General features: G+C 40.8%; 7 protein-coding genes, 1 long non-coding RNA gene and 2 other non-coding genes across 27 annotated transcripts; 5 read left to right on the top strand and 5 right to left on the bottom strand.

The window, feature by feature from the left end:
- Positions 1–42,652: 42,652 nt before the first annotated feature.
- LOC128781046 (uncharacterized) lies at positions 42,653–44,903 on the top strand. The gene is made up of 4 exons (XR_008426936.1): positions 42,653–43,045; positions 43,144–43,826; positions 43,921–44,147; positions 44,420–44,903. It is a non-coding gene; the product is annotated as an uncharacterized lncRNA (long non-coding RNA).
- A 29,182-nt stretch (positions 44,904–74,085) lies between these two features.
- On the bottom strand, positions 74,086–82,619 carry PDCL3 (phosducin like 3). Its single transcript, XM_024571882.3, has 6 exons — positions 82,509–82,619; positions 80,461–80,590; positions 77,693–77,783; positions 77,231–77,374; positions 76,262–76,470; positions 74,086–74,461 (listed from the first exon to the last, which is right to left on the bottom strand). Exons 1-6 carry the CDS (start codon positions 82,512–82,514, stop codon positions 74,316–74,318), a joined length of 726 nt encoding a protein of 241 aa, XP_024427650.1. The 5' UTR covers positions 82,515–82,619; the 3' UTR covers positions 74,086–74,315.
- Positions 82,620–139,807: 57,188 nt separating this feature from the next.
- Positions 139,808–180,828, top strand: CHST10 (carbohydrate sulfotransferase 10). Of its 8 annotated transcripts, none has more exons than XR_008426921.2 (8): positions 139,809–140,113; positions 150,392–150,480; positions 151,022–151,151; positions 158,348–158,439; positions 164,219–164,453; positions 166,812–166,917; positions 168,340–169,382; positions 180,813–180,828. XR_008426921.2 is itself a non-coding variant. In XM_045204763.3 (7 exons), the coding sequence occupies exons 3-7, from the start codon at positions 151,034–151,036 to the stop codon at positions 168,875–168,877; spliced, it is 1,089 nt and encodes a 362-aa protein (XP_045060698.1). In that variant the 5' UTR covers positions 139,808–140,113; positions 150,395–150,480; positions 151,022–151,033; the 3' UTR covers positions 168,878–169,865. The 8 variants fall into 8 exon arrangements, 6 of the variants coding, with proteins under 6 accessions (XP_045060698.1, XP_045060697.1, XP_024427651.1 ...); XR_006657020.3 differs by lacking the exon at positions 180,813–180,828 and adding an exon at positions 172,328–175,470; XM_045204763.3 differs by lacking the exon at positions 180,813–180,828 and having other exon boundaries at positions 139,808–140,113; positions 150,395–150,480; positions 168,340–169,865.
- A 160,049-nt stretch (positions 180,829–340,877) lies between these two features.
- On the bottom strand, positions 340,878–341,011 carry LOC112315245 (U4 spliceosomal RNA). The gene has a single exon (XR_011651303.1). It is a non-coding gene; the product is annotated as a U4 spliceosomal RNA (small nuclear RNA).
- Positions 341,012–357,303: 16,292 nt separating this feature from the next.
- AFF3 (ALF transcription elongation factor 3) lies at positions 357,304–928,591 on the top strand. 4 transcript variants are annotated; one of them, XM_071221519.1, is made up of 24 exons: positions 357,304–357,417; positions 397,628–397,747; positions 492,759–492,879; positions 493,863–494,175; positions 494,305–494,690; positions 658,056–658,103; positions 743,589–743,669; positions 756,974–757,010; positions 764,821–764,872; positions 775,672–775,725; positions 806,161–806,212; positions 829,480–829,520; positions 872,923–873,109; positions 879,912–881,036; positions 886,328–886,452; positions 891,154–891,355; positions 892,064–892,185; positions 903,663–903,726; positions 906,283–906,419; positions 913,557–913,628; positions 915,185–915,278; positions 919,556–919,605; positions 919,726–919,949; positions 923,521–928,590. In XM_071221519.1, exons 2-24 carry the CDS (start codon positions 397,695–397,697, stop codon positions 923,640–923,642), a joined length of 3,762 nt encoding a protein of 1,253 aa, XP_071077620.1. In that variant the 5' UTR covers positions 357,304–357,417; positions 397,628–397,694; the 3' UTR covers positions 923,643–928,590. The 4 variants fall into 4 exon arrangements, with proteins under 4 accessions (XP_071077620.1, XP_071077619.1, XP_071077621.1 ...); XM_071221518.1 differs by lacking the exon at positions 775,672–775,725 and adding an exon at positions 490,381–490,455; XM_053924521.1 differs by lacking the exon at positions 357,304–357,417 and adding an exon at positions 427,978–428,061 and having other exon boundaries at positions 397,655–397,747; positions 923,521–928,591.
- On the bottom strand, positions 453,036–453,166 carry LOC112315241 (small nucleolar RNA SNORA24). The gene has a single exon (XR_002975873.1). It is a non-coding gene; the product is annotated as a small nucleolar RNA SNORA24 (small nucleolar RNA).
- A 38,161-nt stretch (positions 928,592–966,752) lies between the features above and the next one.
- Positions 966,753–1,062,369, top strand: REV1 (REV1 DNA directed polymerase). 6 transcript variants are annotated; one of them, XM_053925213.2, is made up of 23 exons: positions 966,753–966,975; positions 989,955–990,018; positions 991,406–991,532; positions 1,013,231–1,013,399; positions 1,021,097–1,021,249; positions 1,024,369–1,025,075; positions 1,027,524–1,027,631; positions 1,028,971–1,029,087; positions 1,033,577–1,033,682; positions 1,038,359–1,038,487; positions 1,039,438–1,039,592; positions 1,041,317–1,041,436; positions 1,048,108–1,048,328; positions 1,048,576–1,048,748; positions 1,056,251–1,056,353; positions 1,057,465–1,057,630; positions 1,057,871–1,058,073; positions 1,059,267–1,059,500; positions 1,060,104–1,060,215; positions 1,060,883–1,061,103; positions 1,061,206–1,061,341; positions 1,061,576–1,061,678; positions 1,061,970–1,062,369. In XM_053925213.2, the coding sequence occupies exons 2-23, from the start codon at positions 989,965–989,967 to the stop codon at positions 1,062,079–1,062,081; spliced, it is 3,729 nt and encodes a 1,242-aa protein (XP_053781188.1). In that variant the 5' UTR covers positions 966,753–966,975; positions 989,955–989,964; the 3' UTR covers positions 1,062,082–1,062,369. The 6 variants fall into 6 exon arrangements, with proteins under 6 accessions (XP_053781188.1, XP_053781187.1, XP_053781189.1 ...); XM_053925212.2 differs by having other exon boundaries at positions 1,033,574–1,033,682; XM_053925214.2 differs by having other exon boundaries at positions 991,406–991,548; positions 1,033,574–1,033,682.
- Positions 1,062,370–1,062,565: 196 nt separating this feature from the next.
- EIF5B (eukaryotic translation initiation factor 5B) lies at positions 1,062,566–1,133,222 on the bottom strand. 2 transcript variants are annotated; one of them, XM_024571850.4, is made up of 24 exons: positions 1,132,990–1,133,222; positions 1,111,136–1,111,261; positions 1,110,951–1,111,035; positions 1,109,570–1,110,254; positions 1,108,245–1,108,456; positions 1,107,680–1,107,830; positions 1,099,565–1,099,663; positions 1,098,925–1,099,014; positions 1,096,938–1,097,012; positions 1,093,368–1,093,654; positions 1,083,755–1,083,862; positions 1,083,464–1,083,574; positions 1,079,955–1,080,022; positions 1,079,261–1,079,402; positions 1,073,617–1,073,748; positions 1,073,010–1,073,192; positions 1,072,701–1,072,862; positions 1,068,993–1,069,124; positions 1,067,823–1,067,954; positions 1,067,660–1,067,736; positions 1,067,385–1,067,549; positions 1,065,826–1,065,964; positions 1,064,266–1,064,427; positions 1,062,566–1,064,004 (listed from the first exon to the last, which is right to left on the bottom strand). In XM_024571850.4, exons 1-24 carry the CDS (start codon positions 1,133,022–1,133,024, stop codon positions 1,063,897–1,063,899), a joined length of 3,666 nt encoding a protein of 1,221 aa, XP_024427618.1. In that variant the 5' UTR covers positions 1,133,025–1,133,222; the 3' UTR covers positions 1,062,566–1,063,896. The 2 variants fall into 2 exon arrangements, with proteins under 2 accessions (XP_024427618.1, XP_053781192.1); XM_053925217.2 differs by having other exon boundaries at positions 1,093,368–1,093,651.
- A 1,147-nt stretch (positions 1,133,223–1,134,369) lies between these two features.
- TXNDC9 (thioredoxin domain containing 9) lies at positions 1,134,370–1,149,466 on the top strand. 2 transcript variants are annotated; one of them, XM_024571871.3, is made up of 5 exons: positions 1,134,370–1,134,511; positions 1,137,155–1,137,362; positions 1,142,318–1,142,436; positions 1,146,318–1,146,572; positions 1,148,918–1,149,466. In XM_024571871.3, exons 2-5 carry the CDS (start codon positions 1,137,174–1,137,176, stop codon positions 1,149,033–1,149,035), a joined length of 681 nt encoding a protein of 226 aa, XP_024427639.1. In that variant the 5' UTR covers positions 1,134,370–1,134,511; positions 1,137,155–1,137,173; the 3' UTR covers positions 1,149,036–1,149,466. The 2 variants fall into 2 exon arrangements, with proteins under 2 accessions (XP_024427639.1, XP_024427638.1); XM_024571870.3 differs by having other exon boundaries at positions 1,134,374–1,134,511; positions 1,137,152–1,137,362.
- Positions 1,134,509–1,145,166, bottom strand: LOC123480883 (uncharacterized). Its single transcript, XM_045204782.2, has 4 exons — positions 1,144,239–1,145,166; positions 1,142,770–1,142,847; positions 1,138,411–1,138,551; positions 1,134,509–1,135,045 (listed from the first exon to the last, which is right to left on the bottom strand). Exons 1-4 carry the CDS (start codon positions 1,144,455–1,144,457, stop codon positions 1,135,028–1,135,030), a joined length of 456 nt encoding a protein of 151 aa, XP_045060717.2. The 5' UTR covers positions 1,144,458–1,145,166; the 3' UTR covers positions 1,134,509–1,135,027.
- Positions 1,149,467–1,153,433: the final 3,967 nt, after the last annotated feature.

The raw sequence follows: 1,153,433 nt of genomic DNA, 5'->3' as shown, positions 1-1,153,433 counted from the left end.
GGGAAAGTAACACTCACACTAACAAAGGAAGGATGAGCCCAAGTGAGCTAGAAAATGGACACAGATCAGGAAATGTCATCCAAATGGGGGGCAAACCCTAGAGCAGGTGTCAGAACACACCAACGCAGTGTGTCTAACTGCTTCCCGAGCCCACCAGGTTCCCATCGTGATGCCACCCACCCGGAGTGCATCCATCACGTCAGGCTGCTCCAGGAGCTTGGGGAAGGTAGCCAGTATAGGATTACTGATTAAATCTGAAATACAAAGACCAAAAAGGATTTTATACAAATTTATCCAATGTTTTACTGCAATAGAAAAGCATTCATTCTGATTAGAATCAGTGTCACAATATTTGTTGACAACATTCTAACACTTTAACCTCTAGGAACTCAAAGCTGTCCCCTCTACCTCCACACTCCCCTAAGTCCACACCCCAGAGGGTTCTGGAATGAGTCTTCTACCAAGTACAATGAACTTTTAGGGTAGAAGTAAAGTGGCTCTGAACAGAAAATGACTGGAAAATTGTGTTCTTCAGTGTTTTTTCCCAGCCTCACTTTCCGCCAGTGACGGTGGTATGGTAGGAGTCGTCAGGAAGCACCAGCAGAAAGGAGGCTGCTGGTGCCTGACTCCAGTCCACCAGCACTCGGGGAAGAACCCTGGTGTCTGTGGGTCACAGGATGGTGGGGAATGAAATTGGAAGGCATCGGGAGTTGGGGATTTGGCCACACACCTAAATACTGTGTGGGAGAATAGTGATATTCCACAATAAGTAATGGCATGTGAAAGATTTGTGTGAGGAAGTCCATGAGGAAGAACACTTTGGAGATGATCCTGTATCTTTAGCAAGAAAAAAAATCCATTCTTGAGATTTTCTTAGGTTTTATTCTTATGGTCACATTCCAATGAAGTCAATAATCTGAGTAACCTTCTCCAGGACAACAAATAAGCTCTATCCTTCTTGAGAAGTCATGTCATCCATGAATTGTTTCTAGAGTCATTTAATTAAATTTAAAGGCCAGAGGACTTTCGGCCAAGATGGAGGCATAGGTAGACACACTGTGCATCCTCACACAACCAAAAGAAGGACAACAACAATGTAAAAACAAAAAAATTCCCCAGAACTGACAGAAAATTGAAGTGTATGGAAGTCTGACAACCAAGGAGATAAAGAAGAAACATTCATCCAGACCGGTAGGAGGGGCGGAGACGGGCAGCCGGGCAGAGAGGACTCTCAGCAAGGCAGTGGCTGGAGGACCCAGTAAGGTGGCAGATTGTGGAGCAGGGTGGGCAAAGCTGCAGCTGGCCTGCAAGGCAGCAGCTGGTGGACCAGGTGACAGACTGTACAACCCAGAGTTCCAGCGTGGGGAAATAAAGCCTCAAACCACTGACTGAAAACACCTGTGGGGGTTGAGGTGGCAGCAGGAGAAACTCCCAGCCTCACAGGAAAGTTCCTTAGAGAGACCCACAGGGTCCTAGAATGTACACAAACCCACCCACTTGGGAAGCAGCACCAGAGGGGCCCAATTTGATTGTGGGTAGTAGAGGGAGTAAATGAAAACCAGCAGAGAGTGGAGCGGGCGCCATTGCTCCCTCTTGGCCCCTCCCCAACATACAGCGTCACAGCACAGCGACTAGCTTTACCCAACCCTGGTGAACACCTAAGGATCCGCCCCTTTCCGTAACAGGAGCACCAAGACAAAAATAATGGCCCAAATAAAAGAACAGATCAAAGCTCCAGAAAAAATACAACTGAGCAACGAAGAGATAGCCAACCTATCAGATGCATAGTTCAAAACACTGGTAATCAGGATGCTCACAGAACTGGCTGAATTTGGTCGCAAATTAGATGAAAAAATGAAGGTTATGCTAAGAGAAACAAAGGAAAATGTACAGGGAACCAATAGTGATGCGAAGGAAACTGGGACTCAAATCAACGCTGTGGACCAGAAGGAAGAAAGAAACATCCAACCAGAAAAGAAGGAAGAAACAAGAATTCAAAAAAATGAGGAGAGACTTAGGAACCTCCAGGACATCTTTAAATGTTCCAACATCCGAATTATAGGGATGCCAGAAGGAGAAGAGGAAGAACCAAAAATTGAAAACTTATTTGAACAAATAATGAAGGAGAAGTTCCCTAATCTGGTGAAGGAAATAGACTTCCAGGAAGTCCAGGAAGCTCAGAGAGTCCCAAAGAAGCTGGACCCAAGGAGGAACACACCAAGGCACATCATAATTACATTAGCCAAGATGAAATAGAAGGAGAGAATCTTAGAAGCAGCAAGAGAAAAGGACACAGTTACCTACCAAGGAGTTCCCATAAGACTGTCAGCTGATTTCTTAAAAGAGACCTTACAGGCAAGAAGGGGCTGGCAAGAAGTATTCCAGGTCATGAAAGGCAAGGACCTACATCCAAGATGACTGTATCCAGCAAAGCTATCATTTAGAATGGAAGGGCAGATAAAGTACTTCTCAGATAAGGTCAAGTTAAAGGAGTTCATCATCACCAAGCCCTTATTATATGAAATGTTAAAGGGATTTATCTAAGAAAAAGAAGATCAAAAATATGAACAGTAAAAATGACAGCAAACTCACAGTTAATAACAACCACACCTAAAACAAAAACGAAAGCAAACTAAGCAAACAACTAGAACAGGAACAGAACCACAGAAATGGAGATCACATGGAGGGTTATCAACAGAGGAGTGGGAGGGGGAGGGGGGGGAAAGGTACAGAGAATAAATAGCATAAATGATAGGTGGAAAATAGACATGGGGAGGGTAAGAATAGTGTAGGAAATGTAGAAGCCAAAGAACTTATAAGTATGACCCATGGACATGAACTATAGGGGGGGAATGTGGGAGGGAGGGGGTGGGCAGGATGGAGTGGAGTGAAGGGGGGAAATGGGACAACTGTAATAGCATAATCAATAAATATATTAAAAATAAAAGAAAATGAAAGGAAAAAACACAAGGTGCTAAAACGTATGGGACACAGTAAAAGCAGTGTTAAGGGGGAAACATATAGTTAGGAACACATTAAAAAATAAGAAAAATCTCATCAACAACCTAACTTTACAATTTAAGAAACTAGGAAAAAGGACAAAATAAACCTACAGCTAGCAGAAGGATGAAAATAATAAAGATTAGAGGATAGATGAAAGAGACTAGAAAAACACTAGAGAAAGACCAATGAAACCAAAAGTTGGTTCTTCCAAAAGATCATCGAATTGACAAACCTTCAGCTAGATGAATTAAGAAAAAGAAATTGAATTACTAAAATCAGAACTGAAAATGAGGACATTACTTCTGATTCCATGAAATAAAAAGGATTATAAGGATTGTGAACAGTTGCAAGTGAAAAAAAAAAAGAATAATCTAGATGAAATGGAAAAAGTCCTAGGAATACCAAACCTACAAAAAGAAATTACAAATTAACAGAAAACCTGAATAGACCTATTACTGGTAAGGAGATTGAATCAGCAATCAAAAATCTATCAGCAAACAAAAGTCTTGGATGTGGTGGCTTCACTAGTGAATTCTACTAAATATTTAAAGAAGAACCAATTCTTCTCAAACTTTTCCAAAAAGTGGAAAAGAAGGTAACACTTCCTAACTCATGCTGAGGCTAGCATTATCCTAATACCAAAGCCAGACAAAGACACTACAAGAGAAGAAAACTACAGACCAATATCCCTGATGAACACTGATGCAAAAATCTTCAACAAAACACTAGTAAACAGAGTTCAGCAGCACATTAAAACAAAAATTATACACCATGACTAAGTGGGATTTATTCCTGCAATGCAAGGATGGCTCAATGTAACAAAATCAATGTAATAAACTATATTAACAGAATGAAGGAAAAATCTACATGATCTTATCAACCTATGCCAAAAAAGTGTGACAAAATTCAACACCTTTTCATAATAAAAACACTCAACAAAGTAGGAACAGAAGGGAACCACCTCAACATAGTAGAGGCCACATGAGAAAGCCCCACAGCTAACATGGTGTTTAATGGTGAAAACCTGTACACTTTTCATCTAAGATCAAGAAAAAGAAAAGGATTCCTGCTTTCACCACTTGTATTCAACATATAACTGAAAGTCCTAGCTAGAGCAATCAGGCAAGAAAATGAAACAAAAGCTTCCTAATTGGGGAGAAGAAGTAAAAGCAACTCTGTTTATAGACAAGATGGTCTCATATGTAGGAAACTCTAAAGATGACACAAAAAACTGTTAGAACTAATAAATTCAGCAAGGCTTAAGAATATAAAAACGTACAAAAACAAGTCATGTGTCTGTATACTAACAGTAAATAATTTAAAAAGAAAATGAAAACAATTCAATTTACAATAGCATCAAAAAGAAGAAAATACTTAAGAATTTAAAAACAGAAAAAAATTTCAGTACTGAGACTTCAAAACAATAATGTGGGAGCATGACAAGTGAGCGCTTTAAACCCTTGACACACACAGACTGAACACTTGGGGTGGACCGAGCACAAGGGTCAGCCTAAGAAGATACTCAAGAAAATGTCTGAAATCGTTCTAAATATGCATTTTCTAAATGTTATTTTTAGAAGGAAATGGACTCTGTCACAAAGCATAAAGAAAGACCATAGAGATAAATCTCAGAACCCCTGTGAACAGTATCTTCTATCAAAATAAATATGTCTTCGGGCTAAGAAAACTCACCCAAAGTTTAAAGACACTTAAACAGTTATAATTTAATCCTATACTTTCATTTCTAGAATGAGACTTTTAGAAGAGAAAAATGAACCACAGAGATAACAGGCTTCCAGCCTGTTGACAGCTAACAGAATGAATGTGCCCGACCCCATGATGGTGCAGGAGTGATGGATCCCCTTGGTGATCAATTTAATGGAATTTAAATAATTGTCCTTCACCTCTCCCTAACCCCTGCATTTCTAGAAACATCCAAAAATGCAGGACAGGTTCTCTTGCCACACTTACATTCACATATAGCCTTTGGTCTACAAAGTTGGAAATCACCTCTTTCCAACCCTGTTAAAATTCTGATCTTGTGGATATCTGACCAGATTTCAAAGGCTGGCTGCAGGGGCTGTTTGGGCAGCCCTGAAGGCTCCATGAGCCTCCCCAGGGTTCATGCTGTGATCCCAGGGGCCGTTCTACATCCCGCCCTCTGGTCCAGGGACCGCATGGGCGGTGTTTTAGCTGCAAGCCCAAACTCCTGTCTCCTGAGGAAGAACAGCCATGGCGTGGCTAGGGGAGGGGTGGAACCTTCCTCCCACTGCGCCCTCTCCTCCTCTCACCGACCTCCCCTCCCGCTCGCAGTAGAGGCCTTCACTGCTCCCACAGTGCGGGCACCTCCCCACAGCGTGAAGCGATGCTGCTTGCTCTGTTTTCTTTAGGGAAATCCTCTGGTTTTCCCAAACCCAAGGTGACTAAAAACCTCTGAGCTCGGAAAGGTTGGCTGAGCTGAAGAAGTAAAAATGGACCAACAAACAGCTGGCGGCAGACATGCAACAACAATACTGGGCAGCAGGGAAGCAACGCTTTTGTTTCGTTTGCTTTCAGTACAACGGAAATGAAAAAGAAAAGAGGTGAAATGCATAAAAAAGGCAAAGGAAAATAAACGGATTGACCGCAAATCTATCCACACGCACGTGCCTGCTTGTACAGCCCAGTTTCTGGTTCGGAACTCAGGCACTGGGAGTCTGAGTCTCATTCAGGGCTTTCCCTCACCAGGAGCCTCTGGACACATCCTGCCATTTAACTCCCTTCAGAGAACAGCTCCAGAATTAGAGAGGCGAGCCTTGGTGAAACCGGAGGCTCCGCCTGCTCCCTCCCTCTCCTGCTGACAGGTCACCATCATCACACTGTCTCCACGAAACGAGACCTGTGGTCAGGATTCTGCGGCTGCTGTTTGGTAAAGTACGGGAGCCTACACCGATCCACTGTATTTCCACAGGTCTCCCGACATCCAGGGGTCTTCACACGTACACCTGCTGGCTGGAGAGAGGGCAGTGGGAGACCAGCCAGCAAGGATGCCAGGTAAAGATGGGCACTAATGCAGATTCGAACTGGGCTGCCCACCCATGGCCCTGACACCACTGTTGTATGTCCCCTGCCATATATGGACAGAGCCTCTGTCCTTAAGCACAGCGGTTTGGCTGTACCCAGGTGAGGTTCATAAGCAAGGGAGTTGGGAACAGAGGTGGGAGGCACCTTTGCAGGAGAGGAAGAGGAGGGCTGATGTTACATTTCCCATATTTGCCTTCTTCTTCATTCACTGAAGGTCAGGGGAGAAGAGACTGAAAGAGATGATCAGTCCTGCCTTGTCTCCACCTCCAAGGCTTACAGGCTCAGGGCACTGATGTACAAGAGCACCCACGCTGGTGCCCGGCCTTCCGCCTGGAACCCACAGCACAGCCCGTGGCCCTGCAGCCACCCCAGGGCCTCTGGCTTCATGGTGCCCAGGGCCTGGTTTCTGGGAGAGCCAGCCTGAGCCTGGACCACACCAGCAGGCACCCCAACCCACACTTGACACTGTCAGGAGGGTATGTCTCTGGACCATGCAGAGTGGCAATTTTAAGACAGAGCTCAAGCCTCTGTGTGGGTTCTAGGAGGGGAGAAGAGCACACTCCGAGACCAGGCGGGGCCGGGGCTGGCAGGGACTGCAGGAAGCAGAGCACAGCTCCTGAGACAGACACTTGGACACTAGCAGGAAGAGCTCTACCTTGGAATTCTTTTTTGTTTTTTTGTTTTAAAGATATAAAAGTTTATTTCTCACAGAAAATAGTTCTGGAATTGGGTAACAGAGTGGTGCCATGACATTGTCAAAAACCCAGGCAAGCTCATTGTAGCCTGTCTCCCATCCATGTCGATTTATGTGGGCATAGATGTTTTTTGAGCTCCACCCATCATGGCACATGATAGCCAGCAGAAGAAGTAAAGAAGAAAAGGACACAATTTCCCTTTAAGGACACATTTCAGGAGTCATACAGAGTAACTTACATTACACCAGCCATCATTCAGTCACCTGCAGCAGGAGAGGTTAGGAAATCGACCTTGAAATTCTTTAACAAGCATTTTTTAGTGCCTACTGTGTGCTATAATCAGACAAGTACCTCGGGCCCTGAAGTCTGGGGCACAAGGACTCAGGAGCCTTCTTTACAAGCCCAGCACACAGAAGATGCCTGCTTTGGAAGAAGTGCCTGCCTCCCGACCTCTGTACCACCAGTCACCTTGGATCTCTAGATGGTAAAAAGTACCCACAAACCAGTACTGGGGCCAAAGAAACGCTACTGAGAGCTGTGCTGAAAGACACACTCAGGAGGCTCTGGGCCCTGGGAGGCTCGCCGAAGGGGGGGCGGGGGGAGGAGGAGAAATGAGGACAGACTGGACCTTGGCTTTTCTGTTACAAAGACTGCTACTGTGCTTTTTTTAAATCTTGAAAAATAACAATTTTACAAGGAAAGATTGGCTAAAAAAGGGAATTACAGGCTGTATAAACAACCAAAGGGGGAAAAAAGCCAAGAGAATGAATAATACCAGCGAACACATTATTAATGGTTATTGAAAGACTTAACTGTTAATAATCTAGTTATAAAACATATTTCAGTATTAGAGATAGGAATGGGAGGAAGTTAAACTCAGTGTGATCTAGAACAAGCAAAGCAACCACTCAGAGAAGTTTTCATTTATTTCCTGGCTTCTCGCTAATCTGCAACAGTGAGCAGGTCGCGCTGGCACAGGCAGGTAGGTGCGTCAGTCCTGGCCCCGTGCTGCACTCTCCCTCCGCCCTGGTCCACGGGCACCTTCTGTGGAAAGGCCCTTTCCCCTACATCTTCACATGGCCCATCTCTCCAGTCCTCCAAAGCCTATGTCAATGCCCTGGTCTTACCAGACACATAGCACATCTTCATTCAGACAGATATTATGACATGTCGCACCAGCTACCTGGCATTATATTTGCAATTATCTGTACATATAATCATAACAATAGTCAATAATTAGAGCTCACACTTACTGTGCTTTAATGTGTGCCACGCACTATAAATACTAGCTAAGCATTTTGTGTTTTTTTCATCAACCTCATTACAACTTATGGAGTTGAAAATTCTACTGTGCCCATTTTGAACATGTAGACATTGAGACAAAGTGGCAGAGACTAATGCTTAGAGTAATGGACACATTTTCTGTCTTGCCTGTGGTGATAGTTTCACGACTGTACACATTTGTCAAAACTCAAAGAACTATAAACTAAAAGGAGGAAACTAAATTATACCTTAACAAACTTAACATTAAAAAAAATTCTCTGAAGATAGTCTCATGGATTAGTTAGCCCACTTAATCAGAAATTTTCTACACTAATCTGACCAAGTCCATCCTTTGTGCTAACTAGTAAGTAGAGGAGTAAGCCAATGTGAGCTTTACTACTGTTCCATTTCCCTTCCCCTACTGATCTTCGGCAGACAAGTTAATGAGGCAATATAACCAACAATAGATCACCACGCAGGAGGAGAAGCTGAGAGCAGAGATGGTCGCACATGCTGCATTGCCTAGACAGGTAGGAGCCGTACCAACCTCAGTAGGTCTCTCGATCTTCTGTTCAAAGACCTCAGTTTTACTAGAAGCTGCAGCTGCCTCCTCATTGTCATCATCTGATGGAAAACACTCCCTTGTGCTTAAAAAAGGTAATAAATGTCAAAACTTTAAGTTCTCAGGACAGTGAGTATAACAAAACAAAGTATTTTAATTTTAATAAATAACAAAGTATTTTCTTATAACACAACAAAGTATTACAGCACCAGTACCTATCCCAGGCACCTGCTTGGATTAGGAAATAAGGGGAAGTTTAAAAAGCATGTCTGAATTAGGTCAAACCACCTGCATCCCAGGCCCCCAATTCCTTCCTGTCCCGAGAAGGGGAGACTGGCACGGCCGGGACAGCAGCAGTGTCCTGAGCTGGGAAACAGGCAGGAGGTCTGAGCAGTGAACAGCGGGTTTCAGCACTGTGGGGCTCTGAGCTACACAAGGCAAGGACCGCATCTGTCTGACTCTCCACTCCCATGGTCTGGGACCGTGCCTGCTCAGCACCTTCATTTAATGTATTAATGTATTTAATGTATTAAATGAAGGTGCTTGATATTTCTGGAGGGCAGCTTGGCATATACAACCCAACTTCAAATGTCTACACCATTTGACTAGTGATAGACAATCTCTGAGCGTGTTTATTAATGTAGCTGAGTGTTCAATGAGAAGGAGCAAATGAGGGTCCTCACACTTCCTCATTCCCTACAGTAGAGTCTCATGTGTGCTACCAAGAAAGTAGGCACTTGGATAAAATAATTAAGATTTTAATATTGAATGACATTTAAAAATTTTTTTATTGTTGTTGTTCAAGTACACTTTTCTCCATTTCCCCCCAAGCCCAGCCATCCCCACCTCCCACCCTTGATCCTACCCACTTTGGCTTTGTCCACGTGTCCTTTAAAGTTGTTCCTTGACAACCCTTCCCCTAGTCCAACCAATATCCTCTCCCACCTCCACTCTGCTTACTGTCAGTGTGTTCTTAATTTCAATGTTTGGTTATATTTTGCTTGCTCATTTGCTTTGTTGATTAAGTTCCACTTATAGGTGAGATCATATGGTATTTGTCTTTCACCACTTGGCTTATTTCACTTAGCGTAACGCCCTCCAGATCTATCCATGTTGTCACAAAAGGGTAGGAGTTCCTTCATTCTTTCTGCTGTGTAGTAATCCATCAGGTAAATATACCACAGTTTTTTGATCCACTCATTTGCTGATGGGCACTTAGGTTGCTTCCAGCACTTGGCTATTGTAAATAGTGCTGCTATGAACATTGGGGTGCATAGGTTCCTTTGAATTGGTGTTTCAGGATTCTTAGGGTATAGCTCCAGCAATGGAATTGCCGGGTCAAAAAGTAGTTCCATTTTTAGTTTTCTGAGGAAATTCCATACTGTTTTCCACACTGGCTGCTCCAAACTGCATTCCCATCAATAGTGCACTAGGGTTCCCTTTTCTCCACAACTCTCCAACACTTGTTGTTTGTTGATTTGGTTATGATGGCCATTCTGACTGATGTGAAGTGGTACTTCATTGTGATTTTAATTTGCATCTCTCTGGTGGCTAGTGATGCTGAGCATCTTTTCATATGACTCTGGGACCTCTGTATGTCCTCCTTGGAAAAGTGTCTGTTCAGGTCCCTTGCCCATTTTTTAATTGTGTTGTTTGTCTCCCTGGAGTGGAGTCATGTGAGTTCTTTATGTTTTTTGGAGATCAGGCCCTTGTCTGAGGTATCACTTGCAAAAAAATATTTTCCCATACAGTTGGTTCCCTTTCCATTTTGCTGATGTATTCTTTAGTCATGCAGAAGCTTATTATTTTGATGAAGTCCTATTTGTTTATTCTTTTGTTTATGTCCCTTGCTTTAGGAGACATATTGGTGAAAATATTGCTGTGTGAAATATCTGAGATTTTCCTGCATATGTTCTCCTCCAGGACTTTTATGGTGTCACGACTTATATTTAAGTCTTTTATCCACCTTGAATTTATTTTTGTGTATGGTGTAAGTTGGTGGTCGAGTTTCTTTTTCTTTTTTTTTTTTTTTTTGCATGTAGCTGTCCAGATCTCCCAACATCATTTGTTGAAGAGGCTATTTTTACTCCATTTTACGCTTCTGCTCCCTTTGTTGAATATTAATTGACTGTAGAGACTTGGGTTTATTTCTGGGTTCTCTATTCTGTTCCATTGGTCTATATTTCTGTTCTTATGCCACTACCACAATTTTTTGATTACAGTGGCCTTGTAATGAATGCAGTTTGATATCAGGTATTGTGATCCCTCCTACTTTTGTTCTTCTTTCTCAAAATTGCTTCAGCTATTCAGGGTCATTTATGGTCCTATATAAATTTTTGAAATGCTTGTTCTATATCTGTGAAATATGTCACTGATATTTCAATAGGGATTGTGTTGAATCTATAAATTGCTTTGGGTAGTATGGATATTTTGATGATGTTATTCTTCCAGTCCATGAACACAGTACATGCTTCCATCTGTTTGTGCTTTCCTTAATTTCTTTGTTCAGGGTTGTGTAGTTTTCTGAGTACAGGTCTTTTGCTGCCTTGGTTAGGTAATAAAGGCCATATATAAGAAAACTACAGCCAACATCATATTCAATGAGCAAAAACTAAAAGCTTTCTCACTAAGATCAGGAACAAGACAAGGATGTCTGCTTTCACTACTTCTATTCAACATAGCATTGGAAGTCCTAGCCACAGCAATATGACAAGAAAAAATAAATAAAAGGCATCCAGATTGGAAAGGAGGAAGCAAAACTGTCATTGTTTGCAGATGGCATGGTAGTGTATATAGAAAATCCTATAGACTCCACCAAAAAACTACTTGGCCTAATAAGTGAATTTGCCAAAACAACAGGATATAAAGTCAATATTCAGAAATTGGAGGCATTTTTGTACATCAACAATGAAATATCAGAAACAGAAGTCAGGAGAAAATTATAACAGAGAATCTTAAAAGCAGCAGGAGAAAAGGAGACCTACAAAGGAGTTCCCATAACAATATCAGCTGATTTCTCAAAAGAAACCTTGCAGGCAAGAAGGGGTTGGAAGGAAGTATTTAAAGTCATGAAAGGCAAGGACCTACATCCAAGATGACTCTATCCAGCAAAGCTCTCAGTTAGAATGGAAGGGCAGATAAAGTGCTTCCAGAGAAGGTCGAGTTAAAGGAGTTCATCATCACCAAGCCCTTATTGTATGACATGTTAAGGGACTCATCTAAGAAAAATAAAATGATCAAAACTATGAACAGTAAAATGACAACAAACTCACTACTATTAACAACTCAATTTAAAAAACTAAAACAAAAACTAAGCCAACAACTAGAACAGAAACAGAATCAGAGAAATGGAGACCACATGGAGGGTTTTCAGTGGGGAGGGGCAGAGGAAGAATGGGAGGAGAAGGTACAGGGAATAAGAAGCATAATTGGTAGGCATAAAATAGACAGGGAGAGGTTAAGAATGATATAGGAAACAGAGAAGTCAAACTTATATGTACAACCCATGAACATGAACTAAGGGAGGGAATGCCAGAGGGTTGGAGGTGCAGGGAGGTGGGGGGCAGGATCAAGTGGAGTAAAACAATGGGATAACTCTAATAGTAGAATTTATAAAAATATACTTAAAAATGAAAAAAAGAAAATGAAGTGAAGTACAGTGGAGTCCCTTTGTACTTGCAGATCATGTGGTAATGCACAAACCAGGCCACGCGGCCACTCTGTTTCTAAAGCACATCTCACCCTCTTCATCTGTCTAAAACCTACCTTTGCTCTCAAGACACTCTCAAAACCATTCCAAATGTCAAATCACAAGTCATCTCCAGAGGGCAAAGGGAGCAGGGGGAGGTAGAAGAGGGTATAGCATGGATTAATGGTAATGGAAGGAGACTTGACTTGGGGTGGTGAACACACAATACAATATACAGGTGATACATTATAGAGATCTATACCTGAAACCTATATAATTTTCTCAACCAATGTCACCCTAATAAATTCAATAGAATATAAATAAAAGGTGGGGGCCTTTGAGGGTGGTTATATCATGAGGGTAGAGTCCTCATGAATAGGATTAATACCCTTTTAAAAGGGACCTCATACTACACTTGCTGGGGGAATCATTTTGTAAGTTATATAAATGTCTAATAACTATACCGCACACTTGAAACTAATATTGAATGTCAGCTCTAATTGAAAGATTTAAAAAATATTTAAAACAAATAAAAAGTAAAAAAAAAAAATCAGATCATGTTATCCTCGAGTCTAAATGCCTTAAGGGTCCCAGCAGTAGTCAGCTGTCCAGGCAGAATCCCGGCCGGGATGGTGTGACACTGATGGGAGAGGAGCGTCTTACTCGTTCCCCCAGTTTCCTCCGTCACGGTCCTGGTGGCATCAGGCACTGGGGCAAGGCAGAGCTGTGCTTTTTTTCAAGAGTTTGCTAGGCATTCACTTTGGCTGCTTAGTTCTATTGGGAGCAGAACACAGAAAAAAAATATTTAAAAATAAAGGCCTTAAAGTTTCTGATAAAATTTTCAACCCACCACAGGAATTTTATCTGCCCACCTGCCCTCCCCTGCACCCCAGCCAGCCTGCTCACCCAGGCCTGGGGGCAGAAGGCTGGGACAGTGCTGCCTGGGCAGCCAGTGAACATATCCTCTTGAACAGAACTGCAGTTCTCTTAGGAAGGAAATAGAGGGAGGCATCTTCTAGGATCAGCCATGCATGAGGAGACTGAACTTTTCGTCACACAGTGACAGGACCACAGCTTCATGACCCTGCCGTATTCTCAATCCCACACTGCATCCCAGGAAACCCAGGAATTGCCCACAGCAGGAAGCAGCTCCCTGGCTTCTGAGAACCCACAGGCCCTCTGCAGAGCCCTTGGGCTCTCACAGCTGATCTCAGACTATGGATCCTGGATCCCTTAGGTCCTGCAATGTGGCTTATTTTGACTTTTTAATTCCACTCTTACAAAGAGGCTAGGTCTCGGTCCCTTGTATATTTCTCAAGGGTGTGAGCACCCAGCAAGTGGCAGCTGGACATGGTATACCTCAGGACACTTGATGAGTGACTTCAGACCCAACACTGACACCCAGTTTGAACCTGTATCAGTCTGGTGAACACCACTTGCTCCTACTTGGAAATTCACTGAGAATCTACCTCATGCAACTTGGGTACAACCAGAGGCTCTTTCAGTGACTGACACTAACCAGCAGCTGGAACACAGAGGCAGGTGGAGGCAGATCTTGAGACCATGTGACCATGGCTGACCTGCTCCCAGGCCAGTGATGGTAAAAGCCAGCCTTGGTGCACAGCTTGGTTCAGCCTGTGCTCACCCAGCCCCAACAGAGGCAGCCACAGACTGTGGATCACTTTGTAGCTCCAAACTACAGATTTCCCACAGCCAGTGACAGGCAGTGTCTGACATTGGCTACCAACAGAATCCTGCCCAAGAGTCCCCAGAACCAATGCACCCAGCGGTCAGCTTCAGACATCAGAGCAGGATCAAATTAGCTTCACAAGCAGCATATCCAAAGAAAGATCTTGGCAGGTCCCAGGCCCTGCTGAGGCAAATTCTGCTTCATGTGGTCAGTACCTGCACAGCAGCTCATACACTGTGGTCAGGATTTATACTGACAGTCAGACAGCCTGAGGGTCAACCCCATGTATGAATGGGCCAATAGCAATGAGGACTCAATTACAGCAAGAGGTTCCATATAACCCACACAAGGGACATTCCTGGAGCAGCCAGCTCAGGTAATCATGAGGACTGTGCCACTGGGTCCCATAGGACACCTACTACATAGGGCCACCCTACCAAGACAGGGAGTCATAGCAGAGCCATCTACCACATAGAAACAAACACAAAGAAGCAGTCAAAATAGGGAGACAAAGAAGCATGCCCCAAATGAAAGAACAAGAGATATATTCAGAAAGAAAAAAAGACTAAATGAAGTGGAAACAAGCAATCCATTATACATAGAGTTCAAAGCAATGGTTATAAGAATGCTCAATGATTGGTGTTTCAGAGTTCTTAGGGTATAATCCCAGCAGTGGAATTTTGGGTCAAAAGGCAGTTCCATTTTTAGTTTTCTGAGGAAATTCCATACTGTTTCCACAGTGGCTGCACCAGTCTGCATTCCCACCGCTAGTGCACTAGGGTTCCCTTTTCTCCACATCCTCACCAACACTTGTTTTTTTTGTTGATTTGTTTACAACAATAAATAAATAAATAAATATATTTATAAAGAATTCTTTATATATATATTTGTAAAGAATGCTTGAGGAACTTAAAGGAAGATTTGATAAAATTAGTGAGAACTTAAACACAGAGATAACAAGTGTGAAATAGGACATAGAAACCATAAAAAAAGACTTAGAAATGAAGAATACAATATCTGAAATGAAGACTACATTAGGAGGAATAAATAGTCAGTTGGATGAAACAAAGGCCTGAATTCACAATTTGGAAGCAACGTAGCAGAAAACAGCCAATTAGAGCAGCAAAAATAAAAAGAATTTAAAGAAATGAGGATACTCTAAGGGACCTTTGGGACAACATGAAGCATGACAACATCTGCATCATGGGGGCACCATAAGGAGAAGAGAGAGGGCAAGGGATGAAGAAACTATTGGAAGAAATAATGACTGAAAACTTCCCTAACTTTGTGAAGGAAAAAGACACACAAGTCCGGGAAGCCCAGATAGTCCAAAACAAGATGAATCCAAAGAGGCCCATACCAACATACATCATAATTAAAATGCCAGTGGTTAAAGACAAAGAGAGGCTCTTAAAAGCAGCAAGAGAAAGGCAGCACAAGGGAGCTCCCATATGACTATCAGCTGATTTGTCAACAGAAACATTTCAGATGAGAAGGGACTGACACATAATATTCAAAGCAATGAAAAGCAAGGACCTACAACCAAGACTACCCTACCCAGCAAAGCTATCATTTAAAATTGAAGGAGAAATAAAGTGCTTTCCAAACAAGAAAAAGCTAAAGGATTCATTACAACCAAATCAGTATTAGAACTCTTAAAAGGTCTTCTTTAATAAAAAGAAAAAAATAGAAACATATTTAAAGACTAAAATGACAATGAATACATATCTATCAATAACCACTTTAAATGTAATTGGCTTAAACGCTCTAAGCAAAAGACACAGGGTAGCTGGATGCATAAGAAAACAAGACCCATATATAAGCTGTCTACAAGAGACCCACCTCATGGACAACTTCTCTAGAGAAGTCTCTTTTTTCATTGATCTCTGGGCTGGGGAATATGAGTTCCTGGTGTTTGAGTCCCTGAAGTAACTGGGGACTCAACTCCTTGGACCTGAACATTCGAGACCCTGAAGAAATTAAAATACAAGAACTAGAAAAAAAAAAGAGACCCACCTCAGAATGAAATATTCACACACACTAACAGTGAAGGTATGAAAAAAGATATTTCATGCAAATAGAAATTTTTTAAAAAGCTAAGGTAGCAACATGTATGTCTGACAAAATAGACTTTAAAACAAAGGATATAGTAAGGGACAAAGAAGATCACTAAATAATGATAAAGGGAAAAATCCAACAAGAGCATATAACCTTTGTAAACATTTGTGCACCCAAAATAGGAGCACCTAAATATAAAAGCAACTCTTCCTGTGCCCATTGTCAATGGCTGCTTTTTGCAATAACAGCAGAGTAGTTGTGATAGAGCTCATATGCCCTGCAAAGCCACATGATCTGGCCCTTCCCAAATGTCAGTGGCATTCTGCTAGGATGATGTGAGGACTAGGACAGCAGAGAGAGCACCCAAGTGAGGCTTGTCCACAGTGGCCTCATGCACTTGGAAGCCTTGCGTGGTGGCTCCCAGCACCACGAGAAAGTGGTCATCCTAATGAACAAGGTAGAAGCTTTATGGCCTATCATGACCTAGCCTCAGGTCACTTAGTTCCACTTCACCCTACCCTCGTGGTGGAAGCAGTAACCAACCCACCCTCACGGTGGGGAGCCAGAGCCCCTACCTGTTTTCTATTTTACTATTAATTTACTGATTTTTACAGAGGGAGAGAGAGACAGAGAGACAGAGAGAGAGACAGACAGAGAGAGAGATTTGTTTTCCATACATTTATGCATACATTGGTTGATTCTTGCATGTACCCTGACCCTGGATTGAACCTGCAAACTTGGTGTATGGGGATGATGCTCTAACCAACTGAGCTACCCAGCTGGGGCCAGAGACTCTAGCACTTGGTGATGGATGTGTCAAAGAATTTGAAGCTATGTTTTAAAACTTCCACAAACACCAAAACTTAGCTAAAATGTGGGATATCAACTCTACTGTATTAATTTCATACTTGACATGCATCTAAATGACACTTTAATTTGATATCCTAATTATTCATGTGATAAAAATGAGAAGGTAAATGTGAGCAAAAAATGAAAACAAAAATGAAAAAAACAAAAACAAAAATGAAAAAAACATCAGGTCCTCGTTATACTACTATTTCCATGCTTGTAGGACCTCTGCCCCCAAAGGCTATATTTGTTCAACTTCAGCAGGGTCACGCCAACCTAGAACTCAGCTGGGATGCCCACCATGTCTCCAGAATCTGCTAGGACTCCATGTGATACTGTTCACTTCTCACAAAAGAGGGACTGTCCAGGGCCTGCAGCAGAGGTCACCCAGGGGCTCAAGAAGATGACACCCAGTGATTCAAGTGCAGATGGGTTTGTGCCCCCAATCAAGTGGCATTGTTATCACAATCCAGCGTGTTGAACATACCAGTGGCAGGATTGAAGACTTGCCATTGCAAGCCCCGTGAGTGCATGTGAAATGTATAGTCTCAGTCCTCAATGACCCCATTAAAAACCCACATCCTATCTCTCTTTGTCTTCCTACCACCCCAGCCCTTTTGCCCCTTCCAGCCTTGTACCCAGCACTGGCTTGTAATTTGTTTCCTCCCTGTGCCTCCAGTTTCCCAGGTGGACCCCCAATTTAGAGCTGGCCTCTACCCATCCACTCTGATATAGTGCAGACTGTCCGATATTCAGACACGTGGCTTGGCCCCAGGATACTCTGTGAAGGACAGTGTGCTGAGAAATGGCCTCATCCCAGCTTCAGGGCTAGAGGGCCATGCGTTCATGTACCATTCCATAGAGACTGAATGAGCACATGCTGCATTCAGGCAGAAGACATATCACTGAGCGAATGCAGGGCACCCTCCATCAGGGCCTCGAGTGCCAGTCAAGGCCTGGACCACTTTGGTCCTCAGCCACCCAGCAGCTATGGCATGGCTCTCCAGTCCCAGCACCCTGGTGTTCCTCTGCTGAACCATGGCTCCCTCACTCACATGCCCTCCTGCTCTGAGCCTAGAGGTGGGGTTCTCCTTGCTGCCTAAGCATTCTCTGTCCCTCCCCCAATGTCTCTGCCTTTGAGTCTTGCACTATCAGACTGTACCGGCCCTGCTTGCTGCGGTCATCCACAGACCCCTAGGTCTCTCTCTCACTCTTTGATGATTTCCTTACTTGTATCCCTGGCACCCCCTTCATACTATCTTTGTGATCATCTTGGCTCAGTACCATATAATGACCTTCCAACACTAGAGATTCTAAGTCCCTTGAGCTCTTATCCTCCATTTAGTGCGTGAGCAACATGATGGAAAAGAAGTGCCAAGTTCTTGCAATCGGCTGGGGGACTGGGATGGTGCTTATAAGAGAGTCAGCTCAACTCTCCAAATCTCAGGGAAGCACAAGCGATTGTAGTTTCCTGGGCAACACAGATGGTGCCTGGAAGAGACCCCATTCAGCGTGCTGGACCATGGGCTGGGAGAGCAGGTGGATGGCTCTGTTGCAGGTAAGGTGGCCCATTTAGAATATGAAATTAAACTCAGTGTGCACTGCACTTGTATGACCAAGGGCCAGTTTAACAGGAATGCATGCTGCCTGAGGTTTGTAACAGGAAAAGGATACAACAGAACAACAGCAGTAAAGTAAGAATATTCACCACAATTAAAGGTTATTTGATGGTGATGGGTCCAGAAGGGTGGGGGCTGGGTTCTTTGTCCTCCCTTCTGTAAAGGATAAGGCTGAATACATTTTCTCTCTTGGATAAGAAGCCACCTGACACACTTCAGAACCAGAGCCCAAAATGGGGGCTCATCTGGAGATGTTTCTATTTTTCTGCTCATCTATGCATATTCCCAAGGCAGCCTGAACTATCACCTTGACTGCACTAACCTTCACCTCATCCTATATACGACATTACCTCGTCACCATTTGCTGCTTTCTCTGTCTTACCTTTTGTTCAGAGCACCCATCACCTCCTGACTTCACGTTATGCATCTATGCACTGGCTGGTTTGACTCTTATGCAAACATGCCATCATCACAAGCTCTTTGGGTTGTCCACTGCAGTTCTAGAGCCTGGCCCGTAGGAGGCGCTGAATACATACCTGTTAAACCAGTGAGGGCATGAATTCCTCTTAAGCCAATCTACAAAGTTAATGAGATCCCAATAAAATTCCAAGAGAACTAGATGAGATGATTCAAAATTCATACATACTTAAATTTAGAATATGTGTATTTTTTGAAACAGAAAATGTATTTTCATAAAGACATTTAAAAACAATTGAATAAATGTTCAAAAGAACCTATATAACAATGACCATCACAGAATTATTCATAAAGCAGAAAACAAAATAATTTAAGTCCATTAATTAGAACTAAATTATATAATTTATGACATAGCAGGAGAAAAGATACTAGAAGATATTATTTTTCAGAAATATTTTTAGTATTAGAAGTAGAATATGTTATCAAACAGAAATACAACATAAGATCATTTACCAATATAGGGAAGTATATATTTACATATATGCCTAGCATATCTGAAGGGATATATATAAAGATATGTATAATTATTTCCAATATAGGATATGATAATCACTTATTTTTAAACTTTCTCTTTTCTACCTATAACCATGAATTATTTTTATAATAAAAAATCTATTTTTATTTTGAAAAAGGAAAAGTAGAATCTAGTCCAATTTCTTTATTGTAAAGATGACGAAATTGGTCTCAAGATTTAAATTGTGTGTGTGTGTATGTGTGTATTTAAATACTGAAGATGGGGATAAAGAAGTTTTCCAGTATAATCCACCTGGCAAGATGGGCAGGTTTGGTTTTGACTAAAAGTTGGGAGTTGCTTTAATGTTCTTCTAAACCAAATAGTACATGTAAAAACAAACCCCATGCCTAGCTATAGAATTGCACTGTGGTTGGACACGCGGTTCAGAAGCAGACACACTGAAGCAATTGCATCACAGAACATCAAGGCAGCAAAACACGGTGCACGGGTATCTGTCTGTCCCTCTTTCATTCACACACGTCATCTGGTTTCTCTGCAGTCTCTCTCCTGTGTCTATTCACTTCTCAGAACCGTTTTAGGGCTCTCAATTGCCTTGCTCTTTGCTAACTATTTTATACTTATTTCTATTTCTATTGTATTCAAAATCATCAGTTCATTTGTTAAGCTACTTTATGTTTTTCTTCTCTTTAAAATCTCGTTCCTACATCATTGAAGGAAAAGAATCTATTTTAATGTTATATAAAAAGTCACAACTTCCTAATTATGTTTTAGTTCTTAAAGTTTCTCAATGTTTGCATTAACATTTTACTCCGAGTTTCTTTTCCCTTATCTTTAAATTTTACCTTTCCTTCTTGTAGTCTTCTCCCTTCCCTTTACTACCTTACCATGTAGTGTATTTCAGAGGCCCTGCCTCGGGTTCAGTTCTATCATTGTTTAAAATACAGTTTCCATGTTATTTTTTTCCAGAAAACTTTTCTTAAATCCTTAAGGACTTATTTTCCTCAGACAGGCTTTGGTGGCTGTCGTGGGCCAGCACACACGAGTCTAAGTAGAACGGGGGTGCTTGGTCCTGCCGGGCTTCATGAGCAGGATTCCTGCGACCTCCCTGCGAGTGGCACAACTCACACCGTCAGGCAGCTTCACACACTGTTTGGGAAGCACACACGTGTCCAAGACACTTGCTGTAGAAATGTCCCTAACGGTTGCTGCCTCTAGAATGTTTTGAATGACAAACTTCTTAATGGGCTTGTCCTTGGGCAGGAATTGGGCACAGCAGGTGCAGAGAACGGGCTGCATATGGCCGTGGCCTTCCTTTGGCACAACCTCTGTTCCATCTTTTCTACGTCGTGTTGCAGCGAGGACCTGAGAACACATTCCATCGTTACTATCTTCCAAGTTTCTTATCATCCAAACAAGCACTAAAAGTGTTCCTTCTCATTCTGTGGAAATGTACACATGGCCTGCAAAATCTATGGTACTTATTGTGCTATTCCCAAAAAGAATATTTTGTATTGTCAAGTAAACTTTTACCTAAGAGCTAATAGTTTCTACGAAGAGAGATTTTGTATCCAAACATGTTTTCAGTGAGGACAAAGGCCATGAATATTTGAGGGCAGTAATGAATCACTTCTACTTCTGCTGTCAACCCTTCGATGACTTCATTTTGTCTCAGAATAGAGTTCAAAATGTTTAAAATGGTTCTTGGCCTTGAGTGTTGTGCAGGCCAACTGGGACCGGGGCTCCAGCTGGCAGGACAGGGTGTAACTACAGGACAGAGGGGCATCTGTGAGCTCCCAGGAGCCACAGCTCAGGTGTCCTTCCCAGTGTCAGGTGCCCCAGGAGATGCTACACCACAAGGTCTGGGGCTGAGCAGGGAGCCACAGACACAGGTTCTCTGGACTGGCCAGCAGGGACAGTCCACCCCTGTCCTCACCCACGTCCTGCCCGGCCTCACCTCTCCTTCTCACTGAGCTGCTCCAGGACCCAGAACCAGGCCCGGAATTGCTCCTCAGGCTCTATGCTGTAGAGTTGAGCAGCCTGCTGCAGGAGCACTATCTCCTCCAAAACTGTGAGTTCCTGGGGTCCGAGAGAGGGGGAGGATGCAGACATGGGCAGAGTCGGGGGCGAGGGTGGGGCAGGGGACCCCAGTTGGTCCTGGGCCTTTGCACACATACAGCCCTTCTCCCCCTAATCCTACCCAGGCCCTCCCTGTGCTCAGAGATGGGCATTGCCAGCTCCTCCTGCTGGAAGTTATCCTTGATGCCATCCTCCTAAACCCAGCCACCAACTAGAGGAGTCTCCCATTTCTGATGTCAAACTCTCCCAATAAATGACAGATGTGGGGGATGGAGCCCAGCAGTGTGCTGGCCAGGGTGTCTCTGACTGCCTCTTCCCTCCCCTGCCCACCAGGGGGTGTCATAGCTACTCACCTTCCTCTTCCTCCCTAAATATTTCACATGTCCCTGGAAGGCAGACAGCCAAAGTCCATCAGAAAGTGTCCCCCAGCCATGCCCACCACCATGCCCACTCTTTCTCAGCTGAAACTAGGTCACGTCCCAGGAGGGCCCGGGACACACACAAACACAGGACTAGGACTCAGCACAGGCTCTGGGCTCCAGAGGAGGGGGGACACGGGTCCCTGTGATGGGTACACTGCCCCTGCTCCCAGGGGTGTCTGTGTTATGAACTCAGGGCTCAGGATGGAGGGGGCACTGTCCTCCCCAAATATCAATCCTGGTCCCCCAGCCCGGCCTCGGGACACAAACCTCAGGGTAGTCTTGTATGGCAGAGTGCAGCATCCCCAGGTCACTGACGTAGATCCCGAGGAAGGGGACACACTGAGCAGTGGGGTGAGGGGGGCATGAGCCCCTGCTCTCAGGTGCCCCCACAGACCATTCCCCAACAGGCTACTTCGGTCAGCTTCCTGGCTCATCCCCAGGTTCCCACAGGCAACAGCCAAGGACCCATGAAGCCTCCCCTCAGTTCCCCCTTCCCTCACTCTCCACCACCACCAGACCCCTCCTAGTCCAACCTCAGGACCCACTGTGGCCAAATCACAGGGTCTGAGGGCCCAGGCCCAGGCCCACTGCCACAGCCACCCTGCACCCAGCTCTTCCAGGCCTTCCCCCTGGTCACTACTGATGGAGGGTTTCAGGGTCCTTGGGAACAGAAGGCGGGGCTGCAGGAGAAAGGCCTCCTTCTTTGACCCGGAGGCCTCCAGCTGGGAGGGCAGAGCCCCCTACCCTCTGACACCTTGTTGCCCCCCAGATGGGCTCCCTCACCTACTTCTGGGGCCTCTTCAGAGCTCCCCAGAGGTTCCTCAGCAGAGTGGCAAACCTGGAGGGCCGCTTCTGCCAGGGTTCAGGACAGGGTCACTGAGGCCTACTGCCCTCACCCCATGTCACCGCAAAACTCCTGACTTCATACCCTGAACAACTGACCCGAGTCAGTTGGTACTGATGCTACTCTGACCCCAGCATGCTCTGACTCCGGAACACTCCCAGCTACAACGCTCACTCGGTGTGGGACCCAGGGCCTGGAGCCTGGGCTCCCTGAGCCCATTTCAACCCCTGGAAAGTATGAGAGCTGCACCGAGCTCACAGCTCTCTTGAGGGCTCAGGGTCATATTCCTGTCAGCGTGGTTTTTGCCCTCCGCCCTCTGGGTGCAACAGGGCAGAGAGCTCTGCACAGTCCTTTCCTGCCCTGAACCTCATGACCACCCTGTGAGGCCTTCAGCTCCGGATGGTCACCCCCATTTCACTCCCGAGGAGACGGGGACCCACAGGGGATGGTGACTGGCTCAGGGGCCCACGGAGAGGCCTCCTGTCCCTTCCAGCCAGAGGCTTTGTCCTACAGGCACTCCCCTCACCCCCAGCCCCACCACTGACCAGAGCCCTGTCCTCAGGGCTCTCAGGTTGTGCCCAGGCCCCCATCTGGGCTGAGCCCAGGGTGCACAGGTGTCTTGGGAGCCTGGCTGAGCACATCCTGCCTGCCCCACCCACCGGTTCTGTGCCCAAAAGGCTTCAACCGAGGCCATGCTGGCCTCTACCTCCCCAAGCACAACAGTCTTTCTGCACCCACTCAAGGACAGCACCCTCACAGTCCCCCAAGTGTCTGGCAGGGTAGGGGGTAACAGGACATCTTGACTCGTCCTTGACAGGATCTGAGGTGTGTTTAGGAAGGATTCACTGAGAATCCATCAGTGCCCCAGATACCTCTCAGAAGCCATCCGGCCCGTGTGGTGACCCCTGGGCACTGGGGGAGAATCCTGACTCTGACTGGCTAGCACCAGGGGCTCTAGGGACACGGGGGGAGTCACAGAGTGCACTCCTTGGTCTCTGGTCCTGCAGTGGGGACTGAGGCCCAGCAGCCCTTTGGTTCACCTGGGCTGTTGGACTCCCCGCAGTGCTTGTCCTTGGGGCAGGCAGGGTGAACCCCTCTCGGAGATGTGGGGAAGACTGAAGGAGCAGCAGGGGGTTGGCTTCCTGAGGACACACTGGGCTAGGGTAGGGGAGAAGGTACCCCATCCACCCATTCACCCTTCCAACAGCTTGGAAGAAGCTCAGTGCCACCAGATGGGCCGGCATGGAAGCCAGACACCCCCTCAATCTGCCAGGTCACCACCCCTGTGCTGGAGCAGCCCAGTCACTGCCGCTTTATGCCATAACTGGGGTCTCCTGCCCCTTCAACTGCCCCCATCTGCCCATGGACCAAACAGCTCCCTCTTCCTGTTAATCAGATGCATAAGGTGACCATTTTCAGAGAATCTTGAAGTGACAAAGTAGCAAAGCCTCATCCCCCACAGTCCACCCCCATCACACCCTGCTCTCTTCCCACACCTCCAGCCTGGGCTCTATGTCCCTGAGCTGCTCAGTGGTCATTCCATCCACGTCTTGAAACAGTTTTCTCAGCATAACTGAGCTCCTCCTGAGGGTGTGGGAGAGGGAGAGACATGTTTAGGAGGAATGGGGGAGGGCAGTCAAGGGCCAATTCCTTCTGACAATCTAAGGTTTCAAACTGCCCTGGTGAGGGTTTTGCCAGTGTCCTGTGAGCAAGCAGTTCTTTGGGGGACTGGGGCGGGGCCGCCCTGTTGGCCATCTGGGCCTCCAGTCCCATTTCTATTGAGCAGCTCTGCTTTGACAAGGTTTGGGTTCAACTGGGCACAGGATCATGTTGCTAGAAACACTTGAAAATCTCCAGTTGCTTCATGCTGTTTCTGGCATTTAAGGAAACACATTGCGGAAGCAGAGCTGAGGGCCTGAGGTGGCAGGGAAGCTTAGAGAACTCTCCCAACAGCTCTGTCCTGGTCAGCAGGGAAGGCTGCCTCCCAGGAGGTGCCACATGCTTAGGGGCCATTGAGAGACAAACGGGAGACACCTCACCATCCGTCCTCTAATGGGGAGAGGCCTACATACTGGGAAACTTTCTCCCAGGTGTCTTTTAACCTATGGAGTGGCACGCTCCTGAAGGCCGATATTATTGCGTGCAGTGAAGCCATGTTCCTCAGGGTCTTGCACTCCTAGGGAGGGAAGAGATGAGCTGTGAGGTAGGGAGCTGGATTTCTGACTTCAGTGCCCTCCTGGGACAGCCCTCCTGGGTGGGACAGATGCTCAGGGTGGGCACCATTAGGACCCAAAGACCAACACTCCCTGAGAGGAGGATCTTAGCCCAAGGAAGCAGCCAGCTAGGAAGTGAGCCTCCCACCCCTGGGACCTGAGAGTCAGGTCAGCGTGCCCCTGGCACAAAGGACCTAGTACCTGTGCTGGGACTCAGACCTCAGACCTCAATCCTGAGAGCTGGTAAAGCAGGAGAGGCACCTTTTAAGGCTCCAGAGGGCCACTCCCCTGGGCCTCCCATCACATACCTGGGCCACCTTGATCCAGTGCTCCACCACTCTGGCCCTGTCCCAGGCCACCATGCTTGGGTCCCCGAGGCAGGTGGTGATCACACAGGTGACCAGAGAGTTGTATTGGCTGATGGTGGCACTGACAGTGGATGCTTGGTGCTGTCTTCCGTGCTTGTGCTTCGGGGGCCAGACAGAGCCCAGGCACTGGTGGGGCAGCACCTGCTTGAACAGCTCCTGAGGAGAGACGTCAGTGTCACCCAGCCCTGCCTCTCCCTAGCTCAGTGTCCCCAACACCCTGCTGGGATCAAACTAGTCCAAACAAAAGCTCAGGAAGCTGAGGATGTGGCCTGAGCCTCGAGGGCGTCCCTGGGATTCATTCTCTGTCCACTGAGGGCACCCAGTACTGGATGACCCAGGACCCAAGTTCAATGGGGAAGGGACAGGGGCATCTTCCCCAGCCCATCCTCACTGACTCCGGGCTCCAGGATGCGGCTCTAGTGTGCTCATCCTAAGGGGCATCTTCCTGCATCGCATCAGTGCTGTGGTCCCAATTCCTGTCCAGGGCACACTCCCCTGTGGGACCTACAACCTCGGGCTTTGTCTCTCTGTCTCCCTTGGACTGAAGTACACATCCGGTGCCTAATCAGGGCTGAGGTTACTGAGCCTCATGGGCAAGTGGATGGTCCACTCATGTACGTGGCTGCCCACACTGTGCTTCCCTCCTCATCTAATGGGCCAGGACCCACCCAGCTTTCTGTGTGATGCTACACTCTGTGCAGCAGGTCCTGTGAGTGTCCACCACCCCTGTCCACAGGTGGGCAGCAAAAGCCTGGGCATTGACAGAATCTCCCAGGACCCATGGGTGGTGTGTGTTGATGCTGTGATTTGGACCCAGGTCACAGGCATATGGGTCAGGAACATGCAGGTGGGGGCGCTGACAGCAGAGGGAAGGCTTGCCCCCCCCCCATCCTGAGAGGCCCACTGCTCACCACGTCCATCCCTGTCAGTTTCTCTGCCACCAGCCTTGGAGGGAAGGTCAGGATGTTGGGCTTCTCCTCCCTTACAAGGGGCTTAGTGGTCACAGCCCCTGGGTTGTGTGGTCCTGGGGATGGAGCTGGGAGTCCAGCTGGCTCCAGCTCAGGAGCTGGCCCTGGCAGTGAAGGTGGGGTTGGTGCCTGCCCCAGGTCTGGAGGACTGAGGGAGGTGACACCAGCTCCAGCACTAACACAGCTGTGGCAGGATTCGGGTTCGGGGCAGGCCCTTCCCGTGGCTCTGGAGTGCTCTGGAGCTCTGGAGGTGCATCTGGGGCAGGGTGAAGAGTCAGGTTCACACACACGCCTGAATTTCCTGTGCCTTTCCAGAGACAGGAAATGAGCCACTAAAGCAGCTTCAGATCTGCTGGGTGTGTGTTTCTGAAGAGGTTTCTAAAAGTGGAAAAAAAATTTGCTTTGGTTATCAGGACTCCCACAGCCATAGTAGATAACGGAACATCTAAGCATCAGTGTGTGACCTTGCGAACAAAGACTCCAGGGAATGACTATTTTGAAAAAGGTCCTGTGCATCGAGGCAGATGTGAAAAGATTTGGTTTCCAGAATCAAGCACAGAGTAGGCTTTGGATTAGGTTATAACTATCTAAAAATATTGACCGATAACAGAAAGTGTTCCAAATGTGACTATTCTGATTCATAGTTTAAAAAAATATGTACAGAAAGGGTATAAAAGTTTATGTGAATTTAATGGCAGCTTCCAGTCTTCACCTCCCAAATACTTAAAGTTTTGTCTTCTTCATATTAGTTGCCTTTTCAATTTTAAGCTTTATCAAAACACATCATTTTTTAAATTGTAAAAAGTATTCAACATATGCAGAAATAATAAGCATTTTGAAATTCATTGAGGTCAGTGTACTTTCACTCTTTGGAATTAGTTTAGCAAAATGAATCTGGGCACTTGTTGAATATGAGCAAAATTTCCTCATGATGCTTGCATTTGGGGTGGATTCCAGTCCATCGTTGCTCTGGCTCATACCAGTCACTACACAAGAAGTCAAGTGCTATGTCAAATCCAAAGCCTCATAAGAAAGAGTTCAGTTCTCAGGAGACCAGTGACAGCCTGACAAAGTGAAGTTTTATCTAGAGTCACACCCACATTGAATCAGTATTGTGAAACAATAACACAGTGACGATTTACAGAAACACCTGGAAGTTCCTTCTAATGCACATATGAAACGAACCATAGCCTTTTGCGTTCCCTGTTTTATGGCCTTTTAACTGTAATTAACCAAAGGAAAACTGACTCTGTCCAGAATTAAATCCTTTACCTCTAGATGAGATAAAATCTATTGCTTTTCTTTTTTATTCTATTTGTTTAAAATGTTTCCCATTACCTTGTAGTCCCTGTACACCTCCCTCCCTCCAGCAATCACCACACTGACCATGTCCATGAGTCCTTTTTCCTTTATGCTCAATCCCCCCCACCCTCTCACTCCCACCTCCCTCTAGCTGTCCTCCTGCTCTCCATCTGTGAATCTGTCCCCACTTTCCTTGTTAGTTCAGTTGGTTCATTAGATTCCATGTATGAGTCAATTCGTATGGTGTTTGTCTTTCTCTGACTGGCTTATTTCACTTAGTGTAATGTTCTCCAGGGCCACCGAGTAGTATTTGTTTTCAAGGTAGAATTTTATGTGTACATACTCTTTGAGCCACATTTAAGAAAATCATCTCTGAACTAATTCTGGATGTGTTTTTTTTTTTTTTCATCTTGTATCTGAAAGTCCACGAGATTTAATATTGGCATTCATCATCTAGGCAAACCTTCAATATGTCTTCAGACCCATCAAATTTGAGATCCTCAACATTTTCTGTGTCAAGAAAATTAGGTATGGAATTAGATTTGACGAAGACCCATTCTTTCCTTGTCACACTAGATGCCATTTGGATTGGGTTTGGAAGATGGAGAAGGATAGACATTTCTTGGCCCACATCTTTTAACAGTGGAGATGGAGAAGAGAGAACAAGATTACAGAGAGACTGGCTGTTCACTGCAGAGCACCGCCACTTGCCGGGGGGACGGCATTCGCTGCACTTGGGTTAGTCATGGTATTGTGGGAGGGGTTACTTGCAGGTGTTAGAGTAGTTGTTTGACTTGAATAAATCTGCATGGGTAGGAGCAGCACCAGAAGCACCAGGCCCGGTCTGAGCCTAGGTACCGTGACTCTAGCCTTGTCCACTCTGCCGGTGCCCCAGGAGTCTCACTGAGAGCCTAGTGTGCAGAGAACCACTGGTTCTGGGCAAGATGCAAAGTGTGAACAGATTTCTTCACTGTAGAATGTCAGAGAGCCTTGCACTGGGCAGTACACACCTGGATCTTCGAGAAAGGGTATAATATGCAATCTTTCATAAACTTGTTTGCACACTGAATTCTTTTCTCACGATACCTTATGTGAATGAGAATGGCGTGAGAAACACTAGTCTTCACTCATCAAGACTGTCCCATTCACTGAAAGCAACTGTCCTGCCGGTGGTGATGTTGGCCAGGCCCACTCACAATATCTACAGTGCCATAAACGGCAACAGAGGAAGTTCGAAATCCTCCATTCAGATGCTGCAAACGTGGGCAAGACATGCTCCAGCTTCAAGGAGAACAGACTGTACTTGCTCCTGAATTTTGAGCTTTTATTTGGGAGGCAAAGGATATCAAGAAAAAAAGAACCAAAAAGGGTCGATGGCTTCATCAACACCTAGTAAATGCGCCCTGCCTGGTGTGGCTCAGTTCGTTGGGGCCTCATCCTGTAAACTGAGAGGTCGCAGGTTGGGTCTCCGGTGGTTGGGAGGGGGAGGCATGTGAGAAGCAGCTGATCAATGTTCCTCTCTCCCTCCCTCCCTTCCTCTCTCTAAAAGTATCATTGGGCATGTCCTCAGGTAAGGATAAAAGAATTAAAAAAATGGAAAGATCTAGTAAATGTCTGCATGGTAAACACCAGGAGTGTCTCAGTCTGGAAGAGACCCAGCAGTTGTGGGATAACTGAAAACCAAGTTTTCAGCGTAACTGCAATAATCCACCCGAAGGCTACTTCCAACAGAGTTCCAGAAGTGCGTACAAAAACTACCCTTGTTAGAGCCACGCCTGGGAATCTCTTTGAAAAATATCCAGTTCTGGTGCCTTCATAAAGATGATAGATGAGGCTTTCTTTAGTGGCAGTTCTCTAAAAATGGAAATAAGATGACAACTTTGAGAGATGAAGTTGTGCCCAACTCTTGCCCCTTGGAAATGAAGGTGTTTGAGAAATAGAGGTGAAGGGGCAGAGGTTGTTTCAACTTCACTTCGGGTTTCAGACTCCTCCCAGGGCTGCTGTTCCTGTGTTTTATTTGCCTCCCACTGCAGCTCATGAGCGGGAAGCTCAGCGGTGTCAGGGGATTTGTGCGAAGTGAAGTGAGGTCACAAACCATCACAAGGCACAAAGCATAGCATGACTTCGGCGCAAGTGACCCTCTCACTGGGATGACCGAGCATCTCCAAGGAGGCAAGGACTGGAAAGGTCACAGCCCTCACTGCACGGCAGAGGGGACCAACGGGAACCAAGGTGGCAACAGTGCATAGCCCAGGGGAGGGTTAGGCGCGGTGAGAGCGTCTAACAGGCTCCGGGCTGCGTCATCGTGGGCTTTGGTCCCTCCTGCCCTTCAGCTGTCTCCCTCTAAAGAAGGAGCTGCCACCCTCACCAGAGGAGGAGGAGTACAAAGGACCTGCACCTCAACTATCTGCAGGTAATCACTGCCTTCTGCCAACCAGAGGGAAAAAATTTCAATGGAATTAAAATAGAATGATTGTCCCTTCTGGTACTAAACTAAGAATTCCGCATTGGGAAAAGGACCTGTCCTCTAAGATTTGATTCCACTGCCACAGTCACAGTGCACATGCTGCTAATCCACAGGCACCTGCACAAAGCCCTGGGACGAGAGTCTGGGAGAGGTGAGGCTCCTCCTTTCATAGCTGCAACTCTCTCACTCAGGGTTTGACTGATACCAGTAACAGCCTGCCATCCTTTACTGTGAGACGTGAGAAATCATGGACTCCTAAGCCCTCTTCTGTCTCCTCTATTTCCATCACGTGCTTCCTGGTAGGCAAACTGAGGCAACAAAAGGACGAGAATGACTCTCAACTGTCCTATTAGAAAACAGCAGTTTTGGTAAAAGTTGAATGATGTGAGCTTGAAATAACTGTAACAAGCTTGGATGTCATCTGTGGGTGGGGCTATTCCCCCGTCCTTTCTCCTGCCAAGAAGCTGTGTTACTTCCATCTACCCCATCACAGAGAAGTCAGCATCTCTTCAACTGTCTTCCTCTCCCAGGTGAGAAGGGGGCCTGTCCACAACCTGCCCACCCCCTCCACCCAGGCCTCATCGCTCAGCTGCGTCCCCAAATTCTGTCCTCGGCCAAGTGCTCCCACCATAGCCGTGATCCTTACACCTCACAGCAATCATGTCAGGGTGTCTGTCTGCCTTGACTGGAGTCTGCCCTAAAAATGTCACTCCCACTGGAAGGGCAGTGGCTGGGACTTAGGGAGGCAGACACAATTTCACACTTAGCCACTTCTGCTTTTTGTCTGCTCCTGTGCAACGAGACCAGCATTTACCCCAGACAGTCCTTCCTGCACTACAGGGCATTTGCCATCTCTGCTGATAAACAGGGGGTGCCTGACATTCTGACTCTCTGACGAACCCCCCGGTTCCAGCACAGATTAGTATTCAATCAACACTCATTGACTATGTCCATGGGCAATTTTATGTATTAATGGTGCCCAGACAGGTGGTCCAACACCACCTGGATGTTGCTATGAAAGGTATTTTTTAGGTGAAATTAATATTTATACCTGGAGCTTAACAGGAGAAGTCAGGGTTGCCTTGAGGAGTGAAGGTGCCCTCAGGACCCCCGACCCTCCTTCCCCAGCTAGTGGGCCCCTCCCCTAGTCACACTGCAGGTGGGGGGCAGGGTCGTCCCTACATCCTCAGTGAGCAGCAGGAGCTAGCTTCTGAGTGACCTGCCAGTGGGCAGTGTGCTCTGGTGGAAAGAGGGCAGACTGAAGGCTGCTTTAACAAACTCAACTTTCTCGTTTGCGGAAGGGTAGTAGTCGTATTAGCCATCTCTGTAACACACAGCTTTCCAACTGGACTCCTGGATTCCGGGTGCCCATGGCTCACTTGCCATCTGCCAAACTCTGTCTGACACCTCGGCCACCTCTCAGGGCCACGCACACATGGCCACGGCTCTCCAGTCCAGCTCCCCCTCACACCACGCCCCTGCCAGCATTCATGTTCCAGGGCCTTGGGTGAGTCATGATCCCCGAAAGCTGTCACACTGTGCCTCGCCTCACGTTATCTTTCTTCATCTGGAACTGCTCCATCATCACTTGTCAAGATGACTCCAAGTCCAGATCAAGTACCCCCTTTACTGGGGAGACATCTGCACGGGCCAAGCGTCCTTGCACATGCTTGCTGAGCGGGCCAAACTGCAAGGCCTAACCACCCCTGACCCTGAGCCATACTGGGCCTGGTCACATAGGCAGTGAAGTGGGTCACAGGGGCAGCAGTGAGCCCACTGCGCAACTGCACAGCACATGGACTGTTTGTCCTCCCTGCACAGGGTGCTGAGCTGCCAGACCGAGAACCCTCAATAAATGGGCCCATTGCATAGCTCCAAGGAGCTTGGAGGCAGGGAACCCGTGCACCAGGCTGATGCTCCTGTGTCTGCTGTGCTGTGGGTGAAAACGCTTTGCTCTGGTTGGTTGAGTCTCATGTCTAATCTTGGCTCCTACAGAACTGGGTCAAGGCAGCATATTGCTTGCTGAGCCTTTCTTCCCACATCCCCATGATGTGGTGGGAGGTCAGAGCATGTCTCCTTGGGAAATCTTGGGCTTTTATGTTGTAACTTCCCAGTAAAAGTCTCTGCTATGTCCTTACATAGATCAAGAATGACATACTCACCCTCGATCCACAGAATGTGAGGGGGGATTCCTGCCCCAGGTAAGAAATATGTGTGGCATTCCTACTTCTATGGGTGACGCTGTGCTAGGCATGGCAGTGTCAGAGAGGACCAGACAGCGGAGCAATCCCTGGAATACAAGTAAGAAGGAAGGGAAGGCCCAGCATCTGGGGACGCAGAGGAAGATGTTCAAGCTACTGGAGGAAAGCAGGAGCCCAGCAGCAGCATGTGCGAGACAGGCCTGGCAGTGCCAAAAACATGGAAAGGCAGTGAGAGCAACTGGGCATGTGTGGAAAACAGAATGACGGAAACAAGCCTGGAGGTCAGCAGAGCTAACCACAGCAGGCCTGAGCAGGAAGGGCGGCATGGCCACGAAGGCCAGGCCGTGGGGAGCCACTGCAGAGTGACACATGGGTCTGGTCCAGCCCTAGCCTCACAGACAGGAGAACTATCAGCACACTCCTTCTCACTGAGGAGCAGGGACATGGGTGTCAGGGCCATCCCCTCATCTACGGGCAACACACAGAAGCTGAAGAGACCACTTCCACCTGCGTCCACTTGTCCAGCTCCTCTGTGCTGTGAGGGAGACTGGCAATAGGCTCTGCATCCTGGGTCATGTCACCACACAGAAGGACCAGGCGTGTTCCCCATACAGTGAGGGCAACCCAGGAACCAGACCAGAGAATGGCATCTAGGGTGAGTTCACTCGCCCGTGGCAGGGCGGATGGTAAACAGCAGGCTGACACTTGAATCCAGCCTGCCAGGCTTTGGACTTAAAGTTCTAGATCTTAAGCCTAAAGAGAGTAAACTCGACAAGCTTCTTCTTTCCTCTGAGCCACCTCTGATGAACAGGAAGCTGAGCATCAGATTTGAGAGCAGGGGAGGTGACCAACCTGATGCGAGGTGGAGGAGGAGGCCCAGCATGCACCCGGGCTCCTCCTGGGGGCAGCTCAGCCGCCAGACAACACAACAGGCACAGCTCCCGTTTCCGGCACAGCAACATGGTTTCTGCTGCAGGTGATGAGGTTCCTGTCCCTCCCACCTCATCCCCGCTTAGGTGGCATTGATCCTCCTCTGCTACAATTTAAACCTGGGATAAGTACATTTCTAAAAGCACAGGGTGCCCTTGAAGCCCATTGTCTTTCTTCAAAGAGGCACTCCGGTACGTAAAGCTTCAGGCCCATAACACCTAGAAGGTGACATGAGCAAGTGACATGCTAGATTCAAGTTCCAAAGCTCCCACACTGATGCGTGGACAGGGGAGAGGGCAGCCGACTCTCGTGACCGCTTTGCTTCCTTTGGCTCTGCACTTGCTGCACCTCGAAAGGAGCTATTTATTTCCACAGCCAGTGAAAGCTGCTGGAGCCCAGAGATGAAAGAGCCCAGGTGGAAATGGGGGAAGGGGAACCCCCTCTGCCTTCATCAGGGTCTAGGACCCCATGGACCCACCCCCAGGCCTCCCTGGGCTCTCACTAATGATTGTAAATGGCAAAGAGTCTCCGGTTTAATTGCAAGGGCAATGATGCAGCGAGCCTGAGATCAGATTCACCACACAAGGCAATATCCTTTCACAATAAAAAAATTGAGAAGCTGGGTGTGAAGGCGGCAGGATCGATCAGAGGGTGCGGTAAGTGCTGCGGCCCAGGGCCACAAAGTGATAGGGACAGAGAGCTGACAGCAGATAAGGAGGGGGTGAGAAAACCAAGTGGGTCTCTGCAGAAAGTAAGTTACAGATGAACCTCCCACTGTCAAATCACTCTGGGAGGACTGAGGGTCTGAAGGTGTGAGTTTGGTTACAGGACACAGCTGGGGGTGGGAGAGCAGCCTGCTCCATCCTAAGGCCTGAGGCTGAGGGTCACCAGCTTCTGGGCCTCCTCCTGCTGGGAGAACTCATCTGAGGTGGCTGCACTCACACCTTCCCAGAGCAGCAGCCCAGCTCTGTGCCCGACTCACCCCCAGGGCTTTCACCTGGAGACTGCTTCCCCTCCTGTCTCCCGGTCTGTGGTTCCTGGGGACACCAACCCAGATGAAGCTGGAGGAAGGGGATGGACAGACCCAGACTCCCCAGCCGGCCCCCCTGCAGGGGGGACATTGTGAGTGTCTCTGCCCCAGACCCAAGGGGCCACAGGAACCCAGCTTAGGCACTGAGTTAACTTCAAGTGTCCTGTTTTTTCCAGAAACTTTGGGTGAAATTTGCATTGCATTCTATGATAAACAGCGATGTCTTATTTTTAATTTTAAAAATAGTGATTTCACCCCTTAATTATTATTTATGTGTACAAAAACTGTCCAACTCTTAATTTCTCATGGAAGGCTGTGAGACTGCCTTCTGACCATGTGGAGTGTTAAAACTTTAAAGGACCCTTTGTATTTTAAAAACTCTGCTTCTCGGTCATACATTGATAACGTCAAATCATAACTCCTGCCACCTCTGCACACCAGAGGGGTGAAGGAAGGATTTGTCCACACTGTGAGGCACTGTGAGGGGAAGAGGTAAGAAGCATGGCAGGCACAAACACACAGGACACACCCAGCATGAAGGCGACCTGCCCTCGACTCCCCTCAACTTCGTGGGCAGTCTGCCCCAACCCGGGTATGTGTGACAACCTTCGCCACCTCGGAAACGGAGCCTGACTCCTGGTGACTGCGTCAGAAGGAGTCCCTAGGCGCTGCTCTGGACTTTGCTCTGTGCACCAGTCTCTGAGAGCTGCTCGGTGAGCAGGGACAGCTGAGGGCACGTGGTCTCCACTCAGCCAGATCCAGCCACACAAAAGAAACAAGCACACCAGGCAGGGATCCTCTCCCGTCATTGCTGGGCCCACAGCCCTCAGGCCCCAGAGTGGCAGAGCCTGGCTGCAGTGCCTTTCTGCCAGAGTCCAGGGAGCCACTTGGGCCCAGCAAACAGCACAGGGACTCCGACAGCTGCTGGTGTTCCCAGGGATTCCCAGCTGTGGCAGAACCATCAGTGAGCAAAATGGACACCTTTGGGCCTGACATCTGCTGCTGTGCCCCTCATCCCCGCTTCCTCTGCTTGTAGTCCCTGCTTCCTGCGCATGCCCACATGGTGCAGACAGAGCTCACAAAACAGACACTTCTGCAGAGCGGTTTTATTTGGGTTTTCCCCACAGAGCACACACTGCTTCTTAGTTTTCATAATTTCATCTTTGAAAGAAAAAACCTGTCCCTCTGCAGAATCTCCTTGGATTTGCTGCTGTTCCCTGGCAGGAGGCACTGCCCAGGAGAAGCAGCACTCCTCTGCGGGCGGCCCTGTCAGCCTCTCCTGATTGCAGAGCATCTGCTTTCTTAATCCCAGGAGACCAGCCAGACACCCAACTTCAGCCTGTCCCTGACACTGTCCCCGGGACCCTCAAAGGGAAGCAGAGGGGAGCTGCCATCCAGCGGGGCAGCCAGGCAGTGGCTTCAGGAGGGGCCATCCCTCACTACCTGTTCCCGACAAGCCTGTGGCCTTGGGCAAACAGTATCTGAGCTGCCCCCACCTCCAATGGCCACAATTCCTGGACCCCAAGTAAGAATTGAACTGAGATCACTAGGGAGCTAAGATCACCAGGGCTGTCAGAGCCCCACTGCAAGCAACGCCGGGCAGGTGAACGTGAGATGAAATGGCAGGAGAACCACAGGTGACCTGGCCACCAGAGGCACAAGGGCTGGCCTGTGAGGAGTGGGGGACAGGAGGCAAATCCCAGCGTGAACCTGGTCTGCAGTTAGGACCTCTCCCTCCCTGAGGCAGCTTATTTGAGATGTCCTAAAGAGGGTGAAGAAATCATATGTATTTGTTAATGAATCAGTTTTATTCAAAAAATAAAACTGTGTGGAATAGAATATTCTGCCCCTCTGTGGCCCTCTCTGTGTCTGGGCCTCGGGGGCGGGGCCTTCACAGGCCACTGTCCAGGTGCTGAGAGGGGCTGGGAGACACACAGGAGAACAAGAACAGCACTGTACTTCGGACGATCCTAAGAGCCAGGATGAAAACAGACTTAGGGGAAGTGACTGGGGAGTGACAGGGACAGTACTGGTTCTATACTGCTGCCCTGACACATGACCTCAGAGGCAGTGGCCCAGACCACAGCCTGTGCGGTCACAGCTGCTGCGGGTCAGAAAGCTGAGGCAGGTTCATTGGGTTGTGCTCTTCCCCAGAGGCTCTAGGTGTTGGCAGAATCTTCTCCTTATGGGACAGTTCCCTTCCAGGTCCCTGCCAAAGGGACTCAGAAGCCACTCCCAGCTTAGGAGCCACCCACAAACCTTGGCCCCTGCCTCCAACCTGAAAGCCAGCAACTCAGGTTGAGTCCCTCCCACCTCAACTCTGCCCCACCCTCCTGCCCACCTCCCACTTGCAAGAACACCTTGGCCCACCTGGCTCACAGGGGATGGTTGCCTGGATACCTCTGTGACCTATCTTACCTCTGTGACCTGTTGCCATGTGATACCCCACAATGCAGGGTTGAGGCCTCTGCAGGGTGACTCCCAAGCAAACTCAGAAGGGCTCCCCCAGATGTGATCATATTGAAACTCAGACGTGGCTGTTCAGACAGAGCTGCTCACATGGAGAACTGGGGAAGCCTCTCCCAAAGGGACAGCAGGAGGCCCCAGGACAGAGACAGCAAGGCTGGCTGGGGTGCAGGACAGGGCAGACAGGGAGAATAAAGGGCCCTGGGGTGGGCTGACAATGCTATCAGAACCAATAGGGCATTCAGACACGAGAATGAGTAGATCTGACTTATATTTTGAAAGATCACTCTGTGATTGGACATTCAGAATCTTGGACATGTGTCCTGAGAGCACAGGTAAAGTTTAGACAGATGAAGAGGGTGGGAAACGTGCTTCGGGTGCAGACAGTGGGCCCTGCACGCAGCCCGGAGGCAGGAGACGTGAGGACTGGAGACCGGAGCTCAAGTCCTAAGAGGCCTGTGAGTGACGGGACAGGGAAAGGAAACAGAAGACCCTCCATGGAGGGCAGTGGGTAGAGGGGACAGGGCAGAGGGGACTGGGGACCCGCCATGGAGGGGGCAGGGCAGGGGGGATAGAATAGCAGCCATGGAGGGTGCAGATCAGTGGGGACAGGGGACCCAGCATGGAGGGCACAGGGCAGGGGGACAGGGGGTCCTCCATGAAGGGAGCCAGGCAGGGGAGAGGACCTTCCATGAAGGCAAGGAAGGGCAGACAGGGGACCGGGGGACAAAGCAGGAAAGAAGGAACATGGGACCCTCCATTAAGGGCAGATGAATAGGAAATCTTCTATGGAGGGAGTGAGCAGGGCAGGGACAGGGGACGTGCCATGGAGGGGGCAGGACCTTAAGAGGGGTGGGGCAGGAGAGACAGCCCAACTGCTACAGCAGGGACAATGTGGAGTGAACAGGAAGTTCAGGGAGAAGCCAAAACGGTAAATGGGGCACCCTGCCTGGAGGAGGCAGGACAGGAAAGACAGGACCCTCCATGAACAAGACAGGGCAGGGGAGACAGGGGGCCTTGGGAGAAGGCAGGGCAGGGGGGAAAAGAGACCCTCCATGGTCAGGATAGGGCAGGGTGGACAGGGGACCCTGGAAGAAGGCAGGGACAGGGGACATGTGATCCACGGGATCCACCATGGAGGGGACAAAGCAGAAGGCACTGGAAGCACTCTATAAAGACAATAGGGCAGGGGTGAGACAGGACACTGGGAGGGGCAGGAAAGGGAGACAAGGGGACATGGTGGTGGCAGGTCAGGGGGACAGGGAACCCTCCATGGCGGGGGGAGGGCAAGGGGATGGGGGCCCTCCATGGAGGGGGAGGGCATGGGGACAGGGGACCCTCCATTGAGGGGGGAGGGCAGGGGAACAGGGGACCCTCCATGGAGGGGGGAGGGCAGGGGGCCGGGTAACCCTCCATGGTGGGGGGAGAGCAGGGGGCAAGGGCCCTTCCATGGATGGGGGAGGGCAGGGACATAGGGGACCCTCCATGGGAGGGAGGGCAGGGGGACAGGGAAACCTCCATGGAGGGGGGAGGGCAGTGGAGCAAGGGAACCTCCATAGAGAGGGGAGGGCAGGGGGACAGGGAACCCTCCATGGCGGGAGGAGGGCAAGGGGATGGGGGCCCTCCATGGAGGGGGAGGGCAGGGGGACAGGGGACCCTCCATGGAGGGGGGAGAGCAGGGGGCCAGGTAACCCTCCATGGAGGGGGGAGAGCAGGGGGCCGGGTAACCCTCCATGGAGGGGGGAGAGCAGGGGGCAAGGGCCCTTCCATGGAGTGGGGAGAGCAGGGACATAGGGGACCCTCCATGGGGGGAGGGCAGGGGGACAGGGAAACCTCCATGGAGGGGGGAGGGCAGTGCGGCAAGGGAACCTCCATAGAGAGGGGAGGGCAGGGGGACAGGGAACCCTCCATGGCGGGAGGAGGGCAAGGGGATGGGGGCCCTCCATGGAGGGGGAGGGCAGGGGGACAGGGGACCCTCCATGGAGGGGGGGAGAGCAGGGGGCCAGGTAACCCTCCATGGAGGGGGGAGAGCAGGGGGCCGGGTAACCCTCCATGGAGGGGGGAGAGCAGGGGGCAAGGGCCCTTCCATGGAGTGGGGAGAGCAGGGACATAGGGGACCCTCCATGGGGGGAGGGCAGAGGGACAGGGAAACCTCATAGAAGGTGGAGGGCAGGGTTCCATGGAGGGGGGTGCGCAGGGGGACAGGGCACCATCCATAGGATGGAGGGTGGGGGACAGGGAACCCTCTATGAAGGGTGGAGGGCAGAGGGACATGGGACCCTCCATGGGGGGGAGGGGAGGGGACAGGGGACCCTCCATGGAGGGGGGAGGGCAGGGGACAGGGGACCCTCCATGGAGGGGGGAGAGCAGGGGGCCAGGTAACCCTCCATGGAGGGGGGAGGGCAGCGACATAGGGGACCCTCCATTGGGGGGGAGGGCAGGGGGACAGGGAACCCTCTATGGAGGGGGGATCTCAGGGGGACCCGGCACCCTCCATGGGGGGGAGGGAAGGGGGACAGGGAACCCTCTATGAAGGGTGGAGGGCAGGGGGACAGGGGACCCTCCATGAGGGGGAGGGCAGTAGGACAGAGAACCCTCCATGGAGGGGGGAGGGTAGGGGGATAGGGGAACCTCAATGGGGGGGAGGGGAGGGGACAGGGGACCCTCCATGGAGGGGGGAGGGCAGGGGGATAGGGTATCCTCAATGGGGGGGAGGGGAGGGGACAGGGGACCCTCCATGGAGGGGGGAGGGCAGGGGGATAGGGGATCCTCAATGGGGGGGAGGGGAGGGGACAGGGGACCCTCCATGGAGGGGGGAGGGCAGGGGGATAGGGTATCCTCAATGGGGGGGAGGGGAGGGGACAGGGAACCCTCCATGGAGGGGGGAGGGCAGGGGGCAGGGGACCCTCCATGGGGGGGAGGGCAGGGGACAGGGGACCCTCCATGGAGGGGGGAGGGCAGGCTGACTGGGGACCCTCCATGGGGGGGAGGGCAGGAGGACAGGGAACCCTCCATGGAGGGGGGAGGGCAGGGCGCAGGGGACCCTCGATGGGGGGGAGGGTAGGGGACAGGGGACCCTCCATGGGCAGGGCAGGGGGACAGGAACCCTCCATGGGCAGGGCAGGGGGACAGGGAACCCTCTATGGGGGTGGCAGTGTAGGAGGGATAGGGAAGGAGGGACAGGTGACATGGTATTCTGCCCCCTCCACAGTGGTCCCCTGAGCCCCCACGGAGGGTCCCCTCTCACCCTGCTCTGTCCCCTTTCCATGGTCCCCTGTCTCCCCATCCTTCCCTTATCTCAGGGTCCCCTGTACCTTTTGCCCTGCCCCTCCCAGGGTCCCCTCTTCCCTGTCCTGTCTCCCCCTGGGCTTCCTTCCCCGTGGATGGTCCCCTTTCTCTCCTGCCGTGTCTTCCGTGGTCCTTCCCTGGCCACTCACTCACAGGCCTCTGATGGGCCTGCGCTCTGGCCTCTTGTCTCCATCTCTCCTGCCTCCCGGCTGTGTGCCCCCACTCTCTGTACCTGAAGCACACCTCACCCTCTTCATCTGCCCAAATGAGCGATTTTCAACAGGTGTGCCCAGACACACTGTAGCGCCCCGCCAGTTTCGGAAGCTGCAACGCCTGACGACCCAGTCGGGGCGCGGACTTCTTTTCCCTTAGGTGGGAGATGAAAACGTGTGGACATGGTTTCCAAGAGACGTCAAAGAATGTTCTTCCTGTGGCCTATGGGCTACTTCAGAACTTAGGAAATGAAATCGTTGATTCATTAGAAAGAAACATCTGAGAAAAGAGAAAGGAAAAAAGGAGAAAAGGAAACTTAAGAGATAATAACAACACAGACAGGAGCTTTGGGAAGGAGCCAGAGCCCCTGAGTAAACAGTCAGGTGCTGCTGGTTCTAAGTGTTCTTGCCGCCCAGCAGGGCGCCTGCAGGGGCACACGGGTTGGAAATCGCGGGTTTACCTCCTGCCTGTGCTCCCGAGACACATGTCAAACATCATTGGAATGTCAAACCACAGAGTGATCTCCAGATGGGAGGGGTGGGGGAGGTAGAAGTGGGTGCAGGGGGTACATGGGGATGGGAGGAGACCTGACCTGGGGGAGAAACACATGATACAATGTACAGATGATGAGATACAGAATTCTGCCCCTGAAACCTGTAGGATTTGAGAAAACACTGTCACCCTGATACATTATTACAAATAAGTACAACGTGGGTGTCTTTAACATGATTAGATCGTGAATGTTGGGCCCTCGTGAATGGAATTAATACTCTTTTAAAAGAGACCCCAGACTAGACTTATCGAGCAGACCACTAGTCAGTGACAACATAGAAATGTCTACCCTCTGTGCTGTACACCTGAAACTAATATTGAATGTTAACTGCTATTGAAATCCACTGTAAATTATTTAAAACAAAAATCTTTATTAGCGATCTTTAAAAAATATAAACAGATCATGTCATTCTCGTGTCTAAAAGCCGTAACAGCTCCAGCAGTAGCCAGCGGCCCAGACAGAGTGACGCCGGGACGGAGTCACACTGATGGGAGACGAGCGTCTTCCTCATTCCCCCAGGTTCCTCTGTCACAGGTCTGCTGGCATCAGACACTGGGGCGAGGCGGAGCTCTGCTCCCTTGAGAGTATGCGAAATACTCAGTATGGCTGCTTAGTTCCAGTGTGGGAGCAGACACACAAAAAATATTAGTAGAAAAAGTCTTGATGATAATGAAAGCGTTTTCTACCCCCACCCCGAGGAGCTTTTCCTGCCCCCTGCCCTCCCCTGCACTCCGCCAGTCTGGGTCCCCAAGCTGTGGGGGCAACGGCTGGGAGACTGCACACACCCGGGCAGCCAGGAAACATGCACCTGGCTGGACGTCTCAACAGAACTGCAGCTCTCTCAGGAAGGGAACAGAGGACGACAGCTGCTAGGATCAGCCCTGCATGAGAGGACTAAATTTTCATGACACAGTGACTGGATCACAGCTGCGTGACCTGGCCATGCTGTCTCTTCCCCACCTCATCCAGGGGCCCCATGAGTCACCTGAAGCAGGAAGCAGCTGAGAACCAACACGCCCTCTGCAGAACCCTTGAGCGCTCACACCTGATCCCAGACTATGGCTTTTGGATACCTTAAGCCCTGGAATGTTGCCTGTTTTGAGTACTTCATGCCTCTCTTAACAACAAAAGCCCGGTCTGGGTCGCTTCTACATTACTCAAAGGTGTACAAGCACCCAAGCAGGTGGAGGCTCCACCTGGTATATCCTGGGACATTGGCTGAGTGGCCTGAGACCCAGAGCTGACACCAGGCTGTAAACCGCATCAGTCTGGTGAACACCACTCTTCCCTGCCTGGTGACTCTGCAGAACCTGCCTCACACAGCTCCAGTACCACAAGACACTCTTTTAGTGACTGAGCCTACGATGCAGCCGGTAGGAGGAGGCTGGCAGAGGAGGGTCTTGGGGTGCCTTGGGACCTTTGCTGACCTGTCCTTCGGCTTGTTGGTGGTAAAAGCAATGACAGGTGTGTTGCTTGGTCCTTCCTGTACTCAACCAGGCCCCGCACAGGAGGCAACAAGCAAAAGACCTGGGCCAGATAGATCCTCGGGTGAATTTTTCCAAACCTTTAAAGATGAGTGAAAAAATATCCTCTTCTAACTACTCCAAACAACTCAAGAGGAGGGCAGACTCGCAAGCTCATTTTCTAAAGCCAGCATTATCCTAATTCCAAAACCAAATAAAGACACTAGAAAGAAAGAAAATTATAGGCCAATATCCCTAATGAACAGAGATGCTAAAATCCTCAACAAAATATGAGCAAACCGGATCCAGTAATGCACTGAAAAGATCACACACCACGGTGAAGTGGAATTTATTCCAGGGATGCGAGGTGGTACAATGTCTGCAAATCGATAGAACATGACACATTACACCGTAAACACAAGGAAGAATAAAGATCACATGATCGTGGTAACAGACGCAGGACAGGGAGGTTGTTTTCACAAGTGTCAATCGACACAGCACGGGAAGTCCCAGCCACGGCCGCCAGACAAGAAGAAACAAAAAGCACTCAAATCGGAAAGAAGAAATGAACTCTCATCATTTGCTGATGACATGATACTAGGAACAAAATTAATGGGGATGTAAAAGACCTGCTCGGCACCTTGGCTCGTCTTGGCGGCACTCACAGTCACGGTGCCCATGAGTGACGCTGCTCAGGACCCAAGAGCAGCAGAGGGAAGGATGCACCGTTGGCGGGAGCATGTGCTTCTCAGTGACCTGCACATCCCAACTGCATAATGACACTTGTGCTCTGTCAAAGGTGAGGGGTGATTATTAATGTTTCTCTCTGTATTGGACAGAATGGTTCTCAAAATTATGGTAATAATGTACCTCGTCTTCATATGCTCTCCCTTCCAGAGATGACTCCACTTTATCTCTCACTGGGCTGAAGAAGGGAAAGGTGACGCTGTGGGTGAAATCACACACGCCTTCCTGCAGGGGGTGAACGAGATGTCTCAGAGAAGGAAAGTGACCCGTCCAAGTCCAACTCCTACTCAGGGCTCCAGCCAGGAGAGCGCAACCGCCCGTCAGAGAGAGACTGGCAGTCAGGGTGACCCTGTCGCACTGTCATAACGGGCTTCTCAGTGTCAGAGCCCAGGGAACTACCCACTTCACCTCATGGGAGCCACTGTGGCTCCTCCTCCCCACACAGAGACCCAGGGACTGTGACCCAGGGACCCAGGGCTTGTCCAACGTGTCACCCCACCAAAGGCCCTGGAGGCCAGCTGACCCTCCACATCCTGCTGGCAACCAGCACAGACCAGCAGCATGCAGGACAGAGGGACAGGTGGTGTCAGGAAGCCCCGGGAGGAGCCACTCAGAGCTGGTCCTGCCTCTTGCCAGATCCCAACTCCACCGTGAGCGCATCTTGGAAACGCACAACAGCACAAACTCCATGCCTCTCAGAACGCAGGACAGCACACTGACCCTCCTGTCCTGCTATCTGTGCAGCCAGCTCTGTCCACCTCCTTCAGGAAGAATACCAGAGAGAGAAGAAAATAAAAGTAACTTGTGGCAACCAGCAGAGCACTTCAAGGCCTGTGAGTAAAGAAACACTGTCCTCTTATTTCTAAAGAAAGTCTACTTGTTATCCAGGCTCACCACCTTCCATTCCTTTCTTCTTCTTGAAAAAAGGGAACTCGTCATTCTGGAGCCCCCAGGGTGGAGCAGGTCCACAACCGGCCGTGCCCCCACTGATGACAGCCATGAGCTCAGGACAGCATAGAAAACCGGCATCCGAGCATTCTGGAAGGAAGCAGCAGGGGCCAGGCTGGGGCCAGAAGTCAGCACTTGAGGAATGACCAGCGTGGTGGTGAACTGATTGGTGTCCCAGCCTAGATCTCGGCTCAGTCCTAAAGGAGGTGAGTCTCAGCACTGCTCCATGGGCAGGCGGGGAGTGACACAGGGCGGGACAAGGGGCCTGTGGGAGCCAGAGTAGGGACTGCTGGCGACCCTTCCTCTCTTCCCCTGGCTCTGCTCCTACCCTGAAGCTGCAGCCATGCCTGGGGCATAAGCTCCTAAAATGCCATGAAAAACACATCTGTTGGAAGGACCTGGGAAAATGGGCCTGTTGAGATTCACAGTTTTGGGGGAATCCTGCTGATTTTCTTTTTTCATTTTCTCCTCTTCCCAGCTCGCTCCAACCCAGTGCTGGAGGAAGAGGAATCTAAGATTCTGAGAGAATCCAGAGTTTCTAGCCAAGGGACCGGGGAATGCGGCAGAGACCCTGGAGAAGACCTGCTGAGGATGAGCCGGGCCAGAGCGGAGCCCACACAGCAAGGAGGCCAGCACGGGCTCCGTGTCTGCCGTGCTGAGGTCACCCCCACAGATGCTGAGACAGAACTGCGGTCTCCCCTTAATACGCTCCCCAGACTTAAAGAGTGGTCTTTGGAACGCTGCCATTCAGTGATGGAAGACAGGCTATAGAAACCCGTTCAGGCAGGGCATCCAACACTAGCTTTATTTGAACTTTGGAAGGAAAAAATAATTGAATTTGAATAGGCACAGAGGTCAGTGGAAGACGGCCAGAGCTCTGGAACCCCCGTCTGCAGATAGCTGTGCCCTGGATTTTAGTTTCCAGAACAAATTTATTTTCCCATAAATCTATTATTCTTTTACATCATTTGTTTGCCCCATGTTTTCCTTGTTAAGGACGAAGTTTCTTCTCTGAAAGGTAAACAAAAGCAAGTGAAAGCAGCTCTCAGCCCTCTGGGCGGCTGGCAGGAAGGGGGTGCTAATTCAGCACAGACTCCAGGGAGTGTGCCGGCCCAGCGGGACCTCAGCGCCCTGGGAGAGACCAGGCTTCATGTTGTGCTATTAACTGGGTGGGTCAGGAGGCTCAGACTCTGCCTGGCGATGGCCCACCGATCCTCCTGGTTCTGATGGATCTGTTGGTGAATGTGGAGGTGCAGTGACCAAATCCATGCCAGCGCAATACGTTCAAGCCTTGGCACCCTGCTTTGAAGTCACGTGGGCTTCACTTAACGCGTCCAAGCTGCTGACGACTAAAGGGAGAGATTCTGTTCCAGGCATCTTTGCGGGGAGGGGTGGGCTACAGGTAACATACAGGCCCCCATAGGGCATTGCTCCAAGAGTCCCCCCAAATCCTCCCCTTCCATGACATGTGGGGTGGTTTAGCACTGAATCACACCCATGACTGGGACATGGGAACTAACACGTGTACACATATATGGTCCCCTTTCTGCCCTTAATTCCATTCACCCTACTGTGTGCTGTGCCTTGTTCTACAGGCCACCACACATGCCTGGAAGTGGGCAGGAAAAAAAGAGAAAGACAAGTGGGAACTTCCGTCTTCTCCAGGAGCTCAGGATAACAGAATTTGCTGAGGGAAAGACTGGAATTGTTGCCAGATTCCACTGTATTTGAGGCATTTAGAGTGTGGTGCATGTAACCAGCTCAGGAGAGCCTTCAGCTCCTCTGAGGTTTGCTCACTGCTGCTCCCCCCCCCCGCCCCCCCAAGACTCTTACTCTACGCATTGGGTCACTTTATGAGTAAAACCATGACTGGCCTAGGGCAGGCAATAGGGAGTACCAGACAAAATGACCTCAAATTAAAAGAAAAATAATATCCACCCTCACAGATGTGTTTTGGAAGTCAGCCCACTTCTGACTACATACAGGTCTCACTTGGGAACATGTTAACATTATTTTTTAATTGCAATTTCTTTGACTTTATCACCCTTACCCCTGCCCACTGTCAAATGAGCAGAGAAGTAGAAAATGTCACCACCTTGGGCCAACTCTCTCCTGGTACTAAAGTGGGAGCCAGCACATGACAAAGTGCCGGGACAGGCAAGAGGCAGCCCCATCGCACAGGGTGGCAGAGGGAGCACGGGACCGATTGCTCTTCGTTACCAGCCCCCCACCCTGCCCCATGCCATCCCAGTGTCCTCTGGGCAGAGTCACTGGACTGATCACTGCTGGCCATTCACGTGGCCGCAGCCGCACTTCCCTCCACAGTCCCCACTCTGCTCTGCGGATTCAGGTCTATTCTGTGGCTGGTTCCAAGTCAGCAAATGAGTATTCTTTCTTCTGTAACAAGAAAAATTAGTTTCTCCACAGAAGGAAAGAGAAGCAAATTGGAATTCTGTGTGACTTATAGAACGGAGGACAAGGGGGAAGGTACTGGTCTATATACGAGAACAATTTATGTTATGCAGGGTGCTGGGTTCTTGGTTATAATTTTCAAAGTGAGTTAGGAAACCCTTTGGCCACTGGGATGCCTATGGGATGCAGGCTCAGCTGACAGAGGTCGCCACGGCATTTACCCAGCTGCCCTGCAGGACTTCCTCATTCCAATCAGCTAGAAAGCAGAGGAACAGACATAACACCAATGTTTTATTGAAACTAATTTGCTTTTTCTGAATCTTGGTCAGAATCACCAATGTCAACTATCAATGTTTTGCTGATGGGAACAGGAGGGGCTAGGGTCTAATTTTAAGGAAGATTGGATTCTGATGCGTGTTTATTGTAACCAAAGTGGTTGGTTGGGGTGTCTTCTTGCGTTGCTTAGATGGGTCTAGTCTCCAATGTCTCTTTCTCCATCTCACACGGTGCCCTCATTTCTTCTGCCACCCCATCCCTCTCTGATTTCCTCTCTAATCCTACAAAATCCACACAGACCGACCATTTCCATAAGGAGTACAACAGCCCTGTCTGGTCCCGTTTCTCCCGGGCAAACTGAACAGGTAATAACATCCCTCTTACCTAGGCTCCTGTGCTTGGTGTGCACAGGTAGACCCTCTCTGCCTCCTTGGCTGTCACGGACACACCTCAGCTCCTCAAGGTCACCTGTGACCCATCAGCTTCCTCCACGCTCTGACCCTGTCTCCCAACACCCCTCAGCAGAACCCCTACTTCCTGCCCCACCCCCTGCCTTCACTGTTTCCTGCTCCACACTTCCCTAGGTGCCTTCATTTGCCTATTTGCCAATCAACATCCTTCACCCCTTTTGAGACCCTACACATTTTACTATTTTAATTCTATTTGGTATTAAACTAGCTGTACGCCAACCTGTATGTCTCATCTAGTCTCAAGAAAAACCAGAGCCAGACAATAAGGTGATAAAAAAAAAAAAACCCAGATTTTATTCGGGAGTAAAATAGGAAAAAAGAGACCTAGGAACAGAATCACGTTCAACTCTGAACACATCATGGGCAAGTGGGAACTTACAGGGTGGAGCAGGTGGGGACAGTGGAGGCAAAATCACTAAGGACATATCAGGGTTGGGGAGATTGGGGTAAAGCAACCCAACAGGATGCTTCTGAAGGCGAGCCAGTGGGGGAGGGAAACTGGATTAGCTATGGAGAGAAGTCACATATGGAGGATAAGTGAGTCCAGCTAAGCCGACTCAGCAGGACTCTTGCTAAAACTGGAGAATGCAGAGACAACACGGAAGCCCCAAGGCAGAGGCCTCACGGCAGGATGACAGGGACTCTCATGAGGACAGAGTGCTCCGTCCCGTCCAAGTCCCAACTGTTCCCCTTGGGTTGGGGTCTGTGCTGACCTCAGTGGGCACTGATGTCCACCAGGTTCCTGCAGAGCAGTTAAGCTTGTCTTTGTCACCCAGGGCCTGGGCTCCAAGGTCAGCCCTGGATCCTTCCAGAGGCTGCGGGAGTCACCTTTGCTGTAGGGGCTGGAGGAGTCAGACGAGGGACAGAGACCTCAGGCTCCCTTCTCCCGCTCCCTCTCCCACAGGCTCCAGGGTCCCCCTAGGTTCTGACCCTGGATGTGAACGAGCTGACTGACACCCTCCTGCACTGTTTTAAACAAACGCACTAAACTGTGAGCCCTTCCCAAGAAGACAAGATGTTATTGGCTTTCTACCCCTAGTTCCTTAGCATAGTGCCTGAAGCCCAATACACGTTTGTAGAAGGAAGAGCTTCAGATTCTACTTGGCCATGACCCCCTGTGACAGATCACACCTGTCAACTTGTTCTGCAACGTTTTAGATCCTGTCAAACATTTCTTAGTGAACTAACCTATGACCCATCTATAAGAGGGGAGCCCCCCGAAATGGAATTTTAAAAATTGTGTATTTATTCTTCCATGTTCAACTTTAGTCACCTTCAAAGTACTCTCCAGTACCTATCAAGACTTGTTTCCACTGCTCAAAACAGTGTTTGAACTCATCGATTTCGATGCCTCTCCGTTCTTCTGCCATTTTGTGTTTCACCTCTTCCACACCAGCAAAACGTTTCCCTGTGAGGACTTTTTCATCCAGGGGAACAAAACAAACAAACAAAACAAAAGTCCTTGGGGGCTGGATGAGGTGAACACAGAGGATGGGGCACAGGGGTCATGCTGTTTTGGGTCAAAAACTGCTGAACACTCAGCACAGTGCGGGCAGGTGGGTTTGTCAATCACCCACCAGGAAATGGGCAAACACACTGAAAGTCTTCAAAAAGGAAATTCACTGAAGCCAAACACAGCCTCCCACATCAACACCAGCTGGTACACTGATACATACGGGTTCCTAGAAAACTCACCCAGTGGGGGAAGCCTGTACTTCAAGGGGCCCACCCTCCAGAAGATAATTCTCTGCCTTTTGGGTCCCCCTCATAAAGTCTCGGTTAAAAATAAAGATTGCTCAACACACACCTCACACACAGAACACGTGATTTATTATTATGCAGTACCTGCCCGAACACTTCGCCACGGGCACTCACTGTGTCATTCCTTAACAGGGGTCAGATGTTAAAGACTAGGGGTGTTTCTTTTGTAATGTCCAAAACAAAGTGGACACTATGTATACGAAATGCCTCTACATAAAATATTAGGTACAATTAAGCATCGTTTCAGTTTGAAAACCATAAGGACATGAATTTTAGCATTGAAATTCTCTGTAAGTAAACTGCCCAATTTCAGGATGGACCAAACCCTACAAATTTCAGCTTCACAAACCATTTGAGTGAGTTAAATAACATTTATTATGTTCATTTAACTATTCGGGCAGGAGATATTGCCACATTTTAATGTTTACAAAAGAGTTGACTTTTACCCAAAGAAAATAGGCTTCCCCTGAAGCTTTTCCTACCTGGGAAGTTACTGGTTCAATTTGAGTAAAAATGACACATAGTGCTCCACTCATCTGTATTTCTGAGCCTGTAAAACACACATTTTACACAAAATACAAAGAACATACAATTGATTTTTTTAAAAAGATAATGCTAAATGTACTATTTTGGACAAACTATTTCTACCTAAAAGTCTGTAAAATCACTTTTAATTCCTAACCTTTCCCCCAGCCTCAATATATTCCATGAAAATCACAGATGAGGTTGGAGTCTGAGATTTAAAAACAAAAAGTATGACATTTATTAGGTCTCTTATTTTCCCAGCATCTTAGCCAATACATAGTCAATTCTAGTCCAGATTTTATTTCTTAGCAGAACCTACACACATCATTATCATTCAAAAGAATAGTCTAGTGTTAAAAGAATAGTGGAACCCCTGGTTTGCTTTGAGTTCATCAGCTTTCCCGAAGGTTTTGTTGTTAAAAATAATTTTTTAAATGTGTTTGCGAGGAATGTGATTACTTGCCTCAACCCATAAACCTAATACTGCAGCCCACTGTTGGACACAGAGCTTCAAAGAAGGAAATGAGCCCAGCTAATTCCCTTCGCAATAGTTTTAAAACAGTGTTTCTGCATTAAAGGAGTACACCCACTGTCAGTCCTACCAATAATTACCATTTACCTAGCCCCTTGTCTAGGCTCGAGTGATGCTAGTCACTTCACAGATGTCATTTCCTTACTCCTCAGAGCAACTCTGTACGAAACATATTATCTCCACCTAAGAGATGAGAAAGCAAAGACTGAGAGAGGATGCAAGGCTACCAAGAGGCAGAGCCTGATGGCAAACTCCGGGTTGTGTTACTTCAAAGTTCGTGCTCGTTATTTTAAAGCTACACTTTTCATGTTCCTCAAAGAATTACTAAGTTTTGTTTAGGTCTCCCAGGCACAACTACTGATTTCTGGCTAATCCTGTGTGACCTTGGGCAGATCACCGCCTCTCTGAGTCTGTGTCCTCAATTGTTAGAGGGAAGACTACTCTACTAATTTCCTCAGGGCCTGCAGTGTTAGTTATGAGTCCAGGAACTCATGAAAAACTCCCGAAGCCTGGGCCATGGGTGCTCAATGGCCCTCACATCTGTGTCTGTGTCCTCTCCCACAGGGTGCCCCAGTATGGTGTGGCCAGAGCTTCCTGGTTGGGGCTGAAAGTCTCCTCCTCTCACCTGCCTCACACTTTTCCTAACCAGTTGGCCCAAAGGACAGAGCAGCCTCAACTGGTCTTGGCTTCAGCCAGCCCCACCCCCCTTTTCCTGGTGGGGCAGCCCTGACTCCCACACCAGGGAGCCTTTTTCTGAGGAGCATCTGCAGGCCCAGAGGGCAGATGGTCCCTCAGGTCAGCGCCTCCCAGATGCCAGGAGAGGGCAGAACCCTCCCCCCTGCCACCCCTCCTAGCCCATCAAGCTTCCAGAAGCCTCTGTGGAGCTCAGGTGAGCACCCCCAGGCCCTTTGACCAGAAGTCATGGTCCTGTATTACCTTCTAAGCCTTGTGCACCTGAACCTGGGTCCTCCTCCTTGGGAGGCAGGTGGCACAAACAGGTGGGCCTCCACCTCCCTCCACATGCAGAGGTAGCAAGGCTAGAGGTTGCTATGGCAGTCAGGAGAGAGTCCTCCCATGCCAGCCATGGCACCGAGGTGTTTGTGTGGTAAGGGGCATCGGCAGAGCAGCTGGTGCTGGAAAAACCATCAACATTTAGACACAAGTGACACTAATGCTGGTGAGTGCACCACATGCACCCAGCTGCACTCTGCTCCAACAGCACAAGGGAAGAAGGGCCTGTGACTCCTGGAAGGGTTTTATTGTGGCCTCTGTTCCAAGTTCAGCCATAAGGACTCTGAGGGTTCCTGCTCATTTGTGAACTTGGGAGACAGGATGAGACACAAAAATCCAGTGCTTGACAGCTGCCACCTAATGTATGAGACCACGTCACCAAGCTCCAGGACAGCAGAGAGGGAAAATGTGGAGCACCCCCATCCCTGTGTTTATGATCTGGTTGGGGCGACGATGGTAAAGAGACCAGAGCTGAGCGCAGATGAAGACCCAAGCCGCCGTGCAGGTAGGAGTGAGGCTGGTCATCTGCTGTTTGCACTGGCCATTCAGTTCTCTCACCTGCTCCAAGCAGGGCTGGGGCTGAGCTCATGTTGCTACCCCAGGCTTCCCAGCAGGTCCTGATTGGTGCTTCCTGCCAGTGCCTCTCAGGGCACCAGGTATACCACCCAGCTGGCGCCTCACAGCACCACCCCTCCCAGGTGGGCTCATCAGCCCCACCTTCCACCAGGGGAGAAGGAAGTTCTGAAAAGTTAAGGGGCAGAAAGCAAACTGGTTTGTCAGATTTCTAAACCAGGGAAGGATGGGAGGCAAGAGACTGGCATAAAAGAGGTGAGCTTTGAACAGGCAGAATTTAGGGGACCTGTTGGAGAGGAATACTTCAAGCAAAAGGAACAGAACAAGAAAACTTTTAAAGAATGAAATGCAACATGAGAAACATTTTGCCATTTATTTATCAATTCAGGTAACCTGTGCTGTACCTCTCCTTCTGCTAAGGCTCCATGGAATTCTTAATCTCTCTGAAATTTAGTTCCCTCTCCTGCAGGGTAACTTACAGGAGGGAGGTGGCATTAAATGTAGCATCAGCCTTGAAGGCGCTGTCGGGTGTGTAAGGCACTGTGAGTGCAGGACAGCGTTGTTAAATAGTGCTGGTTTGAGAACCAAGATGGAGGCGTAGGTAGACACACTGCGCCTCCTCGCACAACCAGAACTGACAGAAAATCAAACGGCAAGGAAGTCCGACACCAAGGAAATAAAAAATAAACATTCATGCAGACCGGTAGGAGGGGCGGAGACAGGCAGCCGGGCTGGAGAGGACTTGGGTGGCCGTGGCGGGACCGAGACGGTGGACTGTGGGACGAACGGGGCAGGCAGTGTGACCACTAGCAAACCCTGCGGCCCCACATTCGCGCACAGATAAACCGGACAAACGGCGGGGAGTGACGCAGACCACGCAACCCAGGCAAACCTCTGATTGAAAACGCCCATTGGGGTTGGAGCGGCAGCAGGAGAGACTCCCAGCCTCACAGGAGAGGTTGTTGGAGAGACCCATAGGGGCCTAGGGCGTGCACAATCCCACCCAATCGGGAACCAGCACCAGATGGGCCCAATTTGATTGTGGGTAGAGGAGTGGAAGATTGAAATATGGTGGAGAGTGGAGCGGGCACCATTGCTCCCTCTCGGCCCCTCCCCCACGTACCACGTTACAGCTCAGTGATCAGCGTTACCCTGCCCCCGGGGAACACCTAAGGCTCCGCCCCTTATAGTAACAGATGCGCAAAGACAAAAAAAAAAAAAAAAAAAAAATGGCCCAAATGACAGAACACTTCAAAGCTCCAGAAAAAATACAACTAAGTGAGGAAGAGATAGTCAACCTATAGGATGCATAGTTCAAAACACTGGTTATCAAGACGCTCAGAGAATTGGTTGAATTTGTTCGAAAAGTAGATGAAAAAATGAAGCCTATGCTAAGAGAAACAAAGGAAAATGTACAGGGAACCAATAGTGATGCAAAGGAAATGGGGACTCAAATCAATGGTGTGGACCAGAAGGAAGAAAGAAACATCCAACCAGAAAAGAATGAAGCAACAAGAATTCGGAAAAATGAGGAAAGGCTTAGGAACTTCCAGGACATCTTGAAATGTTCCAACATCTGAATTATAGGGGTGCCAAAAGGAGAAGAGGAAGAACAAAAAATCGAAAACTTATTTGAACAAATAATGAAGGAGAACTTCCCTAATCTGGCAAAGGAAATAGACTTCCAGGAAGTCCAGGAAGCTCAGAGAGTCCCAAAGAAGCTGGACCCAAGGAGGAACACACCAAGGCACATCATAATTACATTAGCCAAGATGAAACAGAAGGAGAGAATCTTAGAAGCAGCAAGAGAAAAGGACACAGTTACCTACCAAGGAGTTCCCATAAGACTGTCAGCTGATTTCTCCAAAGAGACCTTACAGGCAAGAAGGGGCTGGCAAGAAGTATTCCAAGTCATGAAAGGCAAGGGCCTACATCCAAGATTACTGTATCCAGCAAAGCTATCATTTAGAATGGAAGGGCAGATAAAGAGCTTCTCAGATAAGATCAAGTTAAAGGAGTTCATCATCACCAGGCCCTTATTATATGAAATGTTAAAGGGAGTTACCTAAGAAAAAGAAGATAAAGAATATAAACAATAAAAATAACAGCAAACTCACAATTATTAACGACCACACCTAAAACAAAAACAAAAGCAAACTAGGCAAACAACTAGAACAGGAACAGAACCATAGAGATGGAGATCACATGGAGGGTTGTCAATAGGGGAGTGGGAGGGGGAGAGGGGGGGAAAGGTACAGAGAATAAGTAGAAGAGATGATATGTGGAAAATAGACAGGGGGAGGGTAAGAATAGTGTAGGAAATGTAGAAGCCAAAGAACTTATAAGTATGACCCATGGACATGAACTATAGGGGGGGAATGTGGGAGGGAGGGGGTGGGCAGGATGGAGTGGAGTGAGGGGGGGTGGGAAATGGGACAACTGTAATAGCATAATCAATAAATACATTTAAAAAACAAAAAAAAAGATGGTATGACAATAACTAAAAGTTAAAAAAATAGTTCTGGTTTATGGGGGACTAACGAGTCACAAGAAGTTGTGTGAAAAACACCCAGTGTATCAAGAACTGCCAAGAGAGAACAGAAGAAAAACCTCCCAGGCTCCAACTGAGTGACTGACTGCTTTGGAACCTGCCCACCAAGGAGGTAGGAAAGTCTGCTGAAGGTGAATGGCGCCCTCGCGCGGTCACTTTACTGAATGACAGCTCCTCCCGCTGGGGTACAGCCGTTAGCGCCTGGAAATGCTTCTGGGCTGGGGCAGAGGATAGACAATGAGTGAACCCCAGGCTCCAACTTGCAGTGTCCGCCCTTCAGGCGTCGCGCGGCTTGTTCATCTTGCACCTGCCCTGAGACTCCCAGTCCCCCCTTCCTTCCACTGATCTGGACCCCACGCCTCCCCACCCCAAACTCTGCTGCCCCAGCTCACTTGGCCTCCACCAGAAAGGCTTTTTTTCTTTCCATTTATCTCTGTGTTTACTAAATTTAACTTTCTTTCTGGAAAACTATTCAAAAAGGGGGAAAATTCAAAATAGAAAGTTAAAATTACTCCAAAGCCCACCACTTAGAAATAGTTTTAAAATGTTTTGTGTGTGAACGTTATTTCAGAGGCTCCCAAACCTACATGCAAGAGAATAGATTTCTGGAAATAACTGTATAAAATGGCATTTTAGTCCACGGCTTTTCAAAATTTTCCCTTGGTGCTGGACACTGGGCACAGTGCTGTCAAAGCACCAGGCTCCCCAGCACTTTCTGTCCACTGTCTTGTGGGCTCACAGTTCTCTAGAATGTCCAGCCAATTGTTATCCTGCTGTGGGCAAGCTGGGGCTGGGAAAACAGCTCATGGTTCAGACGGAGGTGGCAGAGGAGTTGGGATGCAAACTCAGGTCTGCCTGACATGGGAGCCTGGCACTGGAGAGCCTTTCTAAAAGCACAGGAGCTACCTGTGAGATGCTTATGCTGACAAGGAACAAAAACTCTGGATGAAAGATGTCGAGAGCAGCTGGGGACCTCAGTGCTCCACTAGCCCAAACAACACGAGAGGACATTTCTCTCCCTGGCTTTCCTAGAGGAGTTTGTGTGGGATCCTCTCCTCCTCTCCCACCTTGGCAGGAAGTAGGATTGAGTGGACAACATGCAGAAGATGCTGGCACCTGAGCGGCACTGGGCTTCCAGAACTGATGCTCTCATGCGAATCACACCATTGCCAAGTGATCACAATCCAGGGAGTTGTGAGTCTCGGATGTTAGCTACAATGAGGGTGTCTTTAAAAGATGGACATTCAAAAGTGATTACAGGAATAACTTACTTTTTGCAATAATGACTGAGGTCAAAAGGGAACAGTAAATACATACCTTTTGAGAGCTTGGAGCTGAAAGCCAGCCTGCGGGTGCCAGCTGCCAGCGCCAATGACACAGAGGCAGTGAGGTGAGCCAGTCTGTCTGACACCATGGACCTTGGGACACTGCACCCGCCACTGCCAGCTGCAGCCCACCTCCATCAGCCCTGCATGATCAACAGAGCTATATACGAATCCCATCAGTTGGGGGTGCAGACAGCAGGCAGAAATCATACCAGCAATTTGAGCAGGGAAAGTGGAACATAAAGGTGTATTAACTAGTAACAGGGATTCACTGCTGAGGAGGGGTAAACAAGCTCTAACGGATACCACAGGGCTAACAGGCAGTTCCAAGGAAGGAGCAGACTTGGCTGGGATTCGGGCCCCAGGGAGAGGGTAGAACAGGTTTTCTGTGCCACCTCTGCTCCGCAGCCTGAGCCACAGCTGGTGAGCAGGAAGCCCCCCAGGGTCTCTGCAAAGCTTGTTGGAAGGCGAAGGCCCTGGGTGTCCCACATACCACTAGCAGTCATGCCACAGACCCAGAGCGGGAAAACACTCAGAACCAGGCAGAGAAGCCCTTCCTTCTACACCAGGGTCCTTCCCAGAACCTTCTAGTGACAAATCTAACAAAAGAAAAAAGTGTTCAGAGTCCAGCTCCAGTGTCACAAAGGAGGACGGAGAAACGTAGATTTGGAGTTGAGAAGCAATGAATGAACACCTATCCGCAGCACTGTGGGTAATGGCCCCAAACTGGAAGTAACCCAGATGCTCACCTACGAAAAAGGATAAATTAACGAAATGTGAGAGACACACAAAGGAATGGTACACTGCGGGGGAAAACGAGGGACTCGAGCCACACACCACCGCACAACTGAAACTTCTAATCAAAGATGAGTGGGGAACAACTGCAAAAGATAACATATTTATACAGCGTAACAAGTAAAACGACATGCTCTGTTATTTAGTTGTTCATACATCTATGGTGAAGCTATTTTCATACGAGCGAAATAATGACTAAAACAACATGCAGGAGAGCGGTTGCCTCTGAGGGGAAGATGGGAATGGGACTGGGGAGGTGCACAAGGTGGTTCCAAACTTGTCGGTAATGCTCTAGTTCTTGTGTTGATGGCAAGTTCGTGAGCACTCATTTCATTACTACACCTCATAACTTACATAAATGTACCATCTGTCACATATGGACCTCTGGATGTGTCAGATGTTACTTAAGGAAGTAAAAGGGACCAAATTGTAGAAGGTGGTTTGGGAAGTTGCCTGGTCTCACAGGGCTCCTGTCTGAAAGGCTGGGTGTCTTAACTGACACCACTCCTTATGAGCCAGCACATGCCAAGTTGTTGGCAAAATGCACGCAATGTTTTAGAAAACATAAGTACAGTGTCCAGAACACCGGAAGCTGTGGTTCTTCATCGCTCTCTGGGATCAGATAACATTGGGCAATCTTCCTCAGTCTTGAGGGTCCTACCACAGCATGCAGACCACCTGGAGCACTTTCCAGCAGAGTGAAGACCGGACTTAGCCACGCAGTCCCAGAGCTCACAACTGGGAGCGGTGGCAGGACATGGATGGGTACTGGATCTCAGCTCGGTTAAGAGAAGCATGTGGACAACTGGAAATAACAAGTGTTGGCGATGATGTGAAGGAACGGTACTTCCTGTGCACTGTCGGTGGGAATGGGAAATGCAGCAGCCACTGTGGAAAATAGTAGCATGCACTTCCTCAAAAAATGAAAATAGAGGGAGCATATGACCCACCAGTTCCACTTCTAGGCATACACCCCAAAGAATCAAAAGCAGCGACTCAAGCAGACATCTGTGCCCATGTTCATGACATCATTGTTCACAAGAGCCACAGGGGAGACGATGCAAATGTCCATTGACAACAAGTAAACAAATGTGGTCTACACAAGCAATGGAATATTACTCAGCCTTTAAAAGGAAGGGAATTCTGACACATGCACAAACGGATGACCCTTGAGGACACTGCGCTGGGATAGGCCAGTCACACAGACAGACAATGTGTGATTCCACTTCCAGGAGGCACCTGGGCTAGTCACACGCAGAGACTGAACACAGAAGGCCGGGGGTTGGCAGGGAGAGTGAGTGTTTACTGGGCACGGAATTTCAGTTTAGGGAGATAAGAAAAGGTCTGTGGATGGATGGTGGCGACGGCTGCGTGATGACGTGAATGTGCGTAACTCCACAGAACTGCACACTTGGAAACGATGAAAAATGGCAAATGTTTTGTTATGTATATTTTATCACAATTTCAAAAAAAGAGAGAGAACCATGTGCACCAACTGGAACGGACTGTCTCAGCGAACTCTGTTCTGGCGAGGCCCACACAGAGCTTGGGTGAGCATCTTGTCAGGAACAGTCCAGCCGGGGCTCTTGTGGCTCTGGCCGAAAGCCCTGCTTGCAGGAACCCCTAGAGCATAGTCCACTTGCAGGGAGAGGGGCTAAGACAGGCCTCCTCCTGTCCCAAGGGCTCAGCATCCACCCAGGAAAGGCAGCGGGGCCTCCCCAATAGCCTGAGCTGCACCCTATCGGACACTCAGGGGTCTGGGGGGGAGCTGCCTCAGGAAGCTGGGATCCCCCATTGGCACAGGCCCCCAGGAGAGAGTTTGTCTGCTTTGGGGTTCAGGCCCTCAGAGTCGCCAAGCCATTTGTTTTCATCTCTCATAGTGCCCATCTGTGGCGGGACCAGCCCTCGGGGCCAGTCCCACCCGAGGGTGTCTGGTCTCAGCCCCCAGCCAGGATTCTGGCCCAGCCCAGTGCTGACCTCGTCTCCAGCCTGAGCCGGCTGACCACACGGCTTCCTCCAACCCCGTCCACTCCCACTGCTTCCTCACAGCGGTCAGAGCCCAACAAGGTGAACTTCAGTGTAGTCTTAGTGATAGTGTGAGAACTTAGGAATCTAAACTGTGGACTGCCACAGATATCCACATGGGGAAAAAAACTAGAAGCAAGCCCTGCTCGAGCTTCCTGACCAGTTTAAAAGCTCAGTCCACAATAAAGAACAAAACCTGGACCTGCTCTCAGGCCACCCTCTGGCCTGAATTACCTAGAAGAAAGTGTTTTTACAAATAATGAATCGACCTTCTTACCTGTCCTTATTCTTCAAGACTCGTTTTTGAGGCCACATCTCTCAGAAGTTGCTCCTGACTCCTCAGGTGTGATCAGGAGTCTGTCCTGTGTGTCTTCAACGGCTCCTGCCACGTCTCAGCTCCCACTGTGGTTTCTTCCCTACTGGTGTCTGGGATCCAGCACAGGGCCCAGTGTGTCGCAGACCCAGCTCGTTCTTGTTGAAAAGTGAAGGCTGCGTGAAAATGAATCCAGTACAAGCGTAATTTTTAGCTAGGGGCCCACGTTCTGCTTGACTCATCATCGCCCCTGGTGGTGACTAATTGCCATTGTGGACCCAACAAAATCAGCACCACTCCACAGGGCATTTCCTTTAGTTCAAGTAAAGACCTCCTGAGTGCCAGCTATGAGCCAGGGGCCACGTGGGTGCAGGGGGCACTTGGGCGAGTTGGTCAGTGCCGGCCCTCGAGGGGTTCAGGCTGGAAGCACCACTGCTGCTCACCAGCACAGTCAGCATTGGCAATACCATCACACTGTGGTGGGCAGACATGAGGGACACATGAGCTCTAGCGGCCACAGGACCAGCGTGGAGAAGGGCGGCCCCTGAGGGAAGTGGAAACTCTATCATATGAGCTCCCTCAACACCATTCTGTTTATCATTCCCTTAAAGGAAACTTGGGTTCCCATTTTATTTTTGGCTTCAACCAGCCTTCCTGGAAAGTCAACACCTACAGCGGCCCTGGCTTCCCTCCTCCTCCTCCTCTGTGCAGATCGGGTGCTGGGGACGAAGGTTCAGAGTGAGGACCCTGCCTGCCTGTAGCCTCAGTGTCCTCCAGTCCCTTGTCCCTCTACCTCTCCAACCAAGGTTTCATGAAATGAACCCTAAACTGCATAGCCAACCACTTGGGAAGCAAAAAGAGAGTTGGGTCTCTTATACTAAAATTATAGTAGAATAAAACAAAATGAAAATACTGAAACACCAGGAAAAAGCATAAGTGGCTTTAAAATACATATATATTAAAATATGTGTGTATATATACACACATATATAAATACACATATACATACATACACACACCTAGGGCCCAATACATATATATATGGGCCTAGGAAAGTTCTACGTGAATAAGAAGTTATAAAGGAAAACACTGGAACATTTAACATTGTAATGCTTCTATATGGCAAAAATGAAGCAAAATAAAATAAAAATAAGCAACTTCAAAACAAATATGAACTGAGAAAAAATATAAGTAAACACACGAAAAAATGCTAGTACCCTTAACATGCAATGGACAATTACAAATTATAAAAGACTTCCTCGAGCTCTGGCCCGCGTGACTCCCTTGGTTAGAGAGTCATCCCGCGATAAGAGGGTGGCGGAGCCGGGTGGGCTGCTAGAGTCCTCGGTCTGGGTGCGTGTGGGGGCAACCAATCGCAGCCAGTCGATGCTTCTCTCTCACAGTGATGTTTCTCTCTCTCCTTTCTTCTCTCTCTAAAAAGCATTCACAAAAAAATGTCCTCTGGTTGCAGGGGGAGGGAGTACCTCAGTAAAAATGGATAAAGAATAGGTAAGTTTTCAAAGTCAAACAATTGACCAATCATGTGAAAATAAACAATTCCATTTGCCTGCCTGATACTCAAGGCTATGACACCTAATGCTGACCAGGGTGTGTGTGGGAGCGCAGTGGTGGGCTTCCAGGGGAGGCATTTAGTCCCCGAACCCTCCCAACAGGAAATGTACACATTTCCCACTCAGCAACCCCGCTTCCAGGAGGACAGACAAATAACCGGCCCACTGCCTGCGGGCGAGTGTGCCGCACGTTCGGAGAAGCAGGGGGTGTGCGCGCGTGCGGACACACTTAAACCTGGAATCGCTTGTCTTTCCGTAATGTGAAGGAGTAATTTTCAGCTGTGTGCCAAATTTCCCTTGGCTTACTGTGACACCTAGTGTCATTATTAAGCGGAGGACGGTGTGCCCATCCTGTGGAATGCCGGTTTATCACTGCGCGTGATAATGAGATTGTCTCTTATAAAATGAGTCCAGGATACACCTAACAACAGCAATGAAGAAGTTAGAACTCTCTCTAAGTCCGTGAAAAGATTCGGATTTGAAAATATACTCATCAAAATGTTAATAGTGTTTTAGCTCTGTGTGACTGGACTTAGGATAGTTTACTTTCTTTGTCATTTTTGTAAAAATGTATAAGGCAAAAATGTATTGTTTCAAAATCAGAAAAACACAAGCTATTTTCACACACACACACACACACACACACACACACACACACTCTCTCTCTCTCACAATTAAGCCCTGCCTTTCAAATATGTCCAGTCCAGGTACTACACTTGACGGCTGAGGCAGGAGATGACATATAGGAACATAGAGGCATATTGATTTATAGATATAGAGAAACATAGAAACATTGCCTTGTGAGAACAATGGAAAAGTTACCTCCGAGATTCAAAGGGAACTATATGATTCTTACTTTCCTTGGGAGTGACATGGTCCTTTCAAATAGCCCTGTTAAGTAGGACACTAAGTATAATTTGTGTCCTACGTATAATTTATATATAGCATATATAGTATATATAGTATAATATATAATTTATAATTATATATAATTATAATATAGTATATAATTTACACACTATAAAAATTCAAACATAAAAGCAGCCATCGTCTGAGACTTTGGGTTTTCTGTGTCACAGGCTCTGGTAGAGCTTCCCTGAGTAGAACAGACTCTTCCCAAAGCTCGCCTTTGCAGCGAATGTAATTACACTTCAATGACATATACCTCATTCTATTATTTTTCCCATAACTTCTATTCTTTACCAGCACAATGGGAACATTTGTCCTCTGATTCACTGATGAGTTTTCAGACCAGGAGCTGGCTTTTAAAACCACAGTTGCCTTAATCCTATCGCTGATTTTTAAAATGAAATAACAGCCTGTGATTAAAACTGCGGAGCACCAGCAACCTCCGTGGTATTCTTAACCAGTCCCTCAGCACCAGATTCAGTAACAGGAGACATCAGCCCTGGTGCTGGAAGGCAGGACATGGAGAACAAGGGTCTGACCCTGGCTTTGTGGCCTTGCAAGGCACTTGAGAGTCCTGCACCTCAGTCCCTATGAACAGTGGCACTGACTCTTAGATTCCTTTCTGACAGGCCCTCCCAGTGCAGGTGACCAAAGTCGTCAGCCCAGGGCTGGGCTCCTCTGGAAGTGTCCCGGGGTGGCAGTTCTGCCCCCTCGAGGAGTGCACAGGGGACTCCCAAGGCACATGGGGCTGTTGAGGGTCTCCTATCTCACCACATACCATGGAGAGGAGGAGTCCATGTCACCTCCCCTTGAATCTCTGGGGCTGCTGGTGACAGTGTCAAACAGTACAGAGTAGTGTGAGTAACTCCCCGTGGTGTCTGGGACTCAGTCACAGAAGACCACACAGCTTCCTGCTGGCTGTTTAACATGCTCTTGAAACACTCACTCTCAGAAGCCAGCTACCCGGATTTGCAAAACTGGGGCCATGAGCAAGGCACGAACAGGTGCTCTGGCCGATGGTCCCAGCTGAGCCTGGCCCCAGACAGGTGAGTGGAGGACCCCCAGCCACCACTGTCCCCCCCCAAAATTTTGAGTCTTCCTCACAGAGGCCCCCAACATCATGGAGCTGAGGCAAGCCATGCCCACTGGGTCCTGATCCACAAAACGTGTGAGCACGACAAAAGGCTGGCTGTTTGTGCTGCTGGGTTTTTGATGGGTTATTGGGCAGGAAGAGCACCTGCAACTCCAGGTCTGATCTGTGAGTTCACCTGATAAACACTTACCTCGTGCTTACTATGTGTGACGCCCTGTTCTCAGATACAAATATTAATATGTAGTATAATTATTTTTAATATATTTTATTGATTATGCCATTACAGTTGTCCCATTTCCCCCCCTTCACTCCCCTCCACCCTGCTCACCCCCTCCCTCCCACATTCCCCCCCTATAGTTCATGTCCATGGGTCATACATATAAGTTCTTTGGCTTCTACTTTCCTACACTATTCTTACCCTCCCTCTGCCTATTTTCTACCTACCATTTATGTTACTCATTCTCTGTACCTTTCTCCCCTCTCTCCCCCTCCCACTGCCCTGTTGATAACCCTCCATGTGATCTCCATTTCTGTGGTTCTGTTCCTGTTCTAGTTGTTTGCTTAGTTTGCTTTCGTTTTTGTTTTAGGTGTGGTTGTTATTAACTGTGAGTTTGCTGTCATTTTTACTGTTCCTATTTTTGATCTTTTTCTTAGATGAATCCCTTTAGCATTTCATATAAGGGCTTGGTGATGATGAACTCCTTTAACTTGACCTTCTCTGGGAAGCACTTTATCTGCCCTTCCATTCTAAATGATAGCTTTGCTGGATACAGTAATCTTGGATGTAGGCCCTTGCCTTTCATGACTTGGAATACTTCTTGCCAGCCCCTTCTTGCCTGTAAGGTCTCTTTGGAGAAATCAGCTGACAGTCTTATGGGAACTCCTTGGTAGGTAACTGTGTCCTTTTCTCTTGCTGCTTCTAAGATTCTCTCCTTCTGTTTCATCTTGGCTAATGTAATTATGATGTGCCTTGGTGTGTTCCTCCTTGGGTCCAGCTTCTTTGGGACTCTCTGAGCTTCCTGGACTTCCTGGAAGTTTATTTCCTTTGCCAGACTGGGGAAGTTCTCCTTCATTATTTGTTCAAATAAGTTTTCGATTTTTGGTTCTTCCTCTTCTCCTTCTGGTACCCCTATAATTCAGATGTTGGAATGTTTAAAGATGTCCTGGAGGTTCCTAAGCCTCTCCTCATTTTTTTGAGTTCTTGTTTCTTCATTCTTTTCTGGTTGGATGTTTCTTTCTTCCTTCTGGTCCACACCATTGATTTGAGTCCCAGCTTCCTTCGCATCACTATTGTTCCCTGTACATTTTCCTTTGTTTCTCTTAGCATAGCCTTCATTTTTTCATCTAATTTGTGACCAAATTCAACAAATTCTGTGATCTTCCTGGTTACCAGTGATTTGAACTGTGCATCTGATAGGTTGGCTATCTCTTTGTTGCTTAGTAGCACTTTTTCTGGAGCTTTGATCTGTTCTTTTATTTGGGCCATTTTTTTTTGTCTTGTCACACCTGTTACATAGTAAGTGGCAGAGCCTTAGATATTCCCGGGGGGGGGGGCCGGGGTAACGCTGGCCGCTGTGCTATGATGCTGTATGTGGGGGAGGGGTCTGATAGGGAGCAAAGGCACTTGCTCCACTCTCTTCAAGTTTTCAGTCACTCCCTCCACTACCCACAATGAAATTGGGCCCTTCTGGTGCTGATTCCAGGGTGGGTGGGTTTGTGAATGGTCTAGGACCCTGTGGGTCTCTCCAATGGACTCTCCTCTGAGGCTGGGAGTTTCTCCTGCCAGTGCCTCAACCCCCACAGATGTTTTCAATCAGTGGTTTGAGGCTTTATTTCCCCAAGCTGGAACTCTGGGTTGCACAGTCTGTCACCCGGTCCACCAGCTGCTGCCTTGTCCACCAGCTGCAGCTTTGCCCACCCCACTCCCAGCCACCTCACTGGGTCCACCAGCCACCGTCTTGCCACGAGTCCTCTCTGCCCAGCTGCCCATCTCCGCCCCTCCTACCCCGTCTGGATGAATGTTTCTTCTTTATCTCCTTGGTTATCGGACTTCCATACAGTTTGATTTTCTGTCAGTTCTTGTTGTTTTTTGTTTTTAAATTGTTGTTGTCCTTCTTTTGGTTGTTTGAGGAGACACAGTGTGTCTACCTACATTTCCATCTTGGCCGGAAGTCCCTAATGTGTATTATAATTATAATAAAAACCTTTATAACATTCCTGTGAAGTCCATACTAATACCATCTGCATTTTACAGTTGAGGAAACTGATGCTCGGAAAAGTTAGGCAACTTGTCCGAAGTCACAGCCACGAAGTAGCAGCAAAGGCAGCATTCAAACAGAGGGGCTCTAGCTCTGGAATGCACACTCTTTAACCACAGGACAGGTACTTTGTTTCTGCCCAAAATTTGTAGCCAAAACTCTCTGCATCGACTCCACCTATGGGCCCTAACACCCACTCAGCATCCTTTGTTCCTTTCCACCTGTTGCTAAGATGTGACCAGGTGCTCCAGGGAAACACACTTATTTTGCACACCTGGAGAAAAATCTCATAAAAAGACACTTTCTGCCTAAGGAAGGGCAAGTACATTGTGTACCTTTCAGACCAGCCTCCTGAGGACTCCTGGTCCTGCCCTGGTTTCTGCAGGCCCCAGGCAGGGGTGAACCGGCATCTGGGCAGACACTTGCACAGTCAGAAATCGCTTCTGGAGCTGCAAGCCCCTGCTTAGCAGTCATTTTATCTGGGTCCACGCCAAGTTTCCCTAGTTCTTGTGTGCTTACTCAGCAGGCCTGCTGTCTCCAAAAGAGGACAGTGGGTGTGGAGGCCTTCAAAGGTATTGGGTTTCTTCGCTTCAGTAACCATTTATATGCACCAGGTAGCAAATCCTTATTTTAAAGATGATAATGCTTTGTGGTCTTTTAGCAGAAACTCTTTTTCACACTTCTTCCATTTCACAGTTTTTTCTGGAACCATGGGGTCAAACACTGATTGTGGTGCCATTAGGTCATGTGAAAGTCCTGTACAGAAGTGTCCTCTACTTCAGCAATTAATTGAAAGTGAACAAAACCCTTTAGGTTGATCCTTTCCAAACAAATAAAATCCCTGGATAAAATGGTTTAGCTTCTTGCCCACCTAGTGTTCTATCTACAGACGAGAAGGAACCAACTCATTAACTTAAAAATAATTGCCAATGCAGGGCCTCCAAACGTCATTGATTCTTCCCTCTCTCTCCTTCCATGCCTCCTCTTTTCCATCTTTCTTTCCCAGCCTCCCTCACTTCCTTTCTCCTTTTCCTTGGAGGGTGTGCTTTTTGTGGTTTAGCGTAAGAACTGTGGAAGGCACACATACAAGTGCATCCTGGGAGAGTGCTGGGAGGGTGTCATCTGTTTGACATAAGCCATAGCATGTTAGAGGTCAGGAAAAGCAGATCACATATGACTCAGGATTCATTTTGAAGAGAACACCCCATCCATTGTTCACTGATAAACGTATCTGCTAACACTGAAAGTTCACTCTCCCGAGACCTCTCCTGCCAAGAACATGTCAGGCAGAATAGAGCAGTAGGACTTGCTGAGGCAAGTTAGGAGCGATTGAACAAGACGCCTGGGAGGGAGTACTCAGGGTCACAGAACTTCCCATCTGCTTCATGCCTGGCCCTGTCTGGTTCTATTTTCTTCTCCCATACTCGTTCGACACAATGAAAAATGGAAAATGCGCCTTGAACCCAGTAATCTCCATCTTTCCCTCTGAAAGTGGCTCCAGGCCCCTGTGAGCTGTACATTATTCTAAAAGAATTCACATCTTAGACACCTAGAAGAAAACAGGAAGGGCCCAGATGCAACACAGTCCAGCACATGGCCCAACGTTGCTCAGATGCCCTCTCCCTTTCCACATTGATGACATTCCTGTAACTTAGGGTGTGCATCTGTTAAGAGGGCTGATGGACACTCTGCGGTAACCCATTCAACTGTGATGCAGGAGACTGTAGACAGAAAAGAATCATGCAAAACAACAGCACTTGGCCCATGTGGAGGAGGGTTGGCAGTCTTGGAGAGTTCGTGCGTCACACCGTGAGAACATAAAGCCTTGTGAGCTTTATACTGGAGCTCTTACTCACTAGGACACCAAGAAAGTAAAGGACAACTTCGAAAGAGAAAGATGTGTTTCTTAATGTCCTAAGAAAAACATAAAATAGCAGAAAATACAGTAGATTATGCAATGAGGATTATGTAATGGTGGAAATATACAGGAAAAGAAAGGTATATGAACTTCTCCAAATAAGAATGCTAAAAGATGTGATTTAAGATTTTTTAAACTTATGTAATCTTATTAACCAATGTCACCCCAATAAATTTAATTTTAAACATTTAAAAAATAAAAATAAAAGATTTTCCCCAAATTGTATTGAGACACTTACCTTAAGAGTTCCTGGGTTATGTGAGGCCTGGTTCAAAATTGCAAGTATACAGACTTAGCAATTAATCTCAAAGGAACAAATCTAGCATGATGCCGAAGCTTCAATGCCCTCAAAAAACAGGAAACTGCTGCTGCTAATGATGGCAATGTAGATGACAATTACAGTAAAACCTGAGAACTTTTCTAAGTGCCTTACAAATCTTAGTTCATTTCATCCTCACAGTAACCACCTGAGTTACAGATGAGAAAACTGAGGCAAAGGGGGGTTAAGGACAGTTGAATAGCACCACGAGAAGCCACCACCTCTGCAGCAGGTGACTGTAAAGAGGGAGTTGCTTGTTTATGAAGGTTGGTTTTTTGGGGGAGATTTTGGAGTCACCTCAGATTTCAGGGTATAGTCCTCAGCCTGACATATTCAAGAATATCATTTGTTGAGTTAACCCAGAGGTAATCAATTCCCAGGGATTTGCACCAACCAAAATGATTTCAGATTTAATTATAAATGAGAATACCAATTTATAAATTTAGAGGGTCCCAAACTTCCACTGACTCATAGCTTAGAAGCTTTCTCATTGTTGTCCCTAAGCCAAAAGAAATATCCAACAGTGTCTTTTATTAAGTAGTTAGGGCTAAACAACTTAATAAGCACATATGTCCCAAAACCTTTTAGCTATTTTAAAAATATATATGAAAGTGAAAGAAAAATAATATGCTTACTTTATTACTCACTAATGTGATACGAGTGCCTGTTGGGTTCTGAACACTATCTAGCGTGAAGTCTGATCAGATCCTGCCGCTCGCACGTCCTGCTCCATGTTGACTTTTGAGCTGTCCCTGCTTTCATCACAGCAACTGCTAAACCCAGCTCTGGGGAGACATGACATCATCAAAAGGAACGTAGTGAAGCTAATGCTGACTGTGAACCACTCAGAGCTAGTGGCCCCTGTGGTGTTCGATCAGTGTGCAGCATTGCGGTGTTCCCCTTGAAAGCTTAGAATATTCTACTCCCGAAAACTTCAGCAGGGAACTGGGGCACCTCAGCACACAGTTTGGGAAGTGCATTAACCTACACTAAGAAATAAACTGCCAAGTGTCCTGGACTTGTCACTTTTCCTCCCCATGTCACTTTGGGAAAGCAAACAGGATCAGAAAGCCTTTGGGAACTGACAGATCTACCCTGACTTGGACTTAGTTACTCAGTGACGGTCCAGCCCAGTGTGGTTTGCTTTGGGGAGGGGGGCGGGGTGTGTGTGTCTCATTTGGGTCTCTCAGCTCCCAAATCCCAGGATAGAACAAAAAGTTGCAAGCTTTTATTGTTTTGTATAATATTTGCTTAAAGGCAAAGGATTTATTTAACTTTTTACAAACTACAACTTTTTATGAAATGTGTATGTATTTTGAAAACTTTCTTTAAATTCTTTAACCACTATCTCAGAACAAGTTACTTACAAAAGAGAAGTATTGGATTTCAACTATAAAAAAAACTTGTATTTGCTTTATGCAGTGCAGGAGCCCCAAAACGGGGAGCTGCTAAAATGTTCATGATATTCCTAAAAAAAACCCACCTGGTGGACCAACTGATGTGGACATGTGGCTTATTTCTCACATTACAGGGGAGTGCACCCTCGGCGGGGGGTCGGTGTGAGAGACCGCACCTCCTTCTGTCTGAGGTTTGTTATAAGGGGTCTCAGACAAAAGAGGCACGTGTCCTGTGTGTGACTCTAAACTACATTACCTCAGGGTGTACATGCAGCAAGAAGCAGTACAGGACAAGAAGCTGCTCCCCAAAGGAGGTGAGGAGGGAGTTCCAATCCATCCCCAAAACAATACACATTCCTTCTGGCCAGTGGTCATCCCCTCAAGTCTGCAATCATGGAAGGGGCAAGGGCCGTATCCATTGACCCCACACTTTAATAAGTATACAAGGAACAGAAGCAGCATTTCTCCTATTAGCAAGTTGGTATTTTCAACATTTTAAATAAGCAGATTCAGAGTTAATGATCTACTTCCAAGGTTAAAAGCTAGAATTTTCAAGTTAAAATAACTAATGCACTTTCATCCACTGAGGATGTAACTACCTCATTTCATCAATTCCAAGCACATTTCCTCTCCTTCCCAGCATCTCTGAGGGCAGGGAGCTTCTCAGTCCGTGTTAGCCAGGCAGCAATGGTGATCAGGTTGCCACTGCCTGCCACCTTCTGGCTGGATCTAGGAATTGCAGCATCAAATCTAACAACACAGTGTCCGCGCTGACCTCTTTGTGGAAGGACATTTTAGGAATACCTCAATCAATTTACTTTGCTTCTATTTCTCTTTTTATGTATGAACAAGAGAGATATATGACAAAAACCTATGTTTCAATGTGTCTAAGCAAGCTCTTTCAAATGTATAAACAGAACTAACTTGCATGCAATTCCAACCCACCTTGCACCAGCATTCCACCTGAAAGGTACACCAAGTCTGTGGGGGCAGCCCAGATCCTTTTCCCACACACGGACACTTGCTCAGTCTTTGGGCAAGCACGGCCAAGAAGTTCAGGGGTGTGCACGCCTGGGAGCAGCCTTCAAACAGTGGGGGGCCAGAATTGGGAGATAAATAACTCAGCTCCCATCTGTAGGTAGATGACTCTGTGCTTCTTGGAGGCCTCAGAGGGACTGAGTCCCACCTCCTACAGCGCTGACCTCAGATTCTCACCCGTATATTGTCCTTTCCCCTTCCCTGCCCCCCTCACTCAGGTCCTCACTCCTGCACCCCGGGATCGCCTCTCAAAGTCTACACGCAAGACCTCGGCTCTGGCTCTGCAGTCGGGCAGGCCCGAACTATAGACAAGCAAGTACAGAGTGCACCTTTCTTACATTAGTTACAATTTCCTTTTTGATGTGACTCATGAACCCTGGTCTTTGCTCCAGGGCTGTCATTGTTTGTAGGCTCCCTCAGCTGACAGAGCAACAAAGTATATGTGCTTACTAACCTGTGTGTATGCACTACCTAAATATATAATCATCTGTATCTATATTAAGCCTAACATGCATTTGTGACGATGCCTCCAATTCTAATCCATCACCACATGGGTCCTTTTAACCTCCTCCCGGTGCTGTGTTGTCACCTCACACTCTAACAGTGGGATGTGTGGCTCCCACTGTCTCCTACCCACTCATTTAAGCTGTTCAGTTCTAGTATATATGCATTGTAGCAGCATCAGAATTGTTAACCCACACTGTTGTGAGAAATAACTTTATCAACTAGAGGACAATGCCTATGCAGTTTCTTTCGCCTTTCAATCTTACAGACTCCATGTATTTCCACAGTTACTTGGGTCAGAACCTTTCCCTCGGTCCTTTCCCTTTGGTTGTTTCATACATTTATAATATAACTAGGTTGTTTTGTCACATCCTGAATTCCGTCCAGGGATGCCTGGACTCTCTGAATGAAATTTTTGATTTGCATACATTAGGATTCCTCTGTGCTGCAAAGGTCTATGGGTTTTGACAAATGCATATTGTCATATCCCCACCATTATTGTATCAGTCAGAATAGTTTCACAGCCCCCCCAAAATCCCGTGTGCTTTGCCTGTTCAACTCTGCCACCTTCTAACCCCCGGGCCACCACTGATCTTTTCGATAGCTCCGGGGTTTGCTTTCTCCAGCATGCTAGATCATCAGAATAATACAGCACGCAGCCCTTTCAGACGGGCTTATTTCACTTAGCATCCACTTTTGTGTTATGTGGCTTAAGTGTTTTTTAAATTGCTGAGTAACATTCCATTGTATCAAAGTACCACAATTCATTTAACGATTCATCTGTTGATAGATATGTTGGTTGTTTTGGTTTTGGTCATTATGAATAAAGCTACTAGGAACATCTGTGTGCAGGTTTTCGTGTGGATGTTTCAAATTACTTGGTTAATTAGCTAGGCGCATGACTTCTGGGTTGTATGGCAAGACTGTTAAAACTATTATACATTTATATATTTATCATGGTTACTGTTTCAGTTTATTTCTGATATTGTATTTTGGATTTTCTATGGCTCTGCCTTTTGTTTCTTTTTATTATTCCTTCGAGTCTTCTTTTGAATTGAGGTCCCCCACCCCTGCTCCCACTACTTAAAAAGTTATACACCATTTTTTTTACTGTTACCTTGAAGAAAGTATTTTTTACATGCATATCTTTGCCAGGCACCTGAGTACTTTTTAAGGGTCTAACATTTAAACTCCAATTAAGCCCACGTCAATTTTTACACTTTTGTTTTTATTTGTTTTAGTTCTATGTTGTTCTTAATGTTACAAATAAGACATTATTTGTATTGTTTTGTTAAGTAAATGTTCGTTCAGATTTACCCATACTTTTTTGGTCACCTTACTTTCTTGAACCTCAGACCTTCATCAGATCATTGTCCTGCACACAGTTAATCTTCCAAACTTCCTTCATTTAGAGTCTATTGGTAACACACGTATTCATTCCATGTCTGAAATGTCTGTTGCCCCCTCATACGTAAAATATAGCTTCGCTGGGTACTCACATGTCTTGGTTAATGTCTGTCGTTTTTCCTTAGTCCACCGATGACACTGTTGTAGTCTTTCTGGCTTTCGCTGCTGCTGCTCAGAAGCCAGTGAGCCTTACTGTGACTGTGTTGTAGTTATCTGACTTTTCTCACCGACTGCTTCTACTAGCTTCTCTGGTATTCTGGGGAGTAGAAAGCTAGAATGACTGGTTTTCTTCAGGGATAGGCAGGTGGCTTTATCAGGAAATGCGTCAGCGGCTACTAAGAGAGACCAGCATGGAAGTTACTCCTTCCCCAGTAACAGAAGTCCAGAGAGGGCCGTGAAGAGCTGGGCTATAGTGGCCCCACGAAGTCATCAGGAATATTATCCTTACTGCTTTGCCAAGCAGGCTGCAAACGCACATATGCTTCAGCCAGAAAATAGAAGGGGATTAACCCACAAGGGGCACATGCCAGTTGTTTCTCTTAAGAACCTTGCCCAGAACTCCCAACCCACTTCCGTCCACCCACCTCTGGCAATCCTTAGCTCCAAGGGGAGCTGGGAGTTTGATCTTTTACCTGGTCCTGTTGCTGCCTGAGTGGAACTGAAGAATCCTGGATACTTGGTTGGCAAGTAGCAGTCTCTGCCACAGGACCTAAATGCTTTCACTGCCTGAGGCTAGGCGTCCAGGGAGAACTGAAATCAAGATGATGATTTACCGGAACCAAATCGTAAAGAACATGGGAGAGAAAAGGATCAAAAGCACAGAAGGAGGGTTTGGACTGCGAGGGCAGGCACATCTTCACTTGAGACTGATAAAACAGAAAAGAGGGCTACCGTACCGGAAGGGGTGGTGAGACCGAAGGCTGAGGGAGGACCTCACAGCACACAAGTGACGAGGCCTCCAGTGGGGCTGCTGAGTGGGGGCCGCATGCAGAGGGTAGAGAGCCCAGACCACCTGCTGTGTGAATGTAGACACTATCAGGAATGCATGTTGAAAGCCACTTGTCAGAAGGCTGTATTTATGAGTAACAACTGGTTTCCATAAGCAGGACAAAACCACTTTCATCAGAACATGTTTCTAAAGTAGGAACCACAGTCACAACACACTCGACATTTAGCCTGTCACCCTTGAAAAGCACTTGGTCCAAATTTGGGCTCATTATATGAGAGAACTGAATGGAAAGCTGGAGGTAATCAATGACCCCCCCACAAAAAAAAATTTAGGCATTGGTGACAGGGGACGCCCTTCTAAGCAGCCCTTTCACATTTCTCACAAAGTGCCTTTCCCACCTGGTACGACTCTCCTGTGTGCTTCTGACCCCCAGGAAGCCACTGCGTGAGGGGCCTCTGGCTGAACAAGTCTGCATCCTCGGCGAGTGAGAGTGTAAACACGTTTGCAATGGAGTAAGTGTCCTCGATCTATCAACATGCCTTTTCTCCTCTACAAATAAGGAAAATAATGAAGCATCCATTGTATTTCACTGTAGCCTTAGTGCATTTCACTCCTCCCAGAAGAGAGGCGCTAGGTGCCATTCTTGCCTCTTTTCCCTGGTCATGACGTTTTCCAGGCGTGGAATTAGATGAACTCAATGCTTAAGCGCCAAATTGTATCACCTCTGCCACATCACAAGTGCTCCAGGTGAAACAGAAAGAAGTTAACGGTGAATATTGTAGGAAAGTCTCCCAGAACTATCAGCCTATAGAAATCTGCAGGCCAGGTTCTGAATCACAATACTAATTTTAGGATAGAGATGCTTCTCCTCTCTTTCTACAGGAGATCATGCGCGTTCAGGGTGCTATGGCTGAAGACAGTCTCTCTCTTTTAAATCAAGTGCACTCAGCATGACTATATAGCAGCTGGGGGCCTGGGTCCCCTGTGGCCACACAGGGCTCATGAGCCAAGTCCATGGGCACCCGAGCTTTCGTTGAGCTCAAACGAAGTGCCCCAGGCAGGCCTGGAGGCAAGATCCTGAGGAAGTTTACATACCTACATAGCTCCAAGTGGCACAGCAAACACTGAGCATCACACCCAGGATGGGCTCCATCTCTGGGGACACCGCTCACCCTGCCCCCAGCGTCCAAGCGGAGTCCTGTCTTTTCCTGGGAGCTGTGTGAACTGCAGCTCTTACGCAGGTGCAGTCAGGGCTCCAGCTTTCACCTCTGTTCCCCCACAGCTCTTCAATTCAATGTCCACTAACAGAACACCTATGAAAGCAGCTCTCCTACAAAACCCACGGAACCAGCATTCAGGTGACAGAACTGACCAAGCTTGTGTCAACCTTGCAATTAAAAGTTCACAAAAAATCCTTAAAGATAAACTGTTACACAGAGCAGCTTTTTTGTCAGCAGTGCTGGCTCTTATGTGTGTAGAAAAACAAATATTCATTGACACTCCTGACAGATTAAATGGGTCACAGCTGCTTGTCATTCTTTGAATTACAGCAAAAATTAATTTTACAGTATAATCTGAAGTAATTCTATGCCTTCTGATTCATATTTTTAAGATTCAATCCAGCATTAAATACTACGTCACCCAACACAAATATGAGGGAATATATATTTGCCCTAATTACTTTGTTAATGTTGATTTGATAAGAGGTAAGAAATGCCAAGAGCAGTCTAGGCAGAAAAATATCTTGATGTGTTTTTTATTACTTGATTGAGATTCTGTTTACCTATGTGCACGCTTATATGTTTATATCTACAACAAAAGAACTAAGGTAGCTTTTTTCACTAATTGAGATTAGCTGGCATCTCAACAGTTTGAGAAAAAAATTACTTTAACTAGGAAAAAATATTTAACACAAACGGCAGTAAATTGAGATCTTTCAGTTATTGCTTTAAGAAAACAGCCTTTGGTTTTATAAAAATTATCACCTATTTCTTCTAAATAGGATAAATACTAAGATTTTTTCCTATATATCATTCATTTTGAGTAATTAATCCTGTTGCTACCTTTGTAAAAGAATAAACAATAATGTAACTGCAGTTTGCAGTCTTTCCACTGTATAAACTACTCACATTTAAATAAAACCCTCCATCTCCTTTTTCATGTCGCTATATGTGAGTAAGTAGCGAATAGTTATGTGAGGAAAACAGAGACATTTGCCGTACCAACAGTTGGTTTTTATTTTAAGAAAATATTAATTTAAAAAGACTTCTAAGAAATTCAATAGGATTCCCAGAAATGATATTTCTGAGATCTATGACATTTGAAACATAATTATAAAAGGCTAAAAAACAAAGGATTCATTCCTACTTTTTCCTTTTTAAAAGAATCCAGACACTTTGCGACATCAGGAAGTTGGGCACGCTCGGCATCCCCAGCGCAGCCTCAGTCTTCCTCCTCCGAGTCGCTGCCCCTCCTCATGGGCGCGGAGCACCGCACCGAGGACAGCAGGGCGTCTTCCACCGGTTTCTTAGGGTTTTCCTCCAGGTCCGTCTTGATTGCTCCAGACTCAGACAATTTCCATTCCAAGTCTAAGCAATAAAGTAAAACCAAATTACCTAAGACAGTCTGCACCGGGCCCTCACCCTCAAGTCTATCAAGTTGGGTTTCTGCCAAGTAGAAACTACAATCTTCAACATTTGATGACAATTTAATTTTAGTTCCAGAATTACAAGGTATCCAGAAGAAAGGAAAAAAATCAGACCTTGAAGAAGGAAAACAACACTTTGAAACACGCCCATTCGATGAGATCAAAGGAGATACCACGCACATCTATGGGGATTAAGAGAGACCAGAGCGGTCTTGTAAGGACTTCAGTTTCTCAGACCGCACAATTTCCCGGGAGAGAAATCAGCACGACACACCTAAAGAAAACACGTGTCACAGTCCTGTTGACTATCTACTCATCCAATCTAATTTCAGTGAACAAAAGCAAACTCTGAAACCTCGTGTCCAGTATCTCAGCCTATTCGGGTCAAAGGACAAATGACATCCTCGAACAGACACATTTGTTCCAACTAATAATTTTTTTAAGTACCAGAAAATGCAGAATCAGTGACTAAAGGCTCAATTCCTATGTTTCACTCTCTTCTTATAATCAGTGAAACTCCACACGGGTGTGAGACCTTGTGAAGCAAAACCAAGTGATGTGCTTTTCCACTGCAGAGAGGGCTGAGGTAGAATTAGGGAACTGGGTGAAAGATTCTACAACAAATAGTCTGGTTTAAAGTGATGCTCTGTTAATTAGGTGCTTCCATTAAAATCGGACAACCAAATTGACTGAAGTCATACTAATTTAAAGTGCTCACGGAGATGAATAACACTAGTATTTTCGGCTCTAGGTACCTCAGTTAAATGTTACAAAAACTCAACCAATTTCTTAAAGAAAACAACAACACACCCAAACTGAAGATTTGAGTCTTGACTCAAGAATACATTTAAATGTACACATACATTCATACCTCTAAGTGTATGTCTTCAATGTTATTGTTCACTCATGCAGTCATCATTGTTTCAGTAAGTTCATTAGTCCTCAAAAAAGACTTGTTCTGGAAATAAAGACTGTAACTACTACTGCTCATCTACCTCTCTCCCCTCACAGCACGGTCGAAAGACCAAAATGCAATGCAAACGTGTATTTAGTTTACCATGCCGTATGCCTTTGAACACTGGAATAGTGCATAACTAATGTAACATACATGCGTGTATGTTTATACTTTTCCCAGTTGAATATTTTATACAGTTATATACAGTAGTATATAATCATATTTTAACATGCTTTTAAAACCACTAAAGCAGTTAGACATTTTCTCAGTAAAGAGATAAAGACACTGACTCCACAGGAGGCCCTGAGACCTCAGCGTCTCTCATGCTGTGTGTGTGTGTATTTCTGACACCTCTGTAACAGGTAAAAAGGAAAAAAAGGAATAAAAAGATGTCCGTCAGGAGTTAAGAGGCAGAATTAAATGACATTTTAATTTAACTTAAAAGCCTCTAAGACATTCAACTGAGAAAACATTTCTATAGAGATGATTTACATATGTGTTATATATAGATATGTACATCTGTCCTAATATGTTCATGTGAATTAGACAAAAATGATGAGACCTTAAAACATTCAAATATAGGGATGAAGAAACATATTAGACGCTAATATTAAATCCATATTATTTAAAGTCTATTGTGGCCTCTTTTCACTGAGAACTATCAGAGCCCAGTTGTGTCTGCCCCTTTGACTGGCCTCAGATGAGAGATGAAATATGCTTCTTCCCGTCTCTACCATGCACTGGCCTCGCCTCACGCGCCCTGGACCGTCTCAGAGAGGCCCTTACCATCTCTCGTCAGGTTCATGCCACCAAACACTAGAGGTCCAATAAACTGAGCCTTGATATCGCCTTCCAGGTAAACAAATATCGTGGGCAGATTCCTATCAGGATAGTTGGGTATGCAGGTTGTCGAAATGGCTTTGACGAACTTGGCGTCAGGAAACTTCCTGGCAAGTCCACTCAAGTGCTGGTTTATCAGGGTACAGAGGGGAATCCTACAAAATGGAAACAGGAAGCAATGGTGAGCGGGAAAATCCTATAAAGCAGAAACAGAAGCAATTGTGATTCTGTATTTATAGAAAACAAAGCTCAGCTATCCTTCTTCCCTAAGTAAAACCTCACAGATGGCTGTGTTACTCCAGCCAAAAATAGTTAATTAACATTTTTAAAGAAACTTCTAATATGTTTAGGGAAAATGAAGAACTCAAAATGCAAAATTCAATTTAATTTGACCCAACAATAAGTCAGAAAAACAGCTTCAATGTAAAAAAGAATTGTTATGTCTGTATACATGATAGACATTCAACATTTAGAACGTGTAAAACAGGCCAGAGAGCATTTCCTGCTCTAAAGAACCCCACACAGCCACGCACTCTGTGGCCAAGGACGAGGCTGCAGGTGAGAAACGCTGGAGGACCCTGCGCCACCTGCCGTGGACAATTACTGCAAAGGTCACCCTCACCACCTGCGAGAGTGATTCACGCATGGTATTTAAAAAGCCAGAGTTTCTCTAGAGGGACAATAACTTAGGAATTTATTATCAATAAAAGCCAAGTCTTCATTGCTACACCATAACAAAGGCATTTGTGTTAGTCACAAATACTAATTTGAAAGTCTTAAGACAAAAATTAGGCATTAAGATTTGGGCAAATCAGCAACAAAAACACATGAAACACCCTCCGATGTAAATTAAACCCAGGATGTTCAAGATATGTAGTCAAATGACATTTAAAGACAGAGCATAACATCACTCACCCTTGTTTGTAAAGGTGCAAGATCACCCATAAGCCCTGTCCAGCTTTGGTAACTTCCTGAACATAATCCTTTCCTGAGATCTCCAAAACTTCTCCAAATTTACTCTTCAGTTTAGTTGCTTTCCACTCAGCCAGTCTCTGCTGCCTGCACAAGAGGAGTGAGTCACATCTCTCTCTCTCTCCCTCTCTCTCTCTCTCTCTCCCTCTCACTCACACACACACACACACACACACACACACACACACACACACACACACCATGCACACAGCAACCTTCATAAAGGTCCAGGTTTATTTATTTGCTGCATGGCAAAAGTCTAAGATCAGTTCTCTGGAATCTGAAATATTATTATTTAATTACGGCCCTTTCCAAATGCTATCTCAGTCAAAAAGTTCATTTTTCAAGGGACACACATTTTAGTGCCACACAAAAAACCAAACGGTCCCTCTGGGCGGCACTAACCTGTACATTTCAATAGCTCGTTCATCTTCCTCATTAAATTCGTCTTCATTTTCCTCCAATTCTTCCAAAGTCATATCTTCATAAGTTTTCACTGAATGTAATTAAGTTAGCAAAAACCATAAAATTTAAAAGATGAACAAACATGCATTTTTTCCTTCACTTTTCTCATAAAGATGTGCATGCAACACCAAAGACTCCCAGACCACCAAAACCAGAATGCAAAGTATTTAAGGTACTACACTAGTAAAAGAAGTTGAGGGTGTTAAAATATGGAACTGGTACGTTGGTATCTGCAGGCTTGACTCTCTCACCTACCCAGCACGGTGAGGACATGGATGAGAAGTTTCCCAAGTTTATACAGCAAACACTGCATTTGCCTGAACTCACGGGGTCTGATCGTCAAGTGCACACACTACTGGGCAGATGCATCACAGTCCTCTTCCCACCCAGGAGGTAAGAGGACACCAGTGGGTGTCCTCCCACAGCAAGCACAAGGGCCTGCCATAACATCTGTATTTTGTTTGTATTGCCATAAGCACTCTTTTTCAAAATAAGATTTCATTTATTCATTTTTAGAGGGGAAGGGAGGGAGAAAGAAAGGGAGAGAAACATCAGCGTGTCGTTGCCTCTCAAGCACCCCACACTGGGGACCTGGCCCGCAACCCAGGCATGTGCCCTGACTAGGAATCAAACCAGCGACCCCTTGCTGGCATTCAATCCACTGAGCCACACCAGCCAGGGCTATTGCTATAAACAGTCTTGCTTCTGGTTACCAAATCAGGCTTTTGTTCCTACATCCATCCCAGCACTACAAAGAACTGCTCTTATCAACCTCAACAATGACCTTCATTTCTTGACAGATGAACAGCATGTGATCCAACCCAACACTGCCTCCTCTGTGAAAGACTGCCCTCCTTTGGACCCTTTGCTGCTTTGGCTCCTTTCCTTCTTTATCTATACCCACTCCCGTGGTGATTGCACTTGATGGCTTTAAATACTGCCAATATGCTGACAATTCCCAAATTTATGCCTCCAGCCCATATTCTCTGATTTGAAGAAAAACATACCCAATGGCCCACTTACCACCTCTATTTGTCTAATAAAAAATCTCAAAGTTACTATGTCCCAAACGGACTTCCTGATCTTACCTCAAACCTGCTCTAAGTCCTCATCTTGGTTGGGGTAACTCCATCCTTCCAGTGGCTCAGGCCCAAAACCTTGCAGTCATCCTAGACTTATTTCTCTCACACTCCTCAAAGATCGATCCATCAGCAAATCCTGTTGGCCCTACCTTCAAAAAATGTCCAGATCTGATCACTTCTCACCACTTCCACCACCACCACCACTCTGGTCCAAGCAAACGGCACCTCTCGCCTACATTACTGCAGTAGTTTACAAGCTAGTCTCCCCATTTCCTGCCTCTCCCCCCACCGTCCATGCTCAGGAAGGCAGCAACAGGATGGTGCTGTCAACGTGGAGGACACATGTCACTCTTCTGTTCAAACTCCAATGACTTCCAACTCACTACATAAAACCAAGGTCCTTATTAGAAGGTGCAAGGTCCTAAATGGTCTGACCCCTAGAACATACTGCTCCTCTCTCCCAATCACACCGGCCTCCTTACAGATTTTCCAACATGCTTTTCACCTGCTAAAGTAGCTCAGTTCACTTCCCTCAGGTCTACCCACCTGTCTTCCGAGTGAGATCGTCTCTGACCCTATCTAGAATTGTAGTCCTGCAACCCTTGCAAGGCCCTTTCCCTGCCTTATTTTCCTATATTTCACTTATGTATCATTTATTGTCTGTCTCTCATTGCAATGTAAGTTCCACCAGGATGGGATTTTTGTCTGGCCTGTGCATGGCTAAAGCCCCACTGCCTACAACACCACCTGGCACACAGTAATCATTCAATAAGCACTCACTAGGTAAGCGCTTTGTAACAAATCCTTCTGTAAATTAGTTCTAATATGTAAACAGGGGACAAAAATACTGGCTCTGTGACCAGCAGTTCTCAAACTCTGGTGTGCGTCAGAAATCCTTTGAGGCACTTGTTTAAAATGCAGATTCTTGGGCCTCGCCCCCCAGAGATTCTGATTCAGTAGGAACTGGGTTTTTACAAACACCCTAGGGATTCCAATTCAGGTGGCACCGCTACCTTTGAGAAAATGCTTTTCTCAGACTCCGTATTAAGCTTCCCCAAATTAAGCTATTTAAATATTTTCAATAAAAGCACAAAAAGAATACTGTATAAGCTCAGGAGAAAGCTCAGTTGATTACAGCATCGTCCCTGGTCAGGGTACACAGGCAAATCAACCAGTGAATGCAAAAATGAGTGGAATAACAAATCAATGTTTCTCTCTCTCTCACTCCCTGTCTCCCCCTTCCTCTCTCTCTCTAAATTCAATGGATAGAAATTTTAAAGAAAAAAAGAGAATACAAACACTATAAACTTTGAGCAAATTTCCATGACATTATCCAAAGTGAATAGCAGACCAGAAAGTCAAGTCTTCAGGATTATCATGTGCTTATCTGACACAAACAAGAAACTGTGGAAACGAAGGGGGCCTCTGAAGTCCCCTGATTCTACAGCATAGCAAGGTGAAGGCAGAGACATGCCGTGACTTGCTTTGGTCCCAGTGTTCACTACAGCGCTTCAATCCCTGGCTCCCTGACTCTTGCTCAGAGGATCCTTCCGCCAAAGCAGTTTAGAGGCGTAGAAAGTTATTTCCTATCCAGAAAGATACAGAAAACAGTAAAAGCAAGCTAACCAACTGACTGCTGAAGGATTCGCTGTTCTTCCTCTTCCGCTTCCTTTTCCAGTTCATTCAAACTTTTCTTCGAGGGCAAGATGCCCTTTTTGCGTAAGATGTCATTCCACTCAGTGTCTGCGTTGGGGTCCTAAAGCAGAGGGACCAAGGATACAGACCATGAGTCCACTATGGAGAGTGCTACATTGGGCAAGGGGTCAAATAGGAAAGGTGGTGGGAAGAAAAATTCAAATTATTCCACGATCTGTTTCTGAGAAAGTGTCAAAAGACCCATAGCCCCTGTTCCATTCTTCCCATCTGCCCCTCTGCTCCCCAGCCCCCCACCACTGAGTAGTTAGTCTTGGGGTAAAAAATCAAGATATGACGTGCAGATCGGCTTCAATGTTTCAATGCTGGAACCAAGGCTCTGACCTGGTTTTTGTCCAATACTCAATAGATATTTATTAACTATGTACTATATGTAAATTACTGCAATGGTAGAGAAGAGTGGTGGATGCCGGAGCCATCTAGGTACTTTACAGTCAAGAGGAAGAGTCAGGCATTAAACAATCAGATCCATATTATGAACTGTGGCAAGTGCAATGACCAACAGGCTGCTGACCTATCACAGGGGGGTTGAATTCCACAGAATGGGCGGGGATGTTCCCCCAGAAGAGGTGACATTTAGCCATCTCTGGAGGGTGAGAAGAAATCAGACATGAGAAGTGAGAACTTAGGAAATTACTTTCCAAGCAGAGAGACAAGAATGTTCAAAGGGCCCAAGAGCAGCAATACTGAGTATCTCAAAGTCCCGTGGCTGCAGTAGGGTCAGAAGCACCAGGAGAAGGAGAGCCTGATGCTAGGCTGACAAATCCTCTAATGGCCAAACCTGAGAGGGAGCTGAGGGCCCACGGAATAGTTCACAATGGCTAACAGTTAATGAATTCTAGGTGCAGGATACATTTCTAAGCCCTCTGCCTGTATCTACTTAGTTAACCCTAAGAACCCTAGCACAGACACGACATTTAGGAAGCCATGGCCACGCTGCAACAAGTCAAATTCACCAGGATCAAATGTCAGAACGATAAATGGCAAAATGGGCTCGTAGCTCCAGAACCCTGCTGCGCAAACACTGGTTCTTCAGAGCTTGGCAAGGACACCGCTAATGGACGTGGTGTGAAATCTGTAATCAAGGAGTGCTATGGAACGCAGCCCTGGAGCTTCCTCATCACCATTTAAGAGGGTCTGGTTTGTGGCAGACACACTGTATTTGCAGAGGATCATCCTCTCCAGCCCAACCAAAACCACACTAACTCCATTTCCCACTGAGCCAGAAATCAGAATTCCTGACCACAGCGAATTCTGGAAGGCAGCAGAATGACCTTTGGAGGACGTCCTGCATGTTTTTGTTCATAAAAGCATCCATTTCCATCGTGTCTTCATTCATTTTCTTTCACTTTTCTTTGGAGTTTGATCAAATTCCCGAGACAATAAAAGGACAATGCTAGGGGATCTTGTTTTAAGACAGAAAGTAACTGAACATAGGAGATCCCCGGGCTGAGCTCTGGAAGCCAGGAGAGCCCGCCTAAACCTGAGCACCAATGTTAGGGTAAAAGTGTAATTAACCCCTCCCCCAGCTCTAAGTGAAGTCAGGAACAGGGGTTCCACCACCGTTTTATGTTATGGGACCCCTAGGCGGGACCCTCCACTTCTCCAAACCTCAGCTTCCTGATCCGTGCAAAGGGTCCGTAAACACGTCTGTTCACGTGCTCACTAAGAGAGTTAATAAGTAAGAGGTAACTTTGTCGGGTGGAATAGGATCTCAAGGAGAGGTAGCCAAAAAGGACGAACATCTGGGGTTGGGATACACCTTGGTGAAGACGCCCAGCCGGTGGGACCACGCCCGCCCTCCCGCACTACGCCGGGCCTCAACTAGCCAGCTCTCCTCGGTGCCTGGGGCTCTTGGCACTTCCCGCTGGGCCTGACGGGATGTTCCACCGCCTGCGCGGACCTGGCGGGGCAGACGAGCGACAGCAGCCCTCAAGCCTGGCGCCCCCCAGCTCACTCACCTGCATCTTGTCTCAATTGCTCAAGCCTAGCCGGTCACGGCGCCCGGGTCCCTCGGTTCTCTTCTGCGCATGCACGCAGCTGACGCAGAGCCTCCCGTGCGAGCCCAGACTTCGCCCCGCCCGCGAGAAGAGAGCTGGGCGGAGCCACGGAGCGAGCGAGGCTTCTGCGTCTGCGCGCGCTCCTCGGGAAACCGGCGCAGCTGTGAGCACCGGCGAAACTGGAGACGCCTACGATCTGTCTGTGCTGCAAGTTACTGGGCGCTACCTTATTAGGGTTGGTCTTCGGCCTTAGAGCAGTAGGTTGGGTGGAGGAAGTACCAGTATCCAACCCTAGACCTAATTGTGCAAGAGAGGTCTAGGCTCAAGAAGTTAGAAATAGAAATGTTTCAGTGATGCAGTGTTACAATTAAAAATGAATGATACAGGGTCACCTGGAGTTAAAACTATCATTTCAGCGTCGGATAAGGCAATTCATTTATTAAGACGTATTTATCGAGGCCTCCTTTTTACCAGGCGCTGTTTAGACTCTGCAAAAATAGTAGTGATCGCCACAGACAAAACAAACAGGAAGGCGAAAGTCATTTCATCTGGTTGAGCCTCAGGCGATCCATGTGTGCAAAAGTCCTTAGCCCTAAATGGGCACAAAGGTGGCACTGAGTAAAAATCTACAGGGTCTGAATTGTAAAATGAAGAGTGTAGGCACCAGGCTTCTGCCTACGCAGTCCTACGAATTTGTGTTAAATCAATATCCCTCCTTGGACACCTGGGCTGGTGTTGCCCTTCTTTGAGATTTTTCACTGCCCTCCTCCCCCTGGGCGGAACTTCTAAGCCATGGAGGCTCTAATGCTGGAGCTGGAGCCTTCATGGCTTAGAGGGGAACTCGCTCTTGACTGACTACTCCACCTGGATCCTCCTCATAGACCAGAGGCTGTGTGTGTGTTGGTGGTGAGGCAAGGTAGGGGTGGGAGTGGTGCTGGAAAGTGGTCCCATACCAGGCTGCAGCCACTCCCAGGTACGTCCCCTCTATGGATCTTCTGTGGCACAGATCCAGGGGACGAGCCTGAAATTCCCTGGTTGCCAAACCTACCCATCTTAGCTCTAGAAAGCTAGGCAAGATGGGAGCTGTCATTCATCTATTGAGCCCATGAGAGCATCTCTACTGCAATACATAGCTATGGTGGAAATGGAGGTTTTACTCTTTACGGATACTGTGAACTGCTGCTTGATTGCTGAGCTCATTGGAACAGTTCTTCAATGAGGCAGAGCTGCGGGGACATGGATGCAGTCCCCAGCTTCAATACCATGGATTTTCACTATTCCAATCAAGTTTCCATAGATGTTGTTGAGTTGATGTTTCTCAACCTTTTGTAAACCCTTTGGTCAATGTCTAAAGATTTTGACCAAATCTTTAATTAAAGATTTATAAAGAATTAAAGATTAATAAAGAATGGTTGTCTTTATTAATCTTCACCAGCTTAATGGGGGTCTTTCTTGGGTAATAGTTTACCTGAGCATCTCATGTTACCATTCTGAGATCCTACCTGGTGTAATTTGTTACATGGCAACAACTAACTAATATAATCGCCAAGCAAGGAGGCTAGAACTTAAATTAAGACAAGGAGCCACTTACAGGCAGAGCAGGGAAGGCATTTCAAGCAGGAGGAGGAGAAAGTGCAAAGTATGGAAGGTGAAAGCACTGAGGAAGAGTTGAGTTAGAGAAGTGATTCTCAAAATGTGGTCCTTGCACCAGCACCATCAATATCACCTGGGACTTGCTAACAATGTGAATTTGGGGTGCCACTTCAGACCTACTGACTCAGAATCTCTCGGGTTGGAATACCACAACCTGGATTTCAGCAAGACCTGCAGGTGTTTCTGAAGCACATTAGAGTCTGAGAACCACTGGAATATGAATTGTTTCTCATCAGCCATAATAGCTGGGTCTTAATGTGTCCAGACTCAATGTTTTGTTTTGTTTTTTTAAGAACTGAGAAAAGGAGTGAATAAGTACTTCCTCTCCATGATGTTTTAGGGCTTTCATAGGGAAAATAGTTCCCCAGTAGCAATCACATGCAGGTGGTTGTGCCACAGCAAGCAGATGCTCACCCTCCTTTTGCTAGGAATAAGTCACTTCTGATTTTAGTCTAAATTTTACTCAGCTCCAGCTGTTTTGATGAACCACCGTACAAGTTGTCCTGAACATGCCACCTTAGGCTTTGCAGGATTTTGCTCCTGCGTGTGGTTGATGGTCATAGCTGTAGAGGGAAATGTGGACATTTATTTGGCTTTAGTGCGATTTAGAAGAGAATAATTAAACTTTGGCTAAATCAGTTAACTGAGAGAGTTAAAACTTGTCTGGGACTGGAAGAGTGAAAATAAGCCCTGCTGTTAACCAGGTTGGGAGGACAGATTCAGATGAAGCCAAACGCACAATTCACAGAGAACAATCTTTCTCCCAAGGTCAGGCTGCAGTGAAATGCCATGAAAACACCCACTTTGAACGACCGCTGCTTTCTTACCAATGATGCCCCTGTACCTGTCTTACTACACCCATCTTTTACTAGGGATTCCCAAATGCTGAGCCATCCTTGCTCATGATGGTACTCAACCCCTAGTTGGTCCCCACTTCTCATAATTCTGCCTTGGAAACTGCAACCAGTACAGCACTGATCCCCACTTCCTTTGGACCTTCCTCGGATCCTTCAGCCTGAGACTGAATCCTGTAAGGTGATTTGCCTTACACATCTCCCCCTCTTACTGAGAAGCACTTCACATCTCCTCTGGAGTACCTCCCTCATGGCATCAGGTCAATAAATCTGATTTTGTTGGACTACAGGCTTTGTCTGATTAAGCTCTAATAGAAAGAAAATGGTCCCTTGTCCAATATTTGTTTGTTTGTTGACATTTGACTTGATTACCAATTTTAGATCCCAGGTCACAGAAAGGAGCCCAGAGGCCTGGCCACCATGAGATTGTCAATGACTTCTCATCACATTTCAAATCAGTCCCTATCTCTGCCTCCCCATAATCATTAGATATTTTCTTGCAGAAGATCCATACAGAGATCTAACATTATCAGTCATGAATCAAATGTAGCATCCTTTCATTTAATTGAATTACAGTCTCTAAAGTTATGAATAATACCACCACCCTCTATGGAACTTGAACCAATAATTACAGCAAACAGGAGATAAGAAATAAGAGTGTGACTTGATTAATGCAGTCTCTCTGAATTATTAAGCTATTATATTACTTCAGTACCTTGAACATGGACTAGGCACTTACCTTTTAGATGTTCCTTTACTTATCCATTCCCTCAAACACTTTCTGAGACCCTTACTCTAAGCCAAACACTGTCCTGGGTCTTAGAACTCACAGAGACTTAGACACAGCCCCAGCAAAAGCTTGCAGGGAGATTGGGGAGAGAATCAGTACGCAGTCAGAATGAAGAGATGAAAAGCTCTGCTAATGAGAAGGTCAAGAACTCCAAGCCCAGAGTGTTAGACAGATGTCCACAGCAGCTTTAACACCAACCTGGATGACACAGGACATGAGGGGGAGAAGAGGACCATGAACAAATTACCAGATCCCTCAAGGGAAGAGGTAGTGCAGCCAGGGTGTCTGTAGATGACAACACTGAGGAAGGGTAGGATGGCTCAGCCAGAATAAACGAGCCCCCAAGAAGTGTGGAGGTTTAGGGGAGGATGGAGGACTATTGGCCTGGAATACTTAAGGCAGTGTGGGGGATCTCTCCTCTAGGTGCCCTGGAATACCTGGTATGCTGGACACTGAGCAGCCTCTCCCAGCCCACCCCCTTCCCAGGAAGTCCCCAGGAAAGAGATAGGAAGTGGAGGAAGTGGAGGTACTGCATTTAAGGAAGTGATTGTGCATAAACAGGGTTTGTTGTGTGTGTGTTTTTTTTAAGATTTATTTGTTTTTAGGGAAAGGGAGAGAGAAAGAGAGGGAGAGAAACATTAAAGTGTGGTTGCTTTTTGAGTGCCTCCTACCAGGGACCTGGCCTGCAACCCAGGCATGTGCCCTGACTGGGAATCAAACCAGGGACCCTTTGGTTCGTAGGCCTGCACTCAATCCACTGAGCCACACTGGCCAGGGCTAAACAGGGGTTTTTACCCAGGCCTAAGGTCCAGCAACAGGAAGAGGAAAAGGTGGCACTGGAGAAGAGAGAGGCAAATGGAGAATATCTAGAAGGAAAGGATTCCAGGGAAGTATGTGCCCGTGTCTTCTTCAGTGGAGGTTGTAGCAGCCGGCAGTGTGTATGATGACTGTGTATGTAGGGAGTGAACCGGCCATTAAGACTCCTCGAAACAGCCCAAGCTATGGGTTGGGTTGTCTGTCTGAGCAGCTAGCAGCAGTGACTGGCCTGGGTGGGGCACTCAAAACCTGGGTAAATCAGGTGTCCAGGTCAAGTCCTGAGGTTGATGCAGGCAGACGCCAGAGAGATGTGTCTCTGAACCTCTGGAATGTTCTGGCTGCTCTGGGAGGGATCCCAACTGCATTGGATTTCAATCCCTTCATTAGCATCGTCACAAGCCATTCTTTTATTAAGTACCTACTATATGTTGAACATGTCTTAAGAACCAAACGTATAGCATTGACCTAGACAGTTGGGATCTATGCCCTCCTGCCCTCAGGATGTTTTAATATCTGGAAGAGAAGACAGACATTAAATCAGGAATTATAAGAGTAATACGTGGTACAAGGGTAAAGCACAGGTTATTAGAGTCGAATGTCAAGGGAGATTTTCCTTGTGTGGGTCAACAGAGTCCCTGCTGAGAATCCCTTCACGCAGTTGGATTGGAGAATTGTAGCCCCACAGGGTGCTCCCCCCACCCACACTACAGTGGAAGAGGGTGGGACAGCCCATTCTTAAACAAGTCACTCACACACCTGGTATCCAGAAGAATTTCAAAGTTCTTTACTTTAGATTCAGTCATGCCTTCTCATGCATTTAGAGAATATTCACAGGAATGTGCAGGGATAGAGTCTCTCTACCATTTAACTTGTCTTCTCTCAACCAATATCTCTTCAATAGACATGGCCTTCACTCAGTGTCACAGGACAGCTCCACATACCTGACCTTTTTTGCAGTCACTGAGCCAAAAACCCCTCCCCTCTAGACCCTCTCTTTTTCCTCTTTGGGGTAATTTGGCCTACAGAATCCCACCTCTTCTCCTGGGCCTCCAGGTTCAGAAGACAGTCATTAAGTTCATCAATTTCCACTTGGATGAAGTGGGAAAGAGGGACTATTGGATCCTGCTTGTAGAGCATCAGCTTTTGCACTATCAACACCCTGTAACCCCTAGCATATCACAGCATTAGTACTTTGCTGAAAGAATCCCTTCCCCTTCCTCAGCGTGAGTTCTGTGTTAGTCAGCTGGTTGCCCACCAAGAACTCTTCTCCTCTTCTTCTAAATCTAAGGCAGTAGGGCTGTAGTGAGACAGCGCTACCCAGGTATGAACTACATCCCCTGAGTGTGGTCCTGTTGTTGATTTCTCCCTAAGGGAGGGAAGTGATATTTGCCACTTGCAGGCCCAGGACCTAAAACATTGTGCTGGAGCACAGACTGGTGGCAACCCAGCTTTGATGATGCAGGGTATGGTGAGGCAATGGTTGTCAGGGTCCTGTCCTTCTGAACAGCTCAAAGAATAGAGGTGCTTTACTAATCTGGGTCACCCACATTGGGACTCTAAGTAATACAAGTCCCATTACCCAAATGTCTCTTTGTTTTCTAGCTGAGTGGGAAGGGACCCTATCCCCTGATAAAAAGGTAAATTTTATAATGCTGCCCTTTGCTTAAGTGCCACTCAAGCATAAAATTACTCTCCAGTGGCTTTCCTTCCCACAAATATACCTCCCTCTTCTCTTCTTTACCCCCTTGACGTCATGGTGAGTTTTCCCCTGGGATGGTGATAAGCGGTAGCTCTTTCCTTGGCCACATCTTCTTCCGAGTCGGCAGCCATGTGGTCTCCTGCTCAGCTGCACAGTGCCCCAGCATCCTAGCTGCCACGCAATGAATACCTCTTCTCCCAGGCTCTGCCCTGTTACAGCAATTCCCTACACTCCATTTCACCAATGTCTGGAAGACTGAGTGTGTAAATAAAATAAGTACTACTGCCTTTTCCTTCAGGGTTTCTATTGATTGTGACAATCTCTTGAGGCAAATTGATGATTTAATGTTAAGCTGAAATACCAGGAGTAAGCAAAGAGATCAGAGAATTGAGCAAAAATTGAAATTGTCCAGATTGGAATTTTTCCAGCTCTCTGAAGGGATTTGTTTGGTCCAGGCATATCTGTTCTGTCAAGTACACAAGGGATACACAAGATAAACACCTTCAGAAAGACTAAGAAAACCAGTGTCTAAACATAGTAAATTGGAAAAGAACCTGGAGCCCCAAGCAGAGGGGGGAAAGGGTCTCTGCTTAACTTCCCCCAGTTCATCCAGATGCCTCCTCAGCCTCAAATCAGGCCCTGCCCTGCGTTACTTGGTGGTGGTGAACTGCTGCTTCCCTCTGTTTTTGCATTGGGTACGTCATCTCTACCTATCAAGTCAGGGGTGGGGTGGCAGGGCTTGTAGCTTTGCAACTTCATGTACAACTCAACCGAGTGCCCTCATCCCATTCCACCGCTGCCCCAGCCAAAGGCTAACGGTCCCTGGGAGACAGCCTGTGCCAGTGAAGAGCCGCAAATGTTGGGGTCAGTTGCACCTGGATCTGAATTGTGACTGACATTTAGTGCAAGACCTGAGGCAAGTATTGAATTTCTTTGAGTGTCAGTTTTCTTATGCCCTGAGTATAATAGTTTTACTACTGCAGAGACTGACCAGCCACTCGCCGAATCTGCCTCTCCTTCCTCCAGGCCACACAGCTGGGTTACAGTTCAGACACGGTCACACAACTGAGCTCTACTAGAAAGAATGGCCTGGCCCACAGAATCCTCCCTCCTGTCAGCATCTTACCTTTCCCCATGCACTCAAAGTCTGGAGAGGGCTTGGAGGGCCTGCAGTCCATCCTGGGCAGAGCCTACATGAATGAACTTTGACTCTGAACTGAACACGTGGGAACACTTGCAGTGGACTCCGTGAGAGATGGAAATAAAATTCTATTGTGCTGAATCGAAGCCAGGATGGTTTTGCTCTCACGAAATGTGGTCTCTGGGAACCCCTGTGGCAGGTCGTGAAGATGGTGGCTGCAGTGGCGCCAACACCCCCAAAAGCAACCTAGAGGCGCCTCCCGGTTGCCCTGCAGGAGTGGCTCTGAAACTGGCACCCGCTCCATGGTGACAGCCACACGCCCCTCGGGTTCTGCCTCCTTGTTTTGCGTCTCTTTCTTGGGATTCTTGTCTTTCGGGTCGCCTGCGTGCTGGCAGACAGCGTAATTCACAAGCTCTCGGTGCAGACCGCACGTGCGGTGCTGGGCTCAGGCCGTAGGAGGACTCGGAACTCCGGGATCAGCTAGCTTGTCAGCGGCTTCATTTCCAACCACATGACACCTTCTGATCACAATGTAGTCAACCTGCTCACCAGCTGTAGTATCTTCCTGGCCATTTTCCAGTGGCTCCATCCTGTTCATCGGTGGCCAAAGAATTGGGCCAGACACAGACACAACTCACGTCAGCAGACAAAGCCGAGAACACAAGCAACAAAGACACCCCAGACTGTACCCCCAGTCAGCCAGGACTGGCTGCGCAGATTTGACCTTCACCAATCTACTCGAGGGGGCCGTAGCTTTCAGACCCACACACATCACTGACGGGGTGCAGTCCCAACCACAGCCTCTGTCCCCAAGACCCCAGCACAGTGCCTCTCTTGCAAAGTAGGCAGGCATGTGATGAGTATTTAATGATGACTTCACAAGCCCTCTGACATTGCTATCACCCAATTCCACCGCTCTGGCCCAGCGAACCCTCAGCCCACAGTCCACAGCCCTAGCATTTGCCAAGACTTCCTGAGCGGGACAGGAAAGCCCACAGGAGCCCAAGCAGCTGCTGCATGGACACATAGGAGAGAAAGAGGTTCACAGAAGAGACAGGCTCAGGAGCATGACCGAGCACAGGGTGGCGGCCAGAGCCACAGGATGGAGAATGGGGGCTGCCCTCACCCAACTCACAACAGGTCGGATGGGTGGGTGGTAGAAAGGGAGAGATGGAGTTTCCCCAATATCACATTAAATTCAGGGTTTCCAATTTAAGAAAAAAAAAAGAAATGTGGCCTCTACACTGGCCATAGAACTTAAGGCTTTTGTAGTGGCACTAGTCACCTCCATAAATGCAAACATCATACAAATGAAATTCCATATATATAAGCATTCACATTTACCTAGCACAGTAGTGTAAACTTTAAACATTTTGTCAAGCATGTTTTGTTTGGGTTTTGGTTTTTAGGAGTTTACAATGTTTAGATATTGTCAACTGGGTCACCAAATCAAATTTGAATAATTTAAACATAACCTCTAAAACTTAAATTACATTTTGAGAGCTTCTACATCAATCACATTTGTAAAAAGGTTATGAAGCTTTCAGTCAGTTAAACTTTTGAGATGTATGTGATGAAGAATAAGAGTAAAACATTACTCAGTTCCTATGAAAATAAATGTATTCAATTAATAGAATTACTTTAATTAAACCAACATTATAGGATAGTTTATAGGACTATTGGTAAAATTTCAAGCAGAGGGTAAAGTAACCCTAAAACTTAAGCCCAAACTAGCTGTTGTTACATATCTGCTATCTGTTAACCATTTAAATTAATCTATAAAATGAACCTTCCAACCTTGTAACAACTGCTTTTCCTGGAAAGACTACTGTCCAGTCTTTATGTAGGTTGAGGTGAGAGTTAACATTATTTTGATAAAACAAGGCCTCTTTGTAGGAATGGGAAAATGAGGAGGCATAATACGCCATTCATCTTATCAGAGTTGTAAGTGGTTGGTTCATAGAAGTATTGTTTCTTTATAGATACCTAACAAAATATGGTAGCACCTACTTTAATCTGCTGAAGTGAAAGCGACATAATCTCCCATCTCAAGTTCATGGTTGCTTCTTGCTGATTCAGTGGCAGGTGTTATAATTTTGTTTTCTATAAAGCTTTTTTTTTCTTAGTATGATAATCATAATTTTCGATGCCTGCTCTCTCCTTGAGGAGATTATATTTTTAGATAAATGGAGAAAATTAAAAGAGTATTACCAATATACAGGTGCCTCAGTAAGAAATAATGAGGCAGAAGGGAACAGCGCAGTGCTCACAGCAGGGCACCACATTTCTTTATACTTGCGAAAGTATCTGGGCCAAGTCTTAGAATACGACTATTAAGTGTTAAAAAAAAATCAGTCTTCCTATAAATATTTCATTGCTGAATAGCATAAAGTATTAGCTGTTTCAAGGCCCAACTGAATAAATATCTGTAGAGCTATACACAATTCAGTAAAGCTTTAAAATAAATAAGATGTATTTCCATCTATTCATCAAAGCTCTTTTGGGGAGAAAAAAGGTTAGAAAAATGTTTATTTTACTATTGTATTAGGCAAATACACTTTCTATATACAAGTAAAAGTAGTTATCAATTACCTAAATGATACGATAAAACATGTATCCAGAAAGTTTATTAATATTTTTACTTCATTTTGAAAAAAAATGCTACTGGCTAGGCTACCAAGATCCTGAGATTTACCTGTTGTAGGAACTAGCATTACTCTAACACACCGCTTTACAGAACGGTGAAGATTAGTAAAAGCACCCACTCCCACTTTACAGCTTAAAAAGACTGTTCCTCGAAGTTTAGGTTCATCGCATGTATCATCAGGGTCCCTTGTTGCATTGTGTGCCTATCTTCTGTGTCACTAACTACTCCTTTACATGATCTTCGAGGGTCTGGAAGTCAAATACTATTTACAGAAGGTCCTGAGAAGGCAAAGGCCTGAGCCCTGTGTTTCCTTGAGGAGTCAGGAGTTGTTATGCATTAACTTAATACTGGGACCTCAAGCCCCTGGTCAGCAATTAGAAGTAGCTCCCGTTAGGGCAAGTCCCTATGGTATCATTTGTGTGATGAAAATCATCTTTGAAGTATAATTAGAGTCAACATAAGGGAGTGCTCACTGTGTACCTCTACGCTAAGCCCTTTACACGGACCATCTCTTCAAAAACTCATCACAAAAACCATGTGAAGGTGCCATTACTACCAACCCCATTTTACTGTGGAGGAGCCTGAGGCACAGGGTTGGGACATGACCAGCCCAAGGTCCCCCCACTACAAGGTAGAGGAGTCAGGATTTGAAGGCAGCCCATCTGTCCCAAGCTTGTACACTAAATTCTCAGTAAAAACAAGATAGTTGTGTCATACTAAAACAATATCCCAAAACAGTACTTTTAAAATATACATATCCCATAAAAATATACTGATCCCTCCCTCAAGACTTTTCAATAAGGAATGAAAATGTGTCAATTGCCACTTTATTCTTTATACAACTGAATATTTGAATATTTTAGTGAATATAGAACAATAGAATTATCTTTAAATATTGTTCACAGAAAGAAACTTGACATTTGTTCAAAATAATTACTGGGTTGCCTCATCTGATCCAGCTTCTTTGCCACTGAACTCTGAAAAAGAAAACATGCAGCTCAGATGAAATCGTGCTCAGAATCGAGATGAGGCCCGTGGGCATGTTATTATATAACATGTCAAAATTTTCCCTCAGTTGGACATGTCCTGAATGCCCATGGTCGGTACTTACAAGATTTGTTTTTTCTGTATCTAATTAGATCACTAGGCCTGTGTTAATCCGTGGCTTTAGGGAACACCTTCCCCTTTTCACCTGGGCAGTTCTCTTTCCCGGCATCTGGACAGCTTTCTCAGGAACCTTGGCCTGCGGGAGCCCTGACCATTGCCAGAAGGTGAGGGTCAGGCCCCAGGAGGGAAGCTGCAATGCTTCTGTAGGACAGTGGCCTCATGTCCCTGGGACCACATCATCATGAGATACACAGGTAACCCAGAGCTGCCCTTGTACAGGGATGTCTGCTTCCACAGGCCCAAAGGCCAGGAATCTCCCCAGACTGAAACTCTGGTCTCGGAGCGTCACTGAATGGAGGGAACGGCCTTGTCTGGCTATACTCTGAAATGTTCCCTCTGTAGGGAGCTACCCCTCCACTCCACCAAGCACCCTGGGATAGTTTTTCCTCGTTAGAAGGGCCAGGTGAGAAGTCACAGAGAATCATTTGGGCCAATTGCAGATTTCAGCCCCTCACAGCTACTGCTGGAGACAAGTGCCTTGCAAAGAGCCAGCATGCAGTGCAGGCTGTGCTGTCTGTCCAGGCCAGGCTGGGCGGAGGCTCTGTGGTGCTGAGAGTAGGGAAGCCGGTGGGGAGAAGGTCCTCAAGTGTTCCACATGGCTCCCCTTTCTTTGAACTGTTGCCCCTCTGGCTGCCTCTCATTCCCCCCAGTCAGACTCATAACATTTGCTTGGAGGAAAAAAGCTGCAATGAGCTGACCTTGGGCTATTCTACTGGGTGTTATCTTCAGTGTTTCTTCCATTCCTTGGCTGGAAAAAAAAAAAAAAGCAACTTAGAGATGCTGAAACAAAACTGCCTAGAATGTGTTTCTTGGTTTCAGATCCTTTCTTCACGGGTCCTACCACCTTGTTCTCCTAACCAAGATGATAGCAGCCCCCTTGGGGGCTCACTGGGTGAGCCTTAGCCTCGTTCTAGTCTGTAGGTCCCGTATGGCAGAGCTCCAGGACCCTTGCTGCTGAGGCACTGTCCCCACTCCTCCACTCCACCCCTTAGCCTCTGTTTATGTGGCAGGACAGTCCTCAAACTACTCATCACAGGACCTCTCTCCCTGAAGGCATCATGGAGACCCATTGTTTTATAAATTACTTTCCAGAGAACAACTATTAATAGGTCAGGCCAATTAAGAAGGTGTACATGGGTGGCATGAGGTGGTGGGAAGAATTTCCATGGACAAAAAAGTTTGGGAAACAACATATAATTAAGTTAAACAAGTTGTTTCCACTGGTGTGTGTTGTAAACCTTCAAGAATGTTGGGTGCAGTGTTTTCCAATCTATTTGATCTTTGCATAGCAGTTCTTAGCACCAATGGCCCACAGAATGCAGTTTGAGGGGCACACTGGATGATCTGCACATTTTTCTGATGCAAACATTGAGTATCTGGGGGGGTAAAGCATATCTAGTGATTGGTGGGTCGAAAACTAAAAGATAACTCTCTGACTCCATGACCTTTGCAAGAGGCTCCAAGTCCCCTGGGGAGGAGGAGAGGATGGTGCCTAGCTTCCTCTTGCCAGTATGTGTTGGAGCCAGGTATCCAGACTTTCATGTTCAGCAACAGACTCAGATTTTGGTTGGCCCTCATGTCTGTCCATCACTAGAACTCCCACTTCCCACCCCTGTGCTCCCAGGGCCCTGGTGCTCTCAGCCTGTGTCCTCATGAATGAGCCCTGCCCTTTACATGCATTGACTTGGTAGGAGGAAACATTGAGAATCACCCCCTAAGTAAAGGGTGAGAGAGTGCCCACAATTGTTCACCAGTTCACTGTGGGGCCCTGGCTGTGCTCATTTGGCAGGAGCTCTAGAACTGGGGTGGCAGGAGGGAATTGGGGTTAAAAACAGAGAAAAGGAAACATGTTATACCCTGAAAAGAAAAAATGGCCGTCCCCAGGTAGCAGCGTGATCCTGCAACATAAAAACACAAACCCTTATGCAACCACGTTGTGTCCAAAGTGTGGTTTTCAAAGTGTGGCCCCCAGCCCAAAGCATCAACACCACCAGGGAACTTGTGAGAAATGCACATTCTCAGGCCCCTACTGACTCTCCCGATTTTAATAAGGTCCCCAGGTACTTATGATGCATGGTCAACTTGGAGAAGCACTGGCATATGGGGTCTGTGCCACTTGCAGTACCTCCCCAAGTTGGTACAACCAGGAACAGATGGCCCCACATGACTCCTCTACGAGACTGGAGGTGGAATACTCACAGCCAGAGGATTGCCCCATGATTCTTTTTGGCCCCAGATCAAGCCTAGGGAATCCCAAAATTAAGTGCTCATCCTCAAAGGAGACTTTCAGGGGCACATTGTGAGAGCAGTTCTTCCCAAAAGCAGTCTAAAAAGTCTGCAAGGTGGCCGACCCCAGGCACTTCCCGTCCTCTCACAGATCTTTCATGAGGGACGTTCTCCACGGGGCTTACACACCTTCTTGGTAAAGTCAAGTGCCACATCTCCCGAATCCTGTGAGGGAAAGACACAGGTTAATTTAATGGGAACCATACCCCCGAGGCTTGCTGTGTTCTGCTGTGATCCTGCACCTCTCTGGTTCCACTCTAAGACAGCCGGAAGTCCGGTGCAAAAAAATGGTTCAAGGGAACAGCTGTGTAGCCAATTTCAATTTCCTGTTTGGGAAAGCAAGCATGTTTTCTTGACTGAGTTACCATTTATGTCCAGGACAATGTTATGTTTGCTTGCTCTTCCCAACAGCCTCAACTCGAAATTAAACCCTGGTTTAGGCACATGTTCAAAATAAGCCATTTCAGCTTCTTCAGCTTGTGTTTGCATATGAATCTGGCATAACAATGGAGGCAGACCTAACTTGGAAAGCTCTGGTCAGCAGCAGAATCAGAAAAACTGCTCCATGAGCTTGGGGTGGCCAACATATTCCTCAGGAACTGAGCAGTGTCCTCGGAGTCTTGGGGTTTACAGAGCTAGAACCAGGAAAGTCCTGGGCATTCTGATGAGTTGGTTATCCTACTTGGGTGCACAGTATTCTAAAGTTTTCTTTTTGTTTCCTTAAAACAAAACCTTGATCAAGATTGTGAGGTTCAGCTATTACTAAAACCGGCAATTTCTCAACTTAAACTTTTTTTTCTTAGAAAAACAAAGCTCTGAGGTTTGGAAAAAAGAGCAGGTGGGGCAATGGGAAGCAGAGGCTATCATCACGGCAAAGGTTCAAGTCAAGAGGAAAAGGAATGAACAGGGAAAATGAGAAGACAACACAAAAGCTAAACAATAAATGTGGGTGGGGAGCTCAGAAAAGGAGAGGACTGACCCGTGCGGGGCCAGTGGCAGGCTCTAGTGGAGAAGACTGAGGCTAGAGGTGTAGGTTAAGTAACTTGGGCAAGGTCAAAGGGCCAGGGCCCCCTCCCAGGTAGACTTAGTTTCAAGGGGAGAATGCGAGTTCCAAGGCTAGACATGCATTTACCCTGGGTAAATGTGGCATAAAAATATGGCAGAAGAAAAATGTTCATACGTGCTGCGGAAATCTTTTCATCCTTCCTTTGGCGAGTTTGGCGGCCAGACACATTAAAGGGTGCAGCGGAGGAAACTGCAAGAGAGGGATGCCGTGAGGTTCAGAGGCAGCAGGCAGCCAAAGCCCAGGATTATGCACATCCTTTCCACTCACTCCATTACAAATGGGTTTAATTTTCAGAGTAAAATCATTTCTGAGCTTAAGCTTGAAATTTTATGTTTTCAATAAAGAATCGCCTGCCTTGATAGCAGGTTTCAATTCCAACACATCACTTAAAAATATTCCCTTAGGGTAAACCAGACTTTTATCTACATTGACCCAAAGTTTTCCATGCTTCTGGTCTGGAGTGCATTGCCCTGAAGAAGCATCTCCACGTAGATGCTTTCTGGCTCCCCAGGTGTGCTCTCCTAACCTAAGGGAAGAACTGGGAGGGCAGCACCCCTAACCCTCTTGACCAGATGCATTGTTTCCCTGGACATCTTGCCTGTGACTGCCTGCTCATACTCAGACATATGCACCTGTGTTTTATCTAGTATTTATGAGTCCTCTGTGAGTAGTCTGGCTCAGGGTGAAAGTTAATTTGTGTCACAGACTATGTTTATCTTTCTCCTTCCACTGTCCTTCCTTTGCAGTGCCCACCCCTGCACTACTGATGAATATTTGCCTCTTAGGGGTAAAAACAAAAAAGTACTTAGCTGGGTATTTGTTTTTTAAGGGTCTTATTGAAGATTTGGAAAGTCCTGGTTATATAAATAAGTGATTTTCTAACAGTAAAATTTCAGTTGCTGTGACATGGCACCTGAATTAATTTTATTCTATGCTCTTCCTGGTGATTCTCAAATCATTCCCTGCAGAAATTCACTTACACAACCCGCACTTGAGGGTAACTCAAGTTTATACTAAGAAAGTTAGAGGTGATGCTTGTTATTGGAATAGAACACACACTTCGTAATGGTTATGGATCAGTATTGGGGAATGGTGCTCTACACTTCACAAAACACTTCTCAAATTTTTAAAAACAGAGGATAATATGGAACAATATAAATAGAGTTCCGCATTTGCTCTTCTTTCTACCTCTGTTTAAGTGCATAATAATAAGTTATTTCTTACTTATTTTTCCTTTTCTCTAATTTATTCTCTACCTTTTTGGATCTGTGAGCCTTCTCCCACCTCCACTCCAGAAAGGGAGACACATCATTCCTACAGCCCTGGGAAAAGGCACCTTGGAAGCTACGATATCACACAGAGAAAGTGTAGAAGGCCCCCTGCTTTCCTGCCGATCTGCACTTACTAATTACAAAGGGATAAAAGGCACTCGGAGGAGAGGGACTTTTACAGAAAGATGATTACAGTACAATACTGACCCCAGTTTTAACTGCATGTGTTGGCTTCTGAGTTCTGGAGTAGTGAAATAAAAACTGAATAAGAAAAAAATATTTTAGTATTAGGTGTCATTGCTGTAAAGTGGAAGTTGCATGCCCTTGCTACTGGGCTGGGCAGTACTCACCCTTTGGTGTGTGCCTTGATTCCCCTGGAAAGAGAATTGTTTGGGTAAATTACATGGAATTTTACTGCATCAGGTAACGGACAAATTTTCAGTATAAGTTACACCATAAGCTTATATAGGATTTACCTTAATATTATGAAATAAACTGCCACGCTAAAAAGAAATTCATTACACAAACTTAATAAGACTAAATCAAGCTGATGCAGGATCTTATGAAAACAAAGTTTCTAGCAACACACTATTATTTATTTATTTTTTTTATTGTTATTCAATTACAGTTGTATGCCTTTTCTCCCCATCCCTCCACCCCACCCCAGGTGAACCCACCTCCCTCCCCCCTCTCCACCCTCCCCCTAGGTTTTGTCCATGTGTCCTTTATAGTAGTTCCTGTAATCCCCTCTACCCACTGTCCCCGCCCCCACTCCCCACCCCCGCCCTGGCTATTGTTAGATTGTTCTTAACTTCAATGTCTCTGGTTATATTTTGTTTGCTTTTTTCTTTTGTTGACTATGTTCCAGTTAAAGGTGAGATCATATGGTATTTGTCCCTCACTTCCTGGCTTATTTCACTTAGCATAATGCTCTCCAGTTTCATCCATGCTGTTGCAAAGGGTATAAGCTCCTTCTTTCTCTCTGCTGCAACACACTATTATTTTAAAACTTAATCTCATTTTACCCTTTCAAGTTTTAGAGGAAAACATACTCTATGATGTGTAGAAGTGATACCCTAATCTAATCCCAGATAACCATCTGAATAAGATTTGTAATAAAATAATGATTGCAATTTTTAATTTGCTGCGGGGCATGTCCTAGAATTCAGCTTTTTTAATGGTTAGTTCCAATCTTTTTTCCCTAAAAGCTTTCAACATGAACCTTCACTGTCCCTGCAGAAAGCGCAGTTTTTCACTTCTAAGTCCTTGTTAGAGCACCACCTTGCCCTTGTCTGTGCGGACGACAGCCTGGGAAAAGCCGTCCAGGCAGCATATTCTATTCAAGGATGCTGTGAAGAGGGGATCTCACAAAACGACAGGAAGGATTCCGTGTCTGTACTTTATCGAATCACTAGAGGTGGTCACTGTGAATGCTGTTTTAAATATGCTTATGTGGCTATGGATCATTCATGTCTCATTCACATTTAAGCATTATTAAATCAGCCCCAACTCCAATTAAGGCAGAAATGAAAGTTTTGAATAATACTTCCCGCGAATATGATTACATCTTCCTGTAAAGTTCGTGGCGAGGTTCTGCAGCAGCCCCATCTATGCACTCTGTCTCTCTGTTGTGTACATACATGCACACATATGCATTTGGGCACAGACATGCTACAGGGGGTGGGCGAAAGTAGCCTTACAGTTGTTTGTATGGAAAACTATACAATAATTAGTAAAAATGCAGGAATAACTCTTTCACATACAACCGTAAACCTACTTTTGCCCAGCCTGTGTAGTTATCCATCTTCACTAACAGCAGAGGTTCTGTGGAGGTTCACTCTGTTTCCTTATAATTTTCACTTCTAAAATTTAGTACTTTTACAGCTTTTGGTCTCTTTGTCAGCATCTGTTTGCTCTGTGTGTGTGTTCCGAAAATTTACTGGACAAACAATTGTGTGGATTTTTTGTACCATGTTTTTCAACTTTATACCATTACCTTTTAGACCAAAAAAATAAAAGGAATATAAAGGTGTTTTTTTCAGTTGCTAAACTCCACTCTCAACATTTTGTATGCACCTTCCTTGCTTTGATTTCTTCTTTTTAGAGAAAACAATATTTTTTAAATGTACATTCTATCTTATTTATTTATTTCCCTAACTACAACATAAGTCACATAAGAACAGGTACTTTTTTTGTCTGTTTTGATCACCACTGTATACCTCCAGCACCCGGCAAATGCACGCTTTCAAAAAATATCTTTTTTGAATGGATGAATAGTAGGGCCATGTTTACAAGAATCTGTTGCCCCTTTTCCCGTATAAAATTCGTCTGATTTCATGTAGTGACCAGGAATACAAAACACAAAGATCTCTCAGTTTGCAGACCAGAATACGTTCTGAGTGGCCTTGTAATAAAAGTTCCCTGAGACACAGACCTGGACTCTTCCGGAGACCAGAACTCGAAGTGGACTTAGAGCTCAGGTAAATCATTCAGACATTGGATTGCAGAGGAAACCAAAGCCCCAGGAGAAGTCACACACCAAAGGTTACACTTCAAGGCAGAAGAGCCGCAGTCTCTCTAATAGCTTTAAAATATTGTTAGTTTTATTCATTCAGCAATGCCTTACTCTTTCGCAATTGGAAACAACGAACAGGACCAGCTATGGGAAAATGAAGAGGGAAGGAAATTCATTCCAAGTGGGCCCTTGCACTTGGGGAGCCACACAACCCAAGTTAATACTGAGGGCAGCAGATGTGACAGCCACACTTCCACTTCCTCGGCTTATGCGTGGGACCCACACAGCCTTCATGTGGGGGATAAGGGAGCCCCTTCAGTGTGAGGTGAAAAGGCAGTGGCAAGGAGATGGAGAACTCTGAGTTCTCATCCTGAATTTTTGCTTTGGGTACCAAGGTTGTAAAGATCAGTTTTAAAGATGAGAGATGATACTTGTCTTCAAACATACACATACTGGTAAACTGAAAATAAGCATAAGTGGGCATGATATATTCATGAAGTTTAAGAGAAAAAGTGATGTCTGAATCTTGAAGAATGGAAATTAGTTGCATCCAGAGACAATAACAGCTAGCACTTAGGTGCTGTCACTTTGATCTTGCAGTCACCATTGAAAACACTTCACAAATATTAAAACAATTTAGCCTCAGCCTCACTATGACTATTATTTCCATATTACAGATGGCGAAGCTGAGACACGGAGTGATTAAGAAACCTATGGAGGTTTAGCAGATGTGGGTTTTAAACCCAGGTACTCTGGCTTTAGAGTCTTGGCTGCTAACCACAGTTGGCAAAGGAAGCAAAGGCATGTTTTGGCTAAGGGTAAGACTGTAGAAAGATGTAAGGGCCTGGTGCACGTGGAGAATAGTAAGAACTTCATTGTGGCTGGAGCATGGTATACTATGAGTCAGGCAGGTAAAGGAGGAAGAGGAGATACAGCTCAAGGTGAAAACATACCATCTATGCTAAGAATCAGGGAGTCTACCTTGGTGTCGCCCTCTCTTACTTTATTTTTTTTTTAAGATTTTATTTATTTATTTTTAGACAGAGGGTAAGGGAGGGAGAAAGAGACAAAGAGACACATTAATGTGTGGTTGCTTCTCGAGTGCCCCCTATTGGGGACCTGGCCTGCAACCCAGGCATGTGCCCTGACTGGGAATGGAACCAGTGACCCCTTGGTTCACAGGCCAGTGCTCAATACACTAAACCACACTAGCCAGAGCCCTATCTTACTTTATAATGAATCAACCTTTACTTTATATCCACTGAAATATTTCTGCCGTGGCTACTATAGTTACTATTAGGTCCTGTACATGAAATCTATTGTTTTGCAGAACTGCCAAATCATAATACATCAATTTGTAATATACGTTATGCTATATCATAATATAGTTAATTAATGTACTTAGATGTGTATATGCAATTATGATAATTGTAAGAATGCAGATGAACTACTGATATCTTACAGTAATTAATATTTAAGAGATTCACTTGTTATTTCCTAAAACTATATTCTTACACAAATACACACACAATTTCTCCTGTAGGTAGCAAGATAGTGTACTTATTACAGATACCAACTGTGGTATAAACATGTATACTGTTATAACTAAAAGAATTATCATATGTATATTAGGGTTTTTTTTATCTTAGGTTGCCTAGAAAGAGTTGTCCAATATGCCACTCGCTAAAATAAATGAGGAAAATGAATCAAAGTTAAGTATAACTTCCTTAGTTAATAGCATTCTATTACAATACATGTAATTCTAAATCTGTCCCATTTATGAACCTTGTGTTATCTTCTCACACAATAACAATGAATTTCAATCCAACTCTCAGGACATCGTTAATGAGGCCATGAAAATGACAACAGCGAGCCCTGCTGCTGCCAAGAATCTGCCCTTAAAGTGGTTTTAAGTGAACATTATCCACATGATATTGTCAAGGCCAAGACTAACTAAAAAGCTCACATTACTGAACAACAGTGTACCTCAAGCTGCATAATATCCAAGCCATCTGGAGAATCATCTAAAGGTCGAGGATAACCTATTGTGAGAAATCATAAAGATGTCAATTAGGAGAAAAGAGGTCATAGTATTAATTTTTATATATTTGCCATGGAAAACATATAGACAATCTATAAATACAATGTTGTTAAAAAGGATTAACAAAGAAAACAGACTCTACCTACCACTAGCAAATCTGAGATTTGTACCAAAATTAATTTAAAATAGTATTTTAAAAAATTTACTGGGAGTTAACAGTACAAGAGGTAGCAAGTCAGGAAAAAGGGGCAAAAATTCCCAGGTTACAATCTAATTTGTATTTTGATGGAATTTATGAGGATGGAATATCAGGAAATGGTGTCAACAGTATGTGCGTCAGAGTCACTCTTGGAACATTTAAGAAATATGGGCGACTGTCTCTCTGCTTCATCAGACTCTTCAGGGGTAGGGACGTGGAAGGCTGCTACCAGCATGCAGATGGACCCTGTGTGGGTCAACCGTTACTGGACCTAAATAAAGTCTTCATCCCATGTGCTTTGATACAACACTTGGAGGAATAGCTAACACTGCAATTGAAAGGACCAACTAAATAGGTGAAAACTAACCAGATGAAATTAAGTGGGATAAATATAAAACCCTGAACTGAGATTTTTTAATGTGAGAGAGAGAATATCTGGCTCAAGGGTAGTATATTATTTTTTAAAATCTGAATTGATATTTTGTTCCCTGAGATCTATCTCTCTATGAGCCAAGAAAATGCTAAAAACTAAGGCAATCTTGTGCTATATTCAAATAATAGTGTCCAAATCTTGAAAGGTAACAGTCCTACTTAAAGTAATAGGATGTGTAAAAGGAACTGAACACAGTTTTTGTTGGCAAAGAGAAAAATTAGGAAGTGTATGTTAACTACCTTCAAGTATTTTGAGAACTGTCATAAAAGATTTTAGTCTTATTCTACATATCCCCAAAGGAAATAACTATGGTTAATGGTTAGAAGTTATATGTGATCAGATTTCAGCTTAAAGTTTTTGATGACTGACTGGCACCATTCAAAAATGCAAGCTAATTCAAACCAGTTTTATATGGACTTATTAAGAGGTTATGTGTTAACAGTACAATGATAAAGACCATAGAGACCCTACCCTCAAGGAATATAAAGTCATATAGAAAAATGAGGGCAGTGGATATAAATATATAGACATAAATAAAAGGTAACAAATTTCCAAAAGTGTAATATAAACAAGATTCTATTGGAGCCCAGAGGAGGCAGCTACTGGCTGTCTCTGACTGGTAGTGAGTTGGGTGTTACTGAAAGTAATCAAATAGTAAAATCATAGAGGCAATCCCTGTTCTCCATGAAATTAATCAGATGACTTCCAGAGTTCCTTGAAATACTTAAGGTTTATGATTATACTATAGGACATAGTTTTTTTTTAAAAAAAAAAAACCACACTGTTTGAAATATATTTTCTGTTTAAATATATTTTCAAAGATTTGTACTCCCTTAAATTAAAATTCTAAATAGTTCATGTTTACAACTGTAGCTGTTTTGCCACCACATCCTTCCCTGCATCACATGGAGTGCTACCTGAAGATGGGCAACGGATTCTGACTACTGAACCCATCCAGACCCCACTCCTGGTTCCCTACAAACGCACTGGTTTTGGGAAGTTGGGGAAGCAAGTCTGCGTCCTGTCAGAACCTCGGACAGCGCCCGGCCCTGGAAGCTGTTGGGTCTCCCCTGGGCTTTTAGGGATCCTGCGTCCTGGGAGCCCACTAAAAGGCTATTGAAAAGATTCATTTTTCCTCTGTGTACTCCTATCCAGCCCCTATCCAAATGCCCTCAACCTCCAGTCTTGGGGACTGTAATCAAAATTCTACCGTCTCTACTTCTGCTCAGAATTCTGGGAGCACAAATAGCTTATGAAGTTGGGACTTCCCCAAATCCTGTCTCCTCACAGTTTCAGCAGCACATACTCAGGGCAGCCCTGTGGCAGGAACCGTATAAGACGGTGCAGCGGGGGGAAGTTGCCTCCCTTGGTAAAAGGCTGTGACATCTAGCTCTGTCCACCCTCTCTTAAAGGTCAGAGACAAATGAGAAACCAGAAATTGAAAGGGTGGAAATGAAGAGCAGGTGAAGGAAGGAATAAAGTTTTCCTACCTCCAGAAGGATCAAGGAGTGTTTCAGTCTTTCTTAGATCCCAGGTCAGCTAGGGTCTGATGAAAGGGTCACCTTACCTGAGGAGGGATTCTGTAGTAGGCAGAAGCAATAGATGGCCAGGATGGAAGGGAATTGGGGGAAAAGATGTTTCATCCTCAAAATCCAGTTGCTCTTTGCTGGCCACGGATGTATGCCGCTAGGACAAGAGTCAAGAATTTCCTGAAGTTCCACAGGTAAAGACAACCCTCTGCCCTGCGTCTGATTGTCTGATAAACCCAGTTAGGAAAAAAAAAAAAAGTGCCTTTATTTCAATGTCCCAGAGTCCATTAGCTGAACACCAATCAGCTTTGCACAGGAGGACCCCGACTTTCTCATAAATGTCATGCTGGGCCCTTATTTGTGGAATAATATCCTCCTGGTGTCAGCATTGTAGAGAGTCATCTTTTTCAATTCAGCAATAAAAATAAAAAGTGGAGTCATAATTGTTATTCTATAGTGGTTTGAGAAATATTTCTGACTCAAGAAAGGCTTTTTCTCTTTTTTTAATCAAAGAACTAGACATAAATCTATAAACTCTTGCATAATAAAGTCTTGCTTCCAAAGAAGCTATTTCTTTTTCGTCATTAACAAAGGATGTTTTGTATTCTTTGGTGCATCTGAGAACAAAAGTTGGAGTCTGGGATATATAATATTATAAGAAACTCAAAAGTTCAATTAAGGTTCCTTTTCAAAAAAATATGGTTGAAAATCAGACTCTAGGGTTTCTCCAGATTTATTTATACAAGCAAGTTAAACATGTTCAGTTAAATCAGTGTTCAAGGAAACATGACAATGTTTAATAATATTACTCCATCTACTAAGCTTTTATTTGTTTTAGACATTTCACATAGGTTATTTCGTGTAATTCTCACAAAAAAAACCCCACATGAAATGTATTACTATCCTAATTTTATGAATGAGGAATTGAGGCTGGGAAAGATGAAGGAAGTTGTCCAAGGTCACCAAGCCATCAAAGATGCAGATCAGGAGTTTGAACTCGAGGATGGAATCATGTCTTTAAGAGTGTGGGATTATAGTTGCTATCTTTTTTTCTAGAAAGAGTCTCCTTGAGATTGGAATGGGATAGAAAGAAGGGGAAAAATTGAAGTCTGCTATTATTTTTGCAAAAGAGGAAACATATATGGCACATATTAAATAAATATCTTTGGATTTTTTTTCACAATGCATATCTTTAAATTTTGCTCTTTTAAGGACTAACAACTTCTGAATGCTTACAATACGCCTAACACATGTTAATACATTAGCTAATTCATATTATATAATTTTTAAATGAATAAAAATTTTAAGACTAATCTTGGGTGGGAGCTGCTGAACATAGACTATTTATGATTTAAAATATGGTATTTTGCCCTAAAATTTCTAATTCATAACAGAGTAGAAATTATGAACTTCTTTATAGCCATAATATTTTGTCTATTTCTTTGAAGAGTGAGAAATAGAGATTTCTATTATAGGATTTATCACTTTTGTTCAAGGAGAATGACTGAAGATTTTAAACCACCAGGCAGAGATTATATATTTTGTATAAAAATATACCCACTGCTTACAAACAAGCCTTTACTAAATGAAAGAAGGAAATTAATAAATGCTTTCTGAACATAAGCCACTTATATGGTACCAAACACAACGATTCATGGACATCTTAGACACACAGAACACACAATGGCAGTGGTTCTCGGCAGTTTTACTAAGTATTAACCAAAAGGTGCTTTCGAACATGTGGTCTGTGTCGGCCAGGAACTAGGTGATCTACACAAACATACCTTGTTTCAAATAAACCTCTGCAATAACTTTGATTTGTACCAAACTTATTTTGTTTCCTTTGCACATTTTACCCACATTATTTCTCATATCATCAGGATAAAAATTAAAATGTCATTTTGAATAATAATTCAGAAATGGGAAAAAGGAAACAAACAAGAAAAAAATTTGCATTCAACAACCTTATTACAGAAGAAATTGTGTCCTCCTCACCTCCAAATTCATATACCGAAGCCATGACCCCCACATGTGACTGTATGTGGAGACGGAGCCTTTAAAGAGGTATTTAAGGTTGAATGAGGCACAAGGATGGACCCTAATCTGACATGACAAGTGTCCTTATAAGAAAAAGAAGAGACACCAGAGCCCCTTCTCTCTGCATGCTCACAAACAGAAGAGGCTCTGACAGGACACAGCGAGGAGGCACTGTCTGAAAGCTGAGGAGAGAAGTCTCATCAGAAACAGTCTTGCTGGTGCTTTGCTTGATCTTGTGCTTCCAGACTCCAAACTATGAGAAAATAAACGTCTGTTCTTTAAGCCACCCAGTCTGTGGTCTTCTGTTATGGCAGCTTGAGCAGACTAATATAAATACAGGGATTTTTAGCCTATTCAATGCAAAAACTTAAAAATAAAATAATAAAATGAAAAGTAAAAGTTATAGACTCCCATTGTTTCAAATGATATGATTGTCTACCCAGTGAGGTCCAAAGGAATCAACTGGCAAATTATTAGAATGCATAAGAGTTTACCAAAATGGCCAGATTTAAAGGAAACTATTTTCAGGAACAATCTTCTTAGAAACAAATAGAAATGAATTAGAAAATGTAAATAGCTCCAAAAACTATAAAATACTGAGAACTAAACCAAAGAATAAATGCACATTATATTTTAAAAAGGTAACTACAAAATTTTACTGACATAAAGGAATATGTGAATACATGAAAAAGCATATCAACACCCTTGACAAGAAGATTCAATATTTTTTAAAAGTTCAACTGATGGTAAATTAACCTATAAGGTCAGTATAATCATTATTAAAATTCCAAAATGACTTTTCATGGAATTTAAAAACTGATTTTGAAATTAATCTGGGAGAGAAAATATTGAAGAGTATCCAAGAAATTTTTGGAATAAAAAAGAATGATACTTTGTCAATGTCAAAATGTACTACAGAGTAGTAGCAATTGTTATATTTGCCATTGCCATTTTGTTATTGATCCAGTAACAGATAAAAGATCAATGGAATGGAATAGAGTCTTCCAACAGATCAGTTTAATATAGAATAAAGGTGGCACTGCAAGTCAGTGCAAAAATGATGAACTACTTGATAAAAGGTATTTAGGGCGATTGGTTATCCATTTGGCAAAAAAATCCTTATTTCATGCTATAAATTAAAATAAATTCCTTATCCTGACTGGTGTAGCCCAGCTGGTTGGAGCATCATCCTGTAACTGGAAGGTTGCAGGTTTGATTCCTGATCAGGTCATATGCCTAGGTTGTGGGTCTACCCCTGGTCTGGGTGTGTTCAGGAAGCATCCCCTCCATGCTTCTCTCTCACATCAATGTTTCTCTCCCTCCCTCTCTCCTTTCCTCTCTTTCTAAAAAGCAATGAAAAAATGTCCTTGGGTGAGGATAAACAGATAAATTCCAGAGGATTAATGAATTAAAGCTAATGCACACACACACTCATGTAAACTGCTATATTAGGAAAAAACAGAGTATGTATTTGAATGGAAAATTGCTCTTGAGTAAAACTCAAAATGGGGAAGCCATTAAGGAAAGATTAATAAAATGGATTATGTTTTGAAAATATCTGTATACAAAATATACCTTAACCAATATTAGCAAAGAAAATACAAAGTAGGGTATTTGCAACAACTGTACAGATACTTATAATACAAAAAGAGAGAGAAAGAGAGGAAAAGAAAGAGCAGGAGAGGGAGGAAGAAAGGAAGGGAGGAAGGAAGAGGCAGGCAGGCAGGCACAACCTAATGTCCATCATAGAGGGAATATTAAATAAACCATGGAATATCCATAATATGAAATTTTATGCAACTATTAAAAAGAATAAGATCTATATGTATTGACAAGTCAATTTCTTCCTAGCATAATAAATAAAGAAAAAAGTTACAAAATTACACACCACATTGGTCTACTATCAGTTTGCTTCCATTCATAACAAACACCTCCAAAACTTGGTTGTTTAAAACAATTATTTATTTAGCTCAAATTTTTGCAAGTCAGTAATTTGGGCTGGCTGGGTTCAGTTTGCCAGCTTTTATGGTTTGGGCTAAGCTCAGCTGGTCAGATGAACTCACTTACGCATTTGAATCAATTGATGAATACACTGGGGTGTCTAGAACCTTTTCCCATTTATTCTCTCATTCTTTAGGTGACTAGCCTAGACTTATTTTCATGCTGGTTTCAGAGTTCTAACATAGTGAGAGTGGAAGCTACAAGGCCTCCTGCATCTACAGTTAGAACTGGCACACTATCACTTCTGTATTATATTGGCAAAGCAGTCACAATGCTAGCAAGATTCAAGGGTTGGGAAAAACAAACTCCACCTGTCAATGAGAGGAACTGAAAAGTGGTAAGGTCAATCTTACAGTCCACTAACCTCCACTTATGTGCCAGTTTATTTAAAGTTGCACATGTAATTCTGTTAGTACCTATGGAGGTAAATGCAAAGAAAAAGGGTGGGATGCTGTCTACCACCCACAAAAGCAGTGATTCTAGAGAAATGGATTATGAGAGGGTCATAAAAACTTTTCACATTATCTGTACTTCAAATTTTTGCATTAATTATTTATGAATTGCTTGTATAAGTAAACTAAATTCAAAAATTTAATAAACTCCAAACACTATTATTAGTAAATAGATTAATATAGGTAAAGACCTGAACTTACATACTCATATATGAAAGATCAACTCTTCTCTTTTAAATTACATTTATTTTTCCAAAGTGCTTCATTTTTGGGCCATTATTAAAAAGGCTGTGACCAGTGGATTTGTCAGTGCCAAGCCAATTTAATTAGATATAATTTTTTTAAATAAATGAGCTCACCACGTTGACTTCGCACACCATTTGAAACAGAAGCAAACACCAGAGAATTACACTAAAAATTCCTTCTCCTTCCCACATTAAATTAGCCTCCGCTTTATAAATGGTTATTGTGATAAACCTCAGCAGGCTTTCAAGGAACTGAACTTTAATCTGTAGGATATAAAAAATGGAATTTCAAAATTGATTATAAGTTTCTATGTTCAAAGTGTAATTCCCTGAGTTCTTGTGGTACCCAATGTCCTTCAAGAACCATTTGGGTCTAAAGTAAATCATGATGCAGGTACAAGAACTAATGTTTGAGGGCATTTGTCTATGTAGCAGGATTTCATAGAAAGTAGTGATAGGTTTGTTTCAGAGGCTGGCTGTTAAATCCTCAAAAAACTGTTTATTGGCAGAAAAGGCCAACCTCCCCCATCTGCTAACACTGTCCCCACTCACTTGAATACAATCGTTTTTACTATTTAGTAGTGGCAGGGGATGGGACAGCCACATAACTTTAGGAGAGCCAGGATGTGCTAAAAGACAAGATCCATGAGAGTCACAACCATGCCTTTACCTGTTTTATACTTTCCTTTGTCAAGAGTTGTGCCAGTCACTTGTCCACCAGTCTTTAGCTCCATAAATACCTTTCCTTAGTCTCTTCTGATCATGGAGAGCTGGAAACCTGCAAAATAAACTTTCTTCCCAATTGGCTTCTGTCAATGGAAGAGGAATTTGAAAGATGGAAGGGAGAGGCATTTATTTTTTTCTGCTTTGGGTGATGCCTCCACCAGAGATGGTATTGAAACAGCAGTCCTAATAGGGATGCCATTACTCTTAGTGGCTGAGGAACATGGGCTCTGTGAGTACCATTTTTCCTTATGTTCCTCCAGCCCAGTGGGTAGATGGGACTTTCCGCAGTTGCTAAGCTCTGGAAAATGTCACTTTTTACCATTTTGCACTTCCAGTCTCTTTCCAGGATGATTTATTTATAGTTTTACTGACGTACCCTATATTTGAACTGTATAATTTGATAAATTTTAACATACTTCTATCCACTGTGATACCATCATTACAATACAAATGACATATTCACCATCTCCAAAAGTTTTTCTTCCTCTTTTATAATCTCTCCCTCCTCTTCATCTGCCACTGATCTGCTTTCTGTCATTGCTTGCATTTTCTAGAATTTTATATAAATGGAATAATTATGTACTATATTTTAAAATTTGAATTCTTTACTCAACATAATCAAACTGACCCAAGTTGTGTTTTTATTTTTTTTAATTATTTTATTGTTGTTCAATTACAGTTGTCTGCATTTTCTCTCCACCCCTCTACCCCACCCCAACTAAAACCTCCCTCCCTCCTTTGCTTCCACCCTCCCCCTTTGTTGTGTCCATGTGTCCTTTATAGTTCCTGAGAGCCCTTCTTCCCACAGTCCCTTCCCCCCTCCCCTCTAGCTATTGTTAGATTGTTCTTAACTTCAATGTCTGTGGTTATATTTTATTTGCTTTTTTCTTTTGTTGATTATGTTCCAGTTAAAGGTGAGATCATATGGTATTTGTCCCTCAACAACTGGCTTATTTCACTTAGCATAATGCTCTCCAGTTTCATCCATGCTGTTGCAAAGGGTAGGAGCTCCTTCTTTCTCTCTGCTGTGCAGAATTCTGTTGTGTAAATGTACCATAGTTTTTTGATCTACTCATTTGCTGATGGGCACTTAGGTTGCTTCCAGTACTTGGTTATTGTAAATTGTGCTGCTATGAACATTGGGGTGCATAGGTTCTTTTGGATTCACGTTTCAGGGTTCTTAGGGTATAATCCCAACAGCGGAATTTCCGGGTAAAAAGGCAGTTCCATTTTTAGTTTTCTGAGGAAATTCCATACTGTTTTCCACGGTGGCTGCACCAGTCTGCATTCCCACCAGTCTGCACTAGGGTTCCCTTTTCTCCGCATCCTCCCCAACATTTGTTTGTGGATTTGTTTATGTTGGCCACTCTGACTGGTATGAGATGGTACCTCACTGTGGTTTTAATTTGCATCTCTCTGATGGCTAGTGATGCTGAGCATCTTTTCATATGTCTTTGGGCCCTCTGTATGTCTTCCTTGGAGAAGTGTTTGTTCAAGTCCTTTGCCCATTTCTTAATGGGGTTGTTTGTCTTCCTGGAGTGGAGTTATGTGAGTTCTTTATATATTTTGGAGATCAGGCCCTTGTCTGAGGTATCACTGGCAAATATGGTTTCCCACACTGTTGGTTAGCTTTTTATTTGAATGCTGTTTTCTTTAGCCATGCAGAAGCTTTTTATTTGGATGAAGTCCCATTTGTTTATTCTTTCCTTTATGTCCCTTGTTTTAGGGGACGTGTCTGTGAGGATGTTGCTGCATGGAATGTCTGAGATTTTCCTGCCAATGTTTTCCTCTAGGACTTTTATGGTGTTACAACTTATATTTAAGTCTTTTATCCACCTTGAATTTAATTTTGTGTATGGCGTAAGTTGGTGATCGAGTTTCTTTTTTTTTGCATGTAGCTGTCCAGATCTCCCAACACCATTTGTTGAAGAGGCTATTTTTGCTCCATTTTATGCTCCTGCCTCCTTTGTCAAATATTAATTGACCATAAAGACTTGGGTTTATTTCTGGTCTCTCTGTTCTGTTCCATTGGCCCATGTGCCTGTTTTTATGCCAGTACCAGGCTGTTGAAGTGACCTATCTCTTTATGGACCTTTTTTTGAAGTCTATTTTGTCTGATATGAGTATGGCTACCCCTGCTTTTTTTCCCTGTCCATTTGCTTGGAAAATTTGTTTCCAGCCCTTTACTTTTAGTCTGTGTAGGTCTTTTGTTCTGAGGTGGGTCTCTTGTAGGCAGCATATGTGTGGGTCATGCTTTCTTACCCATTCATCTATTCTATGTCTTTTGATTGGAGCATTTAATCCATTTGCATTTAAGATTATTATTGATAGGTACTTACTCATTGCCATTTTTTTGTACCTGTGTTTCTCTGTCTCTCTTTTCCTTCCTTTCCTTAAAGCAGTCCATTTAGCATCTCTTGCAAAGCTGGTTTGGTGGAGGTGTATTCTTTCAGATTTCTTTTGTCGGGGAAGCTCCTTATTTCGCCTTCTATCTTGATTGAGAGTCTTGCTGGGTAAAGTAGTCTTGGTTGCAGGCCTCTGGTTCTCATTACTTGGAATATTTTTTGCCATTGTCTTCTGGCTTGGAGCGTTTCCATTGAAAAGTCAGCTGCTAACCTTATTGGGGCTCCCTTGTATGTTACTTCCTTTTTCTCCCTTGCTGCCTTTAAGATTATCTCTTTGTCTTGGAATTTTGCCATTTTAATTATGATGTGTCTTGAAGTGGGCCTCTTTGGGTTCCTCTTGCTTGGAACTCTCAGTGTTTCCTGGATTTGTGTGACTTTTTCTCTCAGTAATGATGGAAAATTAGGGACATTTTCCATCATTACTTTTTCAAACAGGTTTTCTATCCCTTGCTTTTCTTCTTCTCCTTCTGGTATCCCTATTATAAGGATATTATCACGTTTCATGTTGTCCTGCATTTCCCTTAACTCCTCTTCATTCTTTCTGAGCCTCTGTTCCTTTTCTTGCTCATTCTGGGTGTTTTTTTCTACCTTGTCCTCCAGTTCGCTGATCCGATCCTCTGCTTCATTGAGCTTGTTTTTGATTCCTTCTACTGTGTTCTTCACTGCAGATATTGTATTCTTCATTTCCTTTTGGCCCTTGTTGATAGTTTCTATTTCCTTTTTCATGTTGATATAGTTTGTAGTGAGTTCATCGCAGTTTCCCTGTAGTTTCTGGTAGTTCTCTGTGAGCTCACTAAGCTTCCTTATAACCAATGCTTTGAACTCAATATCTGATAGTTGAGTTGCCGCTTTTTCATTTAGCATTCTTTCTGAGACTTCTTCCTTTCCTTTCATTTGGGGATTGTTTCTTTGTTTTCCCATTGTTTGTGAGCCTCTTCCTGTTAGCCTCTGCTTCTTAGGTTGCTCTGTTCTGATCCCTTGGATTTATGGTGTAAACTTCTGTGGTAGAATACCTGTGAGATTCAGTGGTAGTCTCCTTGATCTCCTGACCTTACTGATCTTAATGATCTTACTGATCTTAGGCTGTGGTTTATGTTGGCTCTGTGTATGTCTTTGGTTTTTGGTCGTTGTTGGGTCTTTCTTTGGTGGGTCCTTCCCACCAACTGGTTAATTGAGGGTCAGACTGTCCACCACCTCTTGTTTTCTGTTGTGCAGGTGTGGGCAGGTTGTGTTGGAGCTGGTTCTTCCATGTGTACAAAGTTTTGAGGCTTTTCTCTTGCTCTTGTTCAGTTGTTTGTTCTGAGTAATTTCTCCACTATTTAGTTGTATTTCCAGATAGGTCCTGGGTTGAGTTAGTGTGGCTTCCACTCCCTCCTTCACCTTCTTCTGTTCTTATCTGTTGGTGGTTCCTTTGTTGATGGGTTTTCTCTTCCCAGAGGTATCCTGGTGTTCACAGCTTCTACCTACTCATCAGTTTTTTCAGTGTCCTCTATACTTTTTGGTCTCCTATCTTCATAAGTGCTGAGGTACTGTTGGCTGTTCGCTTTGTTCCTCAGTAGATCAGCTAGGTGTTTCACCCATGTGCAGAGGGAAGTGGACTCCGCTCCCACCTATCCTGCTGCCATCTTCCACCCATTCCCCAAGTTGTGTTTTTAATGATCCATTCCTTTTTATTGTTGAATAGTGTTCCACTGTATATATGGATCACAATTTGTTTTTTCATTCAGCTCTTGATGGAGATTTGGGTTGCTCTCAGTTTGAATAGCACGTTTGTAATGTGCTATTACAAATAAGGCTGCTATGATCATTTGTGTATAAGTCTTCGTACCGATATCTGCTTTCATTTCTCTTGGGTAAACACCTATGCTTGGAACAACTGGATCATAGAGTAGTTATATGGCTAACTTTTTAAGAAATAGCTAAGTTGCTTTCCAAAGCTGTATTATTTTAATTTCCACTGGCAGTGCATAAGAATTCCAGTTGTTCTGTATTTTTATCAACACTTGGTGTGGTTAATGTTTTTTATAAATTTTAGCCATCTTAATCTTTCCAACACTTTTATAACTAATTCCCTAAATTAAAGTTCCTCTGTTTAAAATACATAAAGTAATTTTTACCTAACTAGATGCTGACTCAAAACAAGAATTGAATGATGCAATACTCAATACATATTAGATGCATGAAAAATGATGTTGAAAGGGAAGCTCTTAGGGCTATAAAAGGATAAAAATACGAAGAATCATGACTAGACAGTCTGTGACAATGATAAAATGAGAATATAAAGACTCCATTTGAAGCACAGACATAGATAAGCAAGAAAAGAATCTCTAGCAAAAAAATAGGGAAAGGTTTAGAGGTATTACATAGGGAACATCTAAGGGGAAGAGAGAAGAGTCATTGCTAGTATTTGGAAATAGAGACTAAGTTATGTAAGAGTATAGATGAAGGTCAGTAATTTAGCAAGCAAAAAAAGAGTAAACTGAAATGGAAAAGATAATTGCTTATATCAAACAGTTCTGTGTAAGGACATGCTTGAATGAGAAAAAGAAGTTTCATGGGGACCAATTAAAATAAAGAGTTTAACTGAAAGCCAGAAAACATGAGCACCTTGCACTGAACTCTGAACAGTCTATCAACAAAGCACCCAAGTTAAAGAGAAACAAAGGCTGTGAGCAGTGCACATGGCCCTGGACAGGCTCAGGGAATCAGAACAGTTGATCTGACAATGATGACAACACTGGCTCTAGGGGCTTCCCCGCCCATACCTTCTGGCCTGGTGACTGGGTGCGCAGGTGGAATGAGTCATTTGCTATGAGCAGGCACATGAGTCCTTCTAGCATGGTGATTCACGAACTGGAGGAGAAGGGAGGACTACTGGACTGGGAAAGAAAGAATGACTTGTTTGTGGTGTGGAACAGCCTGAAACAGTGCCTCCTCCTCTCAGCTTTGCCATTTATTTGTCAATTCCACTGCCTTGTCCATCATAAGGGGTTTCCTAAGTATTCACTCTGCATCATGCACTATCTTTAACCCTCAGGAGGACAAGGCCTGTTTTTTCTAGTTCTATTGCTCTTTCATAGTACTCAGAAAAAAATGATATTCATTCACTCATTCATTTCTGTAAACATTCATGTTAGGCACCAGGGATATGAAGGTGAATTAGACACAATCCCTGAGCACAAGGAGGTCACAATATAGCAGGAAAAACAGACACATCAATAACTCCCTATGACAGCGTGTGAGAAGTGCTACAAAAGAGGCAGCCGCTGCAGGGGAAGGAAGCAGGGAAAGCTGTACAGTGAAACTGGCTTGACCTTCTGGTTTCAAGGACGTGTGGGAGTTTGCCAAGCAGACCAGACAGGGGAGAGGAAATAGCAGTACAAAAGGTCCAAAGGTAAGAAAGCATCAGAGAAGTTTGTTGTTTCCAGAGGTTGGGGCCAGAAGCATGGCTGATAGCTGTAGTGGGAAAAGAGAGAGTTGTGGCATCTTTTGGAAGGTTTTTAAATTAATGACAAAGATATTAGGGGAATGAGAATGAAGTGCTCCATGAAAACAGGCTGTCAGTTTGCAGACTTGTAGAGAAAGTAGCAAACTAGTGATGTCCTTTTTATAAGGTTATTCTTTCCATCTGCAAACGAAGCTGCTCACCAGCCCTGGCTATTCTCTGATGGTAGAACTTGTCCTCATTCTGATGGGTAAGGGAAGAGAAAAGGGAGAGGAACACACTGGTTAGGAATGGGCTGGCATGGACTGCTACATTCCAAGAGCCTGATAGGCCATTTCAGGAGCAGGGAGTGTATTGTGTAAATATCAGGAAGTCATCAAGGTTTGAAGCAGAAGATGTTGGGATCTGACCCAGCTGTGGCTACAGAGAGAAGCTTAAGTGGAAAGAGAGACCTGAAGTGGGCAATCTGTTAGGAGGCATCTGCAGGTGAAAAATGGTGAGGGCCAGACCCAAGGTAGTGAAACCAGGAATGGAGAGGGGGTGGACTCAGACATTTTAACTAGAGAATCGGCAGGAGTTGGGGATAACTATCTGGAGGCTGAAGGAAAGAAAGGAGCTGGAGAGACCTCCGAGGGATCAGGCCTGTAATGTAGAGTGGAGACTGGTTTAGTCTTGACTGAGACCAGAATGCAGGTTTGGAGGAAGGAGAGTGGGTTGCTGTGTTGTATACATGACTGTGGAGGATATAAGTGGAGGTACCCAGCATGCAGCAGGGAATGAGTGCCTTATGCTTACGAAGAGAGGTGTTCAGATTTAATCATCAGGTCCATATGTGCGGTGGCTGAAGTCACTTTGGGAGAATGAATGAAGAAACAGGAGAGCTGCAACCAGACCCTGGGGAATATCAATGCTCAAGGGCAGGGGAGGAACAGAAGCCAAAAAGGAATCTGAGAAGTAATTGCCAGGAGAGGGCCTGCAGAGAGGCATGGAGTTAGCAGTCAGCATGTGGTTGGTGAACAGTGTCAGCAGAGGCTGGGGTGAGGGTGCTCAGACAGGGAGACTGCAGGGGAGGCAAATACAGACCAACCTTTCAAGAAAGACAGAAGGTGAAGGGGCTGGGGGCAATGAAGGCTTATTCATAAATAAAAGGTAAGGGAGACTTGAGCACAATGGTAGGTAGAAGAGGAACTGGTGGAAGCAGAGGGATAAAGGAAATTGAGGAGCTGAAGTCATGTAGTAGTAGAAGGAAAATAATCACAAGCCAAGGGGAGGGATGGGTCTCTTGCCTCTGAAACAGGAAAGAGGAGGTGAAGGCACACACATGCCTGGAGGTGGTGGGAAGGTATCGAGCCAGGTCATGTGACCAGGGAGCCTTTACTTTCTGTGTAAAGAGGAGGCTAAGTTGCCTAGCAGAGGCTGGGGAATGAAGTGGGGAGTTAGAAAGGGTAATTTAGATGCAAAACCGCACACACTCCATATTCAATTTGGACAATTTTTGTTCATTTGTCTTGGTTTATATTTTAAGTTTTCAAATATTTTAACAGAGCAATCCTGCTTCATTCCTCACAGTGCTTAGTAACAGAATCTAGGCCTTGAAATAATAGATCCCTGTAATTGCTAGTAAGAGATACCTCAGCTAGTTAAGAAGAAAGTATATTGCTCTTTCTCTAACTGAAACAAAACAAAAACACAGGAATGTTCTACATCATTTAACTATGTTCACTGCTGTTTCTAAGACAGGAGTTACGAAACATCTGAACTTCAGAGATTGTTGCCGCGGTGTGTGGAAATAACCTGTAGCACCCATGAAGGTGGTAATCCTAACTGGTCTTGCTTAAAAATGTGTTGCCCTAGTAACGTTCCACTTTGGGATCTGTTTTCCGAAAGGCATATGTATATGTGAGTCTTCTAAGCCAGAAGAGGGTTATGGGAACTTCTCTCATCTTCCATTGTGCAAAGGTAAAATAATCATAAACCAAACCCTATGATTCTTTTATCTAAACAAAGAGTTTGAAAGAATAACTCATGCAAATTAATGGTAATAAATGCTTGAGAAGGCATGTGGGAGATAAAAAAAAAAAACAAGGCTAAGCTCATAGTTAAGGGTAGCATGGTCATTGGGGCCATTCTTTGTAACTGTAAGCTGTTCCTCACAGGTTTGCACAGCCAAAGGGGCAAAAGAAAGTTCTGGAAGCTCAAGAAGCTGTGGAGGTGGCTCTGGAACTGAATGAAGAACCTCCTCTTTCAAACCAGGCCTTTGATGTAGAGTTGGACCATCTCTGAGAGTCATTTTCCTGGGCACTGACTGAGGAGGACCAGCTCCCAGACAAGCTGCCTTGACTGTCTTTGGAAGCCATTAGCAGAGCTGCCTGGTGCATAGAACTGCACTGCTATCTTTGTTTGCAGAGTCAAGCTGCCTACCACTTGAGTAGGATGTCCCTTTTGAGTCACTTTCCCAATATAATGATGATAAATACACAGAGACCCAGTCATTCTCTCTGATCAGAACTTTAGTGCCAAATATGTTCATACTTCTGTGAGATGCTGGATGGATTTTGGGGAGCGATCTAAGACTGGAATTGGAGAGAAGTTAAAAACCCCCTGTGGAAAGAGCTATTAGCTTTGTGGGGACCACGTGTTATCATGGTTTGTAACTTCTGAGGGGCACGAATCCTTCTGAGTATGTGAGCAAAGCTATGGATTCTCATCTCTGAAAAATTCACAAACATATCTGGACACCCAGTTTTTCATACTATTTCAGGGATTCTGGCACATGGTTCTTTCCACAATCATTTTTCATGAACCCCCGTCATGAACAACCATCCATACTCAGGAGAGGGTTCCTCTGAATGTGGTCACCAGAACACATGCTTCAGAAATACCTAGGGTGCAGGAGAAAAATGCAGGTTCGTGGGTCCCATTCCAGACTGTGAATCAGGATTGCTGGGTGTGATGCACAAAAATATCCACATTGTAAACAAGCTTCCCCGGGGTTCTGCTGCAATCTGAGTCTGAGAAGCCCTCCTCCTTATGGGTTCAAGGCCAGATTAAGAATCTCAGTTCAAGCAGAACTAGGCAATTTCTCTTTACTCAACAGCTCATTCTCAGCCCATTTCAGGCTCCTGCCTTCTGTCTCTAGCCACCATGATCCTGGCCTTTCCTTTTCCATCACTTTAGATGCTCAGGACATGCAAAGGTATTTTTATATTCATTCTGGAAAAATACTAACTGAAAAATGTTCCTGGACCCAATTACAGTGTGTGTGTGTGTGTGTGTGTGTGTGTAGGCTTTCCCACATCAACAAGCAGTTCTCAGACCCCAGCAGAAAGATTGCGAATTCAACTCACTTCTTTTTTTTTAAGATTTTATTTTTATTTATTTTTAGACAGAGGGGAAGGGAAGGAGAAAGAGAGGGAGAGAAACATCAATGTGTGGCCACCTCTCACATCTCTGCCAGCAACCCAGGCATGTGCCCCAATTGGGAATGGAACCAGTGACCCCTTGGTTCACAGGCCGGCACTCAATCCACTGAGCCACACAAGCCAGGGCAACTCAATTCTGATACCATCTGGCTGGAGACAGAATCAGATTTCATAGGTCTCATAGGCCAATGGCTCAGTCCCACAAGATCACCCTCCACTTCAGATGCCAGCTGCAGACACAGTCTGTTTCTTGTGCTTCTGACTGACTGGCCACAAATCTGAGGTTCCAACAATCCCCGCCAACTAAGATCGCCAATCACAAGTCCAAGTTATTACCTGTACTTCTGACCTAGCAGCTATAAATCTGCTCCTTGGACTTGATTAATTTGCTAGAAGGGTTCACAGAACTCAGAAACATATTACTTACTAGATCACTGGTTTATTACAAAAGGATGTTACTGAGGAACAGCCAGATGGAGGGGATTCATAGGGCAAGGTAAGGCAAAAGAGCTCAGAGGTTCCATGCCTTCTCCAGGTGCACCACTCTCCCCACATCTTCACGTGTTCCCCAACCTGGAAGCTCTCCAAACCTTGTCCTGTTGGATTTTTATGGAGGCTTCATTATATAGTTATGATTGATTAACATCATTGGCTATCGGTGACTGATTCAACTTTCAGCCCTTCTACCCTCCTTGGAGATGGGGGCAGGGAGGGCTTGTGGGACTAAAAGTTCCAACCTTCTAATAGTTTTATTGACTCCCCTGGCAACCAGCCCTCTACCTTAGGTGCTTTCCCAAAGTCACCTTAGTAAGGTGACTTTGGGAAAAGTCACAACCAAAGACACCTTTATGTTCTCATCACTTAGAAAATTCCAAGGGTTTTGGAGCTGTAAGCCAAACTGTGGAAGAAGACCAAATATATATTTTTTATAAGTCACAATATTGCACTGACAAAGGTAAATCTTCTGCTAAAAATAAATAATAGAGGGCTTCCCAGAAGCCATGCAGAGTGTCCTGGGCGATCTACGCCACAGTCCAGCTCCATCGCAGCTGCTGACTGTATGATCTGTGCACAGCCATCTGTGTGTGTAAAAATATCATTTGTGCCCTCGCCTCAGCAGCCCTAGTGGGTTGGAAGTTCTGAGAAGGCTTTGATGACTGGAATTTGTCATTTAGAGAAGCAGTGTGCAAACAACCGCCTAGCATCCAGCATCGCTGGCTGCCTGCTCTGTGAACTTCTTGGCATTTTCATTTCATGACCCACTATGAATAATTCTCACAACTGTCCATGTCTCTATTGGTCAGGTGTCTCAAGCTCATTTTACTTTTTATCCTGGGGCCATACTTAAACCATGTAGCAATGCTCTTCCTCAGGATTCTGTTTTTATTACTCATGATGACACCATAGGAGCATGCTTCCTGAAGGCAGGGAGAGTACATATTGCCCACTACTGAAGAAGCATCAGTTCACAGGAAATAAAACTGGACTGTGACTACACATTTATTCTTCCACTTCTCATGTTAGTAATTTTCTTTTTGGAGACTTTGAAGATGAATTTATGGACTCAGGTTCCTACTGTGAGGCAGCTACAGATTTCTTGCAATTATAATTACCCAGCTGTTATATCTGACCCCACCTTACTTATCAGAAGGCTAAAATCCAAGTGCTGAGTCCATGGCATACCATTAAGCATCCATATAGAAAGGCTCTGCGTTACATTATGAATCTTTAAAAACTGGAATGTGTCATTGAAAGGAAAATAAGGATTTATTTTTCTTTCACTTTAGCTCTGAAGCATTTTGACTTTGGACATTAAAATCCACAAACGAAAATCAAAATGACCCACATATGAAGATGTCTGTTTAACATGGATGGATGATATTAGTTACTGTATTCATAGAGTGAACATAGCCTTTGGGGGGTCTTTGGTATGGGAGATGTTACCAATCTTGGGGGAAAACCAGTCAATTCATGGAGCTGGGAAAATTGTGTCATCTCCTGCTACCAAAATCTCAAGAAGGTCAATTAGAAACGGAATGGAAGGTACCAGTTGTATCAATATCTTCATGAGATCACAGTGTTAAGCATTGATGTGACTCCCAGGGGCCCTCTCGACCTCCAAGATGATGCAAAAGGCAGGTTGTCTTGATTCCACAACAGCTGGTAGTTTCCTCTCCTGGGCTTGGCTGCTGAGACTGCCAAAAATTCAGATGCACTTCCATGACAACAAAGGAAATTTTGGAGAGCTGTTTCCTTGTATGAATGCCCTTAACTTCCTGTGATCTTTTGCCTTTGTTTGACTGGCTCACAAGTAAATGAAAAGAGAATGAAACTCAATAAAAGTGCAAGTTATCATCCTCACCAGTCCTCGTAGCCATAGTCAGCACTTGTAGTCTGGCCTAACTCAGCTTTCCACATGTGAGAAAAATTAGATTTATATTTTCTCACAACATATACCAATAAATGCTAGGTAGATTAAGTATCTTAGAGTGAAATTAAAAATTTTAAAACAAAAAATTAAAACAACCAGAGAAAGTATGCAAAACTATTTTGTTATTTGGGGAAAGTTGACTTCTTTAAACAGACAGCAGAAATTATTAGGGAAAAAATATATATACTACTATGTAAATTTGAAACTTCTATCCGATTAAATATGCTATAAACTAAGTTTAAAGACAAGTCACAAAGAGAACGTATTTATAAGAGAACATATGAGGAATTTATGTCCAAATAAAAATTAATTATATGCTATGAATTAATAATAGTTAATCATACAGTACTTACCATGTGCTAGGCAGTTTTAAACATATATGAAGGCACTTCATCCTAATAACAACCCTAAAGTTATAAGGTAACCCTATTATACATATTTCGCTCCACATATGAGGAAACTTAGACAAAGAATTTAGATAACTTGCTCAATATCACACAGCGGGTAACAGTCTGTACCAGAACTCGGCAAAGGATATGAATAAGCAATGCAGAGAAGAAATCTAATGGTCAAAGCACAACATAGGGGTGAGTTCCCTGGGTTTTCTTTTTGCCTCAAATGTCCTGGACTGGGTGCTGGAAAAGCCAACAAGTCCAAAATGCCACTGAATGCAGACCAAAAATCCCCAACAGAACTTTGCTCTCTATATCCAAAAAACTTTGAAAGGATCAGACTAGCAAGACAGAAAACTTTTAGAACAAAAACCACTCTACTGCAGCAAACACCACAGAAAGGACTATTGCCTGGCCTGACCCCTACGAGCAAAGGCTGCTTGGGGAGCCTCAACTTTCACCCTTGCCAGCCTATGACAAGATGCTCAACCCTACTGCCATGGTGATGTCAGAGAAGACTGAGTAGAGATCCATCATCCTGAGCAGAGCAGGGTTTTGTAGAGCTGTCTCCTCCAGCCCACCTGTGTGCATCCTCAACCCTGGGGCCATGCTGCCAGGGCTGTGGAGAAAAACTGCAACGAGCCCAGGGGGAGCAGGGCGAGTGGTGCGGGTGACGCAGAAGAAGCTGGTGCTGGAAAGCAGGTGTGAAGCACCCACATGAGACAGCTGAGGAGATACCATGGCCCACAACCAGGAGGGACTGCCAGGCCAGAGTCCAGAGAAGCAACCAAGAACATTACACAATTAAAAAACAAGCGTCCTAAGACCCCAGATAGTTCTCAGAGATCTTGAGAAAGAAGAACACAGTTGGAGAGATCACAATACCTTATATCACACTATGCTACAGACTGTAATCAAAATAGTCTCATAGGGCCTACGAACAGATGCATAGAGCAATGGAACAGAACAGAGAGCCCATGCCTATATATGATCAATTAATATTTGACAAAGGAGATAAGAACATACAATGGAGTAAAGACAGTCTCTTCAATAAATGGTTTTTGGAATATTGGACAGATACATGCAAAAAAATAAAACTAAACCACAAACTTACACCATATACAAGAATAAACTAAAAGAATCATAAAAATCCTAAAGCATAGGCAGTAAAATCTCAGACACCTCTCAGCAATATTTTTGCTGATATGTCTCCAAGGGCAAGGGAAATAAAGAAAAAAACAAATGGGACTACATCAAACTAAAAAGCTTCTGCATAGCAAAAGAAACCATCAACAAAATGAAAAGGGAACCCACTGTATGGGAGAACATATTCACCAATGATACATCTGATAAAGGGTTAATTTCCAAAATATATAAAAAACTTATATAACTCAACAACAAGAAGACATACAATGCAATTTAAAAAATGGGCGAAGGACCTGAATAGACACTTTTTCTAAAAGGACATACAGATGGTCAATAGATATATGAAAAAATGCTCAATGTCACTAATCCTAAGAAAGATGCAAATTAAAACCACAACGAAATACCACTTCACACCTGACAGAATGGCTGTCATCAGTAAATCAACAAACACCAAATGCTGGCAAGGATGTGGAGAAAAGGGAACCCTAGTACAATGCACTGTTGGGAATGCAGACTAGTGCAGCCACTGTGGAAAACAGTATGGAGTCTCTTCAGAAAGTTAAAAATAAAACTGCCTTTTGACCCAGCAATCCCACTTCTGGGAATATATCCTAAGAAGCCCGAAACACCAATCAGAAAGAATATATGCACTCCTATGTTTACAGCAGGCAAGACCTGGAAACAGCCCAAGTGCCCCTCAGTAGATGAGGGGATTATAAAAGCAGTGGTGTGCTGACACAACGGAATGCTGTGTAGCCGTAAAAAGAAGGGAATCTTACCTTTTGTGACAGCATGGGTGGACTTGGAGATTATTATGCCAAGTGATATAAGCCAGCCAGAGAAAGACAAATACTACATGATCTTACTAATATGTGGAATCTAATAAAAAACATATGAACAAAACAGAAACAGAAGCATGGATACATGAAACAGACTGACAGCTGTCAGAGGAGAGAAGAGAGGGAGGACTGATTGAAAGAAGGTGAAGGGATTAGCCAAAGAACATATATACACGACATGTAGACACAGATAACTGTGATGATGGCCAGAGGGAAGGGGGCTTGGGGACTGGGTGGAAGCCAGTAGATGAGGGGGGATGGATGAGGACATCTGTAATGGTGTCAATAAAAATAAAGAAAAAAAGAATTAGATAAGAGAAAAAACGAGAGTCACACAAGGGGATAAAGCTGCAATGCATGATAATGCTTCTCTAACTTGAATCACCTAGGATCTTGTTAAACATAAGGATTCTGACTCCATGAGCCTGGGGTGGAGCCAGAGATTCCAGGTGACGCTGATGTTACAAGGTGAGGAAGGATTACCTATACGAAGCAATGCAATTCAAGGTGGGATAAATTGCCAATTTCCTCCAAATAAATGGAAAAATTTTCAAAGCAACAAGAGGCTGGTATAATCAATGCATGTGTTACATCTTGCTGACTTCGCAGAGAAGCCCTTACCTTCCAGCTAGCTACCTGTGATTCAGTGGAGGAAAAGGCGTAACTATGAGTAATCAAATAGGAGAGGCCCAGCAACAAACCTGTAAAATGGCTGTCAATAGGGCACTTAAAAAAACACTGCATCATCCATGGTTTTGGTGGCACCAACGGTAATACTGCACTGCAATCACTCTAGCAAAGGCTCTAAGTTGAAAAATGATTCAATGTAATGTTTTAAAAATATTTTAATCAGTTTATGTTTATTATTTTTTCCTTTTTAAGTATGTACAGAAATAATATATGATTTATAAACTTTATGTTTAAGAGCCCAGGAGTGCTCTTTCTCTAATGTGAAATAAAGGGTCTAAGTGCTAAAAAAAAGGACTGAGTAGGGAGTCAAGACTGTTACCTCTGCTGGGTGGTAACAGGCCCCTTCCCATGGCATCAGTGGAGACCATGTGAAGTGCCTGGACTTCCACCCCCGCCCTGGCCGAAATGAGACACACCTTCCATTCTGTAATCCGTGGTATCAGAGGAGACCTAGTGGACACCACTTCATCTTGTGGTGTCAGTGGAGGCCACGTGAGGAGCAGTAACAAAGACCTTCTAATTCACACAGCCATAAAGAATCAGTGATGGACTAGTAGGGAGCCAGAACTCCCACACTGGCACAGCAGAAATGAGGAGCCACCCCCACAGGGATGTCAGTGGAGGCCAAGTAGAGAACCTGGACTAATACTCGCAGCTGGAAGCTAGCTAAATGAAAGGTTTAAAAAGATCCAGAAATAAGCATTTTAGATCTTGCTCCCTGGCATATGTCATCCTTTTGGTTCAAATAAAATCTTGTTTTAAAAAGTTCCAGAGATATAATACACAAATTGTCCACGTTTCCATTGAAAATCATGAATTGTTCCAAGAATCAGGACAATTACAACTGAATGAAAAGAAATCTGTAGATACCAATACTAAGATGACAGAGCTGTTAGAATGATTGTGCCAAACTTTCAAAGCAGCTCTCATAAAAATGCCTCGACAAGCAATTACAATACACTTGAAACAAATGAAAAAATAGTCTCAAAAAAGAAACAGAAAGTCTCAGCAAAGGAATAGAAGATAGAAATAAGAACCAGGTAGGAATTTTTGGAACTGAAAAACACAATAACCAAAATTTGAAACTCAGTGGATGGACTCAGCAGCAGAATAGAGGGGAGAAAGGAGAGAATCAGCAAACTGAAAGATAGAACAACAGAAACTGCCCAGTGTGAACAACAGAATGAAAATAGACTGAAAAAAATGAACAGAGCCTCAGGCACCTGTGAGACTATAACAAATGATCTAACATGTATAAAAAACTCTCAAAACTCCTAAGTTTTGAGACTCCTGCATCTGCCCTTTTCTCTCAGTACTAATGGAATTTTTGTGCTTAGCCTTGAGAGTGAGGGTCCTCCCAATAGGAGGTAAAAGATATCTCAAGGAATAAAGCGGAAAGCATCTTGTTTTTCTCCACACCTCTGGGAAAACAGATTCTGTTTTGCACTATAAAACTGTTCTTGCAAATGTAACTGGACTTCAGAATTTTTGTGTCTAAAAAGTTATAATTTGTTATCTTAATAATGTGCCACCCTGGATATAATTTTTAGCATCTCCATTCTCTACAAAGTTTAAATACTTTGAGTTTCATTTGTTAGACAAAAAGGGATTATTCTTACATCCCTATTTGCACGAATACAAGGAGGTTAAGAACAAGCAACACTTACTAGTTCATATTTTTTAAAATGTTTGAGATACGGTTTCTCATAGATTTTACAGAAGCAGGGACCAATCAAAACATGCTCTCCTGATCATAACTATTTCAAAAGACTCAATGTCAAAAGATGTCTTATAAGATATATTTTAGGTAAAAATGATTTGGGAAACTATGTGAATATTGTGCTGATGGTCACAAAATTATGCTTCATGACTCCACAAGATGGAAGAAAAGAAACACTAACTGAACTCTTATGGAAAAAGCTAGTCAAATGAAACAGAACAAGCACCGAGTTATATCATGGAGTACTTACATGTGAAAACTTACGGGATGCAGCCAAAATAATACTTAGAGGGAAATTTATAGCTCTAAAATGTAACTACTAGAAAAGAGAAAGGTTGAAAATAGATGATCTAAGTTTCTATCTTTAAAAGAATAGTAAATAAATAAGAAGATGAGGAAGAAAATAATATAGATGCAGAAATCAATAAAATAGAAAGCAGATAACAAAGAAAATTAATACAATCAAAAGTTGATTTAAAAAATATTAAATATATTATAAATGTTAGCAAGACTGGGCAAGAAATAGAGAGAGAAAACAATGACCAAGATCAGGAATGAAAAGGGACACATTAATGCAGATTCCACAGATATTAAGATAATAAGGCATTATAAATAACTTTTTGTCAATAAATTTGAAAACTCTGATGAAATGGAAAAATTTCCCCCCAAACAACCAAAACTTAAATAAAAGAAAATAAAAATTTTGAATACCCTTATATCTGTTTTTAAAAATTGAATCCATACTGAAAACATTTTCTCCAAAGAAAACTCCAGTAACAGACTGTCCCAGTGAAGTCTTTCAAACATTGAGAAAAAGCCAGTATCAATCTCATAAAATCTCCATGTACCTCACAATGGTGTTGTGAGAAATTATGTAATCCTTTGGATTTTCTAAATACACAATTATTTCCCCTGTGAATAAAGATAATTTTACTTTTTCTCTAAACTCTCTGATACACTGTTGACTAGAAATGGTCATAGTGTGTATCTTTGCCTTGGTCATGCAATAAATATGGCATTAGCTATTAAGATTTTTGTGTATTTGCTTTTGGTTCTGTTTTTGTTTGTTTGCTTACAGATGCCCTTTATAATATTATGGAAATTTTCTTCTATGTTTAGTTTGCAGAGAATGTTATCAAAAGTGGGTGTTGAATTTTATGCAATGCTTTTCTGCATCTATTGAGATAATATATTATCTCTCATTTATTCTGGTAGTGTAGAGAATTATATTGATAACTTTTCAAATATTAAACCCACCTGGGATTTTTAGAATCAACTCCACTTGGACATGATACATTCATTTTCCTTTATATATTGCTGTATTCAACTTCTCTATTATTTGACTTAGGTATTTTCTGCATTTTTGAGAAGTAATGATTTATAATTTTCTTTTCTTATAATGTAGGATGCATATTGGTTTTAGAAGTAAAATATGAAAATTAATATTAATATTTCTTATAATAATGTTCAAGATGAGTAATTTTAAAACTCTCTTGACCAAAACAATGGGAAATACACTTTACATTTTAACCCGGTGCACACAGGTGCGTGAGTGTGTATGTGCATATAAAAGCACTCGGCTATTTCAAGTATCTTTTTTTAAATAATGGCTAGAAAGCACTGAATTGATTTTGTGACACACTTAGTTGCTATGTGAAGTTTGAAAGACATTGCTTGCACACAGTAGTAACTATATGTTTGCTATTATTATTTATCTATGGATCTCCAACCCGTGTACAATACTTGGCACATAGCAAGGACTTGAAAATGTCTATAAATGAATGAATTTGGTCATCAGTGGCCTTTTAATAGAGGGTTGGGAGTAGTATCCCTTCTTCAGACATTCTTTACCTTGACTACTACTAGGAACTGGGGTATGCTCTAGATCCATGTTTGTCTCTCACAGCTGATAGCAAAGGAAATCTGCCAGCCACCAGAATGAAGAGAAGGCTGTACTGTAGTTGTTGTCTTTGGCGGTGCATGTACAAACTCCCTCATGCAGCCAAGGTAGGTAAATTACTTTGATGGTTTCAAATTAGGGTGAATTTTAACTTGAATTTAGATTCCTAATTTTCATTAACAAAGAAAAGGCTCACAACCATGATGCAGCATTGAAACAGGATCTTTGGGTATAAGCAAGTCAACTAAAGGCAGGGGGCATTATCAAACCTCTCATATCACAGAATTTCCAAAGCTAGGTGAGGTTACTGTAACCAATACATACTTTGCAATAGTCTATTTCAATGCACTGAACTACTGTGTCAAAACCCCTTGACCAACTTTGAAGAAGAGCTTTTGAACATCCAGTTATAAGTGATTCAGTTAAGGGGAGGAAGGGGAACAAAACAGATTTTGACCAAATGGGAAATACAAATAAAAAACTAGTGTTCTTTGGTGTATTTCAGAATCAGTCAGTCCTACGAGTCTCAAGCAGCTGTATCACGTGCACAGGTTACTGACGGCAGCTTGTTTCCATGATGCTGTGCATCACTGCATAGCACCAGGGGTATCTTTAGACTCTGGAAACAAGAGGACTTGGGGTAACACTTTGAATGTGGTACTGAAAAAGAAAGGGCACGTAATTGTATGGATATGTAACTGCTATTGTTCACTTAGTAAAAAAGAGTTTTAGTACAACTAATGTAGTGTTTTTCTATTCTGGCCCCACAAAATCTGTCCCTTAATTAATGTCGTATCTTGCAGATGGTGGCATCTGAGTACTAAGGATATCCAGTAATTCAGGGCCTTGATTGTTTCCAGAGCTGGCTTCTCACTGAAATCATCTAGGGAGCTTTTAAAAATCAGAGTCTCCAGGCTTCACCTAGACCCAGTGAGTAAGAACCTTTGGGGGACACAGCCCATGGATCTGCATTTTCTTTACACACTCACCTGATGATCAGCCAGACCTGAGAATCAGTAGCAGATGAGAAACAAGTGGTTCCCTGGTGGTCTGAAGAATCAGTGCGCCTCCATAACTGCTAACTCATTACTAGGGAAAGACTTGGATGGTAAAGAATGAACACACATGGTGAATTCCCAACTTTCCAGTTGATGTGGAGCTTTTTTCCTATGCATTGTGAACTCATTGTTAGAAGAGAATTAGGACCAATTTTTCAATTGTCAACTTAACACTTCATTACTTTACTATAGGAGATGGCTACACTGTTGCATTCTGAGCAGCATACCCTTGATGCTGCTCAGAAAATAAAAGATAACTGTATTTTAATTGGCATTCTCCTTATCATAAGTAAGAGACAAAAAAAATAGGTCCCATTCTTCCATGCTTGAAGAGAAAACAGTGTGTCTATACATTTTGAAATAACACTGGCTTACGACATTATGCTTCAGGCGCACAACATTATAATTGAACTTCTCTCTATATTGCATCTTATGTACCACCAAAAGTGTAGTTTCCATGCCAACATACAATTGACCATCTTTACCTGTTTAACCCTCCCTCCCCTCTTCCCTTCTAGTAACCACCAATTTGTTGTCTGCCTCTACGAGTTTGTTTTTATATTCCACATGACTGAAATCACACAGTATTTGTCCTTTTCTGTCTGACTTATTTCTCTTAGTATAATACTCTGAAGGTCCATATTGTCGCAAACAGCAGGACTTCGCCTTTTTGTGGCTGAATAATATTCCATTGTATATAAAACAAGCTCTTCTTTATCCATTTATCCATCAATGGACACTTACATTGTTTCCATATCTTGGGTATTGTAAATAATGCTGCAATGTACATAGGTATGCAACATCTTTTTGAATTAGTATTTGCATATTCTTCAGATAAATACACAGAAGAGAAATTGCTGGATCATCTACAGTAGTTTTATTCTTAATTTTTTGAGAAACTCCATAGTCATTTCCACAGTGACTATACTAATATACATTCCTACCAACAATGTGCAAGAGTTCCCTTTTTTCCATATCCTCTCCAACATTTGTTGTTTTTTTTTATCTTTTTGATGATAGCCACTCTGAAGTTGTGGTTTTGATTTGAATTTCCCTAATAATTAGTGATGTCAGATATCTTTTCACACAGTCCATATGTATGACCTCTTTGGGGAAAATGTCTTTTCAGATCCTCTGCCATTTATTAACTGGGTTATTTGTTGTTGAGTCGTATGAGTTTTTATGTTTTGGATATTAATCCCTTATTTTATGTGTCCTTTGCAAATATCTTTTCCCATTCAGTTGGCTGCCTTTCGGTTTTGCTGATGGTTTCCTTTGCTGTTCAAAAGCTTTTCTGTTGGACATAGTCCCGTATGTTTATTTTTGCCTTTGTTTCCCTTGTCATTGCATTAAGTCCACAAAAATATTGTTAAGACTGATGTCAAGGAGCTTACTTCCTATGTCTTCTATGTACATATTTTATGGTTTTAAGTCATATGTTCAAGTCTTTAATCCACTTTGAGTTAATTTTTGTGTATGGTTCAACTAACTAGATCACAGGTGTCAAACACAAGGCCCCCTCCACCTTGTTTTATCCGGCCCAGCACCTTGTTTCTACCCAGCAGCGGTGCCAAGCTCCTTGCCCATAGTTAAGGAATAGTTATATTTATACAGTCCTAAAATTACATTCGGCCCTTTGAAGGCAACCATGAGGCTGATGTGGCCCCTGGTGTTTGCACCCCTGAACTAGATGGATACTGAATTATCCAACTGTATGCCACATGGACAAAAAATCTACTACTCATTTTTTCCCTCCTTATTTCTCCTATTTTTCTTCTTAGATAAATGTCTCTGACACTTTTCTATTCTACATTTTGATATTTTGTTATAGGACTTAAACCCAGGTATAAATATATATTCCCTATAGTAACTGCACAGATTCAGGTCCAGCTTCTAAAGAATGATCCAGTGCAGGAAAGGAACACAGTAGCCATTTAAAATACAGATTGTTTTCATACTAGAAAACTGAGGCCAGAAGTGAAGTGCTTTACCAGAGTCTGTCCACTCCAAAGCCAGAATGGAAATCACCTCTCCTATTAGCTGAGCATTCTTTCCAGCTACCGTTTTGTTCACTAGATATTGAATACATACAGCAAAGTCAACTGCAGTATATGCGAGGTTATTTTTTAAAAATCACTACACATCTCCATTTTTACTAACATTTTTACTGAGATATATTTTACATACCCTAAAGCTCACTCGTTTAAAGTGTACAGTTCAACGGCTTTTAGTCTGACCACAGAGTTGGGCAGCAAGCACCACAATCCAATTTGAGAATATTTTCATCACCCCTAAAAGAAATCCTGTATCTAACAGTAGTCATTCCCAGTTCTTAACCCCCCTCCAGCCCCAGGCAACCACTACTCTGCTTTCTTACTCTACAGATATGCCTATTTTGGACGTCTCATAAAAATGGAAGCATACAAAAATGGTATTTTCTGTGTGGCTTCTTTCAGTTAGCATAATGATTTCAACATTCATCCATGCTGTATCAGTATTTCATGCCTTCTTTTCCTTTTTTTTTTTGGCCAAGTCATATTTTACTGTGTGGATATACCACATTTTGTTTACTCATTCATTATCCGATGAACATTTGTGTTGTTTCCATCTTTGGCTTTTATAAAGTGACACTGAACATTCATGTGCAAGTTTCGCACAGACATTTGGATAGACAGCTAGGAGTGAAAGAGCTGGATTATATGACAACTATATTGAACATTTTGAGGAACTACCAAGAAGTTTTCCAAGTGACTGCACCATTTTATAGTCTTGCCAGCAATGCATGAAGGTTGCATTTCTCCACAACTCATCAACACTTGCTATTGTCTTTTTCATTCTAGCCATTCTAGATGGTGTAAAGTGGTATCTCATTGTGCTTTTGATTTTCATTTCTCTACTGATTAATGATGTTGAACATCTTTTCATGTGCATTTGGCCATTTGCATATCTTCTTGGAGAAATCTCTATTCATATCTTTGCCCATTTTTAAATTGAGTTGGCTTTTTGTTATGAAATTTTAAGAGTTCTTTATATATTCTGGATACTAGTAACTTATCAGATATATGATTTGCAAAAACTTTCTCCCATTCTGTGGGTTGTCTTCTCACTTTCTTGATCATGTCCTGTGAAGCACATTTTTAAAATTTTGATGAGGTCCAATTTATCTATTTTTCTTTCTTTGAGCATCTTGGTGTCATATCTTAAAAACCACTTTCTAACTCAAGACTCCAAAGACATATGCCTATTTGGAGGGGCTACATTTTAGTTTTAGCTCTTGCAGTTAAGTCTATGATCCTTGTGAGTTAATTTTTAAATCTGGTGTGAGGAAAGTGTCTAATTCTTTTGCATATGGATATTCAGTTGTCCCACACACCATTTGTTGAAAAGACTATTCCATTTTAATTGTCTAAGCAACCTTTTTGGAAATCAATTGACCATAAATACGAGGGTTTATTTCTGGACTCTGAATTGTATTCCATTGATCTATTTGTATATTCTTATGCTGGTACCACATTCTTGATTATGTAGCTTTGTAGTAAGTTTTAAGATTGGAAAATGTTATCCCTCTGACTTTGATCTTACTTGTTAAGATTGTTTTGGCTACTTAAGTTTCATGAGTGTCCATGTAAATTTTAGGGTCACATTGGTAATTTCTGCAAAAAAAAAAAGCCAGTGGGAAGATTGATGAGGATTGCAAACTTGTAAATTTGTAAATCAATTTGGAGAGTATTGCTATCTTAACATTAAGTCTTCTGATACATCAACGTGAGATATCTTGACATTTTTCAAGTGCTGTTTAGTTTCTTTCAAAAATGTTTGTAGTTTTCAGAGTATAATTTTTCACCTCTTTTTAAATTTATCCCTAATAATTTTGTTCCTTTTGATGCTATTATAAATAGAATTGTTTTCTTACTTTCATTTTGGATTGTTCATTGCTAGTCTATAAAAATACAATTGATCTTTTATACTGGGCTTATATCCTACAAGTTTGTTCAAACCATTTTTAGTTTTAATAGTGTTTTAGTGAATTCCTTAGGAATTTCTATATGCAAGATCATGTCATCTGAAAATAGAGTTTTACTTCTTCCTTTCCAATGTGGATACTGTCAACTGTACACAAAGGTCAAGTAAGTATTCCCTCACCAGAAAGATTTGGGGGAAAGAAAGGGTTGAAATCCAGCACATGCAGCCACAGCAAGCCATGTATTGGGTTGGACAAAAAAATCTGTTTATTTTTTTCTGTAAAATAAGAGAGAAATTTTTTCGTTTTCACCAATAACTTTATTGACTGGGATATTTTGAGTATGACTGCTGTTGGCTTCTAGTGGGTAGAGGCTAGGGGTGCTGCTAAACATCTTCCAATGTATAGGACAGCTCCATAGCAAGGAATTACTTGGCCAAAATGTCAATAGTACCAAGAAACTTCATAAACTACTTTTGACACATTTGATCAGTCACAACACCTCCTCCATAAACTGCACAAATCTTTGTGTTTCTGTTGCATTTTTACCTTTCTTGAAATAATAAGGCATAAAGCATAATATACCAAAAGTGTTGCGTATCTTCTTCCATCTTCAATATCAAAATGGCTGCATGCTGATATGACAGCTGTCCCAAAACAATCTAACAAAATCGTTTCGGATAAAGTTAAAGACAACTAAGTGCTACTAGAGCCACCGTATGGAAAAAAACTAAATGAACTTTTTGGCCAACCCAATACAAAAAGAGAGCAAGAGAAAGTGGGAAGCCCCTTTTTACACAGGGGAAGAGGAAGTTAAGTGGAGTGGGGGGCTGTTATAACCTTAGAGCTCTGTTGTAAACATAGAAATCTTCCTGTAGGTATTTAGTGAGTGGCATAGAGTGTAAGAGCTCCTACTACAGGCCCTCCAGATTCCTTTCTAGGTTAAGGTCTTTGTCATAAATTTTGACAATATTATATTTTCTTTTCTTGCCTAAGTGTCTTACCTAGAACCTCCAGTAAAATGTTGAATAGAAGTGATGAAAGCAGACATCCTTATTTTGTTCCTGATTGGAGGGAGGGGGTGTTTGGTCTTTCATCATTAAGTATGATGATTCTGTGTGGTTTTAGATGCCATTTATCAAGTTGAGAAAGTTCCCTACTATTCCTAGTTTGTTGCATGTGTTTATCATCAATGGGAATGGAATTTTGTCAGTGCTTTTTCTGCTTGTATTTATTCTATAATTTGTCTTTTCTTCTATTGATATATTTTTAGATGTTAAATCAACCTTGCATTCCTGGGATACATCCCACTTGTTCATGGTATATAATCCTGTATATATGTGGCTGGGTTCAGTTTGCTTGTATTTTCTTGAGGGTTTTTGTGTCTATAGTCATGAGAGATATTGGTCTGTACTTTTCTTGTTATGTCTAGTTTTGGGGTCAGGGTAATACTGGCCTCATAGAATGTGTTAGGCTATATTCCATCCCCTTCTAGTTTTTTGAAAAGTTTGTGAAGGCCTGGTATTCATTCTTCTTCTTTTTAAGATTTTACTTATTTTATTTTTAGGAGGGAAGTGAAAGAGAGGGAGAGAAACATCAATGTGTGGCTGCCTCTTGCGTGCCACCTACTGGGGACCTGGCCAGCAGTCTGGGCATTTTCCCTGACTGGGAATTGAACCAGTGACCCTGTGGTTTGCAGGCCAGTGCTCAGTCCACTGAGCCACACCAGCCAGGGTTAATAATTCTTCTTTAAATGTAGAATTCAACAGTGACATCACCTGGGCCTGGTCTTTTCTTTATAGGAAGTTTTAAAATTACTAATTCAATCTCTCACTTTTATGTACCTATTCATATTTTCTGTTTCTTAAGTGAGTCAATTTTAGGTAGTTTGTGTCTCTCTAGGAATTTAACCATTCCATTAGGTTATCTAATTTGTTAGCATACAATTATTCATAGTATTCATGTAGAATCCCTTTTATTTCTGTAGTTTTGGTAGTAATGTTCCCCTTTCATTCCTGATTTTAGTAATTGAATTTCTGTCTCTTTTTTTTTTCTTGGTCGGCCTAGGAAAAGGTGTATAAATTTTGTTGATCTTTTCAAAGAGCCAATTTTTGTTTTTCTCTATTGTTTTTCTAGTTTTTCATTTTATTTTCACTCCAATATTTATTCTTTCTTTCTTTTTTTCTTGCTTTGAGTTTAGTTTGTTGTTCTCTTTTTAGTCTCTTAAGGTAAAAAGTTTAGGTTGAATTTGAGATCTTTTTATTTTTAATGTTCCCATCTGTAGCTATAAATTTCTGAGCACTGATTTCAGTGTATTCCACATGTTTGAGTATGTTGTGCTTTCCTTTTTATTCATTTGAAAGTGTTTTCTAACTTCTTGTGATTTCTTCTTTGACCCACTTGATATTTAGGAGTGCATTATTTTATTTAATTTTGTGTGTTTTCCAAATTTCCTGCTGTTTTTGATTTCTAATTTGATCCCATTGTGGTTAGAGAACATAGTTTGTATAATTTCAATCCTTTTGAATTTATCAAGGCTTGTTTTACAGCTTAGCATGTAGCATATATATCTTAAAGTATGTTCTATCTATCATTGAGAAGAATGTGTATTCTGCTGTTATTGGGTGGGATATTTTAAGAGGTCTATTAGGTCTGATTTTTATAGATAAGAAAAATGAGATTGAAATGGGATTTCAATGAAGTGGATTATTCAATGTCACGTATGTAGCTGGTTACAGATGTTGAACCATTAGGGTGAATCATGTGAAATTGCCATTCTTGAATATCAAAACTATTGATTATCAGCAGTTTTTTTAATAGCTCAACATTACAGAATCTAAGTCTCCTGTCTTTGAGACCAGTGTTCTTATCAGTGAACTAGAATATTGTACTAGGATAGGCTGTGCTATATAAGGTATATCCCCTGAACTACCCCTTCTCTTAGCACAATAAGTACTGATTTCTTGCGCATCTTATTCTATGCAGGTGCTGCAACTTTTCTCCAAATGGTTACTTAGGGATCACAGCTGCTTCCATCTTGTGTGCCTGCCTTCTGGAACATATGGCACATTTTGGGGGAAGGAAACTTTAGGATCACATGGCATGTTCTTAAGGGTAAGTTCTATAAGTGGCTTAAATCAGTTCTGTGTACATCTGATTGGCCCAGTCACATGGCCCAAACATACTCTGTGTGGGCACCTTACTTCCAACATAATTTTCTGTCCTTAGCCAAGTACATTGAAAGTCTACATTGTAGTCTAACCTGACAATGGGATGCGTCTGTGGTCTTTTCCCATCTCAAGAGTTCAACACCTCTCTGGGGTCTTTTTTCACTTAGGGATATTTAAAATGTATTCAAAATGTAGGTCTTAAAAATGTCTCTGGCTTAAAATATGAAATGAATTCTCTTGGTGTATTTTTCCAAATGTGAAGCCCTATCATATTTTAGCAAATTTAGGATAAGTTATTAACAAGATAAAACATCCATCCATAGTTAATGTCCAAAATTTATAAAGAACTCATACAACTCAGCACCAAAACCCCCCAAACAATCCAACTTAAAAATGGGCAGAGGACCTGAATAAACACTTCTCCAAAGAGGACATACGGAGGGCCAATAGACATATAAAAAGATGCTCAATGTCAGTAATCATAAGAGAAATGCAAATTAAAATCTCAGTGCGATATCACCTCACACCTGTCAGAATGGCTATCATGAATAAATCGACACACACGTGTTGGTGAGGATGTGCAGATAAGGAAACCTTTAGGCACTGTTGGTGGGAATGAAGATTGGTGCAGCCACCATGGAAACCAGTATGGAAATTCCTCAAAAAATTAAAAAATGGGACTGCCTTATATACACTTTGGATATATACCTGAAGAAACCCAAAACACTAATTCTAAGAAATATATGCATCCTTATGTTCATTGCAGCACTATACAATAAGCTAAGATTCGGATGCAGCCCAAGTGCCCATCAATAGACTAGTAAGTAAAAAAGTTGTGGTACATATATACAACGGAATATTACTTGGCCATAAAAGAGTAAAATCTTACCATCTGTGACAGCATAGATGGACTGAGAAGGTCTATGCTAAGAGAAATAAGTCAGTCAGAGAAAGACAAATACCATACGATTTCACTTACATGTGGAATCTAAACAAAATAAACAAGCAAACAAAATCGGAACAGACTCATAGAAACAAAGAACAGACTGATGGTTGCCAGAGAGGAGGTGGATGTGGGGCTGGGTGAAAATGGTGAAGGGATTAAGAAGTAAAAATTGTTAGTTACAAAATAGTCACAGATGTAAAGTACAGCATAGAAAATATAGTCAATAATATTGTAATGACTATGTGCAGGTGTCAAATGGGGACTGGAAATATTAGGGGAAACACTTTGTAAAGTATATGATTGTCTAACCACTATGTCGTACACCTGAAACTAACACAAAATAATATTAAAAATAAGAATATAATAAAAATCCCCATAAAGACCATAATAAACTCATTGGAGATTTTCTGAGGGCCATAGCATGGAATCCATCCTGTTTCACTCAGCCATCTCCTGGTAAAACACACAACAAACAAACAAAAACCTTTGAATTGCACAGCCATCTATAAAGTGGAAAGGGAAATCAACTTGTATGGGTTTGTATAGCCCTTGCTTCAACAGCATGTCTGCTGAGAAGAGCCCCCTAATTAACTGAACATTTCGCAGTTCTAGAACTACATAAAGATGCCTGGTTGTGGCTCTCTTAAAGCCTTAAAGTGGGCAAAATCTCAACTTAACTCTGGTAAGCTTCTCTTTATATACCCACCAATCAAGCCAAGTGCAATTTTTCAGTGGGCTCAGAAAAAGGAACTCGGATATTCACTCTCTGTACGCAATTTACCATTACTTTACAGTCCAGGGTGACTGACAAGTAATTCCCAAACCCATTTCTTTTAAAGAAACCCCAAGGTCAGTGGCTGGTGTCCACTGAGATGGAATCAGAAATAGGAGAGTCGATATTATGGGAACTGTCTCCTGTCCTGGCCGACATGGAGAATGCAGGAGCCTTCCACGGCATAGCTAGGAGTTGGGGAAGAGGCAAGAAGGAAAACAATGTCCATTTATAGCTCCAATGCTAAAGGACCCCAAATCCATAAAATGCTAAAGAACTGGGAAAAATTTATAAAATCTCAATACCACAGAATGTTCAGAGGAAACGGCAAATTCCTACTCTTGTAGGATGATGGTTCTTCATATAAGTGCCATATCTGTGCCCCCTGTAAGAGGCATTTAGGCTTCTCTGAAGGTATCTATTTGATTAATGCACAGGTTTGGTTCAAACCGATGGCAAGTTTTTGGTGAGTGGTTAACTTCTGTCATTCCCCAGTATCACCTCCAGTCCAGGCCCCTCCAGCCTTGACTTTAAAGACACACTTGGCAGCTGCGGAGGGGAAAACAATCTGGTGTGCTTTTCTTTTACCATTAATAATTAGAGTTTCTTTTAAAATAGCAGTTTTCAAATGTTTTGGTCTAGGATCCATGTACAAATCTTAAAAATTATCAAGGAACCCAAACAATGTTTATTAAACTGCATTAAATCTATCCATACTTACAATATTAGTCCTTAAAACTGAGAAATTTAAAACAATTATTCATTAACTCATTTGAAAATGATAATATCCCTATTATATGTTACCATAAATAACATATTTTAAGGAAAAAAGTTATTTTCGAAAACAAAAAATTAGCATTCTTTTCCTTTCTGCAAATCTCTTAATATCTCACTTAATAGAAGATAACTGGATACATATCTTTGTTTCTGTTTTAAAGTTATAACTTCACAGGGCTGTGCACTGTTCTGGCCTCAGTTGTTTGTTAATCAACACTACCTTGCCAACAAAGTTACATCCCCCAGACGGCCAGTGGAGAGGGGCTCGGCAAAGAACAGAAGGCCCTACTTTTACTAGGTAGGCATTTTTCCAAGGTTTCTTTTTTCGTTCCCTAACACCAAACTTGTGTTCTGGCTGGAGACCTGGCGGGACGTGGTTTGGTCACACATTTCTGGGTAATTTCCTGGGGTGTAATTCGTTTTCATGGGGAGGAGGAAGGCGCAAGGCCTGGACCGAGAACCGGCGCCGACGGCACACGTTAGGACACCAGGCCCCGGGTAGCTTCTACCACGTTACCTGTGGCCCCTCCGCGCCTGCCCGCGCCCCGGACGGCACGCGCACGGCGGGACGGCGGCGGGGACGCGCACGGTGGAGCAGGCGGCGCGCGCACGGCGGGACTGGCAGCGGCCTGTGTTCGGCGGAGCCGGCGGCGGGGACGCGCGCAGCCTGCAGGCGGCGCTTACGGGCGCGCCGGGGCCGGGGCCGCGGGCCTTGGTGGGTGGTGGCCTCGCCCACCGAGAAGGCCCGGAGCGCCTGGCGTACTCTTTCCGGCGCCTCTTTCCAGGTTCCGTGGGCGGCGCGGGGCCTCAGCGGGGCGGGCCTCCCGCGCTCCTGGATACTGAACCCGCATCCTTCCTCCCCAAGCCTGCGAGGCCGCGCTGAGCTTCGCCTCAGGGCCACGGAAGGCTTCGGCTCCACGGAGGGTGAGCTTGGAGGAGGACGGGGGTGGGTGGGTTCCACAGATGCCCACACCCCGACTCCCATCCCACCCGGTGGACGGAAGGAGCGGGGTGTGGGTGCCGGTTTTTCTTTGAGAGCAACATCTCAGTGTGTTCGGTGACTTGAGGACCTCCCTAGTTGGCGGGATTAATGGGAAGAACCTTCCTCATGTTAGTTATGCAGCGAGGCGGCGTCCTCGCCGGGGATGCTGGGCTCACTGGAATTATAGACACTCGGTGTCTGTAACTTATTTCTTTCATCATTGGCCGAGATTTTGCATTTATCTTTGGGGGCAGAAATAGGACGAAAATGTTCCACTTGGGTGCAAGAAACAAGCGGGCGGAGGGACCATGTGCAGCCTTCCTAAGTGTGCGATTTTGGTGGGTGAGCGGGAAAGGATGGTTGCAGATGCACGTCTCCTGCGAGACGAGCTCCGAGCGCTCTCAGCTCTGATTTTGACAGTGCGGAGGCCTGTCAGAAGTTGAGGTTGAAGCATACATTTATGCACTTCTGGCTGGGAAGATGAACCAGGTTTTCCAAAGCTGTTGTTTCTGTTTTCCAAGTCTGCTGGAAGGGGCTGGCCATGAATAGAAAGCAGCGCGTCCAGGTTTTGGTTAGCTGAGCGGGAGCCCCGTCATAAAGGGGTTTTTGTCTGAAACACCCAAAGTCTGGGGCTTTGAGCCATAAAGAGTTGGGTATTGGTCAGTTTTTACTGCCAGGGTGAGAAATGTCTCAGACAAATTAGGCAGCTGAGTTTAGCTCCTGCTTGCTGATCTCCAGCACCTACCTACCCTTAATCTTTTTCAGTGACTGGGTTTAAAGAGAAGAGACACAAAGAGAAAAACGGTCTTTTCCCTTTTCACCTTTCAAATGAGTCCGTCTTGGGTTCAGATGGATAAAAAAATCTTTCCACCTTTGCTCTTGACCCTAAAGGAAAGAATCTCCAAGAAATAGCGTAGAGAAAAATTCTTCCCTGGAGTGAAAACTGAAGTGCTTACAGAACTGAACAAAGAAAGGAAAGAATTAGTAAGTATCCTAGGCCATTTATAGTTATAGGCAGGTCATTTTTCAAATGCTTGAGGTTATACAATAAAAAGGTGGGAGAGAGGCAGAAATGGGAAAAGGGGGAGAAGTGAATGAGGGCCTTAGAGATTGCAAAAGCCAATAGAGTGTTTTCTCCTGATACAGGTCAGAAAGAATCTGGGTACATAAAGCTTAGTCTTTCGATCTTCATGACATGAAATTGCTCTTAATTTTCACACTGAGCTCTTAAGAGCAGACGGAAGCACAGCTAGACTGCTACATGCATCCCAGGCAGCTTGGGCAGTACTGTGCATTAAATTAGTTGTATGTTTATTTTGCCAGATAATTCTATGAAATCTGCAATCTCTCTAGTTCCATGAGTTTGACTTATTTCCAGTTATTCATTCAGGATAGGACCTTTGGCTAGAATTTGCCAGGGTGTAAAAGCTTGAAGAAATACGAACCCCAGAGAACATCTTGCATTGGAAGATTTGGTCATCTTATACAAGAATTCTTTATCTGATATCAAACATATAAAATAGGTATACTAGGGTTTGATTATTTTTACTACAAAATATATTTAATTTCTCATACTACCTTACAGAGCAGTCTTTTAAATAGCTAGCTCTTTTGATACATTTAGGATACTTGAAATCCAAATATTACCCACTTCTGTAATAGACCTGTTATGCAAAATATGCTTGAATAATTAAAGTGGTTAACTCTTCCCCAGTATAAACCAAGTTGAGTTAAGTAAGTTGATCTTGTCCCTTTTAATGGTGCTTATTGGTTTTTTTATTTATCTTGTAAGTGGCTAGAGGAAGCAAGAACCTCAGGCAAAGTAAATAGTACAGGGAAATGTCGCCCCCAGGCCTCACAAGGTACATGAAGGAGAATGTGAGCTCCCTAGTTACTTGAGGTTCGTGTCATTTAGTACTTTTACTGCCTCCTTTCTTGCTCATAGGAAGATTTTAGGAAAATTACAACTGTTCAATAGGAGCGTGTACACATAGCCTTAGAAGAAATGTTTTCTTAAATATTGTAATAGGAGCAAGCCTGAGCTGGAGATTAGTTGGTTTAGTAACTACTAGGAGAAGTGCCTGACATGCCGGGAGCCCTACACAGGTATTTACTTATTTGTTCATTATTATTTTTCATGAGAATCTCCCTTACGCTCACATCCGTCTTGTGTTAGGACATATGTAACTATAGATGATCAGTCATTCTAAGATGGTAAATTGTAATGATGCTGGACAAGCAGACAAAAAAATTGCTTGACTTAGATTGAGAGAAACCCTAACTATGAATCTAAACATCACAGTGACCATAAGAGAACTTTATGAATTCATATGCAATATTTTATTTTATTGCGATTTAATAATTTTATTGGTTAGGTAAATATATTTTAGTTCAAACTCAAAAAGTATGAAAAGGTCGATTTGTTTGTACAATGTACCTCATTACTTCAGCCCTCGCATCTCCAGTTTCCCTTATCCCTGTGAGTCCTCCCAGGGTTTACCAGTTCCTTGTACATTACTGGATTATTTTCATAAAATTTCCTTTAGTGTCTGGATATGTTTTGGGAGCATATTTTAAAAACTGAACACTGGACACATGATCTTTTCCCTGGGGTTTGTGTGTGATGGGGGTGGGGACCCAGGAGCTTCCATCTCAGTAAAGGGCCACTGACACAATTCTTCACTGGGCCCCAGCCTTCTTCCCCTCTTGCTCAGTCCACGAGGGGCCTGGGCCTCCTTGTAGCTCTGGGGATTCTGGGATCCCGAACAACCTTTTCACCCAGGTGGCAGTGTTATTTGTTTCCTCACTCTGTTCAGCCTCTTCTCGGCATCATGCCCTCCTAGAGGCCCTCCCTTCATCCCTTACTCTTTGTTACTGTCAATGGCATTGAGTGTCCTGTACATTGGGTATATAGGATTACACCTATGTGACCCTATACATTAATGGGTCTGTTTGTTTATGGCCTATCTTCCCCTGCCAGCACCAAGCAGCATAAGAGCAAGGAGTGTATATTGCCTTACATGTCCCCAGGACCTAGAAAAACTCCTGGCCTAGAGTAGGCGCTTGATAAATATTGCTGAATGGATGACATTTGGAAAAAAAGCTGTGTTAAACAGTTAGATGGGCTTGTTTACCACAGGACTTTTCAGAACCTTTAATACGCAAATGTGTATAGCAAAAGTGGAGCGTGGCAGGTGGGAGTCAAGCTCTTCAGCACAAATTCAGAAAGGCTTTGTGCTTTTGGGTCACAACTCAAACATGGGGGGGAAAGCTGCTGGCAGGAATGTGATTGGCAGCTGAGCAAAATGGATTTACAAGCATAATTTTGAAAATGTAGGGGACAGAGGATTTGTACCAAAAAAAGATGGTAATACAGGCAGACCTCATTTTACTGTGCTTTCCTTTACTGCACTTCACAGATGTTGTGTTTTTTATAATTTGAAGGCAAGACCTTCCACCAGCAAAAAGATTATGACTCACTATTTCAGTACTCACTTTATTGAGGTCGTCTGCCACTGAACCCAGACTACCTCTGAGGTGTGCCTGTAGTACCAAACCTTGTTATTGATTACCAATGTGTAAAATGTGTATTTTCTTTTAGTTTAGAGAGAGGGAGAGAAACAGAATAGGATTTCTTATAGGTTCATTCATTGTCTTGCTTCCCTGCCCCTGCTTTCCCCATAAAGTCTTAAGTTCCTTAACCACCAGTTCTGCCTCATGGGTTTTAAAGAGCCCAATTCTGACTTGAGTTTAGATCCTGCCATCTTTACACATGAAAATCTCCTTTAATGAGAAAGCTCTGAGGATGGATGTGCTGGGTTCAGGGCAGCACACGGTGACCACAGGGACCTGGGGCACACTCAGGTTTGCCATCATTAGCGGCAAGAAGCATTTGGGGAGTTGTCTTGGCTCCTTGAACAAAGGAGAGTTAATTACAGAAAATGTCAGGCTTTTTAAAGGCCATTTGTCACTGGGCTGCAAGGCCTTTGGCAGAGCCATTCAGAAGGACTGTTGATGTCAGGCCCAGTCTCCGCAGACAGAAATAGTGAGCCTTGCGGGTGTCATCCTTGGACAGGAGGCAAACTCCATGGAGAACAGGTGTACGCAAGGAAACAATGCAGGCAGTGGGGTAGGCTTAGAGGAGTGGGGGCAAAGGAAGTTGGAATGCTTTTTATTTAAAAACTGGGTCAAATTATCAGTATTGTTTCAAGGTCAAACCCTAATTCTACAGTCAGTTACCGATAGATGGGAGGGCTGGAAAAGAGGATAAATGGGAGCAGCGATGGAGGTCTTTGATTCTAACTAAATTTCTCAAAGCTTTTTTCCAGAGATCTGATATAACTTAGATCATCAATAGAGTCTAGTTGGAAGAAACTCTTTTGCTACCAATTTTCCTTTTCATAATAGAAAGAAATGACAGGAAAAATGGCTCTTATATTAGAATGCCTGGAATCTGCATTGTAACAAGATTCCCCAGGGGATTCCTTTGGTCAGCAGGTCTCAGTTCTGGCTGCTCATTAGAATCCTGGGCAGAGCTTTTAAAACCTGCCTAGAATCTATCTCCCAAGATTCCTCTTTTCTTGGCTCCAGTGAGTGATCCTGGGGTCCCAGGCGTAGCTATAGTTGTTAAAGCCTCCCAGGTGATCTAATGTACAGTCAGGGCTGGGAACCAGTGCCCTAAACATAAATTCAGACACCAGTAGGTAGATGCCGGTGCTTTGTCATGCATAATGTGCCCCCACGTTTTTGGCCCAAACTTTCAGGAAAAAAATCTTTTGTTTTAATTTTTTAATTCCATTTTTATTTATATATAAAACTGATTATCATATTCAGGGTATTATTTTGCATACAGATATCATTGCTTTCTAGAGTTACACTTTTAACGCATAAGCATAAATAAAAGGAATAAAAACATTTATATAGGTACGGAATTAGTACTACCCATGTATAATGTGCATCCTTATTTTTCCCCCAAAAATTTGGACAAAAAAGTGCGCATTATACATGGCAAAATACAGTATCTGGATTCAGAATGCATGTAATCACAAAGCCAAACCATGCGCGGCTGCCTGGACATAGCACTCTTTAGAATTCATAAAAACTAACCTGGCACATATTGTGGATCTTACTGGTTCATTGGCTGGTTTTAGGGGCCTGGACGATGATGTGTGTGATGTGGAGCACTTAGCCGGACTTGCTTGTGCCTGGTTAGGATATTCCTGCTCCATTGATGGAAACGGCCTCGAGACTGGGGAGTGGCCCAGGGAACAGTTGCCCTTTACATCTTTGTGCTGCCAGAAAAATGGCTTCAAAATTTAAGTAGGATCACCACACTACCACCCCTCTTCTCATATAAGACTCCCTCCATTGGCTTTCCATTGCTCACAAGGTAGAAACCATATTCTGTAACAGCTCTCTAAGGCCCAAGGTTCTCTGACTGCATCTGGTTAAGTTCTTATCTAACCAAGCTCTGGAAACTCCCACTACACAGCCTTCCTTCAGGTACTCAGGGGACCCCCAGCTGGCTCCCTCCTACTTCTGGGCCTATGTTCCATGCTGTTCCCCTGTCCTGGAACCCTGCCCCTTCACCTCCTTAAGTAATTGTGCTGTCCCTTACCTCTCCACCCAGGTCATGTCCCCTTGTGTTGTCCTCCCACTCACAGCACCACATCCCTCTGCTTCCTACCACTTCTTGGATGGATTCTTTGATGAGCGTGGGTTTCTTCATCAGACTGCAGGCTCCATAAGGACGTGAACGGTGTGCGTGTGTTGGTTTGGGATTCAGTGCTGTATCCCTGCACCTGTTCTGTTAGGTGGATGGATACACTGTATCTGAGGATCTTATTAAATATAATTGTTTTTAGGTTGTGTCCTTAAGAGTATATGTAGGTGTACATGTACTCCTGTGTGGCGTCGTGTGTCGTACACTGTAGCGATGTGGGACCTGAGGGGAGGGCATAGTTTGAGATGGATCAGGCATTCTTCTTACTGGTTCTGGTTGGCGCATGTAGCATGCCACTTGGAAACAAGTCCCAGTTTACCTAAATTTTTTATTATTTTTTAATAGTTCATTTTTTATTGTATTACCTAAATTTTTACCAGCTTACTTTGACAGCATTTTCACTTGAGTCTGTATATAACTTGTGGATTTTCTTGCTATACCATGAGAAGGAAAAAAAGTTTAAATTGTGCATCTCCCTGTGCTGGGCTTTACCACTGGCATGTGTTCTCATACAAAAGGAAACCACCCTTACCTAGTGCAGTATCTCCTTGCAGGCCCCAGGCTAACTCGCCTTCCCACCTTCCCCAGACTGCCCCGCCTCCATCTGGGCTGCAGAGACCACCTTCCTGAGCCCCTGCTGCCGCTTCTATCAGGGGAGCTCTGTCTGATGTGGTAAAAGTGGAACCACCCAGACAGAGGGTAGCTCTGGAGACAGAAGGGATTAGGGCCAGGAGCGGGCATGGAGGGATGCCAGCCTTACTGGTACACTTGATTTCCTTTTAAAAAAGCTCAAGTACAGCAAAACTGTAAGAGTGTTATATGATCATCTGCACTTTATATTTAAAATATTAAATTATTTTAAAGACTAAGTAGAGGAGACAGAGATGTATTTATTAAATATTCAGATACATATTGACTTTGTCACTTTATACCAGTTTTTCCCATCTAGGAAAGTATTTACCATCCCTTCCCGTACCTTACAAAATGGTGAGAGCAGTGCATTTAGTAGCATTTAAGGCAGAAAAAAATTAAACCACAGAAATAAAAACAGCAGGGTCCATGTACATAGGTGGTATTTTCTGTATTTTATTGGTTTTTATTATAAAGTGGATACATGCTTATTGTAAAAAAATTTTTTTAAATAAAAAATTGTACAAAGCAAAAAATGACTCCACTTATTCTCTCAAAATTTTATTCTGTGTATTACATATATGTATGTGTTTGTATGTGTATATAATCACATACATTCACACATATGTAATTTGTCAACAAATAGGATCATGCATTCAGTTCTGCAACTTTTCCATTTTTGTTTACTAATCTGTCTTGACAATTTGTATCAATGTCATTGACATGCCTTTTGGTGTAGTCTTATTTAAAATGAAAAAAATGGTTTTGGACTTTAGCAGGATTTATTAATCTCCCTATTCAGTATGTTTTAAGTTGTATGTCTATTCAAATGCATGTAAGTGCCATGACTTACAAAATAAAATTTTATTTTCAAGTAATACTGAAGCCCTAGTAGCTTTGTTTTCTAGTCTCAGTTAATGGATATTAATTTATAACTGCTTTCATGTGGAGACTGGAAGAATATTTTGAGGTTGTAAAGGGGCCTCATATTTAAAGACTTTAGTTTGGAAACTCTTGGGGTAGAAATTTGGGCAAGGTGTCTGCTGAAGTACCTTTCAACTCTCCTAAGTTTTCCTAATAAGTTTCTTGGTTGATGTCATTCAGCAAATAATGATGGTTGGCTCACCATGTGCCAGCATTGTTCTGGTCCTGGCTTACATTCTACTAGGGGAAGCAGCTGGTGAGCCCGGGAAAGCACTCAAGCTGTGATAGGTGTAGTGAAGGAAGTAAAACTAGGTGAAGTGATGGAGAGGCTTTGGGGCGGTCCAGTATGGTCGTGAAGGGGAGAGCTGAATCTTCTCTGCTGTGCAGCAGTGACTTGGAGAGCGTGCCCACTCTCTGTCTGCACAAGCCTACGCCCTGTGGCCTGCCGGGGGTCCTCCAGCAGGCCTCAGCCTGGTCTGGATGGCTATACTGAAGATGCTGGTCATGACTGTATACTTCTCAAGAGAAGGTTTTCGACAGAGGCTAGAGTTTATGCAGGTGAAGCTTTCCAAATCTGCAGCCCCCAGCAGAGTCCCCACGTGTCCCGAGCACCTTCCCTTCCCAGTCCAGGTGCGCCACGAAGGGAAGAGAGGAAGTAGGAGCCTTGCAGTTTCCTTCTCCGGACCTCGATGCCCTGGCGGGCTTGGAAGGGGACCAGGAGCTCTAGATGTCTTAACAGAAGTAATTTTAGAAATTGAACTATTTTGAAATAAAATGCCCATCTGAAAGAAAACATTGGATGATACAAGTTGTTGAGGAGGTACTTTGGCACATTCTGTCTCACGGGGGCTGACGGCCCACTGGCAGGTATGCGGGTGGCTGTTTTATCCTCCCTCCTAGATGGGAAAATCGGGCCTATAGGACTATTCAGTTACTGACCCCCATCCACCCAGCTTGGGGAGGAAGAGAGCGGACCAAATCCTGCCCCCACCCCAGACCTGGGTGAAAAAAGCAAGGTGCTCCTGACTTTAAATGAAAATCCAAGGCTTGGGAAGGAGGGCAAGGCTTCAGGATAGTGCCAGGGTCACTTTCCGCCTAGCCCAGATGTGGAAATCCTACCCCTAAGGCACCTGGCTTCCTGGAGAGGAGATGTTGTGGCCTTCATTTTCATGTGAAATTCTTTATTCATTATCTCCTTATTATTATCTAGAGCACAGTGGGTGGACTCAAATTAGATCCCTTCAAAAAATCAGTTCCCATTAGAAAGTTAAACCTTAAAAACCTCCCAAGGGCAGGCCTGATGCAGGCAGGGTGCTCAGGGCCTGAAACCTAGGAGGTGCGCCGGAATGAGCAGAGCGAGAAGCTGCAAGTGGGCAGTGCAGGGGTTCTTCTGCTCCCTGCTCTGCAGTGGAGGTGTGTCTGCATGTGTGAGGGGATCCCCTTTATCTGTGTTCACTGGCCACAGCGCTTAGCAAAATGTGGATTGCAAGCTTCAGGCCACTCAGCACTGGCCTCTCTTCCTTTCCCTCTACATCTTCCCAAGAACTGGTGCACAGGAGCAGATGTCTCTCTGTTCAGTTTGCAAACCACCTGCTGAATACCTGTCTCCTTTCTCTGTACTCACTCCCCAAACCACACTGGCCCCTCTGCCTCTCTCAGAAAAGGCCTGCAGCTCGGGTTTCTCAGTGGGGCATTTATACTGTGACCTATGGGGATAGATCTCACTGAGTGTCACTGTCTGGGACGGACAAGTCTATTGGACTCAGAAGTGTGGCACCCTGAGCCTCTGGGCACTGTCTGTACCTCACCTGTCTTTAGAATGGAAGGGTTAGTAGCTTGAGTTGCCTGGGATGAGTTTGGCCTTTCTTTGTCTTCCTTCTTGGGGCAGACCACCCTGTCACATTAATTTCTGACCACCATGATTAAATTGGTAAGTCAGAGGGTACCGAGGCATCGGCCAATTCCTGTTTGTAGAGGGTCTGCTCCAGGCCAGGTGGGTACTGGTCCTTAATGTACATGTTCTCATTTCATCCCATGACCAACCTGGAAGGAAGACCTGATCTCAGAGATGGGAAACCAAGGGTTGGAGAGGCCAAGTCACCTTGTGAGTCACAGAGCTCGCGAGTGGTAGAGTCATCCCGGTCACTGCCTTGTGCAGCGCTGCCTCAAAGGATGATGACAGAGGAGGAAGGGAGACTTGCTTGGACAGGCCAGCTGGCTTCAGGCAGGTAGAGAGGGACTGCTATTCCCCTTGTTGGGTAGTGTTGCCAAATAAAACACAGGACGCCCAGTTAAAGTTGAAATTCAGAGAGTCAGCAAATTGTTTTTTTTAGTGTAAGTATGTCCCATGTAATATTTGGGACATACTTATACTGAAAAGGTTATTTGTTGTTCCTCTGAAATTCACACTTAACTGGGTGTCCTATTTCTTTTTGTTTAATCTGTTTAACCCAGTCCCCTACTTGGGGGCCCCAGGCAGCACACTGGCCTAATGTGTGGGCAGTTGAGGATGACAGAGGGTGACACAAGCCACCCTAGAAAGTCAGTGAGCTCCCCGCTGCAGGGTGTCTTCAGGTGTAGGCTGGGTAACCCCTTGCTGGAGGGCGTTTGGGTTTCAGTGCCTGGTCACAGTGAGAATCTAGGAAGTAAACACTTTTGAGACAAGAAGAGTTGATCACTTGGGTCCTCACCGGGCTCTGTCCCATCTAGTGTTCAGAAGCTCTGAAGTTATTTGCCATCAGCACATGTCGAGAGAACCAGATCTCCCCGCTGCCCAGGAGTGATGGATGGCCTCAGCTCTTGTAAAAACCAGCCAGCATGGTCTCTTTAAGTGGTTTGGTTTGGCTTGAAGAAGCACTGTGTTAAACGTGAAATGAAAACACATTTTTGTCTCTCTTGCTGAGAACTGACTGTGACTTCCTGGTTCTTTATATGTTTTCTGCAGCAGAGTGTGACTTGGGTGACCTGCATCTCTCCCAGGCAGTGAAAGCATGAAAAACACCAACCTTCCAGGTTCTGCACAGGCCCTTGCAGGCAAGTGAATGGAGACGGAGGAGTTTTGATGTTCATTTCCCCTGTGTACAGATTGTCTAGGTGCGGCTACACCTTGTCAGCAAGTCAGGATTCTAACAGCCTGCTTGTAGTTGTTCAGTATGGCTTCTGTCTCCGCAGAGGTCTAGCCCTTGGCAGGACTCCTTTTGCCTACCTGCTTCCAGCCCCTGGTGGGCGCTGGGTTAAAAAACAAAACAAAACACATTTTGATATTAGCCTAGTCCAGAATGCAATCAAGAGGCAAATCTGAAAAAGTAAAATTTGATCACACGTTCCAAAACAGATAGATATGGCTCCTTTCCATTCAGGTATTTTAACTTTGACTTAATTATCAAATTGAGAAGTTATTATTAATTAAAAATAAAATGTTAAAAACCGAATCAAAATACCCACTGTATCAATAAAGAGTTTTTAAAAATATTTGTATTGATGCTATTAACCAAAATCACCTGTTCTTTTTTTATTACCTTTGTTTAGCTGGTGCGTTTGTAAGCAGCAGGAGCGTTTTGCTTGTGTTTTCCAGGAAAATCACTGAATGGCTGACTTTGACAACATGCACCACCAGTGGCTTCTGTTGGCCGCATGCTTTTGGGTGATTTTCATGTTCATGGTGGCCAGTAAATTCATCACCTTGACCTTTAAAGACCCGGATGGTAGGTATGCTACCTTGTGGAATTAATTTTGGCTAACCTAGACCTCACTGTGATACTGTTCCTGGGTACATGCGGATGACTTCTGTCACAGAATCCAAGGACTTTCATTCTAGAAGAGAACGTGGAGGTCATGGCAACTAAATTCGTGACGTTACAGAGGTGCGAGTAGGAGGTGGAATGGGAGGGGACGGTCCCCCTGGCACCACCCTGGGGGCAAGCAGAACATGCTTTCCTGTGGGTTCTTTGGTGCCTCCTCCATGGCATCTCACAGGCTCAGGATGTGGGACCTTGTTCTGCTTGGTGTCTGTCATCTTGAGCTGCTACTCAGTGTGCCTGAGTGCCAGTTGGTGCTGCGCACTGGTGGCCACGTGTTTGGAAGTCGCCTTCAGTACATCAGAAAGAATGTGATTTAAATATGTGCACATTTGGTTGTCTTTGAAGATTTTAACTCCCCTGGACATGATGTGGGCAATCAGTAAGGACACAAAAAGAGCACCAAGTCCTGCCTCAGCAGAACTGCTTCTAGGTCATGCTTCTGTCCTTGGCTTACCTAGTCCTTAGTGTTTTTTCTCCCACACTGACGTGCAACCTGCTCTGACAGCCTCTAAGACTGACCTGAGCACAGCAAGGCTCTCGGAGTGATCCATGAAGTGCTGGGTACGAGCAAGAAGGTGCAGTGATGGTCTTCTTGAATTCCAAAGAGACTCCTCTCAGAGGCAGAGTGAGGCGAGGCACAGGGGAGATGTTGCAGGCTTAGGAGCAGTGTTAGGCTGGCCTGATGAGGTCTGCCTAACAAGGAAGATGTCAGTGAGCATAGTGTGCTAAGCATTCTTTACACGACACTTTGCACATCCTCCAGCAGATGGTGGCCCTTAGGAAAGGTTAGAAAAGTACCCACACAAGCCCTGGCTGGTGTGGCTCAGTGGATTGAGTACCTGCCTGCAAACCAAGGGGTCGTCGGTTCGATTCCCAGTTAGGGACATGCCTGGGTTGTGGGGCCAGGTCCCCAATGGGGGGCGTGCGAGAGGCAATCCCATATTGATGTTTCTCCTCTTCTCTTTCTCCCTGCATTCCCTCTCTAAAATTAAATAAATAAAAACTTTTAAAAAAAGTATCCACATGAGTAGTTTCCCAATTTTCTCCTGGTGACTGCATGGCCTGTGCTGTCCCTGTGGCCAGAAAAGGCTGCAGACCCTGCTCTGCCTAGAGCTCCTGAGTGCGTCCCTGCGGTACTGAGGGCTGCCCGGTGCCCCACATCTCCTGCTCCCGGTCTCTGTGTCTCCTTGTCTATCCAGGAACAACGAGGTTGGAAGGCAGATCTGCAGGCGGGAGAGGGTAGCCCGGAAACCAGCCCCAAGGTGTAGTTCTCAGCACCAGTTTCCAGTCACTGACAGTTATCAGGCCCTCAGTGCTTGGGGCTCCAACAGGCTGTCATCACAAGTCACCCCTCATCTTTCAGGGGCCCATATGAGACCCTGAGGATTTTACACTCTCAGAAAGGCAGTGTCACACCTTCATGTATCCAGGGTGGCCAGGAGCATCACAGGTAATCATGGCTCACCCTGGGGGCTGGCGCCTCTGTCAGAATAGTAATTGCTCAGTCTTGGAGTCTTGTTGGAATTTGAGATGATGACCTCAGCCTGACAGTTTGGACACTGCTTCCGCTGCTCCAGCAGCATGGTTCCGTGTTACCGAGAATGGAGACCCTTTGTTAAGTGTTAGAGCAGTGGTTCTCCTCCCCCTGGCACTTGAGAACACTGGGGGACTTTGTAAACCTTTGCTACTTGTGGCCAACCAGAGACCAAGTGAATCTGAATCTAGGAGTGTGGCTCAGTGGAAAGCCCTAAGTGTAGAACGAAGCTGGGATGTTGAATGAGAATCAGAGCTGCTGAGAAGATGAAATCCGTGTCACCAAGAGTTCACACATTTTACTTGGGGTTCCTCTCACTGGTCACCTGGTTTAAGTGCCTGGTAACAGAGGCACTTAAAGGGCAGGTCATGAGGCTAAATTGTTTATGGTTTATTTTTTAAAGTAGGAGAACAGGTAATATATTGAACTGACCAAAAACAGTTCAATTAGACGTGTGTTTCGAATTATATTATTTTCTGGATTCTCTAAAGAACACCTCATTCCTCAGTGGCCACTGACAGACGAGGTGCCATTCTGCTCTGATGTGTCAAGTTTTATGCTGACTGTCTTCAGAAAAGTGTAGAAGCTTAGAGGGTTTTGTAAAGGGGAGCAAAGAATTAGAGGGAAAGAAGGGGAACCCTACAGAGGAGGATGAAAAGCTTTGGGGTTTTATTTTGTTTTTTATTTTTTAAAATTTTCGTTGAATTTATTGATGCTCTGGGATTTTGGACCTGACAAAAGATCTGTGGTAGTCCTCAGTGCTGCTGTCCAAGTGCCTCCAGCCCTTTAAGTTGAGTGGTAGTTCCTCATTCCCTTGGACGTTCTCGGGGCCGTGTGATGCTGTGGTCAGTGGACGGGAGCACAGGGGTGTGGACCACTCCAGGTGGGACCTTTAGAGCCAGTGTACACTTGGCCCGCTTCCTCTTTCCCACTCAGGGAAGAATGGCTAGGGCCCCGCAAGGGCGGAGCTCCAGTGAGAGTGGTGTCAGCCCCACAGTGTGCACTGAACTCAGAGTGAGAACCTTATGTTGTTGGGCCCACGACAAAGGTCAGCCTGTCTTGACCACGAAGGATCTTACCTAATTGTCCCTAAGTACCTGACTAGAATCACAAAGATGGCTGAGTTCTGAATGAAAGCAGTGAGCTCACTTGCGAGGGTCTTACCAGTTTGGATAATTGAGCTCCCTAGAGAAGTTAAACACTTAGCCCCCGGCCATCAGAGAAGCCCTTGGGTGGGGATGGTTCAGACATCTCCTGTTTCTGGGCCCTGTGGTTTAGTGGGAATAGACACTTAGCCTTAGGGGCCCCCTCTGTCTGAATAGGCACTTAAAACCCCTGGTGGATCTTGGAGCCGAATAGGAAACTGAAAGAGCTTTGTAAACTTGTGTCAGCAAGAGATTTTCTCATGTGTTAGAATTTATTTCATTGGTGTTCACAATATTTTAGCTTTTGAACCAAAAGCCTACTGTGAAAGAGCATCACAAGGAAATAACTGACAACACGGAAGCATCATTTGTGATGAAGGTCCACTTCCTGTAAAGCAGATAGCGAATCCCTGGTGCCAGCATTGAGGGACCAGTTGTAACTCAGGTGTGTGTGGGGATGGCCATCTGGGTTTGTTCTCTGGGAAATGGGCTTTGTTCTAGAACTGCCCAGTGGATGTGTGTGTTTTCTTACCTGCCTGTTCCTAATGGCTTCCCTGCTGGTTGGGCTGATAGGAAGAGATTTGTCCTGAACTGAACTGCTGTTTAAAGCAACGCTTACCTTGGTGGTGGCGCTGTTTTATGTGTGGGTTTTTTTGTTTGTTTTTGTTTTTACTAGCGTTAAGGCCTCTCTTCAGCTCAGCAATGAAGCTATGGAGATATTTGTGCCAATAACTTATCCTTGGTTAACAAATTTCAGTGTTGTGTTGAACTAGGATCAGGGATAATAACTAGCTTTATTGTAGGGAAATAAATCCCATTCAGTGATGGGAATTTCATGTCTTGGGACATTGAGACTTGAAATCAAAAATGACATCCTTGTGCATCTGGTGCATAAATGTAGACACATTTTTCCGCTCGCTTTTGTTGGACTTCTTCTAATCTTTTTCCTCCACTAAGCCCCTCAACCTGGTTGAAAGCTGCTTAAGGGCAGAACCAATGACTTCACTGTCTTTGCCTGCCCTCTGTCCGTGAGCAATGGGAGTGAAGACACTGGGTGGCTGGATGCAGGGTGGTCAGGGAGATGAGTGTATGTGATCCCTTCTAGGAAAACAAAGCAGCATGTCACTTGCAACTTTCAAGATACTTTGTAAAACATTATATGCAAATATAATGCGGCCTGTAACAAAAGGGAGCTAATACATTATGAAGGCACGCGGCCATACCTGGAGGATCAGAATCCTTGTCTTGCAGCTGGAGTCTTGTTCCTGAGGGTTGAGGGGAGCGGAGAAGCACTCTGGTTATAGTGGGGATAATGGATCTGCTGAAAATAAGTGGTTTTTGGCAAAGCAGTGGAAAAACCAAACCAAACGTAAATTGTGCTATCAGTTTTATTTCGATCTAGTCAAATCAGGGCCAAGGGGAGTTGGGGAGCAAATACCAGGAAGTTTAAAATCATAAAAATGTTAAAAATTGGCAGATGACTGGCCAGTATGTGAGCTGTTCCCCAGCTATGAAGCCTGTTCTCTGTGCTTCTGAGTGTATGAAATAGGTTGCTTTCAAAAACTTCATTGATAAGTCAATAGTTTAGAATTCAGGATACATTGTCTTATTTAAAACATTATTAAGAAAGCTTAGATTTCTACGAAACCCACTGAACTGTGTTGAACTAGCCAAACACTGCAGGGCTAGTAGTAGTAGAGAATTGTGGAAAGAGGAAGTGACCAGATAGGAGTAGAATGTTACTTTTTCAGTTAGCATATTGGTGCTCAAAGATGGTAAGGTTGAGCAGGAGGAGCATGGACAGATGTCGGTCCCAGAGCCCTCAGAGTGCATTCAGCAAGTTTGAGCTGATGGCACTGATGCTTTTATCGAATTTTGCACCATAAATGTAACGCTCTTTGTCCTTATTGCAGGTGTAAGTCAGTTCCTGTGTACAGCTTTGGTTAGGTTACATTTTAACCCAAGCCTAGAAAATGGAGAAAAGATTTTAGTGGGATTTTCATAAAAGTGTGTGACAGAGATTTTGATTGGAGCCAGTTAACTCGAAGCTGTGGGAGATGGGATTATTATTGTCAGGGCAACCGTAGGATGTTCTCATCCGTCCTCTGCAGGGATGACATCGGGGCTTACTGCAGGGCCTTCTCCTGGCCATGCTGGCCGGGGAGGGGGACGGGAGGACTGGGACAGGGGGGGCTGCCGTGGAATGCGCAGTGTTGGTATTAAGGACCTAAGGGGAGTAGGTTTTGATTTTTTTTTAAAAAGTAAACTGTACCTTTGTTCATGATTTGTTATGCTGATTTTAATGCTTTTATTTGCTGTATATATATTTTCTTTCTAGTTATGCATTAGTCTTTGTGAAGTTTTGAAAGTAAATGTTTAATTATAGAGATCTGAAAATTTTCTTCAAAGTTTGCCCCAAAGGTTCCCAAAATCAGTTTGCTATAAATTACTACTTTCCAAATAGACTAGCATTTTGTAAGATTTCTCTAGTCTCATTTCAGTTCCCATGAATTTTTAAATTAATATGTAATCACTAACATGGCTACTGTTGGCTTTTTTTGATTTTTAAATTTTATTTGGGGATTGCTATAGAGTCACATGCTGTTGTAACAAATAACAGAGTGGGTTCTGTGTCCCTTGACAAAGTTCCCTCCAGTGGGAACACCTGGCAGAACCAGTGCTGCAGAGTCAGGAGCAGGGTTTTGACATTAGTATTCAAGCTGCAGAACACCCTCATCACCCCTGGAGTTCCTCCTGCTCCCCTTTTATAGCCACACCCAGCTCCTCCTCCCTGGTGCTCCCCCCTCTCCGTCATTTTGGTTTTGGAGCATATTTTAATAGGAGGGCGTTCAGAGGGCTGGGTGAAAAGGGGAGGGGATTACAAAGTGCAAATGGGTAGTTACAGAATAGTCACGGGGTGTAAAGTACAGCACAGAGAACGCAGTCGATATGGGACTTTGTATAGTGCCGGACGGGTACAATACTTGTTGGGGGAACCGCTTCCTGAGTTACAGAAATGCCTAGACACTACGCTGCATACCTGAAGCTGATAGAATACTGAATGTCAACTGTGATTGAAAATTTTTAAAAATTTTTTAAGATAAAATGAGGGAAAAAAATTTATATCCAGTATGTGACCTTCTAGGATTGCCTTTTGTTACTCAGCATAAAGAAAATCCCTGGGGATTCATCCAGCTTTAGAGCATCGGTAGTTTGTTACTTTTTATCGCTGTATTCCAGGGTGCGTTCCAAGGCGGGTATACCCATTTGTGTAGCCATTCACCTGTTGAAGGTCATCTGGATTGTTTCCAATTTGGGGCGGGGCAATTTGGGGCTATTACAAAAGAAGCTGCTCTAAGCATTCGTGTACAGGGCTCTGGGAGAACATGAATTCTCATCTCTCTGGGGTAAATGCCTGGGAGTGCTCTTGCTGGGTCGTATGGTAGTTGCGTGCTTAGTTTTTAAAGAAATGACCAAACTATTATACCATTTTACATTCCTACCAGCCATGTGTAATGCATAAGTGGTTCATTTTCTCTGCATCATTGTTAGCATTTTGTGTTTTCACTATTTTGTATGTTAGCCATTTTGATAGGTGTGAAGTGGTATCTCACCATGGGTTTTTTTTTTTTTTTTCAATTATAGCTGACGTACAGTATTATATTAGCTTCAGGTGTACAACCCCATGAGTAGACATTTATAACTTATGAAGTGATCACCCCGATAAATCTGTTACCCCTCTGACACTGTACAGTTATCACAGTGTTATCGACTATATTCCCTATATTGTACTTTACACCCTTGCGGCTATCCTGTAACTACAGGGTGTGGCAAAAGTAGGATTACAGTTGTGAATATATGAAACACAGTTTATTCTTATATTATTATTTATTAATTGTTATATTATTTTCCATATAAGCAACTGTAGCCCCACTTTTGCCCCATACTCTGTCAGTTCACTGTGGTTTTAATTTGTATTTGCCCGATGGCTCCTGATGTGGAACATCCTTTCACGTGCATTTGCCACCTGTGTATCCTTTTCGGTGGAACATCTGTTCATGTCTTACCCACTTTCTATTTGGATGCTTTTTTACTGTTGAGTTTTGAGAGTTTTTTTGTGTATTCTAGATACTACTCCTTTGTCAGATATGTGGTTTTTATTTGAGGTTTATTTTATCAATTTTTCCAAAGATTTTCTCCTATGTTTAAAAAAAGTTTTACAGCCATACGAGTCTATAGATGTTCAGTTACTCGAATACCACTTGTTGAAAAGACTTTCCTCATCTATCAAAGTGATTTTGCACCTTTCAAATGCTAGTTGGGCATATTTGTGTAGGTCTGCTTCTGGGGCGTCTTTTCTGTCTCACTGACCTGTGTGTCTGCTCCTCCATGAAAGGCATCTCAACCTCTCTGTCTCCTAGCCTACAGCGTCAAGCAGGAGTTCCTGTTGCTGACAGCCATGCCGGATACAGGGAAGCTACAGGGAGAGAAGCAGTTTCCTGAGGAACTGAAGGTGGGCACAGCAAGGCAGAGGGCACTGTCCCATTGGCCTGGTCAGCAGAGAAGCAGGGCTGCCTATTCCCATTCTTACTTGTGTGTCTCCCTCTCTGCTCCCTCCCTCCAGCACCAGCGGGGCCCCCACCATTGTGTGGGCTCTAACCTCCCCTCTCCAAGCTCATCAGCCATTTCCACTTATCATCGTGTTCTGCTCTATAGTCCCTACTTCTTGTCACTTCTGCACATTTCTGCTTATCTTTTTAGCTTCTCTTGGGGGAAGCACAAGTCACAACTGTTTATGTTCCACACAGTGCTTTGTACATCATGGGTGCTCTGTAAATGTTGATTGTGCCAAATTTCTGACCAGCTGGCAGGGAGCCTTGCTAGGGGAGTGGAGGATGTCGGGCAAGGTCAAGAGAAAACCAAGGGTGTGGGAAATTGGAATCATGGAACTTTAGAGTTAGAAGGGGTCTTGGACAGAAGAGCAGGTAACCAATGGTATGGATGAGAGAGCTGAGTTTAGGAAAAAGGCTGATCACCCAGAGTCACGTGGGAGTTAGTGGTAGAGCCCAAGGCTGCTGACTTATTCCCAGTGCTCTCCTTCCTTAACATTCTGATCTCCATCTTTCTCTTCAGGCTCCTTTTACACATAAAATCCTAATCATATCTTAGCCACAGTGCGGGACACCCTTTTGAGATCTTCTCTCACTTGCTGGCTCCTATTCTGGATCTGGAAGGTTTAGGCTGAAATTATGCTGGAAAGAATGAAATAGATAGAGCAAGCTCTAAAGATGTTTATCAGCCCAGAATTAAACCACAGAAAAGGGATAGTTCCTGTTCATAACTTAGAGTATGAAGACAACAAGTTAGAACCCACGAAGTCCGGAAAGCATGCGTCTGGTCAGAGTCATGATTGGCCGGAGTTAACTTTTCACAGGACGTGGATGCAGTAAAGATCAGCTCAGCAGGACTCTTTTATCAGATGGGCCTGGAATGTTGCTTTAAGTTTGAGGTGTTCCAGGGAAGGGAAAGTGTGGGTGGACTGTGGAGACAAGAAACAAACCTATAGCAAATAGGATGGTGACTTTAATAGACAGAATTAAGGAAATTGATGTTTGGTGACTTGGATCAATAAGGTAGGGTAAGAATTTTGCAAAAGGAATAACGGACTTTGAGACAAGGGTACTGCCAGGATGCTGCAACCCTGTGAAGAGGAACACACGTCATCCGGGCAGTCGCTCTTTCTGCACAGGCTGCTGGCCTGCAGGCGCCACCTGCGGTTGGAAGTGCTGCACCTGACTGTCCCTTAGGGTTACTGGGTTTGAATGTGTCTCGTGCAGCAGTAGTGGGCCTAGACTTTCCACCCGGTGTTCTCTGTCCCCTTCTTCCTCCTGCCCTATCCCATTGATTCTCAGTAAAATCAGAGGTGAGGAGAAAGAAAATGGAAGAGTGGTCAGACGTAATTTACTCACGCCGAGATTTGTCACATGATGAGCTCAGCATGTTTTCCTCAAAGAAAGGTGATTTATGAAGGAGATCAGGTTGCATAGCTTACCATTAAAAGTTTATTTTATATATGATGTAGCTGAATATGTGAATGGCAAATAGTAGAAAGTGGTATCAGACATTAAAATTGGTTTTGTATATTTGCAGGGGAAAAATAGAAGGTGAATTGTCAGTCAGTAAACACAATTGAATGAGAACAATTTTTTTTTCTTTGTAGATAATCCCTAAGCTTAAAAAAAAGCAAATTCAGAAAGTAACAGATTTTTCAGCAGTTTCTCGATAGGACTTGTTTAGAGTGCTGCCCTATGATGCGCTGCTCGTTAGTGTCATCCGTGATCGGGATTACACCTGAGGTTTAAAATAGTTAGAACAGACTGAGAAGAGAGAGACTCTTGGATAAGTGAGTCAGAGAGGGGTTTGATGAGGGAATGAGGTTAAAGTAGACCAAAGCAAGAAGGCAGTTAGGCTGGTGCTGGTCCCAGGAGGCCAGGGCAGCAGGCTGTGCTCCTTGGGGAGGATCAGAGGGGTCTCTGCAAAGGAGCAGAGTGGGTAGGTCTGCAGGTGCTCTCTCTCACTTCCACAGTGTCTTCAGTTTAGGAAGGAGCCATTACAATCGCTAAGACATTCTTCCCTCTACCAGGGAAACCCAGGAAATTCAATCAAACACAGGAGTGAGCAACAGTATCCTGCAAAAGTTATGCACATCAGGCAGTTTGGTTGTAGCAGATCCATGAAGGAAAAGCAGGGAGCTGGGTAGTGGGTTGGAGCCTGTATTATCCCGAAATTTCCAGTGTCCTTGTTCTTGGAGGCTTATGTCTTCCTTCCTCTATGTAACTGACCCAGTTCCTTGGGGAAGACAGGTTGTTATAACTGGCCCATAAACGAACTACCTGGCAAGCCTAAAATATTTTAACAGCTACAACAAGGGCATTTTGGTCCATTTAATAAAGTTAATTTAGAGGGACCATCTGCTTTGAAATCTTGGGGAGAAGTTCTTTGTAACGTGAAGGGAATAAATAGACAGAGCAGCAGAAACATTTCAAAGTACTGAGTAAGAGGGCCAGAACCAGAAGTTGCCAAAGGAGTGGGGCTGGGGAAACAGGCTACCTAGTCAGCATTGCCTTTGCCTCACCATCCACCGACACACACACCCCTGCTCCTCACACGCACGCACGTGCAGTGCCATGGATGTTCTCACTCAGCCGAGGCTTTCCCGGTGTCTCCACAAAAGTGCAGTGTATCTAAGCACAGAGTAAATATTTGTCAAATGAATGATTCTGCAGCCTAACAAAGCAGTAGGATTTTGAATTGAGCATTAGGGAAAGGCCTTTGTGTTACAGATATTCTAAGTTCTAAAGCAGGACCAAGGGGTGCCATGCTTTGGAACTTGAACTTTTTTTTATCTGTGTTGCCTTTTCAAATCAGCCTTGTTTTGAGAAGGAAAATCAAATGAGCCCATCTTGGGTCCACTTTCCTTGCCAGCTGTATGATTCATCTCCATGATTTACTGGGCAGTGGAAAGGCCCTGAGGAAGTCTTTAGGAAGTGGCTGGAAAGAGTAGGTGTCACTCTGTAGAAAAAAGGAGGGAGGGAGGAAGAGAGGGGCCTGTGGATAGTGAGAAAGGGATAGGCCGGCCCCACAAGGAAATCCAGAGAGGGCTGTCATAGAGGTTTGTGGAAGGTTGTGCTGAAGAAAGAGAAAAATGATATGCTTGTTTTGAGGAGCCTCCTTTGGGTACATAAAATTCCCAAATGTGGCAGAATTCATCTGCAGATCACTAGGAAGACTTTTCTAGAACTTTCCAGAAGTCTTTATAGGTGCCCACATCCCTATTCAGTATTTTTAAATCAACTTTTTTTAATGAAGAAGTAATACATACTTGTGTATTTTAAAGAAACACCCAAAATTGAAAGGAAAGAACATCAACTTTTGTATATTTCCTTTTTAAAAACCATTCATTTAGGTGTTATATGGTCTGTGACTCTATTTCCCCAGGGTAAACACAATTATGTTTCTCTGTAATGCAGATTAAGGAGAAGGGCAGGGTTTTTTCTTGGCAGCCATATTGTGCCAGAAGTGTACTGCTGTGGGTGAATGCTGGAGCACCTCCTAACTTAACATGACCTCTCCACTCTGTCTCACATAAAGCCCACCCCCGCCCAAATGTCCTTAGGACAGCACATTTCCTGAGCCAAGGATACAGGCAGAAAAGGCTATTGTTTTCCAGGCAAAATCAGTGAAGAGACATGCACTGAGATATCCTGGCAAAGTGATGAAAATGATCTTAACAGGAAAAAATGCTACAAGTCACCCAGGTATTAAAAATGTGTTGACTACAAAGAAATGACAGTGGGGGTTGGGGGATGGACTCTCTGCTGTATTTGATGCCAGAATACAGTGAAGCCTCCGCTCAAGAATTTTGTGGGGCCCTGTCTGGTGTGGCTCAGTGGATTGAATGCCGGCCTGCGAACCAAAGGGTCTCTGGTTCAATTACCAGTCAAGGCACATGCCTGGGTTGTAGGCCGGGTCCCCAGTGGTGGGTGCTTGAGAGGCAACCATACATTGATGTTTCTCTCCCTCTCTTTCTCCCTCTCTTCCACTCTCTCTAAAAATGAATAAATGAAATCTTTAAAAAAAAGAATTTTGTGGGAAGAGATGTGACTCAAGTATTTTCATTCAAGTTGAGTTCTGTGTGAAGGCAACAGAGGACCTGTCTTAGCTGCACATGGGCTAGAAGTTATGCCTCCTGTATACTGTGTTTCTGAGGGGGCGAAAACCTATTAAAAGACCTATTCTAGATAACTCAGAGGGGTCAGAACTAGCACTTCAAAAATGGTGGCATCACAGAATAAAAGAAGTACAGCCCTTCCCTTGTGTAGCTGTAACCGAACCCAGGTCCAGCTGCCTGCTGCCTGCTGCTACAAAAGCCAGTACTCGAGAGGCAGGTGCTGATGTAAAGGAAAGTTGTATCTTTTCAGGTGCTGGCCACATGGAAGATAGGGACACATGTCACAAAGCCCATCTCCACCTCTCAGTGGAGGCAGAGGTTTTATAAGGAGGGAGAGGGGACCAGAACAGAGAGATCAGGGGAGGGGGTTGCAAGTTCTCTGCGTGCAGACGAGCACAGTCCATTCTGATAGGGCAAGTGACGGTCCGGTGTGTGTCATCCTGGTGTAGCCATCCCGGCTTCATGTCATCTCAGCTTCATGTCATCCTGGATCCATGGTTGAAGGTCAGCAAATCTCCCGGAGCTGGGATCCCTGAAGGTCAGTGTCTGTATCTTTTGAAGCTAGTTGCTAGGATTCTTATACAAACACTCTGTTTATCTACAAGCTACGTATTAGAGTCAGCAGTTACAGGATAATGTCAAAAGAATCGTGGGGTGGGTTATAGTTCCCTGTTACAATTTTCCACTGTTATGTAGCTTGGATCCCAGGCTCAGAAACCCAGCCACAGGCTGAGCTCCCAGCTGTCGTCTTGGTCCCGATCTCCTTGGGTCTTCCAGCACACCCGCCCCTGCTCGGTTTTTAGGCCCACGTTCCTGGTGGGCATAGGTTTCTGGCATCAGAGCCTTCACCTCACAGTTCCCGTGGATTTTCCCACCTGGTCTGACAACCCCTTCGAGAACAAACTAGTGCTGGTGTGCTCCAGCGTTTGCTCCCAGTGGCTGAACTTCAGTGAGACTGACACGACTGCCAAGCAACACCCTCCCCTCTCCTTAACTACCTTTACAGAGAAGCGTCCTCGTGTGCTTTTCACTGAGGAAATGGACTCATGGTTTCTACATTTGCAAAACATGCTGAATGACCTGCCGTTTTCATTTCTTTTACTTAATAAACCAGATATGCTGGTATACCAGAGTAGCTTCGAAACAGTCACCCTGCATGCAGACAGCTGGTCCTTAGGTACAGTCCACATACACACACTCACAGTCACGTGGAGGGAGATGCTGGAGAGAATGAAGGTGGCAGAAACTGGCCTTCACTGAAACCCTGAGTGAGAAGTATCCTACAGTTTCCAGGAAATTATGGTTCGTCATTCATCAGCAAAGTGACCGGCACATAGCCGACCCCCCACTCCTCAGTTTGTCCAAGCTGAGGGTGAAGGAACAAGAGGGTTTGCTGTCTCTGATTGAATGTGAAGGTGAATCAGGTCCACAGGGCCTTGCTTGTGTCTGTGATAGGCAGAGGTGTGTGCCCAGCACAAGGCCAGGGAGCAGGGCCTCCTGAGGGGCGTCCTGTCTGTACTAATGAAGCCTTCATGCCCTTTTGCCTCCCTGTTACTTACAGCCGACTGGGAAGATGCTTTCAGACAGGCAGCTTGTTCAGCCCCTAGTCTATATGGAGCGCCTGGAGCTCATCCGAAACGTCTGCAAGGATGAGGCCCTGAAGAACCTCTCCCACACTGCAGTGTCCAAGTTCGTCCTGGACCGAATATTTGTCTGTGACAAGCACAAGATCCTTTTCTGCCAGACTCCCAAAGTAGGCAACACCCAGTGGAAGAAAGTGCTGATCGTGTTAAATGGTGCGTGCCGTGCCTGTTGTCTGCCCCACATGAGAGACTTCAGGGTTTGCCGTGGGAAAATCACTGCGACCTGGGCGTGAGGGACAGAAGGGGATAGAAAGGAGCCATAGGAAGGGACATCTCCTAAGAGGGGCTGGTAACCTTTCAGACAGTTCTCTGTTGTGTTTTTCCTACTAGTGTTGTACTTTAAAAGTTGGTGAGGAAAAGTGTACTTAAAATATTCCCTCTTCAAGGTACAATGGCATGTGGGTTATTTTGATATCTTGTTATTCAGTAGCACAGCATTATGTTCATTAGGCAGTGGGCCTGTATCTGCTGCGAGAACACCACGTGTGTTGCAGCAGTGAAGTGATGGGACTGCCACACGTGGTCTCCGTGGTGAGCGCGCTGTGGTGCAGTGTAAAGACAGGCCGAGACGGTAGGTCAATAAATAAGTACGGTTCATTCCAATAAAATTTTATTTAGGCGCACTCCAAAAAAGAAGTCGGTTTTCAAAGGGCCACGATCTCCTCCCTTTCCACAGCGGGTGCCCACCTCAGGCAGCCTGCCCACCCAGCGGATCCCTGTTTGTCTCTTCAGATTCACAGCTTTGATTCTTACTAGTCACTGGCTCTGTCCTCGGGAGTCAAGGCCCCACATTGACAGAGGACCAGGAAGCTGCCCCTGTAGCTGTCCGTCCTGTAGTGAGAAGGGCTCCCAGTGGGTCTGGGGGCCTCCTTCCCCCCAGACAGCATTCTGTGCCCCTTGGGTGGGTAAAGAGGGTCTCCACTTTTCACCAAGCATTTATATTCAGAGTATTTAACTGACCTGTTTCAGGAAATCTGATGTGTTCTTGGAAACAGATTAGATCATTGAAAAGTGACCTCATACATAACAGTTTTTCATTATTCACTACTCTTTTCAAACACCATCTTTATTAGTTTAAACCCCACTTACTCTGAACGGACGCCAAGTCATTTTGGGCTCTGTCAAACTCAACTTTGAACGAAGCATGGGTCCGGCTGACAGCAGTGCAACGTCTGGATGAGGAGCCAGACCTGGGACCCCTGCGGAGGGTGGCCCTACTGCTGCCACGTTCTCAGTGGTCAGTTTGTTGCCATGTGGCCTTTTCACTGGTCGGTTGGGGGCCAAGGGGGGGAGGGAGACACTTGCCTCATTTTCTGGTATATAATGAATGTGCTTGAGCAATCTGATAGCATGTTGAAATTTGGACCTTATAGAATAAGGTTACAAATCAAATTTAAAACAATGAAGTATGAGACTTAGATATCTGCCACCACAGTATGAAAAGCATTAGTGTTTAAAGAAGTACACCCACTTCCAAGGACAAAACAGGAGCAGGTTTGCCAGGTGACATATAGGCACGCCTCAGAGATCCTGTGGGTTCTATTCCAGACCACTGCAGTAAGGTACGTATTGCAATAAAACAAGTCATAATCTTGTTGGTGGAGGGTCTTGCCTTCAATTTACAAAAATTCAGTTTGTAAAAAAACCCAGCGTCTATGAAGTGCAATAAAGGAAGGTACACCTGTCGTAGAAAAACAGGTGGTCCTGTGGCTGACTCCTGCTGGCCCTAGATGCATCTGGATGGGGACAGGTACCTGAGCAGGTCCTTGTACAAATGCACAGAGTTGGTTCATTTCACAGTCGTGCTCATTTTAGAGCCACCGACAGCAGTTGGCATACAGTCTGGACTGGTGCTTAGACCTGTGGGGGAAGGAGGAGCTGAAGAGACAACACAGTGGCCACTGCTCAGATGGCCCAACAGGTTCTTCTCTGCTGGACTCCCACCAGTTTTCCAAATCGGGGCTGGGCTACATTCGCCACTGCCACGCAGATCGGTTCCCTATAACCTAGGAACCACATTAGGCCCAGGGATGTGGTCCTGGGAGCACCTTGCCTCCCCGCAGTAATGGGCCTGTGAGGGTGCTGTGGGTGTAAACTGTGTTTCATGGTCCTGCTGCGCTGGCATGTCCCAGTCTGATGGCAGAATAAGAGGTGTTGGTCTCAGGCACTCTGTCTGCATGCAGTGATCTGTTTGTCGTGGCAGATTTAACCCAACTCCAGCGCGTTCCCGGGGGAGGTATGGTCCTTCCCACTCCTTGCTCCCTCCCTCCTCCTCCTCCTAAAGTCCTCCTCCTTTCGTCTGTTTCCTCTAGTTGGCTTACAGATTGCCAGCCAACAGCTTTTGTTCACTCTCATCTTGCCATGTGAAGTCATCTTAGTTGGAATTCAAAGGCCTCATCCTGGATTTTGGGGATGACTTGTGGGCAACATGGGCCCAAGTCAAGAGACAGGCATCTTCTCTAAAAGTAGCACTGAGGTGGCCAACCCAATTTTCCCTTGTTTACTTCCCAGGAGCCTTTCCTTCCATTGAAGAGATCCCGGAAAACGTGGTTCATGACCACGAAAAGAACGGCCTCCCTCGTCTTTCCTCCTTCAGCGACGCAGAAATTCAGAAGCGGTAGGAACAGGTTCCTGTGGGGAGGGTCATTTTGATAAAACCCCAGGCTCAGTTCCATACTTGCCCTGCATCCCAAGGACACCTCACGTGGTCAAGAGGCAGCCAAGCACATGCCCAGAGTTCAGTGCATTTAAATTCAGAAGTCTCGAGGATTTCAGAACAACTGTCCACCCTTACCTTCATGCAGCCCATTAAAATGAAGGTTATGTCATTTTCCTAATAGAAATGAGTGGTCGATTTTGTTTTGCTTTGGATATGTTAAATTTTATGGACTTACTGAATCCGATCTTGATTTCATAAGAAAGGGGTTTAGGTTGCAGGGAAGCCTCACTTAGTTTTTCATTTTTCCTGAAGGCATTATCCCTGCTTCCACGGTAACTGCCCCAGGAGTGCTGGTGTGGACTGGACCTAGCACAGACCGCGCGACTGACGCCAGCGGTCACAGCAAGGATGGGCACTGGCTTTTGCAAATTAGTTAGCTAATAAATTGAAAAGTTCTCTTTATGAATTATGAAAGGGCCCCATAGAACAATGTTTAAAAGGGATAAGAAAGTCAGGGACCAACTGAACTTTGCCCTCTCTCACTCTTCAACACCTTTTCATTGGTTCTAGCCCTGGTTACGCATTCTTCCCAATTCCTGCAAACCCTTCAGGGTGTAGGTGCTAAATGCCAGAGCCAACATCTGGGCCAGGGCTGTCCTGTTGCCCTCCTAAGCTCCTGTCTTGGGGCTTTTATGATTGGAAATGAGTCAAGTCCTGCGGAGCACTGAGAGCAGTTTCTGGCCTGGAATAAGCACTTATGACAACAGCTTCCTCACTGTTCTGTCATTGCTGTCTCTGCTGCAGGCCCTTTGCTCCCTTGTGCCACCATTGCCACTCCTGCAGGTCTCCCAGGCCACCTCTCCTGCCAGCTAGAGCCTGAAGCTTCTTTCTCCATCTTCTCTTACCACATCCTCTCATGTTTGCTGCCCCTGGCAATTTTGAATTGAATCTTTAAAGATATAAAGTAACTTTCTCTGGCCTCAGTTGTTCCTAACTCATTCAGAATTCCTGCCCTTAGGATTTTCTGCTCAAAGACAAAACTTTTAAACATTCTTAAAGTTTTGAAATACTCAAATAAAACAAAACATAGGTTAAATAGATGTTTTCACAGTGTCCCCTGAGGGTGAGGGGGTAGTACTGTGGCCTTGGACAGTTACAGTGTGTGAGCCTGCCTTTGCTCACCTGCAGCCCGGGGTGCTAACAGGTGGGGTTGCAGTGGATGGAGGAGGTGCACGTGAGGCACTCCGGGCTCGCCTGGCGAGGGTTCAGGACCCTGCGGCCACTGCTCTGCTGTCACCGTCCACTCCTGCCACGCTCACAACTGGCACCACCAACAGTATCACTTAACCTGTTGTTTCTCTTCATTTTTTTTTTCTTTAGCTTGAAAACCTACTTCAAGTTTTTTATTGTAAGAGATCCCTTCGAAAGACTGATTTCTGCTTTTAAGGACAAATTTGTTCACAATCCCCGCTTTGAGCCTTGGTACAGGCATGAGATTGCTCCTGGCATCATCAGAAAATACAGGAAGAACCGGACAGAGACCCGGGGCATCCAGTTTGAAGATTTTGTGCGCTACCTGGGTGATCCAAACCACAGATGGCTGGACCTTCAGTTTGGGGACCACATTATTCACTGGGTGACATACGTAGAACTGTGTGCGCCCTGTGAGATAACGTACAGTGTGATTGGTCACCACGAGACCCTGGAGGATGACGCCCCTTACATCTTAAGAGAGGCTGGCATAGACCACCTGGTGTCATACCCCACCATCCCTCCGGGCATCACCGTGTATAATAGAACCAAGGTGGAGCGCTACTTTCTGGGCATCAGCAAACGGGACATCCGCCGCCTGTATGCCCGTTTCCAAGGGGACTTTAAGCTCTTTGGGTATCAGAAGCCAGATTTTTTGCTAAACTAATTTGTAGGACTGTGAATTAAGATACACTTGTTAGACCAGAGGCTAAGCAGATGGAGACCTGTGCACAGAAATGATGCTTCCTCCATCACACTCCTGAAGACTCCTGCGTCGGTGATGGGCCCACATGTGCCTCGGCCGATGAAGCTGCACCCTGACTGTGATGGCACAGTTTGAACATCAGGTGCACTGAGGGCCTTCGTCCCCCACCCCCTGCCAGTGCCAGTAGGTCTTTGCTCTCTTTAGGGAAAAGAACTAAACATTTGCAGTCTAAAGACCAGGAGGAAAAATTCTATGGCACTAGGAGTCATTTCCCTCAGCTGTCAAGGAGGCGGGTACGGTGGAGATCCCCTAGATGGTGGAGATCCCCTGGACGGAATAGCACACAGCACTGTGAGGGGACCTGAGAGATTATGGTGTGCAGAAATTGCAGGGGCGGATACAGGCCCAAACTGCATAATAAAATTACACCCCTGGCTTTCATCTTGGCGCTGCTATAATCATAGAGGTAAACCATTCTTTCCATGACTGTCTTGTTCCTGTGACATTCAGGGGTGACCCCAGGGCACTTTTTGGCAGCCTGTCTTTTCAGAATGCGTGCCTGCGTGCTACCAGTCCATGTTTCTGAGCCTCTGCCAGCCAAGTGATTATCTCATTCAGCCCGAGAGAGAGAATTTTGGAAAGTGAGGGGAGTGGAGTGTGTATTCTTTCCACCTGAGAAAGCAAACATCTTTGAGGGCCTTAACGTGGCCCGGGGAAAGGAAGAGCTGGTTGGGTTCTGGAGCTCAGGCTGCTGTGGATTTGGGCATGCCTGTCCTGATTGTTGTCCCTCTCTGTCTTTGTCCCATCTGGATGGGCAGTGGGACTTCTCTTCCTTTGTCCTCCAGGCCTCCCCCTGGGGCTGAGGCCAGCAGGGCAGCATTGCAGTCAGTGCAGCTGACGCATTTCGGTCTCATCTCAGGCAAGTGCTCATCGCTGGACCTGTTTTTGATGGTGCCGTCACCCCGGACTCTTGCGTTGGATAGTGAGGTTCACCAGCAATAAAATCCTGGGCTGAGGCAGCCTCCAGTAATACATCTTCCAGGCACTGAGGTGCCTTCTGACCCTGAGAGCCCTTGAGATATGGGGTTGTTTCCCTGTGAGAAGTCCCAAGTGCCCAGGAGCCCAGCTTTTCTTCCAGGCAGCCTCACCCTTCCCTTTCTCAAAAGGGCTGCCCGAGTCTGTAAATGTGAAAGTAAATTAAAATAAATATGTCCAAACCTGACATGAGCTGCCCTTCCAGGGAGGGTTCTCTTGGCCGTGCACAGTGCCTGAGGCCTGGCAACAGGGAGGGGGAGTGCAGGAGTGCCCAGACGGCTGCTGGTGATGGGGCCACGGGAGGGAAGGCTCAGGTGAGACTGCCGCAGCAGCCTTGCTGCAGGGGCGGTCCGTGTGGCAACCGCTCGTGCTCAGTTGACACGCGGAGGATATAACATGAGTTATTTTTCTGTAAAGTCTTGTCAAAGTCATTTCACACCTAATCAGCTGATTGCCTCTTTCATATTTGAAATATAACTGTGAATAATATATTTGAACTTAAGGCCTTAAATTTAGTCCTAACTTTTTTTTAAATACCTTTTTTCTCTGAAATAAGGGTTGGAAAGTTGGGTCCCCAGGTGTCCCCTAGTCCTGTAGCTTTTAGATTTAGGTTATTTTTCTTTGCATTTGGGTCGTTTTCCTAACCGATTTTGCCAAGCAAGTAGGGATTGCCACCAGAACATCTGGACATTTCACAGCATGTCCAAAGCATTCGTTCCCCACCGCCACCCCATGCCCTGTGGCTCCCAACCCCCCCCAGCCGCCCCACCACAGTCACCCTCCGCTGAAGTCATTCACTTCCTCCAGTCTCCAAACTCCTTTCCTCCCTTGGCCCTGAAGAGTAGGTGCCCACTCTCCTGCCACTACAGGCATTTTTTCCCCTTCCTGCTGCACAGAGGGAGCTTTACAAATGCCACCTGGAGCTAACCTGGCTGCTTCCTTCCTAGAAATGAACACTCTGCCTATGGGGGAGACCTCCCTTGCCTAGCAGGTGTCTTCTGGGCAGCTGTCTCGATCTGTGCCCATGCCTATTCCAGGAGAGCTGTGTCCTCAGCCCTAAGCCTTCTCAGCTGACCCTGGACCTGCCAAAGGAGCGGGGCTGCCAAATGGGTGGGGCACTAAGATGGGTTTGGGGCTGAGGTGTCACCAAGGGTCAGGGCTCACAGCTTGTTCCTGGGCAGAGACACCTCCAGGTAAGGAGATGGGCAGCTCGAGGGGGTGGCTGATGCGGGGAAATGCAGTTCACCAGGTGTGAGGGATGTGAGGGACCCAGGTAGCATCCCTCTTGAGGTCCTGGGAGCCAGAGCCTCTGAGCAGGGAGGGGTCCCAGAGGGTTCCTCAGGGATGTTGGTCCCCTTCCCCGACCCTGCTTCCCACTCTAAACCCCAGCATGACCTGTTCAACTGGAATCTCCATAAGCAGGGAAGAGCAGGAACCTGGATTGGAAGGGGGGAAATAAGATGGCAACTAAATATGAGTCAGAGGAAGCCTTACCACCTGTTTGATGAAAATTAAGTTGTTCAAGGTACCTTTTCCAAGCCCTGCACCAGGGCTGTGGGGGTCCAGAGCTAAACAGAACAGCAGGCTCATGGGAGAGGAACAGTTTCCGGCTGAAGTGACAGGTACACTGGGAGGGTAAAAGGGGTGGGGAGCAGGAATTACAATTTTCTTCTTTGCTCCCAAGCCAGTTTCCCTGTAAACTTTATAGTAGTTGCCTTGAAGCCATGGCCTGGATGGGAGTAGAACATTTGCAGTGTATTTCTTTCAAGGCTGAGTCACCTTGTTTACCTGACATCTCAATGGGCCTTGGTCAAAACCTTTTTAAATCTTATTTGCTGTTGTCTGGAATCTTTAAGTGTTCAATTCTCGTAACACTGCAAGGGCCCAAACTTCTGGAATTTTTGTTTGTGCTCACCAGTTTATACTATTCAATTCTCTCTCTCTCTTCCCAACATACATACCCCCTTCACAAGTATCGAGAGGAACAATTCAATACACGTTATCATTTTGCCTCTTCTCTAGCAGTCTGTTCTTTGTCAGTCATATTATCACAGCTGACGGTTTCACATGATATTTCTGCACCACATAACAACATGGGTCTCAATCTTTCCAGTTCCCTCCCTCCCTTCCTTCGTCCCTTCCTTTCTTCCAGTCTCTTTCTTCTTCTTTTTTTTCTTCTTTCCTTTCTTCTCTCTTTCCTGCTCTCTTTATCCTAAATCAGCCACTTCCCCTCCTCCCACCCAAGAGTGTGTGACTCTCCAGGTTAGGGACTTTTCCCATACATTATTGTAGCTCTAGATCCTGAACACAGTGGGTGCTCCGTAAATGTGGAATCAACTAGGTATAGTCATTGAGAACAGTGGTTTTTTCTTACAGGGATGCTCCTTGACCCCCTTGGTTACCCATCTGCTGCTCACCTTGGCATGGCTGCAGCAGCCGTTAGATTCCCTTTCCAGATGCCTGCATTTCACTGCGGAGTAGTGATTGACGGATGCTGCTTCTACCCCACCCCAAAGCTTGAGAAGAGGGGTGCTAGATAAAGGGATGTGCACACACACACAAACACAGAAGCCAGTTTCTAAATGTATGCTCTTACTGGGGGTGCTTTGCCTTTTCCCTTAGGAAAGTGCCCCATGTGAAAGAATAATGACAATTTGCACTTTCATCTTGTAACAAGTGTAAGATACACTTTAGAACTTCTGTACATGCTAGTACAATGGTCTGAGAACTCTTGGCAGCTCAGCTGAGGTCACAGTACTGACCTTTCTGTCTCTGTAGTTTTGCCTTTAACAGATATTTCACATAAATGGAATCACGCAGTACATAAATTCTTCAGTATGGCCTCTTTCCCTTAGCATTGTCTTTTAGATTCATCCATATTGTCACATGTGTCACTATTTTGTTCCTTTTACTGCCGAGTGGGCATTCCATCCTGTGGAAATACCTCATTTTGTTTATTTATTCACCATTTCATGGATATTTGAATCGTTTAAAGTGTTTGGCTCTTACAAGTCATGCTGATGTGAACATATACATTCAAGTGTTAGTGTATATATGTTTTCATTTCTCTTGGGTAGATACCTGAGCATGGAGTTGGTGGTCATAGCCAGATATTGTTTAATAAAAGGATAAATCAATGTAATGATTTTAAAGAAGTTTCTAAAGGGCAAAAATACTAGAACCAACCTTCATGTTACATGGAGAGTAAAGCTAAAGAACTACCCTTAGCGATTCCACTGCAACATTATCTACAACCTGGAAGGATGATAAAAGCAGCAGCAATGCATTCTAGTCTTTATTTGGTCAGTAGATATTAGATATAGTGACCAAACCAGTAGACTTTTGGGCCAGAGACCACCCCACAGGAAGGTGTGGTCACCCCGCCCAGGCCAGGAGAGCTGGGAGGCCTCAGGAACTCTGCTCTGGAAAGCCGAAGTGACAATTTGTTTCCTCCTCCCCCGCCCCCCAACAAAAAATATATACATGAAATCTCATGGTTAATTTCATTTAATTTTCTGATGTTTTACAATTTTTGCCATTTCAATTATGGTATATCTCACTGATCTTCAAAATAGCCAGTTGTGGAAATGCATAAAATTTTGGATTAACCAAAACTGGTTCTTGAGGAGGAAAGTGTCGGGGACCTCTGACCTGCATAGCATTATGTGCACTTCCAAGTATGAGAAGAGGAATAGGATGGCAGGGGTGAGAATACCTATTTTATGGTTGGGGACATCAAAGAAGGAGCTGCACAAGGTAAGGGGGTCCTTGGGCCACCCCTTACAAGCTGTCCCGTTGCAGTTTTTCTGCCAGAGTTGTTTCACCATCTTCCTCTAGGGGACGCTGTTTCCTGTGTTAGCTTCCACTAAACCCAGGATCCCTTCCTGTGAACCAGGAAACTCACTAAGATAGTACAAAAGGTGAGGACAGTACAAAAGCTATTGTACTGAAATTAGGCCCAGAACAAACATGGTCAGGTTTTCTCTACTGAAAAGCAGGTAGAGAGTAGGAAATCAAGCTAAGTCTACAGAGAGCTTGCCAAAATCTCAGAGCCGTGGAAAATGAAGTTTTGTTCATTTCATTAAGTTATAAGACATAAATACAAACAGCAGATTTCCTTCCCAGAAGATAATTTTTAGTAAAAGGCTGCTAAAGCCTGAAGGGTTTTTAGTTTGTTTGTTTTTTGGTGGTGCTGGTGGTTAGTTTTTAATTTGTAACCCCTTGTTTTGGTCTTCGAATGTCTTCACCATGATTTTACTTATGCTAGAACTTGCCCCAGTGATAGTTGGAATAATTCGAGATAACTCTCTTTGTCTTGTATTGAGAGGAGTGGGGAACTGCCATGAGCAGCTATTCTGTTTGCTAAGGGCTGTCTTCACCTGCAGTGCAGAAAGCAGCTGTCTACCACACAGGGCTCGGCTGCCTCGTCCTTAACACACATTCTTCAGGGGTTTGGTGGGAGTTTTCTAAAAAGAAATCTTTCCCAATGCCTGTCCACAATTTCACACTCATCAACATCGACAAAACCCAGGTATGAGTCATTTTTCTATTTAACAATTGTTCAAACTTCAAATTATTCTACAGAATGATTTTTTTTTTTGCTTAATAAGAACCCAGAAAACATAGTAATCAATATAGACTTAGTAATCAAGAAAACATAGTAATCAATTGAGCCCTGGGTGGTGTGGCTCAATTGATTACTATGTTTCCTTGATTACTTGATTGGTTAGAGCGTCATCCCATAACCAAAGGGTTACAGGTTCGATTCCTAGACAGGGCACATGCCTAGGCTGTGGATTTGATCCCTGGTCCAAGCACATATGATCCCAGGTCCAGGAGCCTATGGGAGGCAACCAAATGACGATTCCCTCTCACATCGATGTTTTTCACTTTTCCTTCCTCTCTCTCTAAAAGGAATTTTAAAAATGTCCTTGGGTGAGGAATAAAAAAGGTATGCAGAGAAAGTTTTGTGCAAGATATATATATGTATATATCTGTGTGTACATGTGTGTCTGTACACAGATACACACACATGTCCATATATCTGTGTAATTTAGGTGAATTTCAGTAAGCCTACCACTTCCATTCTTGGCAAACATGAAATGTATGCTTTGTTTTTATGTGAATCCCTTTGTTTTCCTTCTTTAAAAGCTTTGCACTCTATTCATTGACTCGTATCTTGCTTTCCCTGTTATCTATCATGTACACACTCCAATGACAAACTTCAACCTCTGTCACATGAGGTGATTGTCTCCCATGCAGGAAAGCCACAGCATCCCATTGATTCTGCCTTCTCAGTATTAATGGAAGACAGCTTTTAAAAATGTAGATAGTGCCCTAGCTGGCATGGCTCAGTAAACTGGGTGTGATCACGCAAAGCAAAAGTTCCTGGGTTCAATTCCCAGTCAGGACACAGGCCTAGGTTGTGGGCCCAGGCCCTGGTTGGAGCATGTGTGAGAGGCAATCCTTCCATGTTTCTCTTACACATCAATGTTTCTCTCCCTCTCCTTCTTCCTTTCTCCAATAAATAAATAAATAAATAAATAAATAAAATCTTTTAAAAAATAAGAAATAAAAATGTAGGTGGGAACCCACATGTAGCCACCTGGGGAGGCCTTGGTGGGTATGGTCCTTTAAACCATGAGTGAAGAGTCAGGAGTGTAGTGAGGGAGCTGAGAAGTGGGTACCAGGCCCAGAAAGAGCTGTGAATGAAGACAATGCAGGATGGGTAGGTTTGTTGTCTGCCTCCCATCCCCCACCCCCCACCCCCTGCCTTATTGCTTGCTTTTTCACCAGATGATTTTGGAGAGTGGAAACAAATAGCCTGGTGGTATATGAGACTGAGTTATATATTTAAGAACTACTTTGTAAAGAAGATTTATTAGGAAATTGTGGAAAGGGATGGTTCAGAGAAATTTCCATTGTAATGCTGTACATGCCCAGTTTCAAGGAGCTCCAATGGGGAAAAAGGCCACAGAGCTTTTGTCCAATCAACAGCCTCATACTGTTTCACCAATAACCCCATTAACACCAACGATGGTTTGTTTCTGCTTCTGGCCACAAGTTCCGAGCTTTAAGAATGACTGGTGGTTCTATAGAAACCCACACCATCTTCTGCTCACTGTGTCACAGATAGCTGGGGTGTTGTCACACCTTATTTTTATACTGTATGAATCCTATGAAGCCAATGCCTGATTTAAAGAAAAAAAAAAATCTTGGGGATGGGTCCAAGGTAGCAGCACAGGAGACCTTGAACTCAGCTCCTCTCATGGATCCATAATATATAGCTACATTTTATGGATTGGTTCCCTCTGAAAAAGATCTGAAAACTAGATGAACTTGCTCCTTCATGACAGAAGATAACTGCATCATGATGAGTGGGAGAGGCAGAGACTTGTTCGCACCACAAACCACAAACAATCCCATCCCTGGTGGGGTGACACACAATAGGGAGGGATCTCTTCAGTCTGGCGCTTCTCCCAGAAGAGCAAGTGGTCTATGGCCTACATCAGGCACCTCAATGCTTGGAATCTCCACCTGAGAGATGAGACTCCAAAACATCTGGCTTAGAAAACCAATGGGACTAATGTCTAAGGGACCCAAAGGGCAATAGGGAACTGAGATCCTCCTTTGGAAGGACTTGCTGAGGTCTCACTCACCCCAGGATCCAGCACACAGGCAGAAATTTGAAAAGCACCTAGTGTATATATGAAGGAGATTCGTTTGCTAATATTAAAGCACCTGCTGGAGGAGCGGTGGACGGTTGAAACTCTTTCTGGAGACAGAGGCCCTGGCGGATGCTGTGTTTGTTTTCAGCTTGTCCTGCTAACACAGAGGGGCGAGCATGAATGTGGAAGCTTCTGTCTGCGCAGGCAGTTGCAGCATTTCCCACTCCTGGCTGGGGCAGGCAAGTGCAAACAATCCCGGCATTCTCCCACTCCCTTGCTGAAGATGGCAGGCATGCGCAGTGAAGACACTCCCTCACTCCCCGGCATAGTATAGCATTTATGTAGTAGTGAAGAGCAGCAAGGTCTGGGAAGTATACCCTGCCTCAACCTACAGCACAGGCTACTCCCAATTTCCAGGTGACCAAGTGGAAGCCAACTTACAGAAAACCAAACATCAAGGTGAAAACAAGACCACAGTCAGCCCTTGATTATCCAGGAGTAAACTAACTGTGACAGGTACAGCAGGAACCTGGATCAGAGGGGCTGATCTCCCCAGCAGGCACCTTTAATTAGGCTGATAATTGGACATCAGCTAATTATAATGCACTTCTACTATCACAGTCCTAAAGAAGAGAGCCAATAGACTGGGTGAGCAGCCCAGGAATCACGCTCCTCTGTGGGGGAGGAAAAATTGGGTGAGACCTGAAACCCAGCCACCATAGTTGCCCTGGGGCGGGGATCCAGGACTAACCAGGAAAGATGAGCTTACCTGGTCCTGCTGAGCCTCAACCATAGTTAATCCACAACATGCAAATAAAACAATGCAGAGGTGATAGCACTCAGTAAGAGAATTCCTGAAGGTGAGTTCCTGAGGGGCCCCATCATGACAAAAGAGTGTCTCCAGCAATCTGGCTCTGGGGTGCTCACCCACTGCTCTGCCCAGGCTCTCCATGTGGAAGGGTCAAGCCCTGTGACCTCTGCTGTGTTCATGATGCGTAATCTCACTGACTTCTCATAACTGGGGACACCCACAATAGATGCTTTAACTATTGATATCTAACTCCCAACCTTGATATAATTTTGGTCACTCTAATGATGATAATCCTTCTATCTGACCCTTCATATTTTATGTAGCACTTTCATGTACACTAGCTCATTGGATCCTGAAAACAGCTCTGGGGATTGGATAGAACACTGGTCATTGCCTCATTTGTAGATGAGGGAATTGCAATAGTATTGCATACTATTACATATTCCAAATTACATAGTAACAGTTATAATAAAGACTGGAATCCATGTTTCTTTATTCCCAGGCAAGTCATCTTTCCATCATATTGCACGGGTTGACTATTGTTCTTAATGCCCACTGCAGTGTGCTGGAATAGTCTTAAATTAATCTTGTTAAATGAAGAGTCTGTGGAAAACTTAAAATACTAATTTCTTTTCTTTTGGAATTCCTGGGACCAGAAAAGTTGTTTGCTTTAGTAGTTTTCTTCCATGTGTTTGCTTCACTTATTACCCAGATTAAATTTATATTGATCTTAAGAGCAGAAGAATTGTTTTTATTTCAATAATAAATATTGAGAGCATTTGTGGCTTCCAGCCAAGATGGAGGCGTAGGTAGACACACTCACACAAAGAAAAGAAGGACAACAACATTTTAAAAACAAAAAACAACCAGAACTGACAGAAAATCGAACTGTATGGAAGTCCGACAACCAAGGAGATAAAGAAGAAACATTCATCCAGACTGGTAGGAGGGGTGGAAACAGGTAGCCAGGCAGAGAGGACTCATGGCAAGGTGGAGGCTGGGGGACCCAGCGAGGTGGTGGATTGTAGAGAGAGGTGGACAAGGCTGCAGCTATCAGACCCCACAAGGTGGTGGCTAGAAGACCCCTCGGTCCCACATTCATGCATAGATAAACCAGGAGGAATGGCGGGGAGTGAAACAGACCGCAAGACTCAGGGCTACAGCGTGGGGAGATAAAGCCTCAAACCTCTGATTGAAAACACCCATGGAGGTTGAGGCGGCAGCGGGAGAAGCTCCCAGCCTCACAGGACAGTTCATTGGAGAGACCCACAGGGGCCTAGAGCGTGCACAAGCCCACCCACTCGGGAATCAGCACCAGAGGGAACCAGTTTGATTGTGGGTAGCGGAGGGAGTGATTGCAATCCGGCAGAGTGGAGCCAGTGCCATTGCTCCCTCTTGGCCCCTCCCCCACATACAGCATCACAGAGCAGTGACCAGCATTACCCCACCCTGGTGAACACCTAAGGCTCTGCCCCTTTACATAATAGGCGTGCCAAGACAAAAAAATGGCCCAAATAAAAGAACAGATCAAAGCTCCAGAAAAAATATAACTAAGCAATGAAGAGATAGCCAACCTATCAGATGCATAGTTCAAAACACTGGTAATCAGGAAGCTCACAGAATTGGTTAAATTTGGTCGCAAATTAGATGAAAAAATGAAGGCTATGCTAAGAGAAACAAAGGAAAATGTACAGAGAACCAATAGTGATGGGAAGGAAACTAGGACTTAAATCAACACTGTGGATCAGAAGGAAGAAAGAAACATCCAACCAGAAAAGAATGAAGAATCAAGAATTCGGAAAAATGAGGAGAGGCTTAGGAACCTCCAGGACATCTTGAAACGTTCCAACATCCAAATTATAGGGGTGCCAGAAGGAGAAGAGGAAAAACAAAAAACTGAAAACTTATTTGAACAAATAATGAAGGAGAACTTCCCCAGTCTGGCAAAGGAAGTAGACTTCCAGGAAGTCCAGGAAGCTCAGAGAGTCCCAAAGAAGCTGGACCCAAGGAGGAACACACCAAGGCACACCATCATTACATTACCCAAGATTAAAGATAAGGAGAGAATCTTACCAGCAGCAAGAGAAAGGGACACAGTTACCTACAAAGGAGTTCCCATAAGACTGTCAGCTGATTTCTCAAAAGAGACCTTACAGGCAAGAAGGGGCTGGCAAGAAGTATTCCAAGTCATGAAAGGCAAGGACCTACATCCAAGATGACTGTATCCAGCAAAGCTATCATTTAGAATGGAAGGGAAGATAAAGTGCTTCTCAGATAAGGTCAAGTTAAAGAAGTTCATCATCACCAAGCCCTTATTATATGAAATGTTAAAGGGATTTATCTAAGAAAAAGAAGATAAAAAATATGAACAGTAAAAATGACAGCAAACTCACAGTTATTAACAACCACACCTAAAACAAAAACAAAAGCAAACTAAGCAAACAACTAGAACAGGAACAAACCCACAGAAATGCAGATCACATGGAGGGTTATCAACAGGGGCGTGGGAAGGGGAGACAGGGGGGAAAGGTACAGAGAATAAGTAGCATAAATGGTAGGTAGAAAATAGACAGGGGGAGGTAAGAATAGTATAGGAAATGTAGAAGCCAAAGAACTTATATGTATGATCCATGGACATGAACTATAGGGGGGAAATGTGGGAGGGAGGCAGTGGGCAGGATGGAGTGGAGTGAAGGGGGGCAAATGGGATAGCTGTAATAGCATAATCAATAAATATATTAAATAAATAAAATAAATATTGAGTATGTGGGATAGTTTACTTCCTATTTTTCTATGCATTCCAAATTCTATATATTTATCCACATGATACTTCAACTATGTACTCCATCTTTCTGTCTAGAGGCACATTCTGGACCTGGAGGAGGGAATGGATCCCAAACAGAGAATAGAGGTCTCTGAGCTTAGGAAGCAGAGATTGGAGGACAACCAACTGGAAGTTGTGGTGCAGAGTACAAGAGAAGAGAGAGATACAGAATTAAAGACAGAAAGAGCTACAGAAATTTGCATGGGTGTCCCCTTGAGTCTTTCCTGAATAATGTGGTGTGCAGGATGAGAATCCATGAGGTAGAGCAAGTAGAGATCAGAGAACAGAGCTCACACGGTCCTAGAAAGTATGCAGGCCCACCATTATCCAGAGTAAAAGTCCTCCCTAATCATCCAGGCACTCAGTAGAGAGCCCAAAAAGAGCCACAGCTTAGAGGTGGGGCTATTCAATCCCTAAAATAAAGGTATCCCTAGATCCATCATAACAAATCTTGAAATAAGCCTCAAAAGGAACTGAAAGCAACTTAACCTGCTACCAGAAAAATTTCCACACTTTTTTAAAAGTCCTCACCCAAGGTCATTTTTTCATTGCTTTTAGAGAGAGAGGAAGAGAGAGAGAAAAACATCAATTGGTTGCCTCCTGAAAACGCCCAGATGGACCTGGACCAGGAGTTGTATGCACCTGGATTAGGGGTTGAACCTGCAACCTAGGTATGTATGTGCCCTGACCAGGGATCAAACCCAAACCTTTCAGTTATGGGATGACCAACCAACTTAGCCACACTTTCCAGGGCAATGTCCTATACTTTTTAAACAAAACAAAATCCAGATGTCATCAAAGCAAAATTTACAATTTCCAGCATCCAATTAAGAATTGCTAGATGTGGCCCTGCCTGGGTGTCTCAGTGGATTGAGTGCTGGCCTGTGAACTGGAAGGTCACTGGTTTGATTCCCAGTCAGGTCACATACCTGGGTTTCGAGTCAGGTCCCCAGTTGGGGGCATAAGAAAGGCAACCAATTGATGTATCTCTCACACACTCATGTTTCTCTCCCTCTCTTTCTCCTTCCCTTCCCCTCACTCTAAAAGTTAATAAATAAAATCTTTAAAAAAAAAGAATGACTAGGTATGCCAAGAAACAGAAAAAAAAAGTGACTCTTAACTAGGAGAAAAATCAGGAAATAGAAGCAGATCCAGAAACGAAAAAATTGGCAGAAAAGCGACATTAAAATAATTGTTATAATTATCTTTAAGTATTTAAAAGTAAATGTTAATACAGTAAGAAGAGAGGTGGAAAAATATATAAAAGAACAAAATGGAACCTGTAGAGATTAAAACAAACATCTGGAAATTAGAAAAAAATCACCAGATGGGAAAAAGAAATCATAGATTAGACCTTGAAGAAGAAAAGATTAGTGAACTTGAAGATGTAGCAATAGACAGCAATTATTAACTATCCACCATAAAACATGGAAAGACGAAAATAAGTGAACAGGGCCTCCATGACTTATGTGACAGTATCAAATAGTTTGGAATTGGAATTCATGTAATTGGAATACCAGAGGAGAAAAAGGAGGATAGAAACATATATTTGAAGAAATAATGGCCCCTAAATCCCCAAATTTGATTTTAACTGTACACCCACAAGTCTAGTAAGCACACTAAACTCCGAGAAGGGTAAACACAAAGAAAATTACCCTAAGACACAAAAGATTCCTAAAAAAAGTGATAAAGAGAAAACTTTAAGAGCGATTAGAAGAATAAAAGGACATACATAAAGGGGAACAAAAATAAGAATGGTCACAGATTTCTTTTTTTTTTAATCCTCACCCAAGGATATGTTTTTATTTATTTAATTTTTTTTGAGAGAGAGAGGAAAACGTCAATGTGAGAGAGAAACATTGATTGGTTGCCTCCCATATGTGCCTCAAGCACGTATCGAACTCACAACCTTTTGGTGTATAGGATGATGCTCCAATCAACTCAGCCACCCAGCCAGGACATAATCACAGATTTATTATCAGAAATTATGCAAGCCAGAAAAATGGAATGGCATCTTCAAAGTACTGAAAGAAAGTAACTTTCAACATAGAATTCTGTGCTCATCAAAAATAGTTTTCAAAAATGAAGGCAAAGAATTTTTTCAGAAAAATACCTAGGAAATAATAGCACAAAAGGTGGGGTGGAAAATGTAAGTGTATGGTTTCAAGTTTTTTGCCTTATTACTGAGCCAATAAAATAATCTATAATAGGCTAACATAGCAGCCAGTATGAATGTTTTCAACTGTAAGTCAAATCAAAACCCTCCAATAGCATCCCACCTCACTCAAGGTAAAAGCCAAACTCTACATCCTGTGAGGTTGGACACAATCTGAGTCTCCTCTGTACTCCCACCACTATGACCTCAATTAATAATACATTATCAGAAGTTTATGTTTATGTTCCTATTTCTTTTATAAAGTTTCATCATGAATTCGTGATTATCTTTTCTCTGGAAAGTATGAAGTATGCCTTTTTAAGATATAAGGCACGTACCAAATAACGTCAGCCTCCTTTACCTTGTCTGTAATTCACGCTGACATGACAAGAAATTTCTCACAGTTCCCATCACTCCTACTCTGCCAAATGGTCCTTCCTCCTTGATTAGAATTAAAGCCAGAACAGGAGTTCTGGCTCATTGCCTTAACTTTGAAAATAACTCTTTTTAATGGAAATAAGTAGCCTAAAATAAATCACTCTACTTAAGCAAACTTCCAGCAGCTGTGAAAATATTGGACTCCTGTGATAATTTTGTCCAAATTTTAGGCAACTCTAATCTGTATCAAGAAACCAAATAATAATAATAATAATAATAACAACAACAACACTAATAGCAATGTAGAAATATGGATATGCCTACTTGGCAAGAGGTAGTAAGAGTTTTTTTTGTTTTTTTTTTAAATCAGAATAGGGCTTATTGACTACCCCCAACCTCTTTTTTTAACCTGTATTTATTCATAAACACTCAAGTGAATACGAAATGTGCATGCGTAATAAATTTCTACATTCACAAAGCTACCACTGACTCCCATTTAGCTGTTACTAAACCATATCAGTTCATGTATGAGTTGGTAAATGTTATTTAGTACAATAGACTTCCTGTGTAGTGGTTCTGTTACCTTCAGTAGTTAGCTAATTATTGAAGGGAAAGGGGAACAAAGGGAATTAGACACTGAGCTTAATAAAATGGGGAGCATGAACCTGCTTGCTTAGCCAGGAAGCTGCAGTTTTACACCCCAGGGAATCACAGCACTGCTCTGCCAAGGGGACTAACACTCCTCCCACAAAGGCCTGTCAGTCTAACGAATGGGTGGATCTATCAAAAGCCCATGAAAAGTTGATCAGTCATTTTGAAAAAAGCACCTGGGATCATGAAAGCCCAAGCTAACATGATCCCAGGGGAACAAAGCGAACATACCCGTGGTAGTATACTCGCTCCACGGACGTGCACACCCTCTCTCCATAGCCACGTGGCCTCAGCAGCCGCGTGACCCGTGACTGTGTGGACTATACACACAGGCTTCAGGAGGGAGCCTGAACCACAGCACAGCACAGCAGTGGACTGCAGCTGCAAACACATGCTACGCTAGCCGGACGCTGGATTGGACTGTACTTTAATACTGAACTGAAACTCTTGGCAGTGGCCTTGTTACTGGCCCTTCTGAATACGAGATTGGACATTTTCCATGACAGGACAGGTGGAGATGGGACATTGGGAAGTCAGGAGAGGGGCTTCCTTATTTTACATCATCAATAAAGTTTGCCTCAGATCCCCAACCTCCCGTGTGGGTCTCAGGAAATTCTTTTCCTTGTGACACCACAAGAACTCGTTTTCCACGAATAACAGTTGGAGTATTTATGTGTGGTTTGACAAATTTGGAAATTGAGAGAGAAGCAGCGTAGCTGGATGTTGAGGACAGTGTAACAAGATGGGCTAGTGCTACCTCCTCAGGAAGGCAGAATCTGGGAGAGATTGAAAATTCCCCTAATAGCTAGGGGAATAACATGCACGACCCAGCAGGCAAGGGCGGAATGGAGAGGCTAGCAGAAGCCTTGAAAGGGGGGCTGATATCCAGACACACCCCTGTCCTTCCCAAATGGGGAAGGCAGTATGGAGGTAAGATAAATCCTTTGCAAGTCGGGGAAACCTGCCTGTCCTTTGCGTCGGAGCGCCACTGCACTGGGCCGCGGCAAGGCCCAGCTGGGGGTCTCTCCTCCCCTTGTCAGTAACTCAGGTAACCGCTGATCATGTTTAGAGTCAGAATATGTTTAAACATAAAAGAAAATACCAGTTAAATCCAATTAAGTTTTAAACTATTACTCCATATAGGTATTTTATTACCATGCTTGATGTGCAGGTAGAATTTTTTGTTTATTCTCAATATTTTCCAGGTCTCCTATGAGTATCATTATCACAGCTACTGAGACTTATTAGCACCAACATAAACTCTTCTGAATATCAGAAAATAATAATACAGAATTCTACTTTAGAGTTTCTTATATTTCTTCTAGGGCAAAAAAAGAAAAAAACTCCATTATTCAAGAAAAGAGTTGAAAAGAAATCTACTTGATAAAACCCACATTGGCCTCTCTAAGGTGGAGGAACTGCTAGGACAGAAACCACTTGTCACATTTGTCACTTGAACTGTCAGGGGTTTTCAGATTATCCCCACATCACAGAACCCGTCTGCTTTGACGCCCCACGTCAGTTCGCTGCAGTGAAGACTGAGCAGGGAAATCTCTTCACTAGCTGATAGTGGGGACACAGAAGGAGTTCTGCCTAAAGGAACCTCGCAGCGTGATCTGCCCCTAAATTACTCACCGGGCAGCTCATGGTGGGTAGTCACACCCCACTTCTTTAGTAAAAGGCTTATTTTTGTTTTAAGCAAGCCCTCTCCTTTGTTTCTGTGTATCTAGGTTAGCCCACCTCTGAAATGCTTTTTTTCAGAACCCTCCTTTTATTTAAAAAATATATTTTTTAATTTATTTTCAGAGAGAATGGAAGGAGAGGGACAGAAACATTGATCTGTTGCCTCTCACATGTCCCCAGCTGGGGTCCCACCCCACAACCCAGGCATGTGCCCTGACTGGGAATCAAACCAGTGATCCTTCAGTTCACAGGCTGGTGCTCAATCCGCGGAGCCACACCAGCCAGGGTGAGAATCCCGCTTCTAAAGCTTCGCTGGCCACAAAGGAACATAATCTTAACTACCCACAATCTGTTCCCCACCTTGCTTTCTCCCACTGTATACAATCCTCCTTCCCTTCCCTTCTTTACTCCAAATGCATAAAAGAAACGGCAAAACTGTCACTCTCAAGCATTTGAGATCTTGCTCTACTGGAATTGTCAGTTTGGGCTCAAATAAACTCTTAAAATTTCTCTGTAGGTTTGGACATTTTAAATGTGGACACTAGTAAATAAATTTACCCATGTATAAAACCAACAGCCACTATTTCCAAATCATCTGAGGGTTTTTCTTTTCTTTCCTCCTGAATCTTTTTTTCTCTTTCAACTTCTGTTTTTGTTCAATGACAGTAGTCAAATGACTCTCTTCTGCACGTCCCGTTAGACCTGTTTCTATGTACGGGTCTGTCCTCTATTTGCAGCTTGTTCAGTTTTTATTGAGCCAACACACCCATGAACCAGCACCCACATTAAGAAGCAGCATTGCCAACACCTGAGAAACAACCCTTGTTTCACCGCAGGTACTAGAGCCTGACTTCTAAGAGGTCAGGTTCGTTTTTCCTGGTTTTGAACTTTTGATAAACAGGATCACACTGTAGTGCCCTCTGGGGTACGCGTTCTTTTTTCTCAACAGTGTGTTTTCCAAGATGTGTCCATGTTTTTGTGTACAGTTGTAGATGGTTCTGTGGGTTGTTCTACAGTGCTCCACGGACTGAATCAGCAACTGTATGCCATCTGCATCATTTCCAGGCTTCTTTCACTGTTAGAAATAGTGCTGCTATGGACGTTCTTGTGCACGTGGCGTGGTGAACAGGCATGTGCACGCGTGGTGGCACTAGGAGTAGAATTGCTCGGCCGCAGAGTGTGCATTTGTTCACCTCATCAACACTGACTACATCAAACTGCACCCCCAGGAGAAGCGCAGCAGCCTGGCAACATTATTTGTTTATTTATTTTTTACTTTTTATGGGCGTATGATGTAAACACAGAATACAACATTAATTTATTAAAGCCATCTTCTCCAAGATGTTTATTCTGCTAAACCAATTAAGTCTCCCCTTTCTGCAGAGGGATCCTGGCACAAAAGCAAGACAGCACTCTAAACCCGATACATCAGCGGAATCCTGGGACAGGGCCTTTGTCCCTGCCTTGCCTCTCCCCTCCGCTGGCTCCGCGTTGGTCAGACCATCCAGCCTCTCTATTCTCTGTTTCTTCACCCATAAAATGGGAATTTAAGAAAAATTTTATACACCTAAATTTTTGTGAGACTCATTTTATTTTTGACAATTTATAAATGCATGAATTTAATTAAAACCTTCTAGAATCTGTGAGTAGGAACAGTTTAAAATGTGTTTGTAATATAGCAAACTTAAACTTTTTTCTTTCAGGCTTTGGAAGGTGCCCCTAATTCTAATATTCCAGGATTAGTAATTAATTCATAGACACCTTTTATCTCTGCATACATGTGTACATGTAATCCGACCAACTTCCCTGATTCACTTTATATTTAAACACATTACTCTAATACCTAGACAGAACACCAAAGGGAGCTACTCAATTTCATAGCCACTAACATATGAGCTTTGGGACTGGTCAGGAAGTGGACACAGATGCTGCAGTATTCCATCTGCTCGATGCAGCATCGGAATGTTCTTTCTGTGGTCTCAGCTGTGGGCTGGCTCACCCTGGCCTTTGGTGCACTGTTGCTTATAGAGCTGGTGTGTTGGTGTGCTGGGGTCACCAATCCCAGCTAGCAATAGGCCAAGGATGTCAAATTCATTTTCTCCAGGGGCCACATCAGCCTCAAGTTTGCCTTCAAAGGGTCGAATGTAATTTTAGGACTGTACAAATGTAACTAATCCTTAATTAGGGACAAAAGCTCTACATTCGGCCCTTTGAAGGCAACCGCGAGGCTGATGTGGCCCCTGGTGAAAGCGAGTTTGACACCGCTGGTCTAGGCCCTTGGGTCTGACTCCCCAGGCATCCAGTACCCATCTTGACAACTGTCAAGGAAGGGGCTGCTGTATTGTTTGGCTGGTGTGATCCAAGAGGCTCCTTCTCAGCTCCCTAGCGCATAACCACGGTAGAGCTCTTGCTCCACATGGTTTATGATGTTAAACCAATCAGGTCATTGAAAGCAAATGCTTTTGTCCGGATCACTAAACATAATGCACTTGGATAACAAGTCAATTTCCTTGCTACCCTCCCAGTCTTCAAAGTCAAAAGCACAACACATTCTAGTGTGTGCACGTGTGTGTGTTTGAAGTGGGGTGTCAGGGGTGAGTTGGTAAAGAAAGTTCCCAGTATGGCCATTCTTCAGGGTTTAATTACTCATCATGGGCACCAGTGTCCTACTGAGTGGAACCAGCCAAGGTGGTGCAGGGTCATGCAGGCTTTGTGGGCTTAAAAAAGGTGAGGCATTCATCCTGCAGAGGTTTATTGGGTATAAACTACGAGGCAGGCTGCATACTGGGAGGTGTTGAGAAGATGCATCACCACCGCACACAAATTCACAGTTTCGTGAAGGAGGCAGGCACGTAGGGCAGGCGGTGAGGGAGTACAACGCAGCCAGCATCTTCCAGCTGCCTGTGCCAGTGGCTCATGGTCCCTCTCATATTTTTGAACTATTTAAGCAGTTTTAGGGTATTGACTTTTCCAAAATTTATCTCCCAAATCAAACTCGATCAGGCTTCCACGTATTGTATGTTGTTCAACCTCTACCAGCATATACTGATTCTGTAACTGAGCAGCCCGTGGTGCAGCCATCTGCTGCCACGCACAAGCATCACATGAGAACAGGTCAGGAAGGAAAGAGATTTTTATAAACGGGGTTCCCTCTTTGGGGGAGCTGAGGTCTCCCCTGCTCCAACCTATTCTCTTCCACAAAACACAGAAATCCCCCTGTTCCCAGAAAGACTGAAATCCAAACCCATGCCCAGAAGTTCCCCATCATTCCTTACTCGTCCTTTTGGAGCCCAAGGTGTCTATATGAACATGTCTCCATCCTTAGTCTCTCTCCCTCTGGGGTGTGCACTTGTGGGGTCCAGTGTCACCATCACCTCATGCTATTTCCCTTTCTCTTCTGGGGCCAGATACACTACCAACTCACTCCAGCCAGTTGTGCAAGGGGCTTCCTCTTTTGAGCCCTGGCACCCAATGCTGCTCACACCCCTGGGGCTGAGGAACTTTCCTGGCCCACACACCTGTGTGCCTCTCTCAGGGTGAGAGAATGAAAGCAGTCCTGGACCCTTGCATGCCCTGTGAGGTTGCAGTGTCATGGCGGCCCACCCGCCCACTGCTGGCAAGTGGGCCTGCTCCAGACCACGTGAGTAGTGAAAGATAAGAACTTGAGTGGGATTGGCTTCCTGCAGAGTCCCACAGTAGTCTGTGCCCCTCCCTCACTGGGGGCAAGGGGCGAGGAAGAGAGTGAGCTCCTGAGTGAGTACCATTTTAAATCTTTCTCCCCAAATCCCATGCTGTGGAAGTATAACAGGGTGCAGCCAGGAGGGGGGCCCCAAATAGGCATTTGTAATGGGATCCAGAAGAGCTTGGAGATAATTGGCTCCACACCACAGGGCCACACCTGCCCGGAATGCTGGCAGCTGTGGCCAATGGTGGGAAGAGCTGGAAATGGGGCTGCAGAGGAAGACTGGTGCTGGGATTTAAACCCAGGTGTGGCAGCCATTTGGCTTCTCCTTCTGGGACCACGCGTGGTCTTTTCGGGGACCACTCGGCTTTAGCGAAATGGGGACCTTGTGGCTTGGGCAAGAGTCAGGACCACGTGGCTTTGGGGCTGCTCCCTTTTGCCATGAGGCTTAGGAAGCAGGAGAGACTTTGCCTGGAAGAAAAGGGGTGAAAGGACTCTTGCTGGTGGAACATGAGAAGGTGCCACATGGCTTTGGATTAACTGGAGATTGTGGTGGTGACACAGCTGATGGTGCCGGGAGCCTGAACCACAGACTTCTACTTCTTTCCTGAGATCCAGTACCCCAGCCTGGGCAAAAGGGAGAAGGAAGGACTGTGTGCGTCTGTGGGTGTTCTAGAGGACTTTAGTCTGTATTCTTTCAAATAAATAATTCCTTTCCTTTTCACCAGTCTCTGGCATTGAGAGGTGTCTTTCCTCTGGTGGCGGGCAAAGCGAACCTAGTACAGGGGAGGAACCCCTGGAGAAAAGGGGGGTGGTTCTTGTATATCGTTCACCGCCCCCCACCCCAGTCTGTTCTGTAACAGAAGTGTCCAAATCCCAACCAATTCAGACCAATATCTGCCATGTTTTCAGCCCCACAGTGTCTCTGCCCCTCCTCCAGCCACCATCTTCTGGAGTTTCCCAGCCTCCCACAGGGGCACAAGCATCTTGGCCAGAGGCAGGGGGACCAGCCCCCACAGCCTGTGCGGGCTCTGTGAGGCCTAGGTCACCAGCTGCTCACCTCCTGGCTCACCACACTGACTCCCGCAGCCACACTGGCTTTGTTTACAGTTGCCCTGGGGCATGGAAGCCCATCAGCCCAGATCCAGTTTCAATCCCAGGCTGCCTTTGGTGATTCCTGCAGCCCCCTCCCTTCTGGGGAGGAGGTGTTTGTCCTCACACTGCTTCTGAGGTCCCCTCCTCAGCTCCCCAGTGATCTGACAAGACCCACTCTGTTACAATTCTAGGATTAAGCTGGAGAACTTGGGTTGTTTCAGTTGAGCTTTGCTTGTAAGTGTGAGAATGAGGCAGGACTGGGTGTGCACAGTGGCTCCACATTTGGTGTACGTTACTGACTGGAGAAATAGGAAAGAGGTGGGCTGCAGAAGCAAGGTGACAAACGGGCTTCTAAATACTGGAGCAGCACACACTCATTTGTTTAAATTACTTTCACTTTAAAATATGAAGAACCTCCCAAAGGATTAAGGCTCATGAATAAGCTTAAGTCACTGCACATAAGGAATCATCTAGCACCTCTTGGAAAGTGGATATAAATACTTTAAAATTGGGGTATTTGGGAGAGGAGGTGGCCAGTAGTGAAATATTTTGGACAGAAAGAGGAGGTCATAAAAGCAGGGAGTAAAGATTCACCAAATAATTTACCAAATAGTGCTGGCTCTATTCCTTTCTTTCTCAGAGGCCAAGTTCAGATTTAACCAGTCCTATCCCTCCCTCATCAGTCCCTAAAATCACACCATTAGAGGTTCAGTGAATTAACAACCAAAATGTTCTGGGAGAGCGGGAAAGGAAAGGAGAGGGAAGGAAAGGAGTGAGCATCAATCATTTCAATCTGATTAATCTGCATAAAGCAAGTGGACATTTTGACTGGGAAAAAATAGGTAGGGATTTCTACAAGGCACTGTTTCGAATGCATTGCAGGCAAATACTTTTGTAAAACACAATAAAAAATTACTAGAAAAATTAAAGTAAATAAATGAAGAGACACAAAATACAAGCCCAGGATTTTAGGAATAGATTCAACAGATTATGTTCAACAAAAAATTACATTTCAATAAATACAATAAACACAGACATGCTGTAACTTTATCTTTAAAAAATTAAAAAGAAAGAAACTAGTTGGTCCCAGCCCGCCTTGGTTCACCTTGGTGATGTGCAGATGGAGAACGGCATATTACACCAGCCTTATTCACCACCTCACATGCTGTCGTCACCAGAACAGGCTGTCTTTGTCTCCTCCTTTTGTCCTGCTCTCTTCTGTACAGAGGTCCTTGCTGGGGAGCTAGTGATACTGAGTGTTGGCCTTTTTGTGTTGCTGTCTTGTGCCGGACTCCACGAGCCCCATCACCCATCCCTACAGAGACACTAAGGAAAGGAGCGATGCAGGAAGGGGAGTTACAGAATCCAAGGACTAATTCGCCTGCTTCATAATTTCTCCAAGTTTCAGTCCTGGTTTTAACTGTGTGAACAGCTGAAGAAAAGGTCAAAGCACTTTTGCCTGAGTGTGAGTTCTGCTTAGTGGTTCTGTCTCGTATAAGGCAAGGTTGGTTTTTATATAACTTATAAATTTCAGGTGTGTATGTGTGCTTGCTTTAATTTTATTCTCATACGATTTGGTCAGTGGGATAGCATGTACCTCACACTTCTAGTAAACATTACGAGTGACACATATTTAGTCGTCTTGTTAAATCTTTAGTACAACTCCTGTGCTACTAAAAGCCAAGCCACCTGCCATAATGGAGACGAGACGAGAAGAGACTTGTTTCTGGGAGTAAAAGGCAAGCCAAGAACATGCTGGGCCGTGGGTACTGTGGAGTCGTTGGGCCAGCAACCGTGGGACTTCACAGCTGGTTGTTCATCACCACCAACCAGAAGAGACTCCAACCCGTGTCTAATATGTCACATTCCTCAGGAGTCCTAAAGTCACCTAGGACTAGGTTCTATTTTCATACAGGAGTGAGTTTCTAAAAGACTCTCCAATGCCATTACTATTCTGAGAGGCAACCTTAAATTCATCTGATAAATTGTTGCCAGTAGTTCCCTGGGATACTTCTCCCTGAAGGACAATGGGTCTGTAAAAAGATTGCTGGACTCAGTCAAGACTGTTGGGGTCTAGACGTAGTTGGGATCTATCATTGAGTAAGTGTGTGTCTTTGAACTAATTACTTAATCTCTCAAACTTTAGGAACCTGCAATTACATAAATTAATCATCAAATAAACAAATAAACGGGGGTGAATTGCGTGATGCTTATGTTCCTGTCTGGTTCTACAATTCTGTAATTTAGCCGCCAGAAGATAACTCACACCCTAGATGTAAAGCCAGATTTGGGGCCAATTAACAGTGTGTGATAGTGGCACAAACGTGTGGGCACAATCCGTTTGATTCTCTTAGGGCAAAGTTTCCCAGCTAAACCCTCTACAGTTTACAAATGTAAACTACAGTTTACAAAAAACAGTTTACAGTTACCAATTGTCCAAATGGCCAGGAGATCCACATCATTAAAGGAAATGATAGCATCTAACTACATTTATGGTTTTCAGAGTTAATGAATAAAATAATGGTTTAAATGCTCTTACCCTTTCAATCAAGCAGTCGCAGAGTCTCTGCGTGTGGATCTAGTGGCGTAATGTCGTCCTAACTCAGTGTCTGGGCCAAGTGCCCCTGTCCCCTGCCTGGCTGTACCTGTTACCATTTGTAAGTTGTTTTTACTTTTAGGAATATACTGTTTAGTCCACTTCATAGGCAACTATTTGTAATAAAAAAAAGTGACGTTGAAATATAAAAAATTAGTAAGGAGTTTTAAAATATGTTTCAAGAGGAACTTCATTAGCAAAATAGAACCAGAGACTTGGACATAAAGAACAGACAGTGACCAGAGGGGAAGGGGGAGGAGGGTAACGGGGGGAAGAAGGGGAAGGGGCAAGCAAAGGAACATGAGCAGAGCACTCATGGGCATGGACAATGGGGGGACTGACTGTGGGCGTGGAGGGCATGGGGCAGGGGTGAGCAGTGAGGAAAAAGGCAGAACAAGTGCAACTGAACAACAATAAAGAAAAAAAAAGCTGTTTTCATGTGAACTTCAACCCATAGAAACATAAATAGTATACTTTTTGTCCCAAAGAACATGAATAAAATCTATGAAATAGTTAGAAAAAAAGAGGATCTTCATTAGACCAGTAAACTGTTTTCTTGTCACCAAAATTCTAGTAGTGGACACAAAGACGTCTAGTATTTGAAAAGTCAATGTTAAAAAATTCAGAATATAGTGACAATTATTTCTATTTGCTTTTCACACACGGGGTGGGGGTAACCATCCACATCTGTAATCTACCATTCGCAGATGAAAGTTCTAGATGAAAGTCCTTCATCTGGTTGTTTACTAACAAAATACAATTTATAAGTAGGAAACTGTTGGTTTTTTTAAGGTACAGAGTTTAAGAATTCCAAACATTAAGACATAAACACAATGTATTTATAGGCCCACACACATGATTAAATAATAACATATACTTTGGTACACATTCATTTCTGAGAACAAGAACCATGTGCATTAAAAAATTTGTAGGCAAATTTTTTTGTACAAAACCAATCAATGTAAATTAGATGATGTGAGTCTTAACATCAGGAAAACTATTTTTATTTACATATTATTTTATAGATGGTTTAAAATCAATTTTATAATGTAATTTAAAACAAAATTCTGTTCTTAAAATTTTTGACTTAAAGTCATCTTTTGCTCATATGTCTTGCAAAAATTATTTTAAGATGTCCTAAAGGGGGCCTTACGTATTTTCATGAAAAGTGTTCCCTAGTAAGATAAGATTGGGAAGTTTTATCCTCCATGACCTTGTAACAAGAAAATGAGGTGTGTTAGGGTAGTCTCTTTCCCTCAGGAACAGAGCAGAGCCTGGAAGGGGGCAGAGTGAGGAAGCTCACCATGTGTGTGAGCCCTTTGCTTTCATTCTGGCCAACTGTGTCCTTTCGAACACAGAACTCCCTCTCTGCTACCCTCAGCCATGTTCCAGGACGTAAATACCATAACAGCTTTTAGAATGTGCAGAAAAATTATATTGTCCCAAAGATATCATTACAAAGACATTTCACGTATAATTTCTAGTTGATCTTCGTAATTATACCACAAGGAATGTATGGTAGATTATTATTCTCTTTTCCTACAGGAGGGCACAGAGGCATGAGGTAAGAAGCCTGTGATGATAAAAATATTTGTAAAAGACCTGCAAGTAGGAAGCTTATAGTTGAAAGAAAAAAACTAAACTTTACTGTTTATCAACAGAAAGTTAAAAAAGTGTTTTAACTTATTTTATAAGTAATCACCAATATAGTATAACAGTTGTTGGCTGTCTGTTGGAACACGAGGTGCTGTTTGGAACATGTTATTAATACCTGTCTTTACAGTTTGTACCTTTCGGTCCAGTGCTTTAAGACATGATACATCACAGTTTTTACTACATCATTATTTGTAATTGAGAAAGGAATACTGCTTGTCACATTATCTGCAATTAGTTATAAAGCCAAGTGGTCTTTATAACGAGTGTTTCATAATCAGCTCTCTAAAAATAAATCTCTACATGCAATGACAATCCGAGTTCTAGGAACTCTTATTTGCTTATTTCATTGTCTGTTAGGACAGTAAGTGCCAGTGAGCCATTACTCTTTTGTTTGAAATGTGAGTCAGATCACTCTGTTACTAAAGAATTAAGCAAGGTTGTTTTAAATCCACGTGTTTAAAACGGTTCATATTAAAACACTGTTTGCCTTTGGATCATGCTAAAACACTAACTTGTTATTTTATACTGATAGGGAAAAAGTTTTTCTATTCAAATTATACCTTGGGGTAAACAGATCATTGATAACAATAGACAGCCTATCCTGACCTCTGGGAGCCGGCTGAGCGCAGGGCACGGGAGGGGCCCCCGAGGGAGGTAGAGCTAGGCCCCGGGAATGGGACCCGGGAGCCCGTTGTGCACAGAGCTACGCTCCTCCGGAAGGGTGTCAGAGGTTCAAGTACTGAGAGAATGGCATGCAGTAAAGAATGCCTTCGCAAACCACCCAGGTCCTTGGTGAGGACACTGAGTCTTGCAGTGCCAGGCTGCGCTTCTGGGGACTGTGAGACTGTCTTGCCCAAGTAACCAAGTTGTGCCTTGCGGATGCTCCACCACCTCCCAGCGTGGAGGTCCTGCTCCTGCCTGCAGATGCGTCGCCCCTCCCGCTGAGGCCTCCCACTGAGGCCTCCCGCCCTCTCCGGTGCTTCCTGAGAAGACGTGTGGGGTTTTCAGGGTCCCTTTTCTTGGGCTTTGGTTTGGTTGTTTTCTGTTGGTGACCCCTGAGTGCAAAGCAACCTGCTGCATGCGGGGGGACCCGGGTATGGGAGGTGCAGAGCTGACGGAGTGCCAGGAGGGTCTCCTGGCCCTCAGCCATGATGATGGCAAGGGAGGTTCTTACACTGAGAGTGCACAAGGCTACCAAGATAATTGGATAGAGGCTAAAAGTCCTCCTACCCTCTTCTGATACCAGATTAGGGGAGGGGATAGGGGTAGGCAGGCACAAGCGCAATAGAAGTCAGAATGGTGGCAGGGAGAGGTGCTGGTCCAAAGAGGCCTGTCAGTCTAGCCTGGGAAAGAAGAGGTTGGTGGGGTGGTGACCCACTCAAAGCGCATGAAAATTTGGCAAGTTAATTGGTAATTAACTGAGAAAGCACCTGGTGTATCCCACACCCCAAACAAACATAGTCCCAGCGGAGCAAAGAAATGCTCTCTTACTTATCACTTGCTGCTCAGAGACCTACATTTGGCTGGTGCACTGGCCTCTCCTCTCATTGGCCATGTGGCCTCAGCAGTCATTGTGGCCTGCGGCCTCCAGGAGGGAGTCGCCCTCATTACCTTTTGTCCCACTAAGGAGTCCCATCAGTGTTTTCTTAAATGTTTTGAGGCTCTGTTATTCATTACATTCCTGCTTAGATTTTATTATCATCATGATGAGTTAAACCTCTTATAATTAGCTAGATCATATGGTAGTTATATTATTAATTTTTTTTGAGAAACTTCCATACAGTTTTCCATAATGGTTGTACCAATTTGCGTTCTCACAGTGTACAAGGTTCCCTTTTCTCTACATCCTCACCAGCACTTGTTATTTTTTGAGTTTTTAATATCCATTTTAACAAGTGTGAGGTGATAGTGCATTGTTTTAATTTTCAATTCCTTGATGATTTGTGATGTTGAATAGCTTTTCATATGCCTGTTAACCACCTATATGTCTTCTTTGGAAAACATGTCTATTTAGATCTTCTGTCTATTTTTAAAATGGGATAATTTGTTTCTATGCTGTTGAGTTGTATCAATTCCTTGTATATTTTGAATGTAACCCCTTATTGGATGTGTGGTTTGCAAATACTCTCTTCTGTTCCAAAAGTTGCCTTTCCATTTTTTAAATTACTTTATTGTTGTTCAATTACAGTTGTTTGCATTTCCCCCCCACACCATCTTTCCATTTTGTTGATGGTTTACTTTGCTGAATTTTCTAGTTTGTTGTTGTCTTACTTATTTGTTTTTTTAAATTACATTTTATTGATTTTGCTGCTATAGTTGTCCCAATTTTTCCCCATTTGCCCCTTCCACCCATCATTCCCAACTCCCTCAGGCAATCCCCACACCATTGTTCATTTCCATGGGTTGTGCATATAAGTTCTTTGGCTACTCCATTTCCTGTGCTGTACTTTACATCCCCATGGCTATTCTGTAACTACCAATTTGTACTTCTTAATGTCCTCACCTCTTCACCCATTCCCCCACAACCCCTCCCATCTGGCAACCATCCAAATGCTCTCCATATCCATGATTCTATCTCTGTTCTTCTTGCTTGCTTAGTTTTTTAGATATGTGTTGATAGATATGCGTTCATTGCCATTTTATTGCTCATAGTTTTGATAATCTTTTTCTTAAATAAGTTCCTTTAACATTTCATATAATAATGGCTTGGCACTGATGATGAACTCTATTAGTTTTTTCTTATCTGGGAAGCTCTTTGTCTGCCCTTTGATTCTAAATAATTGCTTTTCTGGGTAGAGCAATCTTGGGTATAGGCCCCTGATTTTCATGACTTTTAATATTCCTTGCCCATCCCTTCTAGCCTGCAAAGTTTCTTTTGAGAAATCAGATGACAGTCTTATGGGAATGCCCCTGTAGGTAACTAAATGCTTTTCTCTTGCTGCCTCTAAGATTCTTTCTTTATAATTTTTAATTAAGTTTTTAAAGTTACTTTATTGTTGTTTATCTTTAAACTTTGACATTTTAATTATGATGTGTCTTGGAGTAGGCCTCTTTGCACCCATCTAGTTTGGGACTCTCTGTGCTTCCTGGATTTGCGTGTCTAATTCCTTTATCAAATTAGGGAAGTTTTCTTTCACTCTTTTTTTCAAATAGAATTCCAATTTCTTGCTCTTTCTCTTCCCCTCTGGCACCCCTACGATGTGAATGTTGGATTGCTTGAAGTTGTCCCAGAGGCTGCTTACTCTATCCTCATTTTTTTAATTGTTTTTTTCTTCTTGTTGTTCTGATTGGTTGTTTTTTGCTTCCTTATGTTCCAAATCATTGATTTGATTCTCAGCTTCATCCATTCTACTGTTGTTTCCTATAAGTTGTTCTTTATTTCTATTAGTGTATTCTTCATTTCTGACTGGATCTTTTATATACTATTGAGGTCCTCACTAAGTTCCCTGAGCATCCTTATAACCAGCCATTCATTCTGAACTCTGCATCTGATAGATTGCTATCTCCATTTTGTTTAGTTCTTTTTCTGGAATTTTGACCTGTTCTTTCATTTGGGCCATGTTTCTTTGTCTCCTCATTTTGGCAGCCTCCCTGTGTCTGTTTCTATATATTGGGTAGAGCTTCTATGACTCCCTGTCTTGGTAGCATGGCCTAATGTAGTAGGTGTCCTGTAGGGTCCAGTGGTACAGCCTACCCTGTCACCCAAGCTGGGTACTTGAGGTTCACCCTCTGTGTGGTCTGAGTACACCCTCTTCTTGTAGTTGATCCTTGATTGCTGTTAGCAAGTCAATGGGAGGGAGTTAACCCAGCCCTGTCAACTGCTAGGACTGGCTGTGACCACCAACCTCCACCCTCCATGGAGTATCAGCTGTGCAAGGGCAGTGTGGTGGTGCTCCATCATGGTCTGCAGCTCTCCACTGGGTGCACAAGCTCTGGGGTTTCCCTGGTGGTTCATGCCAAGGTCAGCCCCCACCTATGTTCTTCCTGGGGCTACCCTGCATGAGCCATAAGCAACCTGAGACGGCTACTACTTGTGCTTTGCTTGGAGGTTTCCAGGTGAAGCCATGCTATGAATCTAGGCTGGCTGCTACTAGTGCTGGGCCTGGGCCACTTAGCAAGCGGTATTGGGGCTGGGGACTCACTGAGGTTGCTATTGCTTGTTTGAGAGGTTTTAGGAAATTGTGAAGCTTAAACCAAGACCAGCCATTCATATGGAAAAGCCACTGTTAATGGCTTGGGTGGGCCCATTAGTTGGGGGGGATGGAGCCTCAGGGGATATCCAGGGTGAAGTAAAGAGTATTAGCCAGGTTAATGGAGTCTCAAATATGGCCCCTACCTGCTGGTTCTGTGGCTCTGTGAGAGGAGAGTTTGGAAAAGGGGAATGACCTCTGCTGCCTTTCTGTCTGGGAGTCAGCTATCCTCCAGCTCTTGCCTTGATGCCAGACACTTAACTTCTTCCCTGTATGCCACTGGTGCCTTTCAAACTGCTACCCTGGTGCTGGAGCTCAGAAGGAGTGAGTGTAAGTCTGTGTGTGGGTTCTTTAAGAGAAACTGCTTGGGACTCCAGAAGTTTTTTCCACCAATCCCTCATATACTGGCACTGGAATCCTGGGCCAGGGTGCTTGGTGTTGGATTGGGATACTCCTGAGATATCCCTTCTGAATTTTTATCCACCATACATGGACTGGGACCAACCTATTCTGTGTCTCTGCTCCTCTTACCAGTCTGGATGAATGTGGTTTCTTTAATTCCATAGTTGTCTAATTTCCATTCAACTTAATTTCTGGCAGTTTTGAGTGATGCTTATTTTATAGTTTAGATGTAATTTTGATATGGCTGGGTGATGAGGCAAGCCATTATGACTGGAAGTTCCTAGTCTCACTTATTTATTTTTGCTTTTGTTGCCATTGCTTTTGGTGTCAAAACAAAGAAATCATCACCAAGACTTATGTCAATGAGTTTACTGCCTATGTTTCCTCTAGGAGTTTCATGATTTCAGGTTTTACATTCAAGTATTTAATCCATTTACAGTTAATTTTCACATGTAATGTAAGATAGTGGTCTAATTTTATTCTATTCAATATTTCATGTGGCTGTTGGGTTTCCCCAACATCATTTACTGAATACTATGATTTCCCCATTGTACACTCATGGCTCCTTTGTCATATATTAACTGATCATATATATGTGGGTTTATTTCTGGGATATCTATTCTGTTCCGTTGATTCACGTGTTTGTTTTTATGCCACTACCATACTGTTTTGATTACTATAGCTTTATAATTTAGTTTGAAATCGGGGAGCATGATGCCTCCAGCTTAATTCTTCTTTCTTAGGATTGCTTTAGCTATTCAGGGTCTTTTGTAGTTTCTTCCAAATTTTAGAATTGTTCTATTTCTGTGAAAAATGTTATCAGGATTTTGATAGAGATCATATTGAATCTGTAGATTGCTTTGGGTAGTATGGATATTTAAAAAAAATTAATTATTCTAAGCCATGACCATGGAATATCTTTCCATTTATTTGTATCTTCTTCAATTTCTTTTATCAATATCTTATAGATTACAGTGTACAGGCCTTTTATCTCCTTGATTATATTTATTCCTAGGTATTTTATTCTTTCGATGCAACTGTAAGTGGGATTTTCTTAATCTCTTTTCTGATAGTTTATTATTAACATAGAGAAATACAGCAGATTTTTGTATATTGATGTTGGATCCTTCAACTTTTCTGAATTTATAAGTTCCAACAGTATTTTGGTGGAGTCTTTAGGATTTTTAAAATATATAATACCATGTCATCTGTCAATAGTGACAGTTTTACTTCTTCCTTTCTGATTTGTATGTCTTTTCCTTCTTAATTGCTGTGGCTAGGGCTTCCAATAGTATGTTATATGTAAGTAACAAGAGCAGGCATCCTTGTCTTGTTCCTCATCTTAGAGGAAAAACTTTCAGCTTTTCATCATTGGGTATGATGTTGGCTGTGGACATGTCATGTATAGTGTCTTTTTATGTTGAGGTACTTTCCCCTATGCCCACTTTGTTGAGAATTTTTACCATAAATGAGTGATATTTTGTTGAGTGCTTTTCTGCATCTATTGAGATGATCATAGTTTTTACTTTTCATTTAGTTAATGTGGTGTGCCATATTGATTAATTTGTGGATGTTGAATCTTTGTATCTCAGGACAAGCCCCTCTTGATCATGGTGTATGATCCTTTTAATGTATTGTTGAATTTGGTTTACTAATATATTATTGAATATTTTACATGTATGTTCATTAGGGATATTGGCCTGTAATTTTGTTTCCTGTTGGAATATTTGTCTGGCTTTGGCATCGGGGTGATGCTGACCTCATAAAAATGGGTTTGGAAGCATTTTTCCCTCTTCAGTGTTTTGGAAGAGTTAGAGAAGGATGTTTAGCAGCATATTATTTTACCAACACATATTGGTGTATTTTCCAGTTTTCTTCTTATAATTCATTTCTAGTTTCATACCATTGTGGTTGGAAGAAATGCTTGGTAAGACTTCCATCTTCTTAAATTCATTAAGACTTGTTTTGTGGACTAACATATGGTCTCTTTTGGAGAATGTTTCATGTGTGCTTGAGAAAAATGTATACTCTGATGCTTTTGGATGGAATGTTCTGTATATATCTGTTAAGTATGTCTGGTCTAGTGTGTTGTTTAAGGTTGATGTTTTCTTACTGATTTTCTCTCTGTATGATCTCTGCATTGATGAAAATAGTATATTAAAAGTCCTTCTATATTATTGTATTATTGTTTATTTCTTCTTGTTGGAGTAAATATTTAGTTTATATATTTAGGTGCTCCTATGTCGGGTGCATAAATATTTACAAATATTATATCCTCTTATCAGATTGACCCCTTTATCATTACATACTACCTTCTTTGTCTCTTACTATAGTCTTTTTTTTTTAAGTCTGTCTTGTCTGATATAAGTATAGCTACCCAGCTTTCTTTTAGTTTCCATTTGCATGGAATATCTTTTACTGTCCCTTTACTTTCAGTCTCTCTCTATATAAGGACAGAACCATATGAAATATATGTATCAAACTACTGAACTCTGAGTAAGGTTGGAGAAAGGAAATAATTCTTATTTTGTCTCGTGTTTATCTCTTAGTTTAATGTATTTCATCAGTTAAAGATGATTTGTTTTTAAATGCAGTCATTTTTATTTGTTCTTCTTCCTCATGTCTTTTAGCTCCTGGGGATAATTCATTATTGCTGCTGCAAACTGAGTTATATGTAATGATGAAGAACTATGAGGAGGCTCTACAGGATGCCAATGGAGTTTGTCATAATGAACCTCTCCTGACCAAGTATTTGAATTAGTTGGCTTTGGAGATAACAAATATAAGTTTATGGAATTTTCTTAAGAATTAAGTAAGATCATTGTGATTATGTACCTACAGACAATCTTTCTCTCAAATTATAGTAATCTAAATGTAGCAATCCACTTTTTACTGTTACTGGAGGCAGAAGGGTCTGAAACTAGGTTCTTCCATGATGTTGCAGGAAAAGAATTGCAGGTATACACACATAGGAAGATTTCATGTGATAGTGGATTTTAATTGATTTATTAGAGTACCCTTGAAAAGGCTGCTACACTCCATGAGGTACTTCCCCAGTACTCAGCTGGTACTTGGAGTTCACTGCCCCCAGGCTCCCCACCCATGTCTCTCTTCCAAAGCTGACCAGGTGGTTCAGCTCTGTCTTGCTGTGGGTTAAGTCTAGCTTCAGGGGCAGCAGCCCTGCCAGGCCCAGGAAGATCAACGAGGCCCAGAGCTGCCATCACCCCAGTATCCAAGGCTGAACTTGCTCAAGTTACTTAACTTCCCTGTGCCTCATTCCCTATCCACACATCCACCACCAAGACTCATTGGCACCCTGCTGGGATCTGCACTAAGCCCTGGCCCACATGGCTACTAGAGATTTGTGCCTTTGTTAAGTTTCCTTATACTTGCTTGAATTTGGGGAGGGGTAAGTTTTCTTTCAAACTATCCGATCTCTTTCCTGCCTTTTCCCAGGTTTGCATCCTTAATCCTATCAGATATTTTCCCAGGTTTGTCTTTTCCCATTTGTGGTCACCATTTTGTCTCCTACTGCACATGCCTCCATAAAGGACTTCCCCTCACCATCCCTCCTTGCCCATTAATCTGGGGGAACTGACCGGTTGTTCCCTGGGGTGATTGGGAAGCTGGTCTTTCCTGCCTAATCAGATGCTTATCTGTTGGACAGAGCTTTGGGCTATTCCCTGCAGTGTCTGTGAAACTGTAGTTTCCTGAGTTAATCAGGCTCAGCCAATTTTATCTTTTCTCTTTTGTTTTTTTTCCCCCAGAATATAAATTTTTTATATTTTAAATGTTTTTATAAACATTTTTATTGTTGTTCAAGTACAGTTTTCTGCCTTTCCCCCTACCACTCCCCACCACCCCAATGCTTCCCACCTCCCTCCCCTGTTTCCACCTCCCCCTTGTTATTGTCCATGTGTCCCTTATAATTGTTCCTGAAAATCCTTCACCATTTTCCCCTTTAATCCTTTCCCCTCTCCCCTCTGGTCACTGTCAGCCTGTTCTCAATTTCAGTGTCGTTGGTTATATTTTGCTTGCTTGTTCGTTTTGTTGATTAGGTTCCTGTTAAAGGTGAAATCATATGATATTTGTCTTTCACCACTTGGATTATTTCACTTAGCATAATGCTCTCCAGTTCCATCCATGCTGTCTCAAAGTGTAGAAGCTCCTTCTTTCTTTCTGCGGCATAGAATTCCACTGTGTAAATGTAGCATTTTGATCCACTCATTTGCTGATGGGCACTTAGGTTGCTTCCAGCACTTGGCTATTGTAAATTGTGCTACTATGAACACTGGGGTGCATAGGTTCTTTTGGATTGGTGTTTCAGGGTTCTTAGGATATAATCCTAGCAGTGGGATTGCTGGGTCAAAAGGCAGTTCCATTTTTAGTTTTTTGAGGAAATTACATACTGTTTTCCACAGTGGTTGTACCAGTCTGCAATCCCACCAACAGTGCACTAGGGTTCCCTTTTCTCCACAACCTCTCCAACACTTGTTGTTTGTTGTTTTGTTTATGATGGCCATTCTCAAAGGTGTGAGGTGGTATCTCATTGTGGTTTTAATAACTAAATACTTGCTGTAACAATACTAACCCAACTCAGCTTAAAACACCAAGTCTTCATCTGGATCTAGATAAGAAACACAAATGTAGATTATTTTTAGTAGATAGATATTTAGCTGAATAATATACCTTATACTATAAATATATAAACAAAATGATAGAATTGAATAAATTTGTGGGTAAAGAGGAAATGTTTAAAATTACAGTTTAAATAGGAAAATCACATATGATTAACAGTAGGCTCCTAATATTCATGGTGTTAGTATAAGGGTGAATGTTTTGTATGTATTTTGGAGTAATTTTAGTCTTTTTTTTTTGGAAAGATCTAATATTTCTCTTCTGCTGGCACAAAATATGCTTTGCTAACCTAATAATGATAGCTTGCTTTCCTTAAATAAGATTAAAAAGTCAAAGAATAAAAGTTGTTGCTTTTTTTTTTTACAAATCTTGGAATTTGAAACCCCTATAAGCTTAAAATTTTAAAGAACTTATGATGAAATTAACACTATAGCGTGTTCTATCAGCTGATAATTAAAAATAGTATTTCTCCTCCTATATTACATTTTCTTATCTTTATTTTAGAAACATTGCAGAAGCATAAACCTGGTTAATAGACAAGATGGGTGTAGCCAGCCCACCCTTCCTTCCTTCCTCCCTTCCTTCCCTCCTCCTTCCTTCCTTCCACCCAACCATCTGAATGTTTTTAGATTATTTTGAACATTAAGTTGGATTTGGGGATGGGCTGAAAGATAGGAGGCTAATGTTTTTTGGACAAGTCCAGAAATCTATTTTGTTTTTTGTTTGCTTCACTGAAAATATTTTCTACTTCTTTTTCTAATGCCTTTTTCCATATCCCTTGATCTATTATTCTTCCAAGGTAATTTCTGTCTTAATGATTGAGCATTAACTGTGAATTATAAGTCTAGTATTTCTGACTGATGGTGGACCTACATTGCCCTCTAAGGCTAGATTCTTTTCCATAGTATTGATCTCTGATCTAAAAACTTGGCATTGTGTTTCTAACAAGAGACAGATTTAATTACTAAATTGTTACATGGCTAATTATAACTGCTGGAGAGCCTTTATCTTTTGGGCTTTAGGTCATATCTTTAGGGTTTATTGCAAATCTGTGGACATCAGTTTTTGATAAATGCCTAGTGAAGGCCAGTTTCATCAGGAATGTATCCTGATTAATCACTTTAATATAGTAAAGAATAGGAATATATTTCCAGGTTAATATTATTACTAAAGTATTAAGGAAGAGGTGATATTGGAAAGTAAGTTAGAAGGGCTGAGGGGAGGATGAAGTTGGCCAACTGTGGTTAAGATGAGAGGAAAGCACTTATAGAACCAACCTCAAGGTTTTGGTGGGGGCTATTATAGAAGTGTGTTTTAACTAGGCAAAATCACTCTTTTAATCAGCCAGTGATGGCCGATACTGATTCAAAATCTTTGGTATAAATGGAGACAAGCCAGTGGTAACAAAATATTTTTCATACACAAAAATATAAATAGGTACTTGATAATTTTGATCTTATCTATACAGGGCACCTGTAAGATTTAAAACCATTTAAGAGTTAGTCAATTAACACATTTTTATTGATACACTGTCAAAATGCAAATATTGTTTCTGTGAAAAATTTCAAAGTGTGAAGTGCTTTGTGTATATGACATTATTATTCTTTTAAAACTTTGATAAGAAGACAGTGGAGATTTAGAAGCTCCTGTAGCTTGAGTCAGGTCACCTAGGAAGGTTCCTAGTACTGCATTTTGTTTTTATTTTATTTTTTATTGTTGTTCAAGTACAGTTGTCCCCATTTTCACCCCACCATGCCCCCGACCCTTCCCCACCTCTCACCCTTGAACCTGCCCCCTTTAGCTTTGTCCATGTAATTTTGTACTTTTTATCAGAAAGGACATTCCAGATTATATAAGCCTCAAGTGCCACAAAAGCTGGATCCACTTTTATAAGGAGAATAAGAAAGTTAATAAAACTTCAAAAGTTCACCAAAACTTAAGAGTTCTATAGATGAATCACTGATGGCTAGAAGTGCACCTTAGGCTTTTCAGGAACCCAAGGATGATCCTGATGAGCAACCATACTAAACACTTGTCATGGTTTTTGAAATGGCTAATCTTCCCGAGATCTGGAAGATAAGTGACATAATGAACAGACTTTAGCAAATGCAAAAGTTGTTGGTATAGAGATAGAATGGATCCCCATGAACACATTTATGATATTTAAAACAGTAGAGAAAGAAGTCAGGTAAGATGGAGTCCTCTACATTCGACTATTTGTGAACACAGTGATATAAAACTAGAAAAAACAACAAGAGTAAAGCTAGAAAATTCACACATACATGGAAATGGAAAAATAGACTCCTAAACAACCAATGGCTCAAAGAAGAAATCTAAAGGAAAGTCAATATATATATTTTGAGACAAATTAAAATGGAAACAGTATATCAAAACATATAGAATGCTGAAAAACGGTTCTGAGAGGGAAGTTTATAGCATCAACAGCTGCATTGAGGAAAAAGAAAGATCTCAAACAAACAACTGAACCTTAGACCTCAAGGAATGAGAAAAAAAGAACAAACTAAGTCCAAATTTAGCATAAGGCAATAAATTAATAAAAAATTAGAACAGAAATAAATGAAATAGAGGCTAGAAAGACAACAAAAAGGATCAGTGAAACTAAGAATTGTTTTCTTGAACAGATAAACAAAATTGACAAACCTTTAGCTAGACTAAGAAAAAACAAGAGATGATTCAATTAAGTGACATTATATATGAAGGACGCATTACTGAAGCCACAGCAATACAGGGGATCATAAAGGACTAGGACTAATTAATTACGTGTCAACCAGAAATGGATATATTTCTAGAAACATAAACTTACCAAGACTGAATCATGAAGTAACAAAAAATATGAACAGACCAGTAGTGGACAAGGAGATTGAATTAGTAACCAAAAGTTTCCAAACAAACAAAATCCCAAGACCAGATGGTTTCACAGGTGAATTCTGTTTAACATTTAAAGAAGAATTAATGCCAGTCTTTCTCAAACTCTTCTAAAAAGTTTAGTAAGAAGGAACAATTCCAAACTCATTTTACAAGGCCAGCATTATCCTGAAACTGAAATCAGAGAAGGACCCTGCAGGAAAAGAAAATTACAGGTTAATATCCCTGGAGAATATAGATGTCAAAATCCTCAGCAAAAAAGTAGCAAACCAAATTCAGGGACACATTAAAAAGATCATGCACCATGATCAAGCAGAATTTATGCTGGGATGCAAGAATTGTTCCATATTTGCAAATCCAGCAATGTGATACAGCACATTAACAGAATGAAGTGTGAAAATCATATGGTCATCTCAAAGATGCAGAAAAAGCATTAGACAAAGTTCAACATCCTTTAACAGAAAAAAAAATACTCTCAACAAATTAGGTATAGAAGGAATGTACCTCAACATAATAAAAGTTATGTATGACAAGCCCACAGCTAACATCATGATGGTGAAAAGTTAAAAGCCTTTCCTCTACCACTTGTATTCAACATAGTATACTGGAAGTCCTAGCTAAAGCAACTGGGCAAGAAAAAACAATAAAAGTCATTTAACCAGAAAGGAAGAGGTAAAATTATCTCTGTAGATGACACAATATTACTTGAAATAATGAATTTGCTAATGGAGAAGGAATCATGGAGAAGATCATGGAGAAGATCATTAGTGATATCGTGAAATCATATTAGCAAAAATATGATTTCCATGTGTGATATCTCCATGTGTGAAATCTCCATATCATATTAGCAAAAATATCGCTAATGACAAATGCACATGGAACATTTTCAGAGATAGACCTCAGAATAGGACACAAAACAAGCCTCAACAAATTCAAGAAAATTGAAATCATATCAAGCATTTTCTTGGACCACAAGGGCCTGAAACAAGAAACTAACCTCCAGGAAAAAAATCAAAAATTCACTCAAATTCAGAGAGATTGAGTAGCATGCTATTAAACAATGAATGGGTTAAGAATGAGATCAAGGAAGAAATAAAAAATTTCCTGGAAACAAATGAAAATGAACACACAACAGTCCAAAACTTACAGGACACAGCGAAGGCAGTCCTGAGAGGGAAATTCATAGCTATACAGGTCTACATAAAAAGAATAGAAACATTTCAAATAAACAACCTAACCCTATATCTACAAGAACTAGAAGAACAACAAAGCCCAGAGCAAGTAGAAGGAAGGAAATAACCTATATCAGAGCAGAGTTAAATGACATAGAGACTAAAAGAACAATTCAAAGGATCAATAAATCCAGGAGCTGGTTCTTTGAAAAGATTAAAAAAATTGACAAGCCTTTAAGCAGACTCATCAAGAAAAAAAGAGAGAGGACACAAATAAACACAATCAGAAATAAAAGAGGAGAGATTACAATGGACACCACAGAAATATAAAGGATTGTAAGAAACTACCATGAACAACTATACGCCAAGAAATTTGAAAACCTGGGTGAAATGGACAATTTCCAGAAAAATATAATCTTCCAAACCTGAATTCCTTTGGTGTAGCTGGTTTACCCCTTCCTTCCAGTCTCTTCTTGCTAAAAGTGACATAGCTTCTGGTCTGCTGCCTCGCTGTACCCATGCTTGGCTGGGCCAGTGGACCTAGAGCTGGTTTGCCTATTCTCAGAGTAAAATGTGTGTCTTTGTGACCACTGTTTGTAACACAAACCCTTCATTTGCTTTCATGTTCAATGCTACTTTGTAGGGGACTATGTGATGAAGCAAGGCCTAAGGGTGGACTAGAATATAAGATCCTTAGGAATAGAGAAAACTCCTGTCTTGTTTCCACTCTATCTCCAAGGACCATAAAACATACCAGAGGTTCAGGAACTCTGTTAAATGAATCAGTGAACAAATGAATGATTATATCAAGCTATACATAGATTGCCAATGTTCTAGAAAATAGAATATAATAAAGGTAAAATGCAAAATCATGTGCAGAAATCACTTCTTTGGTGAAGCAATTACTTCATGAGGAATTAATTCCTGGCAAATGACTTCCTCATATGCATGATTAATAAACATGAATTATTGATTGTCTATGTATCTACAGAAGTATTGGCTAACAAAATACCAAGTAATGCAAATTTTATGGTATTGCTATTCAATAAAAGGATACTATAAATAACAGTTTATAAAATACTCATGTTCTTAATAATAAAAATTATGAATTAGTATTATGAATTAAGTAAAACTTGTTTCTGCTGCTTTTTCTCTGACTGAGTTTCTCAAACACAGTTGTTTCCAGAGGTTGACCTCCTAGGTCAGTCAGTTCCAGCAACACATGGAGTGTGTTTCACACAAGCTAAAGGGAAACTTGGCTATATGTTTAGGACTCACCCAGACATAAGTGTGTTAGAAATATGTAGAGCCAACGCAGGCTCCGAAATGCAACAAGTTACTAAGGGAACAGCAGCACATTGAAACCTACCAAGCCCAGGGTTCCGTGGTGGCTCTGCACCAGCCCTCAACCTTTCTGTGACCCAGGTACTTTGTTAGTGCTGTGTAGACAATACCTATGGCATAGTGCTGTTTTAAGGCCTAACTTAGTTTATATGAAGCATCTGCAGTTGATGTCTGCTGTAATATTAGGATGTCAGTAAAAAAAAAGCTGTGTTTACAAGTTCATATGCCGAAGCTTAATTGATGCACCTACACAGGGTAATAGTTTTTCAGCCACATATGACCATTCAGCACGTTGATCCTGGCGCTTTTTCATTCAGTTTCCACCTACTTTCCCTTCTCATCTGGTCTTAATTACTTGGCCCTTGTGTACTTGAAAAGAATGTATATTCTGTTGCTTTGGGGTGAATGCTCTGCATTTGTTATTTTTCTTTTCTTTTTTTATTTTAAATTCTTTTTTCTTTTCTTTCTTTCTTTCTTTTTTCTTTCTTATTTTTTGAACAACAGTTTAGGATGTTGAAAATCCCCAGTGGCCCCCACTATATACCAAAGGATAAATTCAAGGCCATTTGTGATGTCATCCCAGCCTTACTTCCAGACTCATTTTCTACTCCTTCCATTTACATATCACACCTGCTAGTCCACTTCTGTAAATACAGTTCATGTCTTTGTACCTCCATGCTTTCCTCTGCCTGCAATTCTCTTCTAGCTCATCATTATACAAACAAATCTAGTCTAACTTTTAAAGTCTGAAAAAACACTTTTGCATAAATACTTTACTGTTACTTTTAAAGTGAAAATTGGAAACAATCTAAACATTGGTTATGTGAATGGTTGGGTAAATGATGGTATAACTCAGATATATGGTTGCATGTAACCATTGAAAATAATTTATAATAACATGAGATATGTCCTTATGGTATGGTGTAAATGGGAAAATCAAGATGTTATAGACAGACAGACAGGGTGAACAGATTTCCATTATGTAAAAAAAAGGGCCAATGTCTATGCTGAGCATATATTGTGTTTACATCAAAGGGATAAATGCCAGGGATCCACTTAGCAGGTGCAATGGAGGTCACTATTTCATGTGTAATAATGAATTGGTAAATGGTCATCTGTTTTTCCTTGATCAGGAGGAAGGTCCAGAGTATGAAGAACTTCATGGTCCACTTTACCCACAATCTGTTTCCTGGTTTACTTCACTCAGGATCACACAGAAGAACGAAGTTTAAGTCACTCTGAGTTAATGCCACACAGGAATCTGAGCCTCAGGTCTACTCTGTCTTTCTTTTATAACGCTGCTGTTTCCTGCTGTAAGGTGCTGAGATGCACTATTCTAAAGGGAAGTTTGGCAGTGCAGTGCTATGTACTCCATTATGGTAGCTCCAAGGACCAATTCATTTGTGAGCAGCCCTACCAGCAGCTTGTGCCTTTTGGAGCAAAACAATAAATGCTTTCTGATTCATAAAAGGACATTTCTTTTTATCAAAAATCAGTTCCTTTTGATTGGCTGTCAGCTTTTGTACTCTCTCACCAACATTGTAAAATGTAAGTAGGAATTTTAGTTTATTGGTATTAACACTTCGTGTTGTACCTTACATTACCTTGCACCCAGTAAACAGGTAATGAATAAATGAAGAGGAAATCTCTTAACTCTTGTTAACTTAGAATGTTTCCATCCTTTGCAGTGCCCCCTATTCCATCATCACAGGCTTTCTTGGGCTCCCCGGGAGCATTTTTGGTGAAGCCAGTCCCTTCAGCAGTGGCGGGGCCTCAGGTTCCAGGTGCAGACAACTCCTCTCATCCATGCTTGGGAGACAGAGCCAGGCAGGGATGGCTCAGGGTTGTGCCTGAGAGCATATATTCTTCCACTGTACATGTACATACCCATCTTGGAGAAATGCAGGGAGCAGGACCAGTTCCTTGTGGGTTTAGGGTAAGGTGAAATGTCTTTTAGAACTTCGTCATCCAATTTTTGTCTTTTTTTCCTGTCTCTTGGGGGCATCTACGTTTCACTCCTACCTGAGTTCTTTTTCAAAATCAGGACAGTTCTTTGAACCAGAACTGCACTGTTTGCCTCTAAGTCCTTCCACACTCTCCATTCCCTCTTACCCTGCCTCCTACTCTGCCTTGCACCTCACATTCAGAAAGCAAGGGGATTAGACTAACTCACATTAAGAAGTGAAGCACTCTTTTTTTGTAGGGATTTTGATTATTAACCCAAGTTAATCTCTAATTGGCAGATGTATTAGCTTTCTATTGGTGCTGTAACAGATCACTCCAATGTAGTGGCTTAAACACTAGGAACTTACATCACAGCTCTGGAGGTGAGATGTCTGGTACAACTCTCACTGGACCTTGATCAGGTGATGGTAGGACCGCGTTCATTTGTAGCGGTTCTAAAGGGGAATCCATTTTCTTGCCTTTTCTAGCTTCTAAAGGCTGACTGATATTCCTTGGTTCTTGTCCCTCCCTCTGTCTTCAAAGCCAGCAACATTTTTCTCTCTGACTGCAGCCCGGGAATGTTCTCTGCTTTAAGGACCCTCTTGATGGATCAAGCCCACTGAGATAATCAGCATCATCTCTTCATCCCAGGGCCTTAGCCTACCCACATCTGCAATGTCCCTTTTGCCATGTAAGCTACCATGTTCACAGGTTTCAGGAATTAGGGTGTGGACACATTAGGACACTATGTTTTCTTCTTACCATGGAGGATTTAGGTAGCATGTGGAAATATATTTTTTAAATCACAAATTAAAGAAAGAAATCACAATTCTTTTTTTTAAAGATTTTATTTATTTATCTTTAGACAGAGGGGAAGGGAGAAAGAAAGAGAGGGAGAGAAACATCAATGCGTGTTTGCTTCTCACGTGTCCCCCATCAGGGGCCTGGTCCGCAACCCAGGCATGTATCCTGACTGGGAATCAAACTGGTGACCCTTTGGTTCACAGGTCAGTGCTCAATCCACTGAGCTATTATGCGAGGCCCTTCCCATCAAGCATGCTCCTCAGTTTTTCCCATTGTAAGATGAGGAGGGAAAAGGAGAAGTGCGACATACAGAAGGTTATTTTCTCCAGCATGTGTCTTCTGCCTTCACAGGGGAGGTTGGTGGCTTTTCACAGTGACTTGGCTAAACAAGGTCACTTTGGCCTCGGTGTTACTCCTGACCTTTCAGCACAGTCTACTGCCCCCTAAGGGAAGGAGAACCCAGAGTCCATGCTCCCTGCTTCCCAGTTGGGGTTCCGCACCTTTGGAGTGGGAATGGAGGAGAATCCAACACAAGGAGGCCTGGATATCTTGGCTCAAGTACCAGGAATATCAAGAACAATTTTATGATCAGCTTTTGCTTAGAGTTCAATCCAGAAGTGCCTGTTTGCTTATCTGAAATAAAGGCTATCAGGTAACACAGTAATTCTTATACATAATTTACAATAATGCCATATGTAAGTCCCCTATATAAAATGGCATAGATCAGTGCATTCGGTTGGCTCTGTGTGTCCAAGACTATCAACCACGGATCAAAACATTACAGGTGTTTATTGAAGAAAATCCACATATAAGTGGACCCAGGAAGTTGAAGCCTTTGTTCTTTAAAGGGTTAACTGTAATTGATAACAAGCCATACATACAGGGGTAAGCAAAAGTAGGTTTACAATTGTAAAACAAATGATAAATAATTAATAATAATACAGGAATAAACTTTCATGTAGTCACAACTGTAAACCCACTTTTGCCCATCCCTGTGTGGATGTTTCATATATATGCAATTTGTGACATTGATTTTATTATAAGATTTAATTATAACAGTTAAACACAAATTTTAGCCTTTTAATATTATACTTTACATAGTGGGTTTAAAAGTTAAACAATAACACAGAACATAGGAAAGAGGAGGTAAAAATCACGGTCTCTTCTTCTGACTGGTACACACTATTAACTGCAGCCTTGAGAGAACAGACCAACTAATTCACAGAATTCCCCATCAGACTCTTTTCTTTCAAGCCTTTTTGTGAGTTCCCCCACATTTAATTCTGTTACATAAGAATAAAATATGGTTGGGATCCTATAAAAATTCTGGAAGAAAACAGGCAGTAAAATTACAGACATTCCTCATAGTAATATTTTTGCTGTGACATCTCCTTGAGCGAGAGACACAAAGAAAAAAAACAAACAAATGGGACCACATCAAACTAAAAAGCTTTTTTGCAGCAAAAGAAACCATCAACAAAATGAAAAGACAACCCACTGAATGGCAGAATATATTTGCCAGTGGTACATCTGATAAGGGGTTACCGTATTTTTTGGACTATAAGACACACCAGACCATAAGATGTACCTAGGTTTTAGAGGAGGAAAATAGGGAGAAAAAACCCCACTCCACCGCTGTCCCCCCTCCCCCCAGCGAGCCAGGTAAGCTACATTTGGACTATAAGACTCACCCCCATTTTCCTCCCAAATTTGGGGGGATAGTGCATCTTACAGTCCGAAAAATACAGTAGTTTCCAAAATATATAAAGAATTTATACAACTCAACACCAGAAAGACTAAAAATCCAATTAAAAAATGAGCAAAGGACCTGAACAGACACTTCAAAGGAGGACATACAGAAGGCTCAAAGACGTATGAAAGAATGCCCAGCATCACTAATCATCAGAGAGATCAAATTAAAACCACAGTGAGATATCACCTCACATCTGTCAGAATGGCCATCATTAACAAACCAACAAAACAACAATTGCTGGCAAGAATGTGGACAAAGAGGAACTCTTGTGCACTGTTGGAGGGAATGCAGACTGGTGTAGCCACTGTGGAAAAAAGTGTGGAGTTTCCTCAAAAAATCAAAAGTGGAACTGCCTTTTGACCTAGCAATCCCAGTTCTGGAAATATATCCAAAGAAACCCAAAACACTAATTTAAAAGAACATGTGTTCCCCTATGTTCATAGCAGTGTTAGTTACTGTAACCAAGATCTGGAAACACCCCAAGTGCACATCAGTAGATGAATAGATAAAAAAAACTGGTACTTTTAGCCCTGGCTGGTGTGGCTCAGTGGGTTGTGTCCCAGCCTGTAAATGGAAAGGTCACTGGTTCAGTTCTCAGTCAGACCACATGCCTGGGTTGCAGGCCAGGTCCCAATTTGGGGGTGAGGTAACTGATTGATGTATCTCTCACACATTGATTTTTCACTCTCTCTTTCTCCCTCCCTTCCACTCTCTCTAAAAGTAAAGAAATAAAATCTTTAAAAAAAAAACTGTTACTTTTATACAATGGAATATTACTTGGCTATAGAAAAGAAGGAAATATAACTTTTTTTGACAGTATAGATGGACCTGGAGATCATTATGCTAAGTGAAATAAGCCAGTCAGAGAAAGACAGATACCATATGATCTCACTTATATGTGGGAACTAATGAACAAAATAAACTAACGAACAGAATAGAAACAGAGGCATGGATACATGGAAGAGACTAATAGCTGTACGAGGGGAGGGGGATTGGGGAGCTGGATGCAAAAGGGTGAAGGGATTAAGCAAAACACATATATAAAACATATAGGCCCAGACAACAGTGTGTGATAGCCAGAGGGAAAGGGGGACGGGGTTATTTAGAGGTGGGTAGGGGGAATGGATAGAGAGACTTCGTTTTGGATAATGGACACACGATGCAGTGTGCAGATGATGTTTTGTTGCATTGTATACTTGAAGCCTGTTTGGTCTTGTGGATTAATGTCACCCCAATAAATTCAATTTAAAAAAGTAAACTATGTATTTTGAGGGCTGAATGAGTTGTGAAGGAGGCCTGAGCTAGGAGGTGGCATTTAACTCTTTTTCATATGTCTGTTTGTAAAACAAGATTGTATTGGGGGAACAGGCTTGTATTTTAGGAAATAGTTTTGTCTTCCTTTCCTTTTTTTTTTCAGAGCAATCCTAGTGGACCTGCTTGGTTCTGGTGGAACCTGGCACTGTTGCCATTGGAATGCAAGGCTCAGCTGGCTTTACTCGGCATGACCTCATGTAAGGGGTGCCTATTTGCCAACTGGCAAATATTAGTCATCATTGCACTTAAGATGAACAGTTGGTGAGAGCTGGTTAATAACAGGGAAAAATGATTGATTTCTCTGTCAAGGTTTCTGGAAGCCCTTGTACTTTCATAACGAGTGCCATGCATGGACAAGAAGCATCCCGTTCATGTGCTTTGTAAAATGCTTGTTTTTTTTATTATTGTCGTTCAATTACAGTTGTCCCCATTTTCCCTCCACTACTCTCCTCTGGTATACCCACCTCCACCTCCCACTTTCAGTCCTCCCCCCAGTTGTATTTGTCCATGTGTCCTTTATACATGTTCCTTGACGACCCTTCCTCTTCTTTTCCCTGTTATTTCCCTCTCTCCACTACCCCGGTCTCTGTCAGTTTGTTCTTTATTTCCATCTCTCTGGTTCTATTTTGCTCGCTTGTTTGTTTTATTGATTAGGTTCCACTTATAGGTGAGATCATATGGTACTTGTCTTTCACCACCTGGATTACTTCACTTGGCATAATGTGCTCCAGTTCCATCCACGTTGTTGCAAAGGGTAGGAACTCCTTCTTTCTTTCTGCTGCATAGAATTCCATTGTGTAAATGTACCACAGTTTTTTGATCCACTCATTTATAGATGGGTACTTAGGTTGCTTCCACCACTTGACTATTGTAAATCATGCTGCTATGAACATTGGGGTGCATAGGTTCTTTTGAATTAATGTTTCAGGATTCTTAGGGTATAATCCCAGCAGTGGAATTGCTGGGTCAAAAGGCAGTTCCAGTTTTAGTTTTCTGAGGAAATTCCATACTGTTTTCCACAGTGGCTGCACCAGTCTGCATTCCCACCAACAGTGCACAAGAGTTCCCCTTTGTACACATCCTTGCCAGCACTTGTTGTTTTGTTGATTTGTTTATGATGGCCATTCTGACTCATGTGAAGTGGTGTCTCATTGTGGTTTTAATTTGCATCTCTCTGATGGCTGTGATACTCAGCATCCTTTCATATGTCTCTGTAAAATGCTTGTTGATAGGGTTACACACTGAAACACTTAGCAAACACCGACTCATACTCAAAAGTTAAAAAAGTCTGTGCCTGGTGGAATCTGACTAACAAGGTTAGTCTGAAGTTCAAATGGAGCCCATGGTTGGAAAACAATCTAAGGAAATCTCATTGAAGCAGATGCTTCTGACATTCAGTTCCCTGACAGTGTAGATACCACAGGTGGTTTACAAGTGTCTCAGGTTTTGAAAGAAAGATTCCTTTCTCAGCAAAGTTCCTTGCCACACCACATGGGAACAGCATACTTCAGGGGCTAGACAATAGGGGGAAACCACATTTTTACCTGGAAGTAGATGTCTCAGAGCACAGACTAACCAAAAATTCACTGAGGCTTCATCTGTCACTGTGAAGTTGTCTGGAAAACTAAGGAATCCAACCAACTGGGCAGTGCAGGAGCCAAAATTAAGCCTTACCCAAGAAATAGTTAGCTACTAGACAGAACTGTGTTTTGTTCAAGGTGTTATAAGTTGCATGTTGTAATCATGTGCACCTGGGATATAGAACAACGTAGGCCAGTATCATTTATTTGAGGATATATATTTATATACAGTAAAGAGTGATCAAAAGTGAGTTAAAACTGTACATGCATTGGGCTTCAAACATACAACCAAACTAGTGCAGAGAGCCCCTTGATAGCACACCCATCTCATTAACTCAATGGACTCATTTGGAAATAGTCATTTTCTACTAGAATTTACATTAGAAATGTAAGCCTGTCAGTAAATTTGAGTTCACCATCCGTCCACTAATATATGCAGATATTTAAAAGCTGCTATGAAATGGCAATCTGTCTATTTCAGAAAAACATACCAGGAGAATGTTTAAGGAGAGAGAAGCTGGTATGGAATATTAATATTCAGCAAGTTTTCCTCCAAACCAACCTAAAAATTATCTTTGCTCCCCCCAAGTTTTACCATGATCAGAGCATGTGTTACCTATTAAAGAACAATAGGTATAACTTACACCCTCTATGTGTATTGATAATATTTATTGGAATAACCATTGGAACCTGAGATACTGAATTATTCTCACTAGCCTAACAAGCTGGTGCATTTAGTTGGTATCTTGGTCTCTGAGGTGGATGTTTTCAACTGAAAGATGACAAGGACCAGACTAGAGAGAAAATCATAGCTGTAGGTTTTGCATTATTAATTCAAGGTACATGATTTTCAAGTTTAAAAAGATATAATACCAAATGTTGGTGGTTTATCAATCCATCATGCATTAGAGATTTTTATAATTTTTTTAAACCCTCACCTGAGGATATTGTCATTAATGAGATAGAGAGAGACACACAGAGAGAGAGAGAGACAGAGAGAGAGACAGAGAGAGAGAGACAGAGAGAGAGACAGAGAAACACCAATGTGAGAGAAAAACATTGACTTGTTTCCTCCCATACACACCTGGACAAGGGATCAAATGTGACAATGCTCCAACCAACTGAGCCACTCAACCAGGGTGATAATCATTTTTTTTAATTGTAGTAGTTTTCAGTATCCAAAACTCAATTTCACCAGGTAAGTGGGAAAATACTATGCTTGTGTAAATCAGTCATAAAGAGAAATTTGAAAGTATTTCCCAATCATATGTTTCCAGTGCCTCACTTAATTGTGAATCTCAGATTTCATCTTGAACATGGTTTAAAGGCCACCCAGCCAAGTGATTTCCAAAATACGTTATTAATTCATGTACTGTATTAATAGTATTCCACTTTCTTAGGCATTATAACTGAACCTGATCATTCAAAAGAAAACAAAACTGCATTTGCTCTACCAGAAGACCTGTATTAGAAATGGTTCTTGAAAATGGGTAAGCATTGACCAGTCTCTTTCTGTTTTAGATCTTTTTCTGCTTTAAAACCGTGTCTGGATAGTTATCATTGCTGTTTCCATTTGCGGTGTCTAAATAACCACAATGTGATCATAATTTCCCTACTAGCCTTCCTAAAGTTAAGTGACTATGCTCAGAGTATTAGTGCCTTCCCTGTAATATAGTTGGAAGATACTGCTTTTTCAACCCCACTCTTTAAATGTCATAACACGCAGTTCTTTAACCAGAACCATTAAGTTATCTCTTCCTGATTCTGTCTGCCTCTTTCTGAGTCATCTTCTCATTCTAAGTGTTCAACAGTAATGGTGCGGGCTAGAGCAATGAAAGTTTTCATTGCTTTGTTTCTTGGACACCAAAGGGAGTTGACTGATCACTTCATGCCCTCTGTAGAGTATGCAGCAGGAGGAGATTGGTACTTCCTGAGCACTTAGATTACGTTCATTACTAACTAAGAAATAATATCCCAACTCATGTTATGAGGGAAGCTTCCTTTTAAAAACTTAAAAAAAGAAGGAAACCCAAACTCCAGTTAGCTACAAATCTAGTTAAAGCAGAACAGTCCCCTTTCTTCTCCCCCTTCCCCCCACCTACTTCTTTTCTATCACAGAGATGTCATTTCTAAGGATTTCTCAGAAAATAATGCAATCTCTCCTTAAAAGTCAGAGCATTCCAGTTTAATTTTACTAAAAATGTTCCAACACTAATGATCTAGTTACATCAGGATAAAAACAGAATCTACTTAGGGTAATAACTGTGTGGGGGAGTAATTACTCTTCTGTAAGTACAGTACTTGAACTAGCACACTCTGTTTGGTATTTTCACAACCACTCTCTTAGGGGGCTTGGCTCATAAATTCCACCCCTGCATATGTCTTTGAAATGCAACTGATGAACACTGGTATAAAGAATAAAATGGCAATAAACAAGTTCCTATCAATAATAATCTTAACTGGAAATGGAGTAAATGCTGCAATCAAAAGACATAGGGGAGCTGAAAGGATAAGAAAACATGACCCATATATATGCTGTTTACAAGAGACCCACCTCAGAACAAAGGATACACACAGAATGAAAATGAAGGGATGGAAAAATATATTCCATGGAAATGGAAAAGAAAAAAAGCTGTGGTAGCAATACTTATGCTTGACAAAACAGACTTCAAAACAAAGGCTATAACAGACAAAGAAGGTCACTACACAATACTAAAGAGATTGATCCAACAAGAGGGTATAACCTTGTAAACATGTATGTACCCAACATAAGAGCGTGTGTGTGTGTGTGTGTGTGTGTGTGTTGATGCGTATAAAACCTGGTGGACATTAAGGGAAAGGTTGACTGCAATACAGTTATACTAGCGAATTTTAACACCCCACTGTCATCAAAGGATAGATCTTCCAGACAAAAAATTAACAAGGCAACAGCAACCTTAAATGACACACTGGACTAGATGGATTTAATGGAAATTTACAGCACATGTCATCCCAAAGCAGCAGAATACACATTCTTCTTAAGGGCACGTGAAACATTTTCAAAGATAGACCACAAGTTAGGACACAAAATGAGTCTTAATAAATTCAAGACTGAAATCATATTAAGCATCTTGTCTGAAAACAAGAGTATGAAACTAGAAATCAACAACAACAAAAGCCCTGAAAAACATTCAAACACATGGAGGCTAAATATCATGTTATAAAACAATGAATGGGTTAACAATGAGATTAAGAAAGAAATAAAAAGATTACCTGGATACAAACGAAAATTAACACATGACAACCCACACTCTATGGAACGCAACAAAATCAGTCCTGAGAGGGAAGGTCATAGCATTATAGGCCTACCTCAAGAAGCAAGAAAAATCTCAAAGAAACAATTTAACCCTACACCTAAAAGAACTAGGAAAAGAACAACAAAGCCTAGAGTAAGTAGAAGGAAAAGATAATAATAAAGATCCAAGGGGAAACAAATGACAGAGACACTAAAAAGTCAATACAAAGGAACAATGAAACCAAGAGTTGGTTCTTTGAAGATAAACAAGATTGACAAACCTTTAACCAAACTCATCAAGAAAAAAAGAGATGGGACCCAAATAAAATCAGAAATGAAAGAGAAGTAGCAACTGACATACCAGAAATACAAAGGATTGTAAGAAAATACTATGAACAACTATTAGATTAAAATTACTAGATTTAATAAATGAATTTGGCAAAGTAGCAAAATATAGAATTAATATTCAGAAATTGATGGCCTTTTACACATCAACCTGGACAAACTGATAAGTTCTTAGAAACATACAATCTTCCAAAACTGAATCAGGAAGGATCAGAAAACCTGAGTAAACTAATTGCAACAAATGAAATTGAAGCAGTAATAGAAAAAAAAAATCCCAGTAAACAAAAGTCCTGGACTAGATGGCTTCACAGGTGAATTTTACCAAACATTCAAAGAATAACTAACACCTATCTTTCTCAAATTATTCCAAAAAATTCAAGAAGAGGGAAGACTTCTAAGCTCTTTTTTGTGAGGTCAGAGTTATTCTAATTCCAAAACCAGATAAAGACATTACGAAGAAAGAAAATTATAGGCCAATACCCCTGATGAACATAGTGATAAAATCTTCAACAAAATATTAGGGAGTTGATCCAGAAATACATTAAAAACATCAGGCACCATGGTCAAGGGGGATTTATTCCAAAAAAGTAAGGTTGGTACAATATTTGAAAATCAATAAAAGTTCACATAAACAAAAGGAAGGGTAAAACTACATGATCATCTCAATAGATGCAGAAAAATCATCTGATAAAAACTTTCAGGAAAGTTGGAATAGAAGGATTATACCTCAACATAATGGTCACATATGACAAACTTACAGCCAACATCATACTCAATGGGCAAGACTAAAAATATTTCCCTTAAGATCAGGAACAAGACAGGGATGTCCCCTTTCACCACTCTTGTTCAACATAGTACTGGAAGTCCTAGCTACCGCAATCAGACAAGAAGAAGAAATAAAAGGCATTCAAATTGGAAAGGAAGAAGTAAAACTGTCATTATTTGCAGATGACATGATATTGTACATAGAAAACCCTAAAGACTTCACCAAAAAATTACTAGATTTAATAAATGAATTTGGCAGAGTAGCAAAATACAAAATTAATATTCAGAAATTGATTAATATTCAGAAATATTGATTTCAGAATATTAATCTGAATTAATATTCTGAATTCAATAATGAAGTATCAGAAAGAGAAATTAAGCAAGCAAACCTATTTACTTAACAATAACAACAAAAATAAGGTACCTGTAGATTCAACACAATTCCTATTAAAATACAAATGGCATATTTCACAGATCTAGAACAAATATTCCAAAATTTTATATGGAACCAAAAGAGACCCCAAATATCCTCAGCAATCTTGAGAAAGAAGAACAGAGGGGGAAGGATCACAATACCTGATATCAAACTATACTACAAGCCCACTGTCATTGAAAGTCTGGTACCCACATAAGGACAGGCATATACATCAGTGGAACAGAAAGAAGAACTCAGAAATAAACCCACAGCTTTATGGTCAATTAGTATTTGACAAAGGAGGCAAGAGCACACAATGGAGTAAAGACAGTTTCTTCAGTGAATGGTATTGGGAGAACTGGGCAGGTATATGCAAATGATGAAACTAGAGCACCACCTTACAGCATGCACAAGAAGAAAGTCAAATGGATTAAAGACTTAAATATCAATTTTGAAACAATAAAAATCCTAGGAGAAAACATAGGCAGTAAAATCTCAGACATCTCTCATAGCAGTATTTTTGCTGATATATTTCCTTGGGCAAGGGGAACAAAGGAAAAAAATGGGACTATGTTAAACTAAAATGCTTCTGCACAGCAAAAGGGACCATCCACAAAGTGGAAAGGGAACCCACTGAATGGGAGAATATATTTGCCAATGATACATCTGGTAAGGGATATTTCCAAAAAATATAAACAACTTACATTATTCAACAACAGGAAGACAAACAATCCAATTAAAAATGGACAAAGGACCTAAATAGACACTTCTCCAAAGAGGACATACAGATGGTCCAGTAGACATAGGAAAAATGCTCAACATCATTAATCAGAGATATAGGAATTAAAACTACAATGAGATATCACCTTACACCTGTCAGAATTGATATTATCAATAAATCCACAAACAATAAATTTTGGAGGATGTGGAAAAAAGGGAATCCTTGTGCACTGTTGGTAGGAATGAAGACTGGTGCAGCCACTGTGGAACAGTGTGGAGATACCTCAAAAAACTGAAAATGGAACTGCCTTTTGACTCAGTGATCCCACTTCTGGGAATATAGCCAAAGAAACCCAAAACACTAATTTGAAAGAATATATGAACCCCTATGTTCATAGCAACATTATTTATGGTAGTCAAGATCTGGAAACAGCCCAGTGTCCATCAGTAGATGAGTGGATAAAAAAAACACGGTACATTTACACAATGGAATACTAATTGTCTGTAAAAAAGAAGGAAATCTTGCCTTCTGTGACAGCATGGATGCACCTGGAGATTGTTATGCTAAGTGAAATAAGCCAGTCAGAGAAACACAAATATCATGTGATCTTACTTATATGTGGAATCTAATGAACAAAATAAACTGATGAAGAAAGTAGGAGCAGAGTGATGGATACATAGAACAGACTGGCAGCTGTTGGAGGGGAGGGAGGAGGGAGAACTGGATGAAAGAAGGTGAAGGGATTAACCAAAAAACATATATATATGTCACATAGACATAGGTAACAATGTTGTGATAGGCAAAAGGAAAGGTGGTGGGGACTAGGTAGGGGTGGGCAAAGCGGGGAAAATTGGGATGGAAAGAGACTTTGGGGTAATGGTGCACAATGCAGTGTGAAGATGGTATTTTATTGAGTTGAGTTTTACACTTGAAACCTGTGTTTTTGCAAACCGATGTCACCCAAATAAATTAAATTTAAAAAGTTCTTTTAATTAAAAAGAAAAGTGCCCTGGCTGGTGCGGCTCAGTGGATTGAGTGTCAGCCTGTGAACCAAAGGGTTGCTGGTTGATTCCCAGTCAGGGCACATGCCTGGGTTGTGAATCAGGTCCCCAGCATGGGGTGTGTGAGAGGCAACCACACATTGATGCTTCTCTCCCTTTCCTTCTCCTTCCCTTCCCCTCTCTTTAAAAATAAATAAATAAAATCTTTTTTAAAAAGTATGAGTCTGATAATAATACCTTGGTGTATTTCTCAGATCACAATACCAGGGGCAGCGGTTATGCTGGTAGAGGGTACGATCTCATAACTTAGTAAAGCATAGTAAAGAGATGGGTGGTAGGTGTGACCACCAGGGAAAAGGAGTGGCCTTGGTTGGAGATGCAGGAAGGAGGTCATGGTGGAAAGTGGGAGGGAGGCAGTAGGAGCAAGCAATGTGGAGTGAACAGTTCTCTCCCAGGGGTCTGAGGGATGACTGATAGAAGACACATGCTTCTTAGGAAAACTAATAATTGCCAATAATTCTTGGAATGGTATACAAACAGTATTATCTTCTACCAGATTCCCTTTAGGCATGGAAGTGTAGGGGTTTATGTTTTGGCAGAGAAAAAGGAATATACCAGGATTATGGGCTAAGTGGACAGCAAGCTCAGTAACACAATAGAATCCATAATATTGAAGGAAGAAAAGCAAAAATGCCCTGTGTCCAATCTGTGCCTTAGGAAAGGCAGCCTGTGGGCAGAGTTCTTAAGAGTCCAGAGTAAAGTTATTTCCAATGGCAGCTCAGGGACTGAGGAGATGTCATCTGAGTGGTGAGCTTCTGGACCAGGACGGTGTTGCCCGGCGTTGAAGTGGACACCTGATCCTGCTGATGTGGGTGTCAGCATTGCTACCTTTGGTTGAAACGGTGGCGTATTTAGGGCTTACAAACAGATGACAGCACTTAGACCAGTAGTAAGAGGAACAGTCAGCAGAATGTGTGGCTGCACTGGGCAGAGTTTTTGTTTCTGTTTTCTTGGTGGGAGTTTAGGCTCAGTCGGGTCCCGTATCAGATGAGCAGCTGCACACATGGCTTGTGGGGAAGGCTGTGATGAATGGGTCCCAGGAGAGTGTGTGCCCTGGATCCGGCCTCCAGCCCTTATTGGATGGGGCGAGACTGAAAAATTTACAAAAGGAGGGGAAAATATCATGAAAGGGCATAATATCTAATGAGTTATTATATACACGAAGACAAGACATTTCTCTATTTATTTTTCATATTTCTCTCTTTAAATATAGGAACGGCTGATGGGGAAGTTTTCTCCAACTTTACTGAGGAGTAATATATGGGTGAAATTGTGTATATTTAAAGTATACAATGTACCCCTCAGGAAGAATAAAGAGGAAACATAGGTCAAAGATGAGCTCTTGACCCTGAATATTAGAACTGTTGGTATTAATTAGTGTTAATAAGAGAAACATAAGTTTATTATTAAATGATCAAGAAATAAAGATGATTTTAAAAATTAAAAAAAGTGTACAATGTGATGACAATATACATATACATTGAAATAATTAGCACATTTGTCTCCTCACAGTTAACCTTGTGGGTGCCTGTGATGAGAATGCTTAATATCTCAGCAGCTTTCGAGTGTACAATACATGTTATAGTCACCATGTTACAGAACAGAAAGGTGGGGGGTGCTGAACGATATAAAAGACCCCCCTTTTTCTCCAGGGGTTCCTCCCCTGTACTAGGTTCGCCTTGCCCGCCGCCAGAGGAAAGACGTCTCTCAATGCCAGGCGCTGGTGAAAAGGAAAGGAATTATTATTCATTTAAAAGTTATACAGACTAAAGTTCTTTAGAATGCCCACAAATGCTCACAGTCCTTCCTTGTCCCTCTGCCCAGTCTGGGGTACCGTATCTCAGGAAAGAAGTAGAAGTCCGTGGTTCAGGCTCCCGGCACCATCCACGTGGCAAAAGGGAGCACTTCCAAAGCTGCGTGGTCCTGATTCTCACCCATGCCACATGGTCCCCCACTTTGCCAAAGCCGCGGGGTCCCAAAAAGAGACGCCAAATGGCTGCCACACCTGGGTTTAAATCCCAGCGCCAATCTTCCTCTGCAGCCCCATTTCCGGCTCCTCCCACAATTGGCCACAGCTGCCAGCATTCTGGGCAGATGTGACCCTGTGATGTGGAGCCAATTATCTCCAAGTTCTTCTGGACCCCATTACAAATCCCTATTTGGGGCCCCCTCCTGGCTGCACCCTGTTACAACCAGACTGTACGTTAGATCCTTAGAACTTACTCTTCTTATAACGGAAAGCTCATACCCTTTGACCTACATCTCCCCATTTCTCCTTCCTCCTAACCCCTGGTGACTACCATTCTATTCTTCATTTCTACGAAATCAGCTTTTTTTAGATTTCACATATAGTGATAACATGCATTTGCCTTTCTGTGTCCGCCTCATTTCACTGAGCACAATGCCCTCCGTTTTTCCAGTGTGTGTGTGTGTGTGAGAGTCAGATTTTCTTCATTTAACGATCTGTTGACAGGTACTCAGGTGGTTTCTGTGCCTGGCCCTTGTGGGTAATGCTGCAGTGAGAGTGAGAATGCAGATATCTCCTTGAAATACTGATTTCATTTCCTATGATGTTATTCAGTTTCCCTTATGGTTTGCAACTATTTTCTTCCACTCTGTAGGTTGCCTTTTAAATTAATCGATTGTTTTCTTTGCTGTGCAGAAGCTCTTTAGCTTGATGTAGCCTCACCTGTTTGTTTTAGCCTTGGTTGCTGGTGCTTTTGGCATCATATTGAAAAAATTATTGCCAAGACCTAGGACAAGTTTTTTCCCTCGGTTTTCTCCTAGGAGTTTTACAGTTTCAGGTCTTATGTTTATGTCTTTAATCCATTTTGAGTTTATTTTTATAGGTATAAGATAGGGGTCCAGTTTCATTCTTTTGTATGTAGATATTCAGTTTTCCTAACACCATTTATTGAAAAGACTATCTTTTACCCATTATGTATTTTTGGCACTCTCATCAAAGATTAGTTGACTACATATACATGGGCTTATTTCTGGGCTATCTATTCCGTTCTACTGGTCTATGTGTCTTTTTTATGTCAGTATGACACTATTTTGATTACTATAATTTTGTAATAGAATTTGAAATCAGGAAGTACAATTCCTCCAGTTTTATTCTTTCTTTATTTTTTTTATTTTATTTTATTTTTTTAATATATTTATTGATTATGCTATTACAGTTGTCCCATTTCCCCCCCCACTCCACTCCATCCTGCCCAACCCCCTCCCTCCCACATTCCCCCCCCATAGTTCATGTCCATGGGTCATACTTATAAGTTCTTTGGCTTCTACATTTCCTACACTATTTTTACCCTCCCCCTGTCTATTTTCCACCTATCATCTATGCTACTTATTCTCTGTACCTTTACCCCCCTCTCCCCCTCCACTCCCTTATTGACAACCCTCATGTTCTAGTTGTTTGCCTAGTTTGCTCTCGTTTTTGTTTTATGTGTGGTCGTTAATAACTGTGAGTTTGCTGTCATTTTTACTGTTCCTATTTTTGATCTTTTTCTTAGGTAACTCCCTTTAACATTTCATATAATAAGGGCTTGGTGATGATGAGCCTCTTCAACTTGACCTTATCTGAGAAGCACTTTATCCTCCCTTCCATTCTAAATGATAGCTTTGCTGGATACAGTAATCTTGGACGTAGGTCCTTGCGTTTAATCTTGGGTAATGTAATTATGATGTGTCTTGTTGTGTTCCTCCTTGGGTCCAGCTTCTTTGGGACTCTCTGAGCTTCCTGGACTTCCCGGAAGTCTATTTCCTTTGCCAGATCGGGGAAGTTCTCCATTATTTGTTCAAATAAGTTTTCAATTTTTTGTTCTTCCTCTTCTCCTTCTGGCACCCCTATAATTCGGATGTTGGAACATTTCAAGGTGTCCTGGAGGTTCCTAAGCCTCTCCTCATTTTTCCAAGTTCTTGTTTCTTCATTCTTTTCTGGTTGAATGTTTGTTTCTTCCTTCTGGTCCATACCATTGATTTGAGTCCCAGTTTCCTTCTCATCACTATTGGTTCCCTGTACATTTTCCTTTGTTTCTCTTAGCATAGGCTTCATTTTTTCATCTGTTTTTCGAATAGATTCAACCAAGTCTGGGAGCATATTGATAACCAGTGCTTTGAACTGTGCATCCGATAGGTTGGCTATCTCTTCATCGCTTAGTTGTATTTTTTCTGGAGCTTTGAAGTGTTCTGTCATTTGGGCCATTTTTTTTTGTTTGTTTGTCTTGGCACGTCTGTTACTTTAAGGGGCGGAGCCTTAGGTGTTCACCAGGGCGGGGTAACGCTGGTCACTGGGCTGTGATGCTGTACGTGGGGGCGGGGCCGAGAGGGAGCAATGGCGCCCGCTTCACTCTCCTCCGGATTTCAGTCTTTCACTCCGCTACCCACAATCAAACTGGGCCCCTCTGGTGCTGGTTCCCGAGTAAGTGGGCCTGTGCACACTCTAGGCCCCTGTGGGTCTCTCCAACAACCTCTCCTGTGAGGCTGGGAGTCTCTCCTGCCGCCCCAACCCCCAGGGGCGCTTTCAATCAGAGGTTTGAGGCTTTATTTCCCCGAGCTGGAGCCCTGGGTTGCGCAGCGGTCTGCTTCTCTGCCCGCCGTTCGTCCGGTTTATCTGTGGGCGAATGTGGTGCCGCAATGTGCTATCCGCCACTCTGCCTGCCCCACTCTCCGCCACTCTGAGTCCGGCCCTCTGGGTTTATCTGTGCAAATGTCGGGCCACAGGGTCTGCTAGTGCTCGGACTGCCTGCGCCATTTGTCCCACACTCCGCCAGTCTCAGTCCCGCCACAGCCACGCGAGTCCTCTCCACCCCAGTGCCGTCTCCGCCCCTCCTACCAGTCTGGATGAATGATTATTTTCTGTTTCCTTGGTGTTGGTCCCCCTTGCTGTTCGATTCTCTGTCAGTTCTGGTTGTGCGAGGAGGCGCAGTGTGTCTACCTACGCCGCCATCTTGGTTCCTTATTCTTTCTTTAAATGGCTTTGGTTATTCAGGGTCTCTTTTAAATTTTTATTTTTTAAATATATTTTATTGATTATGCTATTACACTTGTTCCATTCCCCCCGCTTTATTCCCCTCCACCCTGCACCCCCCCTCCCACCCGCATCCTCCCCTTAGTTATGTCCATGGGTCATACATGTAAGTTCTTTGGCTTCTCCATTTCCTATACTATTCTTACCCTCCCCCTGTCTATTTTACACCCACCATTTATGCTTATTCCCTGTACCTTTCTCCAATTCTTCCCCCTCCCCTTCCCCGCTGATAACCCTCCATGTGATCTCCATTTCTGTGATTCTGTCTTGTGTGGTTCCAAATAAATTTTATGATAGTTTTTTTGTTTCTGTGAAAAATACCATTGGGATTTTGATAGGGATTGCATTGACTCTGTATTATCACTTTGCGTAGTATAGGCATTTTAACAATTACAGTTCCATCTAACCCAAGAACACGGTATATTTTTCCAATTTTTTGTGTCTTCAATTTTTTTTATCAGTGTCTTATTTCAGGGTATAGGTATGTCACCTCATTAGTTACATTTATTTCTAAGTACAGCAGGTCCTCAAATAACATCATTTGTTTCAACATTGTTTCGTTATAATGTTGGTGAGAAAAAAATATTGATTCTCAGGGTGGGGAGGCACTTTTGGGCAGAGTTTGCCCATTCCCCCCATGTCTGTGTGGGTTTTCTCTGGGGACCACAGTTTCCTCCCACACCCCAAGGGTGTGCTCATGAGGTTACTTTGCATTTCCAAATTGTCCTAGTCTGAGTGGGTGTGGGGGTGCAAGTAGTCCTGAGAAGGAAGAGTGTCCTGTCTGGGGAGGGGGATCCCCCTGACACTCTGCACTGCCAGGAGAGGCCCCAGGCACCTATGACCCCCAACTGGAATCAGCAGGTTGGAAAATAATGATCTTACGTAAATGTATGCAGAGCTCACATTCATTTCCATGCTTAAAATTAGAAGTGTTTGGGGTCTTCATTGGGAAGTTTGGTGATGTTGTGTGACCAGAGATATGCCATAGGAACTCTTGTTTATGTCAAGTATCCTGTGGTAAAATTGTTTTGGTTACATATGCTGTTTCACTTGAAGTTGCAGTTTCCGAGAACCCATCAATGATGTTAAGTGAGGACTTGCTGGGTTTTATTGGTTTTGATGCAATTGTAAATGGGATTGTTTTCTCAATTTTTCTTTATGATACATTTTTATATATCGATTTTGTGTCCTGCAATTTTACTAAATTCATTTATTAGTTCTAACAGTTATTTGGTGGTATCTTTGGGGCTTTCTATGTGTGAGATTATGTCATCTACAAATAGAGATAATTTGATTTCTTCCTTTCTGATTTGTATGCCTTTTACTTACTTCTCTTGCCTAATTCTTGTGGCTAGGACTTCTAGTACTGTCTTTAATGAGTGGGCATCCTTGTCTTGTTCCCCAGCATAGAGGAAAGGCTTTTAACTTTTCACCATTGAGTATAATGTTAGCTATGGGATGGTCATATATGGCCTTTATTATATCGAGGAGCATTTCTTCTATACCTAATTTGTTGAATTTTTATGGAAGGATGTTGACTTTTATCAAATGTTTTCTGTGTATCTATTGAAATGGTCATATGATTTTTTTATCCTTCATTCTGCAAGCATGTTGTACCACATTGACTGGCTTGCATTATGTTGAACCATCCTTGTAACCCAGACACAAATCCCTCTTGATCATGGTTTATGATCTTTTTAATGTGCTCTTGAATTTGGCTTGCTAGTATTTTGTTGAGGATAGATATTGTGAATCTATTTCATCAGGGATAAAGACCTGTAATTCTCTTTTGTTAGAGTGTTCTTCTTTGGCTTCTGTCAGGGAAGTGATGGTCTAGTAAGATGAGTTTGGAAGTGCTCCTTCCTCTTCTATTGTCTGAGAAGATTTGAGAAGGATTGGTAATAATTCTTTAAGTGATTTTCTTTTCTGTTTTTGAAAACCAGGGAAGACATCTAGTCCTGGGCTCTTTTCTCCTGGGGAGATTTTTGATTACTGATTCAATCTCCTTGCTTATTATTGACCTATTCAGATGTTCTATTACTTCATGACTCGGTCATGGTAAATTGTATGTTGCTTTGAATTTATTCATTTCCTCTAAGTTATCACATTTGTTGACATATAAATGTTCATATTACAGTTGACCCTTGGACAAAGCTGGGTTAGAGGAACCAACTCCCTGCACAATTGAAAATCCACACACAACTTTTCATTCCCCCAAAACTTAACTACTCATAGCCCACTGTTGACTAGAGGCCCTACCAATAACATAAGCAGTTAATACGCACATATTTTATATATTACATACTGTACTCTTACAATAAAGTAAGCTAGAGAAAAGACATTGTTATTAACAAAATTATAAGAGAAAATACTTAATACATTATTGGAAACATTGTTACATTATTTAAAAACACTTACTTCATGACAGTCGACTGGTATGCTGTTTCTCCACTTATGACAGAGAAAAGCCTACTGTATGGTAATATAATTCTCTGAAAGCAAAGTTATAAAACAGTGAGAAAACTAACACATCATTAATTTTATATGTGAAATATCACTCACCTCATGCCCATGTAAACATAGGCTGTCCCCTTTCAGACAAGTTTTGCACACAATGTCCCACACGGTGAATAATTAGGTGATGGTGATGATGATGATGATGATGACATGAAATGTCTCATCTAGTTCATGCTATATGGTAATTAGACTTTCACACACACATACAACGTAAGTTTATTAACAGTACAGCATGATGATTATTCACTGTTCATTAAATGGAAGTGGATTGTCACAAAGATCTTCATCCTCTTCTTCACATTGAGTGGGCTGAGGAGGAGGACAGCGCATTTGGTGTAACTTCATAGAAATACATCATAACTTTTGTCTGACTCTTTTGCTTTCTCATGTCTCTAAAAATATTTCCATACAGTGCCAATCCTTCATCCATCACTTGCTTTCCTTTCAGTGCCCGTATCATAGAAGGGTCCATGCTGTGAGTTAGGAGTGGAAACTTCAGAGTTTCTGGTAGGACTGGTTTGTCATTTGGTCCAAACCAGAGCTTTCGCTTTTTAATAAACCAACAATTGTTGGATTTCCAACCTTATTTTTCTTTTTCTGGAGCCAATTGTTGGGCTTCACTGGGAGTTTTTCTAAATTATTAGCTTGGGAAGTATCCCTTTGGACTATGACAAATGTTTAACTGCTGCTGATTCCTTTAAGGGCAGGATCCCTTGCAGAAATGCCAGCAAAGTTATTTCCTTCAGCTTCCAGAAAGTCAAGTTTAGAATGCCCTGAGATCTTAATAATAGCTAATGCAGCAGGTAAGAGTATAGCATCCAATAATTCCTGAACATATGGACCATTCTAAATGTTATTGCCACTGGAAATAACGAGATCACATTATTTCCATAACATTCCAAAGTCACCAATGACTCCAAAGGCATATCCACTGTTGCTATAAATGTTGGCCGTTTTGCCCTTGACTAAATACACACCCCAGTGAAAGCATATAATTCAGCCTCTGGGCTGAAGTAGCCAATGGTGAACATGCTGCCTCAATATGACTTCAAAAGCATTACAATAACCAGCATGGCATTTGCCATTTTCATTTGTAAACCATGAGAAAGAAGCTTTATCCAAAGGAGTCTCCTGCAAATTGTCATGTGGAGTCAGGAGGTGATCTGTCAGTGCCAGGCAGCCTTGTGGGGGCTCAGTCGGTCCCAGGAGGGAGAAGAGCAGCAAGAGTGAGGTTATGACAACATGAAGGAGTTATGTGAGGAGTTTGTGCTGCATGGGGTACAAAAATGGTACAGGGGATCTCACCACAATTTCCTCTGTGGCCTCAACCAAGAGAGCAGGCACAGCAATGGCTCTAGGACAAATGGGGTGTCCCAAGCCACAGGATCAGTTTCTGGCTATTATAGTATTCTAGGGGTCTGTGGTGATCCCCATGGTTTGGGGTGAGGACCCGAGGGGCATTTCCTTTGTTTTCACGTACAAAAAGTAAACATTCTGGCAGGAGCCAACTAGCTTAAGAAAGCCTCAAAAATGACACTTCGTTTTGGCCCGTGAGAAACCTAGGACACCAAGAAGCATAGGTGGGTCCAGGAGTGGTCCTTGTTCCAGCATCATGTACCCCAAATATCTGACCTGGGTTTGGACAAACTGCAGTTTTTCTTTAGAGACTTTATGTCCCTTTAAGACCTAAAGTTCTAACAGGTGGATGCTGTCTTCCTATGAGGAAACCTGGGAGGAAGAGCAAAGAAGTAAATCATCCACATATTGCAATAAGGTAGAACCTTTAGGGAAAGTTAAATTATCCAAACTGGCTTTCAGAACTTGTGAGAAATAAGAAGGACGTTCACTAAAACCCTGAGGCATTGCTGTCCACGCAAATGGTCAGGATCCTGTGTTACCTTAGAGAACTCCTTAACAAAGACTCATAACTCAGCTTTAGTCTAGGAACGTATGAAACTTGAGGGTTATTAAGATCCTCAGAGGGTGTAACTTTAAATGGAAAGGTGCTGATAAGTTAAGAGGAAGAAGGAGTAGGAGAGAATTCAGGGAAAATGGTGCTTGAAGCAGAACCGCAGATAAGGAAGCTGGCAGTGGACGGCAGAATGGGGTTGGAGGTAAAGCTTGAAACCATCAGGGAAGAAGAATTTGAATTTGTTGCCCTTTTAATATTCATAGCTTTGATCTTCTTTTTTTAAAATAAGTCCCTTTAACATTTCATGTAATAATGGCTTGGTGATGATGAACTCCTTTAGCTTTACCTTGTCTGGGAAACTCTTTATCTGCCCTTCCATTCTAAATGACAGCTTTGTTGGATAAAGTAATCTAGGTTGTAGGTCCTTGCTTTTTATCACTTTGAATACTTCTTGCCAATCAATAAAATATACTTTAAAAAAAAGAAGAAGAAGAACTTGAGCCTGCTGGAGAAGAAGCCTGAGGCAAAATGTTCATAGACTAAGGCAGTGATTTCCAACCACTGTGCCGCAGAATTTTTAAAGTGTGCAATACCTGACTACTTAGTCAGGGGCACTGACCTCTTTTCCTTGATTCTCAAATAAAAAATGACAACAGCCAATACAACAATAGCCACCTGGTGTGATTGAATCAAAATTGTACCTGTGTTTTTGTCAGAACAGCAAAAAATATATTTTTTAATGTGCTGCAGAATTTTAGCAATTGTTTTATGTGTGCCATGAGATAAAAAAGGTTGAAAATCACAGGACTAGGACAACTTAGGTGGATCTAGAGACAGTAGAATAGAGAGGGACAAGTATAGGAGACTGTTCTGCATGGCGTGGGCCCATCTCCCACTTGGAAAGGCCTGTGGAAAGCGAGGTCCGGCACACAGGACCCACGCTCACAGATAGGTTCTCCCATGGGGAATCAGGCCTGCATTGTACCTAGGCCGCTATGAGACTTGCTTTTTGCTAAAACTCCCTCGCCCTGGATTGAGGCAGCAAATGTTTACTGCATATCTTTAAAGTAACCTCCTAAAAATCTATGCTAAACCTTCTAAGGAGGAGTGTAACCAGTTCAACCACTTTCCCTTTACATTTGTAAATATCCTTCTTTTTTGATGTAATTAGCAACATCCTCTCCTTTGTTTTCTGTAAAAAGTAACCACCTAAAGCCAACCTGTGCATAGTAAATAAGGACCATCCTCAATGTCATGTGCCCAGAAAAGCAATAAAAGCCTGTCAAGGCAAGGGGTGGGGCTCTCTCCCCTTGAGAGAGTGGCCATGCCGTCCCTTTTCCTCCACAGGACTCAGTAGTCCATGTGAATCTGTCTCGTCTCAGCCACAACGTCACGGACACTGCGGGCTGGTGTTCGCATTAGGCAAGTCAGTGCCAGAGGGAAGAACACTTGGGTTCAGAAGCAATTTTCTCTGTTTCTCAAAATTCAGTAGCCTCTGTTCATCCCAGAACCTTATCCCTTAAAGAATCAACTTCAATTTTTTTATCCTATTTGGAAGCCTCAAGATATCTTAAAAGTAGGCATTCAAATAAATAAATAATAATAATGACTTTTTAAAAATAGGCATTCCAATCAGTTTTGCCAGTTTTAGCACTATTATTGCCCATTTTGGTTTTAAGAAAATTAAGTTTGGGAATCTCAAAAGTTCCCCATAGTGGCCACTCATTTGCTGAATGACTCTTGTTCCTTTAGTTAAACATGTGCATGTAAATTGTCCATGGCCTCTCAACATGTATTTGGCTGGGGTCCCTGTAGTAAGGATGTCCTTAAAATATTTAGATCATCGAGATCCCCTTTTTCAGAGACTTTTCTCTAGAACAGAGGGATCAAAGCAATCTGCAGAACAGATACCAGCCAGCCTCGCTCTAGAACAACCTGATCACAGAAGATCAGGCCAAAGGCGTTAGAATCAATTCTAGGAAAATAATCAACTCTCAGGAGAGCCTACTTATGGGCTGAGCTTGACACATTCTTCTCAGTGAGACAGCTTGGTCCAATACCCAGCGATGAGGACTAATTTGACTAGAAATGGCCCCTGTTCCAAAAGGAGTCTGGACAAAAGTCAACATAGTCTTAAGGAGCAATGTGATCATGAAGAAATCAGGCTGATGTGTCAAATGGAGTACTCACATACATCCCGATAAACAAGTTAACAACTGAAAAGACTCTCCACAATCCATGAAGAAAGCCCAGACTTCACAACTCAAAAACCAGAAGCTCAATTCCAGGAGAAGACTCCCCCTAAGCTTCAGATGGGGAGCAAGCAGTGAACCCAAGCAGCTTCCTGTGGTGCCAACATGGTGATTAACCACCTGGTGTTGTCAGGGTTTTTGTTCTCTGGACTCCCAGGCAAGCCCTGCAAATGTCAACTGGAAAACAGAATCGACTAGGTATTCCATCACCAAAATAATTTATTTGGGGAACAAAACACAATCCAGTGTGTGCAGCCATGGGTAGCCGCATGCATACACTACGGCATGTGTGTGCTTTTGATTGGTGTTTTGTGTATCTGTGAGGCACAGATTCTGAAGGCTTTTTTACCCTGAAAGGAACAACCCTTAGGCAATGGTCCAACAGTTTGTAACAATATGCAGATGGATCATTTGTCATCAGAGCATCTGAGGCTGAGATGACTGCCTGAAGTTTGGCCAGTCGTGCTGACCCTTGGATCCCTCCTTTGTTAGGCACATCCTGGCTAAGATACAGAATGCAGCAGCCTTCCATGGAGCTCTGTCATTTTTACAGTGGTTGGCAGTGTCATTTGCAGTCTGTGAACTCCTGTTGCTGTGGTCTGAGGGTGGGTCAATCCCACGGGCTCTCAGGTAGCCAAGAGGTCCGAGGGTGGGTGACCTCCAGCACCACAGCATCTGACAAGAGACTGAGGACAGGGGAGGCCACCCCTTCCTATGGAGGACTGTGTCAGAGAGCCAGGTTTGGCTCCATCCTAAATCAAGGAGGACTCTGTAGCCGTGCCAAGCTTGTGGGACTTCCATGACTGGAGGCAGAGTGGCAGCTGGGTACAGAGGGTCACAGGTTCAGGGTCTGTGAGAGCCCTGTTTTCAGGAGAGCCAGTTTGTAGCCAGTCATTTGCTGTTTCATGATGCATGGCATGAGGCCAAGAGGGTCAGTTTCTAGCACACAAAGCCTTTGGGTGACTTCTTGCCAGCACAGGTGGTCCAAAGGCCCCAGGAGGCCTGAGAAGAGGGTGCCAACATTTTTTCAGTGAAGGAGTCTCTGAGGGCAATAGTGGGACTGCTTGTTATGATTTAATTTGGACAGAATTTAGAGGTGTTTTTGAGGGAACCCCATTTAAGGGGTCTGGCTTGTAAGTAGAAGCATCAGTGAGATTAAGTATGATTTGTAAATGAGGAATATGTTGCCATCAGAATCTCAGAAGTACTGAAAGACGTTGAACTTGTGTGTGCTTAGTGGGTGTGTCGAAGGAATCCTCCTGGAAGAGGATACCATTCCTGTGATGTTGCACCCATGCTCAAGGAAGGCGGAGGCAGTAATGCGCTTGTCTGCAAGGCTGTTATAGTGCCTGTGGGGAGCCTGGAAAAGGTGGATCATGTCCCTCCAAGATGAAAAGTTTATATAACCAAAAGACAAAAAGATGTTAATTGGGTATTTATTTTTTGTGCCTCAACCTTGTTTCTAAATTAACTGTAGCACTTGCTAAAATGTAGCAATTGACAAAGCTTTGTAGAGTTAATCAGTATAGGGGGAAAAAAGGTATGCCTCACTTTAACTGTAGTTTTGCCTAAATTTCTCATGATGATGGTTGTTGACAAAATGTATAATTTAGCAGTTTCAGTTTCACAAGTTGTTATTGGTAATATCTTTTAAATTATTAGGATTATTGTCAAATTTTAAAACACCTAATTTGAGATTCTTCTCTTATATCTGAGCTCTAAGATTCAGGCATTTTTCAAAATATCACAAATAGTGACTAATCTTTAATTTTTCAGCACTGTCCAAATAAATTTGCGTGATGATGGAACCGTTGTTTATCTTTGCTGTCCAGTATGGTAGCCACAGGTAGCTGTTGAGCACTTAAAATGTGATTGGTGTGGCTGTGAAACTGAACTTTAATTCAGTTTTAACCCTTGGCTCTTAACCCAGAAATTTGCTACTCCCAGCCCTGTAGCCCACCTCAGTGCCCACTTTTGGGCCTTCCTCCATACCTGGTGACTGTCAGCAGACTGGGCCCCAAGCCAAGGAATTGGGTGAAACTAACCAAGGATGTGGAGGTATGAAAAAAATTGTCTACCTCACCCATCATTGTGTGCTCAAAATGACTATTGAATCAACAAGTCTAAAAACAAAAAGGCATAAGGTTCTGGAACAGGTTCCTCCTTATGTTCTTGAGACTTGAGAAATCTTTTTCCTTCTTTTAGCAGGGAGTCAGATGTATCAGTCAGGGTAGGCTACATGATGCTGTAGTAACAAACATCCCCCCAAATCTCATTGTCTTCTAATGACAAAGGTTTATTTTTTGCTTATATGACATAACTATCTATGGTGGGCACCAGTGAGGCATGGCCCAGATCCTCTTCACTGTGGGACTTCTGGCTTTACCTGCTGGGAGAGCTTTTGGCTATCAGCTCCTTTAGAGGGCCACATCATCCAAAGTCACATCCCTCTCACATTCAGTATCAAAGCAATAGCATAAAGGTCTGGCCACCTCAGACCAATGCAGGACAGCTCTGAAGGGCCACGTTAGCCCCTGAGATCCCCGTGAGCGCAGCCGGGGCTGCTGTTGCACCTGTGGTACAGCTAGAGTTCCCTTTTGGCTCGCTCCTCTTCCTTCCTTAGATATGAATCCCACAGGTGTTATTCCCAAGGCTTCTCCTTGATGAATATCCTGCAAGCTAAACTCTCATCTCAGGGTCTGCTTCTGTGGAGCCAGCCTGCAACAGTTAATACCAGGAGTGGGCCAAGAAATCAAGTGGTGAAGTGGGGTTTGGGAGCTGGATCACTCACCACTTTCTAGCAATAAAAACTCCATCACTGGCCAGAGAGCCCCTGGCATAAAGTGACCATCTAATTTTTTAAACTTTCCCTCATTGAAGCTGCCAAAATGAGGAGACAGAGAAACATGGCCTAAATGAAAGAACAGATCGAAACTCCAGAAAAAGAGCTAAACAAAATGGAGAAAAGCAATCTGCCAGATGCAGAGTTCAAAATACCAGTTACAAGGATGCTCAAGGAACTTAGGAATCAACAGCATAAAAAAGATCCAGTCAGAAACAAAGGATATACTAATGGAAGTAAAGAACAATTTACAGGGAAACAACAGTAGAGTGGATGAAACCAAGAATCACATCAGTGATTTGGAACATAAGGAAGCAAAAAACAAACAATCAGAACAACAAGAAGAAAAAAGAATCCAAAAAAATGAGGATAGAGTAAGCAGCCTTGGGACAACTTCAAGCAATCCAACATTCACATCATAGGGGTGCCAGAAGGAAAAGAGAAAGAGCAAGAAATTAGAAATCCGTTTGAAAAGATAATGAAGAAAACTTCCCTAATTTGGTGAAGGAAATAGACATGCAAGTCCAGGAAGCACAGAGAGTCCCAAACTAGATGGATGCTAAGAGGCCCACTCCAAGACACATCATAATTAAAATGCCCAAGGTTAAATATAAAGAGAGAATCTTAGCAGCAAGAGAAAAGCATTTAGTGACCTACAAGGGAGCTCTCATAAGACACAGGGGAGTCAGCTGATTTCTCAAAAGAAACTTTGCAGGCTAGAAGGGATTGGCAAAAATATTAAAAGTCATGAAAAGCAGGGACCCACAGCCCTGGGTAGATTACTCTACCCAGCAAAGCTGTCACTTAGAATTGAAGGGCAGATAAAGAGCTTCCCAGACAAGAAAAAACTAAAGGAGTTCATCAGCAGCAAACCACTATTATATGAAATGTTAAAGGGACTTATTTAAGAAAAAGAAGAAAGTCAAAACTATGAACAATAAAATGGCAATAAATACATACCTATCAACAATTGAATCTAAAAACCAAACTGTTGAGGCCAGGCTTGCATAAATTAGTGCTGTTACAGCAAAACAATCACCAGGTTTCCTGTCATGAACTTAGAAGGAAGCTGGGCGACAATGAAATCACTGTGGTCGGGGGCGGAGGGTTAAAATTAGCAAGTAATGCAGGAAATGAGAAATTTTAAACTCCTGTCATAAGCCCAGGAAGTCTTCCCGCTCATATTTGTCTGTGAGCTACTCCCCACCAATAAGGTGCAAGGGAGCCAATCCCCTAAGCCAATCGCTAATTGCCATATTTGCTTCTGTGCAAACGCTTGCTTGCTTGCAACTATAAAACTGATAGGCTGTAAGCGCTAGGCGCGGCTCTCAGTTGCAGCTCTACGGAGCACCGTGACTCCGGTCACTTTGGGAGAGTCCGCCCCCGCGCAGGTAAAAGCTTTGCTTGGCCAATAAACCATCTATAAATCTCTTAAGAGTCAGAGTCTTTCGGTTCCTAGAACGAGAACCTTCGATCTCGCATATAACACAAACTAAGCAAACAAGAACAGAAACAGAATCATGGATACTGAGAGCATTTTGATGGGTGCCATATGGGAGGGGTTGTGGGGGAAATGGGTGAAGAGGTGTGGTGAGTAAGAGTACAAATAGGTAGTTAAAAAATAGCCATGGGGATGTTAGGTACAGTATAGGAAATGGAGTAGCCAAAGAACTTACATGCATAACTCATGGACATGAACAATGGTGGGGGGATTGCCTGTGGGACTGGAGAATGCTGGGTGGTGGTGGGGGGAGCCAAGGGGGAAAATCAGGACAACTGTAATAGCATAATCAATAAAATATAATTTAAAAAAATAAAAAATCTTTCCCTTGTGGTGAATTGGGGTGATTACTAGTAGACAGAAACGCATTAGTTCGTGCACTATATGAGACCTTTAAGAAATGTGGAGTAAATAGTTATTAGTGCAATAAAATTGGGTGGCTATTGCTAAGACTGATAGATACTCTAGAAAAAGATATGATGCAATGAACAATTAATTGCTAATGAAAAGCCCTTGAAAATTTTGAAAACCCGGATTCTCCTGAACCTTCTGAACCTACAGAAATAGCTTAGAGATGATACAAAGGCTCCTTCCTTAGGGGCTGACAGTGTGTGCCCCACTCAGGATCTGCCCTACCTGCCTTCCTGGTCACTTGGCCTGTGTAACTGGGGTTAAATCACAGTAAGACCCACCCAGAGACATCCTGAGCCTGTGAGGGGGTCAGAAGAACACTGTATCCCGAAGGAACTACAAGTCCTAGCTCACATGAACCCACAGATGGCAGGAGACTGTCCACGGTCAGCGGGCAGTTCTGCCCTGGCTGCTGCTTCTCGGGCGGGATTAGGAGGAGTGGATTAGGATCAGCTAGGGGTTGGGTGCCGACAGAAGGTGAGAAGGCTCTGCATTCGGATATTCCTAGTAAAAGTGGGGTGTATCAAGGCAGGTGTAGGGTGTCAGTGGTAAGAACGCAGTGGCCACTCAGAGGTGACGATATGATGGGTTCTTCCTGCTGCAGCCGACCTGGGGAGAAAGATTTCATCCCAGGCTGTTAACGACAAGGCAAGTTTTGTTTCTTTTTCCCGTCCAAGGTGATTTTTGCCTTTAGTCTTGGTTGATGTTTACTCTTTCACTGGTGTTCAAAAGATACTGAACAAATATTCACCCCGACCACAATTCCGTAGAACACAGAAGTATTTCTTATATTTATTACGTACATAAGATTATGTAGATTTAGTAAAGAGCTCAGCTTTTGACTTTTATAGATATTTGACGAATCAAGAAATAAAGGAGGAGAGAGAAGGACAGAGAGCAGGGAGGAAGACGGGAACAGAACAGAGGAAAGCAGAGAAGGAACCGGTGAGGGACCGCAGGTTTTTTGTTTTTTGTTTTTGGGGGGTTTTTTGGTTTCCTTCTAAAGGACAAGAGATGTTTTGCGCCATCTGCTGGACACTTTGAGTACTGCAATGGGCTGAGGTGCAAGGGTGAGCGCTTGGGGTGGGGTGAAGGTTCAGGGTTCCAAAGAACTTCCCAAAATAATAAAGCCTCAAGCAAGATCCCGTGACAAATGGCATCAAGAGAACAATCACAACCGTCATTATACAGGCAACCGATTGTGGAACACTGTGCTTCCACCGGCCCACTCTTGCCATTTCTACTCGTTATCAGAAATCTTAGGCAGAGCTGGACTCCCCTCTAGGGGAGAGGCGAGTTGGAAAATTTTGGTCGTGAGTGCAACTCTGTTTTCCCACTGATCTACATTGTGACATAGAGTATCTTCCGGTTGATCTTTGGGCCCTTTTGTCAACTGGTACTTAAAAATACTGGAGACCTCCAGTTAAATTAACTTTGGATGAGTTCTTTTATGAACCCAGGAGCCTTTTTAGAAAAATCCTCACCTAAGGATATGTTTGTTGATTTAGAGAGAGAGGAAGGGGGAGAGAGAGAGAGACAGAGAGAGAATTGATGTGGGACACAAAAACATTGATCAGTTGCTTCCCTTACTGGGGAGTGAAACTGAAACCTTTTTATTTATTTACTTATTTGTGGTATAGGAGACGCTGCTCCAGCCAACTGAGCCTCCCCGCCAGGGCCCAAGCGCCTTTCTACAAAGCAAAAGGATTTATCTGTTTTATATATTTAGATGACTAAAAATAATTCTGTACAAGGAGTAAAAGATGACAGGCTGACAGGATGTTTAAAGGGAATAGCTCAGATTCACATGGAGAGGTTTCACGGGAGATGACAAAGTCAGCCGCAGGGCAGAAGGACGAGGGTCTGGTTGAAACGCACCTGGGCAAACTTGCTTATTTACACGCTGACCTTTCTGTTTAAGGTTCTGCCCTCCCAGTTGCCGCAGAGGGGCAGCAGCTCCCTTCTCCAAAACAATGTTTTAGTTTCTTTCCATTGGCAATTACGAATCAATGGAAAGGAAGCCAAAGGAGCAGCTTTGAAAGTTGCCCTTGGGGCAAAGTCCCTGGGCAAGTCCTGTGGTTCTTCCCCTTCCACTGGTGCCATGGTGTTAAGACCATGGGTTTTAGGATCAGATTTTTGTCTCCAGCACTCACTAGCGATAAGGCAGGTAACAACCTCACCAAGCTTCATTTTCCTCACCTGTGAAATGGGAACAAGAAACTCTAGCTGGCAGGGTTATTATGAAGATAAATGAGATAATAGGCACTGAAGACATATTATCACCTAGTCACAGGTGAGGCTTCTGGGTGTCCATAGCCTCATTGGCCCCCTTTCTGGGAATATTCCCAGCTTCGAAAACTACAGTTCCAAGTTTCCTTTACAGGTAGGAATGGCCAATAAGAGATAAGGGAAGTTATTGGAAAGTAGGAAAAACTAGTTAAAAGGAAGCTTACACTTCTGGCCAATGAGCTTTTGCCTTTGTTCCATCTTTCTTTTTTCTTCCTGGAACTCAGAATCGATGGGAGGGGCTCTAACAACCGTACAGAGACTGAGATGTAACCTTCTGGCTACATCATATGCTTCAGGATCTGCGAAGCAGAAGGCAGAGGAGCTGGGGTCTGAGATGACATTGTGGATCCACCAGAGGAGCCCTGGCCCACCTACCTCTGGGGGACTTTAGATTACATGAGAAAAAACAACTCTTACATTGTTTAAGCTACCAGCAGCCATACGCAGTTCCTTGCTGGGTTACTTAAGGAGAGACCTCTTCAAACTTCTGGCCCTTTTATTTCTAAAATGAAGGAGTGGCTTAAATGACCCACAGGGGCCTTTCCAACTCTCACATAACAGTCCCCCATTTCTGCCTCCGGAGGTTACACCAAGGCAGTTTCTTTGGTCTCACCTGTCTTGATCTTTTCTCTAAGATTCTGCAGCCTTGTTGAGGGTGGGGAGGAGGCAAGGAACAGGGCAGGTAGGGGGGCAGAAAGGGCAGAAATACACCTTGAGGTTAGCTCTCCTGTTCCCCATGTTGCTGTCCCCCAAATACTGCTTTAAGGGGATGCTTTCAGCCCACTTCTGAGCTGAACGGTTCCGGAGTCTGCATGCCAGAAGGATGTTTGTCCTAGCAAGTTCAGCCTAACTCCTCCCAGTCAGAGCTGCTTCTGCCGCCCTCCTCCTCAGTGGGATGAGGGCAAAACTTTTAACCAAGGAAATCAACCTGATGATTTTTTTAAATGGCGAAGAGCAAGTCAGCAAGTGGTTATACTGAGAAATGGCCTCATGGGGGCACTGCGCACATGGAAATGAGGGACACCAGCTGAGGGGGTCTGTCTCCTGTGTGTTTGGATTTGAGAAAGGAGCTGCCTGTGGTTGGGATAGAAGACACTCTTTTTCTGCAAAGCTGAGCTGCCAGGACACCACTGAGTCCATCCGCACAGTCAGGAGGGAAGAGTCTTGGTACAGTCTTTGACCCCCAAAACAGGCTACTAGAAAATTACTGTTAGATATTATTTTTTTTCATTGTAATAGAATTTTGGAATTCCTACATAATCTTTTTTTTTGGCTCACAGGTGATGAAAACTATAGATTCTCTCTCTTGAAAGGTCAAATACTCAGTACAATACATCAAGGTCAAAGCCTGTGCCTCAAAGGGTCCTAATGGGGAGTGAGGGTGTGGCTCTGGCTGCTGCTGGGTGGTCCAGGCAGTGTGTGGATGGGAAAGAACTGCCGTGTGGTGCAGACATGGGCTTGAATTCCATGCTGAATGCTGAGCTTGTGTGTAAGCTGCAGCACTTCTTGGGGCTTTATTTTTTAATTTATAAAATGGGAAATGATACCTACCGTGGTTTGGAGTTAATACACATAAAGCCCCAGTCAGTGGACCAAGAAGCTGGCGGTTGGTCAGCAGGCACCGGCTGTCTCCATGGGCTGGTGGGAGAAGGAGGGAGACACAGGCAGTGGCTACCGCAGGCAGCACAGGGGCCACAGGGCAGTTCTGCTGCATCCCCGGGCCTGCCGCAGTGGTAGCCCGGCTTCCCAGCAGGGATGGGTGCAGCTGTGGGCGCGGGTCTGTCTGTCCAATTCTCCTTCTCTGTCACTGCAGGTCTTGGGGATTCAGTGTCCCCCATCCCCCTCTGGGAGCCGTCTTCTCCGCAGGGATGAACTGGTTGTAAGCTTCCTAATGCACCTCTGCCCCTGACTCAGAATAGAGACCTGGACAGTCTTCCGATGGGAATGTCTGGCTGCAGAATGGGGTGGGCTGCCAGGCTCTGCATGCCCTCTGACCCCAAAAGCTCATGCACAGCACTGTCCCGTTTCCACCACTGCTTTGATGCCCCTGCGGTGGGAGATGAGCGGCAGAAAGCACACATGCAGTCAATTTGCAAAAGTTCCCGACTTCTTCTTGGGATGGCAAATGGCCAGCTGTCTGGGTGTAGGGACAGGCTTTTGAAATGAGTATTGCGTAACAGAAAAAGGCTGAGAAACGTCACACACCATCACACTGCCCTCGATGTACTCTTGCACTAAGTGCAGCTACGCCCAACTCGATGGAGACTTCATGTTGTGTGACTGGACCTCAGGGACAAATTCGTCCTCTCCTGAGGTTCGTTTCGGTCCTTTCCATTTCCTGTACTAAAGGAAGCTGTAATGAATGTTCACCAGCACTGGGCATAGCGAGGTGTTTGTAATTTCAGGCCTCCTGATGTGATTGAAACGGTGCCTCACTGTGGGCTTAATTTGCATTTTCCTGCTTCGGGCAAGGCTGATGATTATTTCTGATGTTACTGGCTTTCCTGCTGTCTTCTGGGAGTTGCCTGTCTGCCCTTGGTATGGACAATTTCTGCACCATACCAAGAGGGTGTCGGTCAGTCATGTGTATGTCCCAGAGGAAGCACTGTTGGGGTAAAGATAGTGGCGAAGGGTGAAGCAAAGTCCCTGAGGAGGCAGGAGGGGGTGGAACCCAGAACCTAGGAGAAAGATTATACCTGGATTAGAGAGAGGAGCGTTCCTTTGACTCGAAGGCAGGAAAGAATGGCACAGTTCAGCAGGTAGAGGCAGCAGATGAGGAATCCAGTAAAGCCAGGGTGCACTACTGGTGTTATCTACCCCTGGTGGGAGATGGTCATTATGAGGGGGCTACCAGCTATTTCACAGAGCAACTAACTGTGTGACAATCTGCGGGATAAGCTTCCTAATGCATACCTGCCCCTGACATGGAATAGAGACATTGGAGAATCTTCCAATGGGAATGTTGTACCAGCAGAATGCCTCAGCCAAGGAAATAGTCAGTGAAGGTGTAAATGATCCCAGGAGCCAGAGGGATTTGTTCAGCTGCTTCCTCAGGCACCTCTACTTTTCCTGGAAATGATCTTCAGTTGGTCTAACAAACTGGAGCTCATCTTGCTTTTAGTCACAGTGGTTCACTAAGCAATTCCTCTAGAAACCTTTGCAGATGAAGCTGACATGTGTTTTGAAAGTGAGCATGAGTATTACAACATTGTGTTCATATAAAACTACGTGTATTCAGCCCTGGCTGGTGTGGCTCAGTGGATTGAGTGCTGGCCTGCAAACCAAAGGATCACTGGTTCAATTTCCAGTCAGAGCAGGTGCCTGGGTTGCAGCCAGGTCCCCAGTAGGGGGTGTGTGAGAGGCAACCACACATTGATGTTTCTCTCCCTCTCTTTCTCCCTTCCTTCCTCTCTAAGGGTCTTGTTCCCCTACAAATAAAACCTTTAAAAAATTATTTGTATTCATTTCCTGAATGGCTATCATATCAATTTATTGATTGATATGATAGCCATTCTATCACAACAATTTATTTATTTACTTATTTATCTATTTTACCATTCTGGAAGGCAGACGTCCCACATTAGGGCATCGCAGGGCTGGGCTCCTTCTGGTGGAGGCAGGACAGGGTCTGTTCTTTGCCGCTGCCAGGTTCGGGCGGTTGTTGGCGCTCCTTGATGTGGCTGCATCACTCGATGTCCGCCTCCACCTTCGCGTGGCCTGCCCTGTGTGCCTGAGCCTCTCCCTGTGTGTCTCTTCTAACACCCTTGGGTTTAGGGCCTACTCAGGCAATCCAGGATGATCTCAAGAGCCTTAAATGGAATTTAGCTACAAAGATCCAAATAGGGCCACACTCACAAGCTCTGGGGACTAGGGTGTGGACGCGTCTTCCGGGCGAGGCACCACTCACCCCTCTATGCTACTTGCTCAGGCAAACCTTCTAGAAAGCAGGTGTAACTGAAGCACCTAAGATCTGTGACTCAGGGACCCCTGTAAAACAAGAGCTGTAGGTGTCCTCACACCCACCCCTTGTGTAAAGGAGACCTGTGAGGCCCCCAGACGGGAAGTGGCAGAGCCCAGGATATACTGGTGGTAGTTTATGTCCTAGAAACAAACCCTGTGCTTGGAAACAATATTCACTTGCACTTTCTGCAAACAGCAAGCCTTGGCTGAACATCTTCCCTTCAACTAGAAGCCAAGGTCATGAGCAGACTCAATGGCACCTATTCAGAGCGGAATATAGGGAGGAGTAACCTCCTGGTTTTGCCTTAAGCTCTTAATGTTTCTTGGGTTGTATAAATACCACCTGATGACGGTCCTTCTCTTTACTTGATGCCTGGAATCCATTTAATATTTGTTGATGAGCACAACTGATTTTAAATGTCATTTGTTGTGGACATCGATGGCTACACTGTAATTATTTTAGGACAAACGTTTATTTGTCACTGTGAGGTTTTTAGAGAGGGACAAGTTGGAGCGAGGGCCTATGTTTGAAATAATTTCTGATCTTTTAACTACTCAGCTGAGTGGCCTGGGCCTATTAGCCAACCTCTCTGAACCTCCTCCTCGCTCCTGAAATGGGGCCACTGACCCCAGCTCTCAGAGTTGGCTCAAGGGTTGGTGACACAATGCTTGTGAAAGTACCTGGCACGTGGTCAATAAGTCAACAAAGAACTTTGAGTTTTGCCTCTTACAGGAAGGCAGTTTATGATCTAGACAGGAAGCTTAGAAGCGATGCTGACAGTAATAGCTAAGACACCTGCATGTTAGACCCCATCCAAGTGCATCGCACATATTCACTCGTTTAATCCTCTCATCAGCTCTGTGAGGCAGGCACTGTTATCATTCTCCTTTTACAGGTGGGGAAGCGGAGGCTTTGGTGCTGAGAGGACTTGCCTCAGGGCCCGGGGCCACTCCAGGTCAGAGCTGGGAGTTGAGCTGCCATGAATGTATTGGGAGCTGGGCTCTACGCTGCCTCTCCAGCGTTTCAGGAGGAATGTGATAGGGAGGAGGGAGAAGCTCAGGGTGGATGTGAAGGTTCAGAGGGAGAGAAAACGTCTGGTTGGAAAAACGCTGAAGGGCTTCAGGACACCGGTGGCATCGAAAGGTTGGGCTGGATTTTAACAGATGTGGGCATGAAGCAGGAGCAGCTTAGGTGTCTGCATGGGGAAGGGGCAGCCTGCTCTTCCCAGCAGGTCTTACTTCCCTCACCTCACACTGGCTCGCTAGCGTTTCAGAAGTAGGCTGACAATGGGGCCAGATTTCAGATGCCAAGGAGATGGTGCTGGCCCTCAAGTCTTCTCCACCAGGTGTGGTGACCATAGTTGTCCAAATCCAGACACCCTGGGGCATTATTAATCATTAAGCCAGGACAAGCGGTGTCATCTGGGATTGTCCCAGCAAACTGGATCACATGGTCCCCTTGTCACTGAGCAGCCAGCTCTCTGGGACCACAGAACATATCGAACCACAGCCAGCACAGCCCCTCACGACACAGGCTCACTGGTGATGGTCCAAACCAAATAGGACGTTGCTGACAGGAGACTCTCATGGAGCCCCATGTTGGGGGCAGCAAGGGAAAGGCAAAGACACCTCACCTGCCTGGACATACTGTGACAACACCCCCGTAGCCCCCTCTGTGTTTGGAGATTAGGAAGAAGCCACAAGCAAAAGACCTCAAGTCTAAACTTTCCATTGAGAAGGGACTTTCTCACTTAAGAAAGGGAGATGCCACAAGGTCGTTATTTGAGTAACTCAGGTCAAAAAAAACAGTGCTTACTGGAATAACCAAGGCAGAAATAGCCTTGTGGGTTGTTTTTCTTCTTTTCACCAAATGAGCCTTTGAGAGGGTCTGTGGTGTGTCCCACATAATGATGTGTCCCCAGAACTCTCAGTTCCCCCTTGTCTTTCTCACCAGGGAGCAGAGGTGTCCTGGGAGGAGAAGTGGCCACCTGGGCCCAGACCCACCCTCGGCCCCGCCTTGGCATCGGCGGTCCCCCCTGAGGCCCGGTTGCAGATGGGACTACCAGTTCCCTTGCTGTTAAACTCATGTGTGTCCTGGAGGGAGAAGTGGACGTGCATCAGGGCCCTAAGAGTATGGGGTATATAGACAGGTTAGTTTAGCTGGAACACAGCAAGGGTGGGTGCCACTGGCCACTCAAGGAGGGTGGACATGACAAATGTCCCTTCTTCACACCAGGGCCCCAGGCAGGGGCTGCTGTGGCCTGTCACAGCATTGGTGACAGACTATATGAGAGCAGGTTCCAAAAGCTTCCAGTGGGTGTGAGGTGGAGGACGGGCGAGGCCTGGAGACCCCACTGTGACCACACTTCCTGCCTGTCCACAGCCCCACTCCTGGTCACCAAGCCCTTTCTGGGACCATACTGAAGTGTGACAAGCACACACTAAGTGCTTGGGCTTCTCTCTGGAACAGAATTACCCACTTACCAGTGGCATCCCATGAATTTGCTTTGTCTCCAAGGGAATAATTAACTAGTGTTAGTATGATATCAGAAAATTGCTAATTATGGCGATGAGCTAACACAGCAATCTGGGAACTTGTGGAGCTATAGTTAGTGATGACAGAAAAGGAAAATATTTGACTGTTTTGTGCTGCACCCAGGTTCTCAGGAGGAGGCGAGAGACGAGGCTTGGCACTGTGCCAGGCTTGGAGGCCCTGGTCCCTGAGTCTCCGTTTTCCTTGTGAGAGTTTGGAGTAGAGGCGCCAGCTGGGAAGTTCAAGATAGTACGAGGAATGACGATTAGGGGGCTTGTGTCACTAGTATATAATGCCCCACAAGGGACTGGGTGTCACCTGTTCCCACTCCAAACTCACACTCTCATTCTTACACGCACACTCACATGTCATACACATTCATTCACAAGTATTCATACTCACACACAATCTCACTTACACAGCACATTCACATACATTTGCACACTCAATCACATTCACCTGACCTCACACACACTCACAATTCACATACACTCACACGTACTCCGTACATACATATTTCAAACCAAATTAGAGCTCTTTTCCTGGTTCCAGAAAGGTGATCACCCCAGTGTCTGGGGCTCAGAAGCCTTGGGTTAGATCCTGAACTCACCTCAGTACCTTGAGAGTGCCTTCTCCACCTTCCCCATTCTCTGGCCGCTGATGGATGGACTGGGCTCTAGGGAGAGGCAGGGAGAATGCTAGCAGTACCGGGCGAAAACTGTGCTACAGCTTAGACTCTAGTTAATGTTGGTATAAACTGTATTTGCAAGTTAGTGCAAAGAAAAAACTTTCTATCGAGTGCATATATTATCTGGTAATATGTTGTGGTGGATGGTAGAGTGCCGTATGGTATGAAGCCCAGTCGACCCAAGAGGAACCACCCACCATGCTACAGCCAACACCCAAGGTGCTTCTCACGTGCACTCAGGGGTGGGAGCCACTGCGATCTACCCAGTGGCCCCCGAACTGTACTGCACGTCAGATTGCACATCCTGACACCCAGCCAAGCAGCTTGGTTTCTAACACATCCCCCAATGAAAGGACCAGGGCTCATTGAAGAAAATGACCGATCCTAGGGCTGGGGCAGGCAAGACGCACGATGAGCCTGGAGCACCTTGCAGCACCGGAGAGTAAGGAAGTGTTCACAGGACGTGGTGATGGGCCCGTTGCAGGGATGCAGGAGCAGCTGAAAGACCAACCAGTGCCAAACCTGGACAGTTTGAGCAGTGAAATAATGAACCATAAGCAATGCATAAAATAAGCATCCATGAGTCCATACTGATATAAATAAATCATTGAATAAACAAACAAATGGGGAGAACAGGCAAATCTCCTGTACAGAAAAATTCCAAATAATTTATGTAGATACTCCTCTCTCAGTGAGGTGGGGTGTACCTCCCAGTTCCTCGCTGTGGGAATCACAGAATGAGTCCCAACGAGTACAGAATGGAAAGAGGGGAAAAGGGCAACTTTACAGTGGAGAAAGCTGACAAACCCAACCTCAGCCAGACGATCAGGGTCATCATCAGCAGGGGTGAATCATATACCCTTGACTGGTGACTGCCTCTGAGGTCTTCCTCCCAAAACCCATTGCCCCAGTCTAACCATGAGAAAAACAACAAATGAACCCAGACTGGACAGCTGCAAAACACCTGAACAGTCCTCAAAACTGGCAAGGTCGTCAGAAACAAGGGCAGCCTGACGAGCTGCGGCAGTGTACAGGCGCCTAGGGGGACATGACGGCTAAATGGGATGTCATGTCCTAGATGGAATCCCGGGGCAGCAAAGGACATTAGGTGAGGTCCTCTGAACAAAGAATGAGCCTTAGTTAATAACAACGTGCCGGTATTGGTCATTAGGTGTGACAAAGGGACCACAGGATGTAAGATGCTAACAACTGGGTGGACTTGGTGAAGAGTCTATGGAAACTCTATCACCTTCTTCAACTTTCCTGTAAATCCAAAAGTATTCTACAATAAAAAGTTCACTTTTAAAATCCCCATTCCCAGGACAACCATACCAGTGAAGTCGGACTGTCTGGGGTGGGAGCCAGGCATCAGGACCATTGTAAGTTCCTGGATGATTTCGATGTGCAGCCAAAGTGAGAAGTTTCAGGCAGGTTTGTGCTATGGCAACAGCCAAGTCCAAAGTCTCAGGTGTTTAAAACAATGCAGGTTTACATGCCCCTCCAGCTTCACAAGCTATTGCAGGTAGGCGAGGGGTCCCAGCTTGTGGGGCAGCCACCATCTCCAATGTCGCCGTGGGGGGCATGGGGCCAGAGGGAGGGTAGACTCCTGGGTCCCCAGGAGTCTAGTGTTCTAGTCATTATAGCCACTGACGAAAGGGACAGGTGCCACTTGCTCTCACAACTGATTGGTCAGACTAGTCACCTGACCCCACGCAATTACAAGGGGGCAGGGAATACAAGCCTACCATGTCCTCAGGAGGTGGGGAGCACAAGTATTTGGCAAACAGCTGTAACGGCTACCACTCATGTGCACCGAGCTTGGCAAGAAGGATTTAAATCGAGAAGTTGTTCCTCCTGATATGTGGTGTTGATGAGGGCCTGGTTCTGCCTCATCCCAAGCCCTACCTCATACCCGGTGATAATAAATGGCTGTCTGTCTTCTGTCCTGTGTTCCTGCTGTTTCTCAGCACCACAGCTAGGGCTCCAGTCTCCCTAAGGGTAGAGACTATCAGAGACTGGGGGCCCCCCGAGCCACCTCCTGCTTCACCAGTGGGTGAATGAGGTCTTGCAATCTGCTGACCCAGTTCCCCAAGGCTCCTTGGCACTCACTTTCTGAAGAGGGTCTACGCTGAATTCCCTGTCCGCCTGGAGACTGCAGCCCAATCGGCTTGGGTAAAAGTGCATCACCTTGTCCTGGGGAGAGGGCCTGCTAGATGTAAGAGGACTCCGAGAACTGTTTCTAAGAACCAGAGGTAGTGTTTTAGATTTTAAAAATAGTGTTTTCTAAGTCAACCATAATACAGTAAGATACACTCCTAGCTCGGAACAGAGTACAGTTGACCCTTGAACCACACAGAGGTTAGGGATGCTGATACCCTGCTCATTTGGAAATTCATGTGTAACTTTTGACTCCCCCAAACCTTAAGTTGTACCTTGGTAGCTGAAGGGAAACAGTTCCAGGACCCCTGCAGGTAGCCAAATCCGCAGAAGCTCAAGTTCCCTGGGTGAAACGGTGTAGGTGGGTGCATGCAGTTCGTTGGTCCTCCGCACCCACGGACTCCCAACCGTGGATCAAAACAGTGCAGGCATTTATTTTTAAAGTCCATGTATAAGTGCACCCGTGCAGTGCAAACCTGTGTCCTTCAAGGGTCAATTGTAGAGTCTTTAAAAGAAGAATTAAGGGAAGCAATAGTATTCGGGTCAAAAAGTATGAATTTTTGTACTTCATGAAATAAATTTTAAGAATTAAAATATATTTTATTTATTGACTTTTTTAGAGACAGAGAAAGGGCAAACCATTAATTTGTTGTTCCAGTTATTTACGCATTCATTGGTTGATTCTTGTATGCGCCCTGATCAGGGATTGAACCCGCAACCTTGGCGTATCACACGACACTCTAACCAACTGAGATACCCAACCAGGGCCTAAAATATATTTTATTTTAAAGTAACGGGGCTTTGATCTCATGCAGCTAAATTACTGATTATATATTTGCCTAGCTAACTTAAGAGTTCAGAAAATTGTATGTTTTATTTTTGACTCTAAAGCCTTCTTAAGGCCTCTTTTTCATATTTAAAAAAAAGTGTGGATTTCCCACTCATTGTGTTGACTTAATTCATCAAAACTAAGCATTTCCTCTCTGAGTCTGAGGAATATATAGGGTTGGGTTGCAGGTGGTAAGACTGAATGTGGAGAAAAGAACAAAACACAAAATCTGGAGGAAGCTGAAGGAACCTTGGGGTGCCCTGGCCTTTCCCATCCAGATGTGTGTGAGGCCTTATGAGTGAAGGGTCCCAGCTGGGCCTGAACCTGTACAGGCCTTGGGGCCTCAGACCCAGTCTCCAAGGCCTCCCTAGAACAAATAAATGAAGGAAGGGAAAGTGGACAGGATCTTGTGGAGACACTTTGTGGCCTGAGTCCCTCTGAGCAGGGAGCTGCTTTTGCCTCCAGGTGGCACTCTATAGCTACCATCCTGCGTCTGCGTGCTGGGAAAGGGCCCGCAACCCCAGCAGGCCTTCAGCCACAGTGGGCCACAGACCAGGAGACTCTACCCTTTCCAAGTGAGGGAGGAGAGGAGAGGAGAGCATCCTGCCCCCTCCAGGCAGGTGCCCTGCTAAAGTTTTGCCTTGTCTTTCTCTTCTGGAGGTACAATAATTCATGTCTCTTTCCAGGCAGTGGAACTAGAATATTTATAAAGGATGAGGTCTGTCCAGCATTTACTGTTGGCTCCTCTCCCACCCTGCCCCATTCTGCAACACCTGGGCAGAAGGCTCTCGGCAGAACCAGGAGGCCATGGCTCGTTGCCGCTTTCTCATTCCCTCCTGTCACCTCCTCCTGATCTTTCCAACAGTTCATATTCACCTGGTTCCCACAGGTCTGAGCACACACCACACTCAACAGGATGGCGGCCTCCACTTTCTGCAGCTGGCACCAGGTAGAAAAGGTTAGCGAATCCACAGCGCTGCCTGAGGGAGGGTGTTCTGAGTGCAGGAGAGTGGTCTGCTTCTGCTCCCTAGGGAACCTCTATTTATCACCAGTCAGGAAGCAACTCTTTTCTGCAAAGAAGCAGAGGATGAATCTCCCTTTCTGGCTGTGTTTGGAGAGAGGATCAGAGATAGTCAGCACAGGGCTGCGCCGTCTGCAAGGGGGGCCAGGCAGGCACTCCTGACAGAGGACAGCACTTTTCAGAGAGTCCTGGAGGAAACCATGCCTTCCCTGAACTCCTGCCCATACACTTCCACTGCTCAACTTTGAACCTGATCCTAGAAACCACAGCTCAGCATAAACTTTGTAGGACAAGCAAAATCCAGGGCAGAGACCAGGCAGAAGCCAAGAAATCTGGACCAACTCAGAACAGATAGACTCCTTTGCACCTGTGCTTAAAGATGCTCCCATGTTTGGTAGGATGAAGAGTTGAAAAACAATATTAGACTCTTTTCATATCACTGCACAAAACGGTGATGCTTGAGTTAACTGTATAATAAACGGTCTTTTGTCCTCATTCTAGAGCAAGGTCCAGCTAGCTATGCCTTTAATTTTCTTTGTGAAAACCCACGTTAACTAAAGCTGTGCTGGGGTTTGCCATGGAGCAAAATGAGTCAACAGTCGTGTTCACAGTGTCCCTCTAAGAAGTCGCACTCCCGTTGGGTTCTCCAGGAAACCCACGTGTGTAGTGGGGACATTTAGAAACAGCCTACGTTTCCTCCTGGTTCCCCCAAAAGCACACATCCTGACACAAGAGCTGATGGAACTGGTTTATCTAGGGCTGGGGTGGCAGAGAGCAGGAGGGGGCGACGGAAGAGCACACAGGGAAGAGATGTGGTACCAGGGTACAGGGCAGGGTCGCTGGATGCTCTCTCCGTGGAACTCTGAAGAATCAGTAGTGAGACTTAGAACCACCCGCTTGAGCAAAGAATAGGAAGCACTGGCTCCACTCCCCCATGCCTCACAGGTTAGTGGGTGCCTCACCGGGCACGAGCTCTGCCATTCCAGGTGTCATGTGTGTGAAACAGTCCCCGCCGGGGTCCCACACCTCAGCATCGCAGAGAAGACCTGAAGCAGGCATGCAAGGTGCAGGCAGTTTACACCCGGGTGAAGTTCGTGGCAACCAGCAGATAACGGGTTCCCACGGCAGTGCGGGGACTAGGAGGTGAGGCCGACGGGAGCCGAGGTGATGCACAAAATGCCCCCTTCACAGGTGTGGGTGCAGCAGTGTCGCATAGCTGGCTGATATTCAGGCCATAGTTCTCCATAGAAGGGCAACAGGGATACATGGAGGCTAGCCCACCCTGTGGACCACAAACAACTTGAGTCCCAAACTGGATGGATTGCCTAGGGGAAGATAATATCAAGGCTCTTGCTACGGAAGACAACAGAAATACTATCACATTAGCTAAACAGTCTATGGGAAGTTCATCTTGAGTGTTAGTGTTTGAGGAAGGGACTCTCCATGGAGAATAGTCAGAGACTCTTGGAGCTTGAAAGACACCTCTGAGCACTTTCTAGAGCTTTGGAGATGGAGCGCAGCAGAACTCCCTGTGGCAAACACAGTCACGTCCTTTCCTGGATGCACTTTGATCAACGCCACCACTTTTACATCATTCATCCCAAATTTTCACCCCCAAATGGACAGAGAGAGTTAGAAAGTAGATAGACATTTCCCTGAAGGAACTCCATGAGTTGCAAGAAAATAAGAAGGAGGAAAATGTTGGAGAGCATACGGATGGGCATGTGGGAGGGAGAGGTGCATGGTGGAACTAGCTAGTTCCTTTTAATTCTTTACAAGATGCTTAAAGGCAACAGGACTGCGGCAGGAGGGTGAGGGCTGGAGGGAGGTGCCTGTGGACCCAAGAGGGCTGGGCTGCTGACAGATGGGGCAGCATGGAGTGGGTGGGGGGGGGGGGCTGGGGCAAACACAGTAACTGCTCACGGGAAAGAAAACATTTCTTAGCGTGAGGGTGCAGGACGTGGGAACCCCAAAGGCTCACTTGCCTTTTTTAGAATGTTATGCTCATATCTCACTGCCATAGAGGGAAAGCTTCGGGCTTTCTGTGGATCCGAAGTTCCTTCCCGCACTGCTCTCACAGGTTAGGGTTTATATAAGATGCACACAGGAGGCTGTGACACATATTGATGCCTGTTTCATGTTTTCAGGCACACCACTTGATCTCACAAACAGAGGTATGAAAATGCAATTTTTGTGTTTTATTAAGTGTGACTGCATTATGAGTAAGACAGGTGCTGCAGCAGCCTTGCCTCAGAGCTGAGGTGAGCTCCCCAGACGCGAATGGACCCGAGGGTCCTGGGCCCTGGCTCTGTCAATGCCCTGCCTCCTTAGGGTGGTCTTGCCTTGGGGCCCTCCCTGCCGCTCTGACTCGCTGTGCAGGAAAAGAACAGCACTGCCTCCTCTGCCTGGGCAGGACGGCACGGGAAGGAGCAGAGGATTAATAACACATTCAGAGACAGGGCCTCGGCCTTATCTGCGGTAGAAAGGGGTCCGGCTCATTATCCAGTCTGCCGCCTTCACCTTATCTTAACCACACAGTGCAGAATTCATCCTTCAGTCTCGGAGTTCCCAGCGCCCCACTGAACCTCCCCTCCTTGGAAACCTGAGAAGGTTTGCTTCAAACAGGCCCTCTGGGCCAGCAATCAAGTTGGCCTGGCTCCGCTTGATCTGCTGTCCCGGAGCCTGAGTCTGTGAGCGGTCAGGCAGCTGTGGTAACTCTACCCCGCACCGCGCACTTCTTTTCTTTTCCTGGACAGGATTCATGTGGCAGGGTGCAGCCTGACCACAGACAGACATTCCCAGGAGAGGCCCGCACTCCCACGCCCCGCAGCCCCTTCAGCTCCCTGCAACTTAACTTTAAGATGGGCTTTTAGATAAAGTTGAGTTGATACTTAAGGAAAATTGAATTTGTGTGTGATTGAGAAACCACTTTACGCAACTTGATTGTGCTAACCCTTAGGAGAGACAGGAGGGAGGACGGGAGGAAGAATCCGAGCCAGACAATCTGCATTTTAAGGTGCTTTGTCTACCCCGAGGCTGTGTGGAGTAGTAGGCGTGGGCCTGGAGTCAGACACAAACCAGATTTGAGTCCTGGCTAGCTCGCTTACTGGCTGTGTGACCTACGGTACTTAACTTCTCTGCGACCAATTTCCTTACCTCTAAAATGAGGATAACAACTTCATAGGCTTGTTGTGAAATAATGAATATTAAGCACAGTCCCTGGTACAAGGAGAGAGGTCATTAATATTAGCTATTTGATGAGTAATTAACTTAGTCATCTAGTTAATCCATTTAAGCCACGGGGCCAATGGTTTTGCCGTTGTTTGATACAGGCCATTATTGACAAGTGGACAGGAAATGAGTGACCCAACCAAGCACAGAACCCGGCTCTGATTAGTCCTCGTCTAATGCTTCGTGCAAATGAGCCAGGTACCGACTGCTAAGGATGTTGGGGAGGGAAGGGAGTGCTAGTGACACGAAACAATAAGTTACAGTGTGCACAGAGCATGCCCTCTGGGTGTGGGGCGCTGGGGACATTTTCCACAAGACAGCCACAGACGCTGCGGGCTGCGGGCGCAGGTGCACTGCTTCTGCAGCGGGCGTAGGAGGTGCTGGGCCCGCAGTGGATGCCCTTTTATTTACCTGGTGGGGCCGGTTCCAGGCAGCCTGGGCCTGGCTGCTGATCGGAATAGTGATCGGCTTCTCCTGCCACCCTGTCTTCACAAGGACTCGGGCACTAGCGGCCTCCCCGGGCGGGCCGCAGCTTTGCTGAGTGTTGCAGGCTTGCCCAGCTTGGCTCCACGGTCTGTCCTCGTAGGCAGCAGCCGACTAGAGAAGGATTTTTCAACTTGGCTGACAGTTTCATCTCAAAAACAGAACAGAATGAACACTTGTTTCTGTTGGCCACAGTGGCTGGACATTTGTATTTTTAAACAATAACTCAAAGTGATTTTCTATGGAAACTCTTTTATTTTCGTTTAAAAAGTCATCCCAGAAAATGCCTGCGGTCCATTGATTTGTAATTCAGTTCCCCAGGGAATCGTGGCCACAGCCCTTCACCCCACTTCAGGTCTTCCACACACAAAGGGGGTTGTTTTGGAGGAGGCCCTGTGTGTGTAGACACCCGAGAAGGACCTAGGCTGTTCTAAGAATGGTTTTATCTTAATGTCCTTGACATTGGACCCAGCCATTCTTTTTTATTCAGCGCATGTTTGTTATGTGCTCAGCTGGACAGACTGAGGGCCTGTCCTCAGAGGCTTCTGTTCAAGGAAGACTCTGGAAGCATCATCCTGATGATTGTTCAGTCCTTCCTGCTGGCCCAGCCCTTCTGTCAGCTCTCCCTGTTGGGCCTCTCCCCACAGCAGGCTGTGGTAGGAGGGCAACCCAGGAAGTGACGTGAGATGCCCAGGGAGGAGTTTGGAGACAAGGAGCCCTGGCTCAGTGAAGCTTGGACCTCCCTAGGGACTCCAGCCTGCACCCTGCCTATCACCCAGCCCCTGGGAAGACACAGATAATTACTTCAGGGACTGTGGAGAGATTTCCATTCCCTAACTAAATTTATTCCATCAGAGATTTTTCTTTGCCTAAGTCTAATTGGTGCAGTCATTATGTCAGAGCGAATGTTATTATTTGAGTCAAAAGCAGTAAACTAGAAAAGACTTTCTGTATTACAGCTCTCCTCTCTGTCCCAAGGCTAAATCCTTAGGAGAGAGCCGACAAGGCCTGATTGTGTACTGTCGCCACCAATCCAGACCTTCCAGGGCCCTCAGATAACAGATAGAAAACTGGCCTGTTGGGTTGTTTGGCCCAAATAATCTTAACCGAGGCAGTGGATGTCTGCATAGATAGAAAAAATAGCTCTGCTCACACTTTTCCTTCCAGGACTGTTATTCAATCCTGCAGGATTCCTCACCATGCAGTGTGTCTGAGAAAGAAAGAAAGAAAGAAAGAAGAAAGGGAAGGAAGGAAGGAAGGAAGGAAGGGAGGGAGGAGGGAAGGAGGATGCAGGGTCCATGTGTGTGACAATGTGCCATGTTCATGTTGCACAAAGCAAATTAAACGCCAGCTCCACCTTTGGTGAGCTCCGGTCCTGACTGCCTGTTGGGTGTTGGGTGACATGTACCAGGAATGGAAAAAAAAATACAAAAAGGAATTCATGTTTATCCTTTCACCCAGCAAGATGCATATCAGATTACAGAAAAATCAGAATGTCTATAGGTAAAATTACAGTGCAAAGTCCTATAAAGTCATCAAGGTAAATCCAATTTTGCAAGATTGCCATAAAATTGCATGTGTTCTCAGGGCCCTAATTCAGGATGCATTCCTTAAACAGAGAACATCTTGGTTTAATTCCATTTGTTTTGGAGCCCATAATCGATGAATATTTTCTTCTGTAAGATTATAAAAATGTAAGAATGGTAAGTCAAAAAATTAGATGATTTTGTCAGATGCATAGATTTCCAAGTGGCAACTATATATAGGACTAAAGCATGGGTAAGTGTAGTCGATTGCATTTGATCTAATTATCATCTAATATTCGGGACTTTCTGCTTAGGGTAGCAGCTCGCTGGTATTTGTGCTTCTTTAAAATCTGTCAGTTAGTACACAAATACCTTGGGTGACCCAATGCTTCCCTCAATGTGTAGATGGTTTTTGGAAGGTTTCCTGAGAAGTGAGAGAGATGCCACAGAAGGCCCATGTTCCTAATTGGGGTCAGAGGCACATAACTCTGGCTTTGCTGTATTTTAATGTGCAGCTTCACACCTGAGAGCTGTTGTAAACTGTCCAGGTTTCACTTTGCAGAACTTTGAAAATGAGCTCTTGTGTTCGTTTGCTAGGACTGTCATAATGAAGTGCCACGGACTGAGGGCTCAGCAACTGAAACGTATTGTGTCCTGGTTTCCTGGTTCTGGAGGCTGGAAGTCTGAGGTCAGGATGTCGGCAGGGTTGGTCCTTCAGAAGGCGGTGGGGCAATGATCTGCTCCAGGCCTCCCTCTCTGGCTGGTAGGTGGCCATCTTCATGTTCACACGGCATTCACCTTGTGTCCACGTCTTGTCCGATTTTTTGCTTTTTATAAGGCCCACCCTAACTCTTTCACGACCTCATCTTAACTAATTTTATCAGCAATGATCATATTTCCAAATAAGGTCATATTCTGGGGGTCAGGATTGTAACATGTAAAGTTGAGGGGGTATGAAGAGTTCTGTCTATGTTACATGATTTCAGAGACTGAGAAGGCCCCTCTCCAGCCACTCTCCTCCCTGCTCCCTTCCTGCCTCTTCTCAAGCCTTTCCCACAGGCATCAGAACACCCTTAGAGATTTGTCCCTTTGCTTCTTGAAGATGACTTGATCTTCAAGGATCTCACCCAGACTGCAGTCATGCCCAAGAGAGAGAGCAATAAACTGTAATCAGTCAACTCTTCAGCATAGTAGCTCTCAATCTGTGTACCACAAATCTTCACTGACAAATTCTGATCGATATGTGAATTTTTACAAAACCGTATCCATTCTATCACCTGACCATCTCTCAGAAGGGATGCTGGATTGGTGGGACCAGGAGTTGTGGGAGAGCTGGCACGACTTACAGCAATGAAGGAACAGGGGCAGGAGGCAGGGTCAGGCTGGCATGCTTGGCTTTCTGAGTGTATGATGGCAGCAGTTGGAGCTTGGAGTGTGAATGGCCCCACTCACACAGGGACACAGGGCTGAGCCTGAATGACCACAGACACTCTTAGGTACTGAGAGGCAATGCCACATTGCAGGAGCAATCATTTTGCAATTATTGCTGAGGTTTCAAACTGATTTGGGAATATCTATTAAGAGTGACCTTATAATGTATTTGGAAGGGCATCACAAACAGATAGATGAAGAAAGCCTGTTTTGGGCAGGCCCAGTTTTCCAACTGGATGGCTCATAAGTGTACAAGGAATGGGAGATACCCCTGGGAAGAGCCAAAGGCAGCAATATCAGAGTGAGAAGACCCAGGCAGACCTGGGCTTGAATCCTGACCTAGTCTCTGGCTGGCTGACTTTGGACAAGTCATCCGACCTTTCTGACCAACCATGTCTTCCTCATCTGTTCAATGGCCATCGTAAGGCCTTGCCTCCCGTGGAGTTGTTATGAGGAGCAGGAGGGCACAGAGGGCCCACAGAGTGTGCTATAAATGGCTTTAATGTCCTTAACTACCTTCATCTTTCTCCCTGGGCCCAGCCCTAGCTGGCAGTAAAGGCATAAGCCCTGCAAGACTGTCCCAGGTTCACTCAATAACTGTGAACTTGTCTTTGCCACAAAAGCTGCTCTTACACTGAGCGTGGGCCTGGAGCCCTGTGCCCCAGGCTCCTGGCCTGCTGTAGAGTTCTGCATGTGCAGCAAGCACCGCACAACTTCCTGAGCAGCAGGGAGGCTGTGGGCAGGAAGGGGAAATGAGAGTGGCCGAGGCTATGCACACCTGGGCTGGATCAATGGCCACGTTGTGGAGCAGGCCCTCGGGGCGGCCCAAATGCTGGGCTCTGCAACTATGTGTCAGTCATCACCTCTGAGGGCCTTGGTCTGCTTTTCAAACTTCTGTTAGCGTGCTCTGCACCTCCAGTAACTCATCTTTAACCGCCCTCTCTCCTCACTGACCCAGTTCCCTTCACCATCCAGTCATCTTTTCTTCTTCCTAACACATTTCCCTCTCTCTCTCTTTCTAATTTCCTTCAGTCAAGTGTAGTTGGGGAATCAGAAGACCTGGGATGAATGAGAGAAAGTACTAGAGTGGGGAAGGCCACCTAAGGTTTCTGGAAAAGTCTATGTGGAGCTCACTCAGAGGAGGTCTGCCAGCTGTCTCTGCAGAGGTCCTCGCAGAGGGCAGTATGAGCCAGCGTTGCTAAGAGAATCACTTTCCCCACTCCACTTACCTGTGGGCTGAGCCCATCCCAGCCAGACCTTGAAAAGGATACCGTGCCCAACTGCAGTTGCAGGTAAGAAAAACAACACTTCAGGAGACCTAAATTACTTGTTCGAAGACCCACAATCAATGACAACTCTTGATGTGGGAAGCTAAGTAAGCCTTGCCACATGGGCTTTAAGTTCTTCCCTTGTTCACTCACACTGGAAATTTGTGTCATAGAGCCTTTATGAAGTGTCATGTCCTATGCCCGCATGTTTACACATGTCATGAATAACTCCTGCAAATATTTCTCGGATGGAAAGGTTTGAGAATTATGCTAAAATGTTCCCTACCTTTCTGTCTGATTAAATGATGCAAAGTTATGTAACATTCCAAGTTTTACTAGAACATACATAATCTCACTTCTGGAGCACATTGCCAAGAACTGGTGCGTCATTCTCCATCTTCTCTTTTACGCGGACATCAGTTCTGTTATTTTTGCTATTGATTCGTTTGGATATGGCCTTATACTGTCAATGCTGCCCTGAGCTGACGTTGTGCACTTTTCATCTCAGTAGAAGGTCTAATTCATTCTTAAGACATGCATAGTATCCCATTGTGTGGATGTCCCAACATTTATTTTATCTCCTTCAGAGTTCATCTGGGTTACTTGCATGGTTTCAATACTTTTACGTTTTCAAACAAAGCCACAAGGAACATTTTTGAGGCTTTGAGCATTCATAAAAGGGTTTTTGGAAGCTTAAGTCTTGAAAGTAGAAATACTGGGTCAAAAGTTATGAATTTGAAGCATTTCAGTGGGTTTTCCTAAGTTGCAAGCCAAAAAGACACTCTGACTCACACTTGTACCAACAACCACCCATTTATTTCCTATACTCTCATCAGTGCTGGTCCTCACCAGCTCATTCTCAGCTTTGCCAGTCTGATAAATGAAACAGTATGTCATTGTAGTTTAATTTGCATATTTTGATTATGTCCTCAGGAAAGCTGGGGCAGCGGCTTCCCAGGTCTGGGTCAGTTTTCTCCAGGCTAGTTTCTGCTTCTCAACTCTTTTTTGACCCATCAAATATATACACATTTTAGTAAATGTCTTAGCAAAGCCTAACTAGAAAGGCAAATCAGATTCCAGTTCACACCCTATAGTTCAGAGCAGAGAAGAAGTGCCTGTAGACTAGAGGTACCACCATATGGTTCCCTTAGCCCAGCTAAGTCAGTAAATCATCTTCAAATCTCATTGCAGAGATGCTTTTTGGCTGCTTCAACACAATAAGAGTGACAGTAAAGGGTTGCCCTGGTTGGTGTAGCTCAGTGGATTGAGCGCAGGCTGCAAACCGAAGGGTTGCCAGTTCGATTCCCAGTCAGGGCACATGCCTGGGTTGCAGGCCAGGTCCCCAGTTGGGGTCACATGACAGGCAACCACATGATGAGGTTTCTTTCCCTCTCTTTCTCTCTCCCTTCCCCTCTCTCTAAAAATAATAAATAAATAATTTTTTTTAAAAAAAGAACAATGGTAAAGGGGACAAGAGCACATATGGATGATTCTATTTCGTAGGGACGTATCTTTTCTCCAGCCAATAGGGCAGCTGTCTTGACAAGCATTCATGGGATCCCTTTCAGATCAAATTTAGGGACAGCGGCACAGCCATGGAGCCTCAGACCTGCTAGCCTGCCACCTCATTCATCTTTCCAGCCCAACCCCACCTGTGACTTGATTCTCAGCTTAGCACAGGACACGCACTGGCTGATTGTTTTCTCTGCTGGATGTGGGTCTCACCTTCCCAATAAGGTTGTAAAATTCTTGAGGGCAGAGACCAGATCTTATCTTCATTTGGTGCCGACTGAACCACAATAAACCTCACCCATGGGAGTGCAGGGGCTGACGGTGAGGACAAGGAAGCTGTGGGGCAGATGAGCTCTGACACCACCCTGGACCTGCAGGGCCCTGCTGTGCACTTGGGTTCACTCTATCCAGATTCTCAACAGCTTGACCTGTTCTCCCTCCCACTGGCTCCAATTTCACCTTGTCTAATGAGGCCTGGAAATGAGCCAGTCCAGAGCTGGCAAGAAAGCTGACTTGTCCAGGTGGCCGTAGGACCACCCCCAAAGCCAGCTTGGACCTCTGCCCCAAAGTGAAACTTCTCATAAAACATGTTCTATGTTTCTTCTCTCAGACACATACTCCTGAAATTAACATGTCATCGCCCTCACCAGGGCCTCTACCTGAAGGAAGGCAAACTATGTATACTTACGTACCTAGCAACTATATCTGATTTTTTTTAACAAAGCTCATATCTGTAGCACTACATATATTTCTTTAATTTCAGAAGATTCATTTTTGAGTACCGGGTTGCTTTCATAGTGCTTGGCCTAAACATAATTAAGGCTCCTTTAGCTAAGATTTACACTTGAAAAGTGTGAATAACATAACTCATTCAATCCCACTTATAAAAAGAGGAAACATGCAAAGCTCATTAGTGTTTCTCAGGCATTCTTTCAGGAACTAACCGCCAGATTTTATACCCCATTAGAACCTTTCCAGCTCTTTAGGAGCCATTCTTAAAATCAGGATTTTATTAACACTTTTGAATACATTTGCTCTGTGATACCTCTCTGAAAAGAAAAGCCTTTTCTTAAATTTTCATATCTACAGAAGGGTACTGTGGACTATAATACGAATAAAAACTTGTCAAGGGTTGCAATGGGCTAGGAGAGACTGTGTTGCAAAGGGTCCAAAAGATGCTTAAGGGGTGAGGGAATGAGATGGTCAGACCTACGGGAATGATTCAGCCTGGGGAAGAGAGATTCTGCTGAGTGACTTAAACAATATAACGCTCACGTAAGTCCTCTCCATTATAAAGCTTTTAAACCCTTAAAAGTTGGTAAGAATTTTCATGCAGTTCTATGTATATTTTTAGATTTCTTTTGACCAATGGGTTATTTAGAACTATTTGTTTAATTTTCAACTCTTCAGAGATTTTCCTGTTTCCTTTATCTTTTGGGGTTCTAATTTGATTCCATTATGGTTAGAGGACATAATGTGTATGATTTCAAGGCCTTTATATTTTTTGACATTTGTTTTATGGCCCAGAATATGGTAGGTCTTGGTGAATGGTTCACGAGCACTTGGGAAAAAACAGTGTATTCCACTGTGGGTTGGAGTATTCTGTGTCTGTTATATGGTGTTGATTGACTGCCTTGTTTAGATCTTCTCTATTCTTGCTGATTTCCCCCTCCTAGAAACTCTGTCAGTTGCTGAAAAGAGGGTGTTAAAGTCCCCAACTATAACCATGGATTTGTCTAGTTTTTCTTTCAAATATATTAGTTCTGCTTCATGCTTTTTAGACTTTTATTTAGTATATACATATTTAGGATCATTATTTTTTCCTTGTACATTGGTTAATCCTTTTACTACTGTATATGAGGAGAGACCCTCAGAAACCCGGAATTATCTTTTGGAAGGCAGGCTCCTTGTAGTACAGGTTTGCCCCACTAGGTGAGTGTTCTAGGAACCCATCTGGATCACTGTACCAGCTGGCATTGTTGTGAGAGGCTGAGTTGGGCTTCAGTGAATTTTTTTTGAAGACTCTGTCAGTGAGCTTGCTCATTTCATGATGGGTGATTTATGAGCGCACCTGCCCACACTGCACTGAGTGTCCCACCCTCCCTAGTTACCTGATCTCACCAGAGTGACTTTTATTGTTTCTCCAGATGAAAAAGTCCTCAAAGGGAAATGTTTTGCCAATGTGAAAGAGGTGAAACAAAAAACAGCAGAAGCACTAAAAGGCATCAAAATCGATGAGTTCAAAAACTGTTCTGAGCAGTAGGAAAACATCTCGATAGGTGTATTGCATCAAATGGAGAGTACTTTGAAGGTGGCTTTAAACATACAAGAATAAATACACAATTTTTTATAAATGAAATCCAGGCTCTGTTTGTTTTTGTTTTGGTCCCCTCCATAATGTCCTTCTTTGTCCCTGGGGATTTTCTTTGTTCTGAAACTGACTTTATCAGATATTAATAAAGCTAGTCCTGTTTTTGTGTTATTAATGCCTGTGTGTTATACATTTTCCCATACTTTTGCATTAGCACTACCTATATCATTGAATTTAAAGTAAGTTCCTTGTAAAAAAAAATATAGTTGAGACTTTTTTCATCCACTGGAACAATCTCTGCCTTTTAATTAGTGTGTGTAGATTATTTGCATTTAAAGTTATTGATATGTTAGAGCCCAGTCTGTCATTTTATTTGTTTCTTGGTTTTTTTCTCTGTTTCTTACTTGTCTGTTTCTTTTTCCTTGTCTTCCTGTAGACGATTAGCACAAATTTTAGGATTCTGTCTTGATTTACTTACAGTGTTTTTAAGTGTGCTGCTTTGAATAGCCTTTTTAGGGGTTGCTCTCGGTATTATACTACACATATGAGACGTATCACAGTCTACTATTAATACCGTTTTACCACTTCAAGTAGAGTGTGGAAACTTTACTTCCCCTGAGGTCCTTTTATCTCCCCCACATTGATTTAAGTATTGATATTATAATGTTATAATTTTTTAAAGGTTTTATTTATTTATTTTTAGAGATTGGGGAAGGGAGGGAGAAAGAAAGAGAGAGAAACATAGATGTGTGAGAGAAACATGCATTGGTTGCCTCACGCACACCCCCAACAGGGGACCTGGCTGGCAGCCCAGGCATGTGCCCCAGCTGGGAGTCAAACTGGCGACCCTTTGGTTCGCAGGCCGGCACACAATCCACCGAGTGACACCAGCCAGGGCATAATGTTACAATTTTAGTTTCCATAATTATATATGATTTATGGAACTCATGAGGAGGGTGGTCTTATTGCGTATACCTGTATACATTCTCTTTCCATTGTTTTTCCTTCGTTCCTGGTGCTCCAAGAGTCTTACCTTTCTGTTTGAAGGATGTGCTATAGTCCTTCATTAGGGGCAGGCTTTCTAAAGACAGCTTTCAAGTGACTGAACACAAATTCTGTGTTCAGTCACTTGACAGTATGTTTGTTTATTTCCCCTTATTCCTGAAGGATAGTTTCGCCAGATACAGAATGTGTGGTTGGCAGCTTTTTTCTTTCAGCACTTGAAAAATATGCCATTTCCTTCTATTGTCCATAGTTTTAGGTGATGAGAAACTCACCATCATATAAATTGTTTATAATGTGTCATTTCCCTCTGGCTGCTTTCAAGACTTTTTTCTTTTTCTTAATTTTTTTAGAAATGTAATTACATGTCTTTGATTGGATTCTTTTTTTCTTTGGATTTATGTAATTTAGGATTCACTCAGTTTCTTGAATTTTTAGTTTGATGTCCTTTCCAAATTTGAGAAATTTTCAGCTATTATTTCTTTGAATTCTCTTTGAGCCATGGTGTCTTTCTCTCTTCTCTGAGACTGTGATATAACAAATGTTAGAATTTTTATTATTGCCACTCAGGTCTTTGAAGCTGTTTTTGTGGTTGTTTATTTTCTCTCTGTTGCTCTGATTGGGTAAAATCTAGTAATATTTCCTGAAGTTTACAACTCCATCCTCTCACATCTTCACCCTACTATTGAGCCCCCCCAATAATTTTTTAAAATAATTTTGGTCTTTGGGTTTTCCAGTTCCATAATTTCCCATTTGGTTCTTTTTTATAACTTCTATTTTTGGTAAGTATTTTTTATTATTTTAATTTGTGTCAACATAATTTGTAACTGATTGCTGAAGCATTTTTATGATGACTGCTTTAAAATCTTTGTCAAATGATCTCAGCACCTGATTCATCTCTGCATTGACATCAGTTGATTGTCATTTTGCTGTGATTTTTCTGGATCTTGGTATGACTGGTGACATTTTATTGTATCCTGGATATTTTAACTGTTATGTTAGCAGTCTTTTTATATTTAGCACTCAAGCTACCTTTGTGGGCTATGGTTACAGTAACAATTTCATTTTTATTTCTTCATGGTGCTATGTGGGTCTGCTTTGTTTGTCCACAGGGATGGAGTGAATTTCTGATGCTGGTGCTGCTAGATGAGGGAAGGGACCTTCCAGAAACTGGAAATAAAGAGTGATTCCTGGACAGGATAAGATTCCTTGTGCCTTTGGAGGCAGGTGGTTATTGTGGCGGGTTGTCCCTTGCTGATGCCGCCCTGTTACTTGGTGTTTCTGGGTGGGAGAAAGGGGTCTCGGGCCTTTGCCAGGAGACAATGAGGCTTCCTGGGATCAGGAATTCTTATGGCAAGATCCCCTTTGCCAGGACTGTTCAGCTCCCTTGTGTCCCTCAGTGGAGGAGAAGGGTCTCAAGCCAGTAGGAAAGGAGAGCACTTCTCCTTGCCAGTTTTTTTCCAGAAGGTTCCTGACCCACCCCTTTTGGCATTTTTGGGTGGGACTCCTGTTTCATCCAGTGGAAGAATGAATCAACTGGGGCCATTTTCTATTGCAGAATTGGGGGTTAGGAAACATGTTGTTTTAATTTGCAATTCCTCAATGACATATATTGTGGAGCATCTTGTAATATGCTTTTTTAAGACCTGGATATGTTCTTTGGTGAGGTATCTGTTCAGGTCTTTGCCCATTTTTTATTTGCTTTTTTTATTGTTGAGTTTTAAGAGTTGTCTGTATATTTTGGGTAACAGTATTTTATCCGATGTGACTTTTGCAAATATTTTCTCCCAGTCTGTGGCTTGTCTTCTCACAACCTGGATACTATGGAGTTTCGAGATAAGTATTCTTCATTGGGAATATGACTTAAAAATATTTTCTCTCAGTCTGTAGCTTATCTTTGCATCATCTTCATAGGGTCTTTCATGGAAAAAATTTTTTAAATTTTGGTGAGGTCCAAATTATCAATTGTATTGTGCTTTTGGTGTTAAATCTAAGAACTGTGTGCCTGGCCCTAGATCTCAAAACTTTTCTCTTTAATGTAGGAGGCAACCAAAGGAGATCTCTGAAAGGTGGAAAGAGAGAGATGAACAGGTTAGAGACTGAACACTGGGGAAACACAGAGCAGCACGGCTGTTTCCCAAATGAACTGCAAACACCTGCGCGTAGGTGTTCATGGCCGCTTTATGACTGCCGCAAGTCCGAAGAACTAAGATATTCTTAGTAGGTAAACGGATAGACAAACTGTAGTACATCCAGAAACGGGATATTATTATTCATTGCTAAAAAGAAATGAGCTATGACATCATGAAAAGACATGGGGGACATTTCAATACAAGTAGCCAGTCACTAAATGAAAGAAGCCAAGCTGAAAAGGCTACATACGTTAGTTGGAACTTTGATTCCAACTATATAACACTCTGGAAAAGGTAAAGCTATGGAGAGAATAAAAAGATCACTGGTCGCCAGGAGTTAAGGGGGAGAGGAATGAATAGACAGAGCGCAGAGAAATGTTAGGGCAGTGAAACTACTCTGTACAACACAACACCCTAATGATACATGTCATTTCTCATTTGCCTAAACCCGCAGCATGTACATCAAGAGTCAGCATCAGGTGAGCCATGGACTCTGGGTGACCACGTGTCGGTGTAAGTTCACAGATTGGAAAAACCATGCCCCTCTGGGGGGTGGTGTTAGTAGTGGGGGGGCTGTGCATGTGTAGGGGACAGAGGGCTGTACTTTCTGCTCAATATTGCTGTAACCTGGAACTGCTGTGAGAAAAAAGTCTGTTGAAAAATAAAACCTCCACAGTGAAAAAAACAGAAAGAATCAGAAAATGGGTAAAAGACATGAACAGACATTTCACTGAAAGGTATATAGATGGTGAATAAGCACATTAAAAATGTTCAACATCACTGACCTTCAGGAAAAATGCAAATTAAAACTACTAAAAACATATCACAATGGTTAAAATAAAAATAGTGACAATACCAAATGTTGGTAAGGATGTGAAGGAACTGGATCCCTCATACATTGCTGGTGGGAATGTAAAATGGTTCAGCCAGTCTAAAAAATAGTTAGGCAGTTTCTTACAAAACTAAGCATGCAATTACCAAAAGCCTCAGAAATCACACTCTTTGGCATTTATCCCAGAGAAATAAAACCTTAAGTCCATAGCAAAAACTTTACATGGGTGTTTTAGCAGCTTTATTTGTAATAGACAAAAACGGGAAAGAACCCAGATGTCCTTCAGTGGGTGAACAATGCAAGAAACTGTGGTGTATCCATACCATAGAGTAGGGCTTTTCAACTGTTGTGGGGCAAGAATTTTTAAAACATGCAGTACCTGACTATTTAGTCAGGGCACTGACCTCTTTTCCCTTAGGTTGTCAAATAAAAAAATGGCAACAGTCAACACAACAATAGCCATCCAGTGTGAAGGAGTCAAAATTTTACCTGTTTTTTGTCAGATCAGCAAAAAATGTATTTTTTGGGTGTGCTACAAAATTTTAGTGATTAGTTTATGTGTGTCATGAGATGAAAAAGGTTGAAAATTGCTGCCATAGACTGATATTCAACAGTAAATTTGAACCAAATATTGATACATGCAAGTACTTGGATGAATCCTTTGAAGGATCTACAGGGAATTGTGTTCAGTGACAAAAAAGCCAATCCCAATAGTTTACACAGTACATTAATCCATTTATATAATTTGGTTGAAATGAAAAAATAAAGAAAAGGAAAACATTAGTTGTTGCTAGAGGTCAGGAACAGGTGGGTCAGAAGAAAGAAGTGGGTATGTCTCTTAAAGAGGCAGCAGAGAGATTCTTATGAAGAGGGAACACTATCTCGACTGTGGTGGTAGAAGCAGGAACCTACAAATATATTAAAATTGCATAGAACTCAACACACACACGCGTGCTCAAGTACCAGTAAAACAGGCCACTGAATAAGCCCAGTGGATTGCATCAACATCAGCGTCCTGGTGCGGAGTTGTACTGCAGTATTGCAGATGTTACCACTGGGGGAAATTTGGTGAAGGTGTCTCTGTGATGTTCTGAATGTGAGACTACAACTATCGCAAAAGTTTTAAATTGCTTTAAAAAAACGTCAACAAGTCATTCATTTTTTTCTGTGGACTGAAGCTGGGCTCTGAGTGTGCAGGTGCACACGTGTGCAACAGAAGAAAGCTTCAGGCTTCGTACTTATGATTTTGGGGTTCCGTGTGGCTAACTGGCCCCTCCACTGTTCCCTTCAGCTCCTCCTGGTCTCTGAGCAGTGGGTAATGAGAACACTAGATGAGGGGCCATCTCCTTTGCCACATCTCCTCTTCCATGTACCACCGATTTGTAACTAAAAAGTGCTCAGTCAAAGCATTATCTGAAGAGAAACTTAATTACACCTTCAGAGACACAAATAGGAAACGTCAAGTCAGTAATGCTGTGCAGAAACCAAAATCCCCAGGTTCCTAAAGGAGCTCAGTGGACAGCTCTCACGCCTTGTGTGGATGACCTGGTGTCTTCCTTGAGGGTGATTTCTTAAACATTTAGTATCATGTTATGTTACAAACATTTCTCCATGTTAATAAAATCATTAATAAACATAATCTTAGTGGCTTCATCGTGTTCAATGGAGTACACATCATCGTGTTCCCAACCATGGGACATATAGATTATCTGCATATATATGTTTGTGTATGTATGTAAATATATATCTCCTTGGTATTTGTTATGTTCTTATGTGATACTCCCAGCAGAATTACCAGATGAAAAAGAATGAACATCTTGATGTAATATGATGCATTTTTGTCCAAATTTTTTCCAAAGGTGTTGTATAAATTTACATCCCCTAGAGGGAAAGTTCACCACCGGAAAGGCTTTCCAGAATCTGGCAGTGTACATTTAAAGAGAAACATGTGCTAATTTAGTAACGGGAAAATAGTATCCCGTAGTTCTTGTAAATTGCTTTTCCTTGGTTGCTAGGTGGGTAATACTTTTCCCCTGTGTGTCTGTTAACAATTTGAAGTCCTTTTTGAAAATTGTTCATGTCCTTTGAGTAATACCTATGAGTGATTTCATCAATTTTATTGACTATGTAAAATTCCATTGAGAAGTGAAATTATAACTTACTTAATCATTTGCTTGCCATTGCACACAAGTTGTTTATGAATTCTACTATTATAAATTAATTCTTTTTTCATACAGAAGATGTTAAAAGGTTGGTTATACCTCAGTCACTGTTTGTATAGCAGTGAACTGATCAAACAAAGGGATTTGCTTTCATGGGGCTTACATTCCCCTGTAAGCAGGGGAGACAGACTCTAAACAGATTAGCTTATGACATGTCAGCAAGCCAAAGTGCTAGGAAGAAAAACAAACAGGTTAAAGAGAGGACAAGGGGGTGGGTAGGTAGAGCCTGTGCTATTTTACAGAGAGTGTTCTGAGAAGGTCTGACCAATAAAAGTCCAGGAAGAAGTAGGGAGCAAGCTAGGCAGATATCTGGTAGAAAGTATTCCTGACAGAGAGTATATAGCAAATCCAAAGGCCTTGAGGCATGCATTAGAGAAAGGACAAGGAGGCCAGCATGGCTGGTAAGCAGTAAATTAGGAGGGGATGAGGGGAGATGAGGTCATAGAGAAATCAGCAACCAGATTTTACTGTAAGTGAGATGGAAAGCCATTGCTAGGCTTGGGGTATAGAGGTAGAATGATATAGATGATATGTTTCATACTTTTTTAAATGCCCACTCTAGATACTGTATGGAGAATAGATTATAGAGGGTCACAAGGGGAAAGAGGGAGAGACAAGTTGGGCCATTGCAATATTTCTGGTAAGGTTGTGGTGTAGGTGGTGAAAAAAATGGTTGGATTTTAACCTAGGCTGAACAATCGGATGGTGAATTGATTGTGGCATGTAGGAGAAAGAGTGAAATCAAGGATGGTGCGAAGAGTTTTTGGCTCAAAGTACTATTCATTTAGAAGGGGAAACTGCGCATTTGCTCCAGTTTCATTTGGATATAGCAAGTTTGAGATAACACTTAATCTGGAGGCAGACGTTACGTTGGCAGTTGGCTATGAGTCTGTCACTCTTAGAAGAGGCCTGGGCTGGGGGTATACACTCAGCGGTCATGAGCAATGAGAAGCAGCGATGCCTCTTCAGGAGTGGGTGTAGAGAGAGGAGCAGAGATCAGAGAAGCAAGCTCAGGGCACTCCAGGTTTGGATTGCAGTCTGAGAAGGCACAATGAGGTAATAGGAGAGAGGAGAGATGGTGGTGTCCTAGAAACCAGGTACATAAAGTGTTTCAAGGAAGAGATGGTAAGTAAGATGAGGGCTGGGAACTGAGAGCTAGGTTTAGCACAGGGATATCAACAAGGACCTTAACAAGAGCTGTCATGAGAATGAAGACAGGGTTTGGCATGAACTAAGAAGAGTGGCAGGAAAGTGGAGACAGACTAGAGGCTGCCTTTTTGAGGAGTCTTGCTATAAAGAAGAAAAGAGGAATGAGGCTAAGGCTTTCAGGGCATGAGCTAGAGAGTTTTCTTTCTTTTTTTTTAAAGTTGGTAGATACTTCAGTGTATTTGCACGTTCATGTAAAGAGGGAGAAATTATGATTTGTGAAAAAGAGGGGATAATGGCTAATGTGAAGTCCTTGACCAGGCAGGAGGAGATGGGATCCAATGGCCAAGTGGAGGTATAGGCTAATGTACGGACATTTTGTTATGGACTTCATGTTTATGTCCCCTCAAAATTCATGTATTGAAACCCTAACATCCAAAGGGATGTCACCAGGAGGTGGGGCTTTAGATTAGATAAGGTCGTGAGGGCAGAGCCCCCCATGGTTAGATTAGTGTCCTTAAAAGAAAGAGAATAGAGCTCATTCTCTCTGCCATTTAAAGACACAGTGAGTAGAGCCCTCACCAGAACCATTCTGGTACCTTGATCTTGGACTTCTCAGCCTCCAGACCTATGAGAAATAAATGTTTGTTATTTGAGCCACCTAGTCTATGATATTCTGTTATAACAGCCTGAACCAACTAAGGCACATAGTCAGTTCATCCCTAGTGGCAGGAATGAAGGCAAAGTACCTAAGTCCAGATTAAGGTGAGTTAGTAGGTAGGTTTGTTATGGAAAATTGTAGAAGTTCTTTTCTGATTGCTTCTGTCTTTTCAATGGAATAAGAATCAAGCTCATCAGCTGAGAGGATGGTTGGAGAAGAGAGGCGTGAAGAGCTGTCAGGAGAGTGGGAGAGTGAACGAAGCACGGCAGGGCAGGACTGCTGGTAGCACTAAGGTACCACTTGAAGTAAGTGGCCAGGACTTTAAGTCAGCTGAGTCTGCTGGCTCTGTGCTTTTTTTCAGCCCCATTCAGGGGCTCAGCTCCTGGTGTAAAAAAGTTGGATTTCGTGATGACTGGGGTTTTGCTAGGCAAGGATAGTGCAGGAAGAGAGAGCCAGAGAGTCTAGGATGTAAGCAAAGGAATGATGGACCCTACTGGAATTTAAGGCTGAGAAAGAAGACAAAATTTTAAAGGATCTGTTGTGATCTTCTTCATGAACATAGCTTCTCCCATATTTAGGCCCAAGTCACAGCAATGCCTTTTCAGAGGCTTACACTGAAAGTTAGGAAAGTTTAAGAAGGGAGATAATTTGGAAAATTACCTTAATAGTTAATGTCTAGGTAACTTATTTAACTAGATTCAGGAAAAGCTAAACTTTGCTAAGATATCCCCCAGAGATAATGTCTTTTAAAAGAAATGTGGCAATATTCTGGGCATTGAATTTTGTTTATTTTTTTACTTGGGAAAAGAAAGAGAAAATTTTCCTTGAAGATGCCTAACCAACATGATGGCCTCAACTTTACTCAGCTGGCTGTATGGATCCAGGAGAAACTCTGTCACAGGCCTAAGCAGGTCTTTAGGTTTGACTTGTGGCTGCTTGAGCCTCAGGCAGCATAAAAGATGTCCTTGCTGAACCCCCATCCCTTCAGTGAACAAATAGCAAACCCTCAGCTTCCGTGCAACTTGCAGTCTAGAGGGGAGAAAGACATAACAGAATAGATAAGTAAAATGCAAAGAAACCAAAAGGATAGAGATTTTAGGGGTGGGAACAGATTAAATTCATGTTTAAAATCTTTATTCAAGGACATTTTTATTTGCTTATTTAAAGAGAGAGAGAGGAAAGGAGAGAGGGAGAGAGAGACACACACATTAATGTGAGAGAAGCACTGATCACTTGCCTCTGTACGCACCCAGACTGGGGATCCACACCGGGACCAGGGATCCTATGCGTCCAGACCAGGGGTCACATACACCTGTGCCTAGACTGGGGATGAACCTGCAACCTAGGTATATGCCCTGACTGGGAATAGAACCTGCAACCTTTCTATTATGTGATGATGCTCCAACCACTGAGCCACACCGGCCAGGCTGAAGATTAAATTTTAAATAGAGTAGTCAAGAACAGCCTCACTTTGATGTGATATTCTTTTAAGTACCTGGAGACAGTAAGGGGGTGAAACTGTGACTATCTGGAGGAACACTCTTCCAGGCAGAGGGAACAGGAAATGCACAGGTATGTTTAAGGAGACCACTGAAACAGAAGCAGGTGAAGAGGTGGAAAGAGATGAGGGCAGAAAGATGGTGGAGGGGGGAAAGCCACATGGGGGAGAGCCCTCTTGGATCACTGTAGAACTTGTTTTTATTCTGAGTGTGATAAGAAGCCACTGGACAATTCTTAGCTGAGGAATGACACAATCTGACTTAGGTTTGAACACAAACATTCTGGCTCCTGTGATGAAGATAGAGTGTGGGGCAAGGGCAGAAGCAGGAAGAGCTGCAGGAGGCTCCTGGAGCCACCAGACAAGAGGTGCAGGTGGCTTGGACCAGGAGGAAGCTTTGATAGCCACTCATTCCTCTCATGCAGCCCTCATTCTACCTTAGCAGACTTGGGGAGGAAAAGACCTATATACCTTAGAGACAAGGGGAGTCTAACTAAGAGGGGGCAGTTTGAAAAGCTCTCCTTTTAGGAGTAAACTTGGAGAACGAGTTAAACATTAGGGCCTCTGGTTTCCATGAAGGAAGGAAGTCAATAAGTAGTCCAAGAATGAATGAGAACTTGGTTGGATTCCTTGAGTTTTGCAACATCTCCATACTTATTAGCATGGCACCTTCATCCTATTTCCATATAATGATTAGCAATAACACTGAAAATGTCTCTTTCAGAGATAGCCAGGTGGGAGTGGAAAATAAATCACAAGAAACCTAGTCCATGGTGACAACTCTGAAAAGCTCTGGTCCTGCGGGGTGAAGAGAGGTTGCCGTTGATGATGACTCTCTAGAGGCCTCTGAGCCATTTGAGAGGAATAGAAAACAAGAACATTTCTGTATGATTTTCCCAGGGGGCTCGCCACCTCTAAGAAGTCTTCTCCAGCTTGAGAGAAGAGCTACAAGCATCTCACTTAACACCTGCCACATTCTGTGTTGGACTGAAAAATGATGGCATTTAATTTCATCACACTTCTGCACATTTATAAGTCTGTATTTTGGATTGAATGGTTTAGGGAGCTAAAACTTGCTCAAGAGAAATTTCTAAATGCTGTGACCACAATATTGCTTAGAAAAAGGAAAAGGACTCAACTGCAAGTGTCAACCCAGGGAGGCCTCTGAAACTGTCTACTCTTAATGGTGACATGATTCTCTTAAGAGCTTCCCAACTGACAAAAATTAGAAACTCTGAATAATAAGCAGAGAGATTGAATTAGTAATAAAAAAGCCAAACTACTCACTGAAGAGAGGTCAGGCCCAAATGGCTTCACTAGTGAATTCTACTAAACATTTGGAGAATTAATGCAATTCTTCACAAAATGTTCCAAAAAACAGAAAAAGTAGAAATACTTCCTAATTCATTCTATGAGATCAGTGTAACCCTAATACCAAAACCAAAGACATCACAAGTGAAGGAAGCAATAGGCTAATAACTCTTATGAGTACAAATGCAGAAAATCCAAAACAAAATAATAGCAAATCAAATCCAGCAACATGTAAACAGGATTATACGCCATGGCTAATTGGACCTTATCCTAGCAACGCAAGGTTGATTTATCATCCAAAAGTTGATCAATGCACTACACCATATTAGTAGAATAAAGAACAAAGCCATATGTTCACATCAGTAGAAGTGTACAATATCTTTGATAAAATTCAACCATCTTTTATTATAAAAATACTCAGCAAACTGGAGTTAGAAGGGAACTTCCTCAACCTGATACAGGGCATCCAGGAGAAACACCCAGCTACATCATACTGAATGGTGAAAGACTGAATGCTTTTCTCTTAAGATCAAGAATAAGGCAAGGATGTCCTCTCATCGCTTCTATTTGAAATTGTCCTGCAGGTTCTGGCCAGGGCAATTAAGCAAGAGAAAGAAATAAAAAGTATCAGATTGTAAAGGAAGAAGTAAAACACATTTGTTCACAGATGATATGATCTTAGAAAACCCTAAAGAATCCACTTAAAATACCATTAGAGCTAGTACATGAGTTCAGCCAAGGGGCAGGATAGAAGATCAATATCTATATCTATATCTATATCTATATCTATATCTATATCTATATCTATATAAATCAGCTGTTATTTCTATATACATGCAATGGACAACCAGAAAACATAATAAAGAAAACAGTTCCATTTAGAATAACATCTAAAAGAAGAGCCTCCAACTGTTTTCTGTGGGTCTGGGTGTTAACATCCAAGACCGCAGCTGCAAGTGGAGGTGGTTATTCCCAGCCGGCGTGTGGTGGGCCGTGCCCACAGATCGGTGAAGTTAGCCTGGGTCCCGCATAAAACCACTCCTTTCAGACCACACACCTGCTGCCAGCCATAGGAGTGTGCTTAAACATCCACAACCAGGCAGCTGCCTGTTAATGAAACTTGGGGGATCCAGCATGCCTCCGTGTCCCTAAATCAGTCCCTCAGTTCCTCACTCAGAGAACTTTAGCAGTTCAGATTAAGTTTTGGTTCCTGTCACCAAGAAAGTGTCATTGCGAGAGACATTTACATTTTTGCATAATTGAATTTATAATCTATTTCATGCCATACATGGTGATAGAAATGAAAAGAGATTGGGTAACTCTGAGGAACAAAAGATAAACTGAGGAGGAAAGTATGATAAAAATGAACTTTCCTTGATTCTCAGTGTTGACTTCAACCCCTCTACTCATGAATCAAAAATATACAAAACTCCATATCCTTGGATAAGGTTGTATGGCTGATAAAGCACACGCATGATCTTATTTTGTCTTTATAAATAGCTCAACAAAGTAAGCATGAATGTGAGTCTCATCTTCAGGGGAAGAAACTCAGAAAATGACTCCCCCAGGCCACCCTGCCCTTAGCCAGTCGAGCCGGGACTGAAGCCTAAGCTTCCGATCCCCAAATCATGTGCTCTGCCAATTACACTAATGTGGAAGGAGCCCGTGCTGTTGGCTTTTTTCCAGACAGAGATTTTAGTCACAGCTAGTGCCTTTTATTATGATATAATCATTCTTTAAAAAAATAACTTTAAAGGAGTTTCTTAGATCAACTGGAAAATGAAGGGAAGAATGACAAGCACTCCTTTTACAAATTCATCACTACAATGCCTCAGCTCATTTTTCTCCCCCAAAGGCCACATCCTGCAGAGGATGTATGAAATTGCTGTGCCATGAGCCAGTGCTGGAGAATTTGCTGTTTTAATTCAGGTCCTTGATGCAGCAGCCACGTTCTGACAAATGAATTGAGGCATATTTCAGAACTGGCCCTTGCTAGGGGGGCCTTTGATTGAATTACTATAAATCCTGGGAGAAATGCTAATTATAACAGTATCTGAGCTGTTCAGAGTCAACTGGAATCTGCCTTACCCAGGAGTACCTGTGTTGGTGGCCTGAAAGTGGGTCAGGGATTTTTTTAAAGATAAACATTCTTATATTTCCATATTTAACACTATGTAGGTCATTGTCTACCTAAGGGCTCAGTTGATATTGAAGCTGCAAGAATCAGAATTGTGGCTGAGCAAGTGGCTGCATTTGATTTGGGGGTAGGGTGCAGGGTGAGAGAAAAGACAAAGGGAGGAGCATGTTGGTCTGAAGTCCTCCCCCCGATAAGCAGCAACCTGGGAGACAATTACAAGGATAGCACAGGGCCCCCAAGGTAGGGGACCCTTCCAACCTTTCTGAGCACACACAAACTGCATCCCCATATCAGGGGACTCGGTCATCTTCATTCTTCTCCTCTGCCTGGCAAGGGGGGCCTCTTGGGGCCAGGAGTGGGCTCTCACTAGCCTAGAGAGGTGGGCATGAATTTGGGGATGCTGAGCACTATGATAAATTGTGCTCACTTAGCAATGCAATTTGGAATCTCTATACCTCTGTGCTTTAGAGGCTGAGGTGAAACCTGGGGTCCTCCACCCTAGTGAGGACTCTGCTAATGGGGACAGCAGATGGAGTTGAAGGATGTCATCTCCGTGCTTGCTAATTTGTTCTTCTGTGGTCTTAGGATTTCCTGCCCACCTCTATTAAAACTTTCAAGTGAGAGAAAACCTTTTCTGGGAAACAAAGGGATGTGTGTTGCATTGTAGTTTGATGGAAGCATCTGGATATTTTTTAAACATACATTTGAGAGAGTTAGACTTCCAAGGAGTGTAAGCAACCTTGGTCATGTGACTTCATTTCCCTGGGCATCAGTTTATTCAGCTTGGGCTGGTTGATCCAATATCTGGAGGTTCCCTGAAGACCCTTTTCTGCGCTGGAAAGTCTGGGGTGTGAAGGTGTCTGAGGGAGGATGCCAAGACCTTACATTGAGGCTGTAAACTCGATCACAGTGAGGGCTCTGCATCCAAGTGGGCCTTGGGCTGTCTGACATCCTAAGGGCCAGTGGGGGTTTTCTAATGCCAATTCCCAAATTGCACCTGCTTTCCCCTTCCCAGATGGGCCCCAGGACCCAGTTTTCAAAGTGAATACTTCTCTTGCTGGTGAGCAGCAGGTGAGAGGGACCTGAGTTTGTATCAGGCTCAACCAGAGATGGCACAGGGACATCAGGAAAGTTATTTAATTCCTCTGAGCATCACTAAGTCTCTTTATTGGTAAAACAAGAATAATGACTTTGTAGATTCTACTTCATAGGTGTGTTACAAAGGTAAAATACATGGGAATTTTCTAAGCACAGGGCCTGACGTGTAAAACGTCTTCCAGAAATGGTAGTCATAGCAGCCACCTTGGATAGAAGGGCCACAGGACTGCATCTGTGCGTCTTGGCTTTGGAGCTGCACAAAAGTCACCACCTTCAAGTATTTGCATAACTGTCTCATGCGGGAGTTATTAAAGCCCTGTGAGCGCCTCCAGAGGCACAGTATGACCACGGGCAAGGGCTACACATTTCTTTGGCTGAATGTTCAGCTCATGGCAGAGGTTCCAGTGTTTATTGTGAAAAGTCCTGGAAGGGGATTAGAGCTCGTAGTCAGGAGTCAGGGTGGACACTGTGAAGGGTCGCCCAGATTCCCTCAGGAATGAAGGACATACTTCCCCAAATGTTCCAGTGCTGCTGGAAGACAACCCTTGGCTGCTGCCCTCTTCTGGGACAACTAATTAGTGCAGGGGTACAAGGCCCAGGTCTGTCCACCCACCTGGCTTAGGACACCTCTGATGGGCCATCTCTGCTCCCGGGCTCTCTGTGGGCTTGGCCGAGGCTTTCTCCGAGGTTGTGTTGTAGCCCAGCTTCTCACCCCGTCCAGCCCTGCTTCCTTCCCTTCCCTTCCCTTCCCTTCCCTTCCCCTCCCTCCCACAGGAGTTGATCCTAGGAGGACCCTTGATGGTGAGGGTGGAATGGGAGAACAGACAAAAAGCAGGAAGACCTAATATCTTGGAGATTCCCTCAACCCTCCTCTTCCAGAGGTTGGACTGAACAATCCTGATGTGTCCTGAATCTGCGCTCTAAGTCTGCATTTCATCAAGTGTGGCTCACAGCCCAAGGGGTCTGCAATGCTCGATGACATGGCAGTTTCCTGAGCCCCACCCTGGCCCACACCCACTGAACCAGACCCACTGAACTGCATTTTTAACAGGCTCCTGCGCCATCCTTCCAACCATGGAGAGATGATGGCTGCCTTAGAAGGTGGACCTTGTTCTTTTCATTCCAGCAACAGGTGCAACAAGGCAGAGAGTTCCAAGGCATCTGAGGCCAGTGTGGGATTTAGCTGATGCTTGTCTGGATATAAAGACAAGGGCAGGGACCAGCCTGGAGAGAAATCCTTCTCAGATGCAACCCTCCTTTGAGAGGATGTCAGCACCCACTAGCTGACTCTTCTTGGCCCAGCATGCTGTCCTCATGCCATCAGAGTGAAATGACCTCCAGGTTTGAATGGTTTCGCTGTTCATACTTCCTACTAGGCCTTTTACCCCACATATATCTTTTTAAAAGAGGTAATGTACATAAGCATGGGGGTCAGAGATCATTTGCAACTTTTCAATGCAATTATTGAAGGATGTTGATTCCCACCCAAGAATGAAAAAACCTCCAATCAACCACTAAATATTTATAGGACACCTTATTATTAATTTATTTCAGCAGGAACTCAGGAAAGCACCCAAATTTTGTAGCTGAGCTAGTCATTCAGCTCTAAGCCTGGCCACAGAAAGTGAGTATGAATCATTTCAGGAACTTGTGCAGTGAAAATTCAGACCTCAAGTTTACAGTTCCCTTACCCACACTCGAGCTGGCCTCCAGCCTTGCACCAAAACACTTTCTCTCTGATGAGACCTTGCTCTGTGAGACCATAGTCAGGGCAGCACGCTCAGAGTCACAGACCAGCTCCAGCACAGGGTGACCCTGTGACCTCAGGCAAACTGCTTACTCCACCTCCCTGAGCCTCACCTCCCTGACCTGTAAAATGAGGCCAATAAGCAACTTCCCTGGCTGATTTCTTATGGGAATCCTAGCATGGAAGCTCCTAGCCCAGAAAGGGGTGAACAAGTGGTGGTTATTCTATCTTCCAGTGGGATTTACTGGACCTGGGCGCACAGTACGCAGTTAGCTACATCCTTTTGCTCACAATTTTAGGTACCCAGACCCAGGGGGTGGAGGGAGAATAAAGAGGTTGTAAAGGTACTCACCACCTACCCCAGAGGAGGGTGGGGTGGGGAGAAACAAAATGACAAATGACAGTACAAGGAAGCGAATGTTAAGCACTGAATAAACGGTGGAGATAAGTATTCCAGGGTTAATATTTCAGAAGCACAAGATCTGGGAGCCAGGATGGCTTTCTGAGGTTGTGATTCCCACACTCAGCTGTACGATCAGATCGTCTGAGGAAACTAAACCAAGTGCCAATGACGAGCCCCACCCAGGGACTCTCCTTAATTGGCTTGGGGTACAGCCTGGGCATTTGTATTTCTCCAAGTCTCTCACTGGATTTCAATATGCACCAGGTGGGGACCTGTTGTGCCGAGGAACACGGCTTGAACCAGGCAGGACATCCTTAACTCTGACATTTGAACAACACTTTGCTGTTCCAAGCATTTTCAGTTTGACTTCAAGAGACTCAGAAGAGGAGGCATTGGGCCAAAGGTTTGAAAGCCAGTGTGAAGAAGACTGGGGCTGCTCCTGGGACCCCGTGCTCCCAGATGCTGTTATTCCACGACCGCACTTATTCCTTAGGAAGGAGAAAGGACTGTCCCATCAAACAGGTAAATAGCCCACAGAAATGGGCAGAAATGGACCCAAATCTTTGGAGTTTATGCAATTTGAGGAGACTTTATGAAACAAATGATACATTTATAGCTACATTATAACAAAAATTTTAACTACAACCACCTTGAGATTCATTAATTTAAGCTAGACCAGCCCCTGGGAGTATCAGGTTAGTAACACGCCTAAGGCCCTCCCGCTAGTAAGGGGTGGAGCTGGCACTGGAGTCCAGATCTAACTCAAACCTCTTCATCACTGTTGGAAGCCCTGGTGCCTGCCTTCTTCTGAGTCATTAAAATGTCCTCATTTGAATGTTGGTCCCACAGTGGAAATTACTTTTGGTTCACAGTGTTTCAGATGCGCCTCCCCAGTTGAGTCCTGAGTTGTAGTTTCTGTTTCCACAGCAGGTCCTGTCCCAGAGGTGTTTCCCAGGAAAGGCGCCCCAAAGCATCTGCCACAGCGCAAAGCTCAGTCTACACGTGAATCCCTCCTTTAAAAAGCGGCCCCAGGCACAGCTCCAAACCTCTGCTGTGGTGACTGCTGCTTCCAGCCAGGCCAGGGACATATCCAGAGCAGCCCTGCCAGGAGATTTTCAGGGATTTAAAAGCCGAGAACTGAAACTAAGTTCTTTCAGGGCAGCAAGAACCCAATGAAGATGCTGCTGATGGTGAGAGGCGAGCCCCAGGCCTTGCCTGGGAGCCGCATGTGCTGGGGCACTGCGAGAGAGGGACGCTGGGAAGGGACAAGATGAGAAGGGCCACCAGGGCCCTCTGTCCGCAGAAGGCAGGCTGACAGAAGAAGGAAGCCAACCCCACACCTCGGCTGTCAGCTGTCTCCGAAGGTAGCGCCCCGCCCACACAGACTCTGCTCCAGGGGGTGCTGCCTCTCACGTCCACACACTTAGTGTGAGTTTAGTTAGGGCTGCTCTCTCTTTTGCCCCAGGTGTTTTTTTAACTATATTTTATTTATTTTTTTTTTATTTCACCTTTGTTGTGTTTATTTGCTCCAGGCTTTCCCACTGAAAAGTGGGAGGTAGTTATATTTTCTGGCATGGTGGCTGTGTTGCTTACAGGAGAAACATGGGAGATCCGTGGAGGAAAAGAACTCAGTAACCCAGAGCTACCCTCACACCCACCACTTTAGAAAATTTTATTTATCTATTATTATTATTTTTTATGAGTAAGGAATAAAACTGCTTACTATTACCGTGCAATAGACTTTAGAGTCTGTGAGAACCTCAGGGCAGAGATGGGAACCTTGCCCCTTCCTGAATCACCGCTGCCCTCAGAACCCAGTGGCCTGCAGACAGCCTTAAAGGTCAGAGTGTTCCAGGTGGGCTTGGAGCAGGTACTGTGCATGCTCAGAACTCACAGAGCCTATAACAGGACTGAGTCCACCGATCTAGAGCCACCATCCAGCAGCAATGTGGAGCTGATGGTTGGAATGAAACTCGAGACTCATGGTCCTGGGAAAGTGTGGCAGTGTGGGCTTGAGCAGAATGCCCGGCTCCCAGGTCAAGTCGCACTAGGAAAGTCACAGGTGAACTTTTGGGAAACCTTTTCTGTTAAGAAGGAAAGGATTCTTTTTGGTAACACATCACACATGGTCCTGATAAGAAGTGTATGATATGCAGGACTCTGAGCCTGAGGGCTAGAGCCCAGGGCCGGCTCTGCTATGGGCGGAATGTGTGACCTGGGGATGGCCTTCCCCTCACCGGGGCACTAGAGGCTTCATTAACCAAATGGAGGCGTGGCCTGGATGATCTCCAAGCTACTCATGCACTTTATTTTACCCATTGCAAAAAGCTCATGAAAATGTATGTAATAAACTAACTGTGGCTTTATTATCAACGGTAAATATAATCAGTCAATGAACAAATCAATCAACCAGGTAATTATAGAGGACTCATTAAGGGTCTAGAATTGTTCCAAACGCTTTGGGGCATTAAAGAGAGACACTGCCTACAGTTGGGTTCTCAGCCTCCAAAGAACCTACAGCACAGCTGGTACATACTGCAGTGGCCTCTCCAATTCTGTTGCCCATCTCTTTATTTGAAACCCTCTCTCTGTACACACTCATCTTGGTTTCTAAATGTCATTCTCCAATACAAGGAACCAGGGCTCCTTGGAAAAAGTCACTGGTTCCAGAGCCAAGGCAGGGAAGTACAAGATGGACCTGGATCATCTTGTTATGCCAGAAAGTAAGGAAGTACTCACAGAATGATGGGGATGTGTTAAGAAAACTCAGAAGACAAGAGCCAGCTTGATTGTGTTCCCACTGATCAAATCTGGGACAATTTGAGCATCAAACTAAATAAAGGCAGTAATTGACTCGAAACCATTAAAATGGTAGGAATCCATGAGTCCATACCTATATAAATACGTATATACCTGCACACACACAGGAAGAGGGAAAGCTCTCCTTACAGCCAACTAACTAAAGTAGAAAGAATAATGGAATTTTTTTTTAAAAATCATCATTTTGCAACCAGTATGGTAATTGATTCAGGCAAGTAATTACCAATTTTGCTGAGATTATTGAGTGCAAATTTGATGAAGAACAGGTTGACAGTAATTACAAAGAGAAAACTGGTAAATTTGCAGGTGAGAAACCTGGTAGATCACCAAATGATTAGAGTTCCTATCACCAATAATGGGACCACATCAGGTGCTAATACACTGAGAAGGACAATAGCAATATTAAAGTTCATGAAATTGGTAACTATATTATGGCAGGCAGACACTTAAAGCGGCCCCCAGGATCCTCACCTCATGCCGTTCTGAGCCTTGTTAATCCCCTCCCCTTGAGACTGGGCAGGCTATGACCTACTTCTGACCAACACCATACAGTAAAAGTGACTGGAGGCACACGATGACACGGCCATCATTGCATGACTGCATTACATCAGGTGGTAGCCCCATCTTGCTTAAGTCTCTCACTCCCTTGTTGATTTTGAAGAAGCAAGCCGCCATGGTTTTGAACTGTCTTTGATTTCATAATTTGCTATACTTTTCTGCACTTAAGAGATACACTAAACTTATCCTGATCTCCTATTTTCTGACATTTTGAACTTGTGTTTGCCTTAAGTGCCCATGCTACTTTCCTTTTGTGTTTAAGGGTCATGGATTAAAAATCTCATCAGAAGCACTGTGAAACTGGAGTGCCCCATTATTTGCAGTGTTTCCAAGAGGAGAGAGTATGTATTCATTGTTTTTCAATGCATGACTTCTGTAAAGAGTCAGTAGGATTTCGCAGGAATGGGGCTACTTAACACGATGACCTGTAATTGTGGTGAAGGTTCAGACCACCTACTGGCTTAGTTCTCCCAGGGGAGGCCATCCTCTGCCAGACTTGCTCTGGATGGTCCCTAAACCCCAATCAAACACAGTATTTTTCTCTTGAAGCCTTCTCAGAGCCATTCTAATATGAAAGCCATATTGGCGAGATGACGATGATGATACCAGCAGAGGTCATTTGAAACAGGTGAAAAGTGAGCGTCTAAAGAAGAATTCCTATTGTTATTGGAATTGAGGCAGAGGGGGTTGATGCCCAGATGTGGACAGAATGCTAGAGGTTCACACCTGACTTTCAAGAAGTGGTACAGTCAAGTAATTTTAGTTAAAATGGCAGCTTGGGGAGGAGGGATTCCAGAGAACTGGGTGGGCCAGGGTTTTGTGGTAAGTGAAGTCCCCTGGATTACCTGTGCCTTAGTATGTCCATCTGTGAATGGGCCTCTTTCCTAGAAATGGAATGAAAGAGCTGATGAGTCTGCCATGCCCTGGGAATGGAGAGTGGGGAGGCTGGCTGACATTGCTCCCCTCACCCCTGCTCTGTGATCTGCACCATGCTGACTCAGCTGCAGCTATGGGTCTGGGACACCAGGCCTTCGGGGTCTCTGAGAAGGATCGTTAATTGGCCTTTGTGCCTGTTACAAACCGATGGCTAGTCATGATTTTCTCATAGAAGTAATTCCTTTATTCCCAATGCTCCAATTTTCTGACCAAATTTAGCACTCGATGGGTATTGCTCTCTTTCCCTGGACAGAGGATAGAGCATCGTCCCACTTGTGCAGGAGACAAAGCCGTGGCAGCATCTTGATTCCAAAGTGCTGGGAGAGCCTGGGGTTCAGAGTCCCGGGGTTCAGAGTCCCGGGTGAGACGATTGAATGCCAATGTCTCTGTATTTTCTGAAGGGACTCATGAAAATCTTGCATTTATACTAAAAAGTGTTCCCACTTCATTGAAATTCAGGCTTGAACTATCCACCCTGATCACGTCCAGAAGCCCTTTCTCTAATTTTGGAAGCAGCGATCTCAGGAGAGCGGTTTTCCATCTGTCTCCTTCTGATGCTAAGCTGTTAGTGCAGTTGATTATTTATTGCATCTCCCACTTTACGTTAAACTATGATTTTCTTTTTTGCCGGGGTTGGTATAAAAATAGGGTTGGTTGGCATGGCTTCTGCAGAATTATTTTTTTAAAACAGCATTTTGCAGTGTTGGGGGCACGTTGTAATTATTCCCAAACTGCTTTCATCTTAGCCGGTACTCGATACCGACTCTGGCTGTTCACACTCGTGCTGCCTTGTATCAGACGTCTGTGTGACTGACGAATGTGCACAAAATCGGCAGTAAAGAGCTATGTCTTCCAAAGCTCTCATGTGTGGGTGTATAGCATGTGGGGGCCGGGCTGTTTGCCCCCAGAGGCAAGGAGATGACAAGGGAGCACGTCCACACAGCACCGGGCAGGGTCTCACAGACAAAACAACTGACATTCAAAACATCTCCTGGTCCTGCAGGAGAACCAGAGCTGTGCCAGTGATGTGTTTATCGGGGCAAAGTTGCCCAGGCCCCCATGGAGAAGGGAGCTGGGCTTCTCAGGCCTGGGGCCTTCAGATGGCTAGCGGTCCCCAGGAACCCTGGCCTTCCAGCCTGGCAGGGACACAGCTGAGAGCGCCACCATTTGCTGGGAGTTCACTGAGGGTCTGGAGGAAAGAATGGACCCGTGGCGCCAGCATTCCTGCAGTTAAATCATTATTATTCACTTCTACAAGCAGGAGAGTTCTCTTCCGGGCAGTCCCAGGCCACTCATGTCATGCTAACAGAGGCTCAGGGATGGTGAAATAGCCGTGAAGGGTGGTTATTTCATCACAGCGGAGTCCGATCACTTTCCGCCCAGCATCTTGTTTTTAGCGGTATCCTATCAGACACAAAAGGAAATGGTCTGTATCTTTTGCACATAATTAAAGTATCACTTTTCTCAATGAAATAGTATCTGAATTAAACCCCCAGAAAGTGTTGTTTACAACAGTGCCTGCAAATGTAACATTGCCAGCTAGAATAGCACAGAAAACCTTAGCTACCGTCTCCCATCTCCCCGCAGTTGTTCCTTTGATGTGCTGGTTGGAGTAAACAGGCTTATCTTTCTTGTCATACAACACTATTTCATTTAATGAAGATGTTATTAAGATAAAATCTCTATTCAATTCCGTATTGTACCATATTAACACACACAATTAGTAATGCTTTATCAGTTATAAAGAAAGATGATGGCTGCTTTTAAGCTAAATTACCTTTATCATGGTAGCACATGAAGGAAACTACAAATATTTACCCCAGTGTATGCTAATTCTTATTTAATTTTAACACTGCTTTTATCAACCAAATGAACCAATGAATTTTATTAAAGGGAATGTTATTACAGACCAGAGCTTCCAATACTGCATTCCATCTGCTTTTATTTATATAATTTTGATGGTTTCTTTTTCTCTTTCATTTCATTTTTAATTAAAAGGAACACATGGAATATTGAACATTTGGGCCTAATTTTAGCAGAATTTGGACTAATTAGACCTATGTTCTTGTTAGTATAAAGACTGTCAGTGTTGGGACTGCAGGGCTGCGTCTGTTCACTTGAAACACGCCTCCCTCACCCCCCAAAGGACACTTGGTGAACAGGATGGTGGGGGGGATATCAGGGGCACTGCCACGACCTTCAAACTCCCGAACACAACACGTGGCAAGAAAACAATTCACCTTGGTGATTTTACACCTGGGGGAACCAAGTAATTCCTCTCTATAGCTTAAGACATGCAGCCTGCAGGACAAAGGAGGGCAGTGCTGCAGCAGGAAACACCTCCAATGTCAAGTGCTTCTTCCCAGCAAGACTTGAACAAACCTTGCTTCCTTCGATTCTGGGGCTGCCCTGGGGTTTAGATTCTACTCTCCAATTGTGGATGTGTATACAGATGGGAGAGGCTGCAATTAAAAAGACAAAAAAAATCTCTTGTATTGAGGAGTTTCTTGACCTTCTTGGACTAAGACTTTCTTCCTAAACTTTCTTAACCCTTTTTTTCCCAGTAAAATATCAAGTGTAGTAGCAGCCAGTCAGTGGGAATTACTATATTCTTGGGGTAGCAGTTTGCAGTTATAAGATATAAGCTCAAATCTTAGTGTACTTTAAAATTTGAATTATAGTAAAATTTTTACTTGCTATTTGGAAACCTTGGAGACCGAACTTAAGCTCACCTTTAATTACTTTTAGAAAGGCAAACTAGGGTGACTAAAGGAAAGGCACCTTGAGAGGTGTCTCCCGGTGTGGGGCCAAAGAGCAGAAGGCCCTCCAGGCCGGCAGTGAGGGGTGATGGCACAGCTGGTGTCCTGAGGACACTCCCAAGTACTGGCAGCACAGTTTGGCTGTCTCTTCACATTGATCTGATGGTATCTGTGCAGAACTAGACATCATACCAGGAGCCAGGTCCTTTGCACTGGCCCCAAATGGCCAGGCCTAATATTAAAACTCATGTGCTTACATAAAAGTCATTCTCAGGGAAATTGTAATGAAAGTATATTTAAAGAAAAAAGTTAGCAGTGAATGGAGTGGTGTGCACTTCACATCATGGGCATTTTGTGTCTTGTGGTTAAAAGGCTATTGATCAGGACACCCGAGTCCTGCTGATCTGAGTGTGGACACTTACTTACTCACGTGACTCTCAGCAAGCCAGGTGGTCTCTCTAAGCCTCAGTTTTTCAAATCTATAAAATGGGGCAAATAGCTGCCTAATCTAAAAAGTAAAAGACATACCACAAATTATTCAAATGCTCAGGATCTCCTAAAGAGAGAGTGAGAAAATAAAATTGTTTTTGAATATTTGGAATAATGACACAGTGCAAACTATCATTATCATTTTTTTAAACTGAAATTTGAGTTATTTTTTACTGTCTCTAAGCCAAAATTATCTGAAGATGTTACTGAAAAGTAGGTTAGAACATGTCTGTGGTTGAAAGGAAAATCATTCCCAGTACCAGGAGAACCCAAATGGGCATCTCTGACACTCCAGCTGATGCTGAGGGCATGGATACTCTTATAAACAAATGTAACCAAAAGGTGCTTTGGCAAATTGGAAACATAACTTGAATTGAGTTTACATATGCCAATATTCAAGTAGCAGTTTCCTAGTAGTAGGGGCATCGTTCCTTTCACTGAGCTATGAGACAGCTACCTGCAAGCCCTGTTGTAACGGACGGCCTTATAGAACTTTACAGCAGCCCTAAGTAACCATGGCATGCACCCACAGCCTCTCTGCCCCTGCCTTACACCAGCACTTCACAGCTGTGGAAGACTCATAAAATTCAGAGGTTGGCAATTTATAGTTAATACATATGAAGACCCTGTGTGCAGGGAAGATCCCTGCTCCGAAAGATGGCACTTGAGCATCAGCGTCTGCAGCTGTGTACAGGCCTATCACAGTGAGCATATTAATTCGCTCCTGAGGGAGAGAAGGTGAGAGCAAAGCCACTGCAACGAGTCATTTGCATTCTTTATTCCTGAAGATGAATCCTTCATTTATTTTCATCTTGTAATAGTGCACTTGCCAGATATACAAAAATCTCATTTTCTGTCTCTACAGTGTATGTGTCTCCTTACTTTGATATGTCCTCTTTTTAGGAAGTCGTAATGTTTCAAAATTACATTTTAAACAGGAAAAGAAAATCAGTCTCCTTATAATTGGGGAATGTAACCAGATTATTTGCAATCAACATGTACTTAATGCCTTATTACCCTAATGGAAGTTATTGTAAGTGATGATAAAATTGTCAGAAAGAAGTTACACTAAGTGATGCGAAAACTGGCATTATCAAGGAAACATGCGAGAGATAAGATCTCTCTGTCATCAGAGGGCACAGCAAGAAGGCGGCCGGTCTGCCACCAGGAGCCAAACTGGCCGGCACCTTGATCTTAGATTTCCCGGCCTCCCAAACTGTGAGAAATAAATGTGTGTTGTTTAAGCTGCTGTTAGTTACAGCAGCCCAGGCTTACTGAGACAGAGGGCTACAGCAGCTCAGGGCCACCCACAGCCGGAGGAGACGTCGGAGGGCAGAGGTGAGATGGGAAAAGCTCAATCCCTATGTTGTCACTATGTTTTGCATGGTTTTGCCCATTTGGTGCATTTCTCTTTGTTCCTAATCTGTGTTTTTTTTGCTGTTGATCTGTGATTCCCAGGCTTTATGTCAGAGAAGGAATCAGAAATGAAATGATTATTCTGTAGGCAGGTGGAAAACAAAAGCAACGCTGTGCACATGGGAATGAGTGGCATCCTCAGGCCGGGAGAGCGTGCTTCTGAGCCTCCAGACCAGGAACAGGGAGTGACAGAGGAAGTGCTCTCCCTGCACTGGGTGACTCGCTCACAGGCATCTGGTACCCATGCGACTCTGCTACCCCTTTTAATTAATGCTTATTTGATAAGTTGAGGGGAAAATAAATAAATACGGATTTCTAAGTTAGATGTGACCGGCTGTGGCTTCTCTCCTAAAGGCCTGATGCTGTCCTCATGTCAGCACGAGTGGGGTGATGAGGCAGCCGTGAGCATTTCCCAAGGGGGAAACAAACAGCAGTCGCCGAGGAAGAGCTTGCAGGTGAGTCTCCAGCCTGCAACTCCTGAGTGATAACGCTCTTTAAAGGAAAAGCAGTATGTTTGGAACACCTTCCCTACAAGAATATAAGCTAGGCGCAGTGGCCGCTTTTGTTTATTCCTCCACTCCTTTCTCCTCAGCACCTAGGACAGGGCCTGGGGGCTGCTCAAATAAATACACATTGTTGGAGGCACACATGAAGATCTCTAGCACCTCAATTTAAAAAAAGGTGAAGAAGAAGTCTATCACCCCCAACTTGCAAACCTTCTTATCCTCCCATCATTTTTATTTCTTCTCGTTACCTTTGTCTTTTGAAAGGCCAGCGTTTGGAAGCTCCAGGCCATTTCGTTCTTCTTCCACAGCTCATCACATCTCAGTAGATGAAAGATCTAGCCCATTCTGTTCTACAGTGTCCGTTTATTCCCTTCACAGTGGTCCTGGCCTGACCTGGCCCTCTGGCCTAGGGAGAGGCACCAGCCTCCTTACTGGTCCCCCTGCCTCCACAATGCATCCTACAGTCCAAGGCTGGACCCGTCCCCCTTCCGGATAGCTGTGATCATTTCCATTCTGTCAGAATGTGCCGATGTCCCCACTGCTCATGGAATGAAGCCCTGGTGACAGGTGCAGTCATGCAAAGCCCTGCATTATGAAGCCCAAACTTGTAGTCTCAGCCTTGCCTTTTCGGGGTACATGACATTTTGGTAGGGCCTTTTTGGTGCCAGTGACATTTGACATGTCTGTTTTAAAATGTGGGTTTTACCAAAAACAAAGCAAACAAAAAAAACCAAGATCAATATAATTTTCTCTACTTCTAGTACATCCTCACAATCATAATTGCTAGCTTTCACTGCAGTCCTTTGCAGATTATTTAAAGTTGCTTTATCTTATTTCATTCTAATGCTAAAGTTGATTTCAACCTATGTCCTCTTCTGAAAATGGCCTATCAATTGCATTGACCTCACTGGACTGCTCCGTCCACTGTGAAATAGTAATTAAGGGCTTGGAGCTCTGGAATCCAAAAGATCCAGTTATATCCCTGCTGGGCCACTTAGGGCTTAGAGGACTTGAGATAGTTGTTCTCTTTGCCTCAATCTCTTCATCTATTCATGGGGTTGGTAAGAGTACCAATCTCTCAGGTGCAAAGGTTAAAAGTGATTAAATTTGTAAAAAAAAAGTAAGTCTTCCAAATAAATATGAGTTACTCTGGTTTTTTCTTTAATCAAAATGTCTCTTATTTTCCACCACAACAGTGATGTTTGGTGTAGCTTTGCTAACCTGGGTTACGCCTGCTTCATCAGTCAATGTAGCAGTTAAAATGGTTTAAATAGTAGACTCCCCTACCCTAGCTCCTCCATGCGTTTTCCTGGGTTTTGATTGTGACTATCAGTTAATCTTAAATGTCAAATGTCTCTATTTATAAAAGATGATTATGGTTATCTTCTATCATATTATAATACATTTCTCAAGGAATATATATAATAAAGAAAAAATGTGCTGTTCCTATATGAGTAAAAATGATGATCTTTGAAGACAATGTGGTATTCAGAAAGAAGGAGTTATTCTTACTAAAGAGCAGGCACACGTACAGGTGGAGGCATCTCTGCACACTCTTATCTAAAGAAACTGAATGCATTGGTCTTCCTGAGCAGGTGAACAGAAGAATTTCATTTACAGAATGCCTGCGAGTGACTAGCACATCCCTGCCTTCATGAGGCCTGAGACTCGAGGAGGAAGCAACATGTAATGTGGTAGCTGGTAGCATACAGGTAGAGCAGGGAACGTGGTCACCATGACAGATTGAGTGGGGCCACCATGATTCTCCGTGTGACAACTGTTGTTTTGTACAAGGGCATTTAGAAGGAGACTGTGCACTCTTCCCCCAGTGCCACAATGGAGAACTTTCCTGTAAAACAGATTTCCATCCCACCTAGAGGATACAAACATGGAATCTCCTAGCACAGTGGCAGGGATTTGGTTGAATGGGTGAATCTTGCAATGGGCAAGCACTGCTAACCTCACCATAGATTGTACTAAGTATCTCCTTAGCCTCTTTTCAAACTGCAATGAACACATGGCTGATGACAGCCCTGGACTGGCCAGGAGAGAGAAGACCAGGAATACAGCCAGCAGGAGAAAGAAACAAAGTAGCTGTGTAATGACGAACTAACCCCACCCAAGAGAAGTCTGGCTGTTGCCCTCTGCCATGCAGCAGAGATCTCTAAGCCTGTGGGATGTCCTGACAGGAGTGTTTTTGGTTGCCTAGGAGCTTTGGTCATTGGACAGTGTAATAATGTGATTTATGGCAGGGGCTTTGGGTCAGCTCATATCAGTCCTGACCTCCAGAAGGGGCTGGAAACTAAAGGTCAGCCATTCAGGCAGTATATGATCAAGTCCCAGTAAAAACTCTGAACACCAAAGACTTGATCAGGGTATCAGGGTAGGGAAGAGTGGTCCTGAGTGTGAGAGCCTCACAGAGGAGGTGGTGGGGACTAGGGGCTCCAGATAGGTAGGTTTGCTTATAAAAGTCGTGCTCATAGGCCTAAAAATTAGCCCTGGGGAGGAGCAGTCTCTCCAGGCCTATCTAGGCCCCAAGATGTCAAAGTATCCGGAAATACAGAAAACAAAAAACAGTTAATACTATGGTCACCACCCCCCCATCATTAAACTATTGAATAATGCCTAAAATAGTCAGCTTCCCCTGTTACTGGGCTTCTCCCATTTCTAACACCCACTCTAATGCAGATGCCCCTCCCCTAATTTCCACCCCTGTTCAACTTACTTTTAATTTGCTAGAAAATGCTCAACAACTGATGGGAAATTACTTGGCTTTTCCTGTCTGCTCCCTGGGGATTGCTGATCCTCACAGTCAGGTGGGCCCCATACCCTGGTCTCTGTGCTGCAGCCACTTCCACGTCTGAAAGCCTGGCATGGTCCATTTCCTTTACAATCAGCTATTAAGAATCAAAACCAGTCATCTGTTCAGCTAGGTATTTGCCATTTGCCAATTCACAATGCTTAAAATAGTAATCTCGAGCCATTTTGTTAATTTTTAACAGGCTCTGTCTGTGCCACTGGACACCGGTTCCTGAGAGCAGCCACGCTGCTCAGCCTCCTGGTTACTTAGGGACTTGGCCAGGCCCCCAAAGGCTTTTTTTCCATCCCATAGACTTTTATTCCAGCTTTAGAATAACATGAATTCCACCTGATTACTCACTTCCCTATTTTGTTCTCGCTTAGTCATTAATCACTTTTATTAAAAATGGTGACCCAACTGGCCCTTGCACATAAAAGTAGTTTACCTTCAGCATTTGTTTGAGGAACACCCTCTTTTGATCATTTTTTAATTTTATTTATTTTTGGAGAAAAAATGTGGATAATAAACAAAAAGATGAAAGTGGGAGATTGTCATTTCTTCTACATGCCTCAAAATTTTCCCTGAAAGGGATGTATCATTCCACCTTCTTAAACTATTTCACTGTATTTTAGTAGCTTTTACAAAACTTCCCATTCATGTATATAGAACAGAGGTTAAGTAAACTTATTGAAAATTATAATGAAGTTTTATTCCCCAATCTGACATTTAAATAAAATAGATTTTTTAAAAGTCTTTATGATTGAATTTTTCTCCCCAAAATTTCTTTCATGACTGAGGATGAAAAAATCCATCAAAGTATACTCTTGATGTCTGTCATTCATCCTAATGGTGCTTTTAGTGCTCTATAGATTTCTAGTCTGTGTGTAGATGTATAAGAATAAAGGACATTAAATTTTGAATAGTTAACTGCAATTAATCCCATAGGACAAAACCATTGCATAAAACACATAGAACCAGCCCTGGCTGGTGTGGCTCAGCGGATTGAGCGCTGGTCTGTGAACCAAAAGGTCAACAGTTGGATTCCCAGTCAGGGCACATGCCTGGGTTGTGGGCCAGGTCCCCAGCATGGGGTGTGTGAGAGGCAGCCACACACTGATGTTTCTCTCCTTTTCTTCGCCCATCCTTCCCCTCTGTCTAAAAACAAATAAATAAAATCTTTTAAAAAAATTCTCTATAAAAACACATAGAACAAGCAATGGCAAATTTTCTTATTACTGGAGATGTTCAGTGTGGAACAGAGCTTGCTTAGGTGGATGATAATAATAACTTTGGACACTGTGCTAAATAACCTACACAGATTTTCCTATTTAATCTTTAAAATAACCCTGTGAGGTAGGTACTCTGATGATCCCCATTTATCGGATGAGAAAACTGAGCTGAGGCTTAGAGGGCCTGGGCACCTTGCCCAGGTTGCCCAGCTACAGAGCCAGCCCCCTGACTCTGCCTAGGACTGAGGGTCCTCCCCACTTGGCCACCTCCCTCACCACGCTGCAGCCAGAGACAGGCTCACCAGAGGGCACAGCTCATCAGCATGATACGCCCTTGAAAATGAAATAATTCACTACAAAACATCCTGGTGATTTGAGAAATAACTGTTGGCGACCATTTGGACTAGGAACTGCCGAACTTCAGCTGTCCCCACTGTAAGCTCCCTGGGGGCAGGATACATGCGAGTCTTCCTTTTACTGCTCCTACCAGACCACAACCCAGTGCTGGGCACAGGGCAATGCTGAGGAAGCCTTGGGGGGCACACACAAGTCACAATGCCTGGTTTTGACTCTTGGCTCCACTCCTCGCTTTGTGACATCAGGCAATTCACCTAACCTATGTGGATCTCAGCATTCTCATTTCTAAAACTGGGGATGAAATCTGCTTCCTGTGGTGGGTGTCAAAACAAGTGAGAAAATTATTGTGAAAGTGTTTTGTAAAGTGTTATTAATACAAATATGAGCAATTAAGTGAGGTCCAGTTGAGTTGCAGCATGCTTGTGTCTAGGCACAGAGACCTCAAGCTGCCTACTCTCCAGGCACATTTGCCATCCTAGAGACTCCAAATTCTGAGTCCACACTGGACAGGTTATGGAGAATGCTGAGAATAAAGGTGAAATAGATGGAATACGCCAGGGATTCCCAGCCAAAACTCCACAGACCCAAGTGACGCTGCTGGCCATGCTCTGAGGTGGAAGAAACTATAATCTCTAACATCATGGTCACTGTCACTCAGGGTGTACTGGCCACTAGATGAGCCTTGCCCAGTATGCACTGCTTTGACCCCATGTACAAGTGAAGGAACTAAAGTGCACAGAGGCTGAAGGGCTCACTCAAGATCATGGGGCAAGGCGGCGCCAAAGGCAGCCCACCGACCAGTGCGGTCTAACCCCAGAGCCCTCACACCCTGACCGCTAGGCTGTGGACTGCCTAGCTCTGCTCTCTGAAAGCTTGAGGAGCTTTGTAGGGATGGAATAGCTGTCTGTCCTCCCCACAGGGGCCCAGTTATGTGGGGTCGGAATGCCACAGATACTACTGGCTCATTAAACAATAAACCTTCCTCTGTATGCCACCTACTCCTCACCACTCCTCACATACCTCAGTACAACAGAGAGAAATGTCACTCTCTTGCTCTGACTGAACTTTGTGGAGGGCGATTGGTCCATGGCCAGGCCCTGTAAAAACGATGCCCTTGAAGCCTTTGTGAGGACAGGTGGGGGCATCCCCGACAGTAAGGATGGCTAGCCCTGCCTGGACAGGGAGGAGGGCCGACAGGGTGGAAGCCTGGGCTCTGCCTGAGAGAAGGGCTGGAGAGGTGGTGTTTGGTTTTGTTTTTTCATTGAGGAAATTCTCATAAGATGAACCACTTGAAAGTGCCATTTAGTACATTCACAACAGTGTTGTGCAACCATCATTTCTAGTTCCAAAACATTTTCATCACCTCCAAAGGAGACCTTGGGAGGGGAGGTTTTAAAGTTTTAAGGTATGAAGTATGTAACATAACTCCCAACCTCCACTTCTGGTCAGGGCCTCTTGGCAGCTTCTGTAGCTTTTGCATAAATGGATTCTAGTGGGGGACACAAGGGGCGTTTGCCCTGTATCAGGACAAAGGACATAGAGAAAAGGAGTGTAGGATCCAGACCAAGAGTACACCTGGGGTGTTCCAGAGTCATCAGGAGGCCACTAGAGGGTTGGGAAAGTCAAGGCTACCTCTACCCCAAAAAGAAGGAGGCCTCAGCTGACATCTGTGTTAAATAATAGATTTGTGTGCCTAAGAGGCAGCTTCTCAAGCTCAGCACAGAACATGCCTAGTATATAAAATGCTTTCCTCAGAGCTGTACTCACTATTCCTTGCATCACAGAGGCAACTGTGCTTCAGACAGCCGCAGTAAATTGTCCAGGAAGCAAAGGCTGTTTTCCTATGGGCTCTAGAATCATCTTCAAGACAGAGTCCCATCTCTCATGGTTTCTGCCTTGGGCAAAGCAGACAAGGACAGAGAGGAGCCCAGAGCTCCTGGCCTTCTGGCAGTGATCCCCTTGTGCAGGCACCATCCCCAGCTTCCTGGAGCCACAGAGGAGCAGGCTTCCTTCCACCCCAGGCTGAGGCCAAGCTGTGCCCCTCCCCCAGGCCGCTGCTCCGGCGGCCCTCCCAGCGCACTCCCTCCTGTCTGGAATTTGAGCCACATTTTTTCATTTCCCTCCCGGTGCATTTCTGGTATTTCTTATTTGCTTTACTGACAAAGTCACTTTGAAAAAGATCTGTATTCTTTAAAACAAGGCATACCTTGCATTCTTGTGCTAAAATTGTATTTTATTGAGGATTCCCTTATATTGTGAGTATTTAACGGGCAATCTGCCCTGCTGGGAATGGCAGCAAATATAAGTATTGACAGTGGGGGGAAAAGATGCACTTCCTGAGACACATTTGGCAAAGTAAATCCAACTTCTTACAAGAAAAGAATGTAATAAATTTTTCTCTATTTTTAGTCACGCATAAGTCCCTTTAATATGGTTGAGCTCAAAACTCTCTATTTGTCTTGGTCAGAAGTTAAAGCTGCAGGCTAAGTTGAAAGGATAGAGTATTTGTCCAACGCTATATATTGGGCTCCCCAAGCAGCGAGAGAGGTTTGCAGGGCCCTGAGTGTCAACGTAACCCCAGAACAGGGACCCTCCAACACATGTGGGTGGTCAAGGAAAGGGCTTTCCCTGCGCTTTCCTAGGGGGAGACTGGGTGGGGACAATGGGCCCACTGGGGGCCTGGGAACCCCAATTTTAATGTTCACTCTGCATAGATGGGAGGGGATGATTCTGAATTCAGCCCCTAGATAATTTAAATGAAGCCCAAGTGGCAGGGAGGGGAGGCGATTATATTAACATGAAAAATGAAGAAAAGGGCTGTGGCACTAGGGTCACTGTAAGACTCTAAGCCTCTCCATTTCAGAGACGTGACTCAGTGGACTTCATTAACAGGAGAGGGCGAGGCCATGTCAAAACCTGAATCACATAAGGGCCACACCACCTCACTGGCCCCACAATGAACAGAGGCACTGGGGCTCAGGAAAGTGACCAGGGAAGAGCGTGCTCCCTACCTCAGAGGTAAGAGTCCCCAGAGGACACACATGTGAGTAACCACAGAGCCCTGAGAGGAATACAGAGGACTTCTGGTGTGTTGCAAGGGAGAAGGGGGAGCGGCAGGCAAAGGGGCCAGCACACCCACAGGTTCTTGACCACACCCTTCAGGTTGCTGTGGGCTGAGAGCCTCACCTATACATTCTTACATCAGAACGACAAAACTGGAATGGAATTCCAACCTTTATAGCTCAGAGTATATGTAGTCCAGACATCCTCCAGTTCTTACCATGTGCCATCTTAGTGGTGTTAAAGAGAAAACTATAGGCCCAAAATGGTGTCTCTTGGGCTAAAAGCCCATGATATACCACAGCTGGATTTAATACCTGATGTAATCACATTCTCAGAAATGCAATCTCAATCAGCCATTCTGGAGTTTTCTGGACAAGCACCAGCAAGGTAATCTGGGTTCTCTCCTCCATCCTCCATAGAAACAAGAGGCAATTTGCATGGTAAAAACCCTCCCCTATTGTCCCCCCAGAAGATGTCCTGGTCTAAAAGTAATCATTTCTTTTCTTTTGTTAATAATTCCCTTGCCTCACTCTTTTTCCTATAAAAACCTTTCACTTTGTACAACCCCTTGGGGTGCCCTTCTAGTGGGTGGATGGGATGCTGCCCCTGGATTCAGGTATGCCTGGCAGACAGCCCGAAAGGCGGACACATCATGCTGTGCCTGTGTATCATGCTCTGTGCTCCTTAAAGGACCTGAACATGTTTTCTTCTTCCTTTTTTTAAAGGATTTTATATATTTATTTTTAGAGCAAGGGGGAGGGAGGGAGAAAGGGGGGGGAAGCATTGATATGACAGAGAAACATCGACGTGAGAGAGATTCATTGATCGGCTGCCTCGCGATCCTGCCCAGACCAGGCACAGAACCTGCAACCCCACCATATACCCTGGCCAGGAATTAAACCGGCAACCTCTTGCTTTGCAGGTTGACACTCAACCAGCTGAGCCACACTGGTCAGGACTAAACATGTTTTCATTCTGCCCCTGTTGGCCCTCAATGAGGCAAAGATGTTCATCTTAAGTGACTCCCTCTGAAATCAAGCCAGAGAGACTCGGCCACTTGCCCGGGGTCAAAAGCCCTGCACCAGAGCACAGGTCTCTTGACTCTGCTTTTGATGGATTTTCCACAGCCCCACACCACCCCCGCCTTTGGGACATAGGTATCCTGTTGGAGTGATGCCAAGAATATCCTTTTGAATGTACCTGGAAAGGATACAAATAACTACTTTTTTAAAAAAAATACCCTTCATACACTTAAAGATTACAACATACCAAGAAAATCCTCCATGAGATTGCCCAGTACTGACAGCACAAACCAATGGGAAATTGGAAATCAATTATTTTGCTAGGTCAAACATTTTAGTGTAAGCTCTTGTTAAATAAAGTCTTTTAAAAAGGACCTTGTTACCTTCAAGATCCTCAAGTGCCTTTAGTCTTCTCATTGTTCTTTAAGTGTAAATAGCGCCACCCCGGGCCCCTTGGATGTGGTCACCAGGTGTGCCTGCCCGTCCAGCCGTAGATTTTTATTGGGAAGGCAACAAAACGGCACAACTGTTGTCTTGGTTTCATTTTCCAGCCAGATGTTTTGGCTCATATAGAGTAGAGTAGGCTTTGAGAGTTTTCTAAGGGAATTCAGTAAGGAATCTGTTCCAAATTTTATGTTCGAAACTTGCACAATTTGAATAATAAGGAGCACCTGAATCCCTCCCAATCCACCACCATTTTCATTCCCTTAAGGACATAAATCAACAGCCGGCTGTTTTTCCTGTAATGGTGGAGGAACAAAATCCGTCCCAAATGTTCCTTTTTTAATATGAGTAAATAAACGTGTTACTGGAAAGGGGACCTGACCCTGAGCATGTCTGCTTAGAGGCAACCGGTAGTGTGTGGGTTCTTGACTCCATGCTGGAAAGATTTCACAACATGAGTCCAGGTGATTTTTGAGAGGACATTTGTTAAAGCTGGGGGCTGTGAGACAAGGAAGGGCTTAGGGATAGAAGAAGCAACAGGAGAGCCCAAACAGGGATGCTTTGGCTCTCTGGAAATATTAGGAAAGAAATGAGCCTTGGTGGGGGTACTTTAGCTCATTGGGAAATCAGAAAAAGGGGGCTTTGGGAACTGGGTCAGAGGGTTAGCCAGGTATGAGCTGCTGCCACCCATTGCTCCCTGGTTGCAAATCTCGTGGGGTCCTTTATGATATAAAAGATGCACGCCTGTAGGGGAAGGAGAGGGGGCCGGGAAAGGCGTGGGAGTGCTCCCAGGAAGGAAAACCTGCAGGCCAGGAAGGGACCATCGTTCTCAGAGGTTTAGAGGCTGGAGGTTTAGAGGAGGTCTTAGGGAGGATCTCAGTAGAATATTCATCAGCTTTATGCTGTTGTACCAAAACAAGATTCATTCCCTTAACTTCTTCTGTCCTTGGGTGTGGTTGGCAAATGGCACTAGTAGTTGGAGTTCTGCAATCTAGTTCCCTGAGTGGCGTGATTTAAGCTATTTACCCTATGGTTGGGGAGAAGTACAAACCATTTACTCTTAAGCGTCCTTTGTTTAGGGAGGATAGGATTTACTAGCTGGCTGCACACTGCTTGTTTAACTATCCATCTCAGTTTCCCTGTTTCACTTATCCCGGCTTACAGGCCTGTCTCAGAAGGACCAAACTAATCCACACCTTACTTTTTAAGGGAATTAAATTTTGAGATGAGAACATTTAGGCAAGTTTTCTATTTAATTCAGAGCTACAGGGAAATCTAGATTAATCACAGAAGCAGTTTCCAACCTTCCGGTATTATTGAAAATAACACAGGCTACATAAGCCACTGCTGATGTCTGACTTCCAGCTGATGGGCTTGGTAATTGAAGAAACAAAACAAACCCACAAAATTCTAAGGACTTTTGTTTAGGTTTTTATTCCTAAAACCTATGGTTGAAGTAGAGAGCTTCTGCCTCAGTGAATGAACATAGAGCTATGGTTTACAAAGGGCAGCTAGGCCTGGCCAGTGTGGCTCAGTTGGTTGATGCGTCCTCCCGTAAAACAAAAAGTCACAAGTTGATTCCCAGTCAGGGCACATACCTGGGTTGTGGGCTCAGTGCAGAGCATAGGAGAGATTGATATTTCTCTCCCTCTCCCCACCTTCACCTCTCTCTAAAATCAATAACCATCTCTTTGGATGAGGATAAAAAAGAAAGTAGCTATTTGCACATGGTAGTAATTGGAAACAGGGCAGAAATATCTGTTTGTACAAAAAATAATAACTAAGAAATAAAGCAAACCAAACAAATGCACAACAATAAAACAAAGTAGGCAAAAACAATATTTTTTCTCCTGATTTCAGCCTCAGCTCTGGGGTGATGGGAACTAAAACTAGGCTCACTAATATCAGAGGGCCCTAAATAGCGTTGGGAAGTCATTAGGAAAATCAAACGTTCACATATCTGCACCCAGATGAGGTTGGGACTTTTGGACTTTTGTGCTTGCCGCACAAGTACACCCTGGAACCCTGGGCTTTGTTCTCCCCAGAGGGTAATTTGGGTTGCTACCTATATCTGTGTGTCCCAGGTTGCAGCTCTTTTTGCTGAAATAAGTCCTTTTGTTTTTCATAATAGTCTAAAATTAATTTTGGTTTACAGTGATCCTTTCTTGGAAAGAGTCTGCACTAACTTTTCTGGGTTTGCTGCCCACCCAGGCCCCTTCTCCTCCCCACATCCTGCTCTTCGGTGCTCCAGGAGCACATCACCTTGGGGCCCTATCTAGTGGATTTCTGGCTGGACTCAGCTAGTGGGAGAGATTGGCAGAAGATTGGTAGGCAGGAAGGGAGAGGGGTTGGGGCATTTCTTCCTTACTCACTCTGCACGCTGGTGCCAGGTCTCTACTTTTAACCAAGCCCCACACCTCCAGCTGTCATTTCCAAGGGCACCGTTTCCTCTGCTTGCCCCTTATTCTCAGGAGGGGTGATGGCTTCCCACTGTCGTAACAACAGCCCCTGTTGTTTCCTTAACTTGACCACAGCTCTGTGTCTGGCCCCTCCACCAAATTCTCTGTGCTTGAACCATCTGTCATGAATTCTATTTGCTGCTGGGATACAGACATAGATTCTCTGTGCCACCCAAGCTAAATTAATTAACTACCCACTAATGACCCTCTACATTTTTTCATTACATTTTTGTAATGAAAATGTCGTTACACTTTTGTTGGTCTTCTCATTAGACTATTGGCTCACTGAGGGCTAAGGCTGACCTAGTACACTATCAGTTAACTGACATTGCCTGAATGAACATGTAATTGTAGGTTAAACAGATTGGGTCTAAATGCTCTTCTGAGACAAATTATATACACTTTACTTCTCGCTTTCATTAAACACCTGCCACATTCGGCCCTGCGCTAGGTGAAAGGAACAGAACCATGAACAAGACAGACACACTCACGACCCTCAAAGAATTTATGATCTAAGGGATGTTGAGGGAGCTGACAAGAAAATGGATAGTTACGGTAGTGAGGAGGGAATGGTGTTTTGTAAAAATCCAATCCAAATTGGGAGTGGGCAATCAGGAGCCATCTGAGCCAGGGTTGGCAACCTCAGATGCCTACAGGGCCAGACCGGCAATATAAATGGGTTAACCTGTCCAGGTGGGAGCTGAATGAACTGGACAGAGCACACCCTGTCTAAAGTGGCCACTGCCTTCAGCTTGAGCAAATGGAGTCCTGTGGTCATGTGGTGCCAGTGTCTGTTCCCAACTTTTAGAAGTCAAAAAGCTTGAGATGTATTATTAAATGTTCAAGACTGATACAAAAATATAAAAACACTAAGGGGAACAACAACAAAAAAATGCCACTACACCAGATGCTAATAGCTCCCCATTACTGGCCTAACTACTGGTCAAAGAAGGAGCGAGAGTTAACCAGGTGAAAGTGTGTGGGTATGTGCATGTTGTGGGCAGGGTGTAGGTGCTCTAGTGCAAAGAGAGTCTCAGATGAGAACAGCATAAACAGATACCCAAAACAAAGCCAGGGCCTGGCAGGTGGACAAATGTAGTGTAACTGAAGAATAGAATGTGAGAGAGACATGGCAGGAGAAAAACAACAGGGCCGGATAATGAAGGGCCTCACAGGCCTGGTGTGGTGGGCACTGCTGATTGCCTTACCCTAGCCCTTCTTCTTTGCTATGTTGTTTAGCTACTAGGTAGCATGTGATTGAGAGAAGTGAGTGTCCCTCTTCACACCAGGAATCTCATTACCTTTCTAGAATGCAATACCTGCCAGTGAGACAGAGGGAACAGTACTTTCTTTGCACAAAGGTCTTCTTGCTCATTGAAAGAGTCAAATACAAGCAAACACACCCTTCCCCCTTTTAATTTTCCCTATGGGTATATCCTAGCTTTCATCTGAGAATCAAAAGTAAAACCAACCCTAGAAGATAAATCAATATGCTGGAAAGACAGAGCATCCAGATGAGGAGACCCCACATTCATGATGCGGTCATTGAGCAAATGAATGAACCAGGTCTGAGACTTCTTATTATGTGAGGTATTCTTATTGTTGAAACATTATCAGCGGGGTGTCATCTGATAATTATCACAGGAAGTGCATGAACTGAATCATCAAATCAGGGATGTGGAACTTGATTCTCAGGGTACTGGGAAGTCACTGGAGGGTTTTAAGGAGAGAAGTGTCACATGAAGATCTAAGTTTTAGGAGGATCACTCTGGCTGCAAAAAAGATAAATGATTGGTGACAGGGAGGAACCTGTACGTATGTCTCATTTTGCTTAGGAAACTCTAGGATCCTTGAGGGTGGGAATCGTGTTTCATTTGTCTGTCACAATGCTTTTCGTATGGTTGGCACTCAGTGTTTGTTCAGTGAACAAGGTCAGCTGCTGAGTGTTTATATCCCTTTCTCGACTGCAAGAGAACCTAGGGTCAGCCTCCAGCTGTGCCACATATAAAATACCTACAGGTCCTCGCCAAGAGTTGCCAGTTAACTTTTTAAACTTCTTTTTTCTTTTAGGGCCGTACAGTATTCCTGTAGCCAGAACAAGCTTCATCATTTACAGAGCACACCACAAAATAAATATGTAGAGCCTTTTGTCCAAATAGGTAGAGGAAGTGTCATTACAGGCACTAAAATATAAAGTACCTTTATATTTTCCTTTTCATATTTTTGTCTTTCTTACATGTATCTCCTCTACTCACACACATGCGCCATTGGACTTCACTTATAAAATGTTAAGTTCACAGAATTGTTAAGAATTTAACGATGACCCTGACTGGTGTGGCTGAGTGGGTTGGGCATTGTCCTGCAAATCGAAAGGTTCACAGTTTGATTCCTGGTCAGAGCACATACCTGGGTTGTAGGCCAGGTCCCTGGTCAAGGAGTGTGAGAGAGGCAGCCGATCGATGTTTCTCTCCCTCTCTTTCTCCCTCCCTCCTCCTCTCTATAAAAATAAAATGTTTAAAAAAGAATTTAAAGATGGTGAGACCATAGCATTAAATCTCCAGCCAGGTTCCATTTGACTGTGGGTGTCTGAGACACCAATGTTGCCTGGAGTCAAGGGCCTCAGGCTGTGGGGTACACAGTGAGATGAGGGGGGAGCTAATGGGGAAGCACACACAGGGTGGGTCTGTAGAGTACTAACTACATTCTAGTTACGATTTGAGTGGCTTTATGATTACAGTTTACTGCAAATTTATGTTTTTTAATGTGCTTCTATCTATTTATATGTATAGTATTTCCCAACTATATAATTTAAGTGAATTATAAAAAATAAATTCATTGTGACTCTAATAAATTTTCTAAATTACCCTCTCCTGGGAACTTTCTCATGTTTCCACGATTGTTTCAGGGGTTTCTGCCATCTCATTCATTCCCTTCTAACTTCTCAGGACTCATTCAGACTCACAAGTTCCAGACTGCACATGTCTCCATGATCCCACCCAAACAGGCATACTCAGAATAGAGTTCAGGAATGAGTTAGAGTTGACCTTCTCCAAAAGCATCGACAGACCAAAGAAGACCTGTGTCACATATCAGAAAGCATGACGAAATGTATTCAGTGCACAGGAAATGTTCATCAGCCCAATCATGAACGAAAGAGACCCTCAGTGTTTGTTCCCCACAGGTCTTGCTTTTAGATGAAAGACCAGAACCAACTCCTTCTCCAAAAGAAATAGGATTGGCAGTCACGCTAACAGAAGAGTTGTGCATGCCCCCAACCCCCACCCCAACGGTGTGGACTCCCGATGCCTCCTTCAGCTATGGGGGCAACACTATTATTCCTGTCCCTCAGGTCCATTTGATAGCTAGGCTGTGTACCCCTTGCCCACCTAATTGAGTTATTACATGATAATTTCTTATTGAGAGGGCCATACTACAGCAGTCTTCACATTAAGCAATGAAGTACAAAACATACTTACCTATCACATTTTATCAATATGTGCCATCATTTTGATGACAGAACTTATTTTTTAAATTTTATTTGAAACTTTTTGGAATTAAGATAGCCTTGCAATCAATGACATCTTATATTCTTTGTCAATGGTCATGCCATAGTTGCCATCACCTGGGCAGGCACTGACACTGAAAGTGCCAGCATCAACACTTGCAGCATGGGGACCAGGGGCCTGGAGGGAAAACCCAGGATTGCAGTGGAGCACGGCACTCCTTGGAACCAAGTGGTCGTCAGGGTGTAGTGTGGGAGGTGGTAAGCCAGGAAATTTGGAAACATTTAGGACTCCTCAAATCAAGAGTCACAAGTAGGCTGACTTTTCAGAAAAACAGCATAAGTGAAGAGCCCAGCACCCGTTGTGTTTAGGGCCTCTTAAAAAAAGACACATCAACACTGCACTTGGGGGTCCTACAGCATGATGTTGGGTGGGAAGACAAACCGAACGTGAAGAAGTTTTAGGGATGTCTGAAACTATTGATTTCCCTTATATTTGCCTTTTTATACATGCACAAGAGTGATATACGATAAAAAAAAATCTATGTCTAACTACGATGGTTATTATTAAAGAAAAACAAACAGAAAAGTACAAGTGTGGGGGGGTGGGGAAAGTACAGACCTTGTGGGAAGGTAAAGTGGTGCAGTCACTGTGGAAAAGAGTATGACGGTTTCTGAAAAAATTAAACATAGCATTATTATACCCAGAAATTCCACTTTTGGGTATATACCCAAAAGGGTTGAAAGCAGGGACGCAGATATTTGTACACCCATGGTCATAGCAGCATTATTCACAGTGGCCAAAAGGTTGAAACAACCCAATTGTCCTTCCACAGGTGACGGCATAAATAAAAATGATATAGCCACACAATAGACTGTTATTCACCACTAAAACGTAATGAAATTCTGACACGTGCTACAATGTGGATGAACCTTAAAGACATTATGCTGAGTGAAATAAGCCAGTCACAAAAGATCTAATACTGTATGAACCTAGAATAGTCAAATTCATAGACAGAAGATGTGAGTAGTGGTTACCAGGGGCTATGGAAGGGGAGGAATGGGGGCCTGCCGTTTAGTAGGTGCAGAGTGTCAGACTGGGAAGATGAGAAGTTCTGAAGGTGAACAGTGGGGACAGCTGACAACAACATGAACGTACTTGATGCCACTGAAAGTGGTTAACATGGTAACTCTTGTGTTATATATTTACTATAATAAAATCTGTCTTATTAAATATATACAAACTCTATTAATAATTATATAACAGTTTTAACTGATAAGAAAGCCTTTTGACATAATTAATTGACATTTTTCTTTTTTATTGGTATATAAACTAGTGGTGCATCTTTTAGTCAATGACATCCTAGGCTTGTGAAATACAGCCATGTGACTACCTTCATCTCCTCCTTCCACCTAAAAAAGGCCCGTTTGAGAGGTTCAGCTTTGAAGAGGAAACGTTGTACCCAGCAACTTTACATCTGATCAATTAAGATTTACTCCCTGCCCAGCACTGTTCTGGGAGCTGGGACTAGAGACCCAACTCCTGACTTCACTGAATTTATGGATTCTTGGCCAGGCAAAAATAATGCAAAATGCACAGGTAGAATTATAAACTCTGGAGCTGAAACATGAAACACATGGTTCTAATCTAAACTCTAGGCAAGTCACTTTGTTTCTCTGGTGTCATCTGTAAAAGTGAGATGTTTGAATTAAATCTCTGGGGTCCCTTATTACCTTTCTGCATCTGTGGAAATAGACAAAATATTGCATATAACCAAAGTGAGGCATGAAAGAATGTACCAGAGACAGGGCTTGCATACCCCCAAATGGATCCCCTTTCTCCTGGGCATGGAGTTCACCTACATTTTTCAGTGTCCCAAGCAGATAAGTGGGGCCAGGTGACTGTGGCCATGTGACCCTGTCAGTCAGAGATTAGGTGTGCCCCCCTCCAGCCTGGCCCTCCACTCTCTTTACTGGTCCATGGTGCCCTCAGAGACCACAGTTGAAGGTGATTGTGCCACAAGGAAGGTGTGTCCTTCTGGGGAGGTTGTCTGGGAAGGTCACTGAACCCATGTGGACTGTGATGTGAACAAGAATTACAGCATCATCATTAAGCTACTCAGATTTTGTTTTGTTTATTCACATAATTAGCTTACCCTGAATAAAACAAAAAGCAAAGTATGAATTCAATAACGATTCTTTAGATGTAGAAAGATCAGAGGAGAGATCATTGACACAGGCCCTGAGGCAAAGACAAAAGAAGAGGCAGACATTCCAGCCGGTCAAGAGCCCATGGATTCAGCTTTTGGAGATTCGGATGCAGTTTGTTATGAGAACCGAGATGAATATTTGATGTGGTAACCCACCTCCAGTACCCCCCCACCTGGAGACACACTTCCAAAGATGTCTATCATCCAGTAGTAATACTAGAAAATATGCAGATGACTCTGAATGGATCCGGTCCTGTGGAATTAAAATATGCAGCTCCGTAAAGAAGCCAAGGCATCATACAGCTGGATGTATTAACTGTGCAGGTGCTGTTGAGTTAGCACTCACTTGAGGTCAATCTTCAATTATAAGCTGGCAAACCTGAGAAGAGGAGGTGAAGCAGGAATGAGACTCGGTACATGGAATCCCCATGGTGCCTCTGGTGTGCATTGTGTTGCTTGGGTCTTCCCAGGAAGAAGGGGAAGATGAATTCCAAGGCCCCCACCACACAGGAAACAGGCAGTGTGAGCACCGAGGCGCAGAAGCTACATCCACCCAGCCCTGCTGGGAGGACCCCATTCCCAAAGCTGGGCCATTGCCTTCATCCCAGGGCTCTAGGGTGAGGGAGGGGAGACGAAGAGAGAGGAAGGAAAGTTAGTCAAGAGGAACGGACTTAACCTGGTAGAGGGTAGCTTGTTAAAAATTCTAAAGAAGGTGCAAAAGCTTCCTAAGTAGTTCAGGAGAAAATGTCCAAAAGGTCAGCTGGCCCTTCTTCATGATCTCCTTACTTTAAGAAGGGTCAACATTTAGGCAGAAAGCAAAACAAGAGGTTGTTTTTCCATAATCTACATATAAACCTCTGCGTTCATACAGATTCTAGAAGGGATGTCAGCCATCTCAACAAGACTCTTCCAGCACTGTGCTGTATGTAACCTTAGACCCAGAGACGTCAGGGAGAAGGAATAGCACTTTTGCAGGTGAGCAATGATTATGCATTGATCGGCCTTGGTCAACAGTGGAAAGTGGGATGGGCAACAGATTAGAAGCATGCTGGGGACAGGGATGGCAAACGGAACCTGCACGTGCTGGCCCCTCTGTCTGGAAGAACCCTTCCCTTTGCTGTTTGCATGGCTGGCTGCCTCACTTTTTCAAGCCCTCTAATCTGACCACCACAAGCAGAATAACTCCCTCAGGAAACACCATCTTCTTACCCCGCTTTAATTTCCCTTCATTACATTAATTTCCCTGCCAGACATTGAACTGTATATCTATTTGTTCGTCTTCTATGAGGGCACTGCCTCTGCTGTGTTGTCTGCTGTGTCCACGGGGCCTAGAAGAGGTCCCTGGAACATAACAGGATTCATAAATACTCACTGAGCAATCTTGCTAAGCCACGTCAGTAGCCAGTGGCTGATTGAAGGGAGGGCTGTATTGATTTGCAGCATCGGAGAATGGTAATCAGTGACTGATATTGTGCCTGGCCATAGGGAGGCAGAGCCAGATGGCAGGCTGGCAACACGGCTGCCTCGTTTTGGGGTTAAAAATGGTACTGAGTTTGGACTTCCCTAATGTACTAGGTAATAAGTCAACAATCTGGGTTTATGGGTGGAAGAAGTGTTATAATGAAAATGTAGCAGCCGGGAAAGAGTTTTCTCCTCACAAGGCACACAGGCCAGGGCAGAATGGAGCTGTTGTGGAAATTAGAGTGGATCAAGGAGGCTATGGGAACTAAACCAGGTCTAGGGAGGTGAGGCCCTCTGCAGAGTCCATGCTCAGAGGCTGCACCAGGAGGTGCGTTTATTTGAGACCTTGCCCAGGGTTAGGGAGAGATGATTGAGACAAGGAGGGACCACTCCATCCACTGCCATCCTCTGGCCTCCACAGCATCTTAATGTCGCCCTGAGCTATCCTGCCACCCTGCTGATTCAGAACAGAGCGGTGAAGAAGTCATGAAAGAGGAGAAAGCAGGGAATTAATGAGCTTGCAGGTTAATAAGTCATTAGACAATATCTTTTAAACACACCTTAAGTTTCCACCTCTGGCATAATTTTCTCTTGGTCTATTAAACAAATCTGGACAGAAAAGAAACTTCCCTCATTTTTCCAGAGTCTACCAGTCCAGGCAGTGCTAGGATTCTTTCGCATCATATTTTTAATTGTAAATTAATAGCAAGCTCTTAAGTGACTGTATCAGTGTTGTGCCAATGGGTGGAGTCCCCTGCCCCCCAATATTTCTTTTTGAAGTAAGTAAGTGAAAATCACTGAGCATCTTGCAACTGCATCTCCTGATTTCTGGGGCGGGACACAGAATCGATGGGCACATCTTTATCTCTCCCTGCAATGTGTATTCTTGTGTAATCATCTCCTTCTCATTTCCCAGAGCCTCTCCCAGCCACATGATGACAAACATAACACAAACACCACTTGCGGAAGAGATGGTCTTTTATTAGTTTGTAGAAAGGCCTTAATTTCCTTCCAGGCTCATCTTTATAACTGGGAAGCAGCTGATGGTAGTGAGTAAGACAAATAGTTAGAACAGTGAACATCAGGTTTTAGAAATATGATCTGCTTCTCATGGCAAAATACAATAATGATCAGCAGGGACCTTACCACAGGCTTTACTTTACTCTCAGGAAGAATTGTGCTATCACCGTTTTATGCTAGATTAAGATTGGAGTTTTAAATGATTTCATTGTGTCTCTCTTGAAGTAGTGCCACTTTAGAGATAGAAATAAAAAAATAGTTGCATATATATTACATTTTTATCTGAAGAGCTGTTTGGATTTGAGAACCATTTTCTCATGCAGAAGAGACATGGAAATATCAGGAAATTGTGCAGGACTCCATTTCAGTGATCGCCACATGGGATAATTCAGTCGGCTACAAGAGCAGACTCTCTGGTTCTGGAATATAAGTTCTTTCTATGCAAACAGAATTGTACACAAATGATCCCAAATCTCAGGTTATTTATTTCTCAATTGTTTGCCATTCACTTTTAAGCAAAAATTGAGTTCAAAAGCATCCTAGTTATAGACCGCATATATTATAGATAACTTGTGCCACCTGCATGCCTCCTTGCTGCACTAGTGACTTTGTTGATCCTGCTTGAAATCAGCAGCCATTAGGGTTTATTTCTGCAAATCTACACACTTCAGCCCAGATACTGTGGATCATTAGCGGGCACCAATGCCGGCTTAGAAAACGAGCACCCTCCAGCACTTGTCACTTCACTTTGACTGGTGCCTGGTCTGATGAAGTGGAACGAGCCAGCCAGTGAGGCTTTTCTCCCAGCCACGACATTAAACTTACATAAAATGAGACAGTATACTGGGCTGAGGCAGTAAGATCTCACCAGAGACAGTCATAAAGTGCATCTCCCCAGTCACTCAGGGAAAAGATTCCAGCAGATGGCAAGAGGCCTAGTGACAAAGAAAGCTAAAGGCACAATGGGAAGGACCCTCTGAGGCTGCACCGTGGAGAGGAGAGACAATGATTTTGGACCAATTACTACAAAGAAGTTGAAGGTGCTGGTTGTGCACCTGGCACTTAATTTCTGAGTGATTCGAAGAGCAGAAAGGCTAGCCCAGTGTGCACTGTCTAATGAATGCAGGTGGTGCGAGTGGGCAGCTTTTGGGCCTTTCCTGATCTGTCCTAACCCAGGCCTGCACTGTGAGAGCCACAGGAGGTGTTCCTGCAAGGTCAGAGCTGCTGGACCTCCTGAAAGATTTCCACCATTCCCGGAGGCCTTTCTCTTCCATGCGGAGCTCTCCTCCACCCAGTTGTGCGACATCCCTGTACCTGCAGTGGCTTAGAGAGCTTGGGAATCCCTTGTCCATTCCCCTCCACCCAACAACAAAGACAAACCATCCCAGGATGCTTGGGAAGAAAGCCACTGCCTAATGAAAGAAAAAAATGAGGACCATTATACCTAGATGATAGTTATGAATTTATGCCAGAGACAAAGTGCAGAACTACCATGGTAACATTTGTGTTGCCAAAACAAAGTAAACTGGTGGAAGTCCAGAGAGGCAATTTCTTCCTTTTAAATAGCGTATTTTTTAGGATGACCAACTAGTTCGCCTGGGCTGTTTCCAGTGTCAGCTCCTGGGGAAACTAGAATGGTTGGTCACCCCCTACTTTTAGTTAATATCAGAGCAGCTGGTTTGGGATAGTATTATATAAATGAGTAAGTTTCTCAGACACAGATAACAAAAATCTAATACATGATTCACTTCTTCAGCTTTATCTACAGAAATAAATGCAATCAACTTAGGAGGTAGATCCCAGTGACTCTGAATCAGACTCCAGGGACTTGAACACTGGCTCCAACACCTACTGGCCATGTGTACTTTGGCAAGTTATCATTCAATCCCCCTGTGCCTCAGTTTCTTTATCTGTAAAGTGGGGATAATTGTGAAGCATATGTCAGAGGGTTGTTATCTGAATTAAATGAGCTAATACATGGAGGAGGCCTATAACAGCACCTGGCACATACTGCTTAATATGTCTTAGTTATCATCATCATCACCATTATTTCTCTTCTCATAAATCCCAAATTACCACCAAGTACAATAAGGGCTAAACAAACACAACTCTTTAGCTACATTAAGCCTTCATGTCAGTACTTAACTATTGTCATCCCTATGTCATTACACAGCGTCTCCTTTGAGACCTAAGAATGTGATTGTTTTTTCTTCTTGACTCTGCACTGACCTGGAGCCTTTACACATCCTCTGGCCACAACTGTTTCATTCTGCTCAGAGAAAGGCATCAATTAGCATCCTAAGAGCCCCTCTGCCAAAGCTCTCTCCTTAGCCTGTAGTTCAAACACCTTTTACCTGCTGTTTTCCATCTCTGCTCTAGGGCTCTGACTGCCTCTCCTACACACGTACATGTGTACACACATACCTACATCCACACACTTACCTATCACATACATGTGCACACAGCTCACACAAATACACACACATACATTTACACACGCACACATACACACATGCACATGCCACACGTGTGTGTATATGTGTACACATATACACATACGGGCACAAAGACACACACAATGTTGTGCACCACACTCCTAGGGAGCTGTGGACTCTTTCCCAGAGAGCATGATGGGATGTTTCCACCATTTCCACCTGGATTTAAAGGTGGGTCTTTTTCCTAATGTACCTTTAGGAAGGAAAAAAAGATAGCTTATAAAAGGAAATTTTATGTGGTTTTCTTCTCTGATATGTTTCAAGTATCAACTGTGTAAAAGACTATATCAAATATCAAAACTTTGGTGTACATGCTGGTCATTTAATTTATTCAACAAAAAGTTACAACTGCATTGTTTGTAGGACTTAATAGTTTACAAAATGCTTCCTGACAAGTTATTTCATTTAATGAGGAACTCCTATGGCAAGGCATTGCATTTGACACTGTGAAATTGTCTGGCCTTGGACTGAGGGTGTGTCTGCTTTGAGGGGAGGGCAGCTTAAATGTGAACTATTTGGAGCTGAGCTTAGGACAAGAAATATTGCCTGGAAGTGGAAGGAAGAGGCTGACCTGGGTCAGAAAGTACAGTTGGTGGTCAAGCATCATGTTCTACTGGGTAAGTACAGTGGTTCTGATTTTAGAAATGATTAACTCTAAGTGACCAAATGGGCAGCTGAGGAAAAGCAGAGGAAGATTGCATCCTGGTTCCTGGAGATCCGCCCATGGCATGTGGAGAGGGAGGTTTGGGGACCTGGAGACACAGAGCTGGAGATGGAGATGGTGAGAGGAGGGTAGGCTCAGATAGCCAGATGGGGTGGATCTGGGGGTGGCACATCAGTTGTAGAGGAAAACCAAGGAAGGAGAGCATCGTAGAATGAAGTTCAGGCCAGATAGGAGGTAGGGATATACAGGTTGGATGGATGCTTCTAATTTTCCATACATTCTATGCTTGGGAGGAAAAGAGACACAAGGGTGGTAATGGCATTTGCGGCTACATCTCCTATCGACCTTATCTCAGGCCCATACATCCCAAGAAGGGGCTGAGAACTGTTAATCTATGTGCCAGCCAGGGTCCTAGTAGGACACAGAAAACACATGCAAATTGGGTAGCTGGAAAATTTTATAAAGAAGCTATTTATAAAGGTATGAGCAGAGTTTAGGGAAATCAACAGAAGAGAGAGCAGTACCCAGCACTGGAAACAACCATTACCAGACCTAAGCTTGAGTAGAACCCAGAGAGAATAGTAGTATGTGGAGAGGGCTCTCTGACCGAAATGGTAGCCTTCTTCAGGAAGGTAACAATTAATCTAGTACACAGGGAGTTGACAGAAAAATACCTCCACCTCACTCTTCTATACCCTCTGATACCTGCTGGTGCCTCCCATTGGCCAAGTCAACCAGAAGGCTGAAGGCAAGTGTGTCTGTCAGTATCATCCATACAGGTCTGCTTCCATCACAGAGCAGGGCAGAGAAGTGTGGAGAGTGGATCTGGAGGGTCCATGGGAAATATCCAGAGGACTTCACTCCTTGTGCGCCTCAGCTTCCTCACTGTCTTTTATTTGGAATTAATTGGTATCCTCAACCAAAGGACACATAAATTCCTCTCATGATTATCAGGGTCATTTGGTCATATTCCCTTCTGAAACCTAAAATATTAGCACTACTATTATTCCTCATATGAGGGGAGAAAACAGGGATAACAGCAGTTCATAACAAGCACACAGCTGCTATGGCACCCCTTTTAGAGCCGGTCACTGGTCAAAGTTGATAGCAGATTTCTTCTTCGTCCACAAATTTCGTGTTCCCTTTCCCTCTGCCAGCATGTCAAGTATATATATTTAACATACAATATTTCATTAGCTTCAGGTATACAGCAGAGTGATTCAACATTCATATACCTGACAAGGTGATCACCACAGTAAAGCTAATATCCATCTACCATCATACGTAGTTAGTACATTATTGACTCTATTCCTTATGCTATATATCACATCCCCATGACTTAGTTCATAACTGGAAGTTTGTACTTTTTAATCCCACTCCCCTTCCCTCCCATCCCTCACCACCTCCCTTCTGGCAAACATTGGTTTGTTCTCTGTTATCTATGGGTTTGTTTGTTTTTTAGATTCCACATATAAGTGAAATCACATGGTTATTTGCCTGACTTATTTCAGGTAACATAATACTTTCTAAGTCCATCTATGTTGTTGCAAATAGCAAGATTTCATTCTTTTTTATGGCTAAGTAATATTCCATGGTATATATGTACCACTTCTTTATTCATCTATTGATGTTGTTTCTACATCTTGACTATTGTAAACAATGCTGCAGTGAACATAGGGATGCACATATCTTTTCAAGTTATTTTCATTTTATTCAGATAAATATCTAGAAGTATAATTTCTGGATTCATTCTACAGTTCTATTTTTACTTTTTTTGAAAAATCTCCCTACTGTTTTCCATGGGCGCTGCACTAGTTTACAATCCCACCAACAGGGCACAAGGTTTCCCTTTTCTCCACTTCCTCATCACCACTTGTTTATTGTGTTTTTTAAAATAGCCATTTTGACAGGTGTGAGCCAATATCTCACTGTGGTTTTGGTTTGCATTTCTCTGATGATTAGTGATGTTGAGTATCTTCTCATGTATCTGTGGCCCATCTGTGTGTCCTCTTGGGAGAAATGTCTAATCAGGTCCTCTGCCCATTTTTGATGTTGAGTTGTATGAGTTCTCTATATATTTTGGATATTAACCCTTTATCAGATGTGTCATTTGTAAATAGCTTCTCCCCAGTAGGTTACCTTTTGATCTTGTTGATGGTTTCCTTTGCTATTCAAAAGATTTTTTTTAATTTGATGTAGCCCCATTTGTTTTTCCCTTTGTTGCCTTTGCCTAAGAGGATGTATCTTTTCTTTTAAGAAGATGTACCTTAAAAAAATACTGATAAAAGCAATGTCAAAGACTTTACTGCCTATGTTTTCTTCTAGTAGTTTTATAGTTTCAGGATTTACATTTAAGTCTGTAATCCATTTTGAATTTATTTTTGTATGTGGTGCAAGAAAGTGGTTCACTTTCTTCTTTCTTTTTGCTTTTCCTTTCCAGCCTTTCTTCCTTCCTTTTTTCCTTTCTTCCTCCCTACCACCCCCCCATGTCTGTCCAGGTTTTCTAGCACCATTTATTGAAGATACTGTCTTTATCCCATCCTTGCATCCTTTGCTGTATATTAATTGACCATATAAGCATGGATTTATTTCTGGGATTTTTATTCTGTTCCATTGATCATAGGTCTGTTTTGTGTCATTACTATACTGTTTGGATTACTATAACCTTTTAGTATAGTTTGAAATCAAGCGTTGTGATACCTCCAGTCTTGTTCTTTGTTTAAATCACCATTGTTTTGACTTTTTGGGGTGTTTTGTGGTTTCATATAAATTTCAGGCTTATTTGTTCAAGTTAGTGTACTAAATTTCATTGGTATTTTGGTAGAGGTTGCACTGAATTCATAGATTGCTTTGGGAGGTATGGACATTTTAATGATATTAATTCTTCCAATCCATGAGCATGGTATATTCTTCCATTTATTCATGTCTTCAATTTCTTTTTATCATTGTCTTTTATTTTTATTTTTAAAAGATTTTACATATTTATTTTTAGAGAGAGGAGAAGGGAAGGAGAAAGAGAGGGAGAGAAACATCAATGTGTGGTTGCCTCTCACATGCCCCCCACTGGGGACCTGGCCTGCAACCCAGGCATGTGCCCTGTCTGGGAATCAAACTGGCGACCCTTTGGTTCGCAGCCCATGCTCAGTCCACTGAGCTACACCAGCCAGGGCTTATCATTCTCTTTTAGTTTTCAGAGTACAAGTCTTTAACCACTGTGCGGTAAGTATATGGCCCTTTCCCCTCCCATGACTCAGGGATAGTCAAAAGGAGTGTGTATTGTTTTGTAAATGGATTGTAACTTCTTTCTTACCACCTTTTGGGAGTGGTGTCCTGTCCTGTGACTGCTTCTTCCTTTGCACTGAGGTAGTGCTGTTCAGAGTCACGCATAAGACACATGCCTCTTTTGTCTGGGACTCCGTAAAACAAGTTTCAGACACAGACAGGGGTGTTCTGTGCTGCTTCGCTGGCCTGCCACCATCGGTGCTCCTTGTAATGTGAGTAATAAAGGCTATGTCTGTTCCATTCAGTCATCCTTATAGATTTTTCAGCTTATCTGAATAAACAGTCGAGATCCCTGGGCCTGACCTCCTGTATTACAACCACCTTGGCTAAATGTATTCCTAGGTATTTTATTCTTTTTGATGCCATTATAAATGGAATTGTTTTCTTAATGTCTCTTTCTGATAGTTCATTATCTGTATATAGATACAACTAATTTATGAATATTAATTTTTATCCTGTAACTTTACTGAATTCATTTATTAGTTCTAATAGGTTTTTGTGGAATTTTTAGAATTTTCTATATATAGCATCATGTCATCTGCAAATAATGACAATTTAACTTGTTCCTTCCCAATTTGGATACCTTTTATTTTTTTCTTGTCTGATTGCTGTGACTGTGAATTCCAATACCATGAATAAGAATGGGCATCCTCTTCTTGTTCCTAGTCATAGAGAAAAAGCTTTCAGCTTTTCACTGCTGAATATGATGTTAGCTATGGGTTTGTCATTTATGACCTTTATTTTGTTGAAGTATGTTCCTGATCCAGATTTTTATTCCTGCAAAATTTCAATCTTTGACAGTCTTGCTTGGACTGGTTGCCAGTTTTTTATTTGTCCAGGACTACTGGGCAAGTGAGTATTAAGAGGCACCTCAGGGAATATCCTGAATTGCAAGCAAAATTTTTCTTGTCCCCATTTGACTTCCCCTTGGTTATCATAATCCCAGACAATACAGTGATCACTTTTCTTCCTACTGGTTTAATGGCAGGAGGAGACCAAAATGACCGGAAGGCCTTCCAACACAGCAGAACCGTGACTGTGGCCTCAGGCAAAGCATTTCTCCCTTGGATACTATTAACTTTAAACTGTTTACAACCAAGATTTTGGAGGACAGAATTCAAATATTCCAGTGCTATCTGCTGTGTTAGTAAGAAAAGCCACTTCCACCTGCAATATTTGGTTGCCAACATTCTGGAGGAGATGGCACCATATAGCAGTAGCTGGTTTAAGGCTTGTACTGCTTCCTGAAAGATAACATGCCAACCTGGCAGGTCCTTCATCAGGCCTTTGCACCATTCTGTCAAGAACGCTATAGGTAATAGGACATATGGGAGGGCCAGTGAATTCCATACATGAGCCCATTGTCCCAATTCCTTTGCTATACAATGTGTTCTCTAACCATAGGAGATCTTATGTGGGGTAATATGATGATAGGTAAAATATTCTCTAAGACCATGAATGGTAGTACCAGCCGAAGTGCTTCAGGTAAGGGAGGTAAATCTGACCCTAAGACAACAAACCACTGCCCCTTGGTAACATAAGTGATTTAATGTAATCAATTTTCTACCAAGTAGATGGATGATCCACCAACAGAATGATGCCATATCGGGGCCTTAGCTCTGGCCCTGAAATTGACAGGATGGGCACTCAGCAGTGACAGCAGCCAGATCAACCTTGGTAATGGAAAGCACATGCTCTTGCTGTTATTCACAGCCTCTATCCTTGATGCCATGGCCACTTTGTAAATGGGCCCCTCGAGCAAGGACCAAAAGGTCTGGGTAAAGAGGATGAATGGCATCTCCAGATGGGTCTTGTCCACTCAATTATTGAGAGCCTCCTTTGCAATGAGCACCCACAGGGGAATGGATATCTTCTGAGAGTTTCATTACCTCTCCCTTAGAGCGTGTTGTCATTAATCTTTCAATCCTGTGTTTTTAAAAATCCCCCACCAACCAGCCAAACCAAAAGCCACTGCACTTAAATAAATGTACATTTATTTATCAGGCCATGTGTCTTTCCACATGAAGTAGTGTACAACCAGATGTTCTACCTCTAGGTTTGCCCACTCAGAGGATTCACTTCACCAATGTTTCTCAGGGCCACTCTAAGTGGGATTGTACTGCAGTATCCATCTACTTCCTTCTTTCCCAGCCATCCCCATTTTACTGATCATAAGGAACTCCCCATGAGGCCATCCATTGAGGGAGGAGAGGGAAAGAGGAGGAACAAGAGCAGGAATCATGGAACTATGATCCATTGGCTTGGGCAGGGTATTCATGCCTTTCAGACCTCTAGCTCAATTTTATATTTACCATTTTGCATTTTACAGCGGAATGCTTGTTAGGCATGTCCTCTTTTATTATTTGATAGATCAAAGAACATCTCATTCCTGTAGCCAGAGGAGATTGCACAGTTACTTGGCATCTGTAGTGGATTACAAATGCCTGCAAATTCTTTGTCGCTCTGTATCATCAAGAGGTAGATTTTATTTCCTCTTCTCTTGAAAATAGACTGATCAGCCAAGATAATGTGGTAGAATGCCACTGGGCCACTGTGTCACTTTGTGATAAGTCTGGACATTAAAAAGACTGGGTACCTGGGTACCTTCATTTCTTCTTTCCCTTCCTCCCTGGAAGTCAACCATCAATCTGTCAAAAGCCCAAGTCAACTATCAATCTGTCAAAAGCCCAAGTCTCACAGAGAACTTATATGTAGATGCTCTGGTCAACAGCCACAAATTCCTTAGTCAACAGCCAACATCAACCACTGGCCACATTGGATTTGATGAGCAATCTTCAACTTTCTAGGTCAACTGAGTTCTCAGATCATGCAGCTCAAGCTCACGTGCAACATAAAAATTGCCCAGCTAATTCCAGTCAATCCAAAGAATCATGAAGGATAATGAATGATTGTTTTAAGCTACTAAGTTAATTTATGTAGCAATAACAAAAACAGTGTTCCACGGGCAGGTGTTTGGTCTTCATTAGGATTCAGTAGCATGCCAGGAGCTGCTTCTCAAGTAGAGATTTATCAGCAGATGAGGACATTGCATTTCAAATTACCATAGTGTTATCAATGTTATGGGTCAGCATGATTTTATGTTAGGTAACAAGAAGATATTTTGGTGGTGAGTGGGAGACATGACAGCCCTAAAGCAGAACAGTGATGTGCCTTTCCTTTACATGCAAGCTGCTTCAGATTATCTTTGATGATATGGAAAGGGAAAAAAGGGTGTGTTAGGACTACATCTACATACCAGATCCCAGGGACCATGTTGATTTGTTTCTGATTATACCACAACCAGAAACACAATTGGTATCATCATTACCATCTGCTTAAGTCTGTGGTCATTGTTATTCTCCAGGAGTTATTGGGATGTTTCTACATGTGATTTAAACAGAGATATGGCTGGAGCTTCCACTCCTGCATATGTTAAATCTTTGATGGCAACAGTCCTCTCTATGATTCCCAAGGACATGACATTTCTTTACTTTACTTTCTCAATGATGGGTTTGAAGGCAATTTCAGGGACTCCTGCTTTTCTCTTTCTAGCATAAGTCTTTACTCCATAGGTCAGGGAACCAGTGTCAAGATTTGGCTAGTTCCTGCTTTATCTAGTGGGGAAATTCTAGTCTGATGGTGAGGTAATAAACCACAAGATGGGTTCATAGTCTCCCTAGAACCACTGTGAAACAAACTAGAAAGATTTCATCTACACTTACCTCAAAATGCCCTCACACTCCCATGGTTTTTTGGTTTTCCAGGGATTAGCACCAGTTCAGAACCAATACCTAATAACTCCTGGAAAGTCTGGTTATCTCAGGACACAGTCCTAAAAACAGCCTCAGAGGTACCTTTGGAAGACTATTCACAGTATGCCATACCTCTGTGCTAGATCCGTCTTCACAGGACCCAGTCACTCATCCTCAATTGAGAAGATTTTAATCTATGAACTGGCTTACGTCTGAGAACTGCTTAAGAGACTTTGAATTCTCACCATGGCAACTTGGTTAAGTTTCTACCCATTGGTCCTATATTTTTTTCATATATATATATATATATATATATATATATATATATATATATATGGCAGCACCCTAGAAGGCTGCCCATCTATTTTATTCCCACAGACCCTAGGGACTCACCTCTCATCATAAGCAGATCAAAATATTCTGAAACAGCTCTGTCTTTGTTGCTTATTTTGATCATTGCACCTACCTTGTCTCTAAATGTTAAATACCACCACCTAGCTTCTAAACCCTTAAGTTCTCATGGAGATAAGAAACTCAGTACATTGCCACATCTGCCAATATCTCCAGCCTTCAAAGGACAGCCACCACAGAGCTTTTTAAGAATTCCAGGGTTCTTCTCACAATGTACCTCTTATGACCTTGAGGAAAGGAGGTTCCTTTCATGATTTAGACCCTCCCACCATTTAGATTTAGGGGATGTCTGGACAGGTTGCACTTAGTAAACCTATCACATCATTGCTATCACCCTTAATCTTCAGACAACTTTCTCTTCAGGTACCTTTTGAATGCTACAATGCTACTCGAAGTCTACCTTTAGCATAGGCATCACGTTGAAGCTTGTTAGCTTATCGGGTCCCAACCCAGACCTCATTCATCAGTATTTCTGGGGGTGAGACCCAGGAAATTGTATTTTAATGCTCAAGCTCACCAAAGTTTGCAAAGCATTACCAGCAGAATTCCGCCTAATTGACCATAGGTCACTGAGTCAGGGCTTCAATTAATCCTAACAATTATGTCACTTTCAGGTGCAAAAGTTAACACTTTAAATCCAAAATCCTGAGTAAGCGCACCTGTATTAATTAATGTGGCCCAGTTATGTTTTATATTTCTTATTCCTTGCTTCCACACCCTCAAAATTCACTTCTGTGTATGCTTCTAGACTTCTGCCAGTAAAATTCATCAAAGTGCTTCAGTTCTCCTGGGTGTAGAGGTTATTGGTTTTTAGAGCAGATCTTGTACATCTTTATCAGGACTACATGGGGATGGAACTCTCTTTAGGTCTGCAGGTAACAAGAGGGGGTGGCCATGGGTCCTATGATACGATTTCCCAGCCACCGTTATTGGAAGGCTGCATGTAAGGTGTTTGAAGAAGGAGTGAGGGTTTGCTTTGCACTATCCAAGGATTAAGGGGATTTGGTAGTTCAAAGCTCTCAGACTTTCATGTCAGCCCAAATGTCCCTGCCCCATTTCTTAGGGTATATCTTATACTTTACAGTGCCCCAGTGCAGTGACATAAGAAATCTTAATATGAGCCCTGGTGAGATTGGGCTTAATGGAAGCAGCAACACTATAGCTGGTACTCCCAGCCCTTAGCCTTGGTCCTCAGCTATGCCTTCCCTATAGCTGTAAGAAATCAGAAACTTTTTTCTATTGCTGTTCAAGTACAGTTGTCTCCATTGTCCTCCCACCACTCTCCCCCACACCACCCAACCTGACCTCCCACCCTCAATCCTACCCCCTTTGGCTTTGTCCATGGTCCTTTATACATGTTCCTTAATGACCCTTCCCCTTCTATCCCCTTTTATTCCCCTTCCCCCGCCCCTCTGATTACTGTCAGTTTGCTCTTTATTTCATTGTCTCTGGTTAAATTTTGCTTGCTTGTTTGTTTTGTTGATTAGGTTCCACTTATAGGTGAGATCATACGGTATTTGTCTTTTACTGCCTGGCTTATTTCACTTAGCATAATGCTCTCCAGTTCCATCCATTCTGTCACAAAGGATAGGCGCTCCTTCCTGCTGTGTAGTATTCCATTGTGTAAATGTACCATAGTTTTTTGATCCACTCGTTTGCTGATGGGCACTTAGGTTGCTTCCAGCACTTGGCTATTGTAAATTGTGCTGCTATGAACATTGGTGTGTATGGGTTCTTTTGAATTGGTGTTTCAGGATTCTTAGGGTATAATCCCAGCAGTGGAATTGCCTGGTCAAAAGGCAGTTCCATTTTTAGTTTTTTGAGGAAATTCCATACTATTTTCCACAGTGCGGCACCAATCTGCATTCCCACCAACAATGTACTAAGGCTCCCTCTTCTTCACCTCACCAGCACTTATTATTTGTTGATTTTTTTATGATAGCCATTCTGACCAGTGTGAAGTGGTATCTCATTGTGGTTTTAATTTGCATCTCTCTGATGGCTAGTGACGTAGAGCATCCTTTCATATGTCTCTGGGCCCTCTGTATGTCTTCCTTGGAGAAGTGCCTGTTCAGGTCCTTTGCCTATTTTGTGTGTGTGTGTGTGTGTGAGGAAATTTTTTTTTCACATTTTTTTATTGTTGTTCAAGCACAGTTGTCTCCACTTTCCCCGCATCACTACCCCCCATCCCAGCCATCCCACTTTCCAACCTTGATCCAGCCCCCCTTTAGTTTTGTCCATGTATACTTTACACATGTTCCTGAAAACCCTACACACTTTTCCCACATTATTCCCTTGGATTGTTTGTCTTCCTGGAGTGGAGTCATGTGTGTTCTTTATATATTTTGGAGATCAAACCTTTGTCTGAGATATCATTGGCAAATACACTTTCCCATACAGTTGGTTCCCTTTTCATTTTGCTGATGTTTTCTTTAGCCATGCAGAAGCTTTTTATTTTGATGAGGTCCCATTTGTTTATTCTTTCCTTTATGTCCCTTGCTTTAGGGCACATGTCAATGAAGATGTTGCTGTGTGGAATGTCTGAGATTTTCCTGCTGATGTTTTCCTCTAGGACTTTTATGGTGCCATGACCTATATTTAAGTCTGTTATCAATCTTGAGTTTATTTTTGTGTATGGTGTAAGTTGGTGATCGAGTTTCATTTTTTTGCACGTAGCTGTCCAGCTCTCCCAACACCATTTGTTGAAGAGGCTATTTTTACTCCATTTTATGCTCCTGCCTCCTTTGTCAAATATTAATTGACCATAGAGACTTGGGTTTATTTCTGGGCTCTCTGTTCTGTTCCATTGGTCTATGTGTCTGTTCTTATGCCAGTACCAGGCTGTTTTGATTACAGTGGCCTTGTAATACAGTTTGATAACAGGTATTGTGATCCCTCCTACTTTGTTCTTCTTTCTCAAAATTGCAGCAGCTATTTGGGGTCATTTATGGTACCATGTAAATTTTTGAGGTGTCTGCTCTATATCTGTGAAATTTGCCATTGGTACTTTAATGGGGATCACGTTGAATCTATAAATTGCTTTGGGTAGATGATGTTAATTCTTCCAATCCATGAGCATGGTACATGCTTCCATTTGTGTCTTCCTTAATTTCTTTCTTCAGTGTTGTGTAGTTTTCTGAGTATAGGTCTTTTACTTCCTTGGTTAAGTTTATTCCTAGGTACTTTATTTTTCTTGTTGCTATAGCAAATGGGATTTTTTTCCTGATTTCTGTTTCTGATATTTCATTGTTGGTGTACAAAAATGCCTTTGATTTCTGAATATTGACCTTTTATCCTGCTGTTTTGCCAGATTCACTTATTAGGTTGAGCAGTTTTTTGGTGGAGTCTGTAGGATTTTCTGTGTACACTAACATGTCATCTGCAAACAATGACAGTTTTGCTTCCTCCTTTTGAATTTGGAAGCCTTTTTATTTCTTTTAATTGTCTGATCACTGTGGCTAGAACTTCTAATACTATGTTGAATGGAAGTGGTGAAAGTGGATATCCTTGTCTTGTTCCTGATCTTAGTGGGAAAGCTTTTAACTTTTGCCATTGAGTATGATGTTGGCTGTAGGTTTCTTGCATATGGCCTTTACTATGTTGAGGTATGCTACCTCTACTCCCATTTTGCTGAGTGTTTTTATCATAAATGGGTGCTGTGCATTTTCAAATGCTTTTTCCGCATCTATTGATATGATTATGTGATTTTTGTCTTTCCTTTTGTTTATGTGATGTATTACATTTATTGACTTGTGAATATTGTACCATCCTTGCATCCCTGTGATGAATCCCACTTGGTCATGGTGTATGATCCTTTTAATGGATTGCTGGATGTGGTTTGCTGATTTTTTGTTGAGGATTTTAGTGTCTATGTTCATCAGTGATATTGGCCTGCAGTTTTCTTTCTTTGTTGTGTCTTCATCTGGTTTTGGAATTAGGATGATGCTGGCTTCATAAAAAGATTTTAGGAGTTTTCCCTCTTCTTAGATATTTTGGAATAGTTTGTGAAGGATAGGGATTAGCTCTTCCCTAAGTGGTTGATAAAATTCTCCTGTGAAGCCATGTAGTCCAGGGCTTTTTGTGTGCTGGGAGTTTTTTGATTACTGCTTTGATTTCACCAGCTGTTATCAGCTTAATCAGGCTTTCTGCTTCTTGTTTCAGTTTTGGAAGATTATAAGAAACACAACTTTTTTAATGCTGCCATAGAGATTCCCTGACTCGAGTGTCTGGGTTTCCTTTTAATTTTATCTTTTCCATACAAACACTCCTTAGAGCTATCAAAGGCAATCATCTGAGCTCACATCATTTATAATTACTATTATTGCCTGCACTGTATTTGATAGTTTCCCCCCACAATTCATGTTCAGCTGGAACCTGTGAATGTAAACTTATTTTGGAATAGAGTCTTTGTAGATATAATCAAGTTAAGAAGGCAGTCATACTGGGTTGGGGTGGATCTTAAGTCCAGTGTGACTGGTGTCCTCATAGGAAGAGGGAAATTTGGAAATAGGTAACCAGGGTAGAAGGCCATGTGAAGATGAAAAGAGAGATTGGAGTGATGCACTATAAACCAAGGAATGAAAAGGATTTCTGGAAACCACTTGATGTTATAAGAGGCAAAGAAGAATTCTTCCTCAGAGTCTTTGGAGGGAATATGGCTTGCTGACATCTTTATTTTGGACCCCTAGCTTCTAGAACTCTCAGAAAATAAAATTTTGTTGTTCTAGGTTGTTTAGTTTATGATTCTTTGTTATAAAAAAAAACCCAGAAACTAATACATTGCAGCCATTCCCACAGTGGGAGACATTTTCAAGGACACATCCTTGAGAGAGTGACACTGTATTGAGACCATCTGGACCATATACGTGACTGAACCCTATTAAAGCCTCTAGATAAACTTGAAGACTCTGGCAGGTGGGTAGAGAGGTGTGGCACCCAAGACAATTCGGTTGTGAAACTGAAGAATAAAGAGATGAAGTGACTTATCCTAAATGAGGCAGCTGTAGTAAAGGTCTCACGTTTTACAGGAGCCCATGAGCATTCAAGTGACTGGGGAACTCCATCCATGCATCAGGTTGCCCAGCTCTATCCCAACGCCACTGTGCACCCTCTTCTTATATCTGTACAACTGCATACAAAATGTGGTGGACAGTATGACTCTCAGACAGCCAGCTAGAGGAAAGAGCCCACCAAAGAACAATCCAAAAACAACTAAAACCCTGTTACAACAAGAGAGCATGTATAAAAACATAAACAGTATCCCAAGAACATCCAACTCAGGAGATTAAGGAGACTGCATTACTGAGTCCCACAGATCTCCTACCACAGAAGTTCACACCATGAACACAGGGAGTCAAAGCAGATCAATCTAATATGCAGAAACCAAGAAGAACAGTCACCTAAAATGGGGAGAGAAAGAAATAACCCCCAATTGAATGGAAAGGAGGAATCTCCATAAAGAGTGCTAAATGAAATAGAGGCAAGCAATTTATCAGACAATGAGTTCAAAATGATGGTTACAAGGATGCCCAAGGAACTCAGTGAGAACTACAAGTAACTCTATGGAAGCTACAAGGAACTTACTGGGGACTACATTAGCATGAAAAAGAACATAGAAACTATCAATAAGAGCCATATGGAACTATAAGAACTTATAAGAGCCATAAGAACTATCAATAAGAGGAAATGACAAATAAAATAACTGAAAGGAAGAATACACTAGAAGGAATTAAAAGCAGGCTAAATGAAGCAGATGATTGAACCAGTGAGCTGGAGGACAAGGCAGGAAAAAAATCCCAAACAGAACAACAAAATGACAAAAAGACTCAAAAAGCACAAAGAGAGTTTAAGGGAGCTGCAGGACAACATGAAACATAATAATATTCACATCATAGGAATAATAGAAGAAGAGGAGGAGCAAGGGATAGAAAATCTGTTTGAAAGAGTAATGACTAAAAACTTCCCTAACTTGATGAGGGAAAAATTCACACAAGTTCAGGAAGCACAGAGGGTCCCAATCAAGATGAATCCAAAGAGGCCCACTCCAAAACATATCATAATTAAAATGGTAAAATTTAAAGACAAGGAGAGAATCTTAAAGGCAACAAGGGTGAAACAGCTAGTAACATACAAGGGAGCTCCGCTAAAGCTATCAGTTGATTTCTCAAAAGAAACACTACAAGTCAGAAGGGAAGGGCAAGAGGTATTCCAAGTAATGAAAAGCAAAGGACTGCAACTAAGACTACTCTAGTCAGCAAGGCTCTCATTTAAAATGGAAGGCAAAATTAGGAGTTTCCCAGGCCAAAAAAAAAAAAAGGCTAAAAGAATGCTTCTCCACCAACCCAGCATTCTAAAAGATGCTAAAAGGACTGCTTTAAGAAGATGAAGAAAGAGAGAGAGAGAGAGAGAGAGAGAGAGAGAGAGAGAGAACACATGAACAAAGGGAAAAAATGGCAATGAATAAGAACCTATCAATAATAACCTTAAATGTAAATGGATTAAATGCTCCAATTGAAAGACATACAGTAGCTGAATGGATAAGAGGGAGAGTGGAAGGTGGAGAGGGGGGAAAAGGTACAGAGAATAAGTAGCATAAATGGTAGGTAGAAAATAGACAGGGGGAGGTTAAGAATAGTATAGGAAATGGAGAAGCCAAAGAACTTATATGTATGACCCATGGACATGAGCAAAAGGAGGGAAATGCAGGTGGGAGGGGGTGTGCAGGGTAGAGGGGAATAAAGGGGGGGAAATGGGACAATTGTAATAGCACAATCAATAAAATATATATATTTTTAAAAGAAAGAAAACATGACCAACAAATATGCTGTCTACAAGAGACCCACCTCAGAACAAAAGATCTATACAGACTGAAAGTAAAGGGATGGACAAAGTATTCAAAGAAAATGGACATGAAAAAAAATCTGGGGTAGCAATACTTACATCAGACAAAATAGACTTCAAAACAAAGGCAATAAAAAGAGACACAGAAGGACACTTCATAATAATGGAAGTGTCCATTAAGAAGTGTCCATAATAATGGAAGAATCCATTAAGAAGACATAAACATTATAAGTATATATCCACCCAACGTAAGAGCACCCAAACTTAAGGAAAATCTTGGAGGACTTCAAGAAAGATATTAACAGGAACAAAATCATCATAGGGGATTTTAACACCCCAGTGTCAACAATGGACACATCTGCCAAGCAAAGAATCAACACTGAGCAACACTCTAGATCAAATGGTCTTAATTGATATAACAGAACCTTTCATCCCAAAGAAGCAAAACATACATTCTTTTCAAATGCACATGGAACATTTTTAAAGACAGACTACATGATAGGACATGAAACAAGCCTCAACAAATTCGAAAAAATTGATATCATATCAAACATCTTCTCAAATCACAAGGGCTTGAAACTGGAAACCAACCTCAAGGAAAAAACTCAAAACCATTCCAATACATAGAGACTGAATAATATGCTATTAAATAATGAATGGGTTAACAATGAGATTAAGGAAGAAATAAAAAAGTATATGGAAACAAATGAAAATGAACACACAACAGTCCAAAACCTATGGGACACAGCATAGGCAGTCCTGAGAGAGAAGTTCAAAGCAATACAGGCCTACCTAAAAAAGATAGAAAAATCTCAAATAAACAACCTACCCTATATCTCCAAAAACTAGGGGAAGAGAAACAAAGTCCTGAGCAAATAGAAGGAAAAAAATAATGAAGATCAGAGCAGAATTAAATGACATAGAGACTAAAATAACAATTTAAAGGATCAATAAAGCCAGGAATTGGTTCTTTGAAAAGACAAAGAACGTCAACAAACCATTAACCAGACTCCTCCCTCCCCCCTCAAAAAGAGAGGACACAAATAAATAAAATCAGAAACGAAAGAGAAGTTATAACTGATACCATAGAAATGCAAAGGATTATTGAAATTACTATGAACAACTATATGCCAAGAAATGGAACAACTTGGGTGAAATGGACAAATTTCTAAAAACATAAAAGCTTCCAAACCTAATTAAGAAGGAGCAGAAAGCCTGATTAAGCTGATAACAGCTGGTGAAACTGAAACAGTAATCAAATAACTCCTGGCACACAAAAGCCCTGGACTAGATGGCTTCACAGGAGAATTTTATCAACCACTTAGGGAAGAGCTAACCCCTATCCTTCACAAACTATTCCAAAATATCTAAGAAGAGGGAAAACTCCTAAAATCTTTTTATGAAGCCAGCATCATCCTAATTCCAAAACCAGATAAAGACACAACAAAGAAAGAAAACTGCAGGCCAATATCACTGATGAACATAGACACTAAAATCCTCAACAAAAAATCAGCAAACCACATCCAGCAATCCATTAAAAGGATCATACACCATGACCAAGTGGGATTCATCACAGGGATGCAAGGATGGTACAATATTCACAAGTCAATAAATGTAATACATCACATAAACAAAAGGAAAGACAAAAATCACATAATCATATCAATAGATGCGGAAAAAGCATTTGAAAATGCACAGCACCCATTTATGATAAAAACACTCAGTAAAATGGGAGTAGAGGTAGCATACCTCAACATAGTAAAGGCCATATGCAAGAAACCTACAGCCAACATCATACTCAATGGCAAAAGTTAAAAGCTTTCCCACTAAGATCAGGAACAAGACAAGGATATCCACTTTCACCACTTCCATTCAACATAGTATTAGAAGTTCTAGCCACAGAACAAAGCCAGGAAGATGGCAGCGAGATAGGTGGGAGCAGAGTCCACTTCCCTTCCGCAATAGTGAAACACCTGATCTAAGGCACAGAGCGAACAGCCAACGGTATTCCAGCATATATGAATATCGGAGACCAAAGATAGAGGACATTGAAAGGTCACATGGTGAGACAATAAATCCTGGAGCGCTGAAAAGACCATGTTAGACACTGTAAGACCCATAAACGTCAGCCCAAGACCAGTGAGCTGAGGAGATTAAGGAGATGGCACCACTGAATCCCACTGGCATTCTACCATAGAAGTTCATACCATAAACCTAGGGAGTCAGAACAGATCAATTTAAGAAGCAGAGGCTAACAAGAAGAGTCTCACAAACAACGGGAAGACAAAGAAACAATCCCCAAATGAAAGGAAAGGAGGAAGCCTCAGAAAGAACGCTAAATGAAATAGAGGCAAGTCAACTATCAGATACTGAGTTCAAAGCAATGGTTATCAGGAAGCTCACTGAGCTCACAGAGAACTACCAGAAACTACAGGGAAACTACAATGAACTCACTGCAAACTATATCAACATGAAAAAGGAAATAGAAACTATCAACAAGGGCCAAGAGGAAACGAAGAACACAATTTCTGAATTGAAAAACACAATAGAAGGAATGAAAAGCAGACTTGATGAAGCAGAGTATCGGATCAGCGAGCTGGAGGACAAAGTAGAAGAAAACACCCAGAAAGAGCAAGAAAAGGAAAAGAGGCTCAGAAAGAATGAAGAGGGATTAGAGGAAATGCAAGACAACATGAAATGTAATAATATCTGTATAGTAGGGATACCAGAAGGAGAAGAAGAGGAGCAAGGGATAGAAAACCTGTTTGAAAAAGTAATGATGGAAAATTTCCCTAATCTGAGGAGAGAAAAGGTCACACAAATCCAGGAAACCTAGAAAGTCCCAAGCAAGAGGAACCCAAAGAGGCCCACTGCAAGACACATCATAATTAAAATGGCAAAATTCCAAGACAAAGAGAGGATCTTAAAGGCAGCAAGGGAGAAGAAGGAAGTAACTTACAAGGGAGCCCCAATAAGGTCAGCAGCTGACTTCTCAATTGAAATGCTCCAAGCAAGAAGAGAATGGCAAAAAATATTCCAGGTAATGAGAACCAGAAGCCTACAACCAAGGCTACTTTACCCAGCAAGGCTCTCAATCAAGATAGACGGCCAAATAAAGAGCTTCCCAGACGAAAGAAGTCTAAAAGAATACACTTCCACCAAACCAGCTCTGCAAGAGATGCTAAAGGGTCTGCTTTAAGGAAAGGAAGGAAAAGAGAAAGAGAGAGGAACACAGGCATGAAAAAATGGCAATGAATAACTACCTATCAATAATAACCTTAAACGTAAATGAATTAAATGCTCCAATCAAAAGACATAGAATAGCTGAATGGATAAGAAAACATGACCCACACATATGCTGCCTACAAGAGACCCATCTCAGGACAAAAGACCTACACAGACTGAAAGTGAAGGGCTGGAAACAAATTTTCCAAGCAAACGGACAGGAAAAAAAAGCCATGGTGGCAATACTCATATCAGACAAAACAGACTTTAAAAGAAGGGACATAAAGAGAGACCCAGAAGGTCGCTTCATACTACTCAAAGGAAAAATCCACCAAGAAGACATAAACATTGTAAATATACATGCACCCAACATAGGAGCACCCAAATACATAAAGAAAAATTTGGAGGACTTCAAGAAAGATATTGACAGCAACACAATTATAGTAGGGGACTTTAACACCCCACTGTCAAAAATGGACAGATCCTCCAAACAAAGTATCAACAAGGATATTGTGTCACTGAACAATACCCTAGATGAAATGGAATTAACTGATATATATAGAGTTTTTCATCCCAAAGAAGCAAAATACACATTCTTTTCAAGTGTACATGGGACATTTTCAAAGATCCACATGATAGGACACAAAGCAAACCTCAACAAATTCAAGAAAATTGAAATCATATCAAACATTTTCTCTGACCACAAGGGACTGAAACTAGAAACCAACCCCAAAGGAAAAAACCCAAAACACTCAAACTCATGGAGACTGAATAGCATGCTATTAAACAATGAATGGGTCAAGAATGAGATTAGGGAAGAAATCAAAGAGTTTCTAGAAACAAATGAAAATGAACTCACAACAACCCAAAACCTATGGGACACAGCAAAGGCAGTCCTGAGAGGGAAGTTCATAGCAATACAGGCCTATCTTAAAAAGATAGAAACATTTCAAATAAACAACCTAACCCTACGCCTACAAGAACTCGAGAAACAACAACAAAGACAGCCCAGAGCAAGTAGATGGAAAGAAATAACCAAGATCAGAGCAGAGTTAAATGACATAGAGACTAAAAGCACAATTCTAGGATCAATGAATCCAGGAGCTGGTTCGTTGAAAAGATAAACAAAATCGACAAGCCTTTAAGTAGGCTCGTCAAGAAAAAAAGGGAGAGGATCCAAATAAACACAATTAGAAATGAAAGAGGAGAGATTACAACTGATACCACAGAAATACAAAGGATTGTAAGAAATTACTATGCAAGAACTGTATGCCAAGAAATTTGAAAACCTAGGTGAAATGGACACATTTCTAGAAAAATATAATCTTCCAAAACTGAATGAAGAAGCAGAAAACCTGAACAGACCAATAACAGCAGACGAAATTGAAGCAGTCATCAAAAAACTCCCAACACACAAAAGCCCTGGGCCAGATGGTTTCACAGGAGAATTCTACAAAGCACTTAAGGAAGAGCTAACCCCTATCCTTCACAGACTATTCGAAGAAATCCAAAATGATGGAAGACTCCCAAACTCTTTTTATGAAGCCAGCATCATCCTAATCCCAAAACCAGATGAAGACACAACAAAGAAAGCAAACTTCAGGCCAATATCGCTGATGAACATAGACGCTAAAATTCTCAACAAAATATTGGCAAACTACATCCAGCAATACATTGAAAAGATCATACACCATGATCAAATGGGATTCATCCCAGGGATGCAAGGATGGTACAATATTTGCAAATCAATAAACATAATACATCACATAAACAACAGCAAAGACAAAAATCACATGATCATATCAATAGATGTGGGAAAAGCATTTGATAAGGTACAACACCCATTTGTGATAAAAACACTCAGCAAAGTGGGAATAGAGGGAGCATTCCTCAACATAATAAAGGCCATATATGAGACACCTACAGCCAACATCATACTCAATGGACAAAAACTTAGAGCTTTCCCACTAAGGTCAGGAACAAGACAAGGATGCCCTCTCTCACCACTCCTATTCAACATAGTACTGGAAGTTCTAGCCACAGCAATCAGACAAGAAAAAGAAATAAAGGGCATCCAAATTGGAAAGGAAGAAATGAAACTGTCACTGTTTGCAGATGACATGATAGTGTACATGGAAAATCCTATAGACTCCACCAAAAAACTACTTGACCTAATAAGTGAATTTGGCAAAACAGCAGGATACAAAGTCAATACTCAGAAATCAAAGGCATTCCTGTATACCAACAATGAAACTGCAGAAACAGAAATCAGGAAAAAAAATCCCATTTGATATAGCAACAAGAAAAATAAAGTACCTAGGAATAAACCTAACCAAGGAGGTAAAAGACCTGTACTCAGAAAACTACACAACACTGAAGAAAGAAATTAAGGAAGACACAAACAAATGGAAGCATGTACCATGCTCATGGATTGGAAGAATTAACATCATCAAAAAGGCCATACTACCCAAAGCGATTTATAGAGTCAATGCAATCCCTATTAAATTACCTATAACATATTTCACAGACATAGAACAAACATTTCAGAAATTTATATGGAACCATAAATGACCCCAAATAGCTGCAGCAATTTTGAGAAAGAATAAAAAAGCAGGAGGGATCACAATACCTGATATCAAACTGTATTACAAGGCCACTGTAATCAAAACAGCCTGGTACTGGCATAAAAACAGGCACATAGACCAATGGAACAGAACAGAGAGCCCAGAAATAAACCCAAGTCTTTACGGTCAATTAATATTTGACAAAGGAGGCAGGAGCATAAAATGGAGCAAAAATAGCCTCTTCAAGAAATGGTGTTGGGAGATCTGGGCAGCTACATGCAAAAAAATGAAACTTGATTAGCAACTTATACCATGCACAAAAATGAATTCAATGTGGATAAAAGACTTAAATATAAGTCATAACACCATAAAAGTCCTAGAGGAAAACATTGGCAGGATAATCTCAGACATTCCATGCAGCAACATCCTCACAGACACGTCCCCTAAAGCAAGGGACATAAAGGAAAGAATAAACAAATGTGACCTCATTAAAATAAAAAGCTTCTGCATGGCTAAAGAAAACAGCATTAAAATAAAAAAAGAACCAACAGTATGGGAAAACATATTTGCCAATGATACCTCAGACAAGGGCCTGATCTCCAAAACATATAAAGAACTCACACGACTCCACTCCAGGAAGACAAACAACCCAATTTAAAAATGGGCAAAGGACTTGAACAGATACTTCTCCAAGGAAGACATTCAGAGGGCCCAGAGATGTATGAAAAGATGCTCAGCATCACTAGCCATCAGAGAGATACAAATTAAAGCCACAATGAGGTACCATCTCACACTGGTCAGAGTGGCCAACATAAACAATTCAACAAACAAATGTTGGAGTGGATGCGGGGAAAAGGGAACCCTAGTGCACTGTTGGTGGGAATGCAGACTGGTGAGGCCACTGTGGAAAACAGCATGGAATTTCCTCAGAAAACTAAAAATGGAACTGCCCTTTGACCCAGCAATTCCGCTGCTGGGATTATACCCTAAGAGCCCTGAAACACCAATCCAAAAGAACCTATGTACCCCAATGTTCATAGCAGCACAATTTACAATAGCCAAGTACTGGAAGCAACCTAAGTGCCCACCAGCAAATGAGTGGATCAAAAAACTGTGGTACATTTACACAATGGAATTCTATGCAGCAGAGAGAGAAGGAGCTTATACCCTTTGCAACAGCATGGATGGAACTGGAGAGCATTATGCTAAGTGAAATAAGCCAGATGGTGAGGGACAAATACCATATGATCTCACCTTTAACTGGAACATAATCAACAGAAGAAAAAAGCAAACAAAATATAACCAGAGACACTGAAGTTAAGAACGATCTGACAATAGCCAGAGGGGAGTGGGGAGGGGACAGTGGGGAGAGGGGATTACAGGAACTACTATAAAGGACACATGGACAAAATCAAGGGGGAGGGTGGAGGCAGGAGAGGGAGATGGATTCAGCTGGCATGGGGTGGAGGGATGGGGAGAAAAGGCAGACAACTGTAATTAAATAACAATAAAAAAATTTTAAAAAGAAGTTCTAGGTACAGTGATCAGACAATTAAAAGAAATAAAAGGCTTCCAAATTGGAAAGGAGAGAGTAAAACTGTCATTGTTTGCAGAGGACATGATAGTGTACATAGAAAACCCTATAGTCTCCACCCAAAATCTATTTGACCTAATAATTGAACGTGGCAATATAGCAGGATAGAAAGTCAATATTCAGAAACTGAAGGTGTTTTTGTATATCAACAATGAAATACCAGAAAGAGAAACTAGGAAAAAATTCCCATTTACTGTAGCAACAAGAAAAATAACGTACCTAGGAGTAAACTTAACCAAGGAGGTAAAAGATCTATACTAAGAAAACTACACAACACTGAAGAAAGAAATTAAGGAAAACACAAATAAATGGAAGTTATACCATGTTTATGAATTGGAAAAATTAATATCATCAAAATGTCCTTACTACTCAAAGCAATCTATAGTTTCAATGCATTTCCTATTGCAATACCAATGGCATATTTCACAGGTCTAGGAAAAATATTTCAAAAATTTATATGAAACAAAAAATTACTCTCAATAGCCTCAAAAATCTTGAGAAAGAAGAACAAAGTAGGATGGATCACAATAGCTAACATCAAAGTATATCACAAGGCCACTGTAATCAGAACATTCTGGTACTGGCATAAGAACAGGCACATAGATCAATAGAATAGAATAGAGAGCTCAAGAAATAAATCCATGCCTCTATGGTCAATTAATATTTGACAAAGGGTGAAGGAGCATAAAATGGAGTAAAAATAGCCTCTTCAACAAATGGTGTTGGGACATCTGGACAGCTATATGCAAAAAAAATGAAACTCCACCTCCAACTTACACCATATACCATAATAAACTCAAGATGGAAAAAAGACTTAAATATAAGTCATGACACCTTAAAAATCCCAGAGGAGAACATAGGTAGTAAAATTTCAGATATCCCACACAGCAATATTTTTGCCAATATATCTCTTAGGTCAAGGGAATTAAGGAAAAACAAACAAATGAGACTACATCAAATTTAAAAGCTTCTGCATGGCTAAAGAAAACATCAGCCTGATGAAAAGGGAACCAATTATATGGGAGAACATATTTGCCCATACAAGGGTTGCCTGAGACAAGGACTGATCTCTGAAATGTATAAAGAACTTATATGACTCAACACCAGGAAGACAAACAATCCAATTAAAAAATAAGCAAAGGACACTTGCCTGAACAGGCACTTCTCCAAGGAGGATATACAAGTATGTCCCAGAGACATATGAAAGGATGCTCAACATCACTAGTCATCAGAGAGATCAAATTAAAACCACAATGAAATAGTACCTCACACCGGTCAGAATGGCCATCACAAACAAATCTACAAACAAGTGCTGGTGAGGTTGTTGAAAAAAGGGAACCCTAGTATATTGTTGGTGGCAATCTGGTGCAGCCACTATGGAAAACAGTATGAATTTCCTCAAAAAACTAAAAATGGAACTGCCTTTTGACCTGGCAGTGTCACTGTTTGGATTATATCCTAAAAGTCATGAAACATCAATTCAAAAGAACGTATGCAGCCCTAGGTTCATAGCAGTGTTATTTACAATAGCCAAGTTGTGGAAACAGCCCAAGTGCCCATCAATAAATGAGTGGATCAAAAAATTGTGATACATTTATACAATGGAATACTACTCAGCAGAAAGAAGAAAGAAGGAAGAAACTCCTACCTTTTGCAACAGGACGGATGGAACTGGAGAATATTATGCTAAGTGAAATAATGGGCAGTGAAAGACAAATACCATATGATCTCAACTATAAGAGCAACCTGATGAACAAAACAAACAAATGAGCAAAATAGAACCAGAGGCGTGGCTGACAGCAACCAGAGGAGAGGGGGATGGGGATAAGGATGGGAAGGAGGGGAAGGGACTATTCAAGGAACATGTATGAATAACTCATGGACATAGACAACAGAGTGGGGATTGACTGTGGGAGTTGGAGTCGGCTGGGTAGAAGAGAGCAAAGGAAGAAAAATTAGGACAATTGTAATAGGACAATAAAATATTTAACACAAAATAAACTAATACATTGCCATGGCAACTGAGAAAAAAAGCCACCCAACTTCCAATACTTGACCCCCACCCACACTTCAACCCATGCTGCCACAGGAAAAATTACTGAGCTGGGCTGCCTCTCACCCCCGTCCCAAGACTTGATCCTACTTAGGGCCTGAAATTTGCTTTATTATTGTCCCCCAACCATTTGACTTTTGTGCACATTGAAGTTTGAGAACCATTGTCCTAAACCATAGGTGCTTAGGGAGGAGTTCTTTGTCTCAAATCTTACTGGAATGAGTCTTCAATGGTAGATTTAGTGGGAATGGCAGTCAGAATGGAGTATGCTTTGGAAAAGACCTCTTAAGAACCTCATGCATTTTGGTGATTTATGATGATAATTATTTTTGGAATCTGAACACCTAAAATCCCAGTAATACCACTATTGGGTGACTAGCCATGGGTAGGTTATATAATATCCCTATGCTTCACTTTCCTTGGAACACCCACGTTATTACATAACTTACTTCCTCCTTTTCTGCCTCCAGGGTTCTTCCATGTATAGGCATGGTGTAATAAAGAGCAGGAATAGGCTCAGATCATTTGGTCAAAGAGGGGTAATTCTTTCCTTGGGAGCCTAGTGTGAAGTTTCTCAGCAGTTGAATTATTCTCACTTCTTGCTGATCGGAAGGCAAGAATGCTAATGTAGGTCAGTGTATGCAGGCCCCAGGAACTCCCCTGGCGCACTTCTACCTTTCCGTCCCTCCACTTCTCTGCTTCTCTGTTTCTCTCCCCCCATAGCCAACTCTTTTCTCTTCTTTTTATTCTTGCCAACTCACACATTTCTGGCACTCCAACACCTGTCTCTATTCTGATCATTATAAACATTTTCCTGTCCTTCCTAGGGTCACAAGCTCCTCTCTGCTATGCCCCCACTAATTACCCCACAGTTATTCCCTTTTATTTGTCTTTTTTCCTAAGAAACCTAATCTTTTTGTAATATATTTAATTTTTACTTTTTAATTGAATTTATTAGGGTGACATTGGTTAATAAAATTATATAGGTTTCAGGTGTATAAGTCTACAACACATGATTTGTACACTGTATTCTTTACTGCCCCACGTCAAGTCTCCTTCCGTCACCATTTATCCCTCCTTTAACCCTCTTCTACCTCCTCCAAATCCCTCTTCCCTCTTGTAATCACCATACTGTTGTCTGTGAGGTTTTTTTTAAGAAACTTAAACTTATTGCCTAAGTAGCTCAACTATAAGATGAAAGAATTTGAGACACAGCAGCATTTCCCAGCAGTGGAAGAAACTTTTACCACTGTTTTATTTCAGCTCATGTCTAGACCCTGGGTCTTGACCTTCAACCCCGTCCTGATGGAATGCTGCACCAGACAGGAGAACTCTTGTGGAGGAATCACCTTGTCTTTCCTATTAGTCGTGACCTCCAGGTTTACCAAGCCACCTAAGACAGTGAAGTAACTTGGCTCTGTTGAAGCCTGGAAATAAAGACATCCTTGAGAAGCTTTTTTGAAAACTCTATTACTAGAATGTGGATTAAAAAGTCTTGCTGGGGTGAGCTGCTAAGTCTTTGCCAATGTTTAGGATGAGGCCCAAATGAGAAAGAAATGTTCAGCTAGGTTTTTTGATTTGGGCTAAATTGTGCTCTTAGGTCTCTCCCAGAGTGCAGGCTAAAGATAAGATGAAAAGATAAACAAAATTCACAAGCCTTCAACCACATTCATCAAGAGAAAAAGAGAGAGGACCCGAATAAATAAAACCAGAAGTGAAGGAGGAGAAATTACAACAGATACCACAGAAATACAAATGATTGTTAGAAATTACTATGAACAACTATATGCCAAAAAAAATTGAAAACCTGGGTGAAATGGAAAAATTTTTAGAAAAATATAATCTTCCAAAAGTAAATCAAGAAGAAGCAGAGAGCCTAAGCGAACTGATAACAGCTGATGAAATTGAAGCAGTAATCAAAAAACTCCTGGCACACAAAAGCCCTGGACCAGATGGTTTCACAGGAGAATTTTACAAAACATTTAAGGAAGAGCTAAACTCTTTCTTTCTCAGACTATTCCAAAAAATCCAAGAAAAGGGAAAACTACCAAAATCTTTTTATGAGGTTAGCATTAACCTAATCCCCAAATTAGACAAAGACACAACAAAGAAAGAAAACTACAGGCCAATATCACTGATGAACATAGACACTAAAATCTTCAACAAAATATTGCCAAACCACATCCAGCAATTCATTAAAAAGATCATACACCATGATCAAATGGATTCATCACAGGGATGCAAGGATGGTATTTGCAAATCAATAATTGTAATACATCACATAAACAAAAGGAAAGACAAAAATCACATGATCATGTCAATAGATGCAGAAAAAGCATTTGAAAATGTACAGCACCCTTTTACCATAAAAACACTCAGCAAAATGAGATTAGAGGGAGCCTACCTCAACATAATAAAGGCCATATGTGAAAAACCTACAGCCAACATCATACTCAATGGGCAAAAACTAAAATCTTTCCCTCTAAGATCATGATCTGTGCCTTTAAATTGAGGTGTTTAAGCCATTAAATATGATTATTGATATGACTGGACTTTATTATCTCACTACATGTTTTCTATTTGTCCATCTGTATTTTATTCCCTTTCCCTCTTTTTCTTCCTTATTTTGCATTAATTGACTGTGTTTTTAACTTTCATTGTTTATTAGCTACAACTCTTTGTCATGTTATTTTAATGGTTGCTTTAGAGTTTATAGTATACAACTTATAAGTATTGTGATCTGCCTTCAAATGATACTATGAAGCATTTTATATATAGTTTAAGAGCCTTTCAAAATATTGTTTTATTTCAGGGCTTCCGGCCAAGATGGAGGCATAGGTAGACATAGTGTGCCTCCTCGCACAACCAAAAGAAGGACAATTTAAAAACAAAAAACAACCAGAACTGACAGAAAATCAAACTGTATGGAAGTCCAACAACCAAGGAGATAAAGAATAAACATTCATCCACACCGCTAGGAGGGGTGGAGAAGGGCAGCTGGGGCAGAGAGGACTCCCAGCGGGGCGGCGGCTGGCGGACCCAGGGAGGTGGTAGATTGTGGAACAGGGCAGGCCAGGCTGTGGCTAGCAGTCCCCACAAGGTGGTGGCTGGCAGACCCTGCAGCCCCACATTCGCGCATAGATAAACCGGGAAGAACGGCAGGGGAATGAAACAGACCACACAACTCAGGGCTCCAGCTCAGGGAAATAAAGCCTCAAACCTCTGATTGAAAACACCCATGGGGGTTGAGGTGGCAGCAGGAGAAACTCCCAACCTCACAGGAGAGTTTGTTGGAGAGACCCACAGGGGCCTAGAGCATGCAAAAGCCCACCCACCCGGGAATCAGCAACAGAGGGGACCAATATGATTGTGGGTAGCAGAGGGAGTGACTGAAATCTGGCAGAGAGTGGAGAAAGTGCCTTTGCTCCCTCTCGGCCCCTTTCCCACATACAGCGTCACAGCGCAGTGACCAGCATTACTCCACCCTGGTGAACACCTAAGGCTCCACCCGTTTACATAACAGGCTCACAAAGACAAAAAAAAAAAAAAATGGCCCAAATGAAACAACAGATCAAAGCCCCAGAAAAAAATACAACTAAGCAACAAAGAACTAGCCAGCCTATCGGATGCACAGTTCAAAACACTGGTTATTAAGATGCTCACAGAATTGGTTGAATTTGTTTGAAAACTAGATGGAAAAATGAAGCCTATGCTAAGGGAAACAAAGGAAAAAGTACAGGGAACCAATAGTGATGTGAAGGAAATCAATGGTGTGGCCCAGAAGGAAGAAAGAAACATCCAACCAGAACAGAATGAAGAAACAAGAATTCGGAAAAATGAGGAGAGGCTTAGGAACCTCCAGGACATCTTTAAATGTTCCAACATCCAAATTATAGGGGTGCCCAGAAGGAGAAGAGGAAGAACAAAAAATTGAAAACTTATTTGAACAAATAATGAAGAACTTCCCCAGTCTGGCAAAGGAAATAGACTTCCAGGAAGTCCAGGAAGCTCAGAGAGTCCCAAAGAAGCTGGACCCAAGGAGGAACACAACAAGGCACATCATAATTACATTAGCCAAGATGAAACAGAAGGAGAGAATCTTACAAGCAGCAAGAGATAAGGACACAGTTACCTACAAAGGAGTTCCCATAAGACTGTCAGCTGATTTCTCAAAAGAGACCTTACAGGCAAGAAGGGACTGGCAGGAAGTATTCCAAGTCATGAAAGGCAAGGACCTACATCCAAGATGACTCTATCCAGCAAAGCTATCATTTAGAATGGAAGGGAAGATAAAGTGCTTCTCAGATAAGGTCAAGTTAAAGAAGTTCATCATCACTAAGCCCTTATTGGGAAAAGTTTTCAATTAGCAATAATCATGCCTCGGATAAACCTCATTGGCTACAATACTGCCACTGCATAAAGCTACCAAGCACTTATTATATGAAGTGTTAAAGGGATTTACCTAAGAAAAAGAAGATCAAAAATAGGAACAGTATAAATGACAGCAAACTCATGGTTATTAACAACCACACCTAAAACAAAAACAGGAGCAAACTAGGCAAACAACGAGAACAGGAACACGACCAGAGAAATGGAGATCACATGAAGGGTTATCAACAGGGGAGTGGGAGGGGGAGAGAGGGGGGAAATGTACAGAGAATAAGTAGCATAAATGGTAGGTAGAAAATAGACAGGGGGAGGGTAAGAATAGTATAGGAAATGTAGAAGCCAAAGAAATTTTATGTATGAACCATGGACATGAACTATAGTGGGGAGAATGTGGGAGGGAGGGGATGGGCAGGATGGAGTGGAGTGAAGGGGGGGAAATGGGACAACTGTAATAGCATAATCAATAAATATATATATTTTAAAAAGATTGTTTTATTTCTTCCCTTCTGGTCCCTGTGCTGTTGCGGTCACACAATTTTTCTTCTACATATGTTATAAAGCTCATAATACATTGTTACTGTCTTTCTTTCACAAAAACTTCAATAATAAGAAAAATCCTCAGTTTACACATTGTTATGTTTTCTGGTGCACTTCATTCTTTTGTATACATCCAGATTTCCAACTAGAATAGTTTTCCTTCTGCCTGAAGAATGTCACATAACATTTATTGTAGTACAAATCTGATCATGATTAATTCTCTCAGCTTTTGTATGTCTGCAAATATTTTCATTTTTGCTGAGTAAAGAATTCTACATTGACAGATTTTTTCAGCACTTAAGGGGAGAAAATGCAGACAATTGTAACTGAATAAAAATAAATTAATTAATTTTAAAAAATAAAAATAAATGGAAACAACAAAAAAAATTCACTCCAGTGTCTTCCAATTTCCATTGTTTCCACTATGAAATCTGCTGTTAGCTTTATCTCATTTCCTCTGTATATAAAGTCTCCTTTTTTTTTTAATTGAAAGCTTTTCATTTTTTCTTTTCCCTGGTTTTAAGTAATTTGATTGTGATATGACTAATTAAAAATAGTCAGTTGTAAAAAAATAGTTATTTGTTTTTGTTGCTATTATTGCCTAGAGGTTGTTAGTGTTTTGGCCAGACTTTACAATTTTCATCTATGAGAGGGTTAATCTAATGCAGGTTACTCCACCCTTACTGGAAACCAAACCTCTTATCATTCACTTCAAAATATTTACCAGTTTCCATTCTGATGTCTTCTTTGACCCATAAGTTATTTAGAAATCTTTAAAATTTTTAAACATTTGGGGATTTTTGACCTATCTTTTGTTACTGTTTATGGCTTAATTTTGCTGACAGATAACATGTTTCAAATGATTTCACTGTTTGCTTTCTGGACCAGAATATGTTCAGTTTAGTTAAATATTCAATGTGCATTTCAAAAGAATAGAGAGTCTGTCATTTTTGGATGCAGTGTTCCACATAGAACAATCGGTCAAATTTATTAATCATGTTCTTCAAGTCCTTTATGTCCTCACTGAATTTCTTGTCAGGTTGTTCTGTTAGTTAATGATAAATGCATGTTTAAATGTTCCAGTAGGATTTTGGATTTATTGCTGCTTTCTGTTCTGTCAAGTTTTGTGTTATATATTTTGTAACTATGTAATTAAGTGCATACAAATTTATAATGTTTGTATATTTCTTGACACTTGACCCTTTTATTATTATGAAAGTCTCTCCTTATTTCTAGTGATGTTTCTTACCTTAAAGTCTACCTTGCCAATTGACTGGCCATTGGTTGATTAATACAGCTATACCAGCTTCTACTTTGTGTTTGCGTTTTTCTATATCCTTTAATTAAAATATTTTATTATTTCATTATTTTATTTTTTCCATCTTGCTTTTAGTTGTGTATTTCTGTACTATTCTTTTTTGATATATTTATTGATTATGCTATTATAGTTGTCCCATTTCCGCCCCTTCACTCAACTCCATCCTGCCCACCCCCTCCCTCCCACATTCCCCCCCTATAGTTCATGTCCATGGGTCATACTTATAAGTTCTTTGGCTTCTACATTTCCTACACTATTCTTACCCTCCCCCTGTCTATTTTCCACCTATCATTTATGCTACTTATTCTCTGTACCTTTCTCCCCTCTCTCCCCCTCCTAATCCCCTATTGATAACCCTCCATGTGATCTCCATTTCTGTGGTTCTCTAGTTGTTTGCTTAGTTTACTTTTGTTTTGGTTTTAGGTGTGTTTGTTAATAACTGTGAGTTTGCTGTCATTTTTACTGTTCATATTTTTGATCTTCTTTTTCTTAGGTAAGTCCCTTTAACATTTCATATAATAATGGCTTGGTGATGATGAACTCCTTTAACTTGACCTTATCTGAGAAGTACTTTATCTGCCCTTTCATTCTAAATGATAGCTTTGCTGGATACAGTAATCTTGGATGTAGGCCCTTGCCTTTCATGACTTGGAATACTTCCTGCCAGTCCCTTCTTGCCTGTAAGGTCTCTTTTGAGAAATCAGCTGATAGTCTTATGGGAACTCCTTTGTAGGTAACTGTGTCCTTATCTCTTGCTGCTTGTAAGATTCTCTCCTTCTGTTTCATCTTGGCTAATGTAATTATGATGTGCCTTGTTGTGTTCCTCCTTGGGTCCAGCTTCTTTGGGACTCTCTGAGCTTCCTGGACTTCCTGGAAGTCTATTTCCTTTGCCAGACTGGGGAAGTTCTTCATTATTTGTTCAAATAAGTTTTCAATTTTTTGTTCTTCCTCTTCTCCTTCTGGGCACCCCTATAATTTGGATGTTGGAACATTTAAAGATGTCCTGGAGGTTCCTAAGCCTCTCCTCATTTTTCCGAATTCTTGTTTCTTCATTCTGTTCTGGTTGGATGTTTCTTTCTTCCTTCTGGGCCACACCATTGATTTGAGTCCCAGTTTCCTTCGCATCACTATTGGTTCCCTGTACTTTTTCCTTTGTTTCCCTTAGCATAGGCTTCATTTTTCCATCTAGTTTTCGAACAAATTCAACCAATTCTGTGAGCATCTTAATAACCAGTGTTTTGAACTGTGCATCTGATAGGTTGGCTATCTCTTCGTCGCTTAGTTGTATTTTTTTCTGGAGCTTTGAAGTGTTCTGTCATTTGGGCCATTTTTATTTTTTTTGTCTTGGCGCGTCTGTTACTTAAAGGGGTGGAGCCTTAGGTGTTCACCGGGGCAGGGTAACGCTGGTCGCTGCGCTGTGATGCTGTACGTGGGGGAGTGGCCGAGAGGGAGCAATGGCACCAGCTCCACTCTCCACTGGATTTTGTGACTCCCTCTGCTACCCACAATCAAATTGGGCCCCTCTGGTGCTGGTTCCCGAGTGGGTGGGCTTGTGCACACTCTAGGTCCCTGTGGGTCTCTCCAAGGACCTCTCCTGTGAGGCTGGGAGTATCTCCTGCTGCCACCCCAACCCCCACTGGCACTTTCAATCATAGGTTTGAGGCTTTATTTCTCGCTGGAGTCCTGGGTTAGGAGGTCTGCCTCGCTCCCCGCCATTCCTCCGGGTTTATCTTTGCGCGAGTGTGGGATCACAGGGTACTATCTGCCTCTCTGCCTGCCCCGTTCTCCACCACTCTGAGTCCGGCCCTCTCGGTTTATCTGTGCATGAATGTGGGGCCGCAGGGTCTGCTAGTGGTCATACTTCCTGCCCCGTTCGTCCCACACTCCGCCAGTCTTGGTCTCCCCAAGGCCACGCAAGTCCTCTCCTCCCCGGCTGCCCGTCTCCGCCCCTCCTACCGGTCTGGATGAATGTTTATTTTTATTTCCTTGGTGTCGGACTTCCTTGCCGTTCGATTTTCTGTCAGTTCAGGTTGTGCGAGGAGGCACAGTGTGTCTACCTACGCTGCCATCTTGGTTCTCCAAAAAAATCTCTGTAGTATTCTTTAAATAACATTCCTAGAGACTACTATCTGTGCTTTATACTTACAAAAGTTCAATATAAATTTGTTGCTTTTTTTTTTTTTTTACCACTTTCATGCTAAGACTATTTACTATCTTTACTTATTCCATGCTTTTTGTGATATGGTTGTCATGAACTTTGATTGTATACATATTTCAAATCATGAGTTGTTGTTATAGTATTATTCATTTGTGTGCATTTCTGTTTTTCTTCATTCTTTTCTGGACTTCAGTCTGGGATTATTTTCCTTCCGCCCCAAAGCCCAACTTAGTGTTTCTTGTACAGGGACCCATGGCAATAAATTTTCTGTGTCCAAAAGTATTTTTCTTTAATCTTTAAAAGATATGTTTTCTGAGTATAAATTTGGATATTACTAGTTCGGAAGTTACGTAAGGATATCTTCTAGTTGTTTCTGGGTTTGGAAATTTCTGTTGAGAAATCAGGTATTAGCTTTATTGTTCATTGCTCATGTTGAAAGTGCTATGTCTTTTTTCTTTGGCTGCTTTTAGTATTTGCCCTTTGTCTTTAAGTTTCTTCACTTTTACCGTGATGTACATAGATATATGGGGTTTTATTTATATTGCTTGAGTGTCAGAATGATCCCTGAAGCATACATAATATCTTTTGTAAGTTTTGGAACTTACAGACATTATCTCTTTAAATATTCTGCCCCAATCTCTCTATCTTCTTCTGAAATTCCAGGTACACATATGTTGGACCTTCTCATTATAATTCTTAAGTTTTTAACAGTTTTTTTTTTGTATTTTTCCCTCCTTCTCTCGTTGTGTGTATTTTTCTACTGCCCACAGTTCAAATATATTTGTGTTCTCCTCAATTGTTTTCAATTTGCCACTAAACCTATTTATTGAGTTCTTTTTAAACTTTAGTTATATTTTTAATTTTTAGAATTCCCCTTTAATATAGTAGAGCTTTCTGTTGAAATTCTACATCTTATTATCTACTTTCACAAATATATTATGCTAATGTACATAACAACTTGTTTTTCTATTTTTGTGTGTGTGTCTATTTACATTGCCTATTTTTCTCTTGACCCTGCTTCATATATACTTGATATTTTTAATTAAATGTCAAACCAGAGACTAAGGGTAACTTTTTGTCTTCCTTCAAAGAGGATTAATGTTATCCTCTGCCAGACAGCTCAAATAGAGGCATATTACCTTAATCCTTAGTTCAAAGCCATGTTAGAGCCTTTGTAAGACTGAGTCTGTCTCTAATTCATATCCACATTTTGTATATACTCCAGACTCTCACTCAGAGCTTGGATGTTTACTAGAGCTTGGAGGGTACTAGACTCTAATTTTTGTTTCCCCATATATACACAATCACAAAAAAACTTCTGCTATATTTTCCAGTTGTTTTTTTCAGAGATTTATGAACATTTTTTACTGCACTAATTAAGAATCAGCAAATGCTGCATGGGAAAAATTGCTGTGGAATTTTAGGCTCACTTTTTAAAAAACTTTCCCTTTGCATACATGGCCCTAAAAGTCTTAGCTGCCTTGGCAACTTCCAGCTCCTATTTTGCCTCTTTATCCTTGTGAGATTATCAAAAGCTCTTATGGTTTATCTGATTCTTGGTAGCTTCCTCTGCCCAGTTCAACCTTACTCTCTCTGTGTCAGGAATCAGCAAATGTCCTAGGAGGATGACTGGAATGAAAATGGTTGAGGTCTCACCCTTTTCATGAAGGTGGCATGTAAAGTGAAGAAGGAAACCCTGCTCCTCCCAAAGCCTCAGCCACAGCAAAAACTTTAAAGGCAAAGAAAGCAGTGCCGAAAGGCATCCACAACCAAAATTTAAAAAAAAAGAAGAAGAAGAGGGTCCTCATGTCACTCACCATCCAATGACCTAAGACACTGTGGCTCTGAAGGCAGCCTAAGTGTCCTCAAAAGAGCACCCCCAGGAGAAACAAGCTAGACCACTATGCCACCATCAAAATCCCATTGACTAACATGTCAGTCATGAAGGAGATAGAAGACAACAATACACTTGTGTTCATTGTGGAGGTCTAGGCCAACAAGCACCAGATCAAACAGGCTGTGAAGAAGCTCTATGACTATGATGTGGCCAAGGTCAAAACCCAGATCAAGCTGATGGAAAGAAGAAGGCATATGTTTGACTGGCTCAGACTATGATGCTTTGGATGTTGCCAACAAAACTGGGATCATCTAAACTGAGTCCAGCTGGTTAATTCTAAGTATAAAAATTTTATACTGTAAAAAAATGGTTGAGTTCTTCTCAGTGAACTTCTCTTTTCTTTAGGACTTTGGCCCCTCAAGTCCTGGCACCTGTCCCCAAATCTCTCCAGTGTTCTGCAACACATTTATGTTCACTCTTCTGGGTGTTTTCAGCTTTAGCATTAGTCTACTACAAATCATTCCATCATAGCCCATAGAGAAATACTCTATAGGATTTATTTTAAATCCTCACCCAAGGATATGTTTTTTATTGACTTTAGAGATAAAGGAAGGCGAGGAGAGAGAGAGAGACAAACATAAATGTGAGAGACAAACATCGATTGGTTGCCTCCCATACACACAGGGGATTGAACTTGCAACCTCAGTAGGTACCCTGACTGGGAATCAAACTTGCAGTCTTTTGGTGTACGGGGCGATGTTCCAACCAACTGAGCCACCCAACCAGGGTCTCTATAAGGTTTTAATAAAACAAGTTTGAATTGTAAGCACAGAGATGCCAAAGATTATATATTAATTTAATTTGATGATAGTTGTTCACACTTATACTTGTGTTCATGAATGTTCTCATAATAATATTTTCTGTTGTGTTCATAAAAATAAAATAATTAATGGTGGTATTAGTATAACAGTGGTAGATTCTACAGAAGCATAAAGCTTTGAGATATTAATCTCTTCCGTATTTCCACATTTTGCTTTTATCTATTGATACATTTACTTTGCTTGGTGTCCATTAATTATCCTATGTGACAATGATAGAATATAGAGCCAAAGAGGTCTGTTATTCTCTGGTTTTGGTGTTCCAAAAGCTTAGGCCTTCAGATAACTTAGAGAATGTGAGGCCTCAGCAAAATTCTGGAGAGAGACAGGATGGAGACAGTAGAGGTTTCCCCACTCTAAGGCAAGAAATTAATTCCCCTGAGTTGGTGGCAAGAGAAAGAGAAAGAGTGGTGGATGTGAGAGCCATAGTGCAGCAGATGCTATTGGTGCCCTGCCCCTATGCCCTGAAAATAACTAACTACCTTAGAATATGCCAGTCTGGCTTCCAACTGCTAATGCTTGTGCTTCTTTGACTGAGGGTTTCCTTTGGCCTCCAAATCTTACTTTGCTTTAATTTGTGGCAGACTTGAAGTGCTAATGAACTAGTGGCTCCAGCAAGCAGCCGGCAACCACTGACAGGAGTTGTTATATAGGTGCTCCAGCCCACAAACCCTTGGGTGTGTGTTTTACGTTGGTTCCCAGATGATTTGCCCAGGAGTTAAGCTCCAGTTGGCCTCCATGGCTTGATTATACCACCTTTTGGCTATTTTCTCCTCCTTGGCTCTCTCCTCACCTCCCCTACTGGTGTTTCCTGCACCTCCCAAAGAAATGATTTGCATTACAATCCTTGTCTCAGAGTCTACTTCTGGGGGAACTAAAACTAAGACGTGGCTTAGACTAGTGCAGATGTACCAGAACCTACTCCCAAGGCAGCAAGAGGAGGAGATACCGAGACTCAGAGATGAAAGTCTCAGGGTACATGAAGGCTTTGGGCCATGGACCATGGTCAGCCTTGCAGGATGTTTGTTGAAGAAATGTTGGATTAAAAAAAATCTTTTACACTAGGGAGTGGTCTATTTCCAAATTGGGTGGGTAGTGATAAGCTACATCTTGAAAAGAAACGAATGACTCAACAGCTAAAAATACATGCTTTCCTTTGCAAGCGTAGCTTGGACTAAGCTTTTTATCAGGATGATGTATTCTGCTTCTTTTGCCCTTATGTGTCTTGTTTTAACAGTAAGAATGTTCAAAAACAGAAATTACCCTGTTTAGAAGCAAATAGATTTTAATAATTATTCTAGATGCCATTCATTTAGATCTTCTGAAAGTCTTCAGAAACAAGCCAGAAGTAACTTTGTTATTTTTAATTTTTCTTAAGCTGTTGAAAGTGTGACACCAAATGGAATGATTTCTACCTTAATTCCTTTCTAAAAATTACATTTTGCTCATTAAACCTTATAAATCAGGTGAGATTAGGAAACTGGTGATTAAGGCTTGAAAACTTAAATAGGGCCTCTCGGCTTCAAAATTCCAGAAAGCATTTCAAACAGTTGAAATGTCCATTATTGCTAGATGACTTAATAAATTCACTCATGCCATATAGGTGACATCTTTCTGTGTGTGTGTGTGTGTGTGTGTATACAAATATATTGCCCCCACTCCACACACAATATACCTTTTATTTCATTTCTTCTCTCTTCAAGGTAGAAGGAAAACTTTTTTCTACATTCCTTTAGAAGGGAAACTGCAGGAGATGATGTATACCCAGTATTCATCATCCAAATCACTCCAGTTATGATATAATGTAGCAAAGACAAGTTATACAATTAAAAGATACATAATGAATTGAGCACCTATTAAGTTTGTTCTCAAACATCCCTCTCCACTTACCATCAGAATCTCCTGAGTCAACAAATTAACATGTTTTGGGTCAGTATAACATACTTTTATGTGTCCCTCTAGATCCAGTTTCTCCCTTTCAACCCTGTGTCCTGAGAAGCTGAACTCTGTCATTGTAATCAATGGGCTCCCTTACTCTCTGGATTCCATATGGATTTGGCCAATGGGTGTCACTGGTAGGAAACCAGAAGACAATAAAAGAGTGATATCCAGATAATTACTCTCTCAGTTCCCTCTCAGTTGTTACTGAAAACGGCCTGTGTCCTTTTACCTCAATCACAGCTCCTTTTGTGGCTTCCTTCCCCTCCAGCTATGCCTGTGCTCTTTGGGTCACAGGTGGGAGGTTGGGGCGTGGAGGTGGCTAGTAATGGCTTCCTGCTGTTGCTAACCCAAATATCCTTCAGCATCCTTTACTGCCCAACAACATTTTTTAAGCTTTTTTTAAAAAAAATTAAACTCTCCTCAGTTACACAGTCTGAGTGAATATGCCATCTGTTGCCTGCCAGGACCAAGACTGGTGCAATTTGCCCCTCCCATTAGCAAAATGTAAACAGGACCAGACAATGCACTACAGTAGATATGCAAGGTAATTCGGTTGCAAAGTGAAGTTAGACATTCTGCAAAAGATGGTGGGATTTCATGAAGCACATGAAAGTGGCTTTGGAGAACTCTTCGAATCACATCTAAAGTTATTATATAATGCAGTTTAGCAGAGCTTCTCCAGTTAAAAATTGAAGAGAAATTCAACACTTAGCACTTTAAAAGTGAGTGATGTCAAGAGATTAGGGGAGGCCTTAGGCAAATATATAAATCCTTTGCTTCTTTTTTTTAAATAAAAAAGATAATTTCTCTATGTTGGTGCCATAAAACTATGTAAGGGATGTCTTCATATGCTACCCTACTCTTTTGTCAAAAATATTGCACCAAAAGCCACCCAAACACGACTCAGTTTTTTTCATGTTTTTCTCCAGAATTAATACACAATTAAAATTATAACCTACATTTAATAAATGTGAGATAAACTTTCATAATTTTTACTTTATTTTTAAAGATGAAGTCATCAAACTTATTTTTCTATTGAGTGTCAAATTTTGGTCCCCACTTTAAGAGGGTTCACTCTAACTGGCTTTTTTCCCCAGGACCAATTTTATCTTTGGCCAGGAAAGCCTCTGAATATCCTTGCAGGAGCTGCAGAAGGCCACTGAGGGAAGAAGACATCTGTTCCTTACAAGATCCCTTCGAACTTGGGGTTGGTCTCTGTAATCACACAGTCTGGAGTTCAGATTTCAGCTTCGTCCTCGGGGACGAAGCCAGCACCCCAGCCTGGGAAAGCCCACTGCTGAGTCTCGTCTTTGCAGCATTTAGCCCATGTTCCTGGTACATGGTAAACACTCAGCTAACGTCAGCTCCTACCAGAATTACTAAAATTATTGTGCTATTAGTAGTTCTACTTAATATGCTGGTCTGTTAACATTGTTATCAGTCTTGCTAAAATTAAAACAGTAAATATCGCTTATGTTTTGCCAGTTTAAAACTGACTATACTTAAAGAATGAAAGACTAGTGAAATTAACATAGGATCTCTACCTTTCAAGGAAGTTAATACATAATTCATATAGAAAAATTAAAACAAGGGAAGTAGCAAGAAATATAAAAAAGGAGAAGCCTTAAAAATAACAAAAGAAAAGCCAAGTAAATTAACTAAGACAATTAGAGTAAATGGGGAAAAAGTCCTTTTCTAAAGGGCAAATATCAGATGAAACATAAACTCTAACTGAGCTATTAGGCTCCTAATATATAAATTAAAATGGCAAAGAAATATTAAGTTAAAAGGATAGGGACTCTCAGGAAAATGCTAAACATGAAGGAGGCAGGGGATGTGGTATTTCTATTTATACAAAGACAAATTCAATGTAAAATGCATTATTATTATAATGAGAAATTGAATCATTTTATAAATCGGTACAGTATAGCCAATGACAAGATTAAAGCAGGCAGGAACATTTATGTGCCCCAAAACAGCATTAAAATATAGAAAGTAAAAATTTTAAGGCCATCAAGTTTTTTTTTAAAAAGGAATGATTACCTTTAACCTGTAGGAGAAGTAATAATTTGATATTTATTTTAAAATGTTAGTTCCAAAAATAATACCTCAAATACATAAGGCCAAGCAATAAAACTAATGAAACAGGCACACACAAAATATCAGCTAACATTCTGCATTAAAGCTCAGGACTCCGTTTAAAATTTATTTTGTTAATGGAATGTAGTTAAACCTCTATGGTATCAATTTAACCATTTCCCCCCCACTGACATGCTTTAATAACATGTATGAGGTCTTATCGCTGTCCTGTTCCTGTGCTTTCAGCATCTCGTTTATATGCAAATTCTCTCCTATGCAACTTATTCGCTGGCAAATGTTTACCAGCGAATTGAGTGTCTCTGTAATTATGTCCCATCGTGCCTACCCTGTTTGTTTCTTATTATGTCACTACAGCATCCCTGCTTTGTGTTCCAGTCATGAATTACAGGGCAGCTATAACAGTAATTTTTCTTATGAATGCTGAGCTGCTCTACCACCCTCCCTTTAACTTGTTACCCATTTATCCAAACTTTCTAAACCAAGCATGTGACACTTGTTCCTTCTTTCTTCTACGTGTTTCCTTCTGTTATTTATTTTTGAACTAGAAGTCTTTAGTTTTAACAGAGATAAGTTGTTCAACTAACTAGTTTAGCCGCTTCCTCTCCTTCCCTCGGTTTGATTTATGTGATACTGAAATAGAGGGAAAAATTACTTTGTATACACGTCTATGTTTTGGGCTGCTCAGTGAGGCAGAGAAATCCAATGAAAATCTCATGTTGATGGTCATGCCAGGAACAAATATTATGCTTATAGACTTATATATAAATAAAAACTCAATGTGTATACCTGCCTTTACGCATATGTATAGTGTGTGTGTGTATGTGTGTGTGTGGAGAGAGGAAGATAGAGACTATGTGCTCTGGAACAACAATGCCTGTGTTGACCCCTAGATCTATCATAAGTTGCCTGTGTGACCTGGGGCCATTTCTTAAACATCTGTGCTTCACTGTCCTCTTTGTTAACATAAGGACAAAAATGGCATCTATCTCTCAGGGTTCTTGTGAGGTTTTAATAAATTAATACAGAAAAAGTGCTTCTCAGTGCACGTCTGCATTTGGTAAATGACAGCTATTTTTATTATCACATAGAATAAACTACAGATAAACAAGATATATACATAATATTGGGTTGGCAAAACAGTCTGTTTAATAAAATAAAAGACACATATTTCATTTCCACCGGTAACTTTATTGATTTGGATATTTTGAGTATGTCGGCTATCTCCCACATGGTATAATGTTGATTGTTCTCAATTAATGTCTCAATTTTATCACTATCAACTTCAACCGGTCTACTGGACCATGGAGCATCATCCAGGAAGAAATGTCTAGCATAAAACTTCACAAACCACTTTTGACACATTTGATCAATCACAGTACCTTCTCCATACACTGAACAAATCTTTCTTTGCATTTCATTTGCATTTTTACCTTTCTTGAAATAATAAGGCATAATATGCCAAAAATGTTGCATGTTTTCTTCCATTTTCAATATTAAAATCACTACAAAAAAATTCACCAATTTTGGTGTTTTTTAAAAAAATGCACCCTGATATGACAGCTATCACAATGTAATCTAACAAAATTGTTTCAAATGAAATTAAAGACACCTAAGCGCTACTACATCCATCTTGTGGAAAAAACAAACGAACTTTTTGGCCACCCAATAGATACTGCTTAGATTAGAGCCCTATTCACTCAACTAAAACTCCTTCCTAGCGCCTGCTGAGTGACTGGTGCCTCTCAGATGTGCACCCATGACCCTGCAAAGTCCTCCAGAGTGAGGACTCAGTGGGCCTTCTCCCTCAGTTCCTATCCTCCATACCTAATTTAGCACCTTCACAGAACAGGTTGCCAACACCCACTCTAGTTGGAAATGATGACAAAAGCCCTGGTCAGCACTAACCAATTCTTCCTCACCCACTACCAACTTAGCTGTTCTGTGTGCCCAACAGGGAATTGCTTGGTTCTCAGAGCACTTCTTTATCTCAGCTGCAATGGTGAGACTCATTCGTGTGGCCCCTCAGTGTCCAACAAGTACAGCCAATGTGGGCTTGTGTCTAGTCCTGGCAGATAGGACAAGCCTGATTTCTAGCAGCATCGCTCTTGTGAGGGGCTTTGCAGTTCATGACCTGCTTTGGTAATTGCCCTGTTCCTGTGAGGGAATACATATCATTCTTCCCATGTTATAGGGGAGAAAATTGAAAGTCTGAGATATTTACAACTTGCTGATGGTCACACAGCATGGCAAGAGTAATAAATGACCAAACTTGGGCTCAAAATCAGTTTTTCTCGACTGCAGTGTAATAAACTTTTCATTCATCTACTCACTCAATAAATATTTATTAAGGGTCTACCATGTACCAGGTCATGCAGAAACAGGAATGGATGGGGCTGGCATCAACTCTAACTCATAAAGAAGATGCTAAGTCATTGAATGTAATTATGTGTAGTGGGTGCTGTAGCAGAGGAAGTACATTTATTAACCATTGTGCCAAATATTTTGCCAGAAGCTGGAAATAAATTTAAACAAACACATTTGTGCCCACCCCTGCCTTCAGGGACCTATTGCTGCTCATATTCCATGTTTGCCTTCTCATCTGTCCACTGCTGCCCCATGGAGTGCTCACTGACAGGAGCACAGGTAGGCTCCTCTGAGTGGCCCCGGTCAGGGCCGGGGCAACCAAGAATTCATGCAAAAAAGCACATGACCAGGTGCAGCCCAGAGTGTTCAGCAACCTGCCAGTGGTGAGTCATTGCTGGGTGAGCAGTGGGATGTGAGGGGAGGAAGAAAGTGGAGATCACATGGCTAGGACATTGGCAGAAGTCCACGCATAAACAGCTGGCAGAAAATGCATGCTTTGAACTTCTGTTACATTTTGCCTTATTGGGAGTGGCTCTTCTTGGTATGAAATTTAAGAATTTTATGAGGAATTTTTCAGAATAGTAAGGCAAACAAACAAATAAGTATAGTAATATTTCCCACCACTTACTACTTATGTGTCCTTTACATACAGGATGCTGTTTAATTTTTACAATCACTCTGTGAGGTGGGTATTATGTAGATGAGGAAGCTGAAGTTAAGTGATATACCCGAGGGAACACAGCTAGTAGATGGTAGAGGCAGAATTCAAGTCCAGGTCCTTCTGACATCAGAGCCTCTTAACCACCAAATCACCCCCAGTACCATCCAGCATGGAGGCCGTGGCTTCGGTGGCAGGTAACACATGGAATAAATTCTGCCGAAAAGAAGAGTGATAAGGCAGGGTTTTTAGCATCCATAAGGATTTGCCAGACAGCCAGTGGAAGTCAAGGCACCCCCAACGGGGAAATAGCATGGGAAAAGACAGTGGTCAAAGTAGGCTGGGTGTTCAGGAAATCACCAGTGGTGTGGTATCGTTGGGTGCTGAGGAGGGAAGTAGTGAGCATGATGAGAGATGATGTTGGAGAAGCAAAGGCTCCTGCATCCAAGCATATCATCTACCCAGGGATGTAAATTGGTGGTTTTGTTACCCCCATGGGGTATGGAGATAAGGGATGGGGAGCCATTGCAGGGTATAAGGACTAGGACTTTGGTGAGGGTATGCAATATTATCATTTTTGCAGTCTCTTACAAAGACAATTTAGAGGCATTTTAGAAAATACTCTCGAAGCTGTCACCTGAGAGATGAGTTTGGAGACCACATATGTCTATATTTCTGATCATGCACCCTCCTCAGTAAAGATATCTTCACAACATATTCCAAATAGGTGTATGATCACTTACAAATTATCACAATACAATTGTATTCATATGTTACGTGCATTAAGATGTGCACAAAAAGTAAACCCTGAAAATATGACATAAAAATAAACGTGAGTCTTGGGACTAGATGGAGGTGGTAGTTGTACAATATTGTGAATGTATTCAATGCAACCAAATTATACATTTTTAAAAGGTTAATGGTTAACTTTATGTTATGCAAATCTTCACATAAATAAAAATAAGCAAGTAATCATGAATAGATGTTCAAGTCTTCTTCCACACCTTGGTGGACTTCTTTCCGGGCCTCGTGTGCTCATGCCCCTTTGTGGGCCAGGCAGTGGTCATGAGGCCTGGTGTCAGAGACTGGCTGTGGGGGAGGAGACGAGGGAAAGGACTGGAGGTATAGTTTAAGAAGTAGAATTGACAGGGTTTGGTGATTGCAGGTTGAGAAGTACACAGGACAGGGGAGAAGGCAGGAAGACTCTCCATTTCTGGTTGGGATACAGGAGAGAGAAAGGTTTTTTCACTTGTCTTGGACCTGTGCAGCCAATACTGTAGTAATTTCTCAGTGGTTGGCATAGGATTGGGTGGGGCTGTTCCTAGGTATGTCCAGACATGCATCCAACCTGAGGATACAAGTGGTTGGCCCTGTTTGGATGAGGATAACTGAGGGTCAAACCTGAAGGAGCCATATCAGCCAATAGCAAAGAAAGAGGTCAGAGGAGTCAAACTCAGAGTGAGAAATGAAGAGCAAGTTAGGACAAGGCAGGAAGGATTTCACAGGCCACACGGAAAGTGGAATAGATGAAGAATTACAGACGGGCTTCATTTTGCTCATTTAAACCTTAGTGCCTGGGCAGGGGGAGGGGGCATCCTGTGGGAGCAGCAGAGACTTGTTAAGTATAGACATGGGCTTGGGAAGTAGCATACAGAGAGTGGAAAAGGCCACCATGGAGCACATGGGTCGCTAAACTGAGAATGGAGACTGAGAAAGACAAAAACTAAGACATTAACAGAGGAATGAAAGCCTGACAATGAGAGAGGTCACCCGACCAAACCCAGGGGAACGTGGACTCATGAGGGCCAAAGAGGAAGCTCCCGAAGGAAAGAAATGGTCATTGGTGTCAAACACTACAGGGGATAAATAAGACAGGAGCTGAAAATGTGTCCATTGGTAAGCTCCCTGGTGACTTAGTGAAAGCAATTTCAGAGATAATGGGTTAGAGAGAAAGGATGTGGGGTAAGAAACTTTACTGCTATGGGTTAACTAGTTAATGGAAATGAGGAGTTTGAAACCCTTCCAACAGAGCAGCCTTGGTTCATCTGATTCCTCATTAATGCTTTTTCTGCTCTCTTGGTTCATCTTTGTCCTAGAAAGTTCTAGAAGACAGTACCATACAGAGGAGAATAGGCTTTTGGTTCTGGTCTCTTGGATGTCTAGACAATTAGGGAACCAGCAGAGTTTTGAACAAATAAGTATGCATTTAAATCAGCATACTTGATAAAAATATCTTTAAGGGGTTCTTTTAAGGAGTCTGCATAGAGTTAGGGAGAGACACAGCAATAGAGAACTTCTCCCTTGGTTTTCATGACCACATTCTTCTGGCTTGAGTCAGGTGGTCCCCAGAATGGGGCCCAGGCTCCTGCTTCCAGCCTCTAGTAGACGTTGCCCTTCAGTGGGTGAGAGAAGGCCAGCTGAGTGGCTGGTGGGGAAATGCCATTGGTTGGTTTAGTCACTCGCCTCCACACTTTCACATCCTCTAGCAACACCTGCACACTTGAGTCCTGACCACACACACTCTTCCTGTTTGTGAGAGAGTGCCATTCAGAAAGCCTCCAGTGAGAAGGGAGCGCCACACTCAGCCTCAGAAGAAAGAAGTTGAACGACGTATTTGGAAGAAAAAGAAAACGAGTGTGTAAGCTGAGAGGTAAGATCAAACCAGAGAGCATCTGGGCCCCTGGGCTGTCTTGGGTGGGAAAGAAGTGACCCTTTGAGGGGCAGTGGGAGTAGCCTGGCCCGTGCTCCTCAGGACTGGGCAGCCAGGAGCTCACCAATCTGCTCCATGGAGATAATCCAGCCTCTGGTGAATGGCTGGGCAAACTGCAGAGGCAGACTTGGAATGTAATCAAAAAGTCCCAGAATTCATGTGGCCTAAAATATAATGAATACATGAGCTAGGTATGAACATGTCCACACACATTGGGCCTATGGGCCTTAGGAAAGGCATGTCTGACACTCATTTAGGCCATTAACTACACCTCAAAAAGAACCCAAGAGAGGGCCCCAGAGCAGGCCCCAGAGCACGATCTCACATAGGCCTGGGCACAGGAATGAGAGAGTATGTGTGGTTCACTCTAAGGACACCACCACTCCTGCAGAAATAACTCAGAAATAACTTCCTTACCATCAGGGCTAACAGCACTATCTCCATATTCCTTAGCATGTACATATGACTGTGTGCACACACATATATACACATAAGCACGTGTATCATCTAATACAAAATAGCAACAGTCACCATATTAATGAAACCAGAGAACCAATGACGTGATGAAGAATATCTTTCCCAATATGTGAATTCCTTGTTATTCAAGTCTTACATATGCAAAGGTGAAATCATGTTTAGATATGCATTCCATAGTCCCTTTTACTCAAAGGGTCGAAAGGTCCATGAGATGAAAACTGTTCAGTTAGTCTGGGACCTGATCTGCAACAAGAACACCTGAAGGCCAAATGTTAACTAACACCCACAACAGCAAAGAAAGGGAGTAAACCCACTCTGTGATTCTTGGGTATACACACTCAATAACCAATTTTTTTTAATTAAGTCTGCTTTTATCTAAAGCATTGTCCTTGGTGCTAAGTTGAGAAAGGCACCTTCCATTAATTAGAGCTGTCAAGATTTTCCATCTCACTGGTGAGATGAGATTATTGCAGTGAAGATAACACAAACACTCTATTCTAAGGTTTTGATTTTGTGTCTGTCGACTCTCTTCCCTTGCTTTGGATGTTGCCTGTCCTCAGTATTTAGTTATGTCATACATATTTTAATTTACTTTGCATCTTTAAAACAGGAAAAAATGTGTTGCTTCTTCACTAGACTTCTGGGTTCAAGTTCCAACTCCTACACTCACTAAGGCTTTGGGCAAGTTCACTACAGCTCTCAGCACCAGGGTTCTGCATCTGTGATATGGGTACAATAGTAGTCTCTACCTCTTAAGTAAGGGTGATAGCTGTGAAGTGCTTGGTCTGGTACATTCAAAGGGCTCAATAAGAGTTAGTGGTCATTATTGTGATTGTTATTATTGTTGTTATCACCACCTTTTGTGCAGTCGAGCTGCCAGACTTGAAGAGAAATGGTAGCAGGGGGGACACGATGAGGGTGGGAGGTGGGGATGTGTAAGTTTGCCTCTGCCTCTTGAGGTTGGCAGAGGCAGCACTCCTTCAGTAAATCACTTTCTTGTCCACGCCTCACTTTCTTCATCAGTGGAGTGGGTATAATAACCTATCCTAATACTTCGCAGGGTCTTATGAGATTCCAGTGAGGCTACATGTGTAAGGAAAAAAATGGTGAAAGTGACTTTCAGTAAAGGCAAGTTAAAAGAAAAGTACAAATGATCTTGGTTCTTAATGATACATCATTAAATATGATTTCACTTACTCTTTTAAATGGCTTCTTTGCTCTCTCTGGTAATGGTATTCCATAATTTATTTAACCGGGCCCATATCTGGAAAATTAATTTATTTCCATTTTTAATATTCCAAATCAAACAGCAGTGACTGTTCTACTATTCCTTTTCATGTAATCATTCTATCAGTTCTTCTAATTTTGCAAACCTGATAAGGAAATGGTGTCATCTTGGTTTTGTTTACATTGTCTTTTCTTTGATTATGAGTGAATTGACTCGAGTTTTAAAATGTAGCTTTGCAAAAAGCTAGAAATACTATGCCTCATCCAGAAACAGCTCAAGCACATGTTCCTTTTGAAGTGAAGAAGCATCATTTTTCTCACGATTAAAATACAAGCAGGTATTTGCATACAAATATAAACCTATTAAAAAGCACCTTGCAGAAACATTCCTCTTTATAGCTTTTATTGGTGCTAAAAATGGGGTTATAATGAATACAAGACAACTAGACTCCTGCAATAACTAATAAACATGACAATTTGATTTATTGCTGTTCCTCTGCTGTAGCCTGTTGACAGATTTTTCTTTATGGAAAAATTACCATGGTTTAAATCTCTATCATATGGCACTTAATTCAATCAACAATATGTTACCAATTAGATCCTGGTTAAACTACCTTCAGCCAGCAGACCATGGAACATGTTAAGTGGGATGACAATCAGATAACTAGCAAAATGCTTTGTGGCAGCTTTCTCAGGAACGAGGGGCAGCACTGAGATAATGAATAGTAAAGAGAGAAGGGAAAAATAGAGCATTTACTTTTCCCCATCCTAAAAAAAAAAATGTTTCGAGTTCTCCTAGAAGCATACAAAGAGTTTGTATATGACTTGATAGTTGTATAAGTTGATATTTGCTAACCCTTCCTATCCCTCCATCCTCTTGACCCCTTTGGTGATAAATTTGCAAACTGAAAGGCATTCTGTTCCCACATCGTCTCTAATGTGACAATGCATAACTTCAACTCAGCCTCCCATTGAGTCATGTGTTTTACGATTTCACCTTTCCCCCAAGCCCTGGATGTTGGCCACTGTAAGAAAGAATGCTTGTTAAATGGGATGAACCTCTTTTCTTATTTTTCCTCTTGGAATCTCACTGTGTCAGACAGTACTCCTGTTGCAAGAGAGAGAAACCCAATTGAGCTGTGCTGAACCAAAAGACAATCATTTGGAACAATTTGGAGGGCTGAGCAAGCAAGGGGATCCAAAAGTCAGGCAGCCAGAACCAGTAAGAACCCCATTAAAAACCAGTTATGGAAACATGAGCACAGTCTGGGCCACATAATGTGGCCTCCACTATAACACACATGATCTCAATTATCCCCACATTGGGGCATCACTTACATATAATACAGAATCCCAGGAAGAAGGGAGAGAGTGATGAGCTGCATCCAGGCCACGTTCCTGTCCCCAGGGAAAGGTCAGATCCATCCTTTTGACTTCAGGCCCTATCTCCCAAAGTGAGGCACAGGGAGGCATCCAAAGAACAGAAGACTGGAGTGGTAATGGGAAGGGGTGGGTGGTTGGAAGGTGACAGCAAAAATGACAAATGTCTTCCACATGGTTACTGCATGGCAGTCTCTGGGTAGAGGCTGGTTAGTTACAGATATGAGAAATCAGCCATCGGTTGTTTGTCTAGATAGGTGCACACCGGGGAGAATTAGGAGACTGACACCCCACTGCTTCCTGCAACCTCATCCTGGTCGTTTTGCTTCTTCAGCTGAGAGTGGAGGATGACCAAAGAATTTTCTCAAGAACCTTGGTAATGATCTGGAACTCCCTTCTAAATCGAGGGAGTAAATACCATTCCCCTAGCTCCTACTATGTTCAGCACTTTATAGTAATTTCCTGAGTCCCCACAACAGCCCCACCTGTTGATTTATTACACTCCACTTACATATGGAGAACAGAGTCTTTAAACTGCTAAGTGACCTGCCCAAGTGCATACAGTTAGATGTGGGGTTCAAATCCAGGCTGTCCAGCCCTAAAGCCTTCCACATGAACCTGCCTTGGGGTGATCCTGAGTGCAGGCTGCACAGCGGCAGCACATGTGTTATTACTTTAGTGAAACCCCTTTTCCTCCAGGACACCACAGTGTGTGTGCGTGCATGCGTGTGCTCAGGCACACATAACCAGGAAGAATGCTGAGAGAAAGTTGTGGAAAAACATCCCATATGTTATAACTTTGCCTGGGCTGTCCCTGTTTCTAAATACCATGACAATATTTTTTGAAGCAAAGATCAAAGGACATGTGGTCTGACTCATGGGTTAACAAAGGGAAAAAATATTTGAAATAGGGAATTTCTGGGACAATTTGAGAAGTGTGGCTACAATCGTTCCCAGAGCACCTGGAAATCATGGAGTTCTCTGGGAAACACTTTGAAATACTGACATATTCAATTCCACTCTCCAAACTAGGATTTTATCAGCAGAGATTAGGGCAGCCTTATTGACTGGCTATATGATTCCATAGCTGTGCAATCTGTTGCCAGTGAAATAACAAAGCTGTTGAAATATGTTTGCATCACCTATAAAATCATTAGAATTACTAAGATAATTTTTATAGAAAGATAGATTTCTCATTCCAAAAATAACCAGTAAAAAAATGCAATGGGAAAAAAGGAACATAATTCACAAAAGCCACTAAAATTTAAATACCTAGAAAAGAACTTAAAAGAAAACACATGAGACCCATATATTTTTTAAAAATCTATTTAGAGATGTAAAATATAAATGGAAACATATACTATGTGGAGAGTAGATAAGCAGACAATATTAACTCTCACCAAACCAATTTGTGTGCAAAAATATATGTAAAATAAAATTTCCAATGCAGTTGGGGAGGAAGGGGCCTTAATATAATTCCAATCTAAAATTCTGGTGAATTTTAAATTAGAATAACCAGGATATTTTTGTGAAAAAGAAGAAAAGGCGACGGGGGTGGGGTTGCATAGAGCTTGCTTTGTCAAGTATGAAAGTTTCAGTGGTTGTGTAGTTCCAGATGGATACACAGATCAATGGGAGAGCAGAGAAAGTAAGCGTGCACATGTTCACGCATACGCCAATTTAGCATATCATAAAAGCACCTTTTTGAGTCAGTGATACCAAGAGTGAAGACAATAATATCAAGAATGGTCAGTCCTCATCTGACTTGGTTCTTCAGAAGATCCAAAACAGTTACTCACACCATCCTCAATGGAACAACCTTCCTTCTCTACCAGAACACTATTCTCTTATTTCTCTTCCTATCTCACTGGCTGCTCCTTCTCAATCTCCTTTCTAGGTTCCTCCTCTACCTCTTCTACATCTCTAGATGGCAGAGTGCCTGAGCTCAGTCCTCCAACTTCTCTGCTCTGTCCACAATTACTCCCCAGGTACCTGGTCCAATCTGACCATTGAAATACCAGTGATGTCCAAACTTACATCTTCCAGCAAACTTCCATCTTCCAGCCCTGGCCTCTTTTCTGACCAGACACCCAACTGTCCAATAACATTCAACATCACTACTCGAATGCACGTTGAGCCTCATAACCTTGATATGTCCAAAGCAGAATTCCTGACTTCCTTAACTCCAGCCCTGGCCCTCCTGTAGATTTCTCACTTCTCAGTAAAGGTCCCCTTCATTTTACCACTGTCAGGCCAGCACCCTGAAGCCATCCTTCACTCCTTTGTTTCACTTCCCACATCGAATCCATCAACAAATCCCATCCATGTGACTTCTGAAATACATTCAGAATTGAATCTCTTCCCCCAACTTCTTCCTCAACCTCCCTGTCTCTTACCTGCTCTGCAAATTGGTCTCCTTTCCACACTCCCTTTCTTCATTCTCATTCTGTTCTCAGCACAGACCCAGAGGAATTCTTATAAAACTTAAGTCAGATCATATGATTGCTCAAAACCTTCCAATAGCCTCTTTTTCCTCACTATTTCAATTATCTATTGCTGTATAACCAACTACCCCAAAACATGGTGGCTTAAAACAATCTTTCCACTTTACTCACCATGGTCAGGAAGCAGGGAAATTGGGCAATGGCTGGGCTGGAAGACTCCTGCCAGGACAGCTTCTTCACTCACATGCCTGCTGCCTGTGGCTCCTTGGCTTCTCTCTCCCTTCATGTGGCATCTGATCCTCCAGTGCTCTCATGTGGTAGTCTCAGGGTCTTTGCAATCTTTCCATCATGATTGTCTTTGAAGAGGCAGGAAGAAGAGGCCGTCAGACGAGTCAGGAGCTACTCCCAAAGCTGGCATAGCATCCTTTCTGCCATAATTTATTATCCAAAGCAGTCACTGGATCTGACCAAATTCAAACAGGTCAAGAGATAGACTCTGTCTTCTGACAGAGGCACAGCTGTCACATTGCAAAGAATACATGGGATATTGCTATGGCCATCTATGAGAAATGCCATCCACTTCACTCACCCAGTGCCATAATCCAAAGCCCTTACCATGACCTGTCAGGTCCTACATGATCTGACTTCTGATTTCTCCTAGTACCCTCTCCCCTAGTTTGTGGGAGTGCTTCAGCTAGAAAGTTCTCTCTGTCATTCTTTAAACACACCAAGCATAATCTCACTGCATGGTCCAGCACCTGCTATGCCTTCTGCTTGGTATGCCCATCCCATGATGAACAGGTCACCTCTCACTTTCTTCAGTTCTCTACCCAAATGTCACCATTTAAGAGAGACCTTCCCTGACCTTGTGTAAGATAGCCATTCCAGCCGCTCCTTGACCACTGTATTTAGCACCATCTGATATATGACATTTAGTTGCCATGATCTGCCTCTATCCCTGGGACTGAGATGAATGCCTGCTCATTGCAGGTTCTGGATAAATACTTGCTGAATAAATGAATGATGGGATGAGTAACTTTTCAGTGAATGACGTTGGCACACTTTCTAACTGTTGAGGTGGTGAGGAGGAGAATAAAATTAAATGCATCCCCAATACATTAAACCAAAATAAGTTCTAGAAGGATTTTAATGTAGTACAATAAAGCTTGAAATTTACTAGAGAAAATTCAAGTAAAAATTAAATAATCTTGGGGTGAAAAAGTTTTTGTGATCCTAGTACTAAATAAATGAAGCATAAATGAAAATAAGGGTAGATTTGACTCTGTGAAAAACACCACACAACAAATAAAAAGATGAGCAGCAAATTTAGAAAACTACTTCAATATACAATGAACTCATACCACCCTTAATATTTAAAGAAGTCTGTTAAATAAATTCATAAAAGAAAAAAATACAAATGCCCCCTAAGCATTCCGGAAGAAAAAGTCCACAGCTGTGTGTTGGCGGGTGAGATACTCAGGTCTGTTCTGTAACGGAATGCCATACAGGGTCAATGGGGAAATACACGTACCTTTCTGAGAACAGCGTCTGGCATATAGTGGGTGCTTAATAACTATTGACTTTAATATTATTATTATCTTCTAATGCCACGCATGACACATAGATGGAACTTTTAATTGTTTATCCATTATTTTGTGCATTCCTTCATTCCCTGGGGTGCATGTGGGACCCCTTCTCAGAGGCAGCATCTTGCTTTCTTCCCCTGCAGGGGTTCTTTAATTCTTGAGAAATCTATTTTCAAAGGTTGCCTCTCCCAGGAAAACTCCATTTATATCACATCAACAATACTAACTTGGAAAGTCATACTCATTTGAGTAGTTTCAGGGCTGAGAAAGTACTGTGTAACACCCTGAACCAGCACTTCCTCAGGTGGTGAAAAAAAATGATAAAGTATGGCCCAGGAGCAGTAGGCTGCTCTGTTCTTAAAGGAAAAGGGATGTTGGAGAACTGGAATGCTGAGTCCATTTTTTTTTTTCAAATAGCATATTTACAGTCTGGGGTCTAGAGAAACCCTTGGGCTGAAAATGTTGCTGGGGAATTTCTGGCCATTCATTTTATGAGTCTATTATTCAATCTTTATTGTTGGCTGGCCTGCAATTTTCTTTTTGTAGTTTAGGAGATGCTTGACAATCTTTATTTAGAAATAAAGAGTGAGTGGTTGACCTTCTCAGCTGGCAAATGCCCCTCTGTCGTCTCAACTGAAATTTGAAACTGCCCTTTTGGTGTGTGGCTTTTCATATATGGGGCAATGATTTGTGCAGACAGTGACTTGCACAGGGGCACACTGCTGAGTGCATCGGGAGGAAATAAAATCCAGCCCACACTCCATTCATCAGAAGGACAGGACACCTTTTCTGTAATTCACAAAGGCACCAGTATCTCACCAAGCCCTGAGCCCCCAGGGCTGCACCCTTCAGAGCCGATGTCTTATGCATGTACAAAGAAGCCTGGGTGATGGGAGTGCCTGGTGCAGCAGAGATCTTTGGGGCATTGGAGGTGGGAACAGGAAGCTGCATGGAGCTTTGCCTAGAGAGCGGTTTCTCTGCTCTCTAAATGTGAGCAGAGGGCATGTCATTTTTAGGAATAATGACACCTGCAAACTGAGAATTGAGCTATAGATTCCATTAATCCTAAATGTATTGATGAACTTCTAGAAACTTATTTATGCCCCTACCCAAGTTTAGAGGCTACTACTATCTTAACTGTAGCCTCCTTAATTGCTACATGCTTTTAACTAATATGGAACTGCTCAAAGTATGACATAGAATATGCCTTCCTTAAGACAGGGGTCCTGCCAGTGACACTTGGCCATGATACACCTTCTTTTCATGGACAGGGCCATTGTATGAGGCAGAACCACACTGAGGCTAAGAGTAAGTGCTTTGATGAGTGTTAGACTCTGACTCAAATCCCAGCTGTGTAACCTCGTATATAATAATATTAATGATCATTCATCCAGTACTTCCTGTGCACCAGGCAATAGAGCTATTTCACTGTGGGCAAATTACTTTTCTCTCTGAGTCTCATTTTACTCTTCAGTTAAAATAGGGATAATAATATATCTCAGTTGTTGTGAGGATTTAGTGTGGTTGTAAGTAATGTATGCAGAGTGCCTGGAACATACTAAACACTCAGTAAAAAGTAGCTATTTTTTATTATTTAGACACTGGAACTGCATCAACTTTAACATGCCAATTACTTGAAGAATGAACAAATTAGGCATTCTGGGAAGAGGGTTAATTCCTCAATTGGTGGAGCATTCTGTGAACCACAATAGTAATTTTCTAAATGGCTCTGAGTAACCTGGAAAAGAGTGTGCATGTCGGACAGGCCCTGTTGGTTTTCTGAAGAGTAAATTGCCCGTTGGATTGGCCAGATCATTTCTTGCTTATAATATGGATTGCGTGTGTGTGTGTGTGTGTGTGTGTGTGGTTATAGGTATAAGATGTTTGTGAGGAAAAGCTACTAGGCTGATGTTTGTGCCCACACAGCCAGTCTTTGTCTTGACTAAGGTGTCAAATATATGATTTAGAGTTTATGTTCAGCTGATTTTTTTACATTAAGGAGCATCAATCCAGAGTAATTGGCAAGTGGGTACACATTCAAATGATATGATGATACCCCTACCATATCTTCCTATGACTCTGGAGGGAAAACTCATTAGAGATTTTTGTTTCAGAATCTCATCAAAATAGACACTATGGTTTAGTTAAGTGGATTGCTGTTGTTAAGCTGTTAAATTTGTCGATGGTGACAATGTAGCTGAAATTAAGATGACTCTGACCCAGGAGCTGTGGACCTGCACTCTGCTCAGCTTCTCCCCTCGGTGCCACAGCTTGCACATGCCTGGCTGGACTTAGTGGATGAGCAGCTTAGGTTAACAAAGGCAACAGATGGACCGGAGGTGCCTGACCATAGCCCTGACCCCTGACCCAACTCCTCTGTGTACTCCAGAAACGTGCCCATAGGAGGGATAAACAAATTAAATCTCACAGTGTTGAGACCTTAGAGGTCATCTATTCCAACCTTTTTCTTCTTCTCCAGCACATTTTGATAGAATAGTCATCAGTTCTGTTTAATCATCTCTGGCCAACAGAAACCTCAAGGCCCCTTAATATAGCCATTCCTTTTTCAAAGAGTTCTAATTAGTTGGAAGTCCTTCATTTCAAACCAAAATCAGCCTCTTGGTAATTTTGACCCTTATTTCCCATTTTGCCTTCTGATGTCACAATGAATAAATGTAAGAATATAAGATTGATTTAGACACACAGATTATAATTCTCTGTATTCAGAGTATTCTCTGGGTCAAGTAACAATAGCCAACAATTTCATTAATCTCCACTGGCATAGGTTGAAGGAGGCAGACTCTGGAAAACTCATCGCTTAAATTCTGAAATTAACCTTTGAGTGGGTCACTCTGATCATCCTTAACCAATCACAAGAAAGCATCAGAAGTCTCTTGAGAGCTTTCCTTGTGAGAATGGGTGAGGGAGGGAAGGACAAGGAGAGAGGGACAAGGGGAGGGGAGGAGAGAGAGAGAGAGAGAGAGAGAGAGAGAGAGAGAGAGAACAAGAACGAGGGGTGGTTTTGTTCATACCTGTTATAAAGGAGCCCCGGTTGAGAAAGGAAACTAGCAAGAGAGGGTCAAAGATCCCCCTGCTCCATAGTTAATTGTTTTCTGACTGATGCCAACTGCTGTATGAGAATGTCATCGAGAGTTCTGAGTTCTCCATATCTCTGGGTAACTCATCAGCATCTAGTTGGAGCAGAAATCTCCCTGGAGCTGTTCTTTTTAGGCTTTGCTTATTCAGGCATCCAGAGCAATGTGTAGCAGGGATGTTGAGGAATGGTGGAAACTCTGAGGTTGGTCAAAGTAGGGCCTGAGGTCAGGGAGTCTGCAAGAAGTACCCTCCAGGAATCAACCCCCCCCCCCCATCCCGGCCAGGTGGTCTGGCTGTACCACCCAGCAACCCTGTGACCCTGGACAGGTGTCCTTAACCTTTTCAAGCCAGGTGTTCCTTACCTATTAAAAGGAAATAACCACCAACAACATCCCACCCATTTCAGAGCAATGAGGTTAGAATCAGATGAGATAAAGGAAGTAGATGACAATGAGCGCTCAGCTGAAATGACAGACAAAGGGAGTAGTACTGAACATTCTGATTAAAAGGGGACAAACACAGGTCAGTACTCCTGGATTTTCTAAAGAGGTGCATCACAGGCACTAAACACCTGGGTGCATCATTTACTTTTTCTGTGACTAGATGAACTGTGACTGCAGACTTACCTCCTAGAGATAAGGGGATGAGGCACTGCTGGGCCGCCTCCAGGAATCGCCAACAATATTCCTGCAGCCTCACAGAGCAGCCTGACAGCTCATTGAAGCAAATTTATATGCTTCAGCACTGTTTTCATCTTAGACTTTAAACAACTTTAATTAATAATACCCTCCTTCCTCAGTGTGTCAACACAACTCCACCTTTTCATTTTGAAAGAACTTAAATAAATACAGAAATAAAATATTCAATTATTGGAACCAGAAATGAGAAAATATAATTGATTTGAGAGGCTTTTGCTACAAAAATTCCCTGGGGCCACTGACTACATTTTATTAAAAAATATCACACACTTCTATTTCTACATTTCTTATGTAATAATTTTGAGTTTCTCAGGGGGGAAATGGTATTATTGAAGGAAAAATAATTATGACAAGTGTTAAAGATTAGTGAGCCGGATTCCCCTGGTGTGCAACCAACATCCTGGGAGGAAGTTAAGTGCCTTCGAAAGCAACACACACTCTCCTCGTTGCGTAAATTACTGTTTCGATGCACTAACAAGGACCCTAGTGGATTGGAAGAGTTCATTCGGCTTCCCAGAGCACCAGGCTAATCCCCATGCAGCCTTGTGCTTTGTGAAAATCTGGATTTGGGTTCATCCACATCTATTTTGGTCTTCTAAGAATAGGCCCTTCTTCACGTTAGAGTCCATATCTCTCCAATTATCATTGGCATCTGGCTCGGTCCCATACTCCTGAGAGCCCACTAAACACTTCTCTGGCTTCTTGATTAGAACAAGCTTTACCACTAATCAATGCCTAAATTGTCCTGATAATGTTTTTCTACATCCATGCTAAAACAGCACCACAACTTCCCGACAAGCACCAATACTTTGCTGATAAGGAAATCCAGCCATTTTTCCCAACATTCTCAGCACGTTTCATTCAACTTATGCCTTAAGTACACAATGTATGCAATAAGTTAACCATATTCTACTCGGTTATCTAATATGTAACATTTTCTTTTTCTGTGGTAGCTCCAAGTTATTAGATACTGAGAATCAAATCCAAAAGCCCAGTACAGCTCTGGTTGGGTAGCTCAGTTGGTTAGAGCTTTGTCCCAATATGCCAATGTTGTGGGTTTGATCCCTGACCAGGGCACAAACAAGAACCAACCAATGAATACATGAGCAGGTGGAACAACAAATCAATGTCACGCTCCCTCTCTCTCTCTCTCTCTCTCTCTCTCTCTCTCTCTGTCTTTCTCCCCTTTCCTCTATCAAAAAAAAAAAAGTCAAAAGCCACATTCCTTATTTGTCAAGCACAGAGCTAATTGGAAGCTCTGGTCCCAAGTGCATGCACAAAGCAGGAGTACCTAGCCTCACTGGTGGTAATGAGGTACAGATAAGCCATAAGCCTCATGTAGCATTTCTTCAGCATCTTCAGTGTGGCCTTGCCTTCTTTACCAGGCTCTCACAGAACTTTCCTCCTACACCCCACTCTGCCCCAGCCTTCTGGATCTCCTTCCTACCTGACGTTTTCACATGTGTTCTCTCAGCCTGGAACAAACACTCTGTTCCTTCACCTGGCTGGTTCTTCCTTCAGGTGTCATCTTACTTGTCACTTCCCCCAAGGAAATCACTACTACCTACAGCATGCTCCATTCTTCTGTGTACTCCCACAATTATAATTTTTTCATCAAAATAACACCTTCATCTAGTAACCATTCAATGTTGGGAAGAGATAGCCTCACTCCCAGTACCATGCCCCTGAGTCAACTTCGTTTTGCTCACCATTGGTCAAGCAGGTGTGAAAGCACCATTGTAGGCACTAGGGACACACTGTGCAGCAAATGAGACAGACAAGGACCCTGTTCTAAGAGATCATTTCCATTTTCAATTCTTACGTTCTTGCTTCCATGTAGACAACATACCTATAACTCTATTTTTTATTAGAGTTACAGAATAGAGAGCCCAGAAATAAACTCAAGTCTCTGTGGTCATTTATTATTGGACAAAGGGGACAGAAACATAAAATGGAATAAAAATAGCCTCTTCAACAAATGGTGTTGGGAAATAGGGACAGCTATATGCAAAAAAATTAAACTTGACCACCAACTTACACCATATACAAAAATAAACCCAAGATAGATTAAAGACTTAAATACAAGTTGGGACACCATAAAAGTCCTTCAGGAGAACATAGGCAGGAAAATCTCAGACATTCCACGCAGCAACATCTTCATGGATTTGTCCCCTAGAGCAAGGGACATAAAGGAAAGAATAAAAAAATGGAACTTCATCAAAAATAAAAAGCTTCTGTATGGCTAAAGAAAACATCAGCAAAATAAAAAGGTAACCACTTTTTATTTTGGGAAAATATATTTGCCAATGATATCTCTGACAAGGGTTTGATCTCCAAAATGTATAAAGATCTCACAAGACTCCACTCCAGGAAGACAAAAAAATCCGACTAAAAAGTGGACAAAGGACCTCAACAGACACTTCTCCAAGGAGGATATACAGAGACATATGAAAGGATGGTCAGCATCACTAGCCATCAGAGAGATGCAAATTAAAACCACAATAAGATACCACTTCACACTGGTCAGAATGGCCATCATAAATAAATCAACAAACAATAAGTGCTGGTGAGGTTGTGGAGAAAAGGGAACCCTAGTATATTGTTGGTGGGAATGCAGACTGGTATAGCCACTGTGGAAAACAGTATGGAGTTTCTACAGAAAACTAAAAATGGAACTGGCTTTTGACCTGACAATTCCACTGCTGGGATTATACCCTAAGAATCCTGAAACACCAATCCAAAAGAACCTATACACCCCAGTGTTCATAGCAGCACAATTTACAATAGCCAAGTGCTGGAAGCAGCCTAGGTGCCCATCAGTAAATGAGAGGATCAATAAACTGTGGTACATTTACATGAAATACTATGCAGCAGAAAGAAAGAAGGAGCTCCTACCCTTCACGACAGCATGGATGGAACTGGAGAGCATTATGCTAAGTGAAGTCAGCCAGGCAGTGAAAGATAAATACCAGATGATCTCACCTATAAGTGGAACCTAATCAACAAAAAAACAAGCAAGCAACATATAACCAGAGACATTGAAATTAAGAACAAACTGACAGTAACCAGAGGGGAGGGGGGAGGGAAATAACGTTGGAAAGATGGGAAAGGGTCATAAATGAACATGTATAAAAGACACATGGACAAAGCCAAAGGCGGGTAGGATCAAGGGTGGGAGGTGGGGATTGCTGGGGTGTGGAGAGTGGTGGGGGAAAATGGAGACAACTGTACTTGAACAACAATTTTAAAAAAAGAGAGATCCCTGGCTGGTGTGGCTAAGTGGACTGAGTCCAGCCTGAGAATTAAAGGGTCGCTGGTTCAATTCCCAGTCGGGACACATGCCTGGGTTGCGGGCTGGTTCCCCAGTAGGGGGTGTTCAAGAGACAACCACACACTGATGTTTCTCTCCCTCTCTTTCTCTCTCCCTTCACCTCTCTCTAAAAATAAATAAATAAAATCTTTTTTTAAAAGAGAGGAAAAATTAAAAATAATAAAAATAAAATTAATTTCATATTGGCAAAAAAAAGAGAGATAAAGTTATTGGTGCCCTTGCCCTTTTCTCCACCTTCCATGTCCCACTTTGTCAGATAGACATTTATTTTACATTTGGTTCTGAAACTGTAAGCGAGTCTCCATGATTCACCCACAGACTGATCAAGTCATGTGTCGAGAATATATCCTTTTTTTAAATTTTTTAATTTTTAAAATTTATTTTTAGAGAGGGGGAAGGAGGGAGAAAGAGGGAGAGAAACATCTATGTGTGGTTGCCTCTCACGTAGCCCCCACTGGGGGACCTGGCCCCCACCCCAGGCATGTGCACAGACCAGCAACCAAACTAGCTACCCTTTGATTCTTAGCCCGTGCTGAATCCACTGAGCTACACCAGCCAGGACAGGAGTATGTTCTTTTTAATAAGTCTACCATCATAGCCCCTGGGCCAATCAAGAAAAGATATTTCCAGCATCAGGATTCAGAAAAAAATTCTCTCTGTTTTTATCCTTCAATATTGCCACATTTTAGTTTGCTTCATATATAAATTAAAATTTTATTATACATTCAGCTTCATTGTACATTCTTCTACCCTACCACTGATCCCTGGAGTTTCCAATAGAATCCATTGTTTTTCTTGCATTATTCCCCTTTGAGATTAATTTTCCCGACTCTGTCTTGTCTATTAAGTCCCCCTTTTCTGATAGAGACCCCTCACCCCTTGTTTCTCCCCAACATCCCCCTGCTCCAGTTTGTCCTGGTTGCCCTCTAAGCCTGCTGTGCAACTGTCACATTGTAAATTTTTCCCATTGCTGTCGGGAGTCGGAATTGGAACCATACATTACCAGACTCCACAAACTCCTTATTCTATTCTTTTGTTCTTCTGGAGTATATCTTCAAGTACTGGAAAAGATATATGGGAGGTAAATTTTCTGAGATCTTCCTCTCTGAAAATATCATTGTTATGCCCACATGCATGATTGATATCTATCTGAGGATAAAAGTCTCTGGAAGTTTCTTCCTTTCTTTGGTACTCTGAATCAAAGACCTACCTAGATACGGCTCCCTTTCTATTCATTGTCCTGTGCACTCAGGAAGCTCTTTTAATTCTCAAGAATCTTTGTCCTTCAGTTTTGGACATTTTTCTTCAAGTATTTTTTTGATATTTTTTTTCTCTAACCCTGTATGAACACATCCTAAACTGATCTTCTAGTCTTTAGACTGATCTCTTTCCATTTCTTAATTTTTTCCCCTCTATATTCTGAGAGTATCAGGAGAATCTTTAGGTTTATTTCTAGTCCTTCTTTAATTAAAATGTTTTTCAAGCAGTCACATTTTTCTTAATCTGGAAGCATTCTCTTTTATTCTCTAATTGTTTCTTTTTCTTAGCATTTGTTCTAATTTTAAGGATATAATATTTTCTCCAAAAACCCCTGGCATATTAATTAGAGTGCTTTTAATGTTGTCTTTTGTTCCTTAATTGTGCTTTGTTTCTTTCTGGGGCAGTTTTTGTTTCTTTTGGATTTTCTTTTTCATGCTGCAGTTCTCCTTGTCTACGTGGTGATCCTTAGTTTTACATTTTCCATTTAAGACAGAAAGATTAGGTGACCGTATGCATTTCATGTGTATTGTTGGTGGTAGGTCTCTTTCTGGTGGATATCTGTCCTTTAGAACTGCGGAATGGGCATGTCTGCTAGGAAACTTTGCTTTAGGGTAGAAATCCTGAAGATTTCTAAATGTCAAAATGAGGAAGGCTTTATTCTAGCACTCCAACCTGATCGATGCCATTTTACACAGAGGAGTTGGAAGCTCAGAGACTTGCTTATAGTTAAATAGCTAGTGGGTGGTGAAGCCAAAATTTGAACCATTTTGTCTGATGAACACATTTTCATTTCACAAAACCAAATAAACTGCAAAACAAAGTAAAAAATAGTGTTATATGAAAAATTAACTTTTTTGGTAAATATACAAACCATATAGTTCAAGCTTCCATCTTCATTGTCATATCTACAGCAGTACACCCGGGACTCTGCACTTTTCCATTCATGTAACAAGCCATTTTTTCCTTTTAAGCAATTAATCTACTCTCTGCTATAGAAGAAAATGAGATGATTAAATTTTACACTAAGAAGGCATCTAAGCAGAATTAACAGTTTCAGAGAATAATTTTTCTCATGATTGGGCAGGCCATGAGATGGTAGAAATTTAAAAAATTATTTTTAGGGCCATCCATGCTGTCACAAATGGTGATTTCACTTATATGTGGAATCTGAAGAAAAAAATTAACTAACAGAATATATGCAGACTCAGAGATAATGAGAACAGACTGATGATAGTTGCCGGAGGGGAGAGGGACTGGGGGGCTGGGTGAGGAAGGCGGCTACAGATTGATAGTCACAAAATAGTCCCAGAGATGTAAAGTACAGCATAGGGAATAAAGAAAAAGAAAAAGAAAAGAAAAATGATTTTTAGTAGATGTTAAGAAAGTCACATTCTTTTCAATTCTGAGGTTTTGTTCTGATTCTGAAGGTCATGGCTACTTCACTTTTTAAAAATCCATGTTTAAAAAACTGTTAACTAATAATTTTGTTACTAGAACATTACTTCTAAAAACTCAAAAATAAGCATTTATTGATCATCTAGTATATAGCAAACACTATGAAATTAAACATTGGTTTCTGAATTCAACATTTCCCACACCTTCCTAGAAGATGAGAATAGATTTCCCATAAAAAAATGCATTCCAAGGTCAAATCAGTTTGATCAAATCTGGGTTATATGAAGTTAGTTTCCTTTGCTGCTGGTCTTCTCAGGCTTTCCCTGCTAATATGCACTGTGATTATCTAACAGATTTACAATTTGGAAAATGCGCATTCAGAGAAACAACTTAGAAAATTCACATTTTGAGAGACATTGGTCTATTAAAGAGCCCTTTCACTTTCCTCTCCTCTACAGAGACATGATCTCCATTGCTCATGCTTGAGCCACGTCTCCCAGCCATGTAGCTTCTCCTTCCAGAGTCGTATTCAGTTTTTTGCTTTGGGTTGGGGAACTTTAATTTTAAAACCACCTGCCTCACATCCTTGAATAATGCTGTATTTTAACGTCTGGATTTCCTCATCTACAAAACGTTGATACACAAACATATTAGAGTTTAGTGAGAAATAAAAAAGAAAAATGACAGCCTACATATTACATGAATATGATAATAAAACATTGAAATAAAATTCCTGCTTTTGGAGAGTTAGCTCATGGTCATCTCTCAGCCTATAGTAAACAATACAACATTGCAGTAAACAGGAAAAGTGAAAAGAGCCAAAGACTCAGGCTGTAGGACAGTCACAAAATGTACCAAAAAGAAAAGGTCATGGGAGGGTTCCTGTTGTGTAAATATGGAGAAGGGCAGCTTTATGAATTTCCCAATTTGTTGCAAAATATCATGTGTGTGCTGTTAATTTGACTGACACCTCCTCCTCCATCTGCCATCTTGTTGAGTTTATGGCACCGAGGCCCATGCATCTGCCTCAGTGAGAACTTCAAAGTCATCCTCACCCCTTTGCATGTGCTTTCCTCTCTGATTTGAACTAATCCCTTCTCCATCGCTAAAATTCATCCCTTAAGACCCAACCCAAAGCCTTGGACAGCTCAGATACTATCTAAATATTTAAATGTATTCCCCAACAAGCATTCGTTGAGTACTTAGTATGCTGGGTATTATCCAGCATTGCTGACTGGAAGTACACAGAGCAAATACATGGGAACTCCATTTATGTATTGTCACTGCGGGAAGCTACTGCTGTGGGCTACATGAACATTCCTCCTTTGTCATCACCATCCTTGGAAGTGGTATTTTAGACCGCGTCACCTTCAATTGTAAACCTTGACATTAGCAATTCCTGAATGTCTTTCTATGCTTACACTGGTCAGATTAGGTTAAAAGGCTGAGATGAAGTGAAAGACTACTCAATCTCACGATAATTTCCTGTAGCTATATCTTGTCTCAAAAAGGTAAGAGGGCATTTATTTCCACCCCTCAGACAAGTGAGTGTCCACAGAAGTGTTTGTATAAATGTAGTCCTCACCCTTTTGGCTTTAGGCTTGTCTAAGAGGGCAAGGCAGCAGGACCACTATGTAACTTACCAAATTTTATTCCTACTACAAGTTCATTTCACCTCCATAACAGATCCTCAAGTGCCATGATTTCTGTGGAAGGCCCGGGGCTGGACTACTAGAATCCTTACTGGGGGGTAAACTCTGTAGCATGATTACCCACCAAATGTATCTTAGTCAGTGATTCCTGGGGAAACACCTGTTCCAATTGGGCCTAGAAGGTTAATTCTGCACAGGCTTGCAGGAGTGTTACCTTTCATTTTGTCAACTTTAATACAGTTTCTCTAGCAAGCTTCTCAAGAGTTGCTAATGCCTACTTTAATGGATCATCTGTTAAACATCATCACTTACATGACAAAATGATATCCCTTTGCTCCTCACCCTGTTCTGACATGTTGTTTTTGATGTTTGCTAACCTATTTGTTTTAATTAGATTCTCAGGCTCTCTTCTTATCAGGGTAGTTTCTGAAAGCATAGTCTATTCCATTCTAACAGAGCACTTCTGTAGAATAACTACAGACCTATTAATTTGCTTCACAACTTTACACCAGCATCCCCCACACTGAAATGACAGTCAGAGTTTCTCAATCTAATGTTCTACATGGAGAGCACACAGACTCCTGGAGTGGCTGACATGAACCCGGCAGCTAGTGTGTGGCCTCAGGTTAAATACTTCACCTCTGTAAACCACAGTTCCTCCCCTGTAAAGCAGGTTAATGATAGTGCCTACCTCATTTGGTTGTTATGTGAATCGAATGAGAACATGTGTGCACACTGCTTGCCACATTGTAAACACACAATACTTGTTAGCAACTATTAAATCACGATTAACTATTGTTAAACCCTCTCATTGTTTCACAAAGTCTTCCAAGAATAACATAACATTGTTTGCTACTTTTATTGACTTTTCATGAGGTTTTGAAGGTGGGGTCAAGACTAGGTTAGGAATTAAGCAGCATGAGGTAAATGAAGGCCCCCAGTTATTGATGTTTAAATGAACATGCTTTCAAGTGCCCAACAGGCAGCATTGGCAGGAATAGCCTCCTAAAGAGTGGATAGTCTTTAGACATGTAAAACAGGACAAAGTAGTTTGAAGTAGGGCTGTAACAATGAGGCCCCTGGGGCTAATCACAGAGACTTTTTCCCAGTGCACATCTTTGGCCTACCCTGTAGGTGAAGAAGGAGCTAATAAAAACATTCAAATAACTAGGGCAATTATAGAAACTTAGACACATAACCAGGAGTCTCACACATCTCTGCATGGGTGTATGCTTTAAGGCTACATGTAGGCAAAGCCAGAATTTTTCTTCATTGGAGTTTGTAATTGACCCCAGAATGCAAAGGAAGTATTCCACTGGGTATCCAAGTTCTACAATGTGAACATTGCTAAGCTTTAGATATGGAAAAATTACAAAGCAAGTATTGCCAGAAACCAAAAGTCATGACCTAAGACTTCCTGCCCAAAATAAAACACTAGAAAAAAATCCCATAATAATTTTTAAAAATTATTATATTATTGTTCAATTACAGTTGTCTGCATTTTCCCCCAGCCAAATCTACCTCCCTCCCTTGCTCCCACCACCCACCCCTTGGTTTTGTCCATGTGTCCTTTATAGTAGTTCCTGAAAACCCTTCCCCCCATTATCCCCTCCCACCTCCCCTGTGGTTGCTGTCAGATTTTTCTTAATTTCAATTACTCTGGTTATATTTTGTTTGCTTTTTTATCTTGTTGATTAGCTTCCAGTTAGAGGTGAGATCATATGGTTTTGTACCTCACTGCCCAGATTATTTCAGTTAGCATAATGCTCTCCAGTTCCATCCATGTTGTTGCAAAGGGTAGGGGCTCCTTCTTTCTCTCTGCTGCGTAGAATTCCATTGTGTAAATGTACCATAGTGTTTTGATCCATTTATTTACTGATGGGCACTTAGGATGCCTCTACCACTTGGCTACTGTAAATTGTGTTGCTATGAACATTGGGGTGCACGGGTTCTTTTGGATTGGTGTTTCAGGGTTCTTAGGATATAATCCCAGCAGTGGAAAAGGCAGTTCTACTTTTAGTTTTCTGAGGAAATTCCATATTGTTTTCCCACAGTGGCTGCACCAGTCTGCATTCCCACCAACAGTGCACTAGGGAAATTTCCCTTTTCTCCACATCCTCTCCAACACCTGTTTGTTGATTTGTTTATGATGGCCATTCTCACCAGTGTGAAGTGGTATCTCATTGTGGTTTTAATTTGCATCTCTCTGATGGCTAGTGATGCTGAGCATCTTTTCATATGTCTCTGGGCCCTCTGTATGTTCTCCTTGGAGAGGTGTCTGTTCAAGTCTTTTGCCCATTTTTTACCATAATTATAATTATTTTAAATCTAAGTAGTACCTTTGGCAGATGTTATTAAATATTTAAATAGTTAATATTGAATAAGTATAGTTAGTTGCTTATACTATATGTCAACCCTGTATTATTTCTTTGCAATATTAGTTCATTTATTTGTTGGCAAAGAAGATATGATCATCGTGTTTTACCAGTGAGAGAAGTGGAAATCAGAAAAGTTTAAGTTGCCCAAAATCACACTGCTAATAGAAGCAAAACAAGGAATTGAGCCAGATTTGCTGGCTCCAAATCCTGTGCTTTAAACCAATACAAAGAATACTTTACGGCCATGCTCTGAAGATCACTGGAAGAGAAAATTACCCAAATCCAAATAGAGCTTTGTTTTTTTCACAGCACATAGGCATCTATTCAGTTCATTTAAATAATTTTTTAATAATTAGACTATGAAGGCATTAGATATTAAAAGTCAAGTGAAGAATTTCATAGCCAACCTCCAGAAGAAGATAGAGATTAAATGAAGAGAATTTGGTGTTTAGGATCAAACACCAAATTCTTTTCCCTGGAGGCCTATCCCAATTTTGGAGGCAGTGGTGGAGGGGCTAATGCCAGCTGCTGACAGCCTCCTGGGGCTCAGGTGCTAACAAAAGAGTCAGTGTCCACATAGGAAAAACAGAGCATAGTGAATCTTCATCATTTGGAATGCTGAAGGCTGCACCCTAAAAAATAGAGACTTGATAATAGACATGCCCCCCAACTATACTGAAGTTCCTAGTTTAAAATCCTCACAACTCGTAAAATTCTGTAAGATAATCCTGAGTTGCTAATGCCCCTAAGAACCTTAGTTATTTGGAGAAAGATAACTTCACCCTAGGCATCAAATTATTTCTGCAAATTATTTTGCAAATACAATGCTCATCATATAATAAAAAACTGGATATAAGGAGGTAACACAATATGAATGACATGTTGTCAGTAGAAAAAAAGTCAGGAGAAATATATTCATGGGGAGTCATTAGACACAAACTTAAAATAATTAGGCTTACAATCTCCACAGTGAAGAAAGGTAAGATTAAGAATTTTAGCAAAAGATGAGAAACCTCAAAAAATCTCAAATGTAAATTCTAGAATAAAAAACCATGATACCCTATATTAAGAACTTAGTGAATGGGTTTAACATCAGATTATATTTAGCTCATGAAAGAATTAATTAATTGGAAGGTATAGTAGAAGAAAATATTCAGAAAGAAGGTTTAGAAAGTCAAAGGAATTAAATTTAAACAACAGAGTAAAAGAGAGAAGACAGTAAAAAATTCTAACATGCAAAAATTGGAATCTCAGAATGAGATAAAAGAATTAGTCAAAATCAAAACTAAAGAGACAATAACTAAAAACTTACCAAAACTGATGAAAGATATCAAACACATATAAGAAGCTATGAATCTATGAATCTCAAATAGAATAAATACAAATAAATGTACTTCTAGGCACATACCATAGTAAAACTTTTGAAAGCCAAAAACAAAAGAAAAGAAAATCTTTAAAGCAATCAGAGATAAAGAAGGTTTTACCTTTACAGGAACAACAGTATAATTGACATACAACTTTTTAACAGACATAATAGAAGCAGGAAGACAAGATATAATATCTTTAAATAATTTTAAATTGCTGGAGGTGGGGGGGTGTCTGTCAACTTAGAATCTTAAACCTAACAAAACACCCTTCAGTAATAAAGGTAAAATAGAGAGTTCAACTAAGACACTGACATGGGAGACAACTCCCCTCCTCCCATGGACACATCGAACGTACAGCTATGCACAAATCAATTACCTCTACATCAAGCAAATGAGAAAATACCCAGATTCAAATGGGTAAGAAAGGCTGAGACACTGTCTTTCCATAAACCCGATCCCTGGCACAGTGCCAAACAATCAGGAGGGAACTCCCAACTCCCAGATTCTTCCTGAGAAGTGAAGGATGTGAACCCCACCTTTAGTTCCCCTTTTAAGACTCCCACCTGAGGGACAAAAAATGTTTTTAAAAAATCTAGTTCAGAAAGCTAGGGAGTTTGCAGCCACAAGACCCACAGGCTATAGCAAACAAAGTAGTAGTTATTAATGGCACTCACCATGGCTATCCCCACAGGGACATCCCTCCCAGGGCTCAGCACAGAGGAGGCAGGGGAAATCACGCACCTCCCAGTCTTTCCCTGAAGGGGATCCATATGCATACTTTAAAAGATGATGCCTGAGGATCAATCTCTAATTTAGGACACATCTAGAGGCTGGAGACTGGGGAAACCAGAAGACATCGCCTCCCCATCTCAGCTCTCTTCCTCTAGTCCACTCCAAGTTGCCAGTATCTCCCCAGAAGATACATAGAGCTCTGCACTCCAGTATTTGCAACGCCACCCAAGGGATGGGTCCCCAGATTTACTGACTCTCACAGCCAATGGACTTCTATTCATAAATCCCACAGGATGCCCCACTGTGGATATATACCCAGGCCTAGCACAGAGGAAGCAGGCAAAATCACCATCTCCTAGTTCCTCCCTGGAAGGAGTTTAACTACATAATCTTCCAACTTCTGTTTAAGGGTCTGACTACTAATCAGCCTGCATCTAGGTCCTGAATGTGATCCTCCCCTTTGGGGCACTAACAGGTCTTGGCACATCCTCAACTATTGGGAACCACTATTAATAAAGAAGGCATTTGGGACAATCATGAAGGCTTGGCAGACAACAAGGTGCTCAGGCTAGGCTAATTGACAAAGTTCATCTCCTGCATGAGTTAACTCTGTGGAAACTGGGGGGAGGTGGCTGCTTTATCTACTGCACAGAAACCAACACAAAGAGGGGAAATGAAGAAAAATAAAATAATATTTTATTTTCTTTCATTCTTCAAATAAAAGAAGAAAATAAACCTCCGAAACAGATGTCAATGAAATGCAGATAAGTAATTTTCCTGTTATAGAGTTCAAAATGACAGTCATAAAATCTCACTGAGGTCAGGAGGGCAATGCATGAACAAAATGAGAATTTAAAAAAAGATAGAAATTTGGAAAAGTACAAAAGAGAAGTCACGGAGATGAAGAATAAAATAACAGAACTGAAAAATTCAATGGTGGGGTTCAACCAAACTAGATCAAGTGGAGGAAAGGGTGGGTGAGCATGAAGACAGGGCAGCGCAGTTCATCCAGTCAGAGGAACAAAAGGAAAGAAAAATGAAAAACTGTGAAGATAGCTTAAGGGACTTATAAGAAACCATCAAGAGGCCCAATATACACAGTATAGGGTCCCAGAAAGAGAAGAGAGAGAAAGAGAAAAGTCAGGAAGATCATCAAGAAAAATAATGGTTGAAAACTTTCCTAACTTGGGGAAAGAAACAGATTCAGATCAAGGAAGCCCAACAGTGTCATAGGATGAATTCAAAAAAGACTTACACAGAGACACATCTAAATTGCGTCTAAATTTAAATTGCCTAAGTTAAAGAGAAGAAGAGAATCTTAAAAACAGCCAGAGAAAAGCAAATTGTTACAGACAAGGGAACCCCCATAAATGACAGGAATATTTTTTTTTTCAACAGAAACCTTGCAGTCCAGAATGGAGTGGGATGGTATATTCAAAGTTCTGAAAGAAAAAATACTTCCAACCAAGAGTGCTCTACCCAGCAAAGTTTTCCTTCAGAATTGAAAGACAAACAAAAGCTAAAAAGAGTTCATCACCGCTAAACTGGCCTTACAAAAAATGTTAAAGGGAGTTCTTCAAGCAGAAACAAAAGGGCACTAATAATTAGTAACAGGAAAACATATGAAAGTACAAAGCTCGCTGGCAAAAGTAAATATATAGTTAAATTAACACTGTTGTAATGGTGGTAGATAATTTACTTATAACTCTACTATAAATATTAAAATGCAAAATTAAAAATATCTATATATAATAATTACCTATATATAATAATTCATTAATGGACACAATGTAAAAAGATGTACATTGTGATATTAAAATGTGGGGAAGAGAGTATAAAAATGTAGAGCTTTGGTATGCATTTGAAGTTAAGCTACTATCTGCTTTAAAAAGACTGCCATAAATTGATTTATGTACACCTCTTGTTAATCACAAAGCAAAAACTTGTAGTGAATACACAAAAGGTAAAGTGAAAGGAATTAGAGCATACCACCACAGAAAATCATCAACTCACAAAGATCAGCAAGAGAAAAATAAAGGAAGAAAGGGATTACAAAACAATTAACAAAATGGCATAGGAAGTTCAGATTTATCAATAATTGCTTTTCATGTAAATGGATTAAATTCTACAATCGAAAGACATAGAGTGGCAGAATGGGGTTAAAAGCAAGAACCAAACTATATGCTGTCCACAGGAGTCTCGCTTCAGGTCTAAGGACATGTGTACACTGAAAGTAAAGGGGAGGAGAAAGATATTCCATGAAAATAAAAACAACAAAAAAAAGAAAGAAAGAAAGAAAGAAAAGAAACATGGAAAGGAAGGGAGGGAGAGAGAGAGAAGAAAATAGGGGTAACTATACTTATTTTAGACAATATAGACTTTAAGCTAAAAGGTAACAAGAGACAACGAAGGTCAGTATATATTTACAAAGGGGTCAATTAATCAGGAGGATATAACATTAGCAAATATTTATGCACCCAGCATAGGAGCACCAAAATATATAAAGCAAATATTAACAGTTCTGAAGGGAAAAATAGGCAGTAATACCATAGTAGTAGAGGACTTCAATACCCCACTTTCGACAGTAGACAAAATCATCCAGACAGAAAATTAATATGGAAACATTGGATCTAAACTACATGTTAGATCAAATGAACCTAACAGATATGTACAGAACATTTCATCCAACAGCCTCAAATATATACCTTTTCTCAAGCATACATAGAACATTCCCCAGGATAAATCACAGATTAGTTCACAAAATCAGTTTTAATAAATTTGAGAAGTTAATCATATCAGACATCTTTTCGGACCACAATGGAATGAAACTAGAAATCAATTATAAGAAGAAAACTGGAGCCCAGCTGGGTGGTTCAGTTGGTTGGAGTGTTGTCCTGTATACCAAAAGGTTAGGAGTTTGATTCCTGGTCAGGGCACATACCTAGGTTGCAGGGTTTGATCCCTGGTCGGGGTGGATGTGGAAGGCAACTGATTGATATATCTCCCTCACATCTAGGTCTCTCTCTCTCTTTCTCTCTCTCAAATCAATAAACATATCCCTTGGGTAAGGACTAAAAAAATAACACTGGAGAATTCATAAACTTGTAAATATTAAACAATATGCTACTGAGCTACCAATGGGTCAAAGAAGAAATACAAAAATATCTTGTGATCTGAAACTGAAGACAAAACATACCAAATCTTGTAGGATGCAGAAAAAGCAGTTATAAGAGGGAAGTTTATAGTGATAGATGCCTACATTGAGGAAAAAAATCCCTGAACTTTACCCATCAAGGAACTAGAAAAAGAGGTACAGACTGAGCCCAAAGTTAGTTGAAGGAAGGAAACAACAAATATCAGAGCAGAAATAGATGAAATACAGACTAAGGAGACAATCGAAAAGATCAATGAAAGTAAAAGTAGTTTTTTAAAAAGGTAAACAAAATAGACAAACTTTTAGCTATAGGTACCAAAAAAATTAGGGAAAAGACTCAAAGAAATAAAATTATAGATGAAAGAGGAAATATTACAATGGATAACACACAAATACAAAGGATCAAAAGAGAACACTATGTCTAATTATACATCAATAAATTAGGTAACTTAGAAGAAACAGATAAATTTATAGAAATGCATACCCTAATAAGACTGAATTATAAAGAAATACAAAATCTAAACAGACAAATTACTAGTAAGGAGATCGAATCAGTAATCAAAAACCTCCCAGCAAAGGAAAGTCCAAGACAAGATAGCTTCACTGGTGAATTCTACCAAACGTTTAAAGAAAAATTAATACCAATTCTTCTCAAACTCTTCCAAAAATCCAGAGGAAGGCACATACTTTCAAACTCACTTTATAAAGTCAGCATTACCCTGATTAGCAAAGTGAGACAAGAAAAGAAAATTGCAGGCCAGTATCATTGATGAACTTGGATGCAAATGTCCACAACAAAATATTAGCAAACAAGATTCACTGATACATCAAAATGATCATATGCCATGATCAACTGGAATTTACTCCAGGGGTGCAAGGATGGTGCAACACCCATAAATCAATTGATGTGATACACTACAGTAATAGAATGAAGGATAAAAATCACATAATCTTTTCAATCGATGTAGAAAAAGCATTTGACAAAATTCAGCATCCTTTAATGATAGAAACTCAACAAACTGGCTACAGTGGGAATGTACTTAAACATAATAAAGTCCATATATAACAAGTTCACAGCTAACATTATACTCAACGGTGAAAAGCTGAAGGCTTTTCCTCTAAGGTCAGGAACAAGACAAGAATGCCTACTTTTGCCACTTTTACTCAACACGGTCCTGGAAGTTCTAGTCATAACACCTAGGCAAGAAAAAGAAAAGAATTCCCAATCAGAAAGGAAGTAGAAAACCTTTTTCTACTTGTACATGACGTGGTATCTTACATAGAAAACCTTAAAAATTACCAGAAAACTGCTGGAACAATAACAAGTTCAGAAAAATTGCAAGATACAAAATCAACATAGAAAAATCAGCTGCGTGTCTGCACACTAACAATAATCTATCAGGAAAATTATGAAAACAATTGCAGCTACCATAGCATCAAAAAGAATAAAGCAGCACACATAAACATTGAATAAATATTTATCGAATGCCTGACTGAAATATGCAAAATAAATCATGCTAGTGGGGAGAGATTCAAAATTAGTTAAGAATAGGTAATTATCTGTTTATGCTCAAGTGAAATATTAGGATATCAAATAAAGGTTTAATATCCAAAATATATAAAGAACTCATACCACTCAATAACAAAAAATATGCAAAAGACCTGAGTAGATCTTTTCACAAAGAACACATACAAATGGCCAAAAGGTATGTGAAAAGGTGCTCAACCTCAGTAATCATGAGGGATATGCAAATCAAAACCACAATGAAATATCACCTCACGCCTATTAGGGTGGCTATTATCAAAAAGAAAAGAGATGACAAATGCTAGCAAAGATATAGAGAAAAGGGAACCCTTGTAACCTGTTGATGGGAATATAAACTGGTGCAGCCGCTATGGAAAATAGTGTGGAGGTTCCTTAAGAAATTAAAAATAGAACTAGCATATGATCCAACAATCCCATTCTGGGTATATATCCAAAGGAAACAAAAAACATTGTCTTGAGGAGATATCTGTGTTCCCATATTCATTGCACACAACCAAGGCATGGAAATAGCCTGTGTTCATCAATGAATAAGAAAACAATGCTGTGTATACATACAATGGAACATTATTTAGCCTTAAACAAGAGGGAAATCCTGTCATTTGCAGTAATGTGGATAAAACTGGAAGGCATTATGGTAAGTGAAATAAGCCAGAAAAAGAAAGACAAAGACTGCCTGATATTACTTATGTGTGGAATCTAGAACTAAACAGAGACATAGCATAAAAGTTGTTGTCAGGGGTTGGAGTGGGAAATATGGAGAGTTTGGTAAAAGGGTACAAACTTTCAGTTATAAGATGAGTAAGGTCTGAGGATCCAATGTATAACATGGTGACTATAGTTGAGAACACTGTATTGTATAACCAAAATTTGCTAAAAGAGGAGAGTGTTAGTGAGATTGATTTAAAGAGAGAGAGGGAGAGAGAGAGAGTAACTGAGCACTATAAGGAATGAAAAAAGTAATAACTGCAGGTCCTACATATGTTAGGTAAATATTAAGTAAATATTATAACTTACAGAAATCTATTTGAAAATTTTCATGACTCCAGATACCTTTCTAGAAGAACACAACTTACGAAAATTGACAGGAAATATACTTAAAACTATAACTTAAAATTTTCCTTCAAGAAACTCTAGGCTCAGATGACTTTACTGGTGAATGCCACTAAATAATTAAAGAAAGAAATCTTGCCAATGTTACATAAACAAACCCAGAGAATAAAAAGAAAAAGAGGTAATTCTCCCCAATTCATTTGAAACGCTTTCTTAACAAAAGCTAACAAGGTCACTTCAAAATGGGAAAATTCAACACACTTATTCATGACCATTGGAGCAGAAATCTCTCTGCCCAATAGAAGCACATTGAATCTAGCAATAGGTGCATAACAAGTATTGCATCACCACCAAGCTGTGGTAATTCCATAACTACAAGGCTGGTTTGACTTTTGAAAATTAATCAATGTAATTCCTACATTAACCATGTATAGAAAAAAGGAGTCGAATAGTAGAATCATCTCAACAGGCCACAGAAGACATTTTATAAAATTCAGCATCAATTCATGATTTCAGTAAACAAAATAGTAAATAGTTTTGAGGTTAATAAACTGGGAATAGATTGAAAATTGCCTAATTTTGAAATCAGAAATAAGGCAAGGATGCCTACCATTACTGATTCTACTCAAAACTGTATTTAAAGTTCTAGTCAGTGAGACAAGTGAAGACAAGAAAATTAAGGTGTAAAGATTGCAGAGGGGGAAAACCCAGCTCTACTCACCTGATAAATTATTGAATTATTGCATGCATAGGAAATAAAACTATAGACAAATTATTAGAATGAATAGGAAACCAACCTAGTCATTCTCATTAATTTGTTAAAGAAAAAAATTCTAACACATAATACTAAGATCTTTATGCAGAATAATATGATACATTATTGACATAAATAAACAGAAATCTAAATAAACAGCATGTGCAGGTATCAGAAAGCCCAATATTGTTGACACACTAGTTCTCTCCAAACTGATCTATCTGTAATGTTTAAAGCAATTTCTGTTAAACTAACAGGTCGTGTTTGTGTGTGTGAAGCTGATTCTACCTTCTGAGATCAGGTGTGATTCTAAAATGATAATTTAAAAATAAAAGGTTGGAAACAGATTATCTTAAACAAGAAAAAGGTGGGAGTAATGGGCTCTACCAACCATCAATGTTTGTTATAAAGGTACAGTAATTAATAGTGTGGAACTGACCCAAAGACAGACAAATAGACCACTGGAAATGACAGGGTCACCAAAGAAAAGGACTTGGACCAGAGCCAGAAGAGACACCTTATCCTGGCCACTTCTGTGATGGCTTCCCCTGAGTCTGGGACTCCTCAAATTCATTCCACATCAATTAATTAAATCAGCATCTTGGGGTAGGGTAGACCATTGGAATTTTTTCTCCAGGTAATTCTAATCTGCAGTTGGGTTTGAAATCCACCTCCCCCACCACACAGACACACACATACTTATCTCTGTCTCCCTAAACTTTGATGAACAATGCAGTTTTTAATTTAAGGCTTATTAGGCGGATGGAGAATGTGATCACATCATACTGCAAAAATGTAAAAAATCCCATTGAGGTATTTGTCTTTCCCCAAAATTCTGTTCCTTTAAGCTACTGCCCCTTCCCTTCCCTTCCCTTCCCTTCCTTTCCCTTCCTTTCCCTCTCTGGACAAACTCTTCATTTCTTCCTGTACTCCTGTTTTTATTTTTCTATTTTGCAGAACAGTTTTCCCTTTCCCTCAGTTTCCCTAACCTACATCTCCACCATCACCTTGCTTAGCAAACAGAAGTTTATTGAGGACTCACTCTTACAGAAAGAGGAGACAAAGATTGAAAGTACTATTTACAGTAATTAAAATTTTTCACCCCACACATACAACTCTGCAGGGCTTGAATTGTCTTCCTCTGTTGTCTATTTTCAATACAATTTTGCAATAAACTCAATTGCAGGGGGTATCTGCATGGTGCGGGCCATAGGAGGGCAATGCTGTGTTCTAGACATGCTGTTCAACCAGTCCTTGGACATCAGGCTCCAAGGAGTTAATGTTTCACTAACACCCTATTAAAAGGAGCACCCTAACACCCTAGTGAAAAGGTGCCCCTTGGCACGAACGCTTTAGCAGCCCAGCTTTATGGATGTGTGACCTATGCAGTCACATGGAGCCCCACACTTGGAAGGGTCTTGTGCTTGATTTAATGCTCTGCTGTCATCAGGTTGAAAATCTTGATAATTTATACACAAGGGACTACACAGTTTCATTTCTCTGTGGACCACTCAAATGATGGTGGCCACCTCTGTGCTGAGGGAGATGGGTTACAATCTTGCTTGATTTTACAACTGAAAAAGGAAAAACCTCTGAGCTGAGTGCTCTGTGAAGTACTTTCTCTGGTTTCTCAGAAACCATTTCCTCTTTTCAATTCAGTCATGCCCCTGGGCTTGGCAGCTGGGTATTCACTTGCTGCTCTACTGAATCTCTGATGTTCATTTCCTGCTCACTTTAGATGTTTTCACAACAGCAAACAGGGTTCTTCACACCTGTCCCCAACCTCTTGTCCTGGCCTTGGCTCCTTTCCCCTTACCCTTCATCCTGCTTTCAGTCCCAGCCTGAACCCTGGCTGACTTCTGCACCCCCCAACCCCAGATGCAACACTTTGACCACATAGAAAGTTCTCTGTTTCTAGAACATGATATACTTCTTGCCTCTGTGCTCTCTCATGTGCTTTTCCTTCTACCTGGAAGGCTCTTCCGTCACTACGACTGACTCTCCCTTTGTCTTTCATTCTTTTAGATCCAACCCAAATGTCATTTTCTGTATGAAGAGTACCTCAGGCAGAAGTCATTGTCCACTGACTCTTGCTCATATGGCTTTGCAGCCACACCTCTGCCCTAGCAGGCAACAGGACAACATGCAAAGTTTGTTCTTTTCTTCTATTTTCTCAAACCCACTTTGTTCTGGATAATTCAGTTCTTTACTTGGAATACTAATCAGTCATTCTTTCTTGAAATATCTCCCTGAGTACTTGATTTCCCTTATCATAGCACTAATTACATAACATAGTTGGTGCCCCTCCTCCCTGAGACTCTGTCTGTTTCACTTTAGGGTGTCAACCTAAGTGCCTGGCAAAGTTCTGAGCATATAATGGGCTCAATGAACATTTGTTAAATTAAAGAATGAGTAAGTGAATGAAGACATGTGTGTATTATCTACTAGACTGTGAGCTTTTTAACTGTTTTTTTACTTCTCTCTCTCTCCTTATTTCTTAACCCACTGATTAGCATGTACAAGGTGCTCAATAATGTTTGTTCAGTAAAAGAAAATCTGAAATTATCTATGTGATCATTGAGCTTTTCCTCTTGGGGCCTGACTCTAATCAGACTTGGGCTTGGATAGTACCCCCGATTACTTCACCCCTGATTTGAGGTTGTGTTCTTCTAAGCAGGATGAGAGGATGACAGCATGGGAATCTGGGATGACATTCACTCAAGCAGATGAAGTTTCCTTTATGTTGCAATAAATCTCATATTGTTGTCTAGAGAATGACAGAAAGTAATGCTAAATTCATAAAAATGTAACTGTCTGTGCCAAGTATGTGGAATTATAATAAGTATCACAGGAGAATGGGAGCTTGGGAAGAACACTGGGGACCACCCCTCAAAAAACCGTTGTATTTCTTTAATGGGGGAGGAGGCTGACTCTTGCACTCGGAGTTCTAATCAGGACTCCATCCTGTCCTCATGCTCCTCCTCTTACCGTGATCTGGGCTCCCACTTTCTACCTCCCTCTGTGTGGCTTCTTCCTTGAGAATCAGCAGGGCGGTCTCTTCATTTGAGGAGTTACCTGCCTCCCTATCTTGTGGTGGGCACGTTCCTTCTTGTGGCCAGCTCCAAATTCTTTGTGAAGCTCCCTTCTCCCAAGAAACCAGCTCCTCGTTGGAAGAAGTCAGAGTTTCTCTCATTCTCCTGTCCATGTGTTCCTTTGGAGAAACCGACTCCTCTTCTCTACATAGTATTCCCAACTGCAGAAGGAATGTCCTTTGCCAAAAGTGCTGAGGAAATTTCTTGAGGCCATGAATCTCAATATATGGAGGACCAAGAGAAGGAATTCGGTGAAACTTAGCACTAACAGAGTGCTTGCTATGAGCTACTGATATGCTAAGAAATGACAGGGAGATCAATTTGAGATTCATAAATATAAGGACGAATGTTGTTTCAGTCAGAGCTGAACTCCTTAAAAATGGAATAGGAAACTTTCTGAAAGAGTGAGCTACCCATCATTAGACATATTCATGTGTAGGCCAAACATATCAGGGCTGCTAGTGAGGGAATTCTTTCATTGAGAAGGTGAGGTAGAGAGAGCCTCTACGGTTTCTCTTGACTTTTAACCTTCTGTGATTTTATTATAGGGTTGTAACCCTATAGTGCAGCTTATATTTCAAAATACTGTACTTAATTGTTTTCCTAAACTCCTTTTGAAGTAAATCAGCTTCATATAGTGTTAATTAGTCTATTGATAGAAACAATGACAGGGTCTAAAACATGCATATTTTTGTGTATGTGGCAAAGACACAAGAAAGGCAGACTATTATTATTCCTGCACTCTTTGCTAGAAATCAGATCTTCTAGTATCCCTGTGAGGATGTAAGAATAACTTAGGTTAATAAGTAATTGAAAATAAAGAAACCCTTATTAATATGAAATATTAAAAAATGCTGGAGCCACATTAATCAGTCTTCAAACAATCCAGCATGGGTTTCTTAATTGGAGTGAACCCAGAGGGTAAGATTATATTTAAAACAAATAAACAAACACAGGCTTTTCCAAATCACAGTTACTCCTCTTGTAGTGCTGCTCTTGCAGGAGCACATAGGCTGGGACATCTGGTAGACCAGACTGTGGCAGTGTGCAGGGCACACTGGAAGGGTCATGACTTCTCTATCAGTAATAATCAAAACATGACTACAGTAGCTCAGCCAAATTGGGTCTTGTTTTGTCCAGAGCTAGATTGGTGGTTCAAAGATGGAACGATTGTGTGAAGAAACCATCAAGGATGTAGCCTCCTTTTAACTTCATATCGGCCAACTTTAGTCTGTGGGTTTTGCTCTCATAGTCCCAGATGGCTGCTCTACCTCAGACAACCAGTTGCATTCTGGACAGAAATAAGGAAGTGACTTAGAGGAGGGGATAGTGCCTATTCCAGGAAAGCAAAACTTTCCAGGAAATTCCAGCTGTCTTAAGCTTATGTCTCATTGAATCAAGCTCTGTGACATCTTCAGGTCTTGTTGAACTGAAGTTATATAATAGAAACTGGGAAATATAGTTATTTCAGCTGGGGTTATTACCTGCCCAAACCAAACTTAGGCTTTGTTAGTAAAGAAGGTGGATGGGTATCGGGTAGGCAACCAGGCATGACTGCCATCACGTGTTTGTCTCAAGCTCCCAGTGAGGTAGATTCTGCCTTCTGTTTCTACTTTGTGGACTGGAGGACCTCCACTATGGACTTTGAGCTGTAGGAGATGCCTCTGCCTGAAAGACCTTGTCAGGATCTTATACAGCTTCCCTTTGTCCACCAATGTTTAACTCATCAAAATATAATTATGAAATTCTTTATCTGTAGGCTGTGAGTCACAGTTGGGCCACTTTGAACTTCAGTGTTATCTGAGGGCTTCACGGAGATCAGTAGCTCCATGCTCACATACTCTCTGGTGCCACAGAGAAGAGTCGGACACTCACAGTTATGTTTGGACTTTTCCCCCACATTTCCTCCCAGACCTAAGCTAAGTATCCTTCTCCTGGAGACTTTGGTCTTGTTGGCTATTAACACTTAACAGAACAGCAATCACTCCTGTTTGGAACAGACCAACACCTTGAGAATTATTTAAGGCAAAGAGGAGCTCCCACCTTTAAACAAGGAAAGATTTATGGCTCTCTTGACATACTCCAGGGATTTCTGTTCGGCAGCACTCAGGAGGAGCAACTGAAAACAGAACTCTAACATTTTAGAATTGACAGAGAAAAAGAATGCCCAACACAGCCTTCTCATGTTGCAAAAGAGGACACTGAGACTTGACAGAATGAGTGCCTTACTCCAGGTGTGGTATGGCAGTGATGGAAACTAGAGGAAGGAGAGGCAAAGGCCTCCCCCTTGCCTTCTGATTAGGTTTGTATTACATTCATTATATACGCACCCAAAGGCATGGGAATGATCCAGAATGATAATTAAAGCAAAAGTCATAGAAGGTAGTGTGGCATTGTGGCCTCTAGATCCAGTCCCTAATCTGCCATGCTTTGGTTGGTGACACTTAACTGTTCTTTAGTTTACTCACCTGTAAGATAAGAACAGCGGTAACATAACTCACATGGTTTCAGGAAGAATAAATAGAGTTGATAGTTAGAACAGTACCCAGCACATCATAACATAGGAATGTTTGCTATCTTTAAGATTTCCTATCTCCTATTTATACCAGGTTCAGAGTCCTTGAATCTTGCGTGATAGCCAGCACACATCTTAAAGAAGCACAACAAAAGAGCCAGTGGGGGTATTAAGTTTTAAGCAGATGTTTGATTCTTGTTAACAGAACTAGGGAATCTTTTCACATCAAAAATAATGGGATTATCCCACAAGTAAGTCAGAATGACACAAAATGCATGGTCAGCAATAGGAAATACTTTTCTGTCCACCTTCATGAATAGCCTGTATCTTTGCAGCCTGAATTTTCACCTTCAGTACATGTGCCTGCTTTGTTTCTTGTGCTTTTTAAAAATGTGGTGAGCTTCACATACTAGTCTTTTGTACCAGCAGTATAAGGAGCAACCACCACCAAATACATAGTGCATGGAATTCTTCTACCAGATCAACTTAAAAAAATAACTCTTTAATTGGACTATAATTCTCTCAACAGTGTTATGGTAGTTGACCATATTTTGAAATTATCTTTGTCTTGTCTGCTACTTGAATGGCATGGCAAATTTCCCTCCACTTTTTTTTACTCTCTCCCAAGAGTCATTTTCTTCGCTCTTTTCTCTGCCCTGCCTGGCCTCTGACCTTGCCCAGCTCTGCCGTTTCCATGGACTTCTGAATCTAATTAATGCCATAATGGCTATATAAGTGAATTATATAGGCAGGAGGATGTTAGAAACTTTGAGGAAGGTGCATTTCTTGGGAAAACCTGGTTTTGTTAAAGCAAAAAGGAATGCACATTGTGAGCGGTAGAATGTCAGTTAAGTGTAAAACACTAGTAACACACTTCGCTCACTAAATATCTGTTGTCTGATGAGCAGATGCAACCTTAGAAGCATCTCTTTTGACATCTGGGCAATAATCAGCCATTATGGAAGCTGGCTGAGGGGCAAATAGCCACTGCTGCAAATGGGCCTCAGCCATGTGATAGGGTTACTGGCCCCCCATCCCTTTCCCTCCCTTTTCAGGCCAGTTCACAACCATTTGTGGGAACTGTGTGCAAATGGTCTCTGAAATGACCCTGGCTTCTAGGGCTAAAGAACATTCTCAAACTCTCCAGGATGTGGGCAGACAAGGAGGAGGGGCCCAGAGTGCTGAAGTTCTCTGCCAGAGGATACTGTCAGAGAGCCCAAGGCAGAGATGGTCCCTATGCCCCATGTTTCCATGGAAACATAGGAGGAGTGATGACAGCCAGCACAGCCACACCATCTGCTCGGGACCTGGTGAATGATGAAAAAAATAGACACAGAAAGGCGCCTTAATCCCAGTGGTGAGGCAAAGACCTAAAGACACTAGAACTCCTAGGTGGATTAAAACCCAAGCCATCCTGGGCTTGACGTACTAGCATGTAATTTGCAAGCAGAAAGCCTAAAGGGCTTATTCTGCAATCTAGATACAGTCACAAACACCCAAGAAGCCCCTGGAAGGAGAAACAGACGCCTCTGAGTCTGCAGCCTGGCTGTAATAGGAGAGAAGGTGTAGTGACAAAGCCTGCAGGGGAAGGTGGAGCAGAAGCTCCCATCACCTTCCATCAAGACCACCTGCACAGCTGGCTTTCAGCCAAGCATCTTTTTCTAGGGGAATGGAGAGATTATAAAAGGAAAGTTCCCACCTGGTCACAATGGTGACCTCTGAGTTGCAGCCATGTCTTTAGAATAAGGAATTAATAAAGCCACGTAAGTTCTCTCCTCTATCCATTCGTAGCCAACGGGCGATCCTAGTTGGATGCCACAGATTTGCCTCTGGGTCTACTGAGGAGGCTTCCCATTCCAGATTTGGGGGATATGAGTGGATCCCTTGCTAAGTACACTTGTAAGCGTGCCCCAGACCCAGCAGGATTCATTCCTTAGTTCCTTTTTTCATAGATTTTGCCTAAACAAACAGACCTAGCCAGGAAGCCAGCAGCTCCCCTCACTGAAATGCCTCCCCCACAGTTCTCAGGAACCGTGGTTTCATCCGTGTCTGTGGAACTGCTGGATCTATCTCAGCAGAAAAGTCCCTCAAGTCTCAAGCTTGTTAGACGCACAGATGCTACATCAACTTCATCGGAAACACCCGTATTTATTTTTATTTTTAACTTAGGTGATCTCTTACTCCTTGACAAAAAAATGCTTCCCTTTTAGGTCTGGCATTCTAATTCCAGAAAGTCCAAGCCCTTGTTTGTTTTGTATTAAGGATTTAAAATTTGACAACTAAATTAAATGATTGTTTTGGTACAAGTACATAGGGGCTAGAGAATAATGGGACCATCTTAATAAACCAGATTAATAATAATAATAATAATAATAATGATAAATAGGAGGTCTCCTTATTAAGGCTGTTATTAACTATTTTTACATTTTACTTGTAAATACTACTCATTAAGATTTATTTCCATGATACCTTAGTAAAAATGGTGTCTACAACTATTATTAGGCTTTCTTCAAACGGCCCTATTCTCCAACTGGACATTATACACAAAAAAATACAATGGAAATAAAAATAGTAATGCAACTTCCCCCAGGCTAGAGGCCCCAAACAGAAAATAGGAGCTATTTCTGATTTTAAAAAAAAATGTAAATACCCATGGTGAAATTGCTTTAGGTTCAACTACACTCATGTATTAACATAAAGCACGGTGTTTAAATTCAAATATAAATCTCCATTTGGAGTAAACCGCTTCGCTAGCTCCATATACTCTAGTGCTTTCTCTTTCCTTTTCTGGGACCATGTATTTATTATCTTCAGCCTCCATGGTGAAGGCAAATCTGTATCTTGAGCTTCAAGCTCTGGATGGGACTCCCGTAAACATGGTTCTGTTTGTCCTTCAGCAGCCCTCCTTTGTATAAACAGATGTGGTGGGAAGGGAAGGAGAGCCAGATCTCTGCAAGGGGTGGGAGGTCTGCTCTCTGGCAGCTTCCCGGCTGCAGCCCCCAGCACAGGGACAGGATGCATTCCTTGTCCAGGCTGTGGAACTTGCAGTTCTTCCAGGAGGGGCTGTTCCCTCCTCTTCTCCCCCGCCCCCCCCACCCTTTGTTCCTGGGAATGCTGTCTGGATGGCTCAGGCATCTCACTTTTGCCAGAGCAAATATTTCCAGCCACGGCGTATGCTAAGGAGATATTAGGAAGGCAGACTTTTTTCTTCTCTTCAAATACACTGTGGACTGGGATTTGGGAAGACAGCCCTTCTCACCTGTACTTCCTCCTGTATTCAGGGTCTCTTTGTTCTCCTGTAGCCTCGGTACTACCTTCAACTAATGAGTGAGGCTTTTAGGAACCCGTGTTGTCAGCCTGTAAACTAACAGTTTTGTTTTTCTCAAACTATGTGGACACTCACTCTGCCTGAATTTGTTTTACATTTTGCACATTAATTATGGATGCTAAAAAAGGAAGGACTACCGCAGAGCTGGAGGAAGAAGGGGGATATTTTGTCATACAATTCCAAATGGGAAGTAATTATCACTGGTCTTTTCTTCCTTCGCTTGTTCACCAGACTTCATTTGTTAATCCTTATTCACAGGTCACCGAGGTGAGAGGGTGACTTTCAGGCTTGACCCTGGAGGGATCCTGTGCCTTCTACCCAAGGGTCTAGAGTTCCAGGGACCCCAGTCAGTGGTTCTTCTAGTTGAGAAAGAACAAAGGGGAGAGTGCCAGAAAGGCCTCTTCATGGCAGGGAGTGGGAGTTTGGGGCAAGTGGTGGGATCTAACTACATTGCTCTGTACCGTCCTCTGCAGGAAATCTCTGGAATCCTGAGTGAGGCTCCCAGAGCTGTGGCCAAGAGGACAAGGAGGGTGGGGGACTGAGTAGGGTTCCTGGTTTTGGAGAAACACATCTAGACGTGGGCTTCTCAGCATGTCTATAATAGTCAGGAAGGGGAAAATGTTCTTTAAAATAAAGGAAGCAATAATAGGGACTTGATTTTTGGGAGCCACAGTGGCACTCTATCACCCTTCCAGCTGACAGACGACACTCCCAAGATTGGAGATGGGGCAGGAAGTTTGCAGTCTACACCCAGAGGCCTGCCCCCTTCCCTGCAAGAAATAAAAAGAGGGGAACCTGGTTTCCAGGGACTAACCAGCTGGTGCATGGTGGGACCCCCACTGCAGGCCAAACTGCAGGTCCAGCCAGGAGAGCTACCCTCACGCTTCTCATTAATTTCCCTTAACTTACTGACTCCAGATATTTTAAACGGTTTGTTTACGGCGCCGCTGGAGGCGGCACAGTTAACTCTCACGGGCCTGGGGCGGTCCCGAATTTCCCGGCACCGACTCCAGGTCTGTAGCCTCCCCGCGGCGGGAGAGCCCGGCGGGGTCAAAGTGGATCCTGGGCCCAAAACAAGAGCCTGCAGACCAGGAGGACCGGGCGGGCCCGGGCGGGCGGCAGGAGGTGCGGCAGGCGGCCCGCTCAGCATCCCCCGCCCGGCGCCGCCGCCTGACCCTCCGCCACACTCGCAGGGCGGCCCCAGGCGTCCCAGAGCTGCCGAGGGTCGGGCGGGCGCCAGGGGTGCGGGGAGCAGAACGGCACGGCCTGCGGGTGCCGCGGGACCCCAAGGGGCGGCGCGGGGAGCGTAGGGGCGCGCGGGCGGGCGCGGCGCGGGGCTCCGGGTGCGCGCGCCTCGGCCTCGCCCGCGCACACGCGCCTCCCTGAGGAGAAAGAGGCGGCGGGCGGCGCGGAGCGCGGCGGCGGGGGCAGCGGGCCGGGCCGCGGCGGGGCGGGGAGGAGGAGGGGCAGGCGCGGCGGCGGCGCGGCGAGCTAGCGGCTCTCCCGAGTGTGCCTGCGCGGGAGCCGGCGAGCGGGTGAGTGTGGCCGCTGCTGCCCCGCCGGCGCGCGTCGGGGTGGGGGCGAGGGGAGCCTGACCAAGGTGGGGGGTGAAGAGGGGGACGGGCGGCGGCGGCGGCGGCCGCCCCGGCGCGGCTGGGATGCACCTTGAGCGCCGTTTTTCGTTGCAGCGCGCGGGCGGCCCGAGCCTCGGCGGCGGCGGCGGCGGCAGCGGCACTGACACCGACACCTCCCACCATGGACAGCTTCGACTTAGCTCTGCTCCAGGAATGGGACCTGGAGTCGCTGTGGTGAGTCCCCGCGCGGGCCGCCAGGGCGGGCGGGAGCGACGAGGGTTCGGCCAGAGCCTCACCTGGGCTGGGGGCTGCGCCGTGGGGGCGGGGTGGGTCCGGGCGCCCGCCGCGCCCGCTTCTTCCTGCCTCACCGGGTGGAAGCACGGCCGCCTGCTCGTCTTCTTGCCCCCTTTCCAGTCTTCTCTCCCCGGTGCCGCCCGCCCCAGCCCAGAAGCCGATGATCTGGGGAGCCAGGGGCAGAGCGCAGCCATGGAAAGAGAAAAAGAACCGATTTCTAGAACGTGTCAATAGTGTCCGGACCCACCCTTCCATACCCTAGCCCCTCTCTCCTGCCTTCCCTCCCCTGAACCCCTTCTCTCTTCTCCGAGAGCATCGGGTTCACGCCAGCGACCCCCTGGAGTTGGGGCTGCAGCGAAGTGCCCTTAGAGGATGCTCCAGCCACTGCCTGTCGGCGCTGGGTTTGGCCGCTGCGTGCTTTCTGCCCCTCCCACCCACTCCCACCCGAGATGGAAGTGAGCACCAGGGCAGGGGGCGAGTGTTCCACCGTGTGGGAATTCGAGAGGCCTTGGCCCAGGGACACTCATTTCCTCGAGGTTCACGATTCCTTTGGGTCCTTTCTGCACACCTCTGCACAGTCGTCCTCCTCCTCTTACCCACTCCACCCCCAGCGCCGCGCGCAGCCCTTTCTGCCCGGTTCGCGACTCAAAGCCCGGGGTGCCGGTGGCCTGGAAGCCCTCCGGGTTCTGCGCCCAGGTTCTCACATTGAGGAGCTCCTAGAAGCAGTTTAATTCCGGTTGCGGGTGTTTTAAAAATCTCATTGGCTGCTTCTACATCCTTCTTACCAACCCGCCCCCTCCCCGACCCCCGCCAACGCCTAAATGTTTCCAACTAGTCCCGTTCAGGTGGTAAAATTACTGCCTGCATATTATTCCTGGAGGAACTTGTGTTCTGTTTAATATTTACGGGAATGAACATCTGCTGAAACAAGCATATTAACTACACCGTGTTCTGCCTCTGGTAATTGCTTATTGTAGAGCTGAGCTTTTTTTTGGGGGGGGGGGGGCGGTTAGTTCCGTAAGGAGTTCACATGTCTTCAACTTCGAGTGGTGTGCACATGAATATTCAAAGTGCAGTTTTAAAGCTAAACTGCTTTATGATTTATAAATCATAGATTGTTGAGATGATATGTGGATGTATGTATATTTTCAGTGAGTTAGGTTTGTAGTGACTTTCATCTTTCTGAAGCCAGGTGTCACAAATTTGACACAGAGCTAGCGCATTGTGGAGCAGTTTCTTATAAAATACATGAGGATGGGCCCTAATGTAATAAAACTTTTATATGTTACACTGTGGAAAATTGGGAACTTCAAAGAGCCAGTATAGAAAGAATATGGAACATGTTATTACTCTATAAAAGTTGCTAATTACTGTGTTGTTGCTCCCAGGGATATTTCAGCCTTTCATTTACAGATACCTATTATTTTACAGGTTTACATTTAGGAATGTTGGTTTCTAGCACAAATTCAGTAGGTTTCTAGGTAGAAACTGTGCCTTAAAAATGACATTTGCTTTTAAAGGCAGTTTTTCAGTCAGAGGGAGGAACTAACTGTTTTGGCATATTTTCATGCTGCTTGTCTGCCTGCTGACTCAAATTGAAGCCCCCTAATGATTTCTATGAGTAATATTTTGAAAGTATCAGCCGTAACCTGTGGGCTTTTCCAGCACAGGGCCTTGAGCCCATTTCCCTTTGCATCCGTAGTTCCTAGGTGAATTAACTGGAGCACAGTCATACAGTAAGTGTCTGTCGAGTTGACTTGAAATTTACATTAGCCACAATATACTTACTATTTTAAAAGTGAAAAAATAATCATTTTTGAAGAGTTGCTGTACATGAAATCAGATTTTAATTAGTGTATCAACTTACTTTTGGCTTGTGAAGGCATGCCGGCTGTCTTCTTACAGTACAGGACAGTTTGGCTTGGCTGCGGGAGTGTTTCTGGGTTACAGATGTAGAATTACATTTTACAAAAGCTTGCATGTTTCTGACAAAGATAAACCAAACTGCTTGAGTTTGTATTTTAATATAGATGTTTTCTCAGTCATAGATGAATTTTTGATGGTATTTTCTAACTCAATTTTGTGGTTTACTTTTAAGCTTATAAGTTTTTAAGTTTATGGTTTGCTTTTAAGCTTATAGGTGATCCAGAGTAACTACCATTTGTATACTTTTTGTGGGTTGGGTATCTTCATATCATTGTTTTCTTTTTTGAATATCATGACAATCCTAGTTGTGGCAAGTGGTAGTAGTCCCATTTTATAAACAAGGAACTAGTGGCTTTGAACTGTAAAGTGACTTTACTGACACTATAAAACAAATGGACAGTTAGTGAACACTTACCATTTATCAGATCCTTTTCTAAATCTATTATGTGTTAACTCTTCTAAATACATCATATGTTTGCCTGGCCAATGTGGCTCAATTAGGTGGAGTGTCGTCCCATAAGTGAAAGATTGCAGGTTCGATTTCTGGTTAGGGCACATACCTAGGTTGCGAGTTCGATCCCCCATCCCTGGTTGGGGGCTCATACAGGAGGTAACCAATTGATGCTTCTCTCTCCCATCAATGTTTCTCTCCCTCCCTTCCTGTCATTCTTCCTCTCTCTCTAAAAGCAATGAAAACATGTCCTTGGGTGAGGATAAAAAGAATACATCTCATGTTTTAAGCTTATTTAATCTTCACAGCAACCTTGGAAGCAACTACTGTAATTATTCCCATTTTACAGATTGGGAGATCGAGGGTGAGAAAGCTCAGATAATTTGCCCAGGGTCACGCGTCTAGAACTGGAGGACCTGTATTCAAACTAGGCATTAATTGCAGAGCTCAGTTTTCTGGCTTCAAATCCACTGTATTTTCACAGTCCTGCAAATGTCTCTCAGTTTATGATGGCGGCCCTAAAATTAATCACAGAACAACATTTTGATGGACTGGAAATTAAGGTTTTGTTAAAATATGAAAGAAAAAGTCAGAGCCCTGAATGATATTTATCTAAAACTAAAAATTCGAAAACAAAATACCACGATTTAGGAAATTATGCCTACTCTATATGAATTAACATATATATTTAAAATATATTGGAATTTAATATAAATATATTTATATAAATACATGTATATTTAAAGTAAACATGTAATATTAAAATAAAGACCACCAAAAACTTCTTTCTTTCATTTATCTTTGAAAAACATTTTTCTTTGTAGAGGGTGTGGAGAGGTACAGGTTAAGGAAAAGAGAATGGTATTTCAATCCCCCGACAATTTTTTCTAATTGGTGGGCATTGTTTTCCAGTAAAACATATGGCAGTTTGTTAGTTATGACTGTAGGTTTGAACCTGAGCTAGCTTAATCTAGTGGTCTCAGAAAGTGTCCCCAGATGACATGAAGAGGTAACAGGAAGAGAAAGACTTGGCACTCTTGAATATAATCAATATAGACAATTAGTTGATAATTCAAGAGCCATCACTTGTGCCTCCTTACACACCCTCCCTCCCCAACTCAGAAGCACCTGTACTTATTTTTCAAGGGAGGTTTTCTGACCTCCAGATAGCAGCTTCAGCTTTTCTTTTCAGAAAACCCTTTAAGTTGAGAAGAAATTTCCACCTCTAATTCCATTTCCCATTACTGATTTGAAGCAAGAGTGGACAATTTGGAATACGGGAAGACACTCATTCTGCACTTGCTCCACAGCTCTTCACCTGTAGAGTTGAATACCTGAAGATTTGGGGATTCAGGCAGCTTACAGGAGCAGATGTCCAGAGGAAGAGTGCCTCTGCATAGGCTCCCGCTCCATTCCTCCTGCTCTTCCTGCTTTCCACCAGCTTCTGATCAGCTGCTGGGCATATAAGCCATTCCTTAGGGCCTTTAAAATAATGACCATTCCTTTTAAAAGGCTAACCACTGCTTTTACTCACTTAACAAATATTTATTGATCATCTCCGAAGTACAAGACGTTGTGCTGGTTGCTGTAGGAATACAAAGATGAATAAACCATGGGTTGGAATGTTATTTTCTAGTAGGGGAATGAGAAGGGTGAAAAAGGAGGTTTTCAACATTTTTGATCCAGAAGAGAGAAAGACCACGCTTAGGACTGGGGTGGATGGTGGAGGAGGGAAAGAGGAAAAATTGAGTTGTGTGTGTGTGGTTTTTTTGAAGGCTTGGAAGGAAAAGGTGGCCTTTGAACTAAGCCTTGGAAGATGAATGGAATTTTTACATGTGGTGGGGGTGGGGTATTGGCAGGACATAGAGGCATCTTGGGCAAAGAAAGAATTTGAACAAAGGCTTTCATGGTGTTTCTGAAAACCCTTTCATGAATCGTGGAATTACCTATACCAAGTGTTTTAAAGATGCAGAACTTAGCAATCATGACTTGTTTTTAGTGAATGAGAAAAGTTTTCCAAAGTGAACTTAGTCAAAATGGGATTTAATCTTCCTTAAGTATAAACACATTTTAGTTATTGAGGAGAAAGTCAATCGCAATACAATAGTAAATATTTAGATTCCTCTTTGCTACCCCTCTCCCCAACAGCTTTATGTAGGCCAGAATCCTTTTACTTTTGTCCAAATGAGCATTATACTTTATATTCTTTCAAATTTGAACCTTTGAAGTTGTAATTAATGGATATTTCATACGCATTAATTTCTTCAATAAACATTCTTAGAGTATTAGGAATAGCATGGGTCCTGTAGAGCAATGGCTTTCAAATGTTTTAGACCATGACTCACAGTAACAAGTACATTTAACATTGCAACGCACTATATCTGAGAACACACATATAACTGAGACAAAAATGTCATGAAGTTACACTTATTTGTACTATGTATGATGCACTTTGACAATTTCTTTTTTTTCCTTAAAAATTTTTTTCCCCATCCATGGGTTTCAAAAAACAAAACAAAATAAACTGTCCCTCACCGCCCCCCCCCCCCCCCCCCCCCCGGATTCAAAGGAGAGTGTGCTGGGAGTGTGCAGGAGGGTAACCAAAAGCTGACACTGCCTGTTTCAGGAGGACAAGAGCATGTCCCCTTGAGAGAGTGAGACCTTCATGGTTAAGTGGCATTTGATACGGATCCTGGAGAAATATAGGTTTAGGAGAAAATAAAAGGGAGGAAAGTCCACCAGGAGGGAAGACTGTGAATAGAAATAAGGGGGAATGAAGTGTGGAGCTTTTTTGGTGAAGATGAAGTTACTACCTGAAGCAGGGTGAGGATGGACTGTGCTCTGTTGGGGGTGGCGGACAAAGCAGAGCTGCTCCCTGTAGTGCCTACTGACACACGTAGTTCTCTCAGATCCGCTGCCAGTGGACATATCCAGGCCATGGCTTCTTCCAGGCCTCCTTAGTCAGGCTTCCTGGGCCCTTCCTAGTGTCAGAAAACTGCCCCAGACCCCTGATCTTGACCCTCAGGTGCCTTGACTCTTTCCTCCAGCCCCAGCAAAGCAAACATTTTTTAAGGCCTGCCGAATTCCTTTTGTCAGTCCTTAGAGGTCAAAGCAGGTCACCAGAACACAAAGAAATTGAGGTATACAGCGATGGGACCACCTCCCTCACTTAGGTGGGTTGAGCCTGGGCCTTAGTTCTGCAGTGATTGATCTAGAGCAGCAGTTTTTAAGCATTTTCATCTCATGGCATACAGCTAATTACTAAAATTCTGTGGCACACCAAAAAACATATTTTTGCCAATCTGACAAAAAGATAGGTATAATTTTGATTCATTCACACTGGCCGGTTATTGTTTTATGGCTATTGTCATTTTTTTATTTGACAATCTAAGAAAAAAGAGGTCAGTGCCCCTGACTAAATAGTCAGGTGTTGCATGTTTTAAAAATTCTTGCAGCACAGTGGTTGAAAATTGCTGGGTTAGAGCAGTGTAGTTGGTGGCACTCAATCTCATTGGCTAGAAGTGGCCATGTGATTGGCTGTGGCACTCTCATTGGTTTAGAGCCCCAGAGCGCCCCAGAGGTAGGAAAGGGTCTCAGTAGGTATGGGGTGAATACAGGGATTGGGCAAAAGTACAATAGGTTTACAGTTGTTCATATGGAAAAATATGTAATATGAGAGTAAACTATGGTTTGCATATCCACAACTGTAAACCTACTTTTGCTCATCCCTATATATTCCCAAGAAGAGTGGCTTCCAGGGCCTTTGGGCTGCTGCTTGAAGGGCCTGATGGCCAGCGTAAAGGAGGCAGGGAGGTGTGGATGGGAAGAAGTGAAGTGCTGGGGTGAAGGAACTGATTACTTCATCCACCCAGTGCCATAGGTGGTGTGTTTTGGAGCAAGCCAGGTGGGGATACTGGTTAATTCAGGGCACAGAGGACTGGAGTTCAACTGGCGGCCACCGGGATAACAGGAAGGATGCAACGCTGGATGTGTAGATGGGTTTTTAACCAAATACCTTTTTTTTTTTTTCCTCAAATGCCTTTTGATGACGCTAAGGATAAGTATTGTGTCAGGGAAAATGGCTCCGTCCTGTACTCCAGATTCTTCCTTGTGAAAATGTAAGAGGGTTATAAAATGCTAAGAATCTATTTTGGGAGGATGGCCCTCTGAACCAGAGTGGGTCTACTCAATGACACTTTAGGTTCAGCAACTTGAACTGAGACCCTTTCGCATAATATCGATTAAAGTAACAGTCACATTAGGGGAAAAAATTAATCTCTTAAAATAGAATGCAAGATTTTTGTGTGTGTGTTTGTGTGTGCGTGTTAATGGTATTTGTAACCTGGAATAAGTTGCCCGTTTAAATTTTCTTTATTTTGGGAATAAAACGTTGGTGGCAAAATCAAGGCCATAAAAGATGATTTTAATATCATTTAATGGTAACATAATGTTTCCTTGTTTTATTTCAAAGTGAAATCCATAAAACTTACATTCAGTGTTGCCTGTTCCCTTTTGTCTGGGAATTTAATTGAAGTTTCTGAATTCAGCTGTCTCCAGCCTTGCTTTCTCTTTGGCCCTAGGCAGCGCACAATTTTTCTCATTTCCTATTCTCAGTCTTGGTTTAATCACTTATAAAATGACAGCACTTGTACTGGCCTACCTCATAAGGTTGTGATGCTAATAAAAGTGTCAATTGCTTTGTGAATGCCAAATGTAGTTCTTTTGTACCCTTTGCTTCCTTAAAAATGCCTTTTCATCATAAACAAGGAAGGATACAGAAAGGCCACATTGGGCTAGGTCATCCTTCTGGTGCAGAGTTCTGTCCCTGGTAATGGGACCCTGGGACATTTTTAAAGTAGAGATTGGTAGTTTTCTTAGTTGTACATCATGCTGTAGCAGACAAATATGCCCTTGCTTATGGTTGTACTACTAACATATGTAGATACATTAACCATTACATAATCTTTGATGTTTCACTGAGAATGTATTGAATTACTACCCATTACATCAAATGACTTCATTTGGCACTGTGGGTCTCATTAAATTATGTCAGGCTAATCATAATTTAGTTTCAATAGAAACAAAATACATAGTTACACCAGGGTAGGAGGATACCATACCATCCAAATAGTTTGATTCTCTAGAAACTAACACCTGAGGACATGAGAGAGGCCCCCAGAGTGTCTGAAGGAGTGGGAAGGAGGACCGGAGCTGTTCTGGGTTGCTCAAGGGCCGGAGGAAGAGAAGTAGACGCGACAGTATCTAACAGTAATGTGACACCCTCTGTTTTGGAGGAACAATTACTTGTGTCTCCGAGGCTGTAGACCCCCTGCCAGGTACTTTCTGGAAAGAGACTCCTAGGTAGGTGGACCAGCAGCAATCAGGTATCTCAGAGCCCTTCTACTTGCAGAGGTCTGCGATCATTCCAGGCATAGCGTTGTGCAATCAAGAGTGCGGAAGTCGTTGGTTGTATGTATTGTCCTTGTGTCTTTGCCCCTTTGTAATTTTTCCACTCACATGTGGACAAAGGCAGAAGGTACTTAAACTCCTTCACGTAATTTCTTCCCAGGAGGTTCATTGTTGACTGAGGTGAGCAAGAATGTCTATAATTTGGAGACCACACTAACATAGAAACTCAGTTTAGAGCTATGTGTTTAAGTTGATGCTGAACATTTTTTTCCTTTTATATGGACAGGAAATTGGTTTTCACAAACCCTCTCTTGTCATACCTGTACTGTTTACATGAATTATGAAGTGACAGAAGAGTTTCTGTCAGTGCTCACTGAAACGTTAGTTAGTAACCTGGCAGTTTAGATAGAAAAAGGCTTTGCAGGGGGGTCCAGCCTTTTGGCGTCCCTGGGCCACACTGGAAGGAGAGTTGTCTTGAGCCACACATTAAATACATTGCAGCACATAATCACAAAACAATCTCCTAATGTTTTAAGTAAATTTACGATGTTCTGTTGCGGTTTTACGCATTCACAGCCATCCTGAGATGCATGTAGCCCGTGGGCTGCAGGTTGGACACCCCTGTGTCTAGTGGATCATCACCAGTTCTGGGAAATAACCTGGCTTTGCCTTTACACTTAAAAATATATTTGTTTTTCTATCAAATATATTGTGAGGAAGAAGAGACCCAAGGCTTAGAGGACTGTTTTGAGGATGTAGGTCAGTGTATTCTCTTTATTACCCATCACCCAGGTCAGCGCTTCCAAGACGGTGTGCCTCCAGATGAGTTAGGGATCTCGATAAAATACTGATTTTGACTTACTAGATCCAGGGTGGGGGGCTCTGATTCTGCATTTCTAATCAGCTCCCGGGCACTACTGCTGGTCCACACACTTAACTTTGAGTGGCAAGAACTAAAGGGATAAAAAGGCCTTTAAACAGAAGCTCTTTCAAAATACTTCATTTTTCTTCTTTATGTTGGGGAGGCTTTGTATAGTAGCATTACAGTTCCATAATGCCGGGAGGTTACAGTTAGAGGTGGCATTTATTTTATTTTTGTGTGTCTTTCTGATATTTCTGATGATTGAGGGGGTGGTTAATTGTATCCTACTGGGGATATAGTGGGGAGTAAACATGAAAACCTAAATAAACAAAGTTGGTAATACATAGGCTAATTACTTTTTACAGCTTTACAGTTCTTGTTAATCCTTCAAAGGCTGTGTCCTTCTGAGTCATGAGAGAATGCTGAGTAACTAGATAGTCTTACAGACACTTCTGGGTTTGTCAGAGGTCTCACAGCAGCTCCTGCAGGTGCCCAGGACTCAGACCCAATGTCCGCCTTTTCTCCCAGCTACTCTACTCTCTCTTTGTGAGGGAACTGGGGGTGGTGGAGGTGGCATTGGTGTGTGTGGGGGGTGGGGGGGGTGCGGCTATTTGCAGAATTACTGCACTACCCTGTGGCCATAGATGCAAATTGCAACTTTCCTGGAGTCCTAGGAGCAATCACAGTTCAGCTCCAAGTAGAGCCAATGGCAAGTGTCAGACACCCCAGATGGGGACCTTCTATCCCAGGACAGCCAGCCACCCTCTCCCTCAGCCCTCACCACAGTGCCATGAGTCCATCAGGTGGTCAGACTGAGCTGCAGTTTCTGTGTTTAATTTCCAGTCTTATTTCATTAGAAAAAAGTATGTGCAGACAGGACTGATTATGTGAGTAAACAGAGCACAATTGGCTTTGAATGTGCTGTGAGATTGGCGGGAAGTTTATTTACTTTATCTTCTTAATGAGGGTTTGGGTGTGTGCATCACCCCAAACATACTTCTATCGCATCACACACATACTTCTATTCTGAGATGGCAGAGAAAACGGTTGCTAGTAAGAGAAAGCCAGATTTGGTTTAAACAATTGTGGCTATTTCAGATTTGAAAAGTTAGCTGACTTTTCGGGAACAGTAGTGTCCAATTTAAATCTTACAGCCTTGAGACACATGTGAACCCGCAGAGGAAGAACTTGCAATAGTTTTTAGCCCATTGTTTGGGGCAGTGCTTTTCATTTGTGCTTCTAGTTGTCACATACTGCCATATACATCATAATGCATTATGCTGTCTAATTGTATTTAGCCATTTCTTGTGATATGCAATGCTATAATTTTTCCTTCCAGACTGTTGCCCTCAGCACGGAGACAGTTTAGGCCCATAGTGAGGGAGATAAATGCTTGGTTGTTGCTTTGGTTCGTATTAGTGCCATCCAGTTTCTTCACACATGCATTTTCTTCACACTGGAGAAAACACTTTATTGGCTGTCAGTATGTGGTATGAAGAATGGCGTAGTCAGGTGATTTAGACAACTCTCGGGGAGAAAAAGTACTCTCAGAGTCAGTGGTTTGCTCAGGTAGGTCTTAAGGAAAAACTTCCCTTTTGTTCTTTATGAAAAAAACACTACTGATGACAGTCAGTTAAATTTTGCACTTTGGTTACATTATTCAGACTTTGGGCCTGGCCTGAGAAGACAGGCAGTAGGCCCTGTTTGCTCCCTTTCATGCCAACCATATTGCATGGCAGGGAGCCTGTCGGTGTCCTTTCTCAGAAATGCTGAGGTGGAAGGTGCCGTTGGAGGTTGAGAACTTTACCTCAGACTAAGGGCAGGTACCTTTGCTGACCTAGGACTGCAGTTTACTGACACAGAAGTTTAGGACCCAGAATGTTTGGTCCCTCTACTTTCTGAAGTCTTCTGCTCAGCCCCTCTCCTAGTCTATAGCCATGGTGGATTCACCTCTTGGACAGTGTAGCTTTAGAGACCCTCTGAGCCAAATATATGAGCTGTCCGTTACAGACTTCAGCGTTAGCAGTCATGGGAAGACCATACTACTACAAACAACATTATATGCAATAGACTTCTCTTTTCAGTGTAAAATCAGTTTATTTACTATTTTATGGTGGTACACCTCTATGCCACTGTACTACTAGTTGTACCTCTAGCTGTGTAACTGCCTGGGAGGAAGACTTTAGCCTGCCTCGTGGTCAGGGCTCAGGCTGGGTGATGCAGACAAAGGCCATGCTGTGTCTGAGCGGCACTGATCATCTCCCATTGTGGGATAATCGGAGCTCAGGACAGATGTTGTGTGCAGAGCCTGCTGAGTCCTTCTCAGAAGCAAGGCCGTGCACAGGAGAGGGCCGCTCAGCCGGTGCCACATGGATTCTCCTATTTGTGTTTCTTTCATTGAAGATAGGTCCTTCCCTAGAATGTGGCATGGCCTCTTCTGAGAACTACACCTTTCAAGTGACTGTCCTTTAGAGTGTTTGTCTTTTAATAAGTAGAGTTTAATCTTTTACTATGCACGGAGTACCTGAGAAAAGTCTTCCGTGGGCAAGCTGGTGAACTTTACCTACTACCTAGCCATCCTTCTTTCCCCTTTCCCACTCTTCTACTTGAATTATAACTCCAAGGCTGAATTAACAAGTTCTGAGTATGAAAATTAAATATTTATAGTCTAAAAAGAAAGTATAGTATTTTAGTTTCTAATGTTTAGGTAGATAATTAGTTACATAAATTAATTTCTATTCTTTTCCTTACTTTTACCCTCAGCAGGATAAACATAATGTTTTAAAGTCCTAAAATATTATGTATACTAATGTAAAACAGTATCAATACTTTAACCTGCACTTTGTAACTTTCTTCATCTAGATTTATAAGTTTCTGGACTGAGATAAACAATCATTAATCAAGCCAGACATGAAGTGAATAGATCACCTTTTTCATTCTTGATGTATTTATACTTTAGCCTGGAATAGATTATTTTAAATAATCTCTGTAGGGTTTTTATATGCTCTGATAGGGAATTCTAATGACTACACAGAAGGGTAGGTATCCTACTGATTGTGGAGTTTTAGGGAAGAGTTCCTGGAGAAAGTTACTTCTATTTGAGTTTTAAAGGATGACTTGGAGTCAGTCAGGCTAGGAGCAGGAGGGGTGTGGTAGGTGCAAAAATGTCAGCAAAGGCAAATGGGTGGGAAAAAATGCATGTTGTGAACAGTAACAGTGACATGGGTAAATTGCAGGTCTGGAGCATTAAAGGTGGAGAGTGACAGAAGATGAGTCGGGGAAGTGGAGGCCCAGGGGCTAGGCCTTGGAGGGCTCTGCATGGCATTCCAAGGAGCTTGACCATTTTACAGGAGGTGCTGGCCTGCTGTTGAGGGCTGTGAGCAAGTGAACACAGTGGTCACATTTGCATTATGTTATTTCTAGAAGGTGTTTTCCATGGATGAATCTGGTGGCTGGGAGATCAGGAGGTCAGGCAGGGTGTGATGACGCTTAGCCCAAGCCAGTGAGGATGGAGAGAAGGAGAGGAATTAGATAGAGAGATGTGTAGGGAATGACGTTGGCAGAATTTACCGATCCACTGGATGGGGAGAATGAGGGAGATGAGGGGCCAAAGATGCTTTTAGAATACTCAGCTTGTGTGATGAAGTAGGGAATAGAGGAGGAAGAGCAAGCTGAGTGGGGAAAGATAAAGTGTTTGGATTTGAATATGTTGCCTTTGAAGTGCCTGTGGGACATCCAGGTGAAATTGCCTGCGGAAAGTTTGCTGTGTGATAATTATGTTTAGAAAGAAGGATAGGACAGAAATAAAGATCTGGGAGCGATCAACGTACAGGTGCTGGTGACACCTGTGAAATTAGACAATATTTTCCAGGAAGAGTGAGGAGAGAATGAGAAGTAGGCTGAGGACACTGGAAGGGCAGTGGGAGGGAAAGCAGTTTAGGAAGGAGTTTGAAAAGAAATGGTCAGGGAGGGCGGAGACCAGGAGAGAGTGTAGTTCATGGTCAGCTGCTTTAGAGCAGGCACTGAACTTGGGAAGGTTTAGGTGGTCTATGGAGTGGGCAGTGGGGGTGAAAGAATGAATGGGAGGTGGGGAAGTGGAGACTGAATGCTCTCACTCTTGAGGGGAAAAGTGGGCAACTGTTGGAGGAAGGTCTCAGAGAAGGAAGAAGGTAGGCCAGACCCGTAATAAGCGGAAGAGCATGATGGATAATTTAGGCTGTAGAGACTTTTAAAACACATCTGTGAGAAATGGAAGTTTCAGAGAATGGAACTACAGAAAGAGGGTAGCCTCAAATATTAGCCTCTGAAATGTCAATGGTAAGTGTTTCATAGATATTTTTGAATCAGTGACTAATGAATGAAAAGTCTGCATAAGCCACTTTAGCATAAATTTATGTCATACCATCCATTATTTATTTATTTACTTATTTATTTATTTAATTTAATTTATTTTAAAGATTTTATTATTTATTTTTAGAGACGGGGAAGGGAGGGAGAAAGAGAGGGAGAGAAACAGCAGTGTGTGGTTGCCTCTCACGTGGCCCATACCGGGGATCTGAAACCCATGCATGTGCCTTGATTGGGAATTGAACTGGCGGCCCTTTGGTTTGAAGCCCACGTTCAATCCACTGAGCCACACCAGCCAGGGCCCCATCTATAATTTAATTACAGTGTTTATAGAAGTAGTTTTGAGTCAGAAGTAATTAGATGAGGCTACAGAGCCAGGAAAAATTAGTGGACTTTTCTAATTGTGGACTATTAAATGGATTTTTAGAAATCGTTTTCAGACACACAAGACTGAGAGGTACCCCAGGGTGTTCTGACATTGAATGGCATAACTCTAAGGGCTTCTTAATTGCTCCTTATATGTAAGGAAGTGTAGTGAGCCCTTTACCTGTACCTCCTCTCATTTACTCAGCATAATCTCTCATGTAGTTTCTGTTAGTCCACATTGAATAGAGAAGGAAACAAAGGTGTGAAGTATTGTAACTTGCCCAAGGATCCATCGCTAGTATGTGCCTAGCTGGGGCTTTACCCAGGCAGTCTGGCTTCAGAGTCCTTACATGTGGCCACTGTCCCATGAGCAGTATTTCTCCATGCCATGACAGGATTGTGGGGCATGAGTTCTGAGGTCTCTTCCAACCTCAAAATATTTATGATTATATGTATATATACATACACACATATATTTACACACATGCATACACATATGGTCTTCAGCAGGGACAGTGAGGTATATATGGGAAAAAATCTTGAGGTTTACTTGGGCTTTTAAACTCAGAATGAATAATATGCACTGTCTAAACTATTCTGTATTTTGGGCAAGGATTATCTGTAATTCATTGTCATTTAGGTGCTGATTTTTTTTCAGTATTTAAAATGTATAAAATGTACATATATACACTGTCTACATATCTTCCCTTAATTATTTGTATACTCATAAAGCCACTAATTTGACAAGTATTACATGTGAAGAAAATGGTAACAACTATTTACTATAGCTGGTCAAATCTACTGTAACACCTAAATGTAACTTTATTAAAAACAATAATAATGGTGCAGCAGTAAAATTAGTAAAACTGCCTATGAAAGTAATATGAAATAATTGTGTTAAGGTGATTCTTTTTCATGTAGATTATCTCGAGTTTCTTTTTTTTAGTTTCTACGTAAAGACAAACTCTTTTCTGGCTATATGACTGATTTTATAAAAAATCAGTTGCTTCGATGACAAGGGAAGAATACATAGGCTTAATTTATGTCACAAGATATGTGGGTGAAGTAAAACTAATAAATTCTTGGCTTAAGGAATTGCGACATATTGAAACACATGACAAGAATAACTTTAAATGTGGTCTTTAAAAATTCTTGAGAATAAGACAGGTTCTAAGGTAGGTTAAATAAAACCCCACTTGGCTGAATTCCAGAAAGACATCATTTAATAATGGGAAAGGAAAGGGGTTAGGGGCCAGCATGCAGTGGGTTCAGATTCTGACTGTGAGTTACCAGGTGTGTTACCTTAGACAGGTAACTTAACCTTTCTGAGCCTCAGTTTCCTTAAGTATAAAATGGAGGTCGTAATACCTCTGCCACTGGTTTGTTATGAAGATTAAAAGAACTCCACATAAATAGCCTGACCCATAGTAGAGCCTCAAAAAATGGTAACTTTATTATAATTCTCCTTTTCCTTCTGTCATTACTTTTTTTCTTTTTTGATTAGCAATTATATTCAGTGGTTATATCCATTGGTACAAATGTGTTGCTTGAAACATTCAGAGTTATATGTGAGTTGTTATTTCGGTTTGTATCTTTTTTTTAAAAACTGGCATTTTTTTTTTTTGAGGCCTAGTCTTGTGTTTATTTAATGACTGTGGCAGATGGGTATGGAGGAGAGTCTAATACTTTCTTCCGTAGCGCACAGGGACTCGTTCTTACGGCTTCACAACCCTCCTCAGTGCTGATGTAATGAGCCCTAGGCATTGTAGGTGCTAAGAAATGTTTTAAAACATTTTTGTATGTATTTTAATTAAAACAACTTGAAAATTGGTGAAACAGGTACATTGTTACATTGTTTAGTTTAGGTGAACATAGGAGCAATGACACTTGATAGCCCAGATGACAAAATTTCTAGTAGTTCTTTTCTGTCAGTAACAAACTGATGTCTTTCTACTATTTCAGATGAACGGCTATCCCTTGCCCTCCTATATCTACTTTGATTTGATATGCTGGCTCCTCAGTCTCTGGACTTAGAATGACCCCGTATTCTCCAGTTGGATGACAGCCCACTCTGGTCTTGGGACAGTGAACCCAAGTCATGGATTCATTGTTTCTGTAGACTTCAGATTTGGGTGCTTTCTGTTCTCTTGATTCCCTTCTGTCATCATTGCCTTAATCGCTGCTGCAGAACCTAGGATAGCTTTACATCAAATCGCTTGATTATGGCAAACCTGGAGTTGAGTCATTGTATAATTCTTTCATACTGAATTGTGAAATCAACATCCTCAAACAGTTATTTATGACATCTACCAGGGAAATTAAAGTGACAAAGGGGGCTAAATGTTAGGATTACAGTTTGTATGAGTTGGCTTTTGTCTGGTGATGCTGTGGTAATAAACAGCCCTCAGATCTCAGAGGCTTAGTTTCAAAGTGTAGCTCTTGTCCATGTTCCATGGTAGTTGAAGGTCAGCTGTGCTCTAGTATCTTTTTCCTCTAGGACCCAGGCTGACAGAGAGTGTACCTTCTCACTTGGGGAAGGGAAAAGAGGAGCTTGTGCTGGATGGGGCAGATGTCATATGGCTCCCATTTCACTGGCCTAATAAATCATAAGGCCAAGCATGATACTGGTAGGATGGGGAAATATCCTCCTTTCACAAAGCAGTACTGCAAGTCACCTGGTGGCCAGCAGGATGCTGTCCTCCTAGAAGGAGGGCAGTGAGAAGTGGAAAACAATGGTACAGTGTTCTGTGCAGTTAATCAGTATTTTTAAATGAAAGACAGATAGCAAGATTTACAAAAGAGCCTATAGAACTGCCTGGTAGCATGCTGTTTCATATTATAGATGATTTCTGGCATTGGCCAGTGGTTTTCTTTTTACTGAATTTCTCTTTTGAATTTACATTGTAAAAAGAGGAACTGACGGAAAAGTTGGTGAAATGTTTTCATCCAGAGAGCCGAAGTTTTCACAATATAGGCTTACAGCATTAGGGAAATTGTTTTTAAAAAGTATGTCTATTTAATATTTTATCTCTAAAAAATTTGCCTTTACCATGTAGAAAATAATACTGTAATTCAATTATTATGCCCTGATTCTTAAATTAATAACTTGACTTTGCTTGCCTCTGACTAATTAGAATCAAATTGTGAATGAAGAGCAAAATCTATACATATATTAGAAGGGAATTGGGTGATATATTATCAGTTTTAGAGAAAAACTAGGTTTTATTAATGTTCTTTTTAACCAAACATTTACTTATAACTTGAGCCCACTTTCAATTTCTGAAAGAATTTATAGAACAGAAGAAGATGTGGGAACCTATAGATACTTCAGAAATGATAAATGACCATTGATGTGAATGAATGAAGATGTTAGTTTATTGAGGTCCTGAGGTAGAGGGTACAAGCTAGAACTTAGCAAGATCTCTTAGTTTAGGCTTACCCTTGGCCCAGTCTAGGCCTTAGGGATTTTAGAATAAGTAGGGTCTGTATTCAAGTCTCCAGAAAAGTAATAAATATAATCCTTCTCTGAAGCATAGAACAATATTCCTTTCTTTGTATATTTGGTTTTTATTTCCTATAAAGAATCACATTCAGTATTGTTGGAAGCAGGTACCACTTTTTTGTTAATTCTCATGAAATTGAAAAAGGAAACAGTCTACACCAATACTGTGAAGTGCGTAATGTTAAAAATCTCTGGGAGATTGGACCAAAGTAAAAATATGAAACAAATAAGTGAAACTTTAGTCATTGCTTTCTAGTTTGTATGAGCATCATGATGCAATATTTTGAACTGATTGCAACTGCTATAAAGTACTCTGAAGAAAACCCAATAGAGGAGAATTAAAACTTGAAGAGATTAATGTTCTTTAGTGGGTCTAACAGAAGATCTTTTGTTGCTTCAAAATCTTTTCTAATTCTCATCACTTAACCTTCTTGACTATATTAACAAAAGTAGCTTTCCCTCCACATTTTCTAGAATTGTGTATACCAGGAAACATTTCTCAACCAAATATCACAGACAGTTTTAAAAAAGCTAAAGTAAATTCTGAATTTTATATTCTCTATAGTCAGGTTGAGATTAATGACATTAAAAAAGCAATACAATATTTCTAGTTGCTAGTAATTAGTGATAGAAGCATGAATCATTGATAGTTTTACATTGTATTTTGTATGTTGGTCTCATATCCTGCAGCCTTGCTGAATGTGTTTGTTAGTCCTAACAGTTGTGATTGTGTGTGTGTATTCCTTGGGATTTTATATTTACACGATCAAGTCATCTAGGAATAGAGATAGTTTTGCTTCTTCCTTTCCACTCTGGATACCTTTTCTTTTTCTTGCCTGATTGGCTTATTAGAGCTCCCAGAACAGTGTTGAATAGCAGTGGTAACAGTGGATGGCCATCCTTTGCTTGTTCCTGATCTTAGGAGGAAAGCTTTTAGTCATTTGCTATTAAGTGTGATGTTATCTGTGGATTTTCATAGGTTTTAGCAGGTTGATGAAATTCCTTTCTATTGCTAGTTTGTTAAATGCTTTTATCATGAAAGAGTATTTGATTTTGTCAAAGGCTTTTTCTGCATCTATTAAGATAGTCATGTGGATTTTATCCTTAATTCTATGAGTGTGGTTTATTACATTGATGTTTGTATGTTGAACCATCCTTGCATTCCTTGGATATCTATCTCACTTAGTCACGGTGTATAAAAGTCCTTTTGTACACTGCTGGATTCATTTTGCTAGTACTTTGTTGAATGACTTCTTTTGAAAACAGATTTTTTATAAATGTTTTTCTTTGCTATTAGAAGCTCATGAACACTGGAGAGAAAAATGAAGGAACATACCTTTCTCAGCACTTCCCAATGGAAATATAGAAGCTTAATTTCTGCACATATTCTGAATGGCTGACCTTTAAGTGATAATCAAATTTCACAATTCCCACATAATTTAATTTATTATATGACATGTTCGATTTAAGGTCTTGACCGGTGCAAGTCACTCAATTTTCTTGAGATTAGTTTCCCAATCAGTAAACAGGATTATAAGAAGCAAATAAAATATGCTATGTGAATGTGTTCAGAAGATATTATATGATGGTAAGATATAATTGTTTATATAAGTATGTAAACAATTATTTAACACAAGGGCCACAGATTCAAATACCTTCCTTCTGGGCCAAGAAGACCGAGTCAATGTCTGAAGCAGTAACATAATTGGATGTGGTGGGGCTTGTGGCCAGTTAGAAGATCTGTGACCTCGCTTCACTACATTCAAATTCAAAGTGAAAACAAACAAACAAACACAATAAAATGAACAAAATAAACCCCAGCCCCACACTGTCCTGGACAGACACCACATACCTGCCTCTTCTGTGAGACCTCTGATTCTAAAATGCCAGCTAGAAAAGTCCTCTTTTAATAGAATGAGCTTGGTAATAGATGCATTTAATATATTTCCTGGACTTGAACTTTTACCTGGATTACCCCATTGTCCTTACAATACAAGGAACCACCGTCTTGTTTTTCTCACCATTACTTTCTATTAGGTATGTGAATTCTTACGGCAGTACAGCAGTATGCTTCATAATTTTCACAAACCAGCTGTATTATTGATAACCACTTTCTGTGGTTTCTTTAACAGGTAAACAAAGTCGGTATTTGTATTTTCTTGGTAGCCTAGTATTTGAAAGAGTGATTTCTACAGTTTTCTAACTACAGTAAGTCAGGTGCTGATATCTTGAAACCTGTATAGGAGGTTCTTTTAGAGCAAGAGGTGGTAACTCAGCATTTGCACTAGGTTTGCTAAGTAGCCCAGCCACAGCAGTGGCTATGGCCCACCTTATGAGTTCTCTCTGTTCAGCAGGATGTAGTCATAGAAACTCGTGATCATAAGTATCAAGTTACTACTCTGCAGAAAGGAGAGTGCTGGCTTGGAACGCAGGAAAAGTACTATGGCCCCTGCTCCAGAGAAGCATGAAGTCTGCAGAGAAACCAGTATCCATAAAATAGCTCTGGAAGCTGGAGTCACAGATTCTTAGCTGTGTTTGGAGGGAAGCTTGGAGATCATTTGTCCAGCCCAGGTCCCTCACTTTACAGCATAGAAAGCCAATACCCACAATTAAACGTTAGTCTGGGGTTCTCAAATCTAGCCGCTTTCTAGAATCACCTCAGAATCCTGAGTCTCTGGCACTAGGGGACCAGAAATTTATATTGAGATACAAAAGACTCACAGTTCTGGGTGATTCTGACATAGCCAGTTTGCTTAATGGATTTGGGAATGGTAATAGGCTGTGAGTGGTTTTGGAGTTTAAGGTGTGGGGAGCTGAGTGATGGAAGGCTTGCATGTTGCAATCAAGAAGAGTGGGATTGAGGTGAACTGGGAACTTTGCGGATAGAAGAGTAATTGGTGAGGGCATGGAGTTGGAAATTGGTGTGGCTAAGGTGGTGGGTAAGATGCTTTACATCAAATGACTCTCGGATAATTGCAAGGGCTGTAGGGGAGTTCATACCCTTGCAATGATAGAGAGCTAACACATGCCTAAGACATCCTAACCGTCACTTTGACTGTGTGTGTGTGTGAAGATTCTAAGAAAGTGTTTGATTGCATTACAAGTAATTCTGTAATCCCAAATCTATTGTATTTATCCAGTGTATTTTTTCTAGTTAATCATTAGTGTGAGGGTTAGAATCTTCATTGCTTTCCCCAAATTATTTTGAGACAGACACTGATCATTTCGTATACTCAGTTACTGTATTTCCTGGTACTAAAGTAGTTGATATGCAGTATGCTAATAACCATGCTAAAGAAGTGCACTGTGATGACCATTGGAGACCCACATTTATAAATGATTCTTTGTTGAAGATAATTTTATTCTCTCAAGAAAGTTATCTGTATGATATTTTAAATATTATGATATATTAAATTGTACAGTATCTTCAGAGTAAATAAATATATTTAATCAGTGTATATATGGCACCAAACAGTATTTCTTTTTTGTAAAAAAATTGTTCACTTTTTGTATATTTTTATCATTATGCTCATTTCACTGTCAAAATGTCAACCCTCTTTTTTGTGTGTGTGCTATAACAGTTCTCCCTGGCGTGTGACTTGGTTGAAGGCAGGAGTCACACAGTAGGGATTAAGAGCATGGGCTCTGGACCAGATGTTCCCAGTTCTAATCCCACTCTGTTGCTTGCTCGTTACAGATAATTATTTTGTCCCCTGTGAACACTGGAAAAGTGTAATACCTATCACAAAGGATTTGTGTCAGATTAAATGAGTTCATGTGTATAAAGTGCTTTAAAGTTACCTGGTCAATGCCTCTCATTGTGTGCATTAAGGAATTGTATTCTAAGTACTTGCTCAAGATAGAAGTTAAAACTTGGACCAGAACTCAGACCCCTGGTTCCCAGGCTGGGAGAGAAGGGAAGAAAGCCACTTCTCTTTGAAGCACTTCCTCCAGAGTTATGTCACTTGGTTTGGCTCTCTGTCACTCTCTGTGTCCCTTTCTTCCTCCCTCCTCTTTGTCTTTCTGTACCTTCATGCATCTCTGCCGTCAGTCCCATTCTTTTCTTCCTTAGCCTTGTAAAGCTGGGATTCTTAACCTGGAGGTCAGGGAACCCCCTCACATCATATGTGCATTTGCCCTCCGCTCCCCTCCCCTACTCACTCCTTTTTTGGTCTTTTCTAAGAAGAGAACTTACAGCTTTTGTCAGACTCCCAAAGGCACCTGTGACCCCACTTCTGTAAGGGACGCAGTGGCTCTGGCTGCACTGTTTCCATCATGAGCAGAAGGTGAGGTAGCACTTGGAGAAGTGTAAGAACGCTAATTCTTTGTTAGTGTTTCTGGCCACAGAGGAGAGCGGATACTAACAGGGATGCTTGGCAAAGCCATTCTGCCAGGCAAAATGATTTTATCATGCAGACCCTGCTGAATCTCTTCCTGACTGTGTTGAACAAGCAGGAAGCTTGGAGTCACACAGCCCGAGCATGAAGGCAGTGCAGGCCACGGTTTGGAAGGCAAGCCAGTAAGAACTCAGAGCCTATAGGACACCCCCTTTGGCATGGTGGGAGTGAGGTGGCTTAGATATGCCTCAATTATAAATGAGCTGATTGACAGACTTTATCATAATTGCTAAAAGAAAAATGCTATTCTATGTTTAAAATAAAATTAAGGAGACTAGTGTTGTATATAAGGACTTACTAAGGAATTCAATATATTATTATAAGAGCTGTTTTATAAGAATACATATCACACTATATGTCAAGGACTTTTCAAGTATTAACTGTAGCTTGAGTTATCCTGAAGGTCATGACTCCATGATAAAATCATGACCAGATGGCTTCATATGCACCCTTTATAGCTATAATGTAGCCCTTGATGTTTTTCCTTTACTATGTAATATCCAAATTGATCACACAACAGCTTTAATACAACTGATACGCTTTTTGTGGTGGTAGTGAGATCAAGGGCTTTTTAATATGGTCTGGCTGGAGGACAGAAGTGATCTCTTCTTCCCCTGTTGGGGGCATTTAAGTAAGCCTGGCCAGCCAGGAGGGCTTTATCAGAATAACATTCTTTTGCTAAGTATGTGTGATAAAGCCACAGGGAGACTTTGGAATTTGGACCTGGTCTACATTTAGCATCCAAAAGCCAGTGTAGAGCTGCTGGTTAGAACTTTCCAGTCACAGTTCTTGCTAAAGTTATATAATTTAAGCAGATAGTACATTAGATGGTGTCTAAGTTTGTTAGTGCGTTCATTTATTTATTCATTAGTTCATATTTTAACATGCTCCAATTTTTCTGGACATTATATCTACTTATGGGACATTTTTAGAAGGATCTGAATTATTTATTTACTTATTTATAATCCTCACTTGAGGATATGTTTATCGATTTTAGAGAGAGAGAGAGACAGACAGACAGACATGGATGTGAAAGAGAAATACTCATCAGTAACTTCCTTGGGTGCTCTGAGTGGGGATCAAACCTGCAATCTAGGTATGTGCCCTGACCAGGAATTGAACCCACCACCTTTTGGTATATGAGACAATGCTCCGATCAACTGGGCCACCTGACTAGGGTGGATCTGAATAATTTTTGATGAGAAAACTTACAATGAAAAATTAACATTAAGAAAACATATAAGCTTACATACTTTGGCAAAACCCTCCTTAAAAGCTTTTCAAGGAACTAGGTATTAAAAATTACTAAATCAAAGAAAGAAATGTCAAGAATTTTTTTAAAGGAATTAAAAAAAAAAACATGTACACTAGAGCTGTCAGGTTATATCTCACTTTTCCCCATTAGTAGACAGAATCCCTATACAGAGGCTGCCTGTTGGCTATTATGGGAGAGCTATTGATCAATGAGGCGAAATGTAGACTTAACCTCTGGCCATGCCTCTCATTAGAATCTAAATTTTTATTTCCATATCTATAAAGTAGGAATGAGGATACTAGCCTATGTAGCTCCATGGGGTGGTATGAGAATTAAACGAACGAATTCTCACAGTTAACCCAGGAAGTGCCTTACACTCAGCACTCAAAAAATCATCCCTATCCCTCCCCCCAAAATTATGTACACTAGAAGGAGCTAGGGGGTGAATTAAGGTCAGTTGTGGAGATCTTGTTATCCTGATCGAAATTGCCCCTCCTCTTCTTTCATCTGTGAGTCTAGAATGTGGGTGGGGTATGGGCCAAACAGGTCCTAAGCCAGGTGAGAGAAGAATGCTGCTGTGGCTTCTGGCTGCTGTTCAGGTTGCATTGCTGGTTTCTGAGCCCCACTTTTTCCTGGCCTCTGTGTGGCTCCCAGGTCTCCACTGCTATGCGACCTTTTAGCCTCCTCCTGATTACTAGTTCTAGGTGCTGCCCAGTCTGCTCTGAGCCCAGAGAAAGTCCCACTTCTAGTTCCCAGCCTTGCCTTCACCTTCATCCTAGGTTTCTACCCTCTTTAGAGCCATTGTCTTTTGGAGAAGTACAGAATTCACACTCCAGGTCCTTCGGCAGTACCCTGGGGCAGGGAGCAGGGTACATATTTTCCGAGAGGCTGAGCTGGGTGACTCAGGCTGACAGGATGCTCTAAATGGCAGGCACTCTATTGTCTCACTTAACAGATGGGGCAGTAGGACAATGAGGGGTTAAGCACATACCCAAATGTGGCCAATGAATGCTGGAGTCAAGGTTACATCCTTGTTCTGATAGGCAGAGGGCTCTTCTTCCCTTTGTCTTCAAGAGAGGATGGTGCCCTCCTGGTCTGAGGTAGAAATTTGTCATAGAAGCCTAAAAAAATGCAATGATCTTACTCTTTTTCTATAAATTGGTCATTTAGCTCAAACAATACAAATTATTTCTTTCAAGGAGAACATCTGAGGCAAACTGGTTAGTTCTTGGTGCACGGTGCACGACTCTGCTTTTTGTCCTGGAGTCTTAACCTCTTTTGTTTTTCTCCTGATACAGATCTTGTCCTTTCTTTCTTTATGCAGCTAAGATGGTAGGCTTTACTTTGCCTCTTGTCTTCAGGTTTTAGGAAAGTGATTTATAGAAGGGGTAACAAATCTGCATCGGGTTTTGTTTTTTAGCTTCAGCTAAGGCCCCAGGTATAAATGTAAAGTAAAAGAAAACCTTCAAGATGAACTATATTAATGCGTTAATTGAAGTAATATATTCTTTGACAGAGCTAAACAGAATTGCAAGAAACAGGTATTTGTAATACTATACAAATAGGAGTAATGGCTAAGAGTTAATCATAATAACTAATAGCATCGACATTCTCTCTAGTCACTGTAACCTACCACAGCGGTCAGATGAGGAAGCCAAGACATAGTTGGGTTTAAGCTCAAGTATGACAGTGGACATAGTGCCATTCTGATTTTAAAGCCAAACAGGTGTACTCTCTGTCTCTCTTTTAAAGGATGTTGCAGCTCTCTTAAATTGTTTCTGCAAGTTGTATCTCTTATTCTTGGTCAGTTTGTTTTGTCTGAGAGCTAGATGACTGGGGAGGCCACCATACTTAAGTGATAGTGACAAGAGTAACAATGAAGTGTGCAGTTAGTCAAGAATTTGGGGAAATAAGGCCGCATGTTCTGTCTTTATGGCCAGGAGCTCAAGGACAGCAAACTCCAGGGAGCCTGACTTCCTAATCTTTTCTTACTATGAGTGTGGTAGCACCTTACTCATCCAGCACTCAGACGCAAAATATGCAACTATCAGAGATAAAATAAGCCTCAAGTCAAGGAGCAAATGCTGGTCTAAAAACTGGACCACCAGAAAAAGGTTAGATTATATCTGCAAGTGTTTGTGAAGCTGGGGAACTTCGAGTTCTGTTGAAGGCATAGAAGAAAGTATGTTCATGTTGTAAATGTGTTCCAGAGGATCTCCCCATTTCTGAGAGCTAAGCATGGTCTGTGCATTCCAGCTGAACTGAACACGTACTGACTGTGCACCGTTATAAAAGATGGGGCAATAGGCAAGAATGGGAAGTATGTTCAGACAGTGTCTGCCCGGAGTTTACCACTTAGTTGAGAAAATTGAGTTTTGCTAGCTTTCTAGTTTCTATTTGGATCTCTTTTTTTTATATTAAGTATACTCTTCTGAATATAACACCTGATTCCATTTGACATAATATTATTTTTAATTTGATTTTTAATCCATTCTTTGGGAGATGTTTGCAAGTTCACTTCACTCAGTTCAGTCTGCAACTAAAGGAGCCTGTTCTCTCTGTCGTCATTTTGTGCCACCGATTAAAAGCAAGACTTGATGCTGCGGCCAGAAACAGGGTCCTCTGAGATACTGCTCTGTGCTTCTTGGTCAAAACCAAGTCATATCTATATGATCATGTAGAGGGAATTCTCTAAATGAAGGATTGAACTAATGATCTTTAAGTCTCTTCCAGGTCTAAATATACTCATGTGCCACATAATGACATGTTGGTCGATCATGGGCCACGTATATGATGGTGGTTCCAGAAGATTACAGTGGAGTCGAAACTTTCCTATTGCTTAGTGATGTCGTAGCCATCCTCGGTCATAGCACAACATGTTACTCATGTGTTTGTGGTGACGCTCGTATAAACAAACCTGCTGTCAGTCATGCAGAAGTATAGCACATACAGTTCTGTGCAGTACCTAATACTTGAAGATAACAATGAATGACTGTGTTACTGGTTTATGTTTTTATTATCCCTTCCATCATTATTCTAGATTGTACATTTTCTACTTGTGAAAAGTGTGCTACATGAGGGTATGTTGTTATGCTGGGGCAGCGTCAGACATCTCACATTTGCCTGTCTCCTCATCACATCGTTTTCTCTTGTGCTTGATTTGATCTTGTGTTGTTCTGCACAGTAACCACTGTGCAGGCTCGTAGCCTAGGAGCAGCCGGCTAGACCATGTAGTCTAACAGTAGGCTATACTATACCATCTAGGTTTGCGTAAGAACCTTTATGATGTTCGCACAGTGACGAAATCACCTAACAACTAATTTCTCAGAACAGATCCCAGTCATTAAGTGATGCATGACTGCATGTAATTTTGGTTCAAAATAATAAAAACAAAAAAAGCCTTGCAAAGCTGTGAGTTTGAGGTGGTAAGACTGTTCTCTGTATTTTGGATGGTATTCATAGAACCTGTAACTTGACAAACCTGTGTGTTTTATATGTTCTGCATTTTGGGAGAAGTTGAATTCACCTGGCTTCCAGACATCTGTGTTTGGCAACCTAGTACTCCATCTCACCTCATGAACTGACATAGTGATATAACTGAATTTCTTTGAGCCAGTCTGTGTACTTTTTAGTTGGTAATTGAGATATTTATTTCAAAGGAAAATTTGCCAAGGGAATAGAGGGCAAAGGAAAAATGTGTTTCTGAGGAACAGAGGTGTTCACAGTACAGGCAGGAGACAAGAAATTTGGGTCAGAATGTCACCGATTGACTAGGTGTCTTTGGCATACCTTGAACCTCTCCAATTCATATTTTTCCTCTTGGATAAAATTAGAGGTGTGGTTTCAATGGTCTAATAAGAATTCTGCATGCTGGGTAGTCTTCAAATAAAAGACACTTCACCTTGATAGCTTCTGGTAGGAACAGATCATCAAGAGTTGGAGTAATAGAGGAATGGCATTTGGGTATTAGGGCGTTTTTCTCCTGTTTTCCCAAACTCCTCGATTGTATTAGGTCCTGAGGGAGGAAGTAGTGTATCTTATTAGTTCCATATCTTATTAGTTCCTTGCTGCTGGAGCAAATTACCACAAGGTTAGTGGCTTAAAACACACGTGTACTGTCTTCTAGTTCTGAAGGTTAGGAGTCTGAAGCGGGTTTCACTGAGGTAAAATCAGAGTGTAGGCAGGATTGTTTTCCTTCTGGGGGACCTCGGGAGAATCTGTTTCCTTGCTTTCTCCTGCTTCTGGGGTCTTTCCACATTCCTTGATTCGTGGTCTCTTCCTCTATCTGCAAAGCCAGCAGTTGCCTCACTCTGACCTCTGCTTCTCCGTCTCTCCTGCCTCCCTCTTAGAAGGACCTTTGTGATTAGATTGGGCCCACTGGGATAATCCAGGATAATCTCCCCAGCTCAAGATCCTTAACTTAATCACATCTGCAAAGCCTCTTCTGCCGTGTAAGGTAACACATTCACAGGTTCCAGGGATTAGGAGGTGGATGTCTTTGGGGGCTGTTATTCTACCTACCACACATACATAATGTTGATAGCATTGCAGTGGCCCAGCAGACCATACTTCTTACTCTTGAAAGAAAGATTGCCAGTGGATTAAATCATTTTTAGCATTCATGGGGGACCTTCACTGCACGGCTCCAGCCTCTTGTGCCTCAGCAGGGAGTTTATTAAAAGGAAAAAGGGGAGAAAATGGGAAAAGAACTACACAGTTGGGAGGCAGTTTTATCAATTCAAATGGAGTCAACAGCAAGGCCTTCAGAGGGAGAGTGTACGACATACTCTTATTCAGTATGAAATAAGAGTAAAAGGCAGAGAAAAAGGCAGACATGTTTCAAGGGCCACAGCCACTGGTATTGGGAGATGTGTCTCTTAGGAAGTTTGGTTAGGTATTATAATTAGGTTGGAAGTTCTCCAGGCATTAGCTGCCATGGCTGCCTTGCTTTCGGTGTTGAGGTCACCCGCATTTACTTTCCGCTGGTGGGCTTTTTTTCCTGTGGGAAAGAAATTCCTGCCTGCAGCCTGAATGTGACTCTGACAGTGTTTATAGTTCTCTGCAGCAGAGCATTCTTAGTATCTCAGGGGTGACATTTTAATTGTCACTGCATTAGATACGAAGTTATCTTGTTTTGTACCTGGAGACAGAACTGATGGAGGACAAGGCAGAGTTAGGGGGACAAATCAGTGACACTGAAGCCACGTTGCTTTTTTGCCATAAACTCCAGCAACTTTGTATTCATATCCTGATTTGACAGAGATATTCACGTCATCAGAGGGAACTCCCCTGGTTCGGGAACAAATTTGCATTTCTCCAGTCCATTTTAACTTTCAAATCTGCTTTGATTTTGACCATGTTGACCTGCCTCAAAACCAGACTTCATGCTACCTGGCCAATGGCAGAGCAGCACTGACTGGTGCTTCAAGATGAATCTGGGCTGTGTCTGGGTGTTGCTGTGTCCAGTTACTCAGGCGGCGTGGGGCTCCGTGACTGGGCCCCAAGGTGTTTTGACAGCATGTGCCTTTAAGGCACAGCTGTCTTACCAAGAAGGAACCCACAGAGAAACTAGCAGCAGGAACAACTGCAATGTGATATTCTGTTTGCCATCATTTGAAACCTCATCAGATAAATGCATGCCGGGACGTTGGCCAGAACCTATTTTTTAAAAAGTGAAAGCTGGAAACATTGATCAAATACCAAAATTTGAGATTGTCCCTAATTATAATGAAGTTTCCTTAGTTATTATTTCCCTAATTAACAGTTTTTTTTCCCTCCACTATTGTTGCCATGTCTAGAAACGGGATTGTTCTGGCGTGACACTTTCTAGGCAGCACCAGTGCTTATTTCTACGCTCTCCTCTGGTTGTGCTTCGGGGAAGGGCGTTTTAGGGAGGAATCTAAGTAGGATGTTCTGAGCAAGAGCAGCAAGCAGCTTTGACAGTCATTTGTTGCTCTTACTGTGTGTTGTTTCCCTTCAGTTCTCAGGGCTCTAAGATAAAGACGGCCCCTTCACTACAAAGGCATAACCGTCACCCCAAACATTGTCGTGCTGCCTAGGGACTTGTTTATTACTAAATGAAGGCACTGATCATGGCATTTCTTCTTCTTTTTTCGCAAAGAATTAAAAAACTTATTTATTGATATTTTTTTGAGAGAGAGGAAGGGAAAGAGAGAGAGAAACATTGATTGGTTGCTTCCTCTACGTGCCCTGACTGGGGATGGAACCTGCAACGTAGGTATGTGCCCTGACCAGGGATCAAACCCACAACCTTTTGGTGAATGGGATCATGCCCCAGCCAACTGAGTTACCCAGCCAGGGCTGACTATGGTGTTTCTAACAATAATTTTGGAAGAGGTGGACTGAGGGACAGGGGCATTTGCCATGTTTTACTTGGGAGCCTTGACATTTAACTTGGTTCATGGCCAGCTGCTTTGTGCCTTCTTCCCCTAATTGGGTCTTCTCTAAACTTATCTCAGCGCCCACCAAAGGTTGACACAGGTTATTCTAGGAAAGTGAAGGCTGCTCCCTGGAGCACAGAGCTCTCTGCTGTGTTTCCTTTCTAGAGGGGTTGAATTTTTAGCTCATTTGTCACATAATTAAGTGTTCTATTTACTGGCAGGAATTAGGATCCTATAATGGTCCTTTTGAACATTTAAATTAGAATTCATGCTCTGGCTGGTGTGGCTCAGTGGCTTGAGTGCTGACCTGTGAACCAAAGGGTTGCTGTTTCAATTCCCAGTCAGGGCACACGCCTGGGTTGCAAGCCAGGTCCCCAGTAGGGGTGTGTGAGAGGCAACCCTGTGTGAGATGTTTCTCTCCCTCTCTTTCTCCCTCCCTTACCCTCTCTCTAAACTATATATAAATAAATAAAATCTTTAAAAAAAATTCTTTTACCTATCCAGACTTCCTGCTGCCTCTTCTTGCCTTCCTCCCTGCCAGCACTCAAAGTGTACTTTACTTTGCCTCTAAGTGGTAGTGACTGTTTCCAAAATATTCCTTAGTTCTCCAAGACCAGAGTTTGTGCTGTCAGGATAAACAAGGTCAGTAAGCACCCATGGGGTCTTTGTCCTTTAGTTCTTCCCAGTCATTCAGTCTTAGGAAGGACCCGAGTATCTTCATGTTGGATATTGTTAAAACCACATTGCCTGTTTCGTACCCCTCTGATTCAGAATTCAGAGACAGATTGGGCTTTAACTTTTACCAGGTAAAAAGAGATAAAAGCTTCTGCTAAGTCAAAGAATATTGTAAACAAGTAGGTGGAATGAGTTAATCTTCTTTAAGAGAGTGATCTATTAACAAACCATCTTTCAAGTTATCTCCATGTTGTGTTGATCAACTGTGAAAATACTGTTTAGCAAAAGTATAAACTAAGTATAAGGCACAATCTCATGTTAACAAAGCTGTTTTCCTAGACATTGCTGCTCGGGAGGAAAAAGATTAGAATGGAAATACAGACTTGGAAATGTTGGGCCAGCTCCTTGGGGAGAGCATGGGGAGTGACAAGAATGAGAGCAAATTGAGGAGCGCCTTTCACAGATGGAGAAGGAATGGGGAGGCAGCAGAGCCAGGGGGCAAAGTCCAGAAGCACAGAGTGGGAAATGTCAAGGGTGAGCGGTCCACAGAGTAAAATACAAGAGAGTCTTCTGGTTCAGTTAGGTCTGGACGTTGACATTGGATGGGGCGGCTGTGCTCGAGACATTTGACAGAACCACACAAGGAAACCAGTGCTCAGAATGGTAAGTATCTGATCCACAGCCAAGCTGTGATGAGGACCTGGAAGTGGTCTTCCTTCTGGAGTTTTCTACTTAATCTCCTTCATATCTGTGAGAAACTGGCTCCTCTGATATGACTTGTTTGCAGTACCCCATTGTATCATTTCTTTAGTCTTTTATTAGGTATATATCATGAATGGAATAAAATGCTCTGTGCTCACTAAACTACTTATTTACAATTTTGAGCTTTGGTGCAACACAAATTTAAAATATAAAAACGTAAATCTGATTTCCATGAAGTGATCATCTGAAGACTCATGACAACAACCTCTCTGACCGTGGTACATGAACTTGCCTTTATTTGAGAAACATTAGTGTCTTATTTATTTGGCTCTATGCTACCTTTGATTTGAGCAGATAGCACTTGTTGAGCTTCTTGGTAAAGAGAGGAAATGTATGGTGTGTGTATTAGTTTGGTAGTGCTGTTGTAACTAAGTACCAGACTGGAGGGCTTTAGTGAGAAAAATTGATTGCCTTATATTTCTGGAGACTAGGACTCCAAGGTCGAGGTGTTGGCAGGGTTGGTTCCCTTGGAGGGCTGTGAAGGAGAGTCTGTTCATGTCTCTCTCTCTCCTGGCTTCTTGTGATTCACTGGCAATATTTGATCTTCCTAGGCTTGGTATTCCTCTGGCATCATCCTGGTCTCTACCTTCATGTTCACATGGCCTTTTCCCTGTGTGCCTGTCTGTGTTCAAATTGCCCTTTTTTATAAGGTTATCAGCTGTATTGGATTAGGACCCACCTTATTCCAGTATGACCTCACCTTATTTAATTACATCTACAATGACCCGATTTCCAAATAAAGTCACATTCTGAAGTAGTGGGAGTAAGATCTTTAACGTATAAATTTGGGGGGACATAGTTCGACCTATCACAAACTATAGCATAGTAAAATACTCCAGTACTCAGATTAGGGAATTTGTCCTCAACATCCAGACTCCAAGTGTTGAACTTTATTTTGCACTTCATGAAAAATGACATTTGAGTCATTTAAATTTAAATCTGTAAATTAATTAGCCAAGTCAGCTAACATGGGAACAGAAAAAGGACCCAATTAAGGTAAGAGGGATGGCAAGAAAGAGGAAAAAGAAGATAAAATGGCAAAGATAAAGAAAACACAAAGAAGAAACAGCAATGATAGTTATTTTGGGAACATGTTTCAAATGGAATTTTCTCGGTATAGTAAATATATGAAGTGTCCCAAATACTTTATTGTAAATAAGACCAAACAGGTCAGTATTTAAGATATGGTGGATTTTTAGCATTCATGGCGTCAACCCTGCTCTTTATAAACAAGGACAAAGGTGAAGCTATCAGTTGTTAGATGTTTTATTTTGTAGTCCGAGACTTGTCACTTTCCTTGGGTGGCTGCCTTTATCAACAGGACAGGCCCCTCACTGTGTGGCCTAGCCTGCAAGCCTGCCCGAGCCCAGCTCAGGGGTCACCTTTCCACAGGTCTTGCTCTCTAGGGGTCCGCAGTGTGTTCCCTTAAAAACCAGGGGGTCACTTAGAGGACAGCCTGGCTACATGGACATGAGGTCAAGATACCTCATTCGGTGTTAAAATGGAGGTGATTTTTCTAGCCATCCCATCTCATAGACTAGAAATCCCCAGTTGTCAGTGATTCTTTCCTTGTTTATATTTAGTGACAGACGTCAGAAGGCATAAAAATACATGATAAATGGTGTTTAGTTGAGCAAGCTGGATTTACAGACTGTACTACCTGCTGATAACCACATCTGCTGTGTGGTATGTGCCTTGAGTATATACTCACTGAGACTTGGAAATGGGAGGATGGCTTTGTGGCAGAAAGGCAGCTGATTCACAGACAGAAAAAAGAAAAGAAAAACCACACAGTTCTGGTTTCTTAAATAAAGTGCCAGCCCATTTAGCTCATCATTTGGTATTTACTGATGGTTCTGCTCAAAGTGATTTTAGGGCTGCTCCTTCCAGTTCTTCTAATAGCCACGCCAACAGCAACCCCTTTAAAGGAAGACTCTAGTATGGAGCCTCCTCACTTGCCCAGCTTTAGGTCGGAGCCCAAGCATGGTGCTTCTTCCTTCAGACCAAGGGCCTCACAGAACCACACTCGCTCCCTCCAGGTGTGTTTCAGGGGTAGGTAAAGTGTATGTGTGCTTGACTGCCCTGTGACTGTTTTTTCACATCTGAGTCCATGGTTGTAGCATATGGTGTTATGGAGATGTCTCATTCATAGGCGGTCTAGTGTATTTTTACAATTCATATTTTGTACAGTAGTCACATAAAAATGCAGAACTTGGAGCTTTGAACTCCTCCTGTATCCTTTATATTTTCATTAAAAAATACGTCACATTTTTCTCTTGTCAGCCATTTTTGTTTTTCAAAGTTTCTCTATTTTATATGATGACAGTTCCAGAATTAAAATAAAGGCTTTTGCACACATTGTTCCTCTTAGAAACAAGTCATATACTATTAGACCATTGTTGGTAAGAAGAAATTTGTATTACTAAATTACCGTTTGTTTCAAGTCAGTTGTTTTAATGCTATAACTTCTAAAATGTAGAGTCTTTCAGACAAATATTTGAGCACCTCACCTACACTGTGCTGAACAAGAATATAACCATAATGGTATTCTATTATGTGTTTGCCTGTGTTATAAAATGTTCATTCCTATCAATAACTTTATAACCGAAAACCAGAAACAATATGTTCCATTTTAAGAAAAACCTCATTTATTAAAATTTAAAACAATCAGCCCTGGCTGGGTGCCTCAGCTGCTTGGAGCATTGTCCTGTAGCTGAAAGGTTGCGAGTTCAGTTCCTGTCAGGGCACATACCTAGGTTGTGGGTTCGATCCCCGATTTTGGCATGTGCAGTCCCTGGTCTGGAGGTGTACGGGAGGCAACCAATCAATGCTTATTCCTTGCATTGACGTTTCTCGCTCTCTCCTTTCCTTTCTCTCTGAAAGAAATGGAAAAAAAAATGTCCTTAGGTGAGGATAAAAAAAATAAAAAAAGACTTAATCAAACACATTCATTAGAGATGGAGTTTTATAATACAAAAAGACCTTACCAAAAACTGTCTTTAGAGAGTAGATCTTTCAAGTGTTAAAGATAATTACTTCATCCAGCAGATCTTGATTTAGCATCTGCTATGACCCAGACACTTCCTGTGCCAGGAGTGGGCATGGAGAAGAGGAAGGCAGCAGGGAACTGTAGAAGCTGTGGCCAGTTAGAATCAGTCAGAAATGAAGCCTAATACATTTCTAAAATTATCATGTGTGAAACAATGTGAAAGTAGAGCTGATGATTAGAATTCAACTTACACAGCTTTTCAGGAACACATCTGTAGAATAGTGATGAACACTGCATAACAATGAGGGAGACCCCGAGTGTGCACCTAAATGAAAGGCATGAACAGGGAAGTTGACCCAGAGGCATAAAATGACTACTCCAGAAAGTGTTGTATCTTCTAAAGGTGCTCAGATTTCTCCTTATAACAACTACAGCAATAGTGATTTCACATCTGTTAGCCTGTTTTAATCTGCAAAAGGTGAAGTGTTTGACAGTTCCTTGTTCTCACATACAGATTAGCTGCGTGGAGGTTAACCTTTAGATGTGCTTAAGCAGGCACACTTTTACAGGTTTTGGGGGTTTTTTTGTATAAAACCACCCAAACAGAAACAGTCTGATAACTTGTAACTAGGAATACAGAAATCCGACAGATTTTTTTTCACTTGATATAAATTGCTCCAGTTACCTCCTTTCGTCCTTTCTGTCTAGGGGTATTTTAACACTCACCCTAGTGTCTAGAAGCAGCTCTGCAATTAAAGAATTGACGCTGTTTGCAGTGATATAAATGTCAGAACAGGTCACTTCTTCCACTTCAATGCATTGCAGGATTTTAAGTAACTGAGTGTGACTGCTTGCTACAGGGAAGAAGAGAAATGGAGCCTTTTATCTTTACCTGAGAATGTGGGGATAAATATGAGTTTTAAACTCCTTATTTGTAGACCATTTATATCTTGAGATTCTAATTGTTGCAAAAGAACCAAACTTCACAGACTTTATATAGTACACAGTCAACTTTTAAATGCAGCTCTGTGTTAAATTAATTTTAAGGTAATATACACATAGGTAAGGCATTTTATTCAACTAATGCAAATGATATTACAGGGATTCTGTCCATGTTGCCTGAAGAACATAGGAGGAGAAAACAGAGGAGGAAATAAGCGATGGCCAAGTATGAAATTGACATAAGCCGGCCTGTCCTCATTTGTACTCAATGAAAGCTCTCAGGCTTGAACACATGCTGCAGAGAACACATTTTTAAGGGACTATGAGTGTTTACTAGATATAGGCACCATGCTAAGCATTTAACATGTTATCTTATTTAAATATCTATATGATTCATCGAGGCAAAAGCTTTCGTTAACTATTTTTCAAATGAAGATGAAGGCTGAAAAAGTTTTGGGGACTAGTGGTCCCCAAATTGGTCTGTCAGAAAGTCATGTGGGAGCTTTTTATTTATCTATTCACTTTTTATCCTCACCGGAGGACATTTTTTCATTGTTTTTAGAGAGAGGAAGGGAGAAAGAGAAACATACATCAATTGGTTGCCTCCTGTACACGCCCAGACCAGGGGTTAAACCCACAACCCAGGTGCGTGCCCTGATCTGGAATTGCATCCGCATCCTTTCAGTTATGGGATGACGCTCCAATCAGCTGAGCCACCCTGGCCAGGGCTGTGCAGAAGCTTGTTAAAAACAGAGATTCTTAGAGCAACTTCTGGAGAGTAGGATTTAGAAGTTCTAGAATGTGGATCTGAATATCTTTATGGTTAAGTAGTTCCCCCGGTTGATTCTAATAAACACCTAGGTTTGAAGGCCTTACTTGTTTGGAAGAGCCATCTCGAGTCAAGTATGAAGCAATGACCATTATGGAGGCCTGAGCAGAGACATTTAAAACCACCACCAAATCCTAGCATATTAAAGAGTCCTAGCTGTTATTTGGTCTTACATCTTTCCCAGTGTGGGCTTACCATCTCAACGTCCTTGACTGTGGGCATCTGAGCCTCTGCTGGAGGCATGTCAGAGATGAGGCTCTGATTTTCCTAGATAGCCCTTGCTATGGCTGAGCAGATCTGATTATTAGCGAGTTGCTCTCTACTCGGGGCATGTGTGTTCCTGCCCGTCACTCACTAGATTTACCCTCTGGAGCTATTAAGAATAAATCCAGCCCTTCTTTTGCACGACAGCCTTTGTGGTAGTCAAAGAACCCAGCTTTTTCCTACAGCAGCTTTCCTACTGTAGGCTAATTGCGTCAGGTGCCAAGTTTGAATCCCCTCCCTAAAGAAATCCCATGGCAGCCTACACACAACCATGATATCAACCACAGAATCCCCCAGCTCACCAGGAAGCATGTGCTCTAGCTTTTTCTCTCTCGTGTCCTATCATTTTATAGCCTTCTAGAGTCCCAAGTAATTTTCCTTTTCTTCTTTATTACTTAGCTCTGTATCAGAATTAGGACACCTGGTCATTATCTATAACGCAAATCTAAGTTTGCTTGTCAAAAAAGATCGGTTACATTCCAGGTCAAAAATACGAAGAATTTAAAACAACAGGAGCCTGGGGCTTTAAAAGAGAAGTTAGTTGTGCTCAGTTTTACAGTTGCTGATCCCGTGCTCTGCAGCAGCACAAGCTGACCTTTACAGGGGAAGAACAGGCTGTTCCTCGACAGCTCCTGCACTGTAGTAAAAGCAAACATATTTTCCTCCTATATTGAACCCTTCAGCCCTTTGTGTTTAAACTATTTCCCATCTTGTTTGAACTATTTTTTTCTGGAACAAACATTTATTGTAGGCAGTGTAAATAACAGCTGACACTGTTTGTGTTGACTTTTCTATGACTCTTCTGGGCTGTTATTTAGTTAGCAGAGAGTTTGGAGACCTGAATTCATGTCTCTACCTTGTCACCAATTTATAACTTAGACAAGTCTTTTAATCTCTGGGCCAAAGTTTTTTTGTGGAATAGGGTTAATGAGTACCTTTGCCCTACCTTGTGGAGTAAGGATGCTGAACATTGGCTACCCAGAAAAATGGGTTATAAAAAACAATGTAATGCTTTTATGAATATTTAATTGCCATTATTAGTAATGCCACTGTCGGCTTATAGTGGAATTTAGACTCTTTCTAACATGCTCTGTAGTTTTAAATTTTGCTCTTACCGTTAGTTTAGAGAGGATGGAGTTCTCAGAAATATTTACCAGAAAATTCTGACCTCTCAGGGCACAGACTAATCACTCAGAAACAACCTTCTTAATTGATGTCAGATGAGTGTGGAGAGTGGTGTGTGTGTGTGTGCGCGCGCACATGTGTGCACTCACTTGCATTTGTGTGCCGGCTCCATTTATCCTCAAGAAGGACCCAGATAAGAGATGCTTTCCCCTGTAGATTATCCAGATCTTTCCTGGGTGGTCGATTGGACTAGAAGAAGTACAATTTGTACATCTCCTTAGGAGAGGGTCAGTTGGGGTTATTTGGCTGGCCTTTTGAATAACACGTTTTGTTAGCAAGTGAGGGTGTGAGCAGATCTTCAAGGTTATGAGAGGGAAATAGTTATGGGTTCAATGGTTTAGATGGAGATACAGGTGAGATTCGGAGTTGGATCATGAGCAGCATTCCCTTCGGGGCATACCACTGGACTTGAAGGTATCAATAAACATGGTATCTTTTCCAGTTTCCTTTTGTAGAAGCTCTCAGATTATTGTCAGGTTTTCTAAACATTTGTCCCATATTCCCAAGTAAAAGGCCATTCATTATTGGACAAGATTTCCTGTAGCTCTCCTTGCAGAGGTGCTGTGAGGATTAGTTAACTAGGTTATTAGCAATTGCTTTGAAAACCAAAGGTACTGCAGAAATGATAAACATTGTTTGGCTCTCATTTGGAGTTAGTGGAAAAGATACCTCATTTCTTTAAAGTAATGTAAATAAGATGGAAGAGAGAATGTTCTTCTTCTTGTAGTGACACTAACTACTTTGTGATGTACTTCTTTGGTCACATTATCATGCAGTCATTATCAGGGAAGAAATAAATAGAACCTCACTGGGTCTGCCAGAACCTTAATACTCCAGACCATTACCAACCCATTAAACTGTAATCGGCATCTAGTAGCTGTGTGTATACAATGTGCCAATTAGAATATTTAATTTGCAATAAAAGAGGAGTTAATAAAACATCTAAGAAATGGAAAATCAGATTAGAAGTGGCATGTTGGCCCTTATTCAAGTGTTGTAGAACAGGAGAGGACGTGGAAGTCTCGACCAGCTCGCCTACCGCTGGCTCGTTCATTGCTAAGTACCTGTAGATGTTTGGCTGTCACCCGCTTCCTCCCAACTAGTCTGCCCTCAGTCTGATTCAGTACTATCTCACTGCTTAATGACATGGAAGTTTCGGAAGTCACTTTCAAAATAAACCAAAAAAGGAGTTAGAACTACAATTTATTGAGTGCTTGCTGGCCTATTTGTTTGTAGGATAAATTGTGTAGATTTTCTTTCTTCCCCTCAAAAGTCACTTCACCCCTAAATATCTGGAGGTTGGCTTTAAAAAAAATTTAACCACAATTGAACTACTGTTCAGCAACTTGATGACTACAAATGGGCTTCTTAGCAATTTCACCACTATCTAATTGCCTTCTTCATTTCTTGTTTAACTGGTGTATATTATAATCACTGATTTATAAATGTGAGCTGTAATAATGTCAACTGTCTGCTGGCATGATTGGAGAACTTAGGAAATGAAGTTAATTTTCTATTTTCTTTACTTAGAAACTCCTTTATACTTAATTTAAGCAGATAAGTGACATAAAAGTCCAAGCCGCTAGAAGACAGTGCATTCAGAAAATACCGATTGATGAACTTATGCTCATCTAATTTTGTTTTCTTAAAAAGATTCTAATATATTTTTTGAGAATAGGTTTTCGACCTAAGGAAAAACATACTCTAGGATAGGTGGATAAGATGCCAGAACAATGAAAATCGAAGGTCTCTGACTATATGTTTTTCTCTCTTCAATAAATTATTTTAATATTAATCTTGGAATTAATGTTTTAGTCATGGTTGTCTGTTGTGGAAAATAGTATTTAGCTTAGTAGTTTTAATTAAAATAAATGTTTGTGTTTTAAGCAAAACAGTTTATGTTGTAATACCAGCAACATTTTATACATCTCTTTCTTTGCTGGATTTCCTTTTAGAGAGAGTCATCTTCCAGGCTGTTTTCCATAAATATGCATATCATATTTGTGTTCCCGTTTAATGCGTGCACTAGTAAGAAGCCCTGAATTTGATTAACTTTATTAACCATAAATAATGAAGTGTACTCTTTTATGTTAACCCTTATTTTATTGTGTATCAGCCTTTAGACATTTGGCTATCTGGACAAGCAATCATTTATATCCTTTTAAAAAATATTTATTGCTTCTTTGACTAATTGCTTCTTATACGACTTAAAGCCTTGTGCAGTGGTACCATTTGTTAAAACACAGCTAGAAGCAGGCAGAGCAATGTCATTTTTCAAAAATTTAGTGTCATTTTTATAGACAAATAACACTTGTAAATGATGGATAACAGCTAGCAGCATGCTGCACAGTATAAAATGTGCATGAATTATATTTTCTGGGAGTTAGAAGGTTAACTTGTCTATAAACTAATTGAAGGGCTTTATGGTAAATGCAAAATGCTGTGTGCACATTATCGGCAAGACTGAAACCAGCTGAAAAAGGGATTTTCCTTCCCTGGGGTATTATTCATTATCTCATCCTCTTTTCTGGCTAGCTGCTGTATAAGGAGAGCATCTAATCATAATGCATCTGTAGGATTTATAAAAGAGCGCAGTGGAGATGCTTTCCCGAGTCTGCAGATTAGAGCTTGCACGTTAGAAAAGGGAATGGAGGTGAGTGTCGGCATGGAAATTATCACTGCAGAGTGATATTTTCGGGCGTTTACACAGGCCATGTTTTCCAGGCCCTGTGGTTCCTGACCCTGGGACAGCAAATGCTGGGAGAAGTTCTTGGTTTCTTCAGCAGCTGGCAAATAGAAGTAATAGGAACATATCACACTTTGTTGAGGAAGGATAACTCACAGGTCTCTTTTTATACCCTTTTATACTGTACACTTGTGTTCAGTTGAAAACACACAGTCTCAACTTAGTAGCAATTGGAAAGTTCAATCAAGCATGTTAATGCAAACTTCAGAAACGTCACTCATTTCAAAGGTAAGACTTTCCCTGCTCACCCCAGGTCTGGTTGTAGGCCCCCATCCTGATTATAGGGAGGGAGGTGTGTTTGGTGTCCGTTTCACTTCCCCTCTGCCTTCTGACTGCTCTTTCCTGTTGGGGTTGTGTTTGGGAAGGAAACAAGTTGAAGAAAGGGAGGTAATTGTAAGAAACAGAGAGGATTTCGTACTTGACCGGTCTGATCATAAGCTGGCTTTGTGTGTTCTGTGCTTAGCTGCTGTTTGACATCTCTTTATCTTCGGTGCTTTTGTTTTATTACACCATGTCTAGGTTGGATTTCTTTTTATTTACCCTAATTAGTGTATCCATGGATTCAGGTCTTACCACCTCTGGGGAAGTTTCAAGTTATCTCTTTAAATATTTCCTTTCTGCCATTTTTTCTGTTCTTTTTTTCTAGGACTGCAACTAGACTTCTGTAGACCTTCTCACTGTATTCTGCACCTAGGTTTACCTCTCTTCTTTGTTTTTCATCTCCTGGTCTCTCTTGTATTGCTTTTTACGTGATTTCATCTGTTCTGCCTTCCAGCTTATTAATTTTCTTTTCATCTTTTACTAATATATAATCTTGCTAGTGATTTTTTTATTTTAATAACTATAGTTTAAAAAAATTATCTGTGTCTTCCTAAATTGGCTGGTCATTTTAAAAACTTGTGGTAAAATACACAGAACGTGAAACTGACCACCTTAGCCGCTGTGAGGTCTGCAGTTGTTAGCACTGTGCAGTCAGCCTCCAGAACTGAAACTGCCTGGTCATTTGGGACAGTCCCTTGTTGCTTGCTTATTTTTGTGATTCTATCTTTTAATTCTTTGATATGTCATATGTCTGTAGTTACTTCATTTTTTAAAGGTTTTATTTATTTATTTTGGGGGAGAGGGGGATGGAAGAAGAAAGAGAGAGAAACGTCAATGTGTGAGAGAAACATCTATCCATTGCTTCTCGCACACCCCTGACTGGTGGCCTGCCACTCAGGTACTGCCCTGACTGGGAATACGAAACGGCGACCTTTCAGTTTGCGGGATGATACTCAACTCACTGAGCCCCACCAGTCAGGGCTGTATGCATATTTTATAGTCTGTATCTGGTAGTTGAAACAGTTGAAGTCCATGCTAATCTAACTCTGTTATTTGTTATTTCTCTTGATGCTCACGCATGGTGTTTTATTTCCATGTGTATTTAGTAAGCCTTGATCACTGTATTTGATCGATCTGAATTTGTAAAAAAAAGCCTTGGGACCTAAATGAAGGATGCTTTTCTAGGAGAGTATTTGCTTTGTTTTAGGCAAGTATCCTTGGCTAAAGTATTCTGGGGTGCTGCTGTCCTGGCACCGTTTCATCCCCATCCAGGTGCCCCAGTGTAACCTGGGGGTTTTAGTTTACTTCTCCCACCTGACCACAGTCCTAAGGCCCTTCCACAGACCATGTTGGAAGCAGCACTGTCCTATTTTACTATATTTAAGGCAATGAAATTGACTAAATTCCATTGTTCTACAACATGTATTAACAAATATTCAATATATAAACTCATTTTGCAATAATACATATTCAGTATGTAGATATATTCTGTAATAATAGTCAACAAAATCTAAAAACATAAGCATATAATTAATACTAAATTTACAGGTTTTTCAAAATAAAGAAAGGAAAAGAAAGAGAGAAAAAGAAAGAAAGAAGCACTGTCTCTCATAGAACCATAGAACCCTCCCCATTTTGGGGCCTATCACCCAGGTTTTTTTGTTTGCTTTTTCTTTTGTGCCCCTTGGTGATTTTTCTTGCTTTTTCTGGGCCCAACAAAACAATAGTAATTGTTTTTATTCAGGATCTGACTGTTTTACTGGTAGATACCCACTGCCCCATCCCAAGCATTTAGTCTGCCATACTAAACCTTGGCTGATTTAAGCAGCTCACGTTTTTGACTCCTGTGCTGAGCTCTCCCTTGCTAGGGCAGCTTCTCCTTCCTATGCACCCAGGCTTTTGATTTTCCAGAGATCTGCTCTCTCTAGCCCCTGTTGGGGGCTTCTCATTTCCCAGAAGTCTCTTGTGCAGGATGAGCTCTGGCCAGCATTCCCACCATCAGCTCTACATCTGGCTCCCCAGATTGAGTTACCTTTGTTCCACTTTGGAGTGGGTACTCGGGAGCAGGTACCTCCTGGTACAATTTTAGCAAGCCTGTAGTCCTCTCAGTGTGTGGCAGCTGCCGGTCCAGGATGCCTCCCAAGTTCTAGGGAAACCATCATAAATGCTGTTTTTCTACTTTGGAGCCTGTCTCACTAGGCTTGAAGTGAGAGTAGGCACCCCAACCCTTCATGCTACCCCTAACCCTTTGGTGGTGGTGGTAGTAATCACAACACAGCTTCTTTTCTTCAAAGAAATACAAAATTCTCACCTGACCTCCTTTTCTTTTCTTTTCAATCAGAGTGGATGAAGATTGTGGTCACTAAGTTGTTTATGACATGCTGATTTTTTTTTAAAAGTTCCTTTAAAAAGCCTGACACCTCGGAAGTTTCTATCTGTTGTGGTTTGGTAGCTCATTCAAAGCTTCCTGTTTAGTATCTGTCCATGCAAACATATACAGCATGTGCCACCTCCTCCATGCACAGGATGATTTTCTCCCTTCTCTGACCTCCTGCTCTTGGTTACATGTCTTGTAGAGTTGAGTGGATTCCCTACTTTCCCTGGAAGCCAGTTGATTCACTTTTGTATTACCTCGCAGAAAGTGTGTCTTACCCACTGTGGTTCTGAGTGAGCCCAGAACCACCACAGGGTCACTGTAAATAGGCCTGGGCAGTGCACTCTCACTTGGCATGTTTCATTTTTTTAAATGTCATGCCAGCTTAACTCCATTAAAAAAATCAGATTATGTTTATATAGCTGCCCACATCCCCAGCAGTGGAGCTTAACTCCCCATTGCTGGCATGTGAGCTGCATTGTGTGACTTCCTTCCAAAGAGCAGAGTGTGGCAGGGGGAGAAAGTAACTGGGGGAGAAACCTGCAAAACACTTCCTCAGCCAGGTGATCAGGTTTAATACCAAGCCACCCTGACAGGATGCACCTGTGATAAGATGTGAATGGCACTTCACCTCTCTGGCCTTCTAAAAACCTGTCATCTCAGTCTCAGGAGAAAAAAAAAATAGCAATAAAACCCAAATTGAGGGACATTCTACAAAATGCCTGTCCAGAATTCCTCAAAACTGTCAAAATCATCAAAACCAAGGAAAGTGAGAAACTGTCACAGGTGAGAGGAGGCAAAGGAGCCTTTACTACAAACTGTGGTGGGATGGAATCCTAGAACAGAAGCAGAACAATAAAAGGTGCGAAATCCGAAGAAAGTGTGGCATTTAGTTAATAGTAGTGTACCAGTCGGCTTCTTAGTTGTGACAGGTGTACATAGTAACGTAAGATGCTAACAATAGGGTAAATTGGGTGATGGGGTATACTTGTATAGGGATTCTTTGCCCCATCTTCACAATTTTTCTGTATATCTAAAACTGTTGTAAAACAAAAAAGGTTATTTCAATAAGAAATTTCAAATACAGTTAAATAAATAGATATTTAATTAATTTTCATAATAGTGTGGAGAAACATATATGAGGTATTATCTGTATTTCAGCAATCCCTTTGACGATTTAGAAGATGTGAGGAAGTCTGGTGGACAAGTAGGTAGCACAGTTAAGGAAGAAGCAATTAGTACCATGGTTAAGGGCATAGTTTTGGAGCCATACTGACTGGGTCTGAAGCCTAATTTCATTCCTCCTAGCTCTGTGACTTTAGGCAAGTTAACATTCCTGTGTCCCATTATCTCCATTTGCAAAATTACTGTCCCATATTGGGTGGCTGTGAGAACTAATGAGATAACATATATAAAGCTCACCTGCCAGATACCACATCCCTATGTTAGAACCAGTCGGTTCCCTCTACTTTCCCAAATCTTTCCTACCTGTACAGATGACTGTAAGGCTGACAAGTTGGTGGGTAACACTGTTCCAGGCAGATTAATAGGACATTATCTGTTCTCAGAGGCCTTGAAATGATCAAGGACAGAGAGTGTGTTTCCCACATTGTTCAGTAATAACATTGTTACTTGTGCCTCCTGGACCCTTAGGGTGCTCTCTAAATGTTAATGAATGGATCAGATTAATACACTTAGTCATATATGTTTTGTGTTCGTGGTTTTGCAGAACATAATTTATTTATGATCTTAAAGAAACTCATCATGTGGTTGGGATCATAAAGCTTGTGTGGATGCTGCTGTTTTAGCAGATGAGCTTTTGTTGTCCATTTTCAAAGGCACCTGCAAGGCATCAGTACCAGACCCTGGGCCATCTTCCTCCAGTCCTGACATCTGGCTTCTTGGCTGACCCTCCAACCAGGTGGGAGCGTTGATGTGGCCTGTGGATCAGAATTAGCCCTCTTTTTCTCATTGCCCTTTTGTTAACTTGCCTTGGATTAGAAATGAGGACATGGCATTTTCTTTTTTATAAAAATAGGTGTATTCATTATGTAAACGTACCATAGTTTTTTGATCCACTCATTTGCTGATGGAGTGGGGCGGAGGGATGGGGAGAAAATGCAGACAACTGTAATTGAATAACAATAAATTTTTTTTAATTGGTGTATTCAGATATAATTCACATACCATACAATTCATCTATAATGAAGTGTACAGGGATTCACAGACTTGTGCAACCTTCACTACAATCAGTTTTGCAGTATCTTCATGGCCCTCCACAGTAACCCTGTGCCCTATACCTGTCACCCCCCAATTCCTCACCATCCACAGCCCTTGAAAACCACAAATCTGCTTCCTGTCACTATAGATTTTCCTGTTCTGACCATTCATATAAATGGAATCATATAATATGTGGCCTTATGTGTTTGCCTTATTTTTCTTAGCATAACATTTTTAGCGTTTGTATATGTACTTAATTCCTTTTTATTGCTGAGTAGTAAGTAATCCAATGAATGTATAGTTGAAATTTTATCAGTTCATCTGGTGAACCTATTTGTTTTCAGTTTTTGGTTATTATAGTAATGCTGCTTTGAACATTTGTGTACAGGGTTTTCTGTGGATGTGTCTTTTTAATTTTCTTGGGTATATACCTTGGAGTGGAATTGCTGGTTCATAGGTTGTAACTTTGTCTTAAACTGGCTGAGGAACTGCCAGGCTGTTTTCCAAAGTGTCTGCATCACTGTGTATTCCTATCTGTAGCATATTGGTGCTCTGATCTCTCCACATGGTTGCTAACACTTGTCTTTTAGATTACAGGCATTTTAGTGCTTGTGAAGTGGTAGCTTGTGGATTTGATTGGCATTTCCTTAATGTCTAATGATGTTGAGCACCTTTTTTACAGGTTTATGGGCAGTTTGTATAACTTCTGTGGAGAAATGTCTATTCAGATTTTTTAAAAATATGTTTATTGATTATGCTATTACAGTTACCTATTTCCCCCCCTTCACTCCACTCCATCCTGCCCATCCCCTCCCTCCCACATTCCCCCCCTGTAGTTCATGTCTATGGGTCATACATGTAAGTTCTTTGGCTTCTATATTTCCCATACTATTCTTACCCTCCCCCTGTTTATTTTCTACCTACCATTTATGCTACTTATTCTCTGTACCTTTCCCCTCTCTCCCCTCCCACTCCCCTGTTGATAACCTTCCATGTGATCTCCATTTCTGTGGTTCTCTTCCTATTCTAGTTGTTTGCCTAGTTTGCTCTGTTTTTGTTCTGGTGTGGTTGTTAGTAACTGTGAGTTTGCTGTCATTTTTACTGTTCATATTTTTGATCTTCTTTTTCTTAGATAAGTCCCTTTAACATTTCATATAATAATGGCTTGGTGATGATGAACTCCTTTAACTTGACCTTCTCTGGGAAGCACTTTATCTGCCCTTTCATTCTAAATAATAGCTTTGCTGGATAGAGTAATCTTGGATGTAGGTTCTTGCCTTTCATGACTTGGAATACTTCTTGCCAGCCCCTTCTTGCCTGTAAGGTCTCTTTGGAGAAATCAGCTGACAGTCTTATGGGAACTCCTTTGTAGGTAACTGTGTCCTTATCTTTTGCTGCTTCTAAGATTCTCTCCTTCTGTTTCATCTTGGCTAATGTAATTATGATGTGCCTTGGTGTGTTCCTCCTTGGGTCCAGCTTCTTTGGGACTCTCTGAGCTTCCTGGACTTCCTGGAAGTCTATTTCCTTTGCCAGACTGGGGAAGTTCTCCTTCATTATTTGTTCAAATAAGTTTTCAATTTTTTGTTCTTCCTCTTCTCCTTCTGGCACCTCTATAATTCAGATGTTGGAACGTTTCAAGATGTTCTGGAGGTTCCTAAGCCTCTCCTCATTTTTCCGAATTCTTGTTTCTTCATTCTTTTCTGGATGGATGTTTCTTTCTTCCTTCTGGTCCACACTGTTAATTTGAGTCCCAGTTTCCTTCGCATCCCTGTTGGTTCCCTGTACATTTTCCTTCGTTTCTCTTAGCACAGCCTTCATTTTTTCATCTAATTTGTGACCAAATTCAACCAATTCTGTGAACATCCTGATTACCAGTGTTTTGAACTGTGCATCTGATAGGTTGGCTATCTGTTCACTGCTTAGTTGAATTATTTCTGGAGCTTTGATCTGTTCTTTCATTTGGGCCTTTTTTTTTTTTTTTTGGTCTGGGCACACCTCTTACGTAAAGAGGCGGAGCCTTAGGTATTCACCAGGGGCGGGGTAAAGCTGGTTGCTGCTCTGTGACGCTGTATGTGGGGGAGGGGCCGAGAGGGAGCAATGGCACTTGCTCCACTCTCTGCCGGACTTCAGTCACTCCCTTCACTTCCCACAATCAAACTGGGCCCCTCTGGCACTCATTCGCAAGTGGGTGGGCTTGTGCACGCTGTAGGTTCCTGTGGGTCTCTCCAATGACCTCTCCTGTGAGACTGGGAGTTTCTCCCGCTGCCTCCTCAATCCCCATGGGTGTTTTCAATCAGAGGTTTGAGGCTTTATTTCCGGGCGCTGGAGCCATGGGTTGTGAGGTCTGTTTCACTCCCCTGCAGTTCCTCTGCTTATCTATGCGCGAATGTAGGGCTGTGGGGTCTGCTAGAGGTAGACTGCCTGCCCCATTTGCTCCACAACCCGCCAAGTCTCTGAGTCCGGCTTCCCAGCCACAAGTCCTGTCCACCCGGTTCCCTGTCTCTGCCCCTCCTACGGGTCTGGATGAATGTATCTTCTTTATCTCCTTGGTTGTTGGACTTCCTTCCGTACTGTTCGATTTTCTGTCAGTTACGCCTCCATCTTGGTTTCTGCTCCTATTCAGATTTTTTGCCCATTTTTAGATAGGCTATTTTTATTTTTTTCATTGAGTTTTAAGAATTCTTTACAATTCTAAATATTAGTCCCTTATCAGATATATGATTTGCAAATATTTTCTCCCATGTGTCTTTGTACTTCTTGATGATATTCTTTGAAACATAAAAGGTTTTAATGTTGATGAAATACACTTTATTTTTCGTTGTTGTATTTTGGTGTCATATCTGAGAATGCTTTGCTAATTAAGGTAATGAAGATTTACTCCTATATTTTCTAAGGTTTTTATAGTTTTAGCTTTTAGATTTAGGTCTGTGATCTATTTTGAATTAATTTTTGTGTGTGGTATGAGGAAGGAAGTCTCTTGCTTTACTTCCTAAGAGAGTGTAGGAAGTCTGCTTGGGTTCCTCCAGACTTCCCTTGTGTCGTCTCCCTTATGATCCAGATTTGTATCCTTACTTCATGGCTATAATAAATCTTAGTTATTAATATAAGTATTTGTGGTGTTTGTGTCCTTTCAGCAGATACTTGAGTATGGCAGTGATCTTAGGGCTCCCTAACACAGGGTCCAGTTTCATCCATTTGCATGTTACTATCCAGTTGTCCTATCATCACTTGTTGAAAGAGGACATAGAGTTTCAAAGAGAAATGTAACTCCTGAAAGTTCAGGAACCCCAAATGTCTTATACATGTAGTGAGTATGTGGACTAGGATAGGAACCCACTTCAGTTCAGTCTGTCATAACAAAAATACTGAAGACTCAGTGCCTTAAACAACAGATATTCACTCCCCACAATTCTGAAGGTGGGGATGTTTACGATCAGGTGCCAGCTGATTCCTCTTTCTGGTTTGTAGATGAATGACCTTTTGCTACATTCTCTCATGGTGGAGAGAAAGAAGGCTCTGGTTTACTCTTCTTATAGGGCACTAATCCCATCAGAGGAGCCCACCCTCTTGACCTCATCTAAGCCTTACTATTTTCCAAAGGGCCCAACTGCAAACACCATCACGCTGGGGATTAGGGTTTTAACATACTAAGTTTGGGGGACACAGACATTTAGTCTGTAAGAGAACCCTATATTTTAAATTTAGGACCAACTCTGGGCCACCTCATATTTACTCACTCTTTCTCTGGATGGGATATATCAAAATGGTACTTTCCTTGCATTTGCTGGCTGTATACTTCATTGTAGTCATGTGCTTCAAGCTACCAGCCTTGTGTATATGATGTACTTCTTGTGTAAAAAGCAACCTTGGATATCTGGCTTTCATTATCCAGAATTACTGCTTAAAAGATCAGCTATCCACTTAATAAAAAGGTGTATACATTCTTTAAAACTGTATGTAAGTCTTACTATCTTTTTTTTTTTTTTTTGGTGGAGGCCTTTTATTTTTCAACTGCGTCTCAAAAAGTCTTGTAGTCTTCATAAAAAAAAAAGTAACATGGTAACCCTGGCTGGGTGGCTTAGTTGGTTGGAGCATCATCTCATACACCAAAAGGTTGGGGGTTCAATTCCCAGTTAGGTCACATACCTAGGTTATGGCTTTGATCCCTGGTCAGGGCACGTGCAGGAGGTGACCAATCTCTTTCTCTCAAATCAGTAAACATGTCGTTGAGTGTGGACTAAAAGAATAGTTTGGTATATCTGAAGGAGCATGAACTGTGGGTGCAGAAGACTTGAATGAATGCTATTTGTTACTCGCAGTTATGCAACTGGGTGACTGAGTCCTCTGAGCCTCAATTTCCAGCAGAATTGTTGAGCAGAATAGCTGAGATGATATTTATAATATACCTAGCATATCATAGTCACTCAATAAATATAGTAGTCACTCAATAAATAATGGTTGTTATTTTGTAGTTGATAATTGAAACTCCAGCTCATTTTTTCTGTGTGATCTTTTTTTTTTTGAATGTCCTATTTGAATATGCTTCAGGTCAGTCTTATTCTTAGAAAGTTAATGTAGTTATTCTTTTATCACTAGTGTGATTTACTTTAGCTATTTGAGAGTTGAAACCTCACAAGTTTCAGGGTATGTTCCCAAGGGATTGGTGATGGATAGTAGTTAATCTTGATTCCAGGAAACGTAGGTGCTGAGGGATTCATGGAATATATGTTTGCATTTCTGCCAGAACAGCTCACAAATTATATAGGTTGTAAATGCAGGTAGCTTCTTTGTGAGAGGAGAAACTCCCTCTAAGTAGTCCAGCTTTCTAGTGAAGACAAAGTTTCTTCAACAAGACGGGAGAGACTTTACAAATTGTGGGGAGGTAGAATTGAGTTTAAATGAATAGGAACAGATTGATGAGAAAAGAATGTGAGCAACAGTAAAGGAAGGATAAATGGTACCCATAGGGTAGAGAGTAACAAATATTTGTGATGCTGTGGAGGAGGTAGATGGAATTAATAACACTGATAATAATACTTACTAGTAGTTATAATAGGTATCATTTATTGAGCATTTACTGTGTGGTATGTGTACTGTGCAAAATGCCTTGATCATGTATTTATTCACTTAAGAACAAAGATTCCATACGATAGAGTCAAGAGTTAAACAGGTTAAATAAATTATTCTAAGGTTACACAGCTAGTAAATGGCAGATCCAGAATGTAAATCCAGTGTGGCTAGAGACTTCGACAGAGATGGTTTTCCCTTTTTCTAGAGTGTATGACAGACCTGAAAACCCACCAGATCTATGAGATACTGTCTACCCCATTCTTCTCAGCTTTTCCTCTGGGACCAGCTGTTCAAACTGGATACTTTTCAGAGTGAAGAGGGCTCTGTTAACACTTACTTCAGGGCAAAAGTTATATACCTGACTGTCCCAGGCACACTGAAACATATGGTCACCTCTATGTGGGAGTTTTAAAGCATTTATATTTGGAGCCAAAATTAAAAATTAAAAAAGAAAAAAGAAGACATAGCCTTATTTAGAACAGATGGAGTGGTATAAACAGGGGACATGGAGACACAGAACTGCTGGACTCCTATTTTGATTGTACCACATTTATCAGGAAAAATGACCTTGAAATTGGAAAGGATAGAGTAAATATGGTTAGGAGAAATTAAAACTCAAGATAGAAGAGATAATGAGAGCTGCTAAGAGTACATTTAGGTCTCCTGAGCACTGAGAGAACTTGCAGATGTGATTGTGGAACCACTTCAGATAATGTTTTGTGAATCAAGGAGACCAGAATGCCAGAACATTGTAAATGATTTCACTGAACATGTCCCAGTTTCTAAGGGGGAGAAGCATAGTTTAGAAGCTACAGATGGGTGAGCTTAAGTCAGTTTCTGATGAAATTCCAGAAGCAATTTTAAACAGATGTTTGTGAACATATAAAAAGGCAGCAGTGATTACTGGGAGACAGGAAGAATTCTGTAAGAACAGGTTTGTTCCTGTTTAAATGGGATCATTAGTATGACGGAGGAAGGGAATGTCAGAGAGTGAATATTGATTTCAGCAAGCCATTTGAGAGTCTCTCATGAATGGCAAGGTGGAGAAATGTGAGCTGGGTGATAATACAGTTTGATGAGATTATATTTGATGGCACAACCATTTTAAAACTGGGTAATGAATGGATTAATTGACAAGTCCATGGACCAAATATGGCCTGCCACTTGTTTTTGTAAATAAAGTTTTATTGGAATAGTCACGCTGTTCATTTACATATTATCTGTGGCTGCTTTTATGATACAATAGAAGGACAGCAGTTTTGGAAGAGACCATATGGCCCACAAGACCTAAAATATTTACTATTTGGCTGTTTTACAAAAAATGCTGACCCCTGGCCAAAGAAAACACTGGTTTTCAGACCAGCTACATATTAATGGAATTTAAGAATTAGAATCTAAGAAGTTCTCATTAATGCCCTAGCTTGTCCTTCTCCACCCTTACCAGCTGCGTAAGAATCTCTGAGGTTGAGTCTGCCTTTTTTAAAAAAAGTTCCGAAGTGATTGAGCTGTGCAGTCAGGGCTAGAGACTGCTGACCTGGAGGGAGGGTGTAGTGACGGATGCTGCAGGGTCGGAGGCCAGGACTCATCTCATGTTAGAGATGATAGTACATTAGCCAATCTCAGGCTGACGCAGGTGAGGAGAAGAGACGGCCCCCTAGGTCACAGAATAAGAATTGCAGAATTTCTGCCCCCAGCCCAAGGTAACAAAATAATGTCGATTTTAGTAATAAATGCAGAGTTCTGTGTGTAAACACTCAAGGTCCTCTGCAGAAGTGTTGGGTGATGATTTACTCATGGTAATTCATGTGAAAGTGAGCTAAGAATTACCTGCAGACCCAAGATTAGCCAACATTATACCATAACCAGGAGAACCAAACTGAAACAAAACTAACAATACCATCCAAGGCAGTATCAGACTATTTTAACGTAATTATGATGAAACCCAAAGATAAAAGTTTCACTATATTCTGCTTAGGTGAGATCACATCTGTTAGATTCAGCTCCTGACTGCTGAGAAGATGGCTAATTTGGCTTTGGATTCTCACCAAGTGCCACCCATTTTATGTTATGTTATGTTATGTTATGTTATGTTACTCTATTCTACTCTTTTTTTATCCTCATCGAAGGCATGTTTGTTGACTTTTTTAGAGAGAGGGGGAGGGAGAGTACAAGAAAAGAAGAGAAACATCTGATCTGTTGCCTCTCACACATGCCCTGACCAGGAACCGAACCCACAACCCCAGCATGTGCCCTCACTGGGAATCAAACCTGCGACCTTTTGGTTTATGGGACAGTGCTCCAACCAACTGAACTACGCAGGCCAAGATTGTACCACCCCACCCCCTCCTTTAAAACAAGATGAGCTGCATGGGAGTCAGGGAGGTTTTGTCTCTGGGAGGTGTTCAAGCATAGATTGGATGACCATTTGGCAGAAGTTAAGATTTGGAAAATATCTGGTGATTGTAGTATCAGGTTTTCCAGAGAAACAAAACTAATTGGGTATGTGTGTATATACAAAGAGATTTATTGTAAGGAATTAGCACACATGATGTGGAGGTCAGCAAATCCCAAGACCTACAGGGTCAATTTGCAAACTGGAGAGGATGAAGAGCCAATGATGGAAGTTCCAGTCTGAGCTCTAAGGCCTGTGAGAAAGGAGAACTGATGGTATAAGTACCAGTCTTAAGGTCTAAAGGCTCAAAACACAGGAAGAGTGTCGATGTTTTAGTTCAAGTCTGAGGGCAAGTCAATGTCCTAGTTCTTGTCCCAGTTTGAAGGCAATTGAGTGAAAGAATTCTCCTTTCCTGGGGGAGGTCAGCCTTTTTGTTCTATTCAAGCCTTCATAGGATTGGATGAGGCCCACTCGTGTTGGGGAGGGTGCTCTGTTTTATTCAGGCCAATGATTCAAAAGTTAACCCAATCCAGGAACCACCCTCACAGACACACCCAGAATAATGTTTGATCAGATGTCTGGGCACCCCATGGCCTAGTCTGGTTGACACAAAATTAACCATTACTGTGACTGTCTAATGCCACGTCCTCATTTTGTGGATGAGAAAATAGTCTCAGGAGACCTGAATTGCCCTGTGTACCCCAGTGGGCAAGGCAGCTCTAGGGTTTGGGTCTCCTAGATCTCTTCCTGCCAGACTGTTGAGTAGATGCAGAGGGTGTGCTAATGACCTGTAGGATTCTCTCCAATTCCCAGGATTAGGTGGACTCTGCTGGGGGGGGGGCGGGGGGGGGGAAGAAGGGATGAGAAACCTTAACTATGACAAAGAACTACAGCCACTGGAAAGTGTAGTGTGAGGGTTTGAGGAGCCAGTTCATCACCTGGATACAGAGGGGCTCAGCGTACACCCAGTTGACAGCCATAGGCTTCTGTACTTGAATTTTCTACATAAATGCCCTTCATTCCTCTTCAAGGAGCACCAAATGCCAGTTAATCCTCTAATGCTGTCAAGAGGATGAGGAAGAGGGATCTTTAGACAGGATTCATGCTGGTATGCATAATTAATTGAATGAAGGTCACCGGTGGAGTCCACAGGTGGAGTGCACTATGTTTTCAGCAATGGCCTCGTCTTGTTGAACCAGAAGATTATTTGGCCAAAAAGATGCAAGGCACTCAAAGGGAAACGTTCTCTCCAGTACTGCTCCTGACAGCCATGGTGGTAGGCTGAGCGTCAAAGGCTGTTTCACATACCTTATTTTTCCTGGCCCAGAGATACCAGTGGACGTTACACATTATTATCCCCACCCCACAGGTGAGAAGTCTGAGCTCCAGATGCCTTTTCTTCATCATGGGAGAAATGGTTTGAAAATCATACAGTTTCTAATGTAACTCTTGCAGAGTCAAAACTCTGTTGCTGTCAAACAGCAGAATTTGAAATTCCATAGCGGCTAACCTGTTGACACCCAGCACACTTCAGGTGTTGTATAAATAAAGTCAACAGGCTGACTTTTGAGTAAAACATAATTTCTCAGCTGCTGCCAAGAGGAAGATAATTGATGAGAAAAGGTAAATATCAATGCCTTTTTGATTACCTGTTGTTTTAGATTACCTCAGCTTCTCTTCATCATTGCACGGGAACTTAAAAGCTATGCAGAAGAGCCTCTCTGTGTAAATTTCCTCCTTTCCATTTCCCTCTTGTCACATTTCCTAACACCCTTTTAAGAGAAGCCCTGCCCTTGGGGAAGGCAGGAATTAGTTGCTAACTTTCTAATTATTACAAGTGTGTTCAACAAATCACGGATGAGAGGCATGCATGTTGCAGGTGCCCATGTGAGAGCAAACCATGAGAGGCTGCTGGAGCGAATGTTACAGGTGCGCCGTTCCCGTTCTGCCCTCCAGGAGACCTAATTTAGGGTAATAGTGAATGGATTGCGAATGCTGAGGAGTTTTGTGTCTCGGTTTACAAATCCATTATCATTAAACTCTAAACTGTAAAAATTGGAAAATGGATCTGCCAAGTTTAATAGCAATCTCTAAATCCAGCTCCTGCACTTAGAAGAGGGTAGGGTCAGATGGGTAGGCAGTTGGAGAGTTTGGTGTTAACATGAGGCTGTTATGGACCCATGCTAAGCAAGGATAGTCCTAGAAGGCAGCTCTGGATAGCCACCCACCAGACAACTTGGGCAGGACACCCTCATTGCCCTTTCCTAGATTCACTTGTGGATGAGAGGTGAGGGGATGGGAAGTTAGCTGATTCCGAGCTACTTCTGCCATTTTTCTTTATAACTTTACAATTTACTTAAGTGTTGTCAATTTCTTAAACCATAAATAGAAATCTTAATCTTATTCTTTCCCCTATGAAATTAGTTTTAATACTGAAACTTGAAAAAAGAAACTGAGTGGCATGGTTGCTTATCCCTAGATTGGCTCTTTGGTAAAAGGGATTTAGTTCGTATGAGCAGCCAAACAAACATGACAGTAGCACACGTAAGAGGGAGCGAAGATTCCGTACAGTAAGCTCAAAAGTCTGTTTTCCCTGCCGCCCTACTCCAGTCCCCTTCTGTGACTGAACATCCCAGGGCCCTTTGAAAATCCATTTGTGTTTTTTGTTGAATGCATCTCAGGTCTTGAGGACTCACAGCCTGGAGAGGTATTGATTGCACTTAAGGGTCCATTACTTAGGTAAACCAAATAATGTAACTGATCTTGGCTCTAATTGATCAAATCTCTCCCACAGTGTTGGAAAGATTGTAATCTAATTACTGTGGTTCCTGGTTTCTAAGGTGAAGGTTACATTTTGCTGAAATTTATCCTGCTTCAGCAACCTCTTTATCCAGTGTCTAATCTTGAAACACAGATACAGTGTGTGTTGTACCAGTATGAACTTGGAGGTGCACACGCAGAGAGACATACACAAATCAGCTACACCTCTGAAGCTCCCGGGGTTTTAATTTTGACTCTTTATAAATGGCAGATAAGAAATGTGAGCCATGTTAGTTTTTTCCTTTTAACTTTTTATAGCATGACAGAGGGTGGTACTGCCTCATCAGGTTCACTACTAGCCTCTCTTGTTTCTCCTGACAAGCTTTGCCTCATCCTGATTCTTCCCTTTTCTGGAAGTAGAAGATCTATTACCAGTTTCAGAACATGCAAGCACAGGATGTGTGAAGACTGTTGTTAAAAGCTGTTGAGCTGCTGATTTATCCATGGATCAGCTACCCTGATCTTAATGGGCTCTTAACTAATCTTTTTTTTTACTTTAAATATTTTTTTATTTTTTAATTTCAGTTGATGTGCAATATTATATTAGTTTCAGGTGTATAGTCCAGGGATTAGACATTGTATATCTTGCTAAGTTATCATCCTGATAAATCTAGTACCCATCTGACATCATACATAGTTGTTACAATATTATTGACTATATTCCTTATGTTGCACTTTACATCCCCATTGCTATTCTTTTTTTGTTTTGTTTTTTACAGTGTAGAATGTTACTTGTGCAAGTCAGAATCTGATACCAATTAAATGGTGAAAGCTTTGCCAATAAACAAGAATATGCTCTTCCATGGCTAGGAAGGGAGACTGCCACAGTTGACAGGTCCCAAAGACACATGGACCCTGTGACTGTTCTTTAACAGCCAGTTGGTACTTCACAATCCCATCACCTCTTCACCCATTCCCCCGACTCTCCTCCCATCTTAAGGAAGACCTTTTAACATCTCTTGTAATGCTGGCTTGGTGATGATGAGCTCCTTCAGCTTTTTCTTGTTTGGGAAGGTCTTTATCAAGATGTCTTTAGATTCTAAATGGTAGCTTTGCTGGGTAAAGTAATCTTGGTTGTAGGCCTTTGCTTTTCATAACTTCATATATTTCTTGCCAGTCCCTCCTGCAAAGTTTCTTTTCTTTGTTTGTTTGTTTGTTTTAGAAAATAACTTTTTTCTTTTTTTTTAAATTTTTATTGTTATTCAATTACAGTTGCATGCCTTTTCTCCCCATCCCTCCGCCCCACCCCAGCTGAACCCACCTCCCTCCCCCACCTCAACCCTCCCCCCCGATTTTGTCCATGTGTCCTTTATAATAGTTCCTGCAATCCCCTCTTCCCACTGTCCCCACCCCACTCCCCCCTGGCCATTGCTAGACTGTTCCTAACCTCAATGTCTCTGGTTGTATTTTGTTTGCTTTTTTCTTCTATTGATTATGTTCCAGTTAAGGGTGAGATCATATGGTATTTGTCCCTCACCGCCTGGCTTATTTCACTTAGTATAATGCTCTCCAGTTCCATCCATGCTGTTGCAAAGGGTATAAGCTCCTTCTTTCTCTCTGCTGCGTAGAATTCCATTGTGTAAATATACCATAGTTTTTGGATCCACTCAAGGGACATAAAGGAAAGAATAAACAAATGGGACCTCATCAAAATAAAAAGCTTCTGCATGGCTAAAGAAAACAGCACCAAATTACAAAGAGAACCAACAGTATGGGAAAACATATTTGCCAATGATACCTCAGACAAGGGCCTGATCTCCAAAATATATAAAGAAGTCACACGACAGCACTCCAGGAAGACAAAGTTTCTGTTGAGAAATCAGCTGACAGTCTTATGGAAGCTCCCTTGTAGATAACTAAGTGCTTTTCTCTTGCTGCTTTTATGACTCTCTCTTTCTGTCTTTAATGTTTGCCATTTTAATTATGATGTGTCTTGGTGTGGGCCTCTTTGGGCTCAACTTGTTTGGGACTCTCTGTGCTTCCTGGTATTGTATGTCTGTCTGTTTTCCTTCACCAGGTCAGGCAGATTTTCTGTCATTTTTTTAATACAGGTTTTCAATTCTTTGCTCTCTCTTCTTCTGGCAACCTCATGATGTGAATGTTGGTACACTTGAAGTTGTCCCAGATGCTTCTTATACTTGCTTAATTTTTCTGGATTATTTTTTCTTTTTGCTGTTCTGATTGGATGTTTTCTGGTTTCTTACCTTCCAAATCTCTGATTTGGTCCTCTGCTTCATCTGCTCCACTGTTGATTCCCTGTAATATAGTCTTCATTTCAGTTAGTATATTCCTCATTTTTGACTGGTTCTATTTTTGTTTTCTAATTCTGTTTTTGTTTTGTCTTTGTTGATGTTCTTACTGAGATCACTGAGGATCTTTACAACCAATGTTTTGAACTCTGCATCTGATAGATTGCTTATCTCCCTTTTGTTTAGGGTTTTTTTTTTCTGGAGTTTTGTTCTGTTCTTTCATTTTAGGCGTGTTTCTTTGTCTCCTCCTTTTGGCAGCCTCCCTGTGTCGGTTTCTATGTATTAGGTGGAGCTGCTACATCTGCTGGGCTTAGTAGAGTGACCTTACATAGTAGGTGCCCTATAGGGCTCAATGGTGCAGCCTCCCATCACCCAAGCTGAGTGCTCCAGGTGCACCTCCCCCCGTGTGGGCTGTGTACTCCCTTCTGTTGTAGTTGAGCTTTGATTATTGTTGGCACATCAATGGGAGGGATTTACCCCCAGGCTGAATAGCTGTAAGGACTGTCTATGACCATGGCCACTGTAGAGGATCAGCTGTGCTGGGCCTGACCCCATGGAGCAGGACTTACTTCAGCAGGGCTCTGGTGCCCACTGAGCCGTCCTTTTGAGTGTGTTGCTTGTGGAGATGGCTCTGGGGGCCTCCTGGGAGGTGTCAAGCCAAGGTCAGCCACTACCTGTGACCTGCCCAAGCCACCTGGCTTGAGCTGCAAAGCAATCTGCAGATGAGAATGAGTAGACACTGCTACTTATGCTGGGCTTGGAGGTGCCCAGGAGAGGCCAAGCTATGAACCAAGGCTGGCTGCCGCTAGTTCTAAGCCTGGGGCCACTTAACAAGAGGTATAGGGAACGCTGAGGCCAGAGGATACTTGTTTGAGAGATTTTAGGAAAGTCTGAAGGATGAGCCAAGACAGGTTGTTAGTATGGAAAAGGTACTGGAAGTAGCTTGGGTGGGCCCACAAGTTGGATGGGATGGGGTATCAGGGAGTCACCAGGGTGGGGCAACAGTGTGAGCCAGGTCTTTGGGGTCTCAGATATGGCGCCAACTTGACAGCTCTGTGGGGAGAGGGCTCAGAATAGCAACAGTGGCCTCTACTAGCACTTCTCTCTGAGAGAAAGCAGCCCCTTCAGCTCTCGTCCTGATGTTAGACAATTCAGTTCCACCTTATATGTACCTGGTACCTTTGGAGCTGCTATCCCAGTGCTGGAGCTCAGAGGGAGTGAGTCCTAGTAAGTCTGTGTGTAGGCCCTTTATGAGGAACTCTCTTTCTTAGCTACAATCCGTATTGGTTTATACAGCCTGAGTTATAGGGACTTCTCTTCCTAGCACTGGAACCCTGGGCTGGGGTTCTGGTGTGGGGCTGGGACCTCTCACTCCTCAAGGGGGACCTCTGCAGCCTCATAATCTCTCCCGATTCTTATCCACCACATGTGGGTATGGGACCAGCCCGCTGTGCATCTCTGCCCCTCCTACCAGTCTTGATGTGGTTTTTTCTGTGTATCCTTAATTGTAGGACTTCTGTTAAGTTAGACTTCATGTGGTTCTGAATGATGGTTGTTCTGTAGTTTAGTTGTAATTTTGATGTAGTTGTGGGAGGATTTGAATACTGCATTTACCTATGCCACCATCTGGAACATAACTAGTTTTAACTAGTCTTGCTAGCAGCCCTCTGCACCTTCCTGAGAGGCATTGCATTGGCTCAGTTTGAATTTTCTGGTTCTTTCCAGAAACATCTTTAAGCTTCCTTAGTTAGGCCTGGTTTAACCTGCAGGTTAAAATGTGGGTCTGGGGTGAGAGTGAGCAGATGCTAAACAAAGTGGCTTGTTAACTACCCTAACCAGTAGTTTAACCATGTTTAAAGAAGACTACCAGAATGACTGTTGGAGTTAGAAAGAACAGACATGCTGTAAGCAGAAATCAGAAATCGAGTTAAAAGATAATGTACCCAGCATTTCTGCAATGCCACAGTTGCCAGAAAGCTTGGTGGCAGTCTCAGGGTGCAGCAAAGAGCCTGTTGTGCGCTTCTTCTGTCCAGATAGGGGAGGATTGGAGACAGACCCTGGAATGTCACGCTCTTCCTCCAATGGCACTATCCATCAGTCCACCTTAATTAAAGTGCAGCAGGCAAGCCCTCCCCCCCTGGGAGAGATCGTCAGCATCACCTGCTGTATGGGAGTTAGTGAGTGTGGTCCAGCCTATCTGCATTTGTAGAAACAGCATGGGGCTGCCTGGAGATGAGTAGGGGACACTTTGCCCTGTTGGTTCTTAGGAATTTCTCTTGGTTGGGCAAAATCCTACATGTACCAATGTTTACTACTTTGTTAAGAATGTGTGTTTATAAAAGTGTAGTGTCATGGAACTTACACTTTAAGTAAGTAACTAAGATCTTAAAATTAAACAAAACACAACCTATAGATACATCTTTTCTAACAAAACCAAGTACTAGAACTCTCAGCCAGGCTGATGGGATGCATGAGTCTTTATGAGAAATGTCTTATCTGCTGTGTGGGTGGATTCTTTCTGAGGCCTAAAAACGTAAGATGACTAGAATATGCTTCACAGGAGTGTTGTGAGTCAATATGCTGAGAGTTCCAAGTGCAATTCTGCCCTTTTAATGGGTTTAATCATCAGGCTAAGAAGCTGAAATTCAGAGTAGTGCAGTAACATTTCTTGAAAGTCTGTATGAAAGAAGTGTAGAGTATACCTGACTTCCTCCCACTCTGCCCACTGGACTACTCATATTTTCCCAAATCTTGATTTAAGCTTATAGAGAAGTTGAAGCAAGGGTGTAATGAACTTGAAAAATGCTCTTTACCCCATTCGTCAGCCGTTTTCTTACACTTGCTTCATAGCTCTCACTTTGTTTTCTGAATATTTGAAACAATGTTGCAGATCATGACAATTCATCCCTAAACATTTCAGGTGTATCTTCTAAGAATTGGTTCATTCTCTTGGGTTTTGTGCTGGTGAGTTGGCTCTGACTCCTGGCAACCCCATGAATGACTGATGTCCACAGTGTCCTGTCCTCAACAGCCCTGCTCAGCTCTTGTAGACTCACGCTTATGGCTTTTTTTTATGGTGTCAGTCCGTCCCACCCTGCGTCTTCCTCTTTTCCTGATGCCTTCTGTTTTTCCCAGTACTGTTATTTTTCTCCATAGAACCCCGTGTTTTCATGATGTGCCCGAAGTAAGACAGCTTTGGTTTCACCACTTTTGTCTCCAGTGATCTCTCAATCTGTTATCATTAAAACATCAGGAAAATGAAATTTCTCCAATTGTTTCAATAATTGTAGTTTAGTTTTTTTTTTTAATATCCAGATATAGTCAAGGAACACATACGGTATTTATTTAGTTGGCACATCTCTTTTGTCTCTTTTTAATCTAGAATAGTCCCTCAGCTTTCTCAAAGTCTTTTGTGACATTGACCATTCTGAAAAGTCTAGGCTAATTATTGTGGACTGTCCTCCTGTCTGTATCTGGTCAGTTGTTTAGAATGTCACCCAGGGAGAGTTGTCTTCCCCACGCCTGCACCTCAGGGAGCACACGAAGTCAGTCCGTCCTGTTTGTGGTGGTGTTGGATTTGGTTATGTGGTTAAGTGGTGTCCCCTAGATTTTTCTACTCTAGAGGCACTTTCCTCTGTTTGAGACCAGGCGAATATCCCATTCTCTAGCAGTCTTTTGTAGGAGTTTTAATGTCTGTTGGTTGTCTTTGCCTGAATCAATTATAGGTGCGTCCCATTTTATTGTGCTTCACAGGTGTTTCATTTTTCACAAACTGGAGGCAAAGACCCTCTACCAGCAAAAAGATTGACTTGCTTTTTTGCTACACTTATTTTGCCACGGTGACCGAAATTCTCATGTCTCCAAGATATGCCTATATTGCATTGGTGATTACTGTGCCCTCATATTTCAGAAAAAAGTCAATTGTACTTTGGGTGCCAGAGACATGACTTTAGGGAGAAAAAAAAGCGTGTCCTTTTTATTAAAAAAAGAAATTTGCTTTTTAAAAATTTTAAAGAGTTTTACAAAAATTCCATTTTAGAAATGGAATTTGTAAATGTAAATATCAATAAATCCTGCTAATTTTGAGTGCAGATTTTAAAATCTTGAGTTTATAGATTTGTAAATTTTGTACACCATGTGTTAAACTTTGCTTAACAATTGCAGAGTTGAATTCTTGTTATTTGTAATTGTTGCAATATTTGGAACAAAAGTGGGAAAATGCTTTTAGTTCCTGAGTGAAAGATCTCAATATAGATGTAGAAATATCACCAAGGAATTTATGAAACTCTGAATGAACCTGTTGTATTTTTTAAACAGTGCTTATTTGAGAAATTGCTTGTGATAAATGAGTTTCACTAATTAAATCATACACTTCCATAGTCCATTACATATAAAACTAGACTAGGAAATAAACATAATTAAAGTAAACATGCCCTTGTAATTAGTAATTGTTTCTGCCATTTTAAGCAAATCTTAGAGTCAGAGAGAGCTGCTTCACTATAAACCTAATAATGAAGCTTGTGATAACAGGTGTAAATTAACTCAATGGAAAACATTTACACTGTAACGTGCTAAATTAAAAATGACATTAACAAGTCTCATTTTCAAATTCTGCATAATTAGCATTTGTTCAACCTGGAGATGAGTAAGTGCCGTGCACGGGTAGGTGTCTTTATTTATAGCTTATGACATTTGTCATGGCTTCTTTGTTCAATTGTAAACAGCAGAGATGCATTTCTTCTTAAAATAGTTCATGCTGATGTGATCTTAGGCAGTTCTGACAACGGGTACAGTGTGATGTTTACTGCTGCCATTGCTGTGAGTAACGTGCAGGTGTGCTGCCAGAGTGCTGGTCAAGGACACAATCGACGTGAAGTACTGAGGGTGGGTTGAGTGTGGAGATACGCAGGTACCATGGCAATCACATCCAAGACACGATAAAATATTAGGATTCCCTCAAGTGTCTCCCCTCAGTGCACATACGCACTTCTAAGTGCTTTGAATCAATGTTTGTTTCTGCAAATAAATATTATTTTAAAGGCTTTCTTTTATGGTGCTCGTTAATATAAGTGTGAAACCAGAGAACAGAGGAAACAGCTTTGCAGCTTAATTTGTCACAGAGGACATGATGCTCTCCTCTTTACAGAGTGTTTCATCAGTATTCTTAATGATGGAATGAAGAACTTAAGCATTGTTGCACGGATAAACATTAGCTTGCAGCTTTTAGTTGACTTTTTTTAAATGCAAGATTTTAATCACTGTAACTGAATTTAAAAAGAAATTGTCAAGGACATGTACTATGGATTTTTTTTTTTAGTTTTTTGTTTTTCAATTTTCAGTTTATTTTATTCAGGTTATTTTGTGGTTTGCCCTAGAGGTAGAGGATAAAGAGGCTTATCTGGACAGGGTCTGTGCTGTGCCCTTCTTAAGCGTCGCACATCGAAGGCTCTCAGTAATATTTGGAGAAGTCTTAAGACTCAGCATCCACCGAGTTCTGGAGCTTGCAGTCTTACCGGGAGACGAGATACAGCAGCGTTAGCTTTGCACTGTGGGCTCTCTGAGTCTCCTGCCTGCCGTCTCACCCAGCAGATCCTGGGACTTGTCAGCCTTCCAGATTGCAGGAGTCAGTTCCTTGTAACAAATCTCTTCTCTCACGCATACACACACACACACACACACACACACACGTTGGTTTTCTTTCTCCAGAGAAACCTGACTCATACACCAACATAGCAGGATTGTAGAGGAGGTTAGAGATAATATTTATATATTTGTATTTCCCAGAAGAGTAAATATTTATTGGTACCCGTAAAGGGAAGATTTAAAGCAGTTCTTAGCTGAATGCCTGACAGATCATGAGGACTCATTAATGATGGCTGTTCTTCCTAAGAAGTTTGCCATCGCCTGGCTGTTTCCTGTGCTTCTTAGAGGCAGGAGAACACTGGTGAGAATGTGACTGCTGCCGGTGGATGGTAACTGCTAAGAGTCAGCTGCTTCCTAGATCACCAATCGCTTGCTATTCTGAGGTCATTTCACCGTCTTCTCTGGCACTTGATAAAAGAAAAGAGTCAATTCCTCTGCCTCCTCCCATTCTCTCCCTCCCCACTCCCTACCCTTTGCCATGGCTGGTTTCTTACTCCTTCCACCCCTGCTCCTTTTAGACCAATGCTGTGTCAGCCCTGAGTTTTATGAGGATGGCTGCTTAGGCAGCGGAGGTACTCAGGAGCCTCTGGGCTGAGGCTGTTTCTCCCAGACCGGATTGCCACCCCACCTTGTTCCTATCAGCCTCTGCAGGCTAGCTTCCCTGCTTCTTGTGCTGGTCTGACCTACCAGACAGCAGACAGCAGTGGGACAGAAAGGGTTGATGGGCCTCTGAATGGACAATATTGTTTTCTTTTTGCTCTTTGGCACACCTGCAGAGTAGTTTTGAAGGGACATGAACATATCAACTTCCTCCAAACTCAGTCTCAGAGATCAACCAAACCCAAATGCTATGTTACACGTCCAATGGCCAGTGAACCAGCAGACAGCAGGCTAACCCACAGAGAGGGAAGGGGTAGCTCTGAATAAATACAGTATTTTCATCTGGAGATTATCTCATTGTACCATTCTTAGTATTTGTGTCTTAGAGGGCAGGGGCAAAGGAAAACCAAGAGCTGTTTTACTCAAAACATGGAATTGCCTATGAATATATAGATATCATTTCTGCCGGGAAATGAATGTTTACGAGCTGTAATCCACGAGATACGGTTCTGCTGGGTGCAGAGGGAGGGCAGGCGTGGAGGGTGTGCGCTGCAGGCACTGACTGTCATTGGTAAGATGGTGAGGAAGGGGAAGCCGGCAAGGCTCCCACAGTCACAGCTCCCGTATGTGTTCCCTCCTGGCTCCGTGGCCGGATGGGGAGGAAACTGTTGCCATGAGATCTAATTACCAGAGCTGGGATGCTCAGGTGCGAGCTGCCTATTATGAAAGCCCAGGGCACACACTCTCAGGAGGATGACCAGTGTTGAAGATACTGAAAAAATAATTTTGGCAGCAAATTTAAACTCAGATGAACTCCACGAGGAGCTGCAAATATAGAAATGCAGTCTAGGCGTTCTTAAAAAATAAAACCAAAAAATCTCCACCACAACTACAAAACCTTTGAATTCAATATTTCAAACCAAATCATAGTTTTACAGGTATGTGTGAAAATGAGTGCACATGAATAGGGTCTTTTAAAAGCTTGTAATTAAGGCAAAAGATCACAGTTGATAGTTTGGTAGATGGCAATAGTAAACAAAACTCATTGTTGTACCTATTGGTTGAAAAAAATGCTTTATTTTCTAGTATTCTTCATGAAACTTTTTTTTTTTTAACACAGCTCTATTTTCCCTTCCTTTATCTTCAATGTCTCCGAAAATAAAAATCTCAGGTGCATTGAAGCTATTTTGCATCTTTTTCAATATCACAATCTCCCCATATAATTGCACAGAATTTATTTTCATGGCCTTGGACCAAATCCTTCCAATTCCCATCCTTATGTGCAGCAGAGCCTGTGCTCTGCACATGTCACCGAGCCTGGGAGTCACACAGTGTCGCTGTCAGAAGAAGATGCTTGCTGAGGGGACAGAGGACATGCATTCCATACTGTGTCATCCCACCTGCCCTTCCCATTTAGGGCTGAGACCCCAGGTTTTCTTTTGAAAGAAGCATCTGGCTCGTTGGCAGCTCCACAGAAGTTATCTTGGTCATTCGAGAGTTTCTTCTGCATTTATCGCATGGTTTAAATATTGAAAGGGTTCCTGGTATTTTAATGTCCTAGATTCTGGGCACAAGGAATGTGGAAAAGCTGAAGTCTGTTTGGACTTGCAAAGAATCTTTGAAATTTGTAAGGCTGAAAATAATTTTTTTCCTACTTAAGAGAGTTCTGACTTGTGTCATGCCTACATTCATGGATGATTTTTCTACCGCCTACTTTTGATATCCACATAATCTGCTTTATGCTGGAGAGAAACCTCAGTAAGAATTACAGAGAAGTGGTCTTGAAAACTATTTACTGAGAAAACTAAAATAAAATTTTAAGTTTTTCTTTAAATATTTTGAAATTCAGTGCTACTTATTGAGCAACTATGATGTGTGCTAGGCAGTAAGTGCCAAACCGGACACCACGGGTGAGCTTGGGCTGCTATAACAAATCTACCATTGTCTGGGTGGCTTGAATGATAGCCATTTAATTCTTAAAGTTTTGGGGGCTAGAAGTCCAATATCAGGGTGTCGACACATTTGGTTTCCAGTAAGATCTCTCTTTCTGGCTTGCAGAAGGCTGCCTTCTGGCTGGGTCTCCATGCGGCAGAGAGAGAGAAAATTTGGTCTTTTTTCCTCTTCCTATAAGGACACTAAACCTGTTATAGGGACACCATTCTCATCACCTCACCTAAAACTAAATACCTTCCACAGGCCCCAAACACCATCGCATTGGGGGTTAGGACTTCAACATACAGATTTGGAAGAGAGAGAAATATTCAGTCCATAACACCATGTTAGAAATTCAGGTTTTTCATTATCAAACCTCAGAAAGCCTTTCCAGTCCAGGCCACTCTACTTCATGTGACCCTTCTTTCTTTTATTAAATAATTTATTCGTATGGGTACGTTTAGCTAACTTTGATTACTTAGTAAGTTTGTTTTTTTTGTTTGTTTCTTGGCTGCTGTTTGTCCATTTGTTTCTCAGTCATTAGATAGCTTCAGGGGTGTATATCGCCGTGTCTGTAACTTGCACCATCTTTTAGCACAGCTTTCATTTCCGTAACAAAACCCTACTATGGACCTGCTGTGTGCCAGGCGTAGTTCCGGACACTGCAGTGGAAGGAAACAGCTTTCCTATCGGAGCTTATATTTTATTGGACCAGATAATCAGCGAACAACTAATTTCAGACTGAAATATATTTGTGTTATAGAGAAAGTGAAATGGGTGATGGGGGCTAGATAGAGAGTGACCACAGGCAGAGGGCAGCGCTCATTAGGGCGGCAGGGAAACCCCACTGACGAGGAGACGTTTGACCTAAGATCTGAGAAGTTAGCCACACAAAGGTCTTGGGGAAAAGCTTTTCAAACAAAGGAAACAGCAGGGACAAGGGCCTTTCTCCTAGCCCATTCACAGGACAAAGAACAGAGAAAGAAGGCCAGTGTACAGGGGCCAAGCGAGCAATGGCAGGCAGGGCCAGGGGCTGGGGAGGAGGTGGGTTGAGGTGGGGGTTGTAGGAGATGGGCTTAGACAGGGGGCATGGCTGCAGCTTTGGAGGTGATGCTAAGGAGTTTGGTGTTTATTCTAAATGCAGAGGGAAGCCATGGGTGGGTTTAAAGCAATAGAAGAACAAGATTTTATTAGCACTGCAGGTTTATTCAATAAATACCATGATTACAGTAGTAGTGAAATCTGTATGTAATTACACATAATAATTGCCTGTGTACTTGCTATGGTGTGAACACTCCTTTCATATATTGGGTTAAAAGACAAAGGAAACATTTTATACAAAATGAACAATGAATTATATATCTCTGTGTTTCTAACAGTTTAATATTCATCATTTGGAGAAGATACACACATTTTTATCTCTGTGTGGCATAAATTGTTCATTGGAGTGGGGCATGTCAATTTTAGCTAAGGTCGCCTCTTAATTTTGATTGTATATCCCTTGTGGCTACATGTCAAAATATGACATATCAGCATAGGCCAACTTGGATTTAATGACTAGGAAACCATGGAATTTATATGATTTGGGGGAATGTGGGGGGGTTTCTAATGCCAATTCCAAGGATAAATGGCATGGAGGTTATCTGATTAATTGGACAAGCATAAACTCTAGCTTCAGCTGTCTGCCTGTCATCGGAACACAAAATAGTGAAGATTGGTCTACTTAGCATTTCAGAATGAAAATCATGACACTTCTTTTACCATGAACAGAATATTTGGCTTTGTGTTATACTTTTACATAAGCATTGAGAGTGCCCGGCATCTTTATGATAATCATTCCTTGCGAGTGAGGCATTTTCCAAGGTGTATTTCAAAAACACCCAGCTCCCTGAAGTTCAAGGGTGATCAAAGCCATGCCTTCGCAGTGAGACCCATTTCATAGTTTCTGTATGAACCTATCTGCTACTTTTGTGGAACTGGAAAATACCGTAAGCTCAGGAGGCTGTTACCGAGCTCCTTTGCTCACATGCTACTGGTAGAGCCATCGGTCATACAGGACTTTAATCCTCGTGAGGTGATTTTTTTTGCACATGGTTTTAGCTCTGCATTGGCCTTGTTTCAGAAGATCCAGGGAGAGACCTGGGTTGGCTTAACTCTCAAGGTGACAAAGAGGGAGGCTATTACCCTGATGAGGATTTGACTGGGCTGACTGTGGGCCCAAGTGCCACCCTGACTCCATCAGACAAGTCCCTTGGCTGGAAGAGCTGGCATTGAGTCTGTGTACTTACCTCCAGGGAGTAAAATAAATAAAGGTTCTGAGATGTTTGCAACTGGTAACTTAGATCCTTTCACCACACTTAAAGAGGACCAACCACTGAAACACTCCTAACACATTCAAGTTTAATTCATATGTGTTTTTAAATTCTGAGAGTTTGTTACTTTTTATGAATCTCAGTAATAACATTTAGTAGTAGTTGAGCCAAATACTCAGAGCCTCTTATAGAACCTATCTTACCGATTTTAATGTTTTGTTATTCATACCAGTTTTTCTTTCATTTTATCAATGTATCCTGCTTTTTTTTACTTGAATAATATCTTACAGTGCAGGAGCAATTTCTTTGTTAAGAAACACAGAAAGGATGTGTAGTATGCCCCCCTTACAGATAAAGACACTGATAATTTTTGAGAGGTAGATGTCTGGCAAGTTGTGGAACTGGGTCCCATTCCAGATGTACAGACATCAAGCATTGTGCTTACCCTGCCATTCCACACTGCCTTTCATGTAGCAGGAAGAAACTGTAAATGCCAAAGTCAATCAAGTTGAAGTCTTTCCAGTTAGGAGGGAGGCATACGGATAGTAAATATTCACCTAGAGTGTTTCAGGATTTCTTTTGTACTGGTTTATTAGGAAGTTCAAAGTGATCAAGAAGGATACAGCTCTCTTCAGGATTAGGAGCTGTTTGTGTTGAAATGGAAGTGTATCTGTTTTAGAATTCATGGACTAGAGTTTGATAGGATTTAGTTCTTGTATTATTCTGTTGAACTGGGGACACAGAAAGATGGTTGGATTGGACAGGATGCTAATAGAGGGAGAGGGAAGAAAGGTTTAAAATTTTTTCCTTATATGCCTGTACTTCTTAGATTTCAAGAAAACTCTCTCATGACTTTTTACTTTATAAATCCTAATAAAAGGGAAAACATATCGAGGTTAAGAAACTTGCTGCAGTACGTGACAGACGACAACTACAACCTAAGTCTGTCTGACTCCCGTCAGAAAGCGTATTCCCCAGTTGACTGAGTTTCACCCTTTAGTCCCTCCTCCTCGTTCTCCTCCATGTTTGCAGCCCAGTGGGCCTTCGCCTCTCAGGGGATCTGTCCCATCACTATTCAGGCTGACTTCTCAGCCAGTCCAACAAAACAACACTTCCAAAGCCCTGAAACCATGTTTTCTAACACTGCTTTTGCTTGTGGTGGTCCATGAGAAAACCCTTTATAGAAGAGGCTAACCTTTAAATATCACATAAATAAGCACGTGCTTCACAGCCTCAGGTCTGCATTATTCCAGGGGGACACGTGCTACAGACCTGGCCATGCTGACATCAGTTTTAGCCACCGTCTCAACATCCTGCTGTCCTGCTGTGGTGGTCCTCTGCTGTAAGCGATAAGAATGTAAAAGTAGAACATCATCTCTTACTCCTAATGACTAGAAAAGTGGTCTATTATAGTGTTTTCTCTTTGGCCCTTACTGATGAGAGGGAGTTCTCAAAGACCATTTAGAACTTTTGAAGCTCAGTGATGGATGGCGCTGAGTTAGTAAAATAATGACCTCTTAGCTGGATTGGACTCTTTCTCAGAGCCAAGGAATGCTGGTGTCACTGGGCAGGGAGCTGACTCTTTGTGTGAAGGACTGTGCCAGGGACTCAAGGGAAATGGAACTCCAAGTTGTTTGTCTCGTTTTCTTTCCTTAAGGAGATTACAGTCTAATGGGGGAGGCTCTAAGCAATAATTATCGTAGTACTTAATAGCATTGAACAAACAGAGTCCAAATGTCCACAGGTTTAGAAAGGTTTAGTAGAGAAAGTAAGGACAGAAGAGCAGTGGGGGAGCAGTCAGCAGAGTTTGGTGAGAAGGGGAAGCTTTCTGTGAAAGAATGGCAAGGATCGGGAGATAGGGTGGTGGCTGAGGGACATGGGGTGGATGCAATTCCAGCTGGAGAGCGTGGTGTGTCAGTCAGTGGATTTTAAATGGTCAGTAGTATTGAGGCAGATGCTTGCTAGGCTGAATTATTCTTGTAAATCTATGTATGGATATTTGTAAGAAATAGAATGGTTGAGATGAAAACTCGGTTTAACATTGTAAAAAATAGAAAAGGTAAGATGAAAACTCGAGTTAACAAACATTTATTCAGTGCCCCTTTGATCTAGGTGCAGGGGAGAACAAAGATGAGTGCCTGCCCCAGAACTCTCAGTCTCCTGAGAGATATGTGAAAACGAATCTTAGGGATGTGAACCCAAGGTGCCTGGAACGAGGAGGAGGCAGCAGTCTGCTTCCTAGAGGAGAGAAGGGACCTTTCAGCAATGCCCAGTCAGTGGGACCTGGGGAAAAGAGACAGAAGAGGAATTTCAAGCTAAGTAAGAAGATTAACAAAGGCATGTGTACCAGAAAGAGCACGAAGCCTGAGGAGCAATCCTGTATATCTAGACTATAGACCTGTGTAGGAGACCCCCCTGGATAGAGCTAAAGAGGGCGGCAGGAAGGTCATGGGAGGTGAGGGAATAGCTTCTTTGTCATGCTGAAGGTTCTGGACATCATCAAGTGTGGTAGAACATATTTGAAAAATTGTGAATTTGATTGGATAGCTACTAGGAAGCCATTATAGGTTTGTGAACAGGAAAGTGGCTTAATGAAGGTGGTATTTCATTTACCTATAAGCACTGTTAATAATAGTTTTTCCCTTTATAAAAGAAAATTAGGATAATTTCAAAAAATTCGTAAGTAGAAAAACTATGAAGAAGAAAATAAACATGGCATAGTCCCATGACATATGGAAGTTAAATCCTTTGAATGCTTTGTTACATTGCAGTCTTCTTGGTGCATATATGTATCATGGGTGAAATCATGGGAAGATTTTGGACTGGATCCCAGCCTCTTTGCCCCCAACTGCAAGCTGTGAGATGTCTTTCACTTGCTCTCTTCAGTATTTATAAAATACCTGAGAAATAAAATCAACACTCTCTTTGTACTGTTAGTCGACAAAGTGGTTGAGATTCTTTACTCTTTTCTGGGTCTTTCTGTAAAATACTTTTGCTGTGTGCAACCGTTCTCTTTTTTGCTGTGTACACACTTGGACATTGTTTTGGGGTCATCTTGGTCTCTCCAGATTGTTTTCAATTTGAGGAAACTTTAAGTCAACTTGACTGATACTGAAGACCGGAATCCTGGAGAGAATAAGGGGCCAAGTGATGTGTTTGGCTGAAATTTGTGAAAGTAGGAGCGTACATTAATTCGGTAGGAAAGCAGCAGGGTGTGGTAGGCACACACACTCAACCCAGGTAGCCATGGGTCCTCTGCTGTGTCCTGTGTCCTCTGGAGGACCCCATGCGGTGGTTTCGTTACAGAAGAATGATGCCTGTATTGTCTTTCCCTTTTCCTCCCTTTTTCTTTTTCCCTTAATAACTTGATGAGTATTTTTGGGGTGAGAAGAAATAAAGCCAAGAATTTTGTAATTTGAAACACTGACTTTGAAAGTCTTCCCTTTGTTCCTGACATTTCCAAGTCTACAGAAACTCAAATCACACAATTAAAAACCAAAAACCACAGCAACACTCAAGGTTGATGTTGAGAGTACTATCATTGATTTTCTCATGGAGCTATACATATAAGATGTGTGGTTTCATATTTTACCTTCCTTCCATATGTGGATCATACCCTGTATAGTTGTGAATCTTGCATTTTCACTGATACTGTGTGCATTTATCATTAAATATCATTACATTTACCATGAAAACGGATTCATAATACTCAGTTATATAAATATACCATGTGCTATAGTGAACTTCTTGTATAGAATTCATTTCACATATCACTGATAATTCCTTTAGCAAAAATTCTTAAAAATAGAATTCGTGATTGGAGGATGTAAGCCTTTATATAGTTTTAGATATGTTGCCAAATTAATTTCCCTCCAGAAAGATTTGACCTGTTTTGCTACCAGCAGGAGCATATGAGACCTCCTGCTACCCTGCACTGTTGTTAGTATTGAAGATTATGTTTTTTAGCTCTTTGCTTATTTGGTAGGGGAAAATGATATTTCTAGCTCTCTTTTTAAAAATTACTGGTAATCTGAGCCCCTTCTCCATATTTGGTTATTTTTATATCTTCCCCTCATCTCTTTTATATTTATTTTTTTGTGATTTACTGTTCTTGTCCTAACACAGTTTTTTAAAAAATTAAGTGTAGTTGGTATACAATATTATATTGATTATATTAGTTTCAAGTATACAATATAGTGATTTGACATTTTTATACCTTACAGTGTGTGATCATCCCACTGATTTCAGGAATCATCTGTTACCATGCAAACTTACGACAATATTATTGACTATATTCCGCTTCATCTTTTTCACTCATCCCCCCGCTGCCTTCCCTTCTGGTGACCATCCTTTTAGTCTCTGTGACTCTTGAGATTGTTTTTGTCTTGTGTGCTTGCTTATTTTGTTTTTGTGATTCCACATACAAGTGAAATCCTATAGTATTTGTCTTTTTCTGCCTGACTTCCTAACTTGGTTTTATCTGATTTTTAAAATAATTTTCTTTATTTCTAAGAACTCTTTATATATAGTCAGACTATTATCTCTTTTCTTTTTTAAAAATTTTTATTGTTATTCAATTACAGTTGTATGCCTTTTCTCCCCATCCCTCCACCCCACCCCAATTATCTCTTTTCTTATTTGTTTCATATCCTTCCCCCAGTTTATCTTTTAACTTTATGGGTATTTTATGATATATAGAAGTGTATAATTTTTACACGGTTAAATATATCAAAGTTTTTTGCATTCTTTTCCATTGCTTTAATGATTAGGAATGTCAGCCCCTTCCAAGATCACATTTACCTATACTTTCTTCTTGTTTTATTGTTGCTTCATTTAAAAACAATTATCTTTGATCTGTTGGAGTTTATTTTAAATGTCAGGTGTAATAAAACATTTTTTCCCAAATATTTTATTATTTACCCCATAACCCCAAAGTAGATTTGCAGTGATAGGAAGTTAGGTTTTTAAAAAGTTGCTAAGATAATAATGGCCTAGGGCAATCCCCGGGTTAGTGAATGGAAGGAATTGGATGTGACAGGTAAACGTCAGGCCCTTCAAACCTAGGGTGTTGCGGGAATGCCGGTGCTGTCCATGTTAATGAGATCGTTGTCAGGGAAGAGTTGAAAAGTTTTCTTTAGCACCTTTTTTTTCAGAGCCTGGCACACACTTTCAATTTTGATAAGAACCGTATCAATTACCTCTCTCAGTGGACTGAACATCTTTGTAGGCCACGAGGTAGATAAGTGGTTCAAGAGACAGGAGAAATCTGGGCTTTGACGGCCATGTTCCTTGAAGTACCCCTGTTGCTACCGCCCCCCTTCCCCATTGCATTAATGCTTCCTCTAGAACTTATCTTTGTAAATACTTTATGGTTAACAGATAACTATTTACATAGATATAACCAATATCTATTAGTTCACCTGTTTGTCACAACAACCCACTGTAGGAGGCATGTACTCATTACTGTGTCCTTGTTTTTAAAGATCTGGAAATTTATATCGAAAGACATTAGGAGTCTAAGGTCACAAAAATATATTTTCTTGTTTTTCCGTTGAACAAATACTCATCTAGGGCTGAGCAGTGTTAGGTACTGAGCATACTTAGGTGAAAAGGAAGGTACCTGCTCTTCATGTTAAAATAAATGATTAAGCTGAGAACTAAAATGCTGACCCTGTGACCAAGTCGTGCTCTTCCCACTGTATTGTACTTTCTGGTATATGTACCCAGAAGCTTCTCCACTGAAACTGGTTAAAAATGATTAGGTTGCTTCATTTACAGAAATTTGACCATCTTTAGTTCACTGAAGAGTCAGTGTACTCTGCAGCAGTCATTTTTATTCATAATTGATATGTCAACATAATTGATATGTTGACTCCCATTGAGTAAATATGGTTCATTCACATGTGAGAGTTCCTTGCACACTAACTATGTTCCTAGATAGGGAAAAAGGTTGGCTCATTCAGTGAGGGCTACTTTTGCATAGATTGATGCAGAGTAGAATGCTGATATGCAGGTGAAATATGCTTCCTAAGCATCCTTGTTTTGACAGAGTTGGTGTGAAGGAAGATTGGCTCTTGATTTGAATTCCTCAGAGCATATTCTACTTGGGCATAGATGTGACTCCACAAGTGCCCGGATGCCTGAAGACTAAAATTTGCATGAAGGAAGTTGGCCATTGCCATAGTGAAGAAAGCCATGTTGGTACACGGGGGTGTATGGCTTGTGGTGGTGTGGGGCAGTGCACTGCCTTGCTGGTAGCTTGAGGATGCTCAGGTTAGGGGACATGATGATCACCAGGGGAATGGACATTGGAACAAGAAAGAATCAGATTCCTTTCCTTGGTCAGACTTCACTTTTTAGAGCTAGGACTTGATTCTTGGTAATACTCATCCATAAAAATAAAAAGAAACTCATGAGGCAGTGAACATGGATGGCATTTAATATTCCATGCATGGTGAACTTGATGAACCTTGATGGAATGAGGGAACTTGGGTAATAATTAGATCAATGTATTATGTTGCTTTCTACCTTGGTTTCCAATGTATACCTTTTTGGGACTCTTTTTTTATTGGCACTAGATCAAAATACAGATATCTATATTTCTTGGTTGTTATATAAAGTGAAATTTAGAGTCCCTTAGTCGTTTTGTTTCAGAGAGAAATGTTTTCTTCATTGATACTCTGATATAAATGTGCCAGCATTATCATCCAGCTAGGAAGTTTAGTGTTTGCAGATTAAAAAAAACAAAACAAAACACCAAAGTTTTTGTGGACTTTCATTGTATTAGGAAAAGCTAGTTATTCTAATGATTTTGAAAAAAATTCTGGATTGAAAAGAGCTTGGTGTATTCGAATACTGAGTATGGGAAGAAATGTGATCAACTGATTTTTGTCCGTTTTAATTTATATATTTTTTGCATGTAAGTCTGTATTCATATGTATGTTAATTCTGTTATATACTTATGTTAATTAATTCTCTTGTTATATGTACATTTTATATGTAATGCCATTTGATATTTCCATTTCATCTGACATTATTATACAATGTACTTTTATATGTTTCAATAAACTCACTGTTTCTAAATATGTTTTCTGATTGACAAGTTGAGTAAAGAAATTGATTTTCTTTGGCATAAAACTAAGCATAAAGTCACACAGGAAAGCCTTTGGAAACCAAGTAGAACAATCCCTCTGTCAGTGCTAATATTTCCATTTTTAAAGCTGCTTGTATGACTAGAGGGATACCCAGTCTTCCAACAAGCATTTGATATTGATTTGTCAGTCTAAGGTAACAAGTTACTGATTCACTTCTTATCAAGAATTAAATCAAAATAATCCTGTGTCCTATATAATAGGTATCATGAGAATTCTCTTGCATGATTTATATGCTGCAGTGTAGCAAGGATAAATGTTGAAGAATCATGTGACTTTAGATAAAGGTTGTATGTTATTACTATATAACTTTATTATGTAGTAAATCTTTATTTGATTTACAAAAAGCTGTTGCAGAGGTTCTTAAAAAGTTCCAGGACACATTGTATTATAAGAATTTGCATCTCTTTTTTTTATTAATCCTAATGAATTCCTAGGCCATATGGCTTCTATTTGTCGAATAAAAATCACATGGAAAATACTGACTGGTTTACAAAACATAGACCTTTGTGCAAGTCAGAATTGATAATCATTCAAAGCCAATATAAGAAATAAAAATTCTATGTTGTTTCCTCTTCTCAAAATTAAAATATGAAGTTATACTTAGGTATTCTGTGTTTCATATAAAAATCAGACAGTATTTTTTTGCATATTTTAAATTTATTTCCAGGATTTGCCATCTGGTAAATGGCTTGAGTTAATTTCAGAGAGTTGCGAGTAACTCAGACATTCCATACAGAAATACCGATTCCTGTGTCCCGTATCTGTGTGTGTCAGTATTCATGCAATAAGCAGATTGTGGCTCAGGTATTTAAAATAAATGTAGAGTTCATCTTTAATCTTTTTCTTCTAACCCCTCCTCCTACCCCAAGGCCATAGAATTTTTAATGCCATAGAGTTTTTTTTTTTTAAATAATGAAGGTTTATTTATTGCTAATGCTATGTGTTCATAATGTGTGAAGCTCTTGGAACATTGACTCCACTCAGGGACCCAGGAGGAGGTAAACTCTCTCTCCATGATGCCATATTCCCCAAGGGAGGAAATACGGATATGGCATATCCAAGGACATGCATACTTGTCCCCAGAGTAGCTCCCTACAATTGTGTGTAGAATCGTGCGGAAATTGAGAAGCTGATTTCAAAATTATGTATGAAAAATAGGATCAGAAATACTGAGACAGTCATGAAAAAGAATAAGGTTGTAGGACTTACTCCATTAGATATCAAGATTTTATTATAAAGCTGTAGTAATTAAGACATTAGTGCTGGCACAGGGATAGGAAAATAGATAAATGGAATTGGAAAGAGAGTCCAGGAACAGAACCACACTTGGGAAACTAATGGGAAAACCACACTTTTTAACTAATAGTGCCAGGTCATTTGACTGACGATATGGAAGAAAATTAAACTGATTCCTACATTACATCAAAATCGATTTGTTCGTTTTCTTGAACTGAAATTGGTTTCATGCTTAGTGTGCAGTAGTGATCAAGTTTAATCCATTGAGTTGTTTAGATCGTTGACAGAACATAAATCAAATTTAACAGAATATTGCCAGAATCTCAGAAATCTCTTTATCCTTTCCATCATTATCCTTTCTCTTCTCTTCAGAGAGAATCATCATCCCGAATTCCCACACTCTGGTTTATGTTTACTTGTTTTTGTATATTGTACAGGTAGAATTATAAAGTGCTCTTCTTCTCTGTATTGCTTCTTTCACTCAATATTGTGACTGTGAGACTCACTTATGTGGTTGCATGTAGCTGTAGTCATCAAGGAGTGTGGAGTTAAGTTTCACCTCTCTAAAGGTGGAGTATCCTCTGAAATTGTTTGGAGTTATTCTGCATGGGAGATTTATCTGCTCGCTCTCTTTATTTGTTTAACCATCTCTTTTTATCAGTATGGACTCATGGGAATTTATTTTATACTTTGAGTTATAATCCCATACTACTTAATTTAGTTTATTGCTCAAATTTCTCCATTTTGGCCATTGGAAGCTTTTTCAGTTGGCTTCTGTCTCCCTTTGACATGCTATGCCCATCATTGCGGTGATGTTCTGTTGTGCTTTGGACAGATTCCTAGGATGAGATTAGCAAGGCAAAAGATCCTTTTCAATGGTTTGTAATATGTATTACAAAATGTAGACTTGTTCTTAGGAACTTTGTTCTGATCTACACTCCCTGCAGCCATGTGGGACATTACCATTGTCACCCAACTCTTATCAGAATTGAATATTTTTCCAGTTCATTAAGAAAAAAATAGACTTTTCCAATTGGGCACGCAACAATGGTTTTACGTTGATTTGATTTGCATTTCTCTAATTATTACTGAGGCTATGTAATTTTTGCATATTTATCATTCCTCCTTTGGTGAATTTATGATGATAAAATAATTGACATGGATAGTAAATGGCACATTGAAGTTGCTGAATTACCAGTATTTTCATAGTATGAAGAGATGCTAATAGTCACAGCCTTTAATGATTAAGGAAATGTAATATGCCTAATATTAATGTTGGTGGTTTTGAATTTATTCAGGATAATTTCCTTGCTCTGTAAGACTTGTAAATACTTGTCAGAGAGAACTGCTTAAAATATAAATATTTGAAACATAGAAAATATACATTAGAATCTGAAGAACAATTCTTTTTAATACAAAATTCTAATTTTATTTACTAACTTGAAAAGAAATAATAAATATAATCAATAGTATTTCTCAAAGAGGAAATAAAATTTGACTGGGTAAGAAAGTACCACACAAAACCCCAAGAGCACTGGTGAAATTAAAAGGTAGGAGAGATTTGGGCCAGGGGGATGGACAGCGTGTGGAATGGACATTAACAAATCTGTAGCCAGGAGAGTACAGCTCATAGGTCCTGGAGGGCCTTGGCAGTTCAGTACACCCTTTCTGAGACATAGTGCTGTTCCTCTATAAATCGAAATTTCCAGATGCCTCGTATCCAGGTTTATAGTCTTAAGGTTCTGTACCTCTTAGAAGAAGCAGACAACTTGAGTTCATAGGGACACATTCCTAGACCTGGTATCAGATGACCTGGTGTCTTCTGACTTATTCTTGGGAATCATGAAGAATATTTGTCTGACACTAGATTATGTAGTACTAAGAATGCAATTATAAGGGCTATTAGGATGAATATGGCAATTTTTTTGCATGCCTAAATACAGTGGAATTACTGAGACATTCAGAAAGTCCTTGGTCAATGTGCAGTTTGATTGGATTAAAGTCTAAGTTTAGGTTTGTGGAAAGATTAGTTTGTCCTTGGGGAGTGGGACTGAGAGGAGAAGGAGGGAAGGGGGGAAAACAGGCCTGGCTTGGTAGGAGAGCCAGCATCCTGGTACAGTGTGGCACATCATCCGTGTTGTACTTGATAATCATTGCCTTACATTTTTCATGTTTATAGTTGGTTCAGAAGGGGGAGAACAATTTAAAACTTTACACTGTCAATTTTTAAAAATAAATGATTTTTATTAAAGAAGTGCTTGTAAAACATCCAAGCAAGACAGACGAATATAAATTCCTTCCAAACCCTGCCACTCCATCATTTACCTCAGAGACAACTATTTTTAAACTTTCATATATCTGTAACAGTGATTTTTAACTGGTGTGCTGAAAGAATTCTTAAAACATGCAATAGCTGATTATTTAGTCAGGGGCACTGACCTCTTTTTCCCTTAGAATGTCAAATAAAAAATGACAACAGCCAACACAGCAATAGCCTTCTGTTGTGTGTGAATCAAAATTTAACTATGTTTTTGTCAGATTGGCAAAAATATATTTTTTGGTGTGCTGTAGAATTTTAGTGATTTGCTTATATGTGCCATGAGATGAAAAAGGTTGAAAATGGCTGATCTATAAATATATATGTTATTTTACATAAAAGAGATACCATTCATGCTTTTATATAGCTCATAATTTTCACCTAATATACGAGTGTGTGTTGGATAGTCTCTATGCCTATGCACTTAGCTCTCCTCCATCCTAGGCTACATGGCCTTCCATGTAAAGTACTGTAGTTTGTTAACCAGTCGTCTAAGTATGATATTTATTTGGCTTTATATTTGTTTTTGTTTTGTAATTTAAATACTGCAGTGAAAAATCCTAAATATGAACGGCATGTTCCTATATGAGAAATGCCTTGGTAAAAGTCGTTTTTAAGGACAGCTCTCTTGGGCCACCTATCTGAGATGTAAGGAGTGGTATTTCCTTCTGCATTGTGGATATTTAGTCACCTTTCATCCAAGTTATTAATAATGTTTTACCTTAGCAGCCCTTTAACAGTTTCAGACTTCTTCGTTCATGACCTTATTCGCTTTTTACCAACCACTGATCAATGTATGGATTGGTTTTATAATCCTGCTTGAGGTGAGGGCCTGAGGCAAGTAATGGCTCCCAGCTTGTCTATGGCTAGACCTTACCTGGGTTTCCCCATTCCTGATCCAACGTTAGTATCTTTGAAAGTCCTTGGAAGTTACGGGCCCAGTGGTAGGAAATATTCTTCTTCTTCAGTGGGATGATTTGCTATGTCTTCCCTCTTCTGTAATTCCAAGTTGAGACCCTAAATCATTTGCTTCTTATTCAGGAAAGCTTCAAATTCAGTAATCTAGTATGTTTCCCATTGAGATATGACAGTATCTTCTATTAATGCATATAGACCTTTAATTATAAAAGGACAACACAACCACTTCCATTTCTCTTTGTGCAAGTCATTAAAAAATTATTTGTTAAAATAACCTATCAACTCCTTGAGACTACTTCTTTCAGAATATACCCAAAAGGGCTTTATGTATCATAGCATATGCTTTACTGTCCCAAGAAGACCAGACAAGTCTACTCACAGTATTGTTTATCCTTACTGGCAATTCATTGAAAGGAGGGGGTTGGTGATTTATGCGTGCATCCATCCATCTATTCATTCAGCAAATGGTAACTGAGTACCTACTGTTAGCCAGAAATTGTTCTCAGCTAATTAATTCTTTGCTGTGAGCTCTGAAAGTCCAGTGCAGGGGATGTACCTGGAGGGTTCAGAAAGCCAGGAATTCAAGACAGAAGCCCACAGAATAGAATCCTCCTGCTTACTCAGCAGAAGGCTAATTGATTATGAACCTGCAGAAATCAAAGATGAGGAGAGAACTGACATGTCACCTATCTCCCCCTATATTGTATGACACTAACTGCCCAACCCTACCAATCTAGATTACCTAAGTGTTTGTTCTATGTACAGCATTCTGAGAAAGAAGAGCCTTCTTCATAGGCTTTCTTCACATTAATAAATTTATCTTAGTATCACAGAGCTGCCTGTATTACCTTTGGCATTGGATTTACTCTGTTTTGTATGGGTATACATGAGAAACATAAAAAGAGCAGCTGGAGGAAGAGAGGAAAGAAGAAGGGGGGTGGGGGGATGAAGACATTTTAAGATAACATGAAGCAAATACATTGTCAGAGTAAACTTAATGAGTACCATCTTTACAACATTTGTCAAAGCATTGTGATAATTGTCATCATGTGTAGGCAACCTCATAATATATTTCTAATGTTCTAGGGATCAAATAAAATATTTTTATGATAGATCCCATGTCTAATTAAAATTGGGACTCGTGCATGATACATCAGCGATAGGAGGACCTGTTGGTGTTCTGACACTGTGGTATATGGATATTTAGAATTAATCATCTTTAGTGTCACTAGCACAGAATGAATTATAGAACTATGGAGTTCAAATAATTCATAATCCTTAACATTTTCCTCTAAGTCAAGCATCATTGACTACAGAGTTTTCACCATGGGTAGTTAATGTCCTAAAGAGTCTCTGTGTTGAAGCAGGGCCATGAACACTTTTTATGTCTAGCTGCCACTGTATATAGTGTTTATTTAATATTTTCTAATAAAAATGTATTATTTTAAAAACTAGTTGTAATATTCAGAAATGCCTTGGAACATAGAATTCTGATTCTAATAATTGTTGTTTAGGCAAATCATTTAAATTTTCTAAGATCCACTTTTGCATTGATGAAAGGTGTTTTTAAAAGGAGCACAAGAATATTTATGGCACACAGATTTTATTTAATTTTTATATTTACATGTTCAGTTATTGAAATGTTATGTTTTGCATAAATAAAGGCTATGTAACAGGTTTGTTGTTAGGAATACATAAGATAACAAATAAAGCTTTCTTTACAAACTGTCCACACCAAACAGTTGCCCAATATTACTATTATTGTGCTCCTCATTGTTATTCTGTAACCATACAGGGTATAGTGAGATCCAGGATCAAATGCATTTTCATTCTGTTTGTTCAAATTGTGCCGTGTGTATTGGCTAAATTTTGAAAAGGAAGGAGAAAAAAATCGTTTAGCATATATTTTTAAAGTATTATTTTTCAATGCCCACTCTCTATGCCAGGCAATATTCTAGGTGCTGGGAATATCATTGTACAGAAAGTAGACCTAGGCCCTTTTCTTGTGGAACTAGATGTTTAATGGAGGATTCAGATAGTTGGTATAATAAATGTGATTATGGAAGATGGTGGTGGAGTAGGTGGAAGCTACACTAACCTCCTCCCAGGACCAAATTGGAATTACAACTAAATTATAGAAAAGTCATCTTGAGTAGCCAACTTTAAGACTAGCTGGAGGGAAACCTTATAACCAAGGACTTACGGAAGAAACCATATCACTACACTGAGACTGGTAGGAAATGCAGAGTTGCAAGAGAGCTGAAGTTCTGGAGGCAAATCTCAGCTGCAGGATGTATTCCCCTTGAGAAGTGTGGGGTCTGTAAGCTGGGCTCCTGAGCTTAGAGCACCAAAACCAGAAAAGGTATCCACATAACATCTGGCCATGAAAATCAATGAGGTTTCTATCTGCCAGGGAGAGATTGCTGGAGACACACCTACCCTCTTAAAAGACCAATGCACAAAATCTTGTTTGCAGCCACTATCCTGGGCTCTGGTAGAGGGAGAGCAGGTGGACTTGAGCTGCATAAGGAGAGTTTGAATTTGGTGGCTTTGGGGGAGAGAGCTTAAGGGTCAGCCACCAGGAACCTTGTGCTCAGTCATTCACCATACTGCAGATGCCATCTTTCTTGGACACAACACTTCTCTATGTGGCATCAGCCTGAAGGGAAGCAATAGCCCCATTTGCAAGAATCCCTTTCTCCCCACCCTGTTGTGCTTAAGCTCTGGTGAGGAGTACAGCTGGAGGCTCTTTCAGTGAGTAATCCTAACAAGCAGCCTGCAGATGGAGGTGGATCTCTGGGTGCTTTGAGACTTTAGCTAACCCTCCCCTGGGGCAGGTGTTGGTAAAAACCAGTCCTGGTGTGCAGCTTGGTTCTTTAAGTGCACACCCAGGCCCAGCAGATGGAGCCACAAGCTATGAATCACTGATTGCTACAAACAGGTTGCCCAGGGCCAGTCACAGGCAGCATTCGACATTGGTCTGTACCAGAGTCTTTGCAGATTTACCTAATACATAGGAACAAACAGAAAGAGGCAGGCAAAATGGGGACACAAAGAAACAGGTCCCAAATGAAAGAATGAGAGAATTCTCCAGAAGAGGAGCTATATGAAATGGAGGCAGACAATTTATCAGATAGAGAGTTTAGAGTTATGATTATAAGGATGCTCAACAACATGAAAAAAAGACATAGAAATCATTAAAAAGGACCGATTAGAAATAAAAAGAATGCAATATCTGCAATAAATACATTGGAAAGAATAAACAGTATGTTAGATGAGGCATAGGATTGAATCAGCGATTTGGAAGATGAGAGAGAAAAAACACTGAATCAGAGCAGCAAAAAGAAAAATGAATTTTAAAAAAGAGGATAGTTTAAGAGACCTTAGGGAGAACATGAAGTGTAACAGCATCTGCATCACAGGCATACCAGTGGAGAAGAGAGTGAGCAAGGGATCAAGAACCTATCTGAAGAAGTAATGACTGAAACCTTCCCTAACCTGCTGAATGAAAAGGACACACAAGTCCAGGAAGCACAGAGAATCCCAAACAAGGCAGACCCAAAGAGGTTCACACCAAGACACATCATAATTAAAATGACAAAGCTTAAAGACAAGGAGAGAATCTTAAAATCTGCAAGAGAAAAGCAGCTATTTACCAACAAGGGTGCTCCCATTAGACTTTCATCTGATTTCTCAACAGAAATATTTCAAGCCAGAATGCATTGGCATGAAATATTCAAGGTGATGAAAAGCAAGGATGTACAACTGAGGCTACTTTACCTAACAAGGCTATCATTTATAACTGAAGGAGAAATAAAGAGCTTTCCAGAGAAGAAAAAGGTAAAGGAGTTTGTTAATACCAAACCAGTATTGCAATAAATGTTAAAGGGCTTGCTTTAAGAAGAAAAAGAAAAAGGAAAAAGAGGAAATAGTTAAAAAATAAAATGGCAATAAATACATATTTATCAGTAATCACTTTAAATGCAAATGGCTTAAATGCTCCAATCAAAAGACATAGGGCAACTGAATGGATGAGAAAACAAGATCCATATGTATGCTGTCTTTGAGAGACTCACCTGAGAATAAAATAAACACACAGAGAAAAAGTAAAGGAGTGGAAAAAAGTATTTTATGCATATGGAAAGGAAAAAAAGCTAGGGTAGCAGTACTTATATCTAACAAAATAGACTTTAAAACCAAGGCTATAGTAAAGACAAACAAGGACACGACATAATGATAATGGGAGGAATCCAACAAGAGGATATAACCATAGTAAACTTTACACACCTAACATAGGAGCACCTAAACACGTAAAGCAAGTCTTGATAGACACAAAGGGACAGATTGACAGAGACAATTATAGTAGATGTTTTTATACCCCGTGGAGTGCAGTAGATAGGCCTTCCAGACAGAAAATCAGCAAGGAGATGGCAGCCTTAAATGACACATGAAATCAAATGGATTTACTGGATATCTTCAGAGCATTTCATCCCAAAGCAGCAGAATATGCATTCTTTTCAAGTGCACATGGAATGTTTTCTAGAATAGATAACATGTTAGGAAATAAAATAAGTCTCAGTAAATTTAAGAAGATTGAAATAGTATTAAGCATCCGCTCTGACCAAAGCATTATGAAACCAGAAATCTATCACAGGAATAAAACTGAAAAATTCACAAAGACATGGAAGCTAAATAACATGTCATTAAACAATGAATGGGTTAGCAGGGAGATCAAGGAAGAAATCAAATGATACCTTGAAATGAATGAAAATGAGAACACAACAACCCCAAATCTGTGAGACACAGAGCAGTCCTAGGAGGGAAATTCACAGCATTACAGGCCTATCTTAAGAAACAGGAAAAATCTCAAATAAACAATCTAACTTTACACTTAGAGGAACTAGTAAAAGAGTAACAAACAAAGCCCAAAGTGAGTATAAGAAGGGAAATAATAAGATCAGAGCAGAAATAAATGAAATAGAGTCTAAAAAATAATACGAAAGATCAGTGAAACCAGGAGCTGATTCTTTGAAAAGATAAACAGGATTGGTAAAACTTTAACCAGACTCATCAAGAAAAAAAAGAGGACCTAAATAAGTAAGATGAGAAATGAAAGAGAAGTGACTGACACCAAAGAAATACAAATGATAGTAAGAAAATATTATGAAGAACTATATGCCAACAAACTGGTCAATGTGGATGAAATCAGTAAATTCCTGGAAATACACAATTTTCCAAAACTAAATCAGGAAGATTCATAGGATCTGTATGGATGATCACAACTAGTGAAATTGAAGCAGTAGTAAAAAAAACTCCCAACAAAGAAAAGTCCTGGATCAAATGGCTTCACAGGTGAATTTTACCAAAAATTCTGAGAAGAACTAACACCTCTCATTCTCAAACTATTCCAAAAAAATTCTTGAAGAGGGAAGACTCTTAAGCTCATTTATGAGGACAGCATTATGCTAATTCCAGTTCCAGATAGAGACACTACAAAAAAAAAGAAGAAAATTATAGATCAATATCCCTGATAAACATAGACGCTAAAATTCTCAACAAAATATTAGCAAACTGAATACAGTAATATATCAAAAACATCATAGTACTTGATCAAGTGGAATTTATTCCAGGAATGCAAGGATGGTACAATATCTGCAAATCAATAATTGTCCACAAATCATCACATAAACAAGATGAAGGCTAAAAACCACATGATACTATCAGTAGATGCAGAAAAAGCATTTGATAAAATCCAGCTCCCATTTATGATAAAATATCTCAGTATAGTGGTAATAGAGGGGACATACCTCAGTGTAATAAAGACCATATATGACAAACCCACTGCCAGCATCATACTCAATGGGTAAAAATAAAAGTGTTCCCCTTAAGATCAGGAACAAGACAGGGATGTCCACTTTTGCCTCTCTTATTCAACATAGTACTGAAAGTCCTACCTGCAACAGTAAGACAAGAAGAAAAAATAAAAGGCATCCAAATTGGAAAGGAGGAAGTCATTATTTGTCTTCTAGTAAAATTGTCATTATTTGCAGATGACATGATACTGTATATAAAGAACCTGAAAGATTCCGCCAAGAAACTACTAGAACTGATAAATGATTTCAGGAAATTACTAGAATGCAAAATTAATATCCAGAAATCAGTTGCATTTTCACATGCCAATAATGAACTCCTAGAAAGGGATATTAGGAAAACCCATTTGCAATTGCTTCAAAAATAATAAAATATCTAGGGATATATTTCATTTAACCAAGAATGTAAAAGATGTGTAATTGGAAAATTATAAGACAGTGAAGAAAGAAACTGAAGAAGATACAAATAAGTAGAGGCATATACCATGTTCCTGGATAGGAAGAATTAACATCATTAAAATGTCCATACTACCCAAAGCAATCTATAGATTCAATGCAATTCCTATTAATATACCAATGACCTATTTCACAGAACTGGAGCAAATATTCAAAAAATTTATATGGAACACTGAAGACTCTGAATAGCAACAGTGATCTTGAGAAAGAAAAACAAAGTTGAAGGAATCACGCTACCTAATATCAAACTATACTGTGAGGAAAGATCCCCCCCCCAAATCATAATTATCTTCTGGAGGGCTGGCCCCTTGTAGTATGGGCTTCCCCTGCTAGGTGAGTTTTCTAGAAACCCATCTGTATCAGTGTACCAGCTGGTGTTGCTGTGAGACATTTCATCCGGCTTCTGTGAATTTGTTTTAAAGATGCTTTCAACGCAATTTCCCATTTCATAATGGGCGATTTACGAGCACACCTGCCCACACTATACTGAGTGTTCCCAGTTTTTGACCAAAAATGGCGTGATGCCCATACACTCCCCTCCCTATTCACCCAGTCTCAGCCCGAGTGGCTTTTTTTTGTTGTTATCCTGGATGAAAATGTCCTCGAAGGGAGATGTTTTGCCAATGTGGAAGAGTTGAAACAAAAAATGGTAGAAGCACTGAAAGGCATCAAAATTGACAAGTTCAAAACTGTTTTGAGCAGTGGAAAAAATGTCTCAATAGGTGTCTTGCATCAAATGGAGAGTACTATGAAGGTGGCTGAAGTTCAAAATATGTAATAATCAATACACAATTTTATATGAATAAATTCTGTTTTGGGGGAATCCCCCCTCATATTCCCATTAATTCTCCCCTTCCTGTAAAATTAGCTCTTTGTTTTCATCCTAGCCTTGGTCACGTTCTGTACCTCGTAGGTATGCTATTTCAGTTAAACAGATGGCAGCAGCCCAAGTAGACTGTCTCTTCTCAGAAATCCCATTTCAACTAGATAGTGCATTTCTCATAAGTGGTTCTGGGAAGAAAAGAAGTTCAGGACTTGGATGTAGGAATAGCAGGAACCTCTCTGTAAGGGCTAACATTTGGGGTCTTGGTGCTTTCTGTATTCAGGAGCCAGACCCAACTGACTTAGCTCCCTTTGTGGCCTCTGACTTAAGGCATCACCTCCATGACTCAGTGATCACACAGGGGTCGTATGGAAGGCCACCATGCTTAAAACAGAGGCTGCTATGAAATAGGACCCTTCCTGATACAGTTTTAAAATTCCTAGGAGCTGAAGTTTGGAAACAGATGCTGTAAAATTATACTGAAATTTAACTGAGCATTGGGTGGAGGAAAAGTAATTTATTGGTTCTAACATGGAAAGTCCTGGGAGTAAGTCTCTCCCTCATCGTGGTCCCTGTGATTGATGCCAGCTCTGCTGCTGTCTGGCAGTGCGCTCTTTGCAACAGCATAGTAGGAACTTTGCAGGTGAGGCCCATTGGATTAAGTGACTGCTTTTGTGAGGCTCTGCTGCATCACTATATTCTACCAAGGAGGAGATGGTAAATCAGAGGAATTGCTTCATCCCAAGGCACTTTTAAATTGTAAAGGAAGAGTCCTGTTAAGAAACTCAAATTAACTTCTGCTGTTTATACCATATGGAAAGCCTCTTTGAAAGCTGCTTGTCATATAGCCTGGCAGTTTATTTCTCATGGAACAATTCCATTAGACCCCGACGCTTGTTCTCATGGCACTCAGACTTCCAGTCCTTCAGAAACAGTGTTTAACCCTTGGGTGTGCAAAGCTGTCATTTATCTGTCATCTGTCTAAAAACTCACTGGAGCATATTTACAAGAGAGATTTGGGACAGCCATCATTTCCACTGAGCTAAAAATGAAACTGGGACTCAGTAAATGATCAGTAAGGAACTGAAAAGTGTCCAGTACCACATTGCAGCAGCGGCTTGTCTACGTTAGCTGTATTGTGAGATGTATTTACTGTGGTGTTCCATAATCCTTAAGGAATTCACTGTATAGAATTCAGAGACTTGAGTGTTAATTGTTAGTGCTGACTCATTTGAAATCCTTATCCCAGTTACATATTACAGATTTTAGAAGAATTCTTAAAGTTAATGTATATCAACCAAGGATGCTTAGCAGATCGTAGAAGAATAAACTGAAATTGTCATGATCTGAAAATTAACAGCCTTCTGGCTGCTCCACTAACAAAGGCTGGGGTTCCCATTTGTCAAAGCCTGTCAGCGAGCAAGTTCCACAGGGAGCCAGTGGAGCAGAGTCTAAGAATCTGGTCTCTGGTGCCAGACTGCCTGACTTCAGACCCCAGTATTGTTGCTCCCTGGGTGTAGAAATTGGACGTTTTAACTAACTTCAGAGCTTCTGGCTTCTTCACTGGTAGGTGGGGATAATGTCTCTTAGGGTTCTGAAAACTAGGGAATGAAATCATGCGTGTAAACTGCTTTGTACAGTGACTGCATGTAGTAATAAAGGCGAGTTTTTGTTACTAGCAAAATTTAATATGGGCCTGATGGGTCTGGGGAGGTGGCATTATCATCAAAAAAGGCTGTTTTTCTTTGGAATATTTGTGGGCTAAAGTTGTGTGTGGGTGTTTGTTACTTTGTGACTCCCTTCTGTTTCCAAGTGTCACAAAAGCTGTGGTATGGGAGAAACGATCATAGGATAAACCGCCTTCATTCCTTGCCCATTCTCATAGAACAGCAGCCCTAAGGCCTCTAGAGATCTGTAAATGCTCTCAGTGTCCAGATCGGATTAAGATTGAGATAACCTTCGTGGTCATCAGAGACTAACAAGTAAGGTTGGACTGACCTTTTTGAGATATCCATGGTAGAAATAATATTGGGGGTCACACAAAATTCGATGATAAGGCAATGGTGTAATGCTATTGGGGAGAATAGAGTGAACAGGCATGGAAACAGGCATGGAATTACTTGACTCAAAAGGAAAAGCCTAATGTAAGTGAACAGAGGCATAGTTATGTACTTCAGGTTTTAAGGGTTTGCTATATTCACTGTTTACCTGTTCTGACTCCTCCGCAGGTCTTTAACCACTATCAGCCTTCACTGACCTATCACCTACTTCACCACCACCATAACCACCCTCACCATCCTCACTGCCCTCAGCACCACCACAACCACCCATATCACCATTGCCCTTACCACCACCACCACCCTCACCAAAACTGTGGCTACAACAACTCAGGACCCTGAAGGACTCCAGTTGGGAGGATACTTGCCTCTTTTCCAAGCTCTGGTTCCAGCGCCATCTTCTCTCTGCCTGACCACCTTTCTTTCAGTCCACAAGCTCTGTTTGTAGACTAGAGAGGATTTGCAAATAAACTTCAACAGCTTTGCTTTTCTCTGACTTAGGGAAGAATTACTGATCTTTTACCATTTGCTTTGTAAATATAAAGAGGTGTTAGTTTGACTCACTAAATTTAAAGCAATTGTTATAACTTTATAGTGCTTTAAGTTTTTTAATTACACAGTTTCTGATGTTGCTGCTCCAAAGAGCAGGGGAGTTCCTGGGAAACATTCTTCTCCTCTCCATTTAGTGCCTTTTCTTCTTCCTGTTTGCCCTGTGGCTGCCAGTCCACACCCTAGGGACAGGTTACCATGTTGTCCCAGGGCTGTAAATTTTCCATGACTGAAAAGATTGTCTCCCCTGTGATCAAGCTCTTCAAGGCCAGGCCTGATGCAAATTGTAAATAAAGTTTTTTCACTAATTTACTCCACACCAAAGCTGCTTTCAGAAAGGGATCGGATAAACTTATGTAGTGTGAGGTAGCAATGACAGGTTAGCAGTGGAATAAATCAAAGAAATGGAAATGCTGTTTAAAGAAATAAGATGGTATGGGGAGGGCAAGGGTCACCTCTTCTGAATACTCTCAAAGGCCACTTAATAGTCATTTATGTATCTGCAACTTCAAGCTCTTCTTTTTCTCTTCCCTCTTCTCCATCTGCCCCTTTCTCAAGCCCCCCTCAAAGGTGATCTCTTGCCAGAAGCAATCCTGATTCCCTGTGCTCCTGATCACACGGTGTCAACATTCTCTGTTCAGAATGGGCTCCTTCACCTTGCTCTCCATTCTCCCCCTTCCAAAGGTGTCCATTCTTTTGGCGTCTCTGGGCCACACTGGAAGAAGAGTTGTTTTGGGCCATGCATTAAATACGCAAACACTAACGAAAGCTGATGAGCAAAAAAAAAGGTTTGCAGTAAATTTATGATTTTGTGTTGGACCAAATTCATAGCTGTCCTGAGCTGCATGTGGCCTGTGAGCTGTGGGTTGGACACCCCTGTGAGACTGTCAGCTTCTCAGCAGCAGCCCTAATTGTCTCCCTAGCATCTAACACCTTGGCATTCAGGAAGTGCTTTTGGACTAAAGTGAATTGTAGTTCTATTTGCTATTTGAAGAGGGCAATATTTTTTAAACATGGAAAACATGATAACTTTTTTCAGAAATAGGTGAGAGGTTGTTCATTCTCTTTTCCTTGAATTTACTTGTTCCTGGATCCCAAGCCTGGAGATTACCAGTAGGTAGGATAATTTTTTTTTTTTTTTAAGAATAGTACACTTCGATGATTCTAGTCAAAGGGTGCAGTTGGCTATATATATACCCTCGGCTGAAAGCCTCCTTCATGGCCAATTCACTTTGCTTAGAGAAAGTGTTCAGGTCTAAACAGGCTGTGTGTGGATCAGCGCAGAAGGGAGGAAAGCCGTCTCTCCTGGCCAGCTGGACCAGCTGGGTCAACCCTGGGGCCCAGCTGGAGGAGGGCTGCATGAGCTCCAGACTCTTCTCTCTGGTAGGGCAGCTTGGGCAAAGATCGGAGCAGGCTGATGAATGGATTGGATTTTATGAAAAAGGTGATACCATCTGGCTTACGTTAGAATCTATAATTTCTTTGTTTATCTGTCCTCTATTCCAGTTTTCTCTGTTGTGTGTATGTGTGCAGTGGAGAGAGACTGATTTTTGTCTTTTGTCTTGGAAATATAAAAAAATTATAATAGCCCAGAATTCTCCTTTTAGTTCTTCCTGTGTGAAGAATAGCTTCCCTTTGTTTTGCTTGCCCTGTTTGCTGCTGCAGGGCTCATGATCACTATTTATTAACACTGGGCTTGTAGACTTAAAGGTGTAGCAAGTGTGGCCACTGCCGGGCTCATGGGCACTTCCTCTTGCCTGGACAGACAGGAAGAAAGAACTTTGGACATTGCTGTTCCTTTTACATAATGTCTTCTTTAGGACATCATTTTAATGATCAAACCTTTATCCTAAGTTTCCTGATCTTCAAAAAAGTTAATGTAGCAATATCTACTATCTCTTGCCTTTCTCCAGCAGACATTGTAAGGATAATTAAGGAACAGATGTTTTGAGCTCAGTGGAAGGGAGAAGCCATCAAGCTCAAAGATATTATTGTTATTTAGCTCCATACTGTTAACATATGATCAAGAATACATTAATTTTGGCTCTGGCTGGTGTGGCTCAGTGGATTGAGCCATGGGCCTGTGAACCAAAGAGTCACCGGTTTGATTCCCAGTCTAGGGCACATGCCTGGGTTGCAGACCAGGTCCCCAGTAGGGGGAGCATAGGGGGCACATGAGAGGCAACCATACATTGATGTTTCTCTCCCTCTCTCCTTCCTTTCCCCTCTCTTTAAAAATAAATAAATAAAATCTTTAAAAAATACATTAATTTTGGAAATGACAATAAGATCATGTTTGGACATCTATTCCTATTTAACCAGAACAATTGGATTTTGCCTGAGCCCTACAAAATACTTCAATTTTTAGATTAAAAACAAATAATGGGAAATGATCATAAAGTGTTTACTACATTTTTTATTTTTCAGCTATTTTTTAATTCTAAAAATAAGTATCTTTTAAAAGGAGTTTATTAAAAAGCTTCATTTTCTGGAATGTTATACATCTGCAATACATAATAAATAATGTAGCTGTTGGCTGCCTCCACTTTCATGCAAAATAAATGAATACATTTGGTGACATACATTTGAGGAGTTTAGTTCTTGTAATTTTCACAGAAATCAGGAACAACTTTGCAGATGATAGAAATTTTACCATCTGCTAGTAACAAAGAAACACAGCTCGTAACACAAGGCTCTTATTGAGTCTAGCATATATACTTGTATTGGCATGCCAGGATTCAGAATTCTCTATAGCTCAGTCTCCAGAGAAGCTGGCCTGTCAGCCTGTCATGGAAGGTTCCTTTGCTTTTAAAGCAGATGGCATGGTCCTCACATTGCTTGAATGACAGAGGAGGGAAGGGAGCGGAGTTTTAATGGCAACAGATCAAGAGAAAGGCATTCTCCAGGATTCCGTTCTCCAGGAAGCCAGATTTCTTTATCTATGAGTACCTATACAGATTTCACTTGTAATTAGTGGAATGGTGGACTCGCTATTGAGAAGATTCTGTCTTTATGAATCAAAACATTTAGTGTTGATAGAGATCTAAGTTCAGATGTTTAGGGAGAGATGGGGGGTGGCAAGTACAGACTTTCTCTTACAATAACATTGGCTTTAGCTTCCTAGATCTGCCGTGATACGTGGGGGTTGTGGTGAGGATAAGGTGTGGGTGGGCTGGGAAGAGCTGAATGCTTAATGGAGACTACAGAGATGCCTACCAGGGAAGGGGACAAGATTCCTCTGGAAAGGAAGGTGTTGAAGAAGTGTTGCCCATCTTCTTAAGTTTCCTTTGTTCTCATCTGGAGAAGGGGGATGATTGTCATTTTTGGTCACTTTGATTTCATCTGATGGTGTGGAAGGTACTGTATGACACAGGCATCGTGGTGGTCCCATAAAAGGCGGCCAGTGCATTTTGTTGGTGTATTATGTGTAGGTGGTCCTGAGGGGGTTCAGTCCCTTTTAGTATTAGAAGCTGTAGTCTAGGTATGCGGGCAGGACCTCATTAGAGAACTTTAGTTAGTAATGCCCTGCATCTTGGGGTGCTTTTGGTTATCTTCAAGCTTAAAGGGGTTGGGGAATGAAGCAAGTTTTGTTAAGGAGGAGGAGCTTCCTCCTGTCCTCCATCTTCTCTGTATTTGGAAGTGATCCTTACTTCTGACCCCGGAAATGCAGTGAGTCTGATATCCGCCTAATTGATTTTTATTTTTATCCTGAGGCCTTTGTCTTAAACATATAAGCCAGGTTGCAAACTGGGTGGGGTTTATAAATTTGTTTTGTTTTCATTGCTACACTCCACATTGTCCCTCCCTTTTCTTGTCACACCTCCTGTTTGGAGCCCCTTTGTACCTCCTTGCCCTTGGGGGCAAAAAAGCAGACAAGCCCATGCTCACTAGGATACAAGGACTGATCAGGTTAAAATGTTTTCCCTTCTTGTGGTGTCTGCATTTCTTACAGGGGAGAAGACATCTTAAACCAGAGGAATGACTCTCTAGTTGTGGAATTTCAGTCATCAGCCAGCCGATGCAGGAGGTATTATTTTGGGCATGGGGGTCTTCTCAGAAGCCCAATATCACCCTAAATGACCACCTGCCTGCTCCATGTTACATAAGACCACACCATACATCACTTATGTGTTTGGTTGGCTTGACCTGCCTGAGGGCGGGGAGCATGTTTGTGGGAGTCCCTGCGCATGGAGTTGGGCACAGCACACAGGTGCCTCACAGGTGGCCGTACCTTCTGGTGAAGAGAAGGACTGTGATGCATGCAATGCAGGCTTTTTTGTTGCTTACTGCACATGCTGGTATTGGCCCAAAAGTTAGCAAGTTCACAGTGAAACTGGAATTCTCCTCTTGGTGAAAGCCCACTTTGTGTCTGTCCACAGCATGAGTCATGTGTCTTTAGAGAAGTCCCCATTCGAAATCCGTGGAATGTTCATGAAAGCTGGGATTTCATATTGTGAACATCCACAGGGAGGGCAGGACAGTTGTGTTCCCTCCATTGAGCTAGAAGCCTGTTTTTGAATGAAAGTGTCATTTCCATCTTGCGCCTCCCTTATGCCATTTAAGTGTCACCATAGCCACCCAGAGAGTTCTTTGTGGTGGCAGTGTGAGAGCTGCGAGCCTTTCGGTTAGGCTGTGGCCTCAGTCTCTCTTTATATGAAGGTCACTGGTTGGACTCCCAAATCTAATAACTTCGGGTAATGTACTAAGGATGAATTAAAATGCTAATAGACTACATGTTCTTTTTTTTTTTTTTTTTAACATTCCCTAGTCTTAAATTTAAATGCAGTGCCCTAGGTGCTCTTATAGCCTCACCGGGAGCATTTAGCTTCGCCAAGGAGACAGCGAATTTAAAGTATGTTCTGGCCAATGGGCAGAGCTAGGAGGAAAAGCAATATTTATTTTATGATTATTTTATTTGTGCCCTCTACACTTATATAACACAAATATTCTCTATTCTCTCTTTTACTCAAGTTAGCAATTCAGCTAAAAACAAAACAAAACAAAAAACCTTATTATTTTCTTAAGTTTCTTTGAACCCACAGATCCTTTCACTATTAATAGTATTTAATAGCAATACATTGGATTTGGGCACCAAAAGCCGTTCGGAAGCCCTTTTTATAGACTACTTTCATGTTTAACCCTTACACCACCACCATGAAACATCCCTGTGCTATGGTGAAGCCAATGGGGAGCAGACACAGCGGGTGGTGTTTCCGTCCTCATGTCATTGGTGAGGGGAGAACCACAGGCAGTAGGTCATTGTCGTGCTTCCAGCGTGAGCATCGGCCCTCAAAGGACAGGTGGGGGGTCTAAGCAAAATGGTAGTAAGGTCACTTAAATGAAATGCTTCTGCTAGGAAACAAAGGCAGTGCTCATTTTGAGGGACATACACATTCTTTGTAATTGGTTGCATTGGTTCTGTGTCTACACTGAAGCCAGATTTCTTTATCTATGAGCTGAAAAAAAAGTGTTTCCTTCCTTCACTAAACGGGTCACTTCCTTATCATTAGTTGAATTAGGCCCTTTATTTTCTCCTTAATGGGGGGAAGGAACACTATTTCTTCCTTAGTCCTCCCAGTTATCTGGTGTCTGGTCACTTCATAATTGCATTTTAGGAGAAGAGATATTAATTTTCTCCAACGAAAGGCCGAGTTCCTTGATGACACACCATAATTCAATTTCCGTTCTCTCCTTTGGTTGCCTGTACCTCTTCCTCCTGGCACATTTTTCATAGTTAGGAGGAGTGATAGCGTCAAATATATCAAAAGGAAAAATTGATTCAGTTCTAGTTTGACGACTTGACTGATTAACAGAGATCAGAAGAAGGCTCATAACTGTGAAAGCCACTGCAGCATGGAGTTTTAACAGCTCTTTAGGGAGCTGGTTAATGAAAGAATCACTACAGAAACACAGCCATGCAAAAAAAAAAAAAAAAAAGGAAAGAACAGGAGCATTCCCATATAACGTTCGAAGACTATGTCATAGGAGGAAATGTGCTTATTTACACATTGCAATAATTACCACTTGCCTTAAGATTACTTTCAGTCAGAGTTGCTTAGATATTTCCTCTTTCACAGAACTGGCCGAGAGGCCTAGTACTGGTTGGAACTTGTCCTAAGGACTTTTTTCCTTCTAAAAAATGTAATTATCAGACACCGGAGCCTGTACTGCTTGATTAGACTAGTTTTAATCTGATCCATGTTCTTGTTATCATCACCATTTGTCCATGGACCAGACTGCTGCACTTGGGTGGATGTGAGATTGGATTTTAGCCTTTAATTTGTGTGTGTGTGTATGTGTGGTTATTCTCTTTTCTTTCTCCTGATGCAGTGTCTATGAACCAGATAGAAATGTGTTACGGAGGAAAGAACGAGAGAGGAGAAATCAGGAAACTCAACAGGATGATGGCACATTTAATTCCAGTTATTCCCTCTTCAGCGAACCCTACAAGGTAAATGGCTTTCTGTTGTTCATCTGCACCCCTCACTCATTGGTCCCTCTTACCCCCGGGATAGCAGTCTCAACCAGAAGAGTTGACCAGTCAAATTTCACTTAGTTTTCCGCATGTTCAACCTAGGAAAGACAACCCAGCCCACTAAGAATGAGGCCTTCCCTGACAAATCTTGGTGTTAATACTGAGAGTTACTTGTTGTAATTTTTATCAATAACATAGACTTCAACTCTGCACTAATTTTCAAAGTCAGTGTCATTTGTTATGTTTTCTAAGGTGTTAGGAAACAATTGCTATTTAAAAAGGTGGGGTTACATATCTGTCACGTGTGGACCATGCTGGTGTCAGAGTCATCTCATAGGGCTAATAAGACAGAAACTTGGATTGGTTTTCATTCCAGAAAGGCCAGAAATATAACCACTTTTTCAAAATGGAATATCATCCCAAATCTCACTAGTATCTTAGCTTAGGCTGCTTGGGGCTGTGTATAGTTTAGGCCTGCAGCTTCATGCATATTTAGCCCCATGTTCATTTTAAACTTCACTCTGCCTTCTCTTGCCTGTCACAATTATTCTGACAAGAATAATTACATATTTAGAAATTGGAAAAAGAACAATTTGAGCCTTATCTGAATTTTCATGAAAAGCTTCCCATGGGACTACAAAAAAGAAAAGGAGACACTCCTGGAAAGTCTTAATCTGGACCATTTTATGAAGTTGCACTGGTACAGTGTGTGATTTTCTCAGCTGCCACACAGTCCCAAGGACAGGTGCTTTTTTTGCCTACGCCAGGGCCCTCAGCTTGCTGGGTCTGGTGCAGTGCAGAGTGCTCCCAGACATCTTCAGAGATGACGATTGTGATTCATCTGTCAGCTTGCATTCTGCATGTGACAGCCCAGTGCTCTGGGGTTGATAAAGGCACCTCTCCATTATTTGCCATGTTTCTGTTGACTCTAACAACAGGGTATGTTTTTCTTTCTCCAGACTAACAAGGGGGATGAGCTCTCCAACCGGATCCAGAATACCTTAGGCAATTATGATGAAATGAAAGACTTTTTAACTGATAGATCTAATCAGAGTCATCTCGTTGGTGTTCCCAAACCTGGGGTTCCTCAGGCTCCTGTGAACAAGATTGATGAACATTTTGTTGCAGATTCAAGAGCCCAGCCCCAGCCCTCATCTGTTTGCAGCACTGCATCTTCCACACCAGCAGCTGTCCCTGTGCAGCAGAGTAAGAGGGGCACCATGGGCTGGCAGAAGGCTGGGCACCCGCCACCTGATGGCCAGCAGAGAGCAAGTAAGCGTGGACACAGGTTGATTGATTTGAACAGATCTGCTAATCCAAAGAACCATAATAAAAAACCTAACCACTGTGTGTCAAGCCCCTCATCCTCACCTTCCTCTTCTTCTTCTTCTTTCAACTCAGCACAACAGGGCTCTCTCAGGACCTTGCTTGGAGATGGTGTTGGCAGGCAGCAGCCACGGGCCAAACAAGTGTGCAATCTAGAGGTGGGTCTTCAGACCCAGGAAAGACCACCTAATATGCCAGCCAAGCACAGCAGCAGTGGACACTGTGTTCAGAACTTTCCTCCATCCCTGGCTTCAAAACCCAGCCTGGTTCAGCAGAAACCGACTGCATATGTGCGGCCAATGGACGGCCAAGATCAGGCTCCTGATGAGTCTCCAAAGCTTAAGTCTTCCACAGAAACCAGCATGCACTGCACGTCATATAGGGGAGTCCCGGCCACCAAGCCAGAGTCCACCAGAGCCAAGGCCAAGCTTTCCAAGTTCAATATCCCCAAACAAGCAGAGGTGAGTCTTTTCTCCTTACTATATACATGCATGAGTAGTTCTGTGTGACTACCTCACAGGTATGAATTCAATTTTCATGTTTCTTTACTTCAGCGTGTAACTGACTTCATGTGGTAGGATTGTAGCAGTCCATAAGGAAGGATGTATGCATAAATAATGCTTTCTTAAAATATCAAATTGATTATAGTCGGAATTTTAAAAATTCTAACAAATGTAGTTGTATACGTGTCTCATTTCATTCAGGAAGGAATGTCTTCTTGAATTTTGTTCAAGGGATATTTTGTAAACAAGCCAGTGTCGATGGAGATATTAGATACTAAAAAAAGTACTACAAAAGCTGTAATTTTTAGCCTTGACTGGTATAGCTCAGTTGTTTGGGCATCAGTCCCACAAAGCTAATGGTCTCTGGTTTGATTCCTGGTCAGGGCACATGCCTGGTTTGCGGTTCGTTCCCTCGTCAGGGCACCTGCAGGAGGCAACTGATCAATATTTCTATCCTTCCTTTCCCCTCTCTCTAAATATAAATATCTTTTTAAAAAAGTTATAGCCCTGACTGATGTGGCTCAATGGATTGGGTGGTGTCCTGCAAACTGAAAGGTTGCCAGTTTGATTCATGGTCAGGGCACATGCCTGGGTTGTCGGCCAGGTCCCTGGCTGGGAGTGTTTGAGAGGCAGCCAATCAGTGTTCCTCTTGTGCATCAATGTTTCTTTCCCTCTCTCTTCCTCTCTCTAAAATAGATAAAATCTTTAAAAATTTTCTAAAAAGCTATAATTTTTAGTATGTAAGCAAGATAATTTTTATATAAAAGAGTTCAAAAATTTTACATTTTGGTCAGTTTTGAAATGTTCTAGGACAAATGGACTTTTACAAAGTAAACCTCACAATGATTTTGAAAGTAATTTTTAAATGATTCAATGCTGATTATGGTAAATATTCAAATGTATCAGATGCCCCATCCATATAATAATATTTAAGATCCAGGTTCCTTGGTGTTAATTCAGTAAGGACTCTCTGTGTCCTGTAAAAATTATCTTAGGCTATATGAAGAGAATGAAACCTTTTAGTTCACATTCTTCTGGCTTGCATTTTGACTTTATTTCAATGTGAAGACTGAATGTATGGAATATTAGAATTTAAAACAAGCAAATCACATAGCCACAGAGATAGCGAAGAGGCCATGACTAGTAACTTGAACAGAAATCTGGATGGAAAATGAAGTTTCGTTTTAGAGAAGCACATTTCATACTACATTCTTGATTGATGACAGTTGTCAAGAGCACATGAATAAGAAATATGAATGCACATGTTTTTCTTTTGTTGGGATATGGTTGTACTAACTGAAGTAAAATGTGAGTTCTAGAATGTTGTGCTTAAGAACTGTTCAATTTTTTTTTCTTTTTGGGATATTCTTTTTTAAAGATGGAGTAACATTGTGGCCAGAACAGTCTTTGTATCTTAATTTGATTTAATAACCAAATGAGAAAAATGATTTAACATATCTTCTTGAGTATCTGACAATGCTAAACTTACCATTTTTGAGCTATCATCTGAGAAAGCATCATGAACCAATTGAGAAATCAACATACTACTGTTAGAGAAGAGTTTGTTTTTAGTTTGAGATACACAGGTTCTTATGTGGAAATTCGATGATGTGTATACCAGTAACCAGTAACATCTTTTGATAATTCATTTATGATGGATCCCAGAAAGTGTTCATTAGGAATTAATAGGAGGATAAAAAGGTAACTTCTGCAAGAATTTATGTTTTTAAAGTTTGTAGGAAACACACATAGATACCACCTTATGCCACTGAGTTCATCAAGCCCTTTGATTTTTGTTATTGTCATCAAATGACCTGCAATGGCCAGAAAAAAAAAGCATGGTTTATCCTTGAACAGAGGTGACTGCAGCCATCAAGAATCCCTTTGTAATTTTAATCCAGATTGATTTCTTGCTAAAAATGATTTTTATGTACCAAAGAAACTTCAAATTTATTTCATAATAATTTATTTATTTTGGGATCTAATGAGTTGACAAAGCTGTGGTTAAAAGCCATGTTTGAGCCCCAGTCCAGCTTATTAACTAGATGGTTTTCATTAGTTTTGTGGGCGGGTTGTTAATAATGAGGACACTTTCAGGATGCCCTTGCAGGACCCCAGATTAGGAATGACATACTGGACTGGCGTTTGGTAATCACAGGAGGAGGGAACTGCCTGAGATAGAGTCAGACTGACAGAAATTAGAGCTTTGATACAGGAAGTGTTTCACTTCCCCCACGTGTAATGACATTGAACCAGTCAGCCTGCTTCTTCCTAACATTCTATACTGAACACTTCAAAGAGCACAATCACGAATTGATAGGAAAGAGGTAAGAACTGTTGTTCATAGTACAAAGTTATAATTGGTGGATTTTTTTGTCAGTGGGATATACAGTGCTTATTTTAGCAGACAGCTTTGCATTTTATGGAAAATAGGGTCATTTGAATCTTGTAACACTGCTGTGTTTAATCAGTCCACTATCATAATAACAAAATGGCTCTTTCCAGTTAGTAGCAGGGTGATAACCTGTAAGTTACATTTCCCAACCGTCAGACTCAAAGGGGTTTTTTTGTTTGTTTGTTTTTACTCCAAGAAATTAAGAAATACCTTTTAGCAGCTATATAATTTTACAGATCAATTTAATAAAATCCACATTCTTAACATAGAAACTGAAGAATTTTATCAGCGTGTCAGATTTTACTTTTGAGGGAATATTTGCTTTTATTTTGGGGGGAAAATAAAACAATTTAAAAAATATCAATGCCTATTTTTTCTTACACAGATATCACCTGTCTGAAAATAGCCTCTCAATAGTTGACTGATCTCCAGTGAAGCAGAGAATGTGTTTTTTAGGGAAATTGACAGAGGAAATGACCTGAAGGGAGCTTGTATTTCTCGACTATACTTTTTTAGGGTGACAGCTATAGAGTAAGACTGTGACAGTGTGAAGAATTTGGGAGCTAAAAGGAAGTGTTAGGGAAAAATGGCGAAGCCAGGGAAGATACAGATACAGTTGTGCGGCATTGTGTACGTTCCTCGTGAAAAAATCAAGTTGATGACTAGGTATAATGGGATGTGAGACATTATAAAAAAATCTAAGCTGTGATCTCTGCTTCCAAGAAATTTACATGAATTGAATAAATTAAATGCCAGCACTTAGCTTATACTTTGCAATTTCTGTCACTTGAAGTCCAAACTAAATTTAAAATTATCTTTCTAGCCCTAGGACTCTTCTCTCATTTTCATAATCCTTGTAGTAGAAACTATTGTACATTATTTTTTTTAAATTGAGAATTTGTGAATCTCTTTTGCTTGATTTTACACTTATTAATTCTTCGTTCTTTCCCTTACAACACCTGTACTCTATCTGCTGCCATGGCAAGTTATCTCTCATTATTCTGTAGTCTTCTATAATAGGTGATTAGTGTAGAAAAATTTAGTGCAATTTGATGTGGAAGCTAAAGACCTCAAGGGAATTCCTTAACTGATACACCTGCCTCCTGGCTGGCCTTTCTTAGCTCAGTTTTGTGTTTAATGAAAAATATATTTTTGTTGTTACAGCCGAGTCTTTTACTCTTGATGCCATCCCTCATTAAGTGGGCCTTCCCTAGAGTGCCACTTGGACGGGTGACTACTGTTAGGTGAGAGTCAGGGGGCTTAACAAATGACTGAAGCATATGTTCTAGAATGTTCTGGGGTAGGGCACACTAGGTCTTATTTCCAGTTGATGTGAATTATTTTTTGTGTCACACAGACAGACAAAATTAATGTTTTCCCTTTAACATGTAATTCAAGATATGGATGTTAGGGACTGTTTACCTGGAGGGCCAGATACAGGTTTTGTGGGACCCACAATATATACTGTTTTGGGAGTCGTCTTTAGGAAAATCAGAATAGAAAAATGTCTTGCACTTGAAATTTTTCCAAAATCATATATTAGCATATTGCTAGGTCCCCTCCTGGGGCCTTGGAGAAACCTCTATTCAGGAGGCCCTGAAGCATCTGTGTCATTAGCTTCCTGGTGTATCTGTCTTCAGTTCATGGAACAATAATAAATTATTATTAAAGTGATAATTTTAGATTTGATAAGAGTGCTTTATATTAGCCTCAAACTTCATAGAATTTGAAAATGATGCTAGATGATGTAGGCAAGGCAAAAATGAGACAATACTATGAAAAAGTCTAATACGCAATGTTATTGAGACAAAATATGGGTCTCAGAGGCTGTGAAATTGTTTGGCAAGATCACACTTTCAGCAGTGGTATTCCAAAACATACACAGTTTAGTCTCTGTTCGCTGTTAATTTAATAAACAGCTGTGATTTGAAACTGCTCTTGCAGAGGGCTCTGATGGATGGAAATAGAATGCATTGGAAAAGCCAGAGAAGGAAGGAAACCAGTGGCTACTGCCCTTCCTTAGTGATAAGGAAAGGAGCACTTAAATTCTAACTTCCGTGAATAGACTGTGTATGAGGAGTTTCAGTTGTGGTTGAGAATTCATCCTCAAGAACAGAGTAACCATTTTTGGTTGATCAAAATTTTATTTGTTAATATAAGTAATTAAATAGTTTAAGATGTATTGATTAATCATCGTGTTTTCATGATGGGCATTTTAAAATCACTATACCACGAATAAGAGCATAAAGATAAAGTACAGTGATTCTACAAAATAGCTTCCTAGAAAAGCAATTAACTGATTTTTTTTTAAGTTCATAGAAGATAAATGGTGTAGGCTTCCTATTTCCTGTCACTCTTGGTTACCTTTGTATGAAAATGGATTTCTTCCACATTAAAGTCGGCACCAGCCTGTCGGACAGAAAAGGCATCTGCAAAGCAATGTGTACGTTACATATTCATGCCAGTCCAAAGTTGTTAATTACATTTGAGATGTCTAATGTTTTCAAATCCAGCTATGCTGTTTGATTGTGCATTGATGAAATGAGGGTGAGTGGCTAGCCTGCAGACTGAGTTTCCCTGTCTTTTGTAGACTCATCCTCCCCATCTCCCTTATCTCCATTCTCCTTCATCCACTGCAGGCAGAAGCCACGTCCTGCGGGTCAGTTGGCCTCATAACAGGACCGGTGGTTGTGCTCTGCACACCCTCCTGTCCGCACAACGCATGTACTCCACTCTGTTCTTGAGAACGGGGGCAGCTTGTGCTGGGCAGGCTCAGAAGAGTGAAGACTCAAAACTTTGATCTCAGATGCTGAATGAAAGTACTTGTTTCCCTTATTGTAGAGGGGTCATTCTGAAGGTCATCATGAAGGCTGGCAAATGGAAATGTTTCCATATTTTTTAGTACTTTTATGTGTAGCCAGCAGGGCCCTTAAGATAAAGCACTTAATCACTGAAAAATGTGAAGAATGCGTATTAAAATGTGTCCTGTGGTGTGAAGGTGCTGGTGCCCTGTTCCATCCCCTTTCCCTCAGAGCTCCTGCAGAGTAGTGTTCTAGCAGTAAGGTAGGGAGGAGGTGGCTCCCAGTGCAGGAGGCATTGTGAACAGGACCCAGGCCCCAGGGGGAGGCTATTAGCAAGCCCCCCCCCACTCCATTTTCCCTTCGTATTTCCTCAGTTCTCATAAAACTTTCTCTCTCAGAAAGCATCTGGACAGATTAAGGCTGTTTTCCCTTAAACTACAATTTTATGTATTGATCAAGAGCCTGGGGCTAATCAGAGCCTGGGGCTCTGGGACTAATCAAGAGCCTGAGGCCTCTCTGTATTTGGAGCCACTAGAAAAGATGACACATGATCCAGCAATGCTCCCACCCTGGAAAAATGTCACTGGACAGTCCACTGAGAAATCCTTCTTCTTTAGTAGTTTATCTTTCCTTGGTTGGAAATCCTGTGTGAGCACAGTGGAACGACTGTGGCTCTGCAGACCATCAAGAACTGGGTTCAAATCCTTGCTCTACTACTCGTGAGCCATGTGGGTGGGAGCAAGTTATTTCACTTTATCAGTCCTCAGTTTGCTCACGTGTGAAGGGGAGAAATTGATAGTACCTGCTTAGGAGAGTTATTGGAGGGACAAGTAAACAAGACAAAGCATGTAATGTGCTTAGCACGCTGATAATGTAGTAAGCATTCAGTAAATATTGGCTACCTTATTCTTACTAGCAAAACCTCTGAAAAAGCAATAGCAAACAAAATGTGAAACGGAAATATTATTGGAAGTGGGGGGGGTGTTTGTGCATGTGTGCTAGATGAGGTGGGAGAAAGGAAAGTGAAATTCTGAAAGTTCTTTTGTATTTGTTAGAAATAACTGAAATCTTTGAAGATGAAGATGATCTTGGATTAATATAGCAAAGCCTGAGTGACCTAACTCTCCCTTATTTAATGCTTGCCCCCCATTCCCACCCCCGCCCTGAGATTTTATTGATGAGGCTGAGATAGAATTGTCTCACTGTGTAGTTGGCTTTTCTGAGCTATTATCTGTATGGAACAAATCACACCTGAGCTGTATCTCCAGTTAAATGAAATACACAATCAACAAGATTTGGGCTGAGGAAAAATGTTAATATTTTCAGGTAGTATGTTTTTAGAATGACTCACTGAAATAGAGCTCTTTGAAGCCACGGGGTGGTGAATAGCAGGTTTAATTGGGCTGAGCAGTGGAATTACTTACGTGATTAACCAGTGTTAGCAATACCTTTCTGGTAGATGGAAGTGGACTCTCCCTGCTGCTCAGGATCCATCTCTCTGCCATAAATGGGCTGATTTTAGAGCAGAATAAGGACTGTGATTGCTGCTGCTAGACTGTCTGAGTTTGACCCTCACTCCATTTGCTACCCAGATGTCCTTGTGTCTCACTGGCTTTATTTGTGACAAGGAATCATGGTTGTACCTTTATTAGTTTGCTGGGCTGCTATAACAAAGTACCACAGATTGGCTGGCTTAGAACCACAGGCATCAATTGTCTCACAGTTCTGGAGGATAAAAGTCTGAAATCAGGGTGTCAGGAGGTTTGGTTTCTCCCGAGGTTGTGAGGGAGAGTCTGTTTCAGTCCTCTCTCCTTGGCTTATGGGTGACTGTCTTTTCTCTGTCTTTATATTCTCTCCCCTCTATTGTGTGTCTGTCCAAATCGCCCCTTTCTATAAGGTTTTCAGTGATACTGGATTAGGGCCTACCCTAATGACCTCATTTTAACTTGATTACCTTTGTAAACACTATTTCCATTTAAAATTTAAAATGTGAGGGACATGATTCAATGTAATAGCACCCAACAATAGCATTTTCGTGACTACTTAATAAGTTAACACTTGTACAGAACTTAGAATAGTGACTAGCATGTGATAAGCACTCTGTGAAATCCACAGTAATAATAACTCATAATAATTAGTATAATTATTTATATTAGCCCTGTTTGTTTCACATTTACCTTCTAATGGGCTCAACTCTAGATGATTTGGGATCTCAGGATTCAGAAATTGAGGTGAGGTAGATGAATTTCACTAAGTATGAGTGCCTCAAAGGGAAGGATTTTTGTTTTGTTTTTACTGTTTAATTTACTGAAATATCCCTAACTGTGCCTGGCACATGGTGCTCAGCACATATCTGTTGAATTAGTTCATCAATTTAAGGATATGAATGAAGGGAGTCACTCCCCTCCAATCACTGACCTCCTTTCATTGGGGCCTCAGTAATTCCTGCCAAACCTTTATGGGGAAAAAGGAGTCAGATACTTCTAATATATAATTTATAGCTGCTGTTACAGAGAGAAATAGGAACCATATTTACGGATGTATGTAAACTTAGCCCATGTAAAATACACTGTATTGCTCTGTGCTAACCTCAGAACAAAAGCTAAAGCAGGCAGTAGCTCTGCCTCGTTTTCCTGGTTCTCTTTTGTTTGCTTTTCCTGAGCAGAAGACTTGTCCTGGGGGCAGTGTGTTGTGTGCTGAATCCTATGCTCTTTGGCAAAAGAAGGTGGTAGGAACAGGAGTGGAGATAATGCTGGGGAAGGGGGATGGTAGGGGAGGGCGGAAATTTTCAAACTTCCTGCCGTATGAATTATGTTTTGATGGACTTAAAATAGCCCAGACTACACAAAGTTCTTAGAGGCACCCCTTGATTCCAGTGGGTCCTGAATCCCACAGTGTCCTCTGGTCCTTTTTCTCTGCATGTCATTATGTGCTTCATTGATCTGATTTCTGTCATGATATCTGTTTCACTTATTTGTGATAATGCCTTGTTTCATACTTTATGCAAACATAGTCCAGATATTTATCCAGAGCTCTGTTTATTTGTTGTTTGCAGACACATCCTTCAGGAATATCACTGGGGTCCACAAAGCCCTTGGTATGACTTTAATATGCAGTAAATGCATATGCATTTGACCCCTTAGCTATGCGACAGAAGGGTAAACAGTGGAAAATGGATAAATGTATGCATTTGGCTATTTTTACAAGCCGTGCAAAAAAATAAAGACCCCCCCCCCTTTTTTAGATGCTTTGAAAATCTCATGGAGAGCATCAATGATGGGCATCAGTTTGACTATATGTCATATCCCTTTCAAGTCTCACCCTTTCTGTGTTCAAATCCCACAGCTCAGAGGGAACTTAGAACCGCCCAGATAGCCTTTCCGTCTTTGGAGGGCTCTCACCCTCCCTCACGCTGACATACAAATCAGCCTTTGTATAACTTACACTTCTTAGCTTTAGTGGTGCCCACTGGGATTTCAAATTGTTGGCTTATTTCATTTTTGTTTATTTTTTTAAATTATTAATTCCTATAGGTTAGGTTCCCCACTGTGTCCGTCTGCACAGTACCTTACTCACCCTTTTCCAGATAGAAATTACAGTACACTCAAGCATGAGTTTTCAGAGTAGCCTGCCTTGCTTCATCACAGTTCTATCTAAATCTCTCCTTTACCATTTGATTTTTATCCTTTTATAACTTGTGGTAACTATTAGGAAAAGAGGGAAAAGCAGAGCAGACTAAAATGGGCTGGGGATGCACGTGGTGGGTGTAGGGTAGGGGGCCAGTTACAATATTGAAAAGGGAAGTTAGTGTGATTCTCATGGAGAAAGTAAGATTTGAGCAAGAATAAAGTGTGGTTAGGACCTGAGGGAATCAGCCAGAAAGGCATTTGGACAAAGTGTCAGATAGAGGAGAGATTTCTAGAGCAGAGACCTAAGTGGGAATATGCCTCCTTACCCTGGAACACACCAAGGCCATGTGCTGGTGTAAAAATGGGAGAGGATTGCCCTGGTTGGTGTGGCTCAGTGGATTGAGTGCCAGCCTGTGAACCAAAGGGTTGCTGGATCAATTCCCAGTCAGGGCACATGCTTGGATTGCAGGCCAGGTCCCCAGTAGGGGGCATGTGAGAGGCAACCAAACATTAATGTTTCTCTGCTTCTCTTTCTCCTTCCCTTCCCCTCTCTAAAAATAAATAAATAAAATGTTTAAAAAAATGGGAGAGGAACCCACATCATTGGATGGACTTAAAGTCAGTTTTGTGTAGATATGATATTCTCCAAGGAAAAATTCTTAGACATCCATCTAATTTATAAATCCAAAATTAACAAAACATTTTCATATATAATCTTTTGTGAATTTTGTTCATGTTTTTTACCCATTTTTCCTGTTGAAGTATTTATATTTTTTCTTACTGAATTATGAGTTCTTTAAATATTAAGAAAATCTTTCTTAAATATATTAAAAGCAATTTTCCCAGTTTGTTAATTAGCCTTTGTTTATAACAGAGACATTAAATTTTGTATCTTCTCTCTCTTGATCTCTTCCTTTGTAACTATGGTTAAAGAGGCTGTTTATGTATATATAGTAAAGAGTTAAATCTGACATATGAAACCATAAAGAAGTTGATGAAAAATTAACCATCTGGAATTTATTTTCACATAAGTTGTCTCTAGTTATTTGTTTATTTTTTGAATAGTTAAATTTCAGCATAACTGATTTATTAGTCCATCTTTTCTCTATAATGTTATTAAGAAAGAAGATAAATACACCATCTTTATGAAATTATGGTGTAGGTATAGGTAGGGATCCTAGAATACGATTTCTTGTGAAACTGGAAATTGATTAAATCTAAATGCTCCATCTTTTCTTTAAAGTCTAGTGTTGTAAGCTCTGCCACTTCTACAGTCTGATCCAACCATTGAAGAGCTTCCTTTCTTCTATATTCCCATTGTGCTGACATTTGTTACATTACCATATATATATTATTGTTTACTTTTCTTTGTGTCTTTCTGATCTCACAAATTTATTGTAAGTACCTTTCCATTCATGTTTGCAACATCTTCCAGAAGAGGGTCATATTAAATAGGTACTGAATTATTTTCTCCCTGAGGTCTGAACATTACATTTCTGCACCTGAAAAACAGAAAGACAAACCTACTTTATCTTGTTTGAATGATGTTAGGTAAATCAATGATGAAAATAAAAAATAAACACCAGAGTGAAGTGCAGGCATAGCATATAATCTGACCCAGGCTGCTTCTCCACCTTCTTCCAAACTTGTTGCTATTTCCTAACCGTGTCATTTTCCTTCACACTTTGCTCTCTTTGCTTATGCCCAGGGTATTCTCCTTTCCGAGTTTGCCTGTCGGATTCTTCCTTCAAGGCTAGGTCCTCTTATATTGAAAATATAATACTTGGAAGTTAGCAAATCGCCACTAGGATTGATCATTGTTAATACATTGGCATAGTTACTTTCCATCTTAATTCTTCATATTTTTCTCTCTAATTACTCATTGTTTTTCTATTAACAGGTTATATACTCATTTAACTAATTTAAATAATGAAGAAAAACTGAAATTTAAAAAGCAACTGAAATCCCACCATCCAGGGAGAAAAATATCACAAATATAAGATGAACTTCATTCCAGATGATATTCTCTCTCTTTTTTCATCTCTTTCTCTGTCTTTATATTTCTTTGGTTTCATCAAATTTGGAGCCTCTCTTGAGCTTTGATATATGTTTTTCTAAAATACCCATCTTGTTACTTCTTGTAGATGGTTTGCTCTTTCTGCATCTTTAAATTTTTGTATCTTAACCAAAATATGTTTCATTATTGAGTATTTTCTAAAACATGGAGTGCTCTTTTAACCTTTCAAGATTAGTTCATTCTTCTAGTTCAAGGGGATTTTTTATGTTGTGTTTGCACATACTATTTTTTATTTGCCTGTTAAAGGACTTACCCTTACATTTAATCTTTTCCTTTCATATTGTGAGTTCCTTTCTAATTGCTTTGACCTGTGTTTCTTCACCTGCACTCACTACTGTTTTCCTAAGCCTCTTCTCTACGTCAGTAATTCAGTTTGTGGTGTCTATTCTGTTTCTTATGATCTCTAATTTTTTTCATTAGTTTTATCCCATGATCATACAGTTTTGTTTTGAAAAATTGTGCCCTCCCCAATGATTCCTTAAGCTATTCCTTTCTAAGAATTTACTACGTTTTAATTCTCATTTCTATTTTATTAATCATAAGACTAATTTATTGTCATAATTCAGAGTTTTGTTTTTCATGAAAAAACTAAAAACCAAACTTTACTTACACTATTAAATTCTTTCAATGGGCATTTTGCAGTACCAAGACACTCAGAAAAAGAAGCATCTGTATTACATATGCATGAGTGTTTGGTGCTGCTTCAAGTGATAGATTCCAAAAACAAGGCAAAAGTATTTTTCTTTCATTATGAATCTGAGATTATATATTGCTCCTGTTCAGGGACATCCTATCTTGGACCTGGGCTTCAATTTTTTTTTTCAGTTGCTATGTCACCTATATGACTGTTATGCTCAGCTACATGATTCAAGATGGTCCATGTTTCTTTCCAGCCCTCAGGAAGAGGGAAGGGGAGGGAAGGGCATATCCTGCCCTTTAAGTGTTTGGCCTGGAAGGATCATAAACCACTTTCTCTTACATACTATTGGTCAGAAGTAGTCACCTGACTCTTTCAGCTTCAGAGAAGAAAGACTGAGATATGTATCCATCCATTACACTGCGTTACCGTGTGTCCACATAAAAGTATTTATCATTATGGAAGAAGACATGAATAGCTGTTGCAGAAAAACAAGCAGCTTAGAGCAGCTATTACTTTATATCAGCGGTTGTATGTTTAAGGGCTTATCTCATGACTTTTGTAGCTATTCAAAGGAAGGAATTGTCTTCCTCATCCTTATTTTCCCATAGTGCCTGAGTTCAACATATAATAAGTGTTAATAATTTTTTTTGTTGAATTGTTTTGAATTATAAAATGATACACTCTGTAATTTTTTGAATTTCTGAAAGAATGAGGTATATAAACTCATAAAGTGTTTTAGAACATTGTAGAAATTTTTGACAAAAGGAAAAAGGCTCCCTGTTATATTATTCTAGTTTGATAATTGTTCCTGAAATCAATGATAGCTACAAAGTATATGAATTTGATGGAAGTAGGTATAGTATATATAGCCATTACTGTAGGCTTTTCTTACTCAGTATGAAAATGTCTTAGGATAATAAGTGGATTCCTATCTAAATTCATGAGTTCTCTTATGACATTTGGGTTAAGCCTGAAATGGATTAATCTTTTTCTGATAAAGTTTCTTAAACTGTGATTTCTCTGGTGACCACATTTAATTAGATATTTTTTAAAAACCCTGCTTATCTTTATGCCAACAGGTTTTGTGACTGCATTTTTCTCCTGAGCAGTATTTCACAGATTAAATTGCTAGCAGAAGTAAATAAATACAGTAAAGTATTTAGTAAATCATAATATCCTTAGATTAGAAATTAACAACATGCCCACATTTAAAATGAAAAATAAATATTTAAGCTTAAATTTAAAGGACAGAGATAGGTAAGATAGTATAAATTTATAAACAGTCCAGTGAAAATAAATTCATTTTGCTTTTCCAAGTACTGTATTTTCCCCTAGAAATTGGCTATGCTTCTTTTTAGTGGAAAAATTCCATTTAATCTGCAAAGGCTGAAATATTTTATGATAAGGTTCTGAAGGTTTTAATTAAGAACTTGACTTTTCTTTTTTAAAAAATACGACACATCACTGTAAGATTCTACATCTCTAGTGTATTGACATTCTGACTCAGCTTCCTCCCCCCAAGTGTCGGAGTGCAGAGAGAATTTCAGGCCTTGTAAATGTTCAACAAGAAAGATTAATTTGACCTGTTACTTTTAGTGGATGGAAACCATAGGGATTGATCTGGAAACCCTAGATAACCTTTTGTACAGACCAGAGCAAGAGAATTTCTGAGTTTCCTGAGTTACTAAAACCCGGTGTAGAAGGAAGATCAACGATTGTCAGATTGCCTAAAGGCATAAAGTTTGTAAAGGGTTTACTTATTTATTTTTTCTCAGTACTGTTGTTTCCTAGAGCAAAGCAAATTTTTAGAAGAGACTTTTACCCTGCAGAAGTTCCCTTAGTTCCATCAAATTGGAAGTAAAATTATTTTTACCTTCCTCTCTTAATCCCTTCTCCTTCTCCAGTAAACTTCAGGTAAAGAGTATGTAGAGATAGGTGAGTTGGGTAACCTCTCTGGGAGAAAAAATGGGGGTTCAACTGGTTATGGAAAGAGTCAGTTGGGGCTCATCTGAGTGTCTCGTTCAAGGTTCTGACATGTATTTGAATGTGGAAGCTGGGGATGGGTAGGACGGGGGAGAGTAATGGGGAGAAAATGGGGACAACTGTAATTGAACAACAATAAAAAAAAGAATTCAGGTAAAATGAGGCTGTTAGGATAAGTTCTCATCCAATATGACTGGTGTCTTTAAAAACAAAAAGATATTTAGACACATTCAAGCACAGAGGAAACACCGCTAGAATAAGAAGGCTCTCTACAAGTCAAGGAGAAAGCCCCTCAGAAGAAACCAATTCTATTGATACCTTGATCTTGAAAGTCTAGCCTCCAAAATTTTAAGGAAATAAATTTCTGTAGTTTAAGACACTCATTCTGTAGTCCTTTGTTATGGAAGTCCTCACAGGTTGGTATCTTTGGTGCCTTGGTGGTTAAACATCATCCAAGCTTTAGTCAGTCTGATTTTTCCAGCTGCTTTCTGAGTAGTTTCATTATAATGGTTTAAATTCAGGTTGACATAACAATACGTACCATGTTCTCACTGGAACCTGATGTCCTGGAATCATGTTAGATTCCTCTTCTGCATGTATACCATATCTTATTGATTAATCTCAAAAGTCTCTTACATTCTTTCAAATCTTAGTGCTACCTTATTATTTTACTATTTCACTTTCATACTAACTTTTCTAGCTTTTGAATGTTCAGCTAATCAACTTCTTTTAACTTTGAGCAGCATTATCTGATTAATCCCCCTAAATTTTTAGTTTCATTAGTTTACCAGCTAAAAATATTGGCAAGTTTCCTATTCCACGAAGGATACAGAACATTTTTTAAATGTATTTTATTGATTATGCTCTTACATTTGTCCCATTTTTCCCTTTATTCCCCTCCAACCTGCACACCCCCTCCCACCCGCATTCCCCGCTCCCTTAGTTCACGACCACGGGTTGTACATATAAGTTCCCTGGTTTCTACATTTCCTATACTATTCTTAATCTCCCCCTGTCTATTTTGTACCTACTTCTTATTCCCTGTACCTTTTCCCCCATTTTCCCCACTGCTAACCGTCCATGTGATCTCCATTTCTGTGATTCTGTTCCTGTTCTAGTTGTTTGCTTAGTTTGTTTTTGTCTTTTTAGGCTTGGTTGTTCATAGTTGAGTTTGCTGTCATTTTACTGTTCATAGTTTTTGATCTTCTTCTTTTCCTTAAATAAGTCCTTTTAACATTTCATATAATAAGGGCTTGATAATGATGAACTCCTTTAACTTGACCTTATCTGAGAAGCACTTTATCTGCCCTTCCACTCTAAATGATAGCTTTGCTGGATAGAGTCATCTTGGATGTAGGTCCCTGCCTTTCATGTCTTGGAATACTTCTTTCCAGCTCCTTCTTGCCTGTAAGATTTCTTTGGAAAAAACCAGCTGATAGTCTTAAGGGAACTCCTTTGTAGGTAACTGTCTCCTTTTGTCTTGCTGCTTTTAAGATTCTCTCCTTATCTTTAATCTTATCCTTATTTTATATTCAATTAAGTGGCAGCTACTGGAATCTCAGTAATAACTGTGCTGCTGTCTCCCTTTCCCTGGTATTGCTGTCATGAGTAAGGATGGTGCTTCACTCAGATTAGACACTTGGTACTATTTGTTGACTGGCGTGATGGATGATAAGATCATTGTTGATGTAGGATGTTGCTTTTCCTGATCATCCTTCCAAGAATTCAGGCTAATTGCATGATGTTCCAATGAAATACATTTTAATTCCATCAAGAAAAAAATAGCTAATATTGTTAACACACTCATATCAGAGCAATTAAAATAAAAAAGAGAACATGTTAAAGCAGCAAAATGCTTTTCTAATATCTGTTAATGATCTTATTCAAGTGAATTATTTTCTTTTATTTGCATTCTCAAATGCCTTCGAAATAAGTAAAATGAAAGAGAGCATCTTATTTTGAACTAATTTTCAACCTTCTAATTTCATACAATGAAAAATAATATAATTTTGATTAAAATTCACAAATGGACTTTTCAGGCTTCTTTTCAAACCTAAGCCCCTGATTCTTCCTTTCTTTTTTAGTTTTTAAATAATTATTGGACTAGTTGCAAGGAAGACTAACTGCCTGTAAGACTTCAGTCAGTTCTCTTAATTGCTCTGGCCTTCAGGTGTATTTAATTAGACCCTATTCTGTTCCAAACATATTTTGGTTGCTCATTGTAGCAGTGACCAAAGTAAAAATATAATATAGAATATTGTCAGGCTCAGCTCTACATTCTCTTCTTGATAAAGTAAAAGAGAACCTTTTACATTACAATAAAACCTTAACATTACAATAAAATTACAATAGAAACACCTTAAGATTATAATATAAAAATGTCACATGTCCAAAAGGGGCGATTAATTAATTTTGTATTTCATACATTGAAATATTGGTATTCTGGATTTTGTGCTCTTTTGCCCTACTCGTTTTCCTGGGGGGACTTTATCTGTTTCGATGACTTCATATATTATCTGATAATAATGTGCATCTCTCATCCTGACCTTCTAAGCTGTAAAGCCTTATTTCTCCCTGTGTTCTTGAAGTGCCCGTGTGGATGTGTTAGTGTACTGAAAATGAGCGGCACTGACCACACTGCTTTTCCGCAGAGCAGGCTCCTCCTCTCCCCAGGGATCTGTCTAAGTTAGAACCTTGGCATCATTCTCATTCTCTGCTCCCAGCATTCACCTCTACTCCACCGATTCCTTTTAATCTTATCTAAGAAAGTCGCTTGAGTGGGATCCCCCTCATCACTGTGTTCCATCACCTCTTGGCTTCTTGCCATTAATCTCTTCCAAACTTAGTTTCACATCCACATCCCTACAGACATGCACAGCTAAAAACCAATTTTTTTTTGAATGAAAAGGAAAACCTAAATCTGATCATTTTACATTCTTGCTCCAACACCCCTTAGTCTCCCTACTTTCCTAGAGCAGCTTTCAGTGTTCTCGTGTGTATTGTGCAGAACCTCAGTTTGAGGGATGTCAGTAGTTCTGTAAAATGGTGTTCAAGTTAAACTGACCTTTACTGCCCTATTTCTCAGCCCTGTTGATACCACATATATGTTATGAATCCCCAAAAGGAAGCTATGAGATGTAGTGTTTTCCCAACTTACTTGATCACAAAACATTTTTTGCAAAGCAGCTTATGGAATTAGCATTGTGAGAAACAGACACTAGAAAATACCTAGAAGATAACAAATCTAGATATTTGGATCCAACATACAGAACACTTCACAATCTTACATAAACTTTTTAGCTTTAACCTCATGACTCTGAGCCTGGTACACTACACTTTAGCCACTCAGAACTGGACTGCTGTCCTGCCAACATGCCATGGGCTTTTATGCCTCCTTGCTTTTACAGTTAATGTCTCCATACCTGAAGTCGTCTGCATCCACTCACCTAATCCCATCAAGGCCACTGTCACTAAACCTTCTTTATCAACTCTGTGAAAACTCTGCTTCTCATAGAATGAGCTGCTTTCTATGTTCCTCCACACTACTTGTCCCTCCATTTATTATCCATTTGTCCATCCATCCATTCATTTGTCTATCCATCACATATGTTTTTCCCTTGTACCAGTTTGTAAGCGCTTAGTCAGAATGGCACCTTGTCTTACTCATCTCACGTCCTTGGCACTGAGTATAGTGCAGAACGTGCAGGTGCTGCACAAGTAATGTCAAATTGAAGTTTACAAGTATTAAAAATCACATACTGGTTCTTTTTACAAAGGACTCAATAGTGTTTTAAAGCAAACTTATCTCAGGCTAGAGATGGAGGAAGTAATATACTTTGTATCATATACCCTGTCAGAATTCTGCCTGGACATTAAGTTCTTAAATACCAGAGAATACATTTTAAAAAGATATAGATAGTGCAAGAGTAAACTCCTGGACAGAACTTCCATTTGGGGCAGCAGATGATTGGGAGAAAAGTGTTCATACTTTTGAGTGAATAGGAATTTGAAATCATATAATTTCATCAAGGATACATATCTAGTTTCCTTAAATTCTTGCTACAAAAGACTTCTTTAAAAGAAATAAAATGCTCATTTTCTGGTATATCAGTGGGCATATCAAAATGCCTACTGCTTGATATAAGCAAAAATCCAAGTAACATTGCTTATTGCAGCTAACATTGAGAATAAATTAAAATTAAATGAGCCCTGCACTGTCCTAGGTCCCCAGCTTAATTTAAGAATGGCATTAACGAACGCAGCTGTGGATGGATCTAAACTAAATTAACTTAACACACCAGTTCTGAATGTGCCTGTCTTTTAGTGGAATCAGTGCATGTTAGTGAAAGCAAAACCTAATGTTGCATTATTTTAGTTCACTTTATTTATTATTTTTAACAGATTTTATTTAGTTTTTCAGAGAGGGGAAGGGAAGGAAAAAGAGAGGGAGAGAAACATCAGTGTGTGGTTGCCTCTTGCATGCCCCATGCTGGGGACCTGGCCCGTAACCCAGGCAGATGCCCTGACTAGGAATTGAACCTACAACTCTTTGGTTCACAGTCCCGCACTCAACCCACTAAGCCACACCAGCCCCCTGGCTGTTCAGCCCCCTGTTTTAGTTCACTTTAGCAAAAACCAGTTTGTGGAGCATTTTGTTGTGGTAGGCACATGTTCTCCAGGTCTTTTGCTTATAAATACAGACACCACATAGATTAATGTGAAGCCTGTGGATAAAGTTTTCCATATCCCTTTCTTTCAAGTTTAATGGTTTAACATTAATTACTGTGTAGGATCAAGCTATCAGAAGAGAATTCAGCCTTTGCAACCATGTTGAAATAGATGAACAGACATAAAGGGAGAGGTCAGAGAGACCCTCCTTTTAGGGTAAAGAAAGTTTCTTTAATGCCTTTGACCCTGGTTCATGCATTGATGGTCACCATTTGAGAAGTGCAGCTGTGGAGCCACTTAAAGTAAAGCATGCGTGATTATGTTTGCAGTGATCAGCCTTTTTGTTTCTCAGAGAGCTAACTGGGAAGAAAGTGTGGAAAACACCACCCTTGTCATCATTAGTAAGTTTACTTCTCCAGGTACTTTAATGGCTCAGCGAGTATTTATAGCACAATTTCAGCTTCTGAAATTGTGATTCTAAATGAAAACTGTACCACTATTTAACCTACCAAACATTACTGGATTCCCATTGGATATTTTGGTGGTAGTAGTGTTTGGTGGTATTAGTATTAGAAACTAATAGGTCAACTTGGTAGAGTAGGCATTATCTTGCTTTTTTTTGCCTTTACATTACTTACTTACATTTGTGGATTTTCATAAGGATTCCTTTTCCTTAGGTAAAACTGTGTAATAATATCATTTCAAAATGTATTTAGAACCACATTTTACTGATAATTACATGTTTGTAACTGTTTCTTTGCTTTATAGTTGTGATAATGAAATAAAAAATAAAAGTTTATACACTGTTTGGGAGGATAATCAGTTTAATACATTGGACAAGAGACTATCCAAGAACATTGTGCTATTAATTTAAGCTTAAACCTTGGGCCAGTTTAGTCACTCAAAAAGTAACACTTACGACTTATGGAAGATTGTTAAGAAGGACACCGTTGTAACCATTTCGCAAGTTTGTGAACACTGGGTGGGTGGGGTCACGTGAAGAGGTTGTGACTAAAATTGGGGAACAGGTGCTTAAGTTTGACATTGAAAATCACAAAGTTCAGTGCATGTCTTGTTTATCTTTTAAATTTATTTTAAATTTTAAACTTTTTGTGGAAGTACAGTTCATATAGAGAAAAGTGACCCTGGAAGAGTTTTCACAAAGTGAACACAACTGTGTAACTATTACCCACATTCAGAAATAGAGCGTCACCAGACCCCAAGAAGCCCTCTTGTGCCCCCTCCCAGTAACTATCGCACCTACCCAAGAGTGACCACCAGCTGGATTTCTAACAGCAAAATTACTTTTGCCCATTTTTGTACTTTTTATTATTGGCATCTGTTCAGTATTGTGTCTGTGAGATCCGTCTGTGTTGAGTGAATTGTAGATTGCACATTCTGGTTGCTGTGAAGCGTCATGCCATTGATTTGTTCTTACTTACTCATTTTTATTATAATTTTACCATTTCATTAATTTTATTTCTCTGATTTAACTGCACACCAATTTGCCTTTAAAAAGGTCAAATGCTATTCCTTTTACTGCACGTGCCATGCAATCTTTTAAGACATAGATAAATGAAGCAGCAATAAATTTAGCAAATTTTATGAGTAAAAGAAACTGGTAGCACATTTTCATTATTTGAAAAGAGGTCATGTTCATGGCAGTCCATTGCAATTCTGAATACGTAAAAAGAAAGCAAATCTGGTAGAATGCCAAAATAAATTTAGTTGTAAGATGATGACAGAAATGCAGTTGTACTTAAGGTTTGGACATTGCCTTATACTTTATCATTGATTGGATGACATTTTTAAGAGAATATTTTAGAGCAAAAATGATAAATTTGGATTGGTTACCCCGGACAAAATTTCAAGCATGTAAATACCTCACATCTGTGTATTTGTTTTGCTGCAGACATAACCAGCAAGAGTTTAGCGATGAAATCTGTTCTTAATTATGAGAGCAGCTGTTGGAGTGGTAGCCCTTTTTTTTTCGCTCCTGATGTGAGGTTGCCTGGTTTACTTATTTTTGCCAGCATTTTTCAGGGTTGCTAGTGCAAAAAAGGGCCCCTTTGTGAGAGGTTGCAATTTGTTTTCTGTATGAGAGCCAGTGCAAATGGACTAAATCTGCACAGCAGGGTGGTTTTATCTGTCCTCCTCCCGCACTGCAAGCTGCCCTACCTCTGCTCAGCACCAGAGACCTATAAAACCATCCAACAAATGAGGGGGCTGTTAAGTGTTCTGGCAAGACTCGCAGGCAGCAAGCGGCTCATGTGAATTAACTAGGTCTTTCTGATGGGTGGCAGAGTTAGACGATTCAGAACTGGAATGGAGGATATTAACGTACTATTTTGTTTTCGATGTGTTGTTGATTTATTACCATACTTCTTTCAGTTATTTTTACACCCATGGGCTGTAGCATATTATGATCATGGAGGTAACCAACACAAAGCAAAACCACATTCAGGTGCTCCGCCTAGGCCTTCGCAGAAGGGGCCTATTTTAATTTCTCCAGGTATTTTATAGTATTCTAAAATAAGGGCTTTGGATGAAACTGATGTGGAAGCTGAGTGAAGAGGATCTTTCATCATTTAAATGTTTGACTCAGGACTGAATTTAAAAGCTTCATAGATTCCTTTCATATCCAGAAATCAATGAATTGTTTAGGTGGATGTGATTGATACCCATATATCATTCTTAGATGCTTTGTGCATTTGTTCATGTCTGTGTCATTTCAGCTCTAGCCATAGTCGCCTTAGCACTTGAAGCTTAACATTTTAAATACTAAAGGCAACTTAAAAATAAAAGGCAAAAACAAAAATGCATAAACAAAGTTTACTCTTAACAAACTTGGAGGAAAACACATTTACAGTATTTTATGTTATGCAAAAGGAGAAAGAAGTTTTTTTCTCATGTTTAAAAAGCAGGGTTTTTTTTAAGCTATGTGAAGTGGGTTTCTTCCGTAATTAGTGAAATTAAAACTAATGTTGTTTAATTGTTCTGCTCTGCTGGCACTTTCTGAAGCCATGCAGCACTATTGCAAAACCTTTGGAGCACTCTGTATTCTAAACCTTCTGAAAACTGCTGGCCTGGCAGCATTTTCCCTTTCTTATTTTAATTAAATGCAGACCAACCAGAACAATTATATGAGTAATTCAGTCCTTTAAAGCCTCTTTTACACAAAGAATTCAGGGAAAAATGAGTTTTTCTCACCGGAACTGTCCAGATAATTTTTGGTTGGTTCTTCCTGGCCGTTCTGAAGTCACAGATTAAAAAGATACTGGTTCCACCACTCTTCAGCCTCTCCCCTCAGAGGGCAGACCACCCTAGACCCTTGCAGGCCAAGTCTGCCTTGATAGCAGAGGTTTTTTTCAAGTATTTGAAATTCTTTCAGTCTATATTAATAACAGTAACAGTGATAATAACAAAGAAATTTAAAAATAATTCCCAGTGGTCCAAAAGAAATGATTTGTATCATCTTGGATTAAGGAAAGAAATAGAGGTGATCATTATCCTTTATATGAATTACTGAGAAGTGTAAACTATGCAAAGCAGAATGGAGGGAATGGGCCTGGTGAAGAGCTGGCTTCATTCAGTTCTGTTCTTTCTGCCGCTGGGATAGATGGTGACTAAAGGAAAAGTGAATTAATCTCAACACTTGTTCCACGCTCTTCTGACTAAGCAGAATTTAGATTTCATCTATACATTTCTAACCTCTTATGGTTGAGCTCTTATCAGCCCAGACATGAGGAATTCTTTAAGGGGCCGAGACTGTTGTCTTAATTAATGATATGTGGATTATCCCACGGATGCCTGACCCATGGCCTTGGATGTATTTGAAGTATGAATTAGTACTTATACATTATGACAAAGCTATGTCCTGTCCCTCAGGAAAAGTACCTGTATGTGGCAATTACCTGAGTAATTGTAGGTGAATGAACATCATTCATAAAGGCAGGAATGAATGTCTCTTCAGTTTTGTCTACTGTTAAACCCTCCCCTATCTTTCATTAGGAAATTTTTTTTCCTTGTCCTTTTTGATTTTCTGTATTATTTCTGATGTTAGCTCTCTTCTTGATTGCCTGGTTTTCAGTTTCATTCTGACTTAAATTCTCCATGTTTAATGTTTTCTGAAAATTTCTAATAAATTTGATATTCTGGGTCTGCAATGTAAGGGAAGTTGGTCCATCAGATCCAGCGAGTCATTTAAGAGTATTTCCAGTAGTTAACACGCCAGAATGTGACCCAGAAATTCAAGTAATGAATGTGGTTGCTCAAGCTGGGTTGCATTTTTCTGTTCTGTTTATGTTCCTCTGGTTTGGTCACCTTGGAACTCCAAACTGAATTCTGGAGTTCCAAGGGAGTTTGGTCTCAGACTCCCTTTGCTTGCTTGTGTGTGGCTCCTCTGGCTTGAGGAAGAGCCTTGTATAATATCTTCAGGGCATTGCTGGGCTCACATCATTAATAAAAAAAAAGATGGAAATTACTGTTAGTTTTTGTCTTCTATACTTGTCAGTCAAAGGCTCTCTTTTACAAAAAGTTCTAGTGGTTTTATATTTTAGGTGATTAATAGTCAGTGGACAAGTTCAGCACATAAAATACATCTTTGTATTTTGATTGTTTTAAATGGAGCAATTCCCAGTGACTGCTTGAAGTTCATATGAGAAATGTTACAGATAGAAGTTCCTATTCATTTGAATTTTTAAAACATGATCCCAGATTTAAAGGCAAATGACAAACTGGGGAAAAATTATAGTCTGTTAATATCCTTAACACAAAGGACTCTTGATTTTTCTTGTTTTTATTTTTTTAATTGTATTTTATTGATTATGCTATGACAGTTGTCCCAATTTCTCTCCCTTTGCCCCCTCCACCCAGCACCCCTCACTAGCTCAGGCAATCCCCACACCATTGTTCACGTCCATGGGTCATGCATATAAGTTCTTTGGCTACTCCATCTACTATACTATACCTGATGCCCCCATGGCTATTCTATAACTACCTATTTGTACTTCTTAATCCCTTTACCTCTTCACCCATCCCTCTAAACCCCCCATCTGGTAACCATCAAAATGCTCTCTGCATCCATGATTCTATCTCTGCTCTTCTTGTTTGCTTAGTTTGTCTTTTTAGATTCAATTGTTGATAGGTATTTATTGCCGTTTTATTGTTGATAGTTTTGATCTTATTCTTTTTCTTAAATAAGTCCCTTTAACATCTCATATAATAATGGTTTGGTGATAATGAACTCTTTCACTTTTTCTTGTCTGGGAAGCTCTTTATCTGCCCTTCCATTCTAAATGATAGCTTTCTTGGGTGGAGAAATCTTGGGTATATGTCCCTGCTTTTCATGACTTTGAATATTTCTTGCCAATTTCTTCTAGCCTGCAAAGTTTCTTTTGAGAAATCAGCTGACAGTCTTATGGGAACTCCCCTATAGGTAACTAACTTCCTTTGTCTTTCTGCTTTTAAGATTCTCTCTTTATTTTTAACCTTTGGCATTTTATTTATGATGTGCCTTGGAGTGGGCCTCTTTGTATCTATCTTGTTAGGAACTCTCTGTGCTTCCTGGACTTGAATGTTTATTTCCCTTATGAAATTAGGGAAGTTTTCTTTCATTATTTTTTCAAATACATTTCCAGTTTCTTACCCTTTCTCTTCTTCTCTGGCACCCCTGTGATGTGAAGGTTGGAATGCTTGAATTGTCCCAGAGGCTACTTATACTATCCTCATTTTTTTTTAATTTTTTCTTCTTATTGTTCTGATTGGTTGTTTTTTTATTCCTTATGTTCCAAATCATTGATTTGATGCCCACCTTCACCCATTCTATAGTTATTTCCCGGTAAATTGTTCTTTATTTCAATGAGTGCATCCTTCGTTTCTGACAGGATCTTTTTTATGCTGTTGAGGTCCTCACTAGGCCCCACTCTGGAGATCCCCTTAGACTCTGCCCCATTTAACGTATGGGCCCACCCAAGCTGTTAACAGCAGCTTTTCCATATTAATGGCTGGTCTTGGCTCAAGCTTCACAGCTTCTTAAATTGTGTCAAACAAGCAACAGCCAGCCTCAGTGAGTCCCCAACCCCGTACAACTTGATAAGTAGTCCCAGGCCCAGTAGTAGCAGCAGCTAAGCCTAGGTTCACAGCTTGGCTTTGTCTGTGAACCTGAAGCCTAGCACAAGTATCAGCCATCTGCACATTGCTTTATAGCTCAGGCAGGGTGGCCCCAGACAGAACATCGGGGTGCAGACTGACCTGAGCCTTCACTACCTGGGAAATCCCAGAGCCTGTACAGCCAGTGGAGTGCTACAGACCACCAGGGTTAGAGCACCACCAACCTGACCCAGCACAGCTGATCCTCCATGGAGGGCAGAGGTTGGTGGTCAGTAGTCACAGCCAGTCCTTGTAACTGAGTGGCCTGGGTAAGTCCCTTCCATTGACCTGCCAATAGCAGTCAAGGCTCAACTATAAGAGGAGGGTGTACTCAGCCTACATGAAGGGCACACCTCAAGTACTCAGCTTGGGTAACAGGGGAGACTGTGCCACTGGACCCTATAGGACACCTACTACATTAGGCCATACTACCAACACAGGGAGTCATAGGAGCTCTACCTAATACATAGAAACAAACACAGGGAACCTGCCAAAATGAGGAGACAAAGAAACACGGCCCAAATGAAAGAACAGATCAAAACTCCAGAAAAAGAACTAAACAAAATGGAGATAAGCAATTAATCAGATGCAGAGTTCAGAGGACTCTTGAAATATCAATTAGAAAAAACCCAGTCCTCTAAAAGAAAACTGGGTAAAGTTCTTGTGAGCAAATAGTTCACCGAAGAAGATATCTAGCTATAAAAAAGAAGGAAAATGAATATAAAGATAAGCAAATGAGAATATCAGTGTCAACATGTTACCTCTCAAATATTTTAAAAATTGTGAAAGTTGGAGAGCAGACTCTCTTGTAGTATACTAATAGAAGTTTTAGTGGAGAAGACAAATGTGTTGATTAATAAAATGTTCCCCACTTATAGCCTTTCAGATTTTGGACAAATTTAAACAGTTTTCTGAAGAGCAATTTGGAGTATGAATGAAGAAGTTTAAAATATCATCCACAGGAATGTGTATCACAATGGTATTTAGCACAGTAAGGAATTGGAGATAATTCCTTTGTCCTATATGACATTAAACTATGATTTTGAAGAGGACTTAATGTCATGAGAAAATTTTCATGATATGTTACCTGAAAAATAAGTTTATAAAACAGTATATAGCCCCGGCTGGTGTAGCTTAGTGGATTGAGCTCTGGCCCGTGAACCGAAGGGTCACTGGTTTGATTCCAAGTCAGGGCACAAGCCTGTCTGGGTTGCCGGCCAGGTCCCCAGTAGGGAGTGCGTGGGAGGCAACCACACATTGTTTCTCTCCTTCTCTTTCTCCCTCTCTGCCCCTCTGTCTAAAGGTAGATAAATAAAAATCTTTAAGAAAAAAAGCCAAGTAAAAAGAAAAAACGGCATATAAAGAATGATCTCAATTTTATAACTACGAAGTCTATTATAAGAGATTGTTTTGATTGGTGGCATTATTGATTATTAAAATTTTTCATGCTTTTCTAATTTGTACTTAGAGTGAATATGAATTACTTTTACAATCAGAAACAACTCATGTAATTGAAAAATAACTGTATGACTTTAAGGTCTCTTAGATTGTCTATATAAGGATGTTATGCCAACAAATATTTTGGTTAAATAAAATACAGTGACTGAAAGACACAATTTTTTATAGAATTGATCTGGATAAGAGAAAATTCATACAGATAATAGCTGCCCAGGGAGTATTAAGCAAGAGCAAAATACCTGGCCCTGTGCTTTAAAAGGTCAACAAACCTGGCATTAATGGAATCAGGGGAAGAAAAGCAATTGCCACAAATCAAATCCTCTCAGAGAATGTGTCTGTCTGTTATTCTTTTGAAATCTAAAAATTGCCACATATCGGGAAAGAGAAATCATTGCCTTTCTTTGTGTTCTCTTTGTACAATTGTTTCTGAGGATGTGCCCTGTCTCTAATTGCCACCTCATGAACATTCATGCCAGAGTGTCATTATATCTGCACTTAGTGGAAAGAAAACATCGACATTGTGTCTGTTCAGACTTATCTCGTCTCTTCTGTCCTGGCACAAAGGCCAAGTATGCCAGACAGCTCGTGAGGCTGCACAGCGATTGCGAACAGCAGGGAAAGGCAAACAGCACAATATTTACTTGCATAAGTGGCCTTACTGCTATGAATATGGAACTCAAAATCTTTTATTAACTTAAGTCAAGCAATAGATGAAGTTGAATAGAGTGCTCTAACAATAATGGAGCTGTAAACCCAAGGCCATTGTCATGAGTTTTTACATTAAAAAAAATTGGCCGGAAGGTTATATTTAATTAGGGCTATATAATTATGGTAAGAAGTGTAGTTGAAAAGCATAGATAGTGAGCAGTAGAGACAGTGAGGCACTCAGAGCAGTGTTTGCTTATCTGCATTGCTTATACTTTATGGAATTCAGGTTCTTCATGATACTCGAGAGTTCAGAATGGATTTGCAGTGGGAAAGGAAATATCTAATATACAGATAGTAGAATTAGGGAATGATTTTTATTTAAAGGTGAAGAATGCAATAAAGAAAAAAGAAACCATAAAAAGGTTGTTTTTTCCTCCCTATGGACTCTGAATGGTCCCTTTTCATGGCTTATGAGGCTTCTACCTGAATCTAAATATTCTCACGCAGCCTTAGATGCATAGCTGCTCTGAGCTCATGATCAGCCATCTGAGTTCTTTTCTCCGAAGACTGTGAGAGTCACAGAAAAGCTCCTCCTGAAATGAGCTAGTTCCCAGGCACTGGCTTTTCCTTTAAGAAAATGCAGTTCAATTCAGTATAAATATTTGTTGAACACCTAGTGTGTACAAGGCCCTGCAGAGTCTCTGGGTGATCAGAAGCCCGACAGCCCCAGTCCATGTCTTTGAAGAGAGTAGTGGGGAAGACAAATGTCTGTATTAATAAAATGTTCCCCATTTATATCCTCTCAGATTTGGGCTAATTTAAATCCTGTTCATTCTCTCCCGGCATTCATCTCTTCTAGTTGCAGAGTCCTTGACCATTTAGGTGTCCATCTTTTCCTGCGGTGTCAGGCGCACGCCCGGCACTGTGGCTTTGTCTGCGGGGAGGACGACGTTCTCACTCTTGTGATGGTGCCCAGCATTTCTATTGTCATGTTGGCTGCTGGGCCTGTGTTCTCAGGGAGACGTCAGTAATGATTCTCACTGTTGTATTATTTGCATCGACACTTGGAGTTTTTCATTAACTAGTAAGTAATCTTGACAGTGGAAATACCCATAAAACCTTAATGTGATTCTCTAAATATTTTTTTCATATCGAGTTTATTAGCCTCTTTCAGTTTCTGCTGGGGTTGTTTGCTTTGTGATAGGCACCAACATAAATACACACATTTTACCCTATTTAGATTTTCCTGTGGATCAGAGTTCTGGGAGCAGTCTGCACTCATAAAGTATATTTGACATATTTTTTAGATTACAGTGTATTTTGTTTCTAATAAAGGAGAGATGGCACTGACCTTTCAGGAATTCTGCTCCTGAACTTCTGAGGGAATGTGCATCGCAGCTGTCATTGAACCTTATAGCCCCGGTGAATGTCCTGCATTTAGACTTGGAGTGAAATTTCACAGACTGGTGTGCCATGGACATGTACGGACAAGAGGAAGAGGTGGAGGTCAGCTGAGCTCCTTTTCTTGTTTAGATCAGAACAACTTTGAGATGGGCTGCTTGGAGGTAGTGAGCTCCTCCTCCCAGAGGAGTCTGGCAGGAGTTGGGAGATCGTGACAGGGCGTGGCTGGGGGCCACGCCTGCAGGTAAACACCAGTCAGGTGTTTTCCAGGACCCTGAACAACTCAGTATCTCTGAGCCTGTTAGGACAGGACTTAGGGAGGTGGGGGGAGCTGAGCTCGCCTTTCCTTAAGTGTTCCCTGGGGTTCCCCTTCAGGATTCACACAAAGACTTCTGAGGCCAGCCTATAGGTCTAAGTATGTAGACATCTCCTCCATTTTAAGTTGGGGCAGGATTGTCCATCAAAAAGGGAAAAAAAAAAAAAAGGCAAAAGCAGCCCAGTGTATAGATGGTGGTTTGGAAGCAGAGCTGTCTGTTCCCTTTCATCAAGAGAAAAGTGTGCTCAAGTTCGATATGATTTAAGAACAACTGTCATTCATGTAATTTCTACTATAACACCTGAGATCTTTTGTTTTTCTTTACAATTTAGGATCTCCAAGGGATTGGTGGGGGTGGGGGGCTTAGGAAACACTGTCCTCTTCCCTGTGGATACCCCTTCCAACCTCAGACAGGAGCGGGCCTCGAGTGACATGGTGACAGCTGTAGCTGGTGGAGAGATGGTAACTTTGTGAGGTTTATTGATTGGCCATGGCCACCCCCTGTTGGAGAGAGGACTCTGGACTTTCTGGGCTAGTGTTTGAACTCCTGATACGCCCGTTGTACCCTGAGATGTTCAGGCTGGGTAGAGACCACCGGTGGCAACATTTCATTCTCCTGACTTCAAGGCAGGACCACGTCCAGACCATCTCAGACATTAAAAATCTATCCTATTTTTAAAGTCTCCAGAAATGTCATTCAGTCTCTCAGTTCAATATTATGAACACTTCATGTCAGGAAATTTAGCTTAAGAGCAAATTCTGATTCCTCACACTTTAGTTCAAAGACCATTTCCTTTGACTATCCTCCTCTCTCTGAGTTCCCTTCATGTATTTGAAAACCAATATTAAATTGATTTTCAGCTTTCTCTTCTCCCCAGGTGGAATAATTTCAATTCCATTCACTTGAATTTAGAAGAAAAAGTTAGCTGGGAAATTGAAATCAAGTAAATATAAACCTTTTTAGGAAAAAAATAGGACAGACAGAGATTTTAAAAGAAGAAAAGAAATAATTTCGTAGCTGAAAATGTCACGTCTGAAGTTCAGGTTACCTGAAATGAAGTAAAAAGTTTTGTGTTAAATTTTCATCATTGCAAAATTAATCAGCTGCTGCCCATTCCCCCTCTAGCGAGAGCTGGAACTTACTTTTCCTACAGGCATTGTGGATTTTCTTTGTGAATTTGAAAGCATTTTTGTGAATTGAGGAGATTTAGGAACTATTGAGAGAAACAAGATTGTGGAGTAAGGATTTCTTACTTTTGCCAAAACCTCAGCTCTCTCTGAAACAGGTATTCTTAATCTTTGGGAGAGTCATAGACCCATTTGAAAATCTGATAAGAGCTAAGAACTCTTTGCTAGAAAAATATGTATATGTACATACAGGAACTATTCCATGCAATTCCATTTAGTCCTTGGACCTCAAATCCTAATCCCCAAACCTAAAATAGGCTGCATGTTAATCAGAGGTGAAAATGAATCATTATGCATAAAACTCTTAATTTATTACCAGAAAGAAAAATGAATTTTTCTTTTTATAAAAATGTAAAGTTAAACAGATTCCTATTGAGGTATAGTTCTCTGTGACATAATTGGATATTTAATTTGATTTAAATTGAAAATGCTTTTTCATTTCTGAAGTATTCCCACCAGAAATCCATAAGATCTAATAGAATTTAATTTTGCATGCGTGTTGGTGTTAACCTCCTCCTTACAATGCAGTGAGCTATGTAAAGAAACGTAGACAAGCACCAGAATAACAGGTTCTTCTCTTGTCTCTGCTACTGGCTGGTTGTATGGACCTGGGTACATCTGTCACCTTCTAGGGCCTTATCTGTAAAATGCTGCTTTCAAACTCTGTTTCTTAGCTTTGTTTTTCTGTATTTAATTTTTCATTTCCATGGCTGTGCTCTTCCAGAATTTAGTGAGATGTTCCTTTGCACAGCCCTTTTATAATCTAGTAGGGCAGCTTGGCAAAGAATAAATGGAGGAAAGGATATAATGAGATGTTGGTACGAAGGGTTGTGGCCACAGGTGCTCGTCAAAGCACATGCATCACTCACCCATCTCAGCCAAGTGGGTTCCAAACATTGAAGAGTAAAATGCAAGCTCAGATGCCTCCGCTCTTTTAGCCCAGGCACATGCTTTAAAGATACAGGCAGGATGCATGAGAATCTGGATTTCTTAAACAATTTTCTTCATTTCAGTCCCACGATATTAGCAAAATGCCCTAGTAAATGACTTGATTTATAAGCAGTTACTAAGTTATAATTTCCATGATCCATGTTGGCACCCATGGATTTGAAACCAAAACACTTTCCCGCTGTCATTGTTAGTATTTCATAAGCAGTTATAGCTTATCCAAGTTCCGTCCAGATAGTTGGGTAATGTAGATAGATTGCTGAGTTTTGTCTGCTTTGTGCGATACTTGAGATTACCCAATTCTATACCAGTTCATTGAGGTTGAAATGAGAGATCAATGATTCCATGGGTCTGAGTGCATTCCAGCCTCAAGAGAAAAGGCCCAAAGAGCTTGGTGAAACATAAAATCAAGTTTACCTTAGAATTAGAGTAGTGAATGTGATACCCAGGTTAAGAATGCCTTCCAATTCAGCCATGGTCAGTGTAGCTCAGTTGGTTGGAGTGGCGTCCTGTAACTGAAAAGATGTGGGTTTGATTCCTGGTCAGTGCACATACCTGGGTTGCAGGTACGTTCCCCTGCCTAGGTGTGTACATACGGGAGGCTACTCATCGATACTTCTCTCCCCCATCAGTGTTTCTTTCTCCTCCTTCCCCTTTCCCTTCCTCTCTCTCTAAAAGCAATGAAAAAAATGTCCTTGGGTGACAATTAAAAAAAAAGAATGCCTTCCGATTCAGCGGGTTTCTTGGTTGCCTCACAAAGCCCTGGTCATTTTAAGTTCTGAATCAAGTAGAAAATCTTAACATTTTTTTAGTGGTTGAAGTTATGTATTTTGGGAAGTGTGTTGTTAATGATCACCTACCTGGAATGGCACCCGATGACATATTTCCTTCATGTTACCACACCACCTACATTGTGATACATTTTCTGTGCCGTCCTTGGCCCTGATAGCGTTTGTTAACGTGTTCAACTTGGAAAAACAATATTCCTGTAGTCTCCATTGGTACCAAAGGGTGGACTGGGGAGAAGGGATTTGAGCACAACTTGTTAATTAGCCTTTCTTTGTTTTAAATTTTATTTTACTGTTGTTCTATTACAGTTGTCCCCACTTTTCCCCCCATTGCTCTCCACTGCCCCGCCCCTCTCCCACAGTCAATCCCTCCCTGTTGTCCATGTCCATGGGTCTTTTACACATGTTCCTCGACTAGACCCTTCCCCTTCTTTCCCTCCTTCTCTCCTTCCCCTCATTAATTAGCCTTTCATTTCTGCAGTGTGATGACATATGTCAGCTTTTGTATTTATTTTATACTCAATTGCTGAACTGAATCTCCACACATGGAAGAGACCCTTCACTGTTGCAGGAGCAGCAGTGAAAAATCACTTTCCTTTTTCATTGGTCAGAGGGACAAAGGGTGGTCATGTTGGTTAGAGACAGGTTTAGATAAATGCCGAAGGGCCCTGGTAGTAGGAGAGAGGGCTCTGTTTGGAACACGGCAACGATTATTCATGCTTTTCACGGTATGCCTTTCATCACTGCAATTAGCTTCTTGTCTGCGAGTGTTTGGATACAGAATCTGTGGTTGTCATGCAGTCAGTGTCAAAATCGTTCAACACTGTGCTCACTTTTGTGCTTGAGTACACTTATTGATGAGCACACAGGTGTTAAATTAGATTGGGTTCCATCCATTGTATAAAGTCGCCAGGCACCAACTAATCCCCCTCTTGCTAAGGTTTATGAAGTCTAGGTTACAGGAAAATGGGGAATAATTAGGTATTTTCAATCAAATAGGAATTCTAAAGATTCACTTAATTTAAAAAAATTTCCATCACATTTTATCTAGGGGAAAAAAATAAAACAACTTTTGATAGCAAATAGATATTTGGGTAAGACGTATACATTTTACATAACAATGCCTTTGACTTTCATTTACCTCTATTGTATTAACATAATTTGTACATATTCAACATCTAAAGTCCCTTGCTCCCCAGCCCAGAAAATCACAGGTGAAATTGTTCTTCAGGAGTTACGCTTAAATGCAAATTAGAAAGCCTCAGAAATTCATGAGCATTTCTGCTCCTTGGGGTGTCTCCCGTGCTCTGGCTCCTGGCTCAGGACAGGGCTCTTATTACTGAAACAGCTCATTATTGCCTGCGTTCAGAAGAGGAACCCTCTGTGGGCACCGCTGCCCCAGAGCAGGGCACAGCAAAGGGCTCGCTTATAAGCAGGCAAACTAATTAAAATAATAGCTGCAGAGACAGAATGGAAATTGAGGCCCTTTACCTGTAGCAATAACTTTCCATTAAAGGTCTCATTTTTTAAAAAACGCAAGACACTACCTAGAAAGGGGGAAACATTGGGAATTAAAATTAGGCAATTAGGCCTTATGCCGTGCAGATTTGTATGCCCAGGTCAAAATGTTGAGCATTATTTCAGTGGACCAGAATGCATAATTATAATTTGATGTAGCGCAGATTTGGTGGTATCAAACATAGGGGAAATTTGGATCTATTTAAGTGATTTTATCCCCTTCTGTGCATAAAATAGGATAAAATATAACCATCTTTCTTAGGTATCAGTCTGAATCTCTGCGTAAGAAACACACAGGAAGTTTTCCGAATCAGTATACGTGGTGGGAAAGCAGAGTCAGGAGAACAACTTGCTTACCTGCTCTCATTTCCCACCTCGCCTAAAGCAGGGCCAACAGAAGAGAAGTCCGAGGACAGATGCTTTCTCACCTCACTCAAATCTCAGCAAAGAAGTGTTTTCCTGTTGAGTGTGTGGACTGCTTTTTAGCTGTATTTGTGCTGTAATAATAAAACACAGGACCCTAGTTAGTGACAGGTAAGTGGTTCGAGCAAATGCTGAGCACAGGTTTACCTACAGTGAGCACTCAGCATAGAGCAACTAAGGGTCATGTGAATATAGGACTTGGAAAACTGTGTAAAGCATATCAGAAAAAATATTATCATGGGTTGTTTTACAGTCCATTCTGATCAGATCAAGTATGTCAAAAGAGTTCTGTTTCACCAAATAAAATCACCTGAGCAGAAGAGCTTGCCCATTTATATATACTTAACCATCTGTGTGTATCAAGGTATTGCTTTGTCATTCTCCATCCTTTCTAGCTTGTTATAAATTCTTCATACCACTTATTGCCGTCTGCAATTACCTTACTCATTTTCTGGTTTATTGCTTGCCTCCTCAATATATTAAGGACTGTGTCTGTCTTGTTCACTGCTGTATCCTGGGCACCTACAGCAGTGTCGAGCATGTAATAAAGGGCCAGTAACTTGAGTGAATGAAAATAGCCTCCCCAGTGAAAAGTAAGGTAATATAGATGTAGAATATGTATAGTCCATGAAACTGTGCGTGGTGTCACTCTTTGTCTTATCTGACACCTGTATGCCTGTGATTCCTAAAATTACAAGAAAGGGCATTCCCTGAGATTTACCTTAAACAAGAGTTAACCAACTATTGCTACTCTGGCTGTCAGTGATTTTCTTGGACTTATCCCTGTACAGATCTTCTTGTGCACAGATCTTGTAGCCTCTGTGTGGCCTCTAGTATCTGAGGATAGACACGTGGGTGACTATGAGGCCAGCCTGTGTCTCCTGAGCCTGACACACTCATGTGGCAGCTGCATTAGACCCTTGTTGAAACCAGCTCCAGGGTTTGGGATATATTCTGGGTGATACCCAATATTATAGTCCTATGCTCTCAGTACCCAGTGGACTTATTGGGACCACAGCCTCTGGCAGATGGTCAGCTGGTCCTAAGTGGGAAGATTTCTGTGCTTCAGAGAAAAGCACAGATGTGGATCTTGCTCGATGTGGATCTAATTTGAGTTGTTTTACCTTTTAATGGATTTAGGCTTATTCTGTCTTTTCAATAAATAAATGGGTCAAATTGTTTTGGTGTTCTTTTCATGATTTGGACTGTGGAAATCAAATTGTTTTGTTTTATTTTCCTATAAAATTTTGTTAACTAGGCCTTAAGATATGTTTCCAGATCAATCATACTGAGCTGAAACCTCCAACTAACATGTTGACTTTTGTTGCTCATATTTTGGTTTGGCCTTGAGCCTGACTCCCCCATATAGGACTAGATGATGACATTATTTAAACCAAAATGGACTTCAAATTATAGTTTTATGATCAAATTACCCTGCTTAGAATTTTCAGTATGAGATGGATCAAACACTACATGCTTAGTCAATAGTGGGCTACCCAGTGTGGATTACACAAAATAAATATAAGACATATTTTAAAAAATATATATACACATATGTAGTTTTTCAAGGAACTTTCAGCCTTGAGGGGAGAAGTGACATGTATGTTTAGGAGTAGATGGTTTTGGTTTTGGGTTAGTTGGAGATAATTTTGACTTAGACTGTGGAGGAGTTTGAAGCCAGTCAGAAGAGTTTGGATGTGTTCCTAGGCAGAGTGGGAATCATAATCAGTTTAGGAAATAGGGAGAGATTATTGTGGAAGTTAAATCTCAGGAATATTGTTCTGGGGTAGCAGAATGGGTAGAGAATAGAGAAATGAGAAATGCCTGGATTAGGACACGCTGAAGGCCTGGGCTGCAAGAGTGGAGAAGAATGGATGAGAATGGAAAGAATGAACTTGTGAGACTTCTCAAAGGAAAGTTATACAATCTGGGCATGCACCATATGCTGACATGAAGGGAGAACAAATTAGAGAAGCCATTGGTCCTGTGACTTAATAGAAAGGACTCCTTAGAGTAATAGGGGTGGCATGAGAATTGATATGACAGTGTTTTAGGTACTTATAGCATTCCATAGATGCAAAAACCACTTGGTCATTACAACAACTCTCTGGACAAGGCAGGGAAGATACTTGACTCTCATAAATGTAGGTGCTCAGAAATCTTAATAAAGGCACATGGCTAATAAAAGTGGAGAAGCGGACTTATAGCATAGGTTCAATGGTACCTGGTCTAGAATTGATAAATTCTCACCTGGATATGTTGAATTTGAGTTGATGTTAGAAAATCCAAGTGGAATGCTGAGGAAGCATTTGAAGATATAAGGTAGGTGCTTGAAATGAAAGTCCTAGATATGATAATTAAACCAATGAGACAATAATGGAATCTCTTTGGGAAGAGATTTGGAGATAGAAGAGTAGGAGGCTAAGGACTTGGCTGTGGAGACCCTGTGTAGTTGGGGGCAGCAGAAGACCCCAACAGAGAGTAGCTATAGGAGGAAGAGAAAAGGATGGAGAGTGGCTTGTAAGTGAAGAGAGGGGAGCATGGCCTTAAGGAGAGGGGCAGGGGTCCACAGTGTCAGATGCCTTGATAAGTTGTGAAGAAGACTCATTTCTGTGGCAAAAAGAAGGTCGTGGTTGACTTTTGTGAGCATAGGAAAAAATAAAAAAATTGTTGGGTAGCAACTTAGGTCACGCAATGGAAGATTTCAAAGTGAGTAGGTGAGTGATAATGAAATAGAGATTTTGATTCTAAATCAAGTTTAGTAATGAAGAATGATGGTGGGAGGGACAGGGAAAGAGAGAGATAGATTGATGGGGGCAGGAGGAGGAGGAGGGAGATGGCTTCTGGCAAATAAACAGGATCAATCAGTGGGTTTTTCAAGCTGTGGAAAATCTCTGGTTGTTGGAAGGAGCAGGGAAGAAAGGGTTGGCAGGAGGGAGTCAAGATGAGGGACAGGGAAGGGCTGGGCTGTGCTTCCCACCCAGGTGGATGTGCTCTGGGTCCCGGGTTACCCTGGGGAGGAAGGGGCGCTCTTCCTTCATGTCTTTGAGAAGATGCCTGCGTTTTGTTGGCAGTTACAGAGCAAATGGCCCAAAGAAAAAACACGGAGTTCATCTTTTCATCCCCTGCCTTTTGCCATTTTTTCCCCTTTTCATCTCTTATTAGAAAATCTCTTTACCTCTCACAGAGACGTACCATTTGTACGATATTCTGTGATGTTCTGTTTCCTCTGAGTCCCAAGGGCAGCACAAAACTGAGACTGAGGTAGATAACCCCGTAAATGTTTTGTGTTTCTTAGGAGGAAAATGTTATATAAATGCATGGTGCTCTTGTGATAATTATGTGTAAAATTTCAAAGGCCCTAATTATAAAAGATGGTAAATAAATAGTCAGGCTTATAAATCTAAAATTATTTGATTTGGTAGGTATTTATTAATTTTCAGTGTGGATCTAGATGATCTGAAAGAAAAGGTATGGGTTTTCATGTTAATAACTTTCTGTTCATAAAACAACCTGTCTTCATAAACAAGAGGTTTTAAGCTGCCCTCATGTGTAGGTGGAGTTTTCTGAACATGGACCTTTCTGCCAGTTAGTACATTTTGTTCAAGGTAGTGAAGTCACCAGTCACCAAAAGAGTAAGTGAATGGCAGCATTATCTCTGAAGGGGTTAGAGGGAGTGGAGGACTGGGTGGTGGGACATCCATGGGGAGTCTGGAACAGGAGATGCTGACTGTACAGCTGAGCAGTGCCTCTCAGTCATCTCCTCACCTTTGTGCCCTAGCGAAGAGGGAGAACGGAAACCAGAATGCTGCTCCTGCACTCCATGCCTTCCTGGGGTCTTAGGAAGGCAGCCAGGGTACAGGGCAGAAAGCAGGTTAGACTGTCTGGCTCCAGAGCCTGTGTTCTTTCTCTGGTCACCTCCCCTTTGTTTCATTTTCATCTCATCTCAGCTATAGTCCTAGGTCTGTGATTCTCTTCTGTTCCAGTGGCACATTACTAAGTACTGGTACATAATTGAGAGGATGTGGCTTCATTTTTCTCAGGAGTGAGGAGCAAAGAGGTAGAGCGAAGTAAAGGCTGATGAAGGGCAGTGGAAAAATCGTACGAAGCCTCCGTGAAGCCAAAAGTGGTTGTGGCTTTCCTGCGGTATTTGCTGACAAACCGGACCTCTCTAGGCCATGCGTTTTCTTGATCTCACTTCCGGTTTATCCGTTCTTGTAGATGTTGAGAGCATTCCTGCTCTCTGTTCCTCAATGTTACCACATGCTGACTTATTCCAGGGGGTGGAAGCCACCTCAACTCCAAGTTGTACCAAATCAGAAATATCAACTAAATTATCTTTAATGAAATAATTTTCTCTTTTAATCATAGAATCAACCAAAGGAGAAAAAAGATTTGCTTTAATTACAGGCACTTGGAACACCCAACCTGGGGTTCAATATCTTTTCATCTTGTGATAGACAAAGTAGGCATTCCTAACTCTGTAAATGCTTATGGTTTGGGAATAATTAGATTGGGTTAGAGAAACAACATGAAGGAACTATATGGTTGAAAGAAAAACAAAACCTCCATCAGTTAAGAGCAATAAGAGGTTTTAAAAAGTGGTGGAAATGAAGTCGATTGTCCACCATGTTGGGCACCCATGAGACACAGAAGCATAGGGCCAGGAGAACAGACAGTGCTGCAAACAAAGGCTGTGTAGCCGTTAAGAAGAACTAGTTGATTCGTAAGGGGAGATCAGAAAAGGGGCTTCTCTGCTGAGTGGCCTTGAGAGGAGGATGAGGGTGGGGACATTTGAGGTTAAGGGAATACAAAGGAAAATCACAGATGGAAATGTGTAGGCATATATTATTGTGTTCAGAAAACACAGATGATCTGTTTTGGACTTTGTTCCTTAGAAAATGGTGAGCTACTGAGGCAGAATTGAATGCAACAAGCTGTATTTTAAGGGATAGAAGCCTGTGGCTGTGTGAGACAGAAGTCAAGGAACCAGTTAGAAAACCATGGCAGTAGTCTAGGCGCACACTGGTGATGGCTTGACTAAAGCGGTGTCTTTGAGTGGAATGCCAAGAACTACAGAGAAATCCTGCCTACCAATTTCCATGGTGTAGCTACTCCCACCAGAGCTGATTTTATCCTCCTATGGTGTCACCAAATGTGGAGTTAGAACAGACACACAACACATCAGTACACAAGCTGTTTGGAGCCAGCTTCTACTGTGTCCAATAGGTTGTGGAGAAAGATGCTAGGTCCAGTTTTGAATGGTTTGACTTCAGTGCATCAGTGGAACAACCATATGGAAAGAGTCTAGCAGGCATTGGAGACATATTTATAGCAGGCACTCAGAAAGGGCAAGGCATGATAGGGAGCCTGCAGTCAGCAGCATTAAAGGGGGAGGGCGAGGCAAGGGAAAGTGACTGGAGGGGGATGGAGGGAGGGTGACAGAATTTACAGAAGGGGCTTAGAATAGAACCTTGAGGAATCCCTATGTATAAGGAATGAGCCATGGAAAATTAAAGTGAAAGGAAGACTGGGGAAGAGAAAGCAGTGGAAAGGGGGGTTAAGAATGGGGAGAAGGCAGGGTAGGACTAAGAGAGCAGAGGGTTCAAGCAGCAGAATGATATCATCAGTATAGGATGTTTTGACTTCCAACATTTTAATCAGAATCGGCCCAGCATAAATTAATTTTCAGGAGGTTCCTGAGGGAACATCATTAAGCCAATTTAATTCCTTCCCGTAATCAATTTTCCATAGAGTGCTGTTAATATGTTTCCAATTTTTCCTGTTTTCATATTTATCTTAATGAAGTTATTTAAATAAGGATCAATTATTCTCTTTATAAATATCATGATAAAAATTGAACTTATCAATAACTTTAAAATCTCAATTGAATTACTGATTATTTTGATACTGATCATATCCTTTGCCATTCATTTTCTTTTGAGGCCACCATTTCTGGGTCCAGTTTCCTTGAGACTTTATTTATTTAATTTTTACCATTAACAGCAGGTGATTTTTTTAGGCAATATTTCATTTATATAAATTCTGTGGCCATTATAGCCATGTTGTTTTACTTTGTCTTTAAATGTTATTAAATTCAGCTCATCTAAGTTACTTTTTCCTGACAGCTCACCTGCACACAGGGCTTTAAGAGATAAGCTGGGAACCCTAATGGCAGAAGATGAAGTGGTTTGGGAAGGTCTTTCTCCAGTCTTCCGTATCATAAACTCAGTGGAGTTAGTTAATAAAAGTGTTAATGTCTAGGATTGGCAGAGAGTAACTGTCCTCTATTACAACAATAATTTTAAAATCTTGAATTTCCATAGTGTGTTAAAGTAAGCAAAAACACCAAATTATTTCATTTGTTAGAATAGGGGATATGTGTATTTCCCCTATTTCTACCAGTCATATGGCAGTTGTGTTAATGTAGTCAAAACTGTGCGAGCACCGTATTTAATTTGGTAGTGTTGGTAGAAGACTGACTAATAGATTCACAAAGACCACACTGGACCCCAAGACTAACAGAGGAGATAACCAGTGCCATGAGAGTCAGCCCTGCTTCTCAGAGGCCACTTGATGCCATTTCAGTGGTGAATGTGCCACAGCACATAGGCTGGACCTTGGGCTCAGGCAGGTGGTTTTGCCACCAAACTCTTTAAGACTGGACTCACATAATCTAACAAGACTGATAAGTGAAACTAGAATGTCCACTTAGTCATATAAGCAGGAAAAGAACTACAAATTTGGTAGAGAATATTGGACTGAAATCTGGCTTTCTTGGAAGAAAAAAAGGTAGACATGGATGCACCAGTAGCTTTCAGGTAGTTATGATGGGATCCAGGCTTACCATGGATTGTTAAATTTATTTACCATCGCCCCAGGAGAGAGAGCAGGAGTGGAATATTAGAAGTCCAGTTAGTACACTTCTGTGCTTCCATCTCAATAGTGCAAATGCCTTCCTAAGACGGTATTAGGAATAGATTAGTCTCAGGCTTCTTCCTTTTTCCCTGGGTAGAGCTGGGATGGATGTCTCTGTTTCTCTGTCCCCTCCTCCCACCTCTATGCTGGCATGGTTTCTTCTACTACCCTTCTGAACCATATAACCTTTCTTTCTTTCTTTTTTTTGAGGATTTATTTTTATTTTTAATTTTTAAAGATTTTATTCATTTATTTTTAGAGAAAGAGGAAGGGAGGGAAATAGAGAGGGAGAGACACATCAGTGTGTAGTTGCCCCTCATGCATTCCCAGTTGGGGACCTGGCCGGCAACCCAGTCATGTGTCTCAACTGAGAATCGAACCAGTGACCCTTTGGTTTGCAGTCCGGCACTCAATCCACTGAGCCACACCAGCCAGGGCTATTTTTATTTTAAAATATATTTTATTGATTATACTATTACAGTTGTCTAGTTTTTCCCTCTTTCCGCCCCTCTACTCGGTACCCCCATTCCCTCTAGCAGTCCCCCATTTAGTTCATGTCCATGGGTCATACATGTAGTTCTTTGGCTACTTCATTTCCTATACTGTTCTGAACATCCCCTGTCTATTTTGTATCTACCAATTTCTGCTTCTTAATCCCTGTACCTTTTCCCCCATTTTCCTCCATCCCCCTCCCAACTGATAACCCTCCAAATAATATCTATATCTATGATTCCGTTTCTGTTCTGCTTGTTTGCTTAGTTATTTGGATTCAATTATTGATGTTAATTTATTGCCATTTTAATGTTCATCATTTTGATCTTATTTTTCTTATATAATTCCCTTTAACATTTCATATGATAATGACTTGGTGATGATGAACACCTTTAGCTTTACCTTGTCTGGGAAGCACTTTGTCTACCCTTCAGTTCTAACCGATAGCTTTGCTGGAGAGAGTAATTTAGGTTGTAGGTCCTCGCTTTTCATCACTTTGAATCCTTGTTGCCAGTCCCTTGCCTGCAAAGTTTTCTTTTGAGAAATCAGCTGACAGTCTTATGGGAACTCCTTTGTAGGTAGCACTCTGCTTTTCTCTTGCTGCTTTTAAGATTCTCTCTTTGTCTTTAACCTCTGGCATTTTAATTATGATGTGTTTTGGTGTGGTCCTCTTTGGATCCATCTTGTTTGGGACTCTGTGCTTCCTGAACTTGTATGTCTATTTCATTCACCAAATTAGGGAAGTTTTCTTTCATTATTTTTTCAAATAAGTTTTCAATTTCTTGCTCTTCCTCTTCTCCTTCTGACACCCCTATGATTCAGATGTTGGTACATTTAAAGATGTCCCAGAGGCTCCTTAGCTTACCCTCATTCTTTAAAAAAATTCTTTTTTCTTCCTGCTGTTCTAATTGAGTGCTTTCTTCTTCCTTATGTTCCAAATCATTGATTTGATTTAGCTTCATGTTGGTTCTCTGTAGATTTTTCTTTATTTCACTTAATGTAACCTTCATTTCTGCCTGGGTCTTTTTTATGCTGTCAATTATCCTGATAACCAGTGTTTTGAACTTTGCATCTGATAGGTTCTGTATTTCCAGTTCATTTTGTTCTTTTTCTGGGGTTTGGTTCTGTTCTTCCATTTGGGCCATATGTTTTTGTCTCCTTGTTTTGGCAGCCTCCCTGTGTTTTTTTTTCTATATATTAGGTAGAGCTGCTTTGATTCCCTGACTTAGCCGTGTGGCCTATTGTAGAAATGTGTGCCTGTAAGTTGTATGGAGCAGAGCCTTAGGTAATTGCCAGGGCAGGGCATCCTGTGTCACTGTTCTGTTGCTGTGTGAGGGGGAGGGCTCGGAGAGGGGACAATGCCACTGCCTGGCCTCTGGAATTCTGGCCAGAAGGAAGCTGTGTCCCGGCACTCACCCTGTTGCCAGTCACTTCACTTTCTCCCCGTTTGCCACTGGTGCCCTTCCAGCTGTTGCCCTGGTGCTGAGTCCCACAGGGGGAACATGGCCTTTCTTTAGATAAGTAGTTTCAGTCAGATTGCAGTCTACTAAGTCTAGCATCTCCACTAATTTTTTGAAAGTTTATTTACATATTTTATCTTTCATTCATTTGGTGTCATTCACAAAGTTGATATCTCAGGGAACAATCAAAAACACTCATTTTGGAGGAGTCTAACCCCTGAAGAACCAACAACCACAACATGCTCAGTCTTTCATAACGTAAGATCCTTAAGATTAATGATTGAGTTGAGTTACGCTCAGTACCCACAGATGTTTTAATTACATTTTTATCTGGAGATCATTGTAGATTTACATATAGTTGTAAGAAGTAATACAGAGATTCTGTGAACCCTGTACCCATTCCCCTCCAGTGGTAACATCTTGCAACAAATACCATGGTACAATATCACAACCAGGATATTGGCATTGGGACGATCGAGATACAGAGAGCTCCATCACCTCCATCACCAGGACCCCTCATGTTGGTCATGGTTCATAATTCTTTTTATATGTTGCTAGATTTGACGTGCTAGTACTTCAGTGAATGCTTTTGCATCTAACATTTGCATCTTTCTCTTTTCGTATGTAGGCATTTAGTACTATAAATTTCCCTCTCAGCACTGTTGTTTTTTGCTTTGTTGCATGCCACATATTTTGATATGTTGTATTTGTCATATTTATTCCAGTCCAGGGATTTTTAATTTCCTGTGAGATATTTTATTGAACTGTGGTGTATTTAGAAATATGTTGTTTAATTTCCAGGGGTTTGGAGATTGTTATTTCTAGTGCAGTTCCATTATTGTCTATGCATGACTTCAGTTCTTTTAAATTTGAGTTTTGTTTTATGGCTCTGAATATGCTGTATCTTAATGACCATTCCATGGACACTTGAAAAAAGAAATGTGTATTCTGCGGTAATTCAGTGGAATTTTCTACATGTGTCCGTTAGATCTTGGTAAGTGTGATGTCCAGGTCTTCTGTATCATCCTTGATTTTCTGTCTAGTAGTTTTACTTGTTGCTGAAAATAGGGTTTTTAAGTCCCAAGCTATAATTATGGATTCATCTGTTTCTTATTTCAGCTCTATCAGTTTTTGTTTCATGCATTTAGAGGCATTTTGCGGTTATTGGTGCATATACTTTTAGGATTGTAATGCCTTCTGATTGCATTGATTGTTTTATAATTATGTAATATTCCCAGTTGTCTCTAGTATTTTTTAAGTCTGACATTAATATAGTCACATCTGCCCTTTTTTATTGCTATTTAGTTAGTACATCTTTTCCCATTCTTTTATTTTGTTCTACCTATGGTGTTGCATATGAAGTGAGACTCTTGTAGACAGCATACTGTTGGGTCATGTTATTCTTTCCAGTCTGGCCATCTCTGCTTCTTAATTGGTTTCTATAGACAATTTACATTTAAGGTAATTATTGACATGCTTGTATCTAAGTCTTTCATTTTATGTGTTTTTTTTGTTTGTTTTTACTGTTTCTTGTTCCTCTGTTTATTTTTCTGTGGATTATGTGAATATTTTAAATGATTCTATGCTGTTTTATTTATAGTTTTTAAAAAGTATGTCTCTTTGTATAGTTTTCTTAGTGGTAACTCTTATAATACACATAGAAAACTTACAATCTACTAGTATTCATACTTTACCACTTTTTAAGTGACATGTAGAAACATTGTTGCCACGTGGGTATTTTTACCCTTCTCTCTCTCTTTAAAGCTAATTGTTTTAGGTGTTCCTCTCTATACATTGTGCACCACATCAGAGGGTGTAATAATTTTTGTTTCAACCAACAATTTTACCTGTTCTGATGTAAAGAAGAGCCAGGCTTTTCTCTATTGCTCCCTTCCCTGTTTAGAGAACTTCCTGTAGCCGCTCTGGTAGGTTTGCCAGCATCGATCCTCTTCGTTTTCCCTCATCTGAAAATGTTTTTGTTTCTCCCTTCATTTTTGAATGATATTGTTGCCAGGTAGAGAATGCACAGTTGACAGTTCTTTTCTCTCAGTATTTGACAAATGATGTGCCATTTCCTCATGGCCTCATAGTTTCAGATGAGAAATATAATTTTATACGAATTGTTGTTCCCTTATAAGTAATACATCTTCTCCCTCTGTCTCCTTTCAAGGTTTTTATGTCCTTAATTTTTAAAAGTTTAATTATGATGTATCATAATGTGTTTCTTTTTAATTTTATTTGACATTCATTCAGTTTCTTGAATCTGTGAGTTTATGTCTCTCACCAAATTTAAGGAGTTTTCAGCCATTATTATTTTTTGAATACTCTTTCATACATACTTTTCCCCCTTTCTGGCACTTTGATGATAAAATATATTAGATTTCTTTTTATTGTCTCAAAAGTCTCTGAGGCTGTTTATTTTTCCTTTTCAGTCTATTTTTTCTCTGTTTTTCAGATTTAGTAAACTCTATTGATATGTCTTCAAGTTCATTGATTCTGTCATCTATTATCCAGACTTTATTATTAAGGTTATTCAGTATGTTTATATTCATTAAAATATTTTTATTCTATAATTTCAGTTTGTTCATTTCTATAACTTCTAGTTTTTTTCCTGGGGTTTTCTGTTTTTCAATTGTTAGAGGAGATTTTATTGATTGTTTATAAGGTTATTGAAGCATTTTCATAATTGCTTTAGTGTCTTTATTAGATAATTGTAATATCTGATCATCTCAATGTTGACATCAGTTGACTATCTGTTTTTTCATTCAACCTGGACTTTTCTGGTTCTTAGTATGATGGGTGATTTTAAATTTTTACCTTGGGCAGTATGGCTGTTATATTGAGCCTCTCTTTTTGGTTTTAGCTCATAGGCTGCTTTCGTGTGCTGTGGTTACAATGACATTTCACATTTAGGACCATTAGAGTGCTATTTTGATCCGCTTGGTTTATCTTGTGTCCTGGTGCTGCCTGGGAAGAAGGAAGGAGTTTCTGCAGGCTGGGTTCCCTGATGCCCCCAGGTCAGGGAAGGGAGTACCTGGTCCATGGGAAGGACTGTGGTAAAGAATGCTTCCTGAGTCAGGTGTTTTGTGGCAGGACCACCCTTGCATAGTGTGTATGGGTTGCAGAGGGCATCTCAAGCTTGGCCAGGTGGGAGAACATCTCTCCCGGTCAATTTTTGTCACTGGGGCCTCTGATGTATCCCTCTTACCAGTTTCTGCCTTATCTGGTATTGCCTTATTCAAGTCACAGAAGTAATGAGTCTACCTGGGCTGCCCCCTGTTGTTATGAGTTGTGGATTAGGAAATGCCAGGACTGGGTCACCTTCTATTGGATGGTCAGTCCTCAGAAGCCTGTCACTCTGAGGACCTCTGCCCCTACCCAAGTCACTTTATTTACTCTTGCCACCTCTCAGACTTTTCCTTCACTTGCTGCTTTTGTTATTTCCAGCATTCATTGTTATGATTAGAGAGCAGAGCAAGGAGAAAGGAGTCTACACCATCTTATCCAGACCTGACGTCCTTAGGTCAGTCCACAGACGTTTTGAGACTTAGTTTGTATAGTGTGTGGAAAACACAGACACGTAATCTACAGAACCTTTGTGTGTCAAGTGGAATGGCCGGTTGGGAACAAAGAACTATAGAAACGGCAAAATTGAAACCACAGATGTCTCCAGGCAAAATGTGATTAATTGCCAAGTGAATGACATGGGCAAGAAACACTGGGGACTCAGAGGGAGGAAAGATCAATGTGTCTCTTCGCCTGACCTGGGCAATTAATCACCATAGTTTTTTAATGGCCGTGACACCCATAGGATATAATCTACAGATGAAAGAGGCTTCTAGCTGGTAATGTGGAACCGACAGCTAGAAAGTAACTTCTTAAAACAAGTCACCTTCCCCCAAGTCAGCTATGCCCTGCTTTGCTGTATACTGAGGCAGTGGGAAGCAGGGTGGTGAGATACCAGGGGAGACAGGTGATGGGCAAAACTATGGGATACTGGCTTTCAAAATGATTAAAACTCTGAAGACAGTGATTGGGATGCTGCAAAAGTGTCTGGTTAGCTCTGTGTGATTTCTGGTTTTGAGAAAACAAGTAGCAGGCCTGCCATGTGGAGGGGAATGTGACAGAGAGCCAGAAGCACAGGGCTGTGTGAAAGTAGGTCACAGGCTTGGCAGCTTATCCAGACAGCTCAGAAGGAAACAGCCAGTGTAATGGTGACTGGCAAAAGTGGAGGCCAGATCCTGAAGTAGCCTATCAGGGTGCTCAGAAGGGGCCCTGCAAGGCTCACCTCTTTGACGTGTGCACTGTTAATGTCCATTCTGCCTCAGAACCTGCAAGTGTTCCATCCCCAGCTGCTCTAAGCACCTGGTCCTATGTGGAGGGTGCCTGTACTAGGTGGTCTGTGGCGCAAAGGAGGGCAGATGCAGGGGAGGCAGAGATGAAAAATAATGCAACATAGATGGCAACGTTGATGTTTTAATAAAAGGTTTGTAATAGGCACAGCACTTGCTGGAAGGGCAAATGTTTCAGGGTTATTATAAGGATAATTGCACTTAATAAAATGGAATATCCCAGCAGGATATCTCTGAGTTAGCCCATATGGTGCTAGTGGTTTTTTACTAAACATTAAAAAAAGAACTATAAATAGTGATATTAAATGCAACATCAGAGAGACTGTTTTCTGTTAATAGTTCAGAAAGTGTGAAGTTAAATATGACCAGAAATTTCTAGTTGTGCCTAAAAATCATAGTAGAGAAACCTTAATTATTATTATTATTATTATAGTTATTGTTATTATTGAAACACAGTTAAAAATTTAAAGATGAGTGCAGGGAGAGTGATTGCTTAGGTGTTAACAACTGTAGTGCCCATCAAAGAAAGAAAGGATTTAATCTTTTCAGTTGTGCCATCCATTAAAATCATAGATAACGTAAGCAAACGAACAAGTAACAAAACACATAACTTTATTTTGACTTATGCTGCATGAGTTAAAAGTCTGTTTACTTTTCCAACAACAAAATATTTTTTGATCACAAACTCTGTGCCAGGTACTCTTCTAGGCACTGGGAATGGAACAGTGAACGAAACACATTAAAAACCCTTACCTTTTTGTTCTGTCTGGCACACTGTTGAAATACGTATGGTTTTCTCCTTGGGTGTGGACATGATTGGGTGTGGTGGGGAGAAGCCATGAACTGCCAAGTGTAAAGAAGAAGCCAGTATGGAGTTTAAATGAGGGCACATACTGTACTGTAAGGGTAGAGTTAACAAGAGTGGACTGTGTTTACTGATGGGTAGAAAGGACAAATACATGGCTGATTTTTAGGAAGAAAGATGCTCATAACCTCATATGTATTTATGCTAAACACTATTTTAAAAACATAAATTAATTTTTTTGTTTAATTCAACAACCATTTTTAAGTGCTTACAAGGTGCTGGACTAAAAAGTATTACTGGGAACTGAGCGGTTGTGAGTAAGACTTGTGCTTCATTTCCCTATGTGATAACGTTACAGTAATGTGGTAAAAATTCTCTTTAATACAAGTGTGCCTTGGAAACACGAATTTGACACACCAATCTTTTATTACTGTCCTCATTATACCATATTTATCAGGCCAAACTAGACTTGTTCCTCCAACCTCATGTATTTTGTTTTCTACTTCCAGCTCCTTGTTCATAGTATTCCTGATAATGTACTTATTCTTTACTCTGTCCTCAAAAAAAAATCTCTGGCTTTCAAAACTTTAGCCATCCCCCCAAATGGCCTGTCTGAAACATGAGCTTTTCCTCCCCCAAGTCCCCACAGCTCTTTGTGCTTCCCCAGTTCTGCCTCAAATTAGCTGTTCGCCCCACCTTCCACCACCTGCATTCGATTGCACATGCCCTAAGGACAGGGCCTGGCTCCCGATCTTGACTGTCCCTTCAGGGACCATCCGTGGGGGTTGCTCAGTAAGTACTTACTGAATTGTATTTTTAAATAAACCTTGAAATGTTTGAGGATTAACTTTCCTATCCCACCCAATTTTCCAGGCTATATGTCTGCAGGTCCCCTAAGACTCAACATGTCTAAAACCTTTGTCTTTCTGTTTGCTCATGTTTGGACAGTGTCTCTTACAATGTGTCTAGAACTGAAAATAATGTTCTTATAGGGGCCAAGTACAGCAAACCCACCAATTTTCTTATTAGGAGGAAAAATTACCCACCAGTCTGAGAGTTATCTTGTTTTAATTATTGTTGGAAAGTCAAGTCAACCAAAAGTTCTGAGTCCCCAATGAGCCTAAGTCACACCACCAGGCCTTGTGGCCAGCGCCTGCTTCCAACATCCTACTAATCTACCTTTGAAAGACTTACCTGCCTCCCTTGCTTTAGACGCTGAGAAGACATCAGACAGCGGGCACAACTGTTTCCACACGCTGAGTGGACTTTCCTCTGAGAAAGATTTGATGTTCAGACTTTTACTAACTTCTGTTTTCTTCTCTCTCTCCTTTCACATCCCCCACACATATTTGAATGAATATTCTGACTTGACAGGCTGTGGAGGTAAATTTAAGTGAACTGTCATGCTGGATTATTGTCCTGTGATTTTAATCTGGTTCTGCATGCAGTGTTAAAGTGTTAAGCATTAATACCTTTCCTTTTAGGAGTGATACATTTAAAAAAATAACTTTGGAAGGCCTTACCAAATCTTTAGAGGTCAACATTTTAATTAAGTAGGGGTACCTCACGTTTAATTAAGGCAGGTGTCTACTTAATGATGCAGGGACACACACACACACGCAGCCTGTGAATGTGAGGGGCCTGTGCAGTTCATCCAGTATAGACCCCTTTCAGATCCTAGGCAGCAGAATGCATTCTGTCTCTTAACCACACAGCTCTAGCGCGGGGCCTTGCATTTACAGAACAGCACTCTCAGCTACATTTGCTGGACTTTTCATAGATGTAATTTTCGTAGTTAGGTGCTTATATTATTTTGTTTTATGCTCATCCTCCTTTCACGTTGTGATTCTTATGGCATGGAGCTCACATTTCCACTTCAGTCAAAGGCAACAGTGGTGACTTACCATATACTATTGAGTTACTTCTTTCCTCTTTCATTTCCCGTTGTTCTCTCGCAAACTCCTTGCCAGAATTGCCTAGCCCCAAACTCCAGGCAAAATCTGTTGTCTGTAGTTCAGTGACACTGAAGTGTTCTGTCATGAATAGAGGTGAATGATGAGCACATGTGCCTCTGAAATTTCTTTACTGGCATAATTTTGAATCAAAATTAGATACATTTAAGGAATGTTGCTGAATCATTTCAATTTCTTTTAGTATAAAAGCCAGGCATTTCAGATGAGAGATAATGCTTGTATTCACTTAAAATCAGGTTCTCTAACCATAACTTGCTTATAAAAACTAGATGTCAGACTTTGCATCAATCAGCTTAGGCAACGTCATGCTGCAGTGACAAATAGCCCTGATTTTAGTGGCTTTCAGTACAGTGGTTTATACAACAGGTCAATCCTGGTTCCATTTCACTTTTACCTCAGGGAGTAGTTATTCAAAGGCTCAGGCTTATTTGTCACATCAGTAAAGGAGGCCCTGTGCTTGCTGGCCATGTCTCCCCTCTTGTTCCCATTCTCTCTCACTCTGAGCTCTTTTCTCAGTATGCACACATCCATTCAATTCTTCCTTGAATTTAATGTCCCTGTCATGTTATCTTCACTTGTGCTGAGAGTGTCTTTGGACTAAGACATCTTTTGGATTAAGAGCATGTAAGTAGACAAAAAGAAAGTATATGAGGAGAAAAATTAAATGCATTTGGAGTTTTGAAAGCTGGTCTACACATATGTACACATGCATGTAGAATTCTCAAATTTACTGCTTTGATTTTGCCTATCACTGCACCTACACACCTATTTTGACAAAAACCATTTTCAAGTAGGCAAAAAGTTTATCAATGTAAAAACATTTGAAATCCTAGCCTCCTCCCCCCACCCCCAGAATAGTGTAGAGAAGTTTATTTATGTTTATAGCTGCCTGCATGTGGAGAATTCTCTGGACTCTGAATATGCTGTAAAAAGGCCAAAAGGAGAGATTTTTATACCCATTTAAAAATTTAATGCTTCCCTTAAGAACATTGAATGGCTTTAGGAAATGGTGTCCTACTTCCTTAAATGGGGAAACGCACTGGTGTAAAAAATTTAGCATGATAATTATTGGTGAAGATATGTTCTGCCAGTCTTTCTGCAGAATATTATTTTTTCATTGAAACAAATTTTTCCCCTTCATATTAAACTATGCTTGGCCTTGGCTTTAAGAGAATTAGACATTTCTAAAGGGAGAAAAAGTCTGTTCTGTGGGCATCAGAAATACAGTGGGTGCAGCAGAGTCCTAACTGTGTTAAAATTCATGTCTGTTTGTTTATAACACAGTTTATGGCACTGTTTCCCATTAAGATGTTAAACAATCATAAGAAATTTTTGGAAGCCATTCTCAGTCAAAATGTCTTGAGTTCACAGTAGTAAAGGGTCATGGAACAAACGTAAGAGTTTTCTATGAATTTAATTGCTGCCTTGAAGTAATTATGTCTGGAGGACAGAATACCATATATATTTTATTATCCATGAGTTTCTTTTTTAATAGGAGTGCTGTGCTTTGTACAAGTCAATTATTTTTGGTAGTTTCTGTAATTAATGTTTAATTATATTTTATTATCCCCATTTTATTACATCACCTTGGTGATAATCAAAGCATTTCTAAACACTGCACTCCCAAGGAGTGTTTTGTACGTGCACACTGTGATCGTGATAACTTTCCCACAAAGTGTCAGGATGTACGTACACACACATACATATGTCATTGTGAAATCTGTCTTCTCTATGCTTATAAGTCGAATAGCCCTCACATATGACTGAAGATAGAAAAAAAAATAAGCAACGCCTTCTGTGTATAATTATCAGAACGGCAAACTGTTAATTATGTGGGGGTCTTTTGTGGGTGTACCAACCACAGCACTTTAATTTCCCTGCATTTATATAATGCTTAGTGGGTATGGAAAGACATCTCTGATACTCTGTTGGTAGGACTTAATCTTTGAGGATTTGGGTTTATTTGTGTGTAATAGTGGGAAAGAATCTATATTAGTCCTTCACTCCATTTACACACATTCATGAAAAGACACTGGGAATAGTACGCAAGGCAGATTAAGTTGTGACTGTGGCCAAGCAATCAAGCCCACAAGACAACCTCTCTTCTTACAAAGTATTTGTTACGTGTCCTCAGGTGTGTGAGTGAGAGCTGGGTCTCTCCTGCTGTGGACTGTCATCAAAGGAAGCAGGGGGCCATGGGAGGAGGAAGCCAGCGCCTCACGTGGGTCCTTCCACACCATTCTGTCTGTCTCTCTCTCCCATTATTGCAGCCCGCTCTGTTGATTCTACAGTTGTTGCCATCTATTCCTTGGTCTCTCATTTTCACATCCTGCCTATTTTTAACAACTGGTGTTTTCCCTCCTGTTCTATATAAAACACATCCCCAGAAAGAATATTACAATATAATTTTCTCAGTTCATTGGTCAGCCATTTCAGTACAGGATGAAATAATACATTTTGATGAATGAGAAGTTATAGCTATTACTGTTCCTCAGTCTTTGAAAGCCTGTAGTTTGGACATAGAAGTATTTAAAATATATCAGGGTGACTTTTGTTTAAATGGCACATTCTCTTCTAGGTATTTGCAAATTGAATTTATGGTTATTTTTATTAAAAAAGAAGGGAAATGAACACTTTTGAGTATCTGTGCGAGTCTGTTTTAGATGCTTACTGAAATGTGTCTTTTTTTCCCCCTTTTGTCCTCACCCAAGGACAGTTTTTACATTGCATTTAGGGAGAGAGGAAGGGAGAGAGAGAAATAGCCATGCAAGAGAGAAGCATCGATTGGTTGCCTCCTGTAGGTTTCCAGACCAGGGATGGAACCTGTATCTTAGGTATGTGCCCTGACTAGGAATTGAACCCTCGACCTTTCTGTTATGGGACGACGCTCCAACCAACTGAGCCGCACCAGCCAGGGCTCAAATGTGTCTTAATACATTCATTCCCAAAACCTTGTGAGTTAGGAAGTGTTATCTCCATTTTTTTACAGTGTAGGAAAGAAGCCTAAAGATATCAGATACTTAATCTAGAATCATACAGCTGCCAAGAAGCACAGGCAGCATTCGATGTCTGCTCCTGCTTCCCCACCCCCAAATCACGCAGCCCGTGAATGTGAGGGGGCATTTTGAAGTTCCTGCCCTACAGGCCGCTTTCAGGTTTCAGGGCCCAGGAGATGTGTATTATCTTTCCCAAGACTCTAGTATAGCACCTGATGTTGTGAGCATTGATGCTTGAAGTCCCCAGTAAGGATTAACACTTAGTACTGACTGGGTACCAGGCCCCATTTTAAGCACTTTACCATATGTTATCTCACTTAATCCTCTTACTGACTCTGGAGTGCAGCACTGTTATCACCCCCATTTTACACATAAGAAAACTAATGCCCAGAGAGGTTCGGGAATTTACTTGAGGTCACATAGTAAGCTAGAGAACCAGGACTGGCACCCAGCTGCACATTCCGAACCAAGAAGGTGTATCTGCCTTGCAGGTGTTAGTCCTTTGGATAGGAGACAAGGGCTCTGGTAAAGGGAAGTGAGTCATATAAGAGGGCTTCTGCACATGCACCCCCTTTTCAATCATAAATAGTATAGTTCAGGCGAGTTTTTTATTCTAAGGAGCTATTTTTTTAGTAAAGCCTAGAAATATTAATAGGACCGGAAAACCATGGAAGGAAGAGCAAGACATTGGAGGACAGGTCAAGGAGAGCATTTTCAAGGTGGCGCCTTAGGATGGAGGGAACCAAGTAAGGCTTTGGGTGCTTGGAAAGCAAAGGCCTGTTCTGAAGTAGAGGAAGAGAAACTGAACTTAACTGGTGCCTCTTGTTCTCTAAACGAGGCACCTTAGCACCTCACTTTACATTCTCCAAGCCCTCGTTCTCGGAATTCAGTCAGTGCAGGGGCTGCAGACAAAATCAGGTAGTTGTATTTATTAATTAACTGGCCATTTATCAAATTAACGTCTACTCAAATCTCTCTCCTTTCCTAACCTGGCATCTGTCTATTTGTCTGTCACTGTGAGGTGGTAAATATCTGACGCTAACTTGCAAATACAATGCAGTTTAGGAATGTGAAGTGCAGCTATTACCAAATCGAGGGATTTCACAACATCAGTGAAATTTTATACGAGAACTGCTCAAATCCTAGGCAGAGCCACTGGCCAATGAGCAGCCAGGATGATGACATGGTAGGCATCTTTTTTTTAAAAAAGAGAAATCCTTGGGAGAATCACAGCCACTCTCAATTATTTTTGCAAAAGTGGTCCTCCTTATGGATCAAAAAACCACACAGATGTTTTTTCTCAAGGGCAATCATACAGTGTTGGATTGATCAGGTGACTATTTGTCCAAACTGAATTGATACAGTTACACATATAATTAAGAGTTAGCTTATAAAGTAAGCTAACTCTTAAATAAAATAAAATAATTACTTTTGTTAGTAATGCTTTGTTGTCTGTTTCAGCAAATTGCTCTTGGAAATTTGATTTTTAAAATTTCTTTATAATGGCAAGGAAAAACACAAGAAAGTGTTTTTAGAAGTACTTGGGAAGAGTGAAAAATATTTCATGGCTACTGTGTGGAAAGACAGTTTATTTCATTATTTGATGTTTGAAACGTAATTTTAAAGCTGTAGAGGACATAGATGCCTATGAGTACACATACTTTCCCCAGAGTTTACCTTTTCTCTCACCTTTAAGGGAATTAAAAGGAAACAAATATTTTACTTAAGGAGATGGAAACAGTTAAATAAATAAAAGTTTAGATCCATGAATGTTAACCGCAATAAGATCTCTTAAATGAATAGGTTAAGTACTTTTAAATGCATTGTTTCATTTAACTCTTGGCAGGTCCTTTAGGTTGGTACTATTATTTTTCCATTTTGCAGATGAGGAATATGAAGCCTGAGTAATGGCTCAAGGTCACCTTGAAAGTGGTAGAGCCAGGACTGACATCCAGAATTGTTCTGATCCCCAATCTGGACTGGCTCCCAGCTTGCTCCTATAGCATGGCCTCCTAAGTGAAATAAAAATCTGCAAGAAAGCAAACCTGCTTTCTGAAACTGGAAGAAATATGAGCTTATTTGAAAATATTATTTTCAACAAATGCCCTCTTTTCTGTCTCTACTTTCATCTTTCCAAGTATAACTTTATTTGGAGGAATTAACTGAGGCTGCATCTAGAGGTTTTTCACCCATTTCTTTACCAGTATTCATATTTCTCAAGGGTGGGGGGGAATTGGATGTTGCCATGAGCTTATGGTAGGGAAGACCAAGTTTTTGTTGTGTGTGTGTGTGCACATGTGTTTGCACCGTGGTTTTCTCAGGTGTCTTCCCACATGGACTGCGGTTTGGGATGCGGGGGGGCTACACGTACTGGTAGCTCTGCCATGCGCTTCCTGGGGCAGTGTCTTTAGGACTTTTTTCTTTCTCAGCAGTAGGCAGGCAGGTCCATTTGGGGATGGCAGGAGAATCTCGAAGAAGCTAATTTGGGAGAGGGGAATAATTTGTCCTTCAATGAGGCCTTTGTTATGCACTCTTCATGTTTATCTCCTTCCTCCTTTGAGATTTTCTGTTTCAACTGAAATATGATTGACCTAATTTATTTTATTTATTTATTGGTTTTAGAGATGGGGGAGGGAGGGAAGGGAGAGAGTGAGAGAGAGAGAGAAATTTGTTGTTCCATTCGTTTTTGTATTCATTGGGTGCTTCTTGTATCTGCCCTAAGGATAGAACCCACAACCTTGGTGTATCTGGATGATGCTCTAACCAACTGAGCCATCTGGCTAGGGTGATTGACATATTTTAATAAGGATCATTGTATTTGGAATGCGGTGCAAGACCCTCTGGGTGATATGCAAATGTAAATACATAGTCACTGCCTTAAAGGTTTGGGATTAGTTTGTTAGTTATTTATACAATACATAACTGGGAATTAAAAGTGCCTAATATATAGATTTTCCCCACTATCTGAAAGTAGGGTATTCCTGTGAAACCTTTTGTAAGCTGAAATGGGATAAAGTGAAGAAACAATAACCATTAATTTATATGGAAGAGGTTTTTGAGCCTTCCCAGATCCAAAAAGTAACCTACCAAGTCATACAAAATATACCTAATTACATCCAGTTTTACATTAAGTGTAACACCCTTATGAGCTGTCGTAGGCATTGCTGATACCGTAGGACTCATCTTGCTAACAGATGCACAAAATGAATGAAGGTAAAGCCCAGACACTCAATGACATAGCTCAGAGTTCTGGGGGTAGATGCTGAGGTGCTGAGGGTGGTTCCCAGGTGAGCAGCACCTCAGGGCCACTCTCGATGCTTGGGGTGCTGCTGTGGCCTTGTAACAGCTGCTGCACAATAAATGATAAATGCTGTTTTCACTTTTCACCTTTCTTTGTAAAAGTGAAAGTCCTCTCCGGATTTCTTTCAGTTAGCAAAAACAGGTAGTGATGTAGGTCTTTTGTAAAGCCAAGTGACATAATGCAAACTGTTGAAAAGTGGGTACACCTGTACCCCAATGACCTTAGCAGGTCACCTATATTGTTCCCACATTGCTAACCTCAGTACTGTTATATCCTTAAACAAACCATTTTACACAAGCATCTGAAAGATGTCAACTTTGGCCTACTTCCTATTCATCTATTATTGATTACTAATTAGGGTGGCCCAAATGAGTTTGTTTTCCGCCATTCTTGATTATTGTCAGTCTGCAAGGGAAGCTCTGTGTCTGAGCTTGGAGTGTGTTGTGGAGAAATTCTGATGACTGTGGGGTGTCAGAACCCCCTGCAGGGTTTGGGCCTTTCTTGCTCTTTACCGTCATTACCAGCTTTGTCTCCCAGACAGATCCACCTCCTCACAGTGGGGCTGTGTCTCTGAGAGCCTGGGAGAGGACTGCAAGAGGGACACGTGTTTCTTGAATTCTGTTTTCTTTGAAACATTTAGAGAATCATTAAAACAGGTGACTGAAGATTAGTATTCGCCAAAGTTTGGTTAACTGCCTTTGCATATACATGGTTGTTTATAGTAATCATCCAACAAGTATTTTTTTTATTATTATTTGTTGTTCACTTACAGTTGTCTTCAACAAGTGTGTTTTGAATGCCATCAGATTTCTGCTGGTCTGTGGCAGGTCCCTCTGTCACATCCCTCACAGTTTTCCTGAGAAGCGCTGAGTCGTTGGTAAGACATCTGTCAACAGCCTTTGTCTTCTGACCCAAGAGTCGCCGTGTGCATGGCTCACTTTCAGGGGGCATGGCTTCTGTGGTCATTGTTTATCCCAGAGTTTAGAGCTGAGCCTTCTGTAAAGAATACCTGCAGACTAGGTTTTCAAGTCAGCAAGAAGCTGTCTGAAGGAATCATTTTTTGCATAATCTGGATCACATATAGTTTCCCAGTGAGGGTGAGACAGATGATGACAAGGTTCTCATTTTTCCCAGCTAGACAACAAGGGACAGAATTGAGCAAGTGGAAAGGCAAACACTGTTCCCAACTCCTTCTGGTTCACCACCTTGATGAAGAGGAGAAAGGGCTGGTTCCATCACAGGATATGCCTGGGTGGCAGGTGACTTCCGAGGTGAGAAGGTGTGATGGGGACAGAGAAGACTCAGCGAAGCTCTTTGACACCAGCTCTTTACCCCATCTGTGGAATGAAGAAGAGGTCGGTTTACCCTGAGTCTTCAAGGAAAGCATAAAAGCTCACTTCATAGTTCCCTTAGACTCACGGTTTTACCTGGTCAAAGAGCTGGTTTTTTGATGTTCGTTTTGCTTGAACTAGACACATAGAGACTTATTTCTGTTTTCTGTAAATATATACTAATGTGATCCCAAGGGTGTCTGAATAAAGGCAGAATGAGGACTATATTTTTGGAAGAATTTCTGTTCTAAATTAACGTTCAATAATAGCATTCCAGCTCTTATAAATCATGTTTGTCTCTTAAGGACCAGCTAAAGGCCATTCTGTGATTGCTGGTTCTTCCATACTTGGTTCCTGTCTCTACACAAGCCCTTATCATTCTGCATTATGAGTTATGCTGTATATTCAGTCATCTCTGAGGATGAGGTCTCCTCAAGGGCAGGGATCATGTCTCACCTTTGTTACTCCATTAACAGAGTACCTGGTGCAGTAGGTGTCTAATTGTGGAATATTTAAATGGGTGAATCATGTTCATGAATTTTTACCAGAAATGCACATAAACTCTTCATGACTCCCATTTTCTCTAGGTCCACTTTTAGAAATCATAAAGACAATCTCTTAAGGCTCATTTCTTAATTGAGTGTAAAATAAGATATGATTTAGTTTTTGATTATTGCATTTTAGCTTGGAAAAGAATGCTCTCTATGAACATGGGCCTTTGACTGTATGTCACCCCAGCTAGAGAGGGCTCCTTGGTGGCTGTGTCACTCACTGCCTCACCTCATCCTTCTTAAGGCCATAACTGCTGAGAAATTCTAAAAGCAAAAAGTAGTGGAGCATGTCAACTCTTCTTAGAATGTGAACTCCTTGACCTGCAGTGAAAGAAGGGCTGACTGTCGTTATGTGTTGCTCAGTGCGGGGGCCCAGCCAGTGGTGGCCATTTGACGCAGGTGGGAACTTTTCTGAGGAAGGTCTGCATTTCTAAAGATGCAAGAGAGTTCGGGTTCTTCACCACTAGTCTTTCCCAGAGGCTTTGCCTTAAGTTGAGTTTTTATCTAATCAATCCTACTTTACTTATCAGGACATTTCTAAATACAGATGTTACTGCTGATAGGGGAAAAGTTAATACATTTAAGTAGTTTTAATCTTACAGTGAGAAATATTTACACCACTACAGCATGGAGAGAATCTGTACTCCAAACCAATATTATCAATTCCAATCCCAGTTTGGGCCATTAGAACAATAAATCTATAAAGTAGGCTGATTTTAAACACAAAGATCTCATGGAAGACAGAATTGGATTAGGTCGAAAGCCCACGTTCAGTCTAATCTGACATCCAGACAAAAGTTGCAGGTAGGGACTTCAGTGGGAAAAAGCGATGTGCTTGTCCCAGAACTACCGGGACTACTGAACGCCTAACTGAGGACAACATGCACGAGGGAAATCACCAGGAAATGTCACTTCATTATCAGATGGGAGACCGTGGCAGTCAGCAGAGGGGTAATAGAAAACCAATGAGAAGTTATTATTCCACATTTGGCTTACTTTTTAACCAAGTAGAGCTCATTAGAAGCAGATCACCAAGTAATAATTTGACAGTTATTGAGTACAGTAAATCTATGAAGGGAAAGGATAGATCTTTATTAAAATAAAGGAAAACACTTTCACTTGAAAAAAACTCCTTTTTTTTTCAAAAGGAAAAGAGCTCTGTTTGGTTTGAGAAGAGGATAATGTTGCATTTTCTTTTAACAATCAAAGAATCCTATGAGGTCATGATGTCATCATCATTCACTGAAAATTAAATATATTGCCTCCAGAGTCAGTGAACTAGTGTGTTTCTACATGTGCTAATGTTTAAGTAATGGTAACTAAACCAAAAGATTAAGGATGTCATTGTCTTCTTGGTATGTACTGTGAAGCCACTGAAGGATAGCTGCTCGCACGTCACTAGGACTGACTCAGGGTTTGGAGGAAGGGGGATGGGTTGCCTCTCGCCCTCTTGCCTTGGTGCTCACTGCAGAGTTGAGGTTCTGGGGGCTGTTTCTCTGCTGCACTAGTTTGGCCTGTGACAGGTTAAGATGCAGTTGACCTTTTGCATTGATGTACCTGGCAAACTTTGATCAGGGACTGTGTTTTAATGAGCTTTTGATGTAGGAACAGGTTGGGTCTTATTCATGACAACTGCTTTTTAAGTGGCAGTGCTACTGGAAAGTATTTTCTTTCAATACAGAACAAGAGGTGGGGAGCTTCCTCTGTTCTTTTTTTTTCGCCCTCCAAGTCCCACGTGCTTGTGGCTCAGGGATGGAAAGTATGTTGAGAGTGAGGGACAGACAGTGGTATCACTGAACCAGGTGTGAGGTGGAGTGGGTGGAGAGAGGATTTTGTTGTTGTGCTCCTTCTCTGGTGGGAATTCCCATGCTCTAGAGAGGAGGAGGACTTGGCTACAGCCAAGGCCAACCTGGGAAACTTTCCTTGACATTCGCCTTCTCCTCAGTTAGAACTAAGTGCTCCTCTCTGTGAGTCAGCACTATCTTCCAACAGTCTAAGCTTATTCCTGCCCCGGGACCTTTACACTTGCTCTGCCTTTTGCCGGCAGTGTTTCTTTTCTAACTCTCCACAAGGCTTTCTTTTCTCTTAATCTAGGATCTTAGTTTAAATATGACTTTCACAGAGAGGCTTTTCCTGTCCACCACATCTAAAGTAGCCACCTATCTAAAGTAGTCATTCCTATCACATTGCCCTTATTTTCTGAAATTGTCTTGTGCATTAATTTTCTTCTTTCTTATCTTTGTTTTCTTCCCTTCAACTTGCTCTTCCCCATGCCATCTAGAATATAAACTCATCATTATATCCCCAAGCAGCGATTTTCAACTGGTGTGCTGCAAGAATTTTTAAAACATGTAATACCTGACTATTTAGTTGGGAGCACTGACCTCTTTTCCCTTAGATTGTCAAGTGAAAAATAACAACAGCCAGGACAATAGCCACCTGGAGTGAATGAATCAAAATTATACCTATTGTTTTTGTCAGATCAGCAAAAAATACTTTTGGTATGCCACAGAATTTTAGTAATTAGTTCAGGTGCGCCATGTGATGAAAAAGTTGCCATAAACAGATAATAAAAACTACAGATTTCACTTTCTGTATTTCAAGTGTTTCACTATTCTAGCAGAAGTAGGCAAACTGTCAAATGTTTTGGGAAGCTTAATTTTAACAAATAGCTATATTTATCTCTGTCTGAAGTTAAGAGATGTTAAAGTAAATTGTTAATTTCTAATTAATATATCCTAGTGTTTCTAAAGCTGCATATACTCCTTGAATGTTTCATTTTGGGTAATTTGTTTCAATTTCTTGCAAATATTTAAATGTTCCTTAGATACAGTGTCAATCTAGATTGAAAGGAACTGTTCTATAGGAAAGGGGCTTAGTTGTTCTTTAACAGAATGAGGAAGGGGCCTGATGGAAGCCTTTTTCTCTTCTCAGTCAAAGAACTTAGTCTTTGATTAATCTGTGATTAGTTGAGTTAAATGTAAAAGTCTTTGCCCCATGGAGTCATCAGGAAGTTTAAATGTTATTTAAGTTTATCTTCATAAATATTTGCATTTATTTTCTGATAGAAAGGAAACAACCAGGTTCATGTTAGACAAATCTTACTTCTGACACTTTGCCAGTGTTCTCAGGCAGCTGTGATCGAGCAGGATGGTCCTTGCAAAAGAAGTTAATGAAGATGAATTCTTGTTTGTGGTATTGATCTCTCACATTTATTGTCTTTCTTGGCCATAAAATAATAATAAAATAATAACATTTGTGTGTTAGGATCATCCAAAGAAATAGAACCAATGGGGGGGGGCAGAGATAGAGATAGATAGAGGGGGGGTGGAATTGGCCCTGTGACTGTGGGGGCTGACAAGTTCAAAATCTGCAGGGCAGGCAACAGGCTGGACAGTCAGGGAAGAGTTGATGGTGCAGTCTCTCTGACTCTGATGGCAGTCTAGAGGCAAATCCCTCTTTTCTCAAAGGCTTCAGTCTTTTTTTTTCGTAAGGCCTTCTACTTGATCAGATAAGGGACATCCACACTGTGGGAGGTAATCTGCTTTACTCTTAAGTATTAATCTCATTGAAAAATATCTTCACAGAGATAGTATTTATCTAGACTAGTATTTGGCCAAATATCAGGGTACTGTGGACTAGCCAAGTTGACATATAAATCATTGGCACCCCATGTTGTCATTATTTACTGTGTGCCCAGTGCTATTTCAGGCACTTTCCATGTATGTAACTCACTGTTCCTCGTTACAGCCACAACCACATCAGACACATACTCTCACTACACCCATCTGGCAGATGATAGAATTTTAGTCAGCGAGGTCAGATAGCATGCCTGCAGGTCTGTAGCTAGTCTAACTCGGTTGTGCATATGTTCATCCTTCCTCTAACTCTTCCTTGAAGACACAGCTGATTTTATTCTTATTTTACAGGTGCTCAGTAATTGTTTACTGAATGAGTGACAGTGATACTGTTTGTGGAACAATCACTGTGTGTTAAGACTGAGTTAAGTACTCTAATCTTTAAAATGATGTAAGGGGCTAGGTATTTTAAATGATGGGAAAGCTGAGTCTCTGAGAAGTTAGCAGTAGCCTGAACACAGTCGTGGAGCTCTGAATGATGGAGCCAGGATCCACATTGAGGCCACTGTGATTTTCAAGCATCTGTGAAAATCTACCAGGTATTAAAAGGGTAAAGCCAATATGAAAGGATAGATGATTCTGGATATAAATAAATGAATGCTCTCTCTTCGTAGCCTGTTCCATATAATCCAGGGCCCGCATATTTTGAGTAGTCTAGGACAGTCTCCCCATTTAGGACCACCCTCTCGTAAACATTCTCTTTAGGTAGACCATGTGTCACTAGACTTAGGATCTCTAAGTGAAGTCTGTCGCTCATCTTTCAATTTACTTAAGTTATATGGCCTTTATACGTGCATCTCCCCTTCATGTTCCTGCATATTTTGTGAATCACCTTGTCCTTTCTCTTCCAGCCTTTCAGATTAGGGCATCATTGGCTCCCATGCCTGTCCACCATGAAATACACTGTATTTTTTCTTGTACTTTATTCGTGAATATAAATTATTATCTTAGAATGTGATTTTTTAAAAGGTTTTGGACCCATTAAATAGTCATAGATATCCTTGGGCTATATCTTAGTCTCCGAGGGCCCCGCTTGTGGAGGTGCCTGAACACTGATGGTGGACACCACGCAGTTAATGCAACTCCGGCTGCAGCCTGGACTGAGGGCAAAGATGCATGACAACAATTACTGAAGGAAAAAAATCTTGTATTGATGAAAGCCATTAGTACTTTAAAGAGTGTTTGCCTTCCTCACAAGTGTGTTTACACTTCCTAAGTCCAATAATTTCTCTCATTTGAGCCATCTCCAAACAAAACGAATGTACCTTGATTCCTTTTCCTTCCTGGGGACTTCTGAGCTTGAAGTCAGATTCTGTTCCTTTAGTATTATGCGACTTCTACTTGATGTTCTAACTATAAACTGCATAAGCACTCAGCTCCAAATGGCATCTCCTCCCATCTGTGTAGGAATGTGTATGGATTTTGACAGATAAGAGGAATGCCTTTATTCTCAGCTGGCTTCCATGTCTCTTCAGTTCCTGGGTGGTCTGATTAGGGTAAAACCCATCATCAAAGCAGGCCAGGTGCTGACACTCAGAATATGAAGCTGTCGGGAAATCACTCTCCACATTTCCTGGGAACTCATACCTACACAGCCTCACCAGGCCATAGCTGCTTCTGATGCCCACCCCCCCCCCACCTTGAGGGATTAGCCAAGCTTCACGTGGCCAGCTCTTGTTAATCCTTCCTACCAGCAAACTTAGATCCTCTAATTAATATCCAGCTAATACCCAAATCTGTTTCCCCAAAGGCTGAAGTCTCTGAAGGATAGGAAGCAAGAGGGGAAAACTCAAAATGAAAAACACAATAGTATTGAGGTTATATTTGTATTTCCTTCTAAGCATCTTAGAAAATTCTCTCTCCAGTTCACTCTATGAATATTTATATCTATTTATCTATCTATCTATCTATCTATCTATCTATCTATCTATCTATCATATTCTAAGACCAGCCAGTTAGTTTGTGTTTTTCCTCTTCTGATTTTGGGGTATAAAATGGAGGGGGGTTTTATTTATGTTTGAGTTCATTTTCTTACTTCCCATCTGCTTCCATTTCTTCCTTTTGTTCTTATTGAATGCTTCCTCTTGCAGCTCCTGTGATGGAGGATAAATAGCTGGTTTACTTACCAAGAAGACTCTCTACTTGAAGTTGCACTGCTTCGAGCAGATGTTCTCAATTCCTACCTCCACATTGTTGATTACTCTGTTCTCCTAATACTTGGAAGTGGAATGGAAAAAATTGAAGTGTATTCAAATTTTGAGTGCAGTCAAACTAAAGAAGTGGTGATAGTTTTAGGACAGACCATAGGCCTTATGGTGTGGGGCTGTTTGTAGGGTCCTAGAAATACCATGGTGGGACTAAAGTCTCAGGAAATTCTCAGTCGTCATTTGTGACATAAGATTGCCACCTTCCTTAATGGGGGATGGTCTGCCATCTCTGGGAATGTTTTTTTCAATCCCTTTCTTTCTAAATTGTACCCACTAGTGTAGTGAGACTACGACTACTTCTCAGTTGGGCTCACAGTACTTTACTATCCTCAGGACTTTATTTTAAAGAAATTCCCTAAAGAAAATGCCTGCCTTCTTCTCCCTCATATTTGTACAGTGAGTGAATGAATGTTGAGAGTGATGGCCACAGATAACCTGTCTGGCTAAGAATAGTAAGAAAGAGTTCTTCAGAAAGTCCGTGTCCAATATGCAAAAGTCTAGAGTAACAAATAGGCTATATTTCATGCTACAATGGCAATTTATTGGTGGTGGCTGACCCCATGAACGCCACATTAAGAGGGGTTCTGAGGTTCTTCTTGATTCAGGAGGAAAGAATGCCACTCATGTTGGAGGCGGCAGTAGTCATTTGCCATCCCTGTGCTTTGCCCTTTGCATGGATGGATCTGGAGAATATTTTGCTAAGTGAAATAAGCCAGTCAGAGAAAGACAGATGCCATATGATACCATTTATGTGTGGAATCTAATGAACAAACTGAACTAACAAGCCAAATGCAGACACATAGAAAGAGAGCAGGCTGACAGCTGTTGAGGTTAGAGGGTGGAGAGATCGAGCAAAAAGGAGACAGGACTCAGGACATGGACGACAGTGTGGTGATTGCTGGGCAGATGGAAGTATAAGGGGGCTAAATGGTAATGGAAAAATACAATAAAAAAATTAAAAACCACATGAGGTGACCTCTGTTTTTCAGACATAAAGGTGTTGGGGTATTAGGAGGTGTGCATACATACTTGTTTATTGCTCTCCTGAATTGAGAATTGATTGAAAAATGAGTCAAATGTAGGTTGAGATATCAGCTGATAAAGGGGAACAGATAACATGGCCATTGATCCCAGTATTAAACATGCCAATTGCAGTGGACTTGGGTCATGAGAGATGGACAGACACAGCTGCAGCTTCTGAGGGGCAAGTCCAGCCGGTTCACCTCCTGCACAGCAGGAGGCCACAACAAAGTGCACTGTCTTCACAGAAAGATCCTGAAAGACCAGGCTCAGCTGCGTGCCTTGATCCTTGTCCCTTACGCAGTAATAGGGTATGGCCTCCTGCCCAAGGAGGGAGTTGTGAGTCAGGGGTTGAGTGGGGTTTGGAAGTGCTCCTTCCCAACTGGGTCTGAGGGATGGAGAGCAAGCTACTTCCCTTCTGTGTCAAAAGAGAAGAGGGACTAGTAGCACAGTAATCAGTTATATGCAAGCATCGATTATAATACAAGGTGTCTAGAAAGTCCACGTGGACCTCCCTTCTTACTGTGTCTGGGTTCAGTGCACCCCTCACAGTTGAGTTAAATCCTGAGGCATCTCTTGGCCTATCCCATAGGTGGAGGTTTTATAGGACATTCCTCCTCTGTTCTCACTCTCTGCTTCCTGACAGGTGATTTGCTTTGGTTATTTTTACCTGCCTGTGGGGCACCTAAGAGTCACACCTTTGAGGCTCTGTAGGTCTGAGGGAATTGCCTCTGTATAGAGATTATATATATGCTGGGTCACAGAGGAGGCTTCTCAAACTTTCCAACATCCAGACCTTTATGAAAACATAACATATTTCCCCTTCTAGACCTGAAAATACCCACTCAATAGGTCAGTGTAAATGTCAAGCCATGGAACTAAAAGAGACCACACATTTGATCTAGACAACACTCGATCACTGCCCCCTCCCATGGTATGTTGGAGAAGAAGCATCGGAAGTCCAGCCTAACTCAGTAATCCCCAACTTCTGATGGGGAGACTGGGCAAGGCTTTCATTTTTCACTTGCTGTGTTTTTAGTATTTAAGGCCCCATTCAATTCCTGTGCTGTGGTTCTAAACCAGTGTCCAGGACTGACTGGCTGCCCAAGACGCTGGTGCCCTAAGCTGGGAGTGCACGGTGGACGCTGCACAGAGGAAGTCTTGGGAGCCGAGGAAGGTCATGATGCTCAGCTGGGGTTGACGCTGACGTTGCAGGCTGTTCCCCTCCCAGGACAGTCCTATTCTTCAATACCTCCAGCCACCTTTAATTCTCTTTTCCACCCACTGTCCAGTCTTGTGTTTCAAATGCTTAACATAAATACCACCACCTCTAGTTTAAGTGCACTGCTTCCTTGATGGGTCTTGCAAGGAGCTAGTTCCAAGCTATATCTAAGCCTTTAATCTTTAGAATGTTGCATTTTCTGAAAGAGAATCTCAGGTGAAATTTCCATTCCAAATCTTAAACTAGTGGTTCTTGGAGTTTCAGCATGTATAAGTTTAGTCAGGTTGCTGAATCACACTCAGATGTACTGTGAGCACCATTGTAAATACGTGCTTTAAAAACGCACTCCTGTCTCGTCTCGTTAAAGTATCATAGAAATGGAGCATGTCTCTGAGAACCATGGATTGGAAAATACAGGTACTTGAGCCTCTGTTCTGAGGCTAACTCCCTGGGTCCTTGTGGTAGACTTAGTACATTAATGGCTGATGCTTTGAAGAAATACAAAAGCCCTTAGGCTAGCCCTCCCCATCCTCCCATAGATCTGCATAGTAGGTACAGGCGTGAATCAACACAGACAGATTTGAACCTTGGTTACAGATCGCCTTATACGGAAGCCTTGTTCGTCCCAGAGTACAGAAGTGTAGGAGTTATGTGAACGACAGAGAAAGGAGGGAGGAAGCCTACCTTACCTACCAAAGAATTTTTTTTTCTTCCTTCTCAAATCAAGTTTCTAGCACATTTATATGACCACATGGGATTCGTGGCTGGAGTCAGAGCTCAGCTTGGACTCTAAGACTGAGAAGGGCCACGCCGAAGGCACAGCTGACAGTACAGGCTCAGGGTCAATGTGAACTTGGGACTCATGTTACTGTGAGCTCTGCAAGGCCCTTTGTGAGGACCAGCTGTCTGTTCAGCTCTGCTTGTCTGTCTTGTTGACAGATTTCTGTCCTTGCAGAAGAAGTTTGAAAGTTGTTTCTTTCTTCAGATATGAACCTTTTTTTTTTTTCACCGTTTCTTGCCAAGCAGCCACAGGGTTTGAATAAACTGAGCTCATCTTGTGGACCTCACCTGTTCATTGAACCCTCCCTCAGCCCAGAGTTAGCGTCCTCTTTAAGTTTCGAGATGCTGGTGTCAATCTCTGTGTAATCTTGAAAGTAGTTTATTTATTTTAATGTCCCAGGGTCTTTTTTTTCCCCTGAATTTGAAACATATAATGAAGTCAGATGTTCATTTAAAAAAATTAAAATTCTAAGTGTTTGATAGTGTACTTGCCCCTGGTTCTCTTTCACTGAAAATGTCAAACTATGTGTAAAATGATACTCATGCTCAGACATTTGCTGGCATTCCAGCCTTTTTAATTGTTTTGGAATGCTATTGTAAAGCTGTTTTGGTTGTAAAATGTTATATTCAAAACATTTATTTAAAAATTTTTGAGTTTTTTTTACTTTACTGCACTATGAACTTGGATCTAAAGCAAGTGAGGGCAGTGCAGTGTTATGTCAGAAAATGCTTTGTTTTAAGAGGGCATTTTTCTCTAGGAAGATGTGCTGTGAGTAGTGTGGTTTTTTTCAGATGATTAATATGAGAAGTCCTGGGAACAAGAAACTAGGTGCATTAAAAAAATAACTGAGGTCAACATAAAATTACTGAAGAAGGTAGGCAGTCAGACTTAATGATAAAATGGAGGGATGTGTTTTTTCTTCTTCTTGAACTGATTTGATCTAGAGACTTAATTTTGATTGTGTAATATAATTGGTTGTGAGTTTTCAGTTACTTTTGTTTACCCATGCCATTTCTTAATGGCCTGAAATGAATGAAACTGGTCTAAAATGGGTTTTGTACTTAAAAAAAATGGAGCTTTTATGTACAGCATTTAATTCAAATCACGTAAGTTAGGTTTCTGTGGTGTTTATGTGATTTGTATGAAGCACACTGCTATGCAAAGTGTTGTGATCACAGTTCTTGTAGTCAAAGGCTGCGGGAACTCCAGGGGAGTTGGGCTGAACTTAATGTGGATGTATTTGATAGATTACTAGGAGCTGGGGTGATGATAAAATTCTTTGTTCAAGTGAATTGAGTTTGGGGCCATCACAAGCCACAACAGTGGTATTACTTTACCCCACAAATCACCAAGGTCTGTCTGAGGAACTGTATCTTGTTTTCTGGCTTCTTTCTGTGTTCCCTGTTGAAGCATGAGTAGAACTGGCCTTATTTCCCCCAAGTGATAGGATAAAAAAAGTAACCTAACTTAGTTTATACAGGTACAGTTACTAAGCTTTTGAAGAGAGAATCTTTTATCAGGAGTAGCTTTCAAGTTCCACCTGATACTACTGGCACACAAAGTCCAGTTTATTCTACTTATACAAATATAATTAGGTAAGTATGTTCCTTAAAGATGACCTGTAAATCAGCCTCCACTTTCAAATATCTATGAGGAAAAAGAAACTCATATTCTAGGAGGGGTCATCGGCTTCATATTGTGCATATTAAAAACACCTAATGCTATTTAGCTACCATTTTGAGGTTTTCATGAAATTATGTAGCCTTAAACTTTAGTTTCCTTTTCCATAATACATCTGTCCCACAAAAGCTTTACAGACGCTGAAGCATGAAATGCTTCCCACGTGCTCTGTGGCTTCTCAGTATACAGTCATGGCTCTCTGATTAGGATGCTGAATAGTTTTAAGGTTTAGAGCACTGGGGAGCTCTGGGGCTGGATTGTTTCTGATTTATTTGGAAACCTTTGGAAGGCTGTCTAATTGCTCATCCTCTAGCTTTTGACTTCTAAGCATGCGTTGGCTTGCACAGGTAGGGGCATGCTGAGAAGTGGGAAGATGAAAGGGGCAGTTCTCACATCTTTGCCTTTAAAGGAAGCAGGAGGCTGCTCTCAAGAGTCCTAGAACCACCTTACAACAACTTATGGCTGAGTCTGTGTGAGGCCCCAGGGGCTGGTGGGAAACTCAGTAGAAATGACCCAGGATTGGCATCACACTGCCGGGCTACAATGCTTTAGTTTAGAGTTTTTGGAGATTTACATTGTGGGCAAAATTCTGATTGTGTTTGACTTTAGAAATTTTATTTTATTTTTAAAAATTGTTTGTATAAGCAGGAAAGAAACTAGGTGTCTAGAAGGAGGTCTGTGGAAGCATTAAGTGTGTATGGTGTTTTTGAAGCACGGTGTAGAATAATAAAAGTATACATCATTCCTAACTATAGTTCTGCAGCCTTGCAGGTGCGTCAGGCCTGCCCCCGTGTCCAGGTCCTCAGTGTGTGAGATGAAAATTGCACTTAATCAAACTGCCCTTAGAGGCCTTAAATTTCTCATAAAAACACCTTATATCTTTTCTAATATATTCAGTCCTCTATGGGTGAGTATATTTTGTATGCATAAATTAATAATGTGTGAGGTAGGTGGTTTGGGTTTAGGGGCTTTGTTGTATGAAAAGTATGTCTATTTAAACAGTAGAACACAGCTCAGCATGGGAGATGAGAAGCGTGAACTCGTGCCTGCCCCAGCTCCTGTTCTGCACATGCACGCTCACTGTAGAGGATGGCAGGTGCAATCAGGAGCTTGGTTTTAATACAGACACATCTCTTTTTATTGCGCATTGCTTTATTGTGCCTCACAGATGTTGCATTTTACAAATTTAAGGCAAGACCCTCCACCAGCAAAAAGATTACTACTCACTTAATAGTGGCACTCTTTTTATTGCAGGGTCTGGAACTGAACCGCACTATCTCTAAGGCCTGCCTGTACTTTAGTGCTTTTGCACCCTTGTGTTTGAATTTGCCTTTCTCATTCTCCAGCTCGCTTTCTTCTTTTCCAGACATGTGTATGGGGAGTCTGGTATTGTGTTTATTGGTTTATATTATGACTGTGTCCCCATGGCGGGGAGCTCCATGAGGATTAAGGCCAAATTATTTATTTTTGTATCCTCAGTTCCTGGCACAGTTGAATTGGGTGGGACTCAATCAATGTTTACTAAATGTATAAAGGATGACTTCATTTTCCTATAAGCAGCCTTTGCAGGTTAAATTTAAGAAGATAGCAAAGGCTGCACAGTTGCCTATGAGAGGAAACATGGGCTCACTTCCCAACATTACCAGTTCCTGATCCATAGTTGTGAGCCTTGCTTTAGTCCCTGATAATAAAAAAACTTCTTGGGAAAGGAAGGTCAGCCTGTGAGCCTTAGAACAATGAGAACCATCTTACTGAAACATGTACTGGATGTCTTCTGTGTGCTAGGCCAATGTCAGGGTCTGGGTCTGCAGCCCTCCTCTGTGTGTGCCCTCCACCTTGCCCTCCACCCAGCCACAGAAATGAAGAGACTGGACCCCCAGGGAAGCAGAGAAAGGCAGCTTAAAGGCAGTGGAAGGATGAGATTTCAGCATGCTGTCTTCAATATTGAGTCATCCTTTTGCTACCTAAGATGAATTACTGAGTATCCATTCCACAGACTTCAGCTGAGTACCTACTATGTGCCAAGTATTGTGCTGTCTGCTGAGAACACAAGACATTAATATGTGGGCCTTGACCTCAAAGAGATCAAAAGCAGAAGACATAGATTCCTAGATCATTCTCTGTGACAATGAAAATTATTCCTTGGAAGGCCTTGCATTCATCTACAATAATAAACATATTTTGTAGGAAAATACCACTGTTGAGCTTGAAAAAGATAGAGGTTGATTATTCATGCCAAGACTGAAGTAAATTTTAATGAATCAATATGTACAAAAGGAAAAAAGTTGTAGTCATCATCATAATAAAACAACCTTAGTCATTTGCATTTGATGCTGTAATTCTAAAATAGAAATCCCCTTTTGGAGTGTGTAGACACAGGAAAATTAAGTTGATGAACTCAAATTTGGGGTTTTATATGTCATTTTAATAGTTTTTAAGTCTGAAACATAGCATGTGATAGAGTAACTTTGTGATGTTGCTATTTTTGCCAGATCAATGTTGAACTTATAGCAATAAACTTAAGCTACAGAGAAGTCTGAGTTTATAGGTAATGTGACAGACCAAAGAAGGGGGATAGTCATTAGAAGCAGGATTTTCACTCCATCATCTTCCTAATGATGACAGTGCTCTTAATGGCAGGTTCCATATTTAAATGAAAAGGTCAGCAATTCAGTTGTTAGTTAGTGATCACTAGCTGCATGCAAGGTGCTGTGCTAACCACTGTGGGCAGCATTCAGGAGGAATAGAAAGAGTCTTGGAGTACACTGAATATACAGATCTTAGCAGGATCAAGTAAGAGCCACTGTAGAGATGCAAACTGTAGAGATGTGAGTAGGAAGGTCAATTTCTTTAGGGACTAAGAAAGCAACTCAAAGGAGATGACATACAAGCAGAACCTTGAAGGGTATGTAAGATTTGTGTTAGCTGAAGTGGGAGGAAATGCACCGTATATGTATATGTGTGTTTTCCAAAAGAACTTAAGCCTCTGAGGCAGGGTTAAAAAAATTGCCTCAATCCTCGGTCCACTGCAGGGAATAAATATTTGTTCAGTGGTTTTTGGAGGAAGGACAGGGCAGGGCAGCTTAAGGAGGGATGTTACAACAAACTTACAGGAAGTAGCTTCAGTTGGGTAAAAACCTGATGCCCTTGTTTTGCAAGTCATGTCTTGTAGGCTCATTTACGGGCATGCTCACTCCCAGCAGACCTGCACTAAGCCATGTGCGCTGACTCTCTCACCCATTCCATAGTCAGAAAGCAGAGATGGTTCCAAAAGTGGGGCTTTCTTAATCCTTTATGTGTAGCTGTTACTCATTTTACTTTGTACCTTGGTTTAACTGTAATTGTAAGAATTACAGTGTCAAAAATAAATTCCATGATGTGACTGTATAGAGGCAGTAAACATGTTCACTGTTCAGGACATTTGTAATGGGGTAGATCATAGCATGTTCTCATTCCTTTTTTAAAAACTATTTTAATGTCAGAAACCAAGGATACAATTTTCTATTTTGCGAATATTTTTTCCCAAAGAAAAACTGAGTTTTATTGCAAAAGAACTACGGAACAAGTAATTTTAAAATATCTGATTCAAGTGACTTCCACAGCACGATAGATAACGCTTATATGCCATTGAGCAACTTTTGTCTCTTCCTGCTGTATTTCTTTAGAATGAGTTCATTGGACCTTACTTTCTACTGACCTAGATTTTAGAAGATCCTAGTCATCTTTAATTATTCCTTTTGCAAAAATACAAATTAGCTCCTAAGTTTGTAGAACATGTACTTGTAGCTCTTGAGAATACTTGGGTAGAATGTGAAATAAAGTACCTGCTAATTCTTAAGCCCAAAGCATATTTCTTTCCAGCTATTCCAGAGTCTTTTCAGCATTAAGAGCTTATATCTGGAAATAGACAATCTGTACCCCAGTGAGCATCACAAATGTGGTTCTGACCAAAGTCCTTATCAACACTTCGTGTACATTGTCTAGTAACTCCCTAAAGAAACATTTAATTTTGAGCAACTTGACATTTGGTTTGAAGAGATGGCAACTGTGAGAACATCCTGGAGAGTCAAGGTTAAACAGGACCCCAGTTCTGTCATCTTCAGATTTCCCCCATGTCATCATACCTAGAATGAAGCTGGGTTACTACCATGCTTCCTGTGGGGTGAAGAGAAGAGTTTGCTCAAAACATACTGCATTTGTCATGGCTGTTTAAAATTCTTCCAAGGGTGAGGGGGTAGTGAAAATCTCTTCTTTTTAAAACTTTACAATATGTTGGTGGTCTGGATAGGACTGTTGGAAATGGCTGGCACATGCATGAATGTAGTATAGACATTTGAGAATATTTCAGGTACACCTGGTTGAGCAGTAGCTTGTACTAGGCAAGAGCTCCAAAAAAGTGAGTAAAAAAGTATTGACCACCATTTCTGGAGAATTGGCTGAAGGACTGGAAAGGTTTATTTCAGCCCCACAGGTAGGAAAGAGCATAGGAGTAAAGAAAAAAACTATGTTAACTTAAGAATTTATAATGCTTCTTAATTCTTAGCAACTGTAAAATGTTTAGTTATTAAGTGTACCTTTCAATCAGTTACAGTAAATGCAAAAGCTAAACCATGTCATCTCTGTGCCTCTTTCTAGTCACTTCCCCTGGCCATCAGAAGCAAATCCTGATCTGATTTCTGTTGCCATGTTGACTTTACCTACTCTAGAATTTTGTAGAGATGGGATCATAAGTATGTACTTTTTATTTATGAATTTTTAAAAATTCAAATTTTTAAAATTAAATATTTAAAAAACTGCATCGGTAATTTCTTTTTTTTTTCTTTTTCATTGCTGAGTGGTAATCCTCTATATGAATGTGCCAAAGTAGGTTGATCCCTTCATGGAAATCTGGGCTATTTCTAGGTTTGGGTTATTAAGAATAAAATAGCAGTAGAGGACTTTTTGCAACATGGTTTTCATTGGTGGATTATAGAGTAGATGTGTTTTTAACTTTTTAAGGAACTGCTTCAAAAGATTTCCAAAGTGATTTATCATCTTATACTTGATCAGCAATATTGAAGAGTTTTGGTTACTCCATATCCTCTTCAGTATTTGTTGGTGTTTGTCTTTTTCATTTATTCATTTATTTCATTTATTTATGGGTTAGTGTAGGTATCTCATTGTGGTTTTCATTTGCATTTCTTGAAAAGAAATGATGTTGAACACTTTTTCCATGTGCTTATTGACCATTTGCTTATCTTCATTTGTGAAGTGTCTCTTCAGGTCTTTTGCCTGTCTTCTATTGTGTTGTTCTTGTTGTTGTTTATTAGGTATCAGAGTACTTTTTATACACTACATCCAGGACATTTTTTAGAAATCTGCATTGCAAATATTTTCTCCTATCCTGTGGCTTACCTGTTTATTCTGTGGATGGTACTTTCTGATGAACGGATATTTTTAATTGTGATAAAATCCAAGTTATTTTTCTTTTATGTTTATTCCTTTCTGTATTCTCTCTCAGGTATTTTGCCTACTTCAGCATCATGAATATATTATTATACATGTTTTCCTAGCAGCTTTTAAAAACCTTTTTATTTTGAAATAATTATAGATTTACAGAAGAGTTCATAGAGTACATCGAGTTCCTATAATACCCTTTCTTCTCTCAGGTTCCCCTGAGGTTGACATCTTACATGACCATGGTACAATGATCAAAAATAAGAAATTCACATCAGTGCAGTGTATTCAAGTAAACTCAGACTTTTTTCAGATTTGACCAGTTTTTCCCTTCAAGTCCTTACTGCATTCTAGAATCTAACCCAGTGTACCTCATTGCGTTTAGTGGTCACAAGTCCTTAGTTTTTTCCAAATGCAACCTTAGCCTTTCCTTATCTTTTATGACCTTGATACTTTTGATGACTACTCCAGGAATTTTGTAGAATGACCCTCAATTTGGGTTTATCTGAAAATTTTTTTCATGATTAGGCTGATGTTATGCATTACTGGGAAGAATGCATACTACAGAGATGATGTATTATTCTCATTGTTCCTAATAGCTTTTTTGTTTTAACTTTTATGTTAAGGTCTATGATTGTCTCAGACTTTATTTTTGTGCATTTTCTTTTTAGAGAAGCCTGCTGGGATTTTGACTGGAATTACATTGAATATTTAGATCAATTTGGGTAGAACTGACATCTTAACAATATTGAGTTTTTCCATGTATGCATTCCTGGTATCTTGCTATTTATTTAGGTCTTCTTTCATTTCTCCCAGCGATGTATGAGAGTTTTTAGTTTAAAGATCTTTTATGTCTTTTGTTAAAATATCCCCAAGTATTTGAGTTTTTGATACTTTTGTAAATAATATTGTTTTAGCAGTTATTATTGCTAATATTTTGACTTTGTTTCCTATGACATTGCTTAATTCATTTATCAGGCCTGTGTTTTTCTTACAGATTTATTCAGACTTTTTAAATACACACAGTGTCATCATTGAATAAGGAGAGTTTTAGTTCTGCCTTTCCAATCTGCATGCCTTTTATTTCTCTTGCTTATCTGACTGTACTGGCTAGGCCCTCCAGTAAAATATTAGTGGTGCTAACAGCAGACATTTTGTCTTATTCCCAACCTTAGGTAAAAACATTTAATGTTTTACTAGTAAGTGTTTTTAGTTGTAGATTTTTTTTTATGTCCATCACAGGCTGAGGAAGTTCTCTTCTGTCCCTAGTTTACTGAAAGTTTTTCACATAAATGGGTGTTGTAACACAAACGGGTTATTATTTAACATAAATGGATATGTCAGATGCTTTTCCTGTATTTACTAAAGTTATATGAATTTTTTCCCTTAATCTATTAATATAGTCAACTACATTAATTGATTTCCATCCTTTACTTTTGGAATAAACTCTACTATATTGTGGTGTATTTATATATTTCTAGGTGATTTGATAATATTTTGTTACATTTTTATACATTGATGTTTATCAGGAATTTTGGTCTATAATTCTCTTTTCTAATAATGTCTTTGGTTTTGGTATACCAGAACATAAAGTCGGTATACCAGAATATAGTGACTTTATAGGATGAGTTGGAAAGTATTTTCTTCTTTATTTTCTAAAAGATTGTATATGATTGGTATTGTCTCATTTTTTAATTTTTAGAAGAATTTAACAGTGGAGATATTTAGTCTTAGAGTTTTCTTTTGGGAAGTTGTGTATTTATAAATTCAACTTCTTTAACATAGAGTTATTTAGATTTTCTATTTTTTTTTGTGTCAGTTTAATAAGTTGTATGTTTAAAGGAATCTGTTTCATCCAGGTTGTCAAATTTATTAGCATAAAGTTGTTTATATTATTTCCTTATTTTGCTTTTAATTTTTGTACAGTCTGTAGTCATATCCACTGTTTTATTCTTAATATTATTAATTTCTGTTTTCTCTCTGTCTTTACTACAAAAATTTTGATCATTATTACTAACCATCAAATTGATGGTTATCAATTTTTTCAACTTTTTAAAAGAACCTACTTCTGGATTTGTTGATTTGTTTTGTTTGCTTTCTACTTCATTAATTTCTTCTTATTTTTATTATTTTCTGTTTTCTACTTTGGGTTTAAATTGTGGAATTATATTACATTTAACCTTTGCCTTAAAGGAACTATTAGTAGGGAAAAATATTAATTGGTATGAAATTTTTTAAATAAGGAAAATATTTTTATAAAAGTTCTTTTAGCTAAGTTGAACTTGATATCAGCTTTCTAAATATGAGCAAAGTTCACTTATCAGACGTAAAATAATCTGAACAGACTTGGTTGCTCTGGTTTTGATGGCAGCCGCCCAGAGCATTGGGTTATTTCACAGAAGGAACCACCCCATATTACACAATGCTTTCTAGAACTGGCAAAGTAACATCTCCTGAAAAATATGTACAGGAGGGCATACAACAGATCTTCTTCACACAATTAAGTTCATTTGAAACATGAAAATTACACATTAGTTTTAATTGATGTCTTCAGCCATGGGCATTGATGTGAGAAATATGGTAATTACACTTAAGAGATAAACATGAATAGTTTTATGCTCATGGATCATTCATAAAGGAATTAGGTGCCCCAAATGCTTTCCATCCTCGTCCTTTATGAGGGAGAACATTACAGTGGAGGGAAATGTGCACTACTACGGGGAATTAATGATTATTGTCTGTATTCATAAAAACCAGGCGGTAACCTGAGGTGTGCCGTAAGACAATAACAGTAATGATTACTGGAGAATTAATAGTACCTCCTTGCTTTCCAAAGCATGAAGGCAGGCATTTTCATGGCCCAGATAAAAACTACCTTTAGTGTGAGGCCAAAGGGGATACAGTGGTTTTATGCAAAAGTGGTTTTGGATGACAAAGAAAGGGTTAAGATACCCAAGTTTAGTCTTCATACTGAACTTTTTCTATAGAATTTAGTATTTTTTTTGCTGCTCTTGCTGCTGTTCTTTTTCATAATAATCTTTGAAAATTAGGTCAAAACATACATGAAGTTTGCCATTGTGGGCTGGCTCTGTTAGGTCTTAGTTTTAAGGAAGACTTACCCTTCATACCGCACTTAAATAAATACCACTTTTGTAAGGTATCCTTCAGGTTAGCGCTTCCTTTGGCAGTCATTTAATGTGGATTTGTGGTATTTATGTCCTTCTCACATCATAAGTATTTGCTGTCTGAATGAATGAATGAATGATTGATCCCAATTGTTAATTAAAGATTGGAGCAATTAATATTGCAGACATTGACAGCAGAACAGATGCTGTTCTGATGATGGCCCCGTCCTTGTGGAAGGCAGGAGTGGGACTTTGTGTGTGGTGACTCGGTCAGTAATTTTGACCTTCAGAATGTCCAGGGAGCTAGGAATCGGGCAATGAAGATGTTCATTAGTAGTTTCGAAGAACATAAATGTGATGTACAATCTGTCAAATTTAAATAATTTTAAATAATTGTAAATAGCCCAAAATATTCCCAGGATATTTCAAACTTCAACTGAATATCTTTTTCTCATTGTCTCCAAAGAAAGATGATGGTGTTTTGAAGGCTTTTTTTTATGACTTCTGAGTTATCATGCTTATAATCGAAAGATATACAGCCATGTAAAGGGCAAGCCAGGAAAAAACAAAAAAACAAAAAAGCCAGCTCTGTTTTGTTTTGCAACAGCAACCAGATCATATTTTTTAAATAATAGGAGAGAATTGCTTGGTTGAAAGAACAGTAGATTATTTATTCCCTTTAGAAAACGGCACTGAAAGAGAAAGGCTGCCCCCCCCCCCTTTGTATTAGAATTGATTGTACACTAGCATGTTACTGTTCAGTCCTATAAGGAAGGATTTGTTAGGACTTTTTTCTCATCCTAGGGTTTTTATTTCTGTAATATTTTCATATAATGGCCAAGTAATAAGTACCCCACAGAAATGTTTTCAGGCTTTTTGTGGAGCAGATAATGTAGTTTCCTTGTCAAATAGCAAAGTACTTTCATCATTTACTTTTCTTACTATAAACTGTTGTATCTCATGTAGAAATGTATGTTGGTGCAGAATTCTGCCTACTATTAATGAGATAGATATTATTGAGATATGAGATATAAAATTGTAATTCTGATACTTTTAGGTCATTTTTAGTATCAGAAAATCTGACAGCCTTTTTAGTAACCTGCCATATGACCACTAAATTATTGAGACTATATGATGTGATATGATAAGCTCTTTAGAGGACACAGGAAACATAGTAAGTGGCCCCTACCCTTGAGGAGCATAGAGTCTAGCTGAGAGAAGGAAGGCCAGCACACAGGAAACAAGGGCAGAACTCAGGCAAGAGAGCATATAGTTGTGTGCCCTTGTTACAAGTGTTTAGAGCAGGGAGAGGTCATTGTGACTATTTGGAGTTTCTTCCTTTTGCCTCTCTCACATCTGTTCTCCCCTGTTCTTCTTGCTTAGTGTCCAGAAGCCACCTGTAAGGACCCATTATTCTTTTCTGGCATTCAGGATGGGGCCATCATCAGAAAAGCATCTGTTCTGGTATCAGTGTCTATACTATTCATTGCTCCAATCTTTAGTTAACAATTGGGATCGATCATTCATTCATTCATTCATTCAGACAACAAATATTTATGATGCGAGAAGGACATAAATACCACAAATCCACATTAAATGACTGCCTCTCTCAAATCTGTTCTCCCCGTTCTCCTTCCTGCTTAGTGCCCGGAAGCCACCTGTGAGTACCCATTATTCTTTTCTGGCCTCTAGCTTCCTGTTGAGCTCAGCCAATGAGGAGATCAGAAGGAGGGAGGAGCCTGAGGTCCCATCTTATCCCCTCCAGGCAGGCCCTCTGTTAGCAGTGCCTAGGCTCTGGCTCTTCAGGCCAAGGGCAGCCAGGCTCCCTCTGTTCCTAACGTCCGGCAGGGTGCTGCACTGGCCTGCATTATGGCAGGCAGACAGTCACTCTATTAAACTCTCCTCTGTCAGGCCCTAGCTTACCCATGTGCCAGGCCCCTGACTATCCACTGGTGGCCCTAGTTTTAGTTAGGGCAGGTTTTATGAAGGGAGGCTCATATCAGTCCTAGAGGTTGGGGGTCTTCGAAATGGGGAGCAGCATAAATAAGAGCAGACACACAAAAGTGCACATCTTCTAGAGAGATCTGTGGCAATTACCTGGGTGACCCCAGGGAATCCCTGGCCTTATTGTCAGGTCTTTGCCTTTGCAGGTATCTTTGTCCGGTGGCCTCTTAAGGATGATATTCTCACACAGTTTTATCAAAATGAACATGTGAGGTGACCAGAATTGATGGCACTGGGAGGTTGCGGCCCCAGTGGCAGCTCCTAACTGTGTTCTGGAGTGTTGCCTGGACTGTTTACTGAGGGTGGGATCAGAGAATGTGGTTTCCAAGGACCCAGTGTCCCTGGCCACCTTCAAGTCTCTTGGAAAATCTTGCTCTGAGCTTGTTGTAAAAGCATAGGTACTTTTAGGCCTCTCTCCATCTCTGTAAATCTCTCTTTTTGTCTCTTCTTTTTGTTCTAAGTTCATTCTACCAGCAGACATTAGATGCTTGATGTGTGCCAAGAACTCTTTAAGCTCCCTGGAGGATAGTAGGGGACGGGAATATAGAGCTCCTTACCTCCCAGGGCTTATGTTCTAATGAGAATATAACATGCATAACTGCATAAATAAATGATAGAATTTCCGAGAGTAAGTGCTGTGATAAAAACAAAACAGGTAAGGAGATGGAATAATGGGCTGTGAAGGAAGAGAGGGACTGCACGTGGGTGGCTCAAGAAAACTTTGGAAGGGGTCGTGTTTCAGCTGGTATGTAACAGCCAAAGGATTCAGACAAGGGGAGAATATTCAAAGCAGAGAGGTCTTCTTTTAAACAGAGCTCTAGTTTAGGGCAACTTAACCTTGAAATGCAGAGTACTGTTTGTTTGTTTTCAGTTTTATCATCACAGGCTAATAATCTTAAGATGAACTTGAGAAAAAAATCCTTTTTTAACTTGAAAAAGACATTGAATTTCTGGGGCTACATAATTTATGGTGCCTGAAAATGTGTCACCCCATGTTAAAAAATTAATAAGAATTTCACTAAATAACTGATAGTAATGTTTCGTGCATGTTTTAAATTATGTAAGTGACACTGTACTGTGCGTGACATTGTAACTTGCCTGTGTCACTGACCATGTTTTGCCATCTGTTTCTGTTGATACATGTAGCTCTGTATTTTTTCATGTTAACTGCAGTTAGAAGTTAATGTATAATATTTTAATTAATCTATTCCATTATTGAGTAAATATTTTAAATCTTTTCATCTTTATAATGTTAAAATATTTATTTTGAAATAATTTCATATTTAAAAGTTGCAAGAAGAGTCAAACTTTTCTTACACTTTTCACTCAGATTCCCCAAATGTTAACACTTTACCACATTGCTTTATCCTTCTCTTTTTCTCTTCTTTTCTCTTCTTTTCTCTTCTCTTCTTCTCTTTGATTTCTGTATATTATGTGTATAGTGTAAAATATATTAGCATATGTGCATAAAATTTTTCTCCAAACCATTTGACAATAAGTTGCAGACATGATGTCCATTTATTCCTAAATACTTTAGTGTGTATTTCCCCCAAAACAAGAACATTCCCTTATCTAACCGCAGTATAGTGATCAAAATTAAGCAGTTATCTTCAATACAATGCTGTAATCTGCAGGCCTTATTTTATTTTCTCAAATTGTCCTAGTGGTGTTTTCTTTTCTTTTTCCAGTCCAGGAATCTCATCAAACCATGCAGCACAGTTAGTTGCCTCTCCTGTATTCCGTTCCTTTGGCATTTATTTATTTATTTATTTAGTTAGTTAGTTAGTTAGCTAGTTAGTTATATCTTTATGACCTTGACATTTTTGAAGACCAGAGGCCAGTATTTTCTAGACTGTTTCCCATTTTAGGTTCATTTAGTGTTTTTGAATGATTAGATTCAAGTTTTGCATTTTTTGACAGGAAAACCATAGGAGAGGTGCTGATCCTTCTCAAAGCTCATGGCCAGAGGCCCACGATAGCTATTTGTCCCATTACTGGTGATGTGAATGTCATCACTTTGTTAATGGTTTATCTGCCAGGTTTCCCCACTGAAGTCATTAATAAGTATTCTCAGTAAGTGTCTTTGACACTATGTAGACATCTTATTTCTCATTGAACTTTCGCACGCTAGTTTCAGCATTCACTGATGTTTCCTATTTGAATCCATTATCATAATGGTACTGGCCAAATGGTGAACTTCTAACTATATCATTTAGTTTTACATTTATTATTTGGCATTCTTCTGTAAGGAGGAACTTTCCCTTCTACCTTACTTACTTATTTAATCAGTATGCACTCACGGATTTTCTGTTTTATTCAGTGGGTTATAAGTGATTGTTCACATTATTTAAACACTCAAGTTATCCTAGATTTGATCAGTGGGAGTCCCTTTAAGCTGGGTTCTTTCCATTTGACATTTTCCTATTATTTCTCATTATTCCCTTTTCTGATACAACAAGATGTTCTGGAATCATTTTGTAGTTCCCCAGCCCCAAACCTGGAATCTGGAATCAACCATTTCTCCAGGGAACCCTGGTTCCTTTTTCTGTTTTTTTTTTTCCCCCCAGAAATGGTATTTAGAGACCAGGGTTTGGGTACTATGTGTGCTCATTGATACTTACACATCCTTGCTTCTAGGCCCTTTCAGTAGACAGAGCTACTAAACTATACTAGGCCTGTCCAGAAAAAGTCCAGCATTGTTTGTATAATGAGAACGGTTTACGTGACATCAGTGTAACCTGGCAGCCAAGTAGAGTAGACTGGAATGTGCGTGCATAAACAATGATGACTTCACTGTACTAGTCAGTGGGGGCAGTAGACACCATTGAGGGGGCATGTATTATACTGTTTGGCTGTGGCATTCAAAATAACTGAGTGAGTAGAGCAATGAATCTGCATCAAATTTTGCATTAAGCTTGAACATTCTTCTGAGGAAACTATTCGGATTATTCAGAAGGTTTTGGGGGACAATACAATGAGTGCAGTGCAAATAAAAGTGTGGCACAAATGCTTCTAAGATAGTTGAGAATCTGTTGAAAGTGATCCGTGTTCTGGAAGGTAAGCAACGAGCTGAACACCTGAGAATGTTGACAGTGTAGGGGCTGCAATCCACAAAGATCAGTGACTAACAGTGCAAGAACTAAAAGCTAATCTGGGGATTCCAAAAAGTACTGTACCTGAGATTTTGATGCAGGATCTTGGCATGAAATGTGTCATGACAAAATTTGTTCCATGGCTTCTGCTACCAGAGCAGAAGGAACATTGAGTTGCAGTTGCTAATGTCTTGATTCAAACCACTACCAATGAACCAGATTTCTTCAAGAAGGTCATAACCAGAGATGAATTGTGGGTTATGTCTATGATCTGGAAATGAAGGCCCAGTCATCCCAGTGGAAGCTGTCTGGTTCTCCACACCCAAAGAAGGCATGGCAGTCTCAGCAAGATCGAGACCATGTTAACTGGGGTTTTTGATTGGGAAAGTGTTGCATCACGAGTGAGCTCCTCCAGGCCAAACAATTAATAAGGAGTACCACCTTAATGTTCTTCTTCAGTTGAGAGCTGCTATACAATGAAAACAGCTGCAGCTATGGGCCACTGGTGATTGGCAGCTTCATCATGACAACGTGCCCGCTCATGCATCATGTCTTGTGCAGTTTATTGGTGAAAATCGAATCACGTAGGTGACTCAGCAACCCCTACAGCCCAGATTTGACATGGTGCAACTGCTGGCTTTTCCCAAAACTAAAGTCACCTCTGAAAGGGAAGAGAGTTCAGACTGTTGATGAGATTCAGGAAAATACAATGGGGCAGCTGATGGCAATTCCAGTAAAGAATTTTGCAGAATGCTTTGAACAGTGGAAGAGATGCTGTGAGAACTGTGTGAGGTACCAAAGTGCCTACTTTGCAGGGGGCTGAAGCATCTTTGTCCTATGTACAATGTTTCTTGTATCTTGTATCTTCTTCAATAAATGTCTCTATTTTTCATAGCACATGGCTGGATACTTTCTGGACAAGCCTCATATATATACTATATGTACACACACAGCATATATTGGGTTGGCCAAAAATTCCATTATGTTTTTTCTGTACAATGGCTCTAGCAGCACTTAGTTGTCTTTAACTTTATTTGAAACAATTTTGTTGTATTGTGACAGCTGTCATATTAGCGTGCACTAAAAAAACGTATTAAAGTTGGTGAATTTTTGTGCAGTCATTTTATTGAAGATGGAAGAAGATATGTAACATTTTCGGTGTTTTATGCTTTATTATTTAAAGAAAGGTAAAAATGCAACTGAAATGCAAAAAAAATTGTGTAGTGTATGGAGAAGGTGCTGTGACTGATCAGACATGTCGAAAGTGGCTTGCAAAGTTTCTTGGTACTATTGACATTTTGATCAAGTAATTCTTTGCCGTGGGGCTGTCTATGCATTGGGAGATGTTTAGCAGCACCCTGGCCTCTACCAGGGGTAGAAGCCAATAGCAAGAGAGAGCCAACATACTCAAAATATCCAAATCAATAAAGTTATTGGGAAAAATGAAAAATGTGTCTTTTATGGCAAAAATATAACAGAGTTTTTGGCCAACCCAGAATATATACATATACGCATCTGTATCTACTTTAGTATCTACCTAACATCATTCATCTATCTCTCCACCCATATACCTATTTACTCTTTATATCAACGGAAATCAGGGTTTGTACTGGAACCTCTAATTCCAGTCCTGTTCCACAGGGCTCATCCTAGTCTTCTCTCTTTCTGTATCTGTAACTCCCTTTTCAGATAGTGAGAAGCCCTGTTCCCATTATCTGCAATATGTTTTCTTATTTTTTCAATATTAGAATGCACAAAAATAGATAAAAAATTTCTAACACAAACATACTATTAATAATTCAATATATGTTTAAAATATTTATTTAAGGCACAATAGGCACACCCTGGCCTAATAGTAGGTATAGCTGAATAAAGCATTGTCCTTTTTATTAAATTACTTCAATTCTTTCTCTTTCTTCTCTGTGAATGGAAGGAATGAGATGGCATTGGGTTCACCCTGTGTTTCAGAACTTAGAAAGGACAGGAGAGTTCAGGTTAGGATGAGACAAGGCATTAGTAGGAGATAACGCATTGGGAGTGTGGTGGAGGTTGTCCTTTCTCTTCCCTGCTTTGGTATATTTAGTACCTGTGTCCACAAAGAGAACAGCACCTCATGTGCATCTTTGTGCTCTCCTTATAGGAATGTGTGGGTTAGCTCTTGCTCTATAACAAACTACCTTAGTGGTTTAAAACTTAGCAGCTTTATGAGAAATTGTGATGATTTATTTTGCTCATGGATATGCAATTTTGGCAGAGCAAAAATCAATCCCTAATTCAGAAACTATAAGCTAAGAATTTGTTTCCATGCATTTTCATTTGGGGATGTATGACGTTGTGAGATTTTGATCCTCATTAAATTTATGGCTTCCTGACTATTATGTAGCCCCATGTTTCTTTCATACACTAGTGATTCCTGATCTTGAGGGATCATTTGGTGGGAAATACAACTACATTTACTCAGGTTAAAATAGGACCTTTTGGAAGCTTGGTGTCGTTGGAAGAGACCCTAACAAAGAAACATTTTCACAATCAGTGTGCAGAGAAGGAATTTATTGGATTTTATTGGGGACATACAGCATAGTTATAAATATGAGGACATGCTATAACAAGTTTTGTGGTATTTGGAAGCACGCATGCTGTAAGTGTGACTTTTGGCTAATAATTTTTGCTAATGCAAGTTACCAAGTGACATTTATGGACTGTGTTTGTCATCAAGCATAATACTTTAGCTAAATGTAGAATATTGATCATCAGTTTTATGGACAAATATTTTCCCATGGGTCACAGTGGATATTTTTCCCTAAGCTTTTAATAATGCTAGATTCTTAGGCTAACTAGAGTGGCCTTCCTTTTATAGCCTAATCACATGGAAAAATCAGGATTCACTGTTCCCTGGTAATGTGAATGTGGCCTTGTTCTCCTTTGGGCGAAAGAGCAATCTATTGCTCCCATTGGTCTCTGAATTACTTCCACATGCCAAGGAATATTGTGTCTGAGGTTTGATATCCTGTCTGTGGATAGATTCGTTTCTGTCTTTCATTTGAGTACTTTCCCCTGCCAGCTATGATTTTGTGTTTATAAATTCTGCCACTCTCTACAAGGCAGTCCTGATGAATCATTAGAGAAGTTAACCTTTACCATCTAGAGCTTTGAAAATGTTTAAATGGCTTTCAAATACCAGGTTCTGCTTGGTATTTCACATCATAGCTGTAACAATATGGGGGCCTTCACCACCTAGCGCAGGTATTTTCTAGTTATACATGTCTTCCCTTCTAGCTCATTGCCTGCCGGAACTCAGTTCACACCATTCAGTTACCACTCAGTGTCCTTTCAGGTGTATGATGGCAGCTGCTTCTGGGTATAGCAGTGTATTCTTTCAAAGGAACATCTTGCAATAAAACATTACACACACATTTTTACTTTTTTATGGAGTTCAAGTGTTGATCAATAAAATTCTGTATGAATTCTGGGGCACAGGAAACCCCTGATGAGTATTCAAACTTCCTACTTAGAATTTTGCCATATCAGAGGTCAGTACTTGCCATAGAAGCCAGACCCACCTCCTGTGCGCGTGAACATAAAATGTGCAAATCTTTAAATGGGCACAGTGTTCAACAAAACCAGTTTTGATCTATTGAGGCAGCTACTCTGTAATTTCCAGTTTCTACTGAGTTTTTGAGAGGAATCCTTTTCATATATATATTATCTTTTTGTACTAAATGTTGGAACATTCTCAGTCTTACAAAAAATAACACATAGAAATAATAGGTCAGACAATGATTGAAAGAGATTGGGATGTGATAGCCATGCACAAAACCACAGACCCTTGATACCACACCTCCTGCAATACAGGCCAATCCCCCATCAAAGACTAAACATCAGACAGCTGGCAGAATAAATGAACTAATATGCTCCACCCGGGGAAACCCACACCCCAGCAGCTCTGACTCAGATACCGCGCTGGGTTATTATTCTGTGCGTATTATCAAAAGCCTTTTTATGCCTTCTTTAACATTTATGTAAAAGCATTCCTTTAAGATTCTTCAGTTAAACTTTACCAGTTGTCAGAGTAGCCTTGGATAAGGAGGAGAAATTGTAGAGTCCTTAATTCAGTATTTGGAGAAATATGTGAGGTTAGCCATACAGCAAAGCCAGTCGGAGTCTGAAAATTTTACGTTTAATGTAGTCTGCCAAACTGCAATTTCTCTTATTCAGAAAAGGATGTAAAGTAGCTTAACAGAATTCATACAATTATTGCATAGTAAGTAAAGTAGCCTGTAAATTGATTCAGAGCATCCTAGCAGTAATAGTGAAAAGAGAAACTTAAAGGGCTTCCATAGTCACATTGTCCTTAAAATTAAACTTAGGTCCCTTGGGAGATGCAGAGACTTCCTTCATATTATAGTCCCAGAGGTATTACTCTTGCACACCCTCATGCCCAGTGGTATAGAAGGTGTTTATAATATTCCTGCAATAACTAGAAATGTTCATCCATATTTTTTGTTGCATCCCTTTGTGCATGTAGTGATCAAAATGCTCAAAATTAGTACTTTGTGGAGAATGAATGCATTGCTATTTTACCTCTCCCCGATCTAGATCTTTCCTTAATGCCACATCCAAATGCTACTACATAAATACTCCAAATGCTGCTGTTCCATTTTAAATTATTAATAAGTCTAATTTTAAAAAATATTCTTGGGAATGAAAGCAAATGAGCAATAAAAATGTTACTAACAATTCTTAGTGAATAAATAATGGGAGGATTGTTTTCTGTCATTTCCTGAACAGAAGTACATTTATCCCAAATCAAGCATTAAGAGTGCTTTTCTCCTCAATGGCCATTTTAATGCAGTTAGATTTAGTGAGTAGTCTCTGTGGTAGAGCATAACCTGTGATTATGCTCTTTCAGTCCACATCAGCACATTGCAAATTTTGAATTCAACATATTGCTGCTATACATTAGAAGGGATTTTTTCTATTTCTTATTGTTTATTTTATTACAGTTATGCCAATTTTTTCCCTTTTGCTCCCTTCAGCCCAGCCGACCCCTCAAGCCCAAAGTCAATCCCCTCTCCATTGTCCATGTCCATGCATCATTCATACATAGTCTTTAAATAGTCCCTTCCCCTTCCTTCCACTATCCCCCTTTCCTACCTCTGCTCCTACAGCTACAGTCTGTTCCATTTTTCCATGTCTCTGGTTCTGTTTTCCTTGTTAGTTAATTTTGCTCATTAGATACCAGTTGTAAGTGAGGTCATATGGTATTTGTCTTTTACCAACTGGCTTATTTCACTTAGCATAATGCTCTCCAGTTCCATCCATGCTGTCACAAAAGGTAGGAGTTCCTTCTTTCCTTCTGCTGCATAGTATTCCATTTTGTAAATGTACCACAATTTTTTGATCCACTCATTTACTGATGGCCACTTAGGCTGTTTCCAGCAGTTGGCTATTGTAAATAGCACTTCTATGAACATAGCGGTGCATAAGTTCTTTTGAAGTGGTATTTCAGGATTCCCAGCAATAGAATCACTGGATCAAAAGGCAGTTCCATTTTTAATTTTTTGAGGAAATTCCATACTGTTTTCCACAGTGGCTGCACCAGTCTGCATTCCCAACAGTGCACACACTATAATGTTCCCTTTTCTCCACATCCTTGCCAGTACTTGTTGTTTGTGATTTATTAATGATGGCCATTCTGACAAGTGTGAGGTAATATCTCATTGTGGTTTTAATTTGCATCTCTCTGATGATAAGAGATGTTCAGCATTTTTTCATATTTCTGTGGGCCCTCTGTATGTCCTCCTTGGAGAAGTGTCTATTCAGGTCCTTTGCCTGTTTTTTAATTGGGATGTTTGTCTTCATGGCATTAAGTCATATGAGTTCTATATATATTTTGGAGATTAAACATTGTCCAATGCATCATTGGCAAATATGTTCTCCTATACAGTCAGTTCCCTTTTCATTTTGATGATGGTTTCTTTAGCTGTGCAGAAGCTTTTCAGTTTGATGTAGTCCCATTTGTTTATTCTTTCCTTTATTTCCCTTGCCCTAGGAGATATATCAGCAAAAATATTGGTACATGGAATGTCTGAAATTTTACAGTCTGTGTTTTCCGCTAGGACTTTTATGGTATCATGGCTTATATTTAAGTCCTTTATCCATTTTGAGTTTATTCTGGTGTATGGTGTAAGTTGGTGGTCTAGTTTCATTTTTTTTAATTTTTAATTTTTTTTAATTTTTATTGTTATTCAATTACAACTGTCTGCATTTTCTCCCCATCCCAACCAATCCCACCTCCCACCCCACCTCTACCCTCCCCCTTGATTTTGTCCTTCTGTCCTTTATAGTAACTCCTGTAAACCTCTCTCCCCACTATCCCCTCCCCACTCCCCTCTGGCTATTGTTACATTGTTCTTAATTTCAATGTCTCTGGTTATATTTTGTTTGCTTTTTTCTTTTGGTAATTATGTTTCAGTTAAAGGTGAGATCATATGGTATTTGTTCCTCACCGTCTGGCTTATTTCACTTAGCATAATGCTCTTCAGTTCCATCCATGCTGTTGCAAAGGGTATAAGCTCCTTCTTTCTCTCTGCTGCGTAGAATTCCATTGTGTAAATGTACCATAGTTTTTTGATCCACTCATTTGCTGATGGGCACTTAAGTTGCTTCCAGTACTTGGCTATTGTAAATTGTGCTGCTATGAACATTGGGGTGCATAGGTTCTTTTAGATTGGTGTTTCAGGGTTCTTAGGGTATAATCCCAGCAGCGGAATTGCTGGGTCAAAGGGCAGTTCCATTTTTAGTTTTCTGAGGAAATTCCATACTGTTTTCCACAGTGGCCTCACCAGTCTACATTCCCACCAACAATGTACTAGGGTTCCCTTTTCTCCGCAATCTCTCCAACATTTGTTTGTTGATTTGTTTATGTTGGCCACTCTGACTGGTGTGAGATGATACCTCATTTTGGTTTTAATTTGCATCTCTGATGGCTGGTGATGCCGAGCATCTTTTCATATGTCACTGGGCCCTCTGAATGTCTTCCTTGGAGAAGTGTCTGTTCAAGTCCTTTGCCCATTTTTTAATTGGGTTGTTTGTCTTCCTGGAGTGTGAGTTCTTTATATATTTTAGAGGTCAAACCCTTATCTGAGGTATCATTTGCAATATATTTTCCCATATGGTTGCTTCCCTTTTCTTTGCTAATGTTTTTTTTGGCTATGCAGAAGCTTTTTATTTTAATGAAGTCCCATTTGTTTATTCTTTCCTTTATGTCGCTTGCTCTAGGGGACATATTGGTGAAATATTGCTATGTGGAACATCTGAGATTTTCCTCCCTATGTTCTCCTCAGGAACTTTTATAGTGTCATGACTTATATTTAAGTCTTTTATCAATCTTGAGTTTATTTTTGTGTATGGTGTAAGTTGGGGATTTTCATTTTTATGTATGTACCTGTCCAGATGTCCCAACACCATTAGTTGAAGAGGCTATTTTCACTCCATTGTATGCTTCTGCACCCTTTGTCAAATATTAATTGACCATAGAGACTTGGGTTTATTTCCGGACTCTCTATTCTGTTCCACTGATCTATGTGTCTGTTCTTATGCTAGTACCAGACTGTTTTGACTACAGTGGCCTTGTAGTGTAGTTTGATGTCAGGTATTGTGATCCCTCCTACTTTGTTTTTCTTTCTCAAAATTCCTGTGGCTATTTGGGGTCATTTTTTGTTCCATATAAATTTTTGAAATGTTTGTTCTATATCTGTGAAATATGTCATTGGTATTTTAATAGGGATTGTTTTGAACCTATAAATTGCTTTGGGTAGTATGGCCATTTTGATGATGTTAATTCTTCCAATCCATGAACATGGTATATTCTTCCATTTGTTTGTGTCTTCCTTAATTTCTTTCTTCAGTGTTGTGTAGTTCTTTGAGTACAGGTCTTTTACCTCCTTGGTTAGGTTTGTTCCTAGGTACTTTATTTATCAAATGGGATTATTTCCTGATTTCTGTTTCTGATACTTTGTTGTTGGTGTACAAAAATGCCTTCGACTTCTGAATATTGACTTTGGATCCTGCTTATTTGCCAAAAGCACTTATTAGGTTGAGTAGTTTTTTTATGGAGTCTGTAGGGTCTTCTATGTACAGTATTATGTCATCTGCAAACAATGACAGTTTTGCTTCCTCCTTTCCAATTTGGGTGCCTTTTATTTCTTTTTCTTGTCTGATTACTGTGGCTAGGACTTCCAATACTATGTGGAACAGAAGTGGTGAAAGTGGACATCCTTGTCTTGTTCCTGATCTTAGTCAGAAAGCTTTCAGTTTTTGCCCATTGAGTATGTTGTTGGCTGTAGGTTTTTTGCATGGGTGCTGGATTTTGTCAAATGCTTTCTCAGCATCTATTGATATGATTGTTTGATTTTTGTCTTTCATTTTGTTTATGTGATATGTTTATTGATTTGCAAATATTGTACCATCTTTGCATCCCTAGTATAAAACCCACTTGATTGTGCTGTATGATGTTTAATGTATTGCTGGATCCAGATTGCCATATCTTGTTGAGGGTTTTAGCATCCATGTTCATCAGAGATATTGGCCTGTAATTTTCTGTGCTTTTTCTTTACCTGGTTTTGGAGTTAGGGTAATATTTGCCTTGTAAAAAGTGTTTGTGAGTCCTCCCTCTGTTAAAATTTTTTGAAGTGGTTTGAGAAGGATAGGTGTTAGTTTTTCTTTGAATGTTTGGTAAAATTCACCTGTAAAGTCATCTGGTCTAGGGCTTTTGTGTGCCAGGGAGTGTTTTGATTACTCTTTCAATTTTGCTAGTTGTTATCAGACTGTTCAGGCTTTCTGCTGCTTCTTGATTCAGTTTAGGGAGATTGCATGTTTCCAGAAATTTGTCCATTTCACCTGAGTTGTCCAATTTCTTGGCATATAGTTGTTCATAGTAATTTCTTACAATCCTTTGTATTTCTGTGCTATCAGTTGTTAATTCTCCTCTTTTGTTTCTGATTTTATTTATTTGGGTCCTCTCTCTTTTTTTCTTGATGAGTCTGGTTAATGGTTTATCAATTTTGTTTATCTTTTCAAAGAACCAGCTCCTGGATTCATTGATTTTTTGGATTGTTATTTTACTATGTCATTTAATTCTGCCCTGATCTTGATTATTTCCTTTCTTCTAGTCATTCTTGGCTTTGTTTGTTGTTGTTCCTGTAGTTCTTGTAGATGTAAGTTTAGGTTGTTTATTTAAGACTTTTCTATCTTCTGTAGGTAGGCCTTTATTGCTATGAACTTCCTTCTCTGAAAAGAGAATTTTAAACATCTTTTGATCAGTGACAGGTGTGAAATATTGAAAATTATTTTCAGTGGCTCATAGGTGATCAATTGTTAGTTTTAGACCAATAGATTGGAAGAGGTAAAATGGCCAATACAGATTCAAAATTATTATGGGAAATGGTAGTAATAGGCAAGTATAAGCCACCTGAATAGAAACAAGCATTGGATAGAGTTTTGTTGAAGCCACAGATAAGCTGTGTGAGCATCACACAGGTGTAAGGACAGTATGTGTTTGACTCAAGATGGAGAGTAAAGAATTAGGGTTCTCTCTGCTTAGGAGAAGGGGAATGCCAGGGGGACTGTAGTGGTATAAGGACGGGTATAGTGGACCTGAGACTGAACGTGGTTGTTAAGTACTTGCTCCATATTAAGAACAGCATATGTCAACACTTCAGAATCTCTTATGAGAATACTGAATCCCATGTTAGCTACTTAGAATGAGGGAAAAACAACTAGTCACAGCTCCACAGGCAGGCTGGTGAAGTGATTGCAAGGCTAGGAACATGATTCTTGGGGAAGCATGAAGGGAGCATGGATTATTTAACCTGAAGAGAAGAATTGGCTTTTCCAAACTAGCCTCTGAGGAATAATATTTTGGTAATGCTGGAAATCCTTCACTTTAATCTTGCACATGGAATGACTGAGTTTCGCATGTGCTTGTTAATTATGCAAAATAATAAAATTGTACACAGTGCAATGGAATTGAGCTCATGTTAGGACGCTTACACGGATTTTACATTCTGTCAACATCTTTTTTACCAATGGCATGATAAATATATGAGTGACTTCGATTATATGAAGAGGAAAGATTGTTTTCCACCTCATTAATGATAAAAGGAACCCTAAATTACGTAAGGAAAAATAGTTGTACATATTGTTAGAATTAAACTGATTGCCATTTAGGGGTTGGGGGAGGTTGGTTTTCAAGGAAATAGTGCATCCAGTATTTGCCTGGAGTGTAGTGTATGTGTAGACTTGCTGTACATTAATAGGTGAGAGTGCCTAACACAGTATTGGCTCATGATATCTTCTTAATCGTCAGTACAGTTCCCAGATGGTCAGGGTTCCAAGAGAGAATCAGAAATGGTAGGAAGTGTATGGATATATATAAATAAAAGGTAGGCAGGTAGGTAGGCAGGTAGGCAGGTAGGCAGATAGATGATAGATAGATGAATGACAGCCTGATTGCATTGACTTGGTTTGTATAATTGTGAGGAATTGAGAGGCAAATACACAGAGCAGGCCAGGAGGAAAAGAAGGCTGGAAATTTGGGCAGCAACTGACCTATAGTCAGTGGAATTGGTGGAATTTCTTCTTCAGGGAAACCTCAGTTCTTCAATTAAAGCTTTCAACTGATTGGATTAGGCCCACCCGATTATCTAGGATAATCGCCTTTATGTACAGTCATCTGATTGTGGATATTAATCATATCTGCAAAACAACTTCACACCAACACCTTGATGAGTGTTTGATTAAATAACTGAAGGCTGTATCCTAGCCCAGTTGGCACATACAGCTGACCATCCCAAATGGGTAGGGGTAGGGTTATGTCTGTGGGTGACAAATCAGTTCCAACGTACCCCCTTCGTAGATGGGGAGTGTAGGTCTGGAGCCCACCTCTGCCACCTCCTGGCTCCGTGCCTGCTGAGCACATTGGTTGACCTTTTTCTTCTGTTTCCTTATATATAAAATGGACTTATTATGTCAAATCTCTGGGTTTCATATGACAATCAAGTGAATATCTGGCATGATAAAGACACAGTTAAAGGTAGCTGTTTTGGTTTGGTGTTTTAAGGTTTAAGATGTAATTTAGAGTTTTATCTTCACATTGTTTGGAATGACACTCAGAAATGTAAGAATGCCTAAAATTTTCTGGATTGAGCAGCAGGAAAGAAGTTGGAGCATTTGGGTGTTGGGACTTACAAAAGTTTCTTTCTTTTTCTGTCTCTTGGCACACATTAGTTGAGCCTGGTTTTAATACTTTTTTAATGTACAGAGCAAAGATTATCAGCCTATTTATCAAACGGGGGAATGAAAAGACCACTGAGTGGGAATGATTCTCTGATGGCAGTGGAGGGCACAACGCATGCTAACATTTCCATGAATGCCAAATGGAGTCATTAGATTGCTGCTGCTGCTGCTATGAACACAAACTGAATTCGTGATGACAGGACTCTTAAAATGCTGTCTCACTTAGGATGTGAGGAAGTGATGCACTTAATTTTTCTGTTGGTTTATTGCAGCTCTTAACAAGTGTGGCTGCTAGTAAGCAAGCAGTTAAATTAAACTCGTAAATATCTGTTACCATTTTTAAAACATAAAATTGAAACAAAAGGTTTATATTCTTCTTTGTACTGATGCATTGAAATGGACAAATCACCCCTTTTACTGGATCTGAAGCAAGGAATAAATACGGGACAGCAAAAGAGGAAGCTCACCAGGGTGATTCCTCCTTGGCATTTTATAATAATGAGCACCTAAGATGATAAGAGGAGAAACTGTAACTGATGATATGATCTTAATTTCTGAGGGAAAGGGAAGGATAGTGGAAGGGCAGGCAAGAAGCATTTGGACTGAGAATGAAAGGCATGTCAACAGATGTTGTCCTTACCCTTAAGGTCACCAAGACCAAGAGGGATGTTATGTAAGTTTTCATCAGAAGCTTTTCCCCAAACTAACAGAGTTAGGCTGGCAGGAACTTGAACAGACATCTTCAGGGCAACTCCTTAAAGACCTGGTGCCCCTGAGGAGAAAGAGCAGCAGGGCCTCCTGGATGGCACACCACCATCAGATGTCAGACGCACAGTTCCCACCCTTGAATGCTGGTCATAGCGTGGCATGCTCAGAGTGGGAGGAGGAAATGTGGAGAGTGACAGCACAGAGAAGGAGCAAGGAGGTGTGAGGGAATGGGAAGAAGCCAGCTTTACAAATCTGGCAGCAGCGAAGGGGAGAATGAAGGAAAGGAGACAGAGGAATGGTGAGCCTTCCATCAGGTACCTGGGCTTCACCTGGAGCAGCTGTGGCGCTGGCCACAGGGCAGTGCAGGCACTAGATGTGGGAAGGACTGTAACTCTAGACCCTAGATGGCCCTTGGCAAAGAGAACCGAACAGATTATGTTAGTGGTCCAGAGAGTCTTAAGAGAGACAGTCTTGTAGACCTGCCATATTCATTTGGAACCTTCTTTCTGTCTCCAAAGAAAGAGTGACTCCTGAAGAGTCTAGGGGAAAAGGCAAAGTTGGTCATTAAAGAACAGAACAAAACATTGAACAAGATGGAGAAACATTGCTATCAATATTGCTTGCACTGAAAATTTATCAATAAAAAGAAACCCCTCTTTTAATTAAAAACTCTACAATGCAACCATCAGAGCAATCAAGTACATGCACATCTTGGAAATACTGCAGGTCCATTTTCAGACCCCCACAGTAAAGTCTCACAATAAAACAAGTTGTAATCATGTTTCTGGTGAAGGGTCTTGCCTTTGATTTGTAAAAAACACAGTATCTGTGAACCACAATAAAAGTAGATATGCCTGTATTTCAGATTTCAGAGTCTCGTATTATTATATCAACTGGTGTTTGCCTCGGAAGATCCTGAGAGGAAAGGGTGTAAAATAAAGCAATTCAAAATCAAATGAAAAGGGCCCCAAGCCAGAGTGTATTTTTGGATAGGACTTATTTTCTGCATTTTAAATTTAACCAAGTGGAATTCATTTGTAAGCACTGTCCTATTCAACCTTTAGAAATGAAGGAATTGGCATTTAATGAGAGATGTGCATTTTATTGTAAACATAGAACGCAGTGTCCTTGCTTATTCTCCGGAGGTGCAGACCCTGTTTTGCACTATGCATTGAGCACAGAGGACGCACAGATTTATCTCAGACCCGATAGACCGGCATTTATACATGAAGATGAAGGCTTGGGGAAGCCAAGCTTCTGTTCCCAGTACAATGTCAGATGGCAGAGCTATCAGAAGTGACATAACCAAGTTCTGGTTTCATATTGACGAGCCCATGAAAGCAGAACAAGCAGAGGAGAAAAGGGGAGTTTTCAGAGGAAGGATAGAATTCATCAAGAAGATTTGTAAAGTGATTGGCTAAAACTTAGCAAATTTAAGCGACAAACGAGAACTTTTTGAAGTCTTTCTTCATTTATTGAAGTTCTGTCTACTGGGCATATCTTAAAATATGATGTCAGCTAGAGGGAGATAACTATAACAGAGAAAGAACTGTTCATGAGATATACTTGGGAGGAAAACTTGTAATTGGCAACATCAGTGGGTTGTCAGCAATTGGGAAATAGGGCATGATTTAAGATAAAGCCTAAGGGGTGTTTGTTCAGTCACATTAAGATAACCCAGACCTTGGAGATAGTCTGATGTAAGTCATGAGCTTAAAGTAAAACTCAGGGGAAAATCTATTGCAAACTATGTCAGAATGGCATAGCAGGGGAATCATTTAAAAATACAGTTTAAAAACTCTCATCAAATTTATATGTGATTTTATTTGTATGTCTTAAACCTGACAGTTATCTATTTAGTGGAAGTTTGTAAAGAAGTTATTTATATTCTAATTTCCTGAGCTGTAATTTAAAAGAAGAGACAATTTGGCATAAAAAACAACTACTGCTCTTTAAAACTTTTGATCAGTGCCCACAATTTTCATAATTGCCCTGTATGCAAGGTATTTATTTTTCACTGTTTTAATTTACTTCTTGTTTTTTCACTCACTCAACAAATATTTACAGAGTGTTTACTATTGCCAAGCACTGTTCCAAATGCTGGAGATAAAGCAGAACAGAATCTATTTATGTCATTGGTTTCAAGATGCATATTTTCTCACGTTTTAACATCTCTGAGGAATGTGTCTTACAATCTATTATGTGTAATAATTTGGTTGACGGAAGTTTTTCTTTCTAAATGGCATGCAACGTTGTGGTGCATCTCACAACTGACAGCATCTTATAATGGTTGGAATAGAGTACAATGAAACAACTATAGTTATACACACACATACACCTAAGCAACTATTTCATATTTATTTATTGGGGAAATTGAGATTATTCTTCCAAGAAACTAATTCTGTTCCTCTGGGAAAAAATGGCTCCAATATAGAATGCTGTATATGTTCTTGATAGTTGTAAATTGAGAGTAAAAAACATTTTTAATTAGCAGAAAATGGAATACAGAAGAATATAAATGCTAAATTTTCCTGCTGGATTTCTTCCCTCGTTGTATATGAGAGGTTTAAGTGACAGCTTAATCATCTCAGTGTTTGTATTTTGTAGGATGTTGGCAATGTGTACATGCATATCCTATATGACTGGTTTTTCTTTGTGTTTTATTTTGAGACTAAAATAAATTTAATTACTTTATAATATTGTTATAAGTAAATCGCATTATGAAAATCTGGATTATTCAAGAAAGTTAAATTAGGAAGAGATTCTTTCCTTTGAACATGGAATTAGCATAGAATTTGCTCAAATGAGACATTTAAAATCAACTTTGAGTCACAAAAATTCAGTTTGCATGCAGTTTAAAAAGCACGGCTGTCCTATGGAATGAGATACACCTGCATATGAGGTACACCTGCATTGCTGAGCTGAATCAACAATTGAATTTAGCTGAATAAACTAAAAAACACATATTAAACATTATCCAGAAGAGTCAGCCACTGGAAATTAGAATTTATTACTCATTGATTTTAAACAAATGCTCATTTGTTCTGACCATGAAAGAGAAATATTTCCTCCATTGTATATTTATAAGAAGTCATTACTAATTGTAGCATGTGACTCCCAGATTTTAAAGCTTTATATGGCTATAAATTCTTTATACTGTGTACTAAAGTTGTTTTAGTGCATGAGCTTACAGTTTTCAATAGTCATGAGCAAATGTGTTTCCTGATAGATCTAAAATCTGTATTTCATGAGCAGTATTAGTGACCACACACAGCAAGTTCTGTCGGTGCACCCAGAAGGGTCTCACTTTCAGATTTGAGGAGCAGATTCCAAGCAGAGACTTAAAGGATGCACTAGGGCAGAGGGACAAACATTTGCAAAACCTAGAAGTGTAGCAGGGAACTGGAAGAAACTGGAACCAAGAGGTGTTCAGGGAATTAAAAGGGATACTTTTAGGCCAGATCCTGAAATGCCTTCTTAGCTGTGAGAAGCAGTTAGCCTTTCCTTCTAAGGGCACAGTCATCAGTGTCTTAAGCAGGGGGGCATGACATGATGAGACTGGTATTTTAGATCACTATGGCTTCAGTGAGAGAACCCACTTCAGTTGGACTGACTATAGGGGGATGTGATGGGAAGTGACTGCAGCAATTAGAGAAGAAAGAATGGAAGTGTGAGCTAGACTAGGTTCTGCAGGAACAGAGAGGAGTGTGCAGAGAAGAGCGCTTCTCAGGAAAGCTTGATAATGCACTGGATGAAACGAGGCCAACCCATTGAGGCTGTCTGCTAGAGTCCCACCCTGGGTAGCTGGAACAATGGTGGTGCCATTCTCAGAAATAGTAATCACATGAAGGAAAGTAGGTTGGGGGCAGGGGATCAAGATAATGAGTTCACTCCAAATGGAGATGTGCCACTGGCCATGGAGAGAGACAGGGGTGAGCAAGGGCTTAGTCGAGCCAACGGGATTTGGCAAAACCTTTTGGAACCTGGAAGAGGGCTGAATGGAGAAGTTCAGATTGCCACATAGCCCAAAGACCCAGAGGAAGTCCCAGTCTGCCTGGTTTTGTTCAGATTTTTTCCAGCTATGTTATATAACCCATAATAGATGACATCCTGGTAAAGGAATAGAAGCCTCAAATAATCTGCATTGGGAAGGCAGGATACCACAGAAGGATTGGGAGGGAAGGAGGAAAGAAAAGAAAACTCCCATCAACAAAACCTTGCTATTTTTTTAGTGACATAATATCAGGGGGACTTACTGCAATAAATCAATGGCTGGAGGGGATGTGTGCACACGTGTATATACACGCACATTCTGTTCCCCCAGACAAGGAGGGACATTGCCATTTGAGTGAGGCATGTATTTCTACCCGAACTGTGGCTAATCCTGTACCTTCAGCTTTGAAGGAGGAGACTGACGAGCATTGTACCCTCTGTGGATTCTTTCTAGTGACCTGCCATCAGGGGAATGTGCCAGACCTGTTTCTGAGATTGTCCAAGCCTGCCAGACAGCCTTTCGTCATGGACATTTCCCCCTTTGACTGTACCCATGGCTACCGCTCCAAGCCTGCCCAGGGTAGCTTTAGCAGCTGTTGGAACCACGTTGCCAACATCCTGCGACTCTCAAAGAATCCCAGGCCTGGTCTGGCCACCCAGACACTTTCAGTCAGTGAATGCCATTGTATCCATTGCTCGCTGTGTCCTGTTGGGCATTGCACCAGCCCCCAGGAGATATATTCCTTTTAGCAGCCTCACCAAATGCTGAACAGGCTTTCCTCCAACAAGGCCCTGAAAAGTGCCCCTCTGGGCAGGGGTCTTTGAAGGCAGCTGTGGCCTGTGTGAAGGAAAGATGAAAAATGAGGAGCTTCTGAATGGGCCCTGGGTAGTTACTGAGGAGAGAACCAGGGGCTGGCTTGAGTCTAAGAGCTACATATTCAGATTGGAAAATTTTTACAGTTTGAGAGCTCTTTCTGAGGTCACCTAACCCAGATTTATAATCCTTTAGCAGGCTCTGCATCCTGAAAGCTGCGCGTCTCCCTGGGGTACAGTCACTTAACTGAAGTCATTATTGGGTGGGAATTACAGCATCAACTTGTGTCCTTTCATCACCATTTTGTTTCATCACAAGATGGTAATGCTGTCTTCACACAATTGCAGTAAAATCTTCTTGTCAGGGTAATTTCTCCTGCTAAGTTATAGCCTCTTCGCAGGGTTTCCACTCTTTCTACACTTGAATTAAAATTCTTTTGGAGCCTTAATACCCATTACAGCCACGATGTTTTGTGTTCTCCATGGCCATGCATTGAAATCTTTATGGGATCATTGCGGTGCCAGTAAGTGGTTATTAGTACAACATCATTTAACAATAAAGCCCTAAAAAACCACTTCAGAGCCTGCCCCAGTCTGATTTTTTAACATCTAAATAGCTATACTATTTCCAAACATACTTTCAAAACATCCAAAGACATTTGTCCACTGTAGGGACTCTAGCACTTAGTTTCTGATTAAACAGAAAATAATAACAACAACAACAAAACTGTTTTTCTGAGTTTCTATTTCACAGGGGCTGGACTTGTGGTCCCTATTTTTCTTGGCCATTGGGGCTCAAAATTGTACTTGGGCCCACATGGATTATGTAGAAAGGGTGAAAAAAGATGTTCTTATATGGGTAGTTACTATTAAAACTGCTAAAATCTTAAGCCAATTGTGTGTCTTTCAGGTAGCAGACTTGTCAGTTCTTTTTTTCCTTCAAATCCTTATGTCAGCAATATTTCTTTCATGATAACATTTATTTATCAAAGTTGATGCTACTTTGACTTTTTTTATAAAATACCAGTGAAGATAAATGGATCGATTGACCCCAAGAGCAGTTTATTTATCCCTTTAGTCACACTTCAGCGGCAAAATCAATACCCCTCTGAAATGGCTGATATTACAGCAGTTCCAGTAAATAGTGACATTCCTGAGCTGTGTGCAAGGGGAACTGAAATTTATTATCAAGTTAGATTTTTTAGTACCTGTATTGATTTTCCTGAGGTGCCTGTGAATTTTTATTTATCTGTAGCCAAGCAAGTGACCTTTGTTTCACAAAACTGCAGCGTAAATGTGCCAAGATTAGGGGAGTTGGAAGGACTTGCGTGTATTTGTGAACGTGGGATGAAACACAGAAAAGTAAACAAGAAGTGTTGGTTGTTTTTTTTTTTTTCCAGCAGTGGGCTTTTTGGTTTTCTTAAACATTCAACATTTTACATTCTTCTTATGTTGACAAATAAGACATTTCACAGTGCTTATTAAAGACATGTTGTGCCTAGAACCCTGATAAGTGTTTTAGGGGAGAGGGCATTAGAACTGGTTATGGTTTTGAAGATGAGATTAACACAAGCAGAGCTTGAGAGAAGAGAAGGAGTGAGAGCAGGAAGCAGGCTAGTGAGGAAGGTGGAGAAAGGAAGAAGAGGGGAGAGGTGCAGCCCTGTGGGGGCAGGGGCAGTAATAGGGATAAGGTTGGCCAACATGAGGGTGGGGTATAAGTCAGCAGGACCTTGAAGCAGTGGGAGCTGTTTTAGTGTTTTAGGCTGAAATGGAAATGCATTATTGAAAAATTGATCCAGTGGTAGGAGGTGTGCAGAGTGGATGGCTGGAAGATTCTTGAGGGAAGGGAGCCCAGCCATGCAGGCTAGAGGCAACACGTCATGGACCAAAGTGTTCGCACAAGCAAGTGTAGGACTAAGGATGAGACAAGTGATATGAGGCCTGGGGGAGTAAAGGAGATGGTAAAATAGAAGGTGTCCAAGATGTGGTTGCTTATGGAAGTGTTCTTCCTTATCATGACCTTGTTCTTGAGGTTTGAGATGTGGGGGTCATGGAGTGCTATGGTCAGTATCAAGAGCTAGGGCTTTGGAATCCCATGACGGTGCAAAAGTGCTGACTGTGAACTGCCTAGCACTGTGTGCCTCGGCATCCTCATGTAAGTTGTGGCCCCTCAGGGCTGGAGTGACAGTTAAATGCAATAACACAATTAAAGCATTCGTCCCCATGTTGGGCACAGAGCAGGCACTCAGTGCACACGTGTAGTTATGATTTTGAAGATTTCGTAGAGGAAAATGTTAAGACTTATTTAAGGAAGCCAAAACAAAAACCAAGAGAACTCAGGTTTATCTCACTCTGCAAATATGCTTCTGAATTAACAGGAGGGGAGAGAATCCAGTTTTGTCTGTGTGCTGTCTGTAATTTTATAATGTGCTCAGTGGAAATTGCAGAGAGGGTTGGAAGTAATAAAGTTTTAAGACTTGTTGTCCCCGCTTATCAGATAAGCTCTCCAGTATTTTTCCAAGGTTAATCATTTGATTTTTCATATCAATTCATAATTCATGTGTTTTTATTAAACTGGCAGATCATAATTCTTTTTATGGTTCAGGGTTCTTAAATATGTAATATTCATTTGCTGTGCCTATATCATGTATTCCCAACTAAACATTTCAATTCAGTATTTACTGGATTTGCCAGCTATATGTTCATCACTATTCCGGACAAATAAAAAGGTATAAAGTGTGTGTTTTGCTCCTAAAGGGTGGGGTGTCTTATCAGAAAAATAAAGATTATAAAATTATGATATAAAACAGTAAATGAATAAAGGACTAAAAGGAGTGGTACAGGCAGTAAGTGCTTCAGAAATTGAAAGAAGTTAGAAATGTGTGCTGAAATAATCTTAGAAGGCCTCACAAAGGGAGATAAGCTGGGCCCTGAGGAGCCAGGGCAGTGCGGGCAGTGGAGTAAGTGTGAGGAGAGGTGAGGACATTGGAGGAGGAAACAGGGCTGAGTCTTCAGGGAAGGATGGGCACATCCACCTGGCCAGAGAGCTCCATTGGATTAGTTCAAGGGGCCTCACGGCCGTGGTCTTGCCATGGTCTATAGGGACTCTGTTTCCTTCCTACATTTCTCAAAAGAATCTGTTGGACTGGCTTTTGGGGCTGAGGTGGTTGAATGGGGTTGCTTTTTAAAACAGGATAAATTATTTGCACATGATTGAAAATTAAATTAAGTATAAATGTATAAATTAAATACATACATAAAGTATATTATGTATTTGTTGATGAATACATAATTCTGAAATGCATTTTAAATGTTGGTCTCTGTTGTCTTAAAATGGTGATCATACATATGGTAAGTTAGTTGAATTCAGCTATTGATGTTATAATAAATGTCTATTTCATTAAACTTTGGCAGATAAAGTAACCAGCCATTATTCTGTTTTTGAATAAACTTTCACAGTACAATTGAAAAAATAAAATAATAATAATAAATAAAAGTAAATTTATTCTTTAGAATGTATTGGGTGTGCTTGCACAACAGTTTATTTATACCATGGGTAGATAATTATTAAATAAGGATGCACTTTTTGACAGGGAAAAGAATGAGCACAGGAAACATCTTGACTAGCAATATAAAGTACTTTGACTTAACTCTGATCTCTTCAGATGGAAACTTCTGACAGGTTCTTGAGCAAAGCTTTGGGTAAAAAACATTGGATGTTTTTTTGCCGGAGAAAATATTTCTAGAACCAGAGATGCCTGCAAATAGCAGGAGTGGCTACAGTGTGGACGTAGGTCAGGCTGGGCTTTCCTGTATTTCTGGAGCTTGAGGATAATAGGTGAGTACTTTAGATGGTGTTGATTGGAAGTTCCTTGACACTGAAGGTGTCATTAGGCTCATTCCATAGTACACAGTTTCATATGAACTTAAAGTCTCATATAAATTCTGTGTTTATTATACAACTGACTTAGTCTTCCCTGGTTGTTTATTCAGAAACAGAAGGTAAACAGAGGTGATTTCTCAACTGAGATTTAGTTTTTTTAAAAAATGGATAGGCAACAACATGCCAAAAAGAAACAGACTTGTAGATACAGAGAACAAACTGATGGTTACCGGAGGAGAGGGGAATTGGGGGACTGGGTGAAAAAGGGGAAGGGATTAAGAAGTATGTACAAATTGCCAGTTACAAAATAGTTATGGGGTGTAAAATATAGCACAGGGAATATAGTCAATGATATTGTGATAACTTTGGTGTCAGATGGGTACTAGACTTATCGGGTGATCACTTTGTAAGTTATGTAAATGTCTAACCACTGTGCACAGCTCAAACTAATATTGTAGGTCAACTATAATAGAAAAAAAAAGTGAAGGAGGACTGATGGGGGGGAAGAGCTAAGTGGAAGAGAGGAAAGAAACGAGGTAGCCTTTGATATGTAGAAGCATCTACTAGGGGTGTACTAATATGGCTTCTTACTTTAATCAGTTCATTTTAAATCACTTCCACCAAGTGCGAGATGTGCTGCTCCTTCTGTTTCACTGGCCTGTGTAGAGGGTACAGCCCAGACCTTTATTGCTGTTGGCACCATGGCCAAGGGGTTCTGCATGACAGTGTCAGAGGTCAGGCTCTACCAAGGGTAAGGATTTTCTCTGCATTGAGCTTGGTGACCTCATAAAAACTGACTTCTAAACATTTGTGAATAGATGCAATTAAATAATATATAAATAAAGGCTCTGATCCTTCTTTCACAAGATCTCTGCTTTTTAGCATATCTGAATTTCAACATGTCATCTTATTAAAATCAAAAGTATGTTTCTACAGTCTGTTACTGAAATACAGTTCAACTTCAAAAACACATTTAAATTTTTAAAATCAAGTTTTATATTAATTTCCTTTTGAAGTATGGGGAAATGCTCTGGTGGTGCAATTGTAAACTGGTGTTGTCTTTTCAGAGTGCAACGTGGCAATATCTGTGAGCATTTGAAAGTGTGAGCCCTTCAGGCTGGCAGGTCCAGCCTGAGAACATTTCTGAGAACGTTTCCATCAGAAATACTCACACGTGCACAAAGAATTTGTAATATTGTAGTAAAAAACTGTCAACAGTCCAAATGCCTTCCTCTAAGGAAGAAGTGAAATTGTGCTGTAAAAATATTGTGGATTATTATATGTCAGTTACATGAAATGAAGCAAATCTATATGTGCTGACAGTGAAAGAACATCAAGAAATGTTAAATAAAATGGAGTTGCAAAAGCAGTATATAGTACAAGCCTACTTTTAACTTTAAATAATGACGTATACAACTATTAGTAATCGGTTATTTTTGGAGAGAGATACAGACTGGTGCAGAAGTAAAGGGGGATTATATTTTTAAGTCTGGGTACTTTTGCATTGTGTGAAGGTTTGAAAAGTATATGTTTGTGAGTTAAGCTTTTAAAAAATATTTTCCTGACATTCATCAGAAAAAAATATTGAACAATTTAAATGCTTACTAATACCAGATGCTGTCCTTCCTTCCTTCCTTCATTCCTTCTTGAATAAGTAATTTTTTAAATTTAAATAATGCTAAAAAAGCTGTACAATGAAATATTACTCCCCTTGTCCCATGTATCCTGTTTTGCTCCACTCTGTCTCCCCAACACTCAATGTGCCACAGATATCCATATTTATTATTGTCTTTTGATCCTTCTAGAGTTTTCTGTAAGTTGATACAATCACATAGGAAGAAATATTCTTATTTTTTCTCCTCGTTTAGTCTGTCTTCCTTCCTTCCTTCTTTCCTTTCTTTCTTCTCTCAACCTTCCTCTCCATACTCCTTGTCCTCTTCCTCCTTCTTCTTCTTCTTACAAAAATGGTACCATATCAATGTGTACTATTCTTTATTTTTTTCACTCAGTTTATCTTGGACATCTCTCTCTAGAAGCTAACTCATTTTTCATGCAGCTGCATGATATGGAATCACAACTTTTCTAAGTGCTTATGAAATGTCTTTTTTAATCCTGTTATTAGCCTAATTCTATAGATGAGCCTTTGTGGTTCAGAGAGCTGGGGCCTTAAAAAATGAGAAAGTGGCAAAACAGGATGTAAAGTCAGTCTGAACCCAGATCCCTAGTTTTGAGTCCCTTAAATGGTAAAACTCTCAACTCAGTAGCTGAGGATAATGATAAAGGTATTTAGTACTTTCTAGGTCTTTCTTCCTAGTCCCTCTGTCTAAATTAATGAAATCAAATAGTGTTAATACCCATAAACTACCTGTATTAGTCTTTATGGGCTGCCATGACAAAATGTAGACTAGGTGCCTTAATCTACAGAAATTTATATTCTCAAGTTTCTGGAGGCTTGAACACAGAGATCAAGGTACTTTCAAAGTTGGGATTTAGAGAGGGCCCTCTTCCTGGCTTGCAGATGGACACCTTCTTGTTGTGTCCTCCCATGATGAAGAGAGGGCACTCAGGCTCTCTGGTATCTCTTATAAGGGCACTGATCCTGTGAGGAGGGCCCCACCCTCAAGACCTCATCTAACCCTCATTATGTTCCAAATGCTCCACCTCCAAATACCATCATATTGGGAAATAGATTTTCAACACATGAACTTGTGAGGGGACACAAACATGCAGTCCATACTACCATCTAAATAGAGATTGTCAAAGTTCTGGTCAAACTTCTGATATTTAATGTTTATTAAATACTTGCTTTGTATAGCACACTATGAAATGCTTCAGATATATTCATTACAGAAATTGCTTCTGTTGTGGGAGGTTTTGAAAAGGTGTGAACATCATCATCCTGAACATAACGTTTGACCAGTACAGGGGGCAGTCAGGCCCAGACGAAAGACACTAAGATGGTGTATTTGGATTTTTAAAAGTATTTGGCGACCAAAGTATATCATGTCTATCCAGGTGGTAAGGGCAGGATTCCCCTCCCTTCTCCTCCCCTCCCCTCCCTCCTCACCCTCCTTTCCTTCCTCTTGCTATCATGCTTTAAAATTTTTTTTAATTTTGACTTCCGGCCAAAATGGAGGTGTAGGTAGATAGACTTTGCCTCCTTTTGCACAACCAAAAGGACAACAACAAATTTAAAAACAAAAAATAACCAGAACTTCCAGAAAATCAAACTGTATGGAGTCTGACAGCCAAGGAGTTAAAGAAGAAACATTCATCCAGACTGGTGGTAGGGGCAGAACAGGCAGTTGGGGCAGAGAGGACATGCGACAAGGCGTTGGCTGGCAGACCATGCAGTCCCACATTTGTGTGCGGATAAACTGGGAGGAACAACAGGGTTGGGAGGTGAGACAGACCTCACAACACAGGGTTGCAGCATGTGGAAATAAAGCCTCAGAAGCTCTGGCTGTAAAAACCTGTGGGGTTGCACTGGTGGGAAAAATTCCCAGTCTCACAGGAGTTTGTTGGCGATACCCACAGGGTCCTAGAACGTACACAAACCCACCCACCTGGGAATCAGCACCAGAAGAGCCCAATTTGCTTGTGGGTAGCAGGGGGAAGTGACTAAAAGCTGACGGAGAACTGAGCAAATGGAGTTGTTCCCTTGGACCCCTCCCCCACATACAGTGCCACAATGCAGCTACATGGGTTGCCCCACCCTGGTGAAATATATATATATGTACATATATATATGGCCCAAATGAAAGAACAGATCAAAGCTCCAAAAATAGAACTAAGCAATGAAGAGATAGCCAACCTATCAGATGGACAGTTCAAAACACTGGTAATCAGGATGCTCACAGAAATGGTTGAGTATGATTGCAAAATAGAAGAAAAAGTGAAGAGTAAGCAAAGTGAAATAAAGAAAAATATACAGGGAACCAACAGTGAAGGGACAGGGACTCAAATCAACAGTCTGGAGCAGAAGGAAGAAATAAGCATTCACCAGAACAAAATGAAGAAATAAGAATTGTAAAAAATGAGGAGAGGCTTAGGAACCTCCAGGACAACTTTAAAAGTTCCAACATCTGAATCATAGGGGTGCCAGAAGGAGAAGAGGAAGAGCAAGAAATGGAAAACTTATTTGAAAACATAATGAAGGAGAACTTCCCTAATCTGGTAAAGGAAATAGACTTCCAGGAAGCCCAGAGTCTCCCAAAGAAGTTGGACCCAGGGAAGCACACACCAAGGCACATCATAATTACATTACCCAAGATGAAAGATAAGGAGAGAATCTTAAAAGCAGCAAGAGAAAAGGAGACAGTTACCTACAAAGGAGTTCCCATAAGCTGATTTCTCAAAAGAAACCTTACAGGCAAGAAGGGGCTGGAAAGAAGTATTCCAAGTCATGAAAGGCAAGGGCCTACATCCAAGATGACTCTATCCAGCAAAACTATCATTTAGAATGGGAGGGCTGGTAAAGTGCTTCTCAGATAAGGTCAAGCTAAAGGAGTTCATCATCACCAAGCCCTTACTTACATGAAATGTTAAAGGAACTTAATCTAAGAAAAAGAAGAAGATCAAAAATATGAATGGTAAAATGACAACAAACTGAAAACTATCAACAACTGAACCTAAAAAAAACAACAAAAACAAACTAAGCAAACAAGTAGAACAGGAAGGGAATCACAGACATGGAGATCACGTGGAGGGTTATCAGTGGGGAGGGGTGAGAATGGGGGAAAAGGTACAGGGAATAAGAAGCATAAATGACAGCTACAAAATAGACAGGTGGAGCTTAAGAATAGTATGGGAAATGGAGAAGCTAAAGAACTTATATGTACAACCCATGGACATGAACTAAGGGGGGGACTGCTGGTGGGACAGGGTGTGCAGGGCAAAGAGGAATAAAAGGAAGAAAAAAATGGGACAACTGTAATAGCATAATCAAGAAAATATATTAATTATTTTTAATTTTAAAATTATAGTTGACATACAATATTTTATTAGTTTCAAGTGTACAACATAGTAGTTAGACATCTGTATAACTTACAAAGGGGTCACCCTGATAAGTTCCAGTGCCCAGGTGGCATCATGCATAGTTATCACAGTTATTGATTGTATTCTCTGTGCTGTACTTTACATTGCCATGACTGTTTTTATAACTGGCAATTAGTACCTCTTAATCGCTTCACCTTTTTCACTGAGCTCTCTGAAACCCTCCAATCTGGCAACAATCAATTTGTTCTCTATGAGTTTGTTTCTGTTTTGTTAGGTCATTTATTTTGTTTTTTAGTTTCCATATTTAAATAAAATCATGTGGTATTTTTCTTTCTCTGTCACATTGCACTTAGCATAGTACCTTCTAGGTCCATCCATGTTGTCTCAAATGTTAATATTCCATTCCTTTTTATGGCTGAGTAATATTCCTTTGTGTATATATGTACTGCATCTTCTTTATCCAGTTGTCTGCTGCTGGACACTCAGGTTGCTTCCATATCTTGGCTATTGGAAATGATGCTGAAATGAAATAGGGGTGCATATGTCTTTCCAAATTAATGTTTTGGATTTCTTTGGGGAAATATCCAGAACTGGAATTGCTGGATAATACAGTAGTTCTATTTTTAATTTTTTTGTAAAGTTGTATTTGTTTATTTTAAATATTTTATTTATTTTAGAGAGGGGAAGGGAGGAAGAGAGGGAGGGAAACATCAGTGTGGCTGTCTCTTATGAGCCCCTTACTAGGGATCTGGCCTGCAGCCCAGGCATGTGCCCTAGACTGGGAATCGAACCAGTGACCCTTTGATTCACAGGCCAGCACTCAATCCATTGAGCCACACTAGCCAGGGCTCTATTTTTAATTTTCTTAGGAACCACCATACTGATTTTCATAGTGACTTCACCAGTTTGCAATCTGACCAACAGTGCATGAAAGTTCCCTTTCCTCTACATTCTTGCCAGTGCTTATTTATTGATATTTTGAGGACAGCCATTCTGAGAGGTGTGAGATGGTATCTCATGTGGTTTTAATTTGAAGTTTCCTGATGACTGATGATGTTGAGCATCTTTTCATGTGTATTGGCCATCTGTATGTCCTCTTTACAGAAATGTCCATTCAGGTCCTCTGCCCATTTTTAATTGGATTGTTTGGATTTTTTTCATGTTAAGCTATATCAGTTTCCTATGTATTTTAGACATAAACCCCTTTTTGTATGTATTATTGATGAATACCTTCTCCCTTTCAGTAGGTTGTTTTTTCATGTTATTGATGGCTTCCTTTGCTGTGCAAAATCTTCTTGGAGACAGATCCAAAAAATATTACTAAGAGCGATGTCAAAGAGTGTACTGATTATGTTTTCTTTTGGGGCCTTACATTTAAGTATTTAAACTATTTTGAGTTTATTCTTGTATATGGTGTAAGAAAGTGATTCAGTTTCATTCTTTTGCATGCATCTGCCCAGTTTTCCCATCACCATTTGTTGAAGAGACTGTCTTTAACCCATTGTATATTCTTGCCTCTGTTGTCATATATTAATTTATCATTTGGCATGAGTTTATTTCTGTGCTTTCTATTGTATTCCACTGATCTATGTGTCTGTTTTTATGTCAGTACCATGCTGTTTTGATTACTATGGCCTTGTAGTATAGTTTGATATCAGGTAGTGTGATACTTCCATCTTTGTTCTTCTTTCTCCATTGCTTTGACTATCAGGGTCTTTTGTTGTTCTATTTAAATTTTAGGATTATTTGTTCTAGCTCTGTAAGAAATGCCATTAGCATTTTGATAGGGACTGCATTAAATTGGTAGATTGCTTTGTGTAGTATGGACATTTTAACAATGTTAATTCTTCCAGTCCATGAGCATGCTTCCATTTTTTGTATCCTCAGTTTTTTTTCTTTAGTGTCCTATAGTTTTCTGTGTACAGGTCTTTTATGTCCTTGGTTAAATTTATTCTTAGGTATTTTTTAATGTATGTGTAAATGGGATTGCTTTCTTAATATCTCCTGATATTGGTATATAAAAATGCAACTGATTTCTGAATATTAATTTCAGATTCTGCTACTTTTATGTTTTTAATTTCTTAGTCTGATAAATACTTAAAATTAGGATAGACATCATAATGTATAGAGTACAGTGAGATTCGTTCTGTAGTTGTACATTTATTTTCCTGACTCCTGATAGGTGGTCTGACATTGTTCTGAAACCTATAAGAATATGAGTTCATTATGGAGGCACTGATTTAGTGCTGAGTTTGACCAGGGAGTTTTAAATTTGTAGTCATTTGAAATCTAGGAACCAATACACATACAAAACTTGCAGATTCCAAGGGTCTCATGGGTTTAAACTTTATTTTGTTTTGTTTTTTTCCAAAGACTTTTATAGGTACAGCCCTTATTGTTGGTGAATTTATGATATGAAAGTTAAATATATTTTATAATTTAAGAACAGCTTCAACATTTACTGAGAGCTTATTACATGCCATGCGTTATTGTAAACATTTAAATTCAATTATAGCAGCAGAACCTTTTGTGGTAGGAGCTGTGGTCCTCATTTTACATATGAGGAAACAGAGGTTAAGTAAATTACCCAAAAGTCTCAGCTACTAAGACTCAAATCCGGCTGTCTCGTTCCACAGCCTGGTCGCCATGGCTGCCCTGCATGTACTCTGTTTAAATTAAGCCTATAAATACTATTATTATCAGCTTATTAAAGTGTGCCATTCCACTTTGATAATCATACCCTTTTGCAAAGAGTTGTGTGGTTTTTTAGAATAGAATAAAAGACTTTAAAGATCAGGAACACTGTGGTCTGATATAATTCAATTCCTGAAATACATACAGAAAAATAAGGGCCAGCCCAGTATTGAGACTTGCCCACATAGCTGAGGAGTAGTGGCACTATAAGGAGAGCTTGTGTCTTTGGACTTGGGTCTTTGGAGTCCTTGTTGGTGCTCTTGGCAGGCATTCCAGAAACTCCACTTGGAATCTCTGTGTATTTGAATAATCTCATCTCCTTTGTAATAGTTGATATTATATCCTACAGTGTGGAAGGAGTCAAATGCTGCAGTAAGCAGTGAGCAGAGGCCTTGAGCCATTTCTCTGCAACAGGCCCATTCCTATAGGGACCTCTGAAGCCACCTTCTATGCCTGGTGTGGTGGGGGAATGTGAGTAGAAAGAGCCCAAATTTGGAGCAGACCAACTCAGGCAGGGTCCTTTTAAGTCCTCCAAGGTACAGGCCTGCTTCCTTTTGGTAGCTTCACCCTGTCCTATTGAACATATTAAAATAGACCCACACCCCACATTAAACACAATATTTTATTGTTTTATTTTAATACTATACAATTTTTGAAAGGGCTTTTATAATTTTGCTTTTGAAGTTACTTGACTGTAACTAATTCATTTAATTTACAGTTGGTTTCTCTGTAATCATCAGGCAGACTCAGGAATTCTTGGGAAGTGAAAAAAACTGAGCTGCACATCATTGTCAAATGTAATGGATTTTTAAATGAATATTAAATGTAACAATAAAAATGACAGTTTTTTGACATTTAATTATAAACATTTATTAATTTTGGCATCATAGCTTTCTCTTTTTATTTTGGAGCTGACATATTTTCCTTTTTCAGGTCTTAAGTATTTATTTGGGACCTTAAAAAGCTGTAGACTTTAAGCCCAGTGCCTAAGACACAGAATAATCCTGAGCCTGGATGTAGATCCTGGCTCTACTCCCTGCTAGTTCTGTGACATTGCGAAAGACACCAACTCTGAACCTCAATGTTTCATCTTTGAAATTGGGGTAATATTGTGGGTACTTTCTTGGTGTTCAGTGAGACATCAACCTGCACCTTCTGCCATTTGTTATGGGGACCGTGGTGGAAGAAGGTTCAGTAGCCCTTCTGACCCTTGCCTGAAGTAGGGTAAGGGGTCTCTCTTCCAGCCTCAGCATCCTAAAAGCTGGATGGGACATTCTTACCTGCCCACTGCTCCTTCTCTCCTGTATTAGTCATGTGTTTTTATTCTGTTTTTGATGCTTTGACATCTTAGGGCCCGCTGACCCTAGAGAGACTGTCCCTCCCCAAACTAGTTGATTCCTAGAGATAGTAAATTACTCCCCTGCTGGGGCTGCACCTTTCAGGTGCAGACCAACTAATCCAGAGTCCCCACCCCCAATCACCTCTTTCATCAGGCCACTGTCTCCCTGCCTTAATCACTCTAGGGCCTGGTACTCCATCTAGGGACAGCTCCTATGACATTATTCAAACCAGTCAGCCCTAAATCTGCTTATCCTGTCTGGCCTGTTTCTTCCCTGGAAACTGCAATAAAGCTGTTGGTCACTTTCCTCCAGTCCCTCTGCCTCCTGACTGACCCTGGTGTTCCCCATGCAGCCCCAAGGCATAGTGTGCCCACTTCTCTTGGGATCTGTGACTAACAAACATTTTTTCAGTAGTCTCCTGATGTGTTGTCTCCTATCACCATACCTGAATAACAATAAAACCTACTAATAAAAGACACCCACCCCAAGGCAAACCCCAGTGAACCAGAAAACTCTCAGTCCCTCTGGGTCTTCATGTCGGAGGTGGGGAGGGAGGATCCAGTGCCAGGCCCCCTGGCACATGGAGGTCGAATCTACCCAGACAAAGTAGAAGCACCAAAACCTGTCTCAGATATCCCTAATGTTTGAAGGACCGGTGGGGGAGGGGCTGCTAGTGGGCAGTGTGTGAGGACATGGTGTTGTGAGAAACCACCGAACTCGTAGCGGTCACATGGCTCTTCCTACTCCAGGTCTTCCCCCTACTCTGACCTGTGGACATTGGGTTGCCTCGTCAGGCATCATGGTGTCCTAGACAGGGCTTGTTTCGTTTGTGCCTCGATTAAAGACAAGGTGCTAAAAAACAAGTGTGAAAACTCGATTATGTCTTCTGACTTCTTTCTCTCCATTCCTTACTGAATTTCTGATGAATTTTACATTGAAAATTAAAATCAGAAAGAAATGATTAGAAAAACATGTAGGTGTGTAAAGATAGTTCTGAAAACCCTAAACATATAGCTAATGACAATACTGTCAGTCTCCTAAACTGTGTAGAAACCGGAACGCACTCCTCCACCTGCTTTGACAGTTCTCCTCTGCCTCATTGGGGGAGAGGGGCCACCTGCAGTTCTCCAGGAAGTTCACAAACCCCGTGGTGTTCTGTGCTTCCCTCTCAAAGTATACTCTGGCATAACAGCACGGAGTATGGGAGGTCAGGGAAGGTTGCTGTGGATAAAGAAGACCAAAGGAAAACCTCAGCTCATTCAGAAACTGCCCGTGTACAAGCAAAATGACTCTCGTCTTGTGTTTTTCAGTGGATGAGGCAGGGGCAGCTTTACTCTTAAATTAAGCTTAAATCTCACAGCTCCTAGGTTGTGTGGTCCTCTTACAAAGGCTTGTACCTGACTTTTCATTTTTTAAAAGAAAGTTTGATAGCCTTTTGGACCCACAGAACTTCTGTGTCTGCCCCTAGGAAAGGTTTATGTGGGTGTTATGTGATGTGTTAAGATAATGTGTCAACATCATTAAGAAACAATGGCACTGGTACCACTGCTTATAAATGTATTCCAAATATATTATTTAGAGCATTGTGAAGGAGTTGAAACCTCTTGCTTTTATTTACAAGATCCAGATCTGTTAGAAATCTATTTGGCCTGTGAGAAAAACGATTGATGTGTAAGTGCCTTTATGTCTCAGCTATATGTGTGTCCTAGGTTTTATTTTTTACTTTATTTTTTTACTGTTGTTCAAATACAGTTGTCTCCATTTTCCCACCACTTTCCCCTGCCCCACTCACTCCCACCTCCCACCCTTAATCCTTCCCCCCTTTGGTTTTGTCCATGGGTCCTTTATGAATGTTTCTTGACAACCCTTTCCCTTCTTTCCCCTATTATCCCTCTGCCCCCTCCTAAAAATGATTTTGGCAAGACTTCAAGCACACAGTTGCATCATTACTTTTATGATGATCAAATTATTCCTTCACCCACCACTTGAAACCAGTGGAGATTGACGGTCCTGTTTTCTTACTTTAATGATGTAAACCTCGGTGAAAATGAAGATTCTGGAAGATAAAAAAGGGTGCTGTGACTGCTATCGATTAACAGTCTTATTGTCTTCTTTGTTCAGCCCTCATTGGCCTCTTGGGCAGAGGGAGGCCCAAAAATAACAATGCTGACATTTCCTTGAAAGATGTAATGCTTCGACAAAGACACTGCATGCTTTAAAAAGGATAGTTTTGATGTACATGCCTTAGTCATTTCAAAAGTACGAGTGATTGATTACAGTACTTAAAGGAGAGACTTAGAGTTATGTTGGGTTCAGTGTCCATCTGAAATACTTAAGAATAAAAGTTGTTGTTGAGGGTGGCTTCTAAACACCACACTACTCATACCATTTTTAAAGGAAATTGACAAAATAGGAAGAAATAAGGGAATGATAATACATATAGGTACTAAGGTAATTATAACATTAATTTAAATAAACATTCCTAGTCTCCTAACTATGAAATTCTGAATGTGGTTTTCAGTTTGATACAGAAAATGAAATGCTGTTTTTAAATGGCAAAGTTCAAATAGTATACATATGCTAACGCCTCTGTTTGACAGTTTTTATTCACTTGAAATTATATATAATGTCACCGATATCTGTGATTTATAGGTGAGATTTCTTTTAACTTATACCAACACTTCCATTATTTACTCTTTTCATTTGTCCTTAAGTTGCAGTGAAGTTTTACTATATTTCATTTTTAGAGTTATGCCTTCCCATCCCAGTATTTTATTGGGAATAAACTTTTCCATCCCTTACTTTGGAATTATGTCTAAAGTATTCACATTAGGTTCATTATGGAAACTCTTGATGCAAGTTTTGACTGTGTATGACAGTGTTTGTGAAGTTGTTAATGTAGCTCTTGCTAAATCCGGTTACCAGTGATCAGTGCAGTAGGTAGCTCTTAGAATCAGGTGTGTTCTTGGACGTTTTGTGCAGCACTTAGTAACCTGTTTGGAGTTGGGCAAACTGGGACTGACGCCTGTCTCCTCCCCTTACATCAGGATTGTCTGGAGCAAGTTACCTACTTACCAAGTCTCATTAACTCACCTGTGAATGGAGGGAGTGATATCCATCTCATAGTTATTACTGCTATGGTGAAGGTAAATCAGATCAAGTATGGAAAGACTTTAGCACAGTGCCTTTTACAATAAGTATTTAATATTCGATAACTATTAAAATAGCTTAATGATAAATAAGTACAAAAATAATAAAATGTATGTTTATTGAATGCTAATAGTGTCCCAGATACCATATCAGGAATTGGAGTAAGAAAGAAAACAAAATAAGTCCTAGCATTAAAGAGCTTATATTTTCTGGAAAAAGTACATATATTTAAGTAATAATTGTAACAAAGTGATAACCACATTACTATTAATACACAGTATGATATTTTGTGAGCAGGGATAATGCATTGCTTAAAAAACAATCAACTTCATAAAACTGAGCAGATGCTGAATTAACAAGCACAGTGTTAATACTACCCTGAATGTCCGTTACAAATACAGCTCACAGTCCAGCAAGCAGTCATTGTCTTTCTTACCGAAAGATTATCTCAGTAACAATAGTGGGATTTTTTTCCCCTCTAATTTAGTGTTTCTAAAAATAAGTTGTCATGAAATTGTACTATTACTTCTTCTGGATTCAGAGACAGGTTTTCTGACTTAGGGCTGAATTTTCTAGTTGCTCTTTCCCTTAGACCCCTTACATTCTAGGGGTTGAGGCCAAATTTAACATCATGGGGAGGCACAGGTGAATGGATTAGCTCAACTGGCGTCCATCCTCACACCTGCTGCTTTTAGGTGCTCTGCCCACCAGAGCAGGGAGGCAGCTGTGCCTGTGAGGGCAAACGCAGTGTTTCCACCCTGTGTTTCAAACACTAACTGGTAATACATGTTAAGATGCATGAGCTAGTTCAGCCGTCCCATGAAGGGAAGTTGGGAGATGATTAGTGATGAAATGTTTAAAATGAGGAGTCACTAGAAACTTATTTAAGAGAAATTTGCTAAACTTTAATAGATTTTTTAAAAACAATTTTTTATTTTTCAATCATAGTTGACATACGTAGTCTCGACCTGGCTTCTTCCGTATATCCTTATATTTATAGGTCTTCTGTTCAGCCAGACCTCAGACGTTTTTCAGTGATGGTTGATCTGTAATTTAGTTGTAATTTTGATAAGGTCATGGGAGGAGTGAGCACAGTGTTTACTCTGCCATCTTGACCAAAAGTCCCTGGAAGTTGATAGATTTTAGAGATGTTTTTCTAAATTGAAGTCTTTATAACAGTAAAATATTTTTTAAAATATCCCAGATTAATGTAGTAAAACTTTTTCATGGTCGCTGTTGTTTTGCCATTCATGAAATCTACAAATCAAGTGCTATCATGGGATCTCTTTTGCAGCAGTTGCTTTGATACAATAGAGGGTGGGGCAAAAGTAGGTTTACAGTTGTTCACATGGAAAATAATACAATAATAAATAATAATACAAGAATAAACTTTCATGTACTACCAACTGTACACTTACTCTTGCCTCACCCTGTACGTGTCTGCCTTATTGTTACTAATATTTTTTAAATTTGGCTGATAAAATTCCTTCCACGGAGCATGGTATACAGAATCTCCTTAAGGTCCCCCAAAGGACCCTAATCCAATGGACTTGAAGTTAAAATAGCCCAAAAGCAATTAGAGATTTTCTGATAGCAAACTTGTATCCTTTGCATTTTTCCAGCAGGGAGGGGAGACAGCAGGGGACTCGCCCCAGGCCTGACATCACGGGAATGTGTCCATCCTGCCTAGTTATGGGGGCTTTGTGACCGTGTGTATCCCTCCTTCGTCCCTAACAAAAAAAATTGGTTTAATGACTCTAGTGTATTAGCTTTAATTTAGCTGTGGGCATCTTAGAGCTGGGGTAGGCTAAGGCCAATCTGAAGAAAAGGCTCTCCAGCAAGAGGTGGCCAGGGATAAGTGTTCTCCCAATTTTGGAATGTGTGGGTGGAAAGTAATGATAAGACGTAACTAGTGTGAGGCTGAGAACCTTTTTGAAGTAGGAAGAGGTAGCAAATCTGAAAGGCCCAATTAAACTGAACAAAAAGTGAACGGTGCTGGATATCAGGCAGAGGGTGCATAAGAGGTATATTTAAAGGAGATTTTTGCATATATTTTCAGGATTTGAGGAAGAACTACACTTCTGGTTCAGGCCTTGTTTCCCCTTCTCCAGATCAATCACTAAGAGTATAAACTGAAGACTATACTTTCAGGGATCATTTCTATAGGTTGTTACTAAGAGTAAACTGGATTGACAAAGTTTTCCCGTCTACATGTCCCCTGTCCCAGTGTCTCCTGGCACCTCTCCAGACAATAGGAGACGAAATAAAACTAGTTGGTAATGGGTAAGCCCCCCTGCCAATAATATAGCTGAAGAAGGTATGAAGACAGACCCTGTAACAAGATTGATTGTAAAGCAGGTCCTGTAGGTTAGATCTGCCCCCAAAATGACCTTGTTCAAATGGCCCAAGCAAGTGGTTGAATTTCTCTCCCAAGCAGGAGTAAGATACAGTGAATGAACAGATTCACTACAGACAAGTTGGTGATCATTGAAAAGGACCCCAAAGGGCTCTGTACCTTGTCTTACCTCTAAAACTTACAAGGAATCAACTTTCAGGGCTTAAAAGGCCTCTGTACCTTCATTCCTGAGTCCAGCAACTACTGGGCACAAATACCCATTTAAAGGCCTGGAGTATCTGAGAGACTCCTGTTTCCTCTTATTGAAGGTGGAAACAGGAACATAGTTTTCAAGAAGAAGATTACTTTCATTTAGTGTTTACCATGGGTAGGCTACATGCATGACAGTACCAGACACACTTCCTGCCATGAGAGATGTGGGTAGGACTTAAGCAGGTGGGATGTTAAAGAGCTCAGTAAGACAGGAAGTAATGAATATCAAACAAGAGAGGTATAGATACTGGTTTGGGGGAGGAAGATGAGAAAGACTTCACATGTGTGGTAGGGTTTGAGCAGACCTTCAGAGGAAGAATTTGAATGGGAAGAGAAAAGAGGGGCTCCCCACAGGAACAGACACCGTTCAGAAGGAAATGCCCAAATGAGCCAGACGGGAAGCCTTAGTGTGGCGCTGCACTTGGTTCTATGGACTGTAAATTTAGGTGATGGGGAGCCTAATGCTGGGTAAACAGGAAGAACTAAATGGTGAGAGCTCTGTTTTAAGAGTAAGCTAGTAGTAGAGGATCGAGTGCTTTGGTACAGGTGGGTAGCAGAAGAACTTTACGTGAGTCATTTCTGGCTAAAGAACAAAATATGCAGAATACACGTGGATCGTTCCAGGGAATACCCTTGAATCAAGGGCCTTGATAGAGGGAAGGACTGGGGTTGAATGAGGATAAAAGAAGCAAATTCAGTGAATCCAGCAATCCCTAATCAGAACAGGTCTCCTCTGGGACTTGGCTTATGTGGTCTTCACAGTGAAAGTTGGGGATAGTATAGGCATATTCTGCTATAAGTAAACATCCAACTTTGAAAAACCTGAATTCATAAATAAGCAAATAAAGGAATGATTCTCTGCTTAAGAAGGCATTATAGTGGAATTACTTAATAGACTAAGCCATCCTAATGTGTTTAAAACATGATGTCTAGCATTACCCTGGCCAGTGTGGCTCAGTTGACTGGAGCATCATCCCATAATTGAAAGATTGTAGGTTCGGTTCCCAGCCAGGACACATAGCTAGGTTGCAGGTTCCATCCCTGGTCTGGGTGCATACAGGAGGCAGCCGAACAATGTTTCTTTCTTTCCCTCTCTCTGTATCTCTCTCTCCCTCCTTTCCTCTCTCTCTAAAATCAGTCAACATATCCTCAGGTAAGGACATTTATCCTGACTGCACACAGACCTCATCCCTTCATTTGGCCTGTTAAATAAATCAACATTATTAATGTTTTGTGGTGACTTTGTGAAATAAGCAAGCTGAGTTCAGTGTCTACTTGATAAACAAGGACGCCTGCAATGAAGAATAAAATCACAACCATTTTTAATGTAGCAAGATTTTGTTAACAATTATGCTTCCTTTGTCCTGAAAATTCCATCTAGCTTATTTTATTTTCACATATACCTAAAACTAAATTTTAGTTTCTTTCTGACTCAGTAGATAGATGGATGTCTTTTGATTTTAGATTTCAGTTGAGAAGGAAAAAGAAGCCACCGTGGGGGTGAGAATGGGGAAATGATAAAAGAAGGAGCATGTTATTTACCTTCTTTCCACGAAATCATGGTTTGCCAAAAGAAAAAAAGACCTTTGTGAAATGCACTAGTTCTCTTCCAAAGGAAATTGAAGGGTCACTCCAAAGATTAATGATTCTGGGATGTTAATTCAGCAGAGAATTTATTTTTAAAGGCTGTGATATATTCTCAGCCAGAGGATTCTGAGTTCAGCTGGGGGACTAATGAAGCATGCATTTTATTTTGTGGAGTTCCTAGCAGCACTGTCAGTCATTTAACATGGGGCCCATTGCAGGAATTTTAAGATCTGGCTAAAAGTCTGTGCATTCAAACTGAGATCCTTCTTCTTTGGGAATTTTCTCAGAAAACATTTAAGGAGTAGCTTATTTCTCTTACACTTGAAAGGTTTTATGTGTGAGAATTTATATTATTGGTGTGAATTTTTGTTATTAACATATTGCAAAGGTTAAAAAGCATATTCATCACAGTAAGGCACTTTCCAGTTCCTGTATTGTACGTTGGGTTTCCTTCCTGGAGGTCAAGAATAAAACGGCTTATTGATATCCTACCCAGTTATCTTCCCAGACTCCAGACAAGGCTTAAACTCACTTTAAAACATGTCTCCCGATGTACAGTACTTTTTCAGGGTTAATCTCTGTGTAGAATAATAATACCTTGTGTTGCTTTGTCAGGATAAGCATTCATTTTGTCACTCAGACTGCTTTCCCTTCCTGTTTCTTGTCCTCCTTGTCCCCAGTACTTCGCAAGGCCTGTGGACACATGGCATTAGCTTCTCTCTCTAATCAGTGCTGCAGATCATAACCCAATCAGTGTGCCATCAAAATGTTCATTATTAGGAAATTGAGAGGCAGAAGTGAAATGACCATGGTTTGGGCTCAAACGACAAAGTTCCTGTATGTGACCAGCTGTCATGTTGACAGTCTTGAGCCTTGCATTGACTTCAACTCGATCATTCTGTAAAAAAATTTCCATTAAATTACCTAGAACAGTATGTTCAGTGGAAGAGGCAGGCTTAATTGTGAGCTACCGTTTGTGATGATACGCTCTTAGGTTAGCCAAACCTTCAAAGAGAAATACTTAGAGGTGGGCCGTCACTCTGCACTGTCATACTGTATGGGTGCTTCCCAGTCAACCATCCCAATGAATCAGACAGGCTTTGGGGGTTCATCTTAAGCCAGACCAGCAGTTGGTTGTAGCCAGTGCAAGAACCCAGGCTTTCATAGAATGCTGTTCACTGGCTTATTTCTTTCCCAGCTGGATGGTTTCAGCTCTCCCTCTGGGGTATTTCCCCAACATTTTGACCTCATAAAATATAATGTCTCTAGAATACCTAGACTGGTTAATGATAATTTATTCTGCAGATTGGGGCTGGAGTAACCCCCTTGGGCAGATTAATGGCTGTTCCCTGGACAGGAGGTAAACCTCAATAGGGCAATTATTTGTATCTTCATTTTATATACATTCACTCAAACACACAGAGCTAAGAGCTGGAATGACACATGGGTAAGCCGAGCTCTCACATACACAGGGACAGCCAGAGAATGCAAAGAATGATTTATATGTTGTAATAAGAGAAGATTGGGGTGGGGGGAAGGACACAGAGAGGCAAATGAGGACCAATCCGGCCAAAATGAGACATGATTTGTTGCTATTTTCCTTTCTCAGTGTATTTTTCCTAGATCCCTCCCTAGCTGTGCTGCTCAGTTACTTCTGTTGTGTGTGCTCATGCATAAATTCAGGTCAAGTACAAAACCCTGATTTCTCTATTCATCAGAGGAATGGGTAATGTTCTTATCAATACATAACAAGAAATCACAGCTAATTTGGCTCCTGACCTTATTCTTTTATCATTAATGGCGGAAATGGTGTTTGCCTAGCCATTAATGCATTCGGCTCAGTAAACTAAAGCTGTTTGAAATTTTCACTAATCCTTTCTCATTGAGGGCCTCCCTAGACCAAATCACTTCTGAATAAACCAAGAAAGCAAATGCATGCCCAGGTTCCTAAGATTTTCCAGATCAAACATAATTTACAGGGCACAGCATTTTAAAATGAGGTTTACTTTCTTTGAAATTATAGATCCCAAAGTATTGAAGAATGAATGAACTGTTTACTGAAAATATGAATTGCATGAACTTACCCCAGAAAGTGTTCAAGTATTGAGGGCTTATTTTTTGCCAATGCAAAAATGAACCAGTATATAAGAATAAAAGTAGAAAAATGGTTTAACACCTAGCACAAAGATACTTCTCGAACGACTCCGTCTTTGCTGTTTAATTTACATTTTGAGGGCTCATTAGGATGATGAATGACACGACTGGAGAATAAGGCATACTTCCTGAACAAAAGGCGATGTCTGGAGCCTAATAACATTTTATGCCAGCACTTACATTTGTCAGAAGTGGATGCTATTTATCCCTATGATTATTTAAAAATCATTTTTATTGTCCTTTGTGCTGTGTCCTCTTCTGGGAATTTTAATTCAGAGTTTGACACCTACTTATTAACTTCAGTGAAGTATGGAGCACAAAGGCCAATACTCTATAAAGAATCTCAACAGCCATGTTTATGTTGTCTGCAGCTGTACACAAATGAGCTTGCTTCGGACTTGTTTCCATCAGAAACAGAAGGCCTGTGGAATAGCTCGTAACCTCTGCTTCCTTGGCAAAGCCAGCAATTTCTGTATGAACCGAACAAGACTTATGGAGTTGACAGAAGGGGAATTTTTCCTAATTATGCTCCAGCCCTTATGCATCAGTACATCACTTCCATCCCCCTTGCCTCCTCCAGCTCCTCCTCCCCAACAGCACTCTGTCATCTGTCACCACTGATGTCCCTTCTCTCCTCTCTGATCGCCTTGCCCAGCCTACACTCTGACTCCCACACCCTCACTATTATTCCACATTGCTTCTTCCTGAGCCATCTGTTTCCCTGGCTGTGGGTTTTCACAGCTCCTCGGTGGGCTAGGTTTCTTTTTAGGGTGGGTAGGACCCCTTTGAAATTGAGGAGGAGTTCTATATATATATGATGAGATCCACAAGGGATTCTCCCCGTGGCACAGCCATGTTAGCCAGCCTACGCTGCCTGGGCAGCAGCCACAGGACCATTTGGCCCATCACATGGTCTCATTTCCAGCCTTGATTTCCACCCGCCACCTCTGAATGCCAGTTAATTTTGCTTATGACTCATCCTAGAATTGTATAAAGGGCAAGTGTCTGGTCTTTCCCAAGAGGAAAAACAGCCCTGGTGCTGTGACTCAGAGCCTCAGAGTGAGCCGTGTCCCTGGAAGTCCTCAGCAGGTCCCATGGGGCTCTCGCAGGGTGTACAGCATGCTTCTGTCCTCTTCAATATGATGTACAAATGGTTCATCAGTATTTCACTCTTCAGTCTAGACTTGTGCTTGCTTACTTCAGGTGATCTTACTTTTTCTTTTTTAGCAGGCTGGAAATAAAACAGCCAAAAACAAAAATTCAAAGGTGACTATTTAGAAAATAATATTCTGGTACTAATTTTAAATCTCTATTATCAAATAATATTTGCTGATTGTACTTCAAATCAATATTCTGCAGGGAATCCAACTTTGAATTATTGGTCTGGCTTCATTAGCAATTAAATGAACATATAACTGTCTTACCACTTTCATTATTATTTTAAATGATATTAAAAAGGGGAAACTATTTCTGTTTGGTTTTTAACTACTTTAATATTTTAATTAAAGTTACAATGATAATTGATGATAGCTCATACTGTTAAAAGAGGAGCTACTTTGTCTGTTTCCATGGACATTAATAATAATCAAAAAGGACATAAAATCTCAAGAAGCAGTGAAGACATTAAGATCAGGGTTTCCATACTTAGGGCGAGAACACATATGTGGCCCTAGGGCACATTGGCAAGCTCTGATGCCTTGTGAACCTGGCCATGTCTGAAATGATGACCAATTTCTTTTGCTGCCTTTTACAAAATATAAGAGATTATAAAGACCAGTCATTTGTGCCCAATTGATGGAGTAAACTATGCAAAATTCTGCATCGCCTTCACTGGGAACCTTTGACCATGCTCTTCCCATGCAGTAATAGAGAAGTTTTATGAAGGGGGCATGCTGTACCTCAGGGAAATGGAGGAAAAACGGATGTACACCCTGTAGTTTTTATGTAATACTTCATTAATATTTTTAATATTGTTATATAGACATTTATGGAGCTACTAGGAAGTTGATGAGCACGGCTCAGAAGATATAAAATAAACATGGTCCCTGTTCACAATCTGAATTTAAATAAGCTTAGAGATGGATGGTATAAACAGAAAAATTCAGCTAAAGGAAATGATTTCAAGAAAGGAATTCCATGAATCTGCAGACCTCATTATGGACCGTGTGGGGAAGTCACTGATTTTTTTTTTCAAAAGCATAAATAATAGATATCTTTGTTAAAGAACACAGTCTGGAAAACAGTTTTCTAACTGCATGCTCTGTGTTTCCATCACCCTGACCAGCTCTGCAAATTCTTTCTGGGCCTATGTTGTTATTTCATTGCTTCTATCTAGCAGACTCCAGGATGCGCATGAGTATAGACTTCGTGTGCATAAAGAAAGCCTGGCATCTTCTCCGAAGTGACCTAGTTTTATGGCCTCAGGGTTGTCTAGTTTTTTTGTTTTGTTTTTTTTTTACCTCTGCCCACCTTTAATTCAGATATTTGAAAGGTTTTCCAAAGACTTAAAGAATTAAGTTGTGTAAAAGGATTACAGCTTAAATCTGGATAAAGTGTATTGATTAGGATGCCATTAAATCAGAGTGAAAAAACAAGACTTGTTGGCAAACTTTGCAAATCACCACCCACCCACACTTTACTTGAGAGAGTTCTGGTTTCCAAATTAAGAGTTTAGTGATAGCTTTCTTGAGTAGTTAATTGAAATATCTTACATGTTTTTAAATTTATACTTATCATTGATTATTTTTAGGTTATATCAATTTTCATGGAAGTATAGTCCCAAAGAGCATGAGAATTGGAAGAAATACAAGTCACTGCCTACTGACAGAGCAGAAATTTCTTTGTTTATATTAAAATCTGCTTACTGTAAAGTAACATATTAAAGGGAGAAATCATGAGTATTTAAAACTCTAACATGAGTTTTAAGCTCTGAGTATTTAAAACTCTACCATGAATGGGTAAAAACACTTAGTGTGTCCTAATAAATAGGTGGTTGTAGCATGGAATTTTTCTGACTCTGAAGTACCTAAAAACAAAAATGGAGATTAAGTCTAATTACACAGGAAAGAACGTTCCATAGCAGGAACTATTTTTCCCAGAAGTTGTAATTTAGCCACTTAAAATTCAACCAAAAGAATTTTGTTCCATGGTCAAATTGCCCAGCTTTGATTTTTCTTCTCAACTCATAGCTCACTGTTGACCTGCAGAATATTGCCATAAAGGTATGCAAACTTCCTCTTCCTGCTTTCTGTTTTCTCCTACATATTACAATAAAATTGGGTTTTATTGGATGTCTTTTTTAAAAAGTCTTTAAGAAGTACCTTTTATTAGGTACTTTTGCAGCATTTAATGCTAACTAATCAAGACTTTCAGTATCATGTCTATAGAACAGGAAAACAGTGTTGAGGGTGTAATATAATAATAGTGTGATCTGATTTGACTCATTCATTCAACGTGCATTGTGTGCCTTCTCCATGTCTTTCTTACCACTTTATTCCCAGCACCTAAAATAGTGTCTGGCACACAGTGGGACTCATTGAGTATTTGTTGAATGAAGAATACAGTCTTCTGTGAATTACATTGTTTTGGAATGGAAGAAAATTAGTATCTGCTGTCTAGACAATAGAGTCTAGTTTCTGTTTAGCAATGTTTATGCTAGTGACAAGCCAAAGTTATAGTTTACTTCTAAACAAATCAGTATATTGTGCTTGTAAAATAGTTTTATATTTCACTTAATGTTTTTATAGCATTACTAAAGTACTGTATTTTTCGTACTATAAGATACACTGGACCATAAGACACACCTAGGTTTTAGAGGAGGAAAATAGGAAAAATATTTTTTGAAGCAAAAAATCTGATAAAATATTTAATAACATCCTTTAAAGCAGAAATCCTTTTCTGCTTTGACATCTTTCCACAATTACAGTAGATTCAGCAGGAGACTACAGTACGCTATCGTATCTTCTACAACAAAATACAGTAATGACAGAACTATCAGCACTGCATCCTTCATAGTGACGGGGGCACTGTGGCTGAGAACATCAGTGGATGACGCACTGTTATGGGGAGATCTGCTGCTGGAGGGCCACAGGTTGTGTCCTCTTGTATGGGGACAGCAGTTTTGCACAACCTGTGTGGCTCTGCAACTGTTGCCAGATCACAGCTCCCATCATCCCAACCTGTCCAAGCATGATGGGAGTTGTAGTTTTGCAACAGCTGCAGGGCCACATTGACAGGTAACCCAGCAGTGGAATTTGCCTATGTTAATGTTAATGGAGGACACACCAGTCATGTGATGGAGGCAGGTACCTGCACCACAGGCTTTCCTCTCCTAACGTGCCTGCACTGCCTGTACCCTCCTCCCCAGCACTATAGTATGCTGCAACGGGGACTCCCTTGCTTTGCACCTCCAGGACACCCCCTCCTCCCAGCCCAGGGCCTGCAGCATCGCCCCACTCCTGCTGCTGTTGGCTTCCTGCAGCGGTGACCCTGCTCCTGCCTCCTGCAACCCCGCTCCACCGCACCCCCCACCCCCAGTAAGCCAGGTATGCTACATTTGGACTATAAGATGCACCCCCCATTTCCTCCCACATTTGCTGGGGGAGTGTGTCTTACAGTGCAAAAATTACAGTAGTCATGTGGGCCTCGGGTGTTTTGTCAACATGACATGAACGCGTGGCTATAGAATAATGGTCTTTAATAAAGTGTCAGTGATAATCTCAAATTACAGGTGGTTCTGAGTGCCAACAATTGTAATGGCTTCTACCACCCATGGGCTCTCAGCATCTCTTTCTTTGTGTTTCTAGTGAGCTCCCTTTCTGATTCCTCATAGTGGTGGTTCCAACCTGTTAGCACCCTCCACAGCTCCCATCATGGCAAGTGATAGGCATTTCTACCTGGTGTCCTAAGTGCATGGCCCAGACAGAGCTCCTTATCTTCCTCCCACCCGTGTGCCAATGGTATGTCCTCCTACACACTCCATCTCAGTGGTGCCACTGTTATATCCTAGCCACTCCAATTCATCTCCCTTATTTTTTTTGCCTTTGTAAAATACAAATTTGATTTAAAGCACTTTTCATGCTTAAAGTCTTTCAACAAATGCCTATTGAAACCAAGGTTCTCATGGATCATTCAGACAGCAGAAAAGTTGGGAAAAAAGTATTCCAGGCTGAGGAACAGCATGTTCAAAGACCTTAGGATAGGAAATATCTTTATGCTTTAGAGACATTGAAGGAAGACCAGTGTGCCTAGATCTTAGTGAGCCAAGGTAGAATGATGGTGGGTGGAGGGTGAGACAGACAAGATCATACAGGACCAATTAGGCTGTGTTAAGCACTTTGGTTTTTATCTTATAGAACATAGAGGGTTTTAAGCATGGAAATGACATGATGTGGCTCCTCTTTTATAAAGAAGACTGTGGCTGCTATATGAAGAGTAGAACTGGGCAAGGAAAGAAGCTAGGAAACAGGTTAAAAGAGGTGAGAGGTAATGATACCTTAAGATAGATGATTGGAGATAGATCGGAGTACATGGGTGTAAAATATCTCTTGGAGGTAGAATTTATGTGACTTATTGATGAAGTGGATGCAATAGGAAGACAGCAAGTGGATTTTATAGGGTGTACATTCTCTAAGGTGAGAAGGATGGAAGAAGTTTAGTAGAAAAGATTGAGTTCAGTTTTAGAAATTTTGAGATTTCTGTTAGATATTGAAGTAGTTGTGCTAACTAGACAGCTGGATAATGAACCTGGAATTCAACAATAGATCCAGGCTGAAGATACACTTTTGAGAGTTAACAGACAAATGATATTTGAAGCCATAGGAGAGCATGACAAGGCCTAGAGAATGAGTGTGGCATTAGGAATGAAGAACTGAGTCTTTTGAACCACCCGGAATATTAAATGATTGGGGAGGAGCTGGCAAAGGAAAGGGAGAGTCAGGGAGAAACCAGAAGTCACCAAAGCCACAGGAGCAGAAAGAAGGGTGTCAGTGAAGGAGGGGCCCAGTCTGTAATGCTGCTTAGAAAGACAAGGAAGATAAAAATTGAAAGAAGCCTGTTTAATTTGACAACATGGATATCATGTGTGGCTTTAGCATGAGCAACTTGTGTGGCATGATGAGGTGAAAGCTAGACTGGGGTTGTTCAAAGAATAAATGTCAAAGTGTATGGCTGGCAGACTCTAGACAAGCTAGAGTCTAGAATGCATATGAGTTTCTCTGTGTAGTTAGTGAGGTCACTAGCTTTCTCCAGTATAGTCCTTTTTAGAGTAAAAAACGCTCTAATTTACTCATTCTTTCACATATTACCATTTAGTCAAAACAAATTTATTTTTATTTTTTAAAGTAAAAGTTTTAGTATCTGAAATTGTTTTATTTACTTACAGTTATTTATCTTCCTCCAACAGAACTATTCAGCACTGAGGGCAGAAACCTTGTATTTTTTGGTCACTAATGTTACAAGATTTGTGTGCCGGGTGCTTCAAAGGATAGGCCAGTATTCAATTCTCTTAAACAGCGCCTGGAACACTGTGGTCACTGAGTAAGTGTTTGTCAGCTGAACGGGGGTGGTAATGAGGGAGCTCTTTTAAACAGGGTAGTCAGACAAGGCCTCTGACAGGTGATACCTGCTTTCAGACCTGCCTCTGAGGAGGAGCAGCCCTGGGAAGAGTACATTCAGGCCTGGAGAACACCAGGGCAACGGGCCTGCAGCAGAGCCAATCTGTGCCTGTTTTAGGGTCAGAGGAGGAGCATTGGCTGGAGTGCTCTGAGCAAGGCAGGAAGCTGGTTCAGGATGAGGCCCAAGAGATCATCAGCATGGAGCAAATTGCCAGTGAGCAACATCATTAATAAAAAACTGTATTGTCTAAAAATTTCATACAGATTTGTATTTTGCTCCACTATACATGTATCTGCCTTCATTTAAAAAAAAAATCACATTAGTGCCATCAGGGAAAAACAAACTCCAAAATCAGTTTCCTGTCTTGTGGGTTAAAGGCAGACATGTTTGTACCCTGAGTCTGTCACTTTTCGAAATGACACTGAGCTGCAGAGAGCTGACATGGAGCATCAGCTTCAGGGTCCAAGCAATTTCTCCTCTCTTTCAATGCCACAGTATTTTGAGAACTCAGACCCACATGAAGACATGAATATAAATGTCAGCTTTTTTCTCCAGTGCCTTGAGTGATGTCCAGGCAACTCCTAAGGGGAGCTTCACAGAACGCTGTGCAGAAGTGGGGGAGGTAGTATCCTCAGCCACATCAGGGGAGATCCAGCAATTAAGAGCTTTCTAAAGTGAGGCATTTGAAGGTGTCTCTGACCAGTTTTAATGACGTCAGGGAAGTAATCAAGAACTTCTTCAATGGAAATGACTGATAGATGTTCTCCTTTTTATTCAACCACTGAAATGATTATTTTTATTACACCAAATGAACAAAGGGTCTCAAATGGTCCCTGGTCCCCTTTTAGCCATTTTTACATGGCACTCAGCATAGGCCAGCTTTGTTCTTTGGTCTTTACATGCTTTATTCCATTGAGTTCTCATGACTACTCTATGGGGTATGTCCTACAAATTATCTCCATTTTACAGAGAGGAGAAGTGAGGCCTAGAGAGGTGAAGGAATCTACCAAAAGTAGCGGTTACTGAAGTAACTGGAGGCCCCAAGACCCTAACGTTGCATACGTCAGATCGAAGCTGTCTTCTGTACAATAATACAGAAATGGTATGTGTCGTTTTTCAGTGTTGAGATTACACTAGGTACAAAAACAACAGAGTGTAAGACTGCAGGCCCCTTAGCATGAGTGACAGCAGTGCCACCAAACTTTGTTAGTCATCATTGTATTCATTGCCATGTGCTCAATTTAAAAAAGATTAAATTTCACTTAAGAATATCCTTGGTAAAGAAGCAAAAATTATTAATTTTTTTAGATCTCAGCAGCTGGGTACATGTCTTTCTAATACTCCATACATGGGACGGAGTCCAAGGCACTTCTGTTGCCTACCCAAGGATGACTGTCATGAAAAAAGCCACTCAGTGGCACTAAAGTACATTAGGACACTGTTTATTTTAAAGAATATCTGAGAGACAAACTATGATTCTCAAACTTGGGTATTTTTGGTAGACACGTTCTCAAAAGTGAATGAAGTAAATTGCTTTAAGATTGATAAAACTTATCAAAATTTAAATTGCTAAAGCTTGAGCTGTCAAGCAAAAAATAGTTTGGGAAACTTTACATCTGCCACTAGGAACTTGACAATGAATTTAACTTTAGTACCTAAAGACTTTTTTGATGACACTAGCGGTGATCTAAACAAAGAGGATTTTTGGATGTTCCGTAAAGAAATGTGTTAACGTATGGAAGATATGCATAAGTCAGTTGAACCAGTATTTTCCAAATGATCAACGAATAACATTACATAGTTATGCTTCTGTAAAAGATGCATGGACAAAGTGTCAGAGAGACCAATGGATTTTAATGTAATGGAGTTTGAAAAATTCACTGCTATGATTTCAGAGTTCACATTTACTTACTTATTTATTTTTATTTCTCACTTTTTGCCATTTATAATAAAAATATTCACAATACACATAAGATTACCTGTTTCCCAAGGACTTTGTTAGGTGCATAACAAAGGGCCTGACACATACAGGGCACACAATAAATATTAGCTACAAACATTATTAGTAAATGTTTATTACATCATGACACTATGTTCTACTGTATTCCTCACTGTATAGGTGAAGAAACTGAGATGCCAAAAGGTTAAGTAACAATTACGTGACAGAGCCAGCATCCAAACTCAGGCAGTCTACATTCAGAGTCCAATTTTTAATTCTACTTTATGGAATTTAAATCAGTCTGAGGGACAGAGTGGTTTCTGTGTGTAATTGATCATTTTTCAAATACTGGTTGCTAACTTTATTTTCAAGTAAAAGTTTATTGTTTCGTTCATCCCACAGTTGTGGTATGGGAGGCTCCAGGGTGGTTAAAGAGCTCCCTCAAAGGCCCAGGAGGCTCCTAGTCACTGAGACCAGTGTTTCCCAGGGGTCCTCACCCAGCTCACTGGGGGCCTGGCAGTCTGCGGACGATGGTTAGGTGGTCACCCATCTGCAGAAAGTCATGGGACGCAGTCTGTGTGGGCAGATCCCCAGGGCTGGTGCAGGTGCTTCACAGGGAAACACGCCCACGGTGCCACCCCGCTCATCTTGTCAAGTTTCGTGCATGGTGGGAGAGGACAAGCACATCCTCCTGTTTTCCTCCAACTATGGGGAAGTGGAGTCTAGGTCCAGGGGAAGTTAGGTGTAGGGGGCTCATGCAGGCGGGCCAGGCAGCTGGCTGCGATTTCACTGTGGGAGGAGTAAGCTGTTGAATCTGGAGTTCCTGTCTGGTCAATGACAAAACCACAGAGAGTGTCATTTGCTGCTTCCAGAGTCAGAGGAAGCAGAAAAGATGGTCCAGAGGCTGAAGCCAGGAGGGGCTTGAGGGGGTTTCAGAGGTTGTTTGGCTCCATTTGGTCTAAACACTGCTTTTGAAATAAGAGATAGATTTTCAAGACCACCAAGCTCGCAGTCTTAATTCATTTTCTGAAAATGTCCGAGCAGATATGCTGAGGAATCACAGGCGCACAGCCCTGGTGATGGCACTCCCACTAGCTGCTTTCCGCCTGGCACACTTCGCCATGGTGAACTCCATGGCGCACCATGGAGGTATCTGAACAGCCTCTCACTGAACATAAAGACACGTACTCTCTGAGTTTTCAGGACCAGCGTGAAATTAGCTCACAGAGAAGATCAGAATTTCCACTAGTGAAGAGTAGAAGAGTGTATCCACTAGTGACAACATTTTAAAGAATATATAACCTCCCATCTTTCTATAAAAGTGACCCTCTGGGTCAAGGTTCTGTCACTGTGCTTTGACTTCGGTTGCTGTTGGGCTATCACTGCACACACTGGGGGGCTATTCAGGGTGACCCAGGGCAGGCTGTGTTACTCTGATGTCCATTGGAGGAGCACACAGTGGTTGGTGACAATGCTGGGCTGGAGATAAACTTAACACATGTGAATACTTCTTGTTCAGCATTTCTTATTAATCAATAAAATTTTGTGGCAGTCCTAACACTCCCTCAGGACAGATGTCATAATTTCCAAGATTGTATTAGTAACCTTTTGAACTATGAAAGTGTATGCAGGAAGTAATCTATCAATCACAGTTGTATTGAATTCCCTCCCATCTACTCATCCCCACCCTCTGACCCTACACCTGCCACATGGGCAGAGTAGCTGCTGAGTACGTGTTTATTGAATGAGGGCCTTCTTTGTATGGAAGACCCTTGCCAAGACTTAAGACATACCATAATGACTTTTATCAAGTCATTACAAATAAATTCTGTTGGCTATTTTCTGGGAAAATTACTAATCTCGTCTATTCCAAATCCTGAGCTTGTGTTAAATTTATGGACTGCAACCCTCTTTGTATATGGTACTGGAGGCTCCACTTCGCTTGGGGTCAGTTTGGTGAGCCCCTGAGCTTACTGGGCCAGGTGGGTGTGGCAGGGGCCACCTAGAAAAGTCCAGAACTAGGAATGTTTATTAAAAATAGGACTGTTGGATCTTGGCATAGGTCTTCTTCTTTATGTCACCTGTAACTGAACATACAGCTGACAAAGAGAGAGCTTCGTACAAAGAGAACACACTGTTCACCTAGAGAATAGTAAATTTATCTGCTTTACCTCTTTGATATTATTTGAGGGATCACTGATGAAACTGATTAAAATGCTCAAGAAGCCACAGGGTCATCAAAGACAGACTCGTATTCTCAGTACTCTTTGCCCATTCCTCATTATCTTGCTGTTTCTGCTCAAAACTCCCAACCCCTTTTCTAGAACTTTCATAACAAGATAAAAGCCTCTCCCCAAGTTCCTCCTGCTTCGGGATATATCTCCCCTCAGGGCACCACCTGTCAGCAGCCCTTCTCGCCTGCCCTGCTGTCTCCCCTTCTGGCCCGACATTGAATTTCAGTAGGCTGCAGCTAATGTTGAATATATTTCAGATGCTGTGCCCTCTCTGTGAACTATGAAGACAAGATTAGCAGATACAATTAACTGCTTTAGGATTAAAAGAAAACAATGAGAGAACTAGATTTTTAATTATTTCCCTATTGGTTATTACTACTTGGAACATTGGCCTCTGTAATCATCTATTTCTGAAGCAGAAAGAGAGTGGGAAAAGGGTAGAAATTAGAATACAGGATTTTTTCTTCGTAAGGAAAGAAACCCAGCACACTTTCAGAAGCTGTGAAAGCGTTCTCATGATCTGGTAGATCCCATCTGTGCATTTTTCAGTGACATACTTCAAGTACATGAGCTACAGTCAAAGGACAGGGGGAAGGAAGGAAGGGAGGGAGAGAGGAAAGACGTGGGTGTTAATGAGAGGGCCCCAGCTTGACAGCTGTGGGGAAAGCTAATCTCTCTCCACGTGCCCACCTGTCCCAGGGGCACAATTAACATGCTCTCACTTCCTGGAGGAAGTCTGGCATTGTGAAGTGTCACCCAGAGTCCACAGTGCCCCACTGGATGCATCCCAAGGTGTGAGGTCACTCTGGCTCTGACCCCAGCACTGTCCCATGGAAACCACAGTGAAATTGATGGAAGAGATGGTGAGCCCCTCCTCTCTGTTTTCACTACTGGGGGTGGGGAGGATGTGGATGGGAAGAACAGGTCTTTTTGAAGAACATTCAGACCATGAGCTGTAAGACATCTGCAGTTCTCGCTTACCTAGGGAGGTTATCGAATGGCCTTCTCTAGAGGCTTTTCAGAAAGGGGGCTGCCACCCATCATTTTGGAAGCACAGGTCCCAGGGACACATGGTGATGGATTTCCTGGCTGCTGGAGGGGTCAACCAGTCCTGTGATCCTACTGAGTTATTCCGGGTCACCACTGTGGTAATTAGTTTTCCACAAGGCTGATTTAACACACTCCTCTGCCGTAATACAACCTGAAACTCCCCAATTTCTCTTAGGTTTTTCTCTTGTTATGTTTTTTTGAAACCCACTGTGACGATTTTCAATCAGTTTTAAGCATATTTGCAAGAGACCATAACTATCAGAATTTTTCCTAAAAGGAGATTTGGAGAAGCAAACACTCCTTGTGATATTAGGGAAGTTATTTTGCCAACTTTAATTTGTTTTTATTTTTTGGCCTTCTGTTTTAGTTATTTGGCTTTGTTAAAGTGTTGTTGAGAGAAGAATTGCTGTCACTTCCATTGAGTATTTTTAACATCTTTATTAATTTCTTAGGACTCGCGGATATGAGCACCGTGGTAGAAACCCCCCCCCCCCCACCTGATGAGGCAGAGCCCACCTATCAAGGCTGAAAATGCCCAATACTTGATCTCCCAGCTTCCTTTAAAACTAGAACTTAGGCCCCTGATCCATGTTCTACCAGCTCAACTCAGCTGCTCAGACCTTAACTTAGAGGCTAGTGATGTGAGGATGTAGGAGTGCATGAAATCCATCCCAGTGAGGATGGGGACAGTGGTGGCAGTTTCCTGGACACCGTTTTCTTACAGCACCATCAGTGCTCATTGAGAGTGATGTGAGTTCCTCATTCACAGCAGAGGTGTCCTTACCAGACCAGCTTAGCCATACACACTGGGGACCTTCTCTGTATAAGATGTCTTCAGGCCTAGCTTTGCAGGTCTTCTGTAGACTCTATGAGGAACCCAGTATCTTCTTTAATAAGTGCCGTCTCACCAATGTTGATTTCTGTTGCTTCCTAAAGTTTATTTTTATTGTATTTTTTCCATTACCATGTATCCCCCTTATGCCCTCTTCCACCTCTACCACCCTCCCCACGATCACCACACTGATGTCTGTGTCATAAGTCCTTTTGTCTTTTTTGCTCTGTCCCTCCACCCACTCCCCACACCCACCCAGAGCTTTCAGCCTGCCCTCTTATCTGAGTCTGTCTCTATTTTGCTTTTTAGTTTAGTTTGTTCATTAGATTCCACATATGAGTAAAATCATATCGTATTTGTCTTTCTCTGACTGGCTTACTTCATTTAGCATAAAGCTTTTCATGTCCCTCCATGCTGTCACAAAGGGTACAATTTTCTTCTTTTTTACAAGTAGTATTCCATAGTGTAAGTTGTTTCATCCACTCATCTACTGATAGACACTGGGCTGCTTCCAGATCTTAGCTATTGTAAATAATGCTGCAGTGAACATAGGCGTGTTATGTTCTTTCGAATTAGTGTTTTAGGTTTCTTCAGATAAATTCCCAGAAATGAAATAGCTGGGTCATAAGGCAGATGCAGTTTTAGCTTTTTGAGGTATTGTCATACCTTTTTCTACAGTGGCTGCACCAACGTGCATTCCCACCAACAGTGCAAAAGGGTTCCCCTTTCTCTACATCCTCTCCAGCACAAGTTGGAAGCTACATTTCAGTCTTAGACTGGTTGGAAATGGTAATCGATGTTAGTCAGTCTCTTTCTTGGAATGTGGGAGGAGTGAACAGGAGAGATGCACAGTAGAACTCGTGGATGATCATAAACTGCTCTCAGGTTGCGAGCTTAAAAGCCATTGATTACCATTCCCAACCAGTCTTAGACGAAAATGTAGCTTTCGACTTTTGCCTTACTATCTTCAGAGACCATGGACTCACTGTCTTCATTAGGCAGTTTGTTTCTGGAAAGCTCCAGTATTGGGATAATTTCCTTTATCTTGCAATTCTGCTGCCTAGCACAATGCCTGACTCATAGTAAGAGCTCCACAAATTGTATTTGTTGAATGAATGATTGAACTGTAATGTCCATCTGTGGCTCTAATTTTGCCGATAGTAGCCTCATAGAATAATTCCAATTTCTTGTCTACATAGCCCTTCAAAAACAAGAGGGCTTTTTGATGTCCTTGAGTTCCTATGTCCCCTGAGTGAGCATTTTCAGTGACTTCAGGTGTTCATCTTTGAACATGTTCGGAATGGATGCATCCAGAACCCAGCACATTTGTTCCATAAATAGGGTTGTCCTCTTCTTTTTCTGAATAATTAACCTAATTAATTTGTTGGTCAACTTTGTTTCACTTTTTAAAAATAATTTTTTTAATTTTTCAGTTACAGATGACATACATTATTATATTAGTTTCAGGTGTACACCCCAGTGATTAGACATTACATAACTTACTAGTTAATTATCCTGATAAATCTCGCACCCATCTGACACCATACATAATTATTAGAATATTATTGACTGTATTCCCCATGCTGTATTTTACAGCCCCGTGACTATCTCCCAGATGTAACTCCTAAGACTTATACAGGTAAAGCTCCTCAGCTACAAGTCATAGGTTCTTAGAGTTGTATCTTTGGACCTAAATACAACTCTCATATATGTCTGTTAAATTCCACTTTGTTGGTATGGTCCATCCAGCTTAATGAGATCTTTCTGAATCTCACTCTTCCATCAATCATGAACTACGTGAGGCTAAAATAAGCAGTTTGATAACCAGGACCTTCCATACTCATATAAATAACTCTTTGGTTTACTCTAGCTCTCCCTATTTCCATACCCCATTGCTCACGGGCCAGAGCTACCCACTTTTTGTCCTTGAAGCTTCCAGAGCATTTGTTCCAAGAAGGTCTCCCCTTTACACTGGTTAGGATTGTCCCCTGTCGTTGTTGCCCCCAGCACATGATGACTGGGCCACAGCTATTGAAGCTGTGCTGTTGTGGTCTGAGAGCATTTTGTCCACACATATAGCTTCTGTTCACTTCTGTTCAGCATCTCGTGTAGTTGTTGCTTACCTGTCTGGTTTCTAGCCAACCTCCACATGTTCTCAGCAGTGTGGGCTCAGCAAATATTATTGCAGTGTTGTCAGATTGAGTGTTTAAGAATCTGTTTTCTTTCTTTCTTTTTAAAAAAATACATTTATTTATTATGCTGTTACAGTTGTGCCAATGTTCCCCCTTTGCCCCCCTCCACCCAGTAGCCCCTATTCCTTCCAGCAGTCACACTTCCTTAGTTCATGTCCATGGGTCATGCACATAAGTTATTTGGCTTCTCCATTTCCTATACTGTTCTTAACATCCCCCTGTCTATTCTGTACCTACCAATTATGCTTCTTAATCCCTGTAACTTTATCCCCAATCTCCCCCTTCCCCCTTCCCACTGATAACCCTCCAAATGATCTCTATATCTATTTTTCTGCTTCTGTTCTGCTTGTTTTCTTAGTTTTATTTTTAGAGTCAATTGTTGATAGTCATAAATGTATTGCCACTTTCTATTTAATGCTTAAGAAGGTGCTTAGGGAATACTATTCAAAATAGCTAAGAAGCAGTATGTGACATCTATGTCACCTCTAAGTCTCCAGCTGCAAAGAAAGCATGACTCTGCCCTTTTGTTTGATTCATAGTTTTGTGGGGCCTTAATGGTGCTGAACTCTATCACCCTCCCAAAGACCATATCAGCTCTTACTTAATATTTCATGTTCAGTGAATACATTTGGTTGTGAAACAGAATTTATATAAGGCTTCCAGCTCTCTTTCTTTGATGAAACTCTTTGGTTGCTTGTAGGATTCCCTGGCACTGGCTCACATGTTAACCTTAGGCTTCTCTTTGCTTAGTGTAGGTGCCTTCATAGGAGAGCGGTCATAGTATCTGGAAAGTGGGCTTTATTCAGAGCAGTCATGAGCAGGCAGCTTTTGAATAGTTGGTCATATGGCTGGTTGAATGGCTGGTCATAAGGACTTTTTATGACTTTTTGTAGCCTATTAACTTAAGAGACTCTCCCAAAGGACTAGATGCATAATTATACCAGTCTAAAGAAAAGAGATTGAACAAAATGGAAGCCATCATGAAACTTTGCTTTATTCCGGGCCCAGTGGAGACAGTATTTGTTCAGACATTTTTGCCACTCCTGGCCTCATCATCATGGAAAAGACAAGGTAGACTTTTAAAGACATGTGGGGACTTTTATTAGCAGGTAAACTTATCAAGACCCCAGAGTTCAAGTCCAGCAGTGATCAGACACCCTTGATCATATCCTCTGGTTTTTATCTGTGTTATGCAGCCATCATCAGGCACCTTGCATCAGAAATCTATATAAAACTGTAATTCTCCAAGGTCATGGTAGCTGAGATTAGGAAGTAAACAATCTAGTCAGATGTTGCCAGTGGTAGTGAACTGTGTCAGAACCACAGTGACAACTATCTTCCTCGGCTTCCCTTGGGAAGGTGATTCTGTGGAATCGAAGTAGCAAGTACACAGTTTATATCTACTTCACTTTCCTATAACTCTGATGGCTTAGAAGGGCCTCGTAGTATCTTTTTGTTTATCTTTGTTATCTCCAACATGGAGAATTTGCTCTACCATTGTGAAGGAAATAACATCTTTTTGGCATGTGGATTTCAAATGAAAATCGATCATAAACCTGTCATGTTATTTCAGCCAATGCTTCTATCCTAATCTGCTTCCAAACTGCCCAGTTAGGGTGCTGTCAGCTGACCCTGGATGAAAAAGGGTCTGCTGTATGGATAAGTTAGTCTCCATTAAATAATAGTTTTGTATCTTAGGATCAAAGCATAACAAATGCACAAACCGTTGATTTTTTAAATTTTCTAACATTGCATGTAAAAAAAAAAGCATAAACCAGTAGAGGAATCCAAATATTTTTCATTGTCTCTAAGTCATGCTTATATTTATTTAAGATACCTTATTTGGTGGCTAAAGGATTAGGGTTGAGGTTATGTGAACTCTCTTCTGAATTTCTTTTAAAAGAGAAGACAAAATAAATAGAACAGTCTGACTCTGATGTTTGTATAGTTTAAATCAGTCATCATCTGACTTCATGGCCCATGAAAAAGTAGTATATTTACACTGAAATAGTAATCTTCATAGCACCAACATATTACTTTTACTCTGAGATATTTGTCCTTTTAGCACAAGATAAATTTTTACCTTTTTTTTTTGGTCTGAAACAGGCAATGCAGAGCTCCTTGGTGAAAGACAAAAAACATCCACCTTTAAAAAAAGCTTATTTCTTCTCAGCCTCTTTCACTGCCTGCAAAAATCAGTGGCCATAGGAAATGAACAGTGGAGTTCTTGGAACTCAGTGAAGTTCCAAGTTGAATGGATTAGTTTTGAATTTTTTGTGGTTCCATTCCCTTTACAGGAAAAATATCTATTGAGATACTGTATTTTATTGAGTGCTTCCATTTAAAACCATATTTATTTTAATAAAAAATATTTGTAATATTAGTTTGCCAAAACAACATCATTATATATTAGGGCTGATTGAAATGCAGATAAGTGTAGAATGAGCAAAGGGGTCTTTTTAATTGCCATCATAACTATTTAAAAGGACAGAAGAAGGGAAACTTTGGATGTCTGGCACTAGATTTTAATTTAGAAAACTGAATAAGTTTAATTGCAGCCTCATTCAGTTTCTTTTGTGATGCCTTAGCCTTTAGCATACTAACACATCATATAGGTTGCAAAGATCCCTTTTGTATTTGTAGAATATTAATTGTTTTTTACGGGTTAAAGAGTGTAAGGAGTGAGATGAGGTTGTGTGAATTCCCTGTTGAAGTAATTCCGGCCAGTGTCAGGACCACACAGTGGGGTGTTGGGATGTACTAACAATGCTGGTGTTATCCTTAAACATAACTGTAGACACTGAAGTATTAGTTGAGAGTGTCTTGAGGAGGGTAGAGGAAGCCTTCCAAAACTAAGCAGTGAAGAAAAAATTGACCATTGTGGGGAACAGAACATCTTTCAAAATCTATGACAGTCCCCCAGTTGAGGAGAATGGGGGAGCCTAAAAAAATGTGGCAGATGAAGCATGTTAAGAAAATATGTCATAAAGAATTTATGAGCAACTTACAAAGTTTCTTTAAACTAGTAAACAAATAGGTAGTAAAACTATAATGAAAAGCAAGGGAATGGCAAGCACATTTGGGATTGGGAAGGCAAGGTGATGACATCGTTAAGGAGCTCAATGGATCCCTAAATTTATTGTTATAAATCTTCCTCTTAAGCTGTTTGGGGACACAAATATGTATTTTACTGTTATTCCTTAAAATGTACATATACATTATGGATATTCTTTTGCACGTATGATATATTTTGAAATAAAACATTTAATAGAAGAGAAAGGGGAAGTGGCTAATACAAAGGAACCCAACTAAAGATTTATAATGGTGCCAAGAATACACTCAAGGATTTCAAAATAATAACCACAACAACTTGCATTTCTTGACTTCTGATGAACCAAGTACTATTCAAGCACTCTTCAGTCTAATCAGCCATGTAATGCACAGGCTTGTGTAATATGCTGTTGTCACCCTATTTATAGAGTGGGGGAAACTGAGACACAGAACGTAACCAGGGCATAAATGCAGACACTTTGGCTTCAAAGCCCATGCACTTGGCCACTTTTCTATACCATCCATATAGTAACAAAGAGACTAAATAAAATTTTGCATTGGTTCTTACATAGAAAAGATAAAATTATCTTTTGAGTCAAAGAGTTTAGAAGCCACAGAAGAAACCAAATCAATGGCGATTTGAGAACTATTGACCAAAACCCATCACTTAACTGGCAAAGTGCTAAAAAACTGGTCAGCTACCAATTCAACTTATTTTTCCCTAAGAAACTCAATGAATTAAGATTTGTGAGTCAGTTCCATGTGAGACCAGCTAGTGAACTCCATTAAAGAGGGGGAACATTGAATGCAAAATGTTAGGGTGATTCTTTTCAGGGTAGGGAATATGGCTAGGGTAGGGAATATGGCTTCGCTAGGGCAAATATCTAACTCAAGTACTACATTTTTTGAGAGAAGATATAAATTTGTTAACAGAGAAGCTATTAAATAAATTATTTGGATTATTAAACAGTCTTTAAACTGTTCTGTACTAAGGTTACTAAAAAAATTTGAACTTTTGCAGTAATTAAAAGTGGAGGGAAGAAAAAATCATGTATTAGATAGAAAATGATCATATAAAAAACAAAAATAAGGATAAACAGATATATTTATGGATGATGATATATGAGGTCTGTCCAAAAAGTCCAACCATTGTTAATATAATAAGAACAGTTTATGCGACACTGATGTAACCTGACAGCCAAGGAGAGTGCTGGAATGTGCATGTGTGAACAATGACAACTTCACTGTATTAGTCAGTGGGGGCAGTGGATGCGTTGAGTGAGAATGTGTACTGTGTGGCTGTCCCATTCAAAATGACTGAGTGAGTAGAGCAATGAATCTGCATCAAATTTTATGTTAAGCTTGAATATTCCTCCATGGAAACTATTCAGATGATTCAGAAGGCTACAGCTATGGGCAACCGGTGATTGGCAGCTTCATCACAACAATACACCCGCTCATGCATCAGGTCTCATGCAGAGTTTTTTGGCAAAACATCAAATCACCCAGGTGACTCAGACCCCCTACAGCCCAGATTTAGCATCCTGATTCTTCTGGCTTTTCCCAAAACTAAAATCACCTTTGAAAGGAAAGAGATTTCAGACCATAGATGAGATTCAGGGAAAATATGATGGGGCAGCTGATGGTGATTGGGAGAACTCTGTGAGGTCCCAAGGCGTCTACTTTGAAGGGGACTGAGGCATCGTCGTCCTATGTACAATGTTTCTTGTGTCTTATATATTCTTCAATAAATGTCTGTCTCTATTTTTCATATTACATGGCTGGATACTTTCTAGACAGAACTTGTATAATAATTTAAATCCTCTAGAACTAGGTATTAGCTTGGGATCTTCTTAATTAACATATTTATAGTATTCAAGTATTTCACAGACTTTGCTATAACATAAGATCCCACCCCATAAATTATGACTCAGTAAGTCTGGAGCTGGCCCAGTAATTGGTAGTTTTAACAAGAGGTCTAGGCAACTGTGCTGTGGGTGGTTCCTGAGCACTCCAAGAAGAAAATCCCTTCTAAAACTGATGTGATTCTAGAAGGCAGGGTGGAAGAGTGGCGTGTTTGCATATAACTCCAACTATTCTAAAGAATAGTGTACCAAAGTGGTAAGGATAAATCACAGGAAAATCTTGAAAGACTGAGTGGACAGGCAAGAGAAACATTAGCCTTAATGCAAACAAGTCTAAGATAATGCCATTAGTGGGAAGCAATCTGGACTAGATTTACCACTGCACTTAGGGCCTAGGAAAGCAGAGATATTCTATTTGGGGGATTATTCCAAAATGTATCTTAACCAGAAATATTCATAGTATATTCACAGTGGATGAAACCCTACATTAATGAGTTTATTAGACAGCTATTACTGCGGAACATCCCACCCCAAAACTCAGTGTCTTGAAACAACAATCATTTATTCTTGCTCTCTGTCTGAGCCAGCCAGTCTAGGCTGGATCCAGCTACACCCAGCTCCGTGAAGCTGGAGATGTTGAAGATTGGGTTCAGGTCTGTTCTAAGAGTCAATCTTTCTTCAACCACATGCTACCTGGGACATACCTTTTTCATGGTGATAGAAGGAGTTAGAAGGGCAAGCCCTACTGAGCAAGCACATTTTAAGCCTTGGCTTGTATCATGTCCACTAGATCCCATTTGGCCTAAGCAAGTCACTTGACCAACTAAAATCAAGGGTAAGGAAGAATGTTCCACCCACAGTGGGAGGGAAAGGGGAGTGAATATTTTCTGGACAATAATTCAAAATAGTACGGTAGAGATATTTTCCTTAAGTTTATGTTAGGGGGGAAAGCTATTAATGAGATCCCCATGGGTTCAAGGTCAAGTTGGGAAGGAAGACTTACCCAAATAAAGGTAGGCTGGGAGAAATGTGACAATGGAGACACAGCCAAAATACTTTTGGAGAAAATAAAAGGGAATGATTAATGATTTGGGGGACCATCCAGGAAGGTTGAGTTAAGTAGGGTTCATAAGGTGGATGAGATCTTTCACCATGAGAAAAAGAAAGTTGATCTGACCCGTGCTGGGATTTCCGTGTTCCAGGGTTAAATTTATATGTGTTGGTGTTTATTGTATGTAAAATCCATAGCATATATTCCCCTTAGTTTATTTTTTAATGAGCTATTATTGATAGAGTGATTGGAAAAACTTCTAAATTTTTGGAACTAAAGCAAACAATGAAATAAAAAGCTATATTCAGAATCAGTGAATACAATAATTATATTAAACATTTTCTAAATGTTAAAAAACTAAATAATACAGAATCATTTGGTAATCAGCCTAATTATTTTAGGATTAAAAATTATTCAGTGTTATAAACAAACTGTGACAATTTATCACAATTAATGCAAATAAATAGGGTTCAGTATTATGTTCTGATTCATTCAATTGTGCCTGCAAATGAGTAGCACAATTATAGGAACAGTTTGCTAATGAGCTCCCAAACATAGATACCAATTATGATTATTCATTTATTTAGAATGAAAGATGATCAGTTTTACAGATATTTCTCTTTGAGAAAATAAATATTTATTTGGACAGTCTTCCTAAAACCTATATATGTGTTTCCAAGTAAGTTAGTAATAAGTAAAAATTAAAATTAGAGTGATATTTGTCTTTGTGGTTCTTGATAAGAAAAGACTGAAGAATTTAATGAGAGGTACTCTATAAAGAAGAGCTCATTAATTTCTAACAATTTCAATGCCAGAGGAACAGAGTTTCATAGTTCTCTCCTACGTGTCTCATGTCAGCCCAATAGCTGAGTCATTATTTAAGGCTTTTCTGAGAGATGTTAATAGCATTAAGACATACTTATAAAGGCAGACAACTGTAAGTGAATAACAATACAATTTTTTTAAAAAAGAAATGCTTATATTTCTCAATGGACTATTACTTTTACACAATAAGAATATTATTCAACCCTTAAAAAAAAAGAAGAAGAAGAAGAAAATCTTACCTTTCGCAGCAATATGGATGGACCTGGAGAGTATTATGCTAAGTGAAGTAAGACAGTCAAAGAAAGACAAATACCATATGATTTCACTTTTAAGTGGAATCTAATGAACAAAATAAACAAACAAATAGAAACAGCTCATAGAGACAGAGAGCAGACTGACAGCTGTTAGAGGGAAGTTGGGTTGGAGGCTGGGTGAAAAAAGTGAAAGCAAAAAAGGAAAAAAAGAAAAATTTACAGACTCAGACAACAGTACGGTGATTACCGGTCGGAAAGGGTGGGTGAGGGAGGTAGAAAGGGTAAAGGAGGAATAAATGGAGATGGAAGGAGACTTGACGTTGGGTGGTGAACACACAATACAGTGTACAGATGATGCATTGTAGAATTGTACACCTGAACCTATATAATTTTGTTAACCAATGTCACCCCAATAAAAAATTTTAAAAGGCATGCTTATGTATAATTTGTTTCCCAAGTAATCAGAACTTTCATATTCCTGGGTTTAAGATGAGATGTATAAGGTACTTACTATGTTTTCTAAAATGTTTAATCATTAACTTAAGAAAGGACTAGTTGCCAGATTTTTTTTAACTGATTGTTTGAAACTTAAAACAATTTCTCAAAGAAACATGTTATAAATAGTAGTTTAATTCCAGAATAGTCCATAACAATCAACTTATCTCACACTGAAATCAAAGTAATACTAATATATTTTAACTATATTAATCCTTTTAAAACTTTCATTTTTGAGGCATAGTGTATATATAATAAAATCCACCAATTTTACATGGACAATTAAATACATTTTGATGATTCCAACATCTGTGTAATCTCATTATTAATGTTATCTTTTCCTGTGTGAGTTGAGATTATTTTGGTTCTTCATATGCTCAGTAATTTTGGATTACTTTTTGATATTTTTAATATTACACAAGAACACTGTATTTCTTATTTAAATCTTATGGAGAGTGTTGATCCTTTTAGTTTAGCAGGCGATCAACCTGGTTGGATTCAGGCTTTAAATTCTGATGTGATTTTTGTGGGTTTTAGTTTCAACATCAGTTCTGTTTTCACCTCATTTGCATGCTCTCAGACCAGTTCTGGGTGTGTGCCATGTATTGTCTGGCCTGGGACCATCTCATCCCAGAGTTAAGATCTGGGTGGTTTGCTGTTTAGAGTTATATCCAAGCATGTGTAGCTCAGTGGTAAGCCCTGGAAATCATTTAAAAAAAAAAAAAAAACTTTATACGGGTACTTTTTTTTTTCTTTTTTAAAATTTTTATTGTTATTCAATTACAGTTGTATGCCTTTTCTCCCCATCCCTGCACCCCACCCCAGCTGAACCCACCTCCCTCCCCCACCTCCCCCATCCCCCCCGATTTTGTCCATGTGTCCTTTATAATAGTTCCTGCAATCCCCTCTTCCCACTGTCCCCACCCCACTCCCCCCGGCCACTGCTAGACTGTTCCCAACCTCAATGTCTCTGGTTGTATTTTTGCTTTTTTCTTCTATTGATTATGTTCCAGTTAAGGGTGAGATCATATGGTATTTATCCCTCATCGCCTGGCTTATTTCACTTAGCATAATGCTCTCCAGTTCCATCCATGCTGTTGCAAAGGGTATAAGCTCCTTCTTTCTCTCTGCTGCGGGTACTTTTTTAATCTTTCTCTGATTCCTCTAGAATCTTCTGGGTGTCTGGGGCTCCACTTTTAGACATTCTGCCAGAAACCTGGAATTTTCTGTCACCCAGTCACATACTTTTTGCAACTCTACTCAGGGGTTTGCCCCACACGCTTAGGAAGGCTGATCTGATCCAAGATGGGCTTTGTGTGTACATGTGTTTCATTGTTTTGTTCACATAGCTTATGCTGATTGGGCATTTCCCTAATCAGAGAGGGAAGTTCTCCATTGCAGTCCTAGGCTCTTGCTGGCTCCTATTGCTACCACTGTCTAGGATGCCATCACCGCACAGGGATATTTTGAGAAATGAGAAAATGGAGAAAAGAAAAGAAATGGGGGAATCCCTTCACTCTCCCTGAGGGTCAGGAGAATCCCTCCCTTTGAGCCGTGTTGGCAGGTTTCTTCCTGGTATTCCCTTCTCCCCTCCACACAGTGCCTACTTGTGGGTTTCAAGTTTGGTGGAGAACAGACCAGGAGAGACCAAATGAAAAAGAAAATGGTTCACCTCATACTTTGGATTCTGTTCTTCTTTCAGTCAGCGTGCTGTTGTTTGATATTTCTCATCTGTGCATTCTCTGTAGGTATTTTTAGCTACATTCAGTGTGAGAAAAAGGATAAAGTAGATTTGCTCCATCTCACATGCAGCTAGAAATAAGCATGTTAATCTATTGAACTTAGTCTTTCTAATAGGTATAGAATGTTATCTCATTGGGGCTTTAATGTGTGCTCCCTTTTTAGCCAGTAATGCTGATCATCTTTTCATGTGATTATTTGCTACCCCTAAACTTTCTTTGGCAACGTGTTTTTCAAAACATTTTCCCATTTTTTAAGAAAAAATAAACTTCCTTTTGCAGTATAGCTTTACAAAAAATTTACAAAAATTTTCAGAGTACTGACAGTTCCCTGTTCCCTGTTCCCTACACTCAGTTTCACCTATTATCTTACATTAGTATAGTACATTCACCACAACTAATTTGTCCCTGGGATGCAAGGATGTTTCAACATACACAAATCAATAAATGTGATATACCACATTAACAAAATAAAGGAAAAAATAATACCATCTCAATACATGCAGAAATAGATTTCACAAAATTCAAAATTATTTTATAATAAAAAACTCTGAACAAGTAGAGAAGGAATGTGCCTCAACATAATAAAGGCCATATATGACAAGCCCATGGCTAACATGATACTTAATGGTGAAAAGCCAAAGCTTATCTTCCAAGATCAGAAACAAGAGAAGCTTCCTACACCAGCCACTTGCATTGAACATAGTACTGAAAGTTCTAGCCAAAGCAATTAGGTAAGAAAAAGAAATGTGTTTTAATTCTGGGATCTGAAACCTGCTCTTCTTTATTGTAAGGACTACCTGGGGGATAGAGAAGAAAGGGACCATGCTCTATTTATAGGCATCTGTTTTCTGCTTATAAATCTTTAACTTTTGGAAATAAAATGATGCTGTAGGCCAGAGATTTACCAAGTGCCCTGAATTAGAGAACATAAGGCAAAAGTGATAGGAGGTGGTAGGCTGTAACTAATGTTTATGTTTTTATGTTGACTTGGTTGATTTGGTTATATGGGTTTTTCTGTAATAAGTTGGTGACTCCACAACTGCTTATCATGCTGACTCATTCTGCTCAAGTTGTTCTTGTAGTTATACATTTATTTTTTAGTTTATTTATTACTCCTTGAATCCCTCTCTTATAGGGGATTTAAAGGGTTGCTAAAGGCAGTCAGATTGCTAATCAGTCAGAAGCTACAATCATTAGTCAAAAGCAATAGATTAATGCAAAGTAAAAGTTCTGAGGAAGTGTTTTATAAGACCATATCATAACTTCCTGCACTGACACTAATGCTTGTGGCCATATCCATCAGTAACTCCTTTCCGGGTTGATTTGTAGACACAAATGGCAGTGTAGCTTTGCAGATTTTCAGAAATCACTTACTACATGTACATCTATTCCTGGTACGGTTTTAGCATTCAGTGGTGTTACAATTATCATTTCATTTATATTATGACATTTAGAGAATTGTAGTATTTGGCAAGTGTTCCTTCAAACTGACTTTCTTTAGGTTCTTCTAAACTATTCATCAGGTTGTTTAAATGTGCTTTGTTATTTTTTTAAAAAAGTCTTCTGTGGTCCAGATACAAAAACAACTTTAGCATTTAAGCTCTCTCCACTAGACCCTGACCATTTCAGGTAATACTGATTTTTACATATGAGTTAATGCTGCTATCCAGTAATCATGTGTTGGTTTCCACAAGACACTCTGCGAACCTATTAAGTTGAATGAAACTAGTTTTTAATTCATTTGAAACCCCAAGGATTTTTGTTATAAATTTATAATTCTCTGGGACTTTATAAAATTTGTACTTTTTACCAAACATTGGAATTGGCTTATGTGATGAGTTATGAACTCTAACACAGCCTATGTGTTTCATGTTGCTTTTCCATCTCACAGGTTGAAATATTTATCACAAACGCTTCTCTCAATTTGACCAACACACATCTCCGCAAAGCTAGTCAGACAGTGTGTAGGTGCAGTTGGCCTACCCTTGGACAGATGCTAGAAGTGTACTCCATCACAAACTCTGCTTCTCTGATGGAGATAAAGTCACTTCTCTGGTAGTGGGTGTTTAGTTTATGTAGTAGGACTTACCATCTGTTACTGACAATGTAAATGATGGCTTGGTGAATGTCACTTTAAAAGTTAGGTTGAAATTTTAGGTTTCTGACCTAGTATGGGGTGCAAAGTAAGTTTTGCTGACCTTTACCTTTTAACTCCTTTCTCAAAAACCACACTGGCAGTATTAATTCACTCAGTTTCCTCCATTTGTTCCTGGCTTTCCCCAACTCTGTGACTCTCATTCTGGTCTCTGCCTCTGGAGGACTTTTCCTTTAGACTACTACCTCTGTTCTCTTCTTTTTCTTATTTTAAGGTTTTAATTCACTTTATTTTACTAAATTAAATTTATTGGGGTGATATTGGTTAATAAGATTATATAGAGTTCAAGAGCACATTTCTGTGATACATGATCTGTATATTGCATTGTGTGCCCACCACCCAAAATACCATTGTTCTTTAGAGTTTAATTTAAGGCACTTCTCCAAGAGTCCCTTCTTGATGAGACAAGGGAGGTCTCTTTCCTAAATACATATTGCTTATTTCTAAACCTTGAGAAGTCAACTCAGGTTTTTCCACAGGAGCATCTGAACACTAATGCGTTGCAGGTAATACCAGTTGAGAACACAGACTTGGCCCACAAAGTTGGATTAGGATTATGGCCCTGCTAAATGCTAGCTGTACAACCTTAAGAAAATGCCTCTTCTACAAAAGTGTGGATAATAACGGTATGTACTTTGTAAAATTGTGATGAGTGAATGGTACAATGAGTGTTAAAGCACTTACACAGTGTCTGGAAAATTACGATAGTCAATGAAGATAGCTATTATTACTGAGAACGTGAGATCACTGACGGATAAATCAATAGACCTAAAACAAGACGTGTTCAACAAGTTACATATAGTCACCTATGTGCCCCTTCTTCTGGAACAGTTGGCTTTAATTTTCCTCACTGTATTATCTCCTACTTCAGAAAGGGTGAAATGAATATCATGAATATAGATAAAATTCAAGAAGCTGTAAATACCAAGGAAATCAACAGAAAAAAAGGTACTCAAATGAGAAAAAGAAACACGTCTTAGAAACCATTGGGTTGAAGTAGAAAATGCAAGCAGGGCGAATTTTTTTTAAGCCTGCTGTAGGGCCATATGGTTGCTGAATGTGTTGATGCTGGTTTTAAGATTCTTGAGTATTTTAAACTTGACATGTTATTTTTTTAATGATTTCAAACACCGTTTCTTTCAGAGCCGTATCCCAATATTGCTGTAATATTGAACAGATGGCTTAGCAGCATTTACATTTGCATTTTGCAATATTGCCATGTTATTTGCAAAATTTCTTATCAAAAACCTGTGATTCTTTCTCTACCTTTTCAGTATGGCTGCAGTGAAACTGTGAATAGGTTTTTCCCAGTGTCTTGGGGATGTGATAGAAAGTGGGATCACATGTTGCTGCTGCTTTTCAATTTTCTGTTGTTATGTTTTGGGGTTTTACACCCACTGTTATTAGTACACTCTTTCACCTTAAACAGGCCCCTTTTCATCCAAAGGACAGAAAGTCCTCATTATACCATTGCAATATGAGTAAAAATAAGGTAATATTCTTGCTGGAGGCAATCTTGATGGTTTTACCAGCCCTTCCCTGTCACCATGTTACTCTTCGGTAATCACTTGTCGCTGTCTGAAGTTGCCCTGTTTACTTGCTGTCCAGCTCCACCACAAAATGCAATAAGCACCATGAGAGCAGGGACCCTATCTGTCTTGTTTTCCACCCCGTCCCCAGTGCCGGCACAGTGTCAGTGTCCAGTCACCAACTGTGAATGAAGGAGTGAACAAATGGAGTAACTAATAAGTGACCTTCTAGATACTGGAATTCTTTCACAAGCAGAGTATGAGTTCCCTGAACATCATTGCTTTCTCTAATCTTTTTACGTTTATTTTACTCAGCTCTGTTTTTAAGATGTTTTTCTAGGACCATTCTGTTGATAGGCTTCAGTTCCTTGTTTTTATGGGGGGTTTTTTCCTAAATGAAAAAGACTGTATGTTTATAAATAGTCCCTTCGGAGATTTTATTCCCTTTGGGGACACAGTGGGATTAATGCCAACAACATAGAGGCATTTTCTTGCTTCACATATTGAAAAGGTACAGGAAACAGGAGAGGCTATATTGATCAGAGCTGACTGTAGGTCTTTCCGTTTAAAGGCATGGACTGAAAAACAAGCCCAACAATATCTATCAAGATTCTGCGATTTTCTTTTTAAATGAGGACCGCTAGGATGCCTGTGGCTCAGAAGGCCGATGTGCCGCCGGCCACACTGTGTCTGACTGCTGGCTTCCTGGCTCACATGTATCTGGGTTTCTCCTGGACTGTGACTGCTCCCAGCTTGTGACCTACATTAAAATGTCTCTGTGACTTCAGGCTAGGAACCAGTCTAAGGTTTGTTAGTCTGAGCCTTGTACATACAGGACAAATTTAATATTTAAGGTTATACTATGTTATATTAGAAAAGGACTGTTTGTTCTAATTTGTGCAAAGTGTTGGCAGGTTATTTGTCAGTAGAGTAACAAATTCTGTCTCTCAGCTCAGAGGTACAGTCAGAGGTGAAGAAACACTTGTACTGGTACAATTATGTATCTAGAAAGCATTTGAGGCTTCACTGAGTAGTCTTTATAGATGTTACAGTTTCTGTGAAAAGGGGCAGGAGCTTTACCTCTGCCGAATGAAAACTTTGATTTTTCTAAAGCCAGAATTACAAAAGAATTTGAGAAGGGAGGGTTTTTGTGCCGGGGGTTTACGTTTCCCACTTCTGAGCCTAGATTTTGCCACTGGCAAGCCCACGAGAAGCCTCCCTGGTGCTCAGAGATCCAGTGCTTGAGAGACAAGCTCCATCCCAAATGCAGGCATGAAAAAAATTTTTAAATTTCTTGGCCTTCACAATACACAAAATATTTTTGTAAAATATTTATGCAGGTAAGATTTGAGGAATCAGGAAGACAATCTAAAAGTTACCAGCTTGAGTTTAATCATTATCAGTGTGGTGGGATTAATTAAATCCATTGAAGGTATGGGATTTCATGGACTCCTTCCTGTAGTGCCTGCCACCTCACCTTGAGAAATCTTACCTGTCTCAGCATAAAGCTTCATTTGTTATGTATTCTCTAAGACAAGACTTTGCATTACAAGGTTCAATGTATAATACTGCCTACATGTAGTATTTTCCTCAATAATGAGTTTAACCCTTTGTTTGCTACAGCCTGTAGCCAGGTAACCTTTCTCTTTGTGAAAATGAATACTAATTACTATTATAAACAGTTCTCATTATGTTTCCATGGATGGCATATTTTATAGGTTGCTAATTATAAGCACACAGAACTGAAGTGCTTGAAGTTAAATACTGTAAACAAGGTTGTAATGTACATGTATTGCTTAATTATTAATTAAAATTTCTCAAATCTCTACTCAGTTTATTTAATTTATTGAATACTTTAATAAGTCTTATTCTGTACTTGGAGAATATTTTTTATTCTTTTTAGAATATTCTCTTCATAAAAGCTCATATAGACTATACTAAAACAGAAGAGAAAGAAATTTACGTTCCATATTTTATTAGAAACTGATTGGAAATGACTAGAATTACAGACTTAAAGGTAGAAAGACTCTCACACTTAGATATGAGGTAATAACTAATGCCCACTCAAATAGTCACTGCACTGCTGCTTGGACATGCAAGCGGTCATACTCATTCTCTACTCGGACGATTTTAATTCTGGAACAACTTTCAGGAAGCTAAAATAACCCCTGTATTTTCCCCATTGGTCTAAACTCCCATGTCTAGAATGACCCAGAACAGGTTTAAACCCTTTTCTACGACAATGCCCTTTTAAATATGTTAAGACATCTCCTTTGGCCTTTGTGACTCTTCTTCCCATGACAGGTCATCCCCACTGTCTGCACCTATCATTAATCTTGCTGTCCTTTCCCAGACTTACGGAGCTTTTAACGCAGCAACAAAGGTAAACATTAAACATACAATTATTACTAAGAATAATAATATTCCCACTGTGGAAGGAAAAAACACTGTAGTTTTATAGGTAGGAGAAGAGGGAAGGGAGGGGGCTAACCTAGCCCAGGTCTTATCTCTGAGATACCATGCTCATCAGATGAACAGATTACAGACTTAATACCCCATCCCACATTCCCAATCCCCTCACCCTGCTCTAGTTTTTCCCCATAATATTTAATCCTCCAGAGTACGGTATAATTTGTTTATTATTTTACTGTCTTCTTTCATTTGAATCTAAACTGCTCAAGGGCAGGACTTTTTGTATGTTATATTCAGTTATGAATCCCTAGTATAGAATGTGCTGGACACATAGGAAGAACTCAGTAAGTTTTGCTGAACAATACTTACTCACAGGGATGGCTGTTCTATTAACTCCCAGTCCATCTATCTGTACTACCAACCAATTCATACATTTCCATGTCACCTGCCAGGAGATCTCGACAGAAAATCCAAGTGCATTATATATATTTTTGATTTTATATATTTGTCTTTAGACAGAGGGAAAGGGAGGGAGAAAGAAAAGGAGAGAAACATCAATGTGTGGTTGTCTCTCGAGCAGCCCCACTGGGACCTGGTCCGTAACCCACACATGTGAGACCCAACTGGGAACTGAACTGGCAACCCTTTGGTTCACAGTCTGGCACTCAACCAAAGAGTTGCCAGCCAGGCAGATGCATTATATTTTAAACCAGGGAAAATTGTAGAGATAACATCACCTGTTCTTAGTGAACTCATGTTACTGACTTCTAATAGTCAGTGCTTCCTTTTCTAAGTACTAAAACACTGTGTATGTAATTCTAAAAAAAAATAATTGTTCATATTTAGTAATCAACTATCATGTGGAAGGCACCCTGCCACATGCCTTATGTAGATTTATATATTTGCTTATTTAGTCCTCACATTTAGTAGGTATTATTATTATTCCTATTTTGCAGATGAGAAAGATGGAGTCTAGAGAAGTTAGGTAACTTCCCCTGGGGGAATATGTGTGACTAATGGCAGGACTGGTTTTGCACAAATCCCTGCTTCTGCCCACTGTCCCGTACAGCCTCTGCTGGGATTGTTGGATCCTTAGAGCAATGTCAAGTCTGTAGTTTGAGGACCCTCCCTTAGGAAGAGCTAGAGCATTTGCCTTTCCTGATAGGGCTGTGGTTTCTCTAAAGTGGTGGGTCTGTGACCATATCAGTGCCATTAGTGCTGCTTTTCTGGGTGGCCATATAAAGTCATTAAAAGTACTCTCAGTATTACCTAACTTGGGCATGAATTCCCTCTTAATTTGTTCTACTCGTTACAGTTTTGAAGATGGTTCTGAGTGTGAAGGCAGAAGTACAATAGAAGTTGAATCATGCTTTTTTTTTTTTTGTCATCTGTTGATTTTGTGCCATTTCATAATATACCATCCACCTAAGCAGTGGCCAGCCTTTTTGAATTCTTACATTTTATAGTAACTTACAGGTTTTTCAAGTCTCCTCTCTGGTTGCATATTACATTAAATAGTCTATATCACTTATTCCTTTACAATTGGTAAGGTTCTGAGTGTCCTTGTTCTTTAGCCTAAAGGAAGGCATTTCTAAAAATTGCCTACTTCCCTAGTGCTGGAAATTGAGTCCGTAATCAAACATTGCACATTAGTCATTGGTACTACATCAGAGAGGAGGGCCAATAGATAACTGAGTGATTTTTTTTTTCTTTTTCTATAGGCCTTTAAGCCATAGTGTTAGATACAAAATAACCTTGCCTAATTTTCATTCACACTTTCTGATTTAATGGACTACTCTTGGTATTTATCACAAAATGATCATTTTTTATTAAATCTTTCCAACATAATCTTGGGTGTGTTCTCATTTGACTTCCAGTCTTTTTTAAAAATAAACGTAGTTAAAATATTCTCCACTCAGAAGAGAGATTCTTGGTATAGAAATCTGCCTTATGATCAGTTCTGTACTGTAACATCCACTGAGAAAAGCCAAAGAATCCAAAGGTTGTGAAACCAAAAAGTGAACCATGCAAATAGATTTCGCACAACTCTTCCCTCTGTGGGAAGGATCTTCTTGCACATGGTGTTATATATCATTGAAGAAGGGATGTCCGTGTTCTGTCCAAGTAAGATCTTGCCATAATAATCGCAGCATAGTTAAAGAGTGACATTTATTTCTTATTGAACTTTTGTTTTGTAAAACCTTTGTTTTTCTCCCTCTGGATTGCAATCCAATGGACTTTGTGACAGTGGTGAGGGTATGAAGATAAGAGAGGGTGTGCTCCCATGTGACATCATACGGAGACTTTGCAATAGGGCTGGAAGAGTCTGCCCTCTTCACGGTAATGACCTAGAAGCTGATGTGTCTCTTCTCTCCCTGATTTGCCTGGCAAGGGCCACCCTAAAGGATTACTGTATCTGGTGATGTTTTATATGGAAATTCAGGGTGAGCAGGCACTTTCAGGGGCTTCTGAGGCCTGCCTTAATAGAAGAAAGGGTAAATGTGTGGACTAATATATAGATTCAGCCATGGGCACACCAAGTTCCACAAGCGAACAGACTCACTGGGCCTTACGCTGGGGGTCACATACCAATTTTGAAGGATCTGAGCATTTTATGGGAGTAAAGGGAAAAGATAAAATTCTTGGCTACTGTGACAGCTCTCCTCCCAACAGCCTACAAATATTTTCCAAGACCGATATGAGTCAAGAATGAAAATACTATACATGTACACAAATTTTTTTAAAACGTGAAAGAGAAAAAACTCTAAGTGTGGCGCTTAGATAGCTTTTTTAAAAATATAAAACTTTGAGTATTTAAAAATTTCCACCAGCCAATAAAAATATGTACCAGTTTGCCACTCATGTTTCCCAATGCTGCCCACACCCGCCTCTCAGGCAAGCCTTTCCCCGCACCCCAGCCCATTTCAGCTGCAGTCCTTTCTTCAGCCTTTGTTTGCAGCATGTCTCCTCGGAGAGCGTACCCAAAACCAGGTGATGTCCGGACACACAGAATGGATTCGGCTCTGAGGATGGGATAGACCTGAGATCTTTTGGAAAGGTGATATGATGATGGAGAAAAAGAGTCATAAGAGCGTCACATTTTAAGGGTTATTTGTGAATCTGTTTTTTATTTCTTTTAGCAAAATGCTAAAATAGAATGAGTAGAATATGCCAAATAGAATATTGTCAAATACACAGCACCGCTTTTGCCATTTACGATAGTCATTTCAGTTTATGGCTAAAGAGAATTGATTATCTCGCTTACTGTGAGACACAAATTAGAACAGTCATTAGTATCTTTAATTGGTTAATTTCTTCAGCCACATTGGGTTAGTGTCTCCATTGCATAAGCTTTTGTGTTTAGAATTACATGATTAGAAAAGAAAACCATGTTCCCACCTCTAAATGATAATTAAGTGTGTTTTTCCTGAGCATGTTCCCACCTCTAAATGATAATTAAGTGTGTTTTTCCTGAGCATTTCCCCCCATCATTTAAAGGAAAAAAAAATGACTATATTATAGGGATGGTCTCTCAGCAAGCCTTCTGCTTCCTGCAAATAACATATATGTTATTAGATTAAATAGATTGGGTGCAGGATGGCATTCAAGAAAATGTTAAAAAGGAAGTGGCCCATTTTTTTAAAAAATTATTTTAGAGGGGAAGGGAGGGAGAAAGAGAGGGAGAGACACATAAGTGTATGAGAGATCACACACCCCCCAACTGGGGACCTGGCCTACAACCCAGGCGTGTGCCCTGACTGGGAATCAAACCAGCGACCTTTTGGTTCACAGGCCTGCACTCAATGAAAATGGCCCATTTTAGAAGTCTCACCAAAGTCTGCCTGTCATGTGAGGATTTAATAAGTTCAACATCATCACTCTTGTCTGAGCCTGCATGGTCATCCTCTCGCTGAAAGTAATGACCACATAGTTTTAGATGAAAGAACACAGAGGTCTTGAAGTATTCTTGTCAGTGTCAGATTACAGGTGGGAAGCATGTGCTCATTATTACTGTTCTGTGGTCTCTTTGCCCAGTATTGACAGGACAGTGTGGAAGATGTCCCCAGTACACAGTACTCAGCACTTTATTGAGACGTGACCCTGTGGAAAAGCACTCAATATCAATCATTGATCAGGATGTATGACCACTGCCTCTGGTTCTAATCTCTGTATGCCATCAATAGCTTTTGACAGGGTCAACGCACTGACAAACCCACTTAACTTTCTGGAAACCAGATGAACCTTTAACTGCAAGCTCTGATTGGGATCACTAATTTTCATTATGAAAATAATAACATAATTTGAAAGACCTAGGCCTATGGCTAAGACTCTGATAGAAAGTCGATTGTCAACTCTTGAACAACACTGCCTGTTGCTGGAAGGCTAATACTTGTTCTCTAATTTTCGAATTATTAACGTGGAGTTTAGGGAAGTAATATAACTTGCTAATAGTTTCTGGACTCATAAGCTTAATTTTGATGAGGTAAATAAATGTTGATGTTCTAAGAATTTGTCTTTAAGATAATTCTGGTGATTTTTTTTGATAGAACAGACATCCCTTATAATATAGATGACCGGCCATATTACTTTTTAAATAGTCTCTTTTATTTAGTATATTGGGCACTGATTTATTCATTCAGCAAATACCACTGAGTGCCTACTATGTGCTACCAAGAACTCTGCCGGGAACTGGTCATAAACACATTAATGAGAGATACAGCAACCATAAAATCCACTAATACAAGTAAATAATACTCATTAACATTTTTCTCATTTTGTTCTTTTAGTTCACTATAATATGTTAATTAAAACAGTCATTTAAAAAGTTAATGTGAAGGGGAATGTAGAGAAACTACTCAAGGAGGCCAGAGGTTTTCTTTGAAATGACAGAAATGTTTGGGACTAGATGGAGGTGATTGTGATTCATTACACCGTGAATGTAGAAATGCCACTGAATTGTACACTTTAAAGTGGTTGACTTTCTATTACATGGCTTTCATCTCAACTTTTTTTACAAGATTTTTAAAAAATTTATATTTAGAGAGAGCGGAAGGGAAGGAGAAAGAGAGGGAAAGAAACATCAAAGTGTGGTTGCCTCTCATGCACCCCCACTGCCCCAACCGGGGACCTGGTCCGCAACCCAGGCATGTGCCATGACTGGGAATCAAACCCACGACCCTTTGGTTTGCAGGCCAGCACTCAATCCACTGAGCCACACCAGCCAGGGCCACCTCAACTTTTTTTAAGTTAATGCAGTTTGTGGTTTGCTTCCCTTGAGATAGTTATTTGGCTTTGTATTATATGTGAGAGTTGGGAAGTATTTACCTCCGATCCCTTTCAGGGTTTTGTGTGTGTGTGTGTGTGTGTGTGTGTGTGTTTATTTTTTGGTAGAATTCTGAAGATTTTTTCTTAAAGGTTTTGAGCATTTTTTATTAAGGTTATCCCTCACTTATTTTTCTTGATATTATAGATAGGACTTTTTTCTTATTTTTAAATTGTTTATTGGTGCTATACAGAAGAGCTGTTGAGCTTTATTTATAGCCAACCGTATTTTACACTCCATTTTTAATAGGATTAATAGTGGAGTTCTTTGGATTTTTCCAGGTTTAGTTTGCATTCTCAGGTTTATAGGTATTATCTCATTTTTTTTATTTCTTATGTCATTTTTTTTCAGAAATTTGCCAACTTCATCAAAAAATTTTATTTATTAGTATTATATTCTGTTTTAATATTATCAAATTCTTATCTCATCTATATATTTCATCTCATTCTTATATCAAATTATGTTTATTTGGGCTTTCTTTTTATTGAGCAGATTTTAAAGTCATTTTCTGTTGTTTTGTGTAGTACATTCTATTTTTTTCTTTAAGAAATTATACTTTGGCTTTGTAAGTTCTACTGATTTTTTTTGTTTATTTTATAAAAATTTCTGCTGGGGCTGGTGTGGCTCAGTTGGTTTGAGCGTCATCCTGTAACTGAATGGTTGTGGGTTCAGTTCTCAGCCGGGGTGCAGACCTAGGCTGCAGGTTCAGTTCCCTGTACGGGTACGTACGAGCCTTGGAAGGGGCACAGGTGCTTGCCATCCACAGTATAGGCACTTAAGGGAGGCGACCAATCAATGCTTCCTTCTTGCATCAAGGTTTCTCTCTCTCCCTTCCTCTTTTTAGTAAAATAATGGGGAAGAAAAAATGTCATCAGGAGAGGATAAAAAATTTCACTGGTTTTCCCTATTTATTTTCTTCCTTTTGTATGTTTCTTTTGATTTTAAATTTTTAATTGATTAGTTGGTGCATAAATTTCCTTTTAAAAAATAATGAAAGCTCTTAGTGTTTGAATTTGCCTCTAAGAATATCTTTGGGAGCATCCCTTAATTTTGTTTTGCAGTATTTTAATTTCATTTTCTGTAAATATAAAGAGTTATTTGTAAGTGTGTGGTATCTGTTTTATTCCAAGAATTCTAGGACATTTTATGTCTGCACAGTAATTCATCACTTGTTGTTTTGATAACTTGTGGTTAAAGAGCATGGGCTATAAACTGGCTATTTTTTGGAATTCTTTGAAGCTCTTTTGTAGCTGAGTATATGACCACTTCAGGAATTACTGCTTTAGTAACTATCTCATGTACGCCTGAAAAGGTGGGGTTTCCTCATAGCATCCCAAGTTCATTATATCTATCAATTTAGTCATCTTTAACTTTATTTTTCAAATTATATTCTTACATAGTTTTGGGGGGTAGCCTCTGTCTATTAGGAAAAATAGGGATAGATTAAAGACTCTCAACCATAATTCTATTTCTCTTCCTTTTTCCTAACATACCTTATTTTGATGCTCTATTAATGCCCCATTTTTTACTCATTCTATATTGTGCTAATTCTTTTTTTCTGTGAACTTTTAGTTAATATTGCCATTGTCTGCTGTCATTTTCTTTGCATTTCTTGTGATACATCTTTATACATCTTTTCTGGGGGGGGGTGGCTTATTTTTTTCCTCATATAAATGGCTAGAGATGATGGTGAGAGTAGAATCAGAGAGGGAGAGATTATGTGAATGGCAGAAAAAAAGGTGACCCCATAGGCTGAGCAGATTCAGGAGATAAGGGTGGGGCGGGGTGGGGGGCTCGCTGCTGAAGGATGAAGCCAGGCTTCTGGCTTGGATGATTGGGAGCAGAGTGTAGCGCTTGGAAGGGGAAGTGTTAGTTTGGGTGTAAGACAGGCTGACTTTGGAAGAGAATTGGCTGGCTGCCTTCTTGTCCACAGGTGATCCTAGCTTCAGGTGAAGCTGGGGACAGTCATTGATTGAATGAGCTTCACACAGAATTATGATAATCCCTGTGAGGGATTTGAGTTCAGATCCTCACCCACTGCTTGGATAGCATTGAAGGCACACTTAATTTCTTTGTATCCCAGTTGTAAATCCAGAACAGGAAGATGTATTTTAAAATACATCTGTAGAAGTATTTAAGAGTGTGCATATAGTAAACAATTTCTAAAGGCTTGAGGGCCTTTCAAGTGCTTTCAGGCAAAGGCATTGTGACTTTAAAGTAGTAGTATTTTAGAATGAAAGTTCTGCATTAAATGTCTGATGAAGAGTTAAGCTATTTTTAAAATAAAACCTATGCAGCTTTACCTCCATTTCTCACTGATATGATCAAGTATTTTCTCCTGAAGCCTTGCTTGCGTCTTCCAGGGCTCTGTGCTTGGCATGGTAATTAGGGACTTCTGCTCTCAGTGATAGAATGCTCCTGGCTGTTTCTTGAGCTGTACAATAAGTCCTCACTTAATCATCAGTAGGTTTTGTGACTTTAAGAGGAACGACATATAATGAAATTTTACCATAGACTGATGTAAACAAGAGTTAAGTGTCTATGGCATCTCATCGATGTTATAACAAAGTGGTGGATGAAACAACATCATGTGAGGACCTGCTGTACTCAGTTCCGTACATTTCCCTGGCAAAGTGTGTGGTGTGCATTCTTAAGTGGTAGGATTTTGGGAGAGCACTTCCATGAAAAGAGAATGTGATAGACAAAGCTGTGGAGGAGAATCAGCTAGGATTGCTAGCTTTTAATTGAAGTTTAGTTGGAGGTTCAATGAGGTGAGACTGTTATGACAGATTTCAAAGTGTAATGATAGCGAATGGAGTGGGTTCATCAAAGTCGGAGTAAATACGAGCAACGGCTCAGCAACTCAGCATGAAGCAACAGCTACAAACCCTCAAAAAATCCTGAGTAATTAAAATTTGCATTGTGCAGCCCTCCTTCTCAGTGGGCACCTTTCCAAGGAAAGCAGTAACTTTATTGTGAAAAATATAAACACAAATTTGGAGATGTAAATTACGTGCATGTTTTAATCTTGTTCATAAACACTGAGCATTTAAAAATGTAATTATAATCAAAGTACACTACGTAGCCCAAGCCAGACTTGAGAAAGACCTCAAGAAGGTGAAAGGCCCTCCAGTCTCCCCTTACCCCCCCACCCTGCTCACACAACCCTACCCACCCTCCCTTTTATGTATTTGGAAAAGAAGAGGGGAATTCTGTCCTCCAGTTTCTGAGCACACAGATGCTTTTCTCTCATTTGTTAATGTCACAGAGGGGGTGGTACTTTTAACCCTTTCTCTCCACTTCCTGTCCTATCACTTCCCCCTCTGGTCTCTACACCTGATATCACAGGTTAGTGAGTAAGAGACAAAGTAGCTGAGTGTTGGAGAATTTGCAACATGAAAAGGAAGGAAGAAATTTACCCAAATACTGTCCAGATTCTTTTATTTCCATACTTTAAGTGTGACAGTGACCTCAAAGTGAGCCAGTTCTAAGGGTTGAGCTTAGAAAAATAGCACGAGATAGTAGATCATTCACTGACCTGGTATTGAAGAAATGCGTGTCTTCTGCCTAGACTGCCGCTTGCTGCCGGAATGAACTTGAACAAAGCCCTCCAGTTCTCTGGGCCACAGTTTATCCATCTGTTAAAGTCAGTGAGTGGCCTAAAATGAATTCTAAGTTTTCTTTTTTAACTCGCATTTTCTGTAATACTGTGCTTCATGCATTCATTCCAATCCAGATGGCATCCTGGAGATTTCAAACCCAGTGTACTTCTTAGGTCTCCAGGTGTCCCAGGAGTCAGAAATGTTCCAGAGAAGGCCCAAGAGTTTCCTCTGCCAAGGGTTTCCATACTGTAATTAAAGCCAGGATTTCCTGAGACTGTTGTGAGAAGTCCTCTGTCCTGGCCTCACTTCCTCAGCTTTGCCCGGGGCCCTCCTAGTACAGAATGACCTGATGTCACTCCAGGCCATCAGAGCTCATGGTCGGAGCTGCCGCTGAGATGACTCAATGTAGTAATGCTACATACTCCATGTACGTTAACAAGGGAAGTAGTTAACAGGGCATCTACACTGCATTTGTCTCTCAGTGTATTCGTTTTCAGAGTAGGCTCATGGAAATTTATATAAATCAGTTTATGTAAATCACTTTAAATGGAATTAAAGTGTGATATTCAGGAGAAATTTAGCATTAATTAATCAAACCCAAAGTTTAATTTGAAGAATCTTTTTAGTGTATTTGGTATCTGGGTGAGTCCATCAGGAGAACATGAAGTTGAGTTTTCCTTAATTAATTGTTTTAAGGTGGAAATTAGAAAGTACACTGAGAATTTACCATTTGCTCTACTGGTATGTTATGTGGTAGGAAAGGGTTGAGACTTAGCAGTAGGGTAAGAGAAGTGGTTATGGGTTTGAAGAAATGTTTTCCAGTTGAAAACACTCATTCCCATCACTGAACTCCAAAGATCATTTCAAAGGGGCATCAAGCCCTGGCCTGACAAAGAATTTACCAGCAGCATTTGTGATGGTTGCCTCAGGCTGCCTTGGAAAGGAAGCAGGTTTGGGGCGGGTTCCAAAAAGAGCTCTCTGACCCAATTTGACTGGAGTGTCAGAAGAGTGAAATTTCCAGAGCAGTCCTGGAATAAGCCGTTGGGTGATGGGAGTGGGGACTCATTAGTGGCATGTAACCCAACTGCGAATCTCAAGAGAACAGAAGGAGAAGTGAGTGTAGGAAAGGGTAAGGAAATATTACTCCTGATCCTGCCATATTTAACACAGTTTTTCTTGATTTATAAGGATAGACATGTATGTTGTGTTCATGTACTATTAGCAACAGTGGCTGTGCCTGACACATTTTGTTCTCGGTCTCTCTTTTTTTTTTTTTTTAAGATTTCATTTATTTATTTTTAGAGAGGGGAAGGGAAGGAGAGAAGGAGAGAAACATCAATCCGTTGCCTCCCACATGCCTCCCCCCCCCCCCACCGGAGACCTGGCCTGCAACCCAGGCATGTGCCCTGATCAGAGCTGAACCGGCAACCTTTCCGTTTACAGGAGGATGCCCAAGCCACTGAGCCACACAGTCAGGGCTTGTTGTCGGTTTTTAAAAAGGATGCTAGAATGGAGCAATCTGTATAAAGACAATGTTTCTATTTTAACTAAAACTTATAAAATAATCCATAAGGAAATAAACTTGACCTAAAAGTTCCCAAACTATGGATTAAAGACCTAAATATAAAAATTAAAACTGTAAAACTCTTAAAAGAAAATGGGTACTTCATAATCTTGGATTTGGCAATGTTTTCTTAGATATGACACCAAAACCAAAACAGTAAAGGGAAAAAACAGATAAATTGAAGTTCATCGAAGTTAAAAATTCTGTACATCTATGAACACTATCAAGAGAGTTGAAAATACAACCACAGAATGGAAAAAATATATACAATTTGCATAGCTCATAAAGGATCTGGTATCCAGGATATATAAAGAACTCTTAACAACAAAGCCAAAGGGGGAAAAAAAGACAACCCAATTTTAAAAATTAGCAAAGGACATTTTTCCAAAGAAGCAGCAAATGGCCAACATGCACATGAAGAGATGTTCAGCATCATTAGTCATTAGGAAAATACAGATCAAAACCACAGTGAGATGCCACTTCACACCCACTAGGATGGCAACTGTCAAAAACAAAACTGGAAAATAAGTGTTGAGGAGGATATGGAGAAATTAGAACCTTTATACATTGCTTGTGGAATCTGAAATGGTTGGTACAGCCAGTGTGGAAAGCATTTTGGCAGTTCCTTCAAAAGCTAAGCATGGAATTGCCATATGACCCACCAAGTAGGCTTCTAGTTATATACCCAGAAGAATTGAAAACAAGTGTTGGAGCAAACATTCATAGTTGCACACAAATGTTCATAGAAGTGCTATCACAATAGCCAAAGTGGAAACAACCAAAATGTCCATCAACTGATGAACAGCTAAACAAAATGTGCTATAGCCATGCAATGGAATATTACTCAGCCACCAAAAGGATTGAAGTGCTGCCGCATTGTACAACATGGATGAACCTTGAAAGCATTAGCCTAAGTAATACCAGATAGACATAAAGGCCACATATTGTATGATTCTATTTATATGACATGTCCAGAATAAAAAACGTTCATAGTGAGAGAAAGTGTATTAATGGTTACCGGCAGCTGAGGAAAAGTGAGGAAAGGGGAGTTCCTGCTTAATGGGCATGGGGTCTCCATTCCGGGTGAGGAAAGCTTAGGATGTCACGCTGAGTTGTGGTCAGTATCATTGAATTAAAAGGCCAGGAGAACTATATCTTCCTGAACCACAGTAGGACAGCAGGCACGTCTACCCACTGTGTAGAAGTGCTGCTTTCATGTCTCCACACAACCATCTCCTGCTTTCTGGGCTGTGTAACCAGTAGTTACCACACATCTCTGGAGCTTAAAACGTTCTCCAGAGTCATCTGTACCCGAAGCTACCATTCCTCAGAGCCTTTAACATCACAGAACAGGGCAGCGAGGGTTATGGAACAAGGGGCTCTGGAGTGTGACACCCAGTGTGACCTGCAGATGTTGAGAGGATGTTTCTCCTTTGGTCTTGTGGGTTTGGCCCATCAAACCAGTAAATCTAGGCTTTAAGGACAGTGGAACTATGAAACTTTTTACTTAAGCTGTAACAACCCTTGCATTCGGCAAGGCTGTTGCATGTATTTGAAAGGTGAACTGGATCTACTTTGCGGTGGAGGCTACGTGTCCAGGCTTTGATAGAGCCCAAGGCAAAGAAAGTTCATATGTGCAGGTCATGTACTGATACTCCTAGCATCTGCCTGGCTTAGAGTCGGTGTGGTTGGGTGGCCCAGAGCTGAGCTCCAGGGCGTGTCTGGTGTTCCCGGGCAGGCCTGTCCCTGCAGCGCACAGTGCGGGGAGGCAGAGTAGTCTTACTGTGATGGGAGCTGTCCGGTTAAGGAAAGGAGCTTATCAGTATGTCCCATTTTAGGCATTTCCCCGAATCCAAGCTCTGTTAACTTTAGAAGCATATGTGTCATCTTTTCTTTGTAACCACAAATCTAGACTGTCAGGCTTAATTTGTTATTTTTCCCTTTGCTTTCAGGAGAGTAGATCTGGAGAAACCAACATCTGTGTGGAAGAAATAATCCGGGTAAGGATATTCCTTTACAAATCTTTTCAACTGGTTGGACACAGATTCCAAACAGAAAGGAGTCCTGTGGCTGCATTGTCTAAGGGAACCTTTGGTTTGTTTGTTGTTTGGCATTTACCTTTTCTGAGGGTAATCACTTCAGTTGCCTAAATGACACTTTACGAAACAACCCTTCTTCCAGAAATCTAGGAGCTACACCTCAGTCTGGTGCCTCTGCATGGGCCGAGGTGACACTGCATTACAGTGATCAGCGGGAAATCAGAACGGCATTGAGATGAAGCACGTGATTGTGCTCACATTTGGATGCCTCCATTAATCACTCTGCTGTTTAGAAGCATCTTTTAATTGTTTGTACTTTCTAGTCAGGCAGGGTTGCCTTGTTAATTTTTTTTCTAAACTTAATTAGAATCAGGAGCACTCTGACAAAGAGGTGTCTTGGAGTCTGAAGATTTACTTCTCTATTGTTTTGCATGTTATTACTTTGTGTGCTACTCTTGTAAACCTGTCCTTGTCATCAGCGTCCTTGTGAGCGGGTGCCCTCTGTCAGCCATTTCACACCCAGATTCCCTTCCGCTGGGCTGTGGCACTGTATTAGTGTTTTCCTAAGTATCCAAACGTATAATCAGGATGGATAATCTTCATCCCATATTTTTCCCCACTCAAATTTTTCAGGAGCATAACCTAGTATATACAGTTCTCAGAAAGCTGATACCACACTCAGCAAAACACCAAGACAAATTAAACCAGATGGTATGGCAATTCCTTATAAAGAAACAAAATATTTGAATATGTTTCTAAGTTTTGGGCATCTCACACACTTTTTCTTGAATTTCTAGTGTACTACAGTAATATAATTGTTTGGTCAAAATTTTACACAAACCATTTAATTTTTTTCAGGGGCAGAGAATTTTCTTTTTCTTCCTAAAGCATTATGTCATAAATAAATCTTTTAACTCAAGTTGACCAAAATAATTAATTAAAGTTTGATTTGTTGAATTAATACTAATTTTTGTTTTTCTGGTAGAAATTTATATAGAAAACAATTGTCAAAGTGGGTAGATTCTTTTCTAGCATTTAAGTCTATGTTAAATAAAATACACATTGTATTTTATATCTGTGTTTTCTCTATCCTGGAGTTTTGTTTCAGATCACAGAACAGGTAGTGTAAGATGATGATCTACTCTGTCTACTTTCCTGTTTCAACATGCTTTCCTGCTTGAGTCCAAATGCTTGATGTTCAGGCTATCTTCCTTTGATTGGTTATGATGTTTACATCTGCAAAATAGTAACACCAGAACACACCAATCCTTTCTGCGGTGTTCCTATTTTGTAAAAAAACACTATCCTTTCTTACCTTTTCTTATCTTCTCTGAGGATTTAGAAGAAATCTGTCCTTTGACCGTTGTTCTCCTTACTCCAAACAGAGCTTAAAGTTTGAGTAGGAGCTTGAGTAATTCACAGACCAAAAGGATATAGTTTAAGTAATGTACAATGCACCTAGGATAAAACTGAATGCTACAGCCAAGAGTTTAAAGTATTATTTCTTTTTCTTAAAGGAGCTAATGTGAGCCTCATACTCCTTTACCCCCTCCCTACATTCCCATAATTCTGACCCCCTAGTACATCACACCACTGGTCTGCCACTGCCACAGCCCACCTCGATTCAGGCGTGGAACAGAAGGGAAAGCCTGGACCAACCAGATAATTGATTTATATGCATATACAAGGTTTAAGGGTAGTGGAGATGTGGAGATGATAACTTCAATAGCAGACACCTGAGCTCTCTGTAAGTTCCACTCTTCCTAGAGCCCATGAGGTGTGGTCCAGGATGGGAGGCTAGAGAGTTGGAGGAAACAGAGGTGTTGGTGGTGCTAGTACTGTGTAGGTGAGCCTTTTCTCTCTCCTTACCTGTCAACCTAAGGTATTAAAGTAGCTCCTAGAAGACTGTATCAGTGTTCCTGTTTTCCTTGGACTGTTTTTCTGACTGTCCCCTGCCTCACTCAACCAGTCATTCTCCAGGATCAACTTCTCTTATCTTAAGCACGTCCTCTCCTGCAAATGCAAGCACAGGGCTCCTTCTCAGTTACAGCCTATTGTATTTGTTGTGTGTCTGTTACACATCAGTATTGCTCCTACACTGTGGCCCCAGTGTGTGAAATTTATAATTCACAATTTTGTTTCATAAATAAATTAATAAGTGAGTGATTGAAAAAACCCTCTAAAGAAAAAAGATGAGTATCGTTCTGACAGCTCACAAGCATTCGTCTTTAAAATTATTTCTATTTTGTTTATTTATTTATTTTTTTATTGTTGTTCAGATACAGTTGTCTGCCTTTCTTTTTGCTATCAATCATGGACATGATGTACTGGCCTTTTTAGTGCTGGGTTCCCGTGGCTGGTCTCTGTGGAGCCGAGTTTTCCTTATCAGTTTCTCTCCCCTTGTGATCCAAGGTCACCAGAGGTACTTGTTACTTGCAGCCATCCTGTGTAAACGATGGTTCCCTTTTGTTGCAGAGTAAGAGGAGGGTCGTGAAAAAAAATGCCTTAAAATGATGAAAATCAAGATACTCATTTAACATGTATTAACATTCCCTTTCCGCATGGGAGATAACTGGGAGAACAGTGGTGGGCCAAACAGACATGACTCCTTGCCCTCTTCAAACTCACAAAAGATATAGCTACTGAGTTTTTTAAAATTTTATAAATAAACGTAGAATGTTATTGTGATGAATACTTAGGGTTTTATGAGAGCTCACTTACTATAGGGTACACGACCTAGTTTTGGGTCAGGAACAGCTTCCCTGAGGAAATGGCATTTGAACTGATCATTGGAGAATGAATAGGAAATCAACCTAAGGAGAAGAATGGTGAGGGTTCCAAGCAGAAGAAATGCAAGAGTTTGGCTTGTTAGAGACCCAAAAAGGCAAAAGAAGGCCAGAGTGGCTAGAGAGCAGGTGGATAAAGCTAGGTGGGAGAAGCCAAATATGTGGTACCTTCTCAGCCATGTTCAGAGCCCATAAGCACAGGGAACCAGGGAAGGATGTGAGTAGAGAGGGATGTGATCAGATTGGCAATTTAATGCACTACTGTGGCTGCTACAGAGGATGGATTGAGGGGAAGAGGAAAGACGAAAAAGAATGGGAGGCCATTGCCGATGTCCAGATGGGAGAAGCTTTGTGGGATAGTCACAGCCATGGGAACATTGAGGGAGCTGCTGGTTTTGAGGGTAGAGAGGAAATCACAAATTATTTTCAGACACGTTGGGTTTGAAGTACCTTTTGAGGCATTCCAGTAACATGGGGAATGTAAATGAACATACATGGGTTTAGAGCTCAGAACAGAGGTCTGAACTATAGACCAACATTTTGGATTAATTAGCATGTTGGTAATAAAAACATAGAAATGAGTGAATTTACCTGGAGAGAGACTGGAGACAAAGAAGCAATCATCACCTAAATTCCAGCATTCAAAGGTCGGTAAAAGGAAGATTTAGTGGCAAATGAAGGTGAGAGGGAGTGGGTGGAGACACTGAGGGAAAATTGTGACAGTGAAAAGTCATAGAATCCACAGAAAGAGAGTTTCAAGCTCAACAGTGCTCAGAGTTTCCAAGTGGACAAGAGAGACAAGGATGGAAAACCACCCAATGGATTAGACAGATGACGTAAAGGTCATTGGTGACTTACTTGGGTGCTGGTTCTGTGGAGAGATTGGACAGAATCCAGGTTTGAGAAAATGGTGTCAGTGGATTCAGAGACTTCTGGTGAGGGAAGGCCATAGTTTCCATTCAAATCCTTTTTCATTTGCAATAAATCCTACATACAGTACCAACTACCAAATGATGAAGAGCTAACATTTATGGAGTGTGAGACATAAGTTCCTTGTAGATGTTAACTCATTGAACCGTCACAGCAGCCCAGATGGAGGCACTGTTAACATCCCCATTTCACAGATGAAGAAACTGGGGCAAGAAGTTAAACACAGCTTGCCCAAGGTCACAGAGTTAGTAAATGGTAGAGCTGGGATTTTAACAAGCACCATCTGGCACCAGCATCTTCTCTATTTCTTAACAACTATGGTGTTTTATTAAATTAAGAAGCAACATCCACCACCACCACCCCCTGTTCATTGATGAAACTACTCAAGCATTTTGCTGTGAATGGGAGGTTTTCATTCTTACCTGTTTATGAAGTTCAGAAGTGCTAGCTCATGCATTTATGCACTTGAACTCACAAAGGTTTTATGGCCAATGTTACCAACCTTATTTTTAAACTTCTTTTTTTCTCCCTTCTCTTGTTTTTGCTGAGGTGACTGATTTTGAGTCATTTAAATATTACATTATGTTCTAAAGTATAATTATTTTTTATTCTTACTCAGAGAATTTTAATCCTGGAACTTAAGAAATTTGTGTATTATTGCAAAATTCACTTAACCAAGGGAGAAATTATAACTGAGTTCTGTGAAGATGTGTGATAAGGGCTGGAAACCCTCATGGCTGACATATGCTTATAACAGACAGCTTTCTAAGTCATACAGTATTTCCCCCCTAAGGGCTCCAGTCCTGTAGTACTTAGGTACTTTTTCGTAGCATTATCCATTAACACAGAATGGTGTTAACATTTGTTCAGCAAATAAAATCCATTTACAACTTAATGGGGTTGTGCGGGGCTGGATCCTAGGATGCACAGATTTTATGCAAGACAGATTTAGATGGCAGTTGTTGAGGGGCAGAACTCACAGGGAGTGAGCCTTTGTAATAAGAGACCAGTGTTGCAGATTCTGGTTTGGATTTAAGGGATGAATTTAGAGACAATTTCAGTGCGACATCTGCGCATATTACCTCCTTGGCTTTCATCTTTACTCATTAATGCTAGAGTCTTGTGAAATATTTTTAGTGAATATCTGCATAGATTTGCATTTCTGTTTATATGAAGCAGGTAACTGGTAGTTGTTTAAATTCTGGAGACCCAAACCAATTTTCAGACACAGTGGTTGAACAGACTTCCAACAAATAAAGGGAACTCCTTTTCCCAGGTTTTCTAGAAGCCAGGGCACCTCCTGGACAAGATTCCAGTGTGACCTTGGGAGACCCGTGAGTGAGGAGAGAGTTGAGAACAGTAATGCAGGTCATTATGCCCTTCGCCCCCGTGTGTTTAGGTCCTGTGTGGTGGGCTAAAGAGGAACCTTGTGCTTCAACATGCACATGCTCCTTAACCCAAATGAAAATGTCAGCCACTCCAGAGAAGCTGGAGAGTGAAGAGATGACTTGTTTTGAGTGACCTCTTCGGGCCATTTGCAGAGCTGGACCTAGGTCAAATGTCCCCGCTTCAGACCGGACAGACTTTTTCTTTATGACTTATTTCATTTGTTAAAGCAGTAAGGATGTTACTAGTGACAGAAAGAAGCCCACAGATGGCAAAATCAACCCGGGTATAATTATAGAGGGACCCCATTAGTACCTCCCATTGCTGGTTGTAGTGAAGTAAAATCAAAGCAAAAGGGAACGGGACGCAGGTGTAGAGAAATTCACTGAGCAAAACCTGCAAGCCTCATCCAAGATAAAGTAGCTTCACTTGATAGTATTTTGTTTTGACTTTTCTTTCTGCATTTTTAATAGATTTTATTATATTTGTCCTTTTGGTTGAAATCAAAAGCCCTACTTAAATGGCTCTACTTCCGCCTGCTAGGGTGCCCTAGTGCCTGTGAGGGTGTCCCACACCCTGCTCCTGTGTTTCTGAACCATTTGGCTACACTCCGTAAACTTTGTAATGATGCTGGAGGTGTTCCGTTTCTTACGGAGCTGGAGCAGGAGACCACTCTAATTCAGGTTCTGAGCCCAGGCATTTTGGGGGTATGGCCAAAGGAATCCTGGAGGTGCTGAAACTTCCGTTGTGAATGAATGGCTTTGCCTTTCTATATTTCCCTGTCTCATTCTAACCTATACCATGAGAAATCACAAAGGTATTTACATGGGGATAGAGATCAAGGGCATATTAGCGGTCCAAGTAGTCGAAGGTCTGTGGGAATATATTTTCTGCCGTAAAGGGTGAGTTCTTATGCCTCGATCAGTATCTTTTCATGGGTGTTTGTCCGTATGTCACTGGAAAAAAGGAAGAAGCACACGAATAGAGCATTAACCAAAACTAGATGCCACTGGCTATGATTGAAGCCAGTGGTGCCGAGCGCCCCTCCTGCACCCAGGCTGCAAATACTAGGAGAGTGTGAGGGGAGCATGTTGCCAGACACAGTGCCTGATGGGCCAGGTGTCTGGTAATGTCAGAGACATGGCTTCACAGGTTCCTGTGAAGATACTTGGAGAACTTCATCACTACATTTGAAGACCAAGGCATTAAAAACACTTGATTTTTTTATGTTTCCTGTTGCCCTAGCCTTGCAAGGTACATCAACAACAAAAAAAGAAGTAATAAGATTGAATATAACTAAAAAACATATAGATTTACTCAGTGCCTAAGAACACCTGCTAGACACAGAGCAGGGACCCAGCAGAGGCTTGTGGGATGAGTGAGTTAGAAACGAAGTGTGGGGAGAAGATGTAGACACACACTCCTTCCAGCGCCAGTCCTCAGGAAGGTGGTTTATAGAGCCTAGCCCCAACAACACAGAAATGCAGGTGGTGGCACAGAAGTGGAGAGACAGTCGCCGTACTGGAACGGAGGGCATGTGGTCCATTGGACGACACGGTGTATATTCCACTCAGGTTTTATGGCATCTTCATATTATTTTGCTTGTTTATATTTCAGCAGGTCTCTACTTTCAGAAAAATAAGTGCTTAAACTTGGATCATGTAGAATAAAAAGTGCAAATTCTTGTCTTTATTAATGAATGAGGTTTACCGTTTGCAGTACTGCTTTTATTTTACTTTATAGATTTGAAAATATTAATACATGTAAAATTATAATATTCAAAATACTTTCAAAAGTATAAATTCTCCCTAAGGACATACTTTTTTTTACTTTTTAAAAATATTTATTTTCAATTATAGTTGCCATACAATATTATATTAGTTTCAGGTGTACAGCGTACTGATGAGACATTTATGTACCTTGTGAAGTGATCACCCCAGTAAGTAGTACCCATCTGATATCATACATAGTTATTACAGTATTATTATATTCCCTGTGTTGTACTTTAAATCCCTGTGACTATTTTTATAACCGGCAATTTATACATCTTAAGCCCTTTTACTTTTTTCACTCATCTCCTCCAATTCTCTCCTGTCTGGTGACCATCAGTTCGTTCTCTGTATCTATGAGTTTGTTTCTGTCTTGTTTGTTTATTTTGTATTTTAGATTCTACATTTAAGTGAAATCATATGGTATTTGTCTTTCTCTGACTTATTTCACTTAGCATAACACCCTCTAGGTCCACCCATGCTGTCACAAATGGTAAGATATCATTCTCTTTTACAGCTAAGTAATAACCCATTGTATATATGTACTATGTCTTCTTTATCCAAACATCTATCAGTGGACACTTAGTTTACTATTGTAAATAGTGCGAATGCTGCAATAAACATAGTGGAGCATTTATCTTTTCAAATTACTCTTTTGGATTTCTTTGCATAAATGACCAGAAGTAGGATTGCTAAGTCATATGGTAGTTGTATTTTTAATTTTTTTTTGAGGAACCTCCATACAGTTTTCCATAGTGACTGCACCAATTTTACATTCCCACCACCAGTGCACAAAGGTTCCCTTGTTTCCATATTCTGTTGTTGCTTATTAATTTATTGATGTTAGCCATTCCGACAGGTGTAACATAATATCTTGCTGTGGTTTTAATTTGCTGATGATTAGTGCTGTTGAACATTTTTTAATATGTCTATTGGCCATCTGTATGTCTTCTTTGGAGAAGTGTTTATTCAGGTCCTCTGCCCATTTTTAATCAGATTGTTATTTTTTATGGTAAGTTGTATAAGATCTTTTTATATTTTGGGTATTAATCCCTTAGTGGATGTATCATTGGCAAATATCTTCTCACATTCAGTAGATTGTCTTTTCATTTTGTTGATGGTTTTCTTTTCCTAAAACAAAAAGTCTTTAGTTTTAGGGGTATGGCCAAATACCCCTAAAGACATACCCCTAGGGGTATGCTTTATTTCCACGTACTGGAGCCCTGGGTTGCTAGGTCTGCTTCACTCCCCACCATTCCTCTTGGTTTATCTATGCGCGAATGTGGGGCCTCAGGGTCTGCTAGCTGCAGCCTAGCCTGCCCTGTTCCACAATCCACCACCTCACTGGGTCTGCCAGTCGCCGCCTTGCTGCGAGTCCTCTCCTCCCCTCCTAGTGGTCTGGATGAATGTTTCTTCTTTATCTCCTTGGTTGTTGGACTTCCATACAGTTCAATTTTCTGTCAGTTCTGGTTGTTTTTTGTTTTTAAATTGTTGTTGTCCTTCTTTTGGTTGTGCAAGGAGGCACAGTGTGTCTACCTATGCCTCCATCTTGGCCAGAAGCTCTCAACTGTATTTTTTATCCATGGTTGGCAACCCACATATGTGGAGGGCCAGCTGAACTTGCAGGCCTATTTTCTTCTCAGGTGGTCAGTGCCCCAAACATTATTCAAGGGTCAACTGTGTGTAGCATATGTTTTATTGGTTCTGTTTCTCTGGAGGGAGAACCCCAATATAGCTGGTACTATCATCACCGTTTTATAGATCTCATTCTTCCAATACATGAGCATATACCATGGTATATGCTTCATTTATTTGTATCCTTTTCAGTGTTTTCCTTCAGTGTTTTGGACATTTAATTTGGGTTGCCTTTAAGTGCTTTTCTCCTACAGTGAGATGCGCATATGCATTACTAGCCAGCCAACTTGCTTATGTCCTTCACTAACTGTGTTTAATAGGACCAACTTAAAGAATATCAGAACTGAAAATGATTTATGCATTATTATATGTTAGGTCTTTTAATAAGGAATACCTTTAGAGTATTAATTAAGAAGCATAAAATATTAAACAATTTGCTGAAGTGATATTAGTATTAAAAATACAAAGGCAGATATAATTCTACTTGTTTGCAGAAGTATTTTGGTGTGTGTGTATGTGTGTGTAAAGCCTTTGTGTTAGAATATTTTTAGCATGAAGGCCCTGTGACCTTCTTCACCTCTGCCCTGCATTTTTTAATTCTCTCTCTGACCTAGAAATTCTATCAGGCAGCTGGTCCTCACAAACAGGTCCTAGAATACCAGTCACCAAGACCTGTTAGTGCCATTACTGTCCCATCAGATTCCCTAAGATCACCACATCCTTCTCTTCCCAGTTTCAGCCTGTGGCTGGCACAGCCATGCATGAAGCATTGCCCTCACTCTAGCCAGGTCCCTCTGTTGACAGTACCTCTGGTCTCTTTCTGTTAGGAGGGCACCACCATTCTTGGTCCCTTGTTCAGTCCCAGAGTCCTCACCAGCCCTGAGTCCTTCTGAGGACTTCTGGGATGGGGCAGTGAAACCTCTCTACCAGCCAGCACTGAGGACTGGGTTATGGGCCGTTCCAGGCAGCCAGCCAGTTATGACCAGTCATTTATGCTTAATCCCATTTCCAGGGCAGGGTCATGGTAGCTGGACTATTCCATGTCCCTCAGGGTGTGACTTAGTCTCTCTGGAGCTCACTGTTGTCGCGGTGCTCACCAGGCCTCATCACGGGCTGTAGGCATTTCACCTTTGTCACTATGTTTCAACTGTTTTCATGATCAGCCCCTAAGGAACCATTTTAGACACTCGTCCTAAACACTTCCTGTGACATTCCATTACCATAGACATACTGTACATCTGTTTCTGTATGGCAGGCGTGTCTGTATTTATACAGAGAGAATGAGACTTTTTTGTCCCCAAGCACCAGTTTCATATGGTGAGAAGGCCTGGCTTAGTCAAACCATCCCTGCTTGCCGCACACCTCTGGCAGCCTCCCCTCCTTCCCTCCTGTCACTGAGGATATAGAGGCTCTCAGCAGGGGCCCTGGTTCTGCTGCTTTCATTCACTCAGGGGCAGGTGAAGTTCTAGGCCCTGGGGGATAGCAGCGAACACACAGACATAGACACCACCTTCCTGGAGCTCCCACATTCCAGTCTGCTGATGGACCTGAATCTCCCTGACCCTTTCTTCCCTCTTCCCTATTTCAGGACGCACCCCTCCCCCTATTGGGGGCGAATCCATGTGCCTTTTTCTGAGTCCCATCCACTCCTGCACCCCTGCAGGAGCTACAAGTACCCCCTCTCTCCAGGTTTCTTCTAACCTCACTCGCTCTATGACTCTTGTCCTCAGTGAACATGTACACATTATTTCCATCTTTAAAAATAGAAGTCTTCCATGCTACATTCCTTGCGGCTCCTTCCCCCTTCCTAGGTAGACTTTGTTGGCCAGAGACCCTCCGTTCCTTCACTTTTGTTTCCTCATCAACCACTGCTATCTGGTTTCTCCTTACTGCTGCCCCAAAATGACTTTTTCCATATCACCACCCCGAGCTGGCTTACACTAAGCACAGAGACCATTCCTATGTGATCTTTTGGTGGGCATTCGATGCTGCTGACCACAGGTCCTGCTTTAAAATGTTTGTGCCTTGGTATCTTTGACACAATACTCCCTCTGCGTCTGTTCCCCACTTGGTGGTCATTTCTTCTTGGTCTCCTCTGCCTGAAACTCTCCCTGAGACGTTGGGATTGGCTCTCCTGTCATCCAACAAGCTGCAGTTTCTGCTGCTCTCAACATCTGTGCTGTGATGCTGCTGGAGTGTGTATCTCAAGCCCAGCTCTGTTTCCTGAGTGTCATGCTCACCTCTCCAGCTGCTCCCCTACTGTTCCACTCAGGTCTGTCACGGACACCACCACCCCAAGGTCTACTCACATCTCCCCCAACTTTCCTCCAGTGTGGATTGTCCTCACCTGGCTGCTCAATGTCAGACTCTCCACCCCCACACTTGCCATATTCAGTTCCGTCAGTTCTGTCTCCTGCATCTGCCTCAAGTTTGCCCACTTCTCTTCATCCGCATGCCACCTTCCTTGTTCAGCCCACCATCCTTTCCCACCTGGATTATTCTGAGACTTCCTCTCTGGCTTACAGCCTACTGTCTGGCTTGCTTTCTGCCGTGAAGGCAGAATCAGCTTTCCAGAGCATGTTTACTTAAAACATTTGAATGATTCCCCTGGGCTCAGGGTAGAGTCACATTCTGGTATGTGTCTGAAGAGCCACATGTGCCCCAGCCCTGCATGCCATGCAGCCTGTCTCCTGCCACTGCCCACCTCACACTCCATACAGACTACATTTCTGGAAGCATGGTGCCACTCCTCCCTCCTCTCCTCTGGGCTTAGCTCCTGCTCTTCCCAACCCTGAACACGCTCTCTCTTTCCCTGACCCCAAATTCAGCCAACTGTTTCCTGCTTATCTTCCAAGCCTCACTTTGGATGTCAGTTCCTCCAGGGAACCTTCCTTATTCCTAAAGTCTGACTTAATAAATGCTCTTATTCTATATTTCCCAGGTACCCTTTATTCTTATTGAGTCACACTGGTCTTTCTTACCCTCATTAGGCTGTTACTGCCTATCTCCAGGGTCTAGCAAAGTGACTACCACATAATAGAAGTTTAATATTAATAAATACTGAATAAGTAGATGAAAAATAATGAATGAATGACTTTGACCTTTTACTCAATGTCTGTTCCTGCTCCCCACCCTGTCATTCTTCCAGTCCTGCAACAAAAAAGGTTGAGGTGTTATTTATTTAAAACACCAGCTCTCCGAGGATCGCCAAGGCTGTGGAGCAGGAGAACACCTTAGCAGGAGCACAGATGTGAGAGCTCTATCCCACTTCCTCATGCCTGAGGGCCGGGAGTGAAAGGGAGTCCTGCAGCGCCAGGAAAGCTCAGAGCTCTCGTGTCTGCCACTTGTACTCTGATTATCTTTCATGAGCCTGAGTTTTTCATTTTGATAGATAATAAGTGTAATGTACAAGTTGAGGAATCAAGATAATAAATTCACAGGGATAATTTGGTTAATTACCATGTTGCTGTTGTAGAATCAAGGGCTGGGAGTCAAAGCTATTTCCACTGCTAATGTGTTCTGTGTAAAGCAGTTCTTGGAACAGTTAAAACACATCTATCCAAAGTGGTCAACTCAAGACATTCATTTTAAAATTGTATTATTTTTATAAAAATCACACACAGTCCTTTGTTATTTTTTTCAAATTGAGGGTTGTGAAATTATACCAGTTTGCTGCAAATTACTATTGTGTGTACATAGGAAAGTATAAAATAATTTCTAAGATATAAAATGATAATTTGAGGATTGAGAAGATACAGGCCTTGAAAAATTAGACCACCTAGATATTAGTCATATATATGAAATGAGACATAATTACCTTTAGTTCTTATACTGGAGCATTATAACCTTAAAAAACTTAGAAACCTAATTTTTCTTTTGCTATTTCATTTATATGTTGTTTTATAAATTCTGATAAATTTGATTTATAGGCCTGCAATTCTTTCGTTTCTACGGTTGTTGGATGCAGTGAAATGTTAGCATTCTTAAAATACAGGGGCTGGAACAAACAGTTTCCATAACTTTTAGGGTATGCTTGCATGTTTACCTGCATGTGTTGTTCCGATTTTTAAAGCTGTCCACAGTTTGTAATGTCAGAATAGGTGACCCAGTGTCGCCATTCTTTGATGTCCCAAGTTAACTCTCTCTTGAACATGATGTGTCTCCCTGTTCATGCATAGCTCCGTTTCTGGGCCTACTTGAAACTCCTACATTCGCAGGGGTGCCAGTCAGTACCACTGCCCACCACCTCCCCTTTCTGGAGACCGTGCCTCTGCCAAGTCCTGCTTTCCTAGTCACCTTTACTTTCTGAATAGAAATCAGGAAAGGTGCTGCATCTCTTCCTGTGTCTCCAGATGTTAGGTTTGAAAATCATTGTCATATGCTAAAAGTAGGTGATTTATTTATTTATTATTGTTTCCTTTCCTCTTCCCCTGCCAGTCCACTTAAAAAAAAAATCTCTCTGCATTTTCTAGAAAGTTATAGAAGTTGTAATCTCTGGGTAGTTCACTGTCATTACAAATTTTTCTTTACAATGTTTGTACTTAAGTGCTTTATATTTTATTATAATTCTACATTAGAGGTCTGTGATTCTATGGAATTAAACATATTAAGGATTTTATATTCTTTTTCTAACTTTAAAGTATTTTTCCAGAAGCATTCATTGGGCTTTTTTTTTTTAATATATTTATTGATTATGCTATTACAGTTGTCCCATTTCCCCCCCCACTCCACTCCATCCTGCCCACCCCCCTCCCTCCCACATTCCCCCCCCCATAGTTCATGTCCATGGGTCATACTTATAAGTTCTTTGGCTTCTACATTTCCTACACTATTCTTACCCTCCCCCTGTCTATTTTCCACCTATCATCTATGCTACTTATTCTCTGTACCTTTCCCCCCCTCCCACTCCCTTAGTGACAACCCTCATGTTCTAGTTGTTTGCCTAGTTTGCTCTCGTTTTTGTTTTAGGTGTGGTCGTTAATAACTGTGAGTTTGCTGTCATTTTTACTGTTCCTATTTTTGATCTTCTTTTTCTTAGGTAACTCCCTTTAACATTTCATATAATAAGGGCTTGGTGATGATGAACTTTTTTAACTTGACCTTATCTGAGAAGCACTTTGTCTTCCCTTCCATTCTAAATGATAGCTTTGCTGGATACAGTAATCTTGGATGTAGGTCCTTGCGTTTAATCTTGGGTAATGTAATGATGATGTGCCTTGGTGTGTTCCTCCTTGGGTCCAGCTTCTTTGGGACTCTCTGAGCTTCCTGGACTTCCCGGAAGTCTATTTCCTTTGCCAGATCGGGGAAGTTCTCCTTCATTATTTGTTCAAATAAGTTTTCAATTTTTTGTTCTTCCTCTTCTCCTTCTGGCACCCCTATAATTCAGATGTTGGAACATTTCAAGGTGTCCTGGAGGTTCCTAAGCCTCTCCTCATTTTTCCAAGTTCTTGTTTCTTCATTCTTTTCTGGTTGGATGTTTGTTTCTTCTTTCTGGTCCATACCATTGATTTGAGTCCCAGTTTCCTTCTCATCACTATTGGTTCCCTGTACATTTTCCTTTGTTTCTCTTAGCATAGGCTTCATTTTTTCATCTGTTTTTCGAACAGATTCAACCAAGTCTGTGAGCATATTGATAACCAATGCTTTGAACTGTGCGTCCGATAGGTTGGCTATCTCTTCCTCGCTCAGTTGTATTTTTTCTGGAGCCTTGAAGTGTTCTGTCATTTGGGCCATTTTTTTTTTTTCTTTTTTTTGTCTTGGTGCATCTGTTACTTTAAGGGGCGGAGCCTTAGGTGTTCACCGGGGCGGGGTAATGCTGGTTGCTGTGCTGTGACGCTGTACATGGGGGAGGGGCCCAGAGGGAGCAATGGCGCCTGCTCCACTCTCCTCCGGATTTCAATCTTTCACTCCGCTACCCACAATCAAACTGGGCCACTCTGGTGCTGGTTCCCGAGTAAGTGGGCCTGTGCACACTCTAGGCCCCTGTGGGTCTCTCCAACAACCTCTCCTGTGAGGCTGGGAGTCTCTCCTGCTGCTGCCCCAACCCCCACGGGTGTTTTCAATCAGAGGTTTGAGGCTTTATTTCCCCGAGCTCGAGCCCTGGGTTGCGTGGTCTGCTTCGCTCCCCGCCGTTCGTCCGGTTTATCTGTGGGCGAATGTGGTGCCGCGGGGTGCTACCCGCCACTCTGCCTGCCCCACTCTCCGCCACTCTGAGTCCGGCCCTCTGGGTTTATCTGTGCAAATGTGGGGCCGCAGGGTCTGCCTAGTGCTCGGACTGCCTGCGCCCTTTGTCCCACACTCCGCCAGTCTCAGTCCCGCCACAGCCACGCGAGTCCTCTCCACCCCGGTGCCCGTCTCCGCCCCTCCTACCAGTCTGGATGAATGTTTATTTTCTATTTCCTTGGTGTTGGTCCCCCTTGCTGTTCGATTCTCTGTCAGTTCTGGTTGTGCGAGGAGGCGCAGTGTGTCTACCTACGCCGCCATCTTGGTTCTCCTCCGATTGGGCTTCTGAAACCTGATTTTAAAATCTTGAGATCAGCCTGCTTATTGCTGATTTATTTTACATTAATTAAAAAATCTATTCTTAGCTACTGGTAAATATCTTCTAAGAGTCTCAAATATAGACATTTTTATATATAAAGTACATATTACTTTAGGAAATCACCCCAGGATTTTATATTAATCAATGGAACACTGTCAAATGGTTGAATCTACCTATTTACTTTATGAACTACTTTAGCTTTCCCTTCTCTGGCAGTAACTTATGACCTAACAGTATTTTTGTTGTTTTCAAAAAATATCTTTGAGTTCAGTTTAACAGTGTATATCTGCAGTGGGAATGGCAGGGAAGAATGGGCTCTTTAAAACAGAACCTTTAAAATTAGCTAAAAACGTTTGTAACAGCTTCTCAAAAATGACCAGTGCCCCAAAACCTACTGAGACTGCCTCACTGGAAACCAAATTACAGATAAGACCCTGCTGAGTGAAAGATAGCTTCAAATATGAAAACCATTTGAAAACCCCATTGCAGATAACCAGAAGGGAAAAGGAAAGAGAAGAAAGAAAAACCCATCCACCATGCAGTAAAAATGACAAGGCACAGAAAAATAAATAAATAAATACAGCAACAGGTTCTCTCTAGACAGTGAGATAAACACTCCCCCCCCGCCCCCAGTCTGCCACATAAGCATTTATCATTCTTACTTTTAAACTTTCTATTTCCTTGTTTTTTTCACTGAAATCTCTTACTACCCCCTCCAGACATACCCCAACCCCAGACTCTGGAAAAAGGCAAGAAATGAACCCTGAGTTCTTTGGGAGGTTCGCTAGTTACTGTTGTATGAAATGGGCCCACTGTGATATGAATAAAAACCCAAGAGCAGATTCCTAACATGTTTAAAACAGTGTGGATGGTGGGGGAGGAGGGGTCGTGGTAACGGGAGACATCTAGACAAGCCATCAGCAACCCTTGGGTAGTTGAAATGATTAATCACTTCAGCACAAAAGAACACAAAAGGAGATTTGTTAAGAGTGCCAGCTCCAGGGGGGACATGCTTGTCTGCTTAATAATGTATTTTTAAAGTGTGTGCCACATCAAAAGCAAAGCACATGCAAATGAAGGAAAAATGAAAAGGCAGTGAGCAAAATGTTTGGTGAATTAGAACAAATGTTTAGGAAATCAGATCAGTGATAATCTTGGCTTGAGCAATTTTTAAAATGTGTTCCTTCACCCTACCCTGCCCTCTACCCCACTGTCTTGGCAGCACTGGGAACACTTTGATTCCCTCGCAGAATGTGTGCTGGACCTTTTATCACTAAAAATAATCAAGAGCCGATTAAATCAATAGTGCGTGATAACCTCCCTTTCTTTGAGGTCAAAGGATCCAAACAGCCTCTTTCGACTAGAGCAAACTCCGTGACTTAAAGCAACAGAAACGACAGCATTGATTAACATGTATTGATGGCTTCCTGTGCTCTGAACATGTAGTATCTCTTTTAATCCTCACAGTAACCCTGTACGGGTCATTTTCATCTTACAGAAAAGGAACTTGAGATGTAGAGAGGCTAACACACAATTAAGAGACCTGGTAGGGCTTAAACTCAGGTCTCACAGACTCCAGAGCCCAAGTTTATAAACAACACAGTATGATTTTTTAAAAATCTAAACATTTTCAAAATGGAATATTGAGCAAATTCTTCTTCTGGAGATATATCAAGACTCTTGTGTTCGTACCACCTTTCTCACAGCCTTGAGGAAACTAGGTGACACATCATGGGTGCGCTTGTTGCTTCTATGAAGAGAAGCTGCCAGGGGTTTGCAAGGAGTTAGATTGAAAACTGATGCCTCCGGTCTGACTCGAATTGATCTCGAGTGTGCACTCCTGTATAACCTCGTTACTGGGTACCACATCTTGAAACACTGGCCTCTTTTTCATCAACCTGTGTTATGCGGCCTCCCAGGGAGCCCTGGGTTACTGACCCCTCCTGGCCTATGCCTCCTGCCCATATTAGCCCTCTGGAGGGCAACAACAGTCAACACTGTCCTTACCCCAGGAGAAGGGCAGGTAAAGGTGGAAACTCAAGAGACACCACGAGAGGGTGCCAGGGGGAAGGAGTTGGAGCACCCCTCACTGTAAGGATGTGAGTTTGCACTCCTGTGTGCAACTGACAGCTCTGCCACGGAGTGGCGGGATGACGCTGAGCCAATAGAGACTTCAATATAATGTGCATTTTGCAAAGGGAAACAAAGCTATTGTCCTTGTTCATTATTTGACATGGTTGTAACATCCATTGCTGGATAAATTTGTAAATATGAACATCTTAGTAAGTCAACATGTTTTAACAAAATGTTTTCGTTCATCACATGGGGTTCTGGAGGTAAACCAATTTTGTAAGTGTGTCATTGATATAAGCATTTTATTTTGGAACTGGTGACTATTAGCTGCTATATATTCTTCTTGTTAGAATAATCAGGTGTTTTCAAATTCCTTAGAGATGAGGAATTTGAAATCTTAGAAATCTCAATCTACAAATTCTAGTTGTAGGATATTTGTAAGATTATCTTTATTGCTAAGAAACAATTCCTTTGCTAAAGGATTCCTGGCTATGTATAGGAAAAGATTAACCTAGGATTCATGGCAAATTCCCCTAAAGATTCTAGATATTTGCTTACAGTAAAAACTTAACATTAATAGAAAAACAAAAGTGTTACAAATCACTTTGAGTTTGTTTGACAAACAATAATAATAAAATGTAAAGACAAAGCTTCCTGGGAATAAAAATGAAAGCCAATGGGACCCTACAAATCACTTTACAAGAATGTAGTTATTTTTATACAACTGTTCAGGTGCACGCACTAAGTAGCTGCAAAGGGACTAAATGCAGACTACACCCCCTGGTGGAACGTTTGTTTGATAGGTGGCTGATAGCTTTTTGTCACTGTAAGTACAGTTAAAGTGTTTATTTAAATTTCTTTGCCTTCTTAGTTGATTATAAAGCTATGTTCATTGATGTCAGCTTATGCTTATAAGTTGCTTTTATAAGTATATGGTTATACTAAGTATGCCTAATTATGAATCAGATTACCAGGCAAAGTAATTTTATAATATATGTCATAGTCTACTGTGTTTCTAAAGACTCCTTTTGAGAGCTCACAAAGGATTAAAAATCATACATAACTTCTAACTTATTGCAGTATTTTCACATTGAAATAAACTTGGTAGATTGCTTGGAACAGCCCTCTTGCTTGTTAGCAAATGACATAGAACCCTCCTACTTCAATATAAATCCTTTCTACACAAAGACTTATGCAACTGAGGAGAGCAATGTAATACTCAGAAGTCTACTTGGACCTGAAAGGACAGTGAATTAAAATAGTGGAAGTCTCCGAAGATGTAGTGCACAAAATCCTCAGCCTTCACATGGACCCTTAAAAGAAGACATGTGAAGGGAAGTGGGATGGCATTCCTTTACCATGTATGAAGGATTATCTGTTTTTCTTAAATATTGTAGTTTTTATTGATGTACAGATTTAATTTCAATTAGAATCAGAACACCTTTATTTCTCAATGATTTTATAGCACTCAGCAACAGATCTCAGTAAGTGAATGATTTGTTGGAAATTCAATTTCATGAGAAAACTGACTCATTACATATTTAAAGACATATACTTTCAAGTATGGGACATACTGCTTGTTAAATTGTATTCAGTGCCTTGAGTTATTACTATTTTTTCATAAAAAGCCAGTGATTTCTAGGGCCCATAAATGAGTCAGAGCTGTAATTTTACATATGGGAAATTCATGTCTTCATGGGAATTCAAAGGCATCTAAAATTAGAAACTTTGTTTTTGACTCTAGTAGGAATCCACTCTTGAGTATATTAGGAGTTCCTAATGATACCTCTGATTACTTGAAAATGAAGAATTAGGCATGCTTACTCAGCATAGTAAACAGTAAGTTTTCTAAATGACTTTCTTCTCTGCCTGGAGCATCTCTCACAAGCTTCACCCAGGCCGGTGGTACAACTCGAAGGAGATTGAGGACGGCACACGACTTGGTGAGTGCTATTCAAACAGTGTTTTAGCTTAGAGCTGCAGGAGGTAGAGAGCTTGAAGGAGCACTGTTTCCACTCCTCCAGCAGGAAAAAAGCTGGAGAAACAGCAAAGTAACTACTTTTATTAAACCTGTGAAAGAACTGAAGTTGCAGGGCAACCAATTAACCTGAAATATGAAGAGAGACAGGCACCTTCAGAAAGAAAAAAGACCCGAGCATTTGCTTATATGGGACACCACCCAAAGCCATAGAAACCTGTAAGAGTCAGCTAGAACCTTGCAGTGAATTGCTAAAGGTGAATGTTGGACTCACAGGAGGGCGCCACAAACACAGGACAGTCTGCACTGTCTTTCAGGCTTTTCCTCCAGCAGGTACTCATAGGGAAGCCAGGGGAATATGCGGAGAAGCCTCTCCTGTGGTGTTGGCTGGGGAGAGGAAGAGCAGCCTCTGCCGAACCCCCACTAGACCCTCTCCTCTATCTGTCCTTCTGATGAGCAGTTGAAGTCTGCATCTGCAGAAGAAGGGCACAGAACTGCAGCCAGATGTGCCGGGGATCCCCAGCTAGGGGAGCAGAATGGCGCCCACCACCAAAACTCAGCTCAGACCCATTTCCCCTGTCATTTCTAAGAAAAAAAGCCTTAATCTTCATGGGAAAGGGCAACCCAAATGGATCGTGAGGTCACTGGGGGCACCCTCTGTCCCTGGAGGAGGAGAACAAGAGAAAACAAAAAGCTCTGCCCCTGAGGGAAGGGGCGGGAATGTGAGCTACCTCACATTCCATGACACCTGGAGGAAGGCCACACTGCCAAGACTCTGCTCATAGTGCCCAGCGAAAACCAAGGCTTAATCAGATACCAATGACCCTCTTCCCAAGTCTCCAACCCACACACTGACAATCATTGAGTACAAATGACAGTGTGCCACAACTGGGGACGCTGTGCAAAGAGAAGGCCCAAAGCCCAGTGGGGAGACTCAGCCAAGCAGAGGGCAATTTTACATCCAGCCCAACTCTTCACTTAGATTAACACAAACATCCACTCAAAAGACCTAACAGATAGAAGGATGTTCTCATCTCCAAGCATAGACATAATTATCTCGGAATCTGCTGTTCTATACAACATGCCTGGCTTTAAACAAAAACTTATGAGACCTATAAAAAAGCAAGGGACAAAAAACATAGTCTAAGGGACAGAGCAGTTGTCAGAATCAGATGTGACCCAGATATTAGAACTATCAGACAGTGAACTTAAATGGCTACAATTAATATGTTAATAGCTAATGACCCTTAAGGGAAAGGCAGACAGCATGCAAAATCATATAGGTAATTTCTCTAGGGAGATAGAAACTACTGAGAGGGCCACATGAAAACCTTTGAGAAATGAAAAACAGAGTAGTGAAGAATACCTATAATGGGCTTATCAGTGGACTAGACAGCTGAGGAAAGAATCCGTGAGTAAGAAATTAAGTCAATAGAAATTACTCAAACTGAAAACAGAGAAAAATGTGAGGGAATCAAAACAGGCATCCAAGCCTTGTAGGACAGTATTAAATGGTCAGACATTCATGTAGTAATTGGAATCCCTGGGGCAGGGGTGGTGGGGGGACAGGGTAGAAGAAATAATGGCCAAGAATTTTCCAAAATTAGTGACAGATACCAAACCATGTATTCCAGAAGCTTAAGCTCTGGAATGCCCAACATGATAAATACACACACACACGCCCCCCAAGGTATATACTGTTCTAACTGCTGAAGACCAAAGACAGAGAAAATGTTGAAGTCAGCCAGAAACAAAGACGCATTACCAACAGAGGAATCGGGATAAGGATGACAGCAGACTTCTCATTAGTACCCAGACAAGCAATAGATAAGTGACATCTTTAAAGTGTTAACAAGAAAAAACTGTCAACTCAATTATTTCAGCAAAAAGATTCTTCACAAGTTAAAGAGCAATAGTTTTTCAGACAAACAAAAATGAAGGGAATTCATTACCTGCAAGCCTGCTTCACAAGAAATGTTAAAGTTCTTGAGGCAGAAGAAATATGATGTAGTCAGAGACTCAGTTCTACACAGGCAAAAATAAGAGTGTCAGACATGAAATAAATAAAAGCAGAAGAGCCAGAACAGCCTAGTAAATGTGGAAGCCAGGACTAGGCCTTATGCTGAGTTCTTTTATTTACTCCTTAAAATGCAACCATTACACATTACTTCATGGATATGGAGTTTCAGTTTAGAAAGATGAAAAAGTTTTATGGATGGTGGTGATGGCTGCACAACAAAGTGAATGTACCTAATGCCACTGAACTGTACACTTAAAAATGGTTACAATGGTAAATTTTATGTTATGTATCTTTTACCACAATAAAAAACGCAACTGTAGCCATGGCTAGGTAGTTCAGTTTGTTAGAATGTCATCCTGATACACCAAGGTTGTGGGTTCGATCCCCCCATTAGGGCATGTACAAGACTCAACCAATGAATGCATGAATAAATGGAACAAATATCAATGTCTGTCTGTCCCTCTCTCTCTCTCAAATCAATAAATGAAAAATGCAACTGTTACATCTGAGGAGTACTCAATCGGATATTAAGCAACTCTAATTTTGCTCTTACTGTTCTTGAAACCCTTCTTGATGGCTACTTCTCCGCTTGCTCCTGCTTGGAATCTTAGTAGTTCCTGTGGCTTTTCCAGACACTATTAGATGTTTTAAAAGTCCTCCAGACACAAGTCCGGGCTGGTGTGGCTCAGTTGGTTGGGCATCACCCTGCAAACCAAAAGGTTGCCATTTTGATTCCTGGTCAGGGACATGCCTGGGTTGCAGGTTCAGTCCTCAGTCAGGGTGCTTACAGAAGGCAGCCAATCAATGTTTTTCTCTCACATCAATGTTTCTCTCCCTCTCTTTTTCACCCCCTCCCCCTCCCTTTAAAATCAAAAATTTTATAAAAAAATAAATAAAGTTGGAAGTCCTCCAGGCATACTTAGTCACAAAAAAAGTCTTCTCATTTCAATAATTAAAATGCCCAGTCACAGGCTATTGTCGAAGCTCTGAACTTCATTTAAAGATTCTCGTCCCCCACTGAGGGCTTCCTTCAGGCCAGAATCCTAGGAAGGAGAGAGGGGGGCATGATTGTTCCTTCTCTGTTTCACTGGCCCGCATGATTCTTTTTTTCAGCTGGGGTTTCTGGCTCCTCCAGGGCTACAGCTGGGGCACCGAGAGAGCAGTGCAGGGCCAGAGAAGTTGTGCTTGTCTAGACCTTGTGAGGAGGCATCGGCTCTCTTCTCGGTTGGTGTGGCTCTGTCTTTGGGAGAGGAAGAACACATTCTCTCACGAGATTCTTTAATGGTTCCAAGAAATACTTGCCCCACAGTGAACATCAGCTGTAGCTCCTTTGATGAGGGTGATGCCTCTCTTCCAGTATTCCACACAACCCTCTCTTTTCTCCCCGTTTTTGCCCCAACCAGTGGTATCTTTGTTCTCTCCGTAGGAGCGAGTACAGTCCATCTAGGGCCATTCAACCACTCCCCTTTTGATTTTTTCAGGCTTAAGTGAGGCCTCCTCCAAGCTCCCAGAGCAAATAAAAGTTCCCTGAGGTGTGTATGTTTGTGTGTGTGTGTACAAAAGCCCTTTCACTTAGGCTTGAGGTAAGAAGGAACTATATTCTCCTCATGCACTTCCAGTGGGGGAGGAAAAATGTCAAAATATCACAGCAACTTTCTCCGAAGACATTCTCTTTCTGGGGCTCAGATGAATATTGAGTGCACCATTCTATCTATTGTTTATTCAAAATCAAAAACCAAAGACAGAACAAGTTCCGCTGGCATTTCTGTTCAGCAGCATTCAACTTTAGCATGATCAGGAGATGCATGTTTAGGTAGAATAGGCTGCACGTAATAAAGGGTTCCCCGATTTGTTCTTTGTTACTGTAGTGTCTTGCCATCCAGGTTGTAAATAAGGCACCAGTGTTGAAGAAGCCTGAGGACGTTCTTCCCTAGCCCAGCTGGCACCTAAGAGACGAGGCTTTGACCAGGTAGAAATAAGTATGCCTGTTCTCCTTTAATTTCCTCATGTTCTTAGCCTTCTTAATTCTTTCACATTTTCCCTTTGCCTTTTTTATTTTTGCAATGAACGTGGTCTCAGACAACATGCACAGACCTCACTGAAATCATGAGCCGCATATGCAGGAAGGTCGTGATACACAGGCCCTACTAAATGGTCCAGGCCCTAACCCATTTTTATAACTTCAGTGCAATCAGCCAGAGGACAAAATTAAGAGCTAGTTCTTTTAATTTAGTGAATGTTTCTCATCCTGTGTTTCCCAGTACTACTTAAAGAGCTATTTTTAAAAGATCATTTTAGCTTTTGAATAAAACTAGTACAACAGTCTATTTACGCAAATAGTATCTTTGTTTAAAATGAGACCATCACAGTGTGATTGAGCTGTAGTTGGAACTGGTGTGGGCTCATCATTAGCGACGTCTCAGGCAAGCAATTCCACAGTCTCCCCTCCTCCACTCCTGTCCAACCTCTGCCCACGGCAGCTGTCACGATATATCACCATTTAGCACTGGTACCTAACAATGTCCTTGAAAAACTTGTTTAGAGTGTGTTATCACACAGCATGAAGATGTTCAAGAAGGGAAGCACAGGCTTTTAAAAATATGTCAGTATTTGCTGATTATCTTTCTTTACGAGGTCAAACCCTTCATTTTGACACTTAATGAATAAAATGCCCATGTTGCAAGAAATGAGATAATGAATTGTAAAAAGACATAATCAGCAATGACTAAATAATTAAGGAAATTGAAATGCAGAGTCATTTGGGACTACATTAATAATAACACGATTTGTTCCATATGCTAAAGAATTCTGTTTTCAGAAAATCAGTCATCACACATGCTCCATGGCAAAAAATTAATGTTGACTAATAAGAACTGTAATTAGATGTTCTGCTTTTAAACAGCTGAATAAAAGATGAAATCATATAGAAAGTATATTTAGATACAAGTCAGAAAGTAAACTGATTATTATTCATAGTGCTGTTAATAGGAACTGTAATTTATGCATCTAGTGGGAATTGTGTTAGGCAATTAAGAAAGGGAGTCACACTTGACTTTCCTTTATGCATTTACATTTACGTATTTTACTGCATTATACCAGTAACTATCTTTCATCAGAGCTTTCACCAACTTAAGCTTCAGAGTCACGTTGTGAGGTGGTGCACAGTGAGCATTTGGGGACTCGGGGGCTTGGAAGGTCTTCCCTGCCGAGGATGCTGTCAGGATACTGCTCGGCCAGCATGTCTCTTGTGCCTGTGGGGTGTTACCAGCTGGTGGTAGTGACTTTTCAGCCACTTTATGTTTCACCTTCAGAGGTTTCTGGGAGGAAAACAGTAATACCTTTCTTCTGGAGATCACCGTGGGTGGCCTTAAAACAGAGATAGTGGGAGAGAGTGACCAAACACAGTTGCTGCAGACTGGCCCTAGGTGTTGCAGCCAGTTGTCAGCAGTGGCCACGTCTCACTAAGCATCAGCACACCTCTTAGGGTGGGACACGGTCATCCTTCCCTTTTTTTTTTTTAAGATAAGACAGAACAAATGTGTGAGATCGTGGCTAGAACGAGTAGAATGAACAAGTTTCTAATCTCGGATTCTCCATTAAAATGATGTACCTTTTTGGAGAATAAAATAGCTCACAGTGCAAACAGAAGTACAGGTAACAATACTTCCAACCTCTCTGCTTACCTGTGTGCATGTACACTGTTGCCAATGTGCACACAGAATAAAGCTGGCCTATGGCTGCACTGATTTGTTAATATGAAGAAAATCGAACCATAGAGTAAGCAGTTCCTTTCAACTGTGGGTGTGAAGTGCGCATGGTGCTTGCCCTTTGTCAGCCCTCAGTGACTTTGCCCGTATGCACGGTTCTTCCTGTCCTCTTGCCCGTGATTGTGTCACAGGGAAAGGCACTGAATTACTGGGGAAAGAATTCCCTCAGCTCTGGGAGACACTTACTTTGTGTTCTTTGTTGGGTTTCTGACTAACCTCACATCTGTTTCTCCTTTCACAGAATACAAACCCGGTCTCTTACTGCTTCTTTGGGCATTATGTGCTGATATGACACATATAGTAAGGGTTTTGCTGTGTGGGTAGTAGAGAGAGGACTGGACCACAACTCTGTATACCTGGGTTTGAATCTGCTGTTTTTGTGGCCTTAAGAAAATGCCTCTGGTCCTGGCCAGGTACTCAGTTGGTTAGAGCGTCATCCCGATATGCCAAGGTCGTGGGCTCAATCCCTGCTCAGGGCACATACAAGAAACAATCAAAGAATATATAAATAACTTGAACAACAAGTCAGTGTTTCTCTGTCTCCCTCTCCCCCTCTCTCCCTCTCTCCCTCTCAATCCCTGTCTCCTTTCCTGTATTTCTAAAAATTAATTCCTATCTGTATCAGTTTACTCATCTACATATCAGAGAGAATACTTTTCTTGCCTGTCTTGTAAAATAGTCTTGAGAGTCAAAAAATACACGGTTGACCCATGAACAATGTGGGTATTAGGGGCACCAACACTCCCACTCACTTAAAAGTCCATATATAACTTTTGACTCCCACAAAATTTGACTGCTAATCACCTACTGTTGACAGGAAGCCTTACTGATAACGTACATAGTTGATTAACACATATTTTGTACATTATGTAATTACATACTATATTCTTATAATAAAGTAAGCAAGAGAAAAGAAATGATATTAAGAAATTCATAAGGAAGAGAAAATATGTTTACAATGTATATTAAAGAAATATGCATATAAGTGGGCCCATGCTGTTCAAACCTGCGTTTTTCAAGTGTCAACTGTATATGTCAGAGTGCTTTGCAAACTATATATTATGCTCTCAATGTCAGGGGTGTTTTTGATTGCAGTTAATATTTTATGTATATATCACCTTCCTTGGAACACGAAGTTCTCAAGGCAGTAGAGAGCCTTACACAGGTCTCCAGGCTGTACCTGTGTAATTCATAACCCATCATTGCTCTCAGTAGACAAATAATTACTCACATACAGACACTCAACTGTGGCAGGCAGAATAAAATTCCCCCTACGCCCCCCCCAAAAGGATGTTCACATCCTAAGCCCCAGAACATGTGAATGTGTTAGGTTGCATGGCAAGGGGAATAAAGGTTGCAAATGGAGTAAATGTTACTAATCAGATGCCCTTGAGATGGGGAGACTATCCTGGATTCTATGGGTGGGTCCAATATAATCACAGTGGTCTTTTATCAGTGGAAGAGAGGCAGAGGGATAGAGAACCAGAGAGAGAGGAGTATGAGGAAGACTTGCCCGACGTTACTGGCTTTGAAGATGGAGGAAGGAGCCATGAAAATGTGGGCAGCCCTTACAAGCTGGAAGGGTCTGAGAACAGATTCTCTACCAGAGCTTCCAGAACAGAGCACAGCCCTGCCGACACCTGGATTATAGCCCATTCTAGACTTCTCAGCCATCAAACTGTAAGATCATAAGCTTGTGTTATTTTAAGCCACTAAGTTTGAGGTGATTTGTTACAGCAGTAATAGAAAGCCAACACACAAATATGTTGACTAAAGTAGGTAGACAGCCCTGGCTGGTGCGGCTCATTCGGTCATCCTGGGAACTGAAAGGTTGCCCATTCAGTCCCCCCAGCCACCAGTGCCCATCCCCCCATATTGATGTTTCTCTTCCTCTTTCTCCCTCCCTTCCCTTCTCTCTAAAAATAAATAGATAAAATCTTTTTTTAAGTAGGTAAACAAGAAAACTTAAGTAGACAAGATTTTTCAGATATTAATTTTGAAATATCCCAAAGCCAGGACTGCACATGGGCACACTCACCTGGAGAATACGAGAGCCTCATGCTTCCACTAGTGTCTGATTTGCCCAGTTTGGGGACTAATCCTCTGCTTTGCCTTAGCTTTATTTCCTGGCTTAAATAAGCAGGAAGTTTATTGCTTTGTACCCTGTGGACATTCCATAAATATCTGTTGACTCCCTGACAGTGTAAGTGTTGTAATCATTTCCTAGATGAGGAAACAGGTGAGGTTAGAGAAGCTGGATGAGACAGGGACTTGTCTGGGGTTGCATAGAAAATGGGACAATGCTCAGCTGCCATCGAGTAGTCTTCACCTGTAATCACCTGCCCTTCTCATTAAACAACACATTCTACATCAAATTAGCATCTAGTGATAACAGACCTGTCTTTATGCCCATCTCAGGCTATTTCATAAATACCAGTATTGACTCAAGTCCCAGAGGATCCTGAGTAAAAATCACTGGTCAGGCAGTCAACTAGGGAAACCTTGAAATTCATGAGTGCATAAAGTTGACCTTATATGTAGTTACTGAGCACTTACTGTGTTCCTGCATGTGTTAAAGATGGCACTACGAATGAGACAGATCCGCTCCTCCAAATATTTTGTAGAACTAAGCATCCTTTGACCCACGGATTGTCCGTCAACATTACTGGAGGTCTCCTGAATAAAATGCTGTATTCAGCAGAAAATCATTTTTAAAATATAATACATGTCCCTAAACTAAGGAGTCAATGATCCCGAGTAACAGTAAGTAAGGAAAAAATCTTGGAAGCAGGTAAGTTAAAAGTGAGCATAAATGTAGTGCAGTGTGACGTGGGCTTATCAGGAAAGTTTGTTTTGTATTGATTTGCTTGTTTGCTTCTTTTGAGGGAACAGGTTTTCTCCTTAGATCTTTGGGTACCAGAACATCCCTCACGGCTGGAAATCAGTAATAGCCACCCGAGGCAAAGATGGGTAGTGGCTTTGAAGACAGATCCACTTTTGAATTCCAGCTTTCCCACTTATTAGATGAATGATGCTGGGCAAATCACTTCATCTCATTGAGCCTATTTTCTGCTTCTGTAAAATGGACTTAGTATCACAGGAGGATGATATGCGATAATGTGTTTAAAGCCCAAGTGCAGGGTGGACTCCCTTCCCCCTGCCAGAGCAGCAGCTGCGTTAGGAAGGAGGGTCCCCTGTATGGCAAACTGCCCATGTGGCCACTAAGAGCTCAGCAGCTCAACAGCTTCCCCTTCTTCTCTACCAGCCCCTCCACTAAAGTTGCACCTTCACCTCATATACAGGGACGAACCTCGGAACCTCAAAGGCTTTCTGCCTTCCAGAAACTTCTTTCATATTCCAAAAAATATTTCAAAAATCATTAAGAAATACTAATAATACATTTTAACTTCATTGTCTATTTTCCCTTTAAAAACACACACATGAGACCACCTCTTTCCCTGTTCTTTCACCTTTTGTATGTGAATTCCAGTGTTCTGATTCATTACCTTCTTATCTATTGAATTCTCCTGCCCAGGGAATGAACCTGTGAGCTTAAAATGGAAACAAAAAATCTCCTCCCTCTTCTGTAGCTGCTGCTTCACTTACTAGTCATTAAGTAAATTCAGTGTTTAATGCACTAACAAAACACATGATTGTTTAACAGAGTATATTATGGAAAATGGTAGCATTAATAGTCTCTGGAGTTCTAGTTGAGGAAAAGAACGTTATAGCATTGCAAAGGCAGGGGGCAGGTTTTGTATGTGAAAATAAGTTACTGACATTGTGCATCATTTTTATATCTTGTTGCTAGGCAACATTATAAGAATGTGGTTATTGCAAATGTGTCTGCTTTCTTGGTTTTTTTAAAGCCACTTCTTAATTCTGTGAAATTAGCCCTGTTATTGATTCTGTGGTCTTTCCTGAGTGTATTGATTGAGGTTCATCCATTAGCTTGGGCAGGAGGGAGGAGGAGGAGACAGAGATACACTGGTGTTGTCATGAGAGCACACACATTAGTACTAATCATTAGTTCTCTTGCTCATCGCTCTTTGTTTTCATACAGACATGGGTAGAGTTCCGGTACCCTGGGAAGTGATATTCAAAGAACTAGCATAAGATGCAGACAGAATCTGCTAATGAATTAAATGTGTAATTACACACATTTTCTAGAATAAGCTGCTTGTCACCATGGTCCTAAGACACCAGAATGTTTTGTTTTCTTTTTCCTAAAGTGTGACTCTTTAGTTTTTTACTCAGTTCACTTTTTTTGTTGCCGCCATTGTGCTGCATCAGCAGCTATACTCACGCCACCTATGAAAATTCAGAAGGGTCTTTAGAGGAGGCAGGAAGTGTGAGGAAATGTGCTTTCTAAATTCCCGTGGAGAAGAGTTCTTCTGGCCTCTCTTTAACCCACTCTTCCCAGGTTCCTACAGCCTCCCGCAAACAAGCACCTGCTTTTATTGCCTCCTCTTCCCCCTGTTGGTGAAGGAGTTCGTGCCCTAAACTAATGAGGATAGCCAGACACGCAACACCTGACACTGGACAGATGAGATCAACAGCTGTTTACTGGTCACATATATTCACAGTCTTGAGAGAGGGACACAAGACCACACGGGCCTGTGGTCTGGAACAGAGGGCACCAGCAGGGGCCATGAGAGGCAGGCTATGTCGTAGCAAGAGAGGATGGTGCCCCCTAGTCCCCACCATGGTGAGATTGGCTTGTTTGAATAATTCTGCTGGCTAGCATGGGAATACGCACACTATTTGGGAATAAGCAGGAACTATGCCTGATTTCCTTGATAAGGAAGGTTGTTTGACCAGGAGACCTCACCTTCTGGGCAGAGTTGGGGGGAGACTTGTGATGAGGCCATGGGAGGCCCTCCTGGTTTCACCAGATGTCAGAGCAGCATGTAAGAGTGAATCTTAATTCCAGGCCTACACTACAACAGCAGGTGATTAGATTGGTTCTTCTGACTTAAGAGCAAAAAAACCAAAACAACCAAAAAAATAACCCAGAACCAAGACGTGGGATTTGCAGTTTAGGGCTTATCAGGAAGACTTTTCTACCAACTGAGATATCAAAAGGGTCTATTTGGGGATGTAACAGGTCCCCATCCCAGCAAGAACAGAAACTGTGTGTGATGGTGCAGATGTCTGCCATTAGTTTTGTGGCTAGTACAGCATCGTTCAGAGACCTGGGATTCTGTGATCTTACAGGACTTTTGAGAACCAACAGACCAGGTAGCAGCCTATGTACCAAGCCATTTTCTCTCACCTGTCCCATACTCTCTCCTATTCCCCACAGGACCCTGCTTCTCATTTCTGAGGTGACAACAGCTGATCGGATGAACCAGATTGGCATTTCTGGGTGACAGGTTTCAATTCATGCACATGTTAGCAGTGGCTGTCTGTCACTCTTTGTTAAAGGATGCAAGGAATTGCTCTAGTGATGCCAGTAATGCCCCACAAACAAAACAAAGAATTTGGGGGGTTGGGCTAAAATTTATGCCCTCCTCTCAGTCCAAAAGCTTCAGCTGAGCTTTGAGCCCTTAAACATAGCTTTGATAAACTCCTGAGGTTCTAATCAACTCCATGATGCATGATAATTAGGAGGCTTCCAAGTACTACCACGTTTTGTTTGTATGTCTCTTTCTTCAGAAATGAAAAATTTTATTGAAAAAAGAAAATGAACACTCAAATATACTATGCCACAGATAAGTGACACCGTGTAAGGATTCAGCATTCAACCTGGAATGCTTACCATTTGCCAGACAGCATTTTGGACTCTAGTCTACTAGCTTGTTTCCCAAGGAAGACACATTAAGAACGATGCCTGTGAATTTTTATTTGGAATGAGGGTGTGTATAGAAGGAATGGGACTCCTGAGACTAGTGGCTATGCTACTCTGGGGCATTGGGTGGTTCTAGGTTATTTATTCTGTCATATGAAGTTCAACTTGGATTACCCTCTCCCCTCCATCAGATCCAGAATGGTCACCTAGAAGAAACAAATAAGGAGCTAGCTTCCTGGTGCAGTGCATTGAGTTTGTAGGGGGTGCCTGTCCTCCTCTGTCCTCCTTGGTCCTGGCACGCACTCCCATCCCTGGGCTGCTCACATGCACTGCTATGTTTGCTTATGTGTCTGACCAATTCCTGGCACTCAGACTCTATGCAGATAGGGACTGTTGTTTCCTGCTTCTTGTTGCATCTTCCATGCCCAGCACAGTTTCACATATAGTAGACAGAAGCTCAAGAAATATTGATGAGAGTAATTAATGAATGAATTGCACATGAACCTATTACAGATGAACTCACAAGATGGCCAGTGATGGAGCAGTCTGCTCAAACTGGGCTGCTCTTGAAACCAGGCTGATTGGTTCTAACAGATGCAGACCTTATTTCTGATAGCCAGTGTGATGCATAATATAACGATTTAGCCCATGTCTTACTCCTCTGCTTGTTTTTTTCTGCCATTTGTATGAGGCATATTCTTTTATTTTGTACATGCTTTCCTTTTTATGTCCACAACTATATAATCATTTGAGAATGATCTTTATGAATATGTTCAGGTTAAACTGTTAGGTTTTGAAAGATGTTCTGGTTATATGTGTTGACAAGAAACATACACTCTGTTCCCATAAGAAGAGCAAGCAAATGTCCCTTCACTCTGTGTGTGTGTGTGTGTGTGTGTGTGTGTGTAGGACTCCTGTGAGCATTCAACATGTGGGAAATGTGGGAACACGTTTCCTGTGCTGAATAGTTGCCCTCCTGGAACACTCTAAAGAAGCAGCAGACAGATACACAATCGTGAGATAATGGGATAGGTGTTATATTAATAAGTATGTACAATACAAAGTTATGGGCTCGGGGAAGAGTAGGAATATTCCTGCACAAAAAGTAATCAACCGTTGTGCTGATTTGGATCAGAGAAATCAATAATCGATTGCTGGTTCAGAGAATGAGGATTATTTCCTCAAGCTCCAAATTATGACATCATATTTTTAAAAGTTTTCAAAAGCAATTACTACCCATATTCTCTCTGTGTCTTATTTATTGGCTATGTGTCTGTCTGAATGACGTAGGCCAGAGAACACACCTGATTCCTGCTTCCATCCCCAGAATCTAGCACTGTTGACTTATCATAATTCTACTGATGAAATACACTTAAAGCTTTTTAAAAAATTATTATTCAAGTTGAAATTAAATGAAATCACATATATTTTTGTTGTGAAATAGATATAACATCAACATTTAAAGTAGCATTATACCTTTGAGAACAAGCATAGACTTTTGGGGGGGAGAATCAAATACAGCATTTCCTGGATTCACCAAAACACCACATTGGGTAATGACTTTCATACTGATCATCACTCTTACTACTGGCAGTCAGTTATGTTAAGGGGGGTTTTAAGGTATCTGTCAGAGTAAGTTAATAATGCAGTCAGGCCTCATGCACACTCATGAGTGCTGCCTTTTTGTCTCCTTCTGTATCCAATGAAAGTTTTTAATATTGTAATAAAATTTAAAAATCAATTAAAATATTTGAAAGTATTCAAGACATCAAGTGCAATAATTGATTACTGGTTACAAATTGTGTTTTCAGTTCAAATAATTTTTAGAAGGCCTAAATCGTGAACTGTAATAGTTGCCTCCTCATAGATGCATTATTCATTTAAAAGATAATTTCCATAAATTTTTAAACTTAGTAATTACATGTTTTAATTATGTAATTATACATTCTAATTATGCAGTTAAATTCTATTACACTAATTATGTAATCATGATAATTGATACATAATACACATGTAAAAACCTGTGTAAGCATGTATTTAACAAAAGAAATAGTCTGAGGGAGATAGTTATCGAATAGTCACAAGAGCATTGACTTACAAAAAAGAGGAACTTGGCTAATTAATGCCTTGAAATAAATATAGAAATCCCTCATATGATTTGTACTATGTAAGTAGTCTTGCTACAGCATCCGTGTTCATGATTTCTACTTTCCTGGTCAGAGGCGAATGCATGAAGTGAAGAGCTAGAATTTGGATATGGTTAAGAACGAGAGATCCTATAACTAGATGTCAAGACAGGAACGTAGTTGGTGAAACCTCTTTAACACAGGCGGCTCTTCCATCTAGCATTGATTTTCCTGAAGGAAAGAAGGATAGGTTCTGTGCCTAGGTGACAAGAACTTACTACTTCTTGTACATGAGTCTCCTGCTGAGATAGTGGCTGCCTTCCTTAGGGCTCCACCTTTCCAGTTAGCAGCGTCATTGGTTCACTTTCATGACTAAGTACCCACAGTCACCAAAAAGGCCTGTGACAGTGAAGACCAGGTTAATGACAACATAAGAAAATGCCTTGTAGCACACTGGGATGAAGGTTGGAGAAGAAAGTTAACCTATAAAATTACATGAAGTTAACTACTTTGAAATTTCTGAGAAATTCCTCAAAATTATTTAGCTAGTTTTGATGAAAGTGGCACTGCTGGAAGCTCATAGAAAGGATTACATGTGAGAAATCTAAATTGTATAGAATTGAGAGGAAATAGATAGTTTTGCATTTCTTCATTGAGGTATAGTTGACATAGAATAAACTGCACATAATTAGAATACCAGCTTGATAAGTTTTCACATAGGTATATACACCTGTGGAAACATCTTCACACTCAAGGTAATGAACGTATCCATCATTCCCCAAACTTTTCCCAGACCCCTTTGTCATTCATCCCTCTTACCCTTCTTTCTCTACATTCCCCCTATACCCAGCATAGCTGAGTTTGCGATTTTTAAGAGTTTTGTATTAATGGAATCATATAGTATGTACTCTTTCTTGTTTGGCTTCTTCTACTCTGCATAGTTAGTTTGAGATTTATCCATGTTTTTGCTTGTATTAGTAGTTCATTCCTTTTCGTCCCTGGGCAGTGTGCCATTGTATGGATATACCAAAATTTGTTTATCCATTCATTTTTGAAGGACATTTGTTGTTTCCATTTTCTGGCTTCTTACAAAGAAATATATTCTAAACATTTGTACACATTTGTTACATACAAAAAGTCTTTGCGTGGAATTATGTTCTCTTTTTCTTGGGAGTAAACAGTCAGGAGTGGAATGTTTGGAGCAATGATAAAAGTAATATGTTTAACTTTTCAAAAAATCTATAAACTATTCTCAAAAGTGCTTGTACCATTTTTTCATTCTTACCAGCAATATATGAGAGTTTCTATTCCTCTACATTCTTGCTAACACTTGGTCATTTTAATTCTACATGTTTTAATGGTATAGTATCTTGTGCTTTTACTTTGTGTTAACCTTAATGACTAATTTGTTCAGCATCTTTTCGTGTACTTTCTTTCCATCCATATATCTCTTCGGTGCAGTGTCCAAAACTTTTTCCCTTTGGGGGGTTTGGTTTTTTAATATTTATTTTTGAAAATTCTTTTTATATACTATATGTCTTTTATATACTTTGCAGAAACATGCTTTGCAAATGTTTTCTGTCGGGGCTTGTCTTTACATTCTCTTTAACAGTAGATTTGAAAGATGGATAGTTTTGTTTTTTAATTAATTTCAATGAAGTCCAATTTATCTCTTTGTCCCTTTATATATTATATTTTTGGTGTCACAGCTACATTCCCTGATGCAAGTTCACAAATATTTTTTTCCTTTTTTTTTTTTTTTTTAAGTTTTACAGTTTCAGGTTTTACATTTGGGTTCAAGATCCACTTTAAAGTATGGATGGAAGTTCAATTTTCGCATATAGATGTCTAATTGTTCTAGCAACAGTTGTTAAAAATACTGCGCTTTCTCAATTGAATTGTCTTTGCACTTCTACTGAAAATCAGTTGTCCATATACGTGTGGTCTTTTTCTGGGTTCTCTATTTTGTTCCTATCTGTCAATCTTCTTTACACCAATATTACATTCTCTTGGTCACTGTAGCTCTATAGTAAGATTTTCTGTGAAGTAGTGTTCTCCAGTTTCATTCTCGTTTTTCAAAGTTTTTTATGTTTTTTAACACCCTTGTATTTCCATGTGAATTTTAGAATCAGGTTGTGAATTTCTATCAAAAAAATCCTATGGGATTTTTATTAGGATTGTATTTAAACTACAGATAAACGGAGAGAATTGAAATTTTAGCAATATTGATTCTGGGCCACACATTAAATACACAAACACTAACAAAAACTGATGAGCAAAAAAGAGGTTTTAAATAAATTTATGATTTTATGTTGGGCCATGTTCATAGCCATCCTGGGCCGCAAGCAGCCCATGGGCTGCAGGCTGGACACCCCCGATTAAACCATCATGTCGTAATAGCATTCAAGACTGCATTCTGGCTGATCTTCCTACTTATTCTATCCATAACTAAGGGAGGATTATGGAAATCTGACTATAATTATGGGGTCTGTCTCTTTCTCCTGCTGTTATATCGGGTTTTGCCTTATACATTTTTAAACTTTGTTATTAGACACGCAAGCATTGAGATTGTAATATCCTATTGATGGATTAGCTTCTTAAACGTTAGAATATAACCCTCCATGGGGAGATATACTTTGATATGAATATAACCACTCTAGCTTTCTTTTGATTAATGTTAGCATGTAATACCTATTTTTTTCACTTTGTCTAAATCTATTTGGTTTTTTATATTTAAATTTTTTATTTATTGATTTTAAAGAGTGAGAGGAAGTGGGGAAAGTGAGAGAGAGTGAGAGAGAGAAACGTCGGTCTGTTGTTCAACTTACTTATGCATTCATTGGTTGATTCTTGTATGTGCCCTAACCAGGGATTGAACCCCCAACCTTGGTATTTCGGGATGATACCATAACCAACTGTGCTACCCGGCCAGGGCCTGGCTTTTTATATCTAAAGTGCATTTTTTATAGGCAGCACATAAGCAGGTCTTGACTTTTTACGCAATCTCACCATTTCTGTCTTTTAATTGGGATTTGAGAATTTCTACATTTAATGTGAGTACTGATATAATTAAGATTAAGTTTTTGTCCTTGTGTTTTCTATTTATTCTATGTGTTTTCCTCCCCTCCCCTTTTTTTTTCCTTATTTTGTATTCATTGAGTTGCTTTATTTTTTCATTTTATCTTACTTGGTGTCTTATTAACTATAACTCTTTATTCTATTATTTTAGTGGTTTCTGATTTATAGTAGGCATCTTCAACTTACCACAATCTACTTTCCTGTGATATTACACCACTTCATGTATAGTAGGAGAACTTCGCGATACGATACTTTCATTTCTCCCCTCCTAGCCACCTGTATGCTATTGTTGTCATATATTTTACTTATGTATGTTACTAACACCACATGAATAATTATTTTTGTTTAAACAACCAATTATCTTTTAAACACAAATAATAAAATCTGCATTTATATACTTACCTCTTTAGTTATAATTTCCAGTTTTATACTCCTTCATAGGTATCCATATTTCCATCTGTTACCATTTTTCTTCTGCATAAAGGACTTCCTTTAATATTTCCTGTAGTGCAGATCTGCTGGTTAAAAATTACATCAGCTTTTGTATATCTGAAAATGTCTTTGTTTTACCTTAGTCTTTCACAGATACTTTTGCTGGTTATATATTACTGGGTTGTTACTTTTTTATTTCCAAATTTTTAAGATATTGCTCTGACGCAGATCTTGGCCCGCAAGATCTGCTGTTGAGGTTTCAGTATTCCCATACACATACACACGGACTACAGACGTCCTGTGGGGGAAAAGGGAAGGCACGGCCACTCTCTCAAGAGGAGAGCACCTCTCAGCGCCTCAGCCACTCCCGCAAGGGGGGAGGGCCAAGAGCCTTGGGGTGACCAGCCTTAATAGGTTTTTGAGGCCCCTAACATCAAAGGTCCTCTTTACTATACAAAGGTTTGTTTTGGGTGGTTATTTTTGCAGACACAGGAGAGGAAGTCACTGAATACATCAAAGGAGGACATTTGCAATGTAAATGGTTGAAAGGGCTATGTCCCATACCTGGGGGGTCTAGCCCAGATTCTGGGAAGATAAAGATACTCAGTAAACATTTGCTTCCCCAATTCAGGGTGAGGGAGTTTTTTAGCAACAGCAAGTCTCATAGCAGTCTAAGTACAATGCAGGCCTGATTTCCCACTGGAGAACCTATCCATGGACGTGGGTCCTGCCCTCCAACCTCGCTCCCCACTGGTTTTCCAAGTGGGGGCTGAGCCACATTTCCCACGCTTGGAACGGTTCCCCACATTGCTCCACTATCTTCTTACTTGCAACAAGAAATCTGTCATAATTCTTATCCTCGTCTCACTCTACTAGACTACTTTTAATACTTTCTGTTTATCACTGATATTGAGCAATTTGACTGTACTGTGTCTTCACATAACTTTCTTTATGTTTCCTATGTTTAGAGTTTATTGAGTTCCTTGAATCTGTGTATTTATAACTTTCATCAAATTTGAATTTTTTCCTTTACTATGTCTTTAAACATGGTATCTCCCTTCCTGTTCCTTTTCTCCTTTAAGGACTCCAATTGCTTGTACGTTAGAACACACATGAAGTTCTCCCACAGTTCACTGATACTCTTTTGATTTTCTTTTTTACTATTTTTTCTCTCTCTGTTTCATTTTGTGTAGTTTCTACTGCTGTGTCTCCAAATTCACTAGTTGTTTCTAATCAGTGAATATTTTCATTTCATATATTATAGTTTTTAGTTTTAGAAGTTTGATTTGGGGTTTCTGTATACCTTCTATGTCTCTACTTAGCTTTTTGGACATATGGATTACAACTGAAAACTGTTTAATATCCTTGCATGATAATGTTAACATCTCTGTCAGTTCTGAGTTGGTTTATAGTAATGGTTCTCACCATGGGTTTCATTTTCTTGCTTCTTTGCAGGTTTGGTAATCTTTGGTTGGATGTCAGGCAGGGAGAAGTCTACCTTTTGTATTTCCATAAATCTTGAACTTTGTTCTGGGGTGCAGTTAAATTGATTGGAAACAATTTGACCACTTTGGGTCTTTTTTTTAAGTTCTTAGGTGAGAACAGAGCAGCAGCTAGTCTATTGCTAATTATTAGATACAAGATACAAGACTCTTCTAGATACAAGACTAGATACAAGACTCTTCTGTGTGCTGTATCTAATACCGCATTAATTATATGGTTTTCCCCTCTACCTAGTGAACACAATTAGTGTGAGCCCCTTGTGTGAGCACCTGGTGTTTACTTTATTATCCTTTCAGATGATTCCTTCTTCAACCCCTGGTTATTTCTTCACAGACCTGTGCTACCTGGGACTCTGCTGAATAGTCAAGAAGGATCTTTTGCCTCTCTGTGCAGCAGTCTCCTCTTTGGCACTCTGTCCTGCAGACTCTAGTCAACTTGCTCTCCCAGAACCTCAGCCCAGGCTGTCCAGTGGGCTCCCCTCTCTGTGCCATAGCCTGAAAACCATCTGAGTGCCATAAGCTGGGACAGTAGGACAACTCATCTTACTTGTTTTTCATCTCCTGTGAATCAGTATCATTGGTTACCTAATATCCAGTGTTGTAAAATCCTTTGTTTTATATATTGTTCCCAAATAGGAAACTTTTTGAATTAAAATATTTTTTCTTAAAAGGAAAAAAATTATGATACAATGTTAAACTTATGTAGGGTTTTGTAACAATATGATTGTGGGCACAATGTGTTCATATGTGTTAGTTGCAATGGGTACTAACAGTAGGATATTAAATATAGTTCACTGAGAAAATTACAGATACTCCTCCAACATTGAAACTCACAAATTTGGCAGATTGCTTAGATCATAAACTATAGAGAATAAAATATAGATCATAAAATCTCCATACTGAGGTTTCACATTTTTAAAATTCTGAATTTCTAAATAGGTTTCAACTGTGGTTGAGAGTCCAAGAAAAAGAAGTAAGATGATTTGGTTTTCAGAGGACTTTAGGATTCTTTAGCTTTGAAGGTGATATTAAATGAGACTATAGATATTGAACAACTTCTAAATTGCATCTGTCACTCATCCTTTATCCCATTGTTCACAAATAATTGCTTCTGGATTAACTTTTTTAAACATATTTCTTGATTTTGTACTCACTTCCTCAAAAACCTAGGTAAACAAATTAATACAATACCATGACTATATGCCAAATGAGATACAAGTAACTATATAGATGTAGAGGAAGATAATGTATAACCACCTAAAAGAAAACAAGGAATTTGCCGGATAGACAAGAGGACAGGTGCCATAAACAAAAGAAAGAGCACTGTAGAAATAATAAAGCTAAAAGAATAAAAGTTGGTGGAAAATGAAATGGAGGTGATGTCATGAGAGCCTCGAAGCTAAGCCAAGACATAAGACAATGAAAGAGGTCCCAGTTTTCCTGTGATCATCTTGCTTTATGCCTGTTATCATAGTACCCTTCCTAATTAGCATTTAGCACTTCAAAAATATCCCAACATAGACAATAAATTATGTAGTCAGCTTTGAAATATTTTAAGCTAGAGAGTGACATCATCAGGTTTATAGTTTTGAATAATTACTTTGGTTCCTCTGATGAAGGAATTGATGGCTTACAATTTGTCCTTCTGCCATAAACAAATAGAATACTGCACAAAACATGTGAAATAACTATTTTTAAACATTGGAAAACAGTACAGAATTGTAATCCTATAAGAAGGAAGACAAATTAGGTGACTCCTGCAGTCACATTAGAGTTATGCTCTGAAGTGCTTTCCAGACTGCAGTGCAGAGAGGCAGCTTCAAGCAGAACTTAGAAGTCTCATTGAGATGAGGGGAAAGGCAGCAGTGGTTAGAGAGGCCTAACAAGCTGGCATTCGCAAGGCAGAATACAAAAATAGAGGCATTCAGAGAAAGAGTTCTAGAAATCTGCACGGGCAGCCCCTTGAGTCTTCTTCTCTGAATACCAGTTCTTGCATACATAATGTGAAACTCCACAAGGCCATGCAAATAAAAACTTCCAGGGAGCTGTAAACTGAGCAATTCCCAGAGCTCATGTAGGGCAGAGGTACATTTGAATTCTCACAAGCCATAATGGAGAAATCTAATTTAAAAACCAGAACACTAAGTAGAGACAGCAAAAGAGTCATGCCTCAGGAAGAAGTCTAAAATATCCCCAGAGTAAAGGCTACTTTGAATTCACCCTAACAGACTTTAAAATTAAGCCTTCTAAGGTTAAATATGATCCACAAGTAACAAATTTCATCAATCTTTGAAGAAAGAAAAGAGTTGAAACAATTATCAATGCACATCTGTTAGAATGGTTGTTATCAGGGAGACAAGAAATAACAAATATCGGCGAGGATGTGGAGAAAATGAAACATTTGTACACTGTTGGTGGGAACATAAATTGGTGCAGTCACCATGAAAAGCAGTATGAAGGTTTCTCAAAAAATTAAAAATACAACTACTGTGTGACCCAATAATTACACTTCCAGGTATGTATATGAAAAAAAAAACCACTAATTCAAAAAAAAGATAAACGCACCCCCATGTTAATTGAAGCATTATTTACAATAGCCAAGATATGGAAACAACCTAAATGTCCATCAGTGGTTGAACAGATAAAGAAAATGAGATATATAAATAAATATATAAACAAGGTCTGTCAGATAAAGTCCAGCCATTGTTAAAATAACAAGAATGGTTTGCACAACATTGATGTAACCTGGCAGCCAAGGAGAGTGGACTGGAATGCACATGCATGAACAATGACGACTTCACTGTACTGGTCAGTGGGAGTAGCAGACGCCATTGAGTGAACATGCGTACTGTGTGGCCATTGCATTCAAAATGACTGAGCAAGTAGAGCAACAAATCTGCATCAAATTTTGCATTAAGCTTGGACATTCCTCCACGGAAACTATTTGGATGATTCAGAAGGCTATGGGCACCTGGTGATTGGCAGCTTCAACACAACAACACACCTGCTCCTGCATCATGTCTTTTACAGAGTTTTTTGGTGAAACATCAAATCACCCAGGTTACTCAGCCCCCCTACAGCCTAGATTTGGAACACTGTGACTTCTGGCTTTTCCTAAAACTAAAATCACCTTTGAAAGGGAAGAGATTCAGACCATTGATGAGATTCAGGAAAATATGATGGGGCAGGTGATGGCGGTTGGGAGAATTGTGTGAGATCCCAAGGTGCCTATTTTGAAGGAGGTTGAGGTGTCATTGTCCTATGTACAGTGTTCCTTGTATCTTTTTCAGTAAATATCTCTTTTTCATAGTACATGGCTGGATACTTTCTGGACAGGTGCATGTGTATGTGTTTGTATGATATGTATAAATATATATAACAAACAATTATTCAGCCATAAAAAGAATGAAATCTTGACCTTTGCGATAACATGGAGGGACCTTGAGAGCATTATGCTAAATGAAATAAGACGGAGAAAGACAAGTACCATATGACCTCACTTACATGTGGAATCTGAACATAAATATAAAAACTCAGGAGAGATGTGGGAGCGGGCAAATTGGAGTGCATGAAGTAAAAAGATGCAAATTTTGGTTATAATTTTGGTTATAAAAGAATTAAGTCCTGGGGATATAATGAATAGTATGGTGACTATAGTTAATAGTACTATATATATTGCACATGTGAAAGTAGCTAAGAAAATAAATCTTAAAAGTTCTCATCATAAAAAATATTTGTAACTATATATGGTACACAGATTAACTCGACTTTTTGTGGTGATTATTTTGCAATATATACTAATATCAAAACATTCTGTTGTATACCCAAAACTAGTATATGTCAATTATACTTCAATAAATACTGTTTTGCAAAGCAATTACCATTGTAACACTCATAATGTTGAGTATACATTCCGAAATTATTTGACATACAAAAAAGCAAAATGGGACCCACAACAAAAGGAAAAAGTGAATAGAAACATTTCTGGAAATGAAAGAAATTATGGAATTATCAGACAAGGCTTTATGGCAGCTAATATAATGGTCTTGAAGATTTAAGGGAAAATATGAACATAATGAGAGAAACTGAGCTGAAAGTACACTGTTTGAAATTTAAAATTCACTGGACAAACTTAACAGTAAATTGACACTTCAGAAAATAAAAATCAATGAAACTGAAAATATTATCACAGATCTTGCCAAAATGAAGCCGAGGGAGAAGAAAATATTGAGGGGGTGTGGGAGCAGAACCTCAGTGGTCTGTGTCACAATATCTAGGTGTTTATCATAATGTGCATTTGGCATCCCAGAAAGGAAAGAGAAAAAGAAGCAGAAAAATATTTTGATAAAATAATGGACCAAGTTCTTCCATTCCAAGTTAGGTAAATGCAAAGAATGTCATATCAAAGCAGATGATACTTACAATGCTAAAAATGAGTAAATGAGTAGCAAAGAAAATGTTTAAGCAGCCACGGAAAAGTGAAGAGAACCCTATACACAGGGGAACGAAAAAGACCATGACAACGCCTTATTGTGAGAAACAGTGCAGACAACACCACAGTGGAATGGCATCTTTAAAGTGTCGAAAGAGAAAAAAACTCTCAATATAGAAATCAATATTCAATGAAAATATCTTTCAAAAAAGAAGGCAAACTAGAGTTTTTCAAATAAATAAAAGGTTGGAGAATTCATTCCCAGCAAATTGGACTAAAAACCCATTAAAGAAAGTTCTTCAGGCTTAAGAAAAATAATGCCAGATGGAAACTTGGAGCTACGTAAAAGAATGAAGAGCTCCAGAAATGGTAAATATATTAGTGACTATAAAATATTTTTACTAATTTAATTTTATTTTAAAGATAACTGGCAATCTAAAACAAAATGATAATTTGTTGAAGTGTTCGTAACATATGTGAAAGTAGAGTGAATGTCAAGAACAGTACAGTGAATGGACTGGAGGGAGGACAGAGAGATTACTGTTGTAAAGCTCTTACATCAGAAGCAGAATGACATATTACTTTATGGCAGACCATGATAATACATATTTTAAACTGAAGAGCAGCTACTTAAAAATTAAATAGAGATATAGCAAATTAGCCAATAGTTTGGAAAAATACAAGAAAGATTCAATTAATAAAGAAGAAGGCAGGAAAGGAAAAGAAGAGGAACAAAGAATAGGGCACACACATAAAAAACAACTATCAAGATGACAAACTTAAACCAAAAGCCTAAAGCAATATATACTTAACATTAAATTAATATAATTACATTAAATGACATGGTCTAAACACTGATTAAAACACCAAGATTGTTAGAGCAAATGTAATAGAAGCAGAACTCAACTATATGTTGTCTACATGCTTTAAATACAGAGATAGGCGAAGTAAAAGGATGGACAATACATGCAAGTTTTACTCTAAGGAAAGATTGAGGGGCTATGTTAATATCAGCCAAAGTAGAATTCAGGACAAATATTATATTGCCAGGGGTATAGTTGTATGTTTTAAAGTGATAAAAATTGTATAGCAAGTCATCAGAAGTACATAACAACCTTACATATGTATACATTTAATAAAATAGCTTTCTATTACATGAAGCAAAACCTGGTAGAATTGCCAAGAAAACTTGGCAGATTCACAATTTCAGTTGGAAATTTCAACATTCAACATTCTTATAATTTGATAGACCAGTAGACAGAAAATTAGTAGTATCATAGAAGACCTTAAAACATTAAAAACCAACTTAACCTAATTGACACTGTACCCAATAGTACTATACCCAATAGTTTATTTTTACTTTTTGATTGAATTTATTGGGGTGATATTGGTTAATAGAATTATATAACTTTCAGGTGTACAGTTCTATAAGCCATCATCTACGTATTGTATTGTGTGTTCACCACCCCAAGTCAAGTCTTCGTCCATCACACTCAGTAGTTTCATCAGTGGACCTACAGGATACCATACCCAGCAGTTCCGCACCCAGTGTTCTTTATCAGTGCACATGGAGCATTTGGTAAAATAGACCACATTGTAGTCTATAAGACAAGTTTCAATAAATTTAGCTCTCCTCAATTTTTAAATTCTTTTTTCTTTTTGCTGCTCTGCTTGAGTGTTATTTTCTACCTTGTCTTCCAAATCACTGATTCAGTCAGTGCTCTGCTTCATCTCACCTACTCTTTATTCCTTCCAGTGTATTATTAATTTCAGGTATCGCATTCTTTACTTCCTGACTGGTCTTTTTTTAGGGTTTCTATGTCTTTTTTCATGCAATTGAGTATCTCTATAATCATTACTCTAAACTCTATCTGATGCATTGCTTGCCTCCATTTTATCTAGTTCTTCTTGTGGAGAATTTGTTCTTTCACTTGTGGTCTGCTTCTTTGTATTTGTTTGTGTGTATTAGGTAGATCCGCAAAGACAGTGGTACTGGGCTTTATCAACGATGCTGCTTGTCACTGGCTCTGGGCAACCTGTTTGGAGCTATCAGCAATCCAGTGTATGGCTTCCTCTGCCTGGCCCGTTTGTGTGCGTGCAGAAAAAATCAGGCTGCACATCAAGGCTGGGTTTTACCAGCACCGGGGCCAGGGGATGGTCAGCTGAAGTCTCAGAGCTCCCCGAGATCTACCTTAGATGTACTCAGAAACCTGGTTTAAGCTCCACAGGGTAGGGCGGAGTAATCTCTGTGGGCGAGGCAGGCTATTGCTCCCCTCAGTCTGGTGCCACGTGGAGGGGAAAAATTTTCCTGAGAAATATGGCTTCTGCGCTGTGGGTGATGATGACTCAGCACAGGGATACTAGTGGCTGTTCTTTCACTTCTCTCCCCAAAGCCACCAGCCCCACACTATCATGTGTCTCTAGTCCACTCTGCCCTCCCTCTGCTGGAGCCCAGGGTAAGTGGCTGCAAACGAAATTTTGTACATTGGCCCTTTAAGAAGCTCTTTGAGTCTCCAGTTGTCTCTCCCTGGCAGACAGAAACCCTGCTGCTTTTTACAGCTGGATGTTATCTGGGGTTCCTTTCCCAGCTCTGGTGCTGTAGGCTGGGGAGCCAAGCTTGAAGTTTAGACCCCATACTTCTCAGAGGGAACCCCCCTTGGCCACTGAAATATCCCTATGAAACTTTAGCTGCCACCCATGGGAGCCCAGCCAGCCCTCTCACTCTCCTCTGCCCTCCCTTCCACTCATTGTAGTGAATTGGTTTCTTCTGTCTGTCCTTGGTTATATGAGGCTTCTCTCCAGCTAGTGTTCAGTTGCTTATTCAGGATGATTTCTCTACGATTTAGCTGTAATTCCAGATTGGTCCTGGGAGGAGGTTACTGCATCTTCCACTCACTCCTGCCATCTTGGGTCCTAAATTTCAATAAACGTAGAGCATTCAATTAGAGTATGATCTCTGGCTAAGACAAAATTAATTTAGAAATCAAAAACCGAAAGGTATCTGGAAAATTCCCCAATGTTAAAATATTAAGTAACACATTTCTAAATAACTCATGGGTCAAAGAAAAAAATCACAAGAGAAACTGGAATGTATTTTGGTTCTAATAAAGAGTAACATAAAAATCTGTGAGATGCAGCTTGAGCAGTGTTAGAGGGTATTTTACAGCTTTCATTGTTTATATTACAAAAGAAGAAACATTGAAAACCAATTATGTAAGTTTCCACCTTAAGAATTTAGAGTATAAATAGCAAATTAAACCCTAAGGAAGTAGAAGGAATTAATACACATAAAAACAGGACTCATTCAAATAAAAAAAATGAACAAAGCATAGAGAAAATTTTATGAAATCTAAAGTTGATTCTTTGAAAATATCAATAAAATTAATGAAGTCCTAAGTGTGCTAAGAAGAAAAAATACCAAACACAAATTATCACTATCAGCAATGAAAGAAGGGACATTACCATAGATCTTACAGACATTAAAAGAGTAATAAAGGGCTATTATGAGTCACTTTATGTTGATACATTCAAAATTCAGATAAAAACTAATAAATCAAACACCAGAAAAAAATTAATATCTGCTTAGTCCTGTGTTAAAGAAGTTGAATTTGTTCAAATTGAATTCCCCAAAGAAAACTTCACTCATAAATTTTACCAATCAGTTAAGGAAGAAATAATATTAATCATTTACAAAGTTTTTCAGAAAACAAATAGGAAATACCCTCAAAATACTTATTTGAAGGGAGCATTAGCCTGTTAAGGGAACCAGACAAGGAAAACTATGGACTATTATCTTTCATGTACATAGACTCAAAAATCCTTCATGAAATTATAGCAACTCAGATCCAGAAATATGTAAAAAAAGGTCACACTGTGACCAAGTAAGTTATCCCAGGAATGCAGGAAAAGTTTAACATACAAAAATCGATCAATATAATTTTCCATATCAACCAATAAAGGAGAAAACCATATCATCTCAATAGATGCAGAAAAAGCATTGGACATAATTGAATATAATTTAACTCAGCAAACTAGGAACATAAGAGAACTTCAGCTTGATAAAGGGCAACCTCAAGAAACCCATAGTAACAATATAATGATAAAGGAACAAATGCTTTCCTCCCAATAAATAGGGCAAGGATATACACTTTTGCCAATTCCTATACACAAGTAATGACCAATACAAAAATGAAATAAAATAGTCCTTTGAAACAGCATTGAAAGAGTGAAGTACTTACTGATAAATTTAGCAAACTACATTCAAGAATTATACTCGGAAAGCTTTACAAAATTATTAAGGAATATTAAAGAAAACATAAATAAATGGAGAGCTAAACTGAGGTTCTTGGAGAAGCAGACACTGACACAGAAATGCAAGTGTAATAAAGAACTTTGTTTTATGTGTCTTTCTGTTTAAAGACACCTTATTTAATGTATAGTTCTGGTTCATTAACATCGAACTGATGGCCAGCACACTAACTCAGGCCTGGAAGAAAGTTATCTATTGTAACACACATATTCTCTGCTCTGCACATTATGGCTTTCTTGCACTTAAAACACAAGATAGCACTTCACTGCTGTACTCGGGGCACATTGTAAACAGTGATATCACCAAAAAACAGCACAGAAATACAAAAATGTGGCATCCAGTATACCACAAACTTGATACTTGTTTATAGTATGAGAGGTGAAAGAAGGCAAAGCTTCATCTTGTTGAATTTCAGCTGGGCACATGCACATTGGGCAATTTAAATTGGTCAGCATTCTATGTGAGCAAGTCTATGAATGACCACTATGATACTATGATTTATAATAAGAAATATATATTTGGTCTTCCTCCCTGTTTCTTGCATAAAGCTCCTAAAACCCTTGGAGTGTCCTAAGTGATAGAGAGATAAAGGTTTCTTTTGTTACTAATAACAAACCTCTTTCAACCACACCCAAGTTTAGGTTAATGAGGTGATATTTGGAAATCCCTGGATAACTTAAGGATGGAGGCTAGTCAGGAGAACCAACCATGAAATTATAGGGTTGGAGGTTCCAGGTTGGAGAGAGGGGGTTAAAGGTTGAATTAATCTCCAGTGGCCAATGATTTATTCAATCGTGCCTAGGTAATAAAGCCTTCATAAAAATCCAAAAGGATGGTGTTCCAGGTTGGTGAACAGGAACTCATTCATGCACCGAGAGTGGTACACCCCGCTCTCTCACAGCTCCTATGTTCAAGAGCTTCTGCAACTCACCCTATGTGCCTCCTCGTCTAGCTATTCGTTCTTATCCATTCATTTGTGGTTACTCCTTCATGGACATAGGTCTTCATTTATACTGGGTAAATACCCAGGAGTACAATTGCTGGGCTATGTGTTGATCGGGATTTCTCAGCCTTGGCGCTATTGATATTTTGGGCCAGGTAATTCTTGGTTGACGGGACTGACCTGTGCTTTGTAGGATGTTTAGCTGCACCCCTGGCTTCTACCCACTAGATGCCAGTAGCACCCCCTCAGTTGTGATTGCCAGAAATGTCTCCAGACATTACCCCTGGTTGAAAAGCACTATAGAATTTGGTGCCCACTTAGTGGAGAACGATAATAATATTGCAAAAGCAAACAGTGCCCAGTAAAGGAAATATTTTATCTTCACACACATGCATGTTCCTTAGAGTTCCTTTACAAGGGAGAAGCAAATCTTAGATGTCTCATTCATTCACGGAAGGTTCTATTTAGTACATTTTATTCAAATATCCCAAAGCATTAGGCCCATTGTGTCTAGGTGTTGAAAGGCATGTAGTAGGTTTATTAGTAAATTTTTAGTTGTTTTGTTTTGGGTACTACTGTTGGGTTTTATAGTTACCATATTTACTTGGTTCTTAGTCATGTTTCAGGCAGTTCTTACAACACTTCATTTGCTTTAGAGGCTTTTCAAACAGTTCAGGACTCTAATGCTGCTGTCACATCCCTTCCCTTATCTGTGCTGTTTACACATTTTTGGACAAGAAACATGAGCTTGCAGTATTTTCTAAAGCATGTTGGTAAATGCTTGAGTCGTCATATTGTTGGAAGAATTTATTGCAGACAAGAGCATTTCACATAGGAACGTGTGTATTTTCTGATGAGCAATCACTATTTTTGCAGAAGCTGCCACCAGGAATCTAATTTTAGGTGTCATCACAAGCGTCCATGCATGTGTAATTTTGACTGGATCTAAATTCCTCTCATTGTTGAAATTAGTTGAGTGATTCTGTAATTTGCTTTAAAATGCAAAGAAGATCATTTTGTAGCTATATTTTAATTTGCAGAGCTTGTGCTTCTTCCACTAATGTTTATTTTTCCTGACAAGACCTTAAGAAGTGTGGTAAGGACTCAGCACTGTAACTGTGGAGGCAGCCTGAATCCTTGGGCAGAACCTGGACAGCATCTCCTGCATGACCCATTCTCAGTGCTGACCTTCAGCATTTCCAAAACAGAAGAGTGCCTGATGCCGGGGGCAGGAAGAGGCCACCTCCGCTGCATGTGATTCCAACTGGTATCCAGAGAAGCCTGGTGGAGGTGCCTAGAAAGGGTGGCCATATTGTCATTCTGGTCACATTTTCATGATTCCTACGGCTTCTAGAAAAGAAAGTACCAGTGGCTCAAGTCCTTAATAAGTATTTGAAGTATCAGAACAACTCCAGGAGGCACTTTATAGATGAGAGATCAGACTCAGAGGCTGGCCAGGCCCACATCACAGAGCTAGTGCGTAACTGAGCAAACTCAAAGCCAGGCCTCTGATTAAAACTCAGGATTTGTTTTCCTGCTCTGCCAAAACTATATCTGTCCAGATTTGAAGCCTAATAGTCTGTAATCAGAAATGTTTAGACTTTCAGACCAGCAGCCCCTGATCAGAGCTCTCCAGGTCACACTCTGATAATTAGCTGGTCACAAAACAGAATAGATGACCTGTCTGTGGCAAGGAGTGAGGGGCAGCTGGTCCAGGGATGCTGTGGCCTCACGGTGAGATACCGCACTTCACACTGCAGGTGTGGTATCCAGGAATGAGGTGGAAATGTGGGGCTGCAGAGAAGACAGCCTCCAGAGGAACCGAGATCATCATTTTTGCTTGTTTTCTACCCTCTGTGCCTCTGACTGGCAATCACTGGCCTCTGATTTAAAGAGTTGAGTTTGCAGGCAGTTTGCTAATTACGACCACACGAGGCGCTTCTGGCTTCGGTCAGAGTGAGTGGGTGGGAGCCAGCACATAGCCCTGGCCTCCCATCACCATCTGTGATTTAGAGCAAAATCTTTCAGAGAAGTATAACTGCCTGAATTACTGCTCTTTTATATGTTTTTAAATGAGAATGTAAAGGCCAAGGGCATTTTTTCCCATTTAATACTATTAAATCCATCATTAAATCTCTCACTGAACACTGGCTGATTTTAATGATGCCCTCAAGTCCGATCCTGGTGCTCAACTGTGTTAATATTGTTGTGTATATATAGATAGATAGATAGATGCCATAAATAATGCTTAGCTAAGATGCTACGAGGAGCATGGCTGTGTGTATCAATAAAAGTAGTCGTGCTAATGAGACCAAGTGTCAGGAACAGATGGTGTGGTGGGAATCCAGCCATTGGAGCTTAAAGTGTGGTACAGGACAAAGCTCTGTGGCACACTGCGTCTGCCACTAAACCCAGCCCGAATCCTCTAAATATTTTACAGCAAGTTGGCATAAAAGGGTTAATTTGAAACTATCATTTATATTTTTACTATCTTACTTTATTTATAGCCTATGGCATCAAACCCCAAATGCTTTCCAGTATCGGTTCTGTTTCCTGGCTCTCACACCCTCAACTTCTGGGCAGAGTCCAAGACGCTTACCTGCCTGATAACTTACCACATTGCTATGTTACATTCACGTCTTTATCATACGGGACCAAGAAACAGAATGTGGGAAATCTGGCTTTTATTTTGTAAACATGTCATTTTGAAGGCAAAGCATTATTTTTATCTGAATAGCCAATATTCTTTCCTTCACTTTGTGACTACTTTAATCTTCAGTAATAATTTCAATAGCTACAACTAATATTCAAGGACATACAAGGAGCTAGTGTGTGTATCTCAGTTGAGCTACCTCTGGCCTCGTGAGTCAGGTGTTATTATCAGTCCCTATTTGTAGATGAGGAAACTGAACTGAGAGGCTAAATAACTTTGCAGAAAGCACAAAGCAGAATGACAGATTCACACCCTTCCAGTCACACTGTGGAGCCCAAACTCTTCACCTGCTGTCTGTGTGGGTATCGCGCCAGCCATCTTGCTGGGTGTGTGCACGTTTTCAGAGCAGGCACAGTGCAGTGACTCGGCAGACAGGTGTGGAGTGGACCACGGGGAATTTGTGGGTGTGGTGCACAGGTGAACTCGAGTTCTTAAGTGACTCCAGAAACAACTTTTAAAAGCTTATGCTGACTCCCACTCCCAGAATTTCTTGAGTGATGGAAATAGTGGGAAGTTTTGGGAAGAGTCTAAAGTCTTCCACATATTCAGTGGAAGAAGGTACATCACTGAAACCTTTCATTTACCATATTTTTAAAATTTTAAGTATCTTCTAGAAACCTGAAGAGAAGTAAAACATCTCCTTTTATTGTCCTTGTAGGATAAACAGAGAGTAACATTTTGTTCTTTCTAGGCCAGTCTCCTCATTTTTAGTAGTTGTAACCTTTACAGGTAATTGTTGGAGATTTGGATATAATCTTTGAATAGCACTTCAGGTAGGGAGAACCCACTTTGGTGCTATTATTTTAGATTTAGAAATGCTCAATGTGAGCGTGGCATGAAGGTCGTGATAATACAACTTCATTCCTCATACCCTCTATCACTGTAAGTTTCTGTTCTGTATTTGATTCTCTTTCTGTTACACAGGTCCACGCAGATTTAGAACCTGGCGTGGCTTAGCCAGAGTTTGATTAGAAACAAGCAAACTTCAGCCTGATAAAGTAACTCTTAACTCATTCTTCTGCTTCTTGTCACTTCTGTGCCCTCTTGGCCGCTGGGACACAAGCAGAGATGTAAATGAGGATAAAGAGTCTAAAATCTCTGAGGTCCCAACTTCACCTCGGTGCATAAACACCAAACAGTGCAAGCAGTGTAAGAAACTGCAGTTAGATTCCCTCGGTAGATAATTTCAGAACTACAGTTAAGGTGTGAAGAAACATGCAGAAGAAAGAATCAAAAACAGATTTGCAAAGAGGACAATTTACACAACCTCATCAGCTCATTATCAGTTTTTAAACTCTAATAACTTCGGATGTACTCATGATAGAAATAGCCTCTAAAACTAATAGACAGGGCATGGAGAAAATTTTAAGGTAGTACAATTGCATTTGTACATTCTTACTTTGAATCCTGAAATTAAAAATGGCTAAAAGCATTGAGTTCACATTATTCAGTAAAATAAAATGGCTTTTGTGTTTAATGCCACCTGGAGCTTGTTCCCCACATGCTGACAGCTGAACATTTTAAATCTGAAAGAAGAATATCTTAATACTGTACAAAGCTTTATACAGCTGTAATGTCATCCTAATATGTGATGTATACTAATAAATCTCCTAGTGTGTATAGTTGTGTTTGCCAGCCCAATGACCTTTGGTCCATTCTTTGCTCCAAGTCTGTTCCTGGCCCCTGTAGGGATATCGGTCCCAGGCCTCATCTCTGTCATCTCTGTGGGGTGCACCATGTGTCTTTTATGGGACCCCTTGTATTCTATGAGATTTGGGGCCTGAAGAGGTTTGACAGAGTATGACTGCACTGAGACATATACCCAAAGAATGCCCCTGGACCACCCATAATAGTGCTGGAGATGGCAAACTGGACAGCTCACCAAAGTCTTATTTTCAGGCAGGGAGTGTTCGACAAAGTCCTGAGAACTCTAGGCTTCGTGGGCCTTTCTGACCAGTAGGTACTGCGTCCAGACTCTGTGGACTAGACCAGACTCCCTGAGGGACCTAGGGCTTAAATAAACCCCTAGCTAATCATTCAGTCCAGAGCAGCTAATTAGGTAAATCCACGCTTCTCAGAAAGGCATCTGTGAAGGTTACCTTGAGTGCTATTAGGGAATGCCTGGGTGCACCTGAAATGCACTTTTGGTCAGAGCTTATGCAGCTTACCGGGGCACTTAGGATTAGTGGCATATGGTTGATGAAGCACAGTCACTGTGCTTAGTGCACAGTAGGTGCTCAAAAGAGAGTGCTGATGTACTTCTCTAATCAAATACGTAGCCTCTTGAATCACTTTGCCTTTCCATGAGGGCCCTGTCTCATACTATCAAAGCAAGAAAAAATATTTTAGAAGATGGTCTGGTTTTATGTCTTCAGCGTAGCATCTTGACCATGCTTTCTTTTTCTAGAAATGTCTACAAATGACAGCTTCCGTATCACACAATGTGCCTGGATTGTAGAAAGACAGGCCAAAGGAATTAGTACAGACAATTTGAACAAAGAGTTTGGCTGGTTGGGAAAAGAACACCCATTTCTGTCAGTGACGAAGCTTGGCCGTCCAAGGACGATGTATGGTTGAAGTGAATGCTCTTACCTTGTTTAATCCTTGGCTGTCACCTGGTGTCTTCTGTCAGGAGATAGCAAGTGCCCCCGTGAGAGAGGCCTAAGTTATACACCCTAAAATAGAATGAATTACCTCCCATTTCAGTGCAGCGTTGGCTGTTGGCACAAAAACTGCCGAGTTTGCACGTATTCCTCCACCCCTTTGCACTGTCTACCCAGAATCCGTGGGCATTGACAGCACGCAAGCCCCTTCAGGGCCCACGGACTCCAGGAAGGAGGCGGTCTGAGACAGATTTTCAGAATTTCCAAAGGGGTAGGGAATTCCAATCCTTTGAATTTGGAGGAAGATATTAAGGAATATTGGGTGTTGGGGGGGCAGGTAGGGGCCAATACATGGTAATCATTAAACTTAAAGATAGAGCAAAAGCTTTAGTGCCATTTTAAAGTTGGGTAAATAATCAAGTTTTCTCATTTAAATCTCTGCTCATTGTTTGTTTTCCTCCTGTGAGTGATGTATTTTATCTAACACTATCTTTTGCAAAAGAGATCTGGAGGCCACCTGGGATCAAATTACAACCACTGTCTTTGTTCCCATTCAACTCCCTAAAACTCTAGGATCCTGTCTAAAACAGCAAGGCAAAACAGACATTTTGGATGTTGAAGAAAATCATTCATCTGGAAAACATTCAAACTTAAACACATCCTGTACACACTCATGGGCCAAGATAATCATTTGTGTCTTTTTTGCTTCTGTATATCGAAATGTCATTAGTTTAAAATCTTTTGAGTCTTATTATGGGGCTGTAGAACACTGATTTTGCCTCAGAAGGCTTGTCTCAGAATTCGCCCCCAGTGCTGTGTGTGTGTTTCTGCATCTGTGTGTTGGACTGGGGGTGTTTGTCCACAAACTGAACTACCCTTTTGAATGATCAAATCAGGAGATAGCTGAGCCTTGGACGTTTCATTAAATCTAAAGCACAGGCAGAACTGAGCAAATGCTTCTTGAGCCAGATTCTTAAGAACCAGTGTTGCAGGTCCATATTAAAAAGTTTCAGGAGAAGGTTCTGTTGGAGCGCCATGGAACACCGGAGGGTCAGTGTGGGCCCCTCATCCTGCAGCAACAACAAAGGTCACAGCCCCTCCGGTAGTACATGCCTTTAGCATTTAGTGGGGACATTGTACCATCTTACAAAAGTTCAGTGCTGACCTTTTGCTTTTTGGGGTTCTGTTCCTTCCTTTCTATTTCCCATGGTGGCAGAATTAGTGCCTTTTTAAAAAATAACATCATAAACCTTGAATCCTGTGTCTTTATTTTATAAAGTTCCCTAGCATTTACAGATGTTTGAGTTACAAGCTTTTGGTAACGTCTACATTAAGCCTTTCAAGTGCACTCTGTTTATAGTTACAATGTGAAGGCCCTAAATCCAAAAGACTGTCTTCATGCCCAAGGGGAAATGGAAAATCAGAACTTTGGCCAGAATAATTTAAAGAAAAATAAGGAAAAAACCTTCTTTTCAGGCCTCTGAAGCAATAGTTTTTGGTACGTGTGCATTTGTTTATTTGGACGGAAGTCTCCCATATAATAAAGTTCTGTGTGAGCTTAAATGTCACAGAGGCTAGCAGTATTCCTTGCAGAATTTGTCTCACATCACATCAAAGAAAATACATTGTGTATGCCCAATTTACCGAAAACAGAATTATAAAATATTTTTATGTATGTTTGGACTTTATTATGTTCAAATCCCTATTTATATTTTTCTGTACTTGGTTAATCTAGTAACAAATGCAAATACCCTTTTGAGATGACATTTCTTGATCCCACTTCTTTGTTTCTTTTTCCCTTTCACTCATTCATTTGTTGAACAAGTGTGTTTAGCGCCCCAATCATATGCCCAGATGGAATTCTAGGCCTCAAAGCAGGAATCAGCAAACTTTTTGTGAAGTGCCAGGTGGTAAATGTTTTAGGCTTTGTGGGTCATACAGTCTCTGTTGCAGCTCTGCAGTCATGCCTCTCACAGCCATAGCCAACCAGAGTGAATGAATGGGTATAGTCATGCCCCAAAAAACTTTATTTACAAGAATAGGTGACAGGCCACTTTGGTCTGGAGGCCATTGTTTACTGACCCCTGCTCTGGGATAGAGCAGTGAACTAACAGAGAAAGTTCTCTGTTCTCATGGCGTACATAATAGTGGAGGGAGACAAGCAATAGATAAACCAATAAATATGTAAATGTCAGGGTGAGGGCTATCCATGTCATCTTGCCAGTGCCCAAGATGTGCCTCATATGTAAGTTCCCTTAATAAACTCTTGGCAATACTCCCTAAATTGATGCAGTACAATCTCTATCAGATTTCTAATGGCCTTTTTGCAGAAATGGACAAGCTGATCTTAAAATTTATATGGACGTGCAAGAGATCTCCAAAGCCCAAAAAGGGTCTTGAAAAGAAGAGCAAAGTTGAAGGACTCACACTTCTTGATTTCAAAACTTCTGACAAAGCACCAGTAATCAAGACAGTGTGGTACTGGCATAGGGATAGTATAAAGATTAACGGACTAGAATTGAGAGTGAATTTTAGTCATGATTTTATGGCCAATTGATCTTTGACAAGGATGCCAAGTCCACTTAGTGGGGAAAGAAGAGTCTTTTCAACAAATGTGCTGGAACAACTGGATATGCACATGCAAAACAATGAAGTCAGACTCTTACATCATATACAAAAATTAACTCAAGATGGATTAAAGACCTAAATTTTACAGTCAAAAACTGTAAAAATCTTAAAAGAAAACATAAGAATAAATCTTTGTAACCTTGTATTAGTCAATTTTTCTTAAACATGACATGAAAAGTATAAGCAACAAAAGGAAAAATAGCTAAGTTAGACCTGATTAAAATTTCAAACTCCTGTGCTTCAAAGGACACTGTCAAAGTGAAAAGGGCCCGGGCCGGTGTGGCTCAGTGGATTGAGTGCTGGCCTGCAAACCAAAGGGTCGCTGGGTCAATTCCCAGTCAGGGCACATGCCCGGGTTACAGGCCAGGTCCCCAGTGGGGGGGCGTTCAAGAGGCAGCCACACACTAATGTTTCTCTCCCTCCCTTTCTCCCTCCCTTTCCCTCTCTCTAAAAATAAGTAAGTAAAATCTTTTTTTTTAAAAAGTGAAAAGAAAACCCACAGAATAGAAGAAAATATTTGCAAATCATACATCTGATAAGGATCTATTATCCGAGAATATATAAAGAATTCTTATAACTCAACTAAAAAATGAGCGAAGGATCTGAATAGACATTTCTCCAAATATACAAATATTCAATATATACTGTACAAATAGCCAAGGAGCACTAGAAAAGATGCTTGTCACTCATTAGCCATTAGGAAAAAAACCAGATCAAAACTATGAAATAACACTTCACACCACTAGTATGGATAAAATAAACAAAAAGAAGTATGTGCAATGATGTGTAGAAATTGGAACCCTCATACATTGCTAGGGAATGTAAAATAGTACAGGAGCTGTGGAAAACAGTTGACAGTTACTCAAAAAGTTAAACGTAAAGTATGACCCAGCAGTTCCACTCTGAGGTATATGTTCAAGAGTACTGTCCACACAAAAACTTGGACATGAATGTACCTAGCAGCATTGTCCATATAGCCAAAAAGGTGAAACAACCCAAATGTTTAACAGCTGATATATTTATAAACAAATTTCAGTACAATTAATTATTATTTGGCAATAAATAGGAATGAAATACTTATATATGCTAAAACAAGGGTGAACTTTGAATGCATTTTGCTAAGCAAAAGAAGCCAGATACAAAAGGCCATATACTATATGATTCCATTTATATGAAATGTCCAGAATAGAGACTGAAAGTAGATAGTGGTTGCCAAGGGATTGGGGAGAGCAGAATTGAAAGGCTCGAGGTTTCTTTCAGGACAACGGGCATGTTCTAGAGTTAGGTGTGGACGATGGTTGCACAGCATTGTGTGTAACTGTGTACTTTAAAATGGTTAAGCTCAAGAATTTTATGTGAATTGTATCTCAATTTCTTAAAGTTATTTTGTAGGTCCTACTAAAAACACAACAGGAATTTTAGGCCCTGATGTGCCATATAAATACAACTATAGCACATGTTTTACTGGGAAGTACCAAGTTCTCCAGGATGGTCCTCTCCTCAACATATACACACTCACACACACAAACCCCAAGTGGCTTCTCTTTCCTACTCTTTCCTTTCTTTTAATTGTGAAGGTAGACAGTTGAAACAAACAAAAATAATGAAAAGAGCTTTCCCATAGAAAATGTTCTGTGGTAAGTTTAGTCCGACAGTCCATGACCATCTTTTCCTTTCCCCAGACCCTTTCTAAATTGTGAGTTCTGGGAGTCACGCATCACCGGGTTTTCCCATAGCAATTAGAATTGAAAACAGCTTCAGATTCTTAACATCGTCATGGCTGGACATCTGAAGTTAGGCACCGGTAGAGTCTTTAATTCATTTTAACATTTCATGCATGTGACCAATGAGAATTTTCCTTAGAGCTTCTTTTTATCATCACTAAATTCAAGATGATCCCTAAAGAGGGACTATGCTCATTTAAATGTCATTTTTCCTGATTATTAAATATAGTGTGCTCATTTAAAGGTGATCCTGACTTTAATATAATGTTTAGTCATTTTCTTATCAGTAAATCCTAAAAACTACAAGTCCACAAAATTCTGATTTCAGAAAGGTATCCTTACACTGAAACGTTTCTGGAGGAACTGCTTAAATGGAGATGGCTTTTCTAAGCTCCTGTGTGTGTGTGTGTGTGTGTGTGTGTGCGCATGCGCCAGATACATATGTAGTGCATTCAGATGCCCTCACAAAACACTCTTGATAGGTGAATACATCGTAGATACATAGATAGGCACATAGATCTATAGATAGGTGGGTGTCCATATGGATCACACTGATACTCACATAAAAGAGAAGATGAAGGTGGGGGTAGGAGAGAGACAGGCTGCCAGTCCTGTCCCAGCCAGTGTTGCTGAGAGTTGGGGGAATGCTTCTGTTGCTTTCTACATCTGCTGCTAATCCCCTTGCAGGATGTTTCTTTCACCCTCCATCTTGGTCACTGCCTGGCTGAGACACCATTGCTTCATCCATTTCTTGGATCAATGGTACATTCCTCATTCATTGAACAAATATTGATCAAGCTTCACTTAACGTTGGGTAGGTACTATGTAAGGTGCGGGGAATAACCAGGGGCCTGTAGGACATGCCAGCTGAGGAGGAGGCAGAGGAAGAGGAGGATAATAGAAGAGGAGGAAGGGGAGGTGTGCCCTAAGCAGAAGGCATGCACACCATGAAGGCCTGACAGAGGATGCTAAGTGAATGCAGTGATCACTCTGGCTTTGGTGCTACAGATGCCATGCTGCCTTTGGCTCTCATACCTGGAACAAACCCACTGAAACCTGTCTTTATTACAATCAGACCTGCATGAGCCAGGCCATGTGGATGTGCAGGCTGCCCCTTTGAACTGGCAGTGCTGGAACTAATTTTCCCAGGTGTTCTGATTTTGTTTTTTAAAGTAACCCCGGGTGGGCTTTGGTAATGCTGTAGAAGCTCACCTGTGCTCCCAGGCCAGGCCCCGGGTACTCAGACTGCAGAGCAGCTCCTCTGCACAGCCTCAGGGGCTGGTGGACGTGGCTGCCTGGTCTGTGTACCTGAAGACAGGACTACAGGGAGGTTCTGGGTAAAGACCAGCTCCTCAGGGCATTCTCATGGCCGTAGAAAGGAAAGGAACAGAGTAGGAAGCCTGCCAGATTCAGGAGGTGTTGAGCTAGCTATCCTTATCTGAGGTAATTTAACAAAGTTAGAAAGAGGAACCTTGTACTAAACCTGATACAGAAGTTTACAAGGCAAGGCTGTGGGAATGTCTAACACAACCACAGCCAAGCAAAGGCCACATCCAGTGCAGCATCTTCCCTCCTTAGGGAACGGCTGGGAGACCACTCACCGCCAGGACCCAGCATGGTCAGTCAGCAGATGCCCATGACCTAGGGGTTCACTGCCTGTGGACAACGATCCCATGGGCTACATCAGCCGCTATCTGTTGTCCACTGGTTTAATACCTGCAGAGAGGAGCCCAGGGTTTCAGGCTTAGAGTCAGGCTTCCTCTGTGCAGAGAGAACTGGGGACTCTGGTGGCACTTTTTCCACAACATTCCTGGGAAAGAAGCAGGTGACTTAGAGGAGCTGTGCAAGGACTGAACATGGAGCCCCACATGCTGGAGGCTCTCAGTAAAGCTCAGTTTAAGAACTTGAGCACCTAAGCTACAACTTACTCAAACGCTGGAGTGTTTATTTGGAAAATCATAGGCCCCTTGCTCTGAGCCAGAAGTGGCCTTATGCTTAGGACACCCCTATACTACCACACACCTGCTTACCAATAGTCTGTCTAAAAGTACCTACTTCTTTAGGTACTAGCTCTGCTTAGAAAATTGTACTAGTAGAAAGTATTTTCTGGACATCCAGCCAAGATGCAGGTGTAGGTAGATACACTTTGCCTCTTTGCACAACCAAAAGAAGGAAAACAAAAAATAACCAAAACTTTCAGAAAATTGAACTCTATGGAAGTCCAACAATGAAGGAGTTAAAGAAGAAATACTCATCCAGACCTGTAGGAGGGGCGGAGACAGGCAGCCAGAGTGGACAGGACTCGTGGCAAGGTGGTGGCTGGAGGACTGGGGGGCACCAGGCGGCACCTAGAGGAGCAGGCAGTCCCACATTCGAGTGCGGATAAACCCGGAGTAACGACTGGGGAGCAAGACAGACTGCATAACCCAGGGTTCCAGTGCAGGAAAATGAAGCCCCAAAACCTCTGACTGAAAAAATCTGTGGGGGTTGAGGCAGCAGGAGAAAGTCCAAGCCTCACAAGGGAGTTCGTTGAAGAGACCCAAAGGGGGTCTTCTACGAACGTACACAAACTCACCCACCCGGGAATCAGCACCAGAAGGGCCCAATATACTTGTGGGTAGCGGGGGAAGTGACTGAAAGCCTGCCGAGAGCTGAGCAAGCAATATTATTCCCTCTCGGGCCCCTCCTGCACATACAGTGCCAAAATGCAGAGACTTAGGTTGCCCCAACCTGGCAAATACCTAAGACTCTACCCCTTACAATGTAACAGGTGCTCCATAAAAAATTTAAGGCCCAAATGAAAGAACAGATCAAAGCTCCAGAGAAAATTCAACTAAACGATGAAGAGATAACCAACCTATCAGATGCACATTTCAAAACACTGGTAATCAGGATGCTCACAGACATGGTTGAGTATGGTTGCAAAATAGAGGAAGAAGTGAAGGCTATGAAAAGTCAAATAAAGGAAAACGTACAGGGAACCAACAGTGAAGGGAAGGAAACCAGGACTCAAATCAACAGTTTGGACCACAAGGAAGAAATAAACATTCACAATGAGAACACAAAATTCAACCAGAACACAATGAAAAACAAGAATTCAGAGAAAATGAGTAGAGGCTTAGGAACCTCCGGGACAACTTTAAATGTTCCAGCATCCAAATCATAGGGGTGCCAAAGGAGAAGAGGAAGAGCAAGAAATGGAAAACTTATTTGAACAAATAATGGAGAACTTCCCCAATCTGGCAAAGGAAATAGACTTCCAGGAAGTCCAGGAAGCTCAGAGAGTCCCAAAGAAGTTGGACCCAAGGAAGCACACACCAAGCCACATTATAATTAATTACCCAAGATTAAAGATAAGGAGAGAATCTTAAAAGCAGCAAGAGAAAAGGAGACAGTTACCTACAAAGGAGTTCCCATAAGACCATCAGCTGGTTTTTCCAAAGAAACCTTACAGGCAAGAAGGGGCTGGCAAGAAGTATTCCAAGTCATGAAAGGCAAGGACCTACATCCAAGATGACTCTATCTAGCAAAGCTATCATTTAGAATGGAAGGGCAGATAAAGTGCTTCCCAGATAAGGTCAAGTTAAAGAAGTTCATCATCACCAAGCCCTTGTTATATTAAATGTTAAAGGGACTTATCTAAGAAAAAGAGGAAGATCAGAAATACGAACATTAAATGACAAGAACCTCACAACTATCCACAACCAATCCTAAAAAAACAAAAACGAACTAAGCAAACAACTAGAACAGGAACAGAAGTACAGAAAGAGAGATTGCATGGAAGATTATCAGTGGGGAGGGGGAGGGGGAGAATGGAGGAAGAGGTACAGGGAATAAGAAGCATAATTGGTAGGTATAAAATAGACAGGGGGAGGTTAAGAATAGTATGGGAAATGGAGAAGCCAAAGAACTTACAGGTATGACCCATGAACATAAACTAAGGTGGGGGAATGGTGGTGTGAGAGGAAGTACAGGGCGGAGAGAAATAAAGGGGAGAAAAAAATTGGGACAAGTGTAGTAGTATAATCAATAAAATATTTTTTTTAAAGAAAGTATTTTCCCAGAAATGCCAAATTCTCCATGTTTCAGAGAGTAAATGACAAAATAGGGCCTCCGTCATCTGGGAGCACTCACTGTGGAACCTTGGAGATCCTCCCTATTCTGCTGCTCTCTCTGCAGCTGCACCCAGGGCTTGCTCCATGGCAGAAGGCATCTGTTGAGGGCAGTGGGAGCAGGTTCAGCTGCCAGTCTCCCTGGGGAGTCCCGAGCAATCCCATTCCCACTGGAGGTGGGCACAGAGGCTGGGTGGCTCAGAGGTAGATGGAGGCATCACTCCTTCACCTCCTGGCTGTGTGACCCTGGGCAATTTCTTGAAGCCCTCAAACCCTCAGTTCCCTCATCTTTAAAATGGGACACTAGTGCTTCCCTCACACTTGTTCCAAGGATCATAGGAGATAACGTAGAGGTAGTGAGCGTTCACTACAATGTATTAGATGTTCTTGCTCTGAACAGTGGTAGCTCCAGGAGCTGAACTTGCCAGTCTCACACCTGCATTGTAATTTTAGATGTGAAATTTCCAGTTAAAGGTGACTCAGTGAATGGTGAATGGTGATCTGGCTATTCCTTTATACCATTTACTCCTTGTACATCATTTCAGATATTCTTCCCCATCCTCAAAGCCCAACACTTTCTCTGTTTGAAAGTCCTGTCTTCATAAGGGAGACAGCAAGAGTCAGGCAAGGCCACTCTGCTCATGTTCAGGCTCTTCATGCTTTTTAAATTATTTGGTCACTGATTCTAAATGTCTCTGAACCTATATCCCCTATGATCTAAAATATGTAACATTGCCCTAAATTACATGCCATTTGGGGATGCTCACTAACTGATGTGCATTCATCAGGTCTCCAAATTGTTAGTATGACTCTGCTGAGGGGGAGTACTACAGTATGACTCTGCTGAGGGGGAGTACTACAGTATGACTCTGCTGAGGGGGAGTACTACAGTTCATACTTTTTCTGTACAGCCAGAAGCTGGGCAAAGACAAAATTAAGCCCCTAAATGCAGTTGAATAAATCAGGTGGGTTGGTGTACATTTTTTGTTTAAGTCAAGCACAGACTGACCAGGTCTACTCCTATCTGCAGAAAAGAAAAGGAGAACCCAGGAGAACAAAGGGGAGTTCGTCCCACCCCAGCAGTGCCTGGGCCGGTCCAGGGTCCAGAAGGTGGGGTGGGCCTGGTCCCGCCATCACAGTCATTCGTCTCGGCCTAGGCCACGGAGTGCTCTCAGAACTGCCTTCGAAGGGGCTCTTCTGAGATCAGAAGTTGTCTCCACACTCTGTTCTCTAAAAGTAATTCCTCACTTTGATGCTAAAACATCTGATTTTTTCTGGAGTCCACCACTTCCTCATTCCCAGCCTATTGTAATTATATTTCTCAACTTTTTAAAAAGCTTTTCTTCTCAGAAGGTTGCCTGCCTTTGTGCTGTCCCCTCTCCAAACTGACACTCTGCTGCAAAATTGCTCTGCCTCAAGCAGCACCTGGCACATGTGACCCTCCATGTTTAAACCCTCACTGACCTCCAGCTGCCACCTCATACTCTCCACAGTGCAGTCTGGAATTCAAAGCCCTAGCGTGGACCATGCTCATTACCCTCCACAGCTCTTCACTTGAGCCCAGGTGACTTCCACCCGTCCCTTCAAAATCTGTGGAGCCTGTTCCTGGAATTACCCAAATCTCACTTTTGTTACTGGTTTGTGTACTCCCTGCCTCCTCCAGGCAATCCACCATGCAGCCCTGAGCACACTAGCACACAGTGAGTCCTGCCCCTCACTCCCCTGGGAGCATCACTTCCTGTTCCTGTCTTTGGAGTTTGCCACACATGCCTTGAGGGACTGTGTTGCTTCTGCACACGGATATTTGTAGACTTCTATCTCCTCAACAGCACTGTGAGCCCCCTTCAGCAGAGCATATGATTCCTATTTTCAGTGTCCCTTGACACGCTCACCCAGTGCCTCCTTGCTCAAGCCACCTTTCCGTCATCTGGTGTAGACCACGATGGCGACACTCACCATGGTCTGCCTTCCCCCTTCAGCAGGGCTGCTCTCAGATTCCTCAGAGCCAAGCCTGCTTAAATTGTGACTAAAGTCCACATTGAGCCCCAGACAAAGCTATTTCTTGTGCAGACAGGAATAATAAAAGATGATTTTAGCCGTTTGTCATGGTTATACCAGCAGCCCTTCATCTGAGAGCCTGAAGGCCTACAGGAATGGTGGCAACAGTGCACGTTTTCACACCAGGTCCTTCTCCCTTATAATTAGGAAGCTGGCTTGTTTGAAATACAGTTTCACAGGTTCAGGATTCATCCTCAACAGGTGATTGATTATGTTCTGATTTTTATCATCTGAAACAATAAGGAAAGGGATTTCAGACCATAAAGTATATTCCACTGCAAATGAGATATTAGTGTTAAAAATTTGTCAATGTTGCTAAATATTTACCCAATACAGGGTGTCTACCTTCTGCCAACCTGAAGCAGTTTCTTGGCAAATATGCCTCATGGAGCTTTGGAAGTCTTTCTGCATTACTCCTTCAGCTACATAAATACAACCATCTGTCTACGCTAGGTAAACAGACTGGCCTCTATTCCTCTTGTTTTTAACCTTTGTTTTAATTTCTTGAAATTTACCCAATATAATCCTGACTCCGCTGCTGGTCTTTGTTAGGAGCCAAAAAGACACAATAATAAGGAACCCCAGAAACATCTAGTGTGTTCCTTTTGGTCTCAGCGTTATTCGAAACCCCTCTGAGAATTGTAATTTAAAAGTTCCCCACACGTTCCTTCCTCCTGAGAGGGAGTGGTGCATTTTCATGTGTCTCTTGCTGTTGCATTATTTTATTGTTCCACTGTAGAAGCTTGGTATTTATTTGAAAGTTCATATACACACAGAACCAAACTATTGTTCTACCACAGCTGTAAATAAGATTAGGTCAGTGGGTGTCAAATTAGTTCCTACTGTGTGCTTAGTTACTAGGTTCAGTTTTTTAAAAAATAGTCACGATTTGGGTATTTTTAATACATTCAAAGGGATCACTCATTGCCCTTCAAAAAATCATCTTGAGAATACTCATTCTAATGATGTCATCTTTTAAGCATTGCTAGAACTGCTTTTTTCTTGAGAGCGAAGAGCACAAGCAGTGAAGAGCCGGCATCCTTCTTGGTTTTGATCCAAAACAGCTCTCCCTAGCATGATCAGCCACTTTATTGAGGTCCGACTCGGAGTGACTTTTCATTCTCTCTGAATTCATGTCCACTGTTAGCACTGAGATTCCCCACCTCATTCATCCCCTCGGAATTCAAAGTACTGTGATGTAGAACAATTGCAAAGAGGATTGCAGAAACATTTGAGCTATCACAGCACTGTTGGAATTTAATAAATTGCATGAATGTATGTTATAGCATGGTAGTTTAACAGTCAGCCTCGTTACCTGTCATACCTCCTACCTGAAGTGACTACTCATGCATTATGTAATTCTTTAACAAATACCTACCATGTGCATCGTGCTATGCTGGACACTGGAGATGGAGCAGTGAACAGAGGAGGCGGTCTCTGCCCTCAGAAGGTATAACTGTGGTCTTAGTTAGTGGTTGACTGAGTGCTATAGACTGTTAGTGCTCTAGATATGACAAGAAGGGAAAAGTTAAAAAAGGGAGGTCATAGCAGATGTTTCGTGAATGGTATGGGTTGAAATTAAGATGTGATGGAAAGGTAGGTTGTGGACAGGGAAGTGAAGGCAGATGTTCAAACACCCAAGAAAAACTTGTAGGTGGGATGCACAGAGCCCCCTTCGTGGAAGAAGCTCCTGTGAGGAGCACAGTGGACATGCCAAGTTAGGCAGGGCCTGAGACAAGGCTGAGAACTTGGACCTAGTCTAATGCATGATCAGAGGCCCTCTCAGATTGAGCAGACTCTTAGGTAAGCAGGTGGCATGATAGAAAAGGTATTTAGGGAACATTATACTGACATCAGGATTAATGACCTTTCCCCTGGCTGCAGTCACCCTAACTTCCTTGTGCTCAAGTCCATTTAATGACAGATTGTTCTAGAATTATATGTTGGAGACTGGGACATGAACTTGCCCAAGTTGGAAAGCAATTCAAGATTTAAATCATAGTGGTTTAATACTAAAGTAAAAATGGTATGTGGCTTAACCACATCTCTTGAAGCTGGTCAAAAATAAATTGTTTTTAAAAATCACCACCATGTCTTTCTGAGGAGATACAAAAAAAATAACAAAAGGAAAGAGGCAAATATCAGACAGTGCAAAAACATTAAGACTTGGCTCTATATTGACATAATGTTTCCAGAGTAAATGCTTTCCATTTCTGTCACTTAGAAGAGCTGGACTTAGCCAGGCAATTTCTGTGTGGATGTCTGCAGGAATCCTGGTGTGTGTGTTCACAACTGCTCTTGCTGGAGGGTGGGATGGAGCCATCTACTGACTCCTTTTATTTTTTTAAGTTATATTTTATTAATTATGCTATTACAACTGTCCCACTTTCCTCCTTTGCCCCACTCCACCCAGCACTCCCTACTCCCTCAGGCAATCCCCCCACCATTTGTTTTTTAGACCTATTTGTTGATAGATATGTATTTATTGCCATTTTGTTATTCATAGTTTTGATCTTCTTTTTCTTAAATAAGTCCCTGTAACATTTCATGTAATAATGGCTTGCTGATGATGAACTCCTTTAGTTTTTTCTTGGCTGGGAATCTCTTTATCTGCCCTTTGATTCTAAATGATGGCTTTGCTGGGTAGAGCAATCTTGGCTCTAGGAGCCTGCTTTTCATGACTTTGACTATTTCTTGCCAGTCCCTTTTAGCCTGCAAAGTTTCTTCTGAGAAATCAGCTGACAGTCTTATGGGAACTCCCCTGTAGGTAACTAACTTCTTTTCTCTTGCTGCCTTTAAGATTCTGTCTTTATCTTTAACCTTTGGCGTTTTAATTATAATGTTTCTTGGAGTGGGCTTCCTTGCATCCATCTTGTTTTGGACTCCCTGTGCTTCCTGGATTTGCATGTCTAATTCCTTCACCAAATTTGGGAAGTTTTCTTTCATTATTTTTCAGATTGCTTTGTAGCTCATGCAGGATGGCCCCAGGCAGAACACAGGTAGGAGCTAACTTTGACTGCACCACCAGGGAAACCCCAGAACTTGTGTGCCCAGTGGACGGGTACAGACCACATCAGGGCACCACCACCCTGCCCCTGCACAGCTGATCCTCCATGGAGGGCAGAGTTTGGTGGTCAGTAATTAAGGCCAGTTCTTGTAGCTTACTGGCCTGGGTAAATCCCTCCCATTAACCTGCCAACAGTAATCAAGGCTCAATTACAAGAGGAGGGTGCACTCAGCCCACATGAAAGGCACACCTCAAGTACCCAGCCTGGGTGACAGGGGAGGCTTTGCCACTGGACCCCACGGGATACTCACTACATTAGACCACACCAACAAGACAGGGACCCATAACAGTTCTACCTAATGCATAGAAACAAACACAGGGAGGTTATCAAAATGAGGAGACAAAGAAACATGGCCCAAATGAAAAAACAAAACATAACTCCAGAAAAAGAACTAAACAAAATGGAGATAAGCAATCGATCAGATGCAGAGTTCAAAACACGGGTTATAAGGATGCTCAAAGAACTTAGTGAGGACCTCAACAGCATAAAAAAAAAAAAAGATCCCATTGGAAACAAAGAATACATTAATTGAAATAAAGAACAATTTAGAGGGAAACAACAGTAGAGTAGATGAAGCTAAGAATAAAATCAATGATTTGGAACATAGGAAGCAAAAAACCTCCAAGCAATTAGAACAAGAAAAAAAAAGCATAGTCTCTGGGACAACCTCAAGCATTCCAACATTCGCATCACAGGGGTTCCAGAAGGAGAAGAGAAGGAGCAAGAAATTGGAAATCTGTTTGACTCCTCCTTTTAGTAAACTCTTGGATTGCCTCATTTCTTCTCACAGTAATCACAGATGAGATACCAGAAGCCCAGCAAACTGTTTAAGGACAGAGCAAGGTGTCCTGACTCCTGTTGTACTTGCCTTCACCTGCCCCTTATGCCCCTGCCACCTCACCTAGGTCTGGTCTCTGTTCTTTTCTTCCTCTTCTCTCTTTTTTTCTTTTATCCCACTTCTTTTTTTCATAGTAGGGAGGAGGGTTGGAAAAAAGAGGGAACCAAAGTTCAGTCAGAAACATGGCAAAACCAATAATGCTGGAATAGGGTGTAGATGGCATTTGCACTCAGGAAATCCTGGCAAAGCGAATTGTTCTCCATTAAGCAGCCTATTCATGAAATAATTTCAAATGCAGTATCTTACTTAGTTCTCACCAAAGCCCAATTAAATATTCTTATCACTACTTTACAAACTGAAGGACACACAACCCTTGTTTCACATTCTAGCTGAGCCACAGAATGACTTTGTGGCCTTGGGCAGATGATTTCTGTGGGCCGAGTGCTTTCATTCAAAAAATCATAATGCTCCCAAAGCATCCTTCACCTCCAGGATCCTTGGTTTGCTAGGACTCTGGGGCTAGACTTGGTCTCTCCTTATTCCAAGTCCAGTGCCCTTTCTTCTGATTCTTTGCCCATGTTATTCTCTTTGTCTCTGGGAGCTCTGAAATACTAGGAGAAGTATCAAGAGCTAAAATATAAATATTATATAAATAAGGTGCCATTTGGAATTTTTGTGTCTCTAGCAGTTGGTTGACACATCCCACGTGTGCCGACCTTCTTTCTTTCAGAAGCGCTCTTACCATAACATGCAGGCATAGATATCTTCACCGACTGGATGTCTGGTCTGGATTGCTCTGTCTTTAAAGACTCCCATAATCTGTGTGCCTGTTACTTAATTAATTCATTTGCATCTCTCTCTATGACAGTGCACTCACTACCCACCCAGCACCATCCTCCATGCCCTGGCAGCGTTGCACTTACTGGGTCAGACCTTTCATCACAAACCTGCTGCTCCTTCTCTACGAATCCTTTCTAGTTAAAAGGGTATTTATCGTCTTAGTGCCTATTCTATTCTGATCTTCAGGGCATCATTGAGCACTAAACACCTCTCCTCTTTCACAACTTTATTGAGGCAGAACTTACATATCAAAAACTAACCCATTTCAAGTGTGCAATTCAATGACATGTAACAAATTTACAGAGTTGTGCAACACTATAATACAGTTTAAGAAGATACCATCACCCTAGTAAGATTCCTCATAACTACTCTATAGAAAATAATCACACATACACACACATTACACACATATGCATTGACACACATATGTCACACTCACATACATATCCATTCAAACATATAATGGTTCGACTGGAATATTACTGATACAATATTATTAGATTGCTAAAACCCTTTTTAGGCTTTTATTACAACAAATGTTTTTAGTCGTCACATTTCAAAATTTGGAAATGTTTGCTGTTGTACAATAAAATTTGCCTGCCACACACTTTGAAGATTATAATGAATACTTTTCAAAAGAATAGTAGTATTACTTTCCTTTTATTCTCAAATTGCTTTTCCTCTAAGTTGTCTTTTCCATTTTTATTTCAGGAATTCTTTTCATGAAGGTGTGATATAGAAAATATATTTAAGCAAATAGCCACAGAGATTTAGAGTACAGCACAGAGGATATAGTCAGTAATACAGGTTTGGGGCCAGGTAGGTATTTGAAGCAGCAAGGGGACCACTCAGTAAAGCACATGATTTTCTAAACACTTACCTAGCAGGTAAGACAGAGAGCTAATTTTCTAAATACTCAAAACACTCTTTAAACAACAACATGAAAAATACATATTCTGATACCAAAGTGGTCAAAGATATAAATAGGTATTTTGGAATAGGAAAAGAATATGTCTAATAAATGTGCTGTATTAAAAATTAGAGATGCTATTAGAGCAACAGTTCAAGCATTTTTTTTTCTATAAAGTTGGCAAAGAGGTAAAAAAATAATGCCTTTTTTATTGAGGTGTAATGGACAAATAAAATTGTAATATATTTAAAGTGTACAAATGATGATTTCAATGCATATAATACATTGTGAAAGGATTTCCACCACTGAGTCAAGTAACACATTACCACCTCACATACTTACCTTTTATTTTTTTGGTGACAACAAAAGTTCTGCCTGCTTAGTAAATTTCAGTTAAACAGAGCAGCATTTACAACTGATAATTATCAACTATGTATCAGATCCTCAGACTTCACTGATTTTACACCTGGGAGTTTGTACCCTTTTACCAGCCTCTCCCTACTTCCCCCACCTCCCGCCCCAGGCAACCACCATTCTCCTCTGTTTCCCCACACACGGTGGTGCCACACCATATTTGTCTTTCTCTCTCCAGCATATTTTACTTAGCGTAATGCCTTCAGGGTCCATCCACATTCGTGCAAATGGCAGGATTTTCTCTTTTAGGGCTGAATTTTACAATTTACAATATAGATATAGATAGCTCCTGTTTTCTTTTCCCATTCATCTGTCTGTGGACACTCAGGTTGCTTTTATACCTTGGCTATTTCATTAATGCTGCAGTGAACATCCGAGTGTAGATATCTTTTTGAGATAATGATTGAGTTTCCTTTGGATATATACAGAAAAGTGGGATTGCTGTATCATAGGGTTGTTCTTTTTTAAATTTATTGAGAGACCTCCATACTGGTTTCAGTAACAGCTGTACTAATTTATCCTCGCAGCAAAAGTGTAAAAGGGTTCCCTTTTCTCTACATCTTTGCCAACATTCATCATCTTTTGTCATTTTGATAATAGCCAGCCTAACAGTTGTGTGGTGCCATCTCACTATGATTTTTATTTGCATTTCCCTGATGATTAGTGACATTGAACACTTTTTCATGTATCTGTTAACAATCAGTATGTCTTCTCTGGAAAAACATCTATGTAGGTCCTTGCCCATTTTTTCATTAGGTTATTTGGGGAGTTTTTGGCTATTGAGTTACGAGTTCTTTCTGTATTTTGGATATTATCCCTTTATCAGATATGTGGTTGGCAAGTCTATCTCATAGGTTGCCTTCTAATTTCTTTCTGTTTTGTTTGCTGTGCAGAAGCTTTTTAGTTTAATGTCCCAATTGCTTATTTTATTTTTGTTGCTTTTGTTTTTGGTGTCAAATCAAAAAAAAAAAAATACTGCCAAGACCACTGTCAAGGACTTATATTTTCTTCTAGGAGTTTTATAGTATCAGATCTTACATTCAAGTCTTTAATCCATTTTTACTTTATTTTTTGGTATGGCGTAAGATAGGGGACCAGTTTCATTTGTTCGCATGTGGATATTCAGTTTTCTCAGCACCATTTATTGAAAAGACTATCCTTTTCTCATTTTATATTCTTGACTACTTTGTTGAAAATTAATTGACCGTATATATATGTGAGTTTAATTCTGGGCTCCCTGTTCTGTTCCAATGGTCTGTGTGCCTATGTCCGTACCATTGTGTTTTTACTTCTATAGCTTTGTAATATAATTTGAAATTAGGAAGTATGGTGCCTCCAGCTTTGATCATCTTTCTAAGGATTGCTTTGCCTATTCAGCATCATTTGTGGTTTCATACAGATTTCATGATTGCTTTCTTGTATCTCTGTGAAAAAAAATGCCATTGGCATTTTGGTAGGGATTTCATTGAATCTGTAGATGACTTTGGGTAGTTGGACATTTTAACAATATTAATTCCTTCAATCCATGAACACAGATGTCTTTTCATTTATTTGTTTCTTCTTTGATTTCTTTCAGCAATGTTTTATAGTTTTTAGTACACAGATCATTCATCTTATTGGTTAAATTTATTCCTAAGTATTTTATTGTTTTTGATGTCATTGTAAATTGGGCTGTTTTTCTAAATTATCGTTCTAATAGTTTGTTAGTGTATGGAAATGCAACTGATTTGTGAATACTGATTTTATATCCTTCAACTTTTTGAATTCATTGATTAATTCTAACAAAATTTTGGTGGAGTCTTTAGTATTTTCTATATATAACATGTCATCTGCAAACAGCGACAATTTTACTTTATCATTTTTTATTTATATGCCTTATTTATTTTTCTAGCCTAATTGCTCTTGCTACTACTTTCAATATTATGTTGAATACAAGTGGCTGGATTAAGCACCCTTGTCTCATCCATGATCTTAGAGGAAAAGCTTTCAGCTTTTCACCATTGAATATAATGTTAGTTGTGGGCTTGTTGTATTTGACCTTTATTATGTTGAGGTAAGTTCCTTCTATAACCAATTTGTTGAGAGTTTTTATCATGAAAGGATGCTGAATTTTGTGAAATGCCTTTTTCTGCATCTATTGAGATAATATGATTTTTACCCTTCATTGTTAATTGGCATAACTCATTTATTGAATTTTATATTTTGAACCATCCTTACATCCCTGGAATAAATCCCACTTGATTAATGATGTAGGAACCTTTTATTGTACTGTTGTATTCCGTTTGCTAGTATTTTGTTTAAGGTTTTTGCAACTATCTGTTTATCAGGGGATATTGGTCTGTAATTTCTTGTTTGTTCTTACAGTGTTCTTGTTTGGCTTCGGTATCACTGTAATGCTGGCCTTGTAAGATGAGTCTGGAAATGTGTCTTTCTCTTCAATTTTTCAGAACAGTTTGAGAAGGATGGGTATTAATTCTTCTTCAATGTTTAGTGGAATTAACCAGTGAAGCCATCTTGTCTTCGACTTTTCCTTGGAGTGGTTTGATTACTGATTCAAACTCCTTACTAGTAATTGGTCTGTTCATACTTTCTTTTCTTTATGATTCAGTCTTGGAAGGTTGTATATTTCTAGGAATTACCTTCTAAGCTATCCAATTTGTATAGTTGCTCTTAGCAGTCTTTTATGATTCTTTCTATGTTTGTAGAGTCAGTTTAATGCCTCCTTTTTCCTCTGTGATATTTATATGAGTTTATTTTTTTCATAGTCTAGCTAAATATATGTCAATTATGTTTACCTATAATTAGATGCTTCAATGTTGAGTGCATAAGTATTTATAATCATTATATCCTCTTGATGAATTGACTCCCTCATTATATGATGAACTTTTGTCTCTTGGTACTGTTTCTGGTTAATGTCTATTTTGTCTGACTATAGCTACCCCTGCTTTCTTTTGGTTCCCATTTGTGTGGAATATCTTTTTCTATCTCTTCAGTTTCATCTATGTGTATTCTTAAAGCTGACGTGAGTCTTTTGTAGGCAGCACATAATTGCATCTTGGTTTTTTGTTTGTTTTTTATCTGTTCAGAATTTCTATATGTCTTTTGATTTGAGAATTTAGTCCATTTGCCTTTAAAGTAATTCTTGGTAGGTATAGATTTACTGTTGCCATTTTGTCCATTTTTTTGGTCTGTTTTATAGTTCTCCTTTTTCTTTATTCCCCTCTTGTTCTCTACCTTTGTGACTTGATTTTTTTTTTTTATAATGGTATGCTTTGATTTCTTTCTCTTTATCTTTTGTGTATCTACTGTAGGTTTTTGCTTTGGGTTACCATGAAGCTTACATAAAATATCTTATATAACTTTCTGACCTCTGTGAACATCTTTTTTATTGTCTTTTGTGTAAACCACTTATCTTTGTTTCATTAAGATCAGTTCCTAAAGATTTTTCTTATTCTTTTGTTTGGAACATGTTCCCTTGTTTCTTCATTTTCTGAGACATTCTATTGGTTTCTGCACATTAGCTAAAACAGCCACCTCTCCTAGTACTGATACACTGGTCTCACATAGGAAATGAACCTTGTTAATCAGCCCAGTCTAAGCTCCTGGTGACCGTTTAAACTTTGTGATTGCCCCATCCGCCATCTTTGTTCTTAGTGACTCTCCATAGTTGAGCGTGCCAACACCTATCATTGTTCCAAAGGAGAGGACGTGGTCAGCACATAGATGCAGGCTGATCAGAAATTAGACCCTCAGGCAACAGCTGGGAAGGTATACAGTCAAACCCATTCCAGGGACAAACTGGAAGATGGGTGTTTCTGCCTGCTCTCTCTGTACTAAGCCTGGGTACATAGTCATGGAGGTGCTTCTGCACCCGTAAAAAACTGCTTCTTTGTTTGCTATAGTCCTGTGGGTTGTTAGATGTGTGGTCCGAATGGTTCACTCCTCATGGGGAAGCTGGGAGTTGCAGGGTTCCTTCCCAATTATACAGTGCTGGGGGTGGGATCTATGGCAAGAGTTTGTCTCAACCTTTCTGGTTTTGAAAATAGTGTTTTCCTTGTTGCCCAATGTGCAGAAGTTATTCATCTAGTTTCTGGATTTCTCTCAGAGGAAGTTGTTCCATGTGTAGGTGTATATTCAGTGAGTCCCTGGGAGGAGGGAAATTCAGGAGCCTCCTATGTCACTATCTTGGTCCAGAAGCCATTTCAGATACATGATTTTTAACAAGAGCATTAGTCAAGATGTTTAGAAACAGGGACTCTCATATGTTGTTGGAGGAGATGTGTTGGGAACCGCCCTACCTGGCTTCAGAGACTGTAATACCCCATGGCTAAGGCTGAGTGAGAGACCTTGGGAACCTAAGCCACTGAGAAGACAAAGCTTATATACCTGGCAGGAGCACCGCCCCTGCTCACTTTACTTCACCCTACTAGACCCCAGTGTATGGCCAGTTAGCCAGTGATGGGTAAGATTCCTCAAGGGAGGGACGACCTAAGATAGACACAGTCATGAGGGGGCCCTCAGGGAAGGACTTGGGGGACTATAGAAAAAGGGGGTAATGGACCCTCGCCCCTCAGCTTTGACATAGCCTGAGTCCTCATTCTGTCTGCAAGAAGTCTCCTTACCTCTTGGCTGCCTTACTTCCCTTGCTTGACCTAAGCCTGAAACAATGCTGGAGGTGGGTGTGGCCATGTGCTGGAAAGGGTGGATTCCCCGGGGTGATCAGGCCTAAGAAAAAATGCATAAAATCCTGTGAAACCTGCTTTACTAATACCCTCAATTTATATGATAAGAGTCCAAGCATGAAATGAGTTTGTTTCCCCAAAGTTTTGTGGTCCTTTAGCTATCTGACACTGACTCAAAATAAACCTTCAGAGTTCTTTAAATGTTATCTATTTGACTATTACTTCCTGACAATGATTGATGAGCTTTCCATATATACCCTGTATTTCTGTGCAAATTAAGCTAATAAAAGCCTGTCAAGGCAAGGGTTGGGACGCTCTCCTCTTGAAAGAGTGGCTGAGGTACTCTGAGGCACTCTCCCCTTGAGAGAGTGGCCGTGCCATCCCTTTTCCTCCACAGGACTCAGTAGTCCATGTGAATTTGTCTCTCTCAGCCACAATGCCTCGGACACTGCTTGCCGGTGACCACATCAGAGATGTAAATTGGTAAACCATTTTTGGAGAATAATTTGACAATATATTAAAGTTTATAATGCTTTTTGCCATTTGGTTTGAAATTCTAAACCAGAAATTAATTCAATGGAAGAAATACAGAACCATGAAGAAATCAGTTAACAAGGAGTTTTGCCAAAGTGTGGTTTGTAGTAATGAACAAACAACTACTCAACTCTCCATTACTTGATTAAATAAACTATTACTTCAAAGTGGTAGGAAGATCTATGCAGCCTTTAAAAAGAAGATGTGAGTTTTGCTAAAAAAGAAGAAATGAAAAATTAGGCCTTCAAACAGTTCAACATAAAAAAAAAGGTGTACAATCCCCATGTTAGTATATGTGTGTAAACATTGGACAATTTTTATACCCCGTTCACTTTGCACTTTCTCTTTTCTGAATTTTGTACTTTTGTAATGTTTAGCTTTTTAACAAGGTGTATGTATTATTTAAGCAGAATGATTCATTGAGGATACTTCTTCAATTAAATTAAAAAGTAAAATGAAATTGTGTGTCCCCAGACTTCCAGCGACCACATGTGCAGTTAAGGACTTCATGGAGTCAGCAGGTAGAAATAAACAGAGGACTGGCCCTGCCTCAGACCTCCATGTGGCCCCACCGAAGTCATAAGGAAGATGGTGCTCTAGACTTGAGATGCCCAGAGACCTCCCACTCTAGCTATAATCCCAAATGCTTTCAAGATAAGCAGCTCACCATTTTAAGAAATGTCCAGTCTACTGTTGGGTAGTTTTAATGGTTATTATGTTGTAGTATATTACATTATGCTAAGCTACACTGCATTATGTTATATAATGTTACATAGTATTGTGTACACGTTTACTATCTATCTCGTTTTTTCCCAGAATGTAGTCTCCATGAGGACAGGGACCTTATTTGCAACTGTATCCCCATCTCCTTAAACAGCACTTATTAGCACATAGCATGAGTGTAATATTTAGTAACAGAAATTATTGGAAAGTTTAGAAAAACCAAACTCTCTCCTGTAGCTTTAATGCATCGAGTCTAATTGTGCTTCATGTCTCCGTGAGACACATGTCATGTTTTCTCCAAAGAGCAGCCCTCAGATGTCTGATACAGCAACCATGCCCCTCTCATGCTTCTTTTACGCCAAAACGCTAATTAGACTCATCAGAGCAGTGTAGCAAGCGTGAGGAATACAGTTCCTCACCCAGCGCCCATTAGGGCCAGGATGGGTGTTGGTGGCTGGGTTGGCTCCATCATACACACACACCAATACAAAAAGAAAACACAGCAACTGTGAAGAATAGGAACCTGTTGCTTTTACATTTCTTTGTTCATTGTTTATAGCTTATCTTTCCCATTGTTTCTCACACTTCCTAAGAGTGGGGCCATGTCTGCTGTTTTCTGTACCTACTTGGCACAGAGTGGCTGCTCAAATGTATGTTCAGTTGAATGCATGTCTGGATGCACTAGTAGAAAGTGAACTGATTGGCTTTACTAAGTCCCAAACTATCCATCATGATCGCAGGCCCCCTCTCAAGACCAGGAACTATGTCTGTTTTGCGGGCGAGGATCAAAGAATGGAAACATCTGTCTGAAATTTGTGGATTGTCCATTTGCCCCTGTGTATTCTGACCCTTCCTTCTCACATTCTCCCCTTAAAGACTTCTGCAGGATCGTCTTCACTTTCTGATTTCCTGGTGTTCTTTTCCTCCTTTCTCCACTTAAAGATACATTTAGTAGTAGAGTTTGGGATCTTATGCTCTTTAGATATCATTAATTTGGTCCCTTCGTCTTTTATCTTTCTTTCTTTCTTCTCACAGAATATCTTTTCCTGAGGGGTAAGCTCTTTATCAGGCTATACAGTCTTTTTAAATGCCTTTTCTTCTGATAAAAGTAGTTGACATCCTGTTTTTATTTGGCCCTAACTTCTTTTTCTTGCAGACCTATGTACTTGGGGGGGGTTGTTTTGGGGGGGGAGCATGTTAATTCTTCTGCTTCTACTTTTTAAGGACATTTTAACTTCATGGTTTAAAAAAAAAATGATTGTTTCTCCAAAGCTAACCAGTTTCCTCCAGCCTCTGGATTTGGCTGTCCATATCTGGGGGACTTAAGTAGACATTTCCTGTCTCCTGAAAAGTCATCCTACCTTTCATGAAAATTCATCCTCAGTACTAGGAGCCATCCCTGCTAGACTAGGGCAAGGCCATTCAGGGATACATAAATCACCTCTCACGCTGAGAAGAAATATTTGGGCAAAGCTAACAGAAACCCGTGTGTTCAGCAGGAACTTACCTAGGAAAGGGCTTGAGAAGAAGAAAGACACGTGCTTGCGGCAGACTGCGCTCACAGCCTCCCAGCACCGGACATGTGCCTCCCCTGCAGTGAACCAGAAGGCCTGCTGTCCCAGGGACTTCAGGTCAACCCCAGTGGCTTTCAGGGCCTGTTCTTGTCCAGCCTGGCCTGCCTTTCTCTGTGTCCTGCCCAGGTGCTAACCCCTGTTACCACAGCATAGCAACTGTCCTCCTCTACCTTCGCACCCTATATCCCAGCACCTCCTTCAGCTCACCGGTTAAACTGCCTTAAATGTTGTTACCCCAGGGCAGCTGATACGCCTAAGGGCAAAGTTTCTAAACTCTTTAGAACCCCAAACCAGCTTTTGAAAAAGGATGCATCCTGCTTACTGGTGAGTGTCCCATTTAAGAAAACAGCAGACACTGAGTTGGCGCCACTGCCCTCTGTGCTTTGGTGGCAAAGGGAGTTGGGGAAGCAAATTATTGTTTAATAAGCACACTTTCATTATCCCTTCTATTTGACTATGAATAATTCACTAGTTAAATATTAAATAATTAACTGAGTGAAGTAGATTAAAAAACAAGTTCATAAATGTCTTTTCCTATATTCATCCTCTCCCTTCCAAGGTCCACACCAACACTAATTGCAAAGATAGTAAAGCAGCAATGATTGCATTCTGTGGAGCACCCACTTTGTGCCAAACACCACGCTAGGTACCTTGTGTATTTGTCAGTAATCCTTCCAGATAGCGCTCTTCACTCCAACTGACAGATGAGGACACCAATAATCAGAAAAGTGCCACTGCCCGGGGTCATTCTGCTGGTTCCGGGCAAGGCCAGGATTCAACAAGGTTTCGCAGAGGCCAGCTCCAGGCCTTTTTTGTTCTATTATTCTGCTTCTCTGTAAGTTAACGGAGGCATGGGTTTTGTCAAATGCACATTTCCACATTATTTTCTGTAGAACAGAGTTCAGGGACATTTTAATTGGTAAACATGGCCAACAATGTAATTCTCACTCTCCTCCCCTACAGTCTTCCTCTCCGTCCCAAATAAAGCACTTTCACCCTCAGAGGCATGTGAAGGAACATTATGACTACTACAAACCAGAACTCATTCCAAAACTAATTATAATCCATATGTCTGCCAGGACGGCTAATTTCTGGGTGTTCGGACTACCACTGAAAGGTGTTACGGAGACCAGAAGTAAAGTGACAGTGGCATAATTAATAACATGACCTTTCTCATGAGCTGGTCAGAAATTTAGCTCACTTATAAACCTACACTTACCATGATTTATTCTCAGAAATCATCTGTCCCAGCCTCAGATTCAGAATTTGAGAAATCCACTGAATACCCTTCGGGTGCTTAGTTATTTTTTTTTAAGCCTCTTTTAGAATTAGACTAATTAATGCTTCTCATCATGGGCACAAGGTCTGTAAGAGCGCAGGAAACCAGCAGGTGTCTGTGTGCTGCGGCAGGAACTCAGAGCTGGCATTGTTGCCTGGGGTTAGCGAGAGTCGTTAAGTTCCTCTGTCTGTACACTCACTATCAAAGCCCTCTTCTTCACACTCTGAGAACCCAATGTAGACTTTCTATTTTTAACACAATGTTCAGTTCTAGAAACAATCCCCAAGCTAAAGGATGGGAATTAGAGTATGTTTGAAACACAGAAATAAAGTGAACCTGAAAGCCAGGTGAATCTAAAAATGAATTTGAGGAACATGTGCTTTTTCTCGTTCCAAGAGGTCCCAAGTAAAAACATGGAACCAAGAACATGCTGAACACAGAGTGACAAGGGATAAGAAAGGTCACGTCCATTTTCCTGCCCCAAAAGACAACTGGAAAACAACAAAACTGCATCTAGAACAAGAAATCTTTAGTGAAGTCCAACATGAAGGGATCTAGCATGAACTATTTTTTTAAGAGGGGAAGTTGAATCAACTGCCATCAATGTTCTTATCCTTTTCCATGGAGAGTCCAGACTTTGTGGGGACAGCTCCTAAAGTTAGAGGGATGAGAGGTAGATCTCCAGCGCACAGAGTTGATAACCTTACAGTGAATTACAGTCTTTACGATGTGAAGGAAATAATGAAGATTCAGACACCTAGTGGCCTCACCTTTTTGAGAACTGGAAATTTATAGACAAAGGAGCACGTGTAATGCACAGGTCTGAGGTGTCTCTGGAACCAATTTGAAGGCTTCCTATTTTATTCATCAGTGCCCAATGCTCTTCCTGCCATAAGACCGTGGGGTCATATTTTTATCTATGCACATGTGCTTCTTGTCTTTCTCAGTCTGTGAAACCGAATTGAAAGCTGCTTCGTGAATTGATTCCATTAATCTTTACCTACAGGTGCACCCTCTGTTTTATCCATTGGGGATTAACCTCATTGAGAGCAGGGGGTAGCCATAAGTTAAAAGAGCTATGGCATTGCATTGAATTAGATTAGTTGGTGTTCCAGTAGGAGATTCTCCCATCCAGGAGGTGTGCACAAGACCAGAAAATATAGATATAGCAGGTGGAAATCTCCTTCTCAGGTCAACTTTGGTTCAAATTGGACATGTTCCTGGATTTTCAGTTTAAATAAATGAGATTTCACTGTGCTTTTTGAGAATGGTGTTATTACAGGTTTTTATCGGTTATTTGCTTATTTGTAATTTTGGCATCCTAAATTATGCTATGAAAAATATATTTTTAAAAATCTTAGCAAGGAAGGGATGTTTCTTAACAGCTACTATTTTTGTAAAACTTTTCATAAGTAATGTTTTCATCAAAATAATGGACCTGAATATATTATATTACTATTATTTTTCAAACTATAGGTTTTTCTACTGTAGTAACAGAATGAGAATATTCTTGGGTTTTGTTGATTTAGGCACAAACTTAGAGGTTTTGACTGTGATCTTATTCTGAGCCCAGTTCTGCCCAGCCTTCGGTCTGACCTTGGAGTCCGTGGTTAAAGGCTGGGGATAGATTGACTATGAGAATGTACGTGCTGGTCCCAGTAGTGTTTCTCCCACTCTGTCTACTCCAGGGCTGGGGCTCGGCCTCCCAGGATCAGGCTCACGGGCGCATTTTCCCTTTCACCAGATCTAGTGTTCCTGCGCGCAGCCGGCATTTAAAGGAGAGACAGCGTAATAAAAATTACCATGTTCTGCTGTTGACAGCACTTACTTGATCAGAGTGTCATAACACAAGTCACACGTGTGAAAGAACCGAAAAGCTGAGTGATTGCTCTGATATGGAAACTGAAAACAAAATAATGCTCTGATCTGCAGCAGCCACTGCCGCACATAAAATCGGCTCTGGCACTTCACATTTTATTCCAAAGTCACAGAATTAGTCCAGTGTTCTACTTAGAAAAGAGTAAGTTTCTGAGTTCACAGAATCCTGGAGTTAACCGTGGTCATCTGCCAGGCCTGGGGAGAAAGTCTCTCCTTCCTCGCAGACTCCGAGTTGGCAGCCCGTGTTGAGACATTGCTGAAAGAGAAAGAAGTAATTTAATCGCTCTCAGTCCTGGCGGCAGCCGTATGTGTTTGGTAGGACAAGTGTAATTTACCATTGCCGTCATTTTACAGGCGAAAAAAGAGAATCCAGAGTGATTAAATGAATTCCTGTTATTGGACTCATTGTGTTAGGCCTTCAGGAGTTATAAGAGAGTTACAACACATGATCCTTTCCCTCAAAGAGATCATAATCTAGTAGAGGTTACAAAGTGTATACTCTGATAGGGGTGACGCACAGAATGAAAACCCGCAGCCCCAGCAGCGTGTAAATATTAAATGCATGGCACAGATCGTTGTAAAGGAGGGTAAAACGTGTAACCCTGGCCGAGGATAGCACTGGTCAGTGAGCTTCCTAGAGAGGCAGGGATGAGAGAGAAAGGAGAGGTAAGTGAAGTGGGAATAACATGAAAGGAAAACAAAAAAAATGTTGGCCCAGGAAAACCTAGAGCAGGACAAGAGGAAATGGGACGTTAAGCCATCTGGCTTGAGGAAGGACTATGTGGGAAAGGAACAGGCAGTGGCACTGCAGCGTTCCTTGATGGCGCCGTAGGACGGAGTATCCGGAACGTTTGCAGCAGGGTCACTGGAAGCTTTGGGGCAATTACGGCATGGTAGTGATGTCAGAGCGAACACTCCTGCCGCAGTGACTGAGGCCAGTTGTGGTGGGGAAACAGTAGACAGGGAAAGAGGTCAGGGAAAGCATTTTCCTATTCACTGAAAAGTAGGAAAATTAAGATATTGTTTAACTTTTTTGTGATTTAATCTATCTGCAAACTAAATGTACTTTGCAGATCTTCATAACTATACATTTTGAACCCTACAATTAGATACTAAAATTCAATTTTTGTTTCTTCTCTTTTTAAATTACAAAAACCTACACTGCTTAGTGAATGGATGTTCTAAGCATCAACCATCTGTCCTAAAACAGGCTGATGCAGGTGACATCAGTGTAGATGAGTAGCTACATGGAGAGAGAGGAGGCTTGTGCAAAATGAGCAGTCTACTCATCTTGAAATTGTGGATTTTGGGGACTCATGGTCAGGCTAGCTACACAATTGATGTGAAAATGGAAACTGCATACATGTTCCCTGGCCTTCTGAAAATTGGGGGAGTGGAGAAAAAAACTGGACAGTTAATGAAATGCAGTATTCTATACTCTTATCGTTTAACCATCTGTTCTTACATTTAGGAGAAAACAGAGTGTATTTGCTATAAAGAGACTTGGCATTTTACGCCTATGAAATAAGAAGACACCCTGAAATGTGTCCCTTGGGTAATAAGACATCTGCTTAGAGCTGAGACTGGTGAGGCTGTGTTAACAGATATGTTGATTATTAATCTTGTCAGTTGGCTAAGGAAGCTGAGGACCTCTCAGTGGTGGGTATAGTGTGTGACCTCATTCCTAAGTGACAAGAAAATCAAAAAAGAAGGAAGGCAGACAGATCAAAGAAATCTTAGAAGAGTTTGTAAGGTCAGGAGGTAGCCACCTAGACTTTGGAGTGCTTGGCTTTAAACATTTTATTTCTCTTCCTGTCTTACCTGTGGTCCAGGATGCAATCAAAGGACACCCAAGTGGAGGACAGAGGCGCAAGGCAGCAATGAAGGAGTGGTTGAGGCAGGGAAGTCTGGAGCATGGGCAGTGGTGGGGTCGGTGCATACACTAGCCTTTCAGTAAAATAGCATTCTTTCCTTGTGAAGTGAGGCAAACCAAGGGAAATTTTAGTAGTTATGAAATGTTCTTCTTTGCTTACATTAAAGTACTAATTAAAGACCTCTTAATCAAATTTTATCTCACTGACTACTATTATTATGTCAGAGATTCATTCCCATGAGAAAACTTACGGACATTTTGTCCAATGTAAAGTACATATCCTACTCAAGAATCATAATTATCTCTTTAAATAACTTTATGTTTTAGAAATATATAGTTTGTATTAGTAATTGCTAGCTTAATTACAGATTACATTGGCATAATAATTCATTCTTCCATAAAAAACACTTTTTCGTCTAAAGCTCAGAGAGAAATTCTATTTCTCATTTTAGAAATAAGAATTCTGAAACTCAACTTGATATTAATCAGTGTTTTATTGAATGATTAACCATAAGAGGACTGTGTTATTTTCTACGTATTGTCTCATTTAATGCTTATGATTAAACCATGAACTAGTTAGCACCTTTATTTCTTTGGTTCTAAGATACCACAAATTGAGATCTGATTGATTCCAAAGCCTATTCTTTGAAATCACTACAAGTTACTGAAGATGTGACTTAACCTAAGCTCACTGAGCTAGTAAGTGATGACAGAAGAGGAAATAGAAATAGTCTATTTGCCCTTAATTTTTCCATGCAACCCTAATGGAGAATTTTAATGTAATTAATAATCAGTCTTAAAAAGTCATTGCAACACTCATTAAAGGCAAATATTTAATTAGTTCATGTAACTAATTCTATGTTTTTGAAAATTCTAACATTTAACTGTTTCAAGCAACCTTATTGTCTTTATTATTCCTTCATATATAAAGCAGCACTAATTACATAGAAAATTACATCAAAATACTATGATAGGATTAAAGTAATGAAAGTAATGTCAGTGAGCAATTTTGCATTGAAATATGGGCATTTGGTTCAATTCAACAAGTTAGTTTTGAGCACTTAGTCTGTAAGGGGCTTCATTGACCTAGATGAGTAGACAGTATCCCTCTGAAGAAATTTGCAGTTCATCTTTAAAGGATATGTTGAATAAATCTGAATGTTCTTGAAGGAAATTATTAGGGTTCCTATTTGGGGATTATGTTTAGTAAAACTGAATACTCTTGAAAGAGATTATTGGGATTCCTTAGTATGATTTTTATTCTGCATTGGGGAAAGGGTATCAGGAGAAAGCAAAATAGTTAAGTGCAGATAGAGGTGTATACTTATAAAACTAAACAAAGAAAAAGAATCTGAGTTACAATGAAACAGAGAAAGTGCTTTGGAGGAGCATGAGAAGAGAACTGTCATACTGTATTGGAATAGAAGGGGAATCAACGAAGGCCCCATGGCATAAATGATGTTTGAGACGAGCCCTAAGGGATGAATAGAACTCCAAAAGGCATATGGGGCACACAAAGGGGGCAGTGTAAGTAAAAGCAGAGACTGTAGTTTTCCTTATCCATAGTGCATGTGTAGATTATAAAAAGACACCAGGCTGACAACTGGGACCTTGTTGTAGAATGTCTTGAATACTATTTGTTCTGGGGGAAAATGCAGTAGAGTAAAAAACAAATACTGGATTGGGAGGAAGGTGTGTGTGAACACCTCGGTGGTGGCATTTGTGAACTGCGTCAACTTGAGCAAATCACTTAATCTTTTTGAGCTATAACTTCTTCTCCAATATGGACATAATAATAATTACTTTAAAGGTTGGGTTTAAATGAGAAAACTTGCGTGGGAGTATTCTGAAACTGTCAAGCACAACAGGAGGCATCATTGCCATCGTCATCATTGTTGGTACATATGTGATGGTCTATAAAGATATTGAAGAAGTGGCACTTTCATTTCAATCTGCACTCTAGGAAAAATGAGTTGACAGACATGTGAAGGATGACTTAATAATAACAGAAGAAAGAGAACCAATCAGGAAGCTCCTAAAGTAATTCAGGTTACAAATAATTTAAGGTGTGATTAGGATGGTAGTTCATGTAACCGGAAAGAAAGGTGAACACATTTCAGAGATACTGTTTCATTTTCCATTCATTCAAAAATGGGCTGGGTACCCGCTCTGTTCCTGGACATAATCCTCACAAAAGAGACAACGGGGTAGAGACACAGGATAGGATGTGCAGACACTTGGGGAGTGAGGTAAGAGGAATATAAAGGGTCACTGGGTCTTCCTTTGCTTTCTGTTGGAGAAACTTTGGTACCAGCAGCATGGAGAAGGGACCCCTCAGGTGCATATGAGCTTAACCCACCTCTGGTGAAGGTGTCATGGTGGGCGGGAGATGATGCAGGGTCAGTAAATCCTTCTGAGAAGGGCTTGAATACGCTCATTCCCTGTGTGGGTCTACATCTGAGGTGCTGGAGGAGGAGAATTACCCAAGGAAAGAAGACCCAAGACCATCTCAAGAAACTCACTCCAAAAACCTGACAGAATCCCTTTCAACATCACCCACCACCAACCAAGGGAAGTGAAGAAATGTCTTCACCTAAAGAGAGAATTTCTCACTTCTCTCAAAGTGGACCAACTGCTTATATGCTTGCATATGTTTGGAAATGTGTATAAATCAAGAAATAGGGTTCAGAACCTATTTGTAAACTCTAAGCCAGGTTCCTGGCGTTCAGAAAATGATTCAATTTAATTCCACAGTCATTTAGTGAATGCAGATATCTTCCAGGAGATGGAACTGACGGAGAATACTGGAAGTGACTAAAAGGACCCCTCCTCTCTCTCACAGCTTAGTGAAAGTGTATGTCAGAAAGCATATGACAGAATATCGCATGTTGAGCTAAAGTTGTCTTCTTAATACTGTTATAAACATCACAACATTCTCTTTGTTTCATATGTGTGATTTGTGTTTTCACTTCTCCATGAATGACATTTTTATAAAGACCAAAGTAATGTATTGGGGCTTATTGGACACTCAGACTAATATGAGTTTCTAATAAAATAAACAAGTCCTGTAATAATGATTCCTGAAGTTGAAAGTGCTTTATGCAGTCCTTCAGAAACACCCTGTGCATTTTGTGGGGTCAAGTCCCAGAGAAGCAGCCCCATTTGTACGGCTTTTTCCATAGGACTTTTACCACTGGGTTGTCCCTTTACTCGGGAGCTTATTTGAAATGAAAATAGGACAATCTTGTAGATCTTTTTACGGTATGAAGGGGGCATAGGGATAGCCGCACAACCAAAAATTAGTAAAATTGGGGGGAAATATGAAAGTGAGTTTCACATTCTTTTTTTTAAAATTCCCTTTTATTCCTTATTCATCTCTTTTTCATTTTTTTTTACCCCTTCCATGCCTTATCAAGGCAGGCTTTATAGCTGATTTACATGCTACTAACTTTAAATACTTTCTGTAAAACAATGCTGTTTGATTTTCTTCCCTTTAGGAGATGACCTGGCTTCCACCACTTTCTGCTATTCAGGCACCTGGCAAAGTGGAAGCAAGCAAATTTTCATTTCCAAATAAGGTAAGATCTTGTGTCACTCAGGAGCAATATGCTCTATTCAGGCAGAGATTTTTCATGGACAGTGAGTTCTCCTTTGATTGTCCTTTCCTTTGTAAATATTCTTGCCAGAGGCATGTGGATCTCATTTTCAACGTTTTGCAAACATATATTTATTCATCAAAGGAGAAAATCTAGATTACAATTTTAGTTACCTACCTTACATATTTAACGCAAAATGTGATGCGTATTATACTGTCATTTTATCTTAAAACACTTGTGAAGTTGAAATGCATCTTATACTAATAATTTTGTATATTCAGTGTGATTGTATGCTTATTTTTGTTTCCTGATAAGCTGATATTGAATTAATGATGAGTCTTAAAATCAGTGTCTTAGAATTGAGGACATGTAATGTTTAATTCCTCTTAGATATCTTTTATAAAGCATAAAATATTATCTAGGACTTTAAAAGAAAGGATTTCCATGTTTTCCAAAGACAAGTGTACAAAAAAATTAGCCACAAAATATATTTGCCTGTTAAATATATTAAAAATATCAAAATATACTTTACATAAGTCCAATATGTTTTATTTGAATACAACTAACATAAAACTTCATACTCATTATAAAGATGAAATTATGCAAATAGAAGGAACAAAACATGAAAGTTCCCAACATCTTCATCCAGATTTTATTTCCCTACCAAGAAATTATAGTCAAGAGTTTTATATGTAGCATTTCAAGCATTCTCTGTGCTTTATATATACATATATGTGCATATGCTGTTTTTTAAAAATTATTTTATTGTTGTTCAATTACAGTTATCTGCATTTTCTCCCTACCACTTCCCCCCAACCCCAGCCAAACCCACCTCCCTCCCTTGCTTCCACCCTCCCCTTTGGTTTTGTCCATGAGTTCTTTACAGGAGTCCTGAAAACACTTTTCCCCACTGTCCCCTCCCCCCTCCTGGTTATTATTAAGATTGTTCTTAATTTCAATGTCTCTGGGTATATTTTGTGTGCTTTTTTCTTTTGTTGATTATGTTTGAGTTAAAGGTGACATCATATGGTATCTGTCCCTCACTGCCTGGCTTATTTCACTTAGCATAATGCTTTCCAGTTCTATCCATGCTGTCGAAAAGGGCAGGAGTCCTTCTTCCTTTCTGCTGCGTAATATTCCATTGTGTAAATGTACCATTGGTTTTTGATCCACTCATTTACTGATGGGCACTTTGTTGCTTTCAGCACTTGGCTATTGTAAATTGTGCTGCTATGAACATTGGGGTGCATAGGTTCTTTTGAATTGATGTTTCAGGATTCTTAGGGTATAATCCCAGCAGTGGAATTGCTGGGTCAAAAGGCAGTTCCATTTTTAGTTTTCTGAGGAAATTCTGTACTGTTTTCCACAGTGGCCTCACCAGTCTGCATTCCCACCCACAGTGCACTAGGGTTCCCTTTTCTCCACATTCTCTCCAACATTTGTTTGTTGATTTGTTTATGATGGCCATTCTGACTGGTATGAAGTGGTACCTCATTGTGGTTTTAATTTGCATCTCTCTGATGGCTAATGATGCTGAGCATCTTTTCATATGTCTCAGGGCCCTCTGTATGTCTTCCTTGGAGAACTGTCTGTTCAAGTCCTTTGCCCATTTTTTAATTGGGTTTTTTGTCTTCCTGGAGTGGAGTCCTGTGAGCTCTTTATAGATTTTGGAGATCAGGCCCTTGTCTGAGGTATCATTGGCAAATATGTTTACCCATATAGTTGGTTCTCTTTTCATTTTAATGCTGTTTTCTTTAGCCATGGAGAAGCTTTTTATTTTGATGAGGTCCCATTTGTTTATTCTTTCCTTTATGTCCCTTGCTTTAGGGCACATGTCAATGAAGATGTTGCTGCGTGGAATGTCTGAGATTTTCCTGCTGATGTTTTCCTCTAGGACTTTTATGGTGCCATGACCTATATTTAAGTCTGTTATCAATCTTGAGTTTATTTTTGTGTATGGTGTCAGTTGGTGATCGAGTTTCATTTTTTTGCACGTAGCTGTCCAGCTCTCCCAACACCATTTGTTGAAGAGGCTATTTTTACTCCATTTTATGCTCCTGCCTCCTTTGTCAAATATTAATTGACCATAGAGACTTGGGTTTATTTCTGGGCTCTCTGTTCTGTTCCATTTGTGTATCTATCTGTTCTTATGCTAGTACCAGGCTGTTTTGATTACAGTGGCCTTATAATATAGTTGATATCAGGTATTGTGATCGCTCCTGCTTTGTTCTTCTTTCTCAAAGTTGCTGCAGCTATTCAGGGTCATTTTTGGCTCCATATAAATTTCTGAAATGTTTTTCTGTGTCCGTGAAATATGTCATTTGTATTTTAATAGGGATTGCATTGAATCTATAAATTGCTTTGGGTAGTATGGACATTTTGATGGTGTTAATTCTTCCAATCCATGAATATGGTACATGCTTCCATTTGTTTGTGTCTTCCTTAATTTCTTTCTTCAGTGTTGTATAGTTTTCCGAGTACAGGTCTTTACCTACTTGGTTAGGTTTATTCCTAGGTACTTTATTTCTGTTGTTACTATATCAAATGGGATTTTTTTTCCTGATTTCTGTTTCTGATATTTCATTGTTGGTGTACAAAAATGCCTTTGATTTCTGAATATTGATTTTGTATCTGCTGTTTTGCTAAATTCACTTATTAGGTCCAGTAGTTTTTTGGTGAAGTCTATATAGGATTTTCTATGTACACTATCATGTCGTCTGTAAACAGTGACAGTTTTGCTTCCTCCTTTCCAATTTGGATGCCTTTTATTTCTTTTTCTTGTCTGATTGCTATGGCTAGGACTTCCAGTACTATGTTGAATAGGAGTGAAGAGAGAGGGCATCCTTGTCTTGTTCCTGATCTTAGTGGGAAAGCTCTAAGTTTTTGTCCATTGAGTATGATGTTGGCTGTAGGTCTCTCTTATATGGCCTTTATGATGTTGAGGAATGCTCCCTCTATTCCCATTTGCTAAGTGTTTTTTTATCATAAATGGGCGCTGTACCTTATCAAATGCTTTTTCCACATCTATTGATATGATCATGTGATTTTTGTCTTTGCTTTTGTTTATGTGATGTATTATGTTTATTGACTTGCAAATATTGTACCATCCTTGCATCCCTGGGATGAATCCCACTTGGTCATGGTGTATGATCTTTTTAACATATTGCTGGATGCTCTTTGCCAATATTTTGTTGAGGATTTTAGTGTCTATGTTCATCAGAGATATTGGCCTGAAGTTTTCTTTCTTCGTTGTGTCTTTATCTGGTTTTGGGATTAGGATGATGCTGGCTTCATAAAAAGAGTTTGGGAGTCTTCCATCTTCTTGAATTTTTTGGAACAATCTGTGAAGGATAGGGGTTAACTCTTCCTCAAATGCTTTGTAAAATTCTCCTGTAAAATTGTCTGGTCCAGGGCTTTTGTGTGTCAGAAGCTTTTTGACTACTGCTTCAATTTCATCAGGTATTCTTGGTCTGTTCAGGCTTTCTGCTTCTTCTTCATTGAGTTTTGGAAGATTACATTTTTCTAGAAATTTGTCCATTTCACATAGGTTTTCAAATTTCTTGGCATATATTTCTTCGTAGTAATTTCTTACAATCCTTTGTATTTCTGTGGTAGCAGTTGTAATTTGTCCTCTTTTTTTCCTGATTATGTTTGCATTTGCTGTTTTTAAAACTCGCAAATGGTATAGTACTAAAATCATTTTTTCTAAGAGTTGATTTTTTCCAGATACCCACAATATATAAATATCATTGCTAAATATTATCACAACTTTCTCTAGTGAGTAATTGAAATAATTATTTACTACAATTATCACAATGATAAATTCCATTCTAAGAGTTGGTTTTTATTTTTCATAACCAAGTGTATTTGGATATATTAATTTGTGAATATATATTTTCATTCTTTTTAAGAGCAGCAAAATATTTCATAGTATGAATTTGCTTTAATTTATTGAATCAAGCTCCTTTTGATGGACATTCAGGTTGTTTATGGTTGCCTGTTATCACAAACACTGTTTCAACACAGTTTTTTGTAGATGCCACTTTGAATTGTCTCCAGTGCTGATGCCTAGAACAGGAACTGCAGTGCTGGGGGCATCAGAAGCCACAGTTACCCTTGCCTATATTTCAAGAGTATGTTTTTATACATCTTTGCCACTGTTTAATATTATTTGGCTTTTTATCCTTGTTTCTGGGTGAAACTTTTCTGTCTCATTGTTTTTATTTGCATTTCTCTAATTTCTTAGTTTGAGCATGGACTATTTTTTCTTTGCAACTCGCCCATTGATATTTGTTGCCCATTCATATCCCATTTTTTGAAATTATTTGTAGGAACTTCTTATAGCGTATTCATGTGTTTATTATATGTGATGCAGGTGTTTTCTTATAACTTGATTATGTACCTTTTATACTAGCAATTTTTAATTTTTGTCAGATTAAAAAATATCTTCCCTGCACCAATATTCTAACAGTGTTCTCTATTTTATTGTAAGTCTTTCATAGTTTTTGGTTTTAGGTTTTAAGAAAACATTGTGGATGGTGTAACATAGGATTCTAGTTTTATTTTTATCAATGGCTAGTAAATTATTGCAACTCTATTAACAAACTAGCCCATATTCCCCCACCACTGTTTTGAAATACCACATTTATCAACAATTGAATTTCCCCTAAATTTGAGAAATTTAAATTTGTTTCAGGACTACCTATTCTGTTTTTTCAGTATATTTATCTACTTCTTTACCAATAACTCATTGTTTAAGTCAAAGGTTGACAAAGTTTCTGTACAGGCTCAGATTATAAGTAGTTTAGGCCTTGCAGAGAATACATACATGAATGACTGTAGCTATGTTCAAATAAAATTTTATTTACATAAACAAGGGATAATGTAATATAGTTTTAAAACTCCTATAATTCAACAACAAAAGGATAACTCATTAAAAGAATGGACAAAGGATTTAAACAGACATTTCTTCAAAGAAGATCTTCAGATGAGTAGTAAGAAAAGATACTATCCCTATTATTAATCATTAAGGAAATGTAAATCAGAATGACCATGAGATAGTGAGTCATAGCTACTTAAATAGTTAAAATCAAAGACAAACAATAACAAGTATTAGCAAGGGTACAGAAGTATTGGAAACCTGCTGTCAATATCTGGTGGGATCATAAACTGGTGCAGCCTCTTTTAAACACATGCGGGCGGTTGTTCACATGCTGCATTACTTTATGATCCAGCACTTCCGCTCCCAGGAAAATACCAGAGAGCGAAAACACACCTCCACAAAAACATACGCATGTTCACAGCATCATTAGTCATAGTGGCCAATAAGTGAAGACAAACAAATGTCTATTATCTGATGAATGGGTAAACAAAATGATACATCCTTACAATGGAATATTTTTCATGCATAAAAAAGAATCAAGTGGTGGTACCTGATACAGCAAGGATGAAACTTAAAAATGTTATGCGAAGTAAAAATGTGAGAAATCAGTCACATACATGTTATATTGTATTATTTCATATATTTGAAATGTCTGGAATAGGCAAATAGAGAGAAACAGAGAATAGATTAGTGGTTGCTTGCAGCTCAGGGGTAGGGAGGTGGGGTTGAGTGATGGCTAAAGGGTAAATGATTTCCTTTTGAAGTGATAAAAATATTCTAAAATTAATTATGGTAATAAACTCCAAATATGCTAAAAAGCATTAAATTGTTTGAAACAAATCAGAGGGTGAGCTGTATTTGGTCTATGGGCTGAGGTTGGCCAACTCCTAGTTTAAATTATTGATGATTTTTGGCGTATTTATACATATATGTGGTTAGGCAAATAGCCTTCTGTATTATACAAAAGTCCTGCCTATTGTACATTTTTCTCTTCCAGATCAATTTAAGAATCATCTTGGTGACCTGTTGCTCCTTATAAAAATCCTCTTGGAATTTTTGTTTGGTTTCTAACTTAATTTAAGAAAGTATATTCATCTGATAATATCATCTTCCTATCCAGGAATTTGGAATATCTCCCCACTTCTACTTATATCTTCTTTCATGTTCTTCAGCAAACATTTTTTTCTTGTAGGTCTTTCACATTGGTTCCTTGGTTTATTCTCAGATACTTAAAGATACTTGTGTACTTTTCTATTTAAATGAGCCTTTTAAAAGTTTTTATGTTTTCTAAATAGTCCTTGATTGTACAAAGGAAATTTACTGGATTTTATACATCTACTTACTGAACTCCTTTTGGTTCAGGTAAATTTTTTTGGTGAACTTCTAGTTTTGTAATAGGGGAAAACAGAATGAGTAGCAAGGAGGACAGTGAATGCTGATGGTGACTGGGAATGCATGAATTTTCAATAGAAAGCTTAAGAAAGACCTTCCTGAGGAGGTGACATTTCAGCAACTCCCTGAAGGGGGTGAGGGGGCACGGGAGGATGAGTTGCATGGAGATGGAAGAGAAAGTGAAAGTTGCCTGAGGCAAGAGCATGACCGCCTGCTGGAGGCACAGCAGGGCCAGGGCAGAGCACCTGGGCTTGGAACAGCGAATGACCCAGGGGAGGGCTGCAGGGACACTGATGGACTTTACTCTGCTACTTTTTGCACATAACAAGTTTGTCTTGTTTTATTCTTACTGTGTCAGCTAGAACATCTTTGCGTTATTCATGACATTAAGAAGGATGATTCCAAGGTGTTGTTACTGAGTATAATTGCTTACTCTGTGTCCAGATGAGGTAGCTTATTTCTATTTCTGGCTTTCTGAACATTTTAAAGATTTCAATTTTCTTTCCATTTTTAAAAATTAAGGTATAGTTTATAAACAGCAAAATTCACCCTTTTTAGTATCCTGTAAATTTTAACAAACATATGTTCCTGAGACCTCCATAGTCAAAATATGGAAGTCGTCTATCACTACCCAGATTTCCCCTTGGCACTTGCCAGTCAACCCCTCCCATACCCCGATTCCTGGCAATCATAGATGTGCTTTCCAGAATATACACAAATGGAGCAAGTTGGAGTTTAGCTGAATGGTTTATTCAGCTTGTATTGAGATATTCGTAGTTTTTCTTTAACCTGGTAATGCAGAAAATTACATTGATTGTCTGATTTTTAATCACCTATACAGTCCTATGATTCACTTCCTTAATTATGGTATAATGCTCATTTAGTATGTTTTTGGGCTTAATATTCCCCCTCTTTCCCTCCCTCTCTTTCCTCCCCCCCTCCCCGACCACTGCTCTCCTAAGCTGCTAGGGCCTTGCTTTTGCTGTCACTTGTTTCCTGAGCCCATTTCTTCTGTGGCTCATTTCTTCTACCCCTCTGACTTTATAAATGAGCTTTTTCTTTAAAAAAAAGAAAAAAGAAAAAATAGATCTCTGTCTTTTCATTTTCTTCTATGCCTATTGGCTTATTCAAAATATCTACCTCTTCTTGGGTTAATTAATCTTTCTTTTTTCTTTTTTCCCTCTTTAGGGTTTTCAAACATACACATAATATTCTTTTTTTAGTAATTGCCTTTAAATTTTAATATATTAACCTATTTAAATTTATTTTATCAATAGCTACAATTAATTAGTGCCTGTACCCTACCCTCAAATATGGAATGTGTAAACTCAGTTTTAGTTAGGCCTCTCCACCACCGTCTCTCAGTTTGAGATTATCTACACTAATTCAAATTATCATTATTATGGCTGTTTTCTAGCATTATGCATTGACGGTTATTTGTTAGTTCTTTAGTTTATCATCATTTCTTATGTCTGAAATCTTCCTCTTTTTAAAATGTATATATTGTTTTGCTAGGGTTTATTTTCTAGCAGACTTTTAGTCCATTCTTGATCTGAAGTTTCTAACAGACCTTTTCTGCACTTGCCTTTCATCACTTCTCCCCTCCCTGTTTGCTCGCTCCTTCAGCGATCTCATGTGGGCCCAGTTCTTTAAATACTCTGTATCCCGAACTGACGACTTCTAAATTTGTATCTCTAGCCTCTTTTCCACCCCCTAAATTTCACGCTTGTATTTCTACTTATGGATTCAACATCTCTACTTAGATATCTAACAAATATCAAGCTCGACTATCAAAAGCTGAGCGTTAATCTCCCCACAAACCTTGCATCTGTGTGTTTCTTGGTAAGTGGCTCCTCCATTTTTATGGTTGGCTCAGGCCACAAGCCTTAGAGCTATCTCTATTAGTTCTCTGGGGCACCTTTAACAAAGTACACATACTAGGTAGTGTAAAATAAAAGAAATTTATTCTCTTACAATTCTAGAGGCTAGACATCTGAAATCAAGGTGTCGGCAGGGCTCTGCCCCCTCTGAAGGCTCTAAGGGAGAATCCTTCCCTGCCTCTTCCAGCCTCTGGAGACTACTGGCATTCCACCACAGTCCTTGGCCTCTAGCTGCATCACTCCAATTTCTGCCTCTGTATTCACATGGCTGTCTTCCTCCGTGTGTCTCTATGCCCAGATCTCCCTCCTCTTATAAGAATAGCAATCATTGGATTTAGGGCCCACCCTAATCCAGTATGACCTGCAAGGCCCCTATAATAACCATGTAAGGTCAAATTCACAGATTCTGAGTGGACATGAGACTTTGGGGGACACTATCCAACCCAGTACACCATCCTTGACTCTTCTCTTTCTCCCATACCACACATTCGAACCATCATGAAATCATGTCTACCCTACTTACCAAATATATCCGGAGTCTAAATGCTTCCCACACCATCACAGCTACCACCTTGGTCTAAATCACCATCACCTCTTGCAGTAATTATTGTGATAGCCTCCTAACTGGTCTCCCTGTTTGCACACTTGCCTACCTTCCACTCTCCCAAGCCATTGTCCCCTCAGGCTTAGAGTATTACAGTTCTCCAGCCATTCACCCTAGCCCCTAGTGCACCATCTGTTCTCACACAATAGCTTTTCATAGTATTAAAACTCTTGTCACTTTAGTATTCAAAATTTTCCAGTGGCATCCCACACTTAAAATACAGTGCAATAATTCCTACAACTTTTGTACATAATCTAGCCAAAATCATGGCTTGATGTAAAATACAATCAGGTAAGCATTTCTGTTATATAAACATATGCATGGTATAAATACACTTCCTGATAATTGAACACATATCTCAAGGCATATTTTACTATGACTTTTCCAAAAGGATTGTGCCAATTTACTCTGATGAATGTAAATAGTTACATTTAAGCAATAATTTTACTCTAGAGATGAAACTGACACCTCAAATTATTAGTACAAAAATTCATTTTTAAAGGCAGAAAACAAGTTTCAAGTATCTTATTTTCCACCCCCAAAGTTACATTAGAACTTTCATATATGGCACAGAATTTCAAATGTAAATGAAAAAAAGAAGTGTCTTTTCTTTAGGACTACTATAGGATTTGTATGGAGGTTTTTAAACTCTTGATCTTTTTGCCTTGCCCAAGAAAGAAATGAGTGATTTTACAAAGTGTAAGGACATTGCATGATTTTAATAATGCTTTTCTTTCAAAAAGTTTACAATAAGTAATTTATCTTATACAAATGAAATAAGACTGCATTAGTGTTTTATTTTTGCTGTAACAGATTACTATAAGTTTAGTAACTTAAGACAACACAAATGGTTAACTTACAACTCTGGAAGTCAGAAGTCTGAAATCAGTAGTATGGGGCTAAAATCAAGGTGTTGGCAGGGCTCTGCTCCTTCTGAAGGCGTCAAGGGAAAATTCCTGTTCTTGCCTTTCTCAGCTTCTACAGGCTGCCCTGTCACTGACTTCTGACTTCCTTATCACAGCTCCTCTGACTCTCCTGCTTCCTTCATTCCTGTAGAAGGACCTTTGTGATTATATTGGGCCAACCTGGATAATCCAAAATAATCTCCCATCTCAAAGTCATCAATTTAATCACAGCTGTAAAGCCCCTTTGTCATGAGCAGGAACGTATTCACAGGGTCTGAGAGTGAGGATACATTACAGACATCTTTGGGGGGCTTGTGTCCTGCCTACTACAAAGACTGTCATTAATTTTGATACACACTGTTCCTCTTCCAACCTCTATCTCAGCTAATTAATATTCTGTTAGTTGGAGGCTTGCATTTCCTTAATTAAGTAAATTATTAACATTTGAGATTATCACTATATTGCTAGCGTGCAGAAGCTGGAATTGTTTATAGAATTTGAGGGGCAAAATCTCCTAAATGAGTAATAAATAATTAAATTAAGCCCTTATTAAGATTAAAGGGGCAATTTGACCTCACAAGGAAAGTCGATTTAACTCTGCTTTCTGAGTTGCCATTACCACTAAGTTAATTAGCTAAATACTTCCGAGAATTTCCCCAATTTGTCTGGGTATTGAAGGACATAATATATAGTAAAGTCAATTGTTACTGAATTTGGATATTTCCTCTATTCTCTGAACACGTAATTTGGAGTCACTGTTTCCTAGACAAACACTACCAGACACGTCTGCCTCATTCCTCAAATCTCAAAAGTAATTGAATTTGGTAAAGAAAAGAATGTATGACTTCTTTAAATTGGCTGCCATTATCAGGAATTTCAACCAAGAAGAAAAGAAAACAGTTTTCTCTGCCCATTTCCCTTCATTTCTGTGGCAGTATCATAAGTTTTGAAATGTAAATAAAGAACTCAAAATTGTAGAATTTTCCCCACCCTCAGAAGGCATATGGACAAACCTAATGGCATTTCACAAACATTTCACATAGCAATAGATTCTGAATCAGGTAGGATCAGATCTAGTCTGAAACTGTACTTGCTGATTGATTTTTAAAGCATTATACAGAAGAATTCTGGCATCATTTCAGAAATGAGAATCCTCTTGCTGTTCTCTTTGTGCCCTAGAAAGAGAATGAAAGCCAGCAGGTTTGAAGGGAAGCGCTTCAAAGTTAGAAAGTTTACCTCCCTCTTTGGGTTGTTAGCATGCTTCAAAAACTACCACAAAATGTTTAGAGTAAAAACTCCATGTTTAAGCATTGCTTCATACTAAACACTGATTTTAATTGTAAATTCTAGAATAAGATTCAAAAGAAAGCGATAGGTGGGGGTGAAGGAAGACCAAACCAAATCAGGTGATTCTTTTTCCTCCAGTAATTAGCTTGATGGAGGTGGGGGTCTGAAAATAAGAGAAGAGCCTATATTTCCATTTCTTGCCTTTTATAGTTCTAATGATGGATTGGTAGGCAAACAAGGAGAGGTATGAGTGGTCCAGTTCTCAAATGATTCCAAAAAGCTATTTTGAAGTACCGTATTTTTCAGACTATAAGACTCAATTTCCCCCCCCAAATTTGGGAGGGAAATGAGTGCATGTTATAGTCCAAATGTAGCTTACCTGGCTCGCTACAGGATTTCTGCTTTAAAGGATATTATTAAATATTTTACCATATTTTTTGCTTCAAAGTTTTTTTTCCTATTTTCCTCCTCTAAAACCTAGGTGTGCCTTATGGTCCGAAAAATACGATAATACTCTCACAATGTAAGTTTTGTCCTCTGTCAGCAATGTGGGTTAAGAACTACTGTATTCTATTGATCTAAGGTGCACATTTTTTCACATTTTAAGTTCCCTAAAATCAGGATTTGTTTTACAGTTGGTGGCGTCTTACAATTACTTGCCAGCAACTTTCTTTCCTAGTAGTACCTGAGCTAACGCAGCCTCATACAATTTTGAAGGCATGTTACACTTGATCAGATACAGTATTTATTATGGTGCTTCACTGAAGTGCTTTCTCAGTACCAGTGTGCTTGGTGATTTCTGTCTTCAGCAAAAAGGTTTGCACAAACCTTACTTCCCAGCTAAATATTCCACATATAAGGAAGTTTTAGGACTCCCATGTACCAAACAACAGTTTGGGTTTGGGGAATTCAGGATTTAAAGGTGGAGAAGAAGGCATTTCCATCCGTAAGTATTCTCCTAATTAATTGAGTGCTTCTCCCTCTGTGTGCGTGACTGCCAGCTGACACACGCTCCATGAATCACACTGGCAAACCAAAAGCAGCAGCTTAACCTTAGAAATGACCTGATACGGGATTACAGACAACTTTTTTATACTTTCCTGTTTCACTGAATTTTCTTTAATGAATAGATACCAATATTACTATTTTTTGTTTAAATTCTGAGTGCTGCTTAATAAAATAGAACAGTCCTTGGGTCAGGAGCATAATAGTAGCATTCTTTTAATGGTATTTATTATCAAATTGTATACTTTATATATGTGCAGCTTATGTTATATCATTTATACCTCACTAAAGCTGCTTTGTTGTTGCTGTTTTTTAAGAGTCGTAGTTGGAAAGAGAAAACTTGCTCAACCTCGTTAGTCATTAGGGAAATACAAATCAAAACCACAGCGAGAAACCACTTCACATCCACCAGGATGACCAGAGTAAAATTTTTTTTTTTTAATTAAAAGAGAGAAGATACATTTTGGTGAGGATGTAGAGAAATTGGAACCCTCATACATTGCTAGTAGGAATGCAAAATGATTCAGCCACTATGGAAAACAGTTTGGGAGTTCCTCAAAAAGTTTAACACAGAATTACATATGAACCTGCATTTCTACTCTTAGATGTATCCCAAACGGGTTGAAAACAAGGACTCAAACAAGTACATGTGCGTGCGTTTATGGCAGCTCTATTCACAATAGCCAAAGGGGAAAAACAGCCCAATGTGCATTAACAGATGAATAAACAAACTGTTACGTGTACATACAATGGATATTATTCAGCCAGGAAAGGAATGCAGTACTGATGCATGCTCTGACATGGATGAATCTCTAAAACATTCCAAGTGAAAGAAGCCAGACACAAAAGGTTACATATTATATGATTCCACTGCCATGGAATATTCAGAATAGATGAATTCATAGAAACAGGATGCTGATTGGTGGTGCCAGGGACTGAAGGGAGGGGGAACTGGGGAGACACTGCTTAATGCCAAGGAGTTTTACTCTGGAATGAAGAAATATCTTGCAACTAAAAAGAGTTGGTTGTACAACATGGTGAAATGTACTGAATGCCACTGAACTGTCCATTTTAAAGTGGCTAATTTTGTATTATGTGAATTTCACCTCAATAAACAAAACAAAAAGTCCATAATACAGAAGAGAAGTGATTGTGAACTACATTACCAGAACTTAACAATCAGATTCATGTATATGATTTTCATTACAGTAGCTGGTAGAGATTATGACTGGTGATTAGTTTCTGAATGACCAGGAATATATCTCATATTCAACTTACATTTTGAAAGTCAAAATAAGAAAATTAATTGATATTTCTTTTTTTTTTTTTAGGACTCTCAGCTCATTTCCTCCGGACACAATAATCCAAGTAAGAAAGGCTTCTCTCTGTAGTGTTATACGTGGGCGGTGGAGGTAGCAGGGGCGAGTAGGCAAGATGCATGTAATAAACATTAGGTACAAAAGAATTTTACTAGAAAACAAAATCAGGCTGGGGGAAAGAGGGCCATTTGTTCAAGTACTTACCAATGTTTAAGGTTCATGGTGACATTGAGGGCTCCTCTGTGTTTTTCAAGGGAAGGAGGGATGAAACACAAAAGAGCGGGTCTCAGAGCAGTCATGGGCTGAAGGAACATCATTCATTATTGTAGTTGGTTTCTGGTATGTGTGGAGGGGAACAGCTTTTTAAAGGCACTAATGAGTTATATAAATTGGAAGATTTATATAAAATGAAAGAAAAAGATTGGTCAAAGAGAACCAATCAGAAGACCTCAAGATTAATGACCTTAGAACTTATGAAGAAACCATGCCCTCTCCCAGAGACAGACAAAGTGTCTAGGAAGGAATTTCCTTATTGAATCCAGTGTCTAATAAAACACACGAGCTTCATTGTCAAAGAGAGGATGTTATCATTCCATGAGGTAGTGTTTTCATTCTCTTCTTTGGCACTACTAATTGCTACTAATGTGTTCCTGAGCATTAAAAATGCAGAAGCTGTCTCATTCATGTCATGAACACCATCCACAAAGACTGGGCTCTGTGAGTCTGTGACCAGCCAGTCAGCTGAGAGTACCCCTTGCCAATTACAAAGCCGTGTTTGAACATGAAAATCACTCTGAGCTGGTAGATGTACCAGCTTTTGGAACTGAGGCTCACCCACTGAGCATCTGTGAGGGCAGAAGGGTTGGGGAGCAAAGACATTCAGACAGATGTGTTAGAGAGTCCCAGACTTTGCATGCTCATCTGGAGAAAGGTCAGGGTAGGGGTATGATGGCATAATGAAGCATAGGCAATATCACTTAATCATCTCACCCTCTGTTGGAATTTGCTGTGAGCACTGGTACCAGTGAAGAGGAGAAATGCCAAGGGACATGAAACCTAAAGAAAATAGTAAATTCAGCAGTAAGAAAAGGAATCAGAAGAAATGCATGGTTAAGTCCATGAGGTGTGCAGGCATCAGCACCATGTGCCAAAGACTAAAGCGTACTGAAGAATTGTTCTACTTGCCTCATCATTTCTTTCTGTTTGAATTTAAACAGCTCAGGATAGAGGGAGGATATAATAGGTGAATAAATGTACCTTCTCTCAACTTGGGGTTTTTGACATAGAGAAGAACAAAGGAGCCCTCACTGATGTGGCTCAGTTGGTTGGAGCACGATCCCATAAGCTGGAAGGTCTCAGGTTCAACCCCTGGTCAGGGCACATGCCTAGGCTTCTGGTTTGGTCTCCTGTCAGGGCGTGCACGACAGGTAACCAATTGGTGTTTCTCTCTCATGTCAATGTTTCTCTCCCATCAGTGTTTCCCTCCCTCTCTCTCTCCTTCCCTTCCCTTATTTCTAAAATCAACAAGCATTCCCTGGCTGGTGTGGCTCAGTGGATTGAGCGCCAGCCTGCAAACTGAAAGGTCGCCGATTGATTCCCAGTCAGGGCACATGCTTGGGCTACTTACTGGCCAGGTCGTCAGTTGCAAGAGGCAACTGACTGATATTCCTCTTCCTCTCTTTCTCCCTCCCTTCTTCTCTCTCTAAAAATAAATAAATAAACCTTAAATTAAAAAGCATATCCGCAGATGAGGATTTAAAAAGAAAAAAACAAGGAAATAAATATTGTCTCTTCCACATGCCTCACCTTGACTTACCTTGACTTACCTTACTTCACTTAATCCCAACATAGCTGTATGAGGGAGGCATTATCATCCCCATTTTGCACATAATGAAAATGAGATTCTGATGCTAATAACCATCCTAGTTTTTAGTGACTGAAAATGACAGCTAGGATTTGAATGCAGGGATGTCAGCCCCAAATACAACAGACTTTCCATCCCATTACCTTGACCCCAAAAAGGTTGCTGCGTTAGTAGTGCAGTGTGAGATTGACTTCTTGTGCAATAACTATACGCTGTGATTTTTGTATGCACCTGGCATATTTTTTGCAGCACGCCGTAACACTGACACGCTAAAACTGCATCTGGGTTATGTAAAAGCAGACCCATGCCTGTGGAACGTGGTGTGGCACCTGTTTAGTGTGGTATGAAACCCTCTGGCACTTCATCGCTTAAGGAAGTCTGTGATTGGCTTTTTCTTTTCTGGGGATGGGGAGGTTATTTTCTTTGTATTTTTTAAAAGAAATCCTCCTCCAAAGCCAAGCACATCTATTTAAGGTAGTATCACTAAAAACCTGAGCATTCACACAGGTTATAGCACACTTGAAGCTTTAGAAGAGCTGGTCTCACCAGCATTTCCCCTGCTGTTTCCCATGCTATTTGGTTTGGAATCCTTAAAGTTTTTGGAATTGTGACTCTAGTAAAAATGTAGAAAATAGAAAAAATTGAACTTAAACAAAACCAAACACAAAAAGTATGTGTGGCTTGATGAACTAACCTTCACCATTTTAGGTCAGTGCTTTCTTTTTTCTTTTTTGAAATTAGAGATGTTATATAGATAGTAAGAGAAAAGAGGATACAAAGTAAACAGAAACTTATCTTTCATTTGCATTTTGTAAATGATACATACTTTAGTCAGTTTGCTGAATTGCTGGTTAATTTAACTTAATTTTAGAAAATAAAAGCTTACTACACATTGAGAAACTTAAATATTAAAACAGGTGACCTATGTCCACTTTTTATTAAAGTTTTGAGCGTATCCTGTTCAAGTCACAGACTGAGCATAAGCACTTCTCTGCTCCTTCAGAAACCCCATTTAAATAACCACAAAGGTACAGTAATGGAAATAAATTTGAAACAGCACTGAGGACAAAAAGGGGTGCATCAACAAACCAAAAATTCAGTTGAGTTTCTGGAAAACAGAGAGTACATAGGACCCTCCCATTAAATAATCCTGCATAGGGAAGGTCACGACCAGAAAAGGAAAACCATGGAACAAACAGGAACAAGCTCTAGCAGTGTGGGAGGCAGTCTTCGGGAGCTCCGTGTGGAGTCCCAGGTCTCCACTCAGTCTCATGGAGAACAGGCATGGAGTGTCGACAGTAGCAGGCAACTGGCTGTTCTTTCTTCCACCTATGACCCCCTCTCCGTTCCAGTTCCCATACAGAGCTTTCCATCTGGATTTCCACCCCCTCCCCGCAAAAAAGCACCAAAATACCAAAAACACAGCAACATTTGCTAAGAAAATGAACAGTTGACTGGATAGAATTCCTAGTTGGGAGTTGATACCTAAATGGGAAGCAGAATAGATTCTGAGATAATACTAGACCTTAAAAATAAAGTGGTGGAAGAAGAGTTAACTTTTTTCAAGCTGGGGATGAGCAAAAATTCCACTTGTCCAGAGTAAAGTACTTCTAATTTGGGGGCAGGGGCAGGTGATGAGATGGTGAGGGCTCCCAGCCGGTCTCGAAGTCTGTCTTCTCCTGAACCCTAAATGTTCCAACTCACATACCCTGTCCACTCACTTACACAGAGCTCTAAGTCAGCTGTTTCCTACAAGGGATATGTGTATTAGGAAAATAGATCAATATGCTAATACAGGAAATCCACATCCATTACCTTTGTTAACCAACCTGTTATCATTCAAAAACATGAATGTGTAACCAATTAGCACCAAAAACAAGGACTGATCCGGAGGAAATCTACTTAATTCAAGAAACAAAAAAAAATGTAAAGTATAATTACAGTCTTCAGAAACATTTGAAATAATTTGTATTAAATAAAAGAGAACAGAGTGGTATGAAAAAGAAGCAGTTACAGTACAAATGAGCACTTGAGAATTAAAAATACAGTTGACAAAAATTTGTAGAAATTGATAAGTAATAGCTAAAGTCTAGAATCTGGAATATAGAGCTGAAAACTTTTTTTCTGAAAATATAGCAAAAGGCAGATGGAAAATATGAAAGGAAATTAAGATACATGGAAGATCAATCAGGGTGAAAAGGTCAAAATCCAGCTAATAGGAATAACAGAAAAAGAAAACAAAGTGGAGAATAAATAATAAGAGAACTATAATTCCAAGAGAAATGAGTAACTCATTATCACAAACACTATGTACAATGAAACAAGAGACCCTGAACAGAAAACAGTGCTTACTTTAATTTCCACCAATGAGAGGATTGAGAATGTAGTTTGAGAACAAAAAGATTTGAAGAAGTACTAATCAGAACGTCTAGAAATGAAAAAACAATAACAAATTATAATTTCCTTGGTCAGGTTTAACAGCAGATTGGATATGGTTGAAAAAAATTAGTGAATTGGGAAACTAAATTGAAGAAATTGTCTAGAATGCAGCCCAGAGACAGAAATGGAAAATAAAAAATGGAAGTCAAGAAATATGGGGGATAAAGTGAGAAAGTCTAACATATATTTAAGCGGAATTTCAGAAAGAGATATGGGAAGAGATGAAATATTAAGAGAATGGCTGAAAATTATTGTTAGAATTGAAATACACTAACCTACAGATTCTAGGAACCCAATGAATATTAAGCGGGATATATAAAAAGAAGTCCACACTAGACACATTATACATAGTTAATCTGCAAACCACATAGATAAAGAAACAATTCTTAAAATGCCCTTTAATACCTTCAGAGAAGCAACAATTAAACTTCCAGTTGACTTCTTTCTCAGCAGCAGCAGTGGGAGCCAGCAGACAGTGAAATGATAACTTCATTTTTGTGTATGTGGAAACTGATGAGGTAATTCCGAAATTTATTTGTTAGAACAAGTGGCCAGAAATAGCTCAGATGCTCTTTAAGAACAACAAGGTAGGAGCATTCATTGCCTTGCCAATATTAAAAATAAATAAATATTTTTAACTAAGTAATACAGACAGTAATAGACAAATTGAACGACGAAAGGAAATGTAAGACCTAGAAACAGACCCACCAGCACAGGAAGATCAGACTCATGACAGAGCTGATAAAGTAGACCAGTGAAAGAACATGGGCTTCTCAGTAGACAGTACGGAATAATTGGTTATCTACAAGACAAATGAAATTACCCCACATCATATTTTTTTAAAACTATGCCAGGTATTTGTAAAAGATCTAAATGTGAACCGTTTAGGTATACACTTTCCAAAGGCAATATAGAACATATTTCTGGTGTATTTCTTAAATAAAAACACTACAAGGTATCAAGTACAGAAAAATATTGCTAAATTCAAATAAATTAATATTGAGAACTTACAGTCATCCACAGAGACCAGAAAAAGACTCACACTGGGAAAAGTTACTTGAGGAAGCGTGCATGCGTGTGTGTGTGTGTGTGTGTGTGTGTGTGAGAGAGAGAGAGAGAGTGACAGATAACGTAGCAAGACAATGAAGTGCTTCTATGTGTTAAAAAATTACAAAAATGTGTTTTTTAAGAAACGAGAAGGAATGTCACTAAAGATCAAGCACAAAATATCTACTTCATTGGTACTCATATGCCGGCATTACACTGAAACATCTGGAAACATCTCCTGAGCAACCAACTAAAAAAAACCCTTATGGAGAACTTTCTAGATTCCAGGAATAATTTTCCCACAGGTCGTGATAAAGAAACTATTTCTCTTAATGACATAGGCACTTGAACATTTCAAGTGAACTTCAGAAATTGCATCACCTAAAATTGCAAGATGTTGGGGAGAAATTTGTATTTCATTCTTTCTGAAGGACAGAAATGGTTTGCATCCCTTTCTCCACCCTGCACTTACTTTTCCCCAGAAAGGTCCGTTTGTTGTCAGCACTGAAGGTGCTGAGAGCACTCACTCTCAGGCTGTTCCTAAATGTCTTGTTTGGCCCTGCAGTATCCTTCCTGTTTGCCAGAACCTACTCTGTTTTCCCTGTTGCCACAACATAAGTGCTGCTAAGAGCAGAGATAATCAGCCGCAGCTTGGTCCCTACGCTGGGCCAGCCCGCAACTCCTGCAGCCCAGGTCCCATGTGCAATAAGGCCTGTGTCCTCTCAACCTGCAGGTTCTTTGGCAGCATTGTTAGTAAAGGTAAAACATGTTTGTTCAAACATCCAAACAATGTCTTTGTTTATAGTCTCAGTTTCCTGTTTTCTTGTCATAAGTTGTTTGAAAATGTTTACTATTGCCGGCTGCCGTGAGCTTGGCTGTTTTACGCTCTTTATTGTGGTTGTATGTGGTGTGACTACTGGCAGTGATAGACTGGGGAAAGCAATCAGTTTCCCCAAATTAAAGGTGGGGGGAGATCAATATGTAACTTAAGTCTCCATTAGTGTTGTTACATAATGCAGGTGTTAATAACTCTATTTAAGGATTCTGGCAGGAATTGTAGCCACTCAGTGGAAAAATGATTGTGGAAAGGACTAAATTAGGTTATTTTCCAGCTCTAAAGCCAGTTGATGAGGCCTTGCATGTCTCCTAAGTGAGCATACCAGAGATCTGGCCTGGGAGACAGAACATAAATGTATGAGCTTTAAATCTGGTTTATTAATTTGCTGCCTTTACTTGTACTTCAACGTGGTTTCCTAGGAATCTGGGTTCTCTCTAATCAGTGTTTGTTGTTGAGGCAGTTACACAGATATTGTGGCTTTTTGATGAAGTGGCTGTGTAGACACTCATTAGTGCCAAGTTATGTCTAAGATAGATGTGTGAACTATATATAACGGTCTTTTTTTCACAACTATGTAATTTCCCAAAAGAAAAAAAGAAGATGCTGTCAAGTTTCCTTTGGGGTTCAGTTTGGAAAATACCTCAGAATGTGATCCTCATGCTCTTTAGGAAGATGGTCCTGAGACAAGGTGCTGGCTGACAGGAGGGGCTTGGTACACTGCGTAGGTCTGGGCCCTAAAGAGGATGTTGGCGGATTCTGTGAGATCTCCAGGCCTGACTCAAAAGAGCAAAGCAAAACAGGTTGCCACCATCAGGCCCATTTCTTATAACCCACAGCCTTCTCTGGGGTTTATTAAACTATTAGCTTGGCACAACCATCATAACCACAGCCAACTCACACTGGCAACCATGACACTTCTATCTCCTGCCTCAAAGAAATGAAAGCAGCAACTTACCTCATGAGGATGCATGGTTCAAACCACCTGTGGTTGAGGATCTAAGAATTAATGCTGTGTCCTTGCAAGAAGCATTTTGCCTTTTAAAACTGCAAAAAGTGACTCGTTCCGGGCTCCCTCAGTTAAATCCTATTAAATCCTTAATGCCCACCAGTGAAACATTTCTTTACCTAACCTATCAGATAGATAAGATTTCTGGTTTACATCTTATTAGGCATTAACTGGGGGGCCTCAAAACCTGCACCAGGGCTCTTGGTGGTGTACAATTCTTGGGATCCTGTAACCTCAGTAAAATTCTCTTCTTCAAGTTCTGATGCAGCCAGATCTGGTTTGGCTTATGTTAGCAAAAGGGATCGAAGTTCAAAATGCCTTGATGTAGAATGCTAATGGAGTTTATTTCCCTAAATTTTCTGTAAAAGAAGTGGAAGGAAACAGGTTCCATCTGTAAGATACTCATCTTATGGCAAGGTCTCCACTCTGAGCCTCTAGTTGTTCATAAACAGTTCCTTAGAACCTATTCGCAGATATATCGCTGGGCAATGGTATTACAGAAATAACGTTGCAAATCTGGTTCTCAGACAATAAAAAGATGTTTTAAAAGCCTTCTTCTGCACATTTTGAAAAATTGTTAATAGGAGCTTGGGAACATATTTAATCTCTCTTAAATCTTAAATACTATAACACTCACGTGTTTTTTTTCCTACTTCCTTTTTAAGAGAAAGGTGATGCTGAGCCAGAGAGTCCAGACAATGGCACCTCGAATACGTCGTAAGTCTCTTTCCTCTTTCTGTGTGTCACAGTGGTTCTTTAACATGCCCGTAACATGAAACAGGGCAAGTATCTTATAGCAGTTACAATAACAATGGAAGGAAGACTGTGGTTCTCCTTCTCATGGTGATGTCTTTTTAAATGCTTTGGAGTGCACACGCATTTGGAGGTCTTTCTTATGCTTCATTACAGTAAGAATAATCTTGAAAACAAAAATGCTTCTCCATAAAGTACAAATATAATAAGATATGAGGGTACATATTGGTGGGGAGAAGAGAGGGAACTTTGGAGACTTTCATCATAACCGTTATAAATAATGTAGAACTTCTCACGTGTACTGGGAGATACTCTGCCCTACATACCTGTGAAGTACCAGTGTCATTTGAAAAGCGTGCCATCTGCAACCTCACCTTGGAACTATGTGAAAAGTACAATTACAGATAGCTGTGGAATCTCGTGAGTTTATTGATGTTTTTGAATTAACAAAAGCAGTTTTTAAAAGACTTTTTAAAAGGCACTTATAAAACACATGTTCCTCACTCTACGTTTTGTCTTTTTCATCTCAGTACTCAAGGAATCCTCAATGTTTTAATGATTAATTTGATACAATATTTATATACCAAAGTTTACCACTGAACCACCCATGCCCTGATTTATACACCAAAGTTTAAATGAAATAATTCATGAGGTAACAAATTATTTTAGGAATCACTCAAATGTTTGCCCTTTGAAAATTTTTATTATAAATCTGAGTGGTGACATACGGTTTCTTATTCTATGGCAGGTTTGTGAATTTATCTTTATGTGGATCAGCACTCTTATTATTAAACATGTAAACTGTTACTCAGTAGCAATCAGAGTTTGTGACATAATATTTTTGAGTGTCTTAGTTGTTCTAAGACATGTTTCTGTGTCTAGAAGAATCCTTTGGATTGTATAGGATGGCTATATATTTCATAAAGTATATGATTTTATGTTTTTCCTGAGATGTTACTCTGAAAGTTCTAAACAACTTCATTGTTATGATTTCTGATGATATAATAAATGTGACTAGTTTTAAATGGTTAAAATAACACTAACTTTTACATTTTTATGCTGCGAAATATAATGGGGAAAGGGTTTTAATGCCATCTGGAGGCATTCTAGAGAACTGAAAAAGGTAGAATCATTTAAAAATTTGGTTCTTTCAAATAAGATTTGAGATTGGATAAGAATTTACATAACTAGAATGTAAGCTATTTGAGAGTAAGTTACATTTTTTATAAATAATATTATAAAAGTGCTAATTATTATAGAAATAACCATTTTTAATTCTCACTGACAAAATCATTTAAAAACATACAAAGGTACATACAAAATATATTGGAAAACTGCCAACTCCCCACATTTAATTTTACAAATTTTAAAATCTCATTCAGTAGATACCAATTTTGTTAATGCAGTTTAATGTACCATTTAAGTTCTTCTTCCCTTATGCATTTCTTTAAAAAATCTATTCTCTAAGAGAACTGGTTTCCATACATCGGTACCTTATGAAAATAAATATGTTGTCTGAGAAATTATTTTAAACATTCTGGAGATTTGAGAGCAGTGAAAACTTTGAGCATTGCCCCCACATTCCTACCTCTTTACTTAGTCATCGACCTCTCCTGCGACTTGAACTAGAAATAGCAGAAATAAAACTGAGGTTGCATGGATATCTCTTAAAGGTGGAGAACTCTGAACCTGATCCTCTCAAAGAGCTCTCCAACAGCACTTCTGTAGTGATTAGGCAGGAGGAGCAGCATGTAATAAAGAGCAAGGACTCAGAGTGTCTTAGATTTATAAGCATTCTTTGTGCAGTACCTTATTTGAGCTTTATGTTTTAGGTAGACAGGTATGGCAGGGACTCGTAAAAGCCATTCAACTTAAGTTAAAAATAATTGGGGTATTTTGCTTTTTTGCCCATTTACCATACTGAGGAGTCAGTAGATCTTAGGAAACAAAGTAAAGCCATGAGTCAGAATCAAGTAGAAAAACGAGGGTCTGATTATTTGTTAAATGGTAAGTGTATTAGTTTGCTAGGGCTGCTGTAACAAATACCACAGACTGGGTGCCTTAAGTAAAAAAAAATATATATATATATATATATATATATAATCTCATGATTCTGGAAGCTGGACATCCAAGATCAGTCAGTAGGGTTGGTTTCTTCTGTGAAAGAAGGATCTGTTCCAGGCCTGGTGACTTGTTCTGTAGATGGACATCTATCTCCCTGCATCTCTTCATATAACCTTCCCTCTAGCATGCCTCTATGTCCAGATTTCCCCTTTTTATAATAACACCAGTTACACTGGATTAGGGCTCACCCAAAAGGCCTTGTTTAATATGATTAGCACTACACAGACCCTGTCTTGAAATGAAGTGACCTTCTGAGAGGTTAGGACTTCAACATATCAATTGGGGTGGGGAGGGGGATTCAACTCATAACATTAAGGGTCAGAGTAATCAGAATGATTCAGAAGCCAAGTAGGCAGAACCAGGAATGTACAGATGCCAGGAGGTAGAACAAGGGGAGAGAACCTACGTAAAACATCAAAATGATAAGCTCCATGGGAGCTGGAGGGATGAGGCAGAGCAAAGAGAAAACTGTTGGTCACACACACAGGCCCTAGGAAAGACATGGTTTTCACATTCCTGGTCTGGTGGCTTAGACTTGGCTTCAGTAAAGCTGTACATCCCTCTGTCTGTATAAGTCCATGGCTCTGTCAGTCCTTTAAAACTATCATATGGGTTCAAAATAAAGTATAAAGTTGGGAGTCTCCAGACAGAGAGCTAATTTCCTGAAAAAGACTCTTTCCTCACTGGAGATTAATTAAGCAAAAGATTAATCATGGTAAGTTTTAGACAATCATTGCCTGATAGGACAAAGTAATCTGAATAACATCTGAAGATCCCTTCAGGAGATATTATTCAATGATTTTATGAGTATTCATAAAGATGAAAAGTGTAGTTTATTCTTAACACAAAAGAACCAATAAATTTAAATTTCTGTAGAGTACCAGTTAATGTTAATGATGGGAGCCCTTATATTGGATTAACTTTCCTGTAGATAACTATTATAAACTCTGGACAAAATGCTTTTTCAACTATTAGAAGGCAGAAAATTTTGGGAATTTGATCCTTGAAAGAAGAAAATTGGACTGGGTGAAATTTACATTCATACAGCTTCCTCCCTGAGAGTACTGCCCAATCCACATAGAACAACGAGAACTCAAGGAGCAAACCATAAACATATTGGCACGAAGTATCAGAGGATGGTGTTCAGGGCTGCGAGAGTGACAAGACAATGTCAAGAGAATGTGAAGGCTGGCAGAAAATGCTTGCGAAAGACGTCTGATAAAGAACTGATACTCAAAACAAACAAAGAATTCTTAAACACTCAATGATAAGAAAAAAAAACAAATAAAAAGTGGGCCAAAGACATTAACAGACTTCTCAACAAAGAAGAAATACAGATGGCAAATAATCATATGAAAAGATGTTCCACATCATATGTCATCTGGGAAACACCAATTAAAATAGTGAAAACCCAGAACTCAGACAACACCAAATGCTGGTGAGGACATGGAGCAACAGGAACTCTCATACATTGCTGGTGGGAACACAAAGTTAGGGCCACTTTGGAAAACAGTTTGGCAGTTTCTTACAAAAGTAAACACACTCCTTATTGTATACCCAAAGTTACTGAAAACTTATATCCACAAAAAATTTTAACTCAATTTAAAAAATAATAAGTAAAAATAAGTTTATAGAAAGGATCAATATTTATGTGACAGCTTTTCTTCCCTATAATAATAACAATTACCATGTTTTTATTGACCATGTTTTTATTGTTTATATTGACCAGGTACTAGTCTTAACACTTGACATATTTTATCACCTCTACTTCTTACAGAAATCCAGTAATACCTTATTTTACAGGCAAAATAGGCTAATTAAGGTTCTTGTGTTATATAACTTTAACTGGCAAAGTCAAGATTTGAACCCAGTATTCAGATCCTGGAAGCCAAGCTCTTAACCATTGTCCCATTCTGCTATCTCAGAGTTCTTAGGTAGTTTCTCTAGAGACAGTAATCATTCTGGAAAGAGCAGATAATTGAATACCTGAAGAGGAAGAGTAGAACTGAGATCCTGCTAGAAAGTCATCTGCACTAGAAAAGCTCTAGAAGTAATGAAGAAACGGAGATTTCCAAAATACTGTGAAAGCCACGGTTTGGTGGGGTCACCATGCTTGATTAATTCAGATTTTTCCACCATCAACAAATTCGCTCTCAAGTTAGAGGTCAACAGCATAGGCTTATAGAAAAATCCTCAAGTAGGATCCTTCTATATTTGTAGATGAGCCTCAATTGAACAAAGCAACTATAACCTTCAAGAATAAATGGAAGATTTGAAATGGAATTAAACACACAATACTCAACTCCTAGGAGAAAAAAATAAAATAAGGCAGAAGAAAAATGGTTCATCAGAGGTAAACATTGCACAGTAAAAGATTTGGAAATTATTATGAGCTTAAATGGAATTAGAGTGACCCATGATAAGTTTTTTCTCCAGTGTTAATACAGTAGTTGGAATTAATCAATAGAAAATGCCCATTACCTAGTAGGCACTCAATAAATAGTTATTACTGCTATCATAACTAGATTCACGATCTATAAAAGATAGAAAACAACCCTGCTTTGGCAGTTGGTAGTGATAAGAGTTTATTAAACTTTAAATCTCTTCTTTTAAAAAAAGTAGAGAACTTAGAAAGGGTTAAGGGTGGTAAAAACAGAAGTTTATATAAGTCTTCTAGTGAAGCTTAGCTCTGAAGCAGAAAGGCTGAATGGCCAGTCTACTCCAAAGATGTCAACCAAAATGAGCCCTTCCCCAGGCCTTCTGATGACAGGACCAAAGACAAGGACACATGGCGTTACCTCTCCCAGTGAAGAGTACATGGCCTGGAGGTGGCGAAAGAGTTCCCCTCCACCACTGACTCCTGTTTTAAAATGTCTTGGAAGACTTGGATGTCATTGAATGGTGGGGCAGAGTGGTTCTAGGTGGTACTCAAAGCTCCTTTCCAGGTATACAATGTGAAACTCCTTGGGTCATTTATAATGATGAAAGGTGAAATATGTTCAAGTCAATGAAGAGGATTTGTCTTCATCAGGTGAGGCTACTGTAACAAACTACCATAACCCAGGTAGCTTATAAACAACAGAAGATGATTTCTCACGGTTCTGGAGGCTGAGACATCTAGGATCAAGGCACTGGCAGATCCAGTGTCTGGTGACAGCCCACATCCTACTTTGCAGTTGGCCATCTTCTCATTGTGTCTTCACATGGCAGAGAGCAGCAAAAGCAGAAGAAAGCTCTCTCATGTCTCTTCTTATAAGAGCATTAATTCCATTCATGAGGGTTCCACCCTCATTACCTAATCACTTCCCAAAGTGCCACCCCCTAATACCATCACATTGGGGGTTAGAGTTTCAACATATGAATTTTGGAGGAAGACAACAGTATTCATAGTCCATAACAGTATTCACTAAAAATATCTTATGCCCATTATAGAGCTATCTTAGAAAATGTTAAATACGGAGGAAGAATATACACAGGGACAATTATGTACTAAACATATAAAGACACCTGTTATTCATGCATGTGCACTTATATGTCATACAAACTGATCTGAAGTTAAGAGATCAAAGTCAATTTGAGAACTGTTACCAATAAATGCTTTTTTTCAGAGAAATTTTAAACTTTCCTGATACTTACTTTGGTCACAGCAATCCATGTCTCAAATGATGAACTATGGCTGCTCTTTCAGTTTATGAGGTCTCTGCCCCCAGAGGATTCCTTCCCATAGGGATCCTCGAACCCCCTCATTGTGGTAGATGAACAAACTAGACTGAAGGCCTTGTAGAGGTAAGGCTTATCTGATGGTTAGGAAGGAACCCCTTGACCCAGCATTCAGGTACCAATGCGTCCAGATGGGGCTGGGCAAGACGGTTGAAGGAGAAGAGATGTAAGGAGATTTTGTCAGTTTTACCTGAGAGGGAAATTTGATACTGCTGTGGTATTGCTTATACTCTCCAATTAAAACACTAATTGAACCCAAGAATGTGGTTAGAAATTATGCCATTGCAGAACATGACCACAAAGCTTATCTTCCATGTTCTTACACCAGACTGGAAGGCCTATGGTCCCAGAGGTCTAAAAGAGAAGTCAGTGGCAAAACTAGGGAGTCTGCTCCCCTGTCCCCTCTTTGGTTCCCAGAGACTCATGCTTTCTCTTTCCTGTGCACATGCAGCTCCATCACAACGTACCTCCCCTCAGCATGTTACCTAAATCAAGGTTTTTAAAAATTTTGTTTCGTAACTTAATGTTTTTTTAATTTTAATTATGATGAACACACATAACATAAAAGTCACCATCTTAATCATTTTGATACATTCCAAGACCCCCAGTGGATGCCTGAAACCACAGATAATACCAAACCCTATACACACTGTGTTTTTCCTATACATATTATACACACCTTTTCACTTAAAGGAAGCCTGTTACAGCTTCTCCTTGGCATATCCAAATTGTCAGCTCCACTGCTCTTTCACCTTGGGACCATTATTAAGTAAAATAAGGGTGACGGGAACACAAGCACTGCCATACCACGACAGACGATCTGGTGAGACAGCTGCTAAGTGACTGACGGGTGGGGAGCATGTACAGCCTGGAGATGCTGGGCAGAGGGATGATTCGCGTCCTGGCAGAAGAAAGCAGAATGGCAGGAGAATGTATCACAGTACTCAGAACAGCACACAATGTAAAAGTTACGAATTGTCCATTTCTGGAATTTGCTATTTAATATTTTTGGACTGTGGTTGACCACAAGTCACTGAAACTGCAGAAGGCAAAACCACAGGTAAGGGGGACTGCTGTACAGTTCAGTAGCATTCGGTGCATTCACTCTGTTGGGCAGCCATCACAACCATACCCAGAGCTCTTTTCATCCTCCCAAACTGAGCTCTGAGCCCATTAATAGGCCAAATTAACGAATTGCCATAGCAAATGACTCCCCATTTTCCCCTCTCCTCAGCTCCTGACAACCACCATTCTATTGATTCTTCTGTTCCTATGATTTTGACCACTCTGGGTACCTCATAGAAGTGGAACCATACAGTATTTGCACCTTTGTGACTGGATTATTTCACTCAGCACAAGTTCTCAGGGTTCATCCATGTTGTAGCATGTGTCAGAATTTCCTTCCTTTTAGAAAAGGAATTTCCTTTTTAAGGATTTTCTTTTTAATTTTTATTTAATGATTTAGAGAGAGAGAGGAAAAGAAAAAGAGAGAAACATCAGTGTGTTGTTCCACTTATTTATGCATTCATTGGTTGATTCTTGTATGAGCCCTGACTAGGGATTGAACCCACAACCTTGGCATAGGGGGACAGTGCTCTGACCAAGTGAGCTACCTGGCCAGGGCCAGGAATTTCCTTTTTTAAGTCTGATTGATATTCTCTTGTGTGTGGGTATGTTTGTTTGTTCATCTATCCATGGCACTTGAGTCGCTTCTGCCTTTGGCTGTTGTGAACAGTGCTGCTTACGAACATGAGTGTGCAAATATGTCTTTGAGTCCCTACTCTCAGTTATTTTAGGTAGATACTCATCTCAAGCTATTTGAACATAACCTGTACAATCAAAACCACATTTTACATCATACCCTACAAGGGTATATGTACTGAAGCTGGTGTCACAATACAGTTGCCAACCATTACTCTGACATTTTCCATTCTTGCGTAATATTTTTAAATGCAGGTCATATCACAGAAATTCACTTTTCTCAGCCCATAGTCACAAAATGCAATAGTTACTGACTACCTAACAAGACAGTTTGTGCCAAGGAAGGAGGAAGAAGGCAGTGCCGGTAATGAGCCCTACTGTGTTCTAGCCCTGGCTGAGTCACTATGTAAATGACCTCGTCAGTCCTCCTGATAGCCTAGTTCTCCCTTCCCCATTTTACAGATGAAGGAACCAAGACTGAAAGGGGTAAGAAGTTTGCCCAAAGACTTGCATCCAGTGAATCTGTTTTCACTCAGATCTGCCCCCTGGTCTGGACATGGGCAGGACATGATTAGTTTACGCGGCATCTACAGTCCTCCCCTCAGAAGACTCAGACAAGCATTCTAACAGGACTGAGGCAGGCTCTAATCCAAAGGACTGCCAATTCAGAAAATTTTAGGATCCATTCAAAGGCTCAAGAAGTCGGTATTGGAGGAGTATGTCATGCAAGAAGGTAAAGTTGTTCAATGACTCCTAATTAGATCACATAAGCAATGGCTCCCTTCCCTAAATGGTTAAGGTGTCAGACAGAGTCTCTACAGGTGAGTTAAGCACCTTTGCAATCAGTGCCCTCTTCATTCCACAGAGATATAATGAATACACTGTAGCTACTCTGTATTCACTGTGGCTTTGACAGATGGCAGCATCTTTCTGAGGAGTCACTGGGGCCATGGGAAAGTGTGATAAATCAACAAACATTACCATATTGATTGTAGTGGGCAATCAATAAATATTGCCTGATATTAAAAGACTGAGTTACTTCCTTCAAATATTTGCTTTCATATAGCTTCTTCATGCTCTTATGTATAAGCCTTGCCCAGCATTTAGACGAGATCGGGTACATTCCGGGTGGTATGGCCATAGACTGCCCAGAATTTAGAACAGAATCCTTATGCAGCAAGAATTACTGGTATGAATGAATGAGTGCAGAATAACACAGGATGGTTGAAGAACACTTGTGCATTTTATTATATCTTTTTCAGAAATACCATTAGCTAGATTTGTTCTTTCTCAGCTACAGATTTTAACTGAGATGTAAACCTCCAAAACACAGAGCTTATATACTTATAGACTGAAATCCCTCCCTTCCCCACACTGCATCCAGATCGCAGACTCTCTGCGCCCCATGCTCATCCCTTCCCAGGCATAATACTTCATGCATCCATTGCCTGCTTTGTGTCAGGCACTGGAGTGAACACAGTGTCTTATTTAATTCTCACTACAATCCAATGAGGTGTATTATTACATTATTACATCTTATGTTACAAAAGAGAAAGTCAAGATTGCAGAGTAGTATGTTGACTAGTGGAGGTTTCAGTTAACACAGCTGACATTCAGTCTAGGTCGGCTCCAGAGCCACTTGGTGACAGCCCTTTAGGTCTGTGGCCTCATGTAGGGGGCCACAGACCTAAACAAGTGGAAGGGATAGTAAAGAAAAAAATCCTGTTTCTGAACAAAGAGCTGGTATGGCCCTAAAAAGCCCTTAATATCTACATTCCCTCCATATTTTCAAGAGATTGTGTCCCAAAGAGCCTGTAAGGCAGCTTGGAGGAGGTGGGAGGATACCTGGTCACAGACAATGGGTAAAGGTGGATTTCTGCGCAGTGGTGGAGGTCGTGGAAATAGCAGGGGCTGGAGTCTGAAATTCATCTGACGAGCCAGTAGCCAGCAGAAATAAAAGGACAGCTCTGCAGCCTGGCCTACCTGTTCACCTCAGAGGGCCTTCAGCAGTTGGCTTAGGATCTTGTGGTGAAGCAGTGTTCACATGATCCCACCCAAGCATGGAAAGTATTTGAGCCTCTGCCCGCACCTTCTACCACAGAGAATTCCACCTCTACTTTTAGCTTCTTACATGGCTGAGATACACTAAGAGACAGGGCACAAAGGGATAATGGGCAGCTGACCAAACTTGCACACACATGCACACACGCACCTTTCTACCTTAAAAAGGCATTCCTGCTTTAAAAATGAGGACTCTGGGAGTTAAGGCATTTCTGCAAAACAGTACCAGTGTTGATACATATAATTAAGAGGTAACAAATACTGTGTACTAACTCTATGCCAGACTGTGTACTAAACTCTTTGTAAACATAGGATCACTATATAATATGAGGTAATAGTTATGCAGGGACATCGGGTGTAAACTAAAAACCCTGCAGGGTGAATCAAGTCTGTGAATCCTCATAGCAACTCGAGAAAGTAGACAGCGTTAAAATCTCCCTTTTTATAGATAAAGAAACCGAGGCTCACACAGGGAGCGTGGCCAAGCCAGGATATCGCCCCAGAGGTGTCGGACTTGAAAGCCCTCTTTCTCTGCTCTGCCTTGGACTGCAGACACCTGAGCTGTGCCATTGTGCAGATCCAGCACTGCTGGACGCCACTGCTGGTTCAGAACACAGACGAAGGAAGTTCAAAGTGGCCAGATGGCAGCAAACCCAGTGACCGGGGACTATTTCATTTGAAAGTCTGTTTAACACTAAAGCTGGGAGACTGAATTAGATCAGTTGGCTTTTAGGGATGGGAAGAGAGTGTTCTTGGTTTGCTTTTGTAGTTCTGTAAAACAGAGAGAATAATCAGCAGGTGAAACAAGAAAAACCACTGATGTTGGGCAGAACAGTCAACCACACAGCTTCACTCCTTGAAACAATATGATGCTAATTTCATAAATCACTAGAAGTTACATACTCTGAAAATACAAAGATTTTAATGGATAAATACATAAAATATTGTTATTCACAATTTTGAAAAAATATGCTTTCCATTTGATCACCAAGAAAAATATGTTTCTTCTCGTTAACCAATTATAAAAATAGGGACAGTCTCTAGCATTTTGTGTTTTGCTTTCCAATTGAGAGTTTGGGCTCGGTCAAATGAATTTACTGAGCATTTACTATGTGCCAGGCACTACTCTAAGCATTTTAATTATATCATTCTCACAGCTCTCTGGAATGGTTGTCCCCATTTACAGATAAGGGAAGTGATGCACAGAGAGGGTAAGTAACTTGCTCAGAGCCACACATCTCATGTAAGACAGAGCCGGGAATTGAACTCAGTTTGACTCCTGAAGCGATGCTTTTACCCACACTTCTGTACAGCCTCCATTTTGGCTCTTAGACTTCAAAATCTTTCCAAAATATTAAATATTAACATGTCTCTGAGAAAGAGAATAGCATTTCCAAATTATGTGTCAACCCTGAGTATACATAAGATGCTGGAAAATACACTTGAATTCATAATTAACATAATTAAGATCTTTCTTATCTTTAAATGTCTAGAGCTTACAAGTATTTTTATCTGCTCTCTCAGAATGTCCAAGAAGAGGTCATCATTTTATTACATTTGAATTCTATTTTTTCTAATAATTACTGTTGCCAATTGCGCTAAATCTCCTCAGGGTGAGAAGCGTAGAGAGAAAACTCAGTGCCTTTGAAAATACTAAATTTGATGTTCAAATATTGAAGAAAAATGATCAGTTAAAATAAATATTTGTATGATTTTGTTGCTGACCTAAATCCCATGTTTGGGGGACCGATTTTGCAAGTTCTGGACCAGACGATGCTGGCTGAGACCGGAAACCCCAGTGGACTTCTTCAGTGTCAGGGTGCAGTGTGCTCTGTGCAGCTTTTCGTAAACTCGATGGGTCAAACAATAAACTGCAGTGATGCCATAGAGACGGTTACACCTAGACAAACAGCATTCAGAAGGATGGGAGCGGAGATTTCTCTTCTTCCAGGAGTTGTAAATGGATGTCTTTGTTGGTTTTTTATCCCTTCTGTTTAACTTTCAAGCTAGGATTGCCAAATAAAATGTAAGACACCCAGTTAAATTTGAATTTCAGATTAACAAGGAATAATTTTTTTAGCGTAGGTCTGTCCATGTACTATTTGGGAATAATTATTTAGTATAAGTATGTCTTTTTTAATTAAGTGTTTTATTGTTGTTCTGTTACTACAGTTGTCCACGGTTTTCCCTCTTTGCTCCCCTCTGCCCGGCCCACCTCCTGATCGCACAGTCAGCCCCCACCCTGTTGTCCGTGTATGTCTTATGCAACAATTGGGAAATACTTACAATAAAAAAGATTATTTGGTTTTTACCTGAAATTCAAATTTAAATGAGCATTCTGAATTTTTTATTTGCTAAATCTAGCAACCCTACCAAACACCACCTAAAGCATAGGTCCAACTAGACTTTTATTTAAATCCATAATTTACTGAAGAGTAGAAGACAGACAAGGTGAAGAAGGGAGAAAAATAAGAAGGAAGAAGAGAGAAAGTAATACAAAGAAAGAGGGAGAGAATGAATTCTGGCAATCTGCCAAGTAAAACTACTAACATTTTGCAAGAAAGAAATCCTAAAATTGAGATCATTGGATGGAAAAAAGTTTGTTTCACAGACTCCAGCCTGAACATTAGCCAAAAAAAGAAAGGCATCCTATTAACATCTGCATACCAAAGCTCATCTAGGAATGGAAAGATTTGGAATTTAACAGATTCTTAGCTTCCAGCTTTGTTAGAATACCACAATTCTTTATTAATTGCAAGGAGGATTTTGGTTTTTCAGTGAGATGCTTCAGTAATTCGATACTAAAGAAGCTAGCTAACTTCAGTTTATGTTACTAAGACGCATTTGAAACTTTCTGGATAACCTTTTGTCTCTTTCTTTTGCACTGAAATGCAAAAAACTTTCAGATACCTGATATGGGGAAGAATTTACCTCTGTTTAAAAAATCACACAGTTCTGCTGTGAAACGTGAAGATGGAATTTTTTTTATTAGAAAATATTAAGTAACAGGTTTGAGGCAGATTTTTTTCCTTTAATCTCTAATCAGAAAAACTACTATAAGCAAGAAACCTCTTGCATTAATCTGGACACGTCACAGATGTGACACTTCTGTAGGAGATGTCTTTTTAACTGTGGAGGGAAGAAAATAACCTTTGGAAATTTTAGGATGTTATTACAAGCAAGTTTACTAGTTTTTGACTTACTGAGCCACAGCTGGAGCCAGCCTTCATCAGGGTAAGAGTTTTTCCATATTACTGTTTTATCTTTCATATTTCAACTATAGGATTATTATGGTTTGGGGAATAGGGCCTTTGAACTTGTACTGTCTGTTGAGTATGCAAAGGAATGTCCTGTAAAAGGGAAGAGGACTGACAGTTTCCTTCTTGTAAGATCATTGGGGCCGCTGGAGCAGGAATTGGATTGTACTGTCATTTTGGATAAAAGAAAATTTTGGATTTTCTTTGAGAGGCATTTAAAGGGCTGGGGTTACTCTTACCTGAGAGCCACACAAGTAAGGCTCTCAGTTCTGTAGTTGTTGTATTGTTGTTCCTGCTTTTTTAAAAAAAAAACTGACTTAACAGTGCAAGGAATTTTCTCATCAGATTAATTATGAATCTGCCTGGAAATATTTTCTTTAATATTTGTGAAATATGAGCAGTCATTGCGTTTACTGTCATCTTTTCTTCATCCTACATCTTTCTGCATTTTTTTAAATAAAGTACACTGGCAGTTCGTTCAGGTAAGAGCAGTGTTACTCTGTATGCTTTCCTTAAAGAGGCTTCAAAAAATTCTAAAGCCATTCTCTCTCCAAAGAGCCAGAGATGGCATCCACACAGGCCTGGCTGCCTACAGACGTGCACGCAGAAGCTGCAGGGAACTACATCAGTCAACCTGTGATAGGCAGGTTAGAAGCAGGTGCTGTTTTGATTGGAGAAATAGCTAAAGGAAATTGTCAGGTGACATAAATAACAGAGAACCAATGAGGATGGTGAATTTAAGTATGCTCCCCAACTAGTTTATTTTATTTTTTTAATATATTTATTGATTATTCTATTACAGTTGTCCCATTTCCCCCACTTCACTCCACTCCATCCTGCCCACCCCCTCCCTCCCACATTCCCCCCCTATAGTTCATGTCCGTGGCCATACATATAAGTTCTTTGGCTTCTACATTTCCTATACTATTCTTACCCTCTCCCTGTCTATTTTCTACCTACCATTTATGCTACTTATTCTCTGTACCTTTCCCCCCTCTCTCCCCCTCCCACTCCCCTGTTGATAACCCTCCATGTGATCTCCATTTCCGTGGTTCTGTTCCTATTCTAGTTGTTTGCTCAGTTTGCTCTTGTTTTTGTTTTAGGTGTGGTTGTTAATAACTGTGAACTTGCTGTCATTTTTACTGTTCCTATTTTTGATCTTCTTTTTCTTAGCTAAATCCCTTTAATGTGTCATATAATAAGGACTTGGTGATGATGAACTCCTTTAACTTGACCTTCTCTGGGAAGCACTTTATCTACCCTTCCATTCTAAATGATAGCTTTACTGGATACAGTATTCCTGGATGTAGGTCCTTGCCTTTCATGACTTGGAATACTTCTTTCCAGCCCCTTCTTGCCTGTAAGGTCTCTTTGGAGAAATCAGCTGATAGCCTTATGGGAACTCCTTTGTAGGTAACTGTGTCCTTTTCTCTTGCTGCTTCTAAGATTCTCTCCTTATCTTTAATCTTGGGTAATGTACTTATGATGTGCCTTGGTGTATTCCTCCTTGGGTCCAGCTTCTTTGGGACTCTCTGAGCTTCCTGGACTTCCTGGAAGTCTATTTCCTTTGCCAGATTAGGGAAGTTCTCCTTCATTATTTGTTCAAATAAGTTTTCAATTTTTTGTTGTTCCTCTTCTCCTTCTGGCACCCCTATAATTTGGATGTTGGAATGTTTCAAGATGTCCTGGAGGTTCCTAAGCCTCTCCTCATTTTTCCGAATTCTTGTTTCTTCATTCTTTTCTGGTTGGATGTTTCTTTCTTCCTTCTGGTCCACACTGTTGATTTGAGTCCCAGTTTCCTTCGTATCACTATTGGTTTCCTGTACATTTTCCTTTGTTTCTCTTGGCATAGCCTTCATTTTTTCATCTAGTTTGTGACCAAATTCAACCAATTCTGTGAGCATCCTAATTACCAGTGTTTTGAACTGTGCATCCGATAGGTTGGCTATCTGTTTGCTGCTTAGTTGAATTATTTCTGGGGCTTTGATCTGTTCTTTCCTTTGGGCCATTTTTTTTTTTTGTCTCAGCACACCTGCTATGTAAAGGGGCGGAGCCTTAGGTGTTCACTGGGACGGGGTAACACTGGTCGCTGCACAGTGACACTGTATGTGGGGGAGGGGCTGAGAGGGAGCAATAGCGCTTGCTCCACTCTCTGCCGGATTTCAATCAGTCCCTCCGCTACCCACAATCAAACTGGGCCCCTCTGGTGCTGATTCCCGAGTGGGTGGGCTTGTGCACGCTCTAGGCCCCTGTGGGTCTCTCCAACGGACTCTCCTGTGAGGCTGGGAGTTTCTCCTGCTGCTGCCCCAACCCCCACAGGTGTTTTCAATTAGAGGTTTGAGGCTTTATTTCCCTGCGCTGGAGCCCTAGTTTGCGTGGTCTTCTTCGCTCCCCCACCATTCCTCTTGGTTTATCTATGCACGAATGTGGGGCCACAGGGTCTGCTGGCTGCCGCCTGGCCTGCCCTGTTCCACAATCCGCCACCTCACTGGGTCCGCCAGTAGCTACCTTGCCGCGAGCCCTCTCTTCCCCTCCTACTGGTCTGGATGAATGTTTCTTTATCTCCTTGGTTGTCGGACTTCTGTGCAGTTCAATTTTCTGTCAGTTCTGGTTGTTTTTTGTTTTTAAATTGTTGTCCTTCTTTTGGTTGTGCAAGGAGGTGCAGTGTGTCTACCTATGCCTCCATCTTGGTTTCCTACTAGTTTATTTTTTAATCCAATCTCCTCACCATGATTCCTAACAGTATGCATGATTCAACAGACCATCTGGGGAGCTTTTTAAAATATTAACAGCTCTACTCTATAGTGTCTTGGTCAATCAGTGCCTGCCCCCATGCTTCTGATAAACGTCTGTTGTTTGAAAACCATACTCAGGAGGTTCCAAAAACAAGCTACCCATCAGAATCACTGCAGAGTCTTTAAAATGCAGCTTCCTGGGCCGCCTCCACAGATTCTGATTCACTATGCCTGGGTTTGGGCCTAGGAATCTGTATTTTTGGAAAATTTCCCAATTAATTTTGATGATTAGTCAGAATTGGAAACCACCTTTGCCCTCACTGAATCACATTTATTTCGGCAAAACGGGGCAGGGGTTGATTTAAAAGAAAAATAATTTAATCCGATATACAGGTCCTTAGGAGCAGCTTCCTCCATTTCCATTGTTTTCACCTGAACTTTCTCCTAGTTCATCCTACCTGCTTCTCTTCCATCTCAGAAGTGCCTGATTCTCTTCTCGTCTGCTGCCCCTGAACTCACCTGTTTCCACATTCCTTCTCCACACCTATCTTGTTCTTTTCTTAGATACTGTTCCTGCCTGAGCCTATAACATGCTCATATTTTCTCAAACAAAACAAGACAGCCACATCTATCAACCATTGTAGCCACTGAGCTCTCTCTATATATCATTCCTTTAAACTCTCTTAGTCCCTCCATCCTGGCCACTGTCTACTACTGCTGGTTTCTGGCATCTGTACTTAGAGGCCACTAAGACCTTTTGTCACTGGGCCAAACCAAGGAATGGCCCTTTCCCAGTCCTTAACTTCCTGATGTCTTTGCAGCCTATGTATGACCTGATCATGCCTTCTTTGAACCGTTGATTCCTTGTCTGCCTACCTGCTGCATTTTCTTGGTTTTCTTATGAGGGTTCAGTCTTTGGTGTCTTTTCTTTTTCTCTAGATCCTTCTCATGGTGATCTCATCCATTCCCTTATCTCAGTCTAGATGCCTCCCAGATGGAGATCCCTAATTCATGATTTCCTTGAGCTCCTAACCAGTCTTTCCAACCATCTACTCAGACCTAAAGTCCTACACATCCAGAATCTCACATTTCTCTTCATCTCCCTCAACCCTCCCAACTCTTTCTCTCAAATTACCTACTTTCACTAATGATATTACCCAGACTCAAAACCATGGATTCTCTTCCCTTTCTTGGCCTCTAAACTCAGCCACTTGCTATATCCTATCATTCTATTTCTTAAAGTTCCTGTGGCTACACATTAGTTCAGGCCTTCCCTGTTTCATTCCCTTCCTTCTGTAGAAGCCTGATTGCCCTGCCAGCAGTTTCTTCATTCCATCCACATGATGCTGCCAGATTTAGTTGTTTAAAGTGCAGTTCTGCTCATGCCACTTCTCTGCTCTAAAATGTTTGATAACTTTGTACTACCAAAAATTAAGTTCAAATTTCAAGCTTGAACTTAAGAATCTTCCGGTATCTGCCCCATTTATTTTTCTAGCTGCTTCTTCCACTTCCTACCCTCAGCCCCCACATACCCAAAGCACCATCCAAGCTGATAAGTTTGCTATACCTCTCTCATGCCCTGGGATTTTTCTTCTTTATGCCTTTGTTCATGCCATTCTGTCTGCTCAGTGTGCTTGCTCCTGCTTCACCTATGAGAGTCTCTCATGATTCTCACATGAGACCCTTCCCTACTTCTATGAGAATGATAGTCAGGTTGCAAGGTCCAGCTCAGTTTCTACAGCTACCGGCCTACCAAATATATTCAGTACCTGATTTTGTCTGTAATATATTTAGTCATAATATAATGAATATATTAGTAATAAATATGTGACAGGCATATAAAATCACTACAAAATGGAAATTCACCTTAGTTATTTCCTGAATATTTTGAAATGTGGGTTAGCCAGGTAGTAGTAGTACACTGACCTAGGAACACAATACATCCCATGATCCAGAACTGTGTACATTAATCCACTAAGTAAATGATCCAGGGGTTAGGAAAGTAACTGAGGGCAGGAAGCATAATTAGTTGATTATTGGTTTTAAATTCCAAAATTCAGAGATAGTATAGTAACCAAATCCTGAAAGTGGAGTGGCTCTCCATGGTGGAAACCATACCTTCCAATACCCAGTACTTCATCTTCCCAATTATAATCACAGATACGATACTGCATATTGATGCTTATCTTGCCTATGGTTTTTGTATTACATCTGAAGTCTGAGGCATAGTAGATGATTATAGTCTTATGTTTCTTTAAGGTACACCCATGGGCATAGTAGAGAGTGTGTTACATGGGATTCCTGCAGGCCTGGTGCCTGTACCAATGGTGTATACTGGATGAAGAAATGGCTCTGAGACCTCAAGGTCACACCAGAAGTTCAGGAACCGACAGGCAGGGCTTGCATATTTTGGATTCAAAGTTCCAAAACTCTATTATTACCCCAGGTGAGCTGTTGAAGATAGTTTTCACAGTGGAAAGGATAAAGGGACTTAAATGGAGGTAATGATTCTATATTTCACTCAAAGTGGATACCAGTAGGCTATGATAAGTTATTGATGTGTATGATAATACTCAGAGCAACACCTAAGAAAACTATACAAAGCAATGCACTCAAAGACATAAATAAATCAAAGTGGAACTCTAAAAAATGTTTAAGTAACCCACATGAAGGCAAGAAAAAAAAAGAAATGAGAAACAAAAAGTAAAAAACACAAACAGTGAATAATATGGCAGACTGAAACCCTATCAATAATTATATTCAACATAAATAGTCTACATATACTAATTAAGAGACAGAGTTTAGAAGAGTGAATTTTTAAAATATGACCCAACTATTTCTTTGGGTCTGTAAGACTACAAGAAACTCACAGTCTACAAGAAACTCACTTGAAATATAATGATATAAGTAGGTTAAAAGTAAAAATATTAGAAAAGTACACAATGCAAACATTAACTTAAAAATCAGGAGTCACTATATTAATATTTTAAAAGTATATTTCACAGCAAGGAGAGAGTTACTAGGGACAAACAGGGAAGTTATATAATGATAAACAATCAATCCACCAAGAAAGTATGCCAATCTGAAATGTGCATGTAAAAAAAAAACACTTCAAAGTGCATAAAGCAAAAACTGGTAGAGCTGAAAAGATAAATAGACAAATTCACAATTATAGTTAGTGACTTCAAAATTCCACCTTCAGCAATTAACAGACTACTAGACAGGAAATCAGCAAGGATATAAAGAAACAGAACAATACCATCAAAAAAACAGGATCTAATTGACATTAATAGAACACTGTGTCCAACAACAGAAGAATCAACATTCTTTCTCTTTTTAAGAATTTATTTATTTATTTTTAGAGAGAGGAGGAGAAGAACGTCCATTTGCAAGAGAAACATCAATCAGTTGCCTCCTGCATGCCCGCTACCAGGGACCTGGCCCACAACTCAGGCATGAGCCCTTACCAGAAATCCAACCTGCTTGCAGGACAATGCCCAACCCACTGAGCCACACCAGCCAAGGCAGAATCCACATTCCTTTCAAGCACCCATGGAACATTCAAGATAAGCCTTATTCTGGGTCATAAAACAAACCTTGGCAAATTTAAAAGAATTGAAATCTTATACAATATATTCTCCGACCATACCAGAATCAAACTAAAAAATCAATAATAAAAAGAAAATAGGAAAATCCCCAAACTTTTGAAAATTAAACAGCACACTTCTAAATAACCTGTAAGTCAAGAAGGAAATATTATAATATACATAGAAATGAATGAAAATTAAAATACAACATGTCAAAATGTGTGGAATACAGCTAAAGCAACACTGAGGTGGGAATTTATAGCACTAAATGCTTATATTAAAATGGAAATAGATTTCAAATCAATTAAGTTGGGCCTTAAGAAAATTTTAAAAAGCACAAAATAAACTGAAAGCAAGAAAGGGAAGTAATAAAAGATAGAAAGCAATGAAATTGAAAACAATAGAGAAAATCAACAAAAGCTGATTTTTGAAGAAATTAATAAAATTCTAGCAAGATTGATGATAACCAGAGAGAAAACACAAATAACCAATATCAGGAATGAAACAAGGGATATTGCTACAGACCCTGCAGGGGACAAAAGGATAATGTAATCCTGTGAACAACACACCTTGTATGAAATGGACCAATTGCTTGAACACCACGTTAGCAAAATTCATCCAAGTTGAAATAGTTAACCTGAATAGCCCTATATCTATTTTTTTTAATTTGCTTTGTAATTTCAAAGTCTACCCCCCCTAAAAAAAAAAATCTCTAGGCACAGGTGGTTTCATTGGAGAATTTTATCATATATTTAATGAAGAATTAACATTAATTTTATATAATCTTTTCCAGAAAAAAGGGGAAGGGGGGCTTGAGGGAGAGAACACTTTCCAAATCACATGAGGACAGTATTACCTTGATACCAAGACCAAAAACAAGTAAGGAAGGGAGGGAGGAAAGGAGTGAGGGAGGAAATTACAGGCCAATAGCTCCTAGTAATTTAGACATTAAAAAATGTTTCCAGAGACATTGAAATAAAGAACAAACTGACAGTAACCAGAGGGGAGGTGAGAAGGGATAATGGGGGAAAAGGAGGGAAGAGTTGTCAAGGAACATGTATAAAGGTCACATGGACAAAGCCAAAGGGGATAGGATCAAGGGTGGGAGGTGGGGATGGCTGGGGTGGGGGGCAGTGGGGGGGAGAAATGGAGACAACTGTACTCGAACATCAATTTCCAAAAAACTTGGAAAAATTTTTTCCAAGTAATGTATTATAGAATTGTACATCTGAAACATATAATTTTATTAACCAATGTCACCCCAATAAATTCAATAAAAAAGAAAAATAAAAAAACATTTACAAGATTTTCAAAAATTGTTTTCAAGAAAATTTTAACAAGTTGTATTATTCTTCTATATATACGTAGGACCGAAAAAAAGGAGGTTCATAGTTGTGAGTACATAAACACAGGGTTTATTCTTATATTATTATCAATTATTGCATTATTTTCCATATGAACAACTGTAAACCTACTTTTGTCCCATCCATATATAAGAGAATAATACACTGTGACCAACTGGGATTTATTCCAGGTATGCAAACTGATTCAATATTTGAAAATCAACCAGTGTTGTCTTTATAAACAGGCTGAAAAAGAAAAAGCATATGAGCATATCAGTTAATCCAGATAAAGCATTTGACAAATTTCAACAGTGATTCATTACCAAAGCTCTCAGTACACTAGAAATAGAGGGGAACTTTCTCAGCCTCATAAAGAACATCTATGGAGTTGTTACAGCTAACAGCTACCATCATACTTAATAGTGAAAGAGGGCATGCTTTCCCTCTAAGATGGAGAGCAAAGTGAGGATATTCACTGTTACCGCTCTTATTCAGTGTAGCACTGGAAGTTCTAGCCACTGCAATATGGCAAGAAAAGGAAACGGAAGGCATAAATATTGGAAAAGAGGAAGTAAAACTGTCTTTATTTGGAGACATCATGTTTGTATATACGGAAAATCCCAAAGAACCTACAAAATATGAGAATAAATGAGTGCTGTAGGACTATAGGATACAAGATCAACACACAAAAATCAATTGCATTTCTATATATTGACAAGTGGAAACAAAAATAAAAAATATGCTATTTATAATTGCTTCAAAGGAAATTAAATACTTAGGTGTGGATCTAACAAAATGTGTACAGTGTCTCTATGATAAAGATTACAAAATAACTGATGTCTAAATGCCTAAACTATTCTCACTTGGTGTCTACTAATGCATGTCTATCAGCACTGTGGAGCAGTCACTCCTTGCAGAGAGTGCTAACTCTGATCAATAGTGAGCCTTGAAAATTGCTGCGTAAATATGTAAAAGGTCAAGCGCTTTAATGGATAAGAATTATTGGCAACAAACATACTGGTATAAAAGTTTTCCACTGTCTCAATATCAAAAATCCAAGAATGCCATATCCACAAAGTGAGTCACAGTGCTTGGATCCTTGCACATGCATGTAGTCAGCCAGGATTAACACCCTTAGAGTTGAGATTGAGGTAGAATTTCCAAATGCTGCAAATATTATGTGACAGCCACCCAGCCCCAGTGCTGGGCAGTTCAAGACATGAATCACAAGCAAACTCTTGCACAGTCAGCTCACTGAAGAGATGCCCAGTTTGTTTCTAGCATGCCTTCATTAGTGGTGTTGGAAAACATGTAGGTCCTGGGGGCAGGGATATGAACTTTAAAAAACACAACTAAGCTGCTGAAACAGAAGTCCAAAGGCATGAATAAGAGATGCCTGGCTAGAGATTGTTGCATAGATTACATTAGAATTTTTAAGCTGGGAAGAAGTTTAGAGATGGTCTGGTTCTTGGAACTTTGGGTGAGGTCCAGGAATAACATAGTACTCTGCCATTGCCCAATCCTGCAGATGATACACACTTGGAATTCTATTTTGAACAGTCAAGGGATATGCAGAGAAGTTTTAGAGAAAGAAAAACAGATACAGACATCAAAACATCATGGATGAGACATTGTGACACAGGTGGTAGATAGACTGGCAGCATGCAAATTCACAAGGTTAGGATTTTCTTTACTACCTTATTTATGTTCATAAGACAATTTTTTCAAAGCACTCTCAACTTTACTACATTGTGTTTTCTTCAGCAACAACCTGTGAAGAAGGCAGAGTTGGTTTTGTTATTCCCATTTTAAAGAAACCACAAGGAAATTCATGAGTAAGTGGTTAACATCAGAACCAGGAGGAGAATTCATATCCTCAGTTCTACTGATTCTCAGCTCTGAAACCCCCACAGAGGATCAGACCCTGAAAGGAGTTGTCAGGGCCTGGGTCTTTAGTAGGACTTATTTTTCTCTTGCCCTTATCCAGGGACCTTTGTGCAAGAGCAAAATGCCTTGCTTATTTAAAGCTAAGATTAGCCTTTCCAATGTAAGTATGTACAGAAACCTAACTCATCATCTTGCTAAATGGCTCTTCCTTACTACATTTGCTCTATAGACCTGAAACTTGCATTTTTTTTTCTGAAAAATCTTTGGGCTCTTGATAGTTGGTCTTAGAGTTGGAAAGACTTTTTCAAGATAGGATATCCTCGGTGTAAAACACACATACATGCACAGACACACACGCATCACTCCTCACACTTAGAGCAGGGATGAGCAGAAGGCCATCACATTACACCTGCAGCACCCCCCAGCTGAGGGGTGGCAGGACTCCTCTCGGCATTGATCCAGACTTGTGAAACAACCTCTCACCAGCTTTCCGATCTCTCCTTATGAAGAACCAGGTGACCTTTTTTTTCTTAGAATGGGAAGAAAAGTTGGGTTAAGAGTCCTGACGTTGCCTTCCATCCAGGATTGGACGTGTAGGTAGATACGCTGTACCTCCTGGCACAACCACAAGAACAACAACAACAAATTTAAAAACAAAAAACAACCAGAAAAATTGAATTTTATGGAAGTCTGACAACCAAGGAATTAAAGAAGAAACATTCATCCAGACCAATAGGAGGGGTGGAGATGGGCAGCAGGGGCAGAAAGGACTCACGGCAAGGTGGCGGCTAGAGGAATGGAAGGAGCAGGGCAGCAGCTGGTAAAGTGGGCAGTATCACATTTGCCTGCAGATAAACTGGAAGGAACAACTGGGGAGCGAGACACACCATGCAACTCGGAATTCCGGTGCAGGGGAATAAAGCCTCAAAACCTCTGACTGAAAAAACCTGTGGGAGTTGAGGCAGACAGAGAAACTCCAAGCCTCACTGGGGAGACCCATGGAGTCTAGAAAGTACGCAAAACCAACGCCAGGAATCAGCACCAGAAGGGCCCAATTTGCTTGTGGGTAGACTGAAAGCTGACGGAGAGCCGAGCAAGCAGTATTGTTCCCTCTCAGTCCTCTCCTCCACATACAGTGCCACAATATACAAACATGGTTTGCCCCACCCTGGCGAATACCTATGGCTCTGTCCCTTACAATTTAACAGGTGTGCCTAGATAAGAAAAAAAATGAGGTCCAAATGAAAGAACAGATCAAAGCTCCAGAGAAAATTCAACTAAACGATGAAGAGATAATCAGTCTATCAGATGCACAGTTCAAAACACTGGTAATCAGGATGCTCATAGAAATTGTTGAGTATGGTTACAAAATAGAGGAAAAAAATGAAGGCTATGAAAAGTGAAATAAAGGAATATGTACAGGGAACCAACAGTGACTGGAAGGAAACCAGGACTCAAATCAACAGTTTGGACCAGAAAGAAGAAAGAAACATTCAACCAGAACAGAATGAAGCAACAAGAATTCAAAAAATTGAGAAGAGGATTAGGAACCTCCAGGACAACTTTAAATGTTCCAACATCCGAATTATAGGGGTGCCAGAAGAGGAGAAAGAGCAAGAAAGTGAAAACTTATTTGAACAAATAATGAAGGAGAACTTCCCTAATCTGGCAAAGGAAATAGACTTCCAGGAAGTCCAGGAAGCTCAGGGGGTGCCAAAGAAGGTGGGCCCAAGGAGGAACATACCAAGGCACATCATAATTACATTACCCAAGATGAAAGATAAGGAGAGAATCTTAGAAGCAGCAAGAGAAAAGGACACAGTTACCTACAAAGGAGTTCCCATAAGGCTATCAGCTGATTTCTCAAAAGAAACCTTTCAGGAAGAAGGGGCTGGCAAGAAGTATTCAAAGTCATGAAAGGCAAGGACCTACATCCAAGATGACTCTATCCAGCAAAGCTATCGTTCAGAATGGAAGGGTAGATAAAGTGCTTCCCAGAGAAGGTCAAGTTAAAGGAGTTCATCATCACCAAGCCATTGTTATATGAAATGTTAAGGGGACTTATCTAAGAAAAAGATGATCAAAAATATGAACAGTAAAATGACAGCAAACTCACAACTACCAACAATCGAACCTAAGAAAACAAAAACAAAGTAAGCAAACAAGTAGAACAGGAACAGAATCACAGAAATGGAGATGACATGGAAGATTATCAGTGGGGAGGGCAAGGGGGGAGAAGGAGGGGAAGGTACAGGGAATAAGAAGCACAACTGGTAGGAACAAAATAGACAGGGGGAGGTTAAAATTAGCATAGGATATGTAGAAGCCAAAGAACTTATATGTACAACCCATGGACATGAACTAAGGCGAGGGTGGGGAAATGCTGGTTGGGGGAGGGGGGGTGATTCAGGGGCAGAGAGGAATAAAAGGGGTGGGGGATGGGACAACTGTAATAGCATAATCAATGAAATTTTTTTTAAAGAATAGTACAGGAAATGGAGAAGCCAAAAAACTTATATGACCCATGGACATGAACTAAGGGGTGGGTGAAGAATGTGGGAGGAGGGGTGCAGTGCAGATGGGAATAAAGGGGGGAAATGGGACAACTGTAATGACATAATTAATAAAATACATTTTAAAAATGAAGAGTCCTGATGTCTTTCACCACTTGAAGGTGTTGGCAGGTGCTTCACCCCCTCAGGAGAAATAGATGGTAGAAGAGGAGACCAAAGGGAACAGCAGGGCTGGTCAGCTCCTTCTCCGTAGCCAGCAAGAATTCTACCAGTACCTAGAAATACAGCCTGCTATAAGATGGGCAGAGCTTTCCTTAGTCAAGTTCTGGGCTTCCAGAGACCAAATGTCTAGAGTGGAAAGAGGAAAGAGCAATATAATATGGTAATAAGTATAAATTGATTCTCTTCCTTTTGCGGCAGACTGAGTGGATGCAGATACAGCTGTCTAGGTTGCCAGTGCACACCCTGGATTAGACCTTTTGCATTTGAACAATAGAAGCATAAGATAATCTTACTTGAAGTTGCATACTGTTCAGCTAAGATGCCGTGATTTTCCTGTGTAGAAGCCCCCTGGGCTTTGATGGCGCGTCGTGCTGGGACTGGGTGTGAGATGGGAGAGAACGAAGCTATGTTGATGAAACTTTTCACCATTCTACCAAGCAGCCAAGATTTTATATGATAATATGTCAAATTGATTTCTCAAGCAATTCATTTGAGAATTCATCTGCAACCCCTCACAGAAAAAAAAAAAGATCAAGTTTGTTTGAGTGGGTTGGACAGCTAACTGTGTGTGAGGCCCTCAGCTTGTGAAGTGCCCTCCATGGGAGCTAATGACTGATGTTTAGTAAGTGCCCTGTTGGAGTGGTTTGGGTGCTTCCCCCACGCAAGTAGTCTTTTCACAGATTCTGGAGAGGTCTTTGGCTAAGAATAACGACTCTGTGATTGATCTTTATTTTTAGAGATACTTTATTTCGGCTTCTTTATCAGCTCCCTTATTTTATGGCATTAAAGTGCTTGTAAGTGCCCACAAATTCCAAGTATTACACATTACGAAAAATGTGTAATACTTGGAAAAATCCCATTGCTTTCACTGCAGTGAAAAAAGGAAGTGCAGGGCTCTGTTGTGGAACTAGACTCGTTCATTTATAACGAACAAAAGTGAGGCAGAGACAATAGCCCTTCTCCTCCATCCTGTGCAGCTATGGGCACGCAGGTAAAGTTACAGTTTTTATAAGAAAGTACATTTCCCAGGTTTTCTTGTTGCAGTTTAAGGGCGTACTTCTAGCATACCCTCAAGATCTTTTCAGATCTGATTGAAAAGAATATGTTTTTGCTCAAAGACATAGGTGTCTGGTACCAAATCCCCTGGTGGTTGGGAAGCTAATTGAATTGAGTAGAATTTCACAAGGCTGAAAATACTGAGGACACTTGGGACCCACCTTGGAGAGCCACCCAGTGAAGAGCTGAGGGTTGGCTGGAGCTCTGAGGTGAGAAAGGCTGGCCTGGCCTGGATCTGGAATCCAGGGCTCTGCTGTCTAGTCCAGAGCCACCAGGCACAGGTGAGTCTGAACTGGAATGGGCTGTGTGTGTGGAAGGACACACCAGATTTTAAAAACCTTATACCCAAAAAGAAAAGTATCACTAGTAATTATTATTAATCATATGTTGAAATAATAATATTTGAGGTATATTGGGTTAAATCGCTACATTATTAAAGTGAATTTCACCATTTTTAAAACTTTTAAAACATAGCTACTAGAAATGTTTTAATTACATAGGTGGCTCATATTATATTTTTATTAGCAACACTGTTCTAGACAATTGATCAGCTTGTAGCTTGGGCAAGGGGAGTACTAATAAAAAGCAATGCAGACTATTTCAAACTGATCTTCAAAGCCCAGCTACCCCACTTAGGGGCATCTCCCTGGCTCTTTTTTGGTAGCTTGAGCATAGCCAGCACCAGCCTGTGGCCAGCTGCCAGCTCCCCTCTCCTCACCTCTGCCCAGCTTGCCTCCTCAGCCCTACACTCCTTCCAGGATGGCCTCACACTCCCAAACCTCTCCTCCTGATGGGCTGAGCAGCTCCTCAACCTGACCTCTCCACTGACTTCCCTCAAGGTGCTCAGCAGAACACACGAGAGTTGTTAATAAAACCTATTCTCCTTAGAAGGCTTTTCCTTACAATATTGAATATTCCTTCCCAGTCTTTCTCCCTCAGTTCAGAAATCTAAAAAGCTCCCAACTTAAAACCTTATTTGGTAGACCTGACTGAACGCTATTTATGGCTTTGATCTCACTTCCTGTGACTACCTACTCAGTAGACCACCCCAAACCCTGCCTGGGGTATTGTGGAATGTGTGGTGTATAGACATCAGTTTGCGTTTCTAAATTACAAAAGAACTTCGGAATCCTGAAACACATCCAGACTGGAAGGTTTCAGGGAAGGTTTGTGGACCTGAAGCAGTTTCTGTTCCTTAAAATCTGGCTTCCCTTACCCAGTCCTCCATCTAGGCAGCCTTAAAGATCATGTCTCTGAAAGACAGGTCTAAGCAGCTCATTGTCCTCCGTTAGGTCCCTTGAAGGATCCCACATCCTCAGGACCAGTTCCCACTCATAACAGATGTCAAGCCTCCTTATCAGCAGGTGTTTATCACCTGCTATGGGCTCAGCCCTCAGACAGGGACTGCTGGGATTTAAGACACTTGAATATGATCTCTGACCTCAACAAGGGGAAATATAGTACCAGGAACCACAGAGAACAATAGAAGGATTAAGGGTAAAAGTAAATGAAATTGGCTACAGAAACGGGCAGAATGAGAAGCAAGAGAGCAGTGTCCCCAGAGTGCTGAGGAGACTGGCAGGGCAGGTGGCAGGATGTGGGGGAAGGAACAGGAGAAAGAAGGGGAGGAGATTGTAGCTTCCTGCTCCCTCACCTACTCATCTGTCTTCTCCAGGTAGTTAGTGAGGATTGGCCTGTTGCCTGCCTTTTCAGTGGGCTCAGGGGACACCCAAAGGATACCGCCTGCAAGAATAAAATGTGGTCCCTGTGTTTTGTCACTTGAATTGATACCTTAGGAACATAACCAGATGATGAAGTTCATTGTTTTCATCCCTGTGTCAAAATCATCTCTGGGCTACATGTCAAAGTGCCAGGAATTAGTGGTTATTTGTTAGCCCCTCCGTTCAATTCCCATCTAGTGCAGTCCTCCTGGATACAAGTCTCTGAGCTTATGCCATCCTACTTCCTCATATTTATTCTGTGCTTTAAAATTTGCAGAATTCTTTTGTCTGCATTAGCTTATTCAATTCCCCAATAATCCTTTAAATTTGAGGGGATGCGTATTATTCATTCTCAGTTTCCATTCAGAAGTGGAGTCCTGAAAGGGCTAATATACTCAGGGCCATAGAGCTAGTAAGTGACAAAGTTAGAAGTCGGACTTTTTCCAGAACACGTGTCAATGACTTCCCTCTTCACACTGTAACTTGAGGAGTTAAGTGCTTTATTTTAAGTAGATGTGTTGGACATTTGAAGGTTGTTGAGGAGGTACAGATGAGTACCTGCTCCTGGGCCAAGAAATGTAACTTTTCTTTCTAGTTGTCAAAGTGGCCAAAGCCTTCAGCTACTTTCCAGGATAAATCTTAACAGTTAGAGTAAAATTTAAATGATAACCCAAACTCGTGAAGGAAAGGTTGGCCCAGCCATGGGAAACGGCAGGATGGAGCAGAGGAGGCAGCAAATAGTTTATGAGTATCAGCCGCAAAAATGAGCCAGGGTGCTGGATCAGTTCAAAGAGCTGCCCACTGAGGCCATGTGAAAGGGAGGTTCACGGCTGTAATAAATACATTGAATGGTTCTACAATGCAGGATGTCTTATAACTAAGTGATGACTTTTGATGTTTTATTCCTGGGAGGTACAGAAGCCTTTGTACACATACTGTTTTTCAAATACAACAGCTCCAAGAGAGTATTTCATTTTCTCCTTTATAGAGAAGGAAATTCACAAGTCACTGTTCCCCAAGCAATTAAAGAAGGCTGGGAAGTAAAGATGTGACATCACTCACACCCAGAGCACTCACCTTCCTCTGGGCTACCAGTGTGACCACCTGCTCATGGTCCACATTAACTGTGCCTCATCTTTGTACCTGCGGCATGTTTGGGGGGACAGGCACAGCCAAATGGGTCTTCCTTCTGTCAGAATTTGGCCTTGCGTCGATAAAATCCTTTGAAAGTCTGAAGCACCCATCTCTAGTTTCCTGGCTAGAGTTCTGAAAAGCATTGAGGAATGAGAAATATGTGATTACACAGTGAAAAGGCTGGATTTTATATAAGATACCCTAACATTGGAAATAATGATGCAGTGGGAATGAAAGAGGAGCTTATTTACCAAGTTAGAACATAATAAGGTACCAAAATCACTGGCTGTCATGTGTATTCTTTAAAAAACAATTAATGGCTTTATTTTTCAGTAATAGGGAAAGACAGAAAGAAGTACGTGTTATCACAGGACAAGAAGAGTCATTCCTGGGGCCAGGCAGCAGCCACTTCCTGTTCCCCAGGAACCAGTAGGGGACCTAAGACCCATGGTTTTTGGGGTCCAGGAGTCAGTGCCATCTCTGGTACAGCCACCACCTCTTTAATTCTCTGTGGTTGGAAAAATCACCTTGATTTCTAAGAAAGGCATAAGTTTGTTCCTTTAATAGAAAAAATGTGTACAATTACTATAAATGATAATACTGGATAAGAAATCCTGGTGGTGTATAAAATAATTCAATATGAAATTTAGATTTGGTCACATCTAGCAATATCTGGGACTTATTTCCTAGAAAGAGTGCTTATTTCCTAGAATCTGGCTTGTCCAGCTCTCTGGTGCCCTCTCACTGACAGCAAGGTGACCACTCACATTGTCATTGTGCTACTTCCTGGTGGGAGGGGTAAGTGGCTGGTAGGCTTGTTTGAGGCCCCTGCCTTCCTGTGCAGGTTTCCCTTTGAAGAAAGGGTTGAGGTGTGCCAACAACAACAAAAGTTTATAAACCTCATCTCGATTGTCACCAAAGCCTCATTGCCTGTAAAATCCCTTTTAAGAGGGTTTTCCTGCTGCCCAAGCATATTCATGGTCTGAGTCCTTTCAGTGGCTTTGAGTGAAGGATTGCTTTGGGGACAAGAGCATAAGAGCATCAGCAACACTGGAAGCTCCAAAATGACACTGTCCCAAACTACAGGCTGCACAAGTTCAGCAGGTGCACACATTTCTGGCAGAGCTTGATATGGGATCTGTGATTTTCATGAAAATAATTTGGTCACAGGTATATTGAAAGATCTCACACAGAGCTCTCAATGACAAATGAGATTCTAAATTTCCCCCTTAACATCTGACTCAGCCTAGAAGGTGCGCGCACTAGCTGGGCACAGTGTGGAAACTAGCCTTGGTAACCTGGCAGCCTGAAATGTTTCTGGAGCAAGGAGTGCATGGCAGGTTGGGAGATGAGGAAATTCTGGTTATGATTCATTTGATGGAGAAGAAAAAAGGGCAGGAAGGGAGGTTCTGACAGGGCTAGAGACTACCTGCTGGGCCTCAGTTTTTCCTAAGAAACTGGTTTTGTGGGCTCCAAGTAGCATCACCGCAAAGTGAGGAGGACTCCCTTAAACATACATTTCCCACATACCTTTGTCACTGCCTCCCGTGCCAACCAGGACATTCCAAGAGACACACACCCAGTTCTCCTGACATCTCGTACAGCACACTGGTGGCTTCGTTCTAACCCTTGTCACTCCTGGCCCTCCCTGTTCCCACCTTCTCCACCAAGAAAATTGAGAAGGTATATAAAATAAAAACCTTCATTTACTATGCCTGTGTAGAAACTCTTCAAAACACAAGTTAAATTTTCTTGTAAAAAAAATATTAAGATACCACTAGCCATAATATATTTTCTAAAAGCCAGATTTTTGCTGGGAAAGATCTGGATATAAAGTATCATACATGCAATATCCAGCCTTCCTATAGGAATTCTAATAGCAGTTTTGTCGAGCAGCGATTAGCGCTGCCACTTAACATTTTATCAGCTGCCACTCAGCCCGTGGTCGCCCCAGGCTCTCCACAGTTCCCAGCTGCATCCTTAGTTGTTGGTCTGACTCTGTAGTAGAAAAATGTGCCTGACTGCCTTTTGTTTTTGAAATTAATAGACAGTGAGTTTTCAAACGTGTTATTACAAATGTAAGTGATTTTTAAATGTTTTTATATACCTTGTTTGAGCTCATGATTTCTCAGTTCATTAGAGGTGTATTTTAAATCTATTCCATTTCCTCTGGAGTCATGGATCAGGTTTTTCTGGTTACCATTATAGGTCTTGGCTCCTATCATGCAGGAGGGTGTGCTTTTTTTTTTTTTTTTTCCAATTAAACAAATACCTTTGTCCCCAGACCTTGGGACACAGAGAGGAATGAGACCAGAAACTTCCCTTAGAGTCAGGTGGATAAGACAAACTCAAAGACAGCAGTTATAACACGGGGTAGCAAGTGCAGACATGTACAGAGGAGGGAAATTAATTAAGGTCACTGAGCATCAAGAAGATGTGCCCTTTGGGGTGGCATTTGAAGGGTAAGTAATAGCTGAGAACAGGGAACAGAGAGAGGGACATTTCAGTCAGGAGAAGAGGCCAGGCCAAGATGCAGAGAGGTAGAATTATATGTAGTTTGTATTATTCCAGTATTGAGTTCAAGAGCTATGACAGGGTAGCAACTGCAGTGAGCTGAGCCCCGGCCATCATGAGACGTATGAGCCTTAGGAAGCAACAGAGACTGAATTTAGATTGTAGGTGGACAGCAGCAACATGGGAAACAGGACCCAGAAGGACTGCAGGGAGGAAGTAAGCTGGTATACTGAGACCTGGAAGTGTGAACAAGGGATGGAGGAAGAGGTGGGTTCAGAAGAAAGCTCAAGAAATAGGGCAGACATGCCTAAGAGTTTTGTTGTCTGGAAGGAGGACAGAGAGGATGTCAAAAAGCCATGTGCAGATGCCCAGGTAAGTGGCAGTGCCACAGACCTTAGTACAGAATTCAGCAATGAACATTGGATTTGGGGTAGGGAGGTAATGGGTTCTGGTTTGGGACAAATCAAGGTGGAGGCACATCCATATGGAGGTGAATTTATTTGCTCAACAAACACCTATGGTATGGTTATTCTGTGCCTGGCATTTTACTAAATACTGAAGATGCCCAGTGAGATCAACTAAACTATATGAACTCCAGTCTCCAGGAAGCCCCAGTGCAGAGAACCCCAGGGTGTGGTTGGCCCTGTGGAGCAGGCATTTGGAGGACAAGGGCATAGATGTCATCCTTGGGAGGAGATGAGGAGGTGCAGAAGAGAACTGAGGGCAGGAGCCTAGATAACCTTGACCTGTGGAGAGTGGCTGGAAGGCATAAATGCAGGAAGGAAATGGGAAGTCAGAGATAAAGAGAAACTTCAGAGTTAGAGAAGCTATGCAAGGAGCGTTTCAAGGAAGGCATGTCACACAACGTCACATAAATCAGTGTGATCAAACAAGACAAAGAAACAAAGGTGCCCATTTGTTTAGGCAATTGAGTGTCCCTGAGAGAATTCCTTAACTTATTAGTAAGGATGGATTTGTGCTTTATCTTAGGCACTGAGGAAATACACCCCTCCCCTGGGAGTATTCAAAAGGTACCTAGGAGAAAGGCGGAGCCAGAGGAGTTGATAGACAATCCTAGTACAATGCACTAGATCTGTGCAAAGTTAGTTAAGACCTGAAGAAGTCTGTCCTGTGGATGAGGTGGCTTTAAGGAGAAAGTGATAATTCATTTGAAATTAAGACAGTGGTTCTCAACCCTTGCTAAATGGTAGAATTATTTTGGCTGCAGGTCAAAAATACTGATGCCTGTGCCTAATCCAAGACCAGTTAAATCAGAATTTCTGGGGTTTTAACCCATGAATCAGTATTTGATCCCTCCAGGTAATGTGAAACCCCTATAATGCGTGATACTTTACATTGTGCTTTCATCTTTATTGTTTTATTTTAGACTCAGCTAGCACTCCATTTTATCAACTGACAAACTGAAACTCAGAGTTGGAGCTTTATCCAAGGTCCGGAGCTATTGAAGGTCTTCAGCTGTTCAGACTCTTTCCAGTTCTGTGTTCTTGTAGTGGTTCCCAAACTTTGCTGTGAATCACAATCCCATAGAGAGCTTTTAACAACCTGGATGCCCAGCTCACACCCCAAACCTAATACATCTGACTATGGGATGGGGTGGGAACCAGACATCAATACCTTTTAAAGACCGTGATTCCAACACGCAGTCAAGTTTAGACCACTGTGTTATGCATTACTCAAGCAACATGTGAGGTTGGTGTAGTTTAAGTGCATGCACTTGCTAATTGGGAGATTATGCTTGATTCTCTTTTCTAATCCTAATAGTTTATCTGTCCAAATAAATCTCTTAATTAGGAGCTGTCTTAGCAATTAACTTGTCAATAACAATAGCCACAAAAAAATTCAAAAACCAGTACTGTGAACCAGAGAACAAATCTGAACCTCTGTACATTTGACCCTTCCAGAGGCAATGCAGTCTTACTCTCAGAAGTTATCAGTTATGTGAGCAGGTCATTAGTCAGCAAACACAGTAGGCAACCCACTTACTAATTCACTGACAAGCAACTAATATTTGACATCACACACTTGAACCAAATCATACAAATCTCAGTTCTTTTCTGGTTAGGGGCAGATTCCTCTGCAAAGAGGTATAAGCAAAGCAATGACCGTTGTTGAATCTATGCAGCTGAGAAAACTTTTTATTCCCTGTCAGGGTCCTCCAACCTCTCTAGTGTCTTCTCTGAAAACGGTCCTGCTCCTTCACACACTGTACTTGAATTCATGAAGCCTTGGAAACCTAATTCTCTAATACTGAGAACATAGAGTTCAGAAACTAATTTTCTGGAAGTCCTTGTAAGGAACAAGAACAGGAATTTTAAAACCATCTTTGAGGAGAAAGTGTTCCCTATCAAAGTACTCCCCAGTTTTTCCTTGATAGAAACCATAGAGTCAGTACAGCCCGCTTCCCCTATAATTCTTTCAGGAGGAAGCAGTTTTCAATTATAATATGCTCAGAGAATGCTACTTTGTAACCATGGTCTACATTGCCCCAAATGGAAAAGATGGGGTGTTTTCATATTTTCACAGTCACACAAACTGTGTGGGGCATTTACATCTTTCTGAGTGGAAAGTCATGGGATGTTCAGGGAAAGTGGGCCCAGTGTTCCATTTCTCCCAGGCAAAACGCTCCCTCTGGGCTGCTTGGCACCCCAGCTGCAATGCGACTTCAAGTGAGAGGGACAAGCTGCAGAGTTTCAAAATACACAGCCAGAGAGAAAAAACACCTAGGATATTTCACGTAACCTTAGTGAGATGTGTCTGTACTACATCCAGGTGAAGCGGGGACCTGACACACCAGGGCCCCTAGTGTACAGACTCGCCACAAGGCGCAGCATTCGCAAGGCTGCCTCCTGTTTTGTTCTGTTTTCCTGGGCTGTGACTCGTGAGCGGGCCCCTCCTGTGGGCCACCTGAAGCTGTGTGCTAATTTCTCCTTCCTCCCTCCTAACTCTCCAGCAGTCTTCCCAGACTTTCCACCCAGTGGTAAAGGCACAGACCCAGGGAATTCACAGCAATGGGAGGCTTCATGTTAGGGAGAATGATGTCCAGAGAGATTAAATTATCTTCCCAAGTCCACAGAGCTAGTTATGGACAGAACTCAGACTAAAATGCTTGTGGCTACCATTTCAGATCTCATTCTACCACCCCACAATCTAATCCCACTGACTGTGTCCTTTTATTAGTGTTGAGTTTCACTTTCCTCTGATTTCTCTTTATCCTATATTAGTATGCTAGATATGGGTCCTATCAGGAAAGGCCATTGCTCAGTTGAGATTTCAAAAGACATACGTTCATCCCGTATCTCATCAGGGTTTGGCAGGTTTCCTAAATGAGATTGCTTTTTTCAAGGCTCTTAAATAGTAGGAAATGAGATTCTATCCCCCAGGGAACACATGCCTGTGTAGAAGGTGGCAGGTAGACTTAGCTTGTAAGTAGGAGAAAAGACCATTGGAATGTATTGTCTTTAAGAAAAAATAAGGTCATAAACAGACGAGATACAGTGCACCTTTGCACCAGGATGAACGTGGCAGAATCAGAAGATGTTTTGTGATTTTATTGACAACTAGACCCTGGAAAGAGAAGTCCAGGAAGGAGGTATGTGTGAGCAAATGCCATCTCCCTATGAATCACCATTGCTTCAAAAAATGTAGCTATGACACCTGGGTAGGAAAACATCAGAGTGAAGAACTCTTACCCCTTTGTCTTGTTCCTGATTTCTGCATTTGCTTCCAGACTAAGGTACTTCCTGTGTCTTGGACATACTATATCACCAATCCCCCAGTGCGAGCCTATCCTAGACTCCCTGGTCCCAGTTAACTGGAGTGGCATGAGCTAAATTCTTCTCAACAAATGCAGAGGGGAAGGTGGTCACCCATTTATGAAAATTAAGCCCAGGGAGGTGGTAGCACTGACCCGGACAGAGCAGTGGACTTTAGAAGAATGAAATGAGTTACATAACTTTCCCTCCTGTGTTCCAAGCAGTAGAGATGATGGCTTGGGGAATACCTTCAGAGGGGTGTACTTGCATAGCGCGTGGGCTATCATTCACTGCTAATTGCTAGAATAAATATCTGCATATATGCATATGTTTAAAGGGGAATCATAAACATTTCTCTTTGGCTTTAAATCTCAAATAGAGGGGGATAGCAGTACCACCAGCTATGGAAACAAATCTGAAAATCAAACAGCACAATTAAAACTCATTTTTTAAAAAGCCATTAAGATATACCTAAATGAAATGAATTTTAAAGGACTCAAGTTTTCTGTTAAGGACCCCAAATGACAAGTAATTCCAGGGACATCCTATTACTGTTCTGTGAAATGACTGCCACTGTGTTTGCAGGTAAAGTGCTCATTTGCAATACCTGTGTAAGACATACATGAGCATGAGACGCAGTTGGCCATCTGTTACGGGTAGGCTACTATTTCTGCTTCCTGCGAAATTTGGGGGCCTGAAAATGTAAGCACCAGCTACAACATAAATTTGTCTATGGCTCAATTAAAAATAATATACATGGGGAAGTTACTGTAATCAAATATTAGAGTCATTGGGGTTGTATTGAATTCCTCCCTTTCTGAGAGCTACTGAAGGAAGATGTGTTCAGATGAGGCAATTGAGTTCTGTTAAAATTATGTTATGTCAGAGTGTCACAATTTTAAGGCACTTAAAAATGGCTACAATGGCAAGGTTGGTTTGACTGTAGTGTGTAAGGGGAATCAGCCCTGGGAGACAGGTGCTCTCCATGGATAGCTGCCCACCACCCAGTGAACACATGAGTGAATTAGTAAGTGGTTGGGAGTTTGGATGCCTATATTCCCATTGGTGATGAGGCAGAGTTTCCATTCATCTTCCACTTTCAGAGAGAGGTCCACCTGAGATGGCACTTGGCAAACTGCTAGGGGAAATGTTTGTACTCAATTCGTCCTTTAGAGTCTGAGCTGACTCCTATCACACCCTCCTACAAAGTTCATGCAAGGCCTTCTCTCTCTGCATGAAAGCTGAGACTATTCGGCCTATGGCTCAAAACATGATGATCCTTTGCACCAGCTGTTTGGGGACATGTTATAATAGGCCTGGGACAATAATCTTAAGAAACTCTTGTCTGATAGAGTTTCCCGATGAGAAATGGATAGAATCTCAATCACCTAACTACATGTTAAAGAAAAATCCTGCTTGAATCCCTTATGTGTTTCAGGTCTCAGTTACCTGGCAGACCTCACTGGGAAGTCACACCAGGCACTGACTTGACGTGCCTCTGACAGCAGTTCGACAGCTCCTGGGGTGTTCAGGGCATAATTCCAGGCTTCTCTGCACTGCTGGCTGCACCTCTGCTGTCTGGCCTTAGTTTGATCTTATTGCCTATTTTATTTCAACGTCCCTATTGTTATCAGGCAACAGGTCCTGCTGAGGGTCTGGCCGTGAGGCTGACCGCGGCTCCCACGCATACCTCCTTGTGCAGTCAGGCTGACGGGCGTGCGTCCTGTCCTCCGTGGACATGGTCACATCAGGTCAATCACCAACGGCAGCAGTTATAACCTAAAATGTACATCCCCCCCCCCACAGCCTCTAGAGAACATCAGCTTTTCTTTTCAAAACTGGCTTAGTTTTAAGACTTTATTGCAGAAACGTATTTGTCTCCTAAATTGTTACTCATGCAAATTTCTTAAATGTTCCAAGGCACTATCCTCAGAGGTAAAAGGAATATTAATAAAAAATGAACATCTATTGCATGCTTATTCTGTGCCAGTCTCTGTGCTAAGCACTTCCCAAGGATTGTGAGTGACTTCTCTGGAAAACCTTGAAGGCAGGTGTCCAGTCACTTGGCTAGTTGAGCGGCAGACTCAGCCTGGGCAGTCTGACTCCAGAGCCCATGCTCTGACCACCATGCCTGCTGCCCAGCAGTGCTCACCTCAGAGGGGTTGCTATAGGGATAGGATGAGGTGATTTCTAGAAAGTGCTCAGCAGGCCCAGCCAGAACAGTCATTCAACCTTGAGAGCTGCAACTATTTGGTAGGAGCTCAGTCACCTTGGAGGGCTCTGAAGGACATGAAGGGGAGGGGCTCTGGGTGGGTGGCATCATCAGTCAAAGGCCCATGGTGCTCTGATGTATGGGTGTAGGGGTGCGGCAGGGTCCTTGGGCGTGCCAGCATGGTGCCGAAGCACAAACCCTGTGCTTATATGCAGGTGGCCCATCCCAAACTCTCCTCAGCCCTTCCAAGCATCAGTCTTTGCCTTCGTTCTTTTTTCAAAATGGAGTCAGAGATCCCCCAACCATATCCCATGGTTAAGTGTTGGTTTAACCACCACTAAGTTGGCATATTCTTTTACTCTTGGTTTAAAATTTTTATTTGTTGCTTGTTCTTATTTAATACACCTGTGCTAGTCTGTTTCCTTTTGAAAATAGATAAATGATAACAAATGTTGTTACATAGGTGGAATCAGAGTGGGGTGTCACTGACATGTTTCAGTGGAGGCAGCCAGGCCTCTCCTCCTGACCACACACGGAGCCCTGGCAGTTCTTAGGGTGCTGTGGCTGTCGCAGCTGTTCTCTTCTTCTCTAACCATGTTTTGTTGTTCAGTATAACCTCAAATACTCTCTTGCTCCTCCTTAGGCTCACTCAGAGGCCACTTGGATATTTCCAGCATTAAAAGTGGGCAGTTTACGCTACATTTGATCTTAGCCAAAAGGCCAAGAAGCGATGAAAGTGGGCACTTCATGAATGTTAAACCAGACTTGAAGAGCGTAGTGAATGGGAACAAGCACTGTGCTTTGGAAGTTGAGTCATGGGGACTCTGTGCTGTGGCTATCAGAGGAAAGCAGAAGGTCCAGGTCATATTCCTGAATGGGCTGAGCCTCAATTATCTCAGCATTGTGTCTTTGAGGGATTGGGGGCTCTGGGTGGCAGTGGCTGTCTATGCCTGGCCTGGGTCACATGTGTTGGGAACAGCAACATTGCTGTGCGTTGTGTCTGTTTGACTTAATGTTTCCATTTCCATTTTCTCAGACCCCAAGATATTCTGAAGTTTAATTGGATTCTAACTTCTCTTGAAGTCTCTCTTGAATACAGAGTGTTTTTACATTTGATCATCAGAAACACAATGAACTCTCTTTTTATATATGAGAGATAGATTCAGTGGTAGAGTGATTACTACCACAAAGCAAGGTGGATCTCGGCTGCTTTTCTTCTGGAAATGATGAGCAGGTGGATGAGTCTCACTACAGACATGACGAAGCCTGGGGTCTGGGGATGTGAGAGGAGGCAGAGTGAGATTTGACCAGAAACGCATTCATAGACATTTAGCACATGTTTTAAATAAACAAAACTGAACTGAACTCTCTACCTTGGAAGAGGCCCTGAGACACTGTTTTTACTGTTGTGGTTACTTTCAGCAATGCCAACTTCATGTGGTGACCGAGTCGCATGGCTGGTTTGCAGCCAAGCTAAGTTCCCTTGCTTTGGGGTGTTTTGGGTTTTCCTGCTCTGGTTGACAGTGGCCTTCAGATCTGTGCACATGATTGCCCAAATAAAGATGAAACTTCTCAGTCACCCCTGACGTGACTTCCATGTAACAAAGGGGTTGTTAATGATGATTGTGTGTGTTCTCCCCTCCCTTTTTCTATCGACTGACAGGACCACCCACACTTAGAACACCCAGTGCTCAAAGAGCAGCCTGTGAGATTCAACCAAATTGCAGTTGGCAGTTTACCCCAAAAGAGGGAGTAAGGGCTGGAGACGAGAAATGGCCCTGCTCCTCTGGCATTTTTCATCAGAAAGGCATGTGAAAATAGTCTTGGGGAAGGCACCCCAGACCAACCCACAAACTGGTATTATGCTGTGTGTCTTCACTGTGCTAGTGCCCAGGGACTCAAGGACAAAGAGAACACAGTCCACCTCCTAGGCTCTTCCCAAACAACACTCTAATAAATCACCACTCTGTCTCTTGTCTTTGAAGCCTGATGTACGAGTTCCTAAAGTCAAGGAAAATGAATGACATGCCAGATGGCCACAGAAGTTGGGAACACAGCTCTACAGTCTTTGTTGATGTCGTGTTTGTTTTGCTTGAGGTTTAAATAATCAGCGAGTGAGACTTCTTGCTGCTGGTAGAATAGCCGTAGTCTACGAGGAAACAGACATGGTGTCCTGATGGTTATGGCTTCAGTGGTATGTCAAAGTTGCTTAGCAACTCCTCAGTACAGTTTTCCTACTTTATAAAATAGTGGCAAATTTATTTCCTAGACTTATGGAATCTAAAGCAGGATTGGACCTTACTTAGAGATTGCCCAGAATCACCTTCATTTTACAAATAGGGCCAAGTCCAGGAAGTTAAGTGACTTCCCCCAAGCACAAAAAGCCTAGTTGGGCAGAACTCCACCCATGTCCCATCCTGGCAGGTTTTTGTCCCAAGTTCGCCACAAAAGCCACTGAAATGACTAACTAAAATACTCAGAGAAATACACTGATGATAGGGGTAATAGTTGGCTTTTAAAGGACTCAGGCACAGTTTAAGGAACAGTCTCTGGAAGGTGACTTCAAGGAGGGGAGTGAGGCCTTTTGAGCACATGGGCTCAAGGGCCCACCGACTGACTGATCTCTGGTGCCCTGGGGTTCCTCAGAAAAGTCTCTCCCTGCTGCCAACAGAACAGCTCTGCAGTTGTTTCTGTTATAGAGTGTTCCTAAGTGAAATTTCTTGCAAAATAATTTAATTGAAAACTACTATTCCATAAAGAAACAATTCAGCAATTCTGATAAGAAAATCATTTTATCATCGTCAGAAATCACCCTGGTCTGTGTGGCTCAGTTGGTTAGAGCATCGTCCTGTAACTGAAAGGTTGTGGGTTTGATCCTCGGTCAAGGAGCATACCTAGGTTGCAGGGTCAATCCCTGGTCCTGGCAAGGGTGCGTGTGACCCAGACACATATGGCCCCTGGTCAGAGCACCCATCCCCAGTCCAGGCACATATGGGAGGCAACCAGTCAATGCTTCTGTCTCACATCGATGTTTGTCCCTCTCCTTTCCCCTCTCCTTTCTCTGTGTCTAAAAGCAATGAAGAAATGTCCTCATATGAGCATAAAAAAATCATAGTGTTTTAAAGTATTTTGGTTTTGGTTTTGGTTTTTTACTTTTTTTATGGACCCAAAGGTAGCTCTGTCATACACATCTGAAGGATGCAGGGGGCACTGGGAAGTTGCCCTCAGAGTCTTTCCAAAAGGTTCTCTCCTATTTGGTTTTCCTTATCCAGCAGGGTCTTTGGGCAGATATCCTCTCCAGAGCTCTGACTGGTGGAGACCTAAGCAGCTGTAGCTCACACTTACAGCTCTTGGCAGAGGTCTGTTTGCCCTTTGATTCCGTTTACCACGAATGGAAATGGAGACGTGGCACAGCACCTGCCACATGGAAAACACTGAACAAGTAATTGTGGGATTAACCTTCCCAAGGAAAAGCAGCCCATCTTATCCTATGGCTATTATGAGGGTGAATTTTCATGATGTGGCAGTTTGTTACTTGTAAGTGCATCACAGAAAAAGGGCTTAAATGAACACTTTTTTAAATTAGTAAGTCAACCACACTTATTACTGAAGCATTGTTCTAATTCAGATACTTTGATGGTAAATTATTTTGAATTTTCTAAGTATCTGTACTTCTTTGTTCCTTCTTCCAGAATGCTAGAAGATGACCTTAAGCTAAGTAGTGATGAAGAGGAGAACGAACAGGTAAGATTATGTTGTACATTGTGCTGTTTGAATGTGGCATGATGGCACTGGCCTGAGAGACCGGCCTGGGTATCCCGAGTCACACAAATGCTGGATTACCGCGTTCTATGATGCTGGGTGTCCTCTGCTAATTACAAGATGCAATGCCATTGGGCAAGTCTGTTAAAATATCTTGGCCCTAATTTCCCTTAAAACTGTAATTCTGTGCTTTTTTATGGTACTGAAACCAACAACAGCTATTTATAAGGAAATTGACTGGGGTCAGGCTTCCGTGAAATAGAAGCTCTGTTTGGAAAGCTAACCAGCCTTCTAGAAATCAAACATGCGATCTTAACATCATCAGCATGCAACAGGCAGGCTGTAAGCATTAAATATTGAGAAGTCTTATACAGGTATTATTAATGTTGAAAAGATGCAAGCATGGAGGTGAGCTAAAATGATGAATAAAAAATAATCATGCTCAGAATAGCCTGTTTGTCTTAATGATAAATGTGCTCGAGATGTTCTCCTTTGGTGTTGATTTATCAGCTCAAGACATCAGTCAGGAGTTTGTAAATGCTCTTCAGATCAGTCAGTTATAGTGAAAAAATATCCACTTAACATTCATCACTTTCACCTCTATACTTCAGGCAACGCTTGTAGTTTAAAGCAAGTTTGAAACCACTAAAGACAGATTTCCCTACACTTCTGTTTCCTTTTTCTTGTTACCTGTATTGTATTTTGTCAGGTTTGGATAAATGTGATAGGTCTAAAAACGATTCAGAGATTTTTTTCTAAGTCATTTTTACATATGCTACAAGACACTTGTGCTATTCAGTTGTTCTTGAGAGTCAATTTTATATAAAGGTATTACGGAATGCTGTGCAGGTGATACACCTGTCTAGACATATGAATGCAAATAATGCACAGAGAGTGCAGAGGTGAAAGAAAAGTCAAAGGAAACTTCCAGGAAGAGCATCTGAGCAGAATGTGCTATGGGGTCACAGAGGGGTCTGCTCGCCTTGTGAGAGGTGAGGAGGCAACCAAAGAAGAAACGGGGCCTGAGACAGAACTCAGTGAATCTTGGAACTGGATGGGCAAGTGGAGAAAACCCCAAGTGGAAGAATGTTGACTGAACAAGGGAGACCACTCAGGCCTTGGAAGCCTAGAGACTGATTAATTTGTTTTAGGTGCACATCCCAGGGTGGTCAGCTATCCATAACACAGCAGCTGTGCTACAACTGGAGAATGACCTCATTCCTAATTTTGGTTCCTTGTCTCTGTGACTATAAGCAAATGATTTCATATCTGTGAGTGTTTTCCCAAAAAGTTCGGATAGGTATATTGTGAATTAAGTCATATCAAGTGTGTAGATTGTGTAAACTTTGTATTAGAAGAGGGGTTTACAGCCCTGACCAGTGTGGCTTAGTTGGTTGGACATCATCCCACAAAGCGAAACGTCACTGGTTCGATTCCCAGACAGGGCGCATGCCAGGGTTGCAGATTCAGTCCCCATCAGGGAATGTACGAGAGAACTGATCGATGTTTCTCTGTCACATTGATGTTTCTCTCCCTCTCTTTCTCCCTCCCTTCCCCTCTCTCTAAAAATAAAAAAATAAATAAAATCTTTTTCTAAAATATTACAGAAAAGGAATTAACAATTTTATTCAGCAAGCCTTTCTTAATTTGGAAAGAATTTCCAGAGTTATTTCCAGGAATTATTTCTACTGCAAACTCTTAGTTTCAAAAAATCAGTTATCGAAGATGTCCTCTAAGGCAGCAAGAACTTTTTGTTAACTCATCTGGCTTTATCAGCGACTACTTTCTCATCTATAGCCATTGATAACATTGTATTGTGAATATAAGGTCAGATCCTTTGTTCTTGCATTTGGTCCTCATTTGTTTGCACTTTCCTACCTTTTGCAATGAAAGCAGCTGACAGAATGAATGATTTTTATACAGTAATCTCCTCTCTTTTAATTAAGGCTTCACATAGTGGTTTTGTGTGGTAGTTTCAGTGATTGCTGTAACACTAATTATATTAAGTTATTGGGCCGTGGCCTGTAATTATACCCTGGCCTAATCACAAAATTGTAATTTCCATGCTTCTAAAAAAAAGTCTAATGATATGGTATTTTTTTTCTCTCTAAGACCAAAATGCAATTGTGCCCTGAAAGAATGGATGGAGCCTGTGCACACTTGTAACACACTACACACGCACCGCATTTCCCTGGCGTTTGGGCAATACTTAACACAAATGATTTTTCCGATGTAATCAGAGTTTGTGTCTTAACTCAAAATCTTTCAAAAATATACTGTACATTTCTCTGTCTACATAAACATAGTAAAGTAAAATGCTTAACCTTTCCTTACATGATACCTCGTTGTCCTGAGACTGTTGGTCACTAGCCTATACAGCCACTGTGATAAAGAGACACCTACAAGGGCATCAAATTGCTGTGTCTGCTTGCCCTTCCTAAACTTGCCTTAGATGCTCAAGTGTGTGAATACTCCAGTCTAACGTTTCCTTTATCCTCATTGCCTTTGGGCTCTCAAAGATAAAGAGAAAGGTAGTTTAGTGGGTTGACCACCCACTAAAGGTATTTAAAGGTAACTAAATAAAGGTATTTAGTTAGAACAGGCTCAGCAGCCCTGCTTCCAGGGTTCAAATCCTTGCTTTACGACTCAGTAGTTTTGCAACCTTGGTCCACTTCCTGAACTGCTCTCTGCTCCAGTATCACCATTTGTAAAATTGGAATTAACATGAGGTCCCCAAAGCCTGCCAGTCCCTCAGAACTTGTGCTTACCTGTCATCTTCATGTCACCATAACCAATAGGCTTTTATTCTTTTTAGTTAACTTATAATTGAGCAAACCATACATGGAGAAAAGCACATCTAACCTAAGAATACAATTTCATGATCGTTCATAAGCCACACACTACAATTAAACTTTTTGGTAAGAGTGTTCCAGTTGAGTAGATTACCCCAAACCATTTTCCAAAGTGGCTGTACAGTTGACATTCCCACTGGCAGTGTCAGGGAATTCCAGTCAGTCCACATCCTCACGTTTGTCTCTTTCTGTTCATGAGAAATAGCGTTCTTCTTTTTTATTAATATTTTTATAAATTATGCTATTACAGTTTTCCCAATTTGTCCCCTCTCTTCCCCCTCCACCCTGCCCCCTCAGCACTCCAGCATCCCCCCCTTAGTTCATGTCCATGGGTTGTACATGTAAGTTTCTTGAGTCCTCTGTTTCCTATACCATTCTTTTACCTCTCCCCCTCTACTTTATGCCTACGAATTATGCTTCTTCTTCCCTGTACCTTTTCCTCCCTATTCCTCTTTCCCCTTCCCCACTGAAATCCCTCCATGTGATCTCCATTTCTCTAATTCTGTTCCCGTTCTAGTTGTTTGCTTAGTTTTTGTTTTCATTGTTTTTCTTTTTTTTGTTTTTTAGGTTCATTTGTTGATAGTTGTGAGTTTGTCATTTTACTGTTCATATTTTTGATCTTCTTTTTCTTAGATAAGTCCCTTTAACATATCATATATTAATGGCTTGGTGATGATGAACTCCTTTAACTTGACCTCCTCTGGGAAGCACTTTATCTGCCCTTCCATTCTAAATGATGCTGGATAGAGTCATCTTGGATGTAGGTCTTTGCCTTTCATGACTTCAAGTACTTCTTTTCAGCCCCCTCTTGCCTGCAAGGTTTCTCTTGAGAAATCAGCTGATAGCCTTATGGGCACTCCTTTGTAGGCAACTGTGTCCTTTTCTCTTGCTGCTTTTAAGATTCTCTCTTTATCTTTCATCTTGGGTAATGTAATTATGATGTGCCTTGGTGTGTTCCTCTTTGGGTCTAACTTCTTTGGGACTCTCTGGGCTTCCTGAACTTCCTGGAATTCATTTCCTTCACCAGATTGAGGAAATTTTCCTTCATTATTTGTTCAAATAAGTTTTCAATTTCTTGGTCTTCCTCTTCCCCTTCTGGCACCCCTATAATTTGGATATTGGAACATTTCAGGTTGTCCCAGAAGTTCCTAAGCCTCTTCATTTTTTTGAATTCTCGTTTCTTTATTCTGTTCCAGTTGGATGTTTATTTCTTCCTTTTGTTCCAAATCATTGCTTTGAGTCCTGGTTTCCTTTCTATCACTGTTGGTTCCCTGAATATTTTGCTTTATTTCATTCTGGGTATCTTTCATTTGTTCTTTCATTTTTTGACCAAGCTCAACCAGTTCTGTGAGCATTTTGATTACCAGGGCTTTAAATTCTCCATTAGATAGGTTGGCTATCTCCTCATCGCTTAGATCTCTTTCCAAAGTTTTGCTCTGTTCTCTTATTTGGGCCATATTTGTTTGACTTGAGGCACCTGTTAAGTTTTAAGGGGACAAGACCTTAGGTATTCACCAGGGCAGGGCATCCCTCCTTGCTGCTCTGTGGCACTGCCTGTGGGGGAGGGGCCAGAGAGGGAACAGTGCTGCCAGCCTGCTCATCTCTAGTGCACTTTTCAGCGGACTCTTCTGTGAGACTGGGAGCTTTTCCTGCTGCTGCAACTGCCATAGCCCACAGCCACCTCTGAATCCCCTTAAGTCAGCCCCTCCCTTGCCAAGCCGGGCAGCCAGCCCCACCCCCCAAGGTCCGCTGTCCCGGGGTTTTTTTCTGAGTCAGCTTCGAGGTCTGCTGCCTTACTAGTCTGGTTGTTCTGGTTGATTTTTTTCTTTAATTCCTTTGTTGTCGGAGTTCCATGCAGTTTGATGCTTTTGGTTGTTTATTGATTTTCTGGTGCTTTTGGTTGTTGATTTCAGATTGGTTGTTATCCTCCTTTTGGTTGTGCGAGGAAGCGGAGGGTCTCTACCTACGCCTCCATCTTGGCCGGAACTCAGGATAGAAATATCATTCTTAAGGTTTCTTTTGTTGCATCATCTTTGGTTTTGATATAAGGCAGGGGTGTCAAACTCATTTTCACCAGGAGCCACATCAGCCTCACAGTTGGCTTCAAAGGGTGGGATGCAATTTCAATTCCTTAACAGTTAAGGAGTAGTTATATTTATACAGTCTTAAAAACTTATAAACTCTAAAAACTTAGATTTTAAAAACTTATAAATTCTGTTCTTTATAGTTCATGGATTATTCAGATTTTTTCATATTGGTTAGGTTATGGTAGTATGTGCTCTCCTGATGTGGATCCCAGCCAGCAGTATCCTGTGTTGTGGCAGCAATAGACAAATACACACGGACCACAGAAATCCTGTGGAGAAAAAGGGACAGCATGGCCACTCTCTAAGTGAGAGAGAGGGAGAGAGGGCCACAGAGAGCCCCAGAAAACCTGACCCTGGACCCTGCCTGGACAAACTTTTATTGCTTTTCTGGGCACAATATATCTAGGATGGTCCTCATTTACTATGCACAGGTTCACTGTAGGTGATTACCTTTTACAGATAACAAAGGACAGAATGCTGCTATTTACTCCAAAGAGAAGGATGTTACAGCTCAAGGGGGAAAGTGGTTGAACTGGTTATACTCCATACTTGGGTGGTTTAGCACAGACTTTAGGAAGTTAAAGATACTCAGTTGACATTTGCTGCCTCAATCCAGGGTGAGGGAGTTTCAGCAAAAGCAAGTCTCATAGCAGCCTAGGTACAATGCAGGCCTGATTCCCCACGGGAGAACCTGTCCATGGGCGTGGGTCCTGTGTGCCAGACCTCACACCCACTGGCTTTTCCGAGTGGGAGCTGGGCTACATTTCCCACGCATGGAACAGTTCCCTACACTCTCCAAATAATTACTCTATCATGGCATTTAAGTTGTCATTTTTATGTGTGTAGAACTGTATTGTCCTTTTGATGTCCGGGGTTATAGTGATATCCCATCTCATTCTTGATACTGATCTTCTTTATTTTTGTCTTTGTCACTCTCAGTGAACATTTATTGATTTTATTGATCTTTTAAACTCTTTGTTTCATTGATGTTCTCTATCAGTTTTTCTGTTTCCCATTTCATCGATTTATCTTTATTATTTGTCTCCTGCTTGCTTTCATTTTTCTCTCCTTTCTCTAGTTTCCTGAATGAGCTTAGATTTTGCTTTGAGACTTGTCATAAGCATTTAGTGCTCTACATTCCACTCACACCACTGCCCTAGCTGTATCCCACAAATTTTGATATGTTGTATTTTCATTGTCATTCAGTTAAGTGAGACTTCCTTTTTGGTACATGGATTATTTAGAAGTGTATTGTTTCATTTCCAAGTGTTTAGAGATTTCCTGTCATCTTTTATTGGTTTCTAGTTTGGTTCCATTATGTTCAAAGAACATATTCTCTGTGATTTAAATTCTTGTGAATTTATGGAGTTCTTTTTATGGCCCCAGATATGGTCTATGTTGGTATCTGTTTCACGAGCACTTGAAAGAATCTATATTCTGCTGATGTTGGGCATAGTGCACTATAAATATCAATTATATCCTGTTGTTGAGTTACTCTACATCCTTGCTGACTTTCTATCCAGTTGCTCTATCAGTTGTTGAAAGAGGAGTGTTGAAATCTCCAACTACAATTGTGGACTTTCTATTTCTCCTTTCCATGCTGTCAGGATATGCTTCACAGGTTTTGCAGCTCTGTTATTTGGTGCATAACATTTAGGGTTGCTCTGTCTTCTTGGCTGATTGACCCTTTTATCATTGCAGTGTCCATTCTACCTGCTAATTTTTTGTTCTGAAGTCTACTTTATCAGTGTAACCACTGTATTATTCTTTTGATTAATGTTTGTATAATGTAACTATTTCCATTCTTTATTTTCAACCTACTAATATCATGATAATTTGAAATGAGTTTCTTATAGACCACATATTGTTGTTATGATTTAATCCACTTTGCCAATGTCTATCATTTAATTGATGTGTTTGGACCATATGCATTTAATGTAATTATTAGTACATTAGCACTTAAGTCTGCCACTTTATTTTCTGATTTCTGTTTGTTCTTTTTTTTCTTTCTTTCTTTCTTTTTTCCTTTTTGGCTTCCTGTAGGTTCCTTGAATATTTTGTGGAACTCCATTTTTACTTACCTATAGTATTTTTTATTTTTATTGTGTCTCTTTGTGTATCTTTTCTAGTGCCTGTTCTAGGTATCACATTATGTATACATAACTTATAACAGTTCACTGGTGATATCATTCTACAAGTTTCTCCCTTAGTATCCTATAATTACCTCCATCACAGAATTGGTAATATGTGGATAATATGAGACTTGTTTTTCTATCTTCCTGACTTCCTGAGTGAGCATCCTGAATCTAATTTTGTATCTCATTTGTTTTTATTTCCCTCATGAGTACCATGGCTGGCTGGCATCTAACAGGAAAGTCTCACCTTCCCATAACCAGATCCACACAACTACCTTTATCTTTACTCTTTCTCTCCCTTTCCTTCTGTTACTGAAAACACTACCTTCCTCTTATCCAAAATCCATCCCATTTCCTCTCAGTTACTGGGGGACTTATTCCCTTAACTCCTGCCCCACCTCTCCACCATAACTACTTACTGGGTCAGCAGTGACATCCACAGATCCAAATATACTAGGTTCTTTTCAGTCTCTTCTCTTACCAGAAGATGTACAGCATTCAGCACTGAAAGCTATTGATCACCCACCTTTCTTGAGGTGTCTCATACCAGACTCTTCTGTTTTGTTTCGTGCCCTTCTGGCTGTTTCTTCTCACGCTTCTTTGCTGACTGCTCTTCCTCTACCCAACCTTAAATTTTTGAGCCTTTCAGCTTTTATTCCTGATTATTCTTCTCCACTTCCTTCTCCCAACTTCCTCCCCTACTCCCTTCCTCTCTGTCTGGGTGACCTCATCCATTCCCATGATCTTAAATTCTTAGGTGCTTACAATTTCTGAAGTTATATTCTCAGCTCAGAGCTCTCTTCTGAACTGCAGACCTACTTGACTTTTCCACTTGGATGTCTCATAAGCATTTCACATTCTGATCTTCCGCCCCTTACCCACCCACACTCAGATACGCTCTTCTTGTGAATGTTTCCACTTCTAAAAGTGGAACTGCCAGATGCACTGTTGTTCAAGCCTAAAAACGCTGGATCATCCTGACGACTCCTGTTCCCACTTAAATGTTAGTTCCATCACTAAGTCCTGTAAATTCTACCTCCAAAATTAATTATTAGTCCATTCACATCTTTCCATCCTGGATCATCTAAACCAATCTAGTAGACACTAGCATATTTCTATTCCTTATCTTCTATAATACAATCTCCTCACACTCATCTCTTAAAAATGTAAATCAGATCAAGTTTTTTCTTGGTCTACCATCTTAAATATATTTCCCATTCCACTTGGGATAAAACCTAGGGCCAACACTACCCTACACAGCCTGGCATCACCCACTCTGCCCCTTCACTACACATTGAGCTCATTCATCGCACTTCAGCCACATGGGCCTTCTCTCAGCTCCTCCAAGCCACACTCAGCTTCCTCAGGGCTGCCATAGTCCTCAACACTCTCATTTTCCCTGACCAACACCTACCTACCTAGGAAATGCAGTGTAACTTTCACTTCCTCAAGAAGCTTCCTCCTTATCTAAATTGGACCAGGGTTAGTCCTTTTCTCAATAACTTCAACCTTTCTTCTTAAGTCTCATTATAATTTTAGTTATGTGTTATTTTTACTTTTTAAAATACCTTTTTATACCAACTACACCGGAAGTTTCCTGAGGGCAGGGACTGTGTCTAGCACAGCAGAGGTGCTAAGTTATTGCTGAAGGGATTCATGGGTCAGGGCACAGTGTTGAGATGAATCGACATCATTTCCTGCTGTCCACTGTCCATTGTCAAAGATTACTTTCTCTACCTTTATTTATTTTACTGAACACTATAATTTTTCAAATTAGTCCTACTCAAAGATCAAAGGTATTGACAGAGAAGACCAAAACATAGGACCCAAGATCATAAGTTGACTGTAGATTAATGCACAAATAATCTACCTATTGAGGAGGGAAGCATCTATCCAGTCTCCATGAAAATGTCTATAGCCACTTACTAGATAGGCTTAATGCCAAGCCATATTGAAGTTATAAATTTTCAGAAATTATCTCAAACAGAAGTCTTCAAAGCTAAGAGAATGGGTTTCTCCACGACTGTCCCTTACAAGAATAGCAGAATTTTTACTATAACCTCTAGAGATAGGATTGTGACGGGGGTTTACTCAGAAAGTTTAGAGATATAATTGAAATGGAAGTATATCCTCATGTTTCCTCCTGTAATGTTCATATTTGATGGGGCTCAAAGTGGAACTAGGACAAACAATAAGAGAATCAGTTCTCTTGTTTCTCTTGGTACAGGAAAGACACATGACACATGTAGCATCTTTGTGTGGTCTCCTTTTCTGTAACTCTTGGTTTCAATAATTCCAAAGAGCAGTGTTTCCCTGGAAGAATGTGAAGTAATTAGAAGATTTAAGACAAAATTATTCCTGAAGTTACTAAATACCTAAGAAACTTTTAAGATGGGTTTGAAAGGAAGATATGAATTATATTGTATGTCTTTCCATTTGTTGAAAAGGACAGCCCTGCCTTTCATGTCAGGGTGAGCCTGGGAAGTTGGACACAGCAGATATATAGATGAAATTATTACAGCTAAGGCATCAGGAGAGGGGCACAGGATTAAGGCTCTCAGCAAGGAATAGCCGAGATGGTGTCAAGTGAAGGGAATGTTTCAGAGATGACAAATACATAAGCTCAGGGAGAGTAGGGAAGCAGAATCTAGTTTGAATGACTATGTGTGTGCCTACAGCTTCTAGTAATTACATTATCCACACATATTAGGCAGCCTTTTCATTTTAATTATATAACTGCATTTTTTCTCTGTAAATGAGAAAGGTTTATCCACTTAAACTGACAATTTTAATTTTGCAGGCCATGATCATTGGATAAAATCTGTAGTGGGAAATTTTCCTACTGGCATAATTTAGTTCTCACCATGAAGAAAAGTTACCTTTTAATCCCCAATCAATATTTGGAGAGCACAATTAATTTAATAGACATCTAGGTAGTTAACATAAATCTTCCAGTTAAAGAGCCTATCTGTGTCCTACTTGAATGCTTGGAGTACTAATCCTGTCTCTCTAAAAGAATCTCAGTGTGAATGGAGAGCCTGGCTGCATCAGGACGTCAGGACTGTAGGTGAGATAGCTCTGGGTGCTGGATTGCTCTTCTTGCATGTTGATACCTTGGGCTTCTCATGGGGAGGCACGGGGAATATTCCTGTGCTGATTCTCTGTTCTTTACCTTAAAGGTCACTGGAAAACAAACATCATCTTGGGGTATAATATTAAAAGCAGATTGCCCATGGCAATGGATGTTGTTCATTTTTTCCCTTGTTCCTTTCTAATACGACAATTGCACAACAGAAAGCAGAACTTTTAAAAAGAACCTCTGGCTGGGCCTGTCAATCAGTGACCAAATGAATTAGCTGAATGATATGCAGACGTGGAATAAAAATATAGGAGGCTTTAGCAGCCCAACTGTACTTCCCTGGGTGCATTTTTCTTCTCAGGATCAGCTTGGTTGATGCTGAAGTTCTTGGCCTGTGAAAATTTATTACCCGCAGAGTCAATCTGCATTCAGGCGGCCAAGTCTGAATAAATAGAGTCATTGTGCTTGTCTGGGATTTGTGGCCAGAGTTCATCCAGTCAGCTTGACATTCACATCCCAGGAGATTCATAAAAGCCAACACCCTGGTATGTGCTCTTGAATCCTGCCAAAATTGTGCAGAATTATATAAACAGGAGTTGAAGTAGTAATCAGGACCAGGTTTGAGGGGCAAGGCTCCAAAGTCAAGTTTCTTCTGCATTAGAAATGAACCGTATTGTAGATACTATTGGTAGTCAAACAAGAGCTAGAAAAGTTCTATATAAAAGTAATTCTGAGAATGATCTTGAATGCCTACCAAGTGCCATACATTGTGCAAGATGCTGGCTCGTTGGTCTTGATGAATTCCACATCAGTAATATTCCTTATGATAATATAGCCTCAAAAATTGGAAGTAAATTTTAAATGCCAGTAAATGCCCTTCCTTCAATGCCTATACAAAACCAGCATATAATATTACATATGTTAAACCTAAGAGCAAGATAGAAGAAAAGGAGTAGTTTATTTTTATATATTTAATCTTGCACAATTTAACCAGACTGAAAAATTGGTTTCTCTTTAATATGGACACAGAACAAAAACTCTAACTGAAAACTACCGCCTCTCAGATCTTTGTCATTTGTATATGAAATAATCATATATTCGAACCTTCAGCCACAATCAGTGAAACCCAGTGTTCATCAGAATGGTTTTGTTTGTTTTTCTTTGAGTCCTAAAACTTAGTTAAGTGATTGTATTTTATCAGGAAAATGTTACTGTCACCATTAGGCAAATGCAAAATTCTTTTGTGATGACCAATTTTATTATATCATGTGGCTTTATAGAAACGTTTGTGAAAAGCCCTGGCCTAGGTGGAGAAACACAAAAATGCAATTGCCTTTTTTTCATGTTAATGGACTGTATTTCCAAAATTGAAATGATCAGCCACCTTAAATACCACTGAACACAGATGTAAAAAGGCCCACACCCTGTTTCCTAAAATATTTTCTCAGATCTCCTCTGGGGACCTTATTGAGATTAATGTAGATTTGGTTGTGTCCAACCAGGCTGGACCGTAAGAGACACTTTCAGTCTGAGGACCATGAATGGACATCGGGAAAGTGGAAACATTATATAAAAATTAAAAGATGATTCATTAAATCTGGCAAAACAGATAACACAAAAATGAGAATCGCTGTTTTATGAAGTTAAAGAATTCACTAAAAGAGATACGTATTTTTAAAGCTAAGCCAAGTTTTTGTTAATGGTGTGTGTTAGCACCACCAAGACAGACTCTCCATGTGGAGAACAGAAGGACCACACATCCTCGGCTGATAGGCACACACCTCTCCAGTACAGCTGCCAGCCAGCAGGGCTGCTGGTTGGCAGAGGAAGTGGAATTCTCCCTCCAGAGGACACTCCTATTTAACACAGAGGAATAGTCCTTTGTCCTGTGTCTTTCACAGTTTTTTTTTCTTCAATAGCTTTTCCAGAGGTGTAACCATTCAAGAGTGGATGCTCCCTAGAGTATATGCTATCATTGCTGTCCAGGCTTGGGTGGTTTCATATAATAAAGGATTTACCTAAATCATTCAGGTGTTTGGTCCAGACACACACTTGGAAAGTTTTGGTTTTGCTTGTGTTTTTCCAAATATTTTCCAAGTGGGGCTAGTTATCTCATAAGAACAGTTTTTCTCTGGAGACTCTCTTAGCCTATTATTTCTGCATGGACCACAATCATTTGTGGCAATTCAACACCCCAGGGCACTTCCTAGTTCCATCATGACCCAACCTACAGCCAACAGGTTGTGCTGAGTGAAACAAGACCATCTTCTACAAGTGGACAAGACAGTCCCCAAAATGTCAGACCACCAAACATGGTCCTGTTTTCACTACGGAAGTGTGAGAGTGCAAATTAACCAAAATCTCTCTGGGAGCTTTGGTTCAGCAACATGTCTTTGGGTACCTCTCCTTTCAACCTGGACTTTATTCTTAAAAGTCCATGGCAGTTAGTTCAAGGAAGAGCATGTGATTACAACCTACTATGTGAAAACACTTTCATGTGTAAACCATAAAGCAGTGGTCACTTGAGAGGTGAAAATTCTAACACCAATAATGACACAATCAGAATAGGTTCAGCTTTCTTTTATGTTATATTAATGATTTGCAAAGTGCAACTTTGAGAATGTTTCCTAACCATTGCAAACCAGTTTTCACCTTCAGCTGTTGCTATTTTGTCTGAGTAAAAGAGACGTTTATGTGAAACATAAGGACAGACTTAAATTTTGGCTCTTCAAACACAGGTTGCATGTTTAACAAAACTATCAAATCATTTATGTTACTTCTATCTTGCCTTTATATGAGAACAAAGTAACATTTGCACCCCACAACTTAGGCCCAAGTTGCATTCATAATACTCAGCCACCTACCAAGGTCAGTGGAAAGTGAGTGGGACTCCACCAAGCATCATATCAAGGTAGCATAAGAACTTGGCTCAAAGCTCCAAAAGGCATTTGGCAAACCCAACAAAGTGGGAAGGGACTAAACCCACTATCCACCTGCTGTGCCAAAGATGAGCATTATTACTGAGCTGTCACCATGTTGGCTACGCTCTAGGTCTGGCCTGCACTGAGATTGCCCGGTGAGGTGAGTTCCAGGAGTATGTGGTGACCAGAGCCCTGAGGAGCAGGCCGCCAAGCCCTGGTACAACCTGCAGGGCTTAGATTGCATCACGCGTCACGCCCCAAATTTAACCTTCTGCTCTCAATAACCAGAAATTTAAATCCGCATGCTATCTACCTCTAGGGTATCTCCAAGAAACTCGGCCATCATTAGATATGCTGGTTATTCTAGTGCGTTTGCTTTCACTTTGACATTGTAGATGCCAGACAGGCACACATGTGCGCATGCACGTACTCACATTCACTCACGTGGAAGGCACGATACACTTGCCAGTGCTCTGTCCCAGAATCCAGGTCTTTCTGCCAGTGTCACAAGTCTGACAAATGACCACCAAGCTTGGATCTCCCGCCGTCATCCAACAGCACCTGAGGATTCCTCAGGCAAGTGGATTAGGCCTCAGCAATCTTTCACCTGCCTGGACCTGACCCCAGAGGCACTCGCTTTGTTTACGCCATCCTCTCATGGTGAGGCCAGGGGTAAAAAGAATTCTTCCCCAGGAGTTCCTGGCAAGCTGTCAGATAAACAATATGATTTTACCTGTAACCTTCTTGAGGAAAAGATATTAGTCTCAGAAAACTGAAACCCTCCCATCTCCTTTGCAAATGCCAGTCTAAGAGATAACGCCTATACTTCCTCTTTTTAGCATCCCCCAGAGAAAGCTTGGCCTATGTTAGCGTCCACTCAGTGTCTCATCGGTTCTCTCTGCACTGAAACTGGCAGAATTCAAACTTTGTCCACTCCCCTTCTCCTCACCCTCTGTCCTGAGTTACCCAGTGAGATTGAGGCGGGGCTGGGCTGCTCTCTGGGTCCTTCCTGCCCTGTCACCTTGACGAATCTGGACAAAAACACTACAGTCAGTTAACAATAGTTTATATAAACAAACTAGTTGTAAATAGTTATAAACAAAATAGTTTATATTGGTATAAGTAGATATTATAGAAATATATCTGAGTGTAAAACTATTAAAGTTTATATTTTTACATCCTCCAATCCCTCCATTTTTCCTTCCTTTTCCCCTTATGAGTGTTTTTTTAGTATATTTTATTGATTATGCTATTACAGTTTTCCCAGTTTTTCCCCTTTATCCTCCCTCTGCCCTGCACCCCCCAACCCTCCAGCATCCCCCACTTAGTTCATGTCCATGGGTTGTACATATAAGTTCTTTGAGTCCTCTGTTTCCTATACCATTTTTTTACCTCTCCCTATCTATTTCATGCCTACTAATTATGCTGCTTCTCCCCTGTACCTTTCCCCCCATTCCACTCTTCCCCCTCCCCACTGAAATCCCTCCATGTGATCTCCATTTCTCTAATTCTGTTCTTGTTCTAGTTCACTTAGTTTTTGTTTTCATTGTTTTTCTTTTTTTTTTAAGGTTCATTTGTTGATAGTTGTGAGTTTGTTGTCATTTTACTACTCATAGTTTTGATCTTCTTTTTCTTAGATAAGTCCCTTTAACATATCATATATTAATGGCTTGGTGATGATGAACTCCTTTAACTTGACCTCCTCTGGGAAGCACTTTATCTGCTCTTCCATTCTAAATGAAAGCTTTGCTGGATAGAGTCATCTGGGATGGAGGTCCTTGCCTTTCATGACTTCAAGTACTTCTTTCCAGCCCCCTCTTGCCTGCAAGGTTTCTCTTGAGAAATCAGCTGATAGCCTTATGGGCACTCCTTTGTAGGTAACTGTCTCTCTTGCTGCTTTTAAGATTTTCTCTTTATCTTTCATCTTGGGTAATGTAATTATGATGTGCCTTGGTGTGTTCCTCTTTGGATCTAACTTCTTTGGGACTCTCTGGGCTTCCTGGACTTCCTGGAAGTCTATTTCCTTTGCCAGATTGGGGAAGTTTTCCTTCATTATTTGTTCAAATAAGTTTTCAATTTCTTGGTCTTCCTCTTCTCCTTCTGGCACCCCTATAATTCGGATATTGGAACGTTTCAGGTTGTCCCAGAAGTTCCTAAGTCTCTTCGTTTTTTTGAATTCTCGTTTCTTTATTCTGTTCCAGTTGGATGTTTGTTTCTTCCTTTTGTTCCATCTCGTTGCTTTGAGTCCTGGTTTCCTTTCTATCACTGTTGGTTCCCTGAATATTTTGCTTTATTTCATTCTGGGTATCGTTCACTTGTTCTTTCATTTTTCGACCAAGCTCAACCAGTTCTGTGAGCATTTTGATTACCAGGGCTTTAAATTCTCCATTAGATAGGTTGGCTATCACCTCATTGCTTAGCTCTCTTTCTGAGGCTTTGCTGTGTTCTTTCATTTGAGCCATATTTCTTTGTCTTGGTGTACCTGATAAGTTGTAAGGGGACGGTGCCTTAGGTATTCACCAGGGCAGGGCAACCCTCCTTGCTGCGCTTTGGTGCTGCCTGTGGAGGAGGGGCCAGAGAGGGAACAGTGCAGCTCGCCCGCTCTGCTCTAACCCCCATTTACCACGATCTCGTGTGAGACTGCAAGTTTCTCCCACCTCAGCTACTGTCCTAGTCCACAGTCAGCTCTGAGTCTCAGTTTCACCTTTAGCCAGCCCCGCCTGGGCTGCGGTTTTTCTGAGCTGGCCCACACGGTCCATCGCCTTACTGGTCTGGTTGTTCTGGTTGATTTTTTCTTTTATTCCTTGGTTGTCAGAGTTCCATACAGTTTGATTTTCTAGTGCTTCTGGTGGCTTATTGATTTTAGATGGGTTGTTATCCTCCTTTTGGTTGTGCGAAGAAGCAAAGGGTTTCTACCTACACCTCCATCTTAGCCGGAACCCTGCAAATTGTCAACAATATGTCGATGTTTTGTACTTCATTGGTATTTAACAGCTAATCTTACATATCCAAATATCTACTCAACATCTCCACTTGAACATCCTAAAAACAACTTGAACTTCACACACCCAAAGGTAAACTCTACCTTGGCTCTGCTCCTGCACCCATCTTGCCTGTCCCTATCAGTGGCTCTCCATCTATACCAGGGACCCAAGCAGGTACTTTTCCTCATTCCTGCCACCAACGGTCTGCCACATCCAATCATTTCCAGGGCTACCAGGCACTTCTCTTGCCTGGATTAATGCAACAGCCTTAAACATTGCCCCTTCCTACCCAAGTCCATTCACACACAGAAGCCAGAGTAAGATATGAAAAATGTAAATCACTCCCTACTCTTTTTTCTTTTTAATTATAGGTTCCTCAGAAGATACAAAGAATGTACAGGCAGGTCCCATACATCCTTTACCGAACTTCCCCTAAAGTAAATCATTTAGTGACTTCATCACCCTGTAGAGCATTTCCAAAATTCTTAACTTGACCTCCAAAGCCATTGGGATCTGCCACTGTCCCCACCACTCACTGAGTTCCTTCACAGTGACCTTCTTGTAGTTCTTCAACTGAGCAAGGATCTAGGCCTGCCTGGAGCTCTTTCTTCCCCACCTGCTCTCATTTCTCTGATACAGTAACTCTTCATCCTTCAGGTGTCAGCTTAGTTATCCCTTATTTAATGAGCCCTCCTCAACCACTCATTCCAAGTGAGGTCCCCTTCATATTTTCTTTCATAGTACCCTTTCCTCTTCATTCATAGCCCTTGAAATCTAGATTGTTTGTATATGTTTAACTTTTTATGTCTGGCTCACCTCTAGACCCTAAGTACAAGATGGTGATGGCCTTCTCTATTTTAATGTCACCCAAGCCAAGCCTGTTACCTGCATATATAGGGAATTGAGATTGAATTATGGAGCTGTCCACATGTTAGTTCTGTCTCTATCAAGTAAGAAAGAAACTAGACCATCCTGGCACCCCTCTGATTTTAGCATCTTCCCTTTGCTCTCCTCCCCATTCCAATATCCATGAACTTGTCCTGTGCTCCACCCAACTTAAGTAAGGGCACTTATTTTCTTCTTTGATTTCCCTTCAGTCACAGCTTGTGACTAGTAATTTATTTAGTATATATTGAAACCTGAATTACTGATTATGTTCCCAAGCACCAAGCTTGCTATAATAAAGACAGAGAAAAGATGGTATCTCTTGAAGAGAACTGGGAAAATGATTATTTCTGACAAAACTTTTTTTGTCTCATAGACTTAACGCTTCAAAGTCATTCATGAATGAGTAATGAACTCAGGAAAGATCAATGAAGCATTCCCTTATTCCTCTCAACCTCTTTTGCTGAGAACTGGATGAGAGGAAAGTTACTAGAGGAGATGATGATTTAGGAAAAGAGAAATATGGTTGCTGTAACAGACAATCCTTGAAAGAATGAAATTGAGCAATTCATCTAGTTTGCTCTGAGTCGATTTTCAGGCTTCAATTGCGAGTCACCTAAGTAAATTTTTCTCTGTGATTTAATTCCAATGTTTATTTATTTTATTATTTTTCAACAGTAAGAGAAAATAGTGTCCAAAAGCCAAAGTATATTTAAAAGAAGAGTGGTAAAAAAAAATTGGCAGTATTTGCTTTGGTACATGACATGCAATTTTAATTTAATGCCATGAGGCTTTTTTAAGGTATTATTTAAACTTTAACATATTCTTATCTCCTTTCTTGGTGGATGATGAGCCATCCTCTTAAAGTTTTTGATTATGTAAAACAACTGCAAATTAAGTAGTACAATCAAAATCAGGCATTAAAAATTGTGGTGTAGGCAGTTGGTGGTGCTGGTACCACATTGTTAAGTATGTGGAAACATACATCATGTGGACAGGTGGAAGAATGAGGATCACACAAGATGGAGGTGCAGGTAGATACACTGTGCCTACCAAAAGAAGGATAGCAACAAATTTAAAAACAAAAAACAACCAGAACTACCAGAAAATTGAACTGTACGGAAGTCCAACAACCAAGGAGTTAAAAAAGAAACATTCATCCAGACCAGTAGGAGGGACAGAGACAGGCAGCCCCTGTGGAGAGGACTCCTGGCAAGGCAGCGGCTGGCAGACCAGGGTGGGCTAGGCGGCAACTGATGGAGTGGGAGGTCCCACATATGAGTGCTGATAAACTGAGAGGAACAACTGGGGAGTGGGACAGACCACACAACACAGGGTTCCAGTGCAGGGAAATAAAACCTCAAAATCTCTGACTGAGAAAACCTGTGGGGGTTGAGGTGGTGGGAGAAACTCCCAGCCTCATAGATGAGTTTGTTGGAGAGGCCCACAGGGTCCTAGAATGTTCACATACCCACCCACCTGGGAATCAGCACCAGAAGGGCTAAATATGCTTGTGGGTAGTGGTGGAAGTGGCTAAAAACCAGCAGATTGCTGAACAAGTGGCATTGATCCCTCTCAGCCCCCTCACCCACATACAGCACCACAACACAGTGACATGGGTTTCCCTGCCCTGGCAAGTACCTAGGGTTCCACCCTTTATACATAACAGGTGTGCTGAGACCAAAAAAAAAAAAACCCACAAATGAAAGGACAGATCAAACCTCCAGAAAAAATACAACTAACCAATGAAGAGATAGCCAACCTGTCAGATGCAGAGTTCAAAACACTGGGAATCAGGATGCTCACAGAAACAGTTGAGTATGGTTGCAAAATAGAGGAAAAAGTGAAGGCTATGAAAAGTAAAATAAAGGAAAATGTACAGGGAACCAACAGTGAAGGGAAGGAAACTAGGACTCAAATCAACAGTTTGGAGCAGAAGGAAGAAATAAACATCCAACCAGAACAGAACAAAGAAACAAGAATGCAAAAATTGAGGAGAGGCTTAGGAACCTCTGGGACAACCTTGAATGTTCCAACATCCAAATCATAAGACTGCCAGAAGGAGAAGAGGAAGAGTAAGAAATGGAAAACTTATTTGAAAACATAATGATGGAGAACTTCCCCAATCTGGCAAAGGAAATAGACTTCCAGGAAGTCCAGGAAGCTCAGAGAGTCCCAAAGAAGTTGGACCCAAGGAAGCACACACCAAGGTACATCATAACTAATTACCCAAGATTAAACAGGAGAGAATATTAGAAGCAGCAAGAGAAAAGCACACAGTTACCTACAAAGGAGTTCCCATAAGCTGATTTCTGAAAAGAAACCCTGCAGGCAAGAAGGGACTGGAAAGAAGTATTCCAAGTCATGAAAGACAAGGACCTACATCCAAGGTTATTCTATCCAGCAAAACTATGATTTAGAATGGAAGGGCAGAAAAAGTGCTTCCCAGAGGAGGTCAAGTTAAAGGAGTTCGTCATCACCAAGCCCTTATTGTATGAAATGTAAAAGGGACTTATCTAAGAAAAAGAAGATCAAAAATACGAACAGTAAAATGACAACAAACTCACAACTATCAACAACCGAACCTAAAAAAACAGAAACAGAAACGAACTAAGCAAACAACTAGAACAGGAACAGAATCACTGACATGGAGATCACATGGAGGGTTGTCAGCAGGAAAAGGAGGGGAAGAGGGGGAACAGTGTAAAAGGTACAGGGAATAAGATGCATAAATGGTAGGTACAAAATGGACAGGGGGAGGTTAAGAATAGTATGGGAAATGGGGAAGCCAAAGAACTCATATATACAACCCATGGACATCAACTAAGGTGGAGGAATGCATGTGGGAGGGGGTGTGCAGGGAGAAAGGGAATAAAGGAGGGGGGAATGGGACAACTGTAATAGCATGACCAGTAAAATATATTTAAAAAAAAAGAATGAGGATCCCAGAAAGCCATTGTTTAGTGACTGGTGGGATGCCCGATATATAAGCACACAAGGACCTTCTGGACCCAGCATCACATCCACCTGCTAAAGGAAAGCAGCCTCTGCTCCAGGCTTCCAGCTCAGCTTCTTTGAGAACTTGGCTTACAGCAATCCTGTCAGGTTATCCTTAGCAGGTACCACCCACCACCTGGGCTGCACCACTCCAGTGATGGCCCAGCAGCTGAATTTCTTGTTTGTTGTTTGCTTTTGCTTTTGCTTTTTAAATAATTTTCTTATGAGCTGCACATCAACAAGCATTGTGTTTCCTTATCACAAAAGTCAGCAAGAAATATTTGGAGGCAGGAGAGAAAAATGTCAATAGACTTTTAAAATATTGATAGCCCTGGCTAGGGGGAAATTTAGATGCCATGTTAAAGATGTCCGTTGAACTTTCAGTCACATCTCTTACAATTTTTATTTCCAGGAAGTCATTTTCCAGTCATTCTCCAGTGCCTTCTGCTGTGACTGAATTAATAATGCATGCCATCTTTCCTTTAGGGAGTTCAAAATGCTTTTTGTATATTTAGCCAAACAGAGCCAGGAGTAGAGAGTTAGGTTCTGTTCAAGTGTAGATGCCAAAAATGAAAGCCATCTTGCTAAGTGGTAAGGGAAACTTTTAGAAGACAAAACCTGGGGACCAAGATGGCTGCCCATCACCTGCTCGGTGATTTTTGTGAAAGCTTCTGGGCTGGTCCTCCAGGAGAGCACAGAGGGAAGGGTGAGAGGAGAAAGGAGTACCCATCCTCTAACCTATGGGAGGGGATCCTGGTATCCAAGTCTTCCCTAGGCTTTTCACCTCTTTTCCCTGCCTCATTCTGCTCCCTAAAGCAGAGGTGTCAAACTCATTTTCACAGGGGACCACATCAGCCTCAGTTGCCTTCAAAGGGCTGAATGTAATTTTAGGACTATAAATGTAACTACTCCTTAACAGTTAAGCGAGAGCTCAGCACTGCTGCTGGGTAGAGACAAGGTGCTGGGCTGGATAAAACAAGGTGGAGGGCCGGATTCAGGCCACGGGCCTTGTGTTTGCCACCTGTGCCTTAAGGTGTCCTCATCAAGAGATAGCTCTGTAGATAATTTTTCCTCTCTTGAACTAATTATATGGCATGGGAAGGCCAGGGCATTTGGGCCTTAATTCACTGGAATCCAGGGAAGAAGGAGGGGGCAGTAACCCCATAGATTGTCCACAGTACCCTATACATTGGCTGACTAGCTCCCTCATCATCCCATTTAGGGCAGAAAGAGCAGTTTGGAAGCTGACACTTGAGGCCCACAACATAAATGAATGGTAAAAACTCTCAGAATGGAAGACTTTCAGTGCCAAGTTCAACAGATTTTTATGTTTTTTCCTGAATCAGTGTGGTTATGTCACTTGTGTAAATTGTTGACATTCCTGTTATTAATTTAGTTTCAGTTACATTTGCCAGGCCCAGAAGCTAATATTCCCTATGTCACTTCTGTCAGATTCTTTCATTTCTTGGCTGCAGTGTTCTCCACAGAAACACCCTTGTCATTTTAAGGGGACCACTCTTCTTGTACAAGGGACCTTTTTGATCTTTGAAAGGCTTCAGTGTCCCTGGCCCCAGGCATTAATTGCCAATAGTGATCCCCCTCACTATTAACACACAGAAACACCCCTACTCAATTCCAGACACCCTTGGGGTTTGGGGAAGGGGTGCCGCAGTTGAGAACAACATAGAGGCCTGAATAAGCCCTTGCTCTACCTTGTAGTCCAGTATCACCAATGCCTCTTTCCCCCTGAACACATCCCTCCTGTCTTTAAAGTTTTGCTCAAATCTTAGTGGAAAGGATTCCCTAATTGATTCATTCATTTGACATTCACTCATCAGATGTTTACTGAGCACCTGCTAACAGTCCCAGGCACTGATTGAGAAGCTGATGGTCCATCAACCGTTAGCTCTCACTCATATCTGTACCTCCCTTCATCTTTTTATTTGCATATGAATTCATAAGTTTCCTCAAGTCATCCCTGGACCTCATTATGACTTCCTGGGATTTAGCTTCTCCAAGACCGTGACTACTTCCTCTGCTTTTTCTTTATCCTTCCTGGAGCCATAGTCTCTGCAATAGTCTCCACGTTGTGGGAATACAGCAAGCATTGGACTGGTTGAGTGATCCAAGACATGCATTTATCCCAGGGGTAGATCTCATTTCTGTGATAGGAATCATGGTTCTGCTGGGTCATGTTTTTCTAATCTGAAGATTCTATCTGTTTTGTCTGCTATCAAAATGTAATGAAGAGTAACATGGGAAACATTTTTGTGTCCGTGGTAAACAGTAAACTTGACATGTGTAATGGGCAAAGTGAAAACAAGCCGTATGCACTTCTTATTTCTTGGCACACCCTGCATAAGCCTTGGTCCCACAGGCCATGCATTGGTCCCTTCCCATTAATGACTTCTGAGACCTAGCTCAGTGTGCCCTCTGCCTTCCAAAGCCTCAGAGTGCTCAGCCACAGAAGACAAATGGACAAAAAATAGAAGGAAAGTGAGTACAAAACTGGGAAAATCTGATGGAGCAATGGAGGCCTTTTATTTTCTCTTTTCTTTTGTTTTATGAAAATTTTCAAACACATAAAAATGTCTAGAATAACATAACAATCCTCAACAATGTGTTCATCACCTAGTTTCAACAGTTACCAATCCAAGGACATCATTTCATTTACATGCCTACCCAATCTCCCTTCCCTCCAAATATGTTATTTTAAGGCAAATCCCAAAATCATACAATTGTATTCATAAATATTTTGATATGAATCTCTAAAAAACTTTTTTAAATTGTCACAAAATCATTGCCTAAAAAAATCCAGAATCTCATAATATCACATTTCCAGTCAGTGTTCCAACTTACAATTGTGGTAACTTTTTCAATAAATCTGAAAACTGGGTCAAAAATTACACCTTTATTGGGAGAGATGCTATAAAGGAACTAAAAAAGATCTTTTTTCTTGCAGGAAAGTAGAATGAAGCAATGATAAAGTGATTTCAGGGATTACAAATAAAATAATTCTGACTGCAGGGTGGGGGAGAGGGTGTCTCCTGAGACCTGTGTAAACTCACCAGTCCCGTACTTACCACCTCCCCAAGCTCACCCCTGATAGCAGGTGGGCACCACAAGGGTTTAGTTAACTCTTCAGGAATGTTCATTTTATAACATGACAGAGCTCTTACTATGTTCCTAGTAGTTTAATGTTTGGCCACATGGCAAAAATGTGTGTGACATGAGTCTTTTTTTAAGTGTTGATTGAGCACATAATTTAAAAGTCAAATATTAAATAAACATCTCTGCCCTTCCTTCCAGCAGGCAGCCCAGAGAACCACTCTCCACGCTCTGTCTGACAGGTATGTTTTGTCATTTTTATGAACTATAAATTGCCTTATGAAACATTGAGCCCTATTTATTGTGACATATAATTCATAATCGGATTTTGTCCCTCAAGTGTCTGGGAACTGGGATGTTAAACGTTTTGCATGCTTGGATTTGTCATGCCCGTGTGGAGTTTATTACTGCAAAAATCTCCTTGTTGTATTTCACAGAAAGTGTGGAGAGTCCCTTGTTGTTCAATGAAACAAGAGACAAGGAACTGGAGGAAAGGCCTGAATGGCGCAGTAAATTCTGAACTCTGGTATTGGTTGAGATCTAAGCTCATTTTTCAGCAATAAGTACTTCATTTATTTTGAGATGCTTTCTTCAGACTTTTTCCATATCATTTCCCCGGGAGCTATCTGTCTTTTGATGAGATTCTCTCTTGAAATACTTTATGCATGTCACCCAATTCACGGTCCTGAGTGCCTGACTTTTTACTCTGTGCTTCGGCTGTTTTTCCTGACTCCTATCATTGAATGAGATCTATAAACCTAATCAACTAACACACTCAAACTGTATTTCACATCCAGCTTTGCTGTATAAAAATAGTTGAACAGGGATCTATAGTTACTTTCTAGAACCAATCAGGCCATTTTTTATTTTGGTTGGGTTTGTTTTTTTTTCACTTGCTAAGGTTGGGTGCGCACGTGTGCATGTGTGTGTGTTTCTTAAAGAATTATCAGGATGTAAAGAGGAAGTCCCCCACTCTGGCCCATGTGGCTCAGTTGTTTGGATCATTGTCCATAAACAGAAAGGTCTTAGGTTTGATTCCCAGTCAGGGCACATGCCTGGGTTGTGGGTTTGGTCCCTGGTCGGGGGCATGTTCGAGGAGCAACCATTCGATGTTTCTCTTTCACATCGATATTTCTCTCCCTCTCTCTCCTTCCTTCCCCTCTCTCTAAAATCAGTGAGCGTGTGCTCCCTCGCTCCCAGGTGAGGATTTATTTATTTTTATTTTTTAAATATACTTTATTGATTATGCTATTACAGTTGTCCCATTTTCCCCCCTTCACTCCCCTCTGCCCTGCACATCCCCTCCCACCCACATTCCCCCCTATAGTTCATGTCCATGGGTCATACATATAAGTTCTTTGGCTTCTACATTTCCTATGCTATTCTTACCCTCTCCCTGTCTATTTTCTACCTACCATTTATGCTACTTATTCTCTGTACCTTTCCCCCCTCTCTCCCCCTCCCACTCCCCTATCGATAACCCCCTCCATGTGATCTCCATTTCCGTGGTTCTGTTCCTGTTCTAAGTTGTTTGCTTAGTTTGCTCTTGTTTTTGTTTTAGGTGTGGTTGTTAATAACTGTGAGTTTGCTGTCATTTTACTGTTCCTATTTTTGATCTTCTTTTTCTTAGATAAATCCCTTTAACATTTCATATAATAAGGGCTTGGTGATGATGAACTCCTTTAACTTGACCTCCTCTGGGAAGCACTTTATCTGCCCTTACGTTCTAAATGAAAGCTTTGCTGGATAGAGCAATCTTGGATGTAGGTCCTTGCCTTTCATGACTTGGAATACTTCTTTCCAGCCCCTTCTTGCCTGTAAGGTCTCTTTTGAGAAATCAGCTGACAGTCTTATGGGAACTCCTTTGTAGGGAACTGTGTCCTTTTCTCTTGCTGCTTCCAAGATTCTCTCCTTATCTTTCATCTTGGGTAATGTAATTATGATGCACCTTGGTGTGTTCCTCCTTGGATCCACCTTCTTTGGGACCCTCTGAGCTTCCTGGACTTCCTGGAAGTCTATTTCCTTTGCCAGGTTAGGGAAGTTCTCCTTCATTATTTGTTCAAATAAGTTTTCAATTTCTTGTTCTTCCTCTTGTACTTCTGGTATCCCTATAATTCAGATGCTGGAACATTTAAAGATGTCCTGGAGGTTCCTAGGCCTCTCCTCATTTTTTTGAATTCTTGTTTCTTCATTCTGTTCTGCTTGGATGTTCCTTTCTTCCTTCTGGTCCACACCATTGATATGAATCCCAGTTTCCTTCGCATCACTATTGGTTCTCTGTACCTTTTCCTTTATTTCACTTAATATAGCCTTCATTTTTTCATCTAATTTGCGACCAAATTCAGCCAATTCTGTGAGCTTCCTGATTACCAGTGTTTTGAACTGTGCATCTGATAGGTTGGCTATCTCTTCGTTGCTTAGTTGTATTTTTTCTGGAGGTTTAATCTGTTCTTTCATTTGGGCCATTTTTTTTGTCTTGGTGCTCCTGTTAAGTAAAGGGGCGGGGCCTTAGGTATTCCCCAAGGTGGGGTAACGCTGGTCGCTGTGCTGTGACCCGTATGTGGGGGTGGGGCCGAGAGGGAGCAGTGGCGCTTGCTCCACTCTCTGCCGATTTGCAGTCACTCCCCCCTCTACCCACAATCAATTTGGACCTTTCTGGTGCTGCTTGCCGGGTGGGTGGGTTTGTGTATGTTCTAGGACCCTGTGGGTCTCTCCAATGGACTCTCCTGTGAGGCTGGGAGTTTCTCCTGCTGACGCCTCAACCCCCATAGGTGCTTTCAATCGGTGGTTTGAGGCTTTCTTTCCCCACGCTGGAACTCTGGGTTGCGCAGTCTGTCACCAGGTCCACCAGCTGCAGCCTTGCCCGCCACACTCCACAATCCCCTGCCTCACTGGGTCTGCCAGCCACTGTCTTGCCCACCCCAGTCCTCCAGCCGCCACCTTTCAAGTCCTCTCTGCCCAGCTGCTCATCTCCGCCCCTCCTACCGGTCTGGATGAATGTGTCTTCTTTATCTCTTTGGTTGTTGGACTTCCATACAGTTCGATTTTCTGGCAGTTCTGGTTGTTCTTTTTTTTAAATTGTTGTTCTTCTTTTGGTTGTGCGAGGAAGCACAGTGTGTCTATCTACGCCTCCATCTTGGCGGGAAGTCCCAGGTGAGGTTTTAAAAAAGATGAAGTCCCGGTGTCTCTCCACAATTGAGGTTCTTACTGTGTCAGAAGCAGCTAGCAGTGTTCTTCCCCTAGCTGGCTGGTGGGCACCTCCATGACACCTAGTGAACTGTCACCACTCTCCCTTTCTTTCCAGTTCTTTTTTTTGTGGAATGAGCAATAATTGACAGTGTAAACGAGATCAGTTCAGCTTCTCCAAGGTAAAAGCTGTCACTTGGGCAAATTCCCTGTGCGCATGGGTGAGAAGCGTTTTCTCTGGTGGGAGGCTGAGCCCCAGTATGTTTATTGCAAGTGAAAAGCCTGCCCCATCACAACCACACAAGCCTGTGTGCTAAGAGTGGCTGCCACGTGACTTTATGCTCTTCCTACTGGGATTCTCACAAAAGCTCATGACTGTAGTGCTTCTGAGTCTGTTGGTAAAAGGAGGAGAGACTCTGGACCAAACATTCAAAACTGACACAGTAATTCCTTTTTTCCCCTTTGGTTTCTTAAATAAGTGATTCCTTCAACAAAATACACTGAGAAGCAAAAGAAAGCCCTCAGTTTACAATATTACGCCATTGCCAATGGTGACAAGGTTTCTTTTCAGGGTATTGAAAAATGTTGTAAAATTAGATTCTGGTAATGGTTTCCCAACCTTATAAATATGCTAAAAATCTTTGACTCTCATACTTTAAATGGGTAAACTTTATGCTGTATAAATTATATTTGAACAAAGCTACATATGTGGATGCAAAGTGTCATTATGACCTCTGGTAGAATAAATCAAAACCTATTTGAGGAAAGTCTGGACTCCCTTTGAATACTTGGTTGCAAAATACAATCAGAAATCAGAAACCAGGAGTGACAGATACATTCTGAGGCTTCTTCCCAAAATATACATCACCCTGTCCTGTGCAGAAAATGGTGCATGGATTTTCATGATGAGCAACACCATTCCCTTCGACTTTGTTCTAATATTCTCTCCAATTCCTCCCCAGTCAAGCCCAATAGCTAACAACCAGTAAGTTAGCATGTCAGCCCCTGCGAAGTGAAGAACACTGAGAAAAAAGGTCCATCCCCTAGACATGGAGAAACAGAGGCTCCCGTTGTCATTACTCTTAGGTATTTCTCTGTCTTTAAATGTACTAAAGCATTTCCTTCCCCCCTTCAATATAACAGTTTTTCTGTTCAAAATTGAGGTAGGTTGGCTCACTTCATAGTAATGAGATGACTTTTTCTGCTATTCTAGCAGCATGGTGGTGTAGCACTCTCTTCTCTGTGTTTCTCCTGTTCTGTTTTGCACTGGTTCAGGGCTAAAATTTCCATAATTTTTCCATAAGTGCAAATCATCTGTAATCATTTGGAGGTACAATTTAAAAACCTCCTTCAAAATAAGGACTTAAAACACGTACTGAATGAATTGGATTTATATTTTTCTAGTTTCTTAAATTAGAGAATATTAATTTATCCAAGGACAGAAGTCATTTTCTATCACCTTTAAAGTTTAGTGAGTCCATAATAATCAATACACAACCTTTATAAATTAAACTAGGGTATGTTTCATTACCTAAATTTAAAAATCATCTGTGGTCAACCCCAAAGAAAACCTTTGGCCTTGCTTGATTTTTTGTCTGGATGGGCTTCATTTATGATTCAGCCAAAACAGCTAGAGTGTCCACAGGTCAACATGGAATCCAGTGGCAAGGCGAATCTGGGCTTCAGCCCAACCCACTTGCCATCCTGCAGCAACTGGAAGGGTCACATGGAGGTGGAATGGCCTGTTTTTCATTCTTTCCTACCGTCAGCTTGAGAATGTTTCATCTATTTTATGCCATTGAGTATTAGCTGGCATACCAGGGCACCAGGGCAAGAAGAGGGAGCAAAATTCTCAATATGGTAAACAAGCCAGTTACAAGAAAACCTCAGTTTGCAAAGGGACACTGCTTTCTACTTACTCCTTACAATGTGCCTCTTAAGTGTCTGTTCTTCCTATGGATGATTGTGTTGGGTGGGGTAGAGAGAGGCAGAGGAAAACAAGGGTACATGGCCCTGAGGCTCACTTACAAAGGTGTGTCTAGTGTAGCCACACTGCACTGGGAAAGCACCGCATTGCCAGGAATGTGGAAAATATGCAGAGTGCTGGAGGAAAGGGAAGGATGTGTGTGCAGCATATGAAGTGCCTCTGGATATGATTAACTTCCCTTCCTAAGTAGTAAATAGCAGATAACTGTGATCAAAAAAAAGGATCTCTATGATTTATCAAGTTGAGCAACTGTGCATTTGCAGAGAAGCTGGGGGTCAATCTTGAAATCTAGGGCAAGATGAGCGCGAGGACATTGTGAGGACTCAGAAGTTAATCATCCCCTTGGACTGCCTCCATCTGTCTCAGAGAGACAGAACCTCTGCAGAGCGAGCAGAGATGCTTTATTGCAGCCGATCAGGAATTCATATTTGCTGTGAAACCTCAAGCATCATTTGCAGTAACTTGGGTTTTATAAAAATGGAGCCTAATTTCATATGAATAAATCATGTTCAGCTAGAAATATGAGGAGCTGGGGGAGGGGGCGGAATTGTGCTTAACTTAAAAAAAAAGAAGAAATGAACAAGAAAGCCAACGTGAGAACAGTTGTTGGAGCGATGGCACTTGGAGGGCATGAACGGCCATGTGGTTAAATTGTGCATATAATCATCTTCTGAAATGTCATCCTGTGACTGCAGAAATGGCTGCATTTTTATAGCTTTGAAGATACATCACCAGACTGTACCCTGTCAGCCCATCTGGCAATATTTCAGGTCCAGGATCCATTTATATTGAAGCCCAAACAACTACCATTGATTTATTCATTTATGCCACAAGTATTTATTGAGCGCATCCTGTGAGCTCAGCCATGTGCTGTGCTGGTAGAGGGGTGCAGGGGTGAGCGGGAGCAACCGTGCACCTCCCCTCTGGGCTTCACCTTCCAGAGGGGTGCTGGGTCATGCATTTGCTGCTCTCAGCTTTGCTTTCCCAAATAAATCTCACCCATCAAATGTCTTCTTCCCATTAGGGAGAATATGAAATTAACTAAGTGAGGAATAACATAAAATGAAGAGGTTTTACCTCCCTCTGAGTCTGGTCTGCATCCAGGAGCAGGACTGGACATGTCCCCAAAGGAAGGTGGGGAGAACTTTTAAGGAAGCTCTAAATTTCCAACTTAGAAGATGCCCAGGAGGCACCTTCTGGAGAGTAAAAATCAACCCTGGAGACCCATAGCAGTCTCTGGTCTCTCCAGTGCAAGGGACTCTTAATGAGATTCTTCTGGTACGAATACTGTGTAAATAAAAACTTCTTAAAGAGTTTTAGAGTTCAGAAGCACTGTCACATTGACAATCACCCTGTCAGATAGGAAGGACTCATTTTACAGACAAGAAAACTGAGACTGGGAAGGTGGTGTGACTCACCCAAATTCACAGGGTAGCAAGTGGCAGAGCTGGGGCTAGACTGCAGGTCCTCCGACTCACAATGAGTATAATCCTCTCATCTTTCATCACTCAGCATGGGAGCGGGCTTGGATGGGGGCAAAGGCAGGTGGCTGGTGCCATGTAGATTCTGACAAAGCGTTAAGTTTTAGCTCAGTCTGCACTAAGACTTTTTTTGTTCCTACTAATAATAACAATCAAAACATTTCTGGCTTAGTTATCTTTTTATCCCTAGCACCTAACATAGTTCCTGGCAATTAGGAGACAGAACTATAAACATATGGATAAAGGTTTTATGGTTAAATGATGGCAACTTTGGACTTAAAATAGAAAACGCTTTCCTGAAACTGTGGCTGTTCACCGCTGCAGCAGACCACCTCAGGGGCAGAGTTGGACAGTCAGGGGCTCATCACTAAGGGTTCAAGCAGGGTCCACGCCTATAAGATGGGATAGGATTAAGAAACACTATTAACTGCCACACAGATAGAGAGAGGGGGGAAATGGAATTATTTGACAAATCAGTCCAAAAATAGGGAAGAAAGCCTCAAAAAAAAACCTTCAGAATCTTAAAATTGCAATTAAACTAGAGTGGATTAAATTAGAAATCCATAACCAAAAGTGATGCCATGGAGAGCTTTCTACAAGAAGAGGGAATGAAGGCCATGGCCTCTGGCTCCTCCCCCTCCTTGGGCTTCACAGTGTCTGCAGGACTTAAAATGCCCTCCCATCTTATCTCCACCAATTCTTCATGCTTCTTTTTATCCTTTATCCACTTGGTGCGTATTACAGTTCTGAGCTCCTACGCTGGTCTCCACAGAAGACGTAAAAATTCTTTCCTATGGAGCCCACTCTGTGGGAGCTTACAGTGGTCGAGGACACATAGGCGTCTGCACGACCCGTGTATATGAAATGTAGACGTGTGCACACAGGCATCAGTCTTCCTAGTATAGTAGTCATACGCAGAGACTACGCTGAGCATTTCACATGTGTGACTTTATTTAATCCTCACAACTATCCTCTCAGCTAGGAAGGAGAAATTCAGCATTAAGACCTGGAAGAGATGACATTTTCAGTGAAGTTTCATTTCATTTCATTTTTCAAATACTCTAAAATCCTAGTGAATCTGGGTTTCCAGAGATATATAACTTACCCAATGCATCCAAAATCATCTGACTCTAGTCAGTGCTCTTAGCTGCCTCAGGAACACTGTCCACACACCCCCCATAAAATTAATAGGAAATAAATGTCACTGGCCGGGTACGGGTATAACACTGAAGTACTCTCAGAGCACAGAGAAAGGGGAGTGGGTGGAGGCCTTTGAGGTGGGGTGTGACAGGTGAGTGTCATCGGGTCCCCAGGATGGAGAAGAGAAGGGCCAGCCTTCTCTGCAGAAAGAATAGCCCAAGCAAGGCAAGGCTGAGGAGATGAGCAAGAACAGCAGGCTCTTCATCGTTCAGGGTATGGGCCATGTAGGGAAAGGTGTCTGGGAGCCAGCTCCCAACAGCCACCCAGGCAAGGCGGTGGGGTGGGAGTTGCCTAAAGTTCCACAGTGCTTCCCCCATGTGTGGGCTCAAGCCTCATCTTCCACAGAAACCTTAAATAACCAACTTATCCGACTCCCACAGCTCCTGTCCTTTCAGCACCTCATGTGGTTGCTGACATGCTTCTGCCCTCTGCTCCCTTTACGTATTTATGTCTCAGTGGAGTAGAGAACAGGATACATCTTGGATTTTAGGTAGCTCTGTATACAAAATGACTGCTCAGTAATGACTTACCAAATGCCTTTCCAACAAGAAAGACCAACAGTCCAAATTATGCCACTCATCTCTCTGCTCTCTTGGTAAGGAGGGAAAACATACCAACTCCAGCATAGACATGAAGCAGTCATAAGATTTTGAAGCCTTAAACTTGGGTTGGGATTTGTTCTGGGCAAAGTAGTCACCCACCTGAGCGGGTGAACTTTCTCAGTTGCATAAACAAACAGGATGATAAGAGTGCCCCCCCTTGTTAGGTTTATGGACCGATTAAATGAGGTGGTAAGTAGCAGAAGGGCGCTGTTCATCTAGCTGCGTGATAGTAATGTAATCTATTGCACCACCAAGAAGTCACTCCCCAAGACACCATGAGATACTCTTTAAGTCCTCCAAGAAGCTTAAAAACCAAGAGAAGAAAAATATAGAGTATGTGTGGATTTCAAAAGTGAATCCATGAATATGTATGGGGCATGTTTTCTTGCCAACGTTATAGAAAAATGATGTCAATATATCCCAAGAACTATCCTTTACTATTGCTCATTCAGGTCCTCAGCGAGGCTCACATACGCCTGCAAGGAGGCTGCAGACTCTCTCTTCCAAATGATCTTCCTGTTTCACGTTTAGAAAAGTCTTCTTGGGGCATTTCCTGACACCTTGTCCAGCTGATCGCCAATGAACTGTTTTTGTTTTATTATTTCAAAGTAAATAATCATATTTCAAAAGCAAAAAGGAATTCTCAGATAACATGGGATCTCCGATAGAGCCGCTTGTGGGCTGTGAGAAGAGAGAAGAACGCTGAAGGACAGCACTGTCCTCTGCTGGGCCCATCATACTCACAAAAGGGAACAGACACCCTTGGCCTCACAGCCCCTTCTGGAGAGGCCACTTCAGTGTTCCTCACTACACTTCGATGGCTGTTAGCTTCCTAGACCGCATGAACATCGTGAGCAAATGCAGGTTATCAGGTCTAAAAATCAGCTTTTTAAAACCCCCCCTAACACTAATTTCCACAATAAAACTGAATAGCTCCTGAGAAGCCATTAAAGTTCTATCAGGTAAATAACGCACATTTAAAAGGTCCCAAACTTGTATTTTACACAATAGAATAGTGCAGCCTGGAAGAAACTGTTACAGTCTTTCTGAGGAAATAAGTAAGTTGTATGAAGCCACTAACTGCCCTTTAAGATCATTTAGTGGGTTTGGGGAAGCCTGAGGATTAATATGGCCCTGATGTCTGGTCAGGGAAGACACAGCCAGAGGGGCCTCTGGGGGAAAGTGAGTTTTAACCCTTTAATTAGAGCCCACAATGGCCACGGGCCTCCAGGAATAGATGGGGTGACTCCAGCTGGGCGGACTTAAAAGGGTTTGACCTCTTTAAAAAATGATAGTGGTGAATGACTGCATAGCAGTGTGAACTGTACACTTGGAAATGGTTAAAATGGTGAATTTTCTGATACATATTATATTTTATATTATATATATATTGATATAGCTCCACAATAAAAAGTTTTTTAAAAATGTAGCCCTGGCCAGTGTGGCTCAGTGGGTTGGAACATTGTCCTGTAACTGAAAGGTTGTGGGTTCAATTTCCAGTCAGGGCACATGCCTAGGTTGAGGGTTCAGTCCCCCAATCCGAGTGCATACAGGAAGCAAGCAATCGATGTTCCTCTCTCCCATCAATGTTTCTTTCCCTCCCTTACCCCTCTCTCAAGGCAATGAAAAAATGTCCCCAGGTGAGGGTTAAAAAAAGAAAAAAACAATGTACATCTTTGCACATACTAATATTCCAGTCTTCAGGATGGTCCCCTTTCTTACATGTCTAGACTGGGAAGCAGTTTTCTCTCTCCCAGATTTGAGGTGCTGGAGTTCTGGCCTGCAGATTCCTTCCTTTCTTCTCCGCTAGTGGAGAAGACCTCTCAAAAGTGACTGTGATTGCCTGTGGTGGGGAGACCCACCATCCCTCCCCTGCTCCTGTAGCCAGGGGTCTGTGAGCTAATGTCCACACCCCCTGAGTTAACCAGCTTCAGAAAAAGGGAACCAGACACCCCCAGAAGGCGTGATATACAATTAGGACCATACTTTAAATTACTTTGACACATGGTCATCCACACAGTGGCCCTTTCTCCTGGACTCGTGCTCTCAGGCTAAGCTGATAAAGTTGCTGGAGCTTAAATACTTAAATAACAGAACTCTGACTTACTTTTATTGAAATTCTTTGTCACTCCTTCATGCTCTTGTTGACCACCACGTCACTGTCACTTCTAGACCAAGAACAACAGCACATTATGTGTCTGTTTGTTCTCCATTTAATTTTTAATGAATCCAAAAAAGTTTTAATTTATTCAAAACAAGATATCTCAAAGTTGAAATTAAGAGAAATAAGTTGTTGTTTAATTAGCATAGTTTTCGACATTTGTCATTGTTGTCTACTCCTTTTTCAAAAACTGTAATCTTGAAGTACAACTATACTTACACATGCTTGAACAGCTGCTTAAGCTCAGTGAAGCACCTGCTGTCCTGCAGTGAATGTGCTGACCGTTGGTTAATTAGTGGTCAGTTCTGTTAAATATTTTCACTGATTACACCTGAAGATAATCTACAGTCAATCCCCTCCCACTTCTTAAATTTTGTGCATGTGGTCACCATTCTCAGTGACCCCATCTGGGAAATTGAACATAAAAGAAACCCAAAGGCAATAAATAATATATTTTACAGGAAAAAAAGAAAATTCAAAAAAGATGCATTTTTAATACACATGCATATTTCTCAACACATGATATCACTGTCTTTAGATACATCACCCCGTCTATGCCTTTAGTAAGTAGAGAACCAGCTGCAGAGACATCTGTGGTGGCCAGGGTTTTAAAGCCAGTACATAGATTAGCGTTGTTGTTTTTTGTTTTAATTGTTTCGTTTTGTTTAAAACCAAACTGCTTAGCAGCTTTTGGTGGAAGTTTTTAAAATTGTGACCCCACCATTGTTTTTTGTTTTGTTTAAATATCGTTTTAATGGAAAAAACTAGACAAAGCCTGGAGTCTTCTTTCTGTGCTTTAAGAGCCTTTCAGGTCAGCACCTCCATCTTCGCCACATCACCCCCCTCCCCCAGTGAATTCCTCCCAGACCGTTCCTGGGCCATTTCACTCTTCAGATTTGCAGAGCCAGCTGGAGTGAGGGGCCCATCCAGCTGCTGACCCTGGGCACAGGGACTTGCCCCTCCTCTCCTCCCCAGCCTCCCCCAATCAGCCTCCCCATGAGTTGTTCCTCTGACCGCCCTCCTAGAGGCAGCCTTGGGCCAGCATCAGCCAGGCTGGCTGGCTGGCCTTTTATGACTGCATTTTGGAGCCCTATGAGCTCCCTGCTGCTGTTGAAAGTTTAATGTGCTCCCCATCAGCTAGAGTAGCCTGACCTTCCTAACTCCATCCAACTCCTTTCCCTGGGCTGGCTCCCAGGCAAATGACTGGCCATCCAGCAGCCACACCATGTCCCCCAGTGGCCTGCAGAATGCAGCGCCCCTCTGCCCTAGTCAGCCAGTGTCCAAGCCCAGCCATCTGCATCCTGTCATTCTGGGACATCCACCTGAGCTGCAAATTCTGAGCAGATTCCTCAGCCTTGCCTCCTCTGCCTGTAATTCTCCATGGCCTCAGGATTGAGTTTTCCTGCCCCTCTCCACCCACTGCTCCCCTCCTCCTGAGAGGCAGCACTTAGTATGCCAGTGCTTATTAATTAATTATAAATCAGTTAGATTAATGGTTGAAACCAAACCAACTACTTGTGAAGGGCCAGTCCATGCCCCTTTGTCCATTTCACAGACCAGGTCTCCTGCTGGCTGGTCACAGTCTGGCTAACGGACAGGGCCCCCACTCAGCCCAGACTAGGCCAAGAGCCAAAAGGCCTGCAGCTCTCCACTCGGCCTCCCATGGCCCCATTTGCCATCTTTGTGACCTGTGAGCCAGAGCCACTGTGACTTATCTTAAATTGGAGACCATAACCCCATTCAGCCAACCATATCCTGGTGCTGGGAGGAGAGAACAAAAATCACATGTAAAGGCGCTTTTAGCTGTGAGCTCTGCACAGGCACAGAGAATCAGGGTACTCATTCATTCTCTTTAAGTCACTGCCCCAGCCATTGAGCTATTTAATGTAGTCCTAAAAGGGCAGCAGGCATGGGCGATCATTAGCTATTGTTGGATGCTGATCACAACGCTGAATGCTCACCCACCCTCACTGACCAGTGCATGTGGTCCAGGGCCTTTGCTGCCTTCTGGCCTCTCAGAGCATACAAGAGCACTCTGGGGTAGAGCCATTGTCTCCACTTTATGCATGGGGAAACTGAAGCCTATAGTCATCAAATCACTTGCCCAAGATTGGTCAAGAGCTAGAGCTGGCTGAGGCCCAGGTTTTGGGTGGCAATGTGGCCTTGGGCAGAGAGGGCCTGGCAGACCAAGCTGGTATCAAAGGCACACTGTTCATAGCCTGTTTGCCCAAGGGCTTCGGCCTTGCTCCACCCACTGAACCCTCTTAAAATAGAACAAAATCCAGCCCTGCCATGAGGTCACACAGCATAGGCTTGAGCACGGCACACAGGACCCAGGGCTGCTTTCTCTGGTATATATATCACAGCATCAGAGTGAAGTCACAATCAAAGGGAGTGCTCCTTGTTCACTCCACACTTGAACAAAACACAGGAATGAAAATGTACCCACCATGGGTTCACCAGGGGTGTGCTTCGTAGAACATTCCTCACCTAGTTCTGTTCTCTCCAAAAATGGAGTACTAGGGATTCCAATCCTCCTTCTGTGTTCTGCACTTAAAATAGATGACAAAAAAACTTGAGAAGTGCTGTGGTCATGATTAGACAGATTTATGTGACAACGAAAGGAGAGCCAAGGCAACGTTATTTCCTGAGACTCATATTTCTTAAAGGTTTCCTTTTCCTTCCAGCTGGCTGGAGAAATATTAGCTATTCACTAACATTTCAACATGAAGGCCAAATTTGGCTCACATCTCTACAGCAACTCCACAGGCCTTTAAAATGTGAACCTACTCATATATTGTTCCTTGGGGCACCGTCATCAGTCACCTGATTTCCTGGCCTCGGTCAAGTACAGCGGAGCCCCAGAATAGTGGAGGCCACATAGACTGTCTCTGGATGTCAGAAGGTCAGTAGCAGTGGGGGCTCAGCCAGCATGACTCCTCATTCCCTCTCCCAGCCCTGGCTCTGTCACAGACTTATTCTGTGGCCCCAGGCCCAGAAGGGTTAGTTCTCCCACACCTGCACACACCCTTTCCCTTCTGTCTAGAACAGTCTCCTTTCCCCTTCTTCTCCTCCCTCCAGCTCACCTGGCATACTCCCACCTATACTTCAGGTCACAGCTCCCACAACACTCTCCACTTGCCTCATGGTGCCTATCACAACTTGGAGCCTCGTACAGTGCCTGATGCGCAGCCTTAACACGTACTGGATGACTTTATCTCTCTGAGTCCTTTCCTCATCTGCAGTGGAGTGGATAACAATACTTGCTCTATCCACACTGAAGCATTTGTCAGGCCTTAGGGGATTGTAAGAGCTGTGTAACACATAGCTCTTCCACATGCTACTCGGGCTCCTTTCCCGCAGCTGCCCACAGTACTTCCATCTTCGAGACTTAGCTAGTAGCTGCCTCCTTCTGAAATGCTCTCCTCCATCTCAGCTCCACTGAGAACCTCCTGTTCTCTAAAATGTCAGCTCATCTATTAGGTGAGCCCAAGACCTGCCAGGCCTCTCTCTTTCCTCCAAGGTATGAGCCCCTTAGCTGTATCACAACTGTGTGAAAAAATGCCCCTGTGGATTCTGCCCAGGCCTATAGTCCTTCCTCCGCTGGCCTTATCTTCATTAGCTGATGGAAGTTCTTAAGAGAAGTATGAAGATGAGTCTCCAAGAGCTGTTGTAGACATTTTTTCTGTTTTCTAACACCATTGCTATTACTTTAGTTGGTGTTTAACATTTTGATGTCTTAACCTTCCCCCTTTTCAACTTTCATGCAATGCATCCCAGTCACACCTTCAGAAAATTTTTATCTCTGAGCTTTCCAGGGAAGATCATCTGTTGAAAGTCTTAATGCCCAAAACCCTGGTAGAGAACAGAGCTCCTAGAGGAAGTTTGGGTCTTCCCGAGCACTCCCTCCATGATGGTCACATTTCTGAGGGATTGGTTCACTTCTCCACAATGAGCGATCTCCAGAGAGGAGTCTTGAGTGAAACATGTTGCCCGTAGTCAACCTCATCTATTTCTCCCTCCTCCCTACCTGTTCTCAAAAGAGTAAGCTGCAGCCAGTGCAGGAGAAAGGTCTAATAATAGGGTGAGAAGAATTGCTTTCCAAAGGAATTTTCTACCTTTTATGTATTATGAGAATAAAAGAGGCAATGATAGCAATGAACACACGCTGGGGAAATGGACTCGAGGTTTGCAGATAGCACTTTCCTTCAGCACAACACCCCAAGGATGGCGTGTCTCTGTTAACTCCAACATTATTCCCAAGCCAGATATGCTGAATTAAATGACATCTTTCACTGTTCTGTTGTCCAGATGCAATAGAACACAGCTGGGGGGGGAGGGGGTGGAGATCAGCTACTTTGGATGCACAGAGGACCCTTCAGTACTGGCATTCTCTATATCTGCACTGGAAAGCAACTCAGACCTATTTTTATAGAAATTCTGATCTCTTTATGTGACCACTTCAGGGTTCTAAATTAGCTGGTGGGTGTTCAGTCCTGGAATATAAGCAACTTTTGTTTCACTGGGAAACTGGTCAGTAGGCTCACTTGTCATCCCTTTCAACTAATTCTAAAGCTTTAAAAGATAGTATTTTAACCCTGAGTTTTGCGACTTTGAAATAGACTAGATGATACTTTATCTCCCCTTTACTTTTGTCTTCTTCCATTGTAATGTCTGTTGTATTACATTGCTCTTAAAATACAGCTTTGGCAACTTGAAAGATGACTTCCCAGGTTCCCAAACTTCCCAGTCTGTGATTAATTATAATTAATCCTCTCACATGTCATTCCATCTGGGATCCTGTCAAATAACCCAGAAGACACTGCAAAATTGCAAGAGGAAATCACCTGCACAGTATTTAATAGTAGTGCTGTTGCCAGGGGTCATTCATCTTCCTTAGTAGTCCATTCACCACCTTCCAGGAATGTTTCCTCAGTGCTTGGCACCAAACATATTTTTACATTGGCTGGATGAGAAAGATCACTAAACCCGTGGTTGCCAAGTTTAGCAAATAACAATACAGGAAAAATGAATAATTCTTTAGTATATGTATGTCCCTAATTTTACATATTATTCATTGTTTATCTCAAATTTAGATTTCACTGGGCACCCTGTATTTTGTATGGCAACCCTACCCAAACTGTATATATATTTTTAAATCCTAACCCAAGGATATGTTTTTATTGATTTTAAAGAGAGAGAAACATCGATCAGCTATTCCCACACATACCCCGACCAGAGATTGAACCTGCAACTTAGGTTATGTGTCCTGACCGGGAATAGAACCTGCAACCTTTTATGGGGTATGGGTGGATGCTCCAAGCAACTAAGCCACCCAGCCAGGGCCAAACCATATTTTGATCAAAAATGTGGGTGTGTTTGGAAATCCAGGTGGGGGAGGTACCATTTGCAGGTTGGAGGCATCTGGCTGAACTCTGCTCCCCCTGGCCCCTGCTCCCACCATATATATTCTGATGCAAAACATCAGACTTCCACTTTCTTTGAGGCATAGGCTGCTGTCCCAGTACCATACTGACCTTTTGGTGCCATTTCTAATTTGTATTTCACTGAGGTAAATATAAATGTGCCAAGTGCTGTCTGTTTTGATAAAGTGGAAGCTTTTTCTTGCTGCCACTGGAGAGAATTCTTGACCTCTTTTCCACATCCATGATGAGGCCAGAGAGATTTTTCTGTTGACCTCTAAGAACAGCAGGGGATGGAACTAGAGCATTACCTCCTAGCATGTGGCCACCAGACTTCAAGGCTCTCATTAACAGGACTGTGTTTGAGTGACACTTTCTTTCAAGCTCTGTTTCCTTAGCACTAGGACTCCCTTGGTTATCACATCATATTAATTATTCACTACCCAACTTTTTTCCAACAGCAATTAATGAGATAAGTTACACAATGGCAGTGGTACTAAATATTGTACAGTAATAGAAAAGCAATTACTGATGTGGCTTTTTTAATTCAAAAGTATGGTAATTACATGGGACTTACACTTATTTGAAATCCTGTCTCCGCAGAGCCTCCTTTGAGCTTCCCAGACTGCTACTACCTTGGTTACCTGGAATTTGTCTGTGAAATTTTCTTCCACCTTTATATTAGTGAGTCACTCAGGGTAGCTGGATGGACTACAGGCAGGAACTGGGCCCCTCAGAACACTAGGATCTCAGGAGCCTGGAAGAGTATGCATGGTGGGCATTTTGACTTAGAGAGGGATGAAGGTAGAAGAAACCTGCACCTTCAGGCTGGGCCAGCTTCCTGGGCCAGCGACCTGTGTGGTCTCATAGAGTCCCACATTCAGACAGTCTGGACACAGTTTAATACTCTGAGGTTGCCCTGCTAAAGTTCTTGATAGTTTGATCTCTGAATTTGTGTTTCATAAGTGAAGTCCAGTGGGAGAGGAGAGCATACTGCAGTAGCTTGGAGCCTTGGCCTGTGTGGTCCCTCCACCCAGAGATGGGCTCTCAGCTGCCTGCTCCCCTGCCTGGTACCCTGGCTTCTCCCATTGTTCCCTCTCCATCCTGGCAGGGACTGCTACCATCCTGCACCCCAGGGGGCATGGGCAAACTAGGGGTCAGGGTGGGACACACACGCCCAGATACCATGGCAATACTTTCTGCCCCAAGCTGGCAGCGCTGGGGTCCATCTATTGGGCAGCTCTTCTAGAGTAAGCCTCTTCCCTACCCTTATCCAGGTGCCTAGTATGTCCCAGTGAAGTCACAACACCCTTGGAGGTCACCCTTCCAGTGTTGGTTGGGTGGCAGGCCATGGGAAAAGGGGATGATGCCCGGCTCAACTTCACTATCCCTCAGCCAGAGCACCACGTGACCAGTTCCTCAAGTGCCTGTGAGGGTCTTTACTTGCCCACAAGTGTCCCAGTGCCCAGAACACACAAGAAACAGCAAATAAAACATGCTGTGACCAGTTCAGACACCATGGAAGAAAGGATTCTTTATATTTTAGTGCTTGTAATGACACTTCTTTGTCTGCTTTTTGAGCAAGCAGCTCACATACTCCTTGTGCAATAGGCCTTATAAATGACATGGCAGGTCCTGGATCCAAGACTTAGGGAAGCTGGGTCACTTCCCTTACTGAGCATCTGGAAAGGCCTATTTTTTAAGGTTTTAAGATCCTAATGGAGTATTTTCTCTCATATACCCTCTGAGGTCCCAAATGCATTTTGCTCCTTGGAATTAACTGAGGCAAACACACTGCCAGGCGTGCTCTGATGTCTGACTACATACCTCCTTCCTGCGCTCTCTTCCTCCTACCACCCAGCTTCTCCTGTGAACTCCATAACTCAGTTTATCTTCTTTGACAAACAGTGGGACTACTTTTGAAGCAGAGAAATTATGATCAAAGAAACAAAGCAAAGCTTCAAGGGGGAGAGCCCTGTAGGCAAGGACTGTCTCTAGCAAGTTCTGGTCCTCTTGCCTTTTCCCCAGAGCCCACTGGGGCCTGACTGGCTTTCCCAACCCTGTGGCAGGTGTACAGGGAAGAACGAGCTGCACCCTCAGGCCTGACTGCTCCAGGCCCTGGTGCGCAGGTGCGGTCAGGCCCTGCTGGGAGAATGCCATTAAGTCAGGCCAGGCCTGGACCCAGCTTTATGGAACTGCTGTGTGATGCGGGGTGATGCTGCTCCTCTCAGTGGAAAGCTCATTCCTGGGGCAGGACTGCTCACACTGTCTGTGACAGTGGAGCTGGGGAGTCACAGAACTCAGACTTACTGGCACCATATACTCAGCAACAATAAAGCAAATAAAATTCTATTGACCACATTCTAGTTTATGTCTTCCCCTCTTCTTTTCTTACCACCTCCTCTCTTCCTTTCTCCCTCTGTGCTCAGCCTGCCCATAAAACAACCTTCCCATTTTCAGCAAACCTTAAAAGAAACAAAGGCCTGATTCTAATGTTTCTTTCCTTGAATAAAATGTTGTCATCATAATGTTCCTCTCTCAGGTCCAGCTCATTCTCAGCTTCTGCATGTGGGTGTCACTTTCAGACATGAGTGTCTCTGCAAGCATTGTCTTGGGGTGCTCAGCCTCTGCACAGTTGCTGGATGAGAACCCACCTCTCTGACTGAGTCACCCTCCACTGCAGCAGTTCCTGTACCAAGGGGGGCTGGAGACTCCTGATCTGGCGTTTTTCCCCAAGAGCATCCCACCTAGAATAGTCGTCCTGTTTTAAATCATGTACATTTGCTTAGAGAATTTCTGTTTCGCATGGTACAGAAAATCAGTCGATCCCAATTATTTGTTCAGCTTTTTCCATCATCACCCATGTATCTAACAGAACATGTATCTAATAGAAGGGCTTCTTGGTGCCAGACACTATAAAATCAAAGTAAGGCTACTTGGTTCCACCGCCTGGTCTCAGCCTGTTGTGACTTTGCCCTGTGCACCCACCCTCTGCATCTCAGTCTCCTGGCTGGCCTCCACCTTCTTAATCCCACCATTTGGCCTGGGGCCTGCCCCTCCTCCGTCCTCCCAGCTGAATCCTACCTTACACTGAGGGTCCTGTCAGCTGCCACTTCCTTCAGGGACTCCTGCCTGAAAACTCCAGCCCTCATTACTCCCCAGCCTCTAAACTCTTAGAGTTAAGAATTTGGTCTCAGAATTTAGCACTTGATGTGCGCTGTCTTCTGTTGAACAGTATCCTAGGGCCTACAGCTTTGAGGACACGGACGAACATGGTGCTTCCTGCCCCAACACTCAGAACAGTGCCAGGTAGGGAGTGAGTGCAAAGCAGCAGCAGTGCAAAGCAGGGATCCCGCATTAGCAATTCTTAATGGCAGAAAAATCCTTATCGACCTAAAACAAATATCAAAAGTGTTCTGGACGTGACTGGCTTCAGGCAGGTAATGCCTATGGTTCATCCTTGAAGTCACTTTACCCACAGCAAGAAAAGAAACCTGCAGCCCCCAACACAATGCCTGGCATACCAGAGACATGGCACACAGTGGGCAAGGGAGTGTGTGTGATTCTCTAGACTTCTGGAGTAGCGAAGCCAGGGATTTGCGTAGGCTCGACTGTAACACAGTAATCCTACCTGCACATTCAGGGAGAAGACACAAGACAGCATATCACTCCTTGCCTTTGACTCCAACATTCTCTGGGTTTTATCTTGACCTGTCCACCACTCATCATCCTGAATGGGGGAAAGGAAAAGAATTAATGTAGAAAGTAATGTAGCTTCTAGTTAGAAATTCTGATATTAGGCATTTCTAGAAATAAGTTATCAAAATGAGGTCACCAGGTTTTTCTTTCTAATTAACTATAGATTTAGCAAAGGACCTTAGACACTATCTACTGCAAGCCTATCTCTTCATAGATGAGGAGGTGGAGACTCTCAGGGGCGTTGTTAGCACAGCTGTGACCACAGCCCAGGTGTGCAGGTTTTAAGGCTGCAAAGCTCTCTAGTTGAGTCTTAGCTGGGATGACCTGTTAAGCCAACCTGATTGGTCATGTAGTCGATACCTGACTGGATGGGCTCATGGCATATGCACAGGAACTCACTGATGGAGCAGGCTTTCTGTAGGAGGAAGGCACCGTTGATAGCCTGTCTGACAGCCACCCTCCACTTCCTTACAAAGAGAACCCCTATTCGGTTCACCCAACACTGAGTGGCAGGTTCTTCAGGGGAGGTTGTTAGTCTCCAGTCCTAAGGAGTAAGCACTGAATTTCTAAGCCAATCTCAGTGGTCTTACTAGTTTTGCTGTGGGACTGGTTTAGTTACGGACAGGTGATGTAATTCAAGCCAGGGAGGCACAAGAGATGGTCTACTTAACAAGGGAAGCCAGAGAGGAATATTTCTTTCTCTGGACATTGTCGTCTGTGTGTGATAACTGTTGCAGCCTCCTTGGAGCAGTGAGGAGAGTCAGCCTGAAGATAAGCCAGGAATGACAACGAGAAAAGATGGAAGGAACCTGAGTCCCCATGAGGCCACAGAGCCTCTGAATTAGCCAGTCCTGGAAATGCCCCTCCTTGGGGCCTCTTATTAGGAGATGTGCATGTTCTTATTGTGTTTTTGCTTGTTTTCGTTGTAGTCCCTCTTCTCTGTCAGGGAATAGTCTATCAGCTACGCTCTATTACAGAGCCTTTGGGAAGGCACTTAGGAACAGCACTCCCTGCAGAAACACCCAAATAGTATTTTACACGTTTGCCCTGGGAGTTGTTAGCCAAGGAACAAACCCAGCTTGGTTTACAACAGCTAACAAGATCACAGCTTGAGCTGGTATGGTCACAAGTTTGCATCTCAGATGCTGTAAGTTGGTTTCCATAAAAATCCCTTTTTCTCATCATCTTTAAGTCTTGTATTCCTTGGTGAGATGCAAATTAAACACCACATGCAGCTGACATTCAGAAGCTTGCTTATTTGCTTTAAACACAGTAGAAAAATGGAATTGGCTTATTCAGATAGATATTGGGTTAGGAGGAGGGTTTTCGAGCACCAAACATGATGGCAGACCGAGATAGGGTGCTGCCATCTCTGAGTCCCTCCAGCCTCTCTTGGGAGGCTCCTTTGACCTTGTTCAAGATCATAGTTATCAGGAGCTTTGCACTAGAACAGCCAGATTTATGGAAATGAAAGAAGAGATTTCTAAGATGTTGAAAGGTTATGTGCTGTGTGGTCTTAGACACATCGTGCTGCACCCCTTCTCTGGGAGTCAGACTAACTGATCACTCAAGTTCTTTCCTGACCAAACGTTGCGTAATCCTCTGAAATGACCAGGTGGGTAATGCCAGTTAAGAATTCAGGGAAACTGGAGGAACTACAACTTTTGTCAAGGCTATCATGTTGGAAGAAGTATTACAGCTATCAAAAATTAAAGAATAATGTTAAACTATGTTTATTGAGCACTTGCTATATGTTAGACATTGTGCTAATTAAGAACATTACATGCATTTTCTCATTTAGTTCACCTAGCAACCCCGTGAGGTTGGCATTGTTATTACCCCTTAATACCAATAAGCCCCTGAGACGCAGAGAGGTTAAGTAACTTTTTCAAGGTCACACAGGCACCAAGCAGAAGAGGTCAAATGTCCATCTGGGTCTGATTGTACAGTTTACATACCATCCTGCCTCATGTGGCAAAATTATCTAAATGTGTCTGACTGGGGCCTGTAAGCCTGATAATTAACCCAACTTGCTGGGAAAGTTTGACACCCCTGCAGAGCACAGGTTAGCGTTAGGAGCCCAAGACTCGGCTTCAGCCTTTCTCCTCCACTAACCAGCTGTGCAACCTTGAGCAGGCAATTTAACTGGATTTCCTATTTTATAGACGTATTGTGAGGCTCAGAGGAGGGACTTCAGAAGAAATGTTTTTGGAAAATGTAAAGAACCATATAAATTCAAGCATCTGTACTATTAAAAGTAGGCAAGTAAGGACCAATGACACAAGAAAAAAACAGATCAGGAGCACATCAAAATTAAAAATGTTTTTGCTACAGATAATACCATCAAGAAAGTGGAAAGACAAACCACAGACAAGGAGGCAATATTTGAAAATTCTGTATTTGATAATGGAGTTTTACCTAGAATACATAAAAAACTACTACAATTCAATAATAGAATTTTTTTAAAGGGCAAAGGATTTGACTAGATATTCTCCAAAGAAGATATACAAATGGCCAAAAAGCATCTGAAAAGATGTTCAACATTTATTCATCAGGGAAATGCAAAGCAAAGCCACAATGAGCCAGACCCCACTAAAGACCTATTTCTATGGGTAGAATACAAAAGATGGAAAATAATAAATGTTGACAAGCACATGGAGAAATTGGACCCCTCATCCACTCATGGTGGGAATGCAAAATGGTGCAACTGCTTTGGAAAACAGCCTGGCACTTCCTCAAGAGATTAAGCATAGAGTTACCACAGGACCCAGCAATTCCACTCCAAGGTATACCCAAGAGAAATGAAAAAGTATGTACACATAAAAACTTTTACACAAATGTTCATATTATTCATATTCATATTTACACAAATGTTCATATTATTCATATTATTCAGTTCATAACCCCAAAGTGGAAACAACACAAAGTTCATTAACTGATGAGTGGATAAACAAAGTGTGGTATATCCATACAATGGAATATTGTTCAACCACACTATTGTACTAATATATGCTACAACATGGACGCTACTTGAAAACATGCCAAATGAAAGAAATCAGACACAAAAGATCACCTACTGTGTGCTCTCATTTATATAAAATTTCCATAATAGGCAAATTTGTAGCAATAGAAAGATTAATGATTGCTTTGGAAAACTTCAAATAAGTGAAATTATATGGTATGTAAATTACATCTCAATGAAGGTGATTTTTTTTTTAAGCAGTGAGGGAGCTTGGGTAAATTTTTATTGCCACATGGGTTATAGGGTTCCCATGAGAGCAGCTGTGTGCAGCTGCACCCTGAAAAGACCTCCTTGAATTGGGAATATATAGAAGTAAATTTAAGAACTAGATAAGTATGGACATGGGTGGCAGGATCTCTAATGGGCTATTGCTTTAAAATATTCAAATTGTTTGAAGGTACAAGAGGTGATCTTTACAGTAGCTCTTTCTTCCAGGACTGCCATACTGAAGCATGGAACTCAGTAGGGTGCAGTAGGTCTTACATGTCCCCACAACGTGATTTCATCTCTAGAGGCTGTCCCTGAGCACCCTACCCCTGAGGACAGCTAGCATTAAATTGTGCTGGGCCAGAATCTCTCAGCATTCTGTGGTAGTCCAGGTGCCTGAAAAGCAATCGGTGGGAGGTTCCCTGCCCACCTCCAGCAGCCTCAGAGATGCCGAAAAACATGCCAAGGAGGTCAGAAGACCTGCATTTGTCTTATGAGCAGGTTAAACCAAATGCAGCTGGGGTCGTTCATCTGGGTGGCCAACTGACTCCTAGCAGCTGGAGTGGGAAACCCACACCTGGTAGCACCCTCCCCACCATCAGCCAGCTAGAGCAGGCTCACAGAGGCCAGTGCCCTCATTTCACCCACCCCATGTCCCCAACTCCCTCCACCCCCAGATGGCCTTCACCCAACCCAGGAATCAGCTTTCTGCCCAGGGAAAAAGTGGGCCTTCCCAGCTTTCTGCAGTTGGGCCCAGGCCTTCCAGAGCTATTGCCACACTTCAGCTCCCATCTCAGTTGCCAAGAGAAGGATGTTGAGTTTCCTACTTTAAGGTGTTCTCTGGGCCCAGCAGGACTTTTCAACTCAGTGTCACTGGTGGTACCACCCACCTGACTGTAAGGGAAGCAAGTTTGTGTCACCAGAGGCAGCTGCTTCTCTCAAATGGTGCCCAGGGACAGAACAGAAAGGCAGCTGCAAGCTGCTCTAGCTTAGCTGTGCAGTGCAGAGGTTGCCTGGCCAAATGGAGGCAGGGCTTTCAGGGAAGAATTGACATGGTCTCAGGCCCGACATCCTCCAGGGCCCTGGCCCAACATGACTCCCAGCTTAAACCCTGTCCATCACACTAACAAGACATGCAAGTGTTCTCTGCTTCCCAGAGATATCTACATATCTGCCCCCCACAAAAGACTTCCATCTGAAGAAGGGACCAGAGGGCTCCACCCCATTCACAGCCTTCCATCCAGAGAAGATAGCTGGGTTGAGAATGTTCTCTGTTGGGCATTTATTTTTAAAAATAAATAAATAAAACATTATTTTTAAAACTATCAGCAGACCCAGGAATATTTGGGAACCAATGTATATTTGTACATTATTGTATTTTTCCTTTATGAAAATGCTTTTCTCCTTGCTTGGGTCACAAATGGTTCTTTATTCAACTAAAGTTAAACTTTGTTCCAAGTAGGACCCAGAACTCCAAGCCACAGCTTTTCTTGTTTTAGTCCATCTAGAAGAGAACATTCTTCACCCATCCTAAAAAAACCTGATAAATCCAGAAGCAGACTGATCCCAAAACAAAAGTATTTACATTCATTATCAGATATCATGTCAGGTGGTAATGCAAACTCGGCAATCATAAGCTCAGGAATGTTGTGGTGCCGTTCGAGCAGATCCCCAGCCATGGCACTGATCCAAGCCAGGGGAGCAGAACATCAGGCAGCTGGCTAAGAATTCTCCGCTTATTGACATCTTATGTCATCGATGTCATGAAGGATGGAAATCCAGGGAATGACAAGAGCCCCATGAGGTGACATGTGTGCTCTCTGGTGTCTGAAATTGGTGATCAAGGCTTATATCCAAAAGCTTTTCATAGAATTGGAATTTAAGCATTAGTTCCTCATTCCCCATAGGACTATATGCATGGCCCAATAGGATCCTCAGGTAGCTCTCTGGATTCTTGGTTTGTAACGTAAAGAATTCCATATGCTACAATGGCATCAACAGTGAATTATGAGACATAATTTGTGTCCAAGTTTATATAGACCTTCTATGTTACTGAATTTCTCTCCTGCTAAATGTGGCAGTTTTTTTTTACTTTTATCCTTCCCTATGGCCACCAGAAGGTTTGGGACACCTGTGGGATATACACAGTGTTTTGTAAATCATCCTTATGGCCTTAATCCCTTCCCCAGGCCATTCCCTATTCCCATCTCATCCTAGTTCGCAGTGAAGGAGCTGCGCTGCCTTCCCCTTCCTTCTCACCTTTACCAGATTGTCTTACCTGAGCCCTAAGACTTCCCCTTCAGGCTGAAGCCACCATCCCACTTGAAGTTTTCCCGTATGCTACACTACGTCCCCCATGTTTATTTTTTGGACCTAAATGTAATGTTTATCCTTCTTAAATGTCATCTTATATTGAAAGACAGTCTTCTAAATAACTATTTGATCAAAGGATAATTTAAAACTACTGCAACAATCTATTTAGAAAGTAAAGAAAATAACACAGCATAACGAGGATGATTACCTGTAACTGTGTGTATACTCAGAGGCAAAATGAGAGTTTCAAATGCTTCCATTATTAAAGAATAAAAATAGGTGAAATAAGCCTTCAACTCAAGAAGTTTATAAAAGTATTATAAAATAAACAAGAAAAATGTCGAAGACAGGACAGCCAGAAAATACTGGAATTATTATATAAATCAAGAGCTGTTTCTTTGAGAATAAAATAAAATAGAAAAAATTTTGACAAGTACAATGAAGAAAATGGGAAAAGAAAGCAAATTTAGAACAAGTGATATACTAGATACATTTTCTACTTATAGAAAATATATAAATTTTGTGAAATAAATCAATTTGAAAATATAAATTAAATATAATTTTCTGGAAAAAATCTGCCCCCCAAAAAAGAAAACTTGACAAAAGAAAAATGGACAATAACCAAGGAATAAATTATAAAAGACTCCGAAGTACTGCCATTCTAAAAGACTCTAGGGCAGATGGTCTTACTTATTGTAAGTTCTAAACTTTCAAGAAACAGATGATTCTCATACTATTTAAATTTTTCTAAAACACTGTGAAAAGGTAAAACACTATCCAGTTTATTTTTAAGTTAAAACCACCATGATGCAAAACCTGCCAAAAATTGCCCCCAAAATATAAAATAGGGAAATGTAAATATATGTAAAGTTCACCAGTAAATATAGATCCTCCCAAGATCCTAAATAGACACCAGCACACTAATTTCAATACTACATTAACAGAATCATCTTCCACAATCAAATATACCTGAAAGGGGTTAATATATGTTCTATTGTGAAAAAAGTGAAAAACTGGAAAATATAGGAAAGTTCAAAAATACTTAATCCTCGTAATTCTACCATCCAAAAATAACCACAGGTAACATGTATGTATCCTCCCAGTGCTTTTTTCTCTGTGTATATGTGTCTGTGTGTGTGCGTGTGTGTATAAATGTAATTATGATCATGCTGCTTTGTAGCCATAGACTCTCAGGGAAAGACCATACACAGATACCCTGTAGATTAGGTCTTCAATTTATGTGTCAAAGGCTACAGAAGCACAGCTGGGGTAAAGGTGCCCCAGAGAACAGGTGCACCAGGCACCAGCACAGATCCCCATGTACCCCTCAAGGGTACTAACACCTTAGTCCTTTCACGCTTGGACTTCACACAACTAGTCAAGAAGACTTACACAATCTGTGTGCTTAATAATCCCATACAAGGACCTGTTTATAAACATGGGGACCCTTTGATTCTTAAATAAAAACCAAAGTCACCAAAACCCTATCCTCTCCAGGGAAAAAGCCCAGTCAACATCTAGGTATTCCTGATCATTTTTCTGCATATTGAAAAGCCCATTTCCTTACAAATATACTGTGAGAATTTTTCATGATAGAAAGTATTCTGCTCCTAGGTTTATAATAACATACAGAAAGATATTCCCTCATAAGGCATATCATTTACTGTATTTATTTATTTAACCGATCCCCTAATGTTGGGCTTTTTGTTCATTAATCCTTTCCTATTGCAGATCATATAAGAGCATATCTCCTTGTAGATAAATGTTTTTAAACATCCCTGATTATTTTCATAGGGTAAATTTCTGGAAGTAGAATCCCAGCTCTGTCTCTTATTGGGGACCATATTGTTCTCACTTATAAATTATCAGAATAATACCTACACTATGAGGAGGTGACAAAGGCATAAAGTAACAAGAAATCCTGGGGTCTGGGGTCTTGAGGGAGGAATTTTCTGTTTCTCCCCCTTTGGGCACTGGGTGTTCCATTCTGACTTATTTATAGAGCTTTTCTTTGATTTTTCTAGATTAATGAAAAATGTGCAGTTTTCCATTGTCAACAAGTAGTATTGTAAATTGCTTTATAGTTTTCATATCAGATTTCATCTACTTTTTAGGATTCTATAGTGTTTCTGGTGGTTACACTTTTTTCCTTGGAGTAGCTGACTCCTCTGTTCCAGTTTCTGTGCATGGTTGAGTGTTTATCAACTCCCTCCTCCCCAAGCACACACACTCACACGCACGCACACTGTCATTCTGATGCTCCTGGCACAAAGTGGGTTCTTAACAAATGTCACCCCAATATCATCCCTAACCCCCATGCTATTTACTCTAAACATAACTTTTAAAACACTCACCTTTTACTACTTAACATTTTTATAACCTCATTTCAGTTGAATCATTTTTCTCACAAGACTATATACATCATTAGTGATGTGTTCTTTGTAGCTTTGAACATATAATTATAAAATCTGAGCTTAATTTCTACAATAAGTGGTTATTGAATAAATGAATTAATACCTAATTTGACTGGGTGATAAAATGGGCAAGCACTGTAGCAGATAACTTCATGATTGTTTTATTGATCAACCTTTAAGACAGGTAACCAGACCTGGAGGTTGGAACTTTTGAGAGAAAGTGTTCCTTCCACTTGATAAATGTCAAGTTCTTAGGCAAGATACTGATGTGTATGTCCCCATTCTCCTGCTAAGTATAGCTAAAATTCTTAGATATCATATTTAAAGCAAACATAAGACTGAAAGGTAGAAGGCAGGTCAGCTTGGGACTTCAGGCCCAAGGAAGGACATGGCAGTAAGTTCCATGGGTTTCCTTGTCTTCTCATTTAGCCCAGAGTGGATGCTGGAAAAGCTGACAACCTGGAAATGCCAGTAGGCAAAAGATTTTTTTCAAATACCCTGAAAAGCCAGCCCTGTCTAGTTCAAGGACCAGGAAATTGATATTCTAGTAAGAAGAAAACATTTAGACAATAACTGCTCTATTGCAGCCATACATCATGAAAAAAAAAAAAAAGTGGCCCCATCCTCACCCTCATCAGCAAAGGCCAAGTGGGAAGCCTAGAATTCCTTCCACTCTTGCCCATCTGTAAGGAGGGACTACCTCTGGCTGGTGTGGGTTTAGTGGAATACTGCTAAAACAAGCAGTGTTTTTTAAACTGAAGTCTTACAATACCAGATATGTTATGGATATAATAGAAAATCGCTATTTATACCAAGGACCTGGAAAAAATCTCAACTTGAATGAGAAAAGACAATAGATGCCAATACTGAAATGACAAATATTTAAATTTTCTGATAAGGGTTTTAGGAGCCATTATAAAAGGCTTCAATGAGCAATTAAACACACTTGAAACAAATGAATAAATTGAGTCTCAGCAAACAAGATACAAAGCGCCAAATGGAAATGTTAGAACTGAAAAATACAATAACTGAAATTTTAAAATTCATTGAATGAGCTCAATGGTAGAATAAAGAGAACAGAGGAGAGAATCTGTGAACCTGAAGATAGTACAATAGAAATTTCCAATATGAACAATAGAGAAAAACTAAAGGAAAATAAAGAAGAAAGAAACAGCCTCAGGAACCTGTATGTCTATAAGAAAAGACCTAATACTTGTGTCATCAGAACCAGAGTGTGAGGCTGAAAAAATTATTCAAAAGGCATTTAAAGAAATACTGTAATTTTCCAAGTTTTGCAAAAGACATAAGCCTACATATTCAAGAAGCTGAGCAAACTCCAAACAGAATAAATCCAAATACATTCATGCCATGATAAATCATAGTCAAACTTCCAAAAACAAAAGACGGAAGAAAAACTCTTGAAAGCAGAGATAAACATCTTACCTGTAGGGGTAAATAATGAGAATAGTTTGTTCATTGCCATTTTTCCCCTTTGTACCTGTGTTCTCTCTCTCACCCTTTTTCTTCTTCTTCTTAAAGCAGTCCCTTTAGAATATCTTCCAGTGCTGGTTTGGTGGAGGTGGATTTTTCTAGCCTTCTTTTGTCTGAGAAACCCCTTATTTCACCTACCATTTTAATTGAGAGCCTTGCAGGGTAGAGTAGCCTTGGTTGCAGGCCTTTGCTTTTCATTACTTGGAATATTTCTTGCCATTCGCTTCTGGCTTGTAGTGTTTCTATTGAGAAGCCATGTGCTAGCCTTAGAGAGGCTTTTGACCTGTTAATTCCACTGCTGGGATTATACCCTAAGGATCCTGACACCAATTCAAAAGAACCCATGCACCACAATGTTGATAGCAGCGCAATTTACAATAGCCAAGTGCTGGAAATAGCCTAAGTGCCCATCAGTAAATGAGTGGATCAAAAAAGTGTGGTAAATTTACACAATGGAATGCTACACAGAAGAAAGAAAGAAGGAGCTCCTACCCTTTGGGACAGCCTGGATGGAACTGGAGAGCATTATGCTAAACCAGGCAGTGAAAGACAAATATCATATGATCTCACCTATGAGTGGAACCTAATCAACAAAACAAACAAGCGAGCAACATAGAACCAGAGACACTGAAATAAAGAACAAACTGGCAGTAAACAGAGGGGTGGGGAGAGGGGGATAATGGAGAAAAGAAGGGAAAGGGTCATCAAGGGACATGTATAAAGGACACATGAACAAAGACAACAAGGTGGGGAGGATTGAAGGTAAGAGGCAGAGGTGGGTAGGGTTGAGGAGAGTAATTAGATGGGGGTGGGGAATGGGGACAACAGTAATTGAACAATAATAAAAAAAAACTTAAAACAATGAGAACAGTTTGAATGACACTGGCTTTAGAAATTATGGGGACCAGAAGGAAGTAGCACATCATTTTTTAAGTGTTGAAAGAAAATAATTGTCAACCTAAAATCCTATATCCTTTGAAAATTTCCCTCAGGGTTGAAGGACAAATGAAGATATACTGAGATGAAAGAGCATTTGTCACCAGGAGACCTACCCAAAAAGAATGGCTAAAGAAAGTTCTTGAAACAGAAAGGAAATGTTAAAAGAAGGAACCTTGAAAAAATAAAATGAAAAAAAATAGGGTAAAAAAATACAAGAAATTTTCCTTCTCCTCTTGTAGTTTCTAAATTGTGTTTAACAGTCAAAGGATAATTTGAAAATGGGTGGATGTGGTTCTCAATGTATATAGAAAAAAAACACTTAAGACAATTAAGGTAGCAAGGTGTCTACACTTCACCTAAGCTGGTAAAATGACAATACCAGTTGATCGTGAAAAATTATGTATAATGAATCATCTAGAGAAATGATTTAAAACTATGTACAAAGAGATAAATTTAAAAATTACTGTGGGTAAATCAAAATGTAATTCTATTTTTATATCCTTATAATTCTATTTCAGTGGTTGCCAGAGGCTGAAGAAGAGGGGGAGGAATGGGTTAACTGTTCTGTTTTGTTTTTAAATAAATTGAATTTACATGTATAAATAATTTGAATGAAAGAAAAAGTGAAGGCATTAGCCAAAGAACATATATGCATAACCCATAGACACAGACTACAGTGTGGTGAAAGCCAGAGGGAAGGGGTGGTGGGGATTCTGTGGAGGTGGGCAAAGGAGGGAAGGGGACATAGGTAATGGATACAGAGAAAGATAGATAATTCTAAAACAGATTTTAAGGAAAAGGAAGGCAGGGAAAAGGAAATAGAGGGATCCAACATAAAACAAAAATAAAATAGCATATCAAATTCGCACTGAGCTTGTTGAGCTTCCTTATAACTACTGTTTTGAACTCAATATCTGATAGTTGACTTGCCTCTATTTCATTTAACATTCTTTCTGAGGATTTCTCCTTTCCTTTAGATTGGGGGTTATTTCTTTGTCTTCCCATTATTTGTGAGACTCTTCTTGTTTGCTTCTGCTTCTCAAAATTATCTTTTTTGACTACCTGAGTTTGTGTTATGAACTTCCATAGTAGGAGACCTGTGAGATTCATTAGTGCAGTCTCCTGAACTTGATCTCCTGAACTTGATGCTCTTGGAATGCCCTTTAGGCCATTTATGTTGGCTCTCTGGATGTAATTTGGTTTTGATTGTTGGGTCATTCTTTGGTGGGTCCTTCCCTCCAGCTGGTTGACTGAGGATCACTCTGCCCACCACATCTTGTATGCTGTTGCACAGGTGCTGCCAGAACAAAACCACAAAGCCCAGGAAAGAAACTCACATCTGCCAAAATAACATCATCAAAATGGCCATACTACCCAAAGCAATTTATAGATTCAGTGCAATCCCTATTAAAATACCAATGACATATTTCACAGATATACAACAAACATTTCAAAAATTTATATGGAACCATAAAACGACCCTGAATAGCCACAGCAATTTTGAGAAAGAAGAACAAAGTAGGAGGGATCACAGTAACTGGCATCAAACTACATTACAAGGCCACAGTAATCAAAACAGCCTGGTACTGGCATAAGAACAGACACATAGATCAATGGAACAGAATAAAGAGCCCAGAAACAAACCCAAGTCTCTATGGTCAATTAATATTCAACAAAGGGGGCAGAGGCATAAAATGGAGTAAAAATAGCCTCTTCTTCAACACAGGTGTTGGGAGACCTACACAGCTACCTACAAAAAATGAAACACAATGTCATGATATCATATCATGTCATTTTATGTCATGATATCATAAAAGTCCTAGAGGAGAACATAGGCAAGAAAATCTCAGATATTCCATGAAGGCATATTTTCACCAATATGTCCCCTAGAACAAGGGACATAAAGGAAAGAATAAACAAATAGAACTTCATCAAAATAAAAAGCTTCTGAAACTTCAAGCCAAGATGGATGCATGGGTAGATACACTGTGCCTCCTCACACAACCAAAAGAAGGACAACAACAAATTTAAAAACAAAAAAACAACCAGAAGTGACAGAAAATCAAACTGCGTGGAAGTCTGACAACCAAGATGTTAAAAAACATTCATCCAGACCGGCAGGAGGGGCAGAGACGGATAGCCAGGGTAGAGAGGACTAAAGGCAAGGCAGTGGCTAGAGGACCGGAGCAGGCAAGGTGGTGCCTGGCAGAGCAGGCGGTCCCACATTTGCATGCAGATATACCTGGAGGAACAACTGGGGAGCAAGATCGACCACGTAACCCAGGGTTCCAGTGTGGAGAAATAAGGCCTCAAAACCTCTGACTAAAAAAACCTGTGAGGGTTGAGGCAGTGGGAGAAACTCCCAACTTACAGGAGAGTTTCTTGGAGAGACATACACAAAACCACCCACCCAGGAATCAGCAGCAGAAGGGCCCAATTTACTTGTGGGTAGCAGAGAAAGTGACAAAGCTGGCCAAGAGCTGAGTAAGCTGCATTGTTCCCTCTCGAACACCTCCTCCACATACAGTGACACAACACAGAGACGTGGGTTGCCGTGCCCTGGCAAATACCTAAGGCCCTGCCTCTTACTACATAAGAGATGCACCAAGACCAAAAAAAAAAAAAGGCCCAATGAAAGAACAGATCAAAACTCCAGAAAAAAATGCAACTAACCAATGAAGAGATAGCTAACCTGTCAGATGCACAGTTCAAAACACTGGTAATCAGGATGCTAACAGAATTGGTTGAGTATGGTCACAAAATAGAGGAAAATGTGAAGGCTATGCTAACTGAAATAAAGGAAAATGTACAGGGAACCAACAGTGATGGGAAGGAAACTGGGACTCAAATCAATGGTTTGGAGCAGAAGGAAGAAATAAACATTCAACCAGAACAGAATGAAGAAACAAGAATTCAAAAAATGAGGAGAGGTTTAGGAGCCTCTGGGACAACCTTAAACATTCCAACATCCAAATCATAGGGGTTACAGAAGGAGAAGAACAAAAGCGAGAAATTGAAAACTTATATGAGACTTCCAGCCAAGATGGAGGCATAGGTAGACACACTGTGCTTCCTTGCACAACCTAAAGAAGGACAACAACAATTTAAAAACAAAAAACAACCAGAACTGCCAGAAAACCGAACTGTATGGAAGTCTGACAACCAAGGAGATAAAGAAGAAACATTCATCCAGACCGGTAGAAGGGGCGGAGACAAGCAGTGGGGTGGAGAGGACTCGCGGCAAGGCAGCGGCTGGTGGACCCAGTGAGGCAGGGGACTGTGGAGTGGGGTGGGCAAAGCTGCAGCTGGCCCACAAGGCAGCAGTTGCTGGACCCGGCAACAGACGGCACAACCCAGAGTTCCAGTGTGGGGAAAGAAAGCCTCAAACCACTGATTGAAAACACCTGTGGGGGTTGAGGCGTCAGCAGGAGAAACTCCCAGCCTCACAGGAAAGTCCGTTGGAGAGACCCACAAGGTTCTTGAACGTACACAAACCCACCCACTCGGGAAGCAGTACCAGAAGGGCCCAATTTGATTGTGGGTAGCGGAGGGAGTGACTGAAAACCGGCAGAGAGTGGAGCAAACGCCATTGCTCCCTATTGGACCCCTCCCCCACATACAGCATTACAGCACAGCCACGAGCGTTACCCCGCCCTGGTGAATACCTAAGGCTCCACCCCTTTAGGTAACAGCCATGCCAAGACAAAAAAAATAAGGCCCAAATGAAAGAACAGATCAAAGCTCCAGAAAAAATACAACTAAGCAACGAAGAGATAGCCAATCTATCAGATGCAGAGTTCAAAACACTGGTAATCAGGAAGCTCACAGAATTGGTTGAATTTGGTCACAAATTAGATGAAAAAATGAAGGCTATGCTAAGAGAAACAAAGGAAAATGTACAGGGAACCAATAGTGATGCACAGGAAACTGGGACTCAAATCAACGGTGTGGACCAGAAGGAAGAAAGGAACATCCAAGCAGAAAAGAATGAAGCAACAAGAATTCAAAAAAATGAGGAGAGGCTTAGGAACCTCCAGGACATCTTTAAATGTTCCAACATCCGAATTGTAGGGGTGCCAGAAGGAGAAGAGGAAGAACAAAAAATTGAAAACTTATTTGAACAAATAATGAAGGAGAACTTCCCTAATCTGGCAAAGGAAATAGATTTCCAGGAAGTCCAGGAAGTTCAGAGAGTCCCAAAGAAACTGGACCCAAGGAGGAACACACCAAAGCATATCATAATTACATTACCCAAGACGAAAGATAAGGAGAGAATCTTGGAAGCAGCAAGAGAAAAGGACACAGTTACCTACAAAGGAGTTCCCATAAGACTGTCAGCTGATTTCTCAAAAGAGACCCTTACAGGCAAGAAGGGGCTGGAAAGAAGTATTCCAAGTCATGAAAGGCAAGGACCTACATCCAAGATTGCTCTATCCAGCAAAGCTTTCATTTAGAACGGAAGGGCAGATAAAGTGCTTCTCAGATGAGGTCAAGTTAACGGAGTTCATCATCACCAAGCCCTTATTATATGAAATGTTAAAGGGATTTATCTAAGAAGAAGAAAATCAAAAATATGAACATAAGAGCATTATGCTAAGTGAAATAAGCCAGGCAGTAAAAGGCAAATACCATATGATCTCACCTATAAGTGATACCTAATCAACAAAACAAATGAGCAAGCAAAATATAACCAGAGACATCAAAATAAAGAACTGATAGTAACCAGAAAGGATGGGGGAAGGTGATAACGGGGGATAGAAGGGGAAGGGTCATCAAGGAACAAGTATAAGGGACCCATGGACAAAGCCAAAGGAGGGATAGGATTGAGGGTGGGAGGTGGGGGTGGGTAGAGAGGGGGAAAGTGGTGGCGGGAAAATGGAGACAACTGTCCTTGAACAACGATTTTTTTGAAAATGTTCTCTATATTCTGCTTCTATTTCTGTTCTGCTTGTTTGCTTAGTCTATTAGATTAATTGTTGATATGTATTTGTTGCCATTTTATTGTTCATAGTTTTCATCTTCTTAAGTAAGGCCCTTTAACGTTTCATGTAATAATGGTTTGGTGATGATGGGCTCCTTTAATTTTTTCTTACATGGGAAGCTCTTTATGTGCCCTTTGATTCTTAATGATAGCTTTGCTGGGTAGAGTAATCTTGGTTGTGGCCCTTGCTTTTCGTCACTTTCAATATTTCTTGCCAATCCCTACTAGCCTGCAAGTTTTGTTTTTTTTGTTTTGGGGGGGTTTTTGAGTTTTGGGTTTTTTTGTTGCCTTTTTTTTTTTTTTTTGAGACATCAGCTGACAGTCTTATGGGAACTCCCTTGTTGGTAACTAACTCTTTTTCTCTTGCTGCTTTTAAGATTCTCTCTTTATCTTTAACCTTTGGCATTTTAATTATGGTGTGTCTTGGTGTGGGCCTTTTTGCCTTCATCTTGTGTGAGACTTTATTTGCTTTCAGGACTTGTATGTCTGTTTCCTCCACCGTATTAGGGAAGTTTTCTTTCATTATTTTTTCAAATAGGTTTCCAAATCTTGCTCTGTCTCTTCTCCCTCTGGAACCCCTATGATGTGAATGTTGGTGTGCCTGAAGTTGTCCTAGAGGCTCCTTACACTATCCTCATATTTTTGGATTCTTTTTTCTTCTTGCTGTTTTGATTGGTTGTTTTTTGCCTCTTTATGTTCCAAGTAGTTGATTTGATTCTCAGCTTCATCCACTCTACTGTTGTTTCCCTGTAAATTGTTCTTTATTTCAGTTAATGTATACTTCATTTCTGACTGGATCTTTTTTATGCTGTCGAGGTCCTCTCTGAGTTCCTTGAGCATGCTTATAACCAGTATTTTCTGCATCTGATAGACTGCTTATTTCCATTTTGTTTAGTTCTTTTACTAGAGTTTTGATCTGTTCATTCATTTGGGCCATGAATCTTTGTCTTCTCATTTTGGCAGCCTCCCTGTGTTTGTTTCTGTGTATTAGGTAGACCTGTCATGACTCCCTGTCTTGGTAGCATGGCCTAATATAGTAGATGTCGTGTAGAGTCCAGTGGCATAGCCTCCCTTATCACCCAAGCTAGGTACTCATAGTGTGCTCTCCATGTGGGCTGAGTATACCCTCCTGTTAGTTGAGCCTTGGTTGTTGTTGTCAGGTCAGTGGGAGGGATTTGCTCAGGCCAGTCAACTGTAAGGACTGGCTATGACCACTGTCCAACAACCTCCATCCTCTGTGGAGAATCAGCTGTGCTGGGGCCCACTCCACAGGGCTCTGATGTCCGCTGAGTCTCCCGCTTGAGTGTGTCACTTGTGGAGGTGGTTGGGTGGTGGTGTTCTGACATGGTCTATAGCTGTCCACTGGTTTCACAGGCTCTGAGGTTCCCAGGAGGTATAGGCCAAGGTCAGCCACCACCTGTGTTCTATCTGTGGCCAGTTTGCATAAGCTATAAAGCAATCTACAGGTGGCTGCTACTTGTGCTGGGCTCAGAGGTGCCCGACTATGGCCAGGCTGTGAACCAGGGCCAGCCGCTGCTAGTGCTGGGCCCAAGGCCTCTTTGTAAGAGGTACAAGGGCTCACTGAGGTCAGTGCTGCTTTTTTTTTTTTTTTTTTGAGAGGATTTAGTAAGATCTGAAGTATGAGCCAAGACAAGCCATGTGTATGGAAAATCCACTGTTAACAGCTTGGGTAGGCTTATAAGTTGGGCGGGGCAGAGCCTCACGGAATCACCAGGGCGAGGCAAACAATGTGAGCCAGGTTGATGGAATCTCAGACATTGTGTCTTTCACTCTGTGGCTGTGGGGTGGGGCTCAGAAAAGGAACAATGGCTGCTGCCAGCAGTTCTGTCTGGGAGAAAGCTGTCCACAGCTCTTGCCCTGGTGCCAGACACTTCAGTTCCTCCCTGTATGCCACTGGTACCTTCCAAGCTGCTGCCCCAGTGCTGGAACTCAGAGAGAGTGAGTCTGAGTAAGTCTGCATGTGGGCCTTTTAAGAAGAACTGCTTGGGAATCCAGCAGCTCTACCAAATTAATTCCCACTGTTTTTACAGCCAGTAGTTATGGGGACTTATCTTCCTGGCACTGGAGCCCTGGGCTGGGAGCACTGGTATGGACCTCACTTCTGAGATATTCCTCTCGGTTTTCATCTACCATGCATGGGTGTGGGACCAGCCTGTTCTACATGTCTGTGTCTCTGCCCTTCCTACCAGTCTGAATGGGTGTGGATTCTTCTTTAATTCCTTAGTTGTAGGACTTCTATTCAACCCAATTTCTGATGGTTCTGAGTGATGGTTATTCTGTAGTTTATTTAGCTGTAATTTTAATGTGGTTGTGCGAGGAGCTGAGGTGTGTTTACCTACACCACCATCTTGGAGAATTGCTCTCCAAGAAACTCTATTTAAATATAATGATACAATAGGTTGAAAGTAAAAGAATGGAAAATATATTCTATGAAAACATTAATTAAAAGAAAGCCAGAATGGCTATGTTACTACCAGATAATGCAGACTTCAGAGCACAGAAAAGTACCAGGGACATACGTGGACCTGACGTACTAGTAAAAGAGTCCAGTCAGCAAGAAGACATAGCACTCTTAAATTTGTATGTACCAAACAACATAGCTGGAAAATGTTCAACCAAGTACTATAAAAAAACAGTTTGGCAGTTTCTTTAAAATTGTACCCAGCAATTACACTCTTGGGCATTTGTTCAGAGAATGAACTTGTACATGCACACAAAACCTATATACAGACACTCGTAGCAGACTTATTTGTTACAGCCAAAAACTGGAAACAACCAGAATGTCCCTGAATGGTTGAATGGTAATAATGAGTGGATGGTTAAACATCCATACCATAGAATCAGTAAAAAAATGTAACAGGCTATTGATATAATCAACACTTTGATGGACCTTGGCATTATGCTGAATGAGAGAAAATAGCCCATCTCAAACGGATGTATACGATGATATTTAAGTTATTTCTCAATAAATCTCACATAAAAAGAATGCACATTGTATGATACCATTTATTTAACATTCTTAAAATGACAAAATTTTAGAGATGGAAAAGAGATTAATAGTTGCCAGGGATGAGACGTAGATGTGACTCTCAAGGAGCAAGAAGGGGATCCTTGTGGTGACGGGACAGTTGTGGTGCCTGGACTGTGGCGCCAGGTCCATGAATCTCCCCGTGATAAAGTGACGTAGGACTACACAGTTGTCCCATTGTCAGTTCTCTGATTTTGATACAATACCATAGTTATATAAGATGTGGCCATGAGAGAAATTGAGTGAGAGATACATGAGGTGTCTCTATTTTTGCCACTTCTGGTGAATCAGTAGTTATTCCGAATTTTTAAAACCTTTTAAGTAACTGGTCTGAGAGAGTGATATTTCATTAACCCCTTGTTGTTCCCACTAATCTAAATCCCTGAGAGAGCTGAAACTCCTAGTCGTGGTCTTCTTTGTCCGTAGCTTTTACATGGAAGCGTCTGAGGCATTCGGAATGTGCAATAAATAGGGCAGAGATCAGGGGTCTCTGACCAGTCCTCCACAGGCCTCCCCTGGCCTACAGATGTGTTTCATTGCTAAAATACAATGGAACTTTTCATTGTTGGAACTTTTCAGATTAGGTACTAGAATTTAAAATCAGGAGATTTGATATAAACATCAGGATTTGGGGCTTTCCCTGGAAAACCAAAAGATTTGGTGACACTGGTCTCTCATTTCCACCTGGCACAGATATGCTGGCATAGGGAGCAGCTTTAGACTAGACTGGGCTCTCCAGTTTGACACCTCCCCTGCCAGGGAGCTAAGGGTTACTGTCATTTTTTGTCATGTGCTACGCATTTGTTTTCCTTAGACCTGGACACTTACTCATTTATACTACTTGCCCCCCCCCCCCCGTAGGTTTTCGATTTGTAACCTGTAATACAGATGGTAGCTTTCTAAAGATATCAGTTTTATGAAATCCTAGGCAGCCCCAAAGCAACAGAAAAAAAATACTTATGTGTATATAGGAACATCTCATGGGCTACTTGAAAGTATAATAAAATACATTATATCAAGAATCAGTTTTACACACTGCATCAAGAATCATTATTTTATTAAGTCAGTATTAGTTGAAAATCTATTTATGTCAGACCCTTTACTAGCTTTGGGGATACAAGAATAATTCAGATAATTCCTATCCTTAACATGGTAAGGGCGGCAGTAGGGAAATGGGCGGTGTGCTGTAGGGGTTCGGGGGAGGAAACACCCGTCATGCCTGGGGAAATTCAGGAAAACTTTACACAGTAGGGTAGCTTTATAATTCAGTCCTAGGGCGTGAGTAGGAGAGAACCAGAAAATGGCATGTGCAAAGGCACCCAGCTATAAACACAGATTATCCAAATGATGAGAAATTATTATGGCTGAGGTTTAGGGATGGACTCATTGAAGTGAAGCTGGAGATCTGATTGTGACCAGACCATGAAGGGCTTCAAAAGCCATGTTTTAACAGAAGAATTATTCCTGGTGACAATACAGGAAAAAAAAATATTTTAGTACAGGTCCAGTGGTCCTTTCAGTTTCGGTTTTTTGGAAGATAATTCTAGCAATGTGAGCCCTCTTGTGCCAGCTTTTACCATATTCACTTCTCATAATGTGGTTATAGTTTTAGATCAATTACTATCAATACAGATGCTTTCAATACAGCAATACTGTTGCCAGAGGACTGATTATAGTTTGGCAAGCATTTGTTGAGTTCATACTGAGTGCTGAATGAGAAGGTGCTATAGCCTCTTCTGTGATATTATTATTCAGCCAAGATGTGGGTGCCCACAGGATGCAAGACACCGTGCTGGGCATCACAGCATCCACACAGTGCCAACCAGGCCGAGCGCCTGCCTCCTGCTTACTTGCTGGTTGAAAGCTTATGGACAACTGTGGATATTTATCCAGGCCCCACAATACACTTGGCAGGAGAAACACCCTTGACTGTGAGATCCAGGATTTGTTATTTGGTTTCCAGATCTTTTCTTTTATTGTCTATGTTGAGACTTAGCTCAGGCCAGATTCTGCAAGGAATGTGTCACTATAGCCAAAGGAAGGTGCATAGCAAGCAGGTCACTTAGAACAAAGCTGGGACCCTCAAAAAAACAGCAAGACATTTCATGAAATCAAAACACAAAAATTAAACCACCCAAAAGAGAACTGAGCTTACATCATAGGGTATGAATTTAGAGTACATTTAAAGAAATGGTCTCTGAAAGAAAAAAGTGTTAAAATTGGAAGAGCACAAGCGGTGCTGAAATCCCCTTACATATTTTTTTATTGGAAAAGAGAAATTGTGACCTTTTTGAAAGGTTAAATGCTTTAAAAAAAAAAACTTACTAAATCAGTGATGGATTTTTTCCTTTTTATTGAATTTTGTGGTGGACTTTTTCCTATTGGTTTTTTTTCATTCAGTAGCCACGTGTGACACCCGCTGTGTCCATACTAGGCTGGGTGACACAGAGACTGACTCCACAGCCTCACTGATGTCCCCACGTCGGCATACTCCATGACACCATGTGCCTGGAGTGGCACAGGGTCCAAGAGCTCTTGTAAAAATTGTCCGAGGCTGCGTCATCATGTCAGCCAACCTGCTATTGTTTCGGGGGAAAAAATAAAATTTAAAATTTTTAATGAAGTTAATTTTTTAAAATATTTTTGGTATGTAAACATGACAACTAGTTGGCATCCTAAAATTTTAAGTATATGTGGCCTAGTCTTCTTTCAGGAAGTTCTTTCCAGTACGTGTTTTTCCATCTTCCTGATTCTGTGTCTCCAAAGAGCCCTCCTTGTACTACTGTACTAGTCTGCAGTGATGACCGCCCCACCTGGCTTCCTAGTCTCTGTCTGCCACCACCGTCCCTGCCGCAGCTGCTGCAGCAGAGGCACAGCAGCTTCATGCCCTCGTGACAGGAGCGCTCAGCCCCAGGGACCCATAAAAGACTGGCTCCTGGGGCAGCCTTCACAGAGATGCGGTAGTTCTCTAGACCCCAGAACCAGGTCACGAGAGCTCTTCAGGCTCCCACCCTTAGCATGATTCTTTCTGGCGACATATTCTCTACTCAGACCATTGAAGCACCAATGTATTCAATCCCGACCCCAGACGCATTGTAATCCTCCCAGCCCTTGAAGCAAAGCATGAAGAAACCCCTAAATACTAGGTTCTTTGAACTGTTTTAAAAACAAGTAATAGTTGTGCCAGTAAAACTGTCTTTGTAAGTGAAATTCCTAATTTAAGGAGGGAAAATATGAAAGTATAAGGGTTTTCTGCCAGTCTAATTCAGATCAGAGATCCCTTCTCTTTGGTGAGTGTGTCTCATGCCTGTAGAACAGCAGTTATGAAAGGAAGGCAGCCGGGTAACTGCTTAATGGACGTTTGCCCAGAAATCAAAGTGCTGCTTTTCAAAAGACAGTCAGTCGCTTTGCGATGCGAGCTCCAGGGAACTCCAGACACTTCGCTGCTTCTGCAGCACACATGCTGCCCAGGCACACACATGCTCTTTGTTGTTTGAATTAAAGCAGGTAGAATGTCCCATCATATAAAACCAATCAAAATGCTCTTTGTTCATCGCAGTTTCCCAGTCTTCAGCAAATGTCATCTAAAGTGTGACAGGGGGACATATGTCTTTCCTCCGCCACGTGTTGCTTCGTTTTTGAGGGTTTTATGATTTTGGTTTGGTTTTATTAATGGAGGGGAGGTGTTTGTATTCTGGAGTTTTCTTTTCCCCCAGTGTTTTGGGGCCTCCTGACAAACTGTTAACATGGATTACAGGTGTTCATGTTTGGTCAGAGCCCAATAGTCCTTTTTTGTTGTTTTTAAATGGCTGTGTTGATAGTAGCCATCTCAACTTTGTCCACAGAAAAGGTGGATTTTAGTTCATAGGGGAAGAATGCAAAATTACAGGCCTCTGATCACGAACCTTCCCTTCCCCGCCTCTGTCTAAAGAGCCAGGACTTCTCACTCAACACCAGATACAAATGAGACAGAGGCTTCAGAAGAGATCGCTGCAGCTCAGGCAAGGCGTAAACGGGCGGATGTCGTCCGATGTCGAAGAATTTTGTCAGACCATAGGTGTGGATTGTGACATTGGTGGGAGAAATAAAAACTACTAGGGAAGGTTATGTTCCAGTTCTCTCTTTCCCTAACCCTTCAGTTCAAAAGGTGCTTTTATTTTCAGATATATCCAGCAACACAGTTTTTTGTCTTGTGCTTCTAGGAGCTAGTTTCCAATGAGTATTAACCCCTCAGCACCCCTCCTCAGTGCCCCCACACTTAAGTACTTATAAGATTCTGCCCTTGGGCAGAGCATTTGTCAGAGATTTAAGGGGCCAGTGGAAAGGGTCCTTTACCTTGTCCAGGCTGAACTGCGCTTAAGACCCTCAACCTGACAAGCTTTCTGGCCCCTGGCCTTCCCTAATGTTCAGTCCTGTTGAAGCAGTGGTCACAGTTGGAAGAAGCAAGCAAATATTTGCATGCCTCAACATAAAAAAGTGATCACTGCTTTTCTGGGTTTAGAATATGATCTCAAAAGAACAGATTTAGATGTGTTTCAATTAATGCAGACTTTGAAGATGTTGAATATTATGTGAGTACCGAAACTTTCTTCTTGGCTCAAACACTCTTTGGATGGCTGTCTGCTATTTGAATTTTTGTGGTTAATTAATTACCATTAGGAAAATGCCAGTTTTTCCTGTTCTTTTTGAGTGTGTAATTTGAGTATATAACTTCCCAGCAAATTTCAGCATGAATGTGAACATAAAGGATCATTTGAAATGTTATTGCTGTAAGCCAGCCACTCTACTGGGACTGCATTTTAAAATCTGGGAATATATAAAAACATGTAAGTGATGGATCTCCAGTTCTTAAACAAAGGGCTCAAAGGGAAAGTGTTGTTTATTCAGCAAAAGCCAGCTCCTGTAAAAACGACTGCACTCGACAACTGCACTCGACCTGTGGACGAGAGGAAGTGGAGAGCAGGGCTATGGAACTGCCGGTTCCAGGGCCCATGGAACCTTCCCGTAGACGTGAGAGTGCAGAGCAGAAGAACACTGTTCCCTTCTTCACAGCCCATGTCCTAAAATAAAGCAAAAGACATTTTCAATGTTTACAAAACATTTCAAGCATCTTAGATTCCCTTGCATTTTTATAGATGATTAGCTTTGGGGGTGCATTTGAAAAGGCGTTCCCAGAAACAGCAGCAGCAGTATAGACACGGTCATTCTGGAATTGCATTGCCTTCCCTTCTAAAATGGCCACATAAATAACATGCCCAACTACCAAGGGGCACCAGCTTTTAGCCCTAGTCTTATTTACATGTATGTAATGTTGTTTTAGGCATTAGAATGCCTTTGACCTTGATTGCTCTTCAAGTGCCAAGTGATGGTGGACAGATGTGTGGCCTGTGCCTTCCCTCTCTTTTGGTGGATGACAGCTTGCTCGGTGGTGGTTTGTGTTTGCTTACTTGGCTTTCCTCCCCTTTCCTCCCGGCCCCGTGGGCTGGCAGTGCCGCGGTCCAGCAGGCCGACTGCAGAGCCTCGGTGCCTTCCAGCAAGGGCAGCAGCAGCGGCAGCAGCAGCAGCGGCAGCAGTTCCTCCAGTGACTCAGAGAGCAGCTCCGGATCCGACTCTGAGACCGAGAGCAGTTCCAGTGAGAGTGAAGGCAGCAAGCCAGCCCACTGCTCCAGCCCTGAGGTAAGACCTGCCCTGGCCCTGTGCCCCAGGAGCTGAGTCTGTCTGTCGCCTACTCCGCTCCTGACCCCACCCCGCCCCCACCTTTAGGCTGTAACAGCCAAGACCCTAAGGCCACCACCTCTGGCAGCCCATCAGGGTTTATGTGGGGTCATCATTTTCCCTACTCTCTCTCCTCCTCAGTTCTCTTTATTACAGAGCTTCCTTGGAAGCACAGAAACTTCATCTTTCATTGTCCCAAAATCTCCATCTTGATTTCCAGAAATTTCCGAATATGCTATAACTATCACTGACTGGAAATACCCCTATGGATCAGGTCTCCCCTAAGGGTCAGCAAGGCAGTAACCACTATGGCAGTTTACTGTCTGGGCAGCATGGTCACCCGTAAATCACGGGAAAGGAGTTTTATGGATGAGACATGGTAAGACTTTACATTTTTGCAGTTTATCATGGGTTAGAAGAACAAGAGCTGTAAGTATTAATAAAACCTTCTTAACTGTGTTTTCTTTGTGAAAATATAAAAAAAGAAAAATTAGCATCAACCTGCAAATAACAATGAAACCTTTTATAGCTGCATCAGTACCTATGTAGGAGATTTAGATGCCTCATATAAAACCATTATGAGGTACCAATAAAAACATTGCTTTTTCTACTTTAAAGGGGAAAGGAGAAAATTAAATAGTATTTCAGAGCATGTAGGTTCTTGGGTGAGCGTTAAGAGCAAATTTCTCAAGTCTGTGGCTCTGTGAGGGTCAATTTTGAATTCTAGAGAAGGAGTGAAAACACAGTTTCTTCTAGAGTGTAGAAACAGTTGACATTACCATGGATCGTAGGATTTAACTTTTCACCTAACAACCCTGTGTATCACTTTGGGTCCAAAATTTCTTAGGAGGCTGTGAAATAAAACCAAAGCTACTTATGCGAAGCACGGCAGTGAGAGGGGCACACCTGAGGCGCAGCACAGTGCCTGTTTCCAGCTTTTGTACCTGTGCCATAGGACACTGGAAAGCCACTGTGGTTTTATCTGAAGTCCGTAGAGTGGCCCTTAAATTCCCTCAGGATTTTCCCCAGTGTCCCCTCAGGAGGCTGGGCTTTTCACAGGGGCACTAAGAAACCCAGGGAAGTAATGCCTCCCCACACTCCTCCTTTCTTCTGCAGCACCTTTCTGCTCGCTCCAGGTTCTCTGCATTCATCCCGAAATGAGCCATCTCTCCTGTATTTGTCTCCCCTTTCCACAAGGTTCACCTCCTGTGTCTGTCTGTCTCTCTCTCTCTCCCCCTCCTCTCTCTATCCCCCCTCCTCTCTATCCTCCACCCCATATAGGGGGAAGTCTCCTAGCAACATTAACCTATAAAAACCACAGGTTGATATAACCCTGACTTTTCCCAGAAACTAAATTATTATTCCTTCTTTATAATTTGATTCATTCATTCACTTACTCACTCACTCATTCAGTATTCATTCAACAAATATTTATTGAGCATCTGCCACGGACCTGGGGCTTGGCTCTAGGATACAGCAATTATCTGACATCCTGTCTTCCTAGAGCTGGCATAATAATGGGAATAATTTAAAACAAAAAAAAATACAAGAGTTTAAACGGTCTTCTTCAAAGTCAGCTTTATACTTTATGCTGTAATTTGTTGAGAAACTCCAGAGTAGTATTAGTTACAAGAAATAACTGGGCTTCAGGGATGTTACAAAAGCCAAGGAGATCAGTAGAGGCAGATAAAAAGTGTCAGTGCCTGTGAAGACCCCCTATCCAGGTTCTTTGTGACTTGAAGGTTAAATTCATGGCCAGTTAAGTCTTATTTTCATACCTCATAAATGAAGCTGAAACCTAGCCTGAAACCTAGCCTAAGAGGTACAGTTATAAGGTGCTTTAACCAAGTTCTTTCTAAATGTTACTGAGATCATTACAAAGACTTGAACTCCTTGGTGATGAAAGGAAGCTCTTGTCATTTCTTGCAGCAACTGTTAGAGGCCCCTAGCTAAGGAGAGGGAGCTCTGCTGAAGCAGGCCTAGAAGTTCAAGTTGCCTGAGGCCACATATAGTTTTCAATTTCTTGCTTCTCTATGCAGAGAGAATACAGAAGTGGCAAGTGAGGGGTTAGCCTCCCTGCAAGGTACTTCTTTCTGCTGAAAAGAAATGTCTTAGTTGGGAGAAAAGTAAGTTTTCTTTTAACATTTTTTCCAAGATTGATAGACACATGCCCTTCAGAAATAAAGCGAATTTGCAGAATGAAAATTGCAAAGAAGGGAAGTAGCGTAATGGGACTGGCCGTCCCCCGTGTCACTATTTCCCTCTGACTGAGCTGGCCCAGGCCACCTTACAGAGAGCAGTGAAGCTTGTTCTCCAGAACCCCACGTGACAAGGGAGCTCTGTGCAGCCACACACCTCACATTTCACTAGTTTATGCTGCTTAGAAGCAAAAGGTTTCCAACCCTCATTTTCCCTCTTGGTAACATCCTGACGTGGGGGAGTAGAAGGAGGCCCTCATGGTTTTTCAAGGACCCTGTGTTTTCCCACTCAACATGCCAGCGCCAGAAACCTGTGGAGCTCTGCTGAGTTTCATCTGAACTGCCCTTCCCGGCTGTGGTTGTTGATAGCCACTGCCTTCTACGTGAGTTACCATAGTGTAATACCTTGTTTGCACACCAGCACAGAGGAGCCACTGCAAACACTGTTTTCATCTCGCGCATCCTCTCCCTGTGGCCTGATGTTTTATTGGTCTAATTTTTTTCACGTGAGTTTCATCGTCTTTCCTGGCATGGTACATCCTTTCGTGTCAGAGCTTCGCAGGGGGAACTGCCTTCCCCTCAGCAAGCACGTGTACATCTGCACAGAGAGCTTCCTCGGACCTGTGGCCATGTGATTTTGAGGAGGACCAGGATTAAGTAGGTTTAACCCATCTCTTTACTGTAGGGCTTCACCCAGCCCATAAAATTGCTCAAGTAAACTGTGCTTTCCCATGTACATTTCCCAAACTTATCTGACCATGGAAACCTTTCTTGTGGACTATATGAACTAAAAGCACATTTTGAAAACGCTGCCCTAGATTGTTCTTGAAAATCAGTGGAAATGTGATGCAAGTTATTCATTGAGTGAACAAGCTTCCCCTTAACTAGGCATCTGTGAGGTACATGGCAGTGGGTACTGTGAGGAATGTAGGTGGAGCAGGGACTAGGGTACTTGGTGGAGGGCTTATACATGAATCAGAGCACAGATTAATCAAGGAGGAGAGTCGTGGCTGAAAATATAAAGCAGCAAGCAAGTGAACAAAATGCTGGGCAGAAGCCCTGATGGGTGGCTCAGGAAGTCAGCCATACCAGCAGCGCGCCAGAATACGAGAGTCCCAAGCACTGAGTTTCCCCCTTCACAGCTAAGCTTCCTTGGCCACATTTGCGCCAACCCCAAAATGGCAGATATTCCTGTGCTGCCTAATCTGTGAGGTTATTCTGAGGAATAAACTATACAATTTGAGTGACAGCCCATTGTGAGTTGTTCTTACGGACAGAATCAGCACTCTGCCTCCCTAACCGATTACAGACACTGCAAGGGACACAAAGAAACAGAGACCTGGCTCAAGCCTGAAAGAAGTGTTTGGCTTTGTTGAAGAACAACATATACACATGAAATGAATGTGAACATCAGAAGGCTATGCAGTTGCTCTGGCCAGGCAACTCAGTTATTTGGAACATTGTTCTGTACACCAAAAAAGGTAGCAGGTTCCCTCTCTAGTCAGGGCACATGCCTAGGTTACGTGTTCAGTCCCTGGCCAGGATGAGTATGGGAGGCAACCGATCAATGTCTCTCTCTCTCTCTCTCTCTCTTGCAAATCAGTAATAGCCTCGGGTAAGGATTTTTTTGATTAAAGAAAAGTCTATAGAGTTGAAAATAATAAAAGACACTGTTACGGTTTGGAGAGCTAGTGGTATTTTCCAAAAATCAGACTTAATTCTATCGTTTTAGGTTGAAGACCGACATTTCTCTAGGGAATGAGGTCCCCCTTTCTTGAAGCTACGCCAGACAGTAATGGAGATTAGGTCAAGCAACAGGGGAGAGAACCTGATCTTTAAACCTAGACAAATACAGGTTTAGTCTCGGTGGAGCCTGATAGCTCTGCAGCTTTGGACATGTCGCTTAACCTCTCTGATTCTCATCTACAAATTAGGGAGGACAATATTTCTTCCCTATATGGATTAAGTTAATGGCATATGTGAAGTGAGAAGTACATTGCAGGTGTTCCAGCAAGGAAAGATGACTGTAAGGTGATGGATGTCCTTGAACTCCAGCCCAATAAATTTGGATTTCATTTGAGAGGCAATAGGAGGTCACTGTAGAGCCTTGAGAAAGGAAGTGTGATTTAAGAATGTGTTGAAAATGATACTTCAGACTGATTCTTCAGCTGTGAAGTGAAAACAAAAAGACCCTAAAGAACATCAGGCGATGGGCGCCATACTAAATTTATTAAATTCTCCCCTTTGCGGTTAATGCTCCCACCAGGAAGTCTCAGTTTGAATCCCTGTATGCAGCTGTGGTCGACTACAGGCAGTCATCAGAGGTGTGAGCTGTGGAAGGCTCAGGATGGTGGCTGGGGGTGGGGGGGGGCAGTGTTAAACTTGGAGGCAGGGCCAGAGTGAGGGCATGCTCTTCCGTGTTTGCTCCCCCTCCGGATGTGTCTCTTTTCTGCAAGAGGCCCCCATCAACCTCCATTCCTATTTACTGTGCCCCATTTATCTAGGGAAGCTGCAGCACACAAGTCACTGACTTGTCGGTGGTCACATAATGAGAGAAATGGGAGTGGGAGGAGACAGTAACAGAAGCCATAAATTGTTTACCACCAAATTAGCTTTCGGCCACACTCAGCTATCTCGGGGAAGGTGAGAGCTTCCCCTTGGCAAAGAAGATGTTGCGTCCTGCCTTCTCCATTGCATGCCTCTACTGCTGCAGTGTGTACCAGGTGTCCTCTGTACCCTTCATATGCTCCTTGTCCCCAGAGAAGCCAAAATAAAGCAAGGTCAGAATTTGCATTCAACAACTCAGGGACGCCCAAAAGATCTTTTTGTTCTTTTGTATCTTGCTCTGGAGCCCTGGTCCTTTTGGTGCATGAAAACAAACAAAGTAAAAAGTCAAGTGAAAGACCAGACTCCCCACCAGGGCCATGGGGGTTCTCCTCCCACACCTGTATCCCAGAGAAAAGCCTCTCCATCTGACAGGCCCAGGGCAAGGGCCTTGTATCCTCATGCTGCATTCCACTGAAATGTTGCTTGTTCTTCCCAGTCACTGGACATCCTGTGCTGGAGTTCCCTAAAGTGCGTTGGTCTCATCTGTTTTGGAAGAACTAGCAGGTGTCCATGGTCCCTGCCATGGCTGTAGTACATGGTTCCCACACTCTGTGTCTTCTTCGTCTTGGCCCCAGGCCCCACTGGCCCATCAGAGACTTCTCATCTTCCTGAGCTTTGCCCCACAGACTCCTCCAGACTCAGCCAGGACGCTTGTGTCTCTTCACTCCCCTCATATGGTTTTGTCCCAAGCTCTGCTCTTAATATGGACTTCGCTATTGAAAAACAAACCTTGATACATAAAAAACAAGCTTTTGAAATTATTGTATAGGAAAAAATGTTTTTTCCCTACAAGGGAGCCTGACTTGCTCTGGACTTGATCCAATCATGTTCAAAATGCAAAGCTAAGCAGTGTCTTCTTTACTCTCGGCTGGTATGTAGTCTCTCCTGAAACAGTGGATGCCATGTTCAAAGAGCAGGAGGCTGTCGGGAAGGAAAAATGCATCACCTTCATCACTCAAAACACTTTCCCCATTTCACATATAGTCACAAATTGCAAACACGCTGGCTAGAGTTCTATACTTACCAGTATACCTATTTTCTATTAATAATCACAGATGATGGATAAATAGACTTTTATTAAAAATCAACCAATCAAGCATTTACTCAGTTCTTAACCTTTTTATGAGACATAGAACTGTGGACTACTCCTAGAAAAAGGCATCTGTGAAACTTTTCACATGCTATTTAGGCGCATTCATTAACCCTCTGGAACCAATCTATGGGGCAGAGTTTAAAACCTGTGATATTAGCAATCCTGCTTACAGGTGAAACTTCCATCGTCACTTTCCTGTCTGAAACATCCCTGGCAAAGTGGGGTGGACGCAGGCTGAGGATGGACTGACCAAGTCCAACTGCCGGAGCACAGGGGCTCACACAGGTCTCTGGTTAAGTGGAAATTCCATACCACTAGACAAGCCGTCTTCTCAAAGTTACTGCTTCTGCGAGTAAATAACTATGCCCTATTTGCCTTCACCACAAGAATTATATGCTCACTCTTTGGGACTATACGCTCCACTTAGCCCCCTCTTTGAATTTCCCCCCAAATTTTAAGTCTTAGCAAAAAACAAAAAAGAGTGCTTTAACAGGGCCCCCACACTACTACCCAGTTAACTTGCGGAACCTCATTTATTATGTGTATATGATTATAAAATATATACACTGAATAACACTCAAAGGTGCTGGAAATGGGTTCTAATGAATTACCATGCTATCCCTGAATTTTTCCTAATTGGTTTCAAAGTATTGTGCTGACATGTAAGTGACCCGGGACAAGAAAGGGACACCATCCTGCATCCTGTGTCCCAGAGAGCTGCCACACTCACTCCTGGGCCTGTGTTCCTTGTGCTTCCCATTGGCTTTCTGCTCATACACCTAGAGGAATAAGTGAAGGTAAAAACAGCCAGGCCCCCTTTGAGTCTGTAATAATGTTTTGTTTGTTTCTTGTTTTCTGCTTTTAGGCTGAGCCTGCTTCCTCTAACAAGTGGCAGCTGGATAAATGGCTGAACAAAGTTAATCCCCACAAGCCTCCTGTTCTGATCCAAAATGAAAGCCACGGCCTGGAGAGCAATCAGTACTACACCCCGGGGAAAGACCAAGTGCAGGACTGCGGGAAACTCCCTGAGGGTTGCCAAACCAGCCTGAGAGAGAAGGACATCAAGAACACCTGCAAGGAAGAGCAGAGGCCAAGGACAGCCAACAAGGCCCCAGGGACTAAGGGGGTGAAGCAGAAGTCCCCACCCGCGGCCGTGGCCGTGGCTGTGACTGCAGCCGCCCCACCACCCACGGTCCCTGGTGTATCCCCCGAGAGTGTGCCCGCACCCACACGGAGGTCTGCCAGCAAGAAGCCCCCCAGGCGCACAGAGAGGACCTCAGCCGGCGATAGTACTAACTGCCAACGGCAGGAGGAGCCCACAGAGGCACTGGGGGCGAGTGCAGTGATCCCTCCAGAGACCACCAAAGCCAGGCCCTGTGGCAACAGCAGGACGAGCCACCGCAAGGAGCTGCGTGCCTCAGTAACCTGCGAGAAGCGCCGCACTCGGGGCCTAAGCAGGATAGTCCCCAAGTCCAAGGAGTTCATCGAGACCGAGTCATCATCTTCGTCCTCCTCCTCAGACTCCGACCTGGAGTCGGAGCAGGACGAGTATCCTCTGGCCAAAGCACAGGCTGTGGCCGCTGCCTCTGCCTCTGCCACTGCTTCTGCCGCCGTCGCTGCCTCTGTGAGTGACCAGAGGCTCAAGGAGGCCGCCAGCAGCATCAGCAGTGGTACTGGCCCCCGCGCACCTGTAGGCTCCATCAACGCCAGGACCACCAGTGACATCGCCAAGGAGCTGGAGGAGCAGTTCTACACGCTGGTCCCCTTTGGCCGCAATGAACTTCTCTCCCCCTTGAAGGATAGTGATGAGGTCAGGTCTCTCTGGGTCAAAATTGACCTGACCCTCCTGTCCAGGATCCCAGAACACTTGCCCCAGGAGCCTGGGGTCTTAAGCACTCCTGCAGCTAAGGACGCTGAGAGCGCACCTCCAAGCCACCCCTCCGACACACCCTCAGAAAAGGCTTTGCCCAAATCCAAGAGGAAACGCAAGGTAGGCTTGGGGCTGGGGGACTGGCAGGGAAGGAGGGCTGTCCCTTACCTTATGGGTGAGGTGACAACACAAGTAGGCTGCTGGTCTGGCACATGAGGCAGCGGTTCTGTGTATCTTTACCCAGCGAACATTTACATAGTACCTACACATGCCAGGTACTGTTGCAAATAGTTGACATACCTTACCTCAGTTAAACCCCTAAAACCACCCGGTGAGAGAAGCACCATTATTATTCCCATTTTATAACTCTGAATAATGAAGCCCTGTGCCACTTCATGATGAAGTAAGCACGCAGGAAATCTTTACCCAGTCAGTGTGTGCCAAGGCGAGCTGGAAGCTGGGCCTGTAGAAAAGCTAAACATGTGATGAGTCCCATTCTTTGCTGGAAGGGGTGCCAGGCAGTGGGAGAACGGGCCCTGTAAGAGGATCACCAGCCTGAGGCCTCAGAGCTGCCATCTGTTGCTCCCAGTCCTGTTATCAAGGAGTTTGGTGGTGGAGAGGGGCTGGGAACAGAGCACTGCAGAGGAGGGACATTGGAGGATAGCCCTGTGCCCCTTAACGACTGGGATTCATGCTGAGAAACGCATTGTTAGTGACTCCGTTCTTGTTCAAACGTCCTAAGAGTGCAGTTACACAAACTTAGGTGGCCTAGCCTACTACACAGCTAGGCCATATGAGGTTGCCTGTTGCCGCTGGGCTACAAGCCTGCACAGCCTGTTACCCTTCAAAACAGCATGGCATTAAGTCAGGCACAAGAGAACATGATGCGAGCAAGAGACAGGTAAACGTGAGATGTACGAGGCTGCTGCCACCATAAAACGGCATAGGGGTTTACAGAAAACTTTTTTATTAAGTAGAAAGAGTACACTGTAAAATAACAATAAAATATATGTAGTAAACCAGTAACTATATTCATTATCATTATGAAGTATTATGCATTGTACATAAATGTACCTGCTATGTTTTTATAGAACTGGTAGTGCAATAGGTTTATTTGCACCAGCATCGCCTCAAACACGTAATACGTTGCACTGATATTCAGACATCACTAAGTGATAGGAATGTTTTGGCCCCATTATAATCTTAGGGGACCACCATTGTATATGCAGTCCATCATTGACTAAAACATAGTTATGTGGCGCGTGACTGTAATCAGAGGGTCAGGGATGAAGTGGCACCAAGAGAGGGGAAAGGGGTAAACAAGTGAAGCACAGAAGTGAGAAAGGCAGTTCAAGTACAGGGAGGGCTGGAAACATATCTGGGAGCAGCCCAAATGCTCAGCACTTTTCAAAGATTTTTGAGCATGGGAATAACTTAGTCATAAATGAAAGCCAATTTTGAGGACTTTTGTCCTCTCCTGCTATGTATCTTCAAGAATAATTTGGACCACAGTGGAAAACACGATGGATGACAAACCAAATGTTGCAGTAATCATGGATGGTTCCCAAATCAGGACAAAATCATTAACAACAGTTAACACATATGTATGTCCTCATGAGGGATGCTGGTCTAAGCACTTTGTACATATTAAATCGTGAGGTCCTTATAACTTTATGAGGAAAATATCACTGTCATGTCCATTGTACAGATGAGGAAACTGAGGCTCGGGAGCCTAAAGTGACTTGCGCCAGGTTCACTAGGTGATAAAGGGCAGAACCAGGAATGAGTCCAGCCTGTCTGGCTCAGGGTCTCCCAGTAAGGAGCCAGCCTTAGGTGTCAGTATTACTTTCCCACAGGGTCCTTGTTCAGAAGGGCGTGGGCTTAGAGTTTAATGCTTGTGGTTGCCGTCTTCAAATTCTTCATTTTATCTTCAAATTTGTGGTTTTTAAGTGAAGCATGATGGGACAATAAAGCATGCGTGGGACCACATGGAGCTTTGTCTCACCTGCAGCCCCACCTATTTCCCTAGGACAGATTCTGCCTGCCCTTTGCCCCTTTGCACTCCTGGCCCTTCCAGGGATGGGGCTGCTGCCCTGAGGCCCCAAGGGCCAAGGGGCAGACACAGTGAGGGTCAGGTCAGGATAGGCATCTCGCCCAACCACAATCCAGGTACTAAGTAGTCCCCGAGAGGAGACTGCAGTCCCCTAAGGGTTGTGTGTTTGCCTTAGGTTGGGGGTTGGGCTCTAGAAAGGGGAAATGCCCAACTGGACTTCCCTCCCCCTTGACAGGTAGGTCCCACAAATGGCAGGCAGTGGAAACCCTCTGTGGTGGGCCACACATGTGCCCTGTCACAGGACAGGATTCCTGGGCACTTGAGAGTCTACACTTACTCCCCCAAGTATGCCAACCCCTCAAGGAGCACAGTATAAAATACCAAGTAAATACCACCATGGAAAATCAAGAGACTTTGACAGAGAGGAAATGTCTTCTACTTTAATACTTTATATGTTATTCTTCCTGCTTTTTTAAAAAAAATTGTAGTATAACTAACATTAACATTATATTAGTTTCTGGTATACAGTGTAGTGAGTGCTTCTATATTTGTGTATATTGCAAAGTGATCACCGCAATAAATCCAGTTAATATGCATCATCATACATAATTACAAATTTTATTTCTCCTGGTGAGAATTTTCAAGATCTACTCTCCCATCTGCTTTCAGATATGCAACACAGTGTTATCAACCGCAGTTCCCATGCTGTGCATTACCTCCCAGGACTTACATAACTAGAAGTTTATATGGTTTGATCTCCTTCACCCATTTTTCCCACTCTCCCCCAAACTCCTCGAACTCCTAGACAACTGCAATCTGTTCTTTATATTGATAAGCTTGGGGTTTAGTTTTTTTTGTTTTGTTTTCTTTTTAGATTCCACATATAAGTGAGATCATACAGTATTTATATTTTCCTGTCAGATTTATTTCACTTACATAACACCCTCATGGTCCATCCGTGTTGTTGCATATGGCAAGGTTTTTATTTTTTTATGGCTGAATAATATTCCATTGTTTGTGTATATGTGTGTGTGTTATATAGATAATTTTCGGGATCCATTCATCCATTGACAGGTAGGTAGGTTGTTTCCATATCCTGGCTATTGGAAATAAGGCTGCAGTGAACATGGGATGCGTATTATCTTTTCAAGTTAGTGTTTTCATTTTCTTCAGCTGAGTACCCAAAAGTAGAATTGCAAGATTATACGGTAGTTCTGTTTCTAATTTTTTAGAAACCGTCATACTGTTTTTCGTAGTGGCTCTACCAATTTACATTGCCACAAACAGTGTAGGAAGGTTCCCTTTTCTTCACTCTCACCAACACTTGTTATTTACTGTCTTTTTGATAATAGCCATTATGACAGGTGTGAGGTGATAACTCACTGTGGTGTTGATTTTCATTTCTCTGACAATTAGAGATGTTGAACCCCTTTTCATGTACCTGTTGGCCATCTGTATGTCTTTCTCTGGAGAAATGGCTGTTCAGGTCCTCTGCCCATTTTTAACCAGATTGTTTGCGGGGGGGGGGGGGGGGGTTGCTATTGAGTTCTGTGAGTTCTTTATATATTTTGGTTATTGGCTCCTTACCAGATATATGACTTGCAAATATTTTTTTCATTTTGTTGATAGTTTCCTTAGCTGTGCAGAAGCTCTTCAGTTTGATATAGTCCCACTTGTTTATTTTTGCTTTAGTTACCTTTGCTTTTGGTGTCAAATACAAAAAAAAAAAAAAAAAGTTATCTCCAAGACAAGGATCTTTTACTTCTTTTTCAACAAGGGGCCCAATATTTTCATTTTGTGCTGAACCAGCAAATTATATAGTCCTCCCTGGCCTCCTGGGTGATCTGACGTTCTCTTTATTTCACTTTCTTTGTAAAATGATGATACCTTGGGAAGGGCATTGTCAAGTTCAAACAATATAATCCAGTAATATGGGTTACCTATCCCTCTTTCTTCCTGTTTTCCACTAGATATCCTGCCCTTCTCATTACTTTTGGATTGATTGGTTAATTGATTGATAAATGAATCAGTCAGTTAATCACTTGGGGATTGATGGATACATGGATGGGCTAATAGAAAGAAAGAGAGAAAGAGCAGAGAGCGAAGAGAGGTACATAGATATATAAGAGATGTACAGAGACAGAAATCAAAAAACATAGATTGGATAGCTATATAGGCACACTTAAATATATAGAGAGATGTGCAGAAAGACATATATATAAATTCCACAATGTTCTATATATAAATAATTTTATTATTTATGGCCTTTTTAAATTTTAACTTATGACTTCATTTCCTGACACCCAGCTAACAAAAATCTAACGACTCATTATTAAACACAGAGAAGTGAAAGAACATTTTCTTAGTGTTCTTTACTCAGTATCTGAGGTTTAAGGCCCCCAGTGTGGGGTGCAGGAAATGGGACCTATAGATCTGGCTGCCAAAGGTGCAAAGTCTCACACCCTGCTGGAGCCCTGGAGCCAAGGCCTGGGATTCAGAGGTTTGGTTTGGGCCCCTTAGGGGATACTATTTCATTGTGAGCCTTTGGGAGCCTTGTGAGAGAGGCCATGTGACAATCCCAGCTAGAGAGAGAAAGTCAAAGTCTTTCTATCTTTGGTACTGATGCTTGTCTTCTGGAAAACTCTGCCAAGAGCCCCGAATGTGCCATTACTGTGTTCCTGCTATCTCAGCAAAAATGGAACTTTGTAGAGTGCACTTGCACTGCACCTTAACACACGTCTAAAGTTAAACATAATCATGGGGGGAAGTTTAATCCAAGTGCTATTTTATAAATAGGTACTTTAAGGATTCTGAAATGTCATGAAATAGTCATCATTAACTAGACTTAAGGCACCAAGAGGTAACAAACATTGCCTGAAATTCATAAAACCATGAATTTCAAAAGAGAGGTTCAAGCTTGCCACTGCCCCCATGGCATTAAGCCACAAGAGGTTGCTGGTTGATTTGGATATCAAGAACGCCAAGATGAGAGATGTTGAAGCTGCGGTGTGAATTCAGGACAGGCCGTCTTTGGAGGGCCACATCAGGTCTGTTGATGGTGGAGCAATTTTCATCGCTCATAACGTTTTGTCCTGAACTTTGATCACGACACTGTGCATTTCCTCTCACTGCACTGTCAGTAGTGAAACTGGAAGATTTCATTCTTATTTGTTGAGGAGTTGCTGGGAGCCTAGACCAGGGCGAAGGAGGCTGCATTCCTATTGCTGCTCCAGATGCTTTCCAGAGGGGCTGAGTAGGCTGGTCTCCCAGAGGCCTTGCTTAGTGGAAGTGGGTGATAGGAGCTCATTACAATCCCTTAAAATCCAAAGTTAATTGGTTTTCGCTTATTTCCATGCAGTGTGACAACGAAGATGACTACAGGGAGATAAAGAAGGCCCAGGGAGATAAAGAGAGCTCTGCACGACTAACTGCCTCTGCCAGTAATACTTTGTCTGCTAACCATTGCAACATGAACATCAACAGGTATGTGTGCTTCCTCAAAGGCAGAGGTGAGCTAGAGGGATCTCTGGGTCTGAAAGTCATGTGTCACATAGGGGAGAAGAGTCAGATTTTTCATGACTGCTCTGGTCTGGGTCTCCAGACTTGGCTTTGCTTGGTTTCACCTGAGGCTGATAATCATGCCTGGGTGTGTGCCTCATGTCACAGCTCCAGGTGTGGGTGAGTGAGTAGTTCTTTGTAACAAAAGACCACTTACTAGTTCCACATAGTTCTGCACTCCCAGAGACACACTTTCCCTCTGAGAACTTAATAACTGAATTTTTAATCCATTATTTTAATAGCTCCTGAACCCCTAGAACACTAAACTTATTACACAGATGGGGAAATGCAAACTTTGAGCAGAATCTTCATATGAGACACCTGGAACTCTGAGATAAAGACTAAAATTGTGTTGTAAGATAGGATCTGTGTCTGCAAGGTTAAATGGCCTCCAGGTGACTCCTCTGAAGGAGTTCCAGATGGGCCCACATTGTATTGAAACCCCTCCGTGACAAATGTCTTTCTAACAAGGCAAGGTCCCAGATATTTATCATAAGCTAGTAGCTTCTCATCAGTCATAGAAGCTCTTTTCATTTAGAAATACCACAGCTCGGAAACTACTTTTCCTCTGCTAAGACACTCATTCTCCCTGACTGTGTACATAGAATTTTTAAGGGGAGATTAATGCTTCAGCACAACACATAAAAATGTAAACTGAAAGGTTAGGAAAAGACTTAGAGCAGCACTAAAACTCAGAGAGGAGACTGGAGACAAGGGCACAGGAGCCAGGCCCACCGCAGTAGTAGAGTCACCTTGGGAAGGAAGGCCAGAGATCCTGAAGGTCCGGGCAGCAGGGAGAGCCACACATGCAAGCTGGCCTTGTCCACAAATTCTGTGCCAAGTGGACAGTATTCCAAAATATTGGGAAAATATGAATGGGGGAAATATGGTTCCAAATAGTCTTTCAAATGTGCAATATAGTTATGTATGTGCTTCTTTTTGCATTAGCTTTAGGCAACCTTTCTAGCAGATCTACTAACTACCATGATTTCTAAGCAGTGATTATAAACAGTATCCACGATGCTCAAGTTCAGTGAGAGATTAGTGAAAATGAGGATGTGACTTCTTCCATACAAGTTCATGGAGCCCAGGATATGGAAGCTCTTGCAGTAGAGCCTTTGCCTGGCAGAGCCTGCTCACTCTGACAGTTTCGTGTTAAATAATGAAACACTGCTTATGAAAGTGCTTTGAGTGCTTTCTAGGAAAGGTGGTCTGTGTACTTCTGGATTTGTGATGACTGCTATCAAGTTATACCTGTGTGGTGTGATGAGGAAACCCCCTACATAAAGAGATCACCCATACCAAAATGGAGACCCAAAGAAAGTTTCTCTGGTAACTTGACTATATAAAATTATAGTGATGAAGAAGAAATAATCATATGTCCAAAACAACATTTAATGTAATAATTTAGTTTTCCATGAACACTTAAAAATCACATATATGTAAAATAATAGAGACTTAGAAATAGGACTTTTTCATTTACATGTCAAGAAATAGTAATATTCAGACTGTTCATAATCATCTTCAGCATCAGTGCCTTCATCATCACTAGTTGAGTCACTTTGATTGTCCCAAGGCAGTTTTCCAGAATGTGTCTTCTCTCCTCTAAATTGCTAGCTGTCCATTGCTTTTTGAACCAGATATCTATCACCACAGACTTCTGGTCAAGATGGAGGCATAGATAGATATATTTTGCCTCCTTGCACAACCAAAAGAAGGACAGCAACAAATTTAAAAACAGAAAATAACCATAACTGCCAGAAAAATGAACTGTATGAAAGTCCAACAACCTCTGACTGAAAAAACCTGTGGGGGTTGAGGCAGCAGGAAAAACTCCCAGCCTCACAGGAGAGTTTGTTGGAGAGACTCACAGAGTCCTAGAACGTACACAAACCCACTCACCCAGGAATCAGTACCAGAATGGCCCAATCTGATTGTGGGTAGCAGAAGGAGTGACTGGAAGCTGACGGAGAGCTGAGCAAGCCGCGTTGTTCCTTCTCAGATCCCTCCCCAACATACAGTGCCACAACCCAGCCATGTGGGTTGCCCCACCCTGGCAAATACCTAAGGCTCTGCCTCTTACTACATAAACAGGCTCGCCAAGACAAAAAAATAAGGCCCAAATGAAAGAACAGATCAAACCTCCAGAAAAAAATACAACTAAGAGATGAAGAGATAGCCAATCTATCAGATGCAGAGTTCAAAACACTGGTAATCGGGATGCTCACAGAAATGGTTGAGTATGGTCGCAAAATAGAGGAAGAAGTGAAGGCTATGCAAAGTGAAATAAAGGAAAATATGCAGGGAACCAACAGTGACAAGAAGGAAACTAGGACTCAAATCAATGGTTTGGAGCAGAAGGAAGAAATAAATATTCAACCAGGACAGAATGAAGAAACAAGAATTCAAAAAATTAGGAGAGGCTTAGGAACCTCCGGGACAACTTTAAAAGTTCCTACATCTGAATCATAGGGGTGCCGGAAGGATAAAAGACAGAACAAGAAATTGAAAACTTCATATGAAAACAATGAAGGAGAACTTCCTTAATCTGGCAAAGGAAATAGATTTCCAGGAAATCCAGGAAGCTCAGAGAGTCCCAAAGAAGTTGGATCCAAGGAAGCACACACCAAGGTACATCATAATTACATTACCCAAGATGAAAGATGGGGAGAGAACCTTAAAAGCAGCAAGACAAAAGGAGACAGTATGTACAATGGAGTTCCCATAAGACCATCAGCTTGTTTTTCCAAAGAAACCTTACAGGCAAGAATGGGCTGGAAGGAAATATTCAAAGTCATGAAAGGCAAAGACCTACATCCAAGGTTACTCTATCCAGCAAAGCTATCATTTAGAATGGAAGGGCAGAAAAAGTGCTTCCCAGATAAGGTCAAGTTAAAGGAGTTCATCATCATCAAGCCCTTATTGTATGAAATGTTAAAGGGACTGTTTAAGAAAAAGAAGGAGATCAAAAATATGAACAGTAAAATGACAACAAACTCGCAACTATCAACAATCGAACCTAAAGAAACAAAAACAAAAATGAACTAAGCAAACAACTAGAACAGGAATAGATTCACAGACATGGAGATCACATGGAGGGTTATCAGCAGGGAGGGGAAAGGGGAGAATGGGGGGAAAAGATACAGGGAATAAGAAACATAAATGGTAGGTACAAAATAGACAGGGGGAGGTTAGGAATAGTATGGGAAATAGAGAATCCAAAGAACATATATGTATGACCCATGGACATGAACTAAAGTTGGGGAATGCTGGTGGGAGGGGCGGTACAGGGCAGAGGGGAATAAAGGAGGGGAAAAAATGGGACAACTGTAATAGCATAATCAATAAAATATATTTTTAAAAAAGAAAAGAAATCTATCACCACAAATTCTGTTCCTAATCATGTCTATTTGCATAATCTCTAGAACCTTGGCTCTATCATTTGAGGCCTGTGTTTGTGATTTCTACACTGTCACCACCAACTAAGGAAATTGCTTTTTAAAGTGACTTTAATGGCTTATTTGCAGTGATAGCCAGTACATACAACTAAAATCATAACTATAGGAATAATGACTAAATCTTTGTTAAGTAGATTTACTTTTTTTTTTAACTGACTCTATCAGGTGACTTCTATGAGCTACCCAAATTAGGAATGATTCAGTTTCTTTCAGGCTAATGTGCCTCTTCCCAATTTTTTCTCAAAGTTAAGTAATGGAGAAAGTCCTATCAATATAATATACATAGCAAAAACTCAAGTATGAATGACCCCATTCTCTGATGGTTAATTTTGGGGGTCAGGGGAGTTACAGAAAAGAGTTTTAAAGGAAATAAGGAGCTAGGAATCAGAAAATGTAACTTCTGATGAGTTTTCTTTTCTGTGTTTATTCTGATCAATGCCTCATTAGCTCAGAAACCTAACAATGGGAAGTTGTTCCTTGCTTTGTAGGTTATTCTGAGATTCTGTTATTCTCCATGTAATAATTAGTATAAACTTAAGTGTTACCAAAAGTCCTTTTAGAAGTAGGGAACACTGCCCTGGCTTGGTGGCTCAGTTGATTGGAGCCTGATCCCACACATCAAAAAGTTGCAGGTTCAATTCTCCGTCAGGGCACATACCTGTGTTGTGGGTTTAGTCCCTGATCAGGTCATGTACGTGTGTATGGGAGCCAAGAAACTGATGTTTCTCTCTCCCTTCCTTTCTCTCTAAAATCAATAACTGTATCCTCAGGTGAGAATTAAAAAAATAAAAAGAAAGAACTAACAAACACATCATTTGAGTGACTTTCTCATTACTTGCTGCTTACACTTATTAGGAAAACAGGAAAAAAATTGTGTATTTTGAGATCCTTGGATGAAAAAGCTTGGAAAATGAAGGTCTGATTATTCTTAGTTATTTAACTCCAGAATTACTCTTCATCCTGTAGGACACGTAAAGAAACAATGAGTGAAATTTGCTTATTGTTTGTTATGGTCCTGATGCCATAAAATTGTTTCCTGGTATAATAATTCCCTGTAAATGTCTTCCTCCCAGCAGGTGTTAAACAGGAGGTTAGGGTCATATATAAAACGTTTACCTCCCCCTGTGCTGGCTCTGTGACATTCCATTACTGTGATTTTCCTTTTCAGCTTGGCAATACCCATAAATAAAAATGAAAAATTGCTCCGGTCGCCCATCTCACCCCTCTCCGACGCTTCTAAACACAAACACTCCAGCGAGGACTTGACGTCTTCCAGCAGATCCAATGGCAGTGGTCTGTTCGCATCCACCACCTCCAGCAAAAAGCTTAAGGCTGATAACCAGCTGCAGTCTCATGCCGGAGACCTCGCAGTAAGTTGATGCTCTTCCTGACCTGGTTAAAATGAAAATGAAGCAGAGCACAGCCCAATACTCTACCTGTCTCTAGCCCAAAACAGTCTGAAAATATGCTTGAGGTCCCAGAAAGGATCCCTAGGCTGCTCTGGGAACTTCCCATTCTGAAATGAAATTGCCCCAAAGTAATACTGTTGCAGGACAAAGTACATTGAGAGTTTGGGACCAACCCACCTTTCCAGTCGAAAAGATTCCTTGACTCAGGACTGAGCTAAACTTGGAATGGAAACCCCAGGCCAAAATGTCGGGATTCCCACTTCAACACTGAGTGACCAGTGTAGCAGCCACAGTGTGGGACCCCTGCCACCACTCCTTTTGCAGTGACCTGCTCAGGGGTGATTCTGGCACCCTGCACTCCCCTGGGTGGAGCAAAAGTATGTTTACAATTGTAAGTACACAAAACACAAGAGTTTTTTCTTGCATTAGTGTTTATTAATTATTGTATTTCCATACAAACAAAGTGATGTAAACCTACTTTTCCCCACCCCTGTACAGGAAAGCCCTCATCTTGAGACCTAGAATGCACATATTTCTTTTTCTTTATTTAAATGTAAAGCACCACTGATTCTAATATAGAGTACAGAACACAGGATGTTCTTTGTAATAGATTGCTCTTTCAGCCAAGTGGCCAGTTTCTCAAAAACTGGTATGTTGTTTGTTATTTAGAAAGCAGCTCATCACAATTCAGAAAGTGTTCTGCACAAGTCACGGCCACAGACAGAGCCGTGGTCTCCAGGCTCCAGTGGCCACCGGGACTGCAAGAGGCAGAAACTTGTCTTCGATGATATGTAAGTACGGACTCTCTGTTGATGTGGTGAGGGACAATGTGAAATAGAAATTCCACAGGTAGAGGGTTATGCATCTAACTTACAGTGTGGCCATTCTTATGTGACTTGGCCAGTTAAATGTTGCCCACTCAAAGGGCAGCTTAATTTTGAATGGGCCCCTGGGTCCTGGTGGGATGTTCGAACAGCTGAATGACCAGTGGTTAACATCCAGGACATCAGGCAAATAGCATTAACAAGTCTTTTTTTCTAAGCACCTATATTTAGGACTGTCGGTGGTTGTTGGTTATGCTACCATAAAGAGAAGCATTTTTGTTTTGGTAAATTGTAACAGGCAAAGAATAATAGTGATTCACTCCTGGAAGCTCTTTTCCTCTAAAATGCTATACTCTTTATAACAGTAAAACAATTCTTACACAAGAAAAAATATCCTGTCATCCTACACCCAATCCTAGCACTGAAACCCAAGTATAATTTCCATTGCCAGCATCAATTTAAAAGTAGGAGAAATAAGAGAAGCAGATAAATAAAAATAACATCCTGGAATGCTCTGGAGCTGAAAATAACAAATGAGAAATGACACCGAAAATTATTTAGGCTCTCAGAAAAAATACCTGTCAAGGACAAACCTGGAAGGCAGAAGATACGGTTTCAAGGGTTTGGCTTGACGCCTGTTTTCAACGTCAGCTGTTCACCAAGCACCTAGTCCACCTCTGTGTGAGACACTACTTTAAATCCTGAGGGGCAGCAGTGTGTGATAATGAGAGATCTGCTCTCAGGCCAGATTGCTTACAGTCCAGCCAAGGGGACAGACACTAAACCACTAACCCCACCCAAAGTCAGAAAATTAAATGGTGCAAAATGTCTCCAAGTCTCAGCTTCCTTATCATAAAAAAAAGCGATAGTCATGACATCTGTCTTCAGGGGGTCCTCCTAGGATCCAGTTAGATGATCTCTCTTAAGACCATTCATTTGGAGAACTGAAAGCACTGTGCAGACGTGATAACTATTCCATTCTTGTCTACCTCCCCTCCACTTCTCCAGCCCCAATGGCACCCGAGTGTAAAAGGTCTATTTATCACCTCTGTAGACGTCTCTGAGAAATGGGAATACAAGTTGTGGTTCTCAAGGATTACCTGGGCTTCAGTAAGCTAATTTGGGCACATTTTGGGGTGAGAAAGTCAAATCCATGTTGTTTTTGTTAGTTTTATTTAGTGAACATGTTCCAAGATCATGGATGCATGGAAGGTTAAGGGTGGCCCAGGAGGACGTCTGTTTTTCTCCTCTTCCTGTGGCTGCTGTAGCTGTGCTCAGCCCCATACACACTCTCCTCCTGGCCCTCACCACTGCCTCACCCCTCACCCCTCGTCTTCTCCACTGCCCCAGGCGGCAAGGGAGGGGGTCATTGTTACACAAAAATTTTTCATGGCCCAAAGCTTTTCCCTCTTTAATTTTACTAAATTTATTGGAGTGGCATTGGTTAATAAAGTTATGTGGGTTTCAAGTGTACACTTCTGTAATAGATCATCTGTATATTGCATTACCCTCGACTTGACTTCGTTCACCACCCAAAGTCAAGCCTCTTTTTGTCACCATATATTTGACCCCCTTTACACTATTCTGCCTCCCGCAAACCCTTCCTCCCCTCTGGTAACCACCATACTGTTGTCTGTGTCTGTGAGTTTTTGTTTATTCATGTGTTGCTTTCAGTTTTATATCCCACATATGAGTGAAATCATATGGTTATGGACTTTTCCTGTCTGACTTACTTTGCTTAGCATAATATTCCCAAGGTCCATCCATGTTGTTGCAAATGGCCATAATTCATCTTTTCTTATGGCCGAGTAGTATTCTGTTGTGTATGTACCACATCTTCCTTATCCAGTCCTCTGTCGAAGGACACTTTGGTTGTACTCATGTCTTGGCCACTATGAATAATGCTGCAATGAACATAGGAGTAAATATATCTTTATAAATAAATGTTTTCAAATTTTTCAGGTAGATACCCAGAATACCCAGAAGAGGCATTGCTGGGTCATATAATAGCTCTATTCTTAATTTTTTGAGGAACCTCCATACTGTTTTTCATAGTGTCTGTACCAGTTTACATTCCCACCAGCAGTGAATGAGGGTTCCTTTTTTTCCACAACGTCTCCAACACTTGTTATTACTTGTCTTGTTGATAATAGCCACTCTAACAGGTGTGAGGTGGCATATCATTGTAGTTTTGATTTGCATTTCCTTAATAGCTAATGAAGTTGAGCATCTTGTCTTGTACCTGTTGGCCATGTCTTCTTGGGAGAATTGTCTGTTCTGGTTTTCTACCCATTTTTTAATTAGATTGTTTGGTTTTTATTGTTGTGGAGCTGTATGAGTTCTTTATACACTTCGGATGTTAACCCTTTATCGGAGATGTTGTTTGCAAATATCTTCTCCCATTCAGTTGTTGCCCTTTTTATATGATGTTTCTTTTTCTGTGCAGAAGCTTTTCAGTTTGATGTAGCCTAATTCATTTGTTTTTGCTTGCTTTATCTTCCCTTGCCTTTGAGGTCAAATTTGTAAAATCCTCTCTAAGATTAAGGGCCATAAGTTTTCTTCTATGTATTTTATTGTTCCAGGTCTTATATTTTGGTCTTTGATCCATTTTGAGTTAATTTTTCTGGATGGTGACAGCAGTCTAGTTTTATTCTTTTGCATGTGGCTTTCCAATTTTCCAAGCACCATTTATTAAAGAGGCTTACTTTAATCATTGTAAGTTTTTGGCTTCTTTGTCAAGAATTATTTACCCACATGTAGGTGGGTTTATTTCTGGTCTCTCAATTCTGTTCCTTTGGTCTGTGTATCTGTTTTTCTGCCAATACCATGCTGTTTTGAGTATCATCACTTTGTTATACAATTTGAAGTCAAAGAGTGTGATACCTCTGGCTTTGTTCTTTTTTCCCAGGATTGCTTTGGCTATTTGGGGTCTTTTGTAGTTCCATAAAAATCTGATGATTTTTTTGTTCTATTTCTTTAAAAAATGACATTGGGGTTTTATGGGGATTGCATTTAAAAGGCACAGAGTAGCTGATTGGATAAAAAAACAAAACCCAACCATGTGCTGCTTTCAGGAGACACATCTCAGATGCAAGAACAAGACGCAAAGTGAAAGGGTCAAAAATGATACTCCAAGCAAATGACACCCACAAAAAAGTGGATGTGGCCATACTTATATCCAAAGTGTAGATTAGCTGATAAAAATGGTAACAAGAGAATAAGATGGACATTTTATAATGGTAAAGGGGACAATCTACCAAAGCTTTTCTTCAAGAAAATGGTTTATTGAGCCAAATGCTAGTCAGAACAGGGCCAGGTCCTGGGGTGTGCAGTCTAATCCACCAGCAACAGGGGTAGTGATGGAGGCAACGTGTGTGCCATCCTGGAGTTGTCTTTTGTATGTTTTGGGGAAGGAAGATGTAAGCTGTTTTGAAAGAATTAACATTGGTTATAAATGGAGGGCAGGAAAAGGCGAAGCGGAGTCAGTTCTAGACCAGGTGCACAGTCCATCAGAAAGAAAGATTCACTATTTTTGATCAGTTCCGGGCAACAGCCCTGAAAGCTCATGCATATGCAGGATGCAGGGGTATCTTTTGTTGCTACAGGCGTTGGTTCAAAGCTCTCCAGCACACATTCTGGAATGCGAGCAGTCTACTGTTAGTTGGCACACAGCTATTAACTGCGTAATTACTTGTGTCTCTCTCTCTGCCCACTGTAATTTAATTTAGGACCTCATGGAATTCTTCTCTTGTCATCATTCATCCCCTAGGTGGGGGGAATGTAATGTGAATACAATCAGTTGGTCAACTACATATATAATTAGGGTTTGGTGGTGCGAATTGTTCATGTGAGCTTTAACCGTTTGTAAAGACAGGACATTAGAATTGTGTTTAATAACCCCACGGAAATTTGCATTTGGAAGTGATAATCTAACAATGTGATCCGACACTAATGTGCATTAGGAACTGAGGTGCCCAAATCGTCAGACATTTCCAGCAGGTAATGTTAAAGGTGTGGTATTGAGAGAGAGACACACACACAGAAAATGAAAACGTAAGGAACTTTCCAATTCGTGGACCACAAAGCTAAGTCAGAAACAGTAACAACTAAGTAGTTCTACTTTGATATGCAGTTTCTTGAACTATTTATACAAGCAAATGTTTCTCAATCTATTGGGGCTGCAAACTAATATAATTTTGTCGCTCTGTGTATCAACGAAAAGGCTGTTATTGTGCATTCTTCCCATTAGCAATATGCCTAATTTTTCTGGCTGACAGCTACAATAAAACTGTTTCTCCTTTTATGGATACAGCTATAATAGAATTTTAAAAATCACTCTTACATATCCATCATAGGGAGAGAGAGATGTTGTGTTCCAATTGCCCTGTGTCCCAATTGATTTGAAATCCATAACAGTGAAATAAACATGCAACTCAAGCAGCCACTCAACCACTAAACTAAGAAAGTCCTGAGAAGATTCTTCAAGTTTGAAAAGCAGAAATAAGCGTTATGCCTGCCTTGAAACAGTGAAAACGATTGTCCCATAAGAGGTCCCTGGGCAAGGAAGTCACCTAAAATTGTGTAAAATGTGTCCCAGATTCAATTGGTATGTGCTAAGCACTTACTAAGTGCCAGGTACAATGGCAGAAAGGAGCTAGGATATGCAATTAATTAATTCTTGGCTATTAATTCATGGGAGAGGCAGGCACATAGGTGGCCTCCCCAGAAAGGTACCCTGGGACCACAAAACATGAGCCTCCTCCAGCTCCACTCAGATCTACCTTCTATGGGAGCTTCCTCACAAGCAGCCTCCTGGACAGATGAGGACCTGATTCCTGTGACTTTCCTTGACTTCTCACTCAAGGTGTCAGCAAGCAATGAAATGACCGAGGAAGGCCACCAGTAGAAGAAAAGAACAAGAGAATTAGCTCTGAAGTACCAGACAACTACTGGAAATCCAGTTAGAGTGATCCAAAAGTAACAGATGCTACACTGTCATTTAATTTTTAAAGCCCTATCATGTAGCTTTTTTAAAGAGTCTACTCATTCTTTTGTATGAGTAAGCTCATTCTTTTGTATAATAAATACTCATTAATGATTGAATAAACATGCGATTTAGACAACAGCCGAATCCAGTGGGCACTCAGTAACAAGTGTTGAATGAATCCTGCTGAATTATAACAACATTCAGAGCAGGGAGGTATAAAGCCTGCATTTTTTTCTTTTTTCATGAATGTAAGGAATCTGCATGCAGGTAAAGTTAAATACACAGGCTTCCAGGCCCCTTTTCTTTGTTACTTACCAATTAAACAGGCGCCAGTTTGTGCCTTCAGGATGCAGATGGAACTGAACAGAATAACACATTTTTAAAACATGATCCAGCTCAGCTTGTCCTGCGTAAATTGCATGCTCAGGTTGGTGGCAGTGACTGCACCTCCTCGGCTGACAACTAGCCAGGTACGACATTCACTGCTTGACAGCCACGGTTTTAAGGTGACACTGGTGTGATTACCAAACTTTTGTTTAAAAAAAAAATCATAAGAATTTATGTCAGTGAGTGACAGCACTTAATTCAACTCATAGCCTAGAAACTGATCTCATTAGTGCAAAGCCAGGAGCTATAAATTACTTGGTGTCATAATTAGTGACAGGGGAGCTCTTGGCCAGAGAAAATTGAGAGAGAACAACCGTGTCATGAAGGCCTCTGTGCAGAAGTCCTGAGCAGAGCTAAGTGGTGAAATACTTGGCTGGAAAATGCAGCCTCTGTTCCCACCAGCCATATTGCCACGCTGGGAAGCCAGCGAACCCAAGTGCCAGGATGCCTGCTGCTCCCCGGAGGATGTGCCATCTCTAACCCACATTTCACAAGGAAGTCAGTCACGATCATCACATTCAGCCAAACTGCCAAACGTCCCATCTGTCCCATGGCATCAATAATGGGAGCCCAGCTTCTTAAACCTCCCAACATTGAGAACTGACCCCCTCTGCCACAGGACGCTGAAGGCCATGGTGTATGAAATGTGGCTGGTGGGGAAGGAAGAGGGACTTGGCATTTGTAATGTAATTAGGCCCGGCAGTCTCATAGCTAAAAGGATTTTAATTTTATAGAGGATGGGAAGATTCCTGTGTGTAAAAGGTCGGCTCTGTTGCAGCGTGATTTAGTCAAAGGACACCAAATGAAATCCCTGAGTAGGTGACATGACTTCAAGGCAAGGTGCTCCCATAAGGGCTTGCCATGGCCCTTGCTCTTCTCCTGAGGGTCTCCCCTTCCCAGTTGCTCTACAGCTGGACCCCATCTTTCCTGGTTAGTACCCCTTTATGTTCTTGATACAGAATTATTTCCATTACAAAATCCCTGTCTCTTAGCTAGGTCTTTATTTTGTTCTAACCAAAACAAAGAGAGAAAGAAAATAGGGACTAGGCTTGGGGGTGCGGGAACAAAGAATTCAGATCTTCCTGTTGGAAATCTTACCTCTCTGATCAGTTTAAGGGTTTTGTAAAATTATTGTATTTTAAATGTCACAGCCAGACTACGCCAACAATAGAATTGATGTTTCCACTTCACCAGAAAGTTGCTTTTGATGGAATGACAAACCCTGCGGCACTGGCCTGTGCATCCTGGAAAGCACATGCTGTTCTCTGTGCGTGGCCAGGAGAAGCCGGCGGCGGCAAGGGCCTGCTGCTGAGAGAGACACGGTGAATGAATAGTCACTGGTGCTGCTGGGAAGCCGGGTTCCAGGGGCCAAGGTTACAGAAACAAACGCTGCATCTGAATCCTTGCTTCTTAAGTGCAGTTCACCTGTTTCCTTCAGGAAGGACTCATAAAGCCAACACCACACCTGAAGTTGCTGACTCTGAAGTGCCCCCATCAATAGTGTCGCTTACTTGGTGCATCAAAATATTATAATTACTTTTTTTCAATTAGAGTTGATATTCAATATTAGTTTCAGTTGTGCAGCATAGTGGTTAGACATGTATATAATTTACAAAGTGATTCCCGCCATAATTTAAGTACCCATCTGGCACCATACATAGTTATTACAATATTATTGATTATGCTCCCTACACCGTACTTTATATCCTGTGACTGTTTTGTAACTGCCAACTTGTACTTGTAATCCTTTCACCTTTCTGACCCAGGCCCCAACTCCTCTCCCATCCACCAACTTCTTACACATTCTTCTTTGTAAAGAAAGTACCCCAAAGCTGGGGACACTGTGACATCTCTGGGGCTTATCAAATGACAAGCTGATAGGATGTCAGATGATGAATTGATTTGGTATGCACTTGCCTACTTCTCTAATTTGGATTTCAGCTTCCCTAAGAAAATAATTCAGGTTTCTGCTGTGCCAAGGAACCTGTTTGTTCAAACACATTGAGCTCTCTCTCATCCCCACCAGTTTTCACTAAACAGGCTGGTCGTGCTGGGGGATCGTTTCCCAGAGGTAGGAATTACAGAAAAGAACTCTGCCAGCCTCTCCATGGGAGTGCATTCAGCTGGATCTCAGCCAGCAAGGAGAACAGAGAGCAAGGTTGCTTTAACCCTCCCCCCCAGAAAAAAAGATCAGGGTGGCTCAAACCCAGTTGCTGCTCAGAACCAAGGTTGTGTGTTTGTAGGTGGGGTGGTGGGAGGACAAGGAGAAGAAAAGAAAAAAGAAAACATTCTCTTTGGATCAAGTGCTCAGGCTGTTTTGGCTGCTGAGAGCTCTTACAACAAAGGTATGTGCGGCTAAGCTTTGCCTGTTTAGATCACACAAGCCCTATTTCTGAAGAGCCCCAGATACACAATTACGTGTATGATGTTTAATTGAACTTTAATCAGGTTTGCTCATGTATCCTCACAAAATGCCATCACAAGAAACAATGTAAAGAATGTTACTATCTAAACAAGAAACAAAAATTATAGGTTTTCGGTGTAAACAAAATAGATTAGATGACAAATGTGTTCGAACACTGAGGTAATTAGATTTCATTTTAGTACCTTTGCCGTGTTCTATTCTATAACTGCCACAGCAGTGACAGCAACTTTATTTTCCTCCTGGCTTGAATGTTGCAGTTGAAGTGATGCCTTCATGAGAGCACGCACCCACTGCACCACTGGACAATTTGGGTGACATCCCATCAGTCCCCTTACCTTCGCAATGATCTGGTGTGGGAGTATAACACTAGAAATCACCTGAAAGGAGAAAATGGGCCAATCATCAGGCAATCTTCAGTGAATCAGTGTAATGAGCTCTCCGTTGCATGCAAAGATGAGAATTCTAACTAATGCATTGTAAATGGCCTCTGGATGATACATTTTTTTTCCAGCATCTCAGGTTACTGTTGTAGCTGCTGTGATATAGTCAGAAAATTAGATGTGTTACTTACCCACATACACTATTGTGAGAGTTTGTGACTCAGCCTCCATATCAGGTTTAAAAATACATTCATATGCTGCAGGTAAAAAGCAGCATTGATTGAGGACCCCATATAGGAATTAGGAGCCACTGCTATCCATAAGGGTAACTTAGAAAGCTCGTGAAAACTAAGATGTCGTAGCTTAATATCAAGAGAATCCTTTCACGAAAACGAAATGCATTTAAAATGATGATTTGTTAGCGACAAGACCTACCAAACAGGGCAAGAAAAAAAATGACCAACCTCATATATAAGAGTGTAGAGCAGATAATGATGTAGAGAATTTCAGGTTGCCATGGAGACATTCTCTGGCTCATTGGCTATGTTGCTGCCATTGGAAGCCACCACTCTCTTCTAAGCTCAAAATGAATTCAGTGCTATTCGAGGGGGATTCGCTCACCTTCTCCCATGTGCCTAAAACTACAGGGTGGGAAAGAGCAAGGAGGCCTACAGCATAGCCTCTGCTGAAAAGGTACCAGCTGCAAAGTTTTATATATGCAGTGACTGAGCCCAGTACAGCTCAGAAGATAATTAAATGCCCAGAAGTATAGTGTAAACAAGAGGCAGTGTCTCAGATTAGGAAAGAAAGATGTGAGTATGGACCGAAGTTACCAAGAAGGCCTCATGGCAGTGAAATTTGGGGGGAGGTGACATTTGGCTCATAGTAGGCACGCAATGAATGAGCACTCAGTGAATGAGCAGAGAGGAAAGTGTTCCAGGCGGGAGAAAGAGAGTGAGCAGAGCTTCTAGGACGGGATGACATGTTAAGACAGTGCAGATACAACCCCTGTAGTTGAGGGCCTTAGTGAGTGACAGTTGGGTCAGATTACTGGAGGCCTGAACTGAGGGGTCGTGGGCCCTGGAGATTGATTTTAGGTCTGTTAGTAGGGCGGTGATCTAATGAAAGCCATATTGTACAAACGTTAGTCAAGGGTTAAGGTCTGGGATAGATTGGAGGAGCGTGGGTTTGGGCTGGAGGTAGGGTCTAGTCTTCCACTTTGCAGCATGAAGCAAAAGGAAACCAAAAAATAATGCAGAGGATGTTTCGGGCATCATCCATGTTGTCCAGCAGTGCAGTTACTCTGTATGATACTATAATGGTGGATAAATATCATTATACATTTGTCAAAACCCATAGAATATATAACACCAAAAGTGAACCTAATGTAAGCTATGGACTTTGGGCGATAATGATACATCAGTATAGGTTCACTGATTGTAAAAAATGTACCACCGTGCGGGGGGTGGAGGGGGGTGGGTGTTAATAGTGAAGGGAGTCTGTGGGCGTGTGAGGCAGGAGGTGTCTGGAACCCGCAGTATTTTCTGCTTCCTGTCAACCTAAAGTGGCTCTAAAAATACAAAGTCCATTAAAAGCCATCAACAACAAAAATGATGTAGACTACCAGAATTGGAGTCAAAGACCAAACAGATAGTCAATGTGTGATCAAAGGTCATTATGGATACAAAGAAGGGAAATCACCATGTAAATGCCACTAAAGCCATTCAGATGAAAGAAGTCTGGATGGCTAGGAAATGAACTAAAGAAACCAGAGCTGGTAGGAGCAGGGCCTTCCAATCACAGAAACTGCAGACCTCACCCTCCAGTAAAGACACAGCACGATGAAGGGAAGTTTGCAGGCCTGAGTGGCAGGAAGACTAGTAAAGGGATAATGAGCCAGGGACAGGAGTTTAATTATATGCATTAAGGAACTCCTGCAAACTAGCTGTGTTCCTCATTTCTTTGTTGGCGAAGTTAAGTATTTTTAGCACAGTACCACAGTCCTGACAGTCAGTTTTTTTATGGGGAAGTAAGACAGAAAACCAATGCCTTTTTCTTCAGTGATTTGTGACTGTGACCCAAAACTATTTCCTGTTATCCCAGTTTCTATATTTGTTTGATTTACTGATTGATTGATTGAAACCATTAAAATGAGGATACTACTTTTGGATGGCAGTGGTACTGGCAACATTATATTCGTAGTTTTCTAAGTATTTTGACCTTTTGGCATAAAAGGATGTTCTGACCACCTAATAAGTGAGGAAAAAGACCCGTTAGGATCTGAAAGAAGGCAGTTCAAAATAAGCATGTGGCAATAGGTTAGACAATCCGTGGTTAACATCACTACTTACATCTTACCTCCCTTTCAGGGAGGCCTGGCTTATATTGGACGTTCATAAACAGGTCAAGTTTATTGATTATGTAAAGACCCATAATACAAAAAACATGTAGGCTGATACCACCTAAACTGTGCAGATTTTTAAAAATCTGTCAGATTAAGCATGTAAAGGTATTTATTGCCTGATGAGTACCTTAGTGTAACTTGAAGTTATTACACACACTCAGATCAGGCTCTGGGTGAATTACCTTCATCTTCCAGCAGAATCAGTGCTGGCCAGGGTCACTGCTTTAATAACGCACACGTCTGCTGTTAATATTGACCAGCTAGCTAATCAGAGCTCTGGAGAATCGGGCCACGTTTGCTTTGGTACAAGGCAGACATTGTTTTACCATTACCTTCATTATACTGACTGTAGTCATGCAGCATTACCTCCTTCTGTTTCTCACTGCGAAGCTTTAAAATAATTATATATAGATACGTATAACTCTAGGTACCATTTATACACATAAATGACACTGATTTTCATAAGGGTACATAAATATACTCACCTGTACATATCCATACAATTATTAGGAGGTATATTTGCAATCTCTCATTTAAAAGCAGTTGTTTTGTGTAAATATCATGCGAAATAAAATTCTTAACCATGCATTAAAAAATCCGATTCACAAATTAGGCGCTGGAGAACCATGTTAAAATCACTGTAAATGTGGACAATTGACATATACTGTGTTTTGAATTGCTAACTTAAGCAAAATATAATTGTGGTACTTTACATATGGGCAGTGATTTGGAAATGCAAAAAGTACCTGATTCCCTGTTAAGCACAGTTTTTAAATTGTGATTCAAGTCTGAGTAAACAGAGTACTTTCACAAGCTCGCTCTTCCACAGCAGTGACATGCGGTGTCGTCCTCTCCTTGCAGGCCACGCAGTGCAGATTATTTCATGCAAGAAGCTAAACGGATGAAGCATAAAGCAGATGCAATGGTAAGTTTCTCTTCTTTCCGGATTCATTCTTCCACATTATGTTTTTGTACTGCACCTTCGTCACCAGGACTATATAGCCAGTATAATTATAAAATCTATTACAAGGATGGCTGGGTCTGTTAAATGGGAAAATGTTTATGCAATCAAGTGCTCATAGCCCAATAAATTATGACTTCAACCAATAATGCCTGACTAGGAGAAAGCCCTGGATAAACGAATATTTTAATTTAGTCCTAAGGTTTGAAGAGTAACTAGAAGCAGTGGAGTCAGTGGGTGGTTTTTTTTTTTCTTTAAAATAAAATCTAGGTTTGCATTTTTGTCTTTTTAGCCTGGCCAACTCTTGGCTTGGGCCCAGGGTCTAATCCCTTTTCAGAAAGATTCATGTTCTTCATGTGTATCTGCCAAAGTGAATACTTCTCTGAAACTGTGCAACACAGAAATGATTAGACTGCAGAAAAGACTCTAAAGTCACCATGATTTGATGTTTGCAAAAAATAACGTTTTTACTTGGATAATCCACTGTTTTGGAAAGCTTGAAGCTTTTCAGACATTAGATTTTAATTTCTTTTTTTTTCTAAAAGAGATCATATGGTTATTACATCTTGAGGTCTCATCCAAGGGGACTCTTCCCTGCCCCGGAGTGGCAGTTCTGTTCCCCTCCAGCATTTATAACTGGGATTGAGGAGTTGGAGATGACAAAGGCATTTCAGATGACCTTTGTCATATTATTCCAGTGTTGAAGGTGTTCAAACCACAACAGCACTCCTCTTCCAATGCTATTGATGTTGCTCATCAAATATTTATTTGTATGAAGATCACTGCCTGGGTATACCAGTGTACAAGGGAAATAACCAGAGTATTAGAAAATAGAGAAGGTACCATTCTTGCCCTCACAATCCCACAGTTGGATGAAGGGTTCTAGTCACCTGAAGAAGCTGAAGCATGCTCACTACTGGAGAAGAGCATTGAATTTTAAAGCAGAATGAACATTTCTTCCTAAATCACCCAAGGATTATCAGGACTATTCATTCAGTGTCGTCTTGCCCATCCCAACACTGCTCCAGCTAGGATGGCTGCTACCAGCCTCTACGCACACCTTGCTCATGCCAGCCAGCAGGCCTTTGCTTTTGTAGAACCTCGTACTCACACATTCACAGCTCGCACACACTTACACATTCTCGCTTTCAGGTACACTCTCATCTTCAGCACACTCCCCAAATCCTTTCCTTCCCAGTGTCATTTTCAGGTCTCTTCCCCTAGGCCTCCCAGCCTCTGCAGCCCCCTCACTTGCTCCCTTCCTACCATCTCATGTGCATTAGTCTCCTTGCTTGGCATTTTGAGTTAGTCACAGACTGCCTTGTACTATGAACTGTCTATGAACTATACTAGGAAATGTGAATGTGTATTTTTTCCCTCTAAATGTTTTATATGTCCCCGAAAGGAACTTGTGTTTATCAAGTGCACATAGTACAGAATTGGGCACTTAAGAAAATAGTTAATGAATGAATGGCTTCCTTAATCTCAAAGTATTGCCAAGAAATATTGCTCGACAGCCTGTTAGGGTTATAAGCTATTTAAAAATTTGATTTGCTAATGAGGGAGAATTTTGCTCTAAGCATTCTGTTTTATAAGGTATCATTATGAATGATAATTTTTTTAGAGGCAAGACTTATATTAGTAGTTAGAGTATTTGTGTAATCCTGTTTTGATTGATGAGTAAATATTTGAAAACCAGAAAGATTATGCAGTTCAAACTTAGAGCATGTAATTATCCCCCGAGAGTAACAATGTATGAAACCAAGAACTTGATGTGTAGATTTAGATTTATGAGACCCTCAGAATATAAAGCTGATTCTTGCTGTTGTAGGGAAAGCTTGACACCAATTTAGACAACCTCATATAACCCCCCAAACATGTTTTTTACTACATTTCAATTCTGTATCCCATTTTAGCTAAACTGAAATATTGCCTTAAGTTTTATCTCTTCTCCTTTTCTCTCCTTACTCTCACCCTTAAGTGAGGTCCTAACTCTTAAAGAAATAACTAAAAACACACACATATATACAACAGGAGGAAGGCATGGAAATGGAAATGTCACAGATAATGTAAAAGGCAATAACCAAGGCCAGAAATCATCAAAGTTGGAGTATACAAAAAAAGTAAGAAAACTTTTATATGGAATCAGGCCTACCAACTTTGCCATATATTTAGCATAGCATGAGGGGGCAAGGAATGAAGTCAAGCTATTAGGAGTTAAAAAGAGGAAAATAGAAATTAGAGCAACAATGAAGTTCTGAGCAATTCTGATTGGCAGTTGTTATATGGATTTCGTACAGTTCTGTCTGTAGCCATTCACTTATCCTAAACCAGTGGCAACTTATGAAGATGATAGAGAAGGAAGAATCCTGTTTTTTCTGTCTCAGCTCCATTCACAGGAATTTGGAACTCAAAAGTTGGGTTTCTCAAAGTGTATAGACTATGCTGTTTCTTAAAAAAAAAACAACAACAACAAAAAACTGCACTTAAAGGAGACAATGTGTTAACTCTGTTGATCAGGTGGAAAAGTTTGGAAAGGCATTGAACTATGCTGAAGCAGCCTTGTCATTCATTGAGTGTGGAAATGCAATGGAACAGGGCCCAATGGAATCCAAGTCTCCTTACACAATGTATTCAGAAACAGTGGAGCTTATAAGGTAAGTGCTGTTTTCTTCTTGGCAGAGAAGATTGGTAGGGGAGTGAAAAAAAATTTTAAGTACTCTGAATGCAGAGAAAAGAATGTCAGCTTGCATTATCAGCTACCAAGAACCAGTGTTCATCTCCAAAAGTAAGAATATAAAATTTTGCATGACATTTTCACACCCCCTGCCTGCTTTGCTGTCTGTGAGTGAGGCAGGGCAGCTCCTATAATGCCTAATTTCTGCAGGAAGGAAGCTGAGTCTAAGGGAGACATGAATGCCTACTTCACCCAGCTAGGAAGTAACAGATTTTTAACTCATGTCACCTCTATGCTGCTTTTTTAAAATCTGATTCATGTTAGTATAATCTCAATTCTAACTCCATCAATAGTGATTCAGAAGTATTTAATGAAAGGAAAGACGATTCAGGGGGATTAGGAAATGAAGTTTATCCTGTGATATACTATCTCAGAGGGTCCTGACATTGTTCTAGTGTAAGACTTAGATGTGAGCATCATTTCACAACCTGGAGTAAGACATGTAATGTGAGCAGAAGCAGGGTTTCTGATGAGAGCACATCAAGGCGGTTGGTGGTAGATGCTTACTTTCCATGATGGAGACCTGGAAAGGCACATCATTATCATCTCTTTCATGAACCATTAAAGGGATTTCATCTGCTAACCCTACTGAGAAACCTTTGTCACATGATTTGTTTTTATCCAGTTCAATTTCTTTGGATAATGTCTAATACCCATTATGTGAAATAATTCTTTCCAAAACTAACTAACAGAAACAAAAATCTCACTGGATGAGCTCAGTAACACAGTGGAGATGACAAAGGATAGGATCAATGAACAGGAAATAGAATTAACCCAATCTGAGTAACACAGAGAAAATAGAATGAAAAAAATAGATAGAGTCTCAAACCTAATAGCAAAACATGCAACATATATCATTGGAGTCTCAGAAATATAGGAAGACAGTAGGACTGAAAAGTATTTGAAGTAATGGTAGAAATTTGCCAGATTTGGCAAAAGACATAAACTACGGGCTCAAGAAGCTGAGAAGCACCCAAATAGGATAAATTCTAAAAAAAAAAAAAAAACGCATATGAAGACACATCATAACTACATTCTGAAAACTAAAAACAAAGAAAAACAAATCCTGATAGGAACCAGAGAGAAGTGACATATCCACCTATAGGGGAACACCAATTCAAATGACAGCAGACTTTGCATCTGAAACCGTGGAAACCAGAATAGAATGGCATAATATTTTTCAAGTGCTGAAAGAAAAAACTATCAAACAGTGAATTCTAGATTCAGTGAAACTTTATTTTTCAGGATTGAAGAAGAAATAAATATATTCTCAGACTAAGGAAAACCCACCCTTACAGATTAGCTAAAGGAAGTTCCTCAAACAGAAAGGAAATGACCAAAAAAAGGAATCCTGGAGCATGAGGAAAGAAGAAAGAACATCAGAAGAGAAATTTGTATATGTGCAATAAACTTCCCTCATGAGTTTTATAAATCTTGTTTGACGATTGAAACAAAAAGTATGCTACCATTGGACACTCAAGACAATAACCCACACAAGTGACATTTCTGGAGCACCCAGCTCAAGTGAGCAAGAGGTCTGTGCCAGTGGGTCCCACAGGACACCTACTACATTACATAAGGTCACCCTGCCAAAACTGGAAGACACAGCAGATCTACCTAAATACATAGAAACAAACAAAAAGAGCCAGCCAAAATAGGAAGACAAAGAAGCATGCCCCAAATGAAAGAACAGGAGAAATCTGCAGAAAAGGAGCTAAATTAAATGGAGGCAAGCAATTTACCAGATAAGAACTGAAAAAAGAAATGGTTATAAGGGTGCTCAAGGAACTTAGTGAGAACTACAACAGTATTAAAAAGGACATAGATCCATATAAAAGAAACAGTCAGAAATAAAGAATACAATATCTGAAATGAACCAAACACTATAAGGAATAAACAGTAGGTTTGACGAAGCAGGGGCTCAGATCAGTGATTTGCAAGACAGAGTAGCAGAAAACACCCAATCAAGGCAGAAAAAAATTCTAAAAAGGAGGGAAGTTTAAGAGACCTTTGGAACAACATGAAGCATAACAGCATCCGCATCACAGGGTTACCAGAAGAAGGAGAGAGAGCAAGGGATCAAAAACCTCCTTGAAGAAACAATGACTGAAAAGTTCCTTAACCTAGTGAAGGAAAAAGACATGCAAGTCCATGAAGAAGAGAAAGTCCCAAATAAAATGAATCCAAAGAGGCCCACACCAAGACCCATCATAATTAAAATGTCAAAGATGAAAGACAAAGAATCTTAAAAGCAACAAGAGAAAGACAGTTAGTTATGTATAAGGGAGCTCCCATAAGACTTTCAGAAGATTTCTCAACAGAAATATTACAGGGCAGAAGGGATTGCATGGAATATTCAAAATGATAAAAAGCAAACACCTACAAACAAGACTACATTACCCAGCAAAGCTGTCATTTAAAATTGAAGGAGAAATAAAGAACTTAATGAAAAAGCTTAATGGGTTCTTTACCACCAAACTGGCATCACAAGAAATATTAAAGGGTCTTCTAAAATAAGAATAAGAAGGGGGGGATGGGTAGGTAGGAGGAAGGAGGAGAAAGGAATAAGAAAAAAAAAGAAGGAAGAAGAAGAAAAGAACAGCATAGTTATAAAGAATAAAATGACAATACGTAACTATCAATAACTATTTTAAATGTAAATGGCTTAAATGCTCCAATCAAAAGACATAGAATAGCTGAATGGATAAGAAAACAAAACTGATATATGCTGACTCCAAGAGAGACATCTCAGATTGAAATATACGTACATTAAAAGTAAAGGGACAGAAAAAGATGTTTCATGCAAATGGAAATGAGAAAAAGCTGGGTTAGCAATACTTATATGTGACAAAACAGACTTTAAAACAAAGGCTATATTCTCCCTCCCTTCCCCTCTAAAAGTAAATGTTTTTAAATCTTTAAAAAAACCCCAAAGGCTATAATAAGACACAAAGAAGGACACTACATAATGATAAAGGAATCAATCCAACAAGAAGCTATAACACTTCTAAACATTTATGCACCCAACATAGGAGCACCTAAATGTATAAAGCAAATATTGACGGACACAAAGGGAGAGATTCACAGTAACACAGTCATAGTAGGATTTTAACTCCCGATTGACATCTGTGGATAGATCTTTTTTTTAAGATTTTATTTATTTACTTTTAGAGAGGGGAAGGGAGGGAGAGAGGGAGAGAAACATCAATGTGTGAGGAATATATCATTGGTTGCCTCTCATACACCTGCAACCAGGGACAGGGCCTGCAACCCAGGCATGTGCCTGACCTGAAATTGAACTGGTGACCTTTCAGTTTGCACTCTAGCTCCCATTCCACTGAGCCACACCAGCTAGGGCTCTATGGATAGATCTTAAAGACAGAAAATCAACAAGGAAGTAGTGGCCTTGCATGACACAGTAGACTAGATGGATTTAATTTATATCTTCAGAGCATTTCATTCCAAAGCAGCAGAACCTACATTCCTTTCAAGTGCACATGGAGCATTTTCTAGTATAGAACACATGTTAAGACAAAAAATAAGTCTCAATAAATTTAAGGAGATTGAAATCATAGCAGGCATTCTCCCTGACCATAATGGCATGAAACTAGACATCAATCACAAGAAAAAAAATGAAAAACAAACAAAGATATGGAGGCTAAACATCATGTTACTAAACAATGAATGAGTTAACAAGGAGATCAAAGAAAAAATCAAAAGCTACCTTGGAACAAATGAAAATGAGGACACAACAACCCAAAACCTACGGGTCACAGTGAAAGCGGTCCTAAAAAGGAAATTGATAGCATTACAAGCCTACCTGAAGAAACAAGGAAAATCTCAAACAATATAAATTTTACACTTAAAGACTAGAAAAAGAACAAACAAAGCCCAAAGTGAGTAGGAGAACAGAAATGATAAAGATCAGAGCATAAATAAATGACATATAGTCTAAAAACAATACAGAAGATGGGTAAAACCAAGAGCTAGTTCTCTAGAAAGATAAACAAGGTTGACCAACCTTTAACTAGACTCATCAAGACAAAAAGAGAGAGGACCCAAATAAATAAAATCAGAAATGAAAAAGAAGTAATAATTGACACTGCAGAAATTCAAAGGATTGTAAGGACATATTACAAACAACTATATGCCAACAAATTGAACAATTTGGATGAAATGCATAAATTCCTAGAAACGTACGGTCTTGCAAAATTGCTACAGGAAGAAACAGAAAATCTGAATAGACTAATTAACAACTAATGAAATTGAAGCTATAATTTTAAAAAATCCCAACAAAATTCCTGGACCAGATGGCTTCACAGGTGAATTTTATCAAACATTCAAAGAAGAATTAATACCAAGCTATTCAAAAAAATTCAAGAGGAAGGAAGACTGCTAAGCTCATTTTATGAGGCCAGCATTATCCTAATTCCAAAACCAGATGAAGACACTACAAAGAAAGAAAATTATAGGCCAATATCCCTGATGAACAGAGATGCTAAAATCCTCAACAAAATATTAGCAAACAAGATCCAGCAATACATTCAAAAGATCATACACCACGATCAGGTGGGATTTATTCTGGGGATACAGGGTTGACACAATATTTACAAATTAATAAATGTGATATACCACATAAATAAAATGAAGGATAAAAACTACATAATCATATGAATAATGGTAGAATAAGCATTTGATAAAATCCAGCCCCTACGTATGATAAAAACTCTCAGCAAAATGGGAACATACTTCAACATACTGAAGGCCATATATGACAAACCCACAGCCAGCATCATAACCAATAGACAAAAATTAAAAGCATTTCCCTTAAGATCAGAAGCAAGATGGGTATGTCTGCTTTCACCACTGTTGTTCAACATAGTACCAGAAGTCCTAGCCACAGTAATCACACAAGAAAAAGAAATACAAGGTATCCAAATTGGAAAGGAAGAAGTAAACTGTCATTATTTGCAGATGACATGATACTGTATATAGAGAACCCTAAAGATCCCACCAAAAAACTACCAGAAGTGATAAATGAATTCAGTAAAGTAGCAGGATACAAAATAAATATGTAGAAATTGGTTGCATTTTTATACACCAATAATAAATTATAAGAAAAGGAAACTAAGAAAACAATCTCACTTAAAATTGCATCAAAAAACAAAATACCTAGGAATAAATTTAACCAAAGATGAAAAAGACCTGTACTCAAAATATTGTAAAACACTGAAAAAAAGAAATTGAAGAAGATACAAATAAATGGAAGCATATACTGTGTTCATGGATCGGAAGAATTAACATCATTAAAATGTCTGTGCTACCCAAAGTAATCTATAGATTCAGTGAAATTCCTATCAAGGTAACAGTGGTGTATTTCACAGAACTAGAATAAATATTCCAAAAAATATATATTCGTGGTCTCAAGAGACCATGAATAGCAACAGCAATCTTGAGAAAGAAGAACAAAGTTGGGAGAATCGCACTACCTAATATCAAACTATACTAGAAGGCCTTAGTAATCAAAACAGCATGGTACTGGCACAAAAACAGACATATAGACCAATGGAACAGAATGGAGAGCTCAGAAATAAACCCACATCTTTATGGTCAATTAATATTTGACAAATGATGCAAGAATATACAATGAAGTAAAGACAGAGTATTCAATAAATGGTGTTGGGAAAATTGGACAGATAACATACAAAATAAATGAAACGAGACTACTTTCTTACACTAGGCACAAGAATAAACTCAAAGTGGATTAAAGACCTAAATGTAGACTCAAAACCGTAAAAATTATAGAAGAAAACGTAGGTAGTAAAAGCTACATTTCTTGTAGCAGTATTTTTTCTGATGTATCTCCTTGGGCAAAGAAAAAATATACAAATGGATCTACATCAAATTAAAAAGGTTTTGCACAACAGAGAAAACCATCAACAAAATGAAAAGACAACCCACTGAATGGGAGAATATATTTGCCAGTAATACATCTGATAAGGGGTTAATTTCCAAAACATATAATAGAGAAGTATACAACTCAACACCAGGAAAACAAACAGTCCAATGAAAAAATGGGCAAAGGACCTGAATAAACACTTCCCTAAAGAGGACATACAGATGGCCAATAGACATATGGAAAAAATGCTCACCATCAGAGAGTACCAACCATCAGAGAGATGCAAGTTAAAAACAAAATGATATTATCACCTCACAGGCCAGAATGGCTATCATAAATCCACAAACTGCTGGTGTCGGTGTGGCTGTGGAGAAAATGGAACCCTTGTGCACTGCTGGTGGGAATGCACAGTGGTGCGGCCACTGTGGAAAACAATATAGAGTATCCTCAAAAAATTAGAAATGGAACTGCCTTATGACCCAGCAATCCCGCTTCTGGAAATATACCTGAAGTAACCCAAAACACTATTCAAAAAAATATATGCACCTCTATTGTTCATTGCAGCATTATTTACAATAGCCAAGATTTGGAAGCAGCCCAGATGCCTACCACTAGATGAGTAGATGAGGAGGCTGTGGTGCATTTACAGAGTAGAATACTACTCAGCCATAAAAAAGAAGGAAATCTTATGTTTTGCAATAGCTTGAATGGACCTGGAAAATATTATGCTAAGTGAAATAAGCCAGTCAAAGAATTCACATATGATATTATTTTACTTATATATGGAATCTAATGAAAAAATAAAATAGAAACAGATTCATAGATACAAAAAATAGACTGACAGCTGTCAGGGGGGAGGGGCCTTAAGTGGCTGGGTGAAAAAGGATTAAGCCAAAAACAAAAAACAAAAAAACCCTCATAGACACAATATGCTGATTACCAGAGTGATAATGGGTGGGGCGTTAGAAGAGGGTGGAAGTGGGATAAATGGTGAAAGAGACACTCGACTTTGGGTGGTGAACACACAATACAATATACAGATGATACAGTATAAAATTGTTTACTTGACCTATATAATTTTATCAACCAATGTCATTGTAATGAATTTAATCAGTTTTTTAAAAAATTTTTGGTTTTGATTTCTTTTCTTTCTTCTAGGTATGCTATGAGACTGAAAACCCACTCAGGACCCAATGCCACACCAGAAGATAAACAACTGGCTGCATTATGGTGAGTGGCATCATATCTGCTTAAAATAGCCTGCCCAGCCTGTACATCCATGGTCACTGCCCAGCCTGTACATCCATGGTCACTGGCAAACCAAGTGCTGAAATGCATAATGTTTTTCTGGTGCCTTCTAACATGCAAACCCAAATGAGTGTCTAATGTTGGCCAGGGAGAGCCTACCCTATTGCTTGCTGCTATACCAGCCATGATGTGCACTCAGTGATGGAAAATTGGCTGGTCCATTATGCAAGGATCCGTTTTTGTGTGTGTGTGTGTATTAATATCAGGTAGGTCTGTGTTTTAATGATTTGAATGTGAATTTTGTCAAATGTAATTTTTCTTGTGTTTAACATTTTAACTGCAATCAAAATAATTCATCTGTCTCTTTACATTAAGATTAGTGTGACTGAATGAAGATGATGCATTCACATTATCAACACCCTAAACTGAGGAGAGTTCATTACACTTTCATAATAAAAACTTTTCTTTTAAAATGTTAACCAACATGTAACAGATTTTTATATCTATAATGATTACAATGATAATGAATATGTAATTACAACAGTAATTTCCCTATTACATCTCCTCAGAACACCTCACCCCACTCCCCCCAAATCACAAGACACCTCTACTTGTTCCTTCTGTGATAAGGATCCAGAATATTTTGCTCTCCAAAGGTTTATATTCCCCTGATCTGCAGGGTAAGCAATCAAGTCTCAAAAAATAAATTAAATAATGGCAACATAGAAAAAAGAGAAGGCCCCAGATAGCTCTGTGCCATCACATCATCTGCAGTTTGATGTGCTAAGAAGAGACCATTACATTTTATTTGATGTGTTGGGAATCTAATAAGCCAGTACCACACCTGAGTTAGCAGATAATTGTGAGTGCAAAAGATCAAGAAAAAGAGGCTATGTCTCAGGAAATGCTTTCTGCACTCTTTTCAAACTTTAAGGTCCATATTAGGATTAATAAATAATGATGATTAATAATTAATATTATATAATATTACTACTATGTAAATAATAAATATATAAAATAGCATATAATTATAACTTTGCAACATAGTTTTTATTCATAAAACATATATCTGTTCCTTTATTTGAACTAATTATAATCAAGTAAAGTAGTTTAAAGGTAACAGGCTATTCTTTCAGTAAAGCCTATGGTGCCGCGAGGCCAGGGTGTCCGAGGGAAAGAGGTAGCTCAGCCCTGAAATTCCCCCAGTAAGCGGTGAAAGCGGTGAGCTAGCGCTTCCTCACTCCTCTTGTGGGGAGACACTGCCCTCTAGTGGTCGACGAAGAAAATGGCCAGCCCCGCACCCCAACAAAGTAGTAAAGCTAATATTAAGTTAAATTTACTTATGAAGTAACTCCTTGAAATTTTGAAGTGTATCTTCTGAACAAAAGGAAGGTCAGATACTGACATGTGTGTACGTATATTATATGTATAATCATGATATAAATATTGAGTGCTTGAAATAACAAGATTTTTTAAAAGTCTTGTTTGCAAAGGACACACTCATGCTTTCAGGGCTCATTTCTCTTCTTCTGCTGCAGTTACCGATGCCTGGCTCTCCTGTACTGGCGGATGTTTCGACTCAAACGGGATCATGCTGTGAAGTATTCAAAAGCACTTATCGACTATTTTAAGGTACTGTTTGGCTGATGGGCGGCATTGTTCCTTGTATTCAGTTGTCTCCCCATCAAGGACATTTTTGAGAATAGAATCCATTGATTTGTAGATAATACAGGAGCTTTCTGATACCTACACTAACCCCAGTAGGATATGCTCGGGGTGTTGGGGCCTTGAGAGCCCATCTAATGTATCTGTCTGCCTTGAGTCCAAGCATTTTGATGGCCTCAAGAGAAAGAAGACTTAGTGACCAATTTTAAGGCATAGGAAATTCATCTTCATGTTTACGTGGAGCTTCTTCCTCCTGGAAGTAACTACTTAGAACTTCTTCTTAGCTAATTCCAGTAGCTAAATTAATTATTGATACAAGTGTTATTTTAACTGGCTGGTATGGCTCAGTGGATTAAGCTCTGGCCTGCTAACCAAAGGGTTGCTGGTTGGATTCCAGTAGGGGTACATGACTCCGTTGTGGGCCAGGTCCTCAGCTGGGGGTGTACAGGAGGTAACCAACTGATGTTTCTCTCCGTCTCTTTATCCCTCTGACCCCCCTCTTTGAAAATAAATAAATGAACTCTTTTAAAAAATGGCTTGTTAAAGATCAGAAGCACTAGGACAAATAGCAATATGTAAATTTAAAGATAGAATTATGGAATTAGAACCTTTACCTGCCTCAGGGAATGAAATCATTTTCACTGGAAAAATAAAACTAAAAAAACTTTCTCTTGACTTCCGGCCAAGATAGAGGCGTAGGTAGATACACTTTGCCTCTTCACACGCACAACCAAAAGAAGGACAGCAACAAATTTAAAAACAAAAAATAACCAGAACTGCCAGAAAATTGAACTATATGGAAGTCTGACGACCAAGTTGTTAAAGAAGAAACATTAATCGAGACCAGGAGGTGGGGTAGCAGTGGGCAGCCAGGGTGGAGAGGACTCACCACAAGGCAACAGCTGGAGGGCCAGGCGATCCCACATTTACATGCAGATAAACCTGGAGGAACAACTGGGGAGCAAGACAGACCACACAATCCAAGGTTCCAGTGAGAGGAGGTTTTATTACCTCAAAACCTCTGACTGAAAAAACCTGTAGGGTTTGAGGCAGCAGGAGAAACTCCCAGCCTCACAGGAGAGTTTGTTGAAGAGACTAACAGGGTCCTAGAATGTACACAAACCCACCCACCCAGGAATCTGCACCAGAAGGGCCCGATTTGATTGTGGGCAGCAGAGGAAGTGACTGAAAGCTGGCTGATAGCAGAGTAAACAGCATATTTCCCTTTTGGACCCCTCCCCCACATACAGCTCCACAACCCAGTGACATGGGTTGCCCCGCCCGGGCCAATACCTAAGGCTCCACCCCTTACTACATAACAGGTGGGCTGAGACAAAAAAATACAGTCCAAATGAAAGAACAAATCAAACCTCCAGAAAACCTCCAGTAAACCTCCAGTAAAAATACAAAAAAGCGATGAAGAGATAGCCAGCCTATCAGATGCAGAGTTCAAACCACTGGTAATCAGGGTTTATGGTTGAGTATGGTTGTAAAATAGAAGTGAAAGCTATGCAAAGTGAAATAAAGGAAAATATACAGGCAACCAACAGTGGCAGGAAGGAAACCAGGACTCAAATCAACAGTCTGGAGCAGAAGGAAGAAATAAGCATTCACCAGAACAAAATGAAGAAATAAGAATTGTAAAAAATGAGGAGAGGCTTAGGAACCTCCAGGACAACTTTAAAAGTTCCAACATCTGAATCATAGGGGTGCCAGAAGGAGAAGAGGAAGAGCAAGAAATGGAAAACTTATTTGAAAACATAATGAAGGAGAACTTCCCTAATCTGGTAAAGGAAATAGACTTCCAGGAAGCCCAGAGTCTCCCAAAGAAGTTGGACCCAAGGAAGCACACACCAAGGCACATCATAATTACATTACCCAAGATGAAAGATAAGGAGAGAATCTTAAAAGCAGCAAGAGAAAAGGAGACAGTTACCTACAAAGGAGTTCCCATAAGCTGATTTCTCAAAAGAAACCTTACAGGCAAGAAGGGGCTGGAAAGAAGTATTCCAAGTCATGAAAGGCAAGGACCTACATCCAAGATGACTCTATCCAGCAAAGCTATCATTTAGAATGGAAGGGCAGAAAAAGTGCTTCCCAGATAAGGTCAAGTTAAAGGAGTTCATCATCACCAAGCCCTTATTATATGAAATATTAAAGGTACTTACCTAAGAAAAAGAAGATCAAAAATAGGAACAGTAAAATGATAACAAACTCACAACTATCAACAACCTAACCTAAAAAAAACAAAAACGAACTAAGCAAACAGCTAGAACAGGAACAGAATCACAGACATGGAGATCACATGGAGGGTTATCAGCGGGGAAGGGGAGAATGGGGGGAAAGGTTCAGGGAATAAATAGCATAAATGGTAGGTACAAAATAGGGGGAGGTTCAAAATAGTATGGGAAATGGGGAAGCCAAAGAACTTGTATGTATGACCCATACACATGAACTAAAGGGGAGGGAATGCTGGTGGGAGGGGGTGCAGGGCAGAGGGGAAAAAAGGGGAGAAATATTGGGACAACTGTGACAGCATAATCAATAAAATAGATTCAAAAAAGAGGAAAAACTTTCATGTACTCTTGTGGAGTAGACCTGAAGTAATAATTAATTTGAGATTTTGGGCCTCTTTGCTGTCCATCTGTCTCTAGAAACAAGAAGTTATACCATCTCTACCTCCACCAACCCGTTGTAAGATGCAAAACCATCATTTTAGATACTTCAAACCCAAAGCCACTTCTTAGAGATTATCTCTGATGACCAGGCTCTGTTGGGGGTCCTGTGGGCTACATCCAGCATGCCGCCTCCTCCTGAGTGATGCATGAATAACCAGGTGCTGAGCCAAGAAGGCAACGGTCCTGGCTGACATTAAGCCTCTCTCTTCACTTTGGGCACCTCAGGTCATTTTTTAAAATTTAGAGTCTGAGAACTAATACTAAAGGGACTTAATACTATCAAGAAAAATGCTTCAGCAGAGAAGGAATCTAAACTCTGTAGGCCACAGGGGTTACGACAGGACTTTAAGGAAAACAAGTTCTTACTGTATGTATACAGTCCGTGAATGTGTACAAAATGCATGGAGAACACAACCTAAAAATCCGAGTTTCCCCTTCCCAAGTTATTGGTAGTCACCCTTAATGAAAGGCCATTTAAGTGCTCCTTAAAGTTCCATTGTTATGGAACCTTCAGGTAACAATGATAAATTATCCATAAAGAATGTTTTATTGCTACAGAGCTCTCTCTGAACAAAGGACTTCGTTCCCTGCCCCCCGCCAGGAGTTTACAGTCACGGGGCTTGCTTAGTGGTAGTGGAAGGAGCCTGAAGGCAACTTCAGAATTGCCACATGTAAGGCCATTTCTTGATGACACCCCCACTAAAATCAGTCACCACTTCGTAAAGTTTTTTTTTAACCAAAAGAAATGTTTTGTCTCTGGAGGACCAAGCTGAGGCTGTTTTCTTGTCTCTGGAAGGGAAAATTCACATCAGCATTATAAAGAATGTTTTCCTTAACAGTCCCATAGACTTAGGTCCAAGAAAAGTGTTATTGGGGTCTCAGAGAGGAAATTCTTCTGTACATTTAGAAACTTTGCCTTACCAAAGGCAGAACTTTTTATAAATGCCTGATGTTGACAACTGGCTTGTGAAACGTAACATCCCAAATTAGGAGAGTTAGGCAAGTCAGAATGTTTGAGTATCCTGTTGAGGAAATATATTTTAATCGATTCTTTTAGAACTATTTAAGAGTAACTTTATTTAAGAGAAATACTCTTAAGCCTCATAAATTTAAATAATACAATGTGATGTCTGGGATTAAATGTATGCCAACAATTTCTGCACATATGCCCTACATTTCCATGAGAGGTGTTCTTACTGTGTGTTGGGGGAAGGGGGCGGGGCCGCTCTTTTTTCCCTTTCAGAAAAATTAAGCTAGTTTGAGATGGAAAAATTAAACTGGTTCAGGACTCAGCAGACCCTCAGGATTATGGTTTAATTTAGACATAGAATTTGGTGCATGGAAACCATGATAGGCTGTCGTGGAGCCCCGCAGGCCATGCAGTGTCCCCCACTGGGTTTCAGAGAGGGAGCCAATAGCCTAGGACCTGTGACTTCCCAGATCCATTTTCTAGGAAACCTGCAGTGTCAGCCGTTACTTCTCTCAACCGTCACCTGAGAACGTATAATTGTCAGCTCTGTAACCCTAAGCAGATGGCTCACTGTCAATGTTTTTGTTTTCCTGCAGAATTCATCTAAAGCTGCCCAAGCCCCATCTCCATGGGGGGCCAGTGGAAAGTAAGTTCATTTTTCCAAAGTAGAGGCAATAAATGAGCCCTTGCCTGCTGCTGGGCAGTGTGCTCACCTCATCTGGTACCAACCTCTCCACTCTTATCTTTCTATGTTCTCCCCTTCCAGGAGCACTGGAACCCCATCTCCCATGTCTCCCAACCCCTCCCCCACCAGCTCTGTGGGATCTCAGGGGAGCCTCTCCAGTACCAACGCCCTGTCCCCATCAACCATCGTCAGCATCCCACAGCGCATCCACCAGATGGCAGCCAATCACGTCAGCATCACCAACAGCATTCTCCACAGCTATGACTACTGGGAGATGGCAGACAACCTGGCCAAGGAGAACAGAGGTATGTGTCCCTTGGAGGAGTGTGTGTGTGGTTCGACCACAGCTCAGGGAGACAACCTGACCCTTGGGCAACATCGGACCAGTTGCCATCATTTACTGAAGAAGAAATCAGGCTGTCACCTACTGTGTGAAACTTTCCTGACTGCCCCCCCCTCACTCAGGGCCTCCTATATGTACCTTAACTTACCTTTATCTGCACTGTGGAAGATTAGAGATAGAGATACAGATACAGATGACAGAGACACAAATGACTTCTGGTCATGATGGCGGCATAGGCAGACATGGCTTGCCTCCTCACACAACCAATCAAAATCACAACTAAAATATAGAACCACCATCAGAACTGTCAGAAATCGAGTTGAATGGAAGTCTGAGAACTATAGAATTCCACGTCCATCCAGACTGGTGGGAGGGACGCAGACACAGAACAGGCTGGTCCCACACCACATGTGGTAGATAAAAATTTGGGAGGGATATCTCGGGAGTGAGGGGTCCCAGTCCCACACCAGGGCCCCCCAGCGCAGGATTCCAGTGCCAGGAAAGTAAGTCTCCACAACTTCTGGTTGCAAAAACCAGTGGGGATTGAGTCAGTGGAAGAAACTTCTAGAGCCCCAAGTAGTTCCTCTTAAAGAACCCACACATGGACTCACCTACTCAGACACACTCCCTCTGAGCTCCAGCACCGGGGTAGCAGCTTGAAAAGGCACCAGTGGCATACAGGGAGAAACCGAAGTTTCTGGCATCAATGCAAGCAGAGGTTATTATCTCTTTTCTAAACCTTCCCCCTACAAAGCTACAGAGTGGGCAAGTTGGTGCCATATCTGAGACTCCATCAACCTGGCTAACACTGTTTGACCCACCTTGGAGATCCCCAGAGACTCTGCCCCACCCAACTTATGGTCCCACCTAAGCAGCTTTTCCATATGAATGGCTGGTCTTGGTTCATGCTTCACATCTTCCTAAATCCTATCAAGCAATAGCTTGCCTCAGAGAGCCCCAGGCATGGCACTAGCATCAGCCAGCCTAGATTACAGTTTGGCTTCACCTGGGAATCTCCAAGCCCAGCACATGCAGCAGCCATCTCCGATTGCTTGATAACTCAGGCAGGGTGGCCCTGGGCAAAACAGAGGTGGGGACTGAACTTGCCCTGCACCACCTGCGAAACCCCTGGGCCTACTCACCCAGTGAGCAGCAACAGACCTCATCAGAGCACCACCACCCCGCCCCTGCACAGCTGATCCTCCACGGAGGGTGGAGGTTGGTGGTCTGTGGTCACAGCCTGTTCTCACAGCTGACCAGCCTGGGTAAATCCTTCTCATTGATCTGCCAACAGCAGCCTAGGCTCAACTATAAGAGGAGGGTATACTCAGCCCACAGAAAGGGCACCCCTTGAGTACCCAGCTTGGGGGATAGGGGAGGCTGTGCCACGGGACCCTATAGGACACCTACTGTATTAGGCCACACTACCAAGACACAGAGTCAAAGCAGCTCTACCTAATACATAGATACAAATAATATAAATATATACAGATACAGATATATAGACATAAAGATGTAGGTATATACACATTTCTATTTTTCCCTGTAGACAGTGAGCTCCTTGAGGGTAAGGATTATATTCTATCCTGCTTTCCAACCCTGGGACCTGCACGGCGCCTAGAACACGGTCGGGAATCTGAAACAGTGAATTGATGAATGAGTGTGAATGTTGCCAGCTATCTGAGTGATAGCTGCTTACATGTAGCACTAAGTTCTGTTTCTTTTTAAATGTTTTTAAACTGATTATAAAAGGAATTCATGTTTATTTTGGATAAATTTATAAAGTACAGAAAACTGTTGTAGAAAAAAATCTTTTTATATGACCAGTAATCTTATCAGCAAGAAATCATTACCGTTAACATTCTGCGAAGTTTCTTCCAGTCTCCTCCAAATATGCACGAGTTTTGCCAAAATAAGATCACAGTACATATACAGTGCTATGTCCTGTCTCTTTTCACGTGCTACTACATGAGGCGGTTTCCCATGTTACTAACTAGTTCAGAAACACCCTTCACGACGGCCCTGCAGTACCGTCACAATGGCAGTTACACGCTCATAGAGTATGAGTTCCCCGACCACTCCCCTGTTGGTGAATGCTTCGGCTACTTCCAATATTTTTCCACTATTACAAATAAGGTTATGACAAATATTTTATATAAACTGTTTTCCATATTTATTATTATTTTCATAGGAGTGAGTTGTAGAATTTTGGGGTCAACAGGTATAGATTCGGTTAAGGTATATCTTGTCATATATCTTGGTATATATTGTTAACTTTTCTCCCAAAGGATTATACTAACTTACTACTCAGGTGAAAGTGCAAATCTGAGGTTACTTTCAAATCATTAAATATAAATTTTGTTCCCACGAGAGCATAAAGCCTCTGAGGACAAGATCAGATGTCCATGGTAAGATGAGGAGGTTACGGCGTGGATAGGCAGGTGGGTCCCGAGTGCAGGAAACTGACAACAAAACCAGATAGGGCGTGACGTGCGGCCCAGAGGCACTGACCCTGAGAATCCAATGGGAAACCGGCATGAAACAAGATTGTGAAAAGCAAATAGTAGTTGAGTAGCTGAGATGGAGTGTAGACAAACAGAAGGGACAAATGTATAAAAATCTGCATGGCCAGTTTGGGAGGCCCTGAGCAGGCTCAGCTCCAGGGGGCACTGCCAGCTCCCGCTAGCCGTCTCTTCCCACAGGGCCCAGGGCCACGTGTCTGATGCACAGTCCAGGCTGTGTGTCTGACCAGTTCCTCCTGGTTGTTCTGCCCCGGATCCTTGCCGGGGCTACCTTCCCAGCCACCGGGAGCCGGAGCCTTCTCTACCCTCTCCCTTGCCTTCCCAGCAGGCCCTCATTCATCATGTGTGTATAGGATCACCTTTGAAAAACCTCCCTGGCATTTCTTTTGAAGGGGGGTTGTTCAGTCATCCAGTTATGACAGCATAGCAGCCATATGAACATACTTGTTTCTCTTTGCCACTGGCTGTGATCTCTGAGAGAGCAGCGTCTACTATACGTAGTATATCCCTACCTCTACCCTACTGCACCTAGCATAGTGCCTCGAGACATAATAAATGTTTAATGAAAGAAGAAACCCAGAGAATGTCCAAGGACTGGAAGGTGACCTCAGCAGAGATATGTCAGAACTGTCTCTGATTTGCCACCAGGAGCCTGGAGCCACCTCCCTGAGACTCTCTGCAGTGGTTCAGCACTTGCCGCAGCTGAGTCTAGGGTAGAGGATGACAGAGCCACACTCCACATTCAGGGGAATGCAGTTCAAGAAAGTCAATGTTCTTTTCGGTTTGATTAAGTAAATGTTATTCATTTGAATTAAAAATGGCCAATAGAGTGTCTATTTGGATAAAAGAATGAGTTCTCTACCTTTGGGTTTCGTTGTAAAGGGGCATGATGGAAGAGAGAACACTTGGTTTTTATAGAGACCACGAATGGAGTTTTTGAAGTCACTTAGGTCACCCAGGGGAGCACACGTAGCATGTGTGGCACTCTTAATGACTCTCTCTGTCCCCTAGAATTCTTCAACGACCTGGATCTGCTCATGGGGCCTGTCACCCTACACAGCAGCATGGAACACCTGGTGCAGTACTCCCAGCAGGGCCTGCACTGGCTGCGGAACAGCGCCCACCTGTCATAGGGGCCTCGCCCTTGCGCTGAATTGTGCTCTCGTCTCCACGGACAGCTCAATGTTTCTGGACACTGTGCTACTGAAAGTCCCAGCCACAGCATCTGTCAAACGGCAGTGAATATTTTCTCAGCTTTGAGCGGTGGTCTTTTCCCAGGGCATGTGTGCTTGTGTGTGTGGGTGTAGAGGAAGTAGTCTGTATGTGTGTAAGACACACAACTCTTCAGAACACATTTTCTTTGTCTGGTTTTCATAAGCCCAGTCTAGACAAAGTGATCGGAAGTTTCTGATGAGAGGAAATACACTTACACACATGCACACACAACTTTCTACTTCAGATCTAAACCATGACATTTTAGAACATTCAACCAAAATCTCACGGTCAGTTAACCAGGTGCAATGCAGCACACCAAAAGCTTGACTGCCAGTTACGATGAACCTAGTTCTTATATTATTGATTACTTTCAGTATTAATAGACTATTCCCCATTTATTCTTTGTATGTATTCATGGGTAATTGAATTAATGAAAATAAGTCAGTTATTTTTGTGCTGGATGTTTACCAGGTTGCATGTTACCAAATACCTGCCTTTCATTTACTACTCTCCCCTCCATCCAACTTTATCATCAACTAAATGTGTTATGAGCAAATGGATCAACTTCCTGCCCTGCCCCCAAAATAGTATGAAAGTGGCACCGAGATTTGGTAAGAACTCAGTGCCTTTGAAAGTGAACCAATATTAACGCAGTGACATCTGCATTTTGGAGCTCATTTAGGGATTGGAATCTTTTGCACATGTGACGACAAGCCCGCCCAGCACATGTGTTTCTTCTTCCTGCCACTGTGACACAGTGGCTGTAGAGCCATGTGGCATTTGTCAGCCAATATTTTTTAAGTCTATTCTTTCCATGATAGCTTTCTTACAAATGTTCTTGGCCAAATTAGGACATTATCTAGAATGCCCTTCACTAGGAGTCTCTGTTGCCTATCAGGCCGAGAACTGCTTGCTATCCTCATAGCGTCTAATCCCCTCACTCCTCGTGCGCAACGTGCCACCCTACGGCGTTTTGAACTGGGGGTGCGTTTCAGGCTTTGACCGGCCAGCTGCTTACTGCGAAGGGTAACTTCCTCCTGCAGTGACCTCGGCGCTGTTTGGGGAGCAGCTGCCGGAACGTTATGCCCACACCCTACGTGTCTGCTCTGTTTACGTCGTGCCCTCAATTCTTTTCTCTTTTTTTAATTAAGTTTACATTTTAATTTTTTTGACATCTTGTTTACAGTTTTTGTTTGAAACTTGTTTCTTTTATAGTCCCTTGTCATGCCTTAGATTTAGTGTTCTTATTAAATATATTTGGATATAAAGATATTGGTTAAAAAGAAAAGCTCCGGGGGGAAAAAAAAAGGATGTAATGTTTCTTAGGCCTCTCACTTGACAAAATTGCACCAGGATGGTCTGAGAAAGACAGGTGATGCGACTTACGGAGCAATCCATTTTTCAAGGTGAAGGTGGCACAAAACATTTGCAAGAGATGCTCATGTCTGCTCTCACTGGTGGTCGGATTGGTTCGGTTTTATTGTTAGCATTTTTGTCAGCCTGACCTATAGGTGGAGATAAGATTGCTATAATTCCTGAGTTATAAGCACTGATTCAAAATTGTAGAAATGATTGAACTGTACAAATGGTGACCTGAAGTTAATTTAAAATGAGCAAGTGAAGGACTCATGAAATTTGCATTTGGCTTTAGTCTTGAAGCTTCTGGAACTATTAACAAAATTTCTATCTTACATTTATGCAACTGAGGTGCTTGCCCCATCCCTTTCACTACTTGGTGGTGGTGGAGTTCACAATTCCATTTGAGGTTGGAAATTTAAGTCTAATTAAGAAATTGTGAATTGTTGTTTTGTTTTATTTTGTTTTGTTTTGGAGGACTGAGGCTTATTTCTGCTTACTCTTGCTGAATTCTGATGAAATGCTCAACCTCTCACATAAAGGAATGACCGACCCTCAGGTGTGTCCCTGGGGTGCTTTGCTGGCCTTGTGTGGTATCCACGTGGTATGCTGACCCATAAAGCCCCATCGAAACACACCAGTGGCCTCTGGCATTTTGTCAGCACGTCGATGATCCTTGTTTCCCAATAAAACTGGATACTGGTCATTGGGGGGTGGCCTTTTGTTTCATCAGTGGAGCACGGCGGGGCAGCAGTTCTTGTTGGCTCGGATGCAGACGATTATGCCAAGGATACACCTTGTTATTTGTGAAAGTCATTCATAACTTCCTTTTATTTAGTTTTGTTCAAAGTAGAAATATCTTCCTTGCGTTTTCTGATTCAAAAAGCTTCTTGTAAAAATTTAGACAACACAGAAATGCAGAAATTAGAAAGTAGCCCCAACCCCCAGAGACCGCCACTGCTCCCAGTTTCATGTCTGTCTTTCCTAGAGATTCTCCCATTTCAACATATATTATCTATCGTTGTTTCTTTCTTTTTGAAGACATATTATTCCCTCAGAAGTTCAACACAAGTTCAACTGACCACATCCTTCCATGACCTGAGTGGATGCCAGCTTTTATCACAATGTTAGAGTTACCTTTCAAAGAGAGTAACTCATATACATTCCTAATCAAAATTTGGGATGTGTTACTGCTCTACACAGATCAGACTTACGTGCAGAATTGTGCCTGGAAAGAGAGGTTTGGTTAAAACAGATATTTCTGGAAACTTACAAGTTACAAATGGAAACTTGGACCCACTATCTAAAGAGGAACGTACTGGAAAAATAGTCTGAGGAGTTGACAAGTTGTGTACTAGATTGGACACACAGAACACAATGCAATGAGACTTTCTGCACTAAGACTTATCCTAGTATATACAACATGATGTGTGTTATAGAACAGTGATGTGTACGTTTCTGACATCCCATGCATAATATACACAGTTTGTATAAATGCATACATTTAAAAATATATATGTACAATACAGCTACCATAAAACTGTAGAACGCCTGAAGGATATTACTAGTGCCTAATATTGAGTATAAGTCACTGCGTGTTCGCATCACCTTGGAAGTACAGTAATTGTTATAAGATTAATCAGTGCAGCCAACATTATTTATGAATCACATCTTTGAAACTGTGCAGTAGTATATACATATATATTTTTAAATAACATTTTTCACAGTTTTCCAGAGTTACTGTTGAAATCTGTATCACCAAAAAAAAAAGCAAGATTTTTTTAATGATGTAGACACTCTCCAGACCCAGTAACCTGTGTGTGATTTCCTGTCTGTAGATACCCGAGAGACTTTAGCAGTCACCAGCCTTAATGCACGTACAGGATATCATTGTGACTTAATTTATCTGCAGTTCTTAATCCATGTGAAATTGGAATTTATAAACCAACTTGGATTAAATATGTCTGCCTTTCTAAGGTTACAAATGTTACATTAAATGATTTATGTTATAAATGAGAGAAATTGAGTTGTACGTAAAAAAAAAAATCCACCAACTTCTGTGACTATTTTTATAAGAAAATTTTAGAATCAAAATATGTTCAAATAAGTATTCTGGTCCCCAGTTCATATCTCTTTAGAAGCGACCTTGTTTCATGAGTTGTTTTTTTAACGTAGCTCCCACAGATTATCATCACGAAGTCTGATATTTTTCATGGGAGGGAAGTATGTTTTTCTTTATTAAAACTACACTTGACTACTTGTCTTTCCCATTTCCCAGCCATCTATGCACGTGCACACACGTGCAGGAGACCACAGCCCAGTGTTTCAGAAAACACTGAGGCCGGGCCCTGCGGCGTTCACACTGAAGGCTGTGTTGAGGCCTGTCCAACCAGTGGCCCTGGGTTGCTGTTCTGCTTACCTTCTGTAACGACACAAGTTAATTCCCTGACTCATGTGTGCCAGGTTTTCCCAGCTCAGACCGATATGGTGAAATAATGTTTGCAATTAGAATAAAAGACTTTTGAGTTAACAAAGATGAAACTCTTAAACCAGTGTCTTGCCATGGTATATCCCCCTGTGTAGGAGGGGTTTTTCGTTAACCTCATTTTTCTTCTCTCCCTCCTTTTTTATTCCCCTCCTGCCCAAACTAAACTAAACTAGGAGGCAGAAACCATAACAAAAAAAAACCCATTACTTCAGCTTACCCAGCCCTTATCCTTAGATTTATATATGCCTTGTCGTGAAGCAGAACCCTAGCTCAATGTCACCATGGATACCACCTCATTCCAAAGATGGCCAGGGCAGGAGACTTGGCTGTGCTTGCTCTCGGACCGCCGACTTGATACTCTCGCAGATGGTTTGGGCTAAACGCTCAGCAGTCTTTCAAAAACTTTCTCTTACGCTCTTTTGCCTGCTACTCACTCACCTGAAGCCTGTTCCTGTTAGAATCATATTTTTTAAAAGTAACACATCTTTTGTAAAATCTGGATCAACTAAAGTCTTGAAAGACTTTTTTTTTAATGAAAGTAAAAAAAAAACCAACATGAACTGCATTCCCAACAATTTTGAGCCAGAATTTATTTCCTCATGTTCACACTCCCAGAAAGCACAGTCTTTCAATATTACAACTTCCTGACAAATAGCACAAGGAATGTTCGGCCTTGAGGAGGCCTGGCTGCGCAGCCCATTAAGAGTGTCGTCCCATTACACAAAGGTTTTGGGTTCCGTCTCCAGTCAGAGCACGTAAAAGAATCAACCAATAACCGATGAATGAATAAGTAAGTGGAACAACAAATCAATGTTTCTCTCTCTTCCTTCCTCTCTCAAAAAATCAATAAAAATTTAGAAAAAAGAAATGTTCAGTTTTGAGATATGTGTTCTTTTTGTCCAAACTGAATTATTCTGTTTGTCATCAGAAGGGTCCATTTGTTTTCTTGGTATGAGGAAAATTATAAAACTCTGTTCTCAAACTAATTACATCTGACCACGGTTTCGGTTTTTATTATTTAATTGGCACTCTGAGGCAGCAGGGGGTAGATTTGGGGTTGGCTGCAAGGGGATTTAAATTCACAGCTCTCAGAGTGATGGGAATCAGGGGATTAAATCCCTGTGCCTTTCTTTGAAAATCCTCTTACAGCCAGTTTTAAACACATTGATCTGAGGGATGAGTTCAAGGTACTAATTGCAAGTCAACACAATAATCAGCATTTGTCTTTAAGCATCAAGAAGCAATGATGAGGACTGAAAGCTGAATCAAGGATTTGTAAGCTAACCTAGGGAAGAAGGCTCGTCAGAGAAAGTTTTTATCCTATTGTGATAAAATAAAATAAAACCAATGTTCAGGATTTTCACATGGTGCTGTTTGGTTACTAAAATAATTACAATATTTTTGTTTTCCATAATAGTTTTCATAAGACAAACCTGATTTTTTCCCCAAGTATTTATCATCTCTTTATTTCTAGAACCCAAATGAGCAAAGAGAAAGTACTTAGCACTGAGGGATGTGCATTACCTGACTGAACAACAGCTTGCCCACAGTAGCTGAAGGTATATGACTTTTTTAAAGTATTATTCTTTTTTAAAGAATAATAGGTTCTTTGAGTCTCCTTTGTTATGTCCATGTCGTTGAGTTGTCAAAAATTCTAAAGAGATAACACGCTCATCTTTAGTAATAGACACTTTCTTAGCATCACCAGCTATCTCTGGGGCCTATCTAGGACCTTGAGAAATCTGCAAACTGATAATTAATCCCCTGAAGTTCCCAGGGCTACCAACTCAACCCCAAATGTCCTTCTCTGTGAGCTGGGTTGATTTTTTTGTTCCATTGGGATTTTTTCCTTCTAAGTTCTATTAAATTTAATATCTTGACTTTTTAAAAGAACAGTGATTAGTGGCAGTGGGGCTTTAAGGAAACAAAGGTTTAATATTAGAACTGTTGCTGTTGGGGTGAGAAGTCAGGAAAATAACTGGGGTGCTCAAACACGTTCCTCCTCTGTCTGCTGCACCTGATCCTTGAATAAGATTCCTTTCCATGCCTCAGTTTCCTCCATGTGAAGTACAACTCAGAATACTTGACTACCTCACTGAGTGTGAAAATCACCACTGGGCAAGTATCTTCAGATTCCAGTTATCACACTCAGTGGGAGTTAAGCATCTGTCAGAACAGAAATACACTGTATCTGCAGGCACCAATGTGCAGAGGTGTGTGATGTGGGAGAAGGTACCTTATCTTGCCCTGACAGGTTCTGGAGCCAAGAGGATGACAGGGAGCTCCTCAGCCCTTGTTCTTACCACTTTGAGTCTACCCTGCCTGTAGGCAGAGATCTAATGAACCAATGAGGGGGGTGGGCTCTGTCCTTGCCAGGAGCAACAGAGCTGCCAACTACCTCAGAGATGGTGGTACAGTCTCACTGTCCTCTTTCCCATCCAGCTTAGGCCTTCAGAAGTCAGGGGTATCCTGATGGGAAAGGGAAAAAGGACTATTGTGCCCAAGCTTCCAACATGTGCCATCTGCCATGGGAGATTACTTGCCTATTGAACACCGTGGTTCAACCAGCACAGTCTCACTTCCTGCGCTCTCATGTGTTTTCTGTGACTGCGGAGAGGCTGAGTTCTCTTCATGTGTTTCTTGTGCCTTTAATAGTAATTTTCCTTGTTTGGGGCTAGCGAGTAGAGGACAGCTGCTCTGGGAATTTGTCCCTGAGAAAGGGGATCTGTCATGAGGGACTTGGGTATGTCATGAGCTTTAGGAAAGAGGAAACCTCTCTTGAGAAAATGGATGGATTTTTTTTCCCTAGTGGGTTAGGTGGTTTTCTCAGCACGATCTCTTAGTTACAGGCTACACTTTAGTCAGTGTATGAAGAGACAGAAAAAATCAACATAAGAACTTGGTTATTTTTGTGATGCCCAACTAGAGACTGAACATTCTAGCCCCAAACATCAGGAAAAGCCTGGAAATTTGACCAATGGTCTAAATGTTCCATACCACTGAGGTCAGGTCCCAAAAGGTAGATTGATGTGTTTAGCTTTTATCTAATATTTATATTATTTAGACACAGGGCTTCCTTATGTCCCTAAATCAGTGCTTTGAGCTTAGCCAAAATAATCATGAAATACTCATTTCAAAAGGAACCCTGCATTTCAGACTCACTGGAAATCCGTTTCCTTGCCTTTCTCCAGCTTGAAGGAACAGCAGCTGAAAGTCCTGAGCGATCTAGCCCAATTTAAGCCCCAATCAATTCTAACACCCTTTCCACAGGAGCACACCACCTTATCCAACGTGAATTCCAAGTACGGAGGTAAAAAAATTCCAGAGTAGCACCACAAGATTTATTAGCATGAAGAGGCCCAGATATACTACAGTTCTGTGGAATCAAGTTTGAAGCCACTCCCATGTAGTCAGAGCAGGAATTTAAAATTCCACAATTTTCTTACTCTGTCATCTTGGATGTTTAGTCATGGAGTCTGCAACTCTTAATTCAGTATTTCAGTGTCAAAATCCTCATGTATCACGTCAAACACCATTTCAAGCCCTGGCTGGTGTGGCTCGGTGGATTGAGTGCCAGCCTGCAAATCAAAGGGTCATTGGTTCAATTCCCAGTCTAGGGCACATGCCTGGGTTGCAGGCCAGGTCTCCACTGGGGGGTGCGTAAGAGGCAACCACATATTGATGTCTCTCTCCCTGTCTCCCTCCCTTCCCCTCTCTAAAAATAAATAAATAAAATCTGAAAAAAAAACAAAATTTCAAATTCTGCATCTCCACCTTGAGTAAGTTGTCAGCAACTTGGGAACCTGTTCATCTCCCACAAAACTCTTCACTGATCCAGTTTGAACGGCCACAAAAACAAAGCGTAGAGCCTTCATCTTCTCAACTCTTACAGGAATTGGTCTTAGTATTGTTTCCAGAATTGAAGAAGATTTTAAATAGGCCAATTCTGTACAGTAATTTATGCTGTAAAAGCTACATATTGTAGCGTCGATGAAAGTGCTGTATTAACAATGTCCAATACCAGTTTCATGGTTGTCTTGCTCTTCAATATTAAAATAGCTTAAGTTCATTTTTGTCATGTGCTATGCATTTTGGGTTTCTGCTTAGAGCATTCAGATAAGTTTAGGGAGAAAGTCCAGAATCTGTGTGGATGGTCACTATGTGAATCTAAGTCGTTTCAATGGTCTGTGAAGCATGGACATTACAGACGACTACTGATGAAACTGTGTGCTCTTATCTGTATCTTCAAGTATGTGAGAGAAATCTTAACCCAAGTGATTAACAAAGACCAGGGGCTACAGTGAGAATCACTTCCTCCAGCTTTCCTTCTCAAATTCACAAACTTTCCAAGGAAATACCCGTGGATCCCCACTAAGTACCGGGGATTCTCTTACTCCTGTAGAGGGGTCTCATCTCCTAGCACGTGTTTAAGCCATCTGCATGCCTGGAGCCTAAAGTGCTCCGATTTGGTGGTAGCTCACATCTGCATAAGAAAGGGCAAATGTTAAATCCCTCTTTTCTGTCTCCCTCATATAAGAACAAAAGTTGCTCCCACACATTAGTGTCATTCATATTGCAGGTAAACAAAACTCCACATTCAATATTCAACAGTGAATTATTTGGGAAAGATGTTAGGGAGGAGTGAAGCACATCTAGTGGGGGTTGGTCCTATATTTTGTCTGAGTTTAGATTTACATGTACATAGATCATGGAATCATTGACCATTGATTGTACTGTTTGGAGAGTTTGCTGTGTCTGTAAGTCACATAAAACTCAGGCAGCACAGCCTGTGGGCTGGGGAAACACTGTACTATAGCAGAATGAGCCTTACAGACTTATAATAGGCACTTTTATATTTAAAGGTAAATATTAGTGCTTCTGGGAGATCACTTTTAGTGTCTTAATAAACCTTGAAATCAATATTACTGTCTCAAAATTACCCTACTGTCTCTTCCTAGAACTTCTGAGCAAAATATCCTTTCTCATGTGTTACAGTACTTTGTTTTAAATATAATCAGCTAGTCACATACTATCTTTTCCTCCATGAAAGTATGAATCTACCTGAGTTACTAAAATGGACGACAGAATTGTAAAGGAAGGAGCACCAACCTAAAATGCTCTTGGCAGGAAGTGTCACTTTAGAGTGAAAAAGAAATCAGAATCTATGATAGCGCCTGGAATGTCCTTGCTGAGAGAGCTTTCGGTTTTGTGTTTCTACAGGTCAAACCTTTGTTACTATAAAGCAATGTGCCAATGGAGGCTGTGACACTGTACGTGGTTTGAACACAAACAGAAGACAGACATTGAAAATACTGGATGCTGAGACTGATTTAAGCCATTTTTAGTTCACTACATTTTTCTTTCCTTTTTTAAAATTTATTTTCAAACAATACAAGAATACATTCTTCTTGTTTAAAAAATGTGTGCAATACAAACAAAAGTTCCCTTTGGTTCCCACCCGGTTCCAGCCAACAGGAGCCACGCTTGTCAGTTGGGTGTATCTGTCTGTATTCCTTCTATTTGTGTGTGGATTTACAGAAATAGGGTCATATTGTGCACATTGTTCTGTGTGCTGCACCTTGCACTTATCATTTAATAGTGAGTCCAGGAAGATCTGCCCCATGGTTTGGACACTGGGCACAATATTTCCAGAGTATGGTCTGCCGTAGTTTATTCGACATCCCCTATTGATGGACATTTAGACTGACTAATTACATACTTTTAATTGAGATATAATTCACATACCATAAATTTCCGTCTTTGAAGTGTGGAGTTCATTGGTGTTTGGTATATTCACAAGGTTATGTAACAATCACCATTGTCTAGTTATGCAACATTTGAATCACCCCAACGAGAAACTTCATACTTACTAGCAATCACACCCCATTTCCTTTTCCTCTAGCCCCTGGCAACCACTAATCTACTTTCTGTCTCTATGGCTCTTCTGGACATTTCGTCGCATCAGAATCATACAACAGCTGGTCCTTTGTGTTTGGCTTCTTTACCAAGTATAATGTCTTCAAGGTTTATCCATGTTGTAACAGCTGTCAGCACTTCATTCTTTTTTATGCCTGAATGAGATTCCGTTGTATGGACAAACCACATATTATTTATCAGTTGATGAGATTGGGTTGCTTTCACCTTTTGGCTGTTATGAATAATGCTGCTATGAACATTCCTAGCACAAGTTTCTGCGTGAAGATATGTTTGAACTTCTCTTGGGTGTATACCTGGGTGTGGAATGACTGGATCACAAGGTAACTCTATGTTTAACTTTGTGAGGGATTGCCGAACTTCTGAACAGGAGGGGCACCATTAGACATTCCAGCCAGCAACGTATGCACGTTCCAGCTTCTCTGTATCCTCAACACGTGGTGTTGTCCAACTTTTTTTTAATAGCCATTCTACTGAGTGTGAGTAGTATTGCACTGTGGTTTTGATTTGTATTTCCCTAGTGCTAATGATGTTGAGCATCCTTTCAAGTGCTTATTGGCCATTTTAAAAACTTCCTTGGAAAAAAGTGTATTCAAATCCTTCATCCATTTTTAAATTAGGTTGTCTTTCTGTCTGTTGAGTTGTAAGTGTCCTTTGTGTGTTCTGGATGCTAGCCTTTCATATCAGAGAGATGATTTGTAAATATTTTTTCCCATTACGTGGTCATTTTTTCACTTTCTTGACAGTGTCCTTTATTGTACAAAACTCTTTAATTTTGATGAGGTCCAACTTATGTATTTGAAATTTCACCTCTTGTTCTTTCATGTCATTTATAAGAAGGTTTTGCCTAACCCAAGTTCATGAGGATTTCTATATTTTCTTCAAAGAGTTTTAAATTTTAGCTCTAAAATTTAGATGTATGATCCATTTAAGTTGACCACAGCACACTAATAACTTTTAGAGAGAGAAAGAGGGGTCCTATTTTAACATTCTCTTAAACTAACACCTGGGTGGTTTTGATTTGAGCCTCATGAGACCATGGGGTTTGCCTACATTCTTAGTGCCCAGTACGGTGGCCACCCCTCATATTCTATTGTGTCCCATGTTATATGTCTACGGATACTTTCTTTTGTTGTTGTTGTTCAGTTACAGTTGTCCTGCCTTTTTCTCCCTTGCTCTCCCCTACCCTGTCCTCCCCCCACTCCCACAGTCTGTCCCCCGCATTGTCCGTGCCCATGAGTCCTCTATTCGTGTTCCTTGACTTGCCTCTTCCCCTTCTCTCTCCTGTTATCCCCCTACCCCATCACCTCTGGTCACTCTTAGTTTCAAGACTCTGGTTCTGTTTTGCTCATTTGTTTGTTTTGTTGATTAGATTCCATTTATAGGTGAGATCATATGGTATTTGTCTTTCACTGCCTGGCTTATTTCACTTAACATTCTCCAGTTCCATCCATGCTGTGGCGAAGAGTAGGAGTTCTTTCATTCTGCTTCTTAGTATTCCCTTGTGTAAATGTACCACAGTTTTTTTATCCTCTCATTTACTGATGATCACTTAGGCCGTTTCCAGCACTTGGGTATTGTAAATAATGCTGCCATGAACATTGGGGTGCATAGGTTCTTTTGGATTGGTGATTGAGGATCTTAGGGTATAATCCCACCAGTTGGATCAATGGACCAAAAGGCCGTTCCATCTTTAGTTTTTTGAGGAAATTTCACACTGTTTTCCACAGTGGCTGCACCAGTCTGCATTCCACCAACAGTGTACTAGGGTTCCCTTTTCTCCACAACCTCGCTAGCACTTGTTGTTTGTTGATTTGTAAATGATGGCCATTCTGATTTGTGTGAAGTGGTATCTCATTGTGATTTTCATTTGTGTCTCTTTGATGGCTAGTGATGTTGAGCATTTTTTCATGTCTATAGGCTCTCTATATCTCCTCCTTGGAGAAGTATCTGTTCAGGTCCTTTGGCCATTTTTTAATTGGATTATTTGTTTTCCTGATATGGAGTCATGTAAGTTCTTTATATATTTTGGAGATCAAACCCTTGTCCAAGGTATCATTGGCAATTATGTTTTCCCATACAGTTGGTTCCCTGTTCACTTTTTTATGTTTTCTTTAATTGTACAGGAGCTTTTTAATTTGATGTCCCATTTATTTATTCTTCCCTTTATATCCTTTGCCCTAGGGGACATATCAGTGAAAATACTGTTGCATAGGATAGCTGAGATTTTCCCACCTATGTTCTCCCCTAGGACTTTTAGGGTATCACAACTTATATTTAAGTCTTTTAATCATCTTGAGCTTATTTTTGTGTTGGTGTTAGTGGTCTAGTTTCATTTTTGTGTATGTATTTGTCCAGATCTCCCAACATCATTTATTGAAGAGGCTGTTTTTACTACATTTTGTGTTCCTGCCCCCTTTGTCAAATATTAAATGATCATATTGACATGGATTTATTTCTGGGCTCTCTATTCTGTTCCATTGGTCTATGTGTCTGTTCTTACACCAGTACCAGACTGTTTTCACTGCAGCAGCCTTAATATAGTTTGATATCAGGTATTGTGATCCCTCCTACTTTGTTCTTCCTTCTCAAAATTGCTAAGGCTATTCGGGGTTGTTTGTAGTTCCATATACATTTTTGAAATATTTGTTCTATATCTGTGAACTATGTCATTGGTATTTGATAAGGATTGCATTAAATCTATAAATTGCCTTGGGTATTATGGACATTTTGATGATGTTAATTCTTCCAATCCATGAACATGGTATATACTTCCATTTATCTATGTCTTACTTAATTTCTTTCTTCAGTGTTCTGTAGTTTTCTGAGTACAGGTCTTTTACTTCTTTGGTTAAGTTTATTCCTAAGTATTTTATTTTTCTTGTTGCTATAGTAAATGGGATTTTTCCTAATTTTTGTTTCTGATATGTCAGTGTTAATGTATGAAGAAGCCTTCAATTTCTGAATATTGACTTTGTATCCCACCATTTTGCCAAATTCATTTATTAGGTCAAGTAGTTTTTTGGTGAAGTCTATATAGGGTTTTCTATGTACACTATCATATCATCTGAAAACAGTGAGAGTTTTACTTCCTCCCTTCCAATTTGGATGCCTTTTATTTCTTTTTCTTGTCTGATCACTATGGCTAGAACTTCCAATACTATGTTGAATAGAAGTGGCGAAAGCAGGCACCCTTGTCTTATGCCTTATCTTAGAGGGAAAGCTTTTGGTTTTTGCCTGTTGAATATGTTGTTGTCTGTACGTTTCTTACATATGGCCTTTATTATATTGAAGTATGCTCCCTCAATTCCCACTTTGCTGAGTGTTTTTATCATAAATGTATGCTGTACCTTATCAAATGCTTTTTCTGCATCTATTGATATGATCATGTGTTTTTTGTCTTTCATATTGTTTATGTGATGTATTACATTTATTGACTTTGTAAATATTGTACCATCTTTGCATCCCTGGAATAAATCCCACTGGATCATACTGTATGATCTTTTTAATGTATTGCTGGATTTGGTTTGCCAATATTTTCTTGAGGATTTTAACATCCATGTTCATCAGCGATATTGGCCTTTAGTTTTCCTTCTTTGTTGTGTCCTCATCTGGTTTTAGCATTAGGATAATACTGGCCTCATAAAATGAGTTTGGGAGTCTTCCCTCTTCTTGGACTTTTTTGGAATAGTTTGAAAAGGATAGGGGTTAGCTCTTCCCTAAATGTTTGGTAAAATTTGCCTGTGAAGCTGTCCGGCCACGGCTTTTGTGTGCTGGGATTTTTTTGATTACTGCTTCAATTTCACTAGCTGTTACTGGTCTGTTGAGGCTTTCTGCTTCTTGACTCAGTTTTGGAGGATTATATGTTTCTAAAAGTTTGTCCATTTCACCCAGGTTTTCAAATTACTTGGCATACAATTTTTTTAGTAATTTCTTACAATTCTTTGTATTTGTTGGTATTGGTTATAATTTCTTCTCTTTCATTTCTGCTTTTATTTACTTGGGTCCTCTCTTTTTTCTTGATGAGTCTCATTAAAGGCTTATTGATTTTGTTTATCTTTTTAAAGAATGAGCTCTTGGATTTATTGATCTTTTGAATTGTTCTTTTAGTCTACATCATTTAATTCTGCTCTAATCTTGGTTGTTTCCTTCCTTCTATTTGCTCTGGGCTTTTATGGATGCTTTCTATGTGAGTTTGCCTGAACATCTTCCTTTCATCCCAAGACTTTTTACTTTCCTATTTTGTTTTGCTTTAGATTTATCTCTTACATAGGTTATAAACAGCATGGAGTTGGACCGACGATTTTGCCCACTGTGAGTATCTCCATGTTTAACAGGTGAATTTCACAGGGCCACATTTATTGTGACTACTGATATGTTTGTGTTTTCCTGCCATCATACCATGTGTTTAATTGCACACTTAATTTCTTTTTCTTTTCTGTGTTTCACTGAATTAATCAAATTTTGTTTATTTCATTTTTTCCTGTAATGAGTTTCTTTTGGTGGTTGCTCTCAGATTTTAACACTTAAACATAAATACATGTTTTTCTGAAAATGCCTAGAATTAATATCTATATCCTCCATTGACAACAAAAAAAGACCTTGGCTAACTGGGTTATCACACCTCAATCTCCCATATAGATATCTTTTGGAAATGTTTATTTCCATATTGGACCCTTTTTAAAGTATATTATATTGATTATGTTATTACAGTTGTCCCAATTTTTCCCCCCTTGTCACCCTCTGCCCTGTACCCACCTTCCCTCCAGCAATACCCCCTTAGTTCATATCCATGAGTTATGCACATAAGTTTTTTGGCTTCTCCATATCTTATACTATTCTTGATATCCTCCTGTCTATTTTGTACTTAACAATTATACTTTTAGTCCCAGCACCTTTTCTCCCATTCTCCCCTGTCCCCCTCCCAGCTGATAACCTCCCAAATGATCTCCATATGTATGATTCTTTTCCTGCTTAGTTGTTTGCTTAGGACTTTTTTTTAGAGTTATTCTTGATAGTTGTGAATTCGTTGCCTTTCTAATGTTCAGAGTTTTGATCTTTTTGTTCTTAAATAAGTCCCTTTAAAATTTCATGTAATAATGGCTTGGTGATGATGAACTCCTTTAGCTTTATGTTGTCTAGGAAGCACTTTATCTGTCCTTCTATTCTAAATGATAGCTTTTCTGGATAGATTAATCTTGGATGTAGGTCCTTGCCTTTCATGACTTGGAATACTTCTTTCCAGCCCCTTGTTGCCTGCAAAGTTTCTTTTGAGAAATCTGCTGACAGTCTTATGGGAACTCCTTTGTAGGCAACTCTATGCCTTTGTCTTGCTGCTTTAAGATTCTCTCTTTATCTTTTACCTTTGGCATTTTAATTATAATGTGTCTTGGTGTGGTCCTCTTTGGACCCAATTTGTTTGGGACTCTCTGTGATTCCTGGACTTGTATATCTGTTTCCTTCTTTAAAAATAATCAACATTTTGCTCTGGCCATATGGCTTAGTTGGACCATTGTCCCATACACCAAAAGGTTGAGGGGGGCAGTTAATTTAATTTATTTTATTTTAGAGAGAGGGGAAAAGAGAAGAAGAGGAGAGAAACATTGATGTAAACATCCAATGGTTGCCTTCTGCAAGTGCCCAGACTGGGGACAGAACATGGAGCCCACAACTCAGGCATGTGCCCTGACCAGGAATTAAACCAGTGAATTTTCAGTTTGTGGGATGATGCCCAACCAACTAAGCCACTCCAGCCAGGACTAGGTTGCATGTGAATTTTCTCCCTGGGCAGGGCATATCCCTAGGTTTCAGGTTCGATCCTGGTAGGGACATGGATGGAAAGCAACCTAGTGATGTTTCTCTCTCTCCCCCCCTCCTTCCTCTCTCTCTCTGAAATCAATAAGTATATACTTGGGTAAGGATTTTTTATAATAAATAAACAAAATCAACATTTCAACAAATGGTACCAGGACAAGTAGATATCCATATACATGTTCAAAAGAATGAATTTGGACCCCTATCTCACAACATATACAAAAATTAATTCAAAATGGATTAAAGATCTAAATGTAAAAGTTCAAACTATAAAACTCTTAGAAGAAAACCTAGTTAGAAATCTCGGGACCTTGAATTCTGGGCTGGGTTCTGAAATGTGAACCTAGAGCACAACCAAAGGGAAAAAAGATAAATTGAACATCATCAAATTAAAAGCTTTCCTATTTCAAAGGACATCATTTAGAAAGTAAAAAGACAACCCAGAAAAAACATTTGCAAGTCATATATTTGATAAGGATTTAGCATCCAGAATACATAAACGACTTTTACAACTCAACAACAAAAAGATAAGTGACCCAATTTAAAAATGGGCAAAGAATTGGAACAGAGAGTTCTTCTTATGATATATAAAAATTGTCAATAAGCACTTGAAGTGATCAACATTATTAGCCATTAGGGAAATGTGTATCAAAACCACCGTGAGCTCCTATTTCATTTTCAGTGGAATGGCTATCATCAAAAAGACAATAACAAATGTTAGTGAAGATGTGGAAAAATTGGAATCCTCATATATTGCTATTGGAAATATAAATGTAGCCACCATGGAAAACAGATTGGCAATTTCTCAAAAGTTAAACATACTGCTACCATATAACCCAACAATTCCACTCCTAGCTATATACTCAGATAATTAAAAGCATAGTCACATAAAATTTGGTACACAAATATTCGTAGCAGCATTATTCATATTAGCCAAAAAGTGGAAACCACTCAAAAGTCCATAAACTGATATGTTAAAAAAACATAATAGGTGTATGCATACAAGGGAATACTGATAGATGCTACAACGTATAGGAACCTTGAAAACATTATGCTAAATGAAAAAAGCGTGAGGCAAAAGGCCACCTGCTGCATGATTCCATTTATGTGAATCATAAGGGGCGTGACTGCTGATGGGTTCAGGATTTCCTTTTTGGGTGATGAAAATGTTCTGAAATTAGTGGTGATGGTTGGAATGCTTGTGAATATACTAAAATCCACTGAATTGTTCACTTTAAAAGAATGAATTTTTTGATGTGTGAATCATCTCTCAATTTTAAAAGTAGTCAGTATTGATTTACACTTAACAATAAGGCTTCCCAGTTTTGTTGTTGCTTCTTATACTCCCTGAGTTAATACTCCTTTCAGATCAGATTTGAGATGTAAAATTTTGGAATCCTTGCATTCTGAAAATATCTCACTTTGGACCCTCACACTTGTGTCCTAATTTCACTTGTTGTGGAATGCCAATTCAAAAGGATTTGCCTCAGAAGGTTTTTTTCTCTTTATTAAATGTACTGGGGTGACACTGGTTAACAAAATTATACACTGCACAGATGATGTGATGTAGCATTGTGCACCTGAAGCCTCAGAGGTTTGAAGAGATTGCCCCAGTTCCTCTGTACCTACCAGTGGTATCTGTACCTACCACTGTGTAGTAACATAGTCCCTCTGCTCCCTATCCCCCTACTCCCAGAAGCATTTAGGGTTCACTCCTTCTCACTGACGTCAGGAATTTCTCTGTGACGTTGTTCGATAAGCCTTTGGTCTTGTTTGTCCTTGATTCTGCTCAAGTCCCTGGGGCACTTGCACTCTGGAGCCCATGCTGTCCTGACCCAGGGACACTGTCCTCCAGTCCTGTCGGAGGACACTGTCTCTTTCATTGTCTCTGTTCCTCTGAAGCTCTGTTAGGTCAATCTTGGGAACTTTGGGGTTTTATTTTCCAGTTCTCTTGACCATTTTTTATACTTTCTGTCTCCTTGTTCGTTTTTGCTGTTCTGAGAGAATTCCTTGGCTCAGACTTTCCGCTTATTCTCTTATAAGCTTCAATGCTTCTGACCATTTGCTGAGAATTTTATTTCCATCATCAAATTTTTCATTTCCAAGTCCTCTAAAACATTCCTTTTTATGAGCGTGATATTATTTTATTTCTCTCTGAGGATCCTAGTTATATATGTGCCAATTTCTGTTTGCTCTACTAACTCTACTACGTTGTATGTAAACTTTTCCATGTCTTGAGGGTTGGTGCCTCCCTTTCATGGTTTTTTTCAGACGTCTACCGATTATCAACTATGTGCTCAACTTTTCATTTGACTTTTCAGCCTTTCCGCCAATGTTCTTTCTGTTTACTGCATCTTGTCTCCTGGACGTAGTGAGCCCCACATTCCTCCCGGGTGTTGTCAGGACCCTGCCTGGCCTTTCATCACAACTATCCGAATCCTCTGCTGCATATCGGGGACTGACGCCTCTTTTGCCTGCTTCTTGGCCTGGGGTTGGAAAGGTGCTGCTTTTATATGTTATCCCAAGTGATTACCCTCTGCCCCCACCAGGGATCCTCCCAGTATTCTTGACCTGCAAGTTTGATGGCTCCTGGAGCATCCCTCTGTCTCTTAGTTCTGCACAACCTCAGGACCATGGTTTCCTTCTTTATGATGATCCCAGGCTTCTTCCACCCCTCAGAGATGCCTCAAAGTGCCTGGACCCTTTAAGGCATTGTTTCTTGTTTTTCAGTGCAGTTGTGGGCTTATTATTGTTATGATGATGATGATGATACATCTCTTTGGCCATCTTGATCCTCTCTCTCCTTTGGTAAAATCAAACCCTAATGTTTGCCAGTGGCAGGAGAATTTCCATGCAGGGATCAAGTTTGATGCAGCTCAGGCTTCTTGATGGGATGTCCTGCACATTGCTGGCCTGCATCCCTTCTCATTCCACCTTGCTTTCTGAGATTCTTGGACTTCAGAACTCCACATTGCTAGGAGCCTCAGAGCTGTCCCCACCAGTTGCCCCCTTGGCTGACCAGCTCTGGTTCTCCTGATCTTTCGGGTCCAGTCACCACTCTGCCCTTTGAAGAACCGTGTTGCTGCTCGTTCCTGCTGCTGCATCCTGCAGTTCTGGTTAACGTCCCCTGGGAGGCCTCTCCTCCCCTTGGCTGGCTGTGCCCTTTGTTGCTTCTGCCAGACCCATGAGTCTAATGTGAGGCGGATGTTGGGCATTTACTTCTAATTAAAAATGCCCCCTGGAAACAGAAATGTCTTCCCCATCACAGACTTCATTGAGAGCATTTCTACTTGGCCTTGAAAAAGCCACACTTAGAAGGCAGACCAGGTACTTCGTGTGGGGAACCGTTCCAAGCGTGGGAAATGTGGCTCAGCCCCCACTTGGAAAACCAGTGGGGAGCGAAGTAGGCGGGCAGGACCCACGTCCATGGATAAGTTCTCCAGTGGGAAATCAGGCCTGCATTGTACTTAGACTGCTATGAGACTTGCTCTTGCTAAGAAAACTCCCTCACCCTGAATTGAGGAAGCAAATGTTTACTGAGTATCTTTATCTTCCCAGAATCTGGGCTAGACCCCCCAGGTATGGGACAAAGCCTTTTCGACCATTTCTCTTTTTACATTGCAAATATCCCCCTTTAATGTACTCAGTGACTTCCTCTCCTGTGTCTGCAAAGATAACCACCCCAAACAAACCTATGAATAATAAATGAGGACCATCTTTGATGTAGGAGGCCTAGAAAAACAATAAAGCCTGTCCAGGCGGGGGTGAAGGGGTCTCTCTCTAACTTGGAGAGTGGCCACGTAGCCCCTTTTCCTCCACCGGATTTCTATAGTCCGTGTGTATGTGTGTTTGAATACTGAAACCTCAACAGCAGATCTTGCGGGACGAGATCCACGTCACTTCGAACCCACTGGTGGTCAGCACAGCACATCCTACCCTGGGTATGAAGTAGGGACCTATCCCGGGAACGATGGAAAAAACTGCTGTGAGTGCCAGGACACAGGAGCTGGACCAGCACCAAGGGGACTAGACTATGAGCTGCCGGGACACTGAGATGTGGCTCTGGACCCAGGATAGCCCAGAGTCCAGAGCCTAGGGGGAAGGCCCGCACATGGAGGCCACATGCCCTCAGCCATGGGAAGGGCAAAGAGCAAGAAAAAGGGTTCAATCCTTTCCACAAGAACAATTCTAAATGAACCACTCTGCCCCTAGTGGAACCGCCATTTAACCCAGGACACTTCTGATGCAGGACTTGCAGACATCTCGGTTGGTGGCTGCCATCACCTCAGAGCAAGTAAGCAAGGTAAGAAGAGCAAAAACGTGGACAGAGTCCAGGGTATTGAATGTTCAGGTGAACACATGAGCCTGGCCACAGGACACAGAGCAGACACCTGGGGAGATGGAGGTGGTTGACAGCCAGGTGGTGTGATTCATGGAGTGCTGGGAAGACTGGTCTACCTCCCTCTGTGACTGAAACTTCTGGAAGTTCACCGCCAAACTCCTCTTTGAAAAGCCCATATTCCCATGAGGTGTCACACAGGAAGTCCCTGACACGTCCATGACATCTAATCACACTGTTTCTCCCCAGTTAGCAGGAGGAGACTGGGGGGGGCAGGGAGTGCAAGGAAGGTTAGAGAGGCCTAAAGCAGAGACAAGAAGAGAGGCCCAGTGGAGGAGGAAGTCCTACAGTCAGACCAATCACCGCTGCCGCCTTTGCACCTTAACAAGTCATTTACTGAAGGTCATTTGCCTTTAAAATGGGACCTTGATCCCAGAGACAGTTGACTTTGTGTGAACACACCTGACCTGTCCTGCTGTGGGGGCAGCACTGGAATCTCAGTGGAAAGTCCCCAGTGGGTTAGGGCTACTGCTTTGGTGGGAGGGTGAAACGTTTATACTGGGCTTGAGGCTATAATTATGATTTATTCGAATGCCACTTCGAAATGCCTTTTTCTTCATTTCATGTAAATTAAGTTGCTGGTGCATGTGGGAATGTGCGTATCTGTATTCCTAAGGGGAGTTGTAGAATTCATTAGTTATTGTTTGGGAGGTGCTCTGCAGATAAAAAGCTCTCCGGAAATGCCAGGTATTATTATTAGGTGCCTTGGATTTGTAAATCATCTTGAATGGGCTGTTTTGTTTTATTCTGTTTTGTTTGGGCATGAAAATGATAGCTTCAAACACCAAATTCAGCAATGGCCAATGCACATGCATGCAAAGGAAGACACGCAAGACTCAAAGACAGGGCCAAAGACAGGGTTTTAAGTGGTGTTGATATATTTGCTCCAAGAGTGTGGGAGGAACTAAGAATTCCAGCTGAGGAATTTAATGTCCAGGGAAGGGTGCCAAGAATCATGCTCCCTGTGATGTGATTGAAAACATGCATTAACTTCTGTGGGCCATGGTCTCTGCATCTGGAAACTCGACCAGTTAGACGATCTGATCCCTGTGTTCCCTTACACGCATGCCTACCGTTTACGGAGACCTGCCATCACACAAACCTGATTGCTAGGGATGGAGAAGCGGGTGGAGGGAGGGAGGCAGGAAGAGATTCATACTTGGATAAAGTCTGTACAACTATTTTCTTTTTATTCATACGAATTTATTAAGATTGGAGGAAGGGAGCCATGGGCAGTGCTAAGATGGATGTCTGTCAGAGGTCAGAAAAACTGTTTCCCTCTTTCAAGGCCCCCCTCCAAATGGATCATCCCCGCCTGACAGTCTGACAGGGTCTGACAGGAAGCAGGGTCCGTCTTCACCCATTGATCCTTTCCCACTGGATTGGCATGTCATATCTATTTTTCTATGAGAGACTCATTCTGAAAATGTTCAGGTTTGGTCTGAGAATTTCCAAGTAGTTACTATGGATTGAAAATTCGGCATCTAAGGTCAACAATTGGGATGTAGAAGAGGTAACAGCTGTAACCCAGAGTGTGCATGAAGATAAGGTGCAGGGAGAGCTCTGAACAGGAAGAGGAGGCACAGGCTGGCAGGGGCAGGCTCTTACATGAGGAATGCTGAGCCAGGGTCCTCCCAGACTTTGGGAAGTTCTGTGGACTGTCCTGACCTCCAAAACCAAAGCAAAGGGCTGTGGCGAGCTGTGCAGGTGGTCGGCAAAGTGTGCAGAGCCTGGATTTCAGTATTGAATGAGTGAAATTGTAGATAATTCCTACTCTCCACACTCTTATGATCTAAAAAAATGTTTATTTGTTTCTTATCTAGGTTTGTTGATTTATGGACCCAAAACAAAGAAATAAGACTTTCAAACAGGCTCTATTTGCTCCAACCATTAAAACAGGAAAATTTCCAAGAAGCAAACAAAGACACAAATAATTGGGTACTGGTATATTCATAGGCAAAGGGAACCCAAGCAGTGTCTGTTAGGTCAACAGCCATCTTCTCTTCTGGATCTTGGACCTTGCAAATTAAATAGCCAGCCCTGGGGAGATGTCCTGCATCTTATAGGATATGAGTGGTGCCCTTGACTTCTACCCAGTAGATACCAGTAGCACCCCTCTCCAAGTTGTAACAGTGAAAATTGTCTCCAGATATTGCCAAGTATTTCCTGAGGGACAAAATTCTCCCTCATTGAGAACCACTGCTTTGGAAGGAAGTCCAGCCTCTTTGACATATAAGACCCTCAGTGACGTGGCCTTTGCCTCTCTTGTCTCAGCCCACTCACTTCCCCCACAGGGGACTCCAATCGCGCTGAGCCTACTTGAGAGTTTTGAACTGAGCCATGCTCTTATGCCTCCATACCTTTGTACACCTTCTCCCCCCTTCCCAGGCCACCTTTCCCAACTTCACTCAGCCAGTTCCTTATTAGCTTTCAAAACACACAGGCGTCACCGGGCCCACCCACCTCCATATTCAACCTTTCTTTACTTCTCTCCCTCCCGCCAGCTTTCTGGGTGAGAGGCCTGCCTTTGGAATCCCAATACCTTGCTCAGAGCTCTATCCATCCCCTTCCTGTACTACCTGGTAAACAGCTGTGTGCAAACTCTTATGGCACCAGATTCTGAGCGAGATTGTGAGGCCAGAGTGAGACTCATATCTGTCTCTGTATCTGCAGTACCTAGCACAATGTCTAGCACACTGTAGATGCTAAGTAAATGAGTGTGAGAGGATGGAGGGAGGAAGGGGGGAAGGGGGAAGCAGGGAAACGGAGAGAAGCAAGCAGAGAAAGGAGAAGAAATGCAGTTAGAGATTTTTCTAATGTTACATGAGTAGTAAATGTTGCTCTCTACATTCAATTTTTATTTCTAGAAGTCCACTAACTCAGCCATAAAAATAAATGCTGGTCCCTCATAAAAACCATGTATTTCAATATAGTGAGGCTCTCAGTACTTACATCAGTTATTGGGTTTCTTTTTTTTTTTTTTTTTTTTAATCCTAGGCAAAGTACTTTACCCTTTCTCTGATGATTACTTCTTACTCCAGATGGTTCTTGTTCAAACACTGACCTTTCTCCATGTCTTTTCTTGCTTACTGTGCTCCTGGCAGTGATTGCCTGGTGGCTGCCTCTGAGTGGGAGGTGGGGGACCCATTGGTGCCCTGCCACAGCCTTGGAGGCCCCCAGACAGACTTTGTGCATTGAGCATGCCCTGGCCCCTAACTTGCTCTTTGCTCTCCTGTTTACTCACTGTGTTCTGATCCGCATTAGCCATCTGCTGGCTCCATTAATTAAATGATCAAAATCCATTTGAATGCAGCGACAGAGTTCCTCTTCCTCTATCCTGCCCACCAGATCCTGACAAGGAACTGCCCAAGAGGCTCCTAGATGGGACTGAACTGATGCATTTCTGAGCAGAAAACACACACTTTGTCCCTTGGCTCCCCTGAAGCTGGGGGTCATCCTCCAATTGCAAGCATAGTAGCACCAAGCAATATGAAAACCAAGTCAGGTGATCACAAACCTGAATTCACCTGTGGAATATACACTACTCCCAGAAATCAAATCAGCTAAGGTGGCTGGATTAATTGCCCTCACCAGAGTCTATCAACTGGAAAAGAATAAAAAAGCAAATATTTATATTGATAGTGGATATATCTCTGGAGTAGTCCATGACTTTGGAATGCTTCAGAAACAAGGAGATTTTCTTACATTAACAGGAACCCCATAAAAACTGGGTGACAAATTAAAGAACTTTTAACACTGCTTTTACGTAAAGAAATTGCTATAATAAAACTGGAAAATCATTCAAAATGCAAAGACCTTGATGTCATGGAAATTCCTTAGCTGACCATCATGTCAAAAAAGGCCAGATAATTGCTCCTGTAATCATGTAGAAAAGAAAGGCCTTGGAGGAATTCAGAGAGGCTATTATTAACTATAGGAGACAAGCCCCTGATTCGTAAAAAAGCAAATGGCAAGAAGTAGCATCATCACTGCACATAGATAATATTTGCCACTCTCAGGATGGTCCACTGATAGTACGAAAAAAATTGAAAATGGAGCCAGCAGAACTGTTTCATGATATTACACATAATAGCAGAAATTAGTTGGCAACAGTGCTGGACCAACATTAATGGGGTAATTTTAGAGGTATGCAAGGGTGTTTCCAAAATGCATCCTACCAGCCAGTGATACAATCCTGGCAAAACTGTGCAGACCAGATGTGGGCAGGAACCAAAGCTTCAGGGCCCTTTGAACACTCCATATGAATTTTCTATAAGTGCTTCCTGCACTGGCTTATGACTATATTCTGGTTATTGTTTATTTATTCTCAGAGCAGGTTGAATCTTCTTGCCAAAGAGCTACTGCTGTAACTATGGTGAAAGAAAGAAAGAAAGAAAGCAAGCAAGCGAGGGAGGGAGGGAGGGAGGAGGAAAGGAGGAAAGGAGAAAAGGAGGAAAGCAAGAGAAAGGAAAGAAAGGGAAGGGAAGGGAAGGGAAGGGAAGCGAGGGAAACGAGGAAAGAAATTTCTTGCCTTTGTTTTTCCAACTTGGGGAATCCCCACTTCTTTAACGAGAGGGACATCCCTTTTACTGGTACTGTTATTAAAGAACTCTGTAAAGTTTTTATATTTTACTCTGCAACTAATCATCCGCAACCCTCAAAAAAAAAAAAAAAACCAACAAAACAAAGGAAGGAAGGAAGGACAAACTAGTGGAATTCTAAAAAAAAATGTGCATAGCTCTCAGAAACCCTTAACTCCCATAGTCTGAAGTATTGCCATAACTCTAATGTTTATAAAATGAAACCACAGATTATCTGTTTATGAGTAACAGGGCAATCCACATGATTGGAAAGCTCATCCCCGGGCTTAGATTCTACCTGTTGTGGTTTGAATTGTGTCTCCTAAAAAGACAGCTTCAAGTCCTCACCACCAATATCTGTGAATGTGACCTTATTTGAAAAAAAGGGGGAGGGGGAGCGTTGCAGATACAATCAAATTAAGATGAAGTCTTGGAACTATTTGGTCTATTTACCATACAAGGTGGGCAAAAGTATGTCTACAATTGTGAATACATGAAACAGTTTATTCTTGTATTATTATTTATTATTTATTGTATTAGTTTCCATAAGAACAACTGTAAACCTATTTTGCCTCACCTTGTATGTTCTCAGCTTTGTTGCAACTTATTGAAGGGAACATTATTATTAAATGCATTTGCAATTAAAACTTAGGGAAAAAAACTCCAAGATATTGGCCCTTGGTTTCCTGTTTCCCAGACCAAGAGATATATGTCACTTCTTCCTGACCATTGGACGTCTATTTCATCTGAGACCTTAGCCAGGGTTCTTGGCAGTCCTCCAGAAGTTGCCATCTTCAGAGGTGGACAGTGTCTACCAAAGATGATGGAACAAATAATGGGTCTCAGAAGTGGACAGCTGCCATGCAAGACGATGGAACAAGATGAGCTTTCAGATTCCTCAACAATTTTCTTATTTCCCTTCACTCTACTACACAATGTTGCCTATTATTACACTTTAAAACAAAACACTAATATAATCCCTCTTACCTTCATCCTTTTATTTCAGACACCCCTCCCCCGATGGTGTCCTTCTACCCAATTAAGCAAAAGCAAAACTCTCTTATATGTTTTTTTATGAGTTTATAAAATTTTTTTAAAATATATTTTATTGATTATGCTGTTACAGTTGTCCCATTCTTTTCTCCTCTTTATTCCCCTCCTGCCTGTACCCTGCCTTAGTTCATGTCCATGGGTCATACATATAAGTTCTTTGACTCCTCCATTTCCCATACTATTCTTAACCTCCCTCTACTTTGTACCTACTATTTATGCTTATTCCCTGTACCTTTTCCCCCATTTTCCCCTTCCACTCCCCCTCCTCCTCCCTGCTGGTAACCCTCCATGTGATCTCCATGTCTGTGATTCTGCTCCTGTTCTAGTTGTTTGCTTAGTTCATTTTTATTTTTGTTTTTGTTTAGGTTAGGTTGTTGATAGTTGCGAGTTTGTTATCATTTTACTGTTCCTATTTTTGATCATCTTCTTTTTCTTAGGTAAGTCCCTTTAATATTTCATATAATAAGGGCTTGGTGATGATGAACTCCTTTAACTTGACCTTATCTGGGAAGCACTTTTTCTGCCCTTCCATTCTAAGTGATAGCTTTGCTGGATAGAGTCATCTTGGATGTAGGTCCTTGCCTTTCATGACTTGGAATACTTCTTTCCAACCCCTTCTTGCCTGTAAGGTCTCTTTGGAGAAATCAGCTGACAGTCTTATGGGAACTCCTTTGTAGGTAACTGTGTCCTTTTCTCTTGCTGCTTCTAAGATTCTCTCCTTCTGTTTAATCTTGGGTAATGTAATAATGATGTGCCTTAGTGTGTTCCTCCTTGGGTCCAGCTTCTTTGGGATTCTTTGAGCTTCCTGGACTTCCTGGCAGTCTATTTCCTTCACCAGATCAGGGAAGTTCTCCTTCATTATGTTTTCAAATAAGTTTTCCATTTCTTGCTCTTCCTCTTCTCCTTCTTGCACCCCTATTATTCAGATGTTGGAACTTTTAAAGTTGTCCCAGAGGTTCCTAAGCCTCTCCTCATTTTTTTTTTTTTTTGAATTCTTGTTTCTTCATTTTGTTCTGGTTAAATATTTATTTCTTCCTGCTGGTCCAAATTGTTGATTTGAGTCCTGGTTTCCTTCTTGTCACTGTAGCGTCCCTGAACATTTTCCTTTATTTCACTTTGCATAGCCTTCACTTTTTCCTCTATTTTGAAACCATACTCAACCATTTTTGTGAGCACCCTGATTACCAGTGTTTTGAACTCTGCATCTGATAGGTTGGCTATTTCTTCATCACTTAGTTGTATTTTTTTCTGGAGGTTTGATCTGTTCTTTCATTTGGGCCTTATTTATTTATTTATTTTTGTCTGGGGACACCCGTTATGTAGTAAGGGGCAGAGCCTTAGGTATTTGCCGGGGCAGGACAACCCATGTTGCTGGGTTGTGGCTCTTGTATGTTGGGGAGGGGTCTGAGAGGGAACAATGCCACTTGCTCAGCTTTTGGTGGGCTTGCAGTCTCTTCCTCCACTACCCATCAGCAAATTGGGCCGTTCTGGTGCTGATTCCCATGTGGGTGGGTTTATATACATTCTAGGACCCTGTGGGTGTTTCCAATGAACTCTCCTGTGAGGCTGGGGGTTTCTCCCACTGCCTCAATCCCCACAGGTTTTTTCAGTCATAGGTTTTAAGGCTTTATTTCTCCTCGCTGGAACCCTGGGTTCCTCCATCTGTCTCGCTCCCCAGTTGTTCCTCCCAGTTTATCCACATGCAAATGTGGGACCATCCGGTCTGCCACCACCACCTTGCATTGAGTCGTCTCCCCCAGGGCAGTCTGTCTCTGCCCCTTCTACCAGTCTGGATGAATGTTTCTTCTTTAACTCCTTGGTTGCTGGACTTCCATACAGTTCGATTTTCTGGCAGTTCTGGTTATATTTTGTCTTTAAATTTGTCATTATCCTTCTTTTGGTTGTGCGAGGAGGCAAAGTATGTCTACCTATGCCTCCATCTTGGCCAGAAGTCACTCTTCTATGTTTTTTTCAGACCATGTCTGCTGCTCTGCATCCAATGGATGGCTGGATCTGTAACTCCTTAACTGACCCTGTTGAAAAAAACTTAACAGCTTTCCTTTAAATCCTTTAGAAGAAAAATTCCCTTTAACAGATCCCTTCTGGCTCTTGAGTCTCCTTCACATCATTAATCCCAACCTCCAATCTTGGCAAAATTGGACTTCGAGCTTCTAACAATGACCTGTTTCTGCTGAGATCACTACAATCTTGTTAGCAAACCTAGTCAGTCAGGAATAGGCATTAATATTTGGTCTATCCTGATTGTGATAGCTTTTTCTCTTCAGAGATAACTAACTTCAAGAGATAACTTAAAAGATAACTTCAGACTCCTTTGCAAGAACTATTGACATTCACTCAAGGAACTTGTCCATCTTGGGGGGACTCGTTTTTATTCTAATAAACGATACTTATACTCCTAACTCAACCTGAATTCCACTAGGACACTATTTCTCATATGGCTGTCAGGTTTACAGCTCTCCACCACACACTCACTGATCCTGTGTATTCAGAGCAATTGGCAGATGTCCAAACATTTGAAGCACCATCTTTCCATTGGATTCTATTTCCCTAAGAAGGATACCCAAAGCTGCCAAAACAGCATGAATTATTTGGGAGAACTTCTAGAGGGATTCCCACAACAGGAATAATAAATTTAAAAAGTGGTTTGAAACTTGTCTCTGATGTTAGCAGAAAACATAAACGACACAACTTCTACTCTGGAAACCCAAAGAGCTATCATTAGCTAGAGTTGTCATGAACAATCTTATTTTCCCTTAATTTCCTCTTAGCCAGCCAAGGAGAGGTTGGTGCCATAGCAAGCACTCTTTGTTGTACCAATATAAATACTCCAGGGTAAACAGAACCATCTATAACTAAGATAAAATGGAAAGCCATCTGGCTCTGTTAAGCACACTCAGGTGGATTATGGGGCACACTTTTATTGCCTGGCTTTCATAACCTAGGCCCTTGGCTTCAAGCCGTCTTACAGTAACTAAGAGTCATTTTGCTTCTGATAATAGCCTGTGTGCAGTTGGCTGATGTATCCTGTCCATCTTGTGCAAAGTCATTGTCACCAAGTTTCAACAACTCATCCTACAACAGAGGGAGAAGAAAAGATTAACCCTATATCAACCACAGACTACATGCAAAAATACTTTTCTGCTCTTAATAAAAAAATATTGGCAATGGTGAAAATCTAGATATCATAATCAATGTCCTGTGACTTGACTTCATCTGCCCTTGGCCAAAAGGAAAGAGAGAACAAAAAAAAGGAATAGCTTCTGACATTCAGAAGCTGGCCTGATTCTAACCACTAAGTATATTAGTTTCCTATTAGATAAAACAATTCTCAAATGAGGTCACTCTGAGACCATGATAAAATGAAATAAAGCAAGCCTACTTCATAATTTTGCCTAAGCATGAAACAAAGTAAGGTCATTCTGCCACTCAAAAAGTACAAAATCCCCCCTTTCTCAGCCAAACAAGTAACTGCTACTTCTTTACCATTTGCAACTTTATTCTCATTTTAATCTCCTCTCTTTGTAGATGAGATTTATTGAGACATGCAATCATAGAATTACTCCTGCTTTTTGACAACATCCAATCTGAAGAGTACCCCCACTTCCTTCTACATTTTTCCAAATCACCCAACCAAAGCCAAATCACATAATAGGTTCTTTCTCACCCTCTGACAGAGGCACTCCCCATAGTGTGTGTTCTGCACAGTGAGTAAGAAACCCAACTTGTTCACATACAGGAATGACCCTGGTGGTCTGTGGCTGGAGGGCATTGACAAAGTCTTCACAGGGAGAGTCATAACAAATGGGATGCTTTAGGAGGAACCATCAGAAAATAACATGTGGGAAAGGCCACAGAAATGGACAGTATAATTATTCAGGAAGAAGTGGTGCTTGTCTAGGAGTGAAAAGATGAGGGATTGTGCTAAGAATGTAGTCATGCAAGTAAAGATGAAAGGACAAGGGACCTTTGGAAGAATTGGTAAGAATTGACTGATTATCATTAATTTATTCAGGTAACCAATGCATGCCAGGCGGTGGGACACAATGCTGAACAAGACAACCAAGCCCCTCTTCTTAGAGAACTCATATTCCAGTGAAGGAGGATGATGATAGAGACCATTTGAGCATGTTTTAGGAGAGGATGCAGATAACAGAAACAGGGATGCAATGGTAAGTGAACAAAAGATGTGGTGGTGGCAACTCTAGACAGTTTGTTTGTGGAAGATCAGTCTGTAGTGGGTGAGCTATGAGCTGAGACCTGAATGAGAGCAGAAGCTGGCCAAACTGACCTTGGGAAGAGTATTTCAGGCAAAGGGGACAGGTAAGGGAAAAGCCCCAGAGGTGAAGCCAAGAAAAGGCACCAAGTTTGGTTGCAGAGTGGTAGGTGAAGGGGAGAGTGCAGCAAAGTGGTGCTGGTGAGGGAGCAGAGCCAGGTATCCAAGGGCCTGGATGCCAACATAAGAATCTCATTATGGAGAGGGTACCAAACTACATAGGTGCTGTTCACCTCAGAAGCCCCCTTACCTTGTCCTTTCCTCACGATTTTCTTCTTTCCTGCTGTACTTCCCAAGTTTCCCTCTTGGGACTGGGCTTTCTGAACAGTGGTATCCTAGTCCCACAGCCATTGATGGGCCACCTCTTCCTGGCTCTTAAATAGGGCAACTTCCCAGCCTCTGACTCAGCATTTGAAATTAATTCCCCATGCGGGAATTTTCAAATAATCCTTACTAAAATTAGACTGTGCTGAATGGCCCAACCATCAGCTTTCCTTCATAATTACTGCAGTAACCTCCAGAAATGCCCAGATTTTTCTGAAACCACTTGTGTCTTAAAATGAGACCAAATTGTGCTTTTAAAATCTTCTGTTACTTTCCTATACTTTCTTTTGTTGTTATTGTTGTTTTTATGTAATCAAAAGTATATGTGTGTGCATACAAATGTATCTACGCATATATACACTCATATATGTGTGCATATATATGTACATATATATTTACATTCAATATTATTTTGTGTTCATTTTTGGTGTACAGCATAGTGGTTAGTTAGACAATCCTATACTTTACAAAGTGTTCCCCCAATATTTCCAATACCCACCTGGCACTGTGCATAGTTATTACAATATTATTGACTCTATTTCCTATTGTATGTTGTATTTTACATCCTTGTGACTACTAATCTGTGCTTCTCAATCCTTTCACCTTTTTCACCACTCCCCAAACACCCCTTCCCTCTAGTAACCATCAGTCTGTTCTCTGTATCTATGAGTCTATTTCTGTTTTATTTGTTTATTTATATTGTTTTTTAGATTCCACATGATTTAAATTACAACCCATACTTTCTTGTTGGCCATTTTCCCACACTAGATTTTCATTTGTCTGAACAATTGTATGTTCTGATGTAGTCATTCAGTTTCTGTTGTTTGTTGTTTTTGTTGTTTTCCCTTCAAAATGACTGTGCTTCCTCCTACTTTGAAATCTTTTTTTCACATTGGTTGGGGGTGTTTTTTCATAATTTTTTTCAAGTTTTATCTATATGTCTGTTTACTTGCTAAACACCTTTGAAACAATAATATCTAAGCTTGGTGCTTTTCTTAAGCTGAGATGCATTCTGCCTGTTAATAATCATTTCCACTATCACTGCCTTTCCACTTAGTCTCCTGAATATCAGCTTCTAGACATAAGGCTCTTCGTTTTGGTGATTCTCCACTCTCTCCCTCTGTGAATAATGCAAATGTCTGTTCAAAACCTAGTCTTTCTTTATCCCTTTTGTACTTTGAGCCCCCCTTTTTTCCATGTGAAAATATTGATGTCTTGTGTATGTGTCTTAAAAGCCTATGATTATGAATGCTGCTTGTAATATTTAGCCTCTTGATATTTTAATCTTTCCCTGATTAAACTCATATAATGATTAATTCTGCTTGTCTTTTATAATCCCCTTATCTTTATTCTAGTTTTCTCATATATTAAAAAAAAGTCAGAAACAAAAGCCTTTTCTATTGTTCTTCCATATTTAATTAAATATATTTTTAACCATTTTAGCTTTCTAAAATTGTATTAAATTAATTGTATTATTTTGAGTATTTCAGAATAGCATGATACAACCATGATTCCAATTCATTTTATTCACTTTTTAAACCTTTAAAATTAAGGTTTTTATAAAATTTTAGAACTAGGGAAAACACTGTTTACTACAACCCTTTTATTTTACAGACTAGGACTCTGAGGTCCAGAGAAGTTAAACTAATTGTCCAAAATTAAGCAGCTCTTTAGTGCCAGAGTCAGAACCAAAAACCTGGCCCCTGAGTCCTGTCCAGCGCTGTTCCTACAACAAACCTCTGTCTCCATTTAAAGTGTGTTTATGTTTGAATACCATCGTGTAAGTCATCATTTTCACAACATAGGTATTAATCTTTTTTGCCTTCAATGTTTGTGTTTGTAACACCCACAAAAGGGAAATCCTCCAATAAAATCCAGAAACAGACTCTATCCTTCAAGGTCCATGCAGCTCCCTGGAGTCACTGTTGATAGACTGGGCAGTGAAAGTCCCTGGGCTTTACTTCTGGTTCTCCTGTTGATTTGGTGTATAACTTTGGGAGTATTATACCCTTGGGCTTTACTAATATATTGGATTCTAATTATAGGCAGACCCTATGAACGACCTCCTCTCAGACAGTCTAAAAGCAAGATATATAGTATTGTTATGACATTGAATTTGGGGAAGTGCACTTACTTTTAATCCAGAAATGTGATTCTCAGTGTCCCATATTAGTTAGGAGTACACTTCTAAATCTCTCCCACTAAGCCCAAGATTCAGGGTGATTTAGAATGTTGCCTGGGTTTACTTACCGTTCTAGTGAAGAGGGAAAGGGAAGTGCAGATAAATTAGGTCTCTGTCGTTCTGAAGCCTTCTCCATGGGGTGGGGCATGGCTAGTCCCTGAGATCAGATTCTACTAAAGCCCCACAAATGGTCCAAGGTCATGGGAATTTGCTAGCCCCCAGGAAATTTGAGTTGGAACTGTTAGTCCTAAGCCCAGGCTTTGGTACTTTTTGATGTCATAGGAAGAGAGAGACTGCTTTAACTCTCTAGGGAAAGCACAATCAACCTTCCAGATCAGTGCAGCACAACTCTTTAATCTCAGTAAGTACCCATTGGTTGCAACTTACTGAGACTAGCTCGAGTCAGCTCAAGCCAGAAAGAGAAATCCACTCCAAGGACATAGGTCCATGTCATGGAGCTCAGGGCAGAGCCTGGGCTGACAAGGCCTGGAGCCAGGGCCTTGAAAATCCCTGACATGTACCCCAGGAAGATTCATTTTAGGAATCCACTGCAGTAATCTGCAAGAATAGGTTTCCTGGCCGCCATATTACAAATTCACTCAGAATTCTCAAGGTTGCGTACCACAAGGAGATATACCCTTTGTCTGTTTGGATTCCTGGGAATTACTTCCCAGCTGAGGGCTACGATAAAGAGTGGTGAAATTTGGTTAAATATATGTGATTCTTTGTGACTCTCCACTGCATCCTATAAATGTAGGATGCAGTGGAGAGTCACAAAGGATTTATTTAAGAATAAATATTCATAAGGGCATACCCTCAAATTCAAACATACACACAAACCCATACACATTTATCAAAGCTCACATTGTCTAAGCTAGTGATTTTCAACCAGTATGCTAAATCACACTGGTGTGCCAAGAATTTTTTTAAATATACAATACCTGACTATTTAGTCAGGGGCACTGACCTCTTTTCTCATTGATTTCCAATGAAAAAATGATAACAGCCAACACAACAATAGCTGTCTGGTGTGAATGAGTCAAAATTTTACCTATTTTTTTGTTTGATCAGTAAAAAATATATATTTTTGGTGTGCCACAGAATTTTAGTAATTAGTTTATGTGTGCCGTGATATGAAAAAGGTTGAAAGTGGCTGGTCTAAGCAAATGTTCCTTGAAATTTAAATAATATAGCATACTTTTTTCCAGGATGGTGCCTGGTGGTAGTGTTTGTAGACAATTCATAAATAAAACACATTGGTTCATGCAAGAGGAAAACAAAGAGAGAGGAGGAAGGCAGAAAGAAAATCTACCACTCAGATTATGATCTATATATTCAGAAAGCAGGCTCTGAAACATGTAATATAAGCATTATGGAGGGCCAACTGTCCTGACCTAACTAGAGAAAAAAATCATTTGTTAATTTGTTTTTTTAATCAAACATGGAGACTTGCTATTAAAATTTGGATTGAGTACAAGTTATTTTCTCTGACCCTTTCCAAATCTCACCAAAAAATGGCTGTGAAAGGATTTTTTTTCTTAATAAAAGTGACTTGCACATGGAAAAAGAGAATGGGAAAGGAGAGATGCCAGAAGTTTTGGAAGGTGGAAAGTAGAAGGGTGCATGGCGACCGACCCGGCTAACCAGGAGAGGCTAAAAGCTAAGTGTGTCCAGTGGGGCAACAGGAGGAACAATGTGAGAACCTCACAGGTTAGCATTCAATTCCTCTGCAGGCAGGGATGAGGGGGAGTATGGAAACAGGAAGGTTGGTTGAAAGTCTGCTCCTCTCCTTCTTCCCCATCTGTACATGGCAAATTCTATTGACTCAGTCTTGAAACCATCTTCCTAGTCTGACCACTTCTTACCACCACACCACAACCAGCCGAGATCAAGCCATTGTCACCTCTCACCTGCATCATTTTCTTCCTGTCCTCTCATTTTCTATTGCGTCAATCAAGATTCTGTCTCCACCTTGTCATAGGACTTTTTCAAATCACTAGTGTCATTCACATTGTCAAATCCAGTGTCCATTCCTGGTCTTGCTTTACTTGAATTATCAGCAGTGTGTGATTCAGTTGATCTTTCTTTCATTCTTGAAACGTTCCTTTTATGGAGGTGGAGGCTTTCAGAACACCACTCTCTTTTCCTTCTTCTTCCATTTCACTGGGGTTCACCTTCTCTATCTCTTTATTGACTCCCCATCACCTTTTCTTTATTTTTTTAAAGATTTTATTTATTTAGAGAGAGAGGGAAAAAGAAAGGGAGAAAAACATCGATGTGTGAGAGAAACATCAATAGGCTACCTCTGGTACATGCCCCACCCAGGGTCAATCCAGACATGTGCCCACAGAGGGTAGAACCAGCAACCTTCTGCCCCACAAGATGATGCTCAAACAACTGAGCTACACCAGCTAAGGTGTCTCCCCATCATCTTGATAACATCCTCATATTAGAGTGCCCCAAACCTCAGTTATCAAACATCTCTCTCTACACTCATTCCCTAACTGATCCAACATCACCATAAATTAACAACTCCAAAACATATATCCCCAATCTAGACATCTCCCCAACTCTGCAATTGAATATCTAACTGCCTATTCAGCATCTCCCCTTGCGTATCTAATAGATATCCCAAACGTAGCATGACAAAGCAGAATTGCTGATTCCCCCCTCTAAAACCTGCTCCTCCTCCACCCTTCCCCACATGACAACCGCAGGCATTGCTTTAAAAAGTAAGTACAATTCTACATCACTCCTCTGCTCAAAACTTTTCGATGGCCCCATCACACTCAGCATACAGGTCCAGGGCCCACCATGATTGGCTATTTGCCACCCCTTGACTTCACCTCCAACCATTCCCCTCTTGGTCACTCTAACCCAGCTTCACTGTCCTTAAATATTGAAACATATTCCCAACTCAGGGACTCTGCCCTCACTGTGTCCTGAGCCAGGATGCCCTTCTCCAAGGCATCCACATGGTTTCTTTTCTCCTTCCTCTGGTCTCTGCTCAAAACACTGATTACCAGCCCTGGCCAGTGTGGCTCAGTTGTTTGGAGCATTGTCCTGTAAAATGAAAGGTCTCAGGTTCAATTCCCAGTCATGGCACATGCCTGGGTTGCAGGTTCAGTTCTCAGTTGGGGTGTACAAGAGGCAACTGATTGATTTCTCTCTCTCTCTCTCTCTCTCTCTCTCTCTCTCTCTCTCTCTCTCTTCTGCCCTCTCTAAAATCAATGAGCATGTCTTCAGGTAAGAATTTAAAAAAAAAAAAGACTGGTTACCACAGAGGGTGTTCCCATTACCCCCTGTAAATACACTCACCCTTTCCCAGCCCATTCTCCTTCCTGTTTTACCTTTCTCCATAGCACCGACCACTACCTGGTGTTTAACTGACATACTTTTAATTTGCTTATTGATCACCTTTACCTTCTAGAAAGTAAGCTCCACAAGTACAGGGACTTCACCCCATCTGCTGACTGCCTTGTGTCTCCAGTATCCAGAACAGACTTGTTAAGCAGGCTGTGAGGTCATCTACAGAGCTTTTAGATGACCTCACAGCCTGTGTACCCTGCCTGACTCCAGCATAAGAGCAGAAGTTTGCTCCTGGAGAAGCTCATCTGGAGAAGTTCTGGATTCAAAGATGCAAGGCCAGTCGAAAGTGAGGATGCCTGGATGAAAACGGGGGATTGAATGAAAGTGTACACACCAGAGGCTGAGATGTCTAGGTGTCTGCCCACCCCTGCTCCTGCTCCACAGACCCAGCAACCAGGCTTCATCTTCCTCAGCAGGACTGGAGGATCCTCCTTTAGAAAAATGAGACAACCTTCCTGAAAGATCAATAGTTACTGATGTTTAGAGGTCCCCAACCAAGAAGTCAGGTGATGCTCATTGGTCTTTCCCTACCCCACAGTGCTTTTAGGGCTTCTTGCTTAAATATGAACAGATAGCCAAGGTCATCAGTATTTGAGAAAGGTGTCTGTTGTGGACCAAATTGCATTATGACCTCCAAATTCACATGTTGAAACCCTAAACCCCCATGTGACTATATTTGGAGACAAGGTATTTAAGGAGATAATTAAGTTAAGTCAAGTCACAAGGGTGGAACCCTATTCCATTAAAACTGGTGTCTTTGTAAGTAGAGGAAGACACACCAGGAATGTGGATGCACAGAGCAAAGGCTGAGTGAGGACACAGTGAGGAGGCTACTGTCTGAAAACCAAGGAGAAAGGCCTCACCCCAAATCAACCCTGCTGGCATCTTGATCTTGGACTTCCATCCTCCTGAGAAAATTAATTTCTGTCATTTAAGTCATTTATCTGTGGCAATTTGTTACAGCAGCCCTAGAAGACTACCACAGTGTGTAATGTGGAAGGTAAGAACCAACATTCCCCCACACCACCCCCCCGCAAGAAAAAACAAACATTGAAGAGAAGAAATAGAGACATAAGGAACAGAAGAAAACTTTTGAAATAATTAATGTCATTAATATCTATATAGAGGTAAGAGACGATCTCGGCAGTGGGAACAGAATGGTATTTATAAACAAATAAGGAACATTCACAGTACAAAAAAGAGCTCTTCGAAATGTAAAATATGATAGTAGGAAGTTTGAAAGTTAATTGAAGATTTAGAAGATAAAATTGAGGAAATCTCCCAGAAGGTTGAACAATTGGACAGAAAATGAGAAAGAAAATTTTTTCAGCTTCATTGAAATCTAATTCACAAATTAAATTGTATGTATTTAAAGGGTACAATGTGATGATTTAATGTTGTACACTTTGTGAAAGGGTGATCACAATCAAGTTAGGAACGCGTCCGTCACATCACAGTTTTCATTGTGTGTGGTGAGAACAAGGTCTACTCTCATAGATCTGCATTCATCAGGAATATTGGCCCGCAATTTTCTTTTCTATAGTGCTCTCGTCTGACTTCATAAAATGAGTTTGGAAGTGTTCTCTTCTCTTCAAGTGTTTGGAAGAGTTTGAGAAGGATTGGTGTGCTCTTTAAATGTTTTGTAGAATTCATCAGTAAAGGCATCAAGACCTGGTCTTTTCTTTGTTGGGAACTTTTTGATTACTCTTTATTTGTCTGTTCATATATTCTATTTCTTCATGATTAAGTCTTGGAAGGTTATATGTTTCTAGGAATTTATTCATTTCTTTTAAGTTATCCAATTTGTTGGTGTATGATTATCCATAGTAGCCTCTTATGATACTTTACATTCCTGTGGTGTCAGTTGTAATATCTCCTCTTTCATTTCTATTTTATTTGAGTCTTCTCTCTTTTTTCTTAGTCTAGCTAAAGGTTTGTAGTGTTGCTTATCTTTTTTAAATTAAAATAAAATTTTAATTAAATTTATTGGGTGGCAATGGTTAATAAGATTATATAGGCTTCAAGTGCACAACTCTTGTTTATCTTTTTTTAAAAAACCAATTCTTCATTTTCTTGACCTCTTCTGTTGTTTTTTTTTTTGGGGGGGTGTCTATTCCATTTATTTCTATTCTGACCTTTGCTAGTTCCTTTCTCCTGCTATCTTTGAGCTTAGTTTGTTTTTTTCTAGTTTTTTGAGGCATAGGAGAGAACATTTAAAGAAATAAATTTCTAAAGAAATACTACAAGTTTTCAAAATAGATGATCACAAGCACTTCTAGACAGAAAGGATCCTTGAAGTACCCAACATAATGGATACAAAATGCACCCCACTACAGCATAATTTTGAAATTCCAGAATACCAGAAATATAGAAATGATTTAGAGACAACAGCAAATGACATCACAGGACTGATCCTAACATGGAAAAATTAGCAAACAAGAATAGCCAAAAAAATAAAACAAAACCAAAAAACCCTGAGGAAGAGTAACAGTGGTAGTCTTACTATCTTAAAAAAATCCCAACAACTTTAAGCAACTAACAGAAGTGTATTAAAGGATATAGGTACCAACTTGGGCTACCATTGGCGAAATCTGGAAAAATTTGTGCATTGAAAAAAAATGAGTGTAATTAATGGCAAGATTGCAGTAAGTAAATAAAAATTTATGAGTTCATTAGAATTTTCAAGAAAAAGAAGGAAAAACAAAGAGAGAAAGGAAAAGCTTATTTGCCGCCATTGGAGATAACTATTAGACAATACTTTTCTATAAAAATTAGTAATTCTTGAGGAAGAATGAAACATTTGTTTTGCTTTTTAAGGAGAAAGGATAGTTTATCCCCAGTTGGTAAGAGATAATTCTTCTTTGAAGAAAAATGCCAGCTAATAAATGTGAAGGGAATGATAGAATTAGAAAATCACTCCTTTGCAGCCCAATAAAATAATTGATCCAATTCAGGATTACCAATGGATGCTGAAACCACTAGGTAAAAAGATCGCTGAAGTGAATATTCACTTGGTAGAAAGTACCGTTCTGTAACTTGCGTAGGGGAACTTTAGTTTTACAATGGAGACATTTGACTGTCACCACCTTGCCAAGTGATCTACCTTAGTATCACCAGTGGGACAAGCTAGACTCCTGTTATAATGGAATATGAAGTACATAGCAACAGGCATGAAATGCTCTTGCCAGTGTGGAGTGGGAAATGAGGGTGGCGTATCCAATGTGATCCCACCATCTGAGAAGTTTTACATTGCTCAGTGGGCACATAGATCCTTTTAGTAATGACAGTTATTTAAACACAAAATTAACATATTGTTTTTGCTTTCACTTTATGTGTATTACTTTTTTTTAATAGCTATTCAGTCGTTAGGTCACAGATACTTTATTAGGTTGTTTGGCCCTACCCACTTAATGAACAAAACTATTAAGTATTACTTATGGCCTAGGGATACTGTGAACAAAATTACTGACACTGTAAGGATGCTGTGAACAGAGAATGTTGGGTAACCTCTGTCCTAGGACCATCACTCTATTGGAATTGAGCATATTGAATGGCATGCATCCTCCTGACCTGGAGTCATTGAAATTGTGTTCTAACTGACTCACCCTTTCTCCAACACTACTCCTGTCTTAACTCTTGTTGATTTCAATATGTGCATAGATTCTCTCATTCTGGCCTTTCATATCCTTGAACTTGTCTCTTTAACTGACCTTGTCTTCTATCCCAACTGAATCACTAATTCTCACTGCAACCTTATTATTACCATGCCCTTTAGTGCCTCACTCCAAAAATCCTTTGAACCTTCCCCCTTCCCCATCCCCTCACTGATACCATCTTTTCACTGACAAACCACCTACCTGCCCTTGGCAAATCTTTTTTCTTTTTCTCAGTTTAAGTTCCATGGTCAATCAATATAATCCCTCCCTTGCATATGTCCTCAACTTCCTTGCCCTTTACTCCTTTCATTATAAATACTTGAACTGGTACCCTGGTCACATTTAACCTCCTGTGTCCTCTGGCCTGCACCTGGGCACCTGGACTAATACAAGAGCTCCTGGCTGCCTCCCCAACCTATTTCCATGAAGCAGCCAGGAGTGACTTCATCACTAAGTCATTTTATCCTTTAAAACCCTACAATGACTCATAGCCTTTAGAGAGCAAAGCACATTCATATAGTTTTGGGGGCCTTCAGGCTCAGACCCCTACTTACCTCTTCAACCTCCCTCCCACCCCATGCCAACCTGTACTTCACACTTTACAGTTTCTGGAAGTTTCCCTGTTTTCCCTCCCTCCTCTGCCTTTGCACGTGTTGCTCCTTCTGTGGGGAGTGGAATTCCCTTGCTTACTTGATTAGTCTGTCAGTCCCTACTGATATATTCTCTCTCAAGGAAGCCCCCTGACTCCCTTTCTATGTGCTCAGCAGGACATCCCCAGGGGGTAGCCCTGAGCCTGTACCGTAGGTGCCTGGTTACTGACCTGCCTCCCTCACTTCACTAGAAACTTTCTGAGAGCAGGAAATGCATTTCATTAATTGTTGACGTGACAGTGACTGACATTCAGAATGCACGTTATAACTAATTGTTGAATCATCCTAAACTTTGTGAACCATGGTATTTAAATGTAGATATATATACCTGTCTGTGGTGTTGGGTTTTGTTTTTTTTTTACTCTGTAAAAACAGATAATATGTTTAGAAGAACTAAGCCTTGGTAAACCAATTCTGCTTCCAACTCCCTTTTTAAATTTCTGTGGGCTTATGCTCTTTCTGCCTTGTTATTTTACCTTTCTGCATATTTTACAACATGCTGAATGTCTTATAATAGCACACTCACCCTTTCCTGTAAGTAAATCACATGAGTTCCTGTGTGTGTATCATGCAAGAGACTCAAGTACAAACTTCTGTTCTTTAGTGGTTTCATGTTCTTATTTGTTTTTGGTATTTAAGAGATTATATCTGGATGGGTGTTTCCAAGGAAAGTTTACTGCCGATACAGAGGTTAAAGGATAGCAGAGCCATGTCCTTACCCACAGCTGTCCCTACAAGGGTCACCTAAGTTTATAGACCCCTGGAGGTGTCAGTAATGGCAGGAATTTCAAACATGAATTTTAATGAAGTTCCAAATAATGGAATAAAATGGAGTGCCCCAAAGAACTCCCTAAAATGTGGGAGTCCATAGTTGCCATCTCGGTTGCCCTACCCAAAGGTCAAGCCAGCTCCCCTTAGACTGGGCAAGATAGTCCTCATGAGAATAAATGGAAGTGGATGAGTGAATGAGTGTTAGTGAGTGGATAAAATGGAAATAAAAGACTCTTCAGACATATATATGGTGTATATATATGTAGGATAGCATAACAGAATATTCTAAAATGGGCAAAAATAAAACTTTGGCTAAATTGTACCCAAAATTCTAGAGTTTGTATACATTTTATTTATGTATTTTTCATCACTCTTTCTATCCCATTTTATCTACAGAACAATGTGAATCGGAGGCTGCCTGCTAGTTTGCACTCAAGTGCAGTTAATATCATCTTACTATATTCTATAAAGGTGTTGCCAAGGTCAGTTAGCTCAATGTTATATTTCTTTCTTGAGAAAATACATAAAAAATAATGTCTTTGACTGGAATGGGAGAGCGCAGGGAATAAAATTTAACCTGAAATATTACAATGGTACATTTCTTGTAGACTTCACAGGTTATTTTTCAATTTGAAAATCAAGTTTTGCCATGTCTTGTTAATGGAAATGCTGCCATTTAGAGACACATTTAAGAAACATAACTAATAAGGGTTTGCCGCTGGTTTTCTGTGGCATCTCGGCAGATGATACCCTGATGTTGCAGTCGGCAGCTAGTGGAGCCTCTTGAAATCAATGCCAATTTGTATTAAATGATGACGTCTCAGAGAAGCATGCAACCAGAACTTTAGAGACAAGAATACTGAAACTGAAATGCGTTTATAAAAGTCTATAGAGTTAAAAAAGAAAGAAAAAGATGGTAAAGTTTTTAACGTACCTGTGAAAAAATATCAATTAAAAAAGTGCATAAAATGGTAAAAACGAAAGGACTCAAAAAAAGAAACAGGTCATTAGAATATTCTCTGAATTACTAGTAAACTAATCCCAGCTCTGCAACATCAGCTTTCAAAAGGGTTCTGGTTGTTTCCCAAGCACTTGGAAACTCCTCAGGTATCCTAGGTAAGGGAATAAGGAGAAAAAGTGCCTTTGCATAATTCACTTCATGTCTGTACATTACAACAATAAAGACTATTATAATAGCAATGTAGGATCTCTTGGCCAACTAACATTGCCAAGAGAAGGAAATATGGTCCTTATGGAACAACTGTCTTGCTAGAAGGCCCTCAATTAAAATTGCATTTAATCATATATAATTTACAATATGTATTTTTTACGTTAGTAGAAAATTGCTTTCGTGTGTAGTCCCAGTGCTGCATTTGAAATGGGATTCCAGCCACAGATTCAGATATCCAGTGCGGGCACTCCGAGGGCTGGGAAAGGTGTTTGGGCCCCGGCTGGAATTGACAACCAATAGCTTACACCCTCTAGCGCAGTGTTCATTCCCACCAGCCTCTGTGGGCCGGCCGCAACTCTCGGTTGCTCGGAGATTGGAAACTGTCCGTTTTTGTGAGTCCTTTTCTCCACTAGATGTCACTGTAAATCAATTGCTCGTGGAGGAGGACTCAAGTATCTAACAAATGCACAGACAGCACCAGGGTTCTGATCCTGGTCAGTCACCGCAATTGTGTTCTTTCGAACTGGAATATCCAGAGCCGGGCGGTGGCGGCAGGGACTCGCTGAAAAAGAGCAGCTTCAGTCCGAAATGGCCGTGGTAGCTGGAGGCGCCGAGCTCAGGGATCTTAGGCGGGCAGCGTGATGCAGAAGGCGGCCAGTGCCACGCTACCCACGCCCCCGCCAGTGCGACGGTGACGTGGGGCGGTGGCGCTCTCTTCGTTGCCAGCGGCTTGAAAGGGGGCGGGACCAGAGAGGGTCAGGGTGGCCGGAGCTCAGATCCGACGTACTTCTCCCGGCGTTCGGTGTCGCTCCCAGCAAGGCGCGACGGGGCGCGTGCGCCGCGCCAGGGTGAGGGCGGGCGGGGCGGGACTATCCGCCCGCTGACTGCGCGCGCGCAGAGGAGGCCACTGCCCGTAGGGGGTGGGGCGGGGGCGGAGCCAGGGATGAAGCCGAAGGAGGGGCGGGGGGCTGGGTTGTGGCGCGCGCGCCCGCAGAGGGGGTGGGGCGCGGGCCTTCGCGCAGCGCGCAGGGCGGCCTCTGAGAGCGTGGGGCGAGCGTGGACTGTGGCGCGGAGCGGCGCGCCTGTGTGACTCCTTTTAGGCTCTATTCCCGGCCCCGGCGTGGGCACTGTGCGGCAGTGGGGGCCCCGGGGCCCGCAAGGCCGGACGACGCGGCCGTGCCGGGCATGGTGGTTTGGGGCAACGCGGAAGGTGAGCGACTCCTGGCCGGCGGCGGGGTGGGGGAAGGGCGGGACCGGACCCGCGCATCCCGGAGGCGCTGCAGCTGCGTCTGGTGGGGGCCGGACGCGGACAGTTGAGGCAGGGCGGGAAAGGTGCACCCGCCGGGCACCGCGGCGTTTCTCTCGCGGCCTGGCGGCCCGGGGCGCCTCTAGCAAGGCGGCCGCCGGGTTATGTAACGGTGACCTCCCTTCTCCCTTCTCCCTTCCCCCTCCGCCATAGCGCAGCCGGCCGGGCCCCTCACACGACGGCTCGCGGAGGCGCCGCATGATGACTGGAGCCGCGGCCTTGCCTACCGCGCCCCCTTGTCGCCCCCAGTCCCTCGCTTCTGGTCGCGGCCGCTTCTCGGCCCCTCTCCGGCCGCGCGGCAAACTCCCTCCTGCGCCGGCGCCTCGCCGGCCATTCAGCGCCGCGCCATTCATTCGTGCGCGCGTTTGGTCGCTAGTTCACGGAGCGGCGCAGGGTGTCTGCGGTGGCCGAGCGCGATGTTTTCCGCAGCCTCTCGCCGCCCTGTGCCCCCTCCCCCGCCCTACCCCTTCATCAAACATCTCTCCTATTGGATCCCGGAATTGGGGTCAGAATATCTGAAGTCAGCTTTTAATGCACTTATTTTTCCCTCGCCCCTGTTGCCTTAATGTGCAGAGCACCCTTTTCCACCTCCATACAAGTGTCCCTTTCACACTTCCACTCACTGTTAAGTCAGCCCTGTGTACGCGGAACGGGGCATTTCCTTATCTAGTAAGGTCTTACTACCTAAACCCAGTTTGTAAATAAGTACCTTAATACCTCACTCCTTAATTGACTCTCCCTTATTTAAAAAAAAAAAAATTGCAGATGGTGTAAGTTTACTCCTTCTGTCTTCCAGGTTTTCCCAGGTCACGTATACAATAGAAATGGTTATCATTTAGGTAAAAATAATGTGGAGCAGCACATACCGTAAAAGGGCTTTGTAACTAGCTCTTAAGGACTTCGTGTAACAGTTCTTAATTGTGGTGTCTGCCGGATGTCTCTGGTCTCTCCAATTAGCATTGGAGAAATAGCCATTTCCTCTTTAGGTAAAGTAGGACATACCATAACCTTGCTTTTCTCCTGTGGCATTCACAGTAACGCATCCTGTGGTTGTGCCGTCTACCTGTTTTCCAAACTTGCCATCTCTGCCCACATCACCTTGTCTTAACGGGTGCAAATACAGCTAAGCATGTCCTTCCCTCCTATGTTGGCCTCTTCGAGCTCACTCAACGTTCCTTTCAGTAATCCTCCATCTATGAGGATCTCCTCTCTCCAGTTCTTAGGCTATTTATTTGCCACATTTGATTGTCTTTTCATCCACGTTCTGGTTTTCTCCGTCAGTCTTGTAGTCTCAAGGGCAGAGCCTGTTTTTTGTCATAAAATCTTTCACCTGTTTTATGATAAACAATCCATATTTAAGATATTTTCCCCTTAAAAAGGGGGGAATCAATTCTTTTTGGAATTTCTGTTAAGTCTCAAGTAGAAAAGTTTTCAGAATAATGTGTTTGAATATGTAAGACCACTCCATTTTCCCATCTCCAACTTCGTAACTTAGATTCTACATGACAGAAAGAAACCCTGTCCTCACTTGGAACAACTTAGTCATTACTAATATGTTAGGAAGGCTACATATAATACATATCTGATAGTCCTTTCTTTGATAGCTGCTCTAGTAGAAAGGACCTTTGAGTTACATGTAGACTTAAGTTGTGGTTCTGTCCATTAGCTGTATGACCTTGGACAATTTAAGTTACTAATATCTCTGATTTTTTTCTCAGAATGAATCAAAGCTCCTTACCACAGCCTATCAGGGCATTGTATGGTTTGGCAGCTGCTAATTCTAACCTTACCTCTCAGCAACTCTTCACTTGCCTCAGTCTCAAGGGCTTTCTGTTGTTTCTTGAACAAACCAAATGTTCCTACCTTAGGGTGGTAAACTTGCTGTCCTTTTACCTCTGCCACCTGTTTTCCTACTGGTTATCTTACCTTTACATCTGTTTGCTGCTCAGATGTCATCACCTCAGGTCTCCTAATCTCTGAAATAGAAGAAGCCAGTTCCTTCCTCTATCATTTCTGACTCTTTCATTTTGCTTTCATTTTTCTCGATATCACTTATTACTAGGCGAAGATACAGTATCTGCTTATTTATTTATTCCCCCCATTAGACTTCTTTGCTCCATGACCTCCCCCCACTAGAGAGTACAGGCACAGTTACAAAGAAACAGAGAGATGATGTTACTTGACCAGGTCATACCAGTAAGAAAGAAGCCAAGAAAGAAGCCATTTATTGAATAGACTATCTTTACCCCATTGTATGTTTTTGCTGTCAAATATTAATTGTGACTATAAAAGCGTGGGTTTTTTCTGGGCTCTCTATTCTGTCCTATTGATCTGTATGTCTGTTTTTATGCCAGTACCATGCAGTTTTTCTTTTTTTTTTTGTTTTATTGATTTGAGAGAGAGGAAAACATCGATTTGTTGTTGTTGTTGTTGTTCCACTTACTTATACATTCATTTTTGCTAGTTATATGCCCTAACTGAAGATTGAGCCTGCCACCTTGGCCTATTGGGGGGACACTAACCAACTGAGCTACCTGGCCAGGGCTTGCATGCTGTTTTGAGTACTGTATAGTTTGATATCAGGTAGCCTGATTCCTGCACCTTTGTTCTGCCTCAAGATCAGTTGCTATTTGGGGTCTTTTGTGGTTTGATATAAATTTTTGGAATATTTGTTCTAGTTTTGTGCAATACGCAATAGATACCTTGATAGGAATTGTGTTGAATCTATAGATTGCTTTGGGTAGTATGGACATTGTAATGATGTTCTTTCTATCCATGAACATGGTGTATGCTTCCACTTATTTGTATCTTCTTCAGTTTCTTCAGTGTCTTATAATTTTTCGAATATAGGTCTTTCAAATCCTTGGTTAAATTTATTTCTAGGTATGTTACTCTTTTTGAGCATTTGTGAATGGAATTGCTTTCCTAGTTTCCATTTTTGGTAGTTCATTATTGGTATATAAAAATGCAACTGATTTCTGGGTATTTATTTTGTGTCTGCTACTTACTGAATTCATTTATCAGGTAGTAGTTTTTTGATGGCATCTTTAGGGTTCTCTGTGTATATACAGCATAATGTCATCTGCAAATAATGACAGTTTTATTCTTTCCGTTTTTAATGCGTTCTAATCTTTTTGTCTGATTGCTGTGGCTGGGACTTCCAGTACTATGTTGAATAAGAGTGGTGGTGTGTGGACATCCCTGTCTTGTTCTCATTCTTAAGAGAAACACTTGCAGTTTTTGCCCATCAAGTGTGCTTTGGCTCTGTGTTTGTCATATATGGCTTTTATTACGTTGAGGTATGTTTCCTATTCTCACTTTACTGAGAGTTTTTATTATAAATGGGTGCTGGTTTCCCTGCTCTTTTAAATGCTTTTCATCAAAATTCTGAATTTTATCTAATAAAAAGTTGTATTTCTTGATTACTTATTGGTTCTTTATTTTAAGCCTTTTAAAAAATTGATGTGAGAAAATCCTGAATTTTAAAAATGTTTAAAGTTTTTCTTTAATATTTTTGAGAGCATAACTAAAAAAATTCCTTTATTTTATGTTTTGTAATGCTTTATGTCTTAAAACATGGTTTGATCTCAACTATAACTGGAACCTAATCAACAAAACAAACAAGCCAGCAAAATATAACCAGAGACATTGAAATTAAGGACAAACTGACAGTAACCAGAGGTGGGTGGGAGGGGATAATGGGGGAAAAGGAGGAAGGCTTGTTAAGGAACATGTACAAAGGACACATGGACAAAGCCAAAGGGAGGTAGGATCGAGGGTGGGTGGGGATGGCTGAGGTGGTGGGGAGTGTCAGGGGGAAAAGGGAGACAAGTATACTTGAACAACATGAAAAAAGAAAAAAAAAACCTACACACACAAAAAAGTGGTTTCATTTGACTTTTTCTCATTTATTCCCATAAGAATCCTTAGAAGAGAGATAAAACAGTATATCCTGTTTCGTAGCTGCCATGTCATTCTGGTACCAACTACCCAGAATTAGGGCAGACATCACAGGTTAAGGGTACAGTCCACAAGACGCTTTCTCACTTCAGATACCAGCTGCTGCACCAGGGCTTCCAGGTTACCGGTACTTCTTCTGATCAACTGGTCAACTGGCTACTAATTTGGAAGTACTCTTTACAGCCTCAGGTGTCATAATTTCCTAGAATGACTCATAGAACTGAGGAAGGTGTTGTGCTTTTAGTTACTGTTTTATTGTGAAGGATACAAATCAGGACCTGCCAAATCAAGAGATAACAGAAGAGAAAAGCCTGGGAGGGTCTCATAGGTGAAGTTTCCATGTCCTCAAGATGTCATGCTCTTGCCACATCAGTATACAATTACAAACCAGGAAAGTTCACTCAAGTCTTAGTATCTAGAGTTTTTATTGGAATTTTATTACATAGACATGATTGAAATCATTGGCCACACAGTTGAATTCAGCCTCTAGCTCCCCTCCTCTTCCACAAGGTCAGGCTGCTATATGGCCCATAGCCCCAATCCTCATCACATGGTTGGCCTTTCTAGCATGGCCTACCCTATCCTGAAACTGGGTGTGCACTGGGAATCACCTATTAATATCACAGATACAGTCTCAGGGAACCACTGTAGTTAACAGAAACACTCCTACCAGTTACGAAATTCCAAGTGTTTAGAGTCTCCCTCTCACCTAGGAAACAGGGACAATGGCCAGCCAAATTCTTTGTTATACAACAGTAACTGAAGTAAAAGTAGACATTTGTCCAGTTTGTGAAAGTTGAAACTAGAATGTATCTCTAAAATAGCCCAGAGATCTCCATTATACTAAACACTGGAACCAGTTACATTTAAATATATGAGGGGGGATCCAAAAAACCTGGAATTTATTTATAAAACATTGTGTATTCTTACATGTTTTTATTTCACTCACCTTCAAAGTACTCTCCACTTCATGCAATATACCTATTGATATGTTTGATCCCCTGCTCAAAACAGTTTTTGAACTCATTGTGATGCCTTTTAGTACATCTGCTGTTTTTTTTTGTTTCACCTCTTCCACATCAGCAAAACATTTCCCTTTGAGGACTTTTTTCATCTGGGGAAACAAAAAAAAAGTTGCTCAGGGTGAGATCAGGTGAATAGGGAGATGGGGGGAGGGGGATGGAAGTGGGTCATGTTGGTTTTTGGTCAACAACTGCTGAACACTTAGTGTGGTGCGAGCAGGTGCACTCATAAATTACCCATCATGAAATGGGCGAACCCTTTGAAAGAATCTTCAAAGAAGGAATTCACTGAAGCTGAATGCAGCCTCTCCCAACAGTGCCACCGGATACACTGATACATATGGGTTCCTAGAACACTAACCTAGTGGAAGAAGCCTGTACTACAAGGGGCCTGCCCTCAGACGATAATTCCAGTGGTTTTTTGGGGAGGTCCCTCCTCATATGTATATGGAAAGATTGACTTCTGTTGAAGTTTTCTTTTTAATTGATTCAAGAATATTTAAAACGTGGGTTGATGTTTGTGTAAGCCAAGTGTTTTAGTTACATAAACTGTGTTGTAGGCAGGGTTGTAAACTGCATATTTTTTAGCATTTTAAAAGCTCAGTAATTCAGGCTGTGAAAAGTTTTGATTTTTAGTACTTTTTGAATTTTTAATTTTAGGCTTAGGTTATTACTCACTGCTACTACTATTAAGTGAAAGGAACCCATGAAGTGAGATTTTTGTTGGTGAGGTAGAGGTATTGACAAAGTATTTGTTTTTAGAATCGTAAAATGTTTTAGTAACTTATTGGCCCAATTAATTGTCCTTCTGAATTTTCACCTCTGAGTTGAAGTTACTATCTGTTTACAATGTTATATGAACAGGTTAATGTTCTCTTGCATGTTGTTTATGCCCAATAGAAAATTTCTAATTGTCATTGGAAAGTTGTATTACATTCTCTTGGAACTCACTGCATGTTTCTCAGAAATATAATCTATTAGTTTTAAGGCATGGGGTGTCAAACTCATTTTCACCAGGGGCCACATCAGCCTCGCGGTTGCCTTCAAAGGGCTGAGTATAATTTTAGGACTGTATAAATGTAACTCAAGGTACCAGGGCAGATAAAACAAGGTGGAGAGCCAGATTCGGCCTGTGGGCCCTGTGTTTGCCACCTGTGTTTTAAGGTATAGAGTGCCAAATTACCTGTACATTGAATAAGACTTCTAGTTTTTACGTCTTTCGAACAATGTAGCATCTCCTTAGCATGTCATACTATCTTAAAAAGTAGTAGGGTTTTGTTGTTTTTATGAATGATAGGTGTGTTTTGGCATGAAGCAAGGGAAGAGAGGCCAGAAAGTAAAGGAGTGGCAGTTTCTTAAACATTCTACTCTCTTTATTTTCACTTGGAGTTACGTAACTGAAACTCAGGTTTGGCTACCTGTCACAACGAAAGCCAACCTTGTGAGACAGGTGCTGGTGCAAAAGGAAAGGGGTTTATTCAGCTGCCAGACCTTAGAGAATGGTGGACTCCTGTCTCAAAGACCATCCCTACCCACTTCCTATTTAAGCCTGTGGTTCTTACAGGGCTGGGGAGGAGAGGGCTTTTTTTCTATCCAGTTATCTTCCTAGCTTTTGGCATGCTCCAGTCCTATCCATTCATCTTTCTAGCTTTTGGCATGCTCAGTGTAAGATCCTCCTGCTTCCTGTTTACAGTAGCAATTACATTTAATATAAGGATTTGTGAGAAGAGAGATTTGTTAAAGATGTAACTGATAGCAGATCTAGAAAGGAGTGAATTTGACCATGTTTTTTAATTGCAGTTCTATAGAGGGGTTTGTTTTTGGTTATACCATTGTGTGTGCCAATTTACCGTATAATCAAAAATCTAAGATCTGTGGATAGAATACACAGGGTGAGGACTTCTGCTAAGGCAGAGATAGAGATCTTAATGTAGATCATTAGCTCAGGAGCCAGAACCTTTATGTCTCCACTACCAGCCCCATTCTCCATAATTTACACCTACATAAGTACACTTCCTTTCCTAATTTTTTACAAAGTTTTGTTCATACTTTTTAGTAAGATATTCAGGGCCTTCTCTTATAGTTAGTTCCTCAGCTACCTTATTAGTTCATCTATCACTACTGGCCATGTCTCCTGAATACCAGCCAATTTTTGATCATGAATTTTCTGTCCTCCTGAAATCCTCCTCTCATCCCCTTCTACTCATTTAAATCCTAGTCATTGTTCTCAGGTGAGATGCACCTCTTCAGAGGAGCCTTCTTGGATGTCTTCTTTAACATGAGGTTCATTGCTGTTTTCTCTGTGCACGTTCTATGTGTGTTGTCAGGAGCCCCTGATGCAGGCTCTCCTGTATTGTAGTTTTATGCAGTAGACAACTTTGTATTGTGGTTTATACTTAACATACCTCAAAATTGCAAGTTATAGTAAATGTTCAGTGATTATGGAGTAAACTTTTAGGTCAGACATGTAATTGGGGCAAGGAGAGGGAATGAAAGTCAGGACAGGAGATAGCTTATCATCTGTAATCTAATAAAAACCCTTCAGCAGGTGAGTTGTGAGTTTTTCCTACTTCGTGTACGTTGTAGCAACATTAAATCGAGACATTAATTGAGAACAATCAACATTATACCACGTGGGAGATAGCCAACATACTCAAGATATCCAAATCAAAAAAGTTATTAGTGAAAATGAAAAATATGTCTTTTATTTTATGGAAAAAACCATACAGACTTTTTGGCCAACCCGATATTTATATACTATGTCTCATTACCTGTGAATTTCTATCACTGTCTCTGTTCTCTCACCACTCTAGATACACTACAGGCAAAATCAGTGGTTCTCAAAGTATGTGCTTCAGATCAGCAGCATCAGCATTTCCTGGGAACTTTGCAGAAATGCAGATTTCCGGCCCCGTTCCAGACCTAACTGGATAAGAAGCTTTGTGTTGGAGCCCAGCAATCTGTGTCTTGGCAGGCCCTTCCAGTGATTCTGATATCTGCTCAATATGAGAACCACTGCTCAGGACACAGTCCCCTCTTCTTGGATATCCACTTTATTCTCCAGCTAAGTTCTGTTCCTACTACTAAGCTTCTCCAGTGGCCTTTGGAATCCTTGATTTACTGCAGCCCCAGGCTCTTCTACCAATAATCAATTGGCCTTCCTGTGAGAATATACCATTTCTCCTTAGTGAAGATACTGGCATTTTACTCCTCATTCAGGACTCTTCGTTGGTTTTTTTTGTTTTGTTTTGTTTTGTTTTAATCATGCCTTCTCTCTCTTGTTTTCCTTTGTAATGATCCCTAGTATTGGACATGCTGATTTAGAGGTGCATGTGGAACACCCTAGTGGAAATGTTTGATAAGCTCTTGGGCCACATGGATTAGAGGTCAGGAAATCAGGAAAATTGAGGGAAGGTGTTTAGAGACCAATTATTTTTGCTGCTTTCTAGAAAACCAGAGAAGGCAGTTCTTTGTATTGTACTTCATTAAAACAGTATCTATTTTTTTCCCTTTCCCTTCTGTGGAAATCTGTAACTATAAGGAAAATTATTAGAACACTTCCTTCAACTTATATTCAAATAACTGATTTTGTTAAATCGATCATCTTTTTTAACTTTGTTGTTATGAATAATGAAGAGAGAAAATTGTTTTTTATAAGTTTTTAAACTTATAAAACTTCGGATAAGTTTTTCTATCTGAATTGTTTCGGATAGAAACTTTCTCTTTGATAAGATCATCCTCAAATTGGGACATTAAAATATTGATTATGCATTTTCAGTTTTAATAAATTAAATCCCAGTTATGTCTTATACATCTTAGTGTTTGTCTCTCTTTTTATATCTGAGTAATTTATTTAAGTATTGACTCTAAATCATAACATTAAGATGTTGAAATGTACTTAGATTCTTTAGGGTACAGGCTAAGCTGCTGTAAACAGAAACTTCAGAACAAGGATGCAAGCAATAATGAAGTTTTTTCTCCTGTAATAGTAGGCAAGCAGCCCACAATGGGTGAGCTGCTTTTTTTTTTTTTTTAAGGTCATTTAGGTCCAAGGTTCCTTCTGTTTGCTTTGGCGTCCCCTAAGGTATTATTTTCATCTCATTGTTGAAGCCAAATTACCTCACAGCTGCTTTCCAGAAAAAGAAGTGAACAGCTTTCTTTAAGAACATGGAACAGTGTGGCTTAATTGGTTGGAGCATTGTCCCATAACCAAAAGGTTGCAGATTCAATTCCTGTCAGGGCACATACCTGAATTGTGGATTCGATCCCCAGTAGAGAGTACACAATTCTGGGTCTGGGTGTGTACAGGAGGCCAATTGATGCTTCTTTCTCACATCGATACTTGTTTCTCTCTCTCTCAAAAAGCAATGAAAAAAATGTCCTTAGGTGAGGATAAAAAAAATACGGAAGAGATTTTCGTATAGATTACTCTGCTCATTACCATTCCTGGTTTTTAAAAGATTTTTAAAATTTTATTTTTAGAGATAAGGGAAAGGAGGGAGAAAGAGAGGGAGAGGAACATCAGTGTGAGAGAGAAACATCTGTCGGTTGCCTCTTGCACGCCCACAACCCAGGCATGCGCCCTGACTGGGAATCAAACTGCCAACCTTTTGGTCTGTGGGATGATGCCCAACCCACTGAGCCATACCAGTCAGGGCTCCTGATTTTTTTAAAAGAGCCTAGGAAATGTAGTCTCTAGTTGGCACCCCTGCTTCCTACTAAGCGGGGTGGGAAAGGTGCTTTATTACTAAAAGGGAGAATGAATACTCAAGGACAGTTGTCATTCTGCCACCCTGTTTGGGAATTCCAAGACCATCCTTGTTTCTGATAACCACCTGCCAGTTTGGGTATCCCCAAGACCTCCCTCAAGTTCAGTGATTATAACTAGAAGGACTCAACTCCTGAAAGCTGTTATACTCATAATTATGATTTACATTAAAAGGACAAAGAGTAAAACTAGCCAATGGAAAGGATACATGGGACACACAAGGGAGTTCCATGTGTGGCACTTTAGTTGTCCTCCCATTGGAGTCTGCTACAGTGGTAACTTCTGGCAGTGGCAAGTGACAAGATGTATTTGCTTGCCAACTAGGGAAATTTACTCAAGGTTTAGTGTCCAGAGTTTTTATTGGAGTTTGGTCATACAGATAATGGTTTACTGTTCACGTGGTTGGTCTTTAGTCTCCATTCTCTCAGGAGCTTGACTGTACATGTCCAGAAGCCTCCACCATCAATCCACTCTATTTGACTGACTATCTGAGTGACCAGGAGCTTGGTAAACAAAGACATTTATCAGGCAGGACATTCCAAGGGCTTAGAGATCACCTCCCAGCAATGAAGGGCAAAGGCTAGACCTCTCTGAATAAGGTTAATAACTTTATAGCCACATCTCTGTTTAGGCATATCTATCCGTTGCCTCTTGCATGCCCCCAAGCAGGGACCTGGCCCACAACCCAGGCATTGTTCTTTTGGAAGTATAAACAGAGTTGCATAATACGTAAGCTTTTCATTTTAAAAGTCTTTTTGTAAATGGATAGAAGTATAGAATCATAAACATTTTTAAAACTGTAAGAGACTAGAATTTTATTCAATTCTAGCCACAAATTAAAGAACTAAGATCTGACAGCTTGTAATTTGCTTAAGGTTAGAGAACCAGTTCATAACAAAGTTGGTCGTCTTTCAGTTTCTACTTTCCTAAATACGGACTGCTTCCGGTTGGGGGACTGGATAGAACCTATTTGTAGGACATCATTTTCCCCTTTAGTCCTTCTGTCACATATATGGCAGCCAGTGTGTCTCACCCAAACAAGTGCCAAGTTCCCCAGTAAAGAAGCATCTGTTTTGTTAAATTTATTAGGCTAGTTCAATTAAATAAGAGTGTTCTCACTCACTTCTCAGCAGTTTATTATATTGATAGCATTGTTAATTCCTTCCTTGAAGATTTGGAAACATGATTATGTAAAAGAGGTGTGATTTTTGTGCCATGAACCAGCAGTCAGTTCATCAAATATTTTACCCTAGAAGGCAATGCGAAATAAACACGGATGTGTTGTAAAGATAAATAGATATAAAGACCCCTTTGAAAAATAAAAGCACTATGGAAATGTAAGATATTACTAGTGGTTTGTTTAAGTTTAAACAATTTAAATTTTAAAAATCAAGGAATACTGAAAGGAAGGAGATATAAAGTGTCAGTCAACAGATGAAATTTTTAAAAGATGGTGTGACTGTGGTTATTTTTCCCCTTCCCTTTTCCATTTCCTGTATTTTCTCAGTTTTCTACAATAAACATACTTTTATAACTAGTGCAGGGAACACTGATTTTGAAAAGGAACACCTAGCAAGACTGAATACTGGTAGCATGATAAAGCAGTGTATAAACACAAATCAGTAATTGCAAAGATAATACCGAGAATGTCTCAAGGAAAGGTGAAAGGACCAGATTCACATTTAGAAAAGGCTTTTATATCCAAGCCTGTAATTTTTTGTTTAGAGAACCTTATATATAGCTACTTTTATTTGGTGGACTGAAATGCTGTGTATTTGGTATTGATCAAGATGGTACCTAATATAGTACAGGAATTGTTTTTATTGAAGCAAGAAAGAAATGGTAATAGGAAAGAGTGCTAGTATACTGAAGGTGAAGAAACCAGGTTAATAAGTATTTAAGTACATGAAATACACAGTTATTTAGGATAATACATGCACGGCTTAGGATGTATATGCTAAAGACTAGAGTCAGTAGTTGGGCCTCTTGGAAACTTTTACAAGGGCTGTTTTTCATCTATGCGTCTGATATTTTTGTTTTAAATAGGTTGGTGAGGGTCTCTTCAAAGTCAAAACCTGACTCTGGGTGTGGGATGGGGCTACAAGAAGGTTCTACTTCCCTGGGTTATGAAATTTAAGAATCTCTGTGGTACCCTTATAAAGTCAACAGTCTAAGAACTTTAGCCCTAGACAAGGATGGTGTCTGTATTTTTGTATCTAAATGTTACATAAAAAGCTGTTTATCTGGTGTTAAAGCCATATTCACTGAAGGGCAGATAAGAGCACATTGGAGCAGACATTGTCAAACCTTGTTAGCTACTATGTATCAGTGTTTCATTTACTTAGTCACTTATAAGGAGAGTACTTCCCTCCTAATACATTAGTTCTGCAAGCTGCCTCCCACTGTCCTCCTCTCCAAGAAAAAAAATATCCCATACACAGATTTCTTAGGAAAGTAGTCTCTTTCCCAGCTTTATACTTCCAACTGAACATCTCAATTATCCCTTCCCTGTAGCTTTGCTAGTCACTGTGCTACCTGCAGTGTTTCCAGTGTCAAAAGTCTTTTTGTTTTTCCTTTTCTTTACTTCCTTATAAAAATGTTCCATTTTTAAATTTTTTAATTGTGGTAAAGTACATATAAACATAAAATATACCTTTTTAACCATTTTTAAGCATACATTTTAGTAGTGTTAAGTATATTCACCTTGTGTAACCAGTCATCAGAACCTTTTCATCTTGCAAAACTGAAACTCTGTACCCATTAAACAACTCTTTATTTCCCCCTCCCCCATCCCCTGGCAACCACCATCCTACTTTCAGTCTCTGAATTTACTCTGTATACTTCATGTAAGTAGAATCATATAATATTTATCTTTTTGTGGCTGACTTATTTCACCTGGCATAATGCCCTCAAGGATGAGGACATTGTTGCAGGATCTATCCGGATTTTCTTGCTTTTTACGGGTGAAAATATACAACTGTACGTATCTATCATATTTTGCTTGTCCATTCATCCATCAGTGGACACTTGGGTTGCTTTTGGTTGTTCTGAATAATGCTGATGTTAACATGGGTATACAAATATCTCTTCTAGACTCTGTTTTCAATTCTTTTGGGTATATACCCAGAAGTGGAATTGAATTGCTGGGTCATATGGTAATTCTCTTTTTAATTTTTAAAGGAATTATGGTATTGATTTCCATAGTGGCTACACCATTTGATATTCCCACCAACAGTGCACAAAGATTTCAGTTTCTTCACTTACTCATGACTGCTCGATAGCTTTTGTTTTGTTTTTCTTTTTTTTAAGTATATTTTATTGATTATGCTATTACAGTTCTCCCCTTTATTCTCCTCCGCCCTGCATTCCCCCTCCCACCAACATTCTACCCCACCCCCGCCATTAGTTCATGTCTATAGGTCATACATATAAGTTCTTTGGCTTCTCCATTTCCTGTACTATTCTTAACCTCCCCCTGCCTATTTTGTACCTACCATTTATGCGTCTTATTCCCTGTACCTTTTCCCCCATTCTCCCCTTCCCCCTCTCCACTGATAACCCTCCTTGTGTTGCTAATATTTATTGAGGACATACCCTAAGTGGTAAGGATAAGGGTATTTTTGCATACATGAATATAGTCTTCATTCTTTAACTGATAAAACCCCGTAGTTGGCTTCTATAATAATACTTCTGCATGTGTTCTCCATTTCTGTGATTCTGTTACTGTTCTAATTGTTTGCTTAGTTTGTTTTTGTTTTTGTTATTTTTTTAGGTTCAGTTGTTGATAGTTGTGAGCTTGTTGTCACTTTTCATAGTTTTGATCTTCTTTTTCTTAGATAAGTCCCTTTAACATTTCATATTATAAGGGCTTGGTGATGATGAACTCCTTGAACTTTACCTTATACAGGAAGAACTTCATCTGCCCCTCCATTCTAAATGATAGCTTTGCTGGATGGAGTAATTTTGGATGTATTTCCTTGCCTTTCATGACTTGGAATACTACTTTCCAGCCCCTTCTTGCCTGTAAGGTTTCTTCTGAGAAATCAGCTGATAGTCTTATGGGAACTCCTTTGTAGGTAACTGTCTTCTTTTCTCTTGATACTTTTAAGATTCTCTCCTTAGCTTTAATCTTGGGTAACGTAATTATGATGTGCCTTGGTGTGTTTCTTCTTGGATCTACCTCCTTTGGGACTCCGAGCATCTTGGAATTGCATGTCTACTTCCTTTAGCAGATTGGGAAAGTATTCCTTCATTATTTTTCCAAATGAGTTTTCAATTTCTTGCTCTTAATTTTCTCCTCTGGCACCCCTATGATTCAGATGTTGGAATATTTAAAGTTGTCCTGGAGGTTCCTAAGCCTCTCCTTATTTTTTTGAATTTTTGTCTCTTCATTCTGTTCTGGTTGGATGTTTGTTTGTTCCTTTTGTTCCAAATTGTTTATTTTAATCCCAAGTAAACAATTTCCTTCCCTTCACTGTTGGTTCCCTGCATATTTTCCTTTATTTCACTTTATGTAGCCTTCATTTCTGCCTTCATTTTGTGACCATACTCAATAATTTTATGAGCATCCTGATTACCAGTGTTCTGAACTCCACATCTGATAGGTTGCTACTCCTCATCGCTTATGAGTTGAGTTCTTTTTCAGTTTCGATCTGTTCTTTCATTTGGGCCATATTCATTTGTCTTGGCGCACCTGTTATGTTGTAAAGGGTGAAGCCTTAGGCATTCGCCAGGGTGGGGTTGTAGTACAGTATGTGGGGAAGGGGTCAGAGAGGAAACAATACCGATTGCTAGCCTTCTTGGTTCTCGCCCCACTTTCCGACACTTGCCTCACTTTCCACAAGTGGATGCGCCCTTTCAATTGCTGATTCCCAGGTGGGTGGTCTTGCGAGTGTTCTAGAATCCCGTGGGCCTCTCCAACGGACTGTCCTGTGAGACTGGGAGTTTCTCTCCCTGCCGCAGCCCCGACAGGTTTTTACAGTTAAAGGTTTTGAGGCTTTAGTTTCCCAGGCTGCATGGTGTCTGTCTCCCCAGTTGTTCTCCTGGCTTACCTGCACTTGAATGTAGGATATTCTGGCCTGCTAGCCACTGCCTTGCCCACCCCTGACTGCCAGCTGCGGCCTTGTTGTGTACCCTCTCCGCCCCAGCTGCCAGTCTCCGCCCCTCCTACCAGTCTGGATGAATGTTTCTTCTTTAACTCCTTGGTTGTTGGACTTCCACACAGTTTGGTTTTCTGGAAGTTCTGGTTGTTTTTTGTTTTTAAATTGATTGTTACCCTTTGGGTTGTGCGAGGAAGTAAAGCATATCTGCCTACACCTCCATCTTGGCCAGAACTTCCCCTTCTTTATATTCTTTATTTGTGTCAGGACATTCTCTCCCTGGAGCACAATGGCTCAGATACCATCTTGATCGCTTGTAATCCTCCTGGGGCACAAAGGTTGAATTGGTTGCAGGCCTCCTGGAGTCTGGGTAGGTCTAATCATACATTCCAGCTCCTTTCTACCTGCATTAATCACTAAGCCTATTAACTGTTAGCCAAAGCTAAATATTTTTAACTCTTGAGTTCCCCCATCAGTGTAAGATAAGAGTACAACTTCATTATTTTGTGTCTGGGTATCCTCTTTTTCCAGTAATATTTGGTGAAAATACTGCTTTCCCCCATTGAGTGGTCCTGGAGAAGTCCCTTTTAAATACACATGTCTCTGGCATGAAACATACCTTAAGCCAGTTATTAACTAGTTCCTTAATTGTTAGTAAGCACCTTAGAAGAAAATTGACTGCTAACTAAGCAAAGGAAAGAAGCAATGAAGAGGAAAAGAGGTGCTGAATGGTAGTGTGGGAGGGAGCCAAAAGTTGTTTTTAGTTCACCCTTGCCTAGTGATGGGCTGGGTGGTCACAGGCTACTTTCTTTGCATTTGTATCATATTCATGAATAATGCCACTGTGATATGCCACTCATTCATTTGTTGCATATTCATTTGTATATTCCAATTCATTCAGCAACTGTTTCTTAAGTAACTATCAAATGAAGATAAACCCATACATGTACATATAAATAGAGTAATGAGAGTGAATAAAAGCCACTCAAAGTCAGTTTCATTACTTAATGTTATACTTTATAGAATTACAAATATGTAACCAACAGATTAACACTGATGAATATATATTGGGGTATTGTCTGAATATGTAATGGCAATTTTGCTGGTGTATTATGAACTATTTGGAGTCTCATAATGTTTAATTCTTTAGGAAGTGGATGAAATACCACTCTTGCATGAAAATGATTTCTCCTGGTGATTAACATCATTCTGTGGGTACATATCAAAGTCCACCAATAATCATAGTAAAAAAGGCAGAGTGATGTTCATTTTTAGTGGGATTTGACTAGCCTTTTAAAATGCACATTGAAAGTCCAGAGTGAAATGTATACTCCAGCAAAAGATGAAATGAAGTTAAGGGGAAAGTATGCGTAAGTACTGTTGTTAATTTTTTTAATAATAAGCAGGTCCTTCATGAGGCTTTTCAAAGAGTTTTGAACATCCCTATTAAATAGAGAATGGGAGAGTCAGGAAATCTTTTGCATTGTAGGTATTCAGGGTCCCTGGGCTCATTAGCAATAGAGTTCCTGCGCCTTTGCTTTAAACTTGGCTTACCTGGCTGGCTCTTGTATGTTGACACTGGGTCCTGGCATGACTGCACTGGCAGCCTCTAATTTGGTTGGTCTTTATAATTTTATTACTTAAAGATGAATAGATGAATTTAGTTAATGCGTCTTTCAGGGATTGGAACATTTCCCTTTTGTAGTGTCACATAGAGGAACGCAGAACAGGGCCAGAAGTCTTTAGAGTTAGTTTTTAGTTCATTAGTTTTAGTTTTCAATTTTTTTAATTTAAGGTTGCTCTTCAAAAAGAATCTTATTCAGACCACAAATAATCTAAAACTTATAAAAGCAGGGCTGCCGAAATTGAAGTGGGTTTCTAGCCACATCTATCCTACAATCAGTTCATGACCCCATAGGGATTCTTTTCAGGGCTGAAATCAGTGTAACTTTTACAGAGATGAGTGCCCCAGTGTTGGATTCACCCCAAATCATATAGCTAGACAGGGGTAGAACTGGGATTAGAGCCCATCCAGGTATTGTGTTACTAAATCTATTAATCTTTCCATTAAGTTGTAGACCATGGAAAATTTAATTTAAAAGAATGATGTTTGGTACTTCAGAGGGTTTCCACATGATGTGATCTCAATCGATTTCTACTCTGTGACCCAGCATTAGTATAATATTAGTATAATAGCTGCTAATGTTTATTGAGGACATAAGCGTACTTTTGCATACATGAGTTTATTCTTCATCCATTTTTTTAACTAATAAAACCCTGTAGTTGGCTTCTATAACAATGCTGCTGGATAAGAAGTTGGTAAGTTATTTTAGGTTGTACATTACAGTTTCAGAAATGTTTATCACTTTTGTCAAGGCCATCAAGCACTGTGGAACTAGTTTGGAAACCCAGCCTGCAAGAATTTTATCTGAAAACAAGAAGGCAATTTTTATTTACAAGTCTGGCTTGGTAATCGGATAGCTTGTCCAGTTCTCTTAGTGGGGTTAGTCAAGATGGCACATTATAATTCAAAAGCTTGTGGGGGGTGGAGAGGAGGAGAACACAGTTTTATTTCTGAGGGCTATTTCTGTCAAGCTGTGATAGCATAACTTACTGCCCTCCTCCATGCCAGGGAGGGTGCTATTTGAAGAAGCAAATTGGTCATCTAGACTAGGGAACTTTTCCCCTGGGTATGGCTTCAGAGACATTGGCAAAACCCCTTTTTCAGAGATCATTACTGGTTAGCAGAAACGTAAGTCTTTATTTATGGAATACCACTTTCAAAGAATAGAGTTTTATGTTAGCTACTTCGTGATTTCACACTACCAGGGAAACACTGTTGTCTTTAGAACCCTTTAAATGATTTATACTTAATCCTACTGTTGCGTGGTTCTTGTCAGCCCTAAAAGTGTGTATCATTTGCTAATCTTGTACATGCAACTTCATGAGGAGGGAGTGTCTATCACGTTGCTCTCTAGTAAATAGCACAGGATTCTATTGTGAATTTTTGGAAAACTTTTAAAATATGAGAAATAAAAAGTAGATAAGATTAAATATGCAAGGTAGAGTTTTGAATATTGATATATTGGGGTATACTATACTTGGGACATGTAACTGTTGCTACTATGCTTTATATATATAAATTTATTTTCATTATTCAACAAGAATTTATTGACTTGCTATCATATACAAGATTAATGGCAATTTATTTATTTTTAATATATTTTATTGATTATGCTATTACAGTTGTCCCAATTTTTCCCCTTTTGTCCCCCCTCCACCTGGTACTCCTGTTCCCTCTAGCAATTCCTCACCATAGTTCATGTCCATGGGTCATGTATATAAGTTCTTTGGCTTCTCCATTTCCTATAGTGTTCTTAACATCCCCATCTATTCTGTACCTACCAAATTGTACTTCTTAATCCTTGCACCTTTTTCCTTAGTCTCCCCCTACCCCCTCCCAACTGATAAGCCTCCAAATGATCTCCATATCTATGGCTCTGTTTCTATTCTGCTTGTTTGCTTTGTGTGTTAGTTTCAATTGTTGATAGTTGTGAATTTATTGCCATTTTAATGTTCATAGTTTTGATCTCCTTTTTCTTAAATAAGTCCCTTTAACATTTTGTATAATAGCTTGGTGAGGATGAACTCCTTTAACTTGACCTTATCTGGGACGTACTTTATCTGTCCTTCCATTCTGAATGATAGCTTTGCTGGATAGAGTAATCTAGGTTGTAGTTCCCTGCTTTTCTTGACTTTTAATACTTCTTGCCAGTCTCTTCTAGCCTGCAGAGTTTCTTTTGAGAAATCAGCTGACAGTCTTATGGGAACTCCTTTGTACATAACTTTTCTCTTGATGCTTATAAGATTCTCTCTTTATCTTTAACCTTTGGCATTTTAATTATGATGTGTCTTTGTGTGGTCCTCTTGGGTCCAACTGTTTGGGACTCTATGTGCTTCCTGGACTTGTATGTCTATTTCCTTCACCAAATTAGGAACATTTTCTTTAATTATTTTTTCTAATGAGTTTTCAATTTATTGCTCTTTTCTTGTTCCCGCACCCCTGTGATTCAAATGTTGGTATGCTTGGAGTTGTCCCAGAGACTCCTTAGACTATCCTTGTTTTTTTTGGATTCTTTTTTTCTTTTCACTGTTCTGATTGAATGTTTATTTCTTCCTTATGTTCCAAATCATTGATTTGATTCTCGGCTTCATCCACTCCAGTGTTGGTTCCCTGTAAATTTTTCTTTATTTCACATAGTGTAACCTTCAGTTTCTGCTTGGGTCTTTTTTATGCTATTGAAGTACCAAATGAGTTAGTTCCTTGAGCACGGTGTTTTGAACTCTGCATCTGATAGATTGCTTATCTCCATCTTAGTTCAGATTTCCAGAAAAGGAGTTTTGGTCTCTTCTTTCATTTGCACCATATGTTTTTGTCTCCTCGTTTTGGCAGCCTCCCTGTGTTTCTACATATAGTTATAGCTGCTTTGACTCCCTTTCTTAGTAGCGTGGCCTAGTGTAGAAAAGCATTCCCATAAGTTGGATGGGGCGGAGCCTTAGGTAATTGTCATGGTGAGGTAACCCATATGAACCAGGTTGATGAAGTCTCAAATATGGTGCCACCGCTCTCTCTCTGTGTGGGGGAGGCCTCAGAATAGGAACAATGGTTGCTGCCTGGGCTCTGGGTTTTTCTCCAAGAGGAAGCTGTCCCCTGCTACTTGCCCTGATGCCAGACACTTTAGTTTTTCCCCATATGCCACTGGTGGTGCCCTTTAAACTGCTGTCTGGTGCTGGAGCCTAGAGGGAGTGTGTCTGCATAAGTCCTAAATCTGTTGCAGGCCCTTTAAGCAGTGACTCGTGAGAATCCCACAGTATTCTTCCACCACCCCAACCCCCACTGGTGTTTATAGCTAGAAGCTATGGGGACTTAACTTACCTTCTGGCACTGGAACCTTGGGCTGGGTGGTCTGGTGTGGGGCTGGGATCCCTTGCTCCCAAAATAATCTCTCCCGACTTTTATTCACCACACATGGGTGTAGGATTGGCCCATTCCAAATCTCTGCGCCTCTGCCCCTCCTACCTGTCTGAATGAATGTGCCTTCGTTAATTCCTTGGTTGTTGGACTTCCATACAGCTTGATTTTCTGATAGTTTAAGTGATAGTTTTGTAGTTTAGTTGTAATTTTTGCTGTGGTTGTATGAGGTGAGCCATGTTTACCTATGCCTCCATCTTGACTGGAAGTCACATATTTCTTAAAAATGTTTTGTGTGGCTTTCCTCTTTTGCAGCAGGAAGTTTGATCCAAATTGTCTAGTTTCCTATTTGCTATGGAGTTTTTGGCAAGTAGAATTTGAGTGTATAAAATGAAATATGTTTCTTGTTTCCTCTTCCATTTTGAGGGTCTTAATATTTGAATTCCTGGACCAGTAGGCGTTTGCTATACGTGGGTCAAATTAGCGAAATAATGAAATTACAATTTTAAGTCATTCATGTCTTTTACTTTTCAAAGCTTCAGACATTTGTTTGGGAAAACTTTATTATCTGGAATAGGGAAAGAACCTTTAAAATCTGTTTTCTGGTTTATTTATTACAACTTTGTTTCATACTGTCTACCCTCATTAATACATCAATATGGATTCATATTGGTCTTTCTCAGTGGATAGCCAATATATATTAGATAAAAGTAAGGCTCTTAAGTGATTGGGCAAATGAATTTAACTAAAAACATACTGTATTTTTAAATTTGCCTCATCAGATTAATTGTTGTATTTAATTTTTGTGAGTATGACTCCCTAACATAATGGCCTGAACTCCCGAACTCTCTTTACTTCTTAGAGCAGATATATGGATTCAGTTTACATGAAGTCAAGAGTTACGTGTTAACACATTTTCCAGACTCCTCCAACGTAAGGGAGAAGTCATGAGGAACTGGACAAAGCGAGCCTTTTGAAAACAAGTATTTAGCAGAGCAAATATGGCAGTTTGGGGATTCATGGTGAACATTGGGTGGCCATGCCCCCTACCTTTGACAGAGTTGAAAAAACAAAACTCCTCTCTTCCTCAGCACCCACAACACCTAATCAGGGTTAATCACTTTGCCTTCTGTCTGCAGAGCTCTTTGTACATGTCCCTTGTCTCTCTGTTGGATGTAACTCTTTGAGCGTATCTGCATATTTTTAGGTATCTTTTAAAAGTAGACGGTAAAAATTTGTAATTAATATAAATGTCAGCAAAGAGAAACTGTACATCCCACATTATACCAAGAATAGAAATATTTGAAAGAAAATATCTGCTATTATGTTCTAAGGTGCTACTCAGTAACAAATTCCTATAAATTGTATCAAATCTGATTTGATATGGATAATGAATAAGGCTTCTCCAGTGATACATGGTAACCATTTGACACATACACACACACACGCACACACACGTGCGCAGATAGTAGAAGAAAAATATGCCTAAATGGAAATCATGTTATTTTATGAAGGATAATGCAGTCATGTCTGAAGATATAGCCATGTATCAAGTCATGTTTCAGCATGACTTATTCTTTGACTTACACCTCATTTTAATCCTTGCTAGCCACTAGCCAGCTGACACTTGAGATGAGCTATCATTCGGTTATATTGATGATTTTGTAGTTGGTCTGTGTTGGTCAGACGGTCAAGTGTTGCCTTAAGGAGCATGCCAGATTTCCTAATTTACTGTGATCATCTTTCTGCATCTAATCTTCTAGATCAGTGATTTTCAACCTTTTTCATCTCATGGCCCACATGAACTAATTACTAAAATTCTGTAGCATACACAAAAATACATTTTTTGCTGATCTGACAAAAAAAATAGGTATCATTTTGACTCATTAACACTGGATGGTTATTGTTGTGTTGGCTGTTGTCATTTTTTATTTGACAATCTAAGGGAAAAGAGGTCAGTCCCCTGACTAAATAGTCAGGTATTGCATGTTTTAAAAATTCTTGCAGCATATGGCTGAAAATCACGGTTCCTGGATGTATTGTTTACTTGACTTCTTTTAGGGCTTTTGTATAATAGATGAATTACACTATGAATGCACTGTTAAGTGTCTGGTATGCAATAGCAAAGATGGACTTTAAGAGCTATGTCATAGGTTAGTTCATGAAGGAATATCTTTTCTTAGGTTCTGTTAACACTAATTAATCATTAACAAATAATCATGACCATATTAGTCAGATTTGGTGATGTTTTATATGAGGTATTAGGATTGATATTCAAGAATGCATAGAAGTTTTTCCTGTTTAAATTTAAAGAGGTTATAATTTAAACCTGATATTTATTTGTAGGTGGGTGTTTTTGGTAACAAATTTCACTTGTGAAACAGGAGAATGATAAGCTTTGGAAAGAGTTTTCTCACTCAGTGTTATGTGAATTAAAGATTTGTATTTTAACAAAATACAGACAGACCCAGATAGAGAGCAGGCTGACAGCTGTTGGGGGGCCTGGGATGTGGGGGGATTGAGCACAAAAGTAAAAAAAAAAAAGAACTCATGGATATGGACAACAGTGTGGTGATTGTCAGGGGAGGGGTACAGGGAGGTGGAAAGGGTTTGGGGGAATAAATGGTGATGGACGGAGACTTGACATGGGTGGTGAACACCCACTACAGTGCACAGATGACGTGCTGTAGAACTGTGCACCGGAAACCTGTATAATTTTGTTAACCTGTGTCATCCCAATAAATTCAAGTAAAAAGACATTTGTATTTATTTTTCCTTTAAAATTTTTTTTATTTTATTTTTCCTTTTTATTGAATTTACTGGGGTGACACTGGTTAACAAAATTATACAGGTGTCAGGTGCACAATTCTACAGCACGTCACCTATACACTGTATTTTGCGTTCACCACCCACATCAAGTCTCTATCCATCACCGTTTGTCTTCCCTATACCTTCCTCCACCTAAATATTTTTAATTTTAGTTCCTCATTTTTTTGATATTGTAATAAAATATCAATTAATGGTACGTTATAAAATTGATATATTTTTTTCCCCTAATACAGAGGCTCCACCATGAGACGAGGTGGATGGAGGAGGCGAGCTGAAAATGATGGCTGGGAAAAATGGGTGTGTTTTAAAAACATAAAAATAATTATATTGAACTGTCTAGGTATTTTTCATTTTACTTATACTTTATAATGTGACTCAAGGCATTTTCTAAGTTGTAAATCACTTCAGATACCCACTCTGAGTTTAACAGTGTCATGAAAGCTCCAAGGTTAACCCCTGAACTTGAGGAATTTTATAGAAGAAATAAATATTGTAGTACACGAATTACATTGTATGATAATTGCAGCATTGTTAATAATACTGAGAAAGAGAAAAACATAGATATCCAATAATAGGGAATTAGATAAATAAATTATTTTTATATAGTGGGACACTGTGCAACCACTATTTAGCTTTATATTCTTAACCTGGCAGATGGCCTTGACTTTAAGGGTATTGCGTTATAAAGGAATTTTTATATATATGACCCTATTTTTGTAAAACTGCTATGCCCTGAGGCATAGACATAAACTTTGAAAATAAGATTCCAAAATGTTAACAATGAATGGGATCATAGCTCATTTAAAGTTTCTTTATATTTTTCAAAAACACTGTTTTTACAGTGAACATGTAATATTTGAATGACCAAAAACAATGACGACATTTCTGTTTTGGAAAATGTATACCACTTCATATAACTACAGTTTTCTTTGAACCACTAATTGATTGATCATTCTTTATCAATCTAGATAAATCAATAAAGTCAATCAGTAATTTAAATCAGTTAAGCCTAATTATTTCAATATTCAGGAAAAGTATAGCTGAATTCAGCTGCACTTTCTAGATTTGGAAAGGTCTGTAGGAAAAATGATAATGTTTTTATATTCTTCTTTAGATTTCTGTTAGCTAGTGAAATTTAGTACCAGTGTCAAATAGATTGATTAGATCCAGAATGTAGCTAGTGAATTGTTTATTGTATTCTTATTTACATGTATGTAGAACTGTATTGGTTTGTTGAACTGCTTCATTTTACTTGAAGTTATTCATTTTAAGCTTCCTATGTAAAGAACATAGTGAAAGCCAGTCTAAAATATACTCTTATTGACCACTTGTCAAATTTTAATTGGTTTAAACTCTGGTGTATCTTTTGCTTGCCTTTATAGATAAGAACAATATTTTGTGGCATTAAACTTACTATTTTTGACTTTTTAAAATAACTTCTAAGAATGTTAAAGAATTACTGAAATTCAGTCAGTAGAGGGAAAATTTCTCTTTTGACCTGCCTGTTTTATTGCCTTGCCTCTGGTTCATGTTTGTAATGACACCTTTGTCATATTATGCCTTGGTTGCCAGCACAGAATAAGGTCCTTTTATTTATTTATTATTTTCAAATAGAAGATTCTTTAAGGGGGGTGGGTAGAAATACAACTTTTGTGATTGGTGTTTACCTTTTCTTTAATTCCAGGGTGGGTATATGGCTGCCAAGGTCCAGAAATTGGAGGAACAGTTTCGATCAGATGCTGCTATGCAGAAGGATGGAACTTCATCTACGATTTTTAGTGGAGTTGCTATCTATGTTAATGGATATACAGGTTGAGTACTTTTTAGGTACCTTCTTTTGGTATGCACTTTTATTAAGATGGAGATGATATAAAGCCTGTTTTTAATCATTTCTCTTGTATTATAAAAATAAAATCCTTTGCATAGGTACTCCTTTTGCTTTCTTTTTTACCTATGCCAGCTACTCTCTTTTATTTTAATTTTAATCAAAGTGTACAGTTTTAAAAAGCCAAATGAGGTTTAAAATGAAAAATAGTAGTCTTGCTTAAACAGCTGGTTGGAAACTTATCACACGTGTGTGGGGCTTACAAACTGTAAGCTTCAATATAGGGGGATTGGGTTAGTCTACCTCATTGGGAAATCTCCCCCTGTAATGATCTATTGGTCCTTTGGGGCTGGTGGAGGAAGAGTATGGTATGTGTGTCAGATTTCCCACATTCTTGGATATAAATCTAGCTGCCAGCATTTTAGCTGCCAAAGGAGAGGGAAAGGGCCAGGCGTAGAATTTTATTTACTTTACCTGTTTTTCTTTTCTTTTTTTTTTTTAATCCCCTACATTGCTTCTCCCCTTCCTACTATGTCTGTTTTCGTTGAGTCCAGTATCTGGAAGGGAAAGGATAGTCTTCCTTACAAGTGGGAGAGGAGATCTGGAATTCTAATCTGTCTCTTACACAGAACTTCAACTGTGAACTTCTTGTTTTACCACCTACTCACCTGTTTTTGGATGTGCATTGTGCCCCTATTTCATGAATTTCTCTTGGTTTCACTGGCACAAAGCAGTCTCTTTTGGGCTTCCACACAGCCGGCTTAGATTTTAGCTTTCTCTGCTCTGCAAAGTCAGTTACCACTTGCTCACTGGTTGTCAGATGTTACTGCTAATGTTTCTCTTCATTCTCTTCAGAGTTTCTTTCCTGAAGATCATTTTAGTGTGTTTTTTGACATGAATGGCTGTAAATATTTGTGTCAACCTCTTAACATTTTTTCATCCCCACTTCTCAACAGGCTGCTACCTGAGACCTTTAAGAGACCTTAAAGTTAGGCTTCCCCTTCATTGATTCCTACTGGTGTGGCTGACGTCTGTGGGGCCTATGGCTCCTTGTTATTTGTCTGCATCTGAGCGTTTTATAGTTTCCTGTTTATTAGACAAGAGCAAGAGCTACATTTTCATTATTACTATATTCGTGGTACCTTTACAGTGTCTGGGTGTAACCACTCAGGAAATACTTGTTTAAAATCAAGTTTTACTTCCGGTCAGGATGGTGGCATAGGCAGACATGGCTCATCTCCGTGCCCAACCACCTCAACATTACAACTAAAACAGAGGACAGACATTCAGAACTGTCAGAAATTGAGTTGAATGGAAATCTGACCACTACAAATTAAAGAAACCAGATGGATAGGAGGGGTGCAAATGCTGAATGGGGTAGTCTCACACCTACCTGTGGTGGATAAAAATTTGGGAGGGATATCTTGGGAGTGAGGACTCCCAGCCCTGTACTAAGACCCCCCCAGCCCAGGGTTCTAAACTGCCAGGACAATAAGTCCCCACAACTTCTGGCTGCAAAAACCAGTGGGGATTGAGTTGGTGGGAGAAACTACTGGAATCCAAAGCAGTTCCACTTAAAGAACCCACACACCACACGGACTCACCTACTTAAGACTCATTCCCTCCAAGCTCTAGCACCGGGGTAGCAACTTAAAAGGCACCAGTGGCATACAGGGAGAAACTGAAGTGTCTGGCATCAGTGCAAGAAGAGGCCATTGTCCCTTTTCTAAAACTTCTAGTGCCATATCAGAGACTCCAGCAACCTGGCCAATACTGTTGGACCAGCCTTGGAGATCCCCAGAGACTTTGCCTGACCCAACTTACAGGACCACCCAAGCTGCTTTTCCATATAAATGGCAGGTTTTGGCTCATACTGCACAACTTCCTAAATTCTCTCAAACTACAGCTGGCCTCAGTGAGCCCCAGGCATGGCACTAGCATAAGCCAGCTTAGATTCACAGCTTGGCTTGGCCTGGGAATTTCCAAGCCAAGTACAAGTAGCAGTCATCTCAGATTGCTTTATAGCTCATGCAGGATGGCCCTGGGCAAAACACAGGTGGGTGCTGAACTTGCCTTGCACCACTTGGGAAACCCCAGGCCCATTGCACCAAGTGGACAGCTACAGGCCAGTCAGAGCACCACCACCCTGCCCCTGCACAGCTGGTCTCCACGAGGGCAGAGATTTGTGGTCAGTGGTCACAGCCAGTTCTTGCAGCTGACTGGCCTGGGTAAATCCCTCCTATTGACCTGCCAACAGCAACCGAGGCTCAACTACAAGAGGAGGATGTACTCAGCCCACACAGAGGGCACCCAACTTGGTGATAGGGTACCCAGCTTGGGTGATAGGTGGTGCTGTGCCATTTGACCATATAGGACACCTAGAACATTAGACCACACTACCATGACATGGAGTCAAAGCAGCTCTACCTATCCCTAGCTAGTGCAGCTCAGTGGATTGAGCACCAGCCTGTGAACTGAAAGGTCGTTGATTCAATTCCAGGTCAGGGCACAAGCTTGGGTTGTGGTCCAGGTCTGTGGCTGGGGGCATATGAGAGGCAGCTGATCGCTGTATCTCTCACACATTGATGCTTTTCTCCCTCTCTTTCTCCCTCCCTCACCCTCTCTAAAAGCAAATAAATAAAGTCTTTTAAGAAAAAGGTATCTCTACCTAATACATAGAAAACAAACACAGGGAGGCTGCGAAAACAAGGAGACAAAGAAACATGGCCCAAATGAAAGAACAGATCAGAACTCCAGAAAAAGAACTAAACAAAATGGAGATCAGCAATCTTATCAGATTCAGAGTTCAAAACACTGATTATAAGAATGCTCAAGGAACTTAGTAAAGACCTCAACAGCATGAAAAAGAGCAAGGCAAAAATGAGGGATATACTAATTGAAATAAAGAATATGCAGGGAAACAGTAGAGTGGATGAAGCCGAGAATCAAATCGATGGGGAGCATAAGGAAACAAAAAACAACCATTCAGAACAACAAGAAGAAAAAAGAATCCAAAAAATGAGGATAGTATAAGCAGCCTTTGCAACTACTTCAAGAGATCCAACATTCACATCATAGGGGTGCCAGAAGGAGACAAGAAAGAGCAAGAAACTTGAAATCTCTTTGAAAAATGAAAGAAATCTTCCCTAGTTTGGTGAAAGAATAAACGTGCAAGTTCAGGAAGCACAGAGAGTCCCACGATGGAAACAAGGTGGATGCAAAGAGGCCCACGCTAAGACACATAATAATTAAAATATCAAAGGTTAAAGACAGAACCTTTTTTAAAAAAGATTTTATTTACTATTTTTAGAGTGGGGGTACGGGAGGGAGAAATAGAGGGAGAGAAAAACCTTGATGTGTGAGAAGCATTGATCAGATGCTTACCGTATGCTCCCAACTGGGAACCTGGCCCACAACCCAGGCATGTGCCCTGACTGGGAACTGAACCAGCAACCTTTTGGTTTGCAGGCTGGCACTCAATCCACTGAGCCACACCAGCCACTTCAAGATAAAGAGAGAATCCTAAAATCAGCAAAAGAAAAGCAGATGGTTACCTACAGGGGAGTTCCCATAAGACTGTCAGCTGATTTCTCAAAAGAAATTTTGCAAGCTGGAAGGCCTTGGCAGGAAATATTCAAAATTATGAAAAGGAGGACCTACAACCAAGATTGCTCTACCCACCAAAGCTATCGTTTAGGGCAGATAAAGAGTTCCCCAGACAATAGGTACTTACAGAATAGCCATGGGGATGTAAAGTGGAGTGTAGGAAATGGAGTAGGCAAAGAGCTTATTCACATGAGCCAAGGACATGAACAATGGTGGGAGGATTTTCTGAGGGAATTGGGGAGTGCTGTGTGAAGGGTGGCAAAGGGGGAAAAATCAAGAGCTGTAATAGCATAATTGAGAAAATATAATTTAAAAAGTTTTTTATTAACTGATGTATTTTTTATGTTGAGTTTTATCAGGCATTGACAATGAATTTAGTCTAAGAATATTACCTCAAAATGAATTGCTGGCACAGCTTTGAAAAGTTCACATGTAACTTTTCTTCAGGTATTCTGGAACATTCACGCTTCACAGACTTTCCTGAGATGCATTATAAAAGATTAAAAATGTTAACAAAAAGAAAGAAATGTTGCTTGTTATATTAGCCAGTTATGGCAGTCCCCAGTTTGCAAGGGCACCCTCATTCACATAAGAGGAAGAAAAAGAGATTGTTTGTGTGAGGGGGATAAAATGAAGTATTGCAGTAATCATTTCCATGTTTGAGAATCTGGAATTCTAATTACTTTCATCACTGATCTTGTGTGACCATAACACATTTTCTCTTTGAATCCGTTTTGTTTGGACCCATTATTGTCACTATCCCTTTCTTTAGGACAGAGATAATATTAATTTTTACTCTTGTTATTTTTATGATTACATTATAATTCTACAAATAAAGTTCCATTACGTAGAATATCATAGGAACATGCAAATTGTGGTGATAGAATTTATATAGAAATACTCTGTTTTAGTGAATACTTTGCAGCTTTATAGATAAACAGAATCATCATCCTCTGTGTAATGAATTTGCAATGTGTCATGAAGAATAGTGCTCTAGATGCAGTAAGACAAGTAGCTAATGCTGTTTTATTGTTAATTCTTAATCATGCTTCTCCTGGACTTTAATATTCCAAATTTCCTTGATTCTTTTAAAGCTCCCAGTTCTGCCATCTGAACTTCTCTTGGATAATCCTTATTCCTTCTGACCCAGTTAGTATTAAACTTGAGCTTAGAGATAAGATCCTCCACTTTTTGGATACTCTGCTTCTGTCACCCCATTCTCTCTTCTCTTTTTTCCCTCCCTAAAAGCATCTTTTCCCTGTTAAGGTTAATGTTTTTGTCTTTTATCCATTTTCTTAAAAATGTTTTTGAGATAATTGTAGAATCACATTCAGTTTTAAGAAACAGCACAGAGCTCATGAACCCTTTGCCCTGTTTCTCCCAATGGGAACATCTTATAAACCATAGTACAATAGCAAGAAGGAAATTAACTTTGAACTTCCACACCAGAAGTGTTCTTCATGCTGCCCTTTTATAGCCACACCTATTTCCTTCCCTTCTGCTTTCAGTCCTTCTACCCCTGGCAACTACTAATCTGGGCTTCATTTCTACACTTTGTCATTTTAAGAATGTTATACAAATAGAACCTACAGTATATTAATAACCTTTTGGGATTGGGTTTTTAAACTCAGCATAATACTCTGGAGAGTCATCCAAATCATTGTATATATCAGTAATTTTTTCCTTTTTATTATTGAGTTGTCTTCCACTGTTTGGGTGCTCCACAGTTTGTTAACCATTCACCTGTTTAAGAACATCTACGTTGTTTCCTGTATTTGGCTCTGAACACTCGCCTACGTAAGAGTGTAGTTGCTGGGTCATATAGTGGTTGCATGTTTAATATTATTAAGAAACTGACAAACTTTCTCAAGTGGCTATACTATTTTACATTCCCCTAGCATTTTGAGTGAATCATTTTCTTTGTATCCGTGTCAGTAGTTAATGTATTTTATTTTAAACATGTTAGTAGGTATGTAGTGATACCTCATTATGGTTTTATTTTGTACAGCAATTGCTATGCATCCTTACCAGCATTTTTGTTTTGTGTTTTAATTAATTTACTATTCTAACAGATATGTAGTAGTACCTCATTGCATTTTTAATTTGCATTTGCCTGATGGCTAATGATATTTATTTGCCACCTGTATATCCTCTTCAGTGAAATGTTTGTTCACAGATCTTTTACCTATTTTCTAATTGGATTGTTTGGTTTTTTACTATTGAGTTTTGAGAGTTCTTTATGTATTCTAGGTAATACTCCTTTGTCAAGTAGGTGGTTTGCAAATATTTTCTTCCAGTCTGTAGTTTGTCTTTCAGCCTCTACTCTACACATGGTCTTTTGCAAAGCAAAAGTTTTTTATTTTGATTAGGTCCAGTTTATCGATCTTTTCTTTTATGGATTGTGCTTTCAAGTCAAAAGTCTGCTTAGCACTAGATTCCAAATATTTTATTTCAAAAAAAGTTATAGTTTTACATTTAAGTTCATGATTCATTTTGAGTTAATTTTTTGGGTGTGGCCTGTAGATAACGCAGTTTCTGTAGCACCATTTGTTGAAAAAAAATGTTCTTTTTCCATTGGAGTACTTTTGCACTTGGTCAAAATCAGTTGGGCATATGTGGGTGAATCTCTTTCTAGGTTCTTTGTTTTATTCCATAGATGCGTGTCTGTCTCTTCACCAATACCACATGGTCGTGACTGTGACATAACGTAGTAAGCATGAACATCAGTAGAGTGATTATTTCCATTTTCTTCTTCTTTGTCAGGATTGTTTTAGCTCTTTTAGAGCCTGTGACCTCCCATATAAATTTTAGAATAAGCTTGTCTGTGTCTACAAAATAAATACCTTCCTGAGATTTTGATAGGAATTACTTCAACCTGTAGACCAATTTGGGGAGAATTTGCATCTTTGTTATGTTGAGTTCGCCAGCCTATGGACCTTCTATCTCATTTTACTCTGGTGACAAATATGTTTTGTATGCTGCTTGTGTGTTAGTTAGGAACTGTGTTTGAACAGAGATAGTGGTTGATGGAAAATGTGGATTTTATGATGAATAAGTAAACTCTGGGAGTTAGACATAACCAGAGGAAAATAGGTAGGTGGCAACACAGAAGAGTGGTAATTGCTTTTAAGAGTTAGAGTGTATTTATAGAAGAAATTACATTTTTTAGCTGGGTCTTAGAAGTGTTTTTAATGAAAATGGGGAAAGACATTCTTGTCCTAATCTAACCTACATTTACATTCTCTAATTTTGATCAACAGGCTCTTTTATCTGATATTTTAGGTTTGTCTTTGTACTTTCTCATTTCTGTGCCTCTGTTTGTTCCTCTGCTTTTGCCTCTGATGAAAAGTTCCTTCCCTCATTTCTGTGAACTGGAATTATGTTCATCCACTAAGACCCAGATTAAATTAGAATTTGCCTTCTCTATCTAAGCCATTCTATAGTACTTAAATTTCATAGCATTAATGTTAGAAACATTTATTTTGACATCCAAGTTTTGTCTTGTGCTGTCATGTCTTATTTAGGTATTTAGTTTTTTGGAATTAGAAAGCCCATTTTATCAATAGCCCCTAGCCAAGCATGGATCAGAGATAACACTGTTAGGACCTTAATTTGCTGTTCTTTCTGCCTTCCCTAGGACTTTTTATCATTCAGGTCTCTGCTGGTAAGTTGCCTACTCCAAAAGACTTTCCCTGACCACCTTATCTAAAACAGGTGTACCTTGTCCAACAATTGATTTTCTTACCCCCATCCAGGTTTATTTTCTTCATAGAATTTATTTGTACCTGAAATGGTACTATTTACCTGATTTATGTTCTGTTTGCCTAGTGAAGTAAAAGTTTTGTGGAACACAGATGTAACTCTTGTCATTGTTGTATTCCAAGGGCCTAGAACCTTGCCTGGCACTTACATTGTAAGATGTTCATAAATGTTAGTTAACTGATTGAATGAATAACAGTTTTCATTCATTAGAATGAACAGGCACATACATCCGAATGTTAAAATATTTTAAATGAAAATATTAATAGATTTTCGTTCATGCTAATTTAACTTAGTTATCTTGAATCTAGTTTTTAATTAAGAAGTAGGCCATGTCCTAGGCTTCCTGGATTCTAATATTCTGGGATGTAGGCCCTGGGCATGTTTGTGTGTTCAGACTCTCTCTTGATGAGCTAGTGCTTCCATCTAGTGAACTGATATTTCTCTCCTCTGTGGAGTAGGATCAGGACAGTTGATGTGGAAAGAGGTATTCTGGTTATTTTCTATTTTTGTCTATATATGGATAGAAGACCAGGCCCAGTGACGGGCACTGCTGACACTGTTGAAAAAGCAGGTGGACAGGCAGATACTTCGGCATGATTTGCGGTGTGTCCAAGGGACTATGTACAAATGTAACAGACTTATGTTCCAGGGCTGGGATTTCAAACAAATAGGTATTCATTCAAGAACTTAACCTTATATTGATGTTTTCCTGAGCGTATGAATGTCATGATTTAGGAAGAGAGTCCATTTAATGCTAATGAGTCTAATTTTTTAGAAATGGATGCCTTCCAGGAATTATTTTTGTGTGTATATGTACATATTTCCTTCCATTTCTTGTGAGACTACTCTTGTAGGAATTCAGCCTCCAACATATGAGAGGCTTACTATATTAATTTACACCCCTTCCTGTAATTTTGCCACTATCTAATAGGTATTTGCCTCTGTTAGGTACTTAAATATGTGCACTCTGGGCCTTCGAAACTTTTCTTTAGTTATGTTTTGTTGTAGCTTTTTAGCTGAATGTGGTAAGTCTGGTGCAGTTCGGGAGGAAAGGAGTCAAGAGAGGAAGGCTGGCTATTGGAGGAAGAGTAGTAGATGGGAGTCAGGAGACAAAAGAGACTGTATAATAGCTGTGTGATTATGGACAAGTCACCTAATTTTTCTGTTTCCTCACCAGTAACTATGCTAAATTATCTTTTCTAATTTACAGGATTGTGAGATTCAAATGAAATAATAGAGGATATTGCTACTGTAAGACCAAAGGAGGGGTATAAGCAGCCATTTGGTTTACCTGTTTCTGCTTGTATGTAGCACAGCATTTAATCTTATTATTTGGATATGCAGAATGAAACGATGACAAAATGGATGTTTTCTCAGTAGACATCTATCAAGGAAAGCTTTTGTACAAGATTTAAAAATTGTTGGTAGAATTTGTTTTAACCAAATGAGAAACTTTTCATAAGCTGTGCCCAGAGATGTGGAAGTGGTCTTCATGTGGCTGTTCTGGAGTTAGACAGGAGCCTTTGCTGTGCCTAAGGTTCACTTGCAGAGCTCTAGGCCTGAAGTGAGGTGCTGTGTTTAATATGTACCTTTTACAGTACTTAAATGTCTGTTGTTTATTGTGGGTTTTTTGGGTAGTCTTGAAATTTTGTGACATACAGAATACTCGCAAAGCATCTTCTGTGAAAATCACACTAGGATTATCGTGGAATATAATTTTAAACTTGATTCAGAAGATACTTAGTATCCTAGAGTGCCTTCATGGTGTAAGGAACACACCCATTATTATTTTATGTAAAATGTCTATTAAGTGTTTGAGTTTTTACAGTGTCAGAATCCTTATATTGAAGTAGTGATGGTTCTTCAAGCCCAACACTTTCATCCTGGTTAGTACCATTTGTCACTAGACAACCTGCTACAGAAAAGTATCTGGTTTATATCCTCCCCACCCCCTGTAGTCTACCTTAAAAAGCAGGTGGGCTAGCTAATAAGACAGTGATGAAAAAGAACAATCAGGAGAGAAGAACTAGGTCTGATATCACAAAACCTATTAGAAGGCTATAAGCATTAAAACTTTGTGCAACTTGTATAAAAATAGGCAGATGGTTTAGAGACGCTTAAAAAGAAATTCTATATAAAATTTAATATGTAAGTTAGATATCTATATATATGTATTTGTTAAAAATTAAATTAGTTAATATTTATAAAACACTTAGAAACAACCTAGAACTTCAACATCACATTAAATATTTTAAGTTATAAAGGCTTTTTCCATAGATCATAGGAGGAAAGGGTAGAATTATTCAGTATAATTTTTGCAACAAATTTGATGACTGGAAAACTTATATGTGAAAATAATAGGAAATAAAACACTAAGATCCCAATTGATTAAAAGGTCAATTAGAGAAATAATATATTTCAGGAAATAGACCTGGATAACAAACATGGAAACAGGTTCAACTTCACTAATAGAGAAATGCATAACGAACCAAGATAGATTTTTTGCAAAGTGTATTTATTTTTAAAAATTATTATGTGCTTATACCTAGTACAGGCATGGATGGTTAAAATAACCACTCCATTGTTTGAGTGAGAGTAGTATAAGGCTAGACTTGCTTTGGAAAGTGGCAGTGTACGAAATAGATCATAGGTGGCAAACACAAGGCCAGCAGGCCGAATCCGGCCTGGCACCTTGTTTCTACCAGGAAGCAGCGCTGAGCTCTTGCTTAACTGTTAAGGAGTAGTTACATTTTTACAGTCCTAAAATTACATTTGGCCCTTTGAAGGCAACTGCGAGGCTGATGTGGCCCCCAGTGAAAATGAGTTTGACACCCCTGAAATAGATGAATAGGCTTTAGTAGTCTTATAACCTTTGACTCAATAATTCTTCTAAGAGTCCATTCTAAGGCAATAAACCTTACTGGCCCCCTAGTATAACATTGATATAAAAGATGATCTTATTACATTGTTTAAAAGCAAAGCATTGCATAAGAATGGAAATGTATTTATAAATTACACCATTTTCAAAGTGACTTAAAACAAAAGTATAAACTGGATAATTTGTAATAACATTTTTGGTGAATGAGAAAAGGATAAGATATAAATGAAAAGTAGGGGATGATCCAACTTAGCAAAGGAAAGAAAAAAAATGCTAGAAGCAAGTAAAGCCTAGTGTTCCCTCTCGTTGGGCCTAGAATTGAGTGATATATTTTCTTCTCTTTATTTCCCAAATACTTATTTCTAGACATGTTGTCAGTAGAATAGAACAAAACCTTTAAATAATTCTGAGCTTTAATATTGTCTTGGGAAACATGAGTTACATTACAGCCTTTTTGCTTTTAGTCTCTTTTGGTGTCGAAATATGCTACTGAAAGATAGATTGCAGAAATAAGGAAAACAAATTACTTACGTAAATTTTTCCAGATATACTATGTGGTGAACTGTATATTTTATTTTTATTTTTTCCCTAACATCTGCCTGCCCTCTCTGGGAGAGGATTATACTTCCCTACCTGTTGAAGTCAGGGTTTTCCGTGTTCACAAAATGTGAGCAGAAATGTTATATTGTAACACTTTGGGTATCTAGCTTTAAAAGCCAGTTTGTGCTTTAGGTAGAGGTTTGACAATGTGGACCCCAGAATGTGGCTCCGTGGTCATTTAAGAGCTCAGGATAGGTATGTTGCATGAGTGAAAAATAAACCTTTGTTGTAAGTCACTGAGATTTTGAAGTCATATATTATAGTTGAGTAACCTGCTTTATCCTCTCTGAGCAGTATCTGAAATTGTGGATAAGAGAATATTTAAGACAAATATTATATTTTGTTTTAGGTTTCCTAGAGTGGTAATCTTTGACTATATTTTAAATGTAGTATACTTTCTGTAAAGGTCCCGAGCTTTGTGGGTCATGCACTCTCAATTGTAGCTACTCTTCTCTGCTGTTGTGGCCCCCACAGCAGCCACAGACAATATGTAAAGGAATGATTTGGCTATTTAGGATTACAGACTCTTGGGGTTGGAAGGAACTTTAAGCTTTCAAGTAATTGTCTATGTGTGATACCTTCTTCATATTGTTGATAAATAAAGAGGCCACCATTGGGCCTGTTGAAATGACTCCAGTGGTGGTATACTATCTTGGGAGGCGAGTTAGTTCAGACAGGCCTGATTGATTGTTCTGGTGAGCTAACATCTGCGTCTCTGTAACGTCTATCCACTGGTCCTAGTTCTTTGAGATTCCCCAGCATAAACCCTGTCATGTCCTCTCAGTGTGATATTCATGCTAATTAACCTCACAGCTCTTCAAAACTGGATTATATTCCCAGTTTGAAAGTATGCTTTGAACCCTGTGGCCATATCTCTCCCCATCCCCCTAACAGCTCTATTCATCTTTCATCCGTTTATCTTAATGTAAATATATTAGTTTCAGGTTCAGCTCAATCAAATGTTTGTCAGCTCTCTGTTCCCACAGAATTTTTTTCTAATGTATTATGCACTTTGTGTTAAAAATCATTTGTGGAATCCTCACAAAATTTTAAGTGGGATAATTGAAAACGGGTATTTAGTATATACTTGTGATTAAATAAAGTTTTTTTATCTCCAAATCTCCTAAGTAATACAATCTGTTGGATGCTTGTTAAAAGTTGCTGGTAGTTTTGAATTGCTTATCAACTTGAGTTCAAAAATGCCTTAAAGTTCCCACAGTCTTAAAATTACAGTATTTATAAGTATACTAAAAAGAAATAAACAAATACTCAAATATCTTATTTACTGTTTGCTGTCAGGTTAAGTAGTTCTTACACAGACCTTGGAATATAACTTCTTTTAAATAGTTGCAACTGTTAATAGTGCTAATATGTGTGATTCAGGATTTCCTCAGTACTGTGCTGAAACGCAAAATGTTAATAAGCGTATGTTACTAATTGAACTTTCATAATACACTTTATACTACTTCTTTTATTTGCTTGGTAGTTTGGGGGTTTATTGTAAGAGTTCATTTGAAACAAGGATTCTGCTATTTTAAAAAATTGAAAATCCTTGGTTTAAATGTCTTCATCTGTCTTCTTCATTAGGGCAAAGCAGTTTCTTAATTTGTTTCCTTTGGTGTTTCGTACATGACTGAGCATCAGTAAATGCTTATTAGCCAATATGACTTGGCTTGAGGTCTATAGAGGATTCATCCCGGTTGATTTTTACTGTTTCTCTAATGAAGTTGGTCAGGGTCTCACATATATTGAATCATAAATGGAATCGTATTTGAGGTACATAGTCTGACGTACATGAAGTGGAGCAGAATTATCCCCACCTTGTTCTGTTCTCCATACTTATGTATCATTTGAGGTAGCCGTTTTGAGGGAGTAGAAGAGGTAGAGCTAAACAAAAACAAATTTTTTTAAAGGAAAAGACATTAGTTTAGTCATTTGAGGCTTCTTTTTCCTATGTTGACATTGTACAAGTTCCACATCCTAAAATGGTACAGTTGTTTGAAAATAAAGTGTGGAATCTTTATTTTCAGTTAGATTTTCCTAGTTTTTTTGATAAGATTACTTTGTCTCTTGCATAAATTAACAGCTTTACACATTCTCTTGCCCAAGAAGTGTAACCAACCACCTGTCTTCTTTCTTAATCAAGTCCTGCATTGAAATATTATGCAGAACAGGGCTGAGAACACAATCTGGCGGCACTCACCCACCTGTCTTTAGGTAGAGTAGATAGTGCCTCTTACATCAGTTAGTACTCTTCTGGTATTTTATTTGCTGTGTTACCACCCATCGTCCTTAGGAGATAAGTTGTTACAGATTTGCAAAGCTTTCTAAGATATTTGTAAGTTTCTTAAACTGTACAGTCCTATTCAGTGAGAAATACAGTTTTAGGTAAAAAGTATTTTATAATTAATCAGTTGTTCTTGGCTGGATCATGTGTTTTGTCAAGAAAGGATATATGTTAAAAGTATACATAGAAAAGGGGGGAATATATATATGTATGTTAAAAATGTAAGAAATTATGGAACATGTCTTTAGATTTATTAGAACTTGAAAATGTTGCTGTATTAAGAGTCTTATTTTACTTGAAATTAGTCTGCTTTACACAGCCTCATGCAGGATGCTAAAGGAGCCAAGAATTTTGGCTTAAAAAGATATAATGAGAAACCTTCATCATTTCACTTTTGCTAAAATATTTCTGGTAAGTTTCCAGGTAGCAAATTCATTCTCTAGTTAGAATATCAAAGGTTTTAAAAGATTGGAGAAGTTGAATGTGTGCTAATTGTAGGATTAATATGGTAATTTTTATTCTGCAAGTGGCTTCCTTAGTTTTTGTTATTTTTTTCCAAGAACTTTTTTCTAAAGTGCAGAATATAGATTTTTTAAATTGTTATTAATTGAGAGGTAGTAAGTTTGAGAATAAGCATGGGATTAGGAATCTAGCCTTTCATCTTGCAAAACTGATTTTAATTTAATTCTGAGTCTTTTGATTTATTAGCTAATCCTATCTCTTCTTACAGCTGTAAGATTTTAACCTATTTAATTTTCACAAGCATCTCTAAAATGGCAGTAGTAATAATGTTTGATCAAGCTCTTATGATTATGGATTTTGCAGAATTGAAAATTAAATGGATAAAATTACAAACAAAATTCAAGTTAATATTAACATGTGACTGATACCATTTTGCTGCTTACAGTGTAATTGTGGTACTAACTGGTACATTGCATATTTTTTATGTTTAGAATGGCTGTCCAAGTGTGTTTTTTTAATTTTTAATTATGGTAAATTACACATAACATAAAATTTACCACTTTAATCACTTTTAAATGTATAGTTAGCTCAGTAGTGTTATGTATATTCACCTTATTTTGCAACCAATCCTCAGAGCCTTTCATCTTGCAAAACTGAAACTGTATACCCATTAAGTTAATCCCTAGTTCTCTCTGGCAACCACCATTTTACTTTTGTATCTATGAATTTGACTACTCTAGATACCACAAAGAAGTAGAATTATGCTGTTTGTGACCAGCTTATTATACTTAGCATAATGTGCTCAAGGTTCATCCAGGTTGTAGCACTTATTAGAGTTTACTTCCTTTTTAAGGCCGAATAATCCACGATTGTGCATATAGATCACAGTAGTCTGTGGACCTGAGAACGAAGTTACCTACCAAGAAGGACTCCTGGTGGCTAACTGGGCTCAAATTTAAAAGCAGAGTCTAGCTGCTCTTTCCAAATAGCTGCCTCTCATGCAAACTGCACTTCAGGGAGAATCCTGCCTGCCTGCACTGAGCCAGCCCTAATAAAGGAGTTTCTGGAATAGTATTTCAACCAATAGGACTGAGGCTTTACCCATCCAATTGGAGCTGTGCAGCTATTTTCCTATCATTAGAGCATCTCCTTTCTGACTAATCAGGACAGTTCCTTTTGGATCAATTAGACTGTAAGAACTTGGAGAACTCATTCGCATGAGGATGGACCATTCAATGATCAGGGGCAGGAACTTCCCTCTATTTAAGTCAGCTCCACCCTGGCTTTCAGTGCAATTTCTCTTCCCACTGAAGATTGAGGACTCTGTTTCCCTGGCAGACCAGTGAGGAGCCAAGAGTATCAGAGCTGTCTAGCCAGAGAGAGGCCTTGTCCCAGGGCCTCTTTGCCCCAGGGCTTATTCACAGCTTTGCTGTATCACAAATGAACTGTTTGCACTTAATATATTAAGTTTCCTTCTCCACCTCACCCCAAATTGGGGATTCCTACTGGTGTTGAATTGGCTCCAACAACCATTGGTCGACAAGTCCATGACATTTAAAGGAGTATATGACAACAGCACTAGTGCCTTCATAATAAAACTTGGGCACTGAAATTGTGTGGCAGTGCTTAATACTGAAGTGGTTTTCCATATGATCCTCAAAAACGCTTGGCTTCATTTGTTTTTGTAAACATACTGTTGAAATGAAATTAATCTCACAGAGAACTTGTGCTGAGACTGTACTGTTGAATTCCCATATTGGAATCACTGATGGGGAGGATTAAGTGAGATAAAGTATATAAAATACTGACAGGAATAGGCACTAAATTAATGTTACTTTTCTTTCCCAGTTCTTTTTGCTTATTTATATTTTGCTCTGCAAAAAGAGAAATGTTTCTTAATAAGATTGACTATATTATTTACTGTACTAGACATGCATAAGTGTCTACTGCCTACAGGAAATAAAATATTTTCAGGTTTTATTGTCATGTGCAAAATTTTATTCTTATTTTTTCATTATATGTAAACATGTATGAAAGCATTCTGTAACAGGAGATGCCAGTTACAATGTAGTTCTTTAAAAATCATATTTTGCTAAAATAATGGCTTAGGGAAACTGGCAACTAATCTTAAATTTCTATATGAAATATTTAGGATTATTACTAGTAAAAATGATTACCAAATTGTGTGGTCATAGAGATTTTCTGAGTATCTTGTTCATGCATCATGTTTCAAACTGCTGCCTAGCCTCAGTAGTGAGGCTGTAAATAAAAAGGATAGATTAGTTACACTTTTTTTTTTTTCTTTCAAAAGTCTTAGATAGTCTGTGCTGGTATTTTAATAGACAGTTTGGGAGTTGACGTAGGCCATTTAGGATGTGTACGTATAGGTACACAAATATATAATGAATACATATGTGTAAGTGATAATATTGCTTGTTAAGAAAATAATAGAAGTGAAGACCCTTTAAATCTTGGCCTTCGCCCTGATTGGTATGGTTCAGTGGGCTGGGTGTTGTCCCGCAAACCAAAAGATCACTGGTTCAAATTCTGTTCGTGGCACATGTCTGGGTGTGAGCCAGGTCCCTGGTTAGAGTTGTGTAAGAGGTAACAGATTGATTTTTTTGCTCTTCTCTTCCTCCCCTCTTCCTCCCTCCCTTTACCTTTCTCTAAAAGTAAATAAATAAAATCTTTAAATCTTGGCCTTCTATTCACAAAGAGTATTAGCATGTAATACTGTCAGATATAGAACTTCCATCATAGAGGTTAAACTTAACTGAGCAGGGGTTCTGATACTACACACGTCATAAAAGATAGTTTATTTTGACCATGTCATCTAAGCACTCTGACTTTTTGATGGGTTGTAGTGTTGGTTTTGTAATACTGATTTTGTTTTCTGTGATGGTATTTGATCTCATGGAACCTATTTATAATGGAATATGAGCCAGTGAAAGAGAATTGTCCAGAAACTAAATAGATTTATAATAGTTTAGGTCTGAAAGGAATCTTCAGAGGTCATATGCTACAATCATCCCATTTGACCCTGTCACTAAAGCACATAGTAGAAGACTTCTTAGTGTCACCCAGCTAATTATGGCATAGCCAAACTAAACTCAGGACTTCAGATCTCCAGTTCACTGTTTTCCTTTGTACCACATGTTTTATATTGGTCATAATAGAGTCAATATTTGCCTTAAGTACTTTCCATTCTATGACTTTAAACTTCTTAATTTAATACCTGTTATGTGGATAAGACATTGTAGTTTATTTAGATAATGAGATGTATGAGTGTGGACCTACCTTTTCCAGTATCTTGCATATATATAGGTTTTGTTTGTATTTTCTCCATTACATTTTTTCTGCCCCTGTAGTTTGTTTATCCATAAAATTGGGTATGATACGACCTTTTTTGCATTCTCTTACAAACTTTTGAACAAGTCCTCAAATTTTGTTTGCTGAAGATAATGATTTTAGTGCATAGAATTACATACTAAATTCTGTTTAGTGTGCAGCTCTATGTTTATTGCATAGAATTGTACAATAGCTTTGTGAGTGATCTTAAATATCTAGTCTACCGCTCATTTTCTCAGTGAGGGAACAGGCTAAGTGAGATGAGTCAGTTGCCCAAGATGTCATGACATTCAGTGTTAACGTGCAACTTGAAACCAGTCTTCTCTATCGAGGGTTGCATCTTGTTAATGAAGTTGAATTGATGAGGTATGAGTTTTGGGAGACACAGACTTAGACCTGAATGGTGGCCATTCCATTAGCTGTGTGTGACTTTGGAAAGTTACCTTTATCTCTCCAATATTTGATTTGTTAATCTGCCTAAAATTGGTGCCATTTATAAGAAACTTTATTAAGTGTGTTAATGAACAATAATTTGCTTGTTCTTTTTTAATTTTTATTTATATATTTTTAGAGAGAGTGGGAGGAAGGGAGAAAGAGAGGGAGGAAAACATCAATCTGTGAGAGAAACATAGATGGGTTGCCTCTCAGACCCGCCACCCAAGCATGAACTCTGACCAGGAATTGAACTGACAACGTTTTTTGCTTTACAGGACAATGCTCAACTAACTGAGACGCCAAGGCTAATTTGCTTGCTTAAAAATTAGTAGAACTTCAAGGAAAAAAAATTTGAAAAAACTTTAAATGTCATGTCCCTTTAAAAATCTTTATTTTTAGAACCAGTGCTATATTTTTTTATTCCTAGTAAAGTGATCTTTGGGAGCCACCAAGCCTTAGAGACACTGTTTTACTTAAAGGATCTTCACCAAAATGTCAGCGATATAATCTGTGGTGATGATTTTTATTGGTGATTCAGTTGCCTTTTTTACACTCATAAGTTGTTAAATAATTTTATTTACTATGTGGATTGGTCCAGTCTATTTAACTTGATTAATCTCATTTATTCCAGTGTGGGAAATGAAATAGTTATTTGATGTCAAAAAGCTCTTTTAGTGCTGACATTTTTCTAGGGTACCACCAATTGTAAAGATTTGGAGAATAGCATTTCCCTGAATATAATTTTGGTTTGTTTGATTTTTCATTTTCTTTTTTTGCCGGTACATGTAGGACCTTCTGGAAAAAAAGTTACTGATGTGTGGGCATCAAGAGAAGGATTTGTAGGTGGGATTATGGATTGAAAAAAATTGATGCTTTATAAATTGAGAGCAGCCCTGACATTTCCTTCCATCTTCCTCCTTTGAAAAAGATAGTAATAATACTAATAATAATACTGGTAATAGCTGATGTAATTCTCACTATGTGGATGGCACTTTTCTTAGCAGTTTATAATTTTTGGCTCTTAAATCTCACAGCAGCCTTCTGATGCACTGTCACTATCCCCAGTTTACGTATGAGAAAACTGAGGCCTGGGAAGTTAAGTTAACTTTCCTGAGGTCCATACAACCGTCAAGTAATAGAGCTAGAATTTGTATCCGGTCAGTCCAACTTAGTAGTCTGCTGTATGGCCTAATTTATGAGAGACTGAGTAAATATTTTGAGAATTGGTATACTCAAGTACTTGCACTCCTTTTGCAAAAGGAGTAAACTCCAGACAGGAGTCTGATGCACTGGGGATATCAATTCAGCAGATACTTACTGAGCCCCGGCTTTGTGCCAGATACACCAAAGTAAGACAGATAAGTTTCCTGTCATCTGGGAGCACATGTTCTGGGGGGATATCTGATGATAAACAAGTAAGCAGATAGACAAGATAATTTCAGCTTGTAATCAGTACTATGAAGAAAAGTAACTATTGTAGTAGGTTGAGAGGGTGGGGTCCCTTGTGTGGGTCACACCACTCAGTGTCTCACAGATTTCATAGTGTTGAATACTCTGTCCTGGTTTTCTCTAATTAGCACACATCTGCTGAACTAAAGGGAGTTCAATACAAAATTGAATTTATTATGCAAATCTTCAGAGCTATCATTTATATTCTCTTGAACTCATAATTTGGGAGTATGTTCATTTGCTGAGGAAATAGAGACAAAGAGAAATACTATTTTAAAAATTTCAAAAAAAAAACACCAAAATAAGAGAGCCACCAACCACATGTATACTAGGCTGTTTGAGCCGATGGAGTGGTTCCTGGCTGCTGGCCCTAGTGCACTATTGGCAATTTTTGTTTGAAGGCCACCATGTGTCAGCATATTTACTGTCTTCCACCGTTTATAGGATTTAGGGCAGGAGTCTCAAGTCATACACGTTACTTGAAAGGAGTTCTGATGTCTTCATACTTAATAATAACAGATTTTATATTAACTACTCCTATGTGCCAGACTTAATGTAGCCTTACTTGTTTCTTTGTAAAGGAAGAGGAGAAAGCTTTAAGGAGTTCAGTACTTGTCCAAAGTCACACAGCTAAAGAATGTTAAAGCCAAAATTAAATCCAGGTCAGTCTGACACCATAGTTTATGTGATCTTACTACCTTTTAATAGATTGGTTTTCATGGTTCGCTCACACTGAAAAATATTCGAGTCTTCAAAATTGAACTTGAAGGAGCCCCCTTAACTTCATCCCATAAAAAGGACAATAAATTCTCCAGGTTTTCCAGTTCTAAATTTTTACAGTAATTAGATTTCAAAGAGCAACTCGTAGAGGGGAGAGTGCTTTACAAGTATGCGTGTGCAAAGGTGATATGTTCCTGGCAGCCCACTGCTTCCTGTTTCAGTCATTTTAATGCAATTGGTTTAGGAAAATTATAGAATAACTTGTAAGGTGATTTTTTATGTTTCTGTGCTTTTTATTGGATTTGATGTTTGTCCATCTTATTATTGCATTGCATCTAGCCTTTAAGTTGGTACTTTTCACTGTTATTTAATAAGGGCAGCCAACTGCTTTAATCTTAGGGAAAGAAAGTAAATAAAGTATAGATTCCTGACTGGATAGTTGTTTAATTTCGACAATTGTACATTAAATCATTGTGATGCTGTAGCTTAGTTTTTGTGATCCCCAACCCCTGAAAACCTTCCCATTATGACTGTTGAATTAATTTTACTTAAAAGTTGTTTCATTTCTCTTTCTAGTACCATGCCCAATTTGGTAGCCACTAGACACATGTGTTAAGCACTTGAAATGTGGCTAGTCTAAATTGAGATGTGATGTAAGTATAAAATACACTTAGTTCTGGAGACTCAGTATGAAAAAAACAACGTGGAACATCCCGATTTTTATATTGATACATGTTGAAGTAATAATATTTTGGATCTGTTGGGTTAAATAAAAATATTAAAAGTGATTTCATGTTTTTTCTGCTTTTGATAAGGTTACTAGAAATCTTGGTTTTAAATAAATGTGGCTTCCATTATCAGGCAGTGTCAGAATGTGTAATCAGTAACATCAAATAAATTCTACACTATAGGAATTTATCAAGAATTAACCTGGCATATCTGTGTGTGCTTTGTCAGTTTTTTAGTTCTTCAAAAGTCTAAAACTCACCTTATTAGGTAGTTATTATAAGAAAAGTGTTCATTTAAATACTTGGACCTGTTGCTTGAGTAACAAAGTAAATACATAAGCCTCCTGTGACACCCCCCACCCTCCCTGTCCCTGAGGAGTAGCTGTTGCTAGGACAGGTGTGTTTTAGAGCTTTTATTAGGATAATAGGTGAAAGAAATAGAAAAGCTATTGAAAATAATTAGTTTAATATGATAGTAGTAAATGCCTGTTATAACTTTAATGATTCAGACATTTCTTTTTATGGGAAAGCATAAGCTACATTAATTCCCTGAGATCTTTTTTAATAGTTAAATATTTTGAAAAAAATTGAAAAATATTCTCTTTCTGTAATTTATTTTTCTGTATTGGTGGACTTTATTTTTTGCCTTTGATGAAAATTCATATTAGGAAACTAAGATTATTTTAACATATATTCTTAAATAAAATTTAAAATTATTTTATAGGAGTAAAATCTATTAGTAAGCCCTGCAACATGTCTGCACATAGTATATATGAGCAATTTATCTACTCTTGTATTACAGTAAGTCCTCACTTAATGTCATCAATAAGATCTGTGACTTTAAGTGAAATGACAGGTAACAAAACCAATTTTACCATAGGCTAATTGATACAAACAGGAGTTAAGTTCCTGTAGAATCACATTAACACAGTAAAGAAATGATGTTATTCAGGGACCTGCTGTATTCTGAAGGAGCTGTAAGATTAGTTGGAGTCTCTCTAAACTGACTCATAAATGACTTAATAGTTCTGAATTTTTTTAAACATAAGATACCAATATCCAGGTCATATAGCTAAATGTGGTCCAGAGTTTAAGAAATTTTGCTCTAATGTTAGTATTTGATTCATTATTTGAGATCCCAGTTTGCTCTTCTAGGCAAACCTCTTAGCAGTAGATGTGTCTGTGTTGGTGGACTGTTTCTAGCAGCCAGGGAAGAGGATGTGCTAAAGCACAATACCTTTATCACCCTGTGACTTACTTAGCTCCCAACTTTGTTTACTGGTAACATAGTAAAGGAGAAAGTGAACCAGTGATGTGTTCTTTGAATGGCCTGTTTAAGGGATTACTTTGCTAGGGTTCTACTTTCTTACATATAAAACTCTTAATATATTTTAATACTAACATTACAGACCCTTCTGCTGAGGAATTGAGAAAGCTGATGATGTTGCATGGAGGCCAGTACCATGTGTATTATTCCAGATCCCAAACCACACACATTATTGCCACCAACCTTCCTACTGCTAAAATCAAAGAATTAAAGGGGGAAAAAGTAATTCGGCCAGAATGGATTGTGGAAAGGTAAGTTTAATTTTTAATTAATAAGTTTTAAAAATTGGAATACATTTTATTATATTATAGACAGTAACTTTGCCGCTAAACTTAAGGGTGGTGAAAAGTAATTAATGTCTTAAACAACACTGCTGTATTCTTTATAAAATCACATTGATAATTCAGATGGCCATAAAATTTGGCATCCTATCAGAAGTACTACATTAGTGTTCTTGGAACCTCAGCTACCAGGAATTAGGGACAATGAAGTAGGTAAGCAGCAGGAAGTGGTAATAGGAAGAGGTTGACTAAGCACGTCATTTGGCAGATATTTGTGTACCTATTAAGGGCTAGGCAGTGCTCCCTGTTTGGAATTGACTTGTTGTAAATCAGTGGTAGCCATTCATATTGGCATTTTAAATTTAAATGTTATCTGGAACATCGGAGCCATAGCTTAAGTGATTTATATTTTGAAACAATAATATTATATGAGGTTAGTCCGGAAAAAGTCCAGCCATTGTTAATATAACAAGAATGGTTTGCAGGACATTGATGTAACCTGGCAGGCAAGGGAAGTGAACTGGATTGCATATCTGTGAACAATGATGTCTTCACTGTACCAGTCAGTGGGGGCAGCAGATCCTGTTGAGTGAGCATGTGCACTGTGTGGTTGTTGCATTCAAAATGACTGAGCCAGTAGAGCAACAGATCTGCATCAGATTTTGCATTAAGCTTGAACATTTCTCCATGGAAACTATTTGGATGATTCAGAAGGCTACAGCTATGGGCAGCTGGTGATTGGCAGCTTCATCACAACAATGCACCTCTTCCTGCATCACATCTCGTGCAAAGTTTTTTGGCAAAACATCAAATTACCCGGGTGACACTCAGCTCCCCCTACAGCCCAGATTTGGTGCCCTGTGACTTCTGGCTTTTCCCAAAACTAAAATCACCTTGGAAAGGGAAGAGATTTCAGACCATTGATGAGATTCAGGAAAATACAGCAGGACAGCTGATGTCAATTGGGAGAACTATGTGAGGTTCCAAGGTTCCTACTTTGAAGGGACTGAGTCATCACTGTCCTATGTACAATGTTTCTTATATCTTGTATCTTCTTCAATAAATGTCTCTTTTTCATATTAAATGGCTGGATAACTTCTGGACAGACCTTGTAAACATGAGTGACTAGATTTATGAAAGTTGAAAGTGACAATGAAAACAAAAACGAAGCAAACAACCAAAACAGGAACAGAATCAGAAATGGACATCACACAGAGGGAGTTCAGTGGGGAGGAGGGAGGGAGGAATAGGAGGGAAAAGGTACAGGACAGAAACAGCATAATTCGTAGGCATAAAATAGATGGGGAGAGATAAAAAATGGTATAGGAAACAGGACTCAAAGAACTTATATGTACAACCCATGGACATGAACTAAGTGGAGGGGGGGGTGCTAGAAGGTAAGGGGGGATAAAGGGGAGGAAATTGGGAAAACTGTAATAGTATAGTCAATAAAAAATACTTTTAAAAAGTGAAAATACTAAAATCATAATTTTTTGAATATATTATAGATATTACATAAGAGTGGTCGTATTATATTATGCAGTGCTAATGAAACAAACTTGTTATTTTTTTAGTCAGTAGTTTTAATGAATTAAGCATGAATCAGCAGATTTAGTATTGCTCAGTTCTTTCGTATAGCAGATGTAGCAGCACAGATTCTATGTGGGAGGCAACATAGAATAGTGGGAAAGCCTGTGGGAAGAGTTATGTAGTCATTCTGAACTTCATTTCCTCATTTGTAAAAGAAGGTTAATACCTACCTGCTATGGTTATGTGAGAATTAGAAATAATTTGTGCAAACTAGTACACTCCAGGCATATTGTACATTTATAATATGTAAGAAGTAATTGTTCTTAAATTTTTATTCTAAAAATATTAACTAGTATTAAAAAGTAAATTCCAACAGGTCAAAAGGGTGTTTCATTTTTACTTAAAATTTTTAAAAATTTTTATGTATTCATTTTCAGAGAGAGAAACATTGATTTGTTCTACTTATTTATGCATTCATTGGTTGCATCTTGTATGTGTCCTGACCAGAGTTCAAAACCCACAACCTTGGTGAATCGGGATGACGCTCAAACCAACTGAGCCGTCCAGCCAGGGCAAAAGGGCATTTAAAAAAAATGTGCTTGGTTTCTGGAAAGCCAAATGTATTTTATAGATTAAGGGTTTTTTAAGCCTTAGGGGATTGTTGAAGGCCCATCCCTTAAAAAGAGATTGGAAAGTTTTCAGTATAAGAAGTTAGGATCATCCCAGAGTCAGCTGTGTATTGTTGCATACAGACATTCCAGTCCTGTCCTTGTACCAGGGCTAGAATTTTGATGAGAGACTATTTAGTTTGGCTTTGGGGGGTATGGGATAGCTCCATTGACAGTAGGAGAGTAGAGATGAAAAGGACTCTTACTGGGTAGGACTTGACTTGCTGAGAAAATGGTGTTTTTCATGACAGCCGTTTCCTTTATGAATACTCTTCCTTCTTGCCCTGAATGCAGCTAGAGAGGTAATGTTGGGTTGGCCAAAAAGTCCATTTACTTTTTCCCATAAAACGAAAGACATATTTTTCATTTTCACCAATAACTTTATTGACTTGAGTATTTTGAGTATGTCAGCCATCTCCTGCTATTGGCTTCTAGTGGATAGAGGCCAGGGGTGCTGCTAAACTTCATCCCCACAGCAAAGAATTATTTCGCCAAAATGTCAGTAGTAGTAAGAAACTTCGAAAATCATTTTTGACACATTCAATCCATCACAGCACCTTCTCCATACACTGCACAAATCTTTTTTTGCATTTCAGTTGTGTTTTTACCTTTCTTGAAATAATAAAACATAATGTGCCAAAAATGTTTTGCATCTTCTTCCATCTTCAGTACTAAAATGGCTGCAAAAAAATTCACCAATTTTGATGGGGTTTTTTTTTTCTCATGCTTGCTGCTATGGCACCTGTCACAATACAGTCGAACAAAATTGTTTAGAATGAAGTTAAAGACAACTAAGCAGTACTAACAACTAAACAAACGAATGGAAAACACTAATAAAACTTTTTGGCCAGTCCAATACAATAGAAGAAGTAATTGTGGCAGTTGTAAATTTTAAAATTCACTTTAATAGATTGTATTTTAGTTTGAAGTCAAGCTTAATCATCTGTTTTTAAATAACAAATGAGTTTGGATATTGTGATTATATGGCCTCTTTGCTATATGAGATGGCAGGTCTGATAAGGTTAACCAATTTGCCCAAGCACAGCAGGATTCAGAGTCTAGATTTTCTGACTCCTTTTTGGGCCTGCGTTTTGCCATTTAATTAAGCTTGTTAAAGATGAATTGGCCCATGTGGAAATGGATCAATCTGGGCATATCTTAATACATAAATATATAAATGTCCAGTGTATACTATATCATAGCATGGAATCCTTTTGATTAAATCAAAGTACTGTTTTCTTTCACACTCTAATCTCAGTCTTGTTTATCTCTTTTCCTCCTCAGCAGTGTTTTAATAAGGTTTTATTATACTTAAAATTTTAACATTTTATTAGCTATTTAATGGATGATGCATGATACTCTCTTCCATAATTAGCTTTCTTATTTTTAATTTGAACAGCTTAAATAGCAACTACCACTTCTAAGTGTGTGGGGTGATTGCTTTGCTTTGATTAGAGTCCCCTGGTGTCTGTGCCATGAAACCTGAGTCAGTGTACATGTGTATGATTATAGGACCACAACTGCTAAGGGGCAGGAAAGTCCTGTGTGCATTAGTGTAAGGTATGAGAGTATTTTGCTGAAACCTCTGCCTTGTAAATCCTATGCTTGCATATAGTATAAGTTAGTGATTTTCAAATTTTTACCACACTCCTCTTCTTCAGACAATTTTTTTATCGAGATATGAAGTGTACAGTAGTTAACGAGAAGCTGCTGTGATTCACCCTACTGCCTCATCAAGCCATGGAGTACCATGGAGCACAGTTTAAAAACATTGTCCTAGGTTATGACAGGTTGACGTTTTTGTTATTGTTCTGTGTTGAGTCTTTTTAGCATGGGAACCTGCCACCCTCCTATGGTTAGGTTCTTAACGGTTTTGCTGTGAGTGTAGAATGTGGTCATCATTGTTCCAATTCATGCCAACTGATTGGGTCTTCTAGTAACTGATGCTCAGTACAGTTTGTCCTTTCTTTTTTAGCTTCCAAACTATAATATGTTAGCACATTTGTCATATACTCAGATACTCTGAAGGTCTCATACTTCATATGGACTAAAGCTTTGTTTCTAATTATATTTGATGGAAATAATGAGCTCATTTAACTCAAGTAAAACTTGATTGCAACTTTACCTCATGATTTTCTTTTTCATTTCTCTTGTGTTTTTGTGTCTTGCTTCAGTTTATTCATAGAAAATGTGCATGACTAATTTCTGATACAGATTTGGCTTTTTAAAAAAATTAATCTTGGTGTCATTTACATTTTTCTCTCACAGCACTACAGAATTCTTCTAAAATTATTTTTACTTGGCTAACTAACAAACACATTTCAGACTACTCCCTAATGACTTTTAGGTAATATTTTATTTGTAGGTAATACTTTATTTGAAATTATTCCTGGTCTTTAAGAGCTAAAGAGTGAATAACTTAACTCTCAGTATCTGTGTAAAAAACAATATGGACCCTGTAGGAGAAAGAGCAAGAAGTCTTATACATATTTTTGTACCTGCTAATTTCCTGTTCTGAGCTATGGTGTTTTGGTGAGTGGTTGGAAAGTATTGGGTAGTGGGGGTGGGGCAAAGAGAATTTTAATTTTGGTGCATAAAGATGACTTTCACTTAATGGTGGAATAGGCAAAAACAGCTCAGTTTTTCCTTAGCACATCCTTAGATTCTTTCTTGCTTTAAATCCACTTTTGAATATCAAAGAAGATAGATGCCTGAATAGATGGTTGGGTGCATATACCAATGTTAGATACGTTTTTCTGATAGGATAACTGGGACATTGACTGGAACCATAAACCCATTTGATGTGCATGATTGTTTCATACAAATAAAGTGCTGTTACTATAATATAGAGGAAAAAGTGGAATAGCAATTAATGTAGTGATGATTTTGTTGTATCTTAATTTTTGTAAAATTTCCCAAAATCTGGTTATTACAGTCAGTGTAAATTCATTGTCAACTGATAGAAATAGGAAATAATTTAGAGAACTGTTAGATACAAAGTTTTGTTTCGGAGATGACTTTAGTGGGGCAGGGCTGTAGGACAAAGCAAGAATCAAGACTTCTCAACATAGGTGAGTTTTCACTTGCAGATAATATGTGCCTAACCCATTGTATGTAACGTAAACTCTTTGATTTATATCAGAATATACTTTTCATTTGTAGAGTAGTACATGGAAAGCTCAGTATACAGGGAGACAGTTTTTTGGTAAAATGAAGCTCCTTTTTGGTTTTGATATCTGATTCTTTTTAATGTAAGAAGAATAGTAGAAAATGTAGGTAGGTACAGTTCCTTTGTGCCCAGCATAAGCAGTGAAATTAGAAACTATTAGCAATTAATCCCTGAGAGATTTTTTTAAAGATCTTTTAAAAATATACTTTGAGATAATATTTTTGTCTGTATATATATAGATAAATAAGTGAATAAGTAGGGATAATTAAGAGTATATAACTTACAGATAGTGATTTGGGCTTCATATTAAAAAGGATCTCTTGTCAAACATGTATGGTGCATTTGGCTTTAATTCTTTTTACTAGGTGTCTCTGAGGGTGTCTGATTTGAGACCTTGCAGTATTGAAATTGGCTCTTATTTTCTATCAGTCTCCATGGACTTAATTATATGAGACTAAGTTCTGGGTGACATGGCTCTTATTAGGAGTGGGAGAAGATCTTACACTGTGTATAATCAGTGTTGACCATAGAGAGCACCTTTAAAGACTCATCACCCCAGCATGCTGTGTCAGTGGAGTGGGAGAGCTAGCTTGATAATAGGGCAGTTTCTCTGTTCATCGCCCTTTGTTTCACGTCAGTGTGCAACTGGAACATCAGTTTCACTCTCTATTTATCCTTTGGTTATAGCTCTATGTGATGAAAAGGTGGAAGGCTAAGGTTAGGGTTCTACTTCACTTATTAAGTACCTTCTCTTCTGTGGTGGGGGACACAGGTGAGATAGATAATACCACAAGAAGAGAGATCCATAAGCGGTTGAAACCAACTGTTTAAGGAAGAAAATTTTGATAAAGAATAAAGTAAATTAATACATGGTCTAATTTTAGCATTTTGACCCTAATATTTGAATATAATCTGTAATCTTGATAAAAGGAGCTTAGCCTGATAGTAAATATTTAGGTAAATGAAAATTGATATGTCACAGAATGTTCTTTACCATCGTAAGTTAGTAGTTTTAGCACTTGGACACAGTTTAGGTACTTTGCATAGAATTATTAAATATATATTGATATAATTACATAAAGGACATAGTCTGTAACATTATGTGGCTCCATTTTTAGCATATATCATCCCTGTTTTCCTGTGTTCACAGTTAACTCAGTATTTTGAATTGTTTTTTGTTAGCTAATTTAGTCATTTCTTACATGTTGGCTATTTTTCTTAAAAAATGGTTTGTGGAGTGCCCTTTGAGAAAATTAAATGTGAAAACTTTTGGATTTATGACAGTAAGAAAAGTATATTTTGTCTGTTATATAGTAATTTTTTCTTGAATAATTAAAATATGACTTTCTTAGTATACAGTTGAGGTTTAAAACCAGAGATGTTTAGAAATATTTCCTGATACTTAAGGAGCCTAAGTATATTGGTTGGCTATTTTAAAGTTTAAGTTGAAAATGATATTTTAAATGGTATAATAACCATATATAACTCAATTTATGAGAAAGCAAAAAGTTTAAGACAGCTTAATCAAACTAGTCTTTGTTCTGACGTACAAAGGAATAGGTGTCAGTTTGAGTGTCAGTTAATACGGGAGTCCCACCTAGCATTGTAACAGTTCTCAGTAGCGCTGGTGTTTCCTGGTTACCTTAGACATCTAGTGGACTTGATTTGGAAGAGGACAGCTATGATAGTGTCTGCCCTCACACAGTTCATATCCTCATGTGGCCTCGTCTCTGTCACTCTTACACAAATTAAAATAGTATGAATTATTTATTACTCTTACAGTTCTTTTTTTGTCCTATTTAAAAAAATTTTACAGTTTTTCACATTTATAATAGACTTACCTAACACGAATTGTAGAAATTGAGAATCCTCATCCAGTTTACTTATTCTGGGAAAACTTAAAATGTGAGATGGGATTCGAGAAAGTCTTATGACTGTACAATTATTTGAGGGGAAATTGTGGTCAATATTAAAGTCAAGATAAAAACATTAACTAGTTCAACTCCATGCCTGCAGTTTTACTTACCATGCTGTATAGTTTTTTTTTCTCATGTGGAATTGTTGGCCACTGATTTTTAAAATCTCAGTTTGTGTCTTTCCATGGGTGGGAAGTCATTCTTCAATGCTTAAGTAAAATTATATTGTATTAGGAAGACTACGACAGAGGGAGAAGAACTAAAACTAAGAAAGATGGCTTGCTGCAGAAATACTCCCATCATCAATTAAGAACATTGATTTTTCATGAAGCTCATTTCCCCCAAGTATTGAATTCTTACAATGGTGTTACTTTTTTGTTGCAGTATCAAAGCTGGCCGACTCCTGTCCTACATTCCCTATCAGCTGTACAGCAAGCAGTCCACTGTGCAGAAAGGTCTCAGCTTCAATCCTGTATGCAAACCTGAGGACCCAGTGCCCGGTCCAAGCAATAGAGCCAAACAGCTCAACAACAGGGTGTAAGTTTGTCTAGAGTGGTGATGCTGTAAAGCTGGTTTTTTAGCAGTGGGTGTGGTTCCTACTCTGCTGAAGATAGAAACAATTATTAACCTGGCCACTCATCTATGTTAAACATACCAAAATAAGTATGTGGGTGTGTTAATTAAAAATTATTTTTATCATGATAGCTTCTGCCCTCATAGAGTTCATATCCTCATAAATAGGAGTTTCATAAATGTAACAGAAAAGGTTTTTTAGTCATTTTAGATTCCCATGTTAAACTAATGGATCTTAAGTTATTAGAAGTAAAATTTTCATGGATTTTTCTGAAAGTAAGTATTTCCACACTAGAATGTTGCTTTCTCAAAAATTGAATTAACTACGCCAGCTATACTTTTGTTATGCAGTGCATGGAAAGACAGTTAACAAAAATGTTAGCATTCCCAGGTTATTTTTGAAAAATTCCAAATTCAGAACAGTTCTAAATATATAAATATTTTATATCAATGAAAATTTAGTTGGTCACCCTAAATGTTACCGAGTTAGAGGTGAATCTAGAGTTTATTCCATGTGAGTGATTTTTTAAAATACATTGATTTAAGCTTTAATTGCAATAATCTTGGGTAAGTTGGTTTCATAATCAATTGGTATGTTACCTTAACTTGTGTGTCAGTTGGTTCATTATCATCATCAGTCTTCTCCTTATTTATTAAATTGCTTGCTTTGGGAGTTGGATATATCTTTGCCAAAAGACCAAGAGTCTAACCTGGGAGGATCCAATATCACTGCCTTCTGTAGTTTTTGTTGTTGTTATTTGTCCTTTAACTTGTATTCATTTATGAGCATATTCAGATGTTTTCATGTTACCTAAAACTTTTCGTTTTTCTAGTACCATGAATGTGTACAGTAGGTAGTACTAGAAGACCTTTTTGACTACATAACTTCGTGTTTTTTTCTTGCCCACATTAATAAAAGTAGCAAATTGATACAGTAGTCTTCCCTTATCCTCGGATTATGTTCCAAGGCCCGCAGTAGATCCCTGAAACTGCGGATAGTACCAAAGCCTTTATATACTACGTTTTTTCCTATGTATACATACCCATGATAAAGTTTAATTTGTAAATTAGGCACAGTAAGAGATTAACAATAACTAGTTATAAAGTAGAACAGTTATAACAATATACTGTAATAAAAAAAGTGGATATGTTCTCTTTCTACTGTACTCACCCTTATGACATGAGATTATAAAATGCCTCTGTTGAGGCTACTCAGGAAAGTATACAATGTAAACTTACGAATTATTTATTTCTGAAATTTTCTATCTAATATTTTCAGACCATAGCTGATTGTAGGTAACTGAAACTGGAAAGTGCAACTGCAGATAAGGGGACTACTATATGTGTTTTTTTAAATACTTTGGTCAATTTTAGGAAAAATGTACTTAATCGATTTTACTTCTTAATACTTTTTACGCTGTTGCCTAATAAATGTATGTTTACTGATGATGTATTTCCAGTACAGCTACTTTGTAAATACTCACTTGTCTAGACCAAAAAACAGAAAGAATGTATGTTTGTAGTATGTTTTCTTGACAATGTATGTATTTCCATTGCACATGTTGCTGGTAAAGATGTAAAGAATCTTAATATTAGTGACACAGAAAAATAGATGTTGAGAGTTTTCTAACTTTTGTTGCTTACTATGATCTTTATTTTTTGGTATGTTCAATACATTTTATACATTTCTGTGAAATGCTATGTGTGACTTTTTGCTCCCTTGTTTTCTCTCTGTAGCTCAGGGGCCAGCCTTCCTCTGACATGTAACAAATTAGGTTTTCTCTCCGTCCTCTTTTAATTGTTTGCAGTTGGTCTTCCTTTTCCCTTTCACTGGCGTGATCATCTGTGAGGATTGGACCTACTCAGAGTTGGCTGTCATATTCCAAGAGATGGTCAGCCAGAGCCAACCCAGAAATGGGTGGTAATGTTTTGTATCTGACCTGTGTGACTTTTCTGTGTATTCACACAGCCATTACTGGTATACCATGTTGGTATTAGGGAGGGACTTTAGATGAAGCCTGGGAATACTGTGGTAATCACACGTACGCCCTGGTACCAACCAGGTACCCTCATTTGGAGCCTGAAAATGTTATTAGATTAATTCCATGGACATTTCCGAGAATGAATTATTGCTCCGTAGTTCAGGTTTTTATTTATTTAATTAGGTGACTTTTGTGAGTACAGATGAATTTTGTCTTTATTACACAGAGTATTAACCAAGCAAACATCTAGAGGAGCCAGGATGTGAATTGAGCATAACGTTTGTCATAGGTCCTGAGTTTATAAACCTGTCATCAAGAAACTTGGTCCAGATTGCCTTGGACCACCTTGGCATCTAATTGTGCTTTTCTTAGAAATGAAACTCCACTTCCTTGGTTAATAGGGCAAGTGTCCTCATTTTTCTAGGTATAAGTTTTACCAAATTACCCATACACATTGACCGTTTTTTTTTTTCTTTTTATACAGTTGGGCAACGGTTAGCCCCATTAATGGATTAATGAAAATGGTCTGTCTTGTCCTGAGTGAAACTAATACTGGCCTCAGTGTTGTAGCAGTATTGGATTTAATGTGTTGAAAAATGCCTTATATAAACCTAAAATTAAAAGTAGGAATTAAGAACTCAAAGTGTCTTACCCATTTTTAGGGGAGTTGTTCATGTTGCATTAATTCAGCAAATATTTATTGCCTACCTAGTACATGCCAGACACTGTGCTACAAACTGTGTATTTAGAGCTTACAGATTCCAGTTCATTTTTAGTGGGAAAAGTAATTGAAAATAGTTCTGGATTTTTCTTAACCTTTAAAGGATTCTATTGTATATCTTTTTGGAGGGTGTCTGAAGCTTTAAAAAAATGAGTTTTTTTAAGTTTGTTAATATTCTGGAGTTTTCCTAGTGACCTTGCTACTTTGGTTTAGCAAAGAATTATCCTTTGTTGGAAGAAAAAGGATATAAAATTTGCGGCTTAATTTGAGGGGAGGAAATATGAAAGTGTATATCACCAAGACAATGTTTAAATGAAAAAATTGTTATAGCTTAAAAGTCAGACGTTATTAATTTAAGAACATTTTTTTTTCTGCTTTAGAAACCACGTAATTAAGAAGCTTGAGACAGGAAAAGAAGTCAAAGTCAATGGAATGAACAGTTGGAATGAAGAAGATGCAAATAGCGATTTTAGTTTTGTGGAGCTGGAGCAGATTGTTCCAAGAAGGAAACAAAACGGAATTCCGCCTCACAGAGACAGCCCTGCCATTCTTAATGGCCACACGCATAGCTCTAATGGTGCCTTAAAGACACAGGGTTGCTGGGTGCCTGTGGGCAACAGTGTTGCCAACAGGCTTTCCCCAGACTCTGCCCAGGAGGAAGAGAAGGCTGAGAAAAGCAGCACCGACTTCAGAGACTGTAGTGTGCAATTGTTGCAACAAAGCACCGGGAACACAGATGCTTTGCGGAATCCACACAGAACTAATTCCTTCTCATTATCATCTTTGCACACGAACACTAAAATAAATGGTGCTCACCACTCCACTGTTCAGGGGCCTTCAAGCACAAAAAGCACTTCAGTACCTTCTCTTAGCAAGGCAGCACCTTCAGTGCCATCCAGACCCTCAGACTGCAGTTTTATTTCAGATTTCTATTCTCATTCAAGACTGCATCACATATCAATGTGGAAGTGTGAATTTACTGAGTTTGTCAATACCCTACAAAGACAAAGTAGTGGTATCTTTCCAGGAAGGGAAAAGTTAAAAAAAATGAAAACAGGCAGGTCTGCACTTGTTGTAACTGACACAGGTAGATACTTACTAAAATTGTTTTCTTAATAAACAACCAATGCTTGATCGTTTTGTTCTTAAGCCGTCGTTGTTATTCTGATCGATACTAAATTCTCATAATATAAAAGTCTTCGGGAAGATCAGGTTTTGTAAGTTACAGTAAGTATAACATTATAGAAAACATTTCTTGAAGTATTTTTTATAAAATTAGATTTCAGTATGGCTAACTGATATTTTTTAGGTAAACAGTAACAAGGTTCTCAATATTCATTCCTCGTGTAGACCTTATCAGTTGTTGAAGTTTTGGACTATGTAAAATATGTATTATATTTAGTGCTTAAATTCCTGTAAGAATGAATTGGTTTGGTAAGAGTAACTTAATTTCTAAAAGCTTGCATCATAATGATTTTTAAATAATGAAATAATAACTTTGACATAGCTGTTATTGTAGCGGTAAACTTTTAGTGAAATTAAGTATTTTCACATATAAATAGATTGGTTAATTGTATTTTGTTTTTTAATGCTTATTAAAAACAACAAAACCAGTAACAAGCTATATTTCTGTACCAGTGATCATAAATTAGTATCTGGTTTGAGGTTTTGTTGTTTTTTGCAGATTATACATTTTCAACTCCCCCACTTCTGCTCCCCAGGGGAAGAGATCTCCTGAGAATATCTAATATTGCCCTTTAACTTATAGCTGTGGAAACTGAGGTACAGAGAGAAGCTCATGGTTCTGTCATGGAAAGTGAAAGAGCCTCCCCCTGTGGGCTTCTTCTGTTATGTTTTTCTGTTTGATGTATTCCCAAATGGTTTTTGTTATTTCTGAAATATTTCAGAATAATAATATAGGTATTAGATAATCTTGACATCATGCCTTGGCCTTGTAACCTAAAGGTCATTTAATTTTGAAAGCTTCAAAGAATTCTTATGAACTAGTTCCATGAATGAGAATAAATGAGAAATTTTTATATTGTATGAAAGCATTCAGTAGGTGTTTGGTCTATGCATTCTGTACTTCTTGAATGTTTAAAGGCATTTTGGATTGTTTGCATCATATTTGTATAATACTTCTATGTAGCAGAATTATGATTGTTAAGGTTTATTTTATAAATCATTTCTCAAGGTAATATAGAAAGTAGCAAGAAGTACACAGCTTTGAAGTTAGATAACGTAGCCTGACCCAAATCCTGGCTCTGCTACTCTCATGAAGCAGGACCATGGGCACATCAGTTCACCTCTCTGAGTCTCAGTTTCCTCTCTGCAGTGGATGATAGATAGTCCATGATGCTCACCTGGTGGGGTTGTGATCTTAAGGAAGATAACATGAACAAAGGCTCAGTGCCTTGCACATAGAACTAGGTACAGTCAAAATTTAGGTGCTTTCGCAGTCAAAATTTAGTAGAGTGGTCTGGACCTTTGGGCTGTATAGACACAAGTTTTTGGAAGCCTATTAAGTATAACCCTCAGTACTAGTATTCTTAAATCTATCCAAGAAAAACTCCTTTTTTTATGGGATCAGAACTTTTTACAAACTCAGGGTTCTTATTTCCAAGACAGTGTTCCTTAGGGGACTAGGGAAAATGGTAGGTCAAGACTGATGTGGAGGAGAAGGCTCTGGTTGTGGCTGGATTACAGTTAAAATAACCCCAATGACTCTTCCTGTAGCTCATGGGGATTAGAAGCCAGAGTCCTTAGGAGAGAACACCTTTATCTCCTTAAAAGTGGCATACAAGCTTTACAGCTGATTTTTAACCGTATTTAATGGCATGAGGAGAATTTATACGCAGATTTTTGCTGCTTAAACTATTTTTTAAGTATGTCTGTTTAGAACAACCATGTTGTGGCTTGTGGGCTCTGAAATCAGACTGCCTGGGATTGAATGTCAGCTCAGTCCTTACTGGTTGTGTGACTTAAGCAACTAATTATCTATAAAATGAGGACAATTAAGATTACCTATCTTGTAGTCTTGAAATTCTCACATGTAAACCTCCTACAATAGTGGCTGACACCTACCAAGCACTCAGTAATAGTAGCAATTTTTATTGTTAATTTATCGAGGAATGTTTATAGACTGCATGGAATAACTTCATCTGAAGTTACTTAGCTCCATGTAACTAAATACATGAAAACACCTTTATACATTTGTCTAAAATGGCACACAGAAATGTTAACATAAGCATTTAGACAAACTTCTAATTTGAGACTTTATTGGAGTATAAATTTTAAAAAAACATGGTATTTTCACAATTGGTGCTAATTGTTTGGAAGCTCAGTCTTTATCAGGATTAGTTTTAGAGTCTAAAGAAATTGAAATTTGCCTTTTCTTGAGGTGATAGAAATAATTTGTAACAGATTCTTTATTTTTAAGACTTAATAAGCATTTAAAAATTTGTAAAATTAACGAGACCTGTTTTTTAATACTGAAAGTTAGTTTGGGGTTTGAACCTTCTCTTTTTCCTTCTAGGAAATATGTCAGTATTGAGTTCACCCAGACATCAGAGCTGTATAATGCATGTTGATATGGATTGCTTCTTTGTATCAGTGGGTATACGAAATAGACCAGATCTCAAAGGTCTGTATTCTTGTTTGTGTTTTCAGAAAATTGATATATAGTTATAAATATATATTCTAAGGGATCACAATATCTTTTTAAATAAATATTTCTAGTTTTCTGTGGCAAAATCAATTCCTGCTGCAAAATTTCCCCTATCATGAAAAGATAGAGGGAATTTTTCTCCCTATAGAAATCATCAGGTCTTTACGCAGAACTAATCTTCAGCAGAAGGCTTGTCATATTAGACTAATTTAGGCAGGGACCCGCATCGGACATTCTCCATATTTTTATCTACATTTACAATTTGTCAATAAATGGGGATTTTAATGTCTTTGCAACTTGGATCACTGTGCTTTCTCTTGAATAAATCCTATACATAGTAAACATTCTAATTTTTTAATTGTAATTTTGTGTTACTATCATTAAAATATGTTGTCACCTGTGCACTCTTTGTCTTAATGGAATTTCAAATATTTGTGAGCTAAACAGTACTGTAAAAAATTTTTATTCTGGATTTTTCAGTGGTTCTGTGTGTCTGAGGGACGTGACATTTTATTTGGAGAATGAGTTCTTCCATTGAGGAAAGCACAGAGGCTGCTGGGGTTAATGCTGGGGTTTTTATTTTTGTCATAGGTAGTTACTGTTTTCACCTCTGAACGGAGTATTTAAATGTCAAAGAATTGATTTTGGCTCATGAGTGACTTTGATCATTATTTATTTATTTTTGTCCTCACAACAAATGCATTCATATGTGTGGATTAATTATGCTATTGCTTTAGAAGTTACCTCGTAACTTACACACACAGAAGTGACACTTGAAAAATTTTTATAAATAGACCAATAACTGAGGACTTTATACTCAACATTTGATTATATAGCAGGTCAGATTGTGATTCCTCTGCATATATATTTATTTTGTGTCTCTTGCTGTAAAATTGGAAGATTGGATATTATCCTACTTTTCTGATACCAGAAATATTAAAAATCTAGAGTAGTTAGTTCCTTCTCTCCCTACCCCTCCAGTCTGAATCTAGGATCTGAGTTGCTTGTTTTCTAACTCTAAGAAACCAGACAAAAAACATGGAAAGCTAGCCGAAAATGTTGCTTTAAAGTTGAAAATATGCATCAGAATTGTCAATAATTTTACTTTTGGGAGTGTGCTGAGAAACTGAAATGATTTGTGCATGGTGATTGGTAATCTTTAAAGATGATAGCTCCTTTATGGATTAATGCCCAAATAAAGCTAAAGAAAAAATGTCATATTTTTAAAATCTTTTGAAAACTTTTCCTTTACATGTTGTCAGTGTTAACATTCCTGTACTTAGATTTTAAAATAATTTTATTCTTTTCCTCACAGGAAAACCAGTGGCCGTTACAAGTAACAGAGGCACAGGAAGGGCACCCTTACGTCCTGGAGCTAACCCCCAGTTGGAGTGGCAGTATTACCAGAATAAAATCCTAAAAGGCAAAGCAGGTACAAATAATGAGCTCTCTTTGAAGTCATAGTGCTCCTGTTGAAGACTTCTGGATTTTGCTGTTGGTGGTGGTATAGAAACGAAAGCAGAGTTAAAATAATTACCCTTTTCATTGAAGTGCTCTAAGGTGTCAGTGACATCTTAAAGCAAAATCTGAATGTAATAATAGCAACAACTGCTTTATAGTTGTGCTTTGTTGATTGGTTGCTATTTTCCTGGGACAGAGAGTGAAGAATGTTTTAAAAGTTGGGACTACTTTGCTGTGTATAAATTCAGATTGGGGAGAAAAATCTTAGACATTATTTTGTAGAAGCTGCAAGAGTCATGAGTTAATTACTAGTTGTTTGATCACTGATTACAGTAAAGACGCTAAAGTTCATGCTGCTAAAGAGTTGTATGAGGCAGTGGAATAATAAACAGTAGGACTTTAGTTTATTGGAATAAGATAATTACCAGCAATCATTCCTCATATCTTTGTTGAACCTATTTCATATGAGAAACCTTTTCTTACCTCTCTGGCTTTAAAATGTTGGCTATTAATCACAATACTATTAAGATTTTCATGTATTTTTTTCTCCTGAGTAAATTTCCTGAGAAATATTTGCTTAGAAATTAAATTCTTTGACATTGATCATTTTCCTTGTGGATGTCTGCAAAGCCAATTTTTTAAAAGTAGTTTTAAAAATACTAATCAAAAAGAAAAGAACGAAAGAAATGGAAGAAAAGAAAAATGCTAATTAGAAAGTCAGAAATTAGATTTACAGTGGAATGGAAGGCATGCAGTTAAATTTCATCCCAATGATTTCAGGTCCTTAAGTTTTCAGTTATAAAACCTTGGGTTTATTTTAGCAGTGATCTCAGTGAAATGAGGGCCAAAGAAAAACTAGTGGACATCCCTGAGGACTTTTAGAATTAGTCTTTTTGTTGTTTGTGGTCATCTGTGTACATGGTGTAAGTATAAAAGAAAATTATTGTAGATACATCGTTATGCTTCATGTGTGTCTGTATTTTCCAGATTTCCTAAAGCTTTTCTTGGTCTTTACATGTTTTAAGAGATTTTTGATATTCTAGCATTTCGGGTGTCATTAGTAGATCTTGAGGTAGCTACTATATTGAGATTTAGTTTTATTGTGGCATGTGACAGTATGGGTAGTTTCGTAAGTATTAGTAGTATGGTTTTGTGGTTTCTTTTTGCATTTTCTGTGTGGTATTAAAAAGATGAAATCTTAAGTTCTAGAAGACAAATAAGCAGCTTAAAGAAATGCACAATATTGTCACATATTGGACACTTGGTAAAAACTTACTGAATGAACGTTGAAAGAAGGAAAAAGTACTATGTGCATACTGTTCAGTAACATCTCTCAGTTACTTAGTGCTCAGTTTTTCCAGTGGGTAGAATCTTGTGTTTCTACACACATCCTTACTTTAGCAGTCTGGGTCTGGAATTTAGACATTAGCAAGCAGACGTTTCTTAGGAGTAGCAGAGAGCCAGTCCGCTTACATCTTTCCTTCCATTCACAGATGATCTGACCATAAACAGTTCATTAACAAAATTCTGTCATTGGTTACTTGTCTTCTTCATTTTAGCCACTGGATTTTCATTGTATTGTAATGAACTTTTATAATTCACATCCTTCCACCTCTGGTGTGGGTGGTAAACTGGAAGGTAAATATTAGGAGAAATTTTGAAATTTCACTTGCCATTGAAAACTGTCAAAAACAGATTTTCCTGTCACTGGAAAAGGTGCATATGATACTTTGTATTTTATATTCTTTCTCTTAACTTCATGTCACTTGTTTTTATACCCTAATAAGCCTTTTGACCCATTAAGAGCTTAACCAAAATATTGTCACATATAAAGTGAATAGATTGTCCTTTATTTCAAAGTTTGGTTGCAGCTAAGCTTGCACTTAGAACTTGTTTTATCAATGCCTTTGTTCCTTTTTCCTTTTTATTTGCTGTCTTTCTTTCTCTGGGTCCTTGTTAGATATGACACCAAACTTTAAAATATTGAGGAACAACTTAGGAATTAGAATCCTTGGCTTATACACACTAGCTTTTTAAAAACATTCAGTTCTTATGTTTTGACTTAAATATCTAAGCAAAATATTCGAACAAGTAGCATGGCTTTGTAGAAGCTTTATTTTCTTATTTGTCATATTCAGAAACTCTTCTATCTAACAGACAGTATAAGTAAGGGCTCCCCATCATGGCTTCCTTTGGTAGGTACCTCCTGAGTGTATTCAGTGGTGACAGTTGTCATTGATGACCCTCATTTTCTGGAATCCGTTCATGCTCTAGATTTCATTGTTGGGCCTTTTACCCTCCCTGGATTCCAGCATACAGATGTTTCCTATCCCTTCAACAACTTCAATGTTCATTCTGAAGAACAACAGTTTTTAAAATCGTATTAGCCATAGATTTATTCTCAGCGATTTCTTTTTCACAGACTTGGGTCCTGGCCTCTGATTTCTCCAACCGTTCCTCCACATTCTCCATGTGCCCGTCTAGTTTGTCAAGTTTTGATGAGCAGTTCTCTACTTTGCCCTCCAATGAGGACAGTGTATCCCTGCATTTCCCTGAATCTCCCTTGAAGCAACTCAGTCTGCTGGTGGAGGGATCCACGTACTCTGCTGCACTGTGGACAAGGTCAGCCAGTCCAGCCCAGAGGAACCTGAGGTGCTACCTCTCAGGCAGGGCCTTGGGAGTGCAGGGACCTCAGACTGTTGTCCCCTCAAGCATGGTTTTATGTAATTTTCAAGTCAGGTAGCTTAGATAATTTAACTAGCCCTTCAAGTATAAGTCACCTAACTCCCCAACTTTTAATGCATTACTCATTCACAGTTGTTATACCTTTGAAAGGCAGCGGGGTTGTGGCTGTTCAAGATTCAACTTTTTTTTTTTTTCATTTTTAGTAGTAGCCTGTTGATCTGTGATTTCGCAATTCTGACATTCTCAAAAGATTTTCAGCTTAGAATAATGGACTATTAAAGCTCATATCTAGTCCTGTAAGACCCTTTAGAAGTAGTCTGCTCTGCATTCTGTTCTTAATTTGTCATACTATAGCACATTAGTCACAATATATCAGAAATTGTAGCTCAAATTATATACTCTGCTGTTGTTATTTTTGGTGCAAGTGGGATTTGATGTCATTAAGACGCCAGTCCTCAGAGTTTGGTTTGCATTTATGCTGTGCGTGGATGGGTGCTGGAATCCAGAAATGGCTTGTATGTGTTGCATAGTTTATGAAAACAGGTTGACTGCTAGAGTCAAACCAGGAAGAGTTGTTTTAGCCCGCAAAGCCAGACACTTTGCCATGTTTTTCTGGTGATGCTTTAACTTGGCTGATTTTTTATGGAAATTATGTCTCTGAAATAAACTAGAGAGAAATGCTGAGTTTGTGAGTTATGTATTGACACAGTGTATTCACAATAGGTTTGTCTAGAATTAGCTCAGGTGGTGGTGGATCTTGGTCTTGGTTTACTAATTAATGGTATTTTTGTTCATAATAGAATTATAGTTGAGGCTGTGTTTTCAGAGCATATTCTTCTTGGAACTTAAAATATTACCCAAGAGACCTATAACTGAGGTCGTGTTTTAATCTATTTGTCAATCACTAGGGAAGCTGAAGGTGATCTGAAGTCTGTGAAGTGGCTCTAGTTCACAGGGTTGCTAGTCTGTGTGCTTTATGCTCGTGTGTAAAGCTGTCAGTTTGGTTTGGGTATGAAGAGATATTTGTGAGCTCTACTATTTAGGCTAGAGTTGCATTCTCTAAAGCAGTTGGTATTCTGATGACACCTGAATGTTTTTAATCGAACATACTTTGTTAAACCAAAAGTAGAATTTCCTGGAAGGGTGGATAATATTGTGAATCTTTTTTACCTGATGTGTGTTCAAAAGAAAAATCTTAAATTTAGGATGAAATCTCTTTATGGTATGTGACTTAATAAGTTATTGTTTGGTCAAATGACTTGTAGAAACTTGATGTTTGTTGAACATCAAATTAGCTTTAAGTATTATAGATAGTTCTTTTAGGAAACAGCGTTAGAGAGATTTATATTTTCCATTAGCTGTTTCCCATTACATTATGAAAGCTACATAATTGTTTTAAGGTTATAGGCGGGGATTCATCTCCCTGATTACTTCTCAGCCTTGTCCATCTCAAGAGATTGGGTTCAGAGAGTATTTTATATTTAGTTTTTGATACATCTAAAAAAATTATTATTAAAACAATACTTTCAATTTATTCGAAGTTTATCTGATTGCTGGTGAAGAACTTAATGGAAGCAAACCATTTTAGCATTACAGATTTTCCTCTGTTAAATAAGGAGATATATAACAGTGGAGAGAACTATATTTGGAATTTATTGAACTTACATATAAATTTATTCTTATAAGAAATAAGTAGAAAATGTATTTCTTGAATGGAAGTTAAGGAAAACCAGTTTTTAACATATAATCATTAAATTTTATTATTTTTAAAGCAGATATGCCAGATTCATCACTGTGGGAGAATCAAGATTCTGCACAAACTAATGGAATTGATTCTGTTTTGTCAAAGGCTGAAATTGCATCTTGTAGTTATGAAGCCAGGTATGTAGAAATTAACTGTGTTGTAATACTTAGGGATAGTTAATTTATTTACTTATTTTTATATGATATTTGGAAGTGGATTCAGACATTATAGTGAAGCCTATGAATTTAAATATGTTACAGCCATGTTACAGAAAGAAATGTTTCTAGCCTTAATTCCTTTAGTTCTTTTTTTTCCAGCTCACAAATGCTAGATAACTTTTTAAAAAATTATTTAATTTTACAGATAAGGGAAGGAACGGAAAAAGAAACATCTATGTGCCAGAGATACATGGATCAGTTGCCCCCTGCAGGCCTCCAACTGGGGACCTGACCCACAACCCAGGCATGTGCCTTAACTGGGAATCGAACCAAGGACCTTTGGGTTTGCAGGGTGGCATTCAGTCCACTGAGCCACACCAGCCAGGGCTAGATAACCTTTACTAAATAGTTTCCTGATGAACCCATAGGTCCTACAGTGGAAATAAAAGAAATTGGACACTGTCATTTTTAAACCATTGTCTTTTGAAGCATGTCATTAAAGAATTAGATACTTCCCAATGGGAGAGGCTTTAGTGTTCATCTAGGCTATTCATTACTTTAATAGCTAAGAAAAATCCCTTGTAATTTAAACCCTTAATACTCAGTGTCTTTTTAAAATTACGTTAAAATTTGGTTGCCTACTAAGTTAAAAGTAAATAATTGAGTTACTTAATAATCTCACTTAAAATTGCAATGTTATCAACTTGTTGGCAATGATTTTGTGTGTTGATCTTTATCTTACAGTAACCTTCAACCCTAATTACAACTGGCTGTTTCAATACAAAAACAAACAGACACTATATATATATATATATATATATGCTTCTCATACTTTAAAAAAAATCAGTCATTTAAAAAATAATCTATTATAAGAATTATAAAAGTAGAGGCAGTAAGTGAATTGATTAATTAAAAAGAGCAGTCTTTATGTTTTTTTTCTTTCCTGATAACTAAACACAAAGATCATTACCTTTATAACACAGCAGGGATTCATACATTGCTGGCAAGTGTTAAAGTATTTAATTTAAAAATTATAAAAGCAGAGTCTTACCAGTTATATTTTTTACTCTTTTTTTTTTCTTTTTTTGAAAGAAAGGTAGCATCTTCATGGTTTTGTCCTTTACACTTTTTTTAAAATTGAGGTGTAATTCTAGGTGAACATCATAATGATTTGATATTTGTAACAATTTTTAGTCTTGATTAAAAGCTGGGGTTATTTGCCCTGGCCAGGTAGTTCAGTTGGTTGGGTGTCATCCCCTACACCCAAAGGTTGTGGGTTTGATTCCTGGTCAAGGCACATACCTAGGTTGTGGGTTCGGTCGGGGTGTGTATGGAAGGCAACCCAATGATGTTTCTCTGTCTCTCCCCCTGCCCTCTGAAAGTCAATACACGTATCCTTGGGTGAGGATTAAAAAAAAATTGGGGTTATTTAAACAAGTTTGGTCTGAACAGAAAATTTCAACTCAACATTGTCTAACCAAAATAGTTTGTTTAAAAATTTGCCAATTGTTTTATAAAAAGATATTTAAGACAAAAGCATCATTTATATAAAATTATAAAATATTTTAAATTATCTTCCACTTGTGACGTGTCAAACTTTTACTCCCAGGCTAACATTGCCTTTCCTGTTGACAAAATTGTTTTAGTTTTTTTCATTGTTAGTTGATAATATAGCCGAGCTGAAATTACTTGAATTAAAAAATAATTGTAAAATAAAAATATCTTTTGGATTATTATACTTTCGTTATCAGTGGCAAGTTAGAGCTGATCTTACATTGTGCCCAGTAGGTTGGTCTCCCCCCCCGGCCCACTGAGTTACTGAGTGGTGGTGACTTGTGTTTCCGATGGCTGGACAGTTGTGTCCCAGATCTGGAGGGTGTGATGAAGCCCAGATATTCTGTCAGACTTCAGATTTTGCTGGTTGGTGATGTGAAAGCTCCACCCTTGCTGTGCTGCCTCTGCAGGATCTCTCTTCTCACTCAGGCCCCCCACCTGAGTGCCAGATTGGTGTGCTGAGGCTGCCTCCAGGGTAGAAGTGTTGCCAGCTCCTGAGGATTCCAGTAGCTGCAGTTGTCTCTAGACTCCAGGTTTCTGCTGGGGTTTGGATAGTGGATTTGTATTGTGTCACAGACGGCGATTGTCAAGCTGAGTGTATGACAGAAACAACTGGGGTGACCATGTATGAGGGCCAAATAATATGTAGCAAACCATTTACGTGCCACTTAAGGTGGCAGATGTTTATTTTAAGGAGATACACAAAAGTGATGAAGATGATTTTGAGTGTAAGTTGGGGAAAACCCACAAAAACCACAGCAATGAGGTTTTTATTCTTTAATTGTTATTTTCCATTTTCTAGAAGGCTTATTGCTAATGAAGATCTCCAGAAAACAATTTTTGGACACCCTCCTGTGGTGCTAATGGTTATATTTTCTTTAAGTGGGAAAATTTGTTTTTAATAAGTATATTCATATTATATCAGAGATATTTCTGGGTTAGGAGTGGACCGGACTGTGGGGACAGTTAGCCCAGTTTTATGCATTGATGAGTTCTCAGTAAACAGATTAATAATGGAGTCAGCAAAGGATGGAATGTGAACGTGAGGTGGTAGAAGTCACAGAAAGGTAGGCTGAATATGTGGGGTCAGAAAATGCATTACTGTTAGTACTTTTACCCATACTTACTATAAATAATAAGCTTTGTATGTAAGTGAGAAGGTAGGTATGTGGATGAATAGATAATGATATACAAATACCCTAGAATCATAGGTTTTTAAGATTAAATCATTTTTAAACCTGTTTCCATGGGCTTTTGTAAGGACCCTTTGCTCTTCTCAATTAGTGATATGGATATCTTTTAGTATATCCAATGGACAGTGACAGTGATTTAGTGGTTGATTTGTTTATCCAACACCAAAAACAATTGTCTGAGTGTAGCATATTGCAAAGAGCATGATCTCTGCAGTGCAAACTGGGGAAAGGGATTCTGCTACCCATTCAGGAAGTGTTGATGATGTGTACCCTGTGTGCAGTTTTAGTGGGAAGAATAAGAAGTCATTGGAGTGAAGAGTCACTTCAGACTGTCTTGTAACTTTCTTTACTCATTTAAATTTTTGTTAAGTAAAATTTTTGAAAATGAAATTACTGTGAATGTAAGAATATGTTTATAGCAATTATATAACACATCCCTTTAAAAATGAATAGTTATCTGTGTAAGTTTAGCTTTTATATGCTGAACCTATATAGCATTATTGAAAATATTTTACACTGTTAATGTGCTCTTATGTAAACTTCTAAACTTTTATACAGTGTGTGTGTGTGCTTTCCTGCCTTACAAGGTCCATTGATTATATCCATCCATGGTGGGTGAGGGCAGAGACGTCCTTATCATCCTGAAGCCGGTTTTTGTTCACCATCTTTTACTCACCACCTTGCAAAATGCCTGAGACAGAAAATTTTGTTGAATGAATGAAATGTTTTTTTAACCATCTGTCAGCCATCACTTTCTTTACTGTCATTTCTCCTTCCTGTTAGATATTTTTCATCTAATAGGGGCTTTGCAGTTAGATGATTTATTACTGTTTTTGTGTATAGGAGAAATGCATGTGATTTTGCATTTTTTTCTAAGTTGGAGGATTCTTTTCCTTCTTGGCTCTCTCACTGGTGGTCTGAGATGGGGAGGGTGCCAGAGGCCTCTGAGTAATTAAAGACTATATATGTTTCTTAAAACAGGGGACACCTCCATACTAAGCCCTTGGTAAATACTTAATGAATGTACAATATGTGTGGAATAACCATTTGATTTATTTACGTAGGAATGTATAATCTGATGAAAACATTGCTTATTATTATTTTGCTTGTGTTTTCACCTTAATATTTTTTCTTGATTCATTGCACAGTGATAAAGTGGAATTTTGCTAATTAAGTATAATTCCACAATTATACTTTTGTGCTGAATGCTCCAAATATCAAAAGTGATGTGTGGCATTGAGAAACACAAAAGATTTAAAATTCACCATTTTCAGTTAGGTCCTTCCAAGTTCCAGCTATAGTCCAGACTGATGTCCTGCTATACACAGTGCTGTTGGCACCTTAGCCACTGTGGAGGCGCTTTTGGAGCGTGGAATTGGTCAGTTGGGAATTGGGTGGTGGTAGGATGAGTACTTTCTTTCTTTTTTTTTTTTTTGTCATGTAGCACTGTTTTGTGTAGTTCTTTTGTTTATATTCTTTGTCTTTGGGGCTTTGGGGGATGAGCCCTGGCCACATCATGCCATGTATCAAAAGAAAAGCTCTTTCATAGCCATTTCTTTCCTGTGGTGGCTGTGATGTCACCCAGCATATGGCAGCTGGCATATCTGCCAAAGGCCCAGAGATCTGCGTCTTAGGAGAACTTGTAATTGCAGGCAAGAGCCAAACCCTTTAATAACATATTTTGCCACATCTCCACATGTCATTTACACTAATCAGACAATTGTGTAATTTTCCTTTGGGGAGGGAAACAAACCTGTATGGTTTTTTAATGCTTATTTTTACCCCTAATGAGAATGGAGTTATATGAGAATTGGTATATTTGTGGGATATGCTATCAACATATTTGATATTTTATTTTGCATTTAATATTTTTTAGTATAACCTTCATCGTGTTCTCTTTCTCTCTAGACAAGTTGGTATTAAGAATGGAATGTTTTTTGGGTACGCTAAACAACTCTGTCCTAATCTTCAAGCTGTGCCATATGATTTTCATGCATATAAGGAAGTTGCACGCACGATGTATGAGACATTGGCAAGGTACCGTATATGATACCGTCACTGTGTGTATGCTCCTGCTTCTTCTGCCTGATATAAACAGAACCTGGTTTCTTTCAGATTGTCAGAATCACTTTTGCTAAACTTTTTTCTCTTTTAGGACCCTTTCCTCAGAATCCCAGTATGACAGTCTTCTCTTCTTTCTTTGAGCAACTCCAGTAATCGGTTGCACTGTCTTTTTGTACTGCTGAACTTGGTCAGAATCAAATGTAAAATCTGATTCTCTATTACATAACTTGTAGTCAGTGGTTCTAGTTTTCGTTTGTTTGTTTTTTAACATGGAACCATGGTGTCACATGGCAACTCTCCTCTTCCTTTTCCTCTTCCCTAGCTAATTAAAACAAGTCTTTGGGTGGATCATGACCAGAAACAAAAACCAAAATACTTCTGTGTGCTGGGGGTGTAAATGGTGTCCTTTTAGACAGGTATTGGGGTGAGGGTCACTATATACTGTACCCGATGCCTCCTACAGTGAATGGTGTGTAATTGTGGTATTTTTGTTTAGGACAGCACTGATTATTGGACAGATTTGTGTGATTTTTTTGTTCTTTAAGAATTCTGATAACCATGTCTGAAAATTTTTTAGATTATATGTTGACAGTTCTCACTCACTCACTACTTTTCAATTATTCAGAGGTTTACAAAGGTATTCTCAGTATAGAGACACTGGAATGATAATTTCTGCTGTGTAGATAATATGGAAAAGGAGAAAATACTAACTAATTAACTTTGTGTTTAAAAGTTAGGTGCCTAAATGATGACATTTAGGCCAGTTTAGTGAAAATGCTAATTTTTATTTATTTTTTTGTCATCTTAAGTCTTTTAAGGGAATGTTGAAGAAAGATACCATGGAAAGGCTGTATTTTGCAACATCTGTGATTATGGGTGGCTAGCTGTAGCTGTGCTTCATTGCCTTTGCTTTGTGTTGGCAGCTACACACATAACATCGAAGCAGTCAGTTGTGATGAGGCACTGGTAGACATCACTGAAATCCTTGCAGAGACCAGACTTACTCCTGATGAATTCGCAAATGCCGTCCGCATGGAAATCAAAGACCAGACGAACTGTGCTGCCTCCGTTGGAATTGGTCAGTGTCTAGCTTCTCTCCTATTGTTCACATCACTCAAAGCATTGCTTTGGGATCATTGACTGTCACTTAATTTTTAGGAGTGATTTTTAGATTCTGCTTTTATTACCCTAGCATTGCTCAACATTGTGCAGTACATGAGATAAAAGTGTTGGAAATGCAAGTAAATTGTTGATAATATCTTTAGAATAAACAAGTGAGAATATTTCTTTTTCTTCAAAAATGGGGAGAATTGAATTCAGTATTTATAAATAATGTATGTTTTTTTCAGAAGTGCACAGAGGCCGTGTGTAAAGCAGAGTGGTGTGGAGATGGGAAGTTTAGTGTTGTTAAGTTTGAAGCCTGTCGTAATTAAGTTACTTTCTGAACTTGAGCAGTTCCAGAAGTCACCCTCATGACAGTGCCCTCAGTGATGGTCTCATTGCACCCCGTTATGTTTTATCCTTAAGCCCTGCACTTTGTTTCTTCAGTTAACTCCCATCATTTATCTTTCTGTATCCTCTGGAACCCTCTCTCTCATACCACAGCTTCCCCGAGTCACCTCGTCATTTCGGAACCTACTCAGTACCTCTTGCCACGGTACCTCTTTTCTTGCCCTTCTCTCAAGTGGATCCAGTTTGTACCTGCCATGCTCTGTATGCCACAGCCTTGAGAGGGAGGGAGAACTTTATCTTGATTCCCTCCTCCTGCCCTCTCGCTAAGATCAGATTTATTCATAGCCTCCCTCTGTTACTAGCTAGCCTGCCTGGTGTTTGGCCTGCAGATCCTTCTCATCATTTATTTAGGACTTACCCTCTGTGGTCCAGTATTAGGCACAGGTTTGGATTTTGGGTGGGGTTTTTTTTTTTTTGTATTTTTAATTTACAGGGGTGACGATATGCATTCTTTCTTTTAAATTCAAGCACATGATTAAAATTTCCACGTGATATTTCCTCTTGTCAGCCCCCTTTTCTTCTTTGGAACCCACCATATTTATCATTTTAGTGTGACTTTGTAGAACTTTTTTCCTCATGAATATCTATATGCCTACCCTGGGAAAACAGATAGTTTTTACATAAGTCTTCCTAATATTAAGACATGTCGTTTATATAAGTCTTCCATAATTTTAGGAGATATGATTATTTACATACAAGTTCCCCTGATATCTTAATTTATCAGGCCCCTGACACCTTCCCAGCAGTCTTTGCTCTAGTTTTCATGTTCATACCCACACCTTGGACCTCCCTGTCAGTATCCGTCTTTATTTCTAAATCTCTCAGACCCTCAATTTCTATCACACGTGTTCTGACCATAGAGTGAGACTTCTGGTTCTTTGGGCATTCTTTTTTCCCAGGTTGATAGCATTCATTTGGCCCTATTTCCCTATCTAGCCTGGATCTGTTGTTAGTAAATGAACTAATTTCTGATTACTGCCCTCAGCTTCCATAAGTCACAATCATTAGCACTACTTTCCCCACTCCTTTACCAGGGTAGGGCATGTTGAAAAAGATACTTATTTTGAAACAAAGAGTAATCTCTGTCCAGTAACCATGCTGGTTATAATCTGTTATACTTAACAAAATTCTGCCAGCTTTATACTGTATTTGAAATGATCAGTATTATAAATTATTTATTTTCATTGTTTTTAGAAATTTGCTCAGTAACATGTCTTTGTTAAGAAATTTAAAAATTGTGGTGAGTATTTCTTGAACAACTTTTGTTTTTGTTTTTGTTTTACTGTATAGGTTCTAATATTCTCTTGGCTAGAATGGCAACCAGAAAAGCAAAGCCAGATGGCCAGTACCACCTAAAACCAGAAGAAGTCGATGATTTCATCAGAAGCCAGCTAGTTACTAGTCTACCAGGTAAACACAAATCTTTTCTTTGTAACATTTACTATAAACATTTATTAGTATTAGAAGTTTATGTTATATCTGTTTCCAAAACATGAATTAAATATTTTGTTTATTTTTGAGTACCATGAGAAACAAAATTTGGAATTTCAAAATGAGTGTCTCAATTGATTTATCAGGACCTTAATGTTACATTTACTTTTGCTTCTGATGTGTTTTACTTTTAAGTATTTCTCGAGTAGCCAGATAAGGAATTCTAAAAAATCATTTAAAGTGAATATGATGAAACTGGATTTTGGTCTTCTAAATAAATCATAATTGAAATAGTGTACTTCTAGGTCAAAGATAAAATTTTGAGAATTAAGTCATCTATTTATAAAATTATCCTGTTGGACTAATGACATTTTTTTTAATTTTAATTAAAAGTATAAAGTATATGGACCATATTCAGAATAAAACCTAAAGATGAGGTAATGTGTTTGATTAACTCAAAGGTTGAAATAAAACTTCCATTTATCTACATCTTTCCTGCCAAAGGGGCAGCATTTAGTTATTTTACATTTTTGTGTAGTTACTGTGTGGCTAGCTAACCTAACAGGTAAAATTTTTCCATGGAGAAATCATCAAATAATAGTTAATTATAACTGAAAAATGGTTGCTTTTTAAAAGGCCTTGGACAGTGCTCTGTCAGGGTGGCTCAGTTGATGGAGCATTATCCTGGGTACCAAAAAGTTGCAGGTTCGATCCCTGGTCAGGGTATGTACAGGCGGCCACTAATTGGTGTTTCTCTCTCACATCAGTGTTTGTCTCTCCTTCTCCCTTTTCTCTCTAAAATCAATAAAAACATATCCTCAGGTGAGGATTAAAATAAATAAATACATACATACCTTGAATAGATATAATTTGGGGGGGGGGGTAGGACAATTCCTTTCACAATTAATAAATATTTAGACTTGCTTTCTATGGTAGATGTCTCTTCCTAAGAAATTTTTCTAAACCACCTACCAGTCCGTGATACTATGTCAGATAACCCTCTCCTGTTGGCTATAAAACAGCCTGTATTAGCTTCATAAAGTGCCCTTGTGTTTGTGGTGGGAAAGTTCAAGAAGCACATTTTTTTTTTAAGATTTTATTTATTTATTTTTACAGAGATGGGAAGGGAAGGAGAAAGAGGGAGAGAAACATCAATGTGTGGTTGCCTCTTGCACACCCCATGCTGGGGACCTGGCCTGCAACCCAGGCATGTACCCTGACTGGGAATTGAACCTGCAACCCTTTGGTTCACAGTCCGGTGCTCAATCCACTGAGCCACACCAGCTAGGGCCAAGACAGCACATTTTTGATGAAAGTTTTTAATTCATTCATTTGTTAAAGATGAATTTAGTGGTATTTTTAGGTGCGTATTCTTAAGACTAATAAAAGTATATCTGAACTAAGAAATTTCTGTTATAGGCCATAAAATATTAAATGACCAAAAGCCATTTTATGATGGGTTAATTTTGAAGCTTCCTGACCCCTAATAAATAAAAGAATATATTAGTGTCAGAAATGTGAAATATGACATTGTGATGGTCCATTTGAGGTTAAATTCAAATAATTAACCTTATAACAATCAAGCTAGCAATTACAGCAGGTCCTTGAATTATGTCATTTGTTTCAATGTCATTTTGTTTATGATGTTGATGAGGAAAAAAACTTCGATTCACTGTTGGTGTGGAGTTGGTGTGTTCTCCCCATGTCTGTATGGGTTTTCTTCAGGAACTCTGGATTCCTTCTACATCCCAAAGATATTCATGTGAGGGGAATCAGCATGTCTGAATTGTCCCCAGGTCTGAGTGAGTGTGGGTGGCCCTGCACTGTAAGGGTGTCCCTTCCAGGGTGGGGCCCGGCCTGGTGCCTTGAGCTGCTGGGAGAGTCTCCAGCCACCACTGGACTGGAGTCAGCAAACTGGAAAAGAATACTCTTACTTGGTTTTATTACTCTTTCTTAAATGTATGCAGAGCTCACATTTATGTCAATATTTAATATTGGAAGTGATTAGGATCTTTATTTAGAAGTTTGGTGATGTTTTTTGACCCGAAATATGCTGCTGAAAACTTAACTGTTGTTTATATCAACTACTGTAGGGTTAAATTGATTTTCTTATACCTTTTTTCACTTAAAGTCAAATTTCCAAGAAACTATTGATGATATGTTAAGTGAAGAATTACTGGACCTATTTGGACAACACAATTTAAATTATACATCTTACTGCAATTTTATATAAAAAAGAACCAGTATATTTAGAGCTACATGTGAAATTTGAGTTCAAGTTTATTATTCCAGCCATCTCTAGTAGTTTGCTATAGCTGCCATAGCAAAATACCACAAAAATGTATTTTCTCAAGATTCTGGAAGCTAGAAGACCAAGGTTGAGTTATATCAGTAGGGTTGGTTTCTTGAGAAGCCTCCCGCCTTATGGCTTATAGATAGATGTCCATGTTCTCTCTGTGTCTTCACATGGCATTTCCTCTGTGTGCATCTGTGTCCTGATCTCCTCTGACAGGGAAACCAGTCATGTTGGATTAGGGCCCACTCATATGACTTTGTTTTACCTTCCAAGGCCCCGTTTCCAATTATAGTCACACAATGAGGTACTGGTATTAGGATTTCAACGGAGGAATTTTGAGGATACACATTTCAGTCCATAACACCATCTTTAAATGAATCATTTTTGTAGGGTTTATTTATTCGTTGGTATTTTTACACAGAAATAAGAGAATGTTTAGTTCCTTGGCCTAGCAATCTTACCTTTCCCCTCTGTTTGCTTCCTGGCTAGGGGGACTTGATTTAATTTTTTGAAGGGCAAATATGAGGTTACATGTCCTGGTTGAGTTCTTAGGCACAGCCTTGAATGTCCTAGTGGATGGATGTGTGAAAAATGGGGACAGCAAGGTTGGCTTCCTCTGGTAAGCTACCTTCTCATGCAGCATTCTTTTGTCTTCAAAAACCAGTTCTGTTCTCCCAAAATTGTATGATTTTCATGTGTTTAAATTATTGGCTATTATAAAATCCCGAAATTCTTAATTTAGAACATTTCAGGTATACAAAATGTCAGCCTTCTCTGTTATCCCTGTCCTGAAGGTGGCATTATAATCCATAGTTTCTCAAAGTGTGTTCTACAGGGTACAAGCTGTTCTTAAGGATTCCACATACGTAACGGGACCTTCATAGAGGAGGGCCCACACAGTAAGAGTTCTGAGAATTCTTACGATAAAGAAACCTATTTGTTAAAAACTAGTAATCTCCCAAAGATATTTGAAGATGGATATATAATACCTGTTAGCATCTTGTGGAGCATACTTTGAGGAGATTTTGCTCTCTGGCCTATAACCAGGAGAAATTCGGTGTTGACACACCTTGCTTCTTGTCTCCAAAAGCTCTCTGTGGCCTTAAATATTTATTATTTATTAGCACAGTGTGCCTCACAATAATAGAGTTATTGTAGCTACATAAGAAGGAAAAACATACTAGTTAAGTTTGTTTTAGGGAACTCCACAGAATGGAGGCTAACAAATAAATTACTTAATGAGATCTAGTTATCTAATGAAAGACTGGATTGTCCCTGAAAACTGTTTAAGTACAATAGCTATTTCTGTGTGTTCCTTGGATCTTTTCAAGGCTTTTCACCCTGTATGAGTGCCCTTAATTTAAGGACCTTTTCTGGCCTACTCGGGGTTTCTGCACTCAGTCTGTGGTTTCCATGTCTTTATTCGCACAGAAATACCATGAGCATGTACATAAAGATCTTTGTGGTCCTGATACGGTAGCCCTAGCCAAGGGAAGCTTAGTGGCACTAATTAAAGTTAAATAAAACTAAGATCTACTTCTTCAGTTGTACTAGCTACATACCAGTGCTCAGTAGCCACCTGTGGCAAGTGCCAACTAGATTGAACAGCACAGGTACAGCATGTTTCCACTATCACAGATAGTTCTGTGAGACAGTGCTCATGTAGTTGTGAAAGCTTTATTCTGACACTTGACTCTCCTAGGGCTCTGTTGGGATGTCAACTTCTGGGTGCCAAGGAGGGGACATTGATGGCCATTTCTAATCTAAAGTAATTGTTCTCATTCAAGGATAGATACCAAGTCTCTGTCCCAGTGGCTTGACCAGGAACTTCCACATCTTTGATTTTCTTCTACCTTTCTCAGAGACTTGGTTCTAAGTTAGCATATCGTCCTTCACTTTGCCTCTTTAGGTGGATGCACTCAATGTGAGCCTCAAGACCCTGTTACTTTCTCCTTAGCCATGCCTCCATTTCTTATAAACACTTACATGATGCAGTCAATTAAACTAGCTATTCTCTCAGGGTTTTGCTGCTGATTCCATCCTTAACTTTTCCACCATGTTTCTTTCTCTTCCTATTTCTCTAAGATCAATAAACATATCTTGAGATGGCATGTTGAAAAAAATCACATTCTTTTGAGACCTTACATAATACATACTTGAGAAATTTTGGTTCACCTATATGTGGAGCCCAAATTGAGAAGCTTCTAGAAATTACTAGCATGATTTGCATAAAAAATTCTTTAATTTAGAAGCCTAGGACTCCTGGTAAAGATGGAGGAGTAGGTAGATACATTTTGCCTCCTCTCACAATCAAAAGAAGGACAACTAGTTTAGAAACAAAAAACAACTGCCAGAAAATCAAAATATGGAAGTCTGACAACCAAGGAGTAAAAGAAGAAACATTCATCCAGATCAGTAGGAGGGGTGGAGGGGACTCGCGACAGTGGCTGAAAGACCAGGGCAGGCAAGGCGGTAACTGGCAGAGTGGGTGGTCCCACATTTGTGTGTGGATAAACTGATAAACCAGGAGGAACAACTGGGGAGCGAGACAAAACACACAACCCAGGTCTCCAGTGCAGGGAAATAGAGCCTCAAAACCTCTGACTGAAAAAACCTGTGGGGGTTGAGGTGGCAGGAGAAACTCCCAGTCTCATAGGAGAGTTTGTTGGAGAGATCCACAGGGTTCTAGAACATACACAAAACCACCCAACCGGGAATCAGCATCAGAAGGGCCCAATTTGTGGATGGCAGGGGAAGTGACTGAAAGCCTGTGGAGAGCTGATCAAGCTGCATTATTCCCTCTCAGACCACTCCCCCACATAAAGCACCACAGTGCAGCCACAGGCATTGCCCCACCCTGGCAAATAGCTAAGGCTCCACCCCTAACTACTTAACACATGCACCCAAACATAAAAATATGGCCCAAATGAAAGAACAGATCAAACCTCCAGAAAAAATACAACTAAGCGACGAAGAGATAGCCAACCTATCAAGATGCACAGTTCAAAACACTAGTAATCAGGAAGCTCACAGAATTGGTTGAGTATGGTTGCAAAATAGAGGAAAAAGTGAAGGCTATGAAAAATGAAATAAAGGAAAATGTACAGGGAACCGACAGTGAAGGGAAGGAAACTGGGACTCAAATCAATGGTTTATAGCAGAAGAAAGAAGTAAACACTCAACCAGAACAGAATAAAGAAACAAGAATTCAAAAAAATGAGGAGAGGCTTAGGAACCTCCAGGGATACTTTAGACGTTCCAACATTGAATCATAGGGGTACCAGAAGGAGAAGAGGAAAAGCAAGAAATTGAAAACTTATTTGAAAACATAATGAAGGAGAACTTCCCCAATCTGGCAAAGGAAGTAGTCTTCCAGGAAGTCCAGGAAGCTCAGAGAGTCCCAAAAATTTGGACCCAAAGAAGCACATACCCAGACACATCATAATTACATTACCCAAGATTAAAGATAAGGAGAGAATCTTAAAAGCAGCAAGAGAAAAGGAGACTATTAGCTACAAAGGAGTTCCCATAAGACTGTCAGCTTATTTCTCAAGAGACCTTACAGGCAAGAAGGGGCTGGAAAGAAGTATTCAAAGTCATGAAAGGCAAGGACCTACATCCAAGATTACTCTATCCAGCAAAGCTATCATTTAGAATGGAAGGGCAGATAAAGTGCTTCCCATATACGGTCAAGTTAAAGGAGTTCACCATCACCAAGCCCTTATTATATGAAATGTTAAAGGGACTTATCTAAGAAAATGAAGACGATCAAAAATATGAACAGCAAAATGACAACCAACTCACAACTATCAGCTGAAACCTGAAAAAACAAAAACAAAACAAACTAAGCAAACAACTAGAGCAGGAACGGATTCACAGAAATAGAGATCACATGGAGGGTTATCAACCGGGAGGGGGTGGAGGAGAATAGGAGAAAAGGTACAGGGAATAAGAAGCATAAATGGTAGGTAGAAAATAGACAGACAGGTGGAGGTTAAGAATAGTATGGGAAATGGAGAAGCCAAAGAACTTACAGGTATGACCCATGGACATGAACTAAGGAGGGGGAATGATGGTGAGAGGAGGGGTACAGGGTGAGGGTAATAAAGGGAAGAAAAAAATGGGACAACTGTAACAGCATAATTAATAAAATATATTTTTAAAAAATTCTTTAATGAGATGCTTCAGTTACATTAAAATTTTTAGGGGTGATTATTTAAATAATTTTGTATTTAAATTATTGAATTGATTTAATAGTTAATAAAATTAATCTGAATTAATAATTCCATATTGATAAAGTATTTTTCATAGTTTATGTGCAGAACTAAAGAACTCAATATATCCCCTTTCCTAGGAGTTGGACGGTCGATGGAATCCAAACTGGCATCTTTGGGAATTAAAACTTGTGGAGACTTGCAATATATGACCATGGCAAAACTCCAAAAAGAATTTGGTCCCAAAACAGGTCAGATGCTTTATAGGTTCTGCCGTGGTTTGGATGATAGACCAGTTCGAACTGAGAAGGAAAGAAAATCTATTTCAGCTGAGATCAACTATGGAATAAGGTTTACCCAGGTACTGATTTCTCATTGGGTGTTGCCTTCAATTGTCCTTGATATTTTCACATAGTTCTATCTTGTCAAGTGGACCACACTCTTGGTGCTAGACATTAAGCCTTAAAACTTGCTATTCCTAGAGCTTGCAGAATCGTTTCTTTAAGTAGATTCTCAGCAAGATAGTGAATGATGCGCATGTATAATATTGAAATTGTTAGGTATATAGGACATAATGTGGGAGCTTTTCTATGTATGTCTTTCCGTAGCCCAAAGAAGCAGAAGCTTTTCTTATGAGTCTTTCAGAAGAAATTCAAAGACGACTTGAAGCTGCTGGCATGAAGGGTAAACGCCTGACTCTCAAAATAATGGTACGAAAGCCGGGGGCCCCTGTAGAAACTGCAAAATTTGGAGGCCATGGAATTTGTGATAACATTGCCAGGTAAACTTATCTTAAAAATAATATTGGGTATTAATATTTCAGCACAGGTTATTATAATTATAGAAAACCAAGGAAGCATATAAATAAAGATCTGTAAACACTGATGTTATTTGATATTCTGTAGAGCCAGGCCTCGGCCTAAGGCCATTTCAGTTACGTTAATGTGGTCAGGTTCAGTCAGTCACATGATCTTTTAGCAGTAGGTCAGCCTGTCAATATGTTCCTGACCTTTGGCAGCCCATCCTTGAGTTCTTCAGGGTGCTGACGTAGGTGCATGGACACAAAGAGAAGGAAAGGCCTACCACCTGCACCTACAAAGATGGTTGGGGACTTGGTGAAAGGGACCCATTGGGAAATTGTAATATAGTAATTTAATAAATGATTTGAATGATAAATTTGCTTCATTTAGGGAGGTCTAATTTCTGTTTGTGAAAAGATTATCATTGTAGTCTCTGAAAACTGTTAGAACACATTTAAAAATCCTGTGTTGTTTTTTTTTTTAATTTGAGGGCAACAAATATAAAACTTCAGTTAAGAATTGTGACCAATATGAAAATACTTAGTTTTGCACACCATTTGATACAACACTGTACACTGTATTATATCTGTTGGTCAACCAGAGCTTTGAGACTTGGACCCTGAAAGCCACACAGAGGGAAAGCAAAGCTCACGGCAACTGTACGGATCGCGTTCACACGTTTATAGTGATGCTGCTAAGAGTAATGAGATGGTGTTGTCAATCACAGAAACCTTCCAGCTTTGTCATAAATGCCTTTGTTTACCAGAAAAACAGAAGTTACAAATTACACACTAAACAGCATAACTTAATAAAATACATTGTTACGCAGTTGGTAATCTTGAACTGTTATATTTACCTATTTTAATGAACATTTGACGTACCCCTATTTCAAGTGGTAGTTTCTTAAATACAGTGATAGTGGTCATTTCTATAATAAGTTATTAGGGCATTACTCTGGATATAATTCTCTTTAAACATGGTTTCTATGGGAAAATCAGGCCCAGTTTATAATATTACTGCCTTTTCTGGTATTGTAACCTGGAGCTTTATTTGTTCAAGATACATGGAAAGAATTGTCCAAAAATGAAATAATTTTCCTGTGGAAGGAGAACTGGTAGTAATTAGAGTTTCCTTTTGCCATGTATGCAATTTTAAATATCTTATAGTTACTTAGCATTGTATGTTGTGGTGCATTCAACAGTACTTAGGAGCTCACTCTGTCTAATCTTATTAAGAAAATCAGCCTTTATGGCATCTTGTTTGGAAAACTGGGTTGTCCAGAAATCTAATTACAACATTTTAAAAACTGGGGTTTATTATACTTTATTCCCCCTGAGGATAATACAATATTTATTCAGCTTTTTTGTCCACATGTATATGTTTACTGTTGTTGGTGTATTTCTTTCTTTTTTGTCCTGAACTTAAAAGTTTTATTATGAAAATTTTAAACATATAACACAAAAGTAGAAAGAATAGTGTAATGAACTCCCATGTACCCATCACCTGATTCCCACAGGTGCTGTTTGCTCCCCTTGCCCCTGGTGATTCTGACGCACATCTCAGCCGCTATGTCATTTCTTCCCCAGTGTTTCAGTGTTCACCTCAGACCAGATAAGGGCTCTTTGTTTAATAACACAAGTAATAAAATCCACATTTTGCTGTGCCCTTAAAATAGTAACTTTGGATGATACATGATGCAAAAGGAGCACATGAGTAATTGTGAAACAGGTATCATTTTATAAGTGTTACCCAGATGTAGGTAGACTGTAAGGCATTATCTCAAATCTAATTTTGTGGTGGTATTATGACTGCATAAGAAATGCTATAGGTGAGGGATCGAGAAATATTATAATACAGACCCTGTATCTCCTCTAATTCAGAGGTTGACAAACTACTTCCTGTGGTCCAAAGGCAGCCAATGGCTTGTTCTTACATTATTGGTGTGAAGGAGGAATGATTTTTATATACGAGCTTGTGAAAAATGAAGAATGTGGAAGAGACCACTGGGCACAAGTTATTTGCTGTCTGGCCCTTTACAGAAAAGTTTGTGGATTCCTTCTGTTAGACTTACTGCGGTTCTGCGTTTCACCGTGTACGATGCGCTCCCGTGTATGCTGCACACCCACGTTTTTGGCCCAAACCTACACGGAAAAATGTCTTTTGTTTTAATTTTTCAATTCATTTTTTTATTTATTTGTATTTAGGTACTTGTTTTTTCTATTATAAAGGAAATTTAGCATTTATTTTTTAATATATTATGGTACAAGACATTTTATATAACATAATTACAAAATGTCAGAACAGATAACAAGGTATTTCAGGCACTACCCATGTATAATGTGCATCCTTAATTTTTCCCTCAAAAATTTGAGCCAAAAAATACACATTATACACAGCAAAATACGATAATGTCCAGTTGAGTAAATTAAGAACTGGTCTCCACGTTCTGTATTTCTTCAATTTCTTATACTTGGCCTTAACCAAAAGCTACCTCACAATCATGTGACTTACAGATTCCAAAACATTGTGAAATTGTAATAGAAACGACAGATTTTAAGTTGCGTGTCAGAGCTACAGATTGAGGTCTGAGAGCTGTAGATTGAGGTCTGGCTTCATTATCCATTTAGGAAAAATTTTCTTATAACACTTTTCCTTTCAGGAAAAGAATTTCCCCCCCTTGGAGTTCTTTTGTTGTATAGGTGTTTTTAATTTGAAATATATACATATATTTAATCAAAGTAATGCATGTAATTGACAAGGTGTCATATACTTTAAGTCCTCTGCACTTGTCCCCTGCTCTGAGTATCATTTTTTTCAACTTTTTAGTGGTTTTTTCTGGTCTCTACCTCCATATTTTTAGATATGTACTTAAACTGCTATTTCTAGCTTATTTCAGTTCAGTTTTGCAAAATGTTTACTGACTTTCTGTTGTAGATGAGGATTTATTCTCTTTTCTATTGTCAATAACTGTTTCCCTGTATGTATATATCTTCGCCCCTAATAAAGTCACTGGTTTTTGGTTCAGTCACTATCTAGGGTAACATTGTTATAAACATAAAAATACTGTACAGTCTGATCCATGTCGTCCACTATGATTATATTTCCTCTCCTGTATCTTGTTTTGCTTGTTTGCTTTTGCGTGGATTTGGAAGAGGTTCTTCCCAGTACGTTTCAATACATTGGCAATCTATTGATTTGATCTTTTTACTTGGAGACCTCTCTCTTAGGGTCCCCCAGGCTGCTACTCTAGTCTGGATCAGTTTATTTTAAGACCTCCTGCAAAGCCTTCTCTGTCTGTGTTGGATCCCTGTTTTCCTCCTCCTGGTATCTTACTGAGAATGCATGTCTGTACGTATCTTTGAGCCTGTGCGACTATCCTGGTGCTCGGTGGTTTTGCTGACTTAAAGGTTGTAATGATAAGTTATAAGTTAGAAATCATTTTCCTCAGACCATTTAAAGGCTCCGTTTTCATCATTTGTTCGGGATTGCTATTGAGAAGTTCAGTGCTCTTCTGGTTGCCTGTTTTTATAGGGCCTGTCCTTTTCCTCTGGAACTTGCAGAGCCTGTGTCTCAGGGTTCTGGAATTTTATTGTCTGCTCTTTGTCCTTGTGCCAGGTACTTCGTCAGTATTAAATTTTTGTCTCTAGTAACATTTTAAATCCGAGTGTTTGGTTTTATTCTTTGCATATTTAAATATTTTATAGTATCTCTTATTTCAAATTGCAGTATTATTTCTTATCTCTTGTAACTCTTATAGTCTTCTATTTCCAGAGTGAGTCTATTTTTCCAAGTTTCTTTTTTCCTGTTTTGGTTGCTGTTGTATTAGAGGTTTTCTTCAAGTATCCATCTGATAGTTCTTGGCGGTCTCTTCATATGTGAACTGTTTGGATCCTCTGATTCTTCATGGGACATGTAGAACAGTGGGTTTCACCATAGATGAGTGGTTGGAAGGGCTTGCTGTTGGATTACAACAACCAATTGGTCGTACCTGTGGTCTTTTCTCTTAGGCTTAACAGTTTCCCTAGACTGGAATCCTTCCATCTCTCGCCCTAGGGGTTGTGTGAGAAGATGGAAGGATTGCAGCTGGCATTCTGGTTACTCAGTAGGAAAGAGGGTCTGGAGGGGGAGGGGTGTGTGAGTTTTTTGAGGGAGGTGCCTCATTTCTCCCTTAGTCATGCATGATATCCCCACCTCCTCCATGAGTGCTAAGTCTTCCACAGAAGAGGAGGAATCTTATGTACATCCTCAGCACCATTCCCCATCCTTTCATACATACCTGATACCTCTAATTACTGAGCTTTTTGGAGGTTTTGTCGCATAAAGAGGCTTACTTGGCTTGGTGCCTTTCCTTAGGATCTTAGCAGGCATTTGACAGCTTACCATTTACCAATTTGCTTTTGGTATTCTAAATTACGGTTAATGTTTTTCTTTTCGTATCTCCTCCTCTTCCATTTCTGTCTTTTAAGAGATTATACCTTTTGGTTTTTTAATATATTTTATTGATTATGCTATTACAGTTGTCCCAATTTTTCCCCCTTTGTCCCCTCCACCCAGAACCCCACATTCCCTCTGGCTATTCCCCCCACTTAGTTCACGTCCATGAATCATACATGTAAGTTCTATGACTACTCCATTTCCTATACTGTTCTTAACATGCCCCCATCTATTTTGTACCTACCAATTTGTTCTTCTTAATCCCTGCACCTTTTCCCTTATTCTCCCCCTTCCCCTTCCCAACTGGTAACCCTCCAAATGATCTCCCTATCTATGATTTTGTTTCTGTTCTGCTTGTTTGTTTAGTTTGTTTTTTAGATTCAGTTATTAATAGTTGTGAATTTATTGCCATTTTAATGTTCATAGTTTTAATCTTCTTTTTCTTAAATAAGTCCCTTTAACATTTCATGGAATAATGGCTTGGATGATGATGAACTCCTTTAGCTTTTCCTTGTCTGGGAAGCACTTTATCTGCCCTTCCATTCTAAATGATAGCTTTGCTGGATAGAGTCATCTAGGTTGTAGGTCCCTGCTTTTCATCACTTCGGATACTTCTTGCCAGTCCCTTCTAGCCTGCAAAGTTTCTTTTGAGAAATCAGCTGACAGTCCTATGGGAACTCCTTTATACGTAACTCTTCTTTTTTTTTTTTTTTTGCTGCTTTTAAGATTCTCTGTTTAACCTTTGGCATTTTAATTATGATGTGTCTTGTGTGGGTCTCTTTGGGCCCAACATGTTTGGGGCTCTCTCTGGTTTCTGGACTTGTATGTCTATTTCCTTCACCATATTAGGGAAGTTTTCTTTCATTATTTTTTCAAATAAGTTTTCCATTTCTTTCTTTCTCTTCTTTCAGCATCCCTATGAATGTTGATGTATTTGAAGTTGTCCCAGAGGCTCCTTAGACTATTCTTGTTTTTTTGGATTCTTTTTCCTTCTTACTGTTCTGATTGAATATTTTTTCTTCCTTATATTCCAAATTATTCATTTGATTCTCGGCTTCATCCCCTCCACTGCTGATTCCCTGTAAATTTTTCTTTATCTCATGTAGTGTAACCTTCATTTCTACCTGGGTCTTTTTTATGCTGTTAAAAGTACCCATTGAGTTCCTTCAGCATCCTAATAACCAGTGTTTTGAACTCTGCATCTGATAGCTTGCTTATCTCCGCTTTGTTTAGTTCTTTTTCTGGAGTTTTGTTTTATTCTTTCATTTGGGCCATACTTCTTTGTCTCTTCATTTTGGCAAGCTCTGTGTGTTTGTTTTTATGCATTAGGTAGAGCTGCTTTGACTCCCTGTCTTAGTAGTGTGGCCTATTGTAGAAAAGCTCACAGGTAAGTTGGATGGGGTGGAGCCTTAGGTAATCACCAGGGCAGGGCAACCCTTGTGAACCAGATTGATGTGGAATGTGATATGGTGTCACTACTCTGTGGCTCTGTGTGGGGTAGGGCTCAGAAAGGGGACAATGCCACTGCCTGGCCTCTGGAGTTTTGACTGGGAGGAAGTTGTACCCCAGCACTCGCCCTGATGCTAGACAGTTCATTTTCCTCCCCTTATGCCACTGGTGCCCTTTCAGCCTGCTGCTGAAGCCCAGAGGGAATGAGTCTGCGTAAGTCCTCAGTCTGTTGCAGGCCCTTTAATTGGAGACTCCTGAGAATCCCACAGTTTCTTCCACTGCCCCAATCCCTCACGGGTGTGTTTATAGCCAGAAGTTACAGGGACTTGTCTTCCTGGTACTGAAACCATGGGCTGGGTGGTCTGGTGTGGGCCTGGGATCCCTTGCTCCCGAGGTATCCCTCCCAATTTTTATCCACTACTCGTGGGTATGGGACTGCTTATTCGTGTCTCCAGGTCTTTGCCCATCCTACATGTCTGGCTGAATGTGACTTCTTTAATTCCTTGGTTGTTGGACTTCCATACAGCTTGATTTTCTGACGATTCTGGGTGATAGTTGTTTTGTAGCTGTAATTTTTGCTGTGGCTGTGCAAGGAGGCAAGCCATGTTTACCTATGCTTCCATCTTGTCCGGAAGTCTGAGTTTATACCTTCCAAAAATAATTTCAAGTCAATTTAGTGGTGGTTTGGAAAGAAATTAAGATAAACACGTTTAATCCACTAAGGTCCACTAAAAATCATACTCTTAACTTATTTGTGCTTCTATCTCTATCTACGTGAAATACTGTTTTTATGTGAAAAATGTTTTTATGTGTATTTATCTACATGAAATAAATTGACAGTGATTATTAGGTAACAAATCAGTAGAGATATTTTTCAAATGATTTCTTAAACAGGCCCTTTTTACAGGTGAATACATAATGTCCTCATGGCATTGAAATAAACACAGTACATGTAGTTTCGGTGGTCCTCCTTCAGGAGTCCTGAACATCTAAGAATTTTATATCCACCATATCCCCTTTGTCACAGCTGCCCACACATTTCTTCATTGATTTATAGAGCATCTGAGGGAAGGTAGAATTGCTTGAGCAGCTTCACCTCAAGTATAACAAAACGAGTCAAGAACCAAAGTACAAGGGATTTGTCTTTTATGAACAGTAACAATACCTCAATATATACGTAATCTTTCTTGGAACCTGAAACCTCTCTTGGAATCTAAAACAGTGTACTTACCATTCATGCTTTGGTTGCAACATAGTATGCTTATATTTATACATGCGTTAACTAAAGTACTTTTTTTTTTAAGTTCTAACTTATTTTTAGTTGGCCAGGTCTTTATTAGTTTTTATCTTAAAGTCCCAATGTTCTGTGTGATTTTTCTTTTCCCCTTGCTGCCAGTGTAATTGTTTAATTTGGCTTCTTTGAGGGAGGACTACCTCATTCATTTGTAAGGATTATATTTAGTACTTATTTATATTTTTCATAATTTTCTTTACAACTTTTCTGTAACTCTTTGAACAGTTCCCTGCTACTGAGATAGTAGTAAATACATGTGGAATGCAGCTATTATTCCTTTAAAAAAGTTAATTCTATCACTTACAGGACTGTAACTCTTGACCAGGCAACAGATAGCGCAAAAATTATTGGAAAGACGACGCTAAACATGTTTCATACAATGAAACTAAATATATCGGATATGAGAGGGGTAAGTATATAACATTTTAAAATTCTTTAATTGTTTTTCATTTGACCTTTGATCTGAATATGGTCATGGTGGAGTGTACGGGTTTATTTGCAGGTTTTAATTTTTCTGATATAATTCAGGCAGAATAGAAACTGAAAAACTTATCTTTCTCATTTGACTCGATCTCCATATTTTTCAGAGAAGAGTCAAATTTCTTCTGAAATACCTTTGCTTTCTGCCTAGAATAATAATTTTATATCTTGAGTTTTTATAGTACCTTTCTTTTAATAAACCAAGGATTCATTTTAAACATGTTATCTTGCTTCCTGTTCTGATTCCCCTGGAAATAGATAGGACTGGGAGGAATGGAACCTCCAAATCCTTGTACCTATCACATACTTTTTAATCAGAAATTATTCTGATGTCTAATGAGGGTGCCCTAGAAGGAAGAGTTTACGATGGGCTCACGAAGATGCCTTAGGAACAGATGGGTGAGGTGTCCTCAAAAATGTGAAACCTTCCGTTTTCTTCAAGATTTAAGATTGGTTGGTTCAGTTGTATGTGTGCATGTGAGTGTAGGGTCATTACTGACTTGGTGTGGGTTTTGTGGAAAGATTAAAGAGTTCTGAAGCAGCTGTGAGTGCCTCTCCCTACAGTGCTGAGGTTCTTTGTCGGTGTTGGGGTGGTGCTGGCTGTACAGATGCCTGAAGGGTATCTATGGCCCATTGTCCCCCAGACCCATTTTTTTTAATGTTATTTTATATGAAGTATGGTTGAAGGTAAACTATTCCTTATTTAGCCTGTTTAAAATCTTAAAAACTTAGCTGGCTGTGTAGAAAGAACCTCAGTGGGAGTCAATATCTCACTTTTTTTGGATTTTCTGGTTTTGAAGAGATGGCACTTTATTGGGTAGAATTGGATACTGAAGACTGAGGGGACTGTCTACTCACTAGGTAGTATATTAGTTACTTTGTCATCACCTAGAAGGCTGTTTGAACACTTTCATTTAACATCATATTCTAGTAACAGGACCTAGAAGATGTAAAAAGAGGGTTAGCTGAGAAGTATGAGAAGGAATATTCTCATATTTTGCTTTAGTTTCCTAGAAACATATTCTTTTGTCTGATTCTAGGTTGGGATTCAAGTGAACCAGTTGGTTCCAGCTAATCCAAACCCTCCTGCATGTCCCAGTCGCTCATCAGTCCAGCCAGGCCACTTTCCTGGTGGGTCACACTCTGTCCTTGATCTCTTCCAAGTTCAGAAAGCAAAGAAACCCACAGAAGAGGAGCACAAGGAAGGTCAGTGGTGTCAGTGTGGTTTCATTTGGGTGCTGCTTATAGCCTTGGGAAGGCCCTAGTTTAAAAAGTTGTCTGGCATGGTTCTGTGTGTGACCTTTTAAGAGACAAACTGACATTCTGAATTATGATGAACAGTAATAAAGTTTGTGGCTTCAAGTCCCGTCCCCCCCCCCCACCCCCCCCCCCCCCGTTGCCCAGATGATCTGAGGAGGCTATTTTATGTATTTTCTACACTTTCAGTATTTTTGGCTGCAATGGATCTGGAAATATCATCTGCCTCTAGAACTTGCACTTTCTTGCCATCTTTTTCCACACATCTGACATCAAGTATCAGCCCTGTTACTAGCAAAGCCGAATCTTCAGGGAAATGGAATGGTCTACATTCTCCCATCAGTTTAAAATCAAGACTTAACCTGAGTATAGAGGTCCCATCACCTTCCCAGGTATATTTCTATAATTCTACATATGATATATATGCAAACTAGTTTTACAGTCGGAGTGGTGCATTTATCAGCAGGGGAGAAAGGGCGACTTTTTAGGGTGACTGGTACTACTGAATTCCAAATAAGAAATGACCAGTTTCAGTGAAAGATTTGTGCTTCTGCGGAGATTTGTAGCCCTTTTAAATTGTAAAATGTGGATGAAAGCCAGTTCCATGAACCGCCAATTGTCACAGCCTCTGTACCTCTTTATGACAGTGGTGGTCACTGCACTTTATGTGGCACACAGCTTTGCTGATTAGAGGCCTGTGACAAAGGTTTTTTGTGCAGCACTTGCAGACAGTTCACTGTGGAGTGAGTGACTTTCCTAACATGAACTACTCCTCCTGCTGGGGGGGGGGGGGCTGGCAGTGTGGCATGGTGCTGGAATTTTCACTCCTTGGAAGTATAAAAGAACACTTTCAGCCAGATTGGGAGTCTGTTTCTCTGCTGCACGAAGTAGCAGAAGGCTGAAGGGTATGTGCGTGCTGGCTGTAGACTGGGGAAACGGGGCAGTTGTGATATGTGTGCACTGGGTCCCACTTGCTGCCGAGTTATCCAGAAGTAGATGCTCCTGTCACCGTGAGATTGGCCTGCCCAGCTCATGGGCTTCCATGCTTCCTAAGGGTTGTGTGCCGATAGGCACTGGGAGGACCTGACCAAAGGAGCAGGGAATTCAGGTATGTAGCTAGAGAAGTTAGCTTCTAGAAATCTTCTAGCTGGCTGCTCTCAGCCTAGAATTGTTTGGGGGCACATGGTTTCCTATCTGAAAGGCAAACTTCTGGCTTAGAAATCTGACATACATGTGATAGGCGTCGGCCCCTGCCCTTGGGTAGGGTCTGAGATTTGAGTGTGACAGAGGCTGTGTCTGCGCCTCTTGCGGGAGATTCAGTGAATGAATGCAGACTTACCCAGTGCAGTGGGACTGGCCATTATGTGCACTTGCCATCTCCGGAATCCACACATTACTACTTAGGCTTCAATGGCAAAGGCTCGCGGGGTGGGACAGGTGGGTGCTTTCCTGGCCTGGTTCTATCTGCACCTTGTGTTCATTATCCAGTATGTTAACATTGAAATGAAACCAAAACATTAATTCTCCAAACAAATCATCTCTTGAGCATGGCCTAACTGCACACCCTATGTATGGTGTTTTATAGCTCGATCAGTCTGTTTTAGAAGCACTTCCACCTGATCTCCGGGAACAAGTAGAGCAAGTTTGTGCTGTTCAGCAAGGAGAGCTGCACGGTGACAAAAAGAAAGAACCGATAAATGGCTGTAATACAGGAATTTTGCCACAGCCAGTTGGGACAGTTTTGTTACAAATACCAGAACCTCAAGAATCTAACAGTGACATGGGAATTAATGTAATAGCCCTTCCAGCATTTTCACAGGTAAGTTCAATTTAGGGGCCTTGTATCGTAGTTTAAATAGTCTCACCCTAGTCACCTCTCCTACTCCAGCTCAGGGCATGTCTTATTTCCCGTATTCCTTTGCACTCGCTCGTTCGTCGTCCTCATCTGTGGGACAGGTTGACAAAGCAGCCTCCCCTGAAGCAACTGAGGGCAGAGAAGAGGGAGGCTGTGGTATCTGGATGCTCACAGCTTCTCCTCAGATGATAGACATCCTCCTGTTTCCCCTTTCAGTGACCAGGGACCACTTGGCTATACTCCAGTGACAGGCTGGGGGTGCATAATCACCCTAGGGACAGTAACACAATCTAATGTTTAAAAAAACATTACATACGAGCCTGTTGTGTTCTGCTCACTTCTGTTTGTGTGTTTTGCCTTAGTGTTTTTTTTTTTTTAATTGCAGTTCATACTCAGAATTTAATTCCTTATTCTCATCCAAAAGCTCCCTGAGGATTTAATGAGCCTTGATATTGAGGACCTATTAAAAACACACACACATAAGAAAAGTGTGATTTCGAAACAAAATCTACTTTGTGAAAAGTATAAACCTTTAGGTTTGACTTTGAAACTTCTCTTTTCCACTAGGTGGACCCTGAGGTGTTTGCCGCCCTTCCTGCTGAGCTTCAAAAGGAGCTGAGAGCAGCGTATGATCAAAGACAGAGGCAGGGAGAGAACGCTGCACACCAGCAGCCAGCCGGTAAGCCTGGAAAGTAACGGTTAACAAAAAGGAACCTGAGACAAATGGAGTTGTTGTGTATGATTATTGTACTTAATGGCCAAAATCTAAGCTCTTAGTCATGTTAAGAGCTCTTCATATTGGGGGAGTAGAACAAGTATACAACACGTAAGTGTTAAAATCCTATTAGAGCTTTATCTGTAACTGCTTGACTGAAAAACACCGTTCTTCACTTTTTTTAAAAAAGCCCTTTTAAAAAAGCTTCAGTATGATGCTTCCAGAAATCTTTGAACACTTGTCAGGTCCATTGTTGTTCTTTGAAATTGATACTTAAGGGATGTAGTTTTAAAACACAAAACTGGAAGGTTTCTGATCATGGATCATAAATACCATATTTACTATAAAAACAGAGTAGGACCTGATGAGCTATTTATTTGTACTTCACCTGCTGAGGTTTCTTTTAATCATGTGAGCACCCCATTGTGGATAGGTCAGCGGTGTTCTAAAGGAAACATGAGGAAGTGGCAGAGATGATGAATTGCAGGGCCTGCACTCTCAGCCATTGTCTGACAAGAGGCCTTGCTGGGGTGTGTGCGTGGGTGCAGGGGTTGGATTTGTGAGTAGGAGTGAGAACCCATCCTACTGTCCAAACACATTGGTTGAGGATCTTGTGTTCATCATCTTTTAGTGCCAAAGAATCCGTTACTTCAGTTAAAACCAGCAGCAGTGAAAGAAAAGAAACGAAACAAGAAAAAAATTCCCATCAGTCCCCAAAAAAAGGTTCAGAGCCCTCTGAAAAACAAACTACTTAATAGTCCTGCTAAAACCGTGCCCGGGGCCTGTGGGAGTCCCCAGAAGTTAATCGATGGGTTTCTGAAACACGAAGATCCTGCTCCTGAAAAACCTCTGGTAATATTTTTTTATGCTTTTTAAACTTGGACCTTTTATTGAATCTTAATGTAGCTGATGTTATGTAAATATAGCACTTGTTATCATTTGTTTTCTTAACAGGGAGAACTCTCTGCTTCTACTTCAGGTGTGCCAGGCCTTCCTGGCTGGGTCAGACCCCCGGCACCCAACCTAGCGGGAGCTGTCGAGTTCAGTGATGTGAAGACACTGCTCAAAGAGTGGATAACGACCATTTCAGGTTGTTGGCCTGGGTGGGGCAGATATCCAGCCAAAAACCAGATAGGTAGTGAACGGTCCTGTGATTTCAAAGCATGAGCAGGCTTGACTGGCTCATTTTCCTCAATCTAGTAAGCTTAAAACCAGCCAACACTTAACCTTTGAGGCTGGCTGTGGAAAGATCCTTCATAGCTCGTTTGTGTTGTAGAACAAACAGATGGGCTGGTTCTCATTTGAGGTTTTTCCCTCTCTTTAGATCCAATGGAAGAAGACATTTTGCAAGTTGTGAAATACTGCACTGACCTAATAGAGGAGAAAGATTTGGAAAAGCTGGATCTTGTTATAAAATACATGAAAAGGTAATTAGTACTTTTAGCAAAAGGGAAAAATGCCATGTCACAAGGGCTAGCTGAGGGAGGCGAGGTTCTCTGCAAGTTTTGTAGTTTGACAGTTGCCTTACCTGTACTCTTTAGGGTTAATGAAGGGGTGCCCATTATTTTGAATCCCAGAGAAAGGAATGCCATATTGACTGGGTAAAATGAAGAGGGTCAAAATCAGCTTGTTCCCCTCAACTGTTAAATTCTAAACATACTGTACTGATTCTCGAAAAAGGAATTAACTGGTCTTTCCTGATGTTTCTCCACCTTTAGGTTGATGCAGCAGTCTGTGGAATCAGTTTGGAATATGGCATTTGACTTTATTCTTGACAATGTTCAGGTAGTTTTACAACAGACTTATGGGAGCACATTAAAAGTGACATAAATGAGCAGGAGCCTAGTGTTCTCCGCTGGCTGTGCCATTAAGTGCTTGTGAGGTATTTGCAAAGTGCATGATAGTAATGCTCTGAGTTTTTATAATTTTAAATTTCTTTTTGAGCGTTTTGTACATTTCTTTTCAATAAGTGCCAAAATCGTCAGTATTGCATGTAAATAATTGTGTTCTTTTAATGTAGTATAGATTCTATTTACAAAATGTTTGTTTATAAAGTTTTATGGATTTTTACAGTGAAGTGTTTACACTTGTTTAATAAAGAACTGTATGTATATTTTGTATAGGCTCCTTTTTGTGAATCCTTTAGGTAATGAATCTTGAACCGTTCATTATACTACAGGCTGAAAAACCTCCAAGCCTGACTTAACAGACTTGGTGCTAAGCTTTGTACTTTAAGAGGTCCCAGAGTGGTTGTTTCTAACATGCAAGGCTAATAGTTTAACAGTTTTTCATATCCCCAAATATGAACACAGGAGCATGTTAAGAAAAATCTTTACTTCTTCCAAGTGGCGGAATTTACATATTTTGAATTAGAATACACACAATTGAAGATCAAATTTTTCCTGGGAAAATTATGTCCCCACAGGCGGTTTAGAGGTGTTTTCTGTTTGCCTCTATTGCCCTTGAGAAACTTCAATGAATGGTACAGACTTCCATAAAGTATTTTTGTTGTGTGTTATGCCGTACACTTTAAAAATATAGTCTATAAATTCTACACCAGTGAGTACTTGGAAACATTTTCTTCAAACACCCCACACTGATTTCATTCAACACTGTTATAAATAGGTAGTAAGATCTTTTAGATCTTTTATAAGAATCTCACACTAAAGGACTTCTTACATTGGGAAGAGGAGTATAATATCCTCATGTGGACCCACTTTCCACATTTTTCAGGAAAACCATAAAACTAGCTACAATCAGATTACTAATATGAATTAGTAATTCATTATGACATGTCTGCAACAACTTAGAAGCACTAAGCCCAAATAGTTATCAATGCCCTATTGATTGTCTCATCAGAAAATGTATGCATGATATATTTTCTAGGACAAAATAGGCCAAGATTGATGTATAAAAATTCCTAATGTTAACATGTGCTGGTATACAAGGTAGGACAGTTAATAGTCCCTGTCCTTAAAAGAAAGAGCTGGTGACTCATGGGAGAGAAGCTACACTAACATGGAGGCCTAACAGCTTTCTGGTGAACGTGTTTTCTTTATTGGTATCAGAACTGTGCTGATTACAGTGGACTCTCATGACTAGACAAGCAGTAAATAGCAGCCAGCTACACTTTTACACCATGGGTTTCACACAAAGCAGATAAATACCAGAATGCCTAATTTTCTATTTAAAAAAAATTCCTAAGGACACATGGCAGAATGCTGCTGCAAAAAAAATGTGGGAAGGAGATGCATAAATAAAGTGTTTCTTACATCAAAAAAGTCTCAATCACAAAATCTGTAGAAGCTTGGTTAATCAAATACTGCAGTACTGATTTAATCAGTATAAAATCGGAAGAGCTTTAGATCTGTAATAAAAATCCGAATTCGGGAAAGGGTAGACTTCAAAACAGCAGCCAGTAGAGAGAGGTTGGGAAGGAGTGGGCAAGTGGACAGGCACATTGGAACTGTGGGGACGTGTATTCGACCACTGTCAAACCAGTGTAAGTTTCTTGGTTTCTCATGGAAAACATTTTATACATCTATTTTTTTCCTTCCATTCTTAAGTGCATCAGTGTCCATATACGTCCATTCCATTTTTTAATCTTTTCTTGCATTACTCCAATTCTTGCCCCATGTGGAAAAACTAGATGATTTCAAAGACTTTCTTCAACTCCACAATAAGCTGCCAGTCGCTCTTCTGCATCTCGTCTCTGAACCAGTCTTTGAGAGCATCGATGGACTGCCTGCTGATCTGCAGGGGCGAGGTACAAACACAGGGCAGACGGAACAGAGTATAACCAACTGCCAGAAAAGCAGGTGGCCCCACAGTCTGTCACCAAATGTTGATCATTACAGAGAATTGTAAGGCAGTGCTAGCTGTGAGGAGCACTTGCCACTCTGTAGATCAAGCCTGATGAAGAACCCAGTCCTATCAGAATTATTGAGTAAAGGTAATAAGCACAGCTGACTCACCCCTTTTATTCAAAGGTACCACTTTGGTGGACAGACTTACCTTACTGACGAGAATGTCTGTAGCTTCAAAATGTCTTCCATACATTTTGGGAGATTCACCAGGGATAGGTTCTATTTTGACACAGACTTCTTGTCCCTTTTTTGCAACATCCACTTGTTTATGGTTTATTTCAATACTTGTTACTATTCCAATGTCAACAAACTATAAATAAGAACCAACCACAATGTAAGCAGAGGAGAAATCCTGCCAGCCACAGGCTCCCTAGAGCTGAGAAAAAAATGGTTTGTGAGCAGAAGCTCTGTGACCCTCCATGACCACTTTGTCTCCACAGTGGAGTGTCCTCACTGTACCTAGGGATGACACCACCACACCGTCCTCTCTGTCTTTCATGAGATGGCTGTCAAGGAGGTACTTTGGGAAATTAAGTGTCGTCAATCCAATGTAGTTTTCTGTTTCTGTGATACACTTCACGTGACAGGTGCCATAAAAAAGGAACAGCAGGCAAACATTTTGAATCAAGAATGAGCTTGGAGTGGTTGGTGTGGTGAGCAAGGGGGTGAGGAGCAGGAGACAAAAGAAATAGAGGCAGCCAAGGCCTTGTAGGTCCTGGTGAGAACTTTGCATTTAATTCTGAGTGTGAGGCTTATGAACAGCCTATTTGCTGTTACAGCTTGGGGTTGGAGGAGCACCCTTTGCTGTCTGCCTTGGGAAGAGATACAGGAGATTAAGAGTGGAAAGAGTTTGACCAAAGTCACACAGTAGATAATTACTGCAAGTTAAATGCCCTATAGGGCTCAGTCCACTGAAATGGTATAGAAACAATGACTCTTAAGTGCCACTGCCCACTGAAGGAATCACATCCGGAGCAGGAAAAGTGATAGATGAAGAACACGCTCAAACTGCATGTGGCTTCCACTGACCAAACTGGGTACTTTGGCTATCAAAAAGCATTGCTAAGTACATCACATTTTTAAAAAATCGAACTGAGTATACAGATACGTAATGGAAAGGCCTAGGGGACGGTGGTAAGCTTGTGGGATAAAGGTTGATAAACAGGAGATCTTATCCGCTAGATCACTTAGTAACAGAGGGAAAGACTAGTCTCTAATGGAGATGCGGAGCTGACAGCACACCTTCCCCACAAATCAAAGCATCACTGACAACGAGATGGCCTGTGAGAAATGCATGAGGCACACAGGAGCCCTTCTATTTAGCCATGAGGAAATAAATCCAAGCTGAGAAATATCTGAAACAATGGGCTGGACTCTTCAAAAAAGGATGGGGCTGTTTGTGGTTGAGACCAAAACACATCACAGCCAAAGGCAGTATGACTGGAAGGGATTCTGGACCAGGTCAGCAGGTGGAATTATTAAAGATGTTTTTGGGGTAGTTTGTGTCATGTGAATGGGGACTGTAAATTGTGATTTTCATTAACTGAAGGACTGGTATCGTGCTAATAATCATGACTAATTAAGAAATGCTGACATTTAGCAAGACTGAGGTATAAATTACCTAAGGCAACAGACAAGCTCTGCTTGGTTTAATTTTTTTTTGCTTTGAGAGAGAGCACATTATTTTTAAAGTACAACTGGCACTTACATTTTTGCTAGGGACGCACATGGGGGTCCCTTGTTTCACCTGACCTGCTTCCACAGTCACGCCAATTACTATTGGGTCTCGGGAATTGAAAATATACTGGGGGAGGATTTTCATCTTGCAGGGAAATACTGCTATGTGCCTAAAAGGAAAAAAAACAAGAATTTATAAGCTTACAAAATCACTTAAACTAAAAAACACACACAGGTGAACATGAGGCTTCTTCCATCAGGTTTTTACTTTCATAGCTTATCTCGGCAGTCCCACTGCACTTGCCCGCAGTGGTGGGTGCTACAGGCCATGGCTACCTTCTGTAGCTTCTTTCTCTCATCCTCTTCCCTCCCTGTCCATTTGGGTGCGTTCCAAGTGTCACAGAGGCTGCATCGCAGGAGCATTTGGTGCCTAGACTGAAGGGCTTCAGCCCTGGAGCTTAGGAACTTAGAACCTCGCTGGGACCTACTTTCAGGTGTGGTGCATGGCACATAGTTGTCTATTCTGGGGACCACACAGGCATCAAATCACATCCTTTTCTCAACCATGTTCCCAAATGAGTTGATCCAAAAGTCCACTATTTCCCTGCTTATCAATCATATGCTTAAAGTGCTTTCATAACTTCCAGCAGTCTTCTAAATAAAATTTAAGTCTTCTCATTTAAGGTTTCAAAATCTTAAAGTGAACATGCCTCAATCTGAACCCTAATAGTTAGCAGTCAGTTACTCTTAGAATATACCACAGGTTGAGCCACCAACGCTATGGTTTCTCTGCATGGAGCCATCACTGTGTTTGTTGGGCCTGAACTATGGGAGCCCCTGACATTCCCTCATCACCGACTCCAGAATCCTTCCCAAGGCTACAGAGTACTACTGACTGAGTCATCTCCTATCACTCTTCCCCAAGGGTCACTGCATGAGGACTGCCTCCCAGGGCTGTCCTGCCTTGACACTCCCATGTCTGGGTGGTGGCTCATTTCGTTCCCTTCATGTCTCAGGAGTTGCCTCCCCAAACCACACCACTAACTACAGCTCTCCTCTCCTCATTCAGGTCCTTCCTTGCTTCGTACCACTTAACCCCACTTCTCATGTGTTCACTGTTTGTCTGTCCTGAGCTCCAAGAGGAGACATGGTCAGGATCATGGCTGAATCCTCTAGCGCCTACAAGCACCACTTACCACTGGGCACTATGAAGTCTGCAGCAGGAATGAGCTTTACTCCCATGGAATGAATGCCTTGCCTTATTTTTGTTTCCTACATTTCTACACTCTAATTTTGTGACCTCCAAACTCCCTAAAAGTAGCAACTACTCACCCATGAATGAGACCTAGGTCTGCCAGATAGAAAATGGAAAACAAAAACAAAACCAGAAAGGCTACAGAAAGAATTTGTCCCCACACTGCTGGATGGTCTCAGGTGGGCAAGACTTGTCTGTAACATGCCACCTCAGGGAACTGCCTCTGACAGCACACTGTATACTTCTGCTGTCTACACACATGTCTGGTATTTTGCAATTTTCCAATTATCAACTTCATTGTCAAAGACCCAAAGTAAGTAAAATCACCAACTTACTTAAACTCTTCTTGTTTCTGTTTCTTGTAATCTTGTCTGTACTTTGTAAAGGCATCAAATAAATGATAAATAATTTCTGCACTAAAAATTCTAACTCCTAAACTATCAGCCATTTCTTGTGCATCCCGTTCGATTCTCACATCAAAGGCCAAAATTACTGCATACCTGGAAAGTCAGAACACATCAAAGATCAATGAAAAACAGAGTGTGTCATGAAGAAGAGTTAAAATAGGTAGCTATATGAAAGCTTTCATAGCAGGAGAGAGATTACTTACTGAGGATCATGTTCCAACATCACTGAAGCCTTCATGACATCCTTTTTATGGACTGGACCGATGTTAATTCCTGCATACTGTAAACAGGGAGTTTGTGAGGTGACAGAAGTGGCCCCACAAACCATAACCACCACTGACTGTGGAGTTGGGTTTGGTTACTTACGGGCACTTCCGACGTTCTTAGGAATTCCAGTAGAGCTTCCAAAGAGCCCAGAGTAGATGCCTGGACATAGACTCCTTTTTCTTCTAATTTGATAGCATTCAGTGTCTGCTTTAACTCATGAATTAATTCATCCTTAAAAAGAGATTATATTTGACATGGTTATAAATAAATACAACTCTCATCAGCAGCCCAGAGTTAAACTGTGTTTCTCTTTTTCATTAAGTATTCATATGAAATATAAAACCAAAGCTTACAAAGAGCAAAGCACAGCAGAACCTGAGCTATAGAGGAGGGGGTTTGGGGGTCACGATTGACCTGTCCTATTTCACCTTTGTCTGAAGTTTACTAACACTGAAATACATTTAACCTCTCTGCTCCACTTGGCAAATAAAATAAGGTAGGTGGGTGAATGGAATGAAATAATAAATAAGAATCTTTTAAAAGTTAAAAGTGAGACACATGCAATGTGTTACAGCAGGCCAACAGCTCTGCTTGATGGTCTTAAGCTTGAAATACCCTAATCTCTGCAGCCCTTTCCTCCGTCATTGCTTCTCTGAAGATGGAGAGACTCTGAATAAGTAAAGCAAACATGTTGATCCCAGAAAGATGCAGGTGTCCATGCCACGTCTGTGACTGATCACAGAGGGACACCTGCCCAGTTTTCACTGGCCCTAGTGAAATCAGCCATAGGTGGCTGATTCCCTGTCCTGGGACCCGGTGCTTCCTGAAGAATAACTGGTTGTCCCAGAACACTAGATGAGCCATGGGCTGAGAGGAGTGTACTTTCTCTATGGCTCAAAATCTGCTTTTGTGAAACTATGCTGGACTTGTGAGCCATCTGCTCCTCCAGACAGACACAGAGGCTTTAAAATGACTCCCAGTACCTAGTTCTGTCTACATAGTCAGGTATCTAAAGTAAAAGATAATTTCTAGATTTCTATTTAAATAGAATATGTATTTTAGAATTTTATTATACATAACTAATACTTATGCCAAATCATATGATTATAAAAACTGGAATAATTTTAAATGCATCAACTGTTTGCTAAGAAGCAACCAGATAAGGCTTCACAAGACAAAGGTTCCCATTTTCTTCATCACTCCTAGCCATGTGCCAGCCCAACACACTACAGAATTCGAGTAGCTATAGAGGAAAAACAAATAACTTACTTTAAGCACCGGAATTTCATCTTCCTTATAAGCTACCAGGAGGGGTAAACCAGCCAATGTTTTCTCTAGGTCTTTTCCAAGAATCTTTACCCCCTGAGCTGCTTCTACTTCTTTATGCTTTTCGTACTGGTTCTAGAGAGAGCAAAACATTTGTTACCACATTTATTTGAAAAGTGGTAAGCACTAGGAGATGATGTAAGAGAATATTTTCATGACCTTGGGGTAAAGATTTCTTAAACCAGACTCAAAAAGCAATAAACACAAAATAAAAGTATAATAAAATCAGCATTAAAATTAAGTACTTCTGAATACTGAACTTAAAGCCAAGATAGAGGCATATATAGATACACTTCACCTCCTCGCACAACCAAAAAGATCACCAACCAATCTAAAAACAAAAACCAACCCAGAAATGCTGGTTGAATTGAAATTGAATTGTATGGATGTCTGACAAACAAGGAGTTAAAGAAGAAACATTCCTCCAGACGAGGAGGAGGGGCACAGGTGGGCAGCCATGGGGGGAAAGAACATGTGGCGAGCCAGCGGCCGGTGGACCTTGCAGACCCACATTGGTGTGCAGATAAAACTGGGAGGAACAAATGGGGAGGGGAGTGAACAATCCCAGCCCATGACAGACCACACATCCCAGGGTTCCAGCTCCAGGCAAATAAAGCCTCATAACCTCTGGCTGTAAAAATCTGTAGGGGTTGTGGCAGTGTAAGAAACTGCCAGTCTCTCAGGAGAGTCTGTTGGAGGGGCCCACAGGGTCCTAGAATGTACACAAGTCCACCCACCCAGAAATCAGCACCAGGGCAGCAACTGGAAGGGCACCATTCACTTTCAGGAAGAGGAGGAAGTGACTGGAAGTGGGGCAAGAGCCAAGCAAGCAGCATTGTTCCCTCTCTGACCCCTCCTCCTAACCTCTAGCTGTAAAAACCTGTGGAAGTTGTGGCGGTGGAAGAAACTGCTGGTCTCTCAGGAGAGTCCATTTGAGGGGGTTCATGGGGTACTAGAATGTATACAAGCCCACCCACTCTGAGAATGGGCACCAGGGCAGCAACTGGAAGGGCACCAGTCACTTGCAGAAAGTGGAGAAAGTGACTGAAATTGGGGTGAGATTCAGGCAAGTGTCACTGTTCCCTTCTCCCCACACAGCACCACAACACAGCATGCCCCACCCAGGTGAATACCTAAGGCCCCGCCCCTTACAACTTAACAGCTGCACTGATAAATTGAGGAGAAAAATATGGCCCAAATGAAAGAACAGATCAAAACTCCAGAAAAAGAACTAAGAGGCGAGGAGATAGACAACTTATCAGATGTAGAATTTAAAACACTGGTAATCAGGATGCTCACAGAAATGGTTGAGTACAGACACAAAATAGAGGGAAAAGTGAAGGCTATGAAGAGTGAAATAAAGGAAAATGTATAGGGAACCAACAGTGAAGGGAAGGAAGCTGGCACTCAAATCATCAATTTAGAACAAAAGGAAGAATAAAAATTCAACTGGAACAGAAAGAAGAAGTAAGAATTTTAAAAAATGAGGAGAGGCTTAGGAACCACTGGGACAACTTTAAATGTACCAATTCCAAATAATAGGGGTGCTAGAAGGAGAAGAGCAGAGCAAGAAATTGAAAACTTATTTGAAAAAATAATGAAAGAAAACTTCCCTAATTTGGCAAAGAAAATAGATATACAGTCCAGGAAGCTCAGAGAGTCCCAAACAAGTTGGACCCAAAGAGGGACACATCAAGACACACCATAATTAAGACGCCAAACGTTAAAGATAAAGAGAGAATCTGAAAAGCAGCAAAAGAAAAGCAGAGAGTTATCTACAAAGACAATCAGCTGATTTCTCAAAAGATACCTTACAAGCAAGACGGGACTAGAAAGAAGTATTCAAAGTCATGAAAAGCAAGGACCTACATCCAAGATTACTCTATCCAGTAAAGCTATCATTTAGAATGGAAGGGCAGATAAAGGTAAAGTTAAAGGGGTTCATCATCACCAAGCTCTTATTATATGAAATGTTAAAGGACTTATGTAAGACAAAGATCAAAACTATGAACACAGTAAAATGACAACAAACTCACAACTATCAACAACTGAACCTAAAAAAACGCCCCCAAAACAAAAAACTAAGTGAACAACTATACTAGGAACAGAATCACAGACATGGAGATCACTTAGAGGGTTATCAGCAGGGAGGAGGAAGGGGGAGAATGAGGGAAAAGGTACAGGGGAATAAGAAGCATAATTGGTAGAGACAAAATAGATGGGGAAGTTAAGGACAGTACAGGAAATGGAGAAGTCAAAGAACTTAAATGTAGGACCCATGGACATGAACTAAGAGGTAGAGGATTGCTCGAGGGAATGGGGATATGGGGTGGGGGGGAAGGGGGGCAAAGGGGAGAAAAAAATGGGACAACGGTAATAGTATAATCAATAAAATATACTTAAACAAATCAAGTATTTGTTTCTCAAAGTACCACAGAAAAAGTAAAAAAAGAAATTTACAGGAGAAAATGATGAAATACATACTGACCAATAACAGACTAGTATCCTGACTATGTAAACAACTCATAAATCTGTGCTAAAGACAGCCAGTGCCAGGGCTCAATGGGCATTTCACAAAGAAAGAAATTTAAATGGCTAAAAAAATAACGGCCAACCATATTTCAATTAGGCAAGTGCCAAATGAAACAACAATGAACTACACACCCACCGGAATGGGAAAATCCTAAAAAATCTGACAATATCCCCAGAGCTGAAGAAAATGCGAAATAATGGAAATGCTAAGACACTGCGGTAGTAAGTATGCCGTACTACACTCGCTGTGAACAGTATGGCTTTCCCTAGTGAAACTGGAGCTAAGCTTAAGTAACGACCCCAGCAACTCACTCCGATATACACCCTGGAGAAACTTGCGCGACTGCGCCAGAAGAAAAAACATTATAGCAATGGCAGTTCTGGCAATAAAACCTTAAAACTGGCGCTTGCCTACACTTTCCATTAACAGAACAAATAAACCACAACATACTCATGCACTGGAACACTACACGACAGTGAAAAATAACTATATATAGTTGCAACAACGTGGATAAATCTTAACATTATTTTTTGACTAAAAGAAGCAGGATACAAAAGAACAAGAATGACACTATTCATAGAAAGTCCATGAACGTACACAAGCCCATATAGTTTTTAGGGGTGCACTCTCAGGTGTGAAAACTATGAAAAAAAAAAACAAGGATATTAGTTACTATCATAAAATGGAAGCATGGTTAACTTTTGGGGAGTGAGGGAGCTAAGACTAGAAGCCACAGAAGGCTTCTGGGGTATCAGCAGTGTTATCATCCTTGATCTGGTTGTTTGCTTACTAAAAATGTTAAACTTTTCTTCAATGTTTGTATACTTCTTTGTATGAATGTTTTATTTCACAACAAAAAATGTTAATGAAAAAATTACTTAGTAGTGTAAAACCACAACAACACGCTTTAAGTTTTACGAAAAGCTTAGTTGGTAAGTAGTTTCACACGCTGCCAAGCTCGTGGATGGTCCCTCCTCTATGAAGACATCCAGAATAAACCAAGGAGTGAAGGGTGTGTTTGTAGTAGGCCAAGCAGCTCTCAAAGTGAGGAAGTGACCTCAGCAGAATTTCTGAACACTACAAGTCCCCACATGTTACCGCTTACCACCTTGGCTTACCTTCACTCGTAGCTCCTTCATAGGTGGAGGTAATAGGAGGCCTCGAATCTGAGTTACAATAGGCCCTTCTACTCCAGGAACAATAATTGTATCTCCTTCCTTCAAACGCCCATTGATCAATATTACATCTATAGTGGTGCCCATTCCTGGGAGAGCCTTAACCTAAGAGACATTATTGCAAAAGCTGTGAAATATAAGCAACAATGTACCATGTGTTCATTAAATCTCAAAGCAGTAAACACCCCCACCCAAGAACAGTTTAAAAAAAAAAAAAAAAAAAAGGCCAAAAACTGAAAAGCTGACCATTACCTCCATCACCTGTGCTCTGAGCTCTTCACAGTGTGCAAGCCTCTTGCTCAACATGGTCTGAGTTAGCTCAACGAGAAGGCAGATGAGACTTCCCATTCCATCACCAGTATGTGCAGAGGTAGGTACCAAGGACACAAAAGTGCGGGGATCTTTATTCTCGTAAAACAAAGCCGCATTCAAACCCTGGAGATATAAAAAGCACAATCATTCCACAAGACCAAACTGTGGAAGGCAGTATCCAGAACAGCAACAACTAATTACAAGCTCAGTGAGCAAATGGCTTAGTCACTCTGAAACGTCTCATAAACATTCAAGAAAAGATCATCTATATCCTAAAGGCATTAATTATGTTAACAGAAAAGTAGTGTCTTCCCAAGTTAACTCATTTTTTCCAAATTTAAACATTCAAACTATAAAGAGAGATCTTTGAAGTATCACCTTTCTGATTTACAAAAGAAAGGGAAAATAATGAAAAACAACAGTTGCCATTAATAGGGGAACAGAACCAATACTAGTGAAAGTGTTAACTTTATTATAAATACAATGTAATGAAAGAAAAACTTTTCAATGATACAGGCTCTTCATAAAGAAGGGATAGCTTTCTTACCTGCTGTGCAAATTCCACTATAATAGCCTTTGCTCGCTCCTCAAATTCATCTTTTGTATTCTTTTTCTGCTTCTTTAAAGTGGCAGCCACATCAGAGTCGGGACTTTTTTTCCAATCATACAGCCTATCAATCTGGAAAAGTTTTTTCATAAAAAACATCTCTAAAACATTTGTAACACTCAGGACTTTAATTAAGAGAAAAATCTCCAGAAAATTCCTCATGTACTGGGTTGGCCAAAAAGTCCGTTTAGTTTTTTTCCATAAAATAAAAGACACATTTTTCATTTTCACCAATAACCACTGATTTAGATATATTGAGTATGTCAGCTATCTCCCGCATGGTATAATGTTGAACCTTCTCAATTAATGCTGCGATTCCATTGCTGTTAACTTCAACTGGTCTACCCAACCGGGCAGCATTGTCCAGCAGGAAATTTTGCAAACTACTTCTGATTCACTCGATCAGTCACAGCACCTTCTCCATACACTGTGCAAATCTTTTTTTGTGTTTTTACCTTTCTTGAATAGTAAAGCATAATATGCTGAAAATGCTGCTTATCTTCTTCCTTCTTCAATATTAAGATGGCCACACGAAAACCCACCAATTTTGGTAAGTTACTTTTTTAATGCATGCTGATATGCCAGCTGTCACAATACAATCTAACAATTGTTTTGAATGAAGTTAAAGAAAACTAAGAGCTACTACAGCCATGTTACGGAAAAAAACAAACTTTTTGGCCAACCCATTATCTTTTTTTCCTTTGGTGGCTTTTAAGACTTTTTAAAGGGTTTCATCAATAAGATTATGTAATATTTTATGTTTACTTTGATATTTTTTAGATTTGGGAATTTCTAATCAAGTTTTTAAATATTCTTGGTCATTGTCTGTTCATTTATTTTTCTGCTCTCTTTTCTCATTTTCTTTAATTGTTTGACAGAACTCTAGGATTTTTCTAGAACCTGAGTTACTGCTTTTAATATTGTGCCGTAAGTGACTTTAAGTTTCTTTCTTTTCCCCTTTCATCTTTTCTTCTCTATATGCTTCAGTTTTGGCCAACCCAATACATTACATACAGGAGAACAAAGAATAACTAGAGAGAAAGCCAAAAAGCAATGATGATGAAAGAAAAATATCTTTTAAACCTAGAATTCTACATTAAATGAAAATATTCAGAAAATATGTTTATCTAAATAATAAAAACATAACCTGTCTATGCAGTACTCTTAACAGTAGTACTAAGCATACCTTTAAATCACAGGTGGCAAACACAAGGCCTGTGGGCCGAAGTCAGCACTCCACCGTGTTTTATCTGGCCCGGCACATTGTTTCTACCTGGCGGCAGCACCAAGCTCTTATTTAACTGTTATGGAGTGGCTACATTTACACAGTCCTAAAATTACATTCCCCCCTTTGAAGGCAACCACGAGGCTGATGTGGCCCCTGGTGAAAATGAGTTTGACCCCCCTGCTTTCAATGCTTATTATATTAGGGGAAAAAATATGAAATCAATGATCCAAGCTTCCACCTTAAGAAATTGGAAAAAGAAGAAAAACTGAAAACAGAGAAAGTAGGATATAACATAACTAACACTGGACATCAATAACCAATAATAATAAATAATAAAGAGTATCAATAAAATCTAAGACTGGTTCTCTGAAATGCTAATTTCTCTACTTGCAAAAGAAAAATGAAAAACCTAAATAACCTGCATCCACTTAAATTCCAAGATGATGTGGACTCTACTGATGAATTCTATAAACCACTTAAAGAAGTAATATTCCTACATTACTCCTTTAGAAAATAGAGGAGGAAGTAAATACTTCTTAACTCCTATTATGAGGCCATCATTACTCAGATATCAAAACCAGTCATAAGGTATATAAGAAAACTACATACCCAAATGCCTCATAAACACAAGAATCTGCAATAAAAATTAGCAAATCAAACCTAGCAATATATGAAAAAATATATCACGATCAAGTATACTAATCGTGACCAAGGTTTATTCCAGTAGTGCAAGGTTGCTAGCTTAACATTTAAAATAGCAATAGTAGGCAGCAATCTGTGCTGGAAAAAGCTGACAGCCACATGCAAAGATACACAGACCTTACACCCTTCACAAAAATTAACTCAGAATGGATCACAGACCCAAATGTAAAATACAGAACTCAGAACTGATAAGCTCATTTCATTAAAACTAACAACTTCTGCTCTGTGAAAGGGTGAGTCAAGACAGTGAGATGACAAGCCACACACCGTGGGGAAAATATCTGAAAAATACATATCTGATAAAGAACTAGTATCTAAAATATATGAAGAACTCTTAAAACTCAACAATAAAGAGAACAAGAATCCAACTTAAAAAACGACAAAGAGCTTAACGGACACCTCACCAAAGACATACAGATGGCAAATAAGCACATTATAAGATGTTTTACATCTTACGTTACCGGGGAAACACAAATTAAAACAATGAGACAACACTACACACTTATCAGAACAGCCAAAACCCAAACCTCGAAACCCAAATGCTGGTGAGGATGTGGAACAACATGAACTCTCTTTCACAGATGGTGGAATACAAAATGGTACAGCCACTTTGAAAGACAGTTCGGCAATTTGTTAATAAAACTAAACAGTCTTACCATAGGGTCCTATCACATTCCTTAGCGGAGGAGTTAAAAACTTACCCACACAAAAACCTGCACACAATGTTTGCAACAGCTTTGCCAAAACCTGGAAACAACCCTCAGTGGGTGAATGGTTAAACTATGGTACACCCAGACAATGAGGTATTATTTAGCACTGAAATGAAATGAGCTACCAAGCCATGAAAAGACAGAGATGAAACTTTAATGCACATTACTAAGTGAAAGAAGCCAACCAGAAAAGGCTACACACTGTAAGATTCTAACTATAAGACATTCTGGAAAAGGCAAAACTATGTAGACAGCAAAATGATCTATGGTTGCTGGGGAATGGAAGGAGGGAGAATGAACAGGTGGAGCACAGGGGGTTTTAGGGAAGTGAAACTACTCTGTGTAATACCATAATGATGGATGTATATCATATACATTTGTCCAAACACACAGAGGGTTCAAGAGTGAACCCTAATGTAACCTATGGACTTTGGGGACAATGGTGCCAATGTAGGTCCATCAACTATGCCAAGCGTACCACTCTAGTGAGGGATACTGATAATGGGGAGGCCATGCATGTGTGGAGGCAGAACTATATGGGAAATCTTTATACCCTGCCCTCAATTCTGCTGTGAATCTTACACTGCTGTAAGTAAAGCCAAAAAACTCAACAGTGACTCATACTGTTACAGAATAAAGGAGAAAAGCCACATGAACACCTCAAGATACAGAATAAGCATCTGACAAAAATCAACAATCATTCATGACTTAAAAGGAAAAAAACACACACACACAACTTGCCCTGCCTGGGTGGCTCAGTTGGTTGGAACACCATCCCATACACCAAAAGGCTGTGGGTTCGATCCCTGGTCAGAGCACACACTAGAGGCAACTGATCAGTATTTCTCTCTCACGTTGGTGTTTCTCTCCCTCTCTACCCCCCACCCCTTCCTCTCTCTCTAAAATCAGTAAACACATCATCAGGTGAGGATTAAAAATACTAATGGCCACTTTAAAGCAACCTAGGAATAGAAGGAAAAATCCTCAACTTAATAATAAAGTACATTTACAAAAAATCCTACAGCTGACATTGAAAACCAAGAACTTTCCCCTTAAGACCAGAAAGATCAAGGATGTCCATCATCACTTCTATTCAACATTGTTCTAGAAGGTCTAGTTAGTGTAGTAATGAAAAAAAATTTACAAAGCATACAGGTAAGGAAAAAAGTATAACAGCCTTTATTTGCATATAACATAATCATGTACACAGAAAATCCCACATGATTTACAAAAGAAGCTAATAGGTCTAATCAGTGAATTTAACAAGGTCACAGATAAAAAGTCAGTATATAAAAATCAACTGTATTTCTATATAAAAGTGATAATTAGAAATCCAAGTTTTTAAAGTGCTATTTACAATAGCATCAAAACCATGAAATACTATGAATAAATTTAGAAAAGTTATCTCTAACACATGAACAATGGAACTATAATTATTGCAAAAAAAAATCTAAGTAAATGAAGAGATATCACACTCATTGATCAGAAGATACAATCTTGTTAAATTGTCAATTCTCCCAGAATTTATCTACAGATTAAATAAAATCCCAATCAAAATCCCAGAAAGCTTTTTGTAGAAACTAAGAAGCTGATTCTAAACTTTGGAAACTCAAGGACCCTAAGGTAACCAAAGATAGTTTGAGAAACAGAAAGTTAAAAGAACTTACCACCACCTGCTGTCAAGATAGTTCTCTGCAACGGCAATAATCGAGGCAGGACAACGGTGCCATACACATGGACACATAGCAATAAACATACACACAGCTACTTTTCAACAAAGACTCAAAAGCAATTAAAGGAGGCAGAATAATTTTTTCAACCAAGGGGTTTGAAATGGAGAGTCATATGGAAAAAAGTAAATTTTGAACCTCGCCTTATACCATGCACAAGAATTAACTAAAAACATCACATATCTAACATTAGGTATCTAGAAACACTGGAGAAAATTTTCACAAACTTGGGGCAGAAAAGACTATTTGTATAGAACACAAGAAACACAAACTATAAGAAAATTTCTCATAAGCCAGAATTGATCTAAATTAGAAATCTCAGTTCTTCAAAACACATCATAAATGAAAAGCCAACCTCGACTACAAGAGTTTATCTGTAATATACATAAGACTTATAGAGACAAAATTCAACACCAAAACAACAGTCTGGTGTGTAAAAAAAAAAAAAAAAAAAAAAAAAAACAAGCAAAGCATTTTAAACGGGTACTTCACAAAGTTAGAGAGATATGTCAAATAAGTACATAAAAAAATGTTTGATGCCATCAGTCATCATGGAAATGCAAACTAAACCAAAATAATTTAGCACTGTACACTTACTAGAATGGCTACAACTTAGGAAGAATGTGCAGAAATTGGAACTCTTACACAACGCAGGTTAAACTATAAAATGGCTGGTACAATCCCTTTGGGAAAATGTGTCATTTTCTCCCAATGTTGAATATACACATACCATATGACCCAGCAATTCTATTCCTGAGTATGTACTCAAAGTAAACAAAAACAATGTCAACACAAAGACTTGTGTACTCAGCTGCTTCATTAATAACCTAAAATTAGAATCAACCCAAACATCCTTCAACAGGTAAAGTGTGGTATTATTCATATAATGAAATATGCTCAGCAATAAAAAGGAACAACCTATGATATATATAACACATGGATAATTCTGTAACAACACAAGTAGTGAAAAATGCCAGAATGAAAAGATTACACACTGTATAATTCCTTTAATATGAAATACATGAGGGAACATTCTGGGAAGAGATGCTCTATATTCTGAATGGTGGTGCTTATGTGCATGTACAAATTTGTCAAACTACATTGAACTTAGCATGAGTACATTCATGTATGAAAGTTATTCTGGGATACAGTTTTTTAATCACAAAAAATTAAGAAGCATGTTTTCACAATTTAGTTTTTCGGAAGGAGCTTACCTTATTGAGTGCAACAACGAAGGGACATTTTTTGGATTTCAGAAGGTTGATAGATTCAATTGTCTGGGGCTCCAAACCATGCATAATATCAACAACTAAAATGGCAATATCACAAAGAGAGCTTCCTCTGTTTCTCAGATTACTGTTGAAAAGAAGGAAAAATGCATGAGTAGAAATCTTGAAATTAAAGAAATTAAAATTTTTAATTTCTTTGTAAAACTAAACAAAAAAATAAAATGAAGTACATGCATTAAATTCAAGTGCCATTCATTAGCCATTCACTTGCGAAATACTTATCTGACAGTGAACTGACATCAGGTGGAATGAGTTAGTTCTAGAAGTAACTCCTATATTTCCACCAATTTCAACAACCAATTTTTTTGAGCTAAGGAATGTGGCCAAGAGGCAACTGGATAAAATTCCATCTGTAATGGGTTTCACAGGAGACAGACCAGGTATATGGTAAGATCTGTTCTTCCAAGTAGAAAAGACTTATCTGTATAAAAAGTAAGTATCCAAATAAAATACTACTAAATCATTAAGGCACAAAGAAGGATTGCATTCATCACAGATAATCACAAACCTCAAAATACTACCCAAAGATTAAGGACTAATCAGACCTCAATGACTGAACTTTTAGACTCACAGGTTTTAAGCAGTTTGCTTGATGACAGAAGAATCAATTTGCTCTTACCTGAAAGACTCATGCCCAGGAGTATCAATAATCAGCATTCCTGGAATCCGTACATTCTCTCTGTCGAACTAGAAAAGGTGAAAAGTGGAGCGATTAAGAGAGCCAAAACAATAAAAGCTTCTTTACAAAACACTTATTCTGCCATGAAAACTCTAAACTATCACCTTTTCCTTTTCTAAATGAACTATTTTGAAAATAGTCAACCAGCAAAGCACAACAGTTCATATTTTCATTAATAGCAAAAGGAATTTTGCAGAAAAAGCTGAAATAAGAAAATAATTCCCTTTGTGAAGGTCATAAAACTATGGTGTAGTCTAAATTTGAGCAGAGTATTAGTAATAAATGACAGAGTGGTCAGCTGAGAGTGATTATAAAAAGCTGACACATAAGAAGTTGTTCTTGAAATCTGGAAAATTTCTCTGGTCCAATTTTATAAACAATTCTAAACTCTGAAAAATATCCCCAGTATGTTTTAAAGAAAATTCACCACATCAACCCAAATAGTAAAGAATAAATTCATATTCTGCTTTATTCAAATCACATTATAAACATTTGATTTTCTGGATAAAAGTACATAAAAGAACCAAAACATTACAACAGGCCTGATAGGGACATTGTCCTTGAAGACAACGCTAAAGAGCAGCACTAAACAACAAATCTCACCCATGCACAAACCATTTTTTACTTTGCTTATCTGTATTTTTTGACAATCTTCAAACGATTTTTTCCAAAATCCTCCCTCCCACTCTAGTTAAAAATTACTCAAATTTGCATCCTGGTGATCCTAAATCAACATTCACTGAGTACCATAATTATTTCCACTTCAGTGTCTGGAATACAAACCCGTGTAATTGTCTTATAAAGAATACCCAGAGAACTTCAACTTCAATACAGGCCTAATAAAAATCAAGCTCTTTAGTCCTAGCTAGCATGGCTTAGTGGATTGAGTGCCAGCCTGCAAACCAAAGGGTCGCCAGTTCGATTTCCAGTCAGGGCACATGCCTGGGTTGCAGGCCAGGTCCCCAGTAAGGGGCGCATGAGAGGCAACCACACATTACTGTTTCTCTCCCTCTCTTTCTCCCTCCGTTCCCCTCTCTAAAAATAAAAAAAAGTAAATAAAAAATCATGCTCTTTAACTATGTTCTAAAATAACACCCGATTTCAAGTTCTGGCAATTGGTGGAACACGCTGTTAAATGTATTTTGACAACTGGTGAAATAAACTCCCCAATGACATAGAAATAACAGGTAAAATACAACCAGAAGAAATTTTAAATTAGAAATTTGAAAAACTGCAATTCAAGAAAACTGTCCTAAAATGTTGGGAACCGCCCTGCCTGGTTTCAGGAGCTGTAAACCCCCATGGTTAAGGCTGAGTCAGAGACCTTGGGACCATAAGCCATTAAGGAGACAAAGCTTATCTCCCTGGCAGGGGTGCCATCTCTGCCCACTTTACTTCACCTTGCTTGGCCCTGAGCCTGACCAGTTAGTCAATGATGGGTAAGATTCCTCAAGGGAGGAACGACCTAAGTCAGGCATGGTCAAAAAAGGCCCACAGGGAAGGACTGGCGGCGGGGGGGCTATAGGAAAAGGGAGTGATGGACCCTCGCCCCTCGGCTTAGACATAGCCTGAGTCCTCATTCTGTCTGCAAGTCTCCTAATCTCTTCACTGCCTTACTTCCCCTCCCTGACTTAAGCCGGAAACAATGACAGAGGGCGGTGCAGTCCTGTGCTAGAAAGGGCAGATTCCCTAGGGAATCAGGCCTAAGAAAGAATGCATAAAATCCTGTGAAACCGGCTTTGTTTATTTATACCCTCAGCTTAAATGATAAGGGTCCAGGCCTGAAATGAGTTTGTTTCCCAAAGTTTTATAGCCCTTTAACTAACTGACAGTAACTCAGAATAAGCCCTCAAAGTTCTCTATATGTTATCTATTGTTTGACCCTTACTGCCTGACAATGATTGATGAGCTTTACCTGTATTCCTGTGCAAAATGAACCGAATAAAAGCCCATAGAGGAAAAGGCTCTTGGCCCTTCTCCTTTGAGAGATCGGCCACCTTTCCTCCCCAAGCAGATCAGGTCTTGGTAGACTTATTCTCTTCCGTGGCGGACAAGGGGCTCTGCGGGCGGAACCCCACAACACTAAAATAAAGATTTTAAACTATATCCTTAAATTGAAGACCACTACACTGGAAAACTGACCCAGAAAAACCAACATCAACATGAAAAAAGACCGTATTACTTTTAGGAAGATGAAAACCTGCTAGTGATCAAACCTGAAAGGCAATACTCTATGTGAGAAGAAATTGGAGTAATTTAAGATACTTAAGGAAATAAAATGTGAATCAAGCCGTTTATATGTAATCAACTGACTTTCCAGGATGGAGGCCACAAGTAACTCTTCAATATTCAAAAAACTGAAGGAATATTATTGCCATTATTTCTTCCCTAGGAATAGATCAGTAAACAAGCTTCGTAAAACACAAGCACACAAAACAGAAACTGGAGAGACAGGCTCATAGATCTTTTCTACATACAGAACTAAGACTAATACGGGACAAAGGGAGATGCTAGCACGTAATAACATTACTGTATCAAAAAAGACTGAGAAGCCAACCACAGGGCAAAGATAAGACTCTCTCAGTACAATATAACTAAAATAGATTAAAACACAGTAAATACATTTCAATTCAAGAGTTTATAATAATACAAAACCAAGCAAGACAAATTGGCTGCTATCTTAAAATCTGGTAAATAAAGATAAAAGATCAGATGTTTATTCTGCCTTTCCCATACACAGTAACAAAAATGAGTAACAGAACAGTAGATTAGATAGTTTCTCCACAAAAGTTTCTCTACAAAAGTAATCCAATAAATAAAGATGGATAAGGGGACTGGAATATCAACATTCTGCAACCACTAACACAATAAAAGGTAGAGATTACTTGTAAATTGCTCCTGGGGGGAAGAAGGCTTTGATTAGAAAGGGGCAGAGATTGCTTCTGAGGAACTGGCAGGGTTCCATCCCCTAACGTGGGTGACACAAAGGGTGTCTGCATTAATCACAATGATTCATAAAACTTTGTATCAATCTTACGTGATTTTGTGTTACAGTTAGCAAAAATGGAATATCTCTAGAACACAGAAAATTAGATAAAAATACATATAATTAACCTGATAGAAGGAACAAGGAGTGAAGGAGGAAACTCAATTTTAAAACGTGGAGATCTATGTAAAAGTGTTAAAACATGGAGAAGAGTATACTCTAACTTCCGAAGACTGTTGGCCTCTTGGCGCAAGAGGAAAGAAAATGCAATGTGAAGGGCCCTACAATATGGAATGCTTCATTGCTTAAAGAAAGATCTGAAGCAAAATAGGGCAAAATGGCATATACGTTAATTATGAATGCTGAACATATAAGTCTGTATACTATTCTGTTCTTTTTTCTATGTTTAAAAGTTTATATCTTTTTTTAAGATATTAAAACACATGAAGTACAGTATACTTACATTTTTAATCATCTTAGTCTGTTCATTAATAGCTTCAAGGGGAACATTGGTGGCGCCAATTTGCTGTGTGATACCACCTGCTTCACCATCTTGTACATGTGTGTGACGGAGCTGGGATAAGACAGCAGATTGAGATTTGTATTTCAAAATGCAAAAGAAGCAAAAGTAGTACGAAAGTAGTAACTTATTTACTGTAAAGAGAATCGCATATATGTGCTATAGTTTGTATTAGCTTTTTATAAGGTATCACTTATTTAAAAGTTACATCAATGCCTAACAGTATTTTCTTACCTTATCTAGAATTTTTGTCTTCCCTGTGTCCACATGTCCAAGTACACATATAACAGGAGCTCTCAGCTTTTCCGTATTTACATTTTTACTATGTTCAAGTCGCCGTTTCTAGGAAGGAAAAGGTCTCAAATATTATTTCAAACCCTATCATTATTTTTCTTTAAATTATTTTGCCTTGGCAAGAGAATGCTACATCATCAAGGTCTTTGTTGATTTACTACACTTTTACATTTTACAATGTGAGCTTTATAATCTAATTCCCATCACAGTACCTTTGAACAAGGAGAAACTTGGTTAGAGTAGCTTTCAGAGTAGCAGTGTTTATGAGTAAGAATAATGTGACGCACTGGCTCAAACCTTGGAACACTTCTGCTCATGGCTAATTTAATGGAACAGAATGAACAGAAAAGAAATTGATCTTCCTGTCACATTTACTATACAGTACCACCTCTACCTTATGTGGGGGTTATATAAAAAGAGGTATACTCTTTCATTCAAAACATTTCATTAGAACTTCAGAGTTGTAAAACATTTTAAAGCAATTTATTTCAAAACTTTGTCTAGTACACACTTATGAAGCCTTTCAATTAGCAAAAAGTTTACCTAAGCCTCAGCCTAAGACATCCAATGGCATTTCTGACTTTCCTAACCTACCACCAAGCATGAGAAAGTCTGTCCTTGAACCACAATGCATTCTCTGTAGCATTTACCTAAGCACTTTAACTTTCTGAAAACCGAACAAAAACACATGCCAGCAGTTCTTTCAAATAACAACCTTTCACATACAACCAAGCTGGCATTCAAATGAGATAAGACTTTCATCCAAACTCTGAAGTATTATCAATTACAACACTATTTTACAACTAAAAACCATTTTTATAGAAACTCTTTATTTTTATTTCTACCACTTGACATTGGATCTTTTTGTAGAAAATGGAATAAAAAAGCTTTAATGTTAAAGTGAGATGCAAGTATTTACTAGTAAAGAGCAGTATACAAGAGCGGCACCGTATGTACGACTGGAATGCAAACATTATAACCTTAAGATAGGATACGGTTGAAAATTTCCTTCCCTCCCATACTTGGTGAAGTGTTAAAATTTTCTGAAAGGCAAAATAGTATATTTTTTAACTCAAATTCTGTCTCTAAGCAATGACAGGACAAGGAGATAAAGATGCATGTGTACAACAGTGTTTGTTCACTGCAGTATTGTTTATAATAGTGAAAATTAGTAACCACTTAATCTTCTTTGGTGGGGGAATTTCACCATGAAGTGTTCTCAAAACTCCAGGCTCATGATACCTATGTGGTTGCATATAATCATGTAGGTAGAGACACTATCCACAATGGACCTACTTAAGAAGTCTGGAGTGTATTTCAGAAAATAATACCTAGCAAGCTTTGAGAATCTTGAAGTTTGTTATGGACTAAAATCTATCTCTCCCAATTCATACAATGAAACCCCAACCCCCAAATGTGACTGTATTTGGAGACAGGGCCTCAAAGGATGCAATAAAGGTTAAATGAGGTCACAAGGGTGGGGCCTTAATCTGACAGGGCTGGTATCCTTACAAGAAAAATCAAAAATCAAGGCCAAGTTGAAGACTCAGTGAAAAAGCAGCCATTAGCAAGCCAGGAAGAGAGCCATCACCAGAAAACAAACCTGCTGTCAGTTTAATCTTGAACTTCTGGCCTCAAGAACTGTCAGAAAATAATTTCTGTTGTTTAAGCCACCCAACCTGTAGTATTTTGTTATGGTAGTCCAAGCAAATCAATATAAAGTTAAAATAAAATCTTTCTATAAAATGGAATACAGTATGTGGCTGTTAAGGTGGTGTTGAGTCAGGACTTCTTGAATGATAAAGGAGCTCAGCAAATCCTCTTCCTAAAAAGAAAAAACTGGACAAAAGAGTCAAATCAACCACTTAAAGCTTCTAGAAATTGGCCAAAGGCAAGTAACAAATTGAGAAACATTTAACTCAAGAAAGTCAACTGACCATTAGTAAGAGCAAGGAAGCCTGTGCAGGTTTAGTCTGGAGTGGCACCATCACACTCCTCTCACTCCCACTGCTCCATAGGATAGAAGCGGTAAGAGGGGCGATTCCATGCCTTAGGGCACTGTCAAAAACCATAGGCATCTCAATGGCAAACAAAGAAACGAGCCTAAAATCACAACCAGGATACGGTCTTAATACTACTAGGGGAGCAAGAGATAACCTGGAACATCAGTCAGAAATTTAACAAGGTCTTTTGACTAAGACAAAGTAGGCAATGCTAAGATCCTACTTATCTGGTGGTCTAGAAGGCTGTGCTCCCTTTCAAGGCTGTCAGAAGAGACCAGAGAGGTCCTTAGTGAGTTACTTGTTCCCGGCTCAACAACAAGCCTTGTGAATGCATAGTGAAAACCAGAGTGGACTAGGAAACTGCCAGATCCACTGGCAAATGGTGGAAGCCTTCCTGACTCAAGGTTAATAAGCACAATCAACCGACAAGTCATGTGGCTGACCACTAAAATAAGCTAACCCATGCACAAGACCTAGGCTTAAAAATAAAAACAAGATTTAAAAAATGAACCAAAAAACTGAAAAGAAAGCAAAAGACTCCACAGCATTAGTTCACATGATTCACTAAGCTAATAAACAGAGCTAAAACCACCATGTTTCTAGGGAACCAATAGAATTCAGATTTGCTGTAATATACTCTCTGAGATGTCCACTTGTCAAAAAATATTTACAAGACATACAAAGAAACAGGAAGAAGTGACTATATATAGATATATAAAAAAATATATAAAAACACAGGGGAAAAATGGTCCACAGAATCTGGGTCTCTATTTTGGACTTAGCGGACAAAGACTTGAAAGCAGCTATTTATAAATGTTAAAATAACTAAAGGGAACCACATTTAAAGAAAAGAAATGACTTATCAACAGAGGATATCAGTAAGTAGAAATAAATTATTATAAAAAACACATGAAAATCCAGGAATTTAAAAATTCACTAAAAGGGCTCAACATATATAAACTAGTGGAAGAAAGGGAATCAAAGAACTTAAAGACAGATTAATAGAGATTATGTAATCTGAATATTGGCAAGAAATTAAAATGGAAAAAAAAAAACCCTCTACACCCTCAATAGACCTGTGAATACCAAGGTACATATAAAAGGAGTCCCAGAAGAAAAGTCACTTGAATAAATAATGGCAGAAAATTTCCAAATTTTGATGAAAAACATTGATCTATATATCTAAAAGTTCAATAAACTCTATGTGGATAATTACAAAGATATCCACACCTAGACACATCATAGTTAAATTGTTAAAAGTCAAGGTCAAAAAGAAGATCTTGACAGTAAGAGAAAAATCACTCAATGTATACAAGGAAACTCAAATAAGATTAATAGCTTAATTTTCAGCAGAAGCAATAAAGGCCAGAAGGCACTGGAATTACATAGCAAATGGCTAAACAGGAATTAAAAAAAAAAAAAAACCTGTCAAGCAAGAATTCTGCATGCAGCAATATTCTCCTTAAAAAATAAAAGTGAAATAAACAATTCCAAAATTTAAAAAGGCTAAGATCAGCATGATGAGAAATACCACAGAAGTTCATCAGGCTGAAATGAAATGACACCAGGTGACAAGTCAAAGCCACAAGAAGAAATAAGGAGCAATGGCAAAGGTCATTATATAGTAAATACAAAAGACAGTAAACATTACCTCTTTTTATTTTCTTTGATTAACTGATTTAAAAGATAACTTCACAAAATAATTTTAAGGTTGTATGGTTAAGCTTATTATATAAAAAGGTGTAATAAATCTTACAAAGGGCCCAAAAGGCAAGGTGAGGGAGGAACTAGAGCTTTATTGTAGCAACAACAAAAAAAGGCAGAAATAATCCATCTAAGGAAATGAGGAATACTAGAAATGTTAATATTTAAGTTAATATTAAGATGCTACAAATATATTTTCTCCTTTCTTCTCTTAATTTATTTAAAAGATATAAGACCAAATATGACATTAATAACATCCACTGTTTTAAGGGGAATAGAACATTTATAAACATATATAACAATAACAGCACAAAGGAAGGTGGAAAGAATGGATGTATATTAGAAGTCTGCATTTTACTACAATTAAGCTACTAATAATCTACAGTAGGTAAGATACATATTTGTAATGCCTCAAGCAACCACTAAGAAAATAACTTAAAAAAAGAAGACATGCAATATGTAGAAAAACAAATAGCAAAAAGGGAAAAGAAAATCCAACCATATACATAATATTTTAAATGTGAATCAACTAAATACTCTTAAAGGCAAATTGTGTACCTTGGTAAAACAGCAAAATTCACCTACATGCTGCCATGGAGACACTTTTGCTTCAAAGACACAAACAGACTGAAAGTGGTTATGACTGAAAAAGATGTAACATACATAAGACAGCTGGAGTAGCTATGTTAACTCCAGACCAAAAAAAAAATGTTACTAAGGTATACAATTCAACATAAGTTAGGAACTTCAATAATGCACTTTCAATAACAGAAAAACTACATATAAAATAAGCAAGTATACAGGAACTGTGAACAACACTATTAACAAAACTGACCTAATTAAACGCCAGACCCACCAATAGCAGAATCCACATTCTTCCTTAGGGCACAGGAAAGATTTTCCAGAAGAGACCACATACTAAGGGATAAGACAACTTTTATTTCTAAATGACAGAAATTATACAAAGTATGTTCTCTGACCACAACAGTCAGAATTTAGCATTAACAACAAAAGGAAATTAATGGAATCTACAAACATTTGTAAATTATGACAACATACCTCTAAATAACACACCGGTCAAGAGAGAAACAGTAAAGGAAATCAGAAAATATTTGAACTAAACGAAAACCACATACCAAAATTTATGGGATTTGTCATTTTAAATGCATATGTAGTATTAGAAAAGGAAAAAAAAATTTCAAATCAGTAATTTATCATTCTCAAAAAATTAGCCAGTGAGGAAACTAAAAAAAAAAAAGAAAGGGAAGAAAATAATAAAGAACAGAATAAAAAGATCAATTAAAGAGAAAACAGAAAAACAGAGAAAAATAAAACCAAAAACTGGGTCTTGAGAAGATCAAAAAGATGGAAAAACTCCAGCTACACTAAAGGTAAAAAAAAAAAAAAAAAAAAAAAAAAAAAAAGAGACACAAATCATCAAAATCAGAATCAAAAGAGGAGACACTACTATTGACTTTATAGAAACTGACAGGATTGTAGGATACTGTAATGAACAACTTTATGTTCACAAATGAAGTAAAACATAATAATTATGAGAAAGACAAAAATTACTGAGAACAAGATTAAAAAAAACATGATAAGTAAATTATATCAGTAATTTTAAAATCTCCCCATAAAAAAAGCTTTATTAGTAACTTCTGCCAAACATTTTAAACTGTGTAATATAATCACAAACTCTCACAGAAAACAAAGAGGGAACACTTCCCGACTAATCCTAAGAGGCTGATATTAAAATGACACCAAAGCCAGACAAACACATTATATGATGAGAAAGCTACTGGTAAATATCACTCATGGGTATAGATCACAAAATCCTCAACAAGATATTACAAACCAAATCAAGTAACACATAAAGAGGAATATATACCATGATCAAGTGGGATTTGTTCCAGAAATGCAAGTTTGGTTTTACTTTTGAATACCAATTAATGTAATACAGCATACATTAATACTGAAAAGGAAAAAGAACCATTTCAATAGACATACAAAAGGCATCCATCATTTACTCATGATAGAGCATCTTAACAAACCAAGAAAAAAAAAAAAAAAAAGAATTTCCTCAAACTGATAAAAGGTAGCTATCACAAACCTACCACTAACATAGTTAATGGTTAAAATCTGAATGCTTTTCTTCCCAAAGACTGGGTACAAGGAAAGTAAGTATGTCTGCTCTTAACCACTTCCATTCAACAATGCATTGTTTTAGCCAGGGAAATTAGGCAAGAAAAAGAAATAAGCAGCAATGAGACCGAAAGTGAAGAATTAAAATTATCCTTTGATAGATAACATGACACTGAATAAAGAAAATTCTAAAGAATCCATGAGAAATTATTAGAATAAAAAAAAATTTAGTATAGTTGCAGGATACAAGATTAATCTACAAAAAAACTATATACTAGCAATGAAAAATATTAAAAATAATGATTCTATTCACAATGGCATCAAAAACAATAAAATACTTAGTAAAAATTTAAAAATAAATAAGTTTAACCAAAAAAATTACAAATCCTGTACTGTGGAAACTATAGAACACTGCTAAAAGAAATTTTAAAAGCTCTAAATAAATGAAAAGAGAGCTTCTTTCCATGGATTAGAAGACTCAATATTATTAAGATGGTAATTCTCCCTAAAATTAATCTATAAATTCAATACAATGTCTGTCAAAATATAAGTTAGCTTTTTGCCAGAATTAACGAGCTGACATTAAAATGTAACTGAAAGAGCAAGTGACCTAGAATAGCCAAAACAATCTTGAAAAGGAAGAAGAGCACTGGAAGACTAACATTTCCCCACTTCAAAATTTACTATAAAACTAAAGTAACCAAGGCCACTAGTGTGGTACTCGCATAAGAACAGACAAGCAGATGAATGAAACAGAACTAAAGGTCCAAAAATAAACCCTCTCATTTCCAATCAATTGATCTATCAAAGATGCCATAGCAATTCAATGGGGAAAGCAGCCTTTTCCATCAGTGATGCTGGTTACGTTCATAAAGAATGAGTTTAGTCCCTCACATCATACATGAAGATTATCTTAAATCATCAAGCGAAAAATATAAGAAACTAAAAGTATAAATTTTTATAAGAAAATAGAGCAAAATATTCATGACCTTGGGTTAGGCAAACATTTCTTCAATACAACACCAGTAACATGCTTTATGAAAAAAAAACTGATAAACTGGATGTTATGAAAATTTAAAAATTATGCATTTCACAAGAAACCATTAAAAAATGAAAAGGCTTTGGGCTCTGTGGAGGCCTAGTGTAACTTTCTACGGTCATCTGGAATCTGTGCTCATCCAACACCAGCTGCCTCCAACATGCCACTGATGTTTGACCCCAGTGTGACCGAAGTCATATAGCTAAGGTTCATGGGTGAGGAAGTCAGTGCCTTGTCTGCCCTGGCCCCCAAGATCGGCCCCCTAAGCCTGTCTCCAAAAAAGGTTGGTGATGACATCACCAAAGCAAATGGTGATTGGAAGGGTCTAAGAATTACAATGAACAGACAGGCTCTCAAAAGAACCACCGAGAGACCGAAAGAAGCAAAAAAACCCAAAAAATTAAACACAGTGGAAATATCACTTCTAATGAGATCGTCAACACTGTCCGACAGATGCGGCACCAATCTTTAGCTCTAGAGATCTCTCTGGAACTATTAAAGAGATCCTAGGAACCGCTCAATCTGTGGGCTGCAATGTTTACGGCTGCCACTCCTGTGGTATCAATGGCAGTGGAGTGGAATGCCCAGCTAGTTAAGAACTACAAAGGAAAGTATTTCAACTAAATATTATTTGACAACCAATGGGGAAAATATGAAAAAAAAAAAGAGAGAGAGAAAACACAACTCAATAATAAAAAGTCAAATTACAAAATTTTAAAATATGGACAAAAATTTGAATTAATGTTTCACCAATAAAGTTATATAGGAATGGCCAAAGCACATGAAGAAATGCTTGACATTATGGAAATGCAATTTAAAACCACAAGTAAGACAAAGTACTTGACATCCATTAAAATGGCTGTAATTTAAAAGACAGACAATAACAAGTATTAGTGAGAATGTAGAGAAACTAGAACCCTCAACAGGTGGCAAGCTATAATTGTGCAGCCACTATGCGAAATACTTTGGCAGTTTCTGAAAAAGTTAAACACAATCCACCATACTATTCATCAATTTCACCCCTTAGGAATATATCCAAAAGAAATAAAAACACATTTCCATGCAAAGACTCATATGGAAATGTTTATAACAATACTATTCATAACAGCCAAAAAGTGGAAACAACTCAAATGTCCCTTAACTGATGGTTAATAATAAAATATGGTATATTTATATAACAAAACTATTTGGCGATAAAAAGGAACAAAGTACTGACATAACTACCACATAAAGAAACAAAATAAGTAAAATAACCCAGGCACAAAAGACCACATTTTATAGGAATGAATTTTTATGGAATATCCAGAAAAGAAAACTCTGTAGAGACAAAGTAGATTAGTAGTTGCCTGGGGCTAGCAATGGGGAATGACTGTAAACTGGCACAAGGATTCTTTCGGGGTTAAGGAAAATATTCCAAAATTAAGGTGTGTTGATGGTTGTACAACTGTAAATTTACAAAATGTCAATGAATTATACACTTAAAACAGATTGATGGAACGTAAAGCATATCTCAACAAAGCTGCTGAAAAATATGTTGAGCTAAGAGGTCCATAGCATATTATTATGTGGGAAAAATGTCTCTCCAAATTTTATTATATAACTTACTTTCAATTAAACATTTTAAAAAGTTGAATACACAGCACTACAAACAAGTCAGAGGAGTGAGATAATGGAGGAACTTTTACTTTCTGCTTTATACACATTTTGTTTGCTTGTTTTTATATCTTCGAACACACAACAAACTCTTAACACCTGGGTACAGAGCAAGGAAGCTGGCTGGGTGGGTGGGTGCTACAGGAAGGAGCAGAGTCACAACCAGGGGAAGGGAGGGGAATGCTGCTGGGACCTAGTGAGTGGGTAGGACAGAGACACTGCTCAACATACCAAAATAAAGAGGAGAGCCCTCAGAGCAAAGACGTCTCTGTCAACAGTGCCAGGGTTAAGAAATACCAATTTACAACAGTCCCTCTTACTCCTTTAGAAATTCAAAAAATGTACCCCTATCCAGACTTTATAGAAGGAAAAGGCAAACACTGATATTCAGGTATTAAAACAAAAAATTGAAAAATTAGAATTACTCACAAAAAAATAAAGCTAAAATAGTTTTTAGGTTTAAAATAGTTCAGCTTCCTCAAGCAAACTAGTTTTTAGTATATTATTTATGCTGACATAATTTAAAAAAACTTTCTCTTGACATCTACTGAATTAAACAGGAAAAATATACTAAGTCTCCTAGGTATGTGCACTTGAATAAATAGAAGCTCATTAACCCACTAGATTTAAACAATTTAAGTGATCAGATGCCTCGTAGTGACTTAAATATGCAACATAAACAACTAATGTTTTTAAGTAGAGGGCATATGCTCAGAATACCTCTGCATACCTAGAAACCATCACTCAAAGAGCACGTTAAAATTTTGAGAACACAAGAAAAATGTGATGAAGCAGTCATCGTTCTCACTTAGGTTAAGGGAGTTAGGTTCTTGGATTACAACAGTGACAGACCTACTATGTCTTAACCTACAAAAACTAAACAAGATACTATTCTGAGACTATATTTTTAAAAGTGCTGTTATCAATAAAAAGCCTTTGTTGTAGAATACAGTTCTAGCAACCAAAGAGGACTGTCTAGGAAAGGAGCAAAGAGAAAGGGAAAAAGAAATACCTCAATCCTCCGCTTTGCTTTGTCATAAGTTAGTTCTTCTTTAGTTCGATCATCATCTGAATCACATTCAGATTCTGAGCTCATTTCTTTACTTGGCTTTTTATCTAACGTTTTCCCCGAATCTTTCTCATCTGACACCTTTTCTTCATCTTCTTCACCTTCACTGCCTTCACTCTCTCCTTCATCTTCCTCCTCTTCTTCACTTTCTTCTTCCTCCTCTTCCTCCTCCTCCTCTTCCTCCTCTTCTTCGGGGTTTTCTTTTACTTCTATATGCACTGTGTTTCCTTCTTTCAGAAAAACAAGAGAATTTAAAATAAATGAAAATTAAAAATGAGGTTTCCATCAAGATAAGAGACCTTGAAGACAAATAAGGCAGCAACACTGTATCATTAATTCCAAATTAACATTTTCATGTGTCATAAATGCAAAGTGTCTACATGCTACAAAGACTACTGGTATTTAACAGTGAAAATTTAGTGCCTAACCCATACATAAGCCAATAAAAAAGAAAAACATTACAAAGCCAGGGTCTGAGAGAGGACAGAAACTCAGGGTGATAAACATAATCCTTAGTACTTCTCCCTGGGGGTCATGTTCTGATTCTGGATGAGGGAGTTAAAAGGCTGAGCAGTGTTTTTACTAGCCCCTCAGCCATTAGGGGTATTGGGAGTTCAAGCCTACCAAGGATTCAGGAGAGCAAGGTAGAGAGACATTGGGTAATACCCTTACTGTGAGGTGGCACCCTGAAGAACTGCATCCTAGCAGTAAGGATAAACAGGAAATAAACAGAATCTAGAAATATTCTCCCATTCTTGGCAGAACACTTCTTGATTCTCTGAATTCTAAATTTTGAATATGATGATTCTATATTGCTAGTTCACTCCTGGTAGATGTACATAGAAATTCTTTCTGGAAAAAGTAAATACCATCCTTGACCACAAATTATTTCTACAGTTTTACAAGTATAATATCTAGCATAATATTTAAAAATAACAAAGCACATGAGAAAACAATGCACATGAAGACAGACAGCATATAGATACCCACAGGGCTTTCACTGAAATTATAAAACCAAAATTTAAAAATGACTATGTTTCCAACATCCAAGTAGCAAAAGATGAGATTGTAATTTTAAGAAAGTAAATAAAGACCATTAGTTAAAGGGAAATTCTAAAACTGAAAAATACAGGAAAGAAAATATAGCCTAAGGAGAAAATTAATGAACCAGAAGACAGATCAGAAGAAACAATCTAGAATGAACCATGGAGGCTCAATAAGGTGAAAAATACGGAAAAGAGGAAAAAACTGCAATGCAATGATATAGTAAGAAGGACTATCTAGGCATAACCAGAATCCCTGAGGGGAAATAATGGCTCATAACATTCCAAAAATGATAAAAACATAAAACCAAACATTTATAAAGCTCTACAGGCAGATAAATACAAAGAAATCAACCCTAGCCACATCATAACTGAACTGATGAAAACCAAAGGCACATAAAAAATTTAGGCTCATACCCAAATTCTCAACAGAAATAATGAAAGCCAAGACATTATACATATTTGCAAAGTGTTAAATAAAATTTCAGCGAAGAATTCCTCACTCAGTAAATATACCCTTCAAGAATATAGATGAGAAAAAGATATTTTTAGAAAAGCAAAAATGGAATGTCTCACTAACAGACTGTTACTAAAGGAAAGTCTAAAAGTTCTTCGGAAAGGAAGAAATGATCCCATATGTAAGGTCAGAGATGCTGGAAGAAATTAAGCACACAAAAAAAACTAAGACTATAGGTTAACCTAAAGACTGTAAAAATAATGAGCTATTAGGGGGGTTAAAAATAGAAAATTAAAATAAATGAGACCAATAAAATATAAATTGAGAACTCGGTAAATATTATTCACATATTCAATGGTCTTTGCATTGTCTGGGAAAATGGTTACATTATAAGAGTGACAGTTCAAAGATTCATGTTAAAAGTCTCTAACACTAAAAAGTAAGTGAAAAAGTACCTAACTTCCAAGCTCAAGGAAGGAGGGAAAAATGTTAATAATAAAAATCAAACAATCTAAAACATGGTTAGAGAGGTAAGAAAAACAAATATAAAGGACTTAGTAAGATGATAAATATAGAACCAATATATTCCATTAAGTACATCAAATGTTAGAGGTAATGGGATAAGTGTACTATGTAAAATATAAAGACCAACAAACTGGATGAAAAATCTCAACTATATGCTATTTAAGGAGTAATAAAGACAGAAAAAGAACATGTAAATCAAAGCTGTGTAGCTATACTGGTATCAGATCAAGCAGACTTTAAGGCAAAAGGCACTGCTAAAAATGAATAAAGTATAAATTAAATATAATATAAATAAATATCAATGATAAGTCAATTCATCAGAGATATATAAGACTGTATTCACTTAATATATAGCACCAAAATATATAAAGCAAAAGTTGACAGAACTCAGACAGAAACAGACAATCTACAATCATGGTAGGAGATGCTTTTTTTTTTTTTTTTAATTTTATTGATTTGAGAGACAGACAGACAGACAGACCTGTTGTTCTACTTATTTATACATTCATTGGTTGATTCTTGTATTTGCCCTGACTGGGAATCACCTGCAACCTTGGCCTATGGGGACAACCTCTAACCTACTGAGCTACCCAGCCAGTGCATGGTGGGAGATTTTAATACATCACTTAAGTAAAAAACAAAACAAAACAAAACAAAAAAACTCAGAACAACATGAAAGACCTAAAACAAAATTATTAGCAAACTTAACTAAACACAGTAAACAAGGCACCCAACTACTACAGAATGTAAACCGTTTCAAATCATATATGAAACATTTACAACAATCAACTATTTGCTGGGTTGTAAATTAAGTCTCAGCACACTGCAATGGCTAGAACCATGTATGTTAGAAAGTCCACACTTACGTAAATTAAGAAATACACTCTTAAATAATAGATAAAATTAGTATATATCAAAATGTAAATTTTAAAAAATCAACATAATAAGATCAGAACTTGTAGAATTTGACTAAACACATTCTTAAAAATTTGTAATTTTAAAAATATGTATGTACTGGGAGGGAAGGACTGAAAAACCAGAGACAAATATCCATCTCAAAAAGTTAGGGAAAAAGCCAGCAAATTAAACTCTAAGTTGATTTTAGTATTAAAAGGACACAACGTAATTACAGATACTTTTTACTCACAGTGATTAGAAACTATACTGTTATTTCTATTGTCTTTTATTAGATTTTAAGTTGAAGGGCTTTTTGTAGGCTAGCTTTGATAACGTAATCCCATTTATATTCTGAAAAAATGTACTCTAAATGCCAGGCACCTATTTTACAAATAACCTTCTAAAAAATGACTTATTCATGAAATGCGATCCACATGAGGATTTAGGAACCATGACAATGGAGAAACCAAACTGTTCTCTCCCCCCAGGAATGCTCATATGACAGTCATAATTAGGAGACTGATAATCCTTTAAATATAAATACCTCTAACAATCACTAGATTTATCAACAGGTGCTTATAAGCTTTTCACCTTTTTCTCTCTCCTCATCACTGACCATAGCTTCCCAGTCATCCAATCCATCATCCTCAGTATCTTCTTCCTCTTCTGTAAAGAAGAGTTTTCATTAAAGACATAGAAAAAAGTGGAAAATTACACTGACATAAAAAAGAAATGTTTTAACTATGTAAAAAATAAAATTTCATTATCTTTGGAACTATTTTTCAATGTACTTAGCACATTATAATTTACTATTACTAAATGCTTCACAATTTCCTAGTATTTTGAATACAGGCAAAGTTGAGGCAAAGTAGATTTATAGTTATTTGTATGGAAAATAATACAATAATAACTAATACAAGAATAAGCTGTTTTTTAATTGATTTGAGAACGAGAGAGAGGAAAAAATAAATTTGGTGTTTCACTGAATTTATGCATTTGTTGGTTGACCCCTGTATGTGCCCTGACCAGGGATCAAACCCACAACCTTGGTGCATTACGATGATGCTCAAATCAACTGAGTTATCTGGCTGGGGCAAGAATAAACTGTTTCACATACTCATAATTACAAAACTACTTTTGCCCCACCCTGTATACTAGGGCACATGATCGCACTTGGTTCTTAAATACAAATGAAATTTCACACATATATCTTCTTTTTGATCTTTGGACTTCCTTTTATACACACAAGAATTCATTACTTATTTTGCTTTAACCTCTCTATATACATACAAATGCTATATAAATTATATAGTTGCAAGTACAAAGCTACATCTCTACTCCAGTTGAAAATAAGAACAGATGTGTTTACACCCCCAAAATAGTCAGAAGCCATTATTATTCATTTATTTACTTTTAGAAAGAGGGGAAAGGAGGGAGAAAGGGAGAGAAACATCAATGTGCAAGATACATCGATCCGTTGCCTCTCGCATGCCCCCGACCCACAACCCAGGCATGTGCCCTGACTGAAAATCAAACCAGCAAACTTGAGGTTTGCAGGCTGGTACTCAGTCTACTGAGCCACAGCAGCCAGGGCAGAAAGCTATGATTTTTAATGTTAAAAACTTAATACAGTCCTTAATAACAACAACTCTCCATTTACTGAAATCCAATCAAGCACAACTATTCTCAAAAGATGAGGGAACAAGTAGTATTTGCTTCCCTCTAATAATCAGCATTTGCCAACAAGTTTGGATAAGTCATCTTGAGAAGGAGGAAATGAGTCAGGAACATGTGTCCAAAACATCCTTCCACCTCAGCAATTCTTTCTACTGCTACAAATACCACCTAAAGTAGTGAACTGCTATTAAGCATATCAACCTAAATTTCTCTAATTTCATTATGCTAAGCTAAGGTATGTCCAGTCAAATGATCCTTTTTACATTGAGAATGGGGGTGGGGGATAGGAAAGGAACTATTAATATTTTTCACCAGTGTGGGTTAGTTTTGACATCCTCTAATGTTTCTATTCCCACACTTGTCCTTGAACACTTGAGAGTCTCTTGATTTTACCAAACATGTGACTCTATCAATATCTAGTCTTATAAATTAGAACCATGTTTATCTTTAAAAAAAAAAAAAAAAAGCCAGATTTCCCACCTAAAAACAAAAGCAACTGAATAAACTGGACTGATTTACTAAATAGAGGCTGACTTCTAAGAAACTTTTTAAAATGCCCATCTTTTATGACTCAGTTCTAATTAAAAATGCTTCAAATTTTCTTTGGAAGCATTAAATAAAGAACTTCAGGTCTTCTTGGTACCATGTCTGATTTCTGACCCATCAATATGTAACAGAGAAAATCCAAAAACCTGTATCCCCTCTACAAAAATTTTATTTGCTCTTCTGAAAAGAACAAAATTGATTCTAATCTCACTTGTACACTTTTCCAAAGTCGAAATGAACAAGGATGAGTTAGAAAGAACTGGAAAAAAAGGAGGACATCCTGATAGACATTTGGTTTCCTCAAACTAATGATAACATCCACCCTACTTAATAGGAATTAGTCAATGCTACTGACCTGCTTCAATAGGAGGTGGTGACTCTTCTTTTTCTGGTATTCCTTGTTCCACACCTTCTACAGCAGCACTTAATTCTATTGGCTCAGACACTGAGTAAAGGGCGGAAACCAAGTTAATACTTTTTCAGTATATAGTTTCTGTTAGGATATTCTGTTAAGTATGGAATAAAAACCAGTATTGTAAACCTAAATTCTTTACATTTAAGTATTATAAAAATGTTTAAGTATTAGTTGTGTATTTTACAGAAAACAGCAATTTTTCTTGCTGCTCAAGAAGTAGAATGTTTTCTGCTTGAATAAAAAAAATAATAAAATTAAAATATAAAAAAAGTAGTAGAATGCAAAATTACAGAAGATAGAGAAAACAAAAAGGAAATGATAGTTGTGCTTTCAGTTAACGATAGTTATTCATAGGGTAAGATCCAGGTTTCTCAAAAAGTACTTTTTCATCACCCTGTCATCTGAATCAGTTGAGAAAACAGTAATCAGAAAAAAAAAAAAAAATCAGAAACAAGGTATAGAAAACAGGTTTTAATATGCAATTGTTTGTTAATTTCTTTTTAAAAGACATACTGTTTTAAAGGTGTGGGCAAAGGCAAATAAAAATGTTTCTAAACCACAGACTATTTTGTATACAAACCTTCTTTATTTTCTAGCTGCTGTGGAGTCTTTTTCCTCTTTTTGTCTTCATAAACTGGCCTTTTCTTTGGCAAAGAGTCTTTTGATGGCACTTCAACACCTGAGGGGTAACAATGGAAAACTTCAGGTCTATCTAGTACTTGTATGTCACCTAAGAAATACTACTTAAACAGATAACATTTTATTCACTTCAGAGATAACCTAAAATATAAAATAGAATATATATGGAAAAACATCTTTGTTTATTTAAATCCTCACTGGATATGTTTATTGATTTGACAGAGAGAAGGGGAGGGAGGGAGAGACAGACACAACAATCAATTGCCTCCCTTATGAACCCTGATCAGAAATCAAACCCACAACCTGCCTAAGTGCCCTGACCAAGAACTGAACCCACAACCCTCTGGTGTACGGGATGATGCCCCAATCCACTGAGCAACCTGGCCAGGGCACCTGTTTTTTATATAAGGTATTCTAAATTTTACATACATTAAAATTCCATTATTTTAGGTTCCAGTTCTATGAGCCTTGACAAATGCATAGTTATGCAAGTGTCATCACAATGAAAATGCAGAACAATTCCATCACCTTATGTGGTTCTACAAGGTAAAATCCTGTTCATATCCTTAGCTGCTGGCCACATTGACCTGTTCTCCATCCCCAAATATTTGCATGTTCCTACTGTCAAAGAAATGAATCTTAGAGTCTGGCTGCTGTCATCTTAAGGGATTTGATGGTCATCCTCTTTGTTGTATGAACCAACACTTCATTTCTGTTTACTGCTGCACAGCATTCTATTGTACTGGTGATGGACCACAGTTCCTTTATTCAGTGGACAGTTTAAGGATATTTGAGTTGTTTCTAGTTTTTGACATTTATAAGTAAAGTTGATATGAATATTTGTATGTAGGTTTTTGTGTGAACATTTTTCTGGGGTAAATATTTTGGAGAATGATGGGACATTAGGTAAACATGTACTTAATTTCCTAAGAAACTGTTCATTGTTCTCCAAAGTGGCTTTACAATTTTGCATTCCCACCAATAATGTATGAAGACTTTTAATTGTTCTACATTCTTGCCAGCATTTGGTTAAAACAGATGTTTTGATTATTTTTTAAATCTATGTATTCTAATAAATGTGCAGTGATATCTCACTGTAGTCTTAATTTGACAGACAGCATTCACATAACTTTTATTACAGTATGCTGTTAACAATTTTTCTATTTTACTAATTATTGTTGTTAATCTCTTGCTGTGCCTAATTTATAAATTAAACTTTATCACGGGTATACATATGTAGGAAAAAACATAGTATACGTAGGTTTTGGTACTATCTGTAGTTTCACGCATCTGCTAGGGGTGTTGGAATGTATGCTCCATGAAGGGGGACTACACAGTACATACAGGACTGATTATGTATTCCTTCGTGAGTTTTGGTAGTCTGCATCTAGTAAAGAATGTTCCTATTTTATCTAAGCTTTTGAATTTTGAGTACAGAGCTGCACACATGATTTATCACCTTTTTAACACCTAGAGTATCTATGATGATGATATCCCTTCCCGCCATTTCACTCCTGATTATCAATAATTTGTCTTAGCTTTTCTTTTTTTAGTCAGTGTAAGGTTGATCAATTTAATGATTTTTTTCCACAAACTGGTTTTTGACTTCATTGATTCTCATTTTTTTGTTTTCTATTATATTACTTTCTGCACTTTATTTCTCTGCCTACTTTGTTCTTCTGTTTTTTGGTTTTGAAGGATGGGAAACAGACTATTGATCAGCAACTGTTCTTCTTCTAAAACAAGCATTTAATGCCATAAATTTCCCTCTAAATACTGCTTCAACTACCTCCCCAAAATTTTGTTCAGCTATATCTTAATTTTTTTTTAAAAGATACTTTGCAATTTTCATTGGGACTTCTTGACTCATGGGTTAATAAGAAAGTTGGTTAACTTTCAAATATTTATGGATTTTTCTAGGTAGATTTCTATTATTCTTGTCTAGTTTAATTGTTTTGATCCCCCAAACTTGTGTGATTTAATTATTTTAAAAGTTTTAAAGTTTGCTTTATGGCCCAAGAAATAGTCTCTTGGTGAATGTTTGATGTAAACTTGTGGTTAGCTGTATACACATATAAGACTGTTACATCTTTTTGGTAAATTCAATTTTTTTTTTTATCCTTACCTGAGAATATGTTCATTACTTTCATAGAGAGGGGAAGGGAGAATGACAGAGCAAGAGAGAAATATCAATGTGAGAGAGAAACACTGATTGTTGCTTCCTGAACATATTGTGACTAGGGATCGAACCCACAACTTAGTTATGCGCCCTGCCCAGGGATCAAATCTGCAACCTTTTGGTATACAGGATAACGCTCCAACCATCTGAGCCACCTGGACAGGGCTAGTAAATCCAATTTTCATCATTATGTGACATATTTCTTTATTCTTGGTAATTTTATTTGTCCTGAAGTGTACTTCAGGTTAATAATGTAACAACTCTAGCTTTCTTCTGTTATGTTTTTATCCTTCTAACCTATCTCTATCTGTATATTTAAAGTGGATTGCCTACAGATAGCACACAGATGGCTCCTGTTTTTCCAACAATATCTTTTAATTGATGTTTAGACTATTCATAATTAATCTAATTATTAATACACTTGGTTTTTAGGCCTATTGTTACATTATTTGATTTCTGTTGGTTCCCTTTGTTCCATTCCTTTTCCCCCCTTTCCTGCTTTCTTTTGGATTATTTGAATGTTTTTTAGACTTTTCGCTTTAACTTATCTTTTAGGCTTCACCTTACAAAGTGGTTGCTGTAGAAATGAGAATATTTGTGACTGACTTTCCACAGTATACTACAATGAATATTTGACCTGGCACATGGGCCATTCAGATGTAAACCTGGGACAGTTTTGGTCTGTTTTGGGGGGTTTGTTCTAAGCACATGCAGCTCCGTGGTGAGCCCAGCACTTACATCAGTTCATACAAAAGAATTACAGGATCCTCTTCCTCCATTTCTCTGCTCTCTACAATATCCCTTTATCCTCTCTCAGGAGCCCCTTTATCTGGTTCCTCTGGCCAAAGAGATGAGGTCCACTTAAAATTTTACATTTTATGTTGTGAACTTCCATGTAAGTGGAGCTGCCATTTGGCCACAAGAGCAAAAAAAAAGAGAAAAAAATAACAGGGAGTCCCCTCAAACCCTTCAGACATCATGGACCCCTATCCCTGTCTCCTCTGGCTAAAGAGATGTAACAAACTAGTGCACCACTCAAAGGAAAGGAGAGAAGCGGGGGCAGGAGGAGGGAAAAGGAAAGGGCAGGCAAGAAATACTCAACAATGTAGAATTATTCAACTCTAAATGAACAAGGTAATTTAAAAATTTTACAGCTGAAAAAATAAAAATTCTGGAGCTTTTTTACCCATATCCCCATAAAGGTCCACAAAACCTCCACTATTACTTATTCCATAAATTTTGAGCTATAAACAAAAAGTACAAAAGCCACAGGTGAAAGAAGAAAATCATTAACCTATCCTTTTCCTTTCAGAATATGTACCTCTAGCAATCTGGTAGGAATAGCAGAATATAAGGAGGTTCTAATTTAACACCTACTCTTCCAACCACTAATGCAAAATTTGACACCATTTATGTACCATCTGATCATAATTATGATTACTAAGCCATATGCAGCTTTAACTCTCAAATTTAAGGACCAATGTGAAAAGAGACAAGGCAAATAAATAGCATCAAGATAACCTGCTGCACTAGTCAGAGTCATGCTCACTGACCTGTATTTAACAAGAGATTCTGGACTTTGAAAGTAAAACATGACACTCACAAATAAAATGTTTCATCTGTAATAAACTCACAAATAAAATGAAAACAAGTTTAAAGTGTGTGGTGAATAGAATAATACCCCCCCCTCACCACCAAAAATCTCCATGTCCTAATCCCTAGAACATGTAAATATGATTATTAACATGGCAAAAAGAATATGAGTAAGGTTAAGGACACTGACATGGAAAAGATTATCATGGATAATTATTCAAGTGAGCTGCACAGTCACAAGTCCCTAAAAGTGAAGGTCCTTTCATTGAGGCACAGGCTGAGGTAAAAGGAACCCATGACTATAAAAGAAGGTCAAGTAATATAATGCTGGTGGCTTTAAAGATGGAGGAAGGGGGTTATGAGCCAAGGAATACATGTGGGGTAGCCTTTAGAAAGCATGGAAATGGAGACCTGACCAGCGTGGCTCAGTGGGTTAGAACATCGTTCAGTACACCCATACCTAAGTTGTGAGTTGGGTCTCTGGTCGGGGAGTGTATGACAGGCAAACAATCAATGTTTCTCTCTCACATCGATGTCTGTCTGTCTCTCTCTTTCTGTCTCTGTCTCTCTCTCTCCCCCCCCCATCCTCTCTCTGTAAAACTCAATGAACATGTCCTTGAATGAGAATTTTTTTTTAAATAAAATAAAAACAAGGAAATGGATTCTCCCCAGAAATTCCAGAAAGAAATGAAGTTCTGCCAACACCTTACCCATTGAGACCCATGTCAGAGACTTCTGATCTACAGAACTGTAAGATAATAAATTTGTGTTAAGTCACTACGTTTGTATTTGTTACAGCAGAAATAGAAAACTACGTATAACAGAAGTTTTCATTACCACTACAAAAATGAAGTTAGTAAATCAACCTTCAACCATGGCCAACATGATAGCTGGTTAAAAGCAAATAAAAGTTAAGATTAAGTAAAAAGTGACTTATCCAAAATGAAAATATATCATGTCGGTAATTTGTTTTTATTTGAATTCATGGTTATTATCCACTTTTGAACACTTGTTTTTATATTTTCTAATTATAATCTTAGAACAAATAAATAGTCAAAAAGACACAGCAGAGCATATATTAAATCTTATTTGCAAGTAACATTATTGAGCTTTAGGAGACCATGTCTTCATCAGTCAACAATGAATCCCAGAAACAGAAAAGAGTTTCAAATGGCATGGTTCTCTAATGTAATTCTTCCTCTCCATCCCTGTAACAAACTCATTAAGAGAGGTTCCTCATCACCTCTTAGATAACTAACACAGACTTTCACTAAGAGCAGAAATTACACAAGACAAAAATAAAAACTGTTTATTGTGGGGTTTTAAATGAAGTTTTTTAAAAAGGAAGATCACTTAAAATGTTCTTAACTTTGAAGTACAAATGTAGATGTTATGATCTCTGCACATATGTAAATTCTGAGACTGGTTAGAATTGTAAAACCAGAGCCATCAATCACTCTGATAAGACAACTATATTAGACAAATAACAGGATAAAACTGCCTAAGAATGTGGAGACAATCAGGTTGACCAGGGTTTTTCTATCCAGCAACATATACCTAGTAATTGAAAGGATGGACCTGAGGGAAAACTGTGAGCTGGATGACCTCAAGGGTAGTCCCATCAACACCCCAGACTTAACTATTGCTCTGGATAGGAATTTTTTTGTAAACTGTTACATTTGTAATCAAAACCAAGACATGAGTGTTCAGACATTCCATTCATCTTGCAAACTAAGGCACTACAATAAAGTTCTTGCAGAAGCTCTTCACCTGAAGTTAATAATACCAAATTAATTAAAAAGTACTTGCTATGTGCTTAGCAGTTACAGGCTATGAAACAGACTGAAAAGGTAACCTGGTACACATTTCAGAGTAATTACCTGAAAATATCTGTAGGTACCTATAATATCTAAGTACACATTTTGGGCTCAATAAATAAGTTTTATAGAATTCTAATAAATATAGTAACTAATCTTTACCTAACAAAGTAACTTTGAAAGATACAAGAAAACATAACAGTAGTGGACAATGGAGGGCCTTTAATGTCAAGCTAAGGAATTAGGACTTTTTTTATTAATACACAACAGGAAACCAGTAACAGGGCAAATATTGGGCAACACTATGAAGAATAACAAGAGTCAAGGGCTAGAGATACCACTTGAGAGACCTCTCTTCCAAGTCTGTCCTAAAGACTGATGCTAAATTCATTCTTTTAAATTGTAATTTTCATTTAATCTATTAAGTGCAAGTCAAACTACTCCATCAAATAGCATTTCTGAGACTGGGAAACTACTCCCTGAATGGTCTCATTCTAATTTTTTCAGGAATGCTCTTTGTCTTTCAGATCTGATATTTGGGTGCTGGTAGTACTCAAATTTGTTCACTAATTTCATTTTTTATATCCCCAATTAAGAATAAAATTTTCTGAAATCTGAGTACTGTGTTTCTCTAAATGTACTGCTCCCCACTGAACATATAATGCAGAATGAAGAGGTAGTTACTCAGATCAGTTTAAATCTCAGCTCTAGGACCTTGGGCAAGCTGTTTAAGCTCTCTGAGTCTCCTTTTCTTCATCTACATGATGGAATGAAAACATCTGTATGATTTTTAGGAGGAAAGAGACAATGTCAAAGGTTTATTATGGCATTAGTTGCATACTAAATATGTAATAAATACTATTACTATAATTATAACACCAACATTACAGTAATATAAAAATCTGTGGAATGTAGGGACAGGAAATTAAGGAAGGTCCCAATATATTCTTACCAATGAAGTAGTCACTATTTTAAATCATCTCACCTATCAAAAACATAATTACATATTCAGATTGTGGCCTCTAAATTAAAAGGAACCAAGGCTCCTTGGGTAAACAGTTGATTCCAGGTCCAGAGGAGAAAATATGCAAGATGAACCTGAGATATCTCATTCTGTTAGAGAGCAAGAAAAAGATCAAAGAATATTGTAGGCATGTGAAAAAGTCACAGGGGGGGGGGGGAAAGTCACAGGGACAAGCCTGAATGGCCCCCTGCTGGCCAAAAATGGTATAATCTGAGTATCAAAAATGACTTTTCAAGATGAAAACACATCAATTTGATATATACCCACAATAACCTTTTAGATGTTGCTAGGACATCAATTTATTATTTTGAAAATTAATAAAGGGAAATAATTAAGCATCTATCCTGACTTTCCTCCATGAAACTATATTTCAGAGAAAAATTTTTCTTTAGAGAAAAATTCTAGCTAATAAATGTAGGTGGAATGACAGAGTATCACAATTCTACAATTCCTAATGAAATACTGAATATAGGCAATGATCACCAAATGAACATTAAAATCATTAGATGAAAAGTCAACGAAGAACTTTCATAATGAACAAGGCTGCCAATGACTTAAATCCACTGTAAACTGTTGTCATCACTAGAAGTGAGACAACCAGATCATACGCCTCTTGACATGAGGTAACTGGAAGTGCATAGCACCACTAAAGAGTAGCCAAGCTGCTAGATCTAAGAAATTACAAGGAATAGAGAAGTATATTAGCCAACACCAGGCAAATGCAATCAGACAAATCTAGAATATGAGAAATTCTAGAGAATCATCCAACATCTTCAACAGAAAAAAAAAAAACAGGGCACGCCAAAAATGGGGATGGTAGTGGTATCAGTAAGAGACAGACCTATCAATCAAATGCAATGTGTGGCTGTAATCTGGATACTGATTTGAAAAAATTAATTATAAAAGGACATCTGGAGACAAGTGGAAAAAATTTAAAATAGAAAATCCAATGATATGAAGGAATTATTAGATGTAATATGTACTCTCATTCATGACAAAAAGTAAAATGTCCTTATCTGTTAAGAGATACATACTAAAGTAAAATAGTAAAATAATATGGTTACCTGAAATTTACTTTAAAATACCCCAGGAAAAAAAAGTGGGTGAAGGAGAACAAAACAAAAATGGCATATATTGATAATTGTTTAAACTGAGTAATGGGAAAATGGAGACTCATTTTACTGTAAGTCTCTATTTTTGTTTCTTTTTGGGGACAAAAAATTTTTTTATAGATATACTATCATTTACAAAAAAATTTTTAACTGAGTATAGAAGTCATCTCCCTAAATAAGAAAACTGTATCACTTACCATTACTATACTTTTTCACAGGGTTCTCATAGGAATTGTTCTGATACAATTCAATTCTCCTTTTGACCACTGTAAAGATGTAACTTCATGCTGGAAGTGTCTAGACTCTTCAGTTAATTAAGGATACTACTTACCCTGAGCTTGTAGAAGTTTAAGGGTAGCTTCAGCTCTGGCTCTGGCTTCTCTCTGAGATTTAGTTAAAAGCTTCCCTTCTTTTTTCAAGCGTTCTTTTCTTTCTTTTTCTTTTTGCTTTTTCCTTTCTCTTTTTTCTTGTTCCAATCTTTCCTATAAGAGAATATTTATTAGACAAAAACTATACTACCTTAATCAATTAAATTTAAACTACATTTAAATTAAATTTCAATGTGTAAACAACCCACACTTTAAAACAAAACTTCTGAGACACAAGCAAAGTACTATGTTTGGGGATTCCAAATGAAAATATTTTAAATACACATATGATAATATCATATGAGAACAATGTGTTGGCAATGATACATAAGCAACTTCTGTCTGTATCTCAGGAAATAACGGCAGGATTTTCTATACCTCTTCATCTTATTATTCATATAATAAGGACAATGATGTAACTGAGTTACCACATAATTACGAAATTTTTAGATTTAGAAGGTTACAGCTATTTCATAGAGATTTTTTAGGTTACACAATGTTGATGTTAGCAACTTCATGAAAATATACCTCTTCTTTCCGCTTGGCTTCCAATTCTTCAAGCCGTTTTATGCGTTCTTCCTCTTCTCGTTTCTGTCTCTCCTCTTCTTCTTTAAGCTTAGCCAGAGCTTCCTGCATAGCTTTAACTGTGGCTTTGCTAGGTCCTTTCTTCTTCTCTTTCTCTTCCTTTTCTACTTTCTTTTTCTTCTTATCTTTTTTCTTTTTGTCTCCTTCATTGTCATCTATCAAAAAAGAATACAGACGAAGTGTTTTTAAAAAATCTTGTTTCCTAAGGCAATGATGAGCAAACCCCAGAATTCTAGGACCATAATGGGCTGAAAAGATGCCAGCAGCAAGCTACAGCCTCTAGGCATCATTGCATCCCCAAAAGCAAAGGAGTGCCTGAGTACCTGTAACAGTTTAGATTAACCAAGTTAGCCTCCTTAGAAGCCAACAATGCTGATGTTGCTCTGAGTTGTCCTGAGGGATGCAAGAAGACAGAAGTGTCTTGTCAGTAGGAAGAAAATATACTGTATCTAATGTAGCTCTTAATCCACAGAGTCTGAATGCCTTCCTCAATTCTGTAGCTAGTTTTGCTTCTATAAAATGGGAATGATATCAATGATGCCAATCTTAAGATATTAGAAGAATAAAATATAAAAATATAGGTAATTATATTCTAAGAACTCTACAGCATTATGCTTTAAAAAAAATCTAAATATTATAAAGGTACTTTCATGGTGCTTTCCTCAAATATGTCCAGATAATAATTTGAGTGGTTAAAAAAACTATGTCAATTTTCCCATTAAAAGTTTTACTAAAGAAAACTATGTGAATCATTTGATCTTTATTCTCATTCCAACTAAGGGGAAAATTTAACTGGAAAAATTTTTTGTTAATTGGTTCTGGTACAAAAAAGTGGCTCACAATTGTTTAAAAGATGTTAACTGATTTTAGCATCTTTTTACTTTCCTATTTCACAGGCTGAATTGGATTTTTAAAAACAAGAAAGAATTCTGATATTATCTGACAGTTATCAAAAGGAAGAATAAATTTTACATTAGGCAACTTCCACTCTTTATCAACAAAAAAAATTGTTGTTCACAGTGAAAGTCTATAAAAATTCTAGTCTGTGAACAAACCGCTTGAAAGGCATTTTATATTATATATAAACAATAAACATTACAAAGAGTATATAAGTTTTTAAAAGAGTATATAGTTTTTAAAAGGCTTTCTTGCAATTAAGCATCTTTATAACCAAGGACAAATAAGAAAACTACTTTGGGGTATAATAATCAAACCTTAGACTAAATACAAACCCAAGCCTTTTGCCTGCTCCTAGTAATTTTACCAACCTTCAGTGGCTACAGGCACCTCTCCTTTCTCGTCGGTGGCAGGGGCTGCTCCAGTGTCAAGAGTCACTTTGGATTTTACAGTTTCCTCTTCAGATTTCTTTTGAGGTTCTTTTTGTTTACTCTGATCCTTTTTACCAGTTTCTAACTCTTCTTTTTCTTTCAGCTTCCGCAGTTTTGCCTTTTCTTCCTCTCGCTTTTTTCTCTCTCGCTCTTTCTTTTCTGCCTTCTTTTGGGCCACTGTCTTAATTTTGAAGGAGTCTTCATCTTCATTCCCACTCTCTGCATTAGGATCTGCCTTATTTTTTTTATTTTTTTTCTGTCCTTTTTTAGACTGCAAAACTTCATCCGATTCATCTCCACTTTCCCCTGTAGAATTCACTCTGGGATGCTCTTTAATTTTCTTACTGTTATCCTCATTCTCTCCTGACCCATCCCACTTTTTATTTGATTTTTGAGCTTTCCCTTTAGCTTTTTTAGAAAGTTTGTTAAAATCATCGTCATCATCATCATCATCATCATCACTCCCAGAGTACATTTCCACTTTTGATTTTGCAGTCTTTTTTGATTTTGAATCCTTATCTTCTAATTCTTCACTGTCATCATCAAAACTTTGTTTTTTGGCTTTCTGTCCTTTCTTTTTTTTATCTTGTTTTGAGGTGGAGTCTTCTTCATTATTTTCTGTTGGCTAAAAAATTTCCAGTGTTAGAAATATTAACAGAATTACATTTTGTTTTAAAATAAATAATTGAGACTCCTCAGAGTAACAAGCTTCATTAAATACACATGGAAAAAATTCTCAAAATAATTTCAAAGTAAGGTCCTTTTTATGAGGATATAAACTCAACCAAGTGCCAGAAGCTATCCTAGGCCTCAGGCACCTCTCCCATTCACTGTGAATGTCAGGATCTAGGTGCTCTGGCCAGCACTAATCACAGTCCACATTTACTAGCTTCTTCAAATGGCACACAAAGCCTAAGAGGGAAATTGAAAGAACAAAAAAATGCCTACCTCTTTCCCATTACTCTGAGGCCTCTCCAAATTCAAAGGATAAAAAAGAAACAGTGTAAGAAATTGAAGGTGGAGACAGGAAATGTTATCTCTCTAAATATACCAATTTTATGAATAGGTAACATACCCCAAAATACCTTTAGATTCCCAAATAAAGTATCTTTCTAAAGATTTTAAAAGTCATTATTATTTCTTTCCTAAAAATTGCTTTCCCCTACTGGCATAAGAATTTATATATTTTAACATATACACATATATATACACATACAACATATACATATACGTGCGCACACACACACTACTCAAAAATTTCCAAAAGCAGCGCCCTAAAACTGGCACCAGGAAGCACAGCTGGGTAACAGACATCTTTCACCTTTACAGCAGCAGTTTCTCTGTCAGTTTTGATGCCTTGAGCCTCCCAAGACAATTCTTCCAGTTCTTTCAGGATATCATCTTCACTAGAAAAAGATTAAAATATATTTGAGGCATTGAATTAGATTAGTAAGTGCATCTAGTACTGAAGCTAATAAGAAACAAACATATTTGAAACATATTTACTCAAAGTCTTGCCGTTTTTTCTCCTTTTTCTTTTTCCCCTTGGACTTTTGAGGCTCCTGTTCCTTGGCAGCACCAGCTCCTTCTATTTCTGCAGCCAAGGCATCAAGATCAATGTCATCCTTGGTACTTAAATGAAAACAAAGAAGATCTAAATGTTACTCGAGAGTACAATAATCTAGCACATTCACGTACAAAGAAACATTTTTAAAAAATAATTTTAGCCTTTATCACGCATTAGCATCCTGAGAAAAACCATTTGGCAAGCTCTTTAACAACACTAGTTATATCTACTTATCAGCCTTGCTGCATCTATTTCAATAAAGTTTGAGTTACACTCACATCAGAAAGAGTTATATAATAAAGCACTCTGGGTAATCAAGAAATGGAAATTAACTTTTGTTGATACCTACACGTTTTGTTATGTGTGTCTGGAGTTATTTATAAAAGAGAGATTTTAAAGGATGAAATAGGTCTTATTACTTCATTATCAGTAACAACATCTAAATATGTGGATACCTATTCATTTTTACTTGGAATAATGAACATTTTAGATCTGGAAGGAGCTTTAGAGATCAACTAGTCTATTATTTCATTTTACCAATAGGAAAACTAAGGTGCACAAAGTTTGAGTGCCTTGAGCAAAACAAACCAAACATCCAAATCTAAATGAATTAGGAATGCTTCACTAAGTAAAGCACATACAACATCCAAAAATCTAGAACCAAACAAACTCACAACCTTTTACATTACTGGTTTTGTTTCTGCTTTCATTCTACAATGTCCTCACCTACAAATATAATTTAAAGTAAATCCAACTAAGTTCTGGTTCAAACCTACAGAAAACCAAGGTCAGTCTGAGATACAGTAGAAAAAGTAGATGAATCCCAATAAATGATATAGTAAAAAAATTAAGACCATGCAATATGGCTCCCACTAACAGACACAGTTATATAGAAGCCTCATTTCAATAAAGAGAAGTTCTAAAGAGAGTAACTTGTAACTATATGATGAATATAATTTTAAAATTATATTAGAAAACATTGAAGATACAGAATCTATCCTCAAGGAGCTTAGTAAAAGAGAGAGCAAACCAGTAAACCAGGCACTGCAAAATGCTAAGTGCCATAAAGTAAAAAAAGTTTAATGCTTTTATAAATTGTTGGCAAGAGCTGAAATATCCTTTTTATCCTATACTGCAGACAGTGTATTTGAGGAGAATCATAGAACATTAACTGCTCCACTGGTGGTGACTTCCCGAAACACCAAATCCAAAATGAGAATGTCAGATGCTTCCTAGTAGAGAAGGGAACCAGGTACTGGAGGAGGAACAGGAGTTAACCAGGTAAAGGGGGTGTGCATATCAGACACTAAGAGTGCCTCAGGAGGACTCATAAAAGGGTATCTGAACCAACTGAGAAGCTTTTTGTACATTATGAATTTACTAACCCCACCACCCAAGATCTAGATAACCAGAAAGTGGGGTGTGAGGTAGGCAGTATATTTTTAACAATCTTTTTGGGTGACTGTGGGTCAGATTTGAGCAGTTATTCCATTTTTAATAAATGAAGAAACTGAGGCACAAAGAATCTGTGCAGGATCACACAAGGCAGAGATGGGATATGAACCTGGAAAGTTTGACTCCATAGTTACAGCTCTTAACCCTCCTAACATAATGAAGACTCCATCTTAGAAAGCTAATTCCAGGATGACTGGCAAGGCAGAACCCCAACTGGATAGGAAGTAGGAAGACCAGTTAAGGAGCTTTCACAGTTAACTGTGATGAGAAACAATGCTCACCTATCCTGGGGCAGAGGCAGGCAAGAGGTGAGTAAGATAAAGATCAATCAGCAACACTTAAGTAACCAACTGGAGGTATATAGAGAGGGAAGAATCAAGGATGATTCTCTGGTCTCACCAGGTAACAGAAACCTAAGTCTGGCCCAGTATCAACCAGCAGTGCCTCCAAAATCACCTCTGCCCATATTTCACATTACAGCAGCTTCTGAGAGGAGGGTAAGTTGGAAAGGTAGCTAATGATTGAAGTTTGGCACCTCACCTCCAAACATTTGCCAGCCCTCACCCAAAGTATATTCATGTCATGAGGATAGCTTGACTATAATTCCAGAGTATTCATTAACAAACATCTCTAGAAAAAACACAACATACAGGACTACATTTATATTTTGTTGACTCTGAAAGGCTGCTTCTTCTGGTTTGTAAAAGATTAATAGTTTTTGGATACTTATCGTGTATCAGGTATTGTGCTCACCAACCACTAGAAATACTATATATTATGTCATTTATTCCTCATTAACAATTCATGAAGCTTTAAAGATAATTTACAAAAGGCCATCCAGCTAAAGTAGCATACTAAGAACTCAAGCTCAAACCTGACATCAATTATACTTTCTAGAAAATGGAAAATAATCAAGTTTCTGGAATCTACTTATCTGAAAAATTTAAACAGGGCTACAAAATACATTAATGATATACAACATTAACAACTTAAAAAAACAAAACAAAACAAAAAAAAACTCACCTAAGGAGAGGCAGAGGGAGAACATTGATCAGCTGCCTCTCGTAGTGCCTTGACGGGATCGAACCCACAACCTAGGCATGTGCCCTACCAGTAACTGAACTAGCAACTTTTTTGGTGTATGAGATGATGCTTCAACCAAATGAGCTACCTGGCCAGGGCAACATTCTTAACTACAATGCTTTCTAAAGTGTTCCTTCAATGCATTCTGAACTTCCTGCCCCAGACTCAGGAGGATGTCCTAAAAAATTAACCATACTACAACAGGACATGAAAATGACAAACACGTAACATCAGTGACTTAATCTGAAACTTTAAACCACATTCTACCTGCATTTTCAACCCTTCTTCTATACTTACCCACTACAAGTTACAGCCAAACTGGTGTCAAATCTAAAATCCAGTCATACTGATAATGAGTTTTAAAATCATTAAGGAATCTGTAAAGGTATTTTTTGTAGGCATGTCTTTCTGAAGATCACTTGCTTTTTCTTAAAGTTATAATACTCCTATTAATGTTTTTCATTACAACCCCTAATTCTTTATTCTAAACTTACTACAGACTTAGAGAAGTAAAAGGCAATTTTCTACTGTACTCAATTCAGTGTTTTCATAGACCACGGTACTCCAAAACAGAAAAATGTTGTAACTTAATGGCCTTAAAAAATGAAGCTATTAGCCCTGGCTGGTGTGGCTCAGTGGATTGAGTGCCAGCCTGTGGACTGAAAGGTACTGGGTTCAATTCCCAGTCAGGCCACATGCCTGGGTTGCAGGCCAGGTCCCCAGTTGGGGGCGTGTGAGAGGCAACTGATCTGTTTCTCTCACACATGTTTCTCCCTTCTTTCTCCCTCCTTTCCCCTCTCTAAAAAAAAAAAAAATCTTAAAAAATATGAAGCTTTTAAAAATACTGTTATACATGTAGCTGTTTAAGAAACAGCCAAATTATTTTCAGAAGTAGCTTCATCCTCTAATGTTCACACTAGCAATGTATGGTGATATCCATTTTTTCCCATATCCCAGCCAGTATTTGTTATTTATTATGGATACCTTTCCTCTAAGCTATTCTCATAGGTGCATGGTGATAGCGCATAATAGTTTTCATTTGCACTTCCTTAAAGTCTAATGAAGTTAAATTTTTTCATGTGCTTATTTGTCATTCAGTGAAATGTCTCTTCTTGTCTTTTGCCCACTTTCTAATTGAATTGCTTCTTTTAAAGTTGAGTTTTAAGAACTCTATATGCTCTATATATGAGTGTGTATACATACAAACACACACACACACAAACACAAGTCTTTATATGAGTTTTAAATATGTGGTTTATTTGTATTTTCTTTCAGTCTGTAGCTTGTATTTTCATCCACTAACAGGGTTATCCGAGCAAAAATTCTGAATTTTCATGAGTACCATTTATCAAGGTTTTTCTTTACAAGCCATGTTTTTTTGTTCAATTACAGTTGTTCCAACCTCACCCCTGCCCTCCCCACTCCTCTCCCCTGCCTCACCTACTCATCTCCCTCAGTCAGTCCCCACCCTGATGCCCATAACATAGGCCCTTCATATGTGTTCCTTGACTAGACCCTTCCCCTTCTTTCTCCCATTATCCCCATCCCACCTCCTTTCTGGTCATTGTCAGTTTGTTCTTTACTTCTATGTCTCTGGTTCTATGTTGCTCGCTTGTTTGTTATGTTGATTAGGTTCCACTTAAAGGTGAGATCACATGGTATTTGTCTTTCACCAACTGGTTTATTTTACTTAGCATAATGCTCTCCAAATTCATCCATGCTGTCCCAAAAAGGAAGGAGTTCCTTCATTCTTCCTGCTGGTGTAGTATTCTATCATGTAAATATACCATAGTTTTTTGATCCACTCATTTACTGATGGGCACCTCTGCTGTTTCCAGCACTTGGCTATTGTAAATAATGCTGCTTTGAACATAGGGGTGCATAGATTCTTTTGAATTGGTGTTTTAGGATTTTCAGGGTATATTCCCAGCAGTGGAATCACTGGATCAAAAGGCAGTTCCATCTTTAGTGTTTTGAGGAAATCCCATACTGTTTTCCACAGTAGCCGCACCAGTCTGCATTCCAACCAACAATGCACCAGGGTTCCCTTTTCTCCACACCCTAGCCAGCACTTGTTTGTTGGTTTGTTAATGATGGCCATTCTGACTTGTGTAAAGTGGCATCTCACTGTGGTTTTAATTTACATCTCTCTGCTGGCTAGACATGTTGAGCATCCTTTCATATGTCTATGTTTTGGGTGTCATGACTAAGAACTTTTTACCAGTTCCAAGTCCTGAAAATTTTTACCTATGTTGTCTCCTAAAAGTTGTATACTTTAATGTTTATATTTAAGTCCATGATACACTTTGATCTTTTTTTGCCTAAGGGTACCCATCTACTCCACCAACATTTTAGACTATTCTTCCTACAGTGAATTACTTTTGCACCTTTGTCGAAAATCAGCTGTTGTATTCTACCATAGGGCTTTTTCCGTGTTCTCTATTCTGCTCTACTGCTCTCTGCACCCTCCCTCTGGCACTAACATACTGTTGTGATGAATACAGCTAAATAATAAGTCTTGAAATCAGGTGGAATCATTCCTTCCCCTTTACTCATTATCAGAATTGTTTTATCTACTCTTAACTCCTTTAACTTTTCAAATAATTTAAAAATAATCCAGTATACATGTACAAAAAAATTGCTGAAATTTTAATAGAAAATGAGTTCTTTCCCTTAAATTTATCTTTTTCCTGATTTAGACTGTAAGTTATTTCATTAAACACTGTGTGGGGAAAATGAAGGAAGTTCCTTAAGGGGGTGGGAGGAGGAAAAATTGTGTTAACTGTATGAAAATTTGAAGAGAACTGTCATCCTTTATTATGCCGAAACTTCCAATCCATGAACACCATATGTTCCTCCATTTATTTAGGTATTTGATTTCTTTCATCACAATTTTGTAATTTTCACAAAACTAGTATTTAATTTTTTAACTGGAAGTAGTATTTTCATTTTAGTTTTTATGCTCATAACTAATATACAAAAATGTGACTGGGCTGATCCATGGCCTCAGCACAAGATGGAAGCCTGGGTAAATGTGGCTTGCCTCCTCACACAACCACTTCAAAATGACAACTAAACTATAGAACCACCATCACTCAGAACCAGCAGAAATCAAGTTGAATGGAGTTCCTATGACCATGGAATCAAAGAAGAAACCACATCCATCCAGACTGGTAGGAGGAGCAAAGATGCAGAATGGGCTGGTCCGACACTCACACGTGATGGATAAAAATTGGGAGGAATATCTCAGGATCAAGGGGTCCCCACCCCACACCAGGTCCCCCAGAGCCCAGGGTTCTGGTGCCAGGAAGGTAAGTCCCCAAAACTTCTGGCTGTAAAAGCCAGCAGGGATTGAGTCAGTGGAGGAACTTCTGGATTCCCAGGCAACTCCTCCTTAAGGGCCCACACATACTTCCTCAGACTCACTCCAGTTGAGCTCTAGCGCCTGGGCAGCAGCTTGAAAGGCACCAGTGGTGTATACAGGGAGGAACTGAAATGTCTGGCATCAGGGTGAGAGCTGGGAGACAGCTTTCTCCAAGAGAGAACTGCTGACAGAGACCAATGGTCCTCTCTTGAGCCCTTCCTCACAAACTCACAGAGTGCGGTGAGACTCCATCAACCTGGTTCGCATTGTTTGCCCTGCCCTGGTGATTCCTTGGGACTATGTCCCACCCAACTTATAGGCCCACCCAAAGGGTTAACAGTAGCTTTTCCATTCGAATGACTTGAATTGGCTTATGCTTCTGATCTTCCTAAATCCTCTCAAACAGGTAGCAGCTAACCGCAGGGAGCTCCTGTACCTTGCTAAATGGCCCCAGGCTCAGCACTAGCAGCAGCTGGCCTTGGTTCACAGCCTGGCCTCCCTTGGACACCTCCAAGCCCAGCACAAGAAACAGCCACTGCAGATAGCTTTATAGCTTATGCAAGGTGGCCCCAGACAAAACACAGGTGGGTACCAGAGCCCTGCTGAAATAAGCCTGGTTCTGTGGAGTGGGCCCCTGCACAGCTGATCCTCCACAGAGGGTGGAGGTTGGTGTCAGTGATTATAGACAGTCCTTACAGCTGACTGGCCTGAGTAAATCCATCCCACTGACATGCCAACAGCAACCAACCACAACAGCAGGGTGTATTCAGCCCACATGAAGGGCATACCTCGAGTACCCAGCTTGGGTGACAGGGGAGGCTGCGCTACTGGACCCCAAAGGACACCTACTACATTGGGCCATGCTACCAAAACAGAGAGTCATAGCAGTTCTACCTAATACATAGAAACAAACACAGGGAAACTGCCCAAATGAGGAGACAAAAGAAACATGGCCCAAATGGAACAGATCAAAACTCCAGAAAAAGCCCTGGCTGGTGTGGCTCAGTAGACTGAGCACCAGCCTGAGAACCATAGGGTTGTTGGTTGGATTCCCAGTCAGGGCGCATACCTAGGTTGTGGGGTGTACAGGAGGCAACCAGTTGATATGTCTCTCATACATCAATGTTTCTCTCCCTCTCTTTCACCCTTCCTTCCACTCTCCCTAAAAACAAACAAAATCTTTAAAAATAAAAAAATAAACCTCAATTAAGTTGTTTCACGTGGTAAAAAAACATTAGAGCAGACTTAACATAAATTAAACATTTTTGCCAAGAAAAATTGATATAATACAAGGACCAAATTCATTAGTTCAAATTGAAAAAGGTATTAGAAAAACTGAGCCTTTGCTAGTACATACAGGCATGTCAAATGGTAATTTAGCCTTGCTACTCAAAGAATAATTCCAGGATAAGCAGCATAAGTATCACTTCAGATGGCCAGAGGGAGGGGGGAGTGGGAGCTGAAAGGAGGGGGGGGGCAAAGGGAAGAAATGAAAACATCTGCAATAGTGTCAACAATAAAAATAAAGAAAACAAAACAAAACAAAATGCAAACTCTCAGGTCCCACCCCAGACTTACTGAGTCAGAATCTCCATTTTTAAACACATCCACGGGTGGTTCACGCACATTAAAGTTTGAGAAGCACTGATTTAGAATCAACACAATAGTATAATCCTATGCATCTGCTGCAAATGAACTTTAAAGAGTTTTATATGTCGTTACTATTTGATAGGGAGTATTTTGGGTTTTGTAACTGTGTAAGAGATATGAGTTAATACCTAACATTACATCTGTAGAAAGATATATATATATATATACACACACATATGCACGATATTGATAATTTAGGCCAACATTCTTAACATCTTATAAAGGACAATTTATGTTTTAATATTGGGTTGGGCAAAAAGTTTGTTTAGTTTTTTCCATACGCTGGCTCTAGTAGTGCTTAGTTGTCTTCAATTTCATTCAAAACAATTTTGTTACACTGTATGGTCACAGCTATCATATCAATATCAGCATGCATCTTTAAAAAATAACAATCAAAACTGGCACATTTTTGTACAGCCATTTTAATAATGAAGATAGAAGATACGCAACATTTTTGGCATATTATGCTTTATTATTTCAAGAAAAGTAAAAATGCAACTGAAACACACAAAAAAGATTTGTGCAGTGTATGGAGAAGGTGCTGTGACTGATCAAATGTGTCAAAAGTTGTCTGTGAAGTTTCTTGGTACTACTGACATTATGGCCAAGTAATTCTTTGCTGTGGGGCTATCTTATGCATTGGAAGATGTTTAGCAGCACCCCTGGCCCCTACCCACTAGGAGCCAATAGTGAGAAACAGCCAACATACTCAAAATATCCAAACCAATAAAGTTACTAGTAAAAGTGAAAAATGTGTTTTTTATTTTACGAAGAAGTATAAGGGACTTTTGGCCAACCCAATATTAACTGATAATATTGAGCACTTTCAGTGCTCAGTGAAAGTGAACTCAGTCTTTGCATTCTGTAGAAGAAGCTCTGGTCCCTCCTCAGTCACTGTTAAAAGATTATTCCCACCTAATTTACTTGGTATAATTCCTAGCATAACCAAATAAATACTAATAAAATTTTGATGCAGGTAACTACTTTTAGGAGAAAGTACTTCTCAATAACCAACTTGCTAAACACCAGCATTAGAATATTTTGGCTGCAGTTGTGTATAGTAAGCAATAGAGAAGCAATTAAAGATCTTCAACCCCTACAATCTGGCCCACTCTCCTGATGGCAGATTTAATTAGAAAGGGATGTGAAAGACATATAGTAACTTTAAGAGGCAAATTTGACATCTCAAGGGTGATACTTCCACAATGAACCTAAACTCCACATATTACCTCTGTATATCTGTGCATATGCCTATTTGCTATATTAAAATGTAAGATCCTTTTAGAAAATTCCTTTTGTATGCAATTCACCTCCCTTACCTTCTTCAATTAACAAACAGCAGGGAATGTAACACAGACCTAAGAGGCACTATTAAATACAAGAAAAAACCCTATTTTGGAATGGCAACCGCAACTTTCATACAATAGGCAAGAATCACCAGTTCCATCATAGCAGCTTAGTAAAAACCATGTCTACCTCCGTAAGTTACTGTACTTTTGATCATAGTAAAATTTCCAAACTGAATTTTCTGAAACAGTAAATTCAAATACTAAAAATCCCAATGAGAGAAAAATATAACATATCCTTTATCTAATAACACTGACAAGTATTCTAATGTATGTGATTTTTCCAAATGGAGGGAAATGCACCATTCTTTAGAATTTACATTCAAGATATAAACTTTCCTTATAATTAATTATGTGAACTCCTGAAGTATTTCAAATTAATGAGGAGAGGGAGGATGAGAGTTGATAGGATATACATAAAAGGTCATTCATGAATCAGTAATATTTGAAGCTGGATGGTAGACACGTGTGTTCATTAAACTAGTCTACTTTTGTGTTTTAAGTTTACATTTCAGTAAATTTACACTACAGTAACCAAAAAAATGTGGTAATTGAACTTGGCAATAGTCTTAAATAGAACACCAAAAGCAAAAGCAACAACAAAAAATAGACAAATTAGATTTCAACAAAATGAAACATTTTTGTAAAATAGACACTAACCCACATAAGGGAGAAAATATTTACAAATCATCTATCTAAAGAGTCAAGTATCCAGAATATATAGTGAATTCTTACAACAACAAAAATAAAAACCAATTTAAAAATGAGTATAGGCCTTGCAAAGACATTTGTCCAAAGAAGCTATACAAATGGTCACTGAGTACATAAAAAAATGTTCAATATCGTTAGAACCTGGGAAATGCCAATCCAAACCACAATGACACACACACTTCACAACTACCAAAATGAAAAAGAAAAAAAAAAAGGAACCAAAGCATTGGCAAAGATATGAAGAAACTGGAACCCTTGTACATTGTTGGTGGGAATGTAAAATGGTGCAGCTGCTATAGAAAAGTTTGGCAGTTCCTCCAAAAGTTAACATAGAATCACTGTATGACCCACCGATTCCACTCCTATGTATATATCCTAAAGAATTGAAAACAGAAATTTAAACAAATAACTACACAAATGTTCATAGCAGCATTTTCACAATAGCCTAAAAGTGGTAACAATCAAAATGTCCATCATGGATGAATGGATAAACGTTATGTGGTATACACAGTGAAATGTTACTCAGCCCTAAAAAATGAAAACAAGTACAGTAAAGTGGATGAACCTTGAAAACATTATGGTAAGTGAAAGAACCCAAACACATGGATCATACATGGTATGATTCCATTTATCTGAAATATTAAGAATAGGCAGGTAAATCGAAAGACATAAAGTAGATTAGTGGCTGCCAGGCTCAAAGGAGGTGGCAATGTGGTATAACTGTTTAATGGGTACAGCATCTCCTTAGGAGTTCATGAAAATATTTTGAAACTACGTAGAAGAAATAGCACGACATTGTGAATATTCTAAATGCTATAGAATGTGCATTTTAAAAGGGTAATTTTATGTGAATTTCACCCCCCAGGTGACTGCACAACATTGTGAATGCACTAAACGCCACAGAACGCACATTTAAAATGGGTCATTCTAGCTGTGGTTGGAGTGGCTAAGTTGGTTGGAGCATAGATCTGTACACCAAAAAGTTGCAGGTTCAGTCCCCATTCAGGGCACATACCCAGGCTGCAGGGTCCCATCCCCAGTTGAAGCATGTGTGGAAGACAACCAATCAATGTTTCTCTCTCTTTCCCACCCTTCCGTTCTCTCAAAACAACAACAACCACAAAATAAACCAATGGCCAACCCTGGCCAATGGTTGAAGCAATGTCCCTTAAACAAAAAGGTCATGGGTTTGATTCCTAGTCAGGGCACACACCTGGGTTGCAAGTTTGGTTCCTGGTAGAGGTGTGACGGGCAACCAATTGATGTTTCTCTCCCTCACTCTCTCCTTCCTTTCTCCTCTCTCTAAAATCAATAAGCATGTCCTTGGGTGAGGATGTAAAGAAAAAGGCAATGAAAGATGTCCTCAGGTGAGGATTTAAAAAAAGAATGGGTAATTTTGTTATATGAATATCACCCCACCCCACCCTCAAATTTCATATATTGATTACATATTTTATATCAACACAAACAGGAGCATATTTGTATAACACTTTATTCATCATGCAGGAGCGATCAGTTTATAGGCTTGCCCAAGGATTTTGTCTCTAAACCAAATAGAACAGAATATAGTTGCCACCAACAAGTCTCTGTATTAATTCCCCTCCATTCTATTAACAGTGGGCTGAAATAACCAAGTTTTGATAATTCTAAATAAATTCAGAGAATATGAAGAGAATATTTACACAGAAAGAAAACTGATTTTAACCAGATACCTATAATAAACGTGACTTTCATTAAAATTATGAGCTACATCAAAATGAAATGCTGTGTGAATCTTATTTACAACATGGTTTGAACAAACCAACTGTGAAAAGTCCCTGTGGAGCTGGAAATCTGAAATATGGGCTGGATATTAAACACTAGAGAACTTGTGTTCACTACACTAGGTGGGATAAGGGTATTGTGATTAGGTAAGAAAATGGAGAGAAAATATCAAGATGTCTGTGAAATAAAATACATATAGCAAAAATGGGGACAAAATGCCAGTAATGACTAAATTTAGATAATGAGTATATGGGAGTTCATTATACCACTCTTGTTTTTTTCTGTGTGCTTGGAATTTTTATAATAAAAAGTTAAAAATTTACATAAAAAAATTACAAAGTTACATAAACAAAAAGTAAACCAGGGCTGAAATCAGGTACCTGTAATTTTGCTCATAACTTCCAGAGTTTAGTAAGGTAGGGTCTGCCCAACATTTCATTTCTTTAAAATTTGTTAGCTTTTAACGTATCTAAAAACTGAAATCACTCTTCATAATCATTTTGACCTTAGAGCAAATTAAATTCTTAAGAGAATGGAAAATCCACTAAGCACAAGCCTTTTTTTTCCCCTCAAGGTTCAGTCCTGACAAGTAATTTCTTTAAGGAAAGTAGCATCCAACCTTAAACAAAAAGCCACTGACCTGTAGTAGAGGACTATAAAATAAAACTAAAATACTGGACAACAGCACTACTGCCCTTGTACTGTTGTTCTACAGGGCATTAAATATTGACTTTGTATATGTATGGTAAAATTTCAAATCTAACCACTTAAGAAATAAAAATGGCATGCATAAATTCTAACCTCAGATAAACAGGGAAAAAAATGAAAGAAAACAGAAATAAAGCATGGCAGAATTTCACAAATAAAAAACAAAATAGAACAGCTGAAATAAAGTCAATTATATTATTAATCAGTAGCAATGTAACTGTAAACTCTTAAAAGATATGTTATCAAATTGTATTTAAAATATTCAATTTTATGTTGTCTACCAAAAGACCTAAAACAAATACTACATAGAAAGGTCAGAAGTTTAAAAAAATGGAATCCTCAAAAACCAGTAGCAAACCAAATCCAAGAACATATAAAAAGGATCAGGCCCTAGTCAGGTGGCTCAGCTGGTTGGAGCATCCTCCCATGCACCAAAAAAGATCACATACCATGACCAAGTGGGAGCTACTCCAGGAGTGCAAGGTTGGCTGAACATATTAAAATCCATTAATTTAATCCATCAGATATAAATAGGAAAAAAGACAAAAATTTATCATTTCAATAGATGAATAAACAGCACTTAACAAAATCCAACACCCTTTCATGGTAAAAAGACTCAGCAAAGTAGGAATAGCAAACACTCCTCAACCTTAAAAAGGATCTCTAGGAAAAACACAGCTAACATCAGACTTTCTATCCATCATTATACTGCAAGATCTGGCCAGAACTTTAGGCAAGGTAAAGAAATAAAAGGCATTTAGACTGGAAAAGAAGGAAACTATCTAAATTTGACGAAGACATGACACACACAGAAAATCCTAAGGAATCCACACGCACAAGACAAAAAAAATTATTATAGCTAATAAATGAATTTATTAAGGTTTCAGGATAGAAAATCAATATATAAAAATCAACTGTATTTAAACTATGCACTAGTGATGAACAATCTAAAAAACAAATTAAGAATACATTTACAATGGCATAAAAAAGAAATGCTTCAAAATAATTTTTGAAAAGAGTTGCAAATCTACTCTGAAACTACAAAAAAATTATTGAAAGAAACCAAAGACCACATAAATGAAAAAACATCCCATGTTTATGGATCAGAGGGCATAATATTGGCAATACTCCTAAAATTGATCTACAGCAGCGATTTTCAATCAGTATGCCACGATAATTTTTAAGACTTGCATACCTCACTATTTAGTCAGGGGCACTGACCTCTCTTCCCTTAAGTTGTCCAAAAAAAAAAAAAAAGACAGCCAACACAACAATAGTCATCCAATACAAATGAATCAAAGTTATACCTCTTTTTGTCAAATCAGCAAAAAAACATATTTTGGTGTGCTGCAGAGTTTTAGTGATCAGTATATGTGTGCCAAGAGACAAAAAAGGCTGAAAAATCACTGATGTACAGGTGCAATCCCAATCAAAATTCCAGCTGCCTTCAGCCCCCACCCCCAGAAATTAAGGAGCTGATCCTAAAATCTGCATGGAAATGCAAGGAACCCAAATTAGCCAAAACAATCCCAAAAAAGAACAAAATTCAACAAATTATACTTCCCAATTTCCAAACTTACTACAAAGCTATAGTAATTAAGACAGTGTGGTATTGCCATAAGGAGAACATACAATGGAACAGAATTGAGCACCAACACATATCAATTGATTTCAACAAAGAATAAAGTCTTTTTAACAAATGGTGCCAGGACAACTGAATATCCACAAAGAATAAAGCTGGACCCCTACACGTCACACAATCTACAAAAATTAACTCAATATGGCTCAAAGTAAGGGGTTAAAACTATAAAACCACTAAAAGAAAACAATAAGTCTTCATGACCTTGGCTTTGGTGGTGGTTTCTTAGATCTGATATCAAAAACACAAGCAACCTAAATATATATAAATCAGACTTCATCAAAATTAGAACCTTTCATGCTACAAAGGGTATTATCAAGAAAAGTAAAACAAAAACCTCTTATGGGAGAAAATAAAGACAACCCACAGAATGGGAGAAAATAGTTGTAAATCATACCTGATAAAGGGTTGCTATGTAGATTATATAAAGAACTCTTATTCCTAAATAATTTAAAAATGGGCAAACGATTTGAATAGACAGTTCTTCAAACAAGGTATACAAATGTCCAATAGGCACATTAAACCATCATGGAATGCAAACCAAAATCACAGTAAGACATCACTTCACACCAACAGTAATCAAAAAGTCAGATGGTAAGTGTTGATGAGGATGTAGAGAAATTGTAACTAATACATTGTTGGTTGGAATGAAAAACGGAGCTTTGGAAGTTCCTGAAAAAGTTAAACAGAGTTCCCCAGCAATTTCCCTCCTAGGTATTACATTCACCAAACAAATGAAAACATATACAGGGATTTTTATAGCAATATAATTTGTAACAGCCAAAAACATGTATGGGTATTTTTTATGACAATATAAACAATCCCAATGTCATCAACTGATGACTAGATTTAAAAAAATGTGGTATATCCATATAATAGAAACTTAGGACATATGATTCTAGACTTAAAAGAAATTCCAACTCCAGTATCCTCAGAAACTATTAGATTTAGTACCTGAAACCTAAGGACATATATTTAACTAAATTGAAATAAAACAGTACTTGACTGTATTTACAGGGACTGCTATGAAAATTTACGGTATTAATAAAGCTTCAAAAATAGAAAAATATTTCATATACCTGTGCAAAGTATAGTACTATCACAAAAGGGAGGTCTGAAAACCAATGATTTTAAAAAATGACTTCTAACTAGGCAAAAAGTAGGGATTCCTCTGAAAGAACATACCTGAAATTTTATATACCAGGTCTAAAATGGAAAGGAATAAAATATTAAATTATCCTTGCTTTCATTTTAAATAGACAGGTTATGGAATAGGCAGGTATTCAATTAAGGTTAAGGGAGAAATTCTTTTTAAAAATCTGGCCCGGACTGACCTATAGACAATGGCTGTCATTTTTCTATTCTCCCTCCTTCTTTAAGTTCTTAATCTTTTACAGATGCTTCACCAGTAAAGATCCTATGTAGACATTAATTTTTATTTAAAGTGTCTATTTTGTAATGTCAGGATTTCTTCAATCACGTAGTACAGCACAGGAAAAAACCCATAGGTTCTTGAGTCAGGTGTGGCTACCTGAGAGGCTCTAAGCCTCACGTACATTATTATGGTAAATCCCAATTTCCCCTTCTATATGATATAGTAGTTCTTAGATCTTTATTCCTTTTCCTTCCTCTCAGATTCTCAATGTAGTTACAGCATGGTTATTGGTTCTACATTAAGTGCTTCAGTATTAAATTATGTTAATTCTGTGGTTAATGCAAGGGCAAGTAGTATACGATTATTTCAGTACTGTGTAATAAGGGTTCAAAATACCTGTATTTTGTACTAAAATTTCTCAACAGTACATATTTGTTACAAGGCATAAGATAGAAAGGAAGGTAAAAAAGCAGTCATTTGTGTGTCACTAAGACATTTGAATGCTGCTGTAACGTGTTCTTCTCCATGCTCTCCTCCCTTTTACTATTTTCATATTATGATAATATCACAATTTAGTCCTCACCTTTACACAGCTACTTCTAATAAGAGCTCAGTAAGTTGGTGAGACACAAGACAAACACCTTGAAAAAGTTTTCCTATTTATCAGAAAAAAGAAAAATTACTCCATTAGCAACCAAAATTCTAAGATACCTAGAAATAAGCCAAACAAGAAACAGTCTAGCCCTCGCTGGGTAGTTCAGTTGGTTAGAGCCGATAGGCCAAGGCTGGGGTTCTATCCCCAGTCAGGGCACACACAAGAATCAACCAACGAATACATAAATGAGTGGAACAAAGAATCAACCAATGAATACATAAATGAGTGGAACAACAAATCCATATTGATGTCTCTGCCTCTCTTTCCCTATAAATATAAATTAAAAATTTTTTTAAAATATGCTAAAGACTCAATTGAAGAAAATGTTACTGATATACAATTAAGTAATTAGATTAACCAAATAAAGCAGCATGTCATATTATTATTTGTTGGCCACAGTATTTCCAGCACCTAGAACAATATCTGGCAGTTTAGTACAGGGATCCCCAACCTCCTGGCCTCAGACTGGTTACCTATCTGGGCCGGGCCACACAGTAGGAGGTGAGCTTGAATGTAATGCACTTCAATCATCCAGAAACCATCCCCCACCCCCAGGGCTGTGGACAAATTGTCTTCCACTAAACGAGTCCCTGATGCCAAAAAGGTTGGGGACCATTGCTTTAGTAGACACTCAACACAGTTCTTGAATGGGATAATACAGTAACAAAAATATCAAGTACACCAAATAACCCAAATACTTAATGGAACTCCCAATTAAAATCGACTCCCACAGATTTTTATCTTTTCTATCTTTTTTTGTGTTTCAGTTGTGTTTTTACCTTTCTTGAATGAAGCATAATATGCCAAAAATGTTGTATATTTTCTTCTATCTTCAATATTAAAATGGCTACACAAAAATTCACCAATTTTGATTTTTTTTAATGAATGCTGACATGACAACTGTCACAACACAATCTAACAAAATTGTTCCAAATGAAGTTAGAGACAACTAAGCACTACTAGAGCCATTTTTTTTGGGGGGGGGGGGCACAAAACAAAAACACTTTTTGGCCAACCCAGTATTTCCAAAATAATACTAAGGGACTATTAGCCTTTTCCATTCTCATTTTCTCCCAAGTGTACAGTGGAGTTTTCCAGAGGTGACATGATGTGTGATGTTGCTTACCAAACGAATGCACAAGCAGATGAGAATCAAGATATCTTCTAGTAAGCCAGACAGTAAAGAGATTTGTAAAAATGTTTAATACCATTCCTAATAATTTTTGAAAATGATTAAAGATATTTACTAATATGTAATGTTTTATTTTTTAATTAAATACTTTAAGAATTTTTCTGTTTAATTTGTAATATGGTTAATTATTGATAGAGATAACCCACATAGACAAAACTATTTTGGGTTCCTTAGTAATTTAAGAATTTACAGGTGTCCTAGAACCAAAAACTCTGAGAAGTGCTATTTTAACCTAACCACTGACACTCAGTTCCCCAGTTAGAACAATGCTTTGCCCATCTTATAGATCAATGGCAAAGACTGGAATAAATTTTGAAGGATAAGTAATGCACAACTGGTGGGCAAGTAATGTTACAAGTAGCTGCATTGGCTCCCAACAGAGATCACCAGTATAGAATAAGCTAACGACAGAAGTTTAATCGCCTGCTTTAAAAAAAAAAACCCCTCACTCAAGGATGTTTATTGATTTCAGAGAGAGAGAGAGAGAGGGGGGGGGGGGGGGAGGGAGGAAGGGAGGGGAAGGGGGTCAGGGGGAGAGACAGACAAACATCGATGTAAAAGGGAAGCATGGATCACTGCCTCCCATATGCGCCCTGAGGATCAAACCCATAACCTAGTTATGTGCCCTGACTGGGGATCCAACCTGCAACGTTTTGGTGTATGGGACAATGCTCCAACCAACTGACCTATCCAGCCAGGGCTACCATCTGCTTTCTTACACATTTATGGCAAACTAGGACTTCTTCCCCTCCTGCAACATATCAATTTCCTAAAGTATCCATGTAGGAACAAGCTAAAAGAACTCTCAGATTAAACATCCTTTTTTTTTCTTATCTAAAGTATGCAGATTAAGGTTTTTTATTAATTCAAATATATACAAATGACAAATTCCTTTGTTGAATCAGTCTACTTGTTATTACACTTGAACCACTCCCTCTCTGAGAAGCTTTAGAGTACCTGCTATATTCACAGCTCCTTCTGGACAGATTCCTTCAGCAGAGCACCAATGTCTTCTATCCCAGGGGAGGAACCATGCTACCCAGACTGACCAGGATGAATGTCTGACACTAGGGCAATCATCTAAAGGTTAGGCAGCTATCTCAGACAGCCAGAAATCTCAAGAAAGGAGAGGGTATGCCAGTAATGACAGGAGCATTATCTGTACCAGTTTAAAGCAAAGAGTAGTGGAATTACTACACTGGCTCACCATTGGTGTAGACTAGAGAACCACAGCAACAAATACTCTGATGCTGAAGATACCCCAGAACTCTGAAAGGCCTTCTAGTTAGTGAATGACAACCCCACCTCCATAATATCTGTGTGATGATAGGTGAAATAATTATCTTCCTTTATATCCTTTGGGGGGGGGTGTATTAACCCATTAATTAAGCTGACACACCATATTCCTTTTAACCTGAAAAGTGTAACTAGCAGATTCGGGGGAATCAAAAACAAAATGGAGGGGGACCAGAATGAAGAACTGGAGGCTAATTGTGAAAAACTAGATAATCCAGGTCCTTTTTCTCTGCACACATCAGTAAGAAATATCATATTGTGTAAATGGAAACAATAAGACATCTCAAGAGCATGCAAGTTTCCATAAGATCCCATTATGTAAACTGATGACTAGGAAGATTATAGGAAGAAAGGAAAATACTAGCCTTATATTTTTATGAACCGTAGATATTAAATCGTATCCCTCATCTTATCAAGAGTTTCCCCAAATGAACAAAGTCAGGAAAACTTGCTGAACACCCTACTCAAAACCTCATTGTCAGAATTATACAAGTTGGAACAAAATTCTAGAACTTAGTCTTTAAACAAAGTTCAGTCACTGGTATGACAAAACATGTGCTATCCAAATAAAATAGAGTAACTAAAATCTATTTTTTCTAATATATTTATTTTGAAAGAGAAGAAAAGGAAGGGAGAGAAAAAGGGAGAGAAACATCAATAGGTTGCCTCTCATGTGCCTGGACCAGGAACCAAACACACAACCTAGGCGTGTACCCTGACTGGGAATCGAATCAGAACAAAATTTAATTGTAAATGAACACCGTGTGGCTAAAAAGTTAAAATAAGGATTAATTAAATATAAGAATTGAAACAGTCAAGTAATTTATATTCTTTCCAAGAACTGAAAAGCTGCTCAGTGCCTTATCTTGATAATAAACAGCTGCTCATTTCTCACCCAATTTTACCTGGCCAGAAATACGCTCTACTTAGGATACCTTGTGAGGGAAGGGGAGGTGGGATCAATGTAAAATCTTTAAAATGGAGATGTTTATACAAGAGAGTAAAACCAAGCAATATGTCATTGTACACAAATAAGAATATTAATCCTAAAATAGGACTTCTCCTCCCAGACCTTCTTCCCAGTCTGTTTTTGTTCCTTTTACAAATATTCAAAATGCCCTTGAAGAAAGTGCAGGAACACCTTGGAGAGATTTTGGGTTCGGTTCCAAACCACCACAATAAAGCAAGTCACACAAATTTTTTGGTTTCCAAGTCCATATAAAAGTTATGTTTATACAGTGGTCTATTAATCGTGCAACAGCATTATGTCTAAAAAACAAAATGAACATACTTTAATTAAAAAATACATTATTGCTAAAAGTACCATCTACTGAGTCTTTAGCAAGTTGTAATCTTTTTGCTAGGGGATCTTGCCTTCAATTTTTAAAAGAACAAATAACATGTAGTATCTGTGAAGCACAATAATATAAGGTATGCCTGTACTATTTAAATATACAAAAGATCAAACAAACTAAGCCATGAAACTTCCCTCACCCACCCCAAAATATCCTATGTGAGCGGCAAAGTAAAAAGGCCCAGCAGTTCCAGTCAAACGGGACCCTCTGCAAAACCCTAGGATTTCTTACATAATAAAATTTGAACGGCACTCAACCAAGAGTCCATGAAGCATTGAAAAAAAATGAGAAAAATATGATATGAGAAAACTTTTTCAATTACATTGCCACAGCTTCCTCTTCAAGATGACCCCTCCCCCCAAAGACTACAAATTAGTCTGAGCAGGGATTAAAAAAAAAAAAAATAGCATTCCTTCTACAATACACTTCCAAGCCAATCTTTTAACAACAGGCTCCAGTGTTTACAATTTAAATTTCACATCAACCATGAAAATATTTATTAATCAATAAGGGACACACTTTCCTCTATGAATACACAGACAATAAATCTCTCCCCCCAAATAGCTTTTTTTTTTCCCCATTGTGAGAGTCTGGAAAGTAAAAACTGTAAGTAAAATAACATATACAGGTACTTTTTAACCTAAGGAACAGACTTCTGTAATCCTGAACCAAACATGCCAAATGTTTAAAAAAAACTTTTTTAAGTAAGAGAATCAGTGAAATTAGGAAACTGGATACTTCATAATATTTAAGAAATCATTGTTAATATTCCTTAGGCTTGAAGGTGGCATTATGGTTGTGTTTTATGTTCTGTTTCTTCTTTTTTTGGATACACCTGAAGGATTTACACATAAAAGGATTTTAAGAGTTGATTTAAAATATCCAACAAGTGGATGAAACAGGATTAGTCATAACAATGCCTGAAGCTGGTTAATTAGTACATGAAGCTTCTTATACACATCTAATTTTTTTATATACATTTAAAGGAAAAAAGTATCCTACGCATCAAAACATCCTGTCAAAAGTGGAGAAATTTTATTCCCACTAAATCATCCAAAATTCTGCTTACTTTTTTTTTTTTTTTTTTTACTTATCTGGTTCGACTAACAATTAAGTTTTATTCTTCAAACCAGTAAGCTTTCTCCAGTGGACCTGCAACTGAAATACAATACAAAAACTCACCTTTGGTATCGTTCAATCCCACTCATCAGCTAGATGAGTGCCAGGTGAGGAAACAATCTAGGCTTCCAACTTGTAATTAGTGATCTTATTTTACCTTCAAGACCACATCCGTTTTGAATCGGAATGATGAACTATCACGGGTTGTTTTGTTTTAACTTACTTTACTATCCCCCTAGTATTTGAACTAAGCTTGGTGAGTGGTACACAAAGATGAAGTAGCAGATGCACCCCCAGGTAGTATAAACTCTTTCAATAAGAGAAGTCTCAATCGAATGTAACACAGAAAAATTACCAAAATCTTGGGGTATAACTCTACACACACCCTTAAAGTCCCTCCTCGCAAAAGCGTTTTAAGTGATGAGAAAGGAGTAACACCGTATTGGTTTGTTTTATCTTCTCCTCCTCTCTTAGGGGAGGTGCTAGAGAGCAAAGAAATCACCAAAAGACTGGCCGGAAGAAGGAAAGAGAAAAGCATAGAGTCTGGACAATCAGCCCTTAAATAATTCAAAACTGTACCCAAATTAAATAAAATTTAAAGGGAGTTAAGTGTTAAACATCTCCAACGTACACGAGAGGCTGTAAAGTGGAAAAACCTGGCCGTAGGTACAGCTGATTCGAACACCCTCCTCTTCCAAGTACTCACAGGTACAAAGGCGTAATGAGTACTCTTCCTGACCCTCGCCTAAACTTGCGCCACAAAACCCCCACTCGCCCGGACCACGCCAGGCGCTCCAAAACCACTGCCACACTTCTCAGGCCCGAGACCCCTCTTTTCCTGGCCGGGCGAGCGGTAGCCGTGGGACTGGACCTTGGCTGGGACAACCTGCCAGCCGCCGAGGCCCTCCGCGCCTGCCCGGCAATGAAGCCTCAGACCCGTGGCACCCACTCAGGGCCCGGGTCCGGTGCCCTGCGAAGCCGGCCTCAAGCCTCCACCCTAGGTCCAGCCCGCGCTGGCGGGACCCGCGCGACCCCCTCAGCCGCGCCGGCCGCCGCCGACCAGACCCAGCCACTGGCTTACCTGTCTTCACTCTTGTTTTTCTGCTTCTTCCCCATCGCGTGATAGCAGCGCTCGTCGTTCCAACTCCTTTAGTCGGTCTCTCACAGATTCACTCCACACTTCCGACTTTGGTCGCCGTTCAGCTCCGTTCCCCTCCGCGCTGCCGCCTCTCGCACCGGCTCTCCACAGACCCTCGCACAGGGACAGGGCACATATGGTGTGAGCTCTCAGGGCGCAAGCGCATCGTCCCGCCGCCTCGGCGTGGGGACGCAAAGCGCAGCTCATCGAGAGCTGCCCTTCGGGTAGAGCGTCTCCACTTCACCCGCCCACCAAAGGGGAGTGCGAGCGCCCCCTTCCCGCAAACGCCTGCCGCGCACCTACGCCTGAGCGGTTTCCACGTTCTGGAACCTGAAGGCTGACAATGAGGCTGAAAACTCTCTACGTCGCCCTTTTTGGCGGCTACGTCGGCCTTCTTGGCGGCGGAGCGCAGTTGTGGAAGATTGCAGTTCGGTCAGAAGTAGACCTTTGGCTGGGCTTCCCTTCTACCTTTGTATTCTTAGGTGCCCGCAGTTCAGCAAAAGACCACAGTGAACCAAAGATAAGGGCTCTGGTTGTTCCCAGGGGAGATAAATCCAGGACAAAATTGGGTGTCTCAGTAACGTCAATGACTTAGAACGTACAGTCACTAAAAAGAATAAAAAGAAAACAAGGACACACCCAACAAGTCCCTGAAATAGGTTGTAATGTTCCCCAAAAAAGTTCTAAAAATTTGTGTTAAGAAAATCACGAGGGTACCTACGAAGGTGGCGAAAATGTACCATATCCGGATCTGTAAGGTTTTATTACTGGTGTTAACTAAATAAAAACTAATCATACTGTATGTTATGAGTCAACTATTTTTTAAAGATTTTATTTATTTATTTTTAGACAGAGGAGAAGGGAGGGAGAAAGAGAGGGAGAGAAACGTCAATCCGTAGCTGCCTCTTGCGCACCCCCCACGGGAGACCTGGCCCGCAACCCAGGCCTGTGCTCTGATTGGGAACCGAACCAGCGATCCTTTGGTTCACAGGCCAGGGCTCAATCCACTGAGCCACACCAGCCAGAGAGAGTCAACTGTTTTTTTAAAGGTTCAATACAATGGAAACAAACTTTGAGTGTCACTGCTGAGTAAGAGTGTAGCTACCTGATTTCTGACATTACAACGTGTACTGAAGTTCAGAGCCTAAAAAAGTTGGAAATCGCCAGCTGAGCACTATGAAACTACAACTCCCAGCATACTTTGCTCCCGCGCCTTCTGGGCGGTTCAAACCGCGGACCGGAAACCTGGGTTCCGGGCCCCTGTCTGGGAGGCGCGAGCACTTAGGTTCTCCTCGCATGCTCGGCCTCCTTCTGCATCACTTCCTCGGGCGTCGCGGGCTGTAAGGCGTAAGGGCCTTAGCCAATCTGGAAGTGAAAGTGACGGCCCGTTCTTAACCACTAGTAGCTGCTGCGAAGGTGAAGCACAAGTGGATTGTTCTAGAGCCGCTCGTCCGTCATTTCTCAGGTATCACGAGAGCTCTGGTGAGGCGGAGGTGGTATGAAAAACACGGCCACCGTGTTAACGACTGGCCAGGGCGGTGGAGGGGCGCGGCCCAGGTGCCGGTGACGGTGCTGCCGAGGCGGCTTTGGAGCTTGGGCCCCAGGAGGCGATGAAGTTCGGGCCACCTGAGCTCTGCCCCTCATCTGTCCCCGGGGGCTTAAGGAGTGGCTGCATACTTCTGGGAGGGTACCTTGGGAAGGTATTGTTCTCAATTAAAGAGAAGGCCTCTTGGTTGTTTGGACGGGTGTACGTAGGAGGATCAAGGAAATGGTTGGGTAATTTGAGGACAAGTCCTTTCCCACAGTTCCTGTTGAACTGAAAAATGGAAAAATTGTAGTTACCAGGCCCTGGCTGGCATGGCATGGTTGGAGCGCCGTCCTGTACACGACAAAGTTGGGGGTTCCATTCCCGGTCAGGGCAGATACCTTAGTTGCGGGTTCAATCTCTGGCGGGCGTGTAATCGGTGTTTCTCCATCACATCTATGTTTCTCTTTCTCCCTAAAATCAATAAAAAATATTTTTAACTTTTTTTTAAAAAGAGGAAAGTTAGCCCTAGCCAGTGTAGCTCCATTGGTCGCCTGTGGACCAGAAGGTCTTGGGTTGATTCCCCATCAGGACATATACCCAGGTTGCGGGTTTGATCCCACGCATTGGGGCAGAAATGAGAAGGCAACCCATTTATATCTCTCTCTGTCTCTGTCTCTCCCTCTCTCTCTCTCTCTCAGTGCCTCTCCCTCTCTCCCCTTCACCCCCATCCCCCTCTCTCTTCCCCTCCTCCCACCCCCTCCCTCTCCCTCCCCTCCCTCAAAAGCCATGGAAAAAAATGTCCCTGGGTGAGTATTAACAAGGAGAGAGAAAAGTTAACAGGATCGCTAAACCCTTATTTTTTTTTCCCTTTTTGAATGTGGTGAACACCACCACCTGCCCCTAGAGCAGCTCTTGTTTATTGCTTCTACTCCAAATTGTCCCACCATTAAATTCTAAGCTCACCCTATAAAACTCCAGCTATAAGCATCTCTATGTCCCTGGTAAGAACAGGTTCTGACGTGCAAGTCAGGGTATAATATCCAGTTTTCTGCTTCATCTGGCCTCTAGTGAAGGTCACAATCTTACCGACATTTTTCTTGGGAGGAAGAGAATGTGAAATTCTTTTACTACATTTGAAATACAGCCCCTTTAAACTTGTATACCATTTATGAGGAACTTACAGTTTGTTCACTCGAAGTTAACAAATATTTTTGAGCATCTGCTGTGCTCCAGGCATTGCCAGCTCTAGAAATAACAAAGGTGAAGTATGCATTTCAACTGCTTTTCCTTTGAAGAAAAAGAAGTCAGAAGTGAAGTTTGCAGAGAGGCTGTATCTCTTCAGTTGAACAGGTATAGAGGGTCTGTGTGGGCCTGGTTAAGTGTCAGAAGCTGGTGGATGAGTTCACAGTTTATTCAGATTTTTAAAAGTGCTTTGTTAGTATTTGCAAATATATCATAATTAGTCGAGATGCCAACAGCCTCCTGTTTTGATAGGCAAATAATGAATTTGTCTTTCTGTAGTAATAACCCGGGAGTACACATAAATATTGCCATCTGATTGTATAAACTCCTATCTCACATATAGGTGTGATGGAAAAAATCAAGATTCTTAATATTTAGAGTGTTATATTGTGTTACATCAACATTAAGAACACTGAGTGTCAGTAAATCAATACCAATATCAATTTGGTGGCCTCATAGATTTTGTTAGGTAATGGGAGAACAGGAATGGAAGCTAAAGCTTAGGGAACACCACGTACAATTCTTTACATAAATTGTAATTAGGAGTTAAAGTCATTTAGGAGAGACCATGAAAAATGTGCCTTTTGCTCAGCTCTGCTCTGTGTTGAAGCAAAGTTGGGGGGGGGAGTGTAAAACCTCTCAACAGTTAAGTGTTACCATTGTTCAGTCATTTCTGCTTTGCTTCCCTTTTCCAGTGACAAAGAACATTGATTGTAGGAGTGTACCACAAAGTATAACTCACAACTACTCGTTTCTCTCTGGTCTGTTGATGGTGTTGAAGACTTGTCTTCGCTTTGGTATAGTAAAACACATAAATCAGAAGTACCTAGGCTTTGCTCTAAATAGTTTCTGAGTGCTGTCACTAGAACCTACTGAAAATTAAATTCTAAATAACTTAAATAAAAATTCTTAAGCCTAACATGAAGTGCTTGGTTGTGAGCAGAACACTTTTTTTATGTTCTGAAGAACATGACTTGTGGACTACAAATTATGTACTTGCTAGAATATTTGAAAATAAGAGAGAAACTTTACTTACTGTTCACACTTTTTTTTAAAAGATAGCATTCATTTATTTTGAGAGACAGGGGAAGGGATGGGGAAAGAGAGAAACATCAATGGGAGAGAAAAACATTGATCGATTGCCTCTTGTACACACCCCAACTGGGGACTGAACCTGTAACCCAGGCATGTGGGCCCATCCAGGAATCGAACTGGCTGGCAACATTTTGCTTTTCAGACCCACGATGCCCAGCCAACTGAGCCACACAGGTCACTGTTTTTTTTGTTGGTGGTGGTGCTGCTGCTGTTTTTTAACTTTGTAAACTTTGTACCCAGCAGCAAGGCTGAACTGTGAAGAATGGAAGCTAATGCATCTGTCGACATGTTTTCAAAAGTCCTGGAAAATCAGTTGCTTCAGGCTACCAAACTAGTGGAAGAACATTTGGATGCTGAAATACAGAAACTGGATCAGATTGATGAGGATGAATTGGAACACCTCAAAGAAAAGAGACTTGAGGCACTAAGGAAAGCTCAACAGCAGAAACAAGTAACCTCTCTGCCCTGCTTTCTGAAATTGCTTTAACAGTATGCGCCTAACAACTTAAATATACACGTTTGTCAGTAGTTACATTGCAGTTCTCATTTTTAAAGTTTTTGACCTCAAAGTACCTATCGTCATTAAAAATTTGGCTGGAAAAAAATTAGTTTTGAAGACACATTCAAATTAGCCTGGTTAATGTTTTAATACACAGTCAAGTAAAAGAAATACATGCCCAGGACCATTTTCTGAGCTCAGATTTTTGTGGTTGGAGTGAACTAGGAAAAGCACTGGCAGCAACGGGAGTCGGTAGTTTCCCTGTCATGTAGTAGTGAAGCCTGTCATAAGTTAGCTGAGCTCAAAGCAAATGAGATAAGATTTAAGCACACTACTAATTTACTAATGCACAACTAAAAAAAAAAGTTGTTATTACTAGGATATTTTTGTAGAAGTCTGAATTTACCTGATTTGCAGTGAAGAACACGTATCAGTGTCTTCAATGAAGTTGTCAGCAGTTAAAGACAACAGTCTGAGTATTATAATTAAAAATTAATTGAAGCAGGCAGCTTTTAGAGTTTTTTATTAATATACAAAACAGTTTGTCATGGAGCAACTCAGAGGATCTTATTTTGAAGCTTTCATTGCATTTTAATAGATGTTTTTTGTTAAAATGTTTTCTGAGGAAGTAGGCAAGAAGCCTTAAAGGTTTTTAAAGCTATTCTCTTTGAAAGAGTAGTATAGATTGTATAGTAGTTTTGACTTGCTGATCCACAAAGGTATTGGGGAAACCAATGTATACAGTGACATAAGCACTCAATAGGCCTTTGTAAGTCAACATTCCTCCGTCAACCAAGCACTCCCCTTCTGTTACAGCAGCTAGAGATGTGGAACTTAGGGAGGGAGCAGAAGAATAAGGTGAGAAGTAGGAGGAGCCCACAAGAGGCTTGGGTGATAACCCTTAAGGGAGAACCAGGTACTGCCCATTTGCCACACATCAGATAGGCTCAGCCTACACTGTCATTTGTTCCCATCCTACTTGATCCCATTCAACAAATACCTGTGGAGCACATGCTCTGTGAAAGGAGATGTACATAAGAGCGAGAGGTGCGTTGAGTGTCTTCGGAGAGTTGTCAGGCATTGGTGGAGATTTGGAGTCCGCTTGCCTCCCTAAAGAAATGGACAGGTTCAGGTCTTCAGCCTATTGGTTAAACACATGGGAATAAGTAATGGAGAGAAATAGTAGCTGTTTAAAAAACAAAAATACTGGTTTTTAAGGGCACATGTCATTGGCAAGTGAAGAAAGGAATCAAGAAGTGTCACATTATTAAGGAATTGTTATTTGAGAGTTCAAACTGTTTATAGGACCTTTACCAAAGAAATGTCACATAGGGAGAAGATATCTGGGCCTTCTGTGAGTGTCAGCTCAGTGTGAGCCAGTGTGAAATGGATACCAAAACTACTGTGTCTGGGCTGTGTTAGCTTGAGTGCAGAGGAGGAAAGGGGATGGTATTCCTGCCCCTTTCTTTTTTTTTAATTGTCTTTTTTTTAATTTAATTTTTATTGTTCTTCAATTACAGTTATCTGCATTTTCTCCCCATCCCTCCACCCCACCCCATCTGAACCCACCTCCCTCCCCCACCTCCACCCTCCCCCTTGATTTTGTCCATGTGTCCTTTATAGTAGTAGTTCCTGTAATCCCCTCTCCCCACTGTCCCCTCCCCACTCCCCTCTGGCTATTGTTAGATTGTTCTTAACTTCAATGTCTCTGGTTATATTTTGTTTGCTTTTTACTTCTGTTGATTATGTTCCAGATAAAGGTGAGATCATATGATATTTGTCCCTCACAGCCTGGCTTTTTTCACTTAGCATAATGCTCTCCAGTTCCATCCATGCTGTTGCAAAGGGTATAAGCTCCTTCTTTCTCTCTGCTGCGTAGAATCCCATTGTGTAAATGTACCATAGTTTTTGGATCCACTCATTTACTGATGGGCACTTAGGGTGCTTCCAGTACTTGGCTATTGTAAATTGTGCTGCTATGAACATTGGGGTGCACAGGTTCTTTTGGATTGGTGTTTCAGGGTTCTTAGGGTATAATCCCAGCAGCGGAATTGCTGGGTCAAAGGGCAGTTCCATTTTTAGTTTTCTGAGGAAATTCCATACTGTTTTCCACAGTGGCCTCACCAGTCTGCATTTCCACCAACAATGTATTAGGGTTCCCTTTTCTCCACATCCTCTCCAACATTTGTTTGTGGATTTGTTTATGTTGGCCACTCTGACTGGTGTGAGATGATACCTCATTGTGGTTTTAATTTGCATCTCTCTGATGGCTAGTGATGCTGAGCGTCTTTTCATATGTCTCTGAGCCCTCTGTATGTCTTCCTTGGAGAAGTGTCTGTTCAAGTCCTTTGCCCATTTTTTAATTGGGTTGTTTGTCTTCCTGGAGTGGAGTCATGTGAGTTCTTTATATATTTTGGAGATCAGGCCCTTGTCTGAGGTATCATTGGCAAATATGTTTTCCCACACTGTTGGTTCTCTTTGTATTTTAATGTTGTTTTCTTTTGCCATACAGAAACTTTTTGTTTGGATGAGGTCCCATTTGTTTATTCTTTCCTTTATGTCCCTTGCTTTAGGGGCCGTATCTGTGAGGATGTTACTGCGTGGAATGTCTGAGATTTTCCTGCCAGTGTTTTCCTCTAGTACTTTTATGGTGTTACGACTTATATTTAAGTCTTTTACCCACCTTGAATTCATTTTGTGTATGGTGTAAGTTGGTGACCAAGTTTCATTTTTTTGCACGTAGCTGCCCAGATCTCCCAGCACCATTTGTTGAAGAGGCTATTTTTGCTCCATTTTATGCTCCTGCCTCCTTTGTCAAATATTAATTGACCGTAAAGACTTGGGTTTATTTCTGGGCTCTCTGTTCTCTTCCATTGGTCTATGTGCCTGTTTTTATGCCAGTACCAGGCTGTTTTGATTACAGTGGCCTTGTAATACAGTTTGATATCAGGTATTGTGATGCTTCCTGCTTTGTTCTTTTTCAAAATTGCTGCAGCTATTCAGAGTGTTTTATGGTTCCATATAAATTTCTGAAATGTTTGTTCTATATCTAAATATGTCATGGGTACTTTAATAGGGATTGTATTGACTCTATAAATCGCTTTGGGTAGTATGGCCATTTTGATGGTGTTAATTCTAATCCGTGAGCATGGTACATGCTTCCATTTGTTTGTGTCTTCCTTAATTTCTTTCTTCAATGTTGTATAGTTTTCTGAGTACAGGTCTTTTACCTGCTTGGTTAGGTTTATTCCTAGGTACTTTATTTTTCTTGTTGCTATGTCAAATAGGACTTTTTTCCTGATTTCTGTTTCTGATATTTCATTGTTGGCGTACAGGGCATTCCTACCCCTTTCTAGTTGGACCTTGTGGAAGGCTGCATTCAGACCTCTGCCACATTTTAAAAGAATATGGAGGAATTAGACTATTCAGAGGACAACCAGAAGAGTAAGAAGTCTAAATATCATTTCATATGAGAAACAGTCAAATGGAAATTTTAGCATGGAGAAGTGAAAACATATGCAAGATATGATATTTGAAGGGGTAACGTGAAAGATTAGAACTTTTCTCTCTGATCTTAGGTTCAAGCTGGGATCCATAGACCAAAGTTAGAGATATTGTACTTAAGTGTGAGAAGACCTCTCTAAAAATTAGAGAGTAGCCCTGGCTGTTGTGGCTCAGTGGATTGAGCACCGGCCTGCAAACCAAGAGGTCACCAATTCTATTACGGTTCAGGGCACATGCCTGGGTTGCAGGCCAGGTCCCTAGTTGGGGGGTGTGTGAGAGGCAGCCACACATTAATGTTTCTCTCCCTCCCTTCCCCTCTCTCTAAAAATAGATAAATAAAATCTTTGTAAAAATAAATAAAAATTAGAGAGTACACATACAAATGCTTTTTAAGCTCATGTGTCAGACGCTGTTTTACTTACCTTCGTATTGTCTTATTTTCACAACTACACAATGAGATAAATGCTTCATGATGTCTACAGAGGAGGAAATTGGGACTCAGAAAAGTTATCAAAATTTGTAGCCTAATAAGTAGAACAATTATTCAAGTCCATGCCTTCCACCACCTGCAAGCCCAGTGCCCCTTTTCATTAAAACTAGCAGCCTGAAAAAGGAAAAGCTTGTGATGAAAAGCTTCTTGCCACAGGAAAGGTTCAAGGTCTGAAAGGTCTGTCAGGTGTGGTTGATAAATTGGTTTGGGAAGTTGGATTATGTGACTTGTGAGACCTTTATTGTTTCTGGGCACTGTGAGTAGACAAGTTTTTCTTCTAGGATACTACCCATTTGGTGGCCAGTATAGAAGAGGTTCCTGCCTCTCTGTGGTAATCATGAAGAATAAGCAGGCCCCCTGAGCTTCAGAGCCGCAGTAATCCCCCTCTCCCACCCACCCCGTCCCCAAAGACTAGCTGTATCTCAAGAGCATTGTTTATGAAAGCTTTTTAGTAATTTGAATCAACTGCTTCTGATTTTAGTAATGTGAGTGCAGAGAAATTTGATGAGCTTTACATTCTAAGTATCTTGAGTCTGTACATTTTTATTTTCAGAGTTCTAAGCAAACATATATTCTAAGTTACCAAAATAGATAATTGTCTAAAATATGAGCCATGCTGTGGAGATAGCCGCTGCCCACAGACTGTTTTTGCATTGACACGAGAAAATAAGAAAGCAAATCTTTCTCTACAGGCAAAATCAACTTATATAATACCGAGTTGGGCAAAAGTACGGTTCCGGTTGTTCATATGTAAAATAACACAATGATTAACACAAGAATAAACTGTGTGTCACATACCCACAACTGGAAACCTCCTTTTGCCCCACCCTTTATTATGCTGATTTGGACACAAACTAAACTGTACTTAAAGAGATATTTCAAATGTGTAATATTTCCCTTTTCTTTACATCAGGAATGGCTTACGAAAGGACATGGGGAATACAGAGAAATCCCTAGTGAAAGAGACTTTTTTCAAGAAGTCAAGGAGAGTAAAAAAGTAGTTTGCCATTTCTACAGAGACTCCACGTTCAGGTAACTCTGTTTCCTTCAGTGACTATTTTTTAAACATGGAAAGGTCTTTGAATAGAAATATACTGACAGAAAAATTACAAAAAATAAAAGGAACTACTTCCGAAGTTGTTTCTTTGTACTAGAACTGTACATTAAAGTTAAGCAATGGTTATTTTAAAGATTAACTTAAAAACCAGTGACATACAAAAAGATAAATGAACATTATTAAAAAACAAGGATATTTCTATAGAAATGGTTGTTTTCTGAATTATATTCATACTAAAAAAAAAAAAATCTTAGAAATGTACCCTTAAATTTTTTATCAATGCAACAACAATATTTTTCTTTACCCACTATTATGATGTAGTCAGAGGGAGGCAATGACTTGACTGAGCCTTTCACCAGAAGCGTAGCTGGAACTGCCAGGCTTGGCTGGAAGGAGAAGAAAGTGATATCTCTTAAACCAACTCAAGTCTACAAACCTCCATGGAAGCAGATCCCTTATAACATGAAAATACCGCCAGAAGAAGTTATATCTTAAACCAGTGGATTCAAGTATTTTTTTAAGTCCCAAAATTTGATTAGTCACCAACGTTTAAAAATTGAGAAATTTTTTTTTTAATTTAAATTTCAGGATGTTTATAAAAATCAGCAAACTTGATTATAACCGACCTAGATTCAGTATGAAAGCAATTTGCTGATGCTGAGTGAGGCTGCCTTCCTTAGACCATCACTGCGGTCCAGTGTTGTGTCTTTGTCGTTCACTGTCATATTAGCTTTGCCTTCTTCTCTCACGTCCATAGAATGTCTGGCCCTCGTGTTAGGTTTACCACCGAACAAGTTGCTTGTTAGTTAACACCTTTCATGGATTGACTGCCCAAGACTTACTGACTAAATAAATAAAAATGAAAAAATTATTGAGATGGTGAAATCTCTCCCAAAGGGAAAGCGGGAAGAAGTATTGGGAAGGTAAAGAGTATCAAGAAAACCCTCTACCGTTGTGGCACACGGTCATCTTCCATTGGCACACATATGCCTTAAGTTGCCAACCTCTGACATAAGTGACGAGGTGATTTATTGATACCATATCAGTCTGTAAGATTGATAAGCTTGTTCACTTGTTACATGTTTTCACCCACTAGCTTGTTAGTTTTGTGAAGGCAGAAAGTTTGCCTGTACTGTGGCCCACTGTGCTTTAGATTCCTAGTCCTAGAGCAGCAATGGCTGACACATAGTAGGTGCTCAGTAAATATATTTGTTGGAGATATAAACAGTGCAGCAACAGGAGTACTAACCTTCAAACAAAACTGAAAAATCAAAATTTAAATCATTAGTTTATGTATATTAATACAGTTACATGCAATATATATAAAACCAAAGTTCCTACTACATAAGCTTCATACTTTCATGTGTAAAATCCTGGAAAATTCACAGTGAACCTTTGAGCTAAGTAGGTTTTAAGCTACATGTGTGGAGACCAAGACTTGGAGAGATTAAGTGACTTACCTAATGTCACTCTGGTTACCAAATGATAAGAGGTTTTAAGCCTAATGCTATTTTAACTCCACAATTAACTGCTGCTTCTGTGTTTCTAGAAAACTGGGTTAGTTGCATAGCCTTATTTAAGATAGGTTCCAGCTCTTTCAGGGACAGTGTCTTCAAGCATTCCAAGTGGTCCAGCATTGGACATATCATTGGAGGCTCTTTTACAATACAGCCTCTATACTCTGGTTTCTCTTCAGATCGTATAAATCTTTCACCTTCTACAATACAGCCTCTAACAAAACTAGGCTGTCTCAAACCCCTGGTAATAGATTATTTACCTTTATTCCAAGAAGGTTGGGAAAACACCAAAATCTGTATGTGGCATGTGCCCAGGCTGACTTCGCGAAGTCTGTGTTATGAGACCACGAGGTTCGAATGAGGTGGTCTGAAACGAAAAAGCATGTCAGTGTCAGCAGGGCCTGTGGCGGATCCGTGTGTGCTAAATGTATCCGTGACAGGATCAAGCATGCTTTCCTTATTGAGAAGCAGAAAATCATCGTGAAAGTATTGAAGGCACAAGCACAGGGTCAGAAAGCTAAATTTAAAAACGAAGCTTTTTCAAGTAATAAAAACAATTAAGAAGCAAAAATAAATAAAATAGCTTCCATATTACTCCAATAAAACCATGGAAGTTGATTTATATATGAATGTTCAAGAACATATTTCTCATATAAAAGTTCATTTATCATTTCTTTTGAGCTTCATTCAAACACTGTTTAATAATTTGTTTTTTTCCTACCATTTTCAGTGAATTCTTATTGCTGCACTTTAGGGTGGCATATAAAAAGATACATTCAGAGGGAAAGTGATGAGGCATTAAATTTTTAAGAAACTCACTGGACCCAAACCTAATTCAGGAAAATCTACAATCAAGGAGTGCCCCAAAAGCCTAGGCATCCAAAGCAGTGGTGTCAACTTTCATCAGGCATGAGCATCACCTGTGTGTTTCCCAGCTACACTTCCAGCAATTTTTTTGATTAATCTGTATATTTTAAAAGTTGGATGTAATGGATACCAACCATTAAGAGCTACAGCTCAAAAAGATTATTACAATAGTCTGTTTCAGAAACACTAGAGGATTGACCTGTTTAAGTATGTTCTACTTTAAAGAAATCATCACTTCCATTTTCCTCGTCAGTAGAAGATAGGTTAACGAAAGTTAGTTCTAGTATTTACCATTTTGTAAAACAATAACGACCGTATTATAGCCCTTACCCTTAATATGCTTCTTGCTGACAGAGTTGCACAGCCAGAAGAGTTCCCTCTCAGTGACAGCAGTCTTTCCTAATGACTTCCAAATATGGCACCATATGTACACTGCTAATTCTGAGAAGTCTTTTCTGAGTTCTGTCAGGTCACATTTGTCTCCCTTCAAGCTCCCTGTATGAGATACCAGGAAACATGCAAAAGACGAAATGACTATTTTTGTTCTTACCGTGAACATGACAACAATGTGAAACACTTAACTATTTCAGACATATATTGAATATTTTAGTTTTTATAAATATCAATAGAGCAAATCTGACTATCTAGATATAGATTGTTTTTCTACCTCTCACAGATAGCTAATCTATAGGGAAATGAGGTCATCTAACAGAAGCACCAGTTGGCTACCAAATTATGAGACTCAAACAAGACAAACTATAAAATTACATGTACCTTAGCTCTTCCCAAAAGCGGCCACAGGTGACCTCTGAAAGTGGTTTGCTACTCATTTTACCCAGAAAACCCTACAAAATCATGCGTATCAAGAGGTTCAAATCTTGGTGTTCACTTTAAGAACATTCATGAAACTGCCCAGGCCATCACGGGTATGCATATTCAAAAAGCCACAAAGTATCTTAAGGATGTCACTTTACAGAAGCAATGTGTCTCATTTGTCATTACAACAGAGGAGTTGGTTAGGTGTACCTAAGCCAAACAGTGGGGCTGGACATGGTCGGTGGCCAAAAGAGTGCTGAATTTTTTACTGCACATTTTGCTTAAAAATGCAGAGAGTAATGCTGAACTTAAGGGTTTAGAGGTAGATTTTCTGGCCATTGAGCACATCCAGGTGAACAAAGCTCCCAAGATGCAAGGTAGAACTTACAGCAGAGCTCATGGGTGGATTAACTTATACCCGAGCTCTCCCTGCCACACTGAGATGACCCGCACTGAAGAAGAGCAGATTGTTCCTAAACCAGAAGAGGAGGTTGCACAGAAGGAAAAGGTATCCCTGAAGAAACCGAAGAAACAAACATTTATGGCCCGGCAGTAGATTCAGCATAAAATAAATTAATGTGCCTTAATGATACTTACTTTTAAAAAGAAGATATCTGTTGTTTTAACTTTTGATTTTCTGTATTTGTTATTTACAGGTGTAAAATATTAGACAGACATTTGGTGATACTGTCCAAGAAACATCTGGAGACCAAGTTTTTGAAGCTGAATGTGGAAAAAGCACCTTTCCTTTGTGAGAGACTGAGGATCAAAGTCATCCCCACACTAGCGCTGGTAAAAGATGGAAAAACACAAGATTATGTTGTTGGATTTACAGACCTAGGAAATACAGACGACTTCACCACAGAAACATTAGAATGGAGGCTTGGCTGTTCTGATATTCTTAATTACAGGTAACTTTTAACAAAACAATAGACTGATTTTAATTCACATTTTCAGTGATATTTTCAGAGAAGTTTTTTTTTTTGGTTAACATTTATTTCATGGAATTAAGATCTTTTGGCTGAGTTTTAGAAAAAGTCTGACAAGGGAAAAGCATAGTATTTCTTAAATTGTACATTATGAGCATAATCTCACAGCAAAAATCAGAGTTACGGATAACAGTGAGTCTTTGAGTACACCTAGCCATAAGAGTTCCAAGCTAACAGATCCTCATGAATCTAATTCTGCATAATCTGGAAACTCAAAATGACACCCCAGAATTGACTCTCCCCTGATTTACACTGGATTACTCAAATGGATAAGGACTGACTTCCAAACATTAGATTTTTAATGTATATTCTTATCTCACTTGTAGAATCTCATACAATATAGAGAATCTCATTTTTATACTTAGTGTAAATTATTAGGGGGAAGAGTCTAAGTTTGAAAACCATCTAAATTCCAACTTCCATTTTTCATTCATTTCTTTGTCTGTTTCCCCAGACAAATAATTCATCTAATTCCACAAATTAGAGCATATCATCTTCTCCTTTTTGTCTGTTCTTTATTTGCAAGAATAATTGGTAAAACTGTGAAGTTGTCATTCCACAGTCATAGTGCACTTCATAAATAGAAGGTTCTCTTACCTTTTCACTTTTCTACCCCTTTTCCTCTGAATCTCTCCTACACATGTCTAAAAGATTCCTACATCGTGGAAGTTGATTTTGGATGCTAATATTAAATAAAAATGTTAATTTTTTAATAATTACTTTGAAATGATTTCAAACTTTGAACGGTTGGAAATAATACAAAGAATGCTCATATACCCTTTACCCATATTTCCTAATTTTAAACATTTTGTATTTGTTTTATCTTAAATTTTTCTCTTAACCATTTGAGTAGAAAATGTAGATGTATTGTACCTTTACTTCTAAATATTTTTGTGTGTGTTTCCTAAAAACAAAGACATTTTCTTATATAACCACAGTACAATTATTAAATTATTAAAAGGAAATTTTTATAATTTACAGACCTTATTCAGATTCTATTAATGTCTCTGTAATGCCCCATGTCGAAAGAAAAGAAAATGCATTGCATGTAGTCAGTGTGTCTTTAGTTTCCATTAACCTGTAACAGCCTGTTACCTTTCCTTTGTTTTTCAGCACTTTGACATTTTTGAAGAGTACATACTAGTTATTTCAGAGCATCCCCCAACTGGGGTTTGCCTAATGTTTCAAGTTTAGATTCATATTATACATTTTTTTACAGGTATATTATGGAAGCCATATATATTCTTCCTTCTTAGTTAGTGCACCATGTCAAGAGGCATGTGATGGTGTGTCTCATTTCTGGTAGGAGTAACTGAGGTCAGGTTAATCAGTTGTCTACCAGGCCAAATGATGACTTAAGGAACAACTTTTCCATATCTCACATTAATTTTATTTATTTATATTAGAATGGGCTGTGGATTATTTTATTCAGTGGGTTATATTCTGTTGCCATTGTTTACTTTGAGGTTCACATTGCCCCAGGTTTGGCCAGCAAGAGCCCCTTTCACACTGTCTGTCTTCTGTATAGCCTTTGGTCATGTCCCTGGAATTGTCTGAGCACTTTCTGGTACAAATGAGATGTTTTAGGGGTGCTCATGTTGTACTCTCCCTAGAACTGTCTATTTCTCCAAAGAGCCATGGTTCCTTTCAGTGGCAAACGATACTTCAAAACCAAAATCTAGGTGCTAGGTATATTCCCAGATATTTTTGAAAGAAGAAATTGTCGTATTTCATTTATTTCTCAGGCATCATTGAAAAGAGTTTCATACCAATTTCAGTTAATGAATTCCATGAGTTTTGATGATGTCTTTAGAAATCTAAATATTAAAAGGTGTTAGTTAAACAGGACCAAACCAGTCACAACAGGCTATGAGAAAATATAGCATGTTCTATCTTTTTCACAGTGAAAAAAATCTAATATAGGTTCAGCATAACTAAAACAGATGAGGGTAGAAAACCTTAGATTTCCTTCTTAGCTTTTCAGTCAAATTCTGTTGGCATCCTATGAAATGTAATCAATAATTAATGATAAAAGAGAAAATAAAACCTTGTTCTAAAACATTTAGTAGTACAAAGTAAGATTTAACACTACTAACTATCAGTATAAAATATATTGGATACCTCTTCCTTGACACCAACATTTTAGAGAAAATTTTACTCTATTCTATATGTTACAGTGTGGGGAAAAAATTTTTTTCTGAAGTTTAGTACACCAACTGTACTAAATCATAAAGAATAAATGCCTTTTAAATTTGCTTTATTTTTAGTGGAAATTTAATGGAACCACCATTTCAGAGCCAAAAGAAATTTGGAACAAACTTCACAAAGCTGGAAAAGAAAACTATCCGAGGAAAGAAATATGATTCGGACTCTGATGATGATTAGAGAGCAGTTATAATTCTTTGTAAATTGTCTTTATTTCTGCTTACTTTAGAATTAGATGTGTTTTACAAATTCTGTTGATTTTGATACATTGGTCATCTAATGGTCATATTCTAGTTTTATACAGTTGCATCACGTTGAAAGACATCTTTAATATTTTCTTGTGGAGCTCGCATTTAAGTTGTGGAAAACTGCTGAGTTCTTAAAGTACCTCAGTAGGACCTGGATTCTCTTATTTTTACGATTGATTTTATCACTGGATTGGAAATAGAAATTCAATGAACTGATTCAGGACTACTTCTCACACATTATTTACTTGGTACCACAAGTCAAGTAACATCTACTGGTGTGACACACTGCACTTGTAAATGATGAACACTCTTGACTTCAGGAATATATTTACACAACTATTAAAGAACTGCTTATTTATTCGGTGTGCTGTGTGTTGATGTTGAATGAGCTGGTGACAGAAGACTGCTTTTTCAAGTTGAGATCATATTGCTTATTTAAAGGATCTTGATTGCTTGTATTTTAAGACATGCATTCTGAAAAAATCAGGAAGCACTTTTGGAATGGCAGCATGAGCAGATCCACAGACTCACTGAAACAACCATAACTTGTAAATATTAATTTTTTAAAAAATTAAAGTGTCTGAAATTGTCATAAAAGCATAAAGCAAACAAAAACATTTATTCAAGAAAATACTAAATCTTGGTAAGAATAGTGAGTCTCCATGGTATTGGAACCTTGACCCCACACCCCTCCTCCCACTAGCTCCCAATCTCAGCCTGCAGTTTTTCCCTAGGGGGAGCAGACTACTCACTTTTCTCTACTACCCAGCCCCCACTTGTAGCACAGATCTACCCCAGGAATGGCAGACCAGGAATACTGTTTCTGAATCACTATTGCCCCAGTTTACTCAAAACCTCATTGAGATTAACAATTGACTTACTCATAAACTGGAGCGATAGTGATTAGAATGGAGGTTCCATGCAAAGAGAGGCAAAGAGAAGACCAGGGACTACCACTCACTTCTCTGCTTGTAAGACCACAGGTATCACTCCTAGAAAAGCAAGCTACTCTCCCCACCCCTAGCTATGGGTTGAATAGCACAGAGGTTCTGCTCAGTAAGAGAAGCAAACTGTAAAAGTGGCTTTCATTGGGGTGCATCCCCTAAAGGGACCAACTTTATATAAAGCAGAATGAAAGAAGTTTAAGGGTTCTGCTGTAGACAAGAGGAGATTAATAGCTCCATGATAGCAATAAGCAAAAGGTGAGAAGTTTTAGCAGAGAATTAAAGTGGCAGCAAAGAGTAGCCCTACAGTTGAAACAAGCCTCAAAGACTATAAGGGCCTGAATTTAATTGCGTCAAACTGTTTGGCAATTTACACCCCTGTGCTTATCAAAAATAGAATGGTCTGCTAGCAATTAGTGGATGTTAACAGAGTGTAATAACAGAAGTAGACCAGGTAGGACACTTGGAAGGAGATCGGGGAAATGAACAGTAAAAAAGCCCTGCTAAAACTACTCTCACTGGTTTTGGAGTCAGGTTGACTACACATGTGCTTCAGAAGCTTCAGGGTAAGTTACATGTTGCAAGGTGAGTGAATTTAACTGAAATAAGCCCACTTACATGTCCAAACAAATAAGCTAACAAGCCCTGGGGGAGAGGGGAGGATGAGGCCCCAGAGCTGCTATATTATTTAAAGTGCCCAGTTTTCAACAAAAAATGGTAAGGCCTGCAAAGAAACAGGAAACTGACCCACACACAAGGGGGGGAAAAGCAATTAAAAGAAACTGCCTTTGAGTGGGCCCAGATATTGAAAAGCACACAAAAGCAGCTGTTACATTTTTTAAAAACTAAAACCATGCCAGAGGTAAAGAAAGATAAAATTCAGGAAAACTGGAGATTAGGTGATACTGAGACTGCCATCCCAAGAACAGGAGGAAGAAAAACAGCTTCAGAGAAATATGAAATGTCAATTTATGTGTAATGGGGAAACCAGTAGGAAAACAAGCAGAAAATTATAAGAAATAATGGCTAAAAATCCCAAAGTTGATGAAAACATTAACGCAAGAAAGCAAACCTAAAGCAGAATGATCCACACCCACACATGTCAGAATAAAAACGTTGGAAGACAGCACAATCCTGAAAACTTACCATGTATAAGAAAACCCTATTAAGATTAAATATTGACATACCAGAAACAGTGGAGACCCGGTGGAAGTGGTAAAAATAGATCTGTATCAGACTTGGCTAGACTGTAAGGTTCAAGTGAGGAGGATTCACAGGAAATGCCCACGGCAGTTGGGGTGAAGCTGCACTGCTAGCATGATAACTGACACAGATCTCCCTAACCCCAGGCAGAGATGTGATTGCGGGAGGGGGTCTGCACATAGTCTGTGAGAGGCTGGTGAGAGTTATGACTGCGGAAAAAGCCCTTTACTCCGTTCCGAGACATGGCAGCAAGGGGAAGTGCTGAGCTGCCAGCCTACCCTGGGAAAAGGTTGGGATTGGCTGGGGAGCTGGACCCTTCCAGAGTGCACAGAAGCTTGCCCCAGGAGATTTAAAAAGAGGGCAGACAGAGCCCCTCCACAACAAGCTTCAGGGGTTGGTAGGGGCCTGGGAAGCTGCAGCATGGCAATGGCAGCACCAGCCCCACACGCAGACTCCAGGGAGCCTGAAGCCAGGCAGCAGTCCACCTAGCAGCCTGTGTTCCAAAGGACAGATAAGGATACAGTGGGACTTCTGGTCATTGTTTTGTGTTTCAGTCTTTTTGGATTGTCCGTGCGAGATTGGCCTGGGGCCGGGGAGTCCCCTGTTTCCCAAAATTGCAAAACACTTTAATAAAGACCCTCTTTCCTTTCCCACCAACCTTTGTCTTATACCTGTGTTTGGTGGTGGGCAGCCGACCCCAACTTTTGTTTGGTAACATTTGGGCAACCCAGATGGGACTTAGGACTTTAGTTAGGTCCCAGCTGCCTGTGACAGACTGACCCCAAGAGCACAACTGATGGGATTTCCCAGTCTCAGGGAATTTCCCTGCACCACCGCTCAAGGCACTGGCCTCTGAAAATGCCAGGATGGTGGAAGGAAACATATCCGGGGAGGACAGGGACCCAAGACGGGGTGAGCTGAACCTGCAAGCACACTGGGGGTTGGGGACTATGCCATTTGGGTCTGGGCAGAGCCACTTGTGGAGCTGCTTAGTAGGCCACACCTGCAATTCTGTTGTAGGCCACATGGGCACTAGGCCATTCAGGGTGTGCCATGTGGGCACTGTGCCATTTGGGTTCCAGGCAACTTGGCAGGCCATGCCCACCATTTGGGCTGTGTGCCAAATGGGCACTGGACCATTTGGGTTTTATTCAACTTGGGCTTCAGGCCATTTGGGCTATATGCCACTTGGGCATTGCACCATTTGGGTTTCTGCACAACTGGGATTTATTTGATGGGGACAGCTCTGGTTCCAGGGGCCACAAACTGGGGTTCCAGGGGGACCACTGGGATCTGGTGGGGATCTGGAGGCCATGAACTGACATCCAATGGGGACCACTCTGGGAACCATGAACAGGAGTCTGGCTGAGGACTCTCTCTGAGTTCTGGGAGGCCACTGAGGAAACAGGAGGCTCTGTGCAAGACTGGTGAGGGTGCTTGACAGAAGGAAAAGCTCTCCTGCTCCCTTCTGGAGCATGGCAACATGGGGAGGTGCTGAGCCGCCAGTCTAGCCTGGGAAAAGGATGGGATTGGCTAGGTAGCTGGATCTTGTGGAGCACACAGAAGCTTGCGCTGGGGGAACTAAATGGAGGGAAGACAGAGACTCGCCCCTTCTCTTCCTCTGAGATCCGGGTGGACAGATCCCCTGCACAACCGGCTGCAGCAGCTGGCAGTGGCTCTGGCCCCCTGGCACAGGAAGCTGCAGTGTGGCAATGGTGGCACACGCCCGCACTCACACTCCAGGAAGCCTGAAGCCAGACAGCAGTCTGCCTAGCAGCCCTGTGCTCTGAAGGACACGTAAGGCTGGAGTGGGACTTCTGGGCATTGTTTTGGGTTTCAATCTTTTTGGGTTGTCTGTGTGAGATTGGTCTGAAGCCAGGGAGCCCCTCATTTCCCCAAATTGTGAAACATTTTAATAAAGACCTCTTTCCTTCCCACCAACCTTTGTCTTATGCCTGTGTTCAGCAGCTGGCGGGCAAAACCCACTTTTGTTTGGTAACAAAGGCAATGAAATTACATGCCAAGTGCTGAAAGGAAAAAAACTCAATCAAGAATCTTATATCTAGCAAAACTCTCAGAAATGAAGGCAAATTGAGGACATTCTCCAATTTTAAGAATTCATTTTTTAGGAAAAGCACCTTACAAGAAATGCGAAAGAAGTTTTTTCATGTTGAAAGGAAGTG

Source organism: Desmodus rotundus, chromosome 5 (assembly GCF_022682495.2).
Source record: "Desmodus rotundus isolate HL8 chromosome 5, HLdesRot8A.1, whole genome shotgun sequence".
Classification (NCBI taxonomy): domain Eukaryota; kingdom Metazoa; phylum Chordata; class Mammalia; order Chiroptera; family Phyllostomidae; genus Desmodus; species Desmodus rotundus.
Note: the sequence above shows the minus strand (reverse complement) of the source record. Positions and strands in the feature narration are given on the sequence as shown.

Coding starts and splice junctions, on each gene's coding strand:
- EIF5B (XM_024571850.4), bottom strand. CDS start 1,133,024: ATGGGGAAGAAGCAGAAAAACAAGAGTGAAGACAG. Junction 1,111,036..1,111,135: donor AAAAAACGGCAAGACTTTGA/GTAAATATGTTT, acceptor ATCTTTTTCTAG/TGAAGATGATATCCTGAAAG. Junction 1,110,255..1,110,950: donor GAGAAACTGCTGCTGTAAAG/GTGAAAGATGTC, acceptor GAAATTTTTTAG/CCAACAGAAAATAATGAAGA.
- CHST10 (XM_045204763.3), top strand. CDS start 151,034: ATGGCTGACTTTGACAACATGCACCACCAGTGGCTTCTGTTGGCCGCA. Junction 151,152..158,347: donor GACCTTTAAAGACCCGGATG/GTAGGTATGCTA, acceptor TCTGTCTCCTAG/CCTACAGCGTCAAGCAGGAG. Junction 164,454..166,811: donor AGTGCTGATCGTGTTAAATG/GTGCGTGCCGTG, acceptor TTTACTTCCCAG/GAGCCTTTCCTTCCATTGAA.
- TXNDC9 (XM_024571871.3), top strand. CDS start 1,137,174: ATGGAAGCTAATGCATCTGTCGACATGTTTTCAAAAGTCCTGGAAAAT. Junction 1,137,363..1,142,317: donor AAGCTCAACAGCAGAAACAA/GTAACCTCTCTG, acceptor TCTTTACATCAG/GAATGGCTTACGAAAGGACA. Junction 1,142,437..1,146,317: donor TACAGAGACTCCACGTTCAG/GTAACTCTGTTT, acceptor TGTTATTTACAG/GTGTAAAATATTAGACAGAC.
- AFF3 (XM_071221518.1), top strand. CDS start 397,695: ATGGACAGCTTCGACTTAGCTCTGCTCCAGGAATGGGACCTGGAGTCG. Junction 881,037..886,327: donor AATCCAAGAGGAAACGCAAG/GTAGGCTTGGGG, acceptor ATTTCCATGCAG/TGTGACAACGAAGATGACTA. Junction 906,420..913,556: donor GAAACAGTGGAGCTTATAAG/GTAAGTGCTGTT, acceptor TCTTTCTTCTAG/GTATGCTATGAGACTGAAAA.
- PDCL3 (XM_024571882.3), bottom strand. Junction 77,784..80,460: donor AATCCTTCAGCAGTCAGTTG/GTTAGCTTGCTT, acceptor AATTACATTCAG/TGAAAACTTATGAAGATATG. Junction 76,471..77,230: donor TTGCACCTTTACAAACAAGG/GTGAGTGATGTT, acceptor TCCATTTTGTAG/GATTCCCCTCTGTACCCTGA.
- LOC123480883 (XM_045204782.2), bottom strand. CDS start 1,144,457: ATGATTTTCTGCTTCTCAATAAGGAAAGCATGCTTGATCCTGTCACGG. Junction 1,142,848..1,144,238: donor CCAACCTTCTTGGAATAAAG/GTAAATAATCTA, acceptor TTCTCCTTCCAG/CCAAGCCTGGCAGTTCCAGC. Junction 1,138,552..1,142,769: donor CCTCTGACTACATCATAATA/GTGGGTAAAGAA, acceptor TTTAACCAATAG/GCTGAAGACCTGAACCTGTC.
- REV1 (XM_053925212.2), top strand. CDS start 989,965: ATGAGACGAGGTGGATGGAGGAGGCGAGCTGAAAATGATGGCTGGGAA. Junction 1,038,488..1,039,437: donor ATGTATGAGACATTGGCAAG/GTACCGTATATG, acceptor TTGTGTTGGCAG/CTACACACATAACATCGAAG. Junction 1,039,593..1,041,316: donor TGCTGCCTCCGTTGGAATTG/GTCAGTGTCTAG, acceptor TTTACTGTATAG/GTTCTAATATTCTCTTGGCT.